Here is a 1,143,158-nt window from a genome sequence, read left to right on the forward strand (position 1 = left end):
CATCCCCATCAGTCATCCCAGGTACAAAGGAGGGAGGGGTGACCCAGGGTGGAGCAGCAGATGGTGCAGGTTCCAAAAGGGCTACTTTTTGCCTGCCTGTCCCAGGATGGCCAAGGCCCCTGCCAGCTCTGCTCAGGCCTTCAAGAGTTCAAGGGTAAAAAGACTTTACTAGCCAAAGGGCTGGGGAACCTGTGCAGGGGAATATCTGATCATTTCTAAATGTTATCTTGAAAAGTGAAGAAAGAGGCTTTGTTGAGAAACGTTCCCGCTGGTGTCTGTCTGCCTCCCCGCGCTGGTGTCTGCCTCCCCGCGCTGGTGTCGTCTGCCTCCCCCAGCCCCGCACCTTCCACTCCCTGCTCTAGAAAGAGAAACCATCCATTCACTTAGATCCTGCCAAGGACAAAGGCGTCCCATGATCTTCAGCCAGAAATTCCCCTGGGCCACATGAAATCAAACTATCCACATCTATTTTGTTAGTGGCTTTGAAGTTGAGACGTTGTGGGCATATTTCCACGTAAAGGAATATAGGAACTCCGCCAGTGGCGATGGCTGCCTGGCATTCCACTGTCCGGAGGGGGTATCCCTTATTTAGCCAGTTGTCTACAAAATTGCTGCAAGGCACATCCAGATAATTAAATCTTTGTGAAATTTTCCAAGGGACAGTTTTCTGGAGTGAATGGCTGAGTCCTCAGCTCCAGGGCCTGTGCACTCACCACTAGCTATTCTTCGAAGAAGGTGAAGACATTTAGGGGTGGGGGTTGGGCAGGAATTTGTGGGGGTGGGTGACTGTTTAAGAAATCAATCCTGGGCCAGGCGTAGTGACAGCACTTTGGGAGGCTGAGGCAGGAGGATCACTTAAGCCCAGGAGTTCAAGACCAGCCAGGGTAAGATGGGGAATCCCCGTCTCTATGAAAAATTAAAAAGTTAGCTAGGCATGGTGTGCACCTGTATGCCCAGCAAAGGAGGCCGGGGCGGGAGGACTGCTTGAGCCCAGGAGACAGGTTGCAGTGAGCTGGGATCTCACCACTGAACTCTATCTTATGTACAGTAAGACCCCGTCTCAAAAAGAAAGAGAGAAAGAACAAGACAGGGAAGGAAGGAAGAAAGAAAGGAAGGGAGGGAGGGAACAGAGGGAGGGAGGGAGGGAGGAAAACTCCTAGGGACGGGCACGGTGGCTCACACCTGTAATCCCAGCACTTTGGGAGGCCAAGGTGGGTGGATCACCTGAGGCCAGAAGTTCAATATCAGCCTGACCAAGATGGTGAAACCCTGTCTCTACCAAAAATAGAAAAATTAGCTGGGCACAGTGGCAGGTGCCTGTAATCCCAGCTATTCCGGAGGCTGAGGCAGGAGAATTGCTTTAACCCCGGAGGCAGATGTTGCAGTGAGCTGAGATTGCATCAGTGCACTCCAGCCCAAGCAACAGAGCAAGACTCTGTCTCAAAAAAACAGAAAAAGAAAAACAAAAGAAAAGAAATCCTGGAAGAAACCTGTTCCCGGGACCCAGTATTGCAACTGAGGCTTGCCCCAAACAAGCAGCCCGAAGAGTCGCTGTCCCTAGAGAGGCCAGGGCAGAGGTTTCCTTGCCAGGGCCCTGAGGGTGCAGGGGAAGGTCAGTCCTGCAGCCTCTATCACGCCTTCTCACTCCACCCCCACCCAGCCCAGGCCTCCTGGGAGTCAGAGGAAGTTGCTGACCTGTCCCCTTGGGGAATAATTGTATTAGTGATAAGGTGGCCTCTGGCAGCTTAGTCAGCAGATTCAGGGCTTTGGGCTGAGTAATCCTTTGGCGTCTGCCCCAGCATCTGGTGATCACAGATCAGGGAGACCACCCCCCCGCCAGCCCCCAGGCCCCTCTGGGCTTTGGCTTCCTTTCCCCTGGCATGGTGCATAGGGCACAGCTCTGGCCGGCCTGACCTGCCGAAGAACCCAGGGCCGGGCTCAGAGAGGACTTCAGCTGGCATCCGAGTGATGGAGTGACAGATACAAAGGAAACAGCATGAAAATGGGCAGGTCAAACACGGCAGGGGGGACTTCGATGGGACCGGGTTTCCTGTGTGATTTGTTTTGTTTTGCCATTTTAGGTAACACATTCCCACTATAGAATATAGGAAGATACAGAGAAGTTTGAAAACGGATTCTCTGTCCATGAAGCGCCGTGGGATCCTCATGCCCGGCTAACCCGAAACTCTAAGCCTGTTCCCTGGAATCTTCCATCTGGATGGAGGAGAGAAAGTTGACCTGGAGTGAGGTGCAACATAAGGACGACATGTGCATCCGGACCAGCTCTCCCTCGGAGAGCACAGGCGGCCTGAGGACTCAGGGCGGGCAGCCTGGAGGAGGTGAGTCCGGGACAGGCCTTCAGGGATGGTCAAGGACTGGGCAGATGGACCAGGAGGGGCAAAGCCAGCACTGCTCAGCAGCTCCCCTGCGCCTGCTGCCCCCGAGAGAAGGAAGCGCTGGCCTCCAATAGCTTTGGCCCCACCTGCTCCCTTCCATCTGTCCTTGTCCCTTCCATCTGCCCTCGTCCCTTGAGTTCATCTCCTTTAATCCCATCACAACTGCCCAATGGGACACCATCCTCCCCATTGCAGAGAGCGTGAAACTGAGAGGCAGAGTGACTTGCTCAAGCCCACATAGCCAGGCTCTGAAGGTGGGGTGCTGGACCCAGCCTGCCCTGAAGCCTAGGCTCCCCACAGGCTGCCCCTCCTCTCCTGCTAGCTACCACCCCCTCAGGCCTGCAGGTGTCTCTCCGGAGATGCTGGACATGGGTCGGCAAAGCTGAGCGCGGAACCAGGCGCAGTTCGAAATCCTCATCTCCATCCCCAACCTCCTCCACCACTCAGTAGCTGTGTGGCCTCAAGCAAATGACTTAACCTCTCTGACTTCGTTTCTCCCCACCTGTGAGTTGAGGCTAGTAAGGTCAGCTCCAGTGTGCGTTACAGGGCTGCTGTGAGGTTTGAAGGATCTGTGTAAGAACGCTGCATGCTTGCTTTCTGAATGTCAAGGAACACTTGCATGGTGATGCCACCATTGCTGATTCCTCCTAGTCCCTGGCTCCCACAACAACATAGCGCTGTCCTGTTTCCATCTCAGAGGAACCTCACTTTTTTTTTTTTTTTTTTTTTTGAGACGGAGTTTCGCTCTTGTTACCCAGGCCGGAGTGCAATGGCGTGATCTCTACTCACTGCAACCTCTGCCTCCTGGGTTCAAGCGATTTGCCGGCCTCACTATCCTGAGTAGCTGGGACTACAGGCACGCGCCACCATGCCTGGCTAATTTTATTTGTCTCTGATGTGCCTTTGTCATCAGTTTGTCCTTGGCTCTGGCCACCAGAGTCTGAGATCCTTGGTTTCAGCCTTAGGCATTTTCAAACCTGCACACATTTGCTCCAGGCGGCCCCCCAGATTGCGGGTGGGTCGGTCTGCGGTGGGTGGAGCTGGACTCCACAGCGGAACTCGGGTGGGCCTACTGGGGCAAGCTGCAGCAGTGGTGCAGGCAGGAGCCTGATGTGAAGTGGCCTCGGAGGCCGTGAGTGTGTGAGGCTGTCCAAGGAGAGGGTGGGAAGAGCTGCTGGGACCGGCCTCTGGGTACATGGAGGCCACGACAAGTTCAAGGCAGAGACCCATGCTCCAGAAGAGATGGGAAAGAGCAGCTTCTGGAAGGAGCGAGTGGCCAGTCAAGTTCACAAAGGATGCCCTGGGTTCCGTCTTAGGTGGAGCTGGAGACCTTGTCCTGAGGGGCTTTTTGGCAGAGGAGGCAGGGAGGGGTGAGGAAGGAGGAGAGGAGGACAAGTGAGAGCACCCAGCCCGGTGGCCTCGATCTTCTGAGGCCCCAGAAAGCAGATTACCCGCAAAGCCCCTCGAGCTGACTTCCCAAATCCCCAATAGTGCTTCTCTGTCACAGGGAGGGTTAACCCCACTTACATAAGGGCCAGGCCCCGCCCCTGCCCCCTTAACTGCATGATCCCTCTAGAAGTTTCATGCTTTCCCCCCTTCCCCCCCGGCTCTGAAGCTAGACCCCCCCACCCCCTAGCTCACCCAGAGATGAGCTCAGGTCTGCTGGGGACAAGCGGTCGCCTCCAAGACAACATGGGCTTTCAGCTCTGTCCCGAGCAGGGAGGGGCCTAGCAAGTGGGGTTGGGGGTGGAGGAGCAGGCAGGAAAAGGCTGCTGAGTCTCAATTACCGCAAGGAGAATAGCAATATCAACCGCTCGCATCATTTATTACGTTCTCACTGAGTACCGGGCACTGAAACACGTTTCCAGAACCACGTCTTCGGTTCCCCAAATACCCCACAGGACAGATGCTTTCCGCATCCCGTTTTACAGGCAAGGAACTGAAGTTCAGACAGGTCGAGTCACTTTCTCAGGGACACATGGCTGGCCTGTGATGGAGAAGGGACTTGAACTAGGTTTGTCTCTGTTCTCTCCACTCTCCCAGTGGGGCCCTGGGGCTTGCTCCAAGGATGGGGCCTCTGGCCTCTTGCCTCCAGGCCAGCCTCAGACCCTATGCGACCAGTTCTGGAAGCATACTCTTTGCCATCTGGGGACTGCTAGCCTTCCAGGGGGACTAGATCCTTAAATCGTGAGCCCCAAGCAGTCTCTTTCCAAGGGATTGGAGTGAGAACTTGGGGGGCAGAGCCAGATCTACCTAGAACCCAAAGGGAGCACCTCAGTAGGACCCGAACAGGCATAGGCACACACGGGCCACTCTCTCACATTCGGAGGTGTGCCAAGCAGCTCAAAAAGATTCGAAGTCCAGCCCAGCTCAGTGACTCACACCTGTAATCCAAGCACTTTGGGAGACGGAGGTGGGCAGATCACTTGAGGTCAGGAGTTCCAGACCAGCCTGGCCAACTTGGTGAAACCCTGTCTCTACTAAAAAATTAGCTGGGCTGGTGGCAGGCCCAGCTGCTCAGGAGGGTGAGGCAGAAGAATTACTTGAAGCTGGGAGGCAGAGGTTGCAGTGAATGAGGATCGAACCACTGCACTCCAGCCTGGGCCACAGAGCGAAACTGCGTCTCAAAAAAAAGAGAGAGAGACACTGGGGACAGTGGCTCACACCTGTAATCCCAGCACTTTGGGAGGCTGAGGTGGACAGATCGCCTGCAATTAAGAGATAGAGAACATCCTGGCCAACATGGTGAAACCCCGTCTCTAGCAAAGATACAAAAATTAGCCGGGTATGGTGGTGCACACCTATAGTCCCAGCTACTTGGGAGCCTGAGGCAGGAGAATCGTTTGAACCTGGGAGGCAGAGGCTGCAGTGAGCCGAGATCGTGCCATTGCACACCAGCCTGGGTGACCAAACAAGACTGTCTCAAAAAAAAAAGTCCTTGGGAGAAGTGGAGTTCACACCCCCATTGGAGATGTGGCACAGGATGGCGAAGAGCTGAGCTCACAGGGTAGGAGGGCCCCGGGCACCTTGGGTAGCCCAGGAACCAGCATGGGGTAGCGGGACTGACCGGCTCCCGGGCACCTTGGTAAGGCTGCAGGTGTGGCCGGCTGATCCCCTGTGGAGACAGTAAAGATTAAGAGGATCATAAACTGCGTCCAGCGGCTGCCCCAGGAGAAATCTCCTCAAGCCAGAGCCTTTGCTGTGAGGGGCTTCGGGACCTGGGGCCAGCCCCTGAGTTCAGACAGAGTTCAGGCAGAGAGACAGAGAGGAGAGGTGGAAACCCACAGAGAGACACAGAGACAGGAGAGAGACAAGGGCAGAGGGGGCTGCCAGGGCCAGGGAGAAGGAGGAGCAGAGAGAGAAGAGAGACACAGGCACAGAGAGACAGAGGTTCATGGACTGAGGCAGAGGCTGGGCCGGCTCAGCAACCCAGGTCTCCCGCAGGAAAACCCCGAGACCAGCCGCGCTCCCATGAGCTCCACCGTGGCTGCAGCTGCCCCTGCAGCTGGGGCTGCCTCCAGGAAGGAATCTCCAGGCAGGTGGGGCCTGGGGGAGGATCCAACAGGTATGGCTTCTCCTGGAGGTCGGGGGTCAGGTCTGGGCCCTTGGGGAGCTAGATAAGGGCCAGAGGTTCTCAGGGACCATGCAAAGAGCCAGAGCAAGTCAGACCCAGCCCCTCTGGCAAACCCAGAATCCTAGAAACACAGCGCAACGGGGGCGGGGCTGGGGGCAGACGGGTTGCAGAGCCAGGACAGGACAGGACGGCCCAGCGGATGGGAAAGGAGAGAACAGAGAAGTCTCTTAGGGCTTCATAGCACAGAGGTCCCTAGTGGTGTTGACAAGAATGTTTCTGTGGGATGATGGAGCCTGATGCCACCCACTGAGAAGGAATGGGAGCTGGGGATGTGGAGCCAGGGCTTGGACTCTTGCTGAAAACTGGCCATGGAGGGAGGAGAAAGGGCACGGAATGACGGCGAGGGCTGGGGTGTGGACGCACCATGAAGGAGACAATTCGGACGGAAGAGTCACTGGTGGGTTCAAATGAGGGCGGGCGGGGCCTGAGGACTGGGCAAGGGACCTGTGGCGCCGAGGGGAGCGTGTGACCCTGCCCCGGCCCAGCCCTGCCCCTGCCCCTCAGGTGTGGGCCCCTCGCTCCAGTGTCGTGTGTGCGGGGACAGCAGCAGCGGGAAGCACTATGGCATCTACGCCTGCAATGGCTGCAGCGGCTTCTTCAAGAGGAGCGTGCGGCGGAGGCTCATCTACAGGTGAGGGCGGTGGGCCCTGCTGGGCTTCTGCCCCTGAGGGCTGAGCAAGTGTTCAGAGGAGGAGAGGCTTGGGCAAAAATGTCCAAACCCATGCTTGAGGGCCTGGGAGGGACGCTGACCCCTGGGGTCTCCCCTTTGCCTTCAGGTGCCAGGTGGGGGCAGGGATGTGCCCCGTGGACAAGGCCCATCGCAACCAGTGCCAGGCCTGCCGGCTGAAGAAGTGCCTGCAGGCGGGCATGAACCAGGATGGTGAGGCAGGGGGCTGGCCCGGGGGAACATGACAAGAGATGGGCAGCGGGTCTGGCGTGTCGTCCTGACCCTTCCTGCCTCCCCAGCCGTGCAGAACGAGCGCCAGCCCCGAAGCACAGCCCAGGTCCGCCTGGACAGCATGGAGTCCAACTCTGAGCCCCGGCCGGAGCCCCTGGTGGCTCCCCCGGCCCCAGCAGGGCCCAGCCCACGGGGCCCCACGCCCATGTCTGCAGCCAGAGCCCTGGGCCACCACTTCATGGCCAGCCTTATAACAGCCGAGACCTGTGCTAAGCTGGAGCCAGAGGATGGTAAGTGGGAGAGCAGCTGAGGGTGCAGCAGGGCCGCAGCACCTCAATTTAATCCTCACTCTCCCGGGGCCCCAAGCAGTCCCTGTCACCTCCCAAGAAGCAGGTGCTAAGATCACAACCTCCTCCTCCAACAGCTGATGAGAATATTGATGTCACCAGCAATGACCCTGAGTTCCCCTCCTCTCCATTCTCCTCTTCCTCCCCCTGCGGCCTGGACAGCATTCATGAGACGTCAGCTCGCCTGCTCTTCATGTCCGTCAAGTGGGCCAAGAACCTGCCCGTGTTCTCCAGCCTGCCCTTCCGGGATCAGGTACCATCCGGCCTGCCTGCTGGGGAGCTAGGCTGAGCTGGGGTCAGGCGGTTCACTCGAGTCAACCAGATGGGGCAGGCACATCCCCATGCCAGTATGAATGGAGGCGCACACAGCTTGGATGGCAGTAGCCAGGGACATGTCTGAGTCAGCGATGGCTAGGGGTGCATCTCAGGGATGGTGATGGTGGGGGTGTATGCATCTCCGGGGCAGGGATGGTGGTCGGGGTGCCCACCTAGGAGATGATGATGGCCGGGGACCGACAGGGACCAGGGATTTGAAGGCAGTGCCTGGAAGACCCTGAGGCCCTGACATTCTGTGGGTGACAGGTGACCTGCACACCCTGAACAGCCCGATTGGCTGACTCTAGGCCCCCTTGGAGCCCAAGGGCTTGCATTTTAATCCAATCTCTCCAGTTCTGGGCCACCCCCTCGGCTTCTAATGAGCAATCAGACCTTTGAGAAAAACCAGGAACCAGCCCCTTGGCCAGTCTGTGTGCTGAGACAGAGCAGCTCAGAAGAGTCAGGCCATGTCTGTTGAATACACTTAACTTAGGACACTCATGGGGCATGTCTCTGAGGCTGCCAAGCTTTCCATGGCTCTGGGTGTTTCTGAATGTCCCAGTGGCAGCGCTGGATGGAACCCGGCGAGTCTTGGAGGGTAAGCAACTGAGCCAAATGGTGCCAAATCCCAGAGCTCTGGGCCCCTGGCTGATGTCAGGAGAGCATTCTCGGCTCCCAGGACAGCGCTTTCATTCCTGGGGTGCCTGAGATGGTGGCAGAGGCTCCAGACTGAGCCAGAGAAGCTGTGTATGAGCCATAACAGGCACCCTCTTTCTGAGCACAGGTGATCCTGCTGGAAGAGGCATGGAGTGAACTCTTCCTCCTCGGGGCCATCCAGTGGTCTCTGCCTCTGGACAGCTGTCCTCTGCTGGCACCGCCTGAGGCCTCTGCTGCCGGTGGTGCCCCGGGCCGGCTCACGCTGGCCAGCATGGAGACGCGCGTCCTGCAGGAAACTATCTCTCGCTTCCGGGCATTGGCAGTGGATCCCACGGAGTTCGCCTGCATGAAGGCCCTCGTCCTCTTCAAGCCAGGTAGCTGAGCCTTTGCCCAAGCTTTGAATGGGAATTCTAGTGACTTCCCTCTGCCTCTCACTCTCCCTCCACCACCCACGTGTGCAGACGTGTGTAGGCCTCTATCCTGGGGGACGGGAGGAGAGCAGTAAGGCTGGACTCCCTTCTCCTCGGGTACCCTCCTGGCTGAGTGTGAGGGGACAGGGCAGGCTGGGAGCCCCTGGGGGCCCCTGAGCCCCAGACGGAGCTCCTGGTGGTTTTCCTGGACCTGGCAGGGCCCAGCCCACAGGGCCCCACACCCATGTGTGCAGCCAGAGCCCTGGGCCACCACATCATAGCCAGCCTTGTAACAGCCAAAACCTGTGCTAAGCTCACTGGTGCTGCTTCTCCCCAGAGACACGGGGCCTGAAGGATCCTGAGCACGTGGAGGCCTTGCAGGACCAGTCCCAAGTGATGCTGAGCCAGCACAGCAAGGCCCATCACCCCAGCCAGCCCATGAGGTGACCTGAGCACGTGCCCACCCGCTCGTCTGTCCCTGCCCTCTTTACCCTTCCCCTGCCTCTCCCATGCCCTCCCAGGGCTCACTGGTTAGATAGCACAACGGTCTCAGTTCAACAGCACACAGCCAATATCTACTGTGTCCCAGGCACAGTGCCAGGCCTGGGGAGTGGGGACCAAGATGAGCATAAGACACATCTACTGCCTTCCAGAGACAGCTGGCACGGTGACTGCACTGAAGACAAAAACTGCCCTAGCCAGGCACTGAGGGTTGCATAAATCTTCAGGAGACAGAGACCCCTCAGCATGAGAAGCCTAAAGCAGGATTGGGAGGGACTTTGAGGAGACAGGGCTGGACTTGAAAGGAAAGAGAAGCCTAAAAGAAAATATCATTTGCAAAGGGAGAGAGGGGAAAGCATGATATGTTCTCATCAGGACAGGAGCCCACCTTAAAGGTATAACAGGTTCCTGCCAGTGAGAAATGGGGAGAATAAGCCAGAAAAGTACCCCAGGACCAGCCTGTTCAAGACTTTGAATGCCAGCCAAAGGCCCCATCTGACTTGGGAGGCAGAGGGCAGCTACTGCAGGTTTTGGAGCAGAAGAGTGTCATACATGGGGCTGGCCCTCATGCAGATTGGCATGGCCATGGGTATGGAGGATACCGAGAAAGGGATGGCAGCTACTGCCACCTTCCAGGTGGTTCCATGGAGTTGTGATCTTTGGGTATGGCCAGGGGGAGTGGAAGGGAGACTCTAGGAGTTGGAATGGGTCAGACCGGGTGTTTGTGTGAAGGTAAGGAAGGAGGGAGGAGGAGCTCTTTGGGGGAAGAAGTTACTCAAAAAATGAAAAGGAACGCCAGGAAGAAAGACGGTTTTGAGGGAAGATGATAAGCTGTTTTGGAGGTGCGGTGAGCATCCTGTAGAGAGGCACTCACATATGCCAAGCACGTGGATGGCCCTGGCTAGGTTTGGGGGAGAGTTGCTGCAGGCTGAGCATGGCTGGGCAAGAGTGGGGTGGGAGCCAGTACTCTGGACTACCCTGTCTGGCCCAGCAGCGGCAGATGTCGTGGATCCCGGACAAGGTTGGAACGCTTGGCCTTTAGGCATCTACTGGTTATTTTATACCATGTTATCTGCATTCTTTGGGGTTCCCAGCAGTTCTTTCTGAAGAAGCACGCTAATGTGGGCATCCTTGCATCACCTCTAATCTAAGAAATGATTACAAGGAGAAGAGATAATTTCCTTTTAGGAAAAGCCACAGTAGGCAAGGTGTGGTGGCTCATGCCTGTAATCCCAGCACACTGGGAGGCCGAGGTGGGCAGATCATGAGATCAAGAGATTGAGAGCATCCTGGCCAACATGGTAAAACCCTGGCTCTACTAAAAATACAAAAATTAGCTGGGCGTGGTGGCGTGTGCCTGTAATCCCAGCTACTCAGTAAGGTGAGGCAGGAGAATCGCTTGAACCTGGGAGGTGGAGGCTGCAGTGAGCCAAGATGGTGAAACTGCACTCCAGCCTGGTGACAGAGTGAGACTCCATCTCAAACAACAACGAAAAGAAAAGCAACAAAGTATATGCCATATAGCACAGGAAGTCTTAATAATGAAGACTTGACTTAGCATCTACAGAGTGAGCATCAGAGACATTCAGAAATCGGTGGCCTTTCTTGGCCAATTTTCTGTTGGAACCAGCTCCCCAGAGATGTCCTGGCATATTGATTTAGCATCAAATTTCAAAATGCTGATTAAGGTTTCCTGTGTCCCTTTTATAGCAGTTCATGGCCTACGACAAGCAGAACTGAGTGTGAAAATAATGGTTTGGGGTTCTCTAATCTAGCATATTTCTGTTTTTAAAACTGCCACACAATTACCATCACCACCTGATTCACAGAGACACCGAAGTGGAGTTCCACCAAGTAATTCCTACCCTTACTTTGTACAATTTACCTGATAGTCCTTTTTTATTTTTGTAGAAAAGGCTAATTGTGACCTATGGAATTTAATTTCAGACCCACGAAGTGGGGCAATACCTGCAGTTTGGAAAAACATTCTCTGATTTCATAGTTATTTCTTCTTCCTCCCACTTTTTGATCAGAAAAACAGAAGCAGGGAAGGCAGATAGGAGGGGTATATGGCTTGCTCAGGGCTGCTCACTTGGCACTAGCAAGAGAAAGGAAGGCCTTAGATTGGCAAAGGAAGTCCAGCAGATACTGGGTGGTGGGGAAGTCCTCCCCGAAATTCACGGTGAGTAGAGCATGGGCTGCTGGATGTGGGAGGAGCCTCCTTGCTGCTGGGCCATCAGAACTACCCAGGAAAGGTTTGGTCCCCCCATCTGTCTCTTGGGGCTTCACCATCCATCTTTTGTGTTACAGACTCCTGACTTAGCAAATAGTCCTTATTTAAAACAATAAACATGTTTCTCAATGACTGTCTCAGTCACCAAAATTATCTGTCAACTTCAGGACATTTTCAGTAATGGCTCTCATCATCCTAGGAGGTTTACAGGCAGGAATTTGTATTCTTATAAACATATTCTTACCTATAAAGAATAAATAACACGATTATCATAATACTCATATATATGATTCATAATAATATATTCATATACAGGTGCTCCTTGACTTATGATGGGGATAAGTCCGGATAAACCCATTAAGCTGAAGCTACTGTAAGGTGAAGATGAATTTTCACACATAACCCATCTTAAGGAGCAACTGAATGCTTATCATTTTCACACCCTGATAAAGTCAAACCGTCTGTATAAAGTTAATATAAATTTCACTTTATAATCTTTACCTATAATAAACAATATTTACTCATTATGTTCATTGCACTCCTAAACTAAATGGGGGGTGGTGGCTCACAATGGGTCGAGGTAGGTGAAGGCAACTGCTTTGGTGAATGTAGCTTTTCCTTGAAATTCCTCCTGACCCGCCCTGGAGACCTCATCTCTCCTCTCCTTCCTCCACTGCCTTTCCGGGGAGGGCACCGCCCCAAGGACTAGTGCTCAGCAGCTGGTCATAAAACTGATGGTGTCCTCTCTCCTGTTCAGGTTTGGGAAGTTGCTGCTACTCCTCCCGTCTTTGAGGTTCATCACCGCGGAACGCATCGAGCTGCTCTTTTTTCGCAAGACCATAGGGAATACTCCAATGGAGAAGCTCCTTTGTGATATGTTCAAAAACTAGTGCAAGCAGACGTGAAATGTTTCCAAGCACTCTGGAGAACGATCTACTGAAGTGAAACATTTGCCTACTCTTTGCCCCAGCCATTCTGCTTGTAGGTAGGTGTGTGTACCCAGCAGAGATGCTCACCAAAAGATATTGTAAGAATATTCATAGCAGCTTTATTCATAATAGCCCCAAACTATCCATTGATGGTAGGATGAATTAACACATTGTGGTACATTCATATAATGAAAACTAATTTAAAAAGAATGAATTACGGATACATGTGACAACATGGGTAAACATGGGTCACAGACCTAAAAGTTGAATGAAAGAAGCCAGGCCGAAGTTCCATTTATGCAGAGTTCAAGCACAGGCAAGATTAACTGATGGTGACCCAAGTTGGAATAGTGATTACTTCCAGGTGGTGGGGGATTGATTCTGAAGGGGCCCACGGGAGCCCTCTGGTGGAATAGAAATGTTACTGATTTTGATCTGAGCAGTAGTTTCACAAATGTATTCATATGTACAAATTCAATGAGCTGTGCACTTTATTTTGTTAGACCTCAATAAAAAAGTTTAAAAAAAAAAACAAAAAAAAAAAACAGAAAAAACGAGTGTGGTCAAGGCTTTCCCTTTCAGGACACTGAAGGAATGAGCACTTTGAGTTCCATCTGGGTTCCGCTCCAAGTCAGAGTCCAGGTGCAACGCATTCAAGCCCAGTGGAAAGTCTCCCACAGAATTCAACCACCCAGCTTCTCTCCAGGTGGCATCCCATCATCTGCAGCATCTCTCAACCTTTATCTCCTGTCTCCTTCCTAAGTAAAGGTGAAAATTCCAACTCCACGTAAGGCAGCTCCAGGTACTTTTTGTGAAGGGGACTCTTTGTCACTTCTTAGGTCCTTATGGAAAGATAAAGCTCAGATGAAACTCTTTTTTTTTTTTTTTTGAGATGGAGTTTCACTCTTCTTGCCCAGGCTAGAGTGCAATGGTGTGATCTCAACTCACTGAAACCTCCACCTCCCGGGTTCAGGCGATTCTCCTGCCTCAGTCTCCTGAGTAGCTGGGATTACAGGCATGCCACCAGGCCTGGCTCATTTTGTATTTTTTGTACTTCTCCATGTTGGTCAGGCTGGTCTTAAGCTCCTGACCTCAGGTGCTCCACCCCCTCAGCCTCCCAAAGTGCTGGGATTAGAGGCGTGAGCCACTGTGCCTGGCCAAACCTCATCCTTTTCAAAGATAGACCCAGACGACTGTGAAAATAATATTTTAACACGTTAACATAGCTCAGGCAATGCATACATTAATAGCAGGCAGTGAGCTGGGCACTTTTAAAATTGTCATTTAATCCTCAGATTAACTCTGAGGGAAGAGCTAATTATCTCCATTTATAAATGAAAAAACTGATGCCTGGAGATGACTCAAACCTTGGTGTGACTCTACCTAATGCTATGAACTCTGGCACCACCTCCTTCCCACTTCCCCTTCCCCTTTGGAATGAAAGACTGAACAATTCTGTTGCATTTTCTGCCTTCAAAGGGTAAGTGCTTGAAATCAAGGCAGAAAAGATCATGTGAGAAGTCTGAGAAATCCTAGGGGTTCGCCGTCCTTTGGGTTGTGTTTGAATTCCCTTAGCTGACAGAAATGCCCCGTCTCTTCGGGAACTGAGAACAGCTAGGGCTGGTGCCCAGAGAGGAAAGAGTATGGCAGATGCTGCCCAGATGAAGCCCTTCTTCAGCCCCCAAGCTACTTCAGATTGTCCAACTTTTGAAAGTATCAGAGTGGCCTCAGTTAATCAGGTCATCTAATGTCTATGATGCCATTTACTACCCAATTCCCTATCAAAAGTTTTATCCGTAAGAGCTGAGGCCTGAGCAAAGCCACATTAGGAAGACACATGGTTGAAAGGTGACCAGACCAGCCCTGCATATTTAGCTTACAGTGTGGCTTTGGAGGACATGGTAAGACTGCAAAGGTAGCCTGCTGAAGCCCACAGGCTAGCATCTGGGATGTGTGAGCACAGCACATCCACATTGGGAAGGAGATTTGAGGGCTCTCCAGGAAGAAGTCTTAGACAATTAGAGGTACATAAGCTGGATTGTCTGCCGTCAATCTGGCAACAATACAACTACCCACTCCTCAACTTTTAAGGGCTTTTCTTCATTGTTGGGGTGCCAGGAAGGAACTATATTTCCCAGAAACCCCTTCCCCTAGGGTTTGCTAGGCACTCACAGGAAACTTTTTTTTCCCCCTAATACCAAAGTGATTAAATTTGGCATCAGGAAAAAGAGAAGCCATTTTTCTTTGGAGACACTGCAGCCACATTGTGGGAAAATAGATTTCACAGCTGTCTCTTGGCTAGAATTGTAATAGCTTCCAGGCAAGCTCTTGAGAACTTTGGAACTTTTAGCTGAGATTAACGTTGGCTCTCTTGACCTGTGGGGACATCTCTGACCTTCGTTAGTTCCTCATTTCTGTACTAAGTCCATCTCACCTGGAATACGAAGTGGCCTCCATTCTCCTAAGATGGCACAGCTCTCAGCATATCCCAAGATTTACTCAAGGTTTTGTTGATTGGCTCTACTGAAATTCTGATGAGTAATGGCTCTTTCATTGCATTTAGGGTCCTTGTCAGGAGAGGAGATAATTTGAAAGCTTTTTTTTTTTTTTTTTTTCTCAATGCCAGAAATGTCTTTGGCTATGAAGCACCACAGAGGTAGACCCTGTGGGACTATCTGAGCCTTTCTTTTCAAATAAAGATAGTTTTTAGATTCATGAGACACTTCTCAACCCACAAGGGGGTATTTTAAGGTAGGAAGGGCAGGGAAAAACTCAAGATGCCAAGAAGTGCTCATTTAAATGTAACCTGATGGTCAAACCCAGGTATTGTCTCTATCTGGTGGACATCACTGGTGTTCTCCACTAGAATGCAGGCTCTACGGGGCAGGGACCTTTGTTTTGTTCACTAATGTACCCTAAGCACCTAGGATAATGCCTGTGGGCACTACCTGGAAGTGACACACTCCTCGACTGAGAGTGAGACACCTACAAGATTCAACAGTCAGGTATTACATATACCTTATCTATTTTCATGGTTCTGTCTCTGCTCTAAGACACTGTATTGCCACCCATTCTAGGGCAAAAGCATTTTAAAAACCAAACCACACCGAAGCTCTAGTCTCTTTATAACTTGCATCTCATTATACCTTTCTGTTCTCAGGTCTTCATAATCACAATAGTTAGTTGTAGACTCAGTAATCTCAGGGGCAAGTTTTAAGAATGGATTTCGGCTGGGCAGGGTGGCTCACACCTGCAATCCTAGCACTTTGGGAGGCGAAGGTGGGCAGATCACCAGAGGTCAGGAGTTCGGACCAGCCTGGCCAACATGGTGAAACACTGTCTCTACTAAAAATAGAAAAATTAGCAGGCGTGGTGGCACGTGCCTGTAGTCCCAGCTATTTGGGAGCCTGACCCAGGAGAATTGCTTGAACTTGGGAGGTGGGGGTTGCTGTAAGCGGAGATTGCGCCACTGCACTCCAGCCTGGGTGACACAGCAAGACTCCGTCTCAAAAAAATAAAAGTGGTATTTCTAGGTTTTATTTGGGCAACTAAGGAAATTTTAAACAATTAACACTATTCATATTTCAGTGTAATAGAAATTTAATGCAAAAATGTAAATAAATTTAATGTAAAAAGAAGTGAGGATGACCCCACAATTTTAAAAATAAAATATATTTGGCTAGAAAAAAAAAACTGATTTGGCATTTTGAAACCACTGATCGTAGGTCAAGTCTTTCATCTAGTATCTAAGTGTCCAGCACTCTTATTAGGTGCTGGGAGCAAGACAAGCAAGTGTTTGACGCCGAGAATACTCAAGAGCTGTTGACAACACAGGCCTCCAATCCAATTCACAGGGTTAAAGCAAACCTCCCAGGACAACTGCTTTTTACACTAAAACCTGAGGGTCGGCAGGAGATCTCCAGAGATGGGAATCTGGGAAAGAGAACTGGCTTCCAGATAGGAAAACTAACATCCTTTAGCCATTCCCAGTCATGCAGTAAAGTTGGTGGCAGAACAAAAATGAGAGTTAAAATTTGTTTCTACTGCAATGTGTTGCTCTGCTTTTCAGTGAAAATCCTTGAACCAGCTATTAGCAACTTTACTACTACTTCAGGTCACCAATTTAGGGGACGATCCTAAATGCAGAAGACTGCTTTTCCTGCCCTTTAAGCCTTAAACCAATTTAATGAATTATTGACAGCCAGCAGCCTGCATCTACTACAGACAAATGAAACCTTGAATCACAGCTTCACTTGAATTCAGGTGAGTTCCAGGGACTGCCACTTCTGTGCCTGGTCATTCTGGGGTTGAGTGCTTTCCTGAACACACATTAGTGTAACTAAGAAGTCACTGCTGTTCCTTGGAGTTGGACCGGAGTAAGTTGGAGTGGGAGCTAGGATGGATGGAAGACAAACCACACATATTGCTGCTTCTGGAAGCTTTGTTCTTTAATGAGCCATGGGGTGATTTGTTCATCAAGCTGCTTTTGTGTAGCCATACAGTGCATATTTTGAGTAACACAAACTGCACTTTATACAGATGATGTCTTGTTACCCCTCAACCCCCCACAAAGAAAAAAACAAAAAGGAAATTACAAAGTGCCCGTTGATTGCATCCGGAATGTAATCAGTTCCGTGGGTGAGATAAATCATTCTTCTTATAGAATTATCCTATTAAACAGTAAAATGTTATATTTCACAGGATATGTTCTTTTACAATACATGGTCTTTTAAAAATTTACACTCAGCATATTTATAAATTACTTAAAATCCATTAAAATAATATAATACTAATCTCTAGTCCACACCTTTCCCATAGTAAATACAAATACTTGGTTCAAAAGGTGTAACTTTTATATGACCTCAGAGGGCTGACAGGCATTAAGAATGGATGACTAGCAAGGTGACAGGCCCATTGTTGGGGCTTTTTTCAAAACAGTTTCAACCAAGGGACGAATATGAGACCTAATAGATCCATCTCCACAATCATTTTGCTGTTACCCTTTCAATATCAAATCAAATGTGGTAGTCATTCTAGAGAAAAGTGGTTAAAAGCAGCTTAGGGCATAGAAAAAGATGACTCCCACAGATAACAAGGAGTTTTATTACCAAGGCCAGCATGGTACTGGGGGACAGTGCTGGGGCGTCGTCACAAGAGCATGGGTGGATATTAACACATTTGTCCATACAGAATGATGCATGCCCTGTGTCCAGCTTCCCACCAAGAAGAAAAAAGGAGAATAAGGAAAGCCACGAAGTATGTTTTCTTTTTAAAATGAAAACGCTTTCAGCTCTGAACACATCCTGAGAATACTTTCTTCTTTTTAGTTTACCAAAGTGCTTGCGAAAGGTAAACACTGATTAGTTACAGTTAAAAACACAGCCCACAGGCACTGAGGTGGGACTACAGAACCTTGCTGGACCACATCTTTTCAGCACTCATCTGTGACCTCTGTCTTTGATGGTGAAAACAACTCTACTGTTATGAAACACAGAACGGAAGTCTTCATTAACCTTCCAGCCGGGTAAGCGCTCTGGCAGGTTTCCAAAGCATGAGAAGGTGGGTCTCTAGTACTCCATCCCAGGACCTCTGGCCCTTCTGTCTCTCTCTGCAAGACTCATAGTTGGAGGGCTATATCGCCCTTTGTGTTTTCAGAAACCCAGAGTGGCAAAATAATTTAAACGGCAGAAAGTACAAAGTACATTGTAAAATAAGCATGTCACCTCCCTGAATCCTGCCTGTATTTGCTGTTAATTTGCTTCAATTTGTGATAACAATGAAATCACACTTCTCTACTTGTTACATTTTCCATAGTAATAAGTACTTAATTAGAGGGATACATTCACTTTAATGGGGAGAATTGAAACTTCAGGTTTTCTTTGGGGCTGGGAATGTGTGCTCTGCATCTTGGAGTGTTGGCTCCAAATGGGGAGCTGCCCCACTGCTGCCTTGCAGAGCAAAGCAAACAAGCAAAGGAGAAGGACTGCAGAACCACAGATGTGACGCACAATACGGGCTACATACCTTTGTAAGGGATTGTGCTGTGGCATTTCGTGGTGACCTAACTTTACCACGTAGAGGGCCGGTGAGAACAGATGGATGCAGACACAGCACTCGGTTCTGAAGGTTTTTAAGAGTATGGCTTCATCTCTTGATCAGGCCAACAAAGCCCATTACCCTATGTAAACAACGGCTTTCCCTCAAAGGGAAGGCCTCACACTGCTCTCCACTCTTACCATTTTGTGGCTTTCTCCTCCTCACCCACCCACCTCAATCCTGGCAGATTGTTAAATCACTAGAAATCCACAAATCTAACAACAAAAAAAAACAATTTTTTTTTTAAATTGAATTTTACCCAAATTGGAGTTTCAGGTCCCTGAGAAAAATTATAAAGTCTCTTAACATCCATCACCTAGTTCCTATAAAGTGACCTACGTAAGTAGTTTTTTAACTGCCAAAAAGCTCATTTTGCCAAAAAACGGCACAAAGATTTAGAAGGAAGAACCTGTGCCAACATGTGTTCTCCTGGCCATTGCTCTGGGCCACAGGAAATTATTCAATAAGGGCAATCTTTTTTGATATACAGGATTTAACCAACATTCTGGAGCAAGTGCGGAGTAACAGTTAATGCCCAGCAGCACACTACTCCCTCAAGAACACTGAAACAGACTGTGCAGCCCGGCATGGGGCTAAGGAACCAGCAATCCCACTCTGACAAACCATGCTGAGGGGTTTTCCTCTAGGAGAGTCTCTGAAATTCTGATTTTTAAAAGCTTAATTAACATTTATTACTCCTCAGGACAAGATGAACAAGGTGGCAGATGTCTATGGAATATAAAGCATAACATTTGTTCACTAACAACTGTCATTATTCTGGAGATTTTAAGCGCTTCCTTTCTCTGGCCCAATTCTGAACCCAAAGCAGGGAGAGGTAAGACTCCTGCTGCCTTTTAGCTGCCACTCAGAATTATGCTCCAAGTCTAACTTCTGGGGCTGGTCAATAACCACTGAGGCAGTGGCATGAGGTTCAGTGTTGTGTAACAGGAGAGACGCTGCCTTAACTAAAGACTTAATATTTCCACAACTTCAAAGAAGTATGAAAAGGAAGAATAACCAAAATACAGGTTATAGATGGTAAAGGCTCTTTTTCAGAGCAGTGCATGTAGTAGCAAGACAAGATGCATTTAGTAACTTTAAACATTTCACATACTTATCTCAAGAAAGGCTATGTTTGTTTCACTTTTCATATATTATAAATAGCAAAAACAGATTTCTAATTGAAACTTAAAATGCTATTATAACTCAGGTGTATGAAGACCACCCAGTGGTGAAATGATGTTTTACTATCCCCTCAACCCAGGGATGAATGGCTCTCACCCCCTTGTCCAATGGCCCCTAATCTGTGGGAAGAAATTCCATGGGAAGGAGGAAAGCACAAGGTTAAAAAGAAATATATACCTACTATACATACATATTTACAGTAAACTTCAGTATCCAGAAGCTTAACAAAAATAGCTTCAAGTAGTCCTTGATTTTTTTTTCCATCATATTTAATACTGATGGTCTGAGAAAAGGAAGATAAAAGTTAGATGGGGTATATTAAAAACCTTTTTATTTTTTGGCAGCTTTCTGTAACACTTATTCATGCAATGCTGTATGTGAAAGTTTCTGGAGAACTGACTAGACGGTCACATTATTTGTGTGAGTCTGTGGTGGGAATCCATCAGCAGACGAACAGGCTCATATGTGGTTTTCGATTTAATCTATACAAGGAGAAAAGCCTGAAGGGCTTAGGATGAAACCTTCATAAGTTTAGGGATCACCATGTCTCTGGGAAACTAAAAAAACAAAGTAGAACAATCTGATCCTAGGACTAGGAAACATGAGAACAGTATGGCTACTGACACTTCAGTCCATGCAATGTATTTGGCAGGAACTAAACAGGAGTTAAACCAGCACTGATTGATTATTATGACATTAATCATCAAATTAACAAAACAGGTATTCTCTTCCTCACTGTATAACGAGAGAGCTAAGACACACTCTGATGGCTTCATGGAAACAACCACTTTTTTTTTTTTTTGCTTTCCCCAGAATATAACACGGAGTGTTTTTTTCAGAAATCTTAAAATAGAGGGCTCAGACTTTTTGTTTATAAGTTTTTGGAAAAAAATTATACCCAACCCCAGCTCCTAACTATCCCAAAATAAACCCAAATGCCTTTTGCTTTCATGGTTAAGAAAGATGTATATGTTTTCTTCAAATGCCAGAAATGAGAGGCTCCCTCAGGCCCACAACATCCCCCCCTAGTTCAACACCCACCTTTGGGAAGGGAAAACAGGGTGGGGAGAGGCAACTACAACTGACCAAAATCCCCAGGCCCTAGGTGGCTTTGTTTAGTGAAATCTCAATTCAAATAGAGCAGCCAAGGCACAGCTGGCACCATCCCCAGCAGGCTTCAAAGAGGCCTTTCTGCTTCTGCAGGAGGCCCAGGAATTCAGCATATACAGTCGTAGCCATATGCTTAGAAGAGAGGCAGGACCACAATTAGGATGGACTACTGTGAACGAGGTGATGAAACACAGCCCCAAAGGTGAGATGTGTTTACCACTCTGTAGCCATGGAGGGAAACAACACATCTGCCAGTTCAGACCATAAATTCATTATTTCCAAAGAGTGCTAGCTGTTGGCTGGAGGTGCAGTCTGGGTCCACAGTTTTTCTGCGGCCAGACGTGACTGTCCCCTCTGGGATCTCTTTGGTTTTCTGAGGTGAGTTTTTCACATTCTTTAATTTTTGTTTGCCCTTTTCTGGGTTGAAGGTTCCTCTGCTTATGAACTGAGGCCTGTCTTCCAGGGATTTGGTCTGGCCCAATGGTCCTTCCATTCCCAAGGCCTCGTTAGCTGAGGCAGCTCGGTAGAATGGAGATTTGGAATAAATCTGAAATCGTTTTCTGGTCCCATGAGACAATGCAGTGTTAGACAGACATGAAGAGGAGACCGAAGAGTCCACTACATCGAAATAGTCTTGCTGCTTTTTAAGCTGCTTTTGCAACTTGCTGGAAGGTTCGGACTTGCCAGCCGTCTTCAGGGAGCTAAGGGCTAAGCTTCTCTCTAACACAAAAAAGAGACCAAAGATGTAAATGACAGTTCCCTCTAAAGCAAATCATCATGTAAAGAGTAGGTGTCACTGTTCACACATGAAATTGGGTGGGATAAGATTTGGAGGGTCCAGGCTGACCTACTATGGGCACAGTCATAATCAAAGAGAGCTCACCATCCATTTGCATTTATATCATTTCAGAATCCTCCCCAAGGAAATCTGGCATTTGACTATGCCACCAGCAGAAGCCTAGAACAGTCACTATCATTTAGAAACCAGCCAGGATATGTAGTAAGTTCTATGTCTCTCTGAGATGCCATTCAGTTAAACACCTCTTTTGTATATGTGTACAGTCCCACCTCCCAGTGGGGCAAAATTCCTGCCACCCTCAGAAAATGGTTCATGGGTCAGTAGGACAACATGTATTGTGATTATTGGCTTTTCTCTGTGGTAACTGCAGGATAAAACATTAAATTACAAAAACAATCAAACAAAAAACCCCACAAATGTATTTGAAGCTTTACAAAGACAACAGGAAAAAAAGAACGGAAGTCAGGAATCTAGGTAGCAAAGACAGTTACATTTCTTACCCCCATCCACGTGGTAATAAGGGCCTGTATGCCAAACGATGAAGGCTAAAACTATGTGTACAGAAGGACAGAATTCCTCAGGACTTTGTTACTGTTGATGTATGGTCAGTGCATTCTGAAAAGACTGTCTTAGTTTGGAAATCCTTATTCTTCCTCTGCAAAACAAATCTGGAGTCTTTGGTTTACTATGTTCACTTACCTGATTTCTCGGAGATAGCACCTTCAGACTCCATATTCAAATTTTCTGAGCTATCAGCAGTCCCAATGGAGGCCTCAGACTCAAGGGTTTCATCATCAGAGGCACGGGGTTCCAGTACAAGCATCTCAAACGTTAGCTCTTCCCTGTAAGATACAATCAAGAAACTGTTAGCATTTGATAGGAACTGGAAGGAAGGTAACAGAAAAAAGATCCTCCGTGGAAGTCAGGAATCTAAGAAGCAAAGACAGTCACATTTTTACTATCCCCATCCAGGTGCTGATGAGGACCTGTATGACAAATATGGAGATGGCTAAAACTATATGGACCAAAGGACAAAATGACAGAGAGCCAATCTAGGACCAATAATAGGGCTAAGGGTAGGGTGAAGGAAGATGCTGTAGTGGTGAGATCTTTTGGTAAAACGAACTCTGGACTGATAATCAGGAGATCAGGGCTATAAACTTGTTCATAATTTTTCATAATGTATCAGGAAAGTACCTTTCTCTCTCTGGACCTCAGCTTCCTCAACCACAAAACGAAGAGATTAAACTAGATAATCTCTAAGATTCCTCTGGCTCCTAAACTATTTTCCATGAAGCTTACTAACTGGCTATAGACTATATCCACTCTTCACCACAGAGACCTCTTGATGAAGAAAAACACTGATCTTTTCTGTCCTTTGAAGCTTATGCCATCTTCAGTTATTGTATTCTCTTACCTTCCTTCTTCATCACAGCCACCCAGCTACCTCTCAGTAGTGCCCCACATTCCATGAGGTCTTTGGTACTTGGCTCCTAATCTTGCTTTCTCACTAATGCCTGACATCACCCTGATATATTCAGTTAATATCTTTGTAAAAACTCATTTCAATACCCTAACACTAAAGTTTCTTTATGTCTGGAACTTCTAACAAGACCTTCCTCCACTTTATCTAAGCTACTTTCTCCAATGGGTAGACCCTGGAGCTTGTCATTACCTGGAAATAAACCAACTCTGAATCCAGTACTCTACTCTGTTCACAACCTCCTTATCCTTCAAATTCTTACTCACCTTCTAACCAAGTCTCTTCCCTAACAGACTCCCTTACCTTTACTTCCACTTTACTTAGCTTGAGATCCATGAACAATCATTTAAAAAATAGTCTTACCAGCATTACAGTTGTCCTAAGTCATGTGCATTCTGAGACTCTGTTTGTTCTTTATTTTTATGGAGACTTTCTCCTTTTTTGAAAATTCCTATTTCTCCTTCAAGACTGCCAGTATCATTTGCATCAAAGCTGAATGAGGTCTTCTTTTCAGACCACTCTTATAGCAAATAGCCCCTGGTCAATGTACATCATCTTTGCCTTATCATATTTTTAAAAGCTGAGCTCTGCTGCTGTTTTAGCAGGCCTAAACTCCAGAATCAATCATGAGAGACAAAAAAAGGACTTTAACAGTCTCATATCCCCTTATGAGCCAAACTCAAGACCTGGGATCCTGGAACTCAGGAACAAAGATCTCATTAAGACTGCTTAAGAGTCATCAATGTCGACCAGAACTATTACACAGCACCTGTCAGGAGAACAATGGGATATTCATATTATCCCCAAGGCATAGGGTTCACCCAATCCCTGCAACAGTGATGAATGTAGGTAAAAGAGCTTCTTATTTGTCTCTCTCCTAAATTGCAGCCAATGTCCCTATCCAGAATCCTAGCATCCTCTAGGGCTACAGCCTTACTATGACTAGTTGCTATTCCCATAGCCATATGGATCTTTGGATAATTACCTTCCTTCATGGATTTGTGAATAATGCCCATTCTTGAAAGGGACTTTGGCTTAGCCTAAGAATTCCTACTCTTCTTTGCAAAACAAATCTGTTCTGGAGGCTGATCTGTGACCTGTTAGGACTCCAGTACCTCATCTTGGCTCCCCGCTATTACTTCCAAATGAATCATGACTAACACTGACATGCCCTGTGGATACTGTGTCCTCCTCCCAGTCAGCTTCTCCAGACTATCACTGTAGCAAGCAGCCTCATGGAACTGACTTTCTGGAGGGTACAACTTTCACACTGTTACCTGAGTATAGGCAACACGTCTTTGTCAACTCAACATCTCCTGTATCATCTGACACAGTGTTTGACACACAGGAGATATTTAATATATAAGAAAAAATAAAGAAACAACAGAAGGAAGGAAGGAAATGAAAACAGACAATAACTGTCTTTTCCCTTCCTCCTGGACACTCACTTCTCTTTCTGGAGGTTCTCAATCTGCTCAGTCAGTACTCTTTCCTCCTGCTGCATAGCTGCTTGCTGCTGTTCTGCGATGTCAGTCTCCGTGGTTGCCTCACTAGTCAAGGTCTCTTCTGAGACATCAGACATGGAAGGCAACCGAACTACAACAGGTGAAGATGGACCTGCATAGTTTCCTCGACGCATACGCCCCTTTCCCTGCAGAGAAAAATTCATGTTAGAAAGTAAACTGAGTGACTGCATCAGTTTTACGTTGCTCTTTAAGGATAACAAGTGTACTTCCATCACACCAGGCGAATGGTAAGAATAAACAGAAACACTCTGCGAGGCCTAGGATATTTAGTGAAATATCATTCATCCAACTCATTTAAGTTAAAATATTACTTGCAAGAGTACTGTAAAATAGGTACTTTGGTAAGTGAAAGTGTAAGAACCCATTGTGTACTGAGATGAGAGTCTTCTTTTAATATAAGCTGCATCCATTCCAAACAAAATAGCCACACCTGGATATTTATTTTTAAATTAATTAAAACTGAAGTAACATTTCAGTTCTGCAGTCACACTAGCCATATTTCAAGTGCTCAACAGCCACAGGTAGCTCATGGCCCCCACATTGACTGGTAGTGATAAACATTTCCTATTATCATAGTAAGTTCTGATGGGTAACAGTGCTCTGTGACTTTAGCCTTGGAAGGTACAATCTCTCTAAGAGGGCCACAGAAGTATGTTCTAAAACTCAGATGTGAAAAACAAAAACAAAATGTAGTCATTTACATAACACAGGGTGCTAGTGAGAGATATATTTTCTTAGGAAATAAATATTCTTGAGATCAGAGTGTGAAAATCTTTTTTTTTTTTAAACATTGATTACCTTACATGTGACTTTAGCTTGTGGTGGCAAACTAAACTTTTAGGTTAATCTCCGCTAAGAAACGTAAAAATTCAACATATGCTTTAAGGCGCTGAAGAGCTAACAAGGTAGATGAAGGAGAGGCTACTCCAGCATTTAGTGCTAATCTAAATGTCAGAGGTGGCTGTGAATCTAAACAGAACTTTTGACATACTATAGCAGAGGATGGCAAACTATGGCCCGTGCAAACCTAGCTTTGCAGATGTTTCGTAAATACAGCTTCAATGGAATATATTCATCCTCATTCATTTACTTATTTCTTATGGCTGCCTTTGCAGAACAATGGCAGCGTTGATTGTTGAGACAGAGATTGGCCTATGAAGCCTAAAATATTTATGCTCTGGTCCTTTGCAGAAAAAGTTTGCCATCATCTTGGAGTAGAAAATAAAAGTTGGAGCCAGACCCACTCAATGGTGTGGGTTGCTGCCTGGCAAAATTGGGATCCCCAAAATTTGTTTCTTAGACATAAGAGTAAACTGAAATTATAAAAGTCCTCGCAGATACTGTAGTCTAGTTACAAGTCATCTGAATGGTCCAGAAGTTCTAATCCCTAAAAATGAATTTAGTAATCCCAGATTGCTAATACTTTAGGACCAGGCAGAAAAAAATGAAAGCATTCTGTGGAGGAAAGTAACAGGCCTCAAAATATTTTAATAAATAATTTTTCAAATACTCTGACAAATAATCAAAAGTAACAGGTACAAAAGGAGACAAGGCAATGTAAATGAAAACTAGTAAAAATGACAGAAAACAGAAACCCTAAATGACTCCAGATATTGTGGCTATCAGATTTAAAATAACCATGCTGAAGGAGACAAAAACACATAGTTCAAGTAGTGGACTGGAAATTAGGTCAAAAGAAAAATCCTGAACCAAGCAAAAAGAAAGAATGGAAAAATTCATAAAAGAAAGTAAAAGACTGGCCAGGCACAGTGGCTCATGTCTGTAATCCGAGCACTTTGGGAGGCTGAGGCAGGCAGATCACCTGAGGTCAGGAGTTCAAGACTAGCCTGGCCAACAAAACCCCATCTCTACTGAAAATATAAAAATTAGCTGGGTGTGGTGGCATGTGCCTATAGTCCCAGTATCAGGATGCTGAGGCAAGAGAATTGCTTGAACTCAAGAGACAGAGGTTGCAGTGAGCCAAGATTACGCCACTGCACTCCAGCCTGGGGAAATACCAGGAGAGAGAGATCCTATAGATGAAATACTGACGAGATCATGGCAGAGCATTTTTGTAAAAGCAGTTAAAGATATTAATCTAGGAATTTAAGAAACCTACAACCCCTACGAAAGAGAAATAAAATGAAGTCTATACCTAGACAAACTACTGTTAAAAACTAAAGGCAAAAGGAAGACTTAAAAGCAGTCACAAAAAGCAAATTACTTGAAAAAAGAAAAAAGAACAACTATCAGATTCAAAATTTCTCAACAGAAATAATGAAATGCAGAAATCAATGGAATATTTTCATAGTGATGAAAGGAAAAAGTAACTGCCAAACTCATTTGTTATATACAGAAAACAATTTTCAGGAATGAAGGTGAAATAAAGACATTTCAGACAGACTAAGAGGAGAATCTGACACCAGCAGACCTGAACTAAAGGAAATATCAAAGGGAAGATAGAAAATGTCTCAAGAAGAAAAGCTGTAGGTGTACAAAATAATAAAAGCCAATGAAAAGTGAGTATGACTAAATAGTGACCACATAAAACACAATAATGATGTGTTAGATTTGAAACATACAGATAATTAAGATATACAACAACAACAGCAACAAAACAGTATCATAGTAAGGCATATTAAAGCACCTGTAACACCTAGGAAGAAGTGAAAGCTACTAGTTACCAGACATTGATAGGTCACAGATCTGTTTCACCTTTTGGTTAATGACTAAAATAACAGTAAAAGGGTGGAAAACTTCCCCCGCCCCCAAAAAAGGAAAAAAGTAGTCAAAAGAAAAATGCAAGAAAGAGCAAAATAAGGCCAGGAAGAAAAAGAAACATCTATCAGGTAGGATAAATAAAAAGCACATAAAAAACATTTTAAACCCAAATATATGATCATATTAAATGTAAATAGATTAAATGCTCCTATTAAAGTCTGAGGACTGTCAAGCTGTATAAAAAAAAGAAAACTTAACTATACGATGTTTATAAGAGACATATGAATTCAGAAAGGCTGTGAGTAAAGAAATAGAAAAAAAAAAAACCCCATGCAAACACTAACCAAACTGTAAACAAAGTAAACTTTAAGTAGTATTACCTGTGATAAAGAGGGATAGCTCACAATGACAAAGGTTCATATTATTTATGAAGAAGATATAACATTTCCAAATAAGTATGTACCTAAGAAATTACTTCAAAAATTTAAAGTAACATACTGACAGAAATATTTAAAGAAATAGACTATAATCAGTACTGAGAGAACAAGTGTGCACACACAATCAGAAATGGCATAAAACTGATTGATAGAAGCAATCTAAAGACATACAAATATTTCAGTATCTAACTACAGAATACTCATTATTTAAAGCTCACACAGCAAAATACAAATTTCCAATGGTTGAAATAATTTATCTGACCATCAAAGTAATTTGAAACAAGTTTTCTAATAATGCAATTACAAAGAGAAAATTAAAAATTCTTGTAGGCCCACAAATTAAGAAATAGACTTTAAAACAAACCGTGTGATTTCATTCAAAGTATTTTCTCATTTCCATTGTGATTTCCTCTTTGAAATCACAATGGAAATGAGAAAATACTTTGAATGAAACAATATAAAAACTCATGAAAGCTCTGTTTAAAGTTACAGCCTTAAATACGTACATTAGAAAAAAAGAAAGGATTCATAATTGAGGGTGTAAGAATCTATTTCAGGAAACTAGATAAAGAGCAACATAATAAATTTCCCCTGCAAAAAAAGCAATGAAGAAAAGAGCAAACAAACATTAGAAAAAAAGACTATCAAAGCCAAATGTAGCTCTCTGAAAAGACTAATACAAATTTTAAAACCCTAGCAAGACTGATGAAAAAAAAAGAGAAGTCACAAATAACTAAAAGTGGGAATGAAAAAGAAATGTGAATGATATTAAAGGAATTGAATCCATAGTCAAAATCTTTCCAAAACAAAATTCTAGGCCTAGATTTCTGGCAAACAAGAAATAACAAATTCTGCCCAGAATTAAAAAAGAAACTATTCCCTAACTTGTCTTTAGAGCCTGGCATAACTTTGATAACAAAGCAAAACAAATATATTAAAAAGAAGGGTTATTGCCAGGTGCAGTAGCACAGGCCCATAATCCCAGAACTTTGGGAGGTGGAGGCACATGGCTCACTTGAGCTCAGGAGTTTGAGTCCAGCCTGGGCAACATGGCGAAACCCCTTCCCTACAGAAAAAAAAATACAAAAATTAGCCAGGTGCAGTGGCACGTGCCTGTAGTCCCAGCTACATGGGGGACTGAGATGGGAGGATCACTTGAGCCCAGGAGGTTGAGGCTGCAGTGAGCCAAGATCATGCCACTGCACTGTAGCCTGGTTGATACAGTGAGAGCCTGTCTCAAAACAAACAAAAACAAAAAAGGATTATAGTGGGCTAATTTTACTCATAAACACATGCAAAAATCCCAAACAATACCCTAACTACAATGGAATCAAATAATATAGACAATGCAATATAAAATTTTTAAATATATGAAAAGTTGGACTTATTGTAGTAATATGATGGTTTAACATTAGAAATCGACTCAGTGTTAATGTGTCATATCAATGCAATTCAAAAGTGTGATAAAACCAACACATGGAGTAAAGGTATTTCATAAAATTCAACATTCTATCACAATAACAACTCTTAGAAAATCTGAAATAGAAGGGAGCATGCTTAATCTCATAAAGTACCTACAAAAATTCTATAGCAAACATCACACTTGGTGGTAAAAGATTGAAAGCTTTTCCTTTGGGGCTAGGAACATGCCAATAATAATCATTATCACCACTTCCATTCAACACTGTACTGGAGGTTCTAACTTACATAAGAAAAAGAAAAAGTATAACGATTATAAAGGAACAAGTGAAACTATCATTATTCATGAATGATATGACTGTTCAGGTAGAAAATCCAAAGGAATCCACAGAAAACTTATTACAATAAGTGAATTCAGCAAAGTCACTGAATACAAAATGAAAAATACCAAAATCAATTGTATTTTTTATACAACAAGCAACAAACAGAAAATAAAAATTTTAAAATAATACCTATGGCTGCATTTAAATATATTAAATACGTAGCAGTAATTCAAACTAAAGATGTATAAAATCTCAACATACAAAACTATAAAACACTTTTGAGAGTAGCTAATGATCTACATGAACGAAGAGATATACCCTGTTTATGGATGGGAAAAATCAGTATCATAAAAATGTCAGTTCTCCAGAAGGCAATCTATAGATCCAATGCAATCCCAATAAAAATCCCAAGATAATTTTTTGAATCTGATTCCATAATTTATATTCTTGGCCATATAAAGAGCCAAGAATAGTCAAAACACTATTTAAGAAGGTAGGATGACTTATTCTACTAGATATTTTTAGAAATCTATGGTAAATAAAATAGTGGTCGGGTTGTTGCAAAGATAGTCAAAACCGAGCGCCTAGAAACAGACCCACACATAAAAAGGCTCCTGATTTATAACAAAAGGGAAATTGCAGGGCATCTTGGAAAGGAAACATTTTCTTAAAACATGAACCTGAAAGATACTCATACTAAAGGGAAAGACTGATTAACAACATTAAAATCAAGAACCACTCTGTTCATCAAAAGATACTTTTAAGAAAGGAAAAAAGCAAACCACCATAGAATGGAAGAAAATTTGCAACAAAAGTAACAATAAAGGATTTGTATCTGGAATTCATAAAGAATCCCTACAGAACTTGAGAAAAAGGCAGACAATCCAATTAGAAAAACAGGCAAGCTTTGAACAGATTGCTCACAAAAAAAAAAATTAAACAAAAAAAAAACCAGCTTTGAACAAATTGCTTACAAAAGAGAATACAGAAATGGTCAACATACATATGCACACACACACACACACACACACACACACATACATTAGAGTCACAACAAATAAATATACTTTAAAAAAACACACCCATCAGAATAGCTAAAATTAAGGATTCTGGCAATAGAAGTGCTAGGGAGGAGGTGAAACAACTGGGAATTCCTACACATCGCTAACATAGTAACAACCATTTTGGAAGAAATTTGGCATTATCTACTAAAGTTGAAGATACATATATCCTGTGGCCCTGCAAATCCACTCCTGTATATTTCTCCAATAAAAATACATGAATGAGTCCATTAAAATAATAATTCCCCAAAACACAACTCAAATGTCCATCAACAGTAGATTAAATGGTGGTATATGCATACAGTGATACACTATATAGTAATGAAAATGAGCTAAAACTAAACAAAACATGGATAAGTCTTACACACATAAGGTTGACTGAAATAAATCAGAAACAAAAAATACATGTTATATAACATAATTAGCTCAAAATCAGGCAAAACAAAACTGGTGCTCAGGGATAGTGCTCAGCTATAGTGCTTTGGTAGCAAACAAAAAAGAAAACAAAAGAAGTCATTAATGTAAACATCAGGTTATTGCTTACCTTTGGAGGAGAAAGAGGATTGTGACTAGAAAGAGAAAGAGGAGAGCTTCTGGGGGTGCTAGCAATGTCCTATTTCTTGAGCTGGGGTGGAATGTGGATGTTCATTTATAATAATTCATTAAACTGTATATTTATGTTTCTGTTTTTCAGTATGTGCTGTATTTTGCAATAAAAAAGATATTTAAGAGTTCCTTTTCAAAGTTAGCTGTTTATGGAAATACACGAATATCCTTTGAAAATTATATGACATTAAACTGACAAATTTCTGAGTTGATTTTGGCCAGAAAGAAAGGAAAAGTGCTGTCTCAAAAAACAGAAACTCATGATTTAGTGCAGGTGATAAGGTAAAGGCTGGAGGGTAGTTCTAAGGGCATTCAGGCTAACTCCTCCAAAGCTAAAATATATAATGGAATAAAATCAGGAGGATTACAATATTGCTATTCTACTTTTAGCTCTAAAATCAAGAAGGAAAAAGCATGTCAAGAAAAACATCCTCAAAACAGAAGATCAGTCTGCAAATTTAACAAAAAATGACAAAGCATTCTTTATGTTATAAATTCCAGGATATCATCCAGTTCCATTTGACATTGACTATTTATAGCCAAATGAATAAAAATGCGATTTAAAAGCCTCAAGGAGCTTGAAAATCCGAGTTTATTCCTAGTGTCCACATTCCAGTATTTAATAAAAGAGCTGCCTTTTTTCAGTGTTTATACCATCAGCTGGCCACTGAAGTACTTCATCATGAGTTAGCTACAAATCACTTAATAAAGCTAAAGAAAACCAAACAATCTCAACAGATCTATCTCTTTTAAGAAGCACCAAGCAAAAAGAAGAAAAAACGGAAACTCCTACAGCCTAGAATTCTCTTAGAAAGATTAATTTTTTAAAAGTTGATTACAAGGAGCTTTTAGTAACACGGGAAATACTAATACTGTGTTAAAACAGTACATAAGCTTGTATACCACTGATTTTAAAAATGAGTAATATAAAATTTGCAAATACACTAAATTATTAGTGGTAGTTCCCTTACTACTTTCCTATAATAAGCATGAATTTATTTTTTTCTAAATTGGAATTTTTTCTTTTAGATCGATGTTCACAGTATATTATCTTGCAGCATTTTTTTTTCACAATTGGTTTTCTATCATTAGCGTGTCACAGAGTGAAAAGGGCAAATATTTTCTTGACTGTATGTTAAAAATAAATTTGACCTTATTGTCTTCCCTGAAAAGGATCTGTAGATAACACTAAGAAGTGGTTTATAGCATCCTTTGTCCATTTTTCACTGGTTAGCTAATTTTTCTATTTACTTGTAGGAGCTTCTCCTTATTTATTAAGGAAAATTAGGGAAATTTATTAAGGAAAATTGAAATATGAATTGAAAATATTTTCTTAGGGTACGTAACTTCTGTTTTACTTTGCTTATGGTCTTTTTTGTCACATAATAAAACTTGGTTTTTGTTGCTAAACCTTTCAATTTTTTCCCTTTAATGTTCTTAGATAATAGCAAAGCCCTGTCCAAGATTATATTTTTCTATCATAATTGATTATATTGGTTTTGTATGGGATTGTATTGGTTTTGACTGATCATAGACTACATGAATAATTTGTACCCAACTCTTCATGCAAGTACTGAAAAAAACATAAAGCCATACTGTCATCCTTTTTCTCAGTAACTATTGAAGTGGCTTCCTGGCTTAAACTTTGGAGGCAAACTGTTCCTAAAATAAGAATATCAAATACAATGATCTTCAAACTATTGATAAGTATTAGGTCTCAAGTCCTACTAATATACAATTTAATATTATACATAATACCCATATTTCCAATCCTTCACAGCACATTAACAGGATTATCAGAAAAATCTGGACTGGACCACCACTACCAAAGACATCACAGATAATATTCTTTTGATAGAGAGCCAAGATCAGGAAGCAGTTTAAAACATTATTAGGCCTATGGAGAGATAATTATTCTCAGTTTGTACAGAAAAATAAACTGGCACTTAATACATTCCTTTCAAATGGGAGGAAGTGGAGTTCTGTTCTTAAAAATTGCTGTTTTTAAGCTGCTGTGGTGGCTCATGACTGTAATCCCAGCACTTTGGGAGGTCAAGGCGGGTGGATCACGAGGTCAAGAGATCAAGACCATCCTGGCCAACATAGTGAAACCCTGCCTCTACTAAAAATACAAAAATTAGCTGGACATGGTAGTACACGCCTGCAGTCCTAGTTACTCAGGAGGCTGAGGCAGGAGAATCTCTTGAACCTGGGAGGCAGAGGTTGCAGTGAGCTGAGATCACACCACTGCATTCCAGCTTGGCGACAGAGTGAGACTCCATCAAAAACAAAACCAAACCAAAACTGTGTTCTTAGAGCTCTAAAAAGGTACACTTATAAAATAGTTTATTTTAAAAATTCTTCTGACTTGTACAATGAGATACTGGGACCAATGACTTGATAAGAGATCTTTAATCATGTTTAGCTTATTTCTTACTTGTTTTCAGTTCCTGTTTTCTGAAGATAAATGTTTCTTGGTTAATCTCTTTCCATTTGCTCCCTTTTTCCCCTTTTATTTGCATTTTTTTCCACCATAAAGATATATCCTTTTCAGCCACCTTTTATGGCTTGGTTTCAACTTTTGCATGAAAAGGTTTGGCTGATAACCTTGCTGATTTGGGAAATTCTGGATATTTTGGCAGTATTAAGGTAGAGAGGTAGGGCACTTGAGTGTCTACAGGATGCAGGGCAGTAAGAACCTCTCAAGACAGACTGCCTGAGCTGTACTTCCACCATTATTCTTATGTTTTAGTCTTTGATTTGAATCACTTTTTTTTTTTTTTTTTTTTTAAACATACAGGGTCTCACTCTTGTTCAGACTAGAGTGCAGTGGCACAATCATAGCTCACTGCAGGCTTGGACTCCTGGGCTCAAGGGATCCTCTGGCCTCAGTGTCCAAGTACCTGGGACTATAGGCATGTGCCACCATGCCCAGCTACTTTTTAAATTTTTTGTAGAGATGAGATCCTGCACTGTTGCCCAGGCTGGACAGAAATTCCTGGCTTCAAGCAATCCTCCTGCCTTGGCCTTCCCAAGTGCTGAGATTATAGGCATGAACTACTGTGCCTGACCTGAATTGGCTTTTTAATTTTTTTGTTTCTTTTCTTCCCTACATGGATATTCATTTTCCCCACATCATTTTGTAAATAGCAAACCTCTGAAATGCTACTCACTTTATAATCCTTTTTCTCTTTTAGAATTTTCCTAGTTATTCTGCTTCTTTATTTTCTTATGAATTTTAGTATCAACTTGTAAAGGTCCCAAAAGTATTATTTTGCTATTTATGCTGAGACCACATTTGTAAGTAAAGAGTTATAAAAGTCTTTCCTCATCTAAGAACTGGTCTTTGGTCAATGTTCTAGCTCAGGACCCCTAGAAACCTGATAAAGGTAGGATGCAAATGATGTTATTAGGCAACATCACCTCTGGCAAAAATTAATCTGATTGTTAAATTGCATCTGGAGAATAAGTAAATTGTAAATATCCCATAGGAAACCATATATTTGGAATTCCCTGAATGTGGAGTCTGTGGTAACTGGACATCCTCCTTGCAGGAACCCTGGAAACAATGTTTACAGAATTTTACAGGAGGTCTTAATTCCTGTATAGGCACAAAACTTCTAAGACAGAATAGTTCTGCATCTATTGGATGTGGAGTCCTTTCTCCTTGCCCCTGAATTGTGACTTAGAGGCCAGAAATAACTCCATGATGCAACTGGACTGCTGCAAGGGCTCCCACACGAGGATGATCTTACGCTCTCTGCAGGCATGCTGTACTTCTAGTCCCATATCCTAAGAGGTTCTAATGCCAAATGGAGCCCATGGTAGTCATGAGAGTCTGAAAGTTGAACCTAAGAAAATATCTTCTTTCCCTCCTAGTGGGTATTGAAACAATACACGAATAGATTAATTTAGAAGAACTGACACCGTTACAAAATTTAGCCTTTCTTTCCAAATGTATTTAAGCCTTCTTTTGTAATATTTGAGGTTTTAAGTCTTTCTTTGTACAAATTTTCTACATTTCTTGTTAAGTGCATTCTTTAGTATTTGATGTTTAAAGTGTGTGTGTGTGTCTGTGTGTGTGTGTGTGTGCACAATATACGAATGGGTATTTTTCTTCCATTATATCATCAAGTGGTTGTTTATATAAATACATTAATTATACTCAGATACCCTATTGAATTCTCTTAGCATCTTTAAGTTCTTTAGTTGATTTTCTTGAGTTTTGCATGTATATATAATCATAATGGAAATAGTGAAACTTTTACTTCTTCTTTACAATTTTATATCTCCAATTCCTTTTTTCTTATTTAATTGCATTAGCTAGTACCTTCAGATCAATGTCAAATAACAGTGGGGATAATAGATATCCTTACCTTTCCTGATTTTAATCAGAATGCTTCAAGTGTTCTTCTATTAAGCAGGATATTGGATTTGGGATTCAGATATATTTTTATCATGCTAAGAAATTAAAGATATCCCTGTTTTAATAAGAATGTTTTTTAAAAAGAACGCTGATATATCAAATGCCTTTAAAATATCTATGAGGATAATATGATTTTTCTCCACAGATCAACAAACATAGTGAATTATATTAACAGCTATCCTAATATAGTCATCCTTGCATTCGTAGATTAAATCCTCCTTGGTTAAGGTTTATATTTATAGCCTACTGAATTCTGCTTGCTGATTCATTTTTACTTTTTAATTTTTAATTCTTATTTTTTTTTGAGATAGGGTCTCACTTTGTCACCCAGGCTGGAGCACAGTGGTGTCACCATGGCTCACTGCAGTCTTGACTTCCTAGACTCAGGTGATTCTCTCACCTCAGCCTCCCTAATAGCTGGGACTACAGATCCTCGCCACCAGAACTAATTTTTTGGTTTTTGTTTTTGTAGAGACGAGGTTTAACCATGTTACCCAGGTTGGTCTCAAACTCCTGGGCTCAAGGATCTACCTGTTTTGGCCTCCCGAAGTGGTGGTGATATTTTAATCTAGGGCTTTTGAATTAATATTCATAGATGAGGCAGTCCTATATTTACATATCAAATGCTGTCTTTGTGTGGGGGGGGGAGTGTGTGTAAGAACACTCTATGGAGAAAGATCCATAACAAACATAGTTACTATGGTTTTACAAAAATTAACTCATTTAGGCTGGGCATGGTGGCTCACTCCTGTAATCCCAGCACTTTGGAAGGCTGAGGTGGGTCGATCACCTGAGGTCAGGAGTTCGAGACCAGCTTGGCCAACATGGTGAAACCCCATCTCCACTAAAAATATAAAAATTAGCTGGGCATGGTGGCAGGTACTTATAAACTCAGCTACTTTGGAGGCTGAGGCAGGAGAACTGTTGGAACCCAAAAAGTAGAGGTTGCAGTGAGCTGCCATTGCACTCAGTGCAACAACAGTGAGACTCCATCTCAAAAAAACAAACATGAAAGAAAAATAAGTAAGTCTGTTTAAATTATGTCTTCCAGAGGCAGTTTTAATAAAATATTATAAAACCTCACATTTTCAAATTTATTTTAAAGTTGTCATCCTACATGATGGTTCCTGATCATTATTCTCTCTTGCTATTCACATCCTTGGTAGTCCCTTTCCACATGGTAAAGGGGTGACCTGTGTGATTACATTATGTAGAAATAACATTTTGTGACTTTTAAGGATAAAAGACACTGTGGGCTCCCACCTTGCTCTCTCCCAGATCAGTTGCTTTGGAAAAAGCCAGCTATCATGTCATTAGAGTAGTTAAGTAGACCTATGGAGAAGACTACATAATGAGGAACTAAGGTCTGCTACCAATAGCAAGCACTAATGAGCTGGCAATATTAATAAGCCACTTTGAAAGAAAATCCTACAGCCCTAATCATGTCTTCAGTTAACTGTAGCCCTAACCAACACCTTGACTATAAGCTCATAAGGGACCTTGCCAGAACCACCCAGATAAGCTGCTCCTGAATTCCTGACCCATAAAAACTATGAGAGATAATAAATGTTTATTGTTATTTTGAGATTTTTCATTTTTCTTATGGACTGATTTTTCCCCAGATGTTTTAATTTTTTTATCATGAAATATTTTATACTTAAAGATAATAAAAACTTAGGAGTACAGTTTCAAAAATAATAAAACAAACACCTGTGTAGCCACTACCCAGATTAAGAAATAGAACATCACCAATATCATTGAGGTATTGTGCTTTGAGAATATTCCATGGGCAGCCAAAAAAAATGTACATTTTCCTTTGTGCGTACAGAGTTACACATATATCTACATTAGATCAACCATCAATTCTGCTATTGAAGTAGATTCGCTTTAAACAAACTTTTTCTGGTATCACATGACACCTACTTGAGGTAAATAGGATACCCTATTCAAGGGAATCAGTTGAAACTCACATTTCGTGGATAAAAATAAAATTCCTATTCCATATCAACAGATTGCCCTGTAATCTTAGGATCCTTTTCAGCTACTCTTTTGTTTGTTTGTTTCTGTTTTTAAAGACAGGGTCTCACTCTGTCACTCAGGCTGGAGTGGAGTACTGCTCTCTTGGCTAACTGCAACCTCTCTGCCTCTTGGGCTCAAGTGATCCTCCAATCTCAGCCTTCCAAGTTATCTGGGACCATCGGCATGTACCACTACATCTGGCTAATGTTTATTTTTATTTTTGGTAGAGATGGGACTTCACCATATTGCTTACGCTGGTCTTGAACTCAAGTGATATATCCCCCTCGACCTCCTGAAGTGCTGGGAGCTACCACTCCCAGCCCCTTTTCAGCTACTATTATTGAGAACCTGGAAGACGACCCAGGAGAAAACTGTTATTTCATGGCTAAAAAATAGCAACTAACATTAGTTTCCATTCCCTATCATAAATAAAAGATATAAAGCACCAAAATCTACATTAAGTGCTAAACTCTGAGACCCTGTGAGTCCTGGTTCACTCTTCAAGGCCCCATAGTACTAATAATATCTTAAAAGTTTCTTCAAAACAAAGCCTATTTTGGTTTTAACTTAAGGTTTTCCTTCTGCACAATTATATATACAAGTTTATATGTGAGCTACATAGCTTTTTACAGAATTAAACCTTATAGACTTATACCAACTGGTAGGTCTTTCTCCATCTGATTAATTTAAACTCATCCCTTAAGAGTTGGCTCACACGTCACTTCTATAGCCTTTCCCTGTACCACCAGGCAGAACTAAGTACTTCTTCCTTAGTATTCTCACCATATTTGGCACACAGTACTGTCTGATCCATCTCTTCCTCCTTCCTTTTGGGACATGCTTTCTAATACCCACAAATTCAATCACTTAATAATCATATAGATGTGCCATGCTTTGTCTAAGGAAGTCTATATATGATTCTATTGTCTATTTTTTCTAAGAACGATATTCTGAAACAGACAATCTTAATTATTTAATTTGGATCAGAATTCTGTGAGACCAGTCCATCGCAGGCTTTCCAGACTGTAACAAAAATATTGAGGGTCAAATGTTCTAACGTGATAGCTACTTAAGGTAAATAGGATACTATATTTGAGGGAATCAGCTGAAATTCACTTTTTCATTTTCTCCTAAGACTTAAGAAGATAACAATGAAGACAAATAGAAGATACGCCATAGTGTTAGAATGAATAAGGCCTATGAGGGGAGCTTTGACTACTATAAGGCTCATGATAGAGAAAGAATGCAGGAAAGAGTGGCAAGGCATGATTGATGGGCACAAAGAAATTAAATACTATAAATCAAAGTAAGCTAAGTAGTAAAAGAGACTCATGGTGATAATGAAGGAATGAATTGCACCAGCTTTAATAAACCTCATGACTATTTAGAAAAAGACATATATTACCCTCATGTAAGGAGTCACGATATTTTATGAAGACCCAAAGAAAGCACATGTTACTAGGGTTTGTCTATGGGTTAAATGTGTGAGGAGGAGGAACTCTGCATCACCTAGACAGAACAACATATAACTAGCTAAAACACAAACCTCAGAATCCTAATGAAATTTTACTCAAAAATAGCACTTCAGGGCAAGATGGAAGATCACTGTCGTGTGTCTTTTGGTAAGTCATAAAAATAGGAAGGAACTGAATGATCAGACAACTTCCTGAGGAGTTTGCTTTCCTGGTAAGGAGAGATACTTTATCCAAGACCTTTTTTTGAAAAGACTGGTTGTTTTGCATGGTTTTATAATTAGGTATCCAAGCTTGTTCAAAAATCATATCCCAATGCCTGTAGTTATGGTTCACCAGATAATGAGGGTTAGTAAGCACTTTAAACACAGCTAGTACCTGTTTGTATGTATTTATATATTGCATATGAAAAGGAATTATTCTCATAAAATATTTCCATGAAGTGCAGTGAGATGATAGTATTGTATGTATTACAGTACAGTGGTTCTCAGAGTGTAGCCCACAGATCTCTGGCAAAGATGCTGGGGTGTGATGATGCCCTCAAAACTATTTCAAAGGGTCTACAATGTGAAAATTATTTTCATAATTATACTAAGATGCTATTTGCCATTTTCACTTGTTGACATCTGTGCTAATTACATAAAAGCAATGGTAGGTTCAATTGCTGTTACCTTTATAAGAATCAGGGTAATGGTACCAATGGTTCTAGTAGTCTTCATATTCTTTTGTTACCACGCATTTAGTTTTTAAAAAGTCAGTTTCATTTCATGTCATTGAACAAGAGGTATAAATTAATTTTATTACTTCTTAACTGTCAAATTAACTATTTTCAATTTTCTGTATGATTATAACTGGAAATTACACATACAGCAACTCTGTCACATACTGTTATCTCAAGAAAGAGTATTTGGGCAATTTTGTGAATTGCAAGCTAAATTAGCTGCTTTATTAATGAAACAGCATTTCATTATATAATTGACAAAGTTTGATCATTCTATTTGAGTAAGTGGTACACATTTTCTTTGTATGAAGGGAATCTGTTACTGTAAGTGAAACAAATGGTAATATTTGTTGTCAGTGAGAAAATTTCGATTTTTCAAACAAGTATTAGAATTTTGGAACACTTGTAACTGCTCTGTGAATTTGATAGCTTCCCATATGGTGTGAATGCCAACACCCAGGATTTGGCCAGATGTAACCAAATTTTTCAAGGGACTAGAAGTGCCTACAGAAATGGGATAGGACTGAGTTCATTGTGAACAGGGTAAACTGGAGCTACTACTCATCTTTACTTAGCCCACTGACAATGAGCCAGAACAGCAGTGTTGAACAACCAAGAAAGTGGACTGCCATCTCAATAGAGGGATATTATACAGAATTTTGCCTCTCCTATCACTCCTCCCAGTCTCAACATCAGGGGAGAAAGGGTCAAGAAAGAGGAAGGGCAGAAGTGTCTGACAAACAGAAATTATCCACCTACCCCCAAAGTTTTAAGTTCCAGATAAAGGTCTAGTCTGCCCTGGAAGGAAGTGAGAAGAGTATTGGATTAAAACTGACTAAAGTTTTAATATGAAGAGAACTGACTCTTAAATACTAAAATGAAATGAAGTTTTGAAAAGTATAGAATTAGTTTCCAGATGCTGTTAAGGTAGCTGATACCCAGTGGGAAAGGGAAGTTTGACAGGCTAGAGTTGAGAGGCAGTTATAGACCAAAAGAAAAACTGATTTGTATTAATATCCCAACAAGTTAAGCCTCCTCAATACAATTGTTACACATAGATGGACAGTCTCTGAAATTAGTTTCCACACAGATTGGTGTTCTCAGCCTTCCATCCCTCCATTCCTTTTTTTGTATAATCAGTGGAATTGAAGAGGGGCGCTGGCAATGAGATCCTGGTATGAGTTCTAGCATACCATAATATTTAAGTCTAGAACTAGTTCATCAATTTGGATTAGTTCACTCCTATTTGTAGCTCTGTATGATAAATGCTAAGTGGATAAGAATGATATTTCTACATCTGAGGGGATACCATCAGAGTCAAAAATATGAATGGACAAATAAGCATTACTAATGATAGGAGATGCTGAAAGTAATAAGTATTTCAAATAATAAAATGGAGGAGATTGCTGGGAACACAGCTCATAGAGCAGAAATTAATTTGATATCTCAATGCTTTCAGCTTTCACCTTTTAATGATTCAACCCAAGAAGAAACCCAAAAGGAGGCTTTTCTGACAAAGAGGAAAAACCAGTGTATTTTGAATGGATGCTGTTCAACTGCACAATACAGAGGAAGGAAAATGAAGGATCTAAAGAAAGAGATTAAGAGAAAATCAAGTGAAAGCTCATCAAAAAGTGGAACCTGACTTGGGGCTGAACATGGAGGGTGGACAGGCATGAATGATAGACAGAGTGGAACAATTCCTGGATGAATGAAAGACAATAATGTAGAATGGCTGTGACACATTGCATTATTAATACATACCGAGACTGAATTGCGGGTAATGTTCATGAATCTAACTGCAATTAGTACAGGTTTCTGGATTAGGAAGGACATGAAAAGGAAAGCAGAAGGTTAGAATGTACATGTCATTGCCCCATTAAAAGAGAAGGTTTAATCTTGCAGTGGACTGAATATCCATCTTCTGCAGCATTGGGAAAAAAGCACAGCTTATCTATCTGCTTTGAAAAGTAGCTTTATAGCAAAAGGCTCTTCCCTACCTGCCTGGATAGCCACCACTAAATTGGGCATCTCAAAATGGAGCTCCTAAAAATTCATACTACAGAAATGTTTCATTTTTAAGTGGGATTTGTTTTTAATTTCTCGGGAAAAGATTTAGATAGCATCCTATCATAAGTTTTATTTAATATCTTTACTGCCTGCAAAAAGCCCAAGCTTATGTTTGTTTTTGCAGAAGAACCTTCACTACCTTAACCAATAGACCTTTGTTAAGCACTTATTCTGTGCCAGGCAGATTAAATAATAAAGGAAGAAAAATAATTATTTTAGTGCTAATCTAAATGCAAACTGTGAAGATATGGAGGAAGTATTGCTGGACCCCTGAAAGAGTAAGGGCATGATGAAGCCTGCTTCTCTTTAGAGATTTATTGGGAATCTGAAATGGGTGCTCATTGCCACAATTTTATTTTACAACTGAGAGGAAGGGGACAAAATGGGCAATAACTAAACCTTAATCAGCAGTTTTCCAGTTATCCTGAAAACTGACTTCAGGGTAACAATAACTCCAGTTGCAAAGGAAGATATTAAAAAGTGGGCAAACTGAGGAAATAAATTACCAGTTTTACAAGGGCTGTCTCAAAACATAACCCCCAACCTCGAAGAAATACATTTTGATTACAGTAGACTCATAAATGGAATTCCATTTCCTTAAAAAATCAAATGATTCCATTAAAATTCAGTTACAAATGATTCAGTTCTCTACATCCCAGGAGTCCTGGCAGTACCACCAAAAGTGACACAGTTAAAGGTGGGAACAGACAATGGAAGGAAGTAGAGAAAAAAGTTAGAAAAGGATTACGTTTTCCTAGAAAGAACATGAAAATGAAGCAGGGCAGATTATTAAGACACCAACATTTTATCCAAATACTTGATATGAAAAATTCTACACAATCACATATATTCTGTAACGTAACCAAAGACAGCTAGCAGATTAAGCATGAGTGGTGACTTTTTACTTGTTCCTTGAGAAAAAGATTCTGATAATAATCCTTGCATACACCACAAAGGCACATTTAAATTCCCAAATCAACTCCCATTTTTCCATGATTCCATGTCTTGCATCTTACCATTGATCTACGAATCAGGGACAACCTGGTCTTTGCCTTATTCTCAGCAAATTCCAAGCTACTGATATCTTTGAGACGAGCCTTGTACTTATTCATTTGTTCCACAACGATGAGCTCCACACAGCTGAAAACAGGAGGAAAGAGAAAAAAACTGTTAAAAGTTGAAGTAAATAAAATAAACTATAACACTCACAGACTGTTTTTGTGGTAGACAGTTGAAAAATAAAGGAAAAAAATCAACATCCCTTACTTGATAAACTCAGAGACAAGGTTTAGAATGATGGTTCACAACTTTGGCTGCATTTTAGAAACCATCTAAAGAGCAGTTACGGCTGGGCACAGTGGCTCACACCTATAATCCCAGCACTTTGGGAGGCCAAGGAGGGCAGATCGCCTGAGGTTAGAGTTCAAGACCAACAAGGTCAACACAGTGAAACCCTCTCTCTACTAAAAATACAAAATTAGTGGGGTGTGGTGGCACACGCCTGTAATCCCAGCTACTTGGGAAGCTAAGGCAGGAGAATTGCTTGAATCTGGGAGGTGGAGGTTGCCGTGAGCCAAGGTCGTGCCATTGCACTCCAGCCAGAGCAACAAGAGGAAAACTCCATCTCAAAAAAATAAAAAATAATAAAAAATAAAGAGCAGTTACAAATCCCAATCCCCCAGTTACACCCTAGACCAATTAAATCAGACTCTCTGGAGATGGGATCCAAATATTGATATTTTTTAAAAGTTCCTTTTGCAGTCAAGATTAAGGAGAGCAAAAGAAAACCACTTTAGAAGAAAAGCAAAGACCCAATAAAGAAGACCAAGGTGAAATACAGGAATATACTGAAGTATTAAGACCAAAGGATTCAGTTTGGTCATAAGATCACAGTTAGATTAGATTACAGGAAGAGACTGGGTCCACAATGTGGTAAAATAGAAATTTGAAATCTATTTATAAACTATAAGCCATCCTAAAGAAAAGGCAGATTAAAAAATAAGACGCTTTAAGACAAATGATGCTCAGTTGAATCTAGGAGTTTGCATCCTCAGCGTAAGAAAATCCAGCAGTATCCAACAATCTTCTTAAAAACACCTGAATTTATGAACCCATTCATAAATTTTTGAATGGGTGTTTGATATCTGGATACAGCGACTACACAGTCAGAAGTCCCTGAGGTCTTGCAGAAGTTATGGTAACTGCCTTACGTGGTAGTCTTACTGATGTCCTGTACGCTTTGTAGTGGGTCAGTGGTGTCAGGGCAGCGGAGAATGCAGGGTGCAAACACAATGGCCAAAGCATTAGCAGACATTCGATTAGTATCTTCCTGTAGAGCAATCCTAAGAAATAAAACAAAACAAAAAACAAGTGACTAGGGGATAAAAAGGGAGCACCACAGGGAAACAGGCAGAAGAGATGAGCAGAAGAAGACAGTATGACATGAACTGCATAGTACTAGAAGGATATCCATGTAAGTTTAAGGGTGTGTAGACTTTTCCCAAGTTGTTCTTTTGTTCCTTTGTCTCTGAAAAATGTAATTTCACTCTGTTCTTTCCTTGAAGCAGTCTAGGTCAGCTAATAGCTTCCCAAGGGAAATTTGTGACCTACCTGCTTAAGGCCAAGATCATGAGATGAACGTGTCTAAAGAATGCAGAGTCGGCCAGGTACAGTGGCCCACACCTGTAATTCCAGCACGTTGTGAGGCTGAGGCAGGCAGATCACTTGAAATCAGGAGTTTGAGACAAGCCTGGCCAATATGGCAAAACCCTCTCTCTACTAATAATACAAACATTAGCCAGGTGTAGTGATGCATGCCTGTAATCCCAGCTAATAGGGAGGCTGAGGGATGAGAATCACTTGATCTAGTGAGGCAGTGGTTGTAGTGAGCCAAGATCACACCATTGCACTCCAGCCTGGGTGACAGAGTGAAGCCATCTGTCAATAATGATGATGATGACGACGACGACGATGATGATGATGATGATGATGATGCAGAGTAGAGGCTTTAACCAAATATAAAGATGGCTTTCTTCTCAACTACTGCTGATATTTACGCACAGGGGAAGAGACACTACTCCCAATACCTCTTTGGTCAATTAATTGCTGAGAACGATCTGAACCCCCCATATGAATTAGGTCATTTCAAAAGATATACATCTTATCTAGCTCAGCTGTTAGAAAACAGACTAAGCTACACAGTGCCACCATGAGGCTGAAGCTGCTACATGGTTCAAATACGGGCAGAAAAGCAACTGCCATGCATTCCAGCTCGGCTAAGGATTTCTGCTCCAAGGTATCCTAACCACCTTCTTGAGACACTGACTTTATAAATAGAAGAAAAAATATAAATATTTGTCAGTTTTCCAAATGGAGAAATTATTTATCTATTTAAACTAATCCAAGAGAAACTATTAAAAATCATTTCCTTGCTCCTTAAAGTTACCTGACTAGATGAAAGATGAGGCGTTCCAATGTATTGAGATGAGTTCGGGAGAGTTGATCAATTACAGAGTATACACCACGGATTGTCTCCTTCCTCTCCTGAAGGCCTAAAAACAGTAAGAGTGGAAACTAAGACTGAACATCCCCTCTTATATGCTGTCTTTTCCTCCCAGACACTATGAAGCAAAGGAGGCTGGCTATAGTGTTTTAGGAGTAGCTGTACCTGTAGAGCAGAAGAACAACTCACAGCAACTACTTAACTCCCTTTGCTGGAGTTCTATATTCATATGCGGTCTCCTGAGTTTGAATCTATATTGCAGTAATCCTTAATAATAGCAAGATGTTCTAGTTTTTCAGTCATTGCGTAGCAGACTGATTTCCCATTAAAATCAACATAATTTATGAATCCTCAGGGCCTAAATACCTCTAGGAAGCCCTTATAGCACTGAGAAACGAAACTCTGAAACCTGTTAAGCTTGGCATAAAACAGCCAGCTTTACACATACTACTTGCCTAGATTCCCAACTTAAATGAACATAAGCCTAATCTTGAAACTCTTATTTTTAATATTTTAATCTGTTTTATAAACCCAGCCTTTAATTTCTTTGTAAGAAGCAACCAAGTGGCTCACTCAGAAAATTTTTAGGACACTGACATTTTAATGAGTCTCTAAAAAGTCCACATTTGAATAGGTACCAGTATACTGGCAGTTTTGTATTGACTGTCAAAAGCTTACCTTCGGATCTATAACAATTAAACCACTAACCACTAGAGGATGACTTGATAATTTTTACTGAAGATGGCATTTCTTTTCCAACTACAGGCTTTCTCTCTAACCCAGGAAGCCTATGCTTACCCATAGCTCGAAGAAATTCCTCATAGAGTTCAAAGGTCATGAGAGGATTAGGCAAATCTCGAAGCCATTGTTTGAATACACTTGCAATGACGTGTATGTTATAGTCATCTAGATTTACACTCTCAGCATCTATTTAGAGACAAGAGTTAGATAACAAAGCCAAAACATGCAAAAAGATTCAAATAATTCACTTTAGAAACTATCATTATTAAAGGAAGGCTTCATGTTTCTTAATCAAACAGACTAACCTATTTTCCACAATGTAATTCCATGCTTTGGAACTGTGCTTCTAACTGTGGTGAAAGAATACTTCTTGTTTATTTGTTTTCCAAATCTGTTGTGGACTGAAATGTATAAAATAAAAGATCATGGCCAGGCATGGTAGATCACACTTGTAATCCCAGCACTTTGGGAGGCTGAGATGGGTGGATCACTTGAGGCCAGGATCCTTAGAAAGCAGCCTGGCCAACATGGTAAAACCTGTCTCTTCTAAAAATATAAAAATTAGCTGGTTGTGGTGGCACACGCCTGTAATCCCAGCTACTTGGGGGGCTGAGGCAGAATTGCTTGAACCTGGGAGATGGAGGATGCAGTAAGCCAAGGTCACGCCATTGTACTACAGCCTGGGCAACAGAACAAGACTGTCTAAAAAATATATAAATAAATCGTATGTTTTGATGTTGAAGCATTGTTACACTGCTCTAAATGTCTCTAAATGCTTATTCACAATTTCTGTACTTAACCTGTTACAGAGTTGTCCATAGACCACACTTTGAGTAGCAATGTTTTACATGACAAATGAAAAAAAGCATACAGGACATTTTCGGAAAGTAAGGCTGATTTTAAGTCATTCTTAGAGATAAAAGGACAGTGGTAACTGAGCTTAGAAAATGTAAAGGAAACACTCTTACCCGTTTCACTTATAAACTCTAAGGTTATACAGATTAGATGACTGGGAAGATTCAGGATGAATGATTTTCACTTGTGCTATTTCAAGGTAACAGAGACAAAGTCAGCAACTGCCTGTAAACTAAAGTAGACCAAGTCTCTTGTAGACAGAACCTCCTGCTTGAGTTTTACCATCATTGTCTGTTACTATTTTCATACTCAATTCATTTCTCATGATTTTTTCATAAGAAATAGCATTGTAGGTAGGTTCTTCGCCACACAAGGACACACTTTGTACTCTGCTTCTTTCAGAAAGATCTATTCCTTTACAACAGTGGTAAAGTGTAGAAGTTGATGAAATCAAAGTCAATCCCCTGCATGAATTCTGGTCCTAAAACTATAGCTCTACAAAGATACATGCTCAACTCACTATCAGTTTGAGTAACTGCCATCAATGTAGGCAGGCAAAAAGATGATACACAAGAAAGAGTGCTCCTTGGAGTCAGAATAATAAAGAGAAAGGGGAAATAGCTTAGATTATGAATTCAGAAGATCTGGGGTTAAATCCAATTTGGTCACTTATTGGTGATGAGCCTTTGGGCAAGATACTCTGTAAGCCTCAGTTCCTTTTTCTGTAAATGGGGATAATAATATCCCTCATTCATTGGATTGCTGTGAACATTGTAAAAACATTAGCACAGCACCCGGCATAATCATCAACAGCTCAGTATTTAATTTCCCTGTACTTTAGTTTTCTTCTTTGTAAATCAGAGGTATCACAATTTTATCAAATTATTGCAAAAATTAAGTGAGATCTGTCCCAAGTGCAAATGATATGCTCAATATATGTCTGCTAAATTGACTACATAAAACCAAAGACTCTTTAGAAAGCCAAAAAATGATTTTCTAAAAAACAGCGTCCTAGTCTAGAATGCATTCTTCTGGCTGTTAAGGATCGACATGTAATGAAAACTTTAAGAGCATGAAATTACCTATTTAAATAAAAGTATTTCGTTATGATTTAGAGGCCACTATCTTACCTGCATCTAGACCCTGTCGAAGCTCCTTGATTTTATTAGTTGAACCAGACTTTCGGTAAATGCCTTCTGTATATAGTCCATGCATTTCAATGTAGTTTATGAGCTTTTCCACCACTAAAGGAACAGTTCGGTCTTCACTGGTCAAACGGGACAGTTCAACCCCAAATTGCCGAGATGATAGTTCTGGATCATACTAAATGAAAGGTAATTTTTAGTTTCCAAATGCATTCAAACATCTTGAAACATGTTTAACCAATTCTTTAACAGGAGCTACTTTTTATGTCCTCTGAATTTTTATGAGCATAGTTAGAAGAGTTGGGAGACAGAGAATTTATGTTTAACTAAGTATAAATAAGTGAGATATTAGTAAAAAAAAAAAAAAAGGATTTCTACCAGAATCTCAAAAAAAAAAAAAAATGAAGGCAATGGCAAAGGGCTATGTTCTCCTCCTGTCAAAAAAAGCATTTCAAAAGCAAAGGTAGGATTTGGGTGTGGGGAAAGGGGTTGGATTTTACATGCTAACAGCTTGACCACTTACAAGGTACCACTAGAAAATCTACTGATTTGATAAGAATTATAGTTGTCAGCAATTTCTTAAGCATAAGAATGCTTTAATGTTTATGTAAATTTTATGAAAGTTTAACTGAAAAATGATTTCATAACTAAAGGCAGAGGTACACATAGATCAGCCCATGACTACAGTTACAGCTCTTTTATATTGACTTGAATAGTGTATCTGATATCATACTTTATTTTTGAGATAGTCTCACTCTGTCACCCAGGCTGGAGTGCACTGGCGTGACAGCTTACTACAGCCTCTGCCTCCCACGTTCAAGTGATTCTCGTGCCTCAGCCTCCCAAGTAGCCACCAAGCCCAGCTGATTTTTGTATTTTTAGTAGACACTGGGTTTCACCATGTTGGCCAGGCTGGTCTTGAACTCCTGACCTCAAGTGATCTGCTACAGGCCTGAGCCACTGTATCCGTCTTATATCATACTTTATTAACCTACAGGTTAATTTATATCTTATGTTACTGCAACAGAACAGCTTACCTTTAAGATTATTTGAAGTAATTCATTGAAAAGAAAAATGGCAGGTATTATTCCTGAGACCAAAAACTGTAAATCTTTCTTTCCTTCTCCTGCACTATTGTCCTTCCCTAACTGTATATTCCACTTTCTCCTTTAACCTCCATCCAACCAATTGCCAAGTCAATCAGTCCATCCTCTCTACTTTTTCTTTTCTAAGTGTCATCACCCCAGCTCAAAACTATATCACTAACCAATTAGACTATTTCAACAATTTCTTGGCCAGTTTCTCCATATTAATTTTTCCCTTTTAATATATTCTATAGTATATATAATCTGCTTTATTATCTTTAAAAACTTTCAGTGGCTAATGAGTATATAGCAAACTAAAGGGCAAACAATCTTGAATTTCATACTCAGGACCTTAATTGAACTGATTCTAATTTCTACTTTCCAGTCTTACATTCATACATTTGTCATTTATGTGCTACATACTAAGGAAACAAAATCAAGTCCCTTCTGCTTAAGACTAGTAGTGTTAGGCCAGGGGCAGTGGCTCACACCTGTAATCCCAGCCCTTTGGAAAGCCGAGGTGGGTGGATCACCTAAGGTCAGGAGTTGGAGACCAGCCTGGCCATCAAGGTGAAACTCTATTCCTACTAAAAATACAAAAATTAGTTGGGTGTGGTGGCGGGTGCCTGCAATCCCAGCTACTCAGGAGGATGAGGCAGGAGAATCACTTGAACCTGGGAGGCAGAGGTTGCAGTGAGCCAAGATCGTGCCGCTGTACTCCAGCCTAGGTGACAAGAGCAAAACTCTGTCTCAAAAAAAAAAAAAAAAAAAAGACTAGTAGTGTTAGTGTGTGGAGATAAGTAAAATAATAAATAGATTTATTAAGTATTATGGAACCACAGAAGAGAGATAGGTAGATCAGGAAAGACTAGGCTGGATAACAAACAACTAATGATCTTGAAAAGACTTGATGTTTAACCTTAGTGTTGGAAAGCAAGTAGTATGTAAGTAAAGAAAGCAAGATCTTTTAGGCACAGGAAATACAAAACTACAAAGCTGGGCAAAGCGAAGCAATTAAGGGAAGGAAACCATCAGAAAATTTTAAATAAGGGAAGACATAATCATTGTATTAGTTTGTATCAGTATTATTTTGCATCATTCACGTATCTACATACTCTGCATTCCAGCACTTCAATCTTAGAGTATTAATTTTGTGTCTATTTTGACATATATCTGAAAAGTATTTCCAAGCCTGAGGCAGAATAGAAAGGATACAATCTTGGAATATTTCAAGGATCCATATTAAAATTTTGCCTTGTCACTATGTGAACTTGGCTAGGTTATTTCACATTTGCAACAGAAATACCACCCTTCTAATTCAGAGGGTTGTTATAAAGATTAAGCATACACATACAGAGCATGAACATACACAGCATGACAACCTGATATATGTCAAATACTAAGTTATTATAGAAATAGAATAGAATAAGGTTTGCTATAATGATTGAATTTTAGCCAAATGTTTTCCTAAAGCTGGGACATAGATGTGCAAATATATAACCTGTTTATTTAAATCCCCATGGCACCAGAAATGTTATGACTTGTGTAAGCAAAAAAAAAAAAAACCAGCTACTCGGGAGGCTGAGGGAGGAGAGTCACTTGAACATGGGAGGCGGAGGTTGCAGTGAGCGAAGGTGGTGCCACTGTACTCCAGCTAGGAGACAGAGCAAGACTTCGTCTCAAAAAAAAAAAAAAATTAATTCTGAGTTTTTTTCTAAAAACATACTTTTTATAGTTTTTTAGTTTTATATTTATTTTTCATTTACATTAACTTCAACGTGTATTTTAAATAAAATCTTTATTGAGCTATGACATACATTGTGAATTACAGCTTAACGGATTTTCACAAACACTCAAATTAAGAAAGAGAATATTACCAACAGTTAAAAATTGCCCAAGGTCCCTTCCACCCACTATGCCCTTTACCCTTCACAAATAACCAGTATCTGTACTTCTGTCACTGACATCTAGTTTTACCTGCTTTGGGATGTCATATAAATGGAAAAACCGAGTATGTGCACCATGAGTTAGTTTCATCTATTTTTGAACTTTGTTTAAATGTACTCTTTTGTCTCTAGCTTTCAGTCACCATTATGTTTGTATCAATTGTTTAATCTCACTACTGTGCTTTATTCTACTATATAAAGACACTACATTTTATTTATTCATTCTACTGCTAATAGACACTTAGGTTTCTTCTAAGTTCAGGTATATTTCATATAATGTTCACACTGTCTTTTGGCACAAATATATATGTATATCTACTGGGTATATATCTTGCAGGGGTATTGCTGAGTCATGAGAAATGCTTATGCTTATGCTTAAAAGGTTTGATGTATACTATCAAATAATTTAAAGAGTGTTTAGGCCAACCTACACTCCTACCAGCAATGTATTTAAGTTTTAGTTGTTTTCCATTGTAATCATTCAAATGATTCAAATCATTCAAATGAGTAAATAGTGTATCTCACTGTGCTTTAATTTGCATGTGCTTGATGACTAGTGATGCTGGACACCTTTTCATATGTTATTGGGTATTTAGAAATCCATTTTTGGCCAGGCGCAGTGGCTTATGACTATAACCCCAGCACTTTGGGAGGCCTAGGAAGGCAGATCACTTGAGCCCAGGAGTTCAAGACCAGCCTGGTCAACCTGGTGAAACTCTGTTTCTACTAAGAATACAAAAAAATCAGCTGGGCATGGTGGGGGACACCTGTAGTCTCAGCTACTGAGGAGGCTGAGATGGGAGGATCACTTAAGCCCAGGTAGTCAAGGCTGCAGTGAGCCAAGATTATACCACTATACTCTAGCCTGGACAACAGGCGTAAGACCCTGTAAACTACAACAAGAAAAGAAAAGAAGAGAAAAGAAAAAAGAAAAGAAAAGAAAAGAAATCCATTTTTTTTGTCTATTTTTGAGATTGCATCTCGTTCTGTCACCCAGGCTGGAGTGCAGCGGCACGATCCTGGCTCACTGCAACCTCCGCCTCCCATGTTCAAGCAATTCTCCTGCCTCAGCCTCCAGAGTAGCTGGGACTGGAGGCGCATGCTGCCACATGTGGCTCATTTTTTGTATTTTAATAGAGACGGGGTTTCATCACGTTGCCCAGGCTGGTCGCAAACTCCTGAGTTCAGGCAATCTGCCTACCTCGGCCTCCCAAAGTGCTGTGATTACAGGTGTGAGCCACCGTGCCCAGCCGTCTCTCTTTTATTTTACACTAAAAGATAACAAGTCACTGTTTTCTTGGCTTCCATCACGTCTGTCCAGAAGTCAGCTGTCAATCTTTTCACTGTTCCTTTAGGTAATGCTTTTTTCCCTCTGAATGCTTTTAAGAATTTTCTTTTTCTTTTGTTTGGAGCACTGTACATCTAGGTGTGGTTTTCTCTATATTTGTCCCACTTTAGGTTAAAGGGTTTTATGAACCTGTGATGTGCTGTGTTAGCCATTATTTCTTAAAAAACGTTGCTTCGGCCTTGTTCTCTCTAGTTTCTTCCTGGACTTCAATTCTAATACATTTAAGAACCTTCATCCTTTCCCCTATGTCTCTCACAACTATTTCTGCATTTCTCCATTCTTTTTGCTCTTTATGCTTTGATATTTCTACCAACGAATCTTTCAGTTCACTAAACTTCTCTTTTTTGAGATAGGGTTTCACTCTGTTGCTCAGGCTAAAGCACAATGGCATGCTCATAGTTCACTGCAGCCTTGACCTCTCAGGCTCAAGTGATCCTTCCGCCATGGTCTCCCTAGTAGCTGAGACTACGGGCATGTGCCACCATGTCCAACTAATTTTTGTATTTTTAGTAGAGATGAGTTCACCATGTTGTCCAAGCTGGTGTGAACTCCTGGGTTCAGATAACCCATCTCGGCCTCCCAAAGTGCTGGGATTACAGGCATAAGCCACCACACCTAGCCCAAACTTCTCTTCTGCTATGACCATTAAACCTGTACTTTTGGTTTATCATTTCAACTGAATTTTATATTTCTGGAATTCCCATTTGATTCTTTTAAAATATATATTTAAATATATACAGTTATCCCTTGGAGAATGATTCCAGGATACCCTCCCCACACCCCACAGATACCAAAATTCCATGGATACTCAAGTCCTTTATATAAAATGGTGTAGTATCTGCATATAACCTACATACTTCCTCCTGCATACTTAAAATCATCCCTAGATTACTTAGAATACCTAATATAATGCCTCGAATTACTTTATTCTGTAGCTTCAATGTAGTATTTGGTACACAGAAAACTGAAGTTTTACTTTTTGGAACTGTGTGGAATGTTTTTTCCCAATTACTTTTACTTTTTTTTTGAGTTGGAGTCTTGCTCTGTTGCCCAGACTGGAGTGCAGTGGCACAATGTCAGCTCATTGCAACCTCTGCCTCCCGGGTTCAAGTGATTCTCCTGCCTCAGCTTCCCACGTAGCTGGGATTATAGGTACCCATGACCACACTTGGCTAATTTTTCTTATGTTTAGTAGAGACAGAATTTCCCTATGTTGGCCAGGCTGGTCTTAAACTCCTAATCTCAGGTGATCTGTCCATCTCAGCCTCCCAAAAGTGCTGGGATTACAGGCATGAGCTGCCATGCCCAGCCCCAGTTACTTTTGATTTGTGGTTAACTTTACAGATATGGAACCCATTGATACAGCTATATTTCAGTTCTTTGGCTAACTTCTCTATATTTTTATCTATTATTTAAACATGTTAATGAAAAATTCCTTAACATATATATTTGGTAATTCACTAACTGGGTTATCTATAAGTCTGTTGATACTGGCCATTGGTTTTTCTCTTAGTTTTATTTCTTTATGTCTGAGATTATATATAAAAAAGTTATAAAGGCTCTGAATGATGTTATCTTTCTAGAGAGGCTTCATCCTATTCTTTCTAATGGGTGGCTTATGAGAATAAGGAACAGATCACCTTAATACAATCAAGGAGTGGCTCAAAGTTAGTTTGTAGTTTTTGTTAAGCTCAGTTTATCAATAGTTTACCCCTATTCCTAGAGTGTACTTCTTCAGAGGTGTCACTGAGAGTCTAAGGTATTGCCTAGGGCCCCTCACTTCAATGGCAAATACTAAAATTCTAATTTTTCCTCCCCTTAGCATTGAGAAACTGTAGAAAACTTTAATCTTCTTTTCTAATTAACTTCTTAGACTTTTGCTCCATACAGTTTCAGAATTCAAAAAAGAAAATGAGTAGAAAACCTCTGAGTTTCAGGTTGCCTTCTCAAGATAACTGGATCATGGTCCCTCAAGTCCTGCCAGACCCAAATTTCAACTTTTGTCTCTAATGTCTTACGAGATTGCTAAATGCTCTTCTGGCTCCTCTGACTCTTCAATGTGGCCCTCTGCCCAGAATATTGGTTTCTTGTTTTACAACAAAAATGGAAAAATTCCTACTAGAAGAAAAACATCTCACAGATGTAGATTCACTACTCTGTATTCTCTTCTCTCTAAAATCTAGTTTCTAAGGTCCAGTTTGCCTGGGCAGCTCCCTGATGCTTGCCAGCAAAATTTTTTAGTATTGATCTGACACAAGCTACTCCATCTTAGCTGGAAGCAAATGTCTCACTCATATTCTTTGTATTTTAAGTCCTGAATCAAATTTCTCTCTGTACTTTGCCATGATTAGTCTACTGCAAATAACATGCACACACATTTATATTTCAGATTTGCATACTATCATAACAACTGTCGGTATGTGATTAATGAATAAGAAAATGTTGTGATTATACAACAATAAAAGCCTGAATTTTTTTAAAAAAATGTTTACTTCCTTGAAACGTAAGATATCAAACAGTATGTGTACAGTATCTTTTAGATCTCTGTGTACCCAAGAGAAATATGTGAAAACATCAACCATGATGGTGAATTTTGCTGTTCATGTTTAAATTTGTTCATCTTTAATTATAGCTTACTGCATTAAGGATAATTCCTACGAAGGCTTTCAAGTGTTTAAGAAAGTATGAAACCTTGAAAGCAGTGTTCTTCAAATTGTGGCTTATGAAATTAATTTAGTAGCTCACATATAGTAATGGTAAAATAATCTATGAAAATCAATTCAGTTTGTAACATGTATCACCAAACGTGTGAACTGGATCATGGCATAAAACATATTTCTTACTGTGATTTGTGGTCAAAAAGTTTAACAACTGGCTGGGCATGGTGGCTCAAGCCTGTAATCCCAGCACTTTGGGAGGCTGAGGTGGGCGGATCACGAGGTCGAGAGATTGAGACCAACCTGGCCAACATGGTGAAACCCCGTCTCTACTGAAAATACAAAAAAATTAGCTGGGTGTGGTGGTATGCACCTGTAGTCCCAGCTACCTCAGAGGCTGAGGCAGGAGAATTGCTTGAACTCAGGAGAAAGAGTTTGCAGTGAGCTGAGATCACACCACTGCACTCCAGCCTGGAGCCTGGCAACAGAACGAGACCCTGTCTCAAAAAAAAAAAAGGTTTAAAAACCACTTATCTGTAAAACTATCAAAGAGGCCTCAATTTCTTTCTATAAGGCACAAAAGACCAACAGGTCTATTACTGATAGGTGGTAATTTCTTACCTTTTTAGAGCACTTGGTTGTGGTTTTCTGACAGCACTTCTTATGGCAAGCATACTTGCATACTGAAAAACAGGTGAAGAATGCAGCATTTTTAGCAGTTTGCACATCAATGATAAGAACTCGTCAAGTATACTTTATTTTAGACCTGCTTTTTTTTCTTTAAATCTCAGACTGCTGTAATAAGATATCCATACTTTGTAAAATATTATAATTATAAAGAACTTAAAACCCATTCTATTGAGTATAATGAAGTTGAAAACATGCTTAAAATTTCTAGCCATAGTCAATAAAAAAGCTTTTTGGTCTTTCAAAACTGTTCGTCCTGCCCCTATGCCACACAGTACCACTACACACCAAATTTCGGCAGGATACTTATCTTTGTGGTTTGATTCACAAATTAGTGTTCATGTTCCACCACATATATGCTCTACAACATACTAAAATCTCAGAAATGCCTATTAAAAATCACGCCTATAGATAAGAAAGGCATTACTGTCAAAGATCCTTCTTGAAATGAAAGCAAATTGGGTAGCACAATCGGATATAAGAAAGGTCTTATTTCTCATCTCTAAAGGTTCAGAACAGAGCTCTGAAGATCCAGAACATGAAGAGTATCAGTTGTGACTGGGAAGATGGGATAAAGAAAAGGTTCAGAGTTAAAATAATTTGTTGGAGTAGTAATAACCCAGGGTGGCTGGGCAGTTGGTGAAGAGCAAGAAGCAAATTAAGAGGAGGATACTGAGAACACAGTATCCTTATTTCCTTTTGTTACACCAGCTCCGGCTTCTGTGTACCTGCATATACTTTCTTGAGCTTGTAAAATATAACTTGTGGGCTTCTCAAGGCAAAGATCAAGTAAGGGAGGCCATGTCACAGTACTGGTGAAATCATCAGGGTAATAACAAAGAAGTTAGTTAATTCTATTAAAAAAATCAAATCAGGCTGAGCCAGGCGCAGTGGCTTATGCCTATAATCCCAGCACTTTGGGAGGCTGAGGTGGGGGGGATCACTTGAGGTCAGGAGTTCAAGACCAGCCTAACCAACATAGTGAAACCCTATCTCTACTAAAAGTACAAAAAGTAGCCAGGTGTGGTGGCAGACCCCTGTAATCCCAGTACTCAGGAGGCTGAGGCAGGAGAATCGCTTGAACCCAGGAGGCAGAGGTTGCAGTGAGCCGAGACCACACCACTGCACTCCAGCCTGGGTGACAGAGTGAGACACTGTCTCAAAAAATAAAAATAAAAAAATTCAAAAAATCAAATCAAACCAGCCCACCATAGTCATAAAAAAGCAAATTATTTAAATTTTAACTTTAAGTTACAGAAGAAACTAAACCTACAGGAATCATACTTACACTAAACAGTCAAATACATTTCAAACTACTTCCTATTTTCAGACTCATTATAATATTTTAGACTACAGATAATAAAGGAAAAGGAAAACTGCTATTGAACCATGGAATAAGTGAATATATACTAATAGTGGCAATTTTGCTATGGGAAACTTGTTGTCATACTAGATCCAGTCCTTAGTATTTGCTTCATTCAATTTTAGCCCGCTAATAGAAGCAAAGCTTCAGAAAACTAATGACAGCACCAGAGCAGATGTATAAAATAAGATGAGGGGTGGCTAAAGATCCACCCTGAGCCAGAACCAAGTTGATCTACAAAGAATCTCTACTCACATTATAGGATTTATATTACTCTGTTAAAAGGATTACAGTAGAAAAAGTACCTTTTGGGCTATAATCTAAGAATTCATTCATTTATCCATCCATCCATCCATCCATCCATCCGTCTGTCCATCTATAGGCCTATTTAACCAACAAATATTTATTAAAACTTACTCTGTGCCATAACTGTTTTAGGCACTGATGGCATTAAAAAAAAAAAAAAAAAAAACCACAGGACAGGTGCTGGGGCTCACACCTGTAATCCCAGAACTTTGGGAGGCCAAGGTGGGCGGATCACTAGGTCAGGAATTGGAGACCATTCTGGCTAACAAGTGAAACCCCATCTCTATTAAAAATATAAAAAACCAGCTGGGCGTGGTGGTGCCTGCCTGTAGTCCCAGCTACTTGGGAGGCTGAGGCAGGAGAATCACGGGAACCTGGGAGGCAGAGGTTGCAGTGAGCTGAGATCGGACCACTGCACTTCAGCCTGGGCAACAAGACGGAAACTCCATCTCAAAAAAAAAAAGAAAGAAAGGAGAGAGAGAGAGAGAGAGAGAGAGAGAGAGAGAGAGAGAGAAAGAAAGATAAACTTCCTGACTATAGAGCATATATTTTAGAGGCATAGACTGAAAACAATAAACAAATACTTAATTTGGGGTGGTGATAAGTTCTTTAAAGACTATTAAGTCTCAGTAAAAGAATAAAGAATTTGGGGTGGGGGGTGCTGGATGCAGTAGTTCATGCTCGTAATCCCAGCACTTTGGGAGGCCAAGATGGGCAGAACACCTGAGGTCAGGAGTTCAAGACCAGCCTGGCCAACATAGCAAAACCCTGTCTCTACTAAAAATACAAAACATAGCCAGGTGTGGTGGTGAGAGCCTGTAATCCCAGCTACTCGGGAGGCTGAGGTGGGAGAATCACTTGAACTCGGGAAGCGGAGGTTGCAGTGAGCTGATATCACGCCACTGCACTCCAGCCTAGGGGACAGAGCAAGACTCCATCTCAAAAAAACAAACACACACACACAAAAAGAGAATAGAGAATTCAGGGACAAGGTGGCATTTAAACCGGAGGTAGAAAAGAGCTCTCTGAGAAGGTGAGATGTGAGTGTAGGCATGAAGTAACTGAAATGTGAGGTCATTCTGGGACAAGACTGTTTTAGACAGAGTGAATTACACGTACGAGGCTCTCAGTGACCAAATAACATCAAAATATCTAGTTGAGATACAAACAATAGGTGAAGAGAGTATAGCAAGAGATGAGGCTAAAAATTTAGGTCATGTAAATAACTCTTTTATGTTAAAGGAGATATAAGAAAACTCAAGGAAACAGAAGTATCAGTAGTTAAAATATTCCTCAAAGATCTCTCATACTTACATTTGCAAACAGAGGCTCGGTCCATTATCCATATCAAAGAAGAACAGTATTCACAGTATGTAGGGATGCTATATTGGGTGGCCTTAAAGATGTGACCATTGTGTTCTTCAACCTGAATGAAAAAATTCAGCTATTTATATTAAAGCCAACACAGTAAATGCTGCCCTTAACATGGTGAGCCCCTGGGGAATCCTTCAATTCCTTGCTAAGTCTTCACTAGGCACTAATTCCAGGGGGACAATTATGATCTGTTGAGAAATAATGTAAAAATAAAATATATTTTTCCTGCTTTCCAAAAGCTAACGATCTAGATAAACATGACCAAATTATATGAAAAACAGAAAGCAATGCAACAGACATATAATAGCTGTCTTATATGACTCTAATGTTACATTAAAAGCAGCAGTTGTCAAAGAATGTTTTCTTTTTTTTTTTTTTCTTGAGACATAGTCTTACTCTGTTGCCTAGGCTGGAGTGCAGTGATGTGGTATCATCTCACTGCAGCCTCTGCCTCCCAGGTTCAGGTGATTCTCCTGCTTTTGCCTCCCAAATAGTGGGGATTACAGGCTCCTGCCACTGTGCCTGAATACTTTTTGTATATATTTTTTTAAATTAGAGATGGGGTTTCACCATGTTGGCTGGGCTGATCTTGAACTCTTGATCTCAAGTTATCAGCCTGCCTCCAACTCCCAAAGTGCTGGGATTATAGGCATGAACCACTGTACCTCGCTAAAATATGTATTTTTTGTAACCTCAGGCAACTTTTACAGATGAAAATTACTGATGACCTCAGAGAACTTTTGTTTACATGAATTATACCTGTTGATATTACTATCTTAGCAATTAAAACTGGAAAAAATTTAAAGTATATATTCATTAATTTATTTAAAATTGACAATAAATATACATGAACATAACATTTTAATTAAAAACTGTATCTTTTTTTTTTTTTTTGAGACAGAGTTTCGCTCTTGTTACCCAGGCTGGAGTGCAATGGCGCAATCTCAGCTCACCGCAACCTCTGCCTCCTGGGTTCAGGCAATTCTGCCTCAGCCTCCTGAGTAGCTGGGATTACAGGCATGCGCCCACCATGCCCACCTAATTTTTTGTATTTTTAGTAGAGATGGGGTTTCACCATGTTGACCAGGATGGTCTCGATCTTTTGACCTCGTGATCCACCCACCTTGGCCTCCCAAAGTGCTGGGAACACAGGCGTGAGCCACTGTGCCCGGCCAAAAACTATATCTTTAAAGCAAAAAAAAAATTAGTAGCAAAGGGGTATTGTTTTCCATTTTTGTGTGAATGTTCCCTTGGAGGGAACATCTTTAGAATTCTGCCAAAAATGCATAACCTAAATCAAATCATGAAGAAATATAAGACAAACTCAAATGCAAAAACATGCTATAAAATAACTGACTTAGGTTCTTCAACAATGCTAATGTCATGAAAACTAAAAAGGCTAACGAATTGCTTGATTTAAAAGGCATAACAATTAAGTGTAACAAATTTCTTGTTATAAAGGAACAATACTGGGACAAATGGTGAAATCTAAATAAATGTGGGTTAAGGCATACAGGTTTCTTTGTAATTCTCTTGCAACTTTTCTATAATGTTGCAATTATGTCAAACAGAAAGAAGGGGAGAGGAGGGAAAGGAAGGAAGGGAAATAACAAAATGAAACAAAAAGAACTGATCCAGAACAGTGAGACAATTACTGCTGCTAGAACAAGTTGGTAGAGAGTAGTGAAAAATGAGGCTGGGCAGTAGTATAGGAGGGACCATGAAACCCTTCCAAATCACTCAGCATTTACTCATTAAATTAAACATTTATTGACACTTACTATGTGTCAGGAACTGGCATGAGCACTTCGCTGTGGAAAAGAATGCTAACTGCCTAGTAATACCAATTCTTTCTTCTTTTTTTTTTTTGAGATGGAGTTTCGCTCTTGTTACCCAGGCTGGAGTGCAATGGCGCTATCTCGGCTCACTGCAACCTCTGCCTCCTGGGTTCAGGCAATTCTCCTGCGTCAAGCCTCCCGAGTAGCTGGGATTACAGGCACGCGCCACCATGCCCAGCTATTTTTTTGTATTTTTAGTAGAGATGGGGTTTCACCATGTTGACCAGGATGGTCTCGATCTCTTGACCTCGTGATCCACCCGCCTCGGCCTCGCAAAGTGCTGGGATTACAGGCTTGAGCCACCACGCCTGGCCTCTTTCTTCTTTAAATACAGATTTCCCAAGGTCTATCTGGGAATGTGACAATCTATCTAAACTTTATTTCCCAGCTTCTTTTGCATCTATAAATGGCCACATAAGTAGCTCTGAATAATGAAATGTGAACATGAGTGACATTTCCAAGTCATGCCTAATGTTATGGGCTCTCTTGTACTTTTTTCTGTCCTTCTGGCTAAGATGGAAATCAAGAAACTGAGACCTGAAACAGTAATTTTGAAAGTATATATTAGATGCTTCAGGAAAAAGAAATAAAGGGAAAAAAAAGTATGTATTAGAGATGATGGTAAAAATTCCAAAGCACAGTGGAAGCACAAAGAAAGGAGTAACTAAATGGTACTACAGAAAAAAAAGGTGTCACAGAAGAGGATATGCTTGAGATGAATATATAGAACTGAGCAAAGACATTAAAAAAAGAGTATGTTTAGGAAATAGTATTTCTAGTTAAGCTGGAAAATATGCAACAATAGCCTTTAAGACGTTTTAGAGTGATGTGTATATAGGGGTATACATGTATATATGTATTTGATAAAATAAAAAGTAATTTAAGAAATTTGGTACTGGCATAAGAATAAACATTATCAATGAATAAAAAGAGAAACTAAAAAATTAAATCCAAATACATTAAGATATGAGTATACAGCTGCCTCTCAGTAGCTGTGAGGGATTAGTTCCAGCTACTCCCTGCAGACACCAAACTCCAGAGGCTCAAGTCTCTTACATAAAACAGCATAGGCCGGCACGGTGGCTCAAGCCTGTAATCCCAGCACTTTGGGAGGCCGAGGCGGGTGGATCACGAGGTCAAGAGAACGAGACCATCCTGGTCAACATGGTGAAACCCCGTCTCTACTAAAAATACAAAAAATTAGCTGGGCATAGTGGTGCATGCCTGTAATCCCAGCTACTCAGGAGGCTGAGGCAGGAGAATTGCCTGAACCCAGGAGGCGAAGATTGCGGTGAGCCGAGATGGCGCCATTGCACTCCAGCCTGGGTAACAAGAGCGAAACTCCGTCTCAAAAAAAAAAAAAACAGCAAAGTATTTACATATTATTTAGGCATTTCTGCATATCCTTCCATATACTATACTTTATATCTAGATTACTTATAATATCTAATACAATGCCTATACATCACTTCATTTGCATGGATTCACTCAATGCACAGCAAATTCAAGTTTGTTTTTTGGAACTTTGTGGAATTTCTTTTTCCGAGTATTTTGAATTCATAGTTGGTTGAACCCATGGATGTGCTGGGCCAACTGTACTATAAAAATGGTATTCACCATTTGACTCAGCAATCCCATTACTGGGTATATGCCCAAAGGATTATAAATCGTTCTATTATAAAGACACATGAACACGTATGTTCACTGCGGCACTGTTTACAATAGCAAAGACTTGGAACCATAGACTGGATAAAGCAAATGTGGTGCATATACATCATGGAATACTATGCAGCCATAAAAAAGGATGAGTTCATGTCCTTTGCAGGGACATGGATGAAGTTAGAAACCATCATTCTCAGCAAACTGACACAAGAACAGAAAACCAAACCCTGCATTCTGTTCTCACTCGTAAGTGGATATTAAACAATGAGAACACATGGACACAGGGAGGGGAACATCACACACCAGGGCCTGTTGGACCTGCTATCCCACCTACATTAGGGGAGGGATAGCAGGGGGTGGGGGGATTAGGGAGAGATAACATTAGGAGAAATACCTAATGTAGGTGACGGGAGGATGGATGCAGCAAACCACCATGGCATGTGTATACCTATGTAACAATCCTGCACGATCTGCACATGTACCCAAAATTTAAAGTATAATAAAACAAAAGGGTATTTTAAACCAGTGAAAAAGAAATATTATCATTCAACAGTGGGCAGACAACTGATATACTATTAAAGAAAAAGAGCGTGATCCCTAGTACACTCTTGATGCCTTGGTCCCTAAAACTTGATCTTGAGACTAAAATAAGTTCAAGAATAATTAAATATTTTTCTAAGAAAAAAATGAAATAATAAGCGTACTAGGCCAGGTGTGGTGGCTTATGCCTCTAATCCCAGCACTTAGGGAGGCTGGGGAAGGGGAATCACTTGAGCCCAGGAATCTGAGACCAGATTGGGCAACATGGTGAGACCCCCATCTCTACAAAAACTGAAAAAAACATTTAGCTAGGCATGATGGGTATGTGTGTGGTCCCAGCCACTCAGGAGGCTAAAATGGGAGGACTGCTTGGCCCAAGAGGCTGAGGCTGCAGTTAACTGTCATCATGCCACTGCGCTTAAGGCTGGGTAACAGAGTGAGACCTAGTTGAAAGAAAGGAAGGAAGGAAAGGAAGAAAAGAAAAGAAAGGAAAGAAAGGAGAGAGAGAAGAAGGAAGGAAAGGAGGAAGGGAGGGAGGGAAGGAAGGAGGGAGGGAAAGTGAAAGGAGAGAGATAGAAAGAGAAAGTAAAGAAAGAAGACATGGAAAAAAGTAATAATTATATAAATAATTTATTTAAGAAAGACAAAAACCCTAGTAGTATAAAGAAAAAGAATCTAAAGGAATTAAAATTTGTGTTAATAAATCTACTATAAACAATGTAACAACATAATTCCACTCAGAATATCCTGAAAACATCCATCCTAGTTTCATAATGTGGCCTTGCTCTATGGATCTCAAATATTCCCAGATAATAATGTCTAATCTCACAGTTACCAATTATAAATTACACGAACATTATTTTCCTCTACTAAACTCTAATATTAAAGTTGTTTTCATTTAAAATTTTCATTAAAATTTTAAAAATTACTTTATTCCTTAGGTAGAAGAGAGGTCTTGAAATGTTCCCAACACACAAAAATGATACATACTCAAGGTGATAAATTCCCCAAATATCCTGACTTGATCATTACACATTCTCGACATGTAACAAATACTCAATTGTACCCCTAAAATATGTAAAATATATGTCAATTTAAAAATTACTTTATTCTGAATGGATATAATATAAACTCCTGATCAAAGGTACACAAAGCAAAATAAGTCTTTTTCCTATCTCTGTACCCTAGCTGTCTCTGTCTAGCTCCTCTTTACAGAAATAATCACTATCAGTATACTCTCAAGATATTTTATATGTGTGTATATGTCTATGAGTATAGATATAAAAATATTTTTAAAATTAAAAAAATATATACAAATAGTAGCTTTCTATACAGTGTTTAGCCCTTGTACTTCTTTTCTTCGAGACGGAGTTTCGCTGTTGTTACCCAGACTGGAGTGCAATGGCACAATCTCGGCTCACTGCAACCTCTGCCTTCTGGGTTCAAGCAATTCTCCTGCCTCAGCCTCCCGAGTAGCTGGGACTATAGACGAGCACCACCATGCCCAGCTAATTTTTTTTATTTTTAGTAGAGATGGGGTTTCACCTTGTTGACCAGGATGGTCTTGAGCTCTTGACCTTGTGATCCACCTGCCTCGGCCTCCCCAAGTGCTTGGATTATAGGCGTGAGCCACTGCGCCCGGCCTGGCTTTTTTTCACTTGGGAAAAGTAACTTTAATTTTCCTATCTGAACTGTTATATACAAAGATGATCACTTGCAGAGTAAAATTAAGAATGGCCAGAATAATTTTACACAGCTTTCCAAGAAACAACAGTTAAGTTTATAGAATATGCCTAAAATATAAGAATATTCAAGTGAAGAAATATTAAGCTAGTGCTCTGAATACCAGACTATGGAATGGGGGGAACTGCAGGGCAGAAGCTGTTTTTTGAGATCTTTCTTGCCTTAGTCTCGCTCTGTTGCCCCGGCTGGAGTGCAGAGGTATGATCTTGGCTCACTGCAACCTCCACCTCCCGGTTCAAGCTGCCTCAGCCTCTCGAATAGTTTGGATTAAAGGCACCCTCCACCACACCCAGCTAATTTTTTTTTTTGTATTTTTATTAGAGATGGGGTTTCACAATGTTGGCCAGGCTGGTCTCAAATTCCTAGACCTCAGGTGATCTGCCCATCTCAGCTTCCCAAAGTGCTGGGATTACAAGTGTGAGCCACTGTGCCTGGCCAGCACTTGTACTTTTTACTTAACAAAACATCTTGGTGAATGTCCTTTTTTCCTTTAATGCTAAGCAACATCTTATTATAAAGATACATCTAATTTATTTAATCATTTCCCTATCTATTTAGGTTGTTTTCAGTCTTCTGCTATTACAAACTGTTTTTCAATAAAGAATCTCATACATGTCAGCATGTCAGTGTGAAAAAGTGTGATTGATATGCCTACTGAACAAATTCTTAGATATCGTATTGCTGGGTCAGTTTTTTTTTTCTTTAACATTTTTAAGGTTTTTAATATGTCATTGTTAAAGTACATTCTCCAAGGTTATGCAATTTACACCTCTATTTGTAGTGTTGAAAAATCTGTCTTATGTTTCCAAACTCTAGGTTATTAATTTATTTTGAGCTTTGTTCATTGATGGAAAAAGTAGAAAATCACTGTTATCACTGTTACTTCATTTTAATTTGACTGCTAACAAGATAAACATTTATTTGTGTATTTCTAGACATTTCTTTCTATGAATTGCTCTTGTTACAGTCCCTGAATTATAATAAAATAGATGTTGAATAAATTTATTCAACAACTATTCTTTCTGTTCTTTCCCTTGTTGACATGAATAACTACTCTTTTAAGGCTCAAAGTGTATAAAGTGCCTAAACATACCTGTTAGTAACAGGCTCTCTACCTTCCCTACCTTTTCCTTTGTATACAATCTCATTTAATTTCACAAAAATGTCAGTTGTGGGTGGCATTATTCCTGCTTTATAGATGAGGACATTGAGACTCAGAGCTTAAGTTGTCCAATGTTTCTCAATGAGAAAATCCTCTTGGAGAACCAGAGCAAACCAGGCTGAGTCAGGTACACTACTTTCAAGATTCTGTACTTGTGAAAAGGCAGATACTTTGTAATAGGCAGATAACCTATAAACAGTCAGATCACACTTCTAACACAAACAGTGGAAAAGCTAAAAGAAAGAATTTAAAAGATTTCAGAATTCTGTTTACAAGCACGAGGGGATGATTTATAATCCTGAATGTTAGTAAGGTAGACAAGAAATATTCTACAATTAGAATTTGCAATTGGCAAGGTTGAATCCAGGTTTTGTAGGCCCTAAAGTTTAAAGTTTCCAGGAGAATGTAAAGAAGATAGGAGGAGGGGAAGTGGGAAGTGACAGCAGCAAATGTAGCTGAAACAGAAGGAACCAGGGGAGAGTAGGAGGAAATGAGGCTTAGAGAGGCATTCATGCTAAAGGTCATGTCAAGACTTGTAGGTATGGTAAGAACTTTGGGTTTCATTCTGAGAAACACTGGAAATCACTAAACAGCTCTGAGTAGAGAAAGGATATGATTTGATTTTTATTTTTATAAAAAGTAACTATGGCTATTATGTAGAGAACTACTGGGGGAGAAGAGTATAAGAAAGTAGACCAGTATGAGACTGTTCATAGTTCACTGGACTGTTGTGATAGCAGTGGAGGTGATGTGAAATGGTAAGGTATTCAAAATATTCTGAAAGTAGAGTCTTGATCAGACTCCTAACCTTCTGTTCCAAACACCTCCATATAAACATGCAATACTTGAGTCAATGAAAGCAATTGGTTCAACATACCAGGTTCTTCATTCATACGCATTTGTACGTACTCTTTTTCCCACTGGCCAGACAGGTATTGCCTGTCTAAACCACTACTCATTTGTCAAGAAATAGCAAAAGCATTTTTTCTTCTGTAAAGCATTCCTTCATTCCCCTTTCTGTATCCAACAGCACTTTGTACTATTCCTACTATAATACTTATCATACCTGACAGTAATAATTTAAAAAACTTACTGCCTTCACTTGTTGATTATATATACCTCAAGGGCTTAATTCATCCTTGTAACTGCAGAAATTATCATAAACCATACAATATATATGTGATATATACAGTATATATGTTACCTATTGTATTATATATGGTATATACTGTATATATGATGTATATGATGACATCATATATTGGATATATATCATATAGATGTATCTAATTTATTTAATGATTTCCCTATGTATTTAGGTTGTTTTCAGTCTTTTGCTTTTACAAAGCCCTCTTCAATAAAGAACTTCGTACATCTGTCAGTGTGAAAAAGTGACTATATGTATCATGTGCTTGTATATAAACATGAACAGTAAAATTTGTTCAGATGCCTTCAGAAATGTCTTTTGAATTGAAAGTTATAAAAACTGTAAAATCCTGAATAACCCCTGTTTTCTTTAGAAGGAAGAGAAAACTCCTGAAGAGCTCCTTCCCTACCCCCAGTTCTGAAAAGAAATCATACTTTACCTTTCATGAGTAAACAATTTCAGTTTTCTGCCATTTTAGGAAGCTATCATTGATAACAAGTCCAGTCACATCTGATCATTCTCAATTTTTGCAAAGGTATAAATATGATTATCACCCAGATACCTGATGAACTTATTTCATAAATATATCCACATAAGTAATGTATGATATACCTAAGATCACTGATCTGAAAACATACTTTTTAAATTTAAAAAACAGATTATAACTTACCAAATCAGTTTCCTTTTTCCTTCTTTTCTTTCTTTCTGTTTTTGGCACCTGACAGGGACAGGAAAAATACAGAAATTGTGATGACAAAGACTAATATACTTTCTTACTTCATTGCAAATGTTAAGATACTTGCTCAACAGGTAACAGAATAGGCATCTCTTTATTCTCCAAGAGGAACTGTGTAGTGCTAATAAGCAAATGTGAGAAAAAAGTTTTAAAGTCTGGTAAAACATAATTGCCAACAGCAGCAACAGAATGGAAGAATACATTAGAGATTATTCTTTCTTAAACCTCACTTCTGCCCAGAAGCCACCACCATATTAATTTAAATGATTAATCATTAAGTGATTGTTTGTTTTAAAGATTTGACTTCCCATATTTTAGCTCTAGAAAACTATCATGGAGCTAAATATAAATTATATATAAAAAGGTAACATTTGGAACATGTAAAAGCTCTTTTACATATGACATTTCCTGATAACCACAGTACAGAACAATCTAAACCCAACCTTTTAAACTTATAAAGAAAGGCAGTACAAGCCTATTAAGAATCTTCTTCAGCATAAAATAAAGACCTTAACCTAGATCTAGAACTGAAGAACTTTCCAGAACTTGTTTATATCTGACAACTTCAAAAGCGGGATTGAAGAGGGTTTGCAAATCTAAATACACATAAGGTAGAATAACTAAATGGAACATAATCAATACAAAATATTGATGGTATTCCTGATGTGAATAGGTACCTAATTATTTCATCTGGGGTACTGAAAAAAAAACACATTGATAACTTTGTCTAAGCCCGATGTCTCTTCTGTAATATGGATTTTATAAAAGTTATTTAATAAGGCTGAAGCAAGAATTAAATAAAATATTCAACATCAAGTACAATTCTCAGGCCATAACAGACACTCAAAAAGGTTATCATTATTATACAGATTTCCCAAAACACATATTTCCTAAAACCTAATTCAAGAATAAATATAATTTGTAGGTTCTTTGACTATAATTTTTCAAAAGAAAATTCAGGTACTGATTTCTTTTTTTTTTTTTTTTTTGAGACAGAGTCTTGCTTTGCCACCCGGGTGGAGCACAGTGGCATGATCTTGGTTAACTACAACCTCTGCTTCTTGGGTTTGAGTGATTTTCCTGCTTCAGCCTCCTGAGTAGCTGGAATTACAGGTGCCCACCACCATGACTGGCTAATTTTTGTATATTTAGTGGAGTTGGGGTTTTGCCATGTTGGCCAGGCTGGTCTCAAACTCTTGATCTCAAGTTACCTGCCCACTCTCCCAAAGTGCTGGGATTACAGGCATGGGCCAGCGCCCCTTGTTCCTGATCTCTGTTAAAGCTAAGCATATAATCTGGAGGGCAGAACTCAGTGAAAAATGTATTAATTACAGAAAATATGGTTTAGAAAACATGGTCTGATATAAGATAGAATGACGTTTGGAGGATCTAAAGTAGCACTGAGTTGACATGTTCTCTGTAATGCTTTTCTCAAATACAAGATGTCCCAAACACTCTTAAAAGAATTCATAATTAAATCCTTTTAGTAATTAAAATATATCACATTTACCTTTGTGGCTGTGCAATCCGAAGTCTTGAATTCATTCATATATTCATCTAAAAACACTTTAAAAGTGTTGACCCAAACTCTCACTGGAGATTCACCCAGTGAATCACGCTGCTCAAGCCTCATCGTCTTTTCCAGAATCTGTTCAAATAGTGCATAGAGGTCTTTATACCGTATGCTTTTCCCATCATCCATCTATAAGCAATAAGAGAAAAAATGTATGGTTTTATAAAGAAATTCTTTAAATATAGAGTTTTGTATACACTTGTAATGGGTAGTATTTAGAATAAAGATTAGGATCCTGATATAATTTCTAATGAGCATGCCCATAAGATAATGCGGTATTTGTAAACTCCCATTCTGGTATGTGATGAATGCAGAATAAAATGTGATAAATTTTAGTAAATAATCTAACTGTAATAATTTGATGAAGTCTTGTGGATTTCTCCTCTGAGTGTGGCTTTTAAATTTTATTTAGCTATAAAGGTTATTTGCATCCCTCTTAATTACTTACCTTCCAAGAAATGAACTTTGTTTAGATGGTTCTACTCTAACATTGAAAGAATAAATATTTGAATCTTTACCTAAGGATATATTAAGTAACCAATTTATTTTTGCCAAGAAGAGTGACATGCTCAGAGTAAAATCATATTATTTGCAAGGAAATTAAATAGAATTTCTTTTATTTAAATGAGATCTGGAATTTTTTTAAGAAAGAAAAACATAAGCTTTTTTTTCCCTTCTTTCTTTTTTTGAGACGGAGTCTTGCTCTTCGCTCAGGGTAAAGTGCAATGGCACGATCTTGGCTCACTACAACCTCCACATCCCAGGTTCAAGGGATTCTCCTGCTTCTGCCTACTAAGTAGCTGGGATTACAGGTGTCCACCACCATCCTCAGCTAATTTTTGTATTTTTTTTTTTTTAGTAGAGACGGGGTTTCACCATGTTGGTCAGGCTGGCCTTGAACTCCTGCTTTTGTGATCTACCTGCCTTGGTCTCCCAAAGTGCTGGGATTACAGGCGTGAGCCACTGTGACCTGCCAACATAAGCTTTTAAATGATCAAAAAATATTACATAAAAGGCCAGGTGCAGTAGCTCACCCCAGCACTTTGGGAGGTTGAGGCTGGTGGATCACTTGAGGTCAGGAGTTCAAGACCAGTGTGGCCAACAAGGTGAAACCCGGTCTCTACTAAAAATACAATAATTAGCCAGGCATGGTGGCGCATGCCTGTAGTACCGGCTACTCAGGAGGCTGAGGCAGGAGAATTGCTTGAACCCAGGAGGTGGAGATTGCAGTGAGCTGAGATTGCGCCACTGCACTCCAGCTTGCTGCCCGGCGACAAAGCAAGACTCTGTCTCAAAAAAAAAAAAAAAAAAAAAAAAAAGAAAGAAATCAGTGACCATAAACTAACTGCCCTAATTCTACTGAAAGAAAACATATAATGGAGTCCTCACACAGGAAAAATAGACATTATAGCCTAGCAATAGAGCTAAAAGGATTATGAAGTCGCAGGGTAAAACAGAATCATACCCAGAATATCTGAGGTCAGTATCTTAAAAGATGAAAAAAACAGCTATAAGGTGCGACAAAGCTACTCGAGGAAATTCAAGGGAGCTTTTAATCTGACACCATTCAGTACATTTTTCCTTGTCTATCTCTAAAACAAAAACAATGAACTGGAGAAATCTTTTTTTTGAGATGGGTTTTGTATTATATTCTATAGCACCGTCAAATTTTTCATATGTTGAACTACTAAATATCTCCTAACACAGTCCAACTCACCGCCAATGCAGATGAATAAAAGCTGAAGATATTCTGCCGAAATTCTTTCAGGGCTTTTTTAAATACAACATCCACTAGCGTATCCTTCTTGCTGTCTTCATTATCTAGGTCATTCACCTGGAAACCACAAAACTAGTTTTAGTACATAATCAATGAATTGAAAAGAGGTAAATGCAACAGTAGGCATGTATTGTCTCTTCTACAATGACTGTACTCAAAGTGCAAGCCACAGGCTATTATAAGACCCAGGTAAAAGTTCGACCAGATAGTCAAACTATAATTACTACTTGATGATTTCTGAGGTTCCTTCTAATACTGTATGATTCTATAGTTCTGTCACAAGAAAAACAACTCCGATATGCGACAAGCTGTACTCTCCCACATGAAATACAACAATTTTAGTAAAATTAAGTCACTACTAAAGCCTTAAATCCTACCTTAAATCCTGTTTATCCAGTCTGACTAATGCATATCCTATTATTTGCACCCTTCTGGTAAATAACAGACCATCTAAAGCATGGAAGCATATACAACCTTGATATCTAGAGGGTATATCCTGATATACATAAGCATTCCATAGACAGAGCAGCTGATGGCCTAACTTGGCAAATAAAGCATACCTTTTTCAGAAGAAATTCATCCATGCTTTTTAAATCACTGACACTTGCTATGATCTGGACAGAGTCATTTTGCCAATGCATAGAATCCAAAGGCATGTTGCTAATCTTCACACTTCGCTTGCGCTTAGCCTTTGGAGAAGGTTCTTTGTTCTCTTTGAACTCCTTCCGGCAACTGCCAGGCAGTTCTGGGCTCAAAGGAGGTGTTGGGTGACACTGAGTTAATTCTATAATTCAAGGTAGAAGACCCAAAAAGACACATTTAGTAAATATGTTAACAGTCTTCATATCTTTCTTTTTAATGTTCCTTTAGTAAGTCACTGAAGGAAACATGCAAGTATATGAAAAACAAACACCGATGTTTGAGGTCAGGCAGCTAAGCAGTAGTAAATCCAGATAGCACATTTGTAAAGAAAATGTATTTTAAAAGTACCACTTTTCAAAGGGAAATGATATCATATCTCCCAAGAAGCTAAGGTCTGGTATTAAAAACCTGGATAGAAATGCCTTGCAGGATATCAAGTTAGATCCCAAAGATCTCAGTCCCAAAGAAAAGAAGAGAATACAAAACCATACTAGCATATTAAATGCTCACTGTTAACAAAGTAATAGCTTTGCTACAGGTTTGAAACAACATATATAGCTATATACAAGTCCAATAAACCATTGGAGTTTGATACTTAGTATTCTTCCTTTCCTATGGTCTAAAGTCCTGGAATACTTCAGCGATAGCATTTGGTGATTACTGACAACCTGTTAGGGAGCCAAGTAACTCAACTGACTTACTTCTGCTTGGGTCTCATTAGCATTTAGGATTTTCTTAAACATCCCCCAAATAATTATCTATTTATTTTCTCTATAATTTTTCACTACAAATGTTCACATCAGAGAAATTAGATTCCATGTAGCCCATTACAATTTAGAACTAGACCAGATTTGCCAAAGCCCTATCTGGAGCTCGATAAGAATGTTGGCCTCTGATTTCACATGGGCTTGTCTTCCCAACGTGTATGGTCTTCACCCTCTGTCCAATGGTATATCCTGATTCTATCTAAGCTAACTTTGATAATAAAGGAAAAAAATAGCCCCCTACATGCTAAATACCACCTCAGGCAGGAATTGAGACAAACTCATTCTCAGTTATGACATGAGAGTAGAGTATAAAGACACAGGATACAACTATATTCAAACATATATCAACTAATTTTAATTCTACTATACAGCTTAGTATCTAATTATTTCATTTAGCAAAGTCAGTATCTTTCTTATTAATAAAATAAATAATGTTTACCAAAGAAATTATCCATAATCACATATTAGCATCAAAAACAAGGGCTATAATTTTTGCCAAATATAAAAAAAAAGCTATAATTCTAACATTTATATATGTTGTCACTATGAAACAAACACACAACAAAGTCTGTGTATAATATGAATTTTAAATAAGAGTTTATACTTCTTTCTTGAGAATTAGCAGCAAAGAATATAATTGTGGGAAATGAAAAATTTAGAATGATTACTGTCAACCAGACAAGATACAAGAAATTGGTCACTTTAGCCACTCAACAGTAGGGAATCCCTGTTTCCCAAACCTATAGTATTCACTTAATTTATTATTGGTTTTATCCACATCCATTTGTCAACTGATAGAAGCAAATCAATAAAATACAAAAAAACAGGGGTATAACTACATCTCTACCATTCTTTCCCCTGGCATCCAGAGATCAAATCCATCCATCCCTCTGGGAAGCCTAATGATCTTTCCTCCTTCTCTATTTTATCCTAGATATGAGATTTTGCTTTCTTATTGTAACTTGGTCTGTTCTATCCTTACTTAAGCTTTCTTCCAAGGACCTCTATTTTAGTCATGCTGGTATTTTACCCACATTACCATACACCCCCACCTCTGATGTACATCCCTGTTGAAGATAGTTGGTATCTACATAGTAGCTAAAAACTCTCAGGCATGAGAAAAGGGCTTGACAAGAAGGAGCAATCTTCTAACATTAGGATAACTTGGAGAGTAAGTAATTTTCCCATTTAGAGAGATCAGTTTTCTAAATAGATGAACTATCTGTTGGGTACTTCTCAAATGTGTTATGGTGCATGCCCAGAAAGTTAAAATAAGAGCTATGGTACTGGGCATGGTGGCTCATGGCTATAATCCCAGCATTTTGGGAGGAGGCTGAGGTAGGAGGACAGATTGAGCCCAGAAGTTAGAGGTTACAGTGAGCTATGATCACACCACTCCAGCCTAAGCAACACAGTGAGACCTTGTTTCTAAAACTGAAAAATAAGAGCTATATTATAAAGTGCCAGGTATCTGGTAGGTACTGAAATATAGCAAGTACTTAATATACAACACAGTGATTAAGATTGTGGACTCTGGAGCAGGACTGCCTGGATCCAACTCTTAGCTCTTCTAGTTACTATATGTACGCCAGTAAATGACGTCTTCCTTCCCTCCCTCCCTTCCTCCCTTCCTCCCCCTCTCCCCCTCTCCCCCTCTCCCCCTCTCCCCCCTCCCCCCCAACTCTCTCTCTCTCTCTCTCTCTCTTTCTTTCTTTCTTTGAGACAGTCTCACTCTGTTTCCCAGGCTGAAGTGCAGTGGTATGATCATGGCTCACTGTAGCCTCAACTTCCCAGACTTAAGTGATCCTCCTACCTCAGCCTCCCAAGTAGCTGGGACTACAGGCACAAGCCTCCATGCCTGGCTAATTGTTATATTTTTTGTAGAGATGGGGTTTCACTATGTTGCCCAGGCTGGTCTTGAACTCCTGGACTCAAGTGATCTGCCCACCTCAGCCCCCAAAGTGCTGGGATTACAGGAGTGAGCCATCATGCCTGCCCTAATAAATAACTTCTCTGTGCCTGAGTTTTCTCATCCATAAATTGGGAATAATAATCATACCAACTTTCAAAAAAATTATTGTGATCAACTGAGTTAATAACCATAATATGCTTACCACAATGCCTTGCATGTAGAAGCACTCAGATATTAGCTGCTATTAGTTATAACCAGTAATACATATTTGTTAAATGAATGAATGATGGCCACATTTTTATCGTTTAGAAAACTAAGGCTAACCAACAATACATAATCATTTTTGAGGTGGGTACTGCTTCACTGTTTTGTGACACATTTTATGGAAACTTCTTCTGTAGGAAAAATGTAACTTAATTTTTTTTTTTTTTTTTTTTTTTGAGACAGAGTTTCGCTCTTGTTACCCAGGCTGGAGTGCAATGGTGCGATCTCAGCTCACTGCAACCTCCGCCTCCTGGGTTCAGGCAATTTTCCTGCCTCAGCCTCCTGAGTAGCTGGGATTACAGGCACGTGCCACCATCCCCAGCTAATTTTTTGTATTTTTAGTAGAGACGGGGTTTCACCATGTTGACCAGGATGGTCTCAATCTCTTGACCTCGTGATCCACCCGCCTCAGCCTCCCTTAATTTTTCAGTTAAGGAAGGATTTGACAATGCTGATCCTGTCTCATTAGAACATCCAGGCAACAGGATTGACATTATGAATAATACAGGACTAGCAAACTTTCAGAAAGAGTGAACAGAAATTACGAACACAATTCTGGTCACTTTTGACCAGAATTTATGAACACCCTTTGGTCACTTTTACCATCTGGAAACTGATGAGCTGGAATCACATCTGAGCCTGCAAAGAGTGGCAAAACCTCTGAATGGGTTGTAGGTTTCACTCTAGTAGTCTTCTTCTCCCCTTGCTTCCCTTTGGCCCAAAATCTCATCTTAGTTCTCTGAGGTCTGTTTAAAGAAATAAAGGTAAAAATAGAAATTATAATATCTCAGTGATAATATTTGTATATATCACTTTAAGCTTTACAAACCTATTGGCTCATTTAACTTTCACATTTAAATTAAGTGTATTTATCTTTACTTTTGCATTTAAACTTCACTTGGGAGGTGAAAAATTATTTAACTTCTCTGGGTTTCGTTATTTCTATATTTAAGATGTTTCCTCATCTGAATATAGAAATAACGAAACCCAGAGAAGTTAAATAATTTTCTAAAATGAAACAGCTACAAAGCAAGTGGGGCTAGAATTCTAACTCAAGTTAGATACACAAGGTATCTTTTCTTCTCCCCATCCAGCTTGGATTTAGAATATACACAATTTAACAACAAAGAAAATACTTTTTAAAGAAATCACTAATAATCCTACCACTCAAAAAACATTAGTTTATCTTTTTTGTCATTCCCTTCCAGTTTTTATCCGTAAGTATGGCAAGTTTTACATCACTGTTATCATGATGCACATAGAATTTTAGATCTTTCCACTCACTGTTACATAATAAAAGCTTTAATGTCACTATTTTATATTTATGAGTTATTAGCATTATTAGCAGCAGCCACTACTTATTTGAACTTGTATCTTGCTCCAGGCACAGTGCTTACAAAGGAACACCTTATTTAATTATAAGATCAACTTTGCTTTTTTGTTTTTTTCTTAAAGACCAGATAACAGTAACAACTTTGTTTTTAACAAACTACTATAAATATGTTACAGGTGAAAAAGTGGAGACTTAAATATTAGGTAACTTTCCCAAAGTTTCACAGTGAGTGACAAAATTCAGAACCACATCTATTAAATTGTATTGCCTTAGTGCTTATATGCTCTTTCATCACATACATCAAAGAAGTAACTTACGATAACAATAGCATGTAGTTACTGACTGAATACATATATTGTGTATTCTAACCTCAGAGTTGAAGGTTTATTTGTATATTAATTTATCTGTTCATTCATTCAATTAAACAATTTGGAGTATCTAGTAGGTGACAAGCAATATGCCTGACATACGATATTCCTAATTTTCACAACTACCATGGTAAATAGGTATTATCATCCTTACTTTACACATGAGCAAACTAAGGCTCGGAGGCCTGATGGAGATGAAAGTTAAAATCTGGTCTACCTGGTTTTGAAGCCCTTGCTCTTTCTTCCTTTTTTTTTTTTTTAAGCTTATTACTAAACTTACACATTTATATATTAAAAAGAGAAACTGTTCTACAAGACTTAATAAAAGCAACAGTATCTCTCTGCCATGCTCACCCCATTTTCTGCTCCCTAGAGGCAACACTTTGAATTGCTTTAACTAGTTCTTCTGATATTTAACATGTTCTGTAACTATCAAACTCATGGTCACAGATAGTGATTAGGCATGTTCCACCATTCCAGTCCTAACCTCACCACAAACATGTGCCCCCCCAAAAGACTTATACTGTACTTTTAGTTAGATCAATATTCAGTATTTACTTTTAATGATATCAGTATTTATTTTTATTATGTAAATAATATTCACAGTTGAAGGATGTAACTCCCTAAATGATCTATTTTATTCTAGAGGATTTTTTAAATATGCTCATGAAAACAGCTTTATTTTTCCTTTGCTTACTTTTCTATATACAATTTACCTCCATGAGTTTCCCCATTTGTATCAACTCTCAACATGTTCAAATATATTAGGTACTTTATCAGTTTCAACTTACTGAAAAAAACCTCTTCCAGAGCCTTCTAACTTGCTCCAATTTGGAGTGGTTTCTCTCATTGCTTGCTGTGCAGCTGTCATCTGAAAAGCTACTTTCATCATCATAAAAGAGATTCCTTTTGTCTCTTTTGTTTCATAAAGACATGTCTTTTGTTATGAGTCTCTTTTCATCCATTATATTGGGTACTCAGTGAGTCCTTTGAATCTGGAAATCGTGCCCTTTAGTTCTGTAAAATTTGGCTAAATTACTTTATTAATAATGTATCCTCTGTTTTCTTGGTTCTATTTTTCCAAAGTTCCTACCATTGGGATATTAGATCTCCTGAATGGAGCCTATAATATTCCCATCGTTTCCATTTCTTCTTCTTTTTGCTCAACATTCTGAGACATGTCCTCAACTTTTCTTCTGATTCTTTAGTTGTTCCTGTTATCATATTTTTAATTTTCAAAAGCTTTTTATTATGAAAATGTTTTTCTTTGATGCATTCTTTTGTTTCATGAATGCAATTGTGTTTGTTGTGAAGAAGGTCTGTTGATAGTTGTATTTGTCAGTCTTGAAGTGTTCTATTCTCTGCATAGTTTATTTCTTTCAGGTTGTATTTTATCTGTTAGTTTTAGTTTCTTCAACATAAGGTATTTCCTCAAATGTATGGTGATCAGTGGTTATCTGATTATTATTTAAAGTAGGGTAAAAGAAAAAAAGAGCTTGGAAGCTCTAGTGAGCATTGGTGGGATTGCTAAATTATGGTCTTCCTTATAGGGTTATCTGGTTGGTTGACTTTGCAGGGAGAGACCCTGATAGTAATATATTCAGGTTTTTCGTTGAGGGCTGGACAGAAGTCCCCAAAACTCTTTGAACCATTTGCTTAAAGGGCATGGGAAATGTAGGAACTGAGCAAATGAAGAAGGCTGGGAAATCTTAACATTCTGTATGTAAACAGGCATTAAATCCCCTTGTTCCAAATACGTGCCCCAGCCCTCAATTGTATCTAGTAAACTTCAGGTCTAGAGATACTCTGTTTTACACTTTCCAGAGAATAAATTTCTTGTTCTGCTATAATTGGGGAAGGTCACCAGCTAGCTGTATCTTTCTCAGCTTTACTTAGCTATATTAGGATTTGGCTTTCTCATTTGTATTAACATAATTAAAATTTAAAATTTATTTACATTTCGGATTCCACAGTTTTGTTGCAATTGTTTTCACTTCTGAGTTTTGGTTTTTTTTTTTTTTTTGAGGGAGAGAATAGTCCTTTGTAGATTTTGTCATTTTAGCAATTGTGGGGAAGGATGTGGAAATTAAATATATATAATCTATTATCTCCAGGTACGTGTTCTTCTACTGTGTTATATCGTATTTCTCAATATTTGATTTCTAGTATTACTGCTCTGGATTTGGGTTACCTTAGACTATACTTCTGTAGTCAGTGAGAAAGTGGTCTTTAATATGGTTATGAACCAGAAATATTTCAACATAATCTTGTAAGTTTCATACCTTATATCTGAATCTGAAGCCTTCTGTCTCACTGCCAACTTGGTAATCTCTCCTTGAGACATAGTCTTATGAAGCTTTGCTTGTTCATCAACTGATGAAAATCTCTGTGATGTCTGTAATAATTACATATGTAAAAGATTTTAATGCCAAGTCAATATATGATAGCATTGTAATTAAAACTCAGGTTATGGAATTACTTGAGCTATTAAAAAACACACAAAAACATTCAGCAATTCACTGAAATAACAGAGCCTACTGAAAACTCTATATAAAGTAATCAGAAATAAAGAGGACTTGGTCAATGAAAATAAACAGGATCTATCAGTTCATATTTTCTGACAACTTAAAAAAGAATCTCAAGTGGAAGGGCAAGTTAACCATTTAAATATATAGATAAAAGATGTAGCATCTAATAAATCTAGAACACTAAGTATTGCTTTTCATATCTCCTTTTATTTGTCCTAAAAGGCAGTTATTACTTTTATGGCTTAACTTGCTATTATAGATTCTTCATATATCCAATCAATAATTTAAAACAGATAGAATATACAATGATTTTTAAAAAGCCAAAAGACCAAGAAAGGCTCATTATTATTATTAATGATCTAAATTATATACAATTTATAAGGCTATCAAACTGTGATCTGAATTTCAATTGGCATTTCTTGTTCCATCTGTTTAAAATGTGCCCCTCTAAAGACAATCCTGTTCTGAGGAGAGAATTTCTTATTATCTATTCAAGTTATTTCCTAGTATTTCATTTTTCTGTAGTTATAATATTCTTTAGCCTTTTGGTCTCCTGACTATGGCCTTATTAACAGAAATAGAAAAGACCTTAAGTTGGCAAAGATGAAGTAATAGGGATGTGGCTTACCCTCTTACCTGAAACCAACAAAACAGACAAAATAACATGAAACAGCAATGTTTAAAACAATGAACAGATATCCCTGAGAGATGGGAAAAAAAGGAAATATGTCCTATACTTGCCCCATCTTAACTGCCTTGAGAGTTTCTAGGCTGTGATGCAGAAAGGAGAAACCCAGGAGAAATCTGACACTCTCTGAGTGGAACACGTGAAACTGAAAGTCCAAGGTGAATATGGTGACTAGAAACCAAAAGACAGAGTACTGGAGAGGAGTGAGAAGCACAAAGATAGAACTCTAGAGATCTACAGAAGGTCCACGTTGAGTATTTAGCTTGCGTACTAATCAATACTTTGTATGAGAAAACAACCTAAGACCAGGAAAAAAGATTGCTTGAAAGGATTAAAGGTAATTGCACCTATCACTCACAAAAGGTCAGTAATAGTGTCTATACTCAAGAGCCAGAGTATACAACTTTGTGATTCCCAGGGCGCTGGCAAAAATATACAAAGGATCTCGCTTCAATGGTCAAGAATAATTAGTCCTACACTGAGTACTGTTTGGGTCTAATAAACCTTTTTTTATTTTTTAAGAGACAGGGTCTTGCTCTGTTGCCCAGGCTGGAGTGCAGTGCTTATGATCATAGCTCACTACAGCCCTGCACTCCTGGGCTCCAGTTATCCTCCTGCCTCAGCCTTCTCAGTAGTAGCTGGGACTACAGGCACATGCCCCTATGCCCAGCTCTTACTTTCTAAACCTTTATGCAAATACATCAAAAAGTCAGATGTAACAGATAATTTCATAAGACAAAAGTGTATACAAAAATTGGACCTGTTAGATAAAAGGATTTAAAAAGACCAATTTCCCTGGAACAAACAAAGGAAAACTTATCAAGGAACTACACCACAAAAAAGTATGCGTCTCAGGTGGTGTCGAAGAATTCTGCCAAATCTTCAAAGAACAGATAGTCACAATGCTATAAACCGGTCCTTACTTTTTTTTTAGGGGAATAAAATACACATATAAATACTAAGTGTATATTCAACAGTGTGGCTGCTATCTTAAGGCTGCCAATCCAAACCTCTTATATAATAAACTCTGTTCAATACCAACCAGTTTTCTACCATGCAAGACCGACCTCAAAATCACCAAGCCTGGGCCCTAAAACTTTATGAATAGCCTCTCCTGACTTCTCCCTTGAGAGATATTTATAAGACACAATCAAAGTGGGACTTCTCTTACTGTAATATACTAATAAACAACTTTGTTTGATCAACAGGTTTTTCTGGCAGTCTGTGGACTAGACAGCAGAGAGAAAGAAAATTCAACACAGACAACGATCAGAGAGTATCTAAGAGACTAGGAGAAATAGGAATATAAAAAGTGACAGCAGTTTGGGGTAATGAAAAATTTAGTTTTATCCTGCTGGAGGTAAAGAAGATTGAAATTCTGGAGAGCTATTCAGGAGTCATATCCACAGAGATGATTGCTTTAAATCTGGGGGATGATAAAAGAAAACTGTACAGAGAAAAGTATGTTTCTTATACTAATACTACAAATGAGGAATAGAAATGATTTTATTAAACTGTTTACCATCCAGAAGACTTAAGAAACTAAAAAAATACATAAAAGCTACCTTAAAAATACTGCTTAGCAGAACATGCCATTCTTCTTGAGTAAATGCCAACATGGTGTATATAAAAATGGAGTGAGAGCAGCATACAGAGACTAAACAGTTATTCAAATGGCAGAGTTCGAAGTAAGAGGTTAAAAAACACCAAAGTCAATAAGGAGTGAAACTACTACACTTGTTTCCCCTCCCACAGCAGGTAACAACTGATGAATAATTTAAAAACTCAAGAGGTAATGCTTATGAAATCTCCTTCAATTCATTTGTGAATGTCTTTATCCCATTAAATTACATCACAATTGGAAAGGTCATATGGCAATTTCTTCCAAGATTTAAGAACACAGTTCAGAGTAATAAAATCAATTTGTCCAGAAAAAAAACAAATCCAGTCTTTCAAAAACTCCATGTACCTAGAAAATCAAATCCATTTAAAATCCAGAAAATATCTGGGTTGTGAAATTGCAGTAGATTTTATTTAGACACAATACATCTTCATCTTCACAATATCAGATAATGTTAGAACATGAAATATTCTCAAGACAAATAAAAAGAGAAACACATTTAAAAATTATTCCTACCCACCCCATCCCCAACCCCAGTTAAGAACCTATCCACATATTCTACAAAGCAAAGCTTCTTCATGCAGTGTCCACCAGAAACAAGCACCACCACCTGTTCCTAAAACAGCTAGTGATGAAAGAGAAGGAAAGGAGAAAGCTGGAGACGTGACTAACACACTGTGCAGGGGAAGTGCTCTACAACTACTGGCATGCAGTGACCGTCAAGCAGGTGAACAGAGGCTAGAACACTGAAAGGAGCTGAATGCTCCAAGCAGAAAGCCCAACTTCCTGGTTCATCTCAGTAAAAGTTCCCAGTGTAAAAGAAATCTATCCCCAAAAGTCCTAAGGGTTGTTACAAAGGAAACTCTCAGGAACAAAACAGCAGTCATAAATGCCAAAGATTTTCTGCAAACAATAAAGCTATATATACTTGATAAAGCAGGACTTTTCATTAAAATTAGTTTGTTCCATTACATAATTTTGTATTTAACTGTTAAATCGGATAACACCGTATATTTCATTATTTATAACTCAAATACAGGGCAGCTCCTACAGTTCGGCTCAGGTTAATGATTCATTTCTCTAATCAGGGAACTTGTCTTGCATTTTTCTCTTTTTGTTTTTTGTTTTTGCCTTCATAAAACATCAGTTTTGTCACTTAAAAACTGGGTCTACCTCCAACAAAAGATTCAGACAAGGAGAGTATTCTGGACAATAGGATAAATTTCAATTAACTAGATCTTTGACAATTCAAACAGCTTAAAACAGTTCAAAGACAGAATATTTAATGAGTCAAATAAAGACCATCCTAAAATTTTTCTCCCATAATTAATAGACACTAAAGAATATTAGAGAGCTCACTTCCAGATATGCATGGAAATAAAATGTTACTTCACTCCACTTCATCAGTGATGTTTTGGTTCATATTAGACAGGGCTCCTTACATATGTCTAGGACAATTCCAAAATCAAACTCTTTGCCTTAATATACTCATAAATACACTAATACTTGTCAAACCACATATATACCTGATTTGGGCTGAGAAGATGATAAAGTTATATTCTTAGCTTGAAATGGTGCAGTTTCATTCAAACATAACACCAATGTTATATTGTGTGATTAATACAAATTCACATTACATATGGCCTTCTATTTGGCTAGGTTGGTTCCAGGGAGACACTTTTTGCTCACTGTGTGTTTAAAAATTCATGTTTATTTCTTAATAGTGAAAAGTAAGGTGGAGGAAGCAAGTTTACAGGCAAAAAAAGTAAAAGTACATACCACTGCAGCTAAAAGCTACAGGATTATTTCAGACCAAGGATCAGTAAACTAGACCAAGGATCAGTAAACTATGGCCAAGTCTAAAATAGTTATCTGGACTTTTACAGAAAAAAATGTAAGAACCATTTTTTCATAAAACATCAGTTTTTTTTTTCATTTCTAGTGCTCTACCTAGACCTTTTAGAATACAACATGGAAAATTTCTACATTAGTGCTAAGTCAAATAATCTTAATTTTGCTTAATTTATGGCTTTTTAAAGTGCCCTTTATTTGGGTTCTATTAAATTAAGTTTTAGTTTAGTTGTGTTCACTGAGGTTTCCCATGTACAAACCATTACATGGGAAGAAGCTGTGAAGGTTAGCTTTAGATTAGCAAAGACTATTTCCATCAGATTTGCTTGCTATTTTTCTTATATTGATGTAAAATTACCATTTCGGAGTCACTGTGAGAGGCCTGACCCAGGCTGGGTGCAGGCCCTAGCTCATAGTGAGAAGCTTGGTCAAGGGAGAGAAGGGGCTCAATAATGTCATCGTAATCATCTTCCTCTGTATCCCCCTCCCCATCGGCAAAAGTACCTCTAGTCAAGAAATCGGAGCGCGTCCGCGCCATTCGAGCTTTCTTTTTATGGGCCGGTCTGGCAACCTGCTTGACCAAATGATAAAACAAATAACACAACAATGTTTTGGGTTTTTTTTTCTTTCTGAGATGATGCCAATGAAAGATAACAGAGGGCTCACGAATTTCTTAAAATATCCCTCCACCCCACCATGCCCTTTCCACTAGTAGAAGTGACAGGAATGACCAAAAGGAATCTGTATACATTACTCTGGACAAAGAAATAGAATGGAAGCTAAATCTGCACTGTTCTACATAGCCAAAGAAGTCATCTTTCACTGCCATCATAAGACAACAAAGTCACTTGCACAAACTGTCTTCTTTTTATTAGCAACTGGGTTTTTAGGCACCATTCCCTGCCTGGAGTACACTTTCATAATTAAAACAATCTCAGCTCATGGCTTCTTTCTCTAAAAACACTTGGGAGTAAACGGGTAGATGAGGTGCTCTACCTACAAGAATAATAATTTCCAAAATAATGCATATCTATTTCAAGTAGAAGATAGACAAACAAGACACAATACTTACCTCTCTTTGGCCTGGCCCAGCTAACTTCACAGGTTTCCAGGCTGGTTCATCTTCTTTACAGAGTTGAGGATTTTTACTGTTTAAGGCTTCTTTACTGACACTTTAAATAAAACAATGAAATTACATTTCAGTTCTTAGCAGATATCCCATGGCAGCCAGGTCAAAGAACTCCAGTAAATTCCATAAATATTTTCAGATCTTAGTCAATTCCCAAGACAGAAAGTCGTATTTTTTTCTGCTTAGCTAATTGGTAATAATAATCCTGAAACTACCCATATGACTGAATTACTGGAGGTCTTGTCCTGATGATCAGTGGGTATAGTCCACTATGATGACATACGTTTAAGAATAGTAGCTGCAAAACAAACTCAAGAAATAAAATGGATCTGATGATGAGAAAAGAAAATTACCAAATCCCTGAATCTTTAGAATTCTAGTCTTACAAGTGGTCTTTCCATCTAATCATTATAAAATACCTAAAAAATAGCCATCCAGTGATGAGGATCTCATTATGTTTTATACTGAGATGGTTCCTATTAGTTAGAAAACTGTTTCTGAAATCTCTCGTTGTAGATTTTGTTCACTGTCTGAGTTTTAAAACCTGACACTGAGGCCAGGCTTGGTGGCTCACGCCTGTAATCCCAGCACTTTGGGAGGCTGAGGTGGAAGGATCACCTAAGGTTAGGAGTTTCAGATCAGCCTGGTCAACATGGCAAAACCCCATCTCTATCAAAAGTACAAAAATTAGATGGGCGTGGGGGCAGCACCTGTAATCCCAGCTACTTGGGAGGCTGAGGCAGGAGAATTGCCTGAATCTAGCAGTCAGAGATTGCAGTGAGCTGAGATCATGCCACTGCACTCTAGCCCAGGTGACAAGAGTGAGATGTTGTTTCAAAAAACAAAACAAAAAACCAAAATCTTGACTTTGAATAGAATAAAATCAACACTGGCAGGATAAGAAATTGTTACCAAACTAAAGGGTAAGAAATTGTTACCAAACTAAATGTATGCTCCATATCATGTAGGTATTGTAGCGTTAGCTTATGCAAATTTAATTTTGATTGAATAACTGTATGATGAGACTGCTTTATCACTAAATTCTGGGCAGAAACAGATGTCAAAATCTAATGAAAAAGTGTTTATAATCTGCACTTTCATAGGCCCCGTTACCATATTAATTCAGTACTATGAGTCTTATTAACAATGTATTGCTAATCTCTCCTGCCTGAGCAGGGCTGTAAGCTCCTTGAGAAATCGTATCTTACTTCCTAGCACAGTGTTGGCTAAAATTAGACACTAACTTTTGATACTAGTCGGTAGATTAATTGTTCTTCCCCTCAAATTCCTTCATTTAATGTTTATAAAAGGAAGTCTAGGAGCCATAAGAAAGTTTTGTCCTTTGCCTCGATGCAATAAGCCTGAAACAAATAGTTGGCAATCTTTGCTAGCTAAAGGCTTCTTAGAGATCTCCTTTTTTGAGCAATGCATGTAAGCCTAGCAAACCTAACTTTATCCTAAGGATTCTCTTCTGGCTATCAAAAGCTCTCATCACAGTTGAGCCTACTGGCCCTTTATTTATCCTCCAAAGAGAAACAATAATTAATAGGATCTTGATAGTACTTGACCACTGCAATTAACCTTTTAATTCACAGCATTGTCTTTAGACTTCACCTTGATTTTTCTCATTAAAGGGTTAAAGACTACTCTGCACTCATCACCACTACAATACAAAAGGGACACTAACCTAGTATTACTCTCTAATCATAAAACCCAATGCTGATCCTTAATCATGAAATGCAAGTTCTAGTCCCAGCCATTTCTCTAAATATACAATCTTGAATAAGTCATTTCACCCCTATGGGCCCCAGTGATCTTATCTATAACATGTGGGAACTGGACTAGATAATTCAGAAGCACCAACATTTATGATTCTACAAAACGTTAACATTTCTAGTATTACTTATATAACAGGATGAGATTTAAAGTATGAATTTTATCTGCAGACTTTCATATAATCTCATATACAATACTTTTAAAGATAAGTAGATCATTAATAAAACAATACAGGAAATCAGCTCAAACAGACCTAAAACTATTTATCTTGGAAAAATGCGATAAATAATTCACAAAGATAATTAATATATTTTGGAATCTACAATTCAGTTTTCTACAAAACAGATTCATGAATCCAATAGCTACTTTATATGTGTATACACCTATAATATATACACACACACAAATGTCATAATAGACACTAAAGAAGAATAGTAAAGAGCTCACTTACAGATATGCATGAAATATCATGTATCACTAAACTTAGAACGAAAGGAAATATGTTTTTAACACTCTCTTATGGGTGCATATGCTACACAAAGCCTTTGAACTTCTGGGAAATCTGTAAGCTAACGGGTAGGAATGATATCTCAAGCTGTCACTAAGCTCAACTGCACTTTATAATACTATAGAAACCCTTGGTGGAAAATAAATTATTGATCATCTCTTGCCCACATTAACAAAGGATTTCTCTCAAGTCCACATGAAATTTTAAAGGGTGAAACATTTAAATGTTTGGGTTACATATAATAGGAAAGAGAAGGTTATTTTCATTGTTAATATAAATTTTTTTTAACCCTAAGATACAGCCCTCCTTTCATTTCAAATGATGACATTCTCCTACAAGAACTGAAAGAATCTACCAAATACAAAGACAATACAAGTATCTTAAATTTTGTCAAATTTGTTTTTATGTACCACTTAAAAATGCTTTTCTCGTGACTATCATTAGTTTCAAAAAGTATAAAGAAATTCCACTTATGGCCAGGTGTAGTGGCTCATGCCTGTAATCCCAGCACTTGGGGACCCAAGGGGGTGGATAACTTGAGGTCAGGAGTTCGAGACCAGCCTGGCCAATATGGTGAAACCTTGTCTCTACTAAAACGATGAAAATTAGCTGGGCGTGGTGGCGTGCACCTGTGGTCCCAAATCCTTGGGAGCCTGAGACAAGAAAACTGCTCGAACCTGAGAGGCGGAGATTGCACTGAGCCGAGATCATGCCACTGCACTCCAACCTGGGTGACAGAGTGAGACTTCGTCTCAAAAAAAAAAAAAAAAAAATCCACTTATATTACTTATACTACCACTAGTGTAAAAGATAAATTCCACTCTTAGAAACAGAAAGTAGAATGATGGTTGCCAGTGGCTGGGGAGAAGAAAAAGACTTTTATTTTATAAGAAGAAAAAGTTCTAGACATCTTTTGCACAATAATGTGCATACAGTTAACACTATTGTACTGTATATTTAAGAATGGTTGATGGCAAATTTTATGTTATGTGTTTATCACACACAAGCAAGTATGAAGAACATAATGATGACCATAAATAGGCCAACTGCTGTGACAAAACACATTAACTTCTTTAAAGCCTAAAACTAACAACCTTGTACTACTAAACCTCAGAGCAGTAAAGCAATCAGCATTTGGCGAATGCCTATTACATTTATAGGCACTGTACTGCCCTTCACAAATGCTTCTCACTTAATGGGGAAGAACCCAGTATTTACTCTCCTATTTAAGATTACTCAAGGATTCCTAGGGTATAACTACGTCCAACTTGAGGTGATGGTAGAGTCAACAATTTAGGAATATTTTCAGAAAGAGAAAATGACCAAGTTGAGCAGCTACTTTACACAAATAGTTGGAAGAGAAGGCACCTTAATAAAAATACTCCAAGAAGTTTCCCATTTACACATAAAAATAAATAAACATTTCACTTACAGGGGAGTACTCATATTGTCCTTTGGAGTGAAGAAAATAGGCCTAGTATTTCCCTCTCTGGAAAGGTCATCAGATTTGTGGCTATAAGACTGAGTTGGCCTAAAGTGTTCTCTTTTTGAAATGCGATTATTAGAGAGTTTACAAGCTACATTCAGCTGGGTGGCCATTCTGTCTGTCCTGGATAATTCCTTCACAGTAATAGACTGGCATGGACTTCCTTTTCTTTCAAAGAACATGGTGATAGGTCGGTCCTTTGTGGGTGAGTGAGCAGAGGGACTGTCTTTTTGGGCAAGAACTGCATCTTTTACTGATGGAGACCCCAGTACATTAAGTTCTCCCTTATTTGGGGCATTTAAGCTGAGAAGAGAGGATGGCCTCTCTACTCTTTGTTTTGACTGATAGGAAGACGGTGCCAGCAAAGACTCTCCAATTCTTTGCTTTTCAATTGTCTTGAAGGCTTTGCGTTCCTTCCCTAAAATATCTGTTTGCTGGCGAATCTGTTCCATCATTTCTTTTTCATTCTGTTGCTGCAACTGCTTTTGCCTTTCTTCCTTCTCGATGTTCAGCTTTTCTAATTTCTTCAGCACAGGATTAGAAGACTCTGTATTCAAAGAAGGAACAACCTGATCTTCTCCTGGGCAATGATACTTCCCAGTTTCCCTGTGGATATCCAAAGTAAGAGCTGCCCCTGGTGCGTCTTCATTTTCCAATAGTTTGTTTCTGTGGATACTTGTGTCTAGTTGGGAATTTGTTTTTAGTGGGTCTTGTTGGGGAATATAAAAAAAAGTAGGCAGACTATTTGAAATGAAGGAGTCTTTCAACTGCGGTTTACAGGTAATAGACTCAGAACTGCAAACCATCTTTTCCTTCATAGTTTCATCCTTCAAATGCTCTGCACAGCTAGGCTCAGTTGAGGCACTGAAGGCATTGTCCTGTGAATCAAATTTTGGACTGCTGGATATCGTAGGTGATGGAAACTGCAAGTCTCCTTCATCTGAAATTACAGACTCTAGTTTGCTCTTTTGGCTTTCCTCATAGCTCAGAAGTTCCAAGCTTCCTTGAGAGCTCTCACTATCAGGTGTACCCCGAGGAGACTGAAGGCCTTCAGGCATCAATTCTGTAGACCATCTGCGTTCCTCTGAAGGAGAAACACCACCAAGAGAACGAACTTTCAGCAATTCTAAGCTAAATATAGCTTGCTCTAATTCTCTCATTCTCCTACTTTCTCTTTTAGCACGGCCTACTTTTTTCTGATGGAGATCCTCCAAGGATCTGGGTCTCTCTCTTACAAGCACATCTTCCTGCAAGTCCACACCACTCTGGCTTTGGGCTCTCTCCTGCTGCTTGTTTGGTGACTCCTTCAAGCAGTCCACTGAACTTTCACGGCTAATTCGATTACTTTCTATCACAGATTTACATTCCTCTATGGCTTTTATTCTGTTGTCAAAAGAACAATCCTCCCATTCTGAAGGGTCTGAACCCTGAATTTCCAGAGATCCATATCCCTTGATATTCACCAATCCAAGTTCTAGTTTTGTTTCTCTTAGCCTTTGTTCTTTTAAAGCTTTAAATCTATATAAAAACAGACAAAATGGGTTACAGAAATCTCTTAGTTACCAGTGAAGAAAACATATTTCCTGAGATTTTAAGAAAAAATGCAAAGTTGTAAAATATTTTTATAATACCTAAGTACTTCTTAAACTAACTTGGATGCATGTTTCATAATTTTGCTATTTCCATGAGTCAGATGATATTTCATTAAGTGTGTTTTTCTAGCTGGGCATTTCATTCAAAATGTAAACTAACTCAGAAGTAAAGCTCTCATTTTAATAATACTTTTATTTTAAAGTAAACCTGAAAGAGAAATTTTAATTTAAGTGTGAAATTAAAGTTTCTGCAAGTAAAAACAGTTGAATATTGCCAATTTTATAAGATTTGGCCCAATGTAAAGTTAATTCTTAGCAGTTATGATTACAGACCATGTAGATTTTTGATCCAATTTAATTAAAAAAAAAAAAACTTATTTAACTTCCATTATACGCAATACAATGTGGGTTAAAATCAGTAAAAGTATCACAGTATACTGGAAAAGACAAGTTGTATATAACCAATTCTAATACAAATCAGACAACTGTTAATGCAGAGGTATACACAAAGTACTTCGGGAAAAAAAAACAATTATTATAGTAACAGAGATTACCTTTTTCTTGCTCTGAATCCTCTACATGTTGATTGCAAAAGGATAATTTTGTTTCTTTGTTCTTGGTACCTTTTACTTTCCCTGTAGGCTTTCCATCTTGCTTGTATGCAAATAGCAGCCATGTGCCTGCGCCTGTAGTATTCTCTCCATTTTTGCTGGATAACAATGGCTGCAGCCCGTAGCTCCAAGTACCGCTGCCTCTCTAAGTGAGCACGCCAGGAAGCTTGGAGAAGAACAGCTGCACTAGCCATAACAAAAGCATCCTTCTGCACAGCTGCATCTCTGACAAGCTTCTGATTTAGGTAATTCCTCCAGAATCTCTGTGGGGAAGACAAAATAACAGAAACTGGTTGTCATATCTTACACTGCATTTTCACAGAAAAGAGAGAATAAATTTCTTATGTTATAATTACAGGTTAAGTGGCTATGCAGTTAAATTCTTGATGATTAAAAATAAGTTTTCTGGTTGGGTGTGGTGCCTGATGCCTGTAATCCCAGCACTTTGGGAGGCTGAGGCAGGTGGATCACCTGAGGCCAGGAGTTCAAGATCAGCCTGGCCAAAATGGTGAAACCCTGTCTCTACTAAAAATACAAAAATTAGCATGGTGGCAGGCACCTGTAATCCTAGCTACTCAGGAGATTGAGGAAGGAGAATTGCTTGAACCCGGGAGAAGGAGGTTTCAGTGAGCTGAGAATGTGCCACTGCACTCCAGCCTGGTCGACAAGAGCAAAACTCCATCTCAAAAAAAAAAAAAAAAAAAAAATAGTAAGTTTTCCACAAAAACAGAAAGTACACCTGAAAAAGATAAACAGAAAAAGTTTTCTCTTCCAGATGTTTGGCTAAGACAGCTATTTTAAATAATATAATCTTGATGTAGTTCATTACAGAACTTAATTTAAAATTTTTAGATGCTTTCATGCCCTTCAAATTATTAATAATTTTATTATATTATATTCTCTTGTTACCATTTACCCAAATAACACCAATGGGTTTAAGATAATCCTGACACACATTCCAAAGATGAAGATACTAAAGATTTTCTTGCACAAATGGAAAGAACTTATGGAAATGATATAAATCAATGAGGGAGTTAATAAAACAGATAAATGTAAAATAAGGTACCTATCATCCAAAATGAGTGTCTAAAATCAATGGTGTACATACCTCTCAAACATCACCCCCCAAAACTATTAAATAAAAAGAACTATGTAAACAATAGGTAATTCCTTAGCCCCTACTCAGACCTCACAAGACATTATAACTACAAATTCAATATTTATTAACATTGAATCAATATTTATTAATAGTCAATTATATGCCAGCTAATTTGTTGGGTATTACAAGCACTTCAAAATTGGGTACAACATATCTCATTTCTGAAGTTTATGTTATTATTGAAAATGTTTTACAGTAAAAAGGTTCTGGTTACTAAACAAAGGCCAAATAAACTAGTCAATCTCATGCAAAGAATCCTTTGCTTCTCACCTGGATAATAACAGATGCTTGTCTCAGATGAAGGAAATGCTGCCTACACAGCAAGACCCTGAACCATCGCTGCAACAATATGATTCTGTGTAGCACCTCTTGGTGAAGCAGATCTTGTAAGTGCTGTCGTTCCTGCTCCTTTAGAAAGACCTACCAAAAGGAAGAAAGATGAGGAATGCAGCTTAAAAAGAAATAAGAAATTTATTTCATGAATCATCCTTTCTGTGATTAAGCTTTTAGAGAACACACACAGTGGCAGGCATGTAAATGAAGTACTGATAAATATTCCTACTGATTTATCCAAAGTAGTCATTCTAAAATTGAAATGCAGATAATAAAATATGGAAGGTGAGCTGGGTGTGGTGCTACATGCCTATACTCCCGGCCACTAGGAAGGCTGAAGCAGGAAGATTGCTTGAGCCCAGGAGTTCAAGTTCTCTGACAAAATAGAGACCCAGTCTCCTTAAAAGAAAAAAAAAAAAACAAAGAAAAAAAGGAAGGTAAGGAAGGTTAAGGAAGGTAAGGAAGGTAAGGAAGGGAGGAAGAAAGGGAGAAATGACAAAGTGAGCAGGAGTACCACAATTCCAGTGCCAGAGATTGTGATACATTACTCCATTGGGGAAACCACTGCTATGAGTAAACGTATTACTGGTAATATGTCATATTTTTTTAGGGTGTTGGGGTGGGGAAAAAAGTTGAAAACCATAGATCTTGAAGTTTGAATCATATCATGAATAAACCAATAGCAGTTTTTGAAATCCAGCATGCATTAAAATCTTCTCACTGTCCAAAGTTATTAATAAGTTTATTTTAACTCCTTCATTCCACTATCTTTAGGGTTTAGGAGGCTGCAAAGGTGAAGGGCACATATCCTTTTAGAAACAGAAGTTATAACTTTCATTTGAGAGCAGGCATATATTATATACCCAAAGAGGAAGATGGTAAACTAATAAGGGCCAGAGACAGAAGATCCCACCTAAGTAAAACAAAGGGTTGAAAAATAAAAATAAAAGCATGCACAGGAGACAATGGGACAATCAATCTCCATAAAAATAGATATTAAATAGAGTGAAGCCACAATCTGAAGGTTCTCAAAAAAGAGAAAGGTGTTTGGATTTAATGAGGAGGTTATCGGGGGTTATAATCGAGTAGGAGGCAGACATAAAGAACTAAGTATGTTAAGATAATCACTTTAATATTATGAGTAGACTACATTAAATGGAATGTCAAATACACTAAAATCAGATGAGTAAGCTGTTCACTATATAAGCAATACAGATGAGAAAAGATAAGGAATAAAAATAAAATGGAAGCAGTAGAAATGGAGAAACAGAAAACAGATGTGAAAATCTCTTTGTAAGAGGAAAAAAAAACTAAAACTTTGTGAAAGGATTAAAGTTAAAGTAAACGGTATACCAAAGACAATTATGGTTTCTAGACTGAGAAATTCTGGAAAAGGGGTGACAGAGAAAGAAAGTAGTTGATAAATTTAAGGGCAGATGAATCTAGATAAGGTCACTTTGGGCAAGTTGAGTTGGAGATTACAGCAGAATATCTACAGAGAGATAGTGTTTAGACAGTTAAAATTATAGTCAGAACTAGAGCACTGGCCAGAGTGATATGATTAATACTGACTATATAATTAAATAAAAGCCTGGGCCTAACAAACTGCCTTCTCATGTCTGATTCACTAACTTTTTAATAAACAATCTCATAGGTAAAAATTATTTTTTAAATAAATGCACTCAATTTTGACAAGAGCTATACATATTATATTTACCATGGTTTTTCCAACTTGATAATTATCTGGATTAAGATTTATTTTCCTGAAGAAATCCTGAATGTTACATTTGGATGGAATAATATTTCGGGGAAGTAGTACATGGAAGTGGCTCACAAAATCCTGAAAAATAATTTTAAAAAATTATAAAATCAGAAAGTAGTATATGTAAATAAGACCTTAAATAATTATCATTTTATTAATCTTTTCCTCATTTTTTTAAACAGGGTGAAACCAACAAAGTGCTTGTTAATTTAAGAAATAAAAGGTTAATTCGAAAAACATAGGAGGCAGAGAAAGATACTGAGTTCTACATATCATGTCATCAAAAGGAAATGAGAGAAAAAAAACGCAGAGGCTAATTATCTCTTTTGAGAAAGTTTTATAAAAGATCAAAGAAAAAGTTATTTAACAAGAACCTAAAATTTTTATCAGAAAAAAAAAAAGCAAATGTGGCAGGATGGGGACAAGGTATAACTGAGAATGAGGCTTTCCAGCCTATTAACAGCAAAGACTTGCTCAGTTGCTAAACAGCTTCAATATAAGTTCCATACCCACAGCAGCAGTTGCTGATAAGAGTAGGTGTGAGCCTTGCTGGCAGCCTACTATGAAAGAAAATCCTGCTGAGAAAACTTTAGGGAAAACCAAATGGAATCTTTTGACTAGATAATTCTCGTTGAACTATTTCAGTTACTGAAGAAGTCAGTGCAAAGAATTGTTCTATCAGGAGTAAACTTAGTATTAGCAAACATTCTGATCAAACGAGAATAGCTAAGTACTGGATTCTATTACAATAAGCTTAATGAGATTGCTGCCATTCAATGAAAGTAAATACTGTCTAACCCTTTTCAATTCTGTATAAAAAAGGTAAAATGGAAAGGAAGAATGAAGGGTAATAAACAAGCAAGCCCCAAAGAAATAACAAGCAAGATATGTGAGACTCATTTACTTGATATGTCTAAATATGTAAATATCACTATAAAACCAGAACCTGGAAAGAATATTTGCAGCTGTATCCTGATTGGCGAATTCGAACTGTTTCCAACATCCCGGTGTATCGAAGCTGTCTAAGTACCAAGGCATCATTGAACCTTAAGGGTAGCTAAAGCAAATGGAAAAAAAGATTAACCCAGAACAATTTCCAAGTTAATTATCTGTTTATAAGCATGGCTAACCGTTGAGTATCTAGAAATTGACTGGAGGTTGTCTGGTTGATATATAATAACTAAGCTGATAGGTAGGACAAGCTCACCTCTCAACTGGTAGCTTCAGAAAAGTTCTGACTGCCCAACCCTAGGGAAAAGAGAGAAACCAAGCTTCCAGGTTTCTCTGGTTGTGGACAAAGAGGACCTTAAAGACTCAGAAAGAACGGAGTCATCCATAGAGGCCACAAAGTCCAGTCACTACAAAATCTGTAACAAGATAACCTACAACTGGGTGCGGTGGCTCAAGTCTATAATCCCAGCATTTTGGGATGCCAAGGTGGGCAGATCACCTGAGGTCAGGAGTTCAAGACCAGCCTGGCCAACATGGCTAATCCCTGTCCCTATTAAAAATACAAAAATTAGCCAGGCGTGGTGGTGCACACCTATGGTCCCAGCTACTTGGTGGCCAAGGCAGGAGAATCACTGGAAACCAGGAAGCAGAGATTGCAATGAGCCGAGATAGCGCCACTGCACTCCAGCCTGAGCACGAGAGCAAGACTCTTTCTCAAAAAACAACAGAAAAAGAAAATTCTTTTCTAACAGGACTTCAAGAGATGTTTGCATCTCAAAATTTTTTTTTTGAAGACAGAGTCTCCTTCTGTTGCACAGGCTGGAATGCAGAGGTGCAATCTCGGCTTACAGCAACCTCCACCTCCCGGGTTCAAGAGATTCTCCTGCCTCAGCCTCCTGAGTAGCCGGGAATATAAGCAAGTGCCACCATGCCTAGTTAATTTTTTTGTATTTTTACTAGGGATGATGTTTTACCATTAGCAGGATAGTCTTGATCTCCTGACCTCGTGATCTGCCTGCCCTGGCCTCCCAAAGTGCTAGGATTACAGGTGTAAGCCACTGTCCCGGCTATTTTCCTTATAAATATTATAGTTAGTGCTTCCCCTCCACTTAATTCTCCTTAAAAGTATTTGAAGTAAGCTTAGATATGTGCCTCATTTATATGATATTTTTACCTTTTCAGCATTAGAGCGAATGCATTTTACAAAATATGGTTCTGCCTGACCAAGTGTTTCCATTAGCTTGCTTAATGATGCCTGCAACAGAAAGCAATATAATTATCATACTCTCCCATTCCAAACTATTAATAAATAATTTCTAAATGTAATCAATATGCTAGCAAAACATGCAAAAAGTAGAGACACACACAGAAAGAGGTTTGTCTCTGAAAAAAGCACATTGTGTATATTATCATACTGGTTAAATTACAGATAATTAAGGATAAGGATGGTAGCTTACTATTAAAGCAGATAGCATGAAAATAGTAAATATTGCAGATGTATTTCAGAATATTCAAAATATTGATTTTTCCCCACTTTTCTTCACATTTCATGAAACAACTTTATTCAAACTCATGTATCCTACAACTTTCAAAATGATTCAGGAGGGTATCCTGTAAGGTAGTACTCCCTTGCTTTACTTTAAATGTCTACAGACTATGTAATGCTATCCCTTTTTTTATTCCTGATAATGGTAATTTGTACCTTCTCTCTTTCTTCTTGATTAGTGACTAGAGGTTTAACAACTTTTTAATTTGCTCAGGCCAGGTGCAGTAGCTCATGCCTATAATCCCAGCATACTGGGAGGCCAAGGCAGGAGGATCACCTGAGGTCAGGAGTTTAAGACCAGCTTGGCCAACATGGTGAAAAAACCCATCTCTACTAAAAAATACAGAAATTAGCTGGACTTGGTGGTGTCCGGTGGAGGTTTCAGTGAGCCAAGATGGTGCCACTGCACTCCAGCCTGGGCAACAACGTGAGACACTGTCTCAAAAAGAAAATAAATTTTTTTTCAATCTGCTCAAAGAACCAGTTTTTGGTGTCTTTTTTTTTTTTTTTTGGTCTATTTTTCTGTTTTTCATTTCATTAAATTCTGCTGTTATCTTTATTACTCACTTCTCTCTGCTTGCTTAGGGTTTCATATATTCTTTTTATAGTTTATTAAGGTAGAAATTTAGATTATTGAATTGAGACCTATCTCCTTTTCTGATAAAAGCATTTAGTGCTATAAATTAACCTTGGAGTACTGCTTTAGCTGCACTGCACAAATTTTGGTATTTTATTCTATTTAAAATATTTTTAAAATTTCCTTACTCTACAAAAAGTATTTTTTAGGAGTCTGTTTTATATATTCTAAATATTTGGGGATTGATATTTTTCTTTGATTTGTGGTTTAATTCTATTATAAATACAACATTTTGTATGATTTTAACTCAACTTTGTGAAGATTTTATGGCCTAGTTTATGATCTGTCTTGGCAAGTATTTCATGGGCACTTAAAATGAATGTATATTCTGCAATTGTTGGCTGGGTGGTTCTATAAATTTTAGTTAGGTCAAGGAGGTTAATCATCCTATTCAAGTCTTCCATATCCTTCCTAATTGTCTACTTACCCTATATCAATTACCAAGACATATGCTGAAGTTTCCAAGCATAATTTCAGATTTGTCCATTTTTCTTTTAATTCTATCAGTTTTTGGTTCAGATACTGGGGAGCTCTGCTATTAGATGAATACACATGTAAGACTTTTATGTATTCTTGGTAAATTGTACCTTTTATCATTATGAAATATGTCCCTTTATCCCTGGTAATTTTCTCTATTCTTAAGTCTACTTTGTCTGACTCTATTATAGTCACTATAGCTTTCTTTTGGTTTTTGTTCGCATGATTTTTTTCATTTTTTAACTTTAACCCTTTACTGTCACTGTATTTAAAGAGGTTTCTTCTAGATAACATACAGTTAGGTCTTGTTATTTTATCCAATTAAATAACCATTTTTTAATTGGACCATTTACGGCATTTACACTGTTAATAATTAGCATAGTTGGATTTAAGGCTACCAATTTTATTATTGGTCTTCTGTTTGTCCTCTCTTCATTTGTTCCTGTCTTCCTCCTCTCATCCTCTGCCTCTTTAAAATAAACTTTCAGGGCAGTTTTAGGTTCACAGCAACAATGAGTAGAACATAAAGAGAATTCCCACATGCCCCTTTACCCTCATATGCACAATTTCCCCTATAATTAACATCTTGCATTCGTGTGTTATATGAGATGAACCAATACTGACACATGATTATTAACTACAGTCCATAATATGCATTAGGGTTCACTGTTTATGTTGCACAGTCTATGGATTTAAACATATATACAGACTTTTAGTCACCATTGCAGAATCCTACAGATTAATTTGACTAACCTCAAGTCCTCTGTGCTCTGCCTACATATCCTCCCCCAACTCAATTCTGGCTATCCATTAAGATACTCTGGCTACTCATTAAACTATCCATTAAGAGACGAGTATTTTGTTGTTTCCAGTTCATTATAAAAAAGGTTGCTATCATACTACTGATCTTTTTTATTGTCACTATAGTTTTGACTTTTTTCAGAATGTCATGTATTTGAAATCTTATGGTATTGTAGCCTTTCACATTGCATTCTTTCATTCAGTAATATGCTTTTAAGGTTCCTCTAAGCCTTTTCATGGCTTGAAAGCTCTTTCCTTTTTAGTGTTGAATCATTGCCTAAATGTACCATAGTTTATTTATCCATTCACCTACTGAAGGACATCTTGATTTTTTCCAAGTTGTGGCAATTATGAATAAAGCTGCTATAAATATCTGTGTACAGGTTATCGTGTGGATATAAGTTCATCTCATTTGGGTATATACCAAGAAGTTGTGACTGCTGGATCATATGGTAAAAACACAGCTTATAAGAAACTGTCAAACTGTTTTCCAAGGTAGCTGTATCATTTTGCATTCCCATCACTAATGAATGAGTGAGTGTTCCTGTTGCTCCACATTCTCATCAGCATTTGGTGTTGTCACTCTTTTGGACTTTTGCCATTCCAATAGCTGTGCTGTGGTATCTCATTTTTGTTTTAATTTGCAATTCCCTAATAACATATAATGTGGAACGTCTTTTCATATGCTTATTTGCCATCTGTGTATATTCTTTGATGAGGTGGCCCTCCCCTCTGTTCAATATACTTTAGTATTCCATATTAATTTATCTACTTTTCAGCTGTATCTTTGTACTGTGTTTTAGTAGCTGCTCTAGGGATTACAACATACAAAACTAACTTGACACAGTCTACTTAAGAGTCGACATTTCACAAGTTCAAGTAAAACAAAGAAGTCTTACAACTATTAGATCCATTACTGTTGTGAAATATATTACATCAACATACAAATTTTTAAACGTTTAAGTGTTCATTTTTCCTGCAAATGCTATTGTAGTACGATATACATAGGGCTGGGCACAGTGGCACATGCCTGTAGCCACAGTTACTTGGGAGGTTGAGGAGGGAGGATAGCTTAAACTCAGTAGTTGGAATACAGCCTGGGCAACATTTTATGAGACCCTGCATCAAAATAATGATGATAATAATAATACACATAAAATATTAAAATCATAAGTATAAATTATGACTATTTACAAAAGGAAGAGATTCTTATAACTAGAGCCCAAATTAAATATATATAATCAGAATCTCAGAAGTCTAAGTCTTATTATGACTTCTGAGTCGTAATAGCTATCTACTCTTACCTCCACACTCCAACCAATGGTAACTATTATTTATAACACTTACCAACCAATGGTAACTATTATTCTTACTTCTAAGATGCTAAGTTAGTAAGTTAGTTTTACCTACTACTAAAGTTCATATGAATAGAAAAATACATTATGTACAATTTTGTATTTGTTGCATACAATTGTATTTTGTACATTTTTAGTGCTGTATACTAGTAATCCATTATTTGGCTATACTACCATTAAACTATCCATTAAGAGATGAGTATTTTGTTGTTTCCAGTTTATTATGAAAAAGGTTGCTATCAACATGCTTATAGTTGTCTTTTAACTGTTTTTCAATGTGCTTGTAGCAATTTGCATTTCAACAGTACCATGTAAGAGTTCTGGATGGTCACCCATCTTGTCAACATGTTGTGTAATCAGTTTATTTCAGCCCTTATTGGTTACAACAGGCAGTGAAAGAGAGGAGAGGATAGAACAACTCCATCCCTGAGGAAGTATCTAGAGACTCTGTTATCACCTTCCAAAATAAAAAAATCTATTTTGTTCTCATCATATTTATGTTTTTTTCTTATGTCTTTGGGCATATTTAAAAGATACATAATAGCTAATTTGAAATTCTTACCTACTATTTACATCATTTTCATCATTTTAAAGTCTGTCTCTGATTACTGGTTTTTTTCCCCCTTGTTAGGGGTTTTTTTCCCTCTTTGTCTGTCTAGTGATTTCTGATTGGATGTTAGACACTGTATTTTACATTGCTGGATTTTGTTGTATTTTTTAAAGAGTGATAAACATTTTTCTTAACATGCAGGTAAGTTTCCTAGGATCAGTCTGATTCTTTTAAGACTTGCTTTTTAGCTTTGTGAAGCAGGGTCAGAGAAACCCTTACATTAGGACTATTTTGGTCCCATTGCTAAAACAGTGTCTTTCTGAGGATTATACCTAATACCTCACATAATAAAAGGTCATTTCATTCTGGCTGATGAGAATAGAATTACTCCTCTAATCTTGTATAAATACCAGACATTGTTAAGTCTACAGGATTTAGATGATTCTTTCCCCAGTCTCACGAAATTTTAACCCACATATGCACAGATCAGTAGTTGGCCACAGAGACTCAAGGAAACCCCTCAGATTTCTAGCTCTTTCTCTGTATATAATTACCTTCTTCTCTTTACTCTGCCTTACAAATTCTAGTTGCCTTTACCTTTATAACTCCATCTCTTCAATTACCAAGACCACTGGCATTAGTTTGGGTTTCCTCTTCATGAGCTGTGGCAAATTATCTTTAGGTGTTAATCTGGGGCTTTCCTCATTTATTTCCCCAAGATTGGAGTCCTGTAATGCTTACTGTCTAATATCCGAAAATATTTGACTTCTATCTTTTGTCTAGTTTCTGGTTGTTTATAGCAGAGGGGCAATTCCTATATCAGCTAACCCTTTATGTGTTCTATGATTTCATTTTGATGAAAATAAGCATTCAAGGAAGGACTCAGAGCTAAAGATAGCTGGATGCCATCCATTTCAACCACCTGCAGTGTCCTCATCTGTTACTTGGTTTCCTCACCTTTATAGTACGAATGATAGTATTTATCTTAGAATGATTGGAGGAAAACTTAAACAACACCTATTAGAAAATGCGTATGTGTAAATATTTGGCAAAGGGCCTAAAAAATATACTACACATTGGTCATTATCTATGGATGGTAGATGAATCTCACTTGTTCTTGCTCATCTATATTTTCTAAATAATCAAAAATTAACTCATTACTTTTGTAATAACTTAATGGTCTATTAGAAATATTAAAGAGGACCCTTTTTCTAAAAATTAAATATAATTCATGAATATAGATTGAGAATACATGAATTTGGAAGGATTTTAAAAGACAATAGGATTGTGATTATAACTAAGTTATTATTGTACTAGCTATATGGTATGCTTCAGATTAAAGAATGATTTCAGTATGCAAGGCATCTGTAAAATATCCAAGGTAACAAAACAAAGGACACTTAACAGCTTAATGGTTCTACCTTTCATAATCATGAGATTAATGTTCCCTTTTTTAGACACTGAGCTCACCAAATTACCTTTTGATGAGAATTTGGCTTACCAGGTGGATTTGCTAATCAGAGAGAAATACGCTAAAAAACTAACAATTGTATTAAATCTGCTTATGACTCATGTTGCATATTAATAAATGTACACTCAACATGATTTTTTTCCTATAACCCATTAATTTCTGCATTTCTAATCTACTAAGCGAACATCCAGACTCTGGATTGTAAGGACAGCAGCAAGGTAAAGACAGACTTGCCCAAACCCTGTCTTCTCATTATTCCCAACTAAATGTCATTACCCCATATGACTATTAAGAAGGATTTTTAAAATTCATGGTAGTGATTTCATTATACTCAATTCCCTTTCCTTTAAGCTTATTAGCACATAATGAGTTATTTGGCTCCTTGGTCTTGCTTTTTCTTTTCTTTTCTTTTTCTTTTTAAAGGGGAAAGCAAGTGACCAAATAGCCTTCACAGATTCAAATCTTTCATTAGGCCTATGGTAAGATTTATCTAAAATAAAATAACATTTCTAGCCCACAATTTGAAGAATCATGCTTATAAATCAAACAAGATCATACACAATAATACATTAGTGGACAATTTACGTTCAAACATCCTAGTTGTATAAGAAGCATTTTTTAAAATGTTAACATATACAGATATACCTATCATGAATAAGAAAATTTTTATTCAACAGTGAACTCTGCTTCTGTGATATAAATATGAAACAGTGTAAACTTATGCAAAGCACTGTTACCTACCAGATTATTCCACTTATTTTCATAAATATCTACCATATGAAAAGAGCTTTGGAGATAGATGATTTGAGAAGAATAGAAGAGGTAATTTAAAAAGCAATTTGAAAACAATTATTCTAGGAGAAATTTGGTTAATTATTATATTTATTCTTAAAAGACACCCACACCAAAAAAAAGAACTGGATTTCTATTTATACAAAAGTAAAATAAATACACAGAAAGAAAAAAAAAAAACTTCAGCCTCATTTGGTTAACTACTGATGTAGCAGCATGAGGTTTAAGCAGGGAGAAAAAACATGATCAATACGCTACCAGTGACTTTACTAAGCAGCAGGGTTTAAAGGCAGATTTTGTTTATAACATCAATTTTCTGCTCCTTTCTCCTCACACTGAAAATAACAAATATTGGTATACCCACTATCCAGACATATATAGATGAAAAACAAAGGCATCTGACTTTTCTTTTCATCTCTGATTCTTCTTTCCAAAATGGCCAGTGACATATGGCTTTTTAGAAACATAAATCAAAATCCCATTCAAGTACCCTGCAGATCACGTTAACCTTTCAATGACCACCTGAAAGATACAGATTCTTATTTGTTTTAAGCAAAACAGGAAATAACCTGAAACTGGGCACTGATGCTGGGAGGTTTTTTCTTCTTGTGCAAATGAAGAAGAGACTTGGTGATGCGATCTTGTAGTGTCAGTCTCGTCAGGTGCTTTAAAGAATTTACTTCTAGCAAGTGCTGAAAGAAGAGAACAAATTGCTCACATAAATTAAACTAAGAATAAGATAAAATTCTCAGCCAGTTTTTATTTTTTTCTATTTATATGATCATTTCCTATCTTAAATGACTGCGATGAATATGAAAGACTGATATCCAACATTCAGTCTATTCTCCAGTCTTCCTCTAGAAGCTAGAAAGCTAAAAAGAAAAGTACATTTCTCAAACTCTCTTGCATCTAGAATTCTGGATATGGTTTAAGTTTACCAATAAAAGGCCCATATGTGAAGGTATAACTGAGGCAGAGGCTCTGGCTACTAGATCTGCTTCTGCTAGCAAAAAACCACATACTATACGTACCTTTTTTCCTGTGGTCCCAGCATCCAGGCACTAGTTTTGTGAATGCTCAGAAGCCGAGTGCAAAACATTTGTGTTGTCATCACAACTATACTAAATGCAGCTTAGCCCTGGAGCAACTAGTTGTAGCAGTTTCTTCCGGATGGCTAATTTACACCACAGGCAGTATATACCTTCAAGGAGCAGCTACACTGACAGCTTCCTGATTTCCTAGCTTTCTAATTACATCCAGGGACAGTTCTGCATATGTTATTTTAACATGTGACTTCTAATGACTTTGTAAGTGCCTACTTAAGTCCTTTTATACTTAAAAATATCTACTGTAATTACTGTTATCTCAAACTGTACCCTGACTCATAAAGACAATAATACCAGGGTGATAGTTGGTGTGCCAGAGACATACACACACACAAAAACAAAGCACAGTATCTATTAACCATGATGTACTACACTATAAATTAGGAAAATAGGAGTTAGCCATGAAGCTACTAAAGATGTAAAGATAGTACAAAAGTATCTGGGAGCTTTTTTAGCCAATTATAATTTTTTAAACCACACAATATTTACGGTAGTGAGTTTATAAATGTTAAGAATTTATATAGATGTAAATATATAACGTTATTTTAAAAGTAGTAAAAAGTCTTAATGTATGAGAAACACAAGATTGTGTTAAAAACATGACAAATTTACAAGTCTAAAGGTATTTATTTATTTAGACAATACAAACATTTAAAAAACCATGCATATTGAAAAAAGCGTAACACATATGTAAACAAGTTGAATTAAGGAAATGTTATTTCCTACAAATGAAAAGGCTTATTATCTGTTTATAAAATAACTTTAAAAATTCTTAAAAAGACAGATACCACAGTAAAAAAAAGAGCAGATGATCTGACGAAGCAATTCTCAAAGATAAAATGGCAAGTAACAAAATCACAATCCATTTGATCTCACTTGTATTGAAGGAAAATGCCATTTCTTTTAAGAGAGGTTTTCTGCATCAGATTGGCAAATACAATAAAGACTGACAAGAGCCAGTATTCATGAGGTGATGGGAAACAGGCATATACTGTATACTCACTGTTCTTAGGAATGTAATTTATTATAACTTTCCTGATGAGCAATTTTACATTTAGATATTTATTCTAAGGACTTATCAAAGAAGATCTGTGTTGTTTTTAACAATATACTTCAAAAAAAATGAAAAATTATTAACAGAGATATGCCATTATGTAGAATTATTTAAATAAAGTATGCTTCATTTACACAACTGAATACTCTGCAGCTCATAAAGTTACTGTAAACCTGTATTTCCTGACATGGGAAAATATTTGCCAACACTAGTGGCCAAAAAAAAAAAAACAAAAAACACCTCATGTAAAACAACATACATGTAAAAAGGGCATTTGTGCTAAATTTTAGACAATTTTTGATTTACTTTTATTAGCATTTTTTAACTATCACACGCTTCACTGTATGTATATTCATAAAAATATTTTCATATTATTCAAGAATCAATTAGAATAATATATAGGTTACCCTTAAGTAAAAACAAATTAACAAATTAGCACTGAAGGCTAAAATAATTCCTCCCCTTCCACTTTTAATATATTACTGAGAAAAAGACCTTGGAATTAAAGTTTGAGTTTAAATTGTTTCTCACTGTGAAAATAATGCCAGAGAGACTATAGAAAATAAAATAACTATTAAAAAGTCTTTGCTGTCGGCCGGGCGCGGTGGCTCAAGCCTGTAATCCCAGCACTTTGGGAGGCCAAGGCGGGTGGATCACAAGGTCAACAGATCGAGACCATCCTGGTCAACATGGTGAAACCCCGTCTCTACTAAAAATACAAAAAATTAGCTGGGCATGGTGGGGCATGCCTGTAATCCCAGCTACTCAGGAGGCTGAGGCAGGAGAATTGCCTGAACCCAGGAGGCGGAGGTTGCGGTGAGCCAAGATCGCGCCACTGCACTCCAGCCTGGGTAACAAGAGGGAAACTCCGTCTCAAAAAAAAAAAAGTCTTTGCTGTCATGTATACTGTAAAAGTTTGGAAAACTAAACATGACATTGATTTCTGCCTCAGAGTCATTTCAATTTTTTTCATTTGCTTGGAATACTCTGTAGCCGGGCCTTCACAAGGCTTGGTTTTAAGTGGCACTGAATATGTAGTTTAACTTTCTCAGAAAGTTCTTGCTTAAATACTGAAAACATAGCCCACTTCCATGTTCATTACCTGTCACTTAATTTTCAACACTGCACATAATATCATCTAAATTATCTTTTCATTTATTTGTTAATTTGTATACTGCCTTCTTCTTTAAAAAATAACCTCCTGGAGTGCCAGGTACTGTGGCTCAGGCCTGTAATCCCAGCATGGTTGAGGCAGACAGATCACTTGAGCTCAGGAGTTGGAGACCAGTCTGGGCAACATGGCAAGACCTCGTCCCTACTAAAAATACAAAAATTAGCCAGGCATGGTGGTGAGCCCTGGTGGCCCTAGCTATTCAGGAGGTCAAGACAGGAGGACTGGCTGAACTCAGCGGGCAGAGGCTGCAGTGAACCAGGACTGCACCACTGCACTCCAGCCTTCGTGACTGAGTAAGACTGTGTCCCAAAAATAAAAAATAAGTAAAAGATAATCTCCCATAAGATTCTGACAGTACTGTTCATCCCTGTACCAATAAATTCCGAAAATAGTGTCCGGTTGAGAATAGGATTCAATAAGTATTAGTTTCAATGAATTAAATACCTAGCAACTGGCTGGGCGTGGTGGCTCACACCTGTAATCCCAGCACTTTGGGAGGCTGAGGTAATGGATTACCTGAGGTCAGGAATTTGAGACCAGCCTGGCCAACATGGTGAAACCCCATCTCTACTAAAAAAACAAAAATTAGCCAGGCAAGGTGGTGGGTGCCTATAATCCCAGCTACTTGGGAGGCTGAGGCAGGAGAATTGCTTGAACCTGGGAGGCGGAGGTTTCAGGGAGCTGAGATGGTGCCACTGTGCTCCAGCCAGAGCAAAAGAGGGAGACTGTATCAAAAAAGAAAAAAAAGGAAAAAAAAAAAAAAGCTAGCAACTAGCGAACTTTGAGCAATGCCTTCCCTACCAAGTGGAGATCAGACTTCTTCCCATATACCTAACCATAACTTGGTGAATCAACATATATTCACAGAGTGATTACTAAAGGTCAAGCTCTGTTGTAAGTGCTAGGGATATATTGCATTCAAGTTCAGGCTACTAGGACATTAAAAAATAATTTGATTGCCTATAAGGCTTATGAAAAAAGATAAAATAATACCATAAATCTAGAGGTAAAGGGATACAGAGGTACTTCCTTTCTTAGGGCTTCAGTTCCTTGTCTATTTCAACGCTTTCTTAATTCTATCATCATGGTTGAGTTTATTAAGCTTAGTTAACCAGTTTATTTTTCCAACAATTATCTACTGCTTGCTGTGTAAGGTGCTGTAGACAAAAAGATTAATAAGCTATTGCTTGATATAGTCTGTTTGCATATCCCAAAATTCATATATTGAAACCTAATCCCAGTGTGACAGTATTAAGAGGCGAAGAGGAGGGGCCCTTGGGAAGTAGCTGGGTAGCAGTATTAGTACCTTGATAAAGACCAAAAGAGCTTGTTCACCCCTTCTGCCATGTTAAAACACACAGAAGGTACCATTCCATGAGGAACGCGCCATCGATAGACATCAACTGTGAAAACTTAATTTTGAACTTCCCCGCCTTTTGCACTGTATTTTTTTCTTTGCAAATTAGCCAATCTAAAACATTTTATCATAGTAGCCCAAACAAACTAAGGCATTTCTCATGCTATTAACAAGGACTAAAATGGGTAACAAAATTAACTCCAAGGCTGGACACAGTGGCTCACACCTGTAATCCCAGCACTTTGGGAGGCTGAGGTAAGCAGATCACTCGAGGCCAGGAGTTGGAGACCAGCCTGGCCAATATGGCAAAACCCTGTCTCTAGCAAAAAAAAAAAAAAAAAAAAAATAGCAGGACATGGTGGTGCACACCTGTAATCCCAGCTACTTGGGCAGCTGAGGCATGAGAATTGCTTGAACCCAAGAGGCGGTGGTTGCAGTGGGCCAAGATCGTGCCACTGCACTCCAGCCTAGGTGACAGAGTAAGACTCTTGTCTCAAAAAAGTAATAACTTCAAGATTTGAGCCCAAGTGACTATAAAAATTTACTAGGAGAGCAACACAGTAAAATCGCTTCAGCCATGAATTTTGAGACAAGGAAGATATCCAAGTACAAATGCACACTGAAAGAATGTAACTTAAAAAAATAGGTCATGTTAGAAAAGTAGATCCAATAGAAGTGACAGTTTCAAGTTGAGGGAATAAGTTTTAACAAGAAAAATGGGAAAGTACTACCAAAACAGAGCTATCATCTTGTGGAAGGATGAACTTGAGCTCATGAAAGCTGCCTCTGCATTTCAAGTGGATGCTTGCCTGATGCAAACTAGGCTAATTTGTTATCTAAAAAGGAACAACAGCGGTGTGTCATCTCAGAGACTGTAAGTTGTACAAACTAAGTGCTGACTGTGGCTCCTGTAGAGAGTTTTGATGGAAAGGCTCCCTGTAATAACAAGGATCTCAGATAATTTTGATTTAAACCCAAGCTAGATGTCTTCCCTTTCATCCACTCCTCCTGCACTCCATCTCTTCCTAAGTCATCCATACTTCTTAAATAGAGAACTTAGTTTGGGATTCTGGGATGAAATTAGTGAGCTGAAGATGTTTGGTCTCCTATTATATACTCAAAAAGTTCCTTAGGGGAGGGATATACCTTATCTAGCATAGACTGTGTAAACAGAAGATATTGTAAATAAAAAGTTAAAAAGAATTAAAAGCAGTAATAAGTTTCAAAGATATATATTCAATAAGTAAAAAGGTCAAAAAGTTAGTATGGTCTAAATTCCTTTCCCTCAACGATCTTTTTCTAAAACAAAATAAGCTGAACGTATTTAACACATACAAGTTTTGACACATTTATGTAGCTATGAAGCCATCACCGCAATCAAGATAATCAATTATGGCATCAAGGCCATAACCCCTAATGCTTTCTTTGTTCCTTCTGCCCCTTTGCCACTCCTCCCTCTTCCTTAATCACTGCATGCTGCTTCCTGGCAATCTTTAATCTACTTTAGGTCACTGTACATTTTGGGTTTTTCATCTTTTTTAGAATGACAGATAATAATTGTATATATTTATGAGGCACAATGTGATGTTATGATACATGTATACACTGAGTAGTGATTAAATCAGGCTAAATAAAATATCCATCATCTCACATACTTATTTCTTTGTGGTGAGATCATCTGAAATCTACTTGTACAGCAACTTTGAAATATATAATGCATTATTATGAACTATATTCAACCTGCTATGCAAAAGATCACTAGAATCTGTCTAACTGAAACATTATCCTTTGACCAATGTTGCCGCTTTCCCATCCCAACCCTATACCCCCAACTTTTGGAAACCATGACTCTATTATATACTGCTATGAGTTTGGCTTTTTGTTGTTGTTACGGTTAAAATAAATACTTAAAAACAATATAGGCCGGGCGTGGTGGCTCAAGCCTGTAATCCCAGCACTTTGGGAGGCCGAGGCAGGTGGATCACGAGGTCAAGAGATCGAGACCAGCCTGGTCAACATGGTGAAACCCCGTGTCTACTAAAAATACAAAAAATTAGCTGGGCATGGTGGCGCGTGCCTATAATCCCAGCTACTCAGGAGGCTGAGGCGGGAGAATTGCCTGAACCCAGGAGGCGGAGGTTGCGGTGAGCCGAGATCGCGCCATTGCACTCCAGCCTGGGTAACAAGAGCGAAACTCCGTCTCAAAAAAACAAAACAATATAAACTATTGTTTAATTTTAATTAGCATTCATTAAGTAGCCCATTGTTAGTTCCTAAGAAACAAATATGAATAAATATCAAGCACTATATAATTGGTAATTACTTAATGTACTTAACATTAGATAATTAAGTTATGTCTTTCTCCTTTCCAATTCCTATGCTCTTTATTTCTTTCTCTTGCTTAATTGCTCTGGCTAGGACTTCCAGTACTATGTTAAATAGAGAAAGTGGGGAAAGTGGGTATCCTTGTTTTATTCTAGATCACAGAAGAAAAGCTTTCCATTTTTCCTTGTTTAATATGTTGTCTGTGAGTCTGTCATGTGGCCTTTATTATGTTGAAGTACATCTGTTCTGTCTATAACATGAAAGTTTTATAATGAATGAACGTTGAATTTGGTCAAATGCTTTATCTGTGTCTATTGAAATAATTGTGTAATTTTTCCCTTGATTCTGTTAGTGTAATATATCACATTTACTGATTTACATATGTTAAACAATTCTTGAATTACTGGGATTAATCCCATTTAGTCATGAAAAATTATCTTTTTAATGTGCTACTGAATTTCGTTTCTTAGTAGTTTGTTGAGGATTTATGCATCCGGGTTCAATCAGAGACAGTGCCCTATAATTTTCTTTTTTGTTGTGTTTTTGTCTGGTTTTCCTATCAAGGCCTTAAAAATGAGTTTAGAAGAACTCTCTCTCCATTTGTTTGAAATAGTATGAAAAGGGCTAAGATTTATTCTTCTTCAAATCTTTGGCAGAATTGAACAGTGAAGCCATCCTGTACTGGACTTTTCTTTGATGGGAGACTTTTTATTACTGATTCCAACTCATAGTTGTTACTGGTTTCTTCGTATTTTCTATTTCTTCATGATTCAGTTTTGGTAGTTGTATGTGACCAAGAACTTACCCGTTTCTTTTAGGTTTTCCAAATAGTTGGCTTAGAGTTGTTAGTAATAGGCTCTTATGATCCCTTATATTTCTGCGGTATCAGTCATAGTGTCACCTTTCACATCTCTGAATTTATGTGATTGTGCTCCTTTTAAAATTTTGTCTAGCTAGAAATTTGTCGATTTTTATCTTTTCAAAACACTAACTCTTCATTTCATCAATGTTTTTTATTGTTTAAGTCTCTCACTTATTTCTGATGTGATCTTTACCATTTTTCTTCTATTAATTTGGGGTTTACTTTGTTCTTGTTTTTCCTAGTTCCTTAAGAAATGTTATTGGTGGTTTATTGAAAATCTTTCTCATTTACTGACATAGACAATTATTGCTATAAACTTCCTCATTAGAACTGCTTTTGTTGTAGACTATAGGTTTTGGTATGTTGCATTTGTATTCTCGTTTGTTTAAACTTTTTTTTTTTTTTAGACGAAGTCTCACTTTGTTGCCCAGGCTGGAGTGCAGTGGTGCAGTGGCATGATCTTGGCTCACTGCAAACTCCACCTCCCAGGTTCAGGCAATTCTCCTGCCTCAGCCTCCTGAGTAGCTGGGATTACAGGAGTGTGCCACCATGCCCAGCTAATTTTTTTATTTTAGTAGAGATGAGGTTTCACCACGTTGGTCAGGCTGGTCTCGAACTCCTGACCTCGTGATCCACCTGCCTTGGCCTCTAAAAGTGCTGGGATTACAGGCGTGAGCCACCGCCCCTGGCCTAAATTTTTTAAAATTTCCTTTTTAGTATCGTGACTCATTTGTAGTTCAAAAGTATGCTGTTTTAAAACTGTTTGTACATAGTTTCTAAAGAATCTCTTATTATTGATTTCTAGTTTAATCCCTTGTGATCACAAAAGATACATCCCATTTTGAAATCTTTTTAACTTACTGAGACTTGTTTTATAGCCAACACATGACATATCTTGAAGTTCTGTTGCTAATGAAAAAAATGTGGCTGGGTGTGGTGGTGCACACCTGTAATCTCAACACTTTGAAAGGCCCAGGTGGGTAGATCACCTGAGGTCAGGAGTTCAAGACCAGCCTGACCAACATGGTGAAACCCCGCCCCCACTACCAAATACAAAAAATTAGCCAGACGTGGTGATGCATGCCTGTAATCCCAGCTTAGTGGGAGGATGAGGCAGGAGAATCACTTGAACTCAGGAGGTGGAGATTTCAGTAAGCCAAGATCACGTCATTACACTCCAGTCTGAGCAACAAGAGCAAATGCTGCTGTCTCAAAAAAAAAAAAAAAAAAAAAGGAAAAGGAAATAGAAAAAAAAATAAAAAATGTGTATTCTACAAATGCTGGGTAGAATGTTTTATAAATGTCTGTTGGGTTCATTTATCTAAAGTGCAGTTTAACTTCACTGTTCTTTGCTGATTTTTGCCTTATTGTTCTATCCATTGCTGAAAGTGGAGTGTTGGATGTAGAGGGTAGATCCCATAAGCACCAAGGTAGGAGCAAAAAGCCTCAGCCTATTTCCATACAAATAACAAAGAAGAAAGTAACTAGAAATATAACTGTAGTAGTTATTAGTTATTCATATGTGATCTCAGTTATTCATAGGTGATCTTAATTCTTTTACTAATGCCTCTCAGGTCAGAAGTGTGAACCTGGGGTGACATTGTGAAATGAATGACACTAAGGCAAGATGCTTTAAGCACTCTGTCACGCCCGTATAAGGGCTGCTGGAGGGCTTCTGGGCTGTGTGGCAGCACCAGCGCTATGAAAGTGCCTGCTGTTCAGCCAGCTAGGGAAGGAGATGTCCAAAATGGCCAAGACATCTCCTTCCTGGAGAAGTTTGGAGAAAACTCCACTTCTCCAAGCTCTTGTGATAAGGCCTGATGGCTGTCAGGTAAGCCCGCAGACATCTGGGGGCTTAACTGTCTCTATGTGATGCTGTGCTTCAGTGGTCACATTCCAAGTCTACTCTCATGTTCTGCTTCTGTACCTGGTTCCTTTTGTCTTACAAAAGATAATCAGTAATAGTAATATAAATCTTAATGTTGTAGCTCTTTCTTAAAAAGTATGGAAAAAGTGCTGATGCATTATGTTCCTTACCTTAATTCAGGTGCCAGAAATTCCTGAGCCCCTCCCTGAATGATACGTGATGTACCTCACCCTATCACTGCCATGCCCTATCTACCCTGCCCCCAGTCACCAACTACCAAGGCCATACCCTACCTCCCCTGCCCCCAGTCTCTGCCAGACCCTACGTACCCTGCCCCCAGATTTGCAACTCAATAAAAGTGAGAGAGTCCCGGCATTCAGGGCCACTGCTGGTCTTCGAGATTTGGGTAGCAGTGGACTCCTGGGCCCAAACTCTCTTTTCTCTATCTCTGTGTCTTATGTCTTTTATTTCTACAATTTCTCAGCTGGGAGGGGCTCAGAGAATCCTGCAGGGCTGGACCCTACATTGATGTCCCCTATAATTACTGTATTGCTCTCTCTCTGTCTGTATAGATCTAATAATATTTGCTTCACATATTTCTGGGTGCTCTAGTGTTGGTTGCATATATATTTTTAGTTGTTATATTCTCTTGCTGAATTGATCCCTTTATCATTATATTACGGCCTGCTTGTCTCATTTTACTGTTTTTGACTTGAAGTCTATTTTATCTGACATAACTCTAGCTACTCACGCTCTCTTTTGGTTTCTATTTGTATCATTTCATTTTTATCTGACATAACTATAGCTACTCACGCTCTCTTTTGGTTTCTATTTATATCATTTCCCATTCCTTCACTTTCATTCTGTGAGTCTTTACAGGTAAATTGATTTTCTTGAATGCATCATACAGTTGGGTCTTGTTTTTATTCATTCCATTAGTCTGTATCTTTTAATGGGAGAATTTAATGCATTTTCATTCAAGGTCATTACTGATAGGTGAGGACTTACTCCTGCCATTTTGTTAATTGTATTCTAGTTGTTTTATATGTATTTTTTACCCTTCTTCCTCTTTTACGATTTACCTGTCTGCTTTGGTGGTTTTCTGAAGAGATAAGCTTTAATTCTTTCCTTTTTCTTATTTATGTAACTGCTGTCATTTTGTTCTTTCAGGTTACTATGGGACTTACATTTTAAAATCTTATAATAGACTATTTTAAACAGGTAACAACTTAACTTTGCATATAAATACACTAGACTTTCATCCCTACCTCCCAAAATTTATAACTTGCTACCTTAGTTTACATCTTTTTAAAATTATGTTACTTAACATTTAATTGTAGCTATAGACATCACTGACCATTTTACATTATAACTTTCATACCAGAGATTAAAAGACTATATACCACCATTATATTAATAATATATTCTGAGTTTGAAAGTGAAATTAGCTCTACTGGTTCTAAATTTGATTCTGAACTTACTTCTACCAGTGAGTTTTATTCTTTGGCATATTTTTATCATGGTAGTTATAATATCATATTTCTTCTGTCCCTGTACCGACCTGTGCATTTGGTGAAGCAGCTGCCTCTTCCAATTTTATGGAGTAACTTTCATAAGAAGACATTTTCCACTAGATGGATCCTAGGGTGTAATTGGGTAGGGTGCTTTGGATTTGGTTCTAGGTAAGTGCAGCAGTGTAGTCTCTATGTGATTTCTTTAGCTGTAATCCATATCCACTGTTACTGCCCCAGTGACTTAGGCAGTGGGTGTTTACAAAGTTGGTGTGCTTTTCCAGTACTATGTTGGTGCCACCAAGCAAGCCAGTCCTCTGGTCCTGGAGAGCACATGCAAAGCTTGAGTGATAGTTCCAAGCCGTGCACAGTGGTATATACCTATAATCCCAGCAACTTGGGAGGGTGAGGCTGGAGGATTACTAGAACCGAGGAGTTTACATCCAGTCTGGGCAACATAATGAGACCCTGCATGTTTTTGTTTGTTTGCTTGTTTAAGTGTAGGGGGCCAGACAGTGGTTCATGCCTGTAACTCAGCACTTTGGGAGCCCGAGGCAGGAGGACTGCTTGAGATCAGAAGTTCGAGGCAGCCTAGGCAATACAGTGAGATCCTGTCTCTACCAAAAATAGAAAAATTAGCCAGGCATGGTGGTGCATGCCTGTATTTCCAGCTACTTGGGAGGCTAAGGCAGGAAAACTGATTGAGCCTGGGGGATAGAGGCTGAAGTGAGCCATGATCACACAACTGTATTCCAGCCTGGGTGACAGTGTGGCTGTGGGTAAAGTCATCAAACAAGCTGATCTTGATGCCAAGGGTGTTGTCCGAAGCATGGTTGTTCAAGCAAATGAAATGGCAGTGTCACCAGGAGCAGAGCTACCAGACAGCCTGACCCTCAGGCCCTGCAGCGTACACATACAGAGCATAGTGGTTCGGTAGGTCGCAGAGGTGGCATCACTGGATATACACCAGTCCACTGGCTCTGGAAGGCACACACAAAATGCACCAGTTCAGCCAGTTGTAGGGAGAGCATCATCAGATGCTGGGTGGGCTAGTCCTCAGGACCTGGGGTAAGAGTACACATCTACTCATCATGGGGGTGGTGTTGGCAAGAGGGGGGCCACCAAGTGGGCCCATCCTCAGGCCCTGGGGGAGGGCACAAATCCGACGATCACAGGTGCTACATTGTCAGGGGTGGGGCTGCTGGGCAGGCTGATCCTCAGGCCCTAAGACATTTCTTTGGCAAAATGTCTATTCAAGTCCTCTGCCCATTTTTAAATCAAATTATTTGCTTTTTTGCTAGTAAGTTGTTTGGAGTCCTTATACATTCTGGACATTAACTCACTGACAGATGCATAGTCTACAAATATTTTCTCCCATTCAGTTTGTCTCTTCATTCTGTGGATTAGTTTCTTTGCTGTGCAGAAACTTTTGAGTTTGATGCAATCCCATTTGTCTATTACTGCTTTCGTTACCTGTGCTTTGCGGGGGTCATAGTCAAGGTATCAATGTCATAGAGTTTTCCTCCTATGTTATCTTCTACAGTTGTCCCTCAGTATCCATGGGGATTGGTTCCAGAACCACACTGAGACAAAATTTGTACACACTCAAGTCCCATGGTTGGCCCTGCAGAACCCACAGGTACAAAAAGTTGGTCCTCCATAAGGGTGGATTTTGCATCTCAAAACTACCTTATTTTTGATCCACATTTGGTTGCATATGTAGAACCCACAGATATGGATGACTGTATTTATTTTTTAAAACCCATGTATAATGGACCTGCACAGTTCAAACTTGTGTTCAAGTTTAACAGTTTCAGGTCTTAAGTCTTTAACCCACTTGAGTTGGATTTTTCATGTGGGGTGAGATATGCTTCCAATTTCATTCTTCTACATGTGGATATCCAGTTTTCCCAACATCATTTACTGAAGAGACTGTACTTTACTCATTGTGTGTACTTGGCACCTTTGTTGAAAGTCAGCTGACCATAAGTGTATGGGTTTACTTCTGGGCTTTTAATACTTTTCTATTGGTCAATGTATATTTTCTTCTACCAGTTCCATGCTGTTTTGATAATAGCTTTCTAACATACTTTAAAATCAGGTAGTGTGAGCCTGCAGCTTTGCTCTTTTTGTTCAAGATTGCTTTGGCTATTTGGGGTCTTTTGTGTATTCATATGAATTTCAGGATATTTTTTATTTCTGGTAAAAAATTAAAATGAAATTTTGTAAAGATTGTACTAAATCAGTGAATCACTTTGAGTAATATGGATATTTTAACAATGTTAATTTTTCCAACCCACTAACACAGGGTATCATTGTGTCTTCAATTTCTTTCATCAATGTTTTATGATTTTCTGTATATAGATTGTTAACCTCATTAATTAAATTTACCATAAAATAGCTTATATTTTTTGATGCTATTGTAAATGGGATGATTTCCTTAATTTCTTTTCAGATAGTTAATTTTTCATTTATAAAATGCTACTAATTTTTTGGCTGGGTGCAGTAGCTCATGACTGTAATGTTAGTACTCTGGGAGGCCAAAGCAGGAGAAGCACTTGAGGCAAAGACTTCAAGACTAGACTGGGCAACACAGAGAAGATTCTATCTTTACAAAAAAAAAAATTTAATAGCCAGATTGTGGTAGCATACATACATCCACATTCCTAGCTACTGAGGAGGTTGAGGTGGGAGGATTGCTTGGACCCATGAGTTCAAGGTACACTAAGCTACGATCACGCTATTGCACTTCAGCCTGAGTGGCAGAGTGATACCTTGTCTCTATTTAAAACAAAAATAGAAAGAAACACTACTGATTTTTGTGTGTTGACTCTGTATCCTGAAACATTACTGAAGTATACTATGGAATTCCTTTATCAGTTCTAATGGCTTTTTAGTGGGGTCTTGAAGATTTTCTGTATAACGTTATATTGTTGACAACCATGACATGACTTCTTCCTTTTGAATCTGGATGCCTTTTATTTCTTTTTATTACCTAAATTCTCTAACAATTCCAGTAACACACTGCATAGAAGTGACAGTGGGCATCCTTTTCTTGTTCCTGATCCTAAAAGAAAAGCTTTCAACTTTTCAGAGTGAGTACAACGTCAGCTGGGGGCTTGTCACATATGGCCTAATTATATTGAGGAACAGTCCTTGTATACCAAATTTGTTGAGTTTTTAATCATAAAGATTGACTCTTGTCAAATTCTTTTTCTGCATGTGCTGAGATGATAGTACAGTTTTTGCTATTCATTGTGTTAATATGGTCAATCACATTTATTGATTTGCATATGTTGAACCATTCTTGTATCCCAAGAATAAATCCCAATTGATCATGGTAAATGATCCTTTCAATATTATATTAAAATTGGTGTAATAGCATTTTGATGAGGATATTCACTATTGTGAATAGTGCAGAAATGAACAGAAATAGAACTATTTATTTTCCTCTGGGCATGCACCCAGTCATGAGATTGCTGGGTTGAATGGGAGTTCAACTCTTAGTTCTTTGAGAAATCTCCAAAGTGTTCTCCATGGTACCCGAACTAATTTTCTTGTAGTATTTCCACAGGGTATCAGGATAATGCTGACCTTATAAAATGAGCTTGAGGTATTCTCTCCAGTTTAATTTTTTGAAAGAGTTTGAGAAGGACTGGGATTCATTATTCTTTAAATGTTTGGTAGTACTGCATCATGAAACTATCTGGCACTGGGCTATTCTTTTATGATAAGAATTTTTATTGCTGGCTGGGCACAGTGGCTCATGTCTGTAACCCAAGCACTTTGAGAGGCCAAGGCTGGCAGATTACTTAAGCTCAAGAATTCGTGACTAGCGTGGCCAACATGGTCAAACCCCAACTCTACTGAAAATACAAAAATCAGCCAGGTACGGCAGCACACACCTGTAATCCCAGCTACTTAGGAGGCTGAGGCAGGAGAATTGCTTGAACCCAGGAGACGAAGGTTGCAGAGAGCCAAGACTGAGCCACTGCACTCCAGCCTGGATGACAAAGCAAGACTCCATCTCAAAAAAAAAAAAAAATTTATTGCTGATTCAATTTCCTTATTATTGATCATATTTCTGGTTTCTTCATGACTCAGTCTTGGTGAGTTATTTTTCTAGGAACTTTATCCATTTCTCCTAGGTTATTCAATTTGTTAGCATGTAAGTTCTCATATAACAGTCTCTTACTGTTTTTCATTTCTGTGGTATCTCTCATTTTTTATTTTATTCTCTTTCTTAGTTATTTTGTTTATCCTTAAAAAACCCAACTCTTAGCTTCACTGATCTTTTCTATTGTTTTTATAGCTCTATTTATTTCTGCACTGATCTTTGTTATTTCCTCCCTTCTACTAACTTTGAGTTTATTTTGTACTACTTCTTTTGTTCCTTGAGGTATAGCATTATGTTGTTTATATGAGATTTTTTTCACTTTTCAAATTACACTGATGTATTCTTTTGTGTGTCCACACGCGCGTGCACGCGTGTGTGTGTGTGTATGTGTGTGTAATTGATAGAATCTTACTCTATCACCCAGGCTGGAGTACAGTGAAATGAACATAGCTCATTGCAGTCTCAGACTCCTGGGCTGAAGTGATACTTCCTCCTCAGCCTTCTGTGTAGCTAGGACTACAAGCACCAACACCACATCATCTTCTTTATGTGGGCATATGTTCTTATGAAATCCCTCTAAGAACTGCTTCTGTTGCATTCTGCAAGTTTTGGTATGTTGTGATTCCATTTTCATTTGTCTCAAAATGTTATTTAATTTCCCTTTCAACTTTTTATTTGCTAAAATAAGTACATCAAATTAAGTTGTTCAAGAGAATATTGTTTAAATTTTCACATTCATGAATTTTCCATGCTTTATCCTATTATTCATTCTTAGTTTCATACCACAATTGGTCAGGAAAGATACCTGATATGACTTCAGTGTTAAGAATTATTATATGAACATATGATCTATCCCAAAGAATGTCCCTTTTATGCTTCAGATGAATGTGTATTCTGATGCTGTTGACTGAAATGTTCTGTAGATGTCTATTAAATGCATTTGGTCCACTGTTCTCTTCAAATCCAGTGTTTCCTTATTGATTTTTGGTGTGGATGGTCTGTTTGTTGTTCAAAGTGGGGTGCTGAAATCCTCTAGGATTACTGTATTGTAGTTTATCTCTCTCTTCAGATGTCTCAACATTTGCTTTATACATTTAGATGCTACAATGTTGGGTGCATATAGATTTAAAATTGTTATATCCTTTGGATGACCAGACCCCTTTTTTATCATTATATATTGACCTCCTTTATCTCATCTACAGTTTTTGACTTAAAGTTTATTTTGTTTGTTACCAAGATAACTACTGTTGCTCTCTTTAAGTTTTTATTTGCATGGGATTATCTTTTTTCAGCCCTTAATGTTCAGTTTGTACATCTTTAAAGCTAAAGTGAGTCTCTTGCAGGTAGCATATAGATGAGTCTTTTTTTTTTTTTTTTTTTTTTTTTTGAGACAGAGTCTCACCCTGACACTAGGCTGGAGTACAGTGGCACAATCTCAGCTCACTGCAACCTCCACCTCCCGGTTCAAGTGATTCTTCCACCTCAACCTCCCAAGTAGCTGGGACTACAAGTGGCACACCACCACGCCCAGCTAATTTTTGTATTTTTTAGTAGAGACAGTGTTTCACCATGTTGGCCAGGATGGTCTCAATCTCTTGACCTCGTGATCCACCCACCTTGGCCTCCCAAAGTGCTGTGATTACAGGCGTGAGCCACTGTGCCCGGCCGGGAGTGTGCTTTTTAACTACTTATCTGCATTGACCCAGGGAGTGCAGTCCCTGGAAATGTCTGTGTCATTAAAACCACCTCTTTGTTCTCTGTTACTGTAGTTCATATTTTCTAAGATTTATATACAGTATCTACTATTACATGTAATTATTTTGAGATTCATTCATGTTGTTCCATGTATTTATTACTTTTTATTGCTGAGTTAAGTATTCCATTATATGGATATACCACAGTGTGTTTATCTATTCTTATGTTGATGAAAGTCTGAGTTGCTGCCAGTTTTTGGCTATTACAAATAAAGCTGCTATGAAAGTTAATAAAAAAAACAAAGCAAAACAAAACAACCCTCCCCCCCCCCGCTGCCAAAACACACACACACACAGCACACAAAACCAGAGCTATATTAACATAGAGGTAAGTACTGCTCACCAAATCCTGCCCAGTATTTATATATAGTTTACATGGGTTAAAACAATAATGTTATTATTTTATGGCACTTGAAAAATTATATATAATTCAATTTTCAGTGTGCATTAATAAAGTTTTATTGGAATGCAAATTATAGCTGCATTTGTGCTACAACAGCAAAGCCAACTAGTTACAACAGAAACTGTAAGCCTTAAAAGACAACATCCCTTTACAGAAAAAACCTGGCAAACATTTTACTATAGATAATTGGATTAGGTGAGCACTAATCAGAAATTAGTTTAAAATCAGGTACAATTCACAATTTGACCTTAATTTGGAGAAACAAAAAAACTTTATATAAAGAGACAATAATGAAACAAAAATTTACATTTATATTCAGAAGTTATTAAAATACTAGAAAATGATATATATCACAAATAAATATTTACCTGAATCATTAGGCTTAGCATTTCATAACAGTGATATTTCTAAAATGGATTCAATTAAGAGCATGATCACGTTCAGTTCAAGACTAAATACAAATAAGGTTATTTGTTTTTGATATATAAAGATTGTATGAGTAATAAAAAATAATTGTGTAGCAGAATACCATGCAAAAAAAAAGTTTTCACAGTACTCACCTTTGGAAGGGCAGGCTTGGATTTGAAATTTTTGTTTCTCCTATAGAGATAAATCATGCATTAAAAAAAAGCTACTGTAAAAAAACCCAAAAACAAAAACTACTGTAGAAAACAAAGATTTCAAGGTCTCTTCTAAAACAACCTATTATATACCCATTACTAAGACTGTAGGTCCTGTATATGAAAACACTATCTGATTCAACCAAGCAGGCACCTTGGGAAGGAAGAATAAACAAGTAAAAGATACTTGCCTTGTTATATAAACAGATTTACACCTGACGATTAGTAACACCAAGTTATACATTCTAAGCTACAGGTTCATTTTCTCCAGTTGTTAGTAGCTTCTTGTACCTACAGAGGACTTATTTCTATCATTTCAAGACTAAATGACATGCCTAAGTTTCATACATTTTTTTATAAAATGTACTTATCACCAAAATATAATCTTCCATTTCTGATAATTAAAAATTCTTCTATTCCACTCATTTTTTCCTTATTCAAACCTTAATATCATACTTAAACCAAGTCTTTTTTATTTTTAGCTTTTTTGGTAACACAGACTTTTTTTTTTTTTTTTTTTTTTTTAATGAATGAGAGGTTCTTATGTTGCCCAGTTTGGTTGACCTCGAACACACAGCCTCGCCTCCTCAAGCACCAGGAAAACTGGCATGAGCCACCAAGGCCCCTATTTTTAGCTTTTTTTATAACCTCGGAAAGATGAAATAAAGTCCAACACTTATGAATATGGGCTGGGAAGTTAGAAAGACCTGGACAACAATCTATGGTCTACCACCTACTAAGGTATAATTTTTAACCTCTTTAACTTTTCATTATGTGATAATGTAAAACGAGGATGATAATACTGTCTATAACTTAAAAGTTGTTGTGAGGATTAAATGAGTTAATGTGGATCTCTGGGGTAGAGCAAGACCTACATAAATAGAGCGTATTAACATTAAGCAGTGATTCAGACAAGGATTAAGGAATCCAATTCAGTCATACCTCTAAGCTAGTGATCAAATGATATGCTTGGAAATATCTAAAATATGTTAATGCTACTAACTTTTTTTCCTTTTTTTTCCCCTCAGAGACAGGATCTTAATCAGTCACCCAGGCTGAAGTGCAGTGGCAAGATCATGGCTCATTGGAACCTCAACTTCCTTGGTTTAACTGATCCTCCTTCCTCAGTCTCCTGAATAGCTGGAACTACATGCATGCATACCACACCTGGCTAATTTTTTCTCCCTTTTTTTTTTTTTTGGCAAGATGGGTTCTCTATGAAGCATGGTAGAGCATGGTTATAGTTATGTCATCAAACCAGCTCTATAATCAGTTAACGAGCAATAGAAAGCTTGGATAAGTGTTATACATCACTCAACCATTCACCACTTATAGGAAAATTTCTTGTCTAATTTGTTAGGACTGATAGAATTAAAGGATAATTGTAGTAAAAATTGGGAATTCTAACAAGAGCTAACAGTTTTTTCTTTCTCTGAAGGTAGGGCCTGTTTAGAACAATAAGACCTTTATTATCATCTCCATAATAAATATATTCAGTCATGATTCTCCTGGTAATATGGGGGAGAAAAAAAAATCAACAAAACACAAGCTTTATATCACGTGAGATTCATGGCTGCAAATACTACCTAAATACCTTTGAGTCTTCTTTCAGTCAAAATTCTGCCGATGACAATAACACTTCACTATCTCCCTTCTTCATTTTTTTCTGCCAGAAATTTTAAACCAGACATAAAACAAAAATCATATTACTGAACAGTACTGACGTGAGAATTCCATGGGCTCTCTCCAGGAGTTTGCTGCTAGTTGAATTAGCAAATATTCCATCTTTATCAAGTAAGGAGCTGCTACTTGATAGTCTGCTTTGGCGAATCCCAGTTCTGCCATTCCAGGCAATATCAAATGTATCACTGTAAAAAATATAATTTGCTTTAAGCAAGACATCTCTAATTAACACTATACTGCTTAAATAAGTAAAATAAAATTTTAAACGCTAAAGTTAAACATTTTTTTAAATGCTATACCAACAAAAAATGATTTTATTCAAATGACTATAAATCAACTAGGACTAACCTTTGTCTCATTCAGAACAAATTCCTATGAATTCTGTCATATTCACATACAAATGTGCATGTAGATGACACATCAAGTAGCTGACATGTTTAAAAATATTACCATTCAACAACTAGTAACTAATATAATGGGTTATAGTATCTTCCCTCTTTGTTAGATTTTAGAATTTTCAAATGCTACTGTAGGAATCTGTAATCCTAATAGGCTACCCCATCCTATGGAATATCTAATTTCCTCCTGAAAGTTCTTATTCACACATACATACTCACTACTCACACACCCACTACACTTACTAAGTCCTATGAGATTCTAGACACTGCAGATATAGGAATGAACAAAACAAATAAAATTATCGGTGACTGTAACGTAATAATTAATGGAGGGCTCTCCAGGTAAAGTAGCTATCCAACAACAAATGAATGGATAAAGAAAATGTGGTATATACACAATGGAATACTATTCAGCCATTAAAAAAAAGAATAAAATCCTATCATTTGGACAACATAGACAAACAGAGGACATTATGTTAACTGGAATAAGCCAGACACAGAAAGACAAACACTTCATGATCCCATTCATATGTGGCATCTAAATAAGCTGCACTCGCAGAAATACTGAACAGAGCAGTGATTACCAGAGACTGGAAAGGGTAACGGGGTAGGGGGTGCAGTAACAGAAGAGTTTGGTCAGTGGATATGAAGTTAGGGTAAGACAAGAGGAATAAGTTCTAGTTTTCGATTGCACAATGAAGTGATTGTAGTTAACAACAAGGTATCATATATCTGAAAATCACTAGAAGAGAAATTTTTAAATGTTTCCACCACAAAAAAAGATACATATATGAGATAATGAATATGGTAATTACTTGATTTGATCATTACACAAGTATACAGGTATCAAAACATCACACTGTACCCTATAATACGTATAATTATTATGAGTGAACTAAAATTTTTTAAAAAGAAATAGCAGCAGGAGATACCTACTTACAATAATTTCACATTTGTCCATATTTATAAATCTCAGCTTTCATTTGCTTAGAGAATTTATTCAATATATATAACTGACATGTAATCAATAAACTATTTATAAACTCTTGTATTTTCGTTATTTTGTGCTAAACCATTAAAAAAGTCAGTGAATCATTATCCCTAAGATACAGTGTCTTCCAAAATGGAAGACTAGTATTGTATGTGCATTTATATTTTTCTCATTTAAAAAAATGAGTGGTACCTTGGCTTTAGAAGAAAAGAAAACAGTGAGAGAGAAGAGAGTGAGTAGAAGGAAGGAAGGAAGGAAGGAAGGAAGGAAGGAAGGAAGGAAGGGAGAGAATAGGGAAAGCAGAAAGGAAGGGAGGGACGGAGAGAAAGAGGAAGAGGAAAAAATGCAGTAGGAAAATACATTACTGGTTAAGATGCTGTGAAAATTGTTGAAATGACAACATATTCTGTGATAGGGACTGCTGAGGAAAAAATTCTTTTAAAAAAAGAAAAGACAATAGAGGATTCAAAGCATTACATAAATTGAGTTGATAAAGCAGTGGCAGGGTTTGAGAGGACTGACTCCAGTTCTGGAGTTCCACTGTGGATAAAACACTATCAAACAGCATTGCCTGCTACAGAGAAATCTTTACTGAAAGGAGAGGCAATTGTAGCAAATTTCGTTGTCTTATTTTAAGAAACTGCCATAGCCACTCCAGTTTTCAGCATCTACCACTCTAATCAGTCAGCAGCCATCAACATCAAGGAAAGAGCCTCTACCAGCAAAAATATTATGACTCACTGAAGGCTCAGATGTTTGTTTTTTTTAAGCAACAAAGTATTTTTTAAATTAAGGTGTGCATGTATTTTTTAAACATAATAGTACTGCACAATTGACAGACTACAGTATGGTGTAAACACAACTTTTATATGCACTGGGGAACCAAAACATTTGTGTGATTTGTTTTACTGAGAATTTAGTTTATTGTGGTGGTATGGAACTGAATCCACATTATCTCCAAGGTATGCCTGTACAAATAGCCAATATGTATGTGAAAAGATGCTAATCATCACTATAAAAAACACAAGTTATCACTTCACACTCCATATTAAAATAGCTATAATAAAAAAAATAGATGATAACAAATGTTGGCAAGGCTATGGAGAAACTGGAGCCCATATCTGTTACTAGTGGAATGTGAAAATGTTACAGCCACTTTGGAAAACAGTTTGGTAATTTCTCAAAATGTTGAACACAGAGTTGCCATATGACCCAGCAATTTCATTCCTAGGTATATACCCCCCAAAACAGAAAACATGTCCACAAAAAAAAATTGTATGCAAACATTCACAGCAACATTATCCATAATGGCCAAAATATGGAAACAATCCAAGTGCTGTCAACTAATGAGTGAATAAACAAAATAATCCATATAATAGAATGTTGGCCATAAAAAGAAATAAAATACTGGTACATGCTACAACATGAATGATCCTTGCAAATTTTAAGACTCCATTTACATAAAGTTTTCAGAATAGGCAAATCTATAAAGACAAAAGGAAAAATCATGGTTTCCTACAGCTAGTAAGAGCAGAAGGAATAGAAACTAATGGGCAGAAAGTTTCTTTTTAGAGTGATTTAAATTATCTAAATGAGATCACAGAATGGTTGCATAACTCTGTAAATAGACCAAAACCCCACTGAATTCTTATAGTTGAAATAGGTGAAATTTTGTAGTACGCAAATGACATCTCACTGAAGCCAAATAAAACAAGGGCTGAGGAATCAAGAGAAGCTGGAACTAACATGCAGTGTAACAATGAATTCAATTTTTAAAAAAAATTATTTGCAGTTAAGAGTTCTGTATATAACCAAATTATTAATCTGTATGAGGGCAGAATAAACACATATTAAGATATACAAAGAATCCAAACATTTTCTTCCTATACAGGGTTTCTCATGTAGCTAGTGGAAAATATGTTCTATAAGAATAACCAAGTAGAACTAAAAGAGGAAGAAACACTATAGAAAATAGCTGATGCAAAAGAGAAGAATGATAACAGGCATCCTCAATACAAAAGTAAAGAACAATACCAACATGACAGCTGTGCAGCAGACCTAGAAAAAAAAAACCTTCCAGGTTGGTACAGTCCAAAAAATGCCAGGAGAGATTTCTACAAAAAGATAATATTGATTCAAGATGTGCCTTTATGTCATCAGAGAGACAACTGTGAAGAACAGCCTGAGATGAACTACTGCTTAGCACACAGAAAATGTTATAGGAAAACCTGGATAAATTCATGACTTGGGACCAGAGGAAAATTTCTTAAGTTATAAAGTAGACAAATCACAGCAATAAACTAGTATGTTTAATTATATTAAATGTAGGAATTTATGTTGATCAAAAGTTATCATTAAAATGAAAATATAAGCTATAAATGCAGAGAAAATATTTGTAACACAATTGAAATGAAACTACACAAAATTTATAGAGTATTTTTTAAAAAGAAATATGGGTTCAGTGTGTTTGACAAGACAGCTTGATATTTCTATCAAACAAATGACTTTCATACTGCAACAATCTTTGTAAGAACCACTCAAATAAAAGTCTCTTAAAAAGGCAAAAAAAAAAGAAAAGAAATATGGGAATACAACCCTGGTATAACCACTTTGGAAAATAATTTTGCATCATTTTATAAAACTAACATGCCCACATCCTATTGAACTAGCAATTCCACAACTAAGTGTGTAACCTAGAGATTTAAAAACAGGTGGACTAGAAAATTGTATTCTCATGTTTAAAGCAGCCCCATTTGTCATAGTTGAAAAATCTGGTAACCACATACATAAACCCTGGCAGGAGAATGGACAATTCAATTGTGGTATATTAATGCCAAGTAATTGTTTCTTTATTGTGGTAAAATACACATATAAAATAAAATCTACCACTTAAATAATCTTAAATGTACAATTTAGTGGCATTAAGTGCATTTACACTGTCGTACAAACATTCCCACCATCCATTTCCATAACTTTTCCATTATCTCAGACCGAACCACTATACCCATTAAACAATAAACTCCCTGTTCACCCCAATACCATAAAATTTGCTTTGTACCATCCTTTCTATCTTGGGGCAAAATGTACGTAACATAAAATTATCGTTTCAACAATTTTGAATTGTTTAAATCCGTGGCATTACACACATTTATACTTTTGTGAAACCATCAACACTATCTCTGGAACTTTTTCTCAATTGAACCCCTGTATCCATTAAATAGTAACTTCTCATTCTTCCCTAATATAATCCAATTTTATACAGCAACTACATGCAAAGAACAACTACATGCAACAACATGGATGTATCTTAGATGTATCTTGTTGAAGGAAAACAAAGTCATAGAAGATCACATACTATCTATTAGTATTTCTGTAATGCACAAAAAAAATGCAGGACAATTTGTTGTTCAGAAAAAAACACATATATTGTAAACCAATGTTTTTAAGCAAAGGAATTATAAACATAAAATTCTGGATAGCAGTTACCTGTTGGGACAGAGGAAAGGGAATGATCAGAAGGTAAAATGAATGTGGCTGCAGCAGTAATCTCCTGGTTCTAAACTTGGGTGGAAGGTTCATCCTGTTAGAATACTACCTAATGTACATTTATGTTTTGTATATTCCCTACATTAATGTATCAAAAGCTGAATTAATGTTTAAATAAAAGAGTGAACAAGGGCTTCCCACTAAACATGTATTTTAGACAAAACTGTGCATCATTTCAAATTCTCTTAGTCTCATCTCTTATTCTAACACCTGTTGTTGGCAAACAGTGCTGTGACTACTTTCACCACACTTTGTTCAGTTCTAAACAGATGCTACTAACTGCACCAGTTTTAGGCTCTAGACACTTGTCTCTGTTTAATGCAAGCTTCTACTCCACAATTACACATAACAAAACCATGTGGGGCAGGCGAACCTTGGGGCCATGGATAAATCCTTCCCTGTTTCTTCCCCAAGACAGATAGATGGTCCTTAGACACAAATCATAAGGCTTTTCAGTTGGTCCCACAGGGTAGTACAACTAGTACCCAACTCAATGATGCATTTTTACATGGGTTCTCCAACCTTCCCTTTTTAATTTCCATATCCCTCAACCTGCTCCCTAGGATTACATTCTTAAATAAACTACCTTTTTTCAAATATAATTTCAACTTTTATTTTAGATTCAGGAGGTTCATGTGGAGGTTTGCTACATGGATATATTGCATAACGCTCACATTTGGGCTATGATTGATGCTGTCAAACAGGCAGTAAGCATAATACTCAATGGTAAGTTTTTCAACCCTCTCCTCCTCCCTCCTAGCTCTAGTAGTCCCCATTGTTTATTGCTGCCATCATTAAATCAGCTACATGCTTAAACTAAAACTACTTGGTCTCTGCTTAAAGAAAACCCACATGCCTCCATGGGATATTAAACTCCCAGTATTACTTCCCAATAATACTCAACAGTCTACTTCAGCTTCTAACTGAAATACTCTTAAAATGGCAAGTAAAAAAGTTGTATTAATAAATTTGTAAGACAAAGGGTCGGAAAGAAGACTATGCAAAGGACAGGAACAGTAAATATAAAAGTGAGTGAAGATGTAATAAAAGATTTAGATGAGAAGAGACTGAAGTCTAAGTTTACATATATTTGAAAATCAGAGGTGGGGGGAAATATGTCCATGTGATCCAGAATATTTGTATATTTGTGTGTGTATAGACCAAGGGTATGGGGAGAGGGACTAAAACAAGATACCAGCGGATTCTCATTTAAAACTCTGGAATGGCTCAGATAACTGGTACTACTCGATGGGTGCTGCCTAGTAAGGCTAAATAAATATCTTTTTTTTTGAGGCAGAGTCTCACTTTGTTGCCCAGGATGGAGGGCAGTGGCGTGATACCAGCTCACTGCACCTACACTTCCAGGGTTCAAGTGACTGCCTCAGCCTCCCGAGTAGCTGGGATTACAGCCCACCATGCCTGGCTAATTTTTGTATTTTTAGTGGAGACGAGGTTTCGTCATGTTGGCCAAGCTGGTCTAAACTCCTGGTCTCAAGTGGTCCGCCTGCTTCAGCCTCTCAAAGTGCTAGGATTACATGTGTGAGCCACCACACCCAGTCTAGAAGCCACTTACGAGAAAAATTCCACAGGAAGGTCTCAAAGGATTTACTTGATAGTTATAAACTAATGATTTCATGGTTGATCTGATTTTATAAATACCCATTATTCTACTTTCTCCCTCTTCTCTACCATTTCTCCAAAATATATCTATGATAAATTCGCCAATGCAATAAATGCAATCCAAAGGAAATCTTGTTAAACCTGTTATCTGGCCTTTTCCTGATAACATTCACAAATGTCACAAATCTTTTTTTTATTGTATTCAAAAGAAAAGAGTGAAAGAGTGGGAAAGAAGACTAGCCAAAGGATAGCGGCAGTAAGTTTAAAAGTGAGTGAAGATGTAATAAAAGATTTAGTAGAACAGAACAAGTTGAAGTTTAATGGTTTTAAGTCTCCTCATTTCTAGTTTATGCTTCTTTCTTTATACTTTCAATTCTGAATACCCGAAGTGGTCCAATGGATGGGACCCACTACATCCAACCATTTGGTTCTTCTTTGTATCTTCTATTTCTTTCCTGAGGCTTTCTAACTTTTTTTATTCGTTTAAAGTGTGTTAGCAACTGCTCCCTGAAGCGATTTACAGTAGAGGCACGAGCCACTACATCCAGCTAATTTTCTTTGTTTTTGGTACAGACAAGTTCTCATGTTGCAAAGGCTAGTCCTGACCTCAAGCAACCTGCCTCAGCCTCCCAAAGCACTGAGATTTCAGGCATAGTCACCAAGCCCTGCGTTATATATCTATCTTTACAATATTAGTTTATCATTCAATGAGTGCCTCTATTCAAGTAACTGCTTAGGCAATTACCAGACCAAGTCAATCAATCTTAAACCAATATACTGGACTATCCTCAAATGATGTATAAAAGCAGAAACCCATATAGACCACTTCAGGTATCCAAAATGGAGAGTACAAAGAAATAAGCACAAACTAGAAATAAGGAAACTTAAAACCATGAAGCTGCTTTGTGAAATGAGGCACATCACAATTTCTTTTTTATATAATCAAGAAAATTGAGTACCTATCTGATGACCAAGGTGCGAATAATGCCAAGAGAGAGAACTGAAGGTACACAGGTCAAGATTATCTAATTTGTTTTTGGTTAAAATTTAACATGCAAATATGGTCGTGGATATCATCAATGGCCAAATAGTACTGTTAAGAAAACAAAGGACATATAAAGATAGCAAATAGTTTAATTTGTGGCATTCAAAGTGAATACGTTTGTGGCTAGATACTTGGGCTGTGACAGCTCTTGCGTACGAAGTTAGTGAATCTAGACTTTTAATAAGCAATAAAGACGCATGAAAAAGTTACTGAGCAGAAAAGTGACAATATATATTAGAAAGACATAGTAACTCAATTGGAAAAAATGATCAGTTAAGTTATACCTTAATTTTAATCATAGACTATCCTTATTACCAGAGTACTAGAAAGCTCAATATTTTTGATGATGATTAAACTGTAGAGAACGCATTCTAGAAACAATGTTCTTCTCCTCATATAAATTACAATATTTATTAAATAGTACACATAAAAAAACAAAGACTTTATGAACTCATAAATTATTTATATTTGTTACTGTCATATTGTTCTCAAGAATTCTTCATTGAAAATAGTAAAAGGTAAGCTTTGGTAATCACACTCACCCAAAAAATGTATTGGATGGTTTGATGTAAATCAAACTATTCAATTATTACTTCCCAATAAGATTTCTCCACAGAAAGCAGCAGAATAACCCTTAAATTTTGTAAAAGACATAAAATGCAAGAAGGGTCTCAGCAATTAAAATATATGAGCTCATTTTAAATTATTCTGAAGAAACTTTTTCAAAATTGTAAAGCCATTTTACCAGAAACAATTGTAGACAAATTTTGTTAACTTTAACCTATTAACATGTTACTCTATTACTTATAAAGCATTTACGAAATAAAAAACTAAACAAGCCTAAACTATTTTATACTTTTAAAGTCACAAAAATATCAACAAGAATGCTAGTTATTTCTTCTATGCTTCCTTGAAAACATAAACCAAATACACTTACTGTTGGTTTTTTTCATTTATAGCATTCATGCCCTGGAGATCAGAAAGAGGTGTTCTGGGATTTTTCCGGCTTATACCTAAAATTTAAGAAACAAAAAATTTCAAATCAGTGAGCGTAAACATTTAATTTTAAATAATATCTGTTTCTGCCATTTAATTTCATGTTTTTCATTTATTTCACTCTTTCATTTTTTTCCCTTCTTGGTTTTCACTTTATAAAGGTTTCTTATACTACCTTAAAAGATAAAAATTGTTATATTATGATTGTCCTTAAGGCACAACACGTTCAAGTTATTTACCTACACTGATTTCCTAAACTTGATAAGATTATTTTAATTCAAGAGCAGTAGAGCCCCCTGCTTTCCCTTCAGTTTTCATGCCAATATCTTCTATATTTGTCTCTGCATACCATATGAAAGCAGTAGTCCTGATCATACACAATTTTTTATTTTGGATATTCTTAGTTTCATGAAAAATAATCTCTTCTAGGTATTTATTGTAACTTGTATCAGGCTTCATGACATGTAGTTAAACATTTTTTATTGGAATAAAAATTTCAAACAGCGAAACATATACATGTTAAGTACACAGTTGGGTAAGGTTTGCTAAATGTATTCACCACACTGATAACCACCAAAGAAAGATACAAAACATTTCTACCATCACAAAAGTTGCCTCATGCACCTTCTTGGACAATCCCTCAAACTTACTTACATGGGTCAAGGCAATCACTAACTTGCTTTCCATGTAGATTGGTCTGCACTGTCTAGAATTATATATAAATGAAATAAAACAGTATGCTTTGAGGGTAGGCCTTCCCTTAGCATAATACTTTAGAGACTGATCTATAAAAGTCTCTTGTGAACATATATTTTCATTTCTCAGGTAAATAGCTGAGATTTGAATTCATGAAACATACGGGAAAAATATGCTTATCTTTATAAAACTGACAAACTGTTTTCTAACATGTACCAGTTGACACTGCCAAGAGACAGTATGAGAGCTCCCGTTGCTCCACATCCTTATCATCAGTTGGTATTTCAACTTCTCACATTTTAGCCACTATAGAGGGTATTAGCGTGACCTCACTGTGATTACAATTTGCATTTCCATAATGAATAACAAAACTGAACATCTTTAATGAGAATACATATAAATCTTCTTTTGTGAAAGTGTATATTCAAATCTTTTGCTCACTTGAAAACCGGCCTATTTATCTATTATTGTAAGAGTTTTTACATTTTGTTTTCAAGTCCATTATCAGGTATGAATATTACAAATTGTAACAAATACTGTTTCCGGGGCTGTGGTATGTTTTTTGTTTTCTTAACAGCAGTTAAGAAAATTAGTTTTCAAATTGGCTAACTCCGATTTGTCATTTTCCTTTTATATTCATGCTCTTAAGTCTTATCTAAGAAACTTTTGCCTGTCACAAGATGACAAAGACTTGTTTCTCAGGTTTTCTTCCATTTTAATACAAATTTAATAGTTTTGGTCCTTACAAACAACTGTATGACACATTTCAAAGTTAACTTACCTGTATGAGATAAGGATCAAAGTTCTCTTAGAACATATGGATATCCAGTTGTTCTAGTGCCATTTGTTTAAAAGACTAACTTACCCCCACTAAATTATCATGGTGCCTTAACAGAAAATCAACTGACCGTGTATGTGCAGATCTACTTCTGTACTTTGTATTTGGTTCATTAATCTCTTGATCCTTAACACCAATAGAACAATGCCATGAATATTTTAGTCTTAAAATCATATAAGTTATCCAGCTTTGTTCTATTTCAAAATTGTTTTGAAAAGTCTGGGTATCCTACATTTTTCTATAAATTTTAGATTCAGCTTGCTAATTTCTACCCAAAAAATCTGCTATTATACTTATTGGGTTGAATTCCATCTATAGATCCCTTTGAGAGAGAGCTGATATATCAAAAATACAAACAAAATAAATATATATCTCTCCATTGTATTTTTCAATTTCCCCTAGTAATATTCAAGTCTTACACATATTTGTTAAATTTATTGCCGAATATCTCGTTTATGTTAATTATCCACTGCATATTAAATTACTCTAAAACCTAACAGTTTAAAACAAGTTATCATCTCATAGAGTTTTTAGAGGAAGAAGAATTCAGGAGTGGCTTAGCTGGATGGTTCTGACTCAAGGTCTCTCACTCAACAGGTTGTATTCAAGCTAACAGCCAAGGCTGCAGTCATCGATCGCAACACTGGAATGAAAGATTCACTTCTAAGGTCACTCACATAGTTGGTGACAAGCCTCAGTTCATCGCTGCGTTTTGCCTACTAACAAATAGCATCTTGTTTCTCCAAGAGACAGTGATCTCAGAGAGGGATAGCAAGTGAAGCAGTACCCCAGAAAGAAATTGCAGTCTTTTACAGCAATCTTAAAAGTGACATACCATCACTTTTGCCATGTGCTTTGTTACACAGACCAACTCTTTTAAAATATAGGAGAGGAGTATAAGAGCTTGTGATATCTAGAAGGCTGGTTGCCATAGATGTACTGTAAATGGAATTTATAAATCATTTTCTAAGTCCTCCTGGCTAGGACATTACAATTTAATTTTCTATAATTACTTGGTATCCTGTAAAAATGTTAAACTTACTTTTGAGTTTTAAGAGCATTTTTCCCTATATAGGAAGTGTGACTCCTTCATACTTCCTGTATTAATAAATTTGTTGACTAATTCTTTTCAAGCTATGTACAATTTCTTTTTGTTGCCTTACTGTATTGCCTGTGACCTTTAGTAAATGTCAAATCTTAGTGATAAAAAGAAATGTCCTTGCCTTGCCTGTTCTTAATCCTAGGGAAAAAGTATCCAATCCTTCACTATTAAATATGAAGTTTGCTGTTGGATTTTCATGCATTTTCTTCGTAAAGTAGAGGAGACTGGTCTCTATTCCTCTAGGCTACTGTAAGTTTTAAAATAGACTGAGCATGGTACTATGACCATACTGGCCTACAAAGCCAACCTTTCTCATTCCTGGAATAAATTCCACATGGTCATCACGTATTATCTTTAATATATTGCTGAATTCAGCCAGCTGTTATTATGTTTACACCCACCATCATGAAGTTATGTTGGTCTGTAGTTTTCTTATAATGGTTCTGGTAGCAGAATAACATGAAATGATCTTGAGAGTGTTTCCTGCTCCTCTGTTTTTTGAAAGAGTTGAAGATAACTGGTAGAATACTCATTTCTTAAATAAATGCACTATTGAGCCTATCTGGGCCTGAACTTTGCGTGGGGGAAAACTTTTACTTAACAATTCAATATTGTAAAAAGATATTGCATTATTCATGTTTTCTGTATCTTCTTGAGTTGATTTTAATAACTGTTGACATTCAAGAAATTTTTTCATTTCACGTAAGTTGAATTAATTGCCGTAAATGTTCATAATCTCTTTGTCAAACTTTTGATTTATGTAGCATATGTAATTGTGTCCACTTCACTCTAGGTAATAGAAAAGCTACTGTGGAGAGAAGGCGGGAGTACCGGAAACAAAGAGAAGGAGGAAAAGCCCCAACACCTTTATGTCTTAATATTGAAGGTCATACACTGTTAATTCTGACACATTCCATTTCTTGGAAGCAAGCCACTAAGTACAGCACATGCCTTATGAAGCGGGGATCAATTTGTGGACACAATTTTAAACAACCAAAACAATGTCCGATTTTTTAAAGTCATCTTTTTAATTAAGAGAAGGCAAGAAAATATGTGTAGTCGTTTGTATTTTTATACATATATATAAGTTCTGCCTTCTTTATTCCTTCCAATAATTCATGCATGTATCAGCAAACTACAGTCCACGGCCTAAAACAAACCCACTGCCTGTTTTTGTATAACCTATGACCTATGAATGGCTTATATATTATTTAACTGAGAAGAAAAAAAAACAGTTTTGTACCATGTGAAAATTGTTTGAAATTTAAATATCAGTGTCCATAATAAAGTTTTGTTGGAACACAGCTATACTCATTTATTTATGTGCTGTCTATGGCTCCCTTCACAGACTTGAGTAGCTGCAAGAGATACCATACTGGCCTAAAAAGCCTAAAATATTTACTGTCTGCTTTCTGCAGAAAAAAATTTGCAAAAAAATTGGCCAGCCCCTACTACAGATGCAAGTTATGATTGTGGGATGATTTCCCTTGAGCCTGAAGAATTTCTATTATTATTTCCCATATAATACGTATTACTGACAAATTCTCAGACTCCGATAACCTGAAAATGCCTTTATTTCACCTTCATTTTTGAAAGATACTTTTGCTACATGATAACAGGACATTGTGGGTAACACATCACAGCAACAGTGGATACTGTTAAGTTCTCTTGAAGACTTAATTTTTCTTCTGTTGGTGAGCTTGTCTGGACCCAAACTGCAAATACAGAAAATCTGGCTCAAATTTTTTGAGGGGAGGTCGGTGGGTGGCGTGGGGCGGGGGGGAGCTTGACACATCAAACAGAATTTTTTGACACCTTTTGGCCTCCATTATTTTTACTGAGAAGCCAGGTGTTAATCATCTCATTATTCCTCTGTATTTAATATCTGTATCTTTTTCCAGGATGCTTTCATGGTTTTCTCTTTACCTTTGACATTTAGCAGTTTATCTATAATGTGCCTACGTATAGTTTTCCTTTGTATTTACCCTGCTTTGTGGTCACTGATCTTCCGGATCTGTAAGCTATTATTTGTCTGCTTGTCTGTTTTGAGACTGAGACTCTCTCTGTTGCCTAGGCTGGAGTGCAGTAGAGTGTGGTATCAGCTCACTGCCATCTCCGCCTCCCAGGTTCAAGCGATTCTTGTGCCTCAGCCACAAGAGGAGGCTGGGATTATGGGCATGCACCGCCACGTCTGGCTAAATTTTATATTTTTTAGTAGAAACAGGGTTTCACTATGGTGGGTTTTTTTTTTAACCAAATAAGGAATGTTTTCTGCCACTGTCTTCAAATAATTTTCGACCCCTTTATCTCTCATTTCCTATGGGAATCCAGTTAAGGCAGAAAAACTTCAGTTTTTCCCACGCAAGCTAAACACAGGCAGAAATTTTCCTCAGTTTTTCTAAAAAGCAGCAAACTTGCAAATCTCACCTATTATAGTTATTTCTTTCAAGGATTATCTCTTATTTGGTTTCCACTTTTTTTTTTTAATTCAGTTCCTGGGGTCTTCCCTCCATATTCACAGCAGTCAGCCAGGGATATAGACAGAGTTTATACTTTAATTTGGGTTTTAGCCCTTTAGCAGCTCTCTCAGTCCCTGGATTTTCCTCCTAAACCCAAACTGCTCTGAAAGTCTTCTAACATTATAAGCCATTATGGTCGTGGTGGTTGTAGTTTTCTGTCTCTGAAATAATGAAAGTTAGGGAACCCCTTACATAAAAAGCTACAAATTCACAATTCTTACCTTGAAAGAATAAACTTTTCCCTACTTTCTGCCTACTTCTGGTCTTTTTCCAGTGCCTTCAAAAACTCGGTTATTTAAAATTTTTTTTTCCAGGTTTTATCACTGTTACTTGTGGGAGTATTCATTCACCTCACCAATTCACCACTACCTAAAGCTGGTAGTCCCCTGTTTTTTTAAGAACAATCTTCTGAACTTGAATTAACAATTTTACTTATAATAAAATTTATAATGTGATATCTTTTTATAATTAGCATATTGCTAATACTATAGTAGAAATCAAAATAAATTACATAAAATAATGGAAGAGCTCCAATGTTCTCAAAAGTACAAATTTGTATGTCAGCACACATAAATGCACAATTTCTTCATGCAGCCTATGCTGAAATTGGTGCCCTGCTATTCAAGATCCAGTTGTCAGGCTAAGTCATGTAAAAACAAAGGAAACAAACCATTTGCAAGTATTTAAGATTTAATAGAAATTATTTTAAGCTCCCCAAAATGATTTATAGACTGTTTTAAATAATGTCCTATGTATTAAAGAACAGAATAGGAAGATGAATAACTGGAATGAGGATTTATTACATTCCTCTTAGAAACAAGAGCAATAATTAAGAATAATTTTGAAGGATGTCTTTTTTAAACGAAACACTTACCTTTGTTCTCAAACTGAGAAAATATTTTAAACACTGTTTTTCAAAATACATTACACACCTTTTTTTTAAAAAAAAAAAAAAAACCAAGACAGCAACAGGAACTGAAAAAGAATTCACAGCATCTGCTCTTAGGAATTCTACTTGTATTCTCCTTTCACTGACAACTGGATAGTAAAATTCCATGGAATTTCAACCAGAAAACTGTGAAATTAGCAAACCAAATCAACGGTAATTTACTAAAAGCTCAGAACAGATTACATAAATCCATTATATGCAAATTGCTCCGTTTTCTTTGAGTATTTTGCAAGTTCCCCTATTCTCAGAATAGCAGTGCCTCAATTGTTTTAATTTTACAACTAGCAAAAGAATCAATTTTTATGCAGAATGAGTATTAACAAATAAAAAGCAAGAAAAGAAATGGAGTCCAAGGGCATCTTTTTACACCAATTTTATAAAAAAGCAAACAAAAAAGAACATGTACCATGATTCTGTTATTCTTCCTCAAGCCAAAACATTAATATGGTGGCCTTGCTCTAAACCAGACATAGGAAAGGCTGGTTGAAGTATGGCAATCAAACAGAGTGGATTTACCAATGATACACAAAAATAACATTTGCTAATGTTGAAATCCAAGCATAAGCAAGCACAAAAATCAGCCAGATTTAGAAAGGGATATGAGAAAACTTTTTGGGAGCACCAAATATATTCATTATCTTGATGCTGGAAATAATTTCATTCTGGAGATAATTTCATGGGTGCCTACATACATCAAAACTGATCAAATTGTTCTCTTTGCATTTGGTTTTTTACTTCAATTAGACTTCAATAAAGTTTTGGGTTTTTTGCTGTTGTTTTTAATGAGCAGGGAAAAAAAGCATTGTTCTTTCCTACCCATCACTTGGCTACTTGAAAGACAATGGAAACCAATATAGCGACTGTAACCAAGCATAATTAACAACCCAATGATCACAGGCAAACAGAAAAGTAACCAAGGTTAAAAGAACAAGTATACCAGTATTTTCAAAACAAAGTACCAAAGACTCAATAGAAATATTCAAAGACTGCTGAGAGATTTATGCAGGACATGTTGCCCATGCAATCTGTATCCCACACTGGTGTAGGATGCTCCTGGTTTCCATTTCCAAATGGATACATGATAACAGTTTATTAGGATTTGTAGCCTTACTGTACTTCTCTTCCTTGCATCTCTGCAGAATCTCTAAGCTCCTCTGGTGGACTGGGTGTTGCAGAAAGCTAAAACTATCCATACTTTTCAAAATTGCACATGGCGCTGTATCATCATGTCCTTAGGAAGCAAAAAAAAAAAAAAAAAGAAGAAAACAAAAAAATGGAGAAAAGAAAAAGACATTATATAAGCCCAAACCAACAGAGAATCAAGGACAATGCTGCCAACTATTTAAGGGTATATAAAAATGTATTAAATAATAGAGGTTATATGTGAATGAACTTTCTAATTATTTTGAGAAAACTGCATAAAAATAATAGAAAAAAATAAAAGCCTTTTTCAGATATTCAAAATGTCCTTTTTGGTACTCAAAGTATTCTTAACACCACACTGAAGATTTTAAATACAAGCAAAAATTCAAAAGCAATTTGTATGATTTATTTTTTAAAAAATAGACTCATTTTTATCAGGTCTCAAATATAATCAGCATACAGTTGGCAACATTGATGGAACCCAAAAGAGAAATATACCCAGAACAATTTACTGAAAGTTAAACAATTCTTTTACAAATCCTGCAATTAACCACACTTGTAGGAATTCCAAGTGTGTCAATAATCAAGTATGAAGAAAAGCACCATAGAGCAGGAAAGCCCAGCAGCCCTTCTGTATTTACAAATTTGAAAACAAAGTTGGAGAATCTGTTATCTCATTATTACTTCTTAGGAAGGGGAGATAGGAATCAGCTACCAGTGAAAAAAATAAGAGAGCACATTCAAGTAAAGACCAAAGCCCCAGATTAGTGTTATTTAAAGGGAGTCACTTAAGCAATAAAGTGAGTGGGAGGTGAGTTCCAAAAATATTAGCAATAAAGAGTTTCCAGCTTTAGGGTAGTGGTTGTGTATCATTTATGCAGAGATCACCTCTAGAGTTAGGGCGTAACGTTCAAATTTAAGTAAGTTTGCTTTTAAAAAAACAAAGTGTATAATAATATAGAGGCAAAAAAGTTCCATTACTGCAATTAAAATTGAGATACAAGAGAACAATCTTTGGAAAAATCTCATAGCAGAATCATTTTAAAAGTTAAACAGCCTCAGACTAATTCAAAGAGGTTTGTAGAGCATATTTTAGTCTCATTCTAATTCCCTAAACTAAATACACATATATCCAGAGAATGGGCAGCCACATGTAGCAAACGAGAAGGAATCTAATAATACCATAAATCATATACACAGAACAGGCTTTTAAAAAATAAAATGAATTTGAAATATTTTTCAAAATAAAAAGTAAGCTAATAAAATACTGTATTATTTGTACAATACAAAGAGTCAACAGGTACAAAGGTTGAATGTTTCAAAAAGAGAAGTATAACTAAGCTTAACATCATTTCTTACTCAAAAGATACCTTGATAAAAACATTCTACTATCATTATAAGCAGTAATCAATCCTCCCTTGATGGATTGCTTGGAGAAAGAATTCTTAGGCATTAGACTACACTGCACTTGGTTTGGCAGTCAGCTGAAAGGGACCAGGTGAAGAAAAAACACCCAGTAAGCTCTACTCTGACTCCATTCAAATTCTAAATTTAAGAAGTTATTCCTGGCTCATGCCTGTAATCCCAACACTTTGGGAGGTCGAGGTGGGCACATAATGAGGTCAGGAGATTGAGGCCATCCTGGTTAACATGGTGAAACTCTGTCTCTAGTAAAAAACAAAAATTAGCCAGGCATTGTGGCACACACCAGTACTCCCAGCTACTGGGGAGGCTGAGTCAAGAGAATAACTTGAACCCTGGAGGCAGAGGCTGAAGTGAGTCGAGATCACGTCATTGCACTCCAGCCTGTGTGACAGAGTGAGAATCCGACTCAAAAAAAAAAAGAAGTTTTCACTAAACTATCATGTCTTTCAATAGATAATTTGATAATCTGCTAGTCAAAAATAATTCAAGAATATTATGTATTAAAGTATGCTGTATAAGAGCTCAAGATACTAAAATATACTAAGTTATTGTATAGAGTTTTAAAAAATCATTCAACATTACTACAACCACCAAACTCTATTTTCTATTCCATTGAATAAATGGTGGCATTGCCATTTGGATATGGGTATTTTTGTATCTGCGACTGCTTTGTCTCATCACCACGCCTAGATTAGTTGCTTTACCCTCTCACCTGTTCTTGCATTCTGCTTTCTATATCTTCTTTCTACAACTTTGAACATTATTTTTCAGACTGTGATATAACTTCTAAATCTTAAAGTAATATTCCTCTTGTTTGTTATATGTACCAACCCCCTGCCAAGGTGGTTTGGTTTCCTAGGATGGTTTATATTTTCAGTGGGGGTTATTTTCTATGGAGTCTCATCAACTTTTTTTTTTTTTTGAGATAGAGTCTAGCTCTGTCACCAGGCTGGAGTTTAGTGGCACAATCTTGGCTCACTGCAACCTCTGCCTCCCAGGTTCAAGCAATTCTCCTGCCTCAGCCTACCAAGTAGCTGGGACTACAGGCATGCGCCATCACGCCCTGCTAATTTTTATATTTTTAGTAGAGATGAGGTTTTACTGTTTTGGCCAGGATGGTCTCGATCTCCTGACCTCGTGATCAACCTGCCTTGGCCTCCCAAAGTGCTGGGATTACAGGCATGAACCACCATGTCTGGCTATCATCAACTCTTAAAAGAGATTTATTCAGTATTAGCTTATGCTAGTTGCAGGTCTAGTTTTGATAATCTCTTAGTTTGACATTATATGCCAAACACATAGTATAAATTCAGACCCCATACTCACATATGGTGCAGCAGATGTGGGCGATGATATTTTTTAAAGGTACCTTTCTTGGAAACTACTTCTTTGACATGTCATAATGAAAACAAAGCATGGCAGCTCACACCTGTAATCCAAGATACTTGGGAGGCTGAGCAGGGAGGATTGCTTAAGGCCATAAGTTAAAGACCAGCCTGAGTAACACAGCAAGATCTCATCTCTAAAAACAAATTAAAAAAAAGAAAAGGCCGGAGCAGTGGCTCACGCCTGTAATCCCAGCACTTTGGAAGGCCAACGTGGGCAGATCACGAGGCCAGGAGATTGAGACCATCTTGGCCAACATGGTGAAACCCTGACTCTAACTAAAAATATAAAAATTAGCTGGACATAGTGGTGCACGCCTGTAGTCCCAGCTACTTGGAAGGCTGAGGGAGGAGAACTTGTTGAACCCGGGAGGCAGAGGTTGCAGTGAGCTGAGATCGTGCCACTGCATTCCAGCCTGGCGACAGAGAGAGACTCTGTCTCAAAAGAAAAAAAATGACCAGGTGTGGTATCATGTGCCTCCTGCTGCAGTGTCTTGAAAGGCTGAAGCAGAAAGATCACATGAGCCCAGGAGTTTGAGGCTACAGTGAGCTGTGGTTGCACCACTGCATTCCAACCCAGGCAACACAGTGAAACCCCGGCTCTTTAAAAAGAAAATCTGTATATCTCTCTATATATATATCATATCATATATACATAGCACATATATATGTAGCATACTGGCATATATGCATATATACATACACACACACACACACACACACACACACACACACACATACACCACAGTCTCTGCCTCCCAGGTTCAAGCAATTCTCCTGCCTCAGCCTCCCAAGTAGCTTATATTACAGGTGTGTGCCACCACGTCCGGCTAATTTTTTACATTTAGTAGGGATGGGTTACTCCATGTTGGTCAGACTGGTCTTGAACTCCTGACCTCGGGTGATCCACCTGCCTCGGCCTCCCAAAGTGGTGGGATTACAGGTGTGAGTAACCATACCCGGGCTCTTTTCTTGTGATTTCTTGTCTGCTGGTAATACTGCCTCACAGAATTATAGAAAAAATATTCCCTCATATTATTTTTTTTTAAGAGTTTATGAAGGATTTGTGTTAATTCTTCAAGTATTTAGAAGAACTCATCAGTGAATTCACTTGTCCTTGGCTTTTCTTTGTAGAAAGTTATTACGAATTCTCTTTCTTTGTTACACGTCTATTCAAATTTTCTGTTTCTTTTGGAATAAGTTTTGGTTGTTTATGTCAAAGAATTTGTCCATTTCAACTGGGCTCTAACTTGTTGCCATATAACCATTCATACTGTTGTAATTCTTTTATACTTCCATAAATTCAGTTAACTGCCACCTTCCTTTCATTACTGAAGTTAGCAAATTGAAGTCTTCTCTATTTCTTGGTCAGTATAGCTCAAGGTCGGTCAATTTCATTTATCTTTTTAGAGAACCAACATGGTTTTGTTGTCTCTTCTTGACTTCATTTATTTCAGATCTACTCTTTATTACATCCTTCATTCCGTGTCCTTTGGATTTAGTTAATTTTTTTTTCCAGTTTCTTAAGGTAGAACATTAGCTTACTAATTTGAGATCTTTCTTCTTTTCTAAATATAGGCATTTAAAGCTATAAACTTCCCTCCAAATACTACTTTAGCTGGATCCCGTAAGTTTTGGTGTATTGTTTTTGCCTCTACTCACCTCAAAACATTTTCTAATCTTGTTGTGATTTCTTCTTCAACCCACAGGTTACCTGAAAGTATGCTGTTTAATTTCCACATACTAAGACATTTCTGTTTATTGTTTCGTTACTGCTTTCCTTTGTATTAAATAGATGTTTTCAATCAAGTGTGATGGCTCACACCTGTAATCCCAGCACTCTGGGTGGCTGAGGTGGACAGATCCTTTGAGATCAGGTGTTCAAGACCAGCCTGGCCAGCATAGTGAAACCCCGTCATTACTAAAACTACAAAAATTAGCCAGGCATGGTGGCACATGCCCGTAGTCTCAGCTACTTGGGAGGCTAAAGCAGGAAAATCACTTGAACCTGGGAGGCAGAGGTTGCAGTAAGCCAAGATTACACCACTGTACTCCAGCCTGGGCAATAGAGCAAGACTCCACCTCTAAATCAATAAATAAATAAATAAATAAGATGTTTTCTAGTATACTATTTTAATTTTCTTGTCATTTCTCTTACTATAGCATTTCTTAATTATTTTCTTAATGGGTACCAATGGAATTATAATTAACATCTGAACTTAGAGAATCTAGTCTGGATTTAAAACAACTTAATTTCAATAGTATATAAAAAACTTTCCTCCTACATAGCTCCATTCTCTCCCTACTCCTTCATGCTGTTATTATCATTCAAATTATGTCTTTGAAACTGTATGTCCATCAAGAAAGAATTATAATTATTACCTTATGCAAGTATCTTTTAATTGGAAGAAAAAAAGCATAAAAATATATTTACATACTATCTTCTTGTAATTGCCTATAATGACAGTCTTTATTTCTTCATATGCATAAGTTAGTGTCTAGTGTCCTTTCACTTCAACCACAAGAACTCCCATTAGTATTTATGGTGGGGTAAGATTGCTAGTAATAAATAGCTCAGGATTTATTTAACTGGGAATACTTTAATTTCACCATCATTTTGAAGATAGTTTTGCTGGATACAGAATTCTTGATTGGCAGTGTTTCTTTTCTTTCAGTGCTTCAAATGCCATCCTGCTACCATCTAGTCCCAGTGGTTTCTGCTTTTAAAAAAATTTACATATCAAGTTTGTAATAGGAAACCCAATGGCTTCTGACAATAAATCAGCTGTTAATCTTATTGAAAATCTTTTGTACAAGATGAGTTGCTTTTCTTTTTTTTTGAGACGCAGTTTCGCTCTTGTTACCCAGGCTGGAGTGCAATGGCACAATCTCAGCTCATCGCAACCTCCGCCTCCTGGGTTTAGGCAATTCTCCTGCCTCAGCCTCCCGAGTAGCTGGGATTACAGGCGCGCACCACCATGCCCAGCTAATTTTTTGTACTTTTAGTAGAGACGGGGTTTCACCATGTTGACCAGAATGGTCTCGATCTCTTGACCTCGTGATCCACCGACCTTGGCCTCCCAAAGTGCTGGGATTACAGGCCTGAGCCACCACGCCCGGCCGAGTTGCTTTTCTTTTGTTGCTTTCAATATTCTCTCTTTGTCTTTGGATACTTTTATTATGATGTATCTAAATTTGGATCTCTTTGAATCTACCCTCCTTGCAATTCACTGGGCTTTTTGGAGATATAGATTAATATAGTCTTTCATCAAATTTGAATAGTTTATGGCCATTATCTCTTCAAATATTGTTTCTGCTCCTTTTTCTTCTTACTTTCTGGATTCTCAGAAATTGGTATGCTTGATGATATCCAACAGGTCTCTGAGGCTCTGATCATTTTTCTTCATTCTTTTTCCTTTCTGTTCTTTTAGCTGGATAATCTCAATTATCTGTCTTCAAGTTCACTGATTTTTTCTTCTTCTGTCTGTTCAAATCTGTTTAACTCCTCTAGCCAGTATTTCATTTCAGTGATTGTATTTTTTTCCAAATTATATTGGAGGGAAGAGTTATAAAAGTAAAAAAATACATTTATATGTACTGTCATCTATATTTAACTACATATTAACATAAATATTTACACATATAAAACTTATAACATTTTATTAATATTCCCTATTTTCCCTAAGCTCCTCAGACATTGTTGCCAGCTTTAGCTCTCTGAACATATTTGAAATAGCTTAAATTCTTCATTAAGTTCAATGTCTGGCTTTCCTCAAGGATGGTTTCTACTGATTCTTTCCTTCCTGTGTACAGCTCATACTTTCTATGTTTCATAATTTTGTGTTAAACACTGGATGTTTTAAAAGATATAATGTAATTCTGGAAATTAGGTTTTCCCTCATCCCTAGGGCATGCTGTTTTTGCTGTCTCTTGTAGTTGTTTTTAAGAACAATTTTCCTGAACTAATTCTGTAAAGTTTGTATTCTTTGTCTCATGGGACCATTAAAGTCTCTGTTCAGTTAGCTTAGTGGTTATGCAATGACTGAACAGAGCTATCCCACCTGCCTAAAAACTAGTAAGTCTCCCAGGCTTTGTCAAGAGTCAATGTCTGTGAGTTGAGGCACACCTGTGACACTTGGATAGGAAGCTTATAAACTCTACCTTGGCCTTCACTTCCTGCTTGCTCAGAGCCTCCAAGTTATTCAGTAAGCAATCAGGATATCATCGGTCTTTCTTGAGAATGCACATAGACCTCAGCATGTACACAGCCCCATATATATGCACAGCTATCTAGATTCCCAGGAATATGTTGGAACTTTTCAAGGCCATTATGGAGATCTCATTCCCCAGCTTTCTCTTTTAAATATTTTGGTTAGGCTACTGGTTGTCTCAACTGTTATCTACTGCCACAGGCAGCTGTGATGTTCAACGATTTATTCTGTTTGCTTTGCACAATGCCCCTGGGGGCTAAAGGCTTTTCACCGTAGGCAAACTCCAAGTGAGGCTGAACAAATATAGTCCAGTAAGAAGGGTATTCAGGAAATTACCCAGTAGGTTGAATAATAAAAATTCTCTGGGAATGGGGCACTGAAGGAGCTCAAATCCCTTCTGTCCCCTTCAAGTGGCTGCCACACTGCTGATTGCCACCATGATTCCAGGCTGTTGGTTTTCTAGGCTACCATGGATCTGAAGAGGAAGGGATGTGAACATTACATGTTAAAATGCCACGAAGTACACTGTCTTTACTGATATTCAGTCTTTTTTCTTGTATTAACATTTCTCAGGTTACTGTGGGCCTTTGATTAATTTCCAGAGTTCTGACAAAGCTGTTTTGACAATTTTTGCCAGTTTTCTCTTTGCTGTTATGAAAAACTTTGTAGAGGTCCTTACCCCATCATTTCACTGATGTCAATCCAAAACTCTTAATTGCCATACTATACTGCCCAATGCAGAAGTAATGTATTAAAAATAGGTCCTGTTTTTGTTTTTTTAATAAAAGTCTATTTAAATCTCTTAAGTACTAGGAAGAATTGTGGAAGAGTACAGCACAGAGATTGTAGACTTATGGTAATATCCAAATCAATTTTAGTATCTGGTCATTTTTGGAAATAGATGGTCACCAGCATGCTTCTCCTACTTGCATAAACAGGAGTACATTAGAACCACATAGTCTATTGAGCAGAATGAAGAAGAGAAATAGGTTCTGTTGGAACCCTTAAAGCTCTTTATCTGCAGACACTACATAAATGGTTTCAGCTTCTCTCCTCGTAGATGAAGAAACTGAAAAAGACTTTGGACCCCCTTGTTTATTATCTTTTATCCTGACAGCACACCTAAATTACCCATCTTTGCCTAGCCTTTTTAGACTGGTTTAAATTCCTATTTAGCTATACTTTTATTTATTAATAACTCCAAAAGAACCAAATAAAGCATCATGTATGGCTCAGTTCTACCCACTGTATAATTCCCAATTAGGTTATGATTTCTGCTATATCCTCTTCACGATCTTTAAATAGTATTCTCTACTCTGGGCTTGTTCTTATTCATGAGGAGGAAATCAAAGGCAAGGTTGATGATAAAATGGAACATCTGTTCTCCATTATCCCATTGCTGACCAGACAAATCATTACCACTTCTCATTCTACCTCTCAGGAGGGCCAACATGCAGCTTCACTGAGACTACCTATTGATGTGACTCCACTAAGAACATTTTATGGTTTCCAACAGCCTGATCATCATAATACACATTTTACAATTATAATAAAATGTTCTCAAAAATAGTTGAATTACTTTTGATTTAAAGACCTTAAAATGGCATTGTGTCTCTTAATTTGAAAGTGTGTAAAAAAGAAATAACAAAAGTAAAAATTAGATTTTAATTTGATATTGTAAATTGTGCTCAGTTGGCTTGATGAAAAGAATGTCAAGGAGTTCCCTGAGGAAAGCCAGGGTTTTTCTGGTGAACACACCTGTTCACCATCAGGGTGTTTCTTGACAATTAACTTAGAGGCCACTTAAGTTTTTAATTAAGATATCATCAAAGGAAATGAAAAATTTTCTGTAATTCTGCAGGTCTACATCTTTGTTCTTCTTCAGAAGTGTTATCTTTGCCCTCTTATTCTCATCCAACATCTAGACTTGGTCACCTCACCTTTTCTGCCTTCCATGTTTTCTACTTGATCTTAATCTGTAATTCCTATTTCATCTTACTATGACTGCATAATATTTACAATCATTATAAAAATTCTCAATCTACCATTTAAAGCATTTTCACAATCTGCTAGCTTTTATTTTGCAATGATACAATGTTCCAACTTTATAATACGTTTTTATACTAAACCTACCAAAAGAGAGTAGGTAGGAAGTGGCGTGGAGAAAATAAAATGTTAGGGTGAATGCTGGCATTGACACTCATATATTGTAATATAAACAATTACTTTCAGAAACAAATCCGCTCAGGACTCAAAATGCAAACAAACCAGAGTTTTTCTTTTCCTTTATAAAAAGTAAAAATTTTAAAGTTTTTCCAAGGGGAAATTTTGGGTGGCTGGAATGCTGTGTTTCATAACCTAGGTGGTAATTTCAGGGTTGTGTTTACTTCGTGTTACCTCACCGGACTATACATTTTTGCTTTGTGTACTTCTCAAAATGCATGTTATGTTGAATACAAATTTTCAAAAAGAGTTTACTATATGGAAGCTCTGTATTAGCCAGAAGGGAAAACAAGATTAGAAAATAAGGAATCTAAAGTTTATCAAGGTAGAGAAAATACAGGTTGTTGGTTACTAACATTGCATATCATTGCCCATATTGATAATAACAGATAGGTAACAACTAACTTTCACAAATAATAGATTTTAAATGCCAAAGGAACATACAGACAATGTAAGGTAAATAAGCTTTCATAATAAATACAAGAGAAGTTTCTTCTCTTATTCAATTATGTCTTAGCAGGATACTAATCAATTTTGAGTGGTTTTCTTGATTAGAAGTTTGTCATAATAACAAGAAAGCATCTTAAAGAAAAAATAATTTCCTTCAAGCTTTTTACAAAGATAATCTCTTAGAAATCACTTTGTAAAAGGCAAAGCAGGTCTGAGATAGTCCTTTTATTTCTCTAATAAACTGTAATTATCCCTATATTTCTACGAAGACCAGTTCAAACACTTGAAAATCTAAAAAACGAAAACTAGGTTCTATTTTACATGTATTTTTAGAAATATACTCTCCCAAATATATCTATTCATCTCAAACATTTGAAAGCTAAACTTAAAGTTTTACTACTAGTGCACATCCTAAAAAGCCATGTAAGTCACTTTGAGGGTCCTGAGGACACAGGTGAGCCCTATCACATTTCTACTGAAAGACATGAATTTCAACTGCATATGTATCTTCACTATGCAGCAATGGCCTACCTAAGACTAGAGATACAGCAAACAGTAGGTCAAGAGTGCTTATGAAGTTGCCCTCCCACAGAATGTGAGATGAGAGATTTTATGATTGAAGGGGGAGGCACGCAGAAAAAGTATCCTGCTTTATCCATTTCTGAATTTCAAAGTAAAAATCCATGAACTAAGTTAAGAGTAAAGGAAAAGAAACTGAACATTTTAAGAACAGATGCTCTCATTTTATCCTCATATTAAAGGCAGTATAACTCTCTTTTACAGAAAAGAAAAACTGTTCATATTCACAAATGAGTTAAGAGATGATACCAGATTGACTACGGAAGCAGGATTTGTCCCCGAGAATCTCGGAGCAAGAATTCTACTCCTTTTTGTGGAGAAGTAGAAAGCCAAAAAAAATTAAAAGATGAAGCATGGTAGAATACTAATAACTACCACTTACCAATTTTTCTGTGAATGTGTCTTTTCCCAGCTTCCCTGAAAGCAACCATGGCTCTGAAAAAAGCTCGGAGAATTGCCCATCGGAAAACAGCTACAGGATCAATTCCAATCATCCCAGAAATAAATGCATTCTTGCTGCTTCTCAGAAGAGCTACAATGTCTGGGCGCATATGATCTGTATTTTTTTCCCGGAAATCCTACACGAAAAAAGTACCAGTGTTATTTACAGAAAAAAAAAAAAACTATTAAAAACAAGATGATGGGTGATGACATAGTTTGGATGCTTGTCCCTCCAAGTATCATGTTGAAATGTGATTCCCCCACGGCGGTAGGACCTGGTAGGAGGTGTTTGGGTCATGGAGGCAGATTCCTCATAAACAACTTGGTGCTCTCCTCAAATAATGAGTGAGTTTTCACTGTGATTTCACCAAAATCTGGTTACTTAAAAGTAGCACTCCCATTTCTCCATCTTTTGTTCCCTCTCTCATTTTCTCTTCTCGCCATATGACACATGTGCTTCCACTTCTCCTTCTGCCACAAGTAAAAGCTCTCTGAGGCTTCACCAGAAGTCAGGTAGGTATCAGTGCTCTGCTTCCTGTACAGCCTGAAGAATCATGAGCCAATTAAACCTCTTTTCTTTATAAGTTGCCCAGCCTTAGGTGTTTCTTTATAGCAACATGAGAACAGACTAACACAAGTGACATGTTTTAACAGTAATTGAACGAGACAGAAGAAATGTCTGTTCCAGCTAGCTAACTGGACCAGGTATCTTCTATAAGGTCCCATCCAATCCTAAAACTATTGATTTCTATAATACATGTAAATTAGAAGAAGTATTCTATAATTTTATAGCAGCCTGTTAAACTCTGGTCAGGAACAGCCTCTCCAAAGGTGTACCACATACAATAATAGGAGAGCTGAATAACAAAAAGGAGCCAGAGATTAGACAACTGGGAAGAGCAAGCAAGTGTAACACCTACAATCTACAGGTGATGATAAGCGGGACAAGGTAGGAGAAAAGCAATAAAAACCATGGGCTGGAACACTGGGGACAAGGAGAGAGTAGTTGAAGATTAGATAAATAGGCTACTTAGACTCTGTAAGCTTCAGTTGTTTGTTCAGATTTTATTCAAGTATGAAGGAAAGCCCTGGAAAGGTAATGGCATGAGCTAACTGGTGTCGTATACATTGATTCCTGCATAGGAAATGTATTATCCAAAGAAAGAATAGGAAAAAGGAGCCTCGGTATTAAACCAGATAAGAACTGCTGGTGACTTGGACTTGGTAAGTTCTAATAGCAGAAATGAAAAATAGCTGTATTTGCAACATGTAAAGGCAAAACGCCTGCTGATGAATTAGGGTGTGATGAGAGAATGAGGAAATCAGGTTAACACTTATATTCTGGGGTTGGTACTCAGTGGATGGAGATGCCATAAACTGGCAAGGAGAAGACTAGAGAAAGAAAAGGTTTGAGGATAAGAAATGAAGATCAAGAGATCAGTTTTGTCCAAGTGAAGTTTGTGCCAGTGAGGATAATAATAGTAGGTAACATTTATTGAGAGGTTAGTATGTATCTAGCACTCTTCTAAGCATTTTACATGTATTGTCTCATGTAATCGCATTTAATCCTCCTAATAATCCTTTCAGATAGATATTACTACTCCCATTTTATAGAAGAGAAAACTGAATCAGAGAGAGGTGAAATATCCTGGCCCCTATCACACAGTAATCGAAGAGCAAGGGCTCAAACATATTCACTCAAAACCAAATAGCTGTGTGAATCTGCAGTCCTATGGAGATTTCAGAAAATACCTTTGGTTACTATCAGCATATCGATTTTAACAAGGTCTCAATCTTCAATACAGGTTAGGCTGGAGTGCAGTTGGCACCATCATAACTCACTGCAGCTTCTAACTCCTGGACTCAGGCAATCCTCTGCCTCAGCCTCCCTGGGAGTTGAGGTGTGTACCCCTATGCCCAGCTAGTATTTTTCTTAATTTTTGTAGAGACAGAGTCTTACTATGTTGTCCAGGCTGGTATCAAACTCCTGGCCTCAAGTAATTCCCCCACATCAGCCTCCCAAAGTGCTGGCAGTACAGGTATAAGGAATTGTGCACAGACAGCATATAGATTTTTTAAGCTGAATAAGAAGGAATGTAAATAGGCAGGAACAACCATCTACCAAAGAACAGAGGTTGGAGGAGCTAGAACACAAGAAAATGGGTTAAAATGCACCATAAACAAATGAGGAAAGTAAGCTTTCACTCTGGAAAGAAGGACCTAGAATGATGTTACAGCATAGGCATTGACTACAATCTTACCAAATGGAAGGATTAAAAACTTGGTAAGTAAGTCACTCCAAGCTGGTACAGCGTCATAGAATACCTCTAACTCGGAATTCTGAGAAACATATTTAATATTATGTCATCTATCCTTATATACAGAAGTCAGCTTGGACTCATCCTATTACTTTTAGGGCTTTCCTTTCCTAATTCTTCTTTATTCTGCTGAGAACAAGAAAAAACAGGAAACATACCAGGAATCTTCGTCCTTGGCTTGTCCCTACATACCCTTAGAGCAAACGTTATGTATTTTTTTTTTTAAATCAATAAACTTGAATAAGAGTATTCAAATCCAAATAACCTCTTATTCCATAATCAGCAACTAATAACTACTGATGGCAGACAAGCTGTGAGGCATAAACTTAATGTATTTACCTAACTTATTTTTATCCAGTTCTAGTAACTATTCAATAACAGATTCAGTCATAAACCATAATTTACTGATAAGTAAACAGAAAGGTAAAGCAGTTTACTGAAGGTTAAACAGACAATATGTACCATTGCAGGAACTGAAACACCAGTCTACCTTACTCCTTTTAATAACTACACTCTACAACCTAAAATTCTGGGATTCTTTTCAAGTGTTGAGAGTAACCAGTGGCCTTCATTTTCAAAATGAAATAGTCTGTCTTCATATTTCTAGATTTCTAAGTACATTATCAACTGACCATATCATTCTTCTTAAAATTCTCTCTTCTAGTTTCCATAAGAAAATACTTTGTGGTTTACTACTTACCTCCTGTGCCGCCCTTCTAAGTCCTTAAGTTCATATTGGAAATTCAAAGTGGGTTTAATAGTGTGTACTCACTTCTCTTTTTTTGCTTTTTGTTTGCTTTTGAGACAGGGTCTTGCTCTGCTGCCCAGGCTGGAGTGCAGTGTGGCACGATCTCATTTCACTGCAACCTCTGCCTGCCGGGCTCAACTGAATTCTCCCTCTCTGCCTCCCAAGTAGCTGGGACTACAGGCACACCCCCCAACGCCCAGCTAATTTTTTGTATTTTTTGCAGACAACAGGTCTTGCCATGTTGCCCAGGATGATCTTAAACTCTGGGACTTAAGTGATCCAACCACCTCAGCCTCCCAAAGTGCTGATACTACAGGCGTGAGGCCCCATGCCTGGTTGTGCACTCATTTCTTTACTCAACCCTCTTATATCAAGTGACCAGAACCGTAATTAAGATTTTAAATTAGCACTATCGACATGATGAAGCCCAAATGTGTATTTCCAGATCAGATTTTTCTTATTATTTCTTGAGATCCATTAACACAGCTTAAAGGTTATGTCTAATCTGAAAGAAAACATTTAAGACCAGTAGTACATTTACATGTTTGGAAGCATTCACTAGTAAAACCATGTGGGCCTGGGATTTCCTTTGTGGAAAAGTTCTGAACTACTGATTCCAATTATTTAGCCAATAGAATTTTCAGGTTTTTCTATTTATTCTGGTGTTAGTTTTGGTAAAATGTGTTTTAATGGAATTTATCCTTTTTTTGTTTTCAAATTTACTGACAAAATATATTCATATCTTTTTGGTATCTGCAGTGTATGTAGTAAAGTTCTCTTTTTTCATTCCTGGTATCTGTAATCTATGAATTTTTTTATATCATCCGTTATTTTCCTATTACATTTAATAAAGAACTAACTTTTGGCTTCGTTGATTTCTTTATTCAATGTCTGCTTTATATTACACTGATTTCTGGTCTTTTTACACTCTTTCTCTAATTTCTTTGAGTGTGATTTGCTCTTCTTTTCCTAGTTTCTCACACAGAAGCTTAGATAACCACTTTTCAATCAGGCGTGGTGGCTCATACCTGTAATCCCAGCACTCTCGGAAAGCCGAGGTGGGGAGATCACTTGAGGCCAGAAGTTTGAGACCAGCCTGGCCAACAGGGCAAAACCCCATCTCTACCAAAAATACAAAAATTAGCCAGGCATGGTGGCACAAGCCTGTAATCCCAGCTACTCGGGAGGCTGAGGCACAAGAATTGCTTGAACCTGGGTGTGGTGGTTGCAGTAAGCTGAGATCCCACGACTGCACTCCAGCCTCGGTGACAGAACACGACTGTCTCAAAAAAAGAGAAGAAGCTTAGATAACTACCTTTCAACTTTTCTTCCTTTGCAATATATGCATTTAAAGTTATAAATTTTCCTGTATTCACTTCTTTAACTCTCCTAAGTTTCTGATAATGCTGTATTTCACTGATGTTCAGTATAACATATTATAATTTTAATAATTTATTTTATTTATTTATTCATTTATTTTTAGACAGTGTTTCACTCTTATTGCTCAGGCTAGAGTGCAATGGCGTGATCTCGGATCACAGCAACCTCTGTCCCCTGGGTTCAAGCGATTCTCCTGCCTCAGCCTCCTGAGTAGCTGGCATTATAGGCATGCACCACCACACCTGGATAATTTTGTATTTTTAGTACAGACAGGGTTTCTCCATGTTGTTCAGGCTGATCTCAAACTCCCCACCCAAGGGAGACCTCGGCCTCCCAAAGTGGTGGAATTACAGGCATGAGTCACCACACGTGGCCAACAATTTATTATTATAAGAAGTAATTTATATTGTGATTTCTTTTTCGACTCACAAAGTTATTCAGAAGAGGTTCTGCCTAATTTCTGAATAACCAATGATTTTCTAAGTTATCCTTATGATGTGCTAATTAGATCAGCTGTTTAACAGTGCTGTTTGTATTGATTTTGCATGTGCTTGTTCTGTTAGTTACAAAGAGAGGCATTAAAATCTATAATTTTTCAGTTTTCTTCTTTTTACTCAGAAAAATATTGAAGAAAAAATCTACAGTTATAATGATGAACTTATCTAGGTCTACTTTTCCTTCGCTTTTTTTCCTTACTTTACCTATTTTGAATCAGTCATTAGGTACATACATCATCAAGTGATTTGCTAAGCGAGGTGGCTCATGCCTGTAATCCTAGCACTTTGGGAGGTTGAGGAGGATGGATCAACTGAGGTCAGAAGTTCGAAACCATTCTGGTGAAACTGCATCTCTACTAAAAAATATAACAATTAGTCAGGTATGGTGGCAGGTGTCTGTAATCTCAGCTACTCAGGAGGCTGAGGCAGGAGAATCACTTGAAACTGGAGTGAGGGGGTGGGGGCAGAGGTTGCAGTGAGCCAAGGTCGCACCACTTCACTGCAGCCTGGGTGAAAGAGTAAAGCAAGACTCCGTCTCAACACAAAAAAAGTATTTATTGATTATGTCTTCTTGTTGAACTGGCCCCTTTTATCATTATAAAATGTCCTTTGTATCTCTAATAATATTTCTGGTCTTAAAGTCCATTTTGTCCTATAATAATTTTTTTTTGAGACAATCTCACTTTGTTACCCAGGCTGGAGTGCACTGGCGCTATCTCAGCTCACTGCAACTTTCACCTCCCAGGTTCAAGAGATTCTCCTGTCTCAGCCTCCGCAGTAGCTGGGATTACAGGTGTGCACCACCACACCCAGCTAATTTTTGCATTTTTAGTAGAGATGGAGTCTCACCATGTTGGCCAGGTTAGTCTCAGATTTCTGACCTCAGATAATCCACCTGCCTCAGCCTCCCAAAGTGCTGGGATTATAGATGTGAGCCACCGTGCCCAGCCTATCCTGTAATTACATAATTACACCAGCTCTTATCCTTTTTTCCATCCTTCTACTTTCAACCAGCTGATAACATGGATGTATATATATACACACACTTGCCTGGGATATTCTATATATACATATACACACACATATATATGATTCCATTTATCTAAAATTTAATTAAAAGTAAAATTAAGAATGATAAAAATTAGAGCAATGGTAATCTCTGAGGGGAGCTGATTGAGAAAGGGTATGAAAGAAATCTAAATACTTTATTTGTGCACTTTAGGCACAATATCCTCAAGTTTTTCTACAGCACAAGCTTTTGTTTCGTTTTACATTTTAAACTATATTCACAATTTCTATTCCTTCCAGTATTTTCCATCTTAGGAAACAGTAACTCCAAAGCACCCATCAGCTCTAGCCAGAGGTCACTTACTCATTTAGAGTCCATCAATAAAGTCTACGGATGGTTTACCTCCAAAAATATATCACATAATCATCTGTATCTCCCCATAACCTCTACTGCCACTCCAGTGCTTCAGTTCACTTAACTTAAAACTTACTTCAGTTTCACTTCAACTTAAAAAAAAATGCTACCTAACTGATCTCCTAGATTCCACTCTCACCCTCTGCTCTGTCTTTTCCTCAAGGTAATCAATGCAATCTTTTAAAACTACAAGTCACTATATTTTTAAATACTTTAATTTAAAAATAATATTTTAATACTCTGCTTAAAATATGATCACAGTGGGTCAGGTGCGGTGGCTCACTCCTGTAATCCCAGCACTTTGGGAGGCCGAAGCAGGCAAATCATGAGATCAAGAGATCAAGACCATCCTGGCCAACAGAGTGAAACCCCTAATTTTTTAAAATTATTTTGTAAAAATACAAAAATTAGCTAGGTGTGGTGGCATGTGCCTGTAGTCCCAGCTACTTGGGAAGCTAAGGCAGGAGAACTGCTTGAACCCAGGAGGCGGAGGTTGCAGTGAGCCGAGACTGCACCACTGCACTCCAGGCTGGCACTTGGAGACAAAGCTAGACTCCTGTCTCAGAAAGAAAAAAAAAATTGATCACAGTGCCACATAATTTTTATAAAAACTAAACTCAGCTACAAGTCCTGAAGAATAACCCACTGTCTATTCTCTAAGTTCATTTCATGTTATTCTCCTTAGTTCATTATAATCTATTAGCACTTACCTGTTTTCAATTATTTCAACATATCAAACTCTTTCCTATCTCATGGTCTATAATATTCAGAACTCCTCATCAAGGTAACATTTATTTCAGGTCATCTCTCAAAATTTAAGTTTCCTTTTTTTTTTTTTTTTGAGACGGAGTTTCGCTCTTGTTACCCAGGCTGGGGTGCAATGGTGGAGGATCTCAATGCAACCTCCGCCTCCTGGGTTCAGGCAATTCTCCTGCCTCAGCCTCCTGAGTAGCTGAGATTACAGGCACGTGCCACCATGCCCAGCTAATTTTTTGTATTTTTAGTAGAGACGGGGTTTCACCATGTTGACCAGGATGGTCTCGATCTCTTGACCTCGTGATCCACCCGCCTCAGCCTCCCGAAGTGCTGGGATTACAGGCGTGAGCCACCGTGCCCGGCCCAAAAATTTAAGTTTCTTAGAGAGGTGTTCATGTATTCACACATTCAAAATTCACTATTTTATTGCTTTCTGTCATAGAACCCATTCACTTATTTATACCACAAAGCCCATTTATCTATATGTTACATAAACAGGTATATATATATGCACATATGTATGTATATGTGTATAATCAGGAATATATCTATCATTAGATCATTCCAAACACCAAGCACAGAGTCTGACACATATTCTGTGTTAAATAAATACTTCTTAAATAAATCAATCAATAAATGGATGAATAAATGATCTTAAGACACTCAACTCAAGAACAGGGAGAAAACATTTTACTCCACTATTCTCCGTATCATCACTGCCTTACCTGGGAAGTTAAATGCCTTAAAGAGCAGGCTTAAACATCAAGTAGTTGAAGAATAATAGACTCACAAATTACACAAGAAATGGACAAAATTATGAAGATTCCACTCCACAGATGTTAAGAATGTCAATACACTCATGAAAAGTGCAACTCACAAATGCCTAATGGTAAACAGAGACATGAAAGCCTTATGAGTGTAGAGAAGGAAAAAATTCAACAAATTATGTGGATAAATAAGTGAGTTTGGCCGGGCATGGTGGCTCAAGCCTGTAATCCCAGCACTTTGGGAGGCCGAGGCAGGTGGATCACGAGGTGAAGAGATCGAGACCATCTGGTCAACATGGTGAAACTCAGTCTCTACTAAAAATACAAAAATTAGCTGGGCATGGTGGCGTGCGCCTGTAGTCCCAGCTACTCGGGAGGCTGAGGCAGGAGAATTGCCTGAACCCAGGAGGCAGAGGTTGCGGTGAGCCGAGATCGTGCCACTGCACTCCAGCCTGGGTAACAAGAGTGAAACTCCCGTCTCAAAAAAAAAAAAAAAAAGTGAGTTTGAGACATACAGATGCAATCTAATTCTTTCGGATCTAAAAAGGTTATCAGGATGGACTGACAACATCAGGTTTATCTCTAGGCAGAAACCAACAGAAACCTTACCTTACCTAAGACAGTAAGGTGCTGAAAAGCAGAATCTAAGTTTTAGTAGTATCCTTATAAAATATCTCCAGTTATTACTGATCAAAACTCTTCACAAACAGGGTAGTGTGCCAGGGACAGTGACATAGTTAAGAACACATCTCTGCCCTGTAAGCATATTCAATGAGAAATTTACTAACCTTTACCCCGTATTTTACTTTTCCAGCATAATGTTTTATAATGAAAGCAGGCTCCATCACGGCTGGAAATTCAATGTAAGAATTATCTTCATGTTGATGCTTAAACTTGTCTAGTAATGTTTGATTTGTAGCCTGTGGAAAGCTGAATTAAAAAAAAAAGAAGAAGAAAATAACTCTAAAGAAAGATGAGAAAGATGCAGTAATTAGTACAGTCCATTTTACAGTAATTATAATTACATTGCCATCTTACACATATAGCAGTTTACAAAAGTTTTCGTCCATATTATCTAATCTAATTCTCATAAGCTAAAAAGTAATAATAAATATTGGTGTTACTATTTTATAGATAAGGGATCAAAAGTTTTGATTTGCCTATACTCACACTTTGCAATAGCAGTATCAAGAAATTAACTCATTACATACTTAGCTTCAATTGCATTGTTCTGAACTAGTGTAAAACCCAAGGGAAAATAAAATCCAAATCATATATTCTTTGGGGCCAAGAACTTCCAAATAAGAGAATAATCTCTCAATTCTCATAGGTCTTAAAAATTCATAAAAATTATCTGATTTCCTGTTTCTTCATGCATAAATAAGTAGCCATTTTCTTACTATACCAATTATTATTTGCACTCATTGATTGTACTGATCAATTGAGCACTTAATATCCAGGAATCACACAAACTATTTAACTGCATAATAGGAAATATGGAAATACAAAAGTTCAAAAGAGAAAAAAATAATCAGTGGTGTGAATAATGAAAAGGTTCACACAGGACATAGTAAGCAATTGCGAACCAGATGTTGAAGGTTGGGGAAGAGTTTCAAGTAGAGAAAATGTAATGCCAAAAAAAAAAAAAGAGAAAAAGGAGAGTTTCAGAAAACAGCTTCATTTAATGGTAGCTAAAATAATGAAAAATGTGACATGAGGTTGTAATGTGGCTTAATACAAATCTAATGTGTAAAAATCATTCCAAAATTACAACAAACATAGTTAATTACATAGTATGCACTGCAAACCATATGGAGAATGACCTTTGACATCAGACAATCATAGTTTAGATTACTCATTCTATCAGTTACCTGGGGCAAACTAAGTAACCTTCTTTGAGAAGTGGTCTTCTAATTCACAAGATGAGATAGCAGGTAACACAGTGCCAGCAGAATTAAATAAAACTAGTAAAAACATCTAGCAACAGCAGGCATCCTCTAGGGATTAAACATACCAACTTTATGTTGCCAACACTGCTATTTTCCTGGTCACCTTGGCCTACTTCTGTATTCAAATATCTCTTCCTCAAAATATCACCATCTAGCTTACTCCAAAACTTTAAAGCCATTTTACAATGGATTACTATTTCAAACAGAGCAGCACAACTCCTACAAGAGTCTCATGAATCTTCTTTCAAGTCACCAAAGCATATTATCAAAATAAGTTTTCCTATAATAGTGCTTTAATCATGTGCCCCCTCTGCTCAAAACTTTATAGATCACCAAGGCAAAAAGAATGACACCAAGCTCCTAAGCCTAGGCTAACTCAACCTCTGCAAACGTATGTCTCACTATTTCACAGCAATATGCTTCTCTTAAGGCAGTATGCTCACCTCATTGTCTCTAGGTTAGGGTTTATTTGCCTTCTAATCATCTGAGTAATCAAAAAGCTTATGATATATTTTCTCTTACTTTTAAACGGAAATAGAAATTTTCAAAGGAAGAAGGACAGACATGAAAACAGTCTTTACTTGAAACTAAAAAAGATGGAAAGTTCTTGCATTCAACATACATTTATGGATACTTATTACAAGGCCAAAATATGTAGAACACAAGAAAATCATTCACTATTGCTCATATCAAAGCTCTTAATCTAGTGTTTCCCAAAGGCTATCTGCAAAGGCAGCCTCAGAAGAACCTCTAGAGATCTGAAAACTACCAATGCCGGGACCCCACCTACTGCAATTCTGACTTAACTGATTAGGGGGATGACTTAACGTCAGTGATATTTACAAAGTCCCAAGGTAATTCTTATGAGAGGCAAGATTCACAAAATGCTGCTGTAAATGAATGCTCTAATCCTAACTTCAGTCACTGTTAAAATGTAGATTCTGATTCAACAGATATGGAGTGAAGGCCTGAGATTCTGCATTTCTAAGATTCAAAGTGGTCCACTGCTGCTGACAGAAGACGACACTTTGAATACTACAAGGAAGACTGATAATATTCCTAACATCCTATTCATATGTAACTCTTATACAATATTCCTCCTTTCTAAATGCCACCCTACATCCTACAGAATCTAGCTTAAATAACTTGCCCCATATCACATAGCCATTAAGTAGTAGAGAAAGGCTAAACCAAGACCTCCGACGTTAAAACCCATATACTTGGAGCACTACAAACACACTGCATGAAGTAAAAACACAACTAAGGATATTATATATTCTCTGTAAAAAAAAATATTTTTAGAGGAAAAGATACTCAGTAAAGTCCTGAAATAGTTCTTCCAAATGTGACTTTATTTTCAATCCAGTTTTTTTTACAGGTAAATGGCAGAGAAAAAATATTTCATGCCTTTGCATTTTCTGTAATGTTAAAACATAGAGATTCTTTACAAGGACTGGTAATAACTACAGGACTGACTAATAAAAAGATTATTCAGTCCAGTCTCCACCTACAACAACACGCTGACAGATTATGCAAAGTAATTATAATAATAGGAAATTACATTAATTGTTAAAGCAGCTGCTAATCAGCTCTAATAGTTATACAGTTTTTTTATTTTTATTTTATTTTATTTTGAGACAGAGTTTCGCTCTTTTTACCCAGGCTGGAATGCAATGGCGCGATCTCGGCTCACCACAACCTCTGCCTCCTGGGTTCAAGCAATTCTCCTGCCTCAGCCTCCCGAGTAGCTGGGACTACAGGCGCGCGCCACCATGCCCAGCTAATTTTTTTATTTATTTATTTATTTTTTTTTTTAGTAGAGACGGGTTTTCATCATGTTGACCAGGATGATCTCGATCTTGACCTCGTGATCCACCCGCCTCGGTCTCCCAAAGTGCTGGGATTATAGGTGTGAGCCACCGCACCCGGCTATAAAGTTCTTTATTGAGCCAAAACTTATCTCCCTGAAATTTATGGCAACATGGCTCAACCCCAGTAGCTTTCAGGTAACAGCAAAGAAGTGTCATTCTCATTATTGGGTTAAATCTATGTGAGGTAGCAACTGATCAGGAAATTATAGTCTTTGTATAATAAGATGAGCATGCAATGAAATTTTGCTTAAAGAATGACAAGACAGGACAGGCACAGTGACTCTCATATGTAATCCCAGCACTTTGAGAGGCTAAAGCGGGAGGACAGCTTGAGCCCAGGAGTTTGAGACCAGCCTGGGCAACAAAGTTGAGTCCTTGTCCCTGCAAAAACATTGTTACAATTAGCTAGATCTGATGGTATGTGCCTGTGTAGTCCCAGCTACTCTGGAGGCTGAGGTGAGATCACTGGAGCCCATGAATTCAAGGCTTCACTGAGCCATAACCACGCCACTGCATTCCAGCCTGAGCTACAGAGCAAGACCCAGTCTCCAAAAAAAAAAGTAATTCCACTACCTCACTTTTGATGTTGATTTTATATATAGTTGTAATACTCTAATTTTATATATATGTATATGTAAAAGATATATATACATATATGTGTGTGTGTATATATATATATATAGTTTTTTTCCATGGTTTCTGACTTATAACTCCTATAGCCCTTGGTATAGTCTTTTGTTATAATGTTAACGTGCTTCAGGCCTCAGGAAACAGAATCTCTCTTCTCTAACCTTCTTCTGTCCTCCTTTTACCTGGCCAAGGCAGGCCTCTAATCTGATTGTGGGTTATAAGACCTTCATTCCAGAAAGGCTCTATCCCCACATTCTGAAGGAAAGAATGCTGCACAAGAGGCCAGGAAGAATCTGGACAGACAAGCCTTGCTGGGCTTCCCACTCAGTCTATTTGTATGAGATCATGCTCTTTGGTCCAATCAGATTTCTACACAGTTGTCAAGAATGTCTATGTAATGAAGCCTCCATAAAAAACCCAAAAGGACAGCATTTGGAGAGCTTCCAGATAGCTGAACATGTAGGTGTTCCTGGAAGGCAGTGTGCCCAAGAAGGACATGGATACTCTGTACTCCTTCCCCAATACCTTGCCCTACACATCTCTTCATTATATCCTTTGCAATATCCTTTACAATACACTGGGATAAATGTAAGTAAGGGTTTTCCTGAGTCCTGCAAGCCATTCCGGCAAATTAATTGAACTCAAGGAGAAGCTAATTGGCAGAAGTTCTGGAGGAGTAAACTACTGACTGGTGTCTGAAGGTGGGGTGGGCAGCAGTTTTGGGGACTGAATCCTCTATCTGTGGGATCTGATGCTACCTCCAGGTAGATAGTGTCAAATCTGAATTAGAGGACACCCAGTTGGTGTCCACAGCTTGCTGGTGGGGAAAACTCCACACACATTTGGCCAGAGGTTTTCATGTTGATCGTTATGATGAGAGAGCAGAGAAAAACATGGTTTGAATGTTTTTCCCAAATAATTGGTTTCAGAGAAGTGAGATTTGCTAGAAAGACCCTGGCTCACTGAAACATGTGGTTTGAGAAAAGAAAGGATAAAAGGGTAGAAGATGAGAAACCTTTGTTTTGGTGTGGCCACAGGGTCACCCAAGGTATGAAGCCATAGCTGCTATGCTCAGTTACTAAAGGTAAAAGTTATCAGTGGAACTGAGAGATGGTTCCAACTCCTGGGGAGTTGATTCATCGGCTACATAAGGAAAAGCAAACTAATAAGAAAAAATGAACTATTCAATCCCTTAATTATTGTTATTGGTAATAGCTAAAATGAAATTTAAATAGAGTACTGTGTTGGTCCTTGAAGCTGGATCAAGCTCAGATCTTGATCTGTTTGAGCTCAGGCTGCTAGCCTCAAAGTCTTGGAGGCAAGGACAGAATTGTGCAGGGACAACAAAGTACCTCTGAGACATGTGGTTACCAAGAAGGCAGTCAATGTGGAAGAAGGGCAAAATGAAGTAGCTACTGAACTGGAGGGCATAGTGTGAAGGAATAGTTTCATTTTGTAGATTGGTATCATCAGCTTCCTAAGAACCTTTACTAAAATGGATTGTGAGAGTAACTACATTAGGGGCAGTAGCTTTGCTTTTAAATGCTGCAGTGGACGAGTGTCTGGGTTGATGCAGGATATACAACTCACTACTAAGCAATCTCAGACATCTATACACGATTGAGATACACAAGAGGTTATTCCTGAGGTAAAAGCCAGCCTAGTGGACTGCATAAAAGCCACTGTACAATCTTTTTACTCTGGGAAGGGGGATTGCCTAATTTTCCCTAGAAATGCTAAGCAGAACAACCCAGATGAAGCAGCTGATATACTTCGTATGCAAGCTATGTAAGACTAGCTTTATAATGATAAGGATATTTGCCCAATCAATGTGCCTGTCATCCATTTACCGGATTATAGTAAATGCTATGGTTAAGGGGGTCCCTTCTACATGGGCACCCCAGGTGATATTACCACTGCCAAATCGAACAACCATTAGAGAAGCCTTACCAAATTTGTTGTCTCAGCTTCTCCTCGTAAGTCTTACAGATGCAATAAAAATATTAGGTTAATTAATAAGATAATGGGAAAAGGCAAAAGGGAGGGTTCAAAGGATTTACCCCAGGAAGATAAAAATTTTTAAATGGTTATTAAGAAATAAGGTGAATAGGACAGGCGCAGTGGCTCACACCTATAATCCCAGCACTTTGGGAAGCAGAGGCAGGTATATCACGAGGTTAAGAAATCGAGACCCTCCTGGTCAACATGGTGAAACCCCTAAAATTACAAATATTAGCTGGGCATGATAGCACGCGCCTGTAGTTCCAGCTACTCAGGAGGCTGAGGCAGGAGAATTGCTTGAACCCAGGAGGCGGAGGTTGCAATGAGCCGAGATGGCGCCATTGCACTCCAGCCTGGGTAAAAAGAGCAAAACTCTGTCTCGAAAAAAGAAATAAGGCAAATAAAGAAAACATTAAAGGGGTGAAACTACGAGGAAAAGCGGAAGTCATGAGATTCACCCTAGCTGGGCAGAAATCTTTTATATGGTTTTGAAGAAATGGGATGAATAAAACAGAAATGGATGGGGTTAAAGCAAAATTTGTAATACAACACTACTGAATGTTGGATAAACCAAAGGGAGTGCCTTCTGGTCCCTCAACCAGTTTGCTCTATTTCCCCAATTTTGGAGAAATGTTAAAAGACAGAAGGTAAAGATTACAATGAGAAATCCCACCTGGAATTGCCCGGGGCCATGGTTAGACTGGTTAATCAAGGTAACGATTGACAGGGAGGCCAGAGTCCCTTGGCTCAATGCCTGGCTGGGACCCAAAGACTTTTACACAAGAATGGTAAAATGGTCTAGGTGGAGAACTTTCTGCAACTAGAACATAGATAAATACATCAGAGATCATAGGATTATGAAAATTGGAATACCTAACAGGCTTTAAGAAGCTAAGTCTCCTTTACTTAAATGTTTTGTGACTGGGAAATGTTCCCCCTACCCAGTGCTATAAAACAGAAGGCATGTAAATTTGCCCTTCAAGCAATATTAACTGGACATGCTGAATGGGAACCAGTAAGATTGTTCAAGTCCATGTCCACAGAGCAGACTGAGAAGAAACTAGAGTGCAGACAGAAACAAACTCTACGTTTGATATCTCTTTGTGGAGCATTTCCTGGGGCTTATGGCAAAAACGTGTGGGCACCTCCCAGCAACAACTACTGAGACTTCTGGACTAGAGAATTTCCACTGGAGGGGCACTTACTATCCTGTTATGGGAAATTAACTGAAGCTACCCCTAAAACTGAAGGTCATAAAATGATCTCGACACCTGAAATACCCATGCTGTCCCAGCTGATGGAAGAAAAACTCTCATGAGGATAGCAGTGCACAGAAGAGTTCCATAATAAAATGGAAATGATTTATACAGAATCATGCTGCCTGAGGGATGCAAGAAGGAGACACTCATGAGCAGGGAGTCTCTTTACCCCTAGGACTGACTCTAGAACTGTGTGAGGAGCTGCTGGATCCAACAGTGCTCTCAAGTGACTGGCAAACAACTGCTTGGTTTGTGGATGGCAGTTCCAAGGTTAATGGACAACATCCTGTTTGGAAGGCTACTATGACTGAAGAAGGTGAAAACAAATCTGGTTGGTGGGCTGAATTATATGCTGATTTCCTAAAACTGAGGGAAGAACTGAAGAGTGGTAGAAGCCCTGGTGTTTGGGTTTTTACTGACTCAGGGGCACTGGCCAATGGCCTGGCCAAATGATCAGGCAGAAGGGCAATGGAAACCCAGCCTATTAAAAAAAAGACCATTTGGAACACAGCCCTATGGAAATCTGAGAGGTACCTTAAAGTAGAACATATCAATGCCCACCAAAAAAAGCCCTTTCCAGGTTCAGAAGGTGACTAGAATTGACAAGCAGATATCCCTGTGTACTCCTTTGATGTGGTCACCTGGGTCCAAGAAATGAGCAGATATGGGGGTACTACAGCAGTGCTGAGAAGTGCCAAATCTAGACATTCCTCTTGCATCTTCTCTCAATCACAAAATGCCAGTAAGAACTGTTCTGTTTGTCAGCAAGAGAATGTGAGACTGCCAATGGCTATGTGGCAGTTTCCCTGGTGGGAAGACCCTGAACTGAGATGGTGAGACTGATGCGGGTAGCCCCGGGGGGCTACAAATTGACAGGAATAGTCATTGACTGAAGTGAGCTTTACTTACCCAGTGGAAAATGCAAATGCTCAGGGTGCCATTAAAAAAAAAAAAAAAAGAACAGAAAATATTGCATGGATTTGGATGATCATCATTTTTTCAGAACAAGAAACCCATTGTACAGCCTACAGTGTTCAGCAAAGGAAAAAAATATCCTCCTCAGAGTAACAGTTTGATGGAAAAATAGAATTGGCAATTAAAACACTGGTTGTCTAAAACAGGGGAAGATAAAAAAATGAAGGGCTGGCCTGAATGCCTTCATGAGTATGAATATCTGCTCACACTCAGCATGAATGAGACTAAAGGAGCATCCCCTAGATTTTTCTTGTTTTCCTGGTTCATCTGGGAAAGAGGGGTTGGAGAGGATGCTGGTATGACTATCCAATTCTTGCCAGGGAAGTATACTGGTATAAAAACTATAACTTTTTTTTTCTTTCCCAGAGGATCTCAAAAACAAAAAACATTTTTCTCTCCCCTGTCAGCTGCACTCAACCTACCACCAGGGCTGCAACTACAAGTGCTGGAAGCAAGGATGATTTCTAAGAAAGAAATTGTAATTACGTGTTTAAATCTTAAGTCAAAATTCCTAAGGGCATGATGGGGGTGGGTTGTACCTTCACTCTATGTAGCAAAATTGGGGCTAAGAGTGAATGTAACTATTTTTCCTGGCCATAAAAGCAACTCACTAGTTCTGTACCTATGTAATTCACCCTATCTAAAAGGGAGTGGACTGAGGAGGAGGTACTTGCTAGACTAGAATTGTTCTCTGCAATCTAAACCAGCACAGTGGCAATTCTTCATGTGCCTTCCGTAGGAGGAAAAGTTTGGGAACTAATGGAGAGGAGGAATAGTAGCTGAGGGTAAAGATATGAATAAGTGGATTCTAAAATGAGGGAAATCCAACATTAACACATTTAAAGAAGCTCAGAGCAAGAGATGACACTGTCTTTTAGCTTATAAAAGATGCTCGAAAGGTAAAGGTTGTGTTTGCTGAGATTACTCCTGCTTTTGGAATCTGACAAGACTGAAAGGAAGCCTGCAAACTTGAGTGTTCTCTCCCTGGGGGATATACTCATACAATATGATGATGAACTGGACTAATTACTAATGACTGAATGGGATTCTCGTAATGTAGCAGTATGTTTGAGTTTTATATTCTTTTGATGATGTAAAGGATCCATGTTTGAAAGCCTGTGGCCTGTGACATATTTTATATTTTATATATATATATATAGTGTGTGTGGGTAGGTTCTCATTCTTGGTTCCTGGCTTATAACTACCATAGCCCTTGGTGTCATCTTTTGTTACAATGTTGGGATGCTTTAAGTCTCGGAAGTAGGCCTCAGGAAACAGAATCTCTCTCTCTCTCTCTAACCTTCTCCTGTCTACCTTTTACCTGCCCAAGGCAGGCCTCTAATCTTATTGTGGATCAAAAGACCCTCATTCCAGAAAGAGTCCTACCCCATTACTCTGAAGGAAAGAATGCTGCACAGAAAGACCAAGAAGAATCTGGACAAACAGGCCATACTGGGTTTCCCACTCAGTCCATTAGTATGATATCATACTCTTTTTGTCCAATCACAATAACATCTATGTAATGAAGCCTTCATAAAAACCCCCCAAAGAAAGCATCTGGAGAGCTACCAAATAGCTGAACACGTGGGAGTTTCTTGGAGGGTGGTAGACCAGGGAGGACATAGAGGCTCTGTGCTCCTTACCTCACACCTCATCCTATGCATCTCCTCATTGTTTAGTTTGCAATATCCTTTACCTACACTGGCATAAATCTAAGTGTTTCCCTGAGTTCTGCAAGCCACTCTGGCAAATTAATTGAACTTAAGTAAAAGCTGGTTGGTGAGAAGTTCTGGAGGCATGGACTATTTGGCTGATGTCTGAAGGTGGGGTGGGGTGCAGTTTTGGGAACTAAGCCCTCGATCTGTGAGATCTGATGTTACCTCTAGGTAGACAGTGTCAAATCTGAATTAAAGGATACCCAGCTGGTGTCCACTGCTTGTTAGTGGGGAAAAACACCACACACATTTGGTCACAGAAGTCTTATATGTTGATTATTGTGGTGTGAGAGTAGACAAAAAACATGGTTTGAGAGTTTTTCTATAACAGTAGTTATGAAAATGGGATACAAATCCTGGACTTCTGACTCTAACACCTAAATATTACAGGAAATCAATATAATAATTCAAAGCACAACCTTATTAGTCAGGAAAACCTGACAGGTTTGAATCTTAGGTACCCCATTTCCTACTTATATAATCTTTGTTCTTGGATTGTTTCTTAAATCCTTTTTTTGTTACTATAAAATTCCTCAAACCAAAACAACTGCTTATCATTCCATTATCAACCACAATGGTTCTCAACACTAAGTATCAAAATTGCCTATAAAGCCTTCCTAACTAAAGATATACCACAGGTAAGGTATACAAACAGTGAATTACAAACCTTATAATTTTATGAGATAATAACTATGTTGGGGCATACACAGTAATGTAAGAAACTTTTACAAAATTCTGGACAGATAATTAAGGTACTTTTTACTTGTGTTAACAGCATTTTAATTCCTTTAGATTAACGGAAGTTGACTAGTGATGGAGTAAGTTAGAGTGACTCTAAACTGTTAGCAGTCTTCTTTTTGCTAGTTTTTTATTCTAAAATCTTACACAATCATCTTACCTCTAACAGTAAATTCCCAATACTTTCCATCCTGTTTAATGAGGATTACATTAAACTAGAAATCAGGTAAACAAATTGTTTCTAAATTTTTTACTAAAGAGTCATAAAAAAAACCTCACAATCTCCTCGTCTCACTTTCTTCGATTCTAGATTTCCCATCTCTTAGGATAATCAACTATATTTTATAGATTGTTAAGAATATCCTGAAGAATGCTACCTGAAGCATTATTTCTGAAGCATATATTTAGCTGTTATATTGAACAGTGTTAATGAGGAATCATAAATAATTGGCAGATGTTGCCACTTACAAACATGTTTATGGTAGACATTACTAATCTACCATACCATTCTTTTTTTGTTTTGTTTTGTTTGGAAACAAGAGTCTTGCCCAGGCTGGACTATAGTGCAGTGGTGCTATCTTGGCTCACTGCAACCTCTGTCTTCTGGGTTCAAGTGATTCTCATGTCTCAGTCTCCTGAGTACCTGGGATTACAGGTGTGTGCCACCATGCTCAGCTAATTTTTGTATTTTTAGTACAGATGGGATTTTGCCATGTTGGCCACGCTGGTCTCGAAGTCCACATGCCTCAGCATCCCAAAGTGCTGAGATTACAGGCGTAAGCCACCACATTCAGCCTATCACAATACTCTTTTCTGCTAAACATGAAAACTGAAAACACATCGCATATATAAAACTCAATTTACAAAGAAAGAAACATGTAACCAAAAAAAAAGTCAACAAGTTTAACATCAATGTGTATTGAATAAATCTAGAAGAACTTTAAAAAATGAATTCAATTAATGAAGTCCATCCTAATTACCTAGAAACATACACATACAAAAAAAAATTGTACACACAAAAACACCTTTGGCTCTTTATTTGGTAATGTAAGAAAAAAGTTTAAACTTAAAAAGACATAAAAAGCCAAAACAGCCAATAACAAAATTGAAAATTACACTCACTTGCTTTCTTCATCTAAAAGATGAAGCAGTCCTGTCGGTTTTTTGCTAATAAGATTTATACAGCAGGTATTATCAATATAATCTATGTTGTGCCAGCTGATACCTTCAGTTCTATATTCCTCCTAGAAAAACCAAAAAACAAAATAACAATTTATTCATCTTGCAGAAAATAATAGGGATAGGGTAATACAGATTGAAAAGCTTTTACCATACTTCTGTTTATTTATATCCCTCTCTGTCTGTCTCTCTCTCTCTCTCTCAGATGAATTCTCTGAGGGGTTCATCAATAGTATTAGCCCTCTGAAAGATTTACTTTTGGTTTGGTTGATCCTCTCCCATGATATATTTGTTTTCACTTTTATTAATTTCCTCTTTTATCTGTATTATTTCATTTTTTCTACTTTCCTCTGGTTTAGTTTGCTGACTTTTTTCCCAACTGTTGACAGGGATCACGAATTTTCAACAAAAATCTTCTAAGAGCTATAAAATAAATGTTCCTCTAAGTATGGCTTTAGCCATATCCCACAGTTTTAATATGTAACATGTTCATTAAGTACAATATATTTTCTAACTGTTCAACTTCTGGGCTATTTAAAATAATATGTTAATTTTTAATCACATAGGTAATTTTTATTTACCTTTTACTTATTGGTTTCAGGTATTATTTTATTATAGTATTAAAATCTGTCATTTCAATCCTCAGAAATTTGACTTTTGCTTTATGGTCCAGGATATAAACAAATTTTGTGAATATTCCATTCAAACTTGAAAAAAAAAGTATATTCTGAAGTTGATGCAGTGTTCTATGCATATCAGTTATATATTTGATTTTTAAATATTCTATATCCTTAATTGATTAGATTTCAGGCCTAAGGACAAGAAACTGACATTCTGATCTAAAGGATAGTCAGAGATGGATGCCCACAAACGCACTATCCTCTAGATTTTAAATCTTCTATATCCTTACCAACTTTTTGAACACTTACTCTATCAGCAAGTCAGCAAGATACATTAAAACATTACACTACGATTGCAAATGTATTTTTCTTCAAGTTTTATTCATTTTTGCTTATATATTTCAAGGTTATGCGATCAGATAGTTATAAATTTTGGACTGTACACGTCCCAAGAAACCCTTTAGTATTCTAAAGGATTAAATATTCCTTTTTATCTCTAGTAATGCTTGAAATATGATATTAATATAGCCATAACTACTTTTTTTATAAGGACTGCTAAATCTTCACCCAACCTTTTAATCTTTCTATATACTTATACTTAAAATGTCTCCCATAAGCAACAATCAGTTTAGTTTTGTATTACATCCAGTCTGACAATCTAGCTTCTAGTTTAGTTTTGCATTACATCCAGTCTGACAATCTAGCTTCTAGTAGGAGCAACGAATCAATTATATTTAATGCAATCTCTGTATTTGTGAGAATAAATTAAACATCTTACTACTTGTTCTTTGTCTGACTTTCGTGGCATTTCTTTTATTTCTTGCTTCCTTCTGGACTATTTGAGTGTTTTAACTTTATTACCCTCTATATTACCTTTTCAAAAGTTTTATATTCTTTTACTATTTTTGGCAATGCTAGAAAACATGTATCCTTAACTTACCACTAACAGAAACAGTATCTCTGTAACTTATCATTTAATACAAAGATCTTAGAATATATTATATTCTATTTACTCCTAATTTATATGCTATTATTGTCATGTATTTTAGTTCTAGTTAAACAGTAAATAGTTCTGTTTTTGTTTTTGTTTGTTTTTTATTTTTTGAAGTGGAGACTCGCTCTGTCACCCAGGGTGGAGTACAATAGCACAGTCTTGGCCCATTGCAACTTCTGCCTCCTGGGTTAAAGCGAATTCTCCTGCCTCAGCCTCCTGAGTAACTGAGATTACATACAGGCACCCACCACCATGCTCAGCTGATTTTTGTATTTTTAGTAGAGACAGGGTTTCACCATGTTGGCCAGGCTGGTCTCAAACTCCTGACCTCAGGTGATCCACTTGCCTTGGCCTCCCAAAGTGCTGTGATTACAGGTGTGAGCCACCATACCTGGCCTAAATAGTTCTAGTTACTTTTAACTTTGTCTAATTTAGTTAATATTCATTTAGATTCAATGACATTTTATTTTATTTTTGAGACAGAGTCTTGCTCTGTCACCTAGGCTAGAGTCAGTGGCACGATCCTGGTTCACTGCAACCTCTACCTCCTGGGTTCAAGCAATTCTCCTGCCTGAGTCTCCCAAGTAGCGGGGACTGCAGGTGCCTGCCACCAATACCAGCTAATATTTGTATTTTTAGAGATGGGGTTTCACCATATTGGCCAGGCTGGTCTCGAACTCCTGACCTTGTGATCCACCCGCCTTTGCCTCCCAAATTGCTGGGATTACAGGCGTAAGCCACCATGCCCTGCCCCGACTTTTTTATAAATTTTCATTGCTCTTCATTACTTCCTGCACCTGAGCCACAATCGGGAATAACTTACTGCCTAAACAACATACTTCAGTTTTAAGGGAAATTCCCATTGTCTCCTAGCTTCCCCTATTTCCACTAATAGGCTGACTGACAAGTCTTATTGTTGCATCTTTAAAAATAGAGATGTCCCGACACCGGAGATGGAAGATGGCGCTGTGAGAACAACCCAGGATTGGAGCTGGCGTTGTGTCTGCGGAAAGGTGAGTCTGAGCTGCATTTCCAGACTGATCTTTGTTGCCCACGGAACGGGGAAATTCCCAAGTGAAGAGGAGACGCGGGACGCCAGGCAGAACCTCCGCCTGGCGAAGCCGGCACCCGGGGTGGCGGCGGCCGGTCCTACCCAGCGCTCCCCACAGGGCGCGCTTGTCTGGGTGCCCCGTTGAACCAGCAACCGGAGACGTGAGAGGGCTAGACTTGAGACTGAGCTAGACTTGGACAGTGGGCCAGCCAGGGGATCGCAGGGACAGAGCGTTAGGGTTGGCCCAATGGGACGAACAAAACCGCGATTTCAAACAAGCCCCGGGTAGACGGCCCGAGAGGCTCTGAGGGGGGAGGGGCGTCCACCATTACCGAGGCAACCCGCCCCAACTGAGATACACGCCCACTGCTGACGCACCCTGCCATTGCCGAGGCAACCCGTCCCTACTGAGATACAAGCCCACTGCTGACGCAGCCTGCCGTTGCCGAGGCAACCCGCTACAACAGAGAGACTCCGCAGCAGGGCGTGGCGGAGACCACAGCAGAGCCTGCAGGAACAGGGCGAATCACACAACAGCAGGGCGGAGCCTCGGCAGCCAAACAGTGGCTAGTCTGCGTCCTAGCTGGGCAGGACCTCAACGGACATCCAAAAATAAAGCCCAAACCCCTCAACACAGAGCATTTGAGAAAAAAAAAAAGGGTTTTTTAATGAGCTCTGTTGCTGCAGAATCAAACATAGCAGCCTAACAGCCCGGAATGAACAACAGAGCTCACAGCTCCGCAATTAAGCCCCTATAAAGTACAAACTGTCTCCTCAAGCAGCTCGCTGACCCCTCTATATCCAAAAGACTGACATTAGGCAGGCATCATCCTGGGACAAAGATAGCAGAAAAAGAAACTGGTAGCATCCCTCGCTGTGCCACAGCTGCTAGAGGTGCACCCCAGACAAGCAGGGTCTGGAGCGGACCTCAGCAGTCGTACAGCGAAGGGGCTAGACTGGTAGAAGGAAAACCAAGCAACAGAAATAGTTCATCATCAACATTCTGGGTGTCCACTCAGAGACCCAATCGAAAAGTCAGCAACTACACAGACGACCAGTGGACAAATCCACAAAGATGGGAAGAAACCAGCGCAAAAAGGAGGAAAACACCCGAAACCAGAACACCTCGCCTCCTAGAAAGGACCAAAACTCCTCACCAGCAAGGGAACAAAGCTGGACGGAGAATAACTGTGATGAAATGACGGAATTAGACTTCAGAAGATGGATAATGAGAAACTTTTGTGAGCTAAAAGATCATGTATTAAATCAATGCAAAGAAACTAAGAACCTTGAAAAAAGATTTGAAAAAAGATTCGAGGAAATGATAACAAGAATGGATAACTTAGAGAGGAATATGAATGAATTAAAGGAGCTGAAAAACACAATACAAGAACTTCGCGAAGCAAACACAAGTTTCAATAGCCGAATGGACCAAGCAGAAGAAAGAATATCTGAAGTCGAAGACCAACTCAATGAAATAAAACGAGAAACCAAGATTAGAGAAAAAGGCGCAAAAAAGAATGAACAAAGTCTCCAAGAAATGTGGGACTATGTGAAAAGACCTAACCTACGTTTGATAGGTGTACCAGAAGGGGACGAAGAGAATGAATCCAAGCTGGAAAATACTCTTCAGGACATTATCCAGGAAAATTTCCCCCACCTAGCAAGACAGGCCAACACTCAATTGCAGGAAATACAGAGAACACCACAAAGATATTCCGCAAGAAGAGCAACCCCAAGGCACATAATCGTCAGATTCAACAGGGTTGAAATAAAGGAGAGAATACTAAGGGCAGCCAGAGAGAAAGGTCGGGTCACCCACAAAGGGAAGCCCATCAGACTCACAGCAGATCTCTCGGCAGAAACACTACAAGCCAGAAGAGTGGGGGCCAATATTCAATATTCTTAAAGAAAAGAACTTTCAACCCAGAATTTCATATCCAGCCAAACTGAGCTTCAGAAGTGAAGGAAAAATAAAATCCTTTGCAAACAAGCAAGTACTCAGAGATTTTGTCACCACCAGGCCTGCTTTACAAGAGCTCATAAAAGAGGCACTACACATAGAAAGGATCAACCAGTACCAGCCATTCCAAAATCACACTGAATGCTAAAGAGCATCAACATAATAAAGAATCTACAACAACTAACAGGCAAAACAGCCACTTAGCATCAAAATGGCAGTATCAAATTCACACATAACAATATTAACCCTAAATGTAAATGGACTAAATGCACCAATCAAAAGACACAGACTGGCAAATTGGATAAAAAGCCAAAACCCATCAGTGTGCTGTATACAGGAAACCCATCTCACATGCAAGGATACACAAAGGCTCAAAATAAAGGGATGGAGGAAGATTTACCAAGCTAATGGAGAGCAAAAAAAAGCAGGAGTTGCAATTCTCATCTCTGATAAAATAGACTTTAAAGCAACAAAGATCAAAAGAGACAAAGAAGGCCATTACATAATGGTAAAAGGATCGATACAACAAGAAGAGCTAACAATCCTAAACATATATGGACCCAATGCAGGAGCACCCAGATACATAAGGCAAGTTCTTAATGACTTACAAAAGGACTTAGACTCCCACACAATAATAGTGGGAGACTTTAACACTCCACTGTGAATACTAGACAGATCAACCAGACAGAAAATCAACAAGGATATCCAGGGCTTGAACTCAGACCTGGAGCAAGCAAACCTGATAGACATTTACAGAACTCTCCACCCCAAATCCACAGAATACACATTCTTCTCAGCACCACATCACACCTACTCTAAAATTGACCACATAATTGGAAGTAAAGCACTGCTCAACAAATGCAAAACAACTGAAATCATAACAAGCAGCCTCTCAGACCATAGTGCAATCAAGTTAGAACTCAGAATTCAGAAACCGACCCAGAACCGCACAGCTTCATGGAAACTGAACAACTGGCTCTTGAATGTTGACTGGGTAAACAACGAAATGACGGCAGAAATAAAGAAGTTCTTCGAAACCAATGAGAACGAAGACACAACGTGCCAGAACCTCTGGGACACATTTAAAGCAGTCTCTAGAGGAAAGTATATAGCTATAAGTGCCCATATGAGGAGAATGGAGAGATCCAAAATTGACACCCTATCGTCAAAATTGAAAGAGCTAGAGGAGCAAGATCAAAAAAACTCAAAACCCAGCAGAAGACAAGAAATAACTAAGATCAGAGCTGAGCTGAAGGAGATTGAGACACGAAAAACCCTTCAAAAAATCAATAAATCCAAGAGCTGGTTTTTTGAAAAGATCAACAAAATAGACAGACCACTAGCCAGATTGATTAAAAATAAAAGAGAGAACAACCAAATAGATGCAATAAAAAATGACAAAGGGGAAATCACCACAGATTCCACAGAAATTCAAACCATCATCAGAGAATATTACAAACAACTATATGCGCATAAACTAGTAAACCTGGAAGAAATGGATAAATTCCTGGACTCCTGTGTCCTCCCAAGCCTAAACCAGGAGGAAGCTAAAACTATGAATAGACCAATAACAAGGTCTGAAGTTGAGGCAGCAATTAAGAGCCTACCACACAAAAAAAGCCCAGGTCCAGACGGGTTCACAGCCGAATTCTACCAGACACACAAGGAGGAGCTGGTACCATTCCTTCTAAAACTATTTCAAACAATCCAAAAAGAGGGAATCCTTCCCAAATCATTTTATGAGACCAACATCATCCTGATACCAAAACCCGGCAGAGACCCAACGAGAAAAGAAAACTTCAGGCCAATATCCATGATGAACATAGATGCAAAAATCTTCAATAAAATATTGGCAAGCCGATTGCAACAGCAAATCAAAAAACTTATTCATCATGATCAAGTAGGATTCATCCCGGGGATGCAAGGCTGGTTCAACATATGCAAGTCTATCAACGTAATTCACCACATAAACAGAACCAAAAACAAAAACCACATGATTATCTCAATTGACGCAGAGAAGGCATTTGACAAAATTCAACAGCCCTTTATGCTAAAAACCCTCAATAAACTTGGTATCGATGGAACGTATCTCAAAGTAATAAAAGCTATTTACGACAAACCAACAGCCAATATCATACTGAATGGGCAAAAACTGGAAGCATTCCCTTTGAAATCTGGCACTAGACAAGGATGCCCTCTCTCACCACTCCTATTCAATATAGTACTGGAAGTTCTAGCCAGAGCAACCAGGCAAGAAAAAGAAATAAAGGGTATTCAAATAGGAAAGGTGGAAGCCAAATTGTCTCTATTTGCAGATGACATGATAGTATACCTAGAAGACCCCATTGCCTCAGCCCAAAAACTCCTGAAACTGATAAGCAACTTCAGCAAAGTCTCAGGATATAAAATCAATGTGCAAAAATCACAAGCATTCGTCTACACCAATAACAGACTTAAAGAAAGCCAAATCAAGAGCAAACTGCCATTCGCAATTGCTACAAAAAGAATAAAATACCTTGGAATACAACTCACAAGGAACGTAAGAGACCTCTTCAAGGAGAACTACAAACCACTGCTCAACGAAATCAGAGAGGACACAAACAGATGGAGAAACATTCCATGTTCATGGTTAGGAAGAATTAATATCGTGAAAATGGCTATACTGCCCAAAGTAATTTACAGAATCAACGCTATCCCCATCAAGCTACCATCGACTTTCTTCACAGAACTGGAAAAAACCACCATGAACTTCATATGGAACCAAAAGAGAGCCCGCATAGCCAAGTCAATTCTAAGCAAAAAGAACACAGCGGGGGGCATCACACTACCGGATTTCAAACTATACTAAAAGGCTACAGTAATCAAAACAGCATGGTACTGGTACCAAAACAGAGATAGAGACCAATGGAACAAAACAGAGGCACCGGAGGCAACACAACATACATACAACTATACAATCTTTGATAAACCTGACAAAAACAAGCAATGGGGAAAGGATTCCCTGTTTAACAAATGGTGTTGGGAAAACTGGCTAGCCATGTGCAGAAAGCAGAAACTGGACCCCTTCCTGACACCTTACACTAAAATTAACTCCAGATGGATTAAAGACTTAAACATAAGACCTGGAACCATAAAAACCCTAGAAGGAAATCTAGGCAAAACTATCCAGGACATAGGAGTAGGCAAGGACTTCATGAACAAAACACCAAAAGCATTGGCAACAAAAGCCAAAATAGACAAATGGGACCTAATCAAACTCCACAGCTTCTGCACGGCAAAAGAAACAGTCACTAGAGTGGATCGGCAACCAGCAGAATGGGAAAAAATTTTCGCAGTCTACCCATCTGACAAAGGGCTGATATCCAGAATTTACAAAGAACTCAAACAGATTTACAGGAAAAAAACAAACAAGCCCATTCAAAAGTGGGCAAAGGATATGAACAGATACTTTACGAAAGAAGACATAAATGAGGCCAACAATCATATGAAAAAATGCTCGTCGTCACTGGTCATCAGAGAGATGCAAATCAAAACCACATTGAGATACCATCTCACGCCAGTTAGAATGGCGATCATTAAAAAATCTGGAGACAACAGATGCTGGAGGGGATGTGGAGAAAAAGGAACACTTTTACACTGTTGGTGGCAGTGTAAATTAGTTTAACCGTTGTGGAAGACAGTGTGGCGATTCCTCAAGGCCTTAGAAATAGAAATTCCATTTGACCCAGCAATCCCATTACTGGGTATATATCCAAAAGTCTGTAAATCGTTCTACCATAAGGACACATGTACACGAATGTTCATTGCAGCACTGTTTACAATAGCAAAGACCTGGAATCAACCCAAATGCCCATTGATGATAGACTGGATTGGAAAAATGTGGCACATATGCACCATGGAATATTATGCAGCAATCAGAAATGATGAGTTTGTGTCGTTTGTAGGGACATGGATGAATCTGGAGAACATCATCCTCAGCAAACTGACACAAGAACAGAAAATGAAACACCGCATATTCTCACTCATAGGTGGGTGATGAAAAATGAGAACACATGGACACAGAAAGGGGAGTACTAAACACTGGGGTCTATTGGGGGGAAAAGGGGAGGGCCAGTGGGAGGGGGAGGTGGGGAGGGATAGCCTGGGGAGAAATGCCAAATGTGGGTGAAGGGGAGAAGAAAAGCAAAGCACACTGCCATGTGTGTACCTATGCAACTGTCTTGCATGCTCTGCTCATGTACCCCAAAACCTAAAATCCAATTAAAAAAAAAAAAAAAAAAAAAAATAGAGATGTCTCTGACTTATGATGATGCAACTTTACAATGGTATTAAACTGTCATAATTTCTTCATACTTTGAGCTTTGATCCTTTCCCAGGCTAGTAATATATGGCACATGACATATTCAATAATTTTATTATAAAATAGGTGTGCTAGATGATTTTGCCCAATTGTAGGCTAATACAAATGTTGTGAGCACACTTAAGGTAGGCTATATTAAACTGTGACCCTTAGTAGGTGTATTAAATGCATTTTTTACTTAAAATATTTTCAACTTGGCCAGGCGTGGTGGTTCACACCTGTAATCCCGGCACTTTGAGAGGCCGAGGCGGGTGGATCACGAGGTCAAGAGATCAAGACCATCCTGGCCAACATGGTGAAACCCCGCCTCTACTACAAATACAAAAATTAGCTGGGCGTGGTGGCGTGCACCTACCTGGGAGGCTGAGGCAGGAGAATTGCTTGAACCCAGGAGGTGGAGGTTGCAGTGAGCCAAGATCGTGCCAGTGCACTCCAGCCTGGTGACAGAGCAAGACTCCGTCTCAAAAAAAAGAAAGAAAATTTTCAACTTACCCATCCAAAGAAGCATATGCAGTCTTTTGTTTCCTCTAGGTGCTTTTTAGACTTTTTTCACTGTCTCTGGTTTACTATAATTTTCTAGGTATAATGATCTTTGTATTTAACATGCCTTGGATTCTTAGAGCTTTTCAAATGTATGCTTGTTGGGTTTTTTTTTTTTTTTTGACAGTTTTGGAACATTCTCAACCATTATGTCTTCAAATATGGCTTCTAACTTACTCTATGTCTCTCTCACACACATCTTTCCAAAATTCCTATGGCACATGTTAGATCTTTTCACTATGGTCTTAGAGTGTAAGTCTTTTTTTTATCTTCATTCATTAGAATCAGTATTTTCTTCTGGTCTATCTTCCAATTTACTAATTTTACTAACCTCTATCTTACTATTAAAAACCATCTGTGCCTTCTTAATTTCACTGTACTTTTTAGTTCTAGGTTTTCCCCAATTTGGGATTTTTTAAGAGCAATTTGCAGTTCTTTAATAAAAATATTGCCCCTTATTTTTTAAAAATTTCTTGAAAGCACAGTTACTTTCAAGTCCATGTCTGCTAATATCATTGGCTGGATTCACTGTGGTACTATTATCTCATTTCTCTTGGTTTGGATTTGTTTTTGAGACATAGTCTCATTTTGTCACCAGGCTGGAATGCAGTGGCACGATCTCAGCTCACTGCAACCTCCACCTCCTGAGTTCAAGCAATTCTCCTGCCTCAGTCTCAGGTGTAGCTGGGATTACCAGCATGTGCCACCACGCCAGGATAATTTTTGTAGTTTTAGTAAAGATTGGGTTTCACCATATTGACCAGGCTGGTCTTGAACTCCTGACCTCAAGTGATCCACCCACCTCAGCCTCCCAAAGTGCTGGGATTATAGGCATGAGCCACCACACCTGGCCACATTTCTCTTGGTTTTTATTCAGGTTGGTTTGCCTCCATTATGTCTGTCTCTGTCTCTTTCTCTTTGTTTTAGACTGAGTACTGAATCCTGTATATGAAAAACTGTAAAGGTATTTTTAGCAGTTGGATGACTTCTTCTGCTGTAGACTGTATTTGCTCTTGACAGGAGGCTAAGAATACTACAAATTCTGTATTATTTTAAACCTAATTGGGAACTGAAATGATTTTAAACTGGGCTTCAGTCCCTATGATGACAGATTTACTTCTGGTTTACTTGTATGTCTAAGATGTAACCCTTCAGGGGTCTCAACCTAAAGCCTGTAGGAATTACCAAGGGCTTCCTCCTTACTTTTGAATCAGGAGAAAACTCTGCTCAAGTCCTCATACTCTCAAGCCTGGCCCTTTTAGAATCAGAAACACTACAAAAATAGGGAAATGTCTCTAGGAACAAAGCAGCACCCAAATGCTGGGCTTACTTCCCTAGATTTCTTTCTTATAGTCTAGGCTCTGAAAAACTTATTGGAAGGTACTCCAATGCCTTCAAATGTATGTTGTTGAGTTTTTTTGAGTTCTCCAAGGTAAGGATCATTAAAAGTTTCTAGTCTGACAACAACAGAAGTAGAATGGATGAAACAAAAACTTGCAAGATTATGACCTCCTTAAATAAGATCCCTGCACTCTAAATTTTCTATCTTCTATGCTTAGCACACTGCCTGGCACACAACTGTTGTTCAATTTACTGATGAACCAATAAGATGAAGGATAATTCTCAGCAAGTAAAGAAAAGAAAAAAGAGGGCAGTAATACAAATAATAACAGAAAACATACAATTGGCCCTGCATATCTGCAGGTTCCACATTTGTTGATCCAACCAACCACATATCAAAAATATTTAGAAAAAATAAAAATAATACAATAAAAAATATAAACTTATAAACAGTATAGTAGTTATTTACATAACACTTACAATATATTAAGAAGCTGAGAGATGATCTAAAGAGTACTGGAGAATGTGCATAGGTTATGTGCAATTTTATATGAGGGACTTGAGCATCTGTGGATTTTGGTATTCTTTGCGAGGGGGTGAGGGAAGTCTTGAACTCAATCTTCCATGAATACCCAGGGATGGCTGCACTTTCATATATCAGAAATCTCTTTGGTCCTATCTCTTATTCTACACTATAGTCTCTACGACTACCTTGATTCAGGATTCAGAATCACTCACCTAGTCTATAGTCATGTGCCACACAATGACATTTCGGTCAAGGACTAACTGCAAATACAGCAGTGATCCCATAATCTTATAATGAAGCTAAAAAATTCATAATGTCTACCTATGTCTTGAACCTGACCCTGCATAAGCCTATAAAGAGAAAACATTTTTGTACAGATGTACAATATGTTTGTGTTTTAAACTGCTACTAAAAAAGTCAAAAAGGTAAAAAAGTTTATAAAGTAAAAACATTACAGTAGGTTCAGGTTAATTTAAAGAAAAACTTAAAAAGAAAAGACTTAGCAAATTTAGTGTAACTTAAGTGTACAGTGTTTATAAAGTCTAAGTAGTGTGTGTATAATAATGTCCTAGGCCTTTATCACCAGTCACCCAACGTCTCATCCAGAGTAATTTTCACTCCTGCAAGCTCTAATCACGGTAGGTGCCCTATGTAATCATACCATTTTTTCTTTTATATCATATTTTTACTGTATCTTTTTATGTTTAGATATATTTAGATACATAAAAACTTGCCATTGTGTTACAATTACCTACAATATTCAGTGCAGCACGCTGTACAGGTTGTAGCCTAGGAGCAATAGGCTGTACCGTACAGCCTACGTGTGTAGTAGGCTACACCACCAGATTTGTGTAAATACAGGATGATGTTCATGCAACAGCAAAATCACCCAATGATGCATTTCTCAGAACATATTCTCATCAACTTATGCATGACAGTACTTCAACTAGTTCACAGATTTTTCTTCTTTTTCCAGTTCACTGCTCTTCAGTCCAATTCAAGTCCTCTGCTAAAATATACTTCAAATAGCTTCTCATTGTCTGAAAAATTCTAATTTCTCTGCATGACATGTAAGTCCACAGTTTTACGTACAATGTGTATAATGTTACCTTTGCCTAAAATATCTTTTCCCACCGACAATATAGTGAGCTCCAGCTCACTGTTTGAAATACCATAATCAACCCTGGGAAATTTCTGCCGCTTTCAGGTAGTTCCAATCAACCTCATCCTTTGTGTAACTACTTTACCTTATGTCTGATTATAGCATTTACCATACGGCAATTATTACATCTCTTTCCCATCTTACGTGGATAGGTACTTCTTTTGGACAAAATTTAGAAAGAAACCACACTCATCATATTCAAGATTTTTCCTACAAATGTACCTGTGATACTTTACTTTTTCAAATAATTTTTACCTTAACTGATTTTATACTCAACTGAACTTAACAAATAATCACTGACTACCCATCTCATATCAGTTCGCAATGTTGTACATTAAGACACTTAACAAGATTCTGATCCCTAACTGCACTGCATTGGCCAAAACTTTGACCTTCGAGGTAGCAAGTAAATGAGAATCACCTATCTTCCAAGTAGTTTTGAACATATTTTACATAAACTTTAAGGTTTTTTTATTTTTACATAATATGTTTATGGCCAAGGCATTTCTTCTGGCTTTCTGTCTAATCTAGACTTCTAAAAAAGGTAAGAATAATTTCAGTTTACAATAAAGAATGCCTTTCTTCTTCAAATGCAATTTAACCAATCTTCTGTTCAATGATCCACAGAGCAGCTGATGTTCTGCTCTGTAAAATATAGAACCTAGACAACAAAATGCATTTTGTAAGGGATAAAGAATATTAATTTAGTATGATTTATGTAAGAGCCTTGGACTGAATCAAGAGACTTACCTAGCAATCCCAGCTTAGCTTCTGGTTAAAAGAAAACATTACAGAGCCAGAGTGTTAAGATCTGAATACTGGCTTTAGACATAATCTGAAAAATTGCAATATCAAAACAGTACTGACTGATAAGTAACATTACATAATTCATAAGTGGAAGCTAATATTATAACAATATTATCTTTCCAAAGTTCTAGTGTAGCATCTAGCTAAAGGTTATGTGTTTAAAACTTAAAGCATTCATCAAGTTGCCCAGGACTAATATTGTCATGCTGTTGTTAACCAGCCACTATATCCTTTAAGCAAACTAGAGGCCCTTTTTTTAAAAGCTAAGACAGAGAGCAACAAGATCCAATGATAGGAGACTTAATGATGTAAAGATCTTTTTTCCCCCTTTTCTGTCGACCTGCTAGCTACTGTATTTCTGTTCATTCTCTATTCTTACCATTTCCCTTGAGTTGAGTTTTATGAAACCTGTGTCTGCCTATGTCCTCATACACAAATTCTGGGGTACAATGTAAACCTATTACTGATTTCAACCTTAGTTTAGAGACAAAGCTCACATTTTGTTTGAACCTCATTTTACCCTAATAATTCTCATAGAAACTGAAAGCCCACTCTTTTTATACGAACTTAATCAATCTCAAGATTCTCATAAGAAATATCTAGTTACCCATCTTGGTCTCTCCACACCATTCTGGTTCTTTGTATCTACACTCTGTGTTGGCTTGAGATTATATTAACAAGCTCCTCTATTCCATCTTAGAACTAAGAGACCCAAGCAATCAAACAAGCAGACAGCTGGCCCTCCATATCCTCAAAGGATTGGTTCCAGGACCCCCTGTGGATATCAAATCCTCAGATGTTCAAGTCTCTTATACAAAATGGCTTAGTATAGTCAGCCCTCTGTATCTGCAGCTTTGTAGCAGTAGTTTTCTATCAGCCACGGGGTTGAATGTTTGGATGTAAAACCCAAAGATAAGGAGGACCCATTGACTGTACTTAGCATTATACAGTGACCAAGCCCACAGTAGCAATTAAAAATCAACACCATTATTTCTAAACCCCTGTGTGAAAGAAAAAGAAAAAAGAAGAAAAAAAATCAACACCAGCAATAAAAACAAAACAAATACAAATATCTTTTCATTCAAAGCCAGGCATGGTAGCTCACACCTATAATCCTAGCCCTTTGGGAGGCCAAGGTGGGAGGATCACTTGAGCCTAAGACTTTGAGACCTGCCTGAGCAACAGAGTGACATCTTGTTTCTACCAAAAATAAAAATAAAACTTAGCTGGGTGTGGTGATATGCACCTGTAGTCTCAGCTCTTGGGTGGCTGAGGTGGGAGGACTGTGGGAGATCGACACAGTGATTCAAGATTATGCCATTGTACTTCAGCTTAGGTGACAAAGCAAGAAGACCCATCTCTAAAAAAACACACATTCCAGCAAAAACAACAAAGATGCGGTCAAATAAGCATATATAAGCAAAAAAAAAAAAAAAAATTTTCTGAGGCAGTCTCATTCTGTTGCCCAGTCTGGCAAGCAGTGGCTCAAACACAGCTCACTGCAACCTACAGCTCCCAGGCTCAGGCAATCCTCCCACCTCAGCCTCCTCAGTGGCTGGGACTACAGGCATTCACCACCAAATCTGGCTAATTTTCATATTTTTTGTAGAGACAACATTTTGCCATGCTGTCCAGGTTGGTCTCTAACTCCTGATATCAACAGATTCACCCGCCTCAGCCTTCCAAAGTGCTGGGATTACAGGTATGAGCCACTGCACCTGGCCAGCAAATTATTTGGGGACTATAGAACCTCTGTCATCCGCTTACAATGATATATGGACCACAATATTTGTATTAAAAGACAATTTAAAATGCTTATTATGTGCTCTCCATTCTTTTAACATTACAATTGATATTATGATAAACAATTAAAGCTACCAGACTATTCTGTTGCATCTCTTACATTTCTAACCCCATCAGTTGAGTTTACATACACAAAGAGGCAACAGTGTTTGTTCCCAAGCCAATTTACTTGTTATTCTTGTTTGTAAAGACACATTTCAATATTTAATATAAATACTATATAAAGCAATAAAATGTGTGAAAAAATAAAGTGAATTGTTATGAATATGACTCAAAGATATGTGTCATGGAGGACAAGTGTATATATATTTAGGTACTCACTTGTTCCAATTTAAAGATATGCTGATTAAAGTAGTGCTGTAAACGTTCATTAGCAAAATTAATACAGAACTGTTCAAAGCTGTTATTTTCATAATCTTCAAACCCAAAAATATCAAGAACACCAATGGACAATGTCTGTAAAACAAGAGAAAGTTTTGGTTAAAAGTAATGTTTAAATGTATTTAATGAAAAATATCCACAATATAAGTAACAAATCAATACTCAATTCTTCTAAAGCAGTGCACAGGGGATTGTGTTTGGCCAGTATTCAACCTCAATATATCATGAATTAAAAGTATGTTAGTTCTCTTTATCTTACTTTTATCCTAATTATAAGAATACAATTAAACTGTTAATAAATATAATCTATAGATTACAGAAATGTATGAAGCAAGGTTAATGATTTGTTATCTTAATAAATCTAAGAAATCCCTAAGATCTAAAAGGGAATGGAAAAAAACAGAGTGTGGGGAAATGAAAAGGTTATTTAAATGAAGGATCGGGAGAGGAAAGTTACTCCTGACTATGCCAAGAAGACCATGCAATTTTTCCTATTCTGACTTCTACATCCCCAAAAATGGAATTCTTCTTTAAGAACCAAGCTAGTATATTTTATTTTATTTTATTTATTTATTTATCTATTTATTTTGAGACGGAGTTTCGCTCTTGTTACCCAGGCTGGAGTGCAATGGCGGAGGATCTCACCGCAACCTCCGCCTCCTGGGTTCGGGCTATTCTCCTGCCTCAGCCTCCTGAGTAGCTGGGATTACAGGCACACACCACCATTCCCAGCTAATTTTTTGTATTTTTAGTAGAGATGGGGTTTCACCATCTTGACCAGGATGGTCTCGATCTCTTGACCTCATGATCCACTCACCTTGGCCTCCCAAAGTGCTGGGATTATAGGCGTGAGCCACCGTGCCCGGCCCCAAGCTAGTATATTTTAACAACCTCATGAAGACTGAGTGAAACTAGATATCAGAACATATGGTTTCTTTTTTTTTTTTTTTGGAGACGGAGTCTCACTCTGTCACCCAGGCAGGGGTACAGTGGTGCAATCTCAGCTTACTGTAACCTCTGCCACTGGGGTTCATGAGATTCTCCTGCCTCAGCCTCCCCAGCAGCTGGCATTACAGGTGTGCAGCACCATTCCTGGCTAACTTTTCGTATTTCTGGTAGAGACGGGGTTTCACCAAATTGGCCAGGCTGTTCTCAAATGCCTGAGTGAAGGTGATCCACTCGTCTTGGCCTCCCAAAATGCAGGGATTACAGGCGTGAGCCATTGTATCTGGCTGGAACATAAGGTTCCTTAAAGTTAAAAACATTTACTTAAAAAAAAAAAGTACAAGGTTTAAAATGTTGAATAGTGCTAAAAGGACGATTTTAAAAAGACAGCAATCCCTACATCATCATATATGTTTGCTCCCTAAAGTCAACAACATTCAAATCTTTTAGCTGTTTGGTAGAATACACAACATAAATGCTTAGTTTTCTATTTCACGTCTAAGAATAATCTAACTTCTTACTGTAGATTTGGCTCTAATAGCTGCATATAAACACTTTTCTTACGACCCCAAGCCATTCAGAAATACGGTTGTATGACAACTTCGGTTAAATGAAAATAATTTTTCTCCACTGGTGTGCTAAGAGATGAGCAAACTGATATAATAAATGATAAATAGTAATGTTTTTTTAAAAGGCCTGTATTAAGAGTATTTTGTTTAATTATGCCAAGACTAGGGCCTTAAAAAAATGAAAATATCTTTCAAAAATAAATAAATTTGATAGATTACAATTTAATTTTTATGACTATGAGTTTACCTGAAGCATGAAAAATTAACGTTAAAAGCAATTTTACATTTAAGGCAATAAAATTAAATTAAAAAGATGACATTTTTAATCAGTATGACAAGGTAAACTAGTCCACAAAAGCTGTCCAGAAAATACGACTAGATCTGAAATGATTACATACCTATAATCTGCCATATTAAAAATAAATTCTAGTTTAAAAAAAAGTCTAAACATAAAAAATTTAATTCTAAAAATATGAGAATAAGTATTTTATAATCTTGGGCTAGAAGAGGCCTTCCTCAAATAAAATATATATATACAAAACTAAAATCAAGAAAAATGACAGAATTAACTGCAAAAAAATTACAACATAAAATCACAAACAGTAGTATAAACACATCTTAAAAGTAAATAAATAAGACAGAAAATAATTGCAATATATATCAAACTATGGGTATCCACAAACATCCACATATAAATGCCTTCTAAAAAGGAGTAGGCCAGGCATGTTGGCTCATACCTGTAATTCTAGCACTTTGGGAAGCCAAGGGGGACAAGTCACTTGAGGTCAGGAGTTCAAGACCAGCCTAGCCAACATAGTAAAACCCCGTCTCTACTAAAAATACAAAAATTAGCCAGGTGTAGTGGCGTGTGCCTGTAATCCCAGCTACTTGGGAGGCTGAGGCAGGAAAATCACTTGACTCTAGGAGACAGAGGTTGCAATGAACCAAGATCGCACCATTGCATTTCAGCTTGGGTGAAAAAAGCAAGACACTGTCTCAAAACTAAAACAAAAATAAAAAGCAGTATGAAAAAGACAAAATAAAAAACAAAAATAACACAAGGATATTTTTTAAAACAGAAAGAAGAAAAAAATAGAGAAAACATGAAAAGATGCTGAACTTTTATCTATTATTAAAAATAATACAATAAAATTGAACCATTCCTCTTATCAGATTAAGAGATGTAAATACTGATAAAGTCAATGTAGGCAAAGGTGTAGGGGATCAGGTGCTTTTCACACACTGCTGCCGAAAAGTGTACACTCTTTCTTGGAAAGCCTCAAATTTTTTAAACGTATCTACCCTTAAAATCAGCAATCGGCCGGGCATGGTGGCTCACGCCTATAATCCTAGCACTTTGGGCGACCGCAGCAGGTGCATCGCCTGAGGTCAAGAATTCACGACCAACCAGGCCAACATGGTAAAACACCACCTCTACTAAAAATACAAAAATGAGCCAGGCGTGGTTGTGGGTACCCGTAATTCCAGCTCCTCAGGAGGCTGAGGCAGGAGAATTGCTTGAATCTGGAAGGTGGAGTCTGTAGTGAGCCGAGATCATGCCACTGCACTCCAGCCTGGGTGACAGAGCAAGACTCCATCTATTTTTTTAAAACGACAACAAAAACCCAGCAATCCCACTTTGGGAACTTTATCCTGGATAAATGTACACAAAGATAAGTAAAAGAACATTGGTTACAGCATTGTTTATAACAATAAAACAAAAATAGTATATTTTTAATCGATGGATTTATGGTACACATCATACTATATATAACATTTTATAAAATATTAAGGTTCAGATCTATAATAATACAGAAAATATTTCAAGAGATACTTGGTAAAAAATATGTATATGTTTTGAAAGAGCATGACTCTATTTATATTTTTTTAAGCAACTCTGAATATACACATTTGAAAGGTAAAAACACATAAGAAAAAAGGTCTGAAAAGACACAGAGAACAATTCTTTTGAACAGGGTAGTTACGTAACAAATAAAAGTGATTCCTTACTTATTATTCTATATAATTCTGTGTTTTTAAATTTCATGTATTAATTAATTAAAATAGTTTTCAGGGAAAAACATACTATAATCCATTGTATCATTACCTTGATATTATGCGCTAAATCTTTACTATTCAGGAGTGCATGATTAATTCGAAAAACTATCCAGTCAAACAGGGCACTATATAGAGACTTAGCCATGGAGTTCCGCACTGTTACAGCCTGAAAAACAAAAGGATTACAAGTGCATGTAGAACTGACAATGATATGATTAAGATCCTATAACAAAGTTTTCTGCTCTCATTCAAGAAAGAAACTTACTATTCTGAATTAGAAACTAATTTGTCTCTCAGAGTAAAAAATCTATAATTGATGTTTTCTTTATGTACTCATTCAAATAGTCACACTCAGAGAATCTAGGCTAAAACTGCCATGAAAGATAAGAGAAACAAAATGTAGGTCACTTAGTTAAAACATGTTTACTAAAAATTGGGATATATATTTCCCCCCTAGGAAAGAAGATACATAATTGGAAGTTTACAAACGAATGACCTTGCCAGTTAACGTGGGTAAGAGTATTCTAGGCAGAGGAGTAAATCTATTAGCAAAAAGCCATCAGTTTTTGTGGAATCCTAATCACCATCTTAAAAGATACACTAATACAACCCCAATTACACTGGTAGTTGTCTTCAGCTTGTCACCCATAGTATACCCTCTAGAATTACTCCAGCCTCAAAGAGAGAAACAATTCCTTCATTATGTAATTACAAAATTTATTTCTTCCTCACTCTAAGCTTTCCAAGTTTATAAAAATTCTCTATAGCATCTTCTCAATTCTCCTGTTAAGTCCGAAATTATTCTTAAAAAAAAAAAAAAAAAAAGAATTTAACCATTTAGAAAGCATAAATTTACCCAAAAAGGGGGGAGGGTGGGGCACATGTCTTACAGAATTGAGTCTTGGCACTTAGAAGAATATGAATCCTAGTAATTTAATTAGGGGCTTATTTTGAATCTTGTCTATTCAGGTATATATTTATAACTCTTTTAGAAAGTATAAAGAAAATAGAGAGCAATGATTAAGAACATGACTATCTTCCAATTCCAGTTTTTCTACTTATTCTAGCTGCATAATTGGGACTAAGTTACTTAAACTCTTAGACTACTGCTTACACATCTGTAAAAAGAAGTTAATACTACAAGCTACCACATAGGTGATGAATTAATTTCTGAATATCAAAAAAAAAAAGTTTCAAGTTTCTAGACCAATAAAATAACTGACTACATAGAAAGAAGACTGGTACCAAATTCATATCTCCAACACTAGAAACCTGTATATTTTTCATTGTTGTAGAGTTTTAGAATATTTTTAATATGCAAATGGTTGAATCCTTGGGTGTGAAATCTGAGCATAAGGTGAACTATCAAGAAAAGCAACAATGGCATGAAAATATAATAGAGCTGGGCGCTATGGCTCACGCCTGTAATCCCAGCACTTTGGGAGGCCAAGGCAGTGAATCACAAGGTCAAGAGATCAAGACCATCCTGGCCAACATGATGAAACCCTGTCTCTATTAAAAATACAAAAATTAGCTGGGCATGGTGGCAGGCGCCTGTAATCCCAGCTACTCGGAAGGCTGAGACAGCAGAATCACTCAAACCTGGTAGGCAGAGGTTGCAGTGAGCCAAGATCAAACCACTGCCCTCTGGCCTGGTGACAGAGCAAGACTCTGACTCAAAAAAAAGAAAGAAAGAAAATGTAATAGAGTACCACTGTATTTTTTCCCCAGAAAGAAAAGGAAAATGAAGATAATCTGATAAAATTCAGGAAAAGTACAATATTTTAAAACTAAATCTACAGGTATAAGGCACAGAATAAGCATATAAACATTATTAAATTTTATGAATGGGTTGAATTTTTTAGTTAAAAGAGACCTTCAGACTAAGATAAAAACTAAAGCCTAACGATGGCATTTATGGTTTATATAATGTGCTACTTTTATAAATACCACAGTCATAGAATTCAGACATACACATACAATACGTAAACTCCCAATTTTATACTCAGCCCTTTTCTCTGAAATGCATGTCCACCTTTCATAGCTTAACCTCAATAAACCTAAATACCAAGTAATATTATCTCACCCAAACAAGATCTCATTTAGTGTTTCCTCTTTCACTAAAGGGTACCAACATTCTTACAGCTGTGTAAACCAGAAATGTAGGACTCATACTTGACACCTCCTTTTTCTTGCCTTGCAAAAAATTAATCAAGTCATTACAAGGTCCTGTTGATTTTATCATTTAATCATCAAATTCTTTTCTTTTTAATCTGTTCATTTCTCCCTATCAATATGTCACCACTGTACACAAAGCAAATACCATTCTCACTACTGCAGCCTCTGAACTCATCTCTCTACATCCACTCCTACAGGTTTGTTATATAAGTAAGCTTATGACCAAAACCTAAGATAGCCCTCAAGATTCCCATACCCTGGGGGTACAAGTTCTATATAATTCCCTCCTCATAAGTGTAGGCAGAACTATAAATACGATGGCTTTCACTGCCATATCAAGCGGATGTTACATGATAAAAATGAAGGGATTTTAAAGATATAAAAACCCAAACCAGTTGATTTTTTAATCAAAGGGAGATCATCCTGGATAGGACTGACATAATCAGAAAAAGTTCCTCAAAAGGGATTTGAGTTCAGCTATCAATAGAGATTCTCCTGCTGGCCCGGAAGAAGCAAACCATCATGCTGTAGGCAGGGCCACATGGCAAAAAAGTAACATCAGCCTCTAATTGCTAAGAAAGGTCCCTGACAGACATCCAACAGCAACTGAAAACTAGGTGCCTCAGTCCTACAATCACAAGAAACTGAATCCTGGCAACAACCTGTGACCTTGGAAGAGAACCGTAAGCCTGAGATGATACATTATACCCCGATGGACGTCTTAATTTTAGCCTGGTGAGACCCTGGGCAGAGGACTCAACTAACCTGTACCCAGACTCATGACCCATGGAAACTGTCAGGATATTAAGTCTGTGCTATATTAAGTTGCTAAGTTGCTTACACAGCTACAAAAATGAATACATTCCTCCAAATGATTCTAAATACTGCTTCCACAGTGCTCCTTAAAATTAAAAAAAAAAAATCTTAAATTTTTAAAAGATTTTTTTTTAAACACTTTAAGAGCTTTGCATTACCCTTCAGATGAAATACTTAAACTCTTTTTAAGTACTGCTCCCCGTAACACTCCTCAAGCTCTGCACATTTCTGGGCACAAAAAGAGGGTTTTTATATATTTATCAAAGTTATAAATACACCAAAAAATATAAACAAAAACAAAGCAGGGAATAAAAAATAATCTCAGAAGGTTAAATTCAAAGTAAAAAATGAAAATAAACACTAAAAACATTTTGTAATGAAAAAGTTGGTATGGTCATTAGATAAATGCAAATCAAAACCACAATGAGATACAATCTCAAGCAATTCACATGGCTATTGTTAAAAACTCAAAAACCAACAGATGCTGGTGAGGTTGTGGAGAAAAAGGAATGTTTATACACTATTGGAGGGAGTGTAAATTAGTTCAACCATCGGGAAAGAGTGTGGCAATTCCTCAAAGACATAAAAGCAAAACTACCATTCAATCCAGTAATCCGATTACTGGGCATATATCCAAAGGAATAGAAATCATTCTGTCATAAAGACATATGCATGCATATATTCACTGCAGCACTATTCACATAGCAAAGAGATGGAATCAACCTAAATGCCCATGAATGACAGACTCCATAAAGAAATGTGGTACTTATACACCATGGAGTACAATGCAGCCATAAATAAGAACAAAACCATGTCCTTTGCAGGAAAATGGATGAAGCTGGAGACCATTATCCATCTCAAATAAACGCAGGAACAGACCACCAAACACAGCATGTTCTCACTTATAAGTGGAAGCCAAATGATGAGAACACATGGAGACATACAGGGGAAGGTGGAGAGTGGGAGGAAGGAAAGGATCAGGAAAAATAACTAATGGGTACTAGGTTTAATATCTGGGTGACAAAATAATCTCTGCAACAAACCCCCATAACAAATCTATATAACAAACCTGCACATATATCCCTGAACTTAAAAGTTAAATTTTTTAAAAAAGAAAAAGGTAGTGAAAGAAAATGTAAAAAGAATTGAATTTTTATTTTATATAAAAGAAATATAAAACTCTTAAGATTTGGCTTTCTTACTGTTTAGAAAGAAGCTCTCACAGAAGACTATAATATGACATAAGAAAAAATGTGGACTTTAAGACACGGGAGGTGAGATAAATGGATCAAGGTAAAGCTTAAAAAACATTCTCAAGAATTCAATCACACTTTCCTCACCTCTGTCTTCTAATCTTCTAAGCTCATATTCCTGTCCCATTTTTATATTATCATACTTTGATTTATCATCACTTTGATAAAATTACTCCATAAAATAGTGGCTTTTCAATAATTTTCCTACCCCTATAGAGCTGAGCAGTATAACAGTAGCAACAAAACTCGTCTAGGAGCCTCAGTATACAGATGATATTTAAAGTAATAGGACTGGAAAAGATAACCTCAATAAAGAATATAGAGAAGTAGAAAGAAAGACTGTGTCTTAGGGGACTCTACCTTTTAGAGATAAAGAAAAAAGAAAAGACAACCAGAAAGAATTGCAGACAAGAAGCCAACAAATGAAAAAGTTAACCACAAAAGTATAATGTGCTAGAAGAAACTGTCTCAAGAAAAATAATTAATTGGATAATATAATGCTCATTTATAATGCTACCTGCCATCTATCTACCCCATATTAAAACATGAAAGCTGGAAATGATGAAGAGATTAAGATACTTGGAGAAAAATGCAAGTCTATTGCTCACAATCACATTTAAATTTAAGTTTCTAAATCAATGAAAAATTCACAATCAAATTTCAAAGGCCTAGAAAACATTTTAATCAACACCTTTTGCCATGTCATTTTTATGCTGTTAAGAGAAAACCCAAACTTCTAACAATGTCCGGAATGCTTTCATCTAAAATAAAATCCGTCATACCTCTGCCAGCTTGTATGGTAAAATAAGCTTTTCTCCCACTGTCACTGTCTTCCTTGTAACTAATGCTTCAAACAGCATCTCTTCTTTAACCTATAAAACAGAAACGTAAACTCAATATGTAAGATTTATGACAATGGGTTGAATTATCTTTTGAAAAAGCCAAATAGAGCAGGGAAAGCTTAATGAGATTAGCAAATATACAACAGAGAAAAAAGAATATACAATGGGCAATTTTAATACTGGCCAAAATGGAATTTAAGTGTCCCACTCAAAAGACAAATGGGTCTATCAAATTAAAGTTTGCTTTCTGATCATAATAGAGAAACATGTTTCATTGTGCAGAATATAGAAAATACAGAACAGAACAAAAAAACATTTTAGATGATGAACTATAATCCCACAAACTACAGGCAAGGACTAAAAAGTGATAGCAGTTCTTGAATTCCAGAAATATTCCAAAATATACTTATTTATGTTTCAGATATTTCTTCTTCATGAATCTTGAATTCTAAGAATATTCCAAAAAATACTCAAGTTTCAGATATTTCTTATTCATAAATGATAAACTTTAAGATAAAATTGACACTTCCTTTGTTCTCACTCTCTCAACTGAGGCAAATACTATCATGAATTTCACATATCACTTCAGCTCACATTTCTATACTTTTTATATGTATTAAACATATTCATAAGCACTACGCTATATTGTCAAATGAATTTAATGTTTACCTATATATTATCATATTGCCCATATGTTTTCCAGATATAACTATATGAACACTTTTTTAATTATCATTATTTTTTGAGACAGAGTCTCACTCTGTCACCTAGGCTCCAGTGCAGTGGTGCAATCTCGATTCATTGCAGCCTCGACCTCCCAGGCTTGAGCAATCCTCCTGCTTCAGCCTCCCAAGTAGCTGGAACTACAGGTACACACCATGTTGATAATTTATATTAACCTTACTCATTTTAACTGCTATATAGCACTGCAGCATATAAATATACCAGAGTGTGTAATCCGTTCTCCTCTTTGTAGTCATTTACACTATTTACAATTTTGCATGATTAGAAAATAAACCACAATGAATATTCTTGCACATGAGTTCAAAGTTTCTGTGAAGAACAAACCTTAAAGTATAAGGTTAGAGCATGCATATTTTCAGCTGTAGAGAATACTGCCAAACTCCTATAGATAATTTTTACCAATATGCTCTCTCAGCAGTAGCACTGAGAGCTCCTGTTTTCTTCCAAACTTTGACTATATTTAATGTTATTAAACCTCAGAATTTTGTCGTGATAATGGGCATGAAGAGGTAAAACAAGGACATTTTATAAAAGTATCCATACATAATAAAAACATAACATTCAGAAAATTTTATAGAGACAATATAAAAATTTATCAGGTAAAAAATATTAGATTATAACAGCTAGGAGTGGTAGCTCACGGCGTAATCCCAGCACTGGTAATCCCAGCACTTTAGGAGGCTAAGGTGGGCAAATCACTTGAGGTCAGGAATTCAAGAACAGCCTGGCCAACATAGGAAACCTTTCTTCACCAAAAACACAAAAGTTAGCCAGGCATGGTGGTGCACACCTCTAATCATAGCTACTCAAGTGGTTGAAGCAGGAGAATCGCTTGAACCTGAGAGGCAGAGGTTGCAGTGTGCCAAGATCATGCCACTGCACTCCAGCCTGGTTGACAAAGCCAGACTCCATCTCAAAAAAAAAAAGATTATAAGGAGGAGATTGGGTTATAAAATGATAGGAAGAGGCATTACCCTGCCATCAACAATGTATGATAGATCAATAATCTTTTAAAGAACAACTTTCAACCACACTGAATGGATAAATATTATCTAGCAAATATAACACCTTTCAGAGCCTTCACTGATCAACTCTCAAATTCCAAAAACTGAAAATAATTGTGAGGCATTATTAACTTCACAAAATGCAGTAAAGCCAAAAAACAACCAACCAAATTTAAATAAAAAGTCTCAACCTTTTAGATTTATTTAAAATACATTAAGGAACAAAAGTAATACCAGATTACACTAAAATGACAAAACTAACAAAGAAAAAAAATGTGATAAAATCGAAAGCTATATTGTGAGGTATATTTCTGCAATTATCAAAAATATATATTAGCTGGGTGCAGTGGCTCACACCTATAATCCTAACATTTTAGGAGGCCAAGGCATGAGTTCTCATTAACTAGCACGAAAACCTGACTAAGATTGTACATAGATCTATGCATACCCACACAACCCCAAAACATACTGATCTTGTTTATCACATTTGGTAAGCATCCTAAAGAAAATATTACCCAATTCATTATTTTTTAATCAGTTGCCTCTAATTTTCTAAAAATTCTTAAATATACTACTTTTAGAATATTCAAAAACAATCTATTAATACAGAGCAAGTAACAATGGGTTCAATATCCATTCTACAAAGTGTCTCCTATTTACCTAATTAAAAACCTGATATATAATCAAAAACCTATTCTTGGCCAGGCGCAGTCTCACACCTGTAATCCCAACACGCTGGGAGGCTGAGGTGGGTGGATCACCTGAGGTCAGGAGTTCAAGACCAGCCAGACCAACATGGTGAAACCCCGTCTCTACTAAAAATACAAAATTAACTGGGCATGGTGGCACACGCCTGTAATCTCGGCTACTTGGGAGGTTGAGGCAGGAGAATCACTTGAACTCAGGAAGCGGAGGTTGTATTGAGTTGAGATTGTGCCGCCGCACTCCAGCCCGGGCAAAAAGAGCGAAAATCCATCTCAAAAAAACAAAAACCAAAAGACTATTCTTTATATTGTTTCAACAGACGTTAAAATATACTCAAAATACATAAACCTGATAAAAACTGAACAGTTTTTGGTAATGATGACAGTTCTAGTATCTCACAACAAAAAACATCCTCCACAATTACCCACGATTTATCTGTTAGAGTTTGTTCATCTTTCAGTAATTTTCACAACTATCTATGCCAAATAGGCATTAGTAAAGACTCAAAACTTTCACTATTGCCTCAGGTAACTAAAAAAACATAACTGAAAAGTAAATAAATAAAACAAACCACTAATTTGAAAACATTTGTTCTTCTATACTTATCACTGAATTAAATCACTATGGGAAGGAGAGGAATTAAATTAAATCTCAACTAAAGAGTTTAAATGTTAAACCAGTCAATGTGTTTATCTTTGTACCCTATTTCAACCAAAGCCTTAAGATTGCAATTATTATCAGTCTTAACCAACTAGAGGCAATCATTTTCTAAAATAATTTCTAAGTACTAACTAAAGATGGGACACTATGGTAGGTATTTTCTTCAGCTCCTGAACTCTGAAGCCATTTTCTTTCTACTTAATACTATACCTCAGCCCTAGAACCACTCCAAACTATACACAAGAAGAAATTTAAGAAGCTGGAGTTCAAAAGTCAGATTTACTGTCAAATAACATTTGCCATTGCCATTGTCTTTAATACTGGTTAGCCCAATTCTCAGAATTAGATTTATTTTTTCTTTTAAACCCATACCTGAGTTCCTCTTTGAGTTGCCTAAATTGTTATCGGTCTCTCACCAAAGAAGAAATGAAGCACTGGACACAGAAGCCTTGGTTTCTGCTGAATTGCCTAGACTTATAAGTAAGACCATTAGCCACAATGCCCTGTCACAGTACCAAATGCTTCACTAAATATCACCTGAAATACCTGACTAAAATGCCATCTGTTCTCTGACCTTTATGATCTTCAAAATTACAACCTCAGGTACCACACTCCATCTCCTGGTAGAACTTCTTTCGAGTAAGTCTAGTTCCAATTCAAGATACTCCCTTCTCCTGCCTCTTCTTCTGCCAGGCTATCATTCCACTGAAGTTAGTAAGCAATGCCCAATCATGTACAGAAAAAATAAACACTGTGTGGTTAGATAAATAAGAGAGGTATCCATTGCTGTCAAAGAGCACTGCAGCCTTACAACAAACACAAACTAATAAACAATTAACTTTATACTACAAAGCTAAATTATGCTAAGTAGAAACAAATGCTCTGTACTTAGGGAATCAGTTTAGACCACTTAAGGTTAAACCATACGAAGTAACCTATGAACCAAGATTTGGAAAAGAATCATATTTTAATTTAAAAAAAGGAAGCTATTCATAATTGCCAAAAACTGCAAACAACCGAAGTGTCCTTCAACAGGTAAATAAACTATAGTACACCTATATAATGGAATATTACCCCATGATAAAAAGAAATGAGCTATCAAGCCAATGAAAGACATGAATGAATCTTTTTTTGTTGTTTCTGGAGACAGGATCTCACTCAGTCATCCAGGCTACAGTGTAGTGGCGTGATCTAAGCTCACTGTAACCTCTGCCTCGTGGGTTCAAGCCTCCCACCTCAGCCTAAAAAGCAGCTGGGACTACAGGCAAATGTCACCATGCCCAGCTAGTTTTTGTGTTTTGGGGTTTTTTTTGTTTTGTTTTTAGTAGAGATGTAGTCTCCCTATGTTGCCCAGGCTGGTCTTGAACTCCTAGGGCTCAAGCAACTCACCTGCCTCAGTCTCTCAATGTGCTGGGATTGCAGGCATGAGCCACCACACCCAGCCAGACATGAGTAAATCTTAAGTGCATATTACTAAGTAAGACAAGTCAGTCTGAAAAATCTACATATTATATGATTCAATTATATTACATGCTGTAAAGAACAAATCTATACATCTAGTAAAAAAGTGGTTGACAGCAGTTTAGGGGGAGGAGTTGAACAGGTAAAGCACAGGGAATTTTTAAAGCAGTGAAACTATTCTGTATGATACTATAACAGTGGACACATCACTTCTCACATCTGTCACAAATTAAATGGCATGAAGAGTAAAACTTAATGTATGCAAATATTAAAAATTACTTAAGAGACTGGGGGATTCCAGGAAGGAATGTAGACCATGATGAGAAAACTGCATGAATGATAAATATATGAAACCTCAACAAAAATGGGGTGGAAGGAAAAGGTGCTGTTCTAAGTCATTCTGAAAATGAGTGAAGTCTGTAGGATTAAGGGCAAAAGCAACTGCACATAAGCACTGCGTTCTAGTTGAAAAAGTCATTTCCCAGAGGGGTACAGGTTAACAATTTTGATACCATTATACATGCATACTGGAATTAAACAAATAAATGGATGGCAGAGGATAGGAGACATCCTTCTCATTGTTGAAGTGAGAGTTGACAGACAATCAAGGGAAGAAGGCTAGAATGATCCATTTGGGAATGAATTAAAGTTGAACACATCATCATGAACTCATTTTTAGCTTTATATACAGATGGTTACATATTAAAATATGTATAGATATGTGTATTTATACACAGGTTAGTATACATACCTATAATTCCTTGCTATGCCAGACAATAGGGCCAATTAAGAAATGACACCCCATCTGATGGGTTAAATCTGGCAAGATGAGAAGCTAGTGGGCAAGAGAGACGTTACCTAATAAGATGTGAGAAATCATCACTCCAGGAAGACAGAATCAGGTAATAAAGGCCTTGATATAAGAAGCAGCATGGTAGGAGATGAAAACCTTTAGGTCCTACTAAATCCATGAAGAAAAAAAAGTAGTATCTTTTTTTCTCCACCCACCCAGATACCCCATCTTGAAATTAAATCATCGAATCAAAATCTTAGCATGAGAAGAAATCTCAAGTATTAAAAGAAAAATTAGTATATTCCCAGGACATTATACAGTCTAGAGTGGAAATATTCATCCTAACCAGCAAATTGAGGGACTATGGATGTCCGGAGCAAGGGGAGGCAGAGGAGAAAACACCAATTTTCTAAAGAGTCTGCCACACTCAATAGCAAACTCAGGCAGGTATCAGGAAAAATTCCATCTTTAGGAAATGCTATTTTAAAATAGTGCCTAATAAAAACATTAATAGAAAGCATTAACCCATTACACCTACAAAAATAATAAATAAAAAATAAAAAGTTACAAAGTATTTGAAATGACAACTGAGAATGTAATCACTCACTTCTAATAATTCTGAGACAATAGGCAGAACTTCAGGGTTACAGATATCAATGGAGTCATCCCGATATGTCTTCTTTTTGTAACAGATATTACCCAAATGAAGTATGGCTGAGAGAAGAGAGAAAATCCTGGGAAAATAAAATCACAAATTATAGCTTAGTTGTGTCCACTCCCAAAGCTCATTTCATTCTAAAATTCTAGTTAAACAACCTAACCAGTACAAATATGAAGTATTTAGTCTTTGGAAAATAAGTAATATGGGAATACTTACTAAAATTTACAGAGGGTTTACTATATGTCAGACTCACAGGAAATACTGTTCAAAATGCTTTTCATGACCTTAATATAAGTGTTATACGATTTCTTATATAGTCATTTCAAAGGGACTTCTGCTATTGCCTGAATTTGTCATAGTGTTTTTAAAAGGCCATGTCTTCTAAATGTTATTCGTCCTGCCTGGAATGCTTTTTTCCTATATACTGTTTCAGATAAACTGTATGAGAATCTCTAAAGGAAAGGCCTTGAATCTGTATTTTTTATCAAGTATTTTAGCTGATTTTTATTATGTTTTTAAAATGCTTTCCTATATCATATTATGGTGTTTTTTTTTCTTAAAGTATGAAGCCAGGTGGGTTATATTAACCTCTTCTGTGAAACACTTTCATATGGATCCTCCGTTCTAAAGTTCCCTCCTGAGTCAGAGGAGTATGTGCCCTCCAATCAACAACAAATCTCTCCACTTATGCCATATATCCCATCAACTCCTGCTAACTCTGGAATCTTAGGTTACCAAGGACCTCTATGTAGCTAAGAAGAGTATATTATGTTCTTAACTTACCTGACATCTCAGAGGCATTTAACACAGCTGAACACTCCAGTGAAAAGCTCTTCCTCAATCTCCATACACACACACACACACACATAATTTTGTGTCACATGCAATTATTTTCTTAGGATAAATACGTCTTACAAATTTTGGCTTATTAAAATTTAACACTACATTTTCCTACAATTAGGAAGTATTCCAACTAAAACAAAGACATTGCTTTAGAAACCTGAGATATTACCTTAGGAATAATATTTGAGAGGTACTAAAAATCACTATCTAACTTATAAATCTAATTTTTCAAATAATTTAAAGTTTATAAATGTTTGAATCATTCACATGACTCACAGAAAATACAAGTCTATTATAAAAATAATTCATAACGTTATTCTGGAATAAAGAATAAACTATCGACTGAAACAAAAACTAATCAAACTCAAAAGACAAAAACATATTCATGAGCCACTTTTAAAAATGATTTTTGATAGACATTTATGTGGTTACTAATTATACTGTTTCAATATTTTGGACTTGACAATCATCATATTAATATTCTCATGCGCAAACAGGTGATAGTCTCCAGCAATAATAAACATCAAATCATCTAATGTACTATATAAATCAACATTAAAAATATTAAAATGTGAACGAGAATCTCTGTTCTCAAAAAGTATATAATCTTACATTAGAAGGTAACAATAAATAAGTATACTAAAGGGCAAGATATCTTAAAATGCAGAAGGCAGCAACAAAGCACAGTTAAGGTATAAGTTCATTAAAAAGGCAGAACATAAACTGTGCTCTAAAGAAAACAGGTTTCAATTCACATACGAAATTTAAGGCTGCCTACCAGGTTATGTTAAAAGGAATTCTGGGGCAGATCTATGCTCAGTAGAAAAGAATATTGTGATTTTTTTTAGCAGAGTTTATCATAGTTACAGGACTGAAGAGTGGCAGTATACATAATGCGTTCTCTATCCAAACAACTGAAAATACTTGAATTAGTGGAAAAAGAGATAAAGATCATTCCAAACAGGGAAAACAGTGAGTGTTCAGAATATAACATAATGTTTTAGAGAACAAGACAAGTCTAGTTAAAGTGTAAAACTTGTGTTAGGGAATATGTGAAGATAAAATTTTAGTGAGAGAGAAGGGTCTAACTGAAGGTCAGCCTACTAGAAACGTATTATTTCCAGTGGTTTCCAATACAGGATTCAGTCATGTAAGAAAGTGCAGAAGACAATTTCTTGGTGCATGAAATGTAAACATTATATTCCCAACATACAATATCTAAAAAAATTTAAGTTGCACTATTATTTCATATATAAATTCTGTCTCTATGTCAACCAGCCAGATATCACATACAGTGAATTAGGTATCCTGAGGGTAAGGTGGAAGTAATACAGCATACAGAAATTGACAGAGGTACTCTATATTTCACTGATTTTCAGTAAACTGTAGTTTATGTCACTAATTGAGTTGGTATGCAAACTTACATATTATATTATTTGGTTTTAATTGACTTCTCACAAAAAGATTCTAGCAAATAGCCTGCTAATTAAAGAGTCATACCAATGATGTAAACACAAGCAAACAAGAAAACAGCAGAGGTAATTTTCTCCTATTCTCATTATAGGTTCATCAATCATGAGGTTAAAAATTAACAGAGGTTGGGCGCAGTGGCTTATAATGATAATCCTAGCACTTGAGAGACTGAGGCCAGTGCATTACTTGAGCCCAAGAATTCAAGACCAGCCTGGGCAATGTGCCAAAAATTACAAAAATTAGCTGGGTGTGATGGCACAAGCCTATAGTCCCAACTACTTGGGAAGTTGAGATGAGAGGATCATTTAAGCCTAGGGAGGTTGAGGCTGCAATAAGCACTCCAGCCTGAGTGACAGAGTGAGACACTGTCTCAAAAAAGAAAAAAAAAATTAACAATATAGTCGGATCTGGCATATTCATTAACACTACTCCCCTGCCTCAAAAAAGTTCTAAGTAACTATTTTTTTCTGGTGACAGCCAAGGTTGAGTCTTTAATTTTAAATAATTTGTTTCAAATGTAATTTATTTCATCCTTATCTCAACCTTTTTATATTTTTAATTTGTTTAGATTTACAATTTAAAACATTTGATAGAATAGTACGGATGTAAACTATACAGAAGAAATACACTGAAAATTAAATACCATGCATCTGATAAGTATGAATAATTTAATAAGATTAGAGATCACAGATAAATAAAAAATGAAGAGCTACAAAAATAGTGTTATAAAGCAAAAGTTTTGAGTAAGGTCCATGGATAGACTTCAGGGGCACCATAAATTCCTACATTTATATGCAAATTGTTAAGAATGTACATTTTACAACAAAAACAGTGTCAGCTTTCATCAGATTCGCAATGAATTTATGACAAAAAAAGGAATTCAAAATAATGCTTGAGATGGATGAGGTAGTAGATGAGGAATACCACTTAGAAAACTGTTTACAAGGATCAAGGGAGAGAAATCTTTCAAAGACATATCATGTGTTCTCTATTAGAGGTATAAAAATACAACAAGTAAACTCACTGTCTTCGTGTCTTGGGAAGAAATCCTACCATTTCCATGGCAAGTTGTAGGCGCTCAAAGTCATGTTTCAAATCTTCTCCTTCCACCGTGAAGCAATCCTGCTTATTTAAAATAAAAGTTTAAAAATCAAGATTATACATCTAAAAATAATGTGGGCCATTGAGAAATATGGTAATTTATGATACATACCTATATGTATAAATGCAAATTAGAGCTGGTGGAATAGTTAGACATCATCAAATTCATTAGAACTCTTATCTTACTATAGGTACACAAACTAGACACATACCTACCAAAATACCAATAGGTTACTTTTTTTCCTCCCCTTCACAATCACCAAATTGGAATCTCAAAAGTAACTTAAGATAAAGAGCTAGTTATACTTATAAAATGGGTTGACACCAACTTTGATTCTGAGTGGTTCTAAAGAGTTTCAGAATTTCAAAGCATGTAAGGGTGCTCCATTCTACCAGCAAACATTATTTATTCAACAAATATTTAACAAGTGCTTACCCAACTTAAGGCACTGAACTAGATACTAGTGATATAAAAATAAATTTTAGAAGAGGCAGTAATTTAGTTGAATAGTGGAGCCTAGATTTATTTAATATAAAGAGGTTTATGTTACATCTGTAGATCTATATGCATATGTATAGATATATATATATAGATATGGTTTTTTTTCTTACTTTGAGACAGGGCCTCATTATTGTTCCTCAGGCTGGAATACAGTGGCACAATCTTGGCTCACTGCAGCTTCAACCTCCAGGGCTCATGTGATTCTCCCACCTCAGCCTCCCAAGTAACGAGACTACCCAGCTAGTCCTACCATGACCAGCTAGTTTTTTTGTATTTTTAATAGAGACAGGGTTTCACTATGTTGCCCAGGCTAGCCTTGAACTCCTGGACTCAAGCAATCCACCCACCTAGGCCTCTCAAAGTGCTGGAATTACAGGTGTAAACCACTGCGCCCAGCCATTACATCTACAGTAGATATACAGATGAAATATCTATGTATTTATATGCATAATTATTTATATATTTTATACATATATAATTATTTCCTAATGAAATAATAGACAACATGGTAATCAAACAAGGAAAAAAAGAAGTATATGTGAAAGTATAAAAACCCTCAGAAAACACATCATATGAGTCAGTAAATATAGTTGTGGATAGTCAGGTGGTGGCACGTGCCTGTAATTCCAGCTACTTGGAAGACTGAGGTAGGAGAATTGCTTAACCTCAGGAGTTTGAGACCAGCCTGGGCAACACAGCATAACAACATTTCAAGACAGAAAAAAAGAATTGCTGTGGAATACCAGATTAAAGTACCAGGTTTTTAAGCATACCCCTTGCATTTCAGGTCCTAAAATAGTCCAACAGTGGTAGACATACTCTAAATCTTCAAAACAGTAAGTGAGTGGTTAAATCCCTTTACTGTATGTTCTCACAGTCCCTTGCACTTTCAAAAACCTCCTCACATTTGTATTTACATTTTTAATGCCTATCTTCCTAGGGAATGTTCTATCAAGTACTCAGTGAACTACATGAACTATTAATTGTCTTATTCACTGCAGATACCCAGTGCGAAGTCAGTGCCAAAAACAAGTCATTATTTAGGTAAGGACAAAGTCACTGAATTATTGAATAATATATAAATATTGAATGAACATTCCTTTTTCAGAAATAAGGTGCTCATTTATTTTATAAGAAGTATTTATCAAGTATTTACCATGTACAAGAAAATCTGTTTTAGGCACCATAAGTACTAGTTAATGAATATCTAAAGTTTAAAATTAAGTTTTGAAATGCTATGAACAATATTTTTATTCTCTGCATGGAGAGCTGCATATGCATAGTTTAAAAATTTAAATTCGCCACAAGGAAAGTTTTTTCTGAGAACCCATGCACTTAATTTTCTGACTACGAAATTCTTGGTAAGCAATTTTTTTTTTTTTTTTTTTGAGACAGAGTTTCGCTCTTGTTACCCAGGCTGGAGTGCAATGGCGCGATCTCGGCTCACCGCAACCTCCGCCTCCTGGGCTCAGGCAATTCTCTTGCCTCAGCCTCCCAAGTAGCTGGGATTACAGGCACGCACCACCGTGCCCAGCTAATTTTTTGTATTTTAAGTAGAGACGGGGTTTCACCATGTTGACCAGGATGGTCTCGATCTCTTGACCTTGTGATCCACCCACGTCGGCCTCCCAAAGTGCTGGGATTACAGGCGTGAGCCACCGCGCCAGGCCTCTTGGTAAGCAATTTTAAGACATTCTACTTATGCCAATGTCCTACTCATTAAAATAATAATTTTTTTTTTAACACAGAGTCTTACACTTGTTGCCCAGCTGGAATGCAATGGTGTGAGGTCGCTCAGTGCAACCTCTGCCTCCCAGATTCAAGCGATTCCCCTGTCTCAGCCTCCCAAGTAGCTGGAATTACAGGCGCGCACCATCACACCTGACTAATTTTCTTGTATTTTTAGTAGAGACAAGAGTGTCACAACGTTGGCCAGGCTGGTCTTGAACTCCTAACCTCAGGTGATCCACCCACCTTAGCCTCCCAAAGTGCTGGGATAGTACGCATGAGCCACCGCGCCTGGCCCTAAAATAAATTTTTTAATGCATTCTTCTTTTACCAATAGTAAGCAAACCTTTTGCAAAAAGCTCTCTTGCTTCTCTTCCCCCTACTCTCAAACCACAAACAGTTCATTCATTTTATGATTTAACAAATATTTTCCTATCACAAGTGCCAGGGCAGGGAGAGTCTATGCTTCCACATGTGTAGATAATGATTCTTCTAACACTGTTCTAATCTGCCTCAAAAGTGAATGGAACAATTAATGTATATAAAATATTGAGAAATGCTGGGTGAGGTGGCTCACGTCTATAATCCCAGTACTTTGGGAGGCCAAGGTGGGTGGATCATGAGGTCAGGAGACCAAGACCATCCTGGCCAACATGGTGAAATCCAATCTATACTAAAAAATACAAAAAATTAGCCAGGTGTGGTGGCACACACCTGTAGTCCCAGCTACTCAGGAGGCTGAGGCAAGGGAATCACTTGAACCCAGGAAGTGGAGGCTGCAAAGAGGCAAGATTGTGCTACTGTACTCCAGCCTGGCAACAGAGCAAGATTCCATCTCAAAAACAAAACAAAACAAAAAACCCAAAACAGTGGGGAAGTACACTGAAAGAGGCACTAAAATATATTTGTATTTGCTGTTATCCTTAATCAAATGTTCTTCAGAAACCCAAAGTGGTCTCAGTAAATATCATGGCTTTTTAAAAAGTATATTAATTCCTTTCTATTTCTCTGATGACAACTATAAAAGAAAAAAACTAAGGATAAATTACATCTCCCAGAACAGAAACACCTTTATCTTAATTTGGGCTCCCTGGGAGGCAGATCTTGAGACAGACCAAGAGTCAAATACAAGTCACACAGAAAGTGAGAAAGTGAAAGAGAAGACAACTACACAGGACACACAATGAAAGTAGTTACCACAGGGCGTAAACAGAATTTAATCCCAAGGTTATCTTTGGGAAACAATATAAAACCTAAAGAGGTAAGGGCACTACTGTACTTATATATATCATCTCATCTCTCATCAGTCAGTGTTTGAGGACTTCTGGAGAGAGAGCAGGGAGCTGTTAATTCCCAAGTCACTTCTAGAGAGCCCTACCAGGGTTCTGGAAAAAGCCTTCAGGTGCCAGGATTAAAATACCAGTCAGCCAGAGATCAAAGAAATGGTAAAGTTCAAAAGATAAGGCAGGGAACTAACCAACAACTGTTAAGACCCCTTCCACTGAAAAACCATAGACAATCCTTCTGTCAGCTCAGTATGAAGTTCTTGTTTTCACTTGATAACATGCCACTACATTCCCCCTATAAACATATCCAAATGTTCTTTCATGCTATCAGATCTTGCTCTTTGTATGGGATGACACACTTCTCATTTATAAATGCCTAGGATAAACCCAGCATGTAGTAGGCAATTAGTGTAGATGTGAGGGAAAGAAAGAGAACAGAGTCAAATTAGATATTTTCTTCTATCTTGTCACTATTTCTTAAAATGGTACTTAAGAGATCATACTTTTTTATAACGACCAGTGTAAAGTACAGAACACAAACTGGAACAATTGACTTTGAAGGTCAGTAAAGACCCTGGAGATAACCTAAGAAAAAAAGGAGAGGCGGGATGTGGTGGCTCACGCCTGTACACTGAAGCAGGTAGATCACCTAAGGTCAGGAGGTCGAGACCAGCCTGACCAACATGGAAAAATCCCGTCTCTACAAAAAATACAAAATTAGCCAGGTGTGGTGGTGCATGCTTGTAATCCCAGCTACTCAGGAGGCTGAAGCAGGAGAATCGCTTGAACCTGGGAGGCAGATGTTGTGGTGAGCCAAGATTGCACCATTGAGCTCCAACCTGGGCAACGGCAACGAAACTCCATCTCAAAATAAAGAAAAAAGGAGATAAAACATAGGCTTGGTTGGAATCCCTGCTACACTATTAACAAGCTTTATACCATATGAACAATTGGCTTAAATTCTGAGCCAATGCTGCTTCTTGCAGGAAAGGTAATCATGCCTACCACCAGAGGTTTTATAAGAATCAAATAGAACATGGAACAGGACACAGTATCTCATGTCTGTAATCCCAGCACTTTGGGAGGCTGAGACAGGCAGATCGCTTGAGCCCAAGAGTTCAAAACCAGTCTGGGCAACATGGCCAAAACCCTATATTTACAAAAAAACATAAAAATCAGACAGATGCTGTGGTGTACGCCTGTAGTCCCCGCTACTCCTCAGGAGGGTGAGGTGGACCACTTGAGTCCAGGAGGCTGAGGCTGCAGTGGGTAAGCTGTGATTGAGCCACTGCACTCCAGCTTGGACAACAAAGTGAGACCCCATCTCAAAAAACAGAAAGACAGAATCTGAATGTTAAGCGCTTTTTTAAAATTTAATTTTTTTGAGACCGGGGGGGGGCGTCTCACTCTGTCACCCAGGCTGGAGTGCAGTGGTGCAGTCTTGGCTCACTGCAACCTCTGCCTCCCAGGAACAAGTGATTCTCTCACCTCAGCCTCCTGGGTAGCTGGGAACTACAGGCGCGTACCACCACACCCCGCTAATTTTTGTGGGGTTTTTTGGTAGAGACGGTGTTTTATGATGTTGGCCAGGCTGGTATCGAACTCCTGACCTCAAGTGATCCACCTGCCTAGGCCTCACAAAGTGCTGGGATTACAGGCATGACCCACTGCACCTGGCCAGATGTTAAGTGCTTTTCAAATGGAAAAATATATGCAGAAAAACTTGTGCAGTATGCAGAGACCTTATACTAGACTGGCAGAGGGTGAGGAATAAAGCCAGAAAGACAACGTTTAAAGGTATGACCACAAACTTACAAACTTTGGGTATGGGTATGGCAGTAGGAATCTTTATGCTATGAAAATACTTAAAATAGATGAAAACATTATGATTTCAAGGCATCTTGTCCAAGTTGCATCATGATCCCTGAAAGCACTATAGCAAGCCTACATCACAGGAAATAAGCTTCCAGGTATTATAGACGTTTAGTTTCCTGCAAAGGTAGTAGTGACCAAGGCTGGAGCTTTGTCTCCCAGAACAGTACCAGTCAAATCCCTCTGCAGTATGGTAGACACAATAGTGTCCTGAAACTATCACTTACAGTAATTATCATTAAAACTCTACCTAATAGTTGGACACTAAAATTCAAGGCTCAGATAAATAAAAGAATAAGGCAAGACTGACTGACACTTTACACTGAAGTTATTTAGATCAGCTTTAAGGTACAATGGCAGACATCAGCAAACATATTGCCAGTATTTAATTCATTCTCAATATTTTATACTTGAGGAAAAAAGGCTGAGATGTTAATAATAATAAACATTTTAATAAATTATTGCCATTTGGGGAAATTAGCACTTATTAAATATCTTCTACTTATCAGTCACGAGAGGTACTAAAACCTCAAAACACAAGGAGATAGTTATATATACATTTACAAATGAGAAAATAGCCTCATAGGTTAAATAACTTTCCAAAAGTTAAAAAAAAATCTTATAAATAACAGGGTTGGCAAAACCAAAAGCTATGTAGTTCCAAATCCTCTGCTCACTCCCATGCAACACAGCTGTTTGTGCTTATTTAATAGGATAACCCTTAAATGGAATTAAATCACCATACAAAGACAACAACAGGTCCCTTGTAAAAAGCTATTTTCTAACTACAGGTCTCCTTGGGACCATTTTTACAATTCCACAAAATATGTAAGTAATGCAGTACAACCTAACAGTCCTCAAACAATCCTCTCTACCTATAATACTAGTCACATAAGTTCTAATAACTCACAGGGAAACAAAGTTGTTTTTCCCCAATAATATTATGAGGAGGAGCTAACAGAAAAGAATAAAAGATCCTCAGACTGCTTACTTTTACTAATTAACATAAGAAAAACAATCAGAAATTAATCACATTTCAAACCATAAACTTTAAAATATAATAAATGGATAACGGAGATCAAAGTATTATTAATGGAGGAGATTAGGACTACGAAGTTCTTCTAAAGGGAAAGATGAGTAATGATTATTTCAATGATGGAAGCAACGGTGGCAACAACATTCGCTATGCACTTACTAAGGATTATGCACTCTATCAAGTTCTTTACATGCACGACTTTAAGACTCATAAAACTTAAAGACCATTACTAACCCCTAAAATAAATGATGAGAACAAAACAATTAAGTGACCTGCTGCAGGTCTCGAAACTGGAAAGTAAACCAGCCAGTACTCATGTCAGGTCAATCTGCTTCAGAGCCCAAATCCATTTTTTTTTTAAATACAGTGTTGCTGTGTCACCCAGGCTGGAGTGTAATGGTATGATCTTGTCTCGCTGTGGCCTCAACTTCCTAGGCTCAAGCAATCTGCCTGCCTCAGCCTCCTGAATAGCTGGAACTACAGGTGTGCATCACTACGCCTGGCTAATTTTTAACTTTTTGTAGAGACAGGGTATTGCTTTGTTGCTCAGGCTAGTCTCAAACTCCTGGTCTCAAGAAATTCTCCCACCTCAGCTTCTGAAAGTGTTGAGTTACAGGCATAAGCCACTACTCTTGGCCCCAAAATTCTTAAGTATGACTTAGAACGTCTTTGAATAGTAGCAGATCAGTTCACAACTTCACTGTAAGCTCAGATAATCAAGTCTTCTAACTGCAGTGTATGTTTGCAGTCCCCCACCTGCTTTCCAAGGAGGCATGGTCACTTGGCATAGTACATGAAAAAGGTAAAGAGGAAGCTTCTTAAGAATAGCATAACTACTTAAATTTTTTCAGTTAAAATGTATCAGAGTCTATAAATTTAAATGTCATATTTTCCCCTAAAATGTTAAATCTAAACTCCAAAATTACTCGATAATGAAATAGTAATAAAATTTGTCTAAAGGAAAAATCATTATCCATGTATACTGATCCTTCTCACCTGTGAAATAGGCTAGTTCTGCAATTAGTAAAGTTTATAAACATGCAGTGAGAACCAAAGTTGTGATTCTTTAGAGCAAGGACTAAGATACGTTTTCAAAAAGAATATTTAATAAATTAATTCATTAGTTAATTAATGGATATAGAAAGGTTAGTGTGTGTTTTCAGCCTGTTACAACCGACTTAATTGAAAACTTAAGAAAAAAAATTTGTGTGTTTTTTTTATGATTACAAACTTGTCATAAAATATAACACATAAAGCTAAATTTAGCTGGGTATGGTGGCTCATGCCTATAATCCCAGCACTTTGACAGGCCAAGGCAGGAGAATCACTTGAGGCCAGAGGTTCAAGACCACCATGGGCAACATAGTGAGACTCTGTCTCTAATTTAAAAATATATTTATTAAAATATAATAATACAATTTTTTTAAGTTAAAGCAAAATTTACCTATTCATTTTACATTACATCATACATCCCCTTAAATCACTCAGTTTAAAACGTAAAACAGGTTGGGCATGGTGGCTCATGCCTGTAATCCCAGCACTTTGGAAGGCCGAGGTGGGCAGATCACTTGAGGCTAGGAGTTCAAAACCAGCCTGGCCAACATGGAGAAACCCCATCTCCACTAAAAACAGAAAAATTACCCAGGCATGGTGGCGCATGCCTGTAATCCCAGCTACCTGGGAGGCTGAGGCATGAGAATCACTTGAATTCAGGAGATGGCGATCACAGGGGGCCAAGATCATGTCACTGTACTCCCCCAAAACAGCGAGACTCTGTCTCAAAAATTAAAATTAAAAAAAAAAAAAAAAAACATTTATAGGAATTTCAATACTTATTTTTGGATAATTTTATTAAGTTTACAGACTCTTGCTATTGGGAAAAAAAATCAAAGAAAAATATACATGCATTCATTATATGAAAAGACTCCTGGACATATAAAATATAAAGAATATAATTTTTTAAAATAAATAATAATTACTACTCATGTAGGTGATGAAACTACTAAAAAATACTTTTAAAAATAAAAGGGAAAAAACTATAGTTCATACAAATCCACATCAATGCTGAAGAATCAGGAATATAATCAATTTAATGTCTGTCAAAAGAAATACTGAATGTGAACTAAGTCTTAACAACCAGAAAATATCCCAAAAAAGTAAATTAACTGATTTTTAATCAACCAACTATACACATATAAATCAATCATTCCAAAGAAATTAAACATTGATTTATTTTCCTTCCTAGGATTCTTTATGTATTTCAGCTGTTTTACATTCTAAATCTTCAGATGGATGCAAATGAGCAATGTGAGGACCCTTTGACAGGAACACAAAATATTTAGATACTTGTACTGACCGGCTCAGAGTCATAGCAATAATCATCCCAGCTCTGTCTGAGGGGTTTCTTTGTTATCTGAAAGTAAGGCAGATTAGTTAGGTAGAAGTAATGGTTATTATACTTTTCTAATGATCTCTTAGATGTGGTGTACAGGTAGCACTGCTGCTAACCACTGAAAAGATTTTTGCGTAGCAGCATAGAACAAGAAATAACAAAGTAAGTACTCAGATTCTGGGAGAATGTATACTATTCTACCCAACTCATAAATACTATGGGCTCTAGTGACTGTTATTTATATAAACTTAGTCCCATATCCTATGAAAACTGACATTATGACAGGAATATATTACGGCCATTCATTAGAAAAAGATCTAAAAGAATAGCAAAATTCCGGACTTCTCTAATACTAACAACTATCAGCTTATTTATGAGAGATTATTACTTTGTAAAAAAAGAAAATCTTTAATCACCCAAATAATATGCAAATAGTTTAAACTGGGGAGGAAAAAAACTGAAAAGGTGAATTAGCAAATATTTTTTGAAAAGCTAGTTAATTCTACCTAGTAAAAATGTTTAATATTATATCAGAAAGTAATATTTTAAATAGAATTCTCAATGTATTAATACAAAGTCAAGTTAGATTATACTAATATGTGTAGCTTCAAAATTAAGAAATAACAGTTAATACAACACACTGTATATCTTGGGAAAAGTTAAGCATATAACTTTTTTTTTTTTTTTTTATGAGACAGAGTCTTGCTCTGTTACCCAGTCTGGAGTGCAGTGGCACAATCTTGGCTCACAGCAACCATTGCTTCCCAGGTTCAAGTCATTCTCGTGCCTAAGCCTCCCAAGTAGCTGGAATTACAGGTGTGCGCCACCACACCCAGCTAATTATTTTGTATTTTGAGTAGAGACAAGGTTTCACCACATCGGCCAGGTCAGTCTCAAACTCCTGACCTCAGGTGATCCATCCACCTCAGCCTCCCAAAGTGCTGGGATTACAGGTGTGAGCCACTTGTCCAGCCAAAGATATAACTTTCATAACCCTAAATATACACTGCAATCTTTGAACCATCTGATGTCAATTTGTTTACAAAACCTTCATAAGGATTTCTTTAACTGTCATAAAAGAATTTCTTTCCACAGACATGACATCTTGCCCCCAAAAAAAGAAAAATAAGGGAAGACAATCTATATTTAAATGACCTACTATTTGTTCTACCAATTCCATTAATGCTGGTTATAAAATTTGTGTTATTATGAGAAATAAAATTAGTAAAGTCAATGTAATGAAAAGTGAGAATTACTCCTTAATGTGGAAGTTTAGGGATAAATTTTGAGTTCTGAGGGGAGATCCAAATTCTCTAAATCATTTGCCTTTGATGACTTTCATACTGAATGTCTTAAGAGGACTGTTCATTAAATTATAAAAATAGTCATACGCTAAGTCAGTATCATAGGATCATGGAAAGAAGTATGTGTATTAGACTTCAAAACATGTAAATTAGGTTTCAAGCAATCCCTTGCAAAGGACAAGAATTAATCATTAGTAACATTTAATATTCTGGAGTTTGTAAAAGGTAAATCACTTTAGTAAAAGTTTTCTAATGTAGAAGTATCAATATACAGCTTATTTTTTTAAAGAATCTCAGAGAAAACAAAAAACACATATATATGAGTTTTCAAAATACTTATAGAGTAGTAATCATCTTAAAATTTGAGAACTGCATCTCATAGATCTGTAGAGTACATGTATGAAAATGCTAGCTAATATCCATTCCCAAGTTTGGTAAAGAAAGTACTAGAAAAAAGACTTCTTTGAAGCATTAAATTTAATAATGCCCTATACTTCAAAATGCTTTTTATGAACTCTCACCTGATTGAGATAATGATATTCCTCTGGTTGCTTAAGATGGAATGCTGATCTCTCTTCTTCACTTGCTCCTGCCAGGAGGTAATAGAATACATGATAGTTCCTGTGGGAAACAAAGAAGTATAAGTTTATAATGTGTGATTTATGGTTATCATTTAACGGGGGAGGGAGAAGCAAACAGTAATTAGTAAAATGTATCAGCTTTGCTTCATTTTTTAAAATAAATGTGATAAATTCAGTATTTAAATACTCCTAAAAATGCAATGATGTTTTGGACGTGGAATACAAAAGAGAGGGATGAAGGCAGCAAAATAACAAAGTTAGGACCTCTGAAAATTCTCTCCTCCACAAAACCAATGAGAAATCTGGCAAATCTGTCATTATTAACTTTTTCAGAACTGTGGAAACTAACCAAAAGCTTGCAGCAACCCAAAGAGTGTTTACTCAACAAAAATAGCTAAATTTTGGTAAAAATGGCTTTGTAGTGTTTTAAAGTTGCCCTATTCCATCCCCTTGAAAACGAACATCCTGCAAGCTTGGAGGACATCAGAAGACTGGCAGCCACCAGAAAGGTCAGAACAGCGTCTGTGCTTGTTCAAAGCCTCATTCCCTAGGAAATACCATTATTTGAACTGTCTGGTGGCTCCCTGTAAGCATCCATATTCAAGGCTGACTCTACAAGACTTGATTCAGACTTCACATAGAGCAAAGATCTCTTCCCCAGAGGCATTCAAAGAAAGAAACCGAGGCAATCGTTGGACAGCCTATTTCCTAAAGCAGTGGATCAAAGTTAGGCAAATGAAGAAAATTAAAAGGAAAAGCTGGTGAATGTCATCTCCATACTGGCTTTGAAAAGCTCCAACAAATTTCCTAAGAATCTAGAAGGCCATATGCATGCATAACGCTGTGGGCATGCCCAGGGTTGTATGTGCTCTCAGAAAAAACCAGATGAAATATAAACTCTCACCTCTGGTTATCTTTGAAGGTCTGCACAAGCAGAAAATAAAGGCTAAGGTAGGTTTGTAAAATACCTAGCTAAGTGTTGAAGTCATGACAGAATATACATAGAAAGCCCTGTGGCAAAGACTGAGAGACTTACTTACTGTTTACAAGCATTTAAATAAATCTCTGTCCAGTTATTACCTGACAACTAAGTTAGACGAGCAGGTACTTCGATAACCACACAAAAAAGACTATCCACTTTCTAAAATTAGTTCAAAAAAGCCACAAAACAATCAAACCCTGGGAAGATTGTCACATTAAATTATTTTTAAAATCCAATTTCGTTTTTCTTGTTTTTTTTTAAAGACAGGATATTTGTCACCCAGGCTGGAATGCAGAGGCATGCTCATGACTCACTGAAGCCTCGACCTCGTAGGCCCAAATGATTCTCCCACTTTAGCCTCCCTAATAGCTGGGACCACAGATGTGCACCACCACACCTGGCTAATTTTTGTAGAGACAGTTTCCCTGTGTTGCCTAGGCTGGTCTCGAATTTGGGGGGGCTCAGGTGATCTACCCATTTTGAGCTCCCAAAGTGCTGGCTTACAGGCATGAGTCACCACATCCAGCCAAAAAAATCCAGTCTTCAACATCAAAAACAATAAAAAATTATGAGGCATGCAAAGAAAGAAGACAGTACAGCCAATACAAAGTAGAAAAAATATTCATTAGTAACTGTCCCTGAAAAAAATCCAGACATTAGACTTACCAAAATTTTAATAATGAAGTAAAGAAAGTCACATTTAATGAATTTCAGTATGAGAACACTGTCTCAACAAATAGAGACCATCAAATATAAAGGACTTATAAGAAATTAATTTAAAAAATTCTAGAGTTGAAGAATGTAACTGAAATGAAGAAGTATCTAGAGGAGCTCAACAGCAAATGAGTAGGCAGAAGAAAGAAGAGTGAACTTGAAGAAACAACAAACATGAAGACAGGTCAACTGAATCTCGTCTGAGGAACAGAAGGAAAAAAATAGACAATATTAAACAAGGTCTCAGAGACCTGTGGGACACCAGTAGAAAGACTCCCATACATACTGGGAGTTCTAAAATAAGAAAAAAGAAAGGGACATAAAGAATATTTGAAAAAACTATTGCCAAAATATCTCTCCAAATTTGATGGAAAACATTAATCTGCACATCCAGGAAAGTCAATGAAATCTAGAGAGTATAAACTCAAAGAAATCCACATTTTGACAAACCAAAATTCTTGAAAAGCAAAGGCAAAGACAGAATTTTGAAAGCACCAAGAGAGAAATTCCTCATCAAGAAATCCTAACATAAGATTTAACAGCTGATTTCTCATCAGGAACCATGATAGACATATAATGTATTCAAAACGTTGAAAGGAAAAAATAATTGTCAATCAAGAAGTGTGTATCTGGCCAGGCATGGTGGCTCCTACCTATAATCCTAGCACTTTGGGAGGCCAAGGCGGGCAGGTCACATGAGGTCAGGAGTTTGAGACCAGCCTGGCCTACATGGTGAAACCCCATCTCTACTAAAAATATAAAACTTAGCCAGGCATGGTACCAGGAGCCTGTAATCCCAGCTACCTGGGAAGCTGAAGCAGGAGAATAGCTTGCACCTGGGAGGTGGAGGTTGCAGTGAGCTGAGATTGCACCATTGCACTCCAGCCTGGGCAATGGTACTCCAGACTTTGTCTCAAAAAAAAAAAAAGTGTATATCCAGGAAAAATAAAGAAGAAATTAGGACACTGCCAGGTAAACAAAAACTAAGAGACTTCATAGCTACAGATGGGCCTTACAAGAAATACTAAAGGGAGTTCATTTTTCTGACTGAAATGAAAGGACACTAGACAAGATTTGAGTAAACATAAAAAAATAGAAAACACTGGTACAAGTAACTACATAGGTAAATATAAAAGATAGTATATATTAATTAATCATTGATTGATTGGTTGACAGGATCTCATTCTGTTGTCCAGGCTGGAGTGCAGTGGCATGATCTCGGCTCACTGCAACCTCCACCTTGTTTCAAGGGACCCTCTCACCTCAGCCTCCCGAGCAGCTGGGACTACAGGTGTGCACCACCACGTCCAGCTAATTTTTGTAGAGATAAGGTTTTGCCATGTTGTCTAGACTGGTCTTGAATTCCTGGCCTCAAGTGATCCACCCACTCTGGCTTCTCAAGGTGCCGAAATTACAGGCATGAGACACTGCACCAGACCAATTTTTTATTTATAGCACTTTTTCCTATTAAACTTGAAAAATTACATAAAGCAGTAATTATAAATTTGTTTTGATGGATATACAACGATAAAGAAATAATCTGCATGACAACTACAGCACAAAGCAGCAAGAAAGGAATAGAGCTACATACAAGCAAAGTTTGCTGTATACTATCAAAATTAAGTTGTCATTATTCCAAACTACACTGTTACAAGTTAAGATTTTAACTATAATACCCAGGGTAACCAATAAGAAAATAAAAAATAATATAAAGAAATGCCAATGAAATTAAAATGGTACACTAGAAAACATTTATTTAATGCAGAAGGTAGGAAGAGAAGAGCAAAAAAACCGACACACACACACACACACTGTTAACACATGGAAAACAAACAGCAAAATGGTATTCATCTTTGGGAGGCCGAGGCGGGTGGATCACGAGGTCAACAGATCGAGGCCATCCTGGTCAACATGGTGAAACCCCGTCTCTACTGAAAATACAGAAAATTAGCTGGGCATGGTGGCGTATGCCTGTAATCCCAGCTACTCGGCAAGCTGAGGCGGGAGAATTGCCTGAACCCAGGAGGCGGAGTTTGCGGTGAGCCGAGATTGTGCCATTGCACTCCAGCCTGGGTAACAAGAGCGAAACTCCATCTCAAAAAAAAAAAAAAAAAAGGTATTCGTAATCCTACCTTATCAATAATTACATTAAGTATAAATAGATTAAAAATACTCTAATCTAAAGGTAGATAAATGGTAGAATGGATAAAAATAAAATGTATGGTCCACCTACATGCTTTATATGTAAACCCATATAAAAAAGATCTCAAATCTATAACCTAACCATCCATCTTAAGAAACTAGGGAGAAAAAGGCAAACTAAATCCAAAGCAAGTAGGACGAAGGAAATAATAAGCATCAGAGCAGAAATTTTTAAAATAGGGAATAAAAAAAGAACACAGAGAACATCAATGAAACTAAAGATTGGTTCTTTGAAAATGTCTTCAAAATTAACAAACTTTTATCTAAACTGATGAGACAGACACAGAGAGACTCAAATTCAGGAATGAATGAAAGAGGAACATTACTACCCATCTTACATAAAAAAGATTGTAAGAGATACTACAAGTTTTTGACAACAAATTAGATAACCTATATGAAATGGACAAATTCCTAGAAAGATAAAAACTACCAAATCTGACTACAAATGAAACATAAAGTCTGAAAAGATCTATAATAACTAAAGTGTTTAAATTAGTAATCAAAATTTCACACAAATAAAAGCCAAAACCAGATGGCTTTGCTGGTAAATTCTATCAAGTGTTTAAAGAATTAACCCAATCCTTCACAAACTCTTTTAGAGAATCCGTTTCTGAAAACTGGATCTTCACCTCTCATTCATTCTCTAAAACCAAGAAAGTAAGAGTTATATCCCTTTATTTCATTATCATTAAAATGTGTTAGAAAAAGTTACTAACAGTTTTCCATCTCTAAAATGGTAATAAATAACCAAGAAGCAGAGAAGTTAAGTGAGATGCCCAAGGCATATCCAAGATTTGAATGTAGGTCAAACTCTCTCTTAACTATTTTATCTCACTGTAGATGAAACAAATCATTAATTTACTTCTCTATTTTATTTCTCCATCTGAAGGCTACCACATATATCATCTCTAAAGACCTATATACCTCAAGTATTACAATGGAATTAAGAGCTTTATTGAAATCTTTTTTCTCAAATTAGAGAAAAAACACTAAGAAATGGGAGAAAAGTCCCAAGGCACATTGCTCACCAAGAGCAATGAGGAACAACTGAGAAACTGCTTACTTGTTCTGACAGTTTGCCTAGAACTTAGAAAGGGCAATAGTTGTATATACCAAATAAAGATCTCCTCCTAGCAGTCTCTGAAAAACCGCAAAGTTCTACCCATGACAGAAATAGCAATTACGCATAAAGCTATGCATGATGTAAACTGAATTAAGGGTCATAATACACAAAGACCTTAAAAGTCAATCTGCATGATACAAATGTTAACTTCATCTAATTACACAAATAAAAATACATACCGTTCATTATGCTCTTGATAAACAAGTCTGGACTTCTCCAATAGATATTTTTCAACATAGGCACTACAAGAAAAATAAAATTGGTTGATATAAATAATAAAGTTTCATATAAGGTAGACAAATATTTGGAGACAGTGTAAAATACTATCCAGACCATTTCAAAATATTTACCATTGGCCAGGTGCTGTGGCTCACACCTGTAATCCCAGCATTTTGGGAGACAGAAGCGGGAGGATCACCTGAGGTCAGGAGTTCAAGACCAGCCTGGCCAACATAGTGAAACCCCGTCTCCACTAAAATACAAAAATTAGCCAGGCATGGTGGCAGGCACCTGCAATCCCAGCTACTCGGAGGGCTAGGCAGGAGAACTGTTTGAGCTTGGGATGCAGAGGTTGCAGTGAGCCGAGATCATGCCACTGCACTCCAGCCTGGGTGACAGAGTAAGAATCTGTCTCAAAAAAAAAAAAAAATCATTATGATTGTGTTATGGGCACTGTTAGTGTTATCCATGTTAAATTCACATGGTCACAAGTCTTTTCTTTTTTCTTTCAGTAAAGCAAAATAAAATAAAAAGTTTAAAACATGGTATACAAGATCCACCAAGACAGACTCTACATTATGTCTAGGCTACTATACCACTACAAGGAATATAGAAATAAGTCATCTGTTCTCAAATGACTTACAAGGTAGTAAGAAAGTAGGTAATCTAGCAACCATCATACTGACTTGCTAGGGCTTATTGTTAGAGCAAAGACCATGATATTATGCATACTCAAAGAGAGACACCTGAGATTCAATCCAAGAAGGAAAAAGGATGTAAAGAGGAATTTCCATGGACAGTGAAGTGAGTACACAGCACAGAGTAAGCATTCATTACATATGTCTGGTGAAAGAGTGACTGAGAAAATGAATTCAAAATCTGAAGGATTAACCAGAAGGCAAGGAGAACTGCCTTTATGTAAAGTTAAAAAGGAAGGAGGGTATACATATCATATTCAGGGAAAACAATTAGTCATGTATCACTTAATTACAGAGGTACATTCTAAGAAATGCACCATTAGACAATTTTTTTGTGTGTCAACATCACAGAGTGCACTTATACAAACCTGATAGTACAGCCTACTACACACCTAGGCCTTATGTTATTGCTCCTAGGTTACATACCTATACAGCATGTTACTGCACTGAATACTACAGGCAACTGTAACACAATGTAAGTATTCGTGTATTTTAACATAGAAAAGGTACAGTAAAAATATGATATTAAAATCTCATGGGACTACCATAGTATATGTGATCCATCATCTACTAAAACATCACTGTGTGGTGCATGACCTAAGTTAAGTATGACTAGAGAATGAGACAGGCAGGCGGACTAGGATCAAGAGCTAATATACTATGTGCCGAAGAATTAACTTTATCTTGAAAGTAATGAGAAATTAAACATCAACTGTATGTCTGATATTTTTTTCTGTTTATCCAGACTGTACCCTTAAAGTCTTTAAAACTTCTTACCCAAATGGGTGCAATCAGCTAAGATCTCACTGGAAAGGGAGTTCTAGAATCTGAAATGTAAAAGCTTTAGATTACTGAATCCAAATTATTAGGACAAACCACTTGGGGGCCAGAATCTGACTCTCAAATTGTATTTATCCCAGTTGCCTCCCACCACATGCTATATACTTCAGTCACTCACAGACAGACTATTCCCTCAAAGATTCCAGTCACTCCTGACTGCACTTCTCACTTTCTTCCTCCCACTTCCAATTCCCTAGTCCATTCCCAGTCTCTATCCAGTAAATTGCATTTCTTCATTAAAATAAAGCTCAAATGTAGCTTCTTTGAAAATCCATTGCCACTATACCACCAATAATTAAAATTTATTTCTTTTTCTGAATTACCATTACCACTTCTAAATTACTGAAACGGGCTCTTTCCTATCTAAAATGGGAGAAAGGAAATCAACATGAACTAATATGTTAAATCCTCACAACCATGTCACAGGCAGATATTACTGCCTCTATTTTACAAGTATAGAAACTGATACTGAAAGATATTAAGATCATACAGCTAGTAAAAAGTATAACTTTTAATCCAGATGTGTTTTAACTATAAAGGCTCTCTCTTTCAACTATAGTAGCCCCCTTCCACTTTATCCATGGGTGATACATTCCAAGATGCCAACTGCAAATAATGGAGTGCAGTGGTGCAATCTTGGCTCACTGCAACCTCTGTGTCCCAGGTTCAGGTGATTCTCCTTCCTCAGCCTCCTGAGTAGCTGCGATTACAGGCATGTACCACCATGCCTGGCTAATTTTTGTATTTTTTGGTAGAGACAGAGTTTCACTGTGTTGGCCAGGCTAATCTTGAACTTTAGGCATGAGCCACTGCATCCAGCCTAATCATTCTATTTTATTATTAGTTATTATAATAACTAATAATACCAAATAATACCAAAGTTTCTATATATATGTTGTTTCCCTTGATTTCTTTTTTTTGAAAAGGAGTGCTGCTCTATTGCCCAGGCAATCACAGCTCACTGCAAACTCTGTCTCCTGGGTTCAAGTGATTCTCCCACCTCAGCCTCACGAGCAGCTGGGACCACAGGCATGCACCACCACACCCAGCTAATTTTTGTATTTTTAGTAGAGATGGGGTTTTACCATATTGACCAAGCTAGTCTCAAACTCCTAACCTCAAATAACTTGCCTGCCATAGCCTCCCAAGTGCTAGAATTATAGGGGTACCTGGCCTACTTTTTTTTCCCCCATATGTACATACCTATGACAAAGGTTAATCTATAAATTAGGCACAGAAAACAGGGGTCCCCAACCCCAAGGGCAGGACTCATAGCAGTCCATGGCCTATTAGGAACTGGGCTACACAGCAGGAGGCGAGCTGCCAGTGACAGAGCAAGGTTGAGCTTCCCTTCCCATCAGATCAGTGGTGGCATTAGATTCTCACAGGAGTGTGAACCCTATTGTGAACTACACATGTGAGGGATCTAGGCTGCACACTCCTTATGAGAATTTAATAATAAAGGTAATGCGCTTGAATCATTCCAAAATCATTCCCCTATCATCCCCCAGTCCGTGGAAAAACTGTCTTTGATGAAACCAGTCCCTGGCACCAAAACAGTTGGGGACCACTGCAGTAAGGGATTAACAATAACTAATAATAAAATAGAACAATTAGGCTAGACACAGTGGCTCATGCCTAAAGTTCAAGATTAGCCTGGCCAACACAGTGAAACTCCGTCTCTACCAAAAAATACAAAAATTAGCCAGGCATGGTGCTACATGCCTGTAATACCAGCTACTCAGGAGGCTGAGGCAGGAGAATCACCCGAACTTGGAACACAGAGGTTGCAGTGAGCCAAGATTGCACCACTGCACTCCAGTCTCGGTGACAGAGTGAGACCCTTCTCAAAAAATAACAGAACCATTATAACAATATACTGTAATAAAATGTATGTGCATGTGGTCTGTCTGAAAACATTTTATTGTACTATACTCAACTATCTTTGAGTAACTTCAACTGCATAAAGTGAAACCACAAATAAAGGTGATAGTAAGGGGAGTTTAAAGGGATATATGAGAATTTGCTGTACTTTTCCACTTATTTTTGCTGTGAAGCTACCACTGCTATAAAAAATAAAGTTCATTTTAAAAAAACTATAAAGAATATTGCTCACACAACCCGAGAACTCTGAACATAGACTATATAATAAGAAACAATATTTTAACAAAATTAAATTTCTTGAATGATATGGTTATATAGAATAATGTAGATTAGAAAATACTGTAATTGGGGAGTCAAGTTACATGTCCAACTTACTTGAAAACAATTATATATTTATTTATTTATTTATGAGAGACAGAGTGTGGGTCTGTTGCCCAGGCTGAAATAGAGTGGTGCGATCTCAGCTTACTGCAACCTCCACCTCCTGGTTCAAGAGTTTCTCCTGCCTCAGTTTCCTAAGTAGCTGGGAGTACAGGCTTGCACCACCAAGCCTGGCTTATTTTTGTATTTTTTAGCAGAGATGGGGTTTCACTATATGTTCGCCAAGCTGGTCTTGAACTCTTGACCTCAGGTGGTCCGTCCACCTCAGCCTCCAAAAGTGCTGGGATTACAGGCGTGAGCCAATGAGCCCAGCCTTGAATACAATTTTTTAAAAGAGCAAATGTAAGCATAATATACAGAAAAGCTAATGCACTAAATTGTCAACACTTAACCAATCTAGGTTAAGGGTATGAGTGAGTGTTACACTAGTCTCAGAATTTATCTGAGGTTTGAACTTTTCCAAAAGAAAAAAAAGTTGACAGGGAAGAAGTTTAATGCTGACACCAATGTCTGGGAATGAACAATCCATAGTTTATAGAAAGGTAAAGACAAAAATTAAAACATGCTCAAAGGCTACTCCTGCTCAGTAGCAGTACTTACCCAAGTACAGTGCCTGTTTCCTGGTAGTTTACTTGAATAAACTTCCCAAAACGACTTGAATTGTTATTATGAGCTGTCTTTGCATTTCCAAAGGCCTGTCAAAATAAATAATTCTCATTAGTTTCACTTTAAAAAACTTTTTTTTGGAAGGGGAAGTAGGTCAGCTGCTTAGGTCAGCTCAGAGACAAAATGCTAAAGAGACAGTAAAAACTCTTTAAATGAATATGAACATATTCAAAAAAATGAATCTGAACATATAAGCGAATTGCTTATATGTTCAGGCAAAATTTAAAAAAAACAATTAACAACTGAAAAAAGACCAAACAGATTTTATTTTCTGTTATTCAGTAAAAGAAACTGTAATTTTATTTTATTTTACCTATCTATTTAATTATTTTTTTTTTTTTGGAGATGAAGTCTCGCTGTCACCCAGGCGGGAGTACAATGGCATGATCTCGGGTCACTGCAACCTCTGCCTTCCAGGTTCAAACAATTCTGCCTCAGCCTCCCGAGTAGCTAGGACTATAGGTAAACGCTGCCACGCTTAGCTAATTTTTTGTATTTTAGTAGAGACGGGGTTTCACTATGTTGCCCTGGCTGGTCTTGAACCCCTGAGCTGAGGCAATCTGCCCTCCTCAGCCTCTCGAAGTCCTAGGATCACAGGTGTGAACCACTGTGCCCAGTCAAAATAAATCATAATTTTAAAAACTTAATGCTCATTAAAGCTCAGATTTCTCTTTCATATTCCAGAACCCCCCAACAAAAAATTCTCAATATATTTATACTTTTACTTTTTAAAAAATTTGCTAAACTGAAGTAACAAGGAGAAAAATATTACATCAAAATAATTACAATTTTGGAAAAGAATGAACTTCCAGTATATAGTGTATTATACTTTATTATGCTTATTAAAACAAAGCTAGTACCCATTACAAAAGAAAGGAACTATAAGCTTCCTAAATTGTCACCCAATGTATGTACCTTGCAATGAAATACTGCCCAGGAATTAATGATATCAACACCAACATTGATGAATATCAAACACTATGCTAAAAAACAGACACAAAGTACATATCATATTATCCATTTATATGAAACTGTAGATAAGACAAAAGAGTAACAGGAAGCAGATCAGAGGTTACCTGGGAATCTGGATGGAATTGAGAAATACCTACAAAGGGACACAAGGGGTGATAAAGATAATCTATAACTCAATTCTATGATGATGGTTACATGAAAATATATATTTATCAAAATTCACTGAGCTGTACACTTTAAATGTGTACATTTTATTGAAAGTTATAGCTCAATGAAATTTAAGATTTAAATGTTTTTAAAAAATAAAGCCACTGCCCTCGCCTGAGCATTCACATTATACTTGAAGAAACAAAACTAGAAGAGACACAGATATGATTCATTGCAGAGCTTTCTTCTTCTCCTATAATAATCTCATAGGAATGGCATGCCCTCTAAATCCAAAAACCTAAACTAGCCATTTACTGAACACCTCCTCAAAGCTGTTTGTGCTAAACTGTAACTGTGCAGAGCATGTATACACAGGCACACACACAAGACACGGTGAGGAGGTCAACCAACCTGATGCCTCAGTAACTACATCTGTACTCAATTAGTTGTCAAATCATGAAACATCGGCATCTCCTGAAAATCTGTTAGAAATTCAAATTCTTAGGTCCTTCACAAAACTATTGAATGAGAAATTCTGAGGATAAGATCCAGCAATCGGTGCTTATAAAACCCCTTCCAGTAGTTCAGACGTAAGCCAAAGTTTGACAACCATCGCTCTACTTATTATGCATGCATTTACATTTCTGTGAAGTTACATTTTACTGTGTCTTAAGAAATTATTCTATAATGATACCAGCAAAAGCAAAGATTCATAAAAATCTCCAGATAAGTCCCTCGTGAAGGTTTAGATTATACTGTACCTTAGAAAGTCATTGAAAAGAGCCCAGGCTCTCAACCTTCACCAAACCATCTGCAAACTACATACAGAAAAAAACCTGACATCGTTGAGTTGTGACTGCCTAGGATAGTTTCTCCATTCTGCCTTTTCCCTTTCCACCACAGGAAGTTTTTTTTTACAAGGTAATTAGAAAAAGCACATAGCACAGATTAATAAAATATAGAAATAGAAACATAGATTTCATCAAAGAAATACTAATTTAAATGTCTATGCTTTACATTTTGATAAAACTTTAAAAAAAAAAGATGCCGGGCGTGGTGGCTCATGCCTGTAATCCCAGCACTTTGGGAGTCCAAGATGGGCAGATCACGAAGTCAGGAGCTCAAGAACAGACTGACCAACATGGTGAAAGCCTGTCTTTACTAAAAAATACAAAAATTAGCTGGACATGGTGGCTCATGCCTGTAATCCCAGCTACTTGGGAAGCTGAGGTAGGAGAATTACTTGAACTGGGACCTGGGAGGCAGAGGTTGCAGTGAGCCAAGACCGCACCACTGCACTCCAGCCGGGGCTACATAGTGAAACTCCATCTTAAAAAAAAAAAAACTTCGTCGGGCGCAGTGGCTTAAACCTGTAATCCCAGCACTATGGGAAGCCAAGGCAGGTGGATCATGAGGTCAAGAGATCGAGACCATCCTGGTCAACATGGTGAAACACCATCTCTACTAAAAATACAAAAAATTAGCTGGGCATGGTGGCACGTGCCTGTAATCCCAGCTACTCGGGAGGCTGAGGCAGGAGAATTGCCTGAACCCAGGAGGCGGAGGTTGTGGTGAGCCGAGATCGCACCATTGCACTCCAGTCTGGGTAATAAGAGCAAAGCACCGTCTCAAAAAAATATACTTGGAGATACAAAATACGGACGTGTGATGTACTACTCCTATGTACCACTTTTGTTTCCGCCCAATGCTACAGTGTCAACAGCCAATCAGAAGCTTTACCTGTTATTTAACTTATGATTACCATACAACTTTTATCACTACATACAGTCATTTAGGGCCATTTTGAGAGGTAGGCTTGCAATAGATACTTCACCAAATAAGTTATATGGATGGCAAATAAGCATGAGAAAGCATTCAACATCACCAGCTATTACAAAAATTCAGTCAAGATCACAATAAGATACTACTATGCACCTATTAGAATGCCCAAAATAATCAACAAAAATTGACAATGCCAAGTACTGCTCAGGATGAGGAGGACCGTGAACATTCATACAGTGCTGGTGGAAATGCAAAATGGTAGCGCAACTCTGGAAGACAATCTTAACAAAAAGTAAAGCATTCAAAAATGTTAAACACACTCTTACAATATGACCCAGCAATACCATTCCTGGGTGTTTACTACTGAGAAATACAAATTTATGTATATATACACATCAAGGCACAAACATTATCATCAGCTTTGTGATAGTCAAAGCTTGAAAATAACCAAATGTCCATCAACAAATGAAGGCTTTAACAAATTGTGATTCATCCACATAATGGAATACTACTCAGAAGTAAAATAAACAACTGTCATATTTTAACAACCAGGATAATTTCAAAGCTATAACAGAGAGAATGAGAGAATACGAGAAATCGGTCTGAAAACTTTACATACTATGGTCAGCCGTGGTGTTCACATATGTAATCCCAGCAATTTGGGAGGCCAAGTGGGGAGAACTGCTTGAGGCCCAGAGTTTGAGGCCATCATGGGCAACATAGGGAGACCTCATCCCTACAAAAAGTTTTTAAAAATTAGACAGACATGGTGGCACATGCCTGTAATCTCAGCTCCTCTGGAGACTGAGGTGGGAAGATCACTTGAGCCTAGGAGGTCAGGCAGCAGTGAGCTGTGACTGTTCCACTGCACTCTAGCGATGGTGACAGACTGAAACCTGGGTCTCAAAAAAATTAAAAACTTTACATACTATAGGACTCTATTTATATGACATTCTCAAAAACGAAAACAGCAGCAATGGAGAGCAGAAGAGGGTTCCCACAAGTTATGAAAGTATGGCAGGGCAGAGGATAGGGTAAGAAGATAAGGAGTATATTAAGAGAGTTTTATGGAGTAATGAAACTATTCTATACAGAATTGTACACAGATGGCTACAAAAATTAATGTTATAAAATTCATAGAATTTTAATATAAGATTATTTATTTCAAAAAACTGAACTCAAAATAGTCATTTAAAATGGCATAAAAAAGACAATTTCAAATATACAAAGTTGAAAATATTCATCACAAGCTAACCTGCACTAAAAGAAACATTAAAGAAGTCCTTTAAGCAAAGGAAAATTGTATCATATTAAAATATGGATCTATATAAGGAATGAAGAGCAGCGTAAATGGCTGCCCCATGAGTAAATACATAAAATATTTTTCAGTACTTAAATCTTTTGAAAAGATTATTGAGAGTGAGATCAGCAAAGATGGCAGAGTAAGGACTTCTAAACATCCTCTCCTTCATAAAAGGCAAAAGAATGCTGACAAAATCTGTCAAACTCAGTTTTTTAAGAACTCTGGAAATTGACCAAAGGATTGCAAGAATCCTTGGCAAAGAGGCATTTAATCAAGAAAAAACAGCTGAGTCTTGGTTAGGAAAATCAAGCATTTTAACTTGTGCTACTACTACTCCTTGCTCCATACTGAAGAGAAAAATGAACATCCTACAATGACAGGGTATTTTTTTTCCTTCATTTTGTTTTGTTTTTAAAAGATACCCAAGAAGCCACTGGAAGAATCAGAACAAGGATGGAACTCTTCCAAAGTCTAGTTCCCCAAGAAAAATCATCACAATTTGATTCACCTGGCATTTTCCTGGAAAAACTTACAAAAAGGGCTCTCTGTGTGTACATATGTTTGTTCGCTTGTTTGTTTTGAGATAAGATCTCATGTTGCCCAGGCTGGAGTGCAGTGGTGCTGTAACGCCTCACTACAGCCTCCACCTCCAGGACTTAAACAATCCTCTCACCTCAGCTTCCTGAGTGGCTGGACTACACACAGCTGTGCACCACCACGCACAGTTAATTTTTTATTTTTCTGTAGAGACTGGGGGGAGGGGATCTCCCTATGTTGTCCAGGCTTGTCTTGAACTCCTGGGCTCAAGTGATCCGACTACCTCAGCCTCCCAAAGTGCTGGGATCACAGGCATGAGCCACAGTGCCCACCCTCACTACCCACCACCCTACCTTTTTTCTTTTTTTTTTTTGCAACAGGGTCTCACTCTGTGAGTCAACCCAGGCTGGAGTGCAGTGGTGCCATCAAGGCTTTCTTGACCTTACTTGAAAATCACTTGCTGAAAACGGCCTCTTCACACTCCCCACTGCACCCACCCATCATCACTAAGTGTGTTTGTCAAAAACAATCAGAGGCAACTGTTTAAACATTATAACTGCTTAAGGTGGCAATAACCAAGTAAGGCAAAAAAAAAAAAAAAAAAGCTAACCAAACAACTTAAAAGGAAAAGCTGGTGAATAATATGTAGAATGAGGACTTTAAAAACATCTGATATATACTTGGGCATATGGAAGGACATGAGCATGCACAGCACTGTACATACCCAGGATATGTCCATGCTCAGAAAACACAGGGGACCTGTATTTTGAACTTGAGGTTCTTTGTAAGCAGGAAGTAAAAGGTAAGGCAGAGTTGACAACTGCTTGGCTGAATACTGAAAGGGAAAACCAACAAGTACACAGAACCTTGTAGTAGATTAGAAGCCTTAACTTCAAGGCATTTAAGAAAATCCAAGTCTAGTCATAACTAACCACTATGACAACCGAGTACAGTTTTTGATGACCTCATGCACAATAATACAGACTTTACAAGAGAAAGTTCTATTAGTTCAGAGAAGTCATCAAACAACCAAACAACGGTAACAAAAACAACCACAAACCTTGGGAAACTCTCATTTCCAGAGATGTCATATTGTTATTATTATTAAAAATGTCTATTTTTCACCAAAAAATTAAGAGAAATGAAAAAAAGTACAAAAATATGGGCATAGAAAAATTAAAAACAGCAATAAACAGAAAATGTTCCTGATAAAGCCCAGATATTGGACTTACGAGGCAAGGACTATCAGCATTTTTTTTTTCTTTTTTTTTTTTTCCCCCTGAGACAGAGTCTCACTCGATCACTCAGGCTGGAGTGCAATGACACCATTACAGCTCACTGGAGCCTCGGTCTCCAAAGCTCAAGCAATCCTCCTATCTCAGCCTCCCAACTCAGCCTCCTCAGTACCTGGAACTACAAGTGGACACCAACACATCCAGCTAATGTTTTTTTTATTTTTTGTAGAGAGAGGGTTTCACCCATGCTGCCTAGGCTGGTCCTGAACTCCTGGGCTCAAGTGATACACTCACCCTCCTTGGCCTCTTGAAGTGCTGGGATTACAGGTATGAGCCACCACACCTGGCCAAAATACACAACTCTTAGATGCACAAAAAAATATCCACCAAGAAAGACCATGTTCTGGGCCATAAGTTTCAATAAATTTAAAAGAGTTCAAATTATATAACATAGTGTTATCTAACCACAAAAAAATTGAAATACAAATCAAGAACAGGGGATAGGATCTGAGAGAACAGTATTGGGACATAGCAAGTTTGTAGAATAGATCCACAGATTCACTGACAGTTTCTCCACACACAAAAAGATGACAACAACTAACTATACACACAAAAACCACCTTCATGAGAACCAAAAATCAGTGGGATAAATGGAAACAGCCATCTTGGACTAAGACGGAAGCCATGTACTGAGAATGGCAGAGCCACAAAGAAGGGGCCCATGTCCATCACTGCACAGTCAACCAGATCAGACCAAGATTGCTACCATGTGTATTATGATGTGAGAGAAATAAGAGTCTCTCTTCTTTAATCCTTTATTGTTTTGACCTTTGTTATAGCAACCTAATGTTTGTACAAGAGGGCTTTCATTTCTTATTTCATTCGTTTCTGCATTGTTTTATAGCATGTATAATTAGTTTAAGAATTTAAATATATACATTATATGTGTTTATCTTTAAGCAAAGACAGAGATGTAAGTAGATATATATAAATATCTATATACAGAGACGGCGAAATCTTTATCTATCTATAATCTGTACAGAGGTGATACAATGTGCAGTGGACCAAAGACTTTAGATTTTCATTTTCTGATATATCAAAATATTTCAAATTATTTATACCTTTCTATAAATTAAATTCACAAACCTTTATTGAGAATTAGTCATGTGAAAGAAACTAAAGTGACAAAAATAAATATGTAATTTTTTTTAGAAAGTACTATATTCACTCATGAGTAGCAAATTAATTTCAACAAAACAGTATCATCCACACTTTTCAAGTAATATTGTTAATCTAAAGACCATTGATTTGAAGTTTTGTTTGTACTTAATTTGGCAAAATCTGTTTTGTTTTATAGGTGTATACAAGCTCTAAGGAAAATAAATTTAAATAAAGTTTAATATTTGAACATTTTTCAGTATCTTTAAAATTTTTTTATATATTTATAATAAAATAATTAGGTCTCCCAAAATTTATTTATTTATAAACTAAACACACATCTAACCAACCCATGGTTCAAAGAAGAAATGAAGCCAGGTGCAGTGGCTAACACCTATAATCCCAGCACTTTGGGAAGACAAGGTGGGCAGATCACCTGAAGTCAGGAGTTCAAGACCAGCTTGGCCAACATGGAGAAACGGTCTCTACTAAAAATATACAAATTAGCCAGGTGTGCTAGCACACACCTGTATTCCCAGCTACTCAGGAGGCTGAAACAGGAGAATCACTTGTTTCCGGGAAGTGGAGGTTGCAGTGAGCTGAGATTGTCCCACTGTACTCCAACCTGGGTGACAGAGCAAGACTCTCAAAAAAAAAAAAAAAAAAAAAAAAGGAGGAGGAGGAAATCAAAAGGGAAATTATCAAATATTTTGAACTAACTAAAAATGAAAACACAATATATCAGAATCTGTAGGATAGCACTACAAGCAATACTTAGGAAAGAATTTAGAGCACTAAATAACTATATTAGAAAAAAAGAATTATCTAAAATCAATGACCTCAGAGATCACACTAAAAACTTTATTGAAACACCACATATTCTCACTCATAGGCGGGTGATGAAAAATGAGAACACATGGACACAGAAAGGGGAGTACTAAACACTGGGGTCTATGGGGGGGAAAAGGGGAGGGCCAGTGGGAGGGGGAGGTGGGGAGGGATAGCCTGGGGAGAAATGTCAAACGTGGGTGAAGGGGAAAAGGAAAGCAAAGCACACTGCCATGTGTGTACCTACGCAACTGTCTTGCATGCTCTGCTATGTACCCCAAAACCTAAAATCCAATAAAAAATTAAAAAATTAAAAAAATTTAAAAAATTAAAAAATAAAAATAAAAAAAAAACCTTAAAATCCTGTAATTCCAGCACTTTAGGAGGCCAAATCAGGTGGATTGTGTGAGTCTGGGACCTCAAGACCAGCCTGGGCAACATGGTAAAACCCTGTCTCTAAAACAAATACAAAATTTAGCCAGGCGTGGAGGTAAATGTCTGTAATCCCTGTTAGCCTACTTGGGAGTCTAACGGTGGAGAATTGCTTATGCTGGGAAAGTCGAGGTTGCAGTAAACCATGACTGCTGCCACTATACTCCAGCCTGATCAACAGAGACCCTGTCTCAAAAAAATAAAAAAATTTAAAAAAGCAAATTAAATGTAATATAAACCAAAAGCAAAAAAGACAATCAAAGCTGAAATTAATTAATTAAATAGGAAAAAAAAATCAATGAAACCAAAAGCTGGAACTTGGAATAATAAGGGATTATTATTTTTGTGGTTGTTTAATAAATAATATCAAAAATCTACTTAAAAATGGTTGGAGGCCAGGTACAGTGACTCACACCTGTAATCCCAGCACTTTGGGAAGCTGAGGCAAGTGGATCACAAGGTCAGGAGTTAAGCCCAGCCTGGCCAAGATGGTGAAACCCTATCTCTATCAAAAATACAAAAATTAGCTGGGCGTGGTGGTGGATATCTGTAATTCCAGCTACTTGGAGGCTGAGGAAGGAGATTCACTTGAACCTAGGATGTGCAGGTTGCAGTGAGCCCAGATCACGCCATTGTATTCCAGCCTGGTGACAGAGCAAGATTGTCTCAAAAATAAAAATTAAAAAAAAAAGGTTGGAAAGGAGTATTTACTGATAAATACTACGTTTATTCAACATGGTTAGAAAAAAAAGCATTGCATAGTATCCTGTAAAGCAGACCACTCCTTTAAATGCTGGGGACAACGTTAAAAGAAAAAACACAACTGAAAAGCAACTTTTTTTTTTTTTTTTTTTTGGAGAGAGTCTTGCTCTGTGGCCCAGGCTACAGTGCAGTGGCGCAATTTCAGCTCATTGCAACCTCCACCTCCCGGGTTCAAGTGATTCTTGAATGTAATAGCCAAAAACTGAAAACAGGCCATATATTCATCAACAAGGAATGGATTTAAAAAATTGTGGAATCCAATGGAATACTATTGCCTCAACAATAAAAAGGAACGTATTATTAACACATGCAACAACATGGATAAATCTCAAAATAATTATACCAAGTGGGAGAAACCAAATATAAAAGGATATATACTATACAGTTCTATTTATATAAAACTGTAAAAAATGCAAACTAATCTACAGTGACAAAGTACTGAACTGGTTTCCTGTATATGATATGGATAGGCTGAGAGGAGTGTGAAAGAGGAATTACAAAGAGATATGAGGAAACTCTGGGGATAATGAATATGTTCAGTATCTTGACTGTGGTGGTGGTTTCATGGGTATATGCATGTCAAAACTCATCACGCTGTACACTTTAAATATGTGCAGTTTACTGTATTTCAATTATATCTACAAAATATCTTTTAAAAAGACATCAGTAATATTACCTTTTCCTTTCAGGTCTAAAACAAACACTATCTTCCCTTTCTTTATTTTTAATTGGCAAGCAAAACTGCATATATTTATGGCATATAACATGATGTTTCCATATATGTCTGCATTGTAGAATGACTAAATCAAGCTATTTAATATATGCATTATCTCACGATACTCTTGTTTTGTAATGAGCCTAATTAAAATCTACTCTTAGAAACTGTCAAGTATACAATGTATTGTTACTTACTATAGTCATCATGATGTAAACAGATCTCCTGACCTCATTCCTCCTATAGAACTATAAATTTATGTTCTTTGACCAACATCTCGCCAATCCCCCCAGGCTTTAGTAATCCCACTTTCCTCTTTGTTAATATGCATTCAACGTTTTCAGATTCCACATATAAGGGAGACTGTAGAGTATTTGTCTTTCTGTATTCTCTTTCATTTTGGCATCGGATAATATTATTTCTGAAACATCCCACAACTAAACATTTTTTTTCCCATATTCTCTGCATTTTTACAAGTTTCGATGCGAGGCACAGCTGTTAAGCTTGCAGAAATACAAATACATCAGCAAAAAACATTTTCACCAACCACCACAATGCAGTTACAGACAGGACCTGCCTCTGCTTTCTCCCCTTATAAGGGGATATAAAATGACTCCAGTCATCTTTTTCTTTGCATCATTAATGACCCAAAGGCACTCTCTAAAAAATAAAAATAAAAAAATTACCACCGTCACACTCTTCAATCTTTCACACCACCTTTTTTTGCTTTCCCATCTTCCAACTCCTCTTGGTCACTAAAAATAATGTCTACACTTCTATTTAGTTTTACTTCACCTTCTCATATCAATCAATTATTTTTTAAAGATGTTTACGAATAAAAACAGTATTTCTTTCCTTTCCTTTTTTTTTAAATTACTGTCCCTTGTGGAGCAGTAATTTGTGGAGCAAAAGTCTGCAGGCAGTGTGCCCAGAGTACCAAGAACAGCATCTCTATAGCTTCTCAGACTTTTGGCTAAGATTTAGTGATCTGTTTTTATCAGTTTAATATCTGGAATGTCTTCTATCTGAAGACAATATATTAAATGGGTTTTTGAAGCAGGGAGATGGAATAGGAGCTTGCTTGATCCACTCCACACATCAACCTAGTATTGCAGTACCTCCAGGAATGGTGAACCCCCCACCTCAAGGGATAAAAATCAAAAATCAAAAATAAGATTTCTATATACTTACCTCAAGTACTGGTCCAGCACCAAGAATAATCTGTTCTACTCCACTGGCAAATCCTTTCTGACTGAGAGCAGTAAGGTGGTGAATAAGAAAGTTTGTGCTTTGAGTCTTCCCAGAACCACTCTCTCCCGAAATCACGATGCACTGATTCTTTTTGCGCTGAAGCATGGCATGATAAGCTACATCAGCCACAGCATAAATGTGGGGCTCAAGTTTTCCCAGTTGGTGGTTATCATACATTTTGACGTATTTGGGGTTATAAATAGGAAGAAACTTGAATGGGTTAATAACTATTAGAATACTGCCAACATAGGTATAAATTTTTTCATGCTTAAAGCGATTTCGTAGGTTTTCTAAAAGAGTTTTCTCATTCAAATCAGGCAAACTACATAAATCATCAAAGTCTTTCTGTTGAGGCTGTGGAAGAAAACCCCGTTCCATCATCCTGCGACGTTCTTCTGTTACCCGTAGCCATGACTGCAGGCTACCATAATGGATTGATCCATCAAGGTTTTTTTCTCTCAGAAGAAAGCGGTAGTCCTCTCCACTTAAGCGATTTTCCAGAGCCATTCGGGGCCACAACATCATTCGCTGAACTGGACAGTCTGTTGGATTGAGTATCCATTCTTCTCCACCAAATTCCTTTACCTCTGCTAGAACGTAACATTTTGCTTTGTCCAGATGAAGTCTGTTTATAAGGGCCTCAATCACCTCAGCAGCTGTGGAGTTTTTTCTGGCAGGAATAGGACAGTAGATTGTCCCTTCTGAAATAGTCCCAGGATATATCCGTAATGTATGTTCATTATCTTCAAAGCGTCGTCTTCCTCCATCATTTATATTCATATTGGATCCTGTCCCATCAGCATGGATAGTACATGTTCAAAGTCGTGCAAACCATTTTCTTGGTAAAATAACTGTAACATAAAAGATGTAAAATATTTAGAAGTAAATATACATTGCTTTCTGATGCTTAAGAAAGAAAAGCTTAACAAGTCCATTGATTATATCTTCTAAAACACAAATACTACCTCTTCTCTTATCACAGGGACAGCTTCATGAGACCACATAATATGAAGTTTCACTGTCCAAATCTGGGCACTTTCTAAAACAGTAACTTGCCAAAAAACATATATTTTATTATTTTTTTGTTTTTTGAGACAAAGTCTTGCTCTTATCACCCAGGCTGGAGTGTAATGGCATGACCTCAGCTCACTGCAACCTCCCCCTCCCAGGTTCAAGCAATTCTCCTGCCTCAGCCTCCTGAGTAGCTGGGATTACAGATGCCCACCACCGCGCCTGCCACCACACCTGACTAATTTTTGTATTTTTAGTAGAGACAAGGTTTCAGCAAGGGCTGGTCTCGAAACTCCTGACCTTGTGCTCTGCCCACCTCAGCCTCCCAAAGTGCTGGGATTACAGATGTGACCCATCGTGTCTGGCCTCAATGTATTATTATATTAAAAATTCAAAATCCAAAGAGTACAAAGAAAAATTATTTTTCTCCTGCTCTCTCAAATGTTGGAAGGTACTTGGAATTAGAACCAAGTTATTTCTTTATACTTAACAAAGACTGGATTAAGACAGAATAATCATGCAAATCTAATTGCCCTATACCAAAAACTCCTTAAGGATAAAGCAAAAACAAGAAAGAATGCCATCAATGGAGCAAAAATTTTACAAAATTTGTTAAAAACTGTAAGAGGATGAGATAGAGAAATTACATAAAACCAAGAAAATGATGAGAGAGACCAACTAAAGAGATAGACATATTTTCAAAGAATTCTAGGCTCTGACTCACTCCCTCCCACAAGGTGGGAAGAAGGGAATTTGGCAAGAGCAACAACAGACTCCTGCTCCTAACTTGCTGGGCAAATTTAACAAAATTATGTAACTAGGCACCACTACAAATTTTATTAAGCTTTCCTTTGTCCTTCAATGCTACCATTATATCTTTTTATCTAAACTTATTTATTGCATTCTTTACAAGTATTCTGCATATTCATTCTTCCCATCTTCTCAAACCTTATATATAGTATATCACACTTCTAGAAGAATGATATCAGCTTTCATAACTCACTGAGAAAATAGTGATATTCCTTCAAATGGCTTCTGCAACTCAAAATTTATTCCTATCTTCACCTCATCTATTTCTTCCATTCCTGTCTTAAACTGAGAAAATATGCCCCACACACTTTCCAAGGCTAATAAAACCTATTTCTTATCTTAATTAGTTCTACGCCCCCCAAAAAAACTACTCTCATGTGTCATCAATATTTCCCTTTTAATTTCATTCCTTTAACATATAAAGATGATGTGCTATTAAAAAAAAACAATAAATACTTTCAATTACCTTTTTTTTTTTTTTTTTGACATAAGGTCTCTGTCAGAGACCAGGTTAGAGTGCAGCAGGGTGATCTCGGCTCAGTGCAACCTCCAACTCCCGGGCCTAGGTGATCCTCCCACCTCAACCTGGCTGGGGACTACAAGTACGCACCACCTTGCCTGGCTAACTTTTGTATTTGTAGTAGAGATGTGGTTTCACCATGTTGCACAGGGTACTATCTATCCTCTCATACTACTACATATTTGTCAAAGTCTTCTAATCAAGAAACTATTTTTTCCCTTTTGCCTGGATGGTGTTTCAAACAGAGAATAATATAGAGCATATTAAAAAAAACAGCTATATAGGCCGGGCCTGGTGGCTCATGCCTGTAATCTCAGCACTTTGGGAGGCCAAGGTGGGCAGATAATCTGATGTTAGGAGTTCGAGACCAGCCTGGCCAACATGATGAAATCCTGTCTCTACTAAAAATACAAAATTAGCCAGGTATGGTGGCACATGCCTCTAATCCCAGTTATCCAGGAGGCTGAGGCAGAAGAATCACTTGAACCCAGGAGGCTGAGGCAGAAGAATCACTTGAACCCAGGAGGCAGAGGTTGCAGTGAGCCAAGTTCACACCACTGCATTCCATCCTGGGCAAAAAGAGTGAAACACTATCTCAAAAAAAAAAAAAACAGCCATATAGCTACTACCCAAATTCAACAAGTTTGCAAACTGCTATAACTTGCTCTAGACCACTTTATAAACAAATTATTAGAGATACAGTTAAAGTTCCTTCCTTTGCACTTCATAGATAAGCACTATCCTGAGGTTTGTATTATTCTCATACATAACTTTATATTTTTATTACCTGTGTGGTCTCCATAAATTATATAAAGCATTAATTTTAAGAGACAGAGTCTCACTATGTTCCCCAGTCTGGCCTCCAACTCCTGGGCTCAAGCGATCCTCCTCTCCTGCCTTATTCTCTGGAGCTGGGACTACAGGTAGATGGCACCATGTCCAGCTCTCATTTTTTCTTAAGCTTTAAAAAGATGATGTATTTAACAGTCTGCTTCTCACTTTAATATTCTTTTTTATTTGTAAGTGTTGACACATACAATATTCGTTAATTGCCAAACAGTATCCCACCATAAATTCAAGTTTTGAATCAATCCACTATCCTAGTGAACACTAGAAGTTTCCGGTATTACACTATTAAAACAATGCTGCAATTCCCATGTTTCCTTACACGTCTTTGCTAGAATTTCTCTGGGCTTCCTGTCAGAGTGAAACTGCTAGGTTTTAGATCATCTTCAACTTCACTGAATATTAACTGTAGTTAACTATTAATATATGCTTATTTTACCAGCCATTTTTCTAAGCATTTCGGATGGATTATTTCATTTTATCTTCACAATTCCTCTTCACAATTCCAACCCCTAGGGTTGTTTTTAATTACCCTCCTCATTAAAAAATGCAGAAACATTACACAACTTGCCCAAAGTCATAGTCGGAATGTAATAAACGTGAGATTTGAAGCATACAGCCTCTAAAACCTGTATACTATTATTTCCTAATATAGATTTTTAAAAAAATCTTTCTGTATCCTTAGAACATAAAGTTATTATCCTATATTTTCTTCTAATAGGCCTAAGTTTTGCTTTTCTCATTTAGCTCTTTAATCCATATGGAATCTATTTTCAGTATGCTATGAGATAGGACTCTTAATTTTCTTGACTTCAACTCAGATTAGCAACTGAACCAGTACCAAATAGTTTATCCTTTCCGCATTAGTTTCTGCTTTTTTTGTTTTGTTTTGTTTTGAGACAGAATGTCACTCTGTCACCCATACTGGAGTACAGGAGTGTGACCTCAGCTCACTACAACTCCTGTCTCCTGGGTTCAAATGATTCTCCCACCTCAGCCTCCCAAGTAGCTAGGATTACAGGTGCCCACCATCACGCCAGGCTAATTTTTGTATTTTTAGAAGAGACAGGGTTTCACCATGTTAGCCAGGCTAGTCTCGAACTCAGGTGATCTGCCTGCCTCAGCCTCCTAAAGTGCTGGGATTATAGGCATAAGCTACCACGCCCAGCCTCCTCACTGATTTATAATGCCATCTTTGTCATGTGGCAAATTTCACATACCTATCAATCTGTTCTGGGCTCTGTATTCTGTTCCATAGGTCTATTTGTCCACCCCTGAACCTCTGTTAATTACTACAGTCCTATAATTTTGGTATCTGAAAGGCACATTACTTTAACGTGTTGTTCTTTACAAATTTTACCTTGGCTATTTACCATAAAACTTTTAAGTTAGCTCCCAGCACTTTGGGAGGCTGAGGCGGGTGGATCATGAGGTCAAGAGATCGAGACCATCCTAGTCAACATGGTAAAACCCTGTCTCTACTAAAAATGCAAAAAATTAGCTGGGCATGGTGGGACATGCCTGTAATCCCAGCTACTCAGGAGGCCAAGGCAGGAGAATTGCCTGAACCCAGGAGGCGGAGGTTGAGGTGAGCCGAGATCGCGCCATTGCATTCCAGCCTGGGTAACAAGAGCAAAACTCCGTCTCAAAAAAAAAAAAAATTTTTTTAAGTTAGCATGTTTACTATCATAAAAAAAAACCTTTTAAGATTTTAATACTGCATCGATTTTACAGATTAATACTGAACAGAACTGACAGCTTTTTGACTCTTCCCATTCATAAACACCATGCTGTTGGCTTTTAAAAATTACAACTATATTTTTCACTTCTAAAGTTTTTGTCATTTTCAAATCTACCTGATCTTTTTTCTACCTATTTACATTTCAAAATTATTTAAACTTAAGGGCTATTACTACTTCACTTTTCTTTTTGAAAACCCTGAATATATAATTTAATATTTTTCAGACTAACACTGAAATGTCATCCAAACTGAACAGCTCTTCTGATTATTTTATATTCTCCTTAGCTGAGATGACTTCATATGTTTGAGAATTTAGCTTCAAAAGTGTACCTTTGGTGGAACTTTTTTTTGTTTTTCACACAAACACTTACTGAGAACCTACTGTTTACTACATTTTTACGACAACCACAGTATCATATATTTTTAAAAATTAAAAATGTCTGATATTAAATGATCAATTGATGTTCAGATTTCCTCAGTTATCTCATAAGTATTTTTCTTACAGATATTCTTGCTGGAGATTCTTTTCTGCAATAAAAGTGAGGATGTACTCTGAGCTACCAGGTTCCTATGTACAGCTATGTTTGCTTTCATAGAAGCTATAGCCTCTGGCAGCAGTCAGCAACAAATCTCCTTCTTACAGCCAGGGAGGCTAAGACGTGTACCACTCCAGGAGATGCACTAAGTCAAGGGGTCCCCAACCTCTGGGCCGCAGACCAGTCCAGGGCCTGTCAGGAACTGGGCCACACAGCAGAACATGAGCAGCACGTGAGTGAGCATTACTGCCTGAGGTCTGCCTCCTGTCAGATCATCAGCAGCATTAGATTGTCATAGAAGCATGAGCACTACTGCACATGCAACGGATCTAAGTTGCATGCCCCTCATGAGAATCTAATGCTTGATTATCTGAGGTGGAACAGTTTCATGCCGAATCCATCCCCTACCACCCTATCCATGGAAAAATTGTCATCTATGAAACCGGTCCCTGGTGCCAAAAAGGTTGAAGACCACTGTACTGAGCAATTACAATCTGATCCCTCAAGTTGTATAAGATGGCAGCCCTAAGTAAACTCAAAAATATCTTTTTCAACAGAGGAGTCCTATCTTGGTCCACTGTTTCCAACAATAAGCCCAACTCAGACAAAACCTCACCTGTTCCTTTCTGAAACATGGAAATGTTTATCTTTTTGGGCACCAGTTTTGTCAATTTGGTTTTATCTTTTTGTTATTTTATCAATCACTGCTGTCTGTGATTTTTTTTAAAAAAAAAAAAGGGGTGTCTCAAAACACTGCTCAGAAATGCATCTTGATCACAACCCAGTCCTTGCTAAACAGCTTGAAAAATCTTTATTTGCAAATCAGAGACATGAGCTTTCACTCAAATCATCTGGGGAACTTTTTAAAAATGCACATTACCAGGCTCAACAATAGTTATGAGTTGAAGAAATTGTACATAATTCTATTATTGCTGGTCCAGAAAATAGTATTTGAGAATCACTGTATTCCCAAGTATTTGGGAACTCACTTTCTACTCCCTTACCACTCCTCCTGCATAGCAAGCTACTTGACAATGCTCTGGAAAAGTCATGAAATTCCACGGAGTTGGTAATCCAAAGGTCTTTCCTCATTCTTCATCTTAACACACCACACTGTGGCATAACTAAAGCAGCCAATTTCTAGTTCTTGAAAGTGTCCTCACATAGTTACTTTTCTTGTAGTCTCCATAACAGTCTTGCTCTGTTTCTGATTCACTCTTACAGTTCCTTTTCCATTAACTCATTTTGTTCTGTTGTTGTTTTTTGTTTTGTTTTGTTTTATAAAGCCAGGATCTGTCTCTGTCATGCAGGCTCGAGTGCAGGGGCACAATCACGGCTCACTGCAGCCTCAACCTTCTGGGCTCAAGTGATCCTCCTGCCTCAGTCTCCTGAGAGGCCAGGACTATAAGTGCATGTCACTGATGGCAGCAGCGGCCCATCTACAGTGGCCACTGCCACAACACCAGCTGCAGTGGCAGAGGCACAACCAGGACTGTGTGCTCCATGGAGGCAGCAGAAGCCAGGAACAGATGAGAGCCCCGCCACCTTCTGAGTTGGCAGGGCAGGAGTATCGTATTCCCTGGGCACAGCTGTGGCCACCCACCCAGGTGGGCTGCAGACCTGGGCATCCCTGTGCTCTTGGGGGCCGGGAGCAGGCAGGAGCCCCCACCAAAGGTGCAGCTGTAGCCACAGAAGCTGCAGCTGCAGACCCAGCATATCTGCATTCTCAGGGGCCCAGGAAGCGCCCCCATCGCCATCCACTGCAGGCTCAGAGGTGTCTGCTCCCACTGCCTGGCCTCTCCTCACTCCCAGCACCCACTCCAATCTCAGAGCAAGACTGGGTCCAAGCCCAGGCACTGTCACAGTCTGGCCAGGTGTGGCACACCCTAGGTAGCCCTAGGGAGCTGGCACAACAGCTCCCTGCCACCTCGGCCCCCTCCAGACTTTGGGTGCCTACAAACACTAGAGGGAGGCCAAAGGGGTACTGAGGGCAGCTCAGTGCTGGCCATCTTGATATGTTGTCCAGGCTGGTCCACAAAGCCAAAAAAAAAAAAAAAGCTGGGCACGGTGGTGGCATGGGATTCTTGGGATGATGCTTTTCCAGCTGGAAACCTCTGTGGCCAGTGGTATATCTGCCGGAGTTTTTCTCGGGCCTGGTGGACTTGTTATGCTCACTTGGCGTGGCAGTCTGTGCTTGGCTGGTACTACTAGCCTGGATCCCACACCTACCAAAGGTGAACCGGACATGGAGTAGCTACGGCTGTGTTAGTGAGTGAGGGGTCTGGCCACTGTGCACAACCAGGCATGCTGGCTGCAGTGGGCAGGCAGCTCAAGGTGCCAGCATAGGTGCTGGCTCTCTGCAAGGCTGTGGCTGGACCAGATGTACTGCAAACGGCTTCCATGGTTGGCACTGGGGAACACAGTGGTGCTCGGAAGCTTGGAGATGCCAGGAACCGCAGAGCCCCAAAGAAGGTGTCACAGCCCTGGGTTGGGGAGCTCCTAGGTCTGGGCTCCACAAGGGGCCTCAGCTCTTTTCTCCTTCTCTCTTCTCTCCTTCTGTTGCCTACAAGGCAGTGAGCAAGGGGCGTATTTCAGCTCTGTTTGTGTTATAGCTCTTTTAGCCCTGGCACTTGGCAGATCCTGAGTTCTTGTTTTGTACCCAGGAAGAATCAGGTACACAGACAAGTGGAAGGTGAGCAAGGCAATGAGGAGCTTTATTAAATGATAGGACAACTCAGAGGATACTTGCAGTCAGTAACTCCTCTCCGCAGCCAGGAATTTTTGGCTGTCACAAACAGTCTGGGCACCATGAAGAGCAGCAGGAGGCAGACAGGCTCCTGGGCAGCAGGGAACAGGTCCTTGGTGAAGCCCCACTTTCAAGCCAGGGACTGAAGCCTGGGGCCAGGTTTCCAATGACCGGAGTAGCAACTTGCGGTGCTTTCTACAGGCCAGCCCATGGCTTCCCATGGACCAATCAGTACATACTTCCTCCCCACTGAGACCTATAAAAACCCTGAACTCAGCCAGAGCCAGACTTGGGGAGACAACCACCTGCCAGCTGTAGAGAAAAGCTGCCCACCCAAGGTCTCCTCTCTGACAAGAGCTGAGAAGATGACGGGACAACCAGCTGCAGAGAGAAGCTACCCACCCAGGGTTTCTTCTGCTGAGAGCTAAAGAGATAACTGATAAACAACTGCAGAGAGGAGCTACCCACTCCACGATCTCCTCTCTGCTGAGAGCTGAACACTCATCAGGACACCCTGGCTGCGGAGAGGAGTTACCTACTGCAAGTAACCTCTGAGCTGTTCTATCATTTAATAAAGTTCCTCATTGCCTTGCTCACCTTCCACTTATCTGTGTACCTGATTCTTCCTGGGTACAAAACAAGAACTCGGGATCTGCCAAGTGCCAGGGCTAAAAGAGCTATAACACAAACAGAGCTGAAATACGCCCCTTGCTCACTGCCTTGTAGGCAACAGAAGGAGAGAAGAGAGAAGGAGAAAAGAGCTGAGGCCCCTTGTGGAGCCCAGACCTAGGAGCTCCCCAACCCAGGGCTGTGACACCTTCTTTGGGGCTCTGCGGTTCCTGGCATCTCCAAGCTTCCGAGCACCACTGTGTTCCCCAGTGCCAACCATGGAAGCTGTTTGCGGTACATCTGGTCCAGCCACAGCCTTGCAGAGAGCCAGCACCTATGCTGGCACCTTGAGCTGCCTGCCCACTGCAGCCAGCATGTCTGGCTGTGCACAGTGGCCAGACCCCTCACTCACTCACACAGCCCTCGCTACTCCATGTCCGGTTCACCTTTGGTAGGTGTGGGATCCAGGCCAGTAGTACCAGCCAAGCACAGACTGCCACGCCAAGTGAGCATAACAAGTCCACCAGGCCCAAGAAAAACTCCGGCAGATATACCACTGGCCACAGAGATTTCCAGCTGGAAAAGCATCATCCCAAGAATCCCATGCCACCACCATGACTAGCTTTTTTTTTTTTTTTTTTTTTTTGGTTTTGTGGACCAGCCTGGACAACATTGGAAGATGGAATGTTGCCCAGGCTGGTCCACAAAGCCAAAAATTTTTAATATATGGTCCTTTACAGGAAAATTTTGCTGATGCTTGTTCTAAGGTAGCCACTAAAAAAGATTTTTTAGGCCAGGCGTGGTGGCTTATGCCTGTAATCCCAACACTTTGGGAGGCTGATGCAGGTGGATCACTTGAGGTCAGGAGTTCAAAACTAGCCTGGCCAACATGATAAAACCCTGTCCCTACTAAAAATACAAAAAAAATAGTCAGGCATAGTGGTGTATGTGCACCTGTAATTCCAGCTACTTGGCAGGCTGAGGCAGGAGAATCACCTAAACTTGGGAGGCGGAAGTTCAAGTGAGCCAAGATCGCACTACTGCACTCTAGCCTGGGCAACAGAGTGAGACTCTATCTCAAAAAAAAAAAGATTTTTTAGGTATAATTTCACATGTTGCACATGTACACCATGGAATACTATGCAGACATAAAAAAACAATGAGACAATGACCTTTGTAGCAACGGAGGCCATTATCCTAAGTAAACTAATGCAAGAACAGAAAACCGAACACTGCACTTATAAGTGGAAGCTAAAAACTGAGTACACATGGACACAAAGAGGGGAGCAACAGACACCAGAGCCTTCTTGAGGGTAAAGGGCAGGAGGAAGGTGAGGATCAAAAAACTTCCTATCGGGTACTGTGCTTATTACCTAGGTAACAAAATAATCTGTATACCAAACCCCTGCAACACGCAATGTATCTAAAGAACCAACCTGTACAAGTACTCCTAAACTAAAAGTTAAAAATACATAAGTATAACTTTCCAACTAGAATAGTGAAAAAATAAAATGATGAGTTCAAAAGAAAGCAAGAGAAGAGAAGGGGAAAAAGTCAGAATAGGTGGAACAAATAGAAAACAAATTTTAAGTTTTAAAGCTAAATATAAGTTATTATACTACATGTAAATATTCCAGTTAAAAGACAAAGATGGGCAGACCAAATTTTTCAATTCACCTATCTGTTGTTTTCAGTAGATACATATCTACAACATGAGGACAGAGTCTTAAAGTTTTTCTTTAAAGGAGAAGCAATACCATGCCAACACTAGCCAAAAGAAAGCTGGTATAATCAAAATAACATCAAGCAAAACAGGAAAAGAAAATTGAATTAAATATCTCTTAAGGGTTTTTTTTAGCCCTTCCATACTATTATTTTAGGCTTAGGCCTGAGACAAATGGCTCTAGATATCACTGGTTTCCTAAAAAGAAGTAGGAAACAGAAAAAGATTACAAGAAGTTAAGGAGGTAGGCAAAGAGTGGCAAGTAAGTAGCTAGCAGGTGTTGATCAAATCTGCTATAAAGAAAGCAGGACTATTGTGAATGAAATATTTATTAGTTAGGGGACTTGGGAACACAATTATATGATTAAAACAGCAGCTAAAAACTGAAGAAAAAGGCAGTCTAACTGGTAAGGCAAAGCTCCTTGGTAAGCAAGACTAAATGAGACTAAGGTCAAAGGTGGACAGATGAGTCTCTCAGAAAGGAAAAAAAAAAAGATACTTTTTTACTGAAAGAATTAAAAAAAAAAAAAGGATGGACAGAGAAACAGAATTTGAGAAAAGATGTGACAAGAGTACATGTCAGCTAATCATTACTAGATAGAATACAGAAGCCCAAGTTTCACCTACAGCAGATCAATGTCAAGTAAAAGCAAAACTGGGTGCTGAAAGAAAACATATTTTGTAGTATTTCAGTGAAAGAAAATATAAAGAGAGAAATAAATTATCAGGCTGGGCACAGTGGTGCACACCTGTAGTCATAGCTATTTGGGAGGCTAAGGTGGGAGGATCACTTGAGTACAGGAGTTCAAGACCAGCCTGGGCAAAATAGCAAGATCCCATCTCTTAATAAATAAAATTTTAATAATTGGCAGGCCACACGCAGAAGAATGAAACTGGATCCTCATCTCTAACCTTATACAAAAAATCAACTAAAGATGGACGAAGGACTTAAATCTAAGATGTGAATAAAAATTCTACAAGATATTGTCAGAAAAACCCTTTCAGACTTCATGACCAGGAACCCAAAAGCAAATGCAACAAAAAGAAAGATAAATCGATGGGACTTAATTAAACTTAATTTAAAAAGCCTCTGCACAGAAAAAGAAACAATCAGCAAACAGATATCCCAAAGAGTGGAAGAAAATCTTCACAATATATACATCCAACAATGGACTGATATCCAGAATCTACAAGGAACTCAAAACAAATTAGCAAGAAAAAAAATCCCATCAAAAAAGTAGGCCAAGGACATGAATAGACAATTGTATGTCAAAGGAAGATATACAAAAGGTCAACAAACATGAAAAAATGCTCAATATCATTAATGATGAGGGAAATCCAAATGTGACCCCACCTTACTACTGCAAGAATGGCCATAATAAAAAAAATCAAAAAATAAAAATAGATGTTGGTGGAAATGTGGGGAAAAGAGAACACACTTTTACACTGCTGGTGGGAATCAAAATAGTACAACCACTATGAAAAACAGCATGGAGATTGCTTAAAGAACTGAAAGTAGGCCAGGCGCAGTGGCTAACGCTTATAATCCCAGCACTTTGGAAGGCCAAGGCGAGTGGATCACTTGAAATCAGGAGTTCGAGACTAGCCTGGAGAACATGGCGAAACCCCGTCCCTATTAAAAATACAAATACTAGCTGGGCACAGTGGCACGTGCCTGTACCCCTAACTACTCAGGAGGCTGAGGAACAAGAATCACTTGAACCTAGGAGCCAGAGGCTGCAGTGAGCCCAAATCATGCCGCTGCACTCCAACCAGGGCAACAGGGTATCGCCCAGTCACCACTACTGAGTATCTACCCAGAGAAAAAAAAGTCATTTATACAAAAAAAGATACTTGCACATGCATGTTTATAGCAGCACAATTCACAACTACAAAAGTATAGAACCAGCCCAAATGTCGACTAGTCAATGAGTGGATAAAGAAATTGTGGTAAATATATTCCATGGAATACTACTCAGCCATAAAAAGAAACAAAATAATGGTATTGGCAATAACCTGGAGGGAACTAGAGACCATTATTCTAAGTTAAGTAACTCAGAAATGGAAAACCAAACATCATATGTTCTAACTCATAAGTAGGAGCTAAGCTATGAGGATTCAAAGGCATAAGAATTACACAATGGACTTTAGGGACTTAGGGGAAAGGATGGGAGGCACGTGAGGAATAAAAGACTACAAACTGGGTATAGTGTATACTGCTCAGGCAATGGGTGCACCAAAATCTCAGAAATCACCACTAAAGAACTTACTCAGCCAGGCACAGTGGCTCCTGCCTATAATCCCAGTACTTTGGGAGATGGAGGCAAGTGGCTCACTTGAGGACAGGAGTTCAAGACCAGCCTGGCCAACACGTCGAAACCCCATCTCTACTAAAAATACAAAAATGGCTAGGCACAGTGGCTCACACATGTAATCCCGGGACTTTGGGAGGCCAAAGCAAGCAGATTATCTGAGGCCAGGAGATCGAGACCAGCCTGGCCAACATGGCGAAACCCCATCTCTACTAAAAGTACAAAAATTAGCCAAGCATGGTTGGGGTAATCTCAGCTATTCAGGAGGCTGAGGCAAAAGAATCGCTTGAACCCGGGAGGCAGAGGTTGCAGTGAGCAGAGATCATGCCACTGAACTCCAGCCCTGACAACATAATGAGACTCAAAAATTAAAATTAACATTAAAAATTAAAAATTAACTTACACCACCAAACATCACCGTTCCCCAAAAACCTATGAAAATAAAAAATAAAACAAAAAGTGAATTACTATATGACATACTAGTATATGTATATGAACTTAGCTTGACCAGTAAGTACTCTGTACCTTCTTCTGGTGAAATTACTGTTTTACTTTGAAAAACTATTTCTCCTCCTTGTCATCATCGAACACAGTTTGAGTGGACTGATCTCATTCCCCAGACAGGGGAGAAGAGAGACATTTGCTGTGACACAGGCCCAGTCAATCAATTTATTTCATTACCCTTAGCCACAGTGGCTGATTAGTGGAATTCTGTACCGGAATTCTTGTTGCATCTATTGGTAAAGAAGTTTTTTCCCCCCACCAGAACTGCTAAGCTAGAAAGATCTAAACCTAGAGCTGATGGCAGTCATCTTCCCTGAATGCATAAAAGAAGCTTCTGCAATAAAAGAAAATGAAACTAACACACACACCAAAATCTTAACATATTTGGGCCACTGAATCCAGTTGTGCCTCAAATAAGCTCGACCACTGAATCTCCTTGTTAAGTGTACCAATCAATTCCCTTTTATTCCCTGAGCCATTTTAAGGTAGGTTTCTATTCTCTACAATCAAAAGAACCCATTATAATGGGGAGTATTTCAGTGCAATACCCTTTGAGAATACAGGCATCCCCTGTTATCCAAATTCCTGATTTCCAAAAATCTCACAACCTAAACTCAACAACCAAATACAGTTGAGTAAACTTGTAGAATTTCCTTCATTATCTTGCTATTTGCTATCCAAACTTGAGGAAACAAATAAGGTAGTACCCCCTGACATTCAAATTCACTATCCAAACTAAAGAATTAAGAAAACATGAATAGTGGGAGATATCTGTAAAGTCAACCATGCAGAAATATGGAAAAGAATTTATAACATAAAATTTTAAAATCTACTAGAAAATCGCACATAAAGGTATACATATTTTTTAATGGGTTAAAACATTGGGCTTTGGGGAACGCTTCACATTATCCATCTATAGTTATAATAAAAAATAAGTTTGATATACATTACCTAATTTGAGTTGAACAGCATACATTGAGATAGAGAATAAAAAGAATATTAACAATTATCTGTAAATGTAGACATTTTAAAAGTATATGCCAACAGAGGGAAACAATGTGGAGAGAAAGTTGCTGTGGTTCAGCAGGGTGTGGTTCAGAATAGGCCAGCTTATGATGTTACTGACTGGACTGAGTTAGAAGGGACTAATTACAGGGGAAAAAAGAAAACAGGGAATACAGAGTTTCCTTTAAACTAGAAGTTCAGTTAAAGAGGTGAAAAAGAAGTACCTAAAGATTTTTAATGCAGTGTTCTGTGCAGTGTTCTTCTGCAGTGTGTTAATGAAATTTACTTTTCAAAATATATAAATTAATGTTGTTTTTGCTTTTTTATCAAATTCCCAAGGTTATTTTCTTATTTTAAAAAAAGTGTCATTTCGCTTGCCTTATCATAGGGATCTACTGATGAATGTCAGTAAGAAAGATCATAAACTGTCGGACAGGCACGGTGACTCATGCCTGGAATCCCAGCACTTTGGGAAGCCATGGTGGGTGGGTGGATTGGTTGAGATCAGGAGTTTGAGACCAGCCTGGCCAACATGATGAAACCTCATCTCTACTAAAAAAAAGGGTATGAAAATTAGCCAGGCATGATGGCACATGCCTATAGTTGCAGCTACTCAGGAGATTGAAGCACGAGAATTGCTTGAACCTGAAAGGCAGAGGTTGCAGTGAGCCAAGATCCAGTCACTGCACTCCGCCCTGGGTAACAGAGCAAGTTTCAAAAAAAAGATCATACATTGTCATTCAGTAGCAAGTAAAGAAGGACTAAATCAAGCCAATGCATTATACATTTAAAAAGTAAAAAAGAAAAAAATTTTTGAACTTTAATACTGAAAAAATAACTCAAAGCAAAAGCCTGTATATACAGAAAACACTGTACTATCAAGCTCCATTTGAGAAAATGATACTTATTTGCTTACAGCTATAAATATCACGGAGAAGAGCTACAAAACATTTTGAATTTATTTTAGATAAATAACTATGGAGAATTTGTGTTCATGACCTAATATTCGTTTCTTCATTCTTTAGTGCTTACAATTAGAATGTTCCACAAATAAATATAGTAACTACCATACAAATGCATAACCACATATATAAACATATATGTAACTTATTTAGGTATGTAAACATTTAGATATGTAAATTTTGCAAACTATGTATTTAGAAGTGAATTTTCTTTTTAAAAGCCCCCAAATACACTTTTTACAAACCCATTTCCTCCTCTTCCTAGGCACACAACTAGACTTTATTTCCCAATCTTCCCTAGGGTTACATGTGGACATATTATCAAGTCCTAGGCAAATGGTAATGGGGCAGAGATTATGTACATCCTCTCCAGGCTGAACCAATAAAAACCTCTCAAAGGATCTGCCTTTCCTAGTCTGCTGGAAGAATAGAGATGACCTGGGAGAAAGTTCTAAGGCCCTAAGGGACACAGAGCCACTAGAGGGAAGGAGTCTAGGGCCCAAATGACCACATAGAGAAGAGTACCTACTACCATCATCCCACCTCCATCCACCTAAATTGGACTGGGATATAAATGAGAAAAAATAAACTTTACTTGCATAGAGCTGCTGCTATTTGGAGGTTGTTTAGGCATAGTAGTTGGACTATTTTGACTAATGGACTACTGTAAAAATTTTCCAAACCCTCTTCTGTAAGGAATCCTGTCAGGAAATTCCTTTCATATTCAATCCATCTATAAGCACTATAGGTCTGCCTTTAAAATATATCCTGAACCTGACTAGTTTTTTATCTTTCCTATCTCTACCACCTACTTCAAGCCCTATCGTTCTCTCACCTGAATTAGTGAAAAAGCATGGTATCCTTCCCTCCATCATTGCTCTACTATAGGCTATTTTTCCACACAGCAGGCAGTCACCCTTTCTAAGGAAAATTAAATCATGCCACTCTACTTCAATGGCTGTCCTTAACACTGAAATAAAACTGAAAGCTCTTACTGTGGTCTAAAAGGGCCTATATCATTTCACCCCCTCAAATTTCATCTTTCTCTCACTCCACTGAAGTCTCAGTATCTTTTTTTTTTTTCTGTTTTTAAGTTTATTCCTAATTCAGAATCTTTATACTTCCTTCCTGGTCCCTCTACTTGGATCTTGTTTCACATCACTGAGGTCTCTGTTCAAATTTCAAATCCTTGGGTGGGTGCAGTCGCTCACACCTGTAATCTCAGCACTTTGGGAGGTCAAGACGGGCGGATCACAAGGTCAGGAGTTCAAGACCAGCCTGACCAAGATGGTGAAACCTCATCTCTATTAAAAATCCAAAAAAATTAGCCAGGCATGGTGGCGCACACCTGTGGTCCCAGCTAGTCGGGAGGCTAAGGTAGAAGAATTGCCCAAACCCAGGAGGCGAAGGTTGCAGTGAGCTGAGATTGCACTACTGCTCTCCAGCCTGGGCACCAGAGTGAGACTTCATCTCAAAAAAAGAAAGAAAGAAAGAAAGAAAGAAAAGTCAAATCCTCAGCGAAGGTTTTCCTTAGTATACTATCTAAACTAATCCTCTATCCCCCATCTTCCATTACTCTATTCCCCTTATACTGATTTACTTTTATCAGAGAACTTGATGCACTACCAAAAGTTGTATTTTTATTTGGATTTTTTTTTGGTTCACTGTCTTACTTCTCCATTAAAAGGCAAGTGGCTTCATCCTTCCTGTCATCATGGGTATCCACACTCAAAAATTCATTTGTTGAAGAAATAAATTCACATACACATTAATCTATTTTAGCAATCATTTTTCTTGCTTAGTCATTTTATTAAAATTCACTACATAGCATTTTTCCCTTTTCTTTTCTCATCTATTTTCATGCATTATGTATATACACTGCTTTATTTGACTTCCTTTAAGAGCTCTTTTCAATATTAATTTGATAATGCCTAACTTTAAAAATGAGCAGGTAATCAAAGTCCTTTCCTAAGGAGGTAATCAGTCAATGAAGCCGATTTAATAAGCATGCCTAGCAATATGGATGGAAGAAGAGTGGCCATTTCGTGCAGCTACCTTTAACCTCAAGAATACTGCTAAATGATAGAGTTTCCATCACCCTAGTAACAGAGCAAGAAATAAGAAAATGAGGCCTGGTGCGGTGGCTCACACCTGTAACCCCAAGACTTTGGGAGGCCGAGGTGGGTGGATCACCAGAAGTCAAGAGTTCAAGATCAGCCTGGCCAACACAGCGAAACCCCGTCTCTACTAAAAATACAAAAATTATTAGGCCTGGTGGTAGGCGCCTATAGTCCCAGCTATTCTGGAGGCTGAGGCAGAAAAATTACTTGAACCTGGGAGGCAGAGGTTGCTGTTAGCTGAGATTGTGCCACTGCATAGAGTGAAAACTTTGTCTCAAACAAACAAAAAAATTTTTAAAAATTAAACCTCGAATAATGGATAAGCAGTTATATTCACATATTAATATCCACATAATAAAATATTACTCAACAACAAAAAAGAATGAACTACTGATGTCACGACAGCTAAAATGCTATGTTAAACAAAAGAAGTCAGACACAAAAAGCACATAGGTATGATTACCCCATGAACAGACAAAACTAACCCACAATGACAGAAATCAAAACTTACAGGTGGAGGAAAGAGGGAAGAGGCAAGATGGCCAAACAGAACCCTCCAGCAATCACCCCAACCCCCGACAGGAACACCAACTTGCACAACTATCCACACAAGAAAGTACCTTCATAAAAATAAAAAATCATGTAAGTAATTACAGAATCTGATTTTAACATCATATTAAGTACAGAGCCACTGATGAAGATAGGAAAGACAGTCTTGAACTGCCAACACCACCCCTGTCCTATCCTCTAGCTGCAGCCATGTTGTGCAGAGAGAAAATCTGTGTACTTGTAGGAGAGATAATACAGAGATTGTGGAACCTTGCATTGAAACTCAGTGCTACCCTGTCACAGTGGAAAGAAACACAGGGCAAAATTCAGCCAGCACCTAGGGAGGGAACATTTAGACCAGCCCTAACCAGAAGGGAATTCTCCAACCCAGTAGTTGGAACCTGAGTTCTGACTAGCCCTACCATGGCAACCTAAAGTACTCTGGGGTCATAAAAAAAACTTGGAAGGCAGTCTAGGCCACTAGGACTTCGATTCCTGGGCAAGTCTTGGTGTTGTGTACGCTTGGAACCAGTGGAGGTGTACATGACACATGAGGTGTCCATGACCCAGTAAGGCACTAGCTAGGGTGGCCAAAAGAGTGCTTGTATCACCCCTCGCCCAACACCAAGCAGCACAGCTCGCAGCTCCAGGAGAAACTCCTTCTGCTTAAGAAGAGGAAAGAGTCGGCCAGGTGTGGTGGCTCACACCTGTAATCCCAGCACTTTGGGAGGCCGAGGGGGGTAGGAATCACAAGGTCAGGAGTTTGAGACCATCCTGGCCAACAGGGTGAAACCCTGTCTCTCCAAAAATACAAAAAAAAAAAAATGTAGCCAAGCATGGTGGCACACACCTGTAGTCCCAGCTACTCGAGAGGCTGAGGCAGGAGAATCCCCTGAACCTGGGAGGGGGATGTTGCAGTGAGCCAAGATCATGCCACTGCACTCCAGCCTGGCGACAGAGCGAGACTCCGTCTCAAAAAGAAAAAAAGAAGAAAGAAGAGTCACATTGTCTTGCAACTTGGATACCAGCTCAGCCACAGAACAGTAAAGCACTAAGCAGAGTCCTGATGCCCCATTCCAGGCCCTACAACCCAGATGACATTCCTAGACACACCCTGAACCAGAAAGGAACCAACTGCCACGAAAGGAAAGACCCAGTCCTAGCAGGATTTATCACCTGCTGCCTAAAGAGTCCTTGGGCCTTGAATAAACTTCAGTAGCCAGGAGTGGCCAGGGAGTACTCGCCATGGGCCACCCAGTACTATGCTAGCTTCAGATGTAACCCAGTGCATTCCCAGCTGTGGAGCCACCATGAGAGACTCATTCCACTTAAGGAAAAGAGAGAGAAGAACAAAAAGGACTTTGTCTTGCAACTTGGGTATCAACTCAGCTACAATAAAATAAATCACCAAGCAGACTCTTAAAGTCCCTGATTTCAAGCCTTAGCTCATGGACAGATCCACTCAAGGCTAGAAGGGAACCCCATTGCTCTAAAGAGAGACCCAAGGCTGGCAGGATTCACCGCAAGCTGACTAAAGGGCCTTTGGTCCTTGAAAAAAACATCAGTGGTAACCAGCCTGGTGGTTACCACCATGGGCCTGGGGAGGTGGTAGCCACAGGGAGAGACTCCTTCTACCTAAAGAAAGAAGAGGGAAGAGTAAAAAGGACTCTGTCCTACAACTTAGGCACCAGCTCAGCCACAGGAAAATAAAGCACCAAGGAGATTCCTCAAGTTTCCAACTCTAGGCCCTAGCTCCCAGACAGCATTTCCAGACTCACCCTAGGACCAGAAGAGTACCTACCTCCATGAAGAGACGCACAAGAGCCTGTCTGGATTCACTACCTGCTGACTAAAGCAGCAGGGCACTGAATAACATCCCTAGGGCACTGAATAAACATAAGGAGTAGCCAGGCAATTGTCAACACAGGCTTTTGGCAAGACCTCCTCCTACTGTACCGACTTCAGGTCTGACCCAGCACAGTCCCAGAGGTGGTGGTCACAGTGGTGCTTGGGTCACCCCTACCCCAATTCCAGGCAGTTCAGCAAGGAGATACAGACTCTATTAGTTTGGGGAAAAGTAAGGAAAGAGAACAAGAGACTCTGCCTAGCAATCCAGTGAATTCTGCCAGAACTAACAAAAGACCACCAAAGCAGTACCTCTATGAGTCTGAAATAGCCACAGCATTACTGGGGATTGGGGTGTACCCTACCGCAGAGACAGCTACAATAACCAAAGACAGACCATAATACTCAATTCACTTGGAATACTTGGAAAGCCTTCTAAAGAAGGACAGGTACAAAAAAGCCCAGACTGCAAAGATTACCACAAATACCAAATTCTTCAATGCCCAGACACCAACGGACATCCACAAGCATCAAGACCATCCAGGAAAACATGACCTCACCAAACAAACTAAATAAGGCAGCAGTGAGCAAACCTAGACAGATACGTGAACTTTTAGACAGAGAATTCAAGATAGTTTTCAGGAAACTCAAGAAAACACAGAAGGAATTCAAAATTCTATCAGATAAACTTAACAAAGATTAAAATAATTTTTAGGAAGCAGGCAGAAATTAGAAAGCTGAAAAATTCAACTGACAAACTGAAGAATGCATCAGAGTCTCTCAACAGCATAACTGGTCAACCAGAAGAAACAACTAGTGAGCCTGAAGACAAGCTACCTGAAGATATAGAGAGGAAGACAAAAGAAAAAAGAATAACATTAAGGGCAAATCTAAGAGGTATCAATGCTGGGTGCTCGATGACACCTGTAATACCAGCACTTTGGGAGGTGAAGGATCACTTGGGCCCAGGAATTCAAGACAGCCAGGGCAACACAGGGAGACCACATCTCTACAAGATAAATATTTTTTAATTAGCTGGATATGGTGGCACAAGCTTGTGGTCCCAGCAACTCAGCAGGCTGAGCGGGAGGATCACTTGAACCCAAGAGGTCAAGGCTGCAGTGAGCCTTGATTGTGAAACTGCAATCCACCCTGGATGACAGACCAAGATCCCATCTTACAGAGCTATAGCAACCAAAACAGCATGGTACTGGAATAAAAACAGAGGAATGAAACAGAATGGAGGACCCAGAAATGAATCCATATATCTACAAAAATGAATCCACTCATTTTGACAAAGGTGCTAAGAACACACACTGGGGAAAAGACAGTTTCGTCAATAAATGGTGCTTGGAAAACTGAATATCCATACGCAGAAGGGAGAAAGTAGACCCTATCTCTCACCATATATAAAAATCAAACTAAAATGGATTATAGATCTAAATCTAGGACCTGAAACTATCAAACTACTAAAAGAAAACACTGGAGATCTCTCTAGGACATTAGTCTGGGCAAAGATTTCTTGAGTAGTACCCCAAAAGCCAGGAAATCAAAGCAAAAATGCACAACTAGAATCACATCAAGTTAAAAAGCTTCTGCACAGTAAACAATCAGCAAAGTGAAGAGATAACTCACAGAATGGGAGAAAATATTTACAAAATTTGCAAACTGTCCATCTGACAAGGGATTAATAAGAATATATAGAGTTCTAATAACTCAGTAAGATAAAAATCTGATTTTAAAATGGGCAAAAGATGGGAATAGATGTTTCTCAAAGGCTATACAAATGGCAAACAGGTATAGGAAAAGGTGCTCCACATCACTGATCATCAGACAAATGCAAATCAAAACTACAATAAGATATTATGTTAGCACACATAAAATGGCTTATATCCAAAAGACAAGGAACAACAAATGCTGGCAAGGATGTGGAGAAAAGGGAACCCTTGTACACTGTTGGTGAGAATGTAAATTAGTACAGCCACTATGAAGAACAATTTGGAGGTTCCTCAAAAAACTAAACAGAAATACCATATGATCAAGCGATCTCACTGCTAGGTATATACCCAAAAGAATGGAAATTAGTATATCAAAGCATTTGGAACCAACTGTCCATCAACAGATGAATGGATAAAGAAAATGTGATGCATATAACACAATGAAGTGGTAATTAGCCATAAAAAAGAATGAGATCCCATTATTTGCAACAATATGGATGAAATTGGAGGATATTAAGTAAAATAAACCAGGCACAAAAAGACAAACTTTGCATTATCTCATTCATTTGTGGGAGCTAAAAATTAACATAATTGAACTCATGAAAACAGAGAGTAGAATGATGGTTATCAGAGGCTGGGAAGAGTAGTAGAGGGGCGAGAAAGAGTGAGGATGGTTAATGGGTACAAAAATATAGTTAGAATGAATAAGACCTAGTATTTGATAGCACAACAGGGTGACTACAGTCAACAATAATTTATTTTACATTTAAAAATAACTAAAATAAATATAATTGGAATGTTTATAACACAAAGAAATGAAAAATGCTTGGGGTATCAGATCCCCCATTTGCCCTAATGTGATTATTACACACTGTATACTTGTATCAAAATATCTCAAGTATCCCATAAATATATACAACTACTATGCACCTATAAAAATTAAGTTTTAAAAAAATATTGCTGGCACAGAGAAGAAGGGATTCACTGAAACAAGAGGGAACTCTCTGGAGTTAATGGAATTATTATGTAACTTATTTTTGGTGGTGGTTACACCAGTGTATACCATTTTCAAAACTCATACTGAACATTTATGACCTATGCATTTTATTGTATGTTAATTGTTTCTCAGTTAAAATGAATTTTAAAAAGACACCACCAGTCTCAAGAAGACCTAAATACATGGAAAAATATACTATATTCAATAAACTGATTGCAGTATCATTAAGAAGCCAACTCTCCCTCAAAATGATCTACAGATTCAGTACAATTCCAAACAAAATTCTAGTAGGTTCTGAACAAATTAACAAGCTGATTCTCAATGTATATTTGAAATCCAGTGGACCTAGGATAGCCAAGACAATCTTAAAGAATGACAAAGTTGGAGGACTTATACTACCAAATATCAAGACTTAGTACAAAGCCACAATAAAGTATAGCACTTGGTACAAGGAGAGACAGAGAATCTAGAAATAGGCTCCTATACAGTGATGTTCTAACTTAAAACAAAGATGCCACTGCAATTCAGTGTAGGAAAAGGAAAGCTTTTTATGTCAATGGTGCTAAATCAATTGGATTATCTAGAAAAATTAACTCATGGACAAAAATTACTTTATGATGGGTCATAGACCATGAAAGGTAATAAAATTAACATTTCTAGAATAGATCATGTAAGAATAGGCACATAAACCTAGAGTGGGATCATGAACAAAAAAAGAACACACAAGGTACTAACCATAAAAAATGATAAACTGGGCCCAGCATGGTGGCTCACACCTGTACTCCCAGCACTTTCGGAGGCTGAGGCAGGTGGATCACAAGGTCAGGAGTTCGAGACCAGCTTGGCCAATATGGTAAAATCCCAACTCTACACAAATTAGTCAGGCATGGTGGCAGAAACCTGTAGTCCTAGCTGCTCAGGAGGCTGCGGCAGGAGAATCACTTGAAACCAGGAGGCGGAGGCTGAAGTGAGCCAAGACTGCACCACTGCACTCCAGCCTCAGGAACAGAACAAGACTCCGTCTCAAAGAAAAAAAGATAAACTTGACTTTATTAAAATTAAGAACTTCTAGTCAACAAAAAAACATCATTAAGAGAGCAAAAAGGCACAGAAGATACCTGCAATACACATATCCAACACAAGACTTATATCCAGATTTTTGTAAAACAGATTAAAAAATGAAGAAACAACTGTCCAATCTCTTTAATGAGCAGAAGATGTAAACAGGTTGTTATGAGAATATATAGAAGGCCAATATGGACATAAAAAAGAAACTCAACATCTGTGGTAGATCATTGTTCAAAAATATTCATTTCTTATCCTTATCTGCACTGAAGACATATACTTCTCCAATCATGAATTTGGGCTAGACCACAACTTAGTTTAGGAGCGGAAGGTCAGCAGACATGACATAAACAGGTCTCAAAATATGCCTGAACAACCAGATATGCCTTCTTGCACTTGTGTTACCACCATGAAAAGAACATGCCCCATTTGGCCTACTGATCATGTAGGAAGATGAAATACACAGAGCAGAGCTGTCCCAGCTGCCCCACAAATCCATAATCAACAAGAAATAAATACTTGTGTACCACTGAAGATTTTCAGGTTAAGCAGTAATAGTTGACTAATACAATATCATTAGTCACCAAAAAAATGCAAACAAAATAACAATAGGATATTACCAAACCTACATAAAAATGGCTATGGCCACTGAAAGATATGTACAAGAATGTGAAAGTTCATCCTAAATACCAAAAAAAAGCAAAATGTCCATCAACAATAGAATTGATAAATTGTATACAATATAGCAATAAAAAAGAACTGCTGATACATACAATGTGAATCTCACAGAATTAATGTTTACTGAAAAAAGCCAGATAAAAGAGAACATACTAAATTATCCCAATTATATTAACTTCACAAACAACATATGAAAAAAGTGAGATAAAAGAGTACATACTAAATTATCCCACTTTTATGAAGTTCACAAACAGACAACATAAATCTATGGATACAGACACAAGAAGCATGGTTTCCTTGGAGGAGGGGAAGTTATACACGCAGGGGACAAAAGGAAGGCCTTAACGAACTTTTATAAATATTCTATATCTTAATTTGGGTGGTGGGTAACTGGTATATACATATGTAAATATTTTTAACTGTGAATAGTGAACATTTGTGCACTTTACTGTATGTTACATTTCAATTTTTAAAAAGGGAGCATAAATAAGAAATTAGTTATCAGTAGTAAAAAGGAATTTGAGGGAAAAAAGAAATAAAAGAGATTGGTTATTTGACGATAAGTTGGTATTCCATATAATAAATGTATTATACTACAATCATTACTATATATATGTTACAGTATAAAATTATATAATGCTAATATATAATATATAGCAATTAACATTAATACTTATATAATTATATAATAAAATCATATATAATTAACTATATTAATTAAACAAATATTTAATTTGATATACTAAATATATTAAATATATAAATATACTTAATATATTAAATGTTATTTCTATATAAATTAAGACTGTCTCAAATTATATTTTACCATAATTACTAAGTACCTGAGAAAAGTACAAATATTAGCATCTAGTTTAAATCTTATTCCCAATATTTACTTTAAATTAAAATATTACACTATTTTAACCATTTGAAAATAAACTAACCTTTTGCCCTTCTACTGGGATGCCACGTGGAGACTAGACTATAACCAAAATATGAATCTTAAATAACTTAAAATCTCTCCTTCCACAGGACATATTTCCATTGTTTGCAAAATGAGATTTTATTTTCTTGATACAACAGGGTAATATAAAAGCAGGGCCTGGAGTGGACCTCAGCAGTCGTACAGCGAAGGGGCTAGACTGGTAGAAGGAAAACCAAGTAACAGAAATACTTCATCACCAACAATCTGGGTGTCTACTCAGAGACCCAATCGAAAAGTCAGCAACTACGCAGACAACAAGTGGATAAATCCACAAAGATGGGAAGAAACCAGCGCAAAAAGGAGGAAAACACCCGAAACCAGAACACCTCTCCTTCTAGAAAGGACCAAAACTCCTCACCAGCAAGGGAACAAAGCTGGACGGAGAATGACTGTGATGAAATGACAAAATTAGACTTCAGAAGGTAAATAATGAGAAACCTTTGTGAGCTAAAAGAACATGTATTAAATCAATGCAAAGAAACTAAGGAACTTGAAAAAAGATTTGAGGAAATGATAACAAGAATGGATAACTTAGAGAGGAATATGAATGAATTAAAGGAGCTGAAAACACAATACGAGAACTTCGCGAAGCATGCACAAGTTTCAATACCCGAATTGACCAAGCAGAAGAAAGAATATCTGAAGTCGAAGATCAACTCAATGAAATAAAACGAGAAACCAAGATCAGAGAAAAAAGCGCAAAAAGGAATGAACAAAGTCTCCAAGAAATGTGGGACTATGTGAAAAGACCTAACCTACGTTTGATAGGTGTACCAGAAGGGGACGAAGAGAATGAATCCAAGCTGGAAAATACTCTTCAGGACATCATCCAGGAAAATTTCCCCCACCTAACAAGACAGGCCAACACGCAAATGCAGGAAATACAGAGAACACCACAAAGATATTCCGCAAGAAGAGCAACCCCAAGGCACATAATGGTCAGATTCAACAAGGTTGAAATAAAGGAGAAAATACTAAGGGCAGCCAGAGAGAAAGGTTGGGTCACCCACAAAGGGAAGCCCATCAGACTCACAGCAGATCTCTCGGCAGAAACACTACAAGCCAGAAGAGAGTGGGGGCCAATATTCAACATTCTTAAAGAAAAGAACTTTCAACCCAGAATTTCATATCCAGCCAAACCGAGCTTCAGAAGTGAAGGAAAAATAAAATCCTTTGCGAACAAGCAAGTACTCAGAGATTTTGTCACCACCAGGCCTGCTTTACAAGAGCTCATAAAAGAGGCACTACACATAGAAAGGAACAACCAGTACCAGCCATTCCAAAATCACATTAAATGCTAAAGAGCATCAACATAACGAAGAATCTACAACAACTAACGGGCAAAACAGCCACTTAGCATCAAAATGGCAGTATCAAATTCACACATAACAATATTAACCCTAAATGTAAATGGACTAAATGCACCAATCAAAAGACACAGACTGGCAAATTGGATAAAAAGCCAAAACCCATCAGTGTGCTGTATCCAGGAAACCCATCTCACATGCAAGGATACACAAAGGCTCACATGCAAGGATACATAAAGGGATGGAGGAAGATTTACCAAGCAAATGGAGAGCAAAAAAAAGCAGGAGTTGCAATTCTCATCTCTGATAAAATAGACTTTAAAGCAACAAAGATCAAAAGAGACAAAGAAGGTCATTACATAATGGTAAAAGGATCGATACAAAGAGAAGAGCTAATGATCCTAAACATATATGGACCCAATGCAGGAGCACCCAGATACATAAGGCAAGTTCTTAATGACTTACAAAGAGACTTAGACTCCCACACAATAATAGTGGGAGACTTTAACACTCCACTGTCAGTATTAGACAGATCAACCAGACAGAAAATCAACAAGGATATCCAGGGCTTGAACTCTCACCTGCAGCAAGCAAACCTGATAGACATTTACAGAACTCTCCACCCCAAATCCACAGAATATACATTCTTCTCAGCACCACATCACACCTTCTCTAAAACTGACCACATAATTGGAAGTAAAGCACTGCTCAGCAAATGCAAAACAACTGAAATCATAACAAACGGCCTCTCAGACCACAGTGGAATCAAGTTAGAACTCAGAATTCAGAAACCAACCCAGAACCGCACAGCTTCATGGAAACTGAACAACTGGCTCTTGAATGTTGACTGGGTAAACAATAAAATAAAGGCAGAAATAAAGAAGTTCTTCGAAACCAATGAGAACGAAGACACAACATGCCAGAATCTCTGGGACACATTTAAAGCAGTCTCTAGAGGAAAGTATATAGCTATAAGTGCCCATATGAGGAGAATGGAGAGATCCAAAATTGACACCCTATCGTCAAAATTGAAAGAGCTAGAGGAGCAAGATCAAAAAAACCCAAAACCCAGCAGAAGACAAGAAATAACTAAGATCAGAGCTGAACTGAAGGAGATTGAGACAGGAAAAACCCTTCAAAAAAAATCAATAAATCCAAGAGCTGGTTTTTTGAAAAGATCAACAAAATAGACAGACCACTAGCCAGATTGATTAAAAATAAAAGAGAGAACAACCAAATAGATGCAATAAAAAATGATAAAGGGGAAATCACCACAGATTCCACAGAAATTCAAACTGTCATCAGAGAATATTACAAACAACTCTATGCACATAAACTAGTAAACCTGGAAGAAATGGATAAATTCCTGGACTCCTGTGTCCTCCCAAGCCTAAACCAGGAGGAAGCTGAAACTATGAATAGACTAATAACAAGGTCAGAAGTCGAGGCAGCAATTAAGAGCCTACCACACAAAAAAAGCCCAGGTCCAGATGGGTTCACAGCCGAATTCTACCAGACACACAAAGAGGAGCTGGTACCATTTCTTCTAAAACTATTCCAAATAATCCAAAAAGAGGGAATCCTTCCCAAATCATTTTACGAGACCAACATCATCCTGATACCAAAACTCGGCAGAGACCCAACAACAAAAGAAAACTTCAGGCCAATATCCATGATGAACATAGATGCAAAAATCTTCAATAAAATATTGGCAAGCTGATTGCAACAGCAAATCAAAAAACTTATTCATCATGATCAAGTAGGATTCATCCCGGGGATGCAAGGCTGGTTCAACATACGCAAGTCTATCAACGTAATTCACCACATAAACAGAACCAAAAACAAAAACCACATGATTATCTCAATTGATGCAGAGAAGGCATTTGACAAAATTCAACAGCCCTTTATGCTAAAAACCCTCAGTACACTCGGTATCGATGGAAAGTATCTCAAAGTAATAGAAGCTATTTATGACAAACCAACAGCCAATATCATACTGAATGGGCAAAAACTGGAAGCATTCCCTTTGAAATCCGGCACTAGACAAGGATGCCCTCTTTCACCACTCCTATTCAATATAGTACTGGAAGTTCTAGCCATAGCAATCAGGCAAGAAAAAGAAATAAAGGGTATTCAAATAGGAAAGGTGGAAGCCAAATTGTCTCTATTTGCAGACGACATGATAGTATACCTAGAAGACCCCATCGCCTCAGCCCAAAAACTCCTGAAACTGATAAGCAACTTCAGCAAAGTCTCAGAATATAAAATCAATGTGCAAAAATCACAAGCCTTCCTCTACACCAATAACAGTCTTAAAGAAAGCCAAATCAAGAATGAACTGCCATTCACAATTGCTACAAAAAGAATGAAATACCTTGGAATACAACTCACAAGGAAAGGAAACCTCTTCAAGGGACCTCTTCAAGGAAAACTACAAACCACTGCTCAACGAAATAAGAGGACACAAACAGATGGAGAAACATTCCATGTTCATGGTTAGGAAGAATTAATATCATGAAAATGGCTATACTGCCCAAAGTAATTTACAGAATCAACGCTATCCCCATCAAGCTACCATTGACTTTCTTCACAGTATTGGAAAAAAACACCATGAACCTCATATGGAACCAAAAGAGAGCCCACATAGGTAAGTCAATTCTAAGCAAAAAGAACAAAACTGGAGGCATCACACTACCGGATTTCAAACTATACTAAAAGGCTACAGTAATCAAAACAGCATGGTACTGGTACCAAAACAGAGATATAGACCAATGGAACAAAACAGAGGCATCGGAGGCAACACAACATATCTACAACCATACAATCTTTGATAAACCTGACAAAAACAAGCAATGAAGAAAGGATTCCCTATTTAACAAATGGTGTTGGGAAAACTGGCTAGCCATGTGCAGAAAGCAGAAACTGGACCCCTTCCTGACACCTTACACTAAAATTAACTCCAGATGGATTAAAGATTTAAACATAAGACCTGGCACCATAAAAACCCTAGAAGGAAATCTAGGCAAAACCATCCAGGATACAGGAGTAGGCAAGGACTTCATGAACAAAACACCAAAAGCACTGGCAACAAAAGCCAAAATAGACAAACGGAATCTAATCAAACGCCACAGCTTCTCCACGGCAAAAGAAACAGTCACTAGAGTGGATCGGCAACCAACAGAATGGGAAAAAATTTTTGCAGTTTACCCATCTGACAAAGGGCTGATATCCAGTATTTACAAAGAACTCAAACAGATTTACAGGAAAAAAACAAGCCCATTCAAAAATGGGCAAAGGATATGAACAGACACTTTACAAAAGAAGACATATATGAGGCCAACAATCATATGAAAAAATGCTCATCATCACTGGTCATCAGAGAGATGCAAATCAAAACCACACTGAGATACCATCTCATGCCAGTTAGAATGACAATCATTTAAAAATCTGGAGACAACAGATGCTGGAGGGGATGTGGAGAAAAAGGAACACTTTTACACTGTTGATGGGAGTGTAAATTAGTTCAACCATTGTGGAAGACAGTATGGCGATTCCTCAAGGCCTTAGAAATAGAAATTCCATTTGACCCAGCAATCCCATTACTGGGTATATATCCAAAGGACTATAAATCATTCTACTATAAGGACACATGCACACGAATGTTCATTGCAGCACTGTTTACAATAGCAAAGACCTGGAATCAACCCAAATGCCCATTGATGATAGACTGGATTGGGAAAATGTGGCACATATACACCATGGAATATTATGCAGCAATCAGAAATGATGAGTTTGTGTCGTTTTTAGGGACATGGATGAATCTGGAGAACATCATTCTCAGCAAACTGACACAAGAACAGAAAATGAAATACCGCATATTCTCACTCATAGGCGGGTGATGAAAAATGAGAACACATGGACACAGGGAGGGGAGTACTAAACACTGGGGTCTATTGGGGGGAAAAGGGGAGGGCAAGCGGGGGGGGCTGGGGAGGGATAGCCTGGGGAGAAATGCCAAATGTGGGTGAAGGGTAGAAAGGAAGCAAAACACACTGCCATGTGTGTACCTATGCAACTGTCTTGCATGTTCTGCACATGTACCCTAAAACCTAAAATGCAATAAAAAATAAAAATAAAAAAAATCTTTTAAGACAGCACGGTGGCTCAGGCCTGTAAATCCCAGCACTTTGGGAGGCTGAGGCGGGTGGATCATGAGGTCAGGGGATCAAGACCACCCGAGCTAACACGGTGAAACCCCATTTCTACTAAAAATACAAAAAATTAGCCAGGCGAGGTGGCAAGCGCCTGTAGCCCTAGCTACTCAGGAGGCTGAGGCAAAGGAATCACTTGAATCTGAGAGGCGGTGGTTGCAGTGAGCCAAGATCTCGCCACTGCACTCCAGCCTGGGCAACAAGTGTGAGACTCCATCTCAAAAAAAAAAAAAAAAAAAGTATGTTAAGGCTATAAAAAAAATTTTATATTGTTTTACTCTGAAAATTTTCTACTCTGTAGGAACCCCCTTAAGTTTACTCATAAGAAGAATACAAAGCTGGCCAGGCGCGGTGGCTCAAGCCTGTAATCCCAGCACTTTGGGAGGCCGAGGTGGGTGGATCACGAGGTCAAGAGAACGAGACCATCCTGGTCAACATGGTGAAACACCGTCTCTACTAAAAATACAAAAAAAAAATTAGCTGGGCATGGTGGCGCATGCCTGTAATCCCAGCTACTCGGGAGGCTGAGGTAGGAGAATTGTCTGAACCCAGGAGGCGGAGGTTGTAGTCAGCCAAGATCACGCCATTGCACTCCAGCCTGGGTAACAAGAGCAAAACTCTGTCTCAAAAAAAAGAATAATACAAAGCACAGTTTAACAGAATAATTATAACTATATGGCTTCCTTTTCTAAGTCATTTATTCTGAGATTTCCTTTTACTAGTTTAATGTTTTTGCCTATAGGACTATCAAATCGCCCTTGGACAGTCCTTATAGAAAAAAAAGAATACTTCCAACAGCTTTCTCATTAGGCTTCCATTCTCTACATAAAGATATTAAGTGAACATACATCTAGTGACTTCTATGAGATAAAGAATGTGCTACATCTCAGCAGTACTTCTCTGAAATTTTGTAATATTTATTTTACCAATTTTTTTAAAAAAGTTCCTCTTTGTTGAGAATATATAGTTTGACACTGCTGTGTGCTTTATATGTATTACTTCATTTAATAAAAAATATGCGGTAATATACCGATTTATAGATTTCAAAAACTAATGCCATAGATGTGATATTCCCAAGATACTACAACTGTGTTGATGATTACAAACTAGATCCCAATTTTTTTTTCCTTTTTGGGACATGGTCTCATTCTGTTGCCCACGGCTCACAGCAGCCTTGATCTCCCTGGCTCAAGCCATCCTCCCACTTCAGCCCCCCAAGTAGGTGGGACTACAAGTGAAAGCCACCAGGCCTAATTTCTTTTTCTTTTTTATTGTAGAGACAGGGTCTCCTATGTTGCCAGGCTAGTCTTGAACCCCTGGGATCAAGTGATCCTCCCACCTTGGCCTCCCAAAGTGCTGGGATTAAAGTTGTGAGTCACCACGCCCAGCCAGATCCCAATTTCTTAACCAATATGCTACTCTTAGCACAAATAAGAACCATGACAATAATAATAATGAATAGTAACTGCATCAAATACTCATACAGCATTTACCATATGTTTTAATCATACCATCCTCCTAACAACCGTAAGGAAAGGTACACTACTAATTCTTGCTTTACATATCAAGAAACTGAAGTACACAGACTTTACCACTAAGGTTACAGAACAGTACATGGCAGAGCCAGGATGTAGACATCAGCAGTCCAGCCCTAGAATCTGGGGTCTAAATCACTATGCCACTTTGCCTTTCACAAACTGCCTTATACTGCCTTATAGCTGATAAGGTACATATCTCCTTTATGAACTCATAAGCTCTTAGGTAGCAAAGACTAAGACTTCTAACCTCCCTAAATCAGCATGAGACCTTCACCAGCATAGGGACTGGTAAATAATAAAGGGAAACTAAAAGGTGCACTGAGGTCCTAAGGAAAGCTTCTTTATAGTAGTGACTTGAGGTTAACTTTGCCACTGAACTATACAAGGGTTATACTTCACAATCCCCACTATCAACAGAATCAATACAAGATCTCTAGATAAAAAAGAGATTCACAGGAGTTAAATAATTTGTGGTAAACCACTTATCAGGTTATGGAAGCAGACAGGAGAATAGAGAAATACAGTGATAGAAGGTAGAAACATATATTACGTATACCCAACAACAAATATGGGAGCAAAGCAAAATTAAAGTGACTCTTTTTTCTTTAATTTGCATTTTCACAAATTTTATCCCTTCATTTTCTTTCAGAATACTCTTCAGCTGAGTATCTCTTTTGACTTTCAATAAGAATGGGGGTAGGCTCTGCGAGGTAGCTCATGCCTGTAATCCCAGCCCTTTGGAAGGCCAAGGGGAACCAATCACTTGAGGGCAGGAGTTCAACACCAGCCTGGCCAACATGGTGAAACCCTGTCCCTACTAAAAGCACAAAAAAAACAGCCAGATATGATGGCACATACCTGTAGTCCCAGCTACTTGGGAGGCTGAGGCGGAGAATCACTTGATTCTCCACCTGGAAGGTGGAGGTTACAGTGATCAGAGATTGTACCACTATACTCCAGCCTGGCAACAGATTAAGACTCTGTCTCAAAAAAAAAAAAATGATGGGTAGGAGTCAATCTGTGGGTTAATCTACTTATGAGTTCCACATTTTGGAGGCCTTGTTGACAAAATAGATATACTCAATGACACATCAAAATACTGAGACTTAGACAGGAGAACTGCTTGAACTCAGGAGGTGGAGGCTGCAGTGAGCCAAAACTGCACCGCTGCACTCCAGCTGGGCAACAAAATAAGACTCCATCTCAAAAAAAAAAAAAACCCACATTGATCAATGGAACAGAATAGAGAACCCAGAAACAAAGCTGCCAATAATAAACAATGGAGAGGTGACACCCTATTCAATAAATGCTGCTGGAAATACTGGATACCCATATGCAGAAGAATAAAACTGGACCCCTACCTCTCACCATATACAAAAATTAACTCAGGATGAATTAAATACTTAAATCATCAGGGAAATGCTCATGCCTGTACTCCCAGTACTTTGGGATGCCGAGGGGGGTGGATCACTTGAGGTCAGGAATTCAAGACCAGCCTGGCCAACATGGTGAAAGCCCATCTCTACTAAAAAGAAAAAAATTAGCCAGGAATGGTGGCACATGCCTGTAATCCCAGCTACCCAAGAGGCGGAGCCAGGAGAATTGCCTGAGCCCAGGAGGCAGAGGCTGCAGTAAGCCATGATTCTACCACTGCACTCCAGCCTGGGTGACAGAGTGAGACTCCATCTCAAAAATAAATAAATATCTCAAAAATAAATAAATACATAAATAAATAATAAATTAGTTCAACCCCTATGGTAAACAGTGTGGAGATTTCTCACAGAACTAAAAATAAAACTACCATTTAATCCAGTAATCCCATTAATCTGCCCCCCCCCACCCAACAAAAGAAAAAACTGTTCTACTAAAAGGATACCTGCTTAGCCAGGCATGGCAGTATATGCCTATAGTCCCAGCTATTTGAGAGGCTAGACGGGGAGGATCACTTGAGCTCAGGAGGTAGAGGTTGCAGTGAGCCAAAATTGTGCCATTGCACTCCAGCCTGGGGTGACAGAGCAAGACCTCATGTCAAAAAAAAAAAGTATATATAATATACATAAAAGAGAAAAAAGATGCCTACACTATTATGTTTATCACAGCACTATTCACAATAGCAAAGTTATAGAATCAATCAACAATCTAAGTACCCATCAATGGCAGACTGAGTAAAGAAAATGTGATACACCATAGAATATTACACTACCATAAAAAATAATGAAATCATGTCCTTTGCAGCAATATAAATGCAGTTGGAGGCCATTATCCTAAGTGAACTAATGCAGAAACAAAATGAAATACCAAATATTCTCACTTCTAAGTGGGAGCTAAACAGTCAGTATGCATGGACATCAGGATGAAAACAACACTGGGGACTAAAAGGGTGGGGAAAGAGGGAAGAGGGAAAAGGTTGAAAAACTACCTATGTTCACCATTTGGGTTATGGGTTCAATAGAAACCCAAATTCCAGCGTTATAAAATATACCCTTATAAGGAATCTGCACATATACCCCCTGAATCTAAAATTAAAAAAAAGAAAAGACACCTGCACTCATATGTTTATTATAGTATTAGTCACAAATAGCACTGTTCACAAGACATGGACTAAACTTAAGTGTCCATCAATGGACATTATTATTCTCTTACCTCCCTTTAAGTAGACATATTTCCCTTTAAGGCCTGTCATGGTTAGTAATCAATTCTTACTGAGTCATCCTCTAATAATAGAATTTAGGACAGTATGGAGATACTAACAAACCATTTGTTCCCATAAGCTGAGACTAAGCCATTATTTACCACCTTTCAAGTGTGACCGTCCATTAAGTTAATACATTCACCTCTAAATATCATTAAGACTATGATCAGCAACTTAACATTTGCCTTAGATACTTAAAAATCATTGACTTGGTTCTTGTAACAAAAATGAATCAGAAGGAGTAACTATTTCAACCAACTACCACAACTGTCAGGGTCCACAGAACATAAAAAAATTGCAACAAAATAATACATGTTGCAACAGCCATTATATCTAGGCATACACCTGCTCTTTGTTCTATAGAGCCAACATATAACTTTTATCCATATCTCAAGGGAATCTCACTTATATTCCATGAATAGGCCGGGCACAGTGCCTCACACTTGTAATCCCAGCACTTTGGGAGGCCAAGGTGGGTGGATCACCTGAGGTTAGAAGTTGGAGAACAGCCTGACCAACACAGAGAAACCCTTTCTCTGTTCAAAATACAAAATTAGCCAGGCATGGTGGTGCATGCCTATAATTCCAGTTACTCAGGAGGCTGAGGCAAGAGAATTGCTTGAACCCAGGAGGTGGAGGTTGCAGTGAGCCAAGATTGCGCCATTGCATTCCAGCCTGGGCAATAAGAGCGAAACTCCATCTCTAAATAAATAAACAAACAAATAAATAAATAAATTCCATGAACGACCTCCTAAGAACTGAAAGAAATTTAGATTAAAAACAGCCACACTCGTGGGTGAAGGGGAGAAGGGAAGCAAAGCACACTGCCATGTGTGTACCTATGCAACTGTCTTGCATGCTCTGCTCATGTACCCCAAAACTCAAAATCCAATTAAAAAAAAAAAAAAAAGAACCACACTTAACCGACTGAAACAAATACATACCTATAGCTGAGATCAGCTGTTTAACAATGGTTAAACACGGCAATGATTTTATAACAAAAGTCCCCAGGGAGTTATAAAAACAAAAATTAGCACTGATACAGTCATATTCTGATATAGTAGTCTTCTCAGACAGAATTGAGGTACCTACTAACAGAAAGGAAACAACAGGAAAGGCCACCAATGATATGTAGTATGTAAATATGGTATCACAGCCTAACAAAATTAAAAGACTCCACAAATTTTTGAAAAACGATGGTTAACAGAAGTAGCTGTGTGACCTAGGACAAGTTACTTAACTTGAAATATTATTCATTGGGATTTAATCATGGTCTACTGCTGGGGTCCATACACTTTTTCTATAGAGGGTCAGACTGTAAATATTTTAGGCTCTGCAGGTCATATGGTCTCTGTCCCAACTACTCAACACTTTCTTAGTAGTATGAAACAAGTAATAAACAGAAATTTATCCTCACATCACCTGTCTTTTACACATAAAAACTGAAGTCTTGAAAAAAACTGATGGAAATTTAGATTTGACTAGGCATTACTGTGAGATAATAATAAATTAACCATGCTCTCAGTGGAAATGGGAAGAAAAGCAAAGCTTAAGTCATTTCAGAATCCATCAAATTTGTTCATGTTATTAAAAACAGTAGAATACCACCTTTTCAACCTGTTCTAACCAAGAAACTAATACATTGAAATACTGAAAGTTCTTCCAGTTAGAATGTAAAAGGTCACAAAGGAGAATCACTCTACAATGTAAAAAAGAAAAAGCTAAACTATAAAATCCAAATTTTAAAACTCATCAGAGAGCTGAGAATACAAAGAAGTCTCAAAAAAAAAAAAAAAAATTCAGAAAAGCGAAAAGGCCTTTCTAGGTTAACAGACAAGTGACTACTTTCAACTCTGAGGTCATGGTGAACAGAGGGATGAACAATCCTATAGACTGAGACAATGGACCCAATTCCAAAGAAGCCCCACAAGTAAAGTTAATCAAAACAACCTAAAAATTCTTCCCATGGAGCTTTAACAGATTATACATCAATGTACACTAATCTAGGGGTAGACTAGGAGGGCAAAGTGAGATGATCTGCCAAGTAGAAAGTCAAGTACAGTGCTATAAAACAGAGAGATCCCTGAAATTCAGCTATACTTAAATCTCAAGATCTATTATAGAGTGAAGACAGAATTCTTCCTTAAAACACTTAACACCAAAATTAACTACAGCTGTAGGTAGCTAGCCCAGACATAATTCAATTCCATATCAGAATTAATATTTTAGACCCTAGTCTTTTTGATCTGAGGAATCAGCATGTCTTTTCTCAGGAAGAAGCAGTTAGGTATTTCATTTGCACTGCTCTTTTTTTTTTTTTTTTTTTTTTTTCTTGAGACGGAGTTTTGCTCTTGTTGCCCAGCTCACTGCAACCTCCACCTCCCAGGTTCAAGCAATTCTCCTCCCTCAGCCTAACAAGTAGCCAGGATTATAAGGGTGCTCCACCACACCCAGCTACTTTTGTATTTTTTTAGTAGAGAAAGGGTTTCCCCATGTTGGTCAGGTTTGTCTCAAACTCCTGACCTCAAGTGATCCACCCGCCACAGCTTCCCAAAGTGCTGGGAGTACAGGCGTGAGCCACCAAGCCTGGCCTTCACTGTTCTTTTTACATAATATTCATATATAATTTAAAAATTACAGGATAGTCAAAGAGACATGAAAATGTGACTTACAGGCAAGAGGAAAAAGGTCAAAACTAACTCGCAGATGATATAGATTAAAGTGAGCAAACACTTTAAAATAAATCTTATAAAAATATATATTATTATAATATGTAAAATCTTATAGAGAGAAAAAATGTTAAACAGTTTGGCAGAGAAGAAGAAATTTGGGGGAAACAAAGAGCCAAAAGGAAATTCTCAAACTAAAAAATATAATATTTGAAAAGTTCACTAAATAGACTTCATAACAGATGAGACAGAGAAAAGATCCATTAATTCAGAGAGATCAATACAAACTACCCAAATTAAAATGAAGAAGGCCAGGCACAGTGCTTCAGGCCTGTAATCATAGCCCTTTAGGAGGCCAAGACAGGAGGATTGCTTGAGCCCAGGCGTTCAAGACCAGCCCAGGCAAAACAGCAAGACTTCATCTCTACAAAAAAAATTTTATAATAAAAATAATAAAATAAATACTAAACTAATTTCTTCAGACTGAAGGAAAATAATCTCAGATGGAAGTCTAGATCTGCAAAAAGGAATGAAGAGTACCAGAAAATACTGAGAACAAGACAGCTATATCTACTCTTACCACTTTTAATCAACACTGTACCAGAGGTAACATCAAGTGCCATAAAGCAACAAAAAGAACTGAAGGCATGAAGACTGGATGAAGAATTAAAACTACCTTTATGGGCCAGGCATGGTGGTTCATGTCTGTAACCCCAGCACTTCAGGAGGCTAAGGTGGGCGGATTACTTGAGGTCAGGAGTTTGAGACTTTCCTAGCTGACAAACCCTATCTCTACTAAATCCTATCTCTACTAAAAATACCAAAAATAAGCCAGGCATGGTGGCATGTGCCTATAACACCAGCTCCTAGGGAGGCTGAGGCAGAAGAATCACTTGAACACGGGAGGCAGAGGTTGCAGTGAGCTGAGATCACACCACTGCACTCTAGCCTGGGCAACAGAGCGAGACTCTGTCTCAACAGGAAAAATAAAATAAAATAAAATACACAAACACACACACACACACACACACACACACACACACACCCCTCTCCCTTAAATAACTCTTAGAACTCAATAATAAGGAAATGAATAATCCAATTAAAATGGGCTAAGTGGGGAAAAAAAAATCTAAACAGACATCCCCCCAAAGAAGATATACAGGCAGGGAGTGGTGGCTCATGCCTGTAATCCCAGCACTTTGGGAGACTGAGGTGGGTGGATCACCTGAGGTCAGGAGTTCGAGACCAGCCTGACCAACATGGTGAAACCCTGACACTACTAAAAATACAAAAATTAGCTGGGAATGGTATCATGTGCCTGTAATCCCAGCTACTCAGGAGACGAAGGCAGGAGAATCGCTTGAACCTGGAGGCAGAGGTTGCAGTAGCCGAGATTATGCCACGACACTCCAACCTGGGCGAGACAACAAATAAATATATGAAGACATTCAGCACTACTGTGAAGGGAATGAAAGGAAAAGATGAGGGATGTGGGGTGTGTCCTAATCCATATGTCTTGATCTCTCTTAAGAGGATCTACATTAATGTTTTAAATTGGCTATTTTTAGGTATTACATACTACATTTAAAATGTATGCTTCAGAAAAATATAAAGAGGAATTTCAAAGTTTTATAAACCTTTAATAATAAACAGCCTTGCCATTAACTAACATTAGAGACAGATTTTTACCTGTAAATATTTCTGTACCTGTAAGGAATTTTAAATCACTCAATAGTGATTGTTCAGGCAAGGAACAAGTACCATCTACTGATTCTTAATTTGTCTGAAATGCCATCCCTACAAAGAGTGTATTTCCACTGGACCCTCCTTTCATTACTCAGCTGATTACTCGGCTCTAAAACATACACAAACCCCATAGTATAGATGCTGACACCTTAATTCACATTTCTAATAATAGTAAAGTTGTAATACCGCATCCAACAGCATCCATTATATCAGAATATGCAAGAAAATTGATCTGAGATGTACTACCATGATATAAATCAACTAACGTACCAATCCATAAACTAACCATCCCTTTTTTTTTTTTTTTTTTTTTTTTTTTTGGTAAATGTGGGTATTTTAATTTTCCTCAATAAGGACAAATACAACCATGAGAAGTTTCTTTGGGAGTATTGTCATCTGCCATTTACAGAGAGTAAGAAGTATGCAGCATTTAGCCTAGGAGTGAAGTCTCCACCAACCTATAAAGACTCTCTCTCCACAGCTCAAGGAGATAATAAGGGCCAGAAAGTCTTAATACCAGCGACCCCAAAAATGCAAAGATCCTCCCAGGAAGCTACTTTTAAAATGTAAAAAGTGAGATCTAATTGTGAAATTATACTTTTTGGAGTTTTCTTACTTTTAAGTTCAAGGGTACATGTGCAGGTTTCTTATACAGGTTAACTCACATCACAGGGGTTTGTTTCACAGATTATTTCATCACCCAGGTATTAAGCCTAGTATCCATTAGTTATTTTTTCTGATTCTCTCCCTCCTCCCACCCTCCACCTTCCAATAGGCCCCAGTGTTTTAGTGCCCTTCTAAGTGCCCATGTATTCTCATCACTTAGCTTCCACTTATGAGAACGTTTGGTATTTGGTTTTCTGTTCCTAAATTAGTTTACTATGAATAATGGCCTCCAGCTTCATCCATCCATATTCCTACAAAGAAAATGATCTTGTTCTTTTTGATGGCTGCATAGTATTCCATGGTGTATATATACACCACATTTTGTTTACCCAGTCTACCACTGATGGGCATTTAGGTGATTCCACATCCTTGCTATCATGAATAATGCTGTAGTGAACATATGCATGTGCACATGTCTTTATGGTAGAATGATTTATATTCCTTTGGGTATACACCCAATAATGAGATTGCTAGGTTGAATGGAAGTTCTCTTTTAAGGTCACTGAGGAATCACCACACTGCTCTCTATAATGATTGGATTGATTTACACTCCCACCAACTCTGTAGAAGTGTTCCTTTTTCTCTGCAACCTCTCCAGCATGTTATTTTTTGACTTTTTAATAATAGTCATTCTGACTGGTGTGAGATGATATTTCATTGTGATCTGATTTGCATTTCTCTAATTATCAGTAATGTTGAGTGTTTTTCCATATGCTTGTTGGTCACATGTATGTCTTCATTTAAAAAGTGTTGTGTTCATGTCCTTTACCCACTTTTTAATGGGTTTTCTTCTTGGAAATTTAAGTTCTTTATAGGTGTTCGATATTAGATCTTTGTCAGATGCGTAGTTTGCAACACTTTTCTTCCATTCTGTAGACTGTGTTTACTTCGTTAATAGTTTCTTTTGCTGTGCAGAAGCAGCTCTTTAATTAGATCCCATTTGTCAATTTTTGCTTTTGTTACAATAACTTTTGGTGTCTTTGTCATAAAATCTTTGCCCATTCCTAAGTCCAGAATGGTATGCCTAGGTTGTCTTCCGTAGTTTTTATAGTTTTAGGTCTTAGAGACTGTAAACCATCTTAATTTTTGTATTTGGTGAAAGGAAGGCGTCCAGTTTCAATCTTCTGTATACAGCTAGCCAGTTATCCCAGCACCATTTATTTGGTAGGGAGTCCTTTGCCTATTGTTTGTTTTTGTCAGCTTTGTTGAAGATCAGATGGTTGTGGTGTGCAGCCTTATTTCTGATCTCTCTATTCCAATGGTCTATGTGTCTGTTTTTGTCCCAGTACCATACAGTTTTGTTTCCTGTAGCCCCTCAGACAGCTTGAAGTCTGGTAGATGCCTCCATCTATGTTTTTGCTTAGGATTGCCTTGACTATTTGTGCTCTTTTTTAGTTCCATACCAATTTTTAAACATTTTTTTCTAGATCTATGAAGAATGTCATTGGTAGTTTGATAGGAATATCATTGAATCTATAAACTGTTTTGTGCAGTATGGCCGTTTTAATGATACTGATTCTTCCTATGAATGTGGAATGTTTTCCTATTTGTGTCATCTTTGATTTCTTTGAGCAGAGTTTTCTAGTTCTCCTTGTAGATACCCTTCCTCTCCCCAGTTAGCTGTCTTCCTAGGTATTTTATTCTTTTTGTGACAATTGTGAATGCGATTTGTGTTCCTAATTGGTTCGTTGCTTGAATGTTGTTGGTGTACTGAAATGCTAGTGATTTCTGTATGTTGATTTTATATCCTGAGACTTTGCTGATGTTCAGCTTAGGGAGCCCGAGATTATGAAGTTTTCTAAATATAGAATCATGCCATCTGTCAAGGACATAAACAGGGATAGTTTGACTTCCTTTCTTCCTATTTAAATATCCTTTATTTCTTTACCTTGCCTGATTCCTCTGGCCAGGGCTTCCAATACTATGTTGAATTAGGTGGTGATAGAGGACATCCTAGTCTTGTGCCAGATTAAGACAAATGCTTCCAGTTTTGGCCCATCCAGTATGATGCTGGCTATGGGTTTGTCTTATTATTTTGAGGTATATTCCTTAAGTACCTAGTTTATTGAGAGATTTTTAACATGAAAGGGTGTTAAATTTTATCGAAAACCTTTTCTGTATCTATTCATATAATCATGGTTTTATTTTATTTATTTATTTTTGAGACAGAGACTTGCTCTGCTGCCAGGCTGGAGAGCAGTGGCACAATCTCAGTACACTGCAACCTCTGCATCCTGGGTTCAAGCAATTCTCCTGCCTCAGCCTCCCAAGTAGCTGGGACTACAGGCGCACACCCCCATGCCCAGCTAATTTTTGTATTTTTAGTAGAGACTGGGCTTCACCATGTTGGCCAGGATGTTCTCCATCTCTTGACCTTGGGATCCACCCAAAGCACTTGGCCTCCCAAAGTGCTAGGATTACAGGCATGAGCCACTGGCCTGGCCCATGTAATTTTTTAGTTGTTTATGTGATGAATCACATCTACTGACTTGCATATTTTGAATCAACCGTGTATCCCAGTGATAAAAGTCTACTTGATCATGGCAGATAAGTTTTTTGATGTGCTGCTGGGTTTGGTTTGCCAGCATTCTGTTAAGGATTTTTGCATCGACGTTCATCAAGCAGGCCAGCCTGAAATTTTCTTTTTTGGTTTTGTCCCCGCTAGGTTTTGATATCAGGATAATGCTGGCCTCACGGAATGAGTTAGGGAGAAGTCCCTCCTCTTCTTCGTACATCTGGTAGAATCTGGCTACAAATTCATCTGGTCCTGGGTTTTTTTGCTTGATTACTGATTCAGTTTCAGAACTCATTATTGATCTGTTTGGAGATCCAATTTCTTTTTGGTTCAGTCTCAAGTGGGTGTATGTATCTAGGTATTTATACATTTCTTCTAAATTTTCTAGTTTGTATGCAGAGGTGTTTATAACAGTCAATGATTATTCATATTTCTGTGGGGTCAGTGGTAATATCCCCTTTGTTGTTTCTAATTGTGTTTATCTGGATCTTTTCTCTTTCCTTATTAGTCTAGTGAATAATCTATTTTATTAATTTTTTTGAAAAACCAAATCCTAAACTCATTGATCTTTTGAATAGTTTTTCATGTCTTAATCTTCTTCCATTCAACTTTGACTTTGGTTATTTCTTGTATTCGGAAAGTTTGAGGGTTGGTTTGTCCTTGGTTTTCTAGTTATTCTTTATGTGATGTTAGGTTATTAAATTGAGATCTTTTTAACTTTTTGATGTGAACACTTAGTGCTATAAATTTTCCTCTTTGCACAGCATAAGCTGTGTTCCAGAGATTCTGGTACACTGTATCTTTGGTCACATTAGTTTCAAAGAACTTGGTTTCTGCCTTAATTTCATGATTTACCGAAAAGTCATTCAGAGGAAGGCTGCTTAATTTCCATGAAATTGTATGGTTTTGAGCAATTTTCTTAGACTTGATTTCTAATTTTATTGCTCTGTGGTCCAAGAGAGTGGCTGTTATTATTTCAGTTCTTTTGCATCTGCAGAGGATTGTTTTATGTCCAATTGTGTGGTCAATTTTAGAGTATGTGCCATGTAGTGATGAGAAGAATGTATATTCTGTTGTTTTGAGGTACAGAGTTCTGCAGATGTCTATCAGGTCAATCTGATCCACTACAGAGTTCAGATCCTGAATTTTTGTTAATTTTCTGCCTTGATTATTTTTATAATACTGTCTGTGGGGTGTTAAACTCTCCCACTACTACGATGTAGGAGTCTACATCTCTTTGAAGGTCTCTAAGAACTTGCTTTATGAATCTGGATGCTCCTGTGTTGGGTGCATATATATTTAGGAGAGTTAATTCTAAATTCATCCACGACTCCCTGCAAAGGACATGAACCCATCACTTTTTTATGGCTGCATAGTATTCCATGGTATACCCAATGTACTCAAAACTGGGAGGCAGAGGTTGCAGTGAGCCAAGATCGGGCCATTGCACTCCAACCTGGGCAATGAGAGTGAAACTCCATTTCAAAAAAAAAAAAAGAAATTTAGAATTTCATAACAAATGTTAACTTTTATATGATACAGTGATATTCATTAGAAACTACTGATGTAAACAAGGTTGTCTGTCCTGATCAATATGCCCAGATTGCTTTACTTTAATACACAAGTGCTTCATCCTGTCAGCCTAACAACCTATAAATGTCCCTGTTTTCATTTATTGCTTCTGTAACATATAACCTTAGAAACCAAATACTTACTTGAATTGTCTGAAATAAAACTAAACTGTCCCAAAATAAAAGCCTGGGGGACTAATATAAACATAGAAATGTTAAACATATTTTTCTAAAATTTCCATTAACCATTTAAAGACTTTGGAACTTTTTACAATGTAATCTGAAAATAAACATGGGTTTTGTAGTCACACAGTGAGGGGTTCAGATCCTATTATTACACTTACTAGCTGTGCAATCTTGGAAAGATAATAAACCACTTTCCCTAAATGTTTATATTCTTTTTCTAAAAAAAAATCACCACCACCTAATTAATGGTTGCTGTGAGATTACGTGTGATACTGTTTTTTAATTAAACAATTAAATTTTGTTTAATTAAACAATGACTGGGTGCTGGGCACAGTGGCTCACACCTGTAATCCCAGCACTCTGGGAGGCCAAGGTGGAAAAAAATCACTTGAGTCCATGAGTTCAAGAACAGCTTCAGAAAGAAAAATAAGCAACATCTCATCTCTACAAAAAAATTTAAAAATCTACCCAGGCGTGGTAGCTCATACCTATAGTCCTAGCTACTTGGGAGGCTGAGGCAGGAGGATCACTTGACCCCTGGAGTTCAAGGCTGCAGTGAGCTATGACTGCACCACTGCACCACAGTCTGCATGACAGAGTAAGATCTATCTCAAAAATTAAAATAGTCAACTTTCATACCTGTTTTAATCACTGATACATAAAGTTAATATGGCAAATCTACTATTTGAATTTTACAGTCAAACAAAATTCTCCAATTCTTTTTCAACATTTTTATATCTTGAGTATCTATATAGGGTGTTAGCTTTCTGTACCAAACAGCTTTTAAACACTTTATTCTTTTCTTGTCCTCTGTAAATGAGACATTTCCACATGGCTGAAGCAGTAGAAATCCTTAAGACTAGAGTCACATATGGGAAAGAATAAGCAAGCCTAACTCCTCGCACTCCTACATCATAAATAAACTTCCAAAAATCAAAGTTTCTGTCTGCTATTTACTAGTAGTACTTTACCAGAGCTACTCTCTCTGTGAGCCTTAATTTCTTCATACTCAAACAAAAGGAGATATCTATCTCTAATAACATGGCCAATTACATAGAATAGAATACAACTACAAATACACTAAAATTATTAAAACTAAATACATTGGAAAATATATATTCTTAAAAGCCTCAAAGAGCTAAGGTTAAAGAATTCTAAGCCCAAAACATAAGAGAGAGTAGGAATTCATAAAGATAAATAGAACACTGAAGCCAGGTTAGCTCCTGACAGAAGCCAAACTCAGGCTTTGGTTTTCATAGTCTCATAATGATAGAAGCCAAGCTCATGACCCCCTGCTTAGTGATGAGTCTGATAAGAGACCCCTATACCATATGGCTGGAACCAGTAAAATGAACTAAAGTAAACCTGTCCCATTCTAACCTAATCGCCTAAGAACTTCAAAGAAAACTGCTTTGGTACTGAGCAAAAAAGAAAGATGGGAGAAAGGAAAGTTTCTGACAAGTTATTAACAGGAATCAGCAAACTTTTTCTGTAAAGGGTCAGAGACATAAATATTTTAGGCCTTAGCTGACTGTGGTGCCTGCCTGTAGTCCCAGTAACTGCTGAGGCAGAAAGATCCCTTAAGCCCAGGAGTTTAAGACTACAGTAAGCTATGATTGCACCACTGCACGACCACTGCCCAACATCCTGGGCAACAGAGGGAGACTCTGTCTCTAAAAAATAAATATTTCAGGCTTTGAAGGCAATATAATATGATCTCTATTTTAACAACCAGTTCTGCTGTTGTAGCATGAAAACAGCCAGAGACAATACATAAACCAATGAGCACGGATGTATTCAATAAAGACTTACAGGCACTGAAGTTTGAATTTCAAATAATTTTCATGTCACAAATTATTTTTTTCCAACCATTTAAAAATGTAAAAAAAAAAAAAAAAACCCACTACTAGCTTGCAGGCCAAACAAAATAGGTGGCACAAGCCAGTTTCCCTTTACTTGTAACAAGACACACACCACCACTTCAGCTACCACCTTACTTACACACACACCACACACACACACGCACACACACACAGATTTGAGACTCTAATTCCCATTACCCCCATGAAGCAAAAAACATCAGGCCATAAACATTTAGAAGCTACATGTGCAAATCCCACAAACAATGTTCCAAGAAAAATTAACAAGCAAGAAAAAAAACGAAGCACCACAAATGAAAGCAAGTAAGCAAAGAACAGAAACACACATACAAAAATTTCAGATACTAGAAAAGATCATATAGAGAATATAAAATAATTGCTTTCTAATGTTTAAAGCAACAAACAGGCCTGAAAGGGTCATATATATGAGAGGGGAAAAAAATCATTAAAAAATGAATTCACAAGTTGGGTGTGGTGGCTCACGCCTGTAATTTCAGCACTTTGGGAGGCTGAGGTGGACTGATCACTTGAGCCCAGGAGTTCAAGACCAGCCTCGGCAACATAGTGAGACCCTGTCTCTACAAAAAATAAAATTAAATTAAAAAATAGCTGAGTGTGGTGGCTTGCACCCATAGTCCCAACTACTCAAGAGACTGAGGCAGGAAGATCACCTGAGCCCAAGGGAAAGAGGCTGGAGTGAGCCGAGATCACGCCACTGCCCTCCAGCCTGGACAACAGGGAAAAAATGACTTAGCAAATGTAAAGAACTAAAAAGAATTTCTAAAATCGCAAAACACAAAGAACTGAAATTAAAAACCAAATCAGGCTTGGCGCGGTGGTTCACACCTGTAATCCCAGCACTTTGGGAGGCCAAAGCGGGGGATCACTTGAGGTCAGGAATTTGAGACCAGCCTGGCCAACTTGGTGAAATGCTGTCTCTAATAAACATGCAAAAATCAGCTGGGCATGATGGCAGGCACCCGTAATCCCAGCTACCTGGGAGGCTGAGGCATAAAAATCACTTGAACCCAGGAGGTGGTGGTTGCAGTGAGCCAAGATCATGCCACTGCACTCCAGCCTGGGCAATAGAGTGAGAGACTCCATCTCAAAAAATAAATACAATAAAATCATTGAAAAGTAGTGAACTTAACACAAACATCTGAAGAAGTTATCCACAGTAAAAGAAGAAAAATACATATAAAAAAAAGAAATACAAAAAAAGGTTAAGAAAACATGTAAAAAAGTCAGGCACTTTCCTACAGTGGCTTGCACCTATAATCCCAGGAATTTGGGAAGCTAAGGTGGGAAGATCACTTTAATCCAGGAGTTCGAGTCTTCAGTGAGCTATGATCACATCACTGCACTCCAGCTGGAAAACAGAGCAAGAGCCTGTCAGAAGAAGAAAGAAAAAGGAGAAAGGAGGAAGAAGAAGAGGAGGAAAAGGAGAAAGAAAAAATATATAAGAAAGAGTGGCTGGGCTCACGCCTGTAATCCTAACACTTTGGGAAGCCAAGGCAGGCAGATCACAAGGTCAAGCGATTGAGACCATCTTGGCTAACGTGGTAACACCCCACCTCTACCAAAAATACAAAAAATCAGCCAGATGTGGTAGCACATGCCTGTAGTCCCAGCTACTCAGGAGGCTGAGGCAAGAGAATCACTTCAACCTGGGAGGCAGAGTGAGCTAAGATCATGCCACTGCACTCCAGCCTGGGCAACAGAGAGAGACTCTAGCTCAAGAAAAAAAGAAAAGAAAGAAAGAGTACAAAAATCTAATATACAACAGACATACTTCATTTTATTGCACTTTGCTTTACTGTACTTCACAGATACAGCATTTTTTTTAACAAATTAAAAGTTTGTAGCAACCCTGATCAAGCAAGTCGACAGGTGCCATCATCTTCCAACAGTATGTGCTCACTTCCTGTCTCTGTGTCAGATTTTGGTCATTCTTGCAATATTTCAATCTTGTTTTTTACTTTTTTATGTATTTATTTATTTTTAGAGACAGAATCTCACTCTCTCACCCAGGCCGGAGTGCAGTAGCATGATCATAATAGCTTACTGCAGCCTCATACCTCTGGGTTCAACAGCCTCATACCTCTGGGTTCAAGCAATCCTCCTGCCTCAGCCTCCCGAGTAGCTAAGACTGCAAATGCATACCACCCTGCCCAGCTTATTTTTTAAGTTTGCATACAGATGAGGTCTCGTCATGTTGCCGAGGCTAGTCTCAAACTCCTGGCCTTAGCAAACCTCTCACCTCAGTCTTCTAAAGCACCAGCATTACAGGTGTAAGCCGTCACACCTAGCTTCAAACTTTTTCATTATTATATCTGTTATGGTGATATGTAATCAGTGATCTTTGACATTAATATTACAATTGTTCTGAGGCACCAAAAATCATGTCCATATAAGACGGAATTTAATCGATAAATGTTGTGCGTGTTCTGACTGTTCCATCAACCAACTGGTCCCTGACTCTTCTCAGTGGGCCTCTCTATTGCCGAAAAAAACACAATAATTTGAAATTAGGACAATTAATAACCCTGCAATGGCCTCTAAGTATTCAAATGAAAGGAAAAGTCAAATGTCTATCATTTTAAATCAAAACCTAGAATGATGAGGGTTAGTAAGAAAGGCATGCTGAAAACCAAGACAGGCCAAAAGCTAGATTTCTTGTGCTAAACAGTTTACCAAGCTGTGAATGCAAAGGGAAAGTTCTTAAAGGAAATTAAAGTGTTACTCTAGTGAACACACAAATGATAAGAAAGCAAAACCACCTTATTGCTGACAGAGAAAGTTTCAGTGGTCACATTCCCTTATGCCAAAGTCTAATCTAGAGCAAGTCCCTACCTCTCTTCACTTCTGTGAAGCCTGAGGAAAGTAAGAAAGTTATAGAAGAAAAGTTGGAAACTAGCAGTGTTGGTGCATGAGGTTTAAGGAAAGAAGGTGCCCGCCTAACATAAAAGTGCAAGGTAAAGCAGCAAGTGGTAACATAGAAGCTGCAGCAAGTTATCCAGAAGATCCAGCCAAGATAACTGATGAAGGTGGCTACACTAAACAACAGATTTTTAATATAGACAAAATGGCCTTATGTTGGAAAAAGAAGCCATCTAGGACTTTCATAATTCGAGTGAAGAGTGAATGCCTGGCTTCAAAGTTTCAAAGAACAGGCTGACAATCCTGTTAGGAGCTAAGGCAGCTAATGACTAAGTTGAAATCAATGCTCAATGACCATTCTGAAAATCCTAGGACTCTTGAGAATTACGCTAAATCTAGGCCAGACATGGTAGCTCACGCCTATAATCCCAGCACTTTGGAAGGCTGAGGCAAGTGTATCACCTGAGGTCAAGAGTTCAAGACAAGCCTGGCCTACATGGTGAAATCCCATCCTCCCAAAAAATACAAAAATTAATGTGGGCAGATCACCGGAGGTCAGAAGTTTGAGACCAGCCTTGCCAACTGGTGAAACCCAGTCTTTACTAAAAATACAAAAATTAGTTGGGCATGGTGGTGGGCGCCTGTGATCTCAGCTACTTGAGAGGCTGAGGCAGAAGAATCATTTGAACACGGGAGGTGAAGGGTGCAGTGAGCCGAGACTGTGCCACTGCACTCTCCAGCTTGAATGACAGAGCAAGACTGATTTAAAAAGAAAAAAAAATTACCCGGGCATAGTGGTACAGGCCTGTATTCCCAGACAGTCAAGAGGCTGAGGTGGGAAAATCACATGAACCCGGGAGGTGGAGGTTGCAGTGAGTTGAAATCACACCACTGCACTCCAGCCTAGGCAGCAGTGAGACCCTGTCTCAGGGAACAACAACAACGACAACAACAAAAACACTAAACCTACTTTGCCTGTGCTCTCTAAATGGAAAAACGAAGCCTGGATGACAACACATCTGTTGACAGCAAGGTTTACTGAATGTTTTAAGCCCATTGTTGAGACCTGCTGTTCAGAAAAATAAGATTCCTTCAAAATACTATACTGCTTATTGACAATGCACCTAGATACCCACAGGCTCTGATAAAGCTGTACAAGGAAATTAATGTTTTCCCACCTGCTAACACAACATCCATCTGCAGTCCACGGATCAAAGAGTAATTTCAACTTTCAAGTCTTATTATTTAAAATATACATTTCATGAGGCTTTAGCTGCCATAGTGATTTCTCTGATGGATCTGGGCAAAGTAAACATAAAACCTTCTGTAAAGAATTCACCTTTCTGGATGCCATTAAGAATATTCATGATTCATGGGAGTAGGTTAACATAACATTAACAGGAGTTTGGAAGAGGTTGATCCCAACCTACAAGGATGGAACTGAGGGGATTCAAGACTTCGGTAAAAGAAGGAATTACAGATGTGGTGAAAACAAAGATAAGCAGAATTAAAAATGGAGTCTAAAGATGTGACTGAACTGCAGCAATCTCATAATAAAGTATGAACAGATGATGAGTTGCTTCTTATTGATGCCCAAAGCAAGTGGTTTCTTGAGATAGAATCTACTCCTGGTGAAGATGCTGAGAATACTGTTGAAATGACAACAAAGTATTTATAATATTAAATCAACTTAGTTGATAAAGCAGCTGCAGGGTTTGAGAGGACAAACTCCAATTTTGAAAAAAGTGCTACTATGCATAAAATGCTATCAAACAGCATTCTATGCTACAAAGAAACTTTTCATTAAAGGAAGAGTCCACTGATGCAGCAAACTTCATTGTCTAATTTCAAGAAATTGCCACAGCCACTCTAACTTTCACCATCCACTATCCTAATTAGTCAGCAGTCATCAACATGAAGTCAAGAACCTCCACCAGCAAAAAGATTACAATTCAATAAAGGCTCAGATAACTATTAGCATTTTTTAATAAAGCATTTTTAATTAAGGTATGTATATTTTTGTAGACATCGTGCTATTACACACTTAATAGGCTATAATACAGTAGAAACATAAGTCTTCTATGCAATCAGAAAACAAGTTTCACATGACTTGCTTTACTGCAATATTCACTTTATTACAATCTTTGCTTTATTACAGTCACCTGAAACTGAACCTAAATATATCAGAAGTATGCCTTTATATAAACTGGAGATCCAGGAAAAAGACTGAGATGATGACACAAAAATATAAAATAAAATAAAATAAAAAAACAGCAGCAGCAGAAAAAGGCCACTGAAACCATAAGATCATGTCCTCTAAAAACAACTAAATAGAAATCACTATCAAAAAGATGAGTGGGCATAACAAATGTAGCTTTCAAAGATGGTCACACCCATATATATCCTGTCCCAAATATACTTTTACAGTGTGACTTGACACTTTTCCCTATGCTTCCTCCTCCTCAAACATGAATGGAGCTCTGTAACTTTGGATCGCCAGAATGCAGAAGTAAGGCTAAGTCATAAATGGCAACATGGCTTCTATCTGGTATGCTCGCACTCTCTCTCTCTCTCTCTCAGTAATCCACTGACGATGCCCTGACAACAGTTAAAAAGTTTCATGGAAAAACCCACATGGAAAGTAACTAAGGCAAAAATGCCAAGTTTAACCACTCCTGAATTCTTAACCCACCAAAACCGTAAAGGATAATAAGTCACCAAGTTTTGGGCTTAACTGGTTATGCAGCAATAGATAACTAACATATTAAAAATTGTCATGTATTTGGAGATTTTAAAATATACTCCTAAATAATACAAATCACAAGTAAATGAAAAATATTTTGAAATAACAAAAATACTACATTTTAAAACTTATGAGACACAATTAAAGCAATACTTCATGGGAAAATGTATAACCCTAAACAATAGGGAAAAAACAAAAACAAAAATTAGAGAGCTATCTAAGAAGATAAAAAGAATAGCAAAATAAACCTGAAGAAAGTAGAAGGAAATAACAGAAGTGATCAGGTGTGTGTGGTGGCACACACCTATGGCCCAAGCCAGCCAGGAGGCTGAGACAGGAGGATTACTTGAGCCTAGGAGTTTGAGACCAGGCTGGGTGATAAAACAAGATCCCCCATCTCAAAAAACTGCTATGATGATATATTGGTTAGAAAATAAATGACAAGGTCAAGAGATCGAGACCATCCTGGTCAACATGGTGAAATACCATCTCTACTAAAAATACAAAAAATTATCTGGGCATGGTGGCGCGTGCCTGTAATCCCAGCTACTCAGGAGGCCAAGGCAGGAGAATTGCCTGAACCCAGGAGGCAGAGGTTGCGGTGAGCCAAGATTGCGCCATTGCACTCCAGCCTGGGTAACAAGAGCGAAACTCCGTCTCAAAAAAAAAAACTATAAATTGGCAAACCTCTGGCAAAAATAATTAAGGAAAAAAAAAAAGAGTCCAGACACAGTAGCTCACACCTGTTACTCCAATACTGGGAGGCTGAGGCAGAAATATCACTTGAGCCCAAAAGTTCGAGATCTACCCTGGAATCATAGCCAAGACCTCATCGCCACAAAGACTTTCAAAAACTACCCAGGTCCAGGCCAGGCACAGTGGCTCACACCTGTAATCTCAGCACTTTGGGAGGCTGAGGAAGATGGATCAATTGAGGCCAGAAGTTCGACCAGCCTGGCCAACATGGTGAAACTCCATCTCTAAAAAATAACAAAAATCAGCTGGATGTGGTGGTGCACACCTGCAGTCTCAGCTACTCGGGAGGCACGAGAATCAGCTGAACCTGGAAGGCCAAGGCTGCAATGAGCCAAGATGGTGCTACTGCACTCTAGCCTGGGCAACAGAGGGAGACCCTGTATAAAAAAAAAAAAAAAAAAAAAATTGCCAGGTCTGGTGGCACATATCTGTAGTCCCAGCTACTCAGGACCCCGAGGTGGTAGAAACACTCGAGCCTAGGAGGTCAAGATTGCAGCAAGCCATGGTTACACCACCGCACTCCAATGTAGGCAAGAGCAAGAGCAAGACTGTCTCAAAAAAAACAAGGCTGGGTGCGGTGCCTCATGAGACGAGCCTGACCAATATGGTGAAACCCTGTCTCTACTAAAAATATAGAAATTAGCCGGACTTGGTGGTGTGCCTGTAGTCCCAGCTACTTGGGAGGCTGAGACAGGAGAACTGCTTGAACCTAGGAGGTGGAGGCTGCAGTGAGTCAAGATCGAGCCACTGCACTCCAGCCTGGGAGACACAACAAGACTCCGTCTCAAAAAAAAAGAAAAACAAAAACAAAAAAAAGGGATCAGTAATGGAAAAAGGGATACAAAAAAATTACACATCAGAAATAACAAATGCGATAGTTCCATGTGCAATGGTGAGCACTCTCAACACTGAATCCAGAAATAACAGATATATCAGAAAGTCAATCAATATAATCAACCACATCTCAAAAAAATCCAAGAAAATTCAGTAGTTATTCATGTCTCTAACAGAGTCTCAGCAAATACAGAAAGAAACTTCCCTGATTTGATGAAAGGTATCTAACAAAGCCTACAGCATACTTAATGAGGAAAGGCTGAACATTTTTCCCTTGAAAAATGGAGGCTGAGGCACAAGAATCGCTTGAGCCTAGGAGGCAGACGTTGCAGTGAGCAGAGATTGCGCCACTGCACTCCAGCAAGAAGAACGGAGAATAATTTCACAAATATAATACTGAACTAATTTTTTAGATTATGTAATATACACATAGTATTATATTCACATGAAATTAAAAACAAGGAAAACTATATTGTTTAAGTATGTATAAGTAGGACTTAAAATTATGAAGCAAAGCAAAAAACTGTCACAAAGATCAGAATAATAGCTACCTTCACTGAGGGGAATATGTCAGTAAGGACAAGGGGTGGTGAGGTTGGAGGGAAGCACTTCTGGTTTGTTGGCCTGGGCAATTACAACACTAACATTCACTTGGTAATTTCCTTTAAACTGAATGTTTTACACATTTTCATGTATATAGATGGTCCATAACGTATGATGGTTCAACTTACAACTTCCACCTTTAGAACAGTGCAAAATCTCTAAGCATTCAGTAGAAACCATACTTCAAATTTTGAATTTTTATCTTTTCCCAGGCTAGCAATATGCAGTACAATACTTTCTCATAATGCTGGGCAGCAGCAGAAAGCAGCAGAAAGCGGCAGCACTTGCAAACAACTGATCCTCAGGAGTACATACTGTGTTGCCAGATGATTCTGTCCAACTGTAGGCTAACGTGTTTTGCGCATATCTAAGGAAGACTAGGCTAAACTATTGTATTCGGTAGGTTAGGTGTATCAGATGCATTTCAACTTAGTATTTTCTTTTTCTTTTTTATTTTTTTGAGACGGAGTTTTGTTCTTATTGCCCAGGCACGATCTTGGCTCATCGCAACCTCCACCTCACAGGTTCGAGGGATTCTCCTGCCTCGGCCTCCCCTACAGGCATGTGCCACCATGCCCAGCTCTTTTTGTATTTTTTTAGGAGAGAGAGCGTTTCTTCATGTTGGTCAGGCTGGTCTCGAACTTTCAACCTTAGGTGATCCGCCCACCTTGACCTCCCAAAGTGCTGGGATTACAGGTGTGAGCCAATGTGCCAGGCCAACTTGCAGTATTTTCAACTTACAATGGGTTTATCAGGATGCAACTCCATTATAAGTCAGGGAGCATCAGTTTATGAACAAAAAGGAAAAATAACAACTGCATATGACTACTATGGTAATTTAATATATGCCAATATAAGTCTGGTCCCTAGAGTGCATTTTTTTAAAAAGCCACCATAATTATAAAATGTTTTGTGTCCTCCACAGTGCCTACGCATGAGGAAGTTGGTCATGATAGGTGCTCAAATATTTTGACCAATAAATGAAACACATTCCATTCTGATTAAACGGAGTAAAAGACAAGCTAGATCTGAATGATTCCCTAACCCAATTCCCATTCTACAAGCCCAGAGATTGAATTCTTTATATCCTAATAGGCAACCTTCCCTCTGCCTTTAGCATTTTCCTGATCTCTTTCTCTTTTCATTCATAGCATACCTCTGTTCTGCCCTACGATACTGTAAGAAGCTGTGCATCAAATGCTTAGAATCCTATATATAATCTGAAATTTAAGACCAAAAAAAGGAGAAAGAAGAAAGGTTAAAGGTAAGGGGAAATGGTACATAAGACATGCACAAGAAGGGAATTTGAGAGAAAAACCAGTGAAGACAGAATGTAAGTATCCTTACATGAAAACATCCAAGATATCGGCTTTTTAGTTCTAATGATTCAAGGAGCCAGGAGACAGTGAAATAAAGCAGCAAATCATCTATTGTCCCTTCAGACCCAGGTACCATACCAAAATATATCTACTGTTTTTCTCCTAAAATCCTCTCAGCAACGAAATAGAACAAATATACCTCTGAAAGCCTTAAGACTCTTCTGGAAAAAAATCAGCTCCTTCTCAGTTACTTGGGAAAGAAACTTTTTCTTTTTCCCTTTTTCTCTTTTAAAAGACAGGGTCTTGCTCTATTGCCCAGGTTGCTGGACTACTACCATGACATGATCATCATGGCTCACTGTAACCTCGAACTCCTGGGCTCTAGTGATCCTCCCATGTCAGCCTCACCGGTAGCTAGGACCACAGGCACATACCACAATGCTTGGCCAGTTTTTATGTTTGTTTTGGTAGAGACAGGGTCTTGTTATGTTGCCCAAGCGGGTTTCAAACTGCTGGCCTCAAGCAATCTTACTGCCTTGACCTCCTGAAATGGTGGGAATACTTTAGTTCTAATCAATTTATGCAATATGTATTACCTATATATAGTTCAAAATATTAAATGCAAATACCCTTCAGAACCAAACTCACTGAATAAAACTATGGTACATCCATATAATAGGATATTGTGTCTCCATAAAAAAGAATGAGAAACATCTTATATACCAATATGAAGTCCTCTCCAGAATATATTAAGTGAAAAAAAAGTACAAAACAGTATACACAGTATGCTACCTTTGATATGTGAAATGAGAATACATATATTTTATTTTTGACAGAAAAATATTAGAATGATTAATCAAAGGCTTATAAAAATGGTTATCTATAAAGGAGTGAGAAAACAGGATGAAGAAGATGGGGATGAAAATGAGCCTCCTGGCCAGGCACAATGGCTCATGCCTGTAATCTCAGCACTTCGGGAAGCCGAGGCAGGAGGACTATTTGAGGCCAGGAGTTCAGGCAACACAGCGAGACCCCATCCCTACTAAAATAAAATGCAATTTAAAAAAAAATAATTATCAAGGCATGGTGGCATGTACCTATAGTATTAACTACTCAGAAGGCTAAGGCAGGAGGATGACTTGAACCCAAGAGTTCAAAACTGCAACGTATGATTATGCCACTGCACTCCAGCCTGGATGACAGAGCAAGATCCAATCTCTAAAAACAAAGAAAATAAGATTCTTAAGTATAACTTTTATATGGTTTCTCTTCCTGAATTATGTAAGTGCTTTACATATTCAAAGAATAAAATCAAGTTTATTTTTATTATCATTTTTTGAAAAAGGGTTTCACTCTGTCACCCTGGTTGGAGTGCAGTGCACAATCACAGCTCACTGAGCCTCAACCTCCCGGGCTCAAGCAAACCTCCCACCTCAGACTCCCAAAGTGTTTGGATTGCCGGGTGTGGTGGCTCATGCCTGTAATCCCAGCACTTTGGGAAGCTGAGGCGGGTGGATCACAAGGTCAAGAGAGTAAGACCATCCTGGCCAACATGGTGAAAAACCAGTGTTTGGATTACAGGCGTGAGCCATAGCACCCAGCCAAATTAAGTCTAAAAACGGGAAAAGCAAAATCCTAAAATGAAACAAGTATATCAAATTGGTTAACAATCAAACTGAGAAAATCATGATTTCAAATGGCTTCTGAACATAGTACTGCTTACAGTGGGTACCTTGTTGGTAGGATACAGTCTAAGGACAAAAAGAAATGCAAAGAAATTTTGAGTCTCATTGAGTAGTTTCATATTTTTGAAACCATTTTATAAATACTTAGAAAAAACAAATACATCAATGTTAATAAAAACTATGATTTTCAATGTAAAAGGGATTAAAACAAAAATAATTTCACAAACCAACAGGAGGAAGAGGAAGAGGCGTAGGGAGAAAAGGAAGAAATCCACAATGTTAAATTTGAATCAGAATTATCAAGATGATATCATCGTTTTTACTCTCTCCCGTCAGAGCCTCAGTGAGAGCCCAATAAGAAGCAGCATACTTAGCATCTAAATATTGGTTTCTAAATACAATCCTCGGCAGGGTATGGAGACTCACATCTGTAATCCCAGCACTTTGGGAGGCTGAGGCAGGTGGATCACCTGAGATCAGGAGTCTGAGACCAGCCTGGTCAACACAGTGAAACCCTGTCTCTACTAAAAATACAAAAATTAGCCAAGCATGGTGGTGTGCACCTGTAATTTTGAACCCAGGAGGCAGAGGTTGCAGTGAGCCAAGATTGTGCCACTGCACTCCAGCCTGGGCAACAGAGCAAGACTCCATCCCAAAAAAGGAAAAAAAAATTAAAAAGTAAATAAATATACAAATAAATACAATCTTCCACTGTAAGAAGGCCAAGTTTCTTGAAGCAATTGCTGATTCCAAGTCTAAAGCAGGAAAAGTCCATGATGAGCCAAGATATCTTGTACCCAAAAGTAAGGAATCACTCAAAGACTAATGGGTTCAGGAAAAAATAATTCAGAAGCCTGTTTGAATGCATTCCACTGACCTTATTTGAGACCATTAGAGCATTAAAAAAAAAGTCTACAAATGGCTTTCATACAACAAAAATTCATAAGCCCATTAAAAAACTGATTTGTGCCAGGAGCGGTGGCTCACACCTGTAATCCCAGCACTTTGGAAGGCTAAGGCAGGCAGATTATGAGGTCAGGAGTTCGAGACCAGCCTGACCAACATGGTGAAACCCTGTCTCTAATAAAAATACAAAAATTAGCTGGGTGTGGTGGTGCACACCCGTAATCCCAGCTACTCAGGGGAGTGAGGTAGAAGAATCACTTGAACCCAGGAGATGGAGGTTGCAGTGAGCTGCAATAGTACCACTGCATTCCAGCCTGGGCGACAAAGCAAGACTCCACCTCAAAAAAACAACAACGACAAATTCATACTGTAGATGACTATTACACAAATCCTCACTCTAAAAATTAAGAAAAAATAAAGCATTTACTGTTCTCTTTTAATTTACTGTTCTCTTTTAATCAACTGTTGTTCACTCCCAGTTGATAAAGGTTACAAAGCTCTTGTTAACTGAAGAATGATAGCTAATAAATGAAAAAGAATTATAGAATTAGGAAAATTACCATTTTGCAATCCTTAAATACCTAAGGATCAAAAAAGGATGCTAAAATTATTACAGAAGGAATACTGAGGAATGGAATATTTATATGGTACCAAAGTATCAGACCCACAGATTATTGTACATAACAGAAGGAAAAATTTACTTTTAAAATGAAGACATAAGCAAACACAACCTTAAACCTATCAAACTTGTATCACGGATAGGACAGCTGACATTATATAACTCCCATAATATACAACATGACATACAACATGAAGTATTCTTGCCAAAACTTTTTAACATGAATCTGTTCAATCCTTTACAATATAACTTCCAGTTTACAGGATATACAAGGACAAGAAGAACAAGTTAAAAAATCAAAGAAACAATAAGAAAACTCTAGAAAACAGTCCATTCTACAAGATGATTGGTCTCTTCCAAGAAATTTTAATGTCATAGGGAAGAGAAATGTGAGAAGGAACTTCCTAGATTAAGAGACTAAAAAGAGATAATAAAATCAAATGCAAAAAAACTTAACTGAGCTCTCTTTTGAAAAAAACCATTTTTCAGGACAATAGGAAAAATCTGAATATAAACAGTATTAAAAGTTATTAGGGTATTATTTTTCTTAGATATTGGTAATGGCATATGGTGAAATGAAAAATATCTACTTCTTAGGAAATATATACCAAGTATTTTGCAGTAAACTTGTCACGATACATGCAACATTTTTTTTTTTTTGAGGTGTTGTTTCACTCTTGCCACACAGGCTGGAGTGCAATGGTACAATCTCAGTTCACTGCCACCTCCGCCTCCCAGGCACGAATTATTACAGAGGCCCACCATCATGCCCAGTTAATTTTTGCATCTTTGGTTAAGACTGGGTTTTCACCATCTTGGCTAGGCTGGTCTTGAATTCCTGACCTCAGGTAATCCACCTGCCTCGGCTTCCCAAAATGTTGGGGTTATAGATGTGAGTCACAGCACCCAGCCACAACTTACTTTCAAAAGGTTCTGCAAAAATATATACAATCACACAGGGAACAAAAAGCAAATACAGATGCCATAACATTATCTTTTGAATCTAGTTGACAGACATTAGTGTTCTCTTCCAACTCTTCCGCTTCTTTAAGATTTTAGTTATAAAAGAGTAGGGGCTGGGTACAGTGGCTCACGCCTGTAATCCCAGCACTTTGGGAGGCCGAGGCAAATGGAGCACAAGGTCAGGAGATCGAGACCATCCTTGCAAGGTGGTGAAACCCCGTCTCCACTAAAATACAAAAAACTCCCAGCTACTCAGGAGGCTGAGGCACAAGAATCAAGAATCACTTGAACCCAGGAAGCAGAGGTTGCAGTAAGCCAAGACTGCGCCACTGCACTCCAGCCTGGGTGACAGAGCGAGACCCCACTGCCAAAATATGCCAGCAACAGGGGGAAAAAAAAAGCAAATAAGGCAAAAAAAAAAAAAAAAAAAAATGCCCACACAGTCTACCTGAAAAACTTTCTCCCTTACATCAAAAAAAAAAAAAAAAAATCTAGCCAGGCAGCGTAGTGGCACACACCTGTGGTCCCAGCTGCTCATGAGGTTGAAGTGGGAGGATTGCTTGAGCCCAGGAGTTTGAATACAGCCTGGGCAATACAGTGAGACACTGTCTCAAGAAAAAAACAAAAAGAAAATTCCAGAGATTACTCAGCCCACTATCATCCGATCAATAAAAGTAAACAGATTTCAAACAAATACTTACATACTACAAACAGCAATAGTACTAAAATCTGTCAATTATTTAAGGAATGTTTGTCATTGGCAAACAGGACACATTTTGTTATGATAACTCACACTGAATCAAATACATTCTAAAATACATTACGCTTATATGCTTAGACATGAAGAGAAGCACTTCTTTGCAATACTTTTCAAAAATTTTTTAACATGCCCCAATGTCACAAGAAATATTCTAACTGAAAAATATCACACTTGAAAGACAGCAAGTAGACTGTCCTAATATCTGCTTCTTTCAGCAACAAACTTTGATTAGCCATTTATTCTAAATGCTACACAGTGAAATTCTTAAAATTCTTATTTTAAACATAAGAAATAGGCTGGGCACAATGGTTCACACCTGCAATCCCCCCACTTTGGGAGGCCAAGGCACGTAGATCACTTGACGTCAGGAGTTCGAGACCAGTTTGGTCAATATGCTGAAACCCTGCCTCTACTAAAAATACAAATATTAGTTGGCCTGGTCACATGCACCTGTAGGCCCAGCTACTAGGGAGGCTGAGACACAAGAATCACTTGAACCCAGGAGGCAGAGATTGCAGGGAGCCGATATTGTGCCACTGCACTCCAGCCTGGGTGACAGAAAGAGACTATCTCAAAAAAATAAATAAAACAAGAAATAGACATACAAGAGGGAAAAGAAAGACTTACTGAGTACCTACTACATGCTTGCTGCTTTACATAAAATGTTTTAACTCCAATGATAGTCTTATGAAGCAAATATTATCCCCAATTTTTTTTTTTTGAGTCAGGGTCTCACACTGTTGCCCAGCACAGTAGAGTGGCATGATCACAGATCACTGCAGCCTCAACCTCCCAGGCTCAAGTGATCTTCCCACCTCAGGCTCCCAAGTAGCTGGGACCATAGGGGCATGCCACCACAATCAGCTATTTTAATAATTTTTAAATCATTTTTGTAGAGACAAGGTCTCCTATGTTGCCCAGGCTGGTCTCAAACTCCTGGGCTCAAGTGATCCTCCCGCCTCCACCTCTACCTCCACCTCCCAATTATCCCCGTTTGAGAGATGAATGTTCTGAAGCTCACAAATGTTAATGGACTTGCCCATAAATGACATCTCAAAAGTTATGAGGCTAGAACTTGAATCCAGGTCTGTTAGAAATCTAGGTTTGAGAATCCATATTCTCTCCACTTACTGGATTTAAAATTCACAGATATAAACGCCTATCTAAGGAAAAGGAATATTTAAATACAGTTATATACTCCAACAGCTACATAATCTTACAGGTAAGAAAAATCAAAACCGAGAAGAAGTACATGCCAAAATTATGGCTAATTAAAAAAAAAAAAACCCACAATTTTTAGCAAACCAGCTGTCTATGACAGGATAGCTACTCCGTTCCTAACTGTACATGTAAAATTATACTTCAGTTGCCCGCTGGATGACCCCACTGCCAAAATATGCCAGCAACATAATTCACATTAAAACCCAGAGGCATAACACTACTTGGAAAGTGTTTTACATGTTTACTGTACCTATCTACCCCAAGCTTATTTACCACTTATAATTCATAGGCTATTTTCAGCAAATATACTTTGTTCTATCATATTATTTTCTGCCACTCCAAAATTATATTAAATGTATAAACAAGAACACCTACCTAAATATAACATCTCACAAATAAACTTTAGTGGTAGTATGTTATTTTGAACTTGTCTATTGTATGAAACCTGGCCATAATTATTTCTATAACATAAATTATGTATGTTCTTTCTAAAGAATCAAAATTCTAATACCTATATACTTCGTATGTCTAAAGATAGACAAAAAATAGCTATGGAAATGCTAAAGGTTTCCCATGTAATTAAATCCTCTATGAGCTGAATCAGTGACTAGAAGAGGGCATGAAGTAGCTTGTAAAGTTCTAGTGATATTCTGTATCATGATGTAGGTGTTGGTTACCCTGGTATGCTCACTTAGTAAAAATTCACTGAGCTATATATTTATGAGCTATGTACTCTCTGTACAATTTATAATTTATAAAGTCTTATATTTTTAGGCTGGGCACAGTGGCTCATGCCTGTAATACCAGAACTTTCAAAAGCTGAGGCGGGAGGATTGCTCAAGTCCAGGAGTTCAAGACCAGCCTGGGCAACATAATGAGATCTTGTCTATTTTTTTTAATTTTTTAAACTTATTTTTAAAATGCTCTATCTAAAAACTTGTCTTACTGAAGAGTACTGATACCATCCATCTTCCCAAAGTAGTTAAACACTAGTCAAGAAAACAGACAAGTAATTCAGCAATTTCATTAGAGAGCTATGATAGAAGTAATTACTATGTGCTACAGGAACACACAACAGTAGTACCTAACTTAATCTGAAAGGGGTAAAGGAAAGCTTCCTGAAGAATATACGCCTTAACTGAATCCTAAAGATCAGACGGAAATTAGCCAAGCAAAGAAACGGGAAAGTGGAAATTAGAAAAATAGAACATCAAATGTAAAGACAAGAGAGAGAGAGCACGTTACCTGAGAGAAAGCCTGAAGTCATTAAGAGTTGATTAAAGAATTTAAGGAAGAGAGTAAGGGAAAAACAACTAGAGAATTAGGAGTTAGATCATGAATGATCTCATATACATGCCATGCTACAGTTTAAACTCTATCCTGAAAGCAATGAGACATCACTGAAGATTTTTCAATAGGAAAGGACATGATTTGATTTTTATCTGTACTATACATGTCAATTCTGGTGTGGGCCATGTTCACAACCCTATTTTGTAGTAAATTAGCCTGCACACTGCCCCATACTTTCCAACATTACGATCTTTCCCCATACCCATATATATATACAAACACAGAATCAACATTAAATGGCCAAGAGTGGTGGCATACCCTAAGTACACAGAGACACAGACTTGCTAGCAATCAATGAGAAAGAAGCCAAACCAAAGTAATTGTTTCTTGGTAATTCAAATCAGAAAATCCTAGGGAAAAGGAAGAGGTTATCAACAGGAGCTGAAGTTAAAATGATCAGAGCCAGGAAGCAAGATGCTGGCATGGGGGTCACACAGTAGTTATAAGGAACAGAAATTAGGAATAAACAGAAGCTAAGAGAAAAAAGCTAGGAGAGAAAGAACTGGAGGAGAAAGAAAGGGTATCTAGGACAAGTTAACAATGGAGCACTGGAGTGAAGTCTGTCTTCTGCTTTCAGCTTTATTAGGTTCTTGTTCTTCTTGAGAGTAAGTTGTTTAACTTTTCCTGGGTTCCCCTGTGTGTGATTCCTTTCAATACGCACTTCATTACTTAAGGTAATTTGAGTCTTTCCCTGCAATTGAAAGAGCCTAACTAAAAGAGCATTTTAGAACATTTACTCCAACAGCAGTGAAGAGAATGAATTGGAGGGCATGACAAGAGGCAGAAGACAGAAGGCATGAAGACCACTCAGCATTACAGAAGCCCAACAAACAGATATTCTGAGTTAAAACAAGGTAGAAGCAACAAAATGTAATAAGGAATGACCTGAAACTCATGAGAGAAAATGTACAAGACTTAGTGACAAACTGGATGTTGGCAGTGAAGCACAGAGTGAAGTGGAGGGCAATTCCCAGGTTCCTGAAGGTTTCATGAGGAAAGAGTGGTATCATTAATTAAAACAGGAAATCGGGAGGAAGAAAAAATTTTGTTGCAGTTTCTGTCTCTCAGCTCTCTCCCCACTCTTTTGGGGGAAAAACAGGCAGGAAAAGTTTTGTTTCCTAAATGTTTGAACTGATGTGTTTGTGAAATGTGAATCAAAGTGGTGATGTCCATTAGGTGGTGCTTTTACAGGGGTCTAGAGCAAAGGCAAGCACTCTAAACAGCAGTTCTAGATTTAGGAAACAATACATTAAGTCAATATCGTGGTTTTTAAAATGTCTGAAAAGTCTGAAGTCTTTGACTAATATTTATTTCAAACTGATAATATAACTAAAAATCATTCCAACTAAAAACCTTAATATTCTTGGAAAACCATATTTTCAAACCTCCTACACTTCTCTGCAATTATTAAAGATTCAACAAACTTCCATGCAGTATAAACCAAATGATTAGGAAAGATGGGATTTACATCGTTAACTTCTATTGAGGTACTTTTTAAAAACACTGGCCAAGCACAGTGGCTCAAGTCTGTAATCCCAGCACTTTGAGAGGCCGAGGTGGATGGATCACCTGAGGTCGGGAGTTCAAGACCAGCCTGACAAAGATGGAGAAACCCCATCTCTACTAAAAATACAAAATTAGCCAGGCATAGTGGTTACAGGCATGCCTGTAATCTCAGCTACTCAGGAGGCTGAGGCAGGAGAATCGCTTGAATTTGGGAGGCGGAGGTTGTGGTGAACCCAAAATCGCACCATTGCACTCCAGCCTGGGCAGTAAGACTCCGTCTCCAAAAAAAAAAAAAGAAATCTAAGTTTACCCAATTTCTACCAGAAACTATATACTACTAAAATAACTAAGGGAAAATAACTGTTAAAAATTCATATATTAGATGGTGAATCTCACTGTTAATGCTTAAACTAGAATAAGATTTTAAGGGACTTAATCATCTAATTTAAACATTCAACTCTAACTCTACCTGTAATTTAAATGTTAGGTTTCCATCCTAAAACCTTTTCTCTTCCCATCTACATGATTTTGCCTCCAAAATCTATTAGTATCAACCCAGAACCTGATACTGAGCTTCAGCCACAAATCCAACTGCCTAATGGTCATCTACATCTGACAGAACTATAGTCACCCAAACTGAACATGTCACAAATTAACCCCCTATCCCTCCTAGACCAAATAAAAATAAAATCCCACTCCTTCATGGGATTCCCCACCTCAGTGAAAGGCACAAGCCAGAAACCAAGATTTTATCCTCTATGCAACTTCTCGGCAACCCAAATATAATAAAATCACCAAATCAACTCCCAATACCCAAGTTCAGATCCAGTCTCACCATTTGCCTGGATTACCCTAATACTCCTGCCTTTAGCCTTATTCTACTCTTCAATTCACCCTCATCACTACAGCCAGAATGACTAGTTTAAAATGCACATCTGACTATTCCAGTCCCCTGCTTTAAAATCCTTCAATAATTTATTTGATATATGTTATAATCATCATCACAGCTAATCACAGTGTAAGCTCAGAGGTTCAACGAGAAATTTAGTTACGTCATTTTTGTAAGTTCAACATGAAAGAACAGGAATTTTGTTCAAATCACAAAATTATTTAAACATACATAACCACAGAAACATTTAAAAGAAAAAGCACGCAGCATTGTTGGTAAAAGCAGAACACCAAAAATAACCTCCAATCCACAAAAAACAGAATACTATCCAGCCAGTATTCTGAAGCACTTCCACACGTATTGTTAGTGAATGATCTCTAGGATGTGGTAGTAAGTGAAAAAACAGGCTATGTATAGAGTGTAAAGTATGCAATCATTTGTGTATAGTGTCTTAAAAATATAAATGTATAGGTTTATATATTCTGGAAGTATCACAGAAAGGATACACATGAAGCTGGAAATAGCGGTTGCCTCTAAAGAGAGAAAATGGGTGGCCAGAGAATGAAGGAGGAACAGAAACTTTTGACTTTTACGTCTAGTTACTATCTGCAATTTTAATGTGATTTTCTCCTCCTGATACACACACAATAAAAAATTTTAAAGTATGACTACGAAGACCTCTTTACATTTCATCCTTACACCAATACTAAAATCACGTACTGATCTTTTGATGCAGCATTACATTTCCTTCTTGACAGCTCAGGAGCTCAACTTCAACAAACATTTTATTCAACATTTTACGACTACTGAGAAGGCTGCGGTGGTAATGACCTCAGTGAACACTGCATGATTTCTGTACTTGCTTCTTGGAGAAACAAGACATCAACGCCAGGCAGCAGCAGTTTTTTATTAAACTGACATCGAAGTATTCAGGGATTAAGGAAAGCTACAAATCTTATTTTTCTAGCAAATCCAAAGACAACGAATCCAAAAATGATCCCCAGTATCCCTCAAAAAAAAAAAGAAAGAAAGAAAGAAAAAACAAGGTCCAGTATCTGTAGCAATCGACAAGGAGGTAAAGTAATACTACAAGAAGACAGTTATATTCCCTAGCGTAACGTGATTTAATCCTTACAGAGGCCCCTAAACCGTCAGAGCTGGACAACCTCACACGTTCTACGTAACAGACAAGACGAGGCGCAGGCTCTGTGACCTTATAATGGCACGCACACAACCGGCCCCATGCTTCCATAACTTTACTCTGTCTCCCGCTTTTTCAGCCCAAACCCTCCCAACATGGGTCTCGGTCGGTCCCCTAAAGCCAGACTGGCGGGAATACACTAGGTTAAGCAAATATTCCCTCAGGATTTCATGGCAAAGCCCTTTCGACCAAAGAAAGGATCGCGACTGAGGAGAAAGATAACAAGGTTTGCTTGAGGAGAGGTCTGTGACAGAGGGTACAGTCGGGGGTGGGAGAGAGGCCAGAGTCTGCGACGGTATCTAGAGGGGCTGACATCACATCTACCGGGAGTAAGAGCACCATGACAGCGGCTATGTGAAAGCCCTGATGGCTAGGGTTAGCGCTAGTCGGCTTGGCGATGAGCGAGCTGGGAGGGGGTCCACTAAGAAGGGAAGGGCGAGGGGCAGCTAGAGGACGCAACGGGTTAGGGGGCGGTCGAGACTCTAAGGAACTGTGATCAGGTCAGCCCAAGGGAGGATGTAACGGAGTCTTGGAGCTCCATTAAGAGTCCTAAGGGACTCTGAAGGGTTCTTTCTAATGGGGTCTGCTGGGTTGGGGGACCGTGAAAGAATCTCCGGGGAGGCTCGAGGACCGGAATGGTGCCCGGCCAATGGAAGATACGGGGGGTGGGGTCTACCGGGGATCCGGGATCCTGATCGGGTGTTTGGGAGGCTCAGCGCAGACCAGCTCGCGGGGCGTCTCTGCTGGGGCGGGGCGGGGCGGCCCGACCAGAGCCAAAGAGCGAGGCTAAGACGTGGGCCGGGACGGGCAGTAGGGCCGCTGGGCGCTTGGGCGGGTCTTACCTCGGGCTCCGCCGCGGTGGCCACCGCAGCCCCCTCCTCTTCTGCGGAAGCTGCCTCCCACCTTCGACCCCAGGGTCGGGCCGGAGATGGCAGCAGAGGCCGGGACCACCGAAGGTCGGACGGTTCCGGGAGGGTGGGCCCAGCCGCCTCAGGGTCCGGGCGAGCGGCCGCTGCGCATCCCCCGCCCTGTCAGAGTGACTCCGCCCGGCCTGGGCAGGCACATCCCCCGCCGCACCCCGCCCAGAGAGCACGCGTTGGACCGCCGCCTCAACCGCTGCGGCCGCCTCTGCCGGTGCAGCTACTGCCTCCACCGCCGCCTCTCGTGGTCCTGGCTGGCCCGTACTCTCTCAACAGCCACAGACAACCGTCGCCGCGTCCCTTGTCCGCTTCGGCCCGCGCGTCCCCGACCCCGCGCACACGGCCCCGCCCCGCGCGACTCCTCGGCTGCAGGCGAGCAGGCGCGCGCGCACTTACCTCCCACGCCCCCTACTGCCAGCCTGGGTCGGCCCCGCCCTGTCCCGCCCCCGCACGTGACGGCATCGAAGAGTACAGCCTGCGCTTGCGCGGACCCGCCCCATTTCCTACGCCCCAGGCGGCCCCGCCCAAATTTTTCTGCCTCACCTTACGGCAAAGCGGGAAACAGCCTTAGACTCTCCCTCTACTGGAGAGGGATGTCGCAATGTTGGGGAAGAAAACTCTGGGTTTGCGACCGTAGCTGTCGCTTTCCGGCTAATACCGAGGTGCTTGAAGGCTGGTTGGGGTGGTGAGGCCCGAGGCAGGTAAGAAGCCTCCTCCCCACTTCGGTTTGTCTCAGTTTGTCCCGGCAGTGGATCGCTTTCCTGCCCACTCAGACTCTGGCGTATCTGTGCCCCCTCCCGATTCTGTACCTGGATTCTCAGTGCCGTCGGTTACAGCCCCCGCCCGTTTTCAAACACTCACGCCCTCTCCGCTCACCCCCCCCCCATTGTCCCCGCCCCGACCTCGGTTTCCAAGTCCTCGTTTCCATTCATTCCTCAGACTGTCACTGAGTGGTTTCTATGCCTTAGGTTCCAGAATGTCCGAAGCGAATAAAATAAGCCTCAGCTTTTTGAAGTTATGTAGGAGACCGTAAGAGAATCTGCAGTGGTAGTACAATAAAGTGATAATAGAGAAAAATGCACAGGATGCTGTCTGCGCACAGAAGAGGGGTCCCTGATTGTGTAGTAGGAGAACATGAGGAGGACCTTTCCAGGGTGACTTTTGGGTTATTTTTAGAGGACTGTGTTAAAAGGCCGTTAATCAGTACCTGGTCAAAGAAATAGGAAGTAAAAGCAGAGAGAGTAACGGGTGCAAAAGGATGAGACATTGGTGGTCTGAAAGGGTAAAAAGAGAAGTAGAATAAACCTGATGGAAACCATATTGGTGTAGACTTCCCATTAAAAAAGCATCGTTACAAAGTGAGAGAAAGGAACGAGAATATGACCCTCAGAAAAGTTTTCTGTATAGGTAGAAGACTCAGAACCAAAAAGTGGACTATTCGACGGTGAGGGAATTTGTAAGATCAAGAGCACCAGTGGAACTCAACCTTGTATGTGCATTTGAATCACCTGGGAAACTTGTTGTTAAAACCAATACTGTTACCCCACTCTAGACCAATTAAATTCTGGGTTGTGCCAGGTGTCAGTACTGTTTTAAAGATCCACGGATGACTCTAATGCTAAACATTGAGACCCACTAAACTAGACAGAAGGAAGTTGAGGGAGTTAGCTCTGTAACATTAAGATGAAGGTCATTTAGCTACAGAGATGCTTGGAAATTGAATGAGAAACCTGAGCAGCGTTATGTTTTGAATTAACAGGTCTGGGAAATGGGAGAAGGAGCCACTCTTGTCTTTCCCTTCAGCACTGTTTATTCCTCAGTGTTTATCAGATCCAGCTTAGTTACTTGTCCCTTTCCCTTTCATCCAGAATTGGTCAGCTGTTGTCTCCAGCCTTACCACTCAAAGGCCATCCCCACTTCTGTCCCCAAAATGATCAGGGCTAAGCCAGTTTGAGATGCAAAGACCAACATTCAGAGCTAAGCCAATGTATGAGATGCAAAGACTAACCTTCACTCCCCTAGAAATTACTACATAAAGTTCCTTGCCAATTTAGGATCTTTTTCTGTTATTAATCATTTAAGTCAGGAATGACATGTAAAGATATTTAAAATACAGCTCTATTAGGATTGAAAATTACCGTATTAGGGAAAATAGGCCTTTTAAACAAAGAATTCACTTGGCAGGCAGAGAAGCTGTATGAGGTAAAGACCAAGACAGTGTATAGCTGCTGTCTATTAACTAGAGTTAATCCGGAAACCTGTCTATCTGCCCCCAAGTAAGAGCGAGTCGTTGTGTAGTATGGCTAGAGCATAGTATGGAAAGTAGAGGTGGGGCATAGATGAAGATGATAAAGTGGGTGTGAACAGATTATGAGGAGTCTTGAATTCCATGCTGAAGAGTTTATAGAATACCATAAGCAATTAATAAGTATGAAAAAGGTTCTTAACCTCTTTACCCAGTGGACCTCTTTGGCAGTCCGGCTTATAGACTCAGTCTCAGAAAAATGTTCTTATATGTATAAAATAAAATACATAGTAATATAAAGGAAACTTATTTTTTAAGTTTTTAAAATATTAAAAGAAATGTGTGATATATATGCACTTTATGCATTAAATAAAATATAGTAGCAGGTCTAATTATATAATTTCTAAGCAGTGATGACTATAAATTATGTTTTTGAAATGCCTGCAGCAACTTTAATGTGATGTGAAAATAACAGATTTCCATTGGTAGCAAAGACATAGGGAGTGCTAATACTGTAGTTTATGGTCCACACTTATTGAAGAAAATGCTAAATTTTGACTACTGATTATTGAAAACAAAGATGCAATTTTGTTCCCAAAGTTCACAGAACCCTGATATTCTAGCCACATCCTGGTCTATAGATTCTAAGTTTAAAAATATCTCAGTGTAATGATTTTAAGCAAGAACATAACATCAAATCTATTTTTCAGAAAGATGATGAAGCAGTATTCACTTCCCAACCTCTCTGCTGGGATGGGGAGCTGGCTGTTTTCTTTTGTTCCTCCTCTATCTCTGGAGCAGCAACCAGTACTATCCCACTGTTTCCTAATAACCAGGGCCTGCAGAGGGACTGATCTTGTGGAAGTATCTATCTGTAGGAGCAATGCCAGAAAGTAAGTCAGGAAAGATAGAGGCTATTTTTGTAGAAATCATTGAATGCCAGGCTGTAATTTGTAGTTTATTTGGTAGACAATGGAGGGTTGTTAAAATTTTTGGAGTAGAATAATGTGATTAGAGTTCTGTTTGAAAATCTGGAATAATGTGTAGGTTAGATAATCAAAAGAGAAGATAGAAATGAAGAGACTAGACCAATAAGTTAATTTTTAAAAAATGGACTCTTGGGCCAGGTACAGTGGCTCACACCTGTAATCCCAGCACTTGGGGAGGCTAAAGCAGGGAGCTTACTTGAGTCCAGGAGTTCAAGACCAGCCTGGGCAACAAAGTGAGACCCTGTCTCTACCAAAAAAAAGAAAAAATTAGCCAGACATAGTGAGGCATGCCTGTGGTCCTAGCTACACGAGAGACTGAAGCAGGAGGATTACATGAGCCCAGGAGGTCGAGGGTGCAGTGTCCATGCCACCGCACTCCAGCCTGAGTGACAGGCAAGAGCCTGTGTCAAAAAAAAATTTTTGAAGTGATCTGTAGAGAGTCTGCTAAATTGCTTTATTTCTGCAATGTGTTGACCAGTCTAGAGTAATATACATTGGACTAAATTGCACACTTTTCAACAGGAATATATACCCCAGTGTGGGAGTCAGTTGACATTTTATGTGGTCAAGAGGCTAGCCCAGCCTTTTGTATTACAAATGATATTGTTAATACTTCTAATAAAGCAATGGCCTTACCACGTGTATAAGTTCACAGATCTTGCCAAGGCTTTCCTCAGTCAAATTTCATCTATACCTGTGAGTCCTACATTTCTGACTTTTAAAAGTCAGAACTCCTTTCTCTTTGCCAGTCCCTTAAACTTCTTGGATAGGAAAGAAGTTTAGTTTAAACACATTAGCAAAGAATGGAAAGTCTTCAAGGCCCAGGCAACCTATCTCCTTTGAAACTGATCAATACCACACTATAAAAATTTACTACTCAAATCCAGCTAGTACCCAAATTATATACTCTTTAAACATATTCTAAAAAATTGAATTTGGGGCCGGGAGCTGTGGCTCATACCTGTAATCCTAGCACTTTGGGAGGCCGAGGTGGATGGATCACCTGAGGTCAGGAGTTCAAGACCAGCCTGGCCATCATGTTGAAACCCCATCTTAAAAAAATTTAAAAATTGAATTTCGGGTTCAGGTATTACTGATTCAAGTGAGTCCTGTAAAATTAACTTCCAGAACCAGGTTCTCAGAGAGGCCACCATTACCACCTTCTGTATTAGGGAAAACAGGTCTTTTAAACAGAGAATTCATTGGCAGGCAGAGAAGCTGTATGAGGTAAAGACCAAGACGATATATGGCTAGCCTATATTGACTTTCTGTCCGTCAAATAATTGGAGGCCTTTGGAGTGGTGACATGGAAAATCAAGTTTATGCAAAACTTGAGGTTCAGCTATCTGACACGTTTTGGGGGAAGAGAAGGAGTGGGTCTATCTGAAAGCAGAAATAATACTTTTATGAGGCTTAAGAAATTTTATTACTTAAAAACAAAATTTCTGTAAGTTCCTTTCTCTGGCTTTTTAATTAAATGGCTTACTCTTCCATAACCACCTTATAAAAGCACTAGATCATTGTCTTGATCCCAAAAACTTTGTCCCAACTATAGTTACTATTTTGAGCATCTGTATTACTGTTTGAAAACCTTAGGCTTGCTTTCTCTGATGGCCAATGAATAAAACTCTCAAAGTGGTGTGATTCATTACTTCATTCATTCATTAGATATTTATTGAACCCCTACTATGTGCCAGGCACATTTTTGAAACCCACTAATTAGCAATTTGTAATGACAATTTCTCTCTTAACTATCTATGGAAAAAATAACTTGCCAAGATTTGAAATCCTCAGGACAAATGAGATTATCACTTTTTTATGTTCTTTCAAATAGTGTATTTGCATATAGTTGCCGTGTGTTGACCACAGTGATTATCTGTGAAACAAGGTAAATTATGGCTTTAGCTTGACCACTCCTTATCAGACTTTGGTACCACATGTACTAAAATAAAGTTCTGTCCACCCATTTACAAAATATTATCTTGCTCAGACATGATAGCCTTTCCACACCTGGCCCTCACTCTAGTCATTTCAAAGTTTACAATTATGTAAAGTCATTTCTCAGAAAATTTCAAGCAAAACAAAGTCACTACAAGAAAAACTTAGTATACACCAGGTGTATATTGAGGACAAAAACTGTGATGCAATTACAAATGGAACTCTTGAGGTAGAAATGGTAAACTAGGAATAAAATTGTTTTCTTTTCTTTTCTTTTTTTTTTTTCTTTTGAGACAGTTTGGTTCTGTCGCCCAGGATGGAGTGCAGTGGCACAGTCTCGGCTCACTGCAACCTCTACCTCATGGGTTCAAGCGATTCTCCTGCCTCAGCCTCCTGAGTAGCTGGGATTACAGGCACATGCCACCATGCCTAGCTAAGTTTTGTATTTTTAGTAGAGACGGGGTTTCACCATGTTGGTCAGGCTGATCTCTAGAACTCCTGACCTCATGATCTGCCCACCTCGGCCTCCCAAAGTGCTGGGATTACAGGCATGATGCCTGGCCGGAATAAAATTATTTTCATGGTCAATGACATCTTAGCCATTGATAGCTATGCGTAGTTACAGAGCAGTAAATGGAGAGCCTTGGTGTTAGAAGAAATCCTAAAAAGTCATCTGTTTTATCTCCTTGGCCTAAGACAGGATAAAGTGGAATTTACAGCAATAGAGTTACCAAGCATTATCATCACACCAAGTGGATTTTAGACTCTGAGAGCTGGATTTGTTTGTGAAATATTGATGTTACAGGAATGTTGTTTATATTAATAATTCATTTATAAAATTGAGAATATTTCTTAGATTTATAACAGTGTTGTGTTTTCCTGAGTTTTTCAAGATATGTTTCATTTCTGTATTTTGCTCACTCAGGAAAACTATTAAAACTCTAGTTTGTCAGACACTGAAGATGGAAAGATGAGGAAAATCTAATCTCTGTACTCAAGAGGGTTATATAATAAATCGTGATGGTCATTCTTACGTGCCATGTTGTACAGATCTCCAGATGGCTTAGGCTTAGTATTAAAAGGAAATGTTTAATTGGGGGGAAATTGAAACCCCCAAAAAAGCCATGAACTTCCTTCCTGAAAATATTTCTGCCATTAAAAGCACATTTGGTCTGGGATGTGATCTTTTTGTGAAAGTGCAAGTTGAATCAGACATTAGAAGTTTGATATAATCTTCTAATGTTACTAAGCATCAGAGTATTTTTAAATATTTGTATTTGAACATTTATGGAAAAGAGATTAGACTTACCTGTTTTATACAGAGAACAAGACTCAGAAATTGAAAAAAAATGGAAATATTTTATGTCATTGTAAGAGTGGGAACTGGTACATCTTTTCTTCCTCTTCAATATGGAAATCACTGTATTTGCTAATTATGTGTTCATAATTAAAAGGGGAAAAAGTAAAGCAGACAATATCAAAAGGTAGAAGGAAAAAGGTAAGAAGTATTGATCCTCTTAAAATGATATTTACACTTTTGATGGATATCGTTATTTTTGTGTATATTTTTATCATATACATATGTTTATATCAAAGCATGAACATTTTTCTATGTTAATAAATTTATATCGACAATGTTATATTTAATGGCTGAAAATTATTCCATCATATGAAAACCCTGTTATTTAATTTCCCAGTTCCTTTTTGAATTCCACATTGTTTGCAGTTTTTCTGTTACAGATACTCCCTTGATGACTATCTTGTTGAATTTTTGCATACATCGTTAATGTTTCCTTTAAGATAAATTGCTGAAAGTATGATACCTACATATATACATTTCTTAAAATAGAATGGCAAATTACCCTTGAAAAAGCTTGAACATATGACACTCCTATCAAAATGAGGCATCATTTACTCATTTCCCATAATCTCAACAATGCTGGTTATTATTAGTTTTCTTCATCTTTGCTAAGTTGAGAGGTAAAAAATGAAATTTTAACATATATTCATTTGATTACTACTGTGATGTCCAGTGTCTTTTCATGTGTTTATTGCCCAGCAATATAAGTGTATTAACTAATATTTTCTGACAATATTTTTGTTTAACTTTTTAACATTTAAATTTGTATTCTATCTAAAATATAATTTGATATAAGGTATGAGATAAAACTCTTTACTTTTCTTTTGAGATGGAGTCTCACTCTGTCACCCAGCCTGGAGTGCAGTGGTGCGACCTCAGCTCACTGCAACCTCCGTTTCCCAGGTTCAAGCAATTCTCCTGCCTCAGCCTCCCGAGTAGCCAGGACTACTGGGACTACAGGCCAATGCCACCATGCCCAGCTAATTTTTTGTATTTTTAGTAGAGACAGGATTTCACCATGTTAGCCAGGATGGTCTCAATCTGCTGACCTCATGATCTGCCCGCCTCAGCCTCCCAAAGTGCTGGGATTACAGGTGTGAGCTATGACACCCAGCCAACTCTTTACTTTTTTAATCAAATAATTAACAAAAGTATGCCGATGCCACTTATTAAAAACTCCAGCAAGCATATCCCATACTTTAATACACAGATAATAAAGTACTGACAGATATTCCTCCAAAAAAAGAGCATTTCATGGTCAAATAAGTTTGGGAAAGGATAATACCAAAATAGTTAAACTTTTTTATAGCCAAACTTTCATTAGCTTCTAATGTGTTTGTATGCATTAGGAGTTAGTATTTCCTAATTTAATTAACGATGTAATCTTTTTCTCTTTCTTTGTTTTTCTTTTGAAATGGAATCTCACTCTGCCACCCAGGCTGAAGGGCAGTGGCATGATCTCAGCTCACTGCAACCTCTGCCTCCCAGGTTCTCCTGCCTAAGCCTCCTGAGTAACTGGGATTACGGGAGCACAGCACCACTCTCAACTCGTTTTTATATTTTTCGTAGAGACAGGGTTTCACCATATTGGTCAGGCTGGTCTCAAACTCCTGACCTCAGGTTATCTGCCTGCCTCAGCCTCCCAAAGTGTGAAGGTGTTTTAACCATGTAATCTGACTTCATAGGTACTTCAGGAAGGATTACAGGTGTGAGTTTTTTTAACCATGTAATCTGACTTCATAGGTACTTCAGGAAGTACCTGTGAAAGCCTATGGAACTGAGCTGTCTAGTATACTAGCATAAGCCACATATGGCTATTTAAATTTTAGTTAATTAAAATTACTCAATATTTTTGGTCACACTGATCATATTTCAAGAACTCAATAGCCACATGGAGCTAGTGGCTACTGTATTGAACATTTTACAGATAAAGAAAATTTCCAAGCCAGATGTGGTGGCTCACACCTGTAATCCCAGCACTTTGGGAGGCCTAGGCGGGTGAATCACAACATCAGGAGTTTAAGAACAGCCTGGCCAAGATGGTGAAACCCTGTCTCTACTTTAAAAACTACAAAAATTAGCCGGGGGCTTTGGCAGTTGCCTGTAATCTCAGCCTCTTGGGAGGCTGGGACAGGAGAATCACTTGAACCCAGGCAGCAGAGGTTGCATTGAGTCAAGATTGCGCCACTACATTCCAGCCTGGGTGACAGAGTGAGACTCCATATTAAAAAAAAAAAGAAATTTCCATCGTAAGAAGCCCAATTGGACAGCATGCTATAGGAACATAATGTTCAGTGGAACACACTGAAAACACTGGAATAATCCATAATTTCTCCTGTTGATTTGTCAGGCAGACATGTTTACTACTATACTACAAGAAAGACTCTTTGATTAGTGATGACTCCACCATATTTAAAACTTCTAATCTACATATGAATTTTTTGTATTGTTCTGTTGATTCATCTATTTCTGCTCCAATACCACACAGCTAGTTTTAAGTCAGGCTCCTGCACCGTTCTCCCTGAGAGCAGAAATGAAGAATTCTTGCCTGGAGTAGAAAATTAGATTAGAAGTGATAGTAAAGGCCCTTTCACTTCCCAGACTCTGTAAATGTAAACATTTCTCTGCAGAACTTGATTTATATTATGTTCAGCTATATACTTAATTATTTATTCATTTATTCTGCAGTTATTTACTGAGTACCTCCTGGCAAGCACTGTTTTAGGCCCTACGGTTAAAATGGCAAATAAGGCAGACAAGGCCCCTTGTCCTATTTTCTTAGAGCTTAACATTCTTGTTTTGGAGAGGGAAAGAGAAGCAACAGGGGGAGGAAAAAAGAATATGAACCAATAAACAAAAAATGATCACATAGTCATCCATGTTATTCAAGGAACTTAAAGTGATAGTAACTGGTGGCCTTTTTATTTTGGCTGCTCTGAGACATCTGTGACGTAGTGGCATTTAAACTAAGATCTGTCCAAAAGAAGGAGCTAACTACTAGAAGGTCCAGGCACAGCTAGTTCCCCACCCTTGAGGGAAAAAGCTTGGTGTGTTTGAGAAATAAAAAGAAAGTCTCTGTGGCTGGGGCTTAGCAGGCAAGCAGGGAAATAATAGAAGATAAGGTTGGAGAAATAGCTGGAGCCACATTTTCATGTAGAGTTTTGTAAACTAGGGTAGGGAATTTTCATTTTTTTCTGAGTATGATAGTGAGCTACTAGAGAGTGCTAAGCAGGACACAGACCTGACCTAATTTAAATTTTTAAACAATTATTTTGATGGTTATGTGGAGAATTTATTGGCAAGGTCAGTAGTGGAAATAGGAGGCCTGTTAGACTAGGTCAAGAAAGAAATTGATAGGCCAGGTGAGGTGGCTCACGCCTATAATCCCAGCACTTTGGGAGGCCGAGGTGGGTGGATCCCGAGGTCAAGAAATCGAGACCATCCTGGTCAACAAGGTGAAACCCTGTCTCTACTAAAAATACAAAACAATTAGCTGGGCATGGTGGTACACGCCTGTAGTCCCAGCTACTCGGGCAGTTGAGGCAGGAGAATTGCTTGAATCCAGGAGGCGGAGGTTGCGCTGAGCTGAGATCACACCATTGCACTCCAGCTTGGGTAACAAGAGTGAAACTCCGTCTCAAAAAAAAAAAAAATTGTTGGGCGGGTGCAGTGGCTCACACCTGTAATCCTAGTACTTTGGGAGGTCGAGGTGGGTGGATCACCTGAGGTCAGGAGTTCAAGACCAGCCTAGCTATCAGGGTGAAACCCCATCTTTTAAAAAAAAAAGAAAAGAAAAGAAAAGAAAAAAGAAATTGATTTGACTAAGGTGATTGTAGTGAAGATGGAAAGCATTGGACAGATTTAGAACATTTGGGCTATAGAATCAACAGCACTTGTTATCAATTGAATGTTAGGTGTGAAGATAGTAGAAAACTCTGGGATGAGCCTGGGTAACATAGTGAGACCCTGTCTACAAAAAAAAATATTTTTAGCCAGGCATGGTGGTATGCACCTATATAGTCCTAGCTACTTGGGAGGCCAAGGTGGGAGGATCGGTTGATCCCATCAGTTAAAGGCTGCATCAAGCTATGTTTGTGCCACTGGACTCCACCCTGGGCAACAGAGTGAGACCTTGTCTCCCAAAAAAAAAAAAAAGAAACTCTTGGATGATGTATTCCATTATAGAGTAACCAGGTTCAATTTTCAGTCTGATTATGTCAGGCAAAATTGGGACACATAAGACACCAATAAATATATTTTGACCAAATGAATAAATTCACTTTAATAAATGTTTCTCTCCTGTACACATCTAAGCTGCTAAAGTACAAGCGCATGCTCATTCCTTTAATATTAGGGAATCTGGTTCCTAAGAATTTGAGGTTTATGTCACAAACACATCAGCTATGAATAGTAAGTAGACCATTCCACTGAAATTTTTTGTTTTTTTTTTTTTTTTTTTTTGAGACAGAGTTTCGCTCTTGTTACCCAGACTGGAGTGCAAATGGCACGATCTCAGCTCACCGCAACCTCCACCTCCTGGGTTCAAGCAATTCTCCTGCCTCAGCCTCCCGAGTAGCTGGGACTACAGGCGCACACCACCATGCCCAGCTAATTTTTGTATTTTTAGTAGAGACGGGGTTTCACCTTGGTGACCAGGATGATCTTGATCTCGTGATCCACCCGCCTCGGCCTCCCAAAGTGCTGGGATTATAGGCGTGAGCCACCGCGCCTGGCCGGGTCCATTGAAGTATTTCAAGCCAACAGAGTAGACTGAATGAAAAAGAAAAATTTGCCTGCCACAGTTGCAAAAGTTCTGTAAGAATCGCATATTTTATTTTTAAATTTCATGCGGATTTTGCATTTTATGCCCATGTTTATGTTAAAATATTTTAAGTTACTGATTTAAATGTTTTAAGTCAATGATTAAGTTGTTCAGCTCTTTCCCCTAAAATTGGTCAAATTGAAGCTCTAGGATGATGCCTTGTGATTAACCTGTGTTTATTTCTTGGACTTTGTTTGTTGCTATCTGCTGGCACATGGGCATGTGTCCATTTAGAGAAGCATAGATGCATCTGTGAGCATTTGTAGTTTGGTATAACTTGAAATAGTAGTGAGGGAGTGAGGAGGGCAATTGCATTTAGAAACAACTGATTTTATAATCTGCACTTACTTTGTAATGTTTTAAAAAACGTACCTGAATGAGGCTGTTTCTTTCTTTGTATTTTTAAGGAACTCTTAGTGAATAACTAGAAAAAAATGAGTAAAGATCACAATTCTGGAATAATATGTTTTCAGTAAAATGGATTTGTCAGGAGTACTACTTACTTCAATAGCCAACAGGCATATTTTCCCAGAAGTTTTGAGAATTGCTGTAGACCATATAAAATTCTTAAGACTCTAATATATATTTTAATCCCATAAAAGATACACTTGTACATCTATAAAATAGACAATTATTGTTAGTATCTATTGTAAATTAGTATTTTTAAGCATTTCCTTCATTAAAAATCCAGATTGAGGCCGGGTGTGGTGGCTCATGCCTGTAATCCAAGCACTTTGGAGGCCAAGGTGAGTGGATCACCTGAGGTCGGGAGTTCAAGAGCAGCCTGACCAACATGGTGAAACTTCGTCTTAAAAAAAAAAAAAAAATCCAGATTGAGTCCAGGTGAGGTAGCTAATGGCTATAATCCCAGCACTTTCGGAGGCCTATACAGAGGATCACTGGAGCCTAGGAGTTGGAGGCTAGCCTGGGCAACATAATGAGACCTCATCTCTACAAATTTATTTTATTTATTTATTTATTTTTTTGAGATGGAGCTTCACTCTTGTTGCCAGCTGGAGTGCAATGGTGCTGTCTTGACTCAGCGTAGCCTCTGCCTCCTGGGTTCAAGCGATTCTCCTGCCTCAGCCTGCCAAGTAGCTGGGATTATAGGCATGCGCCACCACGCCTGGCTAATTTTGTGGTTTTTTTTTTTTTTTTTAGTAGATACGGAGTTTTACCATGTGGGTCAGGCTGCTCTCAAACTCCTGACCTCAGGTGATCCACCTGCTTCAACCTCCCAAAGTGCTGGGATTACAGGCATAAGCAATTTTTTTTTTTTTAATTAGCCAGGCATCATGGCAGGCACCTGTGGTTCCAGCTACCTGAGCCCAGGAGGTCCAGGCTGCAGTGAGTCATGATTACACCACCGTACTCCATCCTGGGTGACAGACAGTGAGACTTTGTCTCAAAAAAAAAAATCCAGGTTGAAACAACAGTAATACCACCAGTTAAAAGTTAGTTAATCTGGCCAGGTGTGGTGGCTCACACCTGTAATCCCAGTACTTTGGGAGGCCAAGGCAGGTGGATCACCTGAGGTCAGGAGTTCGAGACCAGCCTGGCCAACATGGTGAAACCCGTCTCTACTAAAAAATACAAAAAAATTAGCCAAGCATGGTGGCAGGTGCCTGTAATTCCAGCTACTCGGTAGGCTGAGGTAGGAAAATTACTTGAACCTGGCAGCAGAGGTTACAGTGAGCTGAGATCATGCCTTTGCACTCCAGTGTGGGCAAAAAGAGCAAAACTCCATCTCAAAAAAAAAAAAAAAAAAGAAAAGAATAAAAAGTTAGTTAATCTACCTGGAAATTGCCTTTAAGATAGTTTAATAAATATCCCCAGTACTTTATTAGAACTTTAAAAGCTCTTAAAATTAATTCAACCTGGAAATTTACGGTAGATTACGTAACAGTGATCTAGAACAGGGATTGGCAAACTTTTTCTCTAAAAGGCCAAATAGTAAATATTTTAGGCTTTGCAGACTACTCTGTTCTTAGAGCGCAAAAGTAGCCATAAACAGCATGTGAACAAATAAACATGACTTTGTCCAATAAAACTTTATTTACAGAAACAGGCAATGGGCCACATTTGGCCTGTAAGCTCTAATTTACTGACCTTTGGACTAGAAAACTAGAATTTTTTAGGATTTTTATAAACAGGATGACAATTTAAAATTTGTCAGAGATGACAGCTTAGAAGAATAGAATGTAGAGCTAGTGAAAACTTTTAGAAATCAGAATAACTTGGAAATATCTTAAAAATACAGATACCCAGATCCTACCCCAGGTCTATGCTCTTTAAAATCCCCACAGATAGGCAGGCATGGTAGTGCATGCCTGTTGTCCCAGCTACTCAGGAGGCTCAGGCAGGAGGATGGCTTGAGCCCAAGAGTTCAAGGATGCAGTGAGCTATAATCACACCACTACACTCCAGTCTGGGCGACAGAGCAAGACCTCATCTCTTAAAATAATTTTTTTTTAAGGCCATAGATGATTCTAATGTGCTTCCCTGGCTAGAACCACTGTTTATCTGGTCCATACCGCTCAGTTTACGGATGATGAAGCTGAAACCCAGAGGTTAAGTGACTTTTTCAGAGTCAAACAACTGGTTAATTGTAGCTCTGAACTGAATCCCAGGTCTGACTCCCAAACTAATGCTTTTTCTACGGAACCATCAGCTTCTTCCTTTGTATCAGCAGGCCATCAGAATGGTCCCTATTGAATTGTGAATTTTCCTTTTAAGTTGGTTTTTATTACTTTTTATTTAATCACCTTGCTTTTTATAAAAAATAAGTAATATGCATTTTAAGGATTTTAAGATTAATATGAAGAAGTAATTATTAAAATTAAACCTTAATTAAGGAAGTGTACTACACTTATAAATTCAGTATTAGCTTCATATAGTTACAGAAGTTGGAAGATATAATAAACTAACCCCTGTAATTACAGGGTTTGTGTATACTGACAACACATTAACATCATTGCTTCACTCAGATTGAGAGAACAATTTTCCCTGGAGTTAGCATTTACTCTCCTTATGCCAAAGATAAAGCACAAGAGCAGAGTCATGCCATGGCTAGTTCCATCTTTGATGACTTTGTGGCTTTATATTAAGAGACAAGTGCTTTATTTCAAGAAATCTTAGGTCCATTATTGCCACCCCAGTTTAGGGAACAGGGAAAGAAACTAACTTGTTTTGAGAGCCTACTGTATATCAGACAACGTGCTGAGTCTTTTTATTCATGTTTTTAATTCATGTAACAACCTGTGACCATGTTATTATTACCTCATCTTATAGATGAGGAAGATGAGGCCCGGAAAGAGGATGAATGACTTGCCCAGGGTCACTTAAATAGTAAGTGGCAAAGTCAGAGCCTAGACCTAAGACTTCCTAGTCCCAAAACATAGGACTATAATATGTTTGGTAAGATTTTACAAATGGAACTATGAGGAGGTCATTGTCTCCCCAGTTCACTCACCTTCCTGGCTGTTCTCCTAGTACACAGCTCTTTTAACTCTGAACACAATAGTAGCAACAAAGGAAAACAGGCAAAGCACAAAACCAAAGAATAAGGATGTTGCAGAGAATACAAAAATCTTAAGTGGCCTCTTTTCTTTTTTCCCCTAACCTGTATTTTCTGACTCTCCTTTAAAAATGCTTCATTCATCTGTCAAACATTTATTATACTTCAGATATGTCATGTGCCATGCTCATTACATAGAAAAAAAATTCCTAAATAATTATAGATGGCTCATGGATTTTTGCTAGGTCCCCTTCCGTCTCCTTTTCTTTCACCCCATTATCAATGTTATTGTCATCCTCCTATTCACCCCTGAAACCCTCAGACCATTTCTTAATTTTTTTTTTTTTTCTGAGGAGTCTTGCTCTATCCCCCAGGCTGGAGGGCAGTGTTGCAATCTTGGCTCACTGCAACTTCCGCCTCCTGTCCTCATAATTCTTTTTTATCCACCCTCCTCTGATCACTTATTGAGCCTTATTGATTCTCTGTCTACAATATCAATTCCTCTGCATTTCTCCTGCTTTAACTCATTACCTCCTACCTTTATTGCAATAAAAATTGCAAGTTGGGCTGGGCACAGTGACTCATGCCTGTAATCCCAGCACTTTGAGAGGCTGAAGCAAGTGGATCACCTGAGGTCAGGAGTTTGAGACCAGCCTGGCCAATATAGAGAAACCTTGTCTCTACTAAAAATAGAAAAATCAGCCAGGGTGGCAGACAACGGTAATCCCAGCTACTCAGGAGGCTGAGACAGTAGAATAGCTTGAACCCCGGAGGCAGAGGTTGCAGTGAGCTGAGATCATGCCACTGCACTCCAGCCTGGGCAACAGAGTGAGACTCCACCTCAAAAGAAAAAATCTAATTGATTCTCTGCTTTTAATTTTTTCTCTTACCAATTAGTTCTATATATTAAGGCTGAATTATTTTCTTCCCAAAGCATTGGCCTGGACATTAATGGCTCCCCACTTCCTCAGTATAAATTTCAGACTCCTTCGCTGGAATTCAGTCTGTCACCCCTTAGCTTGTAATAATCCTAATCCTTGCCTACACCCCTACTACTCCCACTTCATTCTAGCCACACAAGACTATTCAGGATTCTCTCCACATTTGAAAGCACTTTCCTTGCTTCTCTGTCTTCCTCATGCATCCAGCTCCACCTGCCCTTCAAAAGCGCACTTTTATGCCACTTTTCTCAAAGGCATGCCTGATCTGAGCACTCATTCCTTTTCACCCTGTTAGCCAGGAATGATTATTCTCTCTTGTGAATTCCCATACGTTCTGTTTGTGCCTCTTGCGGATTTCTTATCTCATTGACTACAAGCCACCATATACATCTTTGTATCTCCCACAGCACCTAATATTAGGTGCTCAGTAGGTATTTATTGACTGAAAGAATTGTGTATGTGGTAAGTGTTCATTATAACAAAATAGGCTTAAGCTCAGTAAGGGTAGAAACTATCTCATTCTCACTCTGTAATACTAGCTCCTGGCACAAAGGAGAACACTCAGTAAACATTTGTTAAATGAAATATATCACAGTTATCAGTCATTGGCATATAAATTTCCTGATGCCATAATAGATATCTAGAAATACTTAATTTTTAATTTGTTTTTGGTTTTTTTTTTTTTTTAAGAGGGCGTCTTTGTCACCCAGGCTGGAGTGCAGTGGTGCTATCTAGGCTCACTGCAACCTCTGCCTCCCAAATTCAAGCATTTCTTGTGCCTCAGTCTCCTTAGCAACTGGGACTACAAGCACCACCACCATGCTTCCTAACTTTTTATATTTTAGTAGCAACGGGGTTTCACCACGTTGCCTGGGCTGGTCTTGAACTCCTGAACTCAGGCAGTCTGCCTGCTCGGCCTTATGTTGTATTTTTTAATTCTACTTACATATGTTTCTTTATTTTATATTGACAAATACCACATGATAAAGATCATGTATTCATATTCTCACTTTAAGCTGGGCATAGTGCTCACACCAATAATCCCAGCATTTTGTGGGGCAGAGGCAGTAGGATCACTTGAGCTCAGGAGCCTGGGCAACAGAGTGAGACCCTGTCTCTACAAAAATTTAAAATTTAGCCAGGCATGGTGGTACGCACCTGCAGTCCTAGCTACTCTGGAGGCAGAAGCAGGAAACGGGCTTGAACCTAGGAATTTGAGGCTGCACTGAGCTATGATTGTGCCACTGTGCTCCAGCCTGAGCAATAGACCAAGACCCTGTCTTTAAGATAATAATAAAAAAATATTGCCATTTGGCCCAAAACACCATCTTCCAGTAATTCGCCAAAATGACTAACACAAAGGGAAAGAAGAGAGGCATCCAATATATGTTCTCTAGGCCTTGTAGAAAACATGGAGTTGTCCTTTGGCCACATACATGCAAAGCTATAAGAAATGTGATATTGTAGACATCAAGGGAGTGGGTACTGTTCAAAAAGGAATACCCCACAGTGTTACCATGGCAAAACTGGAAGAGTTTACAGTGATACCCAGCATGCTGTTGGCATTGTTGTAAACAAACAAGGGCAAGATTCTTGCCAAGAGAATACTTGTGCTTATCAAGTGCATTAAGCACTCTAAGAACAGAGATTGCTTCCTGAAATGCATGAAGGAAAATGATAAGAAAAAGAAGGAAGCCCAAGAGAAAGGTGCCTGGGTTCACCTGAAGTGCCAGCCTGCTCCACTCAGAGAAGTACACTTTAGGAGAACCAATGGGAAGGAGCCTGGGCTACTGAATTCATGACATAGTAGGTGTTTTTAAGAAAAGAAAAAAAAAAACCCTCTAGACTATACAAAAAGAATTCTCACTCTACAGAAAATGAAAGTGAGAGTTAAGGAAATTTAGTAATTTGTTTATGATCATATAAACAGTGAGTAACAGAACTGAGTCTAAAATTCAAGTCTTCAAATGTGAAGTTTAGAGTTATTTTTCTTGGCCAAGGGTGTGTTTGGTTAAAGGCTAGTTGAGTTCTATTTGCATTAGAATTTTTGGAGTTAAACTCCCAGCCTGTGGACACTCCCTTCAAGGTGAGAGATGACTGACTGTTGAGGCAATCTTCCTGTAGGCTTCTTTCCCTAGTTGGGTTGCGGTTGAAGAGTGGTATGATTTCAGCTGGCAGTGCAGAGAGTAGGTCTCTGGGTATTTGCCAAGCTATATGACCTGGCACTCACAACTATGCAGTGTTTATTGAAGACATGGGAGAGAGATGCTCTAGCCAGGGAGCAGTCATTCTGCCTTCATAATCATAAACTCTTACATCATGTCACATCCACAAGCTGATTACCTCGCCTCTGCCAAATTGCTTTCACTTGATTATCTATGCCCATTTGCCATCAGGCTAGATATTAAATATTATAGGAAACAATCCTATCTAACTTGCATCTGTTGTAAGGATATTGTGAGGCACTATTCGTTACAATGCACCATGTTTTTTATGAAAATCTCTTGAGAAAAAACTATCAGACCATAATACAAAGAATTATTTTGCCTCTCCTGAGCAATTGCTTTGTTTTTATCTTATGGACATTGTGAATGTTTAACTTAACTGTCGCTGGTTAGCTGCCAAAAAGCTTAGGGCCAAATTTGTGGCCCACCCATAACAAATGTGCTCTATGCCTCATTAACTTCATTCTTGGCTCCAGTTTATGTCTCTCCTCTAGTTATTCTTAAGAAAATCCTAATTCATGCCATCTTATTATATTTATATTTTTTTCTTTTTTCTTATAAGCAGCCTTATGTTGTTGCTGAAGTCGTCAGATTATGACATACTATGTCTACGTAAAACTGTGTTGGATACCTCTTCATTTACTTTAGCTTTTTTTTCTTGAGGGGTGTATTGATTTTTCATATAGATTTTGCAGTGTCTCGTTACATGAAAATGGTTATATCATAAAATTATTTCTTAATAGTGTAGTCAAGTGGTAAAATAAGTGGTCTAATGGCCAGAATTGATTAAATTGCCAAGCTGTATGACCTGGCTCTCACAACTATGCAGTGTTTATTGAAGACATGGGAAAGGGCTGTTGTAGCCAGGTAACACTCATTCCGCCTTTATAATTATAAACTCTTACATCAAGTCACATCAACAAGCTGATTACCTAGCGTCTGCCAAATTGCTTTCACTTGATTGATCTATGCCCATGTCATAGATCTAGTCTATGTCTAGATGTCATAACTCTAGTCTTGTCTTTTTACAACATTATCACTGTTTTCTTATAATATGCTTTGTTTCGCACTCTTAATCTGCATGCAACAGTTTATTGCTGTGTGATTTTCAGAAATAGTGCCATGCTGCCAGGTCAGTGCATAACAGTTAACTCTCTTAGGCTCAGATATTCTGCACCCATCAGAGTTGTCTCACTTTGGGTAGTTACAAGCATATTAATCTCATTACACAACTTGTCTCTTAAGTTAGTCATTCTGTTATTTAGATAAGATAATGTGAATGGATATTTGTTTTCAAACCTCATCTCCTTTGATTGGTTTGGAGCTCTATCTGGATTTTCTGATTATTTTATTAATATCATCTAATTGATAAATATTATTATACAACTTTTTAAACTCTTCTAGTACTTTCAAGTAAAATTATTTGGCCCTCTCTACAACTCTCGTGGTATGTAAGGTGGATATGCCTTTTTTAGAGATGACGTATAAAATCTTTTAATCATTTTGTATGCCACCTGTAAAAAAGGCATATACTTGTTTGCAAAAACAAGGACAAAGTCATTTAAATGATGGCTCAAGATGATACCACCAAATCATTGGTAAAGCTAGGGTTAGACCCAGGTTTCCAGAATCTTATCCCATGCTACCTTTTAAAAGAAGTCCTAGCTTATATTGTAAACGTTACATCATCTTGCTCATACCCCTTGAGGCTAAAGTTCTGAAAAAGGCAAACCCATGTTATATCATTCATGCTCATGGCAGGACAGAATCAGGAATGAATTTCTTTTGTAGTAGTCTCATGATTTTCTGTTTTTAAAATTACAGTTCCTTTTAATTAAAACCCTAATCAGCATCACGTTTCATTATGGAAGGAGGAAGCAATATTTTATCTTATCTTTTGAAAATTAATGTTGAAATGGAAACTGTTTCCCTTGGTAATTAGTAATTTTTTTCTTTAGAGTCTTTGAATTCATCTTTAAGATAAAAATAATTTGTGCTCACTGCAACCTCCACCTCCCGGGAAAAATAATAATAATAATTTGTTATCATTATGCATATTCATTAAAGAGCCAAATAATATAGTTAATGCTATGGCGTTTGGTACAACACTAGCTTTAATTTTAACCAATCTCTGCACTTAAAGAGGATATTTAAAATTCATGCTTACTGTGTACATGGCAAATTTCCTGTTTTTATTCTAACTGTTTACATGTAGCACATAAGCTGGAATTTCTTACAGTTACAGTTGACCCTTGAACAACTGTAACTAAGAAATTACAGGGGCTAGGAGTGCCAACCCCCTATGCTGTGAAAAATCTAGGTATAACTTTTTTTTTAAAGACAGGGTTTCACCATGTCGGTCAGGCTGGTCTTGAACTCCCGACCTCAGGTGATCCACCCAACTTGGCCTCCAAAGTGCTTGGATTATAGGCGTGAGCCACTACGCTCAGCCTAACTTTTTTTTTTTTTTTTTTTTTTGAAATAGAGTCTTGCTCTGTCACCCAGGCTGGAGTACAGTAGCACAATCTCAGCTCACTAAAACCTCCACCTCCTGGGTTTTTTAAGCATTCTCCCACCTCAGCCTCTTGAGTAGCTGAGATTACAGGCATGCCCCACCACACCTGGTTAATTTTTGTATTTTTAGTAGAGACAGGGTTTCACCATGTTGGCCAGGCTGGTCTCAAACTCTTGACCTCAAGTGATCCACCCACCTTGGCCTCCCAAGTGCTGTGATTTCCGGCATGGACCACCATACCCAGCCTAGGTGTAAGTTCTGACTCCCTAAAAACTTAACTATTCGTAGCCTCCTGTTGACCAGAAGCCTTACCAATAATGTAGTCAATAAATGCATGTTTTGTGAAAGGTATTATATACTGCATTCTTACAATAAAGTAAGCTACGGAAAAATCTTAAGAAAATCATAAAGAAAAGAAAATATATTGACTATTCATTAAGTGGAAATGAATCATCATAAAGGTCTATATCCTCCTCATCTTCATGTTGAGTAGGCTGAAGAGGAGAAGGAAGAGGAACAATTGGTCTTGCTGTCTCAGGGGTGGCAGAGACGGAAGAAAATCCATGTTTAAGTAGATCTGCACAAATCAAACCCACATCGTCCAGGGGTCAACTATGTATTTCTTTACCACAACCATATAAAAGTAATTACTATTTTCTAGCCCCATTTTACAGCCGGGTATTATATTAGACAGTAATATTGTCTTCTGCCTCTCCTTCAGCTTCTGGAATTTCTGAGCAGCCCCGGCCAGTACAAGATGGACCCCGTAGTCTTGAGTTACATGGACAGTCTACTGCGACAATCAGATGTCTCACTACTGGATCCGCCATGCTGGCTCAATGACCGTATTATTGGATTTGCCTTTGAGTACTTTGCCAACAGTCAGTTTCATGACTGCTCTGATCATGTCAGTTTCATTAGTCCCGAAGTCACTCAGTTCATCAAGTGCACTAGCAATCCAGCAGAGATGTCCCTGTTTCTTGAACCACTGGACCTCCCCCACAAGAGAGTTGTATTTTTAGCCATCAATGATAACTCCAACCAGGCAGCTGGAGGAACCCACTGGAGTTTATTGGTCTACCTCCAAGATAAAAATAGCTTTTTTCATTATGATTCCCATAGCAGGAGTAACTCAATTCATGCAAAGCAGGTGGCAGAGAAACTGGAGGCTTTCTTAGGCAGAAAAGAAAACAAACTGGCCTTTGTGGAAGAGAAAGCCCCTGCCCAACAAAATAGCTATGACTGTGGGATGTATGTGATATGTAACACTGAGGCCTTGTGTCAGAACTTCTTTAGGCAACAGACAGAATCACTGCTGCAGCTACTCACCCCTGCTTACATCACGAAGAAAAGGGGAGAATGGAAAGATCTCATTACCACACTTGCTAAAAAGTAGCTATTGAAATATATTTGTGACTTTTGAAGGCTCCTCTTTCTGCCCTTACCCATTTGTTGGATGGCTGCAATCTCAGTGCCTGGGGGAAGATGCCTGGTAGAGGAAAGTTTAATACTCTTTTTCCTGAAAGAATATTATCCTGTGTTATCCCCATGGAAAGTTTCACTTTAACCCTAACTTGAGAGCAATATGTTCTGTGAAAATATCTTGAAATTGTACACCAAAACTTTACAGCCAACTTATTTGGACATTTATTACACATGAGGTTCAAGTAAGACTTTTCTTATTGGCATAAAATTAATATCCTTTGGTCTCCCTTATCCACATTGGCTTATATTGAAGGAAAAGCAGTGATCTGTAAAACAAATCAAGAATATATTAAATCTAGAAGAATGCAAGGAAGAAAACTATAAAACAGAACCAAAAACTTGTTGCACAGCCTACATGATTAAGAGATCAACTGGCTGGAGCAGATCAAGGCCTAACTTCATTCTAAGACCTAAATATTATGAGACTGAGCTATTCAATTTTATGTGATAATCTTGTCCATTCACCATGCACAGGCTTTCCAGCTATCTGCATAATGTTTGCAAATATTTGATAAAGATGATGTTAGCCCATCTTCCTCCATCTGATTGCTGGAATGCTTGAAGAAAGGGGAAATCTTGAGTAACTTCATTAAAATTAATGTCTGTGGTGGACTTCTCAGTTTGCTGATGATTGGGTAGACTTGCTACTCTGGATTAATAACTGCTTTTCTCTGCCTTGTCTATTAGCCATGCGCATACTTCTTTCTTTTATCCAAAGTTCTTTGATTCTAAAACTCATATAACTCAAGGTTACCTGTTATTTCAGGTAAATGTCCTTGCTTTTTGATAGCTATGGGTTTTGCTCTCTATCCTTAATCCTGGCAGAATTGTTTTTAGTTATGTCATGGTAATTTCAGGATGATTTTTGCATCTGAAACTTACAGACTTAGAGTTGGTTTGTTTTTTAAATATAAAGGAAGAAAAGTGACATTTCTCAGCCCTTTTACTTAATTTAAAATGCAGACAATGTAATTTTTTTAAATGTGGAACCAAGAGAAAAGGAAATGCTATCTCTCCAAAAGCACTGATATGTTTCAATGTTTCAAATAGTAAACAACCAGATGATATGTTGGGTATATACGTTAATTCTGTTCCTAATGAGAATTAGATTGCAAGGCATATTAGACTTGAAAACCAAAGATTAGCTTCAGCTATGAAACTTATTTCAGCTACCTCTCCAGCCTAACCCTGTCCTCAGCCCACATGGCCCAAAATAACCTCACCACTCAGTGACCACAGAGAAAGTAACTTGGTTCCTTTTAGCCAAGAAGGGAAAACAGAGTAAGTGTAAATAAGTGCAGGTTACATAGCAGGCCTGAGTGAGCAGGAGTTGAAACTAAAAGTCAAAGAGAAAGCTATCAAAAAAAGTTTCCATTTCAAGTCGGTACATTTTGGATAAAAACCAGTCCTAATGGAAGATGGGGCTAGGAAAAAGATTAGGAATTGGCAGTCATCCATAGAGGTGAAATACAGAGGGAGGGACAGCAAGAGAAGTGACAAAGGTCGCTGATAGGCCACAAGTGTAGATAAAGATAAGAAAACAATGTTATTTCAGTGACTGTTGACTTAGGCAGTCAATCAATAGACTATTAAAGTCAAATCTTCTCTGGGAAAAGTTATCTTCCTGACAATGCAAAGTATGTTTATTTAAATATCAGAGTATCTCCAATTTGAGAGTTAAAGCGTGTGAGAGCAATCTTTCCTAACTCCCTCAGATTCATTTCATAAATAAATTATTTTTTTAATAAATTATTTTTTTAACTAGTCTTTTAAATATATATAGGAAAAATACATATATATACACATGTATAGACATATATATACATATACATGTATGTATGTGTATACATATATATTAAATCTAGGGTCACCTTTTCTAAATGCATTAGTCAGATTGGACTGAGCCACAGATTAGTGTCCTCCTACGAAATTTTGAGTATGTCATTTGTAAATGTTAGCATTATAAATGACAGGAGAATGTAAGAATTGTATTGCACTGATGCTTTAGTACCCAATAAGTTACACGCCTGCTTGACCACAAACCATTCATGTTACATGACACAAAATAGGAAAAAAATCTTTTGCTGATATTGCATTCCCTTCTCTCTTAAAGTATCTATTCTGCAAAAGGGATCCATTCTGCAAAATTAATCAAAATATTCAAAAGGAAAGCAGGTTTTTCAAAGCCAGGTTAAGCAATTATCAAACTGAACTAACCTGTTTTTAGATATCCTGTTGTATTGCCCAGTAAGTATACTTACACTTGTCCAACCCGTGTCTTTCAATATGGAATTCAGAAAGGTTAATATATGTAAACGCAGCTATAAGGGTTGTAAAAAATATAACTATCAGTGGGTTTCCTGTGTAGTAGTGTTTAAAACACAAATATTTCAACCATTTGGTGAGGTGTATGTTGAAGTTCACAAGCACTGGTCCCAACTAGATTAGATAAAGTGGATTATATTTCTGATATGTACCTTATGATTTTGACTATACTATAATTCTATATCCATATTGACCATATGGTTTAATAACACAGTTTATTGAAATGACAAAGTATTTCTCAGTTACATGGGGTAGGCCAGACGTGGTGGCTCACACCTGTAATCCTAGGACTTCGGGAAGCCAAGGCAGGTGGATCACCTGAGGTCAGGAGTTCGAGACCAACCTGTCCAACATGGCAAAATCCCATCTCTACTAAAAATATATACATTAGCCCGGCATAGCCAGGCACGGTGGCTAACACCTGTAATCCCGGCACTTTGGGAGGCCAAGGTGGGCAGATCACCTGAGGTCAGGAGTTCAAGATTCAGCCCAGCCTAGCCAACATGGCAAAGCCTGGTCTCCACTAAAAATACAAAAATTAGCCAGGTGTGTTGGCGGGTGCCCATAATCCCAGCTACTCAGGAGACAGGCAGGAGAATTGCTTGAACCCGGGAGACAGAGGTTGCAGTGAGCTGAGATCGCACCACTGCACTCCAGCCTGGGCAACAGAGCAAGACTCTATTTCAAAAAAAGAAAATACTTAACAGAAATGTATATTCTATAATGTTAAAACATGAATGTCAAATCCAGGCTCTGTCAGTGAGATTCGGTAGTTTCATCTACAAAATGAAGACAGTAGTTTGTTTAGGCAGGTATTATAAGGTTAAATATCATATGTAAAGTACATAGTAAATATCACATGTAAAGTACACAGTAGGCACTAAAACCTTATTTTCCTTCTGTCCTACTACTCAGTTCCATTTTAAGACTAATAAGTTTGAAAACCTAGTTTTACATTGCTATGCAGCTAAACAGCTATGTAAAAAATGGCTGATAATTACTGTTATGTACAGAAGAGAAATTTATTCAAGGATTGTAAAAAGCAACAACTAACCTTTCTATCACTCTGTAATGTGCAGGGTGCTTTATGCACACATTATGCAAGTGCCTTGCATATTATATTTATATGCATCATATATATATATCACCATATATATAAAGTAGCTTGTACATTTTTGAGGTTCTATAAAAATACATAATTTGATTAATTCTTACGTTCTCATGTTTCAACAGGTACTGTTATTCCCATTTTATAAATAAAAAACTCAGAAGCTCAGTCACATGGCCTCTATCTCATCTCACACTTTTTCCACCTATTCCTTTCTCCCTGTCCTAGAAAATGGGAGGAACTCCACACCTGAACATTTTATTTATTTTTTATTGCATTTTAGGTTTTGAGGTACCTGTGAGGAACATGCAAGATTGCTGCATAGGTACACACATGGCAGTGTAATGTGCTGCCTTCCTCCCCATCACCTATATCTGGCATTTCTCCCCATGCTATCTCTCCCCAACTCCCCACCCCCTGCTGTCCCTCCCCTATTTCCCCCGACAGACCTCATTATGTGATGCTCCCCTCCCTATGTCCATGTGTTCTCATTGTTCAGCACCCACCTATCAGTGAGAACATGTGGTGTTTGATTTTCTGTTCTTGTGTCAGTTTGCTGAGAATGATGGTTTCCAGGTTCATCCATGTCACTACAAAGGACATGAACTCATCGTTTTTTATGCCTGCATAGTATTCCATGGTGTATATGTGCCACATTTTCCCTGTCTAGTCTATCATCGGTGGGCATTTGAGTGGTTCCAGGTCTTTGTTATTGTAAACAGTGCTGCAATGAACATTTGTGTGCATGTGTCCTTATAGTAGAAAGAATTATAATCCTTTGGATATATACCCAGTAATGGGATTGCTGGGTCAAATGGAATTTCTATTTCTAGGTCCTTGAGGAATCGCCACACTGTCTTCCACAATGGTTGAACTAATTCACACTCCCACCAACAGTGTAAAAGTGTTCCTATTTCTCCACATCCTCTCCAGCATCTGTTGTCTCCAGATTTTTTAATGATCGCCATTCTAACTGGCATGAGATGGTATCTCAATGTAGTTTTGATTTGCATTTCTCTAATGATCAGTGATGATAAGCACTTTTTCATATGTTTGTTGGCCTCATGTATGTCTTCTTTTGAAAAGCATCTGATATCCTTCGCCCACTTTTGAATGAGCTTGTTTTTTTCTTATAAATCTCTTTTAGTTCTTTGTAGATTCTAGATATCAGCCCTTTGTCAGATGGGTAGATTGCAAAATTTTTTCCCATTCTGTTGGTTGCCAATTCACTTTAATGACTGTTTCTTTTACTGTGCAGAAGCTGTGGAGTTTGATTAGGTCCCATTTGTCTATTTTGGCTTTTGTTGCCAATGCTTTTGGTGTTTTGGTCATCCATGCCTATGCCTATGTCCTGAATGGTTTTGGCTAGATTTTCTTCTAGGGTTTTTATGATGTTAGGTCTTATGTTTAAGTCTTTAATCCATCTGGAGTTAATTTTAGTGTAAGGTGTCAGGAAGGGGTCCAGTTTCTGCTTTCTGCACATGGCTAGCCAGTTTTCCCAACACCATGTATTAAACAGGGAATCCTTGCCCCATTGCTTGTTTTTGTCAGGTTTGTCAAAGATCAAATGGTTGTAGATGTGTGGTGTTGCCTCTGATGGCTCTGTTCTGTTCCATTGGTCTAGATCTCTGTTTTGGTACCAGTACCATGCTGTTTTGATTACTGTAGCCTTGTAGTATACTTTGAAGTCTGGTAGTGTGATGCCTCCAGTTTTGTTCTTTTTGCTTAGAATTGACTTGGCTATGTGGGTTCTCTTTTGGTTTCATATGAAGTTTAAGGTGGTTTTTTTTTCCAGTTCTGTGAAGAAGGTCAATGGTAGCTTGCTAGGGATAGCACTGAATCTGTAAATTACTTTGGGCAGTATGGTCATTTTCACGATACTGATTCTTCCTAACCATGAGCATGAAATGTTTCTCCATCTGTTTGTGTCCTCTCTTATTTCCTTGAGCAGTGGTTTGCAGTTCTCCTTGAAGAGGTCCTTTACATTCCTTGTTAGTTGTTTTCCTAGGGATTTTATTCTCTTTGTAGCAATTGTGAATGACAGTTCATTCTTGATTTGGCTCTCTTTAAGTCTGTTATTGGTGTATAGGAATGCTTGTGATTTTTGCACATTGATTTTGTATCCTGAGACTTTGTTGAAGTTGCTTATCAGTTTCAGGAGATTTTGGGCTGAGACAATGGGGTCTTCTAAATATACAATCGTGTCGTCTGCAAATAGAGACAATTTGACTTCCTCCTTTCCTAATTGAATACCCTTTATTTCTTTTTCTTGCCTGATTGCTCTGGCTAGAACTTCCAATACTATATTGAATAGGAGTGGTGACAGGGCATCCTTGTCTAGTGCCAGATTTCAAAGGGAATGCTTCCAGTTTTTGCCCATTCAGTATGATATTGGCTGTTGGTTTGTCGTAAATAGCTTTTATTATTTTGAGATATGTTCCATCAAAACCTAGTTCATTGAGGGTTTTTAGCATAAAACGCTGTCGAATTTTGTCAAAGGCCTTCTCTGCATCAATTGAGATAATCGTGGTTTTTGTCTTTGGTTCAGTTTATGTGGGGAATTACATTTATAGACTTGCATATGTTGAACCAGCCTTGCATCCTTGGGAAGAAGCCTACTTGATCATGGTGGATAAGCTTTTCGATGTGCTGTTGCAATTGGTTTGCCAATATTTTATTGAAGATTTTTGCGTCTATGTTCATCATGGATATTGGCCTGAAGTTTTCTTTTCTTGCTGAATCTCTGCCAGGTTTTGGTATCAGGATGATGTTGGTCTCATAAAATGATTTGGGAAGGATTTCCTCTTTTTGGATTGTTTTGAATAGTTTCAGAAGGAATGGTACCAGCTCCTCTTTGTATGTCTGCTAGAATTTGACTGTGAACACATCTGGACCTGGGCTTTTTTTGGGTGGTAGGCTCTTAATTGCTGCCTCAATTTCTGCCCTTGTTATTAGTCCATTCAGGGTTTCGACTTCTACCTCATTTAGGCTTGGGAGGATGCAAGTGTTCAGGAATTTATCCATTTCTTCCAGGTTTACCAATTTATGTGCATAGAGTTGTTTGTAATAATCTCTGATGATGGTTTGTATTTCTGTGGAATCTGTGGGGATATCCCCTTTATCATTTTTTATTGCATCTATTTGATTAGTCTCTCTTTTCTTTTTTATTAATCTGGCTAGTGGTCCATTTATTTTATTGATCTTTTCGAAAAACCAGCTCCTGGATTTATTGATTTTTTTCAAAGGGTTTTTTTTGTGTCTCTTATCTCCTTCAGTTCTGCTCTGATCTTAGTTATTTCTTGTCTTCTGCTAGGTTTTGAGTTTTTTTGATCTTGCTTCTCTAGCTCTTTCAATTTTGACAATAGGGTGTCAATTTTAGATCTTTCCTTACTTCTCATGTGGGCATTTATTGCTATATATTTTCCTGTAGACACTGCTTTAAATGTGTCCCAGAGATTCTGGTATGTTGTGTCTTCATGCTCGTTGGTTTTGAAGAACATCTTTATTTCTGCCTTCATTTCATGGTTTATCCAGTCAACATTCAAGAGCCAGTTGTTCAGTTTCCATGAAGCTGTGCGGTTCTGAGTTAGTTTCTGAATTCTGAGCTCTAACTTGATTGCACTGTGGTCTGAGAGACTGTTTGTTATGATTTCCATTCTTTTGCATTTGCTGAAGAGTGATTTACTTCCAATTATGCGGCCAGTTTTACAGTAGGTGTGATGTGGTGCTGAGAAGAATGTATATTCTGTGGATTTGGGGTGGAGAGTTCTGTAAATATCTATTAGGTTTGCTTGGTCCAGGTCTGAGGTCAAGTTCTGGATATCCTTGTTAATTTTCTGTCTGGTTGATCTGTCTAATATTGGCAATGGGGTGTTAAAGTCTCCCACTGTTATTGTGTAGGAGTCTAAGTCTCTTCATAAGTCATTAAGAACTTGCTTTATGTATCTGGGTACTCCTGTATTGGGTACGTATATATTTAGGATCCGTAGCTCTTCTTGTTGCATTGATCCTTTTACCATTATGTAATGTCCTTCTTTGTCTCTTTCAATCTTTGTTGGTTTAAAGTCTATTTTATCAGAGACGAGAATTGCAACTCCTGCTTTTTTTTTTTTGCTCTCCATTTGCTTGGTAAATCTTCCTCCATCCCTTTATTTTGAGTCTTTGTGTATCCTTGCATGTGAGATGGGTTTCCTGGATACAGCACACTGGTGGGTTTTGGCTTTTTATCCAATTTGCCAGTCTGTGTCTTTTGATTGGGATATTTAGCCCATTTACATTTAGGGTCAATATTGTTATGTGTGAATTTGATCCTGCCATTTTGATGCTAGCTGGCTATTTTGCCCATTAGTTGATGCCGTTTCTTCATTGTGTTGATGCTCTTTACCATTTGATATGTTTTTGGAATGCCTGGTACCGGTTGTTCCTTTCTATGTTTAGTGCCTTTTTCAGAGCTCTTGTAAAACAGGCCTGGTGATGATGAAATCTCTGAGTAATTGCTTGTTCATAAAGGATTTTATTTCTCCTTCACTTATGAAGCTTAGTTTGGCTGGATATGAAATTCTGAGTTGAAAGTTCTTTTCTTTAAGGATGTTGAATATTGGCCCCCACTCTCTTCTGGCTGGTAGGGTTTCTGCTGAGAGATCTACTGTGAGTCTGATGGGCTTCCCTTTGTGGGTAACTCGACCTTTCTCTCTGGCTACCCTTAGCATTTTCTCCTTCATTCCACCCTGGTGAATCTGATGATTATGTGCCTTGGGGTTGCTCTTCTTGCGGAATATCTTTGTGGTGTTCTCTGTTCCTGGACTTGAAGATTGGCCTGCCTTTCTAGGTTGGGGAAGTTTTTCTGGATAATATCCTGAAGAGTATTTTCCAGCTTGGATTTATTCTCTCCATCACATTCAGGTACACCTATCAAATGTAGATTAGGTCTTTTCACATAGTCCCATATTTCTTGGAGATTTTATTCATTCCTTTTTACACTTTTTTCTCTAATCTTGCCTTCTCGTTTTATTTCATTGAGTCGATCTTCAACCTCTGATATCCTTTCTTCTGCTTGGTCAATTCAGCTGTTGTGTATGCTTCACAAAGTTCTTGTGTTGTGTTTTTCAGCTCCATCAATTCACTTATATTCCTCTCTAAGCTGTTTATTCTCATTAGCATTTGGTCAAATCTTTTTTCAAGGTTTTTAGTTTCTTTGCATTGGGTTAGAAAATGTTCTTTTAGCTCAAAGATGTTTCTTATTACCCACCTTCTGAAGCCTGATTTTGTCAATTCATCACACTCATTCTCCATCCAGGCTTGTTCCCTTGCTAGTGAGAAGTTATGATCCCTTGTAGGAGGAGAGGCATTCTGGTTTTGGGTGTTTTCATCCTTTTTGTGCTGGTGTCTTCCCATCTTTGTGGATTTATCCACCTGTTGTCTTTGTAGTTGTTGACTTTAAGATTGGGTCTCTGAGTGGACATCCAGTTTGTTGATGATGAAGTTATTTCTTTCTATTTCTTAGTTTTCTTTCTAACAGTCAGGCCCCTCTGCTGTAGGACTGCTGGAGGTCCACTCCAGACCTTTCTTGCCTGGAGCTCACCTGCAGCCACCACAGAACAGTAAGGGTTGCTGCCAGTTTCTTCTTCTGCTATCTTTGTCCCAGAAGGATACCTGCCAGATGTCAGTCTGAGCTCTCCTTTATGAGGTGACTCTTTGGATCTATGTGGGTCAGGGAGCTGCTTGAGGAGACAGTCTGTCCTTTATAGGAGCTCAAGTGCTGAGCTGTGAGCTCTGTTGTTCATCCAGAGCTGCTAGGCAGGTACGTTTAAGTTTGCTGCAGCAGAACTCAAACACCTTTTTTTTTCCCCAGGTCCTCTGTCCCCGGGAGTTAGGGCTTTATTTATAAGTTTCTGTCATGCTGCTGCCTTTTTTCAGGGCTGCCCTGCCCAGCGAGGAGGCAGCCTAGTCACAGTTGGCCTGCAGAGGCTTTGCTGAGCCGCCGTGGGCTCCCCCCAGCTGCTGTGTGAACTTCCCTGCAGTCCTGTTCATACGGGTGTAGTTAGAACTGCCTCGGCAATGGTGGCCCACCTCTGTAATGGTGGACTCTCTCTGTAATGGCAGGCTGCCTTGGCAATGACAGGCTACGTCTGTAGTGATGGACTGCCTCAGTAATGGCAGACGCCCTGCCCCATAGAGCTGGTCCGTCCTGGGTTCAGCTGTGCTTGCTGTGAAACACTCAGCCCAGAGCATTTCAGATTGCTGTTTTTTTGTGGGGATGGGACCAGCCAAGCCTGATCACCTGGCTCCCTGCCTCAGACCCCCTTTTTTTTTTTTTTCAGTTGAAAAGGCGTTGGGATCTGTGTGATTTCCCATGGGGCGACCCACTGCTCTGGCTGAAATAGCCGTGCTGAGATTCGTGATGCTTTTTTGCCTGAGAATCTCCTGGCCTGGCTCCCTGTGTCAGTCCCCTGTTTTATCAGCTGAATGGGTGACTCTGTCTCCCAGGAGCTCCAATCACCAGCTAAAATGGTACCCGGACCCATGTTGGCAACCCATGGGGCTCCTCCACCTGGGAATCTCCTGGTCTGTGGGCAATAAAAATCTGTCTGGAAATGCAGCGTCCACTCACCCTCCCCACTTTCGCTGGGAGTTGGCTGCAATCCTGAGCTGCTCCTAATCAGCCATCTTGGATCCGTCTCCCACACTTGAACATTTTAAATGTAATCTAGCCTCAATTTCTAAGTTTCATATATTCAACTGGTATGTTACAGAAACTAATAGTGAGAAATTGTCATCTGAATTAACTGCTAGGCAGCAGGACCTATATAATAAACTGCAAAGGGCTAATATCCGGAATCTATGAAGAACTTAAATTTTAAAAAATAACTGTGATCTCAGCTCACTGCAACCCCTGCCTCCTGGGTTCAAGCAATTCTCCCAGGTTCAAGTGATTCTCCTACCTCATTCTCCCAAGTAGCTGGGATTACAGGTGCACGCTACCACACCCAGCTAATTTTTATATTTTTAGTAGAGAGGAAGTTTCACCATGTTGCCTAGGCTTTCAAACTCCTGATCTCAGGTGATCTTCTTGCCTTGGCCTTCAGTAATGCTGGAATTACAGGTGTGAGCCACCACACCCAGCCTATATTTTATTTTATTTTATTTTGAGACAGAGTCTCACTCTGTTGCCAGGCTAGAGTGCAGTGGTGCAATCTCAGCTCACGGCAGTCTCTGCCTCCTGGGTTCAAGCAGTTCTCCTTTGTCAGCCTCCCAAGTACTGGGACTACAGGCGCACACTACCATGCCCAGCTAATTTTTTGTATTTTAGTAGAGACGAGGTTTCACCATTTTGCCCAGGTTGATCTCAAGCTCTTGAGCTCAGGCAATCTGCCCGCCTCAGCCTTCCAAAGTGCTAGGATTACAGGCATGAGCCACAACATCCAGCCTCCCCCATCTTTAAAAATAAATAGAAGTGTGACCCCATGTCTCCCTCTAGATATTGACCTTTTGCTTTTCTTCACAGCCAGCTCTGAAGTATCTGTAGTCAATCACAATTCCTCACTTCCATCCCACTTTTCTACCCAGTTTAATCTGGATTCTGCCCCCACTACTTTACAAAGCATTCTCAATAAGATCACTAGTAGTTTCTATTTTATTAGGCCTCTTAACAACATTAAACCCTCCTTTCTGGTTTTCCTCTTCTCTAAAATCACTTTTTTTTTGGACAGGATCTGTCACCCAGGCTGGCACTCTCATAGCTCACTGCAGCCTCGAATTCCTAGGCTCAAACGATCCTCCCAACTCAGCCTCCTGAGAAGCTGAGACTACATGTGCATGCCACCACACCCATCTTGATCAGTCTCTTAGTTGCCAGTTCTTTACTTGCTATAGCTTCTCAGGGTTTTGTCCCATAAGCCCTCTTCTCTTCAGCCTGTACATACTTGCTAGTCTCTCCCATTCACTACCAGAGTCAATGACAGATTGAGGCACTTCACACATACACTTCTCTCCTAAACTTCAACCTGTAATCCATTGATCTGCCTGCTAGACATCTTCACTTAGAGATTTCTTAGGCTCCTCAAACCCAACAAACCCCCAAACTCCTCTTGCCTCATCAAACTTGTTCCATCAGTGTTCCACACCTTGGAAAATGGCACCACTGTGCAAGCCAGCTCCAGCCAGAAATCTAGGAGTCATCCTTGGCTTTCCTCTCACTTCACATTTATCAGCCTCCTAGTCCTGTTGATCTTTATCTTAAGGATCCTTTAAATCCATATATTTCTATTGCCAGTGCTACCACTCAAGTCCAGACAACCATGACCTCTCATCTGGGTTACTAGACTAGCTTCTAAAGGAGTCTTCAGTGTTCACTTACACTCTTCACCCCTACTCCACTTTATATTCTGCCATTATCTTTAAGAAAGCTCTGTATAACCTGGTCCCTCCCCGCTTTCCCTGCCTCTTTGCAAGCCTTACCACTCTTGCCTTAGCTTTCTGTCCTCCAGCCCTGCGGGCCTTTTTTTAGTTCCACAAACACGCACATTCTTTTCTCCCCTTCCAACCTCCCTACTTGCTGTTCCTTCCTGCGCTCTTTCCCATAGTCCTCAACAGAGAAACTTCTATGTCATCTCTTCCTCAAATAAATCATCCCCAGTACAGCTGACTAGTTTTCTTGCCTTGTTAATTCCTCTTGAATCATGAATCTTTTCAGTGTCCCCAAATCACATATAATTTTTGGTGTCGTGTCCCTCTTTCCCACTAACCTACAAGAGCCATGGAGGCCAGGGACCATGTCTGACTCATTCACTATTGAATCCCTGCAGTTTAATATAGTGCCTGGCACATAAACATTATTTGTCGAATGGATAAATGAGAACATAGAAGCTGTTTCTCAAAGAAAAAATAACAGTCCATCATCCTCCCTGGCCTAGCAGCAGAAGACAACATGCAACATTCATCAGTAGAACTTTTCATGCTTGCTTAAGAGCAAGCTCAGGGGTTGATGAACTTAAGCAACCTGACAGAAAATAAGGAACTCCCTAAACTTGAACATCTAACTGTGGACATCTCGCCAGTTTATTTGCTGAGTTCAGAGAGTTTCTCACATTTTATATAGTTGTAATCCATGTCTGAGCACTATCTTAGTTCTGCTTTTTACAGATTTCCACCCTTAATTACTGCTTACTTGTGTTTAAAGGTAATGTGGTTACATTATATTAATGGATTGTTATTTTCTTGGCCATTTCCCCACAGCCGGGCTTTTTTGTTTGTTCTGGTTTGAGATTGTCATGAATAGCAGGGCTACAAACATTCTTTTTTTTTTTTTTTTTTTTTTTTTTTGAGGTGGAGTTTCACTGTTGTTACCCAGACTGGAGTGCAATGGCACGATCTCAGCTCACCACAACCTCTGCCTTCTGGGTTCAAGCAATTCTCCTGCCTCAGCCTCCCGAGTAGCTGGGACTATAGGCGCACACCACCATGCCCAGCTAATTTTTGTATTTTTAGTAGAGACGGGGTTTCACCTTGCTGACCAGGATGGTCTCGATCTCATCACCTCGTGATCCACCCGCCTCGGCCTCCCAAAGTGCTGGGATTATAGGCGTGAGCCACCGCACCCGGCCCAAACATTCTTCATAAGTAACTTATTTCACATGTTCTCCTTGAATGCAAAGTGGGATTAAGATGTCAAAACATGAACAGTTTATATCCTATCGTATAGATAGCCAGAGAATTGTCTAAAAAGAAAGAATCAAGATATAGTACCATCAAAATTCTATGATACAAACCTATCTCTAGTTCCATATAGCCCTACCAACCCATAGGGGGTGGGTTGTTTTCTTTTTTTAGAGAGAGAGTCTTAATGTGTCACCCAGGCTGGAATGTAGTGCTACAATCATAGCTTACTGCAGCCTTGAACTCAGGCTCCAGCAATCCTCCAACCTCAGCCTCCCAAGTAACTTGGACTACGGGGACACACCACCATACCCGACTGATTTTTTATTCTTTTAGAGACAAGGTCTTGCAATGTTGCCCAGGCTGGTCTTGAACTCCTGGCCTCAAGTGATCCTCCTGCTTCCCAGAGTGTTGGGATTACAGGCATGGCCAACATTCGGTTTTGCATTTGCTACATGTATTTCTTGAAGCTTAACAGAAAACTAATATTTTTTTAGGTATTTCTGTGTGTCAGAAACATTAAGGATTTGACATGAAGTTTCCCATTTAATAAATCACCATAAACCTATAAGGACTATTCGTATCTCTCTTTTAGAGATGAGGAAACTAAGGCTTAGAGTTGTCCAAGTAAATCGAAGGAGTTTCAATGTAGATGTACTGATTCCAGAACCTGTATTCTTAACTACTATGCTGTACTGTCTCTCCTGGTTGTTAGTGTCAGTGTTTTTTCTGTTTTATTTGACAGGAAAAATTGTTAATAAACTCTATAACCTTTCTGATTTCCAGGAGTGTGGTATAATTTATTGCTAGAGAGCTTGTTTCGTTGAGGTAAACATCTAGATGGAGCTTTTTGATTAAGAAAGGTCAACCCCCAGGGTTTAGCCTGTGTAGGCCAGGACAATACAAGAGAGATCAGTTACTTCAAATAATACAGTGAAATAAATGTGGATTTTCATCAGATGCCCTAGAGAAAGAGAATGAGGCCTAGGAAAGAAAGAAGTAGGGAAAGGTTAATGAAGAGAACTGAGATGAAAAGCATTCTGGAAAAATGGCAGGAGACAGGGGCCTACCAGAAGACATGGCCATGGAGAAGTTCCCTACTATGTAGAGAACGGCTGTTCAATTTCTGTAAGCAATCATCTATGTATTGAATTTGAAGTTTTCTGCTTTGTGACATAGCCTTCCATTAACTAAACCTTTCATGCAATTTGGATATACTCAACCATGTTGGTGGGGGATCATTCGGAGGTATGAAAGGTGAGGAGTGGCACATGATGAGGCAAAAAGGAAATAGTCAAAGGGACAGGGGACAAGCAGGCTGCGTCACATCTGCAGGAGGCATGGAAGGAACCGTGGAAACTCTTGGAGAAACTGAGGTCTCAGGACTTCCCCACAGTGGTTAGAAATGGGTCTCAGGCCATTTTGTATTGAAAGAGTGATCCTTAAACACTAAATTATTTGGAGTTGTCCAAGTTGGAAATTTCTGGGTTACACTGAAGTGGGAAGGAGCTTTTCTTGAACCACAGTAAAATAAATTTGACATATTAGCAGCATTTGTCACAGCCTCTGCCTTGATGTATGGTATGAAATAATTAGCTTCCAGGATACCAAACTCTTCTGGTTTTCCTCCTTCTCATCAGGCATCCTTAGTTTCCTTTTGCTAGTTCTTCCTTTTCTTCCTGATCTTTTATTAACAATGTGTGACAGGGTTCAGTTGTTCATTCTTTCTTCTGTCTACAGACTCGGTCCCTGGACCTCATCCAGTCCCATGCTTTTAAACACCATCCATATGGTGACAGCTCCCAAATTTACTTACTTACTTACGTACTTATTTGAGATGGAGTTTCGCTCTTGTTACCCAGGCTGGAGTGCAGAGGCGCTTTCTCGGCTCACCGCAACCTCCACCTCCTGGGTTCAAGCGATTCTTCTGCCTCAGCCTCCTAAGTAGCTGGGATTACAGACATGCACCACCTCTCCCAGCTAATTTTGTATTTTTCGTAGAAACAGGGTTTCTCCATCTTGGTCAGGCAGGTCTCAGACTCACAACCTCAGGTGATCCACCCACCTCGACCTCCTTTGCAAAGTGATGGGATTACAGGCATGAACCACCATACCCGGCATTTTTTTTTTTTTTTGAGATGGAGTCTTGCTCTGTCACCATGCTGGAGTGCAGTGGCATGATCTCAGCTCACCACAACCTCTGCCTTCTGGGTTCAAGCAGTTCTCCTGCCTCAGCTTCCTGAGTAGCTGGGACGACAGTCATGTGCCACCATGCCTAGCTAATTTTTGTATTTTTAGTAAAGACGGGGTTTCACCATGTTAGCCAGGATGGACTTGATCTCTTGACCTTGTGATCCACCTGCCTCAGCCTCCCAAAGTGCTGGGATTACAGGCGTGAGCCAACCCACCCAGCCAACAGTTCCCAAATTTTTATCTCCCAGACTTCTTTCCTGAACCCCAGACTCAGATAGCCTATTGCCCACTTGACATCCCACCACTTGGATGTCTAAAACTCAGCTCAAACTGAGTATGTCCAGTACTGCATTTCTGATCCTCCTTCCAAAAAGCTTTACCACTCATGGCTTTCTCCTCCTCCATTCTTTCAAGCCAAAAAACATGAAGTCATCCTTATGACTCCTTTTCTGTTATACTCCATATCCAGTGTAACAGGCAGTCCTGTCATTTCTATATTCAGAATATATCTAGAATCTGCCTGTTACCACCATCTCTACTTCTGCCGCCCTAGTCAGAGTCATCATCTTCCCTAACTTTAAGGGAGAATTTCTCCTAACTTATCTCCCTGCTTCCACCTTTCCCTCCCTAGCAGTCAAGTTTGATCTTTTTGAAATCTAAATAACAAAAGATTATTGTTCACTCATCTGCTCCCCATTTCACCGGGAGTCAAAACCACAGTTCTTACAATGATCTTATATGATCTCCCAGCCTTCCCCCTTTGACTTCATCTAGTTCTGGCCCTTCTTGTTCTCTGTCTTCCAGCTACACCTGTATCCTTCAGCTGCGCTTGCATCCTTGCTGTTCCTGAACAAGCCAGGCACCCTCCCTTCCACCTTAGACTTTTTGCATTGGCAAAAAGTCTACCTGGAATATTACACAAAGCTTATTCTCTCATTTCTTTTTCTTTTTTCTTTTTTTTTGGTGGGGGCGGGGTACAGAGTCTCACTCTGTCACTGGAGTGCAGCGGCACAATCTTGGCTCACCACAACCTCCACCTCCCAGACTCAAGCAATTCTCCTGCCTCAGCCTCCTGAGTAGCTGGGATTACAGGCTTGCACCACTACTGCCCAGCTAATTTTTTTATTTTTAGTAGAGAGAGGGTTTCACCACGTTGGCCAGGGTGGTTTCAAACTCCTGACTTCAAACAATCCACCCGCCTGGGCCTCCCCAAGTGCTGGGATTACAGATGTGTGCCAGCCCTATTGTCTCATTTCTTAGAAGTCTACTTAATATCAACTTCTCTGTTGGACCTTCCCTGATAATCATCATCTAATTGTGTTGCCTATAAGCATTTCCAATCCTTCTTTTCCTGTTTTTTTGTTCTTTCTTCTTCATCATTTATCACCTTCTAACATACATATAATTTATCCTAGTTACTTATTGTCTCTGTCCCCTCATCACTAGAATACACAGACTCCACGAAGGCAAAGACCTGTGTTTGCTTTGTTCACTAATATATTCCATGCTCTTAGCACAGTGCCGAGTCACTGTAGTCAATAATAATTACTTTGTTAAAAAAAAAATCTGGGCTGGGCATAGTGGCTCATGCCTATAATCTCGACCCTTTGGGAGGCCAAAGTGGGCGGATCACTTGAGGTCAGGAGTCCGGGACTACCCTGACCAACATGGTAAAACGCCATCTCTACTAAAAATACAAAAATTAGCCGGGTATGATGGTAGGCATTTGGAATCTCAGGTACCTGGGAGGCTGACGTAGGAGAATCACTTGAAACCAGGAGGTGGAAGTTGCAGTGAGCCGAAATGCACCACTACACTCCACCCTGGGTGACAGAGCAAGACTCCATCTCAAAAAGAAAAAAAAAAACCACCCCTACCAACGGAATGAAAACAGGAATCTAAAGGCATTTTCCTTTAGGCCAGGAATCAGCAAAATTTTCCTTAAAGGGTCAGATATGGTCAGATGGTCTCTGTCATAACTACTCAGCCCTGCCATTGGAGCTCTAGAGCAGCCAGAGAGAGTACGTAAACAAATGGGCATGGCTGAGTTCCATTAAAACTGTGTATTTGCAAAAAGCTGGCCAAGGCCGTACAGCAGTCTGTACTTAGCTGATTCCTGCTTTAGACAAAGACACATCTTGGCAAACCAGCTCTCTTCATTGATAGGCCGGGCTGTATTCATCCCCTCTCCCAATTGCCAAAAACAAAATTGTAGAAGGGTGAATGCAAACCTAGCAAAATTATAGATCACTAGCTTCTCTGCCCACATGCACATTAGGGGCATTCCTTACTCAATGTGCCCGTTGGCTAAGTTGTGATTTGGGAGGTGAAGTAGAGAGAGAAATCCTGCTATCAGCCACTTTCCTGCTAATGAGTTTTGAGCACATTATCTGTAGCTCTGGAATATTCTCTAGAGATTTCTAATAGGCAGGATGATCTGCTTCTGAAGCCTCTTTTCTTTATGCCATCAATTCTTTGGCACTGACGATGAATTTCCTGTGGCAAGGAAACCATTTTTTACTTTTATCAGCTATTCTGAAAGTCAGTAGACTGACGCAGTTATGAAAATACCTGCCAATATTATAAGGTCCAGGCCCTAATTTCCTGCCTTCTAAAGCAATGATACTCAATTAAGGGTAGTTTACTCTGGAGACACAGGTTGTCATAACCAGGGGTGGGGGCTGCTACTGGCATCAAGTAAGCAGAGGCCAAGGATGTGGCTTAGAATCTAACAATACACAGGATAACCCCCTATAACAAAGAATTAGCCAATCTGAAATATTAGTAGTGCTGAGGTTGAGAAACCATGTTCTAGATGCTTCTACTGAACTTTTAATCCACCTTGTACTCTGCTGAGAAACCAATATCACTAAACCATCACATTTCTTCTTCATTCCTAAACTCCAGTAGCTCCTCACCACCTGGGAGACTAAATCTGTCCTTGTCATCCTGGCATTTAGCTCCTGGGGGATTCTGCCCACGTACACATTCATTCTCTGCTTCTTTCAAGTTTTTATCTCTACCATCCTCCACACTACCATCCTTTAACTGATGTTACCCCGCAAACACACATTTTGGGAAGATCCTCCCCACCTTTCTCCTCAGATCCAAATCTTACTCATTCTTTGAAGCCCACACATGCCACATGCCCCTCTACCATTGAGTCTGCCTATACCACTGCCTTTTGCACTTACACAGGCTCACCCATCTTCCACTGTTATATTGCTGTTCTCACGTCCTCAGTTACTCCCTGAAGGGGTCCCTATTGTATTTCTGGCCTATTAATCTCAGTTTCCACAGTGTAAAGTGTGAAAATTGTATTTGTGTATTGAGACTGTCTTGTATTGAGAGTCAAATGAGATAATGGGTATGAAAAGCACCCTATATACGGCCTGGTACACAATTTTAAGTGCTTAGAAAATTATAGTATCATAGTATCTATAGAAGTACGCATTTAGCCTCCCATAAAACGTGCTTAATAAACCATTTAAATGTAGTTATATACTGGAGAGAGCATGCCACGCAGACTAGTCTGGTATTTGGAACTAACAGCAAAGAAAAACTTCCATAGAAATCCTACACCGATTAACACGCCTTCATGCTAGACTGAATCCAAGAGCAGGGGTGTCACGTTTTCCCAGAGTGGTGCCCAACCCAACCTTTCTGCATTTAGCAAGTTAATGAACAGCTTGTAAATAACTCTTTGCCCACTCTGGCCCAGTTTAGAAGGCCACCAATAGACTATCAGTATGCCACAATGTCTGCTTTGCTGGGGACCCTGCTGTATTCTCCCCAAGTGCTTCTGCTTTCAGCTGGTGGAGAGTCTGATGGCCTAGAGAAGCTGCACAGTGGGATGAGGCCAAGGCGAGGGCCTGGCCTTTCCCCAGGCGGAAGAGAGCCTTGTCTCAGATCCTGAGAGAGAAGTGAGTGGGGGCATGGCATTCCGAGCAGCCCAGGTTTGGCTTTGGGCCAGGCACTGAGTGGCAAACAAGAAGGAACACATTCCGGGAAGGCAAGGAGCCCTGCCAGCACGAAGGCGGTGGCAAATGCAGGGCCCTGCTGGGCGCCAGGTGCTCCTTGGCTCTATGGAGGTCAGGCACACAGGGGGATGAACTCAGGTTTCTCTGGATTATCATTTCAGAGACTTAATGCCTCCCGCCTTCTCGCTGTCAGTGGACAGAGCATATGGAACTGTTAAATGTTAAAACTCTCTGCTCTGGGGTCCTGCACTCTCTAAATAAAGATAGGAGGGGAAAGAGTGTTGTTGCCATGATGAAATCATACTTCACAGGAACCAGACTTGGGTAATTCTGTGCCCAAGAGAAAATGCTACTCCAAACAAGGGCAGGTTGGAGAAGAACTTGGGATTTCTATGCCCTAGAAGCTGTGCTCTCCACCCTTGCAGCCCAGAAACACAAACACAGACACTTGTTCTTCACGCCTGCCTTCCTACTGGCCAGAGCTGGGGGCAGTCTGGAGAGACACTGTCCTTTCAGCATCAGTGCTGGCCCTTCCCCAGGTGATGAGAGAAGAGAGAGAGGAGGACCAAAGTGGATTGAGCTGTTCTTTTCAGGGGAAATGGCCACACAAGCCTTACCAAAGAATCCCTTCTTCCGTTAGGTAGGTAGGTGAGCTGGACTAGAAGGGCCCTGGGCCTGTTGTCCCCAGCAAGGAAGCGGGAGCTTTCTCTGAGGGAGGAGAATAAAGTTTTACTCATCCCTCTGCCTCTGGGTCTTTTTGCTGGACTTTGCTGCCCCCTAGTGGCTCAGCTGTCATCTCTTCCGTCTCAGAGAGAGAACCAGCCTTGGATTGAGTTTGAGGCTCTGGCCTTTTTCTGTCTGGTCCTGAGGTAACCTAGAGATCCTTCTCTGAGAACTTTCTTTGCTCTAGGACTCCTGGTTTTATGGCCCAGCAGCTAGGAGAGAAGAGCACCACGGGCTTCCAGGCCTCACCCACTCTGGCAGTCGTGTCGAGGGGCCATGGCTGGCTGGCTGGGCACCTGGGAGTGGGGGTGGGGGTAGTTTGTTATTCCCAGGACTTCTCAGTGTATGAAGTCGTCCCTGAGTCCCCCTTATTTCTGAATGCCTTTTCCACTAACAATCCTGCCCCTACCATGACCCTTCCTTTCTGCTAAGGCCCATGTTGCAAAACTGAGGCTCTGGCATAATGTATATTTCCCTTGTTTCTCCAAATTTAAGATAGTTATTTCTCCCTGATAAAGTTAGCTCATTGCCATGATAAATATATGATTATAATGCCTTCTCTGTGATGCTGCTGCTACGAATCAGTTCCTGGGAATAGTGAGGGGTGGACACACTTTAAAGAATTTTATTGGGTTGGTTTCTCTATGCCCCTGAAAAGCCTATGGATTATTAGCTGTATTTTTCTGTGTATTATATCCAGGTGTTTATTTCCTCTAGCAAAGGAAAGCATTTGGTTTCAACAACCACTGATCTGCCCTGCCAAACTTTCCAATCTGAGCTCTAATACCCAGGGAATACATAAAATCAAAATTCTTCTGCCTACCCCACCAACCTCTTTTAACTTTAAAAAATTATGGTAAAATGACATAAAATGTACCATCTTACCCATATTTGGTGTACAGTTCTGTAGTGTTAAGTATGTTACACTATTGTGCAACCAATCTCCTGAAATCTTCATCTTGCAAAACTGCAACTCTATACCCATTAAACAGTAATTGTCCATTTGGCTCCTGGCAACCCCCGTTCTGCTTTTTGTCTCTATGAATTTGACTGCTCCACATACCACCTATAAGCAGAATCATATATTATTTGTCTTTGTTTTTTAAGAGATGGGGTAGCTATGTTGCCCAGGCTGGTCTCAAACTCCTGGCCTCAAGTGATCCTCCCTCCTGCACAGCTGGAATTACAGGCATGGGCCACTGCACCCTGCCCAGTATTTGTGGGGGGTTTTGTTTTCATTTCTGTTTTTCTTTTTACAAGCCTGGATTCCAGAATTTTTTTTTTGGACTGGCTTATTTCACTTAGCTTAATGTCCACAAGGTTCATCAATGTTATAGCATGTGTCAGACATTATAGCATGTTTTTTCCTTCTCAAGGCTGAATAATATTTCATTGTATATATATTTACATATCCATGGATGGATGAATATGCATATATATTTCATTTTACGTACATATATAGAATATATATATAAACATATGTATATGTTTATTTATCCATGGATGGACACTTGAGTTGCTTCTACTTTGATTATTGTATATAATGTTGCTATGAATATGTGTGTTCAAGTATTTCTTCAAGTTAGGCCCTGGAGGTCAAGGCTGCAGTGAGCTGTGATCACACCTCTGTACTTCAGTCTGGGTGACAGAGTGAGACCCTGTCTTTGAAAAAGAAAGAAAAATTTTGATTATTCTCAGTTCTTTTGGCTATATACTCAGAAGTGGAATTGCTGGATCATATAGTAATTCTGTTTTCAATTTTTTGAGTAGCTGCTGTCTTATTTTACACTGTTGTTACACCGCTTCGCGTTCCCGCCAACAGTACAATTCTTCACATCTTCACCAACCCAGCCCACATCATTCCCAGGGTTACTAATTCCCCATATCTTCACCAACACTTGTTTCTGTCTCTTTTCTGTTCTTTGAGAGTAGCCATTCTAATGAATGGGAAGTCGTATGGTTTTGACTGGCGTTTCCCTAACAATTAGTGATGTTGAAGCTCTTTTCATTGGTTATTGGCCATCTGTGTATCTTTAGGGGAATGTCTATTCAAATCCTTTGCTTTTTTTTTTTTTTGAGATGGAGTCTCACTCTGTCGCCCAGGCTGGAGTGCAGTGGTGTGATCTCTGCCTCCCCGGTTCAAGCCATTCTCCTGCCTCAGCCTCCCAAGTAGCTGGTATTACAGGCACCTACCACAACATCCAGCTAAGTTTTATATTTTTAGCCTAACACGGTGACGGGGTTTCACCATGTTAGGCTGGTCTCAAACTCCACCTTGTGATCTGCCCGCCTTGGCCTCCCAAAATGCTGGGATTACAGGCGTGAGCCACTGTGCCTGGTCTTTTTTTTTTAAAAGACAGTCTTGCTCTGTTACCCAGGCTGGAGTGCAGTGGTGTAATCTTGGCTCACTGCAACCTCTGCCTCCTGGGTTCAAGCTATCCTCCCACCTCAACTTCCTGAGTAGCTGGGACTGTAGGTGCATGCCACCATGCCTGGCTAATTTTTGTTTTTTTTTAGTAGAGTTTCGGTTTCACCATGTTGGCCAAGCTGGTCTCAAACTTCTGGGCTCAAAGAGATCCACCTGCCTCTGCCTCCCAAAGTGTTGGAATTATAGGCATGAGCCACTGGGTCCAGTCTTTTGCCCATTTTTCAGTCGGGTTTTGTTGTTGTACTGAACTCTGTAACCTCTTTTCATGTTACTCTCTCACTTAGAATCCTAGGATACTAACATGCAGAGAGCATCTCTGCTCCTCAGAGACAAACATGCCCTCTCCTACCTTTTGCAGTTGCTGACTCTTCTCATGACTGACTTCTCATCCTTCAAGCACCAGCCCGTCACTTTGGAGAACTTTGAGTCATCTAAAGCCATCTCCCTCTTTACCACTGTTTATCACACTTCCTCATGTCCCTGTTTCTTCTTGAAAATCACTATCTGCATTTATCTTCTTCGTTTCCATTTTTACTTGGAATATACCTGTACATGGAATGACAGTTAAGTTCCCTGGGATGCAGACATGCCTGCTATGTTTATGGCTATGTCTCCAGTGCCCAGCTTAGCACCTGGCATGTAGTCTTGGCTCAGTATTTACTGAATGAATGAATCACTACTAGAGGGGGCATTGCAGGGAAAAAGAAGGTGATGTGGCCCAAACTGGAATTTTACCTCTTTACCTAGGCTCTGGGTCATAGAAAAGGCCAACCAAGCTTTCTGGCTCTGAACTCCACACATTAATTCCTGGATCAGAAGCACAGTCCTGTTTGAGCCAGGGACATTGCTTTGGAGTTGCTTAGAGGAAATAGGTAAATATTCTTGGTGTCCACCCAACCGAGGCAGAAGGCTGTGGGGATTTGCCATGGCTACCCTCACTCTTCCCCATACGCCTGAGGTATAAGTCAGCTCGGCTAAAGTCCTTTGAGATTTGCAGAGTACTTGAGATTATGGGAATGACTTGGGTTCCATCAGTCTCCTGGGGTCTGAGTCTGTCAGTCAGAGTACCTGCAGTGAATAGTCAGAAGATGAAAATGAACTTTCCATACCATAACACACTAGAAAAATCAAGTTTATTTTAAAATATTTTTAAAGGCTAATGCCATAGCAAAAATAACCCAAGAGTGGCTGAACCAAACTCAGAGAATTAAAGGAGCATCAGCCAATGCAAGCAGGTCTATATAAAATACACATTGTTTATAAATGTGTACAGCAGAAGGCACAGCAGCCCCAGAGGGCCAGACAGGGACAACAGGGAGAAACAGAGGGCCATCTGGAGGGACAGGCACGCCCATACCACTCAAAGCCCTGGGCCCCAAGTGCACCTCCAAAGTCACCTACCCTGCAGCATAGCTCTTGCCCTTTCTGAGCCTGGGTATAGCTGGAGACCAAGTTCACCTGCATCTTGGCACATCCACCTATAATTGGCACCTCTCATGGCCTCTAACAACCCAGCAAAGCTCAGTGAATGGATTTGTTCTCCCTGCCTTTCAGCAAGAACCAGAGAGAAGTACTGAGGCAAGAAAGGTTATTTCCCTAGAAAAGACTGATGAAAGGGTGAAAAGGGCTGGTTCCAAATAAAAAGGATGGCCGTTCATGGAACAGTGAGTTTCCCCTGAGACATACAGATTTGGTGCAAGCAACACAAAAGGCCAGGCTCTAGGCTTCATCCTAAAAACTGGGAGGGGGAGAGCATGAAGAGACCACTTACTGGGAGTCCCTCCAATCCTCATTTGGGTTTGTCATAAATGGGACAGACAATAGTCTGCTCCACAATAAACAGTTACCACCTGGATTTCGTTCCCTGATTAACCTCTCAGTGTCTGAAGAGGGGAAAACAGTGGCTGATACCACCCACCCCATCAGCAGCAACTTTCCCTGATATTTCTGGCCTTCTAAGAGACCCTTTCAGAACCCCCAAAGCCACTATCTTAGCAGATGGGAGTCCCAGGGAGATCAGGCCAGAGTTGTAGGGCACAGAGAAGCTTTTTAGAATAGAGAAGGCCCTGAAAGAGAAGGACAGCTCCCCAAGGCAGAATCATCACCGCATTCAACCTCCTCATCCCCTACCTTTCCTGTCCCCGGAGGTATGAGATAGACCCCCCTGGCCTGGCTCCTGCGCTGTACCAGACCCACAGTGGATACTTCTATCTTAATGGAGAACAGGCGACATGGAGTGGAGGACCCTCCTCCATGGCCTGCAACCCAATGACTATGGGGTGACACAAGTGACCTCTGCCCTGTGATGGCCCAACACCAACCTGAGATCTGAGCAGGCAGGGAGTAGACAGCAAGACCTCAGATCCAAGCCTCCACCCTCTCCATTCCCTATTTCCAGGGCCTGGGACACCTTAGAAATGTTTGAACACACAAGGGCAAGACCCACTACCAGGTCTATGACCACAGTGATCTGTGTCACCAGAAAGTGACAGCTGAGGAAATGGAATTCAGGTACCTCTGTTCTTCACAGCCCCTGCCACGCAGCATCTCCCCATGGTGCAGCCAGCCACCTCATGAGGGGCCAGCACAGAGCCCCGGCCTAGAGCATGGAAATTCATCTCTGGCTGGAATCATCTCTGGCCCCCCTCTTCATCCACAGCTTCTCAGCAGGCCCCAGCCCAAGCCTGACAGATGCCTGCCTGCCTGCAGAGAAGCCCCGTGGGAGCACAGTGTTGGGGGAGACCAGAGCCCACACAGGTGGTTTGTGTTCTGGCCTCTGACCCCACCACGGGAGTGATCTGTGTAATGGAGCCACATTCCACATATGAAAGCATGGCCTCTGTCCCTTGAGGTTGCCTCCAGCGTTTTGCCTGTGTGCCAGAACTGTTTCCAAGGAGCCAGCTAATTTTTTTTTTTTTTCTCATTTTAAGTGGTTGCTGAAGCTTTGTGTACAGAATTCCTCAACTGGTTCCAAAAAATCTGGCTTTTTGTTTGAGTCCAAAAATCGTAGAAGCCAGTTACTTTGTAAACAGGTACTTCAGATCTCTCAGAGGGAGGAGAAGAGCTGGGAGGAGGAAGGGGGATCTGGAATATTTTCCTTCATACGCAGTCTTAGCACAGCAGCAGCATAAACCACAGGGATCGTTGGTAGAGACTTAGCACCCAGCAAATTCTTTCTTCGTGGAAAAGGAATGGGGACAAAGGCCACATGGCTGTTACCTGCACACAAGAAAGATGCCCATATCAAGGAAAGGGCCCACAAGGCAGATGGACGTGCGCAGACGGGCCAGTGACAACTTTATTTCCCCCAAGAGTGGGTCAGCATGGGACCTGTGTACCCTGCACGCTGCTCAACCTTGCTTAGGATCAGAAGCCAGCTCAAAACAGAACCAAGTCCAGCCAGGCAGCCTGGCCTGAGGTTCTTGGCCCCTGTCCTCAACCCTCAGTCTCCCCAAAGGCATTAGGAAGAGAAAAGGCCTCACCTGTGCCCAGGGACTGGGCTGTCCCAACTCAAGGAGCATAACTGCTGCTCTAGCTGTGAAATACGGAACGCCAGATAAGATGAGGACACGACCAGGATGCAGATCCTGGAGAAAGGAGCAATACAGAGTTAGTATTTCTTCCACAGAAAGATCATTTCTGGAAGTTCACCAGAAATAGTGGGAACCAAGCTACCGCTGCAGTTGGAAGAATTAAAGAACCCTTTGTCCGGTGGCCAGTTAAGGCTTCAGCATCTTTCTTCTCATAGCCTGCATAGGGGACTTGAGACTCGTCCCCATGAAGGTGTCCTCACAGCCCAATTGGAGCTCTGGGCCCTTAAGCTGAGCCCTGGAGGGAGCTCTGGCCAGACAGCCAGAGCAGCCATCCTACCCTTCCTCTCACCAGCCACCGTGGTCCTTTCTGTGCCTCCTCTGGGAGGCCATGATGATGACCCCCTAGACGGTGGGCCCACTCCCCCAGCAGGTGCCAATGTTGACGGTAAAAACCCGGCCAAGAGACCAGAGGAGGCTGATGAACTAAGGTGAGAGAAAGCAGGGGCTGGCTGTTCATGCCACTTCCCACCATGCTCACTACTCTACTGGTCCATAGACAGAGGTACAGCCAAGTCAGAGGTTCTGGAAGCTGCCCTAGTGGTGGGCTATGGAGAGGCCATGCTTTTCCCCTCTCTCTCCAATTTTGCTGGCCCTCCTCTCAAATCCTATGCAGCTTTTCCTCTTCTCAACATCTCCATATCCTGCCCCTCTCCACCAAACAGTCTTAACCCTAAATTACAGGGTTTCAATAAAGACTGGAGATCCTTTCTCTTGCTACAGAAGGGCGTGCCACATGGCCTACAGATACTACTCAAGAGCTTGAATTTGACTCAGAACCTTCCCCTGGTTCTGAACAGAACTCCCCACACTCCAAGGCCCTTGTTCCAAACACCTAGACACGTGGGTAGGTCTGTCCCCCTCCCCAGTATTGTCACCTACAGCACAAAGAAGACCTTCAGAAGCTGATAATCCCAGAGCCTCAGCTCCCCAGTGCTCCCAGTCTCCTCCTCCAGCTCATCTTCCTCACAGACAGCATTCTCTGCAGTGGGAGAGCAGTTCGGCATCTTCTTAGGGCAGGCAGGACCCCAGCCCGGCATGGGCCATGCCCATCTCCTGCCATTTTCAGAGGCTACTTGGGCTCTTGACTTTTCTATATGGATTTGGAGAAATAAAAAAATCAGCACTCAGAAGCCCTGCTGGCTGTGGTGAGCCCTTTTTATGGAACTGGGAAGAAAAAGGCTGGCCTTTGTAAGTAGTTGCCATGGACAAGCCCTCTGAACTTACCAGGCCCTGGAGGCGTCCTGGAGGGGAAGAAACTGTCTGTGGAGTCTACAGATGCTGCAGGGGTACGAGGCATGTTGTCCGGGAGAGACAGGGACCTGGAGGAAGGGCATACCTTTCTCCACTTCATCTCAGGGATGAGGACTTCCTGCAGAAAGACAGGAGAAGCTCTCTTACCCCGGCCCTTGGGATCTCACTTGCCCTAAGGAGCCCACACCAGGTTTATCAGAGCTTTTTCCAGATACTACAATACAGATGCCTAGCCAGGTATGGAAGCAGGTGCAAGCGGGGAGGGCAGTTGCCATAGCAATCATTGGCCTCTCCTCTCTGCTCCCTTGCTGTGACTAGCTGTTCTGCCAGGAAACGATGTCTTTGAACACTGCTAGTATAGAACTACAGTGGGATCTTAAATGTGATCCATCCCAGGCACATGCTCAGCTCTGAGGCCAAGAAAGCTCGGTACATCATGCCTTAGGTAGGATAAGTTCTGGCTCCTCCCATTCCAAGCCCTAATCTTGGCAGAACTTAGGGTGCCCATACACAAAAATGGGAACATCACCTTCTATCCGGCAGGTGGTTTCATGCATATCACATACTTGGCTAAACACTATAGTTACTGAAGGAGCCTTCCAACACCCTAGGGTCATTTCTACCCCATGCCTGCCCTAGAAACTCAGCTCTGCCTACCCAGGGCCCCAGCTGCCACAGGAAACTTCTGGAACCTTGGCAAATCTAAAATAAGTCTGTCTGGGTTCTAGAGGGATATTTGGAATTCTTTCCTAGGGACATCTTTTATTTGACAGGTCTCCCTCTGTTGCCCAGGCTGGAATACAGTGTTGTGTCCTTGGCTCACTGCAGCCAAGGTGCAGTGATCCTCCCACCTCAGCCTCCTGGATAGCCTGGGACTACAAGTACATGCCACCACGCCCTGCCAATTTATGTATTTTTATTGAGACAGAGTCTCACAATGTTGCCCAGGCTGGTCTCGAACTCCTAGGCTCAAGCCATCCTCCTACTTTGGCCTCCCAAAGTATTGGGATTACAGGTGTGAGCCAGCACACTCGGCTCCCAGGAACATCTTTATCCCCTTGAAGGCCCTCTTGACTCAGCCAAAGAAAAGAGGATGGGCCACTGGCCCTGCATCCGTACAGGTGTGTGACCCAACCTGGCCATTGTTTTGGGACTTGGACTTCTGTTTGACTCAGAAAGTCAGCCTATTGGCCGGGCGCAGTGGCTCACACCTGTAACCTCAGCACTTTGGGAGGCAGAGGCTGCTGGATCACTTGAGGCCAGGAGTTCAAGACAGCCTGGCCAACATGGGGAAATCCCGTCTCTACTAAAAATATAAAAATTAGCTGGCTGTGATGGCAAGTGCCTGTAGTCCCAGCTATGCAGGAGGCTGAGGCAGGAGAATCACTTGAACCCAAGAGGTAGAGGTTGCTGTGACCCGAGATGGTGGCAATGTACTGCAGCATAGGCAAAGAGCAAGACTCTGTCTCAGAAACCAAAAAAGGGAAGTCAGCCTATCTGCCGAGGCCCTGGTGACTCTGCTTATAGTGTGGCAGGTTTAGGAAATGCCCTGGCACAGCATGGACACTGGCTCTTGAGCCTGGTGCCCCAGTTCTGCATTGTGGGCCCCTCCTGGGAGGCCCAGAAGCCTCAGAGCTCCAGGCACTACCAGGCCAGCAGTCTTTGCTCCCAGCTTCACTTCTCACCAGAGACTCAGGTTCCTCTGGAAATTGTCTTACACTTAGACTCTTCTTGCTGGAAGGCTGAGGAGGAAAGGGAACAGCAGTCACTTGTCCATCTGGAACAGGCAAGATCAGGCACAGGGAACCATCAGCCCTCTTCAAGACAGCTTTACCTCCAAATAAGCCACTTTGTGCCGCACGAAGTCTAGCTCCCAGGCTCTGTAAGGGACCCCCTATTTAATGCTAGAGCAGAGGGGCAAACTCCAGGCAACTTGGTCTCCCCACTGCTACCCCACCACTCCCGTCTTCCTCACCATAGGCCAGAGAGAGTTGTAGGGCATGTTGGGAAGCAGCTACATGCTCTTGTCCATGCATGAAGGAAGCACAAATGAAGGGCTGAACACAAAGATGGTCCCTGACCTACAATAGTTCGACTTAGAATTTTTTAACTTTGCAGTAGTACCAAAGTGATACGCTTTCTGTAGAAACTGTACTTCAAATACGTTCTGGTTTTTGTTTTTTGGTTTTTTTTCTTTTTGTGATGGTCTCGCTCTTGTCACCCAGGCTGGAGTGCAGTGGTGCAATCTCGGGTCACTGCAACCTCCATCTCCCGGGTTCAAGTGATTCTCCTCCCTCAGCTTCCCAGGTAGCTGGGATTACAGGCGCCTGCCACAACACCTGGCTAATTTTTGTATTTTTAGTAAAGACAGGGTTTCACCATGTTGGCCAGGCTGGTCTCAAACTCCTGACCTCAGGTGATCCACCCACCTCGGCCTCCCAAAGTGCTGGGACAATACAACCATTCTGTTTTTCACATTCAGTACAGGATTCAATACATTACATGAGGTGTTTCACACTTTATTATAAAACAGGCTTTGTCTGAGATGATTTTGCCCAGCTCTAAGCTAATGAAAGCATTCTGAGCATGTTTAAGCGAGGCGGGGCTAAGCAGCAATGTTCTGTAGGTGATATGTACCTCTATTAAATGCATTTTTGACTTATGATATTTTCAGCTTTTGGTGGGTTCATGGTACATAAACCACGAACAAAGAACGTCTGTATATAGAGATACACAGGGGCCCACTGGCCTCAAAGACATGCTTGCAAGCATAGACACACAGTCCGAGTACTGTGTCTAGTACATTGAGCCTGAGCCTTTAACTCCCCTCTCCCTCTCCCTGTCCCATTCCCTGTGGTGGAGAGATGGGTGACCTCCCCCAACACCCTTGTCCCAAGACCTGCATCCAGGCCTGAGCAGCCTCCCTGGCCCTCCTGCTCCCAAGTTCCATACCTGTAGGTGGGTGCAGACTCTCCTCAGCAGTTCATATACACTGTCCCGGGACAGCAGTGACACAAAGATATACTGGGACATGGAAAGAAAACAGACAGGGGTGGGGTGAGATGAGACCCCTTGCTGTGCCAGCAGGCCCCCTCGTGGATTGGACACAGGCCCACAGGGGTATCAGGCCGTGAGAGCCAACAGGAGCTCTGCCTAGGAACTTCTCTTCCAGCTTGTTGAAGGGCCTGAAATAATGCACTGGAGAGCTGCAGGGTTGGGTGAAATAAAGACCTGGGAATGTGCCCGAGTCAGACTGGGCTCCTGAACTTTGTCTGGTTTCTCTTTGCAGGACACAGGGGCTGCCGGGGCTGAGAGCGGAGACGGACAAGGGAGTGCCGGCCCAGTGCACTCACCTTCTGGCTGGTGTTGGTGGTGATGGCCAGTCCGTTGGGAAGGAGCCGTGCCAGCTTGTGTTTTTTTATCATTTGCACAGACACCACAGGAATGACCACCTGATAGGGAGAGGGATGCTTTTCACAGGACTCACCCCAAGGACATGGTCCCTTTGCTCCCTGAATAGGAACCCAGCTATGAGCCCAGCATGGCCACCATGGCGAAGCCTGGCCCCATGTGGGGAAGTATCTGAACCTTCTACCTTCTCATCCAGGCTCCCCTTCCAGTTGTCCCTGCAACCCTGCCCCAGCCTTGGCAGTATGTGTCACTCTGGGCTGTCACATAGGTATCCTGTTATCCAGGAGGCCAAGGACGGTGGCTCTGGTCAGTCTCAGGCTCTAGTAATGGAGCACCCTAGGCTATACTTGGCCACAACTATGGCTCCCCTTAAATGTGACATCCCGCTCTGATTCTCAAAGCATTTCTGAGATATCCAGAAGCAGAATGATTTGGCTGTGAACTGTTCAGGTCAGCTCAGGCCAGATGTGGGGTCCAGATTGAGGCCCCTGTTTTAGAAGGGAAAGGACTACTTTCCTGGACACTGATGGGATGCCTTGAAGCTGCTCATCCAACCAGCAAGGGGCTTCACCAAGCGACCAGCATGCAGAGGGATAGGCATGACCTGAGGCATGGCTGCAGGGCAGGAGGCTGGCTCTCCCCTCACAGGTCATGGCAGCCCTTACCACTCATTACTACCTTGATATCCTTGCCAAAGAGGCTGGCGTGGAAGCAGAGCCAGTTGGGGGAGATGTAGAGCCGGCCCTGAAGAAGGAGGTCCCTCTGGAGGGCACAGGAGCACACTGTGATGTCACAGGAGAGAAGATGGCCATAAGCAAGGTCAGCCTGGGAAGCCCCAGGGCCTGGGTCCTCACACTCTGGAGTCCAGAGTTTAGCCTCAGAACCTGTCTCCTCAGACTCCACATTCCAGCGCCCAAACCCTAAAGAGTCCATTCCCCAGCATCAAAGCATCCTCCCAACTGCCCCTCCACCCCACCAGCCTGCTGGATGTTTCTTCCTTCACCCATGCTCCAGAGGGTCCAGGTAAGGTTCCTGCCCTGCTCTCTGAGCCTGTGTTCTCACAACCTCAGGCAGAAGCCCTGTTCTGCCCTGCCCTGCCCTGCCTGAAGGCCTTGATTGTGCAAATGCCCCTACAGGCTCAGTGAGAGGCCTAAGCAGGGAAGAAGTCACTGGTAAGATCAGAACAGACACAAGATTCCAATGCCCTCAAGCAAACCTTCAAAAATGCAATGCTGTGTCCCAAACCAGCCCAGTCTTCTCACACTTCTGGGGGAGTGGTCCATATCTGAAGGACAGCCAGCTCCCATTTCTAAATCATACCTTGGAGGGTCCAGAGCAGAGGACTCTCGCCCCAGGCACTCAGGGTGCCTAACCAGCTATACCAGGGGAGACAGCTTACCTTTGAGAACCACTTCCTCCAAGGGAACATCTTTAAACAGCTTGTGGTATTGCTGGTTGTATTTATTCAGTGGTATCTGCAAACACACAGGCTATATCTGAGAAGTCCTGAGCAATCAGACCACCAAGGGGCCCTGCTCCGGCCAACAGGAAATAATGCCACAGCCTCCTGACCCATGCTAGGGGCTTAGCATGAAGCAGCTAGTAAGCAGCCAGTGAATACAGAGGGCTGAGTGTCAAGCAAGCTCATCTAGTGCTGCTTGGTCCTGACAGGCAGCTTGTACTAGTAGAGGGGGGACACACTACTCCCACCTGGGAAGGGACACCCACTCAGGTCTCCTGATTTCCTAAGGACAGGCCTGGTGGCCAAGGAGCCAAAAGTCATGAATTCTGAGAGCCATGGGCCCTTTCCTGGGTGAACAGTGAGAAGTCAGCCTCCGCACTCACCCCTTCTCGGCCACACTTCTTTATCTCTTCACCCTTCAAGCCTTCTGGGCAGTGCAGACTGCAAAGGAGACGTTCCATTTTGGGGACAAGGAACCCCGGTCCTGCCCATGCGTCCTCAGTGCCAATTCTGCCCTGGCCTTGAGCCAGAAGCTTGGGGCAGAGATTGGAAACTAGGGCCCTTCTTTAGGGGACACAACAAAATGACAAGTACAGCAAGCACATAGCTACACAGCTCATCCCCAGGGAAGGGCACCGCTGGAGGCAGGGAGGGGTTGCCAAGAACCCACCTTCCCTGATGTGGGTGAGCAACATCCCCAGGAGGTGTGCCCAGTCTCCCAGAGATGCTGAGGAGCTGCCTCCACTGGGCTTCAAAGACCCTGTCCCATTTCTGTGGCTAAGGGGTAAGCAGGGGAGCAGGCAGTATGGGAATGGGGACAAGTTTGGGGTATGGATGAGGTAAAGGTGTCAGACAGACTCACAGCTCCGGGGCCTGGCCATGGGCCATGATCCCAGCAAGACTGCCCTCTGCCACCTCCTCCCTGTGGAGGAGCTCCACTGCTTGGAGGTTGGCACAGACTCACCTGACCTGACTGAGGCTACCACACTGGGAAAGGGGTATGGCACTGAGAAAAAAAGGTAAATCTTTGCCCTGGCCAGATTGACCCAGGCACAGGTGAGCAGGGACAAGCCTGGAAACCTGAGAAGCATGGACTCTGCTAGGTCCCAGTGCACTGGGACAGGCCTGAGGGGCGGGAGGAAGCAGCCCAAGGCAGCCTGTGCCTGACTTCACAGACCTGCAAAGAGGCCCCGGCTCAGCCTTGAGGTCCTCTTACAAACAGCACGTCCTGAGGGCTTCCCACCCGCTAGTCTGTATGTATTCCTGACAGGGAAAAGGGTCCTCACCTGCAGTCCAGGGGCTCCTGAACGCTGTCTGGTTTCTCTTTGCAGGACACAGGACTGTTCAGAGAAGTCTTTCCGTGCATTTGTTGGTTGCTAGGGAAAAAACGGCCCACATCATGAGGACACCTTTCCCAGCAGCCCCACCGTGCCCAGGGCCGCTGCCTCTGTCTCCAACCCAAGACTGGCCCTGATATTGAGGGTGACACTGAAGACCTCACAGTTCAGAGGCAGCAGTGCAGGCAGAGGTTCTGGGACAGCTGACGGAGTGGAGTAGGGGGTCTCACACAGCATCTTTCCCGAAAGCCAGAAGTTCTGCTTATGCCTAGGCTGGTAGGAAAATCAACCTGTCTACCTCATCTCCAGTGCCAGGCAGCTCGCAGGCCAGACCGAGTGAGGCCTCTAGCCCCACCCTTGAGGAGGCACACTGGAAGGGAGGACCCTGAGACTTGCTCATGCTGAAAACAAGTTTCCAGAGTACCCGGGCAGCATGGCTGAAAACCGTCCAGTTCCAGGAAAGGAGGCTGAGCACAGGAAGCCTTATCGAAGCTCTGGAGCTGATGCACTGAAGGTGTGGGAGGTGGACACCTGTCAGCCTACAGATGTGTGGTCAGGAGGGGAGGAGCCGTCTTATAGCAGGAAGTGGGCTCAGTCACCTTGGGCAGTCGGACAGCTCCGTGATAAGAGCCAAACAAACCATCTCAAAAATGTCCCTGAGAGAGGGCGTGGGAGGGAACAGATCCTCTCTCCCTGGGCAGGTGGGGCTCTCCAATGGCCTTTGAGTTTCTGCCTCCACTAAACACTCCAAAGAATCATTACCCTGTTCCTGCTCCTCCAGGCTTCAAATCAGTAAAGCCTGAGCCGTCAATCCAGCCCCTACCGAGTTGGCCCAGGAGCTGACCAAGAAAGAGACGGTGGTGGAGAAGCAGGGTCATGCTGGGCCAGAGTGGTGGTCAGGAACAGGTAACAATGTCAAGTGCCGTGGTCTCACAGCAGATTAGGAGCTGGAGCCTGAAACCTACAAACCTCAATGCTCAGTCACACTCTGCTCCACAATTGAGGCAAGTCAAAGTTCTCTTCTTCAAGAACAGAGCTGTCGCCTCTACCCAAGGTCTGCCGGGACCCTCAGAGATTGATTTAGTCTCACCCACCCCCCATACCATTATACAGATCAGAAAACTGAGTCCTGCCAAGGGACAGCCTGTCTCAAGTACTACACAGTGAGGAGCCAGGTGACCTCACCCACAAAATCAGCTCAGCCATGGCCATGTGGCCTGCTTACCTCTGTCCTCAATCTTAGGGTTTTGCCACATGTATCAACATGTGCCTACCACAGTCTTGTGAAGTGACAGACTGTTAGAGATCTGACCCTTTGACTCTCAAAGTTGATCTCTGGATTTGGTTTCATCGTGTCACATTTCACAGGTTTTTCCCCCCTTGATTTTTAAAGCTCATTATAGAAAATATATAAAAATATATATAAGATCAAAGTCACCTATAAGATTCCTCTAAAATCACCCGCAGAAAACATGTATGCATAAACATATAACCTGTGTGAATGGTTATATAACCTATAATTTGCATGCCTAACCCAATTTCATGAGGAATTTCCCATGTCACTCACTTTCCATTTCTGGGATAGATTCTCAGAAGTGAAATTAGTGGACTGAGAATAAACATGCTATTCCAGTTAACCCAGCCGTCAGCACGACATGAGGGTGCCTGTTTCCCCACATTCAGGCCCTTCTCTGGATATTGTCTCTTGCTCACCTTTGCAAATCCGTTAGGTGAGAATATGTTGTTTTCATTTGTATTTCTGCTTAGTGGTAGGTTGAACACATTTTTCCAATTATTAACCACTGGAATTTCATCTGTGAACTGTCTATAAGAATTGTCTTATACAAAATTCTTTTTTTTTTTTTTTTTTTTTTTGAGACAGGGTTTTACTTTGTCACCCGGGCTAGAGTACAGTGGCACGATCTCGGCTCACTGCAGCCTCAACATCCCGAGCTCGAATGATCTTCCCACCTCAGCCTCCCAGGTAGCTAGGACTACAGGCATGCACCACCATGCCTGGCTAAGTTTTTAATTTTTTTGTAGTGGGGGGTGGGAGAGTGGTATCTCACTGTGTTGCCCAGACTGGTCCTAAACTCCCGAGCTCAAGCAATCCTCCCACCTCAGCTTCCCAAATTGCCAGGATTACAGGTGTGTGCCACCATGCCTGGCTTTTTTTTTTTTTTTTTTTTTTTTTTTTGAGATAGAGTATCACTCTGTTGCCCAGGCTGGAGTGCAGTGGCATGATCTCAACCTCCGCCTCCTGGGTTCTAGTGATTCTTGTCCCTCAGCCTCCCGAGTAGCTGGGATTACAGCGCCTGCCACCACATCCAGCTAATTTTTGTTTTTTGGTTTTTTTTTAGTAGAGTTGGGAGTTTCACCATGTTGGCCAGGCTGGTCTTGAACTCCTGATCTCAGGTAATTCACCCGCCTTGGCCTCCCAAAATGCTGGAATTACAGGCATGAGCCACTGTGCCCACCCTGTAAATTCTTTATTAAGAATATTAATCCAGCCGGGCACAGTGGCTCAAGAGATCAAGACCATCCTGGTCAACATGGTGAAACCCCATCTCTACTAAAAATACAAAAAATTAGCTGGGCATGGTGGCACATGCCTGTAATCCCAGCTACTCAGGAGACTGAGGCAGGAGAATTGCCTGAACCCAGGAGGCGGAGGTTGCGGTGAGTCGAGATCGCACCATTGCACTCCAGCCTGGGTAACAAGAGCGAAACTCCGTCTCAAAAAAAAAAAAAAAGAATATTAATCCAAGCCCAACCGACTTTCAAGTCTTTTTAAATTAAAAGCCAACTCCTGGCCAGGCGTGGTGGCTCATGCCTGTAATCCCAGCACTTTGGGAGGCTGAGGCAAGTGGATCACCTGAGGTCAGGAGTTCAAGACCAGCCTGGCCAACATGGTGAAATCCCGTCTCTACTAAAAATACAAAAATTAGCTGGGCATAGTGGTGGGTGCCTGTAATCCCAGCTACTCAGGGGTCTGAGGCAGGAGAATCACTTGAACCTGGAAGGCAAAGGTTGCAGTGAGCCAAGATCACACCATTGTACTTCAGTCCAGCCTGGGAGATGAGGGAAACTGTCTTAAAAAAATAAAAATAAATAAAAAAGGCCAACTCCTTTACATTTGCCCATTGGACCCAGTCCCTCCTCTCTCTCTGCTGATAATACTATTGGCTCAGAGACCCTGCCAACTACCAAAATGATCTTCAGTTCACTTTCCACTAAAGAGTGGTGTCTTCTCCCCTGCAGTGTTTATTTTGATGAATGAAAATGAATTGAGGCCAGGCGCAGTGTCTCACGCCTATAATCCCAACACTTTGGGAGGCCGAGGCGGGTGGATCACGGGGTCAAGAGATCGAGACCATCCTGGCCAACAAGGTGAAACCCCGTCTCTACTAAAAATACAAAAATTAGCTGGGCATGGTGGTGCGTGCCTGTAGTCCCAGCTACTCAGGAGGCTGAGGCAGGAGAATTGCTTGAACCCAGGAGGTGGAGGTTGCGGTGAGCCGAGATTGTGCCATTGCACTCCTGTCTGGGTAACGAGAGCGAAACTCCATCTCAAAAAAAAAAAAGAAAATGAAATGGGAGCAGTGCCACATGAAGTCTGGGGCAGAGTGGTGACTGAGCACTCACCAGCAGAACCAGTCCGGCAGGGGACACCCAGTGACCAGCTGGGCCTGGACCCAGAGGGCTAAGGAGACTTTAAGAGCATAGGCTCAGCCTGGTGCCCGACCCTGCAGGCAGCTGCTGTCAATTCTACTCACAGAGTTTTCCTCACACTAGATGTTCATGCCTGTGGGTCATGAACCTCCTCCTCATCCGTCCCATCCCCATGCCCCCACTGTGGAGTTCACGTCAGGGGTCCTGGAAGCCACAAAAAACTCTTAATTTCTGTCGTGAGAGGTATGGAGCAACGGAGTAGCAGTATTTTGACATTAAAGCAGATACAAAAGATTGGAAATCCTCAGATGAGGCTCCTTCCCCCAGCTAAGCCTGGTCTGGAGGCAGAAAGCCCCTCCCCTGAGGGCACAGCAGGTGTCTGCCTGCTCTCCAGCCCCATGCAACAAAAAATACTCCCTGAGCTTTTCACACCATGAGCCAGGTAGGGGGTCTCCCAGTCTGAGGAGCTGCCAGAGGGTAGGGAGAGCACTCAGCACAGGGAGATGTCAAGAATGGGGAGACAGAGGGCAGGAGAGGAGGGGGCGGTGATCGGGGAGCCCAGATACGCAGGAGGCTAGGTGCCTCATGGTGCACCTGACACAGGCACTCTGTTCTGCACACCTCCCCCGGCTCCAAATACCCACACCAAGTAGATGCTCCCAAGCCTACCTCTGTAACCCTGACATCTAGACGCATCCATGCGGGTGAGCTCAGCAGCAGCCCCCAAACCCGCTTCCTCCTAAGCATCCAATGTCTGAAAGGCTCCAGCCTCCCCACAGTTACCCAGGCCAGAATACTCCACGCATTCTTCTCCCCACCCCCACAGCCAATCAAGCCCTCAGGTCCCTCCGAGATAACCCAGGAAACCATCTGTTTTCTCATTCCTGCTATATTATGCAAACCCAGGTCACAGTCCTTTTCCTGGATGCTGGCAACAGCTTCCTGACCAAACCTGCCTCCAGCCATGCGGGTACACACTGCCCAGAGGGCCAGCTGGGGCCCGGGTCTGATCCTGTCACTCTCCTGCTGACGCTCCTTCTTCAGTTCCCGTCACTTCTTCAGCTGGCCCCCCGACCTTCCTACTGTCCAGCCTCATCCCCGACATTCCCTCCCCTTCAGTGCAGCCCAGCGCCTCCACTTCCACGCCGAAGCAGCCCTTCACCCCTGCACACTTCACCTGCTTACCCTTCTCATGCTTATCTACCTGGGGAGTTCCCAGTCATCTTTCAAGCTCCAGGTAAAATGTCACCACCTCTGTGAAGTCTTCCCTGGTTTCCCCCAGCACAGGGACTCACTCCCCCTTCTGTGGTCCACTGTCCCTTCTTGCAGGCTGCTGTCCCGGCACTTACCACACCAGACTCTGCTTGTCTGTTTACACATCTGTGTCCCCCAGTTGACTCTGAGCTCCGGCAGGGGTATGTCCCGTACATCTCTGTATCCCCAGCATACAGCCAGCACCCAGTGTTTGCTGAATGAAGGAAGGAGAGACAGGGAAAGAGGTAACACCCCAAAAGGGAGACAGAAAAGAAAAAGCAAGGCAGTGAGAGTGAGGAGGCAGAGAGAATGACACACCCAGCAGGAAAGGAGGGGAGAGGCTGGACAGGAGCTGACAGGGTCCCCCACAGCAGGGCCCTTCCCTCCAGGAGGCCTGGCCCGGTTCCTCAAGGCACTCAGCCCATGGTGGTTGACTGATCAAAGGGGAACTCAGATGGGAGGTAGGAGATGGAAGAAAAGAATTAAGGGCCCAGGCAGGATTGGGTATTTGGGTAAAAGTACAGGCTGAGCCCCTCCTGCCACCACTGGGCTGCATGGCCCTGGGTTCACCATACTCTGGCAACACTCCCCCAGCCTTCCCAGCCCCCTTCCCCATGCCCAGCCCTTTCTAACCACAGGGCAAACCTCCCTCCAGTACTCATCCAAGCCTCTGGCAGTGGCCAAGCCTGTGGCTGATACTGAAGCACAAACAGCCAGGCCTGTGTGGTCACAGGCAGGGCCTTTCCCTCAGCTAGGGTGGGGTGGTCCCCTTGGGCATCCCTTCCTCCGTGGAGGTGACCGCACTCTCCCAAGTTGACTTCTTGGGGACCCTGTGGGTCCTGCCAACTCTTCTCAAGGCCAGGCCAAAGACAGCTCCACCCTCTGTGCAGCCAGCCAGGACGCTCGGCCCCAGCGAGCTCCAAGCGGAGACCTGAAAACAAGACTGTTCTCTTCCAAACAAAAACACATCATGGCAGCAGGTCCCGACGGTACAAACTCAGAAACCACGGAAATAGCCATCCAAAGACAGGAAGCTTCGTGGACGTCAATCCTGGATAGAACTTCACAAACTGGGGCTCAGTTGGCTGGGGACCTCGGCTCTTCCCTCTAGGGGCTGCTCCAGATCCCCCCACCAGGGTCTCCCTACTCCACCTCACCTCTCACGCAGCTCACCTCCTACTTCAGGGAGAAAGGACACTCTCCTTTTAACTCTAAAGTATAGCCTGCTGGGTGCTCATTAGAATCACCTGCAGTGCTTTTTTTTTTTTTCTTAAAGAGATGGGGTCTTGCTCTGTTGCCTAGGCTGGAACACAGTGGTGCAATCATCTCAGCTTTCTAGGGCTCAAGTGAACCTCCTGCCTAAGCCTCCCAAGTAGCCGAAGCTACAGGTGTATGCCACCATGCCCGGCTATTTCTTTTTTTTTAATAGAGATAAGGTCTTGCTATGTTGCCCAGGCTAGTCTGGAACTCCTGGCCTGAAGCTAACCCCACAGAGTGCTTTTGCTTCTTTTGGGACTTTACATGAATGGAGTCATACCATACATACATGTGGATGTGTCTGCTTTTATTCAACAATGCGTCTGAAATATGGATAGACCACAATTTGTTTGTTTTACTACTGATGGACATCTGGGCAGTTTCCAGTTTTTGCCTCTTATGAAACTGCTATGAAAATTCTAGTATGAGTCTTGTGCATGCAAGTATTCACTTCTGTGGGTAAATACTTAGGATCAGAAGTGCTGGGTCACAAGGCAGGTGTGTGTTCAGCTTTTCTTTTTTCTTTTTGAGACAGAGTCTCACTCTGTCACCCAGGTTGGAGGGCAGTGGCATAATCTTGGCTCACTGAAGCCTCAACCTCCCGGGTTCAAGAGATTCTCATGTCTCAGCCCCCTGAGTAGCTGGGATTACAGGCATGTGCCAACATGCCCAGCTCATTATTGTATTTTTAGTAGAGACGGGGTTTCGCCATGTTGGACAAGCTGGTCTCAAACTCCTGACCTCAAGTGATCTGCCCACCTTGGTTTCCCAAAGTCCTGGGATTATAGGCATAAGCCACTGCACCTGGCTGGCTTTAACTTTTAAAGGCTCCCAGGTGGTTGTAAACCCCCAGCCAACTAAGAAACCACAGGAAGAATCTTGCCCCCACCCATCCTTTCTTTGTGGCTGCTCTCCAAGGCCAATCCACCTGCCTGGGCTCTGGATCTGACACTCCTGAGCCTTCACCCTGGCCCTCTTGAGTTTCAGAAACGTCCTTAGCAAGGCAGGGAACCCCACTGCCAATAAGATTTCCTTCATCTTTTGAGGCCTGGGGGCCCATTTCCTAGGTTGTACGACGGAAGTCAGAAGACAAGCTTTTCCAGGTGTCAGAGGCTGACTCAGAAGACAAGCTTTTCCAGGTGTCAGGGGCTGACTCTGAACCACTGTGTCCTTCCCGAGAGACTCCCCATGTTCTCTCAGGCCCCTCGCAGTCAGAAACCGGGTGAGAAGACCGTTCCGGATGGCACTCTAGGATTCTATGGAGAGAGGCAGGCTCATAAGGTAATTTCCTTCTTTTGCAAAAATAATATCTTGTACCTTCATGGAAGCTCCACCTCCCTTTTTATTTTCTCAGGTGACATTCCATATCTAGGACAACTGCTTTGTCCTTTCCACTGGTTGAAGGAGGGGAGAAAAAAATCTCATAATTGATTCTCATACTGACTGTCATAGGGTGAGGCTTAGTGAGTTGGGGTCCCACTCAGCTACCCTGGCAGAGGGCTCCAGAGGGGCAGGAACTCAGCCTTGTCACGATCCTATCCTCCAGGAAGGGTTCTGAGAACACCCAGGCCAGTAATGGGCTTGCTCTCCCTTCACTGCCTATAACAGCTTTGAGATGAAGCGGGGATGTTGAAGGCCAGAGGCCTGTCTTCCTAAGACTTACCAAGTGACCCTGGCCACAGCCGGCGGAAGCAGGGTGTGCTCCAGACCCAGGCAAAGCCATCGCAAGCTGACCAGCAGCCTGTTTAGAGTGAAAAGATGAGCTGGCCCATCAGACTCCCTTCCTCAGGAATTCCTAAGGAATCCTAACTGGGAAATCCAAGATGTGGAGGTGTGCAGCCAGGAGTGGACAGGCAAGAGAGCCGGGCAGGTTCGAGCTGCAGCTCCCCTCGAGCAAAACCTCTGGGTGTCCCTGGAGACTGGCTCTAGAGCGAGAGAAGATGGGGCAGGAGGCAGAGAGAAGCACAGGGCCATGGGCCAGGCCTCCAGTCTAGGAGAGTGCAAAGAGGGTCTGCTCCCTTGGGATGCCCATGACCTCCTTCTGAGTTTGTGTCTCTAAAAAATGGCAAAAAAGAAAAAAAAATCCCCTCTCCGAACTGCAGATCTTCAGGGCTACTGTGAGGATATGCAGGAGGTCATGACTCAGTCTGGCGTGGAGCTGGGGACACTCACAGCCCTGCCCACTGAGCAGCACACACCCCCACTAGCACCACTGAGCACTGTGTTAGCCTCTGTGCCATCACGTCCTTGAAGGATACCTAAAGAGGCATCTACCCACAGCAAGTGAAGACAGGGGCACCACTGGGCCTCAAAGGCACCCAGAAAGCTCCATATATGTCCTCCATGCCTGAATCTTTCCACTGGGACTACAGCCCAAGGAGCCAGCCACAGCAAGGCCCTCTCTACACCTGGGCCACACCCTGTGACTGCCTCCCACCCTCATGGGCCCAGAGGCACAACCGCAGCTCAGGCCCAGCCACGCTCAGGGTCACTCTCTCTCTTCTTTCTCCACCAGAGGTTTAGAGGACAGCAATTGCGGCCCTCTCCTGCCCAGAGCTTAAAAGGCCTGTGGAGTGAGAACAGTCGCCACGGAGACAGACAGGGACAAACAGCTGAAACGGAAAGCTTTCCTCCTGGGGGACATCCAGGATTTCCTGCAAAGCCCAGGCCAGATCACAGGGCTGGCCCAGCAGAATACCCTGCCGGCTGCTGGCCTCGGCCTGTCGTACCCACTGCTGGAGCTGCATCTATTTGAGCTGGCACCCCTGGGTCTGCTCATAGACCACTTTTTCTTGGCAGGCCACTTGGGGCATGGTCATTTCCAGACAAGAAGCTGATCATTCAGGTCTAAAAACAGACTTGCATTCATTAAGGAACAGAGTGCCCCTGTGCTCTTGGTGGCCACCCTCCGGCTGGGCCTGCTGAGTGGGTGGGGGGGAGGCGCAGACAGGCTTGGCCGCTCAGACGCCCCCACTCAGGGCTGCCAGGGGCTGTGGCTACTCTGGGGACAAATCAGTTCTGTCGCCCCATGGATACTGTCCAGATAGGCTATCCCAACCACCCTGGGACACCCACCTCAGCATCAATCTGGCTTTGCGGACCCATCAGGCTCTTCTCAGGACCACAGGCAAGTGTGAAGGGTCTTGGGGCCTGAAAGAGCCTGGGGCTGGGGACGGAAGACAGGATGCAGGCCTGGACCTGCTTCGCACTGCTGAGGGCCTTGAGTAAGCCACTCTTCCTTTCTGGGACTCAGTGACTCCTCTGCAAAGGGCGCGAAAGTCACAGCCCAGGAGAGACAACAAGTGTTGTCTGAAGGAAAAAAGCAGAGGCCAGGAACTGTATAAACTGCAGATGACCGCTGGCCCTCTGTGGTCAGAAGAACCCCCATCCCAGGAGGGACCTCTATCAGGGCATCCTGACTCAACCATGGAGAGCAAGGAAGACGTTTCTGAAGAAGCACAGCATTGGAGTTCATCTCTAAGGGATGCTAGCCAGATGGAGAAGGGGGATGCTGGGTGGAGAGGCTCACTGTAGCGGGGTTGGCGTGTACAAAGGCCCTAAGGCCAGAAGTTTGCAGCATGTGTGGGGGAGCTAAACAGAGCCTTTGGGTCTGGAGGGCAGAGGTGAGCAACAAAGCTGGAGGGGTTGGCAGGGCCAGACACAGGCCCCTGGGCCTCCATGATGGTTTTGGTCATTATCTTAAAAGCAATGGGGAACCAATGAAGAGATTTAAACAGGAAAGTATACTATCAACTTTGTGTGTTAATAATCTGCTTCAAGACCGGGCGCAGTGGCTCACGGCTGTAATCCCAACACTTTGGGAGGCCGAGGTGGATCATGAGGTCAGGAGTTCAAGACCAGCCTGGCCAATGTGGTAAAACCACATCTCTACTAAAAATACAAAATTTAGCCGCCTGTAATCCCAGCTACTTGGGAGGCTGAGGAGAATTGCTTGAACCAGGGAGGCGTAGGTTGCGGTAGGCCAAGATCGTGTCACTGCACTCCAGCCTGGGGGACAGAGCAGGACTCCATCTCTAAAGAAATAAATTGCTTCAAAGTAATCCCCTGGAAGTGGGGCAGGGGAGCAGAGGGTGAAGATTGATGAAACAGGAATGACTCAGGTTGATGGTTATTTTAGCTGGGCGATGGCTACATGGGGATGCACTGTACAACTCTCGCATCCTTTGTGTGTGTTCGCAGTTTTCCGTGGAGAGAGATCAGGTGCATGCCTGTAGCTCAGCAGCGGAATGTCTTGGACTGGGTGGTAGTGGTGGTGGAGGGCCAGAGATGGCTTCGGAATGTATATTTCCAAATAGAATCTATCTGACTTGGTGAGGAATTGGACGAGAGGTAAAAAGAAGGTGTCAAGTATGACTAGATTTCTGGCTTAAGCGAGTAGGACAGTGGGCCCTTATGCTGAGAATAAACAGGGTAAAAATAGACTAGAAGAAAAGCCTAGTTGGAAGAAACAGTCACGCGTTCAGCCTTGAACATGGGTGAGAGACATTTAAGTGGAGATGTCAAGTATGTATGAATAAGAAGCTCAGAAGAAAGTTTTAGGCAGGAGGGATACATTTCTGAGTTACTGGCCCATAAGCGAGAAGAGGAGCTAGGAAGGCTGTGCCAGGGGAAGTGGGTACACGAAGAACAGAAGCTATCAAGAAGAATGCCAAGAGGTAGGGGAAAGAAAAGTATTTTCAGCAAATCATGCTGGGACAACTGAATAGCCACTTGGAAAAGAAAAACAATGGACCTTTAGCTCACACTGTATACAAAAATTACCCAAAATTTGGCCGGATGCGGTAGCTCACGCCTATAATCCCAGCACTTTGGGAGGCCGAGGAGGGTGGATCACTTGAGGTCAGGAGTTTGAGACGAGCTTGGCCAACATGGTGAAACCCCATCTCTACTAAAAATACAAAAATTAGCCGGGCGTGATGGCACATGCCTGTAGTCCCAGCTACTTGGGAGACTGAGGCAAGAGAATTGTTTGAACCCGGGAGGCAGAGGTTGCAGTGAGCTGAGATCACGCCACTGCACTCCAGCCTGGGTGACAGAGTGAGACTCCGTCTCAAAAAAAAAAAAAAAAATTAGCCAAAATTTGACAGAGTTAAAACTATAAAACTCTTAAGGAAAACAAAGGTGGCCGGGCGCAGTGGCTCAAGCCTGTAATCCCAGCACTTTGGAAGGCCGAGGCGGGTGGATCACAAGGTCAAGAGATCAAGACCATCCTGGTCAACACGGTGAAACCCTGTCTCTACTAAAAATACAAAAAAATTAGCTGGGCATGGTGGCGCGTGCCTGTAATCCCAGCTACTCAGGAGGCTGAGGCAGGAGAATTGCCTATACCCTGGAGGCGGAGGTTGCGGTGAGCCGAGATCACACCATTGCACTCCAGCCTGGGTAACAAAAGTGAAACTCCGTCTCAAAAAAAAAAAAGGCGTAAATCTTTATGACCTATCAGGCAATGATCTCTTAGATATGACACCAAAAGCATAAGAAACAGAAGGAAAAAACAAATAAATTGGATCTCATCAAAATTAGAAATGTTTATGCTGTTTATATTATCAAGAAAGTGAAAAGACAGTCCACGGAATGGGAGAGAATATTTGCAAATCATCTGTCTAATAAGGGACTAGTATCCTGAATATATAAAGAACCCTTATAACCTTGAGGACATTATGTTAAGTGAGGTAACACAGTCACGAAAACACAAACGTATGAATCCACTTAAATGAGGTATCTAGAGTAGCTGAATTCACAGAAACAAGGTAGAATGGTGGTTTCAGGGCCTGGGGGCAGAGGGGAAAATGAGTTGTTCTTTGGGTATAGAGTTTCAGTTTTGCAAGATGAAAAGTTCTGAAGATTGCACAACAATGTGAATATAGTTAACACTACTGAACTGTGAGCTCTGTTGCCCAGGCTGGAGTACAGTGGCACAGTCATGGCTCACTGCAGCCTCAACCTCCCTGGGCTTAGGTGATTGTAAAAACACAGGCCACCAAGCCCAGCTAATTTTTGTATTCTTTATAGAGACAGGGTCTCTCTATGTTGCCCAGGCTGGTCTCAAACGTTTGGCCTCAAGGGATTCTTCTGCCTCAGCCTCCCAAAGTGTTGGGATTATAGATATGAGCCACTGTGCCCAGCTGGTAGGGTTGTTTTTTTTCTTAACCACAATTTAAAATTGTTCTAAAAGAACTCTTGGCTGGGCGTGGCAGCTCATGCCTGTAATCCCAGCACTTTGCTCTCAGGCAGGTGAATCACAAGGTCAGGAGTTTGAGACCAGCCTGGCCAATATGATGAAACCCTTTCTCTATTAAAAATACAAAAATTAGCCAGGCATGGTCGTAGTTCCAGCTACTCCAGGGGCTGAGGCAGGAGAATTGCTTGAACCCAGGAGGCGGAGGTTGCCGTGAGCTGGGATCATGCCACTGCACTCCAGCCTGTGCATACTAGGAAAAAAAAGAACTCTTACAACTCAACAATAAAAAGACAAATAACCCAATTAGAAATTAAGGTTCAACATGAATGAACCTTAAAAATATGATGCTAAGAAGCCAGTCACAGAAGACCACATATTGTATGGTTCCATGTATAGGAAATGTCTAAAATAGGAAATCCACACAGATGGAAAATAGATTAGTAGTTGCCTGGGATGAGAGGAAGGAAGAAATGAGGAGTGACTTCTAATGGTTTATATAGAGTTTCTTTTGGGGATGACGGTTGTACAACTTTGTGAATATACTAAACACCAGTAACTTGTACACGTTAAAAAAGTGAATTTTGTGGTGTGTCAATATTTCAATGAAGACAAAGAGGTGGGGAGGACAAAGGAGAGAAGAAATGGAGAAGTGTGGGATCTGTAGGACCACAATCTTAAAGATTGTGTGGAGAAGAAAGAGGGGAACTTCCGCAAAGAGATTCTGAGAGAGTGGCCCAAGAAATAGAGGATGGGCGCAGTGGCTCACACCTGTAACCCCAGCACTTCCAGACGCCTGGGTTGGTGGATCCCTGGAGCCCAGGAGTTTGAGACCAGCCCACACAACATGGAAGACCTTGTCTCTACAAAAGATACAAATAAATAAATAAATAGCTGGGTGTGGTGGTGAACGCTTATTGTCCCAGCTACTCAGGAGACTGAGGTGGGAGGATCACCTGAGCCAGGGGAGTTCAAGGCTGTAGTGAGCTGTGATTGTGCCCTGCACTCCAGTCTGGGTGACAAGAGTGAGACCATGTCTCCATTAATAAAAAAAAAAAAAAAGGGCCGGGCGTGGTGGCTCACGCCTGTAATCCCAGCACTTTGGGAGGCTGAGGCGGGTGAATCACGAGGTCAAGAGATCGAGACCATCCTGGTCAACATGGTGAAACCCCGTCTCTACTAAAAATACAAAAAATTAGCTGGGCACAGTGGCACGTGACTGTAATCCCAGCTACTCAAGAGGCTGAGGCAGGAGAATTGCCTGAACCCAGGAGGCGGAGGTTGTGGTGAGCCGAGATCGCGCCATTGCACTCCAGCCTGGGTAACAAGAGCAAAACTCCATCTCAAAATAAAAAAAAAATTTAAAAAGCCGGGCACAGTGGCTCACACCTGTAATCCCAGCACTTTGGGAGACCAAGGCGGGTGGATCACCTGAAATCGGGAGTTCAGGACCAACCTGGCCAACATGGTGAAACCTTGCCTCCACTAAAAAACACAAAGTAGAAAACCAGGTGTAAGGCTGTCATGGAAGCCAAAGGAGTGTTTGAAAAGACTGAGGGGAAAGCAGTGCTGAAGTCTGAAGAGAGGCCAAGTAAGACCAGGACTCAAGGGCAGTCCCTGAATTTACCACTGCAGATGGGTAACTTTAGTTAGGACAACTTTGGTGCATAGTGGGATCTACTCCTCCTTCTCTTCTCCTAGACCGGTGACTGCATCCCAGGGATGAAAGGTGAAGACAGGCCTCTCTGTCCACCAGCGAGGATGCTGCAAGGATGCAGCTCAGCACCACATCCCCCGGGAACCTGCCCTCCGCCCACCCTCGCAGGAAAAGACCAGTGAGATGCGGCTGGGAATGGGTAGAGAGGATTGCATCTTTCTCTCCTGGTTCCCCAGGGGGTTGTTTGCAGTCGGGGAGGGAGAGGGGAGCCCTCACTACAGCCTCATTGCCGGGTTCCCCAGTTCCCCAAGCAACCTTCACCTGCAGCCCCTCCACCCCACGGCTAGCACAGGCAGGAACCACAAGTCTATTTTTTGCGCCTGCCTTGGAAAGGGCTGGAAAGCTGGCGAGGCAGCCGCACCCAGCATTCCAGCGCCACACTTAGAGGCTCCGAAGCGGCGCCCGCGGCGCCCGCACTGATCCTGCGCGGCTGGCCCCGGCTGACCCTTTGAAGGGCGCTGGTGATCAATGCCAGAGTTTGCACTGGCCGGGGAGCTGTCAGGGTGCAGCAGCCGCGCCCCCACCTGCTGGGCCCCTCGGAAAGGGAGCGTGCGCACTCTCCGAGCCCCCTCCTGGTGCAGTGCCTGCACCGCGCGTGATAGCTGGCCCAGCTGAGGATGCCCGCGTGGGGGCTGGCTGCGCGCCCTACCCAGGCTCCTGCCAACGCGGCTAGCCCAGGCTGGGCTCCAGCCGAGCGCTCAGATTCCTGACCAATGACCTCGTCTTGAGGAGCTTGCTGGGTCCTGAGACCTCCTCCTCCAGGGAGAACTCCAGATTGTCTAACTGCTGGAGCCCTCCTAGGAATGCCTGCTCTCGCCGCTGTTACTCAGCCTTGTCCTGGAGCTTCCAGCCACCGCACACAGGCAAGAAAATAAAGGTTCATTTAAATGTTAAAAGGAGACGATTATTATTTGAAGATGATCAGATAAACTAAACACACATTCAACGACAAATCATAAAGTGGCGCAGATATTTTTATATTTGGGCAGTGAAGTAGGCAGAACTGTGACGGGGCAGACACATGATTAACTCATGGAATTAATAACTAATCTAATGATTACAAGATCAACAGATCAACATAAAAATCAATTGTTCCCAGCACTTTGGGAGGCCGAAGCAGGTGGATCACAAGGTCAAGATATCGAGACCATCCTGGTCAACATGGTGAAACCCCGTCTCTACTAAAAATACAAAAAATTAACTGGACATGGTGGCGGGCGCCTGTAATCCCAGCTACTCAGGAGGCTGAGGCAGGAGAATTGCTTGAACCCAGGAGGCGGAGGTTGCAGTGAGCCGAGATCGCGCCATTGCACTCCAGCCTGGGTAACAAGAGCAAAACTGTCTCAAAAAAAAATCGTTTTCCTGTAGAATTACAATACCGTTATAAAGTATATGTGGGAAAATAACTATATTCATATGACAACAAAAAATATAAAATGCCTAAGGATAAACTTTTAAAATGTAGAAAATCTATGAAAAGAAACACAATAACATTTTTAAATGACATAAAGGACCTGAATAAATGGAGATATAAACCTTGTTCTTGAGTAGGAAAAGTTAAAGTTTGTTTTTGTTTTTGTTTTTTTTGAGATGGAGTCTTGCTCTGTTGTCCAGGCTGGAGTGCAGTGACACGATCTCGGCTCACTGCAACCTCTGCCTCCTGGGTTCAAGTGATTCTCCTGCCTCAGCCTCCAGAGTAGATGGGATTACAGGCATGTGCCACCATGCCTGGCTAATTTTTGCATTTTTAGTAGAGACAGGGTTTCAGCATGTTCGCCAGGCTGATCTCGAACTCCCAACCTCAGGTGATCCACCTGCCTCGGCCTCCCAAAGTGCTGGGGTTACAGGTGTGAATAACCACACCTGGCCTGAGTCAAAGTTTTAAAGGAGCAAATTCACCCCAAATTAATTTGTAAATGTTCCAACAGGATGTACGTGCATGTTCACACATGTGAAAGAGAGCAAGAAATTTTTGAAAAAGAAAGTGATGCAAAAGCTTTGCCTTACCAGATGTCAGAACAAATAACAAAGGTAGAATAGGCCGGGCACGGTGGCTCACGCCTATAATCCCAGCACTTTGGGAGGCCGAGGCGGGTGGAAAACGAGGTCAAGAGATCGAGACCATCCTGGTCAACAACGTGAAACCCCACCTCTACTAAAAATACAAAAATTAGCTGGGCATGGTGGCATGTGCCTGTAATCCCAGCTACTCGGGAGGCTGAGGCAGGAGAATTGCCTGAACCCAGGAGGTGGAGGTTGCAGTGAGCCGAGATTGTGCCATTGCACTCCAGTCTGGGTAACAACAGCGAAACTCCGTCTCAAAGAAAAAAAAAAAAAGTAGAATAATTAAGTAGTGAGATATTAACTGGCCTAGGAAAGATTACTAAATCAATGGAACAGAAGATAGTCCAGAAAATGACCTATGGGTATATGAGAATGCAGTAGATCATGAAGAACGTGTTTCATACAAGTAAGGAAAGAATGAGTTGTCCAATAAATAGTATTGGGGCAACTGGCTACCTCCCACCATTCACAGAAATATAATCCAGGGAGATAAAACACCTAAATATTTTCTAAATCTGTAAGTAGCCAGAATAAAAGAGAATATTTTTAAACATCAGGAAAAGTTTTTCTAAGCAAGATATAAAACCAAGAACATACAAAAGATTTAATTGCATAAAGATTTAAAACTTCCATGTATCAAAATTTAAATGGACAGAGGATTGATTTTTTTTTTTTTTTTGAGATGGAGTTTCGCTGTTGTTACCCAGGCTGGAGTGCAATGGCGCTATCTCGGCTCACCGCAACCCCCGCCTCCTGGGTTCGGGCCATTCTCCTGCCCCAGCCTCCTGAGTAGCTGGGATTACAGGCACGCACCACCATGCCCAGTTGATTTTTTGTATTTTTAGTAGAGACGGGGTTTCACCATGTTGACCAGGATGGTCTCGATCTCTTGACCTCGTGATCCACCCGCCTCAGCCTCCCAAAGTGCTGGGATTACAGGCGTGAGCCACCGCGCCCGGCCCCAGGATTGATTTTCTTCATATGTAGGGAGCTCATCCAAGTCAATAAGAAAAGGTAAACAATCTAATAGAAAAGTGAGCAGAGAATATAAACAAGCAATTTACAAAACAATCTATCTTACCTATGTTACCAGTAAACACTAAAATTACAGTGCTCAGTATTACCAAGGATGTGAAAAATAGTCATTATTCCCCACTGTAAGACTAAAGACTGAGTTAACCTTTCTAATACACGTCAAATGCCTTAAGAAGTACAAACTCTTTAACCCAACAACCCTTTTTAAGAAATCTGATGTAAGGAAATAAATGGACAAAAATGTATATTCATATGATTAACAATTATGGAAATTCATATGATTATTCATATGATTAACAATTAAGGGAAAAAAAGTAGAAATACCAAAATGGTATTTTATCAATATAATGGATTCCTAAGCAATTGATACAAAGAGTAGGTTAGAGCTCCTATATATGCTAACATGGAAAAAAAGTCCAACATGTATTGTTTAAGTGAAAAGTAGGTACAGGCCGGGCACAGTGGTTCACGTCTGTAATCCCAGCACTTTGGGAGGCCAAGGCAGATGGATCACCTGAGCTCAGGAGTTTGAGACTAACCTGGCCAACACGGTAAAACCCCACCTCTACTAAAAATACAGAAAAAAAAAAAATTACCCGAGGGTGATGGTGGGCACTTGTAATCCCAGCTACTTGGGAGGCTGAAGTAGCAGAATCGCTTGAACCCCGGAGGTAGAGGTAGCGTGAGCCGAGATCGCACCACTGCACTTCACCCTGGGCAACAAAAGCAAAACTCTGTCTAAAAAAAAAAAGGGCTCACACCTGTAATCCCAATACTTTGGGAGGCTAAGGTGGGCACCTGAAGTTGGGAGTTTGAGACCAACCTGACCAACATGGAGAAACCCTGTCTCTACTAAAAATACAAAATCAGCCAGTTGCAGTAGCACATGCCTGTTAATCCCAGCTAATTGGGAGGCTGAGGCAGGAGAATTGCTTTAACCTGGGAGACGAAGGTTGCGGTGAGCAGAGATTGCACCATTGCACTCCAGCCTGGGCAACAAGAGCAAAACTTCATCTCAAAAAAAAAAAAGAAAGAAAAGAAAATAGGTACAGATCAGTGTGATATAATCTATAACGTAAAAAGCTGTACTTAAGGGTATACATCAAACAATTGTGACTACATCCAGGAGGAGAATAAAGGGATGAAGCTTACTCTTTATATACGTTGTTTTGTTTGAACTTACCCTAACAAGTGTATATTTTTTTTTTTTTTTTTTTTTTGGAGACAGAGTCTTGCTCTGTCACCCAGGCTGGAGTGCAGTGGCACAATCTCGGCTGTCTGCAACCTCTGCCTCCTGGGTTCAAGCAATTCTCCCACCTCAGCCTCCTGAGTAGCTGGGATTACAGGCGTCTGCCACCATGCCCAGCTAATACTTTGTATTTTAGTAGAGACAGGGTTTCACTGTGTTGCCCAGGCTGGTCTCAAACTCCTGACCTCGTGATCCACCTGCCTCAGCCTCTCAAAGTGCTGGGATTACAGGCGTGAGCCACTGCGCCTGGCCAACTTTTTAGATTTTAAAGCCTTAAAGTTAATACTATCTAATGTTGATCAACATATTGGTGAACGAATGGTCTCTCACATACCTGTATGATAGGACAGTATGGAAAAGGTACATAAATTTTACATATAGAAACCTGCCACATGCATAAATTCCATTTCTAACAATTTACTGCTAGGAAATAATTGAGCACAAATTATAATGTATAAGAATGCTCATTAAAGTATAGTTAGAAGAGAAAAAAGGAAATACTGTAAATCTCCATCAATAAGGCACAAACTATGTTTTATTTGTAGAATAGAAGGCTATGTAACCATTAAAAATATTTATCACTGGGCGTGGTGGCTCACACCTGTAATCCCAGCACTTTGGGAGGCCGAGGAGGGCGGATCAAGAGGTCAAGAGATCGAGACTATCCTGGCCAACATGGTGAAACCCTGTCTCTACTAAAAATACAAAAATTAGCTGGGTGTGGTGGCGCGTGCCTGTAGTCCCAGCTACTCGGAAGGCTGAGGCAGGAGAACTGCTTGAACCCGGGAGGCGGAGGTTGCAGTGAGCCAAGATCGTGCCACTGCACTCCAGCCTGGCACCTGGCGACAGAGCAAGACTCTGTCTCAAAAAAAAAATTATCAATATTTATTAAAACTTATTAAAAAGTCTATATTAACATGGAAGACAGCATTATATAACACTAGAAAGGCATTCTGTGGAACAGTGTGCCTAAGAAAATATATGTAGAAAGATGCTCACAATTCTAACATTTTCCTCCACAAATTTGGATTTTACATGTTTTTTGTTTTCTTCTTTATACTTTTCTGTATTTTTGGTATACTTTGCCTGAATTTTTTTTTTTTTTAGATGGAGTCTTGCTCTGTCACCCAGGCTGGAGTGCAGTGGCATGATCTTGGCTCACTGCAAACTCCGACCCCCGGCTTCAAGCAATCCTCCTGCCTAAGCCTCCCAAGTAGCTGGGATTATAGGTGCTTGCCACCTGAGCTGGCTAAATATTTGTATTTTTAGTAGAGATGGGGTTTCACCATGTTGGCCAGGCTGGTCTTGAACTCCTGACCTCAGGTGATCCGCCCGCCATGGCCTCCCAAAGTGCTGGGATTACAGGCGTGAGCCACCATGCCCAGCCACTTTGCCTGAATTTTATAATCAGAATAAACAAACTATTTTCATTTAGTAAAAGAATTTTGAAAAAGGAAGAAAAGGAGAAGGCAGGAAAAACAATCGTTCAAAAGGCACTGTGATATTACTAATGAATAGACACCTCAAAATTCCTAAAATCTCATTCTTCATGATACGGAGAACCAAGAGAAAAAGAAAGCTTGGTTTTAAAAATGAACTTTTCCAAATCCACACATGATAAAAATCACACAATACTAAATACAGGTCCACACACATGCACAGACCCAACTGATTGTATGTAAAACTAGTGAAATCTCACTAAGGTAGATGGATTATATCAATGTCAGTTTTCCGGTTGTGATACTGTTCTATTGCTATTCAGTTGTTTCTATTACAATTCATTTCCTCCAATGGTAAAACTGGATGAAGAATAATACAATGAGATCTCTCTGTAGTATTTTACAAAATTGAATGTGAATTTACAATTATCTCAAAACCAAAAGTTTATTTTCAAAAGTGAACTTTGTGCTTTGAAAAAGAAAAGAGAGGTAGCTTTTCTTAGAGCTATAGCTGAGTCATCACTAAGAAGCCTCATTGCAGGTTCTCAAAGTTAGAGGCACTGCAGGGAAAGTACATTTTAGTGAGCACCTTTGGTGTACCAGGCAATGACGCAGCCAGAGGCAGTAGTAAGTAACTCAGCAGTAACTTGTGGAGCAAGAATGTGAACCCAGGTCTACCTGAAAGCTCAGGCTGTCCTGTCACATCACATTGACTACATGGCTGGGAATGGCTTAAAAGACAAAAGCAAACCAACCCTTTATTCAATGTTATGCATATCAAGAAACTCCATGTAAAGAAATAAATACTTGAGTGGGTTTAAAAAAAAAAAAAAAAAAAAGGTTCATTGGCTGGGTGCAGTGGCTCACGCCTGTAATCCCAGCACTTTGGGAGTCCAAGGCAGGAGGATTACCTGACGTTAGGAGTTCGAGACCAGCCCGGCCAACATGGAGAAACCTCATCTCTAGTAAAAAATACAAAATTAGCGAGGCGTGGTGGTGGATGCCTGTGATCCCAGCTACTCAGGAGGCTGAGACAGAATTGCTTGAACCCAGGAGGTGAAGGTTGCGGTAAGCCGAGATCACGCCATTGCACTCCAGCCTGGGCAACAAGAGCGAAACCTCATCTTAAAAAAAAAAGGTACACTGTAACTAGGCAACAGCAATTTCAAAATGTGTGCCTGTACGTGAATATCATCTATTAGATCTGTCCCTGCAGCCCTGACTATTAGAAAGTTCTTCCTAGTACCTGGATGAACCTCCTTCTAGCTAATGATCCTTCACCAAAGAACAAACCTTTGTCCCTCATGTTCCTTCCTTGATAAAACTGGATCTCTACTGCTGATGTGACCAGGGCAAAGTCTGCACCACGACTGTCTTCTCTTGCATCTTCTTATATTGCAAGATTTATTAACTTTTCTCATTTCTGTTCTCACATGGGGCCAATTGGTTATTTCCCATACTCCCAGGTCTTCCATCATTAAGGACACAGGTTGACAATCTAATGTAAATTATATGCCTCTGGGGTCCAGGCAAGAGTTGGAGGGTGGATCTGTCAACTTCTGAAACTATGGGCAGAATTGTTGGGTCTGAACAAAGGGGTATGTTTCTGGGAAAAGAACATTTCACTTTATTAGATTCTCAATGTAACCTATGACCCCCAAATGACAGAAGCTACTCCTTTAATTTAAGCAGCTCCTTGGGGAAATGGCTGATTCCAGAGCTGAGGAAATGCATAAAGGAGCTAAAACGTCTAATCATACCAGAAACTAAGGAAGCCATCAAAGCGTAGAGTCATGGCTCAAGAACTCAGGAACCAACTGAAAGATGGGACAATCTGAGAATCACTAAGAATGGATTAAAACACATCAAGTATGTTTAAACCCATGAGATTATAGTAAAACCAAAATGACTCATTGTCACCTTTGGTGGATACTAGGGCCCCATACCATGATTTCGAAAACTAGGAAATAAGAGTCAAGTATTTATTCTGCCCTTCTAGTACTGGCTATACCTCAGGATAAGCAAATAGTTCAAAAGGAAACACACCTTTTTTTTTTTTTGAGACAGAGCATGGCTCTTGTAGCCCAGGCTGGAGTGCAATGACATGATCTTGGCTCACTGCAACCTCTGCCTCCTGGTTTCAAGTGGTTCTCCTGCTTCAGCCTCCCGAGTAGCTGGTATTACAGGTGTCCACCACCAGGCCCAGCTAATTTTTTAATTTTTTTTTTTTTTCTTTTGAGACGGAGTTTCGCTCTTGTTACCCAGGCTGGAGTGCAATGGCGTGATCTCAGCTCACCACAACCTCCGCCTTCTGGGTTCAGGCAATTCTCCTGCCTCAGCCTCCTGAGTAGCTGGGATTACAGGCATGAACCACCATGCCCAGCTAATTTTTTTGTATTTTTAGTAGAGACGGGGTTTCACCATGTTGACCAGGATGGTCTCGATCTCTTGACCTTGTGATCCACCCGCCTCAGCCTCCCAAAGTGCTGGGATTACAGGCTTGAGCCACCGCGCCCGGCCAATTTTTGTATTTTTTTAGGAGAGACAGGGTTTCACCATGTTGGCCAGGCTGGTCTTGAACTCCTCACCTCAGGTGACCTGCCTGTCTTGGCCTCCCAATGTACTGGGATTACAGGTGTGAGCCACTATGCTCAGCCAGAACATATCTTTTTATAGAAAGCTTCTCCTAATAAATGATAAACTGGCAGGATTAGACTAATACCATTTTTCAGTCCCTAATGAAATAATGGGTATACATGAAATAATCATTGATGGCTGCTAACATTCTTCAAAGAGAAATAACTGATATTATACCCTTCCTGAAGCACACAAAACTAACTGAATCTGACCAAGACTAGATCCAACTCTCAATTTATGGGAAATACATAAATCAAAGGAATGGTTCAAACAATATCAACAAACCAGAAAATGTTATAGAAAACATAGCCTGGTTTTTTCAACAAATAATTTGCTAGGAAAAAAGAAAAGGAAGAAAAGAGGAGGCTGGGCACAGTGGCTCAGGCCTATAATCCCAGCACTTTGGGAGGCCTAGGTGGGCGGATCACAAGGTCAAGAGACCAAGACCATCCTGGCCTATGTGGTAAAACCCTATCTCTACTAAAAATACCAAAAATTAGCTGGGTGTGATGGTGGGCGCCTGTAGTCCCAGATACTCGGGAGACTGAGGCAGGAGAATCACTTGAACCTGGGTGGTGGAGGTTGCAGTGAGCCAAGATCATACCACTGCACTCCAGCCTGGCCATATAGCGAGACTCTGTCTTCGGCAAAAAAAAAAAAAAAAAAAAAAAAAAAGGAAACCATAGATTAAAAGAGATTACAGAGATAAAGATATTTGATTCAAAATGTCAACACTTTTTTAGTCAAAGTATAAACCTCATTTGACTCCTTATTAAAATAAATTGTACAAAGACATTTATGAGACAATGGAGGAAACATAAATCCTGACTAGCTATCTGATTAAGGAGTTACTGTCCTATTTTAGATGTAATAATAATATTGTATAAATTTTTTAAAGCCTCTTTTATAGCTATACACTGAAATACTTTTGGATAAAATAATATAATAGCTACAATTTGCTTCACAATAATCCAAGGAACAGGGAGAAGGGAGGAACATATGAAATAAACTTTACCCATGGCTTGGTTATTGCTAAAACTAGGAGACCAGGACACACCACTTATTACACTATTCTCTCACCTTTTGTAATTTTGTTTTAAATTTTCCACAATAGCCAGGTGCGGTGGCTCACGCCTATAATCCCAGCACTTTGGGAGGCCGAGGCGGGTGGATCACAAGGTCAAGAGATCAAGACCATCCTGGTCAACAAGGTGAAACCCCGTCTCTACTAAAAATACAAAAATTAGCTGGGCATGGTGGTGCGCGCCTATAATCCCAGCTACTCAGGAGGCTGAGGCAGGAGAATTGCCTGAACCCAGGAGGCGGAGGTTGCAGTGAGCCAAGATCGTGCCATTGCACTGCAGCCTGGGTAACAACAGTGAAACTCTATATCAAAAAAAAAGAAGAGAAATTTTCCACAATAAAAAGTCGGCAATTAAGAACCGAAACATGTTTCAACTTGTTTGATAATGAAGGAAGCCCAATAGGAATACCAATTCTGAAGTATCGTCACTGGGTTATTTTAAAATAAAATTTCTAAGTAATCCTTCAAAATTTCAAAATTTATTTTCAAATAGCATTTTGCCTGGCCCGAGTGATTACTGGCAGGTTTTGAGTAATCTAGTTAATTCTAACACATATTAAAAATATCTAAACTGTTTTTCTACAGAAGAGAGAAAAAAAAGTCCTAATATGCAGTCACAGTCTTCTGGTCAGGAATGCCACCCATGTGGCTGGGCGGCGGGTAAGGCAATGAAATAAAATACCAGTAGGATCTCGACAACTGGCTACTATACCATTGAGGTGCCACGTATAGATGTCAGGAGGAAAAGCAGTTCATGTTTGATTTGAACTAATTCTGCGTGTGCTCTTTACTTCAGGTTAAAAAGAAACAGAGCCAGCCAAAAACTGCTTAAAAATTAACAATGTGATTTCAAGCATCACTGAGGAAACACTAATTTAGGATAAGGCTTTCAAGATGGGTTCAGTCGCCACAGGTTATTAAAACACGCCCGCCACAGGTTATGAAAACATGCCTCCAGTCCTAAATGATGACTGAGCATTTCTAAACTAATATAAATGCGTAGTCATGGGAAGGAGGGGCGAGGAATCAGTTTTTCCTACAGTGGCTTATATCCCTGAGAACAATGCCTGCCTTTTGGAATCTGTGCTGGAGCAGGCAGGTGCACTTCGGGGAGCCTGTTACTTCCTCTTTTTTTTTTTTTAGGTTGCAGTCTCGCTCTGTCGCCAGGCTGGAGTGCAGTAGTGTGATCTCGGCTTACTGCAACCTCCTCCTCCCAGGGTTCAAGCAGTTTTCCTGCCTCAATCTCCCTTGTAGCTGGGACTACAGGCACATGCCACCACACCTGGCTAATTTTTGTATTTTTAATAGAGACGGGGTTTCACCATGTTCGCCAGGATGATCTCGATCTCTTGACCTCATGAGCCGCTTGCCTCGGACTCCCAAAGTACTGGATTACAGGCGTGAGCCACTGCACCCGCCCTGCCCATTACTTAATTACACAGGAACTCCATTCCCAGGGGTTTCTGCCCTCCCACTCCTTCCTTTCCTACGTTAGCAAACAGCTGAGGAATTAAGCTTCAAAGATTGGTGGCAGACTGATGCCCCGAAGTCCAGGTAAATAGCAGTACAATGGCCAAGGCCGACCTCATGTCAAACTCACACTTGCATCAGAGATGGCTGTAGAATTGCGGGAAATCATTTTCACTTTCCTGGAAGGAAGACAAAGTATTTTCTGGTGTTCAGACTCACCCCAGACAACAGTGACGGAGTGAGACTCCATCTCAAAAAAAAAAAAAAAAAAAAAAATCTAGGAAATAATGCCGCTTTAGCTGGAAGTAATGAAGACACCTGATTCCAATTCATATTTTATTTTTATTTATTAAAATTTTTTTGAGACACAGTCTCGCTCTGTCACCCAGGCTGAAATGCAGTTGCGTGATCTCAGCTCACTACAGCCTCCACCTTCCAGGTTCCACTGTAGGTTCAAGCAATTTTCCTGCTTCAGTCTCCCAAGTATCTGGGATTACAGGCACATGCCACCACACCCGGCTAATTTTCGTATTTTCAGTAGACGGTGAGCCACTGTGCCTGGCTCAAATTGATATTTTAAATGCCTATTTGCAATCAGCAAAAAGCCAGGTGTGCTGCATGATGCTTGCTATAAGGATTTGGCTTCTCTGGCTCAAATTTTTTCACTCCACCAAAAGATAAGGAAGGCACAGGCCCATTTGTCCAATCACGTTTGCTAAAAATACTGCAGCCTGAGTGTAGACGAACTTCCCTGACGTTGCCAGAAGTCTCTAGTTAGCAGAATCACTAGATGATTGTATGCAGAAAGCCTCTAGGGAGCCTACAGTCTAATCTTACCTTCTGGTAAAGCAGGTCCAGAAAGCAGAAGTGCCTTGTCCCAGCTGCAGCAAAATAGTAACAGCCTGAGGCTCAGAACTTACTCCTGATTCCCAGATTGAGGCTCTTCCCTCTAGCTGATAAACATCATATGTGGCAGGCAAGGACCAGAGCAACCCAAGCAGGTTAGGGGAGGGGTGGAGCCACCCATGAGCTGCTGAGAGTGGTGGTGGCTCCACTCTCAGCAGCTCATGGGAGAACTTTGGAAAGGCCAGCTGGCAGGAACCCACTTTGGATACTGCTGAACTCAACCTCAGGGGGTCACGGTTGCACCCTAGGTGGATGAATTAGCATACAAGTCTCTGGTCTGTGTCAAAGCTTTGGGGACTTGCCTAAGTTTACAAATTTGAAAGCAGCCACCAACATCAAAGCACAGACAGAATCTGAGCTGCCCTACCTGGGCTATTCAGAAACTCCCACCCAGGGGAAATTGGGAAGGAGAACTTCTATTTGGCCTCAACTGAAACTCTTCTGGAAGCTCAATGGGGCCTCTGTCAGCTTTGCCCTCTGGACCTGCCCATTAGCCCCAGAGGTGCCCACTGAGACTACCTCCATGCCTGTCAAACTAAAACTTAAACCTAAGAGTGTCTGCAACATGGACTCCCGCCAGCCTGATCAGAAGTCTACGGAGGGGGCCAGGCACGGTGGCTCACGCCTGTATTCCCTATAATCCCAGCACTTGGGGAGGCTGAGGTGGGTGGATCACCTGAAATCAGGAGTTCAAGGCCAGCCTGGTCATCATGGTGAAACCACATCTCTACTAAAAATACAAAAATTAGCCGGGTGTGGTGGTGGGCGCCTATAATCCCAGCTACTCTGGAGGCTGAGACAGCAGGATTGCTTGAACCCGGGAGGCAGATGTTGTAGTGAGCCAAGATCGCACAATTGCACTCCAGCTGGGGTGACAGTGAAACTCTGTCTCAGAAAAAGAAAAAGAAAGAAGAAAGAAAGAGAAAGGAAAGGAAGGAAGGAAAGAGAGAGAGAGAGAAAGAAAAAGAAAGAAAGAAAGAAAGAGAAAGAAAGAGAGAGAAAGAAAGAAAGAAAGAAGAAAGAAAGAAAGAAAAGAAAAGAAAGAAAGAGAAAGGAAAGGAAGGAAGGAAAGAGAGAGAGAGAAAGAAAAAGAAAGAAAGAAAGAAAGAGAAAGAAAGAAAGAAAGAAAAAAGGAAAGGAAAGGAAAGGAAAGGAAAGGAAAAGAAAAGAAAGAAAAGGCGGGGCATACTGACTCCTCACTGAAGAATGGGATGGACACCCTCACTCTATTCCACCTCTCCCAGCAAAGCCATTAGAGCCGTCTACAGGTGGACATGGGGCGAAGACAGCACAGGTTGCCTGGGCACCGTCTCGTGTTCCCTAGGAGCCTGGCCACTGCAAGGAGAGGCACCTTTAAACAATCAAGCATAGTGAGTGGAGGGGGGCGGCAAGCAGAGCAAAGAGGCACAAATGACAGAGGGGTGGAGCCCCACCAGTCCCTCTGAGGACAAGGCAGAGCGAGTCCCACTGGGGTCCACACCCCTGTGTGTCCCGGGCTGATTTGGGGACAAGGCTCCCACAGTCAACCTACCTATCCCAGTGCTAGCTGGCCAGGGATGCCAGGCTGTACCCGACCTTCGGTTGTGCAGCTTAGAACCTGGACCCCGGCAGAAATTGACAGGTTCCCCAAAACAGTGTCATCCCCAGGACCCCAAGACCTCAAGGAGCAAGAAGCCACAATTCTGGATGTCACGTGCAGCGCCATCTCCTGTCTGCCCTGCCTCCTTATCCCTTCCTCCCTGGGCGACTTTGGACCAGATCTCGGGGCCGGGAGACCCGCCCAGCCCGCCCGGCCGGGATGGGCCTAGCGCCCGGGTGAGGCTGCGTCGTGCTGGGACAGCTCCGAGCTGCCTCCCCACAGTCGCGGGCCGCTACAAGTGCGGATTCGGCGGCAAGAGGAAAGAGTCCGACCCTCCAGGGGCTGCAGGGAGGGCCAACCTTTGGTTCGGCGGCAATCAGGACTGGGAGTCGATATCGCGGGGAACGAATGATGAATGAATAAATGAAAGGATGAACAGAGTGGCGGGCGGAGATGGGCCGCGCGAGGCGTCCCGAGGAGGGTGCCCTCCCCTGCCCCGACGCCGCCGGGACCGTCCCTCATCCGCCAGGTCGCAGCAGACTCAGCCCGGACACCAGATCCGGGAGCGAACACCTCACAGGCTCCCGGAGGCGCCTGGGCGCGCGCGGCGCAGCTCTGGCCCGAAGCCCGCAATCCGGCGGCCGGGAAGTGCCTGCCCCGTGGGCAGAACGCTCCGAGTTGCCGTGGCCCCAGGAGCCGCCCTGCCCCTCGCGGCTGCCTCCGGGGTCCCGAACCCGGCCCCGGGGCTGCCATCCCTTACCTGCCCGCCTCGGCGGCCTCGCTTCGGCTTAGAGCGGTCATCGCGGCGCCAGCGCCCCGCGCCCCCGACCGCGCGCCGGGACCCAGCGCCGGCCGGACCCCGCCCGCCCCGTCGAGAGCCCGCCCCGCTCGCCCATTGGCGGCTCGCGCGGGCCGGGCCCAGCCCATTGGCCGTTCCTCCCCCTTCTTCCCGAGCTTCCCTCTTTCCCCACCTTCCCCAGGTGGGGCACCCAGCTCTACGCAGATTATAGTGCTCGGTCCCCCAAACTGGAAGGTCCCGGAGGCCAGGGCCTGGCGCAGCACCTCCTGTTCCTCACGTCGAGGGTATTGTGTCCTGCTAGACGCTTCTGTCCTCCTAGTCTTGGAAATTGGGTCCCTCTGCAGGAAACGATTCCGGGCCCTTTCCAACCCAGTCCTTCCCAACACCGAACTCCAGGGTACGTTTCAATTTCACCGTTAGTGGGGAATAGCAAAGGGGATATTGAACACCATGGTCTGACAGGCAAGTCACCACCGGGAGCCCTGGAGCCAGGATGCTTCCATGCACCTTTGCCAGAGTTTTTAACATTGTAGTTTCTCCAAGGAAATACACTTTCGGAGGAGTCTGCGGAGGGACTTAAGGTGGACACAAATCAAAGACAGGGAAGCAGAGGCACAGCTCAGTGTGTCACAATGAGCTGGGCTGAACTGAGCAGTGGAATGGGCCCAAAGGTCCTATTCCCCAACTTGCCTGGCCTGCAGGCCCTTTCCTCTTCCACCCCCACCAGGTCACCTGGTCCTTGGGAGTGTGGTTAGGAGAGGGGAAAGCCACAGGCCAGATTTGGTCCCATTTCCAACTCCTCCCCTAACCCCTTGGCACTGCAGTATCACAATGGGAGGGCACCAGCAAACGGGTGTGGTCCCAAGGTGAGCCTAAGTCCACAACTGAGGACCAGGGAGCAGAACCCAGTCTCGGGCGTCTAGCTAGGGTAGACTCATCCAGGTAAGGGATCGCTATTGCAGGGAGACCAAAGTGGAGGGAGAACCACCACCAGGGATTCATGATTTGGGTTTATCTACCAGAGTAGGGAGGGAGGAGCCCTTGTCCCTGTTCTTTCCCATCTCTGGTTCACATAAGCCATTAAGGTCTCCTAACAGCACTGAGGGGGGGCAACCTAGAACCCTAAGAGTCAGCTACTGCTTTCCCAGCGCATCTGTACCTGAAGGCAGGCAGGATGGCAGGCGACACCACCTAGCTCCCACCGTCGGGCATGGGGCTGCAGCCATTTCCAGCCTGCTCAGAGGGCAAAGTTCAACCATCTCCCCCTCCCCAGCAGAAGAGAGAGGAAACAGGTGCTTCAGCTGTTGTTTATTGACATACAGGTAGGCTCTATAGCAACAGGCCTGGAGGCGCTGCAGTAGTGGGGGAAAATGGAAGGTGGAGTGTTTGTCACAGGACAGCTGAGTGGAGGGTGGGGACAGGTGTGAACTGGGGAGGCCCAGGGGGTTGGGGAAGCAAGGGTCAGGGCCAGAGTTGGCTTAAATGGAACAACTGCTCTGTGCGCTAAGGCCCCTAACTCTCGCTGGCTGTTTCCTGCCCCCAGACCAGGGTTGGGAGTCCTCTGAGCATCCATTTTCTAAAGGAACTGAACGGAGTACACACAGGAAAGGAAGCTGGCACCCTCTTGCCATCTGGCTCCTAGGGCCTCCAGTCCGGCATTCCTCCTTCTTCCCTTGACTGGGTGGGGCCACATGATGGGCAGCCAGGCTCTGGGCTGTCCCACCAGAGCAGGGAGTAAACACAGCCATGTTTCATCGAGGCGTTTTATCTTCTTCTCTGGTGTCCCAGCCCACCAGTGCCACATTACAGCCCAGAGTGAGCTCTACAAGCGTTGCTGGCCTAATGGATGGGTTGGGGGAAGGGGGTGGGACAGGGGCTGGAAGAGGGGCTCTGGGGTCTATCACGGCACAGGAACAACACGCATGGTGTTGGTGAAGCCGGAGCCAGGGCGCCACCCAGTCAGCACAATGACCACATCTCCCTTCTTGAAGAAGCCTCGGGCCTTGCCTGGAGGAAGAGAAGGGAGGTTGGTGAGTAAAAGCCGAGCCATGAAGGGTCTGCACCTGGGCAGCTGCCCCAAACCTGAGCACTGAACTAGGCTGGCTGACCACTACTTCCTCAAACCACGAGGTGGCGCCAAACCCACAGCCCAGGCAAACAGGAGGGAGGCCCTGAAATTTCCTTATCACTCAGATGGTAGGGTTGGCAAGGACCTTTGGACATCATTCACTTTATCCTCGAGAGGGTGCAAAGCCTAGCCCAAGGTCAGAGCTAGCTGTTTCCTGTCATCCGATGATACCCTACCTTACTCGGGGACAATGGCCACATCAGTACATAATCTGTATGCCACCCACAGTGCAGGAGCTCTAGCCAATTTTATTTAAAAACAAAAATTCTCAGTAATGAGCAAATGCCAAAGAATGGACAATTTTGCTTTGGGCCCTAGACTAGAAAAGAAGAGGGTCTGAACTGCTCATCCCTACAACTCAAAGGACCCTTTTCCTTCCTGGGCTCAGCCTAGGACTTCAGGGAATGAGAGATTCAGAAAACATTCCCAGTGAGGGAGAGGAGCAGTCAGATGGGCCTCCTGCCCCTCCAAGATCTGCACATTCCTCTTTCTATTCCCCAAATTTCAGGGTCCCAGAAAAGCCAATGCTCAAGCAGCCCCAAACCCCACCAACCTCTAGCCCCTGCTCCAACCACATACCAACATTCATGGCCAAGTTCACCCGGAGGTCCACATCCTCAGCCCAGGCCTCCTGGATGGGGTCCTTACACAGCACAGGGAAGATACCACGGTACAGGTGAGCCTGACGAGCTGTCTGGGCATTCCGTGTCACAGCAATGATGGGGGCACGTGGGCGGTATCTGGCCACCTGGTGAGCAGATCTGAGATGGGAAGGGGGAGACAGACACAAATGACCATTACACGGGCCCCAGGAAGCACCTCAGGATGTTCAAACAGCTCACCCTCTCATCCAGCTCACCATGCCAGCCTGAGGGTTCTGGCCAGTTCAATATCTGCTCCCTAGGACCTCTCCCGAGGCGTGGGCAGCCCCTCATCCTATATCCTCTACAGCATGCTAAGCTACCATTTGGCCTCTACCCCTATTCTACAGACCAGGGGCCCAGGATCATCTTGACCTGGGCAAAGTCAGCCTCACCCACTTACCCCACAGCCCAGGATTGGCAGAACCCCTCGTACACCCTGAACTCTGACACAAAGAGGCAGCACTGGCCCAATGTCAGGGCGCTCATTCTTCTCACTGCCAGTGACAACTACAAGCCAAGGAGCACGTGCGTAGCACCTGACTCCTGATATCTGCAAAGAGCAGGAGCAGAGCTGACCCAGCCCCCTAAGGAATCAGTATCAGGATTCTCTACTTATGTGCCTTCTCCCTGCCCCACATGGCCCTTGGCTCCTGAAACAGCCCTAGCTACTGGGCTGTAAGGACCTAGAGTCAAATCTGAGTAATTGAGGCTTAGAAATCTAGGTGCTACTCAGCAGGCAAGAACAGGAAATGGGAATGTTGGTGCGGGAGCAGCTCTGCCTGCCAAACCTCCTCTGGAAGGCAGGGGCCCTTCTGAAGACCCTCTGCCAGGGACTGAATGCTGACACTGCACACTTGTAGCTGCAGATATGTCTCAGGAGCTGGGGGGGACACCTGAAGGGAAGTTATGAGGACACTCAAGAGGTCAGGGAAACAAGCCACATCGCAGTGGAGAAGTCCCTGCACATCACGCTTGGCCTCTGTGCAAGGCCTTCACAGGGAAGCAACTGCTGAGGCCAGGACCAGCTAAGTGAAACCCCAGAAGATGAGAGCTTAAAATAGCCAAACAGCCAGAACTAGACCTTTTAAGAAAGGTCAGCCCTACTGGTTGGAGCTGTTCAGCCAAGACTGAGAGGCTGGAGCCCTCTGCTGAGATCATCTCCACAGCACTTGTGTCCCGGTTCTCTGGGCTGCCCACGCCCATCTGCTGCTACTCAGTGCGTGGGCACTGCCTGTTTGCTCCTCTCTCTTCCAGGAAACCCTCGCTGCCCTGTGGGCAGTGACGAGGAGCATACTCCCTGACCAGGCGGGTGAAGGACATTAACTCAATGTCCTGGGCAAGGAAGGGATCTAAAGCTGGAGGTCCAGCACAGGCCACACAATCTTCAGCCTGGCTGCCTGACCCTACAGAATGTCAGTCAAGATAGCACAGCAACCTCTCCCGAGCTGGAACCCAACTGTCTTGAGAGCTCAAAAACAGGAGGGACTAGAGTGCCAAATGGGCACGCAGTAAGCGGCATTTAAATTCATCTTCCCGACTGAATTGTTAAAGAGAACGGAGTAACTGGAACAAGCAAAAGTGGTTATCTTTTACTGTTTTAGAGGACTAGATTTTCAATATCAAATAACCATGTGTAGTCAGCCTGTGCACTATTATGTAATAAATCTCCAGTGTAAACTTGCTTTTGATCCACATGTTCTAACACTCCTTAGAGTGCCGCCTGGAGTCCGTTGGGCCCAGGGGAGGGGCTCTGCTCACTTCTTCCCTGCAGGTCCAGGTGGCAGGCAGAGGGGTCTTACCGTGGCTCAGCGCCACCCGAGCACTGCTCAATGCACTGCTCCCAGGGCCCCCGAGGAGAGGTGCCACTGAGCAGGGCATCCCAGGGAGCTGCTGCCGCCTCCTACCTGCCAGACTTGGTGAGGACGATTATGGCCCCACTGCAGCACTTGAAGGAGGCCTCCACGGCGCCCACGGCGGTGGCTTCTGTGGGGTCGCTGGTAATGGGCGCCAGGCGGCGGAGTTCCTCAAATAATTGCAAGTGGTAGATGGCGGCCTCTGCCTCACGGGCAATCTAGGGGAGCAACATTCGTCCAGAGGGACGAGAGGGGGACAGAGCTTTGTCAGAGCTTTGTCACAAAAGGAGAGGGAAGGGAAGAGTCACCCGGACAGCTGGTGAGGAACATGTTCCTTGGGACAAGAGGAGCCCAATCACTGAGATTCTGAGCTGAGCCAAGATCAAGACTCTACAGGAACCAGTCCTTCACCAGGTGCCTGTGACATCTGCTGTGCCTACTGAGCCACAGGACCCTTTGGTCCTGCCCTGCCATGACCTCCCTAGCTGTGTTCCTGCAGACGAGAAGAGGCTCTGTGCCCAGATGCCAGGTTGGGCCTGGCTGTCTTCTCCTAGAGCAGCTGGAGCAAGAGGCTGGTTATCCTAACAGTATTACCTGCCCTTAGGGCCCTACCTGCCAGACTCCGTCAGAACTATCAAAGCTGCCGCTAAACACTTATAAGAAGCCTCCACGCTGCCCATGCCCATGGCTTCCATGAGGTCTGTGGAGTGACTTGAGGCTCGCACAAGTTCTTCAAACAGCTTGCGGTGGAACATGGCTGCCTCAGCCTCACGAGCTATCTGTAAGGTTTAGGGGAAGAGGGGGCAAGGAAGAGGGAAGGAGGAGGAAAAAAAACGAGACACAACACATGGGAAGACAGAATGGGGAATTAATCAGAGAGGAAGGTAACCTTAGGTTAATTGGCTAAATCTGTCCTTCGGGCAGATGCAGAGGTAGCGTGATTAAAGTCCAACTGCTTCAGGGGGTGCTGCCACTTCCCTTCCAATACAGGGAAACTAGCTCTTCCATTCTGGAAGGATTTTTTGATTGGGGTGGAGGGAGACAATCTGGCAGTAGGCTCTAGCACCCTGGCACAGAAACATGCCCAGGCTGGGCCCACACCACTCCCTGGCAGAGGACTTGACCACGCTGCCTCATGATACAGCTTACAGGAAGGAACAGGCCCTCCCTCCTCACATGGCTGTCTGGTTAGGCAAAGACTCCTGCCCAGCCTTCATGCATGCATGGAGTGAGCACTCACTTGGCTTCAGGCACAGGGATGCACTGAGCGTTTCCAATGGCCTGCCATGGAAACGGATTGAGCAGCGCTGGAAAGCTGGGATCAAAGCCAAAGCTAGGCAGCTCAACTGAGTTCTAAGCAGGAGAATGGAAAACTTGGGCTAACTTGTGAGAGGCACACTGAACAGCCATGTGAAGAGACAGATGCCTGTAGAAGCATGCAGATATGTTTAATAAGACACTTGATTAAAATCTAATGATTGAAATAGTCATGAGAAAGCCACTGAGTTATTTATAGACCACTTGCTCAGATAAGACCAAAAATCAGAAAGACAATGTAAGCTTTAGAGGATTACAATGCAATCACCAGCCTCTTAGTAAATGATGGGTGAGGGAGGAATCGATAACAGCCCCTCATGAATTTCATAGTGGAAGCAGATGTGCGGCAGGATTTACCAGGTTAAAGGCATTCATTCTGTAAGAATGGAATGCATGCAGCCCAGAGGACACGGGACATGAACAGGAAACAGAGCCATACCTGGTACTGCTTAGTTATGGGTCATTAACTGCATCAGTTAGACACGGAAGAAAGCAGTGAACAGTTAAGGGGAGGAACTGTTGGCCAGTGTTAACTGGTGACACAGAAAGGAGAGGTCTAGCCACCTGGAGGGGCAGCTACAGCCTGGCGCAGACCTGTAACTCTTCTGAGCAGTGCCATGCAATCCAAGCCTTGCAGCTCTAGGGTTCTGTTCATAGGAAACACCAGGGTATGGAGGAAAGGACATGGAATTTAGAACCTGAGCTTGGATCTTAGTCTCTGACCCACTGACAGGCTCCAAATGGAGACCTGTTCTCATCTCCTATTAGACAGTTGCAGGAGGGAAGACTGGCTTTGGAGTCAGCGGGCCGGGATTCAAACCTAGGCTTTATTGGCCATATAACCCTCCTCTATAAATGGAGGTGATGGGAGTCAGGGAGATTATATCCATGTACACAGAGACTTATCAGACAATAATAACAGCAGTGAATATTTAATGCTAAGGCTATAAACATATCTAATCCATTTTACAGAGGAGGTCTTGACAGTTACATGACTTGCTCAAAGACACATTAAAGTCCCCACATTCTATGCAGTGATTTCATGGTTCAGTAAATCCAAGTCAAGATCAGCCCGCCCCTGTCCCACCTTTGAGGCCGTGAAATCACGTAATTTAAGTAAGAGAATTAGAGAGAGGGGACGTGTGGAGAGACCCAGAAAGGCAGGCACTTTAGTGGTGACTGGTTCAAGGCGCACTGTCTCCTGGGAAACCCTCCTACCATGGGGCAATTGTGAGACTGCACCAAGGGTATCTAAGCATCAGAACAGCAATCACATCACACAAAACTGTGAGGCGTCAGCCAGGGCCAGGCTACGTTTAGTGGACCTGGGAGATTGCTCTCTACCAATTTTTTTATGTTGTGTTCTTTGTTGGGGTTCTTTTTTGAGGCAGGGTATCACTTGTCACCTAGGCTGGTACCATCTTGACTCACTGCAACCTCAACCTCCTGGGTTCAAGTGATCCTCCTTCCCCAGCACCATCCAAGTAGCTGGGACTACAGGCGTGCACCACCAGGTCCGACTAGCTAACTTTTGAATTTTCAGTAGTGACAGGGTTTTGCCATGTTGCCCAGGCTGGTCCCCTGAGCTCAAGCAATCTGTCTACCTTGGCCTCCTAAAGTACTGACATTACAGGTATAAGCCACCATCCCTGGCCTCTACCAATTTCAATATGGGGAAACCCACTAAAGATGCTAATGACAACCCAGAAAATATCCTCAGTCTATGAATTCAGTTTGCCACTGAAAGAGCATTTAATAGAAATGACATGTCTTCTCTGGAAGCTGTTTAAGCCCAGTAACAGGACACACAGTGAAAAAGGAAAGGAAGATGTCCAGACCAGGTGGGTGTTTTCTTTGGGGCGGGAGGGGTGGTATTTTAAACTTAGGGGCTTGTAGGGGCTGGTCTTTCACTGGTGAGAAAGGAAATAGAAAGGCCGAAGAAGGCCGGGCGCAGTGGCTCAAGCCTGTAATCCCAGCACTTTGGGAGGCCGAGGTGGGTGGATCACGAGGTCAAGAGAGCAAGACCATCCTGGTCAACATGGTGAAACCCCGTCTCTACTAAAAATACAAAAAATTAGCTGGGCATGGTGGCGCGTGCCTGTAATCCCAGCTACTCAGGAGGCTGAGGCAGGAGAATTGCCTGAACACAGGAGGCGGAGGTTGCAGTGAGCTGAGATCGTGCCATTGCACTCCAGCCTGGGTAACAAGAGGGAAACTCCATCTCAAAAAAAAAAAAAGAAAGGCCAAAGAAGAACCATGTCCAGGTAAAGTGTAAGTTCAGAGCCTGACCTAAGACGACTGGGAGAAAGTTAATTTCTAGCACTCATCATACCAGACCTATGTAACCCTGATCAGGGATCCCCGAGGTTAGCTCTGCTGTAAGTTTCAGAGCTGGAACAGACAGGGGAGAGGGAGCGAGCCTCCAATCCTGAGCAGCGGCCAGGCGGTCAACACGACAAGCTGGAAGAGCCTGAAGAATAAGCTCTCAGAGCAGAAAGGGAAAGAGCCTCCACAACTCCTCCAGATGCTCAGTCCAGGGCCACCTGGGTCAGCCGCACTCCCTCCTCTCTGTCGCCCACCAGCAGTCACTCAACCCAGCTTTTTGGTCTGGAGTAAGAGCAGCAGCTGCACGCTAATGGCACAGCAAAGCAGATCTCCCTCACAGGCACCATGCAAGGCCAGCACAGGCAGCGCAGTGCACGCAGCAGCCTCCAGAGCAGGTTCACAGAGGGCCCCTGGGGGAGCGCCTGTCTGTGGGATGCGGGAGGAATTGAAGGGAAGAGGGCAGCTGGGAGCAGGAGCCCCTGGCCCTTTTCAGAATAGGGCAAAGGTACTCAGAACCTCTGACTCTGAGGAAGAGGTATAAGACCTCCTTTCACTGCAGAAGTATCCCAGGACTTAAGCCATGGAAGGATTCACAACCTTGAAGTCGTAAGTGAAATGAACTGTGTGGTGTCCGATGGAGGAGGATGCCTCCAGAGCAGAAGGAAATGGAACGGTGGAGGTGTGGACAGGAATGCAGAACAGGAAAAATAAAAAATAAAAAAGCCAATTCCACTTCCACCCCCACCCCCACCCCCACCCTCTTGCTGCTGTGACTTGGCAGATAATGAAAGACTGTGCATACGAGGATGCAGAAGCCTAAAAAGTTCTGCACCAGAGCCTGCCTCCATCCCAGGCCCAGCCTGAAGCCCAGGGGGATGGGGCAGGCCCTGAGAACTCACCAGGTGCTGCATGCGCACGGCCTCTAGAGGATAGTCCCCTTTGGCTGTCTCTCCAGACAGCATGATACAGTCAGCTCCATCCAGGACTGCATTGGCCACATCACTGCCCTCAGCCCGGGTGGGACGGGGCTTCTTGATCATGCTCTCCAGCATCTGGGAGGGGACAGAGCTTTAATGAGACGTGGCTTAGGCTGTCTTCAGAGACAAATGACAGCGAGTTGATCCTCTGGATAGTTAGTAGGTGGACAGAGCTTGGCTTTCTGTAGCTGTATGGGGGCGGGGGATATCTGTGTGTTACATGAGATAGTTCCATGGGAAGAGATCAGACAGCCTCCAGAGCTTTCCCATTCAAAACTGTGAGTGTGCACAGGAGAATGTGGGGAGGGGTGGGCACATGCCTGAGTGGCACAGATGACAGGCTTCCCAGCTCGGTTGCACCGCCCAATCATCATCTTCTGAGCAAGGAAGACCTTCTCTGCAGGAATTTCAATGCCTAGATCACCACGAGCCACCATGATCCCATCACTGGCCTCCAGGATTTCATCAAACCTGATGGACAAAGTGAGGTGGAAAGAGGTTATATAGAACAGGGACCACAAGTATGGCGGTAGACAGGACATTTCCCTGGGATTCCCTAACTTAGATGTCCGTGTTCCAGGACAGACATCTATTTTATCATCATGGGTGCACACAGATGCCAGGACACTCCAGCCACCTTAGTCCCCCAGAGTGGGCCAACAATTCTATCTGCCGGGCTTCAACAATATGGATACTTCACTGATGGAAGAAAAGGGGAGAGGGCAGGGTCTCCTCCAAATCCCATGGACTTATTCCCAGGGTCTCCTCTCCAAATCCCATGCATTTGAGGTGTCTCTCTAGAACCTCCATTCTCCAATCAGCACTTCAAGACAGAAAATCCGAGAGGCCTGATGACTGTCTCCACCATAAAAATCCACGGCCTCATCTAGCCCACTCCAACCTGCCGAAGGCAAGAGGGAATGTGGCTTTGCCTGGCGTAGGGCCAAATTCAGCTAGCCCATGGCTTATCAGGATGGCAAAAGGGAAGGCCCCAAATTACCTCGTACAGAGGATATCCACACAAAGTTAAGACAGTAAGGCCACTACAGTGGGTACAGAGGGTTGCTCCCCTACCCTCCCCAAGCACACTCCCCAAGAGTAGGTCTAGCATCTTAGCAGTGCTGAGTTGTGTTCCAGCAGGAAGCCAAAGAGAAACAGATGTCACCCAGCTGGCCATGTTCACTGGGCTCTACCTTGTGAGCATTGGGAAGAGGGGTAAGCTAAGTTGGGGCAATGTGAACCTGGAGAACAACCACACATCCTCCTGTGGGAGTAGAATGGACCATACCAGAGTTAGCCCGATCACTGAGCCAGCAGCCACTTTCTAAGTGAAGACCAGGCTGTAAGCTTCACATGGCCAACAAGCCCTGAACTGCAACATGGCCCCCCAGGAAGGACCAAAAAGTGTCTGCTGTTACCTTTCCCCTTGGTCCCCCCGTTCCAGCAAACACTGGTAGTGTTTCTGATCAGGAAGAGAGCATCATGACTCCTGATCCTGTGAGCAGTGACCCTGTTCTCTCAAACGTTGGTCCCCAGGCTCAGGGAACAATGTCAAGCTGGCAGCATCTCAATCACCTGGGAAGCTTTTTTTTTTTTAAACCAATGCCTTCTACTCTGCTAAGATATTCTGATTCAGTGGATTTGGAACAGGATTGGGAGTCTACCTTCTGACGGGTAAGGGACACAGGGCTGGGAATCAAGACATTCACAGGATGCACCATGCCCTTCAGAGAGCTGCGCTGGGACTGAAGCAGGGACAGTGGGGACTTGCCTCCGAACCCCCTCATGATTCTCGATTTTGCTGATTATCTTGATGTTCTTCCCCTTCTCTCCCAGGACCTTCCTCACTTCATGGACATCGGCTGCCTTGCGGATGAATGACGCAAACACCATATCAACATCCTGCTCAACCCCAAACTTCAGGTCCTGGATGTCCTTCTCTGACACAGCAGGCAAGTCCACAGCAGCCCCAGGAAGGTTCACACCCTTCTTGCTGCCCAAGGAGCCACCATTTTCCACCTCTGTCACCAGGAAGTCAGCACCTGTGTGAAAAGAAGTAGGTGGGGAGCAGAGCACTGAGGGCACTGCTTAACAGGAAGAAGGTGCCTTTCCCCCAAGTACAGTGATCTAGGAAGTAGCACATCATGGGTGCTGGAGCCATTTACCATAGTTGAAACCCTACTCCACTAACTGTGTAATTCTAGGCAAGCCACTTAACCTCTCTGTACCTCAGTTTCCTCGACCATAAATCAGGATAATTAAGATTGTTTTGACTTTGGGAGGCCAAGGCAGGTGGATCATCTGAGGTCAAGAGCTCCAGACAAGCCTGGCCAACATGGTGAAACCCCGTCTCTCCTAAAAATACAAATAAATTAGCCAGGCAAGGTGCCTCTAATCCCATCTACTTGGGAGGCTGAGGTAGGAGAAATCCTAGAACCCGGGGGGCAGAGGTTGCAGTGAGCCAAGATTGGGCCAATGCACTCCAGCCTGGGCAACAGCGAGACTCTGTCTCAAAGAAAAAAAAAAAAAAAGTCCTATGTTCTCCAAAACCAGAGGAATGTAACTATGCTGGATTAAAGTCTCTCTTTGAGGATAAATGAGTTATAAAAGGGATTCCTCAGAACACACAGACTCAATCTCGCTGCCAGCCAACCAAGCTTCCGATCTTGTGTCAAAGAACTTTAGAGACGGGAAATGGTTTTAGATAAGTGGACCCCAACTCCCATCCGTACCTTTCTGCTTCACCTGGAGAGAAATAAGCCCATCATCCACGTAGATCTTGCTGCCCACTTCCACCACCTTGCAGATGTTCTTGTAGTCCAGCCACAGGATGTTCTCGTCACACTTCTCCATGTAGGCGTTATCCAGCGTGATTTTGAGAGTGGCTCCCTTCTTCAGCTCTACCTCTGCGGTGCCGCTCTGGGGAGAGAGAGTAAGCAAGAGTCCAAACTGGAGATGCCAGCAGCAGTGTCACCCCGGCAGGAACGGAAAAGCTCTTTCCTCCAAGAAACAATGCTCAAGTCTCCATTAAAAGTAATATAGTTTTTTGCGCTTATTCTCTAACTCAATATACTTTAAGGAAATAACCCAAGAAAAAAAAGATAATGTTTCAGTTATGCCACTTAATGATGAAGAAAAAGATACAAAGGGATGGCTCCCCAAGTTAGAAAGCCTGAAGTTTAGGGGTTTTTTGTTGTTGCTGTTAAGTTTAGATTTTTAGGGTAAAAATAAAAACAGTTCCTTTGTGGTACCATTTCCTAGCAAAGTAGATCAGATTAACATTGTTTACAGTGATGAATAAATTCTCATTTGCAGACCTCAACTCATCTGCAGTTCTCCATAGTGCTGGGATGAAACACGACACCCCAGCACTTCAGAGGACACGTCTCTGGGGCATGCTGCCTACTGAGCCTCCCTCCCTGTCGCTCTCCCCAGAATACTCACGCCCTTGATGAGGCCAGTTCGGATCTCAGGTCCTTTAGTGTCCAGAGCCACAGCAACGGGCCGGTAGAGGATGGGGTCAGAAGCAAAGCTTTCCGTGGCTGCGCGCACATTCTTGATGGTCTCCGCATGGTACTGGGGGTAACGGAAGAAGATGACAAGCCTGCTCCCACATTAGGATCCAGCTCCAATTCCCCTGCCCAGGAGCCAAAGCTGATCACTCAGGAAAGGCCTGTGGATGTCTTCGAGGTCCACCTCCATCCTCAGCATGATCCGTGCACTGACAACTCCTCTACCTGATTAATCCAACCTCCTCAACTTCCACACACTTCTGCTATAGCACTAATTCACCCTCAGGGCAAATCTTTGAAACGTTGGTGGCAAATTTCAGAATATCACCACCAAAACCCATTAGGGTATGGGTGCAAACACATCTCATCATAAAAGCAGCTGTATCCCTAGGGCTGTTCTTTTTTCCCTAAGAATCATCAAATACCCTCAGCAAATAAAGTCGATAAACAGGGCAGAAAGCCTAGGACTTGTGTTTGGATAAGGCCGGTTTGGCAATCAGTGTCACATTTTGATAGATGTGGTAATGCTGAGAGCATTTCCTCTATTGATTCCAACTACAATCCAAACTTTGAAGTTATTGACTTAAGCTAACAGTGGCCTAAGCTAAACAATTCATTGCTAAGGTCACACAGACCTGGTTTTCTCAATCACTTTCTAGATTCTGATCACAGACGAGGAAAGGTGGTCATATGCCTTTCTCTAAATGAACTACTCTTTATTATTCCTTGCTTGCAACAAATCCTGGTTTCAATCTCTTGTTTTTTGAGACGGAGTTTCCTTCTTGTTACCCAGGCTGGAGTGCAATGGCGCGATCTCGGCTCACCGCAACCTCCGCCTCCTGGGTTCAGGCAGTTCTCCTGCCTCAGCCTCCCGAGTAGCTGGGATTACAGGCACGTACCACCATGCCCAGCTAATTTTTTGTATTTTTAGTAGAGACGGGGTTTCACCATGTTGACCAGGATGGTCTCGATCTCTTGACCTCGTGATCCACCCACCTCGGCCTCCCAAAGTGCTGGGATTACAGGCTTGAGCCACCGCGCCCGGCCCTCAATCTCTTTTCTTAAGCTGTTCTTCCTTTCCATTTGCCGTTTTGTTTGTTAAATTTCAATGGCTCATGCCTGTAAACCAAACATTTTCTGAGGCTAAGGTGGGAGGATAGCTTGGGCCCATGAGTTTGAGATGAGCCTGGGCAACATGGCGAAACCCCATCTCTATTAAAAATACAAAAATTAGCTGGGCGTGGTGGTGCATGCCTGTAGTCCCAGCTACTTGGGAGGCTAAGGCAGGAGAATCGCTTGAACCCAGGAGGTGGAGGTTGTAGTGAGCTGAGACTGGGCCATTGCACTTAAGCCTGGGCAAGAATGAGACTCTGTCTCCAAAAAAAAGAGAATAGAATACAAATAGAAATAGTTGTTTTTTGTTTGTTTGTTTTGAGACAGAGTTCCACTGTTGTTACCCAGACTGGAGTGCAATGGCGCAGTCTCAGCTCACTACAACCTCCACCTCCTGGGTTCAAGCGATTCTCCTGCCTTAGCCTCCTCCCAAGTAGCTGGGACTACAGAAACGCACCACCACACCCAGCTAATTTTTGTATTTTTAGTAGAGACGGGGTTTCACCTTGTTGACCAGGATGGTCTCGAGCTCTTGACCTTGTGATCCACCCGCCTTGGCCTCCCAAAGTGTTGGGATTATAGGCGTGAGCCACCGCGCCTGGTCAGAAATAGTTGTTTTAAAGGGTTAGGTGGTGCCTTTCCTTCAGAGCTGACGTGAGGAGTAAAAGAATATATGAAGTATTCAGGACAGAGTCAAGTACACAGTAATTATTTAATAAATGTTACCTACTGTTATCATCTTATAATGATAAGACTCAGGTGTACTGAATCTTCCACTATAGCTGTGGCTTTACTGGGATGTTACCAGTGGTAAAGAGTTCCATCTATCAATGCTATCCTGCAGAAGGTCTTAAATTTAGGTTGTTTAAAAGTCAACCTTAACTCTACTTAATCCCATTGTAGAATTTTGTGCTCCTAGAATAAAATCCACTTGGTCATAGATTCCTTTCCATCGCTACTGGATTTGGATTAAACCTTGTTTTCTGCAACTCAGACTGGTCTAGCACACTAACTGTTAGTACTAACCTGCCTGGTTTTGGTACTGTCCTTGTCCGATCTCAGTATCAGGGTATGCTGGTTTCAAAGGACACAGTAGAAAAATATCTGTATTTCTCTAGGCTTTGGAACAGTGTAAAAAAACAATTTAAACTTTGAAGTGGAGACAATTCAGCCACTAAGATCATCTGGACTTAGTGTTCTGAGGGGAGCCAGATCTTAGTCACTTTTTTAACAGGCTGGAGTGCAGTGACAGGATCTTGGCTCACTGCAGCCGCCGCCTCAGCCTCCTGAGTAGCTGCAACTATAGGCATGTGCCACCACGCCCTGCCAATGTTTGTCTTTTTTGTAGAGACGGCTTCACCATGTTGGCCAGGCTAGTCTTAAACTCCTGACCTAAAGTGATCCGCCCACCTTGGTCTCCCAAAGTGCTGGGATTATGGGCGTGAGCCACCACACCCAACCCACTTTTTCAACTTCCTATGGCCATTGGTCGATTCTATCTTTTGAGTATTTGTCTTTTCTTGGAAAATAGCCAGTCATCATCTCTCTTTATAGGAATTAGTTATAGGTTTTTCTTGACTTTTAAAATGTCTAATGTGTAGGAAATACTCTAGTTTCTATTCATACTCTTACCTGCACATCCTCACATTCTTGACCTGGCTTCCCAGAACTCTCTAGTTTACTATTTTTCCCCACAAAGAATCAGCTCTTAGTTTAATTTGTCAAACTTATTTTCATTTCACTGAGCTATAATCTTACAAAATTAATTTTTCTTCACCCTTTTGAGGGTTTTCCCCCCTTAGTGTTCTGAGTTAAATATTTATTTCATTGAGATCTTTGCTTTCTAAAGTAAGTACACTTCAGTTTTCTTGACTTTGTCCTTAATTTCCATGAAAAAATTATGTCAGAGAATGTGTCTGTATCTACTTCATGAAACTTGAGGGTTTTTTGGGTGACTTAATATATTTTTGTAACCATGAGTTTCATGCCCACATGGCATTTTTGGTCTTGGGGATCTAAAATCATGTATTATAAACATAACAATTATTAGGCATATTATTCAAATCCACATCATATATTATAATCTCTTAGAGCATCTCTGGGAGGCCTACTGAGTCTTCCACTACAGCTGTGGCTTTGTTGGGATGTTATCATGTGGTAAAGAGTTCCATCCATTAATGGTACCCTGTGGGGGCCACGTGTGGTGGCTCGCGCCTGTAATCCCAGCACTTTGGGAGGCCGAGGCGGGTGCATTATGAGGTCAAGAGATCGAGACCATCCTAGTCAACATGGTGAAACCCCATCTCTACTAAATATACAAAAAATTAGCTGGGCATGGTGACGTGCGCCTGTAATCCCAGCTACTCAGGAGGCTGAGGCAGGAGAATTGCCTGAACCCAGGAGACAAGGTTGCGGTGAGCCGAGATCACGCCATTGTACTCCAGCCTGGGTAACAAGCGAAACTCCGACTCAAAAAAAAAAAAAAAGGTATCCTGTGGAAGGCTCTATATTTAGGTTGTTTAGAAGTCATTATTTTTACGCCAGGTACAGTGGCTTATGCCTGTAATCCAAGCATTTTGGGAGGCCAAGGTCGGCAGATCATTTGAGGTCAGGAGTTCAAGATCAGCCTGACCAGTGAAATCCTGTCTCTATTAAAATACAAAAATTAGCCAGGCATGGTGGCAGGTGCCTGTAATCTCAGCTATTCGGGAGGCTGAGGCAGGAAAATCTCTCAAACCCAGGAGGCAGAAATTGCAGTGAGCCAAGATCGTGCCACTGCACTCCATCCTAAGTGACAGAGTGAGACTCCCTCTCAAAATGAATAAATATATAAAAAGTAAATATTTCTGGCCGACATCACATAAGGAACCACATCTTGTCTATGTGAACTGCCAAAAGTGAAGGCTGAAGACTATCTGCCAAAGCTGTCCAAGAGGCTGGGTGGGCACAGTGGCTCACCTGAGGTCAGGAGTTGGAGACCAGCCTGGCCAACATAGCGAAACCCTGTCTCTACTAAAAATATTTAAAAAGTAGCCAGGCATGGTGGCACAGGTCTGTAATCCCAGCTACTTGGGAGGCTGAGGCATGAGAATCGCTTGAACCTGAGAGGCAGAGGCTGTGGTAAGCTGAATCATGCCAGTGCACTCCAGTCTAGACAACAGAGCAAGACTCTGTCTCAAAAAAAAAAAAAAAAAGCCATTAAAAAAACAGATGCAGACATTTGATGTCTCTCTGTCAGTGAGAGGGAAGACACTAATCTCAATGTTCTGCTCAGAAGAACATTTAAAATTGTCAGGAACTGGAAAAGTACGTCCCAGCCCCTAGTCAAAGATGCATATGAAACAAGTCTGACCCTGACATATGGTCAGACTGAAACTGTTTACATTACATTATATAAGTTAGAATAATTTCAGATCAGTTTCCAAGCCCTGAGCCCAGGGACAACCTTATCTTGGTCTAAAACTTCAAAATAAACCCAGACGGATGGACTTCAGACTTCTTTAAAAGATAAAAATTAAAAAATCTTAATTATAATCTGGGAATAGGAGTGAAAGCAGAGACAATCTCCAAAAGCCTTTTGAAGTTTAAAAAACCAAAATCAGCAAGCTCTCATTCAGCAGGTGCAGCAGATTTCACTAACCCTTGCCATTTCAGAGCTGTGTGGTGTTATTTTACTGGATGGAAGGAACCATAAAGCCTATTTAAAGGTCAACTTCTTAAAAATCTATTTCTGCTCCCTCTGCACGCAGGAGCCCATGGCAGACTACAGCAGCAGGGATCAACAGTGAACAGGCCTCCAGTGTGGTCTTTAGCTCTCTTTTTCTTTAAGCTAAACTAACACTTGTAGTAATTATCAGTGACTCTTGCTAAGGACCCCTTGCTTTTGGAAAAACTACAGAATTTCCAAAAGTTACAGGGACATGTCTTAGCCTGTGTGATATGTCTGCTGGACTTGGTCAGGTCCCCATGACATTTAGAGGCCTGCCACTAGCGAGGCCATAGGCTGTTTATGAACATGGGTTAGGGAATCTATGATGAAGAGTCTCATGTTTCCCGAAAGGAGGAATTCGCCTCTTGGATTGCATTTCCCAAAGGCTTTATTTTTAGTCTAAACTTAATACCAACTTCCAAATGCCAGAGGGCAACCACTGTAAGACACTTGACCTCACAGGGTAGCATTTTCTTTACTCTCAACAGGAAACACAGAAGCCAAGACAGGGTCTCACTTTGCCTCTTCTGTGATTCTTCTTATCAGTGCCATTATGAAATCCCATGATCTATGATTATGTCTGAAGGTTTTAAAAAGGCAGTCGGCCAGGCGCGGTGGCTCACGCCTGTAATCCCAGCACTTTGGGAGACCGAGGCGGGTGGATCACAAGGTCAAGAGATTGAGACCATCCTGGTCAACATGGTGAAACCCTGTCTCTACTAAAAATACAAAAAATTAGCTGGGCACGGTGGCGCGTGCCTGTAATCCCAGCTACTCAGGAGGCTGAGGCAGGAGAATTGCCTGAATCCAGGAGGCAGAAGTTGCGGTGAGCCAAGATCGTGCCATTGCACTCCAGCCTCAGTAACAAGAGCAAAATTCCGTCTCAAAAAAATAATAATAAATAAAAATAAAAAGGCGCAGTCCCAGGCTGGACGTGGTAGCTCATTCCTGTAATCCCAACATTTGAGAGAATCACTTGAGCCCAAGAGTTTGAGACTGGCCTAGGCAATATAGTGAGACCTCATCTCCAGAAAAAAAATATTTTTAATTAGCCAGGTGTGGTGGTGCATGCCTGTATTCCCAGATACTCAGGAGGCTGAGTCAAGAGGATCACTTGAACCTTGGGAGGTCAAGGATGCAGTGAGCCATGATCGCACCACTGCAGTCCAGCCTGGGTGACAGAGCTTTATTTTGTCTTATAAAATAAAAAAATAAATAAGACATGGTCCCTCAGGGAACCTCAAACTCTTCAAAACGGGTTTATTCTAAATCTAGGAACAGAGGCAGTAATGGAGCCATCCCCACAGCTGCTACCTGGCTCCTGGGCAAGGCCTCTGTCCATAGGTAAAAGCCAGCTAATAAAGAGCCCAGCACAAATATAATCCTACTAGGCTCCTGAGGAAGAGTGCTAACTAGTGTTATTTTAATGTACCAGAACCCCTGAGAAGGCACATGCTGGGAATACAGTGCTCAGGAAGTGGGCTATTCTACGCCAGATAGTGCTTATGCATTAGGCTCAGTCCTTAAAAACTTGCAATAGTAGAAACCCTTCTCATGGACCTGCCTTGTTATCTTCGTTCTACACTAGGCCAGAATCCATCTACTAGATGGTTCACCATGGCAATACAAGCCATAGGAGAAACCCTGGGAAGAAGAATCAAGAGCTATGGCCACAACACCTAAGGCTTAGAGGGTTTTCCAGTAGAACCCTTCCATGCCTTCCTTTGTGAAAGCTAAGAGTAGCAGAGGTGTGTGTGGGAGATCCATGGCCAGTGACAAAGGGGGTCTTCTTTGCTAAAGGAGACTCAGCCAGTTGCTTAGTCAGGAGAAGAAAGAAGGAGAGTAGGGATGGGCTAGTAAAGACAAACTTCACACTGGCTGTGAAACCCAGACTCATCCTTGCCTAGTCCACTGTGGCTAAATGAATACTGCACACACTCCCTGTTTCCTACAGGCCATCACAATGGCCACAGGGTCCAGCCATGGCTCACCTCATGAGTTCCATGAGAGAAGTTCAGACGAGCCACATTCATTCCAGACTTAATCATCTCCTTCAACGTCTCCACCGATCGGGAAGCTGGGCCTATTAGGAAAAGTTTTAAAGCCACAAGTATTAATTATTCAAAGAAGGAAAAACATCGAGTTTGCTTAAATTTAAAGAATTTTTTTTAACTGAAAACTTTTCCTCTCCCAAATAGCTCGAAAGTCTTTAAAAAGCGCACGGAAGGCTACTACTGTGCCAGCTTACTTTCTTGATTTATTGGGACACTTCGACCATTTCCTTCAAATTCTGCAGACTCCCATCCTATCAAGAAAGTCTGGTAAGGCTTGGCCAGCCTTCTCTGCCGTCACTGAAACCCAGCCAGATGTCCGACCACAGAATCTTGGTTGCACAACATGTTAAAAAGATCTTTTCTAGGTCTCTAAGTTGCTCCTACAAAGACCCGCTAAGGAAGACACCCTCTAAATTTTGCCTATAGCATAAAACCTAAAACATATGGATTCTTTTTGCAACAAATTATTTTTTTTATCATAAACTGATAGTTTATAATTTGGGTTACAAAGTTTGAATACAATACATACAGTTTGGATACAATGTGGAATAACTAAATCAGGTTAATTAACATATCCATCACTTTAAATACTTACCAATTTTTGTGGTGAGAACATTTGAAATTTACTCTCAGCAATTTTTTTTTCTTTTTTCTTTCTTTTTGAGACAGAGTCTAGTTCTTATTGCCCAGGCTGGAGTGCAATGTTGCAGTCTCAGTGCACTGCAACCTCCACCTCCCAGGTTCAGGCGATTCTCCTGCCTCAGCCTCCCAAGTAGCCAGGATTATAGGCACCCACCACCACGCCCGGCTAATTTTTTTGTATTTTTAGTAGAAACAGGGTTTCATCATGTTGGCCAGGCTGGTCTGAACTCCTCACCTCAGGTGATCTGCCCACCTCAGCTTCCCAAAGTGCTGGGATGATTACAGGTGAGAGCCACTACACCTAGACATTTTTTTTTTTTTCTTAAGACAGGATCTCACTCTATTGCCCAGACTGGAGTGTGGTGGTAGGATCATGCCTCACTGTAACTTCAATCTCCTGGACTCTCCCATGTAGCTAGGACCATAGGTGCATGCTACCATGCCCAGCTAATTTGTTTTTTGTATGTGCTTTGTTTTACTTTTTTGTACTCAGGCTGGTCTCAAATTTCTGGCCTCAGTCAATCTTTCCAGCTTGGCCTCCCAAAGTGCTAGGAGCCACCACGCCTGGCTATCTCAGCAATTTTGAAATGTCTAATACTCTATTAACTATATTCGCCATCCTGTGCACATACTAATTCGTTATTGCAACTTCCTATGACCTGAGTTCTCTCATTAGAAATCTGTGTAGCATCCCATGTAGCACCTAGGTTTGTTAGGATAGTTAGTTTTTTCTTTTTTTTTTTTTTTTGAGATGGAGTTTCGCTCTTGTTACCCAGACTGGAATGCAATGGCACGATCTCGGCTCACCGCAATCTCTGCTTCCTGGGTTCAAGCAATTCTCCTGCCTCAGCCTCCCGAGTAGCTGGGACTACAGGCACGCACCACCATTCCCAGCTAATGTTTGTATTTTTAGTAGAGTCGGGGTTTCACCTTGTTGACCAGGATGGTCTCGATCTCTTGACCTCGTGATCCACCGGCCTCCGCCTCCCAAAGTGCTGGGATTATAGGCATGAGCCACCGCACCCAGCCAGGATATTTAGTTAGTTTTTTCAGGAGAGAAAGGGTCACTTTTTTGGGGGAAGTGGCACACCACTCACCAATGGTACAGATGATGCCAGTGTTCCGGGCTGTGATGGGTGGTGAGTCAATGTCCAGGCGGCACATGTGCTCCAGGAATGTGTCAGCCATGGCTGCATGCAGCTGCTGCGTCTGAATGAAGGCAGTTCCGGCTTCACTATGGGGCTTCGACATGGCTGCTGAGGTCCTGGGTCCAAGGACATTGAAAGAGAGTGGTAAGACTGAGAAGGGGTTAATATACCACTTGGCACAGGAGGCTGTCTCCTGCTTACACATTAACTCAATAAGCACGCTTTGTGCACAAGCCACAGGGAGCCAGACATGCTGTGCTTATGCGGTTGCTCCTCATGATGGACAAAGGGTTCACAAGATCATGAACAATGGAAGGGCCCTTACTGACAAGTTAAACCCTCCCACCCACTGCCCATAGTCCCCAAGCACCCACAGTAAGCAGGTCTCTCTAACACTGGGCTGACATCTACCTAGACAGCTTTCCCACCAACCCTATCTAAAATAACATCATTTAACATGCACTGAAGGAGTTACCGATCAAGGAAGTTGTAACCAAACTTCCAGTGATAAAATGACTCCTAGAGTAGCGCCTTACATCAAGCTGTCACAAAGCTACAAACCTCTGCTTTGTCATGGGGCACCAACATTGCCTCTTTACAATCCTCACTCAAACCCACCGTTATTTTCCTGAATGCAAACACTTCCATCCCAGGAGTCTAAACCTAAAACCACATCTACTTTTGGCCAGGAGGATCTTAGGATATGCAAAGCAATTTGCACACAAGCAAGGATAACATAAGGGCACTGGTATAGTTCTAAAATTATACAACTACATTCACGGGATAGTTGCAACACAGAGAAATGAAAGCTGCTGGTCAAATCTTTTCCCCAAATGATTTTTGATGCACATCCTGATTTCCTTTCTAAGCCTGACAAGTATACCACCACTCTGTAACAAAGACTACCGGTTCCAGGTAATTAACTAGCCCAGGTCACAACCCCGACAATGGCCCCGACCTTTGCCTTCTTCATTAATGACTTACAACTAAACTCACTCAGCCTGTTAGCTGATGAGAGACAAAGACTCAGGAGAAGCTTCCAGGCAGTGTTTGAAGAACTATCAGGTAAGGATGTGAACCAGAAGCTTGCTACATTTCTTATCAGAAAGCTGTTTCCTTGAGTTCTCAGACCAAGGACTACTCTAAAACCCTTGAGACTGAATGCTTCAGCCAAGCAAGGTTCAGGAAGAAGCCCCTTTAGCCCTCCCCCACCTCCTCCTAAATCTCAAAGTTCCAAATCAAGGCATCCCACACATAGGACCCTAACTCCTTTAGCCTGTTCCAGCCCTGACTTTGTGGGCTCTCTGGGTGGCACCAGTAGAGTATGAATCTAAACCCATCTCTACCACCTCCAAAGAAGGCCCGTTAAGGTCCAAGGAGCTCTGAGGACAGCAGTGAACAGTCTGTCAGCTATAGGAAACTGATGGCCACAAGTCCTCAACCACAGATTCTGAAACTTTTAAAATGGGGAAATAAGATACTGGCTAACTATCCAACATGGCAAATGCACTCTTCATTTTGATGTGTATTTCCTAAGTTCCTACTATCTACTACGTACCAAAATGAAAGTCAGTCCTCTCTTCGAGGACCTGTATGGTTTTGTATCTAGTACGGGGAAGTATTCCAGCATTTGTTAAATGACCTTTCAGTCTCTCTGAATGCCTCTGCTCCCCCTCTTCCCTAAATCTGAGGAACTTCTGAATTACTGACAGAAAAGCCTGGGCAGCCCCGTCCCTTTCTTTCCCTACACTCATGGTTGAGGGAGGACTCGCATACCTTGAGAGCTCCCAGCTGGGCTTAGGGTGGTCCAGCTGTTAAGGAAACATTACTGACAGATGGCACATCAGGCCAATTGGAACGCAGAGGCCTTGCTGTGACCTCCAATGGGCCTACAGTCTGGGATTGTATTGTGAATGAGGTAAGATCTGAGTCAGTGGGTTGGAGCAACTAATTCCACTCTTTTTAAAAACCATCAGCTGGCTCTTCTTAGACCTGAGATATCAGGGTCTTCGTGTAAAGAACTGGGTGGGGCCACTGAATATCAGGTCATACCTTTGGTTCTCTGGGCTTGGGCTTCCGGTGACATAATGCTCTCCTTTTGGCTCAGGGTGGCTCCTTGGCCTCACTTGCAAAGACCGCTCAGAGCTGAATAAGGTTTGCCCTGGGGAGCTGTACAAGGATTAAGGTAAAAGCTGAGTGTAACTAAAGCTCTTTTGGGTAATGGAAAAATTACCTTAATAACCAGGTATCCAGGTGGCAGCTTCTCTAGAGATTCAGCTGTTGTGTCTCTTAACTTGTGATTTACCAACATTCCACTATTTTATAGCAGAACCTGGTCCCTTCCCTTTTGGGAGGAGAGAAGGGATGCCAAATTAAACATACCTAAAAGACCTGGGAGGATATACACTGAAATTTTAACATGATGTCATCTGGGAGGTAGGATTACAGAAAAAAAAATCCTCTTTATTACCAAATTGACTGATATAAGAATAAAAATACTTTTACAGTAAAAAATTATGTGTACCTCTTTTTTTTATAGTACCATCCTATAAAATTGCTGGGAGGAAGTAAATGAAATGTGAAGATACCAAGTCCATTAATCAACTGCTGTTCTATGCACTTCAATAATAACCCGCTTTGGGCCGGGCGCGATGGCTCACACCTGTAATCCCAGCACTTTGGGAGGCCGAGGCGGGTGGATCACGAGGTCAAGAGATCGAGACCATCCTGGTCAACAAGGTGAAACCCCATCTCTACTAAAAATACAAAAATTAGCTGGGCATGGTGGCGTGTGCCTGTAATCCCAGCTACTCAGGAGGCTGAGGCAGGAGAATTGCCTGAACCCAGGAGGTGGAGGTTGCGGTGAGCCGAGATTGCACCATTGCACTCCAGCCTGGGTAACAAGAGCGAAACTCTGTCTCAAAAAATAAAAGAATAACCTGCTTTTAGAAAATGGCAGAGAAAAGATACACATCTCAAGTTCTGTACACTGGGTTGTAATTTAAAAAAAAAAAAAAGGAAAGAAAGAAAAATCCATGTCTTAGGCCCTAGGCCCTAGATCACAAATGTATTGCAGGACAGTTTCAATGGCTTAAGAAGATCAACATTAATACATTCAGAACCTCAAAGCAAAAAAAATAAAATAAAAATCCATAGGGTAATTCCATGCCTCAAATCTGTTAGTTTCATGCCCAAATCCAGCAAACGTTTTTCCCCTGTTTAGTCTGCTCTCAAGCTTTACAGTAAAAGCTTTGTGACAATGTTCTGGTACAGAAGAGCTGCCTCCAGGATCAGGAGATACCAATAGCAGATAAAATTATATTGTCCTCAACTGCCGGGCGCAGTGGCTCACGCCTATAATCCCAGCACTTTGGGAGGCCGAGGCGGGTGGATCACGAGGTCAAGAGATCGAGACCATCCTGGTCAACAAGGTGAAACCCTGTCTCTACTAAAAATACAAAAATAGCTAGGCATGGTGGCACATGCCTGTAGTCCCAGCTACTCGGGAGGCCAAGGCAGAAGAACTGCTTGAACCCAGAAGGCGGAGGTTGCGGTGAGCCGAGATCGTGCCATTGCACTCCAGTCTGGGTAACAAGGGCGAAACTCCGTCTCAAAAAACAGAAAAAAAAGTTATATTGTCCTCAAACACAAATTCTATTTCAATGATCTCAAATTAAATCTGATGTCTATCAGCTCTAATTTTCTGCTAATAAGTACAAAAATGACAAATGAAAATTTCCTTAGCATTTAGTGGATTTATACATTATTAAAAAAGCTTGCCTGTCATCAAGTTCATCCAGACTCCAGAACTCACATGTCCTTAACACTCTACCGAGGCAGAGACCTCCTATCTCATGCCCAGCTCTTTCCTCAGGCTCTGACCTGAAGTCTTCATCGAGGGAGGGCCAGAGCTCTCCTGCCTTCTCTAAGATCCTCCACAAGCCTCTTCTCCCCAGCACAAGCTGCCCATCCCACTGGACTCTCCCCTGGCTCCAGGAAAGCAGCCGCCTTTCCTTCTGGGAAAGGCTCCTCTCCCTCATGCCAGCTGCCTGGACAGTGCCTGCCAGGGCATGTGGCCCCACCCATGCCAGTCTGACTCACTATTGCATCCTCCTCCTAGGGAGGCACAGACATGCAGAGCCAACCTCCAGCCAGCAGTCGAAGCCTGGCGTATCCAATGATAGCAGCACACACCATGCCCAGGTGCCGGAGCCTTATTCTTGAGCCCGAGCCCCTGCAGTAAGATCTTCCTCAGAGCCATGTCTCCTCTGTGAGAAAGGAGACACCCTCTCTAAGAGACCTTATTCTGAACTGACAGGTGGGAACAGGCATAATCACAACTCAGCTCCAGAAGCCCTCTTCTCCCTGTCCTTTCTCAACTCAGACAGCTCCTGGCTCTTTAGTTTCCTTTGTGTCAGACACAATTTTCTGACCATTCTTCAGAAACTAGGAGACAAAATTAATCATAAAAAATACCCAATGCTCCCCACCCCAACCTTTTGTTGAGACAGGGTCTCGCTCTGTCACCGAGGCTGGAGGGCAGTGGTATGATTATATTATAGCTCACTGCAGCCTCAAAGGATCCTCCAGCCTCAGCATCCCAAGTAGCTGAGACTACAGGCGCGTACCACACCCAGATCCCATGCTCTACTTCTTAGAGTCAGGACTGGTTGGGTTGCGCTGGGAAAAATTCACGCTTCACTCCACCAATTCTGTCTTTCACAAAGATCCAAATCATTCTGCCCTAATAAACCAGCCTTGCCCATGAGTCTGCATCTGCCTGGTCCATTTTTTTTTGTACCAATTATGCTCTGATACCAACCTCATCACATAGATCAACTGTAAAATGATGGCACCTGATGCTCACTTTCTCTCTCCAACATTGCCAGTAGATACCCAAGATTATGTTCCTTGCTGTGATGTCAGTTTGCTACCTACACCTCCAAGCCATCATGAAGGCCTTTCAGTCCTCAACTCTTCAGAACGCCAGCATCCGTTAGGAAGTTTGCATCATGATATGCTGGCATACAGGTCAGCCTGCTCTCTAGCTCTCTTCTTCAGCAATGGAAATGGAATTTCTAAGAGTTGCCCTAATCAAACTATGCCACCAACGTGATCAAAATGGGTGATGGTCTGGAGTAGGCACTGTTCATCTTCATACACAGTTAAGGGTATGACAACAGTGTATTTGCATATAGGTGCAGGATACAGAGAATAAGATCTCTTTTAGCTAAGAGACCTGGGTCTGAAGTCCACACTTTAACCCCAGCAGACCCCATAGGTGGAAACAGTATCGTGTTACCAGGCTACACAGAACAAAATGAGCCCACTTGTAGGTTTAAGTAAAACTCCCTGCTTAAAAAGAAAAAAAAAAAATCTTGCTCTTTTATTTCTTCAGGGCTAGAAGTAAGTGACTTATCAACAAGAACCTAAGGTCTTATTTCAAACTAGAGTGTGGAGTAGGGAAGAGCAACTGATGCTAAATGGGCCAACTTCCCCAAAAGACCACTCAACTTCAGGCGAAGAAGTCCTAAGTCAGAGAACCCTCAATGTCCTCAGACGCTGAGGATTTCCTGGTTCCATCCCAGCTGCTCAATGCAGAGAACTGGTTTCAGTCTGAAGGAGGTGGTTTGGGTGAAGCGATAGTTATCTTGGGACACGGTGCCTCCTTACTAGGATTAAAAGTAGGGCAGTGTTTCTGGGTATGATACCCACACTCTAAAAGCAGCAAGGGATCTGGGACTCTGATTTAGGGCCCCCTTAAGTCAGGTGTAACTAAGGTGGGTAATGGCCTCAGCAAAACGAAGCACTGGCTCAGCATTTACTGGAAGGGCTGCCCTGCATTCTAGTTGGGGGGATAAAGGAGGAAAGGCAGTGCGAACACTCCAGGAGCACTAAACTAGTTAGTATGATTGGTCTTCCTACAGCAGCCTATAAGGTTTGCTTCAAAATATTTTGTTATGAATTAAAGAAAAAAAAGTTTTAACATCTGCATCTCTACCACCCAGAACTGACCATTAACACTGAACCATGGCCAGCTGTGGTGGCTCACCCCTGTAATCCCAACAGTATGGAAGGCTGAGGTGGGCAGGTAACTTGAGGCTAGGAATTCAAGACCAGGCTGGCTAACATGGCTAAACCCTGTCACTACTAAACATATAAAAATTTAGCCAGGCACGCACCTGTAATCCCAGCTACTTTGGTGGCTGAGGCACAAGAATTGCTAGAATCCAGGAAGCTGAAATTGCAGTAAACAGAGATCATGCCACTGCACTCCAGCCTGGGCAACAGAGTGAAACTCTGTTTAAGAAATCTCCCCCCCTACACACACACACACACACACGCAAAGGCTCAGCTGTATTTTCTTTCTAAAAATAAAAGCAAGAATCATAATTGTTTACAGTTCATTTTTTCTCTGTCCCCAAGCTCCTCCAACCCTTTCCACCTCCATCATGAACCTTTTTTTTTTCTATTTTGTTTACTTAAATAGAGATGGGGATCTTGCTGTGTTCCCCAGACTGGTCTCGACCTCCCAGCCTCAAGTGATCCTCCTGCATCAGCCTTCCAAAGTGCTGGGATTACAGGCGTGAGCCACTGCGTCCAGCCCCATCATGCATTTTGACACCCAAACCCTGTCATAAACTCTGTCTCCTTCCAGTTCATTTAAGTCTATGTACAGTGTATCTATAACTATACTGAACCCTATAATATTGTGGCTTTCTTAAAGCCCTAAGTGGTATACTGTACATATCACTGAGTAACTTTTCACTCAGCAGCACATTCAAGATCCATCCAGTTGGTATATAGATGTAATGAATTCATCTGAACTGCTATACTAGTCCGCTGTACCACAGACCATTTATGGAATCCCTTACTGGTGGCCACTCCCCCTACCCTTTAAACTAGTTTCCCTCTATTAATCCATACTTTATTCTCCTAGTACGGGTCTCCCTGTACTGTGTGAGTTTCTATACATCCAGAAATTAAAGTCTTAGGTCATGGGGCATATTTATTTTTATTCTTACTAAATATTGCTGAATTGCTCTCCAAAGAGGCTCTATCAATTTACTATCAACCAATCAATGTTGAGTTGCTGCCCTCCACACCTTTTCCCCACTTGGTACTGCCAGACTTATTAAATGTTTGCCCATCTGATGGGTGATATTTGTAGTTCTACTCATCTAATGTTAATAACCAAACAGAGATAGCCAGATAGTTTCAACGTTTACAACATCTCTATTTCCCTGCTTCTGAACTCAGCTGAATCTGCTCTGAAGTAGCATCCCCTGGCTGGCTCCACTGATGGGCAGGTTCTTTTTTGTTCATTGCCAAAGGAGACGTCCGTTGTTTAGTGTTGAAGAAAGACTATCTGCAAGTAAACTGAAGATGTTTGGAAGGGACAGGACTCCCATCAGAGAGTCTTGACTGTAGAGTTCAGCCAGCAGCTATGCTGGTCCACAGTGTGGAATGCTAAGACCGGCAACCTCCCTGCCCTTGTGTAACTGATCTTGGCATTTCTCCCATCGCAGCCACAGCCTGCTCGCAAAACTGCTTTCTGGCATCAGGAAAGAGGCTTACGGCTCCTCAGGAGCTTTGTCTATGGACAGAAGTGGGGGAGGTGAGTCTCAGAACTGCCGAAGGTAAGGCAGCCGGCTAGCTCTCCCTCCTACGTGCAGACTAGCACAAACCACTGCAGGGGCGGGGCTTCATCGCACTGCTTGGTGGGGCCCTAAAGCCCCCACTCAAGAGTTCCGGGTCACACTGGGAGCCGGAAAGGCTGCATACCACCGTCCACCCACTCAACTTCCCCCCAACAGCCTCTTTAACAAAGCCCCAAGTATTCAGATTACTTAATTATCCAGTCTGCCCCTTGGTGAAAAATGCAAGCTCCCCGAAAGAATGGTGGTATCAAAAAAGGTCTTCATTCACCTGGTTGTTTAGCTCTGTTCCCATCTGTATCAGTTGCAATAAAACTTTGTTCACATGGACAGTGCATTCTTGTGGTATATCAGTTAATTGGGATTTGACTGTGGACTTTTGGAGTTTTTCAGAATGAAGGGTAATGTCAAATGAGTCACTTTCCTCTACTTTGCTCTCAGTCTTAGCTCTTGGTCAAGTTAACACATCCTGACTTGCCTTCATAAAAGCTGAAGCAAAATAAAACCCAAGAAAGTGAGTTTGTAATGTAAGTGCTACATTTTTTTCTACCTTCCTGCCCACAGCCATTTCCTCATTTCTTCCATTGCCTCAATATTAAGAAATAAAATGGTTTTTCCTGTGACCCCCACATCAGTGTCACAACATTCAAGGCGCAGAAGCAACTCCCTTAAGGTGCTGTTTGGAGTCACAGCTACCAAATTTGCTAAGTCACTGGGGGTACAGTTCTTAAAGAGCTAATGATGCTCTTTGCTAAAAATATGAATACAACATTATTTCTACTGCAATGCTTAAAATCAAAGTGGCTGTGCTAGACAGGAGACCAACATCCATACATTTTATCTCAAGTCAGTAATTGAGAAATGAGTTCAAGGACCGTCTTTGAGTCGTCATTAATCACGTCCCCGGAGAGGCTGCCAGGCTCTACAAGAGGCCCAGGAAAGAAACTGCATTATCGGGGCACCCGGCTTTGCCACTCCGCACCAACGCTCTCAGGGAAGTACAAAGAACCAGGTGACCTGCTCCAATCATTTTTCACTTAGTTGAGATATTTTTAATTGGGGGAAACGTATGCTTCATTATTTGACTCACTGAAAGGGGAAAAGGGACTTTTTAAGCCTGCAAAAACCACAATGTAGTTTCCCCACTCACCCAGCGAAGACAATTCTCTCAAAAGCAGAATAATCGAAAGGTTGAGTCATCTTCCCCACCGAGCCCCACTCCCCCACAGATATGGTGATGGGTTACACTTCCCCTCCCTACACAACAGCCCACTCCTGGCCCACAGCACTTCAGGCCACCAAAGGGCAAATTATTTGCTAACAATGCTGCAGCAGAAGTAGTCCTGACCTCCATCTCCTTGGTGGCCTAGGGAGTGGCCACACCCTCAAGACCACCAACCGGCTCCAGTCCTAACTTAACCAGAAGGGAGAGCAAGTCAAGGGCAGGAATGTTCCCGTTAAGTGGTATTCCACTTACACTTACAGGGAAACACCAAAGGCTTAAGTCAGCCCCTCTCTGACTGCCTTTGTCTAGAGGTCCCAATCTCAGATGACCAAAGAGCATCTGCTCCAAGAGAGTTGGAAAGTTACATGATCAGTTACTTGGTCAACACTAAACCAGATCCCTGAGGGGCCTGGTTTCCAGGAGACACTTGGTACTTAAAGCCTGATTCCCCACGATTAACTGTAGGCGTTTGGGGACAGCAGGAAGATAATGAATCAAGAATTTCAGGTCCTTACCGTGGATTAAGTAATTGTGCTCAAAATTAATACACTCACTCACAGGTTTTTCTTCTGGGTATCTCGCAGGAGATTAGACACTGACCTGAGTGTGCAATGTATATCCACGTAGGCATGAATCTTTTCAACAATCATGAGAAAAATGTTGCTCAGTTTTCCCAGGGGAAACAAAGGTTTCAGGCTGAATTCCTTCAATGAGCAGTCTCAGGAAATTAATGAGTCAAACCTTACTCTAAAGCCTTTTTGAAAACTTCCCAATGGCTCTGTCCACGTGGACCTTCACTGTCGGCCTCACTTTACCCGTACCAGCAAAGCTCCATGCCTTGGGTCTGAAGTACGAAGATTAAGAAGCCAAGGGATGCCTTTCCATGACTGGGTCTTTAAATGACCTTCAGACTGGAAGGTGCTTTCCTGCATCTTCTAATCCAGTGTGCTTGGCACGTGGTGAGACCTTTCGAGGCCTCCTGTCCCTCTCCCTCCCCCAACAGGAATCTCGTACCTCCCTCTCAGCATTACAGGGAATAAATTTTATGTTCATTCCGTAACTAGATCGTGAGCTCTGTGGGCCATCATCTAGTCATCCTGGTCACCAACTCCAACCACCAAACAGCCCTTGACCCACACCATTTGCGTTGAATGAACACGACAGATTTCCTGTCCCCTCTGTAATCAGACCCCCATCCCACCCTGCGGTCTCCGCGTTCCACAAACAGGGCGGATTTGTTAAGAAACATGAAGCAGAAGCGCGGAGCGGGCTAGCCCCGGGAGGCCCCAGCGAAACCTGAAGCGGTTTCCCAGACCCGTTACGCGGCCCAAAGCCATCGCCCGCTGGGCCCAGGGCGCGCTACGTGCAGCCCGGCCGCGGCGAGATGGAGTGCAGGCCCTCGTGGACATTCGGCAAGGGCGCGGCAAGCTCGCGGGCCCAGAGCCATTCCCCGGGACCTCGCAGGCGGCCCATCTAATCCCGGCCGCACGGGACGCGCCGCGCCACAGGGGGAGCCGCCCAGCCTCCCGGCAGCCGGGCAGGCCAAGGTTACGTAAGCTGCCCCTGGGCCGCCGCATCCCTCCCGCCCGCCCGCCCGCTCCGGACTCGGGGCCTCAGCACCCCCAGAGCCTGCGGGGGGCTTGGAGGCAGTGACGGAAGAGGGTCTCGGAACCGCGCACTGGGACCAGGGGAAGTGGGCGGGCACGACCAGAGCAGAGAGGGAGGGGACGCGCCGGGAGAGGAGGGGGATGCGGGAGAGCGGACGTGACCAGCGAGCAGGGGGAGGGGCGGCGAGAGGGGACTGGGGCGCGGGAAGGGCGGTTGCGCATAAATGGAGAATGGATGCGGGAGGGCAACCACAGCAGAGTTTCAACAAGTTACACGGAAAGCATCGGAATGAGGGGACACGGACAGGTTAAAGAGGAGGGATGGACGGACAGGTCTTAAGCGAGAAGCGGAGGACAACAAGCACGGAGCAGGGATGGGGAGGAAGTGGAGGCAAGGATGGGATCAATCACGAGGGAGAGAAGGCAGACGAGGATGGAGGCGGATTGAGGAGCGGGGCAGGAGAAAGAGGATGGGACCAAAATGAGGGGAGAGGGCTGAGGCGGGAAAGAAGCCGGGGAACCCGCCTGATCTGGAAGGAACGGCGCTGGGGACTTCTGATGCGCAGGCCCCAAGCGTGAGGACCGTTCTCCTCTCCCCAGGCTCGACCGAGTCCCAGACGCCCGGGATCCTGCACCGCCCCGGCTGCGTGCGCTGGGCCGCCAGGCGCGCCGGGATTCCCCACTAGCCGGGCACACAGGCTCCAGGTGGGGACGGATGGTGCAGCCTGTCGCATCGCTCACCTCGGGTGCTGACCGACTCAGGCAACGCAGCAAACGTGAGGATATCTGTAACCCCGGGATGCGCAGCTGCTGTGCAAGGAGCAGAGCCTCAGCCTCAAGGTTATCCCTCTGCGGATCGCCGCAATCCCTCCGCCGTCCCGCCCCCTGCCCAATCCCGGCTCCCCGCGACCCGGGCCCCGCCCCCTGCGCCCTCGCGGGCGCAGTCACCTTCAGGAGGAAGCGCGTCGGCGGCGGAACTCACGGGCAGGTTGCCCTTTCGTTGGGAGGGGGGACTACATTCTGCGGCGGAAGGACACGGATGTAGAGTCACAGCTAGACGAACCTGGCGGCCAATGGGGACGCGGCGGGGCGGTGGGGCAGTGGGGCCCGCCCCCGAAGCGACGTTTCTCCAGACCCCCGGGCGCCGAGCCACCTGTTGCCGCCAATGTGGGCTGCCAGGTGGTGGGGTCTCTCTTCTTGGCTGTCGGCCCAGGCCACCCCAGCTGTCCCGGCCTAGCCGGCAGGGCCCAGATTTCTGGGTTCATGGGTAGCATTCTCCCGGCCCCGCCCTGCCACTCTCCACCCCTCTGGGTGTCTGCTCCGGCGCGCCCTTGGGGACTGAGCTGAACGGGAAGTTGGGAGGAGCTGCAGACTAGTGCGTGGTTGGAGGTCCCGGCCGCCTTCTGAGGGGCTCGGGCACTGGAGCGCGAGTAGGGAAAACTAGGGACTGTGGAGTGGGCCTGGAGCGGGAGCGCGAGGCCCTTTTGCTCTTAGGACCATTCATTGTCCTAGGACTGCGGAACAAGGAAGGACAGGTTGGGGCCCTGAGAGTAATTTAGTAGGGTCTGGAATTCTGCAGAGCGAGCGCCTGAGAGTAGAAAGCAAATAGAAGGTATTGATATTAGCGCAGAGCTGGCCATCTAGAAATAATCAAGTCAGAACATTAGAGCCAATAACCTATGCAGGAGTCAGCATTTCTGTTTTCACCCTAGTCGTGAATTTAAGTCAATGTTGTTGGAACTTTTCTTACATTTTTCTACAAGGCATTTTCCGATTTCCCAGTTGTTAGCCAGCAACCAGTGATGCCAGCAGTTGTCAATTAAACAGCTGTTAACTCTTGCCTTCATTCACAGATACAGTGTTGCAGCATTCAAAATATGAAGTCTATTCTCTTAGGTTTTTTTATTTTCCTGGCGAAAGAGACTAAATGGGTGTGACTTGCTCAGGCATACCCGCTGCCTACAGCTGAATCACAGGCCTTCATTCCCTTCCTGTTAGCTCAGATAAGCTGGAAGGAGACAGTGACAGCCTGAAAGTGAATTTCTGTTTTAAATGAGATAAAAATATTTCAATTTCTTCTGTAAGCCTTTCCTGGTCCTTTTGGTAGTAGGTGGGAAGTAAACTACCTACTTGATTATTAAGGTGGTAAAAGAACATGAAGTTATTGAGAAGAAAAAAAAAAACATGCCCCCCTAGGGAGAGTTAGATTCCTCCCTGTTAGAGAAAGAGTAATGGCATAAAAGGCCCTCTCTGGCCCCTGAGCTGAAGACAAACTAAGAATAATGGTGGACAACACTGGGATGGCAAGGATCTGGCCAATGCTGCACTATGTTGTATTTTAAAGTTCTAAATTGTCCAGGTGTGGTGGCACACGTCTGTAATCCCAGCTACTCAGGAGGCTGAGGCACAAGAATCGCTTGAATCTGAGAGGTGGAGGTGGCAGTGAGTAGAGATAGTGCCACTGCACTCGAGCCTCAGTGACAGAGCCAGACTTTGTCTTAAAAACAAAAAAGTTCTAAATCTAGATATGTTCCCAAGACTGAAATGCACATGTATTAAACTGGAGAATTGATGGCAAACTGTTACTCCTCAGTAGCAGATTTTGATCTGACAGTTATAGAAATACTGTCCATGAGATTCTGGCAGAGACAACTCTAGCGAATCCTGGCTCACATTAAATGCATAGTAAAAATTTGTCATGCTGAATTTAAGGTAATTTTCTTTTTGCTGATAAGTAGGGCAGTATAGAAAACCAAGCTTGGGTTTTATCATACCTTAGTTCCAGTTCCACTCACTAGCCCTATGAACAAATACTGTAATTTAATGTGTAGAAGTCCATTCCTCAGAAGTAAATTGAGGACAATTCCTGCTTCACATGGTGGGGTTTGATGATGTATATATGTGAATGAGTCCAACATTGCCCAATAGGCATTCTCTTTCTTTGGAAATTCACTAGTCCTGGAGGGCTGTCCTTGTGTGATACACGCACGCACATGTGCATGCGCGCGCGCGCGCGCACACACACACACACACACACACACACACACACACACAGGTTTTTGTCCAGTTCCTTGCTTATAACTTCCACAGTTCTTGTTAGTCTTTTATTTATAATGTTGAGGGGCACGTTAGGCTCAGAAGCAGGCCTCAGAGAGCAGAATCTCTCTCTCCCTCTCTGGCCTCTGTCTTCCTTTCACCTGTTTTTTTCCCCCAAGGCAGAAATCTTCCCCCGACCTCGGAGCTGGCTATAAATAAATTCTTTGTCATACCTTTTCTGATTGTGGGTCATAAGACCCCCATTTCAGAAGGGGTCCTGCCCTGTACCTTGGCGGAAAGAATGCTGCACAGAGGCCAAGACAAATCTTGACAGGTCTTGCTGGGGTCTCTCACCCAGTCTAGCCTATCAGTATGAGATCATACCCTTTGGTCCAAGCACATTTCTACCTGGTCATCAATCATGCCTATCCAAGTAAGTCTCTGTAAAAGGCCTACGAGTACAGGATTTGGAGGCTTTCAGATAAGAGGTTCCTGAAGGGTGGCACTTCCAGGGTGGGCATGAAAGCTCCATGCCCCTTCCCCTGTACCTGGCCCTGTGCATCTCTTCATCCGTATTCATTATAATATCCTTTATAACAAACCAGTAAATGTGTTTCCCTGAGTTTTGTGAGCCTCCGTAGCAAATTAATTGAACCCAAAAAGGGAATCATGGGAATCCCAAATTGAAGTTGGTCAGACTTGAACTGGTGTCCAAACCAGGGGCAGTCTTGGGGACTGGGACCTCAACCTGTGGGATCTGATATTATCTCCAGGTACAGTGCCAGAATTGAATTGGAGGACACCCAGATGATGCCCGCAGAAGAACTGATCGCCTGCTTGATGTAAGGGGAAATCCCCCCTGTTTGGTCACAGAAGTCTGTGTTGATTGTTGTAGTGGTTTTTCCACAAACACCTTCTGACCAGAGCCAGAATGTCTTCGTGAATTTAAGCTTGCCATTCTCTGGGTCCTCACCCCTTTGACCCAGTAACAGGTCAAAGGAAACTTGGGCTGCTAAAGGCGGACACAGGTTCCTCCCCCTAGAGTCAGCCCTTCCTCTGTGCTGCAGGACCAGGCCAAGATGGGAGGTGAAACTGCTAGGTTTACTGGATTTGGGTGTGAGTAAAGGTGGAAATTGGTGTGTTTTCTGTTTGGAGGCTTGAGCATAGAATCTGTAGTTTAAGGCCGGGCACGGTGGCTCACGCCTATAATCCTAGCACTTTGGGAGGCTGAGGCAGGTGGATCACGACGTCAAGAGATCGAGACCATCCTGGTCAACAACGTGAAACCCTGTCTCTACTAAAAATACAAAAATTAGCTGGGTATGGTGGTGCACACCTGTAGTCCCAGCTACTCGGGAGGCTGAAGCAGGAGAATTGCTTGAACCCAGGAGGCGGAGGTTGCGGTGAGCCGAGATCGTGCCATTGCACTCCAGCCTGGGTAACAACAGCGAAACTCCCTCTCAAAAAAAAAAAAAAAAAAAAGAATCTGTAGTTTAATGATTTAACTCTGAAATCATTTGGAGTCCCTGGAGAAGGGGTGGTAGGTGTGTCAGCAAACCATAATGAACCTAATCCTGGAGCCTAAAGACAACCTTTGGCCCTGATGAAGAGGGTGAGATTTCAGGCTTTACATCAATTATGTGACATCTTAACCCCTGTCTGAAATGGCAGTGTTCTCTCGGGACAATACAATTTCCAGGAAAGCCTACAGGCCCTGAATGCCAGATTTAAAGCAGAAATACAGTACTTATCACTTTGGACTTAAACAAGGTCTCATTTTGTCACCCAGGCTATTGTGCAGTGGCATGATCTTGGCTCAAGATCTCGGCTTGAGGACCCAGGGGTCCTCCAGCTTCAGTTCCACCAGTCTGTTTTTTCCCTGACACATTTCCACTCTCCACCTGTGTGATCTCGGCTCACTGCAATCTCTGGCTCCTGGGTTCAAGCGATTCTCCTACCTCATCCTGCATACCTAGGATTACCTGCACCTGCCACTATGCCCAGCTAATTTTTGTATTTTTAGTACAGACAGGGTTTTGCCATGTTGATCAGGCTGGTCTTGAACTCCTGACATCAGGTGATCCACCTGCCTTGGCCTCCCAAAGAGTTGGGATTACAGGCATAAACCACTGCACCCAGCCTGAATTTTTATTCTATGCCTTCCTTAAACTCCTACAATTTCTTCAGTCCTACAGTTTCTTCAGGCCTACAAGAGTGTCATATCAGTTTCCCCAACCAAATCCTGGAAGATAAAGTTAGCCTTTTGGAGTTAGAGATAAAGAGAGAACAGGCTGTCCATGTGGAAAGGGCATGCTTCATGGAGGAGACATTCAAGCTAGGCATGGGAAAGAGATGGGTATGAGAAGGCCATGGTGTCAGGGGCAGCTGTGGGGAGGGACAGTAAACAAATACTGAATGTTTTCTGAATGCAACTGTGTATCTAGATTTCTCCAGTCTCCTGCAACCTCATCAGTGCTTAGAATGGAAGGGAGAAGCTTAAGGAGTTCTTGGTCACTCTGATGGAAGTATAGTCTTAGCCAAGGTGACCCTGTCAACCAATGTGACCTCCAGCAATCTTTCTCTAGTCCAGAAATGCTGGGCTCACTGGACAAAGCCTCCTTAGAGTGAGCTAATCCTATCCACCAAGTAACTCCCTTGGAGGCCCTGTGCTCTTTTAGTCCCTTAAGTGTAGCCAGAGCTCAGGGCCCCTAAGATGCAAATGACACTATAAGCAGACTCTATCCCCAAAAGTAATCTGCCTGGGTATACTTTGGCTCTTTCCATCCCAAGGAGAGGCAGAGACTGAAGCATCCTGACACACAGCACATAGGGATGAGATGCGGCATCAATCAAGATTTGGAAGATCACGAAGGCATCAGTAAACCCCTGATCAAGTGGGCCCCTCCCCAGGGGTCCTCCAGCTTCAGTTCCACCAGTCTGTTTTTTCCCTGACACATTTCCACTCTCCACCTGTGTGTCTGCCCTTGCTCAGAGGCTGCCAGCTAATCTGACCCACTTATCCCAGGAAGGACAGCTAGGACAGAGGAGACTCTGGGTCCTCTCCTAAGCAACATAATATTTAACTTAAAGAGTAGCATCTCTGGCTCACTGTGAGAGGAGGAGAGGTCTGATGCATTTGTGGCAAGTCCTGTGCTCCAAAGGGGCCATTTTGAACCTTCAAATGAGCGGCAGCCTACCTTATTCCTACTCCTCCTGGGGAGGAGGGCTCTAAGAGGAATTGCAGGACCCATAGAGCTTCCTCAGCACCACTCCTGAATTGATCTCAGAAGCTGTGGCATCCCTCAAACCTCCATCTCAGAATCCATCCTGTGAGAAGCTGGTAAGAAACCCTGTCATGACTCAGCGCCAGACTCTTCTCCCCTCTCCCCACCAGCCAGAATGAAAGGCAAAATCGAGCAGGCTCCTCCCCAGTGGATGGCCACATCCTCACCACAAACTGAGTCATGGTCACAGCCTGCCTGATGGAAAATTACCAGGAGGAGGGAAACAGAAGGTTAAACTCCAGGGGTTTGTAATTTCTCAACCTAAAAATAAGATAAATGCTTAAGGTGATTGATACCCCATTTACTCCGATGAGATTATTATGCATTGCATGCCTGTATCAAAATATCTCAAGTAACCCATAAATATATACACCTGCTATGTACCCACAAAAATAAAAAATATAGCCATCTACTTTGTATCTGGAACTAATGAATAAAATAATACTTTTCCTGACCCTAGTCCTAACCAAGCAAGTCCAGGTCTATGAAGTGAGATTGCTTGAGCCCAGGACTATGTGAAAGGTGGGAGGCAGCTGTAAACCTGTCTGTGTGGTATTTGTAATAGGCTTGGCCCTGTGAAGGATAATGCCTTGTTGCTCACACCTGTGTTTCACAGGCTCCAGCTTCCCTACCTCCAAAAGAACCAGGCCTGGGGCACGGGGGGCAACTTTCCCTCAATTCCCGCTCCAGGCTGTGGGAGGATTCCTCTCCAGAAATTTAGGGTCCCCACCCAACTTTCCCTACAATGAAGGCATTCTTGTGTTTGTGGGGTTTTATTTTTACCTCATATATGTTAAGGTATTATCATCTGTGATTTCCAAACTTCTTAGATCCAAAAAGTCCTATTGCTTTTCTTGGCATATGAAATGATGTATTTAATTTCATTGCAATTTTATTGACATAAAAAGATCATTATTATACAGATGGTTTTTTTTTTTTAAGTGACACCCGTGAGGCTAACTCAGCTATTTGAGTTTTTATTTTTTTTTTTTGAGACGGAGTTTAGCTCTCGTTACCCAGGCCGGAGTGCAATGGTGCGATCTCGGCTCACCGAAACCTCCGCCTCCTGGGTTTGGGCAATTCTCCTGCCTCAGCCTCCTGGGTAGCTGGGATTACAGGCACGCGCCACCATGCCCAGCTACTTTTTTGTATTTTTAGTAGAGACAGGGTTTCACCATGTTGATCAGGATGGTCTTGATCTCTTGACCTCGTGATCCACCCACCTCAGCCTCCCAAAGTGCTGGGATTACAGGCGTGAGCCACCGCACCCAGCCCAAGTTTTTCTGTTAGCATATACCATCTGTTTGTTCCTTCTCATTCCATCATTTGCTAGTACCGCTAAACTGGATTCCAGTGATACAGGGATACTATAAGAAATGCTTACAACTGAGAAAAAGTTATTAACAATCTTTGAAATTGAACAGAAATGTTGTTATACTATTTGAGTAGCCACACACCAAAGTTCAGTTGCTGGGATATCAGTGAGAACAGCTGGAGAACGTCTAGGAAACTAAGAGTGGTCAAAAGAACTCAGGTTCTGAAGTTGGGCAGATCTGGTTAAAAACAGCACTGGCTGGGCAAGGTAGCTCATGCCTGTAATCCCAGCACTTTGGGAGGACTGCTTGAGGCTAGCAGTTCGAGACCAGTCTGGGCAACATAGCAAGATCCCATCTCTTAAAAAAAAAAAAAAAAATTTTTTTTGAGACAGAGTTGCTCTGTCATCAGGCTGGAGTTCAGTGGCATCATCTCTACTCACTGCAACCTCTGCCTCCTGGGTTCGAGTGATCCACCTGCCTCAACCTCCTGAGTAGCTGGGACTACAGGCACGTGCTACCATACCTGGCTAGCTTTTTTTTTAATTTTAGTAGAGACGGGGTTTCACCATGTTGGCCAGGCTGGTCTCAAACTCCTCACCTCAGGTGATTCACCCACTTCGGCCTCCCAAAGTGCTGGGATTACAGGTGTGAGCCTCCGTTCCCAGCTACAAAAAAAATGTTTTTTAATTAGCCAGGCATGATGGCACATGCCTGTAGTCATAGTTACTTGGGAGGCTGAGGCAGGAGGATCACTTGAACTCAGGAGTTCAGAGTTACAGTGAGCTATGATTGTGCCACTGCACGCCAGCCTGGGTGACAGTGAGACCAAGCCTCAAAAACAAAAACAAAAACTTACATTGCCACTAACCAGCTGTGGGACATTATATACATTATTTAAGATCTCTAAAGAAAACCTGTCTTCCAGCTTTTTTGTCAGGATTAAATGAAAAGATATTTGTAAAGTCTTTACTACATAGAACCAGAACAGCAGTCTGGAGTCAGGCTGCCTGTCACTAGCTGTGGAATATGACAAATTACTTACACTCTGTATCTCTGCTTTCTCATCTACAAAACAGGAATAATTGGCCGGGCGCGGTGGCTCACACCTGTAATCCCAGCACTTTGGGAGGCTGAGGCGGGTGGATCATGAGGTCAAGAGATGGAGACCATCCTGGTCAACATGGTAAAACCCCGTCTCTACTAAAAATACAAAAAATTAGCTGGGCACAGTGGCGGGTGCCTGTAATCCCAGCTACTCAGGAGGCTGAGGCAGGAGAGTTGCCTGAACCCAGGAGACGTAGGTTGTGGTGAGCCAAGATTGCCCCATTGCACTCCAGCCTGGGTAACAAGAGCAAAACTCCGTCTTAAAAAAAAAAAAAAAAAAAACAGGAATAATTGTGACTCCTTCATAGGCTTGTTCTGAGAAGTACAAGTCAATACATGTAGAAAACTTGTAATACTGGCCCGGCGTGGTGGCTCACACCTGTAATCCCAGCACTTTGGGAGGCCAAGGCATGTGGATCATCTGAGGTCAGGAGTTCAACACCAGTCTGGCCAACATGGTGAAACCCCATCTCTACTAAAAATACAAAAAATTAGCTGGGTGTGGTGGCACACACCTGTAATCCCAGCTACTCGGGAGGCTAAGGCAGGAGAATCCTTAAACCAGAAAGGCAGATGTTGTAGTGAGCTAAGATGGCACAACTGCACTCCAGCCTGGGCGACAGAGTGATATTCCGTCTCAAGAAAAAAAGAAAGAAAAGAAAGGAAAACTTATATTACCGAGCACACAGTAAGTCATCCAAAGTGTTAGCAAATTATTAAAGTGGTTAGCAAATGCCAGCACCTTCTTGGTAAAAACTAAAGATAATGTCAGCTATGTCTTAATACTACAGAGATGGGCACAAAGCCCTCTCAGGAGGCAGGTATTTCAGTTAGAATGGGCTCAGTGATGAATGAGGTCATTTACTTGGTGAATTTCCTAGACCTGAAATCAGACTGGGAGAAGAGGGCTTAGAAGACTTGTAAATTCAAACGTACTAGTGTTGATCAAGAATGAGCGAAGTTTAAGAAACAGCTTCTAGAGGGATGGACCTTAAGAATGGTACTTGCATGTTAAAGCAGGTCAGGAACTAGAAAATGGGATAAAGTACCCAGGCAATAAGGTACCTTGAAAGTACAGTGAAGGTAATGAAAGACAACAGGTAGTCTAGGGTAGGCTTTGTAAATCAAGAAGCTGTAACAGAATAAAAAAACCTATCCTTCAAATGCCAGGCTTATTTAATGCCTTTTGTATTCTCTGTGTTTATTTACTATTTCATAAAGTATGTAATTCCAGCTCTTTGAGAGGCCGACACAGGCAGACGGCTTGAGCCCAGGAGTTTGATATCAGCCTGGGCAACACAGTGAAACTCCATCTCTACAAAAAATACGGAAACTATCCATGCATAGTGGCACCCTGCTGTGGTCTCAGCTGCTTGGGAGAGCCCTCACCTGAGCCTGGAAGGTCAAGGCAATAGAGTGAGACCCTGTCACAAAAAAAAAAAAAAACATAAAATATTTTGAAATGTCCAACTGTCTCAGCTATGCTTATAACTAAAGATTTGGGGTACATGGAGCACACAGCCTGAAAGGCCAGCAAAAGGCTAAAATGAGAATTTCAACAGGGAGAAGAAAAAATTCACTGAAATAATTAGGTCTCCTACAAAGAGCTGCCTTCCTTTACCACCTTGCTAAGCTTGTGGGATTTGGGTTTTGTTTCATTAAGTGATGCTGCATTCCCTTAGGATGTCTTTATAGATTTCAACTTAGAAACAAACCCCTTCCTGCTCATGCCAGTTCTCCCAGAACCTCACTTATCCTGAAGAAACAGGTGGAAAGAGGAAGAGAATAGGGGCCCAGTTGCTGAGATACAGAGCAACGGAGACTGGGCAGGTTTTGTGCAGAAAGTAACACGCCCTAAAGGCAGTAAATCTTAGCTGCTCTGGCCTCAATGGCCCTTTTAAATTTTGACTAACAGTCATTAGTGTTATTCTGTATCCTTGGTTTGTATCATCTGCACAACTGGTGTAAAAAGCTGACAGATCTGTAGTAAACTATAATAAATGGACTCAACTTGGATATCATGCAACATAAACAGTCCCAATCCACAGGATATTCCAGTCTCCCCACCCTGGGGCAGGTGCTTACCAAGGCTAGTCAGACCACAGTGATCATATCCAGTCCACAGCACCTTCCATTTTATTGTTTTATTTACAAACAGGGTGAAGTCAAAGGGAAAGTCAGGGGTTGGAGTCATTCTGGGCCATCCAAATGTGGAGTAGTTCTTGGGTAAAGCTCCACCACGAAGGCCACCTCTTATATCTCCTTTTCCTGCCCCTTGGTAATGGCCCCTTGATTCCTCAGGGCAGCTTGAGCTGCTGTACCTGAACGTTTTTATGAGGGCAGATGGATCCTGGGGTAACAGGGGTGGTACGAGGGCTGGGGCCCCCTCAGTTTGTGTAAACCTGAGTTCCGATCACACGCATGATTTCCTTCTGTATCTTGGGGTCCTGAGTATTAATGTTGGCATCGCCCACCTGACCATCCTCGTATCTGCCAAAGATAGGGCAAGTGTGAGCATAAGAGGGAGAACAATACCAGAATAACGTCAATCAGTGAAAGTGTTTCAAGGAATGGCCATCCCATCCCAGAAGTCAAAGCCCTTTCTCACTACTTTTCATAGTAGAATAGAATTCAGCTTATCTGGTTTCTTCTAGATAGATCCCAACAATCTATACCCATTCCCATCCTTCAATGATAAAGTCCCAGTGCCAGCTCCACTCAGGTAGTCAAGGACATGTCTCAGATAACAAATAGACTATTCCCCATAGCCACACACCATTACACCCCTACCCTCACTCCTCAGATAATCCCGAGTCCCTCTGAGACTTACACAAAGAAGAACCTTGTGCAGACATGGTCAGATACAGGGCACACCCAGATGTTCCCATGCTTCTGGAGGTCCTTAGATGTAATCACTAGGAGAAAGAGGGCCAAAAATCATAAATTTAATGCTTAAGGCACAGAGTCCACGCAAGAGAAGGAAGCCAGGCCACTTCAACATCACTCTTGGCCAGATTATGTGCCAAAGTTACATCAGAGATAAAGGTTAGAGACACAGAAAAACAGGACATGGGCAAGCGACCTACCTTCACAAAGTGCTATACAGTTTAGATTCCGACTCTGCAGGAACCTGGACTGAATGGATCGGGTCTGGAAGAGAAGGAGGAAAAGGAGACCAGAGCCAGGTAGATAGGTACAGCTTTCCCTTGATGCTGGTTAGCTGATGATTGGGGGTGGGGATCAGAGATTTCCCAGGTTCCCAATAACCCCCCCAAAATTTTGCTTTCCCATCATCAGTATGGATAGGGCCATAGCTTCCATCTTTATATTTTCATCTAAACTCAGCCTCTGCTTTTGTTTGTTTGTTTTCTGAATCAGAGTCTTGTTCTGTTACCCAGGCTGGAGTGCAGTGGCATGATTTCAGCTCACTGCAACCTCCACCTCGCAGGTTCAAGCAATTCTCCTGCCTTAGCCTCCCAAGTAAGTGGGATTACAGGCGCATGCCACCACACCTGGCTAATTTTTGTATGTCTAGTAGAGGGGGTTTCACTATGTTGGCCAGGCTGGTCTCGATCTGCTGAGCTCGTGATCCACCCACCATGGCCTCCCAAAGTGCTGGGATTACAGGTATGAGCCACTGCACCCGGCCAGCCTCTGATTTTATACTCATGACTTAGGCTACATATGACTCCAGAAGTGTGTTCACTTTAGAACATACCTGATTCCTTTAAATAATCTTCAAATCAGTCCCCAACCCATCCTCACCCCACTGTTTTCCTGTCTAGCTCTGGAGCCTAAATTAGCCCCAGGGAAAGGTTCTGCCTCATTAGAAAAGTTCTAATACCTGGGGGATGGTATTCATCCTGTTATATCTCTGGACCAGCTCATCCTTGGAGGGCATCCTGTGCTGTCCTTTTCCCATTCCTGTCACAGAACAATACACCCAGTTCATTTATTAAAAGTTTATTAAATTGCCTACTATGTCCCAGGACTGAGCTAGATGCTCAGCAAAATAGTAGAGAATAAAACAAACAAGATATTTTCCCCCACAGAATTTAGTCTGGTGGAAATTACAGGCAAGAAAAAGTAACTACAACAACACAGTACAGTAAGGGGTTGTGATGCAGATTGTAGAGCATGATGTGAGCCCAGAGGAGGGAAACTAGCCTAGCCTAAGGAAGAGTTAATTAAATAAACAGGGGGAAGTGTCTGGACAGAAGTAGTAGGATACAGAAGGCCCGGAGAAAAGATAAGGTAGTGAGTGTTAGTTGCAGCGAGAATAGTCAATTGCAGAGGAGTGGCGAGAAATGATGTAGAAGAAGCAAGCTAGGATCACATCAAGCAGGCTTTGCAGGCCTGTTAAGGCAACTAAAGTTTATCCTCAGAACATGAGGGAACCACTGCAGGGTTCTAAGACAGGAGTGGCACATGAAATCAGTCAGGAGTGAGGGGCCCCGGAGAGTGGGACATCAATACTTTGGTGTCAGCCTGTCTGGATGAGTGAAATGAATGGAAAGGAAGCAAGCAGAGCAAGTCAGATTTGCTCTAGTCTCAAAGTTACATTAAAAATCTGGCATTCAAGAGAAAAGGATTCAGCAGCAGTTAAGTGATGAATAGTTTTGCACAGGAAATCACAATGGAAACTACTTTGAAGGATCCTACTTCAAAAAGTCTTCCCAAGCTTGAGAAAGAAGTGGCCATTCCTTCTAGTTTCCACATTATCTAAATTCCATAAACTCTCTATCATCCTTACCCATTTTTAACATGTATAGACTCAACTTGGAATTTTCTTATTTACATATGAAAATGTGCTTGTGTGCTCCTACTCCTCACTCTTTCTGGTTTGAGGATAAGATGTTAGTCTCTCTACTCAGCTTTATCTTAGGCTCAATCTTATCACAGTTAGGGATAAAATTATGACCACATGTGCACACACATGCCTGTGTACGTGTCCAACAAGGAGAGAGATGAAGATGGAGATGACACTATCATTATAGGTCATAAGCACTCTCACCACTCTACCTTGGAACTTTCTATTATTATTATTATTATTAACTCCACTCTGATCAGTTCTTGTTTTCTGATAGCCATGGTATAGAAATAGAGTGACAGCTGTTGAACTGACATTCTTCACTGCTCAGGCTATCAATTCATCATGCAGTTATACTCAGGTCTCATGACAGATTTAGGTAGGGCCTGAACAAAACTCAGAATACCAAGAGCTTCAAGGATTGAATTGCCAATTTCTTCCTTTTACAGGATACTCATAACCCCTCTGTTTTCACCTTCCCCATTAGCCTTAATTATGTTAGCTCTCCATCCAAACATCATGACCTTCTCTCAAATTGGGTATGTCAGTGACAAGAAGTAAAATTCCCACTCAGGTTATACTCCAGAGGAGGCAGATAAGAAGATAATAAAGAATAATCTGATTTCTCTGACAGGTCTCAGAGATGACTCTTACGATATAAACCAAATCTTGTCCCACCCCAATCCTGCTGCACTGTCCTTTCCATACTGATTCAATGATTGGCTTTCCATTTCCTGAGCCCAGACCCTGAGATCACGGTGGCTAGAATAATTCCTAGATGCTTTGTGTCCAGAGTATGCACTTATCAAAAGTCCCTAAACAAACAGATGGAGTATATCACCTCCTTTTTCAATGTCCCCTATTTCAACCTGAACTTTATGGCCAAGTCACTGGAGCCTCTACTAGATACATGAACCCTATTTATACCAACCCCCATTCCCACAGGGCACCCAATGCCATTAAGCTAAAGATAGTCTGAGGAAGAAAAAACAGAAAACCAGAAAATGATAGGGTAGAAAACATACAAGACAGTTGGTCAAATGCTGGAGTAACTACAGTAAGCAGAACATTTGCACACATTTCCCCCCACATTCTATTGTACATACTCACATATCTATAAGGCCCTCAGTGACCTGTCACTGAAGCAAGGTCTACTCTGTCAGTCTAATACAGTGTAGTAGTCCGTTTTTACACTGCTGATAAAGACATACCTGAGACTCGGTAATTTATACAGGAAAAAGGGTTTAATAGATTTACAGTTCCACATGGCTGGGGAATCATGGTGGAGGGCATGAAGGAGCAAGTTACATCTTAAATGGATGGTGGCAGGCAAAGAGAGAGCTAGTGCAGCGAAAATACCCCTTATAGAACTATCAGATCTCATGAGACTTATTCACTATCACAAGAATAGCACAGGAAAAACCTGCCCCCATGATTCAATTACCTCCCACTGGGTCCTCACATAACACACAGGACTTCAAGATGAGATCTGGGTGGAGATGAAGCCAAACCATATCATAGAGTTATAACAACAATGGCTTAGAAATTAGGAGACCTGATTGCAGCTTTATCTTTGTTATTCATAGCTATGTGACCATGAGAAAATCATTTAACTTTTCGGTATATCGCTTTTCTTATCTGTAAAGTAATAAGGGATTCAACTAGATGATCTGTAACTCCAAGAATTTTATTTTGCCTGGGCCCTCCCATGGCAAAATAAAATTCTACTGTATTTTGTAACTATAATCAACTACCTTTTGAGAGAGGAAGATAAAAGGTGTCTATAATATCTTTATGTAATCAGTTAAGTCATGAAGAAAGACAAAACGTCAAGAGATTTCTGGCTTCATCTGGTAACTAAAGGTATTCAGGCACTTAGTAGTAAACAAAGGCCAGGGGGAGAAAATAGAAGGAAAGGGAGGAAATAAGGAGAAAACAAGAAGAATCTTGGTGGGCACCAAGAACCATGAGAATCTCACTACTCAGAAAGTCAAAAGAACTTCATCAGAGGGATAATTAGGCTGAGACAAAGATAAAAAGTGAAGAATTTAGACAAAGAAACCAAGAAGACTACCCCAACCCTAACCCCACTTTGGATGCCAGGCACACAGAATAAGATCCACTCACATATTCAATAAATATGGGTTGGGTACTTGCCCTATGTGGATTAATCATAATCTTTGTTTCGTGATACATTATTTTTTAGTAAGACAATGAATACCTAGAGACCCAACCAAAGAACCAAAGAACTATATTCAAAATCTAAAACATTACCAGTGACTTCCATCTAACTATCTGCCTCCCTTTGGAGGTAATCATTATCCTGAAATTTGAGTTATTATTTTTTCTTTTTCCTTTAGTTTTATCTCACACACACACACACACACACACACAATGTGTATATATAGGCCTAAACAATGTTTAATTTTGCTTCTGAACAATATAAAAAAGGCATCACAATCTCATTCTGTCTTTTGGGACTTGCCTCTTCTTACTAAACATACTACTAACATTTTTTCCATGCTGCTGTGCTTCAATAATGTCTGTTCATTTTCATTGCTGAATAATAATCCATTTTGAGACTACACTAAAATGCATTTATCCATTATCGTGATGATGAGCATTTGAGATGATTCCAAGATTTGCTATTGCAAACAGTTTTGCTTTGAACATTCATGTATAATCTTTGGATGCGCAAAATGCTGGGTCACAGGGATAAAACTCCTCCGATTTATGAAATAACACTCAGTTGTCTTCCTAAGTGAACGTACCAATCTATACCCCATAGGCAGTAAAGGAGATCTTGCTCATCTACAACCTTTGGTACAATCAGAGGTATTAGATTTCTTAATTTTGTCAATTACATGGGTAATAAATGGTAAGTCATTTTGGTCTTAATTTTACTTTCCTATAAATGAAGGTTGAGCAACTTTTCATATTTTTTGGATATTTCTCCAGTGAAAGTCTGTTCATGCTGTTTGCCTGTTTTTCTTTTAGGTTGACCTTTTCTCATTGATTTATAAGCATTTAAAAATACATTTTTATTAGTAATCTTTTGTGGTTATATGTGCTGCAAATGCAAATGTCTTCTGTCAGTTTGTAGCCTGTCTTTTCATTTCCTTTAAGGTGTCTTCTGATAAATGTAAGTTTTTAATTTTTTTTTCCTTTTTGAGACAGGGTCTCGTTCTACTGCCCAGGCTGGAGTGCAGTGGCATGATCATGGCTCAATGTAGCCTCAACCTCCTGGGCTCAAGTGATCTTCCTGCCTCAGCCTCCTAACTAGCTAGGACTTACAGGCATACGCGCCAGGCAATTCTTTTTATTTTTTTGCAGAGACAGGGTATTGCCATGTTGCCCAGGCTGGTCTTTAACTCCTGAGCTCAAGCAATCCTCTCACCTCAGCCTCTCAAAGTCTTGGGATTACAGGTATGAGCCACTGTCTCCAGCCAGAAGTTTTTAATTATAACATAGTCAAATTTACAGGGCTGGGCATGGTGGCTAACACCTGTAATCCCAGCACTTTGGGAGGCCGAGGCGGGTGGATCACGAGGTCAAGAGATCGAGACCATCCTGGTCAACATGGTGAAACCCCGTCTCTACTAAAAATACAAAAAAAAAATTAGTTGGGCATGGTGGCGCATGCCTGTAATCCCAGCTACTCAGGAGGCTGAGGCAGGAGAATTGCCTGAACCCAGGAGGCAAGGTTGCGGTGAGCCGAGATCACGCCATTGCACTCCAGCCTGGGTAACAAGAGCGAAACTCCGTCTCAAAAAAAAAAAAAGAAAAGAAAAGAAAAAAAACATAGTCAAATTTACCAATCTTTTATGATTTGTAACTCCATTTTTTCTATTCTCTGGAAGACTCTGGATAAAACTAAAATAATTTGTTCCTTGAAAGTTTAATTTGTAAAACTGTCTGGGCTTGGTGAAGTTTTTTGTATGTGGACATTTTTAAACAATTACTTCTTTTACAGTATTATGGCTATACAGTATTTCTTGTCAGATTTGTTATCTTTTTTCTAGGAATGTATCCATTTTATCAAAGTTTTCAAATTATTAGCATAATGTAGAGAATTCTTACTACCTTTTTATGTTTATTTTTTTAGACAGAATCTTGCTTTGTCTAGGCTAAAAAACACTGGCTCGATCTTGGCTGACTGCAGCCTCTGCCTCCCAGGTTCAAGAAATTCTCCTGCCTCAGCCTCCCGAGTAGCTGGAATTATAGGCGCATGTCACCATGCCTGGCTAATTTTTGGTAGACAGGATTTTATCATGTTGGCCAGGCTGGTCTCGAACTCCTGACCTGAAGTGATCTGCCCATGTCAGCCTCCCAAAGTACTGGGATTATAGGCGTGAGCCACTGCATCCAGCCTTATTACCTTTTTAAATTCTGCTGTATCTATAGTTGTACTGCTTTTTTTGGTCATTGTATTACTTGTGTCCTTTTTCTTAATCTAACCAGGGTTTATGTCTTCTTTTAGTTCTTTGAAATCATCTTTGGACTTTTTTGGTACTATCTATTGTATCTATTTTTATTTCACAGGTATTAGTTCTTACCTGTATTATCTCCTTTCTTCTATTTTGTTTGGCTTATTCTGTTGTTAGAGACGAGATGTTTTTAGGCCTTTGATTCTTTTTTCTTGTTTTTTTTTTTTTAGAGGGAGTCTCCATCTGTCAACCAGGATGGAGTGCAGTGGCACGATCTCAGCTCACTATAACCTCCGCCTCCCGGGTCAAAGCAAGTCTCCTACCTCAGCCTCCCAAATCTTTGTAACAGTTACAAATTACTATAGGATATCAAGTAATAATCTAAAAAGAATATACATAGCATAATCCCCTTCATGTGGTAAACATGCAACTACATGGTGGCTATACCTTGTACAGAGACTACATCAAACAAGCACAAAAGAAGACTGTAAAGGAACTAAGACATAAACCAGGAAGACTGAGAGATCTAAATCAGATTCCTTTTCTAAGCTGGACTGATCCCCTGATTACAATCTGGACCTCATCTTTAGAATAAAATGCTTTATCTTGCATTCAGTGTGACTAATATAATAATGTATGATTATAGACAGTTTAAATTTTAAGAGATGATTGACAGAGAGAAGAACCATGCCTCTAGAAATATAAGCCAATGGAAAGGACTCAAGCTTTCAGGCCCTCAGATGTATTCACATGTAAACTTACATACACACGTATATACAAACGCAATCTATAATTGCCAACACCAAAAATGTGTTCTACAAAAAGCCTTGTTATATCCACATTATTCCTCAACTCATTCCCAGGGCCAAGCCCTGCTATGAATAAAAACATCATTTTTAATTAATAAAACAATTTGTAACAATAACTGGCCTCACCTTGTAAAGAATATAAATTACTAATGAGAAAATGTAGAGAGAGAGAGAGAGAATATCCATGATCAGGAAGAGAACTGACACAGACCAAGTATCCATAATGAGGGAGGAAAAGACAGCACAAATCATGTGTTCACAAATGGAGGCAATGTAAATAGAGTCAAGGTGGCCAGAGAATATTTCTTACCTGAGTATCCAAAGGAAATACTGGAGATGGGGCTCAGGTAGATGCCTTTGCCATAGGCTGCTCCATGCAGCTTGCAGGGAAACACCAGGATGAGCAATATGAGCCTGGGCCCTCCCATGGCTATTCATTAGGCAGCCACAAGGCTTATCCAGCCCTCTGTCCCGCCAGGTACCTTCTCATTCATTCAAATAACCCTAAGCACCTATTCTCGAAAAGCCAATTGGCTAAAAAGTGGATGCAGGTTAACCTGCTTGCCTATGAAATACTACGTACTGATGCATTGGAGAGTGGGAAATGGTAAAACCACTGAGTCAGTCCCTCAGCATTCATTTTTCTGTCCCAAGGCCTTGGTACATATGCAGATTCCAAAAAAGAGGAACTATAGAACAGGTAGCCAGAAGGAGCGACAATATACACTCCCTGGAGTCTCTCAGGGTGTAGAAACAAGTCTCCCATATCTACTCCCTGAATGAATAGCCACATAAATTGAAAAGCTCTAACAGATTAATTCATCACAGTGGCTATAATCAGCAATTCCACATTCCTTCTTACAGGTACATTCCCATCCCCCAAACCACCAAAAAAATGCAGCCTAAGGTCAAATACACAACAGCCACATTCTCTATTCATACAGTTCCAACTTCCTCTCTAGGGAAGCCCACAAGACAGGTTAGGCTTGAGGATGCTGTGGCAAAAACAGCTGAGTACTCTAGAGCAGCGTTCCACAAAACTGAGTAGGGAAAGGGGCAGTTGGAAATAAAGGAGAAAGGGGCACAGCCTCACCTGCAGTTTGGTGTAGGATGCATTGACCAGCCCGTTGCGCAGGATTGAATGCCAGTTCTCAATATGGGACCCACTGTAAGGCAGGGTAGAATACATGTCTCCTTATGATATGAGGTTCCCAGGAACACTCCCAAGACTGCCATTCCCACCCATTCTCTCCCACACAGGACATGAAGATAGACAAATACACCTAGTAATGAACATGCACATGGATATGGTCACAAGCACACAAGATGTATGTATGTGGTTAAACCCTACACCTCTATTTCCAGTCTCCTCCTCTCTTCTGTGATTCAGCTACTCCCATCCTAATCCTCAACTGCTGGTTCAGTATTTTCATTTGCCTATTCTCCTGACATTCCAAATTCAATAAATTCATCTGAAAATCAACAAATTTATCACTGACCCCAAATATGGCTTCCAGTTCTGACTTCATGTTCTATTTTAAGAAAAGCATACTACCACTCCTTATTAGTTTCCTTTAATACCTCCCTTTCTTCCTTCAACATATCAATATTTAAAAAAATAAAAAGGCCGGGCGTGGTGGCTCATGCCTGTAATCCAAGCACTTTGGAGGCCAAGGCGGGTGGATCACCTGAGGTGGGGAGTTCAAGACCAGCCTGACCAACATGGTGAAACCCCGTCTTTAAAAAAAAAACGGGAAAAACCTCCCTTTCTTTCTCTCCTCTCACAATTAGGCATAAATTGTGGATTTTCCTTCAGGGTAGCTTTTAGATCTGTTCTCTCCAATCTATTTCTTCAGCCCCATCTTTTCACATGTAAAGTCATTTTCCCTCAACTACATCAGAAGTAGTTTGAGAATAAAGACCACGTAATATGTACCTTTTTATTGTCTATAGCACCGACCACAGTAGCATTTAATAAATATCTGCTGACTGGTTGATGGACACACGTAACACAAACTCATATATCTCAAGGGCATCCTTCTCGATCATCCCCGCCCCCGCACCACCCCCACTGCCCAGCCCCCAGCCTCCTCACTGGAAGGCAAAGGTGCTGCCATAGAGCTTCTTGGCAGTCCGGAACCGAGCCTCCTTGGCAGGAGGGCTGCTCAGCAGGAGGAACTGGTGTGAGGTGTGCATGAACTTCAGCTGCTGCCCAGGGTGGGGGTGGGATCAGGAAAACAGAGCAGAAATTGAGATCAGGGAGGGAAAGGTTGTGGATAGGGAAAAAAATCAGGCTTGCATTAACCCCACACAAGGGAAATATGCTAAGGCCCAAAGACTAAGTTGATGGACAGAGCCAAGTAGGCAGATCTAGAACCAATATGGTTAGCTAGCTTACAGCCCCTCCCTGTCCCTCATCAGATATTTAAAGCATTTAGAGGAAGAATGGCCACTTACCCTGCTGAGAGGTAGTTTGACAATGTGTGACCTGTTGCTAGAGATGATCCTAGGAAGAAACAGAGAAAAAAATGAAAAGGATAGAATAATTATGTAGTTAAGCTATCCTCAACAAGCAGGCTTCCTATGCCTCGGGAGAATAAACAAGGATTCCTGGGCTCTCTGAATTGTGTGAAATGTCCAGGTCACTATCTGGGTATTCTCTGTAGGTGACAATGCTTGTGAATAAAAATGTAAAAGGGAAGCTACTGGCCAGACACAAACTAGTTATTGGGGAGTTATACAATCGATGAAAAAAAGAAAGGGGTGGGAGGAGGGCTGCTACAAGTAGGGAGTGAAATGGAAAGAATGAAAGAAAGGGCACAAGACGTCACCTACGAAAAAAGAAAGAACAGAAAAGAGAGGTCTGAATTAGAATGGTAACAACTTATACCTGGGATTTAGACTCAGATTCAGACCTGGGCTCAGGAGCCATCCTTCCTGAGCTCAAAAGAAAACCTGAAAGCTCTCAGATATGGAGAGAAAGTTACTGTCTAGGCTGGAAAAAGAAACAGAAAGAACTAGAATGAGGAGTCAAGGACAGACTAAGCTCTATATAGGCACAGAGGATACAAGAGAACAAAGACATAAAACACTGAGGGCTCAGCAAGAGAGCACTATCTCCCATGTGGATACAGTTTGTTGCTGTCTTTGTTTTTTGTGCCTTATCTATGAACTTATGATGCCACCCCAAATGGTCCATATCTAGTTATTCCTCAGACTTACAGGGAGAAAGCTGTTGTACTGAGGAAGTACTGAAGACTGACGAGGAGGGAGGCAAACTAGAAAGGGAAAGCTATGTCAGGAAAACAATAGAAATCGAGATCAGGAAGGGAGGACAGCAGGGAACAGTCAATCAAAATCTTGGCTAGGAGAAGACTACAGCAATAGTGCCTCAAGGCTCTGGACATTCTGTATCATCAAGGAGGCCCAGAGACAGGACAAGGGGATAGTAGGGGGAAACAGACCTCTCTGGATGCATAGCAAACTTAGTTGAAATTAACAGTGTTAATTCCTACATTCAAAAGACATAAAAACCTATTGGTGGTAATTATAGTTAGTAACAATGCGTAATATTCTTGAAAATCACTATGAGATTAGATGACTGTTCTCACCATGAAAAATACATATGTGAGATAATGCATATGCTTATTAGTTCTATTGAACCACTCTATAATGTGTACATATTTCAAAACATGTTGTATACAATATATATACTTATATTTGTCAATTTAAAAAATAAATTAAGAAAACAAACCGAAAAGGAAAACAAACAACAAAACCTTTGGGAAACATGGAACACCTGAAGAGAACATGAAAAATCATGGTGGCTGCACATCGTGGCTCACATCTATAATCCCAGCACTTTGGGAGGCCAGTTGGGAGGATCACTTGAGCCCAAGAGTTCAAGACTGGCCTGGGCAACATAGGGAGACTCTGTTTCTATAAAAAGAAATTTAAAAATTAGCTGGGTGTGGTGGTGCATGCCTGTGGTCCCAGCTACTGGGGAGGCTGAGGTGGATCACTTGGGCACTAGAGGGCAAGGCTACAGTGATCCAGGATCGTACCACTGCACTCTAGCCTGGGCGACAGAGTGAGACCCTGTCTCAAAAAAAAAAGAAACAATTAAACTAAGATTTAAAAAAAATTTTTTTTTAAAGAAAAATCATGTCAGAATTTGTGGGATTTTTGTAGGATGTGAGTTATTTTCAAGGCAGAGTATATCAATAAACTCCAAGAAAGAGCACCATTACTGCCTATAACCTTGGAAAGGATATTGAAATCACCACTAAAAGAAGGTACAGGTTCCATGTGCAGTAACTCCCTCCCTCCCCATAACCCAAGAAGGATGAGCCATTCTATCCATACCACTGCAGGAGAGGATGGGCCAGGGGATCCAACTTGTCCATCTGTTTCTTGATTTCCAAATACGATCCCTGTAAGACAATGGCCATAAGGTTATCTCTCCAGAGGTGGGAGCCCTCTGGCATTCTGCTTTTTACAGAGTGACTATTAGGGTCCAGGGCAAGGTAGACACCAAAGACCACATAGAGGAAAAAGGAGACAGGGTTCCCACTCTCAAGCAGCCCCAGTCAGGCTGGAAGACTCATAAATAGATGCTTACAAAACAACATCCAGGTGGGTCTCCCTCATTTTATGCAATTCCTACAATCCTAAAAAGTTGACTGTAAATCAAAAAATAAATAAAATCAATGTCCCAGGAAGATTAGGCTAAAGAATCCTGTGGCAAATCTTTAAATAAAGCAAAGTTTATGTGTAATTCTCAGCTGTGACATACAGGATTTGCTGAGAAGAGGCCCACTTGTAAATGAGTACAAATGAATATCTATCCATGAAGATATTATAGATGAGGGATGGGGAAGTCTGGTGAGGGACAGCCTTTTTTTTGAGACTGAGTCTCGCTCTGTCACCAGGCTGGAATGCAGTGGTGCAATCTCAGCTCACTGCAACCTCTGCCTCGCGGGTTCAAGTGATTCTCTTGCCTCAGCCTCCCAAGTAGCTGGGACTACAGGTGCGCACCATGATGCCCAGCTAATTTTTATATTTTTAGTAGAGACGGGGTTTCACCATGTTGGCCAAGATGGTCTGGATCTCTTGACCTCGTGATCCGCCCACCTCGGCCTCCCAAAGTGCTGGGATTACAGGTGTGAGCCACTGCGCCTGGCTTGGTGAGGAACAGCTTTCACCAAAGGATGGTCACCGCTCCATGTGGCGGCTGCCCCCCCTTAGAAGGATAGAAGATGTAGGCCCCTGTGTCTAGTTCCTTACCTCCAAGTCCCTCCATCCTCCTTGCCCCACCTAACCCTGGGCAGAGGTCTTTCCTTCACTTCTCTAACTCCCTAAGAATTATGGCAAAACGTTAAATATTAACAACTTGTAAAGGAATTAGCAGCAAAGGTAAAGACTAAGACTAAAGAGAATAGAGTAATAACAGAGCTAACAAAACACAGAACAAGAATTGGGAAGGTTAAAGAGGAAAGACTAAAAAAAGATACAGTGAGTAGCTTCTCTAAATCTTTATCCCACTCCCACAAATTACAAACAGAATATGACACTTGAGCTGGGCAGGCAGAGGAGAGGGGACAGAGAGACGGCAGAATACCTGGGTCATCTCCCGAATGGACATCACACTATCCAGAGCTTTCTGAAGCCGCTCATAATTCTTCTTCTGTGGAGAATCAACAGAAAAGAAAAAACCAGATAAAGAAAAGTGGAGGAAAGTAAGATGTGATGAAAAGGAGGGCTAGATGGACAAAAAAAGTCTAGGTCCAAAGAAACAATAGTATGTCATGGAAAGAACATTAATGTCAGACAGTTCTGAGGTCACATGCTAGTTCTCTTTTACTAGCTGTGAGGTATAGGGTAAGTTATTTGGCCTCTCAGAACCTTTAGCATCCCTTTAAGCAAATGAAGATAACAATTCCTATCACCCCCAGAGATGTTCTGAGGATTAAATAACATATATAAAGAATTTGCTACAGTAATAACAGTGAGGTCCTATGCTGGGTACTTGTTATGGTTAATTTTGAGTGTCAACTTGACTGGGCCATGAGGTACCCAGACCAAATGGTCAACCATTATTTCTAGGTGTATCTGTGAGGGTGTTTCTGGCTGAGATTAACATTTGAATCAGCAGACTGAGTAAAGCAAACTGTCCTCCCTAATATGGAAGGGACTTATCCAGTCAATTGATGACCTGAATAGAACAAAAAGGCTGACTCCTCTGCCGCCCTCCCACCCCCGTCACATCGAGTTTGTAAGTACTCCTCCTGCCTGATTGCTTGAGTCTTTGGATTTGAACTAAAAAAAATTGGCTCTTCTTAGATGCTGAGCCTGCAGCTTTCAGACTAGAACTTACACCACTGGCTCAGATTTTTTGGTTTTGTTTGTTTTTAGGCAGAGTCTCGCTCTGTCGCCCAGGCTGGAGTGCAGTGGTGTGATCTCAGCTTACCGCAACCTCTGCTTCCCGGGTTCAAGCAATTCTCATGCTTCAGGCTCCCACAAGTGCCCGTCACCAGGCCTGGCTAATTTTTTATATTTTCAGTCAAGATGGGGATTCACCATATTGGCCAGGCGGGTCTTGAACTCCTGACTCCACTCAAGTGATCCCCGCCCACCTTGACCTCCCAAAGTGCTGGGATTACAGGTGGAAGCCACTGCGCCCAGCCCGCTAATTTTCAAGCCTTGGGACTGGGACTAGAACTATACCACTGGCTCTGCTGGGTCTGAAGCTTGCTAACTGTAGATGTTGGAACTTCTCAGCCTCCATAATCACGTGAGGCACTTCCTTACAATAAACCTCTTTCTCTCTCTCTCTCTCTTTATCTCCTATAGGTTCTGTTTCTCTGGAAAACCCTAATACAGTACTTTACATATATTACCTCTCATTTGTATAATGATCTGCAAAATAAGTATTATCCCCCCCTTTTTTTTTTTTTTTTTTTTTTACAAGATAAGGAGATTGAAGTTTAGAAAGGTTAAGTGATTTGCCTAATGACCTTCAACTGGGGAGTAGCAGTACCTCAACTGGAATCCAGGTCTGTCTCCAAAAGCCCTTCTTTCCTATCATAATGTAACTAATATTAATTCCTCTCTTTCTGGGACAAACTCGGCTTTTTATTTACTGAAGCAGCTAAATCACAGAGTTTAAGAGTTCTGTCCCTTATTCCAAGCCCTGTATATACCAGAATGGCAGCCCATAGTCTCCCACTATCTTTTACCATTTTTGTTCCTTAGCCTTGACTTTCTCAAGTAACATACCTTAGGGTTAAAGGCCAGAGTCTTGGGATCAGTGGGGTCCACCACAGAGGGATAAGGCTCAAAGATGATGCTCTTTCTAGGGGACTCCAAAGCTGCCCTACACATGGCCACTAGCAGATCCACCACCTTAGAGGAAAGGAAAAAAAGGGGGCAGAAGCTAAATGATTTCCCAGTACTGGGAGTCACACAGTATCCAGCATTTCTCTCTGATCCTTTTTTTTTTGAGACGGAGTTTCGCTCTTGTTGCCCAGCCTGGAGTGCAACGGCGTGATCTCAGCTCACTGCAACCTCCACCTCCTGGGTTCAGGCAATTCTCCTGCCTCAGCCTCCTGAGTAGCTGGGATTACAGGCACGCGCCACCATGCCCAGCTAATTTTTTGTATTTTTAGTAGAGATGGGGTTTCACCATGTTGACCAGGATGGTCTCGATCTCTTGACCTCGTGATCCACCCGCCTTGGCCTCCCAAAGTGTTGGGATTACAGGCGTGAGCCACCGTGCCCGGCCCTAATCCTCTTTTAAAAAGCAAATATGTTTAAGGCTTTTTTAAAATAGAAAAACACAGCTCATAAAAATTCAAATATACCAAAGTAATTGAAGAAAAGATAAAAGACCATCCTCCTGCCCTCAAACTAATCTCATTCCTCATAGATATGTACTAGTGAGTTTGAAGTATATCCTTCCAGATATTTTTCCTATGGAAATATTTTCTTTTCTCTCACTTTCTCTTTTTTTTTTTAATTCCTTTTTTTTTTAGACTAGTCAAGTGCAGTAGTGAGAAGGTGGAAAAGAGTAGAACAAGGAGTTCAATCTGTAACTGACTGTGAACAATTGAGATAACTCACTACCTTCAGACCAGCCAGCTTTCTCTTTTGTTCAAAGAGACAGGGGATGACTCTGTCACCCAGGCTGGAGTGCAGTGGTGTGATCATGGCCCATTTGACTTCTTGAGCTCAAGCCATCCTCGCATCACAGCCTCCCAAAGTGCTGGGATTACAGGTGTGAGCCACTGTGCTTGGCCCATTATTTTCTCACATGGACAATTTTACTACATATACTGTTGATTTGCTTTTTTATATAACTATGTTACAATTGTCTATCCATAAGTAAGAGCTACATGGTATTTTAACTCTAAGGACATCTCAGAATTTCTTTAACTGGAGCCCCTACAGATGGAGTTGTATCCATTTTTCATTGGATACAAACAATACTACAGTGGATATCCTTAAATACAAAAGCATTTTTGGAAGTTAAAGTCCAAGAATAAAATTGCTGGGTTCCTGTGTCTTTCTTGACCCAATTCTCTAGCTGCTTTTCCCTCTCTCATACCTCTGCTCCAGTGGCCACCTCCTCTGCAGCTCCGGACATGACTCCCAGCGTGTAGAAGGAGAAGACACATAGTTCACGAGTACAGACAGCTGGCTGAAAGGATATATTAAACAGATGGTGGTGGGATGGGGTGTGCAATAAGGTGTAGGCAGAGAGGGACAGTCCTGACCTTGGCCAACTCTAAAACAGGGTAGGAATTTGGGGCCCTCTATATCAGGAGAAAACTACAGATAAAGTCTTAAATAAAATGCCTTACTGATAAGTTTGGGAGTTAACACCGTCTCCCCTATGAAGCCTTCCCTGATCTTCCTATGTAGTCAGTAACTCTCTCCCGACTTTTAACACTGCTAATATCTCTTCTATACACTTAATATACATTGTGATTTACAGTTAAGTGTCTCCCATCTGGACTTGGAGTCCTTGAGCACAGCTTCATATCCAGTCATCTTGGTCAATATCTGATTCCCATTTTTAAATGTTAGGTGGACTCTATTCTAATATAAATATTCTCATATCCTCACCTCTCTGAACAGTACTGCTGAGATGTTTTCTGAGAAAAATCAACAATTTCTAGAATCTCAGGGAGTACAGACAGAATTTTACCTTGACCACAGACCCAGGAAGACGGGAATAAAAGAGAGGAGTAAAGGGGACCTGGCTAAGGAAGAGGATCATAGAGTAGGGACCTATACCTTCAGCATAGATCCATTTTGGAAGACATGCTGCTCATCACACACCACACAGTACTCATTCAATGTTGGAATCCTCTGCTCTGCATACTTCATGATCTGGGAAGAGAATAGATCCTAAGTCTTTTGAAAGTACAGGCGCACACAGATACGGGAAATAATTTCAGCTTTTTTTTTTCCAGCTACCTATACCCTCTACCCTCCCAGCCCCATGACTAAGGTAGAATACATTCTTAGGCTGTGTACTTAAATTGATGGCCTGACTGCAGAGATAAGACTGTATGGTATAGTAAATATAAGACCATGATGTTTGACTGAGAAGACCTGGGTTAACATACCACCTCTAATACTTAATAGGATATGTAACTTTAAGCAAGTCAGTTAACCTGAGCCTTAGTTTCTTCGTTTATATAGCAGAGCATTATTTACCTCATCGGGGTATTGCAAGCGAAATGATTTCCATGTAAGTATTTTATTTTTACTTTTATTTTTTTAAAGACAGGGTTTCACCATGTTGGTCAGGCTGGTATTGAACTCCCGACCTCAGGTGATCTGCCTGCCTTGGCCTCCAAAGTGCTTGGATTACAGGCGTGAGCCACCACACCCGGCCCATGTAAGTATTTAAAAAAAAAATAAAATGGGTGCTAATGAAACTCTTAAAAGTACTTGTAATTATAGGCTGTCCATCTGAGATAGGAGAGCATTCAGTCCATGATCAGATGGCTGAAGGTCCTGAGAAGCCATTTCAACTACCCAGACCAATTAGCCAGTCCACTGGTCAAAACCACTGACAATTCTGTGCTGGGAAGATGGCAAAATCCAGAGCTAATGCAGCAATATCCTAAAGTGGTTTTTTTTTTTGACACCACATAGCTTTTGTGAATAAATCAAGTTGTTCCCATTTTATATGATTTTACGTTGGTAATGAGACATGCAAGGGCTTTATTCATTTAATGCAGACTTATTGAGTGCCATTATGTACCCATCTCTGTGATTATGCAATAAAATAAAAGACTGTTTTCTCTGAAGTTAAACTTCAATAGGAGAGATGTGGCACGTTTATAAATTAATAACAATTCAGGGAAACCCATAGTATGTGGCACACAGGTGCCATATGAAATAAAAAAAAAATTGTAACAAAAGAATTGAAGAAAAGAAAAGAAAAAAAAAGAAATTGTAGTTCAGTGAGGGGAGACATCACTTCTAGTTAATGCATTGGAGTAATGGCAATTTTATGGAAAAGGTGCCATCTGACTCTTGATGGTAATAGACAGATATAAGAAATGACATGAACAAAAGTAACCGAGATGCAAAAGTGAAAGCATGCCCAGGGAATAAAGATACTTTAAAATGCAAATGACCAGCTGGGCACAGTGGCTCATGCCTGCAATCCCAGCACTTTGGGAGGCTGAGGTGGGTGGATCGCGAGGTCAGGAGATCAAGACCATCCTGGCCAACAAGGTAAAAACTGATCTCTACTAAAAATACAAAAATTAGCCAGGCATGGCAGCAGGCACCTGTAGTCCCAGCTACTTGGGAGGCTGAGGCAGGAGAACTGCCTGAACCCAGGAGGCAGAGGCTACCATGAGCCGAGATGACACCACTGCACTCCAGCCTGGGTGACAGAAACAGACTATATCTCAAAAAAAAAAAAAAAAAAAAAATGACCAGAAGCTGAGCAGTGATAGAGGTCTGTGAGGAATACTAATGATAACCTGAGCAAGGGCTTTTGAGAATCATAAGGAAATTACTGTCAATCTCACTCTCATCTCATGTCATATGAGTCTTGCCACCCATACACTTAAAATTTGCAGTGCCTCATTGCCGCTTGATCATAAAGTGGTCTGTAAGTGTTGTCTTTCTAGTAATGCTGTCACCTTCTGAAGATGGGAGCTATGACTTCTTTCCTTCTACCATTAGTTCTGAAGCAAAGCAATTCAGGAAGTATTTGACTGAGGATCTGGGAGGTGTTAGGAGACCAAATGGGTCAGACAACAGGGCAGGGCTTTGGAGTGACACTTTTGACTTGATTACCTGAACGAGGAATCCATACTCCAGAGTGGGAATGTTCTTGCAGTGACCACTGACCTGGTAAGGGTAAAAAGACAGGCTCCATGAACCTCCTATGAAGCCGAGGCCTAGACAGACCTGACTCTTGCTCCTAAAGCAGCTAAACCCTAGCTCAGAATCCCAAAGCCAGAAAGGAGACTTTTAGATATTTTTGCCAAAGTTTCTGGAAAAAGGCTCACCTGTCCTAACCCTCCTTCAAAGTAGATGGAATAGATTAGTAAAGTTAGTACACCTCTGGGAGATTCCCATCTGCTTCATGGGCTATAAGAGAAGCTTGACAGTTTAGAGATAAGTTTTCTACTGTTAAAAAACATGTTCCTAGTGGGCGTGGTGGCTCATGCCTGTTACCCCACGTGAAAGCAGGTGGATCACTTGAGCTCAGGAGTTCAAGACTATCCTGGGCAACATGGCAAAATCCTGTCTCTACAAAAATATGAAAAATCAGCCAGTCGTGGCATGCACCTATAGTCCCAGTTAGGTGAGAGGCTGAGGTAGGAGGATCATTTGAGCCTGGAGGCAGAGATTGCAGTGTACATGCCCTCTAGCCTGGATGACAGAGTGAGACCCTGTCTCAAAAAAAAAGTGTTCCATTCTAATCAGTCATGGTACATACCTAGGTTTGATTTATATGCCTAGACAACCATACCCCCACCCCATTTTGAGAAACTATACTCCCACATTTCCATTCCCACCCTCCTGATAGCCAAGTCAAACACTCCCCAGCCCATGTACCAAAGGAGAGGTCCGTGCTGGGGGAGGGAGGCCCACGTGCTGAGGGCACAGGAGACCTGCCTGGGGGCTGGGAGGGTAGCCAAACACCTCCACTTTGGGGTTCTTCATGGTACAGGAGATAGAACGGTTCATGAGGCGCCCAACCCGAAGCTCTGGTACACCTAGTTTGCCTTTCAGCATGGAGTCCTGTATGATAGGGAAACTGGGAGACCTGGAGAGCGAAAGCAAAGAGAAGTGATAGAACTGGGGATTTATTAAGAGCCCTAGAAGGGGACTGGAGATAAGTGAGCCCTAAGCCAAAAGTTCTAAACCAAAGAAAGACAAACTCATATCAGAGGCAAGTTCCATTGTATCTGCTCAAACAAGCAGATCATACATCTGCATTAAAATTTTTATGTCATCATCTGTGGGTTCTTCAAATTGGGACACTGGGGGTGTGCAGAGGCAGAGCATACGTTCTAATGTTTCTAATCCAGGTACAGAAAAATCCCTTGGAAAGGCTGTCTGTTTTACTTACTGAGAGAGAGAGACAGAGAGAGAGAGAGATTGAGATTAAGTGTTAAACACTGTGCTAGGCAAGAAGTAGTTGCATCCCAAAGGGCCTAATACTGACTATCTGACTCTCAACAATGATTCTTAGGAAGCTACAAATCTGGGTTTGGATCTGCCTTTGGGAATATCAGAAGACACCACGGGGGAAAATGTGGACCTGGGCTCAAAGAATGGAGCAATATTTATTTCCAGAACCCAGCAAGGAATTACTGCCTCTTTTCTGTCACCTTTTTCTTAAGATGGGGAAATGGATCAGGGCAAAAGAAAAGAAAGATGGAAAATTCAGCAAACATTTCTCCAAATACATACCATGAGCTAGGTATTCTGTTTTACATAAAGGATTAGGTACTGGCTGGGAGTGGTGGCTCACACTTGTAATCCCAGCACTTTGGGAGGCCGAGATGGGTAGATCACAAGGTCAGGAGTTCGAGAAGAGCCTGACCAACATGGTGAAACCCCGTCTCTACTAAAAATACAAAAATTAGACGGGCATGGTGGCAGGTGCCTGTAATCCCAGCTACTTTGGAGGCTGAGGCAGGAGAATCGCTTGAACCTGGAAGTGGAGGTTGCAGACCTAAGACTGCACCACTGCACTCCAGCCTGGGTGACAAAGCGAAACAACATCTCAAAAAAAAAAAAAAAAAAAAAGGATTAGGTATTAATATCAGGTAAGAAGTGGGGAGGTAAGGACACATATGGAACAGGATCATGTGAGTGGTATCAGTAGTTAAAGAGACAGAATTCAGGGAAGAGGGGATAGAAAAGGTAAGTTCAGGTAATCAAGAAGGTGGGGGTGGGGGCTATCACAAGGTGATTCCAGATGATCAGCTTTAGGGGGTACTTACTTGGGAATGGGTGAAAAGATGCTGAGGCCAGCTCGGAACTTCTTGATAGTACCACTTGCCTTGAACCAACTGTGCCGCTTCTCCTGCTGGGTCTTCAAGAAATCGTTGCTCAGATGTTTCCATTGTTGGGATGTAAACATACCCAGGATCCTGAGGGATCAAAGAGAATAAGCTTAGGCAAGATGAGGCAGGGTCAAGAAATAAGGACTAAAATTCAGACCCAGGGTCTGCAAAGCTAGTTGTGGTAGGGGAATGTGTATCTGAAGACCTCTTAAAATGCCCTTAGTACATTTAAAAAAAAAACTGTCCCAGAGTACCCCTTTACCCTAGATGGTACCTAGCCTAATGGACCAGAAAAATTCTGAGATGCTTTGCCTTTAGAGGGAGATTTCAAAGGTGAGCCTTCAAAGGCTGCAAACCTTGAAATATATTGCCAAGAATGACTAAACCGTTGAGAGTTAAACAGAAGTAGTAGGATGGAGGTGAGTACCACTATGTTCCCTGTGAATCATGAAGAAAGGGACTAGGGACACAAGGGGTACTGACGTTGTTAGGTGAAAAATTATATCCCCAAATTTATGGTTTCCAATTTGACATGTGCCCTTAGCTACATTTGTCAATTGTTTCACTTGTCCTTGATCAGTTCTCTCTAGCATTATTCTAAGGTATTGTTCTAAATTCTTATTACCTTCTTTTAAGTTACTAACTTCATCTACAACCACTAACTTCTCTTCCTTCTTAGGCCATCAGCGAATCTATTTATATTCCCACCCTACCTCAGTCTCTCCATTTTCTGGAGGTAAAGTGACCCTTCTGCCTAAGATCAATCCCTCGATTTGTGATCTTGATCTTAGCCCTAACTTGCCTTTTTAGGGACCTTGCTGTGTCAATCATTCCCCTTTCCTGTCAGTTTCTTTCCCAAAGTATACAAAAAATGTTCAACTTTCTGCACCTCAGTCTAGTTAACCTCTCCTTGTTCCCTTCCCATCTCCACCCAAATTTCTCAATCCACACTCATTGTTTCTATGTTACTTGCCAACCACTCACCTCTCACCTTTCTATATGCTGGTTCCTACCTTTACCACTAAAATTGTTCTCATTCTGATGCTAAATCCAATGGAAACTCCCAGGTTCTTCCCATATCTTCTCTGGCATCTGGACCTCCTTGCAAAACCTGCCCTCTTTTGTCTTCTGTGCCACTATTCTCTTCCTATTCTATTCTGACCTACCTGCAATGTTTCTTCTTCCTCTGCCTACCCTGCTGGTTTCTTTGAAATTCTGTCTGAGTGTTTATTTCGTCCTTGATCCTATCTTCTTTTCCCTCTATCATGTCCTCTTTTGGCAATCTCATATTCACTGGCTGTAATTTCTTCCCAAACACTGATGCCTATCTTCAACCCTAACCTCTCCTGTAAGTAGCAAATTGACATTTCAGATTAAGCATCTCCACCTGCATATCCAAAAGTTATCTTTAAAAAACATGTCAAAATGGAAGTAATTATCTATCCTCATCCAACAAACCTGCTCCCTTCTCATATCCCTATTTATATTGATGGTATCACAATTTACCCAGACATCTAGGCTGGAAACCTAAAAGTTTTTTCCACTATTCTTTGGCCCTCATGACTATATTCAACATATCTAAATCAGTCTTCAAGTCTTATTGATTTTATACCTCACAAATCTTCCTAATCAGCCTTTCATCTCCATTCTCACCTACAATTGCACTTTAGCTCAGGCCTTTAGCATCTCATGTCTCAACTTTTACAAAAGCACCCTACTATACCTGTTCTGGTCTCTTGTCTCATTCCCTCCTACCCATTTTGTACAATGCTACCAGAATGTTTTTTCTAAACATGAATCTGACCACGTCATTTCTTTACCTAAACCCTTCAATGTTCAAACTGCCTACAGGATAAAAGCCCAAGATCCTCTCTAACTTGAACCCTTCCCTATTCTCTGACTTTGGCTCCTATAATCCCCACTTGCATTTTGCCAGCAATATTTAACTATCTGGAGCTCCCTATACACATGCTGCTTTATATGACTAAGCCCCTGTAAATGTTATTCACCCTCAGAGTCTGTCTACACAGACAACTCTTATCCATCCTTGAAAATTATTAATCATTGGCTGGGCGCGGTGACTCACACCTGTAATCCCAGCACTTTGGGAGGCTGAGGTGGGTGAATCACTTGAGGCCAGGAGTTCGAGACCAGCCTGGCCAACATGGAGAAACCCTGTCTCTACCAAAAATATAAAAATTAGCCGGGTGTGGTGGTGGGCACCAGTAATCCCAGCTACTTAGGAGGCTGAGGCATGAGAATCACTTGAACCCAGGAGGCAGAGGCTGCAGTGAGCCAAGATTGTGCCACTGCACTCCAGCCTGGGTGACAGCAAGACTCTGTCTAGGGAAAAAAAACAAAGAAAAAAAGAAAATTATTAATCATCACCATTTCATCAGACTGAATCACTCTTCTGTGTCCTTTCTAAACCTTATATATTCACCTGTATTAAAATATGCATCCACTGGACTCTATTTGAAACTTCACTGAGTGGAAAATATGCTTCATTTCTCTTTGTATACCAAATACTCAGCTTAATGCTCAACACATTCAATAAGCTAAAACTGTCTGAACTCCTAGAGACTTACTCTGAAGAAACCGCAGGAAGAAATATAAATAGCATGACTCTGATTTCAGGGTAGTAAAAATGCTAGAGTGATGAGCCTCCTTTATCTCCCAGAAAGTCTCAAGTTCTGACACCCAAGAACCATACACTCTCTCTCCACAACCTTAAATCTGGCTCCTTAAATTTATTTTAGCTTTTCCTGGGCATATTTCACAAAGACATTTTTGGAAGGAGGCATTCCATCCAAGGTTCTGCCTGTCTATCCACGTATTTCGATCTCTCTTTCCTTCCTTCACATGTCCATGACCAGAAGAGACCAAAGTTCTTACTTTTTCAACTGAAGACCTAGCCCAAATCCTTCCTTATTTGATGGCTGGAAAACCTCAATTGATGGTTCTGCAAAGAGAAGAGAAGGCTACTATTAAGTACATATCTCTATCTTCCTGGAGTCCAAAGTCAGAGTTCAGTGGAATAACTTCCGTAGATTCTAAAGAGTGTAGCTGCTGGGAACTCTAAACAGTAAGGGTGGAAGAAAAAAAACATGTGAGGCAGAAGGCAGATTCTAGAAGCTGTCATATGAATCTGAAATACCCTCAGTAGGATGCTGAGAAGAGGAGGAGAAAGAAATTTTATCTTGGAACCAGAAAAAACAAAGTCATTAGCCAAGAAGGTCTTTAGGGAATGGTTATCAGGTGACAGGGGACGAAGACACCAATTACAGGGGACTAAAAAGCCCCCACAAATGGCCTGCAGATTGAGCCCAAGGGTTTTGTTACTAATTTCTTTCTATCGCAGTTAACTTAGGACTTTGGATTACACCACACTCAGAGCACCCACTTTCCCAAAGTCACTGCCTTTACCTGGTCCATCTAGGTACTGGGAGAGAGAAAATCGCAGCCTCAACACAATAGGTTCTGTCCGGAGGACCTTCCAGGCTGTAGAGACTTCCTCCTAAAAGAAGAAGGGAAATAGTTTCCAGTTTAAGCAACATAGAGGAATGGACCTAAAATTTCCCCTATATGACACACACATGCATCATGACAGTACACACCACTGTCTGCTGATGGTCTAGGAAAGACAGAGATGAAGAATATGTGCTCCAAATACAGCACTCAGGAACAAGACTCCTGGCCTACATGACAAATTCCACAGTCCAGCTAGACATGTTGTTGGCAGGTACTAGCCCCACTTACATCGAGGAAGCTGATGTTGATGTGGAGGTCAATGTCCACGTCATCGATAGTTCCATATTCTCTATAGAGATACAGGTGACCACAGGTGAGACTCATTAAGGGAGAAAGAAGGGAATAGAAACTGAGGTGGAAGGAGAACTGAGACTGCGGACAGGGGAAAGGAAAAGGGTGGACAACAGTTTGTACCTAGGGTCTTAGTTACAGCCTAACACCACTTATATGATCAAGACCTTCTCCAGACTAAAAGCATTTCTTACCTGAAAGGTGAAACTACTGGCCCAGAGGGGTTTAGGATAAGAGAGAATTCCTAAGAAAAATGGCCTTACTTCTCTACTATCTGCTATCAGCCAAGCTCATTTATCCTGAGCATTTTCTATCATTAAGTTCATAATTTATCCCACTATCATACCATAAAAAGAAAAACCTGCCCACAGTGTGTAGCTGGGGCTGGGTGCAGGGCACAAAAATAAAATAAAATAAAATAAACTTCTAGCCTTTTAACATCTCAGAAAGAAGTGACTTGTTCCCCAGCCATCCCTGAAGCAGAGTCCCACCTGATAGATACAGAGTTCTCACTGTAGATCTCCTTCACGGCTTCAATGTCTGCATCAAGCTGTGGGTGTCTATACAGGTCAGCTGCACAGCTCCCCTGAGATAGCAAGAAAAATGGTGGTGGAGAGAGGTGGAAAGACGAGGGAAAGAGACAGATGATAATAAAAAGAATATGAAGAGATCCGGAACAGGAGAAATCAGACAGCAGTATAGGGAAAGTGAAAGCCACTTATGTGAAGGGGTTCTTAGTGGTGACCCTAGCAAGGGATTTCATTAACAGAAGTCTTCATCCCATCATTACTTTATTTATTTATTTATTTAGAGACGGAGTTTCGCTCTTGTTACCTAGGCTGGAGTGCAATGGCATGATCTGGCTCACCGCAACCTCCGCCTCCTGGGTTCAGGCAATTCTCCTGCCTCAGCCTCCTGAGTAGCTGGGATTCCAGGCACACGCCACCATGCCCAGCTAATTTTTTGTATTTTTAGTAGAAACGGGGTTTTACCATGTTGACCAGGATGGACTCGATCTCTTGACCTCGTGATCCACCGGCCTCGGCCTCCCAAAATGCTGGGATTACAGGTGTGAGCCACCGCGCCCGGCCGACTTTAAAAAAGGTTCAGCAGACCACATGTAGGTTTTTGCTTGAGGAATTCACTTCCTTAAAGCCCCAGCTTTTCCTCTCAGACCTTGACCAGGATACATTCTATGACAACTCAATACAAGTTGAAGAGTTACAGTTTCCTAAGGTTGGTTCTATGTGAAGAACATTCCAAGAGTCTGAGTATTTCTGCTCAGGACTGTGCCCTCAGTAGTCATGGCATTAAGCAATTGCTGGCAAAGTAATCTTTTAAGATGTGGTCCTAATGAATGAAACTACTCCCACTGGCTAGTGTGGTAAGAGTCAGCAAATAATTATGTCTAATTAGGAACATACGGGTAGTCTCCACATACAAAGGATGTAGTTTACTCTGGAATAGGTATGACTTCCAAGAAAGAGCAAGGACATGGGATCAGCTCTGACAAGACCATGCTCAGACCACACCAACATTATATCCTCACCTCATCTGTGTTCCAGAACCTCTTTCACTCCTGATGTATCCAAAGAGAAGCACATATCTAGACCATCCAACATGGGGGTCTTGGGAGATGTAACCTCACCTGAACTCCATATAGAAATTCCTCTGATTCATTATCTCCCTCTGAGTCGTCATCATTCCAGAACTGGCCTTTGATGTCCTAGTGACAAGAAATAAGGATATCATGCTTTGTTAGGTCCCTATTATCCCATGGAAGAGGGTGGGATGATATGATGGGAAACAGATTCCCATAAAGATCAGAAAAAGGTAGAGTAACTGAAAGATAGAGTTACATCTTTCATCTCACCCTTTGGGAGAGTCTCAGTCTCTTCCTGATATGATCATATCCATAGACTAGCTCTGACTTAGTGGGAGAGAGGAAAACATCTAGGGAATTTTGGCCCTCTGAAGTCTCAGTATGATGATTAAGAGGCTCTGGTAGCCAGCAGGAGAAAAATGCAGATGACTTCAATGTCAAGGTTGATTCCTAAGCATATCTGAGTTCCAGTACAAGCTGGCCTCTTCCAGGATCATTACCTAACACAGTTCCCAAGCATACCTAAGCTCTCTAGTCTCATTACTTTCTTTCTTTCTTTCTTTTTTTTTTTTTTTTTTTTTTAAGGACGGAGTTTCGCTCTTGTTACCCAGGCTGGAGTGCAATGGGGGGATCTCGGCTCACTGCAACCTCCGCCTCCTGGGTTCAGGCAATTCTCCTGCCTCAGCCTCCTGAGTAGCTGGGACTACAGGAGCGCACCACCATGCCCAGCTAATTTTTTCTATTTTTTTAGTAGAGACGGGGTTTCACCATGTTGCCGAGGATGGTCTTGATCTCTTGACCTCGTGATCCACCCACCTCGGCCTCCCAAAGTGCTGGGATTACAGGCTTGAGTCACCGCGCCCGGCCCTCATTACTTTCTATCCTTTAAAGTACTTAACTCTCCCCTTCCTCCCCAAGAAAACCCAACTAGACAAACACACCAAATAATACTGCCCCTTCCCTTTCCTTTAACTTCAAATAGCCACTCTATCTTCCAAAAGGGTAGAAGGAAAATACCAACAAAGGGTGAGTTCTGAACTTTGTCTCCTCTGCCTTTGAACAATCAGTTGGAGAAGTGGGCAGTCGGTTCTCACCATTGGGTCAGTGGGTCACACACACTTTCAGGTCAGTGCTAGGCAGCACCCCTCCATACCACCAGCCGAACCAAGGCCAACAAGATGGGCATTTAGGAGACGACAAAGGGAGACGAGGGAGGGCGTGATGTTGGAGGCAACTGGAGATCTGTTGTGGATGGCAGGTTCTGCTGTTGTGGTGGTAACAAGTCACCGTCCTGTGCAAAGTAGATAATAACGGGTTTAATCACCACTTAGTAGCTGGGTGGTATATATACAGGCACACATATTTATGAATACACTTTTTTTTTGAGATGGAGTTTCACTCTTGTTGACCAGGCTCGAGTGCAATGGTGTGATCTTGGCTCACTGCAACCTCCGCCTCCTGGGTTCAAGTGATTCTCCTGCCTCAGCCTCCAGAGTACCTGGGATTACAGGCACCTGCCACAACGCCCAGCTAATTTTTGTCTTTTTAGTAAAGATGGGGTTTCACCATGTTGGCCAGGCTGGTCTCAAACTCCTGACCTCGTGATCCACCCACCTCGGCTTCCTCAAGTGCTGGGAATACAGGTGTGAGCCACCATGCCCGGCCATGAATACACTTTTATTACACATACAGACACTTGCATATAAAAAGACATGCTTGCATGCATACACACGCACACTTGCATATGCAGTTCTTTACAGATAATGAAATATGAAAGCACTATATATAAGATACTGCTATTCCATTTAAACTGGAGAGCTGAGATCACAGCAAGACCCTGCTCTAGCTCATAACAACTTCTAAAGCCAAAAGTGATGGTGGCAGGATAAGATGCTTACATTTACCTATCAGTTAATTCTTCAGAGTACCAACTCACACCAGAGTTAAGATTCAGAACTGGATTCTTTCTAGACTCTTTATCCTTAGTTATTTCTCTATACTGAGCCATTATCTCTCTTTAAACATCAGTATTACTAGCTATTATATCGAAATCATAGCTAACTTAAAAAGTCCTCAATGGCCAGGCACAGTGGCTCACGCCTATAATCCCAACACTTTGGGAGACCAAGGCAGGTGGAATCACCTGCGGTCAGGTGACCAGCCTGGCCAACATGGCGAAATCCCATCTCTCATTATTTTAAAAATACCAAAAAAATTAGCTAGGCATGGTGGCAGGCACCTGCAATCCCAGCTACTTGGGAGGCCGAAGCAGGAGAATTGCTTGAACCCAGGAGGTGGAGGTTGCAGTGAGCCGAGGTTGTACCACTGCACTCCAGCCTGGGCAACAAGAGCAAAAACTCCATCTCAAAGTCCTCAACAACACTGAACATCCTCTGGCAGCTATGATCTCAGTTGTCATTGCCAAAATAATGCCTTAGCGTCATCTTGGAACCTGCTTCCCAAATAAAAATGCAATAATTATCCCAAAAAATGCTGAGAAAAACACTTAATCCAGAGCCCTTTCATATACAGTTCCCTGCTCGCTTCTAATCCTGCAGACTCCTAATCCTATACTAACAACTTTTGGCCCCACTAAAACCTCCACGTATAGCAGAAAAACAAAACAAAACAAAAAACTTCATCTGCTAAATTATGAAGGCTTATAATGGCTGAAGACAGCAAAGCTACCCTAACAGCAGGCTAAAAAACCTTTTTGTTGCTCTCTAGATCAGCAAGTCACTAGCTTTGCAGATATCTCAGTTTAATCTACTTTAACTTCAAACAGAGGTGTTCTTGGTCTCTAATACAGTTCCTTTTTTTTTTCCTGACAAAGTTTCATTCTGTCACCAAGGCTGGAATGCAATGGTGCGATCTCGGCTCACTGCAATCTCCACCTCCCAGGTTCAAGTGACTCTCCAGTCTCAGCCTCCCAAGTAGCTGGGATTACAGGTGCCCACCAACACACCTGGCTAATTTTTGTACTTTTAGTAGAGACGGAGTTTTATGTTGGCAAGGCTGGTTTCAAACTCCTGACCTCAGGTGATCTGCCGCCTCAGTCTCCCAAAATGTTGGGATTACAGGTGTGAGCCACCACGCCTGACTGGTCTCTAATACAGTTCTACTGAATGTCAGGTTTCCAGATCAGTGATTCTCTGATTGTGGCTGGTGAACCTGCAGCATCAGTATCATCCAGGAACTTGTTAGAAATGTAAATTCTCAGATTCCTCTTAAGACCTATTGAATGGGTTAGAAATGGCTGGGTACTGTGGCTCATACCTGTAATCCTAGCACTTTGGGAGGCCAAGGCAGGCGAATCACTTGAGGTCAGGAGCTGGAGACCAGCCTGGCCAACATGGTAAAACCCTGGGTGTGGTGGCAAGTGCCTGTAATCCCAGCTACTCGGGAGGCTGAGGCAGGACACTCACTTGACCCTGGGAGGTGGAGGTTACAGTGAGCCGAGACCATGCCATTGCACTCCAGCCTGGGAGACAACAGTGAAATTCCTTTTCAAAAAAAAAAAAGGAAGAAATTCCAGAAATGGGACCCAGTAATTTGTGTTTTAACACACCCTCCAAGTTACTCTGACACATAAAATTTGAGAACCACTGTTCTTCTAGATCCTTGTGTTTTGTAAGGACCTGTGGTCCATTCCTTAGATACCATCTTAAGTCTGATAACTGAGCCAGGATGGGGACAAAAGGCACAATGTCAGAGCAGAGTCAGCATAGGAGTCTTCCAGCTGATAGTGTTGCCTGATCCCTCAGAAACATGCAAAAGGAAACTGTAACTGAAGTTCTCAGAAATAGAATGACCTGATCACTGAGATTTGCTTTAAAATACTACCCAGGCACATACACAAAAAAAGCAGGGAGGAGAACAGAAGAAATAAATATAGCAAACAGCAAAATGTTGATTACTGATGAAGCTAAATGACATGTATGAGGGTCTTTTGGTAATCCCTACCTCCCTACTTTTGTGTAAAGTTGAAAAGTTTCAAAATAAAAAGTTTTTTTTAAAAATTAGAAGGTACTCAGAGTCAACTCTAAATGTTAACAGGAAGATTAATCAAGACTGCACAACTGCCTCATTGCTGTTCTTCAAACTCATCAAGCATATTCCCACCCTTTGTCCCTGCTGTTCCCCTTTCTTGGAATGCTTTCCACCAGACATCCACATGGCTTGCTCCTTCACTCTTTCAGATCTCTGCTCAAAAGCCACCTTGACCATCCCATTTATTAAAATAGCAACACCCCAACACCCACATACTAGCACTCTCTATCCCCCTTCCCAGCTTTAGTTTTTTCCACTTAGCATGTTCTAACATATACAATGTTTATCAGAAGGTAGCCTCTGGTGGCAGAGGCTTTGACTGTTTTCAGTTTATATATATTCTTAGTCCCTTAACACATTTCTTGAATGAGTGAATGAATGAATGAATGAATCCTCTGCTGGATGCTTAAGTCAAATGAAAGACATATACAATAGCCTAAATGTTTCTACACATAGACAAAAATCACACAAAATTGATTTTAAAAAGCAAAACTTCATTCACCTTCAAGAGCAGCTGAGAACCAGAATGTGAAGATCTGGGGCGAGGTTTGCGAAATTTGCAAATCAACAGTCTAGTGCTGATCTGGATGATCACAGAGGAGTAAAGAGGGAGGCACTAAATCTCCAGCCTGGGTTGTCTTGGGGTGAGTGACAGGATGACGGCAGCGTTAGGCTAGAAGTGCCAACTTTTCACGGTTTTTGTCGTTGCAGAAGTCAAGAAAAATTTAGCCTCTTTCCAAGGGCTGTTGCTGCTTGGTTTCTGCTGCTATCACAAAGAGAAAAAGGTAGTTAAGAGGGAGTTTCTTCTTGTTCAAGGAAGAGACAGTTCAGAGATTACCAGCTTTTTCAAACAGGGCTGCTTTAGTGAAAAAGACTTGCTCCCTCTACTCTCAATGCCCTTTCCTCTGAAGAGATGCAACGTGGATTTAAAAGGTGAAGAGCTGGAAAAGGAAGTTGGTGGGTCATGGAATTTACAGCATCACAAACACTTTTTTAAAAATAAGCAGGAAAAGTGGCCTAATTCAAAGCTTTCATGTTACGCATAGAATGCTTAGGCCTACAGAGGTCGAGCGACTTAAGATTAGGAGTACAGAAGGACCGGGACTTAAAGACATTGGACAGGTCCTAATTACCTCTAATCTTCATGTGATGTGGATATAATTAATTAGGTTGTTAATGAATTAAGCAAGAAAGACCCATCTGATTTATCTAAATGAGGTAAAGAATGGGACCTTTCAAAAGAAGTTGGGCCAAAAATAGACTATATGATGAGTATCCAGAGAAGGTGGTAAACTCAGCAGGTAAACACTTTATCAATTTCTATGGGAATAAGACAAATGTAAATGAGCCTCAAGTCTGGATCACAGGGGTCTTTCCCCTAGGTCCATGGGCGCTTCTTTGGGTGTGACAACTTCACATCTAGCTAGCCAAAGCAGCTTCAGAACTCAACGTTTAAATTCTGGGTTGGGCTGCGGCTTTGTGGCCCTGGAAGAGGAGGTTACTCCGCTCCATCCCATGTGCTCCCTTCTCAGGACTAGGCCACTAAACAAAGACTGCTGGGAAGAACCATCAAGGGGCGATTCCGGCAGGTTAGCGCTATCTCGGGCATGCCGTAGGGAGAGAGGACAAGGCTGCCCCGGAAAATACTCTCCGATACCCGTGCTTCCAGGACAGGCCCTGAAGCCTCTCTCGGGGAAGCACTTACAGCTGTTCTCCAGGGTTTCCCTGGAGACCCCAAAGACACCCAACACCTGCCTCCCCAGGGAAGACTCTCTGTGCCTGATCTGTGCTGCCGGGCCGCCGGGCCTGAGTGAAGCCTGTCCAGCCTAGGAGGGCCCCTCAGAACCTCCCGGTCCAGAACCCTCACTTCGTCCACCCCTGCGGAGGCGGGGCGGGCCCCGCACCCTTCCCGCGGCGCGGCCCCACAGGCCAGCCTTGCGAGTACTCACGGCGACCCCGGGCCGCGCGCGGGCGCGGCCGCAGCCGACGAGACGAGCGGCCCGGGACGCCCCGCGGGGGCGGAGCGGGGGGCCAAGGGGCGGGGGCCGGGCCTGGCGGGCGAGGTCGCGCACCCCACGCCTCGTCGTTCCGTCACGGGCGCGCTCAGCCACTCTGCGCACACTCGCACGGTGACACCATGGCACGTGGCCCGCTCCTGACCAACAGCCTGGCGGCCTACTCCTGGGCGCGCCTCTGCCGCCGACGCCAGCCCTGGGACGCCTGCGCGACTGTGGCTAGTCGGGAGGTGGTGCGGAGCTGGGGGTGGCGCGGAGCTGGGGGTGGCGCCTGCGCCGTTTGTAGGGGAGGAGGTGGAGAAGGAAGAGGGACTCCGAAGGTGTGCGGAGAGCCTTCCAGAGGAGAATGCTTGCATTTGGCGCCCCGTGTGGTTGGGAGGAATGAGCAGGGAGGGCAACCCGGTTTGCTTGTAGGCTGGGAGGGAGTCCCCTTGCTGGAGGCTCGAGCCGACAGATGAGAGATTGAATGGGAAGTCCTGAGGCCCTGCTGACTGCAGGTTTCTCTGGTTCCCTAATGGAAGTCAAACACCTCCGGCTTTTAAAAATCCTTACATTGGCCGGGCGCGGTGGCTCACGGCTATAATCCCAGCACTTTGGGAGGCCGAGGCGGGTGGATCACGAGGTCAAGAGATCGAGACCATCCTGGTCAACATGGTGAAACCCCGTCTCTACTAAAAATACAAAAATTAGCTGGGCATGGTGGTGCGCTCCTGTAGTCCCAGCTACTCAGGAGGCTGAGGCAGGAGAATTGCCTGAACCCAGGAGGCGGAGGCGGAGGCGGAGGTTGCAGTGAGCCGAGATTGTGCAATTGCACTCTAGCCTGGGTGACAACAGCAAAACTCCTACTCAAAAAAAAAAAAAAAATCCTTACATTTGGCTGGGCGCGGTTGCTCACACCTGTAATTCCAGCACTTTGGGAGGTCGAGGCAGGCAGATGACCTGAAGTCAGGGGTTCCAGACCAGCCTGGCCAATATGGCAAAACCCCATCTCTACTAAAAATACAAAAATTAGCCGGGCGTGGTGGCGGGCGCCTGTAATCACAGCTACTTGGGAGGCTGAGGCAGAAGAATTGCTTGAAGCTGGAGGCAGAGGTTGCAGTGAGCTGAGATGGTGCCACTGCACTCCAGCCTGGACGATAGAGACTCAGTCGAGAGAGAGAGAGAGAGAGAGAGAAAGAGAGAGAAAAGAAAGAAGAGACTCAGTCTCAAACAAACAAATAAATATGGAGAGTCTCAAATAAATAAATAAATAAATACATAAAATAAAATTCTGACATTTAACTCATTTGCTCCCCTGGTAGCTGCAGCGCGATGGAAAGCACCTGGCCTTCTAGTCGATCTGGGTCTGAAGCTTGGGTTTGTTCAGCACTTATTAATAGTGCAGTCTTAAAGACTTTCACTTTTTGAGTCTGATTTCTCCTCTTTGAAGTGGAGACAGTAATACGTGTTTCATGGAGCCACTGTGGTGAGGATGAACTGAGATAGTATCAGGCTGAACTGTATGAAACTGCTATTTTTGTAGTTTATAAATAGTCAAATACCTTCCATTTCATCCGATTCCAACTAATCCGTGTAAAGTAAGCAGCAGAGTATCTGGGACTAGGAAGCAGTCAGCACATGGAAGCTGTAATTGCGGTTATTAACCCTAGACATGAATGGACCTTCTTCATTCTTATCAGTCTTGGGGCTTCCACATGCCCCTCTTTTCCATCAGCACTAATGGGAAAAGGCTTATCTTAGACCTACTCTGCTCCCTCACTCCCTCTTTGTAGCTGGACACAGCACACACAAAGAAGGCTTTGGCCTTGAGTAATAGAAACATGTCATTTCTATCCCTCCTAAGCTGGCCTCAGAAGTTTCCCCAGTGAACTTTTTGTTGTTGCTGCTGTGGATTTACATTCGCACGTTCTCAGCCTCTCCTTTCTAACTCCTTTCCCTTTTGATGTCCACCCCTGCTCACTTTGCCACTCAGCCTGGGCCACAACACTGTGTCAGTATTAGTTTGTTACACCTATTGCTTATAGTAACTGAAAAGAGTGAGGGATCAATATAGCCTCGGTTTCAATACAGCCTTGGTTTCAGAGTGCAGAAGTTCAGAGTAGTAAGGGAAGGAGTTGGGCCTGTTCTCTAAAACAACGCACCCTCAAGGGGCCCATAACAGCTTTTGAGAGCCATGTGTGTCTTGCAGTGTTTGAACATAAGCATTGTGCCCATGTTGAGTGACAAGTCAGACTCTGGTATTCAATCCCCTTTCGGATTCCCTCTTCCCGGCATATCACCAGCTCTTCTATTCATCATGAATCTCAACCGCCTCAGAGTTTATCAGTATCTTCCAGGCTTCACCTCTTTTCCCACCCAGTCCAGATCTTTGGTCAGTCATTTCAATCACATTTTTGTTAATATGCTTGTACTTACTCTGTAAAAATCACACTCCTGGATCATGCCAGCTATCTACCTTCTCTAGTCTCCCATTCTAAACCAGGATAAAAGAAATCACCCAATCCAGCACACTTGAACTTGTGAGTGGACACCATTTTAGGTTAGTCTAGGCCATGAACCGTATTCTGTGGGAATTATAGTTTCCACACCCCTACTCTGTATCCACAGTCCCCAGGGCCATGTTTGTCATGTGTGACCCCTGGCACTCTAGCTGCAGTTTATTGAACTGAAAGTGGATTCCTGATCTAAGCTGTGTTAAGCAGATGTTCTCGTCTAAAAATCTGGGATTAGAGCTGAGAGATTATGGTTCTAACTGGACTGGTTTCTTAAGCAAAAGAGACATAGACTCAGGAGCTATGGTACATCCACCTGCTATGATGAAGGAGAAAAGGAAAAAGAGCATCTGGGGACACAGAATGAAGCATGGAGAGGCAGAGACCAGAAATGGTGAGACTACTCTCTGCTTCCTGTCAGATTCTCAGGCACCTCTCCCTTCCTTCCTTCTCCTTCCTTCCTTCCTCCTTCCCTCCCTCCCTCCCTCCCTCCCTCCCTCCCTCCCTCCCTCCCTCCCTCCCTTCTTTCCTTCCTTCCTTCCTTCCTTCCTTCCTTCCTTCCTTACTCCTTCCTTCCTTCCTTCCTTCCTTCCTTCCTTCCTTCCTTCCTTCCTTCCTTCCTTCCTTCCTTCCTGTCTTTTGAGACAGGGTCTTACTCTATCACTCAGGCTGCAATGCAGTGCTGTGATCATTGCCTACTGCAGCCTCCAAGGCTCAAGCATGCGCTAACCTATCTGGCTAACTAAAAAAATTATTTTGTGTGGAGACAGGGTCTCCCTATGTTGCCCAGGCTGATCTTGAACTCCTGGGCTCAAGCAATCCTCCATCTTGGTCTCCCGAAGTGCTGGTATTACAGGTGTGAGCCACCATGACTGACCCTGGCACTTTCTGAGGCCTTTTGATCTTGGGGGACTAGGAGTCACTTTCCATCTAAAGTAAATGGCATAAGCTAACTTAATGTGCACTTAGTACAGCACTCCTACAAATTCACTGTCTCCGCAGCAGAACCCTCAGTGTACCCAGTAACCCTTCCACATGTCAGCCTCTCCCACCATCCCCAATTCTGCTTCACAGAAAAAAAAAAAAAAAAAAAGGACTATGGGTACCAGCTAAGTGGGTGGCTGAGGCAGGAGGATTTCTGGGCCCAGTAGTTCAAGGCTACAGTGAGCTGTGGTTATGCCACTGCACTTCAGCCTCAGCAATGGAGCAAGCTCTCTTCAGTAAAAAAAGGCCATGGGGGAACTGCCTCAATTTTCTGTCCCCTCCAAACATTGGAATCTCTCCCATCCTTTCTATTTCCGAAGCCGAGAAATCTCTCTTCAAATACAAAGTTAATCCTTTCACTATGATCTGTATTTCATTCTTTTTTGCCTCTTCAGGAAATTTACTCCTTCACTTACCTCTCTCTTTCATTTATATTCAACTTTTTCCTCTCCCCTACTCTTTGATCTTGGTATATAAACTTGATCAACGGGCCCAACCTTAAAATGAAAATCTAATTTGAATCCCATATGCCACGCTACTAATTTTTCTTACCTTCAGCTAAACTTCTAGGAGTAGTCTATACTCTCCCTGTCCACTTCCTTGTCTTCGACTGTTCCTTAAATCTGATGTCATCTGACCTCTCCCCCAAATTTCTACTGAAAATATTTTCACCAAAGTGACAGACGACTTACAAATGGACAAATCCATTGGAAATGTTCAGGCTTAATTTATGACACACAGTGTCATTTGGCATTGTCAATTATCCTGCCCCTGCAATTGACCACACAGTGTCATTTGGCACTGTTGATCATTCTGACCCTGCAACCCTTTCCTCTGTTGGCTCCTATGGGTTATACTCATCCCATTTCTTCCTACACCTTATATGGCTCCTTCACAGTATCCTCATCATACTCCCTTATCATTCCCTACTTAAGTATAGAAGCAGTTCAGCCCACACCCATTTCTCCCCTTTTTGCTCTTCCAGGTGGCCTCCATGGCCACTTGAAGGAGATCTCGGTAATTTGGGGTTGCCCAGAAACTGAATCTTCTTCTTATGTTACAAGTCTTGGAAGTAAGCAGAGCCCATTTGTCATGGCAGATACTGAAAAGGTTGGATCTGTACTTCCCCAGCTCTCTAGCTAAGACAGAGGCATGTGATGTAGGCCTGGCCAAGCATCATCCAGAAATGTAGATTCTGGAGCACATGATTCAGAGAAATAGTGGCAATGGTGACAGGAGGGCAGGGTCAGCTTTGCCCCATGCCCAGGGACTCTCATGGTGTGGGTACTGGTGGCGGTGACATCCCGTGTCCAATAATGATGACAGCAGCAGTGGTTTTGAGGGGCTGGTTCTGGCATCTGAATTTGGCCTGCGCTCTGGTGGACTGGCCTCTCATTGTTCCTGCCTGTTTTCCAAGCTTGGGTCTCCTGCCTGGCAATCCTGTGACCCACCTAGTGCCCTTTAAACAAATGGCTCTTTTTAAATCCGCCTGCGTGACACACAGTTATAGACTGGAACTCCCAAATCTATATTCCCATCCTGTACTTCCTGAGTTTCAGGTTGCCTTTGGACAAGTTGTCTTTGGGACAACTTCACTTGGATATTACATAGGCAAACATCTTCTTACTGTGTTTCTTTCATGTTCCTAGCTTAGTAAATCTCACCTGTGGCTTATTCAGCCTGAACCCTGAGAAGAAAGCATCTTAGACTTTTCCCATCCTTATTTAAACAGAACCAATTTCACCTTATAAACATCCTAAATTTTACATCTTAATACATCTTCTTCTTCTTTTTTTTTTTTTCTTTCAGATGCTGGCCTTCTGCCCTCTAGCTGCCTGAAAGCACTGAGACTCAGAAGGCAGAACAGGCCACAAGCCTGGGTCTGGCTTTTCCCAAGGAATTTTTGTTTTTGGGATGGAGTCTTGCTCTGTCACCCAAGCGTGTTCTCAGCTCACTGCAACTTCTGTCTCCCAGGTTCAAGCAATTCTCCTGCCTCAACCACCTAAGTAGCTGGGATTACAGGCAGCTGCCACCATACCCGGCTAATTTTTGTATTTTTAGTAGAGACAGGGTTTCACCATGTTGGTCAGGCTGGTCTCGAAGTCCTGACTTCGTGATCCTCCCGCCTCGACCTCCCAAAGTTCTGGGATTACAGGCATGAGCCACAGCGCCCGGCCTTCCCAAGGGATATATTAGATATTCAGCAGAAAATTCAAGAGACTAAAAAGAAAGCCTGTGAAATGAGCCTCAGCCTCCTGGGGAGTAGTAAATAGGGTCTCACTATGTGGCCCAGGCTGGTCTCAAACTCCTGGCCTAACGTTATCCTCCCACCTCGACCTCCCAAAGTGCTAAGATTACAAGTGTTAGCAAATAAATACATCTTAAATCAATCCCTCCTTTATATTCCTATTTCTCCCTACCAGAATTATTGCATTTGCCTCCTCATAGACTCCTTATCCAGTATCTGCTCCTCCAATCTGTTCTCCACTTAGCTGCTTAATGGATCTCTCTAAAATTCAAATTTGGTCATGTCACTCCTCTATTGAAACCCTTCAATGGGCCAGACCCAGTGGCTCATGCCTGTAATCCCAGCACTTTGGGAGGCCAAGGCAGGTGGATCACTTGAGGTCAGTAATGAAATCTGGTGTCATCCGACCTCTCCCCAAAATTTCCACTGACAATATTTTCAACAATAATTTTCACCAGAGCCTGGCCAACATGGCAAAACCCCATCTCTATTAAAAATAGAAAAATTAGCCAGGCATGGTGGTTGGCTCCTGTAATCCCAGCTACTCGGGAGACTGAGGCAGGAGAACTGCTTGAACCCAGGAGGCAGAGGTTGCAGTGAGCTGAGATTGCACCATTGCACTCCAGCCAGGGCAACAGAGTGAGACGCTGTCTGAAAAAAATAAATAAATAAATAAAAATAAAACCCTTCAATGTCTCCTTACTACTCTCAGGATAAATATACCCTTTCTACAGATATGACCCTATTTGATTCACCACCCCTCACATGCATCCTATACTCCAGCCTGGCCAGATTATACATTGTTACAGGCCATGCAGGACAAACTTTTATATTTTGTAAGTATTAGTACTTAGTGCGGCTGACATTCCCAATACCACCTCCTGCCCGCTTCCACCCCACATAGATGGATGCATGACCCATCAGGCCAGGCGAAGGACTCCATCATCCTGACCAAAGTCATTAGTTCAGGTGTGGGTTTGTGACCTGAGTAAAGCCAATCATAATCTTCTGCTCAAAGCTCTCTTTCTTTTTAGGTCAATGTGCTAAGAGGATATGAGATTGAAACTGCGGGCACCCAGCTCTCCCTGCCACAGGACAGAGAATGCAGCCGAGGCATAAAGGGAAGCAGAGCTCTGAGAAATGGAATAAGAGCGATCTGATGACATTGTCTGAACCCTTGAGGTCAGCCTCGCCTGAGGTCAGTAATACCACCACACTTCTCAGTTCTTGTCTTGCTTAAGCTGGTTTATCTTGGTTCCTCTAAGTTGCTATTAAATCAGTCCTAATACAGAAATGGAATGAAGAATTGAACTGATGGCACTGAAGTGAAATTGAGGCAGTGGAGATCTCCACCTGGCTGGGAAATTGGAAATCCCCGCTATTTGGTATCAAACCAGCTGGTTAAGTGATCATCTATTTTATCTTGAGATTCAAGTCATGTATCTATCAAAGGGAGATTTCAGAGACGCACTGGGAAAAAAAGCCATTTGGTTGTTGGAGTACATTGACCTCTTCTTGAGATTTTCAATAAGGTCCTCCAGTTTGACTTTCCTCCATGCTGACAGAATCAAAACACTATACAGTTTTGTTCAGAATTGGCTTTTCTGCTGTTTTTTTTTTTTTTTTTTTTTTTTTTGTGGTGGAGTCTTTATTGCCCAGGTTGGAGTGCAATGGCACGATCTCGGCTCACTGCAACCTCTGCCTCCTGGGTTCAAGAGATTCTCCTGCCTCACCCTCCTGAGTAGCTGGGATTACAGGTGTGTACCACCATACCCGGCTAATTTTTATATTTTTAGTAGACCATAGTTTCACCATGTTGGTCAGGCTGGTCTCGAACTCCTGACCTCGTGATCTGCCTGCCTCAGCCTCCCAAAGTGCTGGGATTACAGGTCTGAGTCACTGCGCCAGGCCACCTTTTCTGCTTTTGACCAGCAATCCAGGCTGCTAAAGGTCAAATAATCATGCATCGTGTAGACTATAAAGGCCAAATCCTTTTCCCCAAGCTAAAGTGAGTAAGAACAAAGGCCTAGAGGTAGGAAGTAGGAAATATTGGAGTAAGTTAAGGGTCTGGAAATTTCCAGGAAAAAAAAAAGGGAGAATTCTGATCCTCCAACCTGAATGCTTCCCTTTCCTCCCAAAATAAATAAGATGTATTTGACTTGGAATCCAGACAGTGTTGGGGGTTCTGGTGCCTGGAGACTTTGGCCGTGAATCCTCTGGGAGAGAATGGGATGTACTGGGCACGAACTTCATGCATCTTCTTGGGTTATCTAAGCCACCTCCTTCTTTCTCTCTCTTGGTTGGCCCCCTGCCTGTGCTAAGCAGCCCTTCTACTTCCACGTCTCTAGTAGAAATGCCACACAGCAGGCCATGGGAGCTGACTTCCCAGCAGCCACCCAGGGAGCAAATGATGCCACTGAGAGGTGCAGGGGAGTTAGCTTCTTGTGGGATGGCATCTTGGCCAACAGAAAACAGGAGAAGAGAGGGGAAAAAAAGCATTAATTCCCTTTCAAATCTCCCCTTGGTGAACTGCTCCAAGATGCGATTTCTCCTTGAAAACACCATGTGCTTGGCAAACAAGTCTGACAGGTGACCTGCTCTCTCCTCATGGCTTATGCGAAGTGGCAGCCAGCATAGTACTGCATCATCTCCCACTGCCTTCATCTCTTCTCCTTTTCACCATCCTGGACTTCTACCTCCCCCAAAAATGTCAGCACGTACCTCAGAATCTGCTTTCTAGAGTACTTGGGCTAAGATATGGAGACAAAATCAAAGCCCCCATCCCTATATTAAGTCCCAACAGTGGGGTAACATAAAGGTTCTGAGGACACAGCTGAGTTTTTCTACTCGAATGCAGGGAATCCAGCCCAGATTGCTGGCTTCCTCTCAGGAGTCCAGTGTCCGGTCACCGGGTCAGGCCATCTCAGGACTACTCCCCAGGAGGCTGAGGCTCATTCCACAGGCTTTCTTTTCACTCTCTTGCGTTTTATGCTGAGCACCTGGGATATCCCTTGGGAAAAGCCAGAGCCAGGCTTGTGGACTGTTTTGGCGTCTGAGTTTTATGCTTTTAGGCAACTAGAGGGCAGGAGGCCAGAGTCTGGAAGTTCAGAGCCCCCTCTACAGATGGCCAGTCAAAGGCTTTGGTCAGCCCAGGTTTCTAGAGGGCAGAGGTTGCCATAATAGCTGTGTCTGGAGTTGGGGCTGCAGAGAAAAAGTGTGGCCCTCTGCCCCTTCTTAGTTTTCACTTGGCACAGACTTGGCCACCTCTTTGCAGATCCAGCTGGCTCAGGCTGCAGGCTGGAAGGGCAGCTGCATGGCCCACGTTGGCTCTTAGCTCCCTGATCTCATGGGGTTTCTTCCAAATAATACAGGGCTGTGTAACATAACTGTGCAAATATACTGGCCATAGAAGGAGGCCCAGAGGCCAGAAACAGCCTCTGAGTCCCTGCTGGGTTTGGCTATGTCAAGATGGAGGCAAGTGCAATCGGGACAGTGGTTGCTCAAGGATTACAGCCCAAGCTGGAAAGGATCAAGTGAGATTCTGTGATCTCACCATAGCACCCTCTTCTGGAAGGTATTCCATATATGTTCTGCTCCACTGAGGCCGGGGTGAGCCCCCAGGTCTGGTCAGAGCACATAGCAAAATCAGAGCTGCTTCAAGGTCAGAGGTTACTAAGAGGTCCTATCTCAGACCAGAGGGCTTTTCTCCCTACATCCAAGACACCCAGGTTGCATCCAGCAAGAGAAATTCATTCTAGGGGCTCTGCTGGAGGCTGAAGACTCTGCCCAAGTTCTAGAGCTTCTCAGAGGGCTCCCCGAATTCCGTGTCAACTGATAGACTCCCCTGAGGAGTCTTTTGATAATGTGGCCTCAGTGTAATAATGGGCCATAGTCAGAGCCCGAGGAGTACAGCAAGCTGCAGGTTCCTGGCCCAAGAGTGCTTGACTGGTTGCTTCCATCCTGTCCTACGCACCTCCTTGGGGCTGAGGCCTAGGAGCCAGCACTGCTAAGGGATTTTGACTGTCTGGTCAAGACCAAGATCACTAGAGCATAAGCAGGCCAAGTGTTGAATGGGTAATCTCTCTTTGTGGGTAGTGAGCAGATTAAGGTTGACTTACCACCATAGACAGGCCATTATGGAAGCCATGAAGCTGAGGGGTAGGGGAATGGCCAGTGTGACCTGTTGCTAAGACACAGAAATCACATGAGCTAGATTGAGACTCGTGGAGCAGGACATTATCAATGGATTTCTGATCATGGTTACCAGCTCACAGAAAGCCCACGAATCAGAGAATCCTCACAACTGACAAACAAAGATCTGGGAATGCTGAATCTCTAAGGTAGTCTTTAAACCTAAAACTGGCTGGACCCGGTGGCTCACACCTGTAATCTCAGCACTTTGGGAGGCCGAGGCTGGTGGATCACTTGAAGCCAGGAGTTCAAGACCAGCCTGGCCAACATGATGAAACCCCATCTCTACTAAAAATACAAAAATTAGTCGCGTGTGGTGGTGGGCACTTGTAATCCCAGCTACTCAGGAGGCTGAGGCATGAGAATCGCTTGAACCCAGGAGGCAGAGGTTGTAGTGAGCTGAGATTGCACTACTGCACTCCAGCCTGGGCAACAAAGCAAGACTCTGTCTCAATAAATAAAGTCAAAACCATGTCAAAAGGGAATTGGGATGCTTCAGTTCCAATGGTCCATCCTCTTAGGGATGTCCATAAAGAACAATGGACAAAGGAGACATTTCCCAGTGGAAAGGACCAAAAACAATAGGTTTTGTTGACCAAGAAATTCACTCCACTGTCCAGAGGATGTTTTATATGCTGTAGATTAGTGACCATTGTATTCTCCTCTCTCCAATTCCAGATGGAAGGTTTTTAAAAAAACTATTACAGCCAGGTGCAGTGACATGCAACTGTAGTCCCAGCTAGTCAGGAGGCTGAGGCGAGAGGATCACTTGAGCCTAGGAGTTCAAATCTAGCCTGGGCAACAGAGCAAGAACCCATCTTAATTTAAAAATTATTCAATCGTGGGTATTTGTAGTCCCAGCTTCTCAGGAGGCAGAGGCAGGAGAATTGCTTGAGGCTAGAAGTTCAAGTCCAGCCTTGAAAACATTAGCAAGACCCATCGCCTTTTTTTTTTTAATATGGAGAGTTTATTTGGGCCAAGGTTGAGGACTGTAACCCTGGCCATGCTTCAGGTTATTTTGGAGAGTGCTCTGGGGGAACAAAGGAGAGGCTCAACTTTTAAAGAAAAAGACACAAATCAGGGGAGGGGAACAATAACAAAAGTTGCTCATCAGGCATTCTCTTTGAACTTTTTACTTTTTTTTTTTGAGACAGGGTCTTACGCTGTCACCCAGGCTGGAGTGCAGTGGAGCAATCACAGCTCACTGCAGCCTCAGCTTCCCAGGCTCAGGTGATTCTCCCACCTCAGCCTTTCAAATAACTGGCACTACAGGCATGTGCCACTATGAGCAAGACCCATCTCTTTAAAGCAAATTGTTATCCTCTTTCCCTCCATTATTTCACATTGGTTATAAGGCAAGTATGGGGTAGTTAAGTTTATCTTTTACCCATAGATTGTAAAATCTTAAGAAGTCATATCCAGACCTGAGCAGGAATTGCCCATCACCAAGGAACCCTGGACTGAGGACTCAATAAAGCAACTGGATGTGATTCTGTTTTTTTTGTTGTTGTTGTTTTTTGTTTTTGAGATGGAGTTTTCTCTTGTTGCCCAATGTGGAGTGCAATGGCACGATCTTGGCTCACCACAACCTCCACCTCCCAGGTTCAAGAAATTCTCCTGCCTGGGATTACAGGCATGTACCATGCAGCTGGGATTACAGGCATGTACCATCACGTCCAGCTAATTTTGTAGTTTTAATAGAGACAGGGTTTCTCCATGTTGGTCAGTCTGGTCTCAACTCCCAACCTCAGGTGATTTGCTTGCCTCAGCCTCCCAAAGTGCTGGGATTACAGGCGTGAGCACCGTGCCCAGCCCTGTGATTCTGTTTTATCTCCCATTGGGAAATCGGTGAATGTGGTTTTCTTTGGGTCTAAGATTATCGCATTGTCAGGCAGGCACATTTTTGAAATTGTTTGTCAGGGAAAGTATAGGTGAATGCAATAAAAGGTGGGATATAGTGGATGCATATCATTTATCTGCCCACCATCCCTTCCTTGGGGACCCATTTCTCCCCCTCCACACAGTCCTGATGAAATTGTCAATTATGGTGGCCTACTCTTCCATCCTAGTGGTGGGCATGTGTCCAAAGCTGGCCGAAGTCCTCCCTGGGATTTTAGAACTAGAACTAATGAGGCCAACATACGGAAGGAAGCAGAGCCAAGAGATGGAGACATCATCCTCGGAACCCCTAGATCCAGCCATGCTTCAGGGCAGATACAGCCTTTGATTTATCAGTTATGTAAACCAATTCGTTTCCAATTGGCCTAAACATGTTTGAGCTGGGTTTCTGACACTTGCAACTGAAAAGGTCCAGACTAATACATGCACACAGAGAGACACAAACACCATATTGATCAAACTCATCAGACATTATATAAGTCTTCCACGATCTTACCAGGGGTCAGCATATCTTGTCTAAAGGACAAGATAGATATTTTAGGCTGTGTGGGCCATGTATGGTCACTGCTTCACTTTCTTGTTTTGTTTTGACAACACTTTAAAAATGTTAAAAAAAAATCTTAGTTTTGTAGTTTATACAAAAATAGGCCACAAGCCAGATGTGGCCCACAAGCCAGTTTGCCAACCCCTGATTTAGACCATGTCAACTCTTGAAGCTTTGGAATCACAGTCTGCCAGTCCCTGGCCCATACTCTGAAGTATGAAGCAAGATATTCTAAATGCCATTTTGGTTCAAGTGTCTTGACATGACTCAATCAAGGTAAGGTTCAGGGCAGAGTTAGGCACGGGAAAAGGGTCTTGTCTTGTCCCCATTATCTGCCATGCAACAGGCGCTGAATAAATGGTAATCATTATTCTTTCTTGGTAATAAATATAGTTTTCCAAAATGATGCAGCTGTCTAAATGGCTTTGTCTAAATGTCACAGTTCTTCCTCCCCGCCCCCCTTTTTTTCTTTTGTTTTCTTTCTTTTTTTTTTTTTTAAAGATGGTGTTTCACCATGTTAGTCAGGCTGGTCTTGAACTCCCAACCTCAGGTGATCCGTCTGCCTTGGCCTCCAAAGTGCTTGGATTACAGGCGTGAGCCACCATGCCCAGCCCCAGTTCTTCCTTAAAGACTTCCCCCTCTTCATCTCCTTCAGAAAGTATTTCACAGATCTCCCCCGCCAGTAAAGTCTGAATTAGGTGCTCTTCTTCTTGTGAGCACAGACCTCCTATGGCCCTCCATTATAACTGCATTCTTTGTCTTTCTTTCCCCTTAACTCTGGGTCCTTGGAACATGCCTGATCCCCAACATGTAGCACAGTGCTTAGCAGCTAGCCTGAGGGAACTCTGAGCCTCCATGTGAATATCAGTTTGAGGGTGCAGGTACTGTATGTCTCTATTTGTCTCCAGGGTGGTCACTCTAGGAGTCAGCATTGTGTTGGTGTACACATTCCCTCTGGTTCTTCTCTCAGTTGGAAAATACTTGTGGATGTCCACCACACCTTACCTGGTAATATTATTGCCAGATCTATATTTCATTCCCATTCCCTCCAAAAATGAGTCAAAGACAGAGGAACAGGTGGGAACAAGTTTTCTTAGAAACTGTTATGAAGGAGGAGCCCTCCAACCCCACCCCCACATCTTTTGCTATCTGATGTGTTATCAGATCAGAGGCCTTCAGCCTCAGCAACATCTGGGGATTAGAGTGACCCCACACAGCATAGCTGGGGCCTCAGACTAAGCTGATTCATGTCTGTGGGGTGGAGGGGAAATCCTCCTGGGAAAAATATGTGCAAGGCCCTGCAGGTCCAGAAAAGGCTGACCAAGACAAGGTGAGTCATGGTATTCTAAGCTGAATCTTTTGCCCATCTCACAGAAGCAGGCAGGAAGCACCACCATTGATCAGCTTTATATGGCACCCACTGTATACAACAGACAGACAAAGACAGACAGACAGAGCACACACCACTTCTAAGCTCAACACTGCTCACCAACTAGAAGCACCTCGGTTAAGCACATGTGAGACACTGTTGCATAGGAAAGATGTACTTTTTAAAGGAATGAAGAAGTATTTTGGCAAAACATCTACTTCCCTCCCAGGTCCGGGGTAAAGAGGGACCTCTAATTCTGAAGGTTCTACATATTGAAAAATTTCCCCTTCTCAATGGCAGTATATACAGTAGCAAACCTTCTAAGTCTGTTGTCACAGCCCTCTACAGATATCCTGAATCTACTTTACAGGTGGGCAAACTTAGACTAAGAGACAGAAGGTAGCCTGAAGCAAGGGGACACTAGGACTGGTTCAAGGGGAGGGGAAACAGGAGGTGTCTCAGCTCAGCCAAAGGCAGGGCCTCTGTCTACCTGGATTGGCAAGGGAAAGGCGCAGGTGGCCAGAACTCCCTCTTTCTTCCTGCTTGGGGAAGCAGTGGTCCCACAGAAAAGGCAGTCCCACTCTTGCTGGCTAGGGGGCCTCCTGGGATGGCCAAGACCAGGTCAGGCCTGAGCTCCGCCTGGGGCCTCTTCCGGGATGCACTCTGAGTTTGGGGATTATGGATTGCGAGTTCACTCCATCCATAACTTTCTCATTACCTGCATGTGAGCCTAGATCTCAAATTCTTAATTACTTTTAAAAGGGCAGGGTGGGGGAGTGGCTTAAGAGGGAATGAGACACAGAGCAATCTTTCCACAGCCTCCTTCTGCCTAGGCTGGCACTGTCAAAGGTCTCCTTCACCCTGTCTCCTAGGGATATTTAAAGGCAGCTTTTATGAGACTCTATACTGTCTTTTTTTGTTGTTGTTTGCTTCTCTTTTTTTCTTTGTTTTAATTTATATAGATATATATATATTCTTAAAAAAGCAATAGTCCTTTGGTCCCTAAACTCTAAGGAATGATATGATTTTGAAAGAAGTAAATCTGGGCTTCCCCAGTGGAGAAGCCCTTGGCATCCCCAACGCCCTCTGCTAGTTCCCCTGGACAGTCACTCCTCAGCCAGCCCTAGTTGCTCTGCCAGCCTGAGCTCTATGCTGCAGGCACAGAACAACCCACTTGATAAAAACAATCCTTAGCGTGGCCTTAGCCCCAGGCACCAGCCTTGGGTCCGATCCACCTCCATCCGCAGCGGCGCCTTCAGGAAGAGCTGCTCAAGCGTTTCTGTGCTTTTCTCTCCTTTCTTCTCACTCTTCTGTTTCTGTTGTTGAGTATTCATGGATAAGAAGGAAGGGGGGGAAAGGCAAAAATCACCTTGGAGGGCAAGACCAGAAGAGCAGCTTGCTCCCATCAGTGACATCTCAGGTGAGCGGCTGGACCCCTCTTCCCAAGGAGCAAGGCCAGAGCAGGGCCCAGGCAGCAGGCTGGTCCACTGAAACCAGACCCTGAATCCTGAGCGGGAGACCCCAACCCCACATCCCCTCCAGGAAGCTCCTGGGGTAGCTCAAAGTGAGGCAGGGCCCTGTGGGCCTTTGGAGACAGAAAATCTCTAAAAGTTGCAGGTAGCATCCTATGGACCCATGACCTTGCTAAAAAGGTAGAAGAACCTGGCCCATCTCTCCCCCCATCACCCACCATGCTCTGCAGATTCTACCTCTGAAGAATGTTTGCTTCTCTTTCTCCATCCCCATGTTCACTGCCATTATAACAGCCCTTACTTCCAGTTCTTTCTCTGTTTAAACTCCTCGACAGTTCTTTCTCATCTTCAGGATAAAGTCCAAACTCACGGCCTTTCAAACTCTTGAAAACTGGCCCAAATTTCTAGTCTCATTTTCCAGCCTCCTGAACCCTCCCCACATACAGGCTCTCTAGTCCCATCAGCTATCTCTGGAGTAGAACTGCTTCCCCAGGCAGAAAGACTCTGATGGTCTCTCCTAGTCTGCAGAGCAGGAATGTTGCCTAATTGATCTCAGTCCTTGGATTGAAGGAAAAGCACAAAGTCTCCATCTAAGGATTCCTCCTATCTCCTGCCTCTTCTTTCTATCTCAGAGGTGGGTGCCTCTGAGGTCCCAAAAGGAGGAGCATCAAAGCTGGGAGGGCGTCATCACTCAGGCGCCACATGCCTGGGGTCCATCAGAGACTCACCTCTCTGTGGCTGGCCGGTGAGAGCCGGTCAGTAAGGCCGGTTGGCATCCTTGGGCCGCTTTAGCTGCACCTTGAGCCTCTTCATGCCAATTTGAAAGCCATTCATCGCCTGAATAGCAGTCTGGGCACTAGTTGGATTGTCAAAACTAACAAACCCTGGAGGGTGTGGGCAAAAAGGTTAGCTGGGAACTCTGCCTGGCAGGGCCTCCTTTCTCTCTACCAGCCTCCTCCTCTTCCAGCCCCCTGAAGCCAGTTCCATCAAACACATACCCCTCCACTGTTTGTGTACACACATGGATATAAATTCATAGGCAGATGGCCTGAGATTCCTAAAGGGGTGATTCTTACAAGGATGGGAGGCAACTCTGAGTGTGTGTGCGGGTCAGGGTGTTGATTGGGATGTTTTGTGTTTTTCCTGGCATGGGTTGTCTGTCTCCCTCCACGCTCCCATTCTGGTCCTCAGAACCACAATTGAAGTTGGAGGGGATCTCTGGTCTCAGAGCCAGACTCCTCCTGCCCTGGCCAGACTCCAAAGCCCTGACCTAGCTGGGCACATTCCTGGTGGACACCTGATCATCCAGGTAAACCTGAAATAAGGTTTGTTCTTTTTAATTTTTATTTTTGAGATGGAGTCTTGTTCTGTTGCCCAGGCTGGACTGCAGCAGTGCCATCTTGGCTCACTACAAACTCTTCCTCCTGGTTTCAAGGCATTCTCCTGCCTAAGTCTCCTGAGTACCTGGGATTACAGGCACACATCACCATGTCCTGCTAATTTTTGTATTTTTAGTAGAGACAGGGTTTCACCATATTGGCCAGGCTAGTCTCAGACTCCTGACCTCAAGTGATTTGCCCACCTCGGTCTCCCAAAGTGCTGAGATTACAGGCATGAGGCACTGCGCCCGACCAAGGTTTGTTCTTGGCCTGAGCTAAGCCCCGTCACTGGTTTGTGACCCCATTTTGTGCCATACATTGAACCTCAGGAAATCACTGCCTTATGGAAGGACAACTGTAGGATCTGTAGGGAATCCTTAACAGTTAGAGGTGGGAGAGGCCTAGGGGTAGGTTCTCAGCTCACCAAAACATTTGCTCTGGTTGGTGGCTCGATCCACAAAGACTTTGGCAGAGACAACAGCTCCAAAGGGCAGGAATGTCTGGATGAGTTCCGCATCACCAAACTCCTGAGGCAGGTGATAGATGAAGAGGTTACAGCCTTCCGGGCCTGCAGGAACGGTAGCAGGCTGGTTCAGGGGAGGGACCCTGAGTCCAGCCCCCCAAGGCTCTGCTCTCCAGCCCTCAGTCCCTCACCTTCTCTCTGCTGCTGGGGCAGGGCTGAAGGCTGCTGGGGAAAAGCTGTGCTCATCGGGGCATAGGCCGACGGATAGGCTGCTGGAGACAGAGGGGAAGTGGGCAGTGATCCCCAGGAGCCGTCCCCCGATCAGGGCCCCATCTGCCTGGTCGCTTTTGACCAATTCAGCCCAGTCCACCATAACCCTCACCCCAAGAGAGGTCGTTCTGGGGGTAGAGGGATGGGAGGATCAACTCTTTGGAACAGAGTCTAAATCCCCCACAAATCTCCCTATTTCTTTCTGGGGCCCTTCAACCTCCCCCAGGCCGCGTAGCGCCAAGTGAAACCTGCGTAGTGGTGCATCCCAGCGTAGGCCTGCTGCAGGGGGTCAGCCACGCCGGGGCTCTGGGCTGGGGAGAGAGGGGCGCACGGCCCATGGTGAAGGCAGGCGGGCGAGCAGAGTTGGTGAGAAGCTCAGAGAGTGTGAGGGGTAGAGGGCGGCTGTGAAAGGCAGCAGGGAAGGAGAGGGATCTCTTCCCAGGGAAGCCGGGCCCAACCCCACTATGCGCCCCCATCCCCGCTTCCCACTCCAATTCTGGGGGTGGGGGGATTTGAGCGCAGCGGGGGGGGGGGGGCGCCCACCTGGGTAAGGGGACAGTCCGTTATTGTAGAGCGTGTCGGAGCCCGGCTGCCCATTGGTCTGGGGGGTCAGAGGGCCGAATCCATTGATCCCGATGGGCGTCGGTAGACCTGGGAGGGTGCCAGGACCGCTGCCGGGCGGAGAGTTGGCTGCTGATGGCGGAAGAGGTCGGAGAATCAGGCAGCCGCCTTGCCCCGCCCCGCCTCGCTGGCCCCTCCCAGGCGCGACCCCGTCCCTGGACGCGGTACCTGCTGCGGGCAACAGAGGCGCAGCCACCAGGCTGAAGGCTGCCACGTGCTGCATCTGGGCCGCTACTGCCGCCACCGGGCCTAGGCCTGGGCCCTGTGCCGCCGCCAGCAGGGCCGCCTGGTGCTGCAGGATCTTTACGAGGAAAGATGGGCAGGAGTGGAGGGCCAAGGGGCGGACAACTGCCCCGGCTCCCAGTCCCAGGCCTGGCCCACCCACCTGCGCGCCCTCGCACGCGGGTGTCCGGTACCTACCGCTGTGGTGTAGGCACTGCAGGCCCCTAGCGGCAGTGGTGCCGGGTGGAAGGCACCCAGCTGGCCGGCCATCTGCTGCATCCGCCGCAGCGCGCGCTCCCGGTCGGTGTCAGCCAGCTTGACCACGAGGCTGGACGAGGCGCCCTAAGCAGGGCAGGGAAGGCCGTGGTGACCAGTTCTGACCCTGGCCCCGGCCCTGATGGCCCTTCCCCATCAGCTCCTTTCCCGGGGCACCGAGCGCACGTGGGGAGAAGAAGCCAGTCCCCATCCCAATGGGCTCACCCTCAGCCCGGGGAACCCGCCCTCACCGCCATAGTCCGGCTGCCGTGCAGACCCTGGATGGCCGCCTGAGCTTCCCCTTGACTCCCGAACTTCACAAAGGCACAGCCTGGGGCAGGACAGAGGGAGGGGGTGACTCAGGCCACAGGGGCCAAAGAGTCATGTGGCCCAGAGTGAGGAAGGGTCACCAGGAAATCCCGCGGTCAGCTCAGGTCACCTTTACTGGTGCCGTCAGGACTCCGCAGGACCGTGCACTCCTCGATGTGGCCGAAGGGCTGGAACAGGCGTCTGACATCCTCCTCATCCTGCTGCTTGCCCAGCATCCCCACAAACAGCTTTCGGTCCTCTGGGGACAAAGCCAGGAATGACCTGGGGACCCCAAATCTTCCTAGACCCCTGAGAGTAGCCTGAGAAACTTAGGATGGCAGCTCACCAGTCTCACTCTGGGAAGCAGAGGGAGTGAGAAGGCCCTGGGCTTCCGGGGTTGGTTTTCATTGAGGGGCAGGATCTGGGGAAGGGATCTGAAGAAGGGAACTCAGTTCAGCTTTCCATCAGGAAAACCTGGGTCCTGGGGAAACCCAGAGAGGCTCAGGGCTGCTCTTGCTGAGAGTGATGCAGTCTTGATATCTTTGGCTGCATCACTCTCAGCATTGTTACACAATTGCATTGTGATACATGCATTGTTTCACATGTTTGACCTTTTTGTTCTCAGAGTTTGGAAAATGCTGTTTCGGATCAGAAATCTGCAGTATTAAGGAAGGGGGAAAGCCTTTCTATTCAGACTGGATCCAGAGAAAAGAAGTACATCCTTGATGGCCAGCCTGGAAGCGCTGGCTAGAATCAATGCCCCTTCCTGCTCAAATCAAGGAGGGTTTTGGATTTAGAAACAGCACAGAAAACAGGCCTCTCATCCTACTGCCTCATCCGCAGTCACTGCGCACTGGCATGAAGAATCCTTACCCTCCACCACCCTGTCCTGTCAGCAAGTTTTAGTGCCCTCTCTGTGTCCTTCCTTCTGATTCCCCTGTCCTCTTGCCCTGATGCCTCCCCAAATGTTCATGCTATGAAAGAACAAGTTCTGCCTGTAGACCTGGATTGCCATCAGAGAACCAGTCTGATCCCTCCCTGTGTCCACCCTTTCTATGGGTGAAAGAAGGTCTTCCCTCCTATGGGAGTGGCAGAGATGCAGGAAAGGGGCTACAAGCTGGGCCCATGTCCCTTGAAGACAGCTGGAGAGCTGGGGCTGGATACCAGCATTTTGTTCCACATCCAGCAAGTTAGGCCTCAGGAACACTCTGGGAGCCTGGGGCAAAGGGGTCCAGCCTGCTGTTAAAGTCTGGCTCTTCTCTGCACCAAGGTAAATATCTGAATTTGGGAGGGAGCTTGACCATGTAGGGGACAATACAAGTTGGGAGAGAAAGAGTGGGTAGGAAACCAGCTTCTATCTTCGTCTTCAAGATCTTGGAGAGCAGGAAAACCCATCCTAAATGGTTCTACTCCTTGAACAGCTTGGCTAGGCAGATGGAGGATGCGGTCCTTGGATTCTGAGTGCAGGGGAAACAAAGGTTAGTCATAGACTGTAGCTTGGGTGATAGTGAAGGAAGAACAGACTGTTCAGAATTGACTGAAGTTAGCAGGGGAGAAATCTCCAATAAGACTATGTGTATGTCCATATGTCACCTGCGTGGTATGGGGTTTGGCCTAGGCTGCCTTGTGGATCCTGAGGTGTCTGTCTGTCTGTCGATGCTATGTCTGTGTGGAGGGCAGGGGTTGCAGTTCATAAAGGGCAGATAGAATGTGTTTTGGCAAAATTCTGCCCTCTGTCCAGAGAGGTACTACCTGACGGTCCTTGGGGAGGGGATGGATAATGAACTCGTGGCTGGAATTCTGATAGAGGAAAGAAGGTCTCGCCATTGACCTTCTGTGGTGAGAGTACAAGCCAGTGAGTGTGCTTTGCTTCTGGAGGTGTCAGCCACAGAATAGTGCCCTTGGAACAGATCACTGGTTTTCCAACCTTCTGAAAAATCGGTGGAATACATTATTCTAACAAAAATGTTAGGATGAAGCACAAAATGTAAGAGAAAAGCAGAACTGCTGTGACTGAAGCCAGAAAAAGAGGGGGTGGAGTTTGTCTTGCTTGATCCTCCCCTAATACTCCCTAGAGGGGCTCCAAGAAAGCCCTTTGAAATTACTGACCTAGAAGATAGAGAACAGAGTTCCAGCACGTGTATGAGGGGGGATCTGAGATCATCCTGTTCAGGAGCCTGAGAAGTCAGGAAAGGTCTTTCATGAGTCTCTTGACCAAACTGATGGCTTTGCCTTGACATCATAGAATGGGCCCCATTTGGCCAGAGAATCAAACTCCAGAAGACCATGTCATTGGTCTAAGTTATGACACTAAAGTATGAGCATTTGGCTGCAGAAAGCCTGGGAGAGGCTGGAGAAGAGTCTAGTGCCTCCACAGTCCCAAGGGGGGCTTTGCAATGCCCTCATTTGTAGTGCAGCTGTGTCATTGGGTAGGGTCTGAAAAATGGTGATGGCATCCAGATAAAATGTCATACAACGTGGACCAGAATCCAGGCAGCCCTGTGTAGGAAGAGAGACATCACAGGCTAAGACGGAGCCCATAAACAGAAAAGAGGTTTGTACTGACAGTGGTGATCTGATCCTTCATCTGCTCTGCCTCTTGTTGCTTTTTCAGTTCAAGTTCATGTCATTGCCCATGAAATTTTTGGATCCTCTTTTCCAGTGAGAATCTCACAAGTGAAGAAATTTTGATAGCGTGCGGTGGCTCACACCCACAATCCCAGCACTTTAGGTGGGTTGATCACTTGAGGTCAGGAGTTTAAGACCAGCCTAGCCAATATGGTGAAACCCTGTTTCTACTTAAAATATAAAAATAGCCGGGTGTGGTAGTGCATGCCTGTAATCCCAGCTACTCAGGAGACTGAGGTGGAAAAATGGCTTGAACCCGGGAGGCAGAGGTTGCAGTGAGCCGAGATTGTACCACTGCACTCCAGCCTGGGTGACAGAGTGAGACTCCATCTTAAAAATAATATATTTTTGCCCATTTCCCTGTCAGAGCACTGACCCTATGGATCTGGACTACTGGGATGTACAGAGTTTGAAATGTAAATGAGTATCTACCATGGGCTGGGCTCTAGGCTGCCTGTTTCCCAGGTTTTGCCTTGAATCCTGGTGTCCTCTTTCCACTTTACAGGGACCTTGATTGTGTTTGACGGGAGGATGAGCTGGGTCACAGTGGCCATGAGCCTCAGGTGACCAGGAAATGGTGGGATAAGTTTCTTAAAAGACCTGCTCAAAGAGAAGTACATGCCGGACCCCTAAGAGTAGCCCCCCAAATCCACAGACTTGAAGATTCCGATGGTTGATCAATGCCTCCAGAGAGAGATGATGATGGGATATAGCCCAAATAATTCAATTTTCTCTAGGTCAAATTCTATCATTTTGGTAAAAAGCAGATGCTACAAAAGGCAAGTCAGAAATGTCTGAATAAAGGTATCCCATGAGTAGTGAGTAGGATCCTAGAAAGATGGTAATATCAAACGTGGACACTCACCCTTCCAGGAGTGGAAGGAATTAGAAGGCAGCATCAGTACAGAGTTGAGACATATTGGAAAGCCATATGGTTGAATGGTATATCTGCATTTTCCTGTTGGCAACTAAAGCTCCTTGATCTTCTATCAAATGCTTTTTTTTTTTTTTTTTTTTGAGACGGGGTCTTGTTCTGTCGCCCAGGTTGGAGTGCAATGGCACTGTCTCGGCTCACTGCAACCTCCTTCTCCCAGGTTCAAGTGATTCTCCTGCCTCAACCTCCCGAGCAGCTGGTCTCAAACTCCTGACCTTGTGATCCACCTGTCTTGACCTCCCAAAATGTTGGGATTACAGGCGTGAGCCACCACACCCAGCCTCAAATGCTTTTTGAATAAAAAAAAAAGTGGCTTAGGCTCCCAGAGGCCCATCTCCATGAAGCTGCCTTGTGCAGCTGGTCATGCAGATCAGGGATTCAAATGCAGTGAATGATGGGGTTGACATTCCAGTAATCATAGCAGAATCAGTCCAGACTATCTTCTTCAGGAAGGGTACCAGCATGCCGTTCAAGGAAGAAGCCTCTGCCTCAGTTGTTCCAAAGAAATTCCTGAAGTGTTCAAGTTTCTGGTTTCTAGGCCTTTCACACCCATTCAACTTCATGTTGGTGCAATGTCATGATTTTAGGGACAGTAGGAAAAGGGCCAGCCTTGGGGTACCAATGACCAAACCTATCCTAAAAATACTAGTCCATTTTTCAGTTTAAATACCAAGCCAGGAAGTCCTGCTGGTGGCAGTAGTTGTGTTATAGCAACGCAGCTCTCTCCTGATACACATAGTGATGACTGCAGCATAAGAGCTGTGGGGAAAGTGATGAAGACAGTAGCCAGGATGAGCAGAGTCTCCTGGCCAGATGTGACAGGCATCAGGAGGGACTTAAATTCCATGCATAAAAAAACTGTGAGAACAAATAACCCAATTCAGCAAAGTTGGGAGAAATAAAATCAACACACAAAACTCAGTTGCATTTCTACACACTAGCAATGCACAATCTGAAAATGAAATGAAGTGGAAGCAAAAGCCAGGCACAGTGGCTCACGCCTGTAATCCCTGCATTTTGGGAGGCTGAGGCAGGCAGATTATAAGATCAGGAGTTTGAGACCAGCCTGGCCAACATGGTGAAACCCCATCTCTACTAAAAATAAAGAAATTAGCCAGGCATGGTGGTGTGTTCCTGTAGTCCCAGCTACTTGGGAGGCTGAGGCAGGAGAATGTTTTGAACCTAGGAGGTCTGGAGGTTGCAGTGAGCCGAGATTGCACCACTGCATTCCAGCCTGAGAGACAGAGCAAGACTGTTGGGGAAAAAAAAAAAAAAAAAAAAAAAAGGCCAGGTGCAGTGGCTCATGCCTATAATCCCAGCACTTTAGGAGGCCAAGGCAGGAGGATCACTTGAGGTCGGGTGTTCAAGACCAGCCTGTCCAACATGGAGAAACCCCAACTCTACTAAAAATACAAAATTAGCTGGGCATGGTGGCGCATGCTTGTAATTCTAGCTACTCAGGAGGCTGAGGCAGGAGAATCGCTTGAACCCAGGAGGTGGAGGTTGTGGTGAGCCGAGATCATGCCATTACACTCTCTAGCCTGGGCAACGAAAACGAAACTCTGTGTCAAAAAAAAAAAAAAAAAAAAAGAGAGTGAGAGAGAGGAAAGTAAACAATTCTATTTGCAATAGCATCGAAAAGAATAAAATACTTTGAGGCTGGGCACAGTGGCTCATGCCTGTAAACCCAGCACTTTAGGAGGCCGAGGTGGGCAGATCACCTGAGGTCAGGAGTTTGAGACCGGCTTGGCCAACATGGCAAAACCCCATCTCTACTAAAAATACAAAAATTAGCCATGTGTGAGTGGCAAGCGCCTGTAATCCCAGCTACTTGGGGTGCTGAGGCAGGAGAATCTCTTGAACCAGGAGATGGAGGTTTGCAGTGAGCCAAGATTGAGCCACTGCACTTCAGCCTGGGTGATGGAGTAAGACTGTCTGAAAATACATAAGTAAATAATAAGATAAAATAAAATATTTGGGAATAAACTTAACCCAGGAGGTGAAAGGCTGCACTAAAAACTACAAAATGTGGCTAAAAAAATTAAGAAGACACAAATAAATGAAAAGAAAACCTGTGTTCACGGATTAGAAGACTTAATACTGCTAAGATGTCAATACTACTCAAAGTGGTCTACAGATTTAATGTACCCTCTGTAAACTCCCAATGGCATGTTTTTGTAGAAGTAGAAAAATATATCCTAACATTCATATGGAATCTCGAGGGACTCCAAATACCCAGCAATCTTAAAAAAGAACTCCCTTTTTTCAAAACTCATTACAAAGCTACAGTAATCAAAACTGTGGTACTGGTATAAAGATAAAGACATAGACCAGTGGAATAGAACAGAAATCCCAGAAATAAACCCTTGTATAATGGTCAAATGATTTTCAACAAGGGAAGCAAAATCATTCAATAAGGCAAGGACAGTATTTTCAACAACTGGGGTTGGGAAAAATGGATATCTACGTGAACAAAGTTAGATTCTTACCTTATACCATATACACAAGATTAACTGAAAATGGATGAGTCCTAAATGGAAGAGCTAAAACAATAGACATCTTAGAAAACTGAAGGGAAAAAGACTTCATGACTGGATTTCTGGATTTGGCATTGATTTCTTTTTTTTTTTTTTTGAGACGGAGTTTCGCTCTTGTTACCCAGGCTGGTGTGCAATGGCGCGATCTCGGCTCACCGCAACCTCCGCCTCCTGGGTTCAGGCAATTCTCCTGCCTCAGCCTCCTGAGTAGCTGCGATTACAGGCACTTGCCACCATGCCCAGCTAATTTTTTTTTGTATTTTTAGTAAAGACGGGGTTTCACCATGTTGACCAGGATGATCTCAATCTCTTGACCTCGTGATCCACCCACCTTGGCCTCCCAAAGTGCTGGGATTACAGGCTTGAGCCACCATGCCCGGCCCCCTTATTTCTTAGATATGACATCAAAAGCACAGGCAACACAAAGTAAAAATAAATAAATTGGACTGACTACATCAAAATTTAAAACTTTCACAAGGATCCATTGGAGGGCAAAAAAAAAAAAAAAAAAAAAAAAGAAACTTCTGTGCATCACAGAACACAACCCACAGAATGACAAAGCAACCTATGGAATGGGAGGAAATATTTGCAAACAATGTATCTAGGTAAGATTAGCATCCAGAATATATAAAGAACTCCTACAACTAAATAGTAACAACAGTAACAACGAAACACACCAAACCCTCTATTTAATAACGGGCAAAGGATTTGTATAGATGTTTCTGCAAAGAAGAAATGCAAATGGGCAAAAAGCATATGAAAAGATGCTCAAAATGACTAACTGTTAAGGAAATGCCAATCAAAACTACGAGATATCACCCACCTCACACCGATTAGGATGACTGCTATTAAAGATACAGAAAATCACAGCGTTGGCAAGGATGTGGAGAAACTGGAACTCTTGCACACTGTTGGTGGGAATGTAAAATAGTGTCGCTGCTATGGAAAACAGTATGGCAGTTACTAAAAAAATTAAAAATAGAATTACCATATGATCTAGTAATACCGTTTCTGGGAATATATCCAAAAACATGGAAAGCAGGGTCTTTTCAAAAATTAATCTATAATTTTATTTCAATTGACCAATAATAATTGTATATATTTATGGGGTACAATGTGATGCTTTGATATATGTAGACATTGTGGAATGATTAAATAGAGCTAATTAACATATTCTTGACCTCGCCTACTTATCACTTTTTTATGGTGAAAATGGTTGAACTCTATTAGTAATTTTGAAATGCATATTGCATTATTATTAACTAAAGTCTCCATGCATGCAATAGATCACTAAAACGTCATCCTTCTGTTTAATTACAACTTTGTATCCTTTGACTAACATCTCCCATTTCTCCATACTGTAACTCCCCGCCCCGCCCCTAACTTCTGCCAACCACCATCCTACTCTCTGCTTCTGTAAGTCTCACTTTTTAGATTCCACACATAAGTGAGATTACGCAATGTTTGTCTTTCTGTGCCTGAGAAAACAAGATCTTGAAGAAATATCTGTACATCCATATTCATAGCAACATTAGTTACAGTAGCCAAAAGGTGGAAGGTACCCAAATATCTAACAGATTAATGGATAAACAAAATGTGGTATATACATACAAAGAACTATTATTCTGCCTTAAAAAGGAAGGAAATTCTGACACATCCTACAACATGGGTGAACCTTGAAGATATGCTAAGTGAAATAAGCCAGTCACAAAAGGGCAAACACTGTATGATTCCACTTACATAAGGTATCTAGAGTAGTCAAACTCGTAGAAATAAATAGAATGATGGTTGCCAGGCTGAGGGAAAGGGGGAAATGGACAGTCATTTAATGGATACAGAGTATCCGTTTTAGCAAGATGAAAAAGTTCTGAGGATTGGTTACACACTGTGAATGTACTTAGGTCTAGTAACTGCACACCTAAAAGTGTTATGACAATCAGCTTTGGGTGATCTGCTCTGAGCCAAGCCTAAGGAAAGTGCCTCCCATTACCTTTGGGGATAGAATGCATTTCAGAGAGTGACGAGTCAACATGAGTAAAGTGACAGGTAGTACGATGAAAACTATCCAATCTTAGTTGGAAAATACTTTCTAGAATTAAATTCATCTAAGGATAAATAACAGAAATGACTATCAACTGGCTGTGACAGGACAGTGTTGCTAAGGTCTATTTCCGATTTAGGCCCGAGAATATGTCCCAGTACTATGAAATTCGGAAAATTCTGCCTCAAAATTCAACTTTAACTCAAAGATTAGTTGTTAAACACTGAATAAAGTGGAATCCTAGAAAGAACTTGGAAAGGATGGCTCTGCTTTGAACTTGAGAAACATGGCTCTGGATATATGTCTATACTCAAAATCCAGGCTGACATCTAACCAAACCCTTGCAAATACAGGCAGAAATTACATTAGCAATGATAGGATAGAGATAGGAGTGTTAATGGGATAACAGATAATTGGTTTTTGAGTTGAACCAAATTGCAAGATCAAAAAAAAGAGATGCCTCAAAGTATATTTTAAAATCCCCAGAGAAGGTTTTAAGCTTGAAAGGTAAAAGAAAGTAACTAGCCTGGGCGTGGTGGCTCATGTCTAATCCCAGCACTTTGAGAGGCCAAGATGATTGGATCACCTGTGGTCAGGAGTTCGAGACCAGCTTGACCAACATGGTGAAACCCCGTCTCCACTGAATACAAAAAAAATAAGCCAGGTGTGGTTGTGTGCATCTGTAATCCCAGCTGCCTGGGAGGCTGAGGCAGGAGAATTGCTTGAACCCGAGAGGCAGAGGTTGCACTCCAGCCTGGGCAATAGAGCGAGACTCCAGCTCAAAACAAAACAACAGCAACAGCAGCAAAAATACATGAACCTTGAATTTTTATCCAAACATTTTAATGTTCATGTTCAAATGCATACAAATACTGAGGGATAATTTGTTTTTTTTTTTGAGACAGAGTCTCACTATGTTGCCCAGGCTGGAGTCGAATGGCATGACCTCGGCTCACTGGGATTACAGGCGTGTGCCACCACGTCCAGTTCATTGTTTTGTATTTTTGGTAGAGATTGGGTATCCCCATGTTGGAACTCCTGACCTCAAGTGATCTGCCTGCCTCAGCTCCCAAGGTGTTGGGATTACAGTCGTGAGCCAACAAGCCCCGCCAATTCCTTCTTTTACTGTCTGCCATAAAGGAGGATTACACTGTGCACACATGAGCTTTTTTTTTTTTTTCTTTTTGAGATGCAGTTGTGCTCTGTTGCCCAGGCTGGAGTGCAGTGGCACCATATCTGCTCAATGCAACTTCTGCCTCTGCCGGGTTCAAGCGATTCTACCTCTGCTGGGTTTAAGTGATTCTCCTGCCTCAGCCTCCTGAGTAGCTGGGATTACAGGTGCCCACTGGCATGCCCAGCTCATTTTTGTATTTTTAGTAGAGATGGGTTTCACCATGTTGGCAGGCTGATCCTGAACTCTTGATCACAAGTGATCTGCCCACCTTGGCCTCCCAAAGTGCTGGGATTACAGGCATGAGCCACCACACTCAGCCTAGCTTTTTAACAAAAATAGCTACTTTAACTTCTGTCACTTAAGTTTTGATGCAACAGTGTAGTGGTATTATTACTTTTTCTTTTCAGCTCTGTCAGAATTAAGTTTTAGGTATTCTTACTTTTAATCAATAAACATGAGGTTTGTGGTTGAAATAACCAACACACATATTGTATGTTGTATCATTTTTATTTGTTTGTCTGTTTATTTACTTATTATTTTTAGAGACAGTGTCTCACTCTGTTGCCCAGGCTAGAATGCAGTGGCACCATCATAGCTCACTGCAGCCTTGAACTCCTGGACTCAAGTGATCCCCCGCCTCAGCCTCCTGAGTAGCTGGGACTACAGGTACATGTCACTACACGTTTGTATTTTTATTTTTTGTAGAGACAGGGTCTCACTTTGTTGCCCTGGCTAGTCTCAAACTCTTGACTTCAAATGATCCTCCCACCTTGACCTCCCAAAGTGTTGGGATGACAGGCAAGAACCACCATGCCTGGCCCCTGTCGTATTAATTTTAATAGTTATTGGCAGCACTTGTTAATTTGATGCCTAATGATATGATAATATTGCAATACATAAGGATCTTTCTGATGAAAAATGCCAAGGTCCTTTTCTGTCATGGCCATCCCCTGCAGCCTTGGTGACACTTTTCTCAGAGTATCAGAAGTGCATCTGGGCCTTTGTGGAATATATTATAGCAGCATTTTAATATATTCCAGTGAGTTTGCATAAATTCTGTAGCTAAATTCCACGCTGTTCCCATACTCCACACTCCGGGGCTATATTTTACATCTTACGGCAGTACACATTGAGCAGCACACTATTAAAGGAAAATGCATCTAACTTTCTAAAATGAAACTATCTCCTAACATATAAAGACATCCATTTCTACATTAAATACACACAGGGTCAAAAACTTTTCCCTCAGGGCTGGACACGGTGACTCACGCCTGTAATTCTAGCACTTTGGGAGGCGGAGGCAGGTGGATTGCCTGAGCTCAGGAGTTCGAGACCAGCGTGGACAACAAGGTGAAACCCCATCTCTACTAAAATACAAAAATAAAATAAAATAAAATAAGCTAGGCGCCTGTAATCCCAGCTACTTGGGAGGCTGAGGCAGGAGAACAGCTTGAACCTGGGAGGCAGAGGTTGCAGTGAGCCGAGATCGTGCCACTGCACTCCAACCTGGGCAATAGAGCAAGTCTGTCTCAAAAAAAGAAAAAAAAAAGCGGTTGTGATAGATTTGGTAGGATCTCACAGTGCTGGTCTATTTTTAAAAATTGAATTAAAACATATATATATATATATATATATATATATATATATATATATATATACATGTATTTTTTTTCTTCTTTGAGATGGAGTTTCACTCTAGTTACCCAGGCTGGAGTGCAATGGCATGATCATAGCTCACTGCAGCCTTGAACTCCTAGCTCAAGTGATCCTCCTGCCTCAGCCTCCTGAGTAGCTGGGGCTAAAGATGTATACCATCACACCCAGCTAATTTTTGTATATTTTTTGTAGAGATGAGGTTTTGCCATGTTGCCCAGGCTGGTCTCAAACTTGTGAGCTCAAGTCATCCTCCCACCTTGGCCTCCTAAAGGGATTACAGGCATGAGCCACCATGCCCAGCTGTAAATTATCTTATTAAATGATGGGAGTCTCACCCATTTAAGCCTACCTACCTGGGCTCCTGTAGATTTGGGCTGATGATCCCTACCTGATGAGAAGAAAAATCATGTAATAATCCCTTCCATAAGAAAGTGGAAGGTTTCAGAAAAATATGTTGGCCTTGATATGCCTTGGATTATGTTTTCATTGGCATCAGCATTCTTATCAGATATAGATATCATTATTAACCAATGGTAAACTAAGGGATTTTATTTCAGGAATAATTTTAGAAGACACAGGCTCATGGGCTTAAATATATCTGGTCAGGTGTGACCATTGACTCTGAAGGTTTATAGAATGTTTGAGATCACAGAGATAAGATTGAAAAGGGACAAGCTGTTCCACATTGATGCCAAATGCTACAAATAAGAGCAAACCCCAATACCATTTTATAAAGCATTTTAAAGAGCAAAAACCCATACCATTGATTTTCTAGAGCATTAGGTTATGTTAAAATTCAGCAGAGGGTTGAACCCACTTTAGAAGAGATACACGATAGCCTTGAAGAAAACACATTTTGATTAGTAATGATTATCTAACACAGATCTGTTAGTAGTAAAACACCTATAAATTGTAAAGGTCCAACTGTTCTGCAAGATGGTTCTACATATGCCTTCTCTCTCCTGAATATATAGTAGGGAGCAGAGAGGAATTGAGAGATCTGGTCGTCCAAACCTGCAAGAAGGATTATTTTCATGAATGTGTTTGTAGTAGATGCTTCTTGAGAGCCTCCACTTGTCCAGAAATATCTGTGTAACACAAGCGCTGAATTGCGAATTCTGCTGCCAGGCAGACCTCTTTTCAGCTAGATTTGCTTTTCCTGCTCTTTTGAACAGGTGTATAGGTGGAATGCCATATGTACAGAATTTGTCAATGATGTGACACCTGCAAGATTTATACAAAAAGTGGAAAGAAAATTCTACAATTCAAGCTACACTGCTTAGAGCCCAGGCCACCAGAACACTTCGACCAGGCAAAGGCACTGCCAGCATGGAGGTCTCCTTTGTGCAGCTGCCCACACACGGACAAAATGGAGTGGACTCCACACAGCAGGAGTGCCTTAGCACTGTGGACTTAGCTCCTGAACAAACTCCAAGTTGTAGCACGTTCTTTGGAGCTCTGGGGCCTGCGGACATGCTCTTCCCTCTGCCCAACATGTGCTCCCTCTCTCCTCTTTTCTCTGACTACTTCCTATTCATCCTTGAGATCTCAGCTTAAATGGTACTCCTCTGGGAACCCACTTTGACCTCCCAGACTGGGTCAGGTGCCCCTTGTTTGTGTCCCCACAACTCCCCTGGACTTCCCCTTGAAAGCAGCAATCACACTGAACTGGGTTCCCTTGTTTACTTGTCCATATTCCTTCATAGCCTGCATGCTTCATGAGGCCAGGTACCAGGTCTGCTTTGCTCATGCCTGTATGCCTGATGTGGAGTAAGCTGCTCAGAAGATGTTGGTTGTGTGGCTGAACCTGTCTGCATTGCTGCTCACTCACATACTCTCAGTTGGCTTCTCAGCTATGGGACCGGCTCATGGTTGTGGGCAGGGCTTTAGCAGAGGGCCAACAATGGCCCTGATGCCTAAAAGAGTTTCCCAAGAAGCAGAAACTCTTGCGTTACATGAACTTGAGGTTTTGTATGCAGTCTGGAACATTTCAAAAACTCAACTGGAAAGAATGAAAAGGAAAAGGAGGATGTGTGTGAACAGAGGAGGAAACTTAGAAATATCTCTCCAAGACAAGATGGAGTTGATAATGTCTTGACTAGAAGTCAGGAATCAGAGACCAGAGGTCAGAGAATCTAAAAGGATAAAGGAAGTATTTCTTGGAGGAACGAACTCCACAATGGAAGCACAAAGCCACCAGAACTCCGGGTGTGGGTTCTCAGACTGAGCATGGAGTCTGAGAGGGGAGCAGAATAAGTAGGAATCGCTACTTGTTTATATCAATTGGGTTCCATTCTGTTCCTGAACTTGGGCAACTTCTTTCACCTAGTGAAGCCACGGCTGATCTTAGGGAAGACAGGAAGACAGGAAGAGAGTGTTACCCAAGAGAAAGAGTCAGCAGACATCAGGGAGGGCTATAGGCTGACACCCTGGAATGATCTAAGATCCAAGGGTGAGAAAAACACCAGGAACTGACACCAGAAGCCAGCATTGCCTTTGTAGCATGGAAGCTGGCCAGAACCCAGCTGGTGGGAAGAAAGCACAGGCTGTCTACCTGTCCTATGCATTTTTGTTTTTTGTTTTGTTTTGTTTTTGAGACAGAGTCGCACTCTGTTTCCCAGGCTGGAGTGCAGTGGCATGATTTTGGCTCGCTATAACCTCTGCCTCCCTGCCTTAGCCTCAGCCTTCTGAGTAGCTGGGATTACAGGCGCCCAACACCATGCCTGACTAATTTTTGTATTTGTAGTAGAGAAGGGGTTTCACCATGTTGGTCAGGCTGGTCTTGAACTCCTGGCCTCAGGTGATCCACCCACCTCAGCCTCCCAAAGTGCTGGGATTATAGGTATGAGCCACTGCACCTGGTCTACCTCCTGTTCTTAAGGAGCACAGAGCTTTCTCTACCCAGAAACAGTGTAGCTATCAGAGCTTTCCATGGTCCTCAGCATAGAGGACTTACTATGGCCCATAAAGTCTGTTGTACAAGCCTTATCTTTTACTATGAACAACTAGGCAATCACAATGAAGGAATAGCCTCAATCCGGAATGGACCGTGTTCTCTAAAATCAGAAGGATCTAGAGAAGGAGAATAATCCCCACCTGATTCTTAAAAATGACAACAACAACAACAAAACCCTGAAAGTTCCATGCGGCAAGAGGAACGATCTCTCTCCAAGGATAAAGTGGCAAGAGCCCCCCTTTCTCTATCACTGGCATCTGTTTAGGCCCTTCTTGCCTCTTCTGGGTGTGGGCTCCCCAGAACTCCAGCCCTGCTCAGTCTGAACAGGGATAGCTGAACAATTTCTGGGGCTTAGCAACTCTGAGCCCCGCCTGTCCCCTTCACCCAGAGAGGCTCTCATACTAAGCCATGGGTAGGACTGACTCCAGGTATGGACCCACCCTCCTTTACATAGGTGATAGCCTGAGGTTGGTCAGACAGGGAAGTTACCTCCTCGGCCCTCACTGGCAGCTGGCTTCACTTGGATCGGACGATTCATCTGAAAGACATCGGACCAACACACCCATTCAGCGTGACTGCCTGGTCCTGGAGCCCCCAGCTTCTCCATCCCTGGACTCCTCAGGATCTGAGCCCTAGCCCCTTTGAACTCCACACTTCACCACTTCCACACTGGGATTACAGATTTTCTCCAAGATTCCTTCCTTAAACCCAGGAATTTAGAAGGTGCTGAAACTGGCAGGGATGGGTGACAGGAACTCAGTGGCAAGCACAAGGTGGAATGTAGTGGTTAAGGAGATTTTTCTGCCTAGGTCTCTAGGCAGGGTCTATATGAGGCCTGTCCCCTTGGCTCCTGGACTTACTTAAAGGTTTGCATGAGAGGATTGGGCAGGAGGTAGAATTGATACTACAGATTTGTGTTTTATGTCTAAAATGGAGAATATCATGCAATGGGTCATTTAGATGAGAGTCTGGTAATCAGACTCAGTGCTATCTGCCCCCAACTCTGTCATTTAACAGTTGTATGACTTTAAGTAAGCCACTCTTTCTCAGATTAAATTTTTCTTTTTCTACCATGTAGCTGAAACTACAGGCACATGCCACTATGCCAGGCTGATTTTTATATTTTTAGTAGACACAGGGTTTCTCCATGTTGGCCAGGTTGGTCTTGAACTCCTGACTTCAAGTGATTCACCCGCCTCGGCCTCCCAAAGTACTGGGATTACAGGCATGAGCCACTGCGCCCAGCAAGATTCAATTTTTCTAATGGGAAAATATTTCCCAAGCTGCTGTGTCACCAGTCTCCACACTCACCCTCTCCATCCCCTCCCTAGGGTCCCCTTCCCTGAGGATACTGGAATTTTCCAAGGTGCCATCCTCAGCCCTTTTTGTCTCACTCTTCCTACTTTTCTTGGATAGTCTCGTCCACACCCACAGCCTCAGCTCCTCTCCGAACAGGGATGACTCAGAGCTGTGTGTCTCCAGCCTGCATTCTCTTCTGAGCTTTGGATCCATGTTACCAGCTGCCTGCTGGACATGCCCACTAGAAAGTCCCACTGGTGCCTTCACGCAACACACCCAAACCGGAGCTCATATTTTTTGCCCCAAACTGATCCTCCCAGTCACCCATGCTATAAGCCTGGAAAGCAGCTTGACTTCTCCTTCCATCCCTTCCCCCACCCCCCCAACCAACTTCACCTTTTAATTCAGGGGTTCCTGATGAAGTGTAGATGAAAATCACCCAGGAACCAGATGAGGCTCTTAAGTTGGGGGATTGTATAATTTGAAAACGCTCCTAGGTGATTTCAATATATCCCCCCCACATTCCCATCCCCCAACCACCCTGAGTGAATTCATGATTGAATCCCCATCTCACCTTCCTCTCATGGGTGTTGTGGGGATCACATGAGGTAATGGGGATGCAAAAGGTCTTTGTAAACTGCCAAGAGCTGGGTGCGTGGGGTGTGAGGAATTATTGTTGGGGGGCAGGCAGCTGAATGCCGGGAGGAAAAAACAGCGGCCTTCCCGTTCATGGAGGAAGGGGTACTGATGCCCATCTGGCCTGAGAAGGTGATGATCTGACCCCCTCCCCTCAGGAAATGCTCTGCTTCTGCACCAATCAGGGGCCACTCCATCCCTTACCAATATGCTCGTTGCCGAGACAACAGGCAGCTTCCTGTTGCCATAGCCACAAGTGCTACCCAGTAACCATGGTAACGCCCTGGCAGTCACAGTTGAGCAATTTCCTTTGGATCAAATTTGGGGGTGGGAAGGGTAGGGAGGGCTTACTAAAAAAAAAAAAAAAAAAAAAAAGGAAAGGAAAACAGGCCAAGCCTGAACCAGTGCAACTCCCTCCCTCCCAGGGCTCTGACACACCCACCCGCTGGTGGTGCAGCACCTGCAGTGTACCAGGCCGTGGGTAGGGGCCGAGACACCAACAGGACTCAGGTTGCAGTCTAGAGGGGATGACAGATCAATCCAAGCAGATCAGGGCGAGCTTGACAGGTCTGGACTGGCCTGGACCAGGGACCAGGAGGACAGGACCCGTCCCTGGGCATGGCCACCTGTGATTGTGGAGGAGAGACCAAGAGACAGAGCAATGGAGAGCAGAGACGCAGGGAGAGATGAAGAAACACTAACAGACAGAAATGATGTGAGAGAGAAAGAGACAGTCCTAGAAAGGGGCAAGGAAAGAGAGTTACTGGTGGAGATGGGAAGGAAATGAGGAGATGAAGGGTCAGGAAGCGGGTAGAGGGAGGCTGGGAGGGAAGAAGGTGAGAGAAGTAGAAGCCTGGGGTGGGGGGCAGTGAGGGTGAGCAAGACTGTCATTATTTTATTAGTTCTTAAATAGATCCTGAGAATTTCTCTCTGGAGCCTAGAGTGACAAGCACACGTGACAGCAGCGGTTTCCATGGCAGCTGCCTCCCTGGCTGGGTTTCATGGGAGATGGTGCTCTGGGGGACGCCCCTTTCTCTCCTCCCTTCACCCACTTCACCACCCTTCAACGGAGAGTGGGCATCGGGTGGTACACACGCACCCCCCTTGGACCTGACCCAGGCCTTCCACTGCTCAGGCATGCTGCCAGCATTTCTGAACTCTGCGATGAGCCCCCAGCGACCCTTCATGGGAGACAGTGATGGTCTGGATGGGGATCCTCTCTTCATAGGCTCACAGAGAGGAAGAGAATGCCACCATTTCCCAAGAGCCCACTATGTGACAGGCCCTTCTTGGGACACATAACGTACATTGTCTTTAAATCCTTCCAACCTCTCTGCAAGGGAATACCAGTGTCCCCATATCATAGACGGGAAAGCTGAGGCTGAAGGAGGTGAAATCACTTGTCTAAGATCATATGGTGGGTAAGTGGTTGAGCTGGGATTTTCCCCCAGGTCTGTCTGAGGCTGAAGCCCATGTTTTTTGCATTGGAGTGCTGCTCAACTCCATTCTTAAGGTATGAACACAAATAGCGAGGCACAGAGGGACCAGGGCCTTGGAGGAGTGCAAGATCAAGAGCTGTGGAAGAGGCAGACTCCAGCTGGAGAGGATGCATAGAAGATGCAATGTTTGACCTGAGCCTTGCAGGACTGGGGTCATTGGCCATGTAGAGATAATAGGAGAGGTAGGAGTGGGTGGCTGAGCACGCTGAGTGGCTGGGGTACAGACAGGGACTGCAAGTCTAAAGGAGCAAAGTTTCTTGACCTCGTGATCCACCTGCCTCAGCCTCCCAAAGTGCTGGGATTACAGGCGTGAGCCACCGCGCCTGGCCTAGGAGCAGTTTCTGGTGAGCACCTGGGATGGGAGTAGCCAGGGTATAGCAAATTGCTTCCTAGCAGATAGGTGTGGATTTCAATCCTGGCTCTGTCACTGACAACTTCTCTAAAGTCTCTGAGCCTCAATATCCACATTAGTAAAGGGAGAATCATGATCATGATCTTACCTTGCAGTGTTGTGATGAAAATGACAATTGCTAGATCTTAGTAGGTACCCCAGATATAACAACTTTTTGCGGGGGTTGTTAATGGAAAGATATGAAACTGAGAGGTAGGCAAAGGCCAGATTAGGGAAGGCTATGAAAACCGTATCAAGGAATTTTGACTTTGAATTTGTTGTATTTCAAAAGCAATGAAGATCCAGGGAAGGAAAATATTTTTTAAAATTTTATTTTTATTTTTATTTTTTTGAGACTGAGTCTCACTCTATTGCCCAGGCTGGAGTGCAATGGTGCTATGTCGGCTCACTGCAAGCTCTGCCTCCCGGATTCAAGCGATTCTCCTGCTTCAGCCTCTCAGTAGCTGGGATTACAGGCACCCACCCACTATACCTGGCTAATTTTTGTATTTTTAGTAGAGATTGGGTTTCACATGTTGGCCAGGCTGGTCTTGAACTCCTGACCTGTGGTTTTACTCTGCTGCCCAGGCTGGAGTGCAGTGGCCCCATCATAGCTCACTGCAGACTCCAAATCTTGGGATAAGCAATAATTCTGCTTCAGCCTCCCGAATAGCTAGAAATACAGGTACCTGCCACCATGCCCGGCTAATTTTTAAATTTTTTGTGGAGACTGGGTCTCACTATGTTGCCCAGGCTGGTCTCAAACTCTTGAGCTCAAGTGATCCTTGGGCCTTGTCCTTTTAAACTGCTGGGATAGCTGGGCGCGGTGGCTCATGCCTGTAATCCTAGCACTTTGGGAGGCCGAAGTGGGTGGATCACCTGAGGTCAGGAGTTCAAGATCAACCTGGCCATCATGGTGAAACCCCATCTTAGAAAAATAAAAACATAAAAAAATAATAAACTGCTGGGATTACAGATGTGAGCTATGCCCAGCCAGGAAAGGATTTTAAGTAGAGGAATCATCTAGTCCATTTTATCTTGTGAAGGATCCCATAAGCTGTCACTTTATGGAGAAAGAATTGGAAAAGGAGTGATTACAGAAAGAAGATCGGTGGTACAGGTAAGAGGTGAATGTGACCTGAATAGAAGGAAATGAGCAGATTTAACAGAATGTGTAGGAAGAATTAACTGGACCATAGTTCTATTGGATGTGTGGACCTGGGAAGAAGAGGGCATGTTGGCTGACTCTGTTTCATAGCTCGGGAGTTGGGGAAGGTGGGAGTTTGGGAGTTTGGAGGTACAAGGAACCCAAGAGGATAAGGACAGAGTTAGGGAGAACAGGGCTCTGAGCCTTCAGGCCCCACAGAGCAGTGGTGATGGAGGACACCTGGGATTTAGGTATGTTATGTGTGGCTGGAGGAGAAAGAGAGCTGCCCCTGTGAGCTTCCTGGGCAACTTATTATGCCTTGTTCCTGCCATAGCCAGAGAAGGGACATGGCAGTGGGATGAAGTAATCAGGAGTCCCATCTGAGAAAAAGAGGACATTTCCTACTGGGCCAAAAACTTGTCCTGGGACTTCAGGTGAGCGCTTGCCCTGGCTGGGCACCTGTTCCTTAAGAATTTCCCAGGTGGTGTCCAGGCCTATGTCTGCTTCAGGGCCCGGCCCTGTGGGGGAAATCAAGGCATAGAATGTCAGAGAGAAAAACATATTCCAGGCAATGGAGGGGGGAAGGTCAGAGGCAGCACAGACACACACAGGGCCCTGGACCTTCTGCCCCAGTGAGCAGAAGGGAGAGCAAGACCCTATGTAACTCTCTGGCCTGACTTGTCTAAAATTCCTCCCTTTGGGCTCAGCATTGCCCTCTTCAGACTATTCTGACCTGATACCAACTATTCTTTTCACTCAGCACTCACACCCTCAGCACTCCCCATTGCATAGGAAGAGAGCTCATCAGAACCTTCTCGAGGAAGGGAGGCGCGAGGGAGTGGGACAGAAAAAAAGCAAACTTCATCATTTTTAGTACTTTGTTTTACCTCGCCACCCTCCTCTAATTCAATCCACTGTCAAGTCCATTGGTTCTGGAATCGATGAGGATACCCTAAATAGCTCTTAAGTCTAACTTCTTCTCTCCTTTCTGGCCTCTCTCCAGCTCCAGGACAGCATCACCATTCATCTGCACTCAAACTGTATTAAAGCGTCTTCCACTGCTGCTTCCTTTCCAATCCAGTCTTCACACCATAGCCAAAGTAATTTTTTTGAGACAGGATCTCACTCTGTTACCCAGGCTGTAATGCAGTTAGCTCACTACAGCCTAAACCTCCAGGGCTCAAGCAATCCTCCCACCTCAGCCTCCCAAGTAGCTGGGATTACAGGTGCACACCACCACATCCGGCTAATTAAAACAATTTTTTTGTAGAGACGGGGTCTCACTATGTTGCCTAGGTTGGTCTCAAACATCCTCCAGCCTCAGCCTCCCAATGTGCTGGGATTACAGGCATGAGCCACCATGCCTGGCCCAGAGCAATCCTTTGAAAATAATCTCTTACTCTTCTCTGCTTAAAATCCACCTCTATTCCCCCATTGCAAGCCTCCTGTCAAAGCCCAAGATTCTGAGACTGGCTGTCAAAAGTTGTGAGTCTTGCCTTCCGTGCTGCCCAACATGTAGGATTCTCTCTTCTCGTGTGGAGCCTTAGCCATCTTCCCTAGACACCTTCCCTTGCCAGTGTTCACATTGTCTCCAGAATTTCTTGTCTTTTAGGTTTCTAGATCCTCAAATATGATAAAATATGACCATGATTCAGCTTAGACAATATCTCCTCTGCAAAGCATCTATTCCCTCCCTACTCCTTTTTATTCTTTTCTTTTTTCCTTTATTTATTTGTTTTTATTTTTGTATTTTTAGCAGAGACAGGCTTTCACCATGTTCGCCAGGCTGGTCTCAAACTTCTGGCCTTAAGTGATCCACCCACCTCAGCCTCTCAAAGTGCTGAGATTACAGGTGTGAGCCCCTGATCCCAGGCTTTTCCTTTATGGTTTGACTCTGGGACTCCCTCCCCAATTCTGGTCTCTCTTTTACATGCCCAGATGTAAGCCTGAGTGAAACCCAAGAGGCTCATTTTTGGGAAGCATCTTGAGGACAAAGACTCAGGCTAATTCATGAAGTGGTTGCTAGCACATACAGTGTCTTTGTGTAAATTATAAAAAGGTGCTCCTCAACTTTGGGGCTGAATGAGAAAAAATGTGCCCTTTTTCCTCTGGGCTGACAAAGCCCTGAAATAATGTGCATGACTTGGTCAATAGAGCATGGCTGGATGTTTGCCCCATCTGCCGTCTCCACCCAAGCTGTTTGATGCAGGGCACAACTTGTAAAAGCAAATGTACCCCCCTACTCAGTAACATCTGCCTCCTTCACAGTGTCTGAAGGGATGGCTTCCCAAAGGAAGGGAAGTCAGGAACAGGAAGATAAACAAATAGGAAGGCACCATCTGCATCCCAGAAGTGGGACTGAGGCTAGGCCTCCCTCTTCAGGTGGATTCTGGAGCATAAAGTGAGGCTAAAAGGAGGAATTCTGGCTTCATTGAGAAGAGGCTGCAGGAGGTGGGAGCCAGGTGGGACAGATCAACTGAGGTTTGAAGGAGTTCTTGAGTAGGGAGGCAAGCTTTCATAGGGGACAGACATGGGCAGGGGACAAATGGAGAGGAGCCAAGGGAAGGTCTCAGTCCATTAGATCCCATGAAATTCTTGGCGGGACGTGGTGGCTCATGCGTGTAAACCTAGCAATTTGAGAGGCCGAGACAGGCAGGTCACTTGAGGTCTAGAGTTCAAAACCAGCCTGGTAACGTGGTGAAATGCTGTCTCTACTAAAAATACAAAATAATTAGCCAGGTGTGGTGGTGGGCACCTGTAATCCCAGCTACTCAGGAGGCTGAGGCAGGAGAATCACTTAAACCCAGGGGGTGTAGGTGGCAGTGAACTGAGATGGCACCACTGTACTCCGACCTGGGCGACAGAGTAAGACTCTATCTCAAAAACAAAACAAAACAAAACCAAAAAAACCATGAAATTCCCCCTGGGGTTTCAGACTTTTCTCTCTGGGGGCTGACCCAGCCTTTTCTGGTCCCATGGTTACAGTCCTGCCTGACTCCAGCAGGAATTCAGATTGAAGTTTTGTCCCTGCTTCTCCAGCAGGTGGCAGCTGTGCCCAGGACCCAGTGGCAGCAGAGAGCTGGGCACTCCTCCCTCCATGCTGGTGGGCCTGAGGCCAGGTGACTAAAGTTGCTGCTGTCCCTGGCAGGCCCAGAGGAAAGATTGATGGTACTGGCATTGCTGGGGCTGGCCAACACAGCCATTGATTTTCATTTAGGAGAATAATTAAATATTAATTTTCACTTTGTTAAGCTGGAGAGGGTGAATAAAGCCAATCCTGACAGTATCAGAGGAAGCTGGGCCATGTTCGAGGCCTGCAGTGGAGTAGCGAGAGGGGGAAGATGTCCCCAGTCACCATTCTCTCCAGAACCTACGACCCCTGTCTGCCATCTGGTTGGCTCAGGTGACAGTACAGTGGTGAATGAGTTCTAGGACCAGATTAACTGGGCCCAAAGTCCAGATCTTCCCATTGTTAGCTATATGACCTTGGGCAAGTCACTTGATTCTTATGACTTAGTTTCCTCACCTGTAAAATGGGAATGCCAATAACAATACCTAATACCGGGAGGCCGGGCATGGTGGCTCATGCCTGTAATCCCAATAATTTGGGAAGTGACAGTGGGTGGATCACTGTAGGCCGGAAGTTCGAGACCAGCCTGGCCAACATGGTGAAACCCCATCTCTACTAAAATTATAAATATTAGCCTGGCATGGTGGCACACACCTATAATCCCAGCTACTTGGGAAGCTGAAGCAGGAGAATTACTTGAACCCTGGAGGCGGAGATTGCAGTAGCCAAGGCCACGGCACTGGACTCCAGCCTGGGCAACAACACGAGACTCTGTCTAAAAAAAAAACAAACAGAAAAGCCCTTCTTTATAGAGGGTTAAATGACTTACACCATGTAAAGTGGTAGGAAGACTGGAATCAATAAATGCTCATTACTATTAATTGCTTTTCTTCCCCAGAAATTCTCCCAGTACTCTAAGGACTTCACAGCCCTTATCTCAGGTACCCTTGGCCTCATGGAGCTCCCCAGGTACCCTTTAACTGGAAGAGCCCTGTGTCTTGTGGAGGAGAGATCTTTTTTCCTCCCAAAGTTTATCTTAATTTTTTTTTTTTTTTTTTTGGTGCCTCCCATTTCCTTTCAGGGTAAAGCCTGGCATTCGAAGTTTCCTCTTCAACTGCTACCCTCTGCAGATCTTCCTTCCAGCTCCCCTCTCTGCTCACATGGGCCTCCCCCACAGTCCCAGCTGCATTCCACACCCACCTGTTCCTTCTGCCTCTGCACCTTTACCATGCTGTTTCACACATGGAACGTTACAGCTTGTCTCATTGACTCTTGGTTCCAGCAGCAGAAGTCATTTGCTCCCATGGTTAGATGAATGATGATTCTACTCCTACTCCTACTAATGCTGCTGTTACTATTACTGTCACTATCACTACTACTACCAACTAACTCTTTTTGAGTGCTTATTTTCTGCCAAGAACAGGATTGAGTACTTTAGCTCACTTAATGATTTAGTTCATTTAACCACAACAACAACCCTCTGGGTTTAACTTTAAAGATGAGGAAACTTAGGCTTAACAGTAAAGACTTGCCCAAAGTCACAGAGCTAGTGAGTGGTGGGGCCTGGATCCACATCCAGGTCTCTCTGACTCCGGAGCTTGCAGACAGAGGCTCAGTGATGGTGACAAATTGGTGTTACTTGGCACTGAGTCCCCAAAAATGAGGCTCAAGGTGCTTCAGTTACTGTGATTGGTACTAGGAGCTGTCACCCCATTAATGACTTGATTAGCTCTTGGCGAAACTTGCTTCATTGCCTGGCAGCGCTAATTCAGAGAATTGACTTCTTTGTACTGAGCTGAAATCAGTGTCTGTTTCTTACTATATTCACTGATCCGAATCCTGCCTTCTGGGGCCCCTCATAGAAAACCAAACCCCTCTTCTAGAATCTGAAGGTAGTTACCCTAACCCCAATAATAGTACTTACTGAGATCTTACTCTGTGCCAGGCACTTGCTAAGACTCAGGTAATCCTCACCACAGCCAAGTGAGCTAGGTGTTAGTAGAACCCACTCCTCATATCTAAAGAAACGGAAGCTCAGGAATCCAAGCTCAGGCTGGAGTGCAATGGCGCGATCTTGGCTCACCGCAACCTCCGCCTCCTGGATTCAGGCAATTCTCCTGCCTCAGCCTCCTGAGTAGCTGGGATTACAGGCACGCGCCACTATGCCCAGCTAATTTTTTGTATTTTTAGTAGAGACGGGGTTTCACCATGTTGACCAGGATGGTCTCGATCTCTTGACCTCGTGATCCACCCGTCTCAGCCTCCCAAAGTGCTGGGATTACAGGCTTGAGCCACCATGCCCGGCTAAACCAGTTTTTTTGTTGTTGTTTGTTTTTTTTTTAACTGCGTCTCACTCTGTTGCCCAGGCTGGAGTGCAGTGGCATGATCTTGGCTCACTGCAACCTCCGCGTCCCAAGTTCAAATTATTCTCCTGCCTCAGCCTCCCAAGTAGCTGAGATTACAGGTGCGTGGCACCATTCCCGGCTAATTTTTCTATTTTTAGTAGAGATGGGGATTGGCCATGTTGGCCAGGCTGGTCTCAAACTCCTGACCTTGGGTGATCTGCCTGCCTCAGCTTCCCAAAGTGCTAGGATTTCAGGTGTGGGCCACCACACTCAGCCTCAAAACCCAGTATTCTTAATTATTAGCTTACGATGCCTCCTTATGAAAGTCCCACTAAGCCCTATCTCCTCCAGTTAAACAGTTCTCATTCTTCCAAACTATTACTCCCAATGTACTTTATATCTTTACTTGATCATAGTCTCTTTCTTGTAGGCAAACGACCCCTTAAATCTGAGGCCTAGAACTGGACATAGTCCCAAGTTTGGCCTATGAATGGCATTTAAATAGTGCTCTATTTTAGACACACCACTCCTCGGACAAGAGAAAACAAGGCTGTGTAGTATGACTTGCTCTTGGTAAACCCATGCTAATTACTAACAATCACCCCTTCATCCTACCACATGGTCAGTAGGTCCCACTTTGCCTTTTATTGAGTGATTATCCATTAGCCAAGACCAGACCAGGTACCACTGGTGCCTACAAGCCTAGCTGCCTGTAGAATCAGGTCTCCCCTAACTTTAGCTAAGTGTTTGCCCTGTGGAGGGAAGACAACCTTAGAGAATCAAGGCACACACACACACCAAAAAATCGTTACAGGAAGAGGACTAGAGAGAAGTTCCAGCAAGGACTTTAGGACTAGAGAAAATGGGATACCAGCCCAGCAGAGCCTCTACCCCATGGATCTACATTCTTGCTCACACCAGTGACAAGTGACACCCAAAGCCATAATTTTTTAGCCAAGGAGAATAAATTCTAGCTTAGCCCACAACACTGATGCCTCTCCTAAAAGATGGATGGAATGCCTAGCTCAAGGATCTTGAGCCCTTTATTTGAGCCAGAAGATTGGGTATAACAAAGAACTTGTTGCTCTTCAGGGTATAGGAAGCCCTCTCCCAGAAAGATGATTCTGCTTCTAGTTCTTGGTCCCAACCCAGCCTCCACATGCTGCTTTGGCATGCACATAGGGCACTATCCCCAGCCTGAGGTGGTTCCCACCCCACAACCCGGAGGACTTACCCCTGGCAGGGTCTTCTGCTCGTGCAGTGCACTCTGGGCCTTGAGAGCAGAGTCCCGGGCGCAGTAGGTGAGGAAGGCACAGCCTGAGGAGGAAGAGGCTGGCTCAGGGAGTTTCCTGCAACCCCCATCTATTCTTCTTCGAAAGACCCCACTAAGTTAACAAACGTAAGGCCACTGTCCTTTAAACAAGGACTCTACTTTCTGAGAAGCCCTTTCTGCCTCCCACCTTTGGAGGGAGGGGCTTCATGTGCCTGGGGACCTGTGTCCCAGGCTCTGGCTCCCTTTCATTTGCTCCTGGCTTCCTGCCCAGAGAACATATGTACCCATACCCAGTCACATGTACATACAATCCCACATCTCCCCTCCCCACTCCAGCCACAGTCCTGTTGGGGTTAAATCTCTCTAAACAGCTTTGTCATCTTTAACCCAGACTTCCCCTTCCTTTTTGGATTCAGACTCATGGGGTCTCCCAGGGTCAACCTCAACTCCTTCCCAACTCAGTTTCAGATGGGAAGAGGCAGAATAGTAAAAGAAGTGTTGGGGCTAACCCCCGGACCCCACAGCTCCTTTCCATATCTCCTTTCCCAAAGTTTGAAGCTGGGGAATGGACTGATTTGAGACTTAGAAGATGGGATTGTTCAAGGGCTTCCCATAGGTAGGAGCTTCCAGGGACCCCCAATCCTGTTCAAGGATCTTGATCTGTCAACTTTCTTAGAGCTTTGAAGTAGGGACTCTTAAAGAGTTATTGTGCCCCAAAATCTGGCTCCTCTAAAAGGGCCAGCAGATATGGGGCAGCAAAGAGGTCTAGGTTGAGCCAAAGGGTCAAGTCTAGCCCCCTTTTTGTTCAGCCTGAGGAACTGTATCCTGCTAGAAAGCACCTTCCTCCTTTCTAACAGCCAATGAGCATTCATTCATTCAGAAATATTTATTGAACACTTACTCATTATGATGGGGCATTTAGATGAGTTGGGGCCAACAAGACAGACACATTCCCTGCCCTCATGAGGATTAGACAAATCATGAGGGGTCCCTAAATGAGTCCAAAGGGTTGAATAATGACTCAAAGAAGGCACTGAGTCCTTGAGAACAAGAACACTGACTCCTTAACAATCAAGTGATGAAAAGGACAGTGATTATTTCAGACAGAGGGAAAGCATACATGAAGACTGAATCAAGAATTTGGTGTGCTGGGGGAATTGATAGAAGGCTAGTGTGGCTGGAGCTGGTGCATGGGGGCAGAGTGAGGTATGCAGGAATCAAGTCATATATAGCCTTGTGGGCCTCAGTCGGATTTTGAACTTCTTCCTAAGAGCAACGGAGAGCCACTTAAAAGGGTTTTAAGCAGATTTGTGACATGATAAGATCTGTGTTTTCAAAAGGAGCCTTCTGAGTGTAGGAGGGAGAAGGACTGAAGGAGGAGAAAGTGGATACGGTGAGCCATTAGGAACTTGGGGCAGATTTCCGCTTAGACCTCAGCAGATTGGAAAGGCAAATGGTAGCATTTTTTTTCTGGCTTCTTCACTGCCTCCGCAAAATGGGTTTATTGTTGGCCACTGATTGAGTTAAAGAGAACTGAGAGAACTCCTGAGGAAAACTCTTATCATATCAAAAGGGAAACTGAAGCCCAGAGAGTGGGTCAGTGGCAGGGAAGGATTTGGAATGTCTTAACACCCAAGCTGGGGTTGTTTTCAAAGCACTGTGGCTGCCTGCCTCCGTACTCAGCCATCAAAAGGAGAATGACTCACTCTACCTCTTAGACGTCACTGCTGCTGGGGAGAGGATGAGGAAGATGTTGACTTGGAGACCCTCCACAATCATCTTGTAAGGCAACACTTGCCTTGGAGAGTTGTGGGTTGGTTTGGAAATAAATCACCAAACACCTGATTCCACTTACACCTCTGCTATGTCTTTTGCCACCAAGCCATATCACCTGATGTCAAAACCAGGCAGGGTTTCCTGTCTGAAAGGCTCTGGGGCCCAGTTGCTGCCTAAAGAAGCCCCGTGTGGACTAGCCAGGATAGAAGGTGGAAGAATGAAGGGAAGAAAAGACAGAGAAGCATGGTTTGAAAGACAGATGAATGCAAATAACAGGAAGAATGAGAGCTAAATGAGGAGAGAGAGGATGAGGAAACAGTTCAGAGACTGATAGTGAGAAGAGTGAGATTTAAGGATATTCTATATACTTCCCTTATTGCACAGATGCCCTACAAAGATTAGCTTTGTACTTACATACTGAAATCAATGTCTAAAAATAAGAAAATGAGTTGCTATGGAGGGATGGACAGACAGGCAGGTAGTGGGAGTGCATTAGGCGGAATCTAGATGGTGTGGTATTGTCCTTTCACAAACCCATTAACACAACCCCACCCCAAAGCGTGGAAGCTGTACTTTAGCCAAATGTCCTAGCCCTTCTATTGGCATTTTCTCAAAGTGCCTTCATTAGTGTGCCAAGGAACCCCACAAGGCCTCCCATTTGAAGAGGTGGCAGTCTGATTCCAGCTCTCAGTCCTTAGGAATGTACCTCTAGCTGTTACCCAAGGCCCACCACTTCTCTCTTAGGAAGATCATGGAGGATAGTTGGTGACTCTTCCCCAACAAAAACCTGAAAGCACAGCATGGTGGTGGTGGTTGGGGAGGAGAAAAGAGTGTTTCTTCTCAAATCATCTCCCCTTCTCCTGTCCATGTATGACATGTGACTCTGGCTGTCTTACTCCAGCCCTGCCTGGATAGACTTTTCTGCGTGTAAACAAGCCTCCTCCCTCTCTCTACAGGAAGAAAGGGGTGTGGCTGAGGTGGTGCCTGTGTCTCTCTAGCAAGGGCAGGGAGAAGATCTCTTTCTGTCTCTTCAGCCTGACCCACCCTGAGAATGGGTCTGGACTGGAACCAGCCTGTGAGGGAGGGAAAGAAGGAGGCCATAAAGAGGATCAGGGAGGAGTAAAGAAGAGGCACAGGAGTGGGGGGATTAGAGAAGGAAAGACGTATGGCTTCCGTTGAGGGAAATCCAAGAGGAAGGGGGCACAGGGTGGCAAGAATTCCCAGCTGAGGTCAGGGTTCTGAACTGAAATCATTAGCGGTAGAGAGCACTGAGATTCTGGCAAAGGACAGGAGAGATTGGGGCTGTTGTTGAACATGAGGTGGGTATTTGGAACTGAGAGCTGAAATGGATTTTGTGAGTTAGACAGGCATGAGTTCTGAAGAAGGGAAGAGTTTGGGTCTGCAGTGTTTTAGGTTGGCAGTGTAAGAGTCAAAAGAAGGCTCTTGCGGGGGAGGTGGCTGGACTAGGAGGCCAGAAGGAGGGGTGGAAGTCCAAGATATGCTTGTGGGTGGTTAGGCCTCAGGAAGGCCACCAGATGGAGGGTTCAGGAATGTTTGGGTTCAGGGTTTGGAAATCGAGGGTATTCAAGATCTAGAAGGCGGAATAAGTTTTCAAATTCCAGAATTTTGAGTCTGTTGGCAGAGGTGGCAGAGAGATCCAACTAAAAGGCAGGGACTGCTGGGATGTGAGAGGCGGAGGGCAGGGATTTGGAGGTCAGAGTGCAGAACATGTTAGGTGACCACAGTGATAATCAGAGGGAGGATGTCAGAGAGAAAATTCTGTGATCTGGGAAGGGGGCTGGGCTGAGATGGGGCTGATATTGGACTGGTGTTGGACTGGCTCTCGGCAAGGCTAGGACTGGGGCTGGGCTGGGGCCGGGCCACACTCTAATCGGATTGGGGCTGGGCTGGGCTGGGCTGACCCCGCGCACCTTTGTGGAGGCCGGTGAGCCGGTCCTTCAGCACCGTCAGTTCGTAGATGCAGCCGAACTCCTCGAACAGCGGCTTGAGGTCCTGCTCGTCCAAGCCCCGCGGGATCTGCCCCACGAAGAGCTTGATGGCGTCGTGGTCCTTCATGGGCACGGCGGGACCAGGGTTTAGCCCGCTCATGCCGACGCCGCTGTCCGCGGTGCTGAAACCCAGGCGCGGGCCAGGGCCGGCTGGCTGCGCTGACCCTCCGGGCGCCGCGGCCATGTCCCCGCCCTGTCCGCCCTCCCGCCGGTCCCACCGGTCCCGCCTGTCCCGCCGTCCCCTCCCTGGACCAGTGGCGAGGGCCAGGGGGAGGGGGCGGGGCCCGGGCGGAGAGGGCGGGGGGCTGCCCAGGGGGCGGGGTCCGGGTGGAGGGGGCGTAGAGGGGGTGGGGCGGGCCGGAAAGGGGCGGGGCCGGAGCGGGGCGGGCCCGGGCCGAGGTGGCTGGGCGCTGGGGTCTGGCTTGAGGTCCCCGTGCACCGCTCTCTGGGCTCCCGCCCGAGCTCTCCCGGAGCCGAACCCAGAGCCCCAGCCCCCGTGCTTGGTGACGTCAGGCAGCTGGCCGCCGAGTCTACGCAAATGATTTGCATAACGAGGAAGCAGCGGCCAATCAGAGTGGGAGTTGACTGGGCTCGCCGGGGGCGGGAGGGGCGGCTGGGCTCACGCGCTCCAGCTCGCCATGGCAACCGGACCCTCGAATGCCCTGTGTGTGTCGAGTGTGTGCGGGCGTGGTCGTGGATCGCGCGTGTGCGCCTTGGATCGCGTGAGGGGAATCAGCTTCGTCATGAGTGATGGTGTCTGCGGGAGTCGGAGCTAATCCCCACCGCACAAACAGGCACACTCAGACACACACACCTCCGAACGTTTGAGCGTTTCCTGAGGGGGTGGATGGGGATTCCTCTTCTCCATTCCCACTATTAAGCCAGTTCCTCGGAGCCAGTCCCATCCCGCCCCATCGCACATCTCTGTCTTCGGTGTCTTCAACCAACCGCTTTCTTACCCCGAGCCTCAAACACGTTCGTCTCCCCCGCAGCCTTAAAAAGAAAGAAAGAATAAAACAAACATAAACCCCTTAAACACTCCTTGAACACGGATTCCTCCTCAGGAGAGTCAGAGAACTTAGCCGTATTTACTCAGAACCCGTTATGCACCAGCTGCCGGGTTCATCCCAGATGTGAGCTCAGGAGTGTTCTCTTTTTCAGGAAAAGGAAGTTGAGGTTCTGAGGGTCGAGGAGGTTAGGGCCAGGTCCACCCCAACATTTGCTGGGTCCAGAGCAAAAGAAGAAATGGAAATCGACATACTATGTGTCTAAATATTTAAAAGATACAAATCACGTTACAATTTGTTAAATAAAATGTTTCCCTCTTATTTTCACACAGTTCAGAATTATGAAAATGAAAGACATATGTACAGCTATGCTTTTTATATGACAAAGTTGTCAAAATATCAAAGCTGATGGAATTTTATTACTCTTGCACACGTTTATTCTCTTGATAGATCAATGATGTTTGGACAAAGTAGTAATACAATGTTTGGATAAAGATACACAATTCATAAATTATATATTTATTCTATAATACATTTTTCATGCCTTTTTCAGTAAAATTGCTAATCATTCTGTTTTAACAGAGATTTCTTTCTTTTGATAGGTTCTCATTCTGTTACCCAGGCTGGAGTGCAGTGGTGCAATCTAAGCTCACTACAGCCTCAACCTCCTGGGTTCAAGTGATCTTCCCACCTGAGCCACCTGAGTAGCTGGGATAACTACTAGGTGCATGCTATCATGTCTGGCTAATTTTTTTTTTTTTTTGTAGAGACAGGGGTTTCACCATTCTGCCCAGGCTTGTCTAGAGCTTCTGAGCTCAAGTGATCTGCCCACCTGGGTACCCCAAAGTATTGGGATTGCAGGATTGTGCCACTGCACCTGGCCTAATAAAGATTTTTAACATAACTTATGTCCATTGACTATTCTAAGAAACTGCTCAAGAGCAACAGTAGCGACTGGAATCATCAAAAAGTTCTTAAAACAATACTCAATTCAGAAGCAAATAATGATTTTAAAAAAGTATTTTTCTGGCTGGGCATGGTGGCCCACATTTGTAATCCCAGCACTTTGGGAGGCTGAGGCGGATGGATCACTTGAGGTCAGGAGTTTGAGAACAGCCTGGCCAACATGACAGAACCCTTGTCTAGTTCTCCTTTCAGTTCCATTAGTTTTTGCCTCACATATTCTGTAGCCCTGTCATTTGGGGCAGAAACATTAAAAATTGTGATGCCTTGGTGAATTGATACTTTTATTATTATATAATGTAACTGTTATTGGAAAACTTTTTGCGTAGAGAGCTACTTTGATATTAACATAGCCATTTATGTTTTATTTTCATTAATCTTTGCAAAATATATCTTTTTCTATACTTTAACTTTCACGCTATCTATATAGTTGTATTTAAGTGAGTTTATTTTAGACAGTACATAACTGGGTCATTTTTTTAAAAGTTCACTTTATCATTCCTTGTCTTTGTTGACATATTTTGACCATTTACATTTAATGTAATTATTGGTATATTAGGGCTTAAGTCTGTCACTTAATTTTTTATTTTCTTTTTGTTGCCTCTGTTCTTCATTTCTTTTTTCTTTATCTTTCTTCTTGTTTTTAGAGATGGGGTCTTGCTATGTTTCCCAGGATGTTCTCACACTACTAGCTTCAAGCAATCCTCCCACCTTAGCCTCCTAAGTAGCTATGATTACAGGCATGAGCCACTACACCTGATTCATTTCTGTTTTTGTTTTTCTGTTGCTCTTCTGAATAAAGTGTTTCTTACTGTATACGTACATAGCTTATGACAGTCTATTAGTATTGACATTTTGCCAGTTAGAGTGAAGTGTAGAAACCTTACCTACTATTAAGTCCCTTTATCCTCCCCTATTTATAATTATCTTAAGTACTTCCTCTATATATTCAAGAATGACTTTAGACAATGTTATCCAAACACCATTTAGAAAAACTCCAGAAGCAGTAAAGTCTATTGCATTTACTCACATTTTCCTTCTTTCAATTGTTTTTTCTTCCTTTCTGATAGTCCAAGATCCCTTCTTTTATCATTTCCTTTACATTTTAAGAACTTCTTTTCCTTTAGCCTTTTTTTTTTTTTTTTTTTTGAGACGGAGTCTTGCTTTGTGGCCCAGGCTGGAGTGCAGTGGCATGATCTTGGCTCACTGCAACCTCCGCCACCTGGGTTCAAGCGATTCTCCTGCCCCAGCCTCCTGAGTAGCTGGGACTACAGGTGCATACCACCATGCACAGCTAATTTTTTTTAATATATAGTTTTAGTAGAGACTGGGTTTCACCGTGTTATCCAGGATATCCTCGATCTCCTGACCTCGTGATCCACCCACCTCGGACTCCCAAAGTGCTGGGATTACAAGCATGAGCCACCGCGCCTGGCCCCTTTAGCCATTCTTTTAGAGGAGTTATGTTGGTGACAGGTTCTGTTAAGTGTTCCTTCATCTGAGAATGTCTTGATTTCCCCTTCATTTCTGAAGGATACTTTTGCTGGATATTGAATTTTGGTTTGACAGTGCTTTTCTTTCAGTACTTGAAAAATGTGCCACTTCTTTCTGGCCTTTTTAGTATCTAATGAGAAATCCTCTGTTTTTCTCTTATACATAAGAAATTGTCATCTCTTTCTCAATTCTATGTTTGCCTTTAGCTTTCAGAAGTTTGATTATTATGTGTCCTAATGTGGATTTCTTTGGCTTTATCCTGTTTGGGGCTCGCTTTGTTTCTTTAATCTGTACCTTTATGTCTTTTGCTAAATTATGCTTTTCAGCCATTATTTCTTCAATTATTTTCCAAGCCCATCTCCCCTCTCCTCTCTCTCCAAGACAGGAATGTTAGATCTTTCGTTATAATCCTACAGGTCCCTGAGATTCTATCTATTTTCTTTTAAGTTTGTTTTCTCTCGATTGTTCAGATTGGGTAAGTTCTATTTTTCTATCTTCAAGTTAACTGATGCTTTGCTCCATGATCTCTATTCTGATATTGAACCCATCCATTGAGTTTCTCATTTTGGTTGTTGTATTTTTCAATTCTAAAATATCCTTGTGGGCCAGGAGGCTGTAATCCCAGCACTTTGGGAGGCTGAGGCAGGCAGATCACGTGAGGTCAGGAATTTGAGACCAGCCTAGCCAACATGGTGAAACCCTATCTCTATTAAAAATATAAAATTAAGCTGGGCAGGGCAGCAGGTGCCTGTAGTTCCAGCTACTAGGGAGACTGAGGCAGGAGAATCGCTTGAACCAGGAGGCGGAGGCTGCAGTGAGCCAAGATCACACCACTGCACTCCAGCCTGGGCAACAGAGTGATACTCCGTCTGAAAAAAAAAATTTCCATGTGGTCTTCATTTATATTTTCTATTTTTTTCTGAGACTTTCTATTTTTTCATTTGATTCAAGTGTGTTTGCAATTGCTTATGATGCATTTCACGATGGCTGCTTAAAATTTCTTGACAGATGATTCTAATATGTGTGTTATCTCAGTGTTGGTGCATACTGATGATTTCTTCTCATTAAATTTGAGATTTTCTTAATTCCTAGTATAATGAGAGATTTTCAATTGATTCCTGAACATTTGGTGTATTTTATTATGAGACTCTGGGTCTTATTTAAATGTTTATATCTAATTTTAACATAGTTAGCAGGCCTCCTTTCACTCCAACTAATGAGGAAAGAAGGACACTGCCTTGTTATTGTGAGACGAGGGTTGAAATTAAGGTTTCCTACTAGTCTCTGCTGAAACCACTTTGAATGAAAGGGAAGGTGGCTTCATTACTCCTGGGTGGGATTGGAAGCTTCCAACTAGAGATCCCTATGATACCACTCTATCAAGGAGGGAGAAGAGTCCCATGTGGCCTCCGCTGAACCCATAAGAGAAGTATCTGTTTGGCTGGTGTGGTGGCTCACGCCTGTAATCCCAGCACTTTGGGAGGCTGAGGCAGGCAGCTCATCTGAGGTCAGGAGTTTCAGACCAGCCTGACCAATATGATGAAACCCCGTCTCTAATAAAAATACAAAAATTAGCCGGGCATGGTAGCATGTGCCTGAAATCCCAGCTACTCAGGAGGCTGAAACAGGAGACTCACTTGAACCCAGGAGGCAGAGGTTCCAGTGAGCCGAGATTGCGCTATTGCACTTTAGCCTGGAGAACAAGAGGGAAACTCCCTCTCAAAAAAGAAAAGAAAAGAAAAAGAAAACCTACAAAAATTAGCCAAGCGTGGTGGTGGGCATCTGTAGTCCCAGCTACTCAGGAGGCTGAGGTAGGAGAATCACCTGAACCCAGGAGGCAGAGGTTGCAGTGAGCTGAGATCACAACACTGCACACCAGCCTGGGTAACAGAGTAAGACTCAGTCTCAAAAAAAAAAAAAGTTCCTCCATTTAATCTTCTGTTTGCCTGAAGGTATTGTCCACTGTCATTTTTGCTTGTGTAATTTCTAAAATGGACTTTATTTCTGAAATAACTTTTCATCTATTCTAATTTGCTCCTGAGTTGTGTAACCTCACTTTTAAACATCTTATTTTTTCCAATCATCACATTTCTGAATTTTTCTAATTCTTATATTGATTTTTCACAGTCCCTTTTATTTTCTTAATGGTTTTATTTTGTTTTAAGGGTAAATCTTTCTGTTACGCTTTCATTGTCAATAGGGACATTATGGTATTATTCCTTATCTTCCTCTTTTTTTATAATGACTATATATGGTCTTCAATTGAGTAGTTTTAATTGCTTTTCTTTTTTCTTTTGAGATGGAGTTAACTTTTCTTTTTTCTTTTCTTGACTTTTTTTTGAGATGGAGTCACCCAGGCTGGAGTGCCGTGGCATAATCTCAGCTCACTGCAACTTCTGCCTCCTGGGTTCAAGTGATTCTCTTACCTCAGACTCTCAAGTAGCCGGGATTACAGGTACACCCCACTACACCTGGTTAATTCTGTATTTTTAGTAGACACAGGGTTTCACCATGTTGGCTAAGCTGGTCTTGAACTCCTGACCTCAGTCGATCCACCTGCCTTGGCCTCCCAAAGTGCTGGAATTACAGGCATGAGCCACCATGCCTGGCCTAATTGCTCATTTTTAAGTGCAATGAGTTTTTCTGCTTAGAAAAAAGCAATCGGAAGAATGGCCTTTCTTTTCTTTTCTTTCTTTTTGTGACAGAGTTTTGCTCTGTCACCTAGGCTGGAGTGCAGTGCTGCCATTTTGGCTCACTGCAACCTCCATCTCCCAGTTTCAACGATTCTCCTGCCTCAGCCTCCTGAGTAGTTGGGATTATCTGCCACCACACCCAGCTAATTTTTTTTTTTCTTGTATTTTTAGTAGATGGGATTTTACCATGTTGGCCAGGCCGGTCTTGAACTCCTGACCTCAAGTGATCTGCCCACCTCGACCTCCCAAAATGCTAGGATTACAGGTCTGAGCCACTACACCAGGCCAAGAATAGCTTTTTTAACTTCAAAGCTTTAGAGTTTTCTTTACCTTTCTTAAAATAAGTGATACAAATATGATCTTTGACTCTGAAGACAGGCATCTTCTACTACCCCACCTACTTCTATCTGGACCTTCTCTCTTTTTTTGCCCTCATTGTCTCTGTAAATTCTATTTGGATTCTACTGCCAGCAGTTTCTCCTCTATTTGGGCTTTGTTTTGGAAGGAAGTGTTGATTTGTTAGTCTCAAGATCTTATAAAGTTCAGACCACTCCAATGTCTCCAGAACTTTAGAACTTCAGAAATCAATGAAATGGAAAACAGAAAATAAAGGGAAAAAAATCAACAAAATCAAAAGCTGGTTCTTTGAAAAGATCAATAAAATTAATAAATCTCTAGCTAGGCTAATCAAGAAAAAAATGACACAAATTATTACTTGAGATGCAGTCTTTCTCTGTCCCCCAGGCTAGAGTGCAGTGGTGTCATCTTGGCTCACTTCAACCTCCTGGGTTCAAGTGATTCTCCTGCCTCAGCCTCCTGAGTTGCTGGGATTACAGGTGCCTGCCACCGTGCCAGGCTAATTTTTGTATTTTTAGTAGAGACAGGGTTTCACTATCTTGGCCAGGCTGGTCTCGGAACTCCTGTGACCCACCTGTCTTGGCCTCCCAAAGTACTGGGATTACAGGTGTGAGCCACAATGCCTGGCCAATAGGCGAATTATTAATGTCAAAACTTAGGGATGGGGCTCACTGCTGTAATCCCAGCACTTTCGGAGGCTGAGGCAAGTAGACCACTTGAGCCCAGGAACTCAAGACCAGCCGGGGAAACATTGGGAAATTCTGTCTTTACAAAATCCAAAAATTGTCTGGGCTGGGTGGTGCATGCCTGTAGCACCAGCTACTTAGGAGGCTTCAATGAGAGAATCATCTGGGTCTGGGTGGGTCAAAGCTGCAGTGAGCTGTGATTCTGCCGCTGCACTCCAGCCTGGACAGAATGAGCCCATCTCAAAACAAAACAACAACAACAACAAAAATATAGATGGGCCATCACTATCGATTACATAAACATCAACAAGATAATAAAGAAGGCTTGGTGTAGTGGCTTACTGCTTTAATTCCAGCACTTTGGGAGGCTGAAGCAGACAGATCACTTTAGGTCAGGTGTTTGAGACCAGCCTGGCCAACAGAGGGAAATCCCCTCTCTACCAAAAATACAAAAATTAGCATGGTGTGGTAGTGTTCGTGTGTAATCCCAGCTACTCAGGAGGCTGAGGCAGGAAAACTGCCTCAACCTGGGAGGCAAAGGTTCTAGTAAGCTGAGATTGTGCCACTGCACTCCAGTCTGGGCAAGAGAGTGAAAGACTCCATCTCAAAAAAAAAAAAAAAAGATAATATAATAAAGGAATATTACAGACAACTCTATGCCCACAAATTTGTCACCCAGGCTAAAGTGCAGTGGTGCAATCATGGTTCACTGCAGCCTCCACCTCCTGGGCTCAAGTAATCCTCTTGCCTCAGCCTCCTGAGAAGCTAGGGTTATAAGCAAATATCACCACACCTGAGTAAATTTTTTTATTTTTTTTGTAGAGACGAGGTCTTGCTATGGAGGCCAGGGTAGCTAATTTTTATAATTTATTTTCTCTCCTTTTTTTTTTGAGATGGAGTTTCGCTGTTGTTATCCAGACTGGAGTGCAATGGCACGATCTCGGCTCACCACAACCTTCACCTTCTGGGTTCAAGCAATTCTCCTGCTTCAGCCTCCCGAGTAGCTGGGACTACAGATGTGCACCACCATGCCCAGCTAATTTTTGTATTTTTAGTAGAGACGGGGTTTCACCTTGTTGACTAGGATGGTCTCGATATCTTGACCTCGTGATCCACCCGCCTCGGCCTCCCAAAGTGCTGGGATTATAGGTGTGAGCCACCGCACCCAGCCTTATTTTCTCTCCTTATTTCAAATTTAATTTTCTTTGTCAAAATTCCAAAGGTGAAAGCTGATTACTGATTTTCTATCTTTCTCCCTTTGGAATATATACATTCAATGCTACAGGTTTCTCTCTGAGCATTGCTTTTACTACATCCCACAAATTTTGATGTATTTTTTCATTTTTGTTTAGTTTCAAATATTTTCAAAATTTCTTGAGTCTTTTTCTTTCCTTTTTTCTTTTTTGAGGTGGGGTCTCACTCTGTCACCCAGGCAGGAGTGCAGAGGCACGATCATAGCTGTATTAGTCAGGGTTCTCTAGAGGGACAGGACTGTTAGGACAGATGTGTATGTTAGAGGGAGTTTATTAAGGAATATCGACTCACGTGACCACAATGTGAAGTCATACAATAGGTCGTCTGCAAGCTGAGGAGCAAGGAGCCAGTCTGAATCCCAAAACCTTGAAAGAGGGAAGCTGACCATGCAGCCTTCCATCTGTGGCCAAAGGCCTTACAGTCCCTGGCAAATCACTGGTGTAATTCCAAGAGTCCAAAAGCTTGGAGTCCAATGTTTGAAGGCAGGAAGCAGCCAGCACAGGAGAAAGACGGAAAACTCAGCTAGTCTGTCCTTCTGCATTCTTCTGCCTGCTTTATTCTGGCTGCACTGGCAGCTGATTAAATTGTGACCATCGGATTGAGGGTGGGTCTGACTTGTTAATCTCCTTTGGCAATATCCTCACAGACACACTGAGGGACAATACTTTGGATCCTTCAGTCCAATCAAGTTGACACTCAATATTAACCACCACAATAGCTCACTGCAGCTTTGACTGCATAGGCTCAAGTGATCCTCCCATCTCAGCCTCCCCAGTAGCTGGGACTGTAAGTGTGTGCCACACCAACCTAATTTATTATTATTATTTATTTATTATTTACAGCTGGGGTATCACTATGTTGCCCGGGATGGTTTTGAGTCTTTTTCTTTGGCCTATGTATTACTCAGAAGTGTACAGGCGAATAAGCTACTCTAGAGGCTGAGGCAGAAGAATGGCTTGAACCTGGGAGTTGGAGGTTGCAGTGAGCTAAGATCGCGCCACTGCACTCCAGCCTGGGCGACGAGTGAGACTTCATCTCAAAATAAATAAATAAAATAAAAAAGTATATTGGTTAACCTTTAAATATATAGGGATTTCCCAGCATATTTTTGTTATTCAATTCTGTTAATTTTTGTGTGTGTGTGATTTGGGGGCATACATGCTATGATTTCAAGCGCTTTAAATTTGTTAAGGAGTGTTTTATGTCCCAAAACATAGTCTATCTTGGTGAATGTTCTATGTGAACCAAAATGAATGTATAGACCCTGCTGACTCATGTTGCTGTTCAACTTGTCACTACCAATCTTCTTCCTGAATCTGTTAATTCCCAATACAGGGCTGTCGAAGACTCCAACTACAATAGCAGATTTGTTTACTTCTTTTTGCAATTCTATCAGTTTTTTTCCCCTCATGTATTTTGATACTAGAGCACACACATAAAGGATTATGTCTTCTTGAAAACCTGATCTCATTATCATTATGTAACGTCCCTCTCTTTATCCTTTTTTTTGAGACAGGGTCTTGCTCTGTCACCAAGGCTGAAGTGCAGTGTTGCAGTCACGGCTCACTGCAGCCTTGAACCCCTAGGCTCAAGTTATCCTCTTACCTCAGCCTTCTGAATAGCTGGGACCACAGGCACATACCACCATGCCTGGCTAACTTTTGTACTTTTTGTAGAGATGACATTTCACCATGTCGCCTAGTTTGGTCTCAAGTGATCCTCCAAAGTGCAGGGGTTACAGGCATGAGCCACTGCATCTGACCTTCTTTATCTTGATATTTTTCCTTGCTCTAAAGTTGACTCCATCTGAAACTAATACAGTTTTCTTTTTTCTTACATAGAGATGGGGTCTCATGATACTGTCCAGGGTAGTCTCAAACTGCTGGCCTGAAGTGATCCTCCTGCCTCAACCTCCCAAAGTGCTGAGCTCACACCTCCAGCCTTTTTTTGGTGTGTTAGCACAATAAATCTTTCTCCGTTCCTTTACTTTTAACACATCTGTGTCTATATTTAAAGTTATTTCTTATAGACAACAGATGTTGGGTCTTGTTTTTAAATTGTTATTATTATTATCTGAGTAGTTCAGTGACACAATCACAACTCACTGCAGTCTTGACCTCCTGGGCTCAGGTGATCCTCCTGCCTCAGCCTCGGCTTCTGGAGGAGCTGGGACTACATGCACGCGCCACCACACCCAGCTTTTTGTATTTTTTGTAGAGATGGGGTTTTGTCATGTTGCTCAGGCTAGCCTTGAACTTCCGGGCTCAAGCAGTCTGTCCACCTTGGCCTCCCAAAGTACTGGAATTATAGGCATGACCCACTGTGCCTGGCCCTTTTTAAAAAATTCATGTATTTAGATCATTCCTAAAGTTGCCCTTGCTATTTATTTTTCATTCATTTTTGTCTTCTCCAGTTTTAACTGATTATTAAATATAATTCCATTTTCTCTTTTCTCTTAATATAGTAGTTACACTTTTTTGGGGGGGAAGGGACAGGGTCTCACTCTGTCCCCCAGGCTGAAGTACACTGGCACAATCATGGCTCACTGTAGCCTTGACCTCCCAGTCTCAAGCGATTCTCCCGCCTTGTCCTCCTAAGTAGCTGGGACTACAAGCCTGCACCACCATGCCTGGCTAATTTGTAAACATTTTTTGTAGAGAGGGGGGGTCTCAATATTTTGCTCTGGTTGCTCTCAGACTCTGGATTCAAGTGATCCTCCTGCCTTGGATTCCCAAAGTGCTGGGATCACAGGTGTGAGCCACTGTACCCAATCCTTCTCTTTAAATTTTTTATTAGTTGCTGCCCTAAATTTCACCATATACATTTATAAGTAATACAAGTCCTCTTTTCTTTTTCCTTCTCTCTTTCATTCTTTTCTTCCCCCCCTCCCCTCCCCTCCCTTCCCCTCCCCTGTCTTTCTTCATTACCCAGGCTAAAGTGCAGTGGTGCAATATTAGCTCCCTGCAGCCTTACTTCCCATCCTCTTGCCTCAGCCTCCTGAGTAGCTAGGTTCACTGGGCTAATTTTTATTTTCTGTAGAGAATACAGGTCTTGCTATATTGCCCCGTCTGGTCTTGAACTTTTGGCTTCAAACAATCCCAAGCAATCCTCCCATCTTGTTCTCCCAAAGCACCGAGATTACCAATTTTTCTCTCTCTTTTTTTTTTTTTAGACAGAGTCTTGCTCTGTTACCCAGGCTGGAGTGCAATGGCAAGATCTCAGCTTATTGCAACCTCTGCCTCCTGGGTTCAAGCAATTCTCCTGCCTCAGCCTCCTGAATAGCTGGGATTACAGGTGTGCACCACTATGCCCAGCTAATTTTTGTATTTTTAGTAGAGATGGGTTTTCACCATGTTGGCCAGGCTGATTTCAAACTCCTGACCTTGTGATCTGCCCACCTCAGCCTCCCAAAGTGCTGAGATTACAGGTGTAAGCCACAGTGCCCAGCCTCATTCTTTGTTACATTGCTGTCATGTATTTCACTTATTTGTAAGTTAATCACTGAATACACTGCTGGTATTATTATTTTGAACAAACTATTTGTTAGATCACTTCGAATTAAGACAAAATGTTTTATCCTCATTTACTCCTCAAATGCTCTTCCTTTCTTCGTACAGGGCCAAGTTTTTTCATATAGCCCCTACATCGTTTTCTCTCTCCTTAAAGACCTTCTTTAATTTTCTTGCAAGACAGATCTACTAGTGGTAAATTTTCTCAAGTCTTGTCTGAGAAAATCTATTTCTTCTTCACTTCTGATGAATAATTTTGCTAGAAACAGAATTCTAGGCTGGTGAGTTTTTCCCCACTCTTCTTTCTTACATATTTCACTCCACTCTCTTCTTGCTTGCATGTTTTTTTTTGAGATGGAGTTTCACTCTTGTAACCCAGGTTGGAGTGCAATGGTGCGATCTCGGCTCACCACAACTTCCGCCTTCTGGGTTCAGGCAATTCTCCTGCCTCAGCCTCCCGAGTAGCTGGGATTACAGGCATGCGCCACCATGCCCAGCTAATTTTTTGTATTTTTAGTAGAGACGGGGTTTCATCATGTTGACCAGGATGGTCTCGATCTCTTGACCTCGTGATCCACCCACCTTGGCCTCCCAAAGTGCTGGGATTACAGGCTTGAGCCACCGCGCCCGGCCGCTTGCATGTTTTCTGAAGAGAAGGCCAATATAATCCTTATCCTTGTTCCCCTATAGGCAGGTGTTATTTTTCCTCTGGCTCCTTTCAAGATTTTCTTTGTCTTTGGTTTTCTGCTGTTTGAATATAATAATGTATAGATGTAGATTATTACTTGGCATTTATCTTGCTTGGTGCTGAGATTCTTGGATCTGTGGTTTGTTGCCTGTCATTAATTTTGTAAAATTCTTGATTGTTATTACTCCCTTATTATTCTCTTCATGTGCCTGGTTATTTCTGATTATATGATAGGCATTGTGTTTGAAAAATATTTTTAGAAATAATTGGAGGTCTAGGGGTACATTTTCCTTCTACGGAATGGATATACATTTGTTTCTGGAAGGCATCTAGGGGCTCTAGCAATTTAAGATAATCAAACTAATTTTAGTGATTGAGATGATTCAAATCTGAGCAGTTTCTGCAATAAATGGTCTATTTTCAATTTATCTTGTAGAGTTTAGTCTTTTTGGGTCTCAACCCAAAGAGTGGAGAGTTTTCCAGGGTCCTTTTTGTGGGCCCTGGATTAAAACTTTTATTTTTCATTTTATTATTAATTTTTTCCAACCTCCTGGAATTATAAGGAATGGACTACAACTTTTAATCCCTAACCCTGTGAGGTTGTCAAAAGTGCTTCAGGGCATTTTATCAGCCTTATTTGGAATTGATAATTGCATACAGGAGAGACATGGCCCAAAATGCTAGGCTTACTGTTCTGGGTTTTAGTCTTTCTCGTATCTCACCCAAGCAATGTTTCATAGTATTTTATCATTCCAATGCCTTTAAACTTTTCTAATTGTCTCCAGGGGTAAGATTGTTCCAAATTACCTAGTCTGCCATTACGAGAAAGTAGCCATCATTTTTATTTTTTATTTTATTTTTTGAGACAGAGTCTCACTCTGCTGCCCAGGATGGAATGCAATGGTGCATCTCGGCTCACCGCAACCTCTGCCTCCTGAATCCAAGTGATTCTCCTGCCTCAGCCTCCTGAGTAGCTGGGATTACAGGTGTGTACCACCATGCACGGCTAATTTTTGTATTTTTAGTAAAGAGAGGGTTTCACCATGTTGGCCAGGCTGGTCTCAAACTCCTGACCTCAGGTGATTCACCCACCTTGGCTTCCCAAAGTGCTGGGATTACAGGCATGAGCCACTGCACCTGGCCAGCCTTAATTTTTGAAATGGTTTTAATCTTTTTCTCATATGTATATATGCAGTATTTTTACTCATATCTGAATAAATGTAAGAAAACTTAAATAAACTAAATTTTCCTGAACCAGTTATTAGCATTAAATTCGGGTAGTTTGCAGTCTTTAGGTTCTTCTTGTTTCACTAGTTTGTGCCTTTTGGTTTTAAAATTCACCTTGTTTCTCTGTATGGTTTTTACAGAAGTTGGGAGATGAAAAACCAGGTTTCCACCATGTTCCTACAAGAACCCGAAGTCTCCCAATTTGTTACATAACCTCTGTATATTTTCAGGTTTCTGTATATGAATAAGCCTCTTTTTATGGGTTATTTTTCAGGTTTATGTATATGAATAAGCCTCTTTTTATATGAATAAGCCTGTTTTATGGGGTTGTCTATTTCTGCACCAATACCAACTGTTGTGATAATTGTACTTTTATAATGACTTATTTTTTAATTTTTACGAGATAGGGTCATTGTGTTGGCCAGGCTGCAGTGCAATGGTGCAATCATAGCTCACTGCAGTCCTGAACTCAGGCTGTAGTGATCCTACTGCCTTGGCCTCCCAAAGTGCTGGAATTACAGGCATGAGTCTGTGACTTTATATAAGGGTAGATGAAGATGTGTCTGACTGAATAAGATCACTGAAAGTGTATACTGGTTGGATATCGACTCTATTCCATTTTGTGCATGTTTCTTTTCTTTACTTTTATTTTTGAGATGGAGTCTCACTCTGTCTCCCAGGCCAGAGTGCAGTGGCTCGATCTTGGGTCACTGCAACCTCTGCCTCCTGGGTTCAAGCAATTCTCCTGCCTCAGTCTCCTGAGTAGCTGGGATTACAGGTATGTGCCACCATGCCCAGCTAATTTTTGTATTTTTAGTAGAGAAAGGGCTTCGCCACATTGGCCAGGTTGGTTTCGAACTCCTGGCCTCAAGTGATACACCTGCCTCAGCCTTCCAAACTGTTGGGATTACAGCAGTGAGCCACTGCACTCAGCCTATTTTTCTCTTCCTAAAAATTGACTTTTTCATTATTCTTAGGTGCTCTTGCACTTACTTTAAAATCAGCTTCAAGTTCCAAAAATAAAATTGAATTTTAATAGGAACCACACTGAACTTGCAGATAAATTTAAAATCCTTAAGAATATTGAGTTTTCTCATTCATGATCATGTTTTCGCTCCGCATCTCTATCTTCTCGTGTCTTTCCAAAATTTAATAATTTTTCCCCAAAGTCCTTATGTCTTTTGATAGATTTATCCCTAAGATCATATAATTGTGTACTCCTTTGATGTTTATTTAGGCTGACATAAGTCAGAATTTTGGATGTATATGTGGAGACGTGTAACAGGACACAATGTTTTATCTTTTTTTGCATAATCCAGTTTCAGCTGCTTCCTTGTAACTAATATAGGTTGAGTGTCAGAAAATGATCATGGACTGTTCAAGAGACATCATCTTGAAGAGGAAGTGAATTGGACAGCAGGCAAAGCAGGAAACACATAACCTGACTTGCAGTTTAACATGATGACTGGAAGACTTGAGGCAGGTGCATTCATTAGGATCCTAAACAAAGATGATGGCAGTGTAGAGAGGAATAAATTAACCTGAGTTATTGAATACACAGTGGGCATGGTGTATGTTCCAGCACACCAGTGACAATTATGACAGGAAGAAAGGAGTTAAAGATGATTTTCAGACGTTGGCTCTAATGGCCAGCAGAATTGTTGTACAGGATGAATAGAGTTGGGAGCTATGAATAGATGAATTCGGCCTGGGACATGAGCTTTAAGTATGTAATGGACGTTCAGATGATATGAAGATGTTGGCTACCTGAGCTTGGAGCCCAGAGGAAATATGCATACATGTCTGTCTGTCTGTCTATCTTATCTATCTATCTATCATCTATCTATCTATCTATCTATCTATCTATCTATCTATCTATCTATCTATCATCTATCTATCTATCATCTATCTATCTAATCTATCTGACGACCTCCCTCCCTCCCTCCCTATGACATCTATCATCTATCTATCTATCTATCTATCTATCTATCTAATCTATCTGACTACCTACCTATCGACCTCCCTATGACTATCTAGGTGTAAGATTGTACACTAAGATTGTCTAAGTATAAATGAGATGACTAAGAAGAAAGTATAAAAGAAGAAAGGGTCGGATGTGGTGGCTCACACCTGTAATCCCAGCACTTTGGGAAGCTGAGATGGGTAGATCTCCTGAGGTCAGGAGTTCGAGACCAACCTGGCCAACATGGCAAAACCCCATCTCTACAAAAATACAACAAAATCAGCTGAGTGTGGTGGTGTGCACATGTAGTCCCAGCTACTTGGGAGGCTGAGGCAGAAGAAGCACTTGAGCCTGGGAGGTGTGGTAATTTTTTCCTTATTATTGAGAAATGTCCCTTGATTTGGCAACATGTAGGTTACTGTTGGCCTTAGTGGAAGTGGCCCTTATGAGGATTACAGCCCAACTGTGGAAAGTGGTGAAATAGACAAACTTGCAACTGTTTCAGGCAACTTGACTAAGAAAAGCAGGACCGAGAGGTTTTAATGTTATTTGTTTAAACATAGGAGAAGAAATGGATTCCAGCCCAGAAATAGCTGAGCTGCCAGCTTTATCTGTACATCTGTATTTGGTGTCCAAGAAGAGGAAGATGTCTGACGTGGGGCAGCCCAGGACAGTGGCTGAAGGCAGTAGGGGCTAGTTAGGTAGCTGAGCTAGGAGTCATATCCCCTGCAGCTCCTCAGTGCAAATCAGGATTCAGTGTAGCTGTGTAACCATATAGATGTCACTTAACCTTCCTATGTTTGTTTCTTTATCTGTAAAATGAGGGTAATATTGACACCACATTGGTTGGGATGAGAATTAAATACATTAACATCCAGTGAAGCACTTATAATAGTGCCTGACAGGCCAGGTGTAGTGGTTCACACCTGTAAATCCAGCACTTTGGGAGGCCAAGGTGGGAAGATCACCTGAGGTCAGGAGACCAGCCTGGCCAATATGGTGAAACCCTGTCTCTACTAAAAATACAAAAATTAGCAGGGCATGGTGGCACATGCCTGTGGTCCCAGGTACTTGGGAAGCTGAGGCAGAATAGCTTGAAGTTCAAGAGAATAGCTTGAACTCAGGAGGTGGAGGTTGCAGTGAGCTGAGATCACGCCATGGCACTCCAGCCTGGGTGATAAACCAAGACAAAATAGTGCCTGACACAGCAAGTGCATAAAAATGATGAAGCACTTTTGTTCTAGCTGGATCGCCACATCTATCTTCATTCAGATTTCTGACTCATGTGAGTCTAGATAAACACCAGCAGTTTTCTCTGAGTTCCTATGTTCAAATATGCTCTTTCATAATAGATCATCCAGACACCCAGGCACACGCTCTCACTCACACACTCTGCAGCACACCAGTGAGCATGGCACCCCTTCCCACCCGTGTCTGCCTGCCAGCTGCTCTTCCTCCTTTCCCACACACACTCCCTCCTTTGAGTGGCTTCCAAAACATCTCTTTCTAATTTGCTATAAAGAGTGAGCCATAAAGAATTTATTAACAATGATGAAAAAAATCACAGCTAAGTATCAGATTCTCCAGAGGAAATGAGATTAAAAAGAAATTCTGGAAAACAGTTGTTTTTGGAGAAGCGAATAGTATTGGGAAGGTGGACATTATAATTTAATGTTTCATCTTTTTAAAAAAAACGAATCTGAAGCAAATATGACTACTAAGATACAACAAAGCTGGGTGGTTACACTGTTCACTATTTTATTTTCTAGACTTTTCTGTTGTTTGAAACACTTGAAATCATTAAAAAATAGAAGTATTTACTGGGGTACTCTAGATTGAACATTGGTGTGGTTAGAGTGCAGTAATTACTGTGAAAAAAAGCAAGGTTCACAGACATTTTAATTTTTTCTTTCTTTTTTTTTTGAAACAGAGTCTCACCCTGTTGCCAAGGCTGGTGTGCAGTGGTGCAATCAGGACTCACTGCAGCCTCAATCTTTCTAAGAAGTGATCCTTCTTTTCTCAGTCTCCTGAGTAGCTGGGACTACAAGCATATACCACCATTCTCAACTAATCTTTCTAATTTGTAGCAGAAATGAGGTCTCACCATGTTGCCCAGGATGATCTTTAACCCCTGGGCTCAAGCAATCCTCCCACATTGGCCTCCCAAAGTGCTGGGATTAGAGGCATGAGCCATGGTACCTGGGACATTTCAATTTTTAAAAATCTCACTGAAAAACACAGTCTCTTTCTCTCTCTCTCTCTCTCTCACACACACACACACACACACACGTGCGTGCGATTGCTTCAAAGAGGATTTTTTAAAATAATGATGGCCGAGCTGGAAAAGATACCAATATTCAACCTCTTAGAGTTTATTTCAAACTTTATTTATTTATAAAAGAAATACAGAATAATTTTGATAAACAAAGCACCCAATTCCTACTTATTTTTTCTCTTCATGAAAAAAAAGAGACACATACTTGTCATGACCTGTATTCATTAAGCTTACAAAAGATATTGATAAAAACTATACAAATCTAGATTTTGCATTGCTGGGTATGCTGCCATAAGGCATGTGTATCTAGATTAATACTAAATAAATTCATCCTATATCCTTTATTTCACCCTTTCCCACTATCATTTCAGCTTTCCTCACGGTCTCGCTGTCCCAGAAGTCTAGGGGCAATGGCTCTCCATCACTATGCTGTGGTGGCACCTGTGCTCTCACAGCCTGACATTCTATTCCTACAATAATCCATTGAGACACGCCTGGAACACCAGCAACATAGCTTTACTAGATTCCTAGAAGGGACGGTACCTAACATGCAGCCTCAGCACCTACCAAGGACAGGGGAGGTTGAAGATTCTCCCAGTCTCCATTTACTCCTTTGCTTTTATACCCATTAGGCCTGCTTTGCCTCCTTAGCAGACTCCTGGAACGGGAAGGGGTGGTAGTGGGTGGGGGACAGCGACTGGAGCCAGGAAATCAGTCTGAGAACTCCCCTGCCCCCTGGTGGTGCACAGAACACAAGACAGCCTGTGTCCTGATCTGGGTGGGACTCTCAATTTACAGCCCAGGTGAAAGGAGGTCAGTTAGGGAAACGGCGATTCTGTGCACTGGAGCAGACTGGGAGGAAACTGCAGGCCACTGCCTCTGACCCGTTGGCATTTGAGGTCTAACAACTATCAGGTAAATGCTCTCGTGATCAATGGACCAAAGGAGACACAGTGGAGGGTGAGGAACAGCACATCCTACCAATGAAGTTTGTGACCAGGCCATGTTAATTTAGTAGTAAAAATAATAAAGAAAGCGGTAAAAACATTAAAGAAAATGTTTATAACATGATTAGAAAAATGACAGGATCTTACTTCTTTAACTCAAGTGTTTCATGATCTCTGCTTTCATCCACTTGAGACTTACAACTCAGTATCTGCTGTTTTTATAACATTAACCCAAGCAATAGTAACATGAAAGTTATGACCAGGACGGAAGCAGGGTTGCATTTCTGCTGGGTCCTTTTCTGGGGACCACCCTTCCTACAAGCTTCCGGGTAACAGAGGTAGGGGGGCTCCTGTGGTAGGTGCCAGTGCTGGGGCCTTAACTTATGTATATCTTGGCCATAGCCCTGGACTTGGCTAGGCTGGGCTGTGTGAAAATTCCGAGAGAATTCTGCTAGCAGAAAATGGCCACCCTGTCCTTACAAGAACAGCACAAGGCTGGGCTGGTCTACCTCCCACAAGGACCCCAAAGGAACATGGCCCCGGGGCTGTAGGACAGTGTTGAAGGACCAAGTTTTACTCAGATCCTTCTCAGCCCTGCCTTCCCCAAGTTTCTGTATCTACTACACTGGAAGCTTTCTGAAAGAAATGCCTAGAACCTGTCCATTGTTGCCCCCAGCCCAGAGCCCAGCCAAAGAACAACAGCCAAGGAAACCCTCATCTAAAATGACTGCAATCCATTACTGCCCCCACCTCTGGTCTGCAGTGTCACCTCTGCACACAAAACCACCAGGGGGCGGTCTGGGCCCATGATGAGACATTTCCTTCTAGAGAAAACCACACCTGCAAAATCATTCTCCAGAGCCACAGCCCATCTCCACACCCTCCAGGGGCTTTGCTCTTGGGTCTCAGGGCAGCTATCCATTCCCTGCGAAGATACTTTGGGCTGAGAATGGTTGGGAGGAGGGGGATGGAAGTCACCTGTGTTATTTTGGAATTGACCAGGGCCTCTGAGACCTTCAAATTCAACACTACCACAGGCCAGTGTGGTGGCTCATGCCCCTAGTCCCAGCACTTTGGGAGGTCAAGGCGAGCGGATCACCTGAGGTCAGGAGTTCAAGATCAGCCTGGCCAACATGGTGAAATCCCATCTCAACTAAAAATACATAAATGAGCTGAACGTGGTGATGCACGCCTGTAATTCCAGCTACTCAGGAGGCTGAGGCACAAGAATTGCTTGAAGCTGGGAGGCAGACGTTGCAGTGAGCCAAGATTGCATTACTGCACTGTCAGCCTGGGCGACACAGTGAGACTCTGTCTTAAAAACAAAAACATAACAAAAAACCCCACTACCCCAGTGCCTAGAGAACAATATGTTTAATAATATTTAAATAATGGTTGTATGAAATTGAAGCAGCAAGAAACCCAAAGGAGAACAGCTCTAGGGGATGGAGGTGGATGAGTATGCATGGGGGAGAGGCTATTCTGTGACCAGGTTGGGTCTGGAGCCCTCTCCACTGTCCAGAACGCCTCCAAGCCCCTACAGCTTCTCCTACATACCAAGGCCTTGGAGATGTAATGCAGAAGTGAAGTGAGCAGGCTGAGGATGAGGGCAGGTGTCTGGAATACGTTCAGGAGTGGGAGAGGAGTAACAAAGCTTACAGCCTAGGCAGAGCAGCAGAGGCTCTACAGATTTCATTTCCAGCCCTCAACTTATAAGATCTCAGGGGCGGATACTGACTCCAGCTTGGCTGTGCCCTTACCCTAAGGCCACTCACACTTTTTTTTTTTAATACAGGTAATCCATGTTTATTACAGAAAAATGCCACATTACTCTTTATTGGATGCTAGCATCAGCTCCGGCCCCTTTCTCTCCAAGTACAGGAGCATGCAGGCAAGGGGCGCTGTCCCCCCGTCAGGATGCAGTGGAAGCCTGGCTCCACTACCAGTCTCCTAGAGCCAGTACCCTTCTTGGTGCCTGGGGCTCAGGTCTGTTCAAACTCCTGCTCACAGTAGCCTACATTGAGGGGCTGGGCCTGGACACCTCGCCTGCAAGAGGACATGAAGAAATGGCAAGATGAGCCCCTCAGAAGGGGTCAGTCTTAGGCCCCAGCAACACTTTCTATACCACTTGTCTCTCCTTCCCCATTTCGGTGACTCTCAAACTGTCACCATACACCAAATGTACCTAGGAATCCCAATTCCAGAGATTCTCAGAGTAGGGTAAAGTATTGGCAAGAATCTGCAAGCTGAGCAGGTGCCTCAGGTGATTTTGATACAGATCTTGGAGATCCAGGAACATTGGGAACACCTCTCTATTCCTATCCTGCCTATCTCTGTACCCTGACCCCGAATAACTCAATCCCTTTAGAAAATAGGTGGATGCCTGAAAGGTAGCCAATGCGCTTGGCCTACTTAGCGCATTGTTGCTGACTCTAAAACGCCGTAAATGTGGTGGCATTGGGGGACTTAGGTGCTGTCCTGTCCATGAATATGGACATGAAATCCTGTCCTTGGGTCTCAGACTATAACCTGACCGATCTCCTTAGGGGACCTCTCGGCATGCTTCCCTTATTATCCACGTAAGCAACATGCTTAGAGAACCAGCCGGAAGTTACCCAGTGAATGACATAGTTGAGGCTTAGACACCACCATGCTTGACTCTCAGCCCAGCACTGCTCTGCACTAGGCTGTGTCCCCCAGGTTCTCAAGACCTAGCCAATGAAGGAATCAGGGAAATGACTCTCTTACACAGGCAAAGGTGTCATGAGATCCTGTAAGTCAGCCTGGTTCAAATCCTGCCTTTTAGTGACTTTGATTAAGGTACTGACCTTCTCTGGGCTTCAGCTGTCTATCTCTAAAATGGGGATAAAAATGCATCTATCTTATAAGGTTGCAGTGAAGACTAAATGGGACGAGATGTGTAACAAGCTCAGCAGTGTTTACCACAAAATACAGCTGTCCCTCAGGATCGGCAGGGGATTTGTTTCAGGAACCCCATGGATACTAAAATCGAAGGATGCTCAAGTCCTTTATGTAAAAATGACACAGTGTTCGCATATAACCAATGTACCATTTCCCATCTACTTGAATCCCATACAATCTTAGATTACTTATACCTAATATAATATAAATCCTATGTAAATAGTTGTTATATGGTATTTTTACATTTTTATTATTTTTTGTTGTATTTCTTTTTTTCCTGAATACTTTTTATTGCAGTTGGTTGAATCAGTAGATGAGGGCCGACTGCAAGCTTCTATAAGGGTTAGTTATTGTTATTATTCTCTTCCTCTCTCTAAGGGGCTCCCAGCCCTGGATCTGCCCTACCCCACCTTGCGAAGGCCCCACAGCCTGCTTACCTCAGCAACTCACAGCGAAAGTGTGACAAACGTTCATAGGCAAATGTCAGGTCAGATGTCAACTTGTTGCTCCACAGCCTTTCGGCAACAGCCCCTGCCCTGGGCCTGGAGGAAAGGGGGCATGTGCCACATTAGGCCCTGTATTCCCTGCAAAGGTGCTGGACATCCACAGGTTACTACCTCTTGTCTAGGCGCCCTGGACTAGCTCAGGTCAAAGGAAGTGATCAATACCTTGTTATCAGCCACAGCCAGGCTGGATGGTTCCCACACAGTTCTGGGGCTCAGCTCCACCTTCATTAAAATGTGGGTAGCAATCCCCACTCTCTTCCTCTCCCAAAGACAGGGATAATAAGAATAAGCCTTAAAGGTATCATTAACCACTAATGACAGTGGCAGCAACAGATGTCCTGAAAACGTAAACCTGGCACACCCAACCACACTTGGTAAGGCTGCAGTGGAAACAGCAGAGGGAAGTCTTATTACAGGAACCATGGATGCTTGTGCTGGACCCTGAGCATGTCACCTATGTTCTCCAGGCCTCATTATCTCTCTGGGAAATGAGGTTAACAATCCCTATCCCTCATACCTAACAGGTGGCTGGAGGGATATATAGGGAAGTCATGTGGGGAGTGAATATTGCACACAAATCTTCAGAAGCCTTGTTGCACTGCCTGCTCTCTCTCGGGCCTGAAAGGAGGGTACCAGTCTGGACATGGCTAGATGGGATTGAGTTTGTAAGGGAAAACCCCTGCTCTCAGGCCCAACCCTGCCTCCTTCCCCCAGAAAACCCTTACCAGAGCCTGGGGACCAGGTTTGTGTTGTCCACATATTCTCCCCACATACAGGCCTCTCCACCAATCACCAGAGCCTTCTGCTCAGGGGTACCTGGGGGAAAACAAGCAACAACAGTCTGGTGATGGTGGGATAATTCTAGGGTCCCCCTCAACCACCTTCCCAATGTGGCCCTCACCCCAGCTAGGTTGTTTCATTTCCTAACCTGAAATGTCTGGCCCAGACCTTCCTGCCTCCCATCCTGTGCCCCTGCCTAGCCTCCTCTGGTCAGCAAGAAGAGCTCCCTGCTTTCACCTTCAAATGCCAGGGGTTCCACTAGGTAGAACTCCTTCCAGTCAGGGTTGTAGGATATACGGTTCAGGTACCAGGGAGCGGAGAGAAGGGCCCGGAAGCCGGCCTTGGTGACCAGTTCCAGTTCCTTCGTATAGTTCACTGGAGTCTCTTCTCGCCACACCTGTATAATTGTGTCCGGCCGAACCTGTTATAAAGGGTCAAATGGCAGTAAAGACACAAACCTGAGAAGATTCCTGGGCCTTATTCATATACAGGCAACATGGGATAACAGTTGTGTCCTCCCTGTTCCCCAGCAGCAAACTCTGTCTCTGTGACTCCTGACCACTGAGCTCACATCCCAGGAAAAGGCCAAGGAATCCAGGGCCCTAAGAGGCCTCCCTGCGGCTCTCCTCTCTCTGCTCCTCTGCAGCCTCCCTGTCCACACAGAGCTAGTAACACCTGCTGTGAGCTGAGGGAGGCAAACCGTGGGACCCACAAGCTGCCCGGTCCAAAAGTCTCCAGATGTTTCTGGGATGGGACAAGGTTCCTGGCAGAGTCCTTGGATGTGACAGGAGACTGGGATTTGCTCCCATAGACCCAGAAGACCTTAATCTATGGTTCAGGAAGAAAAAGCCAGCCTATCCAAGTAACCTAGCAGCAGAAATAGTTATTAATCAAGTTTGTAGTGAGGGAAGATAGAGACTCTGACACATAAACCCAGGGCTGATACCATTGTGGCCTTTGGTTTTTTTGAGACAGGGTGTCTCACCCTGTTGCCCAGGCTGGAGTGCGGTGGCACGTCTTGGCTCACAGCAACCTCTGCCTCCTGGGCTCAAGCAATCCCCCCACCTCAGCCTCCTGATTTTTGTATTCTTTTTTTGTAGAGATGAGGGCTTCGCTCTGTTGCCCAGCCTGGTCTTGAACTCTTAGGCTCAAGCAATCCACCTCCCTTGGCCTCCCAAAGTGCTTGGATTACAGGTATTAGCCACCGCACCCGGCACTCTGTGGCCTTTCTAGAGAGAAAAGGAGAGTGTTCTGACCATTACAGCCCAATCCAAACCAGGAAGATTGGTCTCTGTAGAGGAGGGAGGAGCTGGGGAGACCAGAGGGAGGTACCACTGGTGGCTTCTTCTCTTCTCTGCCCCGACTCACCTTTACTTTATTATCAAACACCTCTTGCCACACCACATAGCCCTTGCCATAAGAAGAGACGATGTCCAGCAGCCTGGAGAGGAGAGGAATGTCTAGTAAGTGTCTGCTTAGCTCAGACGGGCTCTAGACGGTTTGTGCCAGTGCTCTAGGGCTTCAGCCTGGCCAGGGGCCTATTCCTCATTGAGCAGTGTCTTCCCCAGGGTTGGAAACTGACCACTCCAAACCTGAAGGATGGGACAAAGGACAAGGGAACCCTGCAGGGGCCAGAAAGTGGCTAAGCAGGGCCTGACTCTGGTATGGAAAGGGAGGACCACACAGGAGGTGACCCCCAAGGGACCCTGCCCACCCTCCTTCCTTCCTCACGTCTGGATGTAGAAGGACTCCAGCTGCTTGAAGTCCTCACCGAAGCCTTTCTTTTTCATAAAGTCCTGGATATCTGGGTTGGACTTCCTGAATCCCAAGAGAAAACGAAGATTGATCTTTCAACATACTGAAAGCCCAATGCCTGGGGATTAGTCACCTGGCACCTTATAACTTCCTCTTTTCACCTGAAAAACCAAATAAGCAAGGATCTCAGAAGCCCTACATGTGGAAAATGTGGCCAAGTAAAGTTATATGAAGTGGGCTGTTGACCCAGGCTGAGAAAGCCTGAGTCTGGACCTGAAGCATTTTAAGTTCAAACTCCCAAGGAGAACACCTTAATCCACTCGGGACTGCAACATGTGGATCCAAGGTTTTAACTTAAAGCTCCAGCGAGCTGGATTCTGGCTTTCCTATCTGCTCTTGCAGTTGGATTAGAAGCCTTGCTATCACCTGCTGCAGAATCCTTGCGTTACAATGTCCACATTTTGCTCACATTGCTCTTCTTCTGAAATATTTTCCCCTGCTCACGTCTCCAAAAAGTCAAACGATTTCCCCAGATTCAGCTCTAGTGCCCTCTTCTCAAAGAAGCCCCTCTACCTCTTTTGAGCTCACTAGAACTAAGGGGTTTGGATTTTACAACTGAATACTAATTAGACACTGTCATCTATTAGTCTTGAATTCTGTGTCTTGACTCTCCAACCAGACACTTTTAAGCCTTCATACACCGGGATTATTTCTCTCTATTCTGAACTTTTCCAAGACAATTCTGTTTCCAGAGCTGGCTTTTCTATCAATACCTCAGGAATATGAGAGTATGAAGGAAGAGGTTCACAGTGAAAGCCTTGCTGAAATCAGGTAGGATCTCTATGTAGATGGGCAGAGGAAGGCCTAAGACCTGAGCAGTGTGAACCCATACAAACTGCTGAGAGCAGCCGCTGAGCTAGGCAGCCCCTCGGGTGCTAACCTCTATTCTGAGTAAGCAACTGATCAGGCCACAATGGGAAGATCAAAGGGCTCATACCAGCAGGTGAAATCAACCTCATCTCCTCCAAGATGAAGATAAAAATCTGGGAAGACAGAGCTGACCTCCAAGAAGAATGTGCTCATGAAGTCATAGGTCTTGTTGAGACTGGGATTCACTGGTCCAAAGGTGCCAGAGGGCTCAGACCCAGAGTAGCAAGGAGTCAATAATCCAGGGATACCTAAGCCAACAGAGAACCCCATGTGAATGTCACAAATACGTAAATCCCCATGCATAGTCCTACAAGTAAGGACGTAAGTCACACAAAGTGAGACAAATGTATTCATCAACATCACACACATTTAGGCAGGCACACTCAGGTACTCACAGACACTGGTAGTCACCACCATTTAGTCACAATAAAAAGATACAAATCATAGGCAGAGGCTGAGTTCCAGCCAGACAAATGTCAGCACACACACTCTTGCCTTGACACACTTTTTCTAGCAGGCACCAGCCACCCTTGCTCCCAAGGCTGCTCTCCTCACAAGCCTTTCGGCAGAGGGAGAGCCTAATCCAAACTGGCAAAATCTTTCTTCTCTATCTCCTCCTGTACATGGGGTCAGCCATCATCCAGACTCTTCTTACATTTCCTTAGGGGCATCTCCCTTGGCCCAGAGTCTTTACTTCCTGATGCTGAGGCCACAAGGTATCTTCAGGGTTTTTTTTGTTGTTGTTTGTTGGTTTTTGAGATGGAGTCTCGCTCTGTCATCCAGGCTGGAGTGCAGTGGCACGATCTTGGCTCACTGCAACCTCCCGGGTTCAAATGATTCTCCTGCCTCGGCCTCCTGTAGCTGGGATTACAGGTGCCCACCTCCACACCTATGTAATTTTTGTATTTTCAGTAGAGATGGGTTTCAACATATTGGTCAGGATGGTCTCAAACTCCTGACCTCAGGTGATCCACCCGCCTTGGCCTCCCAAAGTGCTGGGATTACAGATGTAAGTCCCTGCACCCGGCCAATACATTCAGTTTTCTATCAGGCCAGTAGCCCCTTTCACGCACTGTTTAACCAGTGTTGAGGGTTCACACTGGAGGGCTGAGGGTATACAGAAGAAAGGGGGCAGGGGTAGTGACTGACTGATTCTGATCTCGGCAGGCTTGCCTTGGGCTTCTTCCTTTCAGATTCACCCTGGTGGTCACATTCCTCAGCATCCACTCTAGGCCACAACTACCTGCAACGGCATCTGAGAAAAATGTGCCCTTACATATCTAATAGTACATATTTTAGTACTAAGAAGTGGCCTCTGTTGCCCAAAGTGAGTTCTTCCTATATAAATTCCCAGGCGGAAGAAGTTGATGGAAAACATTCTTCCAAGGACCAAGGCTGGGATATGCCACTTGATCCATAAGCCAGTGCCCTGAAGCTTCACTCTGAGCATAATAAGCCAAGTCCCTCCGGTCTCAGACATTATTCTTACCTGGTCCCCAGGACAAAGTGTGGCCGGGAGTGTCAAACTCTGCAAGCACACGGATACCCCGGAGCCGTGCGTATTCAATGACCTCCTTCACGTCCTGTGCTGTATAGATGTGGGTGACAGGGTTGTAGGACCCCTAAAAGGTACAAGACACCCTTCAGGATCACATTTCCTGAAAGCTAGCCGAGTAGAAGATACTCAAAATGCCCCCAAGACTCCCCAGATATCAGAAAACCTGCCATAGCCCTTTGGAATCAAGGACTATCTTCGAAAAACTTGATAATAATTTCCCAGAAGTTCTCACATCTGTTTTATCTGAGTATCATAATGCCAGTGAGATAATCATGGTGCATATTAATGTTATGTCCATTTAACAGAATGTACATAAATAAAAAGAAAATAAAGCCAGAAGAGATTATCTCCTAAAGGTCACAAGGCAAAATTATTGGCAAAGTTTTGGACTTGAACTCAAGTCTCCTGACTCCAAATCCAGTGTTCTTCCCCTATGTTGGTCTAAAATTGGCTGGTTAGGATGAGAGACCCTGTCCTTGCCAGCAGGGCCACAGCCAGCCTCAGACATGGACTCATAAACTTGGCCTGAGTGAAATGGGGACATACCTTTCTGGTGAGCTCTGGAAAAGTGAAGCTCTCATATGGGAAGGAAGGATCATCTACCAGATGCCAGTGGAACACGTTCAATTTATTGTACGCCATGACATCCTGTAGGTTAAAGTGCACACTGTGAACCCACTGGTCTCTCCAGTTTCAGTCTCAAATTTGGAATGCTGGGTAGGCACTCAGGCTGCTCCACACACCCCTATAGGCTTGATCTGCCTCAGCTCTCAAAGAAGTGTTTATGGAGACTCTCTATCAAACCTTCCCATCAGGGAGGGATGGCATGGAGGAAGGCCCAGCACACTTCTACTTTTCCCAGGACACACCCAAAGATGGATGACACAAGTGGTCTTTCCTCTTATTGAAATAAATTCTGGCCACATTAAGAGGAGGGCTGCAGCTACTGTGGCTCCCTGGAATCTTCCAAAGCCTGAAGATCAACACTTCCTCTTGCCATTTGTGCTGGGTTGTCTGACAGGTGTTAACCTCAACTGTGAGACCTCCTGGCAACTTAGTAGCCTCTTAACTCATAATCTCAGAAGCCAAGGCTGGCAGATGTGTTGTCTCTTTTGGTTCCATCACAGAAGTAAAGGAAAAGGCAGACACACAGGAACTGGATCAGGAACTATCAAATTAGACTGCATATTAAACTCAAGAGAGTTAGAAACCTCCCCAAGTAAGGCTTTTTTTTTTTGACAGTCTTGCTCTGTCACCCAGGCTGGAGTGCAGTGACATAACCTTGGCTCACTGCAACCTCCACCTCCCAGGTTCAAGAGATTCTCGTGCCTCAGGCTCTTTTATTTATTTATTTTTGAGACAGGTTCTCTGCTGTCCAGGATGGAGGCAGTGGCACAATCACAGTTCATGCATCCTTGACCTCTCCCCGGCTCAGTTGACCCCTGAGTAGCTGGGGCTATAGGCTCGCACCACCATGCCTGACTAATTTTTTGTATTGTTAGTGGAGAAGGGGTTTCACTGTGTTGGCCAGGCTAGTCTCAAACTCCTGAGCTCCAGCAATCCACCCACCTCAGCCTCCCACAGTGCTAGGATTACAGGTGTGAGCCACTGCACCTGGCCCCCAGGTAAGGCTTTGAACATCTCTCTCCTATGACCTTGACTTAACTGAAGTTAGCTCTGCAGGCCAGGTGACTCACGCCTGTAATCCTACCACTCTGGGAAGCCACGGTGGGCAGATTGCTTGAGTCCAGGAGTTTAAGACCAGCCTGGGCAACATGACATAACTCCAGCCCCACAAAAAAAAAAAAAAAATATTGAGACCTTGTCTCAAAATAAATAAAGTTAATTCTGCCAATGAAGCCAATTTCCCTAAATATCTATATCCCTGTAAACAGTATGAACATTGATCTACAGTAGCCTGTAGGGTAGATTTAAGTTACTCTTTGTTATTTTTTGAGGCTTAGAGCAGGTCATCTTCTACATTGTTTCCCAGGAGCTCATAGAGTTACGTACTTTTAAAAGTTTTTTATTTTTATAGAGACGGGGTTTCACCTTGTTGGTCAGACTGGTCTTGAACTCCTAACCTCAGGTAATCCACCCGCCTAGGCCTTCCAAAGCGCTGGGATTACAGGTGTGAGCCACTGCGCCCGGCCTTTTTTTTTTTTTTTTTTTTTTTGAGACCAAGTCTCACTCTTTTGCCCAGGCTGGAGTACAGTGGTATGATCTCCACTCACTGCAACCTCCATCTCCTGGATTCAAGTGATTCTCCTGCCTCAGCCTCCTGAGTAGCTGGGATTACAAGCATGTGCCACCATGGCCAGCCAATTTTTGTATTTTTAGTAGAGATGGGGTTTTGCCATTTTGGCCAGGCTGGTCTCGAACTTCTGACCTCAGGTGATCCACCTGCCTTGGCCTCCCAAAGTGCTGGGATCAGAGGCGTGAGCCACCACACCCAGTCCACACATTCTCTCTCTAACTCTTTAAGAATTTGAAACTTGGTCTGTCTGCTGCTCCGTCGCCCCAGAATTCCAAGTGTGAAGAAGGCGCTAAGGCCTGGGTACCAGAGTGTCCAGGATGCTAGAGAGTGGCAGGTAATGGCGAGACGTATCCAACAGCAAACCTCGGTGAGGAAAGCGGGGAAAGTCCTCGATCTCAGTCTTGTTGATAAAGAACTGTGCAAAACAAACATTGAACATGTCAGATTCAAAGGGAGTTACCATGGGGGCACAGGGAGATGAAGACAACTCTCCCAGGATTCTTAAAAAGCCAATCTGTAACTGTTCTCAGGGTCACTATCTCCCCAAATGTTCCCACCTCTATCAATGACCATAAGCAGCCACCTTCCCAGAGAGCAACTGTCCAATGCCAGCCTAATACAACTGTCCCATATGGCACCCAGTCTGTAATTTCTAGATTTCCCTGACTGTTAACATAGTTTATTTTCTTCAAAGCAGCGTAGCCTCAATGTCATTATTAAATAATGACTCAGGGGGACCAAATTGCAGTGATTCCAAATAGACCAAATCTACCAAATCAGTTTTCCGCCCACATGTCCTCTTATGTTTCTACTGGGGCTATCTCAAGCCACCTCGATCCTCTAAGGCAAAAGGAGATTTTTCTAGGATTCTCAACATTGGGATAAAACCCCTAAGATGAAAAAGGAGCCCTTTTTGAAGGTCCACACTTACTGTGCCCTCAGCAGATTTCCAAACAAGCTGGCTAAAAGTCTCCAGACCTAGGAATAAGCAGAGAGGCAGAGCAAAGACTCAGGGAAGGGAAAAAGAGACGTATCTATTTGGAAGGTTCTCAGTATGGCAGAGCATAACGTTTTGGTACACAGTGACAATGGATGTAGTGTAGGCTTGACGATTCTCAGCACTGATGAAAAAGGGATACTGGCTGGACGCCGTAGCTCATACCTGTAATCCCAACACTTTGGGAAGCCAAGGCGGGCAGATCATGAGGACAGGAGTTTGAGAACAGCCTGACCAACATGGTGAAACCTCATCTCTACTAAAAATACAAAAATTAGCTGGGCGTGGTGGTACGCACCTGTAGTCCCAGCTACTCCAGAGGCTGAGGTAGGAGAATCGCTTGAACCCAGGAGGCAGAGGTTGCAGTGAGCCAAGATCAATAGCACCACTGCACTCCAGCCTGGGCAACAGAGCGAGACTCCATCTCAAAAAAAAAGAGAGAGAAAAGAAAGGGGAATATATTAGGAAGCCAGTATCTATCTTTACTCTGTATTTTATTTTCGGAGATGTCAGAGCAAGGGTTTTAGTACTCCTTCTTACAATATATTAAACTTAAAAACCCACATACCTCTTATCTATATTTCCTGTGCTTTGACAAGAATATTGAGAGGCCAAGATGTATACTCATGAGGACAGACACAGGGACAAGTAGCCTACAAGAGTTGGGCTTTCCATGGATAACCCTTACCAGGAGCTTAGAGAGCTGAGAAAAGAGGTCCTAGATTAAATTATGAGAAAGTGATCATAAGTTTGTGTTTCCAAGGAGCCTGGGTTCATGGCTGGACCTAGCATATAAAAATACCATCTACTCTTCCTCTTCGGAGACTGAGAAGAGTCCCAGCTATCGGGAGTTGGGCTGTGGTGGACAGCAACTGCCCCGGAAGGACTGCCCTAGTCCACTGACACTGTCTCCTCAAGTCCAGCAAGGCCCACACACAGGCATGCTGCGTCCGGAGCATTGTATGTTCTCAATAGCTGAGGCCCCTCTTCTGGAAACCTTGCAGAAGCCCCATGAAGAATTATCAGAGTCCCCAATTCAAAGTGAAAGAATCCATGAGACCTCAGTGGTCACTCAGCACCTGATTTGAGCAGACCGTGAGTGTACTGTTTTGGCTTCTTCCCACTCTGACTCTGACACCCAGCATTCTGGAGTCCCAGCTCCTCCCTCACCCCCAGCCTGACTCACCATCAGCACCTGCAAGAAAGGTGCAAGAGGGCAGGAAGGGGAGGCAGCATACTGTTTTTCCAAGCACAGAAGTGGGGGAAGGAAATGAAGACAATCTAGAACAAGGTGTGGAATTCTGAGAGAATTTCCCTCATCCTTCACTAGCAGAGAGTTTACCAAAAGTGGGAGAGGTACTTGGCTAAGTCTGTATCTAGCCACCAAATACCTTCTCAGTAAACCCAGAGGAAGGGCAAGGCCCAACAGTTTAGCCAGTTAACTCATTTTCTCCGGAAATAATGTAGTTCTAAATATTTCACTACTATTTCTTTTTTTTGCATGTATCTATTTCCTTTGAAAGATTAAAAACCCCTTCTGGCCAGGCGTGGTGGCTCATGCTTGTAATCCCAGCACTTTGGGAGGCTGAGGTGGGTGGATCACGAGGTCAGGAGTTCAAGACCAGCCTGGCCAAGATGGTGAAACCTGTCTCTACTTAAAAAAAAAAATTATATATATAAAATCAGCCAGAGGCTGAGGCAGAGAACTGCTTGAACCTGGGAGGTGGAGGTTGCAGTGAGCCGAGACTATGCCACTGCACTCCAGCCTGGGTGACAGAGACTCTGTCTCAAAAAAACAAAAAACAAAAAACAAAAAACCTTTCCAATTACATGTCTTTAGCAAGAGCTGGACAGGCAGTGACTGTAGTGGCATCATTCCCCCTGCCCACCAGCTACCTGTCCCCTGCTGGCACCTACAGCATCAGCCGGCAAACTCACCCACTGCTTCCCAGGGCCCCTGATTAGGGCAGCAGCTGTACAGGGTGAAACCTGTCAACTTCCAGGGACAGCTGCATGGAGACGGGAAAACACACCAGTTGTTTCCATAAAGAAAGCTTCCTGGCTGGGTGCAGTGGCACATACCTCTAATCCCAGAACTTTGGAGGCTGAGATGAGTGGACCACTTGAAGCCAGAAGTTTAAGATTGGCCTGTACAACATGGTGAAACCACATCTTTACTAAAAATACAAAAATTAGTTGGGCATGGTGACAGGCACTGTAGTCCCAGCCACTTGGGAGGCTGAGGGGGGAAGATCACTTGAGCCCAGGAGGCAGACATTGCAGTGAGCAGCGATGGGGCCACTGCATTTCACCAACCCCAACCTTCCCACATCATCCTTTCTCTGTCTCTCTTCATCAGCCCCAATTTGTTACCTCGGAGAGCTCCCCAGACAGTCTTAGAGAGGAGTAAACACTGGTCATCATTTATGCTCAGGGTATCTGAAATGACGAAAATGAAATCATTTGGTTGGTTAAGGTTTTCTATTCTCAAAGATTATAGACCAGATATTCTATGTAAATCCTTGGATTAAAAAACAGCAAGGTAATATATTTTTTTTAAAAAATCTTTCAATGAAATGTTCCCAGAGCAAGATAGCTGTAGGATGGCCTGGTGTGGGGCTGCAATGGGAGGGTGGTCACCACAGTGACACTGTAGACCCTGGAAGATGATGTACAGCAAGGGTCAGGCTGGAGTGGAGTTCTGTACAAGGCTCCACCTACCTCACCAGTCAGTTTCCACAGCAGAAAGATGAAAGAAGTCTTCTGCTGGCAAAGGGAAAAGGGATGCCTGCCGGGTGAGTGCAGCAAGCGGTGCTCCCAACGCCTTTGTAATCACCCTCCTTTCCCCTTGCTCGGTTCTTCAGCTACCTCCTCAAAGAATTGTGAGGAAGAAGCCAAAACTACAATGTTCACTTTGGAGACGGAGAAGTCCCCATATGCTGCTCAGGGAAGATGGGAGGCAGTCACTGGACTAATGGCTTAACTTGATCTCAGTGTAAGTGACCAGAACGCCTTCTTTCCCCCAGTGTAGGGTCTGTTAGAGAAAACCAGCAAAGTATACTTTCCTAAAATAGAAACGTATTCAGTCCAGCAGGTAGGTGTCCTGTAGGACTCAGTGAAGAGCCAGTGTGATGTTCCACAGCCCACCTTTAGCACTGGTTAAGCTTCTGCAGAGGAAAAACTCAGCCCTTGGTGACCCTCGGTCCCCATGGTCAAGGGGGACTGACTCCAGGCCGAGCATCACAGTTTAGGCCAGGCCATCCAAAAAGTTGCAGCTTCAGACAAGTGCTTGCTCTTCTAAGACAGAGGACAGGGCAGTACTTACAGTTCTCCACCGACTCCAAAGTAGGAAGCTGGTTACATCCAGGTGTGACTACAGAGACAACCAACACATTCTTCTCCAGGATATGCTGTTTTCCTGCAAAGACAGGGTAAACTTGGTGTAGCTAGCCAGCCATTAGAAGCAACAGGCAAAACCAAGGCCCTGGCTCTAGTCCCTCAGCTCACATGCCTGTGGTAAAGGAAAGGGAGAACGTGGCATTTACCCTTGGCGTAGGCACTGCCTGATCATCTGTTTAGCTCTTTCATTCTGGTTGTGCCCCTTTTCTCCTCAGTAGCCACCCTGACCCATGTCTGAATGCTCTGGGTGACAGCTCTTCATAACCAGGACTCTATATTTCTGGCTGGCCTTGGCCTTAACCAAACACACAATTCCATGACCTCACCAACTGCTTCTGAATGAGAGGCAGTTCTACAGCACTGCTATTCCAAGTGTGGTCTGCGGATTAGCTGCCAATGTGCAAACTATGTTACTGATTGGTCACTACATAGAAAGCTTATATGAAGCCTGAAGGTAAATCGATTATGTCAGAGTAAACACGTTCTCTAGTTCTAACTTTTTTTTTTTTGAGACAGAGTCTTGCTCTGTCACCCAGGCTTCAGTCCAGTGGCATGATCTCGGCTCACTGCAATCTTCACCTCCCGGGTTCAAGCAATTCTCCTGCCTCAGCCACTGAGTAACTGGGACTACAGGTGCCTGCCACCATGCCCAGCTAATTTTTGTATTTTCAGTAGAGATGGAGTTTCACCATATTGGCCAGGCTGGTCTCGAACTCCTGACCTTGTGATCTGCCTGCTTTGGCCTCCCAAAATGTTGGGATTATAGGCGTGAGCCACGGTACCCAGCCCTAACATTTTTTTTTCATACAAGATTTTCTTGATGAAGAGATCAGTCTTACATTCTGGTACACATGCTTCTTATCTCATTGCAGATTGGCACATTAAGTAGTATTGCTCTTGAGGGCTCCAGATGAAGGGCTTCCAGTTTTGTAAAAGTACAGGAGCTAATGGAGCAGATAACAGAGGCCTGAGATGATCCAGCTGATACCTCAGAGAAGGTCAGGGTCACCAGCCCATCTTGCTCCCTTCCTTCCTTTTCCCAAACAGATTCTCTATCCAAGGTAGACTTCACCCAAACAGTGGGTGAAGTATGAACCAACGTAGTATCTAATATAGCTTTACAAAAATGCCAAAGCCAAAATAAGAATACACTGTCTCTTCTCAGCCTCCCACTGGTTCTTCCCTGTGATTTTCAGGGTGGCTCTCATTTTATAGCCCCAAGCCTTAACTTAATGAACCCCTCTCTATTCTATTCTCTCCTGGAGCCATATGCATCCCACTGGCATCACAACATCCAAGACATTCCTATGGCACTACAAAGTCAGGGATAAGATGGCCCAGGAGAAGGCAAGGAGGGAGAATTCAGAACCAAACTAGAATCTCAAATGCTACTCCTCTCTAGACAGAAGAAATCCAAGGAAGCCTGCTCAGACCTCTTGAGCACTACCACATGGCTGTATCTCAGCTCTTAGATGTGCCAAGAAGCAAGCCAAGAAGGCCTTCCTACCATCACGAATAAACACATTCTTTCTCTTACCAATCAATACTCTGGATGCCCACACCAATACCTGCCTACATTCTGCAAATAAGAGGGAATCTGAGGCAACTCTGGGCCAGGTCAACTCATAACTCCATTCTTGAACCCTAAAAATACATTATTGCAACACAAAAGAACAAGCAGACCTTCACTTGATGCAAAGACCACATTCAAGGCAGAATCTGTAGGGCCATTCAGCTCTCCAACAGGACAGGCTACGTCTACAAACCCATCTCTACAGGAAGACTCTACAGGGAGACAAATGAGAATTTAACCTTAGGAACAAGGGTGAGGAAAAACCATACCCCATCCTCAGCCTTCTTGTCCCCACTCCGCACATCATGGAGCCCCAGCATCATTGTGTGGAAAGTTCATCTGCATATCTACCCAGGCAGCCAACCAAAAGACAGCCAAGTCCTGAGCTTTAGTGCTAATCCTCTAGGGCTCAGCCTGCCACATAAGGAGAAATCACAACTAATCCATACGAAACTACCGCGGCTCGCTGCCCAGATGCCAAAACAAGAGAAGCTGCACAAACACCAGGTTTATCTCAACTATTACTTGGAAGACAGAAAAATACCTAATTTTTAGATTTTTAAATAAAAATTCATTTTTTTAAAACACATCAGCACTCCATTCCCTAAATCTGTAGTCTTTTGGAGAGTCACAGGCTCCTCTGCAGATCTGCTGAATATGAGAGCACTTTTTTCCCAGAATGATGCTCCTAACTCAAGGGCTATTTCTCCAGAATTATAATCCTTCCACTGCCTGCCATCAATCTCACAGTGAAGAATCTCTGTCTGAAGTTTTCTCAGTGACTCATCTGGGTTTGGGCTGAAAGAAGTAGATACAGGGGCATGGCTGCTGCTTAAGCAAATTATGAGAGAGATGTTTGGGGAGGCAGCAACACGAGAGCTGGCAAAACAGGAGGGACACAAGGTCATTTAAAAGGATGTAAATAGGGTATCACCACTGTGGTTTTCCGCCTCCAAGCTGCTGCTTTGCCTGGCTATGAAGAGGGCAGGAAATAGGCAGGGGACAGGACAGCCGCCTCTACAAACACCCGCCCACACCCCGCACACTGAGAAGCACTGACGTGTGGGAAGCACAGTATGGCAAACAGCCTGGTCAGCCAGCAGCGTCATGGCCACATGTGCCGTGAGCCTGGCTAGGACAGCAGGAAATTAAGAAGCCTCAAGGGCTTAGGAGGCAGGATGAAAAACAGACCAGAGGGCTGGGAAATCAGGACAGGTTACTTCTGGTTCTGGTTCTGCTGCTGCCAAGCTGAGCAAGTCTCAGGATTCCCATTTCCTCCCTTGTAAACAATGGCAGGGTGGGACCAGATTCCAGCTACTCCTCTTCAGATCTAAGACCTTGCGATTTCACAGATAGATAATACACTCCAGGGTCCCATTTCAGGACCACAGCCTCCTACCTCCAGCTCACTCATCTCTCTGCTTTCATGTAAACCTACTCTTCTATTTGGGTTCACTGAAAACATTTTTTTTTCCTGAGATGGAGTCTTGCTCTGTAGCCCAGGCTGGTGTGCAGTGTGTGATCTCAGCTCACTGCAACCTCCGCCTCCCAGGTCCTGGTTCAAACCATTCTCCTACCTCAGCCTCCCAAGTAGCTGGGATTATAGGCACAAGCCACCATGCCCAGCTAATTTTTGTATTTTTTAGTAGAGACGGGGTTTCACCATGTTGGCCGTTCTGGTCTTGAACTCCTGACCTCGTGATCTGCCCGCCTCGACCTCCCAAAGTGTTGGGATTATAGGCGTGAACCACCGCGCTCAGCCTGTATCTTTTTTTAAATTAAAACAGTAGTATAGCTCTGGTACAGTAGCTCACGTCCATAATCCCAGCACTTTGGGAGACTGAGGCGGGTGGATCACTTCACGTCAGGAGTTTGAGACCAGCTTGGCCAACAGGGTGAAATGCCGTCTCTACCAAAAATACAAAAAAAATTAGCTGGGTGTGGTGGTGAGCCCTGTAATCCCAGCTACTCGGGAGAATCACCTGAACCCAAGAGATGGAGGCTGCAACGAGCAGAGATTGCACCACTGTACTCTAACCTGGGAAACAGAGTGAGACTCCATCTCAAATTAAAAAAATAAAATAGTACATACTAGTTAAAAAAAATTCAAACAGTGCTGCCAAACAGTATAAAATGTTTACAATAAACAAATAAAAGTATCTTTGGCACCCTTCCTTAGTCCCCTCAGTAAAGAGATAAACATCACTGGTAGGTAGTTTTCTACCCTTGTAGTCCCTTACTGTGTAATTTTGCCTTATTTGTCACAGACAGGTCATCTCTGGACATGGAATTCTCAGGAGAAGGACGCTCCTACCACCAAAGTCCTACTGTTGAACCTTCTGCAGACTCTAGTACTATGACCCCTCCATTTCCCTTCTGTTCTCCATCCTCTCTCATCCTGGCTTCCTTCCTTGCTGGCCTACATGTGGTGATCCATGACCTCAAACGCAATCTAGCCAATACTCTCAACAATCCATCTCTTTTCTTCTGTCACAACCAGTGGGCAAAACTGTCAACCTTAGATCAATCTAACATCTGCCTGTTGTGCTCCTGAGTCTGAGTACTGTATTCTACTGGAGGAAAGGGAGAAAAATCACAAAACGGGTTTGGACCACTGCAAAATCATGGTCCCCATCTTCGCTGGGCCCTTGAGGCTATCCCGGAAATGTTATCTCTCCACCACTGCTTCATTCTGTGTTCTACACCTTCCTGGAGGCTACTTGATCATCACCTCCCTTAGGCTCAGCAGACAATCAGAAGAGAACTTTCAACTATCCCCATCCTCTTTGCCTCTACCCACTGACAAAAATATCTGCAACACATGCCTGCCTTTTACCCTCTCCCCAACCTCCACCTCAATGGAAGGGATTTCCTTTTACCTGTGCACTGGAGTTCTTCTCAGTCCCCTCTTGTATAAATTAGTCCCCTTTTTCCCAGCCTTCAAATTACTTCTTTCTACTGATTCTCTCTCATCAGCATTAAAATGTTTGCAACCTTCCTGGTCTCAACTGCATGTCACCTCATACACTCACTCTTTTGCCTTCCTGCCACAAAGACACCCGAGAGGAAATGGGGCCTGAGCAGCTAAGGACATGAACTCCAAAGGGAGACAGATCTGGATTTAAATCTTGGTTCTACCACTTTCTTGCTGCAAGCCTTCCCTAGGCAAGTTACCCTCTCTGAGTTGAGAGGGTAACTTAACTGTAAAGTGGGGATCACGAAAATGCCTATATAATTGGTCTGCTGGGAAGGGTAAATGAGTTAACACATGTAAAGTGCTTAGCTCAGGGCCTGGCACAAGGTAAGTGCTCATGATGCTGGTCCTGCTTAGTATTCTCTTTGTAGCTGCTTCCTTACAACCTCATGTTCCTCAATCCACTATCATCCGGCTTCCTTCACCACCACTTCTCTCAAAATGGTTTCACCAAAGTCCTGTGGTTCTATAACTAAATTCAAGGGACTCTTTTCCATTCACTCATTTGTTTGACAGTTATTTACTGAATGCTTACTATTTGCCAGGGTGTTGGAAGTGCTGGGGATACAGCAGTGGTCAAAACACAAAAAACCCCTGCTGTCAGAGCTAACAGAAATCACCTGCTCCTTTTGGGATCACTTGGCAGCATTGGACATCCCTGACCTTCTTGAAACTAAACTTCCTTAGTGTAGGGGACATTGTTCTCTTGGTTTTCCTTCTAACTCCTTGAATATGTTTCTTTATTCTACTTTTCCTTCAGCAACCCCAATGTGCTAGTGTTCCCCAGGGTCTTCAGGGGTCCAAACTTCTCTTTTTCTCTTCACTTACGCCCTCCATAGACAACATCATCCACTACCACAGAAGGCTGATGACTCCCAAATCCATCTTTCCAAGGCAATTATTCTGGAGATCTAGACTTGTATGCCTCCACTCAAATGTCTCAAAAGCAACTTGAATCTTAAACACAAAACTGACCTAATTTTTCATTCCTCCTCCTGGCTGATCTTCCCTCTCACTTTGACACCAGCCCCATCTACTTACCTAGACCAGAAGACTCCTCCTTTCACACCTTCCCTCTAAGTAGATCACAAGTTCATTAACTCAAAATGACATTACAGACTGTCTGCTATCTCACACACTGTGTTAAGCACTGAGATTAACAACAGTAAAAAGACATTTAAAAGTCTTACAATTATACAATCCTTATAATCTCTTAACACATCGCTGTTTTCCCAACCCCATTGGGACAAAGCCTTAATTCAGCCTCTTGTCATTTCTCACCTGGATGACTATAAGAAATCTGCCAGGCTGTCTTTCCCTGCCTCCCTCAATACCCATGTCAATCTACCATCTTCAAGGATATTAGAATATGAAGATCAGAGCATGACAATCTCTGCTTAAAATCTTCCAATGGCTCCCATAGCTTTCAGATTAAAGTCCAGAATTCACTGGGTAATCATAAGAAAACACCTTGTTTCTTTCTGCTCCTGTGCAGGAACTCTCACAATGAACAATGAACTCTTAACAGAACCCTGAAAATGCCAAATTTTCTCCATATTTTCCTTCACACATACTGCTTCCTCCAATTGAAACAAACTTTGCCTCCCCTCCATATCTCTCCTAATTAAGAAACAGCTCTGTGTTCCTTTAAGGAAACTTTTTCCTAAGAGGAAACACCCTTTCCTAAGAGACCCTCCTATGTGATCACGAAGCAATGTATACATACATTTTTCAAAACACTTAAGATATACTGTTTATTTGTCTATCTCCTCACCTAGGCTGTGAGTTCCTCAACAGCAGGGACCAATCTCAGTGTCTTTGTATTCCCAGTGCCTGACACACGCAGTCATTCAAAAAACGCTTGCTAATAAAATGAATGATGTTGGAATTTTAAAAATGCATATTTAATGTTATGATTGTGCTAATGATAATCAGGTATACATAGCAAGTAGTTAATGTAGAGATTACTTTTATATCCTCAAACCAAGTGTTTCTGAAACCCTATGATTTCAGGGTGGGTGATGCTAAGAAGACACCCAGACCTACACAAAGTGCCTTTTCAGACACTGCTCTAAAGACCTCTGGATCCATAAATTCTAAGATTTAGCTCTTTCCACTTCTCTGAAAGGAAGAACTCATTGCTATATTAGGGTAACTAGTAACTATTAGGGTAATCTGGAAACTATCAATATTTACCTCAGTGCATAACAGCCTTTCCCTCTACTAACCCTGTTCCCCCTGAATCAAAAGAGTTCCATTTTATCAATGTATTTGAGTCACAGAATCCTAGCAGTATGAAAAATAAATTGGTTTCGGTTATAAAGTGGTACTTGATTTTGCTTCTGGATTGGAAGAAAGGCAACCCAGCCTTTGCCACTTCCCCACTCTTTAGTGTCTACCGTGCCCCCGTATTCCCTGGGACCCTCCTAGGCTGGTGCTGAAGATGCCCACTTTGCTCTCTTCCCCTTCCCACCTTTATACACATCACATCCAGGTTTCATCTCCCCCATATTTAGAAAAACCCATTAAATAATTCATTTCCCACTCATTTATTCATTCCAACCAAGATATATCGAGCATTTGATGTGCATCTGAAACTGCTAGAAGCTGGGGCAGTTAAAAAGACAACAAGCCCTGGTCGCTACCCTTGAGGAGATCACAGTCTAGCAGGAGAGATAAACACGAACACTAACTACAAACATTGTGATAAGGGCTGCGGTGGATTTAACAGCCAAGTCCAGGGAAGGTGCAAGGCTTGACATTGAATGGGACTTCTGAGTAGGATCGTGAACCCTGAATTGATGTTCACCAGGCTACACCAAGAGGAGAAAAGGTATTCCAAGCCTGGGAAGTGAACTCCTACCACTAGGAAATGGCTAGAAGTCAATCAAGGCCAATCTAGTCAAATTTCGTATCCCAGTAAAGTGAGAATTTGTGAAATCAGCTGCCCTGAGCTGGGGCCTTCTCCTTAGTGCTACTGAATTCAGTCTAGATCATGGTACCTCCTCCTATAAGATTCTTCACCCTTCACAGATTATTAATATCTACTTGGAAATATCACTCTCTCCGGCCCCTAGACGAATCCTGAATGTTCTTCCTTCCTCTCATTCCCATCTCATATTTTTTGGGTAAAAGTTGCACCCATCTCTTTTGGGGAAAAGTTGTCATAAAAAATTTTCTATATTTCCCTACTTTTAAAGCTGATCTGTCTCTCCCACCCCATCCCCAATGAAATGATAACATCTCCCCAAAATTCTAGATCTCAAGAGATAACTTTAATTATAACATTTTGCACAATCTTCCGATAGTTTATAAATGTATTAGTTTTTAAATAAAAATAGGGCCGGGCACAGTGGCTCACACCTGTAATCCCAGAACTTTGGAGGCTGAGGCAGGTGGATCACTTGAGTTCAGGAGTTCGAGACCAGCTTGGCTCAACACACCAAAACCCTGTCTCTACTAAAAATACAAAAATTAGCTGGATGTGGTGGCAGGCACCTGTAATCCCAGCTACTTGGGAGGCTGAGGCAGGATAATCACTTGAACCTGGGAGGAGGCGGTTGCAGTGAGCCAAGAGATCATGTCACTGCACTCCAGCCTGGGCAACACAGTGAGACTGTCTCAAAGAAAACGAAAAACAAAACAACAAAAAATTAAAAATGGGATCCTAATACTATGAGTTTGTAACCTTTTTCTCCTTACCAAAATGAGTTGTAGGTCTGTTAGTGTCAATATATATAGACTGACATCCTTATTTGTAAAGGTTGAATAGAATTCCAGTGATGAGATATACATTAACTTATCTAACTTGTGTTTGTGGACATTTGGCAATGTTTCCAAGTTTTTAGTATTATAAACAATGCATATATATATATATATATATGTGCAATTGTGAAAGATATTTGGAGGTGGAAATGCTAGGCCACAGATATGAAAAGTTTTGGTTTTGATACTACCAAATTCCTCTTCCAAGTTACTGTACTGACTTACACCCAAATCCACATATATAGGCCTATCTCTCCACATCTTTCCAACACTATACCATCTGAATTCTTTCTCATCATTGCCAGCTGCATTAAAACACACACACACACACACACACACACACACACACACAGAGTTTCAATCTGCATGTCTTATTAAGTTTTATTTTAATTTAATGTAATTTTTTTTTTTTTTTTTAGAGACAGAGTCTTGCTTTGTCGCCTAGGCTGAAGTGCAGTGGCACAATCATAGCTCACTGCAGCCTCAACCTCCTAGGCTCAAGTGACCCTCCTGCCTCAGCCTCCCAAGCAGCTGGGACTACAGGCATACAACAGCATGTTAGGCTAATTTTTATTTTTTGAAGAGACAGTGTCTCAATATGCTACCCAGGCTGGTCTTGAACTCCTGGCCTCAAGCAAATCAATCTGCATTTCTTGAATAATGATAGAATTAAGCATTTCTTCACACTTGCTAGCCAAATTCTTTCTACTTTTTAAAGTTATTTTTCTTTTATTGATTTGTTGCAAATAATCTGCCTCATATTATCCTTTATTTTTCACCTTATACTTTCTTTTGCTTTAATTTTTATGTAGTCAAAGCTATGGCTCTTGTCCTTTATGGTCTTCTTTATTTGCTTACTTAGAAAGGCCTCCTCTACCCCGAAAATTATAATAGTTTCCTTCATTCCTATCTAATATTTTTATGGTTTCTCTTTTATCTTTAGATCTTTAATCTACCTGGAATTTGCTTTAGTGTTTGATATGAGGTAAGGATTTAATGTTTTCCTAATTGGATAACCAGTCATCCTTACGTATCTATTGACTAATACATCTCTTCACTTTGGATCAGAAATACTTCTTTGATCCTATATTAAATTCCCACATATATACACAGGCGTGCTTGTCTCTGGAATCTATTTTCTTGGCAATCTTATTGTCAGGGAACTCCACCATGTCATATCTCTACCATCTTTTGTCACTTTGCCCACTTCTAGGCACTTCTGTTCCTACACATGCTGCTTCCTATTCTCCACCAGACCACCTATACGACGTATCACTCACCTTGTAAATCCTCTAAGATCTTTTTGTGTAGTTATTTAATTGCCTCAGCCTCTTCTATTTCCTCCCTAACCGAAGCCTGGCTCTTCCCAGGAATACCACACACTTTCCCTACAACATGCTCTGAGAGGCAGCCACTTCCCACATCACAGGGTTGAGATATGGGGCTGCTTCTGGGTCACCCATTCCACCACCACCAAGTAGTAAAACACCTTTCTTCTGTGGTTCATGTCATTCAGCTGTTAAATCTCCAGTTCTCTGTTACAATACTCTGCAGGTTCTTGATCACTTCTTTATTCACTTAATTTTTTTTTTTTTTTTTTTTTTTTTGAGATGGAGTCCTGCTCCACTGCCCAGGCTGGAGTGCAGTGGCGCGATCTCAGCTCACTGCAATCTCTGCCTCCCGGGCTCAAGCGATCCTCCCACCATAGCCTCCTAAGTAGCTGAGATTACAGGTGTATATCACCATACCCAACTAATTTTTGTATTTTTACAAATTAGATGGGGTTTCACCACATTAGCCAGGCTAGTCTCGAATTTCCTGACCTCAAGTGATCCATCTGCCTCAGCCTCCCAAAGTGCTGTGAGCCACTGTACCCAGCTTTACTTCCTTAATACTTTGGGTCCTGGTGCCCAGTATTCCTCTCCATCCCAAGGCTGACTATCATCCTAGATGATTTTTCACACCCAAGACGAAGAACTAACCCACGTTCTGGCTTAGCAGTCATCCAACAACATCCTCCTCCTTCTCAACAACCCTCCCGTGGTTGCCTTTGGATCTTCTTCTCCCCAGGAAGTGTTCAGACTCATCCTTCCGAGCTCTAGTACTATACAGCTAACTGTTTGCTAGATACCTCATAGTCAACACGTCAAAACCAGATTTACTTTTCACGATTCTCACTCTGCCTCTCAACCTCTTAATCAATTTCGCTCTCTTTTTACTCCTTCCCTTCCTCTCCTACTGTTTTCCCTATCTTTGTTAATGGCAGCACAAGTGAATGAGAGCCAACATTCAAATTGCTAAGGCAGAAATCTGTGAGTCATCCTCAGCACCCTCTCCCTCCAACCTCACTCCCACTTCCAAGCAGCCACCTCCTAAGTCTCTCTTCAGTCTTTATAGTTTTCTTTCTGCTTACAGCCATCAACCGGACTTCAGTCACTATTCCCTCTTATCTACACCACTGTTAGCAGCCTTTTAACTGGGGTTGCCACCTCTAATCCCACCCTCCGGCAAGCCCCAATGTAGCCAGAGTTTAGACACATCACCTATCTCTTGAATGGACTTTACTGGCCTTCTTTGACCTTAGGATAAAGCTCCCTTCCTTACCAGGGCTTACTAGGCCATTTCATGACCTTTCCATCTGTCACCTCTTTAGCTTCAGAACTTGCTGATCCACCCTAGAGTTGTGTACTTCCGCTAGACATCCTGAGTCCCTTGAATATGGCATGTGGGCTTCTCGCCTGCAGGCCTCTACCACGCACCGTTCTTTCTATGTGGAATACTATATTCACCCCCATCAACTTCTACTTTTAGATCTCATTCAACAGCTCTCTAGGAAAGCCTTTTCAATATGCACCTTCCCCTTTTCCCCCACACACTAGGTCAGGTGTTCCTCTTCTGCACTCCCAAAGCACCTTGCGCTTCAGTTATCATAGGAAAAAATCACACTTTGTCTGTCTGTATCCCCATTTCCAGGAATTGTAAATTCTTTAAGGATGGGGGGTGGGAGTGTTCAATTTAACATTCCATGCGGGGTTGGGGGTGGGCCTAGTGCTATTGACAATTAAAGTTACTTGATAAATACTACTTGTGCTAAGAATGGATAGGCGGAAGGAAGAAATGCTACTGGAATCTGATAACAGTGGACCAGGGATAAAAATATTCATAACCTGAGTGCTAATGAATAAGCAACTAGATGTTGGAAGTTACTACCTATTTGAAGTAATTAACGCTAAGATGTGGTCAGAGCTCAATCCTTCCAGAGGCCAGTAGTTTTCCAAATTGCTAACTGGCTTGACAAAGACATGTATGAGTATACCACAATGTTGTACAGTGACAAGAGCAAAATCTATGCATGACTGGAATTTCTGCTCCACCCCTACCAGCTGTGTAACCCTGGGTATGTTACTTAGCCTCTATGTGTCCATTCTGAAAGACTAGGATAACACTGACCTCACAGAGCTGTTAAGAAGATCAAAGGGCAATAACACATATCAAGTGCCTGACAGTCAGAAAATGCTAGTTTCCTTCTGTGTTCTACTTCCCTTTTTCCAATAAGACAGTTTTGCCCCAGCAAACCTCCACTCTCTCATTTGGCCAGAGGAGTCCTGGGGCAGGGTCTCCTATGGCAGCACCACACTCTAGGAGCAGCTTCCTTGAAGGGTTTTTCATAAACTTGTTAAGGCAACTGAAGGCTTCACTATTGTGAGATGCCACTCTGTATGTGAACAGGCTGACACTTCAACATATAAAAGGGACATGGCCTTGGAACTCTGAATCTCCAACCTAGGACTGCAGCTCCAGGCAAAACAACAAAGCCACTAATGTGGAGTCCTAGTTACAACAAGGACAAGGTTGAACAGTATAGTAGTTAAACTTTTCATGTATAACACAGTGTATTTAGTAAGCCATCTCCCTTACCCCCTCAATCCCAAGAGCTTTACAAAAGAAGGTGAAGGCTGCTTAATGACAGCCAATCTGACAAGCACCCATATGTTCTGCATTTGAGTACACACTTCCACAGGAAGGAGGTCTACACCACACCCAAGCCTAGCCAGCCTCAAGATGTGGACACAACAATAACATACCACACAGTTGGCTGGGGATCAGGGCTGAGTGTGTGGCCAGGAAGCTTCAGCAAATGCCCATAGCTTAAAACAGGAACAGTGGACATGAAGAGAGAAGACTCAAGTTCCTGACCCAATAATGGGTTTTATTCATTACAGCCAGGAATAGAGAAGAAAATATAATCCACTTCTCTATTACAATAGACTGTAAACACGTAAAACTTGAGACAGTTCACACCACAGAAAACTCTTCAAACATGCGCCTCTCTTACCCCTACAGACCCTACTTCATTCCTTCAGCTGATTTTGCTGGCAGCGGCCCCACAAAGGTTGCGAAACCTCTTGAGGATGATGTAAATTGACTCTATCACTTATTTTCAGGGCCAGTAGAAGAAATTTAGGAAACTGCAGAAACATAGGAGTGACCACTTTCTTTTGTTTTTGTTTCTGGTTTGTGTTTGTTTTTGTTTTTTTGAGACAAGGTCTGGCTCTGCTGTCTAGGCTGGAGTGCAGTGACACAGTCTCGGTTCACTGCAGCCTCTACCTCTTGAGCTCAAGCCATCCTCCCACCTCAGCCTCTGGAGTAGCTAGGACTACAGGCATGAGATAGCACGCCCAGCTTTATTTCTTAAAAGAAGTACTGGTAAGGCAGTAAAACTCCTTTCCTTCTATATCATCAACAGGAAAGGGATTGAGGCTTATGTCTTTAACAGGCTAAGAAACGGAGAATATGCCCTAGCATGGACTGTTAAAAACAAATAACAACAAAACAATAAGGAATCAATTGTCAGAAACTTTCCAGTGCTATGCTTCTCACTTCTATTTGGAGGTAAGGAAGTGGGATAGAAGGAAATGGAAGGAAGGGCATCTCTGGGGCTCGAACTTTTAAATTTTATTGTTTTATTTTTGAAATCACCAAGTTCTTCCCACTATTATACCCTCCTTCAAAGACTGAAAAGATATTCATAACCATTTTCTTGTTATCCTGAGAAATGTCTGGAAGGCAGGCAGATTCAAAAAAAGAAAAAGAAAGAAAGAAAGAAAGACGTAGCACCAGGTGCTACTCTCCAGCTTAATGCATTTTATCAGTTAAGGACTACCCTGATGCTGAGATTGTATTTCTTTCCCTAAATCAAATGTCACCCACTAAGGATCATCTGTTTAATTAAATGCTTTTAATTCTATATATCAAATGATAACTTTTGTGAAAATAATTTAAGCACACTTGAAACACCATATGAAATATTACTATATGACGCAACCGTAAATATGGCTCCCACCCCCATAACATCTATACAATATAATCAAAGAGCTAGATTCCAGGAGATTATCAAGAAACTTTTAAATTTTGAATCCATGAAGCAGAATTGTATTCCTTTCCATTGTTGACTCGACTTATAAATGTGCTGTGGAATAATTATCCTCAGATGCAATTTTCAGTACTGATTACACAGCTGCCTAAAAGAAAACTGTTAGCCCCTTCCATTTTATATAAAACCAATGCCTAAGGACTCGACTCTTCATTTCAATCCCATACTTTCCCCACCCTTATCACTCCTTAATCCCAGCCCCCACCCTCATCACATCCACCAGACCTGAACTTTGAGCTCAATCATAACTCTTTGTGCCTTTGTTCAAGCCTTTTTTCCTGCCTGGAATACCCTCTTTTCAGTCCCGGCTAATTACGTCTACCACCCTATTCCAAGTGGCCGCTGGAAACTCACTTCCTTACAGAAATGTTTTGTGATTTCTTTCACAGCTTACACGTTTTCTTTTTTTCTGAGACGGAGTCTTCCTCTGTCGCCCAGGCTGGAATGCAGTGGCTCGATCTCGGCTCACCACAACCTCTGCCTTCCGAGTTCAAGCCCTTCTCCTGCCTCAGCCTCCCGAGTAGCTGGGACTACAGGCACGCGCCACCATACCCGGCTAATTTTTATATTTTTAATAGAGACGGGATTTCACTATGTTGGCAAAGCTGGTCTCGAACTCCTGACCTCGTGATCCGCCCGCCGAACATTCTATGTGTTAGACACTTTATGTAATTTTGCATAGTTCCTGCATTATGTCTGACTTGGATGGAGTGTTTTCTCTCGTCTCCTCTACCCAGACCTTGGTCACAGCCTCACTAGGATCCCGCATCGCTTGAACATGGTCAGAACCTTGGATTTCTGCTGGCACAGTATTTTCAATAAATTGATCTTCTGATTGACAGTGGATACCTACTGTCCTACAGTTGGTGTCACTGGATGAAAATCTAATACAGCTCGAGGAGGAAGTGGAGTGCCTGCGATCAGAGGGCTGGGCAAAAGCCCAGAGGGCGTCTCCGGAGCCTTGGGGGAGCTGTCCCCAGGCAGGCTCTCTCAGGGCCTGGGAACAGGGCGGGACAAGTCCAACTCACCTGTGAGGTAAGGACGGGGCCAAGACCCGGAACCGAAAAGCAGGTCCCGATAGCGTCGGAAGGCCTCATCGAGGACGGAGCAGCCGGGCTGCGCGGCCGAACTGACATCATACTGGAATTGAAAGTTGTTCGGGTAAAGGACGTAGCTCCGGTCGGAGGTTTGGATGTTCTGGGGCCAGGGCCATAGGGCCGTCACCCGCCCAACGAACGCTGCCGCCAGCAGCAGCGAAAACCAAAGCCCGGAGCTCGCCATGGCCCGCCGGTCACCCCTCTTGGAGGGGGCTGGCCACGTGGGACCCTGGTCAGGTGAGCGGCGCCCCCGTGACCATCGGCGTATCACGTGATCAGAGGCGGCTCTGCGCCTGCGACCCCGGGAGGACCCACTCCCTGCCCTTTCACTTCCGGCCTGGAGGTGGGGCTCCCGCTGCTCGTAGCGGGGCGTGCAGAGCGTCTGCATTGGCTCCGGTTCCCGGGTGGCTCACCGGCCCAGCTGAGCAGTAAATAACCAGCCACTCTTGCGGTCGTGCCGGCTGAACTAGACAGCGCACCCGACTCGAGAAGCGCGCAGGGAAGAGGAGGCCAGGGCGAGCTGGAAATAAAGTTTCTCAGATGGCTCTAGGCTGAATCTTGAACGTTGGGATAGAGCTCGCCAGGCCTATTGGGAGGTAAAGGACTTCTCAGACTGAAGTAACTTCAGAAGCAGAAAAACAGAGGATTAAAACCACAATTCATTGTGATGTGAAATTTCGTGGGGCAAGAGAGGGCTGGAAGTAGGTCGTCTGCACGGCTGTGCTAGAGAGGGGATCACAAGATCACACAAATGTGATTTATTTACGACTGGAAAACAGGCGTACTTTTAGAGCCAGCTTGAGGCATTCCATTGCCTGCCTGCGACATGAACTATTCGCTTCAAGACTGACTGTAAATCTAGTTGATCCTCACATCCCTTTTCTCCAGACAAAACCCCACATACCCTGGTGTGTATTTACTGCAAGCAGTAAGAGATTGCTGGACTTTGGGTGCAAGATGGAGAGTGCCCAGAGATCATGACAGGGGCCTGGTCTAGCAGAGGCTTACATAGGAAGTCGATTAATTTATTCCGTGAGCAATTGCAAATCGTCCCGAAAGATCTGCATTTTAGAATTATGCTGAATTGTTGCATGGATAAGAAACTAGTTAGGAGGCCCTTTTTTATTGGAGATAGACGATAATGAGAGACTGAACTACAAAGTGGGGAAGGGAGAGAGCTGTAGATCCAAGAAATAGTGGATATCCAGAAGAGAGGCTTGAGAAGGGATCAAGGAGAATTCCACAATTATCAGAGACCCTGTCTTCCTTGTTTACCGCTGTATTACCAGAACATAATACAAATAATGCTATTATTGGGTGGCATTAATTGGCTAGTAGGTACTTGTAAAAATTTTTAAATTGAATTTTAGTATTAAAATACATGTAGAGAGCAGGAAAATGAATTTTTTAAAATAAAGGGCTTTCACTGGGCATGGTGGCACATCCCTGTAGTCCCAGCTACTCAGGAGTCTAAAGCAGGAGGATCACTTGAGCCCAGGAGTTCAAGTTTAGCCTGGGCAATATAGTGAAACCCTTTCTCGAAAACAAAACAAAAAACAAGCAATAAAGGGCCACTGAAATCATGATAATTTATATTCAGGTTATAGGTACCTAATTACTAGTTATACATACGTGGCTCTGATGAGAAATCAAAGAAACATTCTAACAATACAGAGATTCATCAAACGATTTGTCTTGGAAAGTTGATTATGGTAGAATGGAGCCTGTAGCAACAGAAGAAGAAATTAGATCCCACAGTCATCAAGTTTCAGATCCCAAGGTTTCTTGCATTCTTTTTTTTTTTTTTTTTTTTTTTTTTAAACAGAGCCTTGCCCTGTTGCCTAGGCTGGAGTGCAATTTTGGCTCACTGCAACCTCCGCCACGGGTTCAAAGGATTCTCCTGCCTCAGTTCCTGAGTAGCTAGGATTCCAGACGCTCGCCACCACGGCCAGCTAATTTTTGTATTTTTAGTAGAGTCGGGGTTTCACCACGTTGACCAGGCTGGTCTTGAACTCCTGACCTTGTGATCCACCTGCCTCGGCCTCCCAAAGTGCTGGGATTACAGGCATGAGCCTAGCTGCATTCTTAAATTAATTTCTTCTTTACTTAAATGTTAATTTTCATCAGCACTAGTAAGTGTCTGGGTACTCTGCCAGTCAAGAGAGACGTTACCAAAGGTACAAAGGTAACAGGTTTTGAGAAGCATTGTCAGAAGCCAAGTTCATAATCAGGCCCATAGGATCAATAATTTGGGGAGAGTTCAGAGCAGTTTCAAAGATGAGAGCAGTAGAACAAAGTAGAATTTCAGGATGAGTACATGCCAAGGCACCCTTTTATGTGATATTCAACCTGTACCAGAAGGGAGGAGTCATTTACTTAAAAGAGTCACACAGGATGAAAGAGCTAGATCCAAATAAAGATGTTATAAACCATTACTAATGGGGCCGAGTGTGGTGGATTTCAGTGATTCAGTTATTTCTTTACTACTGAAAGAGTTCTTTTAGACTTAACCATATTTTTTTAACCAAATATTATTCTTATGCATACATAAAAGTAAGTGACACAAGATAAATTTGTTGATCTTTCAAAATATCCCCCCTTACTATACACTAGAGTGTGGTTTTGGCAGGACAGACAAATAAATGGAGCTAAATAGAGGGGCCAGGAAAAGATCCATTTATTATTCGATTTCAACAAAGACACCAATTTAGTGGGGAAAGCAAGTTCTTTTCAATAAAAGATGATGAAGAAAATAGATATCCCTATGTGGGAAAAATGAACTATGATCCCCTGCATCACAAACAATTAAAAATTGATCACAGGCAGGCCAGGTGAGGTGGCTCATGCCTGTATTCCCAGCACTTTGGGAGGCTGAGGTGGGCGGATCATAAGATCAGGAGATGGAGACCATCCTGGCAACATGGTGAAACCCCTTCTCTACTAAAAATACAAAAAAAAAAAAAAAAATTAGCTGGGTGTGGTGGTGCATGCCTGTAGTCCCAGCTACTCAGGAGGCTGAGGCAGGAGAATTGCTTGAATCCAGGAGGTGGAGGTTGCAGTGAGCTGACATGGCACCACTGCACTCCAGACTGGGAGACAAGAACAAAACTCTGTCTCAAAAACAAAACAAAAAAAGAGTATTTCTCTTTCTTTATTTTTTTCTTTCTTTCTTTTTTCTTTCCCATTTTTCTTTCTTTCTTTCCCTCCCTCCTTCCCTCCCTCCCTTCCTTCCTTCTCTTTTTCTGAGACAGAGTCTCACTGTGTTGCCCAGGATGGAGTTCACTGATACAATTACAGCTCACTGCAGCCTGGACCTCCTGGGCTCAGGCAATCTTCCCACTTCAGCCTCCCCAGTAGCTAGGGCCACAGGTGCCTGCCACCATGCCCAGTTAATTTTTAAAATTTTTTGAAGAGATGGCATCTCACCATGTTGCCCAGGCTGGTCTCAAACTCCGGGGTTCAAGTGACTCTTGCACCTCAGCTTCCCAATGTGTTGGGATTACAGGCACACGCCACCATGCCTGGCATAGTAGTTCTTGAATCTCCTACAGGTGTGCTGAAACAGCAAACCCTGGGGCAGCCAGTCATCCTGGCCAGTCACGCCAGTCACGAGCAGTCTCTTCCTGTGTGTGCTGTGATGTGGGAAAGGGGGAAGTATCACCTCCTTTTGGGTGCTTTTTTATTGTACCTTCATTTTAGTCTCTTTACTTTTCCATGTCCTCCGCAGCCCACATGCTGAATGAAGAGTATCTTTTTCATAATTGTGTTCTTACTGCTTAAGCCAGGACTCTGCACACGGTAAGTGTTCAGCAAGTACTTGCTGAATGAATGCATGAAAGAAAAAGCATTTGTGTTAAATTTTGAAATAGTCTAAATTTCAATGTGTAAAGGAAAAGAGCAGTCTATAGAGGGGGACCACAATCTAGAAGGACAACTCTATGTAGCTTGTTCACTTCAGGATCTCCAGGTTCTGAAAGAGTGCCTGGCACAGAGCAGATGCTTAGTGAATACTTTTTGGATGCATACAGTGAAATAGCAAATGAACCCAGGCAGAGATCTCCAAAGCATCTGGAGAGACACTAGAGAAGTAAGCAGTTCTATTTGGCTAGAACAAATAGTGCATGAAGAGAAATACTAACAAAAGGAACGTTAGAAAGCAGGTTGAAACTGGATTGGAAAGTAAGGAAAGTAGGAAATTGAGTGAGGTAGCAGACATATTTGTCTGCTTTATCTCTCTCAACAGCTGTGTGAAAATGAGTCCTAGCTATTTTACACATGAGGAAACTGACTCAGAATGAAAATAACTTGACCCAAGTCTCATACAGTTGTCAGAACCAATGTCTCAACCCAGGTCTTCTGTTCCAAAGTCCATTTCTTTTTATATCTATCATGGTTCCTGGAAAGCTAGGCTGCAGATTTTATTGAGATTTTACTCTTCAGTCCACGGCAAGTGAGAGCATTTCTTAGTTCTGACAAAGTCAGAGCTAAGATGCACTAAGATTTATCTGTTAATGTATGAGGGAGAGATTGAATGTGAAAGCCAAGTGCAGGGAAATTATCTCTGAGGCTATCAGCTAGGAGTTTAACAACCTGGCCATCCTTATCTGCTATGGGACTCAGACAGTGAAGACTTAAACTCACTTGGGACTGATGGCTTCATTTCTTTTCTCCCACGCTAGGTGGCCGGACCAGCAACCCTTAAGCTTTTTTTAACTTGTCAATGTTTACAGAAGTGGAGGTTGCCACAATTCTCTGTGCACCCTGACTCCCACTCCCTTTTTTATTTATTTATTTTTTTTTAGATGGAGTTTCGCTCTGTCGCCCAGGCTGGAGTGCAGTGAGATGATTGGCTCACTGCAACCTCTGCTTCCCCGGTTCAAGCTATTCTCCTGCCACAGCCTCCCGAGTAGCTGGGATTACAGGCACCCACCACCATGCCCGACTAATTTTTGTATTTTTAGTAGAGACAGGGTTTTGCCATGTTGGCCAGGCTGGTCTCAAACTCCTGACCTCAAGTGATCCAGCCACCTCGCCCTCCCAAAGTGTGGGGATTTATAGGCATGAGCCACCGTACCCAGCCACCTTTATTTTTTGTTAAAAAATTTTTTTTTATTAGAGACAAGGTCTCCTTCTGTGACCCAGGCTGGTGTGCAGTAGTGCAGTGGCACAATTATGGGTCACTGCAATCTTGAACTCCTGGGCTCAAAGGATCCTCCCACATCAGCCTCCCAAGTAGCTGGGACTACAGGCAGATGCTACCATGCCAGGCTAATTTTGTTTTCTTTTCTTTTTTTAAATTGCATTTTAGGTTTTGGGGTACATGTGAAGAACATACAAGACAGTTGCATAGGTACACACGTGGCAGTGTGATTTGCTGCCTTCCTCCCCTTCACCTATATCTGGCATTTCTCCCCATGCTATCTCTCCACAACTCCCCACCCCCTGCTGTCCCTCCCCTATTCCCTCCAACAGACCCCAGTGTGTAGTGCTCCCCTCCCTGTGTCCATGTGTTCTCATTGCTCAACACCCACCTATGAGTGAGAACATGCGGCATTTGATTTTCTGTTCTTGTGTCAGTTTGCTGAGAATGATGGTCTCCAGGTTCATCCACGTCCCTACAAAGGACACGAACTCATCGTTTTTGATGGCTGCATAATATTCCATGGTGTATATGTGCCACATTTTCCCTGTCCAGTCTATCATTGATGGACATTTGGGTTGGTTCCATGTCTTTGCTATTGTAAACACTGCTGCAGTGAACATTCGTGTGCATGTGTCCTTATAGTAGAACGATTTATAGTCCTTTGGATATATACCCAGTAATGGGATTGCGGGGTCAAATGGAATATCTATTTCTAGGTCCTTGAGGAATCGCCACACTGTCTTCCACAATGGTTGAACTAATTACACTCCCACCAACAGTGTAAAAGTGCTCCTATTTCTCCACATCCTCTTCAGCATCTGTTGTCTCCAGATTTTTTAATGATCACCATTCTAACTGGCATGAGATAGTATCTCAATGTAGTTTTGATTTGCATTTCTCTAATAACCAGTGGTGATGAGCATTTTTTCATATGTTTGTTGGCCTCATGTATGTCTTCTTTTGTAAAGTGTCTGTTCATATCCTTTGCCCACTTTTGAATGGGCTTGTTTGTTTTGTTCTTGTAAATCTGTTTTAGTTCTTTGTAAATTCTGGATATCAGCCCTTTGTCAGATGAGTAAACTGCAAATTTTTTTTCCCATTCTGTTGGTTGTGCCAGGCTAATTTTTAAAGTTTTTGTAGAGATGGGGGTCTCCCTATGTTTGCTAGGTTGGCCTCAAACTCCTGGGCTCAAGCGATCCTCCTGCCTCAGCCTTTCAAAGGGCTGGGTTTATAGGTATGCGCCACTGGCCCAGCCATCCTGACACTCTTTAAACCCATTCCATTTCTCATGCCTCTGCCTCTGCTTTACCCGGTTGCCTCCAAGCTCTTCAATCCCTATTTCTAGATTTACAAAACTATATGCAATTTATCACTACTGAACATATACAATTTTCTGTTGGGTTTCTAAAAATGTGTCCAGGGCACTGTGCAGTGGCTCATGCCTGTAATCCCAGCACTTTGGGAGGCAGAGGCAAGAGGATTCCTTGAGCACAGGAGTTCAAGACCAGCCTGGTTAATATAGGGAGACCCCATCTCTACCTCTACCAAAAATAAAATGTTGTGTCCAGTGTCCTTTCTCTTTTAGCCCAATCCCTTCCTGACTTCTAGTCTTATAATTATCCCAGTTATCTTAGTCAGGTTTACTCAATGTCTTAGCAGCCTTTCCAAAATCTAAACATACACCCCTTGCAATAACTGGCTTTGTCCTATATCTATTCCAATCTGTTGCCCAAGCTGGAGTGCAGTGGCACAATCTCAGCTCACTGTAAACTCCACCTCCCAGGTTCAAGTGATTCTCCTGTTTCGGCCTCCTGAATAGCTGGGATTACAGAAGCATGCCACCACATATGGCTAATTTTTGTATTTTTTTTTTTTTTTTTGAGACGGAGTTTCGCTCTTGTTACCCAGGCTGGAGTGCAATGGCGCGATCTCAGCTCACTGCAACCTCCGCCTCCTGGGTTCAGGCAATTCTCCTGCCTCAGCCTCCCGAGTAGCTGGGATTACAGGCATGCGCCACCATGCCCAGCTAATTTTTTGTATTTTTAGTAGAGACGGGGTTTCACCATGTTGACCAGAATGGTCTCGATCTCTTGACCTCGTGATCCACCCGCCTCGGCCTCCCAAAGTGCTGGGATTACAGGCTTGAGCCACCGCGCCTGGCCAATTTTTGTATTTTTAGTAGAGAGGGGTTTCACCATGTTGGCCAGGCTGGTCTCGAACTTCTGACCTCAGGTGATCTACCCACCTCAGCCTTTTAAATTGCTGGGATTACAGGTGTGAGCCGCTGCGCCCAGACCATTTTGAGGGGTTTTAACAGACAATTAGGATGTCCAGCAGAGCTGAGATTGGGAGCTCACCAGAGAGCTTTAAGAGTCATCTGCCCAGAGATAACAGCTGAAATCAGGAAAATATATGATATAGTCAAGGGAAATTGGGAAAAGATAGCCAAAAATTAGAGGTAAAGATGAGGGAGAAGTTTGTGAGTATGCTCATAGGAGTGCAAATTCTATTGTGAACTGCACATGTGAGGTATCTAGGTTGCACACTTCTTATGAGAATCTAATGCCTGATGATCTGAGGTGGAACACTTTCATCCTGAAACCATCCCATCTCATTCTCCCCCTCCCTACCCCCCCATTCTGTGAAAAAATTGTCTTCCTCTAAACCAGTTCCTGGTACCAAGAAGCCTGGGGACCGCTGCTCTACACTGCTGTCAGAGTTTTATTTATCTAAATTGTATGTCTGATCACGTCATCTTCCTCCTCCAGAACTTTTAATGGCTGTGCAATGCTATCAGGATTAAATCCACTGTTATGATTAAATCCACCGTTAGGGCCGTTTGCTTGCAAGGAATAGAGACTTACGTTATTTCCGGAAAACAGGAATCTATGAAAGGGATATACATAGCAAACTCAGAAAAGCACAAAACCAAACTTCGAAAAGAGCAGAAATCAAGGGCCTAGCTACTCTCTCATCTCCTCTCTCTCAGGGTTCTTCTGCTTCTCTCAGAATGCCTGATCGGTTTTCCTCTTTGCTTGTCAGCTACTTCAACTGCCTTAAAATCTCTATTTCCTCCTGACTGGAGTGTTACAGAAGACACATAATGGCCACCTCAGCCCTACTCCATCTAATTTTCCAGCTCCAGGACCCTCTCATTCTCCCATCTATGTCAGTGGTGATCCTACCGTCCTCCAAAGCCCTGTGAAAATGCAGACTCTTCTGATCCTCCCAGTCAGAGTTAATTCCTCCATTGTAATTCCATAATCTGGATTCCACAAATACATCTTTTACCACAGCCAAACTTGTATTATGATTATTTATCCATGTTCAGCACTCCCATGTATCTAGGAAGGCATATGCCATATCTTAGCTCTTTTAACTGGCTTTATCACTGCCACTGTAATTGATATATACACATACATATATGTGTATGTGTATGTGTGTGTGTGTATATATGTATACACAGTTTGTCTGCTAACAATAAACTATTCCCATGAATTTACATATCGAAGCCCTTAAAAGCCTGTTTTTTAATCTGTGTGATGATAGTGTTGATTAAAACATATATAGGCTGGGCGCGGTGGCTCACGCCTGTAATCCCAGCACTTTGGGATGCTGAGATGGGTGCATCACGAGGTCAGGAGCTCGAGATCAGTCAGACCAACATGGTGAAACCCCGTCTCTATTAAAAACACAAAAATAGCCGGGTGCGGTGGCGCATGCCTGTAATCTCAGCTACTCAGGAGGCTGAAGCAGGAGAATTGCTTGAACCCAGGAGGCAGAGGTTGCAGTGAGCCAAGATCGCTCCACTGCACTCCAGCTTGGGTGACAGAGAGAGACTCCATCTCAAAAAAAAAAAAAAAAAACAACAACAACACAAACACACATATATATATCAGATCCATGATTTTATTTTGTTAGAAAAAATTAGCACATCTTCAGCGGTCATATTTATATATAGATATTTAAAGATGAGGTTTCTCCATGTTGGTCAGGCTGGTCTCAAACTCCTGACTTCAAGTGATCCACCCACCTCAGCCTCCCAAAGTGCTGGGATTACAGGCATGAGCCACCACACCCGGCTCAGCGGTCATATTTTTAAATAACATTTAAACTATTATCTTTCTATAGTGTACTAGGCTGAGAGCCTTAGAGAGCTATAGATATAAAATGAAATAGCAACCGCCCTTCATTCTGTCTATCTTCGGGATGTTTTTCCTCCAATGGAACTTCAGGGCTATTTGTATCCACATCTCAATAACAGGCCAGCAGAATATAAAGAACAAAACTAACAACTTGTATGCAACTCCTGACACTTGAGGGTTTTAAAGCTTTTACAAATAAGGGACAACAGGAATGAACCCATGTTAGGGACACAAAGTTCCACTAAAAAAGATAGAAAGTGACTCAAGATATACCTTGGAAACTTTGCTAGTGCAATTAGGCCCCACTGGGTGATGGCCTCAGGATTTTTTTTTTTTTTTTTTGAGACGGAGTTTCGCTCTTGTTACCCAGGCTGGAGTGCAATGGTGCGATCTCGGCTCACCGCAACCTCCGCCTCCTGGGTTCAGGCAATTCTCCTGCCTCAACCTTCTGAGTAGCTGGGATTACAGGCACGCGCCACCGTGCCCAGCTAATTTTTTGTATTTTTAGTAGAGACGGGGTTTCACCATATTGACCAGGATGGTCTCGATCTCTTGACCTCGTGATCCACCCGCCTTGGCCTCCCAAAGTGCTGGGATTACAGGCTTGAGCCACCGCGCCCGGCCCACTAGTGACATCTTACATTCTAGATTGGAGTTCTTGATTTCCCTTCCACTCTTAATATATATATATATATATATATTTTTTTTTTTTTTTTTTTTTGAGGCAGAGTCTTGCTCTGTTGCCCAGGCTGGAGTGAAGTGGCACAATCTTGGCTTACTTCGACCTCCACCTCCTGGACTCAAGTAATCCTGCCACCTCACCTGGCTAGTAGCAGGAACTATAGGCATCCACCTCCATGCCCAGCTAATTTTTGTATTTTTAATACAGACAGACTTTTACCATGTTGGCCAGGCTGGTCTCAAACTCCTGGCCTCAAGTGATCTGCCTGCCTCAGCCTCCCAATGTTCTGGGATTACAGGCATGAAGCACCACAACTGGCTGTCCTCAGCATCTTTATGAAAATGCACTGAGTAGGCATCAGTGCTGAGCAAGGCACTAGCAACAATAATAAGAAAGTACAAGTTTCTATCTGGCGTTATAAAGAAGAAAATGCTATTGAAGGAAGGAAAATATGTGATGTGTGTGTTCATCTGTATTAGCATAGACTATGTCTCAAAGCACACATATGAAACCAGGGCCTCTGGAGAGGAATACTGGGTGGGTAAGGCATAAGATGGCAGGGAGACTTTCCTTGTATGTCCTTTTGTATGTTTTGTATTTTGTACCATGTAAATATGTTCCACCTATGACATTTTTTAGTTTTTTAAAAAAACTCTAGGCCAGGCGCAGTGGCTTACGCCTGTAATCCCAGCACTTTGGGAGGCCGAGGCGGGTGAATCACGACGTCAAGAGATCGAGACCATCCTGGTCAACATGGTGAAACCCCATCTCTACTAAAAATACAAAAAATTAGCTGGGCATGGTGGCGCATGCCTGTAATCCCAGCTACTCAGGAGGCTGAGGCAGGAGAATTGCCTGAACCCAGGAGGTGGACCGAGATCAGGCCATTGCACTCCAGCCTGGGTAACGAGCGAAACTCCGTCTCAAAAAAAAAAAAAAAACTCTATGTCATTTCCTTTAATTCTCACAATAATGCCATGAGGAATGTACTTTTTTTTTTTTTTTTTTTTAAAGATGGAGTTTCACCATGATGGCCAGGCTGGTCATGAACTCCTGACCTCAGGTGATCCACCCACCTCGGCCTCCCAAAGTGCCAGGATTACAGGCGTGAGTCACTGCGCCCGCCCACTTTTTTTTTTTTTTTTTTGAGACGGAGTTTTGCCCTTGTTGCCCAGGCCAGAAAGCAATGGTGCAATCTCGGCTCACTGCAACCTCGGCTCACTGCAACCTCTGCCTCCTGGGTTCAAGCAATTCTCTTGCCTCCTGAGTAGTTGGGATTACAGATGCCCACCACCATGCCCGGCTAATTGTGTATTTTTAGTAGAGACAGGGTTTCTCCATGTTGGTCAGGCTTGTCTCAAATTCCCAACCTCAGGTGATCCGCCCACCTTGGCCTCTCAAAAGTGCTGGAATTACAGGCGTGAGCCACCACGCACAGCTGAACAATGTATTGGTAATATCCCCTTTACCATGGGAGCTGTTTGATTGGGGCTTTTCCCACTTTAAGCTTATATCAAGGTTGGCAAAACCCATGGAAAAACATCAAAAGTCCCATCCAGGGTTAGACCAATAGTCCAGGGCCTCTGATATTAGGATTTTTAGATCAAAATAGGGCAGAGTTATAGGGCTATGACAGCTATGTGTGGTTTAAAGCCCTTTCAGTGGGGACTCCTTCTACCTAGACTATATATATATCCTTCTGCCCCAGGCATCCTGAGAGCAGCTCCTGACTAGGGTTATCTTGAGCCTAACTTGGATCCTTAGGCCTCATTCCTAGAGACTTGATGATGCTACATTTTATGGCAGGGCTGCTTATGTTGATCAAATCCACAAAAATAATTGGAAACCTCCTGAAGGGAGGTGGGACAATGATGAACTGGAAACACTGAGTATCTAAATCCTTTACAGAAAGCGATTCAGATCTTATATTATTGTGCACTGGAATTTCCCAATGGGCCTTGCTCACTCCTTGCCTTCTTCCCATTCTCTTCCTGCTTGAGTTCTCCATATCTTATTTTCCTCCCTTGACTAATAGCCAGGCTACAGCCTCCAGGAACCTTAGAGCACAGATTCCTGTAATACTTTGGCCATCCACTAACATTTGGGTTCATAAAATGTTAGTGACATATTGCTGTCATACAGGTTTCCAAAACACATAATTTCACTGATGCTAGGAGTGGACTCTTCAGTGGTAAGAGAACAGTCTAAATGTGTTACTCCTGTTTGGAGTGCCTTTTGGATCTTTCTCTTGGATACCTTTTTTTTTGAGATGGAGTCTTGCTCTGTCGCCCAGGCTGGAGTACAGCGGCATGATCTCGGTTCACTGCAGCCTCTGCCTCCCAGGTTCAAGCAATTCTCTGCCTCATCCTCCTGAGTAGCTGGGATTACAGGCACCTGCAACCACGCTCAGCTAATTTTTGTAATTTTAGTAGAGACCGGGTTTCACCATCCTGGCCAGCCTGGTCTTGAATTCCTGACCTCGTGATCCACCCGCCTCAGCCTCCCAAAGTGCTGGGATTACAGGTGTGAGCCACCACGCCCGGCTGGTTATTTCTATATATGACCATCATTTTCTTTTCTTCTTTTCTTTTTATTTGAGACAGGGTCTTGCTCTGTCGCCCAGGCTGGAGTGCAGTGGTGCAATCACTGCTCACTGTAGCCTCGACATCCCAGGTTCCAGTGATCCTCCCAACTCAGCCTCCCAAGTAGCTGAGACTATGCCTGGCTAATTTTTTTGTTTTTAGCAGAGACAGGGTTTTGCCATGTTGCACAGGCTGGTCTTGAACTTCTGTATTCAAGAGATCTGCTTGCCTCAGCTTCCTGAATTCCTCACTACAAAGTGTTGAGATTATAGACATGAGCCATGGCTCCCAGCCTGACTGTTTTCTGTATACACACATTTATAATGCTTCAAAACAAAAAATCAGGACACAATCTAACCACTATTATGCAATTTTTTGATAATTTGTTTTGCAAAAAATTTTGATAAATTATTTTGCAAAATATTTGATAATATATTAGGGTCATCCTTTCATGTGCACATATAAAGAGCTAATAGTCTCTTTTTGTTTCATTTTTATTATTTAATTATGTATTTATTTTGAGACAGGATCTTACTCTGTAACCCAGACTGGAGTGCAGTGGCATGAACATGGCTTATTGAATCCTCAACCTCCCTGGCCCAAGCAATCTTCCCATCTCAGTCAGCAGTAGCTGGGACTTCAGATGTGCACCACCACACCTGGCTAATTTTTATATATTTTGTAGAGATGGGGTTTCACCATGTTGCCCAAGCTGGTCTCAAACTTTTGGACTCAAGCCATCTGCTCAACTCTAGCTTTCCAAAGTGCTGGAATTATAGGCATGAATCACCATGCCAGCCTATTTTTAATTTTTATCAAGTGGAGAAAAAAATTCACAAGAATAGAAACAACCTGAATATCATTATCGACAATTTTAATGTGATAGATTTAGAATCTTATATTCTATACAAATATATTGAAAACTTTGTATCTTTCATTGTTTATAAATGCCTGTAGGACATTTAGAAAAACTGGCTAAATGACAAATGTTACAAAATTCGAAAAGGATAAGAGATCTTGTAGGACATGTTATTTGACCATAATTTATTAAAACTAAAAAAATTAAATATCTAAACGTGGATATATTTTTAAAATTCTAGATAATTCTTGGCTTGAATATATAAACAAATACTCCTAATATTAAAGAATAATGTACTGTGTTCATAAATATTTTATAGGAATGTAAAATCAGATAAATGTTGAGAAATGTATCAATGCAATTTTTACACTAAACAGATTAAAGAAGAAAAGGCATATTCTAGAGGCCGAGGGAATTTGATACAGCCATTCCAAATTTTAAAATCTTGATTAAATAGAAATGGAATGGAACTTTAACACAAAAATGAATATACAAATGAACAAAGACCAATAAAACCAGTTCCACGACAGTCAAGAGTGAGATAACGATGCCCACCACCCTTAATATTTCATGTAGACAATCCTAAAAGGTCTAATCAATGCAATATGACTTTATTTTTTTTGAGTTGGAATCTCACTTTGTCACCTAGGCTAGCATGCAGTGGCTCAATCTCAGCTCACTATAACCTCTGCCTCCTGAATTCAAGCGTTTCTCTTGCCTCAGCCTCCCGAGTAGCTGGGATTACAGGTTCGTGCCACCATGCCTGGCTAATTTTTTTGTATTTTTAGTAGAGATAGGGTTTCACCATGTTGGCCAGGCTGGTCTCAAATCCTGACCTCAAGTGATCCACCCACCTCAGCCTCCCAAAGTGTTGGGATTACAGGTGTGAGCCACCATGTCTGGCAATATGACATATTTTGTAAAGGGAGAAACAGAATTATCATCATTTGCAGATGATAGGATGATGTTTACCTAGAAAATCTAAGAGAAATTGCCCAAGAGCATGATTAGAATTTAAATAATTCAGTTAAGTGATCAGATAAAAGGTAAATACATTGAAGAAATAATTTATTCATTAGCAATAATGAATCAGAAAATAAAGTGAAAAATTGTGATTCAAAAAGCAAGTAGGTTAATGATTCAAAAAGCAAGTAGGTTAAAAAGCACAGTTCCTGGTAGACGGGATGATATAGAAATAAACTGTAATAATCTTAGTTATTGATTTTATAGATTTTTAGGGATGAAATTACTGAGACAAAAGATACAAACATTTTTAAGCTTCTTGATGCATAATTTCAAATTATTCTTTTAACTTCTTTTTTTTTTTAGATAGAGTTTCGCTTTTGTTGCCCGGGCTGGAGTCCAATGGCCTTCTCTCTGATCACTGCAACCTCCACCTCCTGGGATTAAGTGATTCTCCTGCCTCAGCCTCCCCAGTAGCTGGGATTACAGGCATGCACCACCATGCCTGGCTAATTTTTGTGTTTTTAGTAGATGGAGTTTTGCCATGTTGGTCAGGCTAGTCTTGAACTCCAGACCTCAAGTGATCCACCTGCCTCAGCCTCCCAGAGTGTTGGGATTACAGGCATGAGCCACCATGCCCAACCTTTTTTAACTTTTAATTGAAGTATAACATGTATATAGACACTTTGGGAGGCTGAGGCGGGTGAATCACTTGAGGTCAGGAGTTCAAGCCCAGCCTGGCCAATATGGTGAAATTTTATCTCTACTAAAAACACAAAAATTAGGCGGGCATGGTGATAGGCACCTGTAGTCTCAGCTACTTGGGAGGCTGGGGCAGAATTGCTTCAACCTGGGAGGCAGAGGTTGCAGTAAGTCACGATCATATCACTGCTCTTTAGCCTAGGTGACAAAGCAAGACTTTGCCTCAAAAAAGAAAAACAAAACAAAACAAAACCCCATGCAGATAGAAAAACCATGCATATAGAAAAAATGTGCATATATAAAGCTGATCATCAGTGCACAGATCAAGAAAGAACCTTTCTAGTATCCCAAGAACACTTTGCATGTCTCCTATTCCCTAGCCATCTTCCTTCCCAGAGTGTTTCTGACTTTTAACAACATAGATTAGTTTTGCCTGTTTTGCACTTCATATGAATAGAATCATATATATGCACTCTTTTGTGTTTGGATTCCCTTGCTCAGCATTATGTTAATAAGATTCATCCCTCTTTGCTCAGGTGGTTGTAGGTTACTTGCATTGCTGTATAGTATTTCATTGTATAAATAGACCACAATCTTCTATTCTTCTGTTGATGGGCATTTGGGTAGTTTTCAATTTGGGGCTATTACAGAGTGCTGCTTTGGAGGTCATATGGAACATTTTGAACCCAGCACTGCTATGGTATCTTGAAGAACAGTGACTTTTAGCACATTGGCTTATAGTCTTCTGAACTATAGATACTGTCATATTCATAGTGGGTCCTGTCAGTAGTGGCAGTGGTACAGTAGCACCCTTAAATAGCTTCATGAGTAGAGGGCATTGAAAGGAGGGAACCAGAGCAAAAAAGGAAGAAAAAGATGGTTGCTGTATGAAGGACTATCACTGACAGACTGGTTCATGAGCCTACTGAGACAAACCTGTCATGAACTCCAGGGCTACTGATAGGAATATAATTTTATTTTTCTTTTCTTTTTTTTTTTTTTAAGACAGAGTTTCGCTGTTGTTTCCCAGACCGGAGTGCAATGGCATGATCTCGGCTCACCGCAACCTCCGCCTCCTGGATTCAAGCAATTCTCCTGTCTCAGCCTCCCAAGTAGCTGGGACTACAGGCGCACGCCACCATGCCCAGCTAATTTTTGTATTTTTAGTAGAGATGGGGTTTCACCTTGTTGACCAGGATGGTCTCGATCTCTTGACCTTGTGATCCACCCACCTCGGCCTCCCACAGTGCTGGGATTATAGGTATGAGCCACCGCGCCCGGCCTTGGAATATAATTTTAAATTAGAACTACAACCAATAGAGTTCTGGAAACATCTGAGTTGCCCCCTTTTTTAACTTTTAAGTTCTGAGGTACAGGGGGGATTTGTTACACAAGTAAACCTATGTCATGGGGGTTTGTTGTACAGATTATTTCATCACCCAGATATTAAGCCTAGTATTCATTAGTTATTTGTGCTGACCCTCTCCCTCCTCTGACCCTCCACCCTCTGATAGGCCCAGTGTCTGTTGTTTCCCTCTATGTGTCCATGTGTTTTAATCATTTAGCTCCCACTTATAAGTAGGAACATGGAGTATTTGGTTTTCCATTCCCGCATTAGTTTGCTAAAGATGATGGTCTCCAGCTCCATCCATGTTCCTGCAAAGGGCATGATATTGTTCTTTTTTATGGCTGCATAGTATTCCATGATGGATAAGTACCACGTTTTTTTAATCCAGTCTACCATTGATGGGCATTTATATTGATTTCATGTCTTTGTCATTGAGAATAGTGCTTCGGTGAACGTACACATGCACATGTCTCTATGATAAAATGATTTATATTCCTTTGGGCATATACTCAATAATGCGATTGCTGAATCAAATGGTAGTTCTTTCTGTCTTTAGGTCTTTGAGGAATTGTCACACTGCTTTCCACAATGTTTGAATTAATAATTTACACTCCTATCAACAGTGTATGTGTTCATTTTTCTCCACAACCTTGCCACAGTCTGTTATTTTTTGTCTTTTAAATAATAGACATTCTGACTGGTGTGAGATGGTATCTCATTGTGGTTTTAATTTCTCTAATGATCTGGACACAGGAACCGGCAAAGATTTCATGATGAAGAAATCGCCAAAAGCAATTATAACAAAAGCAAAAATTAACAAATTGGATCTAATTAAACTAAAGAGCTTCTGCACAGCAAAAAAAGCTATCAATAGCATAAACAGACAACCTACAGAATGGGAGAAATTTTTTACAAACTCTGCATCTGACAGATGTCTAATATCTAGCATCTATAAGGAGCTTAGATAAATTTATAAGAAAAACACAACCCCATTAAAAATGGGCAAAGGACACGAACAGACACTTTTCAAAAGAAGAAATACATGTGGTCAACAAGCATATGAGTTCCTTTTATTATTTACTATGAGGGAACTGTGACTTATTAGTTTTTGTGTCCCAGCACAAAGCCTGACACCCCGCAAGTGCTAACAAAATATTTGCGGATTTATTTAATGAAAGAGTTGGGCGGAGGTGGAGAATGGAGGGTGGGGAGCATCATATATAAATGCATATGCTTCAAATGTGATGATCTCTTCCTGATGTGATCAAACCAAAAATACAAAACAGAAACACGATCTGTGCCGGAGGTCCTGGCCCTTTTTGCTTCTGCCAGCGTGTGTGAGGAGATGCAGAGGCAAATTCCGTGGCAGTTAGAAAGAGAACTGGTGCCCAAGATGGAGCAGAGGGAACATTTAACCTTAACTTTCCACAGTCCTGAGGTTCCCAAAATAAAGGGGGACCGGAAATACCAAAGGGTGAGGAGGAATCTAATTGAAAGTCAGATGGGAAAAAGAGGACTTACTTAAAGGCGGGGCTAGACAGAGCATCCTAAAGACAGGAAAGATCACCCTGAAAATTTAGTGTGTTTTTTTTAGGAGTAGGGAAAGATATCCATAAATCAAACACATGGGAATGCTTGAGGTAGAGAGTAGGTGGCCCGGGGAATCAGAGGTTATCCTTTTGAGTAGGCAATATTTCCTTCATCCTTGTAGCCTACCCTCCCTGCCAACAAAGATCCAAGTGCCTTGATGTCATCCCAGAGGCGGCAGCAGCATGTGGATCAGGCACACATCTACATCCGAATGCTCTGTGGCAGCCTCTGTAGTTTTAGCCTCTTAATGCTGATCGGCATGTCCCCACTGAACTGGGTGCAGTTCCTGGTGAACAGGAATGGCCTTGAGCTCTACGCAGGACTCTGGACCTTATGCAACCATGAGCTGTGCTGGAGCCACACACCCAAGCCACCCTGTGAGTGACACCAAATTAAATGCCACAGGCCCCCCATAATTCCAGAGCTTTCTGCCCACACAAACTGGCCCTTCATCCTTCTTCCTCCAAGATCTTTTGGCCTTCACCTCTCCAAGTGCAGGATGGATCTCAACCAAGTTGTCAATGTAGCCATTTCTTTGGTATCCTCAGTGTACCCTTTTTCCCTCCTATTCCAGGTTTTTTTCAGTCCTATATAATGGGTTATACTCTCTTTACTCTATGGGAAGAACTGTTTGTTTGTTTGCTTGTTTTTAGAGACAGGGTCTTGCTCTATTGCCTAGCCAAAGTGCAGCAGCACTATCATTGCTCACTGCAGCCTCCACCTCCAGGGCTCAAGCAATCTTCCCACTCAACCTCCTGAATAGGTGGGACTACAGATGTGTGCCACCACTCCTGGCTAATTTTTTAAATTCTTTTCTAGAGACAAGGTCTCATTATGTTGTTCAGGCTGGTCTCAAAGTCCTGGCCTCAAGTGATCCTCCCAAAGTACTGGGACTATAGGTGTGAGCCACTATACCTGCCCTAGGAAAAACTCTTTTGTCATTAACAAGGTGTTACTGCTAAGCATTGTGATTGATAATATTCTAATGTGGCTTGCTGAATTAAAAGAGAAGTGATAGATCATGGCTGGAAGATAAAGCAAATATCTTGACCTCTGTTGCATTTAAGATTCAAGGTCAGCTTGTTCTTCTCCTAGCAGTGGAAGAGAACTTAAATCTATGTTAGATATGTGGTATAACAAATGCCCACTATGAAGATAATATTATTTATGTCAAATTTTATGTGAATTTAAATAAATCTGAAAGTGCAACATAAAATATTTCAAAATAAGTTTTTGGGGCTAAAAATATCATATGCATGAGTTTTCCAATCAAACCAAAAATTTAGAGGAAAGATAACATTACACTGATAGTTTTCCCATCATCCACAAGATACAAATTTACACAAAGAAATTTGTATCTTGTGGGTGATGGGAAAGAAAAGATGCTGGCTGTCCTCAGCATCTTTATGAAAATGCACTGAGTAGGCATTAGTTGGGCACAGTACTGAGCAAGGCACTAACGATAACAGTAAGAAATTACAAGGTTTCTATCTGGCGTTATGAAGACGGAAATGCTATTAAAAGAAGGAAAATATGTGTGTATTTATTTGTATTAGCATAGACTATGTCTCAAAGTGCATATATGAAACCAGGGCCTCTGGAGAGGAATATTGGGTGGATATTGTGAAAGAAAACAGGTATGAGTAAACCATCTATTCTCCTCACGTAAGCAGGAGTTCCATCTATTCTCCTCACATAAGCAGGAGGGGAGCACCTGAGCCCTACTCTGAGGTAGAGCATCATTTATTTGGCCATGGGGCATGACATTTGAAATTAAGGGGCAGTATCCTTCATGATCTTGAGAAGAAACTAAAATCAAAGGCAGGTAGACAATTCAATGGCATAAAAAGAAAAACTAGAGAATATATTTGCAACAATTATGAAAGATAAAGGTTAATGGCCTTAATATGGTAAAAGGATACACAAAGTATTAAAAAGACAAAAACTCAAATAAACGAGTTATCTTTGAACAGACATGCACAAAACAACTATTACTGTCTAATAAACATAGTAAAAGCAATTTAACCTCAATCAATCATTAAAGAACGGTAAATCAAATGAATAACAAGATGTAACTTTTCAACCACCATATTAACAGATTTTTAAACGATAATGCAACTGCTATACACTCCCATACACATTACTGTACATACCATGCAAATTGGTATAACCAAAGTAATATGATTAGGTATATCCAGAGACTTAAAAATGTTCATCTCTGGCCGGGCGCAGTGGCTCATACCTATAATCCTAGCACTTTGGGAGGCCGAGGCGGCAGATCACCTGAGGTTGGGAGTTCAAGACCAGCCTGGCCAACATGGAGAAACCCTGTCTCTAGTAAAAAATACAAAATTAGACTGGAGTGGTGGTGGATGCCTGTAATCCCAGCTATTCAGGAGGCTGAGACAGGAGAATCGCTTGAACCGGAGGCAGAGGTTGTGGTGAGCTGAGATCATGCCATTGCACTCCAGCCTGGGCAACAAGAGTGAAACTCCATCTCAAAAATAAAAATAAATATAATAAAAATAAAAAAATGTTCATCTCCTTTGAGTCAATAATTCCATTTCTGGAAATTAATTCCAAGGAAATAACTAGAAATGGATTAAAAGATTTAGGCAAAAAGACTAAGCTGCAATTATATTTATGTAACTGGGTGCCCAGGCTAGAATTTAGGCCTTAGATTATTATTTAAATCTTTAATAAATTAGGGCTGGGTGTGGTGGCTCATACCTGTAATCCTACTGTTACCAGAAAGGGGTCCTGATCCAGACCCTATAAGAAGATTCTTGGATCTTGGGCAAGAACGAATTCGAGGTAAGTCCATAGAGTAAAGTGAAAGCAAGTTTATTAAGAAAGTAAAGGAATAAAAGAATGGCTACTCCATAAGAAGAACAGCCCTGAGGGCTGCTGGTTGCCCATTTTTATGGCTATTTCTTGCATATTCACAAGGGGTGAATTGTTCATAAATTTTCTGGGGAAGGGGTGGGCAATTCCTGAACTAAGGGTTCCCCTCCTTTTTAGACCGTGTAAGATAAATTCCTGACATTGCCATGGCAAACTGTCATGGCACTGGTGGGAGTGTCTTTTAGTATGCTAATGCATTATAATTCACATATAATGAGCAGTGAGGAGGACCAGAGGTCACTTTTGTTGCCATCTTGGTTCTGGTGGGTTTTGGCTGCCTTCTTACCACAGCCTGTTTTATCTCAGCAGTCTTTTATGACCTGTATTTTGCACTGACCTCCTATCATCCCATGACAAAGAATGCCTTAACCTTCTGGGAATGCAGCCCAGTGGGTTTCAGTCCTATTTTACCCGGCTCCTATTCAAGATGGAGTTGCTCTGGTTCAAATGCCTCTGATATCAGCAATTTGGGAGGCTGAGGGAGGGGGTCACTTGAGCTCAGGAGTTTGAGATCAGCCTGAGCAACAAGGTGAAACCCTGTCTCTACAAAAAATATAAATACTAGCTGGGCATGGTAGTGGGCACCTATAATTCCAGCTCCTCAGGAGGCCGAGGTGGGAGAATTGCTTGAGCCTGGGAGGTAGAGGTTGTAGCGAGCTGAGATTGTGCCACTGTACTCCAGCCTGGGCAAAAAGAGTGAGACCCTGTCTCAAAAGAAAAAAACAAAAAACAAAACTTTAATAAATTAGAATCCTGAAATTATGTCACTTAAAGTAGTTTATTTCTTGGAGCCTTGGATTCATCTTTATGCAGATAAAGAAAATCAAGCCAGCCAGTCACTCAGATTTTCTAGAGTCACTTTGTCAGTCATCTTTGTTTATGCTTTGTTTTATCTTTACAGACTACAATTGTTTAGAGAAAGTCAACTGAGTCCTTAAGGTATAATTATAAATCAAGTATCCACCTTATTTTTCATGTTGTTATAGCTAGTTCTAATTCAAGAGTCAGTAATTAGTCTGCAATACAGATCTCATAAGGAATCCCCCAAAATGTAATCAAAATGTCCAGGTCTCATCTTCCTGTGACAACAATATAATGTTCTTATTGCCTGAATGCATTATTATTATTATTATTGTTTGTTTATTTATTAATTTTTGAGATGGAATATCATTCTGTTGCCCAGGCTGCAGTGCAGTGGCGTGATCTTGGCTCACTGCAACCTCTGCCTCCCAGGCTCAAGCAATTCTCATGACTCAGCCTCCCGAGTAGCCAGGATTATAGGTGTGCACCACTGCACCCGGCTAATTTTTGTGTTTTTAATAGAGATGGGGTTTCACCATGTTGGCTAGGCTGGTCTTGCTCTCATGACCTCAGGTGATCCGTCTGCCTCGGCCTCCCAAAGTGCTGGGATTACAGGTGTGACCACCGTGCCAGGCCTTTGAATACGTTATTATCTAATAATTATTGTCCAATTCAATGACCAAACTTTTATCTGCTGGATTGCAAGAATTTAGCTCCCCTCCCTGATAGTTTTCTCAGTCATTTTCACAAGTTTCACAGGGGCATCTCAGGTGTGTTCAAGAATGTGCATGTGTATATTCCTATTCCCTGGGCCCATTTCAGGGTGTTGTGCTTCTGTCGCTGACTTCACCTGGGTCTAGATGACTGATAGCCTCTCTGCTGTGGCTGTTGCTAATGGGATGAAGAAGGGATGGGGAGGAGAGGACACTATCCCTCACTTTTACTAGGAAGTCTCAAGTGTAGAACAGACCCGTCTGTTATTTTCCCATAGCACTGGTGAGATCAGGCTGAAATGTAAACAATATATTGCCACAGAGAGTAATTTGAACTGTTTTGCAGAGCATGGGAAAGAAAGGATAAGGCTTTTTTAGTCAAGGCACTGGGCACTCTAGAGTTAGGACCCTGGGAATACAATACACATTGGCAAGCTGTATAGGGATGCATCATTCTGGCACTCCAACTAGGTTACAGGGGAACCGAAATACCAAGCAGATTTCATAGACACCTCTTAGGGGTCCTAAGTCTCCACCAGGATCATTTCCATTCCAAACCACCCCCTTTGGGCACCTCCTCTGAGCCTAGAGAAGTCATGTGTTGGCCTTCTTTGCCTGGAATGCAGTCACAATGGCAGCAGCATGGAAGTTCATATTTGGCTAAATAAGTGAGCTGATTCCCCAGCTTCTCTCCAGCAGCACCACTTTCCCAAAGCTCCCTGTCCAAGTCTTACCTCCACAACAGTAGAAGGAGATCCAGCCCATTTATTTACAAACTGCCAAGAGGTGAATGTTCTCATTTCACTGAGATCTGAGGGGATGCCACAAAACACTACTGTTTTCTGGTTGGGTGGTGCCCCCTCCAATCTTGGTAGCTTTCACATCCTACCCAATGGTACTCTGAAGTGTGGCATCCCTGACTGATGCTGGACTGATCCTGAGAACATCTACAAAAATCTTACCAAGTTTTTCAGATTATTTATACTTCCTTCCCAAATTGAAAGTGATATATCCTGGCCGGGTATGGTGGCTCATGCCTGTAATCCAAGCACTTTGGAGGCCAACGCAGGTGGATCACCTGAGGTCGGGAGTTCAAGACCAGCCTGACTAACATGGTGAAACCCCATCTTTTAAAAAAAAAGAAAGAAAGAAAGTGATATCCTTTCTCTTCCCAAGATATTAGCTTCAGTAAGCTGGGAGGGGTGCCTTGGTATTCTTGTAACTTAAGTCCACATTAAAGTATATCACTAAGGAAATCTTCAGAAATGTTTGGATATAGTTGACCCACACAGGTAACACATGGGTGTTCATTTTATCTCAGGCACTCCTTTTTTCTAGACCAAGGCTTCTTACTGAAACATACAACCAGGGCCTTTTGTAACTTAGATCCTAATGGAGACCTGTGGGGATCGCTCCCGTGTGAGGCCCCTAGGAAATGGGCTTCGCCATACGGTGAGCTTGAGCCCAGACACAGATCCCCGGTTGGGGGAGTCGAGCTGAGGGAAAGCAGGAACCGAGAGAGGGACTATGCTATTCAAAATAATTAACAGACATTACTTTATGGATATGAGGACTTGGGAAGCATTGTGTCCACTTTCGGCTCCTTATGGTTTATTGTCTCATTGTGTTCATTTTGGACCCTTGTTACATTCGTTGTAAAATATTAACTTAAGTATATACTGGGCGTAACTTACCTTGACTTATTGGACATAACCTACTTACTGGGCATAACTTAGTAGGCGTAACTTGCTTACTGTAACTTAAGTATGTTGATCTGGCATAAACAACATTAACTTCAGAAAAGTATATAATGGAACATATTGCAAAAATAAAATTGCTGCATGAGCATAGCGCATGTAGCCCTCCAGACCTCGCTCTTTTTCTTTCTCCTTTTTTTCCGGTGCACGTTCTCTTCTGCGTTTGGGACCCTCTTGCTGGACGAGATTCCCGGGCTTGCGTTCAGTTCACAACAAAATCCTGAGATTTTTTGAAACTTTGATGAGTAAGCTGCTGTAAAAACTGTTGTTTAAAAGCTGAAATCAGTTTTGCTGTTACGGGAGATGGAAGCTTGAAATCAGCTTTGGACATTTATTTATTTATAGTAATATTAATTTAAAAAACTATAAAGTTAGCCAAATGCAGATGTCTTAGACTCTGAATCTAAGTGTTCAGTTTGTTTATATAATTTGTTGTACATGATTATTCCTAATAGACTTGGTTACTTCGGGAAAGTTAGTCTTTTCTATGTTGCAAATCTTTAATTGTTCCTGTGGAGTTGTGAGGATCTTGTTTATGTAGTTTTCAGAAGATGAGACGGTAACACAGAGAGAATTGTAAGAAATATATAAAGTTGCAGTCTTCCCCTCATGGTAGAAGAGGGACTGGACTTTTATACATTAGACTGGAGTTGGACAGGAAATATTCTTGACAGTGCTTCTTGGTGTTTTGAATATTAGAATAATTTGAATTAGCATAAGCTAAAGAGTGAACTTATTTATAAAGATTCAGAAGAATCGATCAGGTGTGGTGGCTCAAACCTGTGATCCCACCACTTTGGCAGGCTGAGGTGGACAGATTGCTTGAGCTCAGGAGTTCGAGACCAGCCTGGGCAATGTGGTGAAATCCCATCTCCACCAAAAATACAAAAAATTAGCAAGGTGTGGTGGTGCGCACTGCACCTGTGGTTCCAGATACTCAGGAGGCTGAACTGGGAGGATCACTTGAGCCTGGGAGACAGAGGCTGCAGTGAGCAGAGATCATGCTACTGCACTCCAGCCTGGGTTACAGAGTGAGACCCCATCTCAAATAAAAAGATAAAGAGAAAAAAAAAAGATTCAGAAGAATCACAGAGACTCCTAAGGCAGGAAGTTCACTGGACCGTAGAGGATTCCAGAGGAGGCTGGGATCTCAGATAAAGAAAATCAAGCCCCAGTCACTCAGATTTTCTACGGTCACTTTGTCACTCATCTTTGTTTATACTTTGTTTTATCTCTACAGCTCAGTTTTTCCTGTTTATTAGTGTGTAAATGCCTAAAAGGTGATACCCCCGTCAAACTTTACATCTTCTCAGTTCAAGTAAGCAAAAGAGGAAATCCAAATTTCCAAGTGTAAGAATAAAATTGTTCTAGCATAGGTCAGGTTCCTATCCTTAGTCCAGTTTGCTATAGTCAGAGGGCCCAGGACTAGAGACAAAGGCTGCTGGAGCCCACGGAAGACTGTGGACTAAATACCACAAAGGATACCCATTACCCTGGGCTTCATACAGCTCAATCTGGGATTATGTTATGGCTGGCTACATATACTGCTAATTCTGAATAATCCAGTGTTCAGAAAATGTGCAGGTTGTGAATTACTATGTTTTAATGTGGCTCACTTGTTGGGGCCACAGAGGAACTTAACCTCTGTGGGTAGGGGTGTGGTTTCTCTTAATGGAAATTCCTGTAATTCGTTGTATTACTAAATGGCAGGTTCTAGAGAAAAAAATGAAACAACAAGGCAGGTATTAGACCAGTTAAACTTGATGCATAATTTCTGCTCTCTGGGTTACTCAGAAGCTGGGTTTGGATTCTTAGGCATATAAGTGGTTAAAGAACTTTCAATGTTGGGGGTGACTGGTCCCTGCTACACTGGGACAGAAAAAGAAGCTAGACAAGGAGGCACCTTATAAAGGATACTGAAGATATTCCTGGATCTCTGGTAGCTCAGAAAAGCTACAACTACTTGTAATTGTAAGTTACCTTCTAAATCTTCAGTAAAATATTGCTGGGGAAGTCAAAGGAAGAAACTGATTCATCGTAGGGATGTGGTAGCAAAAAGTAAGTTTGAGCATGTCCCTCCTGCTCTCTTACCAACATCCAGTCCACAGTGGGAAAGCCAAGGAGAAGACACCTAGATCCAAGAGGTGGAGGAAGGAGAGGTGTGGTACTTGGATAAGGGCATCAGAGCAACTTGAAAGAATATGAGATAAGACTTTGAGGGGACTCTCAGAATAAAAAAAAGGGAGACATTTTGTGGTAAGTTCCTGCAGTTTGGTAAATTGGGGCTTGAAGTCATTATAATATGGGAATTAAAGTAAATGTGGCTGGGTGCAGTGGCTCATGCCTGTAATCTCAGCACTTTGAGAGGCCAAGGCAGGCGGATCACCTGAGGTCAGGTCACTGACCAGCCTGGCTAACATGGTGAAACCCCACCTTTACTAAAAAAATACAAAAATTAGCCAGGCGTGGTGGCATGTGCCTGTAATCCCAACTACTCAGGAGGCTGAGGCAGGAGAATCACTTGAATCCAGGAGGTGGAGGCTGCAGTGAACCTAGATTGTGGCGTTGCACTCCAGCCTGGGTGACAGAGTGAGATTCCCTCTCAAACAAATAATAACAATAAAATAAATAAAGTGGCCAGGCGTGGTGGCTCACACCTGTAATCCAAGCACTTTGGAGGCCAAGGCGGGCAGATCACCTGAGGTCGGGAGTTCAAGACCAGCCTGACCAACATGGTGAAACCCTGTCTTTATAAAAAACAAACAAAAAATAAATAAATTAAATAAATAAAGTAAATGTGACTTCATTTTGTAGCCATAGGCTGACAAGGCCTGTACATGCCAGATACAGCTGAAAGTGAAAGACAAATGGAACTAGCAATGGGTAAATCATTAAGCAAAATATATTAATAGGATAGAATATTTTGTAGCCGTTGAAAATAATATTTACAACAGATATCTGGGGAAATCAAATCACATATTCTTAAGAAAAAACCCACATGACATCTAGTATCATATCTCCTATGTACAGAGGGTAGAAAAATAAAATATTAACAATGGTTTCTGTCGGGGGGCGGCTAAAAAAATGGTTTCCTCTAAGTAGTGGGATTGTGGCTGATTTTCTTCCTGCTTCTTTGTTCTTTTGTAGTCTTTTCAATACTTATGTTGAATGTGTATTACTTTTAGAATTAGAAACAAGAAAAAGGTTTAATCTGTTTTGTCATTGGTCACACCTCTTATAAGCTAGTTTATACCTAAATCAATGCACACAGGAGTATTTGAATGTTATCTTCATTTTAACAATCATAGTAAAGAAATTCCAAGCAAAAAGGATGCCATGTAGCAAGCTCTGCTCCATCCTCCTTTGTCCCTATATTCTTCTCTAACAGTCCATCTGGCTTTCTTAAGGGAAGGTCCCTCCCTGGACTAACCACACTCTTCCTTTTCTCTTCTTCCTGCAGATTATCTCCAATATTCCAGGGCCTTCTTTCTCATCTCTATCTTCACCATACTCATTGGCCTTGGCTGGCTCTTCAGCTCTGGCCTCCCCAGTAGAAGAAGCATGACCACCAACTTGGATTTGAAGGTATCCATGCTCAGCTTCATCTCAGGTACAGACCGATACTGGCAGGGAATACCATGGTAAAACAGTCAAGGTAACAAAGTTTCTCCATGGAACTCTCATACTTTTTCTTATCTCTTTGCTCTTCTTCAGTATCACGCCAACTTGCCAGCTACCTGCCTTACCTAATTATATAGAGCACATCTTAGCTGACTTTACCAGGGTATAAATCCCATTCTCTCATCTTGGTCAATCCCCAAGTTTTTATGTTTTCTATCCTTGCCATACATCTGGCCTCTGGAGGCCAAAGAGCTAGGGGGTGGCAGGGAAGGCAGACTGAAGATGCTGATGGATTATGACATCTTTCCTTCTGATCCCAGCTACCTGCTTGCTCCTCTGTCTCAACCTGTTTGTGGCACAGGTTCACTGGCATACTAGGGATGACATGGAGTCAGATCTCCTATGGACCTATTATCTTAACTGGTTCAGTGACTTCTTTTACACATTTGCTGGTGAGTCACTCCCCTGCTCTATGCTAGAAGGATAGATAGGGAAATCACTTCTGGAAAGGGAGGTGTAATCTAGGAGAAATAGAAGCACTGACTGTTCCTTTTCAGAACACTGATACTTGGAGGGTCAGTATAGTGTAATGAAGGAAGGGTGGATTTCGGAGTGTGAAAACCTAGCATTAGTAACTTGTTATATCACAAAGTGAGGCATGGACAACTTGAGCAACTTGGCCAAGACCACACAGAAAATAGTGGAACAGAGATCTGAATCCAGGAGGTTCAAGCTTTGTCCTAACCAGTCTGAGAAATACTATAATGCAATTGGAGCACAGGAGGGTAAAGTAACTCTGCTGGCGGGGAGAAGGGTTCACTGAAAAGATGCCTCTTAAGCTGGTTATTAAAGGATGGGTAAGAATTTTAAAAGCCAAAAGACCATTGCCTATTGAATCTCACCTCAAATTATTCTCTTCCCCCAGGGATCGTCTTTCTTCTCAACTACTTTACTTCCAGATCTCCTACCCATGATGAAAGTATTACTGTGATTCCAACAGTGAGACCAAGGCTGGGGTATGGTCCAGTGACTACAGTATCACCTGCTAAAAATGAAGGGCCAAGGTCTAAGATGAAATCTCTAAATGTGAGACAGAAAAATTTACCAAAGGCAGGACTGTGATGGTGATAGGAAAACCTAACTATTGCTTGTCTTAAAAGTAGGGGAGAAGCTAAGTTGGGAATGACTGCATAAAATCTTGGAAACCCTCCTAATATCATGTCCATATTTCAGGAGAAGATAGCATTAAAGCTAATGAAATGTCTTTTGTGTGCATTGGGTCAAAAATATGTATGATAGTCATAAAGTGAGTAATAACTCACTTAAGAAAAACATTTCTAAAAAAAAAAAAGACGTTGTTTAGAGTCATGAATGAAAGAAACTGGTGAAAGATGCAGTGTGTAGAGCAGTGATCTCTTTGGGTATCAGGGAACTCATGGACCAGAATGGCCCATGGAGAAGCACGTTAATTACTTCTGTTTGGAATTTTCTTTATTATGTGTGGCTTTGGGTATACTCAGGATGGAAAGCTCTTGGACAAATACTGTTGAATCTGAACTTGACAGCATACCAGAAATAGAATAAATATCAATGGATATAAGACCTGCTCCTCAAAGGAACTGAGAGGTGCTGGGTAGATTATAGGGAATCCATGAGGTCTTACTTCCTGTGAGGATTGGTAATTTGAAAGCTTTACGTAAAACCTATTAGCTAAAACCACTACTTTTCCCTAGGCAGGGAGCTACCTTAACCAGGCATCCACAAACTCCCTGAAATTCTATACAAAACTTATATATGTATTCTTCTGTGAAGAGAGCCAGAGATTCCGTCAGATTCTCCCCTGCCCCAAGAAGATAGGCTCATGTAAGTTCCATCAAATTGTTGACAGGCCTGTGGCCCCTTTCATTCCTTAAGCATCAACTACGTTTTACTGAGCCAAATGGGACTAAAGGGCTTCCTTCAGCAGATATCTAGTAGATAGATCAATAGATAGATGACAGATTAATAGATGATAGATAGATAGATCTATATATCTATATCTATAATCCATCTACGTCTATATCTATATAAGCTGAAAGATTTTCCATATTTTATATATCCTGTAAAATTAAGTACAGGGGAGGAAGTGGTATTTTCAGGCAATCATACAGGTCTTTTGATGACTAAAGATCCCTTTCACACTCAGACTAGATTTCATGCATAAGGTCCCTGATACTCATTTTGTCTTTCATACCCTTAGTTGCTGCCACTACTACTCTATTGATTGAGATCTATTCTTCTCTCCAAAGCTGGCGATGGAGTGGACAACAGTATTCAGCTTCCCCTCTTGCTGGATGTAAAGATAAGACTTTGGGTCATTTTGGTTTAATTTAGGGATTCACTAGTAATCTTTGCAGAAAACAAAAATAATAGACATTGAGCAATTATATAGTTCTTATAATCCTGGTCCTGATCAATAATTCCCAAACATTTCCAAATAGTGACTGGAAGCTCTTTAGGTTAATACTTAGGCTTTTATTCCTGTGGGTAGGAGCTTACATACAGTTACTGCTACATGCTACTGGAGAATTAGCTTTTAAGCAGAGACAATCTTTCATTGCTCCTGTAGAAACTGGATGCCTTCCGTTTTCTTTTTTCTCCCTTTCTTTGTGTGTATGCACCCACACACAGATACACAGACATATATACACACACCTCATTTGATCCTGCCTTAGAAAACCCTTTTCTTCATGCCCCTCTTCCAACCAGGTGAATTTTGTCATGGCAGAATTACTTCTGCCTCCTTACTTCAAGTGGTCTCAGTTCAGACGCTCTTCAGGCTGTTCCTGGGCCTTTGTCTGGTTGTAAGAACAGACATGGAGTCAAAGCCAATTCCCCTTCCTCACATTACCACTCACACACAAACCCTAACCTATACATTAACTGGTTGCTTCCTGGGTTCACAATCTTTTTTTTTTTTTGAAACGGAGTTTCGCTCTTGTTACCCAGGCTGGAGTGCAATGGTGCGATCTCGGCTTACTGCAACCTCCGCCTCCTGGGTTCAGGCAATTCTCCTGCCTCAGCCTCCTGAGTAGCTGGGATTACAGGCACGCACCACCATGCCCAGCTAATTTTTTGTATTTTTAGTAGAGACGGAGTTTCACCATGTTGACCAGGATGGTCTCGATCTCTTGACCTCGTGATCCACCCGCCTTGGCCTCCCAAAGTGCTGGGATTACAGGCTTGAGCCACGGCGCCCGGCCCTCTTTTTCTTTTTTTTTTTTTTTGAGACAGAGTCTTGCACTGTCGCCTAGGCTGTAGTGCAGTGGCATGATCTCAGCTCACTTGGCTTGACTACAGGTGTGTGCCACCGCGCCCAGCTAATTTTTTTGTATTTTTAGTAGAGACGGGGTTTCACCATGTTGGCCTGGATGGTCTCGATCTCCTGACCTCGTGATTTGTCTGTCTTGGCCTCCCAAAGTGCTGGGATTACAGGCAAAAGCCACCACACCTGGCCCTGTATGTTCTTTACACTGTCCTTTGACATAACTGGAGGTAGGTTGAGGAACTATCAGACTGTTTCTCTTGGAAGTTTATCATCTCCCTTAGATGTTGTGATTAAGAACCACTACAGTTTTGAGCAAGTAGTAGGTTCTGCCTCTTTAGTTGGGTGTCCAATGTCCAGAAGTCATTCCTACTTTTCATACTTTTATCTCCATCTCAGGATGTTAAGTCAAACATAAGGTGGAAAAGCGGAGAGGGGAAGTGAGGAAAGTGAAAAAGGGAAATAAGGCAACCAATAAAGGATGCGTTATCAAGCTTCCTGCCACTATGGTCAATAAGAGCTTAATCCTGCAGAGATAATGGGAGCAACATAAAATCCATGCTTCACAGACCTCCCACACACAGGGCCAGGGATCTGCTTGAGGGCTACTCAGAGCCAGATATTAATTCCCTAGAACATCTGGGCCAGCTTAGGGAGAGAATCCTTTCCTGGCTCCAGCGAAAGTCTTTAGGAAAACAGATGCAGATGTTGGCTACTGGAAGTTTGCCAGAAAACATGAAAGCGTTAAGGCCCACAGGATTTAGGTAGAGAAAGCATCTACTCCTAGGTCTAAGAAGGTCTATAGGACACCCACTGGCGAGCAAAGGACCCAACTAGCACTAGGGCCCAGAAAGGCAACTCAAATTAAAGATGCTACACAGTGCTCTTGACAAATAGAAATCATCTACCTTAGTTGGAACTAGAATGCTACTACTTAGGACATTGACATTCCATCTGTAACTACTTTATTACATAAAGATTCATCCTGTTTTCTACCACATTATACAATACCTGGACCCAAATACTCCTTTTTCTCATATTGTGTTCAGTCCTGTCAATCTGAAATGAAGAACAAGAGTGTGAAATGGGAGAAAGTATTGATCCTGGCTGGGTATGGTGGCTCACACCTGTAATCCCAGCACTTTCCGAGGCTGAGGCGGGTGGATCACTTGAGGCCAGGAGTTCAAGACCAGCCTGGCCAGTATGGTGAAGTGCCATTTCTACTAAAAATACAAAATTAGCCAAGTGTAGTGGTGCATGCCTATAATCCCAGCTACTCAGAAGGCTGAGGTGGTAGAATTGCTTGAACAGGGAGGGGGAGGCTGCAGTGAGCCAAGACTGCACCATTGCATTCTAGCCTGGGTGACAGAGGGAGACTGTCTCAAAAAAAAAAAAAAAAAAAAAAGAAAGAAAGAAAGAAAGAAAAGAAAGTATTGATGCCATTTGGAGCATTAAGTTCAGCTTCCATCAATGATATACTGGGAAAGAGATGAGCCAGAGAAATGAGAAACCGCCTCCTACCTGAATAACCACTAAGAAAATCCTACTAGGCAAGTCTAGGAAAACTTTGCTACTTCATACAAGGAGGTGGGAGTTAGTCTCATTCTTGGATCACTGATACTGATCTACCAGTCTATATATGATGTCCACATCATGTTTACCACTCAGAAATACTGAATAATTGAATGAAGCTAAATAAGTGACCAAAACCTAGATCTTGCAGGACTTTACCAATTTATTCCAACAGGTTAGGATTTTGCTTTCTATCAGTGGGGAGTAATGAGAGTATTTTAAGCAAGAGAGACAATCGGATTTGCTTTTTAGAGGCCTTAATCTTGGTAACTTGGTGAAGAATAAACTGAAGGAGAGCAAGCTTGGTAACAGAAAGACCAGGTAAAAAGGTGCTACAGAAATCCAGGACAGACACAGCAAAGAGATGGTTTAAGGAAGTGGAAACAGACATACAGGGTGGGTTTGAAAACTTTAAAAAGTTAGAACTGGCAAGACACGTTGTGATTGAGTGGTGGGAATTAAGAAAAGGAGTGGGTGCAGGATAAAGAGAAAGAAGATTATTGCATTTCTTAAAGACATCTTGGGTATGATGTGTCAGTAAGAAATCTGGCTTCAGTAGGCAGTTTGCTAAGGGCATCTGGAACTCAGCAGAGATCTGGGTGAGAGAGAGATCTGACCAGATCTAGCAAATGAGACATTGTACCAATGTGGTGTGTTCTGACTCCTGCTGGTGCTGTCCCCTGGGGTGGGGGAGGGATAGAAAGGGGAGTTAGGGCAGAGCAGATTAGGTTCTATGACAGAAGAGCCGTGGGCCAGAAGCAAGGATGCAAAGCAGAGAAGAAAATGCCATGATATTCCACAGTTCTTACAATGCCAGCACAATAAATGAACCAATATACAGGGCAAGGAAGCCTGTGGGGTCTGAGTAGTGTGGGGTCCTTTTGGAGAAAGCAGCTTAAATGTCAAGGTGGAAGAGGCAAAGACTACTCCTATTTATTATTATTATTTTAGTTTGAGGAGGATGGGTGAAAAAGAAATATCAAAAAAAAAAAGAGTTAATATTAAAAAAATAGAAACCTATGGGAGGCTCTGGTGCACAGGAGAAAAAGACCCTGAAGTGTGAAGAGAGAACAGAGTTCCCTCCCTCGTAGGATCCAGGACTTATCTTTCTGTTAGTGGAGATGGAGATGCTTGAGATGAGATTCCTCTCATAATGTCTTCCTCCCTTCTCCACCATAGTCAATTTTTCCCTACCACATGGCCCAGTTCTACGGTATGGCACCCCACTAGCAAGAGCACCTGGAGCTCCTAGAGAAGGCCCGAAGCTACACTCGCATGTTCTGTGCCAGCCTCTCAGGTTTCATCTTTGTCCTGCTGCTCTGCTTGTCCTCCTTGCACTGGGTGGAGCTTCTGGTGTTTGAAGACAGGAAGAAGCTCTTGGTGGGGCCCTAGACCATGTGCCACCATCATCGTTGCTGGAACCACACACCAAAGGCGCCCTGTGAGTGCCTTCCAAGTCCTCAAGCCCTTCCTTTGGAAAATCCACAGCTTACCTCTCCTCCTTTCTCCTTCCCACAACCCTGCCCATTCTTTTCTCCCCTGATTCACAAGCATAAAAGTACAGCCCCAACCCCCAGCAGGGTAAATTTGCCCCCAAGTTTGTCTTGAGTAGACTTCTCCAATGACTTAAAAGCTACTGTCTTTAATTATTGGAAGCTGAAGTTTGGTGACCTTGTACTTTTTCTTACCTTTGGACTTGCAACTTCCCTCAGAAAAGAAATATTCATCGTTTATGCCTTAATATGAATGAATGTTAAATCATAGGAAACCTTAAGTTACCTCTCTCTCAAGGTTATAGTTATACTTGCAACTTTTCTCTCATTGTGGAGTAAATAGTTTCTTTCCTTGTTAGAGGAATTCCATATGTCGATGAGGAGATGGAAGGAAACTGAGTCCTTACTGGTGCTTGTGAAGCCACCCACTTGGTGGCTACTTACTTTCTCTCCATTAAGTGTAAGCAAACCCTGATTCCATCCCCCTTTGTCCCTCACTCACTTGCTATCTAGCCTTCTTTAAGGATGGATCACCTCTGCTTCAGCTAATCCTCCTCTCCCCTTCTCCAGCAGACTAACTCCAATTCTCCAGGGCCGTTTTTCTCATCTCTTGTCATCACCATCCTCATTATGGTTATCTGGCTCAGGATATCTTTCACCAAATGGTCAGGAAACAAAATCTACATAGATCTGGGCACCATATCTTATCTTTCCTTTCAGATACAACAGGTTGGGAAAGTTCGTCCCGGGAATCCTGGTATTCCTTTCTCCTCTCTTTCTTTTCCTACGTAGTTCCCAGTCTCACATGAATATTGCTATCATAGGACTTTTGTGTCTTCCCAAAAGGAGGAAAGCTTCTGATACACTTTCATTCCTGATAGAGCTTTTGCCTTTTATAGGAACCCTGAAAAGATTATGCCTAACCCGATGGAAACATCTCTAAGACCTGCTATCTGATGAACTAGTGAGGGAGATGTTATAGAGCCCTCCTGGTGCCTGGAAAATCACCATGTAGATAGCTAGCTGCCTGCTCTGTTCTGTGTATAGGCTCCACCTTATCAATGTTATTCCAGACAACATTTGCTCTCCCATCTTGGCTAATTGCCAAATGCATCTTCCCTCTATAGCATAACTGAGATGGCCAAGGGTGACAAGAAAGTGCAGAGCGGGGAGGAGAGTGGGAGAGATGGCAGAAAGAGGTTATGATGGGTAGCGATAGCTTTCATTTTCATCTCAGGATCTGCTTACTCCTCTGCCTGATTTTCTTCTTGATACAAGTGAAATTGTATGGTAGAAACTTCTCAGAGGTTCGTTTCCTATTAGTCTACCTCCTCAATTGGTGAGCCAGTGTCATCCGTATGATAGCTGGTGGGTTAATGCTCATTAAATAGTGAAGACATTGAAAAGGCAATTCCACATGGCTGGTTCTTCCCTCATTCTTCTTTTCTTTCTTTTGGTTGTATGTTTAGCATATTAGAGCCTGTCAATTCAGAAGAGCTCAAGAGTTATTTCCATGTCAGTGAACAATCTTTAATAACAAGTTTTCAATTTTTCTGTAATAATACCCGACCCTGCACAGATAGGAGCAAGATTCAGTGAGTAGGAGAGGAAGCAAAGACATAATTGAGCTATTCGCAGTTCCTCATTCCTTCCAGAAGACAGTTCCTAAATTCTCCTCCCTTTTTTCATATCAAATAATTTTCCCACTTTTTTTGAGACTCTTGTTGCCCAGGCTGCAGTGCAATGGCACCATCTTGGCTCACCACAACCTCCTCCTCCTGGGTTCAAGTGATCCTCCTGCGTCAGCCTCCCGAATAGCTGGGATTACAGGCATGCGCCACCACACCCAGCTAATTTTGTATTTTTAGTGGAGACAGGATTTCTCCATGTTGGCCAGGCTGGTCTCGAACTCCTGACCTCAGGTGATCCACCTGCCTTAGCCTCCCAAAGAGCTGAAATTTCAGGCTTAAGCCCAGGAATTGGAGACCAGCCTGGGCAACATAGCAGAAACCCATCTCTACCCCAAAAAAAGAAAGAAAAAGCAAAAATTAGCAGTCGTAGTGGCATGCACCTGTGGTCCCAGCTACTTGGGGGCCTGAGGAGGAAGGATCGCTTGAGCACAGGAAATTGAGGCTGCAGTGAGCTGTGATTGTGCCACTCCACTCCAGCCTGGATAACACAGCAAGACCTTGTCTAGAAAAAAAAAAAAGGAAGAAAGAATGAAAAGAAGGAAGAAAGGAATGGAGGGGAAGACCGAACTACTATTTTCTTTCTATATCCCAATGACTTGGCTTGCACCCTCCCTAGGTATCAATGTGCTATAGCAAAGCTGTGATCAATGTTTTGAACCTCAGGTCTCTAAATATAATAAGCAGGATATTCAGAAATATATCATTAATTAAGTTCCATTATAATTATGCCAGTTCTGTTCAGGGGTGTTTGCTGTCTTGTGGTTTTATTTATTACTTATTTACAATGCTGACCGTGACTTTTTTTTTCTCTAGGGTTCCTCTCTGTAGTCAGTCACACAAGTTCTTGGGTTCCTCCTTCAGATCAAAATCACCCTGTGATCAGAACTCATGCCCACAGTGGGATGGAACCTGAGACAAATGTAGGTGATTCTCAGTGGATGTATCAAGTATCAGAAATGCATTCAAGGTCAGTGGCGAAACCAAAGATCCAATCAGAGACAGGACACCGATTGAGCCAGAGATAGAGAATGAATCAGTAAGAAGGCATAGGTTAGTCACCCAGGCTAGGTTAGCTACTGCAATAGAACCAGTTGGCACAAGAGAGCCAGGGCCTGACGCAGAAGCAATAATAAGAAATATGACTAGTGGTAAGTCAAGCAGTAAGTTTGAGGGTAATGAAAAGACAATATCCAAGGACAGGGATGGTGAGGCCAGAAATTCTGCTGAGAAAAATGATGACAAGATAAAAATTTAATCTTAATCTATATACTGGGTATATATATATCCAAAGGATTATAAATCATTCTGCTATAAAGACACATGCACACGAATGTTCATTGCAGCACTGTTTACAATAGCAAAGACTTGGAACCAACCCAAATGCCCATCAATGATAGACTGCACAGGGAAAATGTGGCACATATACACCATGGAATACTAGGCAGCCATAAAAAACGATGAGTTAGTGTCCTTTGTACGGACATGGATGAACCTGGAAACTATTATTCTCAGCAAACTGACACAAGAACAGAAAATCAAACACCTCATGTTCTCACTCATAGGCGGGTATGAACAATGAGAACACAAGGACACAGGGAGAGGAGCATCACACACTGCACACACTGGGGTCTGTCAGGGGGGAAATAGGGGAGGGACAGCAAGGGTGGGGAGTTGGAGAGCGATAACATGGGGAGAAATGCCAGATATAGGTGATGGGGAGGAAGGCAGCAAATCACACTGCCATGTATGTACCTATGCAACAATCCTGCATGTTCTTCACATGTACCCCAAAACCTAAAATGCAAAAAGAAAAAATTGATCTTAGATACGAAGTAGTAAAGGATAGAGATTTTTTTTTTTAAAGCAGCACAGAGATTTCCCTTCAGATTTGAAGGTGTTTTGTAGGTCTGCATGAGACTGGTAGGAGAATCAGAGGTATATCTGAGATGAAAGAATAAAGACTCTGGTGACCTCTCCTTAGCTTATGTTTCATTGACTGAAGAAGTTGATACTTTGGATGAAAAAACGTCATTTGCATGGTGTAGGTCAAAGGCACCAACTTTTGAATCATAAAGAAAATGTGTGCCATGACTGGAAAAGGCTGGCTATAGATGGGTTCCCCTGGGTGCCAAGCCTTTCCAGACTTCCATGACCACACAGTGGAACACCCCAGTGAAATGGAAAGAGCATTCGGTTTGGATATTCAATACTTTCAGTTCTGGTCTTCATTTCTCTAATGAGTTAGGCTCACGTTTGGCAAGGATTTAATTTTCTCGGGCCTAAGATGCAACTTTCTTGAACCTAAGATCCTTCATTGACACATCCGTTCTTTCTTTTTTTTTTTTTTTTTTGAGTTGGAGTCTTGCTCTGTCGTCCAGGCTGGAGTACAGTGGCACTTATCTCGGCTCACTGCAACCTCCACCTCCCGAGATCAAGCAATTCTCCTGCCTCAGCCTCCCAAGTAGCTGGGACTACAGGCATGCGCCACCATGCCCGGTTAATTTTTGTATTTTTAGTAGAGATAGGGTTTCACCATATTGGCCAGGCTAGTCTCCCACTACTGACCTCGTGATCTGCCCACCTTGGCCTCCCAAAGTGCTGGGATTACAGGCATGAGCCACCGTGCCCAGCCAACACATCCTTTCTTACAACAATTCATGTTTTTCCTGTCCTTTTCCCCAAATCAGCTCTGAGACTATGGAGATTCAAGAGCTCAGCTAATTCTCAGAATCTAGGCTTTGAGATTCCTTCCACTGCTAACTTTTTGTGACAACCAATAACAAACAATACAGTAGTTCTTCCTGTTGGCCCGTACAACCCCAGGTTATTTTAGAATTACTCTGACTAGATACCTTCATCTAGTCAGAGTAATTCAATTCAGAATTCCAAGGCTACTTCTAGTAAGTCACTTCTTTATTTTAGTTAGTTTGCTCCCAAAAAACCTAGGTAATGGCCAGGCTTGGTGGCTCATGCCTGTAATCCCAGCACTTTGGGAGGCTGAGGCAGGTGGATCACAAGGTCAGGAGTTTGAGATTATCCTGGCCATTGGCCATGGTGAAACCCTGTCTCTACTAAAATACAAAATATTAGTTGGGCATGGTGGTGCATGACTGTAGCCCCAGCTAGTTGGGAGGCTGAGGCAGGGGAATCGCTTGAACCCAGGAAATGGAGGTTGCAGTGAGCCAAGATTATGCCATTGCACTCCAGCCCAGGTGACAGAGTGAGACTCCATCTCAAACAAAAAAAAAAAGGTAGCTAATACCCACTTCTTTCAACAATTTGCAAGAAATGGAGAGGAAGGAAAAAGCAAAAAAAAAAAAAAAAAACCCAGACTGTCTGACAGAGTATGCCATCTAGATTCAGGGAATTTCCATGAGACCATAAGTGGTTTCTCAAAAGGGACTGTGGCCTTTGAAATTGAAAGGTAGTTTCTTGGCTGGAAATATTAGTAGTTGACCATGGAAATCCACTCTTAACTCCTTAAACAGTCATTGTTTTAGTGCTGCTGCCTTCCTGTACCTCTTGCTAGCCAGTAAAATTCTCTGGCCTTTTAATTTTATCATCTTTAAAAGTGGTTTCAACAAATGCTATCATCCTCTTCATACATATTTTAGTTTCTAGACCATTAAGCAAGAAACAAGGAGTAGGCCAGGTGCAGTGCTCATGCCAATAACCCCAGCACTTAGGGAGGCTAAGATGGGAGGATTGCTTGAGCCTGGGAGGTTGAGGCTGCAGTGACCCACTGCACTCATCCTGCATGACAGAGTGAGACCTTGTCTCAGAAAAAAAAAAGAAAAAGAAAAAGGTAATGAAACAAGGAGACAATAGAGGATAGAAAGGGCAAGAAGCATTAAAAGACATTCCTCTTAGTAAATATGAATTCACAGAGACCAGTTTTAAAGTACCAATTCTCTAAAAGGATAGTTAAAATTTTAGCCGTACCTTACTGAAATCAGATTAAATTGTAGAAGATATATATGAAGAAAACTTTAAAACTTTCCTACAGGACAGAACAAAAGACCAATTTCAATAGTGGCATACCACATAATCACTTTCTTCCCTTCTCTACAGCTAGACATAACTATACGACATATTTCTATCCAAAGAGACAATAGAGTAAAAATGTATTTGCTTTGCAAACACTAATAGTGCTGCTCTCAGCTTTTTCCTTTTCGTTTTGAGATGGTCTCACTGTGTCACTCAGACTGGAGTGCAGTGGTGCTTGATCATAGCTCACTGCAGCCTCAACCCCCTGGGTTCAAGCGATGCTCCTGCCTCAGCCTCCTGAGTAGCTGGGACTTAAGGCACATGCCACCATGTCTAGCTAATTTAAAAAAAAATTTTGTAGACAGGGTCTCACTATGCTACCCAGGCTGGTTTTAAACTCCTGAGCTCAAGTGATTCTCCTGCCTCAGCCTCCCAAAGTACTGTGATTACAGGTGTGAACCACTGCACCCAGCCTCCTCTGTTCTTAAATGCTATTGTGATGGCCAGAGCTGCAGCAGTCATCTTGGAAATAGGAAGCAACAAGCATGAACTCAAGAGCTAATATACTGCAGATGGAAGAGCAGAAGTACAGAAAAACCTTAAGTCCTTAATGGCAGTGTTGAGCAGGGGAAACTGCCAAGAACTACCAACTTCCAGAATTCTTGTTATGTGAGAAAACTAAAGCCATATTTTCAAAGCCAGTATTAGTTGGATTGTCTATTACAGGGAGCTACATAGTTTTCTAGCAAAGTGTATATACTACAAAAGACAATAATTCTAATATTAGCCAGGTGCAGTGGCTCATGCCAATCACTCAGGAGGCTGAGGTGGGAAGACTGCTTGAGCCCAGGAGTTCACATCCAGCCTGGACAACATAGCAAGACCCCTATCTCCACATTTGATCTTAGCCAAAAGGCCAATAAGCAATAAGACCTTATTTCTTAAAAAATAAAAATAAAATCAGATGATGGAAGTCAAAAAGAATAAAGGGAAACAAGAGGAAAGATTCCACTATCAATTGCATCCTTCTTATAACAGTCATTAGACCAATCTAAAGAAAATGAGATACTCCACCTGATTTTGGTAAAAACAAAAACAGGACAGGCGTGGTGGCTCACACCTGTAATCCCAGCACTTTGGGAGGCCGAGGTGGGTGGATCACGAGGTCAGGAGTTCGAGACCAGCCTGGCCAACGTGGCGAAATATAAACTAAAAATACAAAAATTAGCTGGGCATAGTGGCAGGTGCCTGTAATCCCAGCTACTTGGGAGGCTAAAGCAGGAGAATTCCCTTGAACCTGGGAGGCAGAGGTTGCAGTGAGTGAGATTGTGACACTGCCCTTCAGCCTGGGCAACAGAGCAAGTCTCCACCTCAAAACAACAACAACAACAAAACAAAGAAAAGAAAAGAAAAAACAAAACAAAAACAAAAAACCAAAAAAACAAAACAAAAATAACAAAAAAAGAAATGAGAATTAGGACATATATTGAGTTATTATGAATGAATTCAATAAAAAAATACAAACATTCCAAATTATCATAAGAAATACAAACAAAAATAAAGGAAAGGAAACACAGATCACATTTTGAAAATAATTAAAGCTATAGACATGAAGAGCATATCCTAATAATATGATATGTGCCAAACCAAATACAATTCATATAAATACATTTGGCTATTTGTGAGTTTCTCTAAAGAAAGGCTGCCCATAAAAAAATTTTAAAACATTTTTAGGCTGGGCACAGTGGCTCATGACTGTGTTCCCAGAACTTTGGGAGGCTGAGATGGGAGGATCACATGAGGTCGGGAGTTTGAGACCAGCCTGGACAACATGGTGAAACCCCATTTCTACTAAAAATATAAAAATTATGAACTCACAGGTTAGACTTAAAAAAAAAAGTAAGAAAAAATATGTATATATAAATTAGCCAAGCATGGTAGCACATGCCTCTAGTCCCAGTGACTCAGGAGGCTGAGGCAGGAGAATCACTGAACCTGGGAGGCGGAGGTTGCAGTGAGCCAAGTATATCCAGCCTGGGCAACAGAATAAAATCCTGTCTCAAAAAAGAAAAAAAAAATTAAAAATTAAGAAGAAAAAAGTGAATACTTAATATTATCTAGATTATCTAGTAGGCTGGGAGCAGTGGATTATACCTGTAATCCCAACACATTGGGAGGCTGAGGTGGGAGAATTGTTTATGGCCAGGAGTTCAAGTTCAGCTTGGAGCAACATAGCAAGATCCTAACTCTACAAAAAAAAAAAAAAAAAAAAAGCACATATAAAAGGAAAAATTGACAAATTGCATTTCATGAAAATGAAAAACTTCTGCAAAAGACCCCATTAGGAAGAGGAAAAACAGGCCAAGCACAGTCGCTCACACCTGTAATCCCAGCATTTTGGGAGGCCAAGATGGCTGGATCACCTGAGATCAGGAGTTCGAGACCAACTTGGCCAACGTGGTGAAACCCCGTCTCTACTAAAAATACAAAAGTTAGCTGGGTGTGGTGACATGTACCTATAATCCCAGCTACTTGGGAGGCTGAGATAGGAGAATCACTTGAACCCGGAAGGTGGAGGTTGCAGTAAACTGAGATCATGCCACTGCACTCCAGCCTGGGGAACAAAGAGCAAAACTCTGTCAAAAAAAGAAGAAGAGGAAGAGAAACAAGCTATAGAGTGGAAGAAAATATTTGCAAACCACACCTGACAAAGGACTAGGATATATAAAGAACTCTCAAACCTCAGCAATGAAAAAAGCACACAAAGGAAACAATCCAATGAGAGTGGGTAAATACACAAACAGGCATCTCACCAAAGAGGATATGCAGATGGCAAAGAAACACATGAAAAGATATTCAATATCAGTAGACATTAGAAAAATGCAAATTAAAAACCCCACTGAGAATATTAGAATGGCTAAAATAAAATCTAGTGATATCACTAAATGCTTTGGAGGATACAGAGAAACCAGATCATACATATATTGCTGGTGAGAATGTTAAATAGTACAACCCGCTCAGGAAAACAGTTTGGCAGTCTCTTATAAACGAAACATGCAATTACTATATAACCCAGCAATTGCCCTCTTGGGCATTTATCCCAGAGAAGAGAAAACTTATATTCACACACACAAAAACATGTACATGAATGGTCACAGCAGTTTTGTTCGTAATAGCCCCAAACTGGAAACACTCTAAATGCCCTTCAGTGGGTAAATGGTTAAACTGTGGTACATAAATACCATGGAATATCCTACTTAGGAATAAAAGAAACAAACAATTGATACAACTTCAATGGATCTCAAGGAAATTATGTTGGGTGAAAAAGCCAACCTTAAAGATCTTATATTTATGATTCCATTTATAAAATAGACTTGAAATGAATAAAATTTCAGATATAAAGGAAAAATGTATGGTTGTCAAGGGTAGGAATTGGGGGATGAAAGAAGGACAAAAGGGAGTTGTGGTTATTAAAGAACAAGAGGAGCTCCTTGTCTTGATGAAACTGTTCTGTATCTTCACTGTGGTAGTGGATACACAAACCTACATGTAATTAAATTGCATATAACTAAATACAATAAAGCTTCTAGAAGAAAATAGTATCTCCATGACATCAGGGTAAGCAAAGATTTCTTAAACAGGACCCACACATAAAAATAACAGTAACCAGGAAAGATCGTTTGATACTTTGAACTTCATTAAGTCCTCCTGGCCGGGAGCGGTGGCTCACGCCTATAATCCCAGCACTTTGAGAGGCCGAGACAGGCGGATCATGAGGTCAGGAGTTCAAGACCAGCCTGGCCAACATGGTGAAACCCTGTCGCTACTAAAAATACAAAAATTAGCTGGGCATGGTGGTGCACATCTGTAATTCCAACTACTCAGGAGACTGAGGCAGGAGAATTTCTTGAATTGGGACCTCGGAGGTAGAGGCTGCAGTGAGGCCAAGATTGCACCACTGCACTCCAGCCTGGGCTAAAGATCAAGACTCCAAGTCAAAAGAAAAAGAAAAAAGATTAAGTACTTTTTTTTTTTTTTTTGAGATGGAGTCTTGCTCTGTTGCCCAGACTGGAGCACAGGGGTGCCATCTAGGCTGACTGCAACCTCTGCCACACAGGTGGTTCAAGTGATTCTCCTGCCTCAGCCTCCCAAGTAGCTGAGATTACAGGCACATGCCACCAGGCCCAACTAATTTTTGTATTTTTTAGTAGAGGCAGGGTTCACCATGTTGACCAGGCTGTTCTGGAACCCCTGACCTCAAGGGATTCACCCTTTTTGGCCTCCCAAAGTGCTGGGATTATAGGTGTAAACCACCGTGCCTGGCCAGGCAAACACTAACATTTTTTATGACAATCTTAGAGTGGGGAACATAAATTGGTACTGCTTCTACAGAAGGAAATTTAACAGCAACAATAGAGATGTTTAAATGTTTAAAATGTACTCTTCAATTCAAATCCTAGAAATTTAATCCTATAGATAAATTTGTACATATGGAAAGTGATTTATATTTGCAGTCATTCTCTTAAGGATTATTGGTAAATCTGTAAACAACATAGTCTATTATAGGAGGCTGCAAAATAAATTATCATTTTTTCAGTCAATAGAATACCATTAAACTGAGAACAAGGAAGCTTTTTTTTTTTTTTTTTTTTTGAGACGGAGTTTCGCTCTTGTTGCCCAGGCTGGAGTGCAATGGTGCTGTCTTGGCTCACTGCAACCTCCACCTCTCAGGTTCAAGCAATTCTTCTGCCTCAGCCTCCCAAGTAGCTGGGATTATAGGCAGGGATTACAGAGACCTGCCACTATGCCCGGCTAATTTTTTTGTATTTTTAGTAGAGACAGGGTTTCACCATGTTGGCCAGGCTGGTCTCAAACGCCTGACCTTAGGTGATCTGTCTGCCTCGGCCTCCTGAAGTGCTGGGATTACAGGTATGAGCCATGGCGCCCGGCCAAGGAGCTTTGTTTTTATTTTTATTTATTTATTTATTTAAAGATGGGAGTTTCACCATGATGGCCAGGCTAGTCTCGAACTCTTGACCTCAGGTGATCCACCCACCTCGGCCTCCCAAAGTGCTAGGATTATAGGCATGAGCCACCAAGCCCAGCCAGGAAGGTTTTTATGAATCAGTAAGGAAATGTTAAAGACAAAAAATTTTAAGGTGAAAAAAGAATTATATGTATTGTATACTTTTTATTAAAAATTTTAAAGTTTAAAAATTTTTAATTTTAGAAGCAGGGTCCTGCTCTGTCACCCAAGCCAGACCGTGTGGCCCAATCATAGCTCACTTCAGCCTCCAACTCCTGGGCTCAAGCAATTCTCCTGCTTAGTCTCCTGAGTAGCTAATATGACAAATGTGCACCACCATGCCCAGCTAATTTTTAAAAAAACATTTTACATGTGTGACTGGGAATTCACGTGGAGGCCAAAGTGGAAGCAAGTGTGAGAGGGTCTAGCAGAAGGAAAAATGGACCCAAAGCGTTTGAGTCCATTGGCAAGTTAGGCCTGGCTTTAGCTGTTGCGGGAGGCGTGGTGAACTCTGCCTTATATAATGTGAATGCTGGGGACAGAGCTGTCATCTTTGACTGATTCTGTGGAGTACGGGACATTGTGGTAGAGGAAAGAACTCACTTTCTCATCCCATGGGTACAGAAACCAATTTGTTGTTCTCGGCCACTTAAGGTGTCAGTCATCACTGGTAGCAAAGAGTTACAAAATGTCAACATCCCTCTGCACATCCTCTTCTTGCCTGTCCCTAGCCAGCTTTCTCGCATCTTCCCCAGCATTGGAGAGGGCTGTGATGAGCCTGTGCTGCCATCCATCACTACGGACATCCTCAAGTAGCTGATGGCTGGCTTTGAGGCTGCAGAAGCAATCATTGAGAGAGAGCTGTGTCCAGGTAGGTGAGCGTGACCTTATGGAGCGAGCAGCCACTTTTTGGCTCATCGAGGACTCATAGAGCCTCGGGAAGGAGTTCACAGACGCGGTGCAAGCCAAACAGGTGGCTCAGCAGGAAGCAGAGAGGGCCAGATTTGTGGTAGAAAAGACTGAGCAGCAGAAAAGGGCAACTCCAAGGCAGCCATACTGATTGCCACCTCACTTGCCCACCGCAGGGACCGTCCTGATGGAGCCTTGCCATCTGGAAGCCAGGGGGACACTGTGTGCCAGCTTTCATGCTGCTGCGGCGGGGCAGTACCTGCTCTTCCACCTGCCCCAGTAAGGGTCCATCCTCCCTGTGCCTGCGCAAGCCGCTGGGCCACAGCCCCAGTGATTCTGAACACCGCCTTCCTTCTCCCCCACCCCAGAAATCACTGTGAAAGTTCAAAATTGACTTAAAGTGAAGGAAATAAAAGTAAAATCACTTCAGGCGGGGTGCAGTGGCTCACGCCTGTAATCCCAGCACTTTAGAAGGCCCAGTTGGGCAGATCACTTGAGGTCAGGAGCTCAAGACCAACCTGGCCAACATGGTACTAAAAATACAAAAATTAGCTGGGCATACTATGCCTGTAGTCCCAGCAACTTGGGAGGCTGAGGCAGAATAATCACTTGAACCCGGGAGACAGAGGTTGCAGTAAGTTGAGATTGCACCACTGCACTCCTGGGTGACAGAGCAAGACTCCATCTAAAAAAAAAAAAAAGACAGGGTTTTGCCGTGTTGTCCAAGCCAGTCTTGAACTCCTGACCTCAAGTAATCCTCCCACTTCGGCCTCCCAAAGTACTGAGATTATAGGTGTGGGCCACTGCGCCTGACCAGACTTAGCCAGAATTACATCATAACATTTATATATACACAAATATATGCATATATATACAACACATTTTTTAAAGGTAAAAAAGAATTGCATATATACCATACATTTTATATGTATATATACATTTAAAGGTGACAATGAATTGTATTTGTATATATACATATAACATTGTATATATAAATATGTAAAATATGAAATTTTGATTAAAATGAAGACTTAAGTGGTTAAAAAAATAACCACCACCACAACACAAAAACCAAGCCTATCCCCTTACTTCTAGATTTCTTCTGTTCACTTCATACTGAATATCACTTGGTTAAATTTCTAAAATGCTAGTCTTTTTTTTTTTTGAGATGGGAGTTTCGCTGTTGTTACCCAAACTGGAGTGCAATGGCACAATCTTGGGTGACTGCAACCTCCGCCTCCTAGGTTCAAGCAATTCTCCTGCCTCAGCCTCCCGAGTAGCTGGGACTACAAGTATCCACCACCACACCCAGCTAATTTTTGTGTTTTTAGTAGAGACAGGGTTTCACCTTGTTGACCAGGATGGTCTTGATTCTTGACCTCGTGATCCACCCGCTTCGGCCTCCCAAAGTGCTGGGATTGTAGGCGTGAGCCACTGCGCCAGTCTTCATCAGTTTATTAAAATGTGATATTCTGATTCAGTAGATTCTGGGTAAGATTGGTGGGATTGGGATCTGAGATCTGAGGTTCTGTGTTTCCTTTTTGTTTTTTTGTTGTTTGGGGTTTTTTTAAGAGGCAGGGTCTTGCTCTGTTGCTCAGGCTGGAGAGTGCAGTGGTGCAGTTACACCTCACTACAGCCTCAGCCTACCCTCCCACCTCAGCCTCCCAGGTAGCTGGGACTATAGGAATGTGTCACCATGCTCAGCTAATTTTTGTGTTTTTTGTAGAGATGGAGTTTCTTTCACCATATTGCCCAGGCTGGTCTTGAACTCCTGAGCTCAAGTGATCCACCTGCCTAGGGCCTCTTGAGAATCACAGGCATGAGCCACCATGCTTGGCTGGTTCTGCAGTTCTACAGCTCATAAGTGATGCTTCTTTTGAGCAGGAAAGAGCTAGAAAACACAGCCTTTGAATTCACATCACATTTACTACATGCAACTTTGTTTTAAAATGTGGGAATATCTTGCCTACTCACTTGCATTTTAAATTCCAAGAAAGCTTCTCGAAGTACTTGAACAGCTGGTTATTCTTTCCCTCTCAAAACATTTTTTTCCTTCTGCTTCTCTAGCATTACAGCCCCCTACTTTTGCTTGTACCTCAATGGCCTCACCTTTCAATCTTTGTACGTGCTTAGTAAGTAGGTAAATTTTCATGCAGACTCATTACCTACTATTAAGTATAATATATACTGATGCGGACACCATGCCATAGCTCCTGAATGATGCCAGAGAGCCTTTCTCAGACTGTGCCCCTCAATAAGGGTTTACATATTTTGTAGGTAGGACAATAGCCTTATGAATGAAGTCTTGGTGACGCAGGCAGAAACGTAGAGACTCCAAGTCAAATACTCATTGGTTAAATATAATTTTGCTACATTTTGAGGATTACAGTAGGTCACATTATACTAATCTTAAAGTATTGGTTGGGCAGGACTTTGCAAGATGTATTTTTTAAAAGACCTTATTTATTTATTTATTTATTTATTTATTTTTGAGACAGAATCTTGCTCAGTCACCCAGGCTGGAGTACAGTGGCACGATCTTGGCTCACTGCAACCTCTGCCTCCTGGGTTCAGGCAATTCTCCTGCCTCAGGATCCCGAGTAACTGGGACTACAGGAACGTACCACCATGCCCAGCTAATTTTTTGCATTTTTAGTAAAGACGTGGTTTCACCATGTTAGCCAGGATGGTCTTGATCTCCTGACCTCGCGATCCGCCCACCTCAGCCTCCCAAAGTGCTCGGATTACAGGCGTGAGCCACAGTGCTGGCCAAAAGACTTTATTTTTTATAGCAGTTTTGGAGCAGCAAAATTAAGCAGACAGAGATTTCCAACCCTCCTCACAATATATTTTATGCATGAATAGTTAGGATGTTTTCAGTTGTATATGATGAGATCTAATTCACACCAGCTAAAACAATACAGAATTTTATTATCTTGCAAAACAAAGTCCAGTGATTAGGGTGTCTAGAGCCATGCTCTGGCTCCATTTCTGTGCTATTCTCTCAGCTCTGCCTTCCTCAGAGTGTAGGGTTCATCCTTAAATGGCCTTCCTCTTGGCCACATGATGGCTGCCAGGAGCAGTAGCGGTAAACATGTATCTTTATTCAAGTATAGATGGAAAGAAAGGAAACCTCTCATCTACTATTGAATGTAAGACTTTCCCTTCAGTTTAATTGGTCAATGTAGGTTCTCCCCCAGATCAGTAATAGTCACCATAACAATGCTATGTGCTGATTGCCTTAAGCCCAGTCCTGGAGCAAGTAACAAACATTGGCATGGAAGTAGGAATACCATGTTTTCACTAGTCATAATCAAACAGCTAGGGCTAGGGATAAGGTGAGCCTCCAAGAATTATATACAATGCATGGAAGGGAAGAGGAAGTTGAACAAAAACAAAGTTCTTTAGGAAGGAGAAGGGGAACATAAATTCTGAAATTAACTAAGTTCCATTACTATGTTAATAGTAATAGTATAACAGCTTTTTTTTTTTTTTTTTTTTTTTTTTTGAGACGAATCTTACTCTGTTGCCCAGGCTGGAGTGCAGTGGCGCAAGCTTGGCTCACTGCAACCTCCACCTCCCAGGTTCAGTCAATTCTCCTGCCTCAGCCTCCCGAGTAGCTGGGACTACTGGCACGTGCCACCACATCCTGCTAATTTTTTGTATTTTTAGTAGAGATGGGGTTTCACCGTGTTAGCCAGAATGATGTCGATCTCCTGACCTCATGATCCGCCCACTTTGGCGTCCCAAGTATAATAGCTTTTATAATAAGTTTGTTGCTTGTTCTCTACATAGTTAGCCTCAGAGTGTGAGATGTACACTGATATATTCGATAGTGAAATCTTAATTACAAGTGCCAAAAAGTATGAGCTCTGCTGATTCTGAACACAGAGTCTTAATTTATGAAAAAGTACCATTATGTCCAGCTTTCTGTGAGAACCCAGTTCTATCATTGAACTCAACAGATATTCTGCCTATTTCCATGTTTTCATTAACACAGCCCCAAATTATGTGAAAACTGACATCTGTGCCCAATTGATTATAAAGACATGAGAAATCCTACTTCTTTTTTTTTTTTTCAGAGTCAGAGTCTTGTTTTGTCATCTAGGCGAGAGTGCAATGATGCAATCTTGGCTCACTGCAACCTCTGCTTCCTGGATTCAAGCGATTCTCCTGCCTCAGCCTCCTGAGTAGCCAGGATTACAGGCATATGCCACCATGCCCAGCTAATGTTTGTATTTTTAGTATAGATGGGGTTTCACCATATTGGCCAAGCTGGTCTCAAACTTCTGACCTCAGGTGATCTGCCCACCTCACCCTCCCAAAGTGCTGAAATTACAAGTGTAAGCCACCTCATCCTGCTGGAGAAATCCTATTTCTGTGCTTAAATTTGAGTAGAGGTTTCTAAAGTTTAAAACGGAATTTAAACCCTGTCCTCATCTTCCTCTGCTTAGGTATCATACTATTAAGGACTTGTTTATGTAATAGATTTTATATTGAAGGTATTCAAGCAGAAGCTGTACCAATGTTATTGATGGTGCTGATACATCTCATAAAAGACTGGTCCAGAGAATGCTTCCTAGTCCCAGCTGATCGAGAGAATTAACTCGATAGTTTTCAACAATACGGATTCCATATCCTGACCATACTTAATCAGAGTCTCTAAGAAGTACTACTAATAATTTTTTACAGCCAATCCAGGACCAGCTCCTGGGCAATTACTTAGGAATCCCTGGACTGAGTTTTCTAAAAGATCCATTTAAATATATAATTTTAATAACTTTTGACAGTGAAAATAACATTGCACTAGAAATTAGGTGACTGAAATTCCAGTGCCAGCTCTGCCATTGGTCACTGTGATGACAGACAAGTCGATTTACCTGTGGAGCCTCAGTTTCCCCTTCTGTAAAATTAGGGACATCAAAAGTCCCTTCCATCTCCAAACCCAGTAAATTTTACTGGTTTGGGCATTCTGGGGAACCAAGAGTTTATTATAAAGATTCTAATTTCCAATACTGCTGGTTGTTTTTAATGGCACATAAAGATTTTATATGGACACTGCCATCTCAAAAGAAAGGTTCAAGATGGGGTCCATAGAAGTCTTAAGAGTTCTATCATTGAACAAATCTCCCTGTAAAAAGTGGGGACAAATACTATAAATATGTGAACAAAAGTCTCTTTATGTTACCAGTGGTTAATGGATATGCCTGCAGCTACCACCTGAAATAGTTCTGGCTCTGACTCCAGAACCAAAGTTTCTGGCCTTTAACTGTTTGGTAGGGTGATACAACTCACATTATACAACATACGTGAGCCAGCTTTTAGAATATATATATATATATATATATTCTACAATATATATGTATGTATATTTTTTCTTTGGAATGAAGTTTAGCTCTTGTTGCCCAGGCTGGAGCACAATGTCGTGATCTCAGCTCACTGCAACCTCTGCCTCCTGGATTCAAGCGATTCTCCTGCCTCAGCCTCCCAAGTAGCTGTGATTACAGGTGCCCACCACCACACCCGGCTAATTTTTGTATTTTTATTAGACATGGGATTTCAGCATGTTAGTCCGGTGATCCTCTCCGCCTCAGCCTCCCAAAGTGCTAGGATTATAGGCGTGAGCCACCACGCCTGGATGTAGGGTTTTTTTTGTTTTTGCTTTCTTTTGCTTTTTAAGAACTAATTGTTCCAGTAAGATCTGCTTTTTTTTTTTTAATTTTTTTTTTTTTTTGAGATATAGTCTCACTCTGTCGCCAGGCACCAGGCTGGAGTGCACTGGTGCAATCTTGGCTCACTGCAATCTCTGCCTCCTAGGTTCAAGCAATTCTCCTGCTTCAGCATCCCAAGTAGCTGGGACTACAGGCATGTGCCACCACGCCCAGCTAATTGTTGTATTTTTTAGTAGAGACAGGGTTTCACCACGTAGGTCAGGATGGTCTCGATCTCTTGACCTCATGATCCGCCCACCTCAGCCTCCCAAAGTGCTGAGATTACAGGCGTGAGCCACTGCGCCGATCTGCTTTAGCCTGGGCACAGTGGCCCATGTCTGTAATCCCAGCACTTTGGGAGAACAAAACTGGAGGATCACTTGAGTCAAGGAGTTCGAGACCAGCCTGGGCAACACAGTGAGACCCTGTCTCTAAAAATTTTTTTTTTTAATTAGCTGGGTGTGGTGGCATGTGCCAGTAGTCCCAGCTACTCAGGAGGCTGAGGTGGGAGGATCACTTACGCCTGGAAGGTTGAGGCTGCAATGAACCATGATCATACCACTGCACTCCAGCCTGGGAGACAGAGTGAGGCCCTGTTTCAAAAAATAAATTAATTAAATAAAGCAAAATAAAATTATCTTATCTGGTTATCTTGCTCTAATTAACTCTAGTTTGTTTCCTGACTCATAATTTCCCTCTTCACACCATACCCTTTTTTCCCTTCTCTGCTTCCACAGACAAATTCAACTTCTTTGACCCCTTGTTTTACAAATTTTCCGTCACACTCTCACTCATGACATTATCATTTAAAAACTTCATTTAGCCAGGTGCAATGGCTTCCACCTCTTATCCCAGCACTTTGGGAGGCTGAGGTGGGCGGATCACAAGGTCAGGAGATTGAGACCATCCTGGCTAACACAATGAAACCCTGTCTCTACTAAAAATGCAAAAAATTAGCCAGGCATGGTGGTGTGCACCTGTAGTCCCAGTGACTAGGAAGGCTGAGGCAGGAGAATTGCTTGAACCCGGGAGGGGGAGGTTGCAGTGAGCCAAGATCGTGCCACTACATTCCAGCCTGGGTGACAGAGCGAGACTCCATCTCAAAAAAAAACTTTATTTACACTGAGTAACAAATAGCTAGTGTTTACTGAATGCTTATTATGTGCCAGACACTGTATTAAGCAATTTACATGCAACATATCAATTGTTATTTATTTAGAGTACTATTTGTTCCTCCACTATACAGATAAGACCCAGAAATATTGAGTAACTTGCCCGAAATTACATAGCTAGTTAGGTGGTGACGCAGGATTTGAAATCAAGCACTTAGACTCCAGAGCCTCTACTCTATTGTCTCCTATAAAAGCAAGGATTAAAAAAAAACTATAGCAGACTACGATGAAAGAGATGGGAATTTTGTGGTTTTTGATAATAACTAATATATCACTATGGATAGGTCATAATGGTTCCGATTTTCTCATTCATAAATAAGTTGAAGAAGACACAACTACTGTGTCATAATACTCTGTGATTCTATTGCGTGAAAAGTGTATCTTTTGATCTTTTGTCTCCTGATATGAAAGGACTTTGGCATTTCACCCCCTTCTCCTATATTTTCATATTTATTCCAGCACTAGCTTACATTCTAACAGTGAAACACAGGTACATATGTATTTTATGTGTGTCCTGTTTCTATTTCCATAAAGCAAGATGTATTAGAGTAACATAAAATTTTTAGAAAATTTCAAATCTCATCCCTATTTTTCTGGTACTTTCAGATCTCATATCTTGATGATGACAGAAGTTGCTTAAAGTTGGAAAATTATTGTGGCTTTGCCCAACATGGCAAATCAGTGCTTTTTATTTTGTATATGATGTATAGTTTTCACAGCTATAATAATTGGCTAGTTTATGCTGATCTTTGAAAAAGCAATGTATTCCAGTAGCATTTTTTTAAACAGGGTCTTGCACTGTCACCCAGGCTGTAATGCAATGGTGTGATCATAGCTCACTGTACTTTTGACCTCCCAGGCTCAAGAGACCCTCCCACCTCAGCCTCTTGAGTAGCTGGGACCACAGTGAGCACCACTTTTTAAACGTTTTGTAGAGATGCAGGTCTCAATATATGGCCCAGGTTGGTCTCAAACTCTTGGGCTCAAGCAATCCTCCTGCTTCAGACTTCCAAAATGCTGGGATTTATAGGTGTGAACCATCACGCGCTGCTAACATTTTCTTTTCTGTTTTTGTGTTTCTATTTCTTGAATTCATGTTTCCTTATGTTTATCAAGCATAGTTTCTTTTACTTTTAGGAATTAAGGCTGAATTAGGACTTTTAATGACTGCCATACTAAAACTCCTTATCCTTTTTGAAGCTGAAACACATTGGGAGGATCAGCAAAGTCATAGAAAGAGTGGGTGGGTGAGGATAAAAGAGTAAAGCCCTTTTGCAAATAGGCACACTTAGATTGAAAGCACGTCCTTCAACCTCCCTGCATGTATTTAATCTCTCTACAAAAGTTAAAGTGTATTTGCTTGTCATCTTTTTAGCTACCATTACTATTATTTTGAACATTTTATATTTTGCCTCTTTTTTTTTTCTTTTTTGGAGAAGTCAGTACTTTTTTGGAGAAGGGGGAATTTAACTTTTAAAATGACCAGTTATACATACCTAGCATGGAAGCAGAATATAGGTAAGCAAGAAAAGAAGGATCATTTTAACTGGAATGTGATAGCTGTACAACTCTGTAAATGTATTAAAAGTCATTGAATCTTCTTGCTGTAGAGTGTCTCTGGAAAAAGAAAAGAAAGAAAAAAGTCATTGAATCACATACTTAAAACAGACGAATTTTACAATATGTAAATTAAAAGTCAATAGTTTTAGAAATTCCCTTAATTCCTTGCTTTCTTTCTGCTCATACAAATGCACATACATACCACTGAACTGTCCTCTGACACTGCTTTGAAACTGCCTTTTTCCTTCGTTCAACCACATACTGTGACCATCTTTCCAGGTCAATTCACATTCCACAATATCATTTTAAATGGGGGCATAGTTTTTTATTTTATATTCAGTATGTAATTATTTTTTTTTTGTAGAGACAGATTCCACCTTGTTGGTCAGGATGGTCTTGATCTCCTGACCTTGTGATCTGCCCGCCTCAGCCTCCCAAAGTGCTGGGATTACAGGCATGAGCCACTGCGTCCAGCCATTTTTTTTTTTTTTTTTTTTTTTTTTTTTGAGATGGAATCTCACTTTGTCACCCAGGCTAAAGAGCAAAGGTGAATCTCAGCTCACTGCGACCTCTGCCTTCTGGGTTCAAGCGATTCTCCTGCCTCAGCCTCCCAAACAGCTGGGACTATAGTCTCTACTTTTAGTAGAGACCGGGTTTCACCATGTTAGCCAGGATGGTCACGATCTCCTGATCTCGTGATCCACCTGCCTCAGCCTCCCAAAGTGTTGAGATTACAGGCGTGAGCCACCACGCCCAGCCATAATTTGTTTAACCAATTGATTCCCTGAACATTTTTGCAGCTAAAATTTCATACAAATTTCTTTAGGTTAAATTACTAAAAGAATTATTGCTAGATCATAGGGCATGTTCATTTTAAGGTTTTTCTTACTTACAAATTGCCCTCTAAAAAAAACTGTACCAATTTGTACTCCTACAAGTAGTCATTCTGTCCTTGCTTTTCTCCCATCGAAACTCAGTGCTAGTATTTTATAAAGTCTCTGTCATTCTGACAGATAGAAATGGTAGCTTGTTATTAATTTCCATTTAAATTACTAATAAAGTTGAATTTTTGGTTATTAGACATTTGAATTTCAGTTTACCTTCTCTGTCCATCTCCCCAAAACACTATGTGTACATGTATTTCTTATTAATTCATATGAGATTTTATACATTAAAGATAAATAACCTCATCATATATTTTGTATTTTTCCAGTTTGTATCTTTTATTTATGTTGCTTTTGCAGAAGAAAGTATCAAATCACATGGTCATACCTATCAATCTTTTGCTTTATAGATATTGTCTTGGGTACTATCCTTGATAAGGCTTTCCCCACTCCCAAATATTTAAATATTCACCAATATTTCTTTTACTAATTTCATGTTTCCTTTCTTTAGACCTCTAATTTATCTAGATTTTATTTTTATACATAACATAGGACAAGGAAATAACTTGTTAGAATAAATGCGGAGACAAATTTTTACCTTATTTAGTGCATGTCTTCCAAGTATCCAAAAGTGTGTTATATATATGGTTTCTAGTAATAAACACAGCAAGAATGTTCTCATCCTTATGTAATTTACCAACTCAGAGAGATAACATACTATTTAAGTGCAAGTTTGACAAAGGCTATGAAGTGCTAACTTCCATGGTAGAGTATAGTATGTGGAATCTACCAATTGTTCTGGCGCCTACTGAACAGTCAAATCTTTAAAAGGAGGTAGTTTGGTTGACGTGAAGAAGAATTCAATTAAAAAACAACAGGGCACAGTGGTGCACGTTTGTAATCCCAGCTACTCAGTAGCCTGAGATGGAAGTACTACTTAAGACCAGCTTGCCCAGCATAGGGAGACCTCATCTGCGGGAAAGGGGAGCACCGAAAAAACCCAACCACAACCACACAAAACCAAGCAAACCAAAAACAACAATGAACATTTATCATTTCAGAGTATCCGTGGGTCACGATGTTGGCGTGGCTTAGCTGGATTATCTGTTTCAGGATCTCTCACAAAGATGCAAACAAAGTTGTGCCCAGGTCTGCAATCTCATCTGCAGGAAGATTTACTTCCAAGTTTGCTCACATGGTTGTTGGCAGAATGTAGCTTCTCATAGGCTGTTGTTAAGCCAAGGCTTTCAGTTCCTTGGTGGGAATTCAGTTCCTTACAGGTTTTCTGGTGGCTGGAGACCTCCTTTAGTTCCTTGGCATATAGGTCAGAATAATTAATTTTTGTCCCAGTGTGGGTACTTAAGCTTTCATACAACTGATTTATAATGTCTTTATGGAGTAAAAATTAGCACAGCATTCATGTTCTTAGTCCTATATTCAAGAATAAAAAAGTGTGTATATACTGTGAATATTCTGATTGGTATACATTTTTGGCTTGTATGTAAATTAATATGTGGGTGAATTAAACATTCACAGAGAATTAATTATATATTGCAAAGGACAAACACATAATTCTGTACAAGATAGGAATGTCAAGAAAAGTTTAAGATGACTGAGTTTCTCTTTTAATCACATCATGGTTATAATTTCAAATTATTTTTCATTCCCTTCTTTCCTTCCTTTCACACAGACTATATTGTAAATATACTCTCCTGAAGTTGCACAATATAACTACCCTGAGCTTAGCCACACATATATGGGTATACACAATTGTTTTATTTTTTGATTTGATGCTGACAGTGCTGTGGGTTTTATCTGAACTCAGAACATTTAATTTCTAAGATATAATATTTAGTTAGATATTTAAAGCATTCATCCTGAAACTAGAATTTGATTCCCAATCTTAGACCTTGAAAATAACTCTAGTTTAGTGTACGCATTTTCAACATGGGCAATACTACTCCCCATGGGGTAAAAATTGTTTTTTTGGGAGGGTATTAAAAATAAGTATGCCTTGGCCGGGCACGGTGGCTCAAGCCTGTAATCCCAGCACTTTGGGAGGCCGAGGCAGGTGGATCACGAGGTCAAGAGATCGAGACCATCCTGGTCAACATGGTGAAACCCTGTCTCTACTAAAAATACAAAAAATTAGCTGGGCCTGTAATCCCAGCTACTCAGGAGGCTGAGGCAGGAGAATTGCCTGAACCCAGGAGGCGGAGGTTGCGGTGAGCCGAGATCGCGCCATTGCACTCCAGCCTGGGTGACAAGAGCTAAACTCAGTCTCAAAAAAAAAAAAAAAAAGTGTGCCTTATTTATAAAGCATAAATATACGTACAGTCCATTAAAGCATATATGGTATATCTGTGTGTTAAAATTTTATAGTGGGGTGCCGATTAGGAAAAACAGATCTAAAAAGGTTCCACAGGGGGCTGATAATGAAAACAAAAGTTGAGAAACATGGCCCTAGTGCTAAGCTTGATAGAGAGCTATTAGTTGAACCATCTGGCATTACATTTTTTCCTGTATGATTTCCTGTATTAGAATGTAAGCTTCTTAAAGACAGAAAATGTAACCTGATTTGTATTTTTAATAATAGCTAACACAACGGTTATGTCCAACTGTATTCAGTATGTATATTTTATTGAATTAATATGGAATATATCTTCCCCTACTTGCACTCATCCTACTAGTACTATAAAACCTTTTTTTTTTTTTTTTTTGAGATGGAGTTTTGCTCTTATTGCCCAGTCTGGAGTGCAATGGCGCCATCTTGGCTCACTGCAACCTCCACCCCCAGGGTTCAAGTGATTCTCCTGCCTCAGCCTCCCAAATAGCTAGGATTACAGATATATGTCACCACACCCAGCTAATGTTGTATGTCTTTAGTAGAGACGGGGTTTCTCCATGTTGATCAGGCTGGTCGGGGTTTCTCCATGTTGGTCAGGCTGGTCGGGGTTTCTCCATGTTGGTCAGGCTGGTCGGGGTTTCTCCATGTTGGTCAGGCTGGTCTCGAATTCCTGACCTCAGGTGATCCACTCACCTTGGCTTCCCAGTGCTGGGATTACAGGCATGAGCCACCACACCTGGCCAGCTCTATAAAATCTAAATGTAATAATCAAAGTTAGTCTAGTAAAGTGCAACCTATCACTATCTCCCTCACAAAAATCCTAGTAAACTAATAACAAATTTTATTCAAAGAATGAAAAATCTTCAAAGTAGCATAAGAGAAGGAGTACAGACTAGAGACAGAGAGATGAATCAGGGCTTTGATTTCTATCTCTTATCATTTGCAAGCTGAGGGAGGAGGCTTGAGCCAAGTTATAAGAGAAAGTGAAAGAGGATGAAAAAGGGACCTTTCTAGGGGAAGGATACAAGAAGGGACAATGGCATTTCTAGTAGGTTTTTGTTGTTTTGTTTGAGACAGGGTCTTGCTCTGTCTCCAGGCTGGAGTGCAGTGGTTTGATCTTGGCTCACTGCAACCTCCACCTCCCAGGTTCAAGCAATTCTCCTGCCTCAGTCCTTCCCTGAGTAGCTGTGATTACCAGCAAGTGCCACTACATTTGGCTAATTTTTTGTATTTTTACTAGAAACAGGGTTTCGCCATGTTCACAGGGCTGGTCTCGAACTCCTAGCCTCATGTGATCCTCCTGCCTTGGCTCCCAAAGTGCTGGGATTATAACTGTGAGCCACCACACGTGGCCCTAACAGTCTTATATACATCCAAAATTTCAGGCATGTTGAACTTCTGGCAGTTCCCCAAATAGGGCATGGTTCAAATACACCATATATCACACTTACATATTTTATATATACATTCACATTCCTTTTCCCAGGGAATTTGTCCTCCAATACTCAGCTCAGGTCACACTTTCTTTCCCTAGGAAGGCCTCCATGACAATCTTGTGTGCCTTCTACACTGAATTAAATACTGTATTCTTGCTTCCCTAACATTCAGGTCATACTTCTACTATAGTACTTATGATAGTATCATTAATGGTTTACATGTCTCTCCTACTACTCCGTGAACTTCTTGAGAGCTGAAATGGTTTTACTATTTATTTATTTAGAGACTGATTCTTGCTCTATTGCCCAGGCTGGAGTGCAGTGGTGCAATCTTGGCTCACTGCAACCCCTGCCTTCAGGGTTCAAGCAATTCTCCTGCCTCAGCCTCTTGAGTAGCAGGCACGTGTCACCATGCCCAGTTGATTTTTGTATTTTTAGTAGAGATGGGGTTTCACCATGTTGGTCAGGTTGGTCTCAAACTCCTGACCTCATGATCTGCTCACCTCAGTCTCCCAAAGTGCTGGGATTACCAGGCATGAGCCACTGTGCCCAGCCTTATTTAATTTCTTAATTTTAACGTTTCTAGCACACTGCCTGACATGTTAGTGAACAACGGACTTATTGAATTAACTAATAAAAAAACGGGCATACAAGAAGAGCACAGCAGCCATTTTCAACAATTTGACAAATGAATTTTGTTTTGTATTCTTCATAGGGCCACCACTTTAAAATTGACTGAATAATCATCTTTATATATAGTCAGACCTAAAACAAAGCACTGTACAATTCCTGTGTCAAATAATGATAATAATATAAGTCCTTTACACTAACTGATTTCATCATTACAATCCAATGAGGAAATCCTTATTATTTTTCCTTTTCCTTCCTCAGATGAGGAAACAGGCTTGTAAAAGGTGAAGTAATTTGTCTAAGTTCACATATTTATTAAGTAGGGTTTGTAGCTCTGGCACGTATGGTGCTAACTACTACACTATTATACCTCTCAAAGTCAGCTGAGTAAGAATATTCACCTTTGCACAATATTTCATCCCTTTGTCTGAACTTCTCCACCTGCAATCTCCCATATACACTCACTTAGGAGAAACAAAGGCTCATAGTCCACACATGCAGCTTGTAATTTAGAAAAAAAATGTGTCCACACATACTCAGCTTTGCTTAATGCAAACAAATATACTAATCAATATGGTATAACCCTCTGGGACTATTCTGTTTTAATAACATTAAGATACAATGTAATGATTTTCATTTTATTGTCCTGTCAAATTTTTAAAAATGGGAACTTGAGGCTGGGCGAGGTGGCTCATGATTGTAGTCCCAGAACTTTGGGAGGCCAAGGTGGGCAGATCACCTGAGGTCGGGAGTTTGAGACCAGCCTGACCAACAATGGAGAAACTCCAGCTTTACTAAAAATACAAAATTAGCTGGGCATAGTGGTACATACCTGTAATCCTAGCTACTTGGGAGGCTGAGGCAGAAGAATTGCTTGAACCCAGGAGGCAGAGGTTGTGGTGAGCCGAGATGGCGCCAGTGCACTCCGGCCTGGGCAACGAAAGCAAAATTCCATCTCAAAAAAAAAAAGAGAGAGAGAGACTTGATATACTGCTTCAGCAATTTGAATGTGTCAATACATGTATCCGACGTTATATTATCTTTTCTGGAAAGCAAAATGTGAAGCAACTCATAAAGACTTTTTGTCATGTATCACAAGCCCTCCATTATTACTTTACTAAAGATGTCTGTGAGGGTAGAGCTAGAAAGACAGAATTGAAAAACCAGTTCTTGCCACATTGCAAAATAACTGTAAGGAGTGGCATTTGGTTCCTGAAGTCGAAGAGGTGACTGTGCCTACTAAATCATGGTATTGTCTCAAATGAAACAAACCAAAAGAACCAAAAAAAATCAACCAAACAAACAAACAAAAACAAAAACCAAGAGAGAAAACAAAAAGACAAAATAAGAAAAGCTTTCTCATTTCTGAAAGCTTTGGGGCTGTGTGGTCCTGTCAGGTGCTGCTATTTCTGGGTTTCCTATTACTACAATCTTCAAGTCCTAAAGATTTTGCTTCTTGTTGCAGTTCTTTATTCATTCATAACCAAGCTGCATTGTATCATTTGTGTCCAACTGAGTTGGATTCCAACATCAATCCTATCTTGCCATGAAGTATTAAAGGCTGAAGTACCACTGGGGAAAATGAGCATTTGCCCTAGAAAAATCCTAGATAAAGAATGCTATGGAGAACATACGCATATCAGACTCCCTCTTCCTTCTGCTCCACACAACCTTCAAGTTTTCATGAATACCAGTGTTGATTTAATGTTGGCAAGATTCAACATACTTTGAGGTAAGAATACAATTAATGTCTATTATTTTCAGGTTTATATTAATTAACAAACTTTAGGTTTATATTAATTTATTCCAGCATTAACAAAAGCCTGGAAGTTTGTTGGGAATGGGCAATACATGATTACATGTTCTAGGCATCGAGCACCATGTTTGGAATGATTTGAAAAAAAAACAGTATTTTTGAAGCACATGAATTAGTTTGTGGGAAAGAGTAGGTGGGAAGGAGGTCAGGCAGAAGCAACAGGAGGTACAAAGGCAGGAGGCATGAGAAAGTCTAGCATATTAATGTTTTTGTAGAATATCCCAGTCTAGTGACTTCTATCTCCTTTTTGTCCCTAGCTAGAATTTGAACCTATTTTTTTTCTATAACTTTTTTTTTGAGATGGGGACTTGCTATTTTGCTCGGGCTAGTCTTGAACACCTTGGCTCAAGCAAACTTCCTGCCTCAGCCTCTCAAGTAGTTGGGATTACAGGCATGTGGCACCATGGCCAAGAACTCCTTTAGCACTACCATTTGTGCCATTCTTCTTGGCTTGTGACATCTCTTCAACTGTGCAGTTATATATATATATTTTTTGAGATGGAGTCTCACTCTGTTGAGACTCCAGGTTGGAGTACAGTGGCAAAATCTCGGCTCACTACAACCTCCGCCCGCCAAGCTCAAGTGATTCTCCTACCTCAGCCTCCCAAGTAGCTGGGACTACAGGCATGTGCCACCATGCCCTGCTAATTTTTATATTTTTAGTAGACAGACAGGGTTTCACCATGTTAGCCAGGATGGTCTCGATCTCCTGACCTTGTGACCCACCCGCCTTGGCCTCCCAAAGTGCTGGGACTACAAGCGTGAGCCACCACACCCAGCTGCAGTTATCATTTTTTAAATTAACCTTTTAGTTTATCTCTTTCCCTAAATTATAATCTTTTTATTTCTCCAGAATGCTTAGAAAGGGGCTTTGTATTGAATAGACACACAGTAAGTAATTATTGATTGATTAACCAAAAAAATCATTGCTTATGTACTTAAAAATCTTCATTAAGAATGTTAAGATTAGGCTGGGCACTAATGCCTGTAATCCCAGCTCATGCCTGTAATCCCAGCACTTTGGGAGGCCAAGACAGGTGGATCACCTGAGGTCAAGAGTTTGAGATCAGCCTGGCAAACATGGCAAAACCCTGTGTCTACTAAAAACACATAAAATTAGTCAGGCGTGGTGGTGGGTGCCTGTAATCCCAGCCACTTGGGAGGCCGAGCAGGAGAACTGCTTGAACCCCAGAGGCAAAGGTTACAGTGAGCCAAGATCACATTATTGCACTCCAGCCTGGGAGGCATAGCAAGACTATGTCTTAAGAAAAAAAAAAAAAAAGAATGCTAAGGTTATATTTACAAGAATAAAGTAGAATGTTGGCGCAGAAGATAACACGTCTATTCACCATGCTACTTTTATTACCTAGTTCCAGGAAGAACAAATACTACATACAGTCAATGTTTATGCCAATCCAGAAAGCAGTAGGGTTGATGGCAATCACTCCCTTAAAAAATACAAAGACAAATTTTAGGATAAGATCTTATTATAGTCACTGAGAATTATATGGAAAAAAACTGGACTTAAATTCTGAAAACTTGGATCTGAATCAAGGTTCGGCCACATGTTGTGTACTTTGGTAAATTGCTTTCACCTTTTGAGCTTTTCTTCTCATCTACAAAATTAAGACTTCAAACTTCACAAAATCATAAAGAAGAAATTAAAAATACATATGCATCTAGTGTGGCATCTAGTATAGACTCAATAATATATTTGCTTTTTGCCTATTCATCCATTCAGTCAAATACACCTATAAAGCAACACAATAGAGATATTGTGAACTACAGAGAAATGTTTCTTTTGCAAATTTTAGGTACAAAGATACTTTTTTCCTTCAAATGGTTGTCATTAGGACAAATCTATGTTCACTTTTTGGAAGGTCATCATGTTATTTTTTGTTGTAGTGTAAGCACACATTTAAGACCAAATAAATCTATCGTGCAATCATGGGGCACATAGACACTATGGTTTTGTACATTTGTCTAATTGCATCATAGTATACACTCTATTTCTAGTTTCAGCATTATCTTTTTTTCTTTTTTGAGATGGAGTCTTGCTCTGTTGCCCAGGCTGGAGTGCAGTGGCATGATCTTGGCTCACTGCAACCTCTCCCTCCCAGGTTCAAGTGATTCTCCTGTCTCAGCCTCTCAAGTAGCTGGGATTACAGGCATCCACCATCACACCCAGCTAGTTTTTTGTATTTTTAGTAGAAACAGGGTTTCACTACGTTGGCCAGGCTGGTGTCAAACTCCTGACCTCAAGTGATCTGCCCACCCTAGCCTCCCAAAGTGCCAGGATTACAGGCATGAGCCACTTAGCCTCCCAAAATGCTAAGATTACAGGTGTGAGTTCCAGCATTATCTTATCACACATTAGATAATTACTTGTATAAAAGCTCAGGCTCAATTATAAAGTCTATAGATACTGTATAATAGGCCTCATTGAATCCACAGATTCAACCAATCATGGACTGAAATTAAAAAAAAAACATAAAAGGTAACATTATAGTAATTTTAAAAAATTCAAAGGTAACAATAATAAATATAACCGCTATTTATAAAGCATTACATTGCACTAGGTGTTACAAGTAGAGATGATTTAAAATGCTTGAGAACGTGTATGTAGGTTATATGCAAATAGCATGCCATTTTATATAATGGAGTTGAGCAACCATGGATTTTGTTATCTGTGGGGGTCCTGGAACCAATCTTCTGCAGATACCAAGGGACAAATGTTTTCTAGAAGAAAGGTAAGGGAGAGAATATCTTTTATTTTTAATTTTATTTTTTTAGAAACAGGGTCTTGCTCTGTAACCATGTGATCATAGCTCACTGCGCGTCAAACTCCTGGAGGTTCAAGGGATCCTTCTGTCTTACACTTCTGAGTAGCTGGGACTACATGCATGCACCACTGTGCTTGGCTATTTTTTTTTTTTTTTTTTTGAGACAGGGTCTTGCTATGTTGCTCAGGCTGGTCTTGAACTCCTGCACTCAAGTGATTCTCCCATATCAGTCTTCCAAAGTGCTAAGATTATGGCATGAGCCACTGTACTCAGCTCTGGCTAATTTGCTTATTTTTTATTTTTTGTACAGGCAGGGTGTCACTGTGTTACCCAGGCTGGTTTCAAACTCTAGCCTCAATTGATTCTCCCACCTTGGTCTTCCAAAGTGTTGGGGTTACAGGTGTGAGTCACTGTGCCAGGATGGGGAGATCTTAAATAAAGGGCTGCAGTTGGGAATCTTTGGTTCTACTTGTGGTTGTCACTCTCTTTATTAGACTTTTTTTTTTTTTTAATATGGGGTTTCACCAACATGGCCAGGCTGGTCTTGAACTCCTGACCTCAGGTGATCCATCCACCTCAGCCTCCCAAAGTGCTAGGATTACAGGCGTGAGCCACAGCGCCCGGCTTCTCTATTAGACTTCTAATGAGGCATGTAACTTCAGTTTCTCTATACCTTATTATTATTACCACTTAGAACTGGTATGATGCTATCTCTTAATAATACTGTAACACTTAATTGGTATCTATAACAAAATTTGAAATACACAGATGTTTCTACAGAAATGCAAAGTACTCAGCTTATCGGTGTTTCTTTTTGTGACTAAATTTAATATTAAATTTAGTAGTAACATTTAATTTTAATTTCTTTACCTACTTCCTAGTGAAACATAGAACACCTAAAACATTAAGAAACAAAAACAGGCTAGCTGCAGTGGCTCATGCCTTTAATCCCAGTACTTTGGGAGGCCAAGGTAGGTGGATCACTTGAAGTCAGGAGTTTGAGACTAGCCTGGCCAACATGGTGAAACCCCACCTCTACTAAAAATACAAAAAATTAGCTGGGCATGGTGGCACATGCTGGTAATCCCAGCTACTCAGAGGCCAAGACAGGAGAATCGCTTGAACCTGAGTGGCGGATCACACCGCTGCACTCCAGCCTGGGTGACAGCAAGACTTTGTCTCAAAAAAAAATAAAAAGAAAGAAAAAAAAGTGCTGCATTAAAACTAATTTTATAAACAAAATGACAAAAAGCAATTTCTTCCCATTTTATTTTAGAGACATTTGCTTATATACAAGAATTTTTGGTCAGGTACCCTGTAGGGTGACCAAACCAAATCCCACTTTGCCTGGATCTACCTAGTTTAGGTACTGAAAATTCCACGTCCCAGGAAACCCCTGTCCTGAGCCAACTGGTAGAGTTGGTACAGTTGGCTTTTCCATAGCTTACAGTTTTATTATCTGCCACTAGAAAAATTCCAGTGCTAACCAGGTGCAGTGGCTCATGCCTCTAATCCCAAGCACTTCGGGAGGCCAAGGTGGGCAAATCACGAGATCAGGAGTTCAAGACCAGCCTGGCCAACATAGGGAAACCCCGTCTCCATTAAAAATAAAAAAAATTAGCAGGGTGTGGTGGTGGGCGCCTGTAATCCCAGCTACTTGGGAGGCTGAGGCAGGAGAATTGCTTGAACCTGGGAGGTGGAGGTTGTAATGAGCTGAGATTGTGCCACTGCACTCCAGCCCAGGTGACAGTGCGAGACCCCATCTCAAAAAAAAAAAAAGGAAGAAAAATTCCAGTGCTATTGTAATTTATATGTATCTGAAAAGCGCCTGCATATTCTTCCTGTTGGTATTCAGTACATAATCATTTGGTTAGCGTATAAACATTTATGGAATTTTGCCCCATGAATAGATATTTTATAAATATATACCAATATTTTTTGACCTTACAAGGACCTGGAGACAATGGGAGTGCCAAATTACCCACAGTAATTATCTTGTCACCAAAAAGGTGTTAATTGGTATATTTTCTTTTTCAAGAACCTTTCCCTGTTGTTGTTTAAAGACTACTGTGCTTCTAGCTAGTAATCACCATAGCTGGGAAAACAATAACACAGGCAATACCTTTAAGAACAAGTCATTAAAAAACAAAACAAAATAATGTATGTGGGTCATCCCTTGGCCAATGTGGGGCCAGAGAGAAGTTGTTCTACTGGTTTTCCTTAAATAGCACCATAACCTAACCTGAATCTAAGATGGTTTCTAAAATATGTATAGAACAAATGTTAACTAATTTGTTCTATAAAAATATGACTAGAACTATACATATAGTTCTATAGTTCTATGGTATGTACAGTTCTATACATATTTTTATAGAACAAATTAAATAAAATATGTACAGAAAATGTTAACTACCATCAAACCATGGTTAACATGGTTTAGCAATAGTAGGAGACCCAAAAATTCAGAAGCACTGTAATACTGTTTGTGATATTAATTTAAAAATGAGGTCATGAGATCATGTAAAAGGTTCCTGAGAAAAATATCAGACCACTTTTATTCACTAGAAAATGGGGATAATACAGGCTGTGTACATATAAGCATAATTAAAATAAAACTGATTAGGCCAGTTGCAGTGGCTCACACCTGTAATCTCAGCACTTTGGGAGGCCAAGGCGGGTGGATCACGAGGTCAGAGTTCCAGACCAGCCTGACCAACAAGGTGAAACCTTGTCTCTACTAAAAATACAAAAACTAGCTGGGCGTGGTGGCATGTGCCTGTCGTCCCAGCTGCTTGGGAGGCTGAGGCAGAAGTGCTTGAACCTGGGAGGCGGAAGTTGCAGTGAGCTGAGATGGGGCCACTGCATTCCAGCCTGGGCGACAGAGCAAGACTCTGTCTCAAAAAAAAAAAAAAAAAGAAAAGAAAAGAAAAAAAGAAAAAAAAAAAGGAAACTAGATCTATCAGTATTGAGGTTAAAAGCTTTACTTTGCAACTCCTAAGGTTACTTTATCAAATCTGATTATCAGTATTTTAAAACTTACAAAATGGAGAAATTGATAGAGGCTTTTAAACATTATAATGGAATTTTTCACGTTTCAAAATTAATTTCCAAAGGGAACCTATAGGTTGAACAGTAAGATGTGTCATCAAATCAGGGATTTAGATTTTTAAAAGGTTTTCAATCTGACCAATACTTCAGATTATCTCAAGAGGGAGCCTTCTTATGTCTCTCCTTCCTTCAGAACACTCTTCTGGCTCTCATGTCCTGTTTACAGATTCAAGCCCACTAGTAGAAAGGCATAAAATGCTCTTACTGACATGACCCCTAACTTGCCTAATATTTTGCCATCTACCATCCACGCACTTTAAGCTCCCAAAACTATTAATTACTCGACACGCTTTCTGCGCTGTTGCCAGTTCTCTTCCGCCAGACCATCTTCTCCACCTTCTCTGTTGAACTCCTAGCTATTCATCAACACTCAGCTCACACAGCACACTTCTATATAAGACTCAAGCATTATCTCTCTGGCTACATTTGGTCCTTGCAGGTTTTTCTATCATTGCCTGCATTTGGTTGAAGCATTCATGTCTTCTTTGTACTATATAGTACACAATACATATGCATCACAAAGCATTTTTATAATTGATGTTTTAAGGCATACAGCGGCTAAAATAGGGCAAGGGTTCTGTGGTCTTGGGCAAGTCCCTTTTCCTTTTTGAGCTTCAGGTTCCTCAGGTGTAAAATGGGTACTATGGCTCCGTGAAGATGAGAATATATGTAAAGTCCTTACACAGTGCTCAATTCATGAAAACCATCGTCGTTTACATCGTTTAGGGCCCTCAAGAGGGGCTCTTGTCAGCGAAGTTGAGGAAATGCCACTTTAAAATGACGTCATTATAGGACACTTAAAAACCACCGCACGTCTGTACAAGTGGACAGAATCACACAGCTCCCTAAAGTGGGTTCGCCTGTCATACAATTTTGGGGTTCCACTTACAACAGGTTTTCATCAGTAGGCAAGGGAACAGAAATTTTAGCGGCTGAGGCTTCCCGGGATTACCGCAGGGCGGCGGGAAGCGCCTTTACGGCCGGGTGGGGAGGCCGCGTCCCCATGGGACTACGCGATGGCCTAGGGCCTGCTGCAAAAACCACCACCCAGACGGTCCAGGGGTCCCTCTCTCGGTGACTGGTGACCTGGAGGCCTCAATCTCTTCACATAAAAGGTCTACGGGTTTCCGCCCGGCCCACACAACGGCAGCGAGACGAACCGGGAAGGCAATTCCCGCGCAGCTCTGCTCCGGTCCAAGGCCCAGGGAGGCCGGACCGTGGGGTCTCCTCGCGCTCCACGCAGGGGCGGCGGGGCGGGGCGCAGTGACGCAAAAAAGAGTGACGCGACGGCGCAGCGCGACGCGGTGACGCACGCCCCTTTGTTGGCTCAGTAGCGATAGCAGCGGCCGTGGAGGTGGCGCTGGGGACTGTTTTCTCTCGGAGGCCGGAGCGGAGCCACGACTGACTGAGGCGGGCAGCAAGCGGCCCCCTCGCTCCCTCCCTCCCTCCTCCGCGCCCTCCCTGCCGCCACCAGCCGCCAGCCGCCGCTCCTGGAGAGGAGCCGCGGCCCGCAGGGCCGGAGCCAGGCCTGCGTCCGGACATTAGCCGGAGCCGGAGCGAGAGCCGGGGCCTCGGCGTCCCCGCCCTCTCCCCGCCTCGGCCAGCGTCCGCCGGGCGTCCGCGCGTCGCGCCATGGACTCGGACGAGGGCTACAACTACGAGTTCGACGAGGACGAGGAGTGCAGTGAGGAGGACAGCGGCGCCGAGGAGGAGGAGGACGAAGAAGACGACGAGCCGGACGACGATAACCTGGATCTGGGCGAGGTGGAGCTGGTGGAGCCCGGGTTGGGCGTCGGCGGGGAGCGGGACGGACTGCTGTGCGGGGAGACGGGCGGTGGCGGCGGCAGCGCTCTGGGGCCCGGCGGTGGCGGCGGCGGCGGCGGTGGTGGTGGCGGCGGCGGGCCGGGGCACGAGCAGGAGGAGGATTACCGCTACGAGGTGCTCACGGCCGAGCAGATTCTACAACACATGGTGGAATGTATCCGGGAGGTCAACGAGGTCATCCAGGTGAGGGTGGCCGCCGCGTCAGCTGAACCGGGCCCGACGGGGGAGCGGATTCGGGCGGCCCGCGCGGTCCCGAGGGGCAGGCCTGGGCCTGGTGCGCAGCCCAGCCGGGTGCCTCCCGGCCTTGTCTTCGCTGCCTCTGCTGGGGATAGAGGGTGTCGAAAGCAGAGGTTCGCTGGTTAGCCGGGTGTGGGGAGGTGCGCTGGGGGCGGTGCTTCCCAAGTCCTGCTATGGCGGAGGCCTTCGGCCGCCTAAAGCTTCTCTTGCGGGCAATTTCTGCCAGTCTCCGGGCCCTGTATCCGTCCTCCGGCCGGTCTAGCGCCTACTGGGGCGGGGCGGAGGAGTGGGGTGGGGTGGAGAAGAGGGGTCAGGAAGAATTGGGCTCCGACGAGGCTTACCCTGGCTTTAGCCTCATTTGAGCACTTTTGGAAAGGATTATGGTAGGCCTAAGAGCAGCTTGGTGTACAGTTGCCCCAAATGGGCACCAGTTAATAAAGAAATGGATCTTCTTGGCAATCTCAAGTGCCTACTTAAAGGTGGGGGAAGGGAACTATTTCTCGGAAGAGGTGCTGATGGGCCGTCTTTTCAGATGGTGAGGCTTCTGCTCACATCTTTTTTACGTCTTTGCTGTTTGTGACCTAACTGCTACTTTTCCTAGTCGTAGCATATGACTTGCTTGAAGCCGTTGGAATAATTAACTGCATATTGCATACCTATCCTTGTAGCTAAAACAACAACAAAACGCAGTGTTGTCTAATATTGAACAACACTCTATTGTGAGTGAGAAAGTAGAGGCTTTCTGCTTCTGCACTCCTTTCTTTGATATTTTCTATTTCGTGGTAAGTTAGGCTTGGTGTAAATTGATAACCACATCTCATTTAACCATGTGTGTCAAATTTTTGCATTTTAGAGCTTCAGAAAATCAAGTTTTCATTTGTTTGGGGGAAAAAAAACTACTTGTCCTGAGGAATCAGGGATATAGCTGAAGAATAAAAATGAAGCTTGGTTCAGTGCAACTTTTAGAAAACCTGGAAATGAGTTACTATTGCCTCTTGCATGTCAGTCATTATATCTTTAACTTAAATTAGTTGGCTCAGTATTCATTGACAGATTAGAAGTATGTCGCTGCCTACTCGTTGACTTTCCATTATTAACAGATTTTTATAGTATTATAAGTAACAGTTTTAAAAATTAAACCTTCTATTCAGGCAATGTTTGAATACAGTGTTTTGCATAATAAGAAAAATCTCTGATATGTAACGCTGTTACTAAATAGTGGAAGTCTTAGTTTTTAATATAGAGAACATAGTCTAAGAAGGAATTTGAGGATTATAGAAGATATATATATATATATATATATATATATATGTATATTTCTTTTTCCTGAGACAGAGTCTCGCTCTGTTGCCTCAGCCTCCACAGTAGCTGGGACTACACATGCGCGCCACCATGCCCGGCTAATTTTTTTGTGTTTTTAGTAGAGACGGGTTTCACCATGCTGACCAGGCTGGTTTTGAACTCCTGACCTCGTGATCCACCCGCCTTGGCCTCCCAAAGTGCTGGGATTACAGGCTTGAGCCACTGCGCCCAGTCTGTAGAAGATAAATTTTAAAGCTCTTTTATTGATTCTGAAAATATGACAATTGAGTTCTCAGGTAATTAAATTGAGAAGTTTTTTCTTTTTCTTTTTTTTTTTTTTAAGGGAACTTCATTAAAATAATTTGCAATAAAACTGAATGGTCTTTTCATTTTTCTGCAGTTATGTAAAATCTGTCCTCAAATTTATCAACTAGCTTTCTGGCATTTTAATTAGCTTTTTAAAAAATCATGCTTATTCATTATTTAACTTTTTGACTTATTTACATTCTATTTTCTTAGAATTAAACATCATCAGCTTAGGTGTGTCTTAATCATTGAGACCTAAAAGTTCTGTGTGTTACTTCTGCAACAGAAATATAGCTAATACATACGACATCATTCTTTATTAGCTTAGGTGAGAGAAAATAAATGCTGATGAAATGAACTAATAAGACCTTCAAAAAACTAGGGGTTTTGTTTTATTTTTTATTTTTTTGGTGTCCTACTTTTACCATGTTTCCATGCCAGATGTTTGGGAAAACTTTTTTTCTAGTGTATTTCACCATAAGGATGCTCTTAATAGAATTCCTGAACATATAAGTTATAGCCATACCTTGTTAAAATAAAATTTAGGAATAGCAGTAAAATCAAAGGGTAGGATGTATTCCAGACCAGCTCTTCTCTGAATGGTATAATTACTAGGTCTAAAATAGGCTTTTGTTATGTTGCAAGTTAATAGATTGAGACTTTAGTTACACAGGTAACACATGCACATAAAAGAAAAATCTGATTAGGTAAGAAAAAAATAAAAAGATAAAATACGCCTGCCACCCAGAGACCTACACCAAAAAGTGAACTGTAGTTACTTTTCTAGACCTTTGGGTAGCCATTAATATGGTTCCACATTAATAACAGTGGAACCATACTGTACTTTTTGTGTTTTCAGTGGTAAAACATTACAAAAGCAGATTTTCTGAACAACCTCCTTCTGTCAGGTAACTTTTTCAAGAGCTTATATGATTATAGATCTAAACTAATTTATTTAATCCATTATTTTCTAGTTTCTGGCTTTTATAAACATCATTGAAAATATCCTCATAAGTCAGTCTTTGAGTGTTCTTATTTTCTTGGGAAAAGAAGTGCTGAGTCAAAAGAATTTGCTCATTTTCAAGACAGTTGATTCATATTACCACATTGCTTTCAGAAAGGTTATGCTAGTTTTCCCAACCGGTCAGTGTTTGGCAAAAACAAAACAAAACAACAAAACACAAGAAAAAAAACAACTGGTGAGATCGAAGTTTATCATGTTTATTGGGCTTGGGCTTGGTATTTCTTTTTTAAATTGCCCTTTGCTCATTTTATCCTCTTTTGCCCATTGCCCCCGTTAGGGATATTTATCTCTTACTGAAGACTTCTTTGTATTAATAGAGGTTGGAAATACCAGTTATCTGGGTTTTTAATGTTGGTTTGATAAACAACAGGTTTTACCAAGTTAAAAAACATTGTTTTACTTAGTTTGCAGTAGAGAGCTTACTGTTAACCCTACAAATTTAAATTCCCTGTTCCCAGTTCTGATTTTCAATATGAAATCGGGTAAGATACGTTTGAAGGCAAAAAAGTTTGAAAGATCACCAAATTAAGTTAATCTTTCCTTGGGAATTTGATTACTTTTTCTGGGAGAGGAGTTCTGGGGCAACAATATAAATACTCTTATTTGTGGATATCTGCAGGTTAGGTTTAGTTTTCAAATAAGTCAACATTATTTTTCTTTTAGAAAGCTCTTGGTTGTCTTTAACTTCCCAATTAGCATTTAAATAAAAGATCTAATTAAACAAACTAGTGTGTTTAATTGGTCTTTTATTTAAATGCTTTGTGGCTACCTAGCTTTATCTTTTGAGCTTTTAACAACAACAACAAAAAATCAGGGTTTTTTTCTTTTGCTTTGTTTGGAGACAGTCTTGCTCCGTTGCTCAGGCTGGCTGGAGTATAGTGGCATATCTCTACTTACTGCGACCTTCACCTCCCAGGTTCAAGAGATACTCCTGCCTCAGCCTCCCCCCGCAACCCCCTAAGTTAGTTTTTGTGTTTTTAGTAGAGATTGTTTCGCCAGGTTGGCCATGCTGGTCTTGAACGCCCAGCCTCAAGTGATCTGCCCACCTTGCCCTCCCAAAGTGCTGGGATTACAAGTGTGAGCCACCACTCCAAGCCAGGGTTTTTTTTTTTTTAAATCTTAACCAGTATTGCTATTATTAAAAAGTGGTTTTTTGCAGTGGTGCGATCTTGGCTTACTGCAACCTCTGCCTTCCAGGTTCAAACAATTCTCCTGCCTCAGCCTCCTGGGTAGCTGGGATTACAGGCATGCACCACCTTACGCAGCTAATTTTGTATTTTTAGTAGAGATGGGGGCGGGGAGTTCCTCCATGTTGGTCAGGCTGGTCTCAAACTGCTGATCTCAGGTGATCTGCCCCTGCTCAGCCTCCCAGAGTGCGGGGATAACAGGTGTGAGCCACTGTGCCCTCGCCTTGTTTTGTTTTTAATCTGGGACTGAAAATGAGGGAGTTGAAATACTAGTTTGGTCCTTTTTTACGTTAAGTGTTTTGTTTAACATCATTTTTAAAACCTGAGTTAATTGGAGACGTTCATTTTTCCAAGAAATTGAATTCAGGTGTGCATATCACGGTTAATTTAAATTCGTTAATTGGGAGAGGAGGAAGAGGGCGTGAAAGCCTGTGCATGATGTGTGCAGGCACACATGTTTTGAAGTTATTAAAGTGTTTGGTATAGTTTAGATGTGTTATTCTTGAACTTTTATATTTTCCCAGATGATCTCCTTGAGCTGTAAGCTTAAATTACACCAAGACTTGTTGAATTGCTATGGCAGTAGTCTTATGAATCATACTCGGGGGATAGGGTCCTGCAGTCTGTTTTAACAAGCTTTCAGGGGTGATGGTGATACAAGCTAAAGTTTTAGAACTGATGATGTGGTTGAAATTTAACAGCAGTGTTTCTCTGTGTGTTATGTCTAGTGATAAATTACTACAGTCGTGGCTTAATGAGGGAGGCTAAGTTTAAGAAACCAATAGGGGGCCAGGAACGGTGGCTCATGCCTGTAATTCCAGCACATTGGGAGGCTGAGCCAGGCAAATCACTTGCGGTAGGAGTTCGAGACCAGCCTGGTCAACCTGGTGAAACCCCGTTTCTACTAAAAATACAAATATTAGCTGGGTGCCTGTAATCCCAGCCTCTTGGGAGACTGAGGCAGGAGAATTGCTTGAACTTGGGAAATAGAGGTGGCAGTGAGCTGAGATCACACCACTACACTCTAGCCTGGGTGACAGAGGGAGACTCACTCAAAAAAAAAAAAAAAAAAAAAGTAATAATGGGAAAATTTCCAGAACCCAGGCAACACTTACTAGGCTAATCATAGGGTTGGAAGGTGTTTGTCATTGTAGCTGTTATCCTTCAGCTAAGGTGGTCTTTACTCAGTATTTTCTTTTTTTCTTTTTTGGAGACAGTCTCTCTCTCTCTCTCTCTGTGTCACCCAGACTGGAGTTCAATGGCACAATCTCAGCTCACTGCAACCTCCACCTCCCTGGTTCAAGTGATTTTCCTGCCTTAGCCTCCCAAGTAGCTGGGATTACAGGCGCCCCCACTACACTCGGCTAATTTTGATTTTTAGTAGAGATGCGGTTTCACCATGTTGGCCAGGCTGCTCTGGAAATCCTGACCTCACGTAGTCCACCCACCTTGGCCTCCCAAAGTATTGGGATTCCAGGTATGAGCCACTATGCCTGGCCAATATTTTCAAATATAGAAGCCAAACTAGTGACATCTTTTTTTTTTTTTTTTTTTTGAGACGGAGTTTTGCTCTTGTTACCCAAGCTGGAGTGCAGTGGCCCGATCTCTGCTCACTGCAACCTCCACCTCCTGGGTTCAGGCAATTCTCCTGCCTCAGCCTCCTGAGTAGCTGGGATTACAGGCACGCGCCACCGTGCCCAGCTAACTTTTTGTATTTTTAGTAGAGACGGGGTTTCACCATGTTGACCAAGATGGTCTTGATCTCTTGACCTCGTGATCCACCCGCCTCGGCCTCCCTGAGTAGCTGGGATTACAGGCTTGAGCCACTGCACCCGGCCCACTAGTGACATCTTACATTCTAGACTGGAGTTCTTGATTTCCCTTCCACTCTTAATATATTTTTTTCTTTTTTCCTTTTGTCATATCAAAGGATACTTAAATGCTATAGATTTTTTTTTAATGCAGAGTGTTGAGTTTTCTTATTTATTAGTATGCTGGAAGAGATATAAAGTCCTGGATAGCATAAATACACCTGTTGAAAGGAATATGATAAGACTTATTCTTAAGGAGTTTACAGTCTCTTAGAGTTCAAACAAAGCTGTTAGGTTAGTGAGTAATTTAAATAAGTGGATAGTAATAGGTATTTATGGAAGAGACATCTGTGGGTGTCGTCAAAGATGGCTAAGATTTGGGTGGATAGAAAAGAAGTCATTCTAAGGAATTGAACCAGGTGAGAATGAGGAGAGTTTGAGTAATGGTGAAGTCAGCTAAAGCAGAATGGAGTTTATAAATGTTGGGTAATAATATAGACCCTGGGAGATTAAATACTATGATAAAAGATAAGCATAAGTCATCAAATTAGATTCCTTCCTTTTGGGGTTGACGTGGTAACTATATAGATTAGTTATCTTTTTCCTTATGTTACCCCAAAACTTAATGACTTAAAACAACAAGCATCTGTTATGTCATAGTTTCTGTGAGTCACAATTCTGGATGTGGCTTACCTGGGGGCCTCTGGCTCATGGTCTCTTACAAGTCTGCAACCAAGATGACAGCCAGGTAGCACTTCTCTCTCTCTCTCTTTTTTTTTTTTAAAGACAAAGGCTAGCTCTGGTACCCCAGGCTGGAGTGCAATGGCATAATCTTGACTCATTGCAACCCTCACCTCTCCAGCCCAATTGATCCTCTTACCTCAGCCTCCTGAGTAGCTGGGACTATAAATGTGTACCACTATGCTCAGCTTATTTTTATATTTTTGTGGGTTTTTTTGGGTAGAAACCATTATCTTTTTTGTTTTGCCATGTTGCCTGGGTTGCCTTTGAATGCCTTAGATGAAAGGATCTGCCCACCTTGGCCTCCTAAATTATTGGGATTACAGGTGTGAGCCACCATGTCTGGCCTGGGTAGCAGTTCTCAAGGCTTGACTGGGAAAGCTTCCTCTTCCAAGCTCACTTATTTGACTGTGACCAGGCCAGATTTTCACTCTGGGTTATTGCCCAGATATCAGTTCTTTGCCATGTGGGCCTCTCTATAAAGTGGCTGAACACAGTAGCTTGTTTCCTGCAAAGTGAGGGATCTCAGAGAGAAGGGTCCCTACGATGGAAGCAATAGTCTTTTTATAACTTAATCTCAGAAATAACATCGCATCATTTTGCAATATTCTATTTATTGTTAAAAGTGAATAACCAAATCCAGCTCATACTTAAGCGGGACGGGGGAGCAGGGGAATTATACAAAGATGTCAAGAGCAGGAGGCAGGGGTCTTTGGGGGCCATCTTAGAGGCTGGCTGTTTCTGTCTCTCTCATCTCTAAGAGGTAAATAATAGCTATTGTATAATGAATGCCTTTCTATCCAGTCTTCTTGTATACTATTAGGAGAACATAGTGTTTTGGATTTTTTATTTTGGATTAACCATAAATTATTTATATTTGGCTTTGTAAAACGTTATACCTGTAAATGTTAAACATTCTTAATTACCTTTCAGTGGCTTAAGTTTAAAATAGCTTGTAGTCTCCTAGAATTGGTAGGAATTTGAGATTCTCTGGTTTACTGATTTTTAAAAATTTTTATTTAGCTACATAATGGATCACCTGGGGATTTTCTTCATTACTTTTTTTCATTATGCTTTTTCTAATAGAACATTGTAGATTCACATGCAGTTGCAAGAAATAATGCAGAAATCCCACCAATTCTTTTTTTTAAAAACAAATTTCCATAGGTAATTGGGGAACAGGTCGTATTTGGTTACTTGAGTAAATTCTTTAGTAGTGGTTTGTGAGATTTTGGTGCTGCCATCACCTGAGCAATATGCACTGAACTCAGTTTATAGTCTTTTATCCCTCACTCCCTTCTCACCCTTTTCCCACAAGTGTTCAGAGTTCATTATATCCATCTTATGCCTTTGCAGTCTTAGCTCCCACCTAAGAGTGAGAACATACGATGTTTGCTTTTACGTTCTTGATTTACTTCTCTTAGAATAATAGTCTCTAATCCCATCCAGGTTGCTGCAGATACCATTAACTTACTCCCTTTTATGGCTGAGTAGTATTCTATCACAGATATATACCAGTTTCTTTATCCACTTGTTGATTGATGGGCATTTGGGCTGGGTCCACATGATTGCAGTTGTGAATTGTGTTGCTATAAATGTGCATGTGCAGGTGTCTTTTTCGTATGACTTTTCCTCTGGGTAGATACCCAGTAGTGTGATTGCTGAATCAAACAGTACTACTTCTTTTAGTTTTTTTAAGGAATCTCCACACCAGTTTTCATAGTAGTTGTACTAGTTTACATTCCCACCGGCAGTGTAGAAGTTTCATCGCATCCATGACAATATCTATTATTTTTTAATTTTTTGATTATGACCATTCTTGCAGAACTGAAGTGATATTGCATTGAATTGGACATACTCTTTACTGATTTTTCTATAATGGTAGCATCTTCTAAAAAGAGTATCTTGCAAAACATCTTGCCCAGTATCACAATGGGGATAATGACATTGATGTGAACTAGTGATCTTACTCAGATTTTCTTGCCTGGGGATTTTAAAAAACACTGGTACCCAGGCCCTACCCCATACTGAGTAAGTGAGTCTCGGGGTGGGGGGTTTGGGCCAGGCTTTGCCATTAAACAAAAATCTTTCCTGGATTATTTTATTGCACAGCCAGGGTTGAGAGCTCCTGCTTTGGGAGGCTGAGGCAGACGAATCATCTTAGATCAGGAGTTCGAGACCAACCTGACCCACATGATGAAACCCCATCTCTACTAAAAACACAAAAATTATCTGGGCGTGGTGGTGGGTGCGTGCCTGTAATCCCAGCCACTCAGGAGGCTGAGGCAGGAGAATCCCTTGAACCCAGGAGGTGAAAGTTACAGTGAGTTGAGATCTGCCTGGGTGACAGAGCAAGACTTTGTCTCAAAAAAACAAAAAAACTTTCCTGTAACACTACCGTCTCTGCTTAACTACAAGTAAATAACAGTGAGCTATTTTGTGATGCAGCTCCATCCAGTGTTTGCCTATTGATTTTTTTTTTTAATGGAAATAAAATCTACTTCCATATTAACTTTCACTCATTGTTTTTAGTACCAGTAGCACCCTGAATGCTTTTGTTTTTTATATAACTATCGCTTTGGAATCCTGAAGGAAAAACTTCTTTCTGAGGTCAATCAACCCCCTTTTCTTCAGTCATTCCTATCTTATAGGTAGCCACTTTCTTATAATAGGCATAGTATCATAGGCCATAACTTTGCTAAATCATTGCTAAATGCACAACTCATCCTTTGATCTTGACACTGTATTACTATATAACTTCATATAAATAGCTTAATTATTTTCATTAAACGATGGGATAAGTAGAAGAATGAGAATTTATTTAGGCTGATATTATTGGGTGAGATAGTCATCAGGCTGCTTCTAACTTGGAGTGACTGGATCCTTTGGGGCCCACAGAGATAGTACTGGTGGTCCTTGCATTATTTTCAGTGTTTTAAAAAGTCTCATCTATATATTTTTTAAAAGCTGTCAAGTCACTTTATAGATTCAGTAGATTTCTTTAATCACTTATGATTTAAGTTTCTTTTTAAATTTTTGATTTATTTTTCTAAATTGTCATTCACTAGTGATAGGTGGTCATCTGACTTGATCTTAAATACAATGGTTTCCCCTTATCTGCAGTTTCAATTTCTTTTTTTTCTTTTTGCAGTTTCAATTTCAAAGGTTTCAGTTACCTGAGGTGTGCAACAGTTTGAAAATGTTAAATAGAAAATTTTAGAAACAATTTGTAAGTTTTTAATTGTACACCATTTTGAGTAGTATGATGAAATCTCTCACCATCCCACCCAGGATGTGAATTATCCCTTTTTCCAGTACATAGCAGTAATAGACTACCTACCTGCTACTGGCCTTTACTAGTCACTTAGCTGTTATCAGATTGAAAAAACATAGCATGTATAAGTTTAGTGTTATCTGCACTTTCAGGCTTCCACTGAGGGTCTTGGGACATGAGAATGAAAGGGGACTACTGTAATGGCTCATTTGATACAGCTTGGGGTATAGTTGATGCCCAATTAGTGTTTAAGGTGATGGATAGTATGCTATCTCAGAAGGCAGCTTAAAAAACTTTATCGCTCTAACATCTGATCTGGCACATCAGCTTTCAGAGCCCTACTTTTTTTCATTTGTAAAAATTACTTTTTTTTTTTTTGTGACAGAATCTGCCACCCAGGCTGGACTGCAATGGCATGATCTTGGCCCACTACAACCTCTGCCTCCTGAAGTCAAGTGATTCTTATGCCTCAGCCTCCTAAGTAGCTGAGATTACATGCATGTGTCACGACGCCTGTCTAATTTTTTTATTTTTTGGAGGAGACGGAGTTTCACCATGTTGGCCAGGCTGATCTTGAACTCCTGAACTCAGGTGATCTGCCCACCTTGGCCTCCCAAAGTGTTGGGATTACAGGTATGAGCCACTGTGCCCAGCCTGACAATTTTGATTTTAAGGCCCAAAGTTAGAAGGTTTAAATGAGAAATGCCAGATAATCAAGGAATTTTCTCCAGTTATTTTTTCTTATGTAAATATTGTTCAATAGTATTGTTCTTTCCTTTTTTGCTATGTTCCACTTAAAAGTGTTTGAAGTGCCCTGACAATACATTTTGGCAAAAAATAGAGCAGGTAATGAAGTATTAGGTAACATTTTCTTGTTACTGAGGCGTTTACTTAGACAATGCTAAGAATAGTTACCATTCTAGACACTTCTCCCCAGGCTTGCTTTGCCATTGCCTTTGAAACTGTCATACTTATAACTCAGATATTAACTGACTCTAATTACTTGGTAATATGTCCTCTCTCTTAATCACAATTGTACAGTGTTTTTAGGGATTAAGTGTAGACTAGAAACCAAGAAGTATTATCTGATTCTTAGCCAGTATTTATAAATAAGAGCCTCTAATGTGGACATTTATCTTGAAATTTGTCACATTTGGACAGATATTTATCTGAAACATACTTGAAACTCAAATTTAATACCTTCTCTCTTTTCCCCCTTTGATTGACTTATCTCAGAACTATTCTTGGAATTTTAGTCATCTTGATATTTTCCTTCATTTTCCACATCCAGTTATCCCTGATCAAGTCACCTCTGAAATTTGTTTCATGTTGTTGCTATCCTTTTTACTAATGAATTCCAGTTTAGGACCTTTTTATTTTGCCTCCTTGCCAGTCTGTCATTCTGTTACAAAACACAAGTACAATAGTCATTCTCTTGCTAAAAAGAGACTTCTTGTCAAAAGTCTATCCTAGACTTGTTACTATGGCATTCATGGCTTTCTCATTTTAATACAGATTTTTTTTTTCAATTACACCTGCTATGGTTCCTTATCCCTTATCATTCACAGTTGCACTGTTTGTAATTCCTTAATATTTGTGTTTTCATGCTTTTGTTCATGCTTGTTTCTCTTCTTTTGATACCTTTTCTTTCTCTCTCTTTTTCTTTTTTCTTGAGACAGGGTTTTTGCTCTGTTGCCCAGGCTGGAGTGCAGTGGCATGATTATGGCTCACTGCAGTCTTGAACTTCTAGGTTCAAGTGATCTTCCACCTCAGCCTCCTGAGTAGCTGGGCCTACAAGTGTGTGCTGCCACACCTGCCTAATTTTTTGTGTTATTGGTTTTAATTTATTAATTGTTTTGTTTTGTTTTTGGTAGAGACAGAGTTTTTTGCCATGTTGCCCAGGCTGGTCTCGACTTCCTGGACTCAGATGATTTTCCTGCCTCAGCCTCCCAAAATGTTGGGATTATAGGCATGAGACACAGTGCCCAGCTCCCTTTCTCTCTTTTTTTTTTTTTTTTTGAGATGGAGTCTCTCTCTGTTGCCAGGCTGGAGTGCAGTGGCAAAATCTCTGCTCATTGCAGCCTCCGCCTCTTGGATTCAGGCAATCCTTTTGCCTCAGCCTCCTGAGTAGCTGGGGCTATAGGTGTGTGCCACCACACCCAGCTCATTTTTTGTGGTTTTAGTAGAGATGGGGTTTTACCATCTTGGCCATGATGGTCTTGATCTCCTGACCTCGTGATCTGCCTGCCTTGGCCTCCAAAAGTGCTGGGATTACAGGCATGAGCCACCGTGCCTGGCCTCCCTTTCTCTTCTTAACTGCCTGATGATATTCCTATTGAGAATCTGCTCAGGCTGCTTGCTGTGGCTCATCTCTTTCCAGGTCCTTTCCCTCTACCTTTCCTGTGCTTCCTTATCTATGTTTGGATAGTGCTTCATATGGATCTTTGGTATAGCCTATAAGAGGTTATGATATAGCTATCCCTATACCCAAGCCTCTCTAGGTATCTAGATATGAGGGTTTTGAAGGTGAGAACTAAATTCCTTCATCTTTGTGTCCATAGCATATGGCACAATGAATCTCTGACAGAAGAAACTCAGTAAATATTTGTTGAAGTTTGCCCCTGCTTGGTAAATGCTTGCTTTCTCAGTTTCCTTGTAGTAAAACAAAAGGGATCCAGACAAGATTTTCTTCTGGCACTAACAAATTGTTATACGTATGATTTCTAGATAATGCCAAAGTGAGTAGTATAAGAAGATGGTAAGGAAGAAATGTTTAAATTCCAGGAGAATAAGCTTCTTAAGTCCCCTTAATATTCAGCCTTTTTGGTGAAACTTATTTGCATATAGTTCCCTGGCACTTTGTGTGAACTGACACAGTGGTGATACTAAAGACAGTTGAATCAGCCAGGTGCGGTGGTTCACTCCTGCAGTCCCAGCACTTTGTGAGGTTGAGGCGGGAAGATTGCTTGAGCCCAAGAGTTTGAGACCAGTCTGAGCAACATAGTGAGACCTTTTCTCTACAAAAAAAAAATAAATAAGATCAGCTGAGCTTGGTGGCATGCACCTATAGTCAGTTACTTGGGAGGCTGAAGTGGGAGTAGGGTTGCTTGAGCCCAGGAGGTCAATCAAGGCTGTAGTGAGCCAAGATTGCACTAGTGCACCACAGCCTAGGCAACGGTGAGACCCTGTCTCAAAAAAAAAAAAAACAGACAGTTGAATCAGTTTAATACAGTAGTTCTCAAAGTATGGTCCATAAGAACAAAACTATTTAACAACAACAGAAAGACATTATTTGACTTATAAAATGTTCTCACATTTACACTAATGTTGCAGAGCAGTGAGTAGGGAAAACCACTAGCCCCTTAAATCAAGATACCACTGGCACCAAACTATGCTAGTAGTTCATTGTATTCTTCAGCATTACACACTCAGAGCAAAAAAATACATTTCACTTAATCCTAAATGAAGAAGTAAAAATTACTGGTTTTATTAAGTCTTATTCCTTAAGGACATATTTTAATTGCCTGTGTGACAAAATGGGAGGTATGTATAAAGCAGTTCTGCATACTAAACCATGGTGGTCATCTCAATAAAAACATTTCTGTTTCTGGACCTACCCTGGCCAGGTTTTCAAAGTTGAGGATCTTAGTGCATTGCTGTTACCTCAAAATTGCACACAGTACTAGTTTGTCCTTTTTTTTGAAACGGAGTTTTGCTCCTTTGTGCCCATCCTGTGGTGCAGTGGCACAATGTTGGCTTACTGCAACCTCCACCTCCTGGGTTCAAGCGATTCTCCCTCAGCTTCCCAAGTAGCTGGGATTACAAACGTCCACCACCACATCTGTCTTAATTTTCCTGTTTTTAGTAGAGACAGGATTTCACCCTGTTGGCCAGGCTGGTCATGAACTCCTGACCTCGGGTGATTCACCCGTTTCTGCCTCCAAAGTGCTGGGATTACAGGCGTGTGCTACTGGGCCCAACCCCAGTTTGTCTTTTGAAATGTTAGTTTTATAAGATATCAACCCTGGTATGGTTCACTTCTGTTTCATGTTGACACCTCTTTGCATCTGACTTACAGAAAGCTTTGCCCTCCAAAGCAACCGGTTGGTTTTTTAGGAAAGGAAAATATTGATCTTTGTGGATAAGTAGGCTTGATTGAAGCTATTAGAAGCCTCTTTTTTGGAAAAAATCAGAAAAATCAAAAGAACATGAAAAGGATGATAATTATGGAAAATGAGGTCTTTGTAGCCTTGGGAATATAATATGTATAGTCACCACAGATTTTTCAGGGAGGCCAGGTGCAGTGGCTCACACCTGTAATCCCAGCACTTTGGGAGGCTGAGGCAGAAGGATTGATTGAACCAAGGAGTTTGAGACCCGCCAGGGCAACATAGTGAGACCTGGTCTCCAGCAGAAATTATTTTTCAGGGAATGCTGAAATGTCTTCTCTTACAGGTTAGTCACCTTACTCAGTTTATTAATAGCAGGGGTTCCCAATCCCCAGGCCGTGGCCTGTTAGGAACCACACTGCACAGCAGGAGGTGAGCAGCCAGGAGCATTATCACCTGAGTTCTGCTTCGTGTCAGATTGGTATTAGAGTCTCATAGAAGCACAAACTCTGTTGTAAACTGTGCGTTTGAGGGATCTAGGTTGTACACTCCTTATGAGAATCTAATGCCTGATAATCTGAGGTGGAATAGTCATTCTTGTCATTGTCCATCTCCACCTCTCTCTCCCTCCTCCTTCTGGAAAAATTGTCTTCCATGAAACGTCCCTAGTGCCAAAAAGTTGGGGACTGCTCTACTGTAGTCTCAAAAATGTTCATATTTGGCCTAAATCTGTAGCCTGAGGAAGCATATCAAATCTTTATCATTCATGGTAAGCAGGGATGGGAGAGGAAGCAGGGTTAGGAATGGTTATGTGGGCAGCCAGTAGGATAGGAAACTTAAAAAGAACCTACTTAGCCGAACATGTTTTGAGCCTTTGAGTCCTAATGACTAAACAGTGCAGATTAGGATAAAATTATTACCATGATACATCAGGCTTTTCATAATTTGCCCCTATCTACCTTATCTGCCATTTCTTTATGCTTATTTATATTGTAGCATAATGATGATATTCCCTGTGGAAATTTTCTGTATGCCTCTGTAAGGTTTTTTTTTTGCTTCAAATGCTTCCCCCATTCCCCCCATAAACTCATTCATACTTCACAGTCCACTGTAGACATTGTTTCTTTTTTTTTCTTTCTTTCTTTTTTTTTTTTATAAGATGGGGTTTCACCATGATGGCCAGGCTGGTCTTGAACTCCTGACCTCAGGTGATCCACCCACCTCCGCCTCCCAAAGTGCTAGGATTACAGGCGTGAGCCACCGCGCCCTGTATTGTTTCTTTTTTGAATCTTTCCCTGTGAGCCTCAGAATTTTGTATATACTTTTATAATTTATTCCTTCTACTAGATAGACTGAAATTCTTGACGGCTGGGTCAGTGTATTAATTTTGATATTACCATTGGATCCATGAAGTTCCTGGAATATAGCTGATAGACATTGAAAAGTCAGATAAGAATGAATTTTCTGATTGATTTTATTATTGATAAAAATGTCTTGATACTGTCCCTGTTTTTCTCCTTTGTGAATTGTTCACATTTCTCATCTGTGATACACTGAATTTAACCCTTCTCTCATTCTCTAACATACAGTTTTTTGCCCTTAACCAGTTATCTTGCGAATTTTAGTTATCGCAATTGTTATGTGAAATAGGTGACATTTTTACTATTTTATGGTTAAGGAATTAGAGGTATAGTGGAATTAACCAGCTTTTCATAGCTGGGGTTGGAACTCAATATTTTATGTCATTAAATATACATAAATGTGTGAATGTTACTGTTGTGTGCACTGGGTATTTTCTGTTTGCCTTTGTGGAACTCCTACCTTTTTCCATCCTGCTCTGTGTCCTAGAAGACTTGACTTATTTAGGCTGAGTCAGTGGGCTCTGACTTGTGACTTCATTGGCCTCTGAATCCAAATAAATGATAAACAGTGGAATGGAGTCAGAAGTCTGTTACATACACCATTTGAGATACAACTTACATGTGTACCATCCTCAATAAAATTTCATGCCAATATTGCTGTTACAACATTTACTATTTTCTGTTCTCAGCATTAAAAAACCCAAAGTATAATAAAAAATAATTCTACTTGACCAAAGTAATAGAATGCATGTATATTACATAAAATTTGTTATGATTTATGTATGAAGTTACATACTTAGACTATTGGTCCACAAAGCCCAGCATTCTTCTGAGAGAAGTACCAGGAGATTCTGGAAGAATAGCACCTTGAAACCGTTAATAGAGGCACTAGATAACAAATCGTTGCCTTTTTTTTTTTGAGATGGTTTCGCTCTTGTGCCCAGGCTGGAGTGTAATGGCCTGATCCCTGCTCACCGTAACCTTTGTCTCCAGGGTTCAAGCGATTCTCCTTCCTCAGCTTCTCAAGTAGCTGGGATTACAGGTGTGTGCCACCAAGCCTGGCTAATTTTGTAGTTTTAGTAGAGACAGCGTTTCTCCATGTTGATGAGGCTGGTGTCGAACTCCCAACCTCAGGTAATCTGCCTGCCTGGGCCCCCCAAAATGCTGGAATTACAGGCGTGAGCCACCGTGTCTGGCTAACAGATACTCGTTTTAAAGGGAGAATAGCCAGTTTATTTTGCTCGGTAATAAGAAAATAGTTCTTTAGTGAAGTTCTCAGGTGAGCTTATTACTAATACCTCAAATGTAAGAAAATGTTTACTTTTTAATCTGCTGTTCACTACTTCACCTATTATGAAGGGGAAAACTTAGGGAGTGGGCCTCAGATTACTTGTCATTTAATTTGGAAGTGTTCCTTTGAAAATAACTTATGTACATGATTTTAGTCACTGGTTTCTTAAAGAATTTTTAAATGTAATAATTTCATTTTATTGGCCCTCAAAATTTTGTCTGTTTTTAATCATCTCTAATCATATTGCATTAATAGCTGGGTCCTTAGGAAACATGGTAATGTATGACACTTGATTATGTTGCATTCCACCCAGGTGTAAAGCCAAAGTGGTGAAAATAGGTCTTTAAAATACACAGAAATACTCTAGTCACCTTTAGGAATGAAAGTATAAGCAATATTTGAAGAATTAAAGATGACAGTAAGCTTGCCTAATCTTTGATTCGTACCACAGTCAGCACAGCTTTTGATTCACAGAGAGTCAAATTAACAAGGTTGGAAGGATCCTAATAGTTATCCTAGCCAACCACGTATTAAGTACTACCTCCCTGTTAAGTGGTCCTGTAGACTATTCTTAAATCTCTACTATGGCTAAACCTTCACAGCCACTTCCAGAAGTGAGCACACTTAATATTCAAACAGCTCTGATTTAGAGTTCTTTCATTTACTGATTTTGCCTTTCTGTTGCTTTTTACCTGAACCTGTCTGGTTCTAACCCTTCTTGTGATAGCCATTCTATAATGTTAAAGATGTATTTAACATATTGGTGACCACCAGTGCAGCAACCTAATCCAGACCAACACTTTTGTTTGGGTTGCAGAACCCAGCATGAAGCTGCTGCTTATTCTGGATTTATTTATTATGAACTGTTGATTAGAAAGATTATTCTGCACTAGTATTTTGGATTGAGGCTTGTGCATGTCTGTTCAGACAAAGTTACATAAGGTAGAAAACTACAGCAGCACATGTGCACCCTGTTCAGTTAAATAAATACCAAGCAGATGTTTGTTAACACCCTCATTGCAGGTACTGAAGGGTTAGTGGGTTTTGCAGTAACAAATGAATAAGTAATTAATGTTGATGTTACTATATTATTAATAGTTTTGCGTTCTGTATATTTCCTCTGACTCAGCATTTGTAAAAATAAAAGCACTTTCTAGACAGCTAGTTAGCTCTGAATAAAATGTTTTCTACTACCTTTTTAAAGATTCTAGGTCACTTTAAGCAAAGAATATTGATTTCAATATTAAAATCATGTTGCAAACTTATCTTTGTGAATCAGGTTTTTCTTCATTCTATGTAATCAAAACAAAATACAGAAATAAGTTGTATACGGAACTCTTCTTCACAACCTCAGATTTATGTCTTAATACTTGCCTTGTAAATGCAAAACCCTTCCCTAACTTGATATTTATATTTCTTATAACTATATCATGTTATAGTTTTTTATTAACAAATTTTTGAGATTAGTGGGTCCCTAAAAATAATGCTTCAGTTTAATTGGGAACCATATATAAATTGAGTACTTGATTTATTTTTATCAGCTGAGATTTCTTTAGCTGCCACACTGCAGGGGGAGTACAGATAATGGACAACTCTTTAAGAAGGCATGTATGAATAAATTATAATGTGATGATATGTTTCACAGTAGAAGCATAAGGTCGAGAAGGAATGAGAAGGAATGTTTAATGCTGTTCTCTGGGAAGACTGACTGACTGGTAGCAATGGAAGTCGAATTCTGAAAAATGAATAGTAGCTTACTAATCAGTAGCTTGAAATGAATAGCAGCTTACTAGGGGTTAGAGGTGGCATTCCAGATAAAGGAGGAAGAGGAATAGAAGTTCTGTTATGTTGAATGAACAATAAGGAATTGAACATTGCTGAAATTACTGGGAGGTAGACTGGTAGGAGCTGGGGCTTAGACAGGCAGTGTGATCAGTGTATGCTTTTAGTGTAGTGCTATTGAGATGGACTTAATCCACATGATTAAGAGTACATGAAAAAACTTTAAATGTTTAAATTAATATGGAATTAGAGTTTAAAAGGCCACTCTGTTGGCACTATAGGGAATAAATGAGGACAGGAAGAGGTTAGGAAACTGGGACAGTAGTGAGTAATTCATTAGAATAACCTGTGAAAGAAATAGGCTAGCAAGGCTGAAATAGAGGAGGGAAGGCATTCAAGATATCAGTGAGAAACGAGGAATTATTAGGAAAAAAAGTAACTTAGTGATTAAGTGTTTGGTGTCATTTAGAATTACATTCAGTTCCAGCTTTGCCTTTTACCAGCTCTGTGACTTCATATGTAATTTGATTTTAATAAATTCTTTTTCATCATCTGTGAGTGTTGCAATTGTGTAGTTGAAGCTTGAAGCAACTTTCATTTAACTGACTTGCTGAATAGTTAATAGTTGCTCTTCCTTCCCTCAGTGAAAGAGACCTATGCAGTGTCCAAGGCAGGCTCTCAGCTTGTCCGCCTAAGTGATGGAATTAACCAGTCACGACAGTCCTCATACTGTGTGATATCATTTATACAAAATGTCCAGAATTGGCAAATCTATAGAGTTAGAAAATAGATCAGTGGTTTTCAGAGGCTAAGTGGGGAGTGACTGCTAATGAGTATAGGGTTTCTTTTTGGGGTGATGAAATGTTCTAAAATTAATGGTTGACACAACTATGTGTCATAACTCTGAATATATTCAAAACCACTGAACCACTTTTGAGAGTTAATTTTATGGTATATCTCAAGTTGTCACAGAAAAAAAAATGATTCAGTTTTCCACATTTGTTTAATATGTCTTTTGGTCAAGGATCATGGACTGCATTTGATTATCATGTCTCTTTATTTACTCATGTTCCTGATGGGTTAAAATAATAAAGAATTTACAAATGATTAGTTCTCCTATAAACAAAAGAGGAAATCCTTTTCCTGAAACTTTCTTAAACACGTAGCATGGATCTAGTTTATTTTAGATGCATGCAAAATAAAACATCTGATTAAATTAAAATTGTTCTTCATGATTATAAACTCTTGGTGAAGACAGGTCAGACAAAGACATTTGGGTTAATGTGAGACAAAAAAATTTCTGTATCAAAGCACAATATTTATACTGGCTTGAGCTAGAATTTTGAGACACCGTTTTAAGACTTGTTTTTTAAAAATAGCTTTTAGAAGCTTCTTGAGGTATATGCTATATAAATACGATACAGAGATATATGTTATGTGAAAATATATGTGATATATATATATGCCATGTGTGTGTGCGTGTGTGTGTGTGTGTGTATAATATATACACACATACATACATACACATAAAACCATATATTCCCATAAATTTTTCCTTAAGAGACAATCTTTTTCTGTTGCCCGGGCTAGAGTGCAGTGGTGTGATCACGGCTCACTGCAGCCTTCAATTCCTGGGCTCAAGCAATCCTTCCACCTCATCCACCTGAGCAACTGGGACTACAGGCACAAACCACCACACCTAATTTAAAAAAACTTTTTTGTAGAGATGGGGTCTTGCTCTGTCGCCCAGGCTGGTCTTGAGCTCTTGGCTTCAAGCAGTCCTTCCACCTCGGCCTACTGAAGTGTTGGGATTATAAGCTTGAGCCACTGTGCCTGGCCATAGTTTTGTATATAAATGTGTTACTATCATAGCTTGGTAATCGACCTAAATAGTACTGTTATATATTGTTTTAAGCCCCAGAGTTGTCTTACCTAGATGTGGTGCTAGCAACCGTTTTTATAAAGACAGGAATGTAGAATGGCAAAATGCTGAAATACAAGCATACTCTAAGCACACAGACCTTCATGTCACAGTAGAAACTTTCTGCTTGCAATAATTGCCATTTTAATTTTGGTGTAGAAAGCCTTCTATGGATGTGATAGTTTATGTATCAAAGAGCAATCTCTATTTGAAGAAACTGTGGCCTGGTTACAAAAGTCCCTGCTGTATCTGTAACTGTCAGTGCCATTAAAAATAATGATTTATTTTGCCTGTTGTGATAATCAAGAGTATCTTATTTGAATATGTGCATGAGATGGTTGCAAACACCAAGTTCAGGTATTTTACTGTAGAATATAGATAGATGTGTTTTCTTCTGGGTTTCCCTACCCCTTTATATACCTTGATTTTAATTTTTATCAAGTGTGTCTCTTTGGCCTTTGCCGCTGTGGCCCATTGATCTGTCCATCTGTCTGTTACAGTGCATATTGGGTACTTCCAGAAGTATGAATTCAGTGATGCAAAGGACAGGCGGGCTGCAGCAGCAAAGGTAGGACAGAATCATTCCAAAGACAAGTCATTAAAGGACCATTAAACATACATACTTACACACAGACCTTGGCAACAAGTAACTCATTAATTAAAGGCACATCATTTATCCTATAAATCTTTATGGGAAAGCTTGTTCTGACATGACAAATGTGACGTACTTGTAAAGGGCACAGTTTTATTATTATGTTTTAAACCAGAAGCCTACTTGGCACTTAGGCAACAAAGTAAATGGGATTTGCCACTGTCTTTAAGATGCTGAATAAATAATAGCATCTTAAATCGAGGATATTAATAGTATTAATTTGTTTCACAGAGTTGGCTGATTTTCAAAAACTGTGATAAAGGATCCTATTTTGTAAACTGTGGGAGGAGAAACAGGAAAGATAGATTGAGCTATGTGTGTATATTTATGTGATAATGTTTATTTATATTCCTGATTCCGGAATATTTTGATGAAAATAAGCTAAATCTTCCAGTTATTTTGCTAACTTCTGTGAGGAAGATTAAGAAGTGCTATTTAAATCTTTGTACCATTTACTTCAGTATTTATATCAATTTATTGCTACATGATAGCTGTTATAATAGCAATTTCTGGCTTTAAGAAAATTACTGGGTTAGGATGGAAGGGCAATAGCATTTTTATACTGAATCTTAAAACGTAAATTACAGGGAAGTTTTAAGTTGTAATCATACATTGCAAACAGTTGAAGATGAAATGGAAAACTTATAAGGCTATGTGTTAGGTTACATATATCATTCTAGTATTGGCTGTAAAGTGATGTGCTATAGGGGTGGTAGAATGATGCAGATGTTTACATCATTTTCTATGCTGTTAATGCTTCTAAAAGGAAGAGGGGCTATGTTTTCCTGAACAGGTTAATAGAGTGCTTCTCAAGGCTTCCCAAATGAAGTCAGATAAAAATTTTTATTTGGTCTTCAGTGAAGATTGCTAGATTTTCAAAATGACTGTAAAACTAAGATGTTACTACAGCCTAAATTTTGACTCAAATGCTGATGTTATTTAATACTTCTGTAAACTCCACATACTGTATTGAGGACATCCAGTTTCTTGAATGTGGAAGTGAAGCTTCATAATATATCATAGTTGGGTTGTTGCAAAATCAATGTTAAAATGTTCTGGGTTTTTTAAATATTTTTTTTTTCAGTGATTGTTCTTGGAAACCCTATCAATTATCTATTTTTGGTTTTACCAAAGGTTTAGCACCTTCTCCCAAATGTATTTAGGTATTTAATATTCCACTAAATAGATCACAAAAGGGGAGTCTTAAGGAGGTGAAGATGTCAACTTCTTGACTAGATTTAAATCACTGCTCAGAAAGATTTGACTTTTTAAAATAGTGTTTTCTTATGTTAATAGACTTTAAAATAAAAATGAGGTACATTTGTGTTCTTTCTTACTTACTGCTCCGCTTTATTCTTCAAGTTGCTGTTTTTTCTTCAGCAGTATACTATAGATTTAAAAATTGTATGTTATTTTCTAATAGAACCATATCAGTTTCAGTTTTCCTATTGTTAGACATTTAATTCACTTTGTGTCTTTTTCCCTTCTCTTACAGAGTTTTTGTAAAGGAGGCTGAATGTTTTCAAAAGCTATGAGTTTATATTTACATGTGTGTGAACTACCATTTTATGTACATCCTTGCTGACAACTATTACGAATCTGATGCAGTGGCTCACACCTGTAATCCCAGCACTTTGGGAGACTGAGGTGGTGGATCACCTGAGGTCAGGAGTTCAAGACCAGCCTGACCAACATGGTGAAACCCCGTCTCTACTAAAAATACAAAATTAGCCAAATGTGGTGGCATATGTCTATAATCCCAGCTACTTGGGAGGCTGAGGCAGGAAAATGGTTTGAACCCAGGAGGCGGGGGTTGCGGTGAGCCGAGATCGAGCTACTGCACTCCAGCCTGGGCGACAAGAGCAAAACTGTGTCTCAAAAATAAATAAATAAATAAACAAATAAATAAAATGTTGTTTTAATTTACATTTTTCTGAATTGACTTTTTATATCCTTTGCATTTTCATAATTTTTATTTTATTTATTTATTTATTTTGAGACAGAGTCTTGCTCTGTCACCCGGGCTGGAGTGTGCAGTGGTGTGATCTCAGCTCACTGCAACCCCTGCATCCCGGGTTTAAGCAATTCTTCTGCCTCAGCCTCCCAAGCAGCTGGGACTACAGGCACATGCCACCATGCCCGGCTAATTTTTGTATTTTTAGTAGGGACGAGGTTTCTTCACGTTGGTTAGGGTGGTCTTGAACTGACCTCAAATGATCCACTTGCCTCAGCCTCCCAAAGTGTTGGGATTAAAGGTGTGAGCCACTGTGCCTGGCCAGTAATGGTATTTAATGTATAATTATTATAGCTCTTTCTCCAGTGTGTTGCTTGAAAGAAAAAAAAGCATCATATGCACGTGGTAACAAATGTAAACGTTGTAATGATTACATTCACAGCTTTAGTATGTCTCTTCCTTTTGACATTATTTTTTTCTTCCATCTTTGAGAACCCCTCTTTATGCCAGCTATACTTAAATTATTATGCCACCAAAACCCTTTTGTCTTATGATTATAACCAAATCTTACTTTGTAGTTTGATTTTTGAGGTGACACCATTGAATATTTGTTTTTATGGTTTAAAAATATCATTTAATGACATTCCAAGTAGTGTATTATGATGACTTACTTTTTTGTTTTTAACAGGTCTAATGTCAAATGCTCTGTACCTTCCTAAGTACAGTCTCTGGTGTCAATATCATTTGCATTTATTTATATTCCTTGGAGCCCTTCATTCTGCTCTTGTAATTAGGATGGCTTTCCCTCTAAGCCTCTTACATCTAGCTCTCAACCATGGACTTTGCATCACTCTTCTCCTGTGTTGGAGCCTCTGTTTCTTAGATACAGGTCTTTTTCTTGATTGAATCTCATTTTGCTGGGCTACATCCTTGATTTAACTCTCATGACACTTTTCTCAAGCTGTTATTACTCATTGTGGCTCTGATAATGTGCTTAATTTTCTTTCAAACTTGATTGCTAGATTGGCTAGGTTGGAAACTCTAGATTGGAATATTTATGCAAGATGTTGCCTTCTGCATTCACTGTTGCTGATAAGATGATAGTAGTTCTCCTTTCTTTATGACTTTTTTTTTTTTTAACGTTTTAGCCTTTTTATCTTTGGCATTTTGAAGAGATGTGTAAGTGTGAATTTTCTGATCCATTGTACTGGATCTTTAGTAGACCCTTTCAACTGGAAGACTTGTGTCCTTATAAAGCTTTGGGAAATTAACTTCTGTTACTCCTTTGCTAATTTCCTTTCCTCTCCTCTCCTTTTGGAATTCCTGTTAGTTGAATGTTAAAAACAATGGATATAAGTTAAAATAATGATAAGTTATGGAAAAAAGTCTGAGGGATGCTTGTAGCAGTGCTAAATCCCCGTCTTTCACATCAGGCAGGTGATAGTATCTAAAATGGAAAAATAACTCCTTGAGCATAAGCGTATTATTTAGGATAAAAGTAAATACTAGAAGATACAGAAGAGTTTAAAATGGTTACCTCAGGGGATTAGAAATCAGTAGTGACTGAGGTATGGCAAAGAAGACTTAAATCTTGCAGTACCATTAACTTTTAAAACTATGTATATATATTAAATAAAATAATTTAAAAGTGATTTAACGTAATCCCTAAGGTGTGCATTTAGTGATACCTTCATTCTTTAAAAATCTCCTCAGGACATTTATGTAGATGTGTTCTTAGACCAGCTATTCACTCTCAGCCTTCATGAAAGGATGTACACATTATTCCTATGTCACAATTCTTATTTATTGAGCTGTGTATTTTGAGAATAATTAACAGAGAATGTACTGGAGATTTACATGGCCTGTTATTGGTTGTTTCGTTGTTGTGGTGGTTGTTTTTGAGATGGAGTCTTGTTCTTGTTGCCCAGGCTGGCGTGCAATGGCATAATCTCGGCTGACCCCAACCTCCACTTCCCGAGTTCGAACGATTCTCCTGCCTCAGCTTCCTGAGTAGCTTGGATTACAGGCATGTGCCACTATGCTTGGCAAATTTTGTATTTTTTTAGTAGAGATGGGGTTTCTCCATGTTGGTCAGGCTGATCTCGAACAACTGACCTCAGGTGATCTGCCCATCTTGGCCTCTCAAGAGTGCTGGGATTACAGGCGTGAGCCACCATGCCCGGCTGATTGGTTGGTTTTAAAGCTTAAAGGATACAGGAGTATATTTTTGTCTAATTCAAGATCATTTGAATTTATGACTTTATTAGCTTTAAATAAATCTACAATGGCTTTTTTCAAAAATAGGGTTTTTCTTAGAAAACAGTTTGTGAGATAAATTTGTTTAAATAAAACCCCACTCTTTGAAAATAAAATTAGAAGTATGGTTTTCAAATAATCTTATGTTATTGAAACAAAATTTTATTTACTGTATATACGTATGTATAGTATAGATGAGTGACAAGTAGTGAATTGCTAATCGGCATCTTAGCACTTAACAATAAGTGTTTTGAGTTGCATGGTTTGAGAAAGTACTGGTTCAAATACTGTTAAAAATCACATTTTTGTATGCTGTCTCTAGATGGTTTGATGACCTAGTAGTTGTGTTAGTTGAAGAAGTGGAGTTGCATGGAAGTCACTCAGATGTTTTGCTTGTGTGTTTGGTGGAACGTTTTTAGTATGTGCCTCAATAGATATGTGGAATGCTACTACTTAGGGATTGACAGTTGGAACCCAGAAGTGAGAATGTGAACAAATAAACTGAAAGGTTACAAAATAACTTTAATCATTTCACAATTCTGAACCACCACAAAAATAATAAAGTACCATGAGGTGTTTTATATTTATGGTTTAGATTATCCCCATTTTGGCAGGGCAGTTTGGAATTTTAAGTTACCTGCCAAGAACCCTTTTAGTTTGTATCCTTTTTATCAATAGGGCTATTTTGTCCCCTCAAGGAATAGCCAGTTAAGAAACTGCAACCCATGCAAATCTTACCTGATGAATGGGATTTCAGGTAATGGGAAAAGTTTAAAAACTAGGGTGTTATATGTTGGTAGTGACTTGCCTGTCGATGCTGAGTCATAGACTGCTATTTAAAGTCTTGAGTTTGTTTTTCTGATATAAAATTGAAAAATACCTTACCTACTGCTTCTATTGTTATCATAAATATATCCCTTCCATTATCCCTTCCTCCTTTGGTTTGTAGTTGAATTTTTATGGAAGAAATCAAATGATTATACATAGCGATAATATCCTTTCTTCTGTTTATAGAAACATTGTATTAAATGCTGATTAAACTCTTGATGTTTTCTAGAGGTGAAATCTTTATATTTGGGATGGTGTAGAAGGAAGTAATTTCCCTCATGAAATAAATGTGCAAAGAACAGCAAAGCCCAGATGTGTTATTGGTTAGGCGCATTTATTAACAAGTTTGGATGCATCAGGATTACATTTGTAAATCAAATGCATACCCCTGCAAAATTTCAAATTGTCATGTATTTACAGGATAGCCAACAGTTAATTGAAACTTGCTGTCATTAAATTTTGCTTTAAATAATCTCCAAGAGTAGTGAGTGGCTGGGCACTCACTCATGCATGTAATCCCAGCACTTTGGGAGGCCAAGCCAGGCTGATTGCTTCAGCCCAAGAGTTTCAGACCAGCCTTGGCAACATGGCAAAACCCTGTCTCTACAAAAAAATGCAAAAACTAACCTGGCATTGTGGTGCATGCCTGTAGTCCCTGCTACTTGGGAGGCTGAAGTTGGAGGATTGCTTGAGCCTGGGGGGCAGAAGTTTCAGTGAGCCAAGATCTCACCACTATACTCCAGCCTGGGTGACAGAGCCAGATCCTGTCTCAAAATAAAAACAAAAAAATTAGTGAGTGATATAAGTATGATATTCCTGCTGAAGTAATCTGGGAAGCATCTGCAAGGGGGAGTTTTCCCAAGAATATTACCCTCAACATTTTTACCTTTTCTTTTACCTTTCTTCTACTGAAGGTAGCTTAAAAGTAAATATCCAAAACTAGAAAGTTTGATTATTAGTGTTTAGTTGTAAATTCTTTTAAAATGCACATTTCTTTTAAGTCATCTAGAGATTGTGTGGATTGTCTCCCTCAGCCCCACTAAGTGCTTCTCTGTCTTAGGTGGTCTAGAAGGCCAAAAACGGTTTATCCAACTATTTTGCCTTTAGGGTTCTAGATATAAAATAGTTGATGACAATTAGACTATATGGGAGATTTGAAGGGAGTTTCTTCGTTTTTCTGGTCTGGGTCATGAAGAAGTGAGATTTTGCCAATAGTAGCAAAACTGCAGCATAGCATTATTTATTCTCCAGCATCTTGAGTTATCAAGAGGCTTTTGTGGCTAAGGCAGTAGCTAGACTGTTTTATCGTGTACATCCCGTAGCTTCTGGGGTATTTAGAGGCAATTGTGACAGCTTCCTGATTCATGTTTTCCAATCCTTGGATCACAGTTATTTGCCATATGTGCTTGGATTTAGTGGTTCCATTGGTAGCTTCTTGTGATTTCAGTTCTGTAGTATTCTGGTAGTCACTCCTGGGGACATATCCCTAGCCCTTCCTCCATTCTTTTCCATAATTAAGCACCTGAGTCTTTTTAACTTGCCCTTTTCTCAAAATATCTAGTGGTTTCTATTCCCTCCACCAAATCCTGATTGACCAAAGTCAAGAGCATCATTTGATGACAAAATGCTACTCTTTGGTTTTGTAGATGGTACTGTATGTGATGCATGATTTTTCTTGACCCTTTCTTTGGACTTGTGTTGGGGTACCCCATTTACTTGGCCCGCAGCACTCAACCTCTTGCAGGAGGGAGCACGTGAACAAGTAAGTGCAGGATCTGGCAGGCTGCTTTGGATGCTGACAGGAGCAAGTTTCATGCGGGCCCCATGATGGCACCCAGGTTGCAGTGCCTGTGACCCCTGAAGCCCCAGAGGGTGTTTTACAGTGCTCCCTTAGCTCCACCATCTCTGGACAGCGGTGTGTTACCAGCTCAGTGGGCCCCTTGCCTTGTCGTGTAGGGCGGCTGCCCTCTACTAGTGAGGGCAGAGAGCCAGTGTGACAGCTTCCCCCCGCTCTGCAAGATGGAGGTTCACCCTTGTTATTTAAGCTAGAGTGCAGTGGCTCGATCTCAGCTCACTGCAGCCTCCACCTCCTGGGTTCAGGAGATTCTCCTGCCTCAGCCTCCTGAATAGCTGGGATTACAGGCACCTGCCACCATGCCCAGCTAATTTTTGTATTTTTAGTAGAGACAGGGTTTTGCCATGTTGGCTAGGCTAGTCTTCAACTCTTGACCTCAGGTGGCTCCACCTCCCATGGCCTCCCAAAGTGTTGGATTACAGGCGTGAGCCACTGTGCCCGGCTAGACAGCCTTTTTTGGGTACCCACACTCAGTGGGTCCCAAGCTCTTTCTTGTCCGGCATTCAGGAAGAATGAGGTCATGCCGGACAGTTGAAGGATGGTGGAGGCGGAGAATTTTCTTTAGCGATGAAAATGGCTCTCAGCAAAGAAGGGAGCTAGAGAAGGAGCAGGATGGGCAAATAATCTTCCCTGATGTCAAGGCAACCCTCTGAAGTCCAGGCACCTTTCTCCAGTCAAGTTGCTTCTTTCCCTCTACTGACTGAGTCTGGGATCTTTATCCACACAGGATGAGGGGTGGGATGGGCTGTCAGTAGTTTTGGAAAAGGCAACATTCAATTGGTAAAAAGACATTATTCAGAAAGAACAAATTGGGAGAGAATTGGTGAACAAGCATAGAAGTTCTCACTTTGGGCCACAGTTCAGGTTTTTTGGTTTGAAGTTGGGGTTTCACTGGGTACCTGCCCTTGTCTGCCTAGAATGTCTCTGCCTTCTGCCTCTGTCACTGAACTTCAGATATATGAAGAGGTTATTCTATGTTATGTCATTGACTGAGCATTAATTATATTGACCCTTTTAGTGACTAAGTATAAAGCTCTCAACAAACTTATATACCTTTAAAAAGAAGAAAAACTATACCTGAATTACACGTAATAATTTCTTAGAAGGCATCAAGTTTTTAATCAAATCTGAGGAGCATTTGGAAATGAAACCATTTACAGTTGCAGTTTAACCAACTGTAAATGGTTTCATTTCCAGTTGTGGATATGAAAATTCTTATACTTCTCTACAGGAGCATTACTTCCTGTAGCTTTTATCTGTGCTCCTCAAACTTTAATATGCATACATATCACCTTGGAAACACTTGAGTTCTCTTTGAAATGAGGATTCAGTAGATGTCAGTTGGAACTTAGGATTCTACATTTCTAACAAACTCCGGTGATTGTGATTTTGTGAACCACACTTTGAGTAGCAAAGCCTATAGTGTTTATAGTTATAAATAAAAATAATTTAAATTTCTATTTATGTGAACTTTCTTTTTGAATATTAATATGTCATAGAAATTTACTTTTTTTTTTGAGACAGAGTCTTGCTCTGTTGCCCAGGCTGGAATGCAGTGGCACCATCTTGGCTCACTGGGTTCAAGTAATTCTGCCTCAGCCTCCAGAGTGGCTGGGATTACACGTGTGCACCACCACGCTTGGCTAATTTTTGTATTTTTAGTAGAGATGGGATTTCACCATGTTGGTCAGGCTGGTCTCGAACTCCTAACCTTGTGATCTGCCCAACTCGGCCTCCCAAAGTGCTGGAATTACAGGCGTGAGCAACCATGCCCGGCCTCAGAAATTTGCCTTTTAACCCAAAAATGGAATATTCTAACACTGCTCAGTAGCTTACTTTTTTTTCGCTCAGTAATATCTTTCTCATGAATAACCTTCCGTGGCAGTGCATACAGATCAGTTTAATTTGAATGTCTGCATAATATTTCAAGTATGAATATAGCATAATTTATAGGCAGACTCCTTTTGAAAAAAATGTAGAAATGGGAAAATGCTTTCTCAAATAATGTGGATATGAAAATTCTTATACTTCTCTACTTGGTATTTCTTTTGAGTAGGTTCCTAGAATGGGGAATTCTAGGTCCTAGTTCATGTGCATTTTAAGTTTTCTGCCACACTTCGAATATATCAGGTTTTGTTTTTGTTTTGTTTTGTTTTTATTGTTCCTTTGAGACAGGAACTTGCTTTGTTGCCCAGAGCTGGAATGCAATGTTGTGATCTCAGCTCATGGCAGCCTCTGCCTCCTAGGTTCAAGCAATTCTCCTGCCTTACCCTCCCGAGTAGCTGGGATTACAGGCAGACGCCACCATGCCTGGCTAATTTTTGTATTTTCAATAGAAGACAGGGTTTCACCATGTTAGCCAAGCTTGTCTCGAACTCCTGACCTCATGATCCGCCTGCCTTAGCAGGGATTACAGGCATGAGCTACTGCGCCCAGCTCATAGACAGTATCAGTTTTTAAGAACTTAGTCATTGTGGAAGATTTGAAGCATTCATTGTAATAAGGAGATTAGATGTTTTCTTGTGTTTTTCAGCCAAGTGTAATTTACAAATTGATGAAGTGTCAATTTTTGTTGGATTATTTTCTTTATGGATGAGTATGCTTGCTTATTTAATTTTGTTGTACAGTTTATAAATATTTTTTAGAATACAGATGTTTTTGTACTTTGTGGCGTTTGCATTTCTAATATTGTTTAAGAAGTATTAAAAATACTCTTTAAATTTTGAACCATAAGCAGCTCATTTGAGGAGCTTGTAGATTTGATGAAAACATGAGCCCATTCTTCTGTAGGAAAATCTTAAAACTAAGTTTTAAGGTAGTGCCTCTAACCTATTTAATTGTCTTTCAGATCAAATTCTGAAATAATAAAAAGGTGGGTCTCTGTATGCAAACTGGAATTAATTTTTTTTTTTTAACTTAGCTTTATCTTAAAATAAGAAAGTTGTCTCTGGAGATTTTTGAAAAAGTAGTTGCCTCCCGCTCTGCCAAATAAAGGAATGCCATTCAGCAGTTTGGTTGTGAATTGACTGATTGAGACAAGTTCCTCTCTCTCACCCAGGCTGGAGTGCAGTGACACAGTCTCAGCTCACTGCAACCTCTGATTCCTGGGTTCAAGTGTTTCTCTTGCCTCATCTTCCCAAGTAGCTGGGATTACAGGCGCGTGCCACCACGCCCAGCTAATATTTGTATATTTTTATTAGAGACGAGATTTTGCCATGTTGGCCAGGCTGGTCTCGAACTCTGACCTCAAGTGATCCACCTGCGTTGGCCTCCCAAAGTGCTGGGATTACCGATGTGAGCCACCAAGCCTGGCTTTGATTGTCATTCTACCTGGAGAGTTTGTCACACTCTTGAATGTGGGCCTGTCTGCCCACATGTGTGCATCCACATTATGGTTCTCCTCCTTGACTGCTTATTGGAATCTCTTGGGAGCTTTTGAAAATGGTAATGCCCAGGTCTCCCCCTCAGCCCTCTTCCTCACCCCCAATAATCTGATGTGTTTGGTCTGGGGTGTAGCTTGTTTAAAAGCTTCTTAGATGGCTGTGCACAGTGGCTCATGCCCTATAATCTCAGTGATTGGGAGGCTGAGGCTGGAGGATTGCTTTAGCCCAGGAATTTGAGACCAGCCTGGGCAACATAGCAAGATTCTGTCTCTAAAAATGAATGAATGGATGGCTGGATGGATGAATGAACGAAGAAATATAGCAAGATCATGTCTCTAAAAATGAATGAATGAATAAATAACAATCAATTAAAAGCTTTCTAGTTGATTCTTAATGTGCTACTAAAATTGAGAACCATTTGATCAAAGGAATAGGGTATGATGGTGCAATTGATGTTAAAGCTTTATCTGGGACATTTGACCTGATCGGAGTCACTAGTAAACTTTTTTAAAATGCAAAACTTTAAAGCAGATACAGCTGCTGTGAGCCTGGAATGTCATTTTCTTCAGATTATTAAAATACTAGACTGCCACATTCATGGGAGTTCTACAGATGTACTTTTTCAGAGCCTCCATAATGGGAAATTGTTTAGAGCAGTAGTTCCCAGTTCTGGCTACATGTCAGGATCATCTGGGGACCTTCAGATAAAAATGTTGAATGAAAATATATATACTCATACTCATATTCTACCCCTGACAGTTGAATCAGAATTGCTGGGGGTGAAGCCCAATTAGTGATATTCAAGAGATTCTAATATGTAGCCAGAATGGATGGGGGCAGGGAGTGCTGATTTAGAGTTATAACTAGACAAGATGTAAGGTTTAGGTTGCCTTATGGTCCTAAAAGTTAAATGTACTGCTGCTAGTATTAGTACTACTTTTCTGATTCTAGTGATTTTACTCAAACTGTTTTTGTTTGGTTTGTTTATATCCTCTAAAAAGGATGAAGAGCACTTTATTTCAGCCAAGAGCTTGAATTGGCTTTTCACTAAACTATCAGTTCTCGTGGCACACAGAAGTGAATTTCTCTGCTTTGACAAGTCCTGGTAGGGATGGTGCTATAATCATACATTAAATAATTTCTCCATATATTCAAATCCCATTAGACTATTTTATCTTGGACCAAGTCACTTAACCTTTGTAACCTCATCTGCAAAATGTAAATCATATGTACCTTGCATAAAATACTGATGTGAGGATTAAATGAAATAATGTGTATAAAATACCTAGCATTGTTTCTGGCGCTACATAATTTCAAATCTGTGTTCTCCTGTTCAACTTCCCTTTTATTCTCATTGTTCTTTTTTGATAAAGAGTCTCTTTCTGTCGCCCAGGCTGGAGTCCAGTGACTTGATCTCAGCTCACTGAAACCTCTGCCTCCTGGCCTCCTGCTTTATCAAGCAATTCTCCTGCCTCAGCCTTCCGAGTAGCTGGGACTGCAGGCACACACCACCATGCCCAGCTAATTTTTGTGTTTTTAGTAGAGACGGGGTTTTACCATATTGGTCAGGCTGGTCTCAAACTCCTGACCTCAGGTGATCCACCCGCCTTGGCCTCCCAAAGTGCTGCGATTACAGGCGGGAACCACTGTGCCTGCCCCCCACCTCCCCCCCTTTTTTTTTTGAGACTGAGTCTTGCTCTGTTGCCCAGGCTAGAGCATTGGCCTTATTTCTGCTCACTGCAACCTCCACCTCCTGAGTTCAGGTGATTCTCATGCCTTAGCCTCTCAAGTAGCTGGGATTACAGGCATGCGTCACCACTCTGGCTAACTTTTATATGTTTAGTAGAGCTGAGGTTTCACCATGTTGGTCAGTCTGGTCTTGAACTCCTGATCTCAAGTGGTCATTTGTCTCAACCTCCCAAAGCGTTGGAATTACAGGAGTGAGCCACTGTGCCCAGCACTTTTTTTTTTTTTAAAGAGAGATGGGGCCTCACTCTGCTGCCTAGGCTAGAATGCAGTGACTATTCAGATGGGATCTTAGCACACTGCATCTTTGAATTCCTTAGCTTAAGTGATCCTCCTGCCTCAGCCTCCTGAGTAGCTGGACTACAGACTTGTCCCACCTCTTCTGGCCTGCGCCCTGTAATTTTGCCTTTTCCATTGTATCATATAAATGGAATCAAACTCATTTTTAAATTGGGCTTTTATTTTCTTATTGTTAGGTTTTGAGATTATTGTAGGTACAAATTCTTCGTCAGATAGGTAATTTGCAGATATCTTCTAGTCTGTGATATATCTTGTATTCTCATAACAGTGTCTTTTTACTTTTGATGGATTTCAGTGTTGCCAATTTTCTCTTACGGATTGTGCTTTTGATGTATGTATGAACTATCTGTGTAACTCAAGGTCACAAATGTTTTCTAAGTTTTATAGTCTGATTTACATTTGAGTCTGATCCATTATTTTGTATTAAATGTGAGCTAAAGTACATTTTAAAAATATGTACATCTTAATTGTTCCAGTATTTTTTTTTTTGAAAAGACTTTTCCCCCATTGAATTGTTTTATCACTTTTGTGAAAAATCAGTTTTGTTCTATTTATGTGGTTCTATTTATGGTTTCTCTTCGATTCTTTTGATCTATATATCTTTTTGCCTGTACTGTAACTTAATAGTATGTTTTGAAATCAGGTGTTCTGTTTTAAAATTTTTCAAAATTTGGCCATTCTAGTTTAATTGATATTCCATATAAACTTTAGAATCACTTTGATATTTACCCAAAAATCCTTGGATTTTGATTGGCATTGAGTGGAATCTGGAGGTCAGTTTGGGAAGAATTAACATTTTAACTGTTGTTTTCCAGTCCATAAAGATGGTGTATTTCTCCATTATTTAGGTCTTATTAAAATTTATTTTGTCAATATTTTACAGTTTTCAGTGTACACGTTCATATATTAAGTTTAAACATATATATTTCACATTTGGTTGCTATTGTAAGTGGCACTTTAAATTTTTTTGATTTTTGGTTACTCATTGCTAGTATGTAAAAATATAGCTGATCTTTTAGCCTTGGACTTTGCTAACCTCATTTCTTCTAAGAATATTTTTTGTAGATTAATAGGATTTTCTGCATAGCCACATACATAGGTGATCTGTTACTAGAAACAGCTTTTTTCCTTTCCATTTTCTATCTTTTATTTATTTTTCTTGCCATATTGCATTTGTAAGACTCCAGTACAGAGTTGACTAGAATTGATGAAAGTGGACATCCTTGTTTTGTTTCGGGTCTTAGGGGAGAGGCATTTGGTCTGTCGCCATTCATATGATGTTAGCTCTAGTTTTTGGTTTTGGTAGATTACTTTTTTTTTTCTTTTGAGACGGAGTTTCGCTCTTGGTACGCAGGCTGGAGTGCAATGGCGCGATCTCGGCTCACCGCAACCTCCGCCTCCTGGGTTCAGGCAGTTCTGCCTCAGCCTCCCGAGTAGCTGGGATTACAGGCACGCACCACCATGCCCAGCTGATTTTTTTGTATCTTTAGTAGAGACGGGGTTTCACCATGTTGACCAGGATGGTTTTGATCTCTTGACCTCGTGATCCACCTACCTCGGCCTCCCAAAGTGCTGGGATTACAGGTGTGAGCCACCACACCTGGCCGGTTTTGGTAGATCACTACATGGAAGAAGTATCTTTGCTGTTTTTTATTTTTGAGATGGAGTCTCCTGGTTGCCCATACCTGGAGTACAGTGGCGCCATCTCAGGTCAACTGCGGCTTCTGACTTTCAGATCAAGTGATTCCCCTGCCTTACACAGCCTCCAGAGTAGCTGGGATTATAGGCACCCACCACCACACACCTAGCTAATTTGTGTATTTTTGTAGAGCTAGGGTTTCACCGTGTTGGGCAGACCGGTCTTGAACTCCTGACCACCTCAAGTGATCCACTTGCTTCTGCCTCCCAGGGTGTTAAGATTATGTGTGTGAGCCACCGCACCTGCCCTAGAAGTGCCTATTCCTAGTTTGCCGAGAGATTTTTATGATAGTGGATGTTGAATTTTGTCAGATGCTTTATCTGTAACCTATCCTATGACTTCTTCATTAGGCATTTAGTGTGGTAATTAAACTGAATTTTGAATGTTTAAAACTAGCCTTGCATTCCTGGGATGAACCCCCCTTGACCTTGATGTAGTTATCCTTTTTATATATTGCTAGATTGGATTTCCAGATATTTTGTTGAGGATTTTTGCATCTTGAAATGTCTTTGTCGGATTTCGATATCAGTGTGATCCTATGGGATTTGGGAAGTGGTCCATCTTTGTCTAGTTTTTGGAAGAGTTGTGTAGAATTGTTTTGTTTTCTTCTGCTGCTGCTGCTTCCTTGAATGATTAGTAGAATTTACCAGTGATAAATTTTTGGTCCATGAGATTTCTTTGTGGAAGAGAGTTAATTACATATTCAATTTGCTTAATAGGTACTGGGGCATTTGTGTTACCTGTTTTTTCTTTAGTGAGGTTTAGTAATTTGTGTCTTTGAGAAGTTGGCCTGTTTTATTGAGTTGGTGAATTTAATGGGCATAGAGGTCATAGTATTTGCTTTTCATCTGAGGGAGAGTTTTATTAGTTTCATTGATCTTTAGCTTTTGGTTTTGTTTTTTTTTTTCCCTCTCAATTTCTTTGGCTTCTCTTTATTATTCCCTTTCTTCTGCTTGCTTTGGGTTTTCTTCCTTTTTTTTCCCTGAAGTAGTTGAGATCTTTCTGATTTTCTTATATAAGCATTTAATGTGATAAACTTTCTTGTAAACACGATTATGTCCCACAACTTTGATATGTCGCATTTTCAGTTTTGTCTAGTTCAAGATAGTTTCTAGTTTTATTTGAGATTTCCTCTTTCAAGCTTGTATTTAGTAAAGTATGGTTTAATTTGGAAGTAGGCTGTCTACGTATTCAGTGGATTACTGAGAGGAGTGTTGAAATCTCTTAAATATAATTGTGGAATAATCTATTTGATTTCTGTAAGTTTTTGCTTTATTATGAAGTATTACTGGTAATTTTCCTTGTTCCATAGTTTGCTTTATGTGATAGAAATATAGCCACTGTAGGTTTCATTGGTTAGTGTTTACATGATATATGTTTTCTCATCTTTTTACTTTTAATATCTATGTATCATTACATTGAAAACTGAGCTGTTATGAACATCATATAGTTTTGCCATTTAAAAAAAAATCTGAGTAGTTGCCCAAATGGTCTGTTTTGAACATTTATACTTGATGTAATTATTTATGTAGTTGAATTTAGGCCTTTTAAAATTATTATTTTTTAAAAAATTTATTTTACTTTAGGTACATACTATATATGGCATTTCTCCCCAGGTTATCCCTCCCCACCCTCCCCTCCCTCCCCACCGCCCGTATCTCTCCCCTAGCCCCACTGTCCCGTGTGTGATGCTCCTCTCCCTGAGTCCACGTTTTTTCGTTGTTCAACACCCACCTATGAGTTAGAACATATGGTGCTTGGCTTTCTGTTCTTGGGTCAGTTTGCTGAGAATGATGGTTTCCAGATTCGTCCAAGTCCCTACAAAGGACATGAACTCATTGTTTTTTATGGCTGCGTAGTATTCCGTGGTGTATATGTGCCACATTTTCTTTGTCCAGTCTATCATTGATAGGCATTTGGGTTGGTTCCAGGTCTTTGCTATTGTACACAGGGCTGCAGTGAACATACATGTGCATGTGTATTTATAGTAGAACGATTTATAGTTCTTTGGGTATATACCCAATAGTGGGATTGCTGGGTCAAATGGAAATTCTATTTCTAGATCCATGAGAAATTGCCACACCGTCTTTCACAATGGTTGAACTAATTTACACTTCCACCAACTGTTTAAGAGTGTTCCTGTTTTCTCTTTGTTCCTCCTTTTTTGCCTTTTAGATTATTTGAAATTTTAAAAATATTCTACTTTATGTATCTGTTGGCTTTTAAAAAGCTTTATCTCTTGGTCTTACGATTTTAGTAGTTGTACTAGGAATTATCATATAAATATCTAACTTTTGACATTCTAGTTAGGGTAAATATTTTACCTTCCCAAAGTAAAACATAGATTTTCCCCAGCCTCTTTATATGATAGTTGTCATATGTGTTATGTCTATAAACATTTAACTCTTCCCATCAAGCATGACGTTACAGTATTTACCATTTCTGTTGTTCTTCCTTCTTTCCTGTGTTTGCAAGTTTACCCCAGTATCATTTCCCTTCCACCCAAATAATTTCTTATATAGCTTTTCTTTTAGAGCAGTTCTTTCTCTAGCTCTCTCTCCCCCTCCATCCCTCCTTCCCTTTCTGTCTCTGTCTCTGTCTCTTTCAAAGACAGAGTCTTGCCTTGTTGCTCAGGTTGGAGTGCAGTGGTGTGATCACAGCTCACTGCAGCCTCAACCTCCCAGGATCAAATGATCCTCCCATCTTAGCCTCCCCAGCTACTGGGACTACAGGTGAATGCCGCCACGTTCTGCTAATTTTGTGTAGTTTTTGTAGAGCGGGGTCTCACCGTGTTGCCCAGACTGGTCTTGAACTCCTGGACTCAAGAGATCTTCCTGCCTCAGCCTCTCAGTGGACTGGAATTAGAGGCGTGAGCCACTGCACCTAACCTGTTCTTGTTTTTTGTTTGATAATGTCTTTGTCTTCATTTCTGAAATATACTGTCACCAAATATGGAATTCTAGCCTTATACTTTTGATATCCCACAGGGCCCTTAGAAATTGTTTGTTTTTGAAAAAATATTTCTTCTCTCTTTTATTTTTATTGGATAATTTCTGCTGCCATGTCTTCAAGTTCACTGACTCTTCTGTTATCTTTCTGATAGTGAGCCAGTCCAGTGAGTGAGTTCTAAAATTTCCATTAAAAAAAAGAATAGTAAACTCTTTCTTTTTGAGAATTTCAGATGGGGCACAGTGGCTCATGCCTGTAATCTCAGCACTTTGGAAGGCCAAGGTGGGAGGATCGTTTTGAGTCTAGAATTTCAAGACCAGCTTGGGCAATATAGCAAAACCATGTTTCTACTAAAAATAAAAAATATTAGCTGGGTGTGGTGGTGCATGCCTGTAATTCTAGCCACTCAGGAGGCTGAGGTGGGAGAATCACCTGAACCCAAGAGGTTGAGGCTACAGTGAGCGGAGATTGCACCACTGCACTTCATCCTGGACAACAGAGTAAGACCTTGTTTCGAAAAAAAAAAAAAAAAAAGAAGAAAAAAAGAATTTCGACAAGGCGCGGGGGCTCACACCTGGAATCACAGCACGTTTGGAGGCCAAAATGGGTAGATCGCTTGGTCAGGAGTTCAAGACCAGCCTGAGCAACAAGGCGAAACCCCATCTCTACTAAAAACAAAAAAATTAGCCAGACGTGGTGGTGTCCACCTATAATCCCAGCTACTCGGGATGCTTAAGCAGGAGAATCGCTTGAACTTGGGAAGCTGAGGCTGCAGTGAGCCTAGATGATGCCACTGCATTCCAGCCTGGATGACAGAGCAAGATTCCATCAAAAAAAAAAAAAAATGAGAATTTCACATTTCGTTTGTTTTAAGGTGTTCACTTTTTACCTAATGGATCATGGTTTTAATAACTGCTTTAAAAGTCTTTGATAAATGTAATATCTGGGTCATCTAGAAGTCAGCATCTGTTGATTATCTTCTGCTTTAAGAATTGGTCGGTTTTTTGTTTCTGTATTTGCTGTGTCTGGTAGTTTAGATTCTATCCCAGACATTTTGAATATCATATTGTGAGATTCTGAGTCCTGTTAAAATCCTTTAGAGAAAGTTGAAGATTTGTTTTAGTACACAGATCAACCTAGTTAGGTTATACCTGCAACTTCTTTCTTATCTTAAATGGGCAGTGGTTCCATTACCTGTTCAGTCCTCAAAATTTTTGCCATGTTCTTGGCATTTGCCCCTCCCATTCCCACTTTGGTTGATGTAATTGGATTTGAGCGGTGATTTATATCATAGTTCTATTGAGAAAGTCTCTCTTATACTTCTTTGGATGTGTTCCATGTATGTATAGGTAGCTTGCAGCTGGATCCACAGATTTAGGGATCTACTTCTCTGTCTCTATCATCAGTGATTGTACCCATACTCTTCAGCTCCCAGGAGCCTTCTTTATTGCCCTAGCCAGAAGCATGGAATTACAGTTTTAGTCTTCTAAAAGTCTAGTCTAAAAGTTTTAGTTTTCTCACCAAAGTGGGAATGGGAGGGGCAAATGCCAACAACTTGGCAAAAATTTTGAAGACTGAACAGGTAATGGAACCGCTGTCATGCCTCACATGGCAGTGAGCACATTTAGGGAGGCCTTGCCCTAACCATATTAAATAAAAATATAGAGATGGAAACTAGGAATCTGTTTTGACAAAACTTAACATAGTTACTTTTGGTAAACGAATAACAGATTTGAGAACTTGTAGCTAGAACCAATATTTGGCACTAGCAACATCAAGTTACACTCCCTCCCCTTTCTTTTTTCCCTTTTTGCAAGTTGAGGCTCTTAACAGTTCCTGAAATATCCAGTGGTAGAAAATATAGTGTACTGGGTGCCACAAAGTTACAGTCATGCAATTCTAGTTAATAGGAGACTTAAGTCTCTCGATTGATGGATTATTGCTCCTATTTTACATATAGCTACATCTAAATTAGTGACTTTATTGCAGTTTAGGCAAATCTTCTTGTTAAAACCTGTTATTAATCTCAGAGTTCTTTTTAAAAAAAGTTTTAAATCACATTTCTAAGAAAAAGCTGGAGATGACAGTATCTCTGTATTCTGCACAAATGATAACTTAGGATCAGTTAAAATGTTTCTTTTCACATCTTAATTCTTACAGATGTGTGGTGTCTATCTACAGTGCTCTGTTAAAGATGGATTTTTAGGGGAATATGGGTTCAAAGAAGTAAGGATTACCTAGATAAATTAGCAAAATGTACTGAGGTGAGTGAGTGTCTATATCTTTGGCTTTTGGAGGGGAGTATGCATGTATGTAAATTTTTCTATAACAAATGATACCATTGAAAACAATTGGCATACATTTGTTTTATGTCATTATTTTTATACAAGATAGTAATCTTTAAAGTATTAAATCACTGGCTAATTATGGTCCAGCTCTGACGAAGTAAAGTAGTTTTAGTCCACAGAGATCTTTTTTGGAAGGTTATTTGATGTAAAATTGTATATGAGATACAAATAAGCAGACCCATGTTTGAGTTCTACTTCTGCTATTGTAACTAGCTCTCATGTCTTTAATGAGTCAGGCCTTGCTGATTTCTTAGGCCCCATTGCATTTTTAGTTAAAATTTTGTACTCTAAATAGTAAGCTTACTAGTTTTATGGGAAATGGAGATATTTGTGACAGCATTGAATGATCGGGCAGTAAACTTTGGTTTTCTTTTATAGTAGTAACTTTTCCTTCTTGAACTAGCAGCCTAAAATAATGCTCTGTAAACTACTATGTGGTACAGATATTTTTTCATTTTGGTTAAGTATCTCTGAAGTATCCTTTTAACTTAAAAGTGACTTAGACTCATTTGAGCTATTTGGTGCATAAGGTATTCAATGATTTTTTTTTTTTTTAATGGGGCTCACTAGGTTGCCCAAGCTGGAATCAAACTCCTGGACCTGAGATACACTTGCCTCAGCCTCTTGATTGGCTGGGACTATAGGTGCATGCGAGATTGCGCCTGAATGTTAGAAATTTTCTTTCTGTCCCCCACCCCCGCTCTTTTTTGAGTCAGAGTCTTTCTCTATAGCCCAGGCTGGACTGCAGTGGTGTGATCTCAGCTCACTGCAACCTCCATCTCCTGGGTTCAGGTAATTCTTGTGCCTTACCCTCCCAAGTAGCTGGGACTACAGGTATGTGCCGCCATGCCTGGTTAATTTTTGTATTTTTTGTAGAGTTGGGGTTTTGCCTTGGCCTCCCTAAGTGCTGGGATTACAGGCATGAGCACCTTCCCTGGCCAAAATTTTCTTGATTACATTTAGTGTGCTGATGTGGTGGTCTGTTGAAATTATTTTTTTTGCAATTAAGACAGTTAGCACCTGATTTACTATGGTAACTTACTTTTTGTTTAATTTCTTTTTGGGTTATTTTGAATCCTAAAGAAACCTGACATAGTAGTATGGCAGACTATGTTTAAATAGTCTTGATCTTATCATTAAAATGTATTTCCTTAGAGGAATAAAGAATTACTCTAGGGATGGAAATTTGGGTGGTGTATTATGGAAATTTAACTTCAACCTAGGAGTTCAGTAAATGTCAATGAAGTGCTATTACCTTAAAAAATGACTTTTTTTCCCCTCCTCCTTTAGAATCCAGCAACTATCACAAGAATACTCCTTAGCCACTTCAATTGGGATAAAGAGAAGCTAATGGAAAGGTAAGGAACTATATTGTCAGCTTTGTACTTAGAAGTAACAACAGAAAGCCTGTTGAACTGAATTTACAAGAATGAAGTAAGGAATTGATTAATATACCAGTATGTGGTTTGGAAGTTTGCTACTCGTAACGGCTTTAATTTCTTATATTCCCCTTTTGCAAATTCTGCAGTAAATTTTATGTTAGGGAATTCAGGCTTATGTTTCTTTTTATTTGAGAGTACGTGTGTTTGGGGGTGGTGCTTCAATATCTTCTATATATATCCTCTTGGGTACTGAGAACTAAAAAGAGGTAGAGAAAAAAAGCACCTGATAACATTCTTGGAGTGAATGAATAAGATCTTCCTTTAATTATTTAAAAAGATTTCTTGCTCATAAACTTTAAGCCTGTGTCAGGCATATTAGTAACATTTATTCAGTAGAAACAAAATTGAGAAGTTGCTTAGGCTTTTCTGGCCACCAGACCAGGTGCTTGAACTGGTTCTCTGGTTTCAGGGCAGGATTCTATTCCATTGGGTTTTAAAAAGTATTTCCTAGATACGACTGAGCTTGATGTCAAACAAACAAAAAGTATTTCCTTTCTAGTTCTGAAAGAGAAGACGTTAGTGGGACTGGAGAATGACAGTATTAATGTCATTCTTAATCTTGTTCTGCTTTTTAGATTGGAAATTTGTTCAATTGGAAATTTGGGACACACGTATTAATGGTGGTAGGATGACAACTTATATTCCATCATCAATCCTAATTTTAATAAAAAATTACAACTAGTTGTTGGTACCAAGAACCTATATACTGTAGAAATAAATGGCAATTATTTCTCATTTGATTTTTAAAGTCAGAGATTACTTTATAAAACAGATATTAAATAATACTGAGACTATCACCCCATTTCATACACCTTGCATCCTAATTACAATTTAATAGTAACAAAAATGTCTATCAATTTTTGAACCCTCTATCGAGCATTTTATTTTATCCCCCTGGAAACATAAAGTTTCCAGCTTTATGAGGCTGGAAACTTCCCATGTAATTGATGTGGAAGCTAAGGTTTGAAGCTTAAATTTGTTATCTATAAGTTTTGTAACACAAGGAGTTAGCACCCAAACACAGGTTTGTTGGGCTTCAAAACTTGTCTTAGAGGCATGCTGTATAAAGCTTTCCCATGGTTTATGAAGGATAACTAGCTTGATTTTTTTTTTCTTTTTTTTTTTATGGATCTGACCATGTTTTTTGATGTCAGTGGCATTTTTTGATTTTGATAACATGTACTTTCAGGCTTATTTATTTTATGACACCTCTTCTAGGAGGAAGAGTTTTTATTGTTTACTTCTGAAACTAATGAGTTATCCTGATTTTACTCAGTTTCTTCCATATTATTGTGTTTCTCCAAGATATTCTGAATTTTGTCCTATAACACTGCCAAAAATATTTTTCCATTAAATATTGACTCAATATTTATGTACTGTTATCCTTAATTTTGTACTTAATATGGGAACTGTGAGTTCTGCTCAGTTTTTCTGGGAACCTTAAACTGCTCTAAAAAAATAATTGGTGCTGGCCAGGCACAGTGGCTCACGCCTGTAATACCAGCGCTTTGGGAAGCCAAGGTGGGTGAATCACGGGCAGGGTAATCCCAGTTACTTTGGAGGCTGAGGCAAGAGAATCGCTTGAACCTGGGAGGGTGGAGGTTGCAGTGAGCCAAGATTGTGCCACTGCCCTGTCGACAGAGGGAGACTCCTTCTCAAAAAAAAAAAAAAAATGGTAAGCGTGAATTTAAAATTAAAAGGTGGTTTCTGGGAAACTTCTGAGTATGTGAACGTTTCAGTTTCTCCTTATAGTTTCTGTAGATAAGCTGTTGGGTACTTAATGATTTATAATTCAGTCTTCAAAATCAATATGCAGTATCTTTTTGTCTAATTTAATGATTTTCACATTATGTTTTATGTTGCCTGCTATTAGCACTGCCACACTTTTTTTTAAAAGAACCATTTTACTAATGTATCTTTTCTATTTTTTAAACATTCAACCTTTCTGGCTTATTTGGTTTTAGGAGTATCTTTTGTAAATACCATGTAGATGATGTTTAAAAAAATCTGAATTAAAAAAAAAACTATTATTTTTTAATAGCTGAGATTAACATATGCATGTTTTATAATTAATGTTTAGATTTCATTATTGTCATTTTTAGATGTGCTTTATAATTACCATGTTTTCTATTCTGTTGGCTTCATCAGATTTTCCTTTTTCTCGAATTATTTCAAAGTTATATATGTATTCTATTACAGTTTTTCTAGTCACTTTTATAATTTGTACATACATACTTAAAACTATATAAATGTTTATAACAATATTTACTTGAAGTTTTGTATCCTCTATACAAGACAAAAACTGTAGCATACATTTTTTTCTTTGTCATTTCCTTTTCCCTATCAGCTTGATAAGTTGGTGTTTGATTTTGTTTTTTTTTCTTTTTGAGACAGGGTCTCACTCTGTCACCCAGGCTGGAGTGCAGTGGTGAGATCACGGCTCATTATAGTGTTGAATTCCCGGGTTCAAGCAGTCCTTCCATTTCAGTTCCCTGAGGGACTGAGACCATAGGCATGTACCACCATACGTGTTGAATTTATAAATAAAATAGTACTTAATTGAATGAATCATCGACTGTCAGTAGGATTTCTTTCTTTGTTTTTTCTTTCATCTTTTTTTTTTTTTTTTGAGACAGGGTCTCACTGTGTTACCTGGGCTGCAGGGCAGTGGTGCGATCTCAGCTCACTGCAACCTCCATCTCCCAGGTTCAAATGATTCTCCCATATTTTCCTCTGAGGTAGCTGGAACTACAGGTGCATGCCACCATAGCTGTCTAGTTCTTTTAATTTTTATTTTTAGTAGAGATGGTGTTTCACCATGTTGGCCAGGCTGGTCTCTAACTCCTGACCATCAAGTGATATGCTCACCTCGGCCTCCCAGAGTGCTGAAATTACAGACGTGAGCTACCATGCCTGGCCAGTTTAGTAGGATTTCTCCTAAGAATGCAAGAACAGCTCATCATTGGGGGAAGAATTTTTCATTTATAACATTTACAACGTTAACAGATTAATGAAGATAAACCAAAGGATAGTCATAATAAATGCCAGTCATGTATTTTAATAAAACTGTGCATTAACTCATGATTTAGTGAAAACTAAATTCTTAGCAAACTGAGAAAGTAATTTCTCAGATTGATTAAAGGTATCAACTTATACTCTACAATAAAATTATACTTAATATTGAAACATCAGAGGCATGCCCATTGAAATCAAGCAAGGATTATGGCTGTCACCACCATTTGAATTTATTAAAAGTTCTGATAAGTAACATAATACATGGAATATTAAATAAGTGGCATAAAGACTAGAAAGATAAATTATATGTAGAGTATATAATCTAGGAAACCCAGAAGAATCCACTGATAAACCATTAAAAGGATTGCCCATTAAAATCACTTGAGAAGTTAAAAAACAAAACAGAAAAACCCCACAGTGCCTGGTCCCTTTTCATTATTTCCTCCTTCAGTTCCCTTGGAAAATGAAAAGAAACATGGAATGTAAGTAGTTGTAGCTTCACTGACCCTGTGTTACTCCACATTCTTGTTTTTTTTTTTTTTTTTTTTTTTTTTGGGTAGAAGCAGGTTCTCACTGTGTTGTCCAGGCTGGTCTCAAACTCTTAGCTACAAGTGATCCTCTCACCTCAGCCCTCCAAAGTGCTGGGATTGCAGGCGTGAGCTGGCATGTTCAATCTCTGCATTTTGCATATAAAAATGGAGGTTACTCATATGTTAATCCTGTAGGTATTTAGTATCCTATGAATTATAAGAAAAGATAGGCAATACACCTACCTTTAGTTTATGTATAGCCCATAAGGTGTGTGACATAGTATTTTTTTTAAATCTTGCTTCCTAGTGGGTAGCACTGAATGTATTAAAGTATCATTTCTATTTATTTTGATATACTTAAAGATAAATCTTATCCTAGTTAAAATTGTGAAATATTTTAAAATTCTTCTCTGTCATTTCCATATACAAGTCCTATTAATATGTCTTTTTATTTTATTCATCAATAAGCCATGCCCGGGAGGGAGGAACTCATGGTCCAGTGAGGGCAATAGAAGTATAAATAGATCCTTGCCAGTTATTCCTCTTATTTGCCCCATGCCTCTTAGTCTGTAGTTTAAACAAATTTGTACTGACTCTAAAAATGAATTGTGATTTATTCTTTCTAAAAATATTATGGGCCAGATACAGTGGCTCAACCCTGTAATCCTAGTGACTCAGGAGACTAAGGTGGGAGGATGACTTGAAGCCAGGAGTTCCAGACCAGCCTGGACAACACAGTGAGACTCTGCCTTTAAAAAGAAATAAGAAACTTAGGCGGGCATGGTAGTGTGGGCCTGCAGTCCTGCTCACTTCAGTCCAGAGGTTTGAGACTGCAGTGAGCCCTGATCTGTACTCAACCTGGGCGACAGAGGAAGACCCCGAGTCTTAATAAATTAAGTAAGATAAATTTTGGGCAAAGGTGGGGAGCTGGTGGAGAAAGGACACCTTTAACTTTATGGTCTTTCTTTTATCCATTATAGCAGTTTTCCAGACCTCTGCCGTATTCTTTCTTTTCCAGTCTTCTGCTTTTTTTTTTTTTTTAAATCTCTGCAGATTAATTTCTCTCTGTTTTACAAACTGGCAACAACTATATCTGTCAAGTCTTCCATCTGGTTTTGATACTATCATGATTTGTGTGGTATATTGCTTTCATTATTTCATCTGTCTTATCTTGAACCTTTTCCTACTTTCCTGGTATATATCAGTCAGGACTTTTCATAACTTCAAGAGGTTAAAAGTGAAATAGACATTAAAGAATGAGATCTTAGATGTGAAGGCTGTGCAATCAGGAAAGTGCCGAAATCACAGTGTCAAACTGTTTTAGTGGAGGCATTGGGCACAGGTATCACTGCTGAGAACATCAATATTGGGCATATGACACTAAAACTAATACCTCTGCAACCTCTGAAAGCTGGATATCTCCTTATGCCTTTGATAGATTACCTCATTGAACCTTCTCTGAGTATTAGGTTTTTTATAAACTGTCTCCCTAATCCTGCTGGAGAGGAATTATCTCAGCTGGAGAGATGGGAAAGTGAATTGTCTTCTGTCTACCTTGCTAGCTTCTTTTTATCTCCGTATCCTTATGTCTGTTCTCATATTACACTTGAGTAGTACAAAACTTCAGTGATAGTCATCAAATTCATTTTTCTGCTGCCTCAGCTTTACAAATGTGTTTTGACACAGGGCTTGTTTACTGTGCAGCTCTAGGGAGCATCTTTGGGATTGTACTGTCGTTTGCCTAGGCCTGACTTGGCTTTTTTTATTGTCTTTTTTTCCTTATTTTCCTTCAGAACTCAAGTCAAGCTTTTCTTCTGTCAAGATCTACCTCCTTTGTACTGTATTGTTTAGTACTTTACTACTTCTATTTGATGTTCTTTGTGCAGAAACTATCCTACTTATCTTGTATTCCTACACATAATGCAGTTCCTAATATATAGCCATTGTTTACTAAATATTTCAATTAAATCCAGCCATTTATAGGCTTTCTTTTCTGTAATAGAATTTTATTGAAACTACGACATGAATGTAAATAAGATTTCATTTTGGAGCTTTTAGAAACACAACATCAATAGTGGAGCTCCTTTAGAGTTGGTAACAAGTTAAAAAAAAAAAAGTATCTTTCCCTTTCCTGCAGCTCAGAGTTCTTTTCTTGTAGGTCTGTTATGATAAATTTTTAAAACTCATTTTAGTTGATAGCGTGGTAGTGTATAGGGTAAATGCTAATGAATTAATTGGTGTGTTTGAGGTGGGGTGAAATACAGATGACTGAAAACTTAACCACCTATAAAAATTATACCTGGATAGGTAATAATTAAAGAATCCTGAACAAACATTTCAGTCTTTGCTGCACTCTGTTAGAAATAGCTTTTCATTTTTCATTCTGAAGCATTAATACCCATTTAATGAATAGATAGTAGTGTTAACACTTGGATGTGATTACGGTAACATGGAGCTTTTTGTAGCCACATTATTAATATGTCATTTTATAATCTCTGAGATGGTGAACGTAAGTTTGATTTTTTAGAAACCTTGCCTTTTTGATGACATTTATCACTATCCTACAATATAGTGAAATTTTTCCTGTTTAAACAATCCAGGGCTGGGTACAGTGGCCCATGCCTGTGATCCCAGAACTTTAGGAGGCTGTGGCAGGAGGATTGCTTGAGCTTAGGAGTTTGAGACTAGCCTGGGTAACATAGGGAGACCCCATCTCTACAAAAAATAAAAAATTAGTTGGGTGTGGTGGTGCATACCTGTAGTCCCAGCTTCTCAGGAGGCTGAGGATTGCTGGAGTCCAGGGAGGGTGAAGCTGTAATCTGTGATCATGTCACTGCACTCCAGCCTGAGTGACCAAGTGAGACCCTATCTCAGACAAAAACCAAAAAACATTTCACATATTATTGAGGAGAATAGTTAAGGGTAAGAGGCAAATGTACCATTTCATTATGGTGCAGTGATTAAGAACGTGGAATCCTTATTCCCCTTATCTCACTATCTCACCTAGACTGTCGTACAGTGGCATGATCACAGCTGACTGCATCCTTGAACTCCTGGACTCAAGCAGTCCTCTCGCCTCCGCCTCCCTAGTGGCTAGGACTATGCACCACCACACCTAGCAATTTTTTTTTATAGAGATGGGCTCTTACTTTGTTGCCCATGCTCGTCTGGAGCTCCTGGACTCAAGCAATCCTTCTCTCTTGGCCTGAGCCACTGCACCCCACCAAGAATTTTTTTAATATCAGCCATGTTTAAGACATTGAGCAGGGGTGGTAATGAGGAGTTACACACAACAGTGTATCATACCGTAGACTCCCATGGTATGTAGAGATAAGTGTTTATGACTCCATGGTACTTAGAGATAAATTTTTATTTTTGACTTAAGTGGGAAAGGATTTAGTAATGAGGTATGGCATTTGATTGGGCAAGGAGGGACAGAGTGATAGGGGAACCTGGGTATTTAAGGCTCAGAAAACAAAACCAAGCGGGGCACAATGTTTAAAGAGTTATGAGATTCAGTCTCACAGTTATGAGATTGAATGTCTGGAATATGTGAAGAATAGTGGGGAAATGGTTGGAAATGTTTAATGCACATTGTAAGGGTCTTTAATATTAAATAAGGGAATTTGCAATTTTCTCTCTTTTTTGGGAAGCCCTTGAACATTGTTTTATGAAGAAATAATGACAGAAAGGCATTATTTCAGAAAAAAATCTGGTAACAAATGAGCTATTTTAACAATCCACATAAAAGGAAAATAATGTTCTGACTTAAAATAATGACAGCTAAATTGATAGCAGAGGGTAGATGGAAGTGAAGTAAAATGTAGTTTTAACTGACATGGAAAATATAGGTGACTCTGGAAACATGGTAATTTGGACCATTCACTTAACTTAATACAATAGAAGAGGCTAGATGAAATATAGAAAGATGTTTGAAAAGTAAGATTATCGAAGAATTAGTAAGATAAGAAAGAGGCTCAAGTCTGAGTTTGAGAATCAAGAGAAATCTAGAGAAACAAGCTTCCACTTCTTGTTGCCTTAGCAGTATTGCAGAAGAGATAGCTAAGAGACTGAGCTGTGAGTTTTGTTTGCCCTTTGATTAGTAGAGGGGAGTTGGAATATTAGGTATACTAAGAGTGACAATTGGATACACTAGCTCCAAAAGACTGAAGATGATCTTCATGGCTTTTGGGCAGTCCAGAAAACCTTAAACCTTGAACTTGGATTACAATAACCACCATATATAACAGAAACAAATGTAAATCTCTAAGGAAAGAACCATTATTTAAGGCCTTAAACTATTTTCTCAAATATTTTTCTATTTAAAACATAACAACCTGGGACTTAAGGTATTGGAATTGTCAGACCTAGACTAGAATGAATATGCTATCATGAAGGAGCTGTCATTCAGATTTGAAAAAAAAAATCAGAATTTATGTAACTAAACAAAATAAGCAAAATTAACTCGGTGAGATAGTTTAACAGAAGATTGGACAAAGCTGAAGAGAGTTTGGTGTATTCGAAGATCAAACAATGATCCAGAATTAAGGATATTCATTAAAACATGGAAAATACGGAAGAGGGTAAGAAATACGGAGGATATAAATGTGAAAATCTCACTGAGTTTTAGAGAGGAGAGAATATGGCAGAGGCAAGCAATATTTGAAGATACAATGCCTGAGAATATTCCAGATTGGTGAAAGACGCAAATGTCATAGATTTAAAAACCTAACAGTACCCATGTGTGATAGCTACTTGTTTCATTGATCTTAAGATAAACAGTTTTTCACATTTTAAGTTATGAAATCTGGATGTATGTTTCAATTAATAGCACCTTACAGTCTAACAAGATTGAAATTTTGACTCGAAAAATTTCCATGTCAGCTTCTGTTAAGATCATGAAATTTCAGCATGAAAGCATTTTAGATTTTATGAAGTATGGTTAAAAAAAAATCCACATTTAGTTTTATTAATTACCATTATTATTTTTGAGACGTGGTTTTATTCTTTTGCCAAGTCTAGAGTGCAGTGATGCAGTCTCAGCTCAGTGCAACTTGCACCTCCCGGGTTCAAGCGATTCTTGTGCCTCAGCCTTCTGAGTAGCTGGGATTACAGGCACGTGCCCCCATCCCCAGTTAATTTTTGTATTTTTAGTAGAGACAGGGTTTCGCCATGTTGGCTAGGCTGGTCAGGCTGGTCTCGAAGTCCTGACCTCAGGAAATCCGCCTGCCTCAGCCTCCCAAAGTGCTGGGATTATAGGCGTGAGCCACCATGCCTGGCCAGAAATCCACTTTTGAAAACATCTTAGGAAAACTAGAAAATTAGCAAAAATAAAGAAAAAAATCTTTTAAGAGATGAGATACAAGAATGACTGCTTTCAAAAGGTGGAAGCATAGGTATAAAAATAATCTAGAGCACAGCTCAACAGCAACAATGAAAGTGATAATAAGATGATACCTCCGTCTTTTGAAAGAAAATCTTACCTAGAATACTGTATTCATGGAAAATACATTCATAAACAGTACATTTTAATTAATATAAATGGTTTTATGTTGTACCTAGTTTTGTATCTTTTTCAAGCCAGTCAGCATTTTGTTGATTGATATTTCAAATATGTATAATTGTTATTTAAACAACTGTGTCTGTGAGGGGAAAAATATTGCAGTATGTTATACTTTGGAATTTATAACCTGGAATGCATAAGGAGCTAAGCATTCATTGTAAAAGTCTCAAGTTAGGAAAAGAGCAACAAAATAAATACAGAGAAAATACAAGGATAGAAAGAGCAAACTATAATAAAATAGAAAACATGCAGTAGAAGGGGTCAAGAAGCCATAAGTTTTTTTGTTTGTTGGTTTTGTTTTCTGAGACAGAATCTCACTCTGTCAGCCCAGGCTGGAGTGCAGTGGTGTCATCTCAGCTCACTGCAGCCTCTGCCTCCTGAGTAGCTGGGATTACAAGCACCTGCCACTATGCCCAGCTAATTTTTTGTACTTTTAGTAGAGACGGGATTTCACTATGTTGGCCAGGCTGGTCTTGAACTCCTGACCTTGTAATCCACTTGCTTTGGCCTCCCAAAGTGCTGGGATCCAGGTGTGAGCCACAGCGCGTGGCCCCAGGTGGTGTTTTTTTGTTTGTTTTTTAAAGACTGATATTTTGTTGAGGTTAGAAAAATGAGAGAGCCTAACTAACCAATATCAGGAATGAAAACTATCACTAGAATCTTGTAGATGGTTAAAAAAGAAAACTCTTGAGATTATAGACAACTGTTAAAATTTGGTATTTTAGATGAAATGGGTAGATTCCTAGAAATAGGCAATATTCCAAAACTGACATAAGAAATAGTAAACCTGTATTCTTATTAACTGTGAAGAAATGAAATGCATAATTTAAAATGTTTTTATAAAGAAAAGTTGAAGTTCAAATGGTTATACTGGAAAGTTCTAGCAACATGTAATATAACAGTAAATTCAACCTTATATTCTTCTAAAGGACAGAAAAAGAGGATCTTCTGCTTTCTTAATGGATATTATAACCTTTACATCAAAACCCAAGGAAAGATTACACACCAGTTTCTCTCATGTACGTAGATACAACCCCCCCCCCCGCCCACAGACAAAACAAAAACTGGAATGATTAAAAAAAACCTTAAAATATTAGTAAATTTAATTCAGTAATATATATGTAAAAAGAAGGGTAACCCAGTTTGGCCACCTGAGGTGAATCCTGGGAATGCTAGGTTGGTTTAACCTGAAACAACTTAGTTTGATTGGTCACTTGAACAAATTAATGAGAAAACCATTTCAGTAGATGTTGAGCATTTGCTAAATATCAGCAATTATTCATGATTTTAAAAAATAAGCTATTAGCAGTCTTTGTTAACCTCATAAATCTTAGAGAAACATTTGTAGGAGATATCATAGTTTATACACTGAAACGTTGACAAGATTTCCCTTTTAGATGGAGTTCACGATATCCTATCTCCAGTTCAGTTCAGCATTATACTAGAAATGATTCTAGCCAGTAGTAGAACATCAACAAATGAAAATACAGTGTTGAAGAGAAATGTCTGTGTTTTGTGGGGTTTCTGTTTTTTTTTTCTGAGATAGAATCTTGCTCTGTCTTCCAGGCTGGGGTGCAGTGGGGTAGAGTGGTTTGATCATGGCTCACTGCAACCTCCACCTCCCAGGTTCAAGCAATTCGCCTGCCTCAGCCTCCCGAGCAGCTTGGATTACAGGTGCCTGCCACCAAGCCCAGCTGATTTTTGATTTTAGATATTTGAAAGTCCAGAGATGGGGTTTCCCCGTGTTGGCCAGGCTGGTCTTGAACTCCTGAGCTCAAGTAATCCCACCTGTCTTCAAAAGTGCTGGGATTATAGGTGTGAGCTACTGGGCCCGGCCCCTGGCTGTTAATATTCACTGACAGTGTGATAGTATATATGGAAAAAATCAGAGTCTGCAGCTAAATTGTTAGAATAAATGTCTTTACAAAGAAATACGAAAATTTTATTTTTTTTCTTTGACCCAGTAATTTCACTCTCAGGTATACATCCAGTAGAAAGAAATAACGTGCACATCTACACTGAAAGTCCTATATAAGACCGGTGGTAGCTCATACCTGTAAACTCAGCAATGTGGGAGAATTGCTTGAGGCCAGGAGTTAGAGATCATCTTCGGCAACATAGTGAGACCCAGTATTTATAAAAAATTAAACAATTAGCCTGGTTGGGTGCACTTGTAGTTTCAGCTACTCAGGAGGCTGAGGTGCTAGGATTGCTGGAGCCTAGGTGGTTAAGGCTGCTGTGAGCCATTTTCCCGTCACTGCATTCCAACCTGGGCGACAGAGCAAGACCCTGTCTCAAAAAAGAAAAAGTTATATGTAAGCACGTTCATAGCACTGTTATTCATACTTCAACCTGTAAACAACCCAGATGTTTATCACTGTTAGACTACATAGATAATTATGGCATATTGACAGAGTAACTTGTTTCAGCAGTGCAAAATAAGTGAATGAAAGCTATAAGCCACAGCATAGATAAATCTTAAAAACATACTGAGTGAAACAAAAGGATCCTGTCTATTATATGGTTATACTTACATAAAACAAAAACAGTTGAAACTAAGTTTATATTGTTTAAGGATGCATATTTAGGTGGTGTAACTATTAAAAAAAAAAAAAAAAAAGCCAGGACAGTGATTAAAACAGTTGAAACTAAGTTTACATTGTTTAAGGATGCATATTTAGGTGGTGTAACTATAAAAAAAAAACCAGTAGTGATTATACGTTGGGGGGTGGGTGTGTATTACTAGCAGTGTTCTATTTCTTGTGCTGGGTGGTGGTTATATACTGGTGGTGTTTTATAACAGTTTGTAAGCTGCATTTTATGTACTTCTCTAGGATTGTGTTACTGCAAAATAAAAATCATTTGAAAACACGTATACACAGACATAGGAAAAGGAGCAATCTTAAAGGGAATGTCCAGCTTGTTTTCTGGACATGTAGAATTAATAGTTCCTTTGTACCTACAAGTATAGCTATCATTTTGCCTAAACAGCTTTTCTCACTGCTTTCCTAGGCGCTGGTATAGCAGATCTACCCTGAATTTAACTTAGATAGTGTTAACTTATTTGACTAGCCTCTGCTACCTTTGTGATTTCTGCCACATCAATGCTATACTCCCCAGGATTGAAAACCTTGTGTACATTCACTCCATTCTGTATGTCTATGCTTATAACTGTATATTCCTTGGGATGCCCTCTACTCTTCAGGCCTCAATTTTAAGAGCTGTAGCTTTGTACAAAATCAGAGCGTATCAGTAATGCTTTATTCTGGGGTTCTACTCATAGACATCATCTTCAAATAACTTTCATGATGCCTCCTTTCTTACTATTCTCTTCTTATTCTCTGATCATCTTCTTCTCTAAATTCTTACCACATTTACCAACTTGTTTCAATTTCTTGAAATTAGTTACTGTTTTCTTCTCTAGAATGCCCCTCCTGCCTCTTGCATGTTAAGTAGCATGTCATATAGGTGTTCATCTCTTTCCTTCAAAAGAATTGACATGCAACTAACTAGCATAATTCCTACATCGAATATGTGAGGGAACTGTGTAAAATGGAATTTAATTACGTGCTACCTTGTGTTTTGATCGATAATTTGTTGTTTTGACGTAGCTAGTTTTTAAACATACTTGTTTGATTGATAGGCTTTCAACTTTTACAACCTGAGGACTTCCATTAAATATATTGGAAAAAATCATTATCAAAACAATAAAATGACGCTTCTTTTTATGTATTTGAAACGGTATTCCTCTTCAGTTGGAATCAGATCCACTATTACATGAATCACAAGTAGTGTGTTTTATTTTCTAAATAAAAATGTGTAATAGGAGCAAAAAACCAGTAAGCAGAGGGTATAGACTTCCTTTAATGCATATATTAGGAAAAAGCCACTGTCTTTGTTTTTTGTTTTTGTTTTTTGAAGTAAAAATAGTTTTTTAAAAATAATGGTTCTTGTTGTTTGGGGACCATAGTCTCTTTTGAAAAAGTAATACAATCTTGAACCTTGTCCTGGGAGTAGGGGTTGGGGTTGCGGGGGTGGGTTGGGGCAGAGAACATTTGTAAATAAGTTATAACGTTTTGGATTCTGCACAGTTGTTGAAGTTCCAAGGACCTCCGATTACAAATTCATGCGTTTGATAAACTTAGTAACATTGAAATAATCATAATCAAGCCAGAAGTCATAGACAGTCACCAGCAAAGATGACATGTGTTTGTAAGGTGGCTGGAACACCCTGTGAAAATCAGCATCTGTGTCTTCTAAAGCCTTTATTATAGAGATTTTCTCTGTTCTGTGTTAGAAAAAGAATAGTCATTAGATTCTTTTGTAAATATCCTCTGTAGTTTTATTTTTATTTTTAAAATTTTATTTCTAATAGAGATAGATAGGGTCTTGCTTATATTGTTCAGGCTAGTTCTGAACTTCTTGGCTCAGGCAATCCTCCCAGCTTGGCTTCCCACAGTGCTGGGACATAGGCAGTGAGCTACTGGACATAGCCTTCTTTTTTTTTTTTTTTGAGACGGAGTTTCGCTCTTGTTACCCAGGCTGGAGTGCAATGGCGCAATCTTGGCTCACCGCAACCTCCGCCTCCTGGGTTCAGGCAATTCTCCTGCCTCAGCCTCCTGAGTAGCTGGGACTACAGGCACGTGCCACCATGCCCAGCTAATTTTTTGTATTTTTAGTAGAGACGGGGTTTCACCATGTTGACCAGGATGGTCTCGATCTCTTGACCTCGTGATCCACCCACCTCGTCCTCCCAAAGTGCTAGGATTACAGGCATGAGCCACTGCGCCCGGCCCATAGCCTTTTTTTCTTTAGAAATATTACTTACCACCATAGTTTACATCTACCTTGAAAACTCATATGAGGAGCAATAAAATGTTATTATTTTAAAAAGCTTTTTGATTAGCAGAAAAATTTTTTTTAATTGCATTTTCGGTTTTGGGGTACATGTGCAGAACATGCAAGATAGTTGCATAGGTACACACGTGGCAGTGTGATTTGCCGTCTTCCTCCCCTTCACCCACATCTGGCATTTCTCCCCATGCTATCCCTCCCCAGCTCCCCCCGCCCGCTATTCCTCCCCTATTCCCCCCAACAGACCCCAGTGTGTAGTGCTCCCCTCCCTGTGTCCATGTGTTCTCATTCATCACCCGCCTATGAGTGAGAATATGCAGTATTTCATTTTCTGTTCTTGTGTCAGTTTGCTGAGAATGATGTTCTCCAGATTCATCCATGTCCCTACAAAGGACACAAACTTAGCTTTTTTGATGGCTGCATAATATTCCATGGTGTATATGTGCCACATTTTCCCAGTCCAATCTATCATCAATGGGCATTTGGGTTGGTTCCAGGTCTTTGCTATTGTAAACAGTGCTGCAATGAACATTCGTGTGCATGTGTCCTTATAGTAGAACGATTTATAGTCCTTTGGATATATACCCAGTAATGGGATTACTGGGTCAAATGGAATTTCTATTTCTAAGGCCTTGAGGAATCACCACACTGTCTTCCACAATGGTTGAACTAATTTACACTCCCACCAACAGTGTAAAAGTGTTCCTATTTCTCCACATCCTCTCCAGCATCTGTTGTCTCCAGATTTTTTAATGATCGCCATTCTAACTGGCGTGAGATGGTATCTCAATGTGGCTTTGATTTGCATCTCTCTTATGACCAGTGATGATAAGCATTTTTTCATATGTTTGTTGGCCTCATGTATGTCTTCTTTTGTAAAGTGTCTGTTCATATCCTTTGCCCATGTTCGAATGGGCTTGTTTGTTTTGTTCTTGTAAATCTGTTTGAGTTCTTTGTAAATTCTGGATATCAGCCCTTTGTCAGATGGGTAAACTGCAAAAAGTTTTTCCCATTCTGTTGGTTGCCGATTCACCCTAGTGATTGTTTCTTTTGCTGTGCAGAAGCTGTGGAGTTTGATTAGGTCCCATTTGTCTATTTTGGCTTTTGTTGCCAATGCTTTTGGTGTTTTGGTCATGAAGTTCTTGCCTACTCCTATATCCTGAATGGTTTTGCCTAGATTTTCTTCTAGGGTTTTTATGGTGCCAGGTCTTATGTTTAAGTCTTTAATCCATCTGGAGTTAATTTTAGTGTAAGGTGTCAGAAAGGGGTCCAGTTTCTGCTTTCTGCACAGGCTAGCCAGTTTTCCCAACACCATTTATTAAACAGGGAATCCTTTCCCGATTGCTTGTTTTTGTCAGGTTTATCAAAGATTGTATGGTTGTAGATATGTTGTGTTGCCTCCGATGCTTTTGTTCTGTTCCACTGGTCTATATCTCTGTTTTGGTACCAGTACCATGCTGTTTTGATTACTGTAGCCTTGTAGTATAGTTTGAAATCTGGTAGTGTGATGCCCCCCGCTGTGTTCTTTTTGCCTAGAATTGATTTGGCTATGTGGGCTCTCTCTTGGTTCCATATGATTCTTCCTAACCATGAACATGGAATGTTTCTCCATCTGTTTGTGTCCTCTCTGATTTCGTTGAGCAGTGGTTTGTAGTTCTCCTTGAAGAGGTCCCTTACGTTCCTTGTTAGTTGTATTCCTAGGTATTTTATTCTCTTTGTAGCAATTGTGAATGGCAGTTCGTTCTTGATTTGGCTTTCTTTAAGTCTGTTATTGGTGTATAGGAATGCTTGTGATTTTTGCACATTGATTTTATATCCTGAGACTTTGCTGAAGTTGCTTATCAGTTTCAGGAGTTTTTGGGTTAAGACGATGGGGTCTTCTAGATATGCTATCATGTCGTCTGCAAATAGAGACAATTTGGCTGCCTCCTTTCCTATGAATACCCTTTATTTCTTTTGAAAAAAAATTTAAGCAAAATTTTTTATTGTTAGCTGGATGAGGGGGAAGTAAGAGGTCAATTTACTATTCACTTGGCTTTTGTGTATTAGGTTTTTCTGTAGTCAGTGAGTATTTGATCCTTTTTGGAAGATGGCATAATTTATTATGTTTCTGTTATGATTTTGTGAATTTGAGCCTAGAAAGAGTTATCTTAACATCTCTTTCACTGTGGTTAGTTCCTTAATCCACCTGCCATCATCTTGGCTCAGAACTAAAAAGGTTAAAGTATGCAATAGGATTTTTGTGAGACCACTTGAAAATAGTATTAGTAGCTGCTCTGTCAAGCATTCTTTTGCTTAGCGGTAAGCAGACTCAGGAGATTTTATTACAATACTTTTTTTTTAAGGTTTTATTTTATTATTATGCTTTTTTTTAATTAGGCTAATAAGAAAAATCTTACAGCCTCAAAGTATGCTACTTTTTCTTAAAAATATGTGAAGAGTATGCTTATTTAGCTTTAAAAACTACATAGAATACATTTTTTTTTAAAAAAGATTAGCATAAGAAACCTAAACCTTTTATTTTTTAATTTTTAATATTGTTTATCTTTTCTTCTACGAAATCTAAACCTTTTAAAGCAAGCTGTTACAGACTGGTGCAAGTTCTCATTTAATTTTTTTTTTTTTTTTAAATAATGGCTAAAAGCTTTCCTTAGGAAAAAAGGTTGTCTGGCTAGGCATGGTGGCTCACGCCTGTAATCCCAGCACTAGGGGAGGTTGAGGGCGGGGGGGGGGGGGGGGGCGCGGATCCACGAGGTCAGAAGTTCGAGATCAGCCTGGCCAACATAGTGAAACCCTGTCTCTGTTAAAAATACAATTAGCCAGGTGTGGTGGTGGGTGCCTGTAATCCCAGCTACTCTAGAGGCTGAGGCAGGAGAATTGCTTGAACCTGGGAGGCAGAGGTTGCGGTGAGGCGAGTTCGCACCATTGCACTCCAACTTGGGCAACAGTGAGACTCCTCCTCAAAAAAGTTTTCTATCCTTAACCCCTTTAATCGGTTATGGTTCTTTGGAATTCTGAACTTACTAAATAGAGTTACGTAGGTATGCCAGACATCTTACATTCTTTTGAATGAATATCTTTAAAAAACACAAAGAATACAGCAATAAGTTTTAATTTGTTTGAAAACTTATATTCTGCCTCAGGAACCCTTTGAAATGTAATTTTTTATCAAGGTAACACAATCATGATTTTTCTAAAGTCCAATAGGTTCCCAAGAATTATAAAGGAAAAATAGTGCTCCAAACTCTCAGTTCTGATCCCATTCCACAAAAGAGAAACAACTATTTATTTTAGTATTTTTTATGACTTACTATTCCATACTGCTGTTTCAAGAGGGCTGTTTTTATACCATGTGTTACTTTTGCTTTTTGTAAATGTGACGGCAGTTCTTGTTTATATGATTTAAATGAATTTAAGATATTCCTTTGCTCCTTCGATATTTTCCCTTAAAGGTACATTTTCTAAAAGTAGAAAAAGCTACATCATTAACAGGTTAATGTGGGTTGGGGGGGAGTTGAAATGGCAGTTCTTAAAAGGGTTTTGGCATCATGGATTTTGTTCTTTGTCAGAACTACAAGGTATAGAATAATTGTGACTTCTCTAGCATTTTGAAATTGCAGTCTGATACTCATACACTGCCACATGCAAGTGTTAAAACAAAAATATTTTGGTCATTTAGAAGTAAACATTATGTGTATATGCATTTTCATCATGGATACAGATAATATATAATATGTTTTTATTAAGTTTTCATATGTGTGTTTATTTTTACTCCCTCTCAGGCTTATAGCAATTGCTAGTTGACTTGCAGATGTATAATGGGAGCATTAAAGACTGGACAGAGGACTGAGCTCTGGTGGTTTAAGAATAAATGTAGAGGCTGGGCGTGGTAGCTCACACCTGTAATCCCAGCACTTTGGGAGGCTGAGGTGGGCAAATCACTTGAGCCCAGGAGTTTGAGACCAGCCTGGCCAATATGGTGAAACCCCATCTCTACCAGAAACACAAAAAACACAAAATAATTAGCCGGGTGTGGTGCCACACATCTGTAATCCCCGCTACTCCAGAGGCTGAGGAACAAGAGACGTTTGAACCTGGAAGGTAGAAGTTGCAGTGAGCCAAGATGATACCATTACAGTCCAGCCTGGGTGACAGAGAGACTTTGTCTCCAAAACAAAAAACCACAGAATACAGCATAGAAAAGCCTACTGTGTATCTTTTAAGTTGGTTTAACATTTTGCTTTTCTGATTCTATTGTGCTATTATGAGAATTAGTACTTCTCCAATAATGGTTGGTCTTTATGAAGTATGAAGACTTAGTAGCTTTTAAGATAAAATTAACTATTAGAATGACAAACAGTGATGCCACAGTAACTCAGGATTCAAAAAGAAACACTAGGTAATGGTGATCCCCACTAGTCCCATTTCCTCTCTTCTTAACCAGACATAAGAGCTCTTAGGCTGTAACTTTCCTGCCTTGAAATTTAATTCATATTATTTGGCATGTTTCTCTATAGCATGCAAGTAAAATGAAAATTTAAGATCCAAATATTCTGGAAAGTTGTCCGAGTGTCAGCTTTTTCAACTTTATTTCTGTAAATATACTCAATGTGCAGAAAGAATCCTGGAGAGAAGAGAATTTAATAGTCTACTCAGAAACTACTTAAATCTAATGATGTTTTTAAATTGACATAGAATTATCTATATGAAAATTTTAATGTAGGCTGGGTGGCTCATGCCTGTAATCCCAGCACTTTGGGATGCCAAAGCAGGCGGATCATGAGGTCAAGAGATCGAGACCATGGTGAAACCCCGTTTCTACTAAAAAATACTAAAATAAGCTAGGCGTGGTGGCGCACGCCTGTAGTCCCAGCTACTTCCGGAGGCTGAGGCAGGAGAATTGCTCGAACCTGGGAGGTGGAGGTTGCAGTGAGCTGAGATTGCGCTACTGCACTCCAGCCTGGCGCCTGGCAACACAGCGAGACTCTGTCTCCAAAAAAGAAAAAGTATATTTAGTGTAGAGAAATATAGGCCATGGGAGTAGGGGATAGATACCCTGCTTATGCCCTTTCTTCGCTAAGGAAACGCTGCACTGAAGGAGAAATCACACTGCTGCTTTGTTTTTATTTTGATCAATACAATTTCCGGAAAAGGATGGACAGGGTTACAGGGAAGGAGAGAAGCACAGTCCTAGGATAAGCTTTGCAGTTGTTTTAAGTCAGTCAAGCAGAGTAGTGTTTGGTTAGCTCATAAACAAGATGCCTCAACTGCAGTGCTTCACATATAGTCAGTTCCTTTTTATTTTGGTCTGATTTTCAGAAGCAATGGTTTACATAGAAGTCAGCAAACTGGAACTTCCAGATAGTACCCAGGTAAACAGTGTGGGTAGCAAGAATCCAGCCTATTCTATGCCTGGACTACGATCCAGGCATAATAGTGTTAAATAAAACAATCATAATTAGAAGAAATCAGCTTTAAGGAAATTAAACATAGACTCTGAGATGAGAGATCAAAGGTAAACTGATAACGGTGAAAAGGAAACCGACCAAAAAAATGAAAGGATAAATAATGGTCTTGTAGAATTTGAAACCACATTGATAGCAGAAAGAAATAGAGCAGGTATTACAGAAAATAGGTCTGGAAGACAGGAAAAGGACAAAGAAGTTAGTAGCAAATAGTAGACATGTAGGACAAATTAAGAAACTGAATGCAGATAAAGCACACACTTAACAACTAAAGGATCTTGAGGTAATTGATATTCAAATGACAGTTCAAAAGATAAAGTTTAATGCTTAGAATAAAGCCTAGTGGAACCACTAAAGTTCCAGAATAAAGAATAAAATCAGAAAATTATTTTGGCCACAGAATTCCTCAGTAACAACAGGTAACAAGAAAATAGAACACTGTCTCTATATGAATACTGAGGAGGGAAAGGATTTTGGCCAAAGTAAGCATTCGAATACATTTAAACATTAGAATTATGTCTAAGTAATTGGAAGTGATCAAGTTTATGAAACAAAAAGCAGTTATCATTTTTGAAAGAAAGGCTACATAATATAAAAACAATGTACTTAGTGGAAAAAATTATATAAAATTTTAATCAACTGGGAAGAGCTTTAGGAACTTCCAGCCAAAATCATAGGGGTGATTGATGTATTATTTCAGATTCATAAATTAAGAAATGCATTTACGTGTTAATTACATAGGCAATTCCTAGTAAAACTAAATTAGATTTTAGTAATTTCCAAATAATCCTTGTGGAGTAGAAGTAAACAGACCATGTAATAAATACAGATCAGAACAAATACATGAAACTTTGATAAAAGAAAAAGATTTCTAGGCCTACTGCCCCCAAGAATATGAGTGGATTCTTAGCTTCCCACTCATATTTTATTTCAGATATTTAGCAGTATTTGAAAGTTCATTTGGTGGCTTCTAGAATGGATCAAAAAGCTATAAACTCCAAGACATGTGTAGTGGTGTGCACCTGTAGTCCCAGATACTCAAGAAGCTGAGGCGGGGGTATCCATTGAGCCCAAGAGTTCAAGGCTGTATTATGCTATTGCACCTGTGAAAAGCTGCTGCGCACCAGCCTGGGCGACGTAATGAGAGCCTAACTCTATTTTTTTTGAAGCTATAAACGTCAGTATACGCTATTTAAAAAAATGCTGCGAACACCAGTTCATGCTATCTAAAGCAGAGGAATTCAGATTGACAGTAAAATAACTTAAAATACCTGAGAATAAAGTTACTGAAAGATGTGCAAGATCCACATAGTGAAAAAAGGTTACAAAACTATTGAGAAACTGAATAGGCATTGGAGTTAAGTAAATTGAAAGATACTTTGTTCTTGGCTAGGAAGACAATATTATAGAGTCCGTTCTTTCAGTCAGTTTATTCTTGATATAATTGTAGTAAAAGTTCCAACAGGATTTAAAAAAAAATTTAACAATGATTATACTTACCTGAAAAGTAAACAATGATACTTATTTCATTAACTTGAAGAAACAAATATGAAAGAATAGCAGACCTGTAATCCCAGCACTTTGGGAGGCCGAGGCAGGTGCATCACGAGATCAAGAGATCGAGACCATCCTGGTCAACATGGTGAAACCCCGTCTCTACTAAAAAAAAAAAAAAAATACAAAAAATTAGCTGGGCAAGGTGGTGCATGCCTGTAATCCCAGCTACTCAGGAGGCTAGGCAGGAGAATTGCCTGAACCCAGGAGGCAGAGGTTGCGGTGAGCCAAGAACTCGCCACTGCACACTCCAGCCTGGGTAACAAGAGCGAAACTCCGTCTCAAAAAAAAAAAAAAAAAAAAAGAAAATTCTATAAGAGAAGAATGATAAAAGGATCTTTGTCAAATAATTGAGAATCAACAACTATAAGAGCAGGCAAGTTAGTGGACTAGAAGGGAGAGTCTAGGAATAAACTTGTCTAAATATGAAATTTTGGTATATGACAAACAGATCCTTGGAGTGAGGTAGTGAGCTACTGTTTAAGGAGAAACTAAGTGCTTATAACATGCCCGTAGACATTAGAGCTCCAGGAATAATACAGTAGTCCTCATGGGGTTTACATTCTAGCAGAGCAAACACAAAGAGTAATTACAGTTAGTAATGTTTTAAGTGCTGCAAAGGCCTACAGAGTAACAGGATGTAATTCAAGGGAACCTTATCTAATAGGGGTAAGAGTGAGAAGCTGTCAGAGATCACTTATTTGAGGAAGTCTGAGGTAAGCTGAAACCTAAAGGTGGGAAAAAGTGTTTTCAATATATGAAACACCCTTCAATAAATTACCAGATTTTTGGATTGCAATGAAATGGAATCTCAGCTTTACTCCTTATTATGCAAATATAAATTCGAAGTGAATCAACAGTTTTGATGGAAACAATTTAAAGGTGAGATCTAAATCATTAATAAATTTTTGTTAAAAAATATCTTTGGCTGTAGAGGTCTTTTAAAGTATGGTATGAACTGCAGAAATCACAGTGGTGTAGCATGATAAATGTGCCTGCATAAAAATTTTAAAGTGGTAATTAAACACCATTAAAGAAGGTTCAAAGACAGGAAAGAAATTGGGGAAAGAAAGCAACCCATGAAACAAAGGTTTACTCTTCCTCTTTACAAACTGAATTTAATAAGGAATAAGTATTCACCTTCACCAATAAATAAATAAATAAATGAATAAATGAATGAATGAATGAATGAATGGTTAAGTCTAGATATTTTTTCCCATCTGATGGGCCAAGATTATAATCTAGGATTGCTTATATGTGGCACATGTAAATGTCCTTCTGAAAATAACATTGGTTAGGTATATTATAGTAAACAACTACAATGTAATATTGTGCAAAAATGAAAAATGTGTACATTTAATGACAAACATATCTGTTAAATATTATCTAGTGAAGAAAGCTGGTTATAAATCTGGACTAGAGTGTTATTTATATGAAGTTATGGACACATGTCTGTGTGGCTGTATATGCATAGAATGCTGTCTAGAATGTTAACCAAAGAATGAGAGTCATTAGTTCAGTGTTGTCAGATTTTGGATTACAAAAGTTTGTCTTGTCTTGCGAGCATTTATAAAACAAGGTGTTTAGCTGGTTTATGAATTTATATTTAGTGTTAGTCTATTATGCTTTCAGCTTTTCAGGTAAAACTTGGGTTTTTTTGTTTTTGTTTTTTAATTTGAGAGTCTCGCTTTGTCGTCCTGGCTGGAGTGCAGTGACACTTTCTTAGCTCACTACAACCTTGCCTCCTGGCTTCAAGTGGTTCTCATGCCTCAGCATCCCGAGTAGCTGGGATTACAGGCACCCACCACCACGCCCAGTGTTGGCCAGGCTGGTCTTGAACTCCTGACTTCAAGTGATCCATCTGCTTTGGCCTCCCAAAGTGCTGAGATTACAGGCATAAGCCCCCTTGCCTGCTCTATGTTTTCTCAGAGATAGAATTTGTAGGAAAGCATTTAATTTTCTGCTGTAGCTATATTCTCATTATCTGAATCATCCGAGACATTAACTTTCTATTTGTATGAGTTCCTGATAACTTTAACTTTCTGATAGTCCTCCTTTTTATAATCTGTTTGCATTTCCATTGATAATGAGTATTTCATTGAAATATGTTATTGTCAAAGTATTTATAAAGATATTTATTAGTCTTGGGAGAAGTGATATGGTTTGTTCTCATCTGAATGATTTTTCTGGAGGCACAGTAAGATATAGTAGCCTTTGACACAAAGCCTAAACAAGACCTTCATTACAAATACTGGAAATTTCTTCTAAGTATTGATTACTTTTAAAACTGAAAATCTCCTGTTTGTGTATAAAGAGTATTACAGTTATTGAAACCTGGACTTACAAGCCAAAAATTAATTGACCAAATTGTGCATTAATATTTTTGCTGGTTATATTGATTTTATAGAATCTATTGCTTTTCCCTTTAGAATAGTAAACTATTTCAGGAGGCCAGGGACCACATGTCATCTGAATTAATGGGAAACATTGTGCTAAGTACTACTATCTTTTTTTCCCCCCTTTCTTGAGGTCTGCTTCTCACTACTGTGAGGTTTAAACTTAAACTTCTGTTAAGAGGTTTGCTATTTAGTTAAAACTTTAGATAGTATTTGGCATATTATATGCTTGATATCTTAGATGTTGAACTACTCTATTTAGATACATATTTTATGAAAAGCAAAGGTGTAATTTATTTGATACAAAGTGTTTGAAGATATACTTTTTTGTTTTATTCCTTCTCCTTTCTCAGTAAATTAAAAGTATTTCAAAAGCATGTATAGAAAACAAGTCTGTTACGTAGAAGGAAACATATATAAATAATTTCATTTTTAAGATGATTTGTGAGGTAAGATAAATGCTTTACTAAAGCTAATGTGTTTAAATTGCTTTAATTAAAATTATTAAGAAAATTAATTCATTTATATAAAATACAGCCTAGCCATGTAAAATACTACTCTTCATAGGTACCCCAGCAACAGTACAACTTACTTTAATCCTTAAGTTTTAGTTGTAGTACTGTTAAAATATTAATAGTTTAATTTCAATTATTTAAAAACAAAGCTTTTTTTTAAAAAAAAGGCAGCAATAACCCAGTCTTGACTCATTGTATGTAGACATATATATATATATACATACACACACACACTCTCATATATATGAGAGTAGACTGAGTTTTTTCTGCTTGCAATATATATATATCTGTATACACACACACGCCCACACACACACACACACGCCCACACACACACACACACACACACACCCCTTTATTTACTATAATTTGTACTGTATAGCTTTTATTTCCTCTGAGTACAAAGGTTATCTTGTTTTATTTAAATTAAGCTTCTTGCTTTTCCCTATAGAAAATCAGGTTTTTTGGAGAGCTCTAATAGTGCGCAATTGCCCGACTCTTACCCTTTCTATTTAAATAATGCAGGTACTTTGATGGAAACCTGGAGAAGCTCTTTGCTGAGTGTCATGTAATTAATCCAAGTAAAAAGTCTCGAACTCGCCAGATGAATACAAGGTCATCAGCACAGGATATGCCTTGTCAGATCTGCTACTTGAACTACCCTAACTCGGTGAGTATCTGGTAGTTTAAGGCTAGTGCTGACTTTGTATTTCAGAGAGTAAATCAACTTCCATTATTTAAACAAAGGAAAATCTGTGGGTCTGGGAATAGTAACTTTTAAGCTATAACTTATCAATATATTCAGAATGGGGAAAGGAAGAAAAAGAGTAAGAGCTTGGTGCCCCCATTTGTTTTTTAAAGCATCAACTTGTCCAAGTTGTTAGTATAGATGTAAATCTTTCTGTAGTTTATTTTATCACCATGGGGAGAATTGTGTAATAGGTAGGCAGTGAGTAGAATTGTTTCTCATCCAAATTAAAATACATTGAAACTTTTAAGTGTTTTTTTTTAATATCCAGAAGCACTTATAAAATATCTTTAATACTATTTGCTAGGGAACTCTTAGAATTCTTCATAACATAAGATTTTCACTTAGACAAATCCATTCAGATGGAGATTGTTAAATGTGGCATGTGGGGACAGAGTAGGAGCTGAACCAGTGATATAGGAAGATAACCAAAACACTGATGTTAATCCCTTAAGTACAAATACCCTTCCTAAAAATTTATTAAACTGAAGCTAGGCTCAGTGGCTCATGCCTATAATCCCAGTACTTTGGGAGGCCAAGGCAGGTGGGTCACTTGAGGCCAGGAGTTTGAGACCGTTTTGGCCAAGATGGCGAAAACCTGTCTCAACTAAAAATACAAAAAACATTTGCTGGGTGTAATGCTGCTTGGGAGGTTGAGACATGAGAACTGCTTGAGCCTGGAAGGCAGATATTGCAGTGAGCTGACATGGTGCTACTTCACTCCAGCCTGGGCGGCAGAGAGGAGAGTCCATTTCAAAATATAAAATAAAATTTATTGAACTGAGATGATTTACTAACTTGATGATTTATTTGAGTGTTTACTAAGGAAGTTTAGTCTTAAGATGTCATAAGTCTGGGCGCAGTGGCTCACGCCTGTAATCCAAACACTTTGGGTGGCAAGATGGGAGGATCACTAGGTCAGGAGTTCAAGACCAGCCTGGCCAACTGGTGAGAACCCATTTCTACTAAAAATACAAAAATGATTAGCCAGTTGTGGTGGCAGGTGCCTATAGTCCCAGCTATGTGGGAGGCTGAAGCAGGAGAATCGTTTGAACCCAGGAGGTGGAGGTTGCAGTGAGCCAAGATCGCGCCACTGCACTCCAGTCTGGCTGACACAGTGAGACTCTGTCTCCAAAAAAAAAAAAAAAGTCTTAAGATACCTAAGATACAGTTCTATGATAATTATAACCATCTTGTTCATATCCTCTGCTTTAATAGTTAAGTAGCTCTTTCTAATAATTACTATATACCAAGTCTTTGACACCATTATTTTAATGATTGATTGATGGGATCTCACTGTGGTACCCAGGCTGGAGTGTTATGCTATTCACAGGCACATCATAGTATACTGCAGCATCCATCAAACTCTTGGGCTCAAGTGATCCTCCTCCCTCAGCCTCCCAAGTAGCTGGAACTATAAATGTGCACCATCAAGCCTGGCTAATAATATATTTATATTGAAGAATTTCTGTTGTTTATCTTAGAGTTGTAAATGTGTATCTCTAGGGTCCATTTGTGGGGAGTTAATTTGTTCACATACAAATGATGAGAAAAGTTTTTAAAGAAAAGTAATCTTAAATAGAATGATTAGTTATTTAGTAGGTAAAGTGGTACACTAAATTTTAAAATTCTCAAGTTCTGATCATAACTCTGACATGAAATTTAGGGGGAGTTAAACCATTTAATCTCACTGGATTTTTCTTTATTTTGAGACAGTCTTTCTCTGTTGTCCGGGCTGGTGTGCAGTGGTGTGATTACTGCAGCCTCAAACTCCTGGGCTCAAGCGATCCTTCCACCTCAGCCTCCCAAGTAGCTGGGACCACAGGCACATGCCACCATGTCTGGCTGATTTTTCTGCTTTTTTTGTAGAGATAGGATTTCACTGTGTTGCCCAGGCTGGTCTGTACTTCTCTGGGCTGAAGCAGTCCACCCACCTGGACTCTGAAAGTGCTGGCATTATAGGTGTGAGCCACTGTGCTCCTCCAGTTTCCCCTCCCCACCCTGCCCTTCTTTTCTTTTTTACCCCAAGACAAGAGTTTTGCTCTTGTTGCCCAGGCTGGAGTGCAATGGCGCAGTCTTGGCTCACTGCAACCTCCGCTTCTCGAATTCAAGGGATTGTTCTGTTTCAGCTTCCCAAGTAGCTGGGACTACAGGTGCCTACCACCATGCCTGCTAATTTTTGTATTTTTAGTAGAGGCGAGGGTTTTACCATGTTGGCCAGACTTGTCTTAAATTCCTGACCTCAGGCGGTCGACCCACCTTGGCCTCCCAGAATGCTGGGATTATAGGCATAAGCCACCGTGCCCAGCGTTTCCTTTTTCTTTCTGGTGAGTTGAATAAGATATTCTTTTAATTTTCTTCCAGCCTGAGAATTGTATCATTTCTCTTAAATCACAATTAAAAATCAGTACTACTGTTAAAGCGTATTAAATTCATGTTTTGACTATTTTATTGTCTTTAACAGATTCTCTTTGCCAGTTGACATTATATAGTGCTTATAGTTTAAATGTTTCCGTGAGGTAATACTGAGACCTAAATAATTTGTCCCAGGTTATAAAAGGTTTCTTTACTTCTTGGTGTTTTTCCTCCTGCTGTATCATAGCCAGTTCCTTCTTAATTTTAATCTTAACTCTCAGTTGAGTACTAAAGCTAGCTGCTTACAAATATTTATTATAACCTTCTCACTGTTTTTGATATTGTCTAATAGTCTCAACTAGAATTCAAAATCATGATTTAAGATTTACAGTTTGTTTGTTTTGTACTTGTAACTGATGATGGAGAACCTACTGTTCATTGAACACACTAGGCACTATTCTAAGAAACATAGGAGAATAAGTACATAATTTCAACTTCAAATAATTTGCAGGTTAGTTGGGTAGATAAGTAGTAAGATGGCATATTCAGAAAGAATGGTAAGTGCTTTGAAGAGGGCAAATACAAAGATACAGTATGATAGGAATGTGTTGGAGGGATACCTAACCCAGTTTTTGGTTTTGATCAGGCAGGACTTACCACAGAAATTCACAGAAATCTGAACTAACATCTGAAGGCATGATTGTTAGGCTAACCAGGAAAATGTCGCAATACAGAAGCCCAAGGAAGAGAGAATGTACTTTCAGGATTTGGGGAATGGTAAACAGTGCTAAAAGATTCAGAGAAAAGTCTTAAAAAGTCAATTTGAAATGAAATTATTTTAAGGAATGGGGTGGGATGGGAAACCAGACTTCATGGGCTAAAGAGTTACTGACTTGAAGGTGGGAGAAGAAATGGAAGCAATAAATGTATACTCTTTTACAAGAAATTTCACCATGCAAGTGATAGGACAAGATAGCAAAAGGAACAGCATGGGTTGGCAAATAAGTTAAAGCATTATGGAAACTGCTAAGTGTTCTGAAAAGTGTCATCACAAAACTAGGATGTCTTTTCTCATAATTTTTAGACTAATATGGATAATTTTTTTTTTTTTTGAGACGGAGTTTCGCTCTTGTTACCCAGGCTGGAGTGCAATGGCGCGATCTCGGCTCGCCGCAACCTCCGCCTCCTGGGTTCAAGCAATTCTCCTGCCTCAGCCTCCTGAGTAGCTGGGATTACAGGCACGCACCACCATGCCCAGCTAATTTTTTATATTTTTAGTAGAGACGGGGTTTCACCATGTTGACCAGGATGGTCTCGATCTCTTGACCTCATGATCCACCCGCCTCGGCCTCCCAAAGTGCTGGGATTACAGGCTTGAGGCACTGCACCTGGCTGCTGTTGTTTTTTTTTTTGAAATGGAGTCTTGTGTTGTCACTCAGGCTAGAGTGCAGTGGTACAATCTCAGCTCATTGCAGCCTCTGCCTCCCAGTTTCAAGAGATTCTCCTGCATCACCCTCCTGAGTAGCTGGGATTATAGGTGCCTGCCACCACGTCCGGCTAATTTTTGTATTTTTAGTAGAGATGAAGTTTCACCACGTTGTCCAGGCTGGTCTTGAACTCCTGACCTCAGGTGATCCACCTTCCTTGGCCTCCCAGAGTGCTGGAATTACAAGCGTGAGCCACCGCACCCAGCCAGTGTCTCATTTTCAAGAAGTAAATAATTTTTATTTTCTAAGAATAAGATATGTGAAGTAGATATAGGCAGCTGAAATTGTGAGGAAGGGTGGTGTACCCTTCCGTACCTTACCCCTGAAGCCCCTCTTTGGAATCTTGGTGCTGTTGGAACCACTGCTTGAAAATATCTAGGTCCAATCCTATCTTCCTTTTAACACATATCATTCTACGCAGAAGGGAACTAATCTCTAGATCCTTTGCCTTTTTTTTTTTTTGAGACAGAGTCTTGCTGTGTTGCACAGGCTGGAATGCAATGGCACAATCTCAGATCACTGCAGCCTCCGCCTCCCAGGTCCTGGTTCAAGCAGTTCTCCTGCCTCAGCCTCCCGAGTAGCTCAGATTATAGACACACGCCACCATGCCCAGCTAATTTTTGTATTTTTAGTAGAGACAGGGTTTCACCATGTTGGCCAGGCTGCTCTTGAATTCCTGACCTTGTGATTTGCCTGCCTTAGCCTCCCAAAGTGCTGGGATTATAGGCGTGAGCCACCCCACCCTACCCATTTACTCAATTTTTGTAAACAAAGGGGCTTCAACTTGAGAGGTTATATGGACAACTTCTTATAGAAGAAAAATTATTCTTAATTTTCTTACTGCTCTTTGACATGAGTGTATTTTTTAGTTTCTTTAAGTCAATTTCTTTTGTAGGTAATATGTCATGTATTTATCATGTACTCTTTTGATCAGATGTGTTTGTGATTTAAACAGGGATAAGTTTAATGAATAGAGAATATGATCCCCTGGGACAGGGGAAAGCCCCGGGAGCCATGTAGGTGAGCACAAGGTTATGAGGGAACGAATATATCAGAGGAGGAAGAGGGAAAGGGAAGCTAGATAGACAGGATGTGTATCTTTAGACCACAAATTGGTGTTTTGTTTTTTGGATTCTTTTTTTTTTCTTTATCTTTAGGTATGTGTATGATTTATTTCTAACTTGTTTAATCTTATTATCTAATTAGAAAAGCTATTTTAAAAGAAATTTTTAAAGAATAAAAAGCTTTTATCTATGTGCTGAAGTTGTAACAAAGATGAGAGGCACATCTCACACATGAGTGCGAATACCCAATAGTTACATTTATGAACTATAAACAAACCTCTTTTTATCTTCTATCTTTTTATCTTAAAATGAGCTCTAGAGTAGAAGTCACAAAGGTTGAGTCTTAAAGTGATCACTTAGTAACCATTGTGAACATTGATCTCTCTTAAGGATTCTTACTTGAAAAAAGAATGAAGCATATAAGCATATGTATATGTTTTTAAGTTTTGAATAAAACATTTTGGAGTTGCTGAAGTCTTTACTGTATTTGTTTTTTTTTTTTTTTTTTTTTAACAGAATACCCCTTCCTTTAATAGCCTTAAAAGTCAAAGTCACCATTAGTGATGTAACAAGTTAGTGCCAAATCTCCTTCTCTGATGGGGAGTAATGATAATAGACCCTTTAAGCTTGCTGTACATTTCACATGTCATTCTTTCAGTAAAACTAGTTGCAGGGCTCTGATACACTTCTTTTTTTTTTTTTTTTTTTTTGGTTAATGAGACAGAGTCTCACTGTTGCTCATGCTGGAGTGCAGTGGCTCAATCTTGACTCACTGCAACCTCCATCTCCTGGGTTCAAGTGATTAACCAGCTTCAGCTTCCCGAGTAGCTGGGATTACAGGCGTGCCAGGCTGAGCTAATTTTTGTATTTTTAGTAGAGACGGGGTTTCACCATGTTGGCCATGCTGGTCTTGAACTCCTGACCTCGTGATCTGCCCACCTCAGCCTCCCAAACCTCTGGGATTACAGGCATAGCCACTGCGCCCAGCCCTCTCATACATTTCTTTTCATTCCTTTGTCTATGCATTTAGAAAATATAGCTGATATGCCTTATATAGAATTTCTATTCTAACCAGATATGTGTATCTAATATCAGAAATAACATCAGAAATTTTATAAGTACTTGTCACATAATGGCTAAATGAAAAGTCTAAGGGAATTTTAAGATACACTTTATAAGAGCTGCAAAAAGAATAAAAGAGCTAGGAATAAATTTGATAAGAAATGTGAAAGATTGCTACGAAGAAAACTTCAAATAATAAGATAATAGGTGGAGCCAGGCATGGTGGCTCATGCCTGTAATCCCAGCACTTTGGGAGGCTGAGACAGACTATCACAAGGTCAAAGATTGAGACCATCCTTTTTTAGTAGAGACATGGTGAAACCCCATCTCTACTAAAAAATACAAAAATTAGCTTGATGTGCTTGTGCGTGCCTGTAGTTTGAGCTACGCAGGAAGCTGAGGCAGGAGAATTGCTTCAACTCAGGAGGCGGAGGTTGCAGTGAGTTGCGGTCTCGCCATTGCACTTCAGCCTGGCGCCTGGCGACAGAGTGAGACTTCGTCTCAGGAAAAAATAAAAAAGATAATAGGATGACTTGAATATTTGAGGTAAAAGAAATAGGAAACTATCGGAAAAGAAGATTAGATTGACAGGACTAGTCCTACTAGATACAAGAATAGGCAGAGCAGTGGAACAGGATAGAGTCAAATATGCATGAGGAGAATTTAGTGTATTATAGAGGAGGCATTTCAAATAAGGTGGATTATTTGATACATGGTGTTGGAGGAACTTGGTAGCCCTATGGAATAGAAACTTCCTGCCTAGCTTCATAAATCAAAGTTAATGAATTCACAAACCATAAGTTTAAATAGTGGTAAGTTTCACCGTGTATGTATAAAGAGCTTTTGTATGGCAGCAAAATATAAACACTAAGAATTGAAAGTGGGAGAAAAGATTTCCCCTACTTATAAATGAATAATTTCCTAAATAAGTAAAAAGTCCCCATAAATAAGTAAAAAACCCACAGGCAAAGTCGGCAAAATATATGAAGAGAGTATACAGAAAAAGAAAACAATGTAGAATCTTTTTTGAAATATTCAAACTTCATAATAAAAGAAATTCAAATAAAAACTAATGAAGTTAGTGCATTTTTCACCTATTAGATTGGCAAAGATCAAGGAGTTGGATAATATACTACATTGTCACGGGCATGAGAAACCAAGTACTCTTGCACAGTATAAATGATGACAATTTCTTTGCAGGGGAGCCTGGTGATAGCTATTAGATTATAAAAGTATGTTTATTATAATGTCACTTCTACAGATTTGTCTTAAGATAGATTCTTAAGATCACAAAGATGTTTATATAGTCAGTGTAGTAGTGTGGTAGGGGAAAAAAGGCAATGTAAAGGTTCATTAATAGACTGTAAATAAAGTTGTAGTACCTTTCTATAAAGGGACAAACCCACATATGTACCAGTGTGGTACCACATCAGAAATCTATTGGATTTTTTTTTTTTTTTTTTTTTTGGAGGCAGTCTCACTTTGTCGCCAGGCGCCAGGCTGGAGTGTAAACCCACACATGAGATATTGGATTTTTTTTTTTTTTTTTTTTTTTTTTTTTGAGACAGAGTCCTACTCTGTCACCAGGCACCAGGCTGGAGTACAATGACACAATCTCGGTTCACTGCAACCTCTGCCTCCCGAGTTGAAGGGATTCTTCTGTCTCAGCCTCCTGAGTAGCTGGGATGACAGGCATCTGCCATTGTGCCCAGCTAATTTTATGTAATTTTAGTAGATGCAGGGTTTCACCTTGTTGGCCAGGCTTGTCTCAAACTCTTGACTTCAAATGATTTGCCCACATTGGCCTTCCAAATTGCCAGGATTACAGGCCTGAGCCACCACAGCTACTGGATTTTTTTTTTTTTTTTGAAACGGAGTTTTGCTTTTATTACCCAGGCTGGAGTGCAATGGCGCGATCTCAGCTCACCACAACCTCCGCCTCCTAGGTTCAGGCAATTCTCCTGCCTCAGCTTCCTGAGTAGCTGGGATTACAGGCACGCGCCACCATGCCCAGCTAATTTTTTGTATCTTTAGTAGAGATGGGGTTTCACCATTTTGACCAGGATGGTCTCGATCTCTTGACCTCGTGATCCACCCGCCTTGGCCTCCCAAAGTGCTGGGATTACAGGCTTGAGCCACCGTGCCTGGCCATTGGATTTTTTTTTTTTTTTTTTAAACAAAACAAGGTACAGAAGAGAATGGGTGGTACTATTACTCTCTCTCTCTCTCTCTCTCTCTGTGTGTGTGTGTGTGTGTGTGTGTGTGTGTGTGTGTGTGTGTACACATACATCAGAACACCTCTGGAAGAATATATAAGAAATTGGAATAGCAGTTGCCTCTGGGTAGAGGAAATAACAACAAGGTTGGGAGCGAGGGAGGCCTATTTTTCTTTTCTTTTTTTTTTTGAGACGGAGTCTCTGTCACACAGACTGGAGTGCAGTGGTGCAATCTCTGCAACCTCCGCCTCCTGGGTTCAATCAGTTCTCCCTCCTCAGCCCCCCAAGTAGCTGCTACTACAGGTGCAACCACATCTGGCTAATTTTTGTATTTATAGTAGCGATGGGGTTTTTCCATGTTGTCCAGGCTGGTCTTGAACTCCTGACCTCAAGTGATACACCCGTTTCACCACCATACCTGGCTAATTTTTGTATTTTTAGTAGAGACAGGGTTTCGCTATGTTGGCCAGGCCAGCCTTGAACTCCTGTCCTCAAGTGATCCGCCCACCTCGGCCTCCCGTAGTACTGGGATTACAGGCGTGAGCCAAATTAACTCTGAACTTGTAGTGTTAAAAATTGTTTTTAACCATAACCCTATATAACTTATTCAATTAAAAATAATTTAGTAGTAAATTATTGCGAAATGTTATTTAAAATAAGGTAACCATTATTTGAATCTTTTTAAAAGACATAATCCTCCAGATCATCTAATGAACAAAGTGTTACTATTGTTCTTAGCTATTCTAAATAAATCTTTTCATAAAGGGTTTATTGAGATATAATTTATATACTACTCAGTTCACCTATTTAAAGTGGTTTTTAGTATATTCACAGTTATGCACCATCACCACAATTTTAAAAACATTTTTATAAACCCCTTCAGGAGAAAGTCCATACCCTTTTTTTTTTTTCCTGTGATGGAGCCTCACACTGTCACCAGGCTGGAGTGCAGTGGTTCAATCTCAGCTCACTGCAACCTCCCCCTCCGCATTTCAAACAATTCTACTGCCTCAGCCTCCTGCTGAGTAGTTGGGACTACAGGTGTGTACCACCATGCCCAACTAATTTTTTGTATTTTTAGTAGAGACGGGATTTCACTATGTTGGCCAGACTGGTCTTGAATTCCTGACCTTGTGATCTGCCCGCCTCAGCCTTACAAAGTGATGGAATTACAAGCGTGAGCCACCATACCCAGCTAACTCCATACCCTTTTTAATTTACCCCCTAATTCCTCTCAAGTCCACTAGCTCCTAAGGTAACTGCTCGTCTGTTTTTTTTTTTTTTTTTTTTTTTTTGTCAATGGATGTACATATTCTGGACTTTTTGTATAAAAGAATCAAACAGTATGTGATCTTTTGTGACCGGCTTATTTTCACTCTTTTATAAGAAATTTCACTATGCAAGTGATAAGACAAGAACCCTGAAAACAATGTTTGTCCATATTGTAGCATGTATAATTTGATAAACATCACAAAGATGTTTATATAGTTAATGCAGTAGTAGGGGAGAAAAAAAAGGCAGTGTAAAGGTTCATTCGTAGTAGACTGTAAATAAAATTGTGGTACCTTTCTATAAAGGGGCAAACCCACACGTGTACCAGTGTGGTACTACATGAGAAATCTACTGGATTTGTTTTTTTCTTTTTTTTTGAGACGGAGTTTCGCTGTTGTTACCCAGACTGGAGTGCAATGGCACGATCTCGGCTCACCGCAACCTCCGCCTTCTGGGTTCAAGCAATTCTCCTGCCTCAGCCTCCCAAGTAGCTGGGACTACAGGTGCACGTCACCATGCCCAGCTAATTTTTGTATTTTTAGTAGAGACATGGTTTCACCTCGTTGACCAGGATGGTCTTGATCTCTTGACCACGTGAGCCACCGCGCCTGGCCTTGTTTTTTTTTTCAAGATGGAGTTCCCGCTCTGTCACCCAGGCTGGAGTGCAGTGAGTGTCCTCCCGGGTGGGTGTGTTGCCTTTAATGGCTTAATAATATTTGATTTATGGAAATTATATGGGAAAAGTATTTTTTCATCAGTTGATGGACATCTGGATTGTTTTCATTTTTTGGCTGTTATGAGTAATGCTATAATGAACACTTGTGGAGCCAGGCGTGGTGTAATCCAAGTACTCTGGAGGCCAAGGTGGGCGGATCACCTGAGGTTGGGAGTTCAAGACCAGCCTGACCAACATGGTGAAACCCTGTCATTAAAAAAAAAGAAAAGAAAAAAAATGAACACTTGTGTACAACTTTTTGTATGGATATTCGTTTTAATTTCTTTAGAGTATATACCTAGGATAAGAATTGCTGGGTCCTATAGTTACTCTGTGTTTAATATTTTGAGGAACTACCTGATTGTTTCCGAAGTTGCTATATCATTTTACATTTCCATTGATAGTGTATGAAGGCTCCAATTTTTCTACATCCTCACCAACACTTGTTATTATCTGTCTTCTCCCCCCCCCCCGAAATAGAGGCTCACTGCAGCCTTGACCTCTTAGGTTCATGTGATCTTCCTACCTCAGCCCCACTGAGTAGCTGGGATTACAGGCATGTGCCACCATACCTGTCTAATTCCTTAATTTTTTTGTGGAGACAGAATCTTACTATGTTGCCCAGGCTGGTCTTGAACTCCTAGCCTCAAGCAGTTCTCCCCGCTTAGCCTCCCAAAGTGCTGGGATTACAGACAGGAGACACTGTGCCCTGCTTTGTTTCTCTTTTTATTTATAGCTCTAACTAGTGAGTGTGAAATGTTATCTCATTGTGAGGTATTGCTTTGTTTTGTTTTGTTTGAGACAGGGTCTCACCCTATTACCCAGGCTGGAGTGCGGTCTCAGCTCACTACAGCCTCTGCCTCCCAGGCTCAAATGTGTGTCATCATGGCTGACTAATTTTTGTATTTTTTGTAGAGACAGGGTTTTGCCATGTTGCCCAGCCTTCATGGTGGTTTTGGTTTGCATTTCCACGATGCCAAATGATACTGAGTATTCTTCCGTATGCTCATTGGTCTATCTTCTTACATTTAATACAAACATTGTTGCCCACCTTTCCTAAAACGTGTGTGTTCAGTGTATTGATGTCTATATTTCACCACAAAAAGTTCATTTTAGGAGTCCATCTATTGTAAAATTGGCCGCTGTAAGAAATTTAACCTTATCGAGCCCCATTGAGTGATTGTTTATAGTGATTTTTCTGAGAATGTCTGTTAAATTCATGTTTTATTTTTCTTACAGTATTTCACTGGCCTTGAATGTGGACATAAGTTTTGTATGCAATGCTGGAGTGAATATTTAACTACCAAAATAATGGAAGAAGGCATGGGTCAGGTAAAGATAACCAAGTTGTTTTTCAGTTTTTGTTGAATTTCCTAGTGTTTAGACCCTTGCACAAATAAAAACAGGTAAAGCTTTGTGGAATATGAATCGCATGGGGAACATTTTTCTAGATTCAGACAACTAAAGATAATAGGCAATGTGGCGTTCCAGTTAAAGAGCCAATCCAGGTAACGTTTTCTCAGCTGACATCAGTATTGGTATATGTTAAGTTAAACTCATTGCACACTTTTGCCTTTAAAGTTTTGTGTTTAAGAACCAATTATTAGGTTAGCAATTCTAGTTACTTTATGTTGATAAAGTAACTCTCACACATATTTCCTTTAAGTAGAAAGGGAAGGATTAAGATCCTGTAAAGATTAAGGTATTCCGAGAACCTAGCGAAGTGCCTGGCGATGGTAAGCATTCATTAAATATTTGTTGAATGAAGACAGTTTAAATTTCAATCTTTTTCAGACTATTTCGTGTCCTGCTCATGGTTGTGATATCTTAGTGGATGACAACACAGTTATGTAAGTATTTTCGATAGATTCTGCATGTGAATATTGGTTAGTTGGTTAAACCAAATTAATTTTTACTTAGCACCTCAAAGGAAGTGAAACTTCGCACAGTCTGAAGAAACTCTCTACATTCCCTCATAGTAGTCCAAAAGCCTGTTTGTAACTTGGTTAAATGCCTGATCACTATTCTTATAAACTTAGAAATGCATGGTAACTAGGTTTTGATAAACCTTGGAATTGGAGATTAGAATGTATGCATGTGTTAGTTGAGGTACTCTTGGAAGCAGATCCCAAGATAGAATAAAAAATGAAACTGACTCATTGTGGAATAGCATCCGTGCAAGGTAAACAGCAGGAATAGACAGACATCGATGTAGGCCTGACATTTGTTAAAGACTAGAAGGAAGATTCAATAGGAAGAGACTTTGTAAGATATAGCGGTGAGAGTCTTTTGCAGCCCTGTGGGGAAACTTCAGTGTGTAGATTGCCCAAAGAGGAATACCTCAATAAGTATAAAGAGCCAAGCCAAGTACCCTTGATATGCTCAGTCATTGGCTGGTACTACCCAGGGAATCATGGTCTTTGCTGGAATATTGCTACTGATTTCAAACACCCTCCAGCTGGAGGCTTTCAGCTAACAACTCTTCTTGTGAAAGGTTCTTTCTTTTTTTTCTTTGAACTTTTATTTTAGGTTCAGGTGTACATGTGCAGGTTTATTACATGGGTAAATTCCTTGTCTGTGAGATTTGGTGTACAAATGATTCCATCACCCAGGTAGTGAGCACAGTACCTGATAGGTAGTTTTCCACTCTTGCCCTCCCACCCTACCCACTCTGATAGCCCCCACTGTCTTTTATTCCCAGCTTTATGTTCATGTGTACTCACTGTTTAGCTCCCACTTATAAATAAGAACATGTGGTATTGAGCTTTCTATTTCTATATTAATTCATTTAGGATGATGACCTCCGGCTGCATTTGTATTGCTGCAAAGGACATGATTGTGCTCTTCTTTTGTGACTGCATAGTATTCCATGGTGTATACGTACCACATTTTCTTTATCCAGTCCACTGTTGATGGGCATCTAGATTGATTTCATGTGTTTACTATTGTGAATAATGCCACAGTTAACACACTAGTCCATGTATATGTGTCTTTTTTAGTAGAATGATTCATTTTCCCTGCAGTGTCACCAACATACGTGATTTTTTTACTTAAAAATTTTTTTTCTGCTTAAATTTGTTTTTTATTTTTTAATAATAGTCATTATGACTGGTGTGAGATGGTACAGTATATCATTATGGTGTTGATTTGTGTTTCTCTAATGATTAGCGGTGCTGAGTATTTTTTTGTACCTCTTGGCTGCATGTTTGTGTTCTTGAGAAAAATCTTTGAATATATGTTGCCCGTTTCCTCCTCCTTTTTTTTTTTTAGTGAAAGCAAGTTTATTAGAGAATTAAAGAAACAAAGAAATGGCTACTTCATAGACAAAGCAGCCTGCCCATTTTTTAATGGAGTTATTTGTTTTTTGCTTGTTTGATTAAATTCCTTATAGATTCTGGATATGAGACCCTTGTTGGATGTATAATTTGTGAATATTTTCTCCTATTCTGTAGGTTGTCTGTTTACTCTGTTAATAGTTTCTTTAGCAGTATAGAAGCTCATTAGTTTAATTAAGTCCCACCTGTCTATTTTTGCTTTTGTTGTGGTTGTTTTTGGGGACTTAGTTATAAATTCTTTGCCAAGGCTGATGTCCAGAATGGTATTTCCTATAGATTTAATCTTTTAAGTCTTTATTCCTTTAGTTAATTTTTGTATATGGTGAAAGATAAAGGGGTCTAGTTTCATTCTTCTGCATGTGGCTAGCTAGTTATCCCAACAGTCATTTATTGAATAGACAGTCCTTTAGCCATTGCTTGTTATTGTTGACTTTGTTGAAAATCAGATGGTTGCAGTTTCGTGGCTTTAGTGTTGGGTTCTGTATCCTGTTCCATTGGTGTGTGATTGTTTTCATATCAGGTACCATGCTTTGTTTACCATAACCTTGTAGTACAGTTTGAAGTTGAATAATGTGGTACTTCTGGCTTTGTTCTTTTTGTTTAGGATGGCTTTGTGTATTTGGGCTCTTTTTTGAATGCATATGAATTTTAGAATTGTTTTTTCTGCTTTTGTGAAAAATGACACTGGTAGTTTGATAAGGAATGATTATGAATCTGCATATTGCTTTGGGCATTGTGGCCATTGATTCTTTCAGTTCATAAGCATGGAATGTTTTTCCATTTGTTTTTGTTGTTTGTGATTTCTTTCAGCAGTGTTTGGTAGTTCTCCTTGTAGAGGTCTTTTATCACCTTGGTTAGATGTATTCCTAAGTATTTTTTTTATGTGAGTATGGCTATTATCAATAGGATTGCATTTTTAATTAGGCTGTCTCCTTCAATGTTACTGGTATATATTAAATGTTACTGAATTTTGTATATTGATTTTTGTATCCTGAAACTTTACTGACATTGTTTGTCAGTTCTGGGAATCTTTTGGTAGAGTCTTTAGAGTTATTTCTGCATATAAAATCATCCATCAGTGAAGACTGATAATTTGACTTCTTTTCCTATTTGGATACGTTTTTAACTTTGTCTTGTCTGATTGCTCTGGCCAGAACTTCAGTACTATAGGTCTGGTGCGTATGTGTGGGGCATTCTTTTCTAAGTGGAATGCTTCCAGCCTTTGCCTGTTGATATGATGTTGGCTTTGGGTTTGTCATAGATGGCTCTTATTATTTTGAGATATATTCCAAACTATGTCAAAGCCTAGTTTGTTGATGTTTTTATTGTGAAGAGATGTGGGATTTCATTGAAAGCTTTTTCTGTGTCATTTGAGATGATCATATGGTTTTGTTTTTAATTCTGTTTATGTGGCGAATTACATTTATTAGTTTGCATATGTTGAATCAGCCCTGTATCCCAAAAATAAAGCCCAGTTGATTGTGTTGAATTAACTTTTTGATATGCTACTAGATTCGGTTTGCTAGTATTTTGTTGAAGATTTTTGTTCTATGTTCATCAGGAATATTGGCCTGTAGTTTTCTCTTTTTTTGTTGTGTCTTTGACAGATTTTATCAGAGTGATGCTTGTTTTGTAGAAAGAGTGTTAGGGAGGGTTTTCTTCTTCTTAATTTTTTGGTAAGTTTCATTAGGATTGGACCAACTCTTCTTGTATATCTGATAGAATTTGGCTGTAATGCCACATGGTCCAGGACTCTCTTTGGTTGATAGGTTTTTAAATTGCTGATTCAGTTTTGGAACTTGATATTGGTCCATTGAGAGTTTTGATTTCTTCCTGATACAGTCTTGAGAGGTTGTGTGTTTCCAGGAATTTGTCCATTTCCTCTAGGTATTCCAGTTTATATGCATGGAAGTGTTCCTAACAGTCTCTGAGGATCTTTTGTATTTCCATGGGATCTACTGTAATGTCACCTTTCTTGTTTCTGATTGCACTTATTTGGGTCTTCTCTTTCTTTTTTCTTTGTTAATCTAGCTAACAGTTCATCAGTCTTGTTTATTGAAAAGTTCTCTTTTGAAGAGAGAAAGAGACTTGGAGAAAGAAGCAGAGTTATTAGTTCCTGAGCCCAAGATAAAAATCCCAGTTTACTTAATTCCTGGGTTAGTGCTGTTTTCATAACCTCAGGTTACCTAATTGACATCACTCCGGGAGGATAAACAGATTGAGGGCCTGAATGATCCACAAGCAGTAAGTGTAATCAATTATGGATAGTTGTCTATACAAAAAGGCATGTCTGTATTTAAGCACTGGAATTCGAGGTAATGAAATTAAAAGCCATGGGCTTTAATGAGTATATTTCTTAATCTAATAATGCCATAAATTGACTTGACCAGCACAGTTTATAAAACTCAGTGATTCCAAACCTCCTTAATCTCCATCTCCTTTGATTTATTTGGAACATATTTACTATTATCAGTTCTGTGTTAATATACTGGTTATGTTTTTTAGTAAATCTTATTTCCATTATTGTTTTAGGCTAGCACAAATAAGCCATGTATCATCTTGAAGTACCACCATTCTTCAATTTGTCTTTATCTTGTCCTCTGATGCTTTCTTGTTACCTTGTATTCTTTCATCACTGTCCCAGTTCCATTAATACAGTTTCCTCAGTATATTTCATTAATAAAGGTCGCTATATCCTTTTATCCATTTGACAAACATTTACTGGGAACCTACTTATTAGCACATATGTACAGGAGAACAAAAAATTAAGATATAGTGCCTTCCCCCAGGAGATTCACAATAATAAATAACTATAATGCAACAATTTATGTTTTGTATTTAAAGGTATGTATAAAATACTGTTAGAAAGAAGCAGATCGTTCTACTTGAAGAGTTTGGGGAGACTTAGGGAAAAATAGTAAAAATAGATTGAGGGAGTGGAGGGTAATATTGGTTAAAGAAAGAATGTCAGTGTTTTAGAAATAGGTCGTGAACTTCTCTGTAAGTACTCTGCTGGCTAGAGCAGAGTAGGAGGTTATGACAGATGAGGATGAAAATTTTGACAGTTTATAATGAATGTTGTCATAGAATGTTTTTAATATGATGAGATTTGCATTTTAAAAATAGTACTTTGGTAGTATAGTGGTAGTATAGTGGTGGATGGTTTAGGCAGGGATGTCTAATCTTTTGGCTTCCCTGGGCCACATTGGAAGAATTGTCTTGGGCCACACATAAAATGCACTAGCACTAATGATAGCTGGTGAGCTCAAAAAAAAAAATCACGAAAAGAGTTCCATTATGTTTTATGAAGGTTTACAGAAATCGTGTTGTGCCGCATTTAAAGCCATCCTGGGCCTCAGGCTGGACAAGTTTGGTTTAGAGTGAAGAGGCATTTGGGCTGTGAGACTTGGTTTTTACAGTCGTTGTCTTTTTTTTTTTTTTTTTAAGACAAAATTTCTCTCTTGTTGCCCAGGCTGGAGTGCAATGGCGCAATCTCGGCCCACTGCAGCCTCCACCTCCCAGGCTCAAGCAATTTTCCTGTCTCTGCCTCACAAGTAGTTGGGATTACAGGCATGTGCTACCACATGCCTGTAATTTTGTATTTTTAGTAGAGATGGGTTTCACCATGTTGGCCAGGCTGGTCTCGAACTCCTGACCTCAGGTGATCTACCCACCTCTGGCCTCCCAAAGTGCTGCTGGGATTACAGGCGTGAGCCACTGCGCCCAGCCATTAACAGTCTTCAATGGATGATAATGTTCCAGTCTTTAAAGATGATAGTGTGTCAGTTTTCTAATGGGGAGCCAGTAGAAACAATTTAGAGACAGATTGGTTTAAGGTATGAAAAATCTCCAATATGGATCTGCAATTTTTCTTTTGAATAATTAGCTTATGTACATGGATCTACACTTTCTTAATGTGATCCATTAGGTAGAAACTTCAGTTTTAGAATTCAAAAAATAGTTAAAATAATGGCAGAGGAAGCCATTACTTATAGAAAGACAAAGGAAGACTGACGTCTTAGACAAGGGAACATTAGGAGAGGAGGCGGAGTCACTGAAAGATATTTAGGTGATGGTTTATAAAAATAATATAGGAACCAGGGAGTAGAGAATGTGAGCAAAAGAGGTTACTAATGGTATCACTTCCTGCAGACATGTGAAAGAGAACAGCATTGACAAGACCGTTGGATTTCCCTGTTATAACAGCAACTTTACTAGAATGGTGAAAGCAGAAATCAAATTGCTATGAGTTCAGACATCAGTAGAAAATGGAGAATAGTGAGGAAAGTTCTTGATTATACCCCCAGTGGATTCCATAATACTGATTTATGTCCTGTTAAATACTTAGAACATCTTTGTAAATCAGAGAAGCTGATTGGAGTTGTATCTGTGGATGTATCACTGCCAGTTAGGTTTAACAACTTCTTCAGTTACTTAGGTGTTCTAAGGATGCTGTCTTGACAGTGTGGTAAACATTTTTTAAACTGTGTACAATGAAGCCATAAGTTTCCTCAGAGTACTCAGGAACTCTGTCGTAGGACTTCTTCCTGTGGGTTCAGCCAGAGGAACTTGTTATATCCATCTTATATAGTGGATTTCTGGGTAAAGTTTTATTTGGGGGAAGAGTAGATTGGAAATGAATGAAAACTTCTAACACATGAAACAAATGTGATTAATTTTCTTTGATATCACAGGGCTTTAAGAAATCAGTAGGAAGAAGATAATTCTGTGAAAAAGCAGTTCATAGTGAAAGACATGTAAATGGCCATAAACATAAGCTATCATGTCTAGTTTAATAAGTGTAAGTCAGAATCACTAAAATTTGTTTTAGCATTTCAGATTGGTAAAGCAGGATTTGGTAATGTCTAATGTGCGTGAGAATATAGTATAATAGGATTATAAACTGTCACAAGATTTCTGGAATGTAATTTGGCAAGTTTCTTTTCTTTGGCCTTACATCCAATAGTTTCAGCACTTTGAATATTCATAGTGCTTACACCTAACTCACTGTGTTTTGTTTTGTTTTTTTCCCAAGGCTTGCTGTCATTCCAGGTGATTTCAGTGCCCCTGTGTATAGTCCCTAGATCACCATCACCTAGGAACTTGTTTAGAATACACATTCTCAGGCCCTATCAGAGACTTAACTGAATCAGAAACTCTGGAGGTGGAGCCAACTGAACAACAAGCTTTCCTGGTGTGGCTCTGATATACTTAAGTTTGAGAATCACTGTCATTTCATTTCCCTAATCTACTTATTTCCCGTAAAATACCCTTCACCCCAGCTTCCCACTTCTGTGGGTCCTACCTTACACCCACGCCAGATCTCCAGCTGACTTTGCAAAATCATCTTTCTAGGCCGGGCATGGTAGCTCACGCCCGTAATCCAAGCACTTTGGAGGCCAAGACGGGAGGATCACCTGAGGTCAGGAGTTCAAGGCAAAATCATCTTTTTTTCTGCCTCTTCTTAAAATATTGCTCCTTGGGCTTCTATCCAACCCCCTATTTCTTCTTACTTTGTGTACTTTCCCTAGACAGTCTTTGGAAATCTCCAAATCAGATTTCTCTTTTGAGCTTGAGACCTATGTATCCCTCTGCCAAATAGGCACCTCCACAGTCATCCTTGCACCAAATTCTGTCAAATCCACATCCTCATTACCCATAAATCTGTCTTATTTTTTTCTGTTCCTACTGCCATTAACCTCATCTAAACCATCATCTCTTAGCTAGAAATCTACAACTGGCTCTTAAATGAATGATTCACTTATATTTAGTTTTATCATCTTCTAGTTCTTTGCAGATGGCTTCTATTGTCCTGCATTGCTTGCCTGTACAGCTTTGTTTTTTGCTTTATCTCTTCTCAGATTCTCTATTCCAATGATGTAGAATTTGGTTTCTTGAAAATACTATGTGTTTTATTTGCATTTGGCTTGGTTTGAGTTTACTTTTTTTCTCTACTGCCTCCTGGCTTTCTCACCTACAATACTGTCTTCCAATTTTACTCTTGAATTGCCTTAATCTGGTCATTCTTCAGGCCTCAGTTTAGATTTTAACTTTGGTTTGGTCAGGCATCCTGTGACCTCCTTAGTCCCTCCATATTTTGTTTACCATTCACTTGTATAATTGCCCATATTCTTGCCTGTATTCTTGCTTAAGCTATAAGAAGTGTGACCTCAGGTTCCCTAATTATGTTGTCTGAATTCTTTGTTTATTTCTGTTCAGGATGTGTAGCGCTAAGCTTGGAAGTATTACACTGAAAGTATTTATTCACTGACTTCTCCATGCTTCTTAGATTCTTATATTCTCAGTAGTGGTAATTCGGTGGCTTTATTTATTCCTTTTTTAAAAATTATTCCTTAGCAACTGGTATTTAATAGGCATGCATCTTTGAACAAGTTACTGGAAGTATATTTTCTCCCTTGCTTTCATAAACATATGTCAATATTGTAAACTTCAGTGATTTGTGCTATAATACCATCAAGGCTAAGTGGGGTTTCCCTGCATACACAATGGGCTCTTCCATAGTCATGAAGATAACAGTATACTTTGAGAACTTTTTCCTTGTCACTATAATTGTCCTTGATGCTTTCCTAAGATTAATGAAAATTATTTTTCTGAATTATGTATCATTTGTAACCAAATGTCAGTCTACCTGTATTCGTCCTAGTAGTTGATTGGTTTTTTTTCATGCAGTTGTTTAGGGCCTAAATTTCCTCTTTATGACCCAGGGTACCTGGGGTCATAAGGAAGAAATTGGTACCTCTATGGTATCCTTTACCTTTATCTCTTTCACCATCTAATGTCTATTAGACGTATAGTCACTTTACATTATCAACCTTATAGTAATTATATTCTGTTTTGTAACTGATTATTTCCTGTTTGGTCAGTAGGTAAATTCAGAAAATTTTAAATCAATATGTTCATAGTATTGTAACTATATAAAAAACGTGAAACCAAGTAGTTCAGTGGACCCAGAGAGAAATAAATCCTCTAAGTTTGTGCTGCTCTAAGGAAAATGTTTCTAGCATCCAAGTCAGACACTTATACCTTACAATCAGTCTTATCACTATCACAAATGGGGTTGTGAAGCTAACCTAGACTGGAGCAATTAAGTGAAGTCCTATAGTTTGTACCCTCCTGAGACAAGAGACAAACTAAACCTCAGTGTATATGTTAGTCTTATTACGGTAGAGCATCTCATCTTTTACAGTGTAAAAAATTTTTTATTTAATTAGAATTGGCTCATTTTACTTCTTTATTAGGTCATCAAATACATTCAATTAAGTGTGTCAAGTACATTAACCTTAAAAGTATATTTGTCTTACCACCACCCACATCAAGTTATAGAACTTTCCCAATACCCAGAATGTTGATCCTTATGCCTGGCCCTTTCCAACCAGTATCCATCTCCCTCTGCTACCTACCCTGACGTCTGTCACCATGAGTTAGTTTTGCCAGTTCTTGAACATCATTTAAATGGAATCATACAGCATGCCTTCTTTTGTGTACATATGTCTGCTTCAGTTAACATAATATCTTTTGAGATGTCTGTAAGTTACTTCAGTGTCTTGATAATATACCTTTTGGAGTTTTTTGGTTGGTTTGTTTGCTTTTGGCTACGTGAAAAAATTAGAGACTGTCCCTGTATGTTTTTCAGTGGGCATACGCTGATTTTCTTGGGGCAGATACTTAGGAGTAGAATTTCTAGCTTTAATAGATACTGTCAAGTGGTTTTCTAAAGTCATTGTACTATATTCCTTCTAGCTATGGGTGAGAACTCTAGTCTTTGCCCATAGGTTTGTCACCCATCTTATAAAATTTTGACCATTCTAGTGAATTGTGAATTAATTTCCAATTTTCTGGCAGTGTTATAGAACATTTTTCCATACATTTGTTAGACATTTGGATATCCCTTTTTATGAAGTGCCCATTCGAGTCATTTACCCGTTCTTAAAAATTGGTTATTTTTTTTCTGTCATTTACTTTGTAAGAATTCTTTATTCTGAGTCCCTTGATAGCTGTATTTATTACAACCGTTTTCCCCAAATATGTAGCTTGCCTTTTTTTTCTCTAAAACAAATACAATTTTTTTAATGGATAAAAGTTTCCCTTTTGGTATCTAATTCATTTCTTTCCATATATGATTGCTGCTATTTAAGAAATCTTTGCTTACCTTAGGTTGTATTTATTTTTAAGGCACTGAGAATTTATAGAGACTGCTTTGATAACATGTAACTTAAGAGTTGTATGTCTCATAGTGGAATAAATTGAATGCTCACTATCATTTCTCCACAGGGAAACAGAAAAATAGGGACTTGAGTATTCTAAGTAGGAAATTGAGCACAAGAGCTATAGTATGCCGGGCGCGGTGGCTCACGCCTATAATCCTAGCACTTTGGGAGGCCGAGGCGGGTGGATCATGAGGTCAGGAGATCGAGACCATCCTGGTCAACAAGGTGAAACCCCGTCTCTACTAAAAATGCAAAAATTAGCTGGGCATGGTGGTGTGCGCCTGTAGTCCCAGCTACTCGGGAGGTTGAGGCAGAAGAATTGCTTGAACCCAGGAGGTGGAGGTTGCGGTGAGCCGATATCGTGCCATTGCACTCCAGTCTGGGTAACAACAGCGAAACTCTGTCTCAAAAAAAAAAAGCTATAGTATATTGTTTGTTTTAGAATATATGTTTCAGGGATCAGAATTGAAGTACATATTAAAATAAGTTTTTTTTTTTTTTTACTTTGAAAAGTTAATTTACCTTTTCAATCTTTCCTCAGAGTAAACGCAACAAATTCTTGCATAACAAAGTATCAGTTCCCAGCAGCCTCTGTTGCCAAGAGTTCGTTTTCCTGCTTTTCTTGATTTGCTGATTCATGGTTCCTGAAGTAAAATAACTTTCTAGTTTCACTGAAATGTAAAACAAGACAGTTGCCAAATTGTGGTAGTAAGGTTAAGTATATAGACAGAATAAATTATTGATGAGTATTAGTAATGTAAACTTTTTCAGATGTTACTAAACTGTAAATATAAACTTAAACATTGAAGGGAGGTAGGGAAGAATGGGAAAGGGTATATGAAGCAGATTCTTTCTGTTTGTTTTCTCCAGGTGTATGCTTACCCAGAAGCAGATTCTTTAGGGCCTGATATACCTTTGTTACTGTCTTTACCTTTGATTCTAAGATAAAGCCATGAGAGAGGGTTTTGAGCAGAGGAGTGACATGGTCAGAGAGGGTTGCTTTGACTGCCAGTGTTTAAAAAGATAATCTTTTAAGTGGGAACTGGGAGACAGATTGAGAAATTATTATAGCAGTCCAATTGAGAAGTGATAGTGGTTTGGATTAGGTTAGTAGCAGAGACGATAGTGAAAAATATTTGGAGTTTGGATATATTTTCAAGGTAGAACCAGGGATTAGATACAGGGTGTGAGGGAAAGATGAATCAGGAGTAACTGCAAGATCATCATGACTTGTGATTATGATTAACTAATTCAGATGACAATAAATATATTTTAGTAATCAGAAATTTGAGCAAAGGCAGGGTTTGGTGGCACATGTCTGTAATCCCAGCACTTTGGGAAGCCAAGGCAGGTGGATCACCTGAGGTCGGGAGTTCAAGACCAGCCTGGCCAACATGGTGAAACCCTGTTTCTACTACCGAAAAAAAAATTAGCTGGGTGTGGTGGCATGCACCTGTAATCTCAGCTACTTGGGAGGCTGAGTTAGGAGAATCGCTTGAACCTGGGGGCAGGGGTTGCAGTGAACTGGGATCACTGCATTCCAGCCTGGGTGACAGAGCAAGACTCCATCTCAAACAAAAATGAATTTGAGCAAAGGTTTTTTAAAAATGTGTTAATCGCTTGATTATAATTCTACAACCCAAATGCCCAACAGTAGAGGAAGATGGAGTGTGATACAGCCATTAAAAATTGTTTGGGAGCTGGGCACAGTGGCACACACCTGTAATCTTAACACTTTGGAAGTCCAAGGTGAGAGAATCACTTGAGCTCAGATATTTGAGGTTATAGTGAGCTATGATCATGCCAGTGTTCTCTAGCCTAGGCAATAGAGTTAAACCCTATCTCAAAAAAGAGAGAAATTTAAAAAAAAAGGTTGTGAATTATTTTAATGGCTCTGGAAAATGCCTATGATGATATTAACAAAAAAGTCTAAGATGCAGAATTCTTTTTCTTAAAGAAGAAAAGCTTGTGAATTATTTTAAGAGCTCTGGAAAATGTATATGATAATGTTAACTAAAAAATCTAAGATGCAGAATTATGTGTAGTCAGTCTTTATTTAAAATTATCATACATTACAAAAGGAGAAAAAGTCCAGATTTCATAAGAGTTTTATGGGTTTACTTAGGGTGATTTTGATGTCCTCTGTGCTTGTCTATAATTTGTATTAGTATGTTGGGAAGAAAATCTTTTTAAAGGAAAATATTATATTCATTAGTCCTAAGTCAAAGTATAATATTGTTGATTTACTCAGTGCTTACATAAACAAAAGTCATGGCTTAGCAATTGGCATTAATTAAAAAACAAAACTAAACAAAAACTTGTATTTCAAGTCGTCTAGTTTCAAATCACATTTCTTCAGTTACTTCATTTGTTAAAACAGGGCATTCTCCCCATTTAATGCATCTGACAGTGTGCTCAGCATTGTGTAGTAGGCATTCAGTAGAAGTCATTTTGTTTAACTAGAGAGCTGTCTTCCACTAAGAGATGTGACCTAATAAGTATTTTCTTTTTTTTTTTTTGAGACTGAGTCTTGCTCTGTCACCCAGGCTAGAATGTAGTGGCATGATACCAGCTCACTGCAACCTCTTCCTCCTGGGTTCAAGCAATTCTCCTGTCTCAGCCTCCCAAGTAGCTGGGATTACAGGCATACACTACTATGCCCAGCTAATTTTTGTATTTTTAGTAGAGACAGGGTTTTGCCACATTGGCCACTCCTGACCTCAGGTGATTCACTTGCCTTGGCCTCCCAGAGTGCCGGGATTACAGGCATGAGCCACTGTACCAGCCAATAACTGTTTTCAATTTGTGATGACAGCAAATCTTTGTCAAGAAAATTTTCTTATTAATGACCAGAGTGACACTTGCTTCTTGAGAATGCCTTTTCATGAAGATGGATGCTCACTTTTTTTTACCTCCTTATTATCAGATAAACTAAAGAAGCAGTCTTGTTCTAATAACTGTTGGCTGATATTTGTTTATGTCAGTCCTGGTGGTCCATAACCAGGTTTAGATAGCTTTTTAGGCTAAGGTCAAGCTGTCAGAAATCATTAGGGTTTGTCATATCAGAAAAGCATTCTGAATAATACATGTATAAATAAGATAATGTTTGTTTGGCAATCAAGGCATCTGACTTTTGGCTGATACTTTTCTTATTATTTATTGTTATAAAATCTGTAACATAAAACTCATGATTTTAATTACAGTCATCCTTAGTATACTGAGGATTGGTTCCAGGATCCACACCCTCTACCCTAATATACCAAAATCTGTGCCTACTCATGTCAGCTTAGCAGAGCCCATGTTTACAAAAATTCGACCATTCATATATGCAGGTTTCATATCCCATAAATAACTGTATTTTTGATCCACATTTGGTTGAAAAATATCCATTTATAAGTGGACCCGTGCATTTCAAATCTGTGTTGTTCAAGAAGCAACTGGTTTTTGTTGTTGTTTTGAGACAGAGTCTGCCTGTTGCCCAGACTGGAGTGCACTAGTGGCACAATCTCGGCTAACTACAACCTCTGCCTCCCAGGTTCAAGCGATTTGCCTGCCTCAGCCTCCTGAGTAGCTGGTATTACAGGTGCCTTCCACTATGGTTGGCTAATTTTTGTGTATTTTTAGTAGAGACTGGATTTCACCATATTGGCCAGGCTGGTTTTGAACTCCTGACCTCAAATGATTCACCCACCTCGGCCTCCCAAAGTGCTAGGATTACATATATGAGCCACCATGCCCGGCCAGCAACTATATTTTTAAATATATAATCCAGTGGCTTTTAGTACGTACATAATATTGTACAAACATCACCTAATTGCAGACTATTTTAATCACCTTAAATCCATTAATCAGTCATTGACCATTCCTTTCTCCCCCTAGACCCTGGCAACCACTCATCCGCTGGATTAGCCTATTCTGGACGTTTCATATAAATGAAATAATATAATACGTTGCCTTTTGTGATTGGCTTCTTTAATGTTTTTAGGATTCATCCATGTTGTATTATGAATCATCACTTCTTTCCATTGCTGAATAATGATTCCATTATATGGACATTTCCATTTTTTTGGGAATTGTGTTATGAACACATGAACACAAATTTTTCATTGAACACCTGTTTTTAATTCTCTTATGAATATAAACATATATGCACCTCAAAGAAGAATTCCTGGGTTATGTGGTAATGCTATGTTTACTGTTTGAGGAACTATCAAATACATGAATTATTTTTAGACCACAGGTCTACTTCTGTGAAATATGGAGATTTACTCATTTAAAAAATAATCATCAAACACTTTCTACAGGCAGACAGTGTACTGGACACCCGGGAGGATCCTTTCATGGGGTTAGGAGGAGAAAGATAGCTATTAAATAATTATAGAGATAACTGTCTAATTAAAATTATGATCAGTTCTATAAAGGAGATTTTTCAGGTACCATGAGAACTGAGAGGGAATCTATATCTAAACGAGTGTGGAATCTCAGGAAAGGCTTTCTTGAGTGAGTTACCACTATATTGTAACTGAGTGAAGTAATACAGTAATAGCGTTTAATATTTATTGAGTGCTTACTGTCTGCCAGGCACTGTTCTAGTCCTACAACCATATTTCTGAGATCTATTTTACAGAGTAGTAACCTGAGGAATGGAGAGTTCAAAGAATTTGCCTTCAATTCGTAGCTAGTGAGTTGTGAGTCCGGCATTCAAACCTAGACTGTCCCACTTCAGAGCTCCATTATAATATTCGTGTCTTTCCAAGGGAGGCAGCTTTATGCAAGCCTCTGAGGAAGGATAGTGCTTACTGTTTTGAAGGAAATACAAGAATACAATGTAATAGGAGTGCACTGAAAGTGGCACACAAAAAGGTAGGATCTTATGGAAGGAGAGAGGCCTATGAAGTTCAAGTGTGAAATGAGTCCAGATTGTCTGGTTCATTTCAAAGATGTTAATGGGGTTGGCCTACATGCATGTTCTTCCTGTCTTTCTCAGTGGGAATTCTTCTTTTTCTTGTAATACACTGAGAGGAATGTTTACTATAGAACTAATGAAACTTAAGTTTCAGGTTCCTCACTTACGTGGACTCCTGTGAGTTCTGGAAATTCTTGTGAATTATAGAGGGTTCAGAAGAGGCCAGGATGAAATTAATAAGCATTTCTGGTTAATTTCCCAGAGCTCTCAGAATAAGGCTCCTGAAATTATATCAGCTTTATGTATCACAAAACCTGGATCCATTTCTGTCAGCAATATCTGTCTCATTTCACATACTGATTTGGGTGGGGCACCTGAAGGAAGGTGGCTGAAAATTGCTGTCTTAAGACAGCAAAGATCCTGAAATGGGCCTAAACTTAGCATTAGTTGGTAAGTCATTAGGCTATACTAAAAACTGGGTAAAAGTAGAATATTTAAAATATAAGAAACATGAAAAAATGTCTCTGAAAATAAAACTGTACAAACTTTGAGATTATTGTTTTGATCAGTACAATTACATCTGTTGACAGCCTATATGGATTTCAGTATTTTCAGCTTAGGGCATAAACAGGTTGTAGCCATAGCATAAACAGCTTTTGGAACTACGTTTTCTAAATGTGTGGAAAAATACTCTTGGCTGGAAACTTTCTCATCTATTTTTATTCTTGGTTTCAGGCGCCTGATCACAGATTCAAAAGTTAAATTAAAGTATCAGCATTTAATAACAAATAGCTTTGTAGAGGTAAGTGATTTGTTTTCATTCTTGTAAGAAGGAATTCTGTTTATTAATAGAAATACTATTTTTAAAAATTATGATCTATTGACAGTAAACAAATCTTTATTGCATTTATGAAGGATACCAAAATACCTTTATTCTCAAAAGAGTGTGACAGGCCGGGTGCGGTGGCTCACGCCTGTAATCCCAGCACTATGGGAGGCCAAGGCGGGCGGATCACCTGAGGTCAGGAGTTCAAGACCAGCCTGGCCAACATGGCGAAACCCCATCTCTACTGAAAATAGAAAAATTAGCCGGGCGCAGTGGCACGAGCCTGTAATCCCAGCTACTTGGGAGGCTGAGGCAGGAGAATTGCTTGAACCCAGGAGGTGGAGGTTGCAGTGAGCTGAGGTGGCACCACTGCACTCCAGCCTGGGTGACAGTGAGACTCTATCTTAATAAAAACATTACAGAGTATGACAAACTAATAAGTAGATCTCTCCGTAGACAGGAGCTTGGATAATAAAATTATTTTTGCTGTATTCTTCCTTTATTTTTCTTTATCCCTAGCAGAGAATTGTAATAGATTACTAATCATGTCATGTTTAATCATGTTTGAGAGTCTAACCCTGCTATTTCTCTGCTTGTTTTAGGTTTCATTACCAGTAAATCTTGTTAATAAAGAATGCCGTACTTTACTGGACCATGCTTTTGCCCATTTGTTCTATGATTCCTTTTGTGCTACAGTGCCAGAGTTTCATAGTTGCTACAGAGACTGTTCTGGCCTGCAAAACCAAAATTCTGTACCCTTTTGGCTCTTTACAGAGGAGTTGCCAGCCCCTGTATGACAACATCAGTGTAACTTGGTGTTTTAATTTTAGAAAGTAATTATTTCCGTTAGAGATTAAACCCGGAAATAGCCTATTTTAGAAATAGTATATTATTTGAAATGGTCAATGGAATTCTGAATTCTGGTGCAGAGTGTTTTGTTTCATAATAAAAATACTATAAAAGTTATATTTCCTTTTCAGGAACTAAAGTGCACTCTTTGCCTGTGGCTTAGGAGCTGGCTTTTTTTTTTTTTTCTTACAAGAGCTCTTTATGGAAGAAGTTGTATGTATATTCTTTAGCTTAGCTTGAACTATTCTGTCGCATCCAAACACTTTCCTTGATAAAGAATATATCTGGTTTTCTTGTGTCTTTTGAAAATTGTCTTGAAATAGAACCATAAGTAAATTAGTGCTGTTTAATGATCACATATTTAAAGTTATTCAGTGGGATTTTGAAGATGGAACAAGAGATAGTTCATAAATTTTACAAAACCAGGTCTTCAGGGATCAGTCGTCTTAAAAAAAAAAAAAAGTACATCTCAAAATGTTACTCTAGAAAACCACAGCAAGTTTTCATAAGCTTGTATCATCCTCCCCCATTTGCCCCTTGTACCAGGCAAGCAATATAAATAATTGCCTGATGTGCTAGGAAATCTTGCGTTGTGACCTAATTTAATTTGCTGCCTTTTTTTGAGGCAGGGCTCATTCTGTCACCCAGGCTGGAGTGCAGTGGATGATCACAGCTCTCTAGCCTCCACCTCTTGGGTTCAAGTGATCCTCTTGCCTCAGCCTCCTGTGTAGTTGGGACTATAAGCACATACCATCATGCCTGGCTAAATTCTTTTTTTTTCTTTTCTTTTTTTTTTTTAAAGTAGAGGCAAGGTCTTGCTATGTTGCCCAGGCTGGTCTTAAGCGGTTGACCTCAAGCAGTCCTCCCGCCTTGGCCTCCCAAAGTTTTGGGATTATAGGTGTGAGCCACTGTGCCTGGCCACCTGTCATTTTTTATTTTCTAACTTGTATTTCAGTGCAATCGACTGTTAAAGTGGTGTCCTGCCCCAGATTGCCACCATGTTGTTAAAGTCCAATATCCTGATGCTAAACCTGTTCGCTGCAAATGTGGGCGCCAATTTTGGTAAGCAAGTGATTTCCTAAATTGAAATAGTGCGTAAAGCATTTCTATTTCTTCTGTTTATTCTTGGTATTAAAATAGAAGAAAAAAAGTGTTTACCTTAGGCAGGGAGATGTTTAATACCAGTTTTAAAATAGTGTGTATCTTTTTGAGAATTGGATGAAAAGGTCACATCGTAAATAATTTTTTCTCTTTCCTTGATATTCTAACTCTTGGGTGTATATAGATATATGTGTATATGTGTGTATATTTTTTGTTTTTGTTTTTGAGACAGAGTCTCAGTCTGTCACCAGGTTGGAGGGCAGTGGCACGATCTCAGCTCACTGCAACCTCTACCTCCCAGGTTCAAGCAATTCTCCTGGCTTAGCCTCCTGAGTAGCTGGGACTACAGCTACTGGGTGTGTGTGTGCCACCACACGCAGCTGATTTTTGCATTTTTAGTAGAGACAGGGTTTCACTGTGTTGGCCAGGATGATCTCGATATCTTGACCTTGTGATCTGCCCGCCTCAGCTTCCCAAAGTCTTGCAATTACAGGCATGAGCCATTGGGCCCGGCCTGGATATATATTTTAATGGAGAAAATATACAGCTCTAATCATATCTTCCTTTATGCTCTACTGTAACTTAATGGGAGCTAACTTGTAGATCTGGGACTGTAACTTTTTCTTTACTCTGCCAAATTTTAACCTTACTTAATGCAAAGGAAATGTGCAGGTAAATTCAGCTGATGGTCTCCTTTTTGACTAAGAGTTTTCATATGGCTCCTCTTGCCCAGCTTTCTTGGTAACTTGGGCTTTTGGAGTTCTGTAGTATACTCTTTAGTCTTTGAATTCTAGATTTGAACTACCAGGAAGTTTCCAGTGCCACATATTAGGGGATGTCTTAATCAGTTCAGGCTTCTTTACAGGTGTTCTTATTTTTTCCAAAATGAATAGGCTGAAATTTTTTCCCATTTTTTACTTCTTATTTCCTTTTGATTAAGTTTATCTCTAGGTCATTCGTCTCTTCTTGCATTTTACTATAAACATTCAAGAGAAGCTAAGCTACACCTTCAACACTTTGCTTAGTAATTTCGTCAACCAGATACTCAGTTTCATTTCTCTACCTTTCACAAAACAAAATTCAGCCAACTTCTTTGCCACTTTATATCAAGGATGGCCGTTCCTCCAGTTTCTAACAGCATGTGCCTCATTTTTATCTGAGATCTCGTCATAATGGCCTTTGCTGTCCATATTTCTAACAGCATTCTGTTCATGGCCATTTATTTAGGTTTTCTCTATGATTGAGGCATTCTCCACACTTTGTCTTTCTGAATCTTCACCAGAATTACCCTAACCTGTTCAGGTCATTCCCAGTGATCTAGACTTTTTCTAACTTACACTCTTATAGCCTCTACTCATTGCTTAGTTTCAAATCAGCGTTCACATTTTTGGTTTTGTTACAACAGCACCCTCACTTCTTGGTACCCATTTTCTGCCTTAACGTTCAGGCTGTTATAACAAAATACCATAAACTGGGTGGCTCCTAAACAACAGAAATTTATTTCTTAGACTTCTTAAGGGTGAGAAGTCCAAGATCAAGTTACCAACAGATTTATTGTCTAGTGATGGCCTGCTTTCTGGTTCAGAGATGGTGCCTACTTGCTGGGTCCTCATGTTGTAGAAAGGACAAGGCAGCTCTTTTTTTTTTTTTTCTTTTTAAAGGATGCCAATTCCAGTCACCTCCTAAGTCTCCACATCCTAATACTGTCACATTGATTATTAGGTTTTAACATATGCATTTTAGGGGAACACAAACATATCCTGCTAGAAGTTAAGATGATTTTCTGCTCCTTTGAGTCTTGAGGAGTAAGAAACCATCACCCAAGCTGGAGTGCAGTGGCATGACCTCAGCTCACTGTAACCTTTGCCTCCCAGGTTCAAGCAATTCTTATGCCTCCCGACTAGCTGGGATTTCAGGCGTGTGCCACCATGCTTGGCTTTTTTTCTTTTTAATTTAATTAATTAATTGATTTATTTATTTTAAGTAGTAACAGGGTTTTACCATGTTGGCCAGACTGGTCTTGAACTCCTGGCCTCAAGTGATGCACCTGCCTTGGCCCTGCCTAAGTGCTAAGATTACGGGCATGAAGCACTACACTCGGCCAGATTTTTTGGGGTGTGGGGGTTTCGGGGAGATTTTATTGGTATTTCATACCGTTCTTTTTTTTCCTCCAAACACCTATAGAATTACAGTTAACACATCATTGATAATTTATTAACTGTTTCCAAAAAGAGCAGGTAAGCTCACACAGATTAAATGTGTAAAACACATACTGTTTTCATAAAGATTAAATAGGCATTGTTGTTTCGGAGTTTACCCTGTAGAGAAAAGGTGGATAACACCTACTTTCCAGTGTATTTTTAGTGTGACACATTTCAAACATAAAAGTATAAAGAATACAACAATGAGTACCTATGTAGCTACAATCCAGCTAAATCAAAATTAGTATTTTGGTTTTTTTTCTTTTCATTAAGAGATAAAACATGACACATATATTTGTAGCTCCTTGGTTCCCTGCTCGATCACATTTCCCATCTTTCTTTTCAGAAATAATCATTATCATAACCCGATTTAAATCAATAATAGTTTGTTCCTCTCTTTAGCAAAGGATTTTTTTGCCATTTCCAAATTATTTAATTAGCTAATCTGCCATTTTATGATTTTTTTGTTAAGCATTTGTGTTTATTCACTAATTATACTTCTTTTACAAATGTACCATGCCATGAACCTAGAAGAACAAAAGTGAATTACTGATTAATATATCTTTAGTAAGTAGTTAGTCTTTTTGTTTTATACCTTGCCCAGTACCATTTCCCTCTACAGGGCTGAGGTTCATTTGTTTAAGTAATGCAAAGATGTGACCTATTTGCTTCCCATATATTGTTTACTGTGTATTAGTGCTGTTATATAAGTAACCTACAAAGTCAGCCTTTTAGTCTTCATTTAGGATATTAAGTCAAAGATTAAAAATGCACTGGTGAAGCATGGGTTGAAACTTCTCAATATGATCTAAGGCACCTTAGCAACAACTATTAGGAAATTGTCATTCTTCATTTTACACATATTGAGTACCCACTGTGTGCTAGTTCTAATACTGAATTCTAGGTAATTAACTGTAAAGCAGACACAGATTTTTCTCCTTGTATTTGCCAGTCACTAGAAACTAGTCACAATACTGTGGAACTAGAAGGCATGAAATAACTGGCTTATTTACTTACTTACAGTAGGTAGGTTTTAATTCTGTTAACTCTTTGTGTCACTTAACAGCTTTAACTGTGGAGAAAATTGGCATGATCCTGTTAAATGTAAGGTGAGTTTGTCTGACATTTCCATTTTTAAGCAGTGTAATGGCATACTTCTAAGACTTAGTGACTGAAAATCACAGCTGATGATTTTGTTACCTGTCTATTGGTAGATTTTATTTTACCCTTTTAATTTCAGATGATCATTGCATATATTCAGAGGTAATTCCTTAGGATAAGTCAAGTCAGCTCCTGATTATTATTAGGATAACCTGACCTCTTTGTCAGGCTTTGTAAGGGCTTCTCTTTAAGCTGTAGGTTCCCCACTCAGCTTCTGCCAAGGAAAATCTTGCTTTGGTTGATTTTTTATCTACCGGACATTACAGCTATGGGATTTCCCTGGCCTTAGAGGAAGTGGGCCTAGGGATAATCTTATTCGTTGGCTTTTATGATTAAGCTTGATTATAGTTGAGTGCTAAAGTAAGTTGCTATTTTTTAAAGTCTTTTGTTGTATCCTAACAGTGGTTAAAGAAATGGATAAAAAAGTGTGATGATGACAGTGAAACCTCCAACTGGATTGCAGCCAACACAAAGGTTGGTGTTTTCCTTTAGTAACTTATGGTAATGAAAATGATAAGAATTGGTGCTTTGGCATTAGCAAAAGCAGTAGGTTGACCTACTTGTAGGCTTAGTTTCATCTTTTTCTCCATTGACTTTTTGGTTTTTTTTTTTCAGAATGCTTGACTGTTATTTTTCTTTTTCTGTTTATTTTAGAGTATTGAGTGCTGTACTACAGTGTGCATAGTTCTCTGCCTTTAGGTTACTTCTACTGGAAAAATGAGTAGTGTACTAGATAGGAAAAAGCTGATAATTTTTCAAGTGTGGGATTTGTGCTTGGTTGCCTTTTAGTATACAGATGTATTGGAGTTTACCTAGCTTGGTTCTATTAGGCTAATATACCTTTTTGTTTCTAATTATTTGCTTTGAAGTATATTGCTCTTGATACTAGTTTCAAAATTCAGTCTCCTTATGACCACAGACCACTTTCTTAACCCCAGACGAATGCCTTACAAGTGTTTTAATCTTGAGTATCCTTCTCCTTGGTCACTAATACAATAAGTAAGCATTTGAATGCCAACCGTGTAAGCTAGTCTTTTAATACAAAGTTGCATAAATATCTGTCCATCCTTGGGTAATGAATGGTAGGATGGTTCATAGGTTATTCATTTTAGTATTATTTTTCACAATGTGAAGATGATGCTTTAAAGAATGCTCAATTGTTTGACCCATAGTATATAAAGTTATCTTTGCACTGTTCCCTCCCTCACTCATCACAGGACAACGAGAGTAAGAAGTGTGTAAATGATGAAGGATGACACAGTTGTCTGTATGTATTTAAGTGTACATCTTGCATACTTACAGATAAAACATGAATATACATTTCTATCTCCCAGAAAGAGTGAAACAGTAAATTTTTTGTGCCCTCCAAAACTATCATAAGCACAACTCATGTGAATCAAAGAATACCTTACTATAAATGTACTGTAATGTCAGAAAGTGGTTAATTCTTCTGTTATTTTTAAAAAAATTCCTAGCCAAGCATTCTTTTTTGAAAATTGAAGCTTTTCCCACAAGAAATGTTCATCAAAGTCCCAGAATTCTTTAATATGCTCTGAAAAACTAGTATTCAGATAAGGCAATTGTATTTTCACTACATGGTTTAATTAAATGATAGCCTTTTTTCCGTTTCTAGTTAGAAATTTATACTCTTAAGCCCCAAAGATGTTTAAAATAGAGAGTCCAGGCTTGAATATGTTTGGCTTGGTTTAGATTATAAATTACCAAGGAAAAATGGCAATTCATAAAGCAAATTTAGCTACACAGTGCTTTTGAGAGAACACTAAAGAGAAAGGTCTTAGAAACTTTTATGATTATTAGCTCTCTAAACAGATTTGCATATTGTCAGTGATATCCTAATATTTTGAAGGTTTAATACTATTTGGTTATTATAACCAAGAAATGTAGAATGAAACTTATTTTATGTGTGAAATTTACTTGTTTGGAAAAATATTAAATTTCTTATGTGGGTGATTTCAAAAAATTGTTTTGAAATATATAATTAAAAAAGTGTGGCCAGCCACGGTGGCTCACCCCTGTAATCCTAGCACTTTGGGAGGCCAAGGCGGGCAGATGACGAGGTCAGGAGTTCAAGACAAGCTTGGCCAGTATGGTGAAACCCCATCTCTACTAAAAAAATAGAAAAATTAGTTGGGTATGGTGGTGCACACCTGTAATCCTAGCTACTCAAGAGGCTGAGGCAGGAGAATTCGCTTGAACCCTGGAGGTGGAAGTTGCAGTGAACCGAGATTGTGCCACTGCACTCCAGCCTGGGTCACAGAGAGAGACTCTGTGTCAAAAAAAAAAAAAAAAAAATTGCTATATTGGCCTATTTTAAATGGTTATCATTGATGAGCAGCAGAGTCAGTTTCAAAAAGGCCAAACTGTGCAAATATTAACATAGTGGGTGGTGTTCCCTCCTTGTGGGAGTTAACAAACCTCAATCTCAAATGCAGAATCAAAAAAATCATAGGCCTACAGGGCAGTAACTTTGGCTTACTAGCAACCAAGAATATGGTATCAGGCTAGGCACGGTGGCTCACACCTGTCGTCCTACACTTTGCGAGGCCGAGGTGGGCACATTGCCTGAGTCTGAGAGTTTGAGACCAACCTGGGCAACATGGTGAAACCCCATCTTAACAAGAAATACAGAAATTAGCCAAGTGTGGTGGCGTGTGCCTGTAGTCTCACTGCTTGGGAGACTGAGGCAGGAGGATGACTTGAGCCCTTGACGTCAAAGCCACAGTGAGCTGTGATTGTGCTGCTGTGCTCCAGCCTGGGCGACAGTGAGACCCTGTCTCAAAAAGAAAAAGAAAATGATTTGGACTTGGGGGAAAAAAAAATCTAATATGACCCCTGTAGCATACTTGTTAAGGAGTCACAGTGAAAACAATTTAAAACATGAGTATTAGGTAGGAGAAAGTTGGAAAATCCAGTAGCCACAACATGAATATACCAGTGAAGGTCTGATTTCCTAGTTACCTGACACTGAGGTCAGATTGCTTGGGTTTGGATCCTGACTCTTTGTGACCTTGGACTAATTTCTTTATAATTTCTTTCTCTCATTTATTCATCTGACAATTGGAAATAGGAATAGCACCACTGTAGGAATTATGAGTTGATACATATATAAGACTGAGAACAGTGCGTGGGTTATGGGAAGTACTCAAATTTATTTCTAGATGACACTAGAGAGTATAGTGTATTTATATGAATAGAATATTTTTATCTCCTATAATATTACTATATATATATATGATTAAACATACTTAAAATCTTTTTGTCTGTCAACCCTACTTAAAAAGAAATCTTAGGAAGGCTGAGGTGAGACGATCACTTGACTCCAGAAGTTCAGTGCTTTAGTGAGCTATGATTGAGCCCCTGAATAGCTACTGCACTTTAGCCTGGGCAACGTAGTGAGACTGTCTCTAAGTTTTAAAAAACAAGTTATTAAATTGTTGTACATCTTAAAAACCTGTGGTAACAATGGTAGCAGCTCATCTTAAATAGTACTTAAGTATTCAGCACTGTTCTAAGTGCTTTGTATGTGTTAACCAAAATAAGTAAGATGTTTAAAAACAAACCAAATCTAGAACTGGCTTTTTCTTAATGTTAGTAATGCAACCTAGTGTAGCATTGACACCAACTTTATAGTTTCTCTTCATAGGAATGTCCCAAATGCCATGTCACAATTGAGAAGGATGGCGGTTGTAATCACATGGTCTGTCGTAACCAGAACTGTAAAGCAGAGTTTTGCTGGGTGTGTCTTGGCCCTTGGGAACCACATGGATCTGCCTGGTAGGTTGGGGAAATTAAGGGAAGAATGTGTTTACGTAAGTATGTGCCATGTATTATGAATAATATTTCTACCTCATAGATATCACCATCTAATTTGCAAGCTAAGGCCTGGTGTGGTGGCTCATGCCTAATCCCAGCACTTTGGGAGGCCGAGGTGGGTGGATCACCTGAGGTCAGGAGTTCGAGACCAGCCTGACCAGCATGGTAAAACCCCATCTCTACTAAAAATATAAAAATTAGCTGGGCATGGTAGCACGTGCCTATAATCCCAGCTACTCGGGAGGCTGAGGCAAGAGAATTGCTTGAACTCAGGAGGCAGAGTTTGCAGTGAGCTGAGATTGAGCCACTGCATTCCAGCCTGGGCAACAGAGTGAGACCCTGTCTCAAAATAAATAAATAAATAAATAAATAAATTTTAAAAATAATTTGCAAACTAAATAAATACATGCAGTGTGTGTGATTAATGTTATAAGCATATGCAAAATGTAGAGGGATTAGTTAGGTGTATTTCATAAAGTGAGTAACAGTTGAGATGAACTTTGAGGAGCACCAAGAGTTCATGAGCTACAAAAATAGTAGGAAAAAACATTTAGGGCAAAAGTTGCAACATGAGCAAAGATAGAATATTGTGAAAATACATGACTTTTTTTTTTTTTTTTTTTTTTTAGAGAATAGCTGTATTATCAGATGTGCCTCTCTAGGCAAAAGTTAGAAACTCAGATGCTGTTTGCAAAACCCAACATGCAGGTTGTTTTGCCCTGCACGTTATTAGACAAATAGTTTGCCCCAAACTTTGAAAATTTGGAAGTTGCCCAACATTTATATTTTTACCTTTTCTTTGAAACTTAGAAACCAGTGTGTTTTCCTGTTTGGCAGCAGTCACCTGGAACTGAGTTGGAATCCTTTAAATGGAGCTTTTATTTTCCTCTTTGATGTGTTTCCCCAGACTGAAGCCTAATATCATTTGCATATATCATACAGCACCATTGTTTTTAATTTAGTACCAATATATACCTTTGTTTCATGCATGTTTCTTATTAGTTTGGGAAAACGCAAGTTAGACTAGGATGCTTTGAGTTTTGAGAAAAATGGGAGCTAGCACATTTACTGATAAAAGTGAGAATGGTTTTGAGTGTTATCATATGCAAATGGCCCACTTCACTAATTTGTGTTACCTGCCTGTCCTATATTGGCATTTGAGTTTGTGGCCCCCTGGTAAGTTGTGGAGAATAGGAGAACAGACTAGGGCTTAACATAGTTTGGATATTACCACACGATTTAAAATGGGACTGACATGGTTAGAGCTATAACTTAGATGAGAAGGCTCTATATTATGTGCTTTTACATATATTAGCTCATAATTTGAACTGATTATAGAGGGTAGGTAGGAGGGAAGAGATTGCAGGTTCAGGACAAGATAAGGAGGTTCTAAACTTAAGACTGGCAAATTTTCCCTTTTCGTATCATTGAAACGTTCATAACTTGTATTAACTAGAATAGTAAGAGGGATTTCTTCTCTGAAATTAATTCTGAGCCTGGATTAGAGTGTTCCCAGATACTAATTTCATCCTATACTTTTGTAAGCCTATATATGTTTTTGTAATAACATTTCTAATCACAGCTCAGATTTTCAATGAGCTGTATTGAAATCTGAAAGGGGTACAGTACAAATGATGGATAATGAAGAATGAAGAATTGCTGGACCAGAGGCATCAAAAATGTTGCCTGTGTTTTGTGTTTACCCATGCTGACATTGCAAGTGAATCATGCTATTCTTTCCTATTTATATCTGAAAATGCCTCAGAATTCTCAAAATAGCATTTCAAGTAGCATTAACAGTCACCTGAGTTAGAAGTATAGATGAATTCTAAATATTTGCCTGTCTGGTCTTAAAATCCTTAATAATGTTGTCAGGATAAAGCCCAGAATGAGATGAGGCTTACAAGTATATTAAAAATACATCAGCCAGGCACAATGGCTCATGCCGGTAATCCCAGCACTTTGGGAGACTAAGGTGGATGGATCACTTGAGCTCAGGAGTTCAAGATCAGCCTGGGCAACGTGATGAAACCCCATCTCTATAAACAATTCAAAAATTAGCTAAGCATGGTGGCTTGCACCCATAGTCCCGGCTACTCAGGAGGCTGAGGTGGGAGGTTGCAGTGAGCCAAGATCGTGCCACTGCACTCCAGCTTTGGTGACAGAGCAAGACCCTGTCTCAAAAAAAAATCTCTCTCTCTCTCTCTCTCTCTCTCTCTCTCTCTCTCTCTCGTTTTTAAGGATCTAATAGGAAGAAGTGTTAATAGTTGACAAGTAGAGGTTGGGGGAGCAGTCTTTCAGCTGAGTTGTTGCCAGGAGAGGATTATAATCTACCCAGAGGGAAAATAAACTAATAAATCTCCAAACCTAGATGAATTTTCTTTGGGTTACTTTATAAACTTAAAAATGAGCTTAATGGGCCATTGTTGATTATTTCTGAGTAATTTTGGAAAATAGAGAAATACCAAAGACTAGAAACATAAAACATAATTTCAAACATCCAAAATGTGTGATTAATTCTACAAAGTGCGTGTGAACCATGTAACTTAATTTTTTTCCTCATTTGAAACCCCAGAATCAAATGATATCACTAGGATAGTGGGTTCAGGGATTTTTTTCTAGATTTCATTAAGGTATCAGTGTGGGCTGAGAAGTTTGGGACGTCAGCAGTGAATATGGGGGGAATATTTGCGATTGATTGAATGACCATTTCTTGGAGTACACATAAATAGATTTGTATCTTCCTTGTGGAATTTTGTGGGTTTTTTGTTGGTTTCTTTTTGTTTTTACAGTGTGTGTGTTTTTTTGTTTTGTTTTGTTTTTGAGATGGAATTTTGCTCTTGTTGCCCAGGCTGGAGTGCAATGGTGCGATCTCAGCTCACCACAACCTTCCCATCCCAGGTTCAAACAATTCTCCTGCCTCAGCCTCCCAAATTGCTGGAATTACAGGAACGTACCACCATACCCGGCTAATTTTGTATTTTCCGTAGAGATGACGTTTCACCATGTTGGCCAGGCTGGTCTTGAACTCCTTGACCTTAGGGGATCTAACGCCTTGGCCTCCCAAAGTGCTACGATTACAGGTGTGAGCTGCCGTGCCCGACCGTTGTGGAATGCCTTAAAGGCTTGCTAAAAGGCTTTGTCATTTTTTTTTTTCTTTAAATAAATATATATACTGCTTTCCTCATTTTACTGATGACTTACTTGAACTAATATAAAAATCTTGGGCCTAGCACAGTGGCTCACAGCCGTAATCCCAGGACTTTTGGGAAGCCAAGGTGGGCGGATCACCTGAGGTTGGGAGTTTGAGACCAGCCTGACCATCATGAAGAAATCCTGTCTCTACTAAAAGTACAAAATTAGCCAGGCATGGTGGTGTATACCTGTAATCTCAACTGTTTGGGAGGCTGAGGCCAGGAGAGTTGCTTAAACCTGGGAGGCGGAGGTGGCAGTGAGCGAACATCACCCCATTGCACTCAATCCTGGGCAACAAGAGCAAAACTTTGTCTCAAAAAAAAAAAAAAAAAAATGGGGGGGGCGGATCTTACACATTTGGAGGTAACATCAAAGAGAGATGTTGAATACATTATTAACTCTTAAAATCCTGAAGAACTTGACAGGCTCAAATAAGAGCTCTAATTAAACTCAGATATCTTTCTTTAGATCTAAAAAGATCACTGTAAAAATTTCTGAAGACATGACAAAGCATATGAGCAGTTTTCTCACTGGTTAAGAGCGTAAGTGTCTATTGGGAGACAGACAAAAGTTTAATTCCCAGCTCTGAAACTCTGTAGTTATATGACCTTAAGTGTGTTACCCATCCTCTCTAAATTTTATTCTTCGTCTTCTCAATGAAGAAAATAACATATATTTCATAAAGTGTTTAAGGGATTAAATGTGTTAGTACAATTAAAGTCCTTAGCCAAGTGCATGGTATATAGTAAGCACTCAGGAAATAGCTGCTCCCATAATGTAGGCTCCCATCACTGAGGTACAGTCACCACAACAGGGGAAGTGCAGGTTTAATTCATCTATGCTCTGAGCTGACCTCTCTGGATATGTTTTCCCCTTCCCACTATTTTGTATGTCGTGCAGTCTTAGATGACTGAAAAACTAATAGCAAAGCACATAGCACAGCATCTATTTATTACATGGTAGGTTGTCAACTGTTGGTTCTCTGTGATTTATAAAATAGCAGATAAAGTGAATAATCCTGGAAAATTAGAAATTTTGCCTAAATAACAGATGGCCTAAAAGATAAGATCATCTCTTTCTCAGAAACTTGAGTTAGAAATTCAGACAAGGCTGGGCGCAGTGGCTCAAGCCTGTAATCCCAGCACTTTGGGAGGCCGAGGCGGGTGGATCACAAGGTCAAGAGATTGAGACCATCCTGGTCAGCATGGTGAAACCCCGCCTCTACTAAAAATACAAAAAATTAGCTGGGCATAGTGGCGCGTGCCTGTAATCCCAGCTACTCAGGAGGCTGAGGCAGGAGAATTGCCTAAACCCAGGAGGCGGAGGTTGCAGTGAGCCGAGATCGCGCCATTGCCCTCCAGCCTGGGTAACAAGAGCGAAACGCCATCTCAAAAAAAAGAAAAGAAATTCAGACAACAGTCAATAAAAATTCTGGAGTGACAGTGTTTTCTAATAATTATAGATGAGCTGATTTGAAATGGACTGCCTCAAGAGGTTGGGAATGTCCTATCACTGGATACAGAACTAATTTACTATTTTAGAGAGTATTCAAACACTAGATATGGGTTAGAACAGTTCCTTTCAGCCTGCTATTTTTACTGTTGGTTTCAGGTAATCTGTAAATCCAGGTTAAAATTCTGTGATTTTTTTTTTTTTTTTTTTTTTTTTTCCTTTTCATTGATTTTTTTTCTTTATGGACTCCTCTTTATTTACTTGAAGGTACAACTGTAATCGCTATAATGAGGATGATGCAAAGGCAGCAAGAGATGCACAGGAGGTAAGTATATGTATTACAGGATAATAGTTGACTAAGAATATACATTATATATTCATTAGGGAATTTTGTCTCATTCTGTCACTGGAGTGCAATGGCACAATATTAACTCATTGGAACCTGTGTCTCAGCCTCCTGAGTAGCTGGGATTACAGGCCTGTGCCACCACACTTGGCTAATTTTTTTTATTTTTACTAGAAACAGTGTTTCACCATGTTGGTCAGGCTGGTCTCAGAACTCCTGACCTTATGATCTGCCCGCCTTGGCCTCCCATAGTGCTAGGATTACAGGCATGAGCTACCACACTTGTCCCAGGGAATAATTAAGTAGAAGTTTTCAATTCTGAAAGATTCATGAAAGACATTCCAATAAATATTGGATATCTACTTACATTTAGAAAGGGAATCTTATTCAAAAGGATAATTATCAAGAACATTCTTGGTTTTTTGGGAGGGTTTTTTTTTTTTTGAGGTGGAATCTTGTGCTCCTGTCACATAGGCTGGAGTGCAGTGGCGTGATGTTGGCTCACTGCAGCCTCTACCTTCCAGTTTCAAGCAGTTCTCCTTCCTCACCCTCCCAGGTAGCTGGGATTATAGGCATGCACCACCACACCCGGGTAATTTTTGTATTTTTGCTAGAGATGGGGTTTCACTGTGTTGGCAAAGCAGGTCACGAACTCTTGAACTCAGGTGATCCACCCACTTCAGCCTCCCAAAGTGCTAGGGTTACAGATGTGAGCCATCGTGCCTGGCCAAGAACATTCTTATTTATAGTAAGTTTATTTTCTTTTAATTAATGTAGTCACATAGCACATTTCAGCTTTTGGTAGTCTTGCTTTCAATATCCCTCCTACCCCAAGAAGAACAGTAGCAAACAGCATTTGTTAAATGGCCCTGGTGCTGTTTATAGGCAGTATCTTTCTCATTTAAATTTTTTAAACCTTATTGTTTAGCTGGGCATGGTGGCACATGCTTATAGTCCTAGCTACTAGGAAGGCTGAGGTAGGAGAATCAATCGCTTGAACACAGGAGATGGAGGTTGCGGTGAGCTGAGATCACACCATTGTACTCCAGCCTGGGCAACAAGAGTAAAACTCTGGCTCAATAAAAGATAGAGGAAAAAAAAAACTTTATTGTTCATCAAGAAGCTCTAATAATATAGGTGAGCTGATTTGGAATGGAGTGACTCAGGAGTTGAGAAATTCCCTGTTGTTACATAGGGAAATGATGACCCACTGTTATAGAAGTGATCCAAACACTAGGTGTAGATTAGATTCTAAAGCACTTTTCATTTCTTTCAACCTGGTAATTCTATCAGAATTGTAGAACCTTGAAATTTAATAGTTTCTAAATTTAAATTCACCCATTCTATACTGAAATCCCCCAGTTGTCCCAGAAATACTCTTTTCAAATGGTTTTCCTAGCCAGGATGCAATCTAAAACATAGTTTGCATCCGTTTCATATTGTTTTACTTGTTAACATATCTTTAAAATGTATTTTCAATAAAAATATCATATAGAAATGAATATGTATGTAACCTAGTCTGTCGTATTATTAGAAGTGAAAGTTTTGTCTCTCACTTTTTAAAAAAGAGTAGGAAATTGGGCCCAGGCATGGTGGCTCACACCTGTAATCTCAGTACTTTGGGAGGCCAAGGCAGGCAGATCACCTGAGGTCAGGAGTTCACCAGCCTGGCCAACATGGTGAAACCCTGTCTCCACTAAAAATACAAAAATTAGCCAGGCCTGGTAGCATGTGCTTATAATCCCATCTACTCAGGAGGCTGAGGCAAGAAAATCACTTGAATCCAGGAGGTGGAGGTTGCAGTGAGCAAAGATTGCACCACTGTACTCCAGAGTGAGATTCCATCTATAAATAATAAATAGTAAAATGACTGGGAAATTATATTTTATAATTATAAATGATTTTTCACAGACCTTCACAATGTTTTGGTACTTTTAAAGGGGGAAAACATCCCTACAAATTCAATATTGATTTAAATTATATTTATTATAATATTATTTAAATACTTATAAACAAAAACAAGCTATAAACTCTCAGGCTCTTGTACATCTCTACAACCAAACCAAGAGAACCACGAAATCAGTGAAACTCAAGTAAATTTTAATTTGGTAGATATTGTTGTTTGGGGTTTTTTAAATGTGTTATTACTGTACTAATAAATGTCATGAGATAACTTGTTCTCCCACCAATTTTTTTCTTTCTTAAATGATGTCCCTTAAGTCATATCCCACTTAACTTTCTCTATATTTCTATATTTCCAACATTAATTTTTATGATGCGTTATTTTACTTGCCCAGAATGTATTATGGATATATGTTCTTATCCTTTTTTCCCCCCATTAACCTGATGTAGTTATCTAGCCATATATGCTGTTTATCAACAGAGAAAATATATAAATGAGTTATCCTTGGCCTTATCAGGTCTTCATTTGGATGCCGGTAGAATCCCTGTCTAGGATCTACAGGGAGGGTGGGTTATGTCCATAGCTTCTGAGCCAGAGTCTACTGTTTAGATTCTAGATACTAAAATAAATTATTTTTTTATTTCACATCTGTTGGACTAAACTAGAATCTTCTATACCTATGAGAGTACAAGGAAAGATTTCCTATCACTCCATTGACCAATGTTTGATTGATTGATTGACTAACTAAACTGATTGGGAGCCACGTTTCCTGAAAGGATCATACGGTTGCATGGCTATCTGGCCTCCTCATCTTTCCCCACTACCAAGCTGTGGCCTAGCATTTACTGGGGGTTGTATCTGAAAAATTACTAGAAGTTTGATATGTATTCAAAAGATCCTGCGTGGTACCTTGACTGCCTTGTAAAATATGTACCTATGTTACAGAGAATTGTTAATTTGGTATATTGTACCACAGTGTTGAGAGCGGTGGATATTCAAATCTTCTTGCCTTCTAGACTAAGCCCAGCAAACTTTTTCTGTGAAGAGTCAGATGGTATATATTTTTAGCTTTGCATACTACATAGTCTCTGTTGTGACTGCCCAACTCTGCCTCTGCTCTTGTAATGCTAAAGCAGCTGTAGAGTAAATTAATAGGTATGACTATTCTGAGTAAATTTTATTTACTGGCTGGGTATGATGGCTCAAACATGTAATTCTAGTGCTTTGGGATACCCAAGGATCACTTGAAGCCAGCCTGAGCAACATGAGACTCTGCATATCTACAAAAAAAAAAGGGTTTAAAATTAGCCATGCATGGTGGTGTGTGCTTATTGTAGCCTTAGCTACTTGGGAGCTGAGGTGGGAGGATTGCTTGAGCTCAGGAGTTTCAGGCTGCAGTGAGCCATGATCATGCCACCACGCTTCAGCCTGGATGATGGAAACCCTATCTCAGAACAAAAAACAACAAAGAAAGCAAAATAGTTTCATTTACAAAGACAGGTGGCAGGCACCTGGATTTGTCATGCAGGCCAGAGTTTGCCTGCCCCTGTTCTAAGCAGTTAAGTTCATATACTTCTCCCTGCTCCCCAAACTGTTTTCAGGTCACTGATTGCATTTCTCATTTCAGATTCTGGCATTTGGTTAGAGAATTTGTCTTGGTCAGGCTCAGTGGCTCATGCCTGCAATCCTAGCACTTTGGGAGGCCGAAGCAGGAGGATTGAGCTCAGCAGTTTGAGATCAGACTGGGCAGCTGAGACCCTGTCTCTACAGAAAATTTTTTAACAATTAGCCAGGTATGGTGATATACACCAGCTGAGGTAGAAGGATCACTTGGGCCTGGGAAGTCAAGACTTCAGTGAGCCATGGTTGAGCCACTGCACTCTAGCCCAAGCAACAGAGCAAGACCTTGTCTCAAAAAAAAAAAAAAAAAAAAAAAAAAAAAAGTCTTACTAGCAGTGATGATACGGGTTTTCTTTTTTCATGTTGAATTTTAGAGAGAAGCAGTTTCAGAATTCTTAGATTAAATCAAGTTCCATAGGATCATACATGTCAATATGGTAAGTGAAGGTTTCCATTTCATTTGGGGAATTTGACAGGCTTGAGAATATTAGTACTTTACAGGAAGATAAAATGCCAAGCAGATTTTCCACATATTTTCCGATTGGCATAATTTTCCTGTTCATAAGCATTGGTTTGATACCTACCTGACTCTCTTTTAAGAGCATGGCTGTGATTTTATTTTTTTCCTTGAGATGAGGGTCTTGTTCTTTTACTCAGACTGGAGTGTAATGGCATGATCATAGCTCACTGTAGCCTTGAACTCCTGGGCTCAAGTGGTCCTCCTGCCTCCTCCTCCCCAGTGGCTAGAACTAGAGGCAACTTGAGGTGTGCATCACCACACCCAACTCGTGTTGGTTTTTTGAAGAGTTTCAGTGTTGTGTAATGCTGGATCATGTGGTTAGCTAATTATGTGGTTCAGAATTAGTATTTCTAAGCAAGGGACCAACCATAGGACCAAGTAGTATCTGTTATTTGTAGGCTGTAAAACATGGGGAGAAAGACGAGGTAAGGGTAAAAGAAAAGAAATAACCTTTGTGTGTTGTTAAGAACCCCTTTGATAGTGGTTGCATTTAATAAGCATTTATTAATCATTTTCTACGAATCAGGTACTGGAAATACTTTACCTTTCTAAAAGTCCATTCCCTCTAGAGATTTATAGTATAATGGTAGTAGAGGCCTTATATGAATAATTTGTACAATATAATAATAATACAAAACAAATCTAAACTAGATACATTGTTTCTTTGATAACAATATACTTTATGTCTCTCTAAAGATCCTTTTAACAGAACTCTCTTACTACAGTTGACCCTTGAACAGTGCAGGGGTTAGGGACACCAGCATCCCATCCCCCACAATGGAAAATCCACATACCACTTTTGATTTTCCCAAAACTTACCTGTTTTATAGCCTACTGTTGACCAGAAGCCTTACTGATAACATAAATGGTCTATTAACACATATTTTATATGTTACATGTTTTATTATATTATGTTCCTAACAATGAACTATGCTAGGAAAAAGGTTATTTTAAAAAATTGTAAAGAAGAGAAAATGTGTTTATTTTTCTTTCTTTCTTCCTTTCCCTTTCCCTTTTCCCTTTTCCCTTTTCAAATGCAGTGGAGTCTTGCTCTGTTGTCCAGGCTGGAGTGCAATGGCATGGCTTTGGCTTACTGCAACCTTCACTTCCCGGGTTCAGGTGATTCTTCTGCCCCAGCCTCCTGAGTAGCTGTGATTGCAGACATCTGCCACAACACCTGGCTAATTTTTGTATTTTTAGTAGAGATGGAGTTTCACCATGCTGGCCAGACTGGTCTCGAACTCCCGATCTCAGGTGATCCGCCTGTCTTGGCCACCCAAAGTGCTGGGATTACAGGGTGAGCCACTGTGCCTGGCCAGCACCACTTTGGGACACAGGCGCCTGTAATCCCAGCAACTCAGGAGGCTGAGGCAGGGAATCGCTTTAACCTAGGAGGTGGAGGTTGTAGTTTGTGCTATTGCACTCCAGCTTGGGCAACAGAGCAAGACTCCATCTAAAAAAAGGAAGGAAAAGAAAAGTGGATCATCATAAAGGTCTTCATGTTGAGTAGGCTAAGGAAAAAATGATTATCATTAAAGGTCTTCATGTTGAATAGGCTGAGAAGGAAAGTACAGGAGGGCTTGGTTTTGCTGTCTCAAGTGGCACAGGTAGAGGAAGTGGAAGGGAATTCAGGAGTTGCAGATAGACTCGTTGTAACTTTACAGAAATACGTAATAATCTGTTTTGCCTTTTCATTTCTCTAAAAATGTTTCTATATAATAACAATCCTCCTTCTGTTTGCTTTAGTTTAATAGAAGGGTCCGTTCATAAAGAAGTCCAAAGCAGTCTTAAGTAATCAGAACCCCTCTGTCAAATTGTCGAATGTCAATTTATTTTCTGGCACTGGTTTGGAAGCAGCTCATCTCCATCAAGTGGTCTTTTAATTCCTCTAGTGTGTTGTCTGTTAGCTAATCCTTCACCTCCCACCTATTTTTTTTTTGCCATATCCACAATCTCTTTCATGATTTCCTTGTTGGGCTCTCTTGTAGATTCTGTGAAGTCATCACATCTGGACACTGTTTTCTCTACCAGGAGTTTATTGTTTCATCAGGCTTGATTATATCACGTTTTTTTTCTGTAACGATGACATCTTCAATGGTCCACTCCTTCCCAACTTTCATGTTCTCTTCTCTAGCATTGACAGTCCTTTCCAGAGGACCATGTTTATCTTTACATTTGTTTACATTTCTCTCAACTGTGAATGGTACCATATACAGTCTGTAAGAGTTTGTGTACCTAAGTTTTGATAAATCTTAACTTTTTATTAATAGATTTATGTATATTTTATGGTAGTAAATGATAAGATAGACTACATATGTTTTATGCATTCATGACAACGCTTTTTCTTAATTTTGGTTTGTCTGCAAGTGTTTTCAAATTGTTGCAAACCTCCAAAAACTATTTCAATTTATTTATTGAAAACCATCCACATATAAGTGGACTCACACAGTTCAATCCTTTGTTATTCAGGGGTCAACTGTATATGTTTTAAAGCAATACTCTGTTGGTATCAACTATCTATAGTTCAAATATCCCTAGTTATCTTAAATTTTCTTTTATAGTTGGTTCAGATTGGGATCCACATAGGTCCACACATTGGATTTAATTGATACCTATTGAGTCTCCTCTACCTGTTGGTCCTTCTCTTACCCACCTCCTTGCGGAAACTAGATCTTGTCCTGTAGAGTTTCCTACATTATGGATTTTGCTGGTTGCAACTGCATGGTGCCATGTAATAGGTTCTTCTGTCCCTGCATTTTCTGAAACCGTTAATTAATTCAAGAAACTTGATCAAATTCAGACTCAGTGATTGGGGGGGAACCCAGAATACTTAATTGATTATACTTTGTATTGTATTATATCAGGAGTTACATGGCATGTAGTTGCCTCTATAGTTATCTACTTAATATCTCTGCTTTTTGCTTTTTTTACATCTTGTTGCATACTGTCAAATAGTGCCACCCAATAGAACATTTTTGTAATGATGTAAATGTTCCTTATCACCAGTGTCTAATTTGGTAACTGCTAACCACATGTGACTATTGAGCAATGAGGAACTGAATTTTTAGTTTCTTAAATTTAATTTTAAATAGTCAATGTGTGGCTTGTGGCTAGTGTGTTGGAAAGTACAATTAATAGAAGAGTTTTCAAGAGCATTAAATAGCAAAAGTAGCAATAGATGTCTATTTCTGATTTTAGCCTGAATCACAATACTGTCAGTAAATCAGCTTTTAAAATTATTAATATTTTTAATGGACAAATAATAATTATACACATTTATGGAGTGCAGTGAAATGTTTTGAAATATGTAAACAGTGGAATTATTAAACTGATTATCATATTGCCTTGCCTTAAAATTTTTGTGGTGAGACATTTGAAATGATACTTATTTCAAAATATATATTATTATTGACTGTATTCACGCTGCTATGCAATAGATCTCAAAACTTATTCCTTCAGTCTATCTGAAACTTGTACCCTTTGGTCACCAACTCCCCATTCCTACCCTTTTATTCCCCTAAGCCTTTGGTAACCCATCATTATACTCTGTATGTCTATCGGTTCAACTTTTTTAGTTTTTACATATAAGCAAGATCATGTAATACTTCTTTTCTGTGCCTGGCTTATTTCATTTAGTGTAATGTCTTCGAAGTTCATCCATGTTGTTAAAAATAACAGTCTCCTTTTTTGAGGCTGAATAATAATTAAGTATGTATGTGTGTACATATATGATGTTTTCTTTCTCTGTTCATCCATTAATGGACACTTAGATGGATTCCATATCTTGGCTGTTGTGAATAATGCTGCAGTGAACATGAGAGTACAGAGATCCCTTTGACATACTGATTTCAGTTCCTTTTCATAGTATACCCAGTAGTGGGATTGCTGGATTCTGTGGTAGTTTTGTTTGCAGTTTTTTGAGGAACTTCCCCATACTATTTTCCATAATGGCTATACTAATTTAAATTCCCATCAACAATGTATCAAGAGTTTCCCTCTTTCTTCATCATTGCTAAGATTTACCTTTCATCTTTTTTATAAAAACCATTCTAACAGGTGTGAAGTGATACCACATTGTGGTTTTAATTGATATCAGTTTTTGTGTACAGTTTATATGTTATAATTATATCACTCAATTTTTCTTAATGGGACAGCGATCTAGGGCAGCCCTGCAGAGGTACCTGTTCTACTGTAATCGCTATATGAACCACATGCAGAGTCTACGTTTTGAGCACAAACTGTATGCTCAGGTGAAACAGAAAATGGAGGAGATGCAACAGCACAACATGTCCTGGATTGAGGTGCAGTTCCTGAAGAAAGCAGTTGATGTCCTCTGCCAGTGTCGTGCCACACTCATGTACACTTATGTCTTCGCTTTCTACCTCAAAAAGAATAACCAGTCCATTATCTTTGAGGTAAGAGTAGTTCCAGAGTGAGGAAAAAGCCCACTTTGTATCATAGGACTACCTGGTCTTTCCTACATAAGATAGTTTTCAGTGTTCTTGTTTGTTCAGAAAATGTAGGTAAAATAAATGTATTTATTATAAAGACACAAGAAATTTCTATTTCCTGTCCTAAATTATATTCAGATCGATGTGGTTTAGCCAGCTAGTGATTATGTATGCAGGTCTGGAGTCAACCCTAGATTTTAATCTTCACTTTATTATATTTTAGTTTTGCTGATTTCGAGCAAATTACCTAACCTCTCATTTCTCCATTTTAAAGTGAGGATAGTACCTTTCTAGGTTATTACTGGGTTTAAGTGAGACAATTTGTGTTAACTGCTATACAGCACTTGGAACATCATAAGTTCTCAGTAAAAGCCTTTATTCAGGCAAAACTGACCCTGCAATATTAGAAGTTCACGTGGTGGTTATCTTTCGTAGAGAACTAACGACTAAAAAGCTAGCTTTTAGCAGTAAAGGTTTTCTCAAGTAAAGATGCTCATTTAAAATTGATGCATAAAACATTGATATCTATAGATGACTAGACAATAAGACTGACTAGCAGATGGGACTTTAGTTGGGTAACATGTACAAAAACAGCCATAGTAGTAAAGGATGATACAATTTGAATCTTCCATACAGTGTTCTCTTACAAGAAATAAGTATAGCCAGATGTAAGCAATAATAGGTTTCTATTTTTTCTCAAGTTTCCCTTTGAGTTTTTAGCAAAGAGCAGCTCTTGGAACTAGAAGAGTCCAAAAGACATTTTAAATCTTTTCAAATGGTCTTCAGTGTTCCTCCAAAAGTAATGGGTGAAATCTTTAGTTCTTTTAACATTTAAAAAAAATGTTCTGGAAAAGAACAAACAAGTTATTAGAGAGGAAAGCCACATAGAGCTTTACAGATGCAGTTAAACCACCTGTGAAAATTATGGAGTCAGTTTTGAGAGCAGTCTGTAGTCAACAAAACAGTGAAAATGGTTTCTCTTTTAGCTTTATTTTGAAGCCAAAATTTACTTCGTATTCTTTTTACAGAATAACCAAGCAGATCTAGAGAATGCCACAGAGGTGCTCTCGGGCTACCTTGAACGAGACATTTCCCAAGATTCTCTGCAGGATATAAAACAGAAAGTACAAGACAAGTACAGGTAATTTTCTTTTTAAGCTGTTGAGTAAAACTCTCTGCTAGTGATGATCTAGTATGTATGCCTTAGTGGTAAAGTTCAGTGATAATGAAACTGGGTTTAGCATATCCAGCAAGTGAGCTGCTGCCATGTTTCTCACAGATTGCTTCTGTCTATTGAGCACTGAATTGCAGGTAGTGGTACTGGTGAAGGATAGAGGAGTAATTCGCCCATTTATTTTACTGGTTAATTATGCTTCTGTTCAATTATTTAGTTGCTACCTTGCAAGGAAGAAATAACCCAAAAAAGGCAAGTGGTCTTCAGGATGGATGTTGGTCTTAGCTTGCAAATCCTATGTATGGGTCATGGCTATGCACAAATGAGCTATGGAAACTTACTTTTTAGAGTTTTTATTAGATTTTTAGAAATATATATCTAAGGAGATGTTTACTTTGTCCTAGGAGTAGGTGATTTTTCAAGACGTGCAAAATGTATGATTTCTCAACATGAAGCTCTTTTTCCCGAAAGTGGCAAATGCTAGTATCTTTTGAAAGTAGTAGGAAACTTGGGGAGTTTGGAAGACTTGGACATTTAGTCCTAACCAGTATTTTCCCTTCCCTTAGCCAATTTTAGCTTCTATAATGTGTTTATAGTACTTTTACAGTTAACAAAGATATTAAGGATGTGAATAAATAAACCATGAAATTATTTCTGAATCTGTTTATCTGCAGAACTGTGGGATTGAATTATGATTTCTAAGGTCCATCAGAACTTGTAACACCTTACTACTTTAAAATTAATTTCCATGGAATTCTGGCTTTCAGAAAATACGTTTTTTTTTTAAATGTTAGAAGCAGCTTGATGTCTCTGTACATCTAGACCTGAACATGTGCCTATTAAAATTAAAAATAGGTGCTTAGTTCCGAGTCTGGATAAACGATAGGGATGCCTTAAAAAATAAGTAAATGCCTCTTTTTTTTATTATTAGAGGCTGACAACAAGTTTTTTTTTCTCTTTGATTACAGATACTGTGAGAGTCGACGAAGGGTTTTATTACAGCATGTGCATGAAGGCTATGAAAAAGATCTGTGGGAGTACATTGAGGACTGAGAATGGCCCTGCATAAAATGAACTCTGAAAACTTTACCATCTAGAGTGCTCATGCAATTAAAACAAAACAAACACAAACAAGGAGGCACTAAGCCTATTCTGACACCACTGGTCTGTAGTACCAGAATCGTTTTGTTAACGGAAAGTTTAAGTAAATTATATTGTAATAAAAAAGGTAGATAAACCATTGTACAACAGTATTCTAGGCCGCCAACAAAAGTGTGACAGACACACTAAAAGCCCTCCAACTTTAACTTGTAACGTAGCTTCATTCTCAAAGCTGACTCCTTTTTTCTTTTTCTTTTCCTTGAGTGTAGTACAGTTAAAATTTCAAACAGCTCCTTGACACTGCTTTTCATGTTCAGACCAGCCATTTTGTTGTACTTTGGTAAAGGACCTCTTCCCCTTCCTCCCCTACACATACAAATACACCCACACACAGACTGACTCTCTTTCTCTCATACCCCAAGGTCATGAGTGAATGATGCTTAGTTCCTTGTAAAGAAAATCTTGGGATGGGGAAAGCGGGGTAGGCAGCAAGAGGATTCAACAAACAAAAAAACATAAAAACTTTGTATATGACTTTTAAAACGAGGACAACACAGTATTTTTCAAAATTGTATATAGTGCATATGCATGGACAAAGCAAGCGTGGCACGTGTTTGCATAATGTTTAATTACAAAAAAATATTTATTCTTTAAAAATCTTCAAGATTATGTCTATTTGCTGTGCATTTTCTTTCAATTTGCTTATCTTTCCAGGGTTGGGGTTGGGATAAAAGGTGTGTTGGTTTAGCACCTCTGGAAGACCTATCTAGAGCTCTTTCACTTTCCTGAGGTTACTTTGCCCTTTCTGGTTTTGGTATGCCTGTTGCTGGCCATGGGCCTCATGCCTTGAATTCCTGCTCTTGATCAGGGACAAGGGAGGTCAAGCTCTGACTAAATGCCGTGACCTGATTAAGGGCTACAGCAGGGAGTTTTGCTATAGTACGTGAATTAACCTGTTCCCAACCTAATCCCCCCTCATGGCATCATGCCTCTACCCAAACCTTTGTGTGCCCATGTTTTGCACACAGCTCTAGGCTTCCTGAGTTCCCTGTCACAACCAATGGAAGCATTTTTAAATTTCTTTTCCTTTTTGGTTTTCCCTTAATTGCTGCTTTGAGCCTTTTCAGATTTTAGTTGTGGCTCATCTGTCACCCCTTCTCTACATTAGGGTGTCAAAGAGAATGTTTTGCTTTAAATATAAATAGCCATTCATTTAGTCTCAGATTGTGAATTTAAAATGGCGGATACTGAAATTGCTTGTGTGTATTGCTGTGGGTTCGGTTTAAAGGCAAATACCCCTAGAACATGATACTCCCATCTAGTGCATTTAAATAGAAATCACTGAGTTTGCTGCTTTTTTATTGTCAGCAGATAGGAGAATTAATAATGCATTTTAGCTGTGATGTCCCTTTTTATGAAATTTCTACTAAGAGCTATGTTAAAAGTAAAGGATGGTGGTGGTTTTATTAACTATATACCTGTTTAGGCCATTCCGGCTGTGGTATTTTTCAATAGGTCAGCATCCGTAAATCTGTCAAGTTTTATATGGGAGTGCAGAGTGAACTAGGCAACTAGATTAAGAGGTCTAAATATGAAATGACCATTTGAGGCTGAGGACCTCTGTCTTCCTTTAAATGTCTTGTGCCTAGGGAGTGTTTACCATTTGTGAGGGCAGCTTTGTCTGCTCTTACATTGTACATCCTATTACTCCATTGGGAAGTAGGTTCACTTTCCTCTGGCCTTTTGCCTAAGTTAGGCTTTGCTGAATCAAACCCTACTTTTCCTTTTAGAAAAGGTTGTTACAGGAGATGTACTGGCAACTGTTCTTTTCCCGTCAGAAATCAGTGAATGTTTGCTGAGTATATTATGCTGCTTCCTTAAACCACTTGTTGCTTTAGGATCAACTTTACTTTTACCTTTTCTCCTTCCCTCCCTTGCCACATCAGGTGCAAATCTGAACTCAGTGTCTGCTTCTTCCATATGCTCATCTTCCTCCCCTCTTCCCCAATTATCCATATGACATTATTTTACTTCAAATGACAGCATTGATCTTACTTAAAAAGACATACATTAAAACTATGGAGTTTTTTTAAAGAAAGCCTAAGTTCCTTTCCCTGGTAACTTTTAAAAGCAGTCAGAGTTGCTATTATAGATAAATGTGGCTCCCTTAAAACGCTTTGTGTATGTGTGGTGTTCTAAAAAAAAAAATCTTACAGTTAACTTTGCAGTATCTAGGTTTGAGTGTCATAAACCTCTGCGTGTTCTGTTGCAACAAATATCCAAAAATTGTGTGTGCACGCTATAATACCAGTCTTCACCTGTGAAGGAACAGTGCTTTTTAGAGATGCTTTCTAGTTTCAGTGTTGGCATACTAACTGAGGGTATTGCAGTTATGGGTGCATTCTCTAATTTGTATGGATCAAGATGAACTGGCCCTTTCTACTTCCAAGCTTTTAACAGATACCATATTTGACAGAATTCCCAGAGTGAATTGCTTATGTTGTTAGTAACTTCATTACCCCCAGCTGGGTAAGTAAGCCGTATTGTTATGACAACTTCGCTGTTTCACCTACATTAAGTCTTTTTATCAGAGGGCTCTATTCACAGTAAGCACCAAGGTCTCCATGTCTTGAAGTCAGTTTCATTGTCTTTTGAAAAGTGCATGCTTCATTTGAACAATTCATTCAGCAGCAGATGGACTTTCAGTGACTTAAAATAAAAATGTGATCCAAAGCTCAGGATACAAACCACAGTGGTAAAATTGAGTAGCATATATCATCAGACTCTAAATTATCTGTAATTTGCCGCAACCCAGATTGTATGTGTTTTATGTGTGTTTAAATAAATATATTAAATACACGTGTATACATACACACATATGCAACAGATCCAAGACTGGCTGACTTCATTTGAAATGGTTGAATCTGCAGTGTAATAATGTGGTTCAACCATGATGAGGAACTGAAATTTAATACAAGAGAGAAAAGGAGTTAATGTAACAAATTCTTTTAGCTACAAATCCCGGTAATAGAGCACTTTGGGGATGGGATGGGGTGGGTTGGTGAGACAATCAGATTGGTAAATTGATTAAATGCTCCTAACCCTGTAATTTTGTGCATAGAGCACCCTGTGCTGTGGAAATAACTGTTCTTAGATTTCATTGTAACTGGACTGTTCAGGTTGCCCAGAGGGAAAGAACATTCCTAATTCTAATAAAATAAACGTTTATTTTGTTATTCCATTAGTTACTTATGTTTATTTTTGTAGTTAAAAACTGACTAAAGGTGGCTAGTAGCCACCAGTGTTATGTGCCTTATTCACTGTTCCCACTTAATATAAAATGTCAAAATTTGGTTCAGTTTCTTTGCAGGGAACTGTGAATGAGCCCATTCCCCCAACATTTAACTTGGTTAATGAAGCTTTCAGAGCTTTTTCTGAAAGCTTCCAATTTCTGCATCTCAAAAGTTGAATTTAAATTGTTTGTGTTGTAACATGATACAAAAATGCTCAATAGCTCTTTGAATGCCATTTTTTTAAAGAAAATACTTTAAAAGTAATTCTTAGCTAACCTCAAGATTCCTTCACGTTACTTTCATTTTAGCTCTCTTAAAGCTGTTACTTTATATAGGGATGAAGGGAGAGTTTTTCTTAAAGAAAGTCCCAAAGTTGGAGATACTTTGTCATTGATATTCTGGCCAAGTCCAGGTTTTAGGACAACTTAATTTACTCTTATTTGGATCTTTAATTATGAGAGTTTATCACTTTCCTCTTCAAAGCACTTCAACTTACTGTCTAAAACAAGTGGAAAAGAAATTGCCCTTTTTTATAAAGGAGGTAGATAAGGTTCACTGAGGTTAAATAACTCACTCAAATTTTTAGTGTCTTATACCTGAGACTTAACATCATACTACCTCTTTGTATCATATTTTCTTATTCTGGTTTCAGAATGATCTAGTATTCTGTACCAGGGAAGGTAGTTCTAAACTATATTGTACTTTTAAACCACATTAAAGACTATAAATGCCTATCAGTGCTACTGTTAGAGGTTGCTCTATACTATCTCTGATCTTTTATTTGTTGTTGGCAGTTTGCAACTAATGCGGCCCTGTGTTTTGCCTAATTGTTAGGCTACTCTTCTATCCATGGGTGGTTTCCTTCTCATCTTGCTGATTAAGGTAGGCAGTCCTCATGTGAAGACTGTCACATGGTAGCTGAGAATAAATGATTTAGTATGATTTGCTAAATAGTGCCCAAGTCATTTGCAGTTGTTAGTTTATTCAAATGAATTTCCAATGTAAAGAATTTTGGATAGTGTGCTGGAAATTGTTACAGGATTTGTTTTGTAACTGATAAAATGCACAGAACATCCCATATCCACTGGATCTCAGCATTTATCCTTGTGACCTTTTGAGGCTTTAAAAAGATAATAAGCAGTGAGTTTTATGAGAAAATTTTGGTACCTTGAAAAACAGGAAAACATGGGGACCCCTCAGATTTTTCATATATCTTTGGGGATAAAGTTGGTTATATCTGGTTTATTTTAAGGATTTTGCTTCTGTAGTTACCCAAGATGAAATAGCCATCTCAGAAATACTCAATTGGATATCAATCAAATAGTGCCTACCAGCGGAGTAAACATTAAGACAACTTTTGGATTTTTATTTTTTGCTTTTTTGTGGAGTTGGGTCCCATTTTTAAGGCAACTATTGTTGACCTCTAGGCAGTAGCATTTAAGATGGGAAAAATAATATGAGATTCATGTGAAAAGCAGTTTTCAGGCTATCATTTATTTAGGGCCACAGATAAGCTTATTTAGGATCATTTTCAGGGTAGGAGCCAGTTTGTTAATCAGTCACGCATTGATATGTAGCAGTCCTATCAATGCCACAACAATCTTATTCCCATAGTAATTCAGGGATCCCAAGTAATCCAGGAATCTCAAACTGAAATTGAACTGTCAACAAGAGCCAAGTAAATATTTTAGAAATAGACTACCCTGGACTAGCTGGGCTCCGAGAGGAGCCTGTAAAATCCAGACTTCATGTGAATTCTCTCAATTAAATGTGGGCCAAAGAAAAGCTGGCCATGGGCAGTTTTTTCCCCAGCTTCTGTTAGTCTTGGGTTGCAAATTAATGCCACTGTCCATGTACATTACCTAGACCAGTAATTCTTAAACTTGTCTGTGAATTGGAATCACTGAGAAGCTTTAAGAAATACTAGTGCCTGCGTCTCACCTTATGGAGGTTATGATTTAATTGCTTTGGGTAGGCATCAGTGTTTTTTAAAGCCCTTTCCCCATTCTCACCCCTAATTCCAGTGATTCTCATCTGCAGATTAGGTTGCAATCCTTGATCAAGAGAAAGGAGATCAACAACTCCAGATCATAAGGGACAAAATGATTCAAGGGAAATCGATGGGCTCAGAGTAGGGCCTCACTGGAGGCCCTAGTTGAATGTGTTTTGTGGAATAGTGCCTCCCAAGGCTCTGGTGTGCAGTGCCCAGTTTGATTTTTTGTCAGTTTTCTGGTAAGTGGTCCACCTTGGAGAAAATCACAAAACTAAAAGCCTTACCAAGAAGTAGAACTGACAAGCAGCCATGTTGACTGGCAGTGCCTTCTCTTACCAAGGGGGAGAAATCTAGGAAAGTAAATTAATGTAGAGTCTGGGCAAAGTTGAGTGGTTATAAGCAAAACTGTCATTAAGCTATTTGCATCAAGTCTTCACAATTCCACTTAGAGTTACTCTGTTTAGAGCACTTGGAGTTCACAAGTTTTCACTTCGTTCATTCTTTTGATAATCTTGTATTTTTATTCCAAGTGTGGTATAGAATTAAGAATATTGATATTTCTCAGCCATAGCTTTCCCTTTTGTAAAATGGTAATACTAATAGGAACTATAATTTGTTGAGTACTTTTTGCCAGATGCCTTACTTTTGTCTGTATCTTCCAAGCATTGTTACCCTATTTTTATGAGGAAAGACACTCATACACTACTAACTTACTCCAAAGTTACACATTTAGTATATAACAGGGCCATGCTTGTCTGACTCCGTATGTTCATTCTGTTATGCTGTTGTCTGTTACATAGGAATGTTGTGAGGATCAAAGAACATGTGAAAACAAAACCTGGTTACAATAATAAGCACACCAGTACTAACTTGGGCAAAAGATAAGGAACAGAGCTGTCTCAGAGACTCCAAAAGGCAGGATGAGATTGGACTGGGAACTAGAAAACCATTTTGGATCCCTAAAGTAGGATTGTCTGCGATCTGTACATCATTCTCTTACTGCTCTTACAGCTCTTACTGCTGCTTTTCCTGTCAGTCACCCCATAGCTCCAGGTAGTACATGTTAACTGTTCCAGACACATGACAGAACCAATCAGATCCATGAGGCAAGATCGTCAATACAAATGTGGATGTTGAGAGCTTACTCTATGGGAATGGAAAGGAGGTCTTGGAGATCATAGTTAACTGCGTTCACATCATGGAAATTGTCTTTGACTTAAATGCCCTGAAATTTTGATTTTTTAGATATATATAATGGTACATGATAGGTAATTGTGACTATTGAGTATTTACCAAATGCGCTGTGTCCATCTCGTTTTTTTTAAAGAGACAGTCTTGCTATGTTGCCAGGCTGGATGAACTCCTCGAGCAACCCTTCTGCCTCAGCCTCCTGAGTAGCTGGGATCATAGGCATGTGTCACTGCTCCTAGCTCTTCCATCTTAATCTTATGATGTAGTTACTGTTTTCACTTTATAAATAAGAAACTAGCTCAAGATGGATAGTTTCCCTGAGGTCATCCTGTTGGTGTCAGAATGAAGTTACAAACCTAGGTTGTATTCGTTACCACCCACAGTGCCAGGCACTGGAGGTACAGCAGCGAACACAAGGTCTGTTGGTTTGTCTGAAGTTCTTAACCTTGATTCCACAGACTCAGTGGATTGCCCAAGGCCACTCAACCAGTTAAGAGCGGAGGCTATTTGACCAGTATATCATTTTCACCACACGGTATCTGCTTCTCAGTCTTACCAAAAGCACCTGCTAAAATTACATATAGGCTGATTAGGGGACTTCAACCTAAGATTGCGCTGGAAACTCAATTCTTATCTTGACTCATCTCTTCAAAACAGATGCCTCTTTTGTTGGTAACCTCAGATCCACTGTTAAGAAGTACCCAAAGTATGCCTTTTTTCTCACATTCGAGAGCAACCCTAGCATTTTAATGAGTTAAGGAAGCCAGCCCTGCATTTCCAGAAGTCCAGCCTTATTTTGATCTGATGACGTTGGCTTTTCTTAAAAATTACTATTTTTTCTAGAGGTGGGGTATACATTGCCAAGGCTGGAGTATAATGGCTATTGACAGGCACAATTAGGGTGTGCTACTCCCATGAACTTCAGGACTGAAGCCATCATCCTGCCTCAGCCTCTTGAGACCTGAGACTGCAGGTGCATGCCACATGTCCAGCTGACATTGGCTTCATACACATAATATTTCCTCAGTAACAGTTTATGTCTTACTTGGCATCTGTAAAACCCTGTTTACTGATTACATGTTTAAAGGTTTGGTATTTACTCCAAGTCACCTGCCTTTAGCCATGAAGTATTCACGTTTCTTTCAGAGTAAGAATTTGGGGGGTGATTACAGAAATAAAACCAGGCCGGACGTGGCAGCTCACACCTCTAATCCCAGCACTTTGGGGGCTAAGGAGGGCAGATCACGGTCAGGAGTTCGCGACCAGCCTGGCCAGCATAATAAAACCTCATCTGTACTAAAAATACAAAAATTAGCTGGGCATGGTGGCGCGTGCCTGTAGTCCCAGCTACTTAGGGGCCTGAGGCAGGAATATCACTTGAACCCGGGGAGTAGTGGTTGCAGTGAGCCAAGATCGCACCACTGCACTCTAGCCTGGGCAATAGAGTGAGACTCCGTCTCAAAAAGAAATAGAAAACCAGCTCTTTATAATAGACAGTTTATCCCCCAGTAAGCTCCTTAGGCTACAAACATGTTTCTATAAGTTTCTGATTTCCTTCTGATAGGTTAAATTTGTTTCTGTATAACAACAGAGTAGTGCCCTTTAAGCCAGTTCAGTGCACATTAAATGGTGGTTCTTATGATTATGAATCTGAGGCTTGTGCTGTGAGGCTGTAGCTCTCTGGAGTCAATTGGCCAAGTGGGATTCCTGAGGACTGAGTAAACACACACACAGCAGGATTTTGTCCTAAGTTTTCTTAGGGATCCTATCCAAAAACACCGTTACTTGAATTTCCCAGTTTCGTCTTACAAGGAGACTGCCTTGCCATGTGTACTCCCACCTCTGTATGTCACATTATTTTCTCAGAGGAAGTACAGCGTAAAACAACCAGCATTTGTAGAGCACTTCTTGTGGGCCTTCTTGGGCAAATAGACATTCTAATGGAATGCTCTAAAATTGTTAAGTTCTTGCACTTGCTCTCAAGTCATTTATAATCTAATTGCTGGTCTTCCTGGTATGAACAAAGTTGTTTGCTTGTTAATAAATTCCTACCACATACCCAGACTTGTGGTTTATTTCTATCTAGGGAAAACATTAAAGAGTTTTCTAATAGGGAAGAATGATCTGAGTGTCTACTTGCTTTGGAAAAGAAGCCTGCTGTGGCTAGGAAATGATTTTGTATCAAAAAATCCTAGTACTAATTTGGAGTGTTGTAAAGGTCAGGATGGCAAATGATAGAGGATGGGATTAATGAAAGGTAATAGTGTTCTGCATGGCTCTGAATAATTTTTACTCCATCATTTTGACTAGCTTGCAATAAAGGAAGTTAAGTGTTGTACTTTTAAGGAAGTTCATGTACAAGTCAGTGCCTTACAATGGTCAAATGGTTGCTCACTAACCAATGGAAATAAATGACTGTTGTTTCCACAAAATTGCTTCACAGATTTTAAATGCTATCTCTGGGACACTGGACTGTGTGCCCTTTAAGATAAATTCCATAACCTGGCCCTGAACAGATTGGAGCCCAAAAATCTCACTGAAGCAGACAGATAATAGGCCAGTAAAGAGTTGGAGACAAACACTCCTGAATAGGAATCCACTACTTACCTTTATTTTAAATTGATGTATAGAAATTAATATTACTACAAAATGCACACATCTTAAGTGTTGATGTTTTGACAATTGTATACATCTGTGTAATAACTACCAAAAGAAGACATAAAATATTACAATTAACCCAGAAAGTTCTCATTTACCTTTAAATCATCCCTGAGCACCTCCCCACTCCAGTAATCACTTCCTGATCTTTATCACTAAAGATTTGTGTTAGCCGGGCGTGGTGGCTCACGCCTGTACTCCCAGCACTTTGGGTGGCTGAGGCAGACAGATAACAAAGTCAGGAGTTCAAGACCAGCCTGGCCAACATGGTGAAACCCCATCCTTAAAAAAATAAATAATTTGTTTTGCCTGCTTTTGGACTTCATATAAATGGAATTATATAATATTGTACTCTTTTGCATCTGGCTCCTTTCATGGATAATGCTTTAAAGACATCCACATGGATGTATCAGGACATTGTTCTTTATTGCTGAGTATTATTTCATTCTAAATACGCCACAATTTATTCATTCTCCTGTTGAAGGACTTTTAGGTTGTTTCCAGTTGGGGGCAGTTATGAATATGGATGCTATGGAGATTCTTACACAGCCTTTTGTTTTTGTTTTTTTGTGGATATATGTTTTCATTTCTCTTGGAAGAATACGAGTAGACAATTACTGGGTCATATGGTAAGTGTATGTTTTTAAGAAACTGCCCTTTTGTTCTCCAAAGTGGTTTTATCATTTTGTACTCTCATCAGTGATGTATGAGAGTTCCAGTTGCTTCACACATCTGTCAACATTTACATTGTCAGTGTTTTTAATATTAGCCATTTTAGCACGTGAAATAACATTTCAATTTACATTTCCCTGATGACTACTGATGTTGAGCACTTTTTCATAGGCTTATTTTTCCTTTGTATATCTTTCATGAAGTGTCTTTCATGTCTTTTCTCATTTTAAAGTCAGTGTCTTTTTATTGTAGGTATTATTCTTTGTATTCTGAATACAAATCCTTTGGTGGATATGCTATGAATTTTTTAAAAAACTGGTTTGTGTATTCACTTTCTTATTGGGATCTTATAATGAACAAAATTTTTGACAAAATCCACTTTATCAGTTTTTTATTTTATGGTTTTATGACCTCAAAGTCACAAAGAACATACTTTCTTCTAGAAGTTTTATGGTTTTGGGATTTTATGTTTAGGTCTGTGATCCATCTCAAATTAATTTCTGTGAACAGAATGAGGTTTGGTTTTTTTCTTTTTCTTTGTTTTTTCAGACAGAGTTTTGCTCTTGTTGCCCAGGCTGGAGTACAATGGTGCGATCTCAGGTCACCGCAACTTCCGCCTCCTGGGTTTAAGCGATTCTCCTGCCTCGGCCTCCCCAGTAGCTGGGATTACAGGCATGTGCCACCACGCCCAGCTAATTTTGTATTTTTAGTAGAGATGGTGTTTCTCCATGTTGGTCAGGCTGATCTCGAACTCCCAACCTCGGGTGATCTGCCCACCTTGGCCTCCCAAAGTGCTGGGATTACAGGTGTGAGCCACCGCGCCTGGCCTGGTTTTTTTCAACATGGATATACGGTTGTTCTAGCAACATTTATTTAAAAAGATTTTTCTCTACCCATTAGATTGACTTGGTATCTTGGTTAAAAATTGATCATGTGTGTGTATGTCCACATTTTCTGCTCTGGTCCATCAATTTGTCTGTCCTTACATCAGTACCACACTTTGGATTATTGAAGCTTTCTAGTAAGTCCTGAAATTAGTAAATCCTTCACTTTTGTTCTTTTTCAATGTTGCTTTGGTTATTCTCAATTCTTTGGATTGTCATAAAAGTTTTATTTTTTTGAGACGGAGTTCCGCTGTTGTTACCCAGACTGGAGTGCAATGGCACGATCTTGGCTCACTGCAACCTCCGCCTTCTGGGTTCAAACAATTCTCCTGCCTCAGCCTCCCGAGTAGCTGGGACTACGGGCATGCACCACCATGCCCAGCTAATTTTTTTTTCTTTTTTTTTAGTAGAGACGGGGTTTCACCTTGTTGACCAGGATAGTCTCTATCTCTTGACTTCGTGATCCATCCGCCTCGGCCTCCCAAAGTGCTGGGATTATAGGCTTGAGCCACCGCGCCCGGCCTATAAAAGTTTTAGAATTAGCTCATCTTGTTTTTCAAACTTAGCGCTGCTGAGTGAACTGTGTTCATGCCACTGCATTCCAGCTCGGGTGACAGCAAGACCCTGTCTTAAAAAAACAAAAAACAAAAAAAAAACCCTGCTAGAATCTTGATCTGGGGTTTTGTTGCACCTGTAGTTCAATTTAGAATGAACATTTAATAGTATTGAGTCAGATAATCCATAAACATGTCGTGTTATTTACTTAGGTTTTAAATTTTTTTCTCAGCAATGTTTTATAGCTTCCTTATGTAAGACTTGCATATCTTACATTAGACTTTTTTCTTAGGCATTCGATTTTTTAATATTTTTAATTGTCATTTTACGTTGTCTGTTGCTGGTATCTAGAAATACAATTGATATTTTGTTTGTTGTTTTAGAGATGGGTCTCTCTCTGTTGCCCAGATTGGTCTCAAACTCCTGAGCTCAAGGGATTCTCCTGCCTCAGCCACCCAAGTAGCTGGGATTTTAGGCATGTGTAACTGTGCCTGGCTGATTTTTGTATGCTGATCTTGAATCTTGCCACCTTGCCAAATTCATTTATTAGTTCTATAAATAGTTCTCGTAGATTCCATACAGTTTTATATTAAATACATATACAACAGTGTAGTCTGCAAGTAACTTTTTTTTTTAATAGAGATGGGGTTTCTCCATGTTGGTCAGGCTGGTCTTGAACTCCTGACCTCAGATTATCCGCCCATCTTGGCCTCCCAAAGTGCTGGGATTACAGGCATGAGCCACCGCGCCAGGTCTGCAAATAACATTTTTACTTCTTTTCTGATTTTTATGCCTTTTTTCCTTTTTTTTTTTTTTTTTGCCTTTCTTGACTGGCTACAATACCTAGTGCAATGTTTAGCATGTGATGAGGGCAGGCACCTTGCCATTTTCTCTCAATCTTAGGGATAAAGGTTTTAATGTTTCATCACTAAGTATAATGTTAACTGTAAGTTTTTCATAAACCAGCCCAAAGAATGTTCTTTCTATTCCTAATTTAATTTGTTGAGAATTTTTATTAGGAAGGGTTGTTAAATTTTGTGAGATGCTTTTTTAGCATCTAATAAGATTATTTTGTATTTCTCATTTTTATTTATTTATTTTTTTTATTTTTTTTAAGACAGGGTTTCACCATGATGGTCAGGCTGGTCTTGAACACCCGACCTCAGGTGATCCACCCGCCTTGGCCTCCAAAGTGCTTGGATTACAGGCGTCTCGTTTTTATTTTGTTATGTTTAGGGGTTGGCAAACTGTGGCCCATGGGCCACATCCAGCCCATGAACAGTTTTATTGTTGTTTTATAGACAGAGTCTTACTTTCTTAATCAGGCTGCCAGGCTGGAGTGCAATGACACAATCATAGCTCACTGGAGCCTTGAGTTCCTGGACTCAATTACCCTCCTGCCTCAGCCTCCTGAGTAGCTAGGACTACAGGTGCATGTCACCACACCAGGCAAATTTAAGAAATTTTTTGTAGGTCTTGCCGTGTTGCCCATGATGGTTTCAAACTCCTGGCCTCAAGCACTCCTCCTGCCTTGGCCTCCCAAAGTGCTGGGATTAGTGGTATGAGCCACCACACTTGGCTCCAATGGACTGTTTTGTTTTTGTTTTGAGACAGGGTCTCTGTCACCCAGGCTGGAGTGTGGTGGCATGAACATGGCTCACTGCAGCCTCAACTTTCTGGGCTCCAGGGATCATCCTGCCTCAGCCTCCTGAATAGCTGGGACCACAGGTGTGCGCTACCACACCTAGTAATTTTTTAATTTTTTGTAGAGATGGAGTCTCACTTTGTTGCTGAGGCTAGTCTGAAAGTCCTGGGCTCAAGTGATTCTCCCACCTTGGCCTCCCAAAGTGCTTGGATCACAGACATAAGCCACCATGCCTGGCCCCCATGGACTATTTTTATACAATCTTCAACCTAATAATTGTTTACATTTTGAAAGGTTGTATAAAGGAGGAGGAGGAGAAGAGGAAGAGGAAATAGAAGGAGTCAGAGACCATATGTGGTCTGCCAAGCCTAAAGTATTTGCTATTTTGCTATTTCTCTCCCTCTCCCCACCCCGTCTCTCCCCGCTCTCGCTCCCGCTCCCTCTCCCTCTCTCTCTCTCTCTCTCTCTTTCTCTCTCTCTCTCTCCGCCCCCCAACTCCCTACCCCACATTCCTACTCCGTGTGTGTGTGGTTTAGTGGTCACTAGAATAACATTGTCCAGTAGAATTTTCTGTGATGATAGAAATAGTCTATATCTGAGTTGTACAATATGGTAGGTAAGGGGTGGTCGGTTATTGAACGCTTGGATGTGGCCAGTATAACCAGATTTTTAATTTTATTTAATTTTAATGAATTTAAGTAGCTACTATGGCTAGTAGCCACTGTACTGGACAGTGCAACACTAGAAATTACAATATACATCTGTTCTCTTGTTTTATATTTTACTTATATATGCTATAATCCCAACACCTCATTATTATTGCTCCTCATATTTTCCAGCAAATCTAATTTTCCATCTGATATAAATTCCCTTATTCTGAAGAACTACTTTCAGCATTCTTAGATGGCAGGTTTCGTTTTTGTTTTTGTTTTTGTTTTTTTTGAGAAGGGTCTTGCCCTCTCACCCATGCTGGAGTGCAGTGGTGTGATCACAGCTCACTGCAGCCTTGACCTCCCAGATTCAAGCAATCCTCCCACCTCTGCCTCCTGAGTAGCTGGTACCGTCGGCACATGGCACCGCACCCGGCTAATACTTCTTTTTATTTTTTGTAGACATGAAGTCTTGCTGTGTTAACCAGATTGATCTGGAACACCTAGGCTCGAGTGATCCTCCTGCCTTGTCCTCCCAAAGTGTTGGCATTACAGGCTTGAGACACCGTGCCCAGCCTATTGCAGTGATTTTTTTTTTTTTTCTATTTTGTTTCGTTTCTGAGACAGTCTCACTCTGTCGCCCAGGCTGGGGTGCAGTGGTGTGATCTTCAGCCTCTGCCTCCCAGCTTGAAGCAATTCTCCTGCCCTAGCCTCCCGAGCACACATCACCACACCCAGCTAACTTTTGTATTTTTAGTAGAGATGGGGTTTCACCATGTTGGCCAAGCTGGTCTCAAACTTCTGACCTCAGGTGATCCGCCTGCCTTGGCCTCCCAAAGTACTGGGATTACAGATGTGAGCCAATGTGCCCGGCCCTATTGCAGTTTTTAATAGAGATGAGTTCTCTCAGCTTTTGTCTATCAGAGAATGTCCTTACTTTTATTTTTGAGGGGTATTTTAGTTGGATATAGGATTCTATGTTGACCTTTTATTTCTTCTTTCAGTACTTTAAAGAAGTTATTTTATTGTACTCAGGCCTCATTTGTTTCTGATGAGAAGTCATTCATCATTTTAATTTTTATTTCCTTGTTCATAATGTACGGTTGTTCTCAATGGCTGCATCTGTACATTGTATTTAATTTTCAGCAGGTTGACTAGGATATGTCTAGGTATGTTTTTCTTTGTATAGCGTTTACTGAACTTTTTGGATGCGTGTTGATGGCTTTCATCAATACTGGATCTTTCTTGGCCATTGTTTACATTTTTCTCTTGTCTCTCTTGCTTCTCCTCTTTGGAGATTCCAGTTACATGTATATTAGATGACTTGATGTAAACCTACAGATCTCAGATTATTTTTCCCCTGCCCTTTTTTCTGTTTTCAGTTTGGATACTTTCCATTTAACCATCTTTAAGTTTTTTCATGCTTTCCAATGTTAACTTGTTAAACTTGTTTATTGAATTCTCCATTGAAAAATTTTTACTTTTAGTTATTATGGATACATAGTTGCACTGAATTCTTCATTTCTGATATTTTTATTTCTAACATTTCACTGAAATTTCCTATTCATGCATGTTTTCCACATTTTCCACTCTACTTTTTAACATTTTAATCAGTTATTTCATCGTTTTTTTAAATTTTTAATCAGTTAAAGATCTAAACTGATAATTCAACATCTAGGTCTCTTCTAGTTCTACTTCTGTCGAGCCCTTCCTCTCCCTTACCATGAATCTTATTTTCTTGCTTTTGCACGTCTTGTATATTTGATTGGGTGATGGACATTTTATGTTGAAAAAAGACCAAAAAACAAGAGAAATTGAACATTTATTTCCGAAACAGGGCATGCCCTTTGTTTTTGTTTTTGGTTTTCAGGCCTCTTGAATGGTGGCTCAGTCAATCTGATGTATATGAATTCTGGACTGGGGCTTCATTGCAGTTTTAGTTTAGTTTGATTTAGTTTGCCTCTAGCTTCAAATATTTTGAATGAAGGTAGAATCAGAACTCTCGTCTCAGCAGGGCCTGAGTTAGGGTTATTGTCAAGATTCCAGAGATCTGACTTTGCTTCGTAGCTCAGCCACCAGCTTTCAATATAGGAGATGTCTCCCTGCTTTACAGCCTTGCTGTCAGGATTCTTTTTTATCAGTGGGCTAGGGGAGAGGAGGATATTTTTCTCAGCTCTCACGTGTGCCCTGCCCTTTTGTGGAGGAATGCCCACAATGCCTAGGGGATGGGTTCCTCGGCTTCCCATAGTACTGGCATGAACTACGGCACCTGGCCTCCCCCTTGGTATTTCTGACCCCACTTGGCCTCTAAGAGTGTCTCTGTTGGATTTCATAGCAATCCTGCCTCCCCTTTCATGTTTAGAGTGTTTTGCCCTTGGGAGAAGGTCAAGCTCTCTCAGCTTTCCTTCTATTATCCACACCTTCAGTGCACTATACCTTCCTGTACCTGGTTTTCATCTAAGGGGTAAGATTGAGGGGAAGCCTTCCTCTGTGGATTTGGGTCCTCTAGGTTCTAATGTCAAACCAACCTCCAAAGAGGTGTGAAAATTTTGTTAAATTTCAGCAGGTTTCTCTTTCCTCCCCCTATAGTATTCCTCTTCCTGCCATAGTTCAACTAGGAATAACAACAGCCATGGGGTTGTTGTTCTCCTATGAAGGACTTGGCACTTTCTGGCGTTTGGATCATTTAGGTTTCTTTGGATTTTGTTTTTGTTTTGAGTCAGGGTCTCACTCTGTTACCCAGCCTGGAGTACAGGAATAGGATCTCAGCTCACTACAACTTCTGCCTCCCTGGCTCAATCAATCCTCCCGCCTCAGCCTCCTGAGCAGCTGGGACTACAGGCGTGTACCACCATGCCCGGCCAATTTTTGTATTTTGTGTAGAAACAGGGTTTTGCCATGTTGCCCAGGCTGATCTGAAACTTCTGACCTCAAGCGATCTGCCTGCCTTGGCCCCCCAATGTTCTGGGGTTACAGGTGTGAACCACTGCTCCTGACTTAGATTTCTTTGTGTCCTTAGCCTTCTAATGAGTTAAACATATTTTTATTTTCTAGCTACTCTGACCTTTTGTTGCTGTTTGCTAGAGTGGGAGCTCTATTCCCTTGTGACTTTCTTTGTACAATCCAGTAGTGAATTTCAGGAATAAGAGTTTTTTTTTTTTTTTTTTTTTAAGACGGAGTTTCACTCTTGTTACCCAGGCTGGAGTGCAATGGCGCTATCTTGGCTCACCGCAACCTCCGCCTCCCGGGTTCAGGCAATTCTCCTGCCTCAGCCTCTTGAGTAGCTGGGATTACAGGCACGCGCCACCATGCCAGCTAATTTTTTGTATTTTTAGTAGAGACGGGGTTTCACCATGTTGACCAAGATGGTCTCAATCTCTTGAGCTCGTAATCCACCTGCCTCGGCCTCCCAAAGTGCTGGGATTACAGGCTTGAGCCACCACGCCCGGCCAAGAGTTTATTTTTTTTAACAAAAGAAATTTTTTTAGTCTGGGCATGGTGGCCCACGCCTGTAATCCTAGCACTTTGGGAGGCCAAGGCAGGCAGATCACCTGAGGTAAGCAGTTTGAGACCAGCCTGGCCAACATGGTAAAACCCATCTCTACTAAAAATACAAAAATTAGCCAGGCATGGTGCCAGGCATCTGTAATCCCAGCTACTTGGGAGGCTGAGGCAGGAGAATCGCTTGAACCTGGGAGGCGGAGGTTACAGTGAGCCAAGATCATGCCACTGCACTCCAGCGAGACTCCCTCTTTTTGTCTTTTTGAGACAGGCCTCATTGTCACCCAGGCTGGAGTGCCATGACATGATCATAGCTCTCTGCCACCTTGACCTTCTGGGCTCAAGTGATCCTTCTGCCTCAGCCTCTTGAGTAGCTGGGACCACAAGCATGTGCCACCATGTCTGGCTAATTTTTACATTCTTTTGCAGAGTTGGGGTCTCGCTATGTTGCCTGTGATCCTCCCGCCTCGGTTTTCCAAAGTGCTGGGATTAAAGGCATGATCCACCATGCCGGGTTAGGAATGGGAGTTTAAACAATAGTTTTATTTGCATATTTCATTAACTAGTATTTTTTTCTTTTTTGAGACAGAGTCTGGCTCTGTCACCCAGACTGGAGTGCAGTGGGGCGATCTAGGCTCACTGCAACCTCCGCCTCCTGGGTTCAAGCAATTCTCATGCCTCAGCCTCCCTAGTATCTGGGATTACAGATGCCCACCACCACGCCTGGCTAATTTTTGTATTTTTAGTAGAGACAGAGTTTTACCATGTTGGCCAGGCTGGTCTCAAACTCCTGACCTCAGTTGATCCACCCGCCTCGGCCTCCCAAAGAGCTGGGATTACAGGTGTGAGCCACTGTGCCTGGCCTCATTTACTCTTTTTAAAATTAAAAGTACATGGATAATACAATGTTAAATTTTGTAGAATCCTAAGTAATGAAAAGCAACACCTTCCCATCTTAAGTCCCCTAGTCCCTCTACTCCCTCCACAGAGACAAATATCTTACCAGTTTGTTGTGTTTTCTTTTCCAAATTGTATTTATCAACTGTGTCAATATATCTCCCTCATGTTTTTTATTTTTTATTGAGACAGAGTGTCTCATTGTGTTGCCTAGGCTGGTCTCAAACTCCTGGCCTCCTACCTCGGCTTCTCACAGTGCTGGCATGAACTACTGCACCTGGCCTCCCCCTTACTATTTTTTTAGACATGAATGGAAGCATACTATATTTTCTACACTTTATTTCTTTCATGTAACTCTTTTAACATCTTGAGGACTTTTACAGGCCGCATAATATGTCTTAGATGTATTTTAGTTTATTTAAACAGTGACTATTGATGGACATTTCCATGTTTCCAGTATTTTTTCTCACAAACAATGCAGTATTATGCCTTTGCCCACATACACCATTGATTGCTATTGAGTTTATCTGTAGTATCAAGAATGGGCATGGTATTTCCTAAAGTGTTGGCTGAACTCTCAAGGCTTCGTGATATAGGTTTTGGAAGGACTGGACACTTCCACAGAGGCATAAGGTGCTAGAGACTTGCCTAGCAGGTGGCATCAGAACGAAGTTGACTATGCGCCAGGTCAAAATTTTTCATAGAGACAGGTCTCACTGTGTTGCCCAGGCTGGTGTTGAACCCCTGGGCTCAAGCAATCCTCCTGCCTCAGACTTCCAAAGAGTGTTGGCTGGACTCTCAAGAGTTTGTGGTATAGGTTTTGGAAGGACTGGACACTTCCAAAGAGGCATAAGGTGCTAGAGACTTGCCCAGCAAGAGGCATCAGAACAAAGCTGTTTGGGATTACAGGTGTGAGCCACAGTATCCAACCTATTATGTTTTTTAAAAGAGATTGTTCTAATTATGTATCTAATTAAAGCACATTACGTTTAGTGATTGCAATTTGAGAAACGAATGTCCTTTCTTATTGAAAAAGGCCCTTGTACAGAAAGTGCTCTACCTTCCTCACAAGATCTGGGGTCAAAGGAGAGATTTGGAAGCATATAACAACGGCTTCTAGTTACTGAATAAAGAATGTCATTTGCTCCTCACAGACCCCTTTCAAGGAGATTTTATATATTGGGAAACAGGCTCACGAGCTTTCTACAAACATCTTTGTCCTTTAGTCTTCCTATTTCAGTAATTGGCTATGCCACTCATCCAGTAGCTTTCAAAGTTAGAAACCTGGCAATCTTCCTTTAACACCCATTTCCCTTTCCTTCATCCCCCCGTCTCCAGTTCTGTGCTACTGTGGGTTTTTCCACCTCTAAACTTAAGAATCCGTTTACTTTTTCTCCATCTCCTTTGCCATCGCTCTAGTCCAAGTGAAGTGTTTCATCATCTCATTTATAGTACCCTTTAGTTTACCCTAGATTATCAATTTTGTCACCCTCCCAATTCAGTCTCTACTCATGAGCTAACATGAGCATATTAAATGTTCATTCTGACCATGCCATTCCTTGCTCGAAACTCTCTAGTGCCTTCCCAATGCCCTTACAATAAATCCTCATACGGCCTTTGTGGATCTGCACTCCTGTCTCTTCTCCTGTCTCAACCAACCCGGTCACATTTTTCTCTTTTCACACTGGTCTTCATTCCATGCTGCAGACTGGCTGAGTTTCTTCCATCCTCGGGGCCTTTGCACAAGTTCTTCCTTTGCCTTAGAATTCTTTCCTGGCCTACACACATCTTTGTCCCCTTTCCCTAAGCTAATGCCTTACCCTTTAGGTCTCATTTGAAACACTCTTACCCGGGAAAAACTTCCCTATCCAAACAAGTCTAGATTGGCTCCCTGTTATTTGTTCTAACTGTTGTATATTTCTCCTTCTTAGCCTCACAATTCTTGATATGTTGTACTTTTCATTTTCTTAGTCTCTATTATTGGAATAGATAACACATCCATATAGTACAGAATTCAAAGTGTACTAAAAGTATAGAGTAAAAAGTCTTCTCTTCCCTGTCCCCCTGCTACCCAGTCCTCCTCTTTAGAACCACTTTTAGCGTATTGAATATCCTTCCAGAAATATTTTCTAAGTATTCAAGCAATTATGTGTATAATATTCCTCTTTATTTTTGCCTTTTTACTGATACAGATACTATATGAATTTTTTGCACTTTATCTGCTAATAATGTATCTTGGCAATTATTCTGTATTGATATGTAAATAGTTGCCTCTTTTTCACGTGCCAAATAGTATGGACTTAAAATTTATTTAACCTCAATCTAGACTGGTTTTAGGCATTGGTTATTACAAATAATGCTGCATTGAACACCTTTGTATGTAAAAGTCATTTCCCACATCTATGCCTATAAAATAAATTACTAGAATTGAAATAAGTGAGTTAAAGATTATGTGCATTTTTAATTTTGGTAGTTATTGCCAAACTGCTCTCAGTGGAAGTTTTACCAATTCCCACTAGTGAATGCATGTGTCCTTACAATTATGTCAGTAAAATTTTTGTCCTTTGCCAATGCAAGAAATGGAAAGTATCTCTTGGAAACTAACTTGCATGTTTTTTTTTCCTTGCACAATTATATTTTCATATGTTAAACAGCCATTTGTATTTCTTGGTGAACTAACTGTTCATAAACTTTGCTTACTTATTATGTCTGACTAATTTGCTACACTCTAAATTCCCAATTCATACTTAAGTCTAGCCCTTGCAATTTAGACAGACAATCTGCATCTTCAGTGGTTTCCCCACCAAAAATCCACAGGCTCCTGAATTTTACATGGGCCTAGCAGTCTTACTGAAAATTGGAAGTCTTAAGGTATCACTCATTTTATGCAGTGTGAGGACTTTCACACTCTGAATTGTACCACTCTTGACTGATTTTTTTCTTCTTTACTCTGTCCAGCACTGTGCCCTTATTAGCCAGAGAAATGTTTCCCTTTCTCCCAGGAAATGTTCTGACCTTACCCTGGTCCCTCAAGGACTCTCCTTCTCTCCCAGATTAACTTTCAAGGAGTTTCTCCAACCCAAAATGGCACCCTTCCTGAAAAGGTTTCTAGTGGATACCGTTTTCTGTACCTCACTACAGATGTATTATTCTCCTTGGCTCCCCTCTTTCCACTTTGCTATGGCAAACTTTTTCCAGAAATATATCAAATTAAATGAATGTCCCTTTGGTGATTTTTGTTGGGATCCATGGTATTGATTCCTTCTAGTTTAGATAATTCCAGTGTGGCAAGCTTTTATTCCTAGCATACAGCTCATGAGGAGAATGTTATAGTCACTTGGTATTATTAATACTAAAATAGTAAACAAGAACACAAAATTTGTTAGATTACAAATAGATTTTTTTTCTAGGCTGGGCGCAGTGGCTCATGCCTGTAATCCCAGCACTTTGGGAGGCCAAGGCAGGCAGGTTGCTTTGAGCTCACGAGTTCAAGACCAGCCTGGGCAACATGGCGAAACCTCCTCTGTACTGAAAATACAACAAGTTAGCCAGGTGTGGTGGCACATGCTTGTGGTCCCAGCTACTGGGGAGGCTGAGGTGGGAGGATGGCTTGATCCTGGAGGCAGAGGTTGCAGTGAGCCCAGTTCATGCCATTGCACTCCAGCCTGGGTGACAGAGTGAGACTCTATCTCAAATAATAATAATAGGAAGTAATGAATTAGCATGAATGAGAAAGGCATGACCTGCAGTCAGTCACCGCATGGTCAAAGACAGTGGACACCAACTCACTCTCAGAATGAAGTACAATCAACCCAATGTGGGCAAACTGTGGGGTTACCCCCCCATCATTGTCATCTGCGGTCTTTGTGGCTTGCCCTTCAGGCCTTTCCTCTGACCTTGCCATCTCCAGGGAGCCCTCTTGCTAGCCGAAGCCTGGGCTCCCCATCTCAGAACCATGTGCATACTTGTCCTGGAGGTGTTTTTTTGCCTGTGCCTCCTGGAGGGCAGGGGCCATCTGGGACACACCTGCATCCCAGCAGTTGCTAAATTAATGAACAAACAAATACCAAGTCTTTCACAATGGAACTTGAGAGTGGTGGTAGTGGTAGTGGCAGCTCCATCTGGGGGATGAGGCAAGGTGGAGTCTTGGTTTTGGGGGTGGCTTGCAAGAGAAGAGGCGAGACTATTCGCAGCTAAAGGAGTGGCCAGGGTGAATGCCAAGCATTTTCCTGATTGGGAGCCGTGGGTTTGTTTAAAGGTAGGGCTAGGAAAGGGGTGAAACCAGTTAACAGGAGAGGTAGCTAGTGCTGGACTGGAGTGAAAGACATCTGCAGAGGCAGGAGACAGGATGGCAGGGAGAGGAGTTGGCCTAGGACAGAACAGGACAGCACTTTTTTGAAGACTGGCAGGCAGGAGGAAAAGAGGGATTGAGAAATGAGCTGGAGGTCCTCAGTCAGCTAGGAGAAGACCTGAAAGAGGGCCAAGTGGGGATCAGCTGCTGTTGGGAGCAGCAGTGACTCACATGGAGGGAGGATCAGGGATGGGGACTGGGGAGTGGTGGGGAAGTGGGGTTTAAGGGGTGGGAAAGACATACTTACAGGGGATGGAAAGGCCCAGTGGCAACTTTGGTTAAGTGCTGGTTCTGTCCTGGAGAGGAATCCGAGGGGAGAGCCTGATCAGATCCACAGCCCACTCAGAGGGAAGGGGTACTACAGGGGTGCAGGAGGAAGAGCAGCTGAGAAGTAGGAATGCCCGGGACTGGATCCAACTGGAAAGGGGCAGATATGCTCCCACGATCAGGGTAGGGACCCTCTAGGAAGGGAGCATTTCGAGAGGGAGGTTGTCTGGAGCACTGGATGGGGGTCCTGGCGGTGATTTCTGGGAAGGGAAAGTCTGGGGCAGGGTGGTGAGGAGTCAGGGAAGAAACTGTGGGGTCCATTCCTCCCCTACCTCCTGAGCCCTGGATTCTGAGGACACCAGGAAAGGGAGTTCAGTGGCACAGGAGGGTCCAGGGCAGGAGACAGAGAGGGGCCTCTCAGGTTTTCTTGGAAATGAACTCTGACCACCAGTGTGAATAGTTATGCAGAAAGCTGAGCAGGCACCCAGCGAAATCTGGCCCTTCCCCTCTTCTGGAGTAAGCAGCCCCTCCCCTCTCCTGGAATGGGTGGGGCCAGTGGGTGCATGGGCAGCTTTCCTTGTGATGCCACAGGTCCCTCTGGACAGTCTGCTGCCTGGCCACACCTCCTTTCCCTTTCATCTTTCTCATCAACCAATGGGCTTGGAGCATTGAGGCCACGCCCCTATTCTGTGTTCTAGTGAGGCCCTGGTTACCCCTCTTCTGGCTCAGTCACACAGCTGCCTGGTGGGTGACTGGAGGTGTTTAGCAGTCCCTCAGGGATTGCGGTGATGTGGCCCCAACCCCTCCTCCCTCCCCACCCTACAATGTTAGAAAAACCCGACAGAGCAAATTGGCTGTGGCAAGAAAAAGGTAAAACGCACTAGGTTGTGCCACCACCCCCCACCCAGCTGCAGACCTCCTCCCACAGCAGGACCACTGCCAGAATTCACGCCACTCCTGAGGCACACCGGGTTGGGCCTCCCTGGTCCCTCTGGGGGCTCCCTCCACCAAAATCTTGTCAGCTAGCAATGTCCCCTCACTAGCTAGCCCCTGCTCTCAACAGTCACCCCAGGTGACTTTGGGCTGGTGACTCCTGGGACTCCCTGCTTCAGACTCAGCCCTCACCTCCTGCCGCCCCAAGTCTTACCCCTTTGGGGTCTTGGGGCTTGTGTCTCCAAGGACCTGGGTCCCCCAGCCCCTGCCCTTGCCAGTTGCCCCTGGGTATCTTTGGGCCAGCGACTCCCAGGGCTCCCCACTGCAGACTTTGCTCTCACCTCTTGCTGTCCCAAGCCTGACCTCCCTGGGCTCTTTGGGCTCCAGTCTCCAAGGACTTGGGTCCTGGCCCTGCACCCCCTCCCCCCACTGTAGAGCTCAGTGCTCCAAGCCCATTGGTTGATAAGAAAGATGCAGGCATAATGTTGATGTGACCCCCCGACCCCCAGAGAGGAGTAAAATGTAATAACATCACAGACCCCTGTCGTTACTGCCACGGGACCGGCCTTTGATCTTACAACCAGTCCCCTAAGCATTCTCATCCCATTTCCGGTTCCTCTGGTTGCAGCACAAATTTCCAACTAAAAGGGGAATTGGAACTAGGGACCTAGGAGCGAGAGGTTTCAGGCTGCCCACTCCTTTAACATAGACCTTGACAGTGTGAAAAGCCTACACTTCCCCTGTGAGCTCAAAATGTTGACAGTGTCTCTGGGTGGCAATGGGAGAATGGGTTTGGTTTGGTTTTTTCCCAGGCTTCTACCCTACAGAGACATTTTAACATTTTTTTTCTGGGTTTTCCACCTCCTATTCAAATTCTCCATGGTTTTTGGGACCAGACTGCCCTTTAGTCAGTGGTCTCTGGAATGAGATCTGCTTATCTTCTATGGAAAAGATCTTGGGAAACTGAACTTGACAGCTTGAATCTTCCTTATATCATCCCAACCTGGGCTACTTTGAGTGCCACAGGATAAATGTGGGCTGTCTTTCTGAAGCATCAGCTTCTGTTGATTCTCTTGAGAGAGAAAAAACACTAATGTAGTTAGGGATGACAGTCACATAGGTTGCTAAGAGACTTCTCTCTGAAATGAGGCTTGGGTTGTCCTCTTTCTGATAAATTCCCAGATTTAAGAGAAAGGCTACCTTCTACCATGAGGATACATTGATGTAAAAGTTTGACAGGTAACCAGGCATAGTGGCTCACACCTGTAATCCCAGAACTTTGGGAGGCTAGGTGGGTGGATCACCTGAGGTCAGGATTTCAAACCAGCCTGGCCAACCTGGTGAAACCCCATCTCTATTAAAAATACAAAAATTAGCTGTGTGTGGTGGCAGGCATCTGTAATCCCAGCTGCTTGGGAGGCTGAGGCAGGAGAATTGCCTGAACCCAGGAGGAAGAGGTTTCAGTGAGTGAGATCATGCCACTGCACTCCAGCCTGGATGACAGAGCAAGATTCCATCTGAAAAAAAAATTTTGAGAGGTACTAGTGCACTTCTTAACACTAACAGATGTGTGAGGATGTATGACTCTAAACTACACGGTGTATACTTCCTTCCTACTTAATATTTTCCTTTCAGTCTGGGCGCGGTGGCTCAAGCCTGTAATCCCAGCACTTTGGGAGGCTGAGGCGGGCGTATCATGAGGTCAAGAGATCGAGACCATCCTAGTCAACATGGTGAAACCCCGTCTCTACTAAAAATACAAAAAAAAATTAGCTGGACATGGTGGCGCGTGCCTGTAATCCCAGCTACTCAGGAGGCTGAGGCAGGAGAATTGCCTGAACCCAGGAGGCGGAGGTTACGGTGAGCCGAGATCGCGCCATTGCACTCCAGCCTGGGTAACAAGAGCGAAACTCCGTCTCAAAAAAAAAAAAAAAAAAATTTTACTCTTCAACCTCTGCCTCTGAGTTTAGTCCCCAGCAGCTGCTGATTCATGGCAAAACCCAGAGCTTGGAGTAAGAAGACTGAGTTTAAGTTCCAGTATTGCGTTTTTTTTTCTAAGCGATGATACCAATCCCTGTCAGTTGCTAAGTAATTGTGACAACACCTCGTGCAGTTGTTGGTGGCATTAAATCAGATGGTGTATAACAGTGTTTTGTAAAAACTGTAAAGGAGGATGTGGCTGTAGGGGCTGGTGGTTCTCACGGGTATTCCTGCTCTTCTTTCCCACACTTAAAAGGATATCAACAGAGGAACAGTCCTGGTGTTCTGGGAGGAGCACAGAGGAAAAAGAAAAAAAATGGCAGTAGCCCTGAGCTAACCACTCCTGGTAGCTGCTACTCACCTGGGGATGTAAGTCTTAGCTGGCCAGGCTCCGGAGGGGAAAGGGGGCTCAAGGGGCAATAGAGGGTAAGTGTTAAGATTGTGGAAGAACTGCCAGGTGCTGGTTAAGAATTCTGGGTTTGAATCCTGACTCTCCATCTGCTAGATATGATTTAGGGCAAGTTGTTTGAGCAACTTTCACATCTGTAAAATAGAGGTGGTATTGTTTGACTTGCAGTTGTGAAGTTTAAATGAGATTTGTTATTGTTGTTTTTACGTTAATTCCTAGTACACGGCCTGCCGTAAACACCCAGGACACCCAGGAAATGGTTGTTGCTGTTTGATTTTCCTCATCCCAGTCTCAAGGGGAAGCCAGGCCAATGCGAACAGCCACTTGCCATCAGGCTGTCCCTTTAGGAGTCACCGAAAGGGCCCCAGGGTGTGGTGAGGGATAGCCCCAGGCACTAGGATTAAGAGAAGCTCTAACTAGCTACCAGCTTGCTGGGTGACCACAGAAAAATTGCTTCTTTCCCTTGGCCTCCTGTAAGATGATACTGGATAAGATCAGTGTCTTTCAAACTTTTTTTTAGTAGAGACAGGGTTTCACCATGTTGGCCAGGCTGGTCTCGAACTCCAGACCTCATGATCACCCGCCTCAGCCTCCCAAAATGCTGGGATTACAGGCATGAGCCACCGCACCTGTCCTCAAACTTGGTTTTTAGCTGGAGCCCCCTTTGTTTAAGTGAACCCTTACTTAGAAGTCTGGTGTGTGTTTTTTGTTTGTTTGTTTTTGAGACAGAGTTTCACTCTTGTTGCCCAGGCTGGAGTGCAATGGCTTGATCTCATTTACCTCCGCCTCCCAAGTTCAAGCTATTCTCCTGCCTCAGCCTCCTGAATAGCTGGGATTACAGGCATGCACCACCATGCCTGGCTAATTTTGTATTTTTGGTAGAGATGGAGTTACTCCATGTTGGTCAGGGTGGTCTCGAACTCCCGACCTCAGGTGATCTCAAACTCCTGCCTCAGCCTCCTAAAGTACTGGGATTACAGGTGTGAGCCACCACACCTGGCAGAAGTCTGTTTTTTTAAATGGAGATGCAGGTCCGGAGCTCTACCAGATTCAGTAATATAACTATGCAAGCGTGTTTATTAAAAGCTAAAAAAAAGTTATGAGATTAAAAAAAATTATAGGATGAGGCCCAGCACCGTGGCTCATGCCTGTAATCTCAGCACTTTGGGAGGCCAAGGCAGGCTAATCACATTGAGGTCAAGAGTTCGAGACTAGCCTGGCCAACATGGAGAAACCCTGTCTCAAAGAAAGAAAAATGTTATGGGATAAAAATTGTTGTGGAAAAGTTGTGGCAAAAAAAATGTTGTGGCAAAAATGTAGAAAAAAGTTTTATAAAAGATTATAAAAAAGTTATGAAAAAATTATGGGATTAAAGAAAAGTCATGGGATAAAAATAAAAATAAAAGCAGGCCTCTGTCAGCAGGGCCTGGAGAAGTAGGCCTGGAGTCTCCGCCTCCACCATGTCCCTACCACCCCTTCCCTTTACCGTTAGGCAAGGCAAGACTCCTGTCTAAAGGGGGAAGACAGACCCTGTGCTACCGTGACCTGGGCTGAGTCCTTAAATTGCTGGATGATGATGATGATTGTTATTTAAGAGCTAGAGGCTGGTGAAGTTCATTGATTTGGAGGCCTGATGGCCTCATTCCTCTCACCAAAGCAACTTTTTCCTCTTGGTTGGGGATTCCCATCTTCTTATTCAGAGAGGCAGCTGAGGCAGGAAAGTGGTGCTAACTGTGGACCAGGCGAGGGTACGGGCTGCTGGGGTGGCCCCCCTTCCCCAGTGTGCATATTGTATCTGTGTAACATTTTGAATATTCTGGGGGGAGGGGGAAGGCTGCCCCCCCACCCCCGAATCGTACCTAGCGGATGTTGGAACTGGCACATGCAGAGAAGGTTCTAATAGTTATTTGCAGCTGGGAAACTTATTTATTGATAGCAGAGGACAGAGGAAGGAGGTGGGGATGGGTTATGTCTCCCGGGTGATGTGACTCCTGTTTTTTTTGCTTTTTTTTTTTTTTTTTTTTTAATAAATGGATTTAGCCACACTGCTCAGCCTGGTGTATTCCCATTTCCCTCACTGGGTCCTGAAGTTTGTGCCACTGAACAAGCAGCCCCAGAGTGTCTGAGCATGTCCAGCTGGGCTGTTGGGGACCTTCCAGGCCTGTTACCTGTGTGCTGCCTGCTGACATCTGGGGGATTTCACAGGGACTGCCATGGCACGTCCGGCCCTGACAGCCAGCAGGCTCAGAAGCCTGATCTAGAGGTGGCCGGGAAGGCAGGTACCAGCACCCAAGGGCACTGACTTCCATCCACCCCCGGCATCTTCCGTTCCATTCCCCTGCCTCCCTGTCCTCCTGTCTGCTCCTGGTGGCCTGTTCTGTCTGTCCCTCCAGAGTGCCCACTGCCCCGCAGGCTCCCTCCAGGCTGAGTTCATGGCCCTCCTGCCCCCTAGTGGCCAGAGCCAGCTTCACAGGATAAGACCAGCTAAGCTCCAGGGTCTTTCCAGGAAAAGTGTCCCTTGGAAAGGGTGTGACCTTTTCACCGCTCCCAACAGCACCCCAGAAATGGCTTGGCCTTTCTCTTCCCCTGAGCTCCACAGAAAACACAGCCAGCAGAGGACACATTCCCCGTCATCCAGAAATTGGTCTGATTCTCAGCGGAGGGACAGCAGGACTGGTAGAGACTGTCAGGAGGGACAGCAGGACTGGTAGAGACTGTCCGGAGGGACAGCAGGACTGGTAGAGACCGTCAGGCCACATAGCTGCCTACACAGCACCACCATGCTTGGCGGGGGCAGGAGGGATGGCGGGGCCTGGTTGTCCACATGCTGGGCATGACAGGGAGGCTCACTGGAGGTGGTGCACTTTGGAGGTGCGATGTCAGGGACAGATATGGGTCTCAGTAAAGAGATTTGCTCTTTTAAAATTTCTGCACCAATTTGCCTATACCCAGTGATGACACATAGCAACTTATTTTTTACTTTCTAAAGACAGGCTATCATGGAAAGCGATCAAGCTGCCCTTCTATGAATATAACTCAATTGCCTTCTAGCCATAGGCTGCATGCTTCATATTATTCTCAGAAATAAGAAATGAGTTGAGCTGAACCATCTATAGCCGTACACTGAAAGTTCCCACCATAACCTCTAGCACATATGAATCGACTTGCTTAATGTATGAAACCAATGGAATGGTATGAAAAGTCCTATTTCATTCAAGCTGTCGAGTTATGCACACAGTAGTACAGACACAGCCCTAACTGCAGCCTGCCCTCTGGAAAGAACGTGTCTCTGTTCATATGGAAATGACCATGGCACTGCACTCGAGCCTGTACAACAGAGTGAGACCCTGTATCAAAAATGAAAAAACTAAGCACCATGGATTAGAAATGAATGATTTTTCATCTTTACATCTTTTTTTTTTTTTTTGAGACTGAGTCTCAGTTTGTCTCCCAGGCTAGAGTGCAGTGGCACAATCTTGGCTCACATAGGCAAGGTGTTTAATATTCATTAAACACCTCTGAAAGGTGGAGAATTTAGCATCAGACATGGTGACTGGTGCCTGTAATCCTAGCTACTTGAGGGGATGAGTTGGGAGTGTTAAAAGGTGGGGGATGTCCAGGTTCTTGGTGTCTTGAACAAAGAATTGGATAAAATGCACAAACACAGCAAGGAAGGGATGAAGTGATTTATTGAACGTGACAGTAGCCTCCACAGTGTGGGAGGGGCCTGAGTGCAACAGTTCAAGGGCCCTGTTACAGAATGTTTGGGAGTTTAAATACCCTCAGAGGATCCCATTGGTTATTTTCAGTATGACTTATGTAAACAGAGAGGATGAAGTAAACTTACAAAGTCATTTACAGCCTATACCCTATCGAGAGAATATTTCCTGTTATAGCTGAAGTGTGAATAGGTCTTATGTTCCCTGGATCCAGACCAATTTCTTTTTTTTGAGACAGAGTTTCACTCTTGTTGCCCAGGCTGGAGTGCAATGATGTGATCTTGGCTCACTGCAACCTCTGCCTTTTGGGTTCAAGCGATTCTCCTGCCTCAGCCTCCCAAGTAGTTGAGATTTCAGGTACCCACCACCATGCTCAGCTAATTTTTTGTATTTTTAGTAGAGATGGGGTTTCATCATGTTGGCCAGGCTGGTCTTAAACTTCTGACCTCAGGTGATCTGCCTACCTCAGCCTCCTGAAGTCTGGGGATTAGAGGTGCGAGCCACCTCACCTGCAAAAAAAAAATTTTTTAAATAAATAAATGAAAGGCAGAGTATTTATCTGAAAAAACTTGGAGACTAACAGTCTCATGGAATTCTTATAAAGATTAAAAGAGAGTGTGTTACTGAAGTACTTAGAAGAGCTGTTATTTTGTTTCTGTTATTTCCCCTTGTATTTGGATAGATTACCATAGTTGTTTCTTCTATGTAACTGTGGGGTTCAGTCAGGTAGATGGGAGATTGTAAAATTATAATAGTCACAAACCTTCTTGGAAGGCCAGAAGGTTTTTGCCTTGGGAAGGAGGTTATGGCTGAAGGCAGCCTAATTCCCTTTCCTTGTGTGAATAACATAGAGTAGACACAAAAGAATGTAAGGGAGTTACAAGTTTATCTAAATAACTTGTTTACTCATGTGGTGCTAAAACTAACCTTTAATCATTCATGGCTGGATGGCTCTCTGGGGGGAGGGGGAGGAGAGGAAGGTCCACCAGGGAAATTACCCTCTAATGGTGTTGACCCAAAGCCTTTGTCATTTAATGTGTGCTCAATAAAGGCCAGGCAGCTGCTGCAACTCTTTACAGCACTCTCCCTGAGTGTCTGTGAGTGCCACAGACCCCTAAGCACACTTTTTCACTGAATATTGGTGTTTGAGTACATTATTCATTCCTTGTGCAGCTGGGGTCTGCAGGATGGACCCCGGCAGGTCACCACCTGCAATTATAGTTACATTTCACTGCCTTGCAGAAAAGCAGGCCCATTGTCGTCTCTTTATCTCGAGGCTGATTTCTTTTTCATATTTTTTTGAGACGGAGTCTTGCTCTGTCGCCAGGCTGGAGTGCAGTGCCTGATCTCGGTTTACTGCAACCTCAGCCTCCCTGGTTCAAGTGATTTCCTTGCCTCAGCCTCCCGAGTAGCTGGGACTACAGTCACGTGCCACCAGCCTGGCTAGTTTTTTTGTATTTTAGTAGAGATGGGGTTTCACCATGTTGGCCAGGATGGTCTCAATCTCCTGACCTCGTGATCCACCTGCCTCGGCCTCCCAAAATGCTGGGATTACAGGTGTGGGCCACTGCTCAGGGTCTTATCTCAGGGCCGACTTCTTGTGAAACCTGTCAACTTTTAAATATTTCCAATAAAAAAACTGCGGCTCAAATGCCGCCCATAGGGAGCGTTTGCAAACTCTGGCGTAAATAAGAGTGGGAAGCTGATAAGGCAAGTACCTCAATTGGACAGTGATAGCCATGAATCGGGGAGATTTGCACCTAAGGCAAGAATGAGATTCTCTTTCTCAAGGGTCGCGGAAGGAGGACTGAATTAAATGCAGATTAGAGTCAGGTCAGGGCATGGTGGCGGGAGGACTACGCTGCCATCCCAGGTCCAGCCAGCGCAGCCGAGGTACAAACCATGTACAGGCCACGGGGAGGGGTGTTAGGGGCTTCTCGGCATGAAGGCAGCGAGTGGCTGCGCATTTCCTCCCTGACTCTTTCAGAAGTGAGCCTTCTGTGGAGCAAACCCTAGCCCTCTCCCGATTCCTTAAGTCACTCGGCGATCAACTTCCTCCCCCGGCTCCCCGCAGTCCTCCACAGTTCTACGACTTCCGCTTCCCTAGTCGTCTGGGAAACCGCCGACTTCCGGCCTCGCAGTGGTGGGCGGAGCCAAGATGGCTGAGGAGAGACTCGAGACGGTGAGCGCCGAGATTCTCTTTAGTTGCCAGGCCCTGCGGGCAAGGCAGGGGAATGCAGCCAGGCAGGCTGGCGAGTGTCCTCTGTCCCAGGCAGTGGTTCCCGGAGAGAGGCGGAGCTGGGTGCCGAGCGGCTCAGGGTGGGCGGGGCGACGCGGTCCCCTTTCTACTGTCGGGAGCTGGTCTCCTGGGGCAAGTCTGGATACTGCGCAGCGCAGATCCTGTTCTAGGATTGTGGTCCCTCTAGGGGTGCGCTGGACGGAGGAGGGAGACTTTTCACCAGTAATGGCTCTTACCCTAGTCCCATCTTCTCTCGGGGGTTTGGAAGGTAATTACTTGCACTTGTGTAGACAGTTTCTGTTAATCCCAATTCACGGGATTAACATAACCACAGCCTGGAAGCTTTCAGCCTAACTGCCTTCTGCCTGTGGAGCAGGCCCATGTTTTTTTTTGTGGTGATTAAGTTTAGGAAAGAACGGTTTTGGAATTCAGCTGGAGTCTGAGTTGGGCGTTAATCCACAGAAGTGCTAAAGTAGAGTAACCCAGATGAATTCAGGATGACCTGCTAGTCGCTACTTTTTTTTTTTTGAGGTATATATCCATAATTGGATCTAATTTCGGTAAAGTCCCAAGTGTGAAGCCTTGTTTACCTTGCTTTAGAATTGGGTTTCAAAGCCTGTTCTGTCCATTTGTTAGAATGACTTTAGTTATTAGGAATTTATTGTCTTTAGAAAAACGTCCTGGAAAACAGTAAAATAGCAACCTTTGGCTGATTTACAACTTAGTTTTGGCTAAGCAGCAAGTTAGTGTTATTGGCTAGAGCCTTTTGTTTGTTTTCTACTCTCATTTGCAGGGTAATCACATTAGTCTAATTAGAACACTCTGAGTACAAAACCTTTTTTTGTTTTGAGGTTGAGTCTGGCTGTTGTCATCCCGTGCTGGAGTGCAATGGTGCAATCTCGGCTCACTGCAACCTCAGCCTCCCAGGTTCCAGCAATTGTGACTCAGCCTCCCGAGTAGCTGAGATTACAGGTGCCCGCCACCACGACCAGCTGATTTTTGTATTTTTAGTACAGATGGGGTTTCACCATGTTGGCCAGACTGGTCTTGGAACTCCTGGCCGCAGGTGATCCTCCTGCATCGGCCTCCCAAATAACTATCCTTTCTTTGTTGGTAATCTGGTGGTATGTTTTCTTCTTTGACTGCTTTTAAGAGATTTTTCTTGTCTGCGATGCAGTTCTTTACGATGTATCTAAGTATGTATTTATTTTCATTTAACCTGGTCAGAAGTATCCTGAAACTAAGGATTTGGGCATTACATCTGGAAAAATTTGAGCCATTATTTTTGCTTATATCACGGTATGTCATAGGAAGTTGATGTAAGAAAAATCCATCTGATGGTTTTCTGTGAAGTTATAGTGTAAAATAACTATCTCCCTGTTAGAACTGAGTGCTAGACAGGTTTTGTGTAGATGACCTCATAAGCTTCCCTTTACCAAACAGTGATCACTGTTTTGGTTTGGCTGCTAAGGAGTATGGCACCAAGTGTAATACTAGTAAGAGGGGTCTCAAGACGAACTTAGTATATTTCTTATGCACATTTTACTATGTACTATAATTATACATTAAAAATATGCGCATTGTAAATATTATAAGTATGTATTATACATTGTTAGTAGTTTGGATAGCAAAAGTATGACCTGACATTTGTTTTTTAAACCATATTCAGAATAACAGAGTGTGGATTTAATGGATTAATTGCATAATTGGTGGGCTACTGATTATTCTTGTTATTTGGATGTTTCTTTAGCAAGTTTATATTGTGGTGCTTCAATAGAGACTACTTATTTCATTTCAGAGAACTCAGTTTCCTGCATCTACTGAGTCTCAAAAACCCCGGCAGAAAAAAGGTCTGTATGCAATTTCATTGTAGGTGTATATTTGCACAGATTTCTCTCTCTCTCTCTTTTGGAGATGGAGTCTCACTCTGTCACCCAGACTGGAGTGCAGTGGTGTGATCTTGGCTCACTGCAACCTCTGTCTCTGGGGCTCAAGCAATTCTGCCTCAGCCTGCTGAGTAGATGGGATTACAGGTGCAGGCCACCACGCCCGGCTAACTTTTGTATTTTAGTAGAGATGGGGTTTCACTGTGTTAGCCAGGATGGTCTTGATCTCCTGACCTTGTGATCTGCTCTCCTAGGCCTCCCAAAGTGCTGGGATTACAGGTGTGAGCCGCTGTGCCCAGCCAATTTCTGTCTCTTGTTGATTCTTTTTTATATTCTCTATGGTTTCAAAATGAGTGTTGAGAAAAGAAGTAATAGTCTAAATGTTCTGTCACATCTAGCTTTTGTTTAATAAAGTTATTAGATGTTAGGAGTTTGGTTTGACCTGGAAATTTATTTAAATGGGGTTTATTACATAAATGTGTACTAATTTTGTGCTTCTGGAAAAACCACTCTGTGAAGTTCCAGTTATCTTTTTGCTATTGGTTTCTAGTTTAATTCTATTGTGGGTAGAGAACTTACTTTATATGGTTTGTTTTATGGCCCACAGTGTGGCCTGTGTTGATGAATGTCCCATGTGTACTTGGAAAGAATGTGTATTCGCTTTCGTCAGAGGTAGTGTTCTGTAAATGTCAGGTCAAGTTGGTTAATGGTGTTCTCTATGCTTATAGTTACCAATATTCATATTCTTACTGATGTAGATACTGACTGGGAGGGTGATAGAAGAGTGTTGAAGTATGCAAATGTAATTGTGGATTGGTTTGTTTCTGCTTTCAGTTCTATCAATTTTTGATGTGTGTTTTTGGAAGATCTGTTGTTGGATGCATATACATTTAGGATTGTTTGATTTCTTGGTAAATTGACCTGTTAGTCATTATGTAATATTCCTCTTCACCTTCTGATAATATTCCTTTTTTGTCTGATAGTAACATAGTTATTTTAGTTTTGTTTTGGCCAGTCTTTGAATGGTATCAATGTATAATTTTCATATAGTAAAATTTACTTTTTTTAGTACAAATTCTGAGAGTTTCACAAATGAAAATAGCCATGTAACCACTACCACCATAATCAAATTATAAAAGTTCAATTACTTCCCCAAAATTCACCTTTACTTTGTAGTAAACCACTTCTTTCATTCCCACTTGCTGGCAGCCATTAATCTGTTTCTTTCTTCCTAGTTTTGCCTTTCTCAGAATGCCAAATAAATTGAATTGTTGTTATAATTTTGAGAGAGAGGGTCATCCAAGCTAGAGTGCAGTGTTGTGATTGTAGCTCACTGCAGCCTCAAACTTCTGGTTCAAATGGTCTTGCCTATTAGCTGTGTCTATAGGGTCTATAGATGCATGCCACCATTCCTGGGTAATCTTTAAAATTTTTTTGTAGAAACAGGGTTCTGGTTATGTTGCCCAATGGTTTTGAACTCCTGGCTTCAAGTAATACTCCATCTTTGGCCTCTTGAAGTGCTGGAATTACAGGCATGAGCTATAGAACTTGGCTCATGTAAGTTTTTCAGTGACTTTTTAAACTTCATATAATGTTTTTTGTTTGTTTGCTTTGTTTGTTTTGAGATGGAGGCTTGCTCTGTTGCCCAGGCTAGAGTGCAGTGGCACAGTCTTGGCTCACTGCAACCTCTCTCTCCCAGGTTCAAGTGATTCCCATGCCTCATCTTCCCGAGTAGCTGGGATTGCAGGTACCTGCCACCACGCCTGGCTAATATTTGTATTTTTAGTAGAGATGGAGTTCCACCATGTTGGCCAGGCTGGTCTTGAACTCCTGACCTCAAGTGAACCACTTGCTTTGGCTTCCCAAAGTACTAGGATTATAGGCATGAGGTACTGCACCCAGCCCAATGTAGGGAAGTATTAAGAAAACAGGAGAAATATCATCCTTCAGGATGAGAGAACTTTAATTAACGAATTAAAAATCAAAGTAGTATTTTGAATAAAAAGCTGTCACATTTTACTGTGAAATCGTTAAAACCTCTAGTTCAGGTTTTTTCAGCTGTGGCATGAATGATATTTTGAGCAAGATAATGCCTTGTTGGGGGAGTTGTCCTGTCTATTGTAGGATGGTTAACAACATCCCTGGCATCTACCTAGTAGTTGAAAGTAGCACTTAGTTGTAACAACCACACTTGTCTCCAGACGTTGCCAACTGTTCCTTTTGGAACAAAATTGTTCCCACTTGAGAACCACTGCTCTGCTTAAGTAGTATAACACTTGAAACTAGAAAGCAGAAAGTTGGTAAGTGTATGAAGAATTCACATAGAAGTTGGATTAGCAAGTAGAGAGACTTTGTTTGAACAAGTAGCTGTTAGAGGCATTTTGACTGAGAATGGATGTTGTCCCTCCACCTCCTCCTATCCTCCTCAGCTTAAGAGGTCCATATCCTAGTTTGACTCTTTAGTTTTGAGAGTGGTGAGTGCCAACTGTGGGAGGGATAAACAGATTTCTATTTGGTATTTTTGTCCAAATATATCAGGACTTTTTTTTCAAGAACACGCAATGGAATTGTTGATCAGAACTACTTGATGGTTCTGAGAAAATAATATCCTACATGAGGCTACTGAAGTCCTCTTTCTCCCCATGGTGTGACCTTAGGTGACTTTCTTCTGGCTTTCAGTTGAAGATCTTACCGATCATTGAGGTGAGTGAATTGATTTACTGCTTGAGTCTATTTCCTTCCTTAAAGGAGTCTTCATTGAAAACTTGACGCATTTTGGGGTGGCCATAACTAAGGATGGGTTTTGTCCACAGCCTGAGACAGTATAGTCACTATGTGAGGAACTTGATCTCAGCTTGATATCTGCTATTAGAGTAATTTTTTAATAGAATAATTTAATATGGTAAAATATATATAAAATTTACTGTTTTGTGTAAGTCAGTGGCATTAAGTACATTTACAGTTGTACAATCATCACCACTGTCTGTTTCTAGAAGTGTTTCATCATTCCAAACAGAAACACTCTACCCATTACATAATAAATCTCCACGTCCTCTTCCCTCCCCAGATCTTGATAATCTCCATTCTATTTTCTGTATCTATGAATTTGACTATTGTAGGTTTTTCATATAAAGGTGAGTCACACAATATTTGCCCTTTTCTGTCTGGCTTATTTCACTCAGCATTTTTAAAGGTGCATTCATGTTTTAGAATGTGTCAGAATTTCATTCCTTTTTAAGGCTGAATAATATTCTAGTATATGTATATACCACATTTTGTTTATCAGTCTGTTGATGAGCATTTGGGTTGTTTTCCTTAGAATTTTTGTATGTCAGTAATTATTTTTCTTTCTTACTTTAAATTCTGGGGTACATGTGCCGATCTTTCAGGATTGTTACATAGGTATACACATGTCATGGTGATTTGCTGCCTCCATCCCTGCTCGCCTACATTAGGTATTTCTCCTAATGTTATCCCTCCCCAATCTCCCTACCCCCTGCTATCCCTCCCCTAATCCCCCACCCCCCAACAGGCCCCCGTGTGTGATGTTCCCCTCCCTGTGTCCATGTGTTCTTATTGTTCAACCTCCGCTTATGAGTGAGAACATGCAGTGTTTGGTTTTCTGTTGTGTCAGTTTGCTGAGAATGATGGTTTCCAGATTCATCCCTGTCCCTGCAAAGGACATGAACTCATCATTTTTTATGGCTGCATAATAGTCCATGGTGTATATATGCCACATTTTCTTTATCCAGTCTATATTTGATGGGCATTTGGGTTGATTCTAAGTCTTTGCTATCATGTGTGTGCATGTGTCTTTATAATAGATCGATTTATACTTCTTTGGGTATATACCCAGTAATAAGATTGCTGGGTCAAATGGTATTTCTATTTCTAGATCCTTGAGAAATCACCACACTGTCTTCCACGATGGTTGAACTAATTTACACTCCCACCTATGTCAGTAATTCTTTTTTTTTTTTTCCTGAACATCAGCCCTTGAGTTCCAAGTAATTCTTAAAGAATTTAAAGGTTGTAGAAATTGGGAATTTTGTAGATATGCTAGAAAGATGTCATTTCCTGTACTGTATATAATAATTTATTCTACAGACTAGTTGCTGTGCATATATTTGGTTTTCAGAAGTGATTTTATAGATACTATACATGCTCTTTATTAATCTTTTCCTTTTGCTAATTTTGGTTCTTGTGTATACAGAATTGTAGACTTACAAGGTAATTTAGTTGTTACCTAATTCACCCTGCAGTCTACATGAAACCATTCTCACAGAGTCTTTGATAAGTAGTTACCAAATCTCACTATTTTTACTGTGATAGTGAATGGCTTTCGTTGATTTGCTTTTTGAAAGAATAGTTGATCTTACTTGTCTCGGTATCCTCACCTCTGAATCTATTTGTCTATTGTAACCTGGCTTTTGCCCCACCACTCCTCTGATTAAATTGATGAGGTAAACATTTTTTTAAAAAATTGAGGCGGAGTCTAATTCTGTCACTCAGGGTGGAGTGCAGTGGCGCGATCTCGGCTCACTGCAACCTTTGTCTCCCGGCTTCAGGTGATTCTCCTGCCTCAGCCTCCCGAGTAGCTGGGATTATAGGTGCACACCACCATGCCTGGCTAATTTTTTGTATTTTTATTAGAGATTGGGTTTCATTCTGTTGGCTTAAGATGGTATCGATCTCTTGACCTCGTGATCTGCCTGCCTCGGCCTCCCAAAGTGCTGGGATTACAGGCGTGAGCCACTGTGCCTGGCCCAATTCTGTTTAATTTTTGAGGAACAATGTTAACTTTTAATTTAATTTAAATGGAAGATAGTATATATCTAATGTTTCCCAATTATTTTTAATTTTACTGCTGGTATGGCACATCTACCACCTCAAGTTGTGAATTAAAAAAAAAATGCTGGTAAATCTATAAATCTGAGGTACACACTCTGGAATTCTGACAAATATGTATACTCGTGTAAATGTATTCATGTAATCATCAGATCAAATTAAACATTTTTATCACCTAGAAAGTTTCCTCACGCCTCTTCCTGGTAAGTCTTCTGCTTCACTTCCCCAGATGCGACCACCATTCTGATTTCTGCTCCTATAAACTGATTTTGAACTTTCCTATAAATTGTGCTTGAACTTCATACAAAGGGAACCATGCAGTATCTACTGTTTAGCTTTTGGCAGCTTTTATACAACATGTTGTTTTGGAGATTCATCCAGGTTGTTATATGTATCAGTAATTCTTTTATTTAAAAACTGCTGTCTAGTATTCACCTGCATGAAGATACCACTGTTTGTTGTCAAGTCGCCTGTTAATGAACATTTGCACTGTTAGTAGTTTTTGATTATTGTGGAAAAGTTTCTATGAACATTTATTTATTTATTTATCCTTTACTTATTTATTTTGAGGCAGAGTCTTGCTCTGTTGCCCAGGCTGGAGTGCAGTGGCGTGTCTGCCTCCTGGGTTCAAGCCATTCTTGAGCCTCAGCCTTCCAAGTAGCTGGGACTACTGGCGCACGCCCCCACGCCTGCCTAATTTTTGTATTTTAGTAGAGACGGGGTTTCACCATATTGGCCAGCTGGTTTCAAACTCCTGACCTTGGTATCTGCCTGCCTCGGCCTCCCAAGGTGCTGGGATTACAGGTGCGAGCCACTGTGCCCTTCTTGAACATTTATTTACTGGTCTTTTTGTGTGTGTGCGTGTGGCATGTGTTTTCACTTGAATTAAGTGCCTAGGGAGTGGAATTGCTGGGTCATATGTGAACTGTTTGTTTTAACTTTATAATAAACTGCCAAAGTATTTTCCAAAGTGGTTGTACAATTTTATTTTACCATGAGCAATGTGTGAGGATTCTGTTTGCCATACATTCTTGCCAACATTTGGTTCTGTCAGTCTTTTTCATATTAGACTTGCTGGTGAGTGTATTGTGTTTTATTGTGATTTTAATTTGTATTATGCTAATGACTAATGATGTTGAACACCTTTTCATATAGTTATTGGTCATATTTTTTGTGTAGTGCTTGCTCAAGTTTTTGCCTGTTTTTAAATTGTTTTTTTCCCCCTTATTACTGATTTGTGAGACTTCTCTATATATTCTGAATGTAAGCCCTTTGTTTGTTATATGTGTGGTAAATATTTCCCCCTAGCCTGTGTCTTAACATTTTCATTTTATTAAGGTATCCTTTGATGATCAGAAGTTTTAATTTTGATGAATGCCAATTTACTGTTTTTTTCTTTTATGATTAATGCCTTCTATATCTTGTCTAGAAATTGTGATCCTTACCCCGGAACTGAGTTTTGTTTCCCCTCCCTTTTCTGCATTAATATTGCAGAAATTAATTTTTTGGTTTTAGAAAATGTCTAATTTGGCTTAATCAGTAATTTTTGATACATTTCTATTGAAATATAGTATATATACAGAAAAGTACATACACAAATCATAATTGTACTTTGCAGTGAATTTTTACAAAGTAAACATACTCATGTAATCACCATCTGGATTAAGGTATAGAATATTATCAATAGCCTCCAGGCCTCCTCCTCATTCCCTACCAGTCATTAACTGTCCCTCCCAAAGGTTACTACCTTGTATTTAACTTCTGTCTTCTAGATCAGTTTTGCCTGCTGTTGAATGTAAATGGAATCATGCAGTATGTACTTTTTAGTATCTGGCTTCTTTGCTTAGAATTATGTTTGTTGATTCATCTATGTTGTTGCATGTAGTAGTGGTTGTTTGGTTTTTCATTGTTATATATATTCCATTATGGGACTCTACCTCAGTTTATTCATTTTATACTTGGTGAACATTTGGGATATTTTTATTTTGCTGTATTCTGAATAATGCAACCATGAAGAGGTTGTACATGTTTTTGGTACACATACATACTTAGGAGTAGGATTTTCAGGGTCACCAGGAAGGATGTATTTAGAGTCAGTAATAAATATTAGCAAGCAATTTTTGAAATGTGGTTAATATAATCCCCATGTGTAAAATGAAGGTGTAGACACACACACACACACACGCTCATATGCTTATATATACATAGAAATTCCTTGAAAATACTCAAATTCTTCACCTTTGGTGAGGGGTAGGAATGGAGTGGGTCTTTTGTTTAATATCCTATGTGCCCTTTGAATTTTGTTTGACTGTAAGTATGGTTTTTTTTTTTGTTGTTTTTTGTTTTTTTGAGATAGAATTTTGCTCTTATTGCCCAGGCTGAAGTGCAGTGGTGTGATCTCAGCTCACCGCAACCTCTATCTCGCGGGTTCAAGCAATTCTCCTGCCTTAGCATCCTGAGTAGATAGGATCACAGGCATGCACCACCATAACTGGCTAATTTTGTATTTTTAGTAGAGACAGGGTTCCTCTATGTTGGTTAGGGTGGTCTGGAACTCCTGACCTCATGATCTGCCCACCTTGGCCTCCCAAAGTGCTGGTATTACAGGTGTGAGCCACTGCACCTGGCCAGGTATGTATTTTTAAGAAAACCAACTAGTTATTTTAAAAAAATCATTTGAAAATCTTGCTACTTTAGTATATTAAAAGCATTGCTTTTAAAAAAAATAGAAAAGCTTTAAAATTATCATTTTTGAGACAGAGTCTTTGTGCCAGACTGGAGTGTAGTGGTGCAATCTCAGCTCAGTGTAGCCATCCCCGTCCCTGGTTCAGGAGATTCTCCTGCCTCAGCCTCCTGAGTAGCTGGGACTACAGGCATGCGCCACCACGCCCAGCTAACTTTTTTTTTTGTATTTTTAGTAGAGATGGGGTTTCACCATGTTGGTCAAGATGGTCTCGATCTTTTGACCTCATGATCTGCCCCCCTCAGCCTGCCAAAGTGCTGAGATTATAGGTGTGAGCCACCACTCCCAGACACTTTACAATCATTACTAATTTTGTGTTCCTCAGTTATGTCTAATTGACAGCCCAAACATTTACATTTTAATATTAGAAAATCCTTTATCATTGGGCAGAAACTTGGTGTAGTTTAATGAGTAACCTTGGAGACCTGGGTTATAGTCCTGCCTCTTCCACTAACTGCTTGTTGAATGTGGACAGTTTACTTAACCTTTAGGGTCTTAATTTCCTCTTTTGTAATGTGGGAATATTCTCTGAATTGCATAACTCACTGGCCTTATGGGACTATTCAGTGGAATAATAAGGGAGAACACACTTTGACATACACACACACACACACACCCCTTTAACAAGGATATAATGTAATTATTAAATTTTGATTTGAAGAAATAAAATTTTAAATAATTTAAGATATAAAGTAAAACTATTATTAGCTGTTCTCTTTTATGACTTTTTTCTTCCTCATGACATTTTAAGCTAATGAGAAGCAAACAAACTGGATAGCAGCAATATAATTAAAAAATTAAAGCCAATTTCCAGCATGTATCCTTGAGTCAATACTGATTCAGCCCAGTCTCTTCCTCCTCCTCCATCATCATTTATGTTCCTGAACAGAGTGGATGTTCCTCTTTATCCTGGGCCTGTTTGCCCTCAGATCCATTCCTTGCCTTCTTTTCTCTTCTTGGTCAGTGAGGAACTGACCCTTGCAGGCTTCTTTTCTTCCCAGACTTCTGTGTCAGCGGTTTCTGACTAGATTAGCAAGTGGAGGAACTGGCAGGAGATTAGAAGGCAGGAGGAAGGAGAAGCCAGGGCTGCTCTTGACCTTCAGGCCTAAGAGCAATAGTGGCTTTTTGCTCATGCAGACTTCTGATTTGTCTCACCATTCCCTGTTGGGCCTCTCATTTCTTTCATTGCCTGTGCTCTACATTAAAGTCCTTGTGTTTCAAATCCTCAAGTGGTTTTTTGTTAGGTTCTGACTGAGACAGGGCTCAAAATGATAGTAATGAAAATGTCTTATATTCAAGATCTGTTATATCTTTTGATGCCCTTCATATCCTATTGAGGTAGAAAAGTGTTATAATTCCTATTTGGCATGAGGAAATTAATGTTTATTGAGTGACTGTTTTCAGATTCTTTGTATTTTCCGGTGAAAATTAGAGAGGGGATAAATGGAGGCCCAGAGAAGTTAAATAACTTGCCCTAGGTCCCATAGAAGACTGGTATTGAATCAAGATTGAAATTCTCCATGTGAAAACTTTTATGTGCTACATGTCTTCTAGTCCTGGAAAAAATCCTTTACTTGATGAATTTTTTTTTTTTAAAAAGGCTTTACTTGCAATGTATTTAGAAAAGCCTTAGTCATTTAGTAAACTTTTCAACTAAAATCTGAATTATAATAGTTTTCTGCTTGGCTCTTAATATAGCTAACATACTATCTCTAGCATTAATCAAAGTGTAATGTAAAGGTTTGATTTTGAGCCTAAGCAGAATGTGAAATTCTTCTAAGAGAATTTAGCACCTAGGGCAAACTACAGGGGAGAATTCTTGAGCTGTCATGTTGATTCACTTCTGGAATTGTTTAAAATATGTTAGGTGCATCTTTAAAGGGGGAAAGAAGGGGAAGAGATGTCACAAAAGAGTAGAGTGAGGCAAGAGAAATGGCAAGGGAGTGTTGCTAGGTTGCCAGTCTTCCGCCCCCACTGTCTTGGTGATGGTGGAGGGGTAGTGTGGGAGCTGGGATATGAAAGAGGTCTTTTTTGCAACTTATGAAAAGCTGTTACCTTGTCTTCATCTATCAGCTGGCTATCTGACCTCTTTGGTAACATAAGCTCCTGAAATGTAGCATTGGAGATGATCACTCTGCTTTGTTGCAAAATAGGGGAGACTGCTCTGCATTTACATGCTTATGTTTTTTGGAGGATCTTTCAACTAGTAACTTTCATAATACTTGTGAAAGCATATAAGAACCAGTATCCCCATTTTTAGGGGGAGTTGGAGTGAGCAATGATTTGGAATGCCAGAAATTCAACTTATACATTTACAGGTAAAATTCTAATTGTAAATTCAGATTAATAGACTCTAGGGATTTCTGAGGTATCCAGAATTCCTTCATCTTTGAGAATAGGTAGATGATAATGATAACAAAAATAACAGCAACAGGGCCCGGCACAGTGGCCCACACCTGTAATCCCAGCACTTTGGGAGACCGAGACAGTTGGATCACTTGAGCTCAGGAGTTCAAGACCAGCCTGGCCAACATGACAAAACCCAATTTCTATTAAAAATACAAAAATTAGCTGAGCATGGTGGTGTGTGCCTGTAATCCCAGCTACTCAGTAGGCTGAGATATAATCACTTGAACCTGGGAGGTGGAGACTGCAGTAGATCGGGCTCCAGTCTTTATGACAGAACCAGATTCCATCTCAAAAAAAAAAAAAAAAAATGACCCAGCAATGATAACAGGTAACATTTCTTTAAGGCTTACTATGTACCAGGCACTATTTGAACCTCTTTGTTTGGTAGGTAATTCAATCCTCACAACCCTGTGAGGATGAATATTTTACTTCCCGACCCTTCTATTTAAAAGTAAAACCCCCCACTCTGTGCTCTCTGTTTCTCTTTCCTGCTTTATTTTTCTCCATAGAAAAATATCACTGATAAGTATAACATATTTTATAATCTATCCTATGTAGTAGCAGCCCCTGGCCTCAATTATAAGCTCCATGAAATCATGGAGTCTGTTTTGATCACTGCTGTATTCCCAGTGCCTAGAACATGCTAGGCACCCAGCGAATATTGGTTGAATGAATGAGTGAGTCTTAGTTTTACAGATGCAGAAACTATAAATTTCCCACGTCACACGTTTGGTAATAGGACAATTACGTACACTGAAATGTTCTCTACAATCTTTGATGGAACTAAAATTCTTTTAGCTTTTGGACAACTACATCTCCAGGAATGTGAAATGGCCTTTAGTACTTGGCTTTGGTGGATTTTTTCTCTTCTAATCCCTAGAGTTCCATTTAATGAGTGTTTGGGCCCTTGAGCTACCTTACAGATTGAACATTTTTTTCTCCAGTCTTCACTGAGGAAACACAAAATGTGGCTTGTCTTTTTTTCTTTTTCCGACAACAGTGTCTCACTCTGTTGTCCAGGTTGGAGTGCAGTGGCACAATCATGATTCATTGCAACCTCTGCCTCTAGGCTCAAGTGATCCTCCCCACTCATCCTCCCAAGTTGCTGAAACTACAGGCATGTGCCACAACTCCTGGCTAATTTTTTTTGTATTTTTTTGTAGAGATGGGGTTTCATCACATTGTCCAGGCTGGCCTCAAACTCCTAGACTCAAGTGATCTGCCCACCAGGGCCTCCCAAAGTACTAGGGTTACAGGCTAGCCACCATGGCTAGCCATGACTTGTCTTTTATTGTGAGATTTTAATAACAGGCAAGACTTGAAAATTAGCATTTTATAAATTTTCTTTTAGACTACTTAGTGGTATTATACTAAGTGTCAAAGGTTTGTAATACTTAATGGCAGTATAAACTCAAAAGGGTTCAGTGCCTCATTCTCTTTTACTCTTCGCTTTAGTAGATAGGTGACAGAGGAGTGGGTCATGCAGTCGAGACTTGGTCCAAGATTACTGAGTAAGCCCTCCTGGCCCAGAACTATTTATTTATTTAGTTATTTATTAATTAATTAATTATTTATTTATTTTGAGACGGAGTCTCACTCTGTCACCCAGGTCGGAGTGCAGTGGCATGATCTTGGCTCACTGCAGCTCTGCCTCCTGGGCTCCAGTGATTCTCCTGCCTCAGCCTCCCAAGTAGCTGAGATTACAGACGTGTGCCACCATGGCCAGCTAATTATTTGTATTTTTAGTAGAGACGGGGTTTCACTGTGTTAGCCAGGATGGTCTCGATCTCCCAACCTTGTGATATGCCTGCCTCAGCTTCCCAAAGTGTTGGGATTACAGATGTGAACCACTGTGCCTGGCCCCCAGAAATATTTATTATGGCATACTTCTTTATGTACTTTACACACACACACACACACACACACACACACACACACCCCTTTAAGCTTGGTGACTTGTGCCTTTTTCAAAGGAAATTTAATTCTGGAAACGGTTAGGCAGAATGTGAATAACCAAGAGATCTGCTTTTTGGTGAGGCATAGGGGAAGAGAAGAAAGGAAACAAAGGTCTTAGAAGACTCTCAAATAGGCCCTGATGACCAGAAGGGTAGTTCTACTAAGAGAATATGTATACTCAGAAGATGAAGAGTCAGTTGCTTAAAATTTTACTCTTTTTCTTGTTCCTGGTGTGTAAAATCATATCCATACTTTCTGTTATAATTTGTTCTTACAAATTCCATTGATACTTCGTATTCTTGGATAGCAGTGAGCAACATTACTTCTTTTTTATTTAAAAAATTTTTTTAAATATTTTTTAAGATGAGGGTCCTGCTATATTGCCCAGTATCAAATTTCTGGACTCAACTGATCTTCCTGTCTCAGCCTTCCAAAGTGTTGGGATTACAGTTGTGAGCCAAGGTGTCTGGTCATACCTTTTAATTTTCGTGTTCAGGCAACATTAACTCTGAGTCACAGTAAGCATTTTTTTTTCTCCCTGGACATAGAAGTTTTTTGTTTTTTGTTTTTTTTTTCAGACGGAGTCTTGCTCTTTCGCCTGGGCTGGAGTGTAATGGCGTGATCTTGGCTCACTGCAACCCCTACCCCCTGGGTTCAAGTGATTCTCCTGCCTCAGCCTCCCAAGTAGCTGGGATTATAGACACCTACCACCATACCCAGCTAATTTTTGTATTTTTTAGTAGAGATGGGGTTTCACCATGTTGGTCAGGCTGATCTCCAACTCCTGACCTCAGGTGATCCAGCCGCCTCGACCTCTCAAATTGCTGGGATTACAGGTATGAGCCACCGTGCCTGACCGTATTTTGGTTTTCTTTAGGTTGTTTCTCCTTAGGTTGTGGAACATTAAGAAATAGGTTATAGTCATTTTTCTCTCTTCCCCTTGCTCTTCCCTTTCTTTTACTTTTTTTTCTTTTTCTTGGAGACAGAGTCTTACTCTGGCCCAGGCTCGAGTACAGTGTCATGATTTCAGCTCACTGCAGCCTCCACCACCCTGGTTCAAGTGATTCTCATGCCTCAGCCTCCTGAGTCGCTGGGACCACAGGCATGTGCCACCACACCCAGCTAATTTTTGTATTTTTGGTAGAGATGGGGTTTCACCATATTGCCCAGGCGGGCCTCAAAGAAATAAGATGATTGGCCTCAAACTCCTGGACTCAAGTGATCTGCCCACCTCGGTCTCCCAAAGTTCTGGGATTGCAGGGATGAGCCACCACACGTGGGCTCTTTTCCATTTTTAAAAATCAAGGACTGTCTCCAACATATTAAAGTTCACAAAAGTAATATAAACATGCATGTCCTCACTGGCTAGGCTTAATAAGTAAAAAACATTTAGTCATGTTTAAAGCTTTTTATTTTTTTGAGAAATAAGCATTAAAGAGTTGAAGTCTCCTTTCTATCTTTTCATAATTCTGTTCTTCCCTCTTCCTTCCTTGAGATCTTCACCATTCTGGGGTTAATTTGGATCTTTCTACTCCTCGTTACCACAGAAAAGTAACTTCTTAATGAATTTTTACTGTATTTTAAACTTCTGATTTTAGTGGGTAGGTAGTTCATTTTATGGTTTCTCTATCATTAGCCATTTTCAACGACTCAACTAGATTTTTTTCGTTGTTGACTTCTCATTTCTGGACAACAGCATAATGTTCTTATTTGCGCTATTTCTAAAGATTATGTTTATTTAAAATATTTTTGGTACTCTGATCATCAGATGTGATATTAACTATCTTACATATATTTCCTTAGTGACATTCCTTCAGTCTTCTTTACAAAGTCTTTCTATTCACCTTTTATAATCAGGGAGGGAGGGATTGAAAAGACAAAGGAGGATTTTTATGTTTTTCAGGCCAAGTCATCATTTGATGAGAAACTGACATTACAAGCTTCAAAAACTCAAGATATATATTGCACATGTAGTAGAAGGACAAATATGTCTTTGTTTGATAGTCTATACATTTTTGATACACTGTAATATATTCTTGTAGTAAATAGCATGAAAATTTTCATGTGATATTGCAGTATGTTTATGGTTAGTTTAGACATGAGGACAGTGCTAAAGGAGAAGAATCTAAAAACTGTGTTGTTTGTTTTGTCAAAATATGCTACCTAGCTCCAGAGTTTCCTATTTTGGAGAAGCAGAACTGGTTGATTCATCTTCATTATATCCGGAAAGATTATGAAGCATGCAAGGTAAGAGATTGCCATGATAATAAAATGAGAGGCAGGATGCTGGGTAGGCAGCTAACAGTTGCCTGCTGCACAGAGTGTGGCAGTTTCTATCTCAGTGATGAAATATGAATTCCTTTTTCCCCATACTTCATCTACTGGTTATCTTTTGCTGTTTTAGTGATGCTTAACATACAACTTCAAAATTTCAGTGGCCCCTAACAAACAGATATTAATTGCTCATGGGCTTTCAGATCAACTATGAGTTGGCTGGGTTTGACTGCAGGCTGTGGATCAGTTTCAGGTGTGTTCCGTGTGTCTTCTTAGGTCAAGACCAAACAACTCTCTGCCTCCGGTGGCATATTATCTTAACTTTTTTATCTTTGAGTAGATGAAAAATGGTATTTTGTTGAGTTTTATTTTTAATTTTTCCTCTTATTGCAAGGTTGATCATCATTTGTATATTTAAAAACCATTTGTATTTCCCTTTCTCTATCTTTGGTTACATATCATATATGTTACAAACTTGCAAGCAGACAGTGGTAGTACTGACATGCAGAAGGTATCCTTGGTGTAGTCTTTTTTGGCATCCAGAGCTTTGTGACCCATCTAAGGTTTTTAATTTATACCTGTGGCATTTATACCTATGGCAGTTCCCAGAACTAATTCATACTGGTATGACAAAGATTCATAGTAGTTTTTTTTTGACACCACTGACCTGAAGGCAGATACCAGTATGAATCTTGAAAGGTTCTCTTTCTTTTTCTTCTGTGATATTACTTGGAAATCTTTTCATACTTTTCTTAGCTTGTCTAGTTAGATTTTAGACAGGGGTTGGCAAAGTTCTTCTGTAATGGGCCAACAATATTGTAGGCTTTGTAGGCCACAAACAGTCTCAAATTTGTCATCATCTTATTTTTTATAACCCTTTGGAAATATAAAAACCGCTCTTGGCTTGAGAGCTGTACAAAAATAAAAAGTGCCTGTAGACCCCGTAGTTTGCAAATCCCTGTTCTAGAATAAGTAATCATAACAAGGGAGTTGAAATTTTAAGAAACTGAATGAACTAGTACTTTACTAGGCATTATTAATACTCTAGATTTTTTACATATGATTATTGTCCACATCTACTTTTTCTTAAATACCCCTGAATAATCTTAACCACTGCTCAGAAGGCTTTTTCTTCCTCGTTCAGGCTGTTATCAAAGAACAGCTTCAGGAGACTCAGGGATTGTGTGAATATGCTATCTATGTCCAAGGTAAGACACATACTTCTTGTCTTCTTGCTGGAGAAATACTCTTTTCCTAGATTCTTGAAAAAGAGCAGGCAATTTAAGAAATAAATTCAAGTACAGCCACATACCACTTAACACTGGAGATACATTCTAAGAAATGTGTTATTAGGCAATTTGTCATTGTGTGAACATCATAGAGTGTACTTAGACAAATGTAGATGGATGATATTGTACTATACACATAGGCTGTATTAGTCTGTTGCTTCTAGGCTACAAACCTATATGAGCATGTATTGTACTGAATACTGTAGGCAGTTGTAAAACAGTGGTAAGTGTATCTAAACATAGAAAAGGTACTGTTAAAAATATGGTATGAAAGATAAAAATAGTACACCAGTATAGAGTGCTTACCATTGATGGAGCTTACAGGACTGGAAGTTGCTCTGGGTGAGTTAGTGAAGGCCTAGGACATTACTGTATACTACTGTAGACTTTATAAACATTGTACACTTAGACTATAATAAATTTATTTAAAAATATTTTTTCTGCAATGGTAAATTTTTACTTTATAAAGTTATTAATGTAACTTTTTACTTTATAAACTTTAAAACTTTTTGTTTTTTTGTAGTAATACTTAAAACACACATCAGCATTGTACAATATGTACAAAAATAGTTTCTTTATGTCCTTATTCTATATGCTTTTTTCTATTTTTTTTTTGGTAGAAACAGAATCTTACTATGTTGTCCAGGCTGGTCTTGAACTGCTGGGCTCAAGCAGTCCTCCTGCCTCAGCCTCTCAAAGTGCTGGGATTACAGGCATGAGCCACACATCTGGCCCTTTATGCTATTCTTAAAACTTTTTATTTTATTTTTTTACTTTTAAACTTTTTTGTTAAAAACTAAGACATGCATGCTACTGCAGTAGTAGTATTAACATGCAGAATGTATCCTTGGTGTTGTCTTTTTTGGTATTCAGAGCTTTGTGACCCATCTAAGGTCTTTGTGACACACATACGCATGTGCTCGCGCCTAGGCCTACACAGTCTAGATTATAAATATCACTGACTTCCACCTCCTTATAGAAGGTCTTTAGTGGCAATGACGTGCATGGAGCTGTCATTTCCTATAATGATACCTTCTGGAATACCTCCTGAAGGATCTGCCTGTGGCTGTTGTACTTTTCTTTTTTAATAAATGGAAGGAGTACACTCTAAAGATGAAAACGTATAGTATAGTAAATACTTAAACCAGTAATATAATCATTCATTATCATTATCAAGTATTATGTTCTATATATACATAATTGTATCCACTATACTTTTATGTGACTGGCAGCACAGTAGGTTTGTTTACACCAGCATCATTACAGATAGGTGAGTAATGCATTACACTGTTTTGATTGCTATGATGTTACTAGTCAATAGGAATTTTTCCTCTTCATTATAATCTTAAGGGATCATTGTCATTTGTGCAGCTTTCGACCAAAATGTCATTACAGGTGGATGAGTGTAAATGTTCTGGAAAGGTTTTATTCAGTATTATCTTTTTATGAAATCTGAATATATATATAATTATTGTGTTGGATTTGACTCCAGAAATGACTAGTACTGTTAAAAAACTTGCTATCAAGGCCAGGTGTGGTGGCTCACGCCTGTAATCCGAGCACTTTGGGAGGCCAGGGTAGTTGAATCACAAGGTCAGAGTTCGAGACCAGCCTGACCAACATGGTGAAACCCCCGTCTCTACTAAATATACAAAAATTAGCCAGGTATGGTGGTGCATGCCTGTAATCCCAGCTACTCGGGAGGCTGAGGCAGGAGAATCGCTTGAACCTGGGAAGTGGAGGTTGCAGTGAGCCGAGATTGTGCCACTGCACTCCAGCCTGAGCAACAAGAGTGAAACTCCATCTCAAAAAAAAAAACAAAAAAAACCTTGCTATCTTTACTCACCCATTTTTTAGTTTCTGGCTAGTGTTTTTTGGAATGGATGCTTAGGATTCCTGCCTAATACAGTGATTTCAGGGCCAGAAGATGCTTTTGCAAGGGTTCCTTCTAGTCAAGCTAAAAGAAATGAAGAGCTTGAGGATTGCTGTAAGGTGAATCAGGATGAGGGGAAGAAGCCTAGAAGAAATAAACAAGATAAAGCAGAGCATAAATTCAGCTCATCAAAAACTAAAGATAAGGACCACTGATTTAAATTTTACTCTTCAGTGCCATAAGTAGCATTCTTAATTTTCCCAGGAACTTTCTTTTTGACTCCTGGGTGTAAATGAATGGTTTTGTTTACCATTCATTGCATTTGTAGTCTTCAGATTAACATATAATTTTCTGATATGATTGGTAAGATATTGACAAATTGAGGACATCATGGCAAAAATGCTTTTATTCTCATTGTCACAATTATCAGACTTTCAGTGCCTAATAAATTCTTCTGAAAACATAGGCCTAGGAAAAACCGCTGGTTCTTATTGGTTGTTATACTAACAACTGAAGTCTGAAATGTTACTGTATTCTTTGCCGGAATCTGTATTGAACTTGAGGTATTGATTCCATTTGCCCTATTTGGGGGTTCACTCTGAAAATGATCAGGTGGAAGTCAGTTACGATAAATGAAGCATCTTATGGGGAAGCCCCAAAATGTTCTTAATGTGAAGAGTTTGTGTGATAATTTGCAAAGGAACTGATTATCTATGTGATGGATCCTGGGAGTAGAGGGAGAAGTAGGTAGGTTTGAGCTACTTTACTAAAACAGAGTTTAGCTTGTCAGCAGTTTTGGTTGTTGTGTTGGCCTGTCCGAAGTCATATCTGATTGTATTAAGGATATAGCTGTCGAAAGGATTTACTTGATGTTGTTTCCCAGTTTCCTCTTCTCCAATTTTTCTGACCCCAGCCTTCCCAGAACATGGTTTTACTTCTTTTTTTTTTTTGTATTTTCTGTTTCTTGGCAGCATTGATATTTCGCCTGGAAGGAAATATCCAAGAATCCCTAGAACTCTTCCAGACATGTGCCGTTCTTAGCCCTCAGAGTGCTGATAATCTCAAGCAGGTGGCAAGATCTTTGTGAGTATTGGTAGGCTGGAGGCCCTAGGGCACTCACAGAGAACAGTGTAAAATGTAGGTATAGCCTGCTGCTGGCAGCCACATCAGCCTGATACGCAAGTGGGGAATGGTTAATAGGTATAATGGGATTCACTCTGAAGAGCTTGGATTAATTTTGAAATTTGAGAAAAAGAGATAACTAGTGTTGAGGAATTAAGTATTTCAAACATTGCATTCTAGTTTGATGGGAGAACTGATATTGTTTATCATGTAAATAGAGATACCTTATGGCCTGAGTCTTCTAAACTTATTGGCATCCATGGAATTTGTCTCATCTGCTCTTCCAACACTTAACATAACATTTGTCACACCGTAGGTTTTTGTTTTGTTTTGTTTGTTTGTCTTTGTCCTTGAGATGGAGTTTTGCTCTTGCTGCCCAGCCACAGTGCAATGGCACAATCTCGGCTCACCATAACCTCCGCCTCTCGGGTTCAAGTGATTCTCCTGCCTCAACCTCCTGAGTAGCTGGGATTACAGGCATGTGCCACCATGCCTGGCTAATTTTGTATTTTTAGTAGAGATGGGGTTTCTCCATGTTGGTCAGGCTGGTCTTGAACTCTCAACCTCAGGTGATCCGCCGCCTCAGCCTTCCAAAATGCTGGGATTACAGGCGTGAGCCACCACGCCTGGCCGTCACATAGTAGGTTTTTAGTAAGGACACAGAGTTCCTGACTTCTGATGGTTCAACTTATATAATTTTTCAACTTTACAATGATGTGAAATTGATATGTATTCAGTAGAAACTGTACTTCAGGTATCTATACCCATTCTGTTTTTCATTTTCAGTGCAATATTCAGTATTACATGAGATATTCAACATTTTATTATAAAATTGGCATTGTGTTAGATGATTTTGATCAACTGTCAGCAAATGTAGTTAAGAAAGTGGAGATAGGTACTCCATGGAATGGAATAGGTGTTCTGAGCATGTTTAAGAGAGAGTAGGCTAACCCTGTGGTGTCTGGTAGATTAGCTGTATTACATGCATTTTTGAATTATAGTATTTTTAACTTACAATGAGTTTACTGGGATGTAACCTCATCATAAGTTGAGGAGCATCTGTATTTGTTGAGTGAATGTCCTGTAGATTCCCAGATGGGAAGAATCGCCGAAGTCTTTATAAACTACTAGGTAACCAGTTTTCAGTCCTTTGTTCCATGGAGTTCACATCTCCACTTTGTTAGCTACATTGCCATTCATACCTGCGTTGTTTTTGCAGAGCTTGGTTTTCCCCATTTCTGTCTAAACTCATGATCCAATATCAAGGAAAGAGACTTTGTCTTGGAAGGAAAGGACATGTCCCTAATGGGTGATGATAAATTATGGTAGTTACTGTTTAACATGGTACATCATTTGGCTTATTTCTTTTTTGGTCTGCATTTATAGTACATTGTAGGAAAAAAATTCCACAAGACTTTCACTAAAATTGGTATAGAATGAGACCAAGGCCTTGGAACATCTGCCACTGCAATCCCTACTAAGAAAGCTTCTGCTGTTAGTGTATAGCAGCTTCACTGGCCAAACCAGCAAAACCAGCTCATGGAGAAAAGGCTTCTAGAATTCTCTGCTGGATGAAATATGAGTAAAGTGTGGGACTAGTAGGGTTAGTCTTCTCAGAATTTTGAGGTAATAATTATGGAAAATATATCTTTTACAGATTTCTTTTGGGAAAACATAAAGCTGCCATCGAAGTCTATAATGAAGCAGCTAAACTCAACCAGAAAGATTGGGTAAGTAGAGAACTTTCAGTTCTTTCTTATTAGTAACCATGCTGTCATGTGGCTGTCTTATTTCTGAATTCTTACATTTCAAAAATGCCTTGATTTTATCCTCATACTTGATTCATGATTTGTCTAAGTACAGGATAAAAAACCGTGTTTCCTCGGCTGGGTGCGGTGGCTTACACCTGTAATCCCAGCACTTTGGGAGGCTGAGGCAGGCAGCTCACAATGTCAGGAGTTCAAGATCAGACTGGCCAACATGGTGAAACCCTGTCTCTACTAAAAAATACAAAAATTAGCTGGGCATGGTGGCTCATGCCTGTAATCTCAGCTACTTGGGAGGCTGAGGTAGGAGAATTGATTGAATGGGGACCTGGGAGGCAGAGGTTGCAGTGAGCTGAGATTGCACCACTGTACTCCAGCCTGGACTACAGAATGAGACTCCATATCAAGAAAAAAAAACAAAACAAAACCGTGTTTCCTCAAAACTTGGCAGACATTGCTGCATGATTTTCTAATAGTTTGCTGGCAGGTGGCCTCTTAACAGTCTGTTTTTTGTTGATGACCCCTAGAAGCTTCAGGTATTTTTTTCATCGTTGGAGTTCCATAATGCCAGCAGTAGGCATCTAGTTGTGTTTCATGTCTTTTTCCTGTCCCCATCTGTGTGACATTCAGTTGGCTCTTTCATTCTGAAGACCCTTGCCTTTTTTTGGGTCAGGGTCTTTGAGTAGTTCTTTATTTTTCCCCTCCCTTCCCTTTATATCAGTTGGGGATTGTGTGTAACTGCAACTGAAAATTTGATTAAACATTGGCTTTACATATTAGGGATTTATTTTTTAATTCTTATGAAACAAGATGTCCAGATAAGTAGTTGCTGGCATTGATTTGGTAGTCTAGGATGTCAAGGCTGCGAGTTTTTCCTCACGGTTACAATAAGAATGCTGCATCTAACATCACATTGCATTCTAGGAAGGGAGAAAGAGAAAGCAACAAGGAGAAAAGGACAGAGCCTATATTGGGAAAGCACAACTTTCCCAGAAGTTTCCCACAGACTTCCCCTTATGTCATATCAGTTCCCCTTCTATAAGGAAAGCTGGTAAATGTAGTTTTTAATCTGGTCACATTGCCACTTTAAACAGGGTTCTATTAGTAAGGAAAAAGAGAAGAGTAGGTAGCAGGTAGAAAACTAGCAGCATCTGCCACGCTGTTTTCCATTCTCTATGATATGTTCTCTATTCTCCACAACTCTTAACTTGCCTCTCATTTTCTACTTCCTTGATATTTTTTTTTTTTTTTTTTTTGAGACAGAGTCTCACTCTGTCGCCCAGACTGGAGTGAGTGCAGTGGCACGATTTCAGCTCACTGCAGCCTCTCTCTCCCAGATTCAGGTGATTCTCCTGCCTCACCCTCTCAAGTAGCTAGGACTGTAGGTACCTGCCACCATGCCTGGCTAATTTTTGTATTTTTAGTAGAGATGGGGTTTCACCATGTTGGCCAGCCTGGTCTCCAACTCCTGACCTCAGGTGATCCACCCACCTTGGCCTCCCAAAATGCTGGGATTATAGGTGTGAGCCACTGTGCCAGGCCCTTTTTGTCCTTTTATTGTACATTCAGGGCACTTATTCAGTCTTACCTTCCAGATCATCATTTTCGTTTTTAGCTATTTGTATTCTGTTATATAGCCTATCCAATATTTATTTCATTTTCTTTTATTGTATTTTTAATTTCCAAAAATCTTGTCTCCTTGTAATAGCATCGCCAATATCTCTAATTCTTGAAGTTCTCTTCTGCTTCCCAAAGTTATCTTTTTCTTCCTCTCTTCATTTTGGTTCTTCTATTTTATGCTGTTGGTGTTTTTCAAGTATTTGATGATTCTTGGAGAGACATTCATATCTATGAATGAAGGATTAGATTTATTAGTACACTGAATTAGCATGGATTTCCTTTCATTTCTTATGGGGCACTATTATTTATTTATTTATTTTGCAATGTTAATTCACTTTATTTTTTTTGTATAAAAACCCTACGTTGTAGCCACAGTTGGAGCTTGGGTCCTCTGCACGGAGACTTTGGTGTGGGTCTTGATAAGGTGGTCAGTGAATTCCTGATAGGGAGACTTGGTGAATATAGTCTCCTTCCAGAGATCAGGGGTCAGGTAGCTCCAAGTCTTAGAGATGGCATCAGAGGTGGCCTTGGCAAAGTTGCCCAACGCGGCACTGCAGCCCCTAGCTGAGGTGTAGCAGTCATCGATACCAGCCATCATAAGCAGCTTCTTGGGCACAGGTGCTGAGACGATGCCAGTGCCCCTGGGCGCGGGGATGAGGTGTACCAGCACAGAACCACAGTGGCCTGGCACCTTGGAAGAGATGATGTGGGGCTTGCCAATCTTGTTCCCCCAGTAGCCTCTGCGCACAGGGACAATGGAGAGCTTGGTCAGGATGATGGCCCCACGGATGGCAGTGGCCACCTCCTTGGAACACTTAACACCCAGACCGACATGACCATTGTAGTCCCCAGTAGCAACAAACGCCTTGAACCTGGTGCGCTGGCCAGCACGGGTCAGCTTCTGCACCGGCATAATCTTCAAAACCTCATCTTTGAGAGAGGCCCCCAGGAAAAAGTCAATGATCTCGGATTCCTTGATGGGCGGAAAGAAGAGATAGATCTCCTCCAGAGATTTAATCAGTATGTCTTTGACCAGGCGGCCCAACGTGGTGACAGGCATCCACTCCTTATCCTCGGCTTTGCCTCCATGAGCTCCACGGACTCGGACCTGGCCCCAGATGCCACTGCCAAAACCTCCATGGAAGCTACCGTGGTTCCCCATCCCAGGGCGCCCGGGGCCTCCGGGCCCCGCTGCTGCACCGGCGTCATCTGCCATTTGGTGTTTTATCGGAGAAGAAGGGGGCACTATTATTTTTGAAGTGTGTTCAATTTGTCAGTTGCTTTCCCTCTGTACGTCTGAAGACTGAGTTGATTCTTTATGCTGTGGAGTATGTTATAGCTAACAGCCAGAGTGAAGCTACAGATAAAGAAAAATTCATATACTTTGAATTCAGTTGGTTTTTTCAAAAAATGAGTAGTCTGCTGTATGCCAAGCACTGCTCTATGCCCTGGAGATGAAAAGACGGACTGGTGGATTGTAGGATAATCAACTAGAATAGGAAATACAGGAAGCAGGAGGAGCAAGTTTTGGAAGAAGATGATGATAAGAAATCAGAGTTAACTCCTATCTTTCAGAGGATTTTGGACATGATAAGTTTTAGGTTGTGTGGTGATATCTAAATTGAGGTGTGTCCAGTATGGTTGGATATAGAAATCTGAAACTAAGTGTTTTGGAGTAGAGATGAACATTCTGAGTCAACAACACAAAGGTGGTAATTGAAACCATTAGATTGGATGACATTACCCTGCAACGAGCTGAGGATGGAACCCTGGAAAAAAACAGTTTTTTACCTTTTTTTTTTTTTTGAGACAGCATAGGAAAAGTTACTGCATTAATGCAGGGAGGAAGCCCTGCCCTGTGTGTGGGGGCCAGGACCACAAACGGTCACTACACAGGCCAGGGAGGAGCCAGGACCCACCAAGAATCCCTGGAACATGCCTGAGTACTAGCAGTTTTTAACTTTGCTTTCTAAACTTGTTTTTTAAGAGACAAGATTTCCTAGGCTGGAGTACATTGGAGTGATCATAGCTTACTGTAACCTCCAACTCCTGGGCTCAAGTGATCCTCCTGCCTCTGCCTCCCAAGTAGCTGGAACTACAGGTGTGTGCCACCATGTCTGGCTAAATTTATTTTGTGGACATGAGGTCTCATTATGTTGTCCAGGCTGGTCTCAAACTCTTGGCCTCAAGTGATCCTCCTCCTACTTCCCAGAGTGCTGAGATTACAGGTGTGAGCCATCAAAAAACAGTTTTGAAAGACTGAGCGGAAGAAGAGAACCCATAGAGGGAGATAGGGAAGAGGTAAAACAGGAGAACTCGGTGTCACGGGGAATGGAACATGTTTCTTAATTTATCCAGTTGGTTGAAAAAGCTAATTTGGTATTACTGACTCCTTTGGGATAACCACCCCATTGTTACTAGTAGATGTGGTCATTCACAAAATGGCCATTCTTTTTTTTTTTTTTTTTAATTTTTTTTGAGACGGAGTCTCTGTCACCCAGAGTGCAGTGGCATAACCTCGGATCACTGCAACCTCCTCCTCCCGGGTTCAAGCTATTCTCCTGCCTCAGCCTCCTGAGTAGCTGGGATTACTGATGCACATCACCATGCCCAGCTAATTTTTATACTTTTAGTAGAGACGGGGTTTCACCATGTGGGTTAGCCTGGCCTCAAACTCCTGACATCATGATCTGCCCGTCTCAGCTTCCCAAAGTGCTGGGATTACAGGCGTAAACCACCATGCCAGGCCACCCCCCTTTCTTTCCCCACTTTTTAACTTAACTTTAAAATGTTCCCCTATATGGCATTTTTCTTTTTAAAAATTTTTAATGATTTTTTATTTTATTAACAGCCCTTTTCTACCCTACATATTTTATAAGTACCTGTAGAAAAACTGGTAGTAGAGTGTGGTGACTCACACCTGTAATCCCAGTACTTTGGGATGCTGAGGCAGGAGGATCACTTGAGCCCAGGAGTCTGTGGCCACACTGGGGAACATAGAGACCCAGTCTCCAGGAAAGCAAAAAAAAATTAGTAGTCATGTGTACTTGTAGTTCCAGCTGTTCTAGAGGCTGAGGTGGGAGGATCACTTTAGCCTGGGAGGTTGAGGCTGCAGTGAACTGTGATTTTTGTCACTGCACTTAAGCCTGGGCTTAAGACCTTGTCTCCGAAAACAAAAGCCAGAGCAAGACCTTGTCTCCGAAAACAAAAACCAAAACCCAAAAAACAAAAAAGAATATCTAGCTCTACTTTCTTTGACTCATAAGGGTATTCCACATACAACAGGGGAATAGTAATTCCTGCTGCTGTTATCTTATTTGACTTTTGGAACAGCTTTAAGTAGGGAGAATTTCCCCCCATTGACAAGTGAGGAAGCTAAGGCTTTGGATGATGGAATGTCTTGCTGAAGGGTAGGAAGTTGCTACAGTAAGGTAGTTGCTGAGCCAGAACTGGAATTCAGGCCTGTAATCTAGACGATCTAAGATTCCTCATCTTAAGACTGTGATCTTTCCATTGAACCACTGCCTTTGTAAGATGTTTGCTGGATTCCCTTATCCCCTGAAAGATAGGATTTGACTCTGATTTGTTCTGTTCCCCTTTGCAAATTTTCTTTGTTGTCATGTTAAAGATTTTAAAAGGTCAGAGGTTAGCCTTCAGGGCATCTATGTATTTACTTAGTTACCTTGACAGTTCCTACTGCAGAGCAGGACATTTAAAGGACAAGAAAGGCTTTATTTCTGCCTTGTCTCTCTCCATGTATGCATTCTGATAGCATGGCAAAGATGGAAGTATGTAAGTTTTGGAAGCAGGCCTGAGTTCAAATCTCAATGCGCTGTAATATGGACATGATTTGAGTTGTGACTGAATACAGACTTTTTTTTGAAATGTGAGACATTTGTGAGATAATTGGAAATTTGAACATAATTGAATATCTAATATCAAGCAATCACTTTTTTTTTTTTAGTATGATGTGGGTAGATTTAAAAAAGGCCTTATCTTTTAGAAATACATAAGTTGGTCTTTTAGTGAAGCAGAACTGGAATATTTCAGCAACCAAGGTAGCTACTTTGCCTTTTTTGCTTCATCTTTTCTTTCTATAGATCAAAGGTTGGCAGATTTTTTTTTTTTGTAAAAGGCCAGTTAATAAATATTTTAATTTGTACAACTTCATACAGACTCTGTTGCAATGACTTAACTCTGCAGTTCTAATGCAAATGAGCCATTCAGAAACAGTGGTTGTGTCTGCGTTCCAGTGAATCTGTAATTATAAAAAAGGGCAGGGAATAGATTTCACCCACGGACCATGGTTTTCCCATCTCCCTTTAGACTTCTGCAGATGGCTCCAATTACATGTATTTCCCCCTAGCGGACTCCAGGTGGTGCTGTCAGTCCTCAAGTCCACATCACCTAGTGAATTTAGTACTTGCAACTAACTAGCTCTCTTCCAATTCCAGATTCCTAGGGAAAGGACTTCAGGTGTCACTATCCAACTGTCTTGCCTAAAGGGTGGAAATGTGGTGGCTAGCAGTCCTCTCAGCAGGGGCTGTGGGTAGTCTCTCCTGAGAAGAAGGCACAAAGGGTATGGGATGATAGGCAACTCTTAGATAAGAAAGACATGGGGATGGCCTGAGTATGGGCCCCAGGGTGCCTCATAGATCCAGGAAGACCACCTGTTTATTCTGCTTTTATTTCTTATAATCCATATTTTTTAAATTGAGGAACTAATTTTTGACAAATATATTTGTGTATGAACTCTAATAAAAAGCTGACTGTAATGCATGGTTTAAAGTTTAAACCTTGCCGAGCAATAACAATCTCTAGATGTCTGTTGTTTCACTCTAATACTTACTGTGGAATTACACCTAAGTTGTTTTCCCCCCTTTTTTTTATGTGCCTAGGAGATCAGCCATAACCTAGGAGTTTGCTACATTTATCTGAAGCAGTTCAACAAGGTAATTTATAGAAGTGGTGATGGATTTCACTGAGGGTGCACTTGCTGTTACAGTTACATTGCTCATTTTGTATTATCCTTGGTGCTTGCAGAGGTTTTTGGAACTGAAAATTAAAATTATCTTTATACATTTATTTCTGTTTTAATTTTCACTTGTCATTATTCATCTGTTGTTTTCTGCTTTTATAATAAGAACATGGAAAGTTCTAGAAATAGGAGAGAATGGCAGTTTTTCTCTTTCTTCTTTTTCTCTACCTCCAGTTTAATTTCCTAGTATAGAAACAAATGCTTAATAAAACATAAATATCAAAAAGTGGACCCTAAGTCTTAAAGGTGTAATCATGAGCATGTGAGTGATCTAATATCCTTACAGCAACTGATTTTAGTTTTTAGGGTCATTGAAAATAAATTTTAAGTGGATCTGATTTCTGAGTTTTAAAAGTTTTTAGTTATTTTCCATGATGAGAATTTATATTTCATTGTGATTAAGCTATAGGCTCCTATATCAGAGAAAACAATTAGAGCTTACCTCGGTACTCAGGTAAGGAAAAGTATATATCGTAATTGAGGAATAGACAGAATGTCTGAGAGCTCTAAAACTTAGTGATGGGAGCGTTGGGTAGTTTCCTTCATAGAGCTCACACTTAGTGATTGTGAAGTTTTATTCTCCTTTCTCCAGTGCCACCAGGACTGAGAATCTGAATTAGTACCCATCTGACAATGTTTAGTTTGTATCAATTTGCAGACTGGGATAACATAATCTATCCCACACTGGTGTAAAAAAAAATGCACATTAGCAATTGGGTTGTAAAAGTAACTTTTCTCCTGAGATAATAAACAATATATGTACATAAAATACATTTGGTGGGTCCCTTAGGTTTTGTAGATGGATCTACAGTTTTATATACTTGATTAGGAGATTTTTCTCTTCACAGACAATTTCAGACATTCATATTTCTATTCACAGCATTATTCTGAGTCAGGGGAAAAGAAGGATTAGTCTTTGGTTGGACCTGTACTGAGAAGAAATAGATTTTACTGTATAGCTAACAGGCTAGGCAAATACAATACTTACATTTATATAAATACTTGTTGTATCATTGAATGACAGAACACCTTTTTGTTTACTAGAAGGTAAACTCCTCCAGAGCAAGGAGTTGATTTTATTAATTCAAATATATTTAGCACCCAGAACAGCAAGTATTCAATGAATACTTGTTGGGTGAATAAATGAGAACAATCTATTTATTCATTTATCATCACATTGGTGGGGGAATGGGGGCCCACCGTAGAGAAATTTGTGCATTTGGTCACTGTTACAGCTGGGATTTAGTTTAGTGTAGTACTCTACATGTACTATGATGTTTCTTTTGACTTATGAAGTATGAGTCGTAGGTATGAATATCAAGCAGTAAACATTCAGAAAGATTAATCATCTTGCATAAATTCTTCCAAGTAGCTTCAGAAGCAGATATCCCATGTTGCCAGCTGTCTTTTCAACAAGGACAGTTTTGGTATGTTTTGGTCTTTGGGTAGTGGGGGCTCTTTGCTGAAATGTGATGTTCCTATGTCAATACAGCAGCAACTGTCTTTACATTAGCCATATCAAGTTATAGTTCTTTCAGTGGTAGTGATTTGGTTTTCTTTGCTTTGTCAAACTTGTCAGGCACAAGACCAGTTACACAATGCCCTGAATCTTAATAGGCATGATCTGACTTATATAATGCTGGGGAAGATCCACCTGCTGGAGGGAGACTTGGACAAGGCCATTGAAATCTACAAGAAAGCAGTGGAGTAAGTGTAACTGTTTCCTTTAGAACAATGAGAAACTACTATGTTTGATTAATTACTTATTGTATGAGTTAAAGGTGAAGCTGAGGTTTAAGTTAAGAGCTCCTGATGGCTTCAGTAAGGTAGACTGTGTTTCTTTCTCACCTCTCAGGATGGCTGCTGCTTTAGGTTAGCTGGGCAGCTCTATTCTACAAGGTGAGCCAGGGATCCAGGGTTCTTCCTTATTAACTCACCATTCCTTAGGTTTTTGTCTTTATCTGCAATGTTTGATGCTGAATGTAACATCCACATCCAGGCTGTGGTAGGAGATGGTATGGGAAGCTAAGTATGGAATAAGCATCTGGCAATAATTTTATATTTCTTTTTGAGACAGGCTCTTACTCTGTCACTCAGGCAGCTCACTGCAGCCTCAACCTCCTGGGCTCCAGCGATCTTCTCACTTTAGCCTCCCAAGTAGTTGGGACTACAGGCATGTGCCACATGCCCAGCTAATTTTTTTTTTTTTTTTTTTTTTGAGATGGAGTCTTGCTCTGTTGCCAGGCTGGAGTGCAGTGGCATGATTTTGACTCACTGCAACCTTCACCTCCCGAGTTCAAGTGATTCTCCTGCCTTAGCCTCCCAAGTAGCTGGGATCATAGGTGCGTACCACCGTGTCCAGCTAATTTTGTATTTTTAGTGTGCACCACCATGTCCAGCTAATTTTTGTATTTTTAGTAGAGACGGGGTTTTACCATGTTGGCCAGGATAGTCTCGATCTCTTGACCTTATGATCTGCCTGCCTCGGCCTCCCAAAGTGCTGGGATTAAAGGAGCGAGCCACCACCATGCCCGGCCTATCCAGCTAATTTTCAAAAACGTTTTTGTGTTGACAAGGCCTCGCTATGTTGTCCAGACTGGTCTTAAACTTCTGAGCTCAAGCAATCCTCTTGCCTCACCTTTCCAAAGTGCTGGGATTACAGGTGTGAGCCACTGCACCTGGGCTTGGTAATAAATTTCAAATGACCCAGAAATTGCACACATCGCTCCTGCTTACATTCCATGGTTCAAAACTACGTGAGAGTTGCAAGAGAAGTAGGCAGATGCACACTCAGGAAGAAGGAAATAACAGATTTAGGAGTTGGCTGACAGTCTGGCATTTTGGTATCATATGTTAGCAACAGATCTTCTGTTTTCAGAGATATTATTAGGGACAGAAATCTGATTCAGTAAAAAAACATAAGAAATGTTTGGCCTTTATTAGCATGAGACCAGTATCTTTTTTTTTTAAACATCACTAGGGTAATACAGACTTCCCTTGATAATGGAACTGATTGGCTTTCCCATGATGGTGTTTCATATTTTCTCTCTAGAAACACATGCTTTCTTTTCTGTTTAGGGTCTTGTCTTGTTCTTTCTTTCCTTTCTCCTTCCTTCCTCCCTGCCTCTCTTTCTTCCCTCTCTCCCTCCCTCCCTCTCTTTCTTTTCTTTCCTTCATTTCCTCCCTCCCTCCTTTCGTTCCTTTCTTTCATCAGAATCTCACTCTGTCACCCAGGCCTGAGTGCAGTGGTGTGATCTTGGCTCACTGCAGCCTCTGCCTCCCAGGTTCAAGTGATTCTTATGCCTCAGCCTCCTGAGTAGCTGGGACTAGAGGAGTGCGCTGCCACACCTGGCTTATACTTGTATTTTAGCAGAGACGGTGTTTTACCATGTTGGCCAGATTGGTCTTGAACTCCTGGACTCAAGTGATCTGCCTCCCTTGGCCTCCCACCGTGCTGGGATTGCAGGCTTGAGCCACTGCGCCTGGCCTTGTGTTGTTTCTTTTAAATGGGACAGCTGTAGCAAAATGCTTTGTCTCATTTGTTTGGTCACTTAACAGAATGTCTGGTCCATGGTTCAAGGTTTATTATTCCTAATAATTAGATTCTGAACTAAACTTAGATTGCTATTAATTTATTATCTTTGTCTTCTACCATGGTAGTAAATTTTCTGGTTATGTCAATGACAACACTGCTTTCTGAATTTTCTTCAACCACATTTTGTGTCTAAAAAGACAGAAAAATCACTTGGTTTGTTAAGCTACGGAAGCAACTTTTGTCATCAAGAAGCTGTATATATGGGCAAGTAGTAAGGAGCATGTAACATGTTAAGTGCCTCTGTGATGCTAGGTAGTAGCCCTGACCCCTGACCCCTGCCTTCTAGAGGTTGGCTCTTTGAGATTAGGATACATAAATCCCAAGGGGACATTCTTCCAGTAACCAATCAAGGACTTCAGTCACTAAATTTCCCAAGAGAGAAATGTGGACAGCTAAAATTTGAAGCCTTACTGAGAAGATAGAGGCCATTGTTCATGACATACAGCTTTGAATGGTCATGTTGTAGTGGGGGACTGATACGCTAGAATTATAGAAGTTACCTGTCTTTGGGGAGGGAAGTGATCAAAATGGATGTTTATTATGGCAAAAAGTGAAAGGCAGATTCCCAGTTGAATTGAGAAAGCTGTTTGGTCAGCTCGGGCCTTCCCTGGCTGGGGCTCTGCATCTTCTGGTTCAGGTCTCCCTAGAGGTAACCAGTGTCCTGTATTGTTCCTTAGAAGCATGAGACATTGTTCATAGCCCTTTGGTGTTTTACTGTTGGAGTTGTCTGATGATCCTATAATTAGATCATCCCAACTCAGTGTTGCTTTGGTTTTGTGACAAAGACATATTAGTGAGGGATTGAGCAGGCAGATCATATTTTGCTTAGATCAGCATTTACTTCCAAAGGTCAGGAGCACCTTCTTTCCTAGGATTGGTATGTATCTTCCTTCTTTTTTGTTTGGCTACTTAGTATAGCTTTTTGTTTAAGTGGAGAGAAGAGCATTATAGGAGCCTTGGGATCCAAAATTACATAGAAAATTATGCTGCCTGGCATTGTGAACACAATGAGAATAGAAAAAAAATCCCACAAGAGAGGACTGGTGAAACTATGTATAAGTTCTAGACTGACTTGGTTTATAAAGCATTGTTCTTTAATTTTATTAGTGTGACCAAGACAGTCATGCAAAATATTCTTTCTTAGGACTTTTACTCTAAGAAAGGAGTCTGAATTCTAAGCCCCATTTCTTGCTGAGCAGTTCTCCCTATTGCCAGGGTTGAGATGATCTACTTTTGATGGCAGTTCCCAAAGTGTCTTCAGGGATTTCCACGGGGAGCAAGAGGTTCAGTGGGGCCTGTCAAGTATTACACAAGGATACATTACCATGCTTGTGTCTCCGTGATTCTCATCCACATCTTGTTTCCCTCTGAGCATCTCTATGTTGCAGGTTCTCACCAGAAAATACAGAACTTCTTACAACTTTAGGATTACTCTATTTACAGGTAATGAAAATTCTTGACTCATTCATGCATTGATGTTAGAAATGCTTTTGGGTTTGTGTGTCTGGTGGTTTTCTTGCATTTTGATATTTATCTTACTAAAGGTCAAAGTACATGAACTACACTCTCTATTTGATAGTCTTTGTTAAAGGAATTAATTTTCTGCTTTTAAATTGGAAGTAATTCTATTTTACCTTAGTGCAATTATAATTCTTATCTTGGCTGGGCGTGGTGTCTCATGCCTGTAATCCCAGCACTTTGGGAGGCTGGTGGATCACTTGAGCCCTGGAGTTAGAGACCAGTCTTGGCAACATAAGGAGACCCTGTCTCCACAAAAAATACAAAAATTAGCCAGGCATGAATGATGACATGTGACTGTAATCCCAGCTACTTGGGAGGCTGAAATGGGAGGATTGCTTGAATTTGGGAGGCAGAGGTTGCAGTGAGCTGAGCCACTGTACTCCAGCTTGGGTGACACAGCCAGACCCCCATCTCAAAAAAAAAAAAAAAAAAATCCTTATGTAACGTGGGAAAGAGCATATATCATAAATAACTCTGGTGTTGGGGGGTTGTTACTTTGTTGTAAGGAGAGAAACTGATACAAGTGAGCACTTCTTAGGGCTTTGGGGCAAAGCCATTTCCCAGCCAGGGCCTTATTGGAAAGAGAGAAGGCAAAACATATTTAATCTAGAATAAGAAGTCTTCTGTCCCCTCCACATTCCTGAATGTGAATGGAATTCTTGTAGCTTAATGGATTCTCTGGCTGAGGATCCAGGGCCCAGGTATCCAAGGGGCCTTTCCCCCATCTCCAACATACACATTTGCCAAGTTCCTTGTTCAGCTGATTCTGCCTCCAGCCCTGCCTCTATGGTGGCTTTTATGTCGATTTTGTTTTTCCTTAAAAGGAATCAGGAGCTTAACCCTGGGTCTTCCTGGGCTTTGGCTTGGGAGGTTTGCCCCACGGGAGATGAGGATACCCAGCTCATTTTCTGGAGGCATTAATGTGGAACATTACTAGTGTGGCAGAGATGGTTCCTATCAAATAGATACTTTGACCTTATCAGGGGACGAATTAACAAAAACAGAAGGAAAACCATGACTGTGGGGATATTTAGTTTTCTTTATTTATTATCTGGTAACTGTAGCTGCCTTTTTTTTTTTTTTTTGGTCAAGAGAACTCAAAAACACCAGGCCATTTCTGTTCTGGGTGTAGTTGACCAGACTCTTTAACTGCCATCTCCTTGCTGATATAAATTGTCGTTTGTTTTTTTTCCAAGCTCGGCATTTACCAGAAGGCATTTGAACATCTTGGCAATGCACTGACTTATGACCCTACCAACTACAAGGTATTGCAGGCTGTGAAGGCTGTGGCCTTCATATAGGTGGTCCCATTGCTCCTAGAGGTGATCTGACCCTGGAAAGCAAAGGAATAGCTTCTTCAATTTGAATACCTGAGAAATAGAATAAAATATAAATAAAAGGTGCTCTTCTTATTTGAAAATATTGTCAAGTATGCTCAACTTCTAAAAGTGAGCACATTTGTTATAACAGATGTGTAAACCCTGCAGAAAGCAAAATCATAGTGCTAGTAAAGCTTAGGTGTTAATGTAGGAAATCAGCAATGCCTCCACAACTATTGTAAAAAATAAATCTGCTGGGCCTGTTGGCTTATGCCTATAATCCCAACACTTTGGAATGCTGAGGCGGGAGGATTACTTGAGGCCAGGAGTTCAAGACCAGGCTGGGCAACATAGTGAGACCCCCCCATCTCTACAAAAAAGATTATTAACTAGGCACACACCTGTAGTCCTAGCTATTCGGAAGGTAGAATAGGGAAGATCACTTGAGCCCAGGAGTTTGAGGCTACAGTGGGCTGTGATGGCACCACTGTACTCCAGCCTGGGTCAGAGTGAGACCCTGTCTCTAAAAAGAAATAATAATGATGTTGAAATGACTTCTGGAGTCCTAATGATTTGATACTACACTACAACGTTTGTCTAGATGTGACTAGGAATGAGAAGGGATAGCATCAAATAGATGAATATCATTGAGTAGATACAGCAAGACAAGCTGTTCATGAAGGATACAAACTGAATTCTGATTTAGGAAGTCATATTAGCTTGTCAGCTCCCCATCTTGATACTTTTCCTTAGAGAAATGAAAGGACTGGTGGGCTTGTGAAGCCTAAAGCTGACTCACCCTCTATTGTATGGTAGAAAGAAATGTACCTTAAGTAGTCATGTATGGGTGTATTTCAGGTGTCTAGAACACTTGGTGTACCAATAAGGGCTGCAGAGAACAGATTAGTGGAATTTTTTACTTACAGGACCCTGGTATTCATTCTGAAATACTGACTTTCACGGCTAGAAGTAGGAAACAAACAGGTAAAGCGAGTAACATTTTATCTTTTTTTTTTTGAGATGGAGTCTCACTCTGTCACCCAGGCTGGAGTGCAATGGCATAGTCTCAGCTCTCTGCACTCTCTGCCTCCCAAGTTCAAGCAATTCTCCTGCCTCAGGCTCTCGAGTAGCTGGGACTGTAGGTGTGTGCCACTAAACCCAGCTAATTTTTGTATTTTTAGTAGAGATGTGGTTTCACTATGTTGGCCAGGCTGGTCTTGAATTCCTGACCTTGTGATCTGCTTGCCTTGGCCTCCCAAAGTGCTGGGGTTACAGGCATGAGACACTGCGCCTCGCTTTTGTGTGTGTGTGTGCTGTGCCAAAGGGAGCCATAGTGTAGGGTACAAGAACATTTCTCAGGAACATTTGTCCCAGTACCTTGGATACATTATTTATGTCCCTGGAAGAAATATTTCAGTCCCATCTGTGCTGATAGGCCTGCTGAGTGTCTGTAGACTCAGGAAGGCTGCCTCACTGTTATAGCCTTTTGGGAATGACTGAATTACTTTCTATGTGCCATGTTTTTAGGCCATCTTGGCAGCAGGCAGCATGATGCAGACCCATGGGGACTTTGATGTTGCCCTCACCAAATACAGAGTTGTGGCTTATGCTGTCCCAGAAAGTCCTCCACTCTGGAATAACATTGGAATGTGTTTCTTTGGCAAGAAGAAGTATGTGGCGGTGAGTGTCCCTCATGTTCTTTGTTTGCATTCATACATGTGGTTATTGGGTCTGCTTAGCTTGTTCCACTCCCTCATTGAGTGCTTCTTCTCTCCCATAGGCCATCAGCTGCCTGAAACGAGCCAACTACTTGGCACCCTTCGATTGGAAGATTCTGTATAATTTGGGCCTTGTCCATTTGACCATGCAGCAGTATGCATCAGCTTTTCATTTTCTCAGTGCAGCCATCAACTTCCAGCCAAAGATGGGGGAGCTCTACATGCTCTTGGCAGGTAAGAAACATTTATATGGAAAAGTCTGCCATCTGTACTGAGGGAAAAATGGATTAGAATCTTAGGAGATCAGTGGCTGTTTCATAGGAGCCATTCCCTTGGAGAGCATATATGAATCTGGATTACTGTCCTGGAGCTTAAAGAAATAGAAAAAGATGACAAAGGAACTTGGTTGTTTCTAACTTGGGGCAGTTTCACTCAGAGAACAACAGGTTAAATAAGGATCATCCCTTGTTCACCTTTTACCAATTTTTTCCTCTTGCCTTGACAATTCATTTATGTATACATTGAATCCAACTAAGTTCCAGAGAGCAAGTGTTAAGAGCTTGGGTTTTAGGTGGGGACCCTGCTATTTATTATATGTACCTAGGGCTGGTGTGAGGATTGCATGATTAAACACTCAATGAATAATAGTGGTTTTGTTGAAATACTGAGTTTTGAAAACTGTTGGTTTTATTGTGGTTATATAACTGATCTATTATTATCAGGATTGTTGTTACTATAATTGGCCCCTAGGCGGTAGTTCCAAGTCAAGCAACCTTGTATTGAAACCCTTATCTCTTCTGAGCATGTAATACAGAATGCTCTTCTCTTCCTGAAACTCCATTTTATGCCATGCAAATACTAAAATTTATCAGATGTTAGAATTAATCACTTTAAAAACTATGCACAACCATTTAAAGTACTGACTAAATAGTCTTCCTGATAGCCTTCCAGTCCCATTTACTTACTAATGTAAAACCCAGAGCAGATTTCCAAATCCTCATTTGGCAGTGGTCTTCCAGTGGCTTTTTATTCCTTATTGTAGGGTTTTTATTTATAAGAGAAAGCTTTCAAAAGCAGTTGAGTCATAGTTATTTGAGGGTTGCCTGAATAGAAATTTTTTTTTTTTAAACATAGGTTTTATTATTTACTCAGATATGGTATGGGCAACAGATCAGAAGACAACTGCCATTGGAAAGACAGTCTGTTACAATTCCTGAAGAGGAGGGGATGCCACAGGATGCAGGGCCACACGGGGAAGCATGGGGTCAATTAGGAGGTGGAGGGAGCAAGGGGTATGAGAAGAAATGCCCTCCCTGGGGCAAGACCGATAAAGCAGGCTAAGCAGATTGAGGATTGGTCAGTTTGAATAATTTCAGTGGGCTCTGGGTTATAGGGCTGTCTCTAGGTGTCTAGTACCTGACCCTTGGTGACTAAGACTAGGGAATATCGGCCCAGTGTCAGAGCCCAGTAAAGGAGGCAGTTAAGAATATGGACCCTGTATTGGTTGGTCTGCATACAGAGGGCAGTCTTGTAGGGATTATATCTAGGAATAAACTAACCCTGGGAGGGGTAGTCTCCATAGTGTCACTAAGGCCTCAGATGTCAAAACATCGGGATAAAAAGGCAAAGGAGGGTGTGGTGGCACACATCTGGAGTCCTGCCTACTTGAGGGGCTAAAGCAGGAAGTTTGCTTGAGCCCAGGAGTTGGGAGACTAGCCTGGGCAACACAGACTCCATCTCTCTCTTTTTAAAATTTTGTTTTAGGTTCAGGGGTACATGTGCATTTTGTTATATAGGCACATGTGTCATTGGGGTTTGTTGTACAGATTATTTCATCACCCAGGTACTAAGCCTAGTGCTCAATAGTTTTTTTTTCTGGTCCCCCCCCCCACCGCTACCCTCCACCCTCCCCTCTACCTCAAATAAGCTCCATCCAGTGTCTGCAGTTTCCCTCTATATCTCCATGTGTGTTCATCATTTAGCTCCTACTTATAGTGAGAACATACAGTATTTGGTTTTCTGTCCTGCATTAGTTTGCTAAGGATGTTGGCCTCCAGTTCCATCTATGTTGCTGCAAAGGACATGATCTTGTTCTTTGGTATGACTGTAGTATTCCATGGTGTATATTTACATTTTGTTTATCCAGTGTACTATTAATGGGCATTTAGGTTGATTTAATGTGCTATCATAGTGCTACAGTGCACACACATGCATGTGTCTTTATGGTGGAACAATGTATATTCTTTTGGACACACTCCCAGTAATGGGATTGCTGTGTCTAATGGTAGTTCTGTTTTTAGCTCTTTGGGGAATTGCCACACTGCTTTTCACAGTGGTTGAACTAATTTACACTCCCATCAACAGTGTATAAGCATTCCCTTTTCTCCGCAGCCTCGCCAGCATCTGTTATATTTTGAGTTTTTAATAAGTCATTCTGACTGGTGTGAGATGGTGTCTTATTGTGGTTTTGATTTGCATTTCTCTAATCGGCGACACTGAGCTTTTTTCATATACTTGTTGGCTGCATGTATGTCGTCTTTTCAAAATTGTTTATGTCCTTTGCCCACTTAAATAAGGTTGTGTTTTTCTTGCAAATTTGCTCAAGTTCCTTATAGATCCTGGATATTAGACCTGCATGGTTTGCAAATGTTTTCTCCCGTTTTGTAGGTTGTCTGTTTACTATGTTAATAGTTTCTTTTGGATAGCTGGATTCTAATGGGACATAGAAATGTAAACAGCCATGAAGTAAGGCATAACAGCAATGCTAACTTTACAAAGTAGAGATGGCATTCACACTGGACTTTGAACAGCTAGAATGGAATAGCACAGAATGGCTGAGGAGCCACTGTGAACCAAGGCATGCAGCCATGAAACTGCAGTGTCCCTTGCTGTTAGTGGGCGATAATATTAGAGAATATGATGGGAGATGAGTCAGGAAAGATATTCTGGGGTCAGATTATGGATGTCATGAGTACAGTGCAGGGACTTTACCACAGAGGCCATGTTTGTCCCGCTGAATTCCTAGATATCTTCTTAGGTGCCTGGTAGGAGTGAGTGCATAGCTCGTGAGGTGGTGGAATAGGCATGGCTTCCAGAGCAGCTGTTTCCATTTTATATATTAGGTGTCAAGGAAATACTGATTTTAAAATGTGGGGAGAGTGTTTTATTGCTAAATAAAAACTTAAAGATCATGGTTGTAGATACAGGGAGCCAGTGAGGATTCCTAAGTAGGATGGACACATGGTTAATTTGTAAGTCAGTGAGATACCTGGTGGCACTGTGGAAACTGGAATGGAGGCAGGTGGGGACATTGGCCCTGGGGGATAAATGGAAAGCCTGGGACTACTTGGGCCTGAACAAGGGCAGTGTCGGAAAAGAAACTGCAAAAAAAAGGATGTACAGAACTTGGCAACTGATGGACTGTAGAAAGGATCGTTGAAGATAGCATCAGGTATCTAAGCTGACCGATTTAGTAATCCCCGGTGCCATGAGCTGAGAGGGTGAAAAGTTTACTTTGGGGGCAGTCTTAATGTTCCTTTTGTTTTCTAAGTTGAGCTCTCCAGCTGCAGTGCTTTCTTTGTTGCAGTGGCCCTGACCCATCTGGAAGATATAGAGAATGCCAAGAGAGCCTATGCAGAAGCCGTCCACCTGGATAAGTAAGTGCTTTGTTTAGAATGGTACTGGGGGGGTTGGACTCTCCAAAGGCATGAAGTGGTGCCATAGCATTGGTGCTGAGTTAGCGCAGCTGTTCCTCTATGGCAGTACACAGCAGGCCTCAGTATGGAAGGATGTGGCTCCTAAGTACGTGGTGGCTCAGTAGGATTTGACACTGAGAAAATGTTTCCAGTCCCAAACTGAGTAATCAGGAGGCCAGAGGAAGTCAGGGCTGGCAGTGGGCTTGGGTTGCGGATAACTATGGGCTAGCTGGAATATCAGTGGGACTCTGGGCTGTTTAATTGAAGATCAACTTGACTCTTCCAGGATTTTACTCCACTGGCATCTGCTAGACAGCAGGGTAGAGATCCCTTTTTCAACCCTGACCTAGGTCATCTCTGTTGAGGGCTGAGATGTCAGACTTGGTCCTAATACCAGCTTTGCTCATTAGGCCATTAATTCCTTGATTCTTCTCCACAGGTCTGCTTAGCATGTATGTTCCTACCTTGCTGCATAATGGAGAAATCTCTACTTAACCAGTTTTGTTTTGTTTTTGTGTAATGAGAAGGATCTCTAAATGACCATGTGTTGCAGAGCCTGCCGTTCCATAGAATCCCTGTCTGTCTGCCACAGGTGTAACCCTTTAGTAAACCTGAACTATGCTGTGCTGCTATACAACCAGGGCGAGAAGAGGAGCGCTCTGGCCCAATATCAGGAGATGGAGAAGAAAGTCAACCTACTCAAGGACAGTAGCTCTCTGGAATTTGACTCTGAGGTATGTCTTTTATTAGATCCCAAGAGTCTTAAGTAAGCTCTCAGGAGACTTAAGCCCAAATAATCCAAATCTAACATATTACACATTCATGGCTCTTCTGGCTGTGATGTTCCTGGCAGCATGAGTTCATCAATAACAGCCTGAGAAAAACTTTCCTAGAATAATAAAGGAAATTCAGGCTTACTGAGTTATCTGTTACTGCTAATCCAACTCATCAAAGTTGAGGTCTGTGTCTATCTGTAGCTTCCTCCTATTTCACTTCTTGTAGGAAATACCGTTTAGCCCAGTAATACACCAGGCTTCAATTTTTGGGTTTTGAGATCCTGTGTGAACCACCCTGTCATCCATTAAAGGCAATCTATATTCTCTGCTGTTTGATAAGTATTTCCTGCCTCAACTTCTAGTACAAGGAGACACTATTTCAGCTAAAACCCAGGATGGAAGACCAGAGAAGTGGGTTGGCTTGTCTCTAACAGTCATGCTTTTGATTCTTTTACTTCTTTTGCGGGCACAAGATGGTGGAGATGGCTCAGAAGTTAGGAACTGCTCTTCAGGTTGGGGAGGCACTGGTCTGGACTAAACCAGTTAAAGATCGCAAATCAAAGCACCAGACCACTTCAGCCAGAGAACCTGCCAGTTTCCAGCAACCTCTGGGCTCTAATCAAGCTCTAGGACAGGCAATGTCTTCAGCAGCTGCATACAGGACGCTCCCCTCAGGTAGGATCATACAGAGCTCCATGAAGTCCTAGCAGGTACAAGCCACATGTGTCAGCAATGAGATTATAGCTTTCAGTGAGGTACTCTTCAGACTCATAACATGTCCAATTTTGTTTTGGCCACAGGGTGGCCAAATTGGCACTTGTTTCCTTAAGGTGAGCTATGTAGTAGGTGACAGCTACTCAGACTTGGTTGGATGGTCAATACACTGGTCTATTCAATTTTAGCAATATGTTACTAAGTGTATCCTGTTACAGTGTTTAATTTTTACTGCTTTATCAGAAGTTGACGTGTAGGTAATTAAACATTTCTTTCAGTCAACAGTCAAGTTTGACTCACTGAAGGCAAACTTCACTGTTGCTTTCTCAGTTGTAGTCTTCCCTCATAACTAATGGGTCAGTCCCACTAGTTCCAGAAAATATGAGGTTTCCTCTTGAACTCTTAACAGCAAAAAATGATTTCTTCTGAAATTGTGGAACTGAGGATTCAAGTTTTTATTTTGTTACTAGGTGCTGGAGGAACATCCCAATTCACAAAGCCACCATCTCTTCCTCTGGAGCCAGAGCCTGCCGTGGACTCAAGTCCATCTGAAACATCCGAACAAATAGAGAAATAAGAATAGAATGACCCCAAAGCAGTGTTTTTTTGGGTGAGGATAATGCTGGATTAGGAAAGGTGACATGACACAGGGTGAGTGGCAGCCACCACAGAATTAAAACACAGAACACAGTGTGTTTATGATCACAAGGAGCCAGCAGGTGAGCCTAAGGTCCTTCCTCCCTACCTGGTACTAGCATTTGAGGTTGGAAACCCTCCATTGCCCCATAAGCCAGGAAACAGGGAAAAGATAACATAGTTCAAGAACTGGAAACAAGAGGCTGTATGTAGTTCTAAGTAAGGTGTATGATGCTGTTTGCTTTCAAAAAAGACATTTATCCCCTTCCTTAGGTCAAGGAACAGCTGGGACAGAACTCCACTGAGTAGACCTGGGATGACAAAACCTTGGGTTTAACTGGGACGATCCTCAGGTTGTGGGGTTTATTAGTCCCTAAGGCAAACACAAATACTGTATTAATAATCCAACTTTAATAGCATAAATTTAAAAGAAAAAATAAAAGCTCTGTAAGTTGACGCCCAGCCTGGTGAGTATCACAGCTGCCTTTGCCCAAAGGGAATCCAGAACAAGTCCCTCCCTGTATTTTGTTTTTGAGAGAAGTCAGTCTAGAAGCCAGATCCTATCAGTATCATGAGGAGCAGCCTAGGGCTTGTCTGGCTCAGCACCAAGGATTCTAAGAGTTTCTTAGATGAGTAATCGTTACTGAAGACAGTCAGTGATAACCACTGACCAGATGCTATCAACATACTATATGTCCTTTTTAAAATAAAGATTATGTATCTTTCCTTTGGGGAAAATTGTTACTCAGGTATAAAAACAAGAGATTACAATAAAAACTTAAAATAACCTATGATCACAGTCTTCCCTGTTTCTAAGCCTATTTTGAAATTGAAGTTGGAACCTTAAGGCCAAGTTCCTGCTTGGTACAGGCATGGCCTCTGCAACAGCCCTGATGCTGCAGCTTTGATGTAGAGGTAAGCCAGCAATTTGCTTACTGAGGGCCAGTCCCCATTTTGCACTGAAAGTGCCCTTTAATCACCATAATTTAAAGATAGAAAACTGACCTACTGCCAAACCAAACTACGTTATTTTTATTACACGGTCTGTTTTGACATTGAAGCAGCAGCTAGAACTGAGCAAGAGCCCCTTCATTTCTTGTATCTCAAAAAGTATCAGAAGTGATGCCCTTGTCATTCAGCTGGTAGTATGTGGCAAACCTGGATTTGTACCCTGAACACTTGAGAACACTTGTATTAGCATGGAGTCTAGTGTATTAGAATGAAATGGCTTATGAAACTGAAAAGGTCTTAGTGAAAAATGAGATGGAGAGGAGGAGCAATTTAGGAGCTAAAATCAACAGGAATTGGGGATTGACTGGATGTGGCAGGTTAATAGACTGTGGGTTGGGTACCCATTTTCGGGGCTTAGATAACCAGAGAGAGTAAAGGAATATTGGTTGAGGGTTGTCGAATCTAGTTTGAGATGTTTAAGATATCCAAATGATGATATCCATCAGACACCTGAATAGCTGGATTTCAGGAGTGAAACCTGGTTCGAAGATGATAAAGATTCAGGAGTAGGCCAGGTATGGTGGCTCACATGTGTAATCCCAGCACTTTGGGAAGCCAAGGCCAGAGGATCACTTGAACCTAGGAGGCTGAGATCTGCCTGGGTAAGATGGCTCAGACCTCATGTCTCGGAAAAAAGGTAAAAAGTTAGGTGTGGTGGTATGTACCTGTATTTTCAGCTGTTTGGGAGACTCAAACAGCTTGATCACTTGAGCCTAGGAATTTGAGGTGGCAGTGAGCTATGATCATGGCACCGTACTCCCGCCTATGAAGGAAAGCAAGACCCCCATCTCAAAAAAAAAAATTTTTTTTTTAAGGAGACTCAGGAGTAATTTAGATTTTTGGGGATCATCAAAACCATAGATTTGAAAGGAGTCATCCACGGAAAGCTAGGAATAAGTCAACAGGCAACCAAAGAAGGAAAATAAGTATTTAAAGGGAGAAGCAGAAAAGCCCACAAAAAAGAAGCATAGGACACAAGAGAAAAACCAGGAGAGTAGTACTATGGGAAGCCAAGGAAGACAGATTTGGGAAGGGAATGGTCAGCCTCATTAAACCCTTCCAACAGAGAGGTACTGTTATCCTCATTTTATAGAGGAGAAAGCTGAAGTTAGGAGAGGCAAAACAAATTTTCCAAGGTAAGTGGCAGGACCAGGATTTAAATTTAGGTCTGGATGAAAGCTCTTGCTCTTTACCATCAATAATCAAGCAGTGATGTACTTTTGATAAAGACTTGAAGACTGAATGAGTAGATACTGGACTATTATTATTTCAAAAAGCTTTGATGTAGAAGCAAGAGAAGTTTTTCAGAGGACAGAACCATATTCATTACTCTGATCTCAGAAACTTTTAGTATTAGGGGAGAGAAGGGTAAAAAGGTGGTCTTTTTTCTTTAAGTATAGCATGGTGGAACTGAGAGAACAGAAGAGCAGGGCTTTTGACTTTTTCCACACTCCTTGGGGGCTAGATTGTGCTTTGCTTCCAGGACAGCAGTCAAGAAGCAATGCTCTCCACATTATTTTTTTTTTTTTAAGAAAATCTGGCTGGGTGCGTCAGCTCACACCTGTAATCCCAGCACTTTGGGAGGCTGAGGTAGGCGGATCACAAGATCAGGAGATTGAGACCATTTGGCTAACATGGTGAAAAACCTGTCTTTACTAAAAATACAAAAATTAGCTGGACATGCCTGTATCCCAACTACTTGGGAGGCTGAGGCAGGAGAATTGCTTTAACCCGGGAGGTGGAGGTTGCAGTGAGCTGAGATCATGCCATTGCACTCCAGCCTAGGTGACACAGTAAGACTCTGTCTTAAAAAAAAAAAAAAAAAAAAAAAATCTAAGCCCAAATTAAACTCTACTAGGGTGTGTAGGGCCAGTTCTTTTGGGCATGTAAATTTGCAATTTCTCATTCACTCTGGTGAGGTAGGAGCTATTCTAATTTCTAGTATGGGGGTTGGTTGCTCATGTCATCAGAATGTTTAACAGAATTAGGAAAATGAAACATAATCATAGCTATGGATGTGGTTTTAGATTATTGAAAAAGAGAGGCAGGAAAGTAGAAGCATGAACTAGTAATGAGAAAAAAGTACCCTTCTTGCTGAATAATATTCGACAAAACTGCATTCCAAAGACAGTAAACTTTGGAGTATGTTACTACGATTATTATTTTGTTTTCAAGGAAAGATCACTATTGTCTGATAATGGCTGAGTAGCTCATGTTGGACCAGTCCTTCCACAAATAACAAATGTAATACAAGTGGGGGTAAATATAAAATACTCTCTTGGTTTGACTTTTAAAAAATACATATGATTGTTCAAAGAAAAAAAAATCACAGTGTATTGTGAGGCTGAACATAAAGGTAACATAACAACTATAAAGCATATATGGTTGCAACATTTTGATACTGTATATAGCGGGACACAAAACTAATGCTAAGTAGTTTGTGAAAAGTTGAGCATGGTCCTAACCAGAGCAATCAGACAAGAGAAAGAAAGGGCATCTAGATTGGTAAAGAGGAAGTCAAACTGTTGTTTGCTGTTGACATGATTGTATACCTAGAAAACCCTAACGACTTCCAAAAAGCTCCTAGAACTGGTAAATGAATTCAGCGAAGTTTCGGGATACAAAATTAATATACATAAATCAGGAGCCCTGCTACACACCAACAGCAACCAAGCCAACAGCAACCAAGATGAGAAATCAAGAACCCAACCCCTTTTATAATAGCTGCAAAATAACAAAAGAAAAACAACAATTGAGGAATATACTGAACTAAGGAGGTGAAAGACCTCTAAAATGAAAATAACAAAACACTGCTAAAAGAAATCATAGATGATAAACAAATGGAAACACATCTCATGCTCACAGATGGGTAGAATCAATATTGTGAAAATTACCATACTACCAAAAGCAATCTAGGAATTCAAGGCAATTCCCATCAAAATACCAATATCATTCTTCACAGAATTAGAAAAAAACCATCCTAAAATTCATAGGGAACCAAAAAAGAGCCTGCATAGCCAAAGCAAGACTAAATAAAAAGAACAAATATGGAAGCATCATGTTACCTGACTGAACTATATAACAAGGCCATCGTCACCAAAACAGTACTGGTATAAAATCAGGCATGTAGACCAATGGAACAGAATAGAGAACTCATAAATAAAACCAAATACTTAAAATCAACTGATATTCGGCAAAGCAAACACTAATAAAGTGGGGAAAGGATGCCCTATTCAACAAATGGTGCTGGGATAATTGGCAAGCCACATGTAGAAGAATGAAACTGGATCCTCATCTCTCACCTTATACAAGAATCTACTCAAGATGCATCAAAGACTTTAAGACCTGAAACCATAAAAAATTCTAGAAGATAACATTGGAAAAATCCTTCTAGACATTAGCTTAGGCAAAGACTTCATGACCAAGAACCCCAAAGCAAATTAAACAAAACAAAGATAAACAGTGAGACATAATTAAACTAAAAAGCTTCTGCACAGCAAAAGAAATAATCAGCAGAGTAAACAGACAACCCACAGAGTAGGAGAATGCAATCTATACATCTGAGGGACTAATATCCAGAATCTACAAGGAACTCAAATCAGCAAGAAAAAAAAATCCCATCAAAAAGTGGTCTAAGGACATGAACAGACACTTCTCAGAAGATATACAAATGGCCAACAAATTGCTCAACGTGGCTAACGATTATGATACCACCTTACTGCCACAAGAATGGCCACAGTCAAAAAATCAAAAAAGAATAGATGTTGGTATGGATGTGGTGAAAAGGGAATACTTTTTTACACTGTTGGTGGGAAAGTAAACTAGTATAACCACTAGTATAATCTCCATGCTGTAGAAAACAGCATGGAGATTCCTTAAAGAACTAAAAGTAGATCTACCATTTGATCCATCAGTACTCCTCCTGGGTATCTTACCCAGAAGACAAGACATCACACACACACACACACACACACAGCAACTTACAAGTCAAGAAAAAAAAAATAGAAAATATTTTGAACTAAATGAAAACAAAATGTGTAGGATTCAGCTAAAAGCAGTGCTTAGAGGGAAACTCAGATTTGTAAATGCCTCTATCAGAAGAAAGAAGACAACCAGTGATACAGGTTTCCACCTTAAGCTAGAAAAAGCAGAGAAAAATAAACCCAAAGCAAGCAGAAAGAATATGCAAACATATTAAAGAAAAATTTGAGAAGCCCTAAATTCTATGGAAAAAAAAATTATGATAAATCCCACCTAGAGCTGGGTACAGTGGGTGGCTCATGCCTGTAATCCCAGCACTTTGGGAGGGGAGGACTGCTTTAGCCCAGGAGTTTTCAAGACCAGCCTGGGTAACAGAGGGAGATCTACATCTCTACAAAAGAATTAAAAAAATAAAAAAAGTAGCAGGGCATGGTGTCACATACCTGTGGTCCCAGCTACTTGGGAGATTGAGGCGGGAGGACTGCTTGAGCCCTGGAGATTGAGGCTGCAGTAAGCCACAGTTGTGCCACTGCCCTCCATCCTGGGCAATGGAATGAGACCCTCTCTTTAAAAAAAAAAATCCCCAGCTAAACTGATCAAGAAAAAGACAAATTACCAATATCAGGAATGTAAGCAGGTATAACATTACAGATTGTGCAGACATGAAAAAGATATGGGAATGTTATGAGCAATTTTATGACAATAAACCTGACAAATGCAATAGACAAACTTCTGAAAAATACAACATACCGCTGGGTGTGGTAGCATATGCCTGTAATCCCAGCTACTCAGGAGGCTGAGGCAGGAGAATTGCTTGAACCCAAGAGGCGGAGGTTGTGGTGAGCCGGGATCTGCCATTGCACTCCAGTCTGGGCGACAGAGCAAGACTCCATCTCAAAAACAAACAAAAATACCAAAACAGAAACAAGATGAAATGTGAAATCTTAAGTCCTTTTAAAGAAACTATTTGTAAATCAAAAGTTATCCTTTAAAGCAAATTCCTGGCTCAGATGATTATGCTGCTAAATTCTGTCAAATATTTATGGGGTAAAATAAATTCAACCTTACAAAAATTTTCAGAAAATAGGAGCAAGAACTTCTTAGCTTATATGAGGCTAGCATAACTCTGATATCAAAACTGGACCGAAGACATTACAAAACAAAACTATAGACTATTACCCCCGCATGAACATAGGTACAAAAATCTTCAATAAAATATTAGCAAATCCAGCAATACACAAACAGGTGAATACGTAAATCATGACCAAGTTGGAGTTACCCCAGGAGCCTAAGCTTGGTCTAATATTGAAAACCAAAGTACCCACATGCATTAACAAAAGAGAAAAGTCATCATTTTAGTAGATACAGAAAAAAACGATGTTTTCTTTCTTTTTTTTTTTTTTTTTTTTTTTTTTTTTTGAGAGAGTTCTTGCTCTGTCACCTGGGCCAGAGTGCAGTGGTGCAATCTCAGCTCACTGCAGCCTCTGCTTCCTGGATTCAAGTGGTTCTCCCACCTTAGCGTCGAGTAGCTGGGACTACAGGTGTGAGCCACCACACCTGATAAGCAATTTTTTTGAGAAAGTTCTCATTGTTGCCCAGGCTGGAGTACAGTGGTGCAAACATGGTTCACTGCACCCTCAAATTCCTGGGCTCAAGTGATCCTCTTGCCTCAGACTCACAAGTAGCTGGGACCACAGGCATGCACCACCATGCCCAGCTAATTTTTTTTTTTTAAGAGATGGTGTCTCACTTTGTTGCTCAAACTAGAAAAAAATAAATTTTTAAAAAGCCATCAATGCCAGGCATGGTGGTTCACACCTATATTCCAGCACTTTGAGAACTTAGAGGCAGAAGGATCACTTGAAGCCAGGATTTCAAAACCAGCCCAGGCAACAAGGTAAGACCTCATCCCTACAAAAAAATTTAAAAGAAAAATTACACTGGGTGTAGTGGTGCCTCTTGTGGCCCTGGTTACTTGAGAAGCTGAGACAGGAGGATCACTTGAGCCCAAGAGGCTGAGGCCACACTGAGCCATGATCTGTGATCATGTCACTGCACTTCAGCCTGGGTGATGGAGCAAGAGCCTGTCACAAACAAAAATCCTATCATGTGACTTACCTGATAAAGGACTGTTACATAAAATATACAAAGAATTTAAAAAACTCTACATTAAGAGTACAGCCTGAGGCTGGGTGCAATGGCTCATGCCTGTAATCCCAGCACTTCGGGAGGCCAAGAGAGGTGGATCACTTGAGGTCAGGAGCTGGAGACCAGCATGGTCAACATGGTGAAACCCCGTCTCTACTAAAAACACAAAAATTAGCTGGGCATGGTGGTACATGCCTGTAATCCCAGTTATTTGGGAGGCTGAGGCAGGAGAATCGCTTGAATCCAGGAGGCGGAGGTTGCAGTGAGTGGAGACTGGACCACTGCACTCCAGTCTGGGCAACAGAGCAAGACTGACTCAAAACCAAAAAAAACCAGTCTGATTAGAAAATGGATTAAAACCCCTCACACCTCACCAAAGAAGATATACAGATGGCAAACATTTTAAAATTCTCCATATCCTATGTCATCAGAGAAATCCAAATTAAAATGAGATACCACTACACACCTATTAGAATGCCCAAATCTAGAACACTGACACCACCAGATGCTGGTAGGGAGGTTGAGCAACGAACTGTCATTCACTGATGTTGGGAATGCAAAATAGTGTAACCACTTTGGAAGACAATTTGGCAGCTTCTTACAAAACTAAACATACTTTTAATCTTAGAACTCGGCAATCACACTCCTTGGTATTTACCCAAAGGAGTTGGAAATGTATGTCCACACAAAAACCTGCACATGGATGTTCACAGCAGCTTTATTCATAGTTGCCAAAACTTAGAGGCAACCAAAATGTCCTTCAGTAGGGGAATAAATGAATCAACTGTGGTACGTCAGACAAGACTACTATTCAATTCTTAAAAAAAAAAAAAAAAAAAGCCATCAAGCCCTAAAAAGACACATAGGAAACTTAAGTGCATATTACTAATAGAAAGGAACCAATTTGAAATGACTACATCCCACATGATTCCAACAATATGACCTTCTGGAAAAGGCAAAACTATACAGGTCAGTGGTTGCCAGGGGTTAGTTGGGAGAGAAGGCTGAACAGAACACAGAATGTTATTACAGCAGTGAAAATACCCTGTATGATACCATAGTGCTGGATGCATGTTGTTATATTAACACAGTTGTCCAGGTAGGGTGTGGTGGCTCACACTGGTAATCCCAGCACTTTGGGAGGCAAAGGTGGGCAGATCACCTGAGGTCAGGACTTCAAGACCAGCTTGGCCAACATGGGGAAACCCTGTCTCTATGAAAAATACAAAAATTAGCTGGGTGTGGTGGCATGTGCCGCAATCCCAGCTATCTGGGAGGCTGAGGCAGGAGAATCGCTTGAACCTGGGAGGCAGAGGTTGCAGTGAGTCAGATCGTATGTGCCATTGCACTCTAGCCTGGGCGACAGAGTGACACTGTGCCCAAAGCCATAGAAGGTACAAGACTGAAGCCTAAATTATGGACTTTGGGTGATAAAACTGTGTCCATATACATTCATCAGTCGTAACAAATGTACCATTCTTGTGGGAGAAGTTGATCGGGAGGCAGGAGGCTATGCACGTGTTGGGGTAGCTGGTATATGGCAAATGTATTTCCTCTCAATTTTGCTGTCAACCTAAAACTTCACTACGCTTCTCAGCCACCGAGAAAGTTAAAAAAAAAACATCATAAACATTCTCAGCAAATCAAGAACAGATGGGAACATCTTCAACCTGATGAAGGGAATCTATGAGAAAAACAATGCAACAGGTATCATATTTAGGAAACATTGACTACTTTGCCCCTAAAATCAGGACCAAGGCAAAGATGTTTACTTTTTTTTTTTTTTTTTTTGAGATGGAGTTTCACTCTTATTGCCCCTGCTGGAGTGCAATGGCATGATCTCAGCTCACTGCAACCTCCACCTCCTGGGTTCAAGGGATTCTCCTGACTCACTTCCTGAGTAGCTGGGATTGCAGGCACCCACAACCACGCCTGGCTAATTTTTGTATTTTTAATAGAGACAGGGTTTCACTATGATGGGCTGGTCCCAAATTCCTGACCTCAGTGATCCACCCGCCTTGGCCTCCCAAAGTGCTGGGATTACAGGTGTGAGCCACCATGCCTGGCCAAATCCTCAGTGGATTTGGCAAGGTCACAAGATACAATGTCAGTGTACAAAAATCAATTGTTTTATATACTAGCGAGGAACAATTTTTAAAATGAAATTTTTAAAAAATCACAAAAGTGTCAACTACTACTGATATGAAATAATTAGGAATTTAGCACACTACACGTAAGACCCATTCTGAAAATGGCTAAAGCACTTGAGTGAAACAGAAGGTCATTACAGAAATACGTATGATGTTCATGCATTGTAAAACTAAATACTGTTAAGATAAAAATTCTTCCTAAATTCATCTGTCGATTCTTGTCATAATCCCAGCAGATTTTGGGGTAGAAATTGACTTGATAAGATGGCTCTAAAATGTTATGGAAATACAAAAGACTAGGAACATGGAAAACAACCAAAATTGGAAGACTTACACTGCCTTACTTCAAGACTCACTATCATAGCAGTCACGTGGTACTAGCATCAAGATAGACAAATGAGCAATAAAACAGAAGCGAGTGCATACACAGACCTTACACTTATACAGTCATTTGATTTTTGATAAAGGTACCAAAGCAATGAGATGGGAAATTAAGTCTTTTCACCCAATAGTACTGGAAAAACTGGATAGCTGTATGCAGAAACAATCTGGGGATGGGGGTTGGGGAGATGTACCACGTGGTGACTAGTTAATAACAATGTATTACTGAAAACTGCTAACAGGAAATTTCAAGTGTTCTCACCACAAAAAAAGTAGTTGAGTCAATGCCTAATTAGCTCCGTATAGCTATATAGCTAATGTATAGCTAATATATACATATTTCAAAACATGATGTACATGATATATATATATACACATATATATAAAACATATATATATATAAAACATGTTTTATGTACAAAGTGAGACTATATTTGTGACACAGGCATGGTCCAATATTTCTTTGGACATAGAGAACATTAAGACATGAAGAAAAAGGATATCAAGCCACAGACTTGGAGAAAGTACAAAACATATCTGACGAATGACTTGTATCCAAAATATTTTGGATTAAACTCCTATAACTCAAAAATAAAAAAAACCTAACGACCCAAACAACAATATATACAAAGCAAACAGCTCAACTGGTGGGGGGGAGGGGGGAGGCAAAAATTGGACACTTCACCAAAAAAGATATATGAATAGTCAATAAGCACATGAAAAAGTACTCACGTCATCAAGGAAATACAAATGGAAACCATGCTGAAATACCACTGTATACCCATCCAAATGGGTAAAATTAAACCCAACTCCAGATGTCCATGGGGAAATAAAAAGTATCCACAACTGTCATATGCTGTTGTAGGGAGTGTAAAATAGTCCAATCATTTTGGAAGTTCTTTCACCCAGCAATTTCACTCCTATAGGCTTTTACTCAAGAGAAATGACAGTAGGTCTACACAAACACTTGTTGATAGCAACTTTATTCATAACAATTCCAAACTGGAATGCTCTGTACTCATAGTGGAATACTATTCTAGCTATAAAAAGCAAACAACTACATGCAACGTGGATTGCTCTAAAAAAAACTATGCTATGTGGAAGCAGCTTTATAAAGAGGACAAAATACTGAATGACTCTTTTTTTTTTTGAGATGGAGTCTTGCTCTGTCACCCAGGCGGAGTGTAGCGGCTGTCTCAGCTCACTGTAACCTCCACCTCTTGGGTTTGGACAATTCTCCTGCCTCAACCTTCCCAAGTAGCTGGGATTACAGGTAACTAACTTTTTTTGTATTTTCAGTGGAGACAGGATTTCAGTATGTTGGCCAGGCTGGTCTTGAATTCCTGACCTCATGATCCACCCACCTTGGGCTCCCAAAGTGTTGGGATTACAGGTGTGAGCCACTGCGTCTGGTTTTTAAGTTGCATTCCAAAATAAGACACACTAATGGTGAAAAACAAAACTGGTTGTTCTGGGCGTGAAGTGTGGGGTGGGGATGACATAAAGGACTTACCTAGCATGATGGAGACTTTATTTTTGCTGCTCCTTGCAGATCAAGACTATCTCATAGGTGATGTGCTTCGGGTTGTCCATTCTGAATCTTTTCCTTTTTTTTTTTTTGAGACAGAGTTGGCTGTGTTGCCCAGGCAGGAGTGCAGTGGCATGATCTTGGCTCAGTGCAACCTCCACCCCATGGGCTCAAGCAGTTTTCTGGTCTCAGCCTCCCTAGTAGCTGGGACTGTAGGCGCACACCACCACACCTGGCTGATTTTTGTATTTTTAGTAGAGACTGGGCCCAGCCCATTCTGAATCTTGATAGGTTCTTGGGATAGGTAGGTATATCATTTGTCAAAACTTACCTGGCCAGGTGTGGTGGCTCATGCTTGTAACCCCAGCACTTTGGGAGGCCAAGGTGGTCAGACCACCTGAGGTTAGGAGTTCGAGACCAGCCTGGCCAACATGGTGAAACCCCGTCCCTACTAAAAAAAAAAAAAAAACAAAATTAGCTGGGCGTGGTGGCAGGCACTTGTAATACCAGCTACTTGGGAGTCTGAGGCAGGAGAATGGCTTAAACCTGGGAGGTGAAAGCTAATGAGCCAAGACTGAGCCACTGCACTCCAGCCTGGGTGACAGAGCAAGACTGTCTCAAAACAAAAAAAACCTTGCCAAATGGCACACTTAAAATTTGTGGTTTCACTATATAAACATTTTAAAAATGTGTGGTTTCACTATATAAATATTTCTACCTTAAAAAGACCAGAAAACAAAATGTTAAATTATTACAAGTTGCTTTTCAATGATTTAAAATAGTTCTAAAGAGACCCTGGAAACTGTTCAGCTTAGTTATAACTGACAATTATTTAACTCTTAAATATGTGCCCCATACTGTGCTAAATATTCCACACGGCAGTCTCCTTTAATCATCAACAGCCCTGTGAAGGTAGGTACGTACCATCATTAACCCCATTTTACAGATGAGCAAAGTAAGGCTCAGTAAGTCCATCATCATATAATACTCACCAACTCATAACCTTGTGTAGAATTTGATTTCTTCTCAAACTTGCCAGGAGAGAATACAATGCAAACTGGTAATAAGGATTACTGATTTTGGGCTGTACTCTTACCTCTTGCTAGTGCTTTGTGCGGTGCAGCTTTTCTTTTCCCCATATTTTAAATCGATTCCAAATGAAAGCCAGAGGGAGCATACCAGTGGTTTTTAGGAAGACTCACTTTTCACCAGGCATCCTTTTTAGGCCAGTGGATTTTCAAACGTTTCTTCATATAAAATCCTATGTAAAATACCTTTGTAAAATACCAAAGGGTTGAGAAACCTGAAACCTCAACCTGTTTAGCTTATCCTATTCCCTTCCAACTCACCTCTGCATAATCTGTCCTAAGTGATAAATACCTGTCACACTCTCGCTTCTACTGTTTAGATACTTCACGGAGAAGATGGGACATTCTGCAGGGGGATGTACATATGTTCAAATCTATATACACTCATTTGGACATACGGTCATTGATATTTTACAAAAAATGCTTATACTTACTCTAGTAATGTACGATGTGTTTTTATACTTTGTGTTAACTACCAAATGGATTTTGCAGCTATTAGCTCAAGATCCATTATTTGAAAAACACTGCTCTAGGGTATGTGCCGACCATACTCCCTAGTCTTTATTGGCATCACCAATAAAAAAAAAAAAAAATGGAGAACCTCTTCAGAATATACACTCAGGGCCAGGGGCTGAGTAGTAGTCAACTTAGACCCTAATAAAAGATCATGTGGAGAACACTTCAGGACTCCTAGTACTCTTCTTAGGTTTAGAATGTAAGTATTTCAGTTCTTCTTGAGAAAACAAATATCATACAAGTCTTTCTAATAAAAATAGGCTAGAAGGTTATTTTTAACTCATCTGGGAGACAGAGAAGGATGAGGTAGCAGCCAGAGATCTCCTTAATTTAAGTCTAGAATGCAGCTTTGAGTTACAAGCTCAAATTTTCTTTAACAGAGTAAGGAAGCTTTCTTACCCAAAGCAGGGAAAGGGAGGTCATAAATGAAGAGCCTAAGGTAGCTTTGAGATTCCAGAAGCTGCTGTGAGCCTGGGGGGAATGAAGACCCCTGAACTAGGCAGGCCCGCCACCAGCTGCCATCTGCATATTGTCCTTTGAACAAGCTGAAAAGGCTCACCATGCTCTCAAACTGCTATGCTCCAATTCAGCTTTAACTGGGCTACTTCACATTAGTACTTTGTGTCACTTTCAACCCTAGAGGACAGGCCTAGATCTCAGGTTCAGTGTGACAGACTGCTAGCACCTCAAGAGCAAAGTAACACACACATCACAATGAAGATTAGAATGGTTTTTATCATACCTGGTTCCAGAGTGATGATAGAGACAAAAAACCAGTTACAGACAGGATTCCTGAAATGTCAATTGTTTTAATATATTTAAAAGCATAGAGAAGTCTTGATTTATAAAAAAATAAATATATAACATGACAAGTTCGTTAATGATCCTGGAGCTCTTATTAGGTCAAACTCTTTAATGATCAATGAAAACATAAAACATACACGATCTGTTACACACACACAGGAGCATATTCCAGTTGTAAAAAGCAAATTCCTTAAGGTTCACAATCAACAAAAATCAGTCTTTATTGTAGAAAGCACATCCAAAGCTAGGCAATGAGGTTCAGCCCAGGCCTCGTGAGCCTTTTATCAGCCAGCCTACCAACTACAGAGCCAGGACAGCAAAGTACAATCCTTCATCTCACGATGCCACCCAGGCTTCCAGACAACTGCAGAATGAACGAGTCCCTCAGAGGCTCCCCAGCCCCTGCTGCCATCACAAAGCACAGGAGGGACTGTTTTGTCCTCAGTGGCTCTGTCCTAAATTTTGAGAGCAGAAAACTGAGAATCAGGTATGCTCATTAAATATTTTCATTGTAACGCTGAATGGAAATCATGATCCTTGCCCATGAGCACTGAGCTGAGAGACAGAGGAACCTCACAGGAAGCTTTCCTAGAAACCAGCGTGCTGGGTGAGTGGGCGTGCACTTCTCAAGTGGGCAAGGAGGGAGTGCTTTTCTCCAGCTGATATGCTCTCAAGGGTGAGGAAGTTTGGCTTACAATACTTGACGGCGCTGCATAAACTGGGGATTTAGGAACTGAGTTTTTAGCCTTGTGACACACAACATAAAAACCAAAAATCCAGTCTTACAGCTAAATTCGGATTAAAACCTGAAATGTTTTTATGGAGTCGCCGACAGGCTGGAATGTATCTGATACAGTTTAATCTGCTTTTATTTCTTTGGCTGTCTTCCAGCTAGATTTACAAACACTTCTGACACCTTCAATCCTATCTTCCACGCAATTTTCTTCCTGTAATTCTTAAGTTGGCTAGTTCTCCTTCCTCAGAAAAAGTACCCTAACCATCTTCCTAATAGTGAGAGTGTACTTCCGAATAGAAGAGTCCTTCGGCTGAAATGGCATCTCCAAGGCCTACAGTTCGAATGGGGTCTTTACACACCAATACTGGTGTGAAGTAGAAGGATATTCCCTCTCTGTGCCATTCTACTATTGGCTTGTTTGGGTTTAATACAATCCTGGAGCCTGCCTCCGAATGGGAAGTCATGAACTCTTGGGGTGCCCTCAGAGATACTCGGCTGGTGTCTATGGTTTCTGTGGCGCAGGCCTGTGTCCCAGCCACACGAGCTCCTGCAGCCACGGCTGCCAGCTGGTTGGCCCAGTGTCCATCCACAGTTGCCAGGATGTGGTAGACCAGCGTGTGGAAATGGATCCTGGTAAGGTCTGAGGCTCTGCTTTTACTCCTCCCATGTTCTTTCAAGATCCAGAAGAGGATGTCACTGACCATGCCCACATCAGGAACACCGTTCCAAGAAGCGAGAGAGGAGTGAGGTCCAGATGCTGACTGGGTGAGAAATAACAGCTCCTGTTCATTCAGCCCAAGGGAAGTCACCGCAGGAAAGACCTGCTAACAAAAACAACGACAGGTCTCTTTCTGGTGGCAATAACCTGGCTCCTAAGATGTCTTACGAAAGCCAGTGACTAAATGACAGAGAACATAGGCAGGTAGCTTTCTTCCTTGCCACAGGACTCCCCGGCCCTGAAGTCACTGTTTTAGCTATCACACCTCTGTCTCCACCTTCATTATCATTTGGGAGACACTGGAAAGCTGCATAACACTGTTCCAGACCCAGTCTCCTGTGATATGCCACTCTAAGGTAACAGGCAGAGGTGCCCACATTTTGTTTCTTTCCGTGATCCCTAGCTGTTGTCTGTGCACACATAGGAGATACTCTTGCCACTGATGGGGCATGGCTCTCAGTTCCTGAATGTCAGCAGCATTACCAGTAAAATGGAGACCTCGATCAACATACCGGTCAGGGTCACGATGATTTCTTTGTACAAAACACCGAGAAGCAAAAAGAATACCGTTTTATGTTAGAGCTAAGGTTTTTAAGCAGGTGTGGGTTAGGAAGAATTGAGCTGCATGGAAAAGATTACCACACAGGAGCCCCTGTTCTCTACCTGATGGGGAACCACCATGTCTACCTCCCTGTCTTTCTTACTTAGCACTCCCTCCTTAGAACCAGAGAACCCCACACGCAGGAGGAGTCCCTACACACATGTGCACATGTATAACATGGTTTTAAACATTTAATGCCCTACACCTTTGTTGGTGCAATAGCAGCTTTCATTTCCTGCATGTTCTTCTTAGGCACTGAGCTCAAGGCTTTATCTCATCCAATTCTAACTGTAACCTAGGAAGGAGGGACTGCCTCCATTGTACAGACTAAGGCTCAGAAGGGTTAAGTAGACAGTTACAGAGAAAATGAAATAGAAATGGCTCATTTTTTTTTAAAGGTGAGAAGAAAAACGCAAACAAAAGCTATACTGAAAAACACCAAGAGTGAGCCCAAGGTAAACTAACGGACTTCGGGTGCTGACGACGTGCCCGTGTAGGCTCACAGCTGTAACAAACGCACCACTCTGGTGGAGGCTGCTGCTAGTGGGAGAGGCTATGTGTGTGAGCAGACTGGGAACATATGGGAACTCTCTTGCATTCTGCTCTATTTTCCTGTGGACCTAATATTACCGTAAGAAAAAAAGTCTATAAAAAAAAACCCCAAACTACAGTCGGCCCTCCATATACGTGGGTTCAACCAATCTCAGATGGAAAACAGTATTCAAGGATGTGGAACCTGCAGATGGGGAGGGCCAACTTGTCTTATCCACAGGGCACTGCAGGACTTAAACGTCTGCAGATTTTGGTATCTGGGAGGGGTTTGGAACACTCCCCCTCACCCCGATGACAAGGGATGACTATACTGAAATGCCATTTTTTCACCTGTCAGATATAAATGCAAATTTTAAATAACATTCTGGTAGCAAGGATATGAGGGAACAAGCATTTGTAATTCTTGCCAGTGGGAAGTAACTGGTATAATTCTCATGGAGGGCAGTCTGGCAGTCTCAAAATTACAAATGCTTTCTTAGGCTCCAATCCAGCTGTTCTGCTTCTGAGAATTTCTCATACATATGGATTGCTCCCAGGCAAAATAAAATCACTTATAAAGTTGTTCACTGCAGCACTGTATTGAACAGCAAAGGGCAGTGAATGACCAGTATGTCCATCAAGAAGGTCCAGGCTAAGTAAACAGAGGTACAGCCACACATTCATTTTAACCACGTGGCTGTGAAAGGACGGAGGATACTCTCCATGTTAGCGATGCAGGAAGATCTCTAAGATATATTTAGTGAAAAAAAGAACGAGTACAGAATAGTATATTCAGTAGGCCATGCTATCTTTTTGGGTGAAAGGGGATGAAAAAAGTCAGAATATATTTCTGTATTTTATTACACTTGTACAAAAGAACTCTGGAAAGAAACAGATGAAGGGTACAAGTAGGGAAGGGGAGGAAGTAGGAAGGAGACTTCATTGCGAATCTTTTCATATTTTTGTGTTTTTTTTTAACCAAATGAATATATTACCAATTAAGAAGGTTAATTAACAGTAGGTGGCCAGGTGTTCATGAAGCCTGTGAGTGCAAGGCTGGCATGCCAACCCAGGTCTCCAGAGCTTGTGTTCTGAAGCCTCACCTGCTCGTATTTATCCTAATCGCTGCTGCTGCTGCCCGGAAGCAGGCGGCGAACACCCAGAAGCCTGAGAAAGGAGTACGGATCCCCCAAAGTTTCCTTTCTTTGAGCTTCCTGAAATTCAACTGAGAGCAGCTGAGCTGGGCTTTCAGTTTTCTCCATTCACTTTCAACCTTCCCATTCCAGAGGAGAAATATGAGTGGCAAATCTGTCAGTTACACTGCCATCATTCTAACCTGGTAGGAGACAGATACTGTTTCAGAACAGTCCTAAATCCTTATTTGGATTTCCATGGACTTGGGTCTGAGTGACACAAACCTACATGTCAGTGAGACAGTCCCTGAGCCCAAACACATGGTCCCAGTGCACAAAAAAGCTTCTCTGCAAGGCTCTGAGAGGACTGGGGCCAAACGATGGTCCCATGTGGTTACCTGATGCACAATGCTGCTCATGAGCTCCCTATTGGTCATACTGGCCAGCTCTAGGTGAACTGGAATACCAGTGGGGATATCAGAAATGGAGGTTACAACCTGCAAAGAGAAGAAGATAAGCACTGCCATTAGAAATAGAAGGAAGTCAGGAAAGAGGCAAGAAAAGATCAGATCCTGAGGCAGTTCCTCTTAGTAATGGCCTTCTTTGCATGCTCACGAGAGCTGCAAGTAATGTGGGTCCCCCACCGCCTGTGGACAAGGGACACTTTTCCCACCAGGGAAGACTGGGCTGTGCAGAGCCATCAGGGATACAGATTCAGAGATGACAAAGAAATGTCCCTGTATATTCATGTGGCCAGTCTATTCCTGGGACCTAACAGCTGTTCGCTTTGACTGCTGTATGAAATCTGTAGGAGTCACAGCATAGCTGATGTGAAGTGAGATGATACAGATATAACACAAAGGACACAAACTACAAACCCTGCAGCTTGCAGCCATGGTCGGTTTAGCAAAGGATGCAGAGGCTCAGGCATGAAGATGTTCTGACCTGTCCTACTCAAGCTGCCGCCCACGTCTGAAGGGATAAAGTGAGGTGCCTCACTGCAGCAGGAGCAAAGCTCCACAGCCAGCTGCCAAGAGAGGCTGGAACCTGGAGAAAACCACCAGCTGAGATCTGTGAAATTCCGTAATGGTGCCATTACCTCCAAGAGTCTCTTCCTCTGGAGCTCCTTGCTTTGTCCCTCCATCATGTGCAATCCAGAGAGAACCACCAGGTCTGGCTGAAACTCCTCCAGGCTAGACACAAACACCTCCAGCATATTCATGGCCCCGTTGGAGAGGTCGTGAGAGAAGATGAATCGGTTGGCATGGGGAGCTTTTAACTGGCCCCACTCCTCCCCTGGAAAAACCCAGTCAACACAATGGGAAGAAAAGGAAGAGGCTTTAGGTCTCCTAGCTGTGGGGGCACTTTGAGGCACCTCACAGGAGCCTTGGCTCCAAGCAAGCTGGTTTCTGGCTGAGGAGGCCCGGCAACAATGGTCTAAGGTCAGCATGGCACTGGAAGAAACAAACCAAATACCTAAACCCAAACCCAACCAAGAAACAGAAAGTATGGGTGCTAATGCCTTTTTTAGGGTAGTTCTCTCCCCGAGTTCCAGGAGAGCCCTACCGTCCACTGGGCTCTCAAACACAGGAGAGACAGTACAGAACAGCGCATGACTTCCAAACACCAGCAAACAGTGCGCAGTGCGCACATCCAGCGGATAGCACAGGCTGTCACTGTAAGCACATTCTTCCTCACAGCAGCACCCTGAGCATCTTTCATTTAGTTGGAACTTAAGCAGGCTGAATTCTTTCCCAACAGCCAAACTCACTGCATCTCCTCTTCCCTGCTGCCCACCAGTGGTTTCAGGGCACCTGATCCAAAGGGTCAGATCATCTGGCTGCTCCAGTTGCTTCTCTGTGAGTTGCTTTGGAGGAATGACTGGTTAAGACCAAGTTCAAGTGCTAGCTCTTCCATAAATGTGAAGCCTTCCCTAACTCTACCACCCCTAAGCAGACTTGATTACCTCCTTTCCGGGGCCACCACTGTACCCTAAATACAGGACTGAGCACATAATTTTGCAATTACTTTTTTCTTTTTTTTTTTTTTTGAGATGGAGTTTCTCTCTGTTGCCCAGGCTGGAGTGCAATGGCGCAAGTAGCTGGGATTACAGGTGCCCACCACCAGGCCTGGCTAATTTTTGTATTTTTAAGATGGGCTTTCACAGTATTGGCCAGGCTGGTCTCAAACTCCTGACCTCAGGTGATCTGCCTGCCTTGGCCTCCCAAAGTGCTGGAATTACAGGTGTGAGCCACTGCACCCGGCCTGCAATTACTTTTTCAGGTGTGAATCTCTGGAAGTAAACTGTGAGCTGAGGACAGGGCCTGTGTCATCTTCTATCATATTCCTTCGGTGTCATGCTGTGCCAGGCATACAACCATGGGAATGAATGAACAAAAGAACAATAAGAGAACAGACTGATGACCTAAATGCCCATGACAAAAAATATGGGTATGAACTCCAAATCCAACATTCTGCAAATCAAGAGAGACTGTACAATGGGAAAAATACATTACAGTGATATTCTCCAGAGAGGAAGACATGGACTCAACCCTCGAACAGTGACACTGATAGGAAACACGACCTAACTTAACCCAGGAGAAAAGAGCCACACAGTATTCAAAATAAACTGATTTCTTCAGGAAGTGACAGAGGCAAACACAGGCTTCCACAAGGCAAGGACGAGAAGGACTGTGCAGAGCTGCTTGCTGTTTCCCAAGGACACAGGGCAGAGGGGTGGCCCGAGAAGCAAAAGGGTGGAATTCTGCCCTGAATGGTAGTTAGCGCCCCTCTTTCCTCACAAGGTGTTGTATTCATTTCTGCAAGCAACCGCTTTTCTCAATGTATCATTCTGCCCTTAGCCAGTAAGTCAGCAAAACCTCTGTGTAGAGACTCACTGGAATCCCAGCCCAAGCCTGAAAATGGGCTTCTCTGGGGAGGCCTGGTAAGAGAGAATGTGATAAAAAAAAAAGTGGACAATCCTTTTGAATTTTCCCCCATTGAGATTACAGAGAAGCTGGGGATGGATTTCTATTGAGAGTTGAGCCCAGGGCTGCTGCCACTAGACTAGGCTCCCTCCTGGGGCCTAGGAAAATGTCACCTCACATAAAGTTTAACAGAAGTCCACTGCTTTGTACCCAGAAAAATAAGGCATGGGAAAGAAAAACTGAAGTGTGGAGCTTATAAATCCAAGGATAGAGACACTCTCTTTGTGAGGTGAACTGTGCGGTCTCCTTAACTACACACAAGGCGCAGGTGGTGTCCAATACAATGCCAAAGTCTTGATGAAGACATGAGATTCTCCACTCTGTTGTCCCCAGGGAAAATGACAGAAACCAGGAATCACAAAGGTCCCCAGTTCATGCTGTGGGTGCCAAAAGAAGTGAGATGAATCTGGAATTCATGGCAGCAGCTCCTCAGAGCCCATCTTTAGCTATTCCAGACCCTCCAGTCCACAGCAGGTCATTCTGTTCATCCAAGCTGTTCACAAAGTTTCCACACACCAATGAACCTCTTAATCCTTAGCCAAGGAAGGATTCATTCTTTAGAAACATTCACTTACTTCCCATTAGGGAAAAACTAAGGCTGAGAGATTCACACGTTGTGTAGCATTAGGTATGAACTGCCTACATCAACAGTGTGTCCCTAATTTTCAGACCTGACCCTTCTTTAATTCCCAACTGATTCTAGTAAGCACCTGAGAGAGCCAGAACATGTTCCTTCTACCTGGAGAAAGGCATAATTCTTAAGAAACAACATAGTTCACGCCTTACGTTAGTTAGTTACTCACTCCAGCAGAGAAGATTGTCTTAACGGACCTGAAAGTAGTTCACTGAAGAGTATTAAGTGCTGCTTTAAGGTATCAATTAGTCTGTTTAGATGCTTGAATCTTTAAAGTGAATTAATAATGTGTTGAATCAGAAACTCAAGAGTCTGAGTTCTGAGCAGAGGGAAAAATATAGCAGCATATACAAAGAATCAAAGTATGTCCAAGTATTTAAGATTCCCTCAGAAACCAGATTCCTAATCTACGTAACACATAAAATCTGCTGGGAAGGCGGCATCAGATGCAGTGGATGTGGATTTAGCAACATTAGAACCTCTGATGGGAAACAATATAGTACTGTTATATACAAAACACTTCCACTCACACCCCCAAGGAAAAATAAAATGCTGCAGAGAAACTGGCCAGAAGCTTGGAAATTACCCCAAGCAGCTTGGAACAGCCAGTCAGAAAGGCCTAGGGCAGAATCCAGCAGAGAGTTGAACGGATGCTACCTGCCTTTCTCTTCTTAGTAATAAAAGAAAACTTTATATATGCGTGTTTAACACATTTTCATTTTTATTCGAGATGTTTGCTTTCCTACAGCCTGATTTCTCTTGGTTCAGAGCAATTCTGTTTGTAGACCTGGGAATTTTCTTCCATGTTGTAATAATCTATCAGTCTCCCTTGAGAGAATGGCCAGTGTCAGTTCAGTAGAACCAATAGGTCAGGAAGCCTTCAGTACGGCAAAAGCAGGGTCCTACTAATTTACAAAGATGAATTCTTGCATGGTCACACCCCAATGTGACAATACAGTCCCCTGACTGGTCTTGCCACCATTACTTACTCATTTCCTTACCTGATTGATATTCTAAAATGAGGTGAAATTCATCCACTTCCTGCAATGACTCTGGTGGAACAAAGACATTGTCATCAAGAAGCTCATGTAGCTTTGGACCAACTGGACCGCAAAGAAGAACCTGGAGACGAGCAACACAGTCTATCAGGAGACCTGTTCCTTTCCCCACAGAATCTCGACAGCCCCCCCAGAACAGTACGTTCAGGCTGATTCTAATCATTTCAACAAACTACTGGAATCCAAATCTAATTCTGAAAGCTGTAGGTTCGGAGCTGTGCAGAAGGCATGTCACCAGGGCTAAGGCCTCTGGAGGGTATGGCCATAATGTCCCCAGAACCGAGAGGCTAACAGAACAACTGTGTCATAGCCATCAGGCACCTATGCAGCTGCTGCATCTCATCTCCTCTGCTGCGGACTGCACATCTGTGTCACCTCTCCAAATTTAGATGAAGCCCAAACCCCATGTGGTTTATTTGGAGATAGGGCTTTTAGAAGGTAATTAATATTAAATGAGGTCGTAAGGGTGAGGTCCTAATCAGATAGGACTGGTGGCCTCATAAAAAAAGAGAGATATCAATCTCTCTCCCCCCACTGCATGCACCAAGGACAAGACATGTGGAAACACAGTGATAAGCTGGCCATCTGCAAGCCAGGAAGAAACCTCTCACCAGAAACCGTATCTCGCTAGAACCTTGATCTGGGGTTTTCCAGTCTCCACCAAGAGAAAATAAACTTTTGTTGCTTGAGCTATTTTGCTACCATGGCAGTCCAAGCAGACCCTATCCCTGCTTTCTTTCTTCACTCACACCTTGTGCAGGCAAACAGACATGGGATGTTGTCTGCCCAAAGCTGCCAGATGAAAACAACTGTTCCAATATGAGATTTTTTTTTTTTTTTTTTTTTTTTTGACAGAGTCTCGCTCTGTCTACTAGGCTGGGATGTAGTGGTGCGATCTTGGCTTGCTGCAACCTCTGCCTTCTGGGTTCAAGCAATTCTCTGCCTCAGCCTCCCGAGTAGCTGGGATTACAGGTGTCCACTACCATGCTGGGCTAATTTTTGTATTTTTAGTAGAGACAGGGTTTCACCATCTTGGCCAGGCTGGTCTCGAACTTCTGACCTCGTGATCCACCTGCCTCGGCCTCCCAAAGTGCTGGGATTACAGGTGTGAGTCACCGTGCCTGGCTGGGTGCCTGTAATCCCAGCCACTCACGAGGCTGAGTGAGAGAACTGCTTGAACCCAGGAGGCGGAGGGTACAGTGAGACAAGATTATAGCACTGCATACTCCAACCTGGGTGACAGAATGAGACTCCATCTCAAAAAAAAAAAGGGCATCCCAACTGAGAAAGTTCAGGGGAAGGTGCTCTTTAACTTTTCCAAAACCTTTTTCTTTAACTCCAACCGGGGACTCCCTCTGGCTAGTCTTTCTAGAAGCCATTTCACATCTGTTCCTGTTCCTCAACGCCAATGAACTACTGTTTTTGCCACACCATTCAAGGCCAGGCTAGCAGACTCAAAACCACTCAACAACGAGGACTGCACTGAGATTTAAAGGAAAGCCCCCGGAGACTATCAGCACTTCTTTGAGGTTTTGTTTTGTTTAGTTTTTCATTTTTTTGAGACAGAGTTTTGCTCTGTTGCCCAGGCTGGAGTGAGGTGGTGCAATCATAGCTCACCACAGCCTGGACCTCCCAGACTCAAGCAATCCTCCTGCCTCAGCCTCTAGAGTAGCTGGGACTACAGGCAAGAGCCACCCCCATCCGGCTAATTTTTTGTTTTCATTTTTAATAGAGACAAGGCCTCACTATGTTGCCTGAGCTGGTCTTGAACTCCTGAGCTCAAGAGATCCTCCCAACTCAGCCTCCCAAAGTGCTAGGATTACAGGCATGAGCCAACATACTCGGCCCGTTTCAGATTTAATATGTCCCACTCAGAAGCTTCAAAAGGCATTAACTTGCTAATTAACTGCTTATTTATAGACTGCTTTGTACAGAGGTACTTTTGTGTTATCTAAGAAATCTCAGTTTCTGGATAAAAATATACTCTTCTCCCTTTTCTGCCTTAACACATGCCCATTACTTGCCAATTCTGAAAAAATCTTGCCCCAACCACTTTACTCCCTTTCTCTAATTCTTGGCTAGTGCTTCACTTCCAAGATGACACAATAAGGGCCACAGGCCATATTTACCCTCTTGCCTGAAACAACAAAAAAGACAAAATATATGAAAACAATGGTTTCCAAAAGATTTTGTGGATATTAGACAATAAGGGATGATCCCTAAGAAACAGGAATAAACTGGCCAGGCATGGTGGCTCATGCCTGTAATCCCAGCACTTTGGGAGGCTGAGATGGGCAGATCACTTGAGGTCAGGAGTTTGAGACTAGCGTGGCCAACATGGTAAAACCCTGTCTCTACCAAAAATACAAAACTTTAGCTGGGCGTGGTGGTGCATACATGTAATTCCACCTACTCAGGAGGCTGAAGCAGGAGAACTGCTTGAACCTGGTAGATGGCGAGCCAAGACTGTCCCACTGCACTCTAGCCTGGGCAACGGAGCGAGATTTTGTCTCAAAAAAACAAAAAGGGGGAATAAATTTAGTAAGCCCTACAAATGCCTCAGCATATTACTGTAAGAGAGTTTCCAGATATACAGAACCTGAAAGAATTTATCACCAGCAGACCTGCGCCACAAGCAATGTTAAAAAGAAGTCCTTCTGGCAGAAGGGAGAATGACACAAGATAGAAATATGTTTTTGGTTTTTTTTGGGGGGATAGATCTTCGCTCTGTCATGCAGGCTAGAGTACAGTGGTGTGATCTCGCGTCACTACAACCTCCACCTCCTGAGTTCAAGCGATTCTCCTACCTCAGTCTGGGATTACAGACACACACCACCACGCCTGGCTGATTTTTTTTCATTTTTGTATTTTTAGTAGAGGTGGGGTTTCACCATGTTGGGTGAAAGATGCTGACCACACCAGGCTGCTCTCGAACTCTTGACCTCAAGTGATCTGCCTGCCTCAGCCTTCCAAAGTGCTTGGATTTCAGGCTGAACCACCATGCTCAGCCAGAAATATGGATCTAAACAAAGAAATGAAGAGCAGAAATGGTAATGCTAAATAAGTACATAAGACTACTTTCCTTATTATTTAAATCTCTTTAGGAGATAACTGAAGGAAAGTACTAACAAATGTAGTTTGAGGTTTATAGCACGCAGAAGTAATATATACCACAGTAACAGCATAAAGACTGGAGGGGAGAAAGAGGTACAGGTGCACCTCATTTTATTGTGCTTCACTTTACTGTGCTCTGCAGATATTGCAGTTTTTACAAATTGACAGTGTGTGGCAACCCCTGTGTTGAGCAAGTCTATGGGTACCATTTTTTCAACATGTGCTCACTTTGTGAATTCTCACATTTCAAAGTTTTTCATTGATTAAATCTGTTATGGTGATCTGTGATCAATGATCTTTGATGCTACTACTGTAACTGTTTTGGGGCACCACAAATCATTTCCACATAAGATGGTGAACTTAACTGATAAATATTTTATGTGTTTTTTTTTTTTTTTTTTTGAGACGGAGTTTCGCTCTTGTTACCCAGGCTGGAGTGCAATGGTGCGATCTCGGCTCACTGCAACCTCCACCTCCTGGGTTCAGGCAATTCTCCTGCCTCAGCCTCCTGAGTAGCTGGGATTACAGGTGTGCGCCATCATGCCCAGCTAATTTTTTGTATTTTTAGTAAAGACGGGGTTTCATCATGTTGACCAGGATGGTCTCGATCTCTTGACCTCGTGATCCACCCGCCTTGGCCTCCCAAAGTGTTGGGATTACAGGCGTGAGCCACCTATTTTATGTGTTTTGATTACTCCACAGAGGCTGTTTCCACCTCTCTCCCTCTCCTTGGGCCTCACTAATTCCCTGAGAGATAACGATACTGAAATTAGGCCAGTTAAATACCCTACCATGGCCTCTGTGTGTTCAAGTGAATGGAAAAATGACATCTCTCACTTTAAATCAAAAGCTAGAAATGACTAAGCTTAGTGAGGCAGGCAAGCAGAAAGCTGAGAAAAGCCTCTTATGCTGTCAGCCAAGTCATGAATACAAAGAAAAGTCCTTGGAGGAAATTAAAAGTGCTACTCCAGTGAACACATGAATGTAAGAAAGCAAAACAACAACAAAAAAAGAAAGCGAAACAGCCTTACTGCTGACATGGAGAGTCTGAAAGGTCTGGATAGAGGATCAAACAAGCTACAACATTCCCTTAAGCCAAAGCCTAATGCAGAGCAATGTCCTAACTCTCTCCAATTCTATGAAGGCTGAGAGAGAGGAGGAAGCTGCAAAAGAAAAGTTAGAAGCTAGCAGAGGTTTATGAGGTTTAAGGAAAGAAGCTGTCTCCACAACATAAAGTGCTAGGGGAGGCAGCAAGTTATCCAAAAGATCTAGCTAAGATCATTGATGACCATGGCTAGATTAAACAACAGATTATCGATGCAAACAAAACAGCCAGATAAGTGCATAAGATTATTGTCAGAATACGCCATCTAGCACTTTGAGTTGGAGAGCAGAAGTCAATGCCTACCTTCAAAGCTTCAAAGAACAAGCTGACTATCTTGTTAGGGGCCAACCTAGCTGGTGACTAAGTTAAAGCCAATGTTCACTGACCATTCTGAAAAATCCCAGGATCCTTAAGTGTTATGCTAAATCTACTCTGCCTGTGTTCTGTGTATAAATGAAACAACAAAGCCTGAATGACGGCATACCTGTTTACAGCGTGGTTTAATAGGTATTTTAAAAGCCCACTCTTGAGACCTACTGCTCAGGAAAAAAATGATTTGTTTAAAAATATCACTGCTTGCCATAAAAAAGGGTAAGCTCACGTCCTCTGCAGGGACATGGGTGAAGCTGGAAACCATCATTCTCAGCAAACTAACCCAGGAACATAAAAACAAACACCACATGTTCACTCGTAAGTGAGAGTTGAACAATGAGAACACATGGAGACAGGGAGGGAAATATCACACACCAGGGCCTGTGTGTGTGGTGGGGGAAGACTACTGGAAGGACAGCATTAGGAGAAATACCTAATATAGATGACAAGTTGATGAGTGAAGCAAACCACCATGGCATGTGTATACCTATGTAACAAACCTGCACGTTCTCCAAAGTGTAATAAGAAAGAAAAAAAAAGCAGAAAAAAAAGGGTAGTGTCTATTAATGAAAGTAAAACTGTGAGCCTTAGGAACCACCTATAGACTCATAATATATTAATAGGTCATATTATCTGTTAGCAAATAATTACCATAGGTTAAGGCACTAAGTAAACAATCATATTTAAAAAAAAAAATCACTGCACACTGACAGTTTACCTAGTCACCCAAGAGCTCTGATGGAAATGTATAGGGAGATGGATGATATTTTCACGCCTGCTAACACAACATCCATTCTGCAACTCATAAATTCAGGAGGAATTTTGACTTTTTTTTTTTTTTTTTTGAGACAGGGTCTGGCTCTGTCACCCAGGCTGGAGTATAGTGGCTTGATCTCAGCCCACTGCAATCTCTGCCTCTTGGGTTCAAGTGATTCTCGTGCCTCTCGAGTAGCTGAGATTACAGGCGTGGACAACCATGCCTGGATAATTTTTGTATTTTTAGTAGAGATGGGGTTTCACTATGTTGGCCAGGCTGGTCCCAAACCCCCAGCCTCAAGTGATCCACCCACCTTGGCCTCCCAAAGTGCTGGGATTACAGGCATGGGCCACTGCACCTGGCCGGAATTTTGACTTTCAAGTCTTATAATTTAAGAAAGACATTTCGTAAGGCTATAGCTGCCACAGATAATGATTCCTCTGATGGATTTGGGCAAAGTAAACTGAAAAGCTCTGGGAAGAATTCACCATTCTAAATGCCATTAAGAACATTTATGATTTATAGGAGGAATTCAGCATATCAACGTTAACAGCAATTTCAAAGAAGCTATTCTAACCCTTTTGGATGCCTTTGAGAAATTCGAGACTTCAGTAAAGAAAGTAACTGCAGACGTGGTGAAAATAGCAAGAGAACTAGAATTAGAAGTGGGGCCTGAAGATGTGACTGAATCACTGTAATTTTCATGATAAAAATTTGAACAGATAAAGGGTTGCTTCTTATGGATGAGCAAAGAAACTGGTTTTTTGAGATGGAATTTACTCCTGGTAAAGATGCTAAGAATACTGTTGAAATGACAACAAAGGATTTAGAATATTACATATACTTAGTTGATAATGGCAAACAGCAGAAGGGTTTGAGATGACTGACTCCATGTTTTTTTAATGGGAACTGACTCCAGCTTTAAAAAATTTTTAAATTTTTCATTTTTAGAGATAGGAATTCACTCTGTCACCTAAGCTGGAGTGCAGTGGTATCATAGCTCACAGTAGCCTCAAACTCCTAGGCTTAAGAGATCTTCCTGCCTCAGCTTCTCAAGTAGCTGAGACTATAAGGATGAGCTACCATGCCCAGCTAATAAAAAAAAATTTCTTTTTTAAGAGATGGGGTCTTGCTATATTGACCAGGCTGGTCTCGAACTCCTGGCCTCAAGTGATCCTCCTGCCTCATTCTCCCAAACTGCTGGGATTACAGGTGTGAGCCACTGTACCTGGCTTGATTCCAATTTTGAATGAAGTTCCACTGTGGGTAAAATGCTATCAAACAGCATCACACGCTACAGAGAAATCATTCATGAAAGGAAGAGTTACCTGATGTGGCAAACTTCCTTGTTGTCGTATTTTTAGAAACTGCCACAGCCACCCCACCTTCAGCTACGACCCTGATCAGCCATCAACATCAAGGCAAAACGCTCTGCCAGCAAAAAGATTACCACTGTCTGAGAGCTCAGATTGATTGTTAGCATTTTTAGCAAGAAAGTACTCAAACTGTGTACATTGTTTTTTTAGACATAATAGGATTGCGTACTTACTTGATTATAGTACAGTGTAAACATAACTTTTATTGCATTGGGAAACAAAAAAAATTCATGTGATTCATTTCATTGCAGTGATCGAGAACCAAATGTGCAGTATCTCTGAGGTATGCCTGTACATAGTTATAAAGTTCTTACAGTACACATGGTGGTACATAAATTGAAGGTAGACTGTAAGTCGGGCGTGGTAGCTCACGCCTGTAATCCCAGCACTTTGGGAGGCCAGATCACAAGGTCAGGAGTTCGAGATCAGCCTGGCCAATGTGGTGAAATCCCATCTCTACTAAAAATACAAAAATTAGCCAGGCATGGTGGCGTGTGCCTGTAATCCCAGCTACTCAGGAGGCTGAGGCAGCAGAACTGCTTGAATCTGGAAGACGGAGGTTGAAATGAGCCTAGATCACGCCACTGCACTCCAGCCTGGGTGACAGAGCAAGACACTGTCTCAAAAAATAAATAAATAAATAAAACTTTATCATAGGTATGTATGTAGAGGAAAAGGCACAGTATATGTAGGGTGTGATACTATCTGCCATTTCAGACATCTACTGGGGGTCTTGGAATGTATGTTCTGTGGTTAAGAGGGGATGACTACTTTTTGGTAGAAGAAATAAAAAAGACAGTTGTTAGATGTTTTGAGGAGGTCAGTTTTTACCCTAAAATGTTTGTTGTCCACTGGGACATGGTAATCTGACTGTGCACCTGTGAAATACTCTAACTACTTTTTAAATTTAAGACTACCGGGTTATAGCCCTGGTGGCAAATACTAGATTATATTCTGATGAGCCAGATCTGGGCATGAAATCCTTTTTTGGACTCTGTCTTCACTTAGCAATGAGTTTTCTTCTTTTTTATTTTCAGTTTTATATTTTATTTTATTTTACAATAAATGAGTAATGCCTGTAATGCCTATAATCTCATCTCCTTGGGAGGCCGAGACAAAAGAATCACTTGAACCCAGGAAGTGTTGCAGTGAGCTGAGACTGTGCCACTGCACTGTAGCCTGGGTGACAGAGTGAGACTCTGTCTCAAAAAAAAGAGACTGTGATGAGCTAAAGATGTACAGCACACACCCTAATACAAGCACTAAACAAGAAAAAAAGAATTATAGCTAAGTCAGAGATGGTAAAATGAAATCATAGAAAATAATCCAAAAAAGTACAGAAAAAGAAGAAAAAAGACAGAGACGGGATAAATAGCAAACAAATAGCAAGATGTCAGATTTAAACCTAACCTGATATATAAATAATTATATTAGATGTAAATGGTCCAAACAGTCCAATTAAAAGGCAGAGATTATAAAAGTGGATTAAAAAGCAAGCCCCAGCTACATGCTGTCTATAAAAAATACACTTTAGGCCCAGTGCAGTGGCTCATGCCTGTAATCCCAGCACTTTGGGAGGCTGGGGTGGGCAGATCACAAGGTCAAGAGATCGAGACCATCCTGGCCAACATGGTGAAACTCTCTCTCTACTAAAAATACAAAAATTAGCTGGGCATGGTGGCGCATGCCTGTAATCCCAGCTACTCCGGAGGTCAAGGCAGGAGAATCGCTTGAACATGGGAGGCGGAGGTTGCAGTGAGCTGAGATTGTGCCACTGCACCCCAGCCTGGAGACAAGAGCAAGACTCCATCTCAAAAAAATAATAATTAAAAAATAAAAGATCCAAGATGGCCGATTAGACACAACTCCAGTGCACAACACCCAGTGAGAGAGATGCAGAAACCTAGAGATCTCCTAACTCCAACTGAGGTACCAGGTACATTTCAACGGATCTGGTCTGATGGTAAGGAAAACCCACTAAGGGCAGACCGAGGCAGGGAGGGATGCTGCTTCACCCAGAAAATGCATCTGACTGGTGAGTCAGAGGCTCCCCCTGTGGCACTCTGGTCCAGATACAGTGCTTCCCCCAAAGCCTCAGCAATACACAGAACAGGGAATCTTTGCCAGTCAAGCGCTGGAGAATTACAAGCACCGAGTTGAATAAGAGCCGGCGGACTGAGCTATCGCCCCCTCCCACTGCCGGGAGAGAGAGGGTGCTGTAAGCAGGAGCAGCTGGGCGGGTCCCTATCCCATGATGGGAGAGAGGGGAAGCTGAAAGGAGGAGAAGGCCGGGTGTGGCTGGGTGGGTCCCTACCCTCCCCTACAAACCCCAAGGGCTGAAGCTCTGACTGTAGTGGGTTGCACAGCCAGTGCCACAGTCTGAGATGAACCCTGAATGATCCAGCCCAATGGAGGAAGGGCACAACCCACCACTAGAGGGGTGGGACTGGGCTACATGTCTTAAGAAAAAACACAGGGAGCCTATGTAGCAACAGGACTGCGTTCTTGACATCCCAGCAGCCCCTAAAGGTCAGCGGAAGAGGCAGGCCTAATCTCCCAGTATAAACAAAAAAGACACAGGAAGCTTCCCTAGTAACCTGAAGGAGTCCCTAGAAACCCAGTAGTGCCTCCACAGGCAGACAAGTGACCTCATCAAGCAGCTCTCTGACAACACTGCCAGGTAAATCCACAAAGATGAGAAAAAACCAACGCAAAAAAGATGAAACCAAAGACCAGAACACCTCTTCTCCTTCAAGGGATCACAACTCCTCAACAACACAGGATCACAACTTGACCGAGAAGGAGTGTGACGAATTGACAGAAACAGGTTTCATAAGGTGGATAATAACAAACTTTTCTGAGCTAAAGGAACACGTTCTAACTCAATGCAAAGAAACCAAAAACCTTGAGAAAAGGTTAGACAAAATGCTAACTAGAATAACGAACTTAGAGAACATAAACGACTCGATGGAGTTGAAAAACACAGCATGAGAAATACATGAAGCAAACACGAGTTTTAATAGCCAAATTGATCAAGCAGAAGAAAGGATATCAGAGATTGAAGATCAACTCAATGAAATAAAAGGAGAAGGCAAGACAAGAGAAAAAAGAGTAAAAAGAAATGAACAAAGCTTTCAAGAAATATGGGATTATGTGAAAAGACCTAACGTATGCTTGATCGGTGTACCTGAATATGATGGGGAGAATGAATCCAAGCTGGAAAACATGCTCCAGGATATTATTCAGGAGAACTTCCCAAGCCTAGCAAGGCAGTCCAAAATTCAAATTCAAGAAATACAGAGAACCCCACCAAGATTTTCCTCAAGAAGAGCAACCCCAAGGCACATAATTGTCAGATTCACCAGTGTTGAAATGAAGGAAAAAAATGCTAAGGGCAGCCAGAGAGAAAGGTCAGGTCACCCACAGAGGGAAGCCAATCAGACTCACGGCAGATCTCTCAGCAGAAACCCAACAAGCCAGAAGAGAGTGGGGGCCAATATTCAGTATCCTTAAAGAAAAGAACTTTCAACCCAGAATCTCACATCCAGCCAAACTAAGCTTTGTAAGTGAAGGAGAAATAAAATCCTTTACGGACAAGCAGATTTTGTCACCACCAGACCTGCCCTACAAGAGCTCCTGAAAGAAACACTAAGCATGGAAAGGAACAAGTACCAGTCACTGCAAAAGCAAACCAGTGGGCAAAGATAAAAAATGCAATGAAGAAAATGAGTCAACCAATGGGAAAGAAAACCAGTCAGTAACAAAATGGCAGGATCAAATTCACACATAACAATATTAACATTGAATGTAAACGGCCTAAACACCCCAATCAAAAGACGCAGACTGGCAAACTGGATAAAAAGTCAAGACCCATTGGTGTGCTGTATTCAGGAAACCCATCTCACATACAAAGACACATGTAGACTCAAAGGGATGGAAGAAGATTTACCAAGCAAATAGAGAACAAAAAAAAGCAGGGGTTGCAATCCTAGTCTCTGATAAATGGACTTCAAACCAATAAAGATCAAAAGAGACAAAGAAGGACACTACATAATGGTAAAAGGATCAATCCAACAGGAAGAGCTAACTATCCTAAATATATACGCACGTAACACAGGAGCACCCAGATACATAAAGCAAGTTCTTAATGACCTAAAACGAAATTTATACTCCCACACAATAATAGTGGGAGACTTCAATACTCCACTGTCAATTTTAGACAGATCAACAAGAAAGAAAATTAACAAGAATATCCAGGACTTGAATGCAGAGCTGGACCAGGTGGACCTAATAGACATATACAGAACGCTCCACCCCAAATCCATAGACTACACATTTTTCTCAGCACCACATTGCACTTACTCTAAAATTGACCACATCGTTGGAAGCAAATCACTCCTCAGCAAATGCAAAAGAATGCAAATCATAACAAAGTCTATCAGACCACAGTGCAATGAGACTAGAACTCAGGATGAAGAAACACACTCAAACCACACACCACTTGGAAACTGAACAACTTGCTTCTGAGTGTAGACTGGATAAACAATGAAATGAAGGCAGAAATAAAGATGTTCTTCAAAACCAACCAGAATGAAGACACAACTTACCAGAATCTCTGGGACATCTTTAAAGCAGTGTTGAGAGGGAAATTTATAGCAATAAATGCCCACCAGAGAAGAGAGGAAAGATCTAAAATCGACACCCTACCATCAAAATTAAAAGAGAGATGATCAAAAAAACTCAAAAGCTAGCAGAAGACAAGAAATAACTAAGATGAGAGCAGAACTGGAGGAGACAGACACAAAAAACCATTCAAAAAAAAAAAAAAAAAAAAAAATCAGTAAATCCAGGAGCTGGTTTTCAAAAAGATCAACAAAATAGACTGCTAGCCAGATTAATGAAAAAGAAAAGGGAGAAGAATCAAATAGATGCAATAAAAAACGATAAAGGGGATATCACCACTGATCCCAGAGAAATACAAACTACCATCAGAGATTACTACAAACAGCTCTACTCACATAAACCAGTAAACCAGGAAGAAATTGATAAATTCCTAGACACTTGTACTCTAGCAAGACTAAACCAGGAGGAAGCTGAAACCCTGAATAGACCAATAACAAGGGCTGAAGTAGAGGCAGCCTACCAACCAAAAAAAGTCCAGGTCCAGATGGGTTCACAGCCAAATTCTACCAGATGTACAAAGAGGAGCTAGTTCCATTCCTTCTGAAACTGTATCAAACAATACAAAAGGAGGGAATCCTCCCTAACTCATTTTATGAGACCAACATCACCCTGATACCAAAACCAGGCAGAGACTCAACTAAAAAAGAAAACTTCAGGCTAATATCTATGATGAACATTGACGCAAAAATCTTCAATAAAATACTGGCAAAAAGATTGCAACAGCACATCAAGAAGCTTATCCATCACGACTTCATCCTGGGGATGAAAGGCTGGTTCAACATACACGAATCCATAAATGTAATCCATCACATAAATGAAACCAAAGACAAAAACCACATGATTATCTCAATAGATGCAGAGAAGGTCTTTGACAAAATTCAACAGCCATTCATGCTAAAAACTCTCAATAAACTAGGTATTGAAGGAACGTATCATAAAATGATAAAAGCTATATATGACAAACCTACAGCCAATATCATACTGAATGGGCAAAAGCTGGAAGAATTCCCTTTGAAATTAGGCACTAGACAAGGATGCCCTCTCTCACCACACCTATTCAACATAGTATTGGAAGTTCTAGCCAGAGCAATCAGGAAAGAAAAAGAAATAAAGGATATTCAATTAGGAAAGGAGGAAGTCAAACTGTCTCTATTTGCAGATGACCTGATTGTATATCTAGAAGACCTCATCATCTCAGCCCAAAATTTTCTGAAACTGATAAGCAACTTCAGCAAAGTCTCAGGATACAAAATCAATGTGCAGAAATCACAAGCATTTCTATATACCAATAACAGACAAACAGAGAGCCAAATCAAGAGCAAACTCCCATTCACAGTTGCTATACAAAGAGAATAAAATACCTAGGAATACAACTAACAAAGGATGCAAAGGACCTCTTCAAGGAGAACCTACAAACCACTGCTTGATGAAATAAGAGAGGACACAAACAGATGGAGAAACATTCCATGCTCATGGTTAGGAAGAATCAGTATCGTGAAAATGGCCATACTGCCCAAAGTAATTTACAGATTCAACGCTAATCCCAACAAGCTACCAACGATCTTCTTCACAGAACTGGAAAAAAGTTGAAAACTTCATATGGAATCACAAAAGACCCCGCATAGCCAAGACAATCCTAAGCAAAAAGAACAAAGCCAGAGGCATCACACTGCTGGACTTCAAACTATAATACAAGGCTACAGTAATCAAAACAGCAGTGGTACTGGTACCAAAACAGAGACATAGACTAATGGAATAGAACAGAGACCCCAGAAGAAACACCACACATTTACAACCATCTGATCTTTGATAAACTCAGCAAAAACAAGCAATGGGGAAAGTACTCCATGTTTAATAAATGGCGTTAGGAAAACTGGCTAGCAATGTGCAGAAAGCAGAAATTGGACCCCTACCCGTCACCTTACACTAAAATTAACTCCAGATGGATAAAAGATTTAAACATAAAACCTAACACCATAAAAATACTAGAAGAAAACGTAGGCAAAACCAACCAGGACACAGGCATAGGCAAGGACTTCATGACTAAAACACCAAAAGCAATGGCAATAAAAGCCAAGACAGACAAATGAGATCTAATTAAACTCCAGAGCTTCTGTACAGCAAAAGAAACCACCATTAGAGTGAATTGGCAACCAAAAGAATGGGAGAAAATTTTTACAATCTACCCATCTGACAAAGGGCTAATAACCAGAATCTACAAAGAACTAAAACAGATTTATAAGAAAAAAAAAACCCATGAAAAAGTGAGTGAAGGATCTGAACAGACACTTTTCAAAAGAAGACATATGAGGCCAACAATCATGAAAAATGCTCATCATCACTGGTCATTAGAGAAATGTAAATCAAAACCACACTGAGGTATCTCACACCAGTTAGAATGGCAATCATTAAAAAATCTGGAGACAACAGATGCTGCAGAGGATGTGGAGAAATAGGAATACTCTTACAGTTGATGGGAGTGTAAATTAGTTCAACCATTGTGAAAGACAGTGTGTCAATTTCTCAAGGATCTAGATATAGAAATTCCATTTGACCCAGCAATCCCATTACTGGGTATATACCCAAAGAACTATAAATCCTTCTACTATAGACACATGCACACGTATGTTCATTGCAGCCCTGTGTACAATAGCAAAGACCTGGAACCAACCCAAAAGCCCATCAATGACAGACTGGACGAAGAAAATGTGGTACATATATACCTTGGAATACTACGCAACCATAAAAAATGATGAGTGCATGTCCTTTGTAGGGACTTGGATGAATCTGGAAACCATTATTCTCAGCAAACTGACACAAGAACAGAAAGCCAAACACCGAATGTTCTCACTCATAGGTGAGTGTTGAACGATAACATGTGGACTCTGGGAGAGGAGCATCACACACTGGGGGGTAGAGAAGAGACAGCAGGGGGTGGGGAGGGTAGGGAGGGATAACATGGGGAGAAATGTCAGATATAGCATGCATCTAAAGTAAAATAAATTTTAAGAAATAAAAATAAATTTTAAAATTTTAAAATTTTAAAAATACACTTTAAGTAAAAAGATGCAAATAGATTAAAAGCACAAGGATGGAAAAAGATATACCATGCCTATACAAATCAAATAAAAGCTGGAAAGGCTATGTCAATCAAAATAGATTTTGGGGCAAAGAATATTATGAAATGATTTTATTTATTCCTAGTAATTATAAGGAAATTAGTTCATGAAAGGGATATAACAATCCTAAACTTTTATGTACCTAATAACATAGTTTCAAAATACATAAAGCAAAAACTTACAGAACTACAAGGGAAATAGACAAGTGTCCACAATTATAATTGGAGATGTCAACATCCCTCTTAATAATTGATAAACAGACACACAAAAATCAGTAAGAATATAGAAAACTTGAACTATCAACCAACTTTACCTCATTAACATTTATAGAACACTTCACCCAACAACAGAAAGGCTCATGTATATTCTTAAAGCTTTCAAGTATACACAGAACCTCACCAAGATAGACCATATTCTGGGGCATAAAAATGTCTCAAAAACTTAAGAATTCATGTCATAGAAAGCATATTTTCTGACCATAGTGGAATTGAGATAGAAATCAGTAACACAGTATCACACTGGCCATGAAATAAAGAAAAAAAAGTAAAAAAAAAAAAAAAAAAAAAACATTGAAATCAGTAACAGAGACATCTGGAAAATCCCCAAATATTTAGAAACTAAATAACATACATACCTCTAAGTAGCCCATGAATAGCTGTTAAATGGCACATCTCAATAAAACAAAGGGAAATGAGTAAGTATTCTGAACTAAATGAAAATAAAAATAACGTATCAAAATCTTTGGGATGTAGCTAAAGCAGTTCTTAAGGGGAAATTTGTAGCACTAAATCCCTATATGAGAAAACACGAAAGGTTTTCTCATATGACTGTAGCCTCTTAAAGAAATTAGAAAAAGAAGAGCAAGTTAAATCTGAAGCAAGCAAAATTCAATGAAATAGAAAAACAGAAAAATCAATGAACCAAAAGCTCATTACTTATTAAAAAGAGCAATAAAACTTATAAACCTCTAGCCAAACTGATCAGGAAACAAAAAAGAAGATACAAATGACCAATATCAGGAATGAGAAGGAAAACATCATTACAGATTGTAGAGATCTTGAAGGAATCATAGAATACCATAATTAACTTTATGCCAATAAATCCAACAACTTAGCAGGAACGGATAAATTCCTTGAAAGATATAAACTACTAAACCTCATTTTAAAAAAAAGGAATCTGGTTTTTTGAATTTTCAGAAAAAAAGAAAAAAGGAAAATCTGGATTTCCCTACATCTATTAAAGAAATCAAAGTTACTTAAACTCTTCCTACATAGAAAACCCTAGGCATAGAAGGTTTCACTAGAAGGCTTAAATGCTATAAACATTTAAGGAAGGCACAATACCAATTCGACACAAACTCTGTTTTAAACATTTAAGAGAGGGCCAGGCGTGGTGGATGAATCCCAGCACTTTGGGAGGCTGAGGCAGGGGGATCACTTGAGGTCAGGAGTTCAAGATCGGCCTGGTCAACACAGTGAAATCCCTTCTCTACTTAAAAAAATACAAACATGAGCTGGGCATGGTGGCGAATGCTTGTAGTCCCAGCTACTTGGAAGTCTGAGGCACGATAATCACTTAAACCTGAGAGATGGACACTGTAGTGAACTGAGATCATGCCACTGCACTCCAGCCTGGGCAGAGCAAGACTCTGTCTCAATCAATCAATCAATAAAGAGAGGAGAAGCCCACTGCGGTGGCTCACACCTGTAATCCCAGTACTTTGGGGAGACTGAGGCAGATGGATTGCTTGAGCTCAAGAATTGAGACCAGCTTGGCCAACATGGTGAAACCCCAACTCTGCCAAAAATACAAAATAATTAGCTGGCTGTGGTGACACGTGTCTGTAGTCCTAGATACTCAGGACCTTGGTTGAGGTGGGAGGATGGCTTGAGCCCAGGAGGGGCTCATGCCACTGCACTCCAACCTCGGTGACAAAGCCAGAACCAGTCTCAAAAAAAAAAAAATTGAAGAAGAGGAAACACTTTTCAACTCATTCTATAAGGCCGGCATTGCCCTGACAGCAAAACCACAGACATTACAAGAAAAGAAAAATACAGACCAATATTCTTCATGGACACTGATGTAAAAATTCTAAACAGAATTTTAGTATATTGAATATATGAAAACAATAATGAATATATCAGAACAAAGTAAGCTTTATCCAGGAAAGACAAGGTTGGTTTAATATGTGAAAGTTAATATAATTACCATACATCAAACTAAAAAACAAAAACCACACAATAACCTCACTATATGCAGAATTTAACAAAAGCAGCATCTGACAAAATAAAACAGCTATTCCTAATTCTTGGCTAAATTCTACAAGTATATTTTTTAAAGGCATGGTTCCTCTCCTGAAATTTGGCTTTTATTCTATCATTCCATTAAAACTGCCTTTACTATATTCACTAGCATCTATTTCTGAGATACAACATAGCATGGCTATTAGGAGAATGGACTCTGGAGCTTGACTACTTGAGTTCAATTCCCAGCTCTACCCATTACTAGGTATGTGATTTTCACCAGTTTTAACTTCTCCATGCCTCATTTTTCCTATCTGCAAAACAGGGATAATAAAAGGACTTCCCTTATAGGGCCCTGTGAAGATTTAAGTAAGTTCATACATATATAAAGCACCTAACTTAAAACAGTGCCTGATATGTGGGGGGGAAAAAAACTGTAGAAGGAAGTGCTAGCTAAGATTACCACCTCTGGAAAATACCTAGTTCTTAATCTCTATAGTCCTCAGACGATCTCTTAGGCCACACTGAGAAGCATTTCAGCAACTTAAACTGAGTCTCTTTGAGAGTGCATACTGAGTGGTGAAGCAAAGGCAGAGCCTGACACTTGAATCCTGGCTCCATCATTTATTAGCCAGGTGACCCTGGGCACCTTACTTAGCCTCTCTAGACCTCTTTATCTTTGAAATCATAAGATTGTTGTGATGACTGAGTAATGGAATACTTTTCTTTCCTCAATCTCCTACCAAGCCTGGACTTGTTTTATTAAAATGCCTTCCAATCACACTGGTACCAGGACCAGCTTCTCCAGAGACCAAAGGCAAATGCTGATCCTAGGGGAGGTCAATACTGAAAGGTCAATCTTGTACTCAGCCATGACTTCCAGGGTATTGACTTCCCAGAGGCCAGAATTATTTCTCAGGATCAGGAGAGTGGCCTCCTAGAAACCCATGAAAACTCCTGGGATTCTGATGGGAATGGCCTGGCCTCTCTCTAAAGGGCTTATGATCAATCTCCTTTTATTCTACCTTTTAATCAATTAGCTGGTAATATTTCCCAAGGTCAGCCCTGGAATTTATAATCTTCTCTATTTGGGAGTTAATTAGTATTTATAAACATAATGACTGCAAAGTCTGTATTTTCTTATTCTTTCTTAAAAGTCTATTTTCTACTCTAATATTTCATGAGAACTTAATTCCTATTAAAATACGAATGTTCACATTTTAATATCCTCTCAAAATTGAAAGCACATCTACCACCAGGTAAATAGCATGGCTCCATATGAATTTTTCCCTGAAATTGCTGATGACCTATCCATATTACCAAGTTCATCTCTGGGTTTTGGTTCCACCACTTTGACCCACATTTCTATTTTTATGCTGGTCCCCCAAAACCAGAAGACTGTTCACAGCCCATTCCCTACTGTTAGCAGTCACAACCATTCTGCACTGACCAAGGTTATTTACTCAGGAATCATCTTCGTTAAATCTCTTCTTTGTTCCCCACGTATGGTCTAGCCAAGCCACCGTAGCAGGTTTTAGATATATACGCGTCTCCTTTCTGGCTGCTCTAATCCAAACCTTAATCATTTTACAGCACAACAGTGATAACTTTCTTGCGGGCCTCCCCGCTCAGGTCTATTGTACTCACAGCAAGAAAAACTTTTTATTCAGGTGTTATTGTGAACACGGCAACAATTTTTAATTCTACTTACACCAAACAATTTAAGTCTTGAAGACATTCCCCTACTGACTGTCATCTAGTGGCTTTCATTTTTTGGCACTCTGGATCCAGGCTCACCAACATGGCCAACTATGTTTTCTCTCACTGCTTGTATAATCCTCAGTCTCAAGGCCCACATGCTCCTATCATATGATATGGTACCTAAGAACATGGGTTATTGGGTCAGACTGCCCGGGTTAAATTCCTCGTTCCATTACTTATCAGTTACGAACCTCTCTCTTAATCAAGTCACCTCATGTAGAAAGGAAGAACAACGGCAGTACCAACAAGCCTGACAGGGTTGTTGCAAGGATTAGATAATCTATGCAAAGCACTAAAGACAATGTCAGGCACAGAGTAAACACTCAGGAAGTGTCAGTCACTACTCACCTCCTACTATTACTGCTTCCTAACCAAAGACCCAGGGTCTGGTACATAGCAGGCACACAGCAAGTTGAATCAAGGAACAGAAACTCATTCTTGCTCCTAAAATTATTCAAACACTAGTGAAAGGCACAGGTTTTTAATCTGCAATTTTGACCTACCTTTAAATCTGAGTTGGCTGCAAATTTCTGTCCAATTAAAGCTGCATTTCCTCCTACATAGTGCTGTAAGAGAGTTCAGGGCTTTTAGACAGTATTTTAACACAACCACATCACCCAAGCTTAATCATTATTTATTTAAAACACTTAGTCCATTTTTCCAAAAACATTTTGAGATGATTTTATATTAAAGGATACAGATTAAGTTAATGAAACACAGAAAGTGAGTTTTAAGGTGAAGAAAATAAATATGACAACCATGAAATTAGTCTGATTGCTTTAACTATAGATCAAATTCAGCTCTGAGAATACAAGCAGCCAGAACAGACATAGGAAACATGAAAAGTGTGGACAGAGCTTGGCTTATATTCTACATTGTCGTCTTCTAAAATGAAGAAGAATGTCACTATCCTGTGGAGAATCATTCACTAGATACTATAATGAACTAAAATCTAACTCTTGAGTGAGGCACATATGGGCTTTATCTAACCCATGCGTTCCTTACCACCTTCATCTCCTGCCCTTCCCTTCCGCATCCTGCTGCTTACAGCTGTCCAAGTCAGCCTTCCTTTGTCTCTCTGCCTTTGGCACATGCTGTTTCCTTCCATTAGGACACCCTCCCCTTCTCATATGCTAGGCAAACCCCTGATCACTTTCCAACAATCAGCTGCAGTGTCACCTCTTATGTAATGCCTTCTCTGCTACCCTTTCCCCAATGACATCTCAGTCTTCACACTGCCCTCACCAGGTAAGATTACAGATCTCTTCCTACCCCTTATAACTTGCACAAACCTCTAACACGGCTCTTGTCCCCTTGGGCTATCATCTGGGCACAAGACTAGCTCTTTCGGGGCAGGGAGTGTCTTCTTAAGTGTTCAGTAGATGTTTGTTGCTAAATTTTGAGAAATGAAGAAAAACACTGATGTGCTGGGAAATATAAAGGTTTTCCTGGGAGTAAATTCTAAAGATAATGGGCCCTAATATAGGACAGTATTTTCCCTTAAACACCACATCTCTCAGCTGAGGACCCGGAGAACAGATTCAGGGCTGGCGTTCTATGTTGCTGACTAAGGATGGATCCACGTGCCAGAAATCTGACACAGGAGTTAAGGTTAGTGTTCTATTATGAAAGCTAAAAAGCCTCATCCATAGTGTTGCCTGGGTTGAATGCTACTATCCTACCTTCCTAGTCCTCAGCCCATACAGAGGCATAGACTAAACCAGGGGTGTCCAATCTTTTGGCTGCCCTGAGCCACACTGGAAGAACTATCTTGGATCACACATAAAACACACTAACAATAACGACAGCTGATGAGCTATTAAAAAAAAGGAGGGAGGGGTATAAATTTCATGTTTTAAGAAGGTTTACGAATTTGTGTTGGGCCACATTCAAAGCTGTCCTGGGTTGCAGTTTGGACAAGCTTATAGTAAATAATTCTAGATGGTAGACATCACTCTCATCCCAATTTTGTGCTGACTAACCTCTGAATTCAGGTGGGACAGGAACAGCTTTTAGGAGACAAATTTAAAACTTTTTGTGATATGCAGGTTGAAATTTGGCCTTTTAACATGTCAGCCTTAATTAATGTTTTATTTAACCATGATAGCCAGAATTTACTAAAAAAAAATCTTGGGAAAATAGTAAGACATCTACAAAGCGTATTTCAGAATTTTCATATAATGGTTATGAACTGTTGTTTATCAGTCAACCTGCCTTAAACTACAAGGAAGTACAAAAAGACACTCCCTTAGTCTAAGGGCGTTTTACAATGTTAAGAAGTAACTTGGACCATCACGAAGCTAAAGTTGCTGTAAAAGTTGTTTTCATCAAGAAACAAAGGCAGAATCAAGACAGAAGAGAAATTAAACTAGTGGTTTAAATTCTATAAAGACTTTTGAGCAGTGGGCTCATCTTCATTTTAGAACTATGGAGATTCTCTCGAAAGAGACAAGAATCTCACTACTGAGCTCAGCTGTCAAAATGGTAACTTAAATCTTAACTTGCTATTCCTTTAGAAACTCAGCTAATGCCTACGTCCATTTCTAATGTTCAAATAGGCACCTTCGAGGACAAGAAATTTTTATTTTTTAAATTTTTTGAGACAGGGTCACACTGTGGCCCAGACTGGAGTGCAGTGGCATGATCGTGGTTCACTGCGGCCTTGACCTCCCGGCCTCAGGTCAGCCTCCCCTAGGCACATGTCACCATGCCCAGCTCATTGTTTCTATTTTTTTGTAGAGACAGGGTTTCACCATGTTGCCCAGGCTGGTCTCAAATTCCTGGGCTCAAGCAATCCACTTGCCTCAGCCTCCCAAAGTGCTGGGATTACAGGCCTAAGTCACTGTGCCCAGCCTAAAATCTTAAGTCATTAAAATAAAAGCAGTCACAAAGGTTTGCCCGTGAAAGGTGCCAATTAAAAATGGCATTAAGAGCTTCCCTGGCTAGAACTACCAACCCAGATGGGATGCCCAGCCAAAGGCATGTTTAAATGAGGAGGAAGAATGGGGTGGGGTGCAAGACATGGGAGATAAACAACCAAAACTCAGGCTCAAGGGGCGCAGGGGTACATGCAAGGAGCAGGCATACCGGGGTGAGGTAGGAAGAGCCATGGTTGGGTCTCCAGCCCCAGCACTGCCTCTTATTCCATGTGAGCCTCCAGGAAGTGCCTGGACCATGCAGGACTTTGTATATAATCACCAGGTGCCTGGACCATGCAGAGCTTTGTATATAATCACCAGGTACCTGGACCATGCAGGGCTTTGTATATAATCACCAGGTGCCTGGACCATGGCTTTGTATATAATCACCAGGTGCCTGGATCATGCAGGGCTTTGTATATAATCACCAGGTGCCTGGACCATGCAGGGCTTTGTATATAATCACCAGGTGCCTGGACCATGGCTTTGTATATAATCACCAGGTACCTGGACCATGCAGGGCTTTGTATATAATCACCAGGTGCCTGGACCATGCAGGGCTTTGTATATCATCACCAGGTGCCTGGACCATGCAGGACTTTGTATATAATCACCAGGTGCCTGGACCATGCAGGGCTTTGTATATCATCACCAGGTGCCTGGACCATGCAGGGCTTTGTATATCATCACCAGGTGCCTGGACCATGCAGGGCTTTGGATATCATCACCAGGTGCCTGGACCATGCAGGGCTTTGTATATAATCACCAGGTGCCTGGACCATGCAGGGCTTTGGATATAATCACCAGGTGAGCTTGGAAACTACTAAGGTTCTAACTAACAGGTTCTACCCTGCAGACCAGTAGTTCTCAAAATGAGGTTCTCAGACCTAGAAGATCAACCAGAAAACTTGCTGGAAAGGTAAATTCTTGGGTCCCATCCCACATCTACTCAATCAGAACTCTGGGAGTAGGCCCAGAAATCTGCATTTCAACAGCCTCTGCAAATGATTCTGATGCATGCTTGACTCAACCACCAACTAGACCAGCAGTTTCAATCGGGTGATTTTGCTCCTCTCCTCTTCAAACTGGAATGAAAGGTTGCTTGCTTGCTTCTAGAAACCATAGGAAAAAGGCATCTTTTCCCACCCTTAATTTACTATTGCTTAACCAAACAGACCTGGGCTCCTGGGAATTCTGACGCAACCTGGGCAATGTCATGAAAAGTTTCCTTATCACTGAAGAAGCGCTCAGCAGCTGCTCCCTTCCCCATGAAGTGAATGAAGGCTTCTTCCAGATCATTCCTTGAATGTAGAACGCTGTGATCTTTCCCATTCCCAGGACTAAGGCCAAGTGCCTGCAAGAGCTTCACCCCTGAGAGCACCACATCAACACATGCATTGACTCTGGAAAGAGGAAAAAAACTGTGTGAAAGAAAACAGAAGAAACACTGAGCAGCAAATGTAAAATTTGCATTTAACAAAAAAAATGTTTCTCAGAACCGTATTCAACAGAAAAACAGGGGAAGTAGATCTGAAATCTGAATTGGAAATAGCACACGGCAGGAGGAAAATTACTTTAACTGGATGTATGTATTAGGATCGGAACACAGGACACTTCAGTAGTTTGGAAAACTTTCACACTAGTTACAAAGTTAGAAGATAGGTGCTTACCATTTCAGAACAAAGCTACTGTAACAAAAATGTAACATTTCTGAGAAAACGCTGGCAGAGCCAAACTGGATTCATGCTGGCTGTGTGACTTGGGGAAATCACTAATTTTGCTGTGCCTCATTTACTCACATGCAAAATGCCAATAATATGAGCATTTAACTCACAGAGCTATGTTTAAAAATTAAATAAGTGGGCCGGGCGCGGTGGCTCAAGCCTGTAATCCCAGCACTTTGGGAGGCCGAGGCGGGTGGATCACGAGGTCAAGAGATCGAAACCATCCTGGTCAACATGGTGAAACCCCGTCTCTACTAAAGATACAAAGAATTAGCTGGGCATGGTGGCGCATGCCTGTAGTCCCAGCTACTCAGGAGGCTGAGGCAGGAGAATTGCCTGAACCCAGGAGGCGGAGGTTGCGGTGAGCCGAGATCGCGCCATTGCACTCCAGCCTGGGTAACAAGAGCGAAACTCCGTCTCAAAAAAAAAAAAAAAAAAAAAAAAAAAAATTAAATAAGTGAACATATACTTAGGAACAGTGATTGGTACGGAGCGATCAAAATACATGTTTCAGTCAAAGGCTAGGTATCAGACATTTTCCCTCCAAAGACAAATGAGGAATGTGGTAACACAATGAATTCCTAAACGCCAGAGTTCTCTCGGCTGAAACCTTGTCTCTTCGAGTTTAGTGGCGATTTACAGACTTAGGCATACTTGCAGCATTGTAACAACTCACCCTTTGGTTGGACTGACCCAGGAACATTAAAGAGCTGCCACTCCTGGTTGTTTCGATGGAAATTATAAAGTACAGGTTGAATGCCTTATCTGAAGTGCTTGAGATCAGAAGTATTTCTGATTTTGGAATATTTACATATGCAAAATGAGATATCTTGGGAATGGAACCCAAGCCCAAACATAAAATTCATTTACATTTCATATACACCTTATACATATAGCCTGAAGGTAACTTTATGTTTTAAATCATTTTGTGCATGAAATAAAGTTTGTATTAATTACTTCCGCGTGAGTGGAATTTTCACATAGCAGTACTTAATATATGGTAGTGGCATCACGTAAGTGCCCCCAGAGTTCTGGATTTCAGAGCATTTTGGATTTTGGGTGCTCAACTTGTCTGGCATGGCCTCTCCTATGTGTGCATGGAGAAGGTCTGGCTTATATTTTCAGGGGTTCTTTGCTGAAAGTCATCCCTTTTTTAAAGAGAAGATTCAAATAATTAGGGTAGCTAGATGAAGTTTTCCTGTCCCTCCCCCGTCACGGTCATCTTTATTCCTGCCTCTGCCTGTTGGGATTTCATTCTGGCCAGTGAGGCTGGATTACCATACAGGCAGCTCCCAGCTGGCCAACTGAGATGGCCCCTAGTGACACGGGTGACTGGGCTTCAGATTTAATTCTGAGCAACTCTGAAACCAGAAGGTAAACTCATTAATAAAAATGTCCCAATGGATGAGATTTTGGTGTAAAATACATAGTTACATTTCCCGTCTAGTTTCCTTCAAAAATGAAGAGGAATGAGACTGGGATGAGGAAGAGGAACAAATGGACTGCATCCTCATTTTAAGGGTCCTTTTTATTAATTTGTCCCCTAGGGATTCATGTTTTGAAAGGAGTTTTGCCTATCAAACAGCATTTAAATACTCAGTTTCTTGTTCAGGACATACATAATGACTCTGGTCAACTGGAGAAGCATAACCTAAGAGTTACTAGGCCTTTCAGTGCATAAAACATCTAGCTACTCTTAATTATTTGGCCCTTCTCTTTAAAAGAGGGATGACTTACAGTAAGGAAACACTGAAAATATAAGCCAGAACTTCTCTGACATACACAGGAGAGGCCATGCTGGACATGCACATGGCAGGTGCTTAAAGATATGTTTAAAATATCCTCCATTTCACGGCCTTACAGGTTAAGAAACCAAACATATCTTGCCAACTACCTCAGATAGAGTGCCCTTTATTTCTATAATGCAACATTAGATTGGTAGGCAGAATCAGGAATAGAAGTATCTCTAGCTCTCAATCCCAGTAGATTCCTAAGTTTCAGACAGTGAGGGCTTGGATAAGGAGTGATACCATTCCTCCAGACAGCCCAGTCTAAAAAAAATTGTATCCAAATGGATATGGGTCCTGAGTCTCAAGAGTAAAAGTTCTGAAACAGAGGGAAACCTGTCTTTGAAAATAACTACTTCAGAAACTATAAACACCTCACCCTCCATATCTAGTCCTGCTGAGATTTTAAACATGCTGACTCCTTAAAGATGAGAATGGGGAAAGCTGTTTCCACAAGTTAGAAAAGAACAAAAAGAAAAGGAACAAAGTTCATCATATTTTGTAACACAAGGCAACACCCAATTAGTTCCATAACTTCAAACTAATTTTGAGTTAAAAAATATCACTATCACGAAACATTTTCCATCCTTCACCTAATCACATCAGGAACACTAAGGGAAAATAACTAGTTTTTCAGACTGGTTCATGGTTTATTTGATGACTTCTTATAATTAAAAAAAACAAAAACAAACCAGGCAGAGTGTTTTGGCTCACGCTTGTAACCCCAGCACTTTGAGAGGCCAAAGAGGTTGAATCCCTTGAGCCTAGGAGTTCCAGACTAGCGTGAGCAATATAGGAAGACCCCATCGCTACAAAAAATACAAGAATTAGCCAGGTGTGGTGGTGCACACCTGTAGTCCCAGCTACTCAGGAAGCTGAGGCAGGTGGACTGCTTGAGCCTGGGAGGCAGAGGTTGCAGTGAGCCAAGATGGCACCACTGCTCTTCAGCCTGGGTGGAAGAGCAAGACCCTTTCTCAAAAAACACTGAACATCTACTACATGTCAAATGCCAAACAAGTATTTTACATGTACTTTCTATGTGATAATATTTAACCAGAGCAAGAACCTTTCTCTGCAATTCCCTCAACTCAACAGCATCCCAAAATGTAAAAAGCATATTACCTAAGTTGCTGTATTATCAAGGGGAAATAAAGGGACACAAAGAATCACAAGACTTTTCGGCCAGAACCACCATCTTCCAGTTAATTTGCCAAAACGACAAACACAAAGGAAAAGAGAAGAGGCACCCAATGTATGTTCTCTAGACCTTTTAGAAAACATGGAGCTGTCCTTTGGCCGTGTATATGCGAATCTATAAGAAATGTGATACTGGAGAATCAAGGGAATGGGTACTGTTTAAAAAGGAATACCCCACAAGGGTTACCATGGCAAAACTGGAAGAGTCTACAATGTTACCCAGCATGCTCCTGGCACTGTTGTAAACAAACAAGGGCAAGATTCTTGCCAAGAGAATTAATGTGTGTACTGAGCACATTAAGCACTCTAAGATCCAAGATAGCTTCTGGAAACGTGTGAAGGAAAATGATCAGAAAAAGAAGGAAGCCAAAGAGAAAGGTACCTGGATTCAGCTGAAGCGCCAGCCTGCTCCGCCCAGAGCAGCACACTTTGTGAGAACCAATGGGAAGGAGCCTGAGCTGCTGGAACCTCTTCCCTATGAATTCATGGCATAATAGGTGGTAAAAAAAAAAAAAATCAGATGACAAAATTATGCTCATCTGACATGCAAACAGAATCACACACTTCATAATCTCCAGTATTTACAAAGATGTGTGTGTGTGTGTGAACTTGTACAAGCGCCTGGTTACTAGCTATAATCTCTCTCTACCTAAGGAAATGGGCTTAGAAGTACCACTTGAAATTTGAGCTTAATAAATGGGGAAATTTTCACTAAAATGATGATTATTAGATATTGAAATGGTGCACAAAGAAAGATTGTATTTTACAAGGAGAAAGTTAGATTACTATAGATATCTGTCATGCTTAGAGTCCATGGATTTTTAACTATCTGGGCTTTAATCCTACATAAAGGAGGAAAGAACAAATAAACAGTTTATTTTTTATTTGCTTTTAGAAAATGAATTCCTTTTATGCAATAAATCTTTATTGAATGATTAATGATTCAAATGTTGAGTTTGAATACATGAACCAGACCAAGCACTGTGGCTCAAGCCTGTAATCCCAACACTCTGGGAGGCTGAGGCAGTGGGGATTGCTTGAGGTCAGGAGTTTGAGATCAGCCGGGCATTACAGCAAGATGCCCTTCAACCCATCCTCCACCCCATTCCACCCCCGCCCCCACCCAGCCACACACAAAAATAATCTCACACTTCAGTAAAAAGCGTGTAAGGGATGACAGTGTGATTTTGGAGAAAACACAGATGAAACAATTGGAAGATAGGTCAAGACAATAGATGCTGAATGCCAAAAAGAGTTGGGGGGCGCTGGCTTAGACTGTAACTGTCTCTAAGGCAAGGACGAGGTTTCCTATCTCCGCCCTTCTTTTTCATCACCTGTAAATGTTTTCTAAGGTTCTCCCTAGCTTTACATTATGTGTATCAGCTGTTTAAGAGCTAACCATAATCGTTAAAACAGAACTGTAAAGGAGCGGGGGAAGGCTGGGCAACTGTCCCTGGGCGGAACCTTAGCTCCTGCATCTAGGCAGAGAAAGGTGGCTGATCTTTAAGAAGCACCACATGCTAGGCAGGCATTTTCAGATACATTTCACCTGTTTGCAAAATGCTGTAAGATCGCTCATTAGTCATCACTGCTTTCAGCTGACAGGTGTGGCTGTGGATTAACTAACATTGCAAAGGCCACAGACAGGCGGAGCTGAAATCCAAACCCAGATTGATCTGATACTGAAGCCCACATAGGAAGTATGCAGAAAGTGGTACACAAAGAGACTACCTTGTGTTTGGACACAATAAGAATGATTCAGCTAGAATGGAGAATTCATACCTGGGAGAAGACAAAGATATGTTTCAAGGGTCAAGGTGAAGCCAGTTCCAGGGGCAATGAACATATTAACATGAGGGTTTCACCATTTTTTTTTTTTTTTAGGAGTTTCGCTCTTGTTGCCCAGGCTGGGGTGCAATGGCACAATCTCGGCTCACTGTAAACTCCGCCCCCTAGGTTCAAGTGATTCTCCTGTCTCAGCCTCCTGAGTAGCTGGGATCACAGAAATATGCCACTGTGCCCGGCTAATTTTCTATTTTTGTAGAGACAGGGTTTCTCCATGTTGGTCAGGCTGGTGTCGAACTCCCAGTCTCAGGTGATCCACCTGCCTTAGCCTCCAGACTAAGCACAAGCCACCATGCCCAGCAGGTTTCATCGTTTTAAAACCAATGATTACAAGCGCAAGCCACCATGCCCGGCAGGTTTCATCGTTTTAAAACCAATGAACAATAGGCACCAGCATCTGATTAGAAGTTTCCTAAAAGCTCCTTAAAATTCCTCCTATCCTTTACTTTAACGACCCCTTTCCGCCAGCCCCTTAAATACTGGTGCCTCCCAGAATTCCACCTTTACCATTTTTACCTTCTCCTCTTCTCTTCCTGGGTGATCCTATCCTGGGTCTCTGGCTTCAACCTAAATGCCAGTGTCTCCAAAATTTGCAACCCTGTTTCTCAATATATTCCTAAAAACCAGCTTCTCATTTTCAGTAGCTGACAGAGAAGCTTCATTAGAAACCCCACAACAACGTATGTACATTTCTCTTCCTCTGAAATCCAATCTGTCTTCTTCCACAAACTTGACTCTTCTTCTTACATCTCTCTTAATGGCAACAACATGGCATGAACATAGAACCAGAAATGAAAAAGACCAGCCTTCAACTGCTCCTCTGGCACTTGATGCTACAAAATCTTGAGCAAATCAATGTGTGAAGATTCAGTGACAGAGTATCTTTTAATTGCCTCCCTCATAAAGTTGTATTAGTCCGTTTTCATAATGCTATAAAGAATTGCCCAAGACTGGGTAATTTATAAAGGAAAGAAGTTTAACTGACTCACAGTTCAGCATGGCTCGGGAGGCCTCGGGAAACTTACAGTCACGATGGAAGGTGAAGGAGAAGCAAGATACCTTTTTAAGGTGTCAGGAAGAAGACGCCAAGCGAACAGCAGGCAAGAGCCCCTTATAAAAACCAACAGATCTCGTGAGAATTCACTATCAGAACAGCACGTGGGGACTGCCCCCATGATTCAATTACCCCCACATGGTCTCTCCCTTGATTAGATTATGGGGATTACAATTCAAGATGAGATGTGGGTGGGGACACAAAGCCTAACCATTTTAGTTGCTGTAAGATATTTAATATTGGGCTGGATGAGGTGGCTCACACCTGTAATTTCCGCACTTTCAGAGGCCAAGATGGGAGGCCAAGACCTGAGCTCAGTAGTTCGAAACCAGCCTGAGCAACTTGGCAAATCCTGTCCCCATCAAAAATATAAAAATTAGTTGGCTGTGGTGGCACATGCTGTAGTTCAAGCTACTTGGGATACTGAGTGTGACAGGTCAAGGCTGTAGTGAGCTTGATCATGCCAATGCACATTCCACCCTGGGTGACAGAGATGCTGTCTCAAAAAACAAAAACTAAACAAGATACCCAATACTCAAAACCTGTCGTTTTTGACTGCCGTTCTTTACTCCACCACATCTAACCTATTATTCAGGTTATCTTCAAATCTCACCTCTTCTACATCATTACCAAGTCTGGTTCAGGGAACTTTCTCCCTTTACACAAACCCTACAATAGCCTCTTGAGCCAGCGTCAGGGTCTCAAGGTATTTCTCCATATGAATCACATTAAATTGCATTTTGGGTGTGTCTCTAGGGAAGTCAAACTACAACCTCGAAATGAGATTCTGATACAAGTACTGCAGCTGCTCCCACCCATCCCCCCTATATTCCCATCTTTGGGCTACAAATCCTCTTTTGGTAATAGGTGATGTGAAACAGGTGAAACAGTTAAACAGGTGAAACAATAGAAGCAGTGAAACAGGTTAGAACCACTGCTCAAAATCCACCCTTCACATTCCCACCAATTCTCAACAAAGAACTTGCCATCAGTTAACTGTGTATAAACCTTTATGGCTTCCCCATTACCTACCCTGACACGGGCCCTTCACAATCCAGTCCAACCCTTCATTCTCAGCATCATCTCTTTACAACCCTCTACCATGATTCTTGCTACAAAACAGGGCTGACTTGTTCCCAAACCATGTACTTTTTCACATTTGATTCTCTTGCCTAAGTGGACCTGTTCCCACTTTTGCTTGGAGAAATTTCATTTCTTCTTTAGGGTCTATCCCAACAAAGTCACTATAGAATATATTTTCCAAGATGGTCGCAATAAGATGTCCCATTCCACATGTTCTTTTTTCTTTCTTTTTTTTTGAGACGGAGTTTCGCTCTTGTTACCCAGGTTGGAGTGCAATGGTTCGATCTCGACTCACTGCAACCCCCGCCTCCTGGGTTCAGGCAATTCTCCTGCCTCAGCCTCCCGAGTAGCTGGGATTACAGGCACGTGCCACCATACCCAGCTAATTTTTTGTATTTTTAGTAGAGACGGGGTTTCGCCATGTTGACCAGGAAGGTCTCGATCTCTTAACCTCGTGATCCACCCGCCTCGGCCTCCCAGTGCTGGGATTACAGGCTTGAGCCACCGCGCCCAGCCCCTACATGTTCTTTTCACAATGTGACACTGATGTTCCTCCCACCAAGGTTTGTTCTATGTCCCCTCCCTTAAAACCAGGTGGACCTGTGACTCTGGTAGAAGAGTTCCTAAGTCATAAAAGGCATTAAGGCTTGTACCTGGTCCTCCTGGGTCTGGGTCGTTCCCCTGGCCTGTCCCCATTCATATGTTGAAACTCTAATTCCAATATGACTATATTTGGACATGGGGCCTTTAAGGAAGTAATGAAGGTTAAGTAAGGTCATATGAGTGAGCCCTATTCCATATGGACCTAGTGTTCACATAAGGGGAGTAGGAGACACCAGGAGTGTGCATGCGCAGGCTAACAGTGAAAAGCTAGCTGCCTGCAAGCTAGGAAGAGAGGCCACATCAGAAACCAATCCTGCCAGCACCTTGATCTCGAATTATCAGCCTCCAGATCCATGAGAAAATAAATTTCTGTTGTTTAATCCACCTAATTTGTGGTATTCTGTTCTAGCAGCCCAAGTAGACTGATTCAATAATATGTGTTTCCAACAAGTGAGGCAGGGACCTTGCTTCACCCATCTCTGTACCTTGAGAACCTAGCACAGATCTGACACTAACCGTGTAGTTGGTGAATATCTGCTGAATGAATGTGCATAAAGCAGGAAGGACAATTTAATCCCAGCACTTTGGGAGTCCCAGGTGGGAGGTTCACTTGAGCTCAGGAGTTTGAGACCAGCCTGGGCAGTAAGGCCTTGACTCTACTAAACAAAAATAAAAAATAAAAAAAAAGTGGCTGGGCATGGTGGTGCTAGCTACTCCAGAGGCTGAGACAGAAGGATCTCTTGAGCCCTGGAGGTTGAGGCTGCAGTGAGCGCGCCACAGCACTCTAGCCTAGGCGAGGAGAGGAGAGGGGAGAGTGGAGAGGTTGAGGCTGCAGTGAGCGAGCCATAGGCAACGAGAGGAGAGGGGGGAGAGAGGGAGAGAGGGGGGAGGGGGAGAAAGGGGGAGGGAGGAGGGAGGGAGGGGAGAAAGGGGGAGGGAGGAGGGAGGGAGGGGAGGGGAGGGAGGAAGGACAGACCCTGTGTCCAAAGATAAAACATTTTAAAAAAGAAAAAAAACTATAGCTACTATTGAATGTTTTTTAAGGCAGGCATCATGCTAGATAGATTACATGAGTGATGTCATTAAATCTTCTGGACAAGTTTGCTTTATTTCACCCCTCCTGACCCCAACACTCAAGAGAAAGTGGTAGGCTACATGGTAGAGGGCCTGCTTTTGTGTGGTGGTTATACATAACCCCAAGGTTACAGCAAGGAAGGCAAATCGAACTTAGGGACTAAAGTTACTGTTTATAACACAAACACTATAAAGGAAATAATTACATTTCCGAGGAAGAGTACAAAGAAAGGAGGCACTGTGATTTGGTAGGACCTTAAAGATGCAATGTCACTGAAGTCGGGAAGGAAAGTGTTTCACGGAGAAGGGCGTGTTCAATGCGTGGAAGCCTGCAGAGAGTAGCTAATGAAGACTCAAAAAGGCAAATCAGAGCGGAGTTACAGTATTCTGGTGTGGTTTCTAGACTATACGGCGTTACGAAAGAAAGTGGGTAAAGGCAGAGATCACTCACATTCAAGAAGTTCAGATGTAAGAGGAAGAAGAGTGGGTAAGGTGCAATCTTTGATTGCAAAACAGCAGTCGCCAGAGGAGAAGGGGCTAAAAGTTGAAACGAGGAAGAAGGCTCGGAGAAAGGTGTCAGGCAAACCGAGTTTAGCAAGCAGCTATTAGGGCTGGTCCTACCGGGATGAGAGAAAGGCGCAGAGGCCAGCCGAGTGGAAAGAGCAGCAGTGACGAACCGGTTCAACTCAGACGTCTGACGCTTTTCGCCAAGGGGCCAGCGCGGACGGCAGCGCCTCCCAGGGACCGCTGGGGAGCCCAGTTTCTGCGCGGGCTCCGCCCGACCTCCAAGGCAAACCTCGGAGGTTCAGAGACCCAGGCCCCTCCGGCACTCACCCCACTGCCACGCGGCGCCAGCGCCGTACTGGCCGCACGATAAGCGCGTCCCAGGCGGCCGCCAACCGGCCCTCGGGGGAGACGGGTCCCGGGGGCGCAGACGCGGGTCCCAGACACAGCGAGCTCCAGAAAGAGCGCAGCGCCGAGCCTGGCAGCTCTGGCTCCAGCAGGAAGACGCAGCCCACAGCCAGCGCCAGGAAGCCCGCGTACGCAGAGCCGCGCCACAGCGCCATGGGGACCGAGGCGCCGCACCTGCGCGAACCGACTCCTTTCTTAGTCCGCGCCTCTTCCGGGCTCGGCGCGCGCCGATGTCGACACAAGCTTACGTCACATGGGCGCTCCACGGGGGCCCCTCAAGGGGCGGGGCGACAGGCGGCGCCACGACGCAGCGGGTGGGGATCATGCGCCTCAGTCCGAGTCTTGGCATTGCGGGGTCGCGGTCCCGGAGGAGATGGGACAACTGCAGTTGTCCCAGTCCGGGCACTGCACCGGCACCCCCTTTCCCGGAACTCCAACCGTATCCTCAAATAGAGGGATGGGAATACATTTGCTTTCCCAGTAAAACAAAACATTATGAGGAAGAGGACAAACCTCGCGTTAATATTCAAACCAGTCGATGTCCCCATTGGCACGGTCACAGCCCCTTTTTTTAATCCGACCCTCCGCCCTGTGCCCATCCTCCCTCGTTTACTGGACTCGTCTTCCTCCTGGCCCGGTGTTTGGCGTTTCTGAGAGGGATAGGCTTACAGGCCTTGGACCTCTTGCCGAGACCCTCAGCCACTAAAGGACTTCGTGGAGACTGAGGAGAGCCTGCAGATTGGCAGAGATCGGTAGCGATCGTTCTCTTCTGGATAACCAGATTCCACATTCGAACCTTAAAATAACCCTTTGGGGGCGCTGTTCCCTTTAACAAACTCAGGAAAATGTACACAATCTTGTTCACAACTCGGGAGTTACGGATCTGGTTTAAGAAAAGCTGGTTTCTTTTGTTCCCCCTTGGTGACATCACTTAAACCCAGCCCTGTCATTGGTACGACCTTTCTGTGCATGAGGCTAGGCTGAATGACAATGACGCTAGGCTTGGTACCAGCTCATTCTCGGCAACCACCATGCCCAGCCTAGTCTTGTTCCCTGGCCTGTTTCCATTTTTCCAGTTCTGTTGGCTTCTGACCTTGGCTTTGTGTCTAGTTTTCCACTGTGACCCTGACCTTTGGACTTGGCAGTGAAACTTTGTTTCCCTAACTTTGATCTTGGGCATTAGTCTTCATTCTCCCCAGCCCCACCTCATCAGCACTCCCCTTCCTCACCTCATCAGCACTCCCCATCCGTCATCGACCTCCCGCAGTTCATCCTATCCAGGCTACCTGACCATGCCATCATCCCTTTCGACAAAGATGTTGGTCAGGTTTCCATATGCAAGCCTGGAGCCTGAAAATCTGAAGTCCTGCTTGCCTCGGGAGCTCCCCCAGACAAGCCCCTCACCCAACCCTGCCACCTTAACTGTACTTGTGGTCATGTATACTCCTTGCCCCTATCCCCACCACTGTAACTAAACTTAATCTGCAAACACCCCTTCCCCGCAAAAAACTACCCAAACCTATAAAACCAACTCCTATCCCACTGCCCTTTGCTAATGCCCTTTTCGGCCTTAGCCCACCTGCACCCAGGTAAATAAACAGCCATGTTGCTCACATAAAGCCTGGTGGAAAGGTCTCTTCATTTAAAGCGCGCGTCTTTCAACAATGTTCACACAGGAAGAGATTTGGGCTACCTTGGAAAAGAAGCCAAGGAGCCAGTGAGATCTGTGTGAAGCCATGAAAGCCATCTTCCCTAGAGTTGCCTGTCACTTCTCTCTCCCCGAGGAGACATGTCAGTCAGTTCCCAGAAAAACTGCTCCTTCTTAAAGCCCTCAGCTGTCAGGTTTCCCTGCCACCCACAGGAGACTGAGCCAGCACCTGACTCCAAAACAGCGAGTCTGCAGACTGCCAAGCGACCATTTCCCTCTACTGAGAATTTTAACCAAGTGTCTGGTGTCTGCAGTTATTTGATATTGGCTGCGGACCCACAAAATCATGCAGAATTGGAGGGCAGAACCAGTTAAATGTGTTTCCAAGGTGAAGTTTTGGGGAGCACAGGAAGCTGAACTGTGGAAAGGCCATGTAGCAGACGGATCTAGAAGACTAGGAGAGTGCTCCTCATTAAAGTGTTGTGGACAGAAAGCTGCCTGGGGCTTTCTCGCTCCCACCAGAGGCTGCTAAACTTTCAGCACTTTGCACCTAGTTTTTCTGCTGTTTTCTAAGTTCACCAGAACTTTTGATTTAGTCACAGAGACAAAACAATAGCAGTTGAACAAAGTGGAATTTTATTTCTCATGTAAAAGTCCAAACGGGGTGTTGGTATGTTGCGGGCTGTGGCAGCAAGCTTGGCACCCTCTGGTTGCTATGGGGCTGCTCCAGGCCTCTTGCTGGTTGCTCACTCAGTGTGGGTTTGCATTGTGGGTGGTGAAGGGGCCAGACAAAGAAACAAGAGAACTGACTTCAATTCTAACTGAGAACTGAAGAGTCAGGAGCCACAGGAGGTGAAGAACAGAACACCAGGGACAGTTGCCAGGCCTGGTGGAGCCTGATGTGGCTTCTGGTCACATACATAGTCACAGGCCCCTTAATTCTTTCTCATCAGGGGCTCAGGGCGGGCAGGCATTCACTGTTTGGTACCACAGTCCCTCTTGAAATATCTCCTTAATGAAAAGCAGTCATTTCAGATTCTGATCATCTATCTGTTCAGAGAGTCTGGAATCCTTTGCAAGCCAATTGTTTCTCTAGAAGTTAGGTTTCTGGGGACAATTAAAACAGCCCCAAGTGGGCAGCTGTGGCTCCACTGCCTAGGCTGAACAAAGAGGAAAGGGCAGGGCTGGGCTGGGCAGGCCTCAAGATACCCCCTCCCCCACCCAGATTGCTTCCAGACATGGCCTTTGCTATTGGTTCTCTCTCCTCGGACCTTGAAATGAGAGAAGAAAAGCAATTTGGTTCCAGAAAATTCAGAGGCAAATTTGGTGGAGGTCCCAGGTGTCCCACCCAAGAGTCTGACCTGGAAGGCCAGAGAGCAGATGCCATATTAACACAAAGAATTAGCAGAGTCCTGTCAGCTTTCAAATTAGCTGAAGGTTTTGGCTTTAACATAATACCCATCAGCACCACCCCCGTGATCTGAAAGGTCTAAAGAGGCACATTTGTTCCCACATTGGAGCAGAAACTGAAGTGAGACCAAATGGTCCTTGTGAAAGCTGGGCTAACCCACTTTCCCTGCAGCTCCCAGCCTCTGGGGTTTCAGCCAAGCTGTTCTTTGAAGGCCACACTGTGTCAAAGCCTTTGTTGATGCCAGGGGCACAGCCCACCACAGGCCATACCCAAAGGCCAGAGTCACAGCACAACTTTGAAGGTTACAGAATACTCCAGAGAGACAAAAGACATGGAATAAAGGATCCCAGCACCCAAAAAGAGAAGGCTTAGTGTCTGCAGCCATAGCCCTCGGCAATCAGACATCCTCCTCCTTAATGTGAGGTTAAGAGGGGACTAGAAGTGCTCAGAGGAGGGACTGCCTCTGGCTAGTGCAGGGGAGAGGCAGGGGTGTTGAGGCACAGGAGCCAGATGAGAGGAACATCCGCAGAAAAGCAGTGAGAAGAACATGAGAGCTTCTTGATAGCAATAGAACTTCCTAGACAGACTGGGAAGCGGGATTGTAGCTTGAGGGGATATGACAATATGTGGTGGCCCTGAATTTTCACTTTGGAATGAACTGCTTTGGACCAGGAAGAAGCGCTGAGCCTAGGAAGACAGGAGGCACAGGGCTGTGTGGGTTTTTGTCTGGCAGGGACCTATGAGCTTCACAGGACAAATGGATCAGGGGGCAGGATAAAGCATACACCTCCACCCCCACAGTGCTCTCTTAGCCATCTCAGGCTTCCCAGAGCCCTTCACACTCACAGGCCTTTCTGCGTGGGTTCCCTTCCGCAGGCTGCGTAAACCAGTCCTGTTGTAGACCTTGTAGCATCTGCTGCAGTGATCTGGTTTGGGTTTCAGTAATACTTGCGATGGTTTGGAAGGAAATGGGAAGTTTGCCTTCTAACTACTTTTTCTTTTTGATTCAAGAACCCTAGCAGTTCTATAACCTTCTAGCCTAAAACCAAAATAGAAGACAAATAAATAAAAGGAAGTAAAAACATCCAATGGGCATGGCCTGGCAGCATTGCCAGAGAGAGCCCTCAGGGGCCCAGGCTTGTTCTGTGTTTTGCTCTTCCATTCCTAGGATGGACAGCACGAAAGAGGCAGTACATGCTAACAAAACCAGGGTTCTGGAAGAAGGGAGAGGTGGTGAATGGTTGTTTCAAGCAATCAACAGCTTATACTTCAATGGAAAGAGGGTCGGATTTGATTCCTGATCACAAATCTTCACTTCTGTCACCCACTAATCTCTGTGCCTTCAGGTAAGTCATTTAACTTTTATGTTCTTCAGTTTCCTTATGTGCAAAATAATTCCTACTTTGCAGAATGGTTGTGGGAGGTAGAGTTATCTTAAGACAGTCTAGCACAGTGTCTGCTACATGCTGGAACTCAAAACACTCCCTGCTGTCGTTATGGTCGGTTCTGGGAGCTATATTTAATTTTCTTCTTAGCCTTGCTGGTCTGTCACTCTCTTACTATAAGGAAGACAGCCATTTCTGCATAGGTCACTATGTGGCAGCAGCCTTTTCTATTTTTTTGTCTGCTCAGCATCTATATAATATCCACTGAATGAAAATACCAAAATTTATCTATTGTACTATGAATAGACCATTTGGAGTTTTCCCAGTTTTTTGCTATTATATACAATGTTGCTATGGACATGTTGTGGTACATGTGTCTAGCCATTTCTTCAGGGTAGAAACTAAGTAACATTTCTGGGTCATGAGATATGCCTGTCTTCAACCTCGCTATATAATGTCCCACATCTTTCCAAAGTGGTGTACCAGTTTATCTTCCCGCTGGCAGCCTATGAGAATTTCAACGCTCCGCTACACTCCCAACAGATTCTTAAAGCTTTGTCATTTTGTAGGCATGTAGTGGCATCTTACTGTGGTTTTGACAAGTTTCTGTTGGTTAATTGCAAGTGTCTTGCCTCCCTCCCAGTCATTTGTATATTTATTCTCTTTATAATATCTTCAGTGTTCTATCTATAATATCAGAGTTCTATGAAAAATTATTCTACGTATGAGTTTTTGTAAAGGATAGGATCTATGTTGCCCAGGTTGGTTTTGAATTCCTGGCCTCCAGATATCCTTCCACTGTTGCCTCCCAAAGTGCCAGGATTACGGTTGTGAGCTACCATGCCCGGACCTTGTTGGAATGCCTTTGTTCCCCAGATAGTGGGGAATGCAAATTGCTGACCCACAAATGTTCTTAGTTTTTAATGTAGTTAATGTTTTGTTCTTTTTTATTGCTACTTCCCCTTATCATTGGTGCTTTTTGTTACTTACTTAAAAAATCTTCCGGATCATGAAGGTATTTCCCTGTACAACGTTCTAAGAGCTGTAGGCTTTCACATTTCATGTTTAGGTATTTAATCCACCTTGGAATTGATTTTTGGGTGTTGTGAGAAGAATGCTTATAGATACCCAATTGATCCAATACCTTTTACTGGTCATTTCTCAGTGACTCTGCATGCCCATCGCTGTCCAATACCATGTGTTGATGTATGCATGGATCTGTATTGGGGCTCTTCAATCTGTTCCATTGGTCTATTTGTTTATCAGCATCTCACTGTCTTCATATCTGTTAACGTAAATTCTTTTGCCTTACTTTTCAAGAGCGTCTTGGCTATCGTTGGCCTTTTAAAACTACTGTATACATTTTTGAATCAACTTGCCCCCCCTTCCTCCCCAAAAAAGCCAGTTAGGGTTTTTATCATTCTAGGACTATGGTAGATCCTTTCATTTATTTAGATCTACCTAAATGTCTCCCAATAGCATATTAGACTTTTTGTGGAAGGTTTGTATGTCTTTAGTAAGTTTTATTATTAGGCACTTAATATTTCTAGTACCCTTATTGAAGTAAATTGATAGGCATTAAGTGCATAATATTTAAAGTTTACAAATTAATAAGTTTAACATATGTATACACCCTGAAACTGTTACAGGAAAGGGGTCCTGATTCAGACCCCAAGAGAGGGTTCTTGGATCTTGTGCAAGAAAGAATTCAGGACAAGTCCTCAGTGCAAAGCAAAAGCAAGTTTATTAGGAAAGTAAGGGCTGGGCGCTGTGGCTCACACCTGTAATCCCAGAACTTTTGGAGGCGGAGGTAGGCGGATCACTAGGTCAGGAGTTCGAGACCAGTCTGGCCAACATGGTGAAACCCCGTCTCTACTAAAAATACAGAAATTAGCCGGGCGTTGTGGCAGACGCCTGTAATCCTACCTACTTGGGAGGCTGAGGCAGGAGAATCTCTTGAATCCGGAAGGCAGAGGTTGCGGTGAGCCAAGACCATGCTATTGCACTCCAGGGTGGGTGACAGAGCAAGACTCCATCTCGGAAAGAAAAAAAATATATATATACATATGTATATATATATATATTTTTGAGATGGAGTCTTTACTTTATATATAAATATATATTTATATTTACTTTATATATATATATTTATATATAAAATAAAGTGGTGAAAGGACAGTTGCTCCACAGGCAGAGAAGGACATTCCCAAAAGTAAGAGGAGGAACGCATCCACCATAGATACAAAGTGTTTGGGATAAATGATTAATTTTCTTAATTATGATATTTGGCAAGAATCAGAATTATTATCTTTAAAACAAAATTAGGAAGGCCTTTGTCCCCCAGATATCGGGATATCTAGACACTCCCAAGTCTGGGGTCTGTTTAGTAAACAGTATTAATTTGTTCCATTAACTGTAAACATCCAGAGGCTAGGAATGCCTAATTTTCTGGGAATTCAGTCCAACTAGTCTCAGCCTCATTTTCCTAGCTGTCACTCAAAATGGAGTCGCTCTGGTTCGAATGCCTCTGACGAAACCATTCTCACAGTCAAGATAATACAGTAAATAGATCCATTACCCCCAAATGTCTCCTCCTGGCCCGTTGTAACCCTTCCGTCTTAATCCTTCCTGCCCACACATCCTCCCTCTCCCTGTACCTAGGCAATCTGTTTCCATCACTATAGTTCAGTTTACAGTTTGCAGAATTTTATGTAAATGGAATCACACAGTACATACTCTATTTGATGTGGCTTTTTTCATACAGCATAATTATTTTGAGATGTATCTAGTTTGCAGTGAATATCAGTTGTTAATTGCTCTTTAAAAAACTTTTAATTTCAAAACAGTTATATATTCACAGGAAGTAGTAGGGTCTGTGTACCTTTCACCCAGTTTCTCCCAATGGATGTAGCTTACATGATTGTAGTGCAGCATCAAAACCAATAAACAGACATTGACACAAGGTATGTGCATAGTTTCGTACTACTTTATTTTATATGGAGATTTGGGTAATCACCACTCAATCAAGGAGCAAGAACTGTTCCATCACCATGATCATCTCCCTCATGCTATCCCTTTAGAGTCACACCCAACCCCCTTCCTCTAGCATTCCTAGACCCTGGCAGCCACTAATCTGCTTTGCATCACTCAATTTTGTCATTCTGAAAATGTTATAAATGGAATCATACAGTATGTGATCTTTGGAGAGCATAATATCCTTGAGGTGCATCCAAGCTGTTACATGTGTCAGTAGTTCATTTTTGTTATTTATGCTTATTTTCTGACTGAGTAACGTTCTGTGGTATGGATGTATCACACTTAGCTTATGACTATTCACTCATTGGAGGAGGTTTTGGTTGTTTCCAGTTTGGGGCAATTGCAAATAAAGCTGCAATAAACAATCACGTACAAAGTATTGGGTGCACATATTTCATTTCTCTGAGACAAATGCCCAAGAGTACAATTGCTGGGGTGTATGTTAGTTTTTTTCTTTATATCCCCACAGGCAGCATATGCGAGATCCAGTTTCTTCATATCCTCACCAGAACTTGATATTGTCACTAATTTAGGTTTTGTTCTAATGGGTGTATAGTGACATCTGTTTGCGGGTCTTAGTTTGCATTGCCCTAATGGCTAGTAGTGTTGAGCATCTTTTCGTGTGTTTATTTGCCATCCATATATCTTCCTCAGGGAAATGTCTCTTACGGATCTTTTTGTTTGAGAGAGTCTCGCCCTGTTGCCCAGGCTGGAGTGCAGTGGCGCAATCTCAGCTCACTGTAACCTCCGCCTCCTGGGTTCAAGCGATTCTCCAGCCTGAGCCTCCCAAGTAGCTGGGACTACCTGTGCACACAACCACACCAGGGTAATTTTTGTACTTTTTAGTAGAGACAGGGTTTCATCTTGTTGGCCAGGCTGGTCTCAAATTCCTGACATCAAGTGATCCTCCCGCCTCAGCCTCCCAAAGTGCTGGGATTATAAATATGAGCTACCACACCCAGCCATCTCTTCAAGTCTTTAGTCCATTTTCTAATTGAATTGCTTTTTGTTACTGAATTTTGAGAATATATATTCATTTATTCTAGATAAAAGTCCTTTGCCAGATACAAAGTATGCAAATAATATTTTCTCCCAGTCTCTCTTTTTATTTTTTTATTTAAATTTTAAAAATTATATTGCAACAAATTTGCTCTTCAGTAATGCAAATGAAGATTCTCCCAAAATTCAAGGTGGATCACAGTGGTTTTCATGACATGATTCCCCTCTTGTAGACTTCTCCAGTCTCTTAATAGAGTCTTTCACAGAATGAAAGTTTTTTTTTTATGAAGTCCAGTGTGTTGATTATTTTTTCTTCTATAGATTGTGCTAGTTTATTGCTTTTTGTTGCTGAATAGTATTCCATTGTATGGCTATACCATTATTTATTCATTTGTTGATGGACATTAGGTTCTTTCTAGTTTTTGACTATTACAAATAAAGTTGCTATGAGCATTTGTGTATAGGTCTTTTTGTAGGCTTCAATTTCTCTTGGGAAACACCTAGGAATGGAATACCTGACTCATGTAATAGGTGTATGTTTCACTTTTTAACAAACTACCAAATTATTTTCCAAAGTGGTTGTACCATTTTATATACCCACCAGCATTCTATTAGACTTCCTGTTCTTCTATGTGCTTGTCAAAACTTGGTATGGTAAGTCTTTTAAATTTAGCCATTCTAATTAGTGTGTAGGTATATGTGACTACTGTCTTAATTTTTCTTTTCCTAATGACTAACAATCTTGAGCATCTTTTTATATCTTCATCGGCCAAGTATCTGTTCATATCTTTTGCCCATTTTTATTAGATTTTTTCTCTGAATTAAATAAATATTCTAGATGCAAATCTTTTATTAGATATGTTATTTGCAAACATTTTCTTGTCTGTCTTTTCATTCTCTTACCTGTCATATTGGATTAGAGGCCACCCTAATGACCTAATTTAACCTTAGTTACATTTTTAAAGCACTATCTTCAAATACTGTACAATCACATTCTGAGGTACTAGGTAGGGGTTAGGACTTCAATATATGAATTTTGAACGGAATACAGTTCAGCATATAACACTTCCCAACAATTTCTCTGGACACACTGACATTTTTTTTTCTGTTCTTGATTTATTCTTGCTCATGGTGTGTTACAAATATCATAATTCTCCTTTTGTCTGTGACCATGTCTCTCAGTCTCTCATCAAGGAGTGATGTCTGTTTCTCCGCTTCTTGAATCTAGGCTGGCCTTGCCAACAGAATGTGGCAGAAGTGACATTGTTCCAGTTCTGGGTCAAAGCCTGAGGAGGCCTTGCATGCTTCCACTCTCTCTTGCAACCCTGCATGGCCACATGAACAAGCCTGGGATAGCCTGCTAGATGATGAAAGACATATGGCTTGCTTGCTTCCATCACTCCAGCTGATAGCCAGCTAACTCTAAGAAGCAAAGCCATCTAGCTGGTTAGTAGCTGACCACTAACACAAGACCACTTACAAGAGTAAGATCATCTGAGATCAGAAGAACAGCCCAGTTGAGTTCAGCCCAAATTGCTGACCCACAAAATAATAATCAATAAATGGTTGTTATTTTTATGTCACTGAATTTTAAGGTGGTTTATTATGGAACAAGAGCTGTCTGATATCCGTCCTAAGGGTCTTTGCTCTAGCTCTTACTTTCATCTGGAATGCTCTGTGACTTGATCTTTGCACGCTGGCTGCTTTATATCATTTATATCTCTGCTCAAATACAATCTCCTCAAAAAGGGCTACCCTTACCAATCAATATAATAAGCCTGTAGGTCTCTATTGCTTATACCTGTTTATTTATTTAGTTTTAGAGACGAGGTCTCACTCTGTTACCTAGGCTGGAGCGTAGTGGCATGATCATAGCTCACTGCAGCCTCCAACTCCAAATGCTTGGGCTTAAGCAATCCTTCATCCTCAGCCTCCTGAGTAGCTGGGACTACAGGTTCATGCCATCATGGCTGGCTGTTCTATTTTTTAATTCTTTTTTATTTTTTTAAGAGAAGGTCTCACTACGTTGCCCACACTAGTCTTGAACCCCTGGTCTCAAGCAATCTCCTACCTCAGCCTCCTGAGTAGCTGGGATTACAGGTGTGAGCCACCATGCCCAGCTCCCTATTGTATTTTCTGTCTAAACTTACCAATCACTGATATTTTCATGTTTATTATTTATTTGTTGTGACCTTAACCTGTTAGAATATGAATTCCATGAGAACATGGACCTTGTCTGTCTTAGTGACTAGACTAATGCCTGGCACTCAATAAATAATTGTTGAATAATAACATAACGAATCCTTCAGCAACCACATTATATGGATGTCGTTCTTTCCATTTTGCAAAGGGGAAACTGAGCTGGAAAAGATTAAGTGACTTGCTCCAAACTGCACTGTTAATGGCAGTGGTGGTGGGGATGTGGGTGCTAAGATTTGAATCTCAGATTTCCAAAGACATACCATACTTTCTTTTTTAAAAAAATTCTGAGACAGGAAGCAGGTTAGACTGAAGCTGGTTGTATCTGTCTCCTTTCATGGCGATAGCCCTTCTTTATACCACAGATCCAGACCACAGTGCCTGGGCTAGGGGGAGCTAACATCCTAAGTGGTCAGCCCTTGGGATCATTGGTTCTCAGCAGCAGTGGCAGGGCCTGCAGGTTTCTCCTGGGTATTTCTCCCCTACCTCCCAGAAAGAGCAGACAAATCATTTTCCCCACCTTGTCCCCATTCATTCTTATTTCTTTTAAATGAATTAATACTTTTGACAATTTATTTCTAAATCTTTCTTTAAAGGGGCATTACAGTTTATTGCGAACAGATCTCTGTAAGCAGTCAGCCTGATGTTTAAACGATAATACATGTTTTTCTTAGTTTTGACACTATTTACTGTTTAGTACAACAGAGAATAACTTTTAAAATGACAAAAATGGATAGTGCTTCACTGGGAACATCATCCAACAAATAGATTTTCTTTTCACACCCCAAATCTACATATCTTTAGTCAAAGTTATATTAAGAAGTTAATTTCCCAAAAGCAACAAGAATAAACAGTCATGATGAGAGTTAGCTGGGTTTTCCTGAGAAACGAAATTAAAAACAGACTGTACTGCTTACTTTTCAGCAAATTCTACTTTGCCAAGTTTCAGAAGGAAAAGCCTAACACGTAGTTTCCATGTTGTCTCCTTCCCTGGGAGAATCTGGGGACCTGCTCCTTCCTAACAGCCTGCTCTGTCACGACCAAATCCATCAGCACGATGGGTTCACTCTCTACCACAAGCAGCCTAACACCTGGGCTGGAGTAGATAAATTCTGCTGCCTCTTCAATGGTGCTGTGGATTTCAGGGCTCCATCTGTGTGCTTCAGTCAGTTTGAACGGAGCTAGTTACTTACTGCAAGTTTCCCAGCTCTCTGCAACAAAAATCTGGCGTATCAGTTTATTCCTCTCCCCATTACAACTTGAGTAGATACCGAGTAGCAATTTTTCTTCTAGCGTTCCTGATGTGTGTCCAATTTATGATCCACCAGTTTGGTCGTGTTGCAAACTCTGTTATAATCAGCATTCTCGAAAATTTACCATCACCGTCATATTATTCAGAAGCAGTATCTCTCGGTGACCCTGATTTCTGTGGCTATTCTGGGATTAGGGGAAAGGAAATGCCCCCAGAAATTCCCTTCCCTACTTCCTTGATCCAGCCCTTTCAGCCTCTCGTTTCCTTCTGTAGTGTGCAAGTGAATACTGAAGCTTTTCTGCCTAAGGGAAAAGAATACTTGCTGGGCATGGTGGCTTATGATTGTAATCCCAGCACTTTTAATCCCTTCCACCTTTCTAATTCCAAAATGGGAGTATTGCTTAAGCTCAGGAGTTGGAGACCAAACTGGGCAACATGGCAAAAGTTTGTTTCTACAAAAATTACAAAAATTAGCTGTCCCAGTTACTTAGGAGGCTGAGGTGGGAGGATCACTTGAGCCTGGGAGGTCAAGGCTGCAGTGAGCTTGATCATGCTACTGCACTTGATCAGCCTGTGTGACAGAGTGAGATCTTGTCAAAACAAAACAATAAAGCAATATATATTCATTGTGTAATAGGATTATAGGCATGTGCCACCACACCCGACTAATTTTTGTATTTTTAGTAGAGACAGGGTTTCACCGTGTTGGCCAGGCTGGTCTCAAACTCCTGACTTCATGTGATCCACCCGCCTGGGCCTCCCAAAGTGCTGGGATTACAGGCGTGAGCCACTGCGGCCAGCCCAAATACTAATTTTATAATCACCCTCAATCTTGATATTCAAGTTTTTGATGTATATCTTTGGAGTTTTTAAAAAACCGTGTGCACACACATGCATCTTCACAGAAATGGACCTTGTTATTATACATGCTGCACTGTAACCTGCTTATTTGCTTAAATAGAATGGCGTCTTTAACATATGGAAAATTTTTACCCAAAATGATTTTTCATGGCTGCATAGAATACCATTTATTTAACCAAGCGGTAGACAGACTATTCACAAGTTTTGCTATTATGAACAAGTAGGGATAAGCACGCACATTACAAATTCTGCTCAGTTTCCAAACTGTCTCCTTGTATGGACCCCGCAAGTGAAACTGTCAGGTCCCAGGGCGCTCCCCTGTGGTTGTCAGATTTCCCTCCTGTAAAGTCGATGAGTAACCCCAACCGACACGCAGTCCTGTCCACACTGCTCTTGGAAGGCCAAACCAGGCGACTCTGTGGCCCAGAGAGAACCAGAAGAGGGGATGCGTGGGGTGCACCGCAAGCCATTGAGTCTGTGGACCCACCTAGGCGGAGAGAGACTAGCACGCGTGAGGGTGGACCTCGGCATCCTAGACATTCCTCTTCGTGCCGTGGATGCATGAGGTTCCGTCCCTGAACCTCGGCTTCCCTATCTGCGGAATGGGGATGGAATGTCATGCTGATGGGGATGCGTGGACGCGGCGCCCTCGGGGGTGCACAGAACGAAGGCTGGCCTGCAGGAGCGACCCTCGGGGGCTGTTGGGGACGGAAGACGGGACAGCCTGGCTCGCAGGCTTGGCGCAGCCGCCAGCCAGCCTCTTCCCGGAGTGGCTCCTCCCCGGAGTGGCAGTGCGGGGAGAGTGGCTCGGAGCCCGCAGGGGGCGCCACGAAACCACCGCGAGAGCGGCCGCGGCGCGGGGCGGGGGCCGCATGGGCTATACCCGAGCGCGGGGTACCCCGGGCCACCCTGAAGCTGGACCGCCGGGGCTACCCCGGGCTACCCTGGAGCTGCGCCGTTCCCAGCCCGCGAGTCAAGTCCGGCGCCCGGGAGGTCCTTGAATTCCGGGGGATTCTTTCTCCGCAAAACCAAAAACGCCAACCACTTAACAGATCCGTGCTAGGAGGCCCTGGCTCAGTGGTTCCACCCGAACCCTTCGGCCCAGCTGCCGCTGTGCGCCTCCCAGGCTCCCAGACTTTAAACTTGCAAACCTCAGCCCTGAGGTGACCGCCTCCGGGCAGCCTTCCCCGACTACTCCAGGACTCGGGGGGCGTGGCTCCCCAGCAGGTCTGGTTCCGCCCGCGTGCGGGCCTCTTCCACGCTGGGCGGTCTTTGAGGATGGGGCTTGGCCTCCCTACCCGGCCTCGAACCCCTCAGCGTCGCACCCCAGAGCCACTCTGACACTTGGCCAATGCTTATAAGTGAGGGAGCCACCTCTTCTCCCTGCGTGGTACAGACGAGGGTCGGCAGGAAGGGGCCTTGCTCCATCCCCAACCTTAAGCTCCGCTGAGATGAAGGAACCCAGAGCAGGCTTGGCGCTGGGCAGACGACTGTCCCAGGCGGGGAGGAGAGCTCTGGATCTGTGTGGGAGTTTGTGCAGCGTGTCAGCGGCGGCCTGTGGATGCCTGCAGGTGTTTGTGCATGTGTAAGCCTGTGTGTGTATATATTTGTGGGAAAGCATCTTCTAAATTAGGATGTATCTGTATGGGCTAAATGGTCAAGTCCAATTAAAAGTGATTTCAGGGCCGGGCTCGGTGGCTCAAGCCTGTAATCCCAGCACTTTGGGAGGCTGAGGCGGGTGGATCACGAGGTCAAGAGATCGAGACCATCCTGGTCAACATGGTGAAACCCCGTCTCTACTAAAAATACAAAAATTAGCTGGGCATGGTGGCGCGTGCCTGTAATCCCAGCTACTCAGGAGGCTGAGGCAGGAGAATTGCCTGAACCCAGGAGGCGGAGGTTGCAGTGAGCCGAGATCTCGCCATTGCACTCCAGCTTGGGTAACAAGAGCGAAACTCCGTCTCAGAAACAAAACAAAACAAAACAAAAGTGATTTCAATACTTCTTACTTGATGGTGTAAGTGCAATAGCCAAGGAATTCAGTCCAGAAGCTCACATTTGAGGGTTGGGGATTGGTGCCGTATTTGTTACAACAGGTGTCTTAACCTTGGGCAAATCTCTTCCTCATGGTCTTTGTTGTCTCTGGTTTGTTTGTTTGTTTTTCTGGTTTGTTAAATGACCTTTTTTTTTTCTTTGAGACACGGGTCTCACTTTGTTGCCCAGGCTGGAGTGCAGTGGTGCAATCACTGCTCACTGCAGCCTCACCTATTGGGCTCAAGCGATCCTCCCACCTCAGCCTCCTGAGAAGCTGGGACCACAGGAAGGTGCCACTAAATGATGATTGTTATTTATTTATTATTATTATTTTTGGAGATGGAATCTCAATCTGTCCCCAGGCTGGCGTCCAGTGATGCTATCTCAGCTCACTGCAACCTCTGCCTCCTGGGTTCAAACAATTCTCCTGCTTCAGCCTCCCAAGTAGCTGGGACTACAGGCACATGCAGGCATGCTACGCTATTTTTTTTTTTGTATTTTAGTAGAGACAGGGTTTCACTGTGTTGACCAGGCTGATCTCAAGCTCCTGAGCTCAGGCAATCTGCCTGCCCCGGCCTCCCAAAGTGCTGGGATTACAGGTGTGAACCACCTCGCCTGGCCTAAATGATTGTTTTTAAAGGAAGAAATCATGCCTGTCATACAAATATAAAATGAACAAATGTCAAAGATTTTATTTAACTCATTAGTTAATGAAGGAACCGGTAATGTGTTAATGGCTGATTTGAAGGACAACATGAAGACCAGATACACACCCTGGCATCAGAAATAACGAAATAACTGTTAACTGATACAAAACTGGCTTCATCCACAGTGTGTGTGTGTGTTTGGGGTGGGGGAAGGATCACTTGTATCTCCACCTGACAAAACTTGTTTGCATTGCCATGGACAATAATAATTTGCCTTATTTTCAGTTTTCTACAGTTTACAGATTCAAAGACAATGAAAAGTGGAGACTGCCATAGAATGAGATAACCAGGAAGGGCACACCAGGCCTACATTCCGTAGGTACATTTTCTCCCCATTTCAGAAGGCTTTCACAATTTTTCCTGGTCACTTACACAACAGGCTCAAGTTGCATAAAGGTTTTTCCAACATCTTAGTTGTAGAACTCTTTTTCTAAGTGAAAGGTAACAGCAAACCCTAATATCTATCTATTTTATTGTTAAATTTTCTATTTTGTGAGACAAGCGCTCACTCTGTCACAGGTTGGAGTGCAGTGGTGTAATCTCAGCTCACTGCAGCCCTGCCCTCTCCAGACTCAGATGATCATCCCACCTTAGCCTCCCAGGCAGCTGGGAGTACAGGCACGTGGCACAACACCCAGAAATAATTTTTGTATTTTTTGTGGAGATGGCATTTTGCCATGTTGCCTACGCTGGCATAGAACACCTGAATTCAAGCTATCTGCCTGCCTTGGCCTCCCAAAGTGCTGGGATTACAGGCATAAGCCACTGCACTTGACCTGAATGTATTTTTTAACATCTCAGAGAGTTAAAATAATGTATTATACAGTTAATATATGCTTATTGTAAAGATGTCAAATAGTACAGAAAGTTAAGTAGAACATTCTACTTCTCTTTCCCTTCCTCCCTGTCCCTTTCTTATTCTCCAGAACCACCTACTGTAACAGTTTCTTACATACCTGATAGACACTCTACAGATATATACAAACATATGTACATATATTTTTTGAGACAGGGTCTGGCTCTGTCATCCAGGCTGGAGTGTAGTGGCCCGATCTCTGCTCACTGCAATGTCAACCTCCTGTGCTCAAGCTATCCTTCTGCCTCAGCTTCCCAAGTAGCTGGGACTGCAGGTGCACACCACCATATCTGGCTAATTTTTTGTAGGGATGGGGTTTTACCCTGTTGCCCAGGCTGGTCTTCAACTCCTGGGCTTAAATGATCCTCCCAACATGCTGGGATTACAGGTGTGAGCCATTGCACCTAGCAGACTTTTTTTTTTTTTTTTTTTTTTTTTGAGACGAGTCTCGCTCTGTTACCCAGGCTGGAATGCAATGGTATAGTCTCTGCTCACTGCAACCTCCGCTTTCTGGGTTCAAGCGATTCTCCTGCCTCAGCCTTCCAAGAACCTGGGACTACAGGTGTACGTCACCATGCCTGACTAATTTTTTTGTATATTTTTAGTAGAAATGGGTGTCACCATATTGGCCAGGCTGGTCTTGAACTTCTGACCTCAAGTGATCCACCAGCCTCAGCCTCCCAAAGTGCTGGGATTACAGGTGTGAGCCACTGTGCCTGGAAGCAAATGTATATTTCTGAAAACACAAACAGGATAAAATACATTGTGGATATCTTTCCATGTCAGAACATAGAGGTCCACCTCAGCATCTTAAATGACTAAGAGTATTTCATGGTATGGATGTCCCTTAACTTATTTGGCTAGACTTCTATTAATAGACATATTTTTAGTTGTTTCTAATTTTACGGTAATACAAACAAATGCTACAGTGAACTTCCTTACTCAGTATTTTGTGTGTGTGTGTGTAAACTTTTTAGGAGTGGAATCATTAGGTTTAAGGATAGCTGCATTTAACATTTTGATATACCTTGCTAAGCTCTCTTCCCCAGAATTACAATCATTTACTTTTTCTGCTACATGGTATAGCTTTACACCCCCACCTACGATGGGTATCATCAAACTTCTAAATCTTAGCCAGTCTGATAGAGGGAAAATGACACCTCATGATTTCAGTATACTTTTCTACAATTATCTCTAGCTGGTAAAATATTCCCTTTGGTAGGAAATTGCTTCATTATTTTCTGTGACTTCCCTTAGCGAAGAATTCAAGCGGCCTAGTTGGAAAACCCTTGATCCAGGAGGCAGGTTCTCTGTGAGTGTGCATTTGTCTGTGCTCTGTGTCAGTGTGTAGCTTGTGTGCCACCTCTAAGTGTGTGATGTTTGTCTGACTGCCAGCGTGTTCATGTTAGTGAGTGTTTACCTCTCCCTGCCTTGAGGAACAGAGACCTACTCAGGAGAGCCCAGGTTACCGAGAAGTTTATTGTAGGATACAGAGGTCTCTCCCAGTTGGGAAAAGAAGAGCAACCGGACTTTCTGTTGCTCTTGCATGTGGGAAAGGGATAGAGGACAGAGGCAGCCTTCTCTCTGCAGACCCATAAAATTGTCCATGACCAGAAACCAGCCACCCTGGTCTGACTCTGCATGCCTTTCAGCTGAAGGAGACATTGCTGTCTGCAACAGTGATTCAGTTTCCCAAGGAATCGACTTCTCTGTGTGACTGCGGAAAAGGAAACAGGAAAAGGAAGAGTTCTGTTGGCAGGGGCAGATGCAAGGATTGTGAATCTCTGCTTTGTCACCTGCGCATTATTTGGGAAGTGGCTGGGAGTTCAATTCATGCATCTGCTGGCAGTGAGTCTAAGGGAAAGAGCAGGAACACAGAAAGAGGAACAGATGATTCCATCCTCAACGCTGCCACTTACTGACTATGTGTCCAAGGGCAAGCCACTTGAAGTTTCTGAACCTTATTCCCTTATCTGTAAATCAAGGGAAACAATGCCCACATCATGAGGTCCTCGTGAGGAGCAGATTGAACAATATGTATCATGGATCTTAATAAGTGTCTAAGTCAACGCAGACATTCCCTCTCCCAAGAGTGATGCTTTGAGAATTGCACCTTTTCAAAATGAGGATCTCAAAGAACATCCCCAAACATTAGAGGAGGAGAGGACCTTTTTTCCTTTGGTATATTCATTTAACAGCAGCCTTGTGCCCAGGTACTACTGCAAGAATGGCAAGGTCCAATCCTGCCTACCTTCCTGTGTCACTCACTGCTGTGCACTTTTAATTTTCATCACACTCATGCAATCTCCTGCAGACGTAGATACTTCATGCCTCCATACCTTTGCTCGTGCAGCTCCCTCAGCCTGGAATGTCCTCTCCCACTCCACTGCATCTGGCAAATGCTCACTTAGATCTCAAAACATATCAGGACAAAAGACATAGTGTTTAGTCTAACACATCGGCTGTTTGCCTGGAAGAGAATCATGGTGGACCTCTACCTCTAACCATACACAAAGATAAAATTCCAGGGGATTAAGGGCTTAAAAATGTAAAAAAATAAGATGTTAACTATCTGTCAAGACAAGCCGCAATGCAACACTAGCGCATACCCACCAGAATAGCTAAAATGAAAAAGTCAGATGATATAAAGTATTGGGGCAGATGTAGAGCAACTAGAAATCTCTTCCATCACTGGTGACAGTGTCATTGGCATGTACAACCACTCTGGATGGCTGGCAATATCCACAAAAGCTGAACATACACATTCTCCCTGACCCAGAAATTACACTGTTATCCTTTGACCTAGTGATCCCACTCCTGGAAATCTATTCCAGAGAAATAGAAGGATCCACCCAAGAGCCCATGTATAAGGGTGGTTATTGCAGCATTGATTGCAGAGGTGCATTCGCGGTGTGCAAGCATGCACGCATATGCACGCATGCACGCATATGCACACACACAGAAAACAAAACCTGTGATTCTCAGCAGGGAAATGGTATAAATGGCGGTACTTTCCCTTGAGGCTCCCGGTCCAGAGTCCTGAGTATTTACATACTCAACAGAAAGGCAGACATAAATTCACCAAAGAACGTGGGCAAGAATGTTCATAGCAGCACTGTTTGTAATAGTCCCAGATTGGAAGCAACCCAAATGTCTATTGAGAGCAAAACAGATAAAGTGTGGTATGTTACATACAGGACATGCATGCAATGAGAATGAATGAACTATATGAATTAATCTCACAAACATAATGTTGAGTCAAAGAAGCTAGATGCAAAAGAGAATACATGGAAAATTCATTTCAATAATGTTCAAACACTAACCTACGATGTTAGAAGGCAGGATAGAGGTTAATATTTGAGGAGGTTTGTGACTGGCAAGGGGGCATGGAATGAAGGAACGTCTAGAGTGCTGGTAAAGTTCTTTTTCCTGATTTGGGTCCTGGTTACATGAGTGTGTTCACTCGTGAAAATTTATTGATCTTTAAAATATGTGCACTATTTCATACATATATCTTAATAAGAATTTTGGCAAGGAGGCATCATATAATCTAAGGGTTAGAATCCCTTCTCAACCAAGGTTGGAAACGCAAAAGATGAAAAAGATGGGTATTTTGCGCATACCTATATATATATATGTACATATATATATATATGTATAGTATTTTTGTGACAAAAGATACTGTGAGCAATGTGAAAAGAGAAGCAGTAGATTTGGAAAAAATGTCTGTAATGCAGATGATAGACAAAGGCTAATAGCTATAGTATGCCAAAAGCTCTTATAAATTGATGCAATAAGACAAACAACCAAATAGAGAAATAAGCGAAGTGATAAGAGTAGGCAATCCAAAGAAGAAAAATATCCTACTGATGGAAAGATGCTCAAATTCATTAGAATTCAGCTGAATGCAAATTAAAGTAGTAATAAGATGCTCATTTACATTCTTCAGGCTGGCAAAATTAAAAAGAGTTTCTATACCTATTACCTATGAGATTGTGGGGAGCATGTTCTCATTCATTGCTGATGGAGATGTAAATTATTACAGCCTTTTTGCAAATCAATCTGGAAAAATCCATTAGAATTAAAAATACATATATCCTTTGACCTAGTGATCCCACTCCTGGGAATCTATTCCAGAGAAACAGAAGGATCCACCCTAAGAGCCCACGTATAAGGGTGGTTATTGCAGCATTGATTGCAGAGGTGCATTCCCGGTGCGCATGCATGCACGCATGTGCACACGCCCAGAAAACAAAGCCGGTGCTTCTCAGCAGGGAAATGGTATAAATGGCGGTACTTTCCCTTGAGGCTCCCGGTCCAGAGGCCTCAGGTAAACTCCTGTCGGTTCACAGGAGGACTTTACCTCTGGAGGGGGTGGTCTGGGAGTGGGGTGGGCAGAGTCATGGATGATCAGAAGTCCTCTTTCTCCTAGCCTGAGCCAGTAGCATGGATTCCAGAGCAGGATTTGGAGAAGTGACTGTTTAGAGCTCGGACATCCCCATGCCCCTTCTTGGCAGGACTCAGTTCCTATCCCTTCAGGATCAAAGCCGTGACATCAACAAAGAATCACAGAGGTGGCTCTTATCGACATCCACCTCGGGTCCTATTTAAAATGGCTTTTGTAAGCCAAAGGCAGGCAAACATCTCTACAATTGAAGAACAAAGAAGACATGGCATCAATTGCAAATAATTATTTCTAAAAATCATGCCTCTCCTCTGAAGTTTGTGTTTGTCTCATCTCCATCTACCTAAAACTCTCTCTCTTCGTTGAATTAAAATGCAGAGTTAATTCCCTACTGTCTGGTCAGCTGTTGGGCAGCCCTGCCCTAGCTTAGGAAGGTAGCCCCAAGCAGGCTTTTAACACTAAGTGAGGGCCCTGTAGCGTATGTATAAATATTACAAATTATAAACTAGGCCAGTAAACTAGTAGATAAAAAGTCCCATCTCTCTATCTTGAAAAATATGCCACCTTAAGATAAAAATATTTAAAAAGAATAGCACTGTGATTTTCATGTGAATGAAAGTTGGTAAAATAGTAAAGATGACAGAACTTAAATATTTGTGCACCTATTTGGATATTCTGTTGATGGGCTGATGATGTTTTGGTAGGTTATAAAATCAACATATACCTACCTAATTCATATTATAAATCATTTAAATTATTATATATCTTTTCATTAAATTTGTTTTTCTTACCTTCCTTATTGCAAAATTACCTAATTATGTTGTTATAATCAAGATTTTTGCACAATTTGTGTTTTATTGATGATGATGCCAAATTAGACTTCCTTTTTTGAGTAGTAATTCTTAGATAATTAAAAAAATTAATTTCAATTTGGAGAAAGTTGCAGTAATAAATGGAATTTTCATTAAAATCTTAAAACAATGTTTACATTTAGAAATGAACCGTGAATTTTACATATCCTGTTCAAATACTTTAGTGGAGTTGTGTTAGGTAAACTGTAATTATTGCAGAAAATACTAGAAAATAATTTTATACTAGAAATTTCTATTCATACTGCAATTTTTGCTATCTTTTGAGGTAATAGCTTATGCAGTAACATGAAGAATTAGCTTCATACATATCACATCTACACTCACACCTCTACTGATTTAAAGGTAAAATAAAGTGTTCCTATTGCAAACATGTTCCTCAGTCACCATGCAACTGTCAATACCACACTAATTCATGAGACCTCCTGAAACACGAACTGGAGAACAAAGAGAAACATGAAAATGGATGTGTGGCCCTACTAGGAAATGGTATTTCATTGTGCGAGAAACGATTGCATTCTTGCTATCAGAGATAAAGGATTTGACAAGCTAATTAATTTGTCTTTTTTCTTACCTAAGTGCTTCCGCCACTCAAATCCTCCCTGTACTCTGAGGCAGTGTCTGTCTCCGATATTGACAGAAACATAACCCAGAAACCTTCATGACATTCAGACATGGTTGCATTCTGTTTTGAGGACACAGGGCAAAAGGTGAGGAGCCGCATTTCCCTGGGACCTGACCGGTGTTGTCACTGGAACTGATGTTTCTGTTGCCGGCTGGGCTACACCAGCACTGAGCACTCGATCCCACGTGCTCCATAACCAATATATTTTATGGATGTTTGCGATACCTATGACCTTTTCAAGTAGGGCTTCTCCCTTTCTAATTTTTAGTTTTTAATTTCCCAACCCAATACAGATCAATTCTTTGATTCAATAGAAATAATTCACCAGAAAAATGAAATTAAAAAAATCTATATGAGGCCGGGCTCAGTGGCTCACACCTGTAATCCCAGCATTTCAGGAGGCCGAGGCGGGTAGATCACTTGAGGTCAGTAGTTTGAGACCAGCCTGGACAACATGGTGAAACCCCATCTCTACTAAAAATACAAAAATTAGCCGAGTGTGGTGGTGGGTGACTGTAATCCCAGCTACTCAGGAGGCTGAGGCAGGAGAAACTCTCAAACCCAGGAGACTCCAAGGAGCCAAGATCACGTCACTGCCCTCCAGCCAGGGTGACAGAGTGAGACTCTGTCCCCCTGCCAAAAAAAAGAAAAAAGAAAAAGAAAATCTATACAATTACAAGCCCCAAATTTTAAAGATTCAACAGATGTAACTTTACTGTCAGTTTCTGTGTGTAACTCATCAAGAACAAGTAACAGACCATGTGTTGGCTGGCACTGGTCCACCGACTGCACTTTGCGGAGCACTGCTTCGAGTTACTGGACTCAGAGATTCAGGGTAGGTGCCCCTCTTGCCCCTAAGAGCGGTACCAGCAACCATGAGGCTGAATCCTGCCCCACACACAGTCTTTTTCAGTCTCTGAGCACTTTCGCCTGTGTCATGTGGCTCTCATTTCAGGCCAACTCCTCTGCTCGTTCTCTCACTGTCCTGATAGAAGCTTCCCATGGCCTTGCCATTCCCACCAGCCTTGCAGTCTCTGCTCCTTCCTGAGTGGCCCCATACCAGTGTATGATGAGGGACCTTGAATGCCATGCCTCGAGAGGAAGCTTTTGAGCCGCGGTCACTCTGAGAATGTGATGTGACCTTGCACCCAGCTGGGACCTCTTCTGGGCTTAGCTGTCAGCACCAGAGAGTCCATGTAGAGCTGATGCTTCCCTGCAGTGGGCAAACAGAAAGGAGGGGACAGCTCCTCAGAAGGTCTTGGGATTTTTTAGCCGAGATAGAAACTCCCACCCTCTCTCTGCCAGGGGTCAGCAGCAGTTTCAGAGCTTGTGCTCCCAGGAAATTATACCTGTTTCTAAAATCATCCATGTATCTTTTTTTGTCACCCAATTTTTTTTTTTTTTTTTCTGAGATGGAGTTTTTGCTCTTGTTACCCAGGCTGGAGTGCAATGGCGTGATCTCAGCTCACTGCAATCTCTGCCTCCCTGGTTCAGGCAATTCTCCTGCCTCAGCCTCCCGAGTAGCTGGGATTACAGGCATGCGCCACCATGACTGGCTAATTTTGTATTTTTAGGAGAGACGGGGGATTTCTCCATGTTGGTCAGGCTGGTCTCAAACTCCCAACTTCAGGTGATCCTCCCACCTTGGCCTCCCAAAGTACTGGGATTACAGGCATGAGCCCCCATGCCCGGCCGTCACCACATTTTTTTAATGATCCAATTCCAATTTCCTGTCCTTATCATCTCTCCTCATTGATATGTTTTCCAGTAGATGTAGCTTTACTCATTACCAACTACTGCCAATTCACTTAAGCTTTCACCTTTAATGTTTTGAAATAAGAAAGGAATTCAGAAGTATAGAATGTAGAAGTCTATAGAATGAATGCCTTCATCATTCCCACAGGCCTGTGCTCCTTAATTCCAGTTCCACGAGTTAAGGACTTTTAGCAACTATTAACAGCGTGTCCTTCCCAGTTCTTGCCTACACATCTCAAAGCACCTTTCTCTCTCTTCACTCGGTCTGGGGGAGCAGGATCATGGGCAGCCCTGTGGAGAGGCCCAAGTGGAGAGGAATTGAAGCCTCTGGCCAGCCACCGTGGGAGTGTTTGGAAGTAGGTCCTCCGGCCCTGGCCAGGCCTTGGGATGAGAGAGCAACCCTGCTGGCATCTTGACTGCAACCTCATGAGAAAGTGAGCCAGGACCACTCAGGCATTCATTACCCTCGGAAACTATGAGATAATAAATAATATAAATTCAGGTGGCTAACTTTTGGGGGTTCTGTGTCACATAGCAATGAAATACAATTTTCATTTCTCTCCAATGACTGCATCAGTTGTGGCTCTTCTGTAGCAAAGTCCCTCAAATGAGCCGTCTGTATTCAGTGTTTCCCTTTTTCCCTGTGTTCTCCCAACCAATGCCGTCTGTTCTAACACATTCACTGAGGTCTGCTCCCTGCGAGCCTAGGCTCGTCTGTGTAGTTGAAATGTTCTCATGTTCGCTGTTGCAGACCCTGAGATGAGGATTCGTATGCAAGCAATTTGTTATGAAAGTGCTCCCAAGAGAAACAGAGGGGATGGGCACAGTGGCTCATGCCTGTAAGTAACCCCAGCACTTTGGGAGGCCGAGGTCAGGCATTTGAGACTGGTCTGACCAACATGGAGAAATCCCATCTCTACTAAAAATAGAAAAATTAGCCAGGTGTGGTGGTGCATGTCTGTAATCCCAGCTACTCAGGAGGCTGAGACAGGAAAATTGCTTGAACCCGGGAGGCAGAGGTTGCAGTGAGCTGAGATTGCACCACTGCACTCCAATCGCAGCAACAAGAGTGAAAGTCCATCTCAAAAAAAAAAAAAAAAAAAGAGAAACAGGGGAAGGAAGCAGGGAAGCAGGACAGGGAAGGGGAGGAAGTCAAGTAAGGGTGAAATTTCAGGCAAAGTCCAGGTCTCAGAATGATCTTGATGGCTCTGGAGAAAATGACACTTTACAGCTATCTGCATCCTGCTGGTGGGGCAGAGACTCAGCGACTCCCCACCAGCCTGGACCCCAAGCCACTGCTTCCTACTCTCAGCCCAGGCCTCGGGAGCTGTACCTCACAGCCTTCAGTTAGGGTGGCATTAAGGTGAGCCCCTATTAGGAGTACTGTTGTCCCTTCCTGAAATGAGGCTCTGTCTGGGGCTGCCCTGGTCCATAAGGCATATTTTTCTGTCCTCAGTGGGTAAGAATGATAATTGTATTGAAATTGTATTCCTTTAGCAATGTGTGGTGCAAACTACACTAAGGGCTAGATACTAAAGGCTCAGCTTAATTCTACTGCCAGCAGTTCTCAAGCCCACCCCTTCGGAAACAGACATACTGGGGCAACATGTTACCTAACTCGGATCAGCATGGCACCCCCAGCTTACTCACACGGAAATGGATGGGTACCTTGAAGAGGAGGGGAAGGGTGCCAACGTCAGTAGTGCCTTTTCCCACAGCCTGTGGGAAGCCAGCCGCTACCCAGCCAGTATGTCCGATGACTTATTTTAGTTTCTAGAACTGCCCTCAGATGACTGAAGCATGAACATCTTTTCTTGTGAAAATGGATTCTTCCACTTTCTTGCTTTCGTCTGGGACTCTGTTCTTGTGGTCTGATGAGACTTTTGTACATGTGGGGCCTGAGAACACTTTGGGTGGCGCTGTCGCTGCTGGGGTCTTCAGAAGGACCTTCGGGCAGCCTCATGTCTGTCTTGGGCTGCCGGGACAGGAATGCCCAGGTGGCTTCTGGAAGTTCTAGTGGCCAGAGTGACCACTCAATCTGTTCCCCCATCCTCAGCCAGGCCGCATACTGTGCCCTTCTCAGAGCTGTGGCATCTGTTCACCACGGAAAAGGTGTGATGTGGAAATAGAATATTTGTTGTTTATAACCCATCATTGTCTTCTGAAGAAAGTGGAGCCCCAAGACTATCTGTTGAAGGTCATGGAAGGGAGAATACAAAATTGGAAGCAAGGTGGGGAAGAGTTAAATTGCTCTGCAGAAGGAGAGGGAAATATATGAGGGGGTGGGAATAGAGGCTGAAGCTTCCCGGAGGAGGATCTACTGGGAGGGGAATGCGCATGGCTGGGGAGAAACTTTGCCGGGAGAGTTAGAAAAAAAGCTGGAGTTTGCTGTGTGCTACGCGATGTGATCCTTTACCATACATATCTCTCCTGCTGACACTTCAGAGCACTATCAGTTTCTTACTCGAATGCCTTGTGGGGCAGGTTTTCTTTGAAGGAACAAAGAGGAATGCTGAGTCTTGCTTCAAGGTTGGTGAGGGGTGGATCAGAGGCTCCCAGTGGAAGTTGCCAGGCCTGGGTTCAGGGCTGCACGGAGCACTGGGTACCTCTATGCTGTGTTCTCCAGTCTGGCCATTCCCTTCTTTAAGTAAAAGAACATTTCAGGTAGAGAGCATGACCAGAGAAAGAGGTGAGTTTGGAGAGGGAGGGAGAGATCAGAGCGGGTGGGGAATGTAGGTGAGCCTGTGGGGAAATGGGGTGAGGAACAGGGGCAGATGATGGTGCCAGTAGGTGAATTAGTCCATCCAGGTTGCTGTAACAAAGCACCATACACTGAGTGGATTATAAACAACAGAAGTTTATTTCTTACGGTTCTGAAGTCTGGGAGTCCAAGGTCATGGTGTCAGTGTGGTTGGTGGCTGAATTCCTGCAGTGGGCCCATTTTTGGTTGCTGACTTCTGGTTGTATTCTCACATGGTGGACAGCAGAGAGAAGCAAGCTGTCTTGGGATTCTTATAAGGGCACCAGTCCCATTCTTTTTTCTTTTTTTTTTTTTTTTGAGATGGGGTCTCACTCTGTAGCCCAGGCTGGAGTGCAATAGTCCGACCTCGGCTCACTGCAACCTCTGTCTCCTGGTTCAAGCAATTCTCCTACCTCAGCCTCCCAAGTAGCTGGGACTACGGGCACAAGCCACCACACCTAGCTAATTTTTGTATTTTTTAGTAGAGACGGGGTTTCACCATGTTGGCCAGTCTAGTCTTGAACTCCTGACCTGGTGATCCACCCACCTTGGCCTCCCAAAGTGCTAGGATTACAGGTGTGAGCCACCGTGCCCAGCCACCAGTCCCATTCTTGAGAGCTCCACCCTCATGAAGTCACCTCATCCTAATTACCTCTCAAAGGCCCTAAAATAGGCTCTAAAAACTATTACACTGGGGGGGGAGGGTTTCAACATATGAATTTTGGGGGGACACAAACATTACACCCATAACAGTAGGTTAGGACTCCAGGTAGGGCCTTGCTTATCTTCCACATCAGAGGTCCTCTCAGCTGTTCTGTCACTCAACATCTTAGGGTAATCCAAATATACCTCACTGCTCCACGTGGCCCAGACTTGGTTCAGTATTACATTCAAAGCAACACGATTCACCTTCACTGTGCAATGCATATTGGCTCTGATAATCCATCAGCTTCTTCCAAATGGAACCCTCGGTGCTATGGGCAAGAAAGCTCCCACCTGCAGGGACAACTACCACCTTAGGAACTGGCCATGGCACTGGGCAATCCTAGGCTGCTCTGGATGGTTTATAAGGCATAGCCCAGTGGCAGATGGACTGGCACTGGGGAAAGTGGTGTCCTGTTGGCTGCGAGGAGGCATTTCGGACAACCCACTGCCTCTCTGTATGTTCTTGCTAAGGCTCTCAAAGAGCTTCCTGGCAAAGGCATTTTATACCTTTTAACAACTTGGCAAGCGGCTTATGAGTCCTTCTAAATACAGCAGATTAGTCAATGGAAATACAGAACTTCAGAAAAAAATTCATTGAAAGCACTATTGAATTGGGGAGGTTTGGCGGGAGTAAATCTTTGCTCTATGGAATTCTGATCTATTCATTTAGTAATCCTAATTATGAGTTTGCTAATTTGGGGGTAATTTCAGAGAAAGTCTTTCATTCCACTGGGAACCGTCCACAGGTTAAGAGGATTTTGTTTTTCATTTGTGATGTTTCAAAGGAAAGTCATTCATGCAAACAGCTTCAACTGTTTTTGCTTATGTCTGCCACCTTGCTGCTCAAGGTTGACAAGAAAATATCTCTGCTTTTTAGCTCCCATGGCTGGTTTCTTGTATACCAGCTATGCTCTCTCTACCAACCCTCCTCGGGATCAGCAGCAGATCTGGGCAAAGGTGAATGTACTGCATTTTCCAGGAGTTTCCATTCTCTTCATTACCTTCAAAAGGATGGCCAGACTATCAGAGTAGAGGCCAACCTTCCTGGGCCTCTGTGTACCTAGTGGCTTTATCTAAAACTCACTCTCTCCTTCCTCTCACCAAGCTTTATTTATTTATTATTTCTGAGACAGAGTCTCACTCTGTTGCCTAGGCTGGAGTACAGTGGCATGATCTCAGCTTACTGCAACCTTCATCTCCTGGATTAAAGCAATTCTCTCTCTCTCTCTCTCTCTCTCTCTCTTTTTTCTGAGACAGAGTCTCGCACTATCCCTCAGACTGGAGTGCAGTGGCATGATCTCGGCTCAATGCAACCTCCTCCTCCTGGGTTCAAGCAATTCTCCTGCCTCAGCCTCCCAAGTAGCTGGGACTACAGACATGTGCCACCATGCCTGGCTAATTTTTTGTATTTTTAGTAGGGGATTTCACAATGTTGGCCAGGCTGGTCTTAAACTCCTCACCTTGTGATCTGCCTGCCTCAACCTCACAAAGTGCTGGGATTACAGGCGTGAGCCACCATGCCCAGCCTGAAGCAATTCTCTTACCTCAGCCTCCTGGGTAGCTGGGATTACAGGTGTATGTCACCACACCCGGCTAATTTTTTTTGTATTTTTAGTAGAGACGGGGTTTTGCCATGTTGATCAGGCTGGTCTTGAACTCCTGACCTCAGGTGATCCACCCACCTTGGTGGCATGAGCCACTGTGCCCAGCTGCCGGGCTCTCTTTAAGTCATGTCTGGGTTCCCAGCCCATCTACAGCTCATTTTCGGAAGTCCTCTCTGACCCCCTGTTTATATCCATAGCCACGGACTCATCTCTGGGGCTCCAGACCTGTGCACTCATTAATATCAGGCATTTCATTGGATGCTTCATAGGCACCTCAAATTCAGCATGTCCCAAACCAAATGCATCACTGCCCTCTCCTTTCCACCTTCATCCCTTCCCTCTCTTCTCCTCGGAACCTGCTTCTTCTTCCATGCTCTGTTTCCAGGTAGGGCACTGTGGGGCTCTCATTCCAAATATATTAGTCACCAGAACCAGAAACCCAAGGATTACTTCAGGATCCTCCCTCTCCCTTATCCTTACAGCCCTGTCGATTCTACTGTATTCCTGAATCCAATGAATCCCACTACTTAAATCTCTTTCAGATCCTTTCTTCCCTTTCCTTCCTCTCCCTGGCCTGGGGTGACATCTTCATTTGCTTGAATTACTGTATTGCTGTCCGAACTGGCCTGTCTGCCTCTGGTCTCATCTCTCCTCCTGGCCACTATAGTGATATCTGATGTGAAATACGGATCACAACATTTTACTCGTTGCACTGGATTCTCCACTTTCCACAACATCTCTCCCATTGGATATAATCTAAATTCCCATCTGGTGCCTGCTGACTTATCTGATTTCATCTTGTGTCACTTTGGACCAGTGAAGACTCTTAACATTGCAAGGAAGAGAAAATCCAACTGGAATTGACTTAAGCGAAAAGGAAATATACTGGTTCACACAATGGAACATCCAGGGATAGATCTGGCTTGGTTTCAGGCATGACTGGATCCAAGGGCTCAGGCAATGGCATCAGAAAGCGGCTTTCATCCCTCAGCTCTGCTTTTTGCTTTGTTAGCTCCATTCTCTGGCAGGCTTCTTTTCATGTTGTGGTGAGATAGCTGCCAGCAGCTCAAGACTGCGCCTCCTCACAGGAACGAATCCAGCAGAAAGAGTATCGCTCTTCCATCGCTGCTCAAGCCAAGTACCAGGATTAGCTTTGCTTGGACCTGGTTGGCTTGCCTTGGGTCAGGTGTCCACCCCTTAAACAGTCACAGTGGTCAGAGGAAGGCTCTGCTCTGGATCATATGCTCATCCTCAGAGCAGAGGTTGGAATCATCTTTTCCCGAAGCACGTAGAATAAGAGTGGGGCAGCCGGGCGCTGTGGCTCAAGCCTGTAGTCCCAGCACTTTGGGAGGCCGAGGCAGGTGGATCACGAGGTCAAGAGATCGAGACCATCCTGGTCAACATGGTGAAACCCGGTCTCTACTAAAAATACAAAAAATTAGCTGGGCCCGGTGGCGCGTGCCTGTAATCCCAGCTACTCAGGAGGCTGAGGCAGGAGAATTGCCTGAACCCAGGAGGCAGAGGTTGCGGTGAGCCGAGATCGCGCCATTGCACTCCAGCCTGGGTAACAAGAGCGAAACTCCATCTCAAAAAAAAAAAAAAAAAAAAGAGTGGGGCAGGGCAGCTTTCCCGAGAAACAATGAAGTGACTGTAGGAGCAGATGGAATGGAGAACCGCTGGCCAACACAGGCAAGCACCGTACCCTCCCTTCTTGCAGGACTGCTCCTCCTGCCAGCTCTCTTTCCAGCTCTCTCCACTGGCTGACTCCTCTGTCAAGTTGCAGCCTGTGTGCTGCCTCCTTTGGGTCTCCCTCCGTAGCTCACCAGAGACCTGGAGACCCCGCCTCCTGCTGTTCCCAGGGTTCTTTACTTTGTAGCAGTGATGCTGCTACATTGTAACTTCGGGCTTTCATGCCTTTCCCTTCTAGGCTGTGAGCTCCTTGAAGACACAGATCCTCTCTTTACATTTCAATATTGCCTGTATCTGGCACAGGGTCTGCCTAGAGTGGGTGCCTATTAAGTGTCGAATGAGAGAAGTTATGAGGAGGATGTGGATGTCACACGGGCCCTAATCCTTCATGTCATCAAGGTAGGAAGAATAGCCAGGATCATGGATAACAGAATCAGAATCCATAAAGAGCTCAGTAGCCTGGAAAAACAGACCAAATCTGCCAAGATGAACTGAAATAGAGCCTTATATTGTGGTCTGAAAAGCATTTGCTTGGGTATAGGGTGGGGGTAGTAGGAGTATCTGGAGAAGATGCTGAGTTGTCTTTATGTGGCTACCTAAAAATGCTAAGATAATCTTAGCTCACATCAATGGAAATATACTGTTTCTCCCTGTCTCTTTACTATTTGACCCTCAGGTTCTTAGCACATCACCATCATTAGTCCACACAGTATCCCTTTCTTGTTTTGTTTGTTTGTGTATTCCTTTTATCTCCATTCCATTCCCATATGGAATACATTCTTTTTGTCTGTATACCTTCCTATACTTACAAAGTTCGTATCGCTGTTGAATGTGTGTGAATGGTGTGGTGTCATAGAGCCCATGCTGTTTCTTATTTTTGCTCATCCGGCATTTTGTTGCTAAATTTCCATTTATGTTGCCATGAGTATACTAACTTCATTGCTTCTAAATGCTTCTAAATGCCAAATCCCCTCACATTTTACCTATTCATGCTCCTGGTATTGGACACCCAGATTGCTTTCAATTTCTTGCAACCGCAAAAAATCGTGATGGGCAATTCAGATACATGTGCCTTATGAATCTGAATGAGAATGGAATTGAGATGTGTACTCAGGTGAGGGTCTGTTGGCACAGAGGCTAGTCCATCCTATTTTACCGGGCAGTGCTGGGTTGTCCCAGGTGGGTGTACCACTCAACCCTCTCGCAAGCGGTTAGAGTTCCATTGTTCCCACACTGCGGCTGCCAATACTTTCTACTCAGCTTCTGTTTTTGCCAGTGTAACAGGTACAGTCATATTTCACTGTTGTTTTCATTTGCATTTCTTGGATGACCGATGTGGTTTGCACGAGTTTTTATTTTTCGTAGAAATGGGTTTTCCCTATGTTGCCCAGGATGGTCTCAAACTCCTGAGCTCAAGTGAGCCTCCCACCTCAGCCTCCCAAAGTGCAGGGATTACAGGAGTGAGCTATTGCTCCTGGCCTGAGCATACTTTCAAATGCTACTGAGCCTTTGGATTCTCTGCTCCATAAATTGTCTGGTCATTATCCTTTGCTCATTGTTCTATTGAGATGCCTGTCTTTTTTGTATTAACCGTCAGGAGTTCTTAGAATTTCCTAGATATCAGTTCCTATCTCCACTTGGTTTTGGACAAGGCAAATACTTTGCAACTGTCCTGCTTATTCTGATCTGATTAGTGTGAGAATTGTGTTCAGTTCTGAGATTCATCTCTGAAGAGACCATGATGAGCCTGGCATAGAGAAGAGACACTTGGATTATGAAACTCATCAAGGAGGAGCTGTATCAGTAAGTGGAATTTACAGGGAAAATATAAGGAAGGTATTTCCAGTGATGAGAGCCACTGATGAGAGTATACTCTCTGGAGCGGCAGTGAGCACCAGAAACAGCACCAGGGGTGTTTAAAGAGAAGACAGACAGTGACTTGTTGAGGGTGCAGAACTGTTTCCAGCATTAGATGGTTCATTCCAACCTTGAGATTTTCAGAGTTTGTCTGAGTCACCATGAAAGTCAGAGAAGGAATCGTGGAAGAGGAGAAGTGAAGCGAACCCCCCTCCCCGTGATTGTGAACTTTTCTTCAGTGACCTCATCTCCGGTGATCTCATCTCCAGCTCATCATTCCCCATGCTGCCTCCCAGAAAGGTTGAGCTGGGTGCTGGTTCAAGAGTGAAATAGTTGAAATCTGCAGTGTAGATATCTCAGCCTTCCAGTTTTCTAGGGTGCCCTTTCCACCAACATCTAGGCAAGGGATGCCAGCCTGCTGTGGGAAAACCCATGCTGCCCCCAGCGGTGCCACTGGCAGGGGAACAGGGTGATGGGGGAAGCCTGTGCCCCTCATTGGCTACCTTTTTCCTCAGGCCCCTGAGTTTTCCTGTTGTTGGGGGCCCCTCCCTTTAGGCTACCTCCTGGGATACTTCCAAAATTTCTGTGAGTTTATTACGCAGTGCAATTTAGCTTCCTCTTTGTCTCCTCCTCTCTGATCCAGAGGAACCCTGGGGCCTCTCTGCATAATTAAAAAATCCATTAACGTGTTTTCCCAAACAAAAGAGCCGTTTTCTCCCTCAGAGGAATTCTGTGGTCCTCTTAGGACAACTGTCTCCAACTGCAGTGAGATTTAAAAATAATCACACACACACACACACACACACACACACACACACACACACACACGAACATCAGGCATCTCTTCCCTGTGATTGATGTACGGGTGGAATAGATTGTAACCAGAAGCTGCTGGGTTGATTTACTAGAATGCTTTACCCCAGGAAAGCATGTGTGGCCAGCAGTTTCTCTGTGTCTGCAGGTAGGGACTGAATGTGGAGTCAGGTAGACGGGATGCCTGGTGCTTCCACCCCAGGATGAGAGATGTCTCTCCTTCTGGTCTGGAAGAGCCCTTGGTCTGCTGCTCCCAACTCTGGCCTTCACCTTCATGCACCAATCTCCTTAAGGCCACAGCCAAGTACCTTCTTCTGGCGCTTTACATGGAGGTTTACATGGGCCCCACTTCTTCCATGATCCTCCTGGTTCCTGTTTCTCCTTTTGGGCTTTGCCTTTTGGAAGCATTTCCTAGTTCCCCTTCTGGGCTGACTCAAAGGCAGGCTAGTGCCTCAGCACAGGCTACAGTGGAGGGCCCTACCCTGGGTGTTGTTTCCTCATGTTAGGGTACTTTCCATGTCCCTTGGAGTGCTAGTCTCAGAGCTTAACCAAGTTAAGCTCAAGCTGGTCTCCACAGTCCGGCCCTCAGGACGGCTGGAGGGTGATAGCCCTGAGCTGGTCCCCATGGTTTTTAGGGTTGGGGGATCATATCCCTGGGCTGGTCCCCATGGTGCTCAGGGTTAGGGGGATCATATCTCCGGGCTGCTCTCCGTGGTGCTCAGGGTTTGGGGATCATGGTCCTCAGCTGGTCCAAGGCTGAGGGATCATAGCCCTGTGTCCTCAGGCCTGGGGAATCATAGCCCGGGGCTGTCTTCACGTCCTCAGGGGTGAAGATCTACTGACCATGAGGCCTTCCTCTCTCTTTGTGCTGGGTGCAACACAAGCCTACTCTTCCAGAAGACTCTTCTCTCCAGGAAGCCTTGGCAGGCTGCTTGAGCCTGAGAAGGACACTGTTGGGGATGTTCTTAGTACCTTCCTGGAGAAGAGCATGGACATTTGCGTGATGTCCAGCGGCTCTGTACTGGAACTTCCCTGCAAACCCAGAAACCAAAGGTAACAGGGTTAAGCCATTCAGAACAGAATCACTCCGGGCCAGTCTGAAGGGGAAATGAGGTTGGCATGTGAGCAGAGTCCCTTGGGGAGGCCAGTTCCCACTGCTACAGGGGCCTGTCTCTGAGCAGCCGTGTAGATGCTGGGAAGACTGAGCAAGTGTCCTGAGGCTGGAGCTGGAAGGCTGGGGAGGAAGAATGTTGTTTTCTAGCATGGATCAGTGTCTTAGTCTTTTCAGGCTGTGACAACAGAGTATCATAAATAGGATGGCAACAGTTCTAGAGGCTGGGAAGTCCAAGACCAAGGTCCTGGCAGATTCAATGTCTGGCGAGGGACTGCTTCCTCCTAGATGGTCACTTCTTGTTGTGTCCTCACTTGGTAGAAGGAGCAAGGGTCTCTCTGGGCATCTTTTATTTGTTTCTTTTTTGCCTTTTTTTTGAGACAGGGTCTTATTCTGCAGATTTGACTTTCTGGGCTCAAGTATCCCCCACGTCAACCTCCTGAGTAGCTGGGACTACAGGCACACACCACCATACTCAGCTAATTTTTTTATCATTTGTAGAGACAGGGTTTTGCCATGTTGCTCAGGCCGGTCTTGAACTGCTGGGCTCAAGCTATCTGCTTGCCTTGGCCTCCAAAGTGCTGGGATTACAGACAGGAGCCACTGTGCCTAGCCTGGGACATCTTTTATATGGGCACTAATCTCATTCACGAGGGCTCTGCCCCTATGACCTAATCCCCTCCCAAAGGCCCCGCCTCCTCATACCATCACCTTGGAGGTTAGGATATCAACTTATGAATTTTGGGGGGAAATAAACATTGAGACCATAGCTGTCAGTATTCTCTCCCTTCTTCCACACCAATATTCTTCACTTTCTATGGAAAAGAAGCAAGTGGGGTGAGGGTCATGGGAGTGGGAAGGAAACACCAAGACCTTGAGAGGTCATGGTCCCATTTTAGCCCTCAGCAGAGTACAAGCATCTGGCTGTGGGAGACAATATTCTTGCCCTTTGGGCCATTGCAGGTGGAATTGGTGGCAAACAGCCCCAAGCCTGGCCCTTGCCCTGTCATTATTAAGGTGTTGTCATTAACTTTTGCAGGCTGAACACATGTTTGGGTGTAACAGGGTTCCCTTCAGTCAAACCAGTGTCCATCTTTTGAATTCAGGCAAGGCTAGATATCTCTGGCAACCGGTGGGACAGGATCCTCTCTTGTGTGGATTAAGGTCCTTTGCGAAGAGTCCTCATCTAGGTGAACAGGCGGTCAGGCCAATAGGTTTGCACAGCAGAGGCCATTAGGAGACAGAAAAGTTCTGGATCCAGCCTTGCCTCTTTCTCTATCACTGACCCCCATGGACTCATGTCTGGCTGCTAAGGTATGGGAGAGCAGATGGGTGGCATGGTTGGAATTGCAAAAGTCATTTTTCTAAAATTCTGTGAGGCAGTGAGGCACAAGCAGCCCTGCCCGGGACCCCTTTGATAGAGTGGCATGGGAGGAGGGAGGGTCTGCCCTGTTTTCCACCGCTGGGGGTGCAGTTTTGTGTCTCCTCTGGGAGAATGGGCCATGGCTCCGCAGTGGTGCCAGGTGGACCCAGCGGTACCCAGCAGACGCGTCAGTGTCAGGCAGACACAGTTCCCAGCAGAAGAGAAATCCATCTGCAGTTGTCATACATCAACTGACCAGCGACGTCCATGAACACATGTGGGACACCTCATGGTACTCCCAGAAACACTTTGGGTGGGGGGAGATTAGCTTGTCAGCAGCCTTGGAATGACATGAGAAGACAAAGAAACCAGGTTTTCTGTTGAAGCAAACAACCCCGTTTTTGTCCACAGACAGATCCTTCCAAGCAGCTGCTCTCTAGAAGGGCTGGGCCTGTAGGTTCCTGCCTCATGTACCCCAGAGATGAGAGGCTGCCTGGCAGAACTGTTGGTGGATGTGGCTTGGGCTCTTGGGGTCTTGGGGCCTGGATGCAATATGATCTGACCCCGTGCTACGCAGACCACCCAGCTCATAGCCCTGGCTGCCGCCAGCGCCTGCAATTTCTCAAGGTGAAAGCACTCTCCAGTGAGTCATTCGGCCGCGTCTGAGTGGTTTTCTGTTCGCAGAATCATTTATTTCTGGTGTCAGGGAGGCCCAGGGTGGCTTTTCCCACTGGCTGTAAATGCTCTGAGCATCATCGATTCCTCTACTTCTATCCCCGGAAATCTGCTGGAGCAGCAAGTCTGTCTGTGATTCCTAGCTGGGAGGGCATGGGGCAGGGCAGGGGCCGGGGTGGCTTTGGTTCCCTCTCTCTCAGAGAGGCAAGTGGAGGGATGCTGAAGCCTCCCCAGCTCCCCAGGGAGCAGCCTCATGGTTTGGGCCCTGTGTTGGAGTTTTCTGGTCTGCAACTGGGGGAGTGTGGCTAGCTTGGCTTGTAATGACACCTGACCCTCTTGAAGCTCACCGTATCCCAGGGCCACTGAATGTGCCTGAGCTTAGCTGAGGACTCCCTCAGGGGGCATTCTCTTCCTCTCAAAGATGCCCCCAGATCTCCATTACTCCTCCTGTCAGTAGGCCGCAGGCCATCCAGGTAGGGATGACAGCAAAACCCCAGACAGTAGGCAGGGACACCACCCAGCCCCAGGTGGAGCAAAGAGAATTGGAGCCAATGTGATGCACTCACCTCACATCATGATCATGAGACTTTGGGGACCTCATGCGAAGTTGCCTACATGTGAGTGCCTGTGTGTGTGTGTCTGTGTGTGCAGCATGTGTGGGCCTCCATGGCATCGCTGTGTTTGCTTATGATCCTGTGAGATGAGGTGGGTGCTCATGGGCTTCTATGTGTATTTATGCATGCATGGTCGCCTGGGTGTGCTTTTGAGTAGGTGTCCGTATGTCTAAGTATGCATGTGTGTCTGCGTCTGTGTGTACGCTGGCATGTTTGTATCTACAGTTGTATGTCTGGTGTTTGCATTACTGTGTGCATGCATGCGCATGGTGTTTGTGTGCCTGTGTATCTGTGTGTGTGCATGCTCATGTGTGTGTGTGTGTGTGCACGTGTACTCATAATGGGTGTGTCTGTGTGCATGCATGCTCATGTTTGTGTGTCTGTATGCCTGTGTGTGCATGTTCACTGTGTGTCTGTGCATGCTTATGGGATGTGTGTCTGTGTCTGTGTGTTCACGGCGCATGTGTGCCTGTGTGCATACTCATGGTATGTGTGTCTGTGATGCATGCTCACAGCGTTAGTGTGCCTATGTCTCTGTGTGTGTGCATGCTCGGGGCATGTGTGTGCATTTGTGTGTGCATCCTCATAGCATGTGTGTGCCCATTTCTGAGTGGGATGTGTATGGGGCTTGTGCCTATGCATGCGTAAGGATGCCTGAGAGTGTGCACCTCCCTAATCCTTTTTACACAAAGATTTATGGAAAATTCCAGGATGGAGGTGGTGGCTGGGGAGGGAGACCCACCAGCTATAGTCTCACTGGCCTCAGAGCTGCTCTGGAGCCAGAGGGGACATTTCCCAGGCTCTAAGAGCTTCTCCTGAGAGAAAAAGCATCAATCTGCTTGTCAAAAGGAAAATGGCCATTTGTCCTTGTCTGGAAGGACCCGAGGGCAGGGCTGGACCTGAGTCATTGCTGTCTCCTGGGCCCAGCACCAACTAGGGTAAGTGACGGATGAGCTCAGGGACTGGCCCGCTGTGCATCCTGGGGGCTGACTCGGGCAGGCAGCCTGGTGGGGGTGGGCTGCAGCCTGGAGGAGGTGGGAGGTCAGGAGAGGCGTGGGCTGAGGGTGGAGGTTGTGTTGGCGCTGCCTCAGTTCACAGCTTGGGCAAGAGGCTGGAGATGATGGGTGAGCCTCGAGGGTGGGGTGGGGCCACATTCCTTACCAATGGACCAGGAGGAACATGGCAGCTCCATACCTAGAGACACTCCCAGCCCTGATCCTTGGCAGGCCCTACTGTCAGGAGGCCCTGGGTGGGAAAGGGTCTGATTGGGAGTTTTCCTAGGGAAGGGACAGCTCCCCTCTGTTTCCTCACCTTTCCCCTGCACTGTCACCTCAGTGTCCTGGGCAATCCTTGCAGGTCTTCCCATCTGGGTGGGTGTCTGCTGTGTGACTGCCTGAGAAAACTGATGAACTTTGAGATCAGTCCCTGGTCCTGGGGGGCATGGCTCTGCCACTGACCCCTGACCAGAGGTGCCTCTCTCTGGGCCTCTATCCCCTCCTGTGCAGTGAATAGGGCCCTTTCTGGTCTGCCCATCTATGATCCCAGGGATGGTATGGGCTTCCTGGGAGCAGGAGGAGTGGGGACACCCCTGTGCATACTCTTTACCTCCTTCCCTTTCTGTGATTTGCCCTGCAAAGATGAGGCTGCTGTCCTGGTGTATCTTACAGAAGAATCCCTTCCTATCAGGATAGTCCAGGCCTCATGACACCCCAGAAGTGAGTGGGCAGGAGCCTGTGGTCACCTAGTTGATCCATCTGGGGGTGAGTGGGTAGAGGAGGGAGCCATAAGCTAGGGCTCATATGGAGTGGATGAGGATACACAAGGGCACAGCTAGACGACTCCTTCCTCCTGGTACAAGTGACTCTTCAGCCAGTGAGGAGAGCGAGCACGTTGCACATGTTCATTTGGCTTGTAAATCTGATGTTGACTGAGCCCTTACTCTGGGCTAGGGCCTCTCCTTCGGCCCAGAGGAAACCAGACCATTTTCAATCTTTGAGGCTCCTGGTATATTGAGAAATGAAGGTCCTACATTGCTGCCCTTCTGTAGTTCTCTTCTTGTTGAATCTGGACCAGTCTTGTGGCTTGCTTGGGCAATAGAATGCAGCAGAAGGGACATCATCCAAGTTCTGAGGCCGAACCGTAAGGAGCCTTACAGCTTCTGCTTCCAGTCTCATGTTGCCCTAAGACTCCCTGTAAGGGAGCCCATGCTAACTTGCTTGAAGATAGGAAGCCCTATGGAAAGAGAGTGAGGCCCAGCCCACTCTCAGCCATGTCAGTCATCCTAGCTGGACCTAGGCAGGTGAGCGAGGCCATCTTGGTTCCTCTACCTCCAGCGGAGTTACCAGCTGGCTGGAAGTGCATGAGTGAGTCAGCTGAAACCATCTGTTGCAGAGACAAGTTGCTCATTTCAAGACTTCTAATTTTATGCCACTAAGTTTTGGGATAGTGTTTTTTGTGTGTGTGTGTAGCAGAGGCTAACTGAAATAGAAACTTGAAATAGGAGTAGAGGTGCTACTATAGCAAAAATTTAAAACATATGGCAGCTGGGCACCGTGGCTCAAGCCTGCTATCCCAGCACTTTGGGAGGCTGAAGCAGGAGGATCGCTTGAGGCTAGGAGTTCGAGGCCAGCTTGAGGAACACAGCAAGATCCCAACCCTAAGAAAATAAAAAATAAATTAGCTGAGTTTGGTGGCTCACCCCTGTAGTCCTAGATACTTGGAAGGCTGAAGCAAGAGGATTGCTTAAGCCCAGGAGTTTGAGAGTGCAGTGAGCTGTGATCCTGCCACTGCAGTCCAGCCTGGGCAATAGGGCAAGACTCTGTCTCTAAAAATAAGTAAATAAACAAAATAAAAATAAAATACATAGATAGACTTTGGGACTTCATGGCAGCTGGAGGATGAAAGGATGACAAAGAAACTGTTAGTGGGGGATGGGAGAACACTGAGGACACAGTGACTGGAGGCTGGAGAAAAGGCAATCTGTGTTATGTCACACAATCAGCGTCACGTGCAGGATAGAAAATGCAGCTAACAAACCTATGGATCTGGCTATAGAGATTTCCAGGGAGAATATTGAAAGTGCCCATTGGCTTCGTTTAGCAGCATAAGATGAAGTATCATAAGGGAGAGAAGAATTCAAGAAGGAGCTGTTCAGTTTTCAAGCAAAATCTAGAGGCAATATAGACAGTCTAGGACAGTCTCTCCAGCAAAAGATACTCAAGATAAGAAATGGCCCAGGGTAAAGAATGAATCAATATTGTGGCTGCATGACTCTGTTTAGACCTTAGAAAGATTTAAGCCAGTACCTTTAGATCCTCTTAGCTAGACAAAGGAGCTACAGAAACAATCTGGACACCAATCCAAAGTGAAAGAGATGTAGCTTGGAAAGCATTACAAACGTGGCTTTTGAAGCATGGAGTCGCTCCCAGTCAGATTCATAAGAAACCCACACACAAAAATGAGAATTGTCCTGGCAAAAATTAGTAATAATAATAATACCAGCTTGGATTAAAAGGGACAGGGGCTAAGTGTGGTAGTTCATGCCTGTAATCCCAGCACTTTGGTAGGCTGGGGTAGCAGGATGGCCTGAGCTCAGAAGTTTGAGAGCAGCAGCCAGGGCAACATAACGAGAACTTGTCTCCACTAAAAAAAAGTTTTTTGTTTTTTTTAAATTAGTCAGATGTGGTCGCATGCACCCAGTTACATGGGAGGCTGAGGTGGTGGATTGCTTGAGTTCGAGGCTGCAGTTAACTATGAGCACGCCACTACACTCCAACACTCCAGCCTGGGGGACAGAGAAAGACCCTGTCTCAAAAATAAATAAATAAACACAAAGAAAAAGACAGAAACAACAAAGTAAAAACAATTTCTAGGCTTTCAACATTGTACAGGCAAGAAGCAGAGATCCAGCTGTAAACTCGATCTATTAATTTTTGGAAAGGAAAGATGTCTGAGATGGTGGAGGCCAGAGAACCGAAGAATACCATAGATGAGGAAGTCACTCCCAGGAGGCAGAAAATAGGTCCTAGTCAGAGGAAACTCCTGGCCTTTAGAGTTGAGGGGACTGATGACATCTGCCCAACTAGATTTCAAATCACTATGAAATAGTGACTACATGTACCTCCGACTTGCCCCTCCCCTTTATTAGATTAATTAATTAATTAATTAATTCAGAGACAGGGTCTCACTCTGTCACCCAGGCTGGAGTTCAGTGGCTGGATCATAGCTCACTGCAGCCTTACACTCTCGGGCTCAAGGGATCCTCCTGGGGGAACTGGGACTATAGTCACATGCCACTATGCCTGGATAATTTATGTTTTATTATTTCATTTTATTTTTTGCAGAGATGGCATCTTGCTACGTTGCCCAGGCTGATCCTGAACTTCTGGACTCAAGTGATCCTCCCACCTCAGCCTCTCAAAATGCTGCGGTTGCAGGCACGAGTCACTGTGCCTAGCCTACCCCCCACTTTTAGATGGGGGTTTCTCTTGGGGAATAACCTACCTCCATCTCATTATGGTATGTTAAGTGTGTGGAGCTCAAATAACTTGTCTTTTTAACTCCTAAGTCTTTGGATCAACATAAGCTCCACCCAATAATACCTAAGGAGCCCCATCAGCCTCCGCTTCTGTGGTCTCTGATGTTCCTCTGCTTCTGTGCTATTTGTGGGGAACAAGAATTGCTTCACAGAAGCCCTAATATCTTGAGTGACACTTTCTATAGGGGAAGCACAGGCAGCCCTGCTGGATTCTGTCTTCCCCCTGCAATCTTCTTCTTTTTTGAAGGATAGCACATGTTCACAACTGTGTTATCACTCTATTGGCTGCTTTCCTGCCTGTAGAATCCCAGAATAATGGCAGCTTTCCTTCACTTTTTTCCTGTCTCTGTTCCATTTAGTCCAAGCTGGTAGTGTTGTTGGTGGCATGACATTCTCAAAATCCTTGTGGGTCTCCTGTGTATATTAAGAGCATCCACTTCATTAGACACAAGAGCTCTTTACAGATCCTTCCTCGGTAGTCCCATCTGTATTCCTGGCTCCTGCTGAGATGGTTGGTTGGGTCTATGATTTGTACATCTAACGGCCCCAGCAGAAGCTTGCTCAGCCACACTCTTGGTGTTCGCTTTAGAGCATGCCTTAGCATCTCTTATAATGTGGATGAGTGGAGAATATTCCAAATCATCAAGTTCTGGTTCCTTTATCCTTAGTAGCTCCTTCTCAATTTATCTTTTTCCCCTTGCATTTTACTAAAAACAGCAAGGAGAAACCAGACCGCACCTTCCATATTTTGCTTGGAAATCTCCTCGGCTAGAGATCCAAGTTCATCACTTACAAGTTCTACTTTCCACCCAGCACTAGCACAAAACTCAGCCAAGCTCTTTGCCACCCTCTCCTCCAGTTTCCAGTGATGGGCTCCTTATTTCCATCTCAGACCTCACCAGACACATCTTTAATGTTCGTGTTTCAACCGGTGGTCTGTTCATGACAACGTACGTTTTTTCTAAGATGATAGGTGCTTTCTCTGCTGTCCTCTTCACTTCATTCTGAGCCCTCAACAGAATATGCCTTAATGCCCATATTTGTACTGATAATCTCCTTAAGACAATCAGGACTTAAAATTCCTCCAGCCTCTGCCCATGACCCAGTTCCAAAGCCTTCGTACATTCTAGGCAGCAGCACTTCTTGATACCAAAATCTGCATCAGTTTCCTAGAGCTGTTGTAACAAATTACCACCAACTAGGTGGCTTAGGCCAATAGAATTTTATTGCCTCACAGTTCAGGAGGCCGGAAGTCCAAGAGTAAGCTGTCCGCAGGGTTGGATCCTTCTGGAGGTTGTGAGGGAGAACGTGTTTCATGCCTCTCCCCGGCTTCCGGTGGGCACTGGCAATCTTTGGCACTTCATGTCTTGCAGTTACATCACTCCAATGTCTGTCTCCATCTTTACATGACTGTCTTTCCCAAGTTTGTCCTCTTTGTCACTTTATGGCTTTCTCAGAAGGACACCAGAAAGTCCACCCTAATCCAATCTGACGTCATTTTAGCAAATGACGTTTGCAACAACCTTATTTCCAAATAAGGTCACATTCTGAGGTCCTGGGGTTGACATGCATTTTGGGGGGACACTATTCAACCCTGTACAAATATTAATTAATTTCCTAACTCCTACAACCCTCTGAAGAATACTTGCACTGATGCAAGAGAGGAATGGATTTATTTCAAAAGAGACCATAGGAAATGCCTGGTCCCATGTTTGACCCAAGGCTGTGATACCCTCCATAGTATTCATTGTAACCATTCTCCTCTTCCTGGGATTTTTCAGTGCAGTGTTCCCTTGTTATCCCATCTTAAAATTCAACCCCTCTTTTTTTTTTTTTTTTTTGAGACGGAGCTTCACTCTTGTTACCCAGGCTGGAGTGCAATGGCGCGATCTCAGCTCACCGCAACCTCCGCCTCCTGGGTTCAGGCAATTCTCCTGCCTCAGCCTCCCGAGTAGCTGGGATTACAGTTCAACTCCTCTTTTACCCTGATTGGGATTAACACTAAGTCCCTTGCTCTTGCTTTATTTTCTTCTTAGCATTTATTGCTATTAACAAAACTTATATTTTACTTATTTCTCTCGTTTATGGTTTAGCTCCCCCACTGGGATAACCTCTGTGAAGGCAAGGGTGTTTGTCCATTTATTCACTTCTATATCTCAGCGCTCAGAACAGTGTCTGATGCATAGTAGGTGCTCAATAAGAACCTGCCATGTAACTGAATGCATGCAGGAATGAAAGGACTCCTGGGAACTGGGCATCTAGCTGGGCAGGGAGCTAGACAGGGAGCCCATTCTTTTGGACAAGAAGCCCGTTCTTTCACTGGGAAAATTTTGCCATTTTAAGTCATTTAATGAATCCTTGATCCTTACAAGAGGCAGGACCAGGCCTCCAGAGTCCTTGCTTTGAGCCCCATGGGTCTGTTGGACAGTTTCAGAATCTTAGGAAATAATTGGGGTGGTTAGTTGGCTAGAGGAGAAAATAAAATAAGAGCTGGGATTCTCTGGGGCTGCTGCTGACCCTCTGGGTCACCTTGACACCTTTGTTCTGTCTCTCCTGGCCTCTGGCTCCCTGACCTCAGCCTCCTTCACTTGGCTATCTGGAAAGCAGTTACTTTCTCTCCTGGCCCCCCGATTTCTCGCTTTGTCATGTGGGAATTAAAGACAAAAAGTCTTAAAATCACTTTGAACTCCATGGAGGGTGCCAACTAATCTGAGGGCATTATTAGTAAAAGACAATTCCTTTGAAAACGGAAATTGCTGTATCACACAATCTCCCAACCACAGGGTGGAATTAATGAGCAATTTGCTCAAGATTCACAACTTCAAAATGATCTTCCAGGTGGCCAAAGGAAATTCGCATTTACACTTCAATCAGAAATTTTTGTGTAGAATGTAAGGGGGAGGGTTTAATTTTCTGAGATCACAAATGGCTATCCCCATCCCAAGAAGAGAGCCTGTGATAAAGACCACCCGGTATTTGTGAACTCTCCAGCTAATTAGAAAAGTGAATCTAATTTCACGGATTTCAGCTCCTATTAATTTATCCTGAGCTTGTTGGTAATGAAGCCATGTGTTTGTTTCTTAAGAAGGAAACATCAGAGAGGAAAAAATGGGTGTGAGGCTATACTGTTTATTCTCGTACCTTCATTCTATTAGTTGAGGAAATAACATATGATTTCATGTCTATTACAATGTCATCAACACAGCACTTGCTTTGGCTGCTGATGGAGCCCTGTGTGCTTATCCCAAATGGACTTACAGTGTCTGCCACAGCTAAGAAAGAAGGAATAACTGACTGGGACGTGACCAGCAGGGGCTACTACCTTTCCAGTTCCCACTGCTTCATTCTATCCCGTAATATTCAGCAAACGTCTACTGAACACTTTCCATGCTCCAGGCAAGCTAGACTTGGACAAGACAGCCAGGGATTTTAGAACCTATGTACCACCATCTTAAACACATAAGTATTCAAAATAATTATTTACAATTGTGATAAGCGCTTTGAAAAAGAAGTAGTGTGTTTTGTACGTCCCCTTCTCACATATATATCTTGTTAGCCAGCTAGAGAGGAAGTTTAAGACATCAGAGACTAGCCCGAGCCTTCTGTCATAAATCCTCTGTAATCATGACAAGACAAAGCTCACCGTGGTACCTAGATATTACCTAGAGTATTAACTGCTCAGAGTTTAGCAGCAGAGATTAGTAAAAGTAAGTAAATGTTCTAATAAATGTAAGATTCTGAAACAGACTAGTATCAACAGTATCTGGACAAACTTGGCACTAACCAAAGCAAAGAGGAGGCTCCGGCCTCTGAGATGAGAAGGTTCATTCCCAGATACAATCCAGAGACTGACAAGAGTAGACAGCGGAGTTCAGCTCAAGACAGACATGTTACATCCCAGTGCCATGGCCAACATTAGCTACTTGTTTCGGGAAATTTACATGTAAGATTTTCCCAACACCAGCCATGGTTAGAACTTCAGTCCCAAGGGAAACCTGCCATTCATTCCAGGGAAGTGTGGGTGTTGACAAGGGAACCCTTGCAGGAGGTTTCTGCAGATGTTCTCTATCCTTCCCAGTAAGGCTTGGATATGGGAGTGAGCCGTGTGAGGGCGGCCATGCAAACAGGGACGAGATCCCCTGATGTGGAAGATTCTATCTTCCAAAAGTGGCCACAATCTCTTTCCTGTTTTTTGAGAACTTGCCACTGCTCCATCAAGATGTGGATTCTCTGTCTCCTCTCCTTGAAGCTGGGTGGTCCTTTGTGACTGCCTTGATGAACAGAATGTGGTGCAAGGGACACTGCCTGACTCTGAGTCTAGGCCATGAAGGGAGATGTGACATCTGTCCCACTTGCATTTGCCTCTCTCTCTCTCTCTCTCTCTGTCTCTGTCTCTCTCTCTGTGCTTGCCCTTGGAACCTAACCTCCATGGTGTGAGGAAGCTCAGGCCATGCAGAGAGACTACAGGAGACATGAGGGGAAATCTGCAGGGGGACTTTTGAGAAAGGTTTTCTCACTCTAATAAGTAGCCCAGGAAGAGATGGTTTCTCTTCTTTGTCCAGCTGTGATGCCTGGGAACTTCTGTGGCCACCTTGCTTCCAGCCAATACACAGAGTAGGGCAACTCTCAGAAAACCCCCAAGAAGAGAATTGGAGTGTGAAATACACTGCCTGGAATCCTGTCTTCCCAACTTTGGGCTTCCGGATCTATCAGGTAATAAACTCCCTCGCATGCTAAGGTACTCTGAGTTGCAGCGTTCAGTTACTTGTAACTGAAGTAACCTTCTCACTGATTTGGAATTTGCTCCCTGATGGCTTTGGTCAGTTTCTGCCCTCTCTGTGTGTTCTGGGGGCCCGGGCTCTCCCACAGGAGTCATTAGGCTGCAGAGAGCCCAGCAGAGCTGTGCTTTGAGAGTCAGAGCAGAGACTTCTGGAGTTGGATCCATTTTCTAGGAATATTCATGACTTCAGCAGAACCTGTTTTATTATTTCTTCTGGGGTTACATGTATGAGCTGAGCCTTTGTACTTTAGAGATCATTTCCTGAAAATGAGAAGTGGAAATATCTTTATTTGTTAGGGTCCCAGAGACAGGCGACAAGAGAGACTTGCCTTGGCGGCAGATGAAGGAGGAGGGCGTGAACTCTGGAGTCTGATCCAGGACTGAACCTTGACACCTTCTTTGCAGGCTGTGTGACCTTAGGATGGTCACCTGACCTTTCTGGTCCTCAATGAACACATCTTAAAGTAGAAGTACTAGTCCTATTTCAGAGGATGCAATTGGAGGTTTACAGCCTGTTTCTGATCTGCAACTATGTTTAGTCAGCTGACCAAGTAGTTTTTTGAAAAAAAATTGAGTTTATTCATGGGTGTTTATAAATATCAAAACTTACCAACTCGTAAACTTCAAATATCTAGAATGTCAGTTATACTTTAATGAAGCTGTTAAAAGTTGAATTTGTTGACATTGTTTGCAATCCAGAGATCTTATCTGAAACTCTGGAATGCTGGTTTCTTTGGGGGGAAAAGAAGGGATATATTAGGCAATGCCGACCCCACCTTCCTTGGAGGCTGCAGAGGGCTGCCCGCTTCAGACAAGGCCTTCCTTGCTCCAGTTTGCCGTGGTCCTGCCAGTGCCTCTTGCTCAGAGTGATTTTTGCTGCTAGCCCCCTGGAGATATTTGAGTTTGTGACCTCTGACCTGCCTCGTGCATTTGATACGTAAGCCTGGATACTCAGAGAGTGGTCTGTAGACCAGCTGCATCCTAAGAGCTTGTCAGAAGTGCAGAATCTTGGGCCTCACTCGAGCCCTCCTGAATCAAATTTGCCTTTAAACAAGATCCTTGCACCTTCCTTGTGATCCTTGTGATTCTTTGTACATTCAAATGAAAAAAGCACTGGCTCTGAAGATCAGAAATCATGTCTAACAGTCATCTGGCCCAGAGTAGGCACCCACTAAGGGTGAAGTGTTGCTGTGTCATTTAATCCTTGGAGCAGGACATTATTCAGAGGAGCTCACACTTATACTGTACTCAGTGACTCACCTGGATCTCACAGCCAATAAGGGGCAGAGCTGGGATTCAAACACAGGGCTCTGACACAGAGATGTATGCTCTTCCCTCTCTACCACCTGCCCCCTAAGAAGAGAAAGAAACCATATGCAGAGGGAGAAGCCATACAAATCACCTAGGAGACCCAAGCTTATCTGTGGGGATAAGATCAGCCCTGTAGAACAGGTGGCAGGCTCTCCCCAGGGCTACCCGAAGCTTCGCTCCCTTCTCTCAGAGCATGGCCCAGAGCTTGGTGCAGAGTAGAGACTCAGGAGATAGGGAAGGAGGGGAAGAGGAGCAGGAGAGGAAGAAAGGATGATATCAAACAGGCGTGTCGTGTCCTCAGTTACGTGCCCAAGCCCATGCCCTGGGTGAAAGTGCATTAGTCCCTCTTCACGCTGCTATAAAGATACCGCTGGGTCATTGATAAAGAAAAGAGGTTTAATTGACTCACAGTGCCTCATGGCTGGGAGGCCTGAGGAAACTTACACCAATCGTGGTGGAGAGCTAAGGGGAAGCAGGCACTTTCTTCACAAGGCGGCAGCAGAGAGAGCACGTGAAGGATGTGCCATACTTGTGAACCATCAGATATCATGAGAACTCCCTCACCATCACGAGAACAGCATGGGGGAAACCGTGTCCATGACCCAATCGCTTCCCACTAGGTCCCTCCCTCAACATGTGGGGATTCCAATTCAAGATGAGATTTGGGTGGGGCCACAGAGCCAGACCATATCAGATGATTTATCCATCAGGACTTGCATTCAGAATAACAGAGATGGAATTTAAACCTGTAAGGATTTACTATATTTTTTACCCCACACAACAAGAGAGATAGGTAGTGGTGGTGTTTTTGTGGTTCAGAGATTTGGATCTGCAGTCTCTGCTTCCCTTGGCCTTTTCCTCATGGTCACAAGATGGCTGCTGCAGCTCCACTTATCAGGGTGTGGGCAGGAAGAGAGGAAAGCAAGTCTTTCTTAGAAACCTTTAACCTATGTATGTCTTATTGGCCAGAGCTAGGCTAGAAAATACAATGTTTAATTTAGTATTCATTTATTTATTTATTTTGAACTGGAGTCTTGCTTTGTCGCCCAGGCTGGAGTGCAGTGGTGCAATCTCTGCTCACTGCAACCTGGGTTCAAGCGATTTTCTGGGATTACAAGTGTGTGCCACCACACCCAGCTAAGTTGTGTGTGTGTGTGTTTGTGTGTATGTAATATTTATATATTATATTATATATATTACATATATCATATGTAATATATATGTAATATATAATATATATGATATATGTATATATAATATATATTATATATAATTTTTTTTTTTTTAGTAGAGACAGGGTTTCACCATGTTGGCCAGGCTGGTCTTGAACTCCTACTCCTGACCTCAAGTGATCAGCATGCCTCGGCCTCCCAAAGTGCTGGGATTACAGGCATGAACCACCACATTCGGCCTGTTTAATTTAGTTTTGTCTCTAGCTGGGACTCTTTGTTCTATTGATCTCTTTCTCCACCCCCACCTTCCTGCCAAATGAGGTTTATACTAACAAGAAAGGAGGACATGGATATTGAGCAGACACCTGGCAGTGTCAGCCACATAGTACCTAATTCCTGATTCCTTGTTGGTCCGGAGTAGTTCTCCCTAGTCTGGAGGTAGCTTGCACACTCTCCTGGGCTCAGCTTTGCTCAGGAAATGAGAAGCTATGCCTCCTTCCCGTCCCTCTCAATGCCATGACCCAGCGAGGCGGTTGGAGAGAATCCCTGTCACTGGGGACAGCTGGACCACAGCCTCCCCGCTCTGGCTGCACACCTGTTGGAAACTATATTTAGAACAGTAAGTTTAAATCTTGGGGCAAGGAGAAGAGAGAAGCCAAAAGAGACAAGAAAAAAAAAAATTAAAGATGCATCCCAGAAAAACGGGATGTTATGCCCTGTTGGGCAAAGCCACAGCCTCCTCTGGGCTGGTCCTTAAGAAGAAGGAAGGAATGACTGTGGGCACTTTTGGGGGCCAGGCTGGAATTAGGAAAACTGCTGCTCGCAGGATTTGGAGAGCTATAAAGTCTGCCTGTGCTGGCACGGTTTGTCCTGAAAAGCCCTAAAACTCCTTCTAGAATTGTAGAACTGGGGCTCCTGAACCTTTTGATTGTGGCACTGACAGGCAGGGTATAAGACTTTGTGCTCTCCCCTCCCCTCAAATTTCCACTCGAGAAAAAACTCAGGATTATAAGAATGGAAAGAAATAAAACAAATTGGATTTGTCATGCTGCTAGCAAGATAAATGATTCACTTACTAGCTACTTTAAAATATGAACATACTAGGTTGGGCACAGTGGCTCATGCCTATAATCCTAGCACTTTGGGAAGCCGAGGTGGGTGGATCATTTGAGGTCAGGAGTTTGAGACCAGCCTGGCCCACATGGTGAAACCCTGTCTCTACTAAAAACACAAAAAATTAGCTGGGCATGGTGGCGGGTGCCTATAATCCCAGCTAATCGGAAGGCTGAGGCAGGAGAATCACTTTAACCCAGGAGGTGGATGTTGCAGTGAGCTGAGATCGCTCTACTGCAGTTCTGCCTGGGCAGCAGAAGGGGACTCAATCTCAAAAAAAAAAAAAAAAAAAAAAAAAAAGAATATGAACATACTAGGATTTTTGTACTATAAAACAATTTTCTAAAAACCAAAAAAGAACTCCAAACAGTTTTGTTTTACTTGTGAAAGTGGCTGATATCTACAATCAGCCTATCACAGGAATATGAGTGATTAAGCGTTGGATGAACACCAAACTTATGTGGTCTTGAGGAAATATAGGAAAATTATAGGTTAAATATTATCAATGCCAATCTGGATTACTGGAGACTGTGAAATAAACCTTAGCAACATAAATGGTAATTTTACCAAAAAAAAAAAGCTAAATAACATGAAAGCTAAACTAAAAGAAACTTTTATAATAAAAATAGCAAGGCCATCGGTAACCAGACAAAACCACAGCCAGCGGGCAACACTGATGAATCTTAGCCATAAGCCCTTCTGGAAAGTTGTGAAATTCTAACCATCTGCAAGTGCGCTTGCAGAGTAGAGCCCGACGATGTTGCTAAGCGCTGTGTGGCAGCCAAGTTTTTTAGCCGAGGACGTAGTCAGAGTCCTGGGTAATTTTATCTCACGGATAGCACATTTTAGTAACTTTTCATGATTCACTTATTAGGCTCCTAGTGAGTAACCCTTCTCAGCCAAAAGTATGAGAGTCTATAAAGCAAGAGTCACTTGCCTGTAAGAAGTGAAGAGGAGACTTGAGGGGTCACTGTGACCCACTGTGGGAGCTCCCGCAGCCTGGCAGGGAGCTACAGACCACATGTGGGAACTCTGCTTTGACAAGTAGGTCGGCTACTGGAGGCTTTTCTCCTGCAGTGATCTCTGTCTGTATGCACATTATCAAAAACTTTCTCGCTACTGGATTATTTCCCCTTGCACACACACAGCTGTAATTGCTCCTATCTTAAAACTTAACTTGCTGGATTCCATCCACCCCGCTCTGATACTACCATGATTCTCTTCTTGCTGCTGCAACAAAAATTCTTGAACAAGTTATACACATTCATCATCCCCAATTCTTCTCCCATTCTGTCTTTATTCCAAAACGCTTTTGTCCCCAGAGTCCCACTGAAACAGCCTTTGTCAAGGTTGACACTGACTTCCACGATGGATGCCCCTCTCATCCCTGTCAGCGTCAGCAGCAGAATAACCAGCTCATCCCGGATTGCCTGGGACACTTCCAGGCTTTAAAATAGAAAGTCTTGCATTCCAGGAACTGCCGCAGTCCTGGGCAAATTCAGACTGGGGGTCACCCTAGATCAAGGACCTCCGCATTGCTGCATCCACTGATAATTTTTTTTTTTTTTTGAGACAGGGTCTCACTCTGTCACCCAGGCTGCAGTACAATGGCATGATCTCGGCTCACTGCAATCTCTGCTTCCCAGGCTCAAGTGATCCTTCCACCTCAGCCTACTGAGTAGCTAGGACTACAGGCACACACCACTGTACCTGGGTAACTTTTTATTTCTTGTAGAGATGGGATCTCCCTATGTTATCCAGGCTGGTCTCAGACTCCTGGGGTCAAACGGTCTTTCCGCTTCAGCCTCCTAAAAGGCTGGCATTACAGGTGTGAACCACTGTGCGTGATGCATTGATATATTCTTAGTTCTCTCTTGAACCTCATAGCACCTTTGTAAAACATAACTATTTTTTGAGATACCATTTACCTATAATAAACTTCATATATTTAAAGAGTATAAATCAGTAAGTTTGGACATATGCGTACACCCATGAAACCATCACGGTCATCAAGGTAGGGACCCTGTCTATCCTTCACCTCCAAAAGTTTCTTTATGAAAGAAAACCCTCTCTTCTGCCTCTCACACCCATATTCCCTCTAATTCTCACACCTGAGTATTAATAGCAATATCTAATCAATAAAGGATGGAAATAAAACAGATGGGATTTGTCATGCTGCTAGCATGATTCACTTACTAGTTACTTTAGAATATGAACATACTAGGCTGGACGCAGTGGCTCACACCTGTAATCTCAGCACTTTGGGAGGCTGAGGTGGGTGGATCATTTGAGCTCAGGAGTTTGAGAGCAGCCTGGCCAACATGGTGAAACCCTGTCTCTACTAAAAACACAAAAATAGTAATAAAAGTAATAGTAAAAAGTGATAGTGATTAATAGTATTACCCAATCTACAGAGTAATTTATAGGATCTAATTTATTATATATAAATTTTTATTGCATATAATTTATATAATAGAATCCATTTATTATATAATTATTATATACTATTAATTCCTACTTCTAGTAATTAGTTATGAATAAGTATATAATAGTTATATATAATAAGTATATAATATATAGTAATTAACAGTAATAATCACAGATGTATTACCTATTATCGCTATGTAACAACCCCAAAATTTATCAGCTGAAAACTGCAAGTGTTTACCATCTCTCATCTTCTGTGGGCCAGGAGTGTGGGACACAACTTACCTGGGTGACTCTGCCTCAGGGTCTCTCCCAAGGTTGTAACCATGGGATCCACCAGGGTTGTGATCTCATTTTACAGGCAAGACAGAAGTCACCGCCTCTTTAAAACCTAATCTCAAAAGCGAAATCTCATCATTTTTGCCATATTCTGTTCACTAGAAGTGGGTCACAAGGGGTCGCCCACTCTGAAGTGGAAGGAGTTACACAGGGTGTGAGGGCCGGGGGGTGGGCATTGTAGGGAGACATCTTGGATGTTGCCTGCCATACAGGCAACTATTGATCTGCTTTCTGTCACTATAGATTAGGGTGCATTTTTTGAGTTTTACCTAAGTGGAATCATACAGTATGTAGTCTCTTTTGTCTATCTTCTTCTACTCAGCACAATTATTTTGAGATTAATTCATGCTGTTGCATTTATCGATAGTTCAGTCTTTCTATTGCTGAATAGTATTTGTGTGAAGCCACCACAATTTATTTATTCACTCACCTGTTGATGGACATTTGAGCCATTTATTAATAGTTTTGGGCTATTACAAATAAATCTGCTGTGGATATCCATCTATATAAGTCTTTGTATGGAGATATGCTTTCATTTCTCTTGGGTAAATATTTAGAAGCAGAAAGGCTAGAACATATGGTAGGTATATATTTACCTTTTAAATAAACTGACAAGCCATTTTCCAAAGTGACTGAACCATTCTACATTCCCACCAGCAGTGCATGAGAGATTCAGTTTCTCTATTTTCTTGTCAACACTTGATATGGTCAAGCTTTTTCATTTTAGCCATTCTTGTTGCTGTGTAGCTATTTCATTGTGGTTTTAATTTGCATTTCCCTAATGATGAATCATGTTAAAAATCTCGCCATGCTTATTTGCTATCCACATATCTTCTTTGATAAAGTGTCTGTGTACAAAGGCTTTAGATCATTTTTAATTAGGTGATTTGTTTTCTTATTTGGTTTTGAACATTCTTTGTATATTTTGGATACGTGTCCTTTGGCAAACAGATGGTTTATAGACATTTTCTTTTGGTCTGTAGCTTGTCTTTTGTTCTCTTAACAGTGTCTTTCACACATGCACATGTATGTTTATTGTGGCACTGTTCACAATAGTGAAGACTTGGAACCAACCCAAATGCCCATTAATGATATAGACTGGAAAAAGAAAATATACACCATGGAATACTATGCAGCCATAAAAAGGATGAGTTCATGTCCTTTGCAGGGACATGGATAAAGCTGGAAACCATCATTCTCAGCAAACTAACGCAAGAACAGAAAACCAAACACTGCATGTTCTCACTCATAAGTGGGTGTTGAACAATGAGAACACATGAACATAGAGAGGGGAACATCACACACCAGGGCCTATTGGCGGGTGAGGGTGGGGCAGAGGAGGGATAGCAAGGGATTGGGGGATAGGGAAGGGAGGATAGAAATACCTAATGCAGATGACAGGGCAATGGGTGCAGTAAACCACCATGGCACATGTATACCTATGTAACAAACCTGCACATTCTGTGCATGTACCCCAGAACTTAAAGTATAATTTTAAAAAAGGGTCTTTCAAAGAATATAATGTTTAAGTTTTGATGAGGTTCAACTGACCAATTTTTTCTTTTACAGATTGTACTTTTGGTGTCATACCTAATAAATCTTTGCCTAACTCAAGGTCACAAAGATTTTCTTCTAAAATTTTTTATAGTTTTGGTGTTTACATGTAAGTCTAGGATCATTTTCAGTTAATTTTTGTAAACGGTGCAAGCTATTGGATTGAAGTTCATTTTCCTTTGTGTGGATGGTCCAGTTGTTCCTACATCATTTGCTGAAAAGATCAGCTTTTCTCCATTGAATTTTGCCCCATTTCTGAAAATGAGTTATGCATCTATTTCTAAATTTTCCTTTTTGTTCCATTGATCTGATTTTTGTCTTTACAGCAGTAATTATCTTTGATAATCGTACCTTTTTTTTTTTTTTTTTGAGATGAAGTTTCGCTCTTGTTACCCAGGCTGGAGTGCAATGGCGCGATCTCGGCTCACGGCAACCTCGCAACCTCCGCCCCCTGGGTTCAGGCAATTCTCCTGCCTCAGCCTCCTGAGTAGCTAGGATTACAGGCACGCGTCACCGTGCCCAGCCAATTTTTTGTAATGTTTAGTAGAGACGGGGTTTCACCATGTTGACCAGGATGGTCTCGATCTCTTGACCTCGTGATCCACCCGCCTCGGCCTCCCAAAGTGCTGGGATTACAGACTTGAGCCACTGAGCCTGGCCAATTTTAAAATAATTCTTAAGATAGGCAGTGTTGGTCTCCAACTTCGTTCTTTTACAAAATTGCTTTGCTTTTCTAGGTCTTTTCTGTTTCAACATAAATTTTAGAACTGGCTTGTCAATTTCTACCAAAAAAGCCTGCTGGAATTTTGATTGGGATTGCATGGAATCTACATATAAATTTGGGGAGAACTAACATCTTAAGTCTTTCAACCCATGAACGTGATTTATCTCTCCATTTATTTAGGTTGTCATTAGTTTTTCTCAGCAATATTTTATAGTTTTCAGTGTTCAGGACTTTCATATCTTTCTCCTATTTCACATTTATTTCTGCTTAACGGTATTTACAAAATTTCAACTTCTGATTGTTCATTGCTGGTATTTAGAAGAGTTAAATGTTTATATATTGATCTTGTGTCCTGCAACTATGCTAACTTACTTATGAATTCTAGTAGCTATTTTTGTAAATTCCATTACATTTTCTACATAGGAGACCGTGTCACCTGCCAATAAATACTGATGCCTTTTTCCCCGTTCCTTAGATAGTTGAATTTGATTTGCTGAAAATTTGTTTAGAACTTATGCATTTATAGTCATGAGAAATATTGGTTTATCATTTTTTTTTTCTTGTGATGTCTTTGTCTTGTTTAGGTATCAGGGGAATGGTAGTCTCATGAAATAAGTTGGGAAATACGCCTGGCTCTTCAATTTTTTGAAAGAGTTTATGCAGAATTGATTATTTTTCTCCTTAATCTGTGGCATAATGTTTAAAGGAAATTTTCCTCCTATAATGTTTGGTGAAACCACCTGGACTGGAGTTTTCTTTGTGTGACCTTTAAAATTTTTAGTTGAATTTAATCTTTTTTTTTTTTTAAATTTTTTATTGGATTATAGGTTTTGGGGTACATGAGCAGAGCATGCAAGACAGTTGCGTAGGTACACACATGGCAGTGTGCTTTGCTTTTCTTCTCCCCTTCACCCACATTTGGCATTTCTCCCCAGGCTATCCCCCTCCCACTGGCCCTCCCCTTTTCCCCCCAATAGACCCCAGTGTTTAGTACTCCCCTTTCTGTGTCCATGTGTTCTCATTTTTCATCACCCACCTATGAGTGAGAATATGCGGTGTTTCATTTTCTGTTCTTGTGTCAGTTTGCTGAGGATGATGTTTTCCAGATTCATCCATGTCCCTACAAACAACACGAACTCATCATTTCTGATTGCTGCATAATATTCCATGGTGTATATGTGCCACATTTTTCCAATCCAGTCTATTATCAATGGGCATTTGGGTTGATTCCAGGTCTTTGCTATTGTAAACAGTGCTGCAATGAACATTCGTGTACATGTGTCCTTATAGTAGAACGATTTATAGTCTTTTGGATATATACCCAGTAATGGGATTGCTGGGTCAAATGGAATTTCCATTTCTAAGGCCTTGAGGAATCGCCACACTGTCTTCCACAATGGTTGAACTAATTTACACTCCCACCAACAGTGTAAAAGTGTTCCTTTTTCTCCACATCCTCTCCAGCATCTGTTGTCTCCAGATTTTTTAATGATCGCCATTCTAACTGGCGTGAGATGGTATCTCAATGTGGTTTTGATTTGCATCTCTCTGATGACCAGTGACGATGAGCATTTTTTCATATGATTGTTGGCCTCATATATGTCTTCTTTCGTAAAGTGTCTGTTCATATCCTTTGCCCACTTTTGAATGGGCTTGTTTGTTTTTTTCCTGTAAATCTGCTTGAGTTGTTTGTAGAATTTAATCTTTTTTAGAGACAAGGTCTTGCTCTGTCACCTAGGTTGGAGTGCAGTGGTGAAGTCATAGCTCACTGTAACATGGAATCCCAACTCCTGGGCTCAAGTGATCCTCCCACCTTAGCCTCCTGAGTAGCTAGGACTACAGGTCCATGCCATCACACCTGGCTAATTTTTAAATTTTTTGTAGAGAAGGGGTCTTGCTATGTTGCCCACACAGGTCTCACAGTCTTGGTCTTAAGCGATCTTCCTACCTCAGCCTCCCAAAGTGCTGGGATTACAGGCATGAGCTGTTGTGCCCAGCCTCTTTGCGTGAATTTTTAATTAACAAATTCAATTTCTTTAATAGGTACAGGGCTATTCAGAGTATCTACTCTTCTTGAGCAAGTTTTGGTAATTTGTGTCTTTTAAATAATTTGTTCATTTTTATCTAAGGTGTCGGAATACTAATTCATTCATTATACTCCCTTATCATCCTGCTTTACCTGTAGAATCTGTAACGATATCATATCTGTCACTCCCGATATTGGTAATTTTTGTCCTTTTTCTTTTTTTTTTCCTTAGCAGCCCAGCTAGAGGTTTTATTATCTTCTCAAAGAAATCGCTTTTGCTTTCATTGATTTTTTTCTGTTGTTTTCCATTTTCTATTTCATCCTTGGCCTTCTGATTTTCATGTTTTTCTTTCTTCTGCTTCCTTTGCACTTCACATGCTCTTCTTTTTCTAGTGTCTTGAGGCAGAAGCTCTGATCATTTCTCTTTTTCCTCAAAACTCTGGCTCTATGTCAACGTTTCTTTTCTAATATAGGTATTCACTGCTTAAATTTTTCTCTAAGTACCGCCTTAGCTGTAGCCACAAATTTTGCTATGTTTATATGTTTTCATCTTCATTCAGTTCGAAAGATGGTTGTTCTTGGACTATCATCTCCATCTCCTCAAGTTGGGGTGTCTACCAGGCTTTGCCTGAGACCTGTCCCTTTTTGAGTCCTGGAAATGCCCTTGCAACAGGAAGCTGGGATAAGAGGATGGCAAACCTTATTTATTTCCTGTCTCTCAGGGGGACCGGTCTTTCATTGCTAGATGTCCAGTGTCTTGAAAACCATTGTTTCATATGGTTGTTTCATGTTGCTGAATTCTTTTTATTTTGAGATGAAGCCTCGCTCTATCACCCAGGATGGCAATGCAGTGGCGTGATCTCAGCTGTAACCTCCACCTCCCAGGATCAAGCAATTCTCCTGCCTCAACCTCCCTGGTAGCTGAGTCTACAGGTGCCTGCCACAAGCCCGGCCAATTTTTGTGTTTTAGTAGAGATGGGGTTTCACCACCATATTGGCCAGCCTGGTCTCAAACTCCTGACTTCAAGTGATCCACCTGTCTTGGCCTCCCAAAGTGCTAGATTACAGTCTCACTCTGTCACCAGGCTGGAGTGCAGTGGTGTGATTTCAGCTCACTGCAACCTCCACCTCCCAGGTTCAAGTGATTCTCATGCCTCAGCCTCCTGAGTAGCTGGGACTTCAGGTGCATGCCACCATGCCCAGCTAACTTTCTTGTGTTTTTAGTAGATACGAGGTTTCACCGTGTAGCCAGGATGGTCTCAGTCTCCTGACCTCGTGATCTGCCCACCTTGGCCTCCCAAAGTGCTGATATTACAGGCATGAGCCACCAACTGAGCATCTTTTCATTTGGTCAAGAACCATTTGCTTTGTTTTTCTGTTAATGGTCTGTTCATCTCCCTTGCTTATATTTCTATCCAGTTGAGATCTTTTCAATTTTAGGACCTTTTTAAAAAATATTAGGAATATTAACTCCTGGTAATATAAATTGAAACTATATTCCCTGAGTGTGTTGGTTCAGATTTTTTCCCTAATGCAAGAAGTCCAGAGGTGGGGACTGTCCACACTGACTCATGGTCCCCAGTGTCAGGGCCAGCTTTTCTGAGACTCTCCAGGCATTTCTCCGACAGTCACATTATGACTATGTCAAAGGCAGGTAGGACCAGGAAGGGGTGGCTCCAGAGATACTTGTCTCTTATTAGGAAGGCAAAACTTTCTCAGAAGCCCCAACAGATTTACATTTGGATTTAATTGGCCAGAACTGAGTTATAGGCCTCTCGTCCCCAGCTTCAGGGAAAGCGGGGAAAGAAAGTCTTTCATATTCTCAGTCTCTGGAGTGGAGGTGGACAAGGCAAAGGAGATTAGAATGCGTGTTGAGTTACCCAACCAAGTACCACAGACAGGAAGGGGTGAGTTGACCTGAAATAGAAGATCTATCCTTTCTTCTCTCCTGTGACATGTCTGCAAATCCACAGTAAGCCAGTAGTTGGGCTTATAGCTCCAAAACGGTATTCAGTTTGTTTGATTGTTTTCGAGACAGGGTCTCACTCTGTTGCCCAGGAGTGGGATCATGCTTACGACCAAGAAGTGAGATCACACTTAAGACCAAGAAGCATGATCATGGCTCACTGCAGCCTCCACCTCCTGGGGTTGAGATCCTCCTGCCTCAGCCTCCCAAGTAGCTGGGACCGCGGGTACATGCCACCATGCCTGGCTAATTCTTGCTTTTTTTTTTTTTTTGTGTAGAGACAGGGTTTTACCATGTTGGTCAGGCCAGTCTTGAACTTCTGGGCTCAAGCGACACTCCTGCCTTGGCCTCTCAAAGTGCTGGGATTATAGGCGTGAGCCATTGCGCCTGGCTGGAATTCAGTCTTGGATGCCTCTGTAGAGGTTCAGGGTCCTTCCTTCTGAAGCAAGGATGGTGAGATGACATCTAGAGGCTAGTGTTTCCCCATAGGAGCCTATTTGTAAGGAGTGCTGCTAAATGAACATGTCCATGTCATGTCCATGTCCAGAGGAGAGTCACCAGGGCAGGGGAGCAAGGGCCCCAGGAACCCTGCCCTGCCAGGAAAATCCTGAAGATTCAATGTATTAGAGAAGATGTGGAAGACAGCACAATATGCCTCACTGAAAACCCAAAGGACTGGCGTGTGGAAAAAAATCAGATTTGATCTGTAGTAACAGTCAGCGCGTGTTACAGTGAGGCAGATACCCATTCATTTTAAACAGTACTTTTTACTAAATTGGGATGGGTAGCTTTGTGAGCTAGTGTGCTTCCTCCCCTCTGCGTACTCAGTCTTGCTGCTGTCATGGCTTTATCCTTCATTGCGCTCTGGTTTTATCCTCCACCCCTACGTCAGTGATTCTCTAACCTGTGTCTCTCCTCCCGAACTCTCCCCTTGGCTGCAGGTTCTAGCCCCCTGTCTTCTTCACCCCACCACCCACCACAACTCTTATTCTGAGTTGGATCAGTCAGGGTCTCACCAGGAAATGGAAACCTCTTGAATATTTAAAACAGAGGGACTTTAATGCAGGGAATTTGTTAAACAGGTCGCCCGGTCAAGAAGTTAGAGGACAGCGAGACAATTCAAAGTAACAGCAGCAGGAAGCACGGTCACCCCCAGGCTGCAAGGTCACCCTGCAAGAGCTGGAGTCACAGTGGGCTTGTCTGGCAGGACCTGTAGGAATGGAAGACACACAGCAGTGGTCTGAGAGTCTCTTAAAGCAGAGGCAGAGTGAGAAAGAGCCCGGCACCCAATTTCCTGCCAATGCTCCCCAGTGGCCAAGCACAATAAAACACCAGATGATAGAGAAATCTGAGAAATGCAGCCCTGCAAGCAGAAGAAAGTGAAGGAAAATGGGCCAAGCACAGATGTACAAGGCAAGGAAAGGTGCAAATTCTTTTAGATTTTCTGGGGGCTGTGGGCTGGGTTGGGACACTAGGAAGAAGGGTCTTTAAGAAGCAGCTTCTCTGAGCCAGGGATTTGTAAGCAAGTTATTTATTTATTTTTTTTTTTGAGATGAAGTCTCGCTCTGCCCCCCAGGTTCTGATGCACAATCTTAGCTCACTGCAACCTCCACCTCCCAGGCTCAACTGATTCTCCTGTCTCAGCTTCCTGAGTCGCTGGGATTATAGGTACATGCCACCACGCCCAGTTAATTTTTGTATTTTTAGTAGAGACGAGGTTTTATCATGTTGGTTAGGCTTGTATCGAACTCCTGATCTTGTGATCCACCCACCTCAGCCTCCCAAAGTGCTGGGATTACAGGCATGAGCCACTATGCCTGGCCATTTTTTTTTTTTTAAGACGTGGTCTCACTCTGTTGCTTGGGCTGGAGTGCAGTGGTACCATCTCAGCTGAGTGCAACCTCCGCTTCTTGGGTTCAAGCAATTCTTGTGCCTCAGTCTCCCAAGTAGCTGGAATTACAGGCATGCACCACCACATCTGGCTTTTTTTTTTTTTTTTTTTTTTTTTTTTGTATTTTTAGTAGAGGCAGGATTTCCCCATCTTGGCCAGGCTGGTCTCAGACTCCTGACCTCAAGTGATCTGCCCACTGGGTCTCCCAAAGTGCTTGGATTACAGCTGTGAGCCACCATACCCAGCCTGCCATGCAAGTGATTTATAAAGAAAGTGTCCCAAGGAGCACTCAGTGAGAGAGTCAGGGTAAGCAGTGTCAGAAGAGGAAGAAGCCAATGGAAGGAGAGATTTCAGATGAAGACTGAACATGGTTTGGCCCCCTGGGGAGGTCTGAGGTATACTCTGCTTCTGAGAGTTTGTACCTGCTCAGGCAAGAGGGTGGGCTTTTTAACCCTGTACCTGTCGGTCCTAGTTGGAGGGTGGGAACGGGGTGGACCTCTGGCTGTGAGTCTGGTGGATGCCTGTGTGGCAGCTCCAGGGGCCCAAGGATGAGCCTCTGGAGAAAATCACAGCTGCAAACAATGAGTAGCGAAGCAATAGAAGCTGGGGGTGGGGCCACAGCATTGCAAAGGGGATGTGCGGGGATCTGGGTAGATGACTGAGCCTATCTGCCAAAGAGCGTGTGGGCAGGAGGTGACAGAGGACCTTTCCCATAGACATACACATGATGAGGCAATAAACGATGTCAGAGAGAGACAGGTAAAGTGCCACGGGTGGGGGTGCTGGATGGGAAGGAGAGGTTGCTTCTCTGCTCTGGTTTGTGATGAGAATTTTATTGTAGTGACTGCCATAGATATACAAGTGCCCTTAAAATGCTGCACAAGGCTGGGCATGGTGGCTCACGCCTGTAAGCCCAGCACTCTGGGAGGCCAAGACAGGCAGATGGCTTGAGCCCAGGAGTTAGAGACCAGCCTGGGTGACTTGGTGAAACCCCATCTCTACAAAAAAAAAAAAATGCAAAAAAGCAGCTGGGCATGATGGTAGGTGCCTGTAGTCCCAGCTACTTGGGAGGCTGAGGTGGGAAGAAATCACACCGACTGGGTTCTTAATGCCCTGGGGACTTTGGACCAGGCACGTTGTGTCCTTGTTATCTCCTGGCGCCAGGGCCATGTTCCCTGTGCTCTAACTTTGCTTCCCACAACACGGTAACGGAACTTGTTGCCTGCTCAGACTGTCTGGGCTTGACCCTGCAGAGCCTTGGTATCTGCCTCTGCCCAGTCCCCAAGTCATTCTGAGTGCAACTCTTGCCACCTTTTCTTTTCCAAATGGTCTGATACGAACACCCCTCTCCCATATAACAGCGGGCTCTCTGCGCTCTCTCTTTAAGAAGCTAATTTCTAAATATAATGCTGGTGTATTATGGGTAGATGCAGCGATACAGTTAATGAGTCTCTAATGTGGACAATTATAACCTAGAATGCTGCTTGGCTTGGTTCTCACCCACTCACATGCACAGACAGATTCAGTAACACACACCCACTCACGATGATAATCTCGTTCTCTGAGAAAATACCATACCCAGGCCTCACAGGCAGCAGACCTAGAGTTGTGCACTTGCGCACACACACAGGCACACAAACACTCAGGGGCCCTTCCATGCGCGGAAGCGTCCACTGTAGCAGATGTGTGTGGGGTGTGTTCCCAGACAGCATCCCCTTCCTAGGAAGGACCTGCCGTGGTACCTGTGAGAGAGTGGAACAGGTGGCTGTGTTTCTAGCAGGGGTCCTGCCTCGGCTCCCACCAGCCACCACTGATTGGACCAGATGGTTACTTGCCCTTGGTTCCACAGGCACCAGGATTTCTTTGGTGGCAGGAAGCGGAAACCAACTTAGAGTTTCTTAGGAATCAGAGGTATCCACAGAACACAAGGGCAGGAATGATGGAAGGGTATTATGAGGGACTTTAACTGAAAACTGGAAGCCACCTTCAACCAAGGCAGTTAGTTTCTCTCTCTCTCTCTCTCTCTCTCTTTTTTTTAAATCATTCTGGGGCAGCAAGATCTTCCATCTGTCATCTGCTTCTCTTTTTTCTTTCTTTCTTCTATCTCGCTGAAATACCTCCATTCAAATCACTTGAAGCATTTATTAAAAATTTAGAGCCCTGAATCTCTGGGGATGGAGCCAAAGAAATTACACTTTTAGCAAATGCCCTAGGTGACCCTTTGACATGCAAAACTTTGAGAACCACCGTGCCAAGTAGGTACATAACGCAAACATCACAGGCACCTTCGCCTTCCAGACAAGCCCTCCTAGTCATAGCACCACCTACCAACGAGTTTGCATGTCTGCATCCCAGTCTCAAATTTCTGGGAGTCAGAAGCCAACTGAATCAGCATGAGTCGGATGTCCTGGTCCAGTGAGCTGTGGGTGCTGGTGAGGGAAGCAGTCTGGTGCCATCGGAAGGTGTAGACGCTGACAGAGTAGGGACATTGCCCACTTGTCTATTACAGTGAGATGTTCCCAATTCCTTATAACAAATCCTCTTTTACATAAGTTGGCTTGGGTGGGCTTTTTGTTGTCAAATAACTCCTGGGGCACAAGTTGTCAGGAGTAATCAGGCACACATTGTCACTCACACACGCATGCATACGCACACACCCATCATTCTGGCCACTGCAGGAGAGGTTTGGCAGTGATCTCTTTGCGGTTCAGTAGGACTACAAAGAAGGTAAGGAGCCTTTATTAATTATGTATCTTACATTCAATGAAACATAATATTTAATTTAAATAATTGCAGGAGGCATCTTTGATACTTTGATTTGCTTCCCAGAACAAATGGCTTCTCTCCCTCCCTGGCCTGCTGAGCTGATCTCTCATGATGAAAGACCAACCTGGTCTGTCCCCTTCACAGGATTTTTGTCCTAGAAATTGATGAAACGCTTTCCCGACTGAGTGTAAGGCTGGGGCTGCAGTCATGTTGCCAGCCTTGACAAGGAAATGCCAGGAAAATCTATCAATTTGATGTTTTCTAAGCAACAAGTTGGGGAGACGAGGCTTAGAACAGGATGCTCTGGGTTGCAGCCTGAGAAGTTGCCTGCAGGAGGCCGGTGTTTTGTGCAGATGACTCCATGAGCATGGTAATGGGGGATACTACCCTACCCCCCAACCCCGTCCTTCACCCTACATCGGAGGGTCTCCTGATCTTGGCCACACCCTCCTTTGTGCTGGGAACTGTTCATCTCTGTGGGATCTCCTGGAGAAAAACCATCTCCTGGGTCGTGTGCAGTGGCTCATGCCTATAATCCCAGCACTTTGGAAGGCCGAGGTGGGCAGATCACTTGAGGTCAGGAGTTTGAGACCAGCCTGGCCAACATGGTAAAACCCCATCTCTACTAAAAATACAAAAATTAGCTGAGCGTGGTGACGCAAATCTGGAATCCCAGCTACTTGGGAGGCTGAGGCACAAGAATTGCTTGAACCCAGGAGGCCGAGGTTGCAGTGAGTCAAGATCACACCACTGCACTCCAGCCTGAGCAACAGAGCGACACTCTGTCTCAATACAAACAAACAAACAAACATCTCCTGAGATGGTGAAAGTTTGGTGGCCTGGTGATGATTCCAGACAACCCCCAAACACTATAATGCTACAGAACCTTCTATAAAACTAGAACCCTGGCACAACTGGCTAGGAATTCCTGTTTTGACGAAAGCTTCCAGAGTTCAGATAGCCAGAGGGATCACGCCAAGATCTGATTGGAAGAAGGAATCTGAGTCCTTCCTTAGCTGGGAGCTTCCAAAGCAATTCATCTGGCTGAGTCCAGGCCAGCTGGCTGAATGCATCCCTGGAATTGCCTCTCTTCCCTTCCTGAAAGACGAGAGACTTGGCACTAAATGTAGGTCAAGTTTCTGTCTGAGATTCTTTTCTCTTTTTCCAAGATAAAGTCTGGGAAGTAGCCGGGCTGGGAATGGTTTGGGACAAGGAGGAGGAAATCTAACATTGAGTGTCTCTGATGTGTTAGACACTATGGCTGTTGTGTGAACGTCATTGCATCTGATCCTCACAAATCTTGTGAATAAGAGAGGCTTGTCCCCACTTCACAGATGAGGACACTGAGACCTGGAGATAGTCACTTGCAAAGATCACATAGGAAGAGACAGAGCCAGGATTTTAAGCTGCACAATTTGGCACGAAAAGGTCGCCCTTTTCCCCTGCACCTGCAACAGGAGAAAGGTAAGGTGCAGCCTTTTCTGGCCGGGTCTCTGCTTTCCCCAACTTCTTGTGTGTGTGTGTGTTTTTTTTGAGATGGAGTTTCACTCTTGTTGCCCAAACTGGAGTGCAGTGGTGCAATCTCAGCTCACTGCAACCTCCGCCTCCTGGGTTCAAGCGATTCTCCTGCCTCAGCCTCCGGAGTAGCTGGGACTGCAGGCGCGCACCACCACGCCCGGCTAATTTTTGCATGTTTAGTTTCACCAACATGGGGTTTCACCATGTTGGCAAGACTGGTCTCAAACTCCTGACTTCAGGTGATCCACCCACCTCGGCCTCCCAAAGTGCTGGGATTGCAGGTGTGAGTCACCAGCCCCACCTGCTCTCCCCCACTTCTGAGGGCTCACAGCAGTGGAGGAAGGGCCAGGCAGGAACTAGGAGCTCTTCGGCTTCTGTCAGTAAGCTTTCACAGGGCCAGGTCGCTTTGCTGGCTATTCTCTCCCCTACCTCTTCCTTCTTACCCTTTTCCAATCAAACACCCTCCAATCATTCTGAAGCTAAAACAAACAACAATGACGAAAACAAAACCTCCTTGACCTGCCTCTACCTCTAACCACCATTTTCTCTTTACGGGCTGATCAGCTCCTCTTCTCAGTTGAGCTACTCATACAAAGTTATCCTAATGTTTCATACCCACTTCCTCACCATGCTCTCTTCATCCCATTCCAAACTGGCTTCTCCTCTCACGGGTCTACTGGAACTGACCCACCAGGGCCACTAATTACCCTCTCAGTGTTGAATTCATTAGACATTTTCCATTCTCATATGATTTGATTCCATTGACTTGCTAACCTCTCAGTCCCTCGTGATAACTTACTTTCCTTTTCTTTCATGACAACATACTCTCTGGATTTTCCTCCATCGTCTTGCTTACTCTTTCTGCATCTTATTTTTGGGCTGTTTCTCCTCCATCCAACCTTCAAATGTCCAAGTTTTTCAGGGCCTGGCCTCAGCCTCTTCCCTTCTCACTCCACACTTGCTCTCCAGTCTCACCCACTTCCATGGTTTACTGCCTCCATATTGATGTCTCCAGCCTGTATGATCCCCCTGAGCTCCAGATCCATGTATCCAATTGTCGACAGAGGGGTTGGCAAAGTTTTTTTTCTGTAATGGACCAGAGAGTAAATATTTTATGCTAAATGGTGTCTGCTGCAATTAAACTCTGCCATTCGAGTGCAAACTCAGCCACAGACATTAAAAGAACAAATGAGCATGGCTGTGCTCCAGAGAAATTTGTTTATGGACATTGAAATTAGAATTTTACATGATTTTCCTGTGTCAGGAAATAGTGCTCATCTTTTGATTTTTTTTCAACCATTAAAGATTTGAATCTTATATAATTTGAATTTTATATAAAATTTTCACACATCAGAAAATATTATTCTCTTTTTGATCATTTTCAATCATTTAAAAATGTAAAAACCAAATAAGAAGCCAGAAGTGACCCAAGGGCAGAGATTTTTGTCTGTTTTGTTCACTGCTGTGCCCCAGGCACCTAGAACAGTACCTGGCACCTAGAAAGGGTTCAACTGACATGTGTTGAATCAATGCATGCTGCTGAGGCTCAGCTTCCTTCATGGGGAGGGAGGGCAGGATCTGCAGAGAAAAAGAAGTCATTGCTATTCTTAAATGAAACTCTTTAAAGCAGTGGTTCTCGCCCCTGGCTGCAAGGCAGAATCCTTGCAGAATTGATCAAATTGATTTAATCATAAGTTAAATCAATTGAACTTTAAGATCAATGGATCAATTAAGTCAGAAGTTCTGGGAATGGGAACTTTTCAGGTCCCTACAAAAGTTCAGCCAAGGTTAAGAACCACTGCTTTAAAGCGATAGAAATGACAATGGTCAGAAAAGCAAGACTTTCATTTGTAAAAGCCTGGCTTTGTGGGGCGGAAAAAAGCACGCATGGGCTCTGAAGATCCTGAGCTTAGATGACTGGCCTTAGATGGGTGTCTGAGCAGGGAAGAAAGCAGAGCATGACACAGAGGGAGATGCAAGTGCCACTGGGTGGCAAGAGACAAGAACCCGTGAGGGCGTGGAGGAGGCTGGCACCTCAGTTCTGGCGACATGGTTCAGACTAGGGGTGGGCTGGGATGTAAAGGTGGAGGAGACTGTCTCATTTCTCCCAGAATCCGTGAATATCAGTAGGGGAACACTGAAACAGAGGACCTGAAGTATCCTCTCACTCCATCTCATCCCGAAGCCCTTTCCCTTCCAGTAGTGTGTGAAGGGAGTGAGAAAATGTTCCTCAGCCCTAGAGAGGGGCCACACAGGTGGCTGATGTTGGGGTCCACTATGTTGTGGGAGGGACAGCTCCAGGCCAGTGCATGTTAGAGGTAGGCTCAGTCTCAGAGGATTGACTAGGTCCATGATTGCAAAACTGGGTGGTGGGTCAGAGGGAAGTAGACCATCATCCAATTAATCTGCTGAGAAAATGCAGCAATGGACACTGTTGCCAGAATGGAGGGGGAGCCAAGGCTGACACTCAGACAGGCCTAGTCAGCTCTCCAGGGCTCGGCACTCCCTGGATCCACGATGTCTTCCAAACCAGGTTAGATCTGTGTTTTTTTGTTCACATAACTCTCACAATTGTCATCCCATGGTGATGGAAATGTTGCTTAATGATTATTTTCTATCTAAACTGTAAGGCCCATGAGTGCTAGGACCATGTCTGTGCCCCCAGAGACTAATGCAGTGCCTGGCACCGGGGCACAGAATATTGATAAACAAAGAGAGGATGAGTGGGAGTCAGGCCCTTAGTCCTTGGGAGTCAGGCCCTTAGTCCTGGGTTAGCTTGCAAAGTTCATCAAGGTTCTACTGCAAGGAGGAAAGCCTCTCCTCGGGTTCCTTGAGGACAAGGCCCACACACGTGTCCTGATTTGAGCAGGTCTGGGCTTGTCTCTGTGTGAATGGGCCTTGCATGGGATTCCTCAGCCTTAGACCCAGGTGTATGGGGCTGGGCCACATGTCACACTGTATCCTGCCTCAGCCCTCTCAAAACTTGGCTCTCCTGACATCTAGAGGGGCCTTTTTCTGGCCAGGGGCTTTCCCAGCTCCTTTTCTGCCCTGCTCTGCCCTTTCCATTGGCTGAAGGGCTTCTCCCCACCTCCTTCCACCAGGGGCTCCTGACTTCCAGCCTCCTCCCCGTCTCTTTCCTGTCTCTGGACTGAAGGCCCCATAAAAAGTCACTTTGGCCTCAATCAATAGACCATCTCTTTAACAAGGGAGATGCTGGTTTGCAGAATGGAGCCTCCAAGGCTGGGCTGGGGGCAGAGCCAGCCCTCACAGGTGGCGCTGCTTTTCCAGATGTTGCATCAGGCTGCATCGGCAGATTTTTGCTCTGTATGAGGACATCTATGCCTCCCCAAAGAAACCTTAACAGAGAGGGAATTGGGAAGGTGGAAGAGTGGGAAGAAGAGTGCAGGAACATCATTCTGAAAGTTCAGAGAGGCTGCTCAGGTTTGGTTCTCTCTGCCACCTTCCTGTTCCTTTTCTAGAGTCCATAAGTGCACCAGCAGCATTGTGCACCTAAGAAATTCACTCACACCGTGTAACACACAAGTTCACCCAGATACAGAACAATGCGAACATGCACACGTGCTCTGTGCTGTCACCCATCACCGTCACATACCTATGATGCTGCTCTTTGGGCTGGGGGTGCTGCCTCTGCTGTCCCCTCCCCTCCATACTGCCCGGTTAACTCTTGGTTCTCTCATGCCTTGGCCCACTTTTCAATCATCATCCTCAGGAAGTCCCCGGGCCCAGTCCTCTGGTTAAAGGCTCTCCTGGCACCATGTACCTCCCTCTTTTGAGCCATTTGCTGACCTTGGAATTTGACATTTATTCGTATATTTAATTGATACATGCCTCACCTACCAGGCTGTAACCTGCAAGTGGCAAGAACCACTTGCAACTGCTCTGTATTCCACCCGGAGCACAATGTCTTGTACACAGCAAGTCCTCATGGAATAACTGCTAATGAATTAATGGATGGGATAGGCAGCTTCTAAAACAGTCCCCCAGTGCTCTCTGCCTCCTGCATTCACCCCCTTGTGTAATCCCTTTCCCTTGAGTGACTCACTTCTAATGAATGGAAGACAGCAAAGGTACAGTGGACGGAATGTGTCCCCCAAACATTTGTATATTGAAATCCTAACTGCTGCTGGGATGGTATTAGGAGGAGGGCCCTGGGGAGGTGATTAGGTCATAAGGATAGGATCCTCATGAATAGAATTTGTGCCCTCATAAAAGGAACCCCAGAGAGCTGTCTTGTCCTCTCTGCCATGTAGGATGTGAGAAGGAAGCAGTCTATAACCTGGAAGAGGAGGACCCTCACCAGAACCTCACCATGTCGCCACCCTGATCTCAGGTTTCCAGCCTCCAGAAGCATGAGAAGTAAGTTTCTGTTGTTTATAAGTCACTTCTCAGTCTCTGGTACTTTGCAACAGCAGTCTGAATGGACTAAGACAAATGGGGACAGGTGTTGCCTCTGCGATTAGGTTTCCATCCTGTCCTCTCCCTCTCCTCACCTTGCCTGCACTGATGCAGTCGGCTTCCACGTGTAAACTGCCCTATGGAGAGGCCTGTGTGGCAAGGAGCTGGGAGTAACCTCCAGGTGAGCCAGTAAGGAACTGACACCCTCAGTCTGCCAGCCCATGAGGAAACCATGCAATGACCCACATGAGTTGAACTTTGAGTTGACTGCAAACTGGGCCAGCCCCTTGGTTGGAGCTTTTGAGAGACTCAGAGCCAGAGGACCAGGTAAGTTGTGCAAGATTCCTGACCCACAGACACTACAAGATGACAACTGTTCATTTAAGCCACTAAATTGGGGTCATTTGTTATGCAGCAATAGATGATACAACAAATGAATGATTGAGAAACACAACCACCCACAGCCCCTCATGCACCGAAGCGTGTCTTCATCAGGTAATTTAATACATTCAAGTCTTCCCTTCCACACAGCTCGGCCATTGTATACAAACATTCTATACAAGAGCAATGTTTTACATACGCGTGTGCGCACGCACGCACACCCACACACTTTTTTTTTTTTTTTGAGATGGAGTCTTGCTCTGTGGCCCAGGCTGGAGTACAGTGGTACAATCTTGGCTCACTGCAACCTCTGCCGCCCGGGTTAAAAAGATTCTTCTGCTTCAGTCTCCCCAGTAGCTGGGATTACAGACATGCACTATCACACCTGACTAATTTTTGTACTTTTAGTAGAGACAGGGTTTCACCATGTTGGTCAGGCTGGTCTCGAACTCCTGACCTTGTGATCTGCCTGTCTCAGCCTCCCAAAGTGCTGCGATTACAGGCATGAGCCACCAGGCCTGGCATCACACACACTTTCTGAAAGGTGCTCTCGCTTTTTCTATTTTTGCTGCCTTACTACCCCATTCAGGTGGCTATCACCCCAAAATCCCACTGTGTCAGGCCAGGGTGCCAGGCCCACTTGGAAACCAGCCCTGGTCTGTCGCTGAGTCCATCATCCTCATGGACCCTCCTCTCCTTTTCTGTGTTACCACTGAGGCCAGAGTTACCGACTGCCCACTGATCTCATCACGGGGACTCAATGTTAAGGCTAAGGAACCCCAGCAAGGAGTGGGCAATTGCAGGGGAAGTTGTCCCTCGAGCACCCCCCAGCTGCCTGGCTCTGCCCTGCACAAGGCCGCCTGTGCTCCTGTGTGGCTCAGCCCCTCTCCTGCTGTCAGCTGGCCTGGCCAGCGTGGAGGAAATAAAAGAGAACTGTTCTCAGCCTAGAGCTTCCACGAGGGCAGCAGTGGGCGGTGGCAGCGCACACTCCTCCCCTGTTGCCTCACTTGCCCTGTCCCAGCCTCCCGAGGCTCTGGAGGGGAGTCTCTGCTGGCCTGGGGTTCACAGGGCCCTTCTCCGGGGGTTGTTTCTATAAGTAGGACCACCATTTAAACTGTAACAGAGGAGGCTCACATTTCTGGTGCGGAGACTCTAAGCCAGGCAGATCTGCCAGCAGCAGCATAGTATCCTTTATTGGGAGGGGAGCGAAGGGTGTTAACAAGTCAAAGTCCAGAAAGCCTGCATTTTCTTCTCCCCTCTCCCTATCATTCACCCCGAGGTCCTGCCTTGTCCAGGGCCTAATGAAGCTATTCGGAATCCAGAGCTGGCTTCTCTGGGAAGCACAGTCGAGGGACACCTGTAGGCATTTTGCTTTTTGCTTTCTCAGACCTCATTCTCTCTTAAATCTGCTCTCTGAAGGCAAAATATGGGGAATATGGACTCTTCTATCAGGCCCAATGACTCTCTTTTGGGGAAAGGAGGGCACAGGTTGGTCATCTAGAAAGATGGTCCTTCGGGCTATGCTTCTCGTAGGCAGGTCCCGGGCAGTAGGCTGAACTGTTGCTCATTGCCTGTCACCTCCGTGGAGCCACTGCTTCTGTCCAAGAGCTTGGATTGCAGGCTTCTGGTCTGGAAGGTTCTTATTGGCACGAGCAAAGGCACAGGCACTCACCGGGGAAGGTGCCAGGTGGGGCTGGAGTCTTGTTTGAAAAGCAGAATTGGGATGGCTTTAGAATAATCAGGGGTGAATTCTCACAAGGCCTCAGTCCCTGTGTCCCTGAGCCCTGCACCCAGCACGTTGTGTGACCACATGTCTGTGTGTGTTTGTGTGTATAGATACTCCTTGACTTACGATGGGGTTATGTCCCTATCAGCCCCATCGTAATTAAAAAATATTGTAAGTTGAAAATGCACTTCATACCCTGATAAACCTATCTAAAGTAGAAACATTGTAAGTCCAACCATCAGAAGTTGGGCACATCTATAAAGGTGATAAAAGTGGGGACTCCTGCCTGGCAAGTCCCCCGAGGTAAAGATATTGAAAATTTTCCCCAATGCAGGTCATCTGTCATCTACCTACATATCTAATCCCTAATGAAAATCCTCTATCTATCTATCTATCTATCTATCTATCTATCTATCTATCTATCTATCCATCCATCCATTACATCTATCAATCGTCATCTATCTTCAATGGCCTAGTAGCTCTGCATATCAATGAACTCACAATCTTGATATGAGACCAAATCACAAAGATCAAAATCACACATGAGACAATTAACAGATACCATGAGACTGTTACACAGTTACGCAGTTACACTGAGATCCCTTTTATAAATGCCCCAGGGATTCAGAAAAGGAAGTCAGAATAGCTGATAATAAAAGCTTCATTAAGGAGAGGGGATTGTTCAGGGCCTTGGAAGGTAAGAGAGAATTTGAATGCGCAAAAAGTGTGTGTGTGTTTGTGTGCATGTGTGTGTAGAGGTTGTTCAAGGGGTAGGGATGGGGAGGCCATGAGGAAGGGCCCAGAGGTAGGAAGAAGCATGAGGAACGTAGGATGAGGAGGGAAGGAGACAGCTGACCATGTGCAGAGCATGGGGGGATGAGAAGTTGTGAAGTCAGGGACAGATTGTAAAGAGAGACTTAGTGTGGGTGGCAGCGGGGCAGGCAGTGGGTCTCTGGTCCGTGTCAGACAGGGGATGTATGAGTGATCTGAGCCCAGGCACATGCCTCCTCATCTGTTCTTCAGCCTTCCAGGCAAAAAATGGGTGCTTGCTAGGTAAAAGTCCCCACTTTTATCTGAGTCCTAGACCTACTTCAAGCCTCTCTGGGCTGCCTTCTGTCTTCCCTCCCATTTTTACTCAGCTTTCCAAGAGCCTCTACTCCTTGTCCTGCAGTCCCGCCATACTCCAGCCATTTGCTGTCTTGTGCTCCTGTTGACACAGCTGAGCACTACCCCAAAGCCTCCCATGGCCACTGTAACTTCATGTTCTCCAACGGCTCCCTCCCTGACTCATAATCTTTCTATGTCTCTGATAGCCTCTGTTTCCTGTTCTCCACACAGGCCATTCCAATTCTTCTCTCAGACTCCAACTGTACCATTCCCCTTCCTGCTCCCTGCAGCCTCTGTCACCATCAGCAATAACCTTGCAAATCCCCCAACTTCCTGCCATCAAACCTAAACCACTCTAAACTTGCAACTGTATTTTCCTCCTCTCCTGACACATGGATAAATCTGAGCCCTTCTCATTCTCAGGGACCACTCTTCCCTCCCTTGCTTATATCTGTAAGCTTTACTTTCCTCTGCACTGGTCTCTTCCCATCAACATTTCAATATGTTCAAGTCTATATTATCTTAAAAAAAAAAACCCTCAAGTTTGCCCCTTTACTTTCCAACTTTCCCCCTTTATTTCCCACTTGTCATCTTTTCTTTCTTTCCTTCTTTCCCTGCCTTCCTGCCTTCCTTCGTTTTCCTTCCCTCCATCCCTCCCTCCCTTCCTTCCTTCTCTTTCTCTCCCTCTCCCCTCCCTTCCCCTCCCTTCTTCCCATCCTCCCTTCTTTCCTTCCTTTCTCTTTTTCTTTTCTTCCTTCCTTCTTTCTTTTCTTTTCTTTCTTTCTTTCTTAATTTCCCTCCCTCCCTCCCCTCTTCCCTCTACCCTCCATCCCTTCCTTCCTTCCTTCCTTTTTTTCCTCAATGATATTTCCTGAGTGTTTTCTGCCCTCATTGTCTCACTTCCTTCCATGCCTACTCCTTAACACTTGGTCATTAAGTTTCTGCCCCCTCCTGTCCACTAAGATTGATTTCCTCAAAAATCGCTGGGACATGCTGCTCAGCTAAATCCAGTGGGCATTTCCATTTCCTGTTTGTGTGACCCACCAGCTGCACTTGGCACTGTGGACCGTTCCCTTCTTCCGAGTCTCACTTCCTTTGTCTTTTGTCACTCTCCCTGTTTTCTTCCCATCTCTCTGGTCACAAATTTTTCATCTCCTTTAATGCTTTTGCTGAATGTTGTTCGAATGTTAGCGCCCTTTGGTATTCTTCCCCAGGCCCTCTGCTCTTGTCAGCCTTCACACTTTGATCAGGCTCTATCAGAATCTAACCATGGTGACATCTATATAGTCAGGACTTTGGCTTGCAAATGACAGCAACCCAATTCACACTAGCTCGAGCAAAACTGAAGAGAAGTGTTTGGCTAGCATAATAGGCTAGTTTAGAAGCAGAGCTGAACTTTGCGTGTCTGAATCTAAGGACTCAAATGATGTTGTCAGGCCTCTTTCTCTCTGTATTAGTCTGTTCTCATGCTGCCAATAAAGACATACCCCAGAGTGGGTAATTTATAAAGGAAAAAGGTTTAAAGGACTCACACTTCCACGTGGCTGGGGAGGCATCAGAATCACGGTGGAAGGTGAATGAAGAGCAAAATCATGTCTTACATGGTGGCAGGCAAGAGAGCTTGTGCAGGAGAACTCACATTTATAAAACCATCAGATCTTGTGAGACTTATTCACTACCACGTGAATGGTATGGGGGAAACTGCCCCGTGATCCAATCCTCTCTACCTGGCCCTACCCTTGACTTGCGGGGATTACTACAATTCAAGGTGACATTTGGGTGGGGACACAGCCAAAACATATCACTCTCCCACCATTCCATCTTCAGCTCTGTCTCTATCATTGTCTTGACCTTATTCTCTTCTATTGAAGACAGCTGGGGATCCTCACTGACCAGTGATTAAGCCTGTGGGGCAGATGGAGATGAGCAAATCTTGGGGTGTGTATATAACAAGGCTTAGGATAACATCATCACTCTACTGCAAACACAACCTGCTATTTCTGTGCTTGTTGATTTAATGATTGCTAGCACCAGAGACTCAGTAACTTGAGCCAGAAATTCAGAGTTCTCCTTGACTTTTCTCCTTTCTCCCATGTTCGATCCTTTGCCAAATGCAGTCAGTTCTGCCTGAAACATCTCTTGACTCTGAACACTTTCTGTCCCCATGACCACACACGCTTCCAGGCCTTTTTTTCTACCTTGGCTATTGGAATCGTCTCCAGATGCACTCTTTACCTTTTGTCCCATTCACCTCCAAAATGTGCCCCACCCTGTAGGCAGCATGATCTTCCCAAAACACAAGCCAATTAAGTTACACTCTACAGACAGTTCTTCCAAGCTCTTTGTAGTCCTTTGTATAAAGATCCAAACACAAGGCCCCTGATGCTCCAACTGCCATGTAATCCCTTGCCTTTTGTCTCACCACTTCTTGACTTAAGTGCTACAATACAGCCAGGCTGAACTTCTTGTAGCCTTTGTGCCACACTGTGCTCTCATTTCATCTATGCATTCACTCCTCCGGAGAGTGTCTGGTGAGTACCCGCTGTGCCCCATAGTTGCAGGCACCACGATCCCAGCAGAGATGCTCTTGCTCTTGAGCCTTTGCACATGCTGTACCTCCCGCCTGGAATGTCCTTCCCTTGTGTAGACAATGCAAACTGACTGCTCACAATCTTCTCCCTTGTCTACCTATTATAGAGACTGGGAAATGAAGACTCAGCTTTCCTTGTAGAGGACAGACAGTTCTGGCCAATGAGATCAAGGCAGAAGTCCATAGAAAGGGCATCCTTTCCTGAATAGAAGTCCTCACTAAGGGCTCTCTGCCTTTCTCTCTCCTTTCCACCAGGAACATGACTGTAAAGCCAATGAGTGCAACAGCTTCTCCTGCAACTATGTGGATGCAAGAAGGATAAATGATCAGTGATAAAGGACTCAATGCAAAGGAGAATGAGTGGAAATAAGGGCGTGGCTTTAAGGCCGCTGTGTATCACCACGTGGGTTGTGTGTTGCACAATTCTAGGAGGCCCATCATCATAGACCGTGACATGGTTAAGCTGTGGCCCTGGTCCCGCCTCTGGTCTGGTCTCTGAAAGGAAGAAAGTGAAGGGAATGGCAGAAAGCTCTGAATTCTGTGAATTGTGAATTCTCCCAAATCTCTCTAGAAACCAAATTGTTTCCATAATTCTTTATGAGGAGGCTTTTGAAACTCAAAGGCTGAGAATTGATTTTATCTTCTGTGTCAACCTTTCTCTAAGGCAACGAGTGATGACTCACCTGGTTTGGACCAGGAGAGAAATCCAGGCTGGAGGAAAGTATGGGGAGAGGAGTAGAAATCATTGGTTAATATTTCAAAATCTTAGCCTGCAACAAATGTACCCAGAAAGTCCATGCCAAGCAATATAAATACTCTTAAAAGCAAAGCAATAATTCTGCTTAAATTGGAGTAGGAAATGAGGAAAAGCTGGAGAAAGCTCCCCAAGGAGGGTGATGGTTGGACTGGACTTTGAAGACCACATTTATTTTGGCAAGACAGGGAAGGCATTCTATACAAATCTGGCACATGTGAAGACAGAGAGGCCACGTGTGCATGGTACATTGGCAGAAGTAATGAAGCGTGGCAAAGGAGTAGCCAGGAGGGAGGCTGGGGCAAGGGTGAGAAAGTTCTTGAGTGTGCAACTTTCAGGAAGCTGAGGAAAGGATGGAGAAGTCCTGACAGTCCTCTCACGGACATCCCCACCTGGCCTCAGGTGTCTGTACAGCCCTTCACCGTGCTTGATAAGCAACTGCCCAGTGCCGGCTACTCTGGAGAAGTCACGGGAGCCTACGCTGGCTCTGGGAGAGTGTACACTCCAGGCCACAGGGTTGCCCCGGCTCATGGGCTCACTGTCTCCAGAGAGCTTGGCCCCTGGTGTCTTCTGGGAACAGCCCTTCTTGCTTAGGCCTTCAGCACACACCTAAGGAGGGAGAGAACTGCCATCAGCAGACCTGGCTGCAGCAGACCTCTGGCTTCTCCCAGCCACGGCTTGCTAGAAGGAACTTCTTCTCAAGGTGTTTGCAGCTGCTCCTCTGGGCCCACCATACTCTTTCTGCACCATCTTGGCACTCAGCACTGTGTGTGCTCACCCAGACATACACTGAGCTCTGAACTGTATTTAGTCTTAGTCACAGTCCCAGTGTGGGATTCCCTCCCCTGCCTACCCCACTCCACCCTTGGAAACAAGTGAATGGGAGCCTTTCTCATCTCTAGGGGGTGGATCAAGACCCCCCTGCCCGGAGCAAGTGCGAAGAATGCTGTGCCTGGGGAAGGATTCTGGGGTGCGCCCTTTCCAAGCCTTCCTGCTTCCTCAATGGATCATGAATCTCAGTCCCCCATCCTGGCAAGGGCTGCTTCCAGAGAGCGGAGAGAGAAGCTATGTAGGTGGGATCATTACAGCCCTCAAGGATGCACTCAAGCCAGTGAGGAGGAGGAAGACCACCGGACCACCCACGGAATCAGGGAGCATTCCTGAACCCCTTTCATCCTCTATTTGCATAGAAAGTAAAGGTGATGATCATCTTTTGATTCTATTCTCATCTTGCCCAAATCCCCACTTTCTAGAGTCAAGGAGGCCAACCCCTTTATGGGTATAGATTTTCATGCAAACTACTTCCATCAGTTATGAGCTCATAGGGCTTAGGCTGGTTCCTGCTTGGGTCCCAGCACCCACTGACCTCCTGATCTCTGGTAGGGATAAGGGCGGGCTTAGTTTTTCTATTGCTGCTGTAATAAATGACCACACATTCAGCAGATGAAAATGACATCTGCTCCTTAGCTTACAGTTTGGCAGGGCAGAAGTCCAATATGGGTCTCCCTGAATCAAAATTGAGGTATCTGCAGGCTGCACTCCTTGCTGGAGGCTCGAGGAAGAATCCATATTTTTTTGCTCATTCAAGTTGTTGGCAGAATCCAGCTCCCTGAAGCGGTAGGACTGAGGATTCTTTGTTGGCTGCCATCTAAGGGTCACATTCAGTTTCTAGAGGTTTCCAGCATTTCTTCATTGGTGGTCCCCTTCCTTCATCTTCCAAGCCAGCGATGGCGGGTAGAGTCCTCTCACAGTTTACATTTCTCCCGCCTTTTCTTTGGTTGCACCTCTCTGAGTTAAGCAGGGAAAGGCTCACAGCCACCTGGGTGGCCCCAGTCTAATAACCTGAGCCCTTAAAATCTGGGAGCCTTTCTCTGCTGAACTTTCACACCTGACTTTGTAGGTGTGATTAAGGTCACTGATCTTTCTGTCTCAAGACCGGTAACCTTAATCACACCTGCAAAGTCCTTTTGCCATGAAACATAACATACCATAGGTTCTGGGGATTGGAGTATAGACATCTTTGGAGGCCAGTATTTGGCCTGCCATAGAGTATGATCCAAGAGCTTCATCTCTGCACCCTCTTCCTCTCCCTCTTGCAAATTCTGGTCCTTTAACCTCAGGGTGAGGAAGAAGCCCAGGACTCAAGAGGAAAGCCAGGTCTCTTCTTGGCTTATAGGTAAAGGCTGCCCTTATTTGAAATCTGCACAACTTCTCCAAAGGGAGGCTGGTTTGAGAGCTGGAATTCCATTAGGGGTGTTGAAAGTAGGAAAAAGTGAGGAAGAACTAAGATTCTCACTGACCTCAGCCTTTATCCAGAGCCTTCTCCATTTACCAGCAGCACAGCAACAAACATTGACGTGTTTGAAAAGGCGGGAGAAATGTAAACTGTGAGAGGACTCTACTCGCCATTGCTGGCTTGGAAGATGAAGGAAGGGGACCACTAATGAAGAAATGCTGGAAACCTCCATAGACTCCTCTGCTCAGTCTGTAGCTTCAAGTAGACTATGGACTCTCCTCCCTTGCTGGGGAGCCCAGTTAGATAACCAGGCTCTATGAAAGGATTTAGATTTTCTTTTTCTTTTCTTTCCTTTTTTTTTTTTTTTTTTTGAGACAGAGTCTTGCTCTGTTGCCCAGGCTGGAGTCAGTGGCATAATCTCGGCTCACTGCAACTTCTGCCTCCCAGGTTGAAGTAATTTTCCTGTCTCAGCCTCCCGAGTAGCTGAGACTACAGGTGCGTGCCACCACACCCAGCTAATTTTTTGTATTTTTAGTAGAGATGGGGTTTCACCATATTGGCGAGGCTGGTCTTGAACTCCTGACCTCTTGATCCACCTGCCTCGGCCTCCCAAAATGTTGGATTAAGGCGTATCCACTGCACCCAGTCCCCAAAGATTTTCATATGTTAAAAAATATAATTTTGGGAGCTGTTTGGAAGTATAAAATATTTTCACCAGGGGCTGGCTGAGAGCCAGGGGACCCTACAGGATCTGTTCCATGGGCTGCTTCTGTGCACCATCCCCCTTATGCCTGCTCAGCATCTGGGCCCCTTGACCTCCTGCTCTCTGGAAGTGTCTATTGGTCTCCCAGTTAGCAAACCTGTAGGATGCAAAGCAATCAATCTGTGGACACTGTTAAGGACCAAATCCCTAGCCATAGACACTATCTGCCCTCAGGAGACCTTATACAGGTGTTTGTTCCATAGGGCTGACCACTCCTTCTACCCCAGCTATATGGGGAGCCAGGGTAGCTCTGGCTCCTGGGTTGGCCTCCTCCTCTGGCTCTTGGGCTCCCACTACTTGGGGTGTGTCATCACCTCTCAGACTCTTAGTGGTGTAATTACACTTTGTGAACAAGAAGGAGAAATGTCAAGGTGGTGTCTTATTGGGTACAGGGCTCGGGAATAAGAGCTCAAGTTATTCCAGAAACCTAAACATCTTCCCTACCAGCAGGCGAGGTCGTGTGATTAGAAAGACTAATCAGTACTTTCCGGGTTGCTTATTTCAGGTAGCCTAACCTTCACCTCTCTCTCAATTCCCTTTTCTATTTTCAACTTTCCCAATATCCATTGCTATACCCACCTCATTTGTCCTAGTTCTGATCCTCTTTCTAGCTCCACTATAAATAACACCGCTAACATGCCACTAAAAAAACAAAATAAAAATTAAAAAAACCACACACACACACACACACACACACACACACACACACACACACACACACATTAGATATTTTACCATAATAAAAAAGTCACTGTATTAGGAATTCTTAAATTTTAGTTTGCTTAGAAGTTGCCTAATAGCAATCTGCAGTGGCCCAAGGCCCACTCGTGGACATTTTGATCTGGATCTGGGTGGGGTCTGAACTACCCTATTTTTAACAACTACCCAGGTAACTGATGACTGATACAGCTCACTGTCTGTGACCTGGATGATCAATCGGTGCTGCAGCCTGACCTCCTTTTTGGAGGTGGGTATTTTTAGGCTCTTTGATAAGTACTTTGTTCTAGTCTCTTTCCTTTATAGGTTAGAAATACCTTTGACTTGAACCAAGGCCAATTCAGTATTTGGTATACATCTTAGTACACTGCTAATTTTAAATAAATACATACACTGGTAATTTTTACTAAATACTTTTTAAATATAAAAAGTCACTTTTGCTTGAAACTAGCCTTTCAATTCTGAATCTGAATAGTCTCCAGTGGATGCAAATTCATTTTGAAAGGATAAACAATTTTTATTTGTTTTCACATACATGGTAAAAGAGGAAGTACTGTGGTATCTCTCAATGGACAACTGTCAATTTACATTCATTCATTCAACACTGATTAAGCAGGGATGTTGTATTAGTACATTCTTACATTGCTCTAAAAAACTACCTGAGACTGGGTAGTTTATAAAGAAAAGAGAGTTAATTGGCTCACGGTTCTATAGGCTGTACAGAAAGCATGGCTGTGGAGGCCTCAGGAAACTTACAATCATGGGGGAAGGCAAAGGAGAAGCAAGCACGTTATCACATGGCCAGCAAAAGAGACAGCAAATGAAGGGGGAGGTGCTACACACTTTTAAACAACCAGATCTTGTGAGAACTCTATCGCACGACAGCACTAGGGAGACGGTGCTAAACCATTAGAAACCATCCCCACGATCCGATCACCTCCCACCAGGCCCCACCTCCAACACTTGGGATCACAATTCAACATGCGATTTGGGTGGGGACACACAGCCAAACCATATCAGACATAAAGATGAATAATGACCAGATGCCATTACAAGACCTCAGGACCTGAGTGCTCTGACCCTGACCTGTACCCTCAGTCTCATTTGCCATGACAGGAACTCCCAGCCCTGCGCCAACCATACTTTAGCTTCTTACAGGTCCCTGAACCTGCTACACTTCCTTTCACCACTGAGTCTTTGTCCATGCTAGTCCCTCTGCCTAGAATGTTCTTGCTTCCTTTTGCTAGTTCATTTCTACTTATTCTTCAGCCCTCAGCTCAAAGGACATCTCGGGGAAGATTTCTCTCATCTCTCAGACCTGGGTTAGGTTGAGCTCCTGTATCATAAGATCTCTTAGTTTTATGCCTTCTTTCAAGAATAATTTTAGCTATTCTTATGTGCCTAAGGCACAGCAGGCTCTCTGTAAGTATTTGCTGAATGAATAGATGCATGTGAACATGTGGGTTTCTGATACCTTAGGCTGTTCACATCCAAGTGGGAGAAACAGATGTGTAAGTGATCATAGTAATAGGTACTACAATAGAGTAACAGACAAGATTTGATTTGTTGGGGAGATCAAAACACAAAGATTGTTTGATCAGTATCACTTGTGGGGTTGGGCCAGGGAAGACCTTATACAGAAGGTGATGCATGAGATGGATGGATTTTGAAGGGCAACCAGTTTTCCAGGCAGAGGAGAGGGTATTTTTGGCTAGAAAGGACCATGTGGTGATGCTGCAGGGTGGCCTCAAGTTGTTCACTGCACCTGGAGGGATGGGGTGTAAACTCAGTGGCAGGACTCCACCCAATGCCATTTGGGAGCCAGCTCTCTCCCTGCAGGAGTTGGATTGTGCCCCCAGAACCAAAATGTCCAAGTCCTAACTCACAGTACCTGTGAATGTCACCTTATTTGAAAAGAAGGGCCTTTGCAGATGTAATTAAGTTATGGATTCTTTGAAATGAGATCATCCTGGATGAACTGGATGGGCCCCAAATCCAATGACAAGTGTCCTTGTAAGAAAAGGAGAAGACAAAGACAGTGGAAGCAAGCCCGGGGAAGACCATGTGAAGGAGGAGGCAGAGGTTGGGGTGATGCAGCCACAAATCATGGATCACTGAGGGTTGCCAACAGCGACCAGAGGCTAGAAGAGAAGCAGGAAATGCTTTCTCTCTCAGTCTCCAGAGGGCGCTGTGCTGAGCCTTTCCAGCTCTGACACCTTGATTTTTAGTTTTTTGGCCTCCAGAACTGTGAGAAAATAAATTTGTTTTTTTTTTTTTTTCAAGTTTAGTAGTTTATAGATATTATCACTCATGAGAGAGTTATGATTTTACCCAATGCTATTTGGTTTTTTTGTTTTTTAAAATTTTTATTGCATTTTAGGTTTTGGGGTACATGTGCAGAACATGCAAGACAGTTGCATAGGTACACACATGGCAGTGTGCTTTGCTTCCTTTCTCCCCTTCACCCACATTTGGCATTTCTCCCCAGGCTATCCCTCCCCAGCTCCCCCCCCACTGGCCCTCCCCTTTCCCCCCCAATAGACCCCAGTGTTTAGTACTCCCCTCCCTGTGTCCATGTGTTCTCATTTTTCATCACCCACCTATGAGTGAGAATATGCGGTGTTTCATTTTCTGTTCTTGTGTCAGTTTGCTGAGAATGATGTTCTCCAGGTTCATCCATGTCCCTACAAACGACACGAACTCATCATTTCTGATTGCTGCATAATATTCCATGGTGTATATGTGCCACATTTTCCCAATCCAGTCTATCATCAATGGGCATTTGGGTTGATTCCAGGTCTTTGCTATTGTAAACAGTGCTGCAATGAACATTCGTGTACATGTGTCCTTATAGTAGAACGATTTATAGTCCTTTGGATATATACCCAGTAATGGGATTGCTGGATCAAATGGAATTTCTATTTCTAAGGCCTTGAGGAATCGCCACACTGTCTTCCACAATGGTTGAACTAATTTACACTCCCACTAACAGTGTAAAAGTGTTCCTATTTCTCCACATCCTCTCCAGCATCTGTTGTCTCCAGATTTTTTAATGATTGCTATTCTAACTGGCGTGAGATGGTATCTCAATGTGGTTTTGATTTGCATCTCTCTGATGACCAGTGACGATGAGCATTTTTTCATATGATTGTTGGCCTCATATATGTCTTCTTTCATAAAGTGTCTGTTCATATCCTTTGCCCAATTTTGAATGGGCTTGTTTGTTTTTTTCCTGTAAATCTGTTTGAGTTCTTTGTAAATTCTGGATATCAGCCCCTTGTCAGATGGGTAAACTGCAAAAATTTTTTCCCATTCTGTTGGTTGCTGATTCACTCTAGTGACTGTTTCTTTTGCCGTGCAGAAGCTGTGGAGTTTCATTAGGTCCCATTTGTCTATTTTGGCTTTTGTTGCCAATGCTTTTGGTGTTTTGTTCATGAAGTCCTTGCCTACTCTTATGTCCTGGATGGTTTTGCCTAGATTTTCTTCTAGGGTTTTTATGGTGCCAGGTCTTATGTTTAAGTCTTTAATCCATCTGGAGTTAATTTTAGTGTAAGGTGTCAGGAAGGGGTCCAGTTTCTGCTTTCTGCACATGGCTAGCCAGTTTTCCCAACACCATTTGTTAAACAGGGAATCCTTTCCCCATTGCTTGTTTTTGTCAGGTTTATCAAAGATTGTATGGTTGTAGATATGTTGTGTTGCCTCCGATGCCTCTGTTTTGTTCCATTGGTCTATATCTCTGTTTTGGTACCAGTACCATGCTGTTTTGATTACTGTAGCCTTGTAGTATAGTTTGAAATCCGGTAGTGTGATGCCCCCCGCTGTGTTCTTTTTGCTTAGAATTGACTTGGCTATGCGGGCTCTCTTTTGGTTCCATATGAAGTTCATGGTGGTTTTTTCCAGTTCTGTGAAGAAAGTCAATGGTAGCTTGATGGGGATAGTGTTGATTCTGTAAATTACTTTGGGCAGTATAGCCATTTTCACGATATTAATTCTTCCTAACCATGAACATGGAATGTTTCTCCATCTGTTTGTGTCCTCTCTGATTTCGTTGAGCAGTGGTTTGTAGTTTTCCTTGAAGAGGTCCCTTAACGTTCCTTGTGAGTTGTATTCCAAGGTATTTCATTCTTTTTGTAGCAATTGTGAATGGCAGTTCATTCTTGATTTGGCTTTCTTTAAGACTGTTATTGGTGTAGAGGAAGGCTTGTGATTTTTGCACATTGATTTTATATTCTGAGACTTTGCTGAAGTTGCTTATCAGTTTCAGGAGTTTTTGGGCTGAGGTGATGGGGTCTTCTAGGTATACTATCATGTCGTCTGCAAATAGAGACAATTTGGCTTCCACCTTTCCTATTTGAATACTCTTTATTTCTTTTTCTTGCCTGATTGCTGTGGCTAGAACTTCCAGTACTATATTGAATAGGAGTGGTGAAAGAGGGCATCCTTGTCTAGTGCCAGATTTCAAAGGGAATGCTTCCAGTTTTTGCCCATTAAGTATGATATTGGCTGTTGGTTTGTCATAAATAGCTTTTATTACTTTGAGATGCGTTCCATCAATACCGAGTTTGTTGAGGGTTTTTAGCATAAAGGGCTGTTGAATTTTGTCAAATGCCTTCTCTGCATCAATTGAGATAATCATGTGGTTTTTGTTTTTGGTTCTGTTTATGTGGTGAATTACGTTTATAGACTTGCGTATGTTGAACCAGCCTTGCATCCCCGGGATGAATCCTACTTGATCATGGTGAATAAGTTTTTTGATTTGCTGTTGCAATCGGCTTGCCAATATTTTATTGAAGATTTTTGCATCTATGTTCATCATGGATATTGGCCTTAAGTTTTCTTTTCTTGTTGGGTCTCTGCTGGGTTTTGGTATCAGGATGATATTGGTCTCATAGAATGATTTGGGAAGGATTCCTTCTTTTTGGATTATTTGGAATAGTTTCAGAAGGAATGGTACCAGCTCCTCTTTGTGTGTCTGGTAGAATTCGGCTGTGAACCCGTCTGGACCTGGGCTTTTTTTGTGTGGTAGGCTCTTAATTGCTGCCTCGACTTCTGCCCTTGTTATTGGTCTGTTCATAGTTTCAGCTTCCTCCTGGTTTAGGCTTGGGAGGACACAGGAGTCCAGGAATTTATCCATTTCTTCCAGGTTTACTAGTTTATGTGCATAGAGTTGTTTGTAATATTCTCTGATGATAGTTTGAATTTCTGTGGAATCTGTGGTGATTTCCCCTTTATCATTTTTTATTGCATCTATTTGGTTGTTCTCTCTTTTCTTTTTAGTCAATCTGGCTAGTGGTCTGTCTATTTTGTTGATCTTTTCAAAAAACCAGCTCTTGGATTTATTGATTTTTTGAAGGGTTTTTCGTGTCTCAATCTCCTTCAGTTCAACTCTGATCTTAGATATTTCTTGTCTTCTGCTGCATTTTGAGTTTTTTTGGTCTTGCTCCTCTAGCTCTTTCAATTTTGATGATAGGGTGTCAATTTTGGATCTCTCCATTCTTCTCATATGGGCACTTATTGCTATATACTTTCCTCTAGAGACTGCTTTAAATGTGTCCCAGAGATTCTGGCATGTTGTGTCTTCGTTCTCATTGGTTTCGAAGAACTTCTTTATTTCTGCCTTCATTTCATTGTTTATCCAGTCAACATTCAAGAGCCAGTTGTTCAGTTTCCATGAAGCTGTGCAGTTCTGGGTTGGTTTCTGAATTCTGAGTTCTAACTTGATTGCACTATAATCTGAGAGGCCGTTTGTTATGATTTCAGTTGTTTCGCATTTGCTGAGCAGTGCTTTACTTCCAATTATGCGGTCAATTTTAGAGTAGGTGTGATGTGGTGCTGAGAAGAATGTGTATTCTGTGGATTTGGGGTGGAGAGTTCTGTAAATGTCTATCAGGTTTGCTTGCTCCAGGTCTGAGTTCAAGCCCTGGAAATCCTTGTTGATTTTCTGTCTGGTTGATCTGTCTAATATTGACAGTGGGGTGTTAAAGTCTCCCACTATTATTGTGTGGGAGTCTAAGTCTCTTTGTAAGTCATTAAGAACTTGCCTTATGTATCTGGGTGCTCCTGTATTGGGTCCATATATGTTTAGGATCGTTAGCTCTTCTTTTTGTATCGATCCTTTTACCATTATGTAATGGCCTTCTTTGTCTCTTTTGATCTTTGTTGCTTTAAAGTCTATTTTATGAGAGATGAGAATTGCAACTCCTGCTTTTTTTTGCTCTCCATTTGCTTGGTAAATCTTCCTCCATCCCTTTATTTTGAGCCTTTGTGTATCCTTGCATGTGAGATGGGTTTCCTGGATACAGCACACTGAAGTGTTTTGGATTTTTATCCAATTTGCCAGTCTGTGTCTTTTGATTGGTGCATTTAGTCCATTTACATTTAGGTTTAATATTATTATGTGTGAATTTGATACTGCCATTTTGATGCTAGCTGGCTGTTTTGCCCGTTAGTTGTTGTAGATTCTTCATTATGTTGATGCTCTTTAGCATTTAGTGTGATTTTGGAATGGCTGGTACTGGTTGTTCCTTTCTATGTGTAGTGCCTCTTTCAGGAGCTCTTGTAAAGCAGGCCTGGTGGTGACAAAATCTCTGAGTACTTGCTTGTTTGCAAAGGATTTTATTTTTCCTTCACTTCTGAAGCTCAGTTTGGCTGGATATGAAATTCTGGGTTGAAAGTTCTTTTCTTTAAGGATGTTGAATATTGGCCCCCACTCTCTTCTGGCTTGTAGTGTTTCTGCCGAGAGATCTGCTGTGAGTCTGATGGGCTTCCCTTTGTGGGTGGCCCGACCTTTCTCTCTGGCTGCCCTTAGTATTTTCTCCTTTATTTCAACCTTGTTGAATCTGATGATTATGTGCCTTGGGGCTGCTCTTCTTGCAGAATATCTTTGTGGAGTTCTCTGTATTTCCTGCATTTGAGTGTTGGCCTGTCTTGCAAGGTGGGGGAAATTTTCCTGGATAATGTCCTGAAGAGTATTTTCCAGCTTGGATTCATTCTCTTTGTCACATTCTGGTACGCCTATCAAACGTAGGTTAGGTCTCTTCACATAGTCCCACATTTCTTGGAGACTTTGTTTATTCCTTTTTGCGCTTTTTTCTCTGATCTTGGCTTCTCATTTTATTTCATTGAGTTGATCTTCGACTTCTGATATTCTTTCTTCTGCTTGGTCAATTCAGCTATTGAAACTTGTGCATGCTTCGTGAAGTTCTCGTATTGTGTTTTTTTAGCTCCTTTAATTCATTCATATTCCTCTCTAAGTTATCCATTCTTGTTATCATTTCCTCGAATCTTTTTTCAAGGTTCTTAGTTTCTTTGCATTGATTTAAAACATGTTCTTTTAGCTCACAAAAGTTTCTCATTATCCACCTTCTGAAGTCTAATTCCATCATTTCATCACAGTCATTCTCCGTCCAGCTTTGTTCCCTTGCTGGTGAGGAGTTTTGGTCCTTTCTAGGAGGCGAGGTGTTCTGGTTTCGGGTGTTTTCCTCCTTTTTGTGCTGGTTTCTTCCCATCTTTGTGGATTTATCCACCTGTCGTCTGTGTAGTTGCTGACTTTTCAATTGGGTCTCTGAGTGGACACCCAGATTGTTGATGATGAAGTGTTTCTGTTACTTGGTTTTCCTTCTACCAGTCTAGCCCCTTCGCTGTATGACTGCTGAAGTCCACTCCAGGTCCTGCTTGTCTGGGGTGCACCTATAGCAGCTGCGGAACAGTGAGGGATGCTACCAGTTTCTTTTTCTCCTGTCTTTGTCCCAGAATGATGCCTACCAAATGTCAGTCTTTTGGATATAGAGGGGTCAGGGAGCTGCTTGAGGAGACTGTACTTTATAGGAGCTCAATTGCTGAGCTGTGAGCTCTGTTGTTCATTCAGGGCTGTTAGGCTGCTATGTTTAATTCTGCTGCAACAGAACTCATAAAAAAAAACCCTTTTTTTTTTCTCAGATGCTCTGTCTGGGGGGGTTGGGGCTTTATTTTTGAGTGTCCGTTGTGCTGTCCTGCCCAGCTAGGAGGCAGTGTAGTCACTATTTGCCTGCTGAGCCTCCACCCTGCTGGTGTGAGGTTCGCCCTCTGTCGCTGCAGGCTCTGCCCTTCTGCTGCGGTCTCCGCCCTGCTGCCATGGGCTACACCCTGGGGTGGAGTCTCTCTGTTGTAGCGGGTTGCCTCGGCAATGGCAGGCTGCATCAGCAATGGGCGTGTACCTCAGTAGGGGCGGTTTGCCTCGGTAATGGCGGACACCCCTCCCCCACGGAGCTGTGCCCTCAGGGACCCTCTCCACGGGGAGCATTTGGAATCGCTGTTTTGTTTGTCTCACTGCGCTACCCCAAACGCTGTGTCCCTGGAATCTCCTGGGTTGGCTCACTGTCCAAGTCCCATTCAGTCTCAAGTTCAGCCCTCTCAAGTCTCAGGTTTTTGGTTCAACAGGGCACCCGGACCAGTGCGCTTTGTGCGGAGTGCTGTGTAGCGCCCCAACAGCGCGGGCCCCCACCGCACCGGCTGCCGGCTGCACCAGCCAAAACCTCTGCCTGGCGTCCCGTGTCTCTTTTATACCTGGGAATTTCCCCGTTCTGTGGGCAACAAAGATCCGTCTGGAAATGGCGGCCCTGACTCACCCTCTCCGCGCATTGACCGTGAGCTTCAATCCTGGGTTGTTCTCACAGCGCCATCTTGAGTCCTCCCATTTCTGTTGTTTTAAGCCACTCGGTTCATGATAAATTGTTACGGCAGCCACAGGTAACTAAAACATACGTTCAATGCTCAGCCTGGATCCAGCATGGCTCTGTGACCAGCAACTTGCAAGATTAGAATCCCAAGAAGGGCCCTCCCGAGCACAGAATGCCAGGTCTTCCCTTCGGCTGTTCAGCGCAGTGGAAGCCATGGCTACAATTAAGAGAGGGGGCTCTGTATACAGGCAAGTGGTTGGCTGCCCAAAGTGGACAGCCTCTTCAGGATTGAGAAATGGCAGTCTCCTTCATGTTTTAGAAAATTTTTCCCTGGAGGATCTGGCTCCATTTCCTGCTTGGATTTGAAGTCTGCAAGTACGTTTATAAAGTCAAGCATTTCCCTGGTGGCTCCCAGGTTCGTTTCAGCAGGGAGAACGTAGTGGGGTGTCATTGGCGAGGTTTTCTGCCAAGAACTAAAGCAAAATTTCTCCTGTTCACAAACCTTCTTGACCAAAGCAAATTTGGGGAGGCTCTCATGATACATCTTTAAAAAACGACTTCTTAGAAACGTAAGATTTGTTTAATCCTTTTAATTAACCAGGCATATAGTTCTTTGGATAGGTTTGTGGTGGGGAGAATAATGGCTCCCCAAAGACATCTCTCTCCTCATCCCTGTCCTAGAATGTTAGGTCATATGGTGGAGGAGAATTAATGCTGCAGATGGAATTAAATTTGCTAATCAGCTGACTTTAAAACAAGATTATCCAGGTGGGCTAGATGAAATCTCATGGGTTTTTGTAAGACAGAAAGGGAGGTCATATGAGAAAGACACTTCAACCAGCCATGGTTGGTTTTGAAGATAGGCGGGGGCATGAGCCAAGGATGCAGACAGTCTCTAGAGGCTGGAAAAGGCAAGAAAATGGGTTTATACCCAAAGCCTGCAGAAAGAAAAGCAGCCCAGCCAGTGCTTTGATTTTTAGCCCAGTGAAGCCCATTTCAGACTTCTGACCTCAGAACTGTAAAATGATACATTCCTGTTGTTTTAAGCCTCTGAGTTTGTGGTAATAAGATAGGAAACTAATATAGGTGAGAAGCGGGAGGTAGAAGAGGGGATTGGTGGTAGAAATTCCTTTTGGTGTTTCCAACGAGGGAACAGTTCCTAATGGGGACTGCTGATGGAATACCGGCCTGAGCTACCATCAGTTGCAGAAGGAGACTGGTGACAACAATCTCCCGAACACAATTCTACTGCCAAGAAAACTGGTAGGACCCCCTCCCTTCCTTCCCTGAAGTGGGACTGGCTCAGACTTTCCAACTGTAGCAAAACCCCATGGGGTTCCAGGCTGGGAATGGGCCACATCCTGACTTGTGGCTGTGGAGTACAAGGACGCATGGGAGTCTCCCCTCACTGCCAGGACAGCTGGCTCTGCAGGAGGGCGTGCCTGTGCCAGCCACGCTGATCTAATGAAACCTTCAGCCCCTACATGGTGTCTGGTTCCTCCTGCAAAGGATCTTTGAGGCTTCCCTGTGTCTGCTTCTTTCTCTTCTGGTTCTTGCACGCTCTCCCAGGCCTTGTGAGACATGCTGGAGCACCTGTCACAACAGGGCCACGTGCTTGCTCTGGGATGATTTGGAGAAGTAGTTGAACCTGCAGATATTCCAGGCATGGCCTCGTGCGTCACTTTTCCCAACAGCTTTTGTCTTCATCTTCTCAAATGTCTCTCAGAGCACTGGCTCCCAGCCTCCTGGCTTGGAATTCATGAGAATGGTGCTGCTGGAATCTGAGCTTGTCACCGATGGCTCTGCCTGCCTAGCCCCAGTGGCAGAAACGGGAGGAGAAGAGCTTGTGGAGGCTGGGCAGGGCCTGGCAGAGTCAGGATGGCTTTGGGAGTCACTGCAACTGGACTTGCGCCAGCACCTCTCCAGTGCTGTAGGAAACCCAAGGCTCCCTGCAGCCTGTTGTAGAAACTCCCCAGTGATCTGGTTAACTGCGTGGGATCCAAAGCCCTGCTCCACCTCTCACCAGCTCTGTGACCTTAGGTCAATTGCTTAGCTTCTCTGGGCTTGCAATTGCAATCGTGTGAAATGATAAAATAGTAGGCAGACAGTAATTATTAGCTATAATAACAATTATTATTTCTATTATTGCCAATTGGATCCTTCACCTTCCAGAGTCATGAATCTCAAAGTCCTCTCCATTGATATTTTCTATCAGTATAGTTTGTATTTGGTAGAATTTTATGTCAATGGAATCATAGAGTATGCACTTTGTTACTGGATTTTTTTTTTCCCTTTTTTCTTTTGAGAGAGGGTCTTGGTCTGTCACACAGGCTAAAGGGCAGTGATGCAATCACAGCTCACTGCAGCCTCAGCCTCCTGGGCTCAAGCAATCCTCCCACCTCAGCCTCCTGAGTAACTGGGATTATAGGCACACACCAGCATGCTTAGCTAATTTCTAAATTTTTTGTAGAGATGAGTTCTCCCTATGTTGCCCAAGCTGGTCTTGAACTCCTGGGCTCAAACAATCCTCCCATTTCAGCCTCTGAAAGTATTGAGATTACAGGTTATGTATCAATGGTTCATTCCTTTTTATTTCTGAGAACTAGTCTACCGCATGGATATATCATAATTTATGTATGCATTCACCTGTTGATGGACATTTGGGTTGTTTCCAGTTCTTGGCTAGTTTGAATAAAGCTGCTATGGACATTCATGTACAAGTCTTTTTATGAACATATGCTTTCATTTTCTTGGATAAACATATAGGAGTGGAACAGACAGGTTACATGGTAGGTGTAAGTTTAATGTTTTAAGAAACTGCCAGACTGTTTTCCAAAGTGGTTGCATGATTTACATTTCCACCAGCAGCGTCTGAGACTTACAGTGATGGCTTCACTTCACTGCTGATGCTTGGTACGGTCAGTCTGTTTGATTTTAGACATTCTAATGGGATGTAGGGGTTTTAATTTGAATTTCTCTGATGGTTAATGGTGTTGAGCATGTTTTCTTGTGCCGTCCATATATATCTTCTTTGGTGAAGTGTCTCTTTAAAACCTATTTTAAAAATTGTGTAGTATGTCTGCTTATTACTGAATTTTTAGAGTTCTTTATATATTGTGTTTATAAGTCCTCATCAGATAGTTTTCTTTGAAAATATTGTCTCTAAATCGGTGGCTTGTCTTTTCATTCTCCAAACAACGTCTATCAAGGAACAGAAGTTCTTAATTTTGATGATGTTCAATTTATCAATTTTATCTTTTTATGGATTGTACTTTTTGTTGCATTTAAGAAATCTGCCTAAATCAACTTTACAAAGATTTTTCTCCTGGATTTTATTCTAAAAGTTTTATAGTTTTAAGTTTAGATTTAGCTTTATAATCCATTTTGAGTTTGTTCTTTTAGATAGTGTGAGGCGAGGATTGGAGGGGATTTTTTTCTGTATGAATATTTAATAGGCCAAATTTGGGCATCATTTGTTTAAAAGGTTATCAATATTCAAATATGAGCATCATTTGCTTAAAAGGTTATCATTTCTACACTTGGTTGCCTTTGCATCTTTCTTTAAAATCTATTGGCATATTTCAGGACTCTACTTTGTTCCATTGATTTATTTGTATGTTTTTTTTTTTGAGACGGAGTTTCGCTCTTGTTACCCAGGCTGGAATGCAATGGCGTGATCTTGGCTCACCACAACCTCTGCCTCCTGGGTTCAGGCAATTCTCCTGCCTCAGCCTCCTGAGTAGCTGGGATTACAGGAATGCGCCACCACGCCCAGCTAAGTTTTTGTATTTTTAGTAGAGAAGGGGTTTCACCATGTTGACCAGGATGGTCTCGATCTCTTGACCTTGTGATCCACCCGCCTTGGCCTCCCACAGTGCTGGAATGACAGGCTTGAGCCACCACGCCCAGCCTATTTGTATGTTTTTATACTAATACCACACCTTCTTGAACACCATAACTTTGGAAGTCTTCAAATCAGTAGTGAGGCAAGAGAATAGGGTCTGGAGGCAGGGAACCTTAGACCAGTTCTTGCTGACTTCCTAGAACTGAATCAAAAGAAAAACTCCACCTGTCCACATCCAAGAAACAAAAGGATCAGAGGCTATTCCCTTAGCAGTCCCTTCACTTTTCTGCCCTGCAGATGAAAAATGAAAGTACCTCTGATTGCTCCCTTCCTGCAACCATTCAGACTGGCCACAGGTCATGTCTTCATGTGTAATTTTGTAATTTCACTTCAGTCTCTGATTGATCACCTTCCACAACCAATCAGACTGGTTGCAGGCCACTACTTTATTTACATAGGGTGTAAACCAAGTGACCAATGAGAAACCTCTACAGGGTATTTAAACCCCTGAAAATTCTGTAACCAGAACTCGTGATGTGCAAGCTTGAGCATGCTCCCACTCTGTGGAGCGTACTTTTGTTTCAATAAATCTGTGCTCTTCTTTCCTTGCTTTGTTTGTGCATTTTGTTCAATTCTTTGTTCAAAATGCCAAGAACCTGGACACCCTCCACCGGTAACAGAAGTGTAAATCCTCCAACTCCGTTCTTCCTTTTCAAAGTTGTTTTTAGCTATTCTACATCCTTTTTTTTGACTTACATGAATTTTAAAATAAGCATGCCAATTTCTACAAACTGTCCTGGGCTTGTGATTGAGATTATGTTGAATCTATGAATCCATTTAAGGAGAATTGATATCAATATTAAATTATATGTCTTTATTTAGGTTATCTTTAATTTCTTTCACAGGAGTTTTATAATTTTCAGTGTATAGTCCTTGCATACCTTTTTTTTAAAAAATCAGATTTGCTCCTAAGCATTTTATTAATATATTTGTTGATGCTATTGGGAATAGTATAGATTTTTACATTTAAATTTTGGATTCTTCATTTCTGGCAATCAATGGGAGCTTGTTACGTTGCTCAGGTTGGCCTTGAACTTATAGCCTCGCCTCCTCAAGCACCAGGACAACTGGCAGGAGCCATCGCAGCTCCCGGATTCTTCATTTCTGGCATAAACAGATTGATTTTTCTTTATTTTGTCCTGCACATTGTTAAGTTTGTTTATAAGATAACTTTTGAGGATCACATAAGGCTTTTTTATAAGGTGATAATGTTGTCTATAAACAGAGTTTTATCTCTTTCTTTTTAATCTGCATGCCTTTTATTTCTTTTTATTGCCTTATTTGACTGACTAGCATTTTATTTCTTTTTATTGCCTTATTTGACTGACTAGCATCTCCACTACAATGGTGGACATAAGTTATGAGAATAGATATCCTAGGGTTTTCTGATTTTAGGAGAAAAGCATCCAGTCTTTCACCACTAAGTATGATGTGCTTTGGTTTTTGTTTATATTCTGTAGACTTGTGTTCCTTATTAGGTTAAGAAATGAGGACTTCTAATCATAGTTTTCTGGATGAGTTCTTTCCTTTAAAAAAATCAGGAATGGATATAAGATTCTGCCAAATGTTTTTTTCTACATCTACAGAGATGACCATATTTTAGTAAAAAAAAAGTGTTTTTTTTTTGAGACAGAGTCTCACTTTGTTGCCCAGGCTGAAATGCAGTGGTACAATCATGGCTCACTGCAGCCTTGACCTTGTGGGCTCAAGCAATTCTCCCACCTCAGCCTCCTGAGTTGCTGAGACCACAGGCACATGCCACCATGCCCAGCTAATTTTTATATATTTTATTTTGTTTTTTAAGATAGTGCCTCCCTATATTTCCCAGACTGGTCTCAAACTCCAGGCCCAAGTAATTCTCCCATTTCAGCCTTGCAAAGTGCTGGGATTACAGATGCAAGCCACTGTACCCAGCTTATTCAGTAATTTTTAAATGTTCAACCAATATTACTTTACTGGAATAAACCCCACCTCATTGTAATATATTATTGTTTTAGTCTGTTTGGGCTGCTATAACAAAATACTATGGACTAGGTATCTTATAAACAACAGAAGTTTATCCTCAGAGGTCTAAAGGCTGAGAAGTTCAACATCAAGGTGAGCTGAGATCAAGGTGAGCAGTTTCAGTATCTTGTGAGGGTCCACTTCCTGGTTCATATAGGGTCTTCCTGCTGTATCCTCACATGGAGGAAGGGTGGAGGGCTCTAGCCTCAGGATCTAATAACTTCCCAAAGACCCCACCTCTTAATGCTATCATTTCAGTAATTATGATACGAATTTTGGACAGATACAAACATTAAGAACATAGCCATGTTCCTTTTAATAGATTGCTGGATTCGATTCCCAATACTTTTGTTTCTAATTGATGTTTGCTAGAGATATAGATTGATAATTATCTGTTTTCACCTGTTCTTCTAATATCCATCTGACTGGTATTCGTGTAGTGATGCCTCCTCCATCAATGAATAAATTGGGAAGTATTCCCTCATCTTCAGTATCCTAAAAGAGTTTGTGTAGAATTGGAATTACTTTTTTAAAGATTTGATACAATTAACCAGTAAAGCCATCTAGACTTGGAATTTGTTTTGTGCATATGGGAATGTTTTTTAACTACAAATTAAGTTTCTTTAATATATACAGGGTTATGTAGATTAATATTCTCTTATCCTTTTCTAGAATCTCTGCTGTATCTCTTTCATCCCTAATATTGGCAATTTGCATCTTCTGTTTTTTTTCTGGCTATAGAATTATCAATTTTATTGATCTTTTCAATAAGTATCAACCTTTTGGTTTCATTTTTCTCCATTGTTTCTCCAATATCAATTTGATTTCTGTTTACCTTGGGCTTAACTTGCTTTTTGTTCCCCTTAGTTTCTTAAAGTGGAGGCTTAGGTCAATGACTTGAGAGCTTTCTTTCTAATATGGACCATTAATGTTATAAATTTCCCTCTAAGTATTGCTTTAATTGTATCCCACAAATTTTCATACATTGTGTTTTTATTTTTATTCAGTTTAAACTTTCTAATTCCCTTTGATTTTTTTCTTTGGCTTATGGGCTATTTAGAAGTTTATCATTTAGTTTCCAAATATTTGGAGATTTTCTAGGGATATTTGTTATTGATTTCTAATCCTATTTTACTGTGGTGTGAGAATATATTTTGTATGAATTGCCTTTTTTTTGAGACAAAGTCTCACTGTTGCCCAGGCTGGAGTACAGTGGTGTGATCTTGGCTCAGTGCAACCTCCGCCTCTCAGGTTCAAGCTTTTCTCCTGCCTTAGCCTCCCTAGTAGCTGGGACCACAGGTGTGCACCACCATGCCTGGCTAATTTTTGTATTTTGAGTAGAGACAGGGATTCACCATGTTGACCAGGTTGGTCTAGAGCTCCTGACCTCAAGTGATCCACTTGCCTCGGCCTCCCAAAGTGCTGGGATTACAGGTATAAGCCACCACATCTGGCCAAATTGACTCCTTTCAAAGTTACTGAGAGTTGTGGCCGGCCGCGGTGGCTCACGCCTATAATCCCAGCACTTTGGGAGGTCGAGGTGGGTGGATCACAAGGTCAAGAGATCAAAGTTACTGAGAGTTGTTTTATAGCACAGAATATAGTCCATCTTCGTAAAAATATTCTCTGTGCACTTGAGGAGAATGTACATACTGCTGTTGTTATGTGGAATGTTCTATAAATGTCAATTAAGTTGTCAGTTGATAGTGCTTTTCATGTTTCTATGTTCTACAGATTATCTTTCTACTCATTCTATCAATTATTTAGACAGAGGTGTTGAAATCTCCAACTATAATTGTGAATTTATCTATCCAATTCTATCAATTTTTGCTTCATGTACTTTGAAGTTGTTGTTAAGTGCATAAATGTTTAGAATTTTGCTGTTTCTTGATTAATTGACCACTTTATCAATATAAAATGACATTGCTTATCCCTGGAAATATTTGTTGTTCTGAAATCGACTTCATCTGGTATTAACAGTCATCCCAGGTTTCTTTTGTCTAGTGTTAGTATGTTTGGTGGGCTGGAAAATGTCCCTCCAAAATTCATGTTTGTCTGGAATCCCAGAATGTAACCTTTTTTGGAAATAGGGTCTTTGCAGGTATAATTAAGGTAAGGATGGAGATGTGATCATACTGAATTTAGTGGGCCCTAAATCTAACAAGAGTGTCCTTATAAGTGACAGAAAAGGACATCAGAGAAGCAGGGAGAAGGCCATTGAACAATGAGGGAGATATTGAAGTTGTGCTGCCTCTAGCCAAGGAATGCCAGGAGCCACCAGAAGCTGGAAGAGGCAAAGAATAATTCTTCTTAGAGCCTTTAGAGGAATTACAGCCTTGTCAATATCTTGATTTCAGGCTTGTGGCCTCCAGAACTGTGAGATGACCAATTTATGTCCTTTCAGGCACTAAGTTTGTGGTAATTTCTTATATAAGCCCTAGGAATCTAATACGACATGGTGAATCTCTTACCATTGGTATTACCATTCTGTCTCTGGAGAGGCAGAATCCAAAGAGGGAGAGACAGGGGCAGGGGGAGGGGGAGGGATCAGGGAGAGAGAGAAGAGGCGGAGAGGAGGGGAGAGGAGAGGAGGAGGAGAGGGGAAGGGAGGGGAGGGGAGAGGAGAGGAGATTGAGAAGACTTGGCTCATGTGATTATAGAGGTTGAGAAGTCCCATGACAGACTGTCTACAAGCTGGGGAACCAGGGATGCTGTTAGCTCAGCCTAAGTCCAGAGGCCTGAGGACCAGGGGAACCAATAGTGTAACTATTGGGTTAATGCTCAAGAACCCAGGGGGCTGCCAGTGAGCCCTGAGGCCCAATGGTTGGAGAGTTTGGAGTTCTGATATCCAAGAGCCAGTAAAGAAGGGTGTCAGCCCCAGAAGAGAGAGAGAGAAAGTGAACTCACATTTACCTTTCCTCTACTTTTTAATTCTATCTTGGCCTCAGCCAATGGGATAGTGTGGGCTCACATTGGGTGAGGATGGGTCTTCCTTACCCAGTCCAGGGATTCCAATGGCAGTCTCTCTGGAAACACCCTCACAGGCACACCCAGAAATAATGCTTTACCAGCCATATCTTAATCCAATCTAGTTGATACCTGAAATTAACCATCACATCATCCCTTTCCTTTTAATCTATTTGTGTCTTTATATTTAAAATGAGTTTCTTGTTGGCAGCCTATATTTGTAGCTTGCTTTATTTATCCAATCTGATCGTTTTTGTCTTTTTCTGGGACTCTCGGACCATATACATTTAATGTGATTTTTAAAATACAGTTGAATTTGATAGAGTTTTAAATTCTAATGACTCACTGTTTTCTTTTGAATTAATTCTGTATTTTTAATTACTTCTTTTTATGTCCTCGGTAGAGTTACTAGCTCTACTTTTCTTAAGGCTGCTTCAAGGTATATAGTATACATTTTTAACAATCACATTCCACCTGCAAATGATACACTATTTCATGTAAGTATAAAAAACGTACAACAATATACTTCCATTTTCCCTTCCCAAATACCTTGCTATTATTTTTGCTATAAAGTGTCAGCCGGCTGGGCAAGGTGGCTCATGCCTGTAATCCCAGCACTTTGGGAGGCTGAGGCAGGTGGATCTCCTGAGGTCAGGAGTTCGAGATCAGACTAATTAACATGGCAAACTCCATCTCTGCTAAAAATATAAAAATTAGCTGGCCATTTTGGCGGCCTACTCTTGAGGCTGAGATGGGAGAATCGCTTGAACCCAGGAGGCGGATGTTGCAGTGAGCCAAGATCACACCGTTGCACTCCAGCCTGAGGGACAAGAGTGAAACTCTATCTAAAAAAAAAATTAACAGAGTCAGCCATGCTTTAAAGAGATTAAACAAGAAAAAATGATCTATTTAGACACATAGTTATATCCATGCTCTGTATTCCTTTGGGTGGGGCCACAGTTGTATCTGGTATCATTTTCCTTCTGTCTGAAGCACGTGCTTTAATGTTCCTGTTGTCTGCTTGTGATAAATTTGCTCAGCATTTGTACAGTTTTAAAAATCTTCATTTCATCTTCACTTCTGAAATATATTTTTGCTGGGTATAAAAGTCTAGGTTAACTTTTTTACTATTAGTATTTTTAACATATGGTTTCACTGTTATGGCTCACATTGTTTCTGATTAATCTCCTGCCATGCTTATCTTTGTTCTTCTGTACATAGGGATATTTTACTTTAGAAACTTTAAAGATTTCTTCTTTCTCATAGGTTTAAGGCAACTGCTTATAATATATGGTGTAGTTTTCTTCATGTTTCTTGTGTTTGGAGTTTGTTAAGCTTCTTGAATATGTTATTATATGGTTTCCATCAGATTTGGAAAACTTCCAGCCATTATTTTTTTCTACTTTTTTTTTCTGTCTTCTCCTCCTTTGGGAGCTTCAACTTCCTGGGTATTGATTGGGCTTCTTGAAGATGTCCCAGAGCTCACTAATGCTCTATTTGTTTCTCAGTTTTTTTCTCTCAGTATCTTATTTTAGATAGTTTCTATTGTTATATCTTCATGTTCAGTATTCTTTTCTCTGTGGTATTTAATTTTATCCAGTTTATGTTTCATCTCATACATTGTAGATTTTCATCTCTAGACATTTAGTTTTTTTTTTCTCATCTGCTACATTTCTACTAAACATGATCAATCTTTCTTTTCCTTTGGCTTCTTGAACACCTGGAATGTAGTTATAATAACTTTTAATTCCCCCATCTATTAATTCTATTGTCTATGTCATTTCTGCATCAGTTTCAATGGACTAATTTTCTACTTATTATGCATCTTATTGTCCAGCTTGTTTTCATACCTAATTTTTTGTTAGACATCAGACATTGTGAATCTTACTTGTTGGGTACTGAATATATATATATATATATTATTCTTATAAGATCCTTGAGATTTATTCTGGGATGAAGTTAAGTTGCTTGGAAGCAGTTTGACTTTTAGGTTTTGATTTTAAGCTTTGTTAGACTGAACCAGAAAAAAAAAACAACGTATTCTGGGACTAATTTTGCCCCACAAATTAGGTAAAATTCTTTTGGGTCTCTTACCCAATGCCCCATAAATCTTGAGGTTTCCCAATTTGACTGTTAAAGCAAGAACCATTTGCAGCCTTGTGTGAGCTCCAAGAATTTCCCCCAATCTTTATTCTTCCCCTGGTCTTGGGTTGTTTCCTCACTTAGGTGTACTGATGGGAAGTAGCTGAAGACTCAAAGAGGACTCTCTATAGATTGCTAGAGCTTTCTGCATGGGTATCCTTCTGTTTTTTATTTTCTGGCGTGTGAATTCTATTTGTCTTGGCACTGCACCTCCATCTCCTCAGCTTAAGGGGACTTCTGGGTTCTGCCTGGGTTCCCCCTTCCTGCAATGTGGCCTGGCAGATAGGTGGGGCAATTGTGGGACTCATATAATTTATTTCCCATCTCCTAAGGATCACCGTTCTTCTGTTCCTCGTATCCAGTATCTGTTTCAGATATTTTGTCTGGAATTTCCTTAGTTGTTTCAAGTCAGAAGGTAGCTGGCAACAGTAGTTGTACCCTTGCCCCCTTCTGTATCCATTCTCCCACATCCTCCTATACCCCTCAAACCCTGGTATTGCCAAGAACCTGTCATTACTTCAGCAGGAGGTAATGTTGGTGGCGATTGGAGTCATACATATTGGAATTCAGATCTCAGCTCTGCCAGTTCCCATGTAGCCTTGGCCAAATTACTTCATCAACTTGAGCCTCAGTTTCCTCATTTGAAAAAAAGGAAATGATACCTAGCTATAGGTCTGGAGTGAGGGTTAAATGAGGTCATGCATAGGAAGTAAGTAGCACTACATAATGGCCTCCATAATATAATTCAATGAGTACAAGCAGGATGTGTTTTTAAAATTGCCTCAAATTTCTCCATTGTCTGCTCCTGCCTCTGTTCCTGGGGACAATCCCACCATTCCTCTTGAGCCCCCGGAAAGGGGTATATGACCAGCTCTAAATTTCTTGCGCCAACAGAGGGGAGCAGTCATGTGGAGAACTTCCAATAACACATGCAGCACATCATGGACATTTGGCTGCATGAAGCATTATAATGATCTTTTCTTTGCGGCAGATCGACTTTACTAATTAGGTTGGGTCTGAGCCAATGTTAAATACAGTTTGCATGTACAGAACGCAAACCAACTGGCAGCAACAGGGAACTCAGAAACATTTCAGGTAACAGGACAAGCCAGCTATGATTAAAACTTTGCTTCAGATAATCCTTTCTCTCTCCCTTGGCCTCCACTTTTATGAGCTCAGTAAATATTGAAGATATTAACCCTTCATCATATTTGCTGCAAATGCAGTTTCCCCAAGTGTTGTTCAATTCTGTTTTGAAATTCAAATCTGTCTCAAACAGAATTTTAAAATTTGTATGTAGTTAGACTATGGATCTTCCCTTTTCTTATTTCTTCTACTGCTTTCAGGCCTAGGAAAACCCCATCCAGTGACTGAATAAACATCCTCCTTTATTTTCCGTTTTATTTCTTATTCAAACTAGAATTTATTTTGATTTTAATATGTGGTGCAAGGTGCAAAGGTGTTGGTATTTGAGATAATTCATGCCAGCTGCTACAATGGCCAAATCCTGAAATCTAATACCTTAACACAACAAAGCCTTAGGTTTCACTCACACCAAGCCCAGTGATGTTTGGATGGCATTCCTTGTTTGGTGCCCTTCCAGGCAGTGACTCAGGGACCCAGGCTACTTCTACCTGCAACTCTACCGTGTTGTCTTTTGTTTCCAGTTGGGGGGATCCCACAGAATATTTGGTAAGCACTCTCTCTGTCTCAAGACTTAACTGGATTTTTCAAATAACTCATCAATAATTGCATGACCCAGAGCCATTTACTGATCACATATTAAGTTGTTATATGTGTACTGTTGTCTGCTGATCTTGTTCTATCAGCACTGTACCACTTATTTTCTTTCAAAGTAGCTTTATATATGTCTTCACAACCTGTGGGGTGAGCTCTTCTCTATTTTTCTGTATCAAATTTTTTTGGCTATTACATAATAGATCATATTACATGTTACCTGTGATCTCTTAGCATATGAGCTCAGTTATCTTCCCTTTTCTCATTTCTTCTACTGCTTTCAGAGACTGCGCTTACTTCTCCCTCGACCAGAAACTCAGCTAACATCTCAGGTAGAAGATGTCCAAACCCATGTCTCCATCTTCTACCCCTTTTCCAAACACTATGCCACCTGATATGTAGTTGGAAATATCTGGAAATTTGGCCAGTTCTGGTGGGAGCTAGAGTATGCAGCAGCCAATGGCTAATTTTTTTTTAAAGTCAGAAGTAGAGGTGAATCAGGAGAAGGAAAAGAGCTGATGCTTCAAAATACTTCCCCATCTCCATTGAAAAGCTCGAGAAATAACAAGGAGTGATAATTCTGGGATCCCCTTGCTCAGGAGGGCCTACCTCATTTGAGAAGCCTTGAGCAAGTCATTTCTGCCCTTCATGAGTCTGTACTTTCCTCACTGTGGCCGGGTTGAGGGGGCAGGAAGAGAAAAAGCACAGTAAGTGGTACTAGCTCAGAGCAATGGTTCAGAGGTCGGTCCCAGATGCCGGCAGAGGTCTTTAAGATTTGGGTACCCTTGCACAATCTGCAATGAAGGACAGATGTCACCAAAACAAAAATAATAGTAACCACTCCCAGTTTTTGAGCACCTACTATGGGCTAGTCATCTTTGAACATTAGTTAGACTCTCAGTCTACCCTGCAAGCTAAGCAATGTTACCTCTACTATACAGATGAGGAAGCTTAGATTCAGAAATGCCAAGTCTCTTACCCAAGGCCACAAAGCTAATGAGGAGGAAAACCAGAATTTAAACATGGGTCGGTTGACTCCAAAGCCTGTGTCCCATCTACTCAGCTATGATGTAGCTGCCATCTTTCCAAATAGTAGGGAGCTCTGGAATGTTCAAAAACCCGTGAACATAATTAAAACTGGTCTTGAGCATTTGTTGCAGTTGTGTGGAAAGGGTGATGGTCTGTGTTAACTGTAGAGTGGAGGGAGAATTTACAATACTCTCCCTGGATCATGCTGAAGAGGAGTAATGTGGGAGGTGAACTAGGAATTGATTGTCCAGAACAACCAAAATGAGTTTCCAGGCACTAGACAATTGCTTATTTTGCTCTTTGCCTCAACAGCTAGACTGGCTTTTAAGAAAGAAAGCCATCTTCTATAACATACAGCAGAATGAAACTGTTTAAGAAATTGGGATAGGCGGATTGGCTCGTGCCTATAATCTCACTCTGGGAGGCCAAGGTGGGCAGATGGCTTCAGCCCAGAAGTTCGAGACCAGCCTGGGCAACATGGTGAAACCCCATCTATACAAAAATTAGCCAGGTGTGGTAGTGGCATGGCTTGAGGCTGGGAGGCTGAGGCTGTAGTGAGCTTGGTTGAGGCTGGGAGGCTGAGGCTGCAGTGAGCCATAATTGCACAATTGCACTCCAGCCTGGGTGACAAAGTAAAACCATATCTCCAAAAAGAAGGAAGAAATCTTAATGAAACTTGAACTGAACCTGGGCTAGAAGAAACCCAAAATGTGAAGCAGGACTAAGACCAGTTGGTCTCCTGAAGGCCAAATAAGAAGCAAAAAGGTTTTATATGTATCCAAAGAAATTATCTGTGTTCTGAGGAGACCCTTCTTTCATGGCGCCCAACCTTTGGAGTATTGGGCTTTTAAATGCAGAAAAGCAGTTGTCCTAAGTAGGCAGCACATGATTCCGATCAGTTTGAATTAGGAAGCAGAAAGAAGCTTGATTGATAGAGGAGATTATTGCAAGAGAAATGCTTGGGAGACAGTGTGGAGTGAATCCAGGCCTGGCCATGCTCCCTCTGGTGCCCTCTGGCATCAACCTCTGTTACTCACATAGTTAAGGGGAATCTCAGACAAAGGAAATACTCTACCACAATTGGGATTTGCTGAGCACAAGACTATTTCCACAGTGTTTCAGGCACAAAGAACAATTATGCATTTTGCTAGAGTGCCTGTTGCCTTAATGATTACATCCATGTGTATTTTAGGAGAACTTCTGTCTTCTGCTTCTTATTCATTTACACTTTACACTTCAAAAGATTGTTTTGTAAGAGCTACTCAATGCACAAGAAGTCTCATGAGTTTTTCTTCTAAATGAGCCAGCAACTTTCCAAGAATCAGGAAGCTGAAAGTTGCCAAGAATAAATAAATGAACTCCAGAAGGTTCAAGTTTGGTTTAAAAACTCTGTAAGGTTTAAAGTAGGTTCTATATCTGGCTTAACTCCATGTCCTCATCTAAGACATAAACCACAGGAGAGAATACTATTCCTGGCAGTAACTTTTTCCCAAGCATTCCATCTAATAGTCATTTCCAATCACGATTAATTAGAAAATCTCAGCAAAATAGTCCTAATGCTATACTATATGCATAAATAGAGGCATGGTGGAATAGCTCTTAAGTTAGGCAGCCTCTGCCTTGGTTCTGCCACAAAATTTGCTGGACAAGGTAAAGCGTGTCTCTCTGTGCCTCAGTTTCTTCATCTGTGAAATGGAGAAACAACACTACATGGTGTCTAAAATTCTGTGATAACAATTCCAAATGAAGCCTTGTCTAGTCCATGGAAGCAAGGAGTCTGGGGTTTCAGTATTATCGATCAAGATTGGAATTAGTCAGTTGTGTTCACGTCCAACTATGAAGATTAAAAAAAAAAAGAGTAAGCTGGTGACAGACATGTCAAAAGAAAATATGTGTGATAGAGAGAAAGGAAGGAGGTACAATAGATATTGTTGATGTCTCACCTAGCCACCCTTTACGGAGCTGGTGCCCCCATCTCTGAGCTGCTGCAGGCGTTGGCTGGTAATTGCACAACGCTTTACCCTTCCCTGGAGGCCAGAGGTGTGGGAGGTTACAAGTCCTCCCTTACTCTACTCTGGAGGCATGGTGGCCAACAGCTGATAAATGGAGGGTCTATCAGCCCAGCCCTCTTGCCTCTGTGTCCAGGATGACCTTGATGGTGCACTTTGTGCTCCAGGGCTCCCCAGGGGATCAAACTGAGGCGGGATTTCCCTTGACATCCTCACTGAGCTCATTCCCCTACTCCTCTCACTCGCCTGTGGGTTTCTCCTGAGAGCACTCCCTCAAAACATCACTTGCCTAAGAATCTCCATCTCTGATTCTGCTTCTAGGGACCTGACCCATAATGAGGGGAAGAAGAAAATGAGCCAAGCCAGTAACCCATTTGTGTTATGAGCACCCTCCTGGGCTCACATGTCCTGAGCCCGGCACAGACCAGGTAACGATGGAGACTACAGGGTTGCAGGACATGAGAGAGCCATGCACACAGAGCTCTGTGGTCAGGGTGGGAATTTCATGCCTCCATTCATTCAGCAGCCATTCACTGAGAATAAGTACCATGATGTATCTGGGCCTGCAAGTAGCTTGGCTCAGTCAATTCGGTTGATGCTGTAACTTGACTGAGCTGGGCCTTGCAGCTGCTGAGGCCTCAGGAGCAGGCTGAGAAAGGGAGGGGACAGGCATTGTAGCAAGGCTTGGACAGCATACATTTTTCCTAGGGGATGTCTGAACACAAGACGAGGAAATTTGAGAAGAAGGAATGATGACATTCATCTGGAAGAGCAGAGAAGACTTCCTGAAGGAGATAGCATTTCTTCTGGGCCTCATGGATGTGCCTGACTTAAAAACGTGAAGCCAGGTCGGGGAGAGCATTCTAGGTGGAAAAAGAGTCTCATCTAAATGAACGTGCTCGTCTCTCCAACATTTTCCTTTTGTCTTTTCAGCTGCCTCAAAGCAGGACTGTGATCTTCCCCCACCTTTCTCATGGAGGGCCTTAGAACCTTAGGACGTTGCCCAGGGAGGGCCCCACCCTGTACACTGGGGGAAGGGACACTGACATCATGAAGCTTCCGTAAGAAGATAGGGGGTTGGGAGGCCAAGGCGGGCAGATCATCTGAGGTTGGGAGTTCGAGACCAGTCTGACCAACATGGAAAAACCCCCTCTACTAAAAATACAAAATGAGCAGGGCGTGGTGGTGTATGCCTGTAATCCCAGCTACTCAGGAGGCTGAGGCAAGAGAATCGCTTGAACCTGGTAGGCGGAGGTTGTGGTGAGCCAAGATCATGCCATTGTGCTCCAGCCTGGGTGACAAGAGTGAAACTGTGTCTCAAAAAAACACAAAAATGACTCAGGGGACTAGGGTCAGAGAGCTTCCAGATAGCTTGACAAGTGGAGATTCCTAGAGGGTGTCCCAAGGAGGGCACGGAAACTCTGTGCCCCCTCCCCCATACCTAACCCTACACATCTCCTCCTTTGTAATGTCCTTTATAACAAATCAGCAAATGTGAGTGTTGCCCTGAGTTCCGTGAGCTGCTCCAGCAAGTTAATTGAACCTCAGGAGGGGATCATGGAAACCCCAACCTGAAGCCGGGTGATCAGAAGTTCCAGAGACCTAGACTTGTGACTGGTATTTGGGGGTATGAGGGGCAGTCTTGGGCACTGAGCCCCCAGCCTGTGGGATCTGACACAGTCTCCAGGTGGATAGCATCAGAATTGACTTGGAGGATACCCAGCCAGGGTCCACTGCTTGGTGTGTGAGGGGGAAATTTTGGGCCACAGAAGCTTTCTGTGGGGGTGATTGTTGCTGTGGCGGTGTGACAGCAGAGAAAGACACGGTGTGAAGAGAATGTTCCCTACACAGATATCAAAGTAAAACTTCAACTTTGGATATGATTCACAGGTTTGAGACTCCATATGGGAATTGAAACTAAGATCCCCTGGGACTTGGAGCCCAGGATCTGTTTTCCTTTTGGCGGAAGCTGTAAGTCCCCTGTGAGCTCTCTCAAGCACTTCCCTAGATGCACACTCTCTCCTATCACCACGTGTGATGGCATAGATGACAGTAGGGGACTCACTGGGGAGGGCTCCAGATCTCAGGCCTCATGGGGAAACCAGGGAGAAGCTAAGTGACAGGGAGAGATTGTGAAAGCTCCCAGAAGATAAGCCCCACTCCTGAGCAAGGGCAGGAGAGAAAACCACGGGCCTGAAAGTCAGGGAGTTCTCAGGGGAGACAGAGAGCTAAGATGAGACGGCAGCTGGTGGGAGGCATGAGCAGATGGTGTGCCTCGCTGCCAGAGACAGCACCGCGATCGAGACAAAGACGCGTCCTGGAGAGAGAAGGATGCCTCGCTGGCCCTTCTGCAGGAGTCCTTGGCCGAGCTGGGAAGACAGCCTTCTGGCAGGAAGTGGGATTAAAAAAAAGGGATACTGGCTTTCTCTAGTTTTCATTCTTGGTAGAGTCAGGAAGCAAAGAGAGGGATGGAGAGTGTCAAGAATTGTAATTGCTTTGTGTCAAGGTCAAGAAGGGTGCCTGTTGCACCAGAACCCCTCAGGTTGTCTTGCAGGAGAGGTGGGAGTGAAGGGAATGAAAGACCAGGGCCAACCTGAGCTGGGAAGGCGAGAGGACTGGAGGGAGATTAAGGCCAGTGGGCTGAATGGTTAGGAGGCTTATGTCAGCATATCTTTCAACATGTGGAGTTATGCCTTCAGGACTTAAGATGCTATTCTGATGACGATATTACAGAATTTTTATATAGCAGATCTTTTTCTTTATGATTTCTCTTCCTAAGTTTAGAAAACCACTCCCTTCAAGAGGTTCGATTCGTATTTGATTTTATGTTCTCTTTGTCTGCTACGATTTGTAAAATTAATTATCTAAAATCACTGGAATTGATTTTGGTGCATAGAGTGAGGTGAGAATCTCATTTTAAAAATAATCTGTAACTTATTGATTAAAAAACATGATTTATCATAATAGCAGTAATTAGGAAAATATGGAAACACTGAAAGAAGAAAAAAAATCATGTTCTCACCACCCAGAAATCATAATTTTTATATGTTACCTTTCCTTTTTTGTCTATAATTTTACATGATTGTGATCCTATAATACATACAGGGTTATACAGGCTGATTTTTAAAATTGCATCTATATTGATAAATGTAATATATGTTTATTAGAGAAAGTTTGGAAAATACATACATTTATGAAGCAGAAAATGAAATTCAGTTGTATATATTTTCTTAAAGTAATAATACTATATAATTTTTATAGTTTAACGTTTTTCACATCACCGAGAGCATACAGTATATTCTGAACTTTAAGCATTGTGGGTACATAACAGATTCTAGATGGAAAAAAAGCATGAAGCAGGACATGGAAATCAATCAATCATCTACCTACCTACCTACCTACCTACCTATAATCTATAACTGATCTATAACTGATCTATATCTGTATCTATGACGTCTGTGGTTTATTAGCCCTTCCCAAATAACATAATCAATCCTCAGGTTGCTCGATGTGATTTTTTTCAAATGCTTTAGTAATATTTTATTTATCAAGGTGCATACACAGTGTCTCTTGTATTATTACCCTTTTTTAGTATTGCTGGTTTTATAATTAACATTTTGCAGTTATTAAAATGTGCTTAGTTTCTTTTAAACTTTTAATCTGACAATAATTTCAAACTTATACAAAATAAAAATAGAGTAAGGGACACTCCTGTATCTTAATTTATTCATTGATAACATTTTAAACCCATTTGCTTTATCATGTTTTCTCTCTCTCCTTCTCCAATATTTTTCTGGGAAACATTTGAAGGTAAGTTACAGATCATGGTCATTTACCCCTAAATACTTTGATATTTCCAAAGAATAGAGATATTTTCTTACATAACCCTGGTACAGTTGCCAATTTCATACACTTACAACTTGCATTATGTAATAATTTTATCTAATGTATTGTCCATATTCCCATTTTTTTCAGTTGCTTTAATAATGTCTTAACAGCATCTTTCTCCTTCAGCACAGAATCTAGTCTAGGGTCAAGTATTGTGATTAGTTGTCATCACCCAGAACATTTTCACAGCCTTTTTCTTGACTTTTATGACGATGACTTTTTTTTTGAGAATGCAGTCCCTCCCACCTACCTTTTTAAACTAGGATGATACTCATTTATATAAATGCTCCATTTTGATTAAATTATGCCTATGCCTTCACGGCCAGAATACTGTATTGGAGATATAGTGTCGTTTTCAGGGTATCACATTTGGAAGCACATAATGTTCACTGATCCCTCATAGCTGTGCTTAATTTTGATCATTCTGTCAAGGTATTATCCTGTTTCTCCCACTACAGAATTAGTTTCCTTTTTTCTTCATTGCAGCTAATAAGTGGCCTGTGGGTAGACACTTCAAGACCATATAAATATGCTGCTTCTCATCAAAATTTCCTCTAGAATTAGTATTTACTGATGATCCTTGCCTGATTCCAATCTTTATGATGATGATACAAAATGTTACTTTTCTAACCCCAGCACTCCTTCCACATTCACCAGCGGGCTTCTGGCCTTCTCCAAGAGACCTCCCTTCTGCCTCCTTTATGTGTTTATTGTTTGTTATTTATCATTTTCAGTATAGGCTAATTCTTTCCCCCCACCAAACAACCTGTTTATAACACATTATTGTATTTAAGTATTTTGGTGTTCAGGGTGTCCCAGAGATGGCCAGAGGGAGCCCTTTCAAGCTGGCTCATGTCCTTGTGACCTGCCTCCAGCATCCTTGGAGCACCTTGTTACTTTCTGGGAGAACAATCTGTTCTAGGTTCATCTTGTTCGCATCCCCTTCTGGCCCTGGAGTCTGCCATTTCTCCAAGGAGCTAGGTGTCATGTGCTGGGTTTTAAGAGGTCTGCAAGACTTGTTACAAAATTATAGTCATTACCCTTTCCCTTACTTTCTTGCTTCCCAGGAGCAACCACATTCAAGTCTTCAGCTGATTCCATTTCCCTCTGAATGATTAAATGACACGCTCTACTGCTACTTCTAGATTTTTCACAAGCATGCATATTTCCCATCTCCTTATGCTCTCAATTCAATTACATCATAAATTTGGTTGCATAATATTCAATATTTATAATATGATGATGTAAGTATTATTCATAGGTGAATTTTTGAGTGTCCTAAAATTAAGGCTGTGGTTCCTTTCCTGAAAAAGGTTTTATTTGCTCTGAAATGACCTGTCTTAATTTTTCTATTTGCTTCGGGTTTTTTTTGTACATTATTATCACCAACTCAAGCCCAAATTCTCAGTTGCTTCCAGAAATCTGCTCATGATATCTCAAGATGCATCAGCAATTTATTCAAGTTCATTTTCTTGAAGTACCTGCCTCTGTAGCCCTCTTACCTGCTCTAGTTTGGGCTGGCTGTGATATAGACATTATCTACGGTTCCCCCTCACCTACATCTGGGGAGCTCCCTTAGTTCCTTCTTAGATACTTCAGTCCCTGATTCCAACCCCTACCCCACATTTTGTTTTGTTTTTTTTTTTGAGGCAGGATCTCCCCGTCACCCTGACTGGAGTGCCGTGGCCCAATCTTGGCTCACTGCAACCTCCACCTCCTGGGCTCGAGTGATCCTCCTGCCTCAGCCTCCTAAGTAGATAGGACTACAGGCACACGCCAACAGGCTCAGCTCATTTTTGTATTTTTTGTATAGATGGGGTTTCCCCATGTTGCCTAGGCCGATCTTGAACTCCTGAGCTCAAGGAATCCACCTACTTTGGTCTCCCAAAGTGCCAGGATTATAGGGGTGAGCCACTGCACTTGGCTCCCATCTCTTTCTACATTTAATCTTTTGTTTTGATGAATCAATCTGTAGTAGTTTCTTAACTACTAATATTCTAAAATGAATATATGAGATGTACAGTTTTTGAGACCCTGCATGTCTGAAAATTTATTATGCCCTCATCGATAATTGACAATTTGTCTAGATTTAAAATTCTAGGCCAGTTAGAATTCTCCCTCAGAATTTTTTAGAGTTAGTCCCTGTCTTCTAGCTTCTAATGCTGCAACCAAGAAGCCTAAAGCAATTCTGGTTCTTGACTATTTGTATGAAAACCTTTCCCCTTTACTGAAAGCCTCTCCTCTTTGTCTTTAGTTTCTGGAATTTTGTCATGATGTGATTTAGTCTGTTTTCATCCACTAGATATTCAGTGGGCCCTTTTAATCTGGAAACACTTAGCCTCCAGTTCTGGAAAACTTCCTTGAATTATTTCTTTGATAATTTTTTTCCACTCTGTTTTCTTTCTCTTCTCTTTGTGGAACTCCTATAATTCACATTCACCCAAATCGGGCCCTAATTTTCTTTTATTTTCTATTTTCATCCCTGTAGTTTTCTCCTCCTGCTTTGTGGAAGATTTTCTTATAATTTTCCAATGTTCCTTTTCAGTGTAAAAAGTTTGTACTTTGTATTTTTAATTTATAAAAGCTCTCTTTTGTTCTCTGAATATTCTTTTCTTATAGTAACCTTTCTTGTTTTGTAGATGTATCATTTTTAGAGAAAGTATCTCTGAAGATTAATGGTGATATTTTATTTTTAAATGTTTTCTTGTCCACCAAAGGTCTGTTTTCTGCATCTTGCCCTTCCATGAGTCTTTCCTGGCCTCTGACTTTCATGCTACATGCTTTTCTTAAATGTTCAGTGATCCGTGGCTGTCTCATGAGCGATTTTTTCAGTCAACTTCACTGAGATGTAATTTGTATTTTCATTCCATTGGTATAATTTACATATAACAAAGGTTCCAACTTTAAAGTTCAATACATTTTGGCATGTATTGCAGGTATGTGATATATATTGGCAGGCACAAGAAAAAAATGTGACCCTCATCACAATCAAGATAAGAAACATTTCCATTACCCTTGGTGACCCTTTACAGTTACTCTCCCTTCCCACTGCTCCACCTCCAGCCCCAGGAACCACTGATTTGCTTTATGCCACTGTATATTAGTTTAGCTTACTCTAGAATTTCATAGAAATGTAGCATATCTAATGTTTTTGAAATTAATCAATCATGTGAATTTGTGGTTTACTTTCCTTTTTATTCTATTCTATTAATTAATTCTATTATATTAATACACCACAGTTTATTCATTTATTGATGGACATTTGGCTTGCTTTCAGTTTGGAGCATAAAGATGTTATGAACATTCATGTACAACTGATTATATGGAAAAATGTTTCCGTTTCTCTTGGCTAAATACCAAGTTGTGAAATTACTGTGTTTTATGGCAAGGGTATTCAAAACTTTATAAGAAACTGTCAAACTATATTCCAGAGTGGTTGTACTAATTCTACACTCTCATCAGCAATGTGAGCCTTCTAATTGCCCTGCATTTTCATCAATACTTGGTTTTGTCAGTTTTAAAATTTTAGACATTCTAGAGGGTGTGTATTGTTACCTCATTATGGTTCTGATTTGCATTTCCTTGATAATTAATGATATTGTCTTTTCATGTACTGTCTACTCAAAGGAGTAGGGCACTGAAAAGCTGGTTAGACATTCAGGTCAGTGGAAAAGCCTTGTCAACTGAGGGTTTCACCATATAGTGGTTCTCTTGGGTCATTTTGCAGAGAATCCTCTTATAATTTCTTAGTTTTTCTTTTTCTCTTAAAGACTAGTTAGATTTCCATAGAAGTTTCTCCCAATTTCTTTGTGGAAGAGTATATGGTTTCTAGGATCCTGAAATCCAGGTATGAGAAGAAAGCTGGAAACATCAACTTCCAGTATGTCATCCTTGCCTTCAGTTGTATCTGGTATTTTTTAGCCTAAAGAACCTGTTTTGTACCCTCCAGAGAATAACCCTACAGTTTTCTACAGAGTGAAGGAGGGACTGCTCCTTAGCTGAGCTGAGTGGATGAGGGCATCCGGGGGATATGTGCTTCTTTAATAGGCTTTCACCCACTTTTCTCTTTTCAGATCAACTTTTACTCCTACTTCCCAAGGTGTCTGGTGCTGCCTGTTTCTGAGCCTTTGGGCATTGGATAGTTAAATTGATTCGTTTCTCAGCTATTCAGGTTCCTTGATTATGAAAATAGTTGCTATGTCACTATGTGCAGCTCCACTGTTGTAAATGGAAAGATAGAAGTGTTTAGTGATTCTCGCAGCATAGAATACCAACAACATAAAGGATGTGACCTCTGTTAGTAAGAACTGAACCAGAAGAGAATTGTGCTTGTTCAAGAGCCATCAAATAGGGCAAGAAAAATGGCAAACAGAGTTCAGACATGGCAGAGCTTGAAGAAAACAGCAGAAAACCACCAAGAGAAGGACTTTGGGTCTGGCTTTGCCCTTAGGCTCCCAAAGACCACTGAATACATACAGTTCAACTGAATTTGAGATCTAATCTAAGAAGACTTGCCAATCTTTTGATATCATTACTTCTACTTAAATCAACAGATTTTTTACAGAGTAGTTTTAGATTTACAAAAAAAATTGAAAGGAGAGTAGAGAGAGATCTCCTCACTCATATATATCCCATCATCCCTACCGCAATTTCTTGTATTATGAACATCTTACATTAGTGTGATACATTTGTTACAGTTGATGAGCCAATAGTGATACATTATTATTAACTAAAGTCCATCGTTTACTTTAGGCTTCCTTCTTTGTGTTGTACATTGTGTGGACTTTGACAATTGGGTAACAACCAAGTATCATTGCCTATCATACAGTTTCACTGCCTTAAAATTCCCGTGTAGCACCTATTCATCCTTCTCTCCCTCCCTCTCCCCACTCTCCTGGCAACCACCATCTCCATAGTTTCACCTTTTCCGGAATGTCGTATAGATGGAATCATTCAGTATGCAGCCATTTTAGACTGGTTTCTTTCACTTAGTAATATCATTTAACATTCCCGCGGTCTTTTCATGGCTTGATAGCTCATTTCATTTTAGTACTGAATAATACTCCATTGTCTGGATGTCCCACCGCTTATTTATCCATGCGCCTACTCAAGGACATCTTGGTTCCTTCCGAGTTTTGAGAAGAGCCACGATAAACATTTTGTGCAGGTTTTTGTGGGGACATAAGCTTTCAACTCACTTAGGTAAAGAACAAAGAGTGTGATTGCTGGTTTATGCATAGTATTGTAAGAAGCTGCCAAACTGTCTTCTTCCTCCATTTGAGTTCTTGGTTTGGTTTATCTTGAAGTCTGCAGGAGCACATCTACAGGTAATTTTTAAAATAAGGATATGTGAAGAAGGCGATGTTTTCTCCTTCTTTCCATGGCCTTTATCCATAGAAGCCACAGTGGCTGCACTTAACTATGTTGTGTCACAAAGCTTTCTCCTCAAATATTTGGAGATATTGCTGCTATGTTCTCTGGAATTTTGTGTTGTCGAGTCTGAGGTCAACCTAATTTTGTTCCTATACATAACCGATTTTGTGTGCCTATATCCTTAAAAGGGTCTTGTCTTTTAGTAGAATTCAAGACTGTTGTCACGATGCGCCCAGATGCTGATCCTCTGTGGTGTTGACTTTTGAATGTACTAAAATTTTCTAATACGCAGACTCAGGACATTTTGTCACTTAGGGAAATCTTTTTAGTGAGTCTTCAATTATTGCTTATTTCAAATGTTCTGATTGTCGTCCTGAAAACATCTCATTTACTTAAGGCAGATTCCATATATACATATGTAAAATAATATATTTATAAATGTATGTTATGTATTTATATATTAGGAATATATAAAATTATATATAAATATATGTATATGTATGAAATATGTATATATTTTATTATTGTTTTGAGACAGAGTCTCTGTCATCCAGGCTAGAGTGCAGTGGCATGATCTTGGCTCACTGCAGCCCCCACCTTCTGGGTTCAAGCAATTCTTCCTCAGCCTTCTATCTGGAATTACAGGTGCCCACGACCACATCAGGTTAATTAATTTTTTGTTGTTGATATTTTTAGTAGAGATGGTTTTTCACCATGTTGGCCTGGCTGGTCTCAAACTCTTGACCTCAACTGACCCAACTGCCTTGGCATCCCAAAGTGCTGGGATTACAGGTGTGAGCCACCACACCCAGCCAGATTCCTAATTTTTTAAATCCTCCCTGTGTATTTTTATCATTTTCATGACTTTCTTTTTCTCTTTTAAAAAGTTTCTCAGATTTATTTGTCCTTGACATCACTATTTGGGTTTCTCAGGGTCAGTTCTTCTTTTTTACTCTCTCCAATTTGAATTTGAACACAGGTCATTGCATTTCTTAAAAAATTTAGTGCTTCCTTTGCATATGACTTTCTGCTCTGGCTTTATAGAGCAGAGATGGGATGTCTTTTTGCATCCCTTAATTAAGGATGCTAAGTGATTTTCTAATTTTTTTCTTTCTTCTTTTTTTTTTTTTTTTTTTGAGACGGAGTTTCACTCTTGTTACCCAGGCTGGAGTGCAATGGCGTGATCTCGGCTCACCGCAACCTCCACCTCCTGGGTTCAGGCAATTCTCCTGCCTCAGCCTCCCGAGTAGCTGGGATTATAGGCAAGCGCCACCATGCCCAGCTAATTTTTTGTATTTTTAGTAGAGATGGGGTTTCACCATGTTGACCAGGATGGTCTCAATCTCTTGACCTCGTGATCCACCTGCCTCGGCCTCCCAAAGTGCTGAGATTACAGGCTTGAGCCACTGTGCCCGGCCCTGATTTCTTTTTTTTTTTTTTTTAAATACTGAGTTTTATTTCACATGTATATTTTTGTCTCCCCGCCATTTCCATGTCTGACCACTGCTACTACTGTGTCCTATCATAACATTCCATACATACTTAAAACCAAGCAAAGGGTAGATTTCCATCTTTAAAAACTAAACAGGCATTTTGGACAACACATTCTTGGCAATGGAACCTGGACAACATTTATCAAACATGGTAGGGAAAGTTCTCACTCTGCATTATAAAAGAACAGTCAGGGCTGGCGCGGTGGCTCATGCCTATAATCCTAGAACTTTGAGAGAGCAAGGCAGGTGGATCATGAGGTCAGCTGTTCAAGACTAGCCTGGCCAACATAGTGAAACCCCGTCTCTACTAAAAATACAAAAAATTAGACAGGCGTGGTGGTGGGCACCTGTTAATCCCAGCTACTTGGGATGCTGAGGCAGGAGAATCGCTTGATCCTGGGAGGCGGAGGTTGTAGTGAGCTGAGATTGCACCACTGCACTCCAGCCCAGGCAACAGTGTGAGAATCTCAAAAAAAGAAAAAAAAGGACAGCCAGATATCAACTGTTATGGAAATGAAGACAGAAACTTTTTAACTAATTGTTTAAACTATTTTCTTAAAGAGACTTCCTCCACTACCAGAGATCTTGAATAGCTTCCTGGTCTCTCATGTGGAAACAATTCTTCACATAATTGTAAACTCGGCTTCCACTTTGGGAAGAGAACCACCTTCTTGTATATATGTTTGCATTTTTGCTTTAACGTCTTCTACAGAACTAGGTCCTTTTGGTGTTTTAGGAGTTTTTTCTCTTTTCCCATTTTTTGAAGGATTCTTGTCCTTTTGATCTTAGTGTTGATGGTTTTGAGTCTTTTCCATTTTGATTTGACTTTTGTGCATTTTTGGCTGGAGTATCTTGTATATATTTTTTCACTGGTGCTTTTTCTTCAGTTTCTTCCTCATCAAAATAATCTCCTTCTCCTCCTCCTCCTCCTCCTCATCTTCTACCTCCTTTCCTCCTCCCCCTACTTTTCTTTCTTCCTTCTTCCTCTTCCTTTCTTCTTTTTCCTTCTCCTTCCGTCCTCTTCTCCCCCTTCTCCTCCTTCTTCTCTTCTCCTTCTCCATCTCTTTCTCCTCCTTCTTCTCCTTCTTCTCCTCCCTCTTCTCCCTCCCCTCCTCCTCCTTTTTTCTTTCTTCTTCTTTCTATTCCTTTCTTCCTCCTCCTTCCTTCTTCTCTTCTCATTCTCCTTTCTTCGTTCTTCTTCTCCCACTGCTGTTGCTGCTGCAGTAGCAGCAAGTTTTACTTTTGTGGAACCTTGCTAGCACCTCCAGGGGCAGACCGCCTTCCAGACATACTTAAGAGTTTCACATCCTCCTCCTCTTCCTCTTCTGACTCTGCATCTTCCTCCACAGCTACCAAGCGCTGTCCACTAATATGCATTGGCCCTGAACCACGCTTCAACTATAAGACCACTGGTGGTGGTATTTCAAAGCCCCCAATGGAAACCGTCGGCTGTCCAGACCTTTTCAACATTGCCAGTGTTACTTGATTGGACTGCCTTCATAATTCATTGTCTCAGCTTCAACAATGTGCAGTTCATCCTTTGTACCAGCCCCTACCCTGACCATTCTTAAAGATAACTGTTGCTCATTTCCATCATGATCCACCTTAAAGTGATCATGCTTGTCGGCCTTTAGTTCACAACTGAAAAGATGGTTCTGGGGGCTTGGGGATTCATGTCCATGTCCATTGGATCTTCTTTGGGATGGTGGCATGCATTTAGATGGGAGAGAAGGTGGATGGAGATAGATGACTCCTACTCCAGAGAACAGCTGCTCAGGACAGAATCACACCAGAGAATTTTTTTCTGATTTCTACAGTGAAATTCTGCTAATCTTACGTTTTTTAAGTTCTACGCAGGTCCTACTCTACAACCTATTTGGTTTTAGCTGACAGCAGATGAACTTGCACAGCTCTGCCCATGGCTAGCTGAATCTCATAAGGTATAGCCTCCAGGTCCTCTATCACGGAGCATACCAACAATTTCAGTACCCAACATGCATCGTTACCAGGACTCCTCCTATCTCAGACCCTGCCTGCAGTGTTCCGTGGGAGCAGTGTGTTGCAAGAGGAAAGAACCCTCACCAGCATCTTTCTTCCCCTTCCTCCTGTTCTGGTGTTTTCTAGAAATTGGAATGGCATGTGAAATGGAAATCCAGTGCCTGGCTCTCATGCCCACTCACCATACTTCTCCCATTGATAAATCGCCTAGACTAGAATACAAGATGATATTTTAAAGAATGTCTTTAATGATACATTTTGTTTCTTTAGAGTATATTTGTTGAGCACTTCCTTTATGTAGGATCCTGTTGTAGGCAAAGAAAACAGAGCAGTGGGCAAGACAGGCATGGCCCTGCCCTCAGGGAGCTTCCACCCTGGGGTAGCATGGGGATGACAGGAAACAGCTGACAACATAATTAATTATTGTAATTACAGTTGTGCTTAGGGGTTCAGAGAAAACATCCGGACCAAGGAGTGGTGGTGTTGTTGGTGCTTCTAGCATAGCTTTTCCTGAATAATTGGTGTTTGAGTTGAGCTCTAAAAGATCAGAATGAATAAACAAAAAGAGAAGGAGAGTTGGGATGCTTCAGGTATAGGGAAGATCATATACCAAGGCCCTGAGGCAGGAGGACGTGGCAAGTTTGAGGGCATTGTAGAAAGTCGATGTATGTGGAGCTTAGAGGGAGGTAAAGTCGTGTTCACTGTCGCAACCCCGGTGCCTGGGTGCAGTAGGGGGCTCTATAAATGTTTTTACCTGATGAATGGAAGATGGTGGTTGTAGCTAATCTGTAAGGAAGTTCCTGATAGTAGGTGTTGGGCTGCCCTCAGCTCTTTCTTGTCCTCGCATTTTTACCAGTAATTAGAGTCAGAATGTGGAAGCCATGCCCAGTCAGCCAGGAGATGAGGACGTGGGTCAGAGTCAAAGAAGGGCTAAAAGAAGGACAAGCAGCATGTGGCTGAGGCCAAAAGGGAAACCACATGGATTTGAAGCAGCTTGGAAAGGTTTGAGATGGGATAGCTTTAGAGGTAGGTCTTGAGGAATGGGGCAGGAGGAATCTTAACAAGTAGCAAGGGAAGAGGCCAGGAGAAGAACAGAACAAGGTGAACAAAAGCCCCAAGAAAGAGACGCTAGAGGTGTGGTGGTCCCTCTGAGCTGCAGGACCAGATTATGCATTGTGGGGAGGTTGGATGCTGAGATGGACAAGGTAGTTTCTCAGCTGCAGTCAGTCAGGAAGAATATGGCCCCAGAATAGATGTGCCCTCTCTTTAGAGCCCATCAGGATAAAGCCTGCATCATCCGTACTCTGTCCACCTGCTTTTCACATTCAAGCGTTGAGTGAAAAATACCTGCATATGTCTTTGGGAGGTGAATAAAAATGGCCAAATCTGGGAAGCCCTGAATGTTCAAACGCAGACTTCACCTCCCATTGCTTCTGAGTGAACTTGAGAATTTGCCCTATATCATCACTCAGATCTCATCAGCTTTGAGACCTAGTAAAAACTCTTCCCCCCAAGTCCTAGAGAACCAGAATCAAGGAGAAGAAGACTGGCTACAGCCCTGACTGCAAGGCATTAGTTTTGATAAACATCTGCAGAGGTGGCACCAGGGCCATTCATTCAACAAACATTTTCTGTGTGCCTTCTCCATGCCATGCACCCAGGCTGGCATCAGGTGGTGCAGCTATCATCTTTGTGCTGAGAAATGTCATAAACAACATCATTTAGGACAAGCGACATCCAAGGGAGCAGCCTCTGAGGAAGTGTCTTGGTTTCTCTGGGCACCCTGAAGTCTTGGCCATTCATTGACTCTTAGAGGGAGGGAATGGCTGGGAATTGGGGAAGTGAGGCTTCCTCAGAGACTAAGCAGCCACGCGGCTGCAGCTCCCCTGGAACAGGCAGACTTGTGCAAACTCAAATGAATTAGAAGTGTAAATTGAGCAGTTCGACTTGGCTTGCACAGTACAATAAAGATCTGCAAACACTCAGCTCCGTATTGAACCTGAGGCAGGGTGATTAATTCATTATTCACTTCCCAGCCTGGAAGCAAAAGCATGTATACCCAGGGGCCAGCATGGATGAGCAGAGTCATAAATCATGCCATTTACAAGTCTAGCAATGAGAAAATCCACTGGCTGGAGCGGGGATGCTTTGCAGGCAGCAACAGCAGCCTGAGGACTGGCCAGTCAAGGCGGGCCTGTCTCCTCTCCGGAGACACACCAGTTGGCCAGGCATTTCACCTTCCAGCCAAGACGGCCAGCCTCTCGGCCACCCGGCTTGGCGTTTCCTGGCCAGACCACAAGGAAACAAACTCCACTCCACCCAGGAGGAATGCTCCTGTGACCTGAAACGGCCTCTCTCAAATGTAGACAAAGTACTAGGAATAGCATTAGGATCTCTCCAAAAGACTGCTGTGGTCCAATTGGGATAAACCACTATCCGCCCTTCTCCGTGGGCTGTTCTGGGTTTCAAGTCCTTCTGCTGCAGCCAGAGGGCCAGCCTGGTGAATGCTCAGCATCCTCCAATCCAGCTCCCTGGGTATAATTGGCTGCCAACCCTGAGCCAGGACCTGTGCCCTCCAATCTCTGCTGCCTTCAGGACAGGATGCTTTGGGGATCTGAATCTCACTGAGAGTTGAAAAGGGCTTTTTAAGTCCCTATCTGAATACAAGGTAGTTCTTCAAATATTTGATAATTCTTTCTCTTCCAAGTAAAACACCCTTAGTGTCTTCAATTATTCCTCACATTTCAAGATTTCTACACCCCCTTCAATGGCCAGGAAGTCCTTCCATTTTGATATTGACTATTTCCCACTTTGCATTTCCTTCGAATTCTCCAAAATCTCAGAAAGGGACCCAGTACTTCTTGTGTGTTCTTGTCATGCGAGAACAATAACATTAAGACTTATGTGCCAGGCACTTCATACTCCTTATCTCACTAAACTTTCATCATGAGCTGGTGAAGTAGTTTTCAACTCTGGTTTACAGAGGAGGACACTGAGGCTGAAAGAGGTAAAATGGCTTACCAGATTGACCCTTTGGTCAGTCTGACTCCAGAGATTGTGATTCTAAACCTTATGATATGCTGGCTCCTTCATTTAGAGTCTGACACCCTGACGTCTGATTCAGGGCCTGCCACACCTGGGAACCTTTTTTGCTGGAGCCAGGCTGAGCTTTGAGAGTCTGGCCAAAGCTCTTTTCCTTCTTTTTAAAAAACTTTTATTTGGCTGGGTGTGGTGGCTCATGCCTGTAATCCCAGCACTTTGGAAGGCCAAGGTGGAAGGATCACCTGAGATCAGGAGTTCGAGACCAGCCTGGCCAACATGGTGAAACCCCATCTCTACTAAAATACAAAAATTAGGTGGGCATGGTAGTGTGCGCCTATAGTTCCAGCTACTCGGGTGGCTGAGGTAGGAGAATTGCTTGAGCTGGGGAGGCAAAAGGTTGCAGTGAGCCGAGATTGTGCTGTTGCACTCCAGCCTGGGTGACTCTGTTTCTAAAAAAAAAAAGTTATTTCGAGACAGGAACTTGCTCTGTCACCCAGGCTGGAGTGCAGTGGTGTGATCTTGGCTCACTGCATCCTCAACCTGCCGAGCTCAAGTGATCCTCCCATCTCAGCCTCCCAAAAAGCTGGGACCACAGGCAGGTGCCACTGTCTGGCTAATTTATTGTTATATTTTGTAGATGGGGTCTCCCTCTATTGTCCAGGCTAAGCCATTTAATTGCTATCCAATTCAGTATCAAAAAATAATAAACTCAGGTAAAATAAATCAATAACAGCATTGCTCACACTGCTTTTCACCCTCTGTCTGAGCAACCCTTCGAATAAAGAGAGAAATCCTTATTTCTCTCATTCTTCTTGCCAGAACAGGCATATGGCCCATGATGCAGTCTCTTTACCACTTCTTTTTGCCTTATTTGGTACACAGAAGAGCAGCATTCTCCCTAAGCTATTTATGGAGCAAAAGAACAAGAAAAGAAGATTCCTGCTGGGTGTGGTGGCTCACACCTATAACCCCAGAACTTTGGGAGGCCAAGGCAGGAGGATCACCTGAAGTCAGGAGTTCAAGACCAGCCTGGCCAACATGGTGAAACCCTGTCTCTACTAAAAATACAAAATTAGCTGGGTGTGGTGGTGGGGGCCTGTAGTTACAGCTACTAGGGAAGCTGAGGCAGGAGAATCACTTGAATCCAGGAAGTGGAGTTTGCAGTGAGCCGAGATCATGCCATTGCACTCCAGCCTGGGCAAAAAAGAGAGAAACTCTGTCTCAGAACAAAAGAGAGAAAGAAAGAAAAGAGGATTCCTTAGCAAGAAGGTCTCTAACCAGGGGATTACTGAATTATGCTCATTCTGTTTAGTGTCATCAGATTCTTTACAAAAAAGAGCACCATGACTCAGCCTACCTTGCTGGAGAACAATAATCTTATCTATTCATACCTTCCTGTCTTCCAAGAAGGAAGAAAATATTACCTGGTGGCGGGTGCGTTGGCTCACGCCTGTAATCCTAGCGCTTTGGGAGGCTGAGGTGGGTGGATCACCTGAGGTCAGGAGTTCAAAAAAATATTCCATGGCTAGAACTGTGGGACCGAGTTCCAGTTGGGGATTTTACCAGGCTCACTACAATACTATGCATGTATTAATAAAGCCTCAAGTGAATATTCACAGAGAAATATTTGGATTTTACTTATATGGGTTTGCATCTGGCATGCTGGTTAAGGCAAGAGGACTTGGGGGAATGGGCTCTTCCTTAGACAAGGTTCCATCATCCTGGGAGCAGGTGGGTAACCTGAATGGACAGCCAGGTGGGTCCTGCAGAGCCTGCTTCCTGGCTACACCCAGCCAACCTGAGAGAGGATGCAAGGCTTTCAACCTCTACAGTACTCTGGCAACGTCAGGGAATTTACTGTTACTCAAAGCATGCCCAGTAGGTTGGGATTGATCCAAATGAACGGGATTATGGAAGTTGGATGATAGCTGGTGCCTGCCAACCATCCATCAGGATCAACATTGGCGGTGGGGATGGGTGAGAGCCCATAGAGGCCATGGAGGCTGAGGAAAGTCTAGAAAAAGTTGCATGTGACCGAAGCCCAGCTACGAATATCCACAAGTTCCTGAACTCAGGACGTCATGTTCCGAAGTCGTGTGAATGTCAGTTTCATCACCCAGCATGAATTTATCTATAGCTGTTATAAAACTTAAACTGTAATGGAGCTGAATGTGCTCTGAGACATTTACCTCACTTCTACTATTCAAATGAAGTCAGCTAACTAAATAGGTCTCAACCTCAATATGTAGCTAATTTTCTCTAAAAATCTGCATTTTATAAAAACATTTGTCAAAACTGAATTAAACAGCAAACTAGAGGTAAAATATGAAAACTTTGTGTTTTTTAATGAAAACATATGAAATACAAAAATTTTAAAACAGTAACTGATCATTCGTTTACATATATACATACAAAATGTATAAATCTTTTTCTTAATTGCATTTTAGGTTTTGGGGTACATGTGAAGAACATGCAAGATTGTTGCATAGGTACACACATGGCAGTGTGATTTGCTGCCTTCCTCCCCATCACCTATATCTGGCATTTCTCCCCATGCTGTCTCTCCTCAGCTCCCCACCCCCTGCTGCCCCTCCCCTATTTCCCCCAGACAGACCCCAGTGTGATACCCCCCTTCCTGTGTCCACGTGTTCTCATTGTTCAACACCTGCCTAAAAATCTTAAAAGTAGAGCTCCATGACTTTTTCTGTTAGGTATGACTTTTTGCATATGGGCCACTTCCCAGATCAAGAGATAGAACATTTCCATACTCCAGAAAACTCCTGCATATTCCTTTCTAGGGCCTCTCCACCTCCAGATAAGAACTGTACCAGTTCTTTCACCACACTTTGATTTGTGCCTGTCCTTGAACTTCATATAAATGGAATTGTACTTATCAATTTCCTGGCAGCTTTTGCTCAATGTTACGTTTTTGAGATTAATCCATGTTGTTAAAGATATCAGTAGTTAACTTCTTTCTACTTGAGTAGTAATCCGTTGTATGAATATAACTGAATGGTTTATCTATTTATCTGTTGATGGACATTTATTTTCTTTCCAGTGTTTGGTTATTAAGAATAAAACTTAGGCTGGGCACAGTGGCTCATGTCTGTAATCCCAACACTTTGGGAGGCTGAGGCAAGAGGATCACTTTAGGCCAGGAGTTTGACACCAGCCTGGGCAACATAGCAAGACTTCATCTCTACACAATATTTTAAAAATTAGCCAGGTGCAGTGATGTGCACCTGTAGTCCTACCTGTTTGGGAGGCTGAGGCGGGAGGATCACAGGGTCCAGGATTTCAAGGTTACAGTGGACCATGATCACATCACTGCACTCTGGCCTGTCTGACAGAGCAAGACCCTGTCTCTAAAAAAAAATTTTTTTAGGCCAGGCACGATGATTCATGCCTGTAATCCCAGCACTTTAGGAGGCCGAGGCAGGAGGATTGCTTGAGCTCACTAGTTCAAGACCAGCCTGGGCAATATGGTAAAACCCTGCCTCTACCAAAAATACAAAAAATTAGCTGGGCATGGTGGCAATGTGCCTGTAGCCCTAGCTACTTGGGAGGCTGAGGTGGGATGGCTTGAACCTGGGAGTTGGAGGTTGCAGTGAGCCAAGATCATGCCACTGCACTGCAGCCTGCATGATAGAGCCAGACTTTTTCTCAAAAAACACTTAAAAAAATAAAAATAAAAACTGGATATGAACTTTTTTTGTTCATACTTGCTACAGAAGTCTTTTTGTTTAAAAATACACTGGTTTCTCTAGGGTATATACCTTGGAATAGAACTTTATTAGAAACTGCCAAGTGACATACAGTAAGTTTAGAAATAACTTGTAGACATATGAAGTAAAGAAGTTTTAAAAAATTTGCTTAATTCATAACATTTTTAAAATTGGTAAAATAGGAAGAATCATCTACCTTCAAAATGCTTTATAAAGTAATTTTATCTTATATAAAATGCTACAAATGTTCTCTGAGGATATAAATTTTCAAAGTTGGGACTTTAAGACCTTTAGGCAAATAGGTCTTAGGCAAATTGGCCCAAAAGCTAAATATAGACTCTTGTCGAGACAGGTCTCCCTCATTCTGTACTGGGGTAATTGAATTTTTAAACAATGCAGACTTGACATTCGTCCCTGTAGATTTCATACCAGTAGGAAGTACATGTATATTTATGCACAGGGATATATGGGATTAGGATACTGGAACAAGTAGACACTTGGTGGAAGGAGGGAAAGGAATTCCCGGCCCTGCTCACAGAGCTCTGGGGAGACTGATAATGGGCTATGAGCTGGCTGGATGCCCAGGGAGTTAAAACCTTGCTGAGCCAGGGCAGGGGCCTAAGCAGGGGAAGGTCCTGAAGAGGCTCATTTGGCTCAGTGGGGCCTGCCAGGCAATGTTGGGACCAGTTTGCGGGGAGGAGCTGGGGGTGTCGTCACAATTAATGAGGAGAATAAGGCAGAGCTTGCCTCTGGGGGTGGTGGCACAGGGAACTACGTAACTGAGAGGACCCACAGTGTCAGTGGGGCCGTGCAAGTTAGCATTTGTCTGAGAGGAAAGAAAACTGCTCGAATCAACCCTAGACGGTTTTTGTCTAGTTACAGATATTTCAAACCTTCATTGTAAAAATACGTCAGCAAATGTGATTACAACTTTTTTTTTTAGACGGAGTCTCACTCTGTCACCCAGGCTGAAGTGCAGTGGTGTGATCTCAGCTCACTGCAACCTCTGCCTCCTGGGTTCAAGCAAATTCTCCTGTCTCAGCCTGAGTAGCCGGGATTACAGGCACGCTCCACCAAACCTAGCTAAGTTTCATATTTTTAGTAGAGATGAGGTTTTGCCGTGTTGGTTAGGCTGGTCTTGAACTCCTGACCTCAGGTGATCTGCTCGCCTTGACCTTCCAAAGTGCTGGGATTATAGGCATGAGCCACCGCGCCCAGCCGTGATTGCAAATTTGAAAAAATGTGTAGTCATTCAAATGTGTTCACTATCCCTTCTTCATGTGTTCCACATTTTTGATACAATTGAATTCTATGTCATCTTCTGAGTTATTAATAAAAAATACTAAATTGAAGAAAACCAGAATAAAGCCCACTGGAATGCCAGCAGGCACTCCTCTCCAGGGTGCCAGTGATTCACTAATCAACATTCCCTAAGAATGACTATTCAGCCAACTATAAATCTACCTCGTAGTCCCCACTGACATGTTTCCACCTTTGCACAAGAGAATCACGAGGGATTTAGGAAAAGCCATCACAGAAATCAAGGCACAGAGTCTATGAAATACCCCAGTCCACTAATTTAATCATTTACAAAGAAAGAAGGGAAAAGAAACGAGGTTAGATTTGTTTTTAGTGAGTCCACGCTAGTTCCTGGCAAACATTGCTTTCTTTTTCAAGTACTCAGAAATCCATCTGTTTAATAATCCCTTCTAGATTTCTGTTGGCACCGGGGGTGCTCGTCAATCAAATTGTAAATTTCATTTATCACCCCATTTAAAAATCAGGACACCATTTTCCATTTTCACTGTTTTGGCTACTCTCTCTGATTTTCCAGGTTCTACCAAAGATGTTGCAGGTGACCCTTGCCATCATCTGGGAGGTCATCTGTCTGCACCAGCTGGCTTAAACTCATTGAAGCAAGCTAGCTAGTGTTGTGGGATAAATGTAATCTTGGGGTAGAAGCAGAAAGCAACTTTATTTTGTCTCTCATTGTCCCTTAAAATGTATTCAGTAAGGCATATCCTTCCCTGTCTATGGATGAAAATTTATCAGTCCTGTGACTTTTCTGATCATGTCACTCACGAAAAATAAAAGTATGATCATCACCTTAAGTCACTAAATATAGTCTTAATGTAGATATTAGAAGTCTACTTTAATGTAACAAGCAAAACTCTACACTCTGTTTAAAAGTGAAATCTTCCTCTTCAGTTTCAGTCTGCCGCAGGCAGGAAGCTTATAGCTGGTAACGATGTGCATTTCGTTTCTTCTTTTTTTAACCTTTTCTCCTATATCAGCTTATCAACCCGGAATTCTGACTCCTCTAGGGTGGGGTGGTGGTGAGAGGCTGAGGAGTAGGAAAGCTCTTCTTTGGTGCTTTTGTAAAACGGCTCTTCACTCTCTGAGCCTAGCGTTTCAAGCCTTCTTAATCTTTTGATTTTTCAGGCAAGAATCAGACCCCAATCTACTGTGTCCCACCCTCTCCCCATCCCCCATGCCTGCTCTGCTTTGAAACTTCTCTCCCTCTTAACTTGAGATGAAAGGGACATACCCGACACCACACAAACCATTCTCTCCAGATAACTCTTCCTCTCAAATCCTCTCCCATCTCAACCCCCTTGAAGCCCTCGTTGTGGTTTTAAGGGGTTCAAGAGAAATTCAACCCATTCAAAGACACTTATGAAATATCTGAACAGTGGCCTCCTATGGAATATAACTTTTCTCTTCATATTACAGCCAAAAGGGAGAGACTCCAATTTGTATATTTGGTTAAAGTAGTTTTCCACTATCTACTCTCTTATCTTGGCCTTCCATTTCCTTCATTCTTGTTTGATGGCATTTCTTCTTGTTAGGGGGATAGGTGAAAATTGTTCAGAAAGTTTGTGTTCTCTCTAAAACCTCCTTTCACGACATACCATCGTCCTCATGTGCAGGGGTTTTCCTCATTTTTGAAACATGCTTTTAAAAGCCACAACTGTCAGGACATTTGATTAATTTATAATGAATAATACGATGATCATAAACACTCAATTCATGTGTTATTTCCTAAGGGTAAACTTAAAATAGGAGTGGGCAAAGGAAATGCTGTATGTAACACAGGGACTGTTACTCAGTCTTTTAAAAAAAGAAAATCCTATTATTGGTGACAATGTGGTAAAATAGCAAATACATTCAATTATCTTTATAAAAAAATCAGAATGAACAACTTCACGCCAAACAAACAAGCAAGGCTTCTCTCTGGTGGGATTACAAAGAAGAAAATAAAAATTACCAGCCATAAACACCTAAAGAATTGATAAATTTCTTTTTAATATTTCACTTAGGATTCTCCATGTAATAATTTTACCCAATTGAAATACTATTTACCCAATTCTGAATCCTAATTCTTAAACTTGCTATACTGTGACTATTTCCTACTGCCAGTAAAATTCTTGGAAAACCATTTTTAATGGCTCCATACTAGGCCAGTGTATGGGGATGCCATGATTTATTAGCCTCTTTCCCTTGTTACTGAATATTAAAATTGTTTCAATTTATTTTTTACTATTTTGAATAACACCACAACGTAAACTATTGTGTGTAAATGTGTGTTTGAATTTCAGACAATTATTAGAAGAGGAGTTACTGGATCAAAGGGATGGACTTTTTAAAGCTCTTAGTACAAGCTGCCACTTTGCTTTCTAGAAAGATTTGTAACAGATTGGCTTATCTTAATGGACACTGCCATCAAACTCAGTCAGTCCAAGGCTCCATCTCCACACTAGAGCCAGCCAAGAGAACCAGAACATTCATGCAGGCTGGCCAGGTCATGCCATCCTCTGGACAATGTCAGAACACAGGGCACAAGTGGTTTTTGGCCATAGTAACCATCCTCTCCAATCTGGGTATCTGTTTCAAGGGAGGAAAGAAGAAAGTACATTTGTCTATTTGCACGTGGGTAGTCAGGGTTCTCTGGGAAGGTGGTATCCTCCTTTGATCCAGCCTGCATCTGGTTCATTGCCCTATAACACAGCCTTGCCTTAATCATAAAGCCAAAGGGCAGGGCAGCTTTGTTTGCTCTCAGCCACACCCCAGTCACCTTCCTCCACTTAAATCCAGGGCTCCTCCAAGAATATGTAGCCACGGGTTGATAAACACATATTCAGATGGGTTTGTTTTGCATCTATGACAGGTGGAAGGGTCCTAGTTTTGCTCTCAAGTGATGACATCCATCCAAAGCCTGCTCCAAGTCTGCCCATTCCCACCCCATCTGGGTTCTGCATTACCATATTTTTAAGACAGAAAAACGACATACAGCAACACTAAAGCCATATTCTAATGACAATAGTTTAATAATTTTTTTTCTACTTTCAAAAGTGGTATGTGTTTAAAGCAGAACACGTAGACACCTCAGGAAAGCAGGAAGGGAAGGCTGCCGAGTGACCGGCCTGTGTGGCAGCCTGCCTGGCAGATGGGGAGGGCAGGTCTCGGTGGACATCTGTGTGGGGTCAGTAGGGATCATGCTCAGCTCAGCGGAAGTCAGGAGACTTACAGCAAAGTCTGAGGGCTGGTAAGAACTCTCCTACTTGACACTACATAAGCCCCAAGAAGTTAGTTCCAACTCCAGGGAAAAATGTGGGGGAACCCCTAAAACTGAGATAAAAATCATAACACAGTGGAATGGCACTTGATATAGAAACCAACTTCATTGGTAGAAAAACAAAGGATACTGGAGCCTAGTTTGTTTTCTCTTTCTGGCTTCCTTGGCTTCTGATTTCCAACCTGAGGCGTACCCCACCACCAGCCTTTCTGCCAGTGGCTCAGTTGGGTTCAGTCCTGGTACCTGAGAGGGTTTGAGGAATAAACTACATTCTTTGGGCTCCCTATGGGAGCTAGCCCTACAAATCACAATGGAAACTAAAGATACAGTGGTCCATGCTGGTCTTAGAGGCAGGTGGTTCCCAGGTAAAGCCTGGGAAAAGTCACTCTTACAATGATGTAATAACTCTACCAATGGCCCTCGTTTTCTGAAGATTTGCTGCCCTTAATTCTCCTCACTGGAATTGGGGGATTAAACCTCTGAAAGCAGCAGATGATATAAAAACAAACAAATAGCCCAAGAGGGCCAAGAGTCTTGGTAGGGAAGTACCAGGAAGAAAGGGTCCCGGTTTCCCTAAGCCATGATGCCAGGCCTAGCTCTTTGTTTCCAAAGGACCCTCAGAGCCACCTGGCACAGATGGCTTTCTCTTGGGGTCATTCCTTTTGTACCTCTGCATCCTTGGCAACATTTCAGGGGAGCTCCCGGGCAGGGTAACGTCTTAACTGTCAAGACAGTGCATCATCAGAGAGTCACTGAGGCAGGCTCTGGAATCCCTGGAGACCAAGACCAAGAACAGGACACATGTACCAGGACTGGTACTGCAGTGATGGCGACAGTCACAAACAATCTGAAACGTCCAAAACGTAGAGCCACAGGGGACCACTTAAACAGTTGCTGGTATGTTCACACCAAAGAACCCTATGCACTCATTAGAAAAAATATATTTCTGTAAATTGAAAAGGAATATGAATGTTCATATTGCATTTTAAGTAAAAAAGGATTAAAACAGCATGTAGAGCATGATCTTATTTTAAATAAATACCTATTTATTTGTACATGTTATACAGAAAATCTCTGGTGGGATAAGAGGAATCTCTTTTTTTTTATTTCTCTACATGTTTCAAATAACTTTGACTTATGCTTCTCTAATGTGTTTCTCTACATCATGTTTCAAATGATCTTTGACACAAAGACTTGTTGCTTTGTGTATTAGTCAGGGTTCTCTGGAGGGACAGAACTCACAGGATATATAGGAGCCCTGGATTTAAGTGCAGGAAGGTGACTGGGGTGTGGCTGAGAGCAAGCAAAGCTGTCCTGCCCTTTGGCTGTATGATTAAGGCAAGGCTGTGTTATAGGACAATGAACCAGATGCATGTAACATATATATATATATATTTATACATATATATAAAGGGGAGTTTATTATTAACTTATATGATCACAAGGTCCCACAATAGGCTGTCTGCAAGCTGAGGAGCAAGGAAGAGCCAGTCCGAGTCCCAAAACTGAAGAACTTGAAGTCAGATGTTCGAGGGTAGGAAGCATATAGCACAGAAGAAAAAAAATGTAGGCCAGTCTCTCTTTCTCACGTTTTTCTGCCTGCTTTATATTCACTGGCAGCTGATTAGATGGTGCCCACCAGATTAAGGGTGGCTCTGTTTTCCCCAGCGCATGGACTAAATGTTAATCTCTTTTGGCAACACCCTCACAGACACACCCAGGATCAATACTTTTATCCTGCAATCCAATTAAGTTAACACTACGTCTTAACCATCACACTTTGATTTTTAAAAATTATAATGTTTGTTGGCCAGATGTGGTGGCTCACACCTGTAATTTCAGTACTTTGGGAGGCTGAAGCAAGTAAATCCTCCGAGGTCAGGAGCTCAAGACCAGCCTGGCTAACATGGCAAAACTCGGTCTCTACCAAAAATACAAAAAATTAGCCAGGCATGGTGGTGTGTGCCTATAATTCCAGCTACCAGGGGGGCTGAGGCAGGAGAATAATTTGAACCTGGGAGGCGGAGCCTGCAGTAAGCCGAAATCAGGCCGCTGCACTCCAGCCTGGGCAACAGAGCAAGATTCTGTTTCAAAAAAACATTATAATCTTTGTTGATGGGAATGTGGCTAAAACCTGTTGTGGCAGTCATGGAGGCATGCCATTTGGATATCCCTTCAAGAAAGAACTTGACATCAGCTATGGGAGTGCAGTTAGCTGATAGCCTCTAGCTGCAGTGCCCTGGGGACCCACTGCAAGCTCAGACTCTTCCTGGACAGTCCCCAGCCCATGGCTGAGCATGGAGAAGCACTACTTCTCACCCTCTGCCCCATGTGGAGGTCTTTTTAGGTACTCTTTGTCTTGGAGCTTCCCACTGGACTGCCAGAGACTTTCTCAAGGCTACCCTGTGATCTGAGGCTCTTCCCAGCCAACCCTTCCTTCTCCCTTCTCCTGCCACAGAGGTCAGACCTGCATGGCAATCTGAAGTCTTCCCCACCTGTGATTGCTCCCTCTCATCCTTTGCTCTTTATAGGTAACAATCCATTAAATCTCTTGTACTGCCATGTGCTGTGTAACAATGTTTCAGACCGACCATGTTTTTGATGTGGTCCCATAGTATTACAATGAAGCTGAAAACTCCTATCACCTAGTAATATCATAGCCATGGTAACATTGTATGTAGTTATTTAATGTTTAAATAAATTTAGTGTAGCCTAAGAGCACAGTGTTTAGAAAGTCTATAGCAGCGTACAGTAAAGCCCTAGGCCTTCACATTCACCACCTCTCACTCACTGACTCACCCAGAGCAACTTCTAGTCTTGTGAGCTGCATTCATGGTAAGTACCCTAGATAGGTGTACCATATCTATATAGTTTGCTTCTTTTTTTGTTTGTTTGTTTTTGAGACAGGGTCTTGCTCTGTCACCCTGGAGAGCAAGGTTAGAGTACAGTGGCACGATCTTGGTTCACTGCAACCTCTGCCTCCCAGGTTCAAGCAAGTCTCCTGCCTCAGCCTCCTGAGCAGTTGGGATTACAGGTGTGCGCCACCACACCTGGCTAATTTTTGTATTTTTAGTACAGACAGGATTTTACCATATTGGCCAGGCTAGTCTTGAACTGATCTCGTGATCCACCTGCCCCAGGATTCCAGGTGTGAGCCACTGTGCTTGGCCTCAATTTTATGTTTTATACTGTATTTTTACTGTACCTTTTCTATGTTTGGACACATAAATGCTTACTATCGTGTCATGGTTGCCTACCACATTCAGTGTGGTAACATGCTATACAGGTTTGTAGGCTAGGAGCAATTGGCTGTACATATAGCCTTGGTGTGTAGAAGGTTAGATGACCTAGGTTTGTGTAAGTGCACTCTATGACGGTCCTGAGACCTACTGCACCGACAGAAGCATTTCTCAAAACATATCTCTTTTGTTAAGGGGTGGTACAGGATGGTACTGCCAACTCTATCTTGAGGACCTAACGAGATTCCTCTGTGTTTCTGAACATACTACAAGAAGCCTGGACTTACCATAAAAATACGCCTCCCCAGAATTATTATTCCAAATGACCCCCAAGTGGTCTAACTCACAAAATGAAATGTCTTCTCCGGTCAAGGTTTTCCTCTTCTAATTGTGGCTGCCTGAAATTTCCTTCATTAAGTCTGCCTCTCAACACCTCCCCAACCCCTTCTTGTCTCTGCCCTGCTATCCACACTCCTGTGCAGGTTCAGAAAAGGCCACCAGTGGCCTTGTGGCTGCTTCTCCAACCCATGCAGAGAATCTGTGAATGACTCAGTATCTTTTTAAGGCACTGCTTTTCTGTTTAAGCCAGCCAGAGTTGGTTTCTGCTGCTTCCTAAGAACCCTGGCTAACATGTGTATCCAATGCATAGTATTTTTGCATATGTTACATTGGCACGGGGAAAATCATATCAGATTAACAATTCGGTTTAACAACTAAGCTGTTCACACAGGTTGCCTGGGGCGGGGCTGAGGTGAAGATAGGGAGGAGAGGAAGAGAAAGAAAACAAGCAAAAATAGGAAAGGGAGGAAAATAAGACTGCATGAAGGAGAAAGTCAACATGCATTATGATATGATCTCATGTTTGCATTCACGGACTCAGTATATTCATATACCAGCCCTATCTCAGATACACTGAAAAAGACATTTCCCAGGGTCACACCCAGGCATGAGTATTTTTCAGAGCTTCTCAGGAGATGCTGATGAGAAGACACGGTTAACAAGTGTTCATTTACCATAGTGATCCTGGACCATCTGCATCAGCATCGGCTGGACCTCTGTTTAAAAATTCATGTTCCTGGATGCCACTGCAGACCTCCTGAGTAAGAATCTGGAGTAGGAGATTCTCTGGCCTGAGAGAGGGAGCTCAGCACCCTGTGGTCACAGGACCAAATTCCTGGGGCCTAGAGCAACCACAGAAGTCTTTGGCAGTAGGCCAGTTTTGGTGCAGTGGGCCTCATCTTTTCAAAGATCTGCTTTTAAAATTGTTAATGACTGTTTTGCCCAGCAGTTCCATTTCTTGGAATGAATCCTAAGGAAATAACCACATGATGTGAAAAGATGTGAGGAAGAATGCTCATCACAGCCCTTGTTTATATTAATGAACCTTTGGAAACAACCCAAACAGCAATCAATAGTGGCGTCATTAAAGTAATTATGACACATCCACACAATGGAAGGGCATATAGCCATTTTAATTATGAGGTAGATCTCTACGTACACAAATAAAAATACATTCACGATACATTAAGTGGGGAGAGAACAGGGTTCTCATATGCAACAGCTGGCGTTCAGATGCATGACGTGGCTACATCATGTACCATCTTGGGGACACTTTCTTTTTTACCCAAGAAAACAGACCTGAATGCTATTATGGAGAACTTTGAATCCACTCTATTTTATTTTTTATATATACACATACATATTTAGCTTTTACTCTGGACAATCTCAAACATAAAAAATTAGAGTGAATAGTGCAAGGATCCCAGTGTATGACTTCAGCAATTTTCAACAGAAGGCCAATCAGTAACCCAAGTATATTTTCTACTTGGATTGTTTACAAGCTGAGATTTTCCTAGTTATCTTTTTTTACAGTTTGTTTGAATACGAATTCAAATAAGGTTGATACGAAAGGATAAACTGATATGTCTCCTAAGTTTCTTTAATCTGCGTGTTCTTGCCTCACATTGTTGTTTTCCTTTTATAATTTTTTGGTTGAAGAAAGCTAGTTTATCCTATAAAGCTATACTATCCAATACAATAGTCACTAACCACACTCGACTAGTGAGCATTTGAAAGTGGCTAGTGTGACTGAAGAACTACATTTTAAACTTTATTTAATTTTAATTAATATACATTTAAATTAAAAAGTGATATTTGATTCAGTAATTGGAAAACTGAAGTTTGAAACAACTTGGGTATGTGAATCTACTTTTTCAACCATAAATTTTATGAAATCTAAATACAGCTTAAGTCTTTCTGATGAAAATTTAGCATTCAAACTGAGATGTGCTCTAAGTGTGAAATACACACTGATTTTGAGGATTTCGTATGAAAAAAGAATGCAAAATCGCTCAATAATTTTTATATTGATTACATGTTGAAGTGAGAATATTTTGGAAGTGATGCGTCAAATAAAAGTTATTATTAAAATAATTTTTTCTGTTTCTTTTTATTTTTTTTAAAGGCAATTACCAGAAAATTACAAATTGGTTACTTACAAAATCAAGAAGGGCTGAAAAAGTAACTAACACCTACCCCTTAAAAGGCCTCAACCAGCGACTGTCAGGAATCAGTGTGTAAATACCCCACTTCCTCACCTCTTGAGTGGGGTAACTCTGAAGAATGTACCTAATGCTATTTCCCAGAATTCCCCCACCGGATTAAGCTCCAGTCACCACTGTGGTACCTAGCTTAATAATGCACCTTTTATAGCCTGCCTTCCCTTCTCTCACTCTTCCCTGTTCCCCTACCAGTGGTTCTTGCATTTCCCAGGTAAACTCTTTACATTCAAATACTTGTCTTGGGATCAGTTTCTGGAGGAACACAATCTAAGGCAATGCTAAAATGGTCCCATATTGGCCAGCGTGAGCCTTCAAGCCAGCTCAGGAGTCTTTCTGATAGCATCTTAATAGTGTGTGATTGCTTCCTTGCTTTCCGGTAGTTTGAAAAGATATTTCAGGCTCACTCTGTACAAATCTGTTCCAGACTTGGAGCCTTAAAGAAACCCTGACTCTTATTAATGGGAAATGGTATTTAGAGACACAATCTGGGAGTACAGGTAGTTATTGCTATGGGCTTTATCTCCGTTTCAAGGTATTTTATGTTGACAGAATATGAATAAAATACATTATGAATTTATAATGGTAATTCAAAGTCAAACCTATACCTTTCTTAAGTGCATCAAAATGTTACGTCTGTATCTCTTTTGATCTTGTTGAAAATCTCAGTTCTCATTGACACAAACTTAACTAATCATTTGACTTATCCCTTAATACACAAGCCACAGTCCGTGTTTAACAGAATGACAACATCACTACCAACAGCAATATCATTACTAGAAACAGGTTAGGTGTTTTTTTCTATTCTTTTTGTCCTTAGGATATATCCCATTAAGGATGTACAAGAGTACATAGATTGCTGTGTTTTAATGTCAATTACTGGTTTTTAAATTTACTTGGAAAAATTCCTTTCTGTCAGGTTTGCCACAAACTGGTTACACTGTTCTTTGTTTCATCTGACTTTCAGTTTTAGTAACAGCACTAATCCAATTAATTTGTTTTATAATTATATAAATTACTTATTGGTTCCAAAGTCGAATCTATAAAACAGATATATTTCAAAAAGTCTAGCTCCTATCCTGTTTTCTTTGCCCTATTCCTTTTCTTCCCCCATAAGAATTCTAAAAATTTTAACATCATTCAGTTGTTCTTAATACACGTAAATGCAAATGCATATAATATATACAAATACGTTTAGCCTATATATCATTGTAGCTCTCTTTTCTTAGATAAATGGTAGAATATTTTACATCTTTTTAACTGTATTTTCTTTTCTCACTTAACACAATATTCTCAAGATCACCAAACAATAGTATACGGAGAAATTTCTCATTCCTTATTTCTTTTTCAATTACATGGAACCTCATCTCATAGTTGTACCATAGTGTATTCAACTAGTCCCTTATTGGTGAACTTTTGGCTTGCTCCCGGTCTTTTTCTATTGCAAATAGTGCTGTAATTCATAGCATTGTGCTGGCATCTCTTTATATTTTTGTCAGTGTATCTTTGAGATTTATTCCTACAAGTGTAATTTCTGGGTGAAAGGATAACTACATATGTAATTTTGTTAGATATTTCCAAATTCCTTTATAATGGCTATAACAATTTGCATTCCTACCAGCAATGGATGGGAATATGTTTTTCCACATATCTAACTGTGATGATTAATTTGACATGTCAATTTGATTGGGCCATAGGAGTGCCCAGATATTTGGTCAGACTTTTTTCTGAGTGTGTCTTTGAGGATGTTTCTGGATGAGATTAACATTTGAGAGCACGGAATCCTAACCACTAGACCACCAAGGAGAGATGAGGTTTTTTTTTTAATTTACTTCATAAATTTTATTTACAAAACAGGTGGTGGGAGATTTGGTCCATGGTTGTAGCTTGATGATCTGATCCTTGCTCTATCATATCTTTTTAAAATATATATATATTTTATTGTATTTTAGGTTTTGGGGTACATGTGAAAAACATGCAGGATTGTTGCATAGGTACATACATGGCAATGTGGTTTGCTGCTTTCCTCCCCATCACCTATACCTGCCATTTCTCCCCATGATATCCCTCCCCAACTCCCACCCCACACTGTCCCTCCCCTAGCTCCCCCCTACAGACATCAGTGTGTGATGCTCCCCTCCCTGTGTCCATGTGTTCTCATTGTTCAACACCCGCCTATGAGTGAGAACATTCGGTGTTTGATTTTCTGTTCTTGTGTCAGTCTGCTGAGAATGATGATTTCCAGATTCATCCATGTCCCTACAAAGGACACGAACTCATTGTTTTTTATGGTTGCATAGTATTCCATGGTGTATATGTGCCACATTTTCCCTGTCCAGTCTATCGTTGATGGGCATTTGGGTTGGTTCCAGGTCTTTGCTATTGTAAATTGTGCTGCAATGAACATTTGTGTGCATGTGTCCTTATAATAGAATGATTTATAATCCTTTGGATATATGCCTAGTAATGGGATTGCTAGGTCAAATGGAATTTCTATTTCTAGGTCCTTGAGGAATCACCACATTGTCTTCCACAATGGTTGAACTAATTTACACTCCCACCAGCAGTGTAAAAGTGTTCCTATTTCTCCACATCCTCTCCAGCATCTGTCTCCAGATTTTTTTAATGTAGCCATTCTAATTGGCGTCAGATAGTATCTCAATGTAGTTTTGATTTGCATTTCTCTAATGACCAGTGATGATGAGCATTTTTTCATATGTTTGTTGAACTTCTAAGTCAGTAGTCTGAGTAAAGAAGATTGCTCTCCCCAATGAGGATGGGCCTCATCAAATTCACTAGAGGCCTGAATAGAACAAAAAGGCTCAATAAGAGAATTCTCTCCCTCTGCATTTCTTCAAGATGGGATATTGGTCTTCTCCTGCCTTCGGTCTTAGACTCAAACTCAGACTGGACCTTATTCCGTTGATTTTTCAGATTCTCAGGGCCTTGGACTTGGACTAGATATATACCATTGGCTCTCCTGCATTTCCAGCTTGCTGCCTGAAGGTCATGGGGCCTTTTTAGCCTCCATGATCACGTGAACCAATTCCTTATAAATCTATTTTCTCTTTCTCTCTATATATGTTCAATTGGTTCTGTTTCTCTGGAGTACCCTGACGTAATCCAATATGAATTTTTGCCAATCCTACTTGTGAAATGTTATCTCAGAGTGTTTTAATTTGCATTTCTCTTATGAGAGAGGTTTTCACATGGTTAAGAGCCATGTACATTTATTTTTCTGATGGATTGTCCTTATCACTAGCTTACTTTTCTATGTTTTTTTTCTCTCATCTATTTTTAGAAATTCTTTACGTATTTGTAATATTAGTCTTTTTGTAATATAAGATACACATTATTTTTTCTAGTTTTTTCTCTTTGCTTGTGGCACCTTTTATTGGTCATTAAAAAATTGGATATAATTATGATTTCTAGATTTTGAATATAATTAGGACATATTTTCCAACTCTCAGGTTATAAAGATTAATTTGTTTTAGTTTATTTAAAAATATTTAAAAATCTGATCCATTTGGAAAATATTCTGGTATATAATAAATGAAACTAATGTTATCTTTTCATATAGCTATCTAGATATCCCAATATAACATTAGCAATGCCATCTTTTTGCCACTAATTTGAGATGCTGCCTTTTTCATATTCTAAATTTCTATTTGCAATTGAACCAATTTCCGTATTTCTATTCTGTTCCATTGTTTATTTTATTATACCTGTGTGTAGAAAAACACGAACTCAAAGTGCTTTTTCTTGTCTCTCACTCAACAACAATCAATACACAGACCTCTATGACCAGCTGTGTGTAGGGTATGTCCTTGCTCACCAAGCAAGCAATTGATTCTGCAGCAAACATCACCTGGATGTCCTCTGATTCAGTTTTCACATTACGTATCCAGAGATAGCATCAGATCCCGCAGGTTGAAGGTTCAGTCTCCAAAACTGGCTTCCACCTTCAGATGTCAATCACAAGCTCCACGTTGTTTTCACCTGTGCTTCTTATTGACTGGCTACAAATTGGGTCCCATAACTCCCTACTTGAGTTCAATTAATGTGCTAGAGCAGCTCACAGAACTCAGGGAAACATTTAACATCTACCAGTGTATCATAAAGGATGTCATGAAGATACAGATGAAGAGAGGCACAGGGCAAGGCATGTGAGAAGGGGTGTGGCACTTCCATACTCTCCCTGGGTGTGCCACTGTCCAGGAACCTCCACATGTGCACCTATGAAAGCTCTCTAAACCATCCTTTGGGGTTTATATGGAGGCTTCATTACAGAGGCATGATTGATTAAACCATTGGCCATCGGTGATCAACCTAACCTTTAGCCCCTCTCCCCTCCCAGGAGGTCATGGGGTGGGGCTGCAAGTCCCAAATCTCTAATCCTGCCTTGGTCTTTCTGGTGATCAGCCCTCATTCTGAAGCCACCTAGGGGCTTCCAGCCAGCAGTCAATCATTATTGGCATACAAGAAGACATCACTTGGAAGATTCCAATGATTTTAGACGTTGTGTGTCTGGAAATGGGTCGAAAACCAAATACATATTTCACATTATCACATATGTTAACGTCATGCTGTTTTAATTAAATATGTTTTCACATTTGCTAGGACCAGTAACACTCATTGTGTCTTTTGTTTAAGAGTTTTCTTAGCTCAAGAAATATTTTTCTTCAAAATGAAACATTATTGATTTATGTCGCTCCAGAAGAAAGCCTGGTGGTATTTTAGGAATATTACAATAAATTTATAAATTACCTTGGGAAAAACTTCCATCTTTATGATATTATTACCTTGGGAAAAACTGCCATCTTTATGATATTCTTATCCGAGGACATGATCTGTTTTACATTTTGTTTGTTTTTTAGGTTCACTTGGAGTCTTTCAGGAATACTGTTTTCTCATGTAGATTTTGGATATTTACTGTTAAGTTTATGCCTAGGTATTTTATTTTATTTTTTGTGGTATCATAGATGGAATATTCTTTCCCCTTAGCTTTTTAAACTGATTTGGTTTGTATATATGAATGCTATAGAATTTTATATGTTGATTTTATAATTTGCTGCTTTACAAAATTTTCTTCTCGTCTGTAGCACCTTTCCCATTGATTCATTTGGGTTTTGAAGATGTGTGATACTTTCTGCAAATGGAAATAATTTATAGTTTTTGCAATGGAATCCATAAATGACATTAGTATATGACTTTTTTTGGTTTAATCTTAGTGAGGTTTTTGAGATGAATGTTATACCTGCTTCACAAATTGAACTTGGAATTGTTATTTTATATCATACTGGATTGCCTAATTTTAAACAATGGATTATCTAATTTAAAAATATTTGATAGAATTCCCAAGTGAAATCATTTGGACCTGGTGGGTTTTGTTTGTTTGTGTTTTTCATACTAGCTCATTAGTCGTAGATCCAAGTTTTTTCTTTTTTCTATTTCCTTTTTTTTTCTTTTTTGGACCTGATGGTTTTTATGGTGTTTGTATGCAATCATTTAACTTTATTTCTTCCAAGCACTGGTTTATTATAACTTTACAGGGGTCAATCTTGATAACTTTTTCTAGAAATCTATCATTTCATCTAGGTTTTCAAAGGTATTTTCATAGAGGTAGGGTGAAGTAACTTCTCATGATGCTTAACTTTTCCTTTGTAACTGATTGCTTGACTTTTAAAGTTTTTGTTCTCTGTGTTCATTTTATCACTAGTCACCCCTTCACTTTGCTAGTGCATCTAATTATATGTTTTTTAAACAAAAGCGCTTTTCCTTGTCTCTCACTCAGCAGCTCACTTTTACACAAAAGTTCCAGAAACTAAGTCTTGAAACAATACAGGCACCTGTGGAAATGTCCCTGACCAGGAGATTGCTTCAAGGATGCAGTTAATTCACAATCCAATCAAGCCCGAGATGATGCCACCCCAGTCACCAGAGGAGTCACTAACTCAAGAGGAGACATTGGAACAAGTCACATAGACCTGCACAGCCTCGCCCCCTGCGTGTCTTCCATGCCAAAGCTTCCCCTTCTTTAGCTGTTGTATTTTGCTTGGAAATTTGAAGCGGTTCCATTAGGCAAGAAAAGAGGCAAAGCTCTCTTTTCCCCACTGAGAGCTTTGGTTTATAATAAAGTCATTCTCCTTCTACCATACCTCAATCTTGCAAATTGGTTTTGCAAGGGGCTGAAACTGCATTCGGTAACACATTGTTTTATGGTTATTTTTGTGTATTGGTGCTTTCTTTTTTTACTTAAGTTAGCAAATGGCTATATGTTGTTGATTTTTTTTTAAGAAATTGACTTGGATTAAAAAATGTATTTATACTGCTTTTCTGTTTTCTAACTCATTAACATTTAAAAATGTTAATTAATTTTTTTGTCTCTTACATTTCTTCCCTGTGCTTTCTTATTATTATATTTTAGCTTTTTGAGTTGGGTACTTTAATTTTTTTTGTTATAATTTTTATTGCAATTCTTTTCTTCTAGCTGTTTTATTTAATGCTATACATTTTCTACCAAAAACTGCATTAGCCATATCTCATAAATTCTGATATGTTTTCATTGTAATAGTTGTAAAGAAATTTTGAAATTTCATTTTATACTTCCTCTTTGATACAGAGTTCTTTTATAAAATATAAAAATATCCATAAGAAGGGCTTTTTTTTTTTTGCTTTTCTTGGTATTACTTTCTAGTTTTATTGCATTATGGATAAAAAATTTGCTTTACATTTGATCTGTCCTTTGAAATGTATTGGTCAATTTTCATGAATGCTCTATAATGGCATTTAAAAGGGTACAGGCTAGATGTGAGATGGCTCATGCCTATAATGCCAGCACTTTGGGAGGCCAAGGCAGGAGGATTGCTTGAGACCTGGAGTTGAGACCAGCATGGGCAACATAGTAAGAACATGCCTGTATGAAAGATAAAAAATCAGCCAGGTGCCTTGGTGTGCACTTATAGTCCCAGCTACTTGGGAGGTTGAGGTGGGAGGATCCCTTGTGCCCAGGAGGTTGAGGCTGTAGTGACCCATGATTGTACCACTGCACTCCAGCCTGAGTGACAGAGTGAAACACTGTTCTTAAAAAAATAAGTAAAGAAAAAGAAAAAGAAGGTGTATTCTCTAGCATGAGGGTTGAGTTGGATGTTTATCTAAGTTTTGTCTGCTTAATCTTGGATTGAGCAAAACATGTTAACTTCTTCTGTTCTTAGTATGTATATGTATAGTTCTCCTTGCATGTCCTCTAGTTTAAATTTTACATAAGTTGATGCTGTGTCTTGAGTGCATAAATATTAATAACTAATATTTCTTCATTGTGAATTGTATCCTTTAGCACTTGTGTCCTTCTTTGTCTCTTCTAATGATTTTGGTCTGAATTTTATCTTGCTTTTATTTAGATTATGACCGCTATTTTTTAAAATTTGCATTTGCTGGATATATATTTGTCTAAATGTTTATTTTAACCTTTATAAATCTGTTATTTCCTCTGTACTGCATGGTAATGAACTTTCCTTGGGTAGCTGAAAATCATTTTGTTTTAGGTTAAGTCCATTTGTGTATATTGATGCTACTGATAAGGTTGACCTCAAAAGTTTTGTTGTTTTGTTTTGTGTTGGAAGTCTATCTTATAGAAATAACATTTGCCTTTATGGGCTATTTGTCTCTTTTATGTCGGGGGTGGTATACCTTTTGAATGCAGGCAAATTCATGTTTTGGCTCTGATTGTTACCTTTATACCATTCCTAAAACTTTTACTCCTCATCTCGTTTTTCATGCTCTTGTCTACTGACCCCCCTTTCCCTATGAGTGATACTGAAGTTACCTAGTAACTTCCTCTTCTTCCATGTCTTCTCCAAATTTAATTTACAATAATATCCTTTTACTCCCCATTAAAACCTACAAGAAAGATTTTTTTTTTTTTTTTGAGACGGAGTTTCGCTCTTGTTACCCAGGCTGGAGTGCAATGGCGTGATCTCCGCTCACCGCAACCTCCGCCTCCTGGGTTCAGGCAATTCTCCTGCCTCAGTCTCCTGAGTAGCTGGGATTACAGGCACGCGCCACCATGCCCAGCTAATTTTTTGTATTTTTAGTAGAGACGGGGTTTCACCATGTTAACCAGGATGGTCTCAATCTGTTGACCTCATGATCCACCCGCCTTGGCCTCCCAAGAAAGATTTTTTTTTAAAGTGGTATAGGTAATTATCTATATTTTGGGGATGTATGTGATACTTTGATAACTGTATATAATGTGCAATGATCAAATCAGGGAAATTAGGGTATTCATCACCTCAAACATTTTTCTTTTCTTTTTGTGTTAAGGACATTACAATTCTTTTCTTCTGGCTATTTTCAAATTTATGATAAATTATTATTAACTATAATTTCCCTGCTGTACTCTCCATGGCAGTTTTTAAACTTATTGAACTCCTATGTACTTTTCTCATCCTTGTCCTGTTTTTGATCATTGTGCTCTATTTATATTGCCAGGACATAAAGCTATTCATGCTATTCTTTCTTGCTAAGAACCATCATTTAGTCTTAATTCTACAGGAAACCATGTCTTTCATGCTTGTCTGCAGTCTTTGTGCTGATACTTCTCCAGTCATTTTGGTCTTTTAAAGTACATTCTCTAGTGGATTCCTCAGGAAGGATTCATAAGAACGACATTCCCTGAGTTTTTTGCATTTTCATAACAGCGTGTCTGTCTTTATATTTGAAGATCAATTTGTCTGCTATAAAACCTTGCTTCATAGTTTCTTTCATTGAGTATTTTAAATATGTTGCTTCATGGTCCTCTAGCAAAAAGCGTTGTGCCCAAAGTCGAATGGCGATCTAACTTTCTCTCTCTTGTAAGTGACTTGGTCATTTTGCCAATGTCTTTAAGATTTTTTTCTTTTGCTTTGAAGTCAGTAGTTTTACTAGGATATTGGCTGTTTTAGATTGATTTTCTCAGATACAAAATACACCTTTCACTATAAAGTTTCAAGTCTGTTTTATTTCAGGAAAGTTTTCTTAATCTCAATATTTTGGTATTTGTTTTATTCCATTGGTTTGATTTTCATCTCCAGGATTATTACCCCACATATATCCAGTCTACTTCATTTGTCTTTGATTTTAAAGCATTTCTTCTTTACAGCTGGTGTTCATTCATATTTGAGCTCTGTGGTAGTCTTAAATATGGCGAGAAAGAGGCATGAGGAAACACTTATATCTTGACTGTGGTAGTGGTTACAAAATTGTATATATCTACCAAAAGTTCAAACTACACAATTACAGTGGATTTATTTTATTATATGCAAATTATATTTTAATAAAGCTGAGAAAAATGGACAAAAATTCTTTGACACTCCTCCACCAAGAAGTGGAGTCTATATTCCCTCCCTTTAAATCTGGGTGGACCTGTGACTGCTTTGACAATAGAGTACAAGTGATGCTATGAGACTTCCAAGGATAGGTCATGAAGGACTAAGTTGGTCTGCCTTGGTCTTTAGAACACTTATTCTTAGAAACTTGAGTTACCCCGTATAAGTCTGACTAACTTCAAGAACATCATGCTGGAAGGGCCACCTGCCAGCACTCCAATGGCCAGTAGTAGCCGAACCCCTGCTCCAGCCATCCCAGCCCAAGCACCAGATAGGTAATTAAAGATGCCATCGTCCCAGCTACTTGTGAGGCTGAGGCAGGAGAATTGCTTGAACCCAGGAGGCGGAGGTTGCGGTAAGCCGAGATCGTGCCACTGCCCTCCAGTCTGTGTAGCAACAGCGAAACTCTGTCTCAAAGAAAAAAAAACAACCAAAAAAAAAAAACCAAAACGCCATCTTGGAAGTAGATCTAGATCTAATCCCAGTTGTCTCAGCCCTTGGCCATTCAAGTCGTCCCAGTTAGGCTTAGAATCCATGAGCATGATACAATTGCTTTTCCATTCCACTAAATTTTGGGGGTAATAAATTACGTAGCAGTAGAAAATCAGAACGTGTCCCTTCCATTTCAGTCTTCACTTATGATATTGTTTTTCATTTCTTCTTCTTTCCTGGATTGTCATTTCTCTTTTCAAATCTTTCTTTTCTCAAATTATGTCTTTTCTAAATTTTTCTAATCTGATTATGCTATTATTTCATACACTTATCTTTTTTCTTAATTTCCTTTAGTTCATTTAATATATTAGGTTACAAGTTTTATCTGAATAAGCATGTCTTTCTAACATGACTTCATTATCTCTGTAAAGACATTCCTCCCATCCAAGTACTAACTAGGCCTGACCCTGCTTAGCTTCCGAGATCAGATGAGATTGGGCGTGTTCGGGTGGTAAGGCCGTAGACATGTGTAAAGACATTCTATTCCTTATTTTCCTTTCTCTTTGTATGGAATTGCTCATGATCATTTTCTGTTGCTTGTCTCTTTCATTTTTAAGTATTTTGTTTCTGTCTCATTTTTATAATTTTTATATGTTTAGGGGGTACACGTTCAGATTTCTTACCTGCATCTTTTGTACAGTGGTGAAATCTGGCTTTTACTGTACCCATCACCCAAACAGTGAACAGTATATCCAACAGGTAACTTTTCACCCCTCCTACCCCTCCCACCTTCACACCTTTCATAGTCTCCAGTGTCTCTTATTCTACTCTGCATGGCCATGTGTATCCATTGTTCAGCTTTCACTTTATAAGTAAGAACATGTGCCATTTGACTTTCTGTTTCTGAGTTATTTCTTTAACTAATTCATTCATTTATTTAAGTTCCAGGATGTGCAGGTTTGTTACATAGGTAAATGTGTGCTATGGTGATTTGCTGCACCTATCAACCCATCATCTAGATATTAAGCCCAGCATCTATTTCACTTAGGATAATGACCTACCGTTCTACTGATGTTGCTGCAAAAGACATAATTTTATTTTTTATGACCTAGTATTCCATGGAATACACACACACACACACACACACACACACACACACACACACACATTTTCTTTATCCAGTCTTCTGTTGATGGACACTTAGGCTGATTCTCTATCTTTGCTATTGTGAATAGGGCTGCAATAAACATATGAGTGCAGGTATCTTTTTTCACATAATAATTTATTTTCCTTTGGATAGATACCCAGCTGTGGGATTGCCAGAGCAAATGGTGGTTTTATTTTAGTTCTTTCAGAAATCTCCATACTGCTTTCCATAAAGGTTTTTACTAATTTATAATCCCACCAACAGTGTATAAGGGTTCCCTTTCCCTGCATCCTTACCAACATCTGTTGTATTTTAACTTTTTTAGAATAGCCATTCTGACTGGTATCATTTGGTATCTCATTGTGGTTTTGATTTCATGTCTATGATGATTAATGATGTTCAGCATTTTTGCATATGTTTCCTGGCTGCTCAAATGTCTTCTTTTGAGAAATGTTCATGTCCTTTGCCCACTTTTTAATGGGGTTGTTTTTTCTTGTTGACTTGTTTGAGTTCCTTTTAGATTCTGGATTAGCCCATTGTTGCATGTATAGTTTGCAAATATTTTTTCCCGTTCTGTAGGTTGTCTTGTTTACTCTATTGATTGTTTCTTTTGCAGTGCAAAAGCTTTTTAGTTTAATTAAGTCCTATTTGTCTATTTCTGTTATTGGTGCATTTGCTTTTGAGGCTTGGTCATATAAACTCTTTGCCTAGACCAATGTTCATGGGAGTTTTTTCTGGATTTTCTTCTAGGATTTCTATAGTTTCTGGTCTTACCTTTAGGTCTTTAGTACATCTTCAGTTAATTATTGTAGATGGTGAGAAGTATGGGTCTCATTTCATTCTTCTGCATATAGGATATCCAGTTTTCCCAGCACCATTTATTGAATAGTATGTCCTTTCCCCAGTATATATTGACTTCTTGTGGATCAGTTGGTTGTAGGTATGGGGCTTTATTTCTAGGTTCTGTTCTGTTCCATTGATCCATGTCTCTATATTTATACCAGTACCATGCTGTTTTAGTCACAATACACTTGTAGTAAAATTTGAAGTCAGGTAATGTGATGCCTCCAGCTTTGTTCTTTTTTCTTAGAATTGCTTCAGCCATTCAGGCTCTTTTTTGGTTTCATATGAATTCTAGGACTTTTCTAATTCTGTAAAAAATGACATTGGTAATTTGATAGGGATTATGTTAAATCTGTAGATTGCTTTAAGTAGTATGATTATGTTAACAATATCAATTCTTTCAATTCACTACCATGGGATGTATTTCCACTTGTTTAAGTCATCTATGATTTCTTTTGTAAGTGTTTTATACTTCTCCTTATAGGGATCTTTCACTTTTTTTGTTAAATATATTCCTAGGTATTAGCTTTTTTTTTGTAGCTATCGTAAATGGAATTGCCTTCTTTTTTTAGTCCTCAGCTAGAGAGTTTTTGGTGTATACAAATGCTATTGATTTCTGTAGGTTAAATTTGTATTCTGAAACTCCTGAATTCATTAATCAAATCTAAGAGTGTTTTGGTGGAGTCTTTAGGGTGTTTCAGATATAAGATCGTATCACGAGCAAATAGGAATAATTTGACCTCCTCTTTTCCAATTTGGATGCCTTTTCTTTCTCTTGCTTGATTGCTCTGGTGAGGACTTCTAGCACTATGTTGAATAAGAGCAGTGAAAGTGGGCATCCTTGTCTATTTCCAGGTCTTAGAGGAAATGCTTTTAACTTTTCCCTGTTAAGTATGATGTTGGCTGTGGGTTTGTCATGTACGGCCTTATGTTGAAGTATGCTCCTTTCATGCCTAGTTTGTTAAGGACTTTTAGCATGATGGGATACTGAAGTTTATCAAAACCTTTTCTGTGTCTATTAAGATGATCACGTTTTTGTCCTTAATTCTGTTTATATGATGTATCACAGGTATTGATTTGCATATGCTGAAACAGCCTTGTACCCCTGGGATAGATCTCTCCTGATCATGGTGTATTATCTTTTTGATGTGCTGTTGGACTCAGTTTGCCAGTATTTTTTTGAGGATTTTTGTGTCTATATTCATCAGGGATATCAGTTTGTAGTTTTCTTTTTCTGTTGTATCCTTTTCTGATTTGGGTATCAGGGTGATACTGACCTTGTAGAATAAATTAGGGAGAATTCCCTCCTCCTCGATTTATGAAATAGTTTCAGAAGGATTTGTATTAGTTCTTCATTGTCTGTTTGGTAGGAATCAGCTGTGAATCTATCTGATTATGAGCTTTTTTGGAAGGGGGAGTTTATTTTTAGTTTTAATTTAATTTTTATTTTTCTGAGATGAAGTCTTGCTCTATCCCCCAGGCTGGAGTGCAGTGGTGCGATCTCAACTCACTGCAACCTCCACCTCCGAGGTTCAAGCAGTTCTCCTGCCTCAGCCTCCTGAGTAGTTAAAATTACAAGCGTGCACCACCACACCCTGCTAATTTTTGTATTTTTAGTAGAGATGGGGGTTTCACTATTTTGGCCAGGCTAGTCTCAAATTCCTGACCTTGTGATCTGCCCACCTCAGCCTCCCAAAGTGCTGGGATTACAGATGTGAGCCACTGCACCTAGTGGGGGAGTTTTTTTTTTTATTACTAATCCAATCTCACCACTCATTATTGGTCTGTTCTGTTCTATTCCTGGTTCAATCTCAGGAGATTGTATATTTCCAGGAATTTATCCATATCCTTTAGATTTTCTTCTTTCTGAGTGTATAGTTATTTATAAGAGTCTCAGATGTTTGTTTTTGATTCTGTGGTATCAGTTGTAATGTCTCCTTTTTCATTTCTGAGAGTATTTACTTGGCTCTTCTTTCTTCTGTTCTTGGTTAGTCTAGCTAGTGGTTTATCAGTTTTGTTCATCTTCTCAAAGAGCCAATTTTTAATTTTGGTTATCCTTTGTATTCTTTTCTATTTTATCTAGTTCTGCTCCAATCTTTGTTGTTTCTTTTCTACTGCTGCCTTTCTTTGTTCTTTTTCTATTCCTTGAGATATGATATTAGGTTATTAATTTGTGATCTTTCTAGTTCTTTAATGTAGGCATTTAATGCTGTAAACCTCCCTCCTAGCACTGCTTTTGCTGTACCCCACAGGCTTGGGTATATTGTGATTTCACTTTCATTTGTTCTAGATTTAAAAAAATCTGTCTCAGTTTCCTCATTTTTAATGAGAATATTTCTGTACTTTCAGGAGAAACAGGTAGGCTAGTATAATTTTCCTAGATTTATTATCCTGGAAGTTCACTTTCACAAAGTGATTTTTTTTTTTTTTTGAGATGGAGTCTCACTCTGTCGCCCAGGCTAGGGTGCAGTGGTGTGATCTCAGCTAACTGCAACCTTCGCCTCCCAGGTTCAAGCAATTCTCCTGTCTGAGTCTCCCAAGTAGCTGGGACTACAGGTGCACCCCACCACGCCTGGCTAATTTTTGTATTTTTAGTAGAAATGGGGTTTTACAATATTGGTCAGGCTGGTCTCGAACTCCTGACCTCAGGTGATCCACCTGCTTCACCCTCCCAAAGTGCTGGGATTACAGGTGTAAGCCACTGAGCCTGGCCCACACAGCGATTTTTTAAAAAAAGTATGGCCAAATAGTTTCTGAGCTGAGTCCCCATTGCTCTCATCTCTGACTTTTATCCCCCTCCTCTTCCTTCTCTCCCATCCCTGTGATGCTCCACTAAAATTCTGTTCCCAGCAAGTAATTTTCAGTGTAGAAGTTTATCCTGGAAGAAAATTTGATGTGTTGGTTTAAAAAAACTCAGAGAGTCCAGAGTGTTCCAACACTTTCCACCTTCCAGAGGTCCCTTGGCACTCACATGCAAACTGGATCCTATGAAACTTCCTCCAGCTTTTGGTTGATGTTCTCAGATTGAGCCACCAAGATTTCCAAGGCAATTTGTGGGTTGGCTTTCAGGGATACTAGAGTCCTTTTCTCCCCTTTCCTCCCACACAATTTCCAGAATCACATGGATCTTGCAGTTGTCAGTAGCTTATACCCACCTACTAATATTTTGGAGTTGTTACCATACCATCTCACCTACTACACTGTAAATCAGTGGTTCTCACACTTTATAATCAGCATCACAAGAACTGCCCATATGAAAGCTTGCACACAATGTCTGCAGAGGCATTATTCATAATAGCCAAAAAGTGGTAACCACCCCAATGTTCATGAATGGATCAATGGATAAACAAAATGTAGCATATACATACAATGGGATATTATGCAGCCTTAAAAAGAAACGAAATTCTGACCCATGCTATAATATGGATGAACCTTGAAAACATTATGCTAAGTGTAATAAGCTAAACACAAAAGAACAAATATATATGATCCATTTACATGAGAAGTCCAGAATAGACAAGTCTATAAGACAGAAAGTAGATGAGTGATTGCCTAGGCTGAGGATGTGGTGGAGGGGGAGTGGAATGGGGAGTAACTGCTATTGGGCATGGGGTTCCTTTACAATGGTGATGGAAATGACCTAAATTGATTGTGGTGATGATTGCACAACTCTGTGGATATACTAAACACCATTCCATGTGTTTAGTATGTGAATTATACACCCGCATAAAGCTGATTTTCTTAAAGCAGCTATACGTCACAACTGCCACCTTCCCAGAATCCCCTTATTCTAAAAAATATTAGTTCTTCACAAATGTTGGTACTTCCCTTCATCGTAACAAGTCTTATGTAAAATGCCCTGCAAACAGTCACACATGGCAGTCTATCAAAGGCACCGTGATTGAAAGCTGGTGGCTGAGAGCACCCTGAGGAAGGCTTTGTGGCTCCTGACTGTTGCTCCCAGTACATGCTGTGGTGACATAGAGTAGGATTTGCCATGATAAAGCCACACTTTTGGCCTCAGGACAAAGCTTCTCAGCCCTGGGAATCCTGGCCCCTCCCTGGCCGTCAGTGCAGCCCACAGCCTGTTGCCTCTGCCATGAAAGAAAGGGGACACCTTCCTCGCTGGCTATTCTTTTCCCACCGGCAGACTCCCCGCAAGCCCTGGTTCTAAGGGCTGGCAGGGTCACCCTCCCTCTCCTCAAATCCCCCACCCCCTGCCCCGTCAGGACTCATTCTGCTTTCCATCTTGTCAGACAACAAAGACACTGGAGGAATTTATTTATACCTCCAGCCGGCTAATAAGACAATTCAATGAAAAGCAGCCCCCGCTTGCTGGAACCTCCTCGGGCCTTTGATTGCCTCTTCTGGGTCCCAATTCCCAGCATTGATTCTACATATAAATTTTCCACGGTGAATAGACACCATTCTTCCCAGAATACCATTTGTTCCCTTGGCCATTTTCTTTCCATCTCTTGTTTTGCTTTTTATTATTACTGTTAAACTGTAATTAATTCTTCTCCTATCAGCTTCTCTTTAGTGTACTAAGCCTAATGCAGCATGAAGTGTCTTCGCTCGCCCCCAGCTATACACCTATTCTTGAGAATAATGAAGCCTCTGACATTTCAAAGACCCACAAGCTGCTAAATCTTTTCCTCAATGGAATGGGAATGGGGAGAGATGGAGGGAGGGAGGGAGAGAAGGAGGGAGGAAAGTTTGGGCAGACAGAGTTGAAATGATTTCATAACCAAGTGACTGTGGGTTTTCACTGAGCTGAGATAGTTCTGATTGTATTTAGCAGACAGACACTTGAAAGGTGAAGAAAGTCACGGAGGAAGTGTGAGAGGAAAGCTCCAATGCACTTTAAAAGGTGGCCCCTGTCCTGCCGCTCAAATTTGGAACCACTGTCTTCTTCCTGTCTGAAGAGCTGGGCTGCATTATGTTCCCTCTAAGTTTTCACAGCCTCCCCTCAAGGTCGGCCTCTCTGAAAGGTACACCAGCACTGTGGACAATTCTGTGATGGCATCTTTAGGGGGTGAAATAGGGGGTCCCCAGATATGTCCCCGTCTTGATCCCTGGAACCTGCAAATGTTACCTACTTTGGAAAAGGTAGAAGATATGATTTGCAGATATGATTAAGCTTAGCATCTTGAGATGAGAAGGTTCTGTACTATCCAGGTGGGAACTAAGTCCAGTGACAAGTAAACTTATAATAGACATAGAGGAGAGTGACAGAAGAGGAGCAGGTGATGCAAAGACAGAGATTGGAGCGACGGGGCCACAAGCCAAGAAACACCAGTTTCCTGGGAAACCACCAGAAGCTACAGGAAGCCAGGAATGGACTCTCCCCTGGAGCCTCCAGAGGGAGCATGACCTGATGACACCCTGATTTCAGATTTCAGGCCTCCAGAACTATGAGAGAATTTGTATTTTTTAAGCCACCAAGTTTGTGATCATTTGTTATAAGCAGCCATTGGAAGCTAATTCGCATCCTTAGTTTGCCAACTCATCATAAGCAAAAAGCACAGACGATAAAAGACTGGATAATACTGAGTCACAGAACTTTCACATGCCAAGCTGCTGCCTTCAGATGGTAGAGGTCTGGGCTGTCAGATCAGATGAAGCTGCCCACATGACTCAAGCCGAAAGCATGCATTGGATGCAGGAAATGAATTCCTACAACCCAGACCTTGCCAGAACTGGCTGACTGCAGCTTTGCTTTCAGAAATATGGATTTTCTGGTGTCAAGAGGATGTGGCATACAGTTGGCTCATCTGTGACTTGTGATTTACATTTACAATTCCTTTATCCAAAAGACTTCTAAACTCAGGTGTCCGCATTTCTTTTTTCCTCCCATCTTTTTCTTTTAATAGCTAGAAGAGCACAATTATGAGTAGTTATAGAAATGTCCCGGAGTCATGGGTCTGCGTGGGATCTTTTCTGAGAAATCAAGTGATTTGTATCAGAAAGTGGCATGTTCCAGCAGGCCAGGTCACTAAAGGGATTTCCCATTCTACCACCTTGTGATCGGGCTCTTTGTTCATTCATCCACAAATGTTTTTAATATTTTACTCTTTCTCATCAGTTGATAATTCCTTATTGGCTCCCATTTTTCTTTCACCATTTGTTCCGGAAACTTCAGCTCGTTCTCCCTGTAAATGCCTCCCTATTTGATTTTTCTTCGATTGCCAACCTCTTGGGTAATATATAATGCAGTTCCTTGTCATGTCCCCAGGACTTCATGCAAGCTAGCATGGGCCCAAGCTTTTCACCTCTCAGTAGAAATACTGCCTAATGGCACACAGAGTGGAGCCTCATAAACTGTGTTGTATAAAAGGCTGAGTTTCCAGATGTTCTAGCCATATAGAGTACCACTCTATTATACTTTGATTTTATCCTGTGAGAAAATGTTTGAAAACTTATATTTAAATTGATTCTATTTCTATTATTTTAAATAGCTTTCCCTTGTAGCTTACAGGGTACATTTCTGTCCTAAGTGACATGTTTCCGTTTGACTTGCGTGCTATAGTTCCGTGTCTATTTACATCTGTTTGTGCGAGCATGCGCGAGTTGTGTGTGTTTGCACGCAAAATCCCTCTGGTAACAGAAAGTTTATTTTCCCTCTTCCCATAACTGAAAGTCCACTGAATGAATTTAACTTAAATTACCTCTCTTGACCTAAATAAATAAAATATCAACAAGATAAATTATGACCTAAAAAGTTACTTCTTATTTTTAAAAAGTGAAAAGGTGATGGTAATTGAGTTTGCTGGTCAAATCACAGCTCTGACTCTTGGCAACACCCTAAAATAACACGTTCCACCTCAGTTCTCTAGCCCAAACACAGCAGCAGTGAGGCCCTGCTTCTGCACTGATGAAAGGTTTTCATTTCTGGCAGGGCAGACCGTAAACCGAGGCCCACAGCCACGAAACAAGAGGGTGGTGTGGAATTTACAAAGCTCAGAGGGGCAATCTCCATCCGTTCGTGGTGATTAATATCTCCTTTCTTGGCTTGAATGCCAGCCTTCAATTAGAAACAGAAATGGAACCTTTCCTTTTACAGAGCAGACCCCCCAAGACAGCCCCTGGAAGGGGATTTCCCCTGGAAAGGAAGGCCTGGTAAAATCTAAGGAGAAGAGCTGAAATTCCCCTCCATTAGCAGAGGGTGCCTGCATCCCGGGGGTACTTCCTGCATCTTCCAGGCTGCTCTGCTGGGCACCTTATACCATGGTAGGGAGTGACCTCAAAAAGATCACGTTCTCATGGGAACTTGAGGAAGGAGAAAGGCTTAGTGGATTTCTTTAGTTATTTTGGTGACTATTTCTATTTTTTTAAGAGTATCTAAGAGTCTGAGGGAAAATCTCCAGGCTCCCCTCCACCCCCCAACCTCTTCCTTCCATTGAATTTGGGAACTCACCCATTGGGCCAAGCCCATCTGAGGTTCTTCTGCTTCCAGTTGGGGCTGAGACTGACATCACCAATGATACTGCCAGTCAGGGAGAGAATGGGATTAGTGTCAATACCAGATTTCAAAATTTGATAAGATGTGATTGGTATATGAAGAATAATACAAATTCTGAAGCATCATTATGATGCATCCTTCTCTCCCCAGCTCTTTCTCTCCCTTTGGGTGTGTGTACTGGAGTTCTGGCAGATGAGATTGCTCTTTAAAAAGATGCTTGTGGGTGGTCCTGGTCAGGATACTCCTAGAAGTCTCTGGTGAGGGTATTTCCACCTTCAGGTATGGAGTAGGCGTTAATTGGTTGCCCCCTCTCCTCCACACTCATTGCCCACTACCTTCTCACCCACAGAGTACACATCAGGCACTGGGGTTGCAAGACGAAATAAGACAACCCTCCTCCCTCCTGGGGCTTGTCTCCAGGATTGGAAGACAGACTGACCCCATCAGTCAATCACTTTAGATGATTCTAAGTAACATGGAAAAAAAAAGTGAATGTAATGTAGGATAGATAGAAGGTAGGGAACTGTTTTTTAGGGTGATTAGGAAAGGTCTGAGAAAGTGATGCTTGGGCTGGGACCCCCATGATGGCGTGTATATAACTTCAAGGTAACACACAGCCAGTCTTGAGAGGTCATCGGTCAGGCATAAAGCAAGGGAGTGGTCAGGTGTCCGGGTCTGCTGCCAGGAAGCCAGGTAGAAGAGGAAGACCAAGCAGCATGGTTTTCACCCTTCATCCCTGCTGCCCCCAAGTCCCTCAGCTGCAGTCTGATGCCACTGACACGTTGCAGGTTACCCAACGCCATGCTCTAGAATGAGGTCTGAGCTGGGCATCGGGGCCTTCAACCCTGACATCCAGGGAGTTCCATCAGCTGTGCATGCTTCTGTGGGCCCCACCCCCTGCAGCCCTCACAGTAAGAGCAGCACTGGGACTGTGCACAGCCGTGGCTCTTAGCCATGCTTCCCTATCTCTTACTACAGTCCAGCGATGAAGGAAGGCAAGACCTGGCCAACTGACAGTCATAATGCAGTGTGATGAGCTCAGGACAGAGGAAGCAAGGGCCCAGCTGAAACCCAAGCCCAGAAGGGAGGGGCGGCAGGGCTGTGCAGGAGGCCGCCCGGAGAGCTGGCTCACTCTTGCTCACTGTCAGCCTACCTCAGACTTGGCCCTCTGTAGCACTTTGCAGCAATCATCTTGGCTCTATTTGACAGCTACTCTGGTTGAGCAATAGGTTAGGCCACTGTGGGTGAGTACACCTGCAAATTTGGCCTGCTCTGGGTGTCTCCACCATCCTGGAGCTGCACTCTCTGTGGTGATCTTTCTGGGTGTTTCCTAAGCACAATGGAGAAAGCTGGATAGTCCTCCCTGGGTCTGGAACAAATCCAGGCCACCCCGCCAAGTCCAGTCACTCCCCCCGGACTCCTCTCCTCTTCCCTACTAACTGTCCTGCCAGCTTTCACATCCAGTACTAAACCTAGCCCACAGCATTAGAGCTCAGCGGACCCTGAGAAAACATTCCCAAAGCAGCCATTCCAGGGCTGGGCTGAAGGACCTAGGATGGCTTAGCCCTTCAGGCTACAGGATCTTTGTGCTGACCACAGGCCTGATCTCAAAGTGAAACTTCATGGTCAGAGTGGATGGACTCCTTTCAGGAGCTGCCATCTCAGAGGACGTTGGAAACTGCAGCCCAGGGACTGTGAGCATTTGTCCATGCTGGGAACTGGGGTCTCCAGAGCAAGCAACAAGGAAATCCTTACACCCAAAGGGGTCATGGGCTTGTTCTGAGGATCAGTGAGGAAGGAGGAAGTGGAGCATTCTGTACTTCACTCCAGAGCTAGGGCAGCGTGTGTGGTGGGAGGGGTGGAGGAGGCAGGGCAGGAGTCCTGGAACCTGCGGAAGAGGGGCCAGGTCTGGGTCTGAGGAAGGATGCTGGGGCCAAGCAAAGAAACCAGGGTGAGGGAAGTGGGATGGGACACTTGCTCTCACGTGCCTCATTTCGGTCCTAGCCACTGGCTTGAGTGGTGACATCTATCTGCACGATGGTTCAAGGCATAGAAGGAACACCATTTAACCACTGCCTACCAGCGGGCGTGTCAGCAATGTCCCAACTGAGCATTGCTGTTTCCAAACCATGTGGCATGAATGCATCTAAAGGACAGGTTATCAATGAAAAAGCAGACCACCACCCAGGATTTCTTGTTATAAAATAAATGACTCATGCAAATCAAAACCATATGTGCTTCCAGATATATGTAAATGTATAAAAAAGGTCTTGGAAGCCACAGTGTGGACCAATGACAGGGGTTCTCTCTGGGGGAGCCCTAGGGTTATAGGAAGTATGGAGAAGTGCTGGAGGAAAGCGTGGTTTGTCTGTGTGGTTTCAATGTTTTTTTTCAGCAAGTACGTTTTCAGGTACGTCTTAGGTACATTTTTAAAACTTCCATACACCTCCCTGTTCTTCACGTAGCTGGAGGTCCAGCCCAGGTTGGCTGAATGGGGTGGATGGCTCTGTTGGTTAGGACATTTCATAACAGGCTCTTTGGTTGTCAATGAGATAGTCTAAATGAAAGAGGGTTGAGACTAAAGAGGGCTAGCTTACTCTGAAAAGGTCACCAGTTTTGGGCTGACAACAAGGCACAGGGAGTCTCCAAGATCCTAGAATGGGGAAATGATCTAGACAAGAGAGAGAACAGACCCTGAGAATAGCAGATGCTGGGGCCCTAGGGGTAACTGTGGGCGCTGAGACTTTCCTATGCTGTATGGCTCAAGCCTGTAATATCCAGGATGGCTGAAATTCTACAGAGGGTTGTTTCCTGCTCAGAATTGCCCTGTAGTCCCCTCAGTAATCCCCAAACTCTTAGAAAAAGTCTGCTGCATGGAAAAGCTTGTGTGAGTAGAGCTTTAGGAAACAAACAAAAATGTGAAATGATTACTCTAAGGGCAGGTGACAGAAGAAGATCATGAACTCAAAGGGATCAGAAATTTGAGGTGATGTAACCAAGGGAATGTGAAATCCCTGGAGGTCCCTCAGAAATCCTGGGAAGGGCAGTAGATTTTTCGTGGTACATGGGATGGAGGCTTCAGCATGTTTAATTGGCCACTTGAAGAGAGGGACTCCAAAGACTGAAGATCCTGAGGCTATGTGAGTTAATTTCAGTAAAAACATGGCAATTGATTAAAAAAAAATCAGAAGCCTATAAAGAAGTAAAAAGTGCTAGCATAGCATTTCCATCCATTTGGTGTAATACATTCACTCATTAAATAGTAAACTCACGCACTGCCCCCTCCAACTTTCCCCTCTGCAATTGCGCCTTATGGTCCAGCTTTTAAAGTAATGCAGTACTGGAGTCAGAAACCCGGAGATCCATAAACCATCTAGACATCTAATAGTGCTTTAAAAGAGGCCCTGCGCACTGGAGAGTAAGTGGCCAGTAATGGCTGAGCTAGGTACGGACGGGGTGGGGAGAGGGCTTGGGGCTTCAGAGAAAAGTGAAGTTGTGAGTGTAAGGAGAATTTTTACAGTGGCTATAAAAAGAAGCCCTGTGCTCACACATTTAGATTCTGAGTTGCCCAAGTAAACTCAGGCCTCTCGCAGTTCACACTGTCAGCCTTGGCATTGGTTCTGGCAGCTACTGTCTCAGAGACCCAGTAAAAATGCTTAGAGAGAGAAAGACATCACCATCTCATTGAGGAGCCAGTGCAAGGCCAGCTCCCAGAAGGGCCTCCCTGTTACCAGGAGTTACAGGCAGCAGGCAGTCCTCCTGTCAATAGGCTCCTGGCAGGTGATGATTACTATTCAGCACCAGCCTCTGGTTCCTTGGAACATAACAATGGTTTAGGCTTCTGAGCAAGGGCCACGCTTTGCAGACTTGGAAGGGAATGTCTGTGTTTGCAAAAGGCTACGACTTAGGGTTGCTAACCCTGCAGCCCATTCCCATAGGAACTCCAAATGGAAATGCTCACCCATCAGCACTCCCTAAACTACCTGCTCCCAACCAGTTGCTGGTGACAAATGGAAGTATCCTGCCCCAGCACTGCTCTGGAGAAATCAGGACATAGTTACCAGCTTCACTGCAACTCTCAGTTTAGATGTACCGGGAAAGGAAGACCACTCCGCGGCTGATAAATATTTCACCAGCTCTCTAGGGGATAAAAGCCCTGGTTTGTAGCATTTCCTGATTCCCATGGAGTAAATACTCCCACAGGCTACCAAGCCACGTCGCTGGGCAAGCAGCTGGGAAGTGGGATTCACAATGCGGTAATCAATGGAAATAACCTCACACAGCTAATAGTAAAAGGTAGTAAGAGGATTAGGATGTGATGTGTTTGTGGATTTATTAACTTTGTCTTGGATGAAATTTCAAGTGTTTGCAGTTTAATTTTCAATCATTGTTCTGCTTAATAACTGGCTTCCATTCCTGAAAACTGAGCAACCGAAGCTCATGAGCTAGTACATGAGCCGGCTCCAGCACACCACTGGCTGGGCCCTGGGGCCTTCTTGCTTTGGGTTCTGGATCTAATTTCTTTTTCTACTGCAACAATCTCGGAGAAGGCCTTGCGTACTGATGGCATGGACAAAAGACTGAGGAGCTCAAGTCACTGGGTTACCACATATGGAGGATGGCTGCCCTCAAGGGTCATCTGGATCCGTGGTGGGTTTTGCATGAGTAAGAAATAAGGATTTACATGTTAAGTCACAAAATTTTGTTGTTGCTTGTTAAGACAACATAATCTACTCTAACTTAGCTAGTAACTCACCTTGCCATGAACGGCCAAATGTAGGCTGTTATTATCAGGAAATTCTGTATTCCTCCCTTAAGCCTCCTCTCCCCTATCAGAAGCTTTATTTGCCTAGGAATCTCCATGTGCTACAAGTGTTTTCGGTTAGTTTTACTGAGGGAGTCGGACATTCCAGTCAGCTTGAACATTACACTAGTAACGCTATATACAAAGAAACCAAAACATATGGTGACTATAAAATGAACATTTCAGACACTTATTTCTCTTATACATAAAAGTTTAGATGTCAACAATAGTTGGCAAGTTACATCCTCAATGTGTGGCTTCCACCTCTGGATCCAAGGCATAGGACCCATTTGTCACTCTTTCCCAACCAGAAAGGAAAAGAAAAGGGGCTGGAAAAAGGGACCCAATTCTTTTTAGCTAAGACTCCAAAGTGGCAGACATCCTATAACTTCTGCTCACACCTCACCGGACAAAAACATAGTCACATGAACATATCTACCTGTGAGAAAGTCTGGGAGATGTAGTCTCTAGCTGGGCTAAGGTGCCCTGCTAATAGTCGGTGGTGCATTTCTGATACAGAAAGTAAGAACAAGAGAAGGTGGTGGCTCAAGCCTGTAATCCCAGCACTTTGGGAGTCCAAGGCGGGTGGATCACGAGTTCAAGAGATTGAGACCATCCTGGTCAACATGGCGAAACCCCGTCTCTACTAAAAATACAACAAAAATTAGCTGGGCATGGTGGTGCATGCCTGTAATCCCAGCTACTCAGGAGGCTGAGGCAGGAGAATTGCCTGAACCCAGGAGGTGGAGGTTGCGGTGAGCCAAGATCACACCATTGCATTCCAGCCTGGGTAACAAGAGCGAAACTCGGTCTCAAAAAAAAAAGCAAGAGAGAAGGGATCCAGGGAGAAAAGACCATGATCTACTGTGTTGTCCTTGCATGGGAGAGGTTCTAGCTGCCTGGTGTGGAGCAGCTGTCTGGTTTGGAGGAGCTGCCTGGTGCGGACAAGCTGCCTGGCACAGAGGAGCTCTTCCCAAGCAGAGTAAGTCATCCTCTCTGATTTCCTCCATGGAATGGCTGTCTGAGTGGCAGTCCCTTTGAGGTTGCCTTAGTCCATTTTGTACTCCTATAACAGAATATTACAGACTGGGACATTTATAAACAATAGAAGTTTATTTGTCTCCAGTTTTGGAGGCTGGGAGGCCAAGACTAAGGGGCTGCATCTGATGAGGGCTTTCTTGCTGCATGATCCCATGGCAGAAGGTTGAAGGGCAAGAAAGTGAGTATAAGTGAGAGAGCGAAAGCAAGAGATCTATAATAAAGGGATTAAGGCCGTGAGTTTAAAGGCATTAGCCCATTCATGAACGAGGAGCCCTCATGACCTAAATACTTTCCATTAGGCCCTACCTGTCAACACTGTTGCATTGGGGATTAGGTTTCCAACACATCCTTTTGGGGGATACATTCAAACGGTAAGAGGAGTGTAGGTGATTCCACTTCTCCAGTATTCTGGCTCCAATCCAAAGTACTCAGAGTCATAAGGCCGCTTGTTTCTTTCCCCAGCTTTGGTTGGGTGTTCATCTATTCCCATGAGGACTCCTGCCATGGAGGCGCACAGGCAGGGGGAAGGAAGCACTTGTTAGACTGTCTGCAGGGTGATGGCCAAGAAGTGGTAGGGTATGTGGACTCTGGAGTCACAGTTCCTTGGGAAAGGTGCTTAATCTTTGCTACCCCAATGATAGAAAAGATTAAGCACCTTCTGTTACTGATGATAATAATGGTACCAAGATCGTAGGATTGCCGAGATGATTAAAGGAGATATTGATACAAATGTGTCTAGCATAGAGAGTGAAACACAGTTGATTCGCAGCACCACGAGCACGACCACCCTACTACTACTGCAGTTGTCTGGTTGCTACTAGGGGAGAGAGTGACCAGTTCTTTCCCATATCGTTGCTTGTGCAAGGTGAAGGTCTTCACTACAAGGAGTGGTTATAGCAGGCTCAAGCATGCCTTGTATCCTAAACCTAGAATTATTCTCTCCCATTTATCCTTCATTCCTCTGTACTGAGCAGGCTGCTGGCCTGTTGTCTCTGCTCTCATGATACCTTTGTTTCAAGATTCTTCTCTGGCCCTGGGCCTTGGTCACAGGTACCAGCCCCAGGTCTCGGAGAGGAGGAGTTGGGCTCTCAGTTCATTCCTCCCAGGAGGGTCTCTGGGTGCTTTCTGCAAATTGATTCTCTGATTGTCTAAAGTTCTGGACACGTAAGGGATTATCTGTCTTTGCCATATTAAATGAACGTCCTATTACACCTTTCCTTTTCCCCAGAAGCGGGTAGCCTATTGGCCTGACAATCTGTATAACAAAGTAGTCTCTGCCCCAAACCAGAGAGGCTGTTGTTAGCTATTCTAAAACCAATGAACCAACAAAATGTAACGGTGGCAAGACAAAATTTTTGTACAAAAGCCTGTTGGAACACGTGTTATAAGTTTTATCTCATGTGATCCTCACAGCAAACCCGTGAGATTGGTATCGTAGAGCCAGCTCTATTTAAATCTAAAACATTGCCTGGTTCTGGTCATTAAATTGCTCGCACCAACCTATGTAGGCAGAACTAACACAAGGGAAAGAAGAAAACTTTACATACTTAAGAGCTTATCTGTAAGGTTTTGAGACACATTCTTATCATTGATAGGACTCTTATAGATGCAGCCAACACACTCAGAATCAAATGGATTACACAAAACCCGCAACTTTTTGGTTCAATAACAGTAAAATCCAGAGTACCTGGTTTCATGTATGCCAGGGCCCAGATGCTCAGGTGATGTCCTCAGTGTTGTCCCTTTTCTTCTCTTGGTTCTCCCTATGGTGGCTTCCTTTTCAAGGTCACCCTCTCTCCACGGTGGTCATGGAAACTCCAGTGCCACAGGCTACCAGCTTTGAATTCAGAAGGAAGAGGGTTTCTCTCTCCCTGTAGGTTCAGAGAAAATCCAAGGATTAAGACTCCAACAAAGATTCTGTCCTTGAACAAACTCTACGCAGGCTCCCCTGAAGTGTCTTCTCAACTGAGCTCTGACCTTTGGGCTTCTATGTTCACCTCTGCATTGCCCAATTTTAGTAAGAATTCTGCTAGTCACTTTCCCTAATCTAATCATATCTAAAGAGGTTCTTCATACTCTACCATCCCCCCCGTTTATGTATGATCACCATGATTGCCTTCAGCATGAAATCTGTTAGGTCAGTTTAGCCAGAATTCTCTTTACCTCTGATGTTTCTGCTAAGTACCTTTCTTTCTTTTCTTTCCTTATTTTTTTGAGATGGAGTCTCCCTCTGTCACCCAGGCTGGAGTGCAGTGGCACCATCTCTGCTCAGTGCAACCTCCACCTCCTGGGTTCAAGCAATTCTTCTGCCTCAGCCTCCTGAGTAGCGGGGACTACAGTCGCACACCACCATACCACCATGCTAATTTTTTGTATTTCAAGTAGAGATGGGGTTTCACCATATTGGCCAGACTGGTCTCACACTACTGACCTCGTGATCCGCCTGCCTTGGCCTGCCAAAGTGCTGGGATTACAGGCGTGAGCCACTGGGCCAGGCCTCTAAGTAATTTTCTATTCACTGATCCCCACCTTGCTCCTTGGCCATACATTCCCACATTCCCTTGTATTCAGAGTTAAGCCCAATCTCTCTCCATTGCAAAATCCTATTGCAGTGGCCCCTACACCTATCATAATGGTCCTGACTGAAGTCTGTCTTATCATCTTTAACAAGTGTCAAAAAAAATTTCTTTTCACAACTCACTGGTCCATCGAGCCTTGCTGCATCCATATGGGCCACGTACTTACCCCAGAATCTAGGGGGAATTGGGAGAGAGTGAATAGAAATGGGAAGGATGCCCCTGACAAAAGGAACCAGAAAGCAAATGAAAATCAGCAGATGAAACTTGGATGCACCTATACAAAATGAAATGATGACAGGACGTATTTTGATAACCTGCAATCCAAAACGAGTTTATCTCAATTTCTCTAATTCGGGGATTCTTGCTTTTGGCTGCATATCAGTCTTACAAATCCTGACTTACGCCACATCCCAGACCCAGGAAACCAGAATCTCTGGGAGTAGGGTCTAGGATCAAAATTTAAAAAAAATTTGGCCGGTGCACTGGCTCACACCTGCAATCTTAGCACTTTGGGAGGCCGAGGCAGGCGGATCATGAGGTCAAGAGATCGAGACCATCCTGGCCAACATGGTGAAACCCCATCTCTCTTAAAACTACAAAAAATATCTGGGGTGGTGGTGTGCGCCAATAGTCCCAGCTACTTGGGAGGCTCAGGCAGGAGGATCGCTTGAGCCTGGGAGGCAGAGGTTGCAGTAAGCCAAGATCTTGCCACTGCGCTCCAGCCTAGGGGTGGAGTGAGACTACATCACACACACACACACACACATACACACACACACACACACACACACAAAATTAGGTGAGGAGGAGCTTCAAGATGCCTGACTAGAGACACTGAACATCCCTTTTACTCTGCAAAGAACCAACAAAATTGTGACTAGATAATAACACTTTGAACAGAACATCTAAGAGGGAACTCTGGAATTCAGCATAGAAGTGACAGGTAGCACCAGAGGTACCTAAGGAAAAGGAAATGAGACAGATGGGTTGGATCAGCCAGGAGCCTGGAGACCTTCTTCAGTGTGGAAAAAGGGTACGTGAGAGATCTCCAGTGGTCCACATTCCTACTGTGGACTCCTGCAGTCCTAGCCATGCTCCCATGGCTGGAGACTGGTACAGGGAGCTCTCTGGAGTCCACATGGCAACATTGCTGCAGGTAGGAAATGCACAGGGGGTCCCACGTGCCTGTTTTTGTCTGTTCTCACACTACTATAAAAATACTACCTGAAACTGGGAAATTTATAAAGAAAAGAGGTTTAATTGACTCATCGTTCTGCATGGGTGGGGAAGCCTCAGGAAACTTACAATCATGACAGAAGGAGAAACAGGTTCAAGCAGGTTCAAGCAATTCTTCACAAGGTGGCAGGAGAGAGTGTGCGTGTGAGTGTAGGAAAGACTACCATTTGTAAAACTATCAGATCTCGTGAGAATTCACTATCACGAGAACAGCATGGGTGTAACCACCCCATAATCTAATTACTCCTTTATTTGGCATGTAGGGATTGTAGGTCTCTCCCTCAACACAAGGGTATTACAATTCAAGATGAGCCTTAGGTAGGGACACAGAGCCAAACCATATCATCCCCCAAGATCCAAGCAGTTGCAGAATGGCACCATTTTGAGAGCTCAGCCCCTACCAGACTGTATCCCCTTCCCCAGGGCCCAAAAACCTCTGCCTCTCTACATCCCTGGAGCCCCACTGACATCCCCCTACATCCACCCAGAGGGCTGCAGTGGCACGATGCAGGTGGACCCAGTGGAACAGCAGTTCCCAGCACTCTAGCCTGCTCTGTCCTGTATGCTGGGAAAAGGGCAGTGCAGTGCACTCACGAGGCTGTCCCCTGGAAAAAGGGAGCTGAAGTGTGCATGCCCCAGAGCTTGAAATCTGTCTGCCCGGGGCCACTGTTACTGACAGCAACCTTACCCCCACCAACAGCTGAACAACAGCACACTTGCATGTGCTCCAAGGATAGCCTCTCTCAGCCACCCACCATGGGGAAGGGACAAAAGCACACACTCCCCAGAGCCTGAGAGCCACCTGCCTGGGGTAGGTACCATAGATAGCAATTCTGTCTCCCCTTCCCAGCAGCAGGGGCCTCAAGGATTTGCATGTGCCCTGAGGTCAGGCTTTTCCTGCCCACTGCTGCTGCTCCCATTACCATCTGTGCACACTGCCCAGGGCCTGGGGATCACCCTGTCCTGCCCACCAAAGCCTCGCCCATGCACACCATTGATGGGACCTGGGAACAGGCCTGCCCTGCCTAGCACTGCTCCCCCAGTTCCTGAGCTTGCTGCCCAGGAGCCACAGTATTGCCCCACCCTGTCAATTGCTCTCAGAGCACGTGCGTACCACCAGGGGGCCAAACAACAGGCCCAGAAAACTTGCCCTCAGCAACAAAGCATGCCATTTGGTCCACCACTGCTGGCATTGGGACACTCCTCCTGGGAGCCTTGAAGATGGGCCCGCCCAGCCTGCTTCACCACCACAGCGGACACCCACCCACACATGTCACCTGGGAGGCTGGAGACTGGCCCTCCCAGCCACCATTAACACCAGTGAATGACATCTGGGAGCCCAAGGGCTGTTCCACCACCACTACTATCATTGCCCACACCATGCATGTGGCACAGGGGTTCAAAGACTCTCCCACCTACCCAGTCCATCACTAACACTACCAGCACCCAAGCAAACCTCCTGGTTGCCCAAGAATGAGCCTGCCTGGGCCTGCTAACACCAATGCTCATGCATGCCACCTGGCGACCCAAAGACAGACCTTCTCAGGGCACTGCTGCCACCATTAAAGCCTGAGGACTGGTACATCTGGTGTTCTGTCTCCAGCAAAACTTCACCTGAGCCTCCACTAGCAGCCATAGCCTAAGCCACTAAGAAAATCACAGATACCACTGATAATGTAACCAAAGAAATAATATACAGACTACACTACTTCATATACTCAGAATCAAAGCCAAAGTGCATTACTCAACTAACACCATAGGGGAGGACTTTTTCCTGTTAAAAAATCTTCCTCTAAGAAAACCAATCCAAGACCACACGTGGTGGCTCACACCTATAATCTCAGCACTTTGGAAGGCTGAGGTGGGTGGATCACCTGAGGTCAGGAGTTCAAGATCAGCTTGGCCAACATGGTGAAATCTTATCACTACTAAAGATACAAAAATCAGCTGGACATGGTGGCAACAATTAACATAATGACAAGAATAAGCCCTCACATATCAATAATAACCTTGAATGTAAATTGACTAATTTTTCACTGGCTAAATGGATTTAAAAACATAATCCTACTATATGCTGCCTACAAGAAACTCACTTTGCCCGTAAATATACATATAGGCTGAAAGTAAATGTATGGGGGAAAAAATTTCATGCAAACAGAAGCCAAAAGCAAGAAGGAATAGCTATACTTAGATAAAACAGACTTTAAGTTAGAAACAGTTGTTTAAAAAGAAGACAAAGGAGGTTATTATATCATGATAAAGGGATCAATTCAGCAAGAGGATATAACAATTCTAAATGTATATGTGTCCAATATAGGGCATCTAGCTATATAAAGCAAATATTATTCAATCTAAGGGGAAATACTCCAATACAATCATAGATGGGGATTTCAACACACTACTCTTAGCAGGAGATAGATTATCTAGACAGAAAAGCAACAAAGCAACATTTGATTCAAACCGCACTTTAAACAAAATAGACCTAACAGGCCTTTGCAGAGCATTTCATTCAATGGCTACAGAATATACATTCTTATCAGTAGCATATGGAACATTCTCCAGGATAGATCCTATATTAGGTCACAAAACAAGTGCCAATGCGTTTTTAAAAATGGAAATTATATCAAGTATTCTCGGTCCATACTGGAATAAAACTAGAAATCAATAACAAGTGGAATTTGGGAAACTGTACAAATAACTGGAAATTAAACAACATGCTCCTGAATGATGGCTGAGTCAATGAAGAAATTAAGAAGGAAATTTAAAAATATCTAGAAACAAATGAAAATTGAAACACAACACACCAAAACTGTGAGATACAACAAAAGCAGTGCCATGAGGGAAGTTTCTAGCAATAAATGCCTATATCCAAAAAGGAGAGAGATTTCAAATAACCAAAAGATGCACCTCAAAGAACTAGAAAAACAAGGATAAATCAAACCCAAAATTTGTAGAAGGAAGGAAATGACAAAGATCGAGCACAACTACAGAAAGACTGAAAAAAAAAAATACAAAGGGTCAAAAACCAAAAAGTTATTTTTTTAAAAGATAAAATTCATAAACTGCTAACTAAACTAACCAAGAAAAACAATAAAGATGAAAATAAACAAAATCAAAAATGAAAGAGGAGACATCACAACTGATACCACAGTAATATAAAAGATCATCAGAGACTATTGTAAACAACTATATGCTAACAAACCAAAACACCTAGAGGAAATGGATAAATCCCTGGATACATACAATGTACCCAGATCAAATAAGGAAGAAATAGAAAATATGAAGAGACCAATAATGAGTAACAACATTGAACCAGTAATAAAAAGTCTCCCAACAAAGAAAAGCCCAGGACGTAACGGCTTCATTGCCAAACTCAAAGAATTAACACCAATCTCGAACTATTTTCCAAAAATGAGGAGAAAATTCCAACTCATTTAATAAGGCCTGCATTATCCTTATACCAAAACCAGATAACGACATATCAAAAAGAGAAAACTAGAGGCCAATATTCTTGATGAACATAGATACAAAAGTTCTCAAGAAAATACTGGCAAAACAAATCCAACAGCACAGGCAAAGTTAATACACCATGATCAAGTGAGATTTATCCCAGGGATAAAAGAATGGTTCAACATACACAAATCAATAAATATGATACATCACATCAGCAGAATAAACGACAGACATAATCCTACTATAATCCTACTCCGTATGGTCTTCTCAATGGATGCAGAAAAAATGTTTGATGAAATTCAACATCTGTTCATGATAAAAACACTCAACAATTAGGCATAGAAGGAACATACCTCAATACAATAAAGGCCGTATATGACACACCCACAGCTAACATCATGCTGAATGGGAAAAAGCCAAAAGCTCTTCCTCTAAGAATTTGGATCTGATACAATCAAATACTATTTGGCCATAAAAAAGAATGAAATCATGTCACTTGCAGCAACATGGATGGAATGGGAGATCATTATGTTAAGTGATATTTGTCACAATCAGACAACTATCACATGTAATCACTCATATGTGAGAGAGAGAGAAAAAGGTTAATTTTATGGCAGTAGAGAGAATGATAGTTACCAGAGGCTGGGAATGATGTAGGTGTGGGAGATCAAGAGAGGTTTGTTAATAGATACAAATATACAGTTAGATAGAAGGAATAAGTTGTTTGACAAACCTGACACAAACAAGCAATGGGGAAAGGATTCCCTGTTTAATAAATGGTGTTGGGGAAACTGGCTAGCCACGTGCAGAAAGCAGAAACTGGACCCCTTCCTGACACCTTACACTAAAATTAACTCTAGATGGATTAAAGACTTAAACATAAGACCTAACACCATAAAAAACCTAGAAAAAAACCTAGGCAATACCATTCAGGACATAGGCATAGGCAAGGACTTCTTGACTAAAACAGCAAAAGCAATGGCAACAAAAGCCAAAATAGACAAATGGGATCTAATTAAACTAAAGAGCTTCTGCACAGTGAAAGAAACAATCATTAGAGTGAACTGGCAACCAACAGAATGGGAAAAAATTTTTGCAATCTACCCATCTGACAAAGGGTTGATATCCAGAATCTACAAAGAACTAAAGCAAATATACAAGAAAAAAACAAATAAACCCATCAAAAATTGGGCAAAGGATATGAACAGACACTTTTCAAAGAAGAAATTTATGTGGCCAACAAACGTATAAAAATGCTCATCATTACTGGTCATTAGAGAAATGCAAATCAAAATCACATTGAGATTCCATCTCATGCCAGTTAGAATGGTGATCATTAAAAAATCTGGAGATAACAGATGCTGGAAAGAATGTGGAGAAATAGGAATGCTTTTATACTGTTGGTGGAAGTGTAAATTAGTTCAACCATTGTGGAAGACAGTGTGGCGATTCCTCAAGGATCTAGAATAGAAGTACCATTTGACCCAGCAATTCTGTTACTGGGTATATACTCAAAGGATTATAAATCATTCTATTATAAAGACATATGCACATGTATATTCATTGTGGCACTGTTTACAATAGCAAAGACTTGGAACCAACCCAAATGCCCATCAGTGATAGACTAGATAAAGAAAATGCGGCACATATACACCATGGAATACTATGCAGCCATAAAAAAGGACGAGTTCATGTTCTTTGCAGGGACATGGATGAATCTGGAAATCATCATTCTCAGCAAACTGACAAAAGAACAGAAAACCAAACACCACGTTCTCACTCATAAGTGGGTGTTGAACAATAAGAACACATGGACACAGGGAGGGGAACATCACACGCTGGGGTCTGTTGGGGGGTAGGGAGCTAGGGAAGGGATAGTGGGGTGGGGAGATTGGGGAGGGATAATATTGGGAGAAATACCTAATATAGGTGATGAGGGGATGGAGGCAGCAAACCACCATGGCATGTGCATACCTGTGTAACTATCCTGCACAATCTGCACATGTACCCAGAACTTAACATAAAATAATAAAAAAAGAAGGAATAGGTTCTTAGACTGTGGATTTATTAAGAGAAAAAAAGGAAGGAATAAGTTCTAATTTTTGATAGAATAGGGTATTACATATTTTAAAATAGCTGGAAGCAAAGACTCGAAATGTTCCCAACACACAGAAATGATAAATGGTTGAAGTGATGGATATCCTTAATACCCTGACTAGATATCATACATTCCAGGCACGTAACAATATCACATGTGCCCATAAATAGGTAAAAATATTATCTATTCATAAAAATAAATAAAATTTTTAAAAAATTTAGGTAACTCATAACATGCAGCCAGGGTTGAAAGCCAGTGCTCCAATTTCCTGGTCTTTATTATTAAAACTCGTGGTTTATGAACACATATGTTATGCTAAGGTCCAACACAGCAGTTCTGGGTACCGTTGTGAGCTATAGTATCCAAGGGGTGTGTCTGAGCCCCAGGTCTCCAGTGATCAGCGAGGACAGGCCACCTGTTCCTCCAAGGGCAGTCTCTGTAGAGTCACAGTTCCCCTCAGTGCCAAGAACCTGTCTTGGTTTTATAAGGGGAACCAAGGTAAGATATTCCAGAGGGCTCATGGGTCAGGGACCTTGTCACTATCCTTTCAGGACAGCTGTAGCCCTCTGTGGGCCCAGACAAACCTGATGCCAACGGCCCCAGGGTAAAGCCCTGGCAGACGCCAAGTGGGAGGAGGAGGTGGTATCCCCTGAGGGAGAGGGGGAAATGCTACCCAGAGCAACATGAGATTCATCTGCAGAAGAGAGGTCAATTGCTTATCCTACTAGGACCAACAAGTCTCTTGGCAAAGGGAGTTCTGAGCTGGTAAATACAGGCTTAGTATTCCAGAATCTACACTTGAGACTGAGAACTGGAAAGACAGTAGGGAGACTTATTGCTTTCTGGGTGCTTTGCCAAGAATCTCCCTGCTGAGAAAACACTAGGGTGGGTAGTGGGACTCACTCTTTGATCTTTGGCAAGTCCCTCCTACTCTCTGGGCCTCAGTTTCCCTTCTATATAATGAAGGAGTCAAACCAGCTCACCCTTAGGGTCTCTTCTGGATACTGTTGCAGGATCTACACGATTCCTGATAAATGATTTCCCCTGGAGAAGCTGCACATCTGTGCTCTGCCCTAGTATCTTTTTTGGAAGGTGGAATTTCAAGTGGCCTCCTGGGCCTGTCCTTTCCTTTCAGATTCCAAGGCCACTGCCTGTCTGATGGTCATCCAGTCCTGATTCACTTCTGTCATCTGAGTCCCTGGTGATCCTTCCTCCAGGAAGCTCAGCCTCACCTCAGGTCCTGCAGGATTTAAATGGCCTCATCACTCACACTCCAGGGAGATGTCCTGTGGACTCCTCCTCAAGAACTCTGGGTTTTGAGCAGCACAGGCATCACCCTCTATTGTCGGCCTAAGGCTGTCCCCAAGGTCCAGGATCTCAGGGCAGCTCTGCTGAGCTACGGATTTCTCTGGACCCACAGGACTGTCAAAAGTCTGAACATGCAGATTAGGGATGCAGATTCTGCTTGACTCCTCCCAAAGGCTGATCCTCCCAGGCTCAGGCCTCCTGAATAAACAGCCCGATCAGTCCTTCACTGAGTTGCCTACCCCTTTCCCTACCAGAAAACTTTTCTCATTTGGAACCCTGGACATAACACAGGCCTTTCTTGTCCCCCTTGTATTTGGATCACTTCAACGGCCTCCTAACCTGCTTCCTTAAGGCTCTCTTTCTTCTACCTCTGATGCTATATTATTAACAGATTCATCTTCCTAAAACAGTCCTGCCTTGGGCCAGCTGGCCCTTTTGCTCAAAAACCTTCAATGAAACATGAAGACCTCTGCACTCAGTTCAAATTCTCTGCCAACTATTCGAAGCCCAGAGGCCTAGAGCATCCCGGTTTAAGGAGCCCCTTCTGTGCACCCAAGTGGCCTCTGCCCCGTGGTGGTGCGGCAGTCTTGTCTATCCGCTTCATTGTTTTAGCCTGTGTGTGCTTCCCCAGGCTAAAATGTCCTCCACTCTCTCCCTCCATTTTAAAAATTCCATTATCTGGCCAGGCGCTATGGCTCATGCCTATAATCTTAGCACTTTGGGAGGCTGAGGCAGGTGGATCACCTGAAGTCAGGAGTTCGAGACAAGCCTGGTCAACATGGCGAAACCCTATCTCTACTAAAATTATAAAAATTAGTTGGGCATGGTGGCACATGCCAATAGTCCTAGCTACTCAGGTGGCTGAGGCAGAAGAATCACTTGAACCCCGGAGGTAGAGGTTGCAGTGAGCCAAGATCGTACCGTTGCACTCCAGCCTGGGTGACAAGAGTGAAACTCTGTCTAAAAAAAAAAAAAAATTAAATTAAATTAAAAATAAATAAATAAATAAATAAAAATTCTATCATCCATTCAAGGCTTCTGTTCTGTCCCTACATCTGCCAAAAGTCTGTTCAGACTATTCCAGCACATACTAGTCTCTTTATCCTTTTGTTTCTTTTCTGACTCCGTCAGTACCATTATTTTGGTTGTACTTAAAGATACTGAGCTCCTTCAGGGTGGAAACTATGACTCGTACTTGTTTTGTGTCCCACAACAATGCCTAGCACCAGGGGGTATCAGTAGGGTGGGAGACACTCATGGCTGCCCACCCAACAGCAAGGCTTTCTTGCGGACCAATCCAGCCTCTTCTACAGGAGGATGTCGAGGAGGGGACCTGAAAGCTGCATTTGCCAGCCTCCTATATGCAAGGACAGGGATGCATGATCCACTCCTTGCAGTGGAGCCTGAAGGGAGTTCTGATGGGGCGTGTCTGGGAAAGATTCCTTCCTGTGTGAGGCAGGAAACTCACTCTACATCTCAATCTATGCAAATCAGTATGGAACCAATACCAGTTCCTGCCTCCTCCCAGCCTTGAGCTAGGACCACTGAACCACAGCATCCCCCATGGCTCATTGTAAGCCAGTGAGACCTCAGAAAAAAAGCCCTAGCAGCTCATAAATATACAAGGCTTGGTTTTGTTTCATTTCTGATAGTTTCATCGAGTCAATGACCAACAATTAATGCTTTAGGGGAAGAAAACAGTCTCTGATAATGGACCTACCCACTCATATAATTCTGGAAAATATGCCTTCCTGACCCCTCCAGGCAATCAGCTCATACCATGAAATATGAAATCCACACATGCATAACTGTGAATGTTATTAACGATCATAAAACCATCCAACTCCTTCGGAAATCCAAGCCTTATTTCCTACACAAATTACCCCCTGCGACAGACTGGGTTATTCAGAATAGAAAGAAGTGTTTCCTTTCCTTCGTTAAAATCTACCAGTCATTAACTCGACTGAATGAGAGGCTTCTCATATCACAAACAAGTTGAAGCTTTTTCTGAGTGGAGAGCTGCATGTGGAAAGCTCCCTGCTCAGGTCTGGAGATGTCCAGCACCAGTCTGTGATAACCTGGAAGAGTGATCTGTCATACACATTTGTAAGTACAGCTTGGCACCTCGGCTGGGTAGAAGCTGGGACCTGCATGCTCATGGGTAGCGGAGTGAGGCAACATGTCAACTCTCACCCATCCCAGTATCTACTTGCAGGTGCTGGTCAAAATGATCAGGAAATAGTTTGGTAAACTCTGGGATAGCACATAGGTTGCCTGACCATACTCCACTAATTCCCAGTGTTCTGGGAGCTCCTTCTCCTTTAACCCCTCATACCGCCACTGGTCACATTTCAGTAGGAGCAGACAAGTTCCTACTGAATGACTGTGGTCATCTTCCCCACTGTTGGATGGATCCAGGTCAGCACCTGATCAAAACTGGGTCAATCAATTAAGACAACTTCCCAAATATTTGAAACTAGAACTAAAAGAGATCAGCTTCTCCCTGGAGCTCCTGGACACGTAAACTCAAGAGTGGTCAATGGCCACGTTTTCTGCAAAAGACCATATACGAAAACAGAGAGGCACAGAGGGAAAAAGATGTAAGTTGGAGGGAAGGGGTGCTGTGGACTTCCTACCCCCTATTCTAGTCCCTATCTGTAATCTAGACCTGAGGTCTGGCCGTGTCTCTGCCTTTAGTTTCCAGGAAATATGCCTGATCCCATAACATATTTCCTTCGTTTAAAAAAAGTTTACACTCACTTGAGTAGATTTTTGTGATTTTCTACCAAAAGAATCCTAATATACATAACATTGGATATTATATAATCATTAAAAGTTTACTTACAGACCCAGGTATGGTGGCTCATGCCTATAAACCAGCACGTTGGGAGGCCGAGATTGGAGAATCGCCTGAGCCCAGGAGTTCAAACCAGCCTAGGCAACATAGTGACACCCTGTCTCTACAAAAAATTGTAAAAATTAGCCAAGTGTGGTGGCACATACCTTAGTCCCAGCTACTCAGGAAGCTGAGGTAGGAGGATCACTTGAGTCAGGAAGGTTGAGGCTGCAGTGAGCTGTGATACCACTTCCCTGCAGCCTGGGTGATGGAATGGGACCCTATCTAAATAAAATAAAAATTTGCTTGTAAATATTATTTTTAGTATCAAGGGAGATGGCTTCTGACATCATGATAGGTCATTAAAAAGCAAGCTAAAAATTATATTAAGTGTAATCTTAATACTATAAAATAATGGAGGAGATAAAAACCATCAAAACATTATTTGTGATTATTTATTTCTTTTTTGAGACAGGGTCTTGCTCTTCGCCCAGGCTGGAGTGCAGTGGTGCAATCTCTGCTGACTGACACCTCTGCCTCCCAGGCTCAAACAATTCTCATTCCTCAGCCTCCCGAGTAGCTGGGATTATAGGCACGTGCCACCATACCTTATTTTTGTATTTTTAGCAGAGACGGGATTTTGCCATGTTGGCCAGGCTAGTCTTGAACACCTGGCCTCAAGCGATCTGCCCACCTGGGCCTCACAAAGTGCTAATATTATAGGCATGAGCCACCATGTCTGGCCTATTTGTGATTATTTCTAAGTACTGGGATTACAGGTGAGTTTTATTTTCTTTACTGTGTCTTTTTTTCTCTATTTACTTAACATATTTTTCATAAAAACTATGTATTACTTTTACAATCATAGGGTAAGATTTGTTTAAAAGTCAACATATTTAAGAATCTTTCCTTGCTTCCTTCTCCTTTCCTAAAATGTCTGCAATGGAAGACCCAGTTTGAGTCCATGTGTGTTCACCAATAAAATGTAACATGTTGGCCTGGCATGGTGGCTCACCCCCGTAATCCCAGCACTTTGGGAGGCCGAGGCGGGTAGATCACGAGGTCAGGAGATTGAGACCACCCTGGCTAACATGTTGAAACCCCATCTGTACTAAAAATACAAAAAATTAGCTGGGTGTGGTGGCAGGTGCCTGTGATCCCAGCTACCTGGGAGGCTGAGGCAGGAGAATTGCTTGAACCTGGGAAGCGGAGGTTGCAGTGAGCCAAGATCGTGCCACTGCACTGCAGCCTGGGTGACAGAGCGAGACTCCGTCTCAAAAAAAAGAAAAAAGTAACCACGTTTAGAGAAGTTGGAGGGATCTGTTGGCATGAGTGGGTAGGAGTCTGCTAGTAGAAAACTCACTCAGCACAAGAGTCCAGATACCAAGCTGGCCCACTGATGGAACCTTGGTTTTCAGGTGAGATGTAATTCCATATATAGCTGAGTGTCCATAGCTCAGACCTGCTCCAGCCCGTCTCCTGTGGCTCAGGGCATAGCGACAGAGTGTGAATTAAAATGGAGGAAAGGGCTTTTTCACTGAAAACTCAGAGACACAAAGGGGTATACACAGCTCTCCCTTGGGGTTCTTGAAACAGAACATAGCATTTTAAGGAGAACCTGTACGCCTTGCTCATTTTCTTACAGACCACTATACAGCTTTGATGCTATGGGGCCTGGGATAGTGTGGATGATGGTGACAACGAGGCATGGCAGAGGTGGCAGCTTCCAGGAGTAGCAGCATTCCTGCATATGAGCTACACCAGATGCAGTGACAGCTTCTAATTAATGCAGAGGAGTGGAAGAGTCCCACAGATCGGCAGTGATGTCCAGCAAAGGCCACAGTGCTCAGTGGGAAGGCAGGTTCAATGTGAGAAGGACAGGAATAGAGAAAACAGAAGAGGAGGGAAGGAACGCAATGTTAGTAGCTGACTGGATGGCTGAACGGAAAGCTGCAAGCTAAAGGTACCCCAGAACCCCTTAGTAGATGGCTAATGCCTTGTGAAGAGTTTTACTACCTAGCCATTCCCACTAAAGGGAAGGTTGGAAAAGCAAGGTTCCAACTTTTCCATTCTTACTCTAGAAACAAGCAAGGAGGAGGGAGTATTCAGACCGAGTATTGACTTGATAAAGGTGATTTAAAAGTCAGTATCAGATTAGGCCTGGCATGGTGGTTCATGCCTATGATCCCAGCAATTTGGGAGGCCAAGGCAGGAGGATCCTTGAGCCCAGAAATATAAGGCTGCAATGAGCTATGATTGCACCTGAGCATACCAGCCTGGGTGACAGAGTAAGGCCTCATCTCTAAAGAAATTTTTTTAGTTAAAAATAATCAGTATTGGATTAAATATAGGCAGGTATTATGGGCAAAACATCTAGAAAGGTTCTGCATTCAGATTAGGTTTACGAACCATAAAAAGAAAATGTCTTATTCCTATATCAAAAGATAGTGAATGGGGGTACATTTATATATTTTAAGTTAAAATATTTAACACAGGCTATGTCATTCTTTATAATATCCCACGGTAACTGGGAATTTCCAACTTGTCAACTGTAGATCCTATCACAACTGGCAGATTCAGCAGACTTTTACTACATCCTTCGTATTTTGAAAATAGCTTTATTCTTTTAAAGGTTTAGGCTTATTATAAATATTGAGATCATACGGAAATGTACAAAAAATACAGTAAAATTCCACTGTTAGGGTGCATATCATCCAGACATCCCTCCGTGTGCACCTATTAAAATGTCATACAAATGGGATCGTGCTGTTCTGTTATCTCTTTTTTGCACTCAATTATATATGTCATAGGCAAATGTTCATGTCATCAAAAGATCTACACCATCTTTATAGATTGTCTAGATGGAAGTGCCATAATTTCTTTATATTTTTTAAACCAATGATTTAACGTTATTGATAACCATCTACTTTTCACTGTTATAAACAAGGCTGAGATGGAAAGATCTTGTCTTTAGATCTCCATCTGCTTTGGCAATGATTGTCCGGGGTAAATTATCACTGGGTCAAAGGTACACTCATTTAAAATGTTCATTCCTAACAGCCCAGTGGACTGCAGAAAGGCTAGACCAATTTATGTCACCACCAGCGGAGTATAAAAGGGCCGGGCTCCCGCCCCTCACCAGTCCGAGATTTTGTCATTCTTCTGTTTCCTAGAGTAAAAACTTCAGAAGGATTATCTTCATCCATCTTTTGTCTACTACATTCTTTTTTGAAGATGCTTTTTTGCATAGGTTTCCTGCTGAGGTTTTTCCTGCCTATCTTTAATGGAGAGCAAGCAGTTCTCTTAGAATTTACCGTTTGTTTGAAAATGGTATGAATGAAATCTCCTTGACTCCTTTTCCTGTTGGCTTGGTCACTATTTGAATCTTTCTTAGCATTTAAGTTGAAAGGCTAGAATCTAATCATGATTTTCTGCTGTTAATTTATTTATTTGCGAGAAAGACTTGGTGAAGGCACAGAGCCTTGATTTCTCTCCTAGATTGTTGCCATTTCTGCCACCTGGACAACTTGGTCAAGTTGGGAAAGTCTGGGTTTTGCCTTGTTTCCCCTCTTCTGGGTAGGCTGATGAAAGGTGATGAGAGGCGCGTGAGCAATGCCAGTTGGTTCATCAAATGAATCTGCTTCTCTTTTAAAAAGAGAGTGAGCCAATTGAGACAAACAGGCAAAAACCCAGCTGCACCAACACCCTCCTGGCTAATTGGATCCTGTCTGGGAAGGGTCATCTTCTAGATAGCTAGTTCCCAAGCAGTGTCCCCAGCTGGCCCCTCAGGAAGTGTTAGGCCTGTCCTTGGCTAACCCCACAGCTTAGAGTTGACATAATTCTATCTGACCCAGTCTCCAGGAAGACTGAAAGACTTCTCAGCTAATAGCTCTGTCCTAACATCTAGACCCACACCCTCAAAGATGAGATGGTCCCTTTGATTGCTACAATCCTCTCCTTTGGAACACAAAGCATGCCATCCCTGACTGAATCAGACATACTTATCCCCTGCCCATGGGCTACTCTTTCTTCTCAGAAGGGCTCAGGGCAACTGTGGGGTCTCCTGAGAAAGCCATCTACAGGTAATAGGACCAGGACTGTCAGAGGATATCACCCATGACCACAGTAGGTGGACAAGAGGCAGAGTTAGTTCCCTGTTCAGAACCAGAGCCCCAAGAGACTGGCAGGACATTCCTGTGAGAATCACCGTTTGTTTTAGGAATCTCACCTACCAGCCCTTTAAGAAAATACAGATGGCCAAGGACGCCCCAGGATCAAGGTCATGGACTGATTCATTAATACCTCTTGGCCTTCCACCTCTGTGTGAATTTGTTATTGCTGCCATGACAAATTACCACAAATGTGAGGGCTTAAAAAAACCCACCATTTATTATTTCACAGTTTCCAGGTCTGGAGTCTGACATGGGTCTCACCAGACTGCAAGGTGTCAGCAGGGTTGTGTTCCTCACTGGAGGAGAGTCACTTACAGGTTCATGCAGGTTGCTGGCAGCGTCCAGTCGTATGTGATTGTCAGACTGGGGTCCTTATTTCCTTGGTGGCTGCTGGCCAGGGGTCATTCTCAGCTTTTAGAAGCCATCCACATTCCTTCCTATCTCCCCTCATCATTGAAGACAGCAAGAGAGGTTAAGTCCTTCTCATGCCTTAAGCTTTCCTGTCTTCTCTGCCACTGTATCTCTCACTCTTCAACTAGGAAAGAGTCTTCCACTTTTTGTTTTTTGAGATGGAGTCTCGCTGTGTCGCTCAGGCTGGAGTGCAATGGTGTGATCTCAGCTCACTGCACCCTCCACCCCGGGTTCAAGCGATTCTCCTGCCTCAGTCTCCCAAGTAGCCGGGATAATAGACTCCTGCAACCACGCCCCGCTAATTTTATTTTATTTTATTTTTTGAGACAGAGTTTCACTCTTGTTACCCAGGCTGGAGTGCAATGGCGCAATCTCGGCTCACCGCAACCTCTGCCTCCTGTGTTCAGGCAATTCTCCTGCCTCAGCCTCATGAGTAGCTGGGACTACAGGCAGGCGCCACCATGCCCAGCTAATTTTTGTATTTTTAGTAGAGATGGGGTTTCACCATGTTGACCAGAATGGTCTCGATCTCTTGACCTTGTGATCCACCCACCTCAGCCTCCCAAAGTGCTGGGAATTTTTGTATTTTTAGTAGAGATGGGGTTTTGCCATATTGGCCAGGCTGGCCTCAAGTAATCCACCTGCCTTGGACTCCCAAAGTGCTGGGATTACAAATGTAAGCCACCATGCCTGGCTGATTCTTCTACTTTTAAGGGTTCATGTGATTACACTGAGCCTACCCGGCTAATCCAGAATAATCTTCCCTTTTTTTTTTTTTTTTTAAAGACAGAGTCTCACTCTATTACCCAGACTGGAGTGCAGCAATGTGATCTTGGCTCACTGCAACCTCTGCCTCCCAGGTTCAAGTAATTCTCATGCCTCAACTTCTCAAGTAGCTGAGATTACAGGCGCCCATAACCATGCCCCACTAACTTTTGTATTTTTAGTAGAGATGGGATTTTTGCCATATTGTCCAGCTGGCCTTGAACTTCTGGCCACAAGTAATCCACTCGCCTAGGCCTCCCAAAGTGCTGGGATTACAGGTGTAAGCCACCGCGCCTGGCCCATCTGAAGGTTTATAACCGTAATTGCATCTGTAAAGTCCCTCTTGCCATGCAGATTTAACATATTCACAGGTTCCAGGGATGAGGCAAGGACATCTTCAGGCGCCATTATTCAGCCTATCATGACTCTTTTGACTAAGATTCATGCAGGAGTAAAAGCCCCTCAGAGATAATTCCAAGGAAGACCCACATGATTTCCTCTCCTCCATCCCCCTCCCCCAACACACCCATCCCCAGGAACCAGTTGGCCAGAACTCCCAGTTGAATACTTCACCAGACTCATGCCACAGTGCATCACCATCAAGGCGAGGCTGAGCACCTGGAACAACCACCTCCCTCTGGAGAGCGGGGACAAGGCTGGTACTTTCACCCCAAGCCCTGAGTGGCCTGTCTGCTCACTGCTGTTTCCTGAAGCTCAGCCAATATGTCTAGGAGGATCCTAGGAGGATCCCAAGGATTTTGGGCTTCAGTCCAATATGCCCATAAGCAGAAGGCTCTGCTTCCCCTTTACAGGAGACAGTTAGAGGCTGGGGTTAGGGTTTCAGTGGAATTATAAATATTATAATGGCATTACCACCAGGGACCCAGGAAGGCTAAAATACTGTCCTGCCAATCATTCAGTACTCCTTGGCATCTCATATAAGGAGGAATAACAGGATGTGAATTTAAAATGTCTTTTTTTTTTTTTTTTTTTTTTTTTTTTGCTAGCCTTACTGATAGCTGACACTTCAGTGCAGAAGCCGGAGAAAGGATGACTGTATCAGGCGGCTGGTTCCCCACTTCCCTCCTGTTGAATCTAAATCTGGTGGCAGCACACACAAGTACACACGCCAAGGAGAGAGCAAGCCCCAGTTGGACTTACTCACTGACTACATATCCAGGGACAGAGAGGCATGGCCAGACCCATGCTGAGGTGGCAGCACGACCTGGGTCTGCTCACCACATACAAGAAGGAAGCAGGAGGCCCCAAAGACCGAGGCCTTCCTAGGACCAAAGCAGGTTGGAGGAGAAAAGGTATTGCCTTTAAAGTACATTGACCTGGTGGTTTACCAGTAAAATGTGGCCCAGTGAATATTCTGGACTCTGACCTGCCAGATTAGCACCTGTTCTTCCTTCGAGCAGGGAGGGGAGCTGAGAAGGAGTTAGAAAGAGGCCATGCTGGTGCTTGCAGAGTGGACAGTGAAGGGTTTCCTAGGGCCTGCTTCTGGTCTCAACCCAGCGGCTGCCCCTAGGTTTCAGGAGATGGACTGTGAGAGTAGTGTTGACCTACATGCTTGTGAGTCCGGCACCTCGGTAATCAGATGCCCAATAGCTGTGAGTTGTAGCTGACTGTGTCCTCCAGTAGAGGAATATATCACCCAGAGGGCCATTTTAACCAGAGACATGCAATGGTATAGCTGCTCTGAGACCTGATCTGCAATACTGGGATGAGCTGCTCCCTGAAATGTCAAAGATATCCTAAACTCCTGTGATTCAAAAGACCATGCAGACTCTTTTGCACCAAATTTCTGTGTTGAGATCTTTCTGGCTTGGATTTGGGGAATGCAGACAGTTTCCCATGTTCAGTGAATTATCAAGATTCTCTCCAGGAAGTTTTCACTGATGCCCAGGTCACAGTTTGATATCCTACCTGGTGCTTTCCTGTCTGCCCCAAACTGCACTGAAATCGCCTTTTGCTGGTCTGTCTCCCCTGACAAACCATGAATTCCTTGAAGCCAGGGACTGGCTCCGTTTTTTTCCCCTAGCCTAGTGTAGGATGTCACATAGTAGGGACTTAGCTAGTGGCTGCTGGTGGATGCTAAATGACTGAAATAGCTATCCTACCCCACGCAGTCCCAGGCTGGGTTCCTGGCACAGGCTGGCATTTGTACATGAACACCATGGCTGCTTGTTCCACTGTGGCCTCAGCTCCTGCAGCATGTTTCTCCTGTAGCTGAACCTGGCTGGCAATGCAGGCACAAGAGCCCCTGGAGGGGGCAGTAGTTGTCATAGTCAAAAGGTCTTCGGGAAGCCTTCATCACCATCTGGGTAGGCCTTGCCAACCTCAGGTTCCCCGGGCTCGGGACTTTTTAGGACAGCCTTTGTCATGGTCTGACAGAGGGTCTTTTGCAAGCTCTCCCTGACTAACACTATCTGATCCAGTCACATTGAGCTTTTATATCGGAACTCCCTAGAACCTACTCAACCTAGGCAGGCAGATCTCTTGTATTTCATCACATGGTTGAAGACGCCAGAACTTTGGGACTAATGATTGATCTTAGAGGTTGGAATGCTCAGCCACCCTGCCAGTCAGATCTCCTCCTGGCACTTTGCTGCCCTTCCTCTTGTCTTGACCTGTGTGTGCTCCACTGATGCCAACCACTTGGTCCTTTCATCCAATAAAGAATAAAAATGGACTCAGGTGCTTCATGGAGTCCACTTCATAAAAGAAGGGGAAGAGCTTTTAAAAATTCCCTGCCAAGCTTGACCCACTAGGCAATAACCCTTATTCAACCTCATTACTTCATGAAATCTCATTGACTCCCTGCCCACTCCATCTCCCTGCTCTGCCCCAGGCTACCTCCTTGACACTGATCTTATGCCCACTCCATCTCCCTGCTCTGCCCCAGGCTACCTCCTTGACACTGATCTTATTTCATGGACTGGGCCAGGCCCATGGGTACACATAGTTAACCATTCTCCAGTCTCCGGCTTTCAGACCCATTCAAGGCTGGCTCTCTGGGGATTAAGAGGAGTTCTGGGCATCAATTTGAGATGCTCCAGTTCTATTCTGCTTTGGGCCACATGAAGGGAAAAGGGATCAGCTGGGTGACTAGGCAGGCAATGAATCCCAGGACTGTAGGACACATAGACACAATGCTGGGGTGGCAGAGACTCACAGAAAACACAGAAGGCCTTATACTGTGCAATCCACCTTCCCTGTTCTCCACCTGAATATCATTTCATCATCTGCTCAGTTTGGAAGTCATATGGCCTCCTTGTTTGTTTTTCTCATCTTATTTTACCCGTAACTTTGGTAAGAAATTGGCCCAGGAGACTTGGCTCCTGAAGGCTTTTGAGCAAAAGATGACATGATCAGAGTCGCTCTGTGGTAAAACTGTGTGAGGATGGAGGAAGCTGGAGACCAGTTTGAGGTTGCTCTTCTAAGTCAAGTGAGGGATCTAAACTTGAATAGAAGTAGGGCATGACAACATGGGGATGTTGATGATACAACAGGTGCAAAATATCGTGCAAGGAAAACTGCTAGAGGTAAGAGGGATTGGATGTGAAATTTGTAGAGAGGGAAGAATCTGTGAAAACACCAAGATTTACAGCCTGGACAATCAGGACTGTGGTGGTGCCATTAACAAAACACTGAACACAAGTAATACATGCATCTAGGGGATTTTTTTTTTTTTTTTTTTTGAGGCAGAGTTTCACTCTTGTTGCTCAGGCTGGAGGGCAATGGTGCAATCTCAGCTCATTGCAACCTCTGCCTCCCAAATTCAAGCAATTCTCCTGCCTTAGCCTCCCTCGTAGCTGGGATTACATGTGCCCGCCACCATGCCTGGCTGATTTTTTTGTATTTTTAGTAGAGAAGGGGTTTCACCATGTTGCCCAGGCTGGTCTCGAACTCCTAACCTCAGGTGATCCACCCACCTAGGCCTCCCAAAGTGCTGAGATTACAGTGCTGAGCCACCGTGCCCAGCCTAGGGGATCATTTTGAGCTCATTTTGTAATTCATTAAGTTTGAGTAGGATTTCCAGACATCGTGCTCTAGGAAGCAAAGAGGAATACTGGGCATCAATTTGAGAGGGTCAGGATCGCAGTTACAGCTCCAGACATCATCTACATAAAGAAGACACTTAAACATAAAACGATGAAAGCCACAAGGGAAAATTCTCAGGCTGTCCCTCTGCCTAGAACACTCTTTCTTCTCGTATCTGCTGCTCCAGGTATGCATTGTCGGGTGGCAACCCCAAAACTTAGCGGCTTCAAACAACAATCATTTTATTGTGAACTTTCATGGTTTTGAGGATTGACTGGGCTTAATAGAGTGATTTTTGCTCAGAATGTCTCAAGTAGCTATAATCAGTCAAGTTCTGAAGGCTGAAATAATCTCAATCTCTCTTCCTCTCTCCTGTTGCTCCAGCATGGTGGCTCAGGTAGGCAGGAGAGCCAGACTTCTCACATGGTGGCTGCAAACACATGTCTCAAGTGAGCTACAGCAAGGAGGAAGCTATATCTGCTTTTATGACCCAGCCTCTCAACCAGCATTACTTCTGCCGCATTCTACTCATCAGAGAGGCAGTCATAAAAACTCTCTCAGGTTCAAGGGGTGGGGATAGAGGCTCTACCTTTTGACGGGGGGGCATGTGGGACTAGAAACATTTTTTAATCATTCTGGGAAAGTCTGTCTTCTCTTCCAAAACTCCAGTACAAGAAACCATCCCAAATCTTCATGGTATAACTCCCACCCTTCAGTAGCCTTCCAGCATTTTATACCCTATGACAATGTCTAGCATGATAGGCATTTTCATCTGGTTATACATGTAGCCATCTACTCAATTGTAAGATTCTATAAGACCCAGGTCTTGCTCTGTTTTGGTGGAGCACAAAGTAGCAGGTCGATCTAGATTGTTGATTTAAATTTAATTCCAAAAGTAGAAGAGGAAGATTGTATGCAATCTGAATACAGACTGAAAGGTGCATTTGAGACACAGGAAATGAAACAGGCCATGGAGACTTCGAGGGGAGTCTTTTCAAAACGAAATCATGATAGTCTTGGCAGCAATACTGTGGGCATTTTCGCGATCTAAGAAAACTGTTGCTGAATAAAACTAACCATATCTGTGATAATTAGCAACAACCAAAAACGCTCCACAATTAAGGTTTTGTAAGCATTAGCTACTGGGCAAATTTCTTATTTTCATAACAGGAAACTTCTGAATAGTTAAACCTTAGAAGAAATCCTAACCATAGAACAGAACCAAATTTGCAAGGATTTTTTTTCCCACCCAAAACTTATGGTGTAATAAGGCATACCACAATCAAATTTATCAATGATTACATAATCTTAAAATAAGACTAAGATATCATTTTTTGCCTATCAAATTGGGAGAGCTTTTAAAAATATTTGTAAAATGGCCCAATGCCATTACATGAACGTTCAGACATTTCTGACAGATGGGAGACTTGGCCAAGCCTTCTGGAAGGTAAGGAACTGTTAAGAGTTCGTTCCCTTTCATTCAGGAATTCCACCACTAGAAATTTATTCTAAGAAAATAATCCTGGGTAGGGTAAAAATTCATATCGAGGATGCTCAACAAAGTGTATGTTACGATAGCAAAATGCTAGAAGCAGCTAAATGTTCCCATAGGGCTTGGTTAAATAGATTATGGTTCATTCACCTGCTGAAACTATGCAGCCATTACAAACTAACAGTTTTGAAAACTCTTTGTTAGTACAAGCGCACAAAGAGTTGGCACAAAGTACTCTTTGTTAGTACAATTCACGAATTGATGTTCTCTGTAAATAAAACAGAATACAAACTGCACAAATTACAGGAAGTAGTATAATCCCAATTTTGCTTAAAAATTATATATGTATCGAGAAAAGACTAAAAGCATATTGTCACAAAATGTTAACAGTACTTATGTCAGAGTGATAGAATTATAGGACGTTTCAATTTTTCCCTATGCTTTTCTGCATATATATATATATGTATATATAATAAACATCTTATACTTTTGTAACCAAGGAGAAAAATGTATTTTTTGAAAAGACTCCAGGAGTTGCTTCTGTGATTAACAAAATGGGGGAATGTTTTTTTCTGGAAAAAGATTAATTTATGATGAAGGTCTTGGTATAGAATAACTCACACTTTCAAAAAAAACCTAACATGCAAGAAAGCAGCCTGGACACAGACAGAAGTGCTATCTGTGAGGTGTGAAATTCCACACATGCCAAAGCCTGTGCAGGTCCCACAATGTATTTCCGTTAATGACACATGGGAACCTGTATGTTCTCTGGCTGTAACTAAGACAGATCCTAATGGGCAGCAGGAGTGCTAAGTTGTATCTTTCTGTTCTACCCCAGACTTCCCTGGTAACAAGGAACAAGTTTATTAACCTCTTTGAGCTCCTCAAGTCCCTCTCTGATATGGAAATCCACTAACATCAATAGGGCACCTAAGGGCAAAAGTGGAAGAAAATAAACACTACAAATCAGATGGCTTTAGATAGAAGCCCAGGCCGGTGCAACAGGGATGTTACACAGCTGTCTCCAACGGAACTGCCAAGACCCTTGGCCCAGGGTCTGACCAGGGTCTTGTTTCATACTCCTCTCGTTGTAACACTGCTGTAGGCACCCAGGCAACAGCTGAGCTTTCTGCAGGCAAATAGAGCTGCCTGGGGCCCACCATTGCTCCTCTGATAGGACAAGCCTCTATTGCAGGAACTAGTTACCACAATGCCGTAAAGCTATCTGCCCTGGGCCATGCATCAGGAATGGTGACAGGCTCATAAAACCTGACTTCCCTGTGGACACCAAATGCCCACCTTAAGGGAATATATGGTCAGGATTCAGGCCTTTCCAAGTTGGCAAATGAGTCAAATCCTAATCTTGTTTGCAAAGCATCATGAGGAACTGAAAACACCAGAGAAAGCTAGTACAGACATGGCACATAGTTGATGCTCAATAAATATCTGATGACCAGTGATGGCCAAGTGGAGGCCAAGGTCAAGTTTTAGTCTTTAGATGCATTTGAACCAAATGTAGCTGCAAGCTGCATATTTTTCAGTATGGAAAACAATTGTGTTTAATACCATCCACAGGATTAAATCATTGAATAGTTAGTCTGAACTATATTTATCTAAATGTGTTTATGGAGAAGAAAGCAGGTTTAACTAGAGGAAGATGAGAATGTAGACTGTAGGAAAGACTAAGGCAGAATCTAGGCAGTTTCAAGGAGTTTAAAGATGAGTGACACTACGTTATTTGACTTTTCATGTCCTTTATATAAACAGCACTTCCTTTTGGCTGGCAGCCAAGTTGGGCATCATTTTACAATGATTACAAGGGAAAAGAGGAGAAATGAGAATGAAGCTGTGTTAATCCATGCTAAAACAGTATGGAGTCACCCGGTCCTCCTGTCAACACACCCAGGGAACAGCCCAGCCAGGACCCCCACACAAATCTAAGATTTAGGACATGGGCCACTCACCGGCTCTGTGACTTGGGACCAGAAACATTTTTCCCAGAGCTTTCATCACTGAAGCGTAAGAGTACCCATTCCATTAAGCCACTGGGAGGATGAAATAAGATCGTGCACTTAAGCACTTTGACACTGGCACATAAGAAATGCTAATTATGGTTATCATTATTAGAAATGGGTTCTAACCTTTTCCTGAGTTTCAGGAAGGTGGGACCCATGTGCTCATCTCATTTACTACTGTATACCCAACAGTGGTAAACCTGGCATTGGCAGGGATTTAACAAATATTTGTAGGGGACAGTCTGCTTGTTCTCATTTTTTTCCTCTGGTCAGTGGCAAAGCGTTTTGCTGCATTTATCTCTGTCATTTTTTGCTCAATTGGTTTATAATTATAGACATCACGACATTTCATCCTTAAATATTTTACTATGTGTCTCTAAAAAATAAGGACATTTTTCTTCATAACAGTATCATATCCAAAGTTAATAATTTATAAATATCATATAATACCTAGGCTATATTCAGAGTTCTTCAATAACTCCCCAAAACAGCCTATTACAGCTCATTTCCTTCTACCAGCTTTATTCCTTGACCGAATAAAGGATCAAAATTACATTCAGTGATTAGGTCTTTTAAGTCTTCTTTGATCTAAAAATAGCACCTCCACTCCTTTTTGTTTTCTATGACATTGACTTATTGAAGATACAGCTGTTCCTCAGTAGCCATGGGTGATTGGTTCCTGAATGCCTGAGGATACCAAAATCCGAGGATGCTCAAGTCCCTTATATCAAATAGTGTTGTATTTGCATATATCCCACAAATATCATCCCATATATGTACTTTAATTTCTAGATTACTTATAGTACTTAATACAATGTAAATGATGTATAAATAGTTGTCATATTTCTTTTTAATTTGCATTGTTTTTATTTTTAATATTTCTGATCCAGAGTTGGTGGAATCCACAGACACAGAAAACCGACCATACTGTAGAATGTCTCACTTTTTGGATCTGCCTGATTGATTCATCACTGAGGGGATGCCTAACAAATTCCTGTCTCCCCTGTATTTCCCATGAGACGGAAATTAATTCTACAGTCTCGATGTGATTCGGATAAAACCTTTTTATCCAGAAAACTTCAAAAATGATGCTATGTACTTAGCACTGTATCACGCAAGGAGAGATGTCATGTCAAGTGGGCCTATTATCGTGACACTAGGCTTGATCACAGGGTTAAAATGGTGATGGCTTGCCTGATCCCTTTATTGCAAAGCTAAGGGTTTTCTCCTCTTGGAACTAGCAAATACACTCTGAGGTGGGAGTTGATACCTTGCAAATAGGTAGCTCAATCTCTCAATGGCTGATTTTATATCCACTGATGGCCTTTGCCTGAATCAATCATCCCATAGGGGCTGCAAAATGGTGATTTTCCAGTCCTATCATTCCTTCTTCACTTATTAGCATGCACTCTTCCGTAAAAGCGTTTTCCTCCATCAACTGGGCATTTAGTTACCCTGAAATATATGGCTCGTAGTGAAAAGGACAGGTTATACACTCATAACCTGTCTTTATAACCTGCATAACCCATTTTCAAAATAAGTTGTTTGCAAATAGCATGGTTTAAATTCTGGGGTAAAAGGGTTTTTCTCTCTCCTCTGGCTCCAATAATTGTTTTAGCATGAGCCTGGGAAAGGGTTTGGGGGCAAGAGCATGAGATGACTGCCCATTCTGCTTAGTAGAAATCACACCTCCCATTTCACCCCATCTACGATTCAGATTCCTTCTCAAGTTCGCTGATCCTAAGTCGAAGATTAAAAGATACTATTTCTCAGCGGATCCTGGTTATATGATTTCTAAATTTGATGCTAATCTTTCCTGTCATTGGAAGTATCTCACGGCATGATTTTTCCAATGCTTCCCTAGGAAGAGTATTGACTCCACAAACGGATGGAATTTGGTGTCACTTATTTTTCTCTTTGGCTGCAAATTTTATTTTAAGCATTCCAATGAGAACTCTTAATTCTGAAACCTCAAATCAGAGTAAATAACTCCCCTTCTTCCCACCGACTACACCGTTTACACGCGGCTGGGCCCACTGCTAACGTAAAACCTCAACCCTCCGCCCAGCCAAGCAGTACACACTGCTCTGAGCTCTTTAATATGTCCTCATAAATCCAGCTCCTCTCAATGCCCTCGGATTCCCCGTACCTCTACATTTCCTTCTCAATAACTGAGCTCAGCACGGCTGCAATGTGGTGCTCCCTTCCTGAAATCAGATGCAGAGTATCCTACCCTCTCTTTGACCCCTGTGCTTCCATGCTGCAACATAAGCTCCCATCTAATTGCTGCTCTGCCTCTCTCAGCAGAACTTGACCTCTTTCTGGGTCCCTCTCTTAAAGCAACTGTCTGTGTTTTTCATTATGTTTGCCAAGACATATTAGCTTGAACTTTTCCCGGATGAAGCTCGTTCTGCTACTTTTTCTTCAGACCCCTGAGGTGGTAGGTTCAAGAATGAGTGTCTTCTGGGGGAAGCTTTTGGTCTGGGAGCCTTCAGCCAGGACAGTTGAGTTAATCATACTCTCCCTCCGGGTACTGCCCCTTTAAGAAGTGAACAGACTCTGGTTCCAACTCCAAACCTCAGTTGGAAGTTCAAGCCACAAGATGAACACACACGTCCTGCCCAGAAAGCTGCCCAGCCTCGCTGTTGACTTTCTCCTACCAGCCTGTCATCCACATACCCAGCCCACACAAACACAAACATATCCCCTTCAACACTGAAGTCTCAGAGCCTCCTCCCTGAAAAGGAAGCTGGAAGTCAAGCTCTGGGCACCCTCGGCTTCTGTAGTCTGACCAGTAAGAAGCGGCACCTCCCTGGGCTCCCCGGATGTGCCCAACACAATGCCAGTGAGAATTCCTTTATGATCCCTCATAAGATGTCATCTCTATGTCTCATCCCTAATCCTTCCCTTAAAAAGAAAAGCACTCATGAGACTGGGAGAAGAGGGGGAAAACTCAGAGTGATAAGAATGCTAATCAGAATGGAGTTTTCCAGCTTTTAGCTTTGCTAGCAAAAAAAAGAAAAAGAGTCATCTATAAAAAAAAAAAAAAAAAAAAAAAAACTTTTGGAAGGCTTTTCTTGCAGCCTGGAGCCTTTGCCAGGGAACAGATTTCTCTCCTTCAACTCAGTTTCTTCCAGACCTTTTTCCTGTGCATTCTTTCTTCTTTGCTCTTCTCTCTTATCTGAGCTTTCTCCGGCTGAGAAGTAATCTGCGGGGAGCCAGCGGGGTCTGTACTGTTGCAGGCCCTGGAAAGAAATGAAGCCAACTGCCTGCTGATAGGGGCACTGCACCATTTGGGATTGCAGCAGGGAGACCCTACTCCTCAACTCGTGGGACTCATAGAGGTCACACCCAGGGCTGCCTTGCTGCCTTTTCTATCACCTCCCATGCTGTTTTCATCCCTCCAGTGTAAGCCAGCCTTCTCTGTTGGTGGTAAGATGACTATGGGAGTCCCAAGCCTGAAGCTGCCTCTGCATCCCCATCCCACACTTGTTTTTGACAAGTCTGATCTGTGTGACTCGGCACATCCAAGGACAGCCTTCCCCCTGACTTCATTGCCCAGATGCATGACCCCAGCGGCTTTGTAAATAAAATGGTATAATCTCAAGAGGCTAGCCTGCTGTAGAGAGAGGATAAATAAATCAATATGTAAATAAATCCACAAGAGCGGGGGGGATGTACCAGGACTTTGCAAAACTGTGATGAAGCATTTTAGAAGATGGATATTGCTGTATTTCTGATGAGCTCTGATTGAAAGGCTATCATTCCAGCCATAGGCTGTGGGAGAGAGAAAGTGAGCCATGACGGAAATTCCCTCATGGATTGATTTGACTTAAATATATTCTAGGACCTGATCTAATTGCTGGTTTAGTCTCAGGCTTTGATTTTCCTTCTTGCAATTCCCGGCATTTCAAATAGTTTTTATTAAGGGGCCTGAGCTGCCCTCAGTCCTACTGAGAATCTTTCTGGTTCTATGACTGATTTCTTTTTTGAGACAGAGTCGCACTCTGTTACCCAGGCTGGAGTGCAGTAGCATAATCTCAGCTCACTGCAACCCCCATCTCCTGGGTTCAAACAATTCTCCTGCCTCAGCCTCCCAAGTAGCTGGGATTACAGGTGCACATTACCACACAGGCTAATTTTTGTATTTTTAGTACAGATGGGGTTTTGTCATGTTGGTCAGGCAAACTCCGGGCCTCAGATTATCCGCCCACCTGAGCCTCCCAAAGTGCTGGGATTACAGGCATGAGTCACCATGCCCTGTCTGTGACCGATTCTTCTGAGAACAGTAGTAGGAATACTGCCCTTGGTCAAAGGAAGAACCAGACATTCATCACCTGAGAAGGAGAAGCATGCTGGTAATTTTGAGAGGGACAGGTAATTAGTTATTGCTATTTTGAATCAGAACTGCTGGTGGCAGCCTCTTACTGTTCAGACTCTGAGACATATTTTGGTATTGGGGTGCAGTTCAGGAGACGGTAGGAGGAGAACTTCCAATCAGGTGGGTCTCATGCATGGAAGGCCCCAGACACTGACCCCTGGAGTATGACCCCTTGATCTTCTCATCAATTCACAGCCCTCTACTCCACCCCTGCTGCCAGTCTCCTCTGCCTGACCTCCTGCCTTACCATCTGATTTATATTCTCTCTCTTTCCACCCACTTCCTCCTCCTCTTCATCTAGAAAATTTAGAGCATATATAAAAATAGAGAGAATAATAACATGATGCCCCCTCTACCCATCACCAACAACGGTCAACTCAAGGCCAGACTTTTTTTTGTGTGTGTGAGACAGAGTCTCACGCTGTCACACAGGCTGGAGTGCAGTGGTGCAATCTCAGCAAACTGCAACCTCTGTCTCCCAGGTTCAAATGATTGCCTCAGCCTCCCGAGTAGCTGGGATTACAGGTGCCTGCCACCATGCCCGGCTACTTTTTGTATTTTCATAGAGATGGGTTTTACCATGTTGGCCAGGCTGGTCTCAAACTCATGACCTCAGATTATCCACCTGCCTCAGCCTCCCAAACATACTTATTTCAATCATATGCCCTGACACTTTTACCTTCACTCCTTACCTCTCGCTCTATCTGGATGATCTTGAAGTGAATTTCAGATATCATGTAATCTGTAATTAGTTTAGCACATATCTCCAAAAGCTAAGAACTCTTTTGGATATAACAATTCCATTATCATACCTAACAATAAGAATAATTCCTAATGTCTCCAAATATCTGACCAGTGTTAAAATGATCTCAGTGTCTCCATTTATTTTTACATTCGTTCAAGTCAGGATCCAAATAAGGTCCATACATTATAATCAGTTTATGTGGTTTTTTTTTTTGAGACGGAGTTTCGCTCTTGGTACCCAGGCTGGAGTGCCATGGCGCGATCTCGGCTAACCGCAACCTCCGCCTCCTGGGTTCAGGCAATTCTCCTGCCTCAGCCTCCTGAGTAGCTGGGATTACAGGCACACACCACCATGCCCAGCTAATTTTTTGTATTTTTAGTAGAGACGGGGTTTCACCATGTTGACCAGGATGGTCTCATTCTCTTGACCTCGTGATCCACCCGCCTCAGCCTCCCAAAGTGCTGGGATTACAAGCGTGAGCCACCATGCCTGGCCAGTTTATGTGGTTTTAAGTCTTTTTTAATATAGGTTTTCTCTCTCTTTCAAAATTTATTAAACTGTTATTGAACTATAGTTGCCCATAGCCTGAATTTTGCTGATCACCAGTCCCTGTGGCATTTTTTTAAACACATTCCTTTGTCCCTATTTTTTAATTGGTAGATGAAGAGCTTTGTTGAATTCAGGTTTGATTTTTTTTGTGCGTGCAATAATGTTTTATAGTCGGTAGTGTGTTCTTCCATCAAAGCATATAGTGTTTATTTTTATGTGTGTGAAATCACCAGTGTCATTATCTGAATCTATTTCATGTATATCATTAAGTGTTGTAAAATAGTGACATTCTATCATTTATTAGCTAGACTGCTTCTATAAAGAGAAATTTCCTCCATTAATCAATTGGTCACTCTTACATCACTTATCCCCAGGAAATCTTGGCCACACAGCCAGAATATGAAAGGGCTTTGTGGCCGGTGTCCCTAGGACCTCCAGGTAGATTCCACAGGAGGAATTTCCCTTCAACCCTCCCAGGGTTCATTTCTTCAAAGATCTTTTAAATCTATTTGCCAGCCAAGATTCTGGCCCTGCTTCAATGCAGTATGGGTTTAGCATTTACCAAAGGGAAATCTAGATAAATTGGAAGGACTCAGAAAACATTTCCATTCAGTTGCTTTAGAAGCCACCCCTGCAGAGACCAGAGCTGCACCTCACACCGGGTGCAGGGTGGCCTGTCGACATGATGCCCAAGCCATGTAGGTGGAAACCCACACTTCCAGGGCTGTCCAACTGGTTGCATGATAAGGAAGATCTATCCTCACTTCTGAAGGTACTCAGTCTTGATCCTGAGGAGGAAGAAAGCAGAGAATCCTCCATGCAGAGAGGTCTTCACCAGCTAAGGACAGCGGTGAGGCCAGAGCCCAGCTGCTCACCTTGTGCCACCAACCTTGCCCACTGACCTGATGGCTCTAGTCACAGCACCCCTGCTGCTCACATGTGCCCTGGAATGACAGTCCTGCTACCCGGGCTTTCTTGCAACTGCGGAGAACTGCAGGCTACAAGCTGGGTGGTTTTACAACTTGCTTGCCCACTCCTGATGAGGGAGTACAGAGGTGGGTCTTTTCACACAAGCTGTCAGTCTACTCAAGAGTTGTCAGGAATGAGGGAGACCCACCCAAGCAGGTAATATCAAGCACCTAGGGCACTGGGACAGGGACAGGCCACTTGTACCGAAAGGATCTGACGAGTGAGCCATAGGAAACTGACCTGTACAGCAAGCAGTCACATGTGCAAAAGCATTGCGGGCTACTGACTGTATCTGCTATCTAGCCCTAGCTGGGCCCAGGGTTGCCTCACCAGGGGCATGTGGAGAAGGAGCGGCAGGAGTATAGCAGCTTCTTTGCTTTTCAATCCAAGCAGGCAGCTGCAGAGAGAATGCAAGGAGGGGTATAGAGATGGGCACAACCCACCTTTGGATGCCATAATGAAACATGGCTCATGGGGACCCAATCAGGTGGGCCTTGTGTCCACCTATAAGAAACACAGGGAGAGGAATTAACCAGCTGTACTAGAGCCTTTTGCCTACCACCTCAATTTCCTCTCTGAGCTAGAGAGTGTTTCTGGGTTCTCACCAAAATGCAAGGAGATTTGGGTTCAAATCCATCCCATTCCAAATTTGTGAGACAGACTATGATTCAATAGGTCCATAAACCACCTGCTCCAAACTGGTCTTAGTCCAAGTGGTTGTATCTGCCAAGCACCCACAACAGCAGCATGGTAATGGGAAATGCTGGTGGAACCTTTTACCTATAGGATGCTTAGAGTCTTACCTGTGGAGTTTGAGGCGGGTGGCAAGGGTTGGAAGGGAGGCACACATGAGAGCTTGGTATTGTTGCTCACCTTATGTTCATGTTTTTATTTCCTGCTGATAATTAGATGTAGCTGGCATGAGTCCCATGGCCCTGCCAGCTTCACTTCAGTGTCTTGGTATCAACAGACCATGCAAATACCCTCAATAGCCCACCTGGATAGGAACCAAGCAAATTTGCAACCTTTGAGCTGTGCTGGAACAGATCTTGCCAAGCATAAGACTGACTTCCAGAGGCTCATACCCAGGTTTGCAGGAGCTCAAAAGCATATCAGATCCCTGCCATTTCCTGGGGACATGTTTTGCAGCGAGCGGCTCAGGATGAACCGGGCCTGTCATGGGCCCATATGTTGATGACGCAGGGCTGCCATGTGCTTCTTACTGACACCAGCATTTGGATCAGCTCAGATCATTCCTAGGATACACAAAAGTGGCCCTGGTGGGCATACAGCCTCATTCATATCAGGAATTAGTAGAAAAGAGTAAGTGCAGTGATTTTCAGTGCTATTCACTAAATATTCTTGGTTCTCCAGGCTGATGGTAAAATTGCTTTTCCTGATCCCATTGGGTTTGGGTGGAGCCATCTGCTAGCTTTGACCAGTGAATTGTGAGTAGAAGTGACAGATGTTATTTTTCTAGCCCAAGTATTTAATTGCTGGGCAAGACACTCCTCTGCTGATCATGATCTCTCTCTGTCCCTTTGACATGACAACTGGTAATGTTTGAAATGGCTGCTACTCTGTCAGCCTGGGTCTCAGAGTAAAGAGCACAGAGCTGAGCCCTGCTGACCCATGCTGGATGAGTAGCATTATCAGATAAACCTAGTTTGTTATAAGCTACCAGGATCTAGGGATCATTCGCTACCACAACATAACCCAGCCTATACTGACTGGTACAACAGATCAGACATGCTTGGGGCAAAGGAGCTGTTTAGGATGACCTTGAAACTATATGGCCTTCTTGAAGCTCCAGGGTCTGACATAAGCTCCTATATGATCTCTTGGATCTGGAGCAATTATCCACTTTAACGACACATCCATAGATTCCCTGCCTGGCTCCCTCCAGATACTTCTGAAGCCTTGCACCCCTCATGATGCCCTTCATGCCCTTAGAACATGAGCCATGGTCAATGACAAGTCTAGGAAGCCCAAGGTATGGTAGACAAAATAATGCCCTCCTTCCCACCAAAGACGTCCATGTCCTGATCCCCAGGATCTGTGAATGTGTTACCATATGTGGCAACAAGGTCTTTACAGATGTGAATAGGACTCTTAAGATGGGGAGATTATCCTGGATTTGGGTGAAAGAGGGAAGCAGGAATGTCAGAGTCAGAGAAAAGAGTTGAAAAATGCTGTGCTGCTGGCTTTGAAGATGGAGAAAAGAGACTATGTGCCAAGGAATGCAGGTGGCTTCTAGAAACGGGAAAAGCCAAGGAAACAGATTCTCCCTTAGAGCTCTCAAAAAAAAAAAAAAAAAAAAAAAAAATACACGGTGGCTCACGGCTGTAATCCTAGCACTTTGGGAGGCTGAGGTGGGCGGATCACCTGAGGTCAGGAGTTCAAGACCAGCCTGACCAATATGGTGAAACCCCGTTTTTTAAAATAAAATAAAACAAAGTAAAAAATTAAAAAACGCATCCCTGCCAATGCCTCGGTTTTAGCCCGGTGAGACCCATTTCAGACGTCTGACCTCCAGAATTGTAAGATAATAATCTGTGTTGTTTTTAAGCAATTAAATTTGTAGTAAATTGTTACAGCAACAATAGGAAACTGACACACAAGAGAAAACCTGATCCTGTTACTGAACACTTTCAGGAGACCATGTGACCGTCAACCAAACTTGGCCAGAGCACAACATGTGCTTAATAGAGCCCCTAGAACCTTCAACAACGGCACCCTGACAATGTGGCCTATCACTAGCCCCTGATTCCTGCAGTGATTGTGGTAGAGATTCTTCATTATCCTCCATGTTTGAATCATCTGTCCATTGCCCATCACTCTCAATTCGTTAGAGTTCTTGAACCAAAATGCACTGTGTGTCTTCTTTATTCCATGTCAAGCATGTAGTAGACACCAGTAAATATCAGGTAAACAGAAGAATGAATGAATGAATGAATGCCATGAAGAATTATCTGATTATGTATGTGGCTCTGGCTGATTTGTTGAAAACCTCCAGCAAGAAATGCACCAAACTGAGTTAGATACAGCAAAAAATTCAAAGAAAATAGCAAGCGGATACAAAAAAAGTATTTAGTGCTTTGCCCACTCGCAGTTTTGTCAGGTGCAAACACAATCTGTATGATTCCCCTTAGTTGGCTGATTCTTTTGATTCCTTCTGCCATGCATGTTTTCTTTGTGTGTGTGCTTGCAGAGGGAGGTTTCCGACAGTGCAACAGATCTGTCCTCCCCTGGGCACCTGCTTCCTCCAGCTTATTCAAATTTCACTCATTTGTTAGAAAAGTAACATGATTTTGTAAGCAAGGATGTTCAGTGGACTAGAATGAAGCATACAATCTCAGATCTTTGTGACTCAAATATAGTTTGATTCATTCATATGTATTCCAGCTCTGCCACTGAATAATAACTATGAAAAGAGTTACAGTGTGTGCTACCATTAAATAGTATTTTGGGGCCAGGCATGGTGGCTCACACTTGTAGACCCAGCACTTTAGGAGGTCAAGGTGGGAAGATCATTTCAGTTCAGGAGTTTGAGACCAGCCTGGGCAACATGGCAACACCCCATCTCTACAGAAAATACAAAAATTAGCCAGGCATGGTAGCGCACACCTGTAGTCCCGCTACCTGGGAGACTGAGGTAGGAGGATCACCTGACCCTGGGAGGTCCAAGCTGCAGTGAGCTAAGATCATGCCACTGCACTCCAGTCTAACTGATACAGTGAGACCCTGTCTGGAAAAAAAAAAAACAAATTTGATAAGAGGTAAAATCCCATTTTAACAAAAATAAACATATTTTACTTAATGTCAATTATTTGTTCCTGAAAAACAGAAGTTCTACCCCTAAACACTGATTATTATTTTTAGGGGGAACAATACATTTCACAATGACCCAAAACTCTAAGATAATTTCCCAAAACATAATTGAAACATAGCAAAATGCCTATATGTGTAGCAACTATCTGGTTCCCATATGAAATGCTTAAAGTACTCTTTAATCAGACAAAGTTTAAATCAAAATGGATCTAACATGTAAATGAAAAATTTAAACTTATAAAAGTTCTGGAAGAAAACACAGAAAAAAAATAATTGTGACTTTGGCTTAAGGAACAATTTCTTAGAGATAATACCCAAAAAATTCAACCTATAAAAGAAAAAAATTGCTAAATTGGATTTCATCAAAATTTAAAACTTGGGCAGGGCACGATGGCTAATGCCTGCAATCCCAGCACTTTGGGATTTGAGGTGTGTAGATCACAAGGTCAAGAGATCAAGACTATTTTGGCCAACGTGCTGAAACCCCGTCTCTACTAAAAATACAAAAATTAGCTGGGTGTGGTGCCATGCCCCTGTAGTCCTAGCTGCTCGGGAGGCTGAGGCAGGAGAATCGCTTAGACCTGGGAGTCAGAGGTTGCAATGAGCCAAGAACGTGCCACTGCACTCCTGCCTAGTGACAGAAAGATTCTGTCTCAAAAAAAAAAAAAAAAAAAAAAAAAAATTAAAACTTCATCTCTTCCAAAGATACTGTCAAGAGAATGAAAAATCATAAACTGGAAGAAAATATTTGCAAATTGCATATCTGATAAAGGACATAAATCAGCAGTATACAGAGAACTTTCAAAATTCAATATTAGAAAAAAATCCAATGAAAATAGGCAAAAGAGTTAAACAGACTTGATCAAAGAAGACATATGCATAACAAATAAGCACATAAAAAGACGGTCATCATCGTTAGTCACTGGGGAGATGCCCTTCACATGGATTAGAATAGCTAACTTTTTTTTTTTTTAAGCTGATAATACCAAGTACTGATGGGGATGCGGAGCAACAGGAATTCTCATTCATTGCCCGTGGGAATGTAGAATGGCACAGCCACTTTGGAAGGCAGTTTGGCGATCTCATAAACAGACAATAATCACATGATCCAGCAATTCTCTCCCAGTTCTCCAAAAGGAGTGAAAATTATGTTCACACAAAAACCTGTATATAAATATTTATGGTGGCTTTATTCATAAGAATCAAAGTCTGGAATAAATTCAAATGTTCCTCAGCTGGGGAATGGATAAACAGACCATGACTTATCTGTACGTTAGAATGTTTTTGGCTATAAAAGGGGACAAACTATGAGAGACAAATCAACATGAATGATTGTCAAGTGTGTTGTGCTAAGTGAAAGAACCCAGATCCAAAAGGCTTACTATCTGATTCCATGGGTGCATCATCCTGAAAAAGCAAAACTATAGGGATAGAAAACAGATCAAAACACAAAACAGAAAACAGGCAGGGGGTTGAGAGTATGGGGAAGAGATGACTACAAAGGGACACAGGAATTTTTAGAGTGACAGAAATCATCTACATCTTGACCATGGTGACTTCTTTTAAAAGGGCAAACTTTACTGAATGTTAATTACATCTTAATAAGCAACAGCTACAAAACAAACAAAACCAGTTGCTTTGGTGTCATAGCCTGTGCAGCTCTTGACCCTTGAGGAGGCTCAGCACACTTTTGAAAACATCCACATGTGATTCTGACATTCTAGCATTTGTATTTAGAAAGGAAGTGAAGACTTTTCTGCATGTTGTTTTGTTAAAATGTTGAATTGAGGTTGGGGTATGTAAGTATCATTTTTTCCTATGTAAACACGTCAGCCAAAAATATATTGGCAAATACATATGTTTAATAAAGCTTGGGTCTTAAAACCCAGAGGGATTCTACTGGGAAAAAACAAACCAAAGAGACATTCAGCAGGGTATGCCAGTATCATGATAGTGCTGAACCCTTTTTATATCCTGGCTGACAGCCTATGCCATCACTGTTAAAGTGACATGTATACAATGAGTCCTATTGAATTAAAATTCATCTGTATTTAGCATATCTTTTCTTAATCACCAACAGTTAAATTAGCAAAAATATAGAGAAATCCAAAGGAGCCAAATAATTTAAAAAATAAAGATGATTTACTATTGCTTAATATTAATATATTGATTTCTATATCCAGTACCTAGAGAATGCATTCTTTTCATGTCTATGGACTATTTACAAAAATGATATTTTAGTCCATGAGATATTCTAAAATGTACAAATAGAATAAATTACATTCTCTGATTAAAATTCAATTCTACTATAAATAGATAATGGGAGGGTAACCAAAAACTTATAACTGCTTGGAATTAAAAACTGCAATTACAGAATGTTCAGTGAATTTCAATACTGTGAATACTACATTTGAGAATTATAAGATGTAGCCAAAGCTGTACTTGGAAGGAAGTGTATAGACTTAAACACCTCAATTATCAAATAAGAAAAAATGAAAATGAGCAATGAATTGAGTAATCGATTGAATATGTCTGGCACGTAGTAAGCAATCAATAAACATTTAGTGAGTAAAGCAACTAGAGAAAGACAATAAAACAAATTTGGCCAGGCACGGTGGCTCATGCCTATAATCCCAGCACTTTGGGAGGCCGAGGAGGGTGGATCACGAGGTCAAGAGATCGAGACCATCCTGGTCAACATGGTGAAACACCGTCTCTACTAAAAATACAAAAATTACTTGGGCATGGTGGCGCGTGCCTGTAGTCCCAGCTACTCAGGAGGCTGAGGCAGGAGAATTGCCTGAACCCAGGAGGCTGAGGTTGCAGTGAACCGAGATCGCGCCATTGCACTCCAGCTGGGTAACAAGAGCAAAACTCCGAGTCAAAAAAAAAAAAAAAAAAAATTTTAAGGAAAATAGAATAAAGAAAAGTATTTTAAAATGTTGCTAAGTTTGAAAACAGAAAAATTAAGACAGCTGAATAGGAAGGGGGGGCAATAAAATAGATTATCTACTAAGTAGTCAATTTAAGAAGAAAGCATAACTGGCCGGGCATGGTGGCTCACGCCTGTAATCCCAGCACTTTGGGAGGCCAAGGCGGGTGGATAATGAGGTCAAGAGATCGAGACCATCCTGGTCAACATGGTGAAACCCCGTCTCTACTCAAAATACAAAAAATTAGCTGGGCACGGTGGCACGTGCCTGTAATCCCAGCTACTCAGGAGGCTGAGGCAGGAGAATTGCCTGAACCCAGGAGGCGGAGGTTGCGGTGAGCCGAGATTGCGCCATTGCACTCCAGCCTGGGTAACAAGAGTGTAAGTCTCAAACAAAAAAAAAAAAAAAAAAGAAGAAGAAAGCATAACTATGTAAAATTTAGAAAAGAGAGGAGATGAAGCTACATACACACATTTTGAAGAATTATAAATTAATACTTTTTACATTATGCATATACATTGGATAATCTAGATTAAATGAGGAACTAAGAAAATATAAATTACTAAAAGTATACAAAAAGTATAAAGTCAGGAGACATTATTTAAGCAGAGGTTAAAAGTATGGATTTTTGGCCAGATGTAGTGGCTCACACTTGTAATCCCAACAGTTTGGGAGACCCACGCAGAATTACTTGAGCCCAGGAGTTTGAGACCAGCTGAGCAACATAGTGAGACCACATCTCTACAAACAATGAAAAAAAAATTATCCAGGCATGGGAGCATGTGCCTGTGGTCCCAGCTACTTGGGAGGCTGAGGTGGGAGGATCTCTTGAGCCCAGTATTCAAGGCTGCAGTGAGCTGTGATGGTGCCACTGCACTCCAGCCTGGGAAACAGAGCAAGATGCCATCTAAAAAATAAAAATAAAATATGGATTTTTGTACCAGACACTCCTCATTTAGTTCAGATCTGAGCTCTTCCTCTTGGTAACTGTGTAATCTCATCAAACTAATTTCTCTCACCCTGATTTACAGGCAAGTTTCCTTACCTGTAAAATGGCACAAGCAAGAAAAAAACTACCTCAAAGAAATATGGTGGGGATTTAAATAGATACATGTAAACAGCTTATCTGATGCACTAGCGTGAATATTAAAATCTTTAAAGAACACGGAAGCAACAAGGCCTGTGATCAAAGAGCTGCCCCTCATCAGAACATGGGAAGCAAATAATTTTACTGCTTCCGTTGCTATTTAAACTTCTTTAGAATCTAGAAAAAGAAGAAAAGCATCTCATTTCTTTTTGGAAAACTAGCGCATTTCTGACAGCAAAACTCAACAAAGATAGTATAAAAAAAAAAAAGTACAGACGAACCCTCTTAGAAATATAGACATAAACTTTACAAATAAAATATTAGAAATCAACCTTATTGGTATTTTTATATGTATCAAATTAATATTGCTTTATTATGTTACTGATTATATAGTGTATTAGTTTTCTATTTCTGCTATAACCAACTACCACAAACTTGGTATCTTAAAAACACACAAATGTTTTTTATCTTATAGTTTGGGAGGCCAGAAACGAAATTAGTTATACCGGGGAAAAAAAAACAAGGTGTCAGCAGGGATGCACTTCTGAAGACTCTAAGGGAGAGTATATTTCCCTGTCTTTTCCAATTTCTACAACTGCATTCCTTGCCTTTTTTAGCTCCTACTTTCCATCTGTATTCCTTGGCTCATGGCCCCTTTTCTCCATCTTCAAAGCCAAAGCATCTTCAAATAACTCTCTTTACTGAGGTCATCACATTGCCTCTTCTCTCTGTGATAAATCTCCCTCCCTTTGCTTCTCTTGCATAAGGACACGTGTGATTGCATTTCGGGTCTAGCTGAATAATCTGAGATAATCTACCCATCTCAAGATCATTAATTCAATCACATTTACAAATATGTTTTGCCATATAAAGTAACATCACTTATTAGGATATGAATATCTTTTGTGGGATATATTTTTCAGCCTACCATAGTCTACCCTTTAATCCCCAAGTATTCATGTCCATCCCACCTGAAAAATACATTCATTCCTTCCCAACATCCCCAAAGTTTCAACTTATTACAACAACAACTCAAGTCCAAAATCTCATCAGCTCAAAAATCCAAAGTCTCATCCTCTAAGTCAAGTGTGAGTGGGACTTTGAATGTATAATCCATGTCGGGGCAAAATTCCTCTCTATCCACGCACCTATGAAACTGGAAAACAAGTCATCTGTTCCCAAAATACAATGATGAAACAGGCATAGTACAATAGTTACAGGCAATCCCATTCCAAATGGGAGAAAAATTGAAGGAATAAAGGGGTCACTGATTCTAAGAGATTTTAAAATCTAGCAGTGCAAATCTCATTAGATTTCAAGTTCCTTTGTGGGTTAAGATTCTACTCTCTGAGCCTACAGCCCTGGCTTCTGCCTCTGCTTCCACAGCTGCCTCCACAGCTCCACCCTTTAGGCTCAAGGCTCTGCCCTCTGAATTATCTTTCCTTTTTCCTGAAAGACAATGCATGTTTGCAGCTGAGATACTTTATTAGCCTCCTCCCTATCTGTAGAATTTTGGAAGCCTGATAGCTTTCCTTTATTTTATCTTCTCTCTGTCCCTTTCAGTACAAATTGCCAGTGTTTCTGTTGGACTAACATCCTCAAAAACCTCGTTGGTCTTCCACATATTTCACAGAGATAAAACCCATTAGACAAAAGTCTCCTCCAAGATATTCTTGGATAATACCATATCAATTCCTACTTTCTGTTGAGATGATTGAGTGGGTCCATGAGTCATAACCTCTTCAGTTCTAGCAAAAGGTTGTCTAACCACACCCTTGACCTTCTCTCCAGGGCACAATTTCCTAATACTGAACCTCTTAATGTTAGTATTTTTTTTTGCATTGTATATAACTGAGAACTTTCCAAATTAAGTTCTAGTTCCTTTTTGCTTAACAGTTCTTTCCTTAATTTGTGTCTTTCCTCTAAGATTTTACACAAGCAGTAAGAAACCAGGCAGTACCTTCAACACTTTGCTTGGAAATCTCCTCAGTTAACTAGCCAAGTTTATTGCTCATAAGTTCTGCCTTCTACCAAGTGTGGAAATAATTCAGCTGGGCTTTCTGCCACTATATAACAGGATCTCCTTTCCTTCGGTTTTCAACAACATGTTCCTCTGAGCCCTTGCCACTAGCACCTTTAACATTCATATTGCTACCAACATTCTATTTATGATATGTGTATACTATAAAATGATACAGGCGTTCTCTACACTATGCTTCTCACTTCCTCTTGAACCTTCACTGACAGTCTTTAACAGCCATATTTCAACTCGCAGCCTGTTCAAGGCAATCTCAGTTTTTTTCTATCACGTGTCTCAAATTCTATCAGACTCTAACCATTATCCAATTCCAATACCGCTTTCATATTTTTAAATATTTGTTACAGCAGCACTCCACTTCTAGGTACCAAATTCTGGATCAGTCAGGGATGCACCACAGACATATAACCAGTAAAACACATGCATGCACGCATGTGCGCGCGCGCGCACACACACACACACACACACACACACACATACATTTAGTGCAAAGAAGTAGCTTACATAATTGTGGGAACTGATTAGGCAAGTCTGAAATCCATAGGATTTCTGGAAGGGCCATCAGGAAGGGCAATCTGGAATTCTTGGACACAAGCTGAAGCTTCAGTCTACAGGTAGAATTTATTTTTCATTAGGGAAACCTCAGTTTTCCCTTTAAGGTCTTTTAACTGATTGAATCAGGCCCACCCAAACTATCAAGAGTAATCTCTTTCACTTAAAAGACAAATGATTATAGATACTAATCACATATATAAAACACCTTCACAGCAATACCCAGATTAGTGGTTGACTGGATAACTGGGAACTATAGCCTAGCCAAGTTGACAGATAAAACTTTCCACCACACAGAACAAATAGATGGTTAAAAGTCAGACAATCTAGAAATATAAAATAATAAAATAAAAACTGTCAGGAGATCTACCACCCAGAGATACTACTGCATTCTATGCAAATACAAATACACACTTGTATGAGTCCATTTTCATACTGCTACAAAGAACTGCCCAACACTAGGCAATTTATAAAAGAAAGTGTTTTAGTTGACTCACCATTTAGGATGTCTGGGAAGGCCTCAGGAAGCTTACCATCATGGTGGAAGGTAGACTCTGAACTCACACCATATACAAAAATCAACTCAAAGTGGATTAAAGAGGTTATTAGAGAAATGCAAATCAAAACAACAGTGAGATACCATCTCATGTCAGTTAGAATGGCAATTATCAAAAAGTCAGGAAATAGCAGATGCTGGAGAGGATGTGGAGAAATAGGAATGCTTTTACACTGTTGGTGAGAGTGTAAATTAGTTGAATCATTGTGTAAGACAGTGTGGTGATTTCTCAAAGATCTAGAACTAGAAATACCATATGATCCAGCAATCCCATTACTGGGTATATATCCAAAGGATTATAAATCGTTCTACTATAAAGACACATGCACATGTATGTTTACTGCAGCACTCTTCACAATAGCAAAGACTTGGAAGCAACCCAAATGCCCAAATCAAAGACAGACTGGATAAAAAAATATGGCAGATATACACCATGGGATACTATGCAGCCATAAAAAAGGATGAGTTCATGTCCTTTGCAGGGACATGGATGAAACTGGAAACCATCATTCTCAGCAAAGTAACACAAGAACAGAAAACCAAACACTGCATGTTCTCACTCATAAGTGGGAGTTGAACAATGAGAACACATAGACACAGGGACAAGAACATCACACACCCAGGCCTGTCAGAGAGTGGGGTCTAGGGGAGGGATAGAATTAGGAGAAATACCTAATGTAGATGATGGGTTGATGGGTGCAGCAAACCACCATGGCATGTGTATACCTATTTAACAAACCTGCACATTCTACACATGTACCCCAGACCTTAGAGTATAATAAAAAAATTTTTTTTGTAAAGACTTAAGCATAAAAACTAAAACCATAAGACTCCTAGAAGACTACGTAGTGGAAAAGCTTCTTGACAATGGTCTAAGCAATAATCTTTTGGCTATGACTCTAAAAGCACAGGCAACAAAAACAAAAATAGATAAATGGAATTACAACAAACTGAGCAGCTTTTGCATAGCAAAGGGAACAATAAACAGAGTGAAGAGACAACAAATGGAATGAGGGAAAATATTGTCCAGCCCTACATTTGCTAAGGGGTTGATATCCACAATATATAAGGAACTCAAATAACTCAATAACAATAAAATGAATAATCTGATTAAATAAGCAAAGGACCTGAATAGACATTCTCAGAAGAAGATGGCAATGGCCAATAGGTACATGGCAAAATGCTCAATATCACTAACCGTCAGAGATATGTAAATTTAAACCACAATGAGCTATCTCACCACCTGTTAGGATGACTGTTACCAAAAAAGACAAAGGATGACAAGCACTGGTGAGAATGTGGAGAAAGGGAATGTTGTATACTGGTGATGGAAGGTAAATTGGGACAGCCATCATGGAAAACATTATGAAGGTGCCTCAAAAAATTAAAAACAGAACTACTATATAATTCAACAATCCCTCTTCTGGGTATATATCCAAAGGAAACAAATCATTATGTTGAAGATATATTTGCATTCCCATGTTCATTGCAGCATTTTTCACAATACCCGAGATATGGAATACATCTAATTGTTCATTGACAGATGAATGGATAAAGAAAATGTGGTATATATACATGCATAATAAAATACTACTTAGCCTTTAAAAAGAGGATATCCTGGCATTTGGGACAACCTGGACAAATCTGGAGAATATTATAAGTGAAATAAGTCAGGCACAAAAAGACAAACCTTGCATGATCTGACATATACATGGAATCTGAAGAAGTTGAACTCATAGAATCTGAGAGAAGAATGATGGTTGCCAGGGGCTGGGGCAGGGGGTGGCAAAGACGTAAGGAGACACTGGTGAAAGGTACAAAGTTCAGTCAGGATGAATTCTAAAGAACTATTGTACAGCGTGGTGGCTGTAGTTAATAACAATGTAGTTTATACTTGAATATTGCTAACGAAGTAGCTCTTAAGTGCTCTCACCACAAAATAGAAGCATGTGGGGTAATGGACATGTTAATTAGCTTGATTTAATCACTCCACAATGTTTGCATATATCAAAACACCATGTTGTATACCTTAAATATATTCCATTTTTATTCGTCAATTATACCTTAAAAACTACAGGGAAGGAGGGAGGCTATGGAGAAGAAACAACCCTGCCAACATCTTGACCTCTGACTTCTAGCCTCCAGAACTGTGAGAAAATAAATTTCTGTTGTTTAAATCACACAGCCTGTGGTGTTTCATGATGACAGCCCTGGCAACTGAATACAGGCAGGTGCAATCCTAAATTTGAACGGTGTCACAGAAATCTGTGCCGTAGCATCTTTTGTATTTTTCTTTTGAGACAGAGTCTCACTCTGTTGCTCAGGCTGGAGTGCAGTGGCATGATCTCAGCTCACTGCAACCTTCATGCCCCAGGTTCAAGCAATTCTCTTGCCTCAGCCTCTGAGTAGCTAGAATTATAGGCACCTGCCACCATGTCCAGCTAATTTTTGTATTTTTAGTAGAGATTGGGTTTCGCCATGTTGGCCAGGCTGGTCTCAAACTCCTGACCTCAGGTGGTCTGCCCACCTTAGCATCCTAAAGTGCTAAGATTACAAGCACAAGCCACAGCGCCCCACCCCGCATCATTTCTTTAACATTTTTTTTTCTTTCTTTTATTTTGCTTAGAAATGTATAAGATTTGGTTTTTTAATCTAAACACGTGGAAATCATGATTAGGGATGCATGTCTTCTCTAGCATGCTGCAGTAGCATGGGACAGGGAAGAGGGAATTTAATGCTCTGTCTAAAGATACAGCTCACCACCATTTACTTCTGAAAAAAGGAAGTTGAATCTAATCCAGTCAACAGTCAACCTTACATAACCCATGCACTCAGTTGGATCAGACGTCTTCTGGGTTTTTGTTTTGCAACTATACTATCTTGATGAGCCCCAGCAACAACAGAGTCCTTAACATTGTTAGATCCAGGACAACAGCGTTTATGGAAGGAGCAGTTAGCTAGCAGCAGCTAACGATCCCTAACAATTCCACATGCTTAGATCCTCTCTACCCAGGCAGCATGGCAGAAAATTCTGCTGTGCCCAAACATTTTCTAATAAGAGAGCTGAGAAAAATTTGAAGTTTTTTTAGAGAAAAAAAATAAGACAAAAAGAAACAAATAATGCATGTTCACTATGCAGCACTCAGAAAGGTAGAAAAAAGTAAGTGTGATGGGAAGCCCCATCACTCAGAGAGAAATCACCATTAACGTTTTGGTGTATCTTGGAAGTTTGAGACATATAGATATAAATAAATATATCTGCAGTAGCACCCCCTCATCTGTGCTTTCACTTTCCACAATTTCAATTGCCATGGTCATGGTCTGAAAATAGGTAAATACAATGCAATAAGATATTCTGAGAGAGATCACATTCACATAACTTTCATTACAGTATAACTATTTTATTAGTTTCTTACTGTAGCTAATTTATAAATTAAACTTTCTCATAAGTATGTATGTACAAAAATAAGCATAGTATATATTCACACACACATATATATATACATATAGGGTTTGGTACAATCCATGGTTTCAGGTATTCACTGGGGGTCTTGGAATGTATGCCTTGAGGATAAGGGAGGGAACTACTGTACATAGATACATACATTTAGTTGTAATATTGTATAAATTTTAAGAGGGTACCTTAGATTTATTTATTTAGATGTACCATAATTTAACCAATCCTTTTCTGATGATCCTTGCATTAGTCAGAACTCTTTCTTTTGCAAATGACAAAAACTCGCCTTAAAACTAACTAAAAGAAACAAATAAATATATTAGCTTTAGTAACTGGGAGGCTAAGGCACAGCTGAAACAGGGAATCAAAGGATGTCAGACTTCTGTCTCTCCGGCCCAGGGTAGGCTCTCCCCATATGCTCTGCGAAATGGCTACCAGCTGCTCTAGAATCACTTTCTGTAGGTTTAATAATCTGTGGCAGAGATTGCTATTAGCCTACCCAGTATCCTGCTAGAACCCCAGTTTTATATAGGGAATCAGTGTGCCCAGGTAAAAACTCAATTTCTGAGACTCACTTGCAGGTAGGGTATCCACAAACAATACAGTAAAGTTAGAGATCCCTACCTCATACCAGATACACAATTAAGTCTAAGTGAAAAACAGACCGAAATAAAAGAGCTAAAACTATACAACTCTCTGAAGAAAACATAAATTTTTGTGACCAGGGGTTAGAAAAAACCTTCTTAGTTATGCCTCTAAAAGCACAGATGAGAAAAGGAAAACTAAATAAATTGGAAGGTTAAAAGTTTTATGCTCCAAATGACATTATTAAGGAGGTTTAAAGACAACACATACTTGCAAATCATATATCTGAGATCACACCACTGCACTCCAGCCTGGGTGACAGAGTGAGACGCCATCTCAAAGAAAAAAAAGGAATAGGGTTTCTTTTCGGAATGATGAAAGTATTCTATAATTAGATCTTGGGAATATTTGTACAACTCTGAATATACTAAAACCATGGAATTTTACAGTTTAAGTGTGTGAATTACATAAGTTATATCTTAACAAAGTTGCTCAGAAAATAAACCTAGCCTCTTATTTAATATACCTTTTGATCTGAAGATGATCTTCTATTATTTGATAACGTCATCTGTACCTGCTCCTGTATCTACTTCTAGAACTTCTGTTACGTAAACATATTTCCAAGATCTGTCCTCCATTCAAAGCCAACCTGGAAGTCACTATTCACATGTGGTAAAAAACATGTTCCGGCAACCCACTTCGGCCCCACTCCTGGCCCCAGTGGAGTTTTGCATCACACCACGGCTCTTTCTGAGCCCTTCATTGTTCGTCCTTTCTCACAATTTCCCTGTCTCTTTCTTAGGGGGTTGGGAGAATCCCTTAGGCCTGTCTTCTAATTGAGGGGTTCTAAATCTGGGTAACCCATCAAAATCACTTCCAGGCATTTGTTAAAACTGTGGGTCCTTAGCCACCACCTGAGAATTCTGATTCTACAAGCCATAGGACCCAGAGACTCTTTCTAATACGGTGGTCTGGATGATTGGTGACTTTAATTCAGCTAGTTTGGCATTTGGGGAAACGGCTTTTATAACTCACTAATTCCTCATCCTGTGATATCCATCCTGCTATTTCCTGATCTCTTGAGAATTTTAACAGTGTGTTTCATCTCTAAGAACTCTTCGTCGTTCTTGGACTGCTCTTTTTCATGAGTTTTTTTTTTTTCTACTTTATCACGGCAATGTCCTCTCAAATCTCATTGAGAATACGAATCAGAGGATTTCTTAAAAGTTTTTTTGTCTGTATTATTTTGTGTGTGTGCTCAGAGTACTCACATTTTGAGACTTCTCCTCGCTCTTGGCCTGTGCTGTCAGCGTGGCAGAGCCCCCATATGCAGAGGCTGCTTGGCAGGATGAATACTAGCGCTAAAGTGAAGCTATCGCTTCAGTATCGCTGGAAATTTCCATCAACAGGCACCCAACAAGTACTTATCCAACAACTCCTAAGGTAGTGGTTTTCTACCTTGGCTATATATTAAAATCAGCTGGGAAGCTCTTAAAACTTCCAATACCTAAGCAGAGCAATGAAACCAGGTCTCAGGCATCAGTCCCTGATAAGAGCTTCCCAGGTGATTTCAATGTATATTCAGCCTGGCAAACTGCTCATCTAAATCAACCCTTCTCAAAAGTTCATGTGATGTGATCACTTGGGGATCTCAGTAAACAGTAGATCCTGGTTCATAACATGCAGCACGGGGCTTCAGATCCTGCATCTCTAACAAGCAGGACGTCAACGCTGCTGGCCTAGGTTGCGTTCTTTGAATATTAACGGTCTGTAACAGTGGGTTTCAAAGTGTGTTGTCTGGACCAGCAACAGCAATGTCACCTGGGTGCTTGTTAGAAATTCAGTTCTCTAGACTGATACCGGACCTTCTGAATCAGAAACTCAGAGAGGGGGACCCAGCATCTGTGTTTTAATCTCCCAGTGCTGTGAATGCTTGCTTAAGTTTGGACAGCATGCTTCTCTAAGCATGAGCCTGTGAGCACCTTCATCAAAACCACGTGGCTTTATAGTGTGCAGATTTGCGGACCCCTCCCTAAGCCACCCCATCAGATTCTCAGAAGGTGGAGCGGCAGACTGTGTGTGTTTAGCAAGTTTCCCAGGTGATGCTAATGGTACCTCGGCCTTGTTAGGCCTCTGAGGATATTTCAATGTCCCAGCGTTGAAGCAGTTTTGGTTATTTCGATGCCCCAGGCTATTTCTACCTGGTTAATTACCTGTGTAGAAGCCTAACATGATTAACTCAGGTGGATACCATCTTGGATGTCCCATAGAACCCTATAATTATGTGTGAAATACACATTTAATTTAAGCACAGGGGAAAAGATTACCCTGATGACTCTCAGGGGCCTTAGGGTATGCAGAGCAGATTCCGAGTAGAGCTTGGAGCTGTTTCCTCCTAGGCCTATGCCACAGCCATCTGGCCGGTAGAGTGTTCAAGATTTGGGCTTTGCTGATCCCCAAGTCGGTCTTGATCGGATCCACTGAAGTGTTAATGCTACTAGTTTGCCTAAACTCAGAAAAAAAGCTAGTTCAGTGTTTAGGTTAATAACCAGAAGAGATTGAGGTGTAATTATTCGGGTAATTTGACCACAGAATGTGCAAATAAAATATAATTTTTCCCTGAAATATGTTTTTAAGGTCCGAGCTGTCAAAATCTCATTGGTTTCATTTTTTGAGTCGTGCAGAAACTGGGTTTGTATGTGTTTGTTTTTGCAGAGAATACATTTTAATGTGCTACACTATGATGTATTAAACGAATGGAGAGACTTTGGTTCAGAAATTCTTTTTTTCCTCTGTACTAGCCAAGCATTTCAAATGATTTGGCTTTGGCTTCAGTGTTCGTTTGGAGAGCTGATTTTTTTGTTGTTTTTTTTCTTTTGGGGGCTGGGGGTTGGCCTCAGGCACTACCAAAGGAAAAAAATCAGCTCCAAAATGCAAAAGGAACAGCCAAAAATCTCCAGAACTGCCCACCCCACCCCTGGGCAGAAAAAGTAAAGTCACAACAACACAAAACAGTCTCTAACAGGCCATTCCCTAAAGAAGTGAAAGCAGTTCTCTGGGGAGTGTTTCCTGCCCAGGGCCTGCTTTCCCTGCTGGTTCCTGGGCTGTGGCTGGAAAGGAGCCAGGCTTCAGCACCTCCTTGTCTTTGATTGCTGTTTATCCCCTGAAACATGATTAGCTATAATTATGTATAATCTCTCCCTTGTTTACCCTTCTCCACCGAAGCTTGAACGTGGTTCAATTGTGTCTTTCTCTTTTGGCCTGAGCACAGCAAAGAAACATTTCCTGTATTTTCAACTTTATTATTATTATTATTATTAAGAGATAGAGGTATTAGGTATCCATTTGTCCCTTCATTCTCCCAAGCCTGACATTCTGGCAATTTCTGAATTGTTTAATTCGACAGCATCCGTTGAGTGCCAAGTATGGTGCGAAGTACCTTGGTGGAATTAGAAGTGAAACCTACATAGACCCTGCTCCCAACGATTTCCCAGAGTAAGTGTCTCTTTATATAAAATGTATGATAACTTATGGGAAGAGAGTGTAACTAGAACATAATGGGAAGATACAAAGCTGCTCATCTTTTCTTAACCAACAACATAGCAGTCGTCAATATTTTCTTTCTTGTAGTCATTTGCTAGTTTAATTCTTGACCCTGAATTAATCATTAATAGTTGAGTTTATTAGAGGCAGGGGTCCACGAGTATCCTATTAGGTTTCTTCCACTATTTTCTGCTGTTTTCAAGAAAGTTGAGGCCAGGTGCAGTGGCTCACATCTGTAATCCCAGCACTTTGGGAGGCCAAGGCGGGCGGATCACAAAGTCAAAAGATGAAGACCATCCTGGCCAACATGGTGAAACCCCATCTCTACTAAAAATACAAAAATTAGCTGGGTGTGATGGTGTGTGCCTGTAATCGCAGCTACTTGGGAGGCTGAGGCAGGAAAATCGCTTGAACCAGGGAGTTGGAGTTTGCAGTGAGACGAGATCACACCACTGCACTCTAACCTGGTGACAGAGCGAAACTTCGTCTCAAGAAAAAAAAAAGAAGGAAAGTTAAGTATTCTCCATGCAAAGCAGATCCCTAAACCAGAACTGGCACATGAATACACGTATGCAACGGTATGAGTCATGCACGTTAGGTTCTGTGCACAGTCGCACAGGATCCCACGCTCAGAAGGACCCTGTGCTTGGTTTAGTGTCCTCCTGTCACCACCTTGATATTCGTAATAGTTTTGAACAAGGGATTCTGCATTTTCATTTTGTACTGGGCCCCACAAGTTATGTAGCTATTTCTGCATGTACCTCGGAACCTGTTTTTCTGTAGCATTCTCATCCAACTTCGAGCTTCGTCCAGAATCTGACGGCACAGAGCGAGAGGGGAAAGAGCGGAGTTTGTGTGTGTGTTCATGTGCTAATGACTTTTGTGGCGCTCCTCCAGCCTATGTTTAGATTTCTTTAACATGCCCATTAATCTTGTCAAGTTTCGGCCCAGCTCTTCTGAAATAGAACTGACCCCCCAAATTTCCTGGCACTGGGCTGTTCAGGACTGTCCCCTTTCTCAGGGTATCCTGCCTACTGAAGGGGGCTGCTAAAGAAATATCTGTCTCCCTTGGAGGGAAGCTGCTAATTCCCAAGGACTGTGTTTAGAAGACAGACCAAGAGTGTGTAGAAGAGTGAAAAATGACTTCCCCCACACCCTTCTAGGTTCCTTGGCTGAGCTATGATTTAAATTGACGTAAGACAGATTAACAGGAGGAGAGCCGGATTTGATTGTGTACACATGGGAGTCCCACAAAATATGAGACTCAAAGAGGTGAGATGACTGAAGCCTGTGTAGCAGCCTGAGCTACAGAAGGAAATAGGGGCTTGGGGCTTTTGTGGGGTGGTGGTAACACAAGTTATGGGAGGCTGGGGGAAGAATTGTGTGGTGAATCAACATTGTCTTCTTAGGCAGATACAAAGTCTCTCCCTTAGTAAAAGGTTATCTGAGCCAGGCATGGTGTCTCACTCCTGTAATCCCAACACTTTGGGAGGCCAAAGCAGGTGAGTCACTCAAGGTCAGGTGTTCGAGACCAGCCTGGCCAACATGGCGAAACCCCACCTCTACTAAAAATACAAAAATTAGCCGGGCATGGTGGTACACACCTGTAATCCGAGCTATTGGGGAGGCTGAGGCAGGAGAACTGCTTGAACCTGGGAGGTGGAGGTTGCAGTGTAATTTACTACAAGTACAATTTACTTGCAGTAAATTGCAACAGTGTGGAAAATGGGCAGTGTGTTTCCCTGGCCAAGATTGCCACTGCATTCCAGCCTGGGCAACACAGTGAGACTCTGTCTCAAAAACAAACAAACAAACAAACAAAGTTGTCTGGAGCAGTTCTCAGGAGAAGAGGTGACTGTCTCGGTGTGGTGTCCAGTCTCCGCTCCTGTGATTGGAGTTAATCTTCCCATGTTGATAAGATTCCTAGGAGCAGATTCACGACAACTGAGTTGTTTTTTTTTTTTTTCCCCCCGAGGATCCATCTTTAGGTAGATAAGGGGTCTCAGGCAAAGCTTCCACCTGCGTTCACTGTTCCCCAAGTGCCCACGGTTCAAAGGAATCAGCACACCCAAGTGGCGTATTTTGAGGTGGCATTTCTACAACTCCTTCCTTGAAGTGTAACTAACACTTCCAGGGGGAATGTTTGATAAGCCATGTCCCAAGGGAGGGGAGATGGCGCTTGTTTGCCAAAACACCAGAGAATTACATAAGGAGAAGCCATCGTTCACTCTCTAAAACCTTAATTTTTAGATTCTGGAAGGAGAGAGGGGAAGGTGACTTCCTGAGCTGTGAAGAGGGTCAGCCCTTTCTCTAAAAAGCGTTCTGGGAGAGAAAGAGGCTCCCAGGCCTGTCTACACAGTCCAGTGGTAATGAAGAAAAATGTATTTTCCTTTGACACACTCCTTTGAGTGGTCTTATAAGGTTTGCTTTGTATTTGGTGATGCAAATATCAGCAAAAGAATCGATTTGGTTTTTGTTTTGTTTTTAAGAAAAAAGCAAAATCTTAAACACCAGAGCTTTAAAAAGCCTGAAAGAAAATATGCCAAAATATTATAACACTAGATTTTGGATGGTGGGGGGATGATTGGTATTTTTCCCTCTTCTTTTTACTTCAGGCTTTTTAAACATTTCACAGCCATATCTTATCATTTTCATAATATAAAACGTAAGTTTATTTAACATTTAAAATTAAAAGTTTAGAATTTTAAAATAAAGATATGAGCATATTATTAAACATGCCCTGGGTCATCTGCTTGAGCTGAGAGCTTTCTCCTGTCAGTTTCTGGCACTAAACCTCAATGAAGAAGGTAGGACATAGTTTGACTTACACTTCTCACTTCGACATTTTTAAATCTTAGGGGATATTTGTATGCAAACAGGAATGTGAGCTATGGTTGGCAGAATTCATTTGTACCTGCTGAACATTCCCACCTGAATCTCCAGTTCTGCCTCTGCCATTTTCAGAGCAGAGAGAATCAAAGCCATGAAAAAGCTGGCTGTGACATCAGGCTGAGAAGAGGCACAGATGTCCTCCCCAGAAACACTACTCTCTCTTACCCAGGCAACAGAGGCATGAGAACTAATGTTATAAATTACCTGGCATGTGTAAGTAACAATGTTTGCAAGAAAGTCTTTCAACCTCTTTTTTTTTTCCAAGACAGTACTGGTGGCTCTTTCAAGTTCCAATTATAAATTTCCAAACCCCAGACATTTGGGTGCCAGGCTGAAACAGGGACTGTTCTTGCTAAGACTTGTAGTAAATTGCAACAGTGTGGAAAGTGGGCGGTTTGTTTCCCAGAGTTCAAGCATGGACTGCAACTGCCAGTGGCATCTCTTTGAGATGCTTTGTACACAGAGCTCCCAGCTCTTCCAGGTTGGGAAATAGCTTTCATACCCGGAAGAGGCTGGCCGGAGGAGTGACCAGCAGGAGACAGAACTCAGGCCTGAGGGCTGTAGGCTCATCAATAAAAAAGTAACTGATTAATGCAGCTTTCAGTGATGGGAAGAATATAAATGAACACCATGTTCTTTCCAAGGCCTCTAATCTGAGGCACCCAGGGATGATACATATGTATGTGTTAAATTTACCTATAAAGAGTCAGGACTTGTGGATGTCCCTTTATGGCTTACAAGCCGAAATGTATGCAGCAATGGAAGTTAACTTCGCAGATATGGCCTTTTTTCAGACAAAAGGTCAGTGGGCTGTCACTGAGAGACTCGGTGAGGAAAAAAAAATGGTGCAAAATGCCTCAGGATGGCAGCATATTGACTTGGGTAAACACCAGCATACCACGTGTCTTCTGCATGTATATACACGTATGTATATAAATCCATCAGATGCAGAGCACCACAAAACTGGCATTTAAGTGATTAAGTGTATTTGAAATTTTATTGATTCTAGAAGAGGCAGCATATGAAAAGAGACTGGGCAAGCAGAAAAGAGTCTGAAGGATGTACTGACTCTACGGGTGACTGGGAAGTGCTGGGCGTGGAGAGTAATCCTTGAATTAGCCACTACCCAAATACGATAAGCCAGATGAAATACAGCTGCTGGCTTGCCTGAATTTGGCAATTCCAAACGTGTGAAGGCAAATCTGGATGTACAACCTGCCGCCTCAAGGGCGGCAGAAAGACCCATAATTCAGAAAAAAGGGAGGTGATGTCAGAAAGACCCTCTCCTCCAAAATACAGCCTCGCAGATCACAGGGAAGGCACAGCCTTCCTCCTAACACATACAGGGTCTCCTGAAGCAGTCAGCGAGAGACACGTCAGCAGTCAGGGAAATGCAGTTGCCTGGACTTCTAATACCTGGGATGCTAGGCAGGAAAGGACAACTTGGATTTTGACATAGATGGTGCCACTTGAACTGGGAAGGAACCAGTTCTAGAGCAGGTTCCTAAGGAGAAAAAGCTCTGAAAACAAACAAAACCCTGAGAGAGGATGTCCGTCCTTTCAAGAGGCATCTACAAGAGTTTACACTAACTAGATGTGGGGCCTGGGCCAGGGCACGGAGAGATCATGACTAGCAGGAAAAATGCAAGATAATGTGGGACACTGGAAGCTCTGGAGAGCCAAGGACAGTTCCGGGAAGGCTGCAAGTCTCCCCCTATTGGTGGAAGCTGGGGCTGGGGGCACCAGGTGAAGCCCAGGGCTATTTGGAAAAGGGTGACTGACGACTTCTAGAAGCACCTGTTGCTAAATCTGAACTTGTTCAGTACAGAAAGCACGGACCGTGACACAGAGAGATCTGACTTCATTGCTCCCTATCTTCCCATGCTTGGCTTAGTTACCCCATTTGAGCCTGTTTCCTTGTCTTTAAAAATGTGAATAATAAAACCTACTTCACAGGTCTATTGGGAGATTTCAACAAGAAAATACTGACACATGGGCACTCAAAACATGTTAGCTCCTTTCTCTTTCGTTTTATCCCCTATTTAACCTTTTGATTCAGGTCTTTTATCCTTTTTGTCCGGTAATGCTTTTCCTCAATTTCAACTCCCTCTAGTGTCTTTCAAAGAATGGTGGAGGCTAAAGGTATGTTTCAATCCCCCTTGTCCTTGGCCATGCCTCCAAGAACTCAGAGCTCTGAGACCTACCCCCTCCTCATTGTCACATAGGTTAGACACGCAGAGTGCTCCCAAACACCGCAGAGCTGACAGTGAAGCCCCATGTCGGCTTTGATCTGAATCTCCCTTCTAGAATAGTCTCGAGGACTTTATTGCTCTTGGGGCAGGCCCCTTATAATTTTAAATTGGATTAATGTCATTTCTTGTGCCTAATAATGCTTAGTCATAAGGTTCTTCCAAAATCTTTGAGAAATTGTCCTGCTCCGATGCTGACACTCTTGGACCAAATACAGCTGACTTCGTTCTAATTTGCGCAGCCGGTAACTCTGGGATCTGCTCGCTGTTTTGAAGATAGAACAAAACTAGGTCAGCCTCTCAACCAAGGTTAAAATCAGCACATGGGGTTGAGGAAAGCAGCCGACAAACCTAAAGACAATTAAGTTCTCTGAGTTTTTTTTTTTTAATTAAAGAATATGTTCTCATGGTTAAAAATATTTTAAAAATACATAAAAAGTTACAGTGAAAGTTTTCTCTCTCATCCCCCAACCATCTTGTTCTGTTTCTTTCCCGCAAGACGCAATCCCTATTTTACTATTTCACATTTCCCTCCACTTTTCTTTATGCCCATGTAAATATATATTTCTCTTTTCTCCCTTTCTTGCCCAAAAGGTACCAAGCCATCTACCTTGTTCTGCACCTTCGCTCTTTCTACTTGGCGATACACCTGTATATTTTAACAAATAAAATACAGAGAGAGGTCCTTAGGTAATTTTCCTTGCATTTTAAAAATGCATGATATTCCATAGCGTGTATTTACTGGTTCAGTCAGATCCCAAATGATAGACACTTGGGTTATTTTCAATCTTTGCCAAGATAAACAGTGCAACAATAACTTAGGCATCTGTCGTTTTGTACCTGTGTGGGTAGATGTGTAGGATAAATTACCAGAAGTAGGCTTATAGGGGTAGAAGATCAATGCCTTGTATTTTAATAGATATTATCAAATTGCTCTCCACAGAGTTGTGGCATGATGGACTCCCCCCAGCATATATGTATAGGGGAATGCCTGTTTTCCTGAACCTCACTAACAGGGCATACTGTCAAATGTTTGGACTGTTGCCAATCAGATGTGTAAAAACTGATACCTCGGCATCATTTCAAACGGCATCTCATGACATTACTTTTATGTGTTAGGATGAGATCTTTTCATATATTTAAGGATCATTTGCAGTTTTTTCTCTGAATAGCCCATGTCCTTTGCCAATTTTCTATTAAGTCATTGGTCTTTATTTTATCAATTTTTAGGCCTCTTTGCATAAAGAAAGATTAGTCCTTTTTCTGATGAGTTCTTTCTATTTTTGTCATTTGTCTTTTGACTTTTTTTAATATAAATTAATTTATCATCGTTTTTATTTGTGAACTTCTGGGGTTTGAGTCATTAGAAAGGTTTTTCCTACTCCAGTGTTATATTCATTCATGTTTTCATCTAGCATTTGTATGATTTTATGTTTCTATTAAAGCAGATACTTGATCCCTATGGACTTTGTTCTAGTATACAGTATGAGGTAGAGATCCAACTTTACCTTTTCCCAGAGGGCTGTACACTTGTCTGAATACATTTATTTGTAAATCCATCTTTACCTGCACTGATTTAAGATATGCCCTTTATAAGATATATATTACACTCATGTATATTTCAGTCTATTTCTGGATTGCCTATTCTGTTTCATACAATCCTGGAGATATATCAAATGGTGATTAAGAACATAGGGTTTGAAATCAAATTACCTAGATTATTTTATTCCAGGTAATTTGATTCCAAATATACCAGCACGGTAGCATGCACCTGCAGTCCTGGCTGCTTCGGAGGCCAAGGCAGGAGGATCACTTGAGACCAGGAGTTTGAGGCTATTATGTACTATGATGGCACCTGTGAATAACCACTGCACTCCAGCCTGGGCAACACAGTGAGACCTCATCCCTTAAACAATTTTTTTTTTTTTTGAGCTGGAGTCTTACTCTGTCACCCAGGCTGGAGTGCAGTGGTGCCACCTCAGCTCACTGCAACCTCTGCCTCCCAGGTTCAAGAGATTCTCCTGCCTCATCCTCCTAAGTAGCTGGAATTACAGGCATGCACCACCATGCCCAGCTAATTTTTGTATTTTAGTAGAGCTGGGGTTTTACCATGTTGGCCGGGCTGGTCTCAAACTCCTGACCTCAAATGATCCCCCTGCCGTGGCCTCTAAAAGTGCTGGGATTACAGGTGTGAGCCACCACATCCGGCCTAAAAATTTTTTAAAAATCAAAGCACATGTGACCTGGAATAATTTATCCGCTTTTTCAACCTGTGACATGGGATTAAATGTGCTCTGCATTAAGCCTGGCATAGGAGCACACTCAAACAATGTCAACAGTGAGGATCATAATGTTGGTATGTTTTCCAGCTGCTGGAGGGAGTGCCTCATCCTTGCCCCTTCTGCGAGGGCATCTGTAAGGATGCTGCTGTTTGCACCACAAGTCCTCTCCTTGTGCTCTTGAAGTTGACTGTACCTGCAGAATTCCCTACCATATGGGAGATGCCCTATCATCTCTGCACATTCCAAGCCCCTGTGGAAATAGTTCTTTCCTCCAGTGCCTCTCTGCAGACCTCAGGCCCAAGTCCTTGGGGGAGGGGCTGTGGAATAAGTTCCCAGGCTGACATCAGGCTCTCCCTTCATAAGCTCCAACAAATGCCTACCCTTCTCTTTTATACTAAGCCTTCATATAAATCAACTCCACATTGTGGATCTGTCCTTCAGCTCATCAGACGTTCCTAGACAGGTTTGAATCTCATCTGAGGCACAGGATAGGTCTCTTTCAATCTATTTCTCTCTCTCTTTCACACACACACACACACACACACACACACACAAACAAACAAATGCATATTATCAGAACAGTGGATCTAAGAATGTGAAGGAATGAGTCCTGAGGGATTGGAGAGAGAGGCCATTTGCAATTCCAAAAGCCCGGCAATCTCAGAATGCAAATGTGAGTTAGGAACCAAGTGTTACTCAATGTTCAGGCTTTCAACTATCACCCCTGTTCAAGACCTCTCATTGTGCAGACCACAACTAGGTTTTGTGGAGGAGCGCAAAAGAAAGTGATACCCCAGTTTTTTTGTTTTGATTTGCTTTGCTTTTTATTTTCCTTTTTTGAGACAGTTTCACTCTTGACACCAGGTGGGAGTGCAATGACTCCATCTTGGCTCACTGCAACCTCCACCTCCCAGGTTCAAGCAATTCTCCTGCCTCAGCCTCCCGAGTAGCTGGGATTACAGGTGAGCACCACCACACCTAGATAACTTTTGTATTTTTAATAGAGACAAGGTTTCACCACGCTGGCCAGGGTGGTCTCAAATTCCTGACCTCAGGGGATCTGCCCACCTTGGCTTTCCAAAGTGCTGGGATTACAGGTGCGTACTACCATGCCCAGCCATGATATCCCAGTTTTTACCTCAAGGGGTTTCCAGTTTAACTTATGTACAAAAACTACACAGACATACATCAAACCAAAGAGAAGCTAGACCATGATATCCTCAACATGTATCAGTCCACATTTCCTTCAGTAATGGCCACATGATTGGAAATCCATATGCAGGCCAAGCACATTGCTTTTCAGTTGATAATGATAGAGTATACTCTAAACATACAAAAATACAAAAGTGGTTTTAAAAAACCTCAGCTATAGGCTAGGCACAGTGGCTCACACCTGTAATCCCAGCACTTTGGGAGGCCAAGGTGGGGGATCAGGAGGTCAGGAATTCGAGACCAGCCTGGCCAAAATGGCGAAACTCCATCTCTACTAAAAATACAAAAATTAGCTAGGCATGGTGGTGCGTGCCTGTAGACCTAGCTGCTGGGGAGGCTGATGCGGGAGAATCACTTGAACCCAGGAGGCAGAGGTTGCAGTGAGCTGAGATTGCACCACTGCACTCCAGCCTAAGTGACAGAGACTCCGCCCCCCCCCCAAAAAAGCCAACTACATCAACTTTATATATAGAAGTGCATAGTTAAGGTCTCCTGTGAATCACTGATCAATTTGGGCCAAGTCAATGAAAACAGAGCTATTTAACAGACGGAGCACATAAACTGCAGGTAAACATTTACTCTGTTTCTTAATCCCTCAGGCTCTGTCTCATGGACTCTCCCCAGTTTTAACCACTCAGCAACTTCAAGGACACAACAGAGTCACTGAAAAGTCAGAGTCCCAGTGATCCACATTAAACATTTGCGGGCAGGATTAGAGTTAAGTGACTTTCCTCTTCTCAGGAGTCTCTCATGGTGGTCTGTTATTTAATTTGGGTGGGGACAGCCACCATAACGACAGCATCTAGTACTAGTTAAGTCCTTGCTGTGGGCCAAACACAGTGCCATGCATTTGGCTTGAGTTTTTATTTAATAACCAACAGCAGCTGTCCGAAGCAAGTATTATTATTATTTCCATTTCCAGAATGAGGAGCTTGAAACCTTGATACATTTAGGTGGCTTTCCCTAGGTCCCAGAGTTACCAAGTGGCGGAGCTTGAACTAGGTCCATCAAAGTCCATACTCTTAACCTAGAGCTAATTGCACATGGCCTTCAATTACAAAGATGAATTGGATCAAGCGTGGGATCAGGCCTGGAGGCACCAGTCACACAGCAGTAACAGAGGCAGGTGGTTCGATCCCACTCTGTTCCAATTCATGTGGGTGAGCTCATTGCTGAACATTCTCTTTGCCTAAAAATATCAGGCAGCCCACGCCCTGGAGTCCTGCAGCTGCTTATACAATGCCCTAGAACTAGGAACTGCTTCAAAACACCGGCATCAAGACTTTTGGACCACTGTGAGGATGATGGTAGGGAGAGGAAAGGAGGGAAAATGAAAGCTAGAAAGGCTAAGAAAGACAACCGTAGAAGTGGCGAACACAAGTTGTGGACCCACAATGTCTGGTCCTAACCGAGGTACCCTGCCAAGTGCCTCCTAGAGAGGTTCATCCAGGGCAGCTCGGCCAACCCCCTTGACCTGTCTCTTACCTTCACAGACCCTTCCTGGAACAAATGTGAGTTCCGAGGGGTAGGGAAGGGTGGCTAAGTCACCGGCATAGTTGTTCGATCCATTCCACAAATATCTATTCATCATCCACCCTATGCTAGACACTGTCTTAGAATGTGAGGATAAAGCAACAAACAAATCCCAGGTGGAAGTCATGAAAATTACAGTCTGTGAGGGAAAGAGGAGCTTCAGGGATTTCAGACAAGCAGTGATGAAAAGTAACATAGTAGGTCAGATGGAGATAAGGGTTATGCGGGAAAACGGAGCAGGTCAAGGGAGATGGGGAGGAAGCAGGAAAGGAGAATGAGGGAAATGCTATTTTAATGAGGGTGACCAGGAAAGGCTTTCCTTGAGGAAGTGCCTCCTGTGCAGAAACCTGAAGGAAGTGAAGGAGTGAGCTCTGCTTCTCTCTGGGCAAGAATGTTTCTGCCAGAGGGAACAGTTAGGGCAGAGACCCAAAGGCAAGGGCATGCCTAGCTTCTTTTCTGAATAGCAGGGGGATTGGTGTGTCTGGAACAAAGTGAGATGGGGAAAGTGGAGGAGATCAAGCAAGAGAAGTGAGGGAGGGCCAGATTACAGAGGGCCTCCCGGGCCACAGGGAGGACTCTGGCTTCTGTTCTGAGCAAATGGAGGGCTATTGAAGGGCTCTGAGCAGAGGAGTGACACAATCTAAAAGAGAGCTTCCTGGCTGTTCTAGGGAGGCCAGGAGAGACCAGTCGTCTGATATTGCAATGATCCAGAAGGAAGATGATGGTGACATTGCCCAGGGTGGGAGCTGGAGAGGTGACACAAAGTGATCAAATTTGGGCTGTGTTTTGAAGGTAGAGCCTTCAGAATTTGGTGACAGAATGGGCATGAAGTATGAAAGAATGCAGAGTCAAAGAAAACTCCAAGGTTTTTGGCTCGAACAATTAAAAAAAAATCGAATTGCCATTTACAGAGATCGGGGAGGCTCCCTGGGGAACAGATTTGGGGACAAATGAGGAACTGGATTTTGAAACTCTAAAGTTGAGATGCCTATTAGGTATCTAGTAAAGATGTTCAGTAGGTAGCTTAGCATTCAGTGGAGAAGTCTGGCCTTGTGAGAGGTACCTGTATCTTCTAACCCTGCTTTAGGCAAGAGGTGTTGAGAATTCAAGCTGGGGCAATTATGAGATATATTGCATTGGTAAAATAAAAAGAAGCAGAAAAGGTGGATAAGAAAGAAAAGGGTGTTTAGGATGAGTGGAACATCTCTAGCCTTGCAGAAATTCTATCATAATGTGTACTACGAAAGCGTTATTTCCAGGGGCTTTGATTGTATACAGTGAATGTATCAGCAGACTGTGCTGAGGCAAAGAGAGTTCTGCTCGATAGCAAAAATGCAAATCAACAAACCAGCAACTCATTTTGAAATTAATTGGCATGAAAAAGCAATGTGAAAAAAATTTTAAATTATTTTCATGTCTTTTTCAGTCTATAATTGATTCTCTTATTGAGTGTTTTATGTTAAGTGCTTTATGACATGGAGTTTTAAGGATACTGCATAAAAATAAAATGAACTATACTAGGCCTCATACGCATAATCCAAACCAACTCCACTTATCATTGCTTTAAATTAACTTCAGCTATTACAAATTTTTTTTCTGTCTTTTGCAGCTCTTCATTGATTTTTTCTTTGATCGCCTCTCAGTGACCTTTATTACATGGTCGTTTCTGATGCTGGTCCCCCCTACTCCATTTCATCTTTTCAATTTCTCCCTGATGAGATACCTTATCTTGCTGGTCCTATTTCAGATGGAGACTGAATTGTATAGATTCCCCAGAGAGCCTGCATGGAACCAAGGAAGTGACTGATATTTCTACAATAATATAACTGAGTTTGTAAAAATGTTCTTCCATCCTATTACTGAAAATTGCTATTAATTAACTTAGCAAATAATTATTTGGCACCTTCTTTGTCCTAGCCACCACCCTCGGCCCTGGACATTCAAGTGTCTGTCCACAAGGTTAATGTCACAGTTTTTATGCTATTGGCATTTGTAATGAAATTTAAAAAGTTATTTGTACTCAAACTCAGATGTGAAAGACAATGTTCCTTCTTTAGGTGGTCCACAACAGATCTTCATGAGACCCCCCCCAAAAGGATGCCAGAAAAAACTCCTAAATTTTAGTCTAGTCTTTCTTTTCTTTCTTTTTTTTTTTTTTTTTGAGACGGAGTCTTGCCCTGTTGCACAGGCTGGAGTGCAGTGGCGCGATCTTGGTTCACTGCAACCTCCACCTCCTGGGTTCAAGGGATTCTCCTCCCTCAGCCTCCTGAGTAGCTGGGACTACAGGGGTGTGCCACCACTCCTGGCTAATTTTTCATATTTTTAGTAGAGACAAGGTTTTACCATATTAGTCAGGATGGTCTCGATCTCCTGACTTCGTGACCCGCCTGCATCAGCCTCCCAAAGTGCTGGGATTGCAGGCGTGAGCCACTGCGCCTGGCCTAGACTTAAAACATGGTATGGTAGAATCATTTAAACAGACTCCTTAAGAAAATACTCAATCCCTTTAGGTAAAAATGCCCACCTCTCTGATATCGTCCACAAGATGGTGCCGAGGTATATGAAGAAGGGGTGTGGCTCAGTGACCTTGGCTGGAGGAAAGAAGGTCCTGTCTGTGCTCCTATGTGGCTCTCTGAGTCCTCGGTGGCCTCTGTGGCAATGGTCTTTTATGTGACTCATCTCCATTTGCTCTCTGCCATTGTCTGTGGTCTGGTGTCTCAGCCTGATGAAACCACAGCTCCCTGGCTGACTGGCCCCTCAACTCCTGTGGGCATCACAGACCCCTCTGAGCTCTGCCTTGTCTTCTACCCTCTCCCTGCACCAGTCTAACTCTTTGCCCCTCACCATCACAGGCCCATTACATGCCCATCAGCTCTCAACTCAGCCTCTTCCTGAACACTCACCTACTCAGGGGCTTGTGGGGTCTTCTGGGTCCTACCCATGCCACATCAATACCAACAGCTGCCCAGGAGAACCAACTCTAGTTCTCCCTTGGCAAATCCTGCTGCTTCACGGAGCTACTCTGATATGGCCTCACAGGCGAGGGCAGCCCAGCCTTTAAGATGAGCTGCTTCCAGAGTCCCAAATGTGAAGCAAACATCTGCCCCCCACTAGTATTCCTTATAACCTGCCTAACATTCCTCCCTGCCCTTGAGCTGAGGCCTCAAGGAAGAGTTCTTTGCTTCTCATATTCTCCTGCTTTCCTCTCTGTATTAGTCAGGGTTCTCCAGAGAGACAGAACCAATAGGCTAAGTGGACTGATATGGATAGATGAGAAGAGATTTGTTACAGGACTTGGCTCACACAATTATGGAGGCTGAAAGGTCCCACGATAGGCTGTCTGCAAGTTGGAGAACCATGAGCATGTCTCAGCCCAAGTTGGAAGGCCTGAGAACCAAGGAGGCCGATTGGTATAACTCTTAATCTAAGACCAAAGGCCTGAGAGCCCAGGGAGGCCAGGTGCAAGTCCCAGAGTTCAAAATTCTAAAGAACCTGGAGTTCTGATGCCCAAGGGTAGGAGAAGAAGGGCATCCTACTCCACAATGAGAGGGACTGGGGAAGAAGGAGAGGAGGAGAAGGGAAGAGGGAGAGGGAGAGAGGTAGCAGGGGATGAAGTTCAGGAGGGAGAACTATTCACCCTTCTTCTGCCTTTTTGTTCTATCTGGGCCCCCAGCAGATTGGATTGTGCCTGCCCACATTGAGGGTGGCTCTTCCCCATTCGGTCCACCAACTCGCACTCCAATTTCCAACAGAAACACCTTCACAGACCTGACACCTAGAAATAACGTTTCAGCAGCCATCCAGGCATCCCTCCACCCAGTCAAGTCGACACATAAAATTAATCAGCATGCTCTCCCTTCTTTATCGTAATAGTTGCTTCTAGTCCAGAAGACAGAGTGTTTCCTTTGCCTCCCTTTCCCATCTACCCAGGACTTACTGTAAGTAACCTGGGCTCCAAGAGGTGGGCGTTGAGCTGCCCCCTTCCTCTCTCCACTTCCTCCTCCTTCTTTACTCAGCCTCATGGCTAAGCCTGAACAGCAAATGGGAGGGTAAGAGAAGGATAGAGAGGCTTAACAATCAATTAACCTCAGTTGAGAGTATTTTGAAAATACTGTTATACAATGAAAAGAACCATGATTTTTTTTTTTTTTTAGTTATCAAAAGATAGGGAAAAACAAAATCAAAAACAAAAAACCTTAGCCCTGAAATTCTGGAGCAAAGAGTAAGCCTTTTGAGGAACTACCGTGTGATTCTGATGACTCTGTGATACCCATTTTGATTGCAGCATGGTCTGATTAGACATAAAAGTAGTACAGGGATTTGACTATTATAATACTTCAGTTGTAAATCACATACAGGAATAGGAAACTGGAAGATAAATCTTAGAAGGAACATTAGGGCTCCTCTAATTATTTGTTCCCTCCAAATAGGAACCCTGATTTGTATCTGTCTGTCTCTCTGACTTCCTACATAAACTAAGCACTATACTAAGGAAATGCAACGACTCAGCAGGCATCCTCTCATAGTTTAACAATCTCTGTTGTGAGAAAATCCCTCCTTACATTGAGTCAATTCCTCCACCTCCCGCTTCCAGACCTGGTTTCTGGTCCTGCCCCCTGGAGCTATTAAGGCAAACTGTAACTTCTTTCTCGGATTCAGTATCTTACAATATTCTGCCTCTTCCTCGGTCTTTTCTTTTCCAATACATGGTGTATGTGTGTTTCTCTCTTATTAATTTCTGCCACCTGGATACTCCTTCCCAGGCACATTCCATTCTCTCCTGTAGTGTTTCTCCTAAAATGAGTGCCTGTGGGTGTGGTAGCCTGAGCCTGTAGTCCCAGCTACTCCGGAGGGTAAGCTGCGGGAGAGGCGCGGACACCGCAGTGAGCTGTGATTGTGCCACTACACTCCAACCAGAGAGACAGAGCAAGACCCTGTCTCAAAAAGGACAAACAAAAGAGCTGTCTGGATGTGAGCACCATCCCCCAGCTGTGGTCCCCTAGCACTCAGTCTAGAAGAATCTGGATCCAGATTTCTTATGCCAGAGTCTATTAACAGAGATTAATATATGTTTGCTCCACACTCTCTATTCCCAAGACCAAGTGGTTCTCTGAAACTTCCAGCTTGAGCCCTTAGCTACACCTGCCAAGAAAAGATTGGAAGTGGATGCTGTCATGCAATCCACTTCCTTTCCCCCAGCATATCCCTGCCTCAGCTGATGGAACTCAGACGCGGGACTTGCCCAGGCTAGTCCAGTTGGTAGAGACAGAGTTATAAAAACAAGTGCTAAAATAACAAAGCACAGAGCTACTGCACTCCGTAGCAAAGAAACTAGTTCAAAAAGAAAAAAAGCCCAGGCAAAAAACCCAAGATCGTGCTTAATCCTTTTGTTTTCTCTTTATTATCTCAATATCTTACCTGCTGCACCAGCTTTAAAACATCTTTCACGGCCGGGCGCGGTGGCTCACGCCTGTAATCCCTGCACTTTGGGAGGCCGAGGCGGGCGGATTACGAGGTCAAGAGATTGAGACCATCCTGGCCAACATGGTGAAACCCCGTCTCTACTAAAAAATACAAGATTTAGCTGGGCGTGGTGGCGCATGCCTGTAGTCCCAGCTACTCGGGAGGCTGAGAAAGGAGAATTGCTTGAACCCGGGAGGCGGAGGTTGCAGTGAGCCGAGATGGCACCACTGCACTCCATCCAGCCTGGTGCCTGGCGACAGAGCAAGACTCTGTCTCCAAAGGGAAAAAAAAAATCCTTCACACGTGTAAGCACTATGCAAGAGTCTTTCAAAAAGTAGATATCAGTGTCCCACTAGGAGAGGCATACAATTACAATCCTACACTTTCTCAAAATGAGACACCATTATGGTTAGCATGAATCATTTTGAAATGGATGGATTTGTTCCCTCCCCCAACTGGTTAGGTTACTCACCCTCCGTATGCACATCTGTAAATACTTAATTCAACCCTAATGAAATATTAACCTATGACTATTGCATTAATACATGTAAAATAGGAAGTATCTTAGATTACTACTTTGCCTCTGAAGTGAAATACCTTAAGTGAATGCAAAGATGGTGATATAATATTCCCCCAAGAACTGCAAATTTTGCATTTCCTGACATGAGGAGGTTTTAAGTTACATCATATACTTTGAAAAAAATATAGAGAGATGGCTTCTGGGTTAGCATGGCAGCAGAAGGCTGTTCTTGATACTGTTCCCCCTGCCTTCCCATTAAAATGCCATGAGGATAGACCAAAAGGCAAAACTGAGGATAGCACTGCAAACTATAAACAAGACAGTGCTGTCGGCCTGCAGTGGGGCGGAGCAGACCAAGAAGAAGGAATAGGAAGCAGGCTGTTTGATTTGCCTCCTACATGCTCTACCTTTTGAAGGAGAACCTGGCAGATGGCCCTAGAGAAGGAAGGAATTACTTAGATTCTGCCATCAGTGTCTATACGTAATTCAGGTGCAGACCCAACAATCCAGAAAAACAAATTGCCGTTTCCTAACGGCAGGAGTCATGTTCTGCATGGGCTGGGCTCAGCCCTCTATCGCCGCATCAGCATCGCTCCACATTTATCTGGAGATTGTTAACTCCCAGCATGCCATGGAACAGGAAGCAGCAGGAGCAGAGAAGCCCCCCATCCTGCATAGGGGGGGTCCCCTCTCCCTGGAGAGCAGGGTGGAAAGAACTGTGCTGGAGGTGTGTGGCTTCACGTCGGACACTGTTTTTTTGTTTGTTTGTTTTCTTTTTTTGTTTTGAGACAGAGTTCTGCTCCTGTTGCCCAGGCCAGCAATGATCTCAGCTCACCGCAACCTCCCCCTCCTGGGTTCAAGTGATTTTCCTGCCTCAACCTCCCAAGTAGCTGGGATTACAGGCATGTGCCACCACGACCGGTTAATTTTGTATTTTTAGCAGAGAAGGGGTTTTTGCATGTCAGTCAGGCCAGTCTCAAACTCCCAACCTCAGGTGATCCGCCCCTCTTGGCCTCCCAAAGTGCTGGGATTACAGCGGTGAGCGACAGCGCTCGGCTGTCAGACATTGTTTAAAGGAAACTGCCTGCTGCATCTGACTTTCTTGGTTAGGAAAGGTACATGCTGGAATGGGTTGCAGGGTGATTGGAATGCATCTGCTGGGCTTGCAGAGATACAACAAATGCCTTCTAGGGGCTCTTTTATCTGCCCAATCTTTGGGGGTTGAAAGGGCCAGGAAAGTGCCACATACCTTGTCTGTTGGCAAGCCCTGAGTCTGGATTTATTTACTTCATTCATAGACGACTAAATATTTTTAAAAAGTGAGGTTTATGAAAAGGTTTATGTTCTTGGCATTCATAAACAGTGGATCACCTGAGGTCAGGAGTTCGAGACCAGCCTAGCCGACATGGCGAAACCCCGTCTATACTAAAAATAGAAAAAATTAGCTGGGCGTGGTGATGCACGCCTGTAATCCCATCTACTCAGGAGGCTGAGGTAGGAGAGTCGCTTGAACCAGGGAGGCAGAGGTTGCAGTGAGCCAAGATCATACCACTGCACTCCAGCCTGGGTTACAGAGTGGGACTCCATCTCAAAAAGAAAAAAAAAAAGAGGCCAAGTGCAGTGGCTCACACCTGTAATCTCAACACTTTGGGAGGCTGAGGTGGGCAGATCACCTGAGGTCGGGAGTTTCAGACCAGCCTGACCAACACGGAGAAACCCTGTCGCTATTAAAAATACAAAATTATCGGAGCGTGGTGGCGCATGCCTGTAATCCCTGCTACTTAGGAGGCTGAGGCAGGAGAATTGCTTGAACCCAGGAGGCAGAGGTTATGGTGAGCTGGGATTGCGCCATTGCAGCTCAGGCAACAGGAACGAAACTCTGTCTCAAAAAAAGAAAAGCAAAGAAAGATTTAAAGATAATTTTCTAAGCCTAAAGACACTAGTAGAGTAACTGAAAATAGAATTTCTGAATTCTAAATTCCTACAGAAAATTCAAGCAAATAAAACATTATTTTACCACAAAATATAGAGTGAAATATAGAAAACAAAGGAAACAGCTAGACAATACAAAAAGAAGAAAATATAAAATAAGTCAATAAGACAATCTCTTTCATAAAAGACATAAATAATTTTTTTTGAGTTGGAGTCACTCTCGCACAAGATGGAGTGCAACAGCGTGATCTCGGCTCACTGCAGCCTCTGCCTCCTCGGTTCAAGCCATTCTCCTGCCTCAGCCTCCAGAGTAGTTGGGATTACAGGTGCACACCACTACACTGGCTAATTTTTGTATTTTTAATAGAGATGGGATTTTACCATGTTGGCCAAGCTGGTTTTGAACTCCTGGCCTCAAGTGGTCCACTCTCCCCGGTCTCCCAAAGTGCTGGGATTGCAGGCGTGAGCCACCATGCCTGGCCGACATAAATAAATTTATACACTTAATTTCTGTGAAGAAAACAAAAACTTTACTTAGGGTGTGTTGGAAAACACTTGTCTAATGGAACCATACTATCTTGCTGATGAGAGAAACTGACTCTAAGAGATATTAAAACATTTTATAAAGCTATAAACATTAAAACAGAGGCCAGACACGGTGGCTCATGCCTGTAATCCCAGCACTTTGAGAGGCCGAGGCAGGAATCACTTGAGCTCAGAAGTTCAAGACGAGCCTGGGCAACATGGCAAAACTCTGTCTCTACAAAAAAATACAAACAGCTGGGTGTGATGATGCATGCCTGTAGTCCCAGCTACTCAGGAGGCTGAGGTGAGAGGATCACTTGAACCCAGGAGGTGGAGGCGGCAGTGAGCTGTGATTGCACCACTGCACTTCAGCCTGGGCAAAAGAGCGAGACCTTATCTTAAAAAAAAAAAAAAGAAAGAAAGAAAAATAGCATTGTACTGGCATAAAGAAAGACAGATGAAAGGAATAGAATTCAAATTAATGGAAATCAGATGACGGCACAGCGCAGTGGTGCCGCAACCTCTGCCTCCCAGGTTCAAGTGATCTGCTGCCTCAGCTTCCAGAGAGCTGGGATTACCGGCACCTGACACTATGCCTGGCTTGACGACTATGTTCAGGGGGAAAAAAAGGCTAGACCCATATTGTCCTCACTGATATTGAAGTAAATTCCTGAGAGATTACAAATTAAGAATGCAAACACTTGAACCATAAAAATATCTGAATAAAAGATAAGGAAGTTCTTTTTGAAGCTTGCCCCCAAAGACAAAAACCATAAATAAAAGACTGCTAGGGTAGATTATTAAAATTAAAAATTTTTAGAAAGGGGAAAGCATTCTGTAATCAAAGTTAAAAGACAAATATGTGTTGTAAACACATACGATAAGGAACTGATATCCTTAATATATAAAGAGTTCTATGAATTGATAAGGAAAGATGAGCACCGAAATATGAATACTGGCAAAGGACATTAATAGACAATTCACAAGAGAAATGACCAGTAGTTATATAAAAATATGTTTAGCCTTACTAGTAATCAGATATACAAAATAAATAATCAGACTGGGTACAGTGGTTCATACCTGTAATCCCAGTACTTTGGGAAACTGAGGCACAAGGATCGCTTCAGGCCAGAAGTATTAGACCAACCTGGGCAACATAGCAAGACCCCATTTCTACAAAAATAAACTCTTGAAGCTGAAGCAGGAGGATCTTTTGAGCCCAAGAGTATTTACTATGTTGGCAAAGCCTAGAAAGCCTTCTCAGTGATGTCAAAGATGAGTGGAAATCAAATATAGTGCTGCTGCCATCTCTGCCGGACAAGGTCCCATGCCACCTCTAGCACTAGACAGCTCTTCTCACACTAATGTTCCTGAAAACGGAGTGCTCTTTCAACTGAAGGAGTTTACAGATGAGGAAAAAGCAGAAAGGTCAAAGAGTAGCTGTAATGCAGCCCCAATATTGTTAACGGGCAGATATCATGGGAGTTATTAAATAAGCAAGCTGGAAAAATAAGAGGCTGTGGCTGGATAGCTGGATGTTGAAATTAGTGGCATGGACATTGGCACAGTTTCTGAAAAACAACAGGTTCCAAGTTGAGAGGATGGGAGGAGATGGCTGGGGTGGTTTGAGTGCCATGGTCTTTGACAATGAGGAAGTCAGTGACCAAGAATCTGAGATTTTTTGGACTGCTGTTAAGGTGGCCTCTGAAGAACCCCAGGATGATGGCATGCATTGGATAGTGCTGGAGACTGAGTCAGGGGCGAATGTCACCAGTGAATGAAACAAAGATACTAGGGGGGGCTGCAAAAGGGAGCATCGAGGTGAGGAGAGGGGGATGGAGCTTAAAAAGGGGTTTTTCAGTTTCACAACAGAGTAAGGGGTAATGGTCTAGATGTGGTATTTTGGAGCAAGAAGGACAATATGCCAATTTCTGAGTCTGAAATACATGAAGCATTCAGAAATTGAGCAAAAATGAGCAGCTTCTGTTTAGGAGGGCAGCCGAGGAAGGATATCCTTGACATTTTCCATGAAAATGTTGAAGATAGAGAGGTATTTGGTAATTATGGAATGAGAACTCCAACGTAAAAGAGAAGAGGGTTGAGAGGAAGAGGAGAAAAGTACAGGTCAAGTAAGGGAGAGGATGTACTGAGCTGTGCAGCGATGAAGGTCAAGCAGATATTCAGGGAAGGAATCACAGGCATCTTAGTCCAAGACCAAAGCTTTCGTCAATGGGGATGGTGAGTGAGGGTGCAGTGTGGTGTCTACCACCTGGGTTTATCTCCCATCTCAGCCCAGCATGGACTCAGATTTGAAGAGGGATGGGTAGAAACATTGAAAGAGGAGTGTCACAATGTGGTAAGTACACTTTGCTTTACAAGTGGCAGCATTCCAAATTAAATTAGCTTGAGCAAACTTGACTCATTTCTACAAACCATAGGCAGGGCAGGGAAAACTGGGCCTGAAATCAGGTCTGTGCTTCTCTCTGCAAGCTGGCTTTCTTGTCTCAAACCAGTTCTAGAAATTTAGCTCCCAGCAACTCCCAAGTTTACATCTACTAGATTTACCACTCTAGAGAATAGAGCTCCTCAAGTTCAAACATCCAAGGAAGAGCCCTGACTAGCTCAGTTTAGGTCATTTGCCCATTTCTAGCCAACAAGGAAGATTAAAAACATGGCAAGAGTGTAAGCCACAGAGCTAGTTACTCTCTCCCACTTTGCAATAGAACAAGGGGACTCTTATTTTTTTTTTTTTTTTTTTTTTGAGATTGAGTCTTGCTCTGTTGCTCAGGCTGGAGTACAGTGGTATAATCTCGACTCACTGCAACTTCTGCCTCCCAGGTTCAAGTGATTCTCCTGCTTCAGCCTCCCCAGTAGCTGGGATTACAGGCATGCACCACCACACCTAGCTTATTTTGTATTTTTTCTAGAGATGGGGTTTCATCATGTTGGTCAGGCTGGATGGTCTCGAACTCCTGACCTCAGGTGATACATTCACCTCGGCCTCACAAAGTGCTAGGATTATAGGGGTGAGCCACCACCCCTGGCCTGAACAGGGGGACTTTTGTGCATCAGCAGCAGCTGCCAGAGGAGGCAGCAGCATGTCTAACTAAGCTGCAGTGCCTGGTGGACATTAGTCTTCCCTACAGAAGGAGATCTGATGAAAGGGGAAGAAAAAATATCCTCATACAGTGTACCTAACTTACTCAGAATGCATGAGACACAGTCCAGGTAATCCCAGAAATGCTCACTAATTGGAGGGAAACTTTGCAGCTGGGTGCTGTGATTGCAGTCGGGGGAAATTAGTGAAATCCAAGGTCCCATCATCAAAGTGACCTCATATATAATTACAAGCTGGAATGATCAGGGAACCTAGGCTACAGAGAAAGAAATGAATTAACAAAGGAATGACTAACTCGCTTCTTACAATGAAAAAGGCAATGTGAAGGTAAATAAGGAACACTTTCACTCTCACAAAACACTCTCTTGTCCACTCTTAAACAATGTTTTTCAGATCCAAGCCTTACCTTTCATAGGTCTAAAGGAGTGCCTGAAAGCTAGCCAATTTATTTAAGAGAAAGGCACACCAGAGACATGAGCGGCACATTCTGAATCCTTCAAAAGATTGTCCTTTTACCTCAATAAGAAATACCCCTCATATTTCATTGAATCTAAAACTCCAGCACTTGTAAGACACATCATGTTATGTTCTATTAGGGTATAATAAAGGCTGACAAACTCTAATATGCTGCTTTATCACATTGAGTTTTTATAGTTATTGAAAGAACTCTCTAAGATTATTTAGAGATAGATTTTTGTCATACATTACTCTTATGTGTACCTAAAAAAAGAAAATAGAAGCAAAATAAATTGGTTGTGGTATTCTTAAACTTCTTCATGTTCAAATTTGGCTCTCCTAAATTATGTTTTAAATTAGTGTTGTTGAAGACTGCTCCTTTCTCTCCCTCCCTCTCTCTCTCTCTCTCTCTCTCTCTCACACACACACACACACACACACAATCATTTTTGAGGATGTCACTCTTTTTTAATGAATTCTTCATCAATATCTCCTGGGTTTTTTTCCCAGCCACTGATCACTCTTCAGCAAGTTTTGTGGCACATGTGTAACCAGTAACAGCCCCATCACCAACCGCAACCTAGCCGACAGAGTTTAAGACACGTCCTGATTTGAGATGTTAAAATGTAACCAGAAAAGAAGTGTTTTGGAACCAATAAGAGCAGTATTCATAACATGAGTTATAACAGGAAGTGCCACGTGACTGCCAAGGGCAGAATTCCTGCTGACATTTAAGATTCAAAACAATGCAGTGGTAACATCATTTTAGTAGGAACAGTCTTTGCCAACATCCTGTTGCCAAGTCTGTGACTTCTTTATAGGTAGGCATTTTCTGATGAGACCAACCCTAGTGGTAATGCTGGAATGGTTACCTTTGAATGAAGCTTACGTGGCTTGAATCAGAAAGACAAATCATGCTTTACATACCTTGCTATTTTTTACTTAATGATAAGTTTTCCAGACCTTTCCATGTAAACACTTGTAATGAATTCATTTTTTGTAATATCTATGTAACATCCCATTGTATGGATTGGCCATAATTAATTTTACTAGTTCACTGCTGATGATGGACACTTTGCTGGCTTCCAGCCTTCTTTTTTTGTTATTGGAAATAACGCTGTAGTGGGCATTTTGCCTCTGGAAATATGAGGAACCATTAATAGAGGTTGCCTTTCAAGAGTGGGCTCAGAGGTTTGAGATAAGAAGACTTCCTTTTCATTGTATATGCTATTGATTGTATTTATTTGTGCTATATGCTTTTATTATTTTAAAATTTGAAAAACAGATCTTTTTAAAAGTGTTTCCTGGTTTTGTTTTGTTTGGTTGTTGTTTTTGTCTTGGTTTTAGGATAAATGTTAGGCTTAGGCCTGTTAACTGACACTGCTCTAACCTGGGAGCCTCTAGTTCCTTGCTGCTTTGTTATACTTTCGCAAAAGACAATTGGCCTCTGCAAACCCAGTCAAGTTCTCTCTTGTGATCCCAAGCTAGAAAGAAACACTTAAGAAACCCTCTAGTGTAATCCCAGCACTCTGGGAGGCTGAGGTGGGGGGATCACGAAGTCAAGAGATTGACACCATGGTGAAACCCCGTCTCTACTAAAAAATACAAAAATTAGCTGGGTGTGGTGGCATGTGCCTGTGGTCCCAGCTACTCAGGAGGCTGAGGCAGGAGAATTGCTTGAACCCGGGAGGCAGAGATTGCAGCAAGCAGAGATTGCGCCACTGCACTCCAGCCTGGCACCTGGCGACAGAGAAAGACTGTCTCAAAAAGAAAAGAAAAGAAAAGAAACCCTCTAGGCCAAGTTTATCCAACCCACGGCTCACAAGCTGCATGCATCCCTGAACAGCTTTGAATGTGGCCCAACACAAATTCATAAACTTTCTTAAAACGTTATGAGATGTTTTTGTAATTTCTTTTTTAGCGTATTGTCTATTGTTAGTGTCTTTTACATGTGGCCCAATACAATTCTTCGTCTTCCAATGTGGCCCAGGGAAGCCAAAAGATTGGATACCCCTGCTCTAGGCCATCTGTGTTATCAAATGCTACATTTTTTCTGCATTTCCAGACAGTCGTGGCGGTATCTCTAGCCTGCAATACCCTGTAGGAATTCTGCGTTCTGTTTCATAAAGGAGTCTATATCCTCCCTTCCCTTTTCCTTTTAGTCCTGGAAATTGGCATCCACATTTTGCAATGTCCTGAATGTTCCCTCTCTATGGCCTTCATTCAGAAGTAATTTCCAGTTCTTAGTAAGGCCTGTTGTAATGGACATCTAGTAATCTGATATCCTTTCTAATAATGAAGCGGTATTACACATTGGTTAAATAAATTGTTCTTCTGTAGGTGTTTTTTTAAAAGCATTTTTAAAAATAAAAGGATCTCTTATTGATTTCAAAATTCCATGATTTTGAAAAGTTTTATTTAGATTAGTATTTTACTCTTTGATTCTCTTTTTGGTGCCCCTGTTTGAGAGTACCTGACTTTGTTTCATCCCAGAAACATTAAACTTCCAGAGTCTGTGTTGTGATTTTAAAAAAATTCACATTTCATAAATAAATGGGAGAGAAGAGACAGATATTCCCAAGTAATATATGTAGATATCTTCATCTTTCACCTCCAGCCACCCAGCATGGGCTGCAGTTAGAAACTCACTTCTGAAAACGAAGTATGAAAAGGAAAACATAGTAACATTACAGTGGAGAAACCTGGGGAGCATTCCCCCCTTAACCAAATGATCAAAGCTAACATCATCAGTGGTGCCATGCGGCTGTCAGTTACCCCCCCCCCAAATCCCTAAGCCCTCCCAAGAATCCCTAACCCCTCCCAAGAGGGAAGGCATGTGTTCCCAGAAGGCCACTGTATCTGGTCTTTGTATACTGTATAATGAGAAAATACATCAGACAAATCCAAATGGACAGACAGTCTACAAAATACCTGACCAGTGTTCTTCAAAAACTTTCAGGGAATGAAATCAGAAAAAGACTAACTGCAACAGATTAGAAGGGACAAAGGAGACATTGCAACTAAATGCCATGTGGGACCCAAAATTGGATCCTGGAGCAGAAAAAGGACATTAGTTGAGAAACTGTTGAGATCTGAATAACATTAGTCATGTACTCATGTTAGTTTCATAATTTGACAAAGTCGCCTTGGTAAAGTGAGATAACCCGGGACACACACTGGATGAAGGGGTATACAGAATTCTCTGTACTGTCTTGGCAACTCTTCTGTAAATCTAAAAGGATTCCAAAATTAAAAAAAAAAAAAGTTTATTTTAAAAATTTACATTTGCATTTTCTCTTTTCAAGATTGGGAACTAATGAAGTTAGGACTTTGTTTAGCATGAGTTTCTTTATCCAGAACTTTACATATGATGAAAAACCTGCTATTGCTGTTGCAAAACGGAATTCTCCCTTCCCCTCTCCGTCTGACAACCAGAAAAAAAAATGGCAAGAGGACAGCACCAACAGTCAGAGCAAAAGGGAGGGAGTGTGTTCCCAGAAGACCACTGTATCTGCGCTTCCCAGCTACTAGGGTGCCACCATAGTCACAGCTGCTGTTTTTATGGGTGGTGAAGAAAGGGGTCACTCAGACCTCCAGCTGCTGCCATCTCTCTCAATAGCACAGACTGCTGGTAACCGCACCATGATGAGCAAGATTGATACCGATGGGCGGGGGGAGATCCCCAAATGCTGGTGGGACCTCGACTCCAGCCAGGGTCCAGGCCCCTGACACTGTCATGAGAATTAATTTAAGGATGAGTCAGAAAACCGTGAAAGTACAGAGATTTGCTGCAAAGAGAAAAGTACACTTTCACTCAAGAAAAGGAAGTGCAGGTGTACTCAAGAGAGAGTCATGTCCAGGTGGGTTTGCGTCTGCTACCTTCCTGGGTTTCTTTAACCCACGGATGGAATGTTCATGAAAATTCCCGGAAAAAAGTGGAGATGTCTCAGAACTATGGTGTCACCCATTTTTACACCAAAGATGGGTGTTTTTGGAGCTGTCATGGTGCTGGTGGGTGTGTGATTTGTATGTTAATGGGCATATAATGAGGACCTAGGTGAAACCTCAGTCAATTCCAGCGCCATAACAGGTCCAGTTGGTCTTAGCCAGCTTCCTCCACACCCTGTTTTTCAGGGCCTTATCAGCCCATACCCTCTGCAGCTAGTTCACCAGTTTCCTTTTGCTAGTCATATGAAATTCCCGCCTGGAATTTTTTTTTTTTTTTTTGAGACGGAGTTTCGCTCTTGTTACTCAGGCTGGAGTGCAATGACGAGATCTCAGCTCACCGCAACCTCTGCCTCCTGGGTTCAGGCATTTCTCCTGCCTTAGCCTCCTGAGTAGCTGGGATTACAGGCACGTGCCACCATGCCCAGCTAATTTTTCGTATTTTTAGTAGAGACGGGGCTTCACCATGTTGACCAGGATGGTCTCGATCTCTTGACCTCGTGATCCACCCGCCTCGGCCTCCCAAAGTGCTGGGATACAGGCGTGAGCCACCGTGCCGGCCCTGGAATTTTTTATTCTCCTGCGACTACCCTGCATTATTCCTGTCTGAAGATGGCAGAAGCATCTTCCACAACTGCATTTTCAGATCCTGTTGTTTTTAGCAGAGTCTCTTGGAACAATCATATGAGTTGTGTAAACACTATTAAAATAATAAAGATGCTGTAAACCATGGAGAATCAATAACTTCTTTCAAAGGATTCCAATCCACAAGGAGAGAGGGAAACAAAAAGATTTTTATCACCAAGCCAAATTTTCTGACCTGCAGTTCAAAGACGTGCCTCCATCTCCAGCTAAGGGAGACTTCGCAGAAGTTTTGAGTCGGTGGAAAGATTTTGCTTCTCTTCCCTCCATCCTTCAGGACTGTAATCATATGTTAAAGCCCTAACTCTCCATGTGACTATATTTAAGATGGAGAGTTTGCAGAGGTGATTAAGGTTAAGTCAGTGAGACCATAGGGGTAGACCCCTGATCCCGTAGAACTGTTGCCCTTAAGAGAAAAAAAAAAACCTGAGCCCTCTTTCCACCATGTAAGGACGTAGAGAAGAGGCAGCCGTCTCTAAGCCAGGAAGAGAGGCTGCACCAGAAACAGACTGGCCGGACCTTGATCTGAAACTTTTAGCCTCTGCAACTGTGATAAATATATTTCTATTGTTTAAGCCAGTCTGTGGTCATTTGTTATGGTGGCCCAAGCAGATCGAGACAGCTTTTCTCCCTTCTGCTTTTCCTTTTACCACAAGAAGGGAAGAATATTATAGGCAAAACTCTGAACAAAGCTGTTACCAACAAACAGAGAGCCTCCATCAGTTTTAATCCCAAAGTGGCTGCTGGGTAAGCAACGAGGAGAGTGATAGGGCAGGAGAGAGAAAGAGATACATCACCTTTCCTAGGTGCCACTCAACTCCCAGTCACAAAGGCAAAGCGCAGCTGGTCAAAACTTAAAATTAACTATGATGGTGATGACGGAAAAGATTGGTGCTTAGAATTTCCCCCCTCTTTTTAAGACTCTACTAATTGAACGACCTGGAGTTTCTTCTTGAGTGCTTTAAAAGCATCTGAAAGTAAACTCACAAAATTTCCCCATGCTTTTCCCCACTGTAGAGGTCTCTCAAGGCTCTTGTTGGGAATCGCATGAGGTAATGGATGCAAAAGTGTTTTGTAAAATACAAAGCATTCCGTGCATGCCAGCTATTATTGGAAGGAAGCAGAAGGATGAATTTAAATCCCAAGATCCCCTGAAAAATGTGTGAAAGGTGCCCCCATTTGGATTGTCATCTTCACCGTGCATTTACAGACCATTTAGCAATTCCTCCAAGTGCTTACTCCCGTTCCCTCGGTGACATCCTTGCCCTATGCTAGGGAGGGCAGAAGAGACTGACTCTTCCAAGCCTGGCCCGGTGGACAGCAGCAGGGCCTGTGGAGGAAGGGGCTTGGTTGCTAGGAGACCAGCAAAAGTGGGCAGCCAGTTCCCAAGCAGGTTAGAATCCGGCAAGGAAGGATTTTAAAAGCCTATTTCCGTCTGCTTCTGCTAGAATTGATATTCTCTTCAGGGTCCAGCCACCAGCGATACAATCTGCTTACATTACTGGTATTGAGAGGCCCTTGAAAGGGATCTATCTGGCCATTTCTTGTGTCTCCCTCCCACAGTGCCTAGAAAAGGCAGGCACTTAAAACAACAAAATGAAACAAAAAAAAAAAAAAAAAAGAGAGAGAGAGAAATTGATGGAGACTGTAGCAGAAGCAGAGAAGTGACAGCAAGAATTAACCCAAGCACTTCTGATCACAACCCTTAGGCCCCAAAGAGGAAATAATTGTGCTCAATCTATGTTAAATTACAGGGCACCTTCCATAGCTTCTGAGTACACCAAGGCAGGTGGCTGGATGGACCTGAAAGTGTTTTTTCAAGCCCGCAAGAGGTGTGTCAAGCGGATCTTTTCCTCTGGAGTTTATCTTCACAGACACAGCCTGACATGTACTTCTGGGCTAATTGGATGAGGTTGACACTGCATTTAAGGTTTCCCTTTGAGGATTATGAAAATGTGATTTTCAAATAAGAATTATTTGTTTGGTTTTGTTTTCCCAAAGCATGCAGTACACCCCAGAAATCAAATGCTTTTTCGAACCCCCTGAGCCCTCAGCAAGATATACTGACACTTACAACTGCCTGGAACACAGTATTGAACTCAGGAGGAATCAGCTGGAAAAATAGCGGAATAATAGGTGCATTTAGAGTCATTTATGAGCTGAGGCTTGACAGTCTTTGTGCCTTGTTACTGCTGGAGCATTGAGAGCAAAGCAGTGGTGCTGATTCATCAGGAAGAAAGCAGCTCGCAGGTCACAGGAAAATAAACTGTCTCGGAAGAGGCTCCAGTGCCCTCAGCAGACATGCTTTATTTGGTTAACGCAGAATGTCTAATGGCAAAATGGAAGAACAATTTCAGTATTTACAGGGACACCCTGGCTTCTAGCCTGCTTTTATAGGCAGTTGGAGGTGGGGGTGGGGGGACTCCAAGGGGATGCAGTAATTGGTTGAGAAAAGAAGAATTCCAGAAAATAGAGGACACGCATAGGCTAGTGCCTGTCTCATGAAGGTGAAGATGAAAGCAGACCTGGAAGCTGAGAAAAACGTGTTTCAAGAAAAACCTAAAACCCCTTCCTTGGCAAATGGTAGGGCGTGTGAGGACCACAATGGTCCTGACGCAGGGAATTGCAGCAAGGTGCAGAGATGAAATACCGTGATCCACGCATGTAAATGAGAAATAACTGAATCTCACATACGCCTCTGCATCTAATTCGCTCTAAAACTGTTTCCCCCTAGTAAGCATTCTGCACATAGAGACTATTTTGGTGAGTGGAACCTTCGTGAACTTTGGGGTAACACAGACTTGGGTTCAAATCCTGGCTCTGCCAGGGACTTTGGACAGTGTGGGAACTTGGAGACGACATTTAGTCTTCTGAGTCTCTGCTTTCTCATCTGTAACGCAGGGTGGCAATAACGCCTGTAATGCCTTCCTCCAGTGCAACGGTTTTGTGGGACAGCCCAGCCCCACCTGCCTTCTTACCCTCTGTGTTCCCACTCTAGATTCAGATACCTGGGAGTGAGGGTGGTCTGACTGGGGATTGTGGTTGAAGGGGCAGGGCCCCATGATTCATAGCTTTTCCTGGAATCACAGATTGCGAGGAAGTGGCATTTCTCCAAAAGGAGAGATGCCTGGCAGACAAAAACATGATCCAAACAAAACAGCTTGAAAGGAATTTTTGAACCTTAAATTGGCAAAACTACTTCTTCAGAAGTTTACAATAAAGTGGTGGTAGCTTTGCAATTTCAAAGAAGCATCATTCTGGGATTTGGGTCAACCTGGCAGTATTGTCCACATCTCCTAAGAGGAGAACCAGGGACTTGTCATCAGATGAGTTCTCATAGCCAGGGCCACCTACATATTTAAATATCCCTATTGCCCCTGGGTTCCAAAGGGCAAACTTAATGCCATTTGCTAAGCATTGGAACCCATAGGGTCAAGTTCCTCTGAAAGACCCCGTCTCCTCCTTCCCGTATGAATGAATGAATATGAGTCTATAGGTCTGGTTCCTCATGTCAAAGATTCAGCTTTGGAAATACCAGTAAAAGCAGGTACCAGCTCCCAACAAATGTTGCATTTAGGCTTGGTTAGCAGGTGGGGCCTCAGCTCATTTGTTTTTTATTTTGGATACATTTTTTTTTTGTCTTTTTCCCTTTCAAACAACACCAGGATCCCAGCAGGAGCAGTTGGGTTTAGGCAGGAAGGCATCAGGGGCTAGGGCTGGGGTAAGACTGTCATTGAGAGCCAAGGAAAGGGCAGCTCCCGGCTTTCTGCTCCCTGAGGGGCGGTCTGTATGATTGCTGGTCATCTGAACACCAGGAGAGGAGCAGCCCAAGAGACCCTCCAGGAGAGAAGGCAGCTGCTGGCCCAGGTGCAGGGTATCATGGCAGGAGCCCAAATCTTTCTGCCTCAAGCCTCTCAAGCTGGGCATAACCTGGCCACCTGACCAGCAGCCAGAGGTGCTTCTGGGGAAGAGACTCATTTGTTGGTCCCTCTCCCACTTCCCAGCATGGACCTTACTAACCCCCAACATGCCTGAGGGAGCAGATTGCCAAATAAATGATCTATGCCCATGTGTCCCACTTCTTACCCTCCTTGGGCAGGTAAAAACCCAGAAAATTTGCTCTCTCAGTTCACCTGAGAATCACAAAGTGTGTAGAGTTATAAGTCTTCCAGCCACCTCAGAAGCTTAGCTACTGTGTTCTCCCAAAGCCAAAAGAGGACCCAAGTCCCTGTGCTGACTACATTCATCATGCCTCTGTGCTCGAGGTGTTGGGTACATATTTGTGTCCTCGTCCATGACTGATCAGGTAGCGGGCTCCCTCAGGGAAGCAGATGGGTGAAGAGGTACTGAGGCCAAGTTAAGTGTGACCTAGAAAGCAATTCATGAAATTCATGAACTGATGGGAGATCAGAAGGCAGTAGTGAGGGAGTTGAACTGAAGTCAGAAGCCAAGATAACTAAATGGTTTGTGAAGAAGATGAGACAAAAGATGGATAATAAAGAAACTAGAGAGAGCTACCATTTTGCCAGGTGTGTGTGTGTGTGTGTGTGTGTGTGTGTCTTTAGAAGGGTCAAACCCAGTGACTCAGGGATATAGAAACAGGTGAACAGCTGCCAGGCCTGGAAAGGGCCTAGGTGAGGCTGGGTGGGGAAGACGCAGTCTTGCTTTCACATCCCGGAGGCTGAGACCTGAGCAGATGGGGAGAGAGGCAACACCAGCTCTGCTTCTAGCAACTGGCAGCCACTTGGATTCTCAGCCTGTACTGCAGGAATCCAGGAACACCTGCCACGCCTAAAGTTACCTTTTAAGTAAAGTGGCCCAAACCAGTTCTTTCCTGAGTCAGTTGCTATTACTTATGTCACATTTTGAGCGAAACCAACTTGATGCCCTCACGACAACTGGCTTCACCAGACATGGATGCCAAGCCAAAGGCAGCCACCTAGGAACTGGACATGACAACTGTGTCTGAGTCAGTGTAGCATAAAATCTGCCCCTTAAGGGACTGTCATATCAGAAGGTAGCAAACACACCCATTATGGAGTGAATCGTGACCCCTCTGTATTTATATGTGAAGGCTCCAGCATCTCAGAATATGACTATATTTGGAGATGGACCTTTAAAGGAGGTGATTACATTAAAAATGAGTCCATTGGCCGGGCGCGGTGGCTCAAGCCTGTAATCCCAGCACTTTGGGAGGCCGAGATGGGTGGATCACGAGGTCAAGAGATCGAGACCATCCTGGTCAACATGGTGAAGCCCCGTCTCTACTAAAAATACGAAAAATTAGCTGGGCATGGTGGTGCGTGCCTGTAATCCCAGCTACTCAGGAGGCTGAGGCAAGAGAATTGCCTGAACCCAGGAGGTGGAGGTTGTGGTGAGCCGAGATCGCGCCATTGCACTCCAGCCTGGGTAACAAGAGGGAAACTCGGTCTCAAAAAAAAAAAAAAAAAAGAGGCCATTACTGGGTGCAGTGACTCATACCTGTAATCCCAGCACTTTGGGAGGCCAAGGCAAGCGGATCACCTGAGGTCAGGAGTTTGAGACCACCTTGACTAATGTGATGAAAGCCTGTCTCTACTAAAAATACAAAACTTAGCTCAGTGTGGTGGCATGCACCTGTAACCCCAGCTACTCAGGAGGCTGAGACAGGAGAATCGCTTGAATCTGGGAGGCAGGGGTTGCAGTAAGCCGAGATCGTGCCATGGCACCCCAGCCTGGGCAACAAGACAAAACTCTGTCTCACACACACACACACACACACACACACAAATGAGGCCATTAGATTGCACCCTAATCCAATCTGACTAGTATCCTTATAAAAAGAGGACATTTGGATGCACACAGGAGACACCAGGGGTGTGTACACACATAAGAAATGCTATATGAGGAAATGTCATGCAGGAAGGTAAGCCAAGGAGTGGGGCTTCAGAAGAAACCACACCTGCAGCACCTTGATCTTTGACTTCTAGCCTCCAGAACTGTAAGAAAATACATTTCTGTTGTTTAAACCACCTAGGCTTTGGTGCTTTGTTATGATAGCCCTAGCAGACTAATACACATCCAATTAATTTCTCTTTTTAGAAGTTAAGTACAAGATTAGGATCACTTATAGTCTCCTTGGAAGGACTGGAATCTAGACAGAGGCCAACTATGGAGATAATATCCTGTATGACCCTGCACTCTTAACTATGCTGGAAATCCATCCCCATCCCAAGAGAGCCTCATCACCTCTTGCTCAAAACCTTATGGAGCCAGGTTAGTATACAGGAAGTTCCTGAGGAGCAAGAGCAAGAATGCAGGTAATGAGCCTTGGGCGTGCACCTGGGCTGGGCTGGGCCAGGCAGAAGCCCAGAGAACTAAATGGCTTTGTCACCCAGAGCCTGGGTGACAAAATCCCAGGCCCTGGTGGGGAAGATGAGGCAATTAATGAAAGAGAGAAACAAGAGAAAGTAAAAGAATAAAAATGTGTATTTGTGTTTATGAGAAACATCAAGATATGAATGGGGCTCTAACTAGACTTACAGACTATGAGCAAGCAATGTTGCCGAGTGGTGGGATCCACAGAGAGTGGATGTCATCCTGGGGGTGGGGGAGGCTGGGACCCTGGAATTATTTCTGGAGTGTAATTCCTATATTGGAGTGAGGTGAATAGTTCCTGGTAAGGACAAAGCTTGCCCCAGTGGCCCAGTGACGTTGTAGATTCCAATTCTTTCTTTCTTTTTTAGAAAGGGGCTTGCTCTGTTGCCCAAGCTGGGATGCAGTGGCATTTTCTGCTCACTGCAACCTCTGCCTCCTGGGCTGAAGTGAGTGATCCTCCCACCTCAGCCTCCAGAGCAGCTGGGACTACAGGCATGCACCCTCTTCCCGGCTAATTTTTGTATTTTTAGTAGAGACAGCGTTTTGCCGTGTTGCCCAGACAAAGTCAGGAATTCCTGGGGTTCAAGTGACCCTCCCACCTTGGCCTCCCAAAGTGCTGGGATTACAGGCATGAGCCACCGCTCCCACCCCCAGATTCCGAGTCTTAAGGCCGAGTATCACCTATTGGCTTCCTTTCTGTTCTTCTAGAAAAAAGTAAAATTATATTTCTTTTTCCATAATTGGCTTGCAAAATGATTAAGCCAGGTATTTATGCAGACTGTTATTTCCTCTTTTCTGCAGTGTTGTTGATAAGCATATTTTAACAGTGTTTGAGGATAATATTGATATTTTGTTATGCCACAAAGGTTACATTACTACCATTCTGGATTTTTCTGAAGAGATGGGAATCCAGGGAAAGGAGATAAACTCAAGTCACCCTTTCAAATAAGTCCTGGCAACTGTGTAAAGAAGTTAAGAGCGTGGCAGGTGGTCAGGCAGGGCACAGAAAAGGCTCCATGTGGTCTCATGCTCCCACACGTGGTCTGGAGTATTGCTTTCTTCTCTTTGATTTGATTTGACGTGATTTGATTTGATGGTCTTGCCTTGCTCAGCTGAGAAGAGACTAGCACTAGGAAGGGTAGAGGGCATGGGAGAGGCACACTGTCCTGAAAGCAGTGGGATCTAGGGGACCGGCTCCTTTCCTCATTTGGGAGTTTATCCTTTCCCTTCTTGCATTGCTTGAGGGCTTGGCCAGAGCTTTGGAGAGAAGGGGGACAAAGGGCAAGAGTAAAGCTAGTTTGCAATGGGCTGTGAGAGTCCTAGCTCTAGCAGCAGCCCAGCAGAAGCATAGAACCCTTGCCAACTGCTAGATTTATATATTTACTTACTTATTTTTTTGAGATGGAGTCACCCAGGCTGGAGTGCAGTGGCACTATCATGGCTCACTGCAGCCTCAACCTCCCCAGCTAAAACAATCCTCCCACCTCAGCTTCCCAAGTAGCTGGGACTACAGGTGTGCACCACCACACCTGGATAATTTTTGTATTTTTCTGTAGAAATGAGGTTTTGCCATGTTTCCCAGGCTGGTCTCAAATTTTTAAGCTCAAGCAAGCTTCTTGCCTTGGCCTCCCAAAGTGCTGGGATAGCAGGTGGGAGCCACTCGCCCAGCCCACTAGATTTATTTTGGTTCTGCTCTCCCTGAAAACTAGGATCCTTAGAAATCGCCAGTGGTCCTGCAGACAAAAGGTATTAGTATGGGCTCAGCCTTGCACCAACGGGGCGGGGCGGGTTGGGCGACCACATGAACATCTACTAGGGCAAGGAGAGGAGCAGCCTACAACAGATAGAATAGGGACGTGACATAGGGTTTCTTGACAAGCTTTCTAAGATCATATCCCTAGAGCCTTCCTCAGGAAGAAAAACAAATATGATCCCACTTATCTGTGGAACTTCCCAAGGGATTGTCGTGTGGTGGTTAAGAAAACAATTTCAGATATTTAAATAGGCTTCACAGGAGATTAGGAATTTTCAATAAGAGAACATTAACTCTCAATTCTGATTTAGACATTTCCTCTGCCTACAGAGAAATAGGTAGGTTGGCAAGATGATCTCTTAAGAACTTTCTCAGATCTGTGATACTATATTTTCTCTGGACTGGGTAATATTCCAATTGTACCACTTGAATTTGTGATAAAGGAAATGAGTGGCAAGTATCTTTTTCTGCATAAGTATGTGTGCATGCTGTATTATAAGTCTGCTTACTTCCACCTTTATTTTTCACTCCTGTACGACATGGTGACCATGCATTTTGAATGACCTAAATAAAGAGAGTTTTAGAAGAGTTGCATGTATTTCTGCATAGCCTTGGAAGAACGACCTCTTTAGCAACACCGATTCCTTCGGCAGTGATTCATTTGAGCTCCCAGTGGGCTGCACCAGTTCTGTGTGTTACAAGGGTATGTGAAAGACTGAATGTAGGGCTGTTTAAATCAGAGTGTGTTAGAGGAGTGTTGGGGAAGCTGCAGGGCCAGGGGAGCAGTCATCAAAATCCAGAAGGCAGCCGCAGCACGTCACACCCGGGCACCAGAAGCCAGGGAACTCAGAGCCCATCTGCCTGGATGCCACCACAGCTGCTCGGTCTTCTATATGAGAACCAGATTTTACATTTGACGGACATGGATGAAAGCATCTTGTTCCTTTGTCTTAAACTTCCAACGAGCATATTAAACACACAGGAAAGTAGCAAGAAGCAATAGGCACAGATACTGCCAGGAGAACAGCACCACAAGAAGAAGAAACTGCAAAGCAGAAGGCCTACAGTAGAGAAAGGGAGTGTAGACTTTACACTACAATGAAATTAGCTAAAAAGGGTAAAGTGTGTGCAAATCCAAGGAGTAAAGAGGAAAAGAAAATTATTCCAGACAGGATGGTATAGTACAAAGAGCCCTGGAATTGCAGTAAAAAGTCTTGGCCTCTGTTCACCAATCACTGGCAGTTTTATCTTGGGAGCATTGCTTTACCTCTCCTCTAGTTTCTCAGCTGTAAAAAGAAAAGGAAAGAGAAAAACAACCAAACCTGAGCACCTTCCCTATGCAGACACATCACATACGCAACCTCTCTTAATGCTTAGCTCAACCACATGTGGGAAGTATTATTGGCCCCCAGTTTACAGAGGAGAACTAGGAGGCTTAAAGAAAAAAGCTTAAAGAGAGTAAATGGCCTGCCCAAGTGCACATGGCTGGTATATTGCAAAGTGGAAATCTGAACCCAGATCTATCTGGTCTAGCTCCCAGCTTTTCCACCATAAAATGCACTGGTCCCCCTTTATCACAGAAGTGAGAGTTTAAAGGACATGAGGTATGTGAACGAAAGCATTTTGACAACTGGGAAAAGCAAAATAGATGTAAAGAATTCTTATTATTTAAAGTCAAATCTCTCTAGTCAAGCCCATGATGAGATAGTGGAAAACTGTGGTTCAGAGAAATGTGCTCACTTGGCAAGCCAGTGACACTGCTTCCCAGATCACCAACGGTAATAAAGTGAGTTAATGACTGAATAAAGCTTTTAATGGTGGGTTGGGCTACATGACCTCTAAGGTCCTGCCGAGTCAGTATTTTTGAGAATCAGGAATTTTATCAAAGCAGTAAGAATGTAGCTCTGCGCTGGATCCGGCCTCAGAGAAAACTGTAATGTCAGCAAGTTGCTTCCTTTTCGTCTCTCATTTCATGTCTCTGTTCTTTCCCCTCACTTTCAACCCTCTTGCCAGGCAGTCATCACTCTTGAGGCTATCTTTAGATTTTGTGTGCCACCGAGGTAAGAATTGTGATAAATGTCTCCAGACTAAGGGAGACAAAGGCTACATTTGACTACCGGCTGCAGCCCTGGAAGGGTGTGTGATCTGGGAGCTTATCATCGAACCTCTCTGAATCCCGGACTGCTCATCTACAAGATGACAAAACCTACTCATAGAGATTATTGTAGGAATTAACCAATGTGGCATGTAAAGAGCCTGCCACACAATTTGAACTCTTTAAGTGTTAGCTCCCTTCAATCTTCCAGATGCAGTGACTTTTAGCAGAGTCTGATAATCTTCTAACAGGTGTCTGCATATATGAAAAATGATACCTGGAGAAGGCAATTCAGTACAGAGTAATAACCAGTCCTATGCTGGATTTGTTTCTTGTGGTGAGGTATCTGAGTGGAAGAGATAAATTGAAGGGAAAGGAAAGGGGAGTCAGGATAGACGGGACTTCCTGGGCTTCTCCCAGTTTACTCCCTAATCTAGCCATTCTATAGCATTGTGCTTACATGACCAACCTAGGTACAACAAAGCCAGGATATTTCCTTACTTAACCTGATAAAATTTCAATTACTTAAAATGTCAGAGAAGCTTGAAGAATGCTTGTTGAAATGTGGACAATCAAGTAAACCTGAAAAAGTGCTGCTCATGTATATAAGAAAATAATTCCAGGAACCCAGAGGGTCTTTGTCCAGAAATGGACCATCTACAGTTACAACAAAATATTGAAGAGTTTAACACACACTGATCTGGGCAGAGGAGGAGTTTGGAGAGGATACCTCTCAGCCCTTCCTTCCAAAAGATACTGGCCAGGAAGTTTACAGTCTGACTGTGAAAGCCTGGATTTCTTTGGAGTCAAGTAATCATTTATGTACTGCATGTACTTCTAAAAAGCTGGAGCTGCTAAACAAACTGAGACCTTCTTTTTACAGCTGTAAAGTACAGGGATTTTTGTCTCCTTTGTTTACTGCTCTATTTCCGGTGTCTATAATAGTGCCAGGCAATAGACATTTGTAAAACAAATGAGTTGTGAAGGTGATACTTGCAAGAAATAGCTCTTCAGATCCACTCTAGATACACTTTAGCAGGTAGTTGGTTAACAAATTCTTAGAAATATAGCAAATGTAGCATGATTTCTATTTTTTTTAGGCTTAGGGATACTTAAATGTTACTGCCAAGTATTCATATGTGTGACACAGAGCCTTCTCTTATAGCCTGTGCCTTTTGTTAATAAACAATAAATAATTCCTTGGAAGCATTTGCCCTTTATGGGTAATTGGAGAAATGTTTACTTCGGTGATGGGATGAGAAAGATGTGACCTTTTAACTGTTATTCAACTAGTAGGTGAGGGGAAAATGATAAACCAGAGAAGACAATACTCTGGCAAGCTTTCAAAGAATGAAAGATCAATACAGTTTAACACAGTACCAAAGTTTTCTCACTTCCAGCTCTTTTTGGCAAAAATTCTTCTTAGTCAAAAAGGAGGAAATTATTAAAAGAATTCATGAGGTATTCTTAGATATGAAGTAGTGCTTTTAAAATGTGTTGTTAGGTTGAAAGGAATGAAAATTATGATTAAATGTCCTTTGAAACCCATGTGTATTTTTAAGATTAGGTGACAGAGCTGGGCACAGTGGTGCACCCCTGCAATCCCAGCACTTTGGGATGCCAAGATAGGAACATTGCTTGAGCCCAGGAGTTCAAGACCAGTCTGGCTAACGTTGTAGAGGCTGAGGTGGGAGGATCACTTGAACCGGGAGGTTGAGGCTGCAGTGAGCTGAGATCATGGTACTGTGCTCCAGCTCCAGTGACAGAGCAAGACCCTGTCTCAAAAATTAAAAAAAAAAAAATCCCAGCACTTTGGGAGGCCGAGGCGGGTGAAACACAAGATCAAGAGATTGAGACCATCCTGGTCAACATGGTGAAACCCCATCTCTACTAAAAATACAAAAAATTAGCTGGGCATGGTGGCGAATGCCTGTAATCGCAGCTACTCAGGAGGCTGAGGCAGGAGAATTGCCTGAACCCAGGAGGCGGAGGTTGCGGTGAGCCGAGATCGCGTCATTGCACTCCAGCCTGGGTAACAAGAGCGAAACTCCGTCTCAAAAAAAAAAGAAAAGAAATAGTTCTTTTGCCTTATGATAACTATTCATAATATGTGTCCCCTTAAAAATTTGTTTCAAGCTATACAGGGAGTTAAAAGAGCAGATTGGCTCAATACTGGGTACCTGGCACATCTGTCATGACATTGTAAGTTCATGTTGCTCTTTCCCTTAAAACTTTGAGTTTGTTTTGTGTCACCTTGGTGACTGGGAGACACCCACCAACCAGTTCTCAGGCAGGACCCTCCCCACAGCTGTGGCAAGGAAAGACCACCAAAGGCAAAGTCAAAAGAGAGAAGCCCCGGAATAGCATCAAACCCGACAGCCAGGTTTAGAGGTTGAGCCCTAGTTCTGAAGGACAGCATCCAAAGGCAGAGCCAGACTCAAATGGACAGCCATCAAACCAGTAAGGCTGTCACAAGCAATAAATGCAAGAGGGCACAGGTGGGACCCAGACCATGAGGAATTCCAGAGTTGGCCTGTGATGTGCTGTCTTACAATTACCATCAGTCTCTGAGGCCACTAGTGGCCTATCTCTAAGAGTTAAAGGTGTTGATGAAGGACGAACATGTTTGTAAATTCCTTAAGTGTTATGTTAGGATCTCACTTAAGGACAGCGGTTTGGTGTTACCTGACCCAACACTCTGAGAGAGTGGTCCAGGCAGGATGGAGAAGCAGGAGGACTTCTTCCTTTAAGGAATCAGCAGTTTAGGGGTCCTTGTCCTAGAGAGATGGCTGAACCTGGTGGAAGAAGGGGGTCCCAAGCAGGCTGTCAAAGAAAGGAAGGGGCAGGGGAAGTTGCAAGACAAAGGAGTAGTAGTTTAAATAAGCAAAGTAGGAATTAGCCTCCGTGAATTCTGGAGACTACGCCAGAACTGGTACAAGGAGGTAAAGAAGATTGTATTAACAGGATTGTCTATTGGGGAGAATATTGGGTATTGTTCAGTGTCCTTTGGGGTGGATGTGAGACCTGCAGAGGATGGCCATACATAATAACAGAAAGTATATTAATTTGCTGTCTAAGGAGGGTGAGAGGTTCAATAACCACAAAGCTTTTACTGAGGGGACTCTGGAAATGTGGGAGGTCAAGCTGAATTAAGAACAGTGTGGATGAAACATTGTGGAGGGCTGCTAAAGAGACTCAGTACTCCTCTAGATGATGATGTCTGAGGGTGTTTCCACGTGGTATGTATGTCAACTCTCTCCTCCATTCCCCTCCTCTCCCCAAAGTAATCTCCAGCAAATTTCATCTTAATTACTGATGGTTTTGTGCCAGTGGATAAAAAGGTGCTGTAGTCTGGGTGCAGTGGCTCACACCTATAATCCCAGCACTTTGGGAGGAGGCAGGAGGTCAGGAGTTGGAGACCAGTCTGGCCAACATGGCAAAACGCTGTCTCTACTAAAAATACGAAAATTAGCCAGATGTGGTGGGCACCTGTAATCCCAGCCACTTGGGAGGCTGCGGCATGAGAACTGCTTGAACCCAAGAGGCAGAGGTTGCAGTGAGCCGAGATGGTGCTACTGCCCTCCAGTCTGGATGACAGAGGAAGCCCCTATCTCAATAAATAAATAAATAAATAAATAAATAAAAATTTAAAAGGTGATATAGCGCATGAATGTGTTGCGTGGTGGGAGCCGAGCACACACCACCTTTGGCTGACAGCCAATAGATCAGACTCCCTCTTACCCCTGGGAGCCTCCTTCCCTGGATGAGATTGAACAAAGGTCTCCACCTGCTTACCTGGTAAAAGTTCCGCATGTTCCCTAGCATAAGGTGGAAGGCGAAATCTTGCGACCGCTTTTCCAGCCCATATTTCCCCTTGCAGTCCAGATAGAGAGCTAGCTGGGTGGTCACTGGGAATTTAGCTACTTTTCCATGAGAATAGTTAGGCTCTTATCTTGGTTCCCCAGGAACATCTTTGGGGTGTGGAGTTGGGTGTAGGTGAGCTGAATATAGAGCTAAAAATGTGGTGAACCTGCCTGCTGAGGGGCGACTGGTGTTTAAAAACAATGTGTGTGTTGGATGACTTTCATTACCTTAAGGACCCACTACAGAATCCTTCAATTGTCAGCTTGGACAAACAGTCTAAACATGTTTTGTGCTGTAATAAGAATATAGTAGTTTCTGGACAAAGAGAAAAATATGGTGATAATAACTTCTAGCCTGAAGTAGAATAAGTGAAGCTCCAGTCCTTATTAAGAAGTAGATGAGGGCCAGGCGCAGCGGCTCAAGCCTGTAATCCCAGCACTTTGGGAGGCCAAGGCGGGTGGATCATGAGGTCAAGAGCTCGAGACCATCTTGGTCAACATGGTGAGACCCCGTCTCTACTAAAAATACAAAAAATTAGCTGGGCATGGTGGTGCGTGCTTGTAATCCCAGCTACTCAGGAGGCTGAGGCAAGAGAATTGCCTGAACCCGGGAGGCGGAGGTTGTGGTGAGCCAAGATTGCGCCATTGTACTCCAGCCTGGGTCACAAGAGCGAAACTCCGTCTCAAAAAAAAAAAAAAAAAAAAAAAAGAAGTAGATGATCCAATGTTAGTGAAGTGGCGTTTTTGTGCCAATAAGTTGTGTTTAGCAGTCAGGAATAGAACACATTTATCCCTTCCCCCACAGCCTTCTCCTCAGTCCATGCAAAACAAATTGGAGTGAAACAACACCATCTGCTCATTTCACACTCAGTGAAGAAGCACGTCAACTCCTTCTCAAGGTTAGAAAGTCCAAACTCAAAAAGACACTCCTCTAGTTATGCAGAAAGAAAAAAGCCTCCTGAAAGCAAGAACCCCATAGGCTTAGAAGAGTCCCATATTTCCTAAAACATGACATTGCAAGGGCTGAGTTGATGAGGGCTAAAAAGCGGAGGGCTTCCTTATGAGGGTGTCACGTGGCTTTGTTTCACTAGCTAATTGTATTTCTATGATTTTGTGCCTCTGATTTAGAGGAAAAGAATGGCAGTAGAAAAAGACCATCACAGTCACCCTAGTTCTTGTACTCCTTTCCAGGAGGAAAAGAAGAAAGAAGAAAGAGAAGTCTGGCTCAGCTTGAGAAGGCTGTTTTGTTCTGATAGTTTTCTTCTGTGTCACAACCACTTTTTTTTTTTTTTTTGGCAATCACTTTTAAAAAATCTAAATACTTAAATTAAACTCCATTATTTTATCCAGAGATGAGGCTTTGAATTAGGGAGGAAACTGAGCCATTTGAGTCTCCCTCTCTTTACTGTGCTCAGCCAAACTCTGCATTCAGAAGTAAAGATGAGAGAAAGTTCTTACTAATTCATATGAATGCCCCCAGAAATTAGAGGAGGGCGGTCCTTTCACCTTGCCAACAATTCTTAATCTCCACACAGTTATAACCAGCCACCTATTTTGAAAACGTTGTTCCTAAGAGGAACCCGGGTGCAATAGGTGGTTGGACTTGTGTTAGAGACCAGACATTTGCAATACAAAGTCTGAGAAGAATCAAGTCTTGCACCAACTATAGCACACCTCACTGGTATGTGTATTGCTAATTTACGATCTTCTTGGAGAAACAGGAGATTAACATAAAAGGATAAATTGTGGCATGCCAAGTACCAAACAAGTACCCATTATGTAAAATCGTACATCTTTTTATTCACAACACTTCTGTGCCAGAGTTCTGAGATTTGGTGAACAAGACCACATTAACTTGAATTCATCCATCCATTCAGCCATCTGTCAGTGTGTCCATCTGCCCAGCAAACGTTACAGCACTGCCTAGGGTGCCAGCCCTCAGAGTTACTGAGACAAATGAGACACGGTCCCTGACCTGATGGGGGAGTCAGAGGTGCAAATCATAATACCTCAAAAGTGAAATCACAGAAGTACGTTCAAGGTGGACAGGCAATCAGAAAGGAGGAAGCAGTTGAAATATGAAAGAAGGATTGCAATTTACTAGGCAAATGCATTCTAATCAGAAGGCACAGCTTGAGCAAAGCATGGAGGCATGAAAAAGCACAGGGTATCCAAGGAGCTGGAAGCCATGTGATCTTGCTGCGGGGGGTGGGGGGGCGGTTGAGTGGCAGTGATAGGAGATGAGCCCAGAGAAACAGGCGCAAGCTAGAGAAAGACAAACCTCACAGGCCATGTTTAGACATTTCTCTGTAGACAGCAGGCATCACTGGTGGGATTTCAGGAGAGCACGGGTTTAGAATCATTTCTATGATGGCAATGAGGAAAACTGATAGAGGAGGAAAGTGAGAGCAGTACAGAAAACCCAATAGGGGCAAGTTGTCACTGTGTTCCCCAGGCTGTTTAAAGCTTTGATCCTATTTCAGCCTTTGTATTTCCAGACTGGGAAATGCCAATGTTAGACAACTCAGCGTTTTTAATATCATGGATCTCATAGAAACTAATATTATTTTTATAGCATATTAGGGATCAAGCATAGTATGGATTCTGGTTGTGGCCAAAAGGCCTGGGGACTCCAGTTGTCCCAGGCCCCACTCAGCCAGTGCAAGACTTAAGGGAATCAGTAGCTCAGCTCCACCTGTAACCCAATGGAGCTTCCCTTTGTGCCTCAGTGGTACTCAGAGTCTCTCTATATTGGAAACGAATGAAGTATTAACAAACAAGCTCAACTAGGGTAGAGCTGGAAGCCAAACTCCGATTACAAGGTTTTTCCCTCCTAATCTAACTATGCTGCCTCTTGAAGCTGTGCTTCAGGAGAATTACTCTCTAGCGGCATAGGAAAATTCATAGTTTATAACAGCTAATCAAGGAAGCGGGGGATATTCAGAGCTGACCTCCTAGAAGATAATCATGTTCTCTCATAAGATATCTTTTTCTATCAAAGTCAGAAGAAGAAAAATGAATCATGTGGTTCATAGGTTATTTTCCATGTTGATTAGCTCCATATCGTTATTCATAGTTGATGAAGTATCTCTGTAATCTGATACACACAGACACAGGGATTTTGGACAAACTATGAAAGTAAACTAGTGAGTGAGTGATAAAGCTAGGAACAGAAAAGAAGAGTCCAGTTCTTCTGAGTAACAGCTGACTATTAACCATGGTTACTCTTTCTTTCAGAGTTTTTGGCCAATAATGTTATTTTTAATTTACTATTTGGCCTATGAATAATTCATTTAAAAGAAAATCTCAATATCTTTTGAGCTTATTTTAGGGTCCTTATTTTAGGGCATCGATTAAAATATCAGTCTGCTTAGCATATCAGCATGCTGCCTGTCAGTCATCAGGAAAATTCCTTCTCTCTTTGGGCTGCTACACAGTTCTGGTAGATTTGTTGTATTATATCACATTGCATTATGTTAAAATATTTCCTTCTTGCCATTAACTTTACAATCTGGCTAGGTGTGGTGGCTCAGGCCTGTAATCCTAGCACCTTGAGAGGCTGGGGCAGGAGGATCGCTTGAGCCCAGGAGCTTGAGATCAGCCTGGGAAACATGGAGAGACCTCATCGCTACAAAAAGTAAAAATTTAGTAGGGCACGGTGGCATGCACCTATAGTTCCAGATACTTAAGAGGCTGAGGTGGGAAGATCACTTGAGCCTGGGAGGTAGAGGCTGTAGTGAGTTGTGATTATGCTACTGCACTCCAGCCTGGGCAACAGAGTGAGATCCTGTCTCAAAACAAATAACAAACAAACAAAAAAACCCTAAAAACATCAAGGCAAAAGTTGCAACCCAACTATTAAAGGCATATTCTAATTTTCCCTTAATATTTGTTTCATTGTGATTAGAATAGCTAAAATGACAGTTTTGACATTATCTGTCAAGTTGGCAGAAATAGTGAAAGTTATTTGTCCTCACCTCATTTCTGTCTTCAAAGCACCGCATCTAGGACTAAGAAAGAAATGTATGCTGTTGGTAACATTATACTCCTTAGTTGTCCTGCTGATATCGCCAACACAGTAGCTGAACAGTGGTAATAATTTCTGGAAGGCATCTGTGATGTTGACACTTGGCCCATTACGAACTACACCAAACCCCTCCAATCATTTCCTGTAGATCTGAAAGCTGCTGTCAGGCAATAAGAGCTTTTACTTGTTACTGACTTGGGCTAGACTCATGTTCTACTTACAAATTTCCATTGGGTGTTTCTGTTTGTGTTTGAATCAGGGAAAAGGTTTATTTGAAATCTGAAAATTCATTCTGCATTTCTTTTAATCAATATAAATCAAAAGCAGTCTCAGAAATGCCTAATTGTCAATAAGTTTGGCCAAGGCAGAAGTAAATGTCAAGTCTTCTGAAGGCTGCATTTTCTCAAGGAAGCACTATTCAAGCATATTTGTTACCTCAATTAGTCTGATTTAGTAGCTCAGTCAGTGAGCTGGGGCTTCTGGCACTAGCAGAGTAATTTGATTTCTAAGGTGCCAGTAAGAGTCTAAAAACCATCCAAAATGGTAAATCCATGTCCTGAAAGCAGACGTACAGATCTTGACATTCTTGGTGGCATAGCTGTCAGGGAAACATGGTGATCTTTGATACTGTCTTCATCTGGGATCAGTGCTCCTCAATGTCACATGCCTGGGACTGATTTTGACCATCAGTTCCGGGAGAGTGCTGGGAGGTGACAGGATGGATGTTCCTTTTGAAAAGTCAGTTCCCTGAAGTGATCCTTTTTCTTCTTTAACTGTCTTTAGTGGCAAAAGGTACAGGCTGACAGCCTTGAAGACAGCACTGCAGGGCATGTTTTAGAAAAGGAGAATGTTATTGTCAAAGTCTATCAATCTGGTCTCTTTTCCCCTCACTTCATCCAGAGGCCATGAAACTATCTTTCTGCTACTCAGATACATACTTTGACAAAGTGTCGTCGTATCAAGACTGGGGCTACTTAGGATCTCAATCCAGTGGGAGAAGTGTGGCTTGCACCATCTAGGTAAGAGGTGAGAGAGTGGGATCAAGATAACCCAAACCACTGTATTTTATCCTTACCTCTATTAACTCCCTGCTGAACTGATCTGACCAGTGTAACATACAAAATAATTATTTATCACCTCTAGGAATTGGAAAACAACCTGCCTGGTATTCCTGTCTCAAGGATAAATCTAAGATGGTTACCTGAAAGGGGAAGGTTTATTGGACCAAGACTGAGGAATTTCACAAAAGTGAAAGTATAGCTGAATGGACTGTAGGTGCAGAGTTGCAGCTGGCCCTCAGGAGCACCAGCAACTGGGACATTAATGGCATTCAAATTTGTCTCATTCATCATGGCTAAGATTCTGTGCATCGGTTTCATTCTCTTTTCCTGGACACTAGTTTTCTCCACGTTGAAAAATATGACCCCAGACAGTTCCTGGTTTTTACATTTTAAACCTTAAACTATTGGTCTCATTCTCTCAGTACTTCAAGTCAAAGCATTATGGATTTGATTTAGGTCATTACCCATAAAAGAACCAGTCAACTATAGACAGTGGATCAGGGTACTGTGATTAGCCAAGCTTGGGTCAGATATCTATACCAAGCTCAATTAACTGTGGCCAGGATATGAAGGTTGCATTGTAATAATATGGTAGCGCAAGTGGTAACCACATGATTGGAGGAGGAATGAATGACAGGCACACCTGCAGGTATCCACTAAGCATAGCTACAAGAAAAAGGAAAATGCAGTGGCTCATGCCTGTAATCTCAACACTTCGGGAGGCTGAGGCGGGCGGATCACCTGAGGTCGAGAGTTCAGGACCAGCCTGACCAACATGCAGAAACCCTGTCTCTACTAAAAATACAAAATTAGCTGGGTGTGGTGGCGCATGCCTGTAATCCCAGCTACTGAGGAGGCTGAGGCTGAAGAATCGCTTGAACCCGGGAGGTTGCGGTGAGCTGAGGTCATGCCATTGCACTCCATCCTGGGCAACAAGAGTGAAACTCTGTCTCAAAAAAAAAGAAAAAAGGAAAAAAGTTTTTAAATAACAGAAAAGCAAAGATTATATTTAGGCACAAATAAACACAAAGTCAAATCCAAGACCAAAGCCATTTATTAAAGAGAGTAATTTTATTTTGATAAGAAGTATATTTCAAAATAAAAAGGTAATGTCAATAAGTCCTACAAAACCAAGTAACATATTATCAAAAACATAGTAAAACCTGTGAGCAATGTAAGAGAAAATGAATTGTATATCTATAAAACCAGAGATTCCATTAAAAAGCTATTTGAATTGATAAAAACCGAGTTCAATAAAATGGTGGGATGAGATAAATACACAAAAATCAATAGCTAGACTGTATAACAGCAATAATGTATTAAAAATGTGGTGAAAAGGAAATCCTATTCCTAGTAGCATCGAAAATATAATAATGATAGGGAGCAGACTGGAATGAATAGTTGATTAAATTAGTATAAAATGTATTAAGAAGAATAAAACATAAAGAATAACACACGTAGGCCAGGCACGGTGTCTCACACCTGTAATCCCAGCACTTCAGAAGGCCAAGGCAGGTAGATTGTTTGAGGCCAGGAGTTCAAGACCAGCCTGGCCAACATGAAGAAACCCGTTTCTACTAAAATTACAAAAATTGGCCCAGTGTGGTGGCGCACACCTCTATTTCTAGCTACTCGGGAGGCTGAGGCATGAGAGTTACTCCAACCCAGGAGGTGGAGGTTGCAGTGAGCCTAGATCACACCACTGAACTCCAGCGTGGGTGACAGAGTGAGACTCTCTCTCTCTCAAAATAGTAATAATAGTAATAATAATAACAACACACATGCACAAACACGGACATATATGTGATATAAGGCAAAAACTAATGAGAGGTAATTAGCCCTGCCAGATATTAGAAGGTCTTACACTTGAATAATTAAAACAGGTTAGTATTGATGTAAAAATCAAATAAATGTACAAAATAAATAATTTTGAAATCGATCCTGATATACTTCAAGTGAGAAAACTGCACAAACCAAAGTATAAGAAACTATTACTCAGCACAGAGTATTGGGACAACCAGTGGTTATGTAAAATGAGAGCGGCACATCACCAAAGTTAAGAATCAATCAGGAATTTGGTCAAGTTATTTGTGGCAAATATGATTAAAGTTCATTTTTTGACTTACTAAAAACTCATTCAAATCAATGAGAAATTCAAATAAGCAGTGTTTATAAAACAGTGTGAAGACTCAACAATCCCACCTCAAAGGTGATAATATAATTGGTACAACCCTTTGTAATTTAATAAGCAATATATTTCAAGAATATTTTAAAAATTCACATTCATTGATTCAATAATTTTTTCTTTGGTAAACCATCTTGACAAGATAATTTGAAAAACTGAAAAGCATTATGGACCAATCTACTCATCACTACATATATTCTCATGGCCACATTACTATATAAAATAGTAACCCTGTTGTCCTGTTTTTCTTTTCGTGGTGTTTATTATCACCTGACATTTGTTTATTACCAGTCTGTCCCCAACCACTAAAATGTAAGCCCCACGAGAATTTGACTACTTTGCCCACCACTATACTTCTAAGCCCCAGAACCCTGCCTAACATACTCTAGGAAGTTGATAAATAGTTGTGAAATGAAGAAACAATTTCAAACATCCCACAATAAAGAAATGGTTTGGACAATTATGGTTTACCTATTCAAGATAATATTGTGAAGCTGTTAGATTTATTTTTAGGAATAATAACATAACATGGGGTAGTATTTATAATGAAATGTTTAAGAAGAAAATAGTGTTACACGTATATTATGATTACAAATATAGAAAAAGAAACTTGTGGAGAGAAATAGAAATGGAAGGAGATATCACTAAACATTAAGAATGGTGTGGGGAAAGAGAATACAGATAATTTTCCCCTTCTATCTGGTTTTGGGCATTTTCTAGGTATTCCACAACACGAATTTCTTTAATATTGGACAACTTGATAAATGTAATATAACAGGAGAAGATTTTTAAAAACCACCCATGATAAGACGATATGATTTCAAATTAAAGTAATGACAAGTAGGAAAAAGGCTGAGAACACCAAAAGTGCTAAAAGTAGGAAATTATAAATTAATATTTCAGTTTATTTTAGTATAATTAGATAAGTTTGGGTTTAAGAATATAAAAATATATAAAGTTGATTATTCTTTGAGTCACTATACAAAAACATAGTCTGTTTTGCTTACTTCTGTCATTCAACCACATTACCACCCTTAAGTTCCTCCTGTATAGAAATTCTGAAACTAACAGGTAACTCTCAAAAATGCAGATTCCTAGTATTCATTCCCAGGAATTTCTAATTCGAGAGGACTAAGTGAGGCCCAGGAGTCTGTGTGTTTTAAACATAGTCCCTGGATGAGTCTGGGAATACCTGAGGAAGTGGTAAGGAGGCTTTCCCTCTTGGGAGAAAATCGTGAGTGGAAGAAGCTCTCCCATGTCTGCCCTTGGGTCATTACTCATCCTGCAGCATTGCCTCAGCTGCTGCAGTTCTTGGCCATTCACCTGAGGGTGTGTGGGGGAGAATCTAGGGTCCTAGTTTGAGGAACCAATAGACTGGCCCTCCTCTGCCTCTTGGGACTCTGCCTACTGACCCAAACACCAGCAGAGGCTATGTGAAGCTGGGCTGGGCTCTTCACAGTCTACAGTACTCAATGCAACACACTGGCTCAGTGTCACCATGGAGTAAGAACCCCTCATCCTGGTGGCCACTGCCCTGTGGGCTTTTTTTTTTTTTTTAATATTCTGTGCTTCCTCCCTAGGATTACAAGCTCTCAGCGCTGAGCCTCCGTCCCAACCATTTCCTCTGTTCCCCCCGCCTGAAGTCCCAGTGGATTGTAAATAGACGCCTCCATGTCCATGGTCCTCACACAGGCACTCTTTCTATCTCCTGCTTTATTTGAAATCTGACTGTCTTCTGAAGCCACTTCTGTGGACCTCATTTGTTCAGATTTCAAGTGACCAGTAGGTGTTGTTAATATTCACCTGACTACCCCCTCCCTGCCATTTCCCCATCATTTCACTTACATTCTTGATCAAAAATAAACAAACAAAACCAAGCAAAACAAGAATTCTGTCTGATTCTGATAATCGTGTTGTCTTAGTTCATTTGGGCTTCTATAAAAAAATACCATAAATTGTATAGCTTATAAAAGAAATCTCTTTCTCACAGCTCTGGAGGCTGGGAAGTCCAAGATCAAGGTGACAGCAGATTCAGTGTCTTGCCAAGGCCCACTTTCTCATAGATGGCAGCCTCTCCTTGTGTCCTCACATGGTGAAAGGGTCAAGGCAGCTCTCTGTGGCCTCTTTTATAAGGGCACTAACCCCGTGATCCAATCACCTTCCAACACCATCACCTTGGTGATTAGGTTTCAACATATGAATTTTGGAGGAACACATATAGTCAGACCATACCACATGATGTCCAACTCAGTGTCTTTTTTTAAAATTTTTTATTTCAGGGCTGACTTCTGACCCACTCCTCAAGTATCTTAAGTGTAAAGTGGCTTACACTCTTTCTCTCCACCACTTCATGTCTTTCCATCCTACACGATTTCATTGGCCTTTGGATGACACATCTTTTAGCCACAGTGTCCCTGCTCTCTGCCTTCTCTCTCTCCCCATCACCTTCCACACCTAGGAAGAGGTTGTATGGTAACACAGAGGGCAGGAAAAGGCCAATACAGAATAAGATTCTCACTGACTCCTTCTCCAGGAGAATCTGGAGAGAGGCAACTCTCTTTTTTGTTTCCCAATCAGTGGTAAAGTTGAGGGTGCCTTCTGCTTGGGAGTTTCTCAGTGAGCATGGCCCAGCAGGGATAAAAGAAAGGGACCCAAACAGGAAGCCCTTATAAAAAGGACATATTCTAAAGGTTTAAATGAGATTCTTGAGGTTTTTATGTTGTCTAGTCAAGCACCCCACTGTTGGAGAGCAGATTGTGGAGAGATGGGGAGGATCATAGCTTGGAAAAGGAATCGGGTTGTCCTCTGGTAATCTCCTTTTTTGGCTGCCTCAAATCCTTTGTGGAAAGCAGCTTGGCATAGGCATGCCTCTGTGTGTGTGTGTGTGTGTGTGTGTGTGTGTGTGTGTGTGTATGTGTGATACAAGCTCAGTGACAGGCAACAGGATACAGCAGTGAAATGGAAGTCCCTAACATTTCCAAAACATACAAGTACCACACCAAAAAGCAAATGGAGCACCAAATACCATTACCTAAAAGTTTATTGGCTTCCTTGACTCTTCTTCAATATTCTAGTCTCAAATATATATCCTTCTATCTTTCTCTTCTTACTTCTTACTTATATATTGAAAATCTACTCTGATCTTAAGTGCTCCAGTTCCCAGACACTCCCATTTTCCCCTAGTTGTTCTGCCCATTCTGGATTTATTTCTTTCCCTATATAGCCTAAACCATGTCACTTGTCACTAAAATAATTCACTTTTCAGCATCCTTGAGTCCTTCCATTCTTGTTTTTTATCTTTGCCCATGCCTAGAAATCCCCAACTTTAGACCAATCCAACCATCTACTGTCTCTTCTCTTACCATTTATTGCCTCATGAGTACCACATAGAGAAAAATCACAAGTGTATTATTACTAATTTCAGCCATACCTCTAGATTGTTCCCTCTCTTAATCCCCTCTGTGACTCTTCCAGGCATTTACTACTCTCCTTAAACACTCCACCATCTTGCAGCAGATAACTTTGCTGCCTACTTCACAGAGGAAGGATATCAAGACCCTCAAGAATGAACTTTGTATCCTCTCACCTGTGACCCTATCTGCACATATCCATCTCAGCCTCCTTCCTTTCTGGCTCCTCCCATCCAAGCAAATCCCTTGACCTGGTATCTAAATTCCTTCCCTTCCACAATTTAAATAATCTTTGTATCAACACTAAATATTTATCCTTTGGACAAATATTTATTAAGCACCAGATACCAGGCTGGGCCATTAGGATAAAGTGACAAATAGAACCCAGCTGCAAAAGATGCCTGTTGAGTTGCTTGACTGGCACCTCTTTCCTGTGAATTGCACACTCCACCTTTATTTACTGGTTGGTTGCCCTGGGAGCTTCCATATTGCAACTCTCACGAAATGGCCTCTCTGAGGCCATTGAAATGGGCACCTAAACCAAGACTGGCAATCAATCCATTCAATGGGAAATTTGTAATTGGAACTGGCAGTCAGAACCAGACTGTAACAGGGTAATTTTAAGTTGGTAGTAGCCATTTACTGCCATGTGGACTAGGACACAGAGAGAGCCATTCTGCAATAAGAGTAAAGCTGAGACAGATTCAGAGAATGGCAAAGAGAAAAGAGGTTCTCCAAAAGAGTATTTTCTGGTTTTTTAAAGGTGCTCGTCTCCAGTTCCATTCCCAAAGCCCAGCTGCACCCCTGTCATAGGATGCCAGGATCCTTCTAATTAAATCTCTTTCTGCTTAAGATAGTATTTTATATTGGATTTCTGTTACTTGTAACCTAAAAGCAAGATCCTATCATTTTTGCTGGAAAGCTGGCCTGCCTTGCTTTGCAATTGCTGTCTGTTGGGACCCAGCCGTGTGTCTTTTGAGGCTAGAATTTTAGGGGACTAGGTAGCAAATGTCAGGATGTTGCCTCTTATTTTCAGTATTCATTAAGATACTACAAGAACTAAACATGCTCAGATACGGCTGAAGCCTGCCTGGAAACCACAGGGCCAGGGCGTGCCTCTGTTCTGTGAAGTTCTTTTGCCTTCTGCCAGTTGCCCGAGACTACTGAGGTCAGATAATCATGGGCTTTGCAGAATAACGGCTGCCAAATTATCTACTGCACCGTTTCTAAAGCTATCAATTATCCCCGTTCTCTCTTAAATTTTCAACACTTCCCTCTTGTTGGCTCCCTACATCAGCATTTAAATCTACTCCCCTCTTAAAATCTATTCTAGAGTTGCCATTTTTTTCTTCCTATTACAGGTCCACTTCTTGAAGAAGTAGTTCATACTCAGTGACAAGCCCTATCAAGTAGGTGGCCTTATTCTCTGCTGCAACTTACTTACTAAGGTTGTTCTTGACTCCTACCTTATCACTAACTTCAGTGAATGATTTCTAGCTCTTACCTTATTTGATCTTTCAGGAGTGTGTGACACTATTGCCCACTTCTGCGTTCCTGAAACACTTTTCTTGGGTTCTGTGATACCACTTGCTCCTGGTTTTGTTCCATGTCTGCTTGTTTCTTTGCAAGTTTCTCATTTTGCTCTATGCTTAATGTGTTGGTGTTCTTCCAGTTTGGTTCCAGTCCTCAATTCTCAGTCCTGTTTCCATCCTAAACTCTCCTGGGGCAATCTCAACCACTCTTGGCATTACTGTACATACCTGAATATAAAACAGAGCCCGCTCCTCCTACCACCAAAATCAGAAAATAGGGAGTCACTTTATATTCTGATCTTAAAAGTCCTTCATGGCCAGTTGTGGTGGCTCACACATATAATCCCAACACTTTGGGAGGCCAAGGCGGGAAGATTGCTTGAGTCCAGGAGTTCAAGACCAGCCTAGGCAACATAGTGAGACCCTGTCTATGCAAAAAACCAAAACAATCAGCCTAGTTGGGTATGGTGGGATGCATCTGTAGTCCCAGCTACTTGGGAGGCTAAGGTGGGAGGGCTGGTTGAGCCTAGAATGCTGAGGCTGCATGAGCTGTGATTGTGCCTCTCACTGCATTCTAGCCTGGGCAGCAGAGTGAGAACCTGTCTCAAAAAAAAAAAAAAAAAAAAATAGTCCTTCATATTACTGGATGCTCTCAATTATTTTGAACAACAAAATGCTTTTTGGGGGAATATACATTAGCAAGAAATGATCTCATTCAATGCTCATACAAAGCGGTAAGAAAGGAAACAAATTGAACACAGACCTTAAAATTACATCTAGGGAAATATCTTCACACTTGGAAGTGTTGGATGTCCTTGTAAACAAGTCTTTAAAAGTCACTATAAAAAGCAATATGGTACGTGAATATAATTACAGGATGAATGATGTAGTGTGATTAGATACTTATGGCTTGGAATAAAATTCCCAGTGACAGCATTATATATAGAGTTAAAAACTTGGGTAGAAGTGAAGATGGTATGCCCTGGGAAATTATGTTAGAGACTCAAAATTCGACATTTCTAATGATAAAGACACTATGAAGAATTTCAATAAAATCATTTAAAAAATTATGTTTATATAATATGTAATTTAAAGTAAGCATAGTTAAATTAATACATTAAATATTATAAGTAGAGCCCTGATTATTTCTTTTTTCCCAACTTTTCCTTTCTTTAACTTTTATTTTAGGTTTGGGGGTATATGTGAAGCTTTGTTACACAAGTAAACTCATGTCACGGGAGTTTGCTGTATGAATTATTTCATCACCCTGGAATTAAGCCCAGTACCCAAAAGTTATTTTTTCTGCTCCTGTCCTTCCTCTCACCCTCTATCCTAAAGAAGACTCCAATGTCTGCTGTTTCCTTCTTTGTGTTCTTACGTTCTCATCATTTAGCTCCCACTTATAAGCGAGAACATATGATATTTGGTTTTCTGTTCCTGTGCTAGTTTGCTGAGGATAATCAATGGCCTCTAGCTCCATCCATGCTCCTGCAAAAGTCACGATCTCGTTCTTTTTTATAGCTGCAGAGTCCTAGTTATTTCATCTATATCGCTAAAAGTTTATATATTCAAGTTGGTCACAAAGTTTCATGGGGGAAGTTGTTTTGGTTTTTTGAGGCATGATCTCGCTGTTACTCAGGCTGAAGTACAATGGCACAGTAATGTCTCACTGCAGCCTTGACCTCCCAGGCTCAAGCGATCCTCTCTCCCGAGTAGCTGAGACTATAGGTGCATGCCACCACATCTAGCTAATTTTTTTTTTTAATGCATTGATTGGGTTTTGCCCTGTTGCCTACTCTGGTCTTGAACTCCTGGGGTCAAGCTATCTGCCTGACTCGGCCTCCCAAAGTGCTAGGATTACAGGTATGAGCCATCGAGGGACTTGGGGGAGTGGGGTGGATTTTTAATTGGAAAAATAGAGGCTCACCTATATTCAGAGGCACTTTATACTTAGGTATATGTAGAATATGCTGATGACTCACCTCTCCACTCCTATCTCCCTGCTAAACTCCAGATCCAAGTAATGAATGGCTTACTGATATTTCTACTCAGATGTATTTAAAGCACTTATGCATGCATACGTACTTGAAATTTACTTGTCCAAAGTTAAACTAACATTGCCTCCCACCTGCTCCTCTTTCTCATTCCCCACTCAGTGATTGCCACCACTTTCATTCAGCTGCCCAAGTTGAAATTTGAGTCACCCACATCTCCTATCTCTCCCACACACCCCTGCTGTTTCTATCTATCTCCTAAATCTCTCTCTTATCTGTTCCCTTCTCTTAATCCCCTCTGCTTTACTCCAGGCCACCATCATCTCCTCCCCAGACTACCATAACAAAATCTGAACTCTTTTTTTTGGGTCTTGACTTCTTCCAAACTATACTCCAAGAAGCAGCCTGAGTGTTCCTTCTAAAATGCAAATCTGAGGTCAAATCCTAACTGTAGGCGTGGCTGACTCCTATCTCCCCTAGGGTCTCAGTTTAGAGGCCAATGCTTCTCTAATTCTCCATCTTCCACCCCCACACACAATTTAGTCAAGTTAGATGCTCTCACTAAGTTTTCCCACACTCCTTATCTTTCCTTACCATAACAGTCCTTATACTTCTTTGTTATAATTGTTTACCCTTTCTGCTAGACTGGGAACTTGTTTCTCTGGCTCATCACTGTCTTCCCTTAACACAGGCCAGGACCAGAGACACAGGATGTACTTTATAAATATTAAATGAATGAACCAATAATTTTGTTATCCCAGCATCTAGCACAATACTTGGTGAGAACAGGTGGTCAATAATTTTTGTTGAATTAATAGATTGTTGTTGAACTAAAGATATGTGATTAAGCAATATGTGACAAGCAAAATTAATATTGAGTAGGCTTTGTACTTAAAAAGGAGCACACACCCTTTTTAATTACACTTAATCAGAGATGGCTCCTAGGACAGGTGGTTTTTGAAGGAGACTGGGAGAAGATAAAAATTCTTACCTAGTGGAATGTAGAGGGCAAATACAAAAATATCTATCTCTGTGCAGAAGAAAATCACCCTCTTAAGACTGGGGCAACTTCCAGCTGAAGTCTGCTGTGACTAGGAAGTATTCGATCCTGAGATCTGCTAGTCAGAGGACTAGCTTTCTTTTCTACCTCAGATACTGGGATTCAGCCAGGGAATCAGCTGCAGAATCTCATTAAACATTGAATTGTATGTTTCAACATTTTTTCTGATGTTGAAAAAAGCAACCCTTTTACTGTAGAGAATAAGATTCCTACCAAGTTTTATATTCATAGGCTTTAACATTTCATTTAATTTTTATATCAAAATATACTTAGCATAAATTTCACAAGATATTGGTCTAGTTATTTTTGGCCTGCATTTCGATAACTTACTGACATACAATGGCCGCTCTGTTTTCTTTGCTCTAAAGTTTCTTTGTGCACTATTCCTTGAACATGGACCTCATGTTCCAACTTCACTTAGATAAAAAAAAGTGTTAATTTCACGAGTGGTTTAATATCTCTTCATAGACTGATAGTTTAAACAACATAAAACTGTTGATTAGCAGTATAGGTGCAGACTGAAGCATCTGTTGAAAATCTTGTTGGGAGAATAAGAATGATGAAAGAGATGCCTAAGAAAATCTTTTCTCAGATATGCTTTACTAAACAAAGAACAGGTTAATTAATGATGATTTTTAAAGGGCATGTTGACAGTGTCAGTGACTTTGAAACAAAGGAGCTGAATTCAAGTGTGTGCCGGAGTTACTTAAATATCTTGAACTGATTCAGAATCTGTAGCTTTAACCTGGGGCTCCATCTATTAGTGGTTTAATAGAGTGGGTTTTATTAAAATTGTGATTTAATCACAAGTTAGAAATATGCAAGTGCTTTAAACTTTTTGATATAAACCTGACATATACAGTGGGCTGATAAATCAGTGAGACAGTTCACAGAAGTCATATATGAAAATCAGCCTGTTAGACACAACTCATACATTTTTCAAAACTTGGAGA

At 41.7% G+C, this 1,143,158-nt stretch overlaps 13 protein-coding genes, 3 long non-coding RNA genes, 1 other non-coding gene and 3 pseudogenes across 166 annotated transcripts; 9 read left to right on the plus strand and 11 right to left on the minus strand.

The window, feature by feature from the left end:
* The first annotated feature begins 2,092 nt into the window (after positions 1-2,092).
* On the plus strand, positions 2,093-12,865 carry NR2E3 (nuclear receptor subfamily 2 group E member 3). 2 transcript variants are annotated; one of them, XM_078333574.1, is made up of 8 exons: positions 2,093-2,339; positions 6,535-6,661; positions 6,807-6,910; positions 6,997-7,218; positions 7,353-7,528; positions 8,375-8,621; positions 8,995-9,100; positions 12,149-12,865. In XM_078333574.1, exons 1-8 carry the CDS (start codon positions 2,219-2,221, stop codon positions 12,279-12,281), a joined length of 1,236 nt encoding a protein of 411 aa, XP_078189700.1. In that variant the 5' UTR covers positions 2,093-2,218; the 3' UTR covers positions 12,282-12,865. The 2 variants fall into 2 exon arrangements, with proteins under 2 accessions (XP_078189700.1, XP_035114979.1); XM_035259088.3 differs by lacking the exon at positions 2,093-2,339 and adding an exon at positions 5,568-5,961.
* Positions 12,866-16,747: 3,882 nt separating this feature from the next.
* Positions 16,748-301,528, minus strand: MYO9A (myosin IXA). Of its 19 annotated transcripts, XM_078333533.1 has the most exons (45): positions 301,014-301,459; positions 233,614-234,524; positions 222,486-222,580; positions 219,558-219,607; positions 218,043-218,105; positions 212,783-212,882; positions 210,922-210,978; positions 202,065-202,162; positions 198,671-198,797; positions 192,637-192,726; positions 187,657-187,773; positions 183,976-184,110; positions 168,431-168,552; positions 156,959-157,100; positions 148,223-148,418; positions 137,536-137,655; positions 130,262-130,337; positions 121,766-121,909; positions 119,982-120,021; positions 102,461-102,583; positions 95,437-95,517; positions 94,258-94,368; positions 93,267-93,389; positions 91,487-91,636; positions 90,001-90,320; positions 87,801-89,372; positions 84,028-84,127; positions 83,314-83,529; positions 78,550-78,662; positions 75,170-75,312; positions 71,542-71,765; positions 70,922-71,038; positions 69,142-69,333; positions 67,566-67,613; positions 58,744-58,855; positions 55,695-55,756; positions 48,023-48,215; positions 46,095-46,223; positions 45,240-45,345; positions 44,005-44,136; positions 42,811-42,934; positions 41,489-41,542; positions 24,442-24,644; positions 22,210-22,352; positions 16,748-21,431 (listed from the first exon to the last, which is right to left on the minus strand). In XM_078333533.1, exons 8-45 carry the CDS (start codon positions 202,100-202,102, stop codon positions 20,968-20,970), a joined length of 6,702 nt encoding a protein of 2,233 aa, XP_078189659.1. In that variant the 5' UTR covers positions 202,103-202,162; positions 210,922-210,978; positions 212,783-212,882; positions 218,043-218,105; positions 219,558-219,607; positions 222,486-222,580; positions 233,614-234,524; positions 301,014-301,459; the 3' UTR covers positions 16,748-20,967. The 19 variants fall into 19 exon arrangements, with proteins under 19 accessions (XP_078189659.1, XP_078189653.1, XP_054096435.2 ...); XM_078333527.1 differs by lacking the exons at positions 219,558-219,607; positions 301,014-301,459 and adding an exon at positions 301,488-301,528 and having other exon boundaries at positions 83,314-83,526; XM_054240460.2 differs by lacking the exons at positions 219,558-219,607; positions 301,014-301,459 and adding an exon at positions 301,488-301,528.
* Positions 233,376-233,562, plus strand: LOC118145462 (U2 spliceosomal RNA). Its single transcript, XR_004730564.1, has one exon. It is a non-coding gene; the product is annotated as a U2 spliceosomal RNA (small nuclear RNA).
* Positions 300,249-358,230, plus strand: SENP8 (SUMO peptidase family member, NEDD8 specific). 6 transcript variants are annotated; one of them, XM_054240464.2, is made up of 3 exons: positions 300,941-301,792; positions 353,673-354,817; positions 356,588-358,230. In XM_054240464.2, exon 1 carries the CDS (start codon positions 301,100-301,102, stop codon positions 301,778-301,780), a length of 681 nt encoding a protein of 226 aa, XP_054096439.2. In that variant the 5' UTR covers positions 300,941-301,099; the 3' UTR covers positions 301,781-301,792; positions 353,673-354,817; positions 356,588-358,230. The 6 variants fall into 6 exon arrangements, with proteins under 6 accessions (XP_035115016.1, XP_035115015.1, XP_078189701.1 ...); XM_035259125.3 differs by lacking the exons at positions 300,941-301,792; positions 353,673-354,817; positions 356,588-358,230 and adding exons at positions 300,249-300,413; positions 322,365-324,053; XM_035259124.3 differs by lacking the exons at positions 300,941-301,792; positions 353,673-354,817; positions 356,588-358,230 and adding exons at positions 300,249-300,397; positions 322,365-324,053.
* GRAMD2A (GRAM domain containing 2A) lies at positions 346,657-385,347 on the minus strand. Of its 12 annotated transcripts, XM_078333573.1 has the most exons (13): positions 384,916-385,025; positions 361,615-361,733; positions 356,543-356,632; positions 355,640-355,697; positions 355,194-355,269; positions 354,473-354,576; positions 353,737-353,835; positions 353,336-353,407; positions 352,069-352,125; positions 350,357-350,501; positions 350,012-350,222; positions 349,022-349,126; positions 346,657-348,758 (listed from the first exon to the last, which is right to left on the minus strand). In XM_078333573.1, exons 3-13 carry the CDS (start codon positions 356,620-356,622, stop codon positions 348,755-348,757), a joined length of 1,011 nt encoding a protein of 336 aa, XP_078189699.1. In that variant the 5' UTR covers positions 356,623-356,632; positions 361,615-361,733; positions 384,916-385,025; the 3' UTR covers positions 346,657-348,754. The 12 variants fall into 12 exon arrangements, with proteins under 12 accessions (XP_078189699.1, XP_035115001.2, XP_035115007.2 ...); XM_035259110.3 differs by lacking the exon at positions 361,615-361,733 and having other exon boundaries at positions 355,640-355,820; positions 384,916-385,347; XM_035259116.3 differs by lacking the exon at positions 361,615-361,733 and having other exon boundaries at positions 384,916-385,155.
* A 900-nt stretch (positions 385,348-386,247) lies between these two features.
* Positions 386,248-417,890, minus strand: PKM (pyruvate kinase M1/2). Of its 14 annotated transcripts, XM_078333536.1 has the most exons (13): positions 415,185-415,304; positions 414,306-414,523; positions 408,429-408,545; positions 406,326-406,492; positions 404,524-404,615; positions 397,643-397,774; positions 396,931-397,117; positions 395,970-396,240; positions 394,519-394,669; positions 394,121-394,273; positions 390,192-390,358; positions 387,662-387,843; positions 386,248-386,961 (listed from the first exon to the last, which is right to left on the minus strand). In XM_078333536.1, exons 4-13 carry the CDS (start codon positions 406,477-406,479, stop codon positions 386,855-386,857), a joined length of 1,596 nt encoding a protein of 531 aa, XP_078189662.1. In that variant the 5' UTR covers positions 406,480-406,492; positions 408,429-408,545; positions 414,306-414,523; positions 415,185-415,304; the 3' UTR covers positions 386,248-386,854. The 14 variants fall into 14 exon arrangements, 13 of the variants coding, with proteins under 13 accessions (XP_078189662.1, XP_078189663.1, XP_078189665.1 ...); XR_013520789.1 differs by lacking the exons at positions 414,306-414,523; positions 415,185-415,304 and adding an exon at positions 417,392-417,682 and having other exon boundaries at positions 389,631-390,358; XM_078333537.1 differs by lacking the exons at positions 414,306-414,523; positions 415,185-415,304 and adding an exon at positions 417,815-417,890.
* LOC144577292 (uncharacterized) lies at positions 417,037-420,511 on the plus strand. The gene is made up of 2 exons (XR_013520803.1): positions 417,037-417,173; positions 417,467-420,511. It is a non-coding gene; the product is annotated as an uncharacterized LOC144577292 (long non-coding RNA).
* A 7,208-nt stretch (positions 420,512-427,719) lies between these two features.
* On the minus strand, positions 427,720-460,801 carry PARP6 (poly(ADP-ribose) polymerase family member 6). 40 transcript variants are annotated; one of them, XM_078333553.1, is made up of 24 exons: positions 460,756-460,801; positions 459,186-459,446; positions 455,728-455,924; positions 454,679-454,756; positions 453,522-453,616; positions 452,968-453,028; positions 452,635-452,725; positions 452,104-452,170; positions 449,146-449,295; positions 447,809-447,959; positions 446,981-447,034; positions 444,950-445,045; positions 444,258-444,350; positions 442,931-443,056; positions 441,273-441,338; positions 440,018-440,085; positions 438,110-438,158; positions 437,748-437,857; positions 436,746-436,818; positions 435,963-436,032; positions 429,451-429,530; positions 428,693-428,756; positions 428,437-428,521; positions 427,720-428,096 (listed from the first exon to the last, which is right to left on the minus strand). In XM_078333553.1, the coding sequence occupies exons 3-24, from the start codon at positions 455,728-455,730 to the stop codon at positions 427,994-427,996; spliced, it is 1,833 nt and encodes a 610-aa protein (XP_078189679.1). In that variant the 5' UTR covers positions 455,731-455,924; positions 459,186-459,446; positions 460,756-460,801; the 3' UTR covers positions 427,720-427,993. The 40 variants fall into 40 exon arrangements, 35 of the variants coding, with proteins under 35 accessions (XP_078189679.1, XP_078189674.1, XP_078189668.1 ...); XM_078333548.1 differs by having other exon boundaries at positions 437,748-437,860; XM_078333542.1 differs by having other exon boundaries at positions 437,748-437,860; positions 447,749-447,959.
* Positions 460,802-474,128: 13,327 nt separating this feature from the next.
* Positions 474,129-509,073, minus strand: CELF6 (CUGBP Elav-like family member 6). Of its 18 annotated transcripts, none has more exons than XR_013520797.1 (13): positions 508,710-509,073; positions 504,964-505,046; positions 493,832-493,880; positions 479,547-479,675; positions 479,359-479,438; positions 479,051-479,194; positions 478,799-478,931; positions 478,553-478,702; positions 478,258-478,411; positions 477,931-478,011; positions 477,701-477,844; positions 476,626-476,781; positions 474,129-475,741 (listed from the first exon to the last, which is right to left on the minus strand). XR_013520797.1 is itself a non-coding variant. In XM_078333566.1 (13 exons), exons 1-12 carry the CDS (start codon positions 508,969-508,971, stop codon positions 476,654-476,656), a joined length of 1,440 nt encoding a protein of 479 aa, XP_078189692.1. In that variant the 5' UTR covers positions 508,972-509,073; the 3' UTR covers positions 474,129-475,741; positions 476,626-476,653. The 18 variants fall into 18 exon arrangements, 12 of the variants coding, with proteins under 12 accessions (XP_078189692.1, XP_009003440.1, XP_009003441.1 ...); XM_078333566.1 differs by having other exon boundaries at positions 477,931-478,008; positions 478,258-478,320; positions 478,553-478,699; XM_009005192.5 differs by having other exon boundaries at positions 478,258-478,320; positions 478,553-478,699.
* Positions 509,074-509,489: 416 nt separating this feature from the next.
* Positions 509,490-558,026, minus strand: HEXA (hexosaminidase subunit alpha). Of its 2 annotated transcripts, none has more exons than XM_035259135.3 (14): positions 557,729-558,026; positions 542,881-542,973; positions 541,929-541,994; positions 539,490-539,536; positions 538,863-538,973; positions 536,848-536,949; positions 536,233-536,365; positions 534,811-534,991; positions 533,790-533,876; positions 533,427-533,499; positions 532,296-532,479; positions 532,004-532,094; positions 531,210-531,314; positions 509,490-509,780 (listed from the first exon to the last, which is right to left on the minus strand). In XM_035259135.3, exons 1-14 carry the CDS (start codon positions 557,979-557,981, stop codon positions 509,588-509,590), a joined length of 1,719 nt encoding a protein of 572 aa, XP_035115026.3. In that variant the 5' UTR covers positions 557,982-558,026; the 3' UTR covers positions 509,490-509,587. The 2 variants fall into 2 exon arrangements, with proteins under 2 accessions (XP_035115026.3, XP_002753354.4); XM_002753308.7 differs by lacking the exon at positions 509,490-509,780 and adding an exon at positions 529,628-529,896.
* Positions 558,027-558,125: 99 nt separating this feature from the next.
* On the plus strand, positions 558,126-586,871 carry TMEM202 (transmembrane protein 202). 5 transcript variants are annotated; one of them, XM_002753310.6, is made up of 5 exons: positions 575,593-575,695; positions 575,933-576,188; positions 585,447-585,596; positions 585,928-586,059; positions 586,533-586,871. In XM_002753310.6, the coding sequence occupies exons 1-5, from the start codon at positions 575,615-575,617 to the stop codon at positions 586,727-586,729; spliced, it is 816 nt and encodes a 271-aa protein (XP_002753356.5). In that variant the 5' UTR covers positions 575,593-575,614; the 3' UTR covers positions 586,730-586,871. The 5 variants fall into 5 exon arrangements, 3 of the variants coding, with proteins under 3 accessions (XP_002753356.5, XP_078189703.1, XP_078189702.1); XM_078333577.1 differs by having other exon boundaries at positions 585,447-585,571; XR_013520802.1 differs by lacking the exons at positions 575,593-575,695; positions 575,933-576,188; positions 586,533-586,871 and adding exons at positions 558,126-558,705; positions 561,525-561,595 and having other exon boundaries at positions 585,447-585,571; positions 585,928-586,060.
* A 16,190-nt stretch (positions 586,872-603,061) lies between these two features.
* LOC144577220 (prohibitin 1 pseudogene) lies at positions 603,062-603,884 on the plus strand (annotated as a pseudogene).
* A 5,072-nt stretch (positions 603,885-608,956) lies between these two features.
* On the minus strand, positions 608,957-627,006 carry LOC128928932 (uncharacterized). The gene is made up of 5 exons (XM_078333161.1): positions 627,000-627,006; positions 626,197-626,967; positions 618,162-618,284; positions 615,779-616,018; positions 608,957-612,089 (listed from the first exon to the last, which is right to left on the minus strand). The coding sequence occupies exons 1-4, from the start codon at positions 627,004-627,006 to the stop codon at positions 615,978-615,980; spliced, it is 942 nt and encodes a 313-aa protein (XP_078189287.1). The 3' UTR covers positions 608,957-612,089; positions 615,779-615,977.
* ARIH1 (ariadne RBR E3 ubiquitin protein ligase 1) lies at positions 626,366-748,868 on the plus strand. Of its 2 annotated transcripts, XM_078333578.1 has the most exons (15): positions 626,366-627,043; positions 647,707-647,774; positions 668,467-668,534; positions 693,036-693,180; positions 704,669-704,761; positions 705,224-705,279; positions 720,634-720,700; positions 722,529-722,635; positions 725,942-725,984; positions 726,439-726,510; positions 729,701-729,831; positions 734,785-734,842; positions 743,061-743,321; positions 744,386-744,498; positions 745,500-748,868. In XM_078333578.1, exons 1-15 carry the CDS (start codon positions 627,013-627,015, stop codon positions 745,582-745,584), a joined length of 1,398 nt encoding a protein of 465 aa, XP_078189704.1. In that variant the 5' UTR covers positions 626,366-627,012; the 3' UTR covers positions 745,585-748,868. The 2 variants fall into 2 exon arrangements, with proteins under 2 accessions (XP_078189704.1, XP_035115030.1); XM_035259139.3 differs by lacking the exon at positions 647,707-647,774.
* On the minus strand, positions 698,349-698,441 carry LOC118145441 (small nucleolar RNA U13; annotated as a pseudogene).
* Positions 748,869-762,688: 13,820 nt separating the features above from the next.
* On the minus strand, positions 762,689-768,702 carry LOC144577294 (uncharacterized). Its single transcript, XR_013520806.1, has 3 exons — positions 768,522-768,702; positions 768,170-768,218; positions 762,689-767,614 (listed from the first exon to the last, which is right to left on the minus strand). It is a non-coding gene; the product is annotated as an uncharacterized LOC144577294 (long non-coding RNA).
* A 214-nt stretch (positions 768,703-768,916) lies between these two features.
* Positions 768,917-821,059, plus strand: BBS4 (Bardet-Biedl syndrome 4). 27 transcript variants are annotated; one of them, XM_078333585.1, is made up of 18 exons: positions 768,917-769,059; positions 779,268-779,319; positions 782,013-782,058; positions 785,976-786,015; positions 793,479-793,558; positions 794,730-794,793; positions 797,719-797,830; positions 799,527-799,599; positions 806,154-806,207; positions 807,873-808,000; positions 811,277-811,331; positions 812,606-812,674; positions 814,256-814,408; positions 814,509-814,680; positions 818,033-818,102; positions 818,734-818,875; positions 819,391-819,592; positions 820,102-821,059. In XM_078333585.1, exons 4-18 carry the CDS (start codon positions 786,003-786,005, stop codon positions 820,206-820,208), a joined length of 1,494 nt encoding a protein of 497 aa, XP_078189711.1. In that variant the 5' UTR covers positions 768,917-769,059; positions 779,268-779,319; positions 782,013-782,058; positions 785,976-786,002; the 3' UTR covers positions 820,209-821,059. The 27 variants fall into 27 exon arrangements, with proteins under 27 accessions (XP_078189711.1, XP_078189707.1, XP_078189714.1 ...); XM_078333584.1 differs by lacking the exon at positions 768,917-769,059 and adding an exon at positions 777,368-777,737; XM_078333583.1 differs by lacking the exon at positions 768,917-769,059 and adding an exon at positions 777,368-777,412.
* Positions 801,614-802,471, minus strand: LOC108593374 (small ribosomal subunit protein uS5 pseudogene; annotated as a pseudogene).
* A 12,800-nt stretch (positions 821,060-833,859) lies between the features above and the next one.
* Positions 833,860-875,218, minus strand: ADPGK (ADP dependent glucokinase). Of its 11 annotated transcripts, XM_035259154.3 has the most exons (8): positions 874,709-875,218; positions 871,263-871,383; positions 864,898-865,123; positions 861,306-861,368; positions 842,216-842,336; positions 838,693-838,889; positions 837,992-838,090; positions 833,860-835,434 (listed from the first exon to the last, which is right to left on the minus strand). In XM_035259154.3, the coding sequence occupies exons 3-8, from the start codon at positions 864,988-864,990 to the stop codon at positions 834,880-834,882; spliced, it is 1,128 nt and encodes a 375-aa protein (XP_035115045.1). In that variant the 5' UTR covers positions 864,991-865,123; positions 871,263-871,383; positions 874,709-875,218; the 3' UTR covers positions 833,860-834,879. The 11 variants fall into 11 exon arrangements, with proteins under 11 accessions (XP_035115045.1, XP_009003458.1, XP_002753359.1 ...); XM_009005210.5 differs by lacking the exon at positions 871,263-871,383 and having other exon boundaries at positions 833,860-835,431; positions 874,922-875,218; XM_002753313.7 differs by lacking the exon at positions 871,263-871,383 and having other exon boundaries at positions 874,922-875,218.
* Positions 875,219-878,355: 3,137 nt separating this feature from the next.
* LOC103795568 (uncharacterized) lies at positions 878,356-982,686 on the plus strand. Of its 4 annotated transcripts, XR_008474673.2 has the most exons (7): positions 878,458-878,594; positions 879,227-879,404; positions 916,556-916,730; positions 944,608-944,713; positions 950,812-952,509; positions 979,797-979,903; positions 980,184-982,686. It is a non-coding gene; the product is annotated as an uncharacterized LOC103795568 (long non-coding RNA). The 4 variants fall into 4 exon arrangements; XR_008474672.2 differs by having other exon boundaries at positions 878,458-879,404; XR_013520807.1 differs by lacking the exons at positions 979,797-979,903; positions 980,184-982,686 and having other exon boundaries at positions 878,356-878,476; positions 950,812-952,524.
* Positions 982,687-1,143,158: the final 160,472 nt, after the last annotated feature.

Source organism: Callithrix jacchus, chromosome 8, assembly GCF_049354715.1.
Source record: "Callithrix jacchus isolate 240 chromosome 8, calJac240_pri, whole genome shotgun sequence".
In the NCBI taxonomy this organism is placed as follows: Eukaryota; Metazoa; Chordata; class Mammalia; order Primates; family Cebidae; genus Callithrix; species Callithrix jacchus.

Bases quoted from the DNA above. Each gene is read 5' to 3' on its own strand.
- SENP8 (XM_078333575.1), top strand. From the start codon at position 300,748: ATGGGGTCTGCTGGGTTGGGGGACCGTGAAAGAATCTCCGGGGAGGCT.
- NR2E3 (XM_078333574.1), top strand. From the start codon at position 2,219: ATGGAGGAGAGAAAGTTGACCTGGAGTGAGGTGCAACATAAGGACGAC. The intron at 7,219-7,352 runs GTAAGTGGGAGA...CTCCTCCAACAG, and splicing joins TAAGCTGGAGCCAGAGGATG to CTGATGAGAATATTGATGTC. The intron at 8,622-8,994 runs GTAGCTGAGCCT...GCTTCTCCCCAG, and splicing joins CCTCGTCCTCTTCAAGCCAG to AGACACGGGGCCTGAAGGAT.
- MYO9A (XM_054240460.2), bottom strand. From the start codon at position 234,453: ATGAATATAAATGATGGAGGAAGACGACGCTTTGAAGATAATGAACAT. The intron at 218,106-222,485 runs GTAAGTACTGCT...TTTTTCTTGTAG, and splicing joins GAAACAGGCACTGTACTTGG to TGCCTATGTTGAAAAATATC. The intron at 48,216-55,694 runs GTAAGAAATTAC...CCTTTCATTTAG, and splicing joins CAACCAAGTGCTCTAAAAAG to TATGATCCAGAACTATCATC.
- PARP6 (XM_078333542.1), bottom strand. The intron at 440,086-441,272 runs GTATTCTGCCGT...ATTGTCTTACAG, and splicing joins CCATTCGGGAGATGACCCAG to GGATCGTATTTGGAAATCAA. The intron at 429,531-435,962 runs GTAAGAAATATT...GTTCTGTGACAG, and splicing joins TATTTCCTTTGGATACTCAG to GAATGGGAAAAGGACAGCAC.
- TMEM202 (XM_002753310.6), top strand. From the start codon at position 575,615: ATGGAGCAGAGGGAACATTTAACCTTAACTTTCCACAGTCCTGAGGTT. The intron at 575,696-575,932 runs GTGAGGAGGAAT...TCATCCTTGTAG, and splicing joins GGGACCGGAAATACCAAAGG to CCTACCCTCCCTGCCAACAA. The intron at 576,189-585,446 runs GTGAGTGACACC...TTCTTCCTGCAG, and splicing joins CCACACACCCAAGCCACCCT to ATTATCTCCAATATTCCAGG.
- HEXA (XM_035259135.3), bottom strand. From the start codon at position 557,981: ATGGCGAGCTCCGGGCTTTGGTTTTCGCTGCTGCTGGCGGCAGCGTTC. The intron at 533,877-534,810 runs GTATGAGCCCTT...CTTGGGATTCAG, and splicing joins GAGGTTGATTTCACCTGCTG to GAAGTCCAACCCAGATATCC. The intron at 509,781-531,209 runs GTAAGCAGGCTG...TTTCTTTTTAAG, and splicing joins TTTCGCTGTGAGTTGCTGAG to GCTGCGGGGGAGACGAACGT.
- CELF6 (XM_002753307.6), bottom strand. From the start codon at position 508,971: ATGGCCGCGGCGCCCGGAGGGTCAGCGCAGCCAGCCGGCCCTGGCCCG. The intron at 478,703-478,798 runs GTACCGCGTCCA...TTCCGCCATCAG, and splicing joins GCCTCTGTTGCCCGCAGCAG to CAGCCAACTCTCCGCCCGGC. The intron at 478,012-478,257 runs GTTTCACTTGGC...CTCTGTCTCCAG, and splicing joins TGGGATGCACCACTACGCAG to CAGCCTATCCGTCGGCCTAT.
- LOC128928932 (XM_078333161.1), bottom strand. The intron at 618,285-626,196 runs GTTCGTCTCGCT...TTTTTTTTTGAG, and splicing joins GCGCGGGAATTGCCTTCCCG to ATGGAATTTTGCTTTCGTTG. The intron at 616,019-618,161 runs GTATGTACCACT...TATTACATTTAG, and splicing joins CCAAGTAGCTAGGATTACAG to ATTTTATAGAGCTGGCCAGG.
- GRAMD2A (XM_035259110.3), bottom strand. From the start codon at position 385,082: ATGGGCTGGGCCCGGCCCGCGCGAGCCGCCAATGGGCGAGCGGGGCGG. The intron at 355,270-355,639 runs GTGAGTGCGGAG...GTGTGTTTGCAG, and splicing joins AGAAGTGTGGCCGAGAAGGG to ATACCACTGAATAAATACAA. The intron at 350,502-352,068 runs GTGAGAAGTGAA...GTCTTTCTGCAG, and splicing joins CAGAGGAACCTGAGTCTCTG to GAAGTCCTCATCCCTGAGAT.
- BBS4 (XM_078333581.1), top strand. From the start codon at position 792,057: ATGGGGTTTCACCATGTTGGTCAGGCTGATCTCCAACTCCTGACCTCA. The intron at 794,794-797,718 runs GTAAGACACATA...GTTTCTTGGCAG, and splicing joins ATATGCTATCTATGTCCAAG to CATTGATATTTCGCCTGGAA. The intron at 799,600-806,153 runs GTAAGTAGAGAA...TTATGTGCCTAG, and splicing joins AACTCAACCAGAAAGATTGG to GAGATCAGCCATAACCTAGG.
- PKM (XM_009005181.4), bottom strand. From the start codon at position 417,600: ATGCGACAGGCTGCACCATCCGTCCCCACCTGGAGCCTGTGTGCCCGG. The intron at 396,241-396,930 runs GTACGGATGGGA...CTTTTCACACAG, and splicing joins TCTCCAGGTGAAGCAGAAAG to GTGCTGACTTCCTGGTGACA. The intron at 387,844-389,630 runs GTAGGAGGCGGC...TTCCCATCTCAG, and splicing joins GTCCTCACCAAGTCTGGCAG to ATCTGCTCACCAGGTGGCCA.
- ARIH1 (XM_035259139.3), top strand. From the start codon at position 626,669: ATGGACTCGGACGAGGGCTACAACTACGAGTTCGACGAGGACGAGGAG. The intron at 722,636-725,941 runs GTAAGCAAGTGA...GTCACTTAACAG, and splicing joins AAATGTGGGCGCCAATTTTG to CTTTAACTGTGGAGAAAATT. The intron at 726,511-729,700 runs GTTGGTGTTTTC...TTCTCTTCATAG, and splicing joins GGATTGCAGCCAACACAAAG to GAATGTCCCAAATGCCATGT.
- ADPGK (XM_009005208.5), bottom strand. From the start codon at position 875,154: ATGGCGCTGTGGCGCGGCTCTGCGTACGCGGGCTTCCTGGCGCTGGCT. The intron at 838,890-842,215 runs GTAAGGAAATGA...GGGTTTTTCCAG, and splicing joins CATTTTAGAATATCAATCAG to GGGAGGAGTGGGGCCAGTTA. The intron at 838,091-838,692 runs GTAATGGCACCA...TTCTCTTTGCAG, and splicing joins AGAGGAAGAGACTCTTGGAG to GTTGTAACCTCCATTTCTGA.